The sequence below is a fragment of the Ranitomeya imitator genome, chromosome 1 (genome assembly GCF_032444005.1).
Source record: "Ranitomeya imitator isolate aRanImi1 chromosome 1, aRanImi1.pri, whole genome shotgun sequence".
NCBI classification, from domain to species: Eukaryota; Metazoa; Chordata; class Amphibia; order Anura; family Dendrobatidae; genus Ranitomeya; species Ranitomeya imitator.
In genome coordinates, this window is record NC_091282.1 from 531,421,774 (window position 1) to 532,324,273 (window position 902,500).

At 42.6% G+C, this 902,500-nt stretch overlaps 4 protein-coding genes across 7 annotated transcripts in view; 2 read left to right on the forward strand and 2 right to left on the reverse strand.

Moving 5' to 3' along the window:
* Positions 1-194,431, reverse strand: part of ZCCHC7 (zinc finger CCHC-type containing 7) — a 299,973-nt gene extending 105,542 nt beyond the window's left edge. The window contains exons 1-5 of the mRNA XM_069767439.1: positions 194,306-194,431; positions 192,012-192,685; positions 56,680-56,723; positions 42,733-42,858; positions 40,590-40,760 (exon numbers count right to left, since the gene is read on the reverse strand). Of these exons, the coding sequence (XP_069623540.1) occupies positions 40,590-40,760; positions 42,733-42,858; positions 56,680-56,723; positions 192,012-192,672 (1,002 nt within the window). The 5' untranslated portion in view covers positions 192,673-192,685; positions 194,306-194,431. The remainder of the gene's footprint in view (positions 1-40,589; positions 40,761-42,732; positions 42,859-56,679; positions 56,724-192,011; positions 192,686-194,305) is intronic.
* A 127,065-nt stretch (positions 194,432-321,496) lies between these two features.
* On the reverse strand, positions 321,497-324,367 carry LOC138677374 (uncharacterized). 2 transcript variants are annotated; one of them, XR_011320880.1, is made up of 5 exons: positions 324,222-324,367; positions 323,825-323,988; positions 322,911-323,280; positions 322,484-322,564; positions 321,497-322,159 (listed from the first exon to the last, which is right to left on the reverse strand). XR_011320880.1 is itself a non-coding variant. In XM_069767453.1 (3 exons), the coding sequence occupies exons 1-3, from the start codon at positions 323,505-323,507 to the stop codon at positions 322,151-322,153; spliced, it is 687 nt and encodes a 228-aa protein (XP_069623554.1). In that variant the 5' UTR covers positions 323,508-323,816; the 3' UTR covers positions 321,497-322,150. The 2 variants fall into 2 exon arrangements, 1 of the variants encoding a protein (XP_069623554.1); XM_069767453.1 differs by lacking the exons at positions 323,825-323,988; positions 324,222-324,367 and having other exon boundaries at positions 322,911-323,816.
* A 3,726-nt stretch (positions 324,368-328,093) lies between these two features.
* Positions 328,094-330,946, forward strand: LOC138677383 (uncharacterized). Of its 2 annotated transcripts, XR_011320883.1 has the most exons (5): positions 328,094-328,223; positions 328,457-328,620; positions 329,165-329,534; positions 329,881-329,961; positions 330,286-330,946. XR_011320883.1 is itself a non-coding variant. In XM_069767469.1 (3 exons), the coding sequence occupies exons 1-3, from the start codon at positions 328,938-328,940 to the stop codon at positions 330,292-330,294; spliced, it is 687 nt and encodes a 228-aa protein (XP_069623570.1). In that variant the 5' UTR covers positions 328,629-328,937; the 3' UTR covers positions 330,295-330,946. The 2 variants fall into 2 exon arrangements, 1 of the variants encoding a protein (XP_069623570.1); XM_069767469.1 differs by lacking the exons at positions 328,094-328,223; positions 328,457-328,620 and having other exon boundaries at positions 328,629-329,534.
* Positions 330,947-379,670: 48,724 nt separating this feature from the next.
* PAX5 (paired box 5) lies at positions 379,671-897,602 on the forward strand. Of its 2 annotated transcripts, XM_069767486.1 has the most exons (11): positions 379,671-380,214; positions 415,640-415,805; positions 447,565-447,762; positions 473,905-473,969; positions 483,673-483,801; positions 585,140-585,315; positions 632,965-633,075; positions 659,734-659,863; positions 802,494-802,595; positions 870,085-870,171; positions 896,699-897,602. In XM_069767486.1, the coding sequence occupies exons 1-11, from the start codon at positions 380,172-380,174 to the stop codon at positions 896,770-896,772; spliced, it is 1,281 nt and encodes a 426-aa protein (XP_069623587.1). In that variant the 5' UTR covers positions 379,671-380,171; the 3' UTR covers positions 896,773-897,602. The 2 variants fall into 2 exon arrangements, with proteins under 2 accessions (XP_069623587.1, XP_069623595.1); XM_069767494.1 differs by lacking the exon at positions 632,965-633,075 and having other exon boundaries at positions 380,151-380,214; positions 896,699-896,905.
* The last annotated feature ends 4,898 nt before the right edge of the window (positions 897,603-902,500 follow it).

Below are 902,500 nucleotides of genomic sequence, written 5' to 3' on the forward strand. Positions count from 1 at the left end.
AGTTCTCCCATCCCCTTTATTAATTTTGTTGCCCTCCTTTGTACTCTCTCTAGTTCCATTATATCCTTCCTGAGCACCGGTGCCCAAAACTGGACACAGTACTCCATGTGCGGTCTAACTAGGGATTTGTACAGAGGCAGTATAATGCTCTCATCATGTGTATCCAGACCTCTTTTAATGCACCCCATGATCCTGTTTGCCTTGGCAGCTGCTGCCTGGCACTCGCTGCTCCAGGTAAGTTTATCATTAACTAGGATACCCAAGTCCTTCTCCCTGTCAGATTTACCCAGTGGTTTCCCGTTCAGTGTGTAATGGTGATATTGATTCCCTCTTTCCATGTGTATAACCTTACATTTATCATTGTTAAACCTCATCTGCCACCTTTCAGTCCAAGTTTCCAACTTATCCAGATCCATCTGTAGCAGAATACTATCTTCTCTTGTATTAACTGCTTTACATAGTTTTGTATCATCTGCAAATATCGATATTTTACTGTGTAAACCTTCTACCAGATCATTAATGAATATGTTGAAGAGAACAGGTCCCAATACTGACCCCTGCGGTACCCCACTGGTCACAGCGACCCAGTTAGAGACTATACCATTTATAACCACCCTCTGCTTTCTATCACTAAGCCAGTTACTAACCCATTTACACAGTGGCGTAGGAAGGGGGGTGCGGGGGGGGCGGTCCGCCCCGGGCGGCACAATGCTGGGGGCGGCCGGCGCTGCAGAAGAAGATAAAAAAAAAAAAAAAAAAAAAAAGACGCCCCTTTAAATCTTCGGGCGGCGCCGTCCGCCGCCACGACCAGGGCCAGCTCCCCCCACCCCCGGGTCCCGCCCCCGCCCCCCGCTCTATACTCACCTCTCCTGGTTCCTGCGGCGCCGGCAGCTGCAGCCTCCTCTGACTCTGCGACGTCTCAGAGCAGAGGGCGCGATGACGTCACTACTGTGCACGCCGCTCTGCCTCTCTGTCCTGAGCGTCGCAGAGCCGGAGAGACGCTGACTGCACCGGACCTGCGCTGGGAACGGGAGAGGTGAGGATTTTACTTTTTTTTTTTTTTCTTTATTTCTGACTGTCTGGGGCTGGGGCAATGCTGGAGACCATGGGGCAGAATGCTGGACACACTGGGGCAATACAGGAGACCATGGGGCAGATTGCTGGACACACTGGGGCAATACTGGAGACCATGGGGCAGATTGCTGGACACACTGGGGCAATACAGGAGACCATGGGGCAGATTGCTGGACACACTGGGGCAATACAGGAGACTATGGGGCAGATTGCTGGACACACTGGGGCAATACAGGAGACCATGGGGCAGATTGCTGGACACACTGGGGCAATACAGGAGACCATGGGGCAGATTGCTGGACACACTGGGGCAATACTGGAGACCATGGGGCAGAATGCTGGACACACTGGGGCAATACTGGAGACCATGGGGCAGATTGCTGGACACACTGGGGCAATACAGGAGACTATGGGGCAGATTGCTGGACACACTGGGGCAATACTGGAGACCATGGGGCAGATTGCTGGACACACTGGGGCAATACAGGAGACTATGGGGCAGATTGCTGGACACACTGGGGCAATACTGGAGACCATGGGGCAGAATGCTGGACACACTGGGGCAATACTGGAGACCATGGGGCAGAATGCTGGACACACTGGGGCAATACTGGAGACCATGGGGCAGAATGCTGGACACACTGGGGCAATACTGGAGACCATGGGGCAGAATGCTGGACACACTGGGGCAATACTGGAGACCATGGGGCAGAATGCTGGACACACTGGGGCAATACTGGAGACCATGGGGCAGAATGCTGGACACACTGGGGCAGTACAGGAGACTATGGGGCAGAATGCTGGACACTCTGAATACTGGAGACCATGGGGCAGATCTCAGGACACATTGAGGCAATGCTGGAGACCCTGGGGCAGACTTCTGGACATACTGGGGCAATACTGGAGACCATGGGGCAGATTGCTGGACACACCGGGGCAATACTGGAGACCATGGGGCAGAATGCTGGACACACTGGGGCAATACAGGAGACCATGGGGCAGATTGCTGGACACACTGGGGCAATACTGGAGACCATGGGGCAGAATGCTGGACACACTGGGGCAGTACAGGAGACTATGGGGCAGAATGCTGGACACACTGGGTCAATACTGGAGACCCTGGGGCAGATTGCTGGACACACTGGGGCAATACTGGAGACCCTGGGGCAGATTTCTGGACACATTGAGGCAATGCTGGAGACCCTGGGGCAGACTTCTGGACACACTGGGGCAATGCTGGACACTGGGGCAGATTGCTGGACACACTGGGGGTAATATACTGGACACACTGGGGCAATGCTGGACACTGGGGGTAATATGCTGGACACACTGGGGCAGACTGCTGGACACACTGGGGAAAGGCTGGACACTGGGGCAGATTGCTGGACACACTGAGGGCAGATTGCTGGACACACTGGGGGTAATATGCTGGACATACTGGGGCAGATTGCTGGACACACTGGGGGTAATATGCTGGACACACTGGGGCAGATTGCTGGACAACATGGGGGTAATATGCTGGACACACTGGGGCAGATTGCTGGACAACATGGGGGTAATATGCTGGACACACTGGGGGCAGGACTTGAGGCATGGGCAGAATGTAGATACGGGGCATGATTGGAGACACGGGGCAGGATTGGATCATGGGGCAGGACGGATACGATGGAGGCTGGTGGGGCAGGATGGGGAGATCATATGGGGTAGAATGGATACTCATGAGGGCAGGATACGACAACATATGGCTGGAGCCAGGAATGAGATAAACGGGGCCAGGGTGGGGAATATTATTACCATAGGGGATAATTAAGGGATATTGTTACTGCAGTGATGTATTTATTTTATTTTTTGAGTATACTGTTTTAAATGGGGGGGCGGTCCTGTTACTGTGCAGAGTGACACTATATCACCTTTTTTTCTTCATGTGGTGTAATGTAGAAGTTGTGAAAAATTAAGTAATGTGTTCTGCAAGCGGAGCTCGAGATAACTGTGTTATTTCCTGCAGAAACGAGTCCTGGCTGGAAGGAATGATGGCGGTCTGTGCTGGATAAAAGATGAAGGACTTCACCTAGAGACGTCACTGGTGAGTCAGTGTTACCTATACACTGACACTATACACTGTATACTATATAGAGGTCCTGTGTATAATGTCACCAGTGATCTCTGTATTACCTCTACACAGACACTGCATACTAAGTACAGATCTCCTGTGAATACTGGCACTTATGGTGATAGTATTGTGGTTTTTTTTTTTATTACTGATCAGTATTGTAGTATTCAGTCACTATGTGGTGGTAATATGTGGTCTGGAAATGGTGCGGTGGTATTTGTCCCTTGTATGTAGTATTATTCGGTCACTATGTGGCCTGGTCATGGTGTGGTGGTATTAAGTCACAGGTGTGGCATGTGGGGGTGACACCATTAGGCCCAGTTTAAGTTCTACAAAACAGGAAAACCATTTTTGGTAACCTTTGTGTGTATTGAGCTGGAGGGAGGGTGGGGGGGGGGGCGCCAAACTCGGGAACAGCCCCGGGCGGCAAAAGCTCTAGCTACGCCTCTGCATTTACACACATTTTCCCCCAGACCAAGCATTCTCATTTTGTGTACCAACCTCTTGTGCGGCACGGTATCAAACGCTTTGGAAAAATCGAGATATACCACGTCCAATGACTCACCGTGGTCCAGTCTATAGCTTACCTCTTCATAAAAACTGATTAGATTGGTTTGACAGGAGCGATTTCTCATAAACCCATGCTGATATGGAGTTAAACAGTTATTCTCATTGAGATAATCCAGAATAACATCCCTCAGAAACCCTTCAAATATTTTACCAACAATAGAGGTTAGACTTACTGGCCTATAATTTCCAGGTTCACTTTTAGAGCCCTTTTTGAATATTGGCACCACATTTGCTATGCGCCAGTCCTGCGGAACAGACCCTGTCGCTATAGAGTCACTAAAAATAAGAAATAATGGTTTATCTATTACATTACTTAGTTCTCTTAGTACTCGTGGGTGTATGCCATCCGGACCCGGAGATTTATCTATTTTAATCTTATTTAGCCGGTTTCGCACCTCTTCTTGGGTTAGATTGGTGACCCTTAATATAGGGTTTTCATTGTTTCTTGGGATTTCACCTAGCATTTCATTTTCCACCGTGAATACCGTGGAGAAGAAGGTGTTTAATATGTTAGCTTTTTCCTCGTCATCTACAACCATTCTTTCCTCACTATTTTTTAAGGGGCCTACATTTTCAGTTTTTATTCTTTTACTATTGATATAGTTGAAGAACAGTTTGGGATTAGTTTTACTCTCCTTAGCAATGTGCTTCTCTGTTTCCTTTTTGGCAGCTTTAATTAGTTTTTTAGATAAAGTATTTTTCTCCCTATAGTTTTTTAGAGCTTCAATGGTGCCATCCTGCTTTAGTAGTGCAAATGCTTTCTTTTTACTGTTAATTGCCTGTCTTACTTCTTTGTTTAGCCACATTGGGTTTTTCCTATTTCTAGTCCTTTTATTCCCACAAGGTATAAACCGCTTACACTGCCTATTTAGGATGTTCTTAAACATTTCCCATTTATTATCTGTATTCTCATTTCTGAGGATATTGTCCCAGTCTACCAGATTAAGGGCATCTCTAAGCTGTTCAAACTTTGCCTTCCTAAAGTTCAATGTTTTTGTGACTCCCTGACAAGTCCCCCTAGTGAAAGACAGGTGAAACTGCACAATATTGTGGTCGCTATTTCCTAAATGCCCAACCACCTGCAGATTTGTTATTCTGTCAGGTCTATTAGATAGTATTAGGTCTAAAAGTGCTGCTCCTCTGGTTGGATTCTGCACCAATTGTGAAAGATCATTTTTCTTGGTTATTAGCAGAAACCTGTTGCCTTTATGGGTTTCACAGGTTTCTGTTTCCCAGTTAATATCCGGGTAGTTAAAGTCCCCCATAACCAGGACCTCATTATGGGTTGCAGCTTCATCTATCTGCTTTAGAAGTAGACTTTCCATGCTTTCTGTTATATTTGGGGGTTTGTAACAGACCCCAATGAGAATTTTGTTACCATTTTTCCCTCCATGAATTTCAACCCATATGGACTCGACATCCTCATTCCCTTCGCTAATATCCTCCCTTAAAGTGGACTTTAGACAAGACTTTACATAGAGACAAACCCCTCCTCCTCTCCGATTTTTACGATCCTTTCTAAACAGACTGTAACCCTGTAAGTTAACTGCCCAGTCATAGCTTTCATCTAACCATGTCTCGGTTATTCCCACTATGTCAAAGTTACCTGTAGATATTTCTGCTTCTAGTTCTTCCATCTTGTTTGTCAGGCTTCTGGCGTTTGCGAGCATGCAGTTTAGAGGATTTTGTTTTGTTCCAATCTCCTCACTGTGGATTGTTTTAGAAATGTTCTTACCTCCCTTCTGAGTATGTTTTCCTGGGTCGTCTTTGTTCGAGTCTACTGTTTTTCTTCCCGTCCCCTCTTCTTCTAGTTTAACGCCCTCCTGATGAGTGTAGCGAGTCTTCTGGCGAATGTGTGTTTCCCAGGTTTGTTGAGGTGTAGTCCGTCTCTGGCGAGGAGTCCATCATACCAGTAATTCACACCGTGGTCCAGGAATCCAAATCCTTGTTGTCTGCACCATCGTCTTAGCCAGTTGTTTGCATCAAGGATCCTGTTCCATCTCCTGGTGCCATGCCCGTCTACTGGAAGGATAGAAGAAAAAACTACCTGTGCATCCAGTTCCTTTACTTTCTTCCCCAACTCTTCAAAGTCCTTGCAGATTGTCGGTAGGTCCTTCCTTGCCGTGTCATTGGTGCCAACATGTATCAGAAGAAATGGGTGGACGTCCTTGGAGCTGAAGAGCTTTGGTATCCTATCGGTCACATCCTTGATCATCGCACCTGGAAGGCAGCATACTTCTCTTGCAGTTATGTCCGGTCTGCAGATGGCTGCTTCGGTGCCTCTCAGTAGTGAGTCTCCCACCACCACCACTCTTCGTTGCTTCTTGGCTGTACTTTTTGCTGTCACTTGTTGCTGTGTGCCCTTTTCTTTTTTGCTTGCTGGTATTGCTTCATTCTTAGGTGTGCCATCTTCATCCTCTACAAAGATTTGATATCGGTTCTTCAGTTGTGTGGTTGGTGATTTCTCCATGGTCTTCTTGCTTCTTTTGGTCACATGCTTCCACTCATCTGCTTTTGGAGGTTCTCTGACACTTTTTGCACCTTCTGTGACCAGTAGAGATGCTTCTGTTCTGTCTAGAAAGTCTTCATTCTCTTTGATGAGTTTCAAAGTTGCTATTCTTTCTTCCAGACCCCGCACCTTTTCTTCTAAAAGGGCCACTAGTCTACACTTCTGACAGGTGAAATTGGATTCTTCTTCTGGTCGATCTGTGAACATGTAGCACATGCTGCAGCTCACCATGTAGGTTGTCACATCTGCCATGTTGCTCCTAGATCCTGCTGACTTGCTGTGTGTTTTCCTTCTTGTGTAATCTACTCAGCCAAGCTCTCTTGCAATAATGTCCTACAGGCAAAAATTCGTTTGGTGATGCTTTCGAAGCAGCTGGTCCCGGCTGTACCCAACGATCTTCTAGCTTAGGGAGACTTCGCTTCTCCCAGAAGGCACCTGGAATATGCAAATTAGCCTCCTGAAGCTTGAATCCCTGGTTTGATTACGTTTCTGTTTCACACATTCGAGATTCAGTCAGTTATTCGGGAGTAAGGTTCATAAGATGTACGGTATTTGAGAGGCGTAAGATCCTTAACAAGATGGCACATCTAAGCTGTAGACTGCGCACCAGAAGCACGTTTTGGGTCACATATGCCACAAGTTGGTAGACCACAATACATTTTTTGCGAAGACCTGCCTTCTTTTTATTGGCGGGGCAAAAAGTTGAAAAATACTACATAGGACAAAATTTGAGACAGTTTACTGTCATAGAGGGACTGATCAATTCCTATATTAATCCATTGCGATAGTTTAGAAGGATACTGAAAAAGCCCAGCAGGAAAGCTGTGGTCAACTGGTCCTAGACTAAGAGATATATTATTGTATTCTATAGACCGGACCAGTTTTAGGTGGGCTCTGGCAACATAGTAGGGCTTCGATACTTGTCATTTTTAGAAAATTGTAATATTGCCATTTAGTGCCCAAATAATACTGCTAACACACATCAATATAATATCTCCAATAAGTATCCAAATAATGCTACAAAACAGTGCTCATACTCAACTGAAATATATATCCAACGTAATAATGCTATTAGGCCACGTGCACACGTTGTGGAAAGTCCTGCGTATTTTTCCGGACTGATTTTGGTAAATCTGCAGGTAAACCGCACTGTGGATTACCTGCGGAATTAGCGCTGATTTACCGCAGTTTTTTTTTGCGTTTTTTGTGCGGATTCCACCTGCGGTTTTACGCCTGCGGATTCCTATTATGGAGCAGGTGTAAACCGCTGCGGAATCAGCACAACGAATTGACATGCTGCGGAATAAACAACGCTACGTTTCCACATGTGCACTGCGGATTTTGTTTTCCATAGGTTTACATGGTACTGTAAACTCAGGGAAAACTGCTGCAAATCCGCAGGGCCAATCCACTGCGGATCTGCAGAAAAATCCGCAATGTGTGCACATACCCTTATACTGCCAAAAAACTACCTAGTAAACTACATAGTGGTCTACATCAGGGAAAAAGGTTTTTGTTAAGTCTAGGGTATTAAACCTCCACATGGTAAACTTTAAAGGAAATCTGTCTCCAAATTCCTGCTACCTAATCTGAGATTTGCATAATATGTAGGGGCAGAGACCCCATTTCCATTGCTGTGTCATCGTTATCAGCAGGAGATTATCAGTAGAGGATTAGTAACCCTGCTTCCATGTAGTCCAACCCCACCCCCCACCACTGATTGGCTGCTTTATGTGCACATTGTAGGTGGGAGGAAAGCTGCTAATCAGTGGTGTGGGTGGGGTCACACAGGCTCAGCATTCAGAGAACTGCTAGGTAGACCACAATACATTTTTTGCGAAGACCTGCCTTCTTTTTATTGGCGGGGCAAAAAGTTGAAAAATACTACATAGGACAAAATTTGAGACAGTTTACTGTCATAGAGGGACTGATCAATTCCTATATTAATCACCCCCACCACTGATTGGCTGCTTTATGTGCACATTGTAGGTGGGAAGAAATCTGCTAATCAGTGGTGTGGGTGGGGTCACAGAGGCTCAGCATTCAGAGAACTGCTAGATCTCTGCAGCAGAAAAACATTTCTAATTAAAACTGTAGCAACCAGCCCAGTAAGTGATACATTGTAGGAATCAGGGTTTCTGCACTTACATCATGTTGTTCTCTGATGGGGTAGCAAAAACCTGGTGACAGATTCCCTTTAAGACTGGGACCAGATGTAGTGGATTTGCAGTAGTATTCCACACTACAGGACAAGTATACCAAGATATTCGGTAGTAGACACGTATGTCTATGTAGACCAGCGGTCCCCAACTCCAGGCCTCGAGGGCCGCCAACAGTGCAGGTTTTTAGGATTTCCTTAGTATTGCACAGGGGTTGGAATCATCACCTGTGCAGATGATCACATTACCACCGATGCAATACTAAAGAAATCCTGCAATACTAAAGAAATCCTGAAAACCTGCACTGTTGGCGGCCCTCGAGGCCTGGATATGGGGACCCCTTATTTAGACATGCAGCTGCATATTTGTCAAGCAAGCCCAAAATACTCCACTAAGACACAAGCGTGCTCGCTCGTCATTAGTCACTATATCATGAAAACATGATCAATTACATTTTTTTTATTTGATTCTTCATATTTTCAGAACATTTGCTTGTTGCCCAGGTGCTATAGATTTAGTGTCTAATACAGGGCAAAGTCATATGCCTTATATCTAACAACTATATTATATCTTGTAGTGACAATTCTGTTCAGCAGCCAATAGAGAAACATAAAGCTGCGGCCCAGACCGTGATACTGTACTCTAGGCCTGTATATAACTGCTGAATGAGCTGCCTTCATTTACCATTTTCACAGGTTAGACTGAGCGGAATCGTGTCATTTCCACTTTAGCTATGGTTCGTTTTCGATTACTCACAGTGTTTCCGAATAACATGGTTGAAAAATTACAATTACGGACATGAAGTAACCTGGCAAGGTGCCATACTCTCAAAGGACCGCTGTATATGTGAATAAGAGAGGCAGAAAAGCAATGGATGCACAAAGACAAGCTGCAGTGGTCCCCAGCAGTCACTAAACATTGGACGTAGAGGCGGCCTAGCCACTGCCAGAGCTAATTACATCTGATAGCCTAACCTATGTGCACACGTCAGGATTTCTTGCAGAAATTTTCCTGACAAAAACCGGACATTTCTGCCAGAAATCCGCATGCAATTTTACCGGGTTTTTTGGTGCGTTTTTCCCAAATGCATAGAATTGCGGGGAAAACGCAGAAAATCCGCAAAAATAACGACATGCTCATTTTTTTTACCGCGATGCGTTTTTTTCGCGGAAAAAAATGCATCCATGTGCACAAAACATGCAGAATGCATTCTAAATGATAGAATGCATAATGTATGCGTTTTTAATGAGTTTGTATAGCGTTTTTAGCGCGAAAAAAACGCGAAAAAACCTGAACGTGTGCACATAGCCTGAGGGCAGCCCTAAAAATATCACATTCATGAGCTCTATTACTGAGAAATAATCAATATGCAAAGTCTTGGACAACTCCTTTAACCCCAGAACGACCTTAGGATTTTCTGTTTTTGTTTCTTTATTCCTCTTCTTCCCTGAGCCATAACTTTTTAATTTTTCCATCAATATGGCCATGTGAGGGGCTTGTTGTCCCTAAAAAAAATGTGAGCTCAGCACCATAGCCTGCATCAAACAGGGAGAAGTGACCTATGACGTATATTTAATTATTGCTAATAACCAAGAAAAATGATCTTTCACAATTGGTGCAGAATCCAACCAGAGGAGCAGCACTTTTAGACCTAATACTATCTAATAGACCTGACAGAATAACAAATCTGCAGGTGGTTGGGCATTTAGGAAATAGCGACCACAATATTGTGCAGTTTCACCTGTCTTTCACTAGGGGGACTTGTCAGGGAGTCACAAAAACACTGAACTTTAGGAAGGCAAAGTTTGACCAGCTTAGAGATGCCCTTAATCTGGTAGACTGGGACAATATCCTCAGAAATAAGAATACAGATAATAAATGGAAAATGTTTAAGAACATCCTAAATAGGCAGTGTAAGCGGTTTATACCTTGTGGGAATAAAAGGACTAGAAATAGGAAAAACCCAATGTGGCTAAACAAAGAAGTAAGACAGGCAATTAACAGTAAAAAGAAAGCATTTGCACTACTAAAGCAGGATGGCACCATTGAAGCTCTAAAAAACTATAGGGAGAAAAATACTTTATCTAAAAAACTAATTAAAGCTGCCAAAAAGGAAACAGAGAAGCACATTGCTAAGGAGAGTAAAACTAATCCCAAACTGTTCTTCAACTATATCAATAGTAAAAGAATAAAAACTGAAAATGTAGGCCCCTTAAAAAATAGTGAGGAAAGAATGGTTGTAGATGACGAGGAAAAAGCTAACATATTAACCCCTTAGTGACCGAGCCAAATTTTTGAAATCTGACCAGTGTCACTTTATGTGGTAATAACTCTGCAACGCTTCAACAAATCCCAGTGATTTTGAGACTGTTTTTTCGTGACACATTATACTTTATGATAATGGTAAATTTAGTTCAACATTTTTTGTGTTTATTTATAAAAAATATAAAAAATTTGAGAAAAATGTTAAAAAATTAGCAATTTTCTAAATTTGAATGATTATCTCTTTAATCCAGATAGTCATACAACAGCAAACCATTAATAAATAACATTTCCCTCATGTCGGCTTTACATCAGCATCATTTGTAAAATGTTATTTTATTTTGTTAGCATTTTAGGAGGTTTAAAAATGTAGCAGCAATTTTTCATTTTTTCAAAGAAATTTACCACATTTATTTTTTTAGGGACTTATCCATGTTTAAAGTGACTTTAGGGGTCCCATATATTGGGAAACCCCCAAACGTGATACCATTTTAAAAACAGCACCCCTAAACATATTGAAAACTGCTGTCAGGTAGTTTATTAACCCTTCAGGTGCTTTACAGGAATTAATGCAAAATGGCATGACAGAAATGAAAATGTGTATTTTTACCACCTTAATGTTGCTAACTTCTAAACAGATTACTACAGCCGGCAGACTCTAAGGCCGCTAATTGGTCATGAATTGCCATCGCAAACATCAGGACAACAAAATCATGATCTGAGGGCACCAATTGGGATAAAGAAGAAGCCCCCACACTCTGTTAACCATTTATAATGATGTAGTCACTATTGACAGCAGCATCTAAGGGGTTAAACAGATTTAGAAGGCGCAAATACTGATTGTGGCGGATGCAGCAGGTTGTCAGCTATAGTGTACAACCAACAGATGCTGGATTGTCATCTGTATGGGGAGGCTATTCTCTTATATCTCAGGTCAGTTAAAAGACGTATTGGTGGTCATTAAGGGGTTAAACACCTTCTTCTCCACGGTATTCACGGTGGAAAATGAAATGCTAGGTGAAATCCCAAGAAACAATGAAAACCCTATATTAAGGGTCACCAATCTAACCCAAGAAGAGGTGCGAAACCGGCTAAATAAGATTAAAATAGATAAATCTCCGGGTCCGGATGGCATACACCCACGAGTACTAAGAGAACTAAGTAATGTAATAGATAAACCATTATTTCTTATTTTTAGGGACTCTATAGCGACAGGGTCTGTTCCGCAGGATTGGCGCATAGCAAATGTGGTGCCAATATTCAAAAAGGGCTCTAAAAGTGAACCTGGAAATTATAGGCCAGTAAGTCTAACCTCTATTGTTGGTAAAATATTTGAAGGGTTTCTGAGGGATGTTATTCTGGATTATCTCAATGAGAATAACTGTTTAACTCCATATCAGCATGGGTTTATGAGAAATCGCTCCTGTCAAACCAATCTAATCAGTTTTTATGAAGAGGTAAGCTATAGGCTGGACCACGGTGAGTCATTAGACGTGGTATATCTCGATTTTTCCAAAGCGTTTGATACCGTGCCGCACAAGAGGTTGGTACACAAAATGAGAATGCTTGGTCTGGGGGAAATTGTGTGTAAATGGGTTAGTAACTGGCTTAGTGATAGAAAGCAGAGGGTGGTTATAAATGGTATAGTCTCTAACTGGGTCGCTGTGACCAGTGGGGTACCGCAGGGGTCAGTATTGGGACCTGTTCTCTTCAACATATTCATTAATGATCTGGTAGAAGGTTTACACAGTAAAATATCGATATTTGCAGATGATACAAAACTATGTAAAGCAGTTAATACAAGAGAAGATAGTATTCTGCTACAGATGGATCTGGATAAGTTGGAAACTTGGGCTGAAAGGTGGCAGATGAGGTTTAACAATGATAAATGTAAGGTTATACACATGGGAAGAAGGAATCAATGTCACCATTACACACTGAATGGGAAACCACTGGGTAAATCTGACAGGGAGAAGGACTTGGGGATCCTAGTTAATGATAAACTTACCTGGAGCAGCCAGTGCCAGGCAGCAGCTGCCAAGGCAAACAGGATCATGGGGTGCATTAAAAGAGGTCTGGATACACATGATGAGAGCATTATACTGCCTCTGTACAAATCCCTAGTTAGACCGCACATGGAGTACTGTGTCCAGTTTTGGGCACCGGTGCTCAGGAAGGATATAATGGAACTAGAGAGAGTACAAAGGAGGGCAACAAAATTAATAAAGGGGATGGGAGAACTACAATACCCAGATAGATTAGCGAAATTAGGATTATTTAGTCTAGAAAAAAGACGACTGAGGGGCGATCTAATAACCATGTATAAGTATATAAGGGGACAATACAAATATCTCGCTGAGGATCTGTTTATACCAAGGAAGGTGACGGGCACAAGGGGGCATTCTTTGCGTCTGGAGGAGAGAAGGTTTTTCCACCAACATAGAAGAGGATTCTTTACTGTTAGGGCAGTGAGAATCTGGAATTGCTTGCCTGAGGAGGTGGTGATGGCAAACTCAGTCGAGGGGTTCAAGAGAGGCCTGGATGTCTTCCTGGAGCAGAACAATATTGTATCATACACTTATTAGGTTCTGTAGAAGGACGTAGATCTGGGGATTTATTATGATGGAATATAGGTTGAACTGGATGGACAAATGTCTTTTTTCGGCCTTACTAACTATGTTACTATGTTACTATGTATTGCTCATGCATTTCCATATATTCCACTTGGTGGCATGTTCAAGTTAGGACCTTCATTGTCCTGCGTTTTGGGTACTCCTTTATGGTTTTAAATGCTTGTGTTATAATTCCAATAAAACAATTCTACATGGTCTCCTGGATGCTTTAAGCTGATCAGTCTGGGATTCTGTCGCTATTATATTAATACATATCTCAGACCTGAAAAAGTACTTTGTATTTACTTTGAAAATCCCCGTCAGAAAGGCTGTATGATTCTTTATGAACATTTAACTCTATCTCTGCTCCCCAAATTGGTGGCTCCTCAGGGTCCGTCCTGCTGCAGCTGACTTCTCACACTGTTCAGTGCACACTCCCGCTGGCTGTCTGGACTCGCGACCTGTTTCATTCTAATTTTATAGCTAATCACATAAAATGCTCATTTTAATATCAGGAATACAGCAATCCTGATGGGAATTTTCTAAGTAAATACACCGGCCTGTATAAATAATGTATACAGTTCGTATTGCGAAATCTGGTAATAGAGCCGCTTTAAAGCTGGGTTGAGAGAAGTGTACGAAAAATTGTCTTTTTATTCAGAAAAAAAATGGAAATCTTTCATATGCAGTGGCTTGAGAAAGTATAAATCCCCCTTGGCATTTTTCGTGTTTTGCTACCTCACAACCTCAAATTTCATATTTTGTATTATTTTAAAGGAGGGATTGCATCATCTCAAGTATAGAACATGATTACAATTCTGAACATTTGGTTTTCTTTTTATTTATTTTCATCTGGCCTTAGGGAGGTGGGCCGGTCCCTGCAGGAACTTAACCCTGCTGTGTCCTGCAGAGATCTGGCTCTTCAGCCTATTCCACACAAGCAGGTTCTATTTAAGCCAGCTCCTCAAACTATTCCTCACCCGCACGTTGGTTCCAGCCCTATTTGTACTGTGCTTGCTATCCTGTATTCAGATTCTCATTACTGACCCGGCTAGTTACCCATCCTGTCTGAACTCTCCAATCCTGATCCCAGCTATTCACTGAACCTGTGCTGCCTGACCAGACACGTTTGACCATGCTTTGTCTTTGCCCTACTATACCGTGCCTCTGATCTGTTGGTCTGCATGTAAAAATGTAAATATGAACTACCATAGGTCCACGTACTGTTTCACATTTGGACAACACATGTAAAAGACTGGGCAATCTAAAGTTTGGACATATCTATTCATATAGTGATTTACCTTCTTGTTATTGGAATGTGCACATTGTAGATTCAGACCGAAGGCAATAAAACCAATAGACACATTGAAACGGGGAGTAAAGAAACAGGTGTGAAAATCCAAAATGTCTGTTAAATGTTATATTCCTTAATTTTAGATTCCTTTTACCTTGATTACAGATTTACACACCCTTGACATTATCTCAAACAGCTTCATCAGGTACATCCGGAATGTTTTTCCAACAGTTCCAAGAGGTTCTGAGCTAATTTTTGCTGCTTTGCCTTCACTCTGTAATCCAACTCATCCCAAACAATTTCAATATAGTCGATGTCGGGTGATTGTGGACACAACACTCCATCCCCCCTTGGCCACATACCACTGTATGGCCTAGAAGTGCGTTTTGAGTAATTGTCCTGTTGCAACATTAATAATTGTACCACTAGGTGTAAACCAGATGGTATGGCATGTCTGTTTCACAATGCTGCAGTAGCCATGCAGAGCAAGTGCACCTTGTATTTGGAATAAATAACCAACAGTATCAACATCAAAGCACTGGCACCCGATTACTCCTCCCCTTCATGGATCATTAACCCCTCTGTGACCTTAGACGTACTATCCCGTCGAGGTGCCCTGGGCTTATCTGACCCTGGACGGGATAGTACGTCATAGCCGATCGGCCGCGCTCACGGGGGGAGCGCGGCCGATCGCGGCCGGGTGTCAGCTGCTTATCGCAGCTGACATCCGGCACTATGTGCCAGGAGTGGTCACGGACCGCCCCCGGCACATTAACCCCTGGCACACCGCGATCAAAGATGATCGCGATGTGCCGGCGGAGCAGGGAAGCACCGCGCAGGGAGGGGGCTCCCTGCGGGCTTCCCTGAGCCCCCCGCAGCAACGCGATGTGATCGCGTTGCTGCGAGGGTCTCCTCACCTCCCTCCCTGCTCGAGCCCCGGATCCAAGATGGCCGCGGATCCGGGTCCTGCAGGGAGGGAGGTGGCTTCACAGAGCCTGCTCAGAGCAGGCACTGTGAAGCAGCCTGCACTCCTATCAGATCAGTGATCTGACAGAGTGCTGTGCAAACTGTCAGATCACTGATCTGTGATGTCCCCCCCTGGGACAAAGTAAAAAAGTAAAAAAAAAATTTTCCAAATGTGTAAAAAAAATAAAAAAAAATATTCCAAAATAATGAAAAAAAAAAAAAATATTATTCCCATAAATACATTTCTTCATCTAAATTAAAAAAAAAAACCAATAAAAGTACACATATTTAGTATCGCCGCGTCCGTAACGGCCCGACCTATAAAACTGGCCCACTAGTTAACCCCTTCAGTAAACACCGTAAGAAAAAAAAAAAAAAAACGAGGCAAAAAACAACGCTTTATTATCATACCGCCGAACAAAAAGTGGAATAACACGCGATCAAAAGGACAGATATAAATAACCATGGTACCGCTGAAAGCGTCATATTGTCCCGCAAAAAAAGAGCCGCCATACAGCATCAGCAGCAAAAAAATAAAGTTATAGTCCTGAGAATAAAGCGATGCAAAAATAATTATTTTTTCTGTAAAATAGTTTTTATCGTATAAAAGCACCAAACCATAAAAAAAGATATAAATGAGGTATCGCTGTAATCATACTGACCCGAAGAATAAAACTGATTTATCAATTTTACCAAACGCGGAACGGTATAAACGCCTCCCCCAATAGAAATTCATGAATAGCTGGCTTTTGGTCATTCTTCCTCACAAAAATCGGAATAAAAAGCGATAAAAAAAGTCACGTGCCCAAAAATGTTTTCAATAAAAACGTCAACTCGTCCCGCAAAAAACAAGACCTCACATGACTCTGTGGACCAAAATATGGAAAAATTATAGCTCTCAAAATGTGGTATTGCAAAAAATATTTTTTGCAATAAAAAGGGTCTTTCAGTGTGTGACGGCTGCCAATCATAAAAATCCGCTAAAAAACTCGCTATAAAAGTAAATCAAACCCCCCTTCATCACCCCCTTAGTTAGGGAAAAATAAAAAAAAATGTATTTATTTCCATTTTCCCATTAGGGCTAGGGTTAGGGCTAGGGTTAGGGCTAGGGCTAGGGTTAGGGCTAGGGTTAGGGTTAGGGCTAGGGTTAGGGCTAGGGTTAGGGCTAGGGTTAGGGCTAGGGTTAGGGCTAGTGTTAGGGCTAGGGTTAGGGTTAGGGCTAGGGTTAGGGCTAGGATTAGGGTTAGGGTTAGGGTTGGGGCTACAGTTAGGGTTGGGGCTAAAGTTAGGGTTAGGGTTTAGATTACATTTACAGTTGGGAATAGGGTTGGGATTAGGGTTAGGGGTGTGTCAGGGTTAGAGGTGTGGTTAGGGTTACCGTTGGAATTAGGGTTAGGGGTGTGTTTAGATTAGGGTTTCAGTTATAATTGGGGGGTTTCCACTGTTTCGGCACATCAGGGGCTCTCCAAACACGACATGGCGTCCGATCTCAATTCCAGCCAATTCTGCGTTGAAAAAGTAAAACAGTGCTCCTTCCCTTCCGAGCTCTCCTGTGTGCCCAAACAGGGGTTTACCCCAACATATGGGGTATCAGCGTACTCAGGACAAATTGGACAAAAAATAATTTTTGTGGGAAAACAAAAAGATTTTTTATTTTCACGGCTCTGCGTTATAAACTGTAGTGAAACACTTGGGGGTTCAAAGTTCTCACAACACATCTAGATAAGTTCATTGAGGGGTCTAGTTTCCAATATGGGGTCACTTGTGGGGGGTTTCTACTGTTTAGGTACATTAGGGGCTCTGCAAACGCAATGTGACGCATGCAGACCAATCCATCTAAGTCTGCATTCCAAATGATGCTCCTTCCCTTCCGAGCCCTCCCATGCGCCCAAACGGTGGTTCCCCCCCACATATCGGGTATCAGCGTACTCAGGACAAATTGGACAACAACATTTAGGGTCCAATTTCTCCTGCTAACCTTGGAAAAATACAAAACTGGGGGCTAAAATATAATTTTTGTGGAAAAAAAAATATTTTTTATTTGCATGGCTCTGCGTTATAAACTGTAGTGAAATACTTGGGGGTTCAAAGCTCTCACAACACATCAAGATGAGTTCCTTAGGGGGTCTACTTTCCAAAATGGTGTCACTTGTGGGGGGTTTCTACTGTTTAGGTACATTAGGGGCTCTGCAAACGCAATGTGACGCCTGCAGACCATTCCATCTAAGTCTGCATTCCAAATGGCGCTCCTTCCCTTCCGAACCCTCCCATGCGCCCAAACGGTGGTTCCCCCCCACATATGGGGTATCAGCGTACTCAGGACAAATTGGACAACAACTTTTGTGGTCCAATTTCTCCTGTTACCCTAGGGAAAATACAAAACTGGGGGCTAAAAAATAATTTTTGTGGGAAAAAAATTTTGTTTTATTTTTATGGCTCTGCATTATAAACTTCTGTGAAGCCCTTGGTGGGTCAAAGTGCTCACCACACATCCAGATAAGTTCCTTAGGGGGTCTACTTTCCAAAATGGTGTCACTTGTGGGGGGTTTCAATGTTTAGGCACATCAGTGGCTCTCCAAACGCAACATGGCGTCCCATCTCAATTCCTGTCAATTTTGCATTGAAAAGTCAAACGGCGCTCCTTCCCTTCCGAGCTCTCCCATGCGCCCAAACAGTGGTTTACTGCCACATATGGGGTATCAGCGTACTCGGGACAAATTGGACAACAACTTTTGAGGTCCAATTTCTTCTCTTACCCTTGGAAAAATAAAAAATTGGGGGCAAAAATATAATTTTTGTGAAAAAATATGATTTTTTATTTTTACGGTTCTGCATTATAAACTTCTGTGAAGCACTTGGTGGGTCAAAGTGCTCACCACACCTCTAGATAAGTTCCTTAGGGGGTCTACTTTCCAAAATGGTGTCACTTGTGGGGGTTTTCAATGTTTAGGCACATCAGTGGCTCTCCAAACGCAACATGGCGTCCCATCTCAATTTCTGTCAATTTTGCATTGAAAAGTCAAACTGCGCTCCTTCCCTTCCGAGCTCTCCCATGCGCCCAAACAGTGGTTTACTGCCACATATGGGGTATCAGCGTACTCAGGACAAATTGGACAACAACTTTTGAGGTCCAATTTCTTCTCTTACCCTTGGAAAAATAAAAAATTGGGGGCAAAAATATAATTTTTGTGAAAAAATATGATTTTTTATTTTTACGGTTCTGCATTATAAACTTCTGTGAAGCACTTGGTGGGTCAAAGTGCTCACCACACATCCAGATAAGTTCCTTAGGGGGTCTACTTTCCAAAATGGTGTCACTTGTGGGGGGTTTCAATGTTTAGGCACATCAGTGGCTCTCCAAACGCAACATGGCGTCCCATCTCAATTCCTGTCAATTTTGCATTGAAAAGTCAAATAGCGCTCCTTCCCTTCCGAGCTCTCCCATGCGCCCAAACAGTGGTTTACTGCCACATATGGGGTATCAGCGTACTCAGGACAAATTTGACAACAACTTTTTGGGTCCAATTTCTCCTGTTACCCTTGGTAAAATAAAACAAATTGGAGCTGAAGTAAATTTTTTGTGTAAAAAAGTTAAATGTTCATTTTTATTTAAACATTCCAAAAATTCCTATTAAACACCTGAAGGGTTAATAAACTTCTTGAATGTGGTTTTGAGCACCTTGAGGGGTGCAGTTTTTAGAATGGTGTCACACTTGGGCATTTTCTATCATATAGACCCCTCAAAATGACTTCAAATGAGACGTGGTCCCTAAAAAAAAATGGTGTTGTAAAAATGAGAAATTGCTGGTCAACTTTTAACCCTTATAACTCCCTAACAAAAAAAAAAATTGGTTCCAAAATTATGCTGATGTAAAGGAGACATGTGGGAAATGTTACTTATTAAGTATTTTGTGTAACATATCTCTGTGATTTAATTGCATAAAAATTCAAAGTTTGAAAATTGCGAAATTTTCAAAATTTTCGCCAAATTTCCGTTTTTTTCACAAATAAACGCAGGTACTATCAAAGAAATTTTACCACTATCATGAAGTACAATATGTCACGAGAAAACAATGTCAGAATCACCAGGATCCGTTGAAGCGTTTCGGAGTTATAACCTCATAAAGGGACAGTGGTCAGAATTGTAAAAATTGGCCTGGTCATTAACGTGCAAACCACCCTTGGGGGTAAAGGGGTTAATGTTTTCAAAAGTTGAAACCATCCGCTCATCTCATCTTAATCTCAAAAAGACATGGCAGACGGTGCAAAAACTCTCTAATTGTCTCATTAGACAGTGCATATTTAAAATTATATAATGTTCATTCCTTGTGTTGCATTTCCAAGTAGGTCTCTTCCTTGTTTGCGGTCCTCTGTGGTACTTTGCATTAATTAGACCGTAAAGGCCTGCTTCTTGAAGACTCCTCCGGAAGTTCATGTTGAGATGTGTCTGCTACTTGACGTCTGTGCATCATTTATAAGGGATGTTAGCGTTACAACTAAGTTGCACTTTTTGAGGCTAGCAACTGTGATGAACGTATCCTCTGCAGCAGAGGTAATTTTTGATTGCTCTTTGCTGGAGCGGTCTTCATGTGAACCAGTTTCATCACAGTGGTAGATAGTTTCATGAGTGCACTTGAAAATACCTTCAAGGTTCTAGAAATTTTTGACATATACTGGCTGGCAAAATTTGTGGAATATGGCTCAGCCCTGTATGGAACTGTGTACCAACATTGCCTCTACAAAACACATATGATGGTCGTAAACACTTTCTGGAGGCTGTTGATTCCACAGATAGACTCTTGATGTGGCATACCTGTGAATTGGAAGCCATTCCAGGTGACTACCTGATGAAGCTGCTTGAGAAAATTCAAAGGGAGTATAAAATGGTAATCAGTAGAAACTTGCTGTAGTTTGTTTAACATTTCCTTGCTCCCTGTTTCCACATGTGTACCCTTATTGCTTTTGCTACGTTTAGTCTGAATTTACAATACGCGAAATTCCAATAAGAACAAGGAAAGCATTTGCATGAACAGGTGCGTCCAAACTGTACGTAAAATAAGCTCATCTGAACCTGAACTAAAGCCGATTTCTGAAGTCGCACCAAGAAAAAGCTTATTCCTACAATGAGTACAATTCTTCCAAAATATAATTTTTAAGTATTCAGTTAAATATCATTAATAAGAATTTTAATTTTCTCATAAAACTGCAATGTAAATGCACACAACTGTAGAAGCCACTAATTTCGATACATGATCATTTAGAATCATATCATTTGGATAACTATGGTCTGCTTTTGATGTGTGGTATTCCCTGTAAAATTGCCACTGGCTTACTTGAAAGTTCATAAAACACATTGAATTGTAATGGAATTACAGCTTTTATTGCCCTGAATTCTAGGAAAAACAGCACATCACAGTACCCTTACTCGGCCAAGACTAGATGTTCACATAGTAGGGATTCTGATATCACTCCCTACGTGCAAAACAAACAATGGTTAAACCAATTCATTTTTAGGTTATTACAGAACCTGAAGGCTATGTGCACACGTTGCGGATCGGTAGCTGCGGATTCGCAGCTCTTTTCCATGCGAAACCTATGGAAAACAAAATCCACAGTGCCCATGGTACGGAAAATACAGCGCGGAAACGCTGCGTTGTATTTTCCGCAGCATGTCAATTCTTTGTGCGGATTCCGCAGCATTTTACACCTGCTCTTCAATAGGAATCCACAGGTGTAAAACCGCAGGTGAAAACTGCACAAAAACCGCAGGAATTCCGTAGTAAATCTGCGGTAAATCCGCAGGTAAAACGCACTGCAGAAACTGTACGGAAAAATCCGCACATCAATCCGCAATGTGGGCACATAGCCAAATAAAAAGAGTTCTTGCAACAATACCTATTGAATTTGTCAATATTAAGTAACACACTCATTAAGCAAAGAAGCAGCATGTTCTCCTTAATTCATATCAACCATATGTACGTATGCATTCTGCAAGGAAGGTTAAGTCTCCTGTATATGTACATTTTTTGTCTGGAAGCTAACAAAATTAAAAAAAGAAAAAAAAAGTCATCCAAACATTTGAGTGATCTAAATGGTTTCATCACCATGCAAAATGGAATGCTTGTGTAGGTTTTTCATGCCATCCACTGAATGAAAAACAGTGGCACCAGCATGCATAGTCAAGACATACTAAATAAATATTTGAATAGCAATCCAGTAAAGTGTATGTGCAGATGTGTGTGTGTGTGTGTGTATACATATATATATATATATATATATACACACACAGAAACACACAGTATAAATTGTATTATATATATGCACACACACAAATTTACGTGCTTGTGTACTTTTATTTATAATATATATCTTTCTTATATCCATACACACATATATTTGCCTAGACATACATATATACACACATATATGTAAACACCTATAATACAAGCATGAATATATACACATACACTGTCTCTTGCTCTACATATAGCCGGTATCTGTTATGATAAAGGTATACCACTTGATGGCGAAGGAAACATTCCCTTGTGTTAATGAAAGGTCTCCAGACCTTGCCTTTTATTCTCGGGCCTTAGTAATGTTTGCATATATTACGTACATTTGGTACAATGAGCAAAGCTGAACCTTTGCAAGGAGGGAGGAATTACTTTAAGTGCTGAAATGTAATTTTTCTTTTACCTTCACCACCCACTGAAATGTTTTACTATCAAATCTCCTCATAAGACGCCAGATAAGGTGCTTGGGCATTCATAAAATAATCTCATAAAGGAAACTGCCACATCAGAAGAAATGAGGGTTTTTTCAAGCTTCATTTTGTGCGCCCATATTGAATTTTATCAGGTCCTAATTATTATTTTACAAGTCTAAAACAGCTTAGGGCATCTGTTGTTTAATTCCCACTTCCCCATTCTCCAATGTGAACATCAAAGAAAAGAAAACACTCAATCTGAAACAGCCCCCGACAGCAGCCCGAGACTCAAGTGCTCAATAGGCAAGGCCCTTGCCACCAGTTCTTGTATTTCCACAACAGTGAGCAAACACAAAAACACCACTAAGCGGCCTTGCCTCCTTTTCAGCTCCTCTTGGCCAGTTGTCTGCCTTGTACCAAAGAGAACTCTTGTACACAAACCTTCTGGGAACACAGCACTGGAGAAAGGATTAGCCGCACTAACATGCTAGTACGGTATTTGCAAAAAGTAAAGGGAGGGAAGAAAGAGTGAAGGGGAAAAAAAAATAAAATAAATAAATCTAGTACAGTATCCGATCTATGAATAACCAAAATGCATGAGCTGACAAGAGACTCGGAACAAGCCTGTGCGCTCCCTGGGAGAAAATGTTGCTGTGATGAGTGACAGGGCTTTCAGGAAATATGTTCACAATCACAGACAGGGAAGGCCATGACCTAGATCGTTTAAGAGCTTGTCTTGTCAAATTATCAAAAGCTCCTTCCTTTTCTGAATAAAAAGGGTGACATAAGTGAGTGTCAGGAAGCTGTGGGCTGACAAGCCAAGCATACAATAACAGGACGTCACATACTTGGCAAAACACCGCCACTGCTGGCGGCAAATCTTAATGAGAGCGCGGCTGGCCCAGGAGACTCGAGTCCCTGCTGGCACAGCAACTCATCTTGCAGAGAAAATCCTTCAGCTCCCAGTCAGTTATGCTCTGACACCATGCCTACAATTACTAAACACAACTTTTTAACACAATCCTCTGGTGCTTTGTCAAAGCTGCTTGCTGTTACTGCCTTGCCATTACAAGAGCCAGCTGGAAAACAAAGGCTTTATTAATATCTGCAATATTCAAATGCTCTGCCAGGGAAAGATGCAGAAATTAGCTGCTGGCATGCATATTCAAGATTCTATACAGAGGTCATAGGTCAAGAGGCAATATTGCCCAAATCCTCAGACTGTCTGGAGGTCTAAATATGGAGGAATTTTCTTTGAGAAAACGTCTTAAGAAAATGAAGACGAAGATGATAAAAAAAATCTTTGTGTAAAGAAAAATGATATTTTCTTCAGCAGTACTATAGCCACAATTTATCTTGCCTCCTTGATCAGATATGCTAGATTTTTTTTCTCAATATTATGTGCCTAATATAAACCTAATAAAACAGTTGTTTTTACAGCCAGGCGCATAATTACTGTATGTTTGGTCAGCCACTTAATTAATGAGCTATATCTAAATTGCCAAAAGTCAGTGACCCATTTAGAACTAAATGAAATGTAGGTGACAGATGAAAAATATTAACAGAGTGCTTCACAGGACCGAAGACTGAAGTCTAATGATACAGAAAAGTGGAAGCATACGATGCAATGTTTAGTGGCGGCACTCATCTATCAGACAAGTGCGCGCCTGATCAGGGGGATCGGTAGCCGTACTTACACACAGCTCATCTGACACTCACAAGATATGACTTACTCAGTATTAGGCCTGGCAGGTGCATTCATAATTGACAAACGAGTCAGGATTAATTATATTGGTATTGATTTCATTTCTGAACTTTTACACTGAAGCTTCCTTTTCCACCGAGAAATGTTATACTGCAAAGTCTTTCAGATCAATTCTACTTTGGCCATCTTTATTGCTACATGGCACAGAATTTTACCTAATGTTAATATTCATTTCCTTACTGCACATCTTTGCATGAATAGAACCTGGGCCAATGCAACTGTAGGGTTCTTAAAGGAAAACTAGTGAAAAAGAAGTCTTGCCTCTTCTACAAAGAAATGTAATTACGGTAGCTTGCTTTTGGGAATGGCTTGTGTAATAATAATTTTTATTTATATAGCGCCAACATATTCCGCAGCGCTTTACAAATTAAGCCCTCAATTTTACACAGTGGCAAGTTGTGGACTCTAAGAATATGACACATATTTCCATGGCAGCTAATGTGTCATTCTCCATATAAATGCAGTTACAAATGGTGCATAATGAGGCCAGCCATTAACACACACTCACACACTTCCTTATTATAACATTAGCTATTGAACCCGTTCTACGCCCGGGTGGCGAGCATTTATATTGGTATATGGTCTCCATCCTGGTATGTGCTGCTCCATCCTGTGTCCCCATCCTGTCATGTGCTGCTCCATCCTGCGCCCCCATTCTGTCATGTGCTGCTCCCGTCCTGCGCCCCCATTCTGACATGTGCTGCTCCCATCCTGCGCCTCCATTCTGTCATGTGCTGCTCCCATCCTGCGCCCCCATTCTGTCATGTGCTGCTGCCATCCTGCGCCCCCATTTTGACATGTGCTGCTCCATCCTGCGCCCCCATTCTGTCATGTGCTGCTCCCATCCTGCGCCCCCATTCTGTCATGTGCTGCTCCCATCCTGCGCCACCGTTCTGTCATGTTCTGCTCCCATCCTGCACCCCCATTCTGTCATGTGCTGCTTCCATCTTGCACCCCCGTTCTGTCATGTGCTGCTCCCATCCTGCGCCACCGTTCTTTAATTTGCTGCTCCCATCCATATGCCCCATACGCTGCTCCATAATATATGCCCTGTATCAGGTGGCGTAAGTAACAAATAGCTGTGGCATGAAGTGCCACAGCCTCATGCCACAGCAATTTGTTACTTATGCCACCTGATTCCTTTCCGCCGCCATTTTCTTCGTCCTCCTGCTGGCGGAATCGGCGCCTGCACAGTCCGCGCTTTCCGGCGCCATTTTCTTGAAGACACACTGCAGTGTGTCTTCAAGAAAATGGCGCCGGAAAGCGCGAACTGCGCAGGCGCCGATTCCGGCAGCAGGACCAAGAAAATGGCGGCGGAAAGGAATCAGGTGGCGTAAGTAACAAATTGCTGTGGCATGAAGTGCCACAGCTTCATGCCACAGCAATTTGTTACTTACGCCATTCCTTTCCGCCCATTTTCTTCGTCCTCCTGCTGCCGGAATCGGCGCCTGCGCAGTCCACACTTTCCGGCGCCATTTTCTTGAAGACACACCTGCAGTGTGTCTTCAAGAAAATGGCGCCGGAAAGCGCGGACTGCGCAGGCGCCGATCCCGGCAGCAGGAATCGGCGCCTGCGCAGTCTGCACTTTCCGGCGCCATTTTCTTGAAGACACACCTGCAGTGTGTCTTCAAGAAAATGGCGCTGGAAAGCGCGGACTGCGCAGGCGCCGATCCCGGCAGCAGGAATCGGTGCCTGCGCAGTCCGCGCTTTCCGGCCCCATTTTCTTGAAGACACACTGCAGTGCGCAGGCGCCGATTCCGGCAGCAGGACAAAGGAATCAGGCGGCGTAAGTAACAAATTGCTGTGGCATGAAGTGCCACAGCTTCATGCCACAGCAATTTGTTACTTACGCCATTCCTTTCCACCCATTTTCTTCGTCCTCCTGCTGCCGGAATCGGCGCCTGCGCAGTCCGCGCTTTCCGGCGCCATTTTCTTGAAGACACACCTGCAGTGTGTCTTCAAGAAAATGGCGCCGGAAAGCACGGACTGCGCAGGCGCCGATTCCTGTAGCAGGAGGACGAAGAAAATGGGCGGGGCGGAAAGGAATGGCGTAAGTAACAAATTGCTGTGGCATGAAGTGCCACAGCATAATCAGGGCACAAATATGTGCACGGTGTCCCCCTGCTCCCGGCAGTCTGCGCCTTCCGGCGCCATTTTTTTTCCTGACACTCTATAATGTATCGCTAGGAGCGCCGCACCTGCGCAGTCTATAAAGGCTTCGGACAGAGTGACGCTCCCAGCGTTATATTATAGATATAAGCTTCCCTGTTGTAGTTATCGCATAGGGCCATAAAAGTAACATGCATTAGCTGAACGGGTTGTCTTGAAGCTGCATGTACGAGAGGGCAAAGGGTCAATTTCATTTAGCCACCTTCCTGTATGTAGGTATGGTAAAATGAATAAAGAAATAGGAGGAATTTCTGGCAATCACTAGAACAGCGACCTGAGCCATTTACTCCTCACTGAACTGCAATAGATTGGAGATTGAATCAAGCATTTGCCCGGTCACAATGGTCAATGTCTACAGGGTTTATGGAAGCAGCTGACCATTAGACTCCACTTTCTAAGTCAGTCTATGGCATGGATACTGGATGAAGCGGCACTACCAGTAAGTGACCACTGCCCCATTCTAACGGCTTCATATGGCGGCTGTGCCGTTAAGATGAACAAGGGCTCAGGACCCCTGTTCCCAAGGAATGGTGAGAACACATCAACCTTGCATTATTCAACTATTCTGTAAATCCTCTTAAGTTAACAATATATAGGAAAAGGGTGAATATAGAGGTTTTATTGAACTAGATATAAAGTAGAATAAAAAACAAACTAAAACAAAGTGACCATGCACATTCCCATCCTCTCCATGCAAATACATTCGTCATCTGGCCAAGCCCTTGTGAATAAGAAGAGAGGAGTAAGCTGCTGCCTTGACATAAATATATCTGACCTGAAGATGATGGTACTGCATAAACTATACAGTACAGAGCAAAAGTTTGGACATACCTTCTCATTTAAAGATTTTTCTGCATTTTCATGACTATGAAAATTGTAAATTCATATTGAGGAAACAAACCTATGAATTAACACATGTTGAATTATATACTTAATAAAAAAAGTGTGGAACAACTGAAAATAAGTCTTATATTCTAGGTTCTTCAAAATAGCCACCTTTTGCACACTCTTGGCATTCTCTTGATGAGCTTCAAGAGGTAGTCACCGGAAATGGTCTTCAAACACTCTTGAAGGAGTTCCCAGAGATGCTTAGCACTTGTTGGCCCTTTTGCCTTCACTCTGCGATCCAGATCACCCCAAACCATCTCGATTGGGTTCAGGTCTGGTGACTGTGGAGGCCAGGTCATCTGGCGTAGCACCCCATTACTCTCCTTCTTGGTCAAATAGCCGTTACACAGCCTGGAGGTGTGTTTGGGGTCAATGTCCTGTTGAAAAATAAATGATGGTCCAACTAAACACAAACCGGATGGAATAGCATGCCGCTGCAAGATGCTGTGGTAGGCATGTTGGTTCTGTATGCCTTCAATTTTGAAAAAATCCCCAAGAGTGTCACCAGCAAAGCACCCCCACACCATCACACCTCCTCCTCCATGCTTCACGGTGGGAATCATGTATGTAGAGTCCATCCGTTCACCTTTTCTGCGTCGCACAAAGACACGGTGGTTGGAACCAAAGATCTCAAATTTGGACTCATCAGACCAAAGCACAGATTTCCACTGGTCTAATATCCATTCCTTGTGTTCTTTAGCCCAAACAAGTCTCTTCTGCTTGTTGCCTGTCCTTAGCAGTGGTTTCCTAGCAGCTATTTTACCATGAAGGCCTGCTGCACAAAGTCTCATCTTAAGGCTACGTTCACACTACGTTAGTGCAGTCCGTTCAAGATATCCGTTAAGCAGACTGCACTAACGCAAGTGCACAGCGCTGGCGCAGATGGAGCTTCTGCTAGTTCCATCTGCGCTAGCAGTGACGGACCCGGAAATGCTGCAGCCCGCGTCTCGGGTCCGTCACTCAAATGACGGCACATGTGTCGTGCGGGCGTGCGCTAGAGATGCGTCCGACATTGCAGTCTATGGCGGCGTTAACGAACTACGTTACACCGCGTTATGCCACGGTGTAACGTAGTCCGTTAAATGTAGAGCCATAGCGCAATGTGAACCAAGCCTTACAGTTGTTGTAGAGATGTGTCTGTTGCTAGAACTCTGTGTGGCATTGACCTGGTCTCTAATCTGAGCTGCTGTTAACCTGCGATTTCTGAGGCTGGTGACTCAGATAAACTAATCCTCAGAAGCAGAGGTGACTCTTGGTCTTCCTTTCCTGGGGCGATCCTCATGTGAGCCAGTTTCTTTGTAGGGCTTGATGGTTTTTGCAACTGCACTTGGGAACACTTTCAAAGTTTTCCCAATTTTTCGGACTGACTGACCTTCATTTCTTCATGGCCACTCGTTTTTTTTTTTACTTAGCTGCTTATTCAGTAGGACTATCAGCTGTGTATCCACCAGACTTCTGCACAACACAACTGATGGTCCACACCCCATTTATAAGGCAAGAAATCCCATTTATTAAACCTGACAGGGCACACCTGTGAAGTGAAAGCCATTTCCGGTGACTACTTCTTGAAGCTAGTCAAGAGAATGCCAAGAGTGTGCAAAGCAGTCATCAAAGCAAAAGGTGGCTGCTTTGAAGAACCTAGAATATAAGACATATTTTCAGTTGTTTCACACTTTTTTGTTAAGTATATAATTCCACAGGTGTTAATTCATAGTTTTGATGCCTTCAGTGTGAATTTACAATTTTCATAGTCATGAAAACACAGAAAAATCTTTAAATGAGAAGGTGTGTCCAAACTTTTGCTCTGTACTGTATAGTTTATGCAGTACCATCATCTTCAGGTTAGATATACTTATGTCAAGGCAGCAGCTTACTCCTCTCTTCTTATTCACAAGGGCTTGGCCAGATGACGCATGTATTTGCATCTAGTGTACACATCACCAATGTGTGTGTACATATACACATTTATTTTACTCATGTAGGGCAGGTGCAGAGAACAGTGTATTCTGTCATCTGAAAGAATGGGTCAAGTATGCAAATCAAACTTCGATCAGAGTGTGATCCAATTCTCTCGGATGAGGAGACGATGGAGAAAAAAATCTCCATCTATTCCATTCCATCAGCGGTCATCTGAGTGCAGACCGATGTTTTCCCCACACTCAAACTCTGGCATGCTGCATTTTTTCCCCGTACTGGCTTGATTCAAAGAAATTTGACATGTGCATAACCCCAGTGTCTAACATTGGTCTGAGTGCGACCCAGTGATTTGTTGGATCGCATTTGGACAAATATGGTTGTTTGCACGAGCCCTTTTATAGCAGCATTAACTCAACACCATTTTACAGACAACAGCAACGCTACCACCATTGGGCTGAACACGTCAACAACTTTCTAAGAAAATATATTTCTAACGGTCCTATTAACATGAAGTTCTCACAGATGTTGGTAACAACCCATCCAATGCACACAAGCAAGGAAATCAAACCATATATGTACATAAATTAAATTGTGTAATAATGAGAAATAACACTGGGAAAAAGTATTGAACACATGAAGAAAGAGGTGAAGAGCATCTCATGATGGGTAAAACTAGTGAGCTGTCTCAAGACCTTCACAAACTACGGTAATTATTGCAAAACATACTGATAGCATTAGCTACAGAAGAATTTCTAATCTACTGAAGGTCCCATTCAACACTGTTGGGGCTATAATCATGGCCAATTTCAGTTCTTGTTTTTTTCCCCTTCTACCAAGAGCCATAACTGTTTTATGTTTCTGTCCACATAGAAATATGATGGCTTGGTTTGTGAGATGAGTTGTAATTTTGAATGACACTATTCATTTTACCATATAGTGTACTGGAAAACAGGAAACAAAATTCCAAGAGTGGTGAAATTGCGAAAAAAAGAAAAACCGCCATTCTTTACATTGTTTCTTTAGGAATTATTTTTATAGTGACACACTGCGGTAAAAATTACCTGGCAATATAGTTCTCATCGGTACGATTTTTTTGTGTTTTTTCTTTTTTAATTACCATTGTAGTGGTGAAGAAAACCTCCAGAAGTTTGTAAAAAAAATAAATAAAAAAAATTGGGTTCTGTTGCCATTTTAGTTTGCGTTGAATTTATTAGTCCCCTTTAAAGGACTTGAACCTGTGCTCATCTGATCGCTTGTACTATACTGTACACAGCAATACCACAGTATTGCTGCATATAGCAAAAATCACTGTCTGCTTTGAAGCACGGCCACAGGCACAGTTTCATAGGAACCTTGTTATCATAGGCACGGAGGCCTTGAATAGACACCTGGCTATCATAGCAACCCATCAGCTCTGAACGGAGCTCCATAGACTGAATGTGCAATGTGGCGCGCGCCGCTGCGAGTATTCAGTGCTGTTCGTTTCCCATGAGGTGGACTACAAAAAAATGGCTGCCGGGGGCGGCACATGCGCAGATGGAGATCTTGGCACCAACATCTCAGGAGATGAGATCTCAGCGCTGGTTTTCAGCTGTTCCATATTCCTTCCAGTTTGGATGACAGATAGAACAGTGCTCTGTGTGAGATGTGTTTACAACCTAGCCCTACTTTACTATTCTCCAGAACTTTATCCCCGACCTGTCTGGCATGATCCTTTTGTTTTCATGATACCTTTGATCCCTAATGGACTTAACCCCATTCTGACATTAGACGTACTATCCCGTCGAGGTGGTATGGGCCCGTATGACTACCGATGGGATAGTACGTCTAAAGCGACCAGCGGCGTTTACGGGGGAGGGGGGGAGAGAGCGGCCGATCGCAGGGGGGAGAGAGCGGCCGATCGCAGCCGGGGGTCAGCTGACTATCGCAGCTGACATCCGGCACTATGTGCCAGGAGCGGTCACTGACCTCTCCTGGCACATTAACCCCCAGCACACTGCAATCAAAGATGATCACAGCATTCCGGCGGCATAGGGAAGCATCGCACAAGGAGAGGGCTCCCTGTGTGCATCCTTGAGACTGATCGCGTTGCTCCGAGGGTCTCCTACCTCCTCCTCCCTGCAGGCCCGGATCCAAAATGGCTGCAGGGGGCCTTCTGGGTCCTGCAGGGATGTGGCTTTCAAGCGCCTGCTCAGAGCAGGCACCCTGAAAACTCCCTGCAGTGCCTGTCAGATCGCTGATCTGACACAGTGCATTTCAAAGAGTCAGATCAGCGATCTGACACTATAGCAGGATGTCCCCCTGGGGCAATGTAAAACAGTTAGAAAAAATATATATTTACATGTGTAAAAAATAAAATAAAATTCCTAAATAAAGAAAAAAAAATAGTGTTCCAATAAATACATTTCTTTATCTAAATAAAAAAAAAAGTACACATATTTAGTATCGCCGTGTCCGTAACGACCCGACCTATAAAACTGTCCCACTAGTTAACCCCTTCAATGAACACCGTAAATAAAAAAAAAAAAACCTGAGGCAAAAAACGACGCTTTATCATACCGCCAAACAAAAAGTGGAATAACATGCGATCAAAAAGACAGATATAAATAACCATGGTACCGCTGAAAGCGTCATCTTGTCACGCAAAAAACGAGCAGCGACACAGCGTCATCAACGAAAAAATAAAAAAGTTATAGTCCTCAGAATAAAGGGATGCAAAAATAATTATTTTTTATATAAAATAGTTTTTACCATATAAAAGCGCCAAAACATAAAAAGAGATATAAATGAGGTATCGCTGTAATTGTTCTGACCCGAAGAATAAAACTGCTTTATCAATTTTATCAAACGTGGAATGATAGAAGCACCATCCCCAAAAGAAACACATCACATGAGGGGCTCTCCAAACGCGACATGGCATCCGATCTCAATTCCAGCCAATTCTGCGTTGAAAAAGTAAAACAGTGCTCCTTCCCTTCCAAGCTCTCCCGTGCGCCCAAACAGGGGTTTACCCCAACATATGGAGTATCAGCGTACTCAGGACAAATTGGACAACAACTTTTGGGGTCCAATTTCTCCTGTTACCCTTGGGAAAATATAAAACCAGGGGCTAAAAAATAATTTTTGTGGAAAAAAAAAGGATTTTTTATTTTCACAGCTCTGTGTTATAAACTGTAGTGAAACACTTGGGGGTTCAACGTTCTAACAACACATCTAGATAAGTTCCTTGGGGGGTCTAGTTTCCAATATGGGGTCACTTGGGGGTTTCTACTGTTTAGCTACATCAGGGGCTCTGCAAACGCAATGTGACGCCTGCAGACCATTCCATCTAAGTTTGCATTACAAACGGAGCTCCTTCCCTTCCAAGCTCTGTCATGCGCCCAAACAGTGGTTTACCCCTACATATGGGGTATCAGCACACTCAGGACAAATTGCACAACAACTTTTGGGGTCCAGTTTCTTCTGTTACCTTTGGGAAAATAAAAAATTGGGAGTGAAAAGATCATTTTTGTGAAAAAATATGATTTTTTTTATTTTTACGGCTCTACATTATAAACTTCTGTGAAGCACTTGGTGGGTAAAAGTGCTCACCACACATCTAGATAAGTTCCTTATGGGGTCTACTTTCCAAAATGGTGTCACTTCTGGGGGGTTTCAAAGTTTAGGCACATCAGCGGCTCGCCAAACGCGACATGGCGTCCCATCTAAATTCCAGTCAATTTTGCATTGAAAAGTCAAACCGCGCTCCTTCCCTTCCGAGCTCTGCCATGCGCCCAAACAGTAGTTTACCACCACATATGGGGTATCAGCGTACTCAGGAGACATTAGACCCCAAAAGTTGTTGTACAAGTAGTCCTGTTACCCTTGGTAAAGTAAAACAAATTGGAGCTGTGAAATTTTTTGTGAAAAACATCGCGTTGCTCCGGGGGTCTCAGGGAAGCACATAGGGAGCCCCCTCCCTGCGCGATGCTTCCCTATAATACCGGCATAGTGCCGGGGGTTAATGTGCCGGGGCCGGTCCGTGACCGCTCTTGGCACAAAGTGCTGGATGTCAGCTGCGATAGGCAGCTGACACCCGGACGCGCTCCCCCCGTGAGCGCGGCCGATCGCGCTGGATGTACTATTCCGTCCTTGGGAAGTAAGGCCCACCCCACATGGACGGAATAGTACGTCCAATGGCAGAAAGGGGTTAATGACAGGGCCAATTATTACAATTCTGACCACTGTCCCTTTATGAGGTTATAACTCTGGAACGCTTCAACGGATCCGGAAAATTCTGACAGTTTTCTCTTCACATATTGTACTTCATGATGGTGGTAAAATTTTGTTTATATTACGTTTAATTGTGAAAAAAATGGATTTAGTGAAAATTTTGCAATTCTCCAACTTTGAATTTTTATGCCCTCAAATCAGAGAGATATGTCACACAAAATAGTTAATAAGTAAGGTTTCCTACATATCTACTTTACATCAGCACAATTTTGGAAACAAAATTTTTTTTTGTTAGGGAGTCATAAGGGTTAAAATTTGACCAGCGATTTCTCACTTTTACAACACCATTTTTTTTTTCTAGGGACCACATCACATTTGATTCACTTTGAGGGGGTCTATATGATAGAAAATAGCAAAAAGTGACACCATTCTAAAAAATACACCCCTCAAGGTGCTCAAAACCACTTTTTAGAAGTATAGTAACCCTTCAGGTGCTTCACGGGAATTTTTGGAATGTTTAAAAAAAAAAATGAACATTTTACTTTTTCACAAAAAATGACTTCAGATCTAATTTGTTTTATTTTACCAAGGGTAACAAGAGAAATTGGACCCCAAAAGTTGTTGTGCAATTTGTCCGGAGTACGCCGATACCCCATATGTGGGGGTAAACCACTGTTTGGGCGCTTGGCAGAGCTCGGAAGAAAAGAAGCACAGTTTGACTTTTTCAACGCAGAATTGGCTGGAATTGAAATCAGACGCCATGTCACATTTGGAGAGGCCCTGATGTGCTTAAACAGTGGAAACCCCCCACAAGTGACCCATTTTTGTAAAGTAGACCACCTACGGGACTTATCTAGATGTGTGGTGTGCACTTTGAACCCCCAATTGTTTCACTAAAGTTTACAATGTAGAGCAGTGAAAATTAAAAAATAATTTTATTTCCACAAAAATGATCTTTTAGCGCCCAATTTTGCATTTTCCCAAGGGTATCTGGAGAAATTGGACTTGAAAAGTTGTGCAATTTGTCCTGAGTACGCCGATACCCCATATGTGGAGAAAACTACTGTTTGGGTGCATGGCAGAGCTCGGAAGGGAAGAAGTGGCGTTTTGGAGAGCCCCTGATGTACCTAAACAGTAGAAACCCCCCCCCCAAGTGACCTCATATTGGAAACTAGACCCCCCAAGGAACTTATCTAGATGTGTTGTGAGAACTTTGAAGGTCCAAGTGTTTCACTAAAGTTTATAACGCAGAGCCGTGAAAATAAAAAATCATTTATTTTTCCACAAAAAATGATTTTTAGCCCCAGTTTTGTATTTTCCCAAGGGGAGGTAAACCATTGTTTGGGTGCACAGCAGAGCTCGGAAGGGAAGGGGCACCGTTTTACTTTTTCAATGCAGAATTTGATGGAATTGAGATCGGACGTCATGTTGCGTTTGTATTGCCCCTGATGTGCCTAAACAGTGGAACCCCCAATTCTAACTCCAACCCTAACCCCAATGCAACCCTAACCCTAATCCAACCATAACCACACCCCTAACCCCAACACACCCCTAACCCTAATCCCAACCCTAACCACAACCCTAACCCGAACACACCCCTAACCCTAATCCTAACCTAACCAGTTGTCACGGATCCCTCTATGTGGTGTCACTAATTCGTCACGTACCCGCTCTCAGCATGTGACTTGGGGTTGTGCCTGCAAGGGTTAATCAATCTCCCCACTATCAGTCCAGCATTCAACCACTGTCCTATGCTGTAATGGGAGCATAAATCACACACCGACCCAGGCTACACACCCGCTCATACACGCTGCCACCACTCACCGAATCCACGGGCGAGAAGTCCCGGAAATAGTACTAATACTGTCTACCACTCATACGGATCATACAGTTTAAGGCTATGGATTCTTTTAGAACATTCAAGGTTCAACTTGTTAAAGTTTTATGCTTTAATACAAAAAGGTTCAGTGCATACAGTAAGAAAAAGGTATAAAAATATGATAATAAAAAGACATACAACTATGCAAAACAGTACAAAATAACAGGAGAAAAACTTACAGAAATAGCTAACTTGTGGTCTGCTTCTGCTCCCTGGGGGGGTGAATATGGAGTTGGTGGAACACATCAGCTTCCGCTGCCCTCACATGTGAACATGTAACCATAACCCTAACCACACCCCTAACCCTGGCACACCCTTAACCCAACCGTAAACGTAATCCAAACCCTAACTTTAGCCCCAACCCTGACTTTAGCCCCAACCCGAACCTAACGGGAAAATGGAAATAAATACATGTTTGCAATTTTATTATTTTTCCCTAAGTAAGGCGGTGATAAAGGGGGGTTTTATTTACTATTTATAGCGGGTTTTTATGTTTGGCAGCTGTCACACAATAAAAGACGCTTTTTATTTCAAAAAATATTTTTTGCATCACCAAATTTTGAGAGCTATAATTTTTCCATATTTGGCCCCACAGATGTTATGGACCTGGTGGTTAGGAGCACCCGGAACGACCTGATGGTTAAACTCACACAGGACAAGCTCTGGGAAGTGGGAGCTCTGCCGACCGCAACCCCTAATCCTATCACACAACTAGAAATAGCCGTGGAGCGTACCTAACACGACCTAGACGCCTCTTCACAGCCTAAGAGCTAACTAGCCCTAAAGATTGAAAATAAAGCCTACCTTGCCTCAGAGAAATTCCCCAAAGGAAAAGGCAGCCCCCCACATATATTGACTGTGAGTAAAGATGAAAGTCACAAACACAGAAATGAAACAGGTTTTAGCAAAGGGAGGCCCGACTTACTTAACAGACTGAGGATAGGAAAGGTATCTTTGCGGTCAGCACAAAACCCTACAAAAAAACCACGCAGAGTGTGTAAAAAGACCTCCGCACCGACTCACGGTGCGGAGGTGCCACTCTGCATCCCAGAGCTTCCAGCTAGCAAGACAAAATCATGATAGCCAGCTGGACAAGGAAACAATGAACAAATAAATAACTAGCAGGGACTTAGCTTCTGCTGGAGTAGACAGGTCACCAGAAAGATCCAAGAGCGAACTGAACCAGTACAAGAACATTGACAGCTGGCATGGAGTAACGATCTGAGTGGAGTTAAATAGAACAGCCAGCCAAAGAATAAACTATGTCACCTGTGGAAGGAACCTCAGAAGCAGCAGCTCCACTCACAGCCACCAGAGGGAGTCCATGGACAGAACACGCCGAAGTACCATTCATGACCACAGGAGGGAGTTCGATAACAGAATTCACAACACACAGAGTCATGTGAGATCTTGTTTTTGTGGACGAGTTGACGTTTTTATTGGTACCATTTTCAGGCACATGACATTTTTGATCGTTTTTTATTCCGATTTTTGTTAGGCAGAATGAACAAAAAACAGCTATTCATTAATTTCTTTTGGGGAGGGGCATTTATACCGTTCCGCGTTTGGTAAAATTGATAAAGCAGTTGTATTCTTCAGGTCAGAACAATTACAGTGATACCTCATTTATATCATTTTTAATGTTTTGGCGCTTTTATACAATAAAAACTATTTTACACAAAAAATAATTATTTTTGCATCGCTTTATTCTGAGGGGTATAATTTTTTTTATTTTTTCGCCGTTGACGCTGTATGGTGGCTCGTTTTTTGCGGGACAAGATGATGTTTTCAGCAGTACCATTTTTATTATATCCGTCTTTTTGATTGCGTGTTATTCCACTTTTTGTTCAGCGGTATGATGATAAAGCATTGTTTTTTTACTTTTTTTTTTTTTACTGTGTTCACTGAAGGTGTGGATGAAGGACCACCACATCAAATCCCTGTCATGGCCAGCCCAATCTCCAGACCTGAACTGAACCCCATCTGATCTGTGATCCGGCAGTGCCGTCGACCACAGTTTTGTGCACTTCTGAAAAGAAGGACACAGCTGAACAGCGGCCAGACAGAGGCCAAATTAAATCTCCTGTCTCATTATAGTGAAAGGATCCCTCGGGGGGGTTCATCTGAATCACGTTACTCAGAAATTTAGATGGAAACCTCAAAATAAGTGCTCAGCGTAGAGCGACGGATAAACATGATCCCAAACTTTATGTAAAATGGTCCCAATAACAGCTTCAACTCAATCCACAAAAAAGGCAAGTCCCCAACTCAGGTCTTTTATCTGTTAATGGAAATATAGGGGAGATGTGTACGCCCAAATAACATTCACTAAGGTTTTAGACCTTAATTAGCCTGTTAGGGTTAAAGCCTGTTCACTATCATCGATAGGAAAGGTCAGGTGATACAAATTTCCCAGATTTATAAAAAAAAAAACTGCCTCCCATAACCTTGTGCCAAAAAGAGAAGCATGGGTTCTTTTAAGCAGCTGCCTAGCACGCTGAAAATGAAAATGGTGGAAGCCCACAAAGCAAGCCAAGACTATAAGACTTGACTTGCCTATAAGGCAAATCGCTTTCAAGCTGCCCTTTCCAAAATGAAATGTAATAAAAAAAAAAAAAAAAAAATCAAGATTTAAGTGAGAGCTACTCATAGAATTGCTAGAGAGTCAAATCAGAACCCCGCTTGACTGCAAAAGACCTTCAGAAAGATTTAGTAGACTCTGGAGGTTAAAATGGAACTCTTTGTCCACAACAAAGGTATGTGTTGAGAAAAAAGGACACAGAATTTCAGGAAAAGAACATTTTGCCAACTATTAAGCATAGGGGTGCATCAATCATGCTTTGGGGTTGTGTTATAGCCAATCCCATGGGGAACATTTCATGAGTAGAGAGAAGAATGGAATAAATTTCAACAAATTATTGATGCAAGCATAACACCATCTGTAAATCAAAAAGCTGAGGTTGAAAAGAATCTGTGGCTAGACCTCAAAATAGGAGTGCATGCAAGACAACCCAGGAATCTCACAGAACTGGAAGAATTTTCCAACGGTGAATGGATGAAAATCCCTCAAACAAGAAATAAAAGACTCTTGGCAAGAAGGGGTGCTACTAGGTACTAACCAAGCAGGAAGCCCAAACTTTTGGCCGATTTTACTTTTTATGATATTTCAAATGTAAAAGTTTGGAGAAGAAAAATTTAAAAAAATGTATATTTATATATAAAAGTCAGAAGGACGGTAAAACCTAGGATTTACCGTTCAATCTGGACATTCACCGAGGCCGTCGGTAAAAGCTCAAAATGAAAAGTAAAATTGGACTTTTACCGGTGAAGTTTTGGTAAATGTTAACATTGCTCAACAGCGTTGGTAAAAGTGAGAAATATCTGGTGTGAAGATGGACTTTAACCAAGCGCTGTTGGTAAATGTGCACATTTACCACGGCTTCTTGGTAAATGTAGCTGAGAAGGATGTAATAAAAAGTGTAAGCCACCGCGGGCGAGGAAATGGAGGACACAGTGTTCAAAGTTTTTATAAATGTAATAAGAGTAAATGGGGAAAATATGGTAATAACAATGAACAAAATCTGCTAAGAATAAAAATATTTCTAACGATTAAGGCCTTCATCAGAGTCAGAAATTGCGTTTAGTTAACTTTTACCACCATCATCTGCTGGTCAGAGTCATAATTCTGTGACTCAAAGTTACTTTTACCAACACATGCTGGTAAATAAAGATTTACCAATTCGCCCAGGTAAAAGTCCAAAATCGTTCGTTTATATGGAATACATCTGACTTTTACCAATGCTGTTGAGAAATGTTAACATTTACCAAGACTTCACCAGTAAAAGTCCAATTTTACTTTTCATTTTGAGCTTTTACCGACGGCCTCGGTGAATGTCCAGATTGACCGGTAAGTCCTAGGTTTTACCGTCCTTCTGACTTTTACAGTGATATATATATATATATATATACACACACACACACATGTATGTAGCAGAGCCTATGTATATGTAGCAGAGCTAGGTATGTTTATGCATATGAAGTGGAGCTGGATGTGTGTATAAGTAGCAGAGCAGCGTGTGTGCGCAGCAGTGTTGTCTACATGTGAGCGGTGCTGGGAGCGTACATAATGTGTGTGCTGTAAAGTTATATTACGTATAATGCACAAGCTGCAGAGAAACAATAACAATAGATCCATTATCTCCCTACTTTATGAAAGTTAATCAAAATATTTTTGAATGACCCTTCCATTTTTTTTTTATTATTATTTTTAACTTTGCTAGGGAGCTTTCAACTACATGAAAATACGTTTTTCCTATTTTCTGCTCTCTAAACCTGAAAAGTGTCTTATAGTAAGGTGCATCCGACAGTCCGAATAACATTGATCCTGTTCCAATATCTATGTAGTAAGCTCGGTTCTCTTGCCGAATCTATGTGGTGAGCTCGGTTATACTCCAGTATGTCTGAAGTAATGTAGTAAGCTTGGTTCTTCTCCAATATCTATGTAGCAAGCCTGGTTCTGTCCCCCATGTACATGTAGCAAGGGTAGTTCTCTTCCCATACCTATGTTGTAAGATTTGTTCTGCTCCCATATCTTATGTATTAAGTTAGTTCTGTTCTTGTTTCTATGTAGTAAGTTTGGTTTTGTTCCTGTATGTATGTAACCTTCGTAGTGACCCTTGGCTCTTGTAGAAACCTTGGTTCTGCTCCCGTATCTATATAGCAAGCTTGTGATGAAGGAAAAAAAACACAGGTGTGTGGTAATATCTTAAAAAAAAAAAGTGTGACAACCTCAAGACGTGTTGAAAATAAAACTGCAATTAATGCAGTTCTGTCTATCCTGGATCCTTCATCAGTCCACGAGCAGAGCAGAAAAGTCCATATTATTTTCCTTTATCACTCCTATCTGGTCTTCTGATCTATAAATCTATTGCAGCTTATTATCGTTATACCTTGGAATTTTTGCGTATCCCACAATTGCATCAGGTTAGTGTATGTTTTTTAAACAAATTTTTTTTATATACCGCTGGTTTGCTCTCTAACTCCTGTAAACACTATGTTGTAAGCTTGGCTCTGCTCCCGTATCTACGTAGTAAGCTTGGATATGTTGCAAACAGCTCAATAATGTATTTAGTATTGCACAAGTGTGTGCAATCCCATAATGAAAACAACACCAACTATGATTATTTTTAATGGCCAGTTACCTCTGTTGCTTTATTGAAGCAACCAGAGATTAGGAGGTTAACGGCCACCACAACTTGTGGGCCAGTGTTTTATGATTGCACCCCAGGCTAAAACTTACCAGCCAGACCCTAGTATGGGGTATAATATTTTTATTAAGAAAAAAAAATCAGGTTTTGTGTCAGTCAAAATTGAAAATATTTTCTGACAGCGAAAGGTTTAATTTACTGAAGGAATTCTATTGTGCTTAGTAATACCCTAAAAATGAACATTGTGATAAACCAATTTAATAGGTAGAATATAAAATATAAACACTTACATCTGCATAATGGCCAATCATAGAACAGCGAAAACACTTTTTCTGCCAATGAGGTCGCTCACTACAGTCTTGGTAGATATGACCTGGCATAAAACAGTTTGAACAATACGGGTCTGGGCAATCATACTGCAAATGTCCTCGTCTTCCACAAAGGCAACACGCTGGCAATTTCTGGTAAAAAGAAAAAAGAAAATATATTATAATCATTACCAAGCACTATAATTGAAATATGCAATAACTAAAAAGTATAATGCTTTCCATAAAAAAAATAATGAAAACAGAAAAAAAAAAGTTTTTTCATTTGCTCACATAGCTAGATAAATGTGTGAAATTGGGCTACCCGACTTCTCATTTCAATAGTTAAAAGTGAAGTGTATATATTAAACAAATTTTGAACAAATAAATAGTAAAAGCGAATGCATGAAACTTTGTTAATATATTTTATCATAGATTTCAGATTTTTGTCTCCACTTATGAGCAACTTATTCCCTCCTGACTACAGAACTCATCATCTACTCTGAAAAACCAGCTGAACTCTGACTTCCTCAATGTGCAGGTAACACAGCCTATTATACGCTGTGGAAAGGGGGGAAGAAGAATGAGGAGCAGCATGAGCAAACAAGCAGTGCGAAACAGAAAGATTGTGCTGATGTCACAAATCATTATGGGATTCGTGGCAGCTCTGGGTCCGCTGGAATTTAAAAGTAGTTTGTTCCTTTGAGCCTTGCAAGAGTTAATGTCAGTCTCCTGTTGGCAGCTTCTTTTAGGCTGGTCAAATGTTGTTGGTTGGTAACCACTCCCAGATCCTTTTAGTCACAAGACCCATCAGATAATCGTCGGTTATTGTGTTTACTTCTATGCAGACCAGCTAGGTGTGTGGAGCTCTCCCTGTGGCTGTGGTATTGCCACTGTTGGGAGTCCTGTTTACCCGGAGCCGTTTACTCTCCCGCTTTGGTGCGTATTGTCAGTTTGTCTCTTTCCCTGTTGTTATATCACCTGCAGTGGCAAGGTTAGTATCCTTGCTGGCCAGTGCACTAGCCAGGGTTAGCTGAGATGACAGCCAAGGTCTAGGCACGTGACGGCAGCCGGGAAGGGGGGAGGAAAGGACACACATAGGGCGTTAGGGGGAGCTTAGGGACAGACACAGGATGGTGTCAAGAGTTGTCCCATCCCTCACCCGCTATCCTTAGGGCCTTCCTCTCCTCTCCCTTTATCCTCTCGTTATACCCATATGTTGTGCCGTCCACCGGACATGACAGTTGAGCTTTCCAACATGTCTTCTCTTGCCTGTTCTGTAATGTGCATGCATCAGGAAAGGCCAAAGAGAGCCAATGACTCAGAAGTAAAGCCGATGCATGCACACCACAGTACTATGCTCTGCCCTCTGCAGTGCAGAGTGAAGTACGCCTGCGCAGGAGGGTGATTGGGAGACACCGTATGGATAACTTAGAATGCGTCATCTACATGAAGTAGCGACGAGGAGACGATTGTGGTAAGTGAGGAAGAGCCGGATAAAGACCAGAGCCACCTGTGGGACCGGACTAACTTGGATATAATGAATTTTCTTTTTTTTTTTGTGCCATGCAGAGGGGATTGGGGACTTACATACAGCTTGTTAGAATGCTGTAAAAATGGTCTTAAAGGTGGTGGCCATACTTTATTTTGGGGAAACCTAGTGATGGGTTCCCTTTAAGCCAGCCCCCTTCTTTCTTTATACATCGGCTGTGATAGAGAATGGGGCTAATTTAATCAGCAAGCCATGAAGTTTGCAAACTAGTATAATGGAATTTAGAATAAACTGGGAAATAAGTTGCTTACCACGATCAGGAACAAATAAATCACCGTAAGTCATACAGAGGGAAAAAAAACAGTTGTTGAAAGCAAAGTTTTCCAATTTTGGAACGAGAAGATGTTGAACTGGTAAAACGTTTCCTGGAGCTCTAATAGTCTCGACTCAAAATTATCAATTAATAACTAATTGGCCATTTAATACAAAGTCAATACATCATAGTTTTGTCACATTTCTTGCAGCCATTATTTTGTTAACAATTACATGTGCAGGTTTATTGGGAGATGCCCACAGTCTAGTCATAATCAAACAAAACAACAGGATGATCTTGCAGACTACATCTAGTTAACTTACTTTAGGCTCGGGGCAACTTTTTGACAAATGACCACGCTTGTTACAGTTCCTGCATATAACATTCTTATCTTCCGGATAGTAGCGGAATTTGGAACGTCGTAGGCGAGTAGTGTTTGTGATCTGAGCCTTAAATTGGGAAAGAAGTGGAGGATTAATAACGTGATGGCTGATGATAGAGATAAACATTTTAAAATTAAATTTTACCCATTCCTTGCTTAGGGACTCTGCATATAATATGTTCCATCACTAATTACATGTTCATGTAAACTGCAACATTTAAACCAACACTGCCTGAAATGATTACGTTTTTTTTCTTTAGTGTGGATGTAAATATATGTGCAATTTAGGTTATAGAGGTAAGCATATTAGCATATAAATCATGTACCGTATTTTTCGGACTACAAGATGCACTTTTTCCCCCCAAAAAAAGGGGGGGAAATGGGGGGTGCGTCTAATAGTCGAAATGCAGGCTTACCGTGGGGGCAGAGGTGCGGTGGCAGAGGTGCGGTGGCAGAGGTGCGGCGGCAGAGGAGGCGCAGTAAGCTGGGTCCCTTTCTCCGGTGAGGTGATGCAGCAGCCCGGTAAGCAGGAGAGCCGGGTGAATCCTGTTAGCGGTGGTGGCGGCCATTTTCCTGAGGCCGCGCGTGCGCAGATGGAGCGCTCTGCTTCCCGGGGCTTCAGGAAAATAGCCGCCGCGATCTGCGCACGCGCGGCCTCCCGCGGCCATTTTCCTGAAGCCCCGGGAAGCAGAGCACTCCATCTGCGAATGCGCGGCCTCAGAAAAATGGCCGCCACCACCGCTAACAACAGGATTCACCCGGCTCTCCTGCTTACCGGGCTGCTGCATCACCTCACTGGAGAAAGGGACCCCGCTTACTGCGCCTCCTCTGCCGCTGCACCTCTGCCACCGCACCTCTTCTGCCACCGGAAGCCTGCATGGTAAGCCTGGGACCCCTCTCACGCCATACCTCTCACTGCACCTCCTGATCTCAGCACCTCCTGATCCCAGCACCTCCTGATCCCAGCACCTTCTCATCCCAGCACCTTCTCATCCCAGCACCTCCTGATCCCAGCACCTCCTGATCCCAGCACCTTCTCATCCCAGCACCTTCTCATCTCAGCACCTCCTGATCCCAGCACCTTCTCATCCCAGCACCTTCTGATCCCAGCACCTTCTGATCCCAGCACCTCCTGATCCCAGCACCTCCTGATCCCAGCACCTTCTCATCCCAGCACCTCCTGATCCCAGCACCTCCTCATCCCAGCACCTCCTCATCCCAGCATCACCCCACCTCTGCCGACACCTTGCCTCCTGTGACCCTGCTCTGCCACCACCAGCCCCAGGTAAGATACTGTAAATTCGGACAATAAGACGGACCCCCATCTTATAAAAAATCTTTTTTTCTGCAATTTTCACCCCAAATTTGGGGTGCGCCTTATGGTCCGGTGCGTCTTATAGTCCGAAAAATACGGTAATATACAACTTAATACAATATCATAGGGAAAAATAACTATAAATTAGTAATTTTAAATAAATGATCACATAACTATCATCTATTGACTTATATTTGACAGTATATTGGTGTTAGACAGGGTGGATAAAAATCAATGTTTTAAAAAAAAAAAAAAAAAAATCGGATTTTTTTTATTTAAATCGGATTTTTTTTAATTTAAATCGGATTTTTTTCAATAAACTGCTTTTTGAGGAAAATATTTTACCATCCAAAGGTTCTTCCATCATGAGATAAAGCTGAGTTGTTTAACTCAGTAGAATAAAGGCTGTATATGTGTAACATTCACAATGCCATGCTCTTCCAGAGGTTTCTGTAGGATTAGTGGGCAGTTTCTCTCCTATATTTTCACAGACGCTCGCTTTACTTACGCAGTTCTCAAAACTGAATTTGACTCCGCAGAGGTCCCAGCCTCTTCTTCACGGCAAAAATGTTACAACATGGACAGAGTTGAGAAAAAGACCTTAATCCTATTGTTCTACAAACCTATGAATACAGAATCAACCCCTTCAGTGCCAAGTCCAAGAAGTTAGACAATATGTTTCTGATTGTTTGGAGTGGAATAGATCCTCACAACACAAGAAGAATGTGAATCTAAGTGTGAGGAGGAGGAAAGGCAAGCAGACAAGAAAATGAAAGTGAAACTTTGAGCACAATACTGCAGCATAGCCACAGACAGACAAGTCTGGATCTGTTTGTGTGTACGATCTGAGGTTTATTACATTCTTTCCTTATAATGGCAGCAGGCCGTAAAAGAGACCCAGTTTGGGAATATTTTAATGAAGCTCCTTCACCTATCGGTAAGGCAGGCATGCGTGCAAAATGCAAACGATGCAACAAAGAGATGCAAGGCCTGGTGGCGCGAATGAGGCAACATCATGAGAAGTGCGGTGATGAAGATGACCAAAGAAACACTTCTGAACAGGCAGGATCTTCAGGTTGGTAAACATTTTTATTGAATCCTATTTCTAAAGACTGAACTGTCATGTGTGAGAAAAATTATATTTCTTATTATTACTGCATGTTACTGTCATTTGGTACAGTTATGAAGAAAAACAAATATTCCTTTTGGGGCAGGGGCAGTGATGTGTTGTGTACAATAAGCAGAAATTGTATAAACAATAAAATAACAGCATTGACTTTTTTTGTTTAGGGGAATTCATGGATTCTGGAAACTATCCACCTCCAAGATCACCATCATCCTGTTCTACAGTTTCAGAGTTATCCATCCAGGATAGTGCTTCATTAGCAGCAGTATCATCATCAGACACCCACAGCCACATATCACCATCACCCAAAAGGAAGAAAAAACCTTTACCTCCTGGAACCACCATAGATAGGTTTGTGATAAGAACTAGCAGATTAGAAAAAGAGTTGATTGATGAAAAAATTGCCCAGTTTATTTATGCAACGAACTCTTCTTTCCGTCTGACTGAGAACCCACATTTCATTAATATGGTTCAGTCACTGAGACCAGGATACAGTCCACCCAGCAGAGCTGATGTTGGAGGGTAAAATTGTTAACCTAAGTATTGATGGGTGGAGTAATGTCCACAATGATCCTATTGTATGTGCTTGTATAACAACAGAAGAAGGTAAAGTCTTCCTTGCACAAACAACTGATACGTCAGGAAATGCACACACAGCAGAATACTTACAAGAAGTGGCAGTAAAAGCTATAATGACATGTGAACTAAAATTCAAATGTCTAGTACGCAGTTTGGTCACTGACAATGCTGCAAACGTATCCAAGATGAGAAGAGATTTAGAAGAGCAGGGAGGGAATACAAAGCTGCTAATAACATATGGGACAAGCACTGACTCCAGCTCATTTTTTGGCAAATATTGTCAATATCCAATATCAGGGTCAAAACCTAAGTGCTGAGGAAGAGGAGTTGGCTATGACATGGGTATCCAGCAATCATCCATCTTTAATGCCAACTATAATAAACTTCAGAGCTAAGGGGGAACCATTCAAGAAATATATGTTTGCTGAAGATATTTTAAGGAAGGTCACACTAGTAAACTGGTGGAAGTCACTTAAGCGCTTGGATTTAGAGACTGTTCAAGTAATGATTTCACTTTTAACAGCAGTAGCTTCTTCTGCAGGCGTTGAAAGAATATTCTCTTCCTTTGGACTCATTCATTCTAAATTGAGAAATCGGTTGGGACCCAATAAAGCAGGAAAGCTTGTTTTTCCTTTCCAGATTATGAATAGGAACAAAGAAGAAGATGATGATGAAGATGACGACAAGTGAGCTACAGAGGACAGCAGGGACAGTAGTATTTAAGTTTTTCATGTGTCGGCTGGGCTGACAGTCTAAGTTTCTTATAATATATATATATATATATATATATTGTTTAGCCAAATTAAGGTACCGTCACACTAGACGATATCGCTAGCGATCCGTGACGTTGCAGCGTCCTCGCTAGCGATATCGTCCAGTGTGACAGGCAGCAGCGATCAGGCCCCTGCTGTGCTGTCGCTGGTCGGGGAAGAAAGTCCAGAACTTTATTTCGTCGCTGGACTCCCCGCAGACATCGCTGAATCGGCGTGTGTGACACCGATTCAGCGATGTCTTCACTGGTAACCAGGGTAAACATCGGGTAACTAAGCGCAGGGCCGCGCTTAGTAACCCGATGTTTACCCTGGTTACCATCCTAAAAGTAAAAAAAACAAACAGTACATACTTAGCTACAGCCGTCTGTCCTCCAGCGCTGTGCTCTGCACTCCTCCTGTACGGTCTGTGAGCGTCGGTCAGCCGGAAAGCAGAGCGGTGACGTCACCGCTCTGCTTTCCGGCCGCTGTGCTCACACAGACAGTACAGGAGGAGTGCAGAGCACAGCGCTGGAGGACAGACGGCGGTAGGTAAGTATGTAGTGTTTGTTTTTTTTTACTTTTAGGATGGTAACCAGGGTAAACATCGGGTTACTAAGCGCGGCCCTGTGCTTAGTTACCCGATGTTTACCCTGGTTACCGGCATCGTTGGTCGCTGGAGAGCAGTCTGTGTGACAGCTCTCCAGCGACCAAACAGCGATGCTGCAGCGATCCGGATCGTTGTCGGTATCGCTGCAGCGTCGCTAAGTGTGACGGTACCTTTAGTTAACAAACATGGATGTTTGTTTAAGCAAATAACTTATGCTGTAATGTTGTTATTGTTTCAGTTGAATAAATCTATTTAAATTGTTATTAAGGTCAGGATTATTTTTCTCCTTCCTAAGTACAACAGAACAGTGGTGTCCAAATATGAATGATTAACCCATTAAACTGGGGAGAAAAAAGTAATATAAAAAGTGATTCTAAAAATCTTCATCTACTTGCATGTTAAAGTAGCAAGAACTAGTTTAGGTAGAAACTTTGATTTAAATCACTGATTTAAATCAAGCCTTACTGACTAGTGATTTAAATCGTGATTTAAATCAGTTAGATTTAAATCAAATCCACCCTGGTGTTAGATCAAAGGAAATGTCACTTTCTCGTCACACACATTATAAGTGGGTACCAGACCATGCCTTCATCAGCTCTCTGACATGCAAGACCCCACTCTTTTCCCATCTGGGGGTCAGACCACTCCTGTGTCAGCTGTCCAATACATCTGACTGCACCATCCACAGCTGTGCAGTGTGCCAGAGGCCTATTTGAGAACAGTTATTAACCTCAGGCCTGAATGGGCCTTACAGGGGTTGTCCAGTATAGGGGTTCAAGTCTACAGTCACTCTATGTGACTGCAGACTTGTGAATTCTCACAGCTTGAACAACGTGTGCTGTCAGAATTCCCTGTTTCAGTGCTGAGAGCAGGCAGTTATGTGACTGCAAGTGCCGTACGTGTTTTGCATACTTCTGGTCACAATCTGACTAGAGGTGTCCGGTCTTGATCAATTCACTTATATTGAGTGTTATTGACAAGTGACCGTATGTATTCCTCCCCTTTCTTCACACAGGTATGCACTGAGTAACCCGATGTTTACCCTGGTTACCGTTGTAAATGTAAAAAAACAAACGCTACATACTTACATTCCCGGTGTCTGCAGGTCCCTCGCCTTCAGCTTCCAGCACTGACTGAGCACCGACCGTAAAGTACAGTGGTGACGTCACCGATGTGCTTTGCTTTACGGCTGGCCGGCGCTCACCAGTCAGTGCGGAAAGCTGAAGGCGAGGGACATGACCACACACCGGGAATGTAAGTATGTAGTGTTTGCTTTTTTACATTTACAACGGTAACCAGGGTAAACATCGGGTTACTAAGCGCGGCCCTGCGCTTAGTAACCCGATGTTTACCCTGGTTACCAGTGACGACATCGCTGAATCGGCGTCACACAAGCCGATTCAGCGATGTCAGCGGGAGATCCAGCAACAAAATAAAGTGCTGGACTTTCCCCAGCGACCAACGATCTCCCAGCAGGGGCCTGATCGTTGGTCGCTGTCACACATAACGATTTAGTTAACGATATCGTTGCTACGGCACAAAAAGCAACAATATCGTTAACGATATCGTTATGTGTGACGGTACCCTTAGTATAGAGATGTAATCAGGACTACATTTTTGATCATCTATCCACACCAGGATGTGTTGAGCAGCTGTCCCTAATTTATAACTAACCAGCTCACATAATACCGCTGTCCTCTTCCTGCACTGGGGGCCTATAAATTTAGATTCATTCTTAGGGGTGCACGCATGTGTGGGGTCGCTTGCATTCAGCAAAGCATCGCATTAGACAAGCATCAAGTTAAAGGGCAGTTATTCCATGGCAGTTAGTCAGGGCAGGAGTCAGGAAACCCACACTCCCTTCTATCCATGTGCTATATTCCTATCCTCCTATGTTCCCTTGCCATCCACAGTCACCGTCACCGTCCCATCCCCCTCCATCACGACTCATATACATCAGCTCCTCTCTCCTTCCCTCTCCCATGTACAGCTCCCATGCACTTCTCACCTTCCTGAAAAACCTCAGCCCATCTTGCCCAAACACACTGCCCAAAAAAACTTCTTACAATTCAAAAAACATCTTGCTTTTTATCTTCCTACTCCTACTGATTTCGGGAGACATCTCTCCCAACCCCGGTCCACCATCCCACAACCTCAATCGCTACCCTACCTCACATCAAAACCATTCTAACCTTATTAATATTACTTGCACTCCCTCATCTTCTTTTAAGTGTGCCCTTTGGAATCCACAATCTGTATGTAACAAGCTTCCCTTCCTGCAGAACTACTTTCTGAACAACTCTCTGAATTTGTTGGCTCTCACTCAAACCTGGATCCAGGACTCTGACACGGTCTCCCCTGCTGCCATTTCCCATGGTGGCTTACAATTCTCCTATTCTCTGAGACCCACAAACAGACCTGGTGGTGGAGTCAGCATACTCCTCTCCCCACAATGCACCTTCCAGTTCATCCCCCCAGCTCCATTACTCTCATTCCCTTCTTTTGAGGTCCACACCATCAGGCTCTTCCGTCCCCTCTCCCTCAGAGTAACGGTCATATACCGGCCCCCAGGCTCACCCACCCTCTTCCTGGACCATTTCTCTGCTTGGCTGCAGCACTTCATGTCCTCAGAACTCCCAACCCTTATCCTGATTTTAACATCCCCATAAACAGCCCCACTTCTACATCTGCATCCCAGCTTCTATCACTAACCACTTTGCTCGGCCTCTCACAGCTCTCAACCTATGATACAAACAAGGATGGTAACACCCTTGACCTGGTCTTCGTCTGGCTGTGTTCAATCTCCTACCTAAATAACTAACCGCTTTCCCTCTCTGACCACAACATTCTCTCCTTCACGCTCACAAATACTCGCCCACCTCAGCCCACTCCAACCTACCATTCAGTCAGAAATCTACAAGCCATTAACCTTCATACACTTTCAGACTCCCTACACTCATCACTATCCCCAATCTCCTCTTTTTCCTAACCTGATCTGGCGGTACATCACTACAATGACACTCTTAGAAGCACCCTGGACCAGTAGTTCCCCTCACCATCAGAACCTCCAAACACAGAGTAAAACAGCCCTGGCTCACATCGCAAACCCGATTTCTCCAGCGATGCTCTAGGAGAGCTGAACGCTTATGGAGGAAAACTCGCACACCAGAAGACTTCATACACTTCAAATTTATGTTAAAAACCTATAACTCTGCCCTTCACCTGGCCAAACAGACCTACTTCACCACCCTGATCTCCTCACTATCCAACAACCCCAAGAAACTTTTTGACACCTTTCACTCCCTCATCAGGCCAAAAGCACAAGTCCCTATCACAGACATTTGTGCTGATGACCTGGTCTCCCATTTTATAGAGAAAATAGACAATATCCGTCAGGAAATCCGCTCCCAATCACCAAGTTCAGTGACTCCCATCCCTCCCTGCATCTCCCCTGGCTCACTCTCCCCATTTGATCATCACAGAAGAAGTCTCCAGGCTCCTCTCTTCTTCTCGTCCGACTACATGCACTACCGACCCCATTCCCTCTCATCTCCTCCAGTCTCTCTCTCCAGTCATCACTACTCACCTAACTACAATCTTTAATCTCTCACTCTCCTCAGGTAATTTCCCATCCGCCTTCAAACACTATCATTACTCCGTTACTAAAGAAACTCTCCCTCGACCCATCCTGCACAAATAACTACAGACCGGTCTCCAACCTCCCCTTCATCTCTAAACTCTTGGAGTGCCATTCACTTCCTCCTAGACCCTTCACAGTCCGGCTTCCGCCCCCTACACTCGACAGAAACTGCACTCATCATAGTGACCAACGACCTTCTGACAGCAAAATGTAACGGTGACCACTCCCTGCTCATTCTTCTCGATCTATCTGTAGCTTTCAGCACTGTTGACCACCCTTTCCTACTCTCTAGGCTCCCGTCACTAGGCATTAAGGACACTGCTTTCTCCTGGTTCTCCTCCTATCTTTCTGACCGCTCCTTCAGTGTTCTGTTCTCTGGCTCCACTTCATCTTCTCTTCCACTCACTGTCGGGGTACCTCAGGGCTCAGCCCTTTTCTCACTATGGAAACAACAAAAACCCTCACTGTCGCCCTGATCCACTCCCGCCTGGACTACTGCAACGCTCTATTGACCTCCCCGTTACTCGACTTTCCCCTCTCCAGTCTAACCTTAATGCAGCAGCCAGGGTTGTCTATCTAGCTAATCATTACTCGGATGCGTCCACTCTTCGCCAGTCGTTACACTGGCTGCCCATTCATAATAGACTCCAATTCAAAGTACTTTTTCTCACCCACAAAGCTCTTCACAGCGCAGCACCCCCTTACATCTCCTCCCTCATTTCTGTCTATTGGCCTAACTCTGCAAATGACTTTCGACTAACCTCTGCACTAATCCGTACCGCCCACTCCAAGAGTTCTCCCGTACTGCGCCAATCCTCTGGAATGCTCTACCCAAAGATATTAGGACCATTCACAATTTGCATAGTTTTAGGCGCTCCCTCAAAACACATTTGTTCAGAGCAGCCTATCACGTTCCCTAATCAAAGTCATTTTATGTTTGTTTGTAGCCCATTCACTACTTCCATCTATCCTCCACCCCTTGAAGATGGCTGGGCCATCATCATTGTAAATATATCATTGTAAATACACATCTGTACTTTTGTATCTCCCCCACCTCATTGTAGATTGTAAGCTCTCACGAGCAGGGTCGTCTTATGTTGCTTTAATTATTGTATTGCTAATGTTGTTACTTATGACTGTTGTGTTTGAAACTGTTAAGCTGTAAAGCACTTCGGAATATGTTGGCGCTATATAAATAAAGATTTATATTATTATTAAATCATATACAGTACTTGCATCCATGCGCCTGCTTGCTCCCGACCCCGGAGATAACCCTTTCCCACCAATTTCCATTTTTGTGTTTTAGCTTTTTCCTCCTCTTCTTCCAAGAGCCAAACATTTTTTTAATTTTCTGTTCATAGATATATGAGGGCATGTTTATTGCTGGACGAGATTTACTTATTTATACATTATAAGAAAAAAGTGCAAGGCACAGGAAGATGAAGATAAAAGACAACATTTAATGAAAAAGTACAAGACACAAGATAATCAAAGCTGATGAGCATAAGGCCAGTTTCACACGTCAGTGGCTCCAGTACGTGAGGTGACAGTTTCCTCATGTACCGGAGACACTGACTCACTTAGACACATTGAAATCAATGTGTCTCTGCACATGTCAGCGTGTTTTCACGGACCGTGTGTCCGTGTAGAAAACACGGAGACATGTCAGTGTTCGTGGGAGCACACGGATTACACGGACCCATTAATTCAATGGGTCCGTGTAAAACACGTACCGCACATGGACGCTGTCCGTGTGCAGTCCGTGTACCGTGCAGGAGACAGCGCTACAGTAAGCGCTGTCCCCCCCACGTGGTGCTGAAGCCGCCATTCATATCTTCTCCGCAGCAGCGTTCGCTGGAGAGAAGATATGAAAAATCCTTTTTTTTTTGTTTTTTCGTGTTTAAAATAAAGATCCCTGTCCCCACCCCCCTCCCACCCTCTGTGCGCCCGCCCGCTGTTAATAAAATACTCACCCCTCTCCCTCGCAGCGTCCTGTCCTCGCAGCAGCTTCTCCTGTATGAGCGGTCACGTGGGGCCGCCGATTACAGTCATGAATATCCGGCTCCACCTCCCATAGGGGTGGAGCCGCATATTCATGACTGTAATGGTCGGCACCCACATGTGTATTTTTTATTTAATTATCTTTATTTTTAATAGAGGAAAGGGAGGTAAATTCAAAACTTTTGGGTTTTTTTTTTTCATATTTTTGTTAAATTCTACTATATTTATTAGCGTCTTTACTGGATGTGAACCTGCAATCATCTAATGGCTTGTACTACACACAGAAATACCACAGTATTGACACATATCGTAAAAATCATCACCTCCTTTGAAGCCCGGCCACAGGCTTGGCTTCAGGGGCAACTCCATCATGACAGGCAAGGAGTTCTTTAACTGACTTCCAGCTGTTATGGCAACCCATGATCGAATAACGGGGGTGCTAATAGGCACAAAGATTGATGTGTCCCCACTAGTGATGAGCGAGTGTACTCGTCGCTCGGGTGGTCTCCGAGTATTTGTGACTGCTCGGAGATTTAGTTTTCCTTGCCGCAGCTGCATGACTACATGTGGGGATTCCGTAGCAACCAGGCAACCCCCACATGTGCTCAGGCTGGCTAGTAGGTGTAAATCATGCAGCTGTGTCAACAAATACTAAATCTCTGAGCAGTTACAAATACTCGGGAGACCCCCCCGAGCAACGAGTATAGTCGCTCATTTAACAGTTTAACAGTTGTGCTTGGAGCTCCGTTCCACTTGCGGATATTACAGACAGGTCCTTGACTATGTGCCAAAGCCATTTTCTGCAGCGTATGGTATGGGCTCACCGCGTGAGCCATCTCCGTACACCTGCTACAGACTTGTGCTGTACATGTACGGTGGATTAGGGGTTAAAAAAGCAATCCAGTTTTTTTTTTTTTGCATGCATGTCATTTATTTAGACCGTCTTTTGATGGAAAACGCTCCAAATTAGGCACTGTCCAATCAAAAGACGGCAAACAACGCTTCAGGGAGAGAAAAAAAAAATCTCAAATACATGAAAAATTCTTCCAACCGATTCAAGAAACACTTCAAGAAATTAAAAACTTTACAAAGGAGAGTCTTTTGAAGTGATTTCCACATACCCTAACTGTGTGACAGAAGCCAAGCAGTAATCATCAGTATGTATGATATTAGCTTCCCAGTGGTACAGTCTCATGCAGTTTCATCATACAGGCATTTCTGGTGGCAGTGATTATTACTATATGCAGCAATACTAGCACAGGTCACTAGGACATCTTAGGTTCAAGTCCAAAGCGGGACTAATAAATACAGATTAAAAAAAAAGTTTTAAAAATATGAAAGAAAACAAAAAGTTCTAATCACCTCCTGCTCTAATAATAACAATAATAAATGCGCGTGCTATCGCCACATTCATTAAAATCTGATCTGTGAAAAGATAAAAATAATTAACATGTAAACACCTAAAAAAATGAAATGAAAAAAATGAAAAACAAAATTGTGGGTTTTTTTTGGTCACCACAATACCACAAGAAACGCTGCAAGCAGTGATAAAATATCATTATTATCAATAAATCAATATTATCAATAAAAACGGTCTTGCAAGGAAAAAAAAGCTCACTCACTGCTTTACTGACTGAAAAATGAAAACATTTATTTATTTTTTTTACAAATTTCTGATTTTTTTTTACCACTAAAATAATAATAATTTTTTTAAAAAATGGACACATTTGGTATTGCAGAGAGCGCACTGATGAGGAGAATCATACCGTCAAGGTCATTTTAACCATAAAATGTATACCATAAAAACAATTCTCAAAACACAATGTCAGAATTGCAAGGGGGGGGGGGGGTTCCCCAAAATCTCACCACATTTTTCGCAATCTCACCACAATTTTTCAAAAGTTCATCCGTCATTCAAAAGTACAAGCCGTCCCACAAAAAACAAGCCATTAGATGTCTATGTAGACAAAAATAAAGTTATGGCTCTTTGAAGAAGATAAGAAAAAAAAAATGAAAACGAAAAAACAGAAGTTGGCCATGTCAGGAAGAGGTTAAGAGCCTATTCTGGTGACTGTGATTATTACTACATGCAACAATATGGGCACAGGTGACTAGGCGATCTTAGGTTCAAGTCCCTAAGGGGACTAGAATACAGAAAAAAGAAAGAAAAAAAAAATATATATATATATACACACACACACACAAAAAGTTAAAATCCCCACCCTATTCTAAATTCTAATATTATCATTATTATTATTATTAATAATAATAATAAATATGCGCGCTATCATAAAAATCTGATTTGTAAAAATTGTTGAAAAGTTCGAGAAAACATCAAAATCATGACTGAAACTAGCATAGGATGCAATGCATTGGAAAACTTTGGGAAAAACTTTTTCTCAATATTTATAAAAAAAAATCTGGGCACCTTAGAATAAAACCCATACGCACTTGATAATGTGCATACATATTCATTATTAGTTTAGATAGAGATGCAATGGTACCCTGGAAACTAATGGTAAAATTGAAACTAATTTTCAGTACAAATTATCTTTTAAATCCTGGGGCATTTTGCGGTCTATATCTCTAACAGCATATTTTTATTCTATGGGTAATAATTATATTAATATAATTATATTTTAATTGTGTCTTTTGGGTATTCAGATGGATTGTTAAATAGATGATTCAAATGCATCTTAAATATAATGTACTGCTGTGGGCGGGAGAATTTATCATAATCGGAGCTGCACTTTTACGGTTGAAAAAAGTTGCTATATATGGCGCATTTCTGTTTTGCACAAACAATTGTTTTTTTTTTTTGGTTTTTTTTTTTAAAGGTGGGGTCAACCAAAGTCTGATGTATTTCTGTAAAGCCACATTCACACAATCAGAATTTGGTCAGTTTTTTACCTCAGCATCTGTAAGCCAAAACCAGGAGAGGAGCAATCAGAGGAAAAGTATAATAGAAACACGTCACCGCTTCTGCATTTATCACCCACTCATGGTTTTGGCTTACAAATACTGAGGTGAAATACTGACCAAATACTGAGGTAAAATACTGACCAAATACTGAGGTAAAATACTGACCAAATACTGAGGTAAAATACTGACCACATACTGAGGTAAAATACTGACCAAATACTGAGGTAAAAAACTGACCAAATACTGCAGGTGTGAACATGGCCTAACAATTGGAGTAAAATATAGCAACGTATGGAGACATGATGCTTTTTTTTTTTTTTATAAATTTGGTAGATCTTGCTCCAGTAGGCTTCTGTAGTAACGCCAATTTTCAAAATTGTTTTTGACTTTGCAATGATTTATGAATATCTGCAACACATAGGATGAAAAAGATATAGCTCAAGAAAGAAGACTGTTCACGTTCCAGGGCAAAAACCTTCTGCTTTTAGTATTTATTGTGATACTTTAGATTATTTTACACTAGTTTATATATTATAAAAGCTATAATGAAATTACTTTATTTGGTCAGCTGGAAATTTATAGCTAATTTAGCTGGTATCTTTATCTGTTTATTGAATGTGTGCGGTGACTGAAGCAAAGTTTCCATGCCAAAGCCAAATATGCACATCTGATTTTGGAAGTGCTTACCGCCAGGGGCATGTAGATGTTTTATTACATATTCTAAATATCCAATAAATTCACATGTAATAAATGGCGCAATAATAATAATAAAGCAATGAATGCAGCATGGCAAAGAAAACACTTTCCATGACAGAATTCAGTCTACATCGGTTGCCTTCTTATGATGAAGACTTGGATTTTATTTTCAACACAGAGGGTATGAGAAGAACTGTGCAATACTTACATTACTTTTTGCAGATTTTTACAACCTGAATTTTGTACTTACTTCTGAATCTCGCTCAATAATGGACCATCCCACTCCAGTGTCACCTGTAGGAAGCAGAGATAGATATAGTTTAGACAATCCCTGGTCTGCAACACCACAATATTATGGGTCAAATAAGGCTTCTAATTTACCATAAGCATTTCCTAATTGATGTACTCCAAATAGAAGTACTACTGGAGTGTTTAGATCACATAGTATTGCCCATGCGTGATCGATAGCTAAGCCACCCCTCCTCCAGGGCAATAACAGACTGGACAGGAATACTGAGAACTCCAAAACACGAATAAAGGGTTTTAAAAAATATATATTTACTTAAAATGCAGACTGATTAGCGAGAATTTATTACCAATTTTAGCACCGTTTTGTTCAAACATATAAAAAAAAGAAACTACAGCCCCCGCCACCTTTGCTGCCAGTAGCTAAGGTAGATGTCGTATAGGCCATGCAACAGAAACAGAAGGGGGTGAAATACTAAAAATGTTCTTTTGTGTCCTCTCCAGAAAACAGCAACAAGGGAAAAGATAGCAGTGAAAAATACAACGGTATGATTTCTAATGATTAACTTTCTTGGATACTTGTTAAAAAAAAAAAAACTCCAAAATTATGACTTCTTACAGATGGAAGAGTAAAGCGGCTTTTCAGTTATGCCCAGCTAGATGCCCCACGCTTGCCAAAAATCTGGTTTTCATGCTTGCATTATTATGCACCAGAGAGACATTCACAACACTGTGTAAATTGGGGGCAGTGACCTCTTGTAATCACTGCAGAAAAGTACATGGTAAAACAATGGGGAGCGACAAAGTTACACAGCTCAACTCCATTAAAACACCTTTGTTTCAAAACTGGACTGGAAGGTTTCCATGAAAAACCACGACAGGGATTGAGCGGGCACTGCAATAATCAATGTCAATAAAATCAATGGCCACACTGTCACATGGGACTCCCACATTTGTGCCCTTCCACAGATCCAGCTTTATGTCAGGATAGCCAAGCTACAGTGATAAAGTAGAAAAAAAAGTGTCTGCACTTCTGCCAACAAGTGATTTCCACTACAACAGCTTTATATGTGTACTATGCCCATACTGATCATTAGTGGGCTACTTACTTACTTACAACAGTGTGTGAGTGACACTTGCACTTTAAGTCGGACGAACAATTATTATGCTTCCCCCTTTTTCTTTAAATCCAGAAATCTGTTTTTCAACTGTTTTGTCTGTTCGCCGTTATATGAGTGAGGAGTGCGGGCGTATCTAATTTTAAGCCTTTCAGTAATGCTCTTTCATGAAATGCATAAAATGAGAAGCCATTGATAATGAGGCAGTTATTATGCGATTATGCTGGTTAGTAACTTCTGTTAATCAATGAGCTTTTATTCCATGCACATCTATTGAGAGCTAAAAGCACAGAAATGGATAATATATATATATATATATATATATATATATATATATATATATATATATATCTGTATACACACACACACACACACACACAAATATACCAGTTCTGTCCGTTACAAAAATGTGCACGTGTTACTAGAAGGCACTACATGAGACATTCTGTATATCTACACACCCATGAAGACTTCAAATTACTTGTTAGGGTAAGTTCACACAGGGCGTTTTTGCTGCTTTTTCTTCTGCAGCAAAACCTGATCTTCATGGAAGGAAAGAAGCTGCGTCAAAAACGCAGGTTTAGGTGTGTCTTTGGTGCTTTTTTTTTTCTCTTTGTCCATGCTAATGTCATTGAATTTTCAGCAGCATAAACGCAGCAAATAATGATACCTGCATTTTTGCTGCGTTTTTCAGCACCCACTCAAGTCAATGGGTGAAAAACTCTGAAAAAAACGCAGCAAAATTGCTGAAAGAATTGATATGCCCTATGTCCAAAAAAAGCAACAAAGCACAAAATACTGATCACACAAAAAACCAATGTGTGTTCATGAGATTTCTGAAATCTCATAGGCTTTGCTGATACTGTAAAAAGCAGCTGAAAGCTAGCATAAAAAAGGAGCAAAAACTGTGTGAACTTACCCTTACACTTATTGGCCATACTTTCCTGACCGACTAGGATATGAGAGTACAGAATTTACTCCAGGCTACGCATTTAACAAAATGATTAAAATTGGATTCAAACACTATGTCAAGAGTGAAACAAACTATTTAAGAGAGGAGTTAACACAATGCCATATTCAATAAGGTTCAGTCTATCAACAAGGAATCAAACACCGGGCCGTGATCGAGATGTCGATCCTAAAACCGATGAAACCATTTTACGACTACAATGCAGAGGTAAAGACCTGATGGTTATTCTAGATAAATTACAATAATTATAGGCCAGATGGAAAAACTAAATGTTGAATATTTAATACAGGAAATATACTATATTTAGAAAAGCAAATTCATATATATATATATATATATATATATATATATATATATATATATATACACACATATATATATACATATATGTTTGCGTGTGTGTGTATATATATATGTGTGTGTGTGTGTGTGCATGTGTACTTATATATGCAAGTACAATTATGGATGTGAACAGCATGTATGTATATATATGTGTATATATATATATATATATATATATATATTCATACACACACACAATCTATATTTATAGACAAATATATATGTATACGCACAAAGATCCCTCCTTGTGTAACAAATATATTTGGAATATTGCTCATCCGAGTAGATTACAATGGACTAATATGATATTGTACGATTAATACATACAATATGGCTTATAACTAAGCAAGCGTTCACTTAAGTGACATGGGTACCAAAGCTACTTCACAATGTTAACAAAAAACACAGCAGCACTTCAATAAATTGTGTGACTATAAGGTTTTGGTCTTGTGATATAGGAAGGTAGTTTTTCAAGGAAATTAATGTATCTGACAACTTACAGTAAATGTTATATAACTTTAAACTTTTATAAAACATGTCATAAAAATGTCATATCACTAACCCAAAAAAAAATAACTAAAAAAACATGAATAACTCAAACAAAAAAAAAAGTATACAAGTAAGTAGTACAAGTTTCCTAGACTATGGAAATATGACAAAATGTATGTATTTGTTTAGCAATCAATGCATGACATGGCATGCAGTGAATAGTCAATTGTTTTCAAAGGATTAATTTGCTTATGTTAATACTTTTGCATTATAGTCTATAGTTTTAATGTTTTCTAGTTACTTTTTTTTTTATTGAATTTATTGAGTTCTTGAGATTCAGAGAGCAAAGTGTACTTCTTTTCTTTGGCTTTTTTTTGTAGGTTACAATGACAGCGACCACAGGAAGAGTTAAACTCCTGGCATGCTTGGACTGCCACACAGTTGGGAGAGTTCTTTAAATAGGGTCTGTCACTCTTACAAGCCATCAATGGGATTTCCTCCACAAACTGCTGATTTGTTCAGGTACGGAACAGAGGAAATTTCAGTTAACCTTTGTTTCACCCGAGAGACAGAAAAGAGGGGAAAAAAGCCAGTCTGGAGAAAAACCTTATAGCAGGACTGGTAAAAGTGAGAAAAAGGTTAACTTGTAAAATAGACACCCTACAAAACCTACTGACAAAGACAGCATGAAAAATACTCATTGAGCAAATAATAAAGAATTACAAGAAACAACTTTTTGTATATTATTACAATTTATGTTATCTATGTTATCGACCACTAGAGATTTAAAGGTCAGTTTTAAAAAGGAACAGATAGATGTTACAAAGGGAAAAAAAATGTACAGTAGCTTATTATAACACAAATGATGGCTACTAAATAATAGGATATTATAAATATTAACCAATATAAGCCAATGAGGCACAATTGCGTTCTTTTCTATTATACCGTGCTCTGAATAAAAGCTTTTCACACTAGTAGTAAAAAAGTGCACACAATAAGTCATGATCAAATTTACCATGGTCGTGAAAAAAAAAAAAAAATTCTACTGCTAAAAGAAGAGCAGATTGCAAAACGGTCCGGAAACAAATTACATCTAATAAAAGAAATTTAATGGAATACATGAGCATTTACTTTCTAGAGAACCCAAAGGAAAGACATGCTTTAACTCAATGGCGCAGGCTAGTGATCACACGGTTCTGGTGATACTTGTCTGTTGCCCCTGGTAACCCTCATCAAGTGTAACGATGCTGGCCTACAATGGCCTTCGACTGGGAAACCATTCTCTGCCTTTCCATGAATGCTACTGGGCCATCTGTGTCGGCAAGCATAAAAGGCCAGTCTGCCTGTGGGCCCGTCAGTCTGAACACCACCCTTCTGACCCTGATTAAATACAACTTTCAGTCTCTTTTTGTCCTCCCCGTTGACTTCTCCTATTAAAGCAGAGCAGGAACAAAGAAAGCGGAAGAGTGGACTATCTGCCCCCAAGAAAGGTGATGTCTGATACCGCTCAACACAAGGATTAGCAAGGCAATACATAACAAAAGTTAGTTTGGGAGGGGGGAGGTGGGAATGAGAAAAAATGTTTCAGGCAGATCTTTAACTTGGTGGATACACAACTCATTAAATAGCCATACAATAGACAAGACTTAAAAGAAACAACAGGCATAAATAAATGATTTGCGGAAAAGACACTTCATCGCATCCTGACACAGGGCACTGGCACTGACAAAAGTGCAGAGTTTACAACATTGCAAGTCATCTCCACAAAGCGCTGGGATAGATAAAGTGAAATACTAGTAATACAAAGGACTCATGTATTTGTGGATCCCAACGTTGTCAGCTGTGTCTTCAGGGTAGACTTTAGAAAGTATATAAAGCATCCAATGTGAAATTCACAGAGGTGGAAACATTTCAGGGAGTAGATTGTATTGTACTTCAGGATCATTCACTTTCCCACATATGATACAATATATCTTACCTACCTTGAAACAGTAATGACTTTATGTAAAGGCTCATTCAGACGCCAGAAGTACAAGAAAATTGGTCCGAGTTTCATCAGGGTTTGATTAGTGTCAGTTTTCACAAGCAAATTTGGTCATTGTTTCATCAGTCTTTCTTAGATAAGTACATTAAAAAAAATTATAGTAGTTTCTAACATTGACACATCAATAACTCGGTAAAAAAATGGGACAACCAAATGCTATTGGATTTTTTTCAAGGACCCATAGACTTTTATTGGTGATATTGATCCAAAACTTCGATTAAAGGAATACAAATTTTGTACAGACCACTCAGTCAGCAAAAATACACGGACATGTGAACAGCCCCAATGACAAGAATAAGTACAAGTTCTATCCTTGAAAACCAGATATAAAACTTGTATGAGAAAAAACTTGTAAGAGAAAAACTGAATGAGACCTAAGAAAGTTCTGTGAGGTAACGCTTATATGAAAAAAGAAACATGTTAAAACGGCTATATTTAAGTTTTAACAATAGGCTGTGTGTTATAAAAGATATTTATACAGTAGTGTGTGAAACGAAGAATGCCTTCCAAAATAGAAGAGTTCGTCTTCATTCACACGTCCCTGATTTTTATCCGTTGTAAAAACACAGAACGATTTTCAGCAGTTCTTGGGCACTGTGTTTTCACTGATGAATAAAAAAAAAAAAGATAAAAACTACAAAGATTCTCCTATCCATTACAATGTAAATCCCGGACACCACACAGATGACATCCATGTGCTGTCAGTGATTTTCACGAACCTGACTTGAAAAGAGTCAGGTCTCAGTGTTATAATGGATACATGTTGAAAAGCACAAATGGAACGTGCAAGTGACAAATGGACGCTTGACTGAGGACTGAATAGTTTATTGGTATCAATTAACAAAATGTGAAGTGAATAAACAAAAGAGAAATCTAACGCTAAACAATATTTGGCATCAACGTCCTTTGCTTTCAAAACAGCATAATTTCTTCCAAGCACACGTACAGTTTTTGAATTAACTGAGAAGGGAGGTTGTTGTAAGCATTTTGTAGATCTAAACACAGATCGTTCTCGATGTAAGCTTGTGCAAATCTTTCTGTCTCAGACTCGATCTTCAGATCAGGGCACTGTGGGGAGATTACCATCGCTTTCAGGTCACCTTGCTCTTCTTTACACTAAAGTCAGTTCTTAATGACATTGGTTGTATGTTTGGGGTCATTGTCCTGTTGCAGAATAAATTTAGAACCAAACACACCCCTGATATTGTATGATGGCTAAGTATCTGCCTGTACTTCTCGGCTTTGAGGATACAGTTATCCTGACCAAATCCCCAACTACACTTACTGAAATGCAGCCCCAAACTTGCAAGGAACTTCCATCCATGCTTCACTGTGGCCTGCAAACACTTACTATTGTGCTCCTCAGCCCTCGGCACACTGCATTCTGTTTCATCCAAATATTTATCATTTTGACTAATCAGTCTAGAGCACCTGTGGCCATTTTTTAGCACCCCAGTTCTATGTTTTCATGTATGGCATAGTCACTTGGCCTTGTTTTCATGTTTAAAGTATGTTTTCTTTGGTAGCAATTTTTTGATGAAGACCATTTATCTCCAGACTTCTACGAACAATACATGGGTATAGCCGGGTTGCTACCATTTCCGAACCGGGTTTTCTTAGCTCACAACTCCAACTATGTTCCTCAACATTGCCCATTTCTTAGAGCTTCTTCAAAAGAGCTTGAAGAGCACAACTTTAAACCTCAGGTCGGCTTTTAAATCTTTTCCTGAGAAAGACCTCGCTGATGCAGTAAAGCCACAGTATTTTGCGTCTTGCCGCTTTGCTCAGTCTTGGTGTATGTTTAGTGACTGGAAACGGTCTTTCACAACCTCAATTTTGGAGCAGAGTTTGGTTGTCTCTCACCAAGTTTTAAGGTACTGTCACACTGAGCAACTTTTGAACGATAACGATAGCGATCCGTGACGTTGCAGCGTTCTGGATAGCGATCCCGTTGTGTTTGACAAGCAGCAGCTATCAGGATCCTGCTGTGACAATGCTGGTTGGAGCTAGAAGGCCAGAACTTTATTTTGTCGTCAGGTCACCCACTGTCATCTCTGGATCGGCGTGTGTGAAGCCGATCCAGCGATGAGTCCCTGGGTAAACATCGGGTTACTAAGCGCAAGGCCGCTGTGCTGTGCTTTACGGCCGGCGCTCACACAGTCAGTGCGGGAAGCTGACGGCGAGGGACGTGACACTCACCGGAATGTGAGTATGTACTGTTTGTTTTTTTTAGAACGGTAACCAGGGTATATATCGGGTTACTAAGCACGGCCCTGCGCTTAGTAACCCGATGTTTACCCTGGTTACCCGGGGACTTCGGCATCGTTGGTCGCTGGAGAGCTGTCTGTGTGACAGCTCCCCAGCGACCACACAAGGACTTTCCAACGATCACGGGCAGGTCATATCGCTGGTCGTGATCGTTGGAAAGTTGATCAGTGTGAAGGTACCTTTACACCTTATACACAGATGTTTCTCTTTCAGTCAATGACTGTTTCAACAAACGAGAATAATGACATTATCACCTTCTTAGCATATCTGGTTACTCATACACCAGACTATAATCCTACAAAATACTTGATTTTGTATAAGTATACCCACGAAAAATGTTGCCGTTCTGGAGGAAAAGGGTGGTCACACTAAATATTGCTTTGATTTACATTTTTCTTATGTTCATTCACTTTGCATTTCATTCATCGACAAAAACTATTAACACTTCTATTTCTAAAAGTATAAATACTTAATTTTCTGGAACAATTTCAAGAATGGCAACACTTTCAGCCACAAACGTCTTAAGGCCCCTTCACATTAAGCGACGCTGCAGCGATACCGACAACGATCCGGATCGCTGCAGCGTCGCTGTTTGGTCGCTGGAGAGCTGTCACACAGACCGCTCTCCAGCGATCAACTATGCCGGTAACAAGGGTAAACATCGGGTAACTAAGCGCAGGGCCGCGCTTAGTAACCCGATGTTTACCCTGGTTACCATGCTAAAAGTAAAAAAAACAAACACTACATATTTACCTACAGCCGTCTGTCCTCCAGCGCTGCGCTCTGCTTCTCTGCTCTCCTCCTGTACTGTCTGTGAGCCGGAAAGCAGAGCGGTGACGTCACCGCTCTGCTTTCCGGCTCACAGCCAGTACAGGAGGAGTGCAGAGCACAGCGCTGGAGGACAGACAGCGGTAGGTAAGTATCTAGTGTTTGTTTTTTTTAACTTTTGACATGGTAACCAGGGTAAACATCGGGTTACTAAGCGCGGCCCTGCGCTTAGTTACCCGATGTTTACCCTGGTTACCAGTGAAGACATCGCTGGATCGGTGTCACACACGCCGATCCAGCGATGTCTCCAGGGAGTCCAGCGACAAAATAAAGTTCTGGACTTTATTCAGCGACCAACGATCTCCCAGCAGGGGCCTGATCGTTGGTCGCTGTCACACATAACGATTTCATTAACGATATCGTTGCTACGTCACAAATAGCAACGATATCGTTAACAATATCGTTATGTGTGAAGGTACCTTTAGTCTCTTTTTGGTCGTTTCTGTTTAGTTCTCTCCCTCCTCAACTAAAATTGAAGCTAATGTCTTACAATTTTTACTCTGTAACCAATAAAATCATCATCAAAACAGGACATCTGTCAGAAAACTTTTAATTACAAAACTCCTTAACAAATTATTGTATAAAAAGATCACAATGTTACCACTTTAACCCTTCCCCGACATAGTCAACTTCCGTTATTCATTCCAATTCTTCCGAAAACCATAACTTTTTTACTTTTTAGTCCAGATAGACATGTGTAGGCATGTTATTTTTTTATATTTTTTAAATACACCACACCATTTATTTTACCTCTTAGTGCACTGGAAAATGGGTGAGAAAATGCATTAGGGGTGAAATTGCAAAAAAAGAAAAAAAAGAAACGCATTTCTGACATTGTTTATTGGGAATGTTGTTTACAGTGTACATTGTGCGGTAAAAATGACTTGGCAACATGATTCTCGAGGACAGGTCGATTACGTCAATACCAAACTTTTTCAGCAGGACAACATATTTATTGATACCATTTTGGGATGGATATGACAAATTGGTCTCTTCTTATAGAGAGGACCCAGAGTTCTGGTTCACAATCTCCATTCTAGTTTCTTTCACAAGTGCTCGGTGGGGTTGAGGTCAGGTTTTACTATATATAACAAACAGATAAAGTTGCACTCTGTAGTGCTACAGCATGTAAACATGAAATACATGAAACTTAAATTGCATTACTACTCTAGATAATAAGAAAAAATGGAAATGCTCTGCACGTAATTTGGCCAATTCATGCCTGCCCAGCAGCCAATGACAAGGCGATCTCCAGTTGCTGGGAATCTAATATGCATCCTCACATTTATGTGTAGGTTGGTCTCTGCTGCAATTAAACTTTCACATTTTGTACATGGTGAAGTTCAAAGCTTTAGCTGTTATGCTATTTTAGGCATTGTCCTTAGTCGTTATTATAACAATTTGAGAACATTTTTCTTGCCATTGACAATAGTGTCTACACTCAAGATGGCAATGTTTAACCCCTTACCGGCATCGGACGTACGATACCGTCCGATGCCGGCTCCCCTGCTTTGATGCAGGGCTCCGCGGTGAGCCCGCACCAAAGCCGGGACATGTCAGCTGTTTTGAACAGCTGACATGTGCCCGTAATAGGCGCGGGCAGAATCGCGATCTGCCCGCACCTATTAACTAGTTAAATGCCGCTGTCAAACGCAGACAGCGGCATTTAACTACCGCTTCCGGCCGGGCAGCCGGAAATGACGTCATTGCCGACCCCCGTCACATGATCGGGGGTCGGCGATGCTTGTATATTGTAACCATAGAGGTCCTTGAGACCTCTATGGTTACTGATTGCCCGTCGCTGTGAGCGCCACCCTGTGGACGGCGCTCACAGCACACGTGCAATTCTGCTACATAGCAGCGATCAGCAGATCGCTGCTATGTAGCAGAGCCGATCGGGTTGTGCCTGCTTCTAGCCTCTCATGGAGGCTATTGAAGCATGGCAAAAGTTAAAAAAAAAGTTTAAAAAAATGTGAAAAAAATAAAAAAAACATAAAAGTTTAAATCACCCCCCTTTCGCCCCAATCAAATAAATCAATAAAAAAAATATCAAATCTACGCATATTTGGTATCGCCGCGCTCAGAATCGCCCGATCTATCAAATAAAAAAAAGTATTAACCTGATCGCTAAACAGCGTAGCGGGAAAAAAACTCGAAACGCCAGAATTACGTTTTTTTTGTCGCCGCGACATTGCATTAAAATGCAATAACGGGCGATCAAAAGAACGTATCTGCACCGAAATGCTATCATTAAAAACGTCATCTCGGCACGCAAAAAATAAGCCCTCAACCGACCCCAGAGCACGAAAAATGGAGACGCTACGAGTATCGGAAAATGGCGCAATTTTTTTTTTTTTTTTAGCAAAGTTTGGAATTTTTTTTCACCACTTAGATAAAAAATAACTTAGTCATGTTTGGTGTCTATGAACTCGTACTGACCTGGAGAATCATAATGGCAGGTCAGTTTTAGCATTTAGTGAACCTAGCAAAAAAGCCAAACAAAAAACCAATGTGGGATTGCACTTTTTTTGCAATTTCACCGCACTTGGAATTTTTTTCCCGTTTTCTAGTACACGACATGCTAAAACCAATGATGTTGTTCAAAAGTACAACTCGTCCCGCAAAAAATAAGCCCTCACATGGCCAAATTGACGGAAAAATAAAAAAGTTATGGCTCTGGGAAGGAGGGGAGTGAAAAACGAACACGGAAAAATGAAAAATCCCCCGGTCATGAAGGGGTTAAAATTAAAATATATACAACTTACTCCTATACTGTCATGAAAGCTCCACCGATGTCTCATTAACGGTCGTGCTCAAATTCTGTTGACACACGACCAGTGATGAGTATCGGGACGGTCACACTTAGGGTACCGTCACACAGTGGCATTTTGATCGCTACAACGGCACAATCCGTGACGCTCCAGCATCGTAACAATATCGCTCCAGCGTTGTAGACTGCTGTCACACTTTGCAATGCACGACGCTGGAGCGATAATTTCATGACGTATGTGCGATGTAGAAGCCGTTGGTTACTATGCGCACATCGTATACAATATCGTGCACACCTTTGTTACACCATGCGATCATGCCGCCACAGCGGGACACTAGATGACGAAAGAAAGTTTCAAACGATCTGCTACGACGTACGATTCTCAGCAGAATCCCTGATCGCAGGAGCGTGTCAGACACAGCGAGATCGCTGGAATGTCACGGATATATCGCTGGAACGTCACAAATCGTGCCGTCGTAGCGATCAAAATGCCACTGTGTGACGGTACCCTTAGTGCAATAGCATAGCCAAAGAAATTCTCCATCTATCAATAACTTACACAAAATCCTCACCAATATCTACTTTGTTCTCTTTCTGTGTCACACAAACCAACCATAGATAAAGCGTTCTACTATTTTGAACTCAAGCCAGAAATGGAATTGCCTGCCGCTGGTATCAGCTCTGACAATGGGATATCGGTTGCGTTTTGATAATTACAGTTTATAAGAAAGTGGTGTATGTTTCAATTTTAAACACATGTAAAGATATAATTTTTCCATCTGGACAACCTTCTTTTCCCCAACGCAATGCTTATGTGGCAGAGACGCTCGATAGCCAGGTATTTCCATGCGCATTACAGGTAGCGTGCACCTATCCTTTCATTACAACATAACGCATGTACGAATTACTATAGTATAAAATAACTGATGTGCCACTCTCCTTACCTCTGGGTGACGAGGCGGTTCTATTGTCTTGCTATTGTTATGTCATGTTCCATGTCCACACTTATAAGTTACACTAGATGGTGGCCCGATTCTAACGCATCGGGTATTCTAGAATATGCATGTCCACGTAGTGTATTGCCTAGCCACGTAGTATGTTGCTCAGTCACGTAGTATATTGCCCAGTCACGTAGTATATTCCCAAGCCACGTAGTATATTGCCCAGCCACATAGTATATTGCCCAGCCACGTAGTATATTGCCCAGCCACGTAGTATATTGCCCAGCCACGTAGTATATTGCCCAGCCACGTAGTATATTGCCCAGTCACGTAGTATATTCCCAAGCCACGTAGTATATTGCCCAGCCACATAGTATATTGCCCAGCCACGTAGTATATTGCCCAGCCACGTAGTATATTGCCCAGCCACGTAGTATATTGCAGTCACGTGGTATATTGCACAGTCACGTAGTATATTGCACAGTCACGTAGTATATTGCACAGCCACGTAGTACATTGCCCAGCCACGTAGTATATTGCCCAGCCACGTAGTATATTGCACAGCCACGTAGTATATTGCAGTCATGTAGTATATTGCACAGCCACATAGTATATTGTCCAGCCACATAGTATATTGCACAGCTACGTAGCATATTGCCCAGTCACGTAGTATATGTAGTATATTGCCCAGTCACGTAGTATATGTAGTATATTGCCCAGTCACGTAGTATATTGCCCAGTCACGTAGTATATTGCCCAGTCACGTAGTATATTGCCCAGTCACGTAGCATATTGCCCAGCCACGTAGCATATTGCCCAGCCACGTAGCATATTGCCCAGCCACGTAGCATATTGCCCAGCCACGTAGCATATTGCCCAGCCACGTAGCATATTGCCCAGCCACGTAGCATATTGCCCAGCCAGGTAGCATATTGCCCAGCCACGTAGCATATTGCCCAGCCACGTAGCATATTGCCCAGCCACGTAGCATATTGCCCAGCCACGTAGCATATTGCCCAGCCACGAAGCATATTGCCCAGCCACGTAGCATATTGCCCAGCCACGTAGCATATTGCCCAGCCACGTAGCATATTGCCCAGCCACGTAGCATATTGCCCAGCCACGTAGCATATTGCCCAGCCACGTAGTATACTGCCCAGCCACGTAGTATATTGCCCAGCCACGTAGTATATTGCCCAGCCACATAGTATATTTCACAGCGACGGAGTATACAGCACAGAGCCACGTAGTACACAGACTTAAAATAAAAAATAAGCATATACTCACCCTTGAAAGCTCGTTGAAGTCCTGGCCCTGTGTGCGGTGCACGCGGCAGCTTCCGGTCCCAGGGTTGGTATGGGCGCAGGACCTGTGATGATGTCACGGTCACATGACCGTGACGTCATGGCAGGTCCTTATCGCATACCATCCTTGCCACCGGAACCCGCTGCTTGCTTGGAGCGGTCACCGGAGCGTTGCGAGGAGCGGGAAAGGTGGCAGAAGGTGAGCATAAAAATAATTTTAAAAATTAAAAAATCATTATAACATTAGATCTTTTGACTATTGATGCTGCATACGCATCATCAATAGTAAAAAGTTGGTCACACAGGGTTCATAGCTGCGTTAATGGAGTGCGTTACACCGCTGTCCATTAACGCTGGCATTAACCCTGTGTGAGGGCTGACTGGAGGGGAGTATGGAGCGGGTACTGACTGCGGGGAGGAAGGAGCGGCCATTTTTCCGCCGACTGTGCCGGTAGCTGATTGGTCGTGGCTGTTTTGCCGCGACCAATCAGCGACTTGGATTTCCATGACAGACAGAGGCCGCGACCAATGAATATCTGTGACAGACAGATAGACAGATGGAAGTGACCCTTAGACAATTATATAGTAGATTTTACAATAAATAATACAGACCTGTATATGAGCTCTGCATACATATTTCAAGGGCACGTGCCAGTTTTTATTTGAGTAACAGTAACCAGTATAAAGCTTCAGTTATTGTAATTTCACTACTGGTGGACATTACCAAGTAAAAGGAAGGATGCAAAACCGGTAATCTGGGGAACAATGGGGCGGTAATTCCATTGTATGTGGCCCCTAGATATTCTTGTTACCCCCATATTTAAGAATTCTCTCTGTTCACTGCCCCAGGCAGAGATGTGTATTAAATGGAATCTGCCAGTAGGATTAAATCTTCCAAACAGTTTACTTGGCATTGCAGGTCATAGGAAGCTGAATACAATATATCTTGGATCTGATGTATTATTCCAGAAAAATCCATGTTTTTCTTATATGAAAATGAGCTGGTAAGATCTATGGGCTGGACACAGCTCTGCATGAGAATCTGCTTCCAGTTTATTTTAAATGAAATGTGGAGTTACCAGTGTGAGACATGTAATGACTGATATTTTGCTCTAACAAAATGTGTGAATCACATTCCAGAACGCGCACACACACAAATATATATATGTGTGTGTGTGTGTGTGTGTGTGTGTGTGTGTGTGTGTGTGTATATATATATATATATATATATATATATATATATATAAATATATTTGTGTGTGTGTGTTCTGGAATGTGATTCAGCACAAACATGCTCCCTCTCTCTCCTTCCTCCCCTCTTCATACACTGTGAAGAAGTATGATGTGAAGAATTTAGTGAGCTGTGCCCGGTTGGGACAAGCCTTGACATTGAAAGTTTAGAGTAAAGCTTTTTATCAACACATTTTACAAACTTTATACTTATCATCTGTCCTATTGATTTATGCAAAGATTGTTTATTTCTATCCCAAATTATACAGTGCACGATTCCCTATCCTTGCAAGAATTACAATATACCTTATTTTATTTACAGGACAAAATTATTTTGAGAGCGAATTTACATAATTACAAAGTGTCTAAGAAGCATCCTATGAAGTCCTCTGTATTTGAGCATTTCACAGTGACTCAAGATAATAAACATTTTGTGTGTCAGTGTATAAGTGACCCAGATGAAAACAAATGTTGGATTGCCAAAATCAGTGCATACTCAGGCAGTGGTAAAAATGCTCCTTCAAGAGCTTCCAATCTAAAAAGACATTTACAACGCTGCCACCCAGAACTTTACAAAGATGTGACTGAAAAAGATCACAGAAGCACCAAGAAACCAGAGACCAGCAATTCCCGCCAGGCAAAGGAGGAGGAAAGAGCGTCTCACACGTCAGTTACAAAATATTTTGAAAGTGATAAAATTACTGTAACAATGACAGCAGATGTGTTTAAAAGACAGCTTATCGAGCTTATTGTGAAGGACTGTGCACCATTATTATTATTTGCACGACCAGCTTTTACAGCTCTTAATGGAAAAATGGCTCGCAAACTTGGTGTTTCTCTGGAAAGAGAAAGTATTAGAAAATTAGTGACTGAAGAAGCCCTTAACCAAAAGGAATATCTTAAAAAGACTCTCAAGAGACGCTTTGTATTTCATAAAATGGATACCTGCACATGTCACAGAGTGAACTATATTTTACCATCAACGTTCGATATGTTTGTGACAACAAAAAAATTGTTACCAAGACACTGACAGTAAAAGATTCTAAAGCTCATCACAACAGCCAGTTTCTCCAGACCTTAGTGGAAAAAGTTCTTTACAATTAGATGATCTTGTTGAAGCTGCTTCACACCTCTTTCCTGCTCATCACATGCGCTGTGTTGTGCACACGCTGCAGCTGGCACTAAAAGATAGTCTGCAAGAGCGACATGCTGGAACTCTGATTAGCAAAGTGAGGAAATGGTCTATTGCTGCCAGAACCCCTAAAATTGATTCCATCTTGAAAAGACATGCTGGAAAAGGGGCAATTATGGATCAAGCCACTCGGTGGGGCAGTACCTATTTAATGATTGAGCGATTGCTTGAGCTGAAACCCTTCCTTGTAGATATGGCCAACCCTCAGGTAACACTACATGAAGGTCAATAGACGCAGGTAGCTGAATTGAAGGAATTGCTTCATCACCCATTTACAGTGACTAAAAAGTTTCAAGCCGAGGATTTAACTCCTGGCATTTTTATAAAGGAGTGGAAGAACTTGTTGTTTTGCCTGTCCCAAAGAGGAGGTTTAATAGCAGATGGCATTACTGCTTCAATGAAATGGAAAGAGACACTGCTATTAGAAAATAAAATTCTTCTGGCAGCTGTTTATGTGGTCCCGAGTCATTGTATATTGCTAGATGATCAACAGCTTACTAAAGGAAAAGAAGCTTTGATTGAGGTAGCAGTTAGGATGAGTGGGCTACAGGATGGCAAAGAGCAAGAGGACGCGGGTCCTGCCAGTGGTGCTGCTGCCGTTCCTCCATCCTCATGAGATGAGGAGTTTCATTTCGACAAGTATTTGGACGACATGGAGCAGGCAAAGCGTTGCTGCAGGGAAAAAGATTTCACTCCCATAGAAAACAGATTGACCATATTTCAGCAAAATTTTTCACTTGCTCTCAAAGAAGTAGAAGAGTTCAATCGTTCATCAAGACTGTGCATGAGGCAATTCCTTTATACCCTGAAATTGTTAGAGATGTTGCCCATGTGGTTACTGCTTTGCCACCAACCCAATTTAGTATAGAGAGGTTGTTCTCTAGCCTTAAAATAATTAGGACAGATTTGAGGTCATCTATAAAGGAGGATCTGATGGAGGCGATCCTATTTCTCAGAACAAATTCATAAACTGCAAAAATGCTATTCAGTACGTTTTTGTTGAAAACAGTTTTTTCCCCACTTACTGCATAGTGTGTACATTGTAAATATTCAAATCTTTTTGTTCTAAAGTTGTATTCCAATAAATATATTTTATGTTCTATCTAATAGGCTTGATTATTGTATCATAATAAAGCTTAAAAGCCTGACGTTACCATTTTACTACAGTAAATTTATCACAAACTTAAACATGAGCCATGTATGAGGGAGTCGGTGCCATGGGAATTGAGGAGTCTAAGGTTTGGCTTGCCGACTCCCCAGCCCTGCTGCAAACAGCACTATATGTATGGCGGCACGATCGCGCAGCCTCAAGTTGGGCCCTGCAGCGATAGCGGCATTTATCCCCTCTTATGCCTTTGTCAGCATTGATAGCGACATAGAGGAGCATTGCGCAGGGAATGGGTTCCTTGCCTGCTTCCATCAGGACAATGTCATGGAGACTCCCAGACGCAAGATGGCTTTGCAGTGCAAGCAGAGAGCAGGACCTGAGACGCCTCATTCCCTGCCTACTAGAAGCTGCTCCGATGCTCTGCAGTTCAGAAGCATTGCAGAGTATCAGATCAGCGATTTGTCACTATACAATGATGTCCCAGGATGGGACATTGTAAAAAAAGTATATAAAATAAAAATTTAAAAAGAGTAAAAATATTTTTTTTTAAATCCCCAAGAACAAAAAGAAAAATATTTTTCCAATACATTTATGTAAATAAAAAAACAAACAATAAAAGTACACATATTTGGTATCGCCACGTCCATAACAACCAGCTCTATAAAACTATCCCACTAGTCCACCCCTTCAGTGAACATCGTAAAAAAAGAGGCAAAAAAACAATGCTTTATCATCATACCGCTGACCAAAAAGTGCGATAAAGACGAATGTAAATAAAAATGGCACAGCTGAAAAAGTCATCTTGTCCCACAAAAACAAGCATCATACAGCTCCATCAACAGAAAAATAAAAAAGTTATAGCTCTCAGAATAAAGCGATGAAAAAATAATTATTTTTTCTATAAAATAATTTCTATTGTGTAAAAGTGACAAAACATTTTAAAATTTTTTTATTAACCTAGGTTATCACTGTAATCGTACTGTCCCAAAGAATAAAGCTGCCTTACCAATTTTACCACACGCGACACGGTATAAAATATAAACCCCAAAAAGCTATTCCATAAAATCGGAATAGAAAGCGATCAAAATATGTCATGTGCCCTAAAATGCTGCCAATAAAAACGTCAGTCCGTCGCGCAACAAAACAAGCCATAACATGACTGTCAAACAAAATATGGAAAAATTATAGCTCAAAATACGGTGATGCAAAAACTAGTTTTCGCAATAAGCGTCTTTTAGTGTGTGACAGCTGCCAAACATAAAAACCTCATATATATCTGGTATTGCTGTAACGGCACCGACCCGAAGAATAAAGTTGCCATATATAACGCATGAGGAACGGCGTAAAAAAAAATAAAACCAATTCTTCACCTACTGTTCATTTTTTCTTTCTGATTACAAAAGATCGCAGTAAGGCTCGGCACACATTTATCATGCTCTCTGCACTGAGCACTGATACCGGGGTTTCCGTATACATCTCTGAAATACGTGATAGACAGAACCCTTAGTGCAAGATTCCCGATAATGAGGCAGATGGAGGCAGTGTGGATGCCATAGGACCTGTGATCCGGCAGTGTCCGTCTTTTTAGGATTGCATAAAAGTGCATCGGCCACAGTTTTGGGCACTTCTGAAAAGGACACCGCTGAACAGAGGCCAGATGGAGTTCAGAGTAACTCTGCTGCCTCACTTTAGTGAATGGATCAATCAGAGGATTCATCTGTCACATCACTAGGAGGTTTAGCTGGAAACACCGATGTAAGTGCTCAGCGTAGAGCGCCTGATAAATGTGATCATAAATATTATGTAAAATGTTCCCAATAAAAGCTTCAACTCAATCCACACAAAAAAACAAAGTCCCCACTGAGGTCTGTCATCTGTTAACGGAAATATAGGAGGCTTCCACGTTACTGGTAGCACAAATGGCTACTCACCCCCAAAAGAAATTCAGCAAATTCTCCGCTCTCAAATCCAAATGCCCCCTCCATCCCTTCTGAGGCTCAGTGTGCCTAAACCTCATTTAGCGCCTGCATGTTTTGCATTTCTGTAGTGATGAGAGGGTGCATGTCTCCAGAAGCATGAGCTGGGCATAATGTACTGGTGACTGCAACGTACTGGTCACTACAACGTATTGGTAACTCCAGCATAATGGTCACTATAAGGGCAGTTTGCAACTTTCACTCAGCAACATCCACTTCTGCTTGCTTCTGGAAACACCCATGGAGTCAAAATCGACACCACATTTTGGAATTTATTTACAAATGTGGGCATATGGGCCCCTAAAAGTCACTTCAAATGCGAGGTGGTCCCTAAAAAAAATAGTTTTGCAAACTTTGTTGTAAAAATGAGAAATCGCTGGTCAACTTATAACATCCTAATAAAAAAATTATGTTTCAAAAATTTTGCTAATGCAAAGTAGACCTGTGAGAAATGTTATTTATTAACTTTTTTGTGCGATGGGACTCTCTGATTTAAGGGCATAAAAATTAAAAGTTTGAAAATTGTGACACTTTCTCAGAATTTCCTTTTTTTTCACAAATAAAAGCAAGTCATATCAAGAAATTTTAACACTATCACGAAGCACAATATGTCACGAGGAAATCTCAGAATTAGTGGGATCCATTGAAGAGTTCCAGAGTTATGACCGTATAAAATTTTTAAAATTGGCATGGTCATGAAGGTTAAAACAGGCTTTGGGGTGAAGTGGTTAAAATTTGACACTTTTTTGTATTTATTTATTTATAGCTTGATACCTAGGTGATCGCCCATGCTGCAGTCAGTGGTGGCCAAATATGCATGGTGTTTGCAAGCACTGCACTGAAACTGGCCAGGACGCTTATCCTAGCTCTTAATCCTGACTAGGTACAGTGCTACTGCGCTTCCGATGCTGAAGAGGGAAAGGTGCGTGAAATAATAGGATTGGAAGCAGACAGTTCAGTGCGACTAAGCTACCATTTTGAATTGACAAGCAGCAGGGTGGATTTGATTTAAATCTAACTGATTTAAATCACTAGTCAGTAAGGCTTGATTTAAATCAGTGATTTAAATCAAGGTTTCTACCTAACTGAATTTGACTCCGCAGAGGTCCCAGCCTCTTCTTCACGGCAAAAATGTTACAACATGGACAGAGTTGAGAAAAAGACCTTAATCCTATTGTTCTACAAACCTATGAATACAGAATCAACCCCTTCAGTGCCAAGTCCAAGAAGTTAGACAATATGTTTCTGATTGTTTGGAGTGGAATAGATCTGCACAACACAAGAAGAATGTGAATCTAAGTGTGAGGAGGAGGAAGGGCAAGCAGACAAGAAAATGAAAGTGAAACTTTGAGCACAATACTGAAGCATAGCCACAGACAGACAAGTCTGGATCTGTTTGTGTGTACGATCTGAGGTTTATTACATTCTTTCCTTATAATGGCAGCAGGCCATAAAAGAGACCCAGTTTGGGAATATTTTAATGAAGCTCCTTCGCCTATCGGTAAGGCAGGCATGCGTGCAAAATGCAAACGATGCAACAAAGAGATGCAAGGCCTGGTGGCGCGAATGAGGCAACATCATGAGAAGTGCGGTGATGAAGACTGGGTCTCTTTTACGGCCTGCTGCCATTATAAGAAAAGAATGTAATAAACCTCAGATCGTACACACAAACAGATCCAGACTTGTCTGTCTGTGGCTATGCTTCAGTATTGTGCTCAAAGTTTCACTTTCATTTTCTTGTCTGCTTGCCCTTCCTCCTCCTCACACTTAGATTCACATTCTTCTTGTGTTGTGCAGATCTATTCCACTCCAAACAATCAGAAACATATTGTCTAACTTCTTGGACTTGGCACTGAAGGGGTTGATTCTGTATTCATAGGTTTGTAGAACAATAGGATTAAGGTCTTTTTCTCAACTCTGTTCATGTTGTAACATTTTTGCCGTGAAGAAGAGGCTGGGACCTCTGCGGAGTCAAATTCAGTTTTGAGAACTGCGTAAGTAAAGCGAGCGTCTGTGATAATATAGGAGAGAAACTGCCCACTAATCCTACAGAAACCTCTGGAAGAGCATGGCATTGTGAATGTTACACATATACAGCCTTTATTCTACTGAGTTAAACAACTCAGCTTTATCATGATGGAAGAACCTTTGGATGGTAAAATATTTTCCTCAAAAAGCAGTTTATTGAAAAAAATCCGATTTAAATAAAAAAAAATCCGATTTTTTTTTTTTTATTTTTTAAAAAAAAAAACATTGATTTTTATCCACCCTGACAAGCAGTAAGGAGCACCCACCACCCCTGTAATCAAGAAGTCTTCTAACTGGGTCGAGGTGTGATCCTGAAAAGAGACCATTAGGTGTCATTCGAGATTTTCAATTATCTACTTTGGTCCCCAAGAAAATTAACTGCTATTATCCATTCATTTGAGTAAAAAAAAAAAAAAAAAACATTATAAGGACACAAGTGGTGTAGGCACTAAAAAAATCCTTTTTCCCATGTCATACAATCCCATTAAGGTTGAATGTGTCCCATTGCTTATGGGCCTTTTACGTGCCAACAATTTAATATATTATTTGCATTTCTCCCACTAAAGTACTAATAAACATCACAGCGCCAAAATGCAAAATTACACATCGAAGAGAGAATTAACTTCTGTATATATTGGTATTTTCAATAGTTTAAATGTGCAGAAGTTAAAAAAAATAGGCAAGAAAGTTGTAAGAAAAGCAAAATGCCAATGTCAGTTTTCATGCCTGACTCAGCAGAAGATGATGCTTTGCTCAGAATGGCAAAAGTTAAATTTACATAACTCATACTGAGTGCTAAAATGTTTTAATATCAGAGGAGACATCGCTCTCAATTCTTTCGAGGACAATAATTGCTTTGTAAGCAGTATCTGCAAAGCTTTGTATAGATGTGTTTTGGAAATTTTTGGAACGTAGAGAATTTGAAGGGCAGCACATCTTTCCTGATATAGAATCAAGTAAAATGAACACCCTTTAAAACCCCCAAACAAAGCAGAGTTTCAATTAAAGGGAATCAGTCGCCACCTGGACTTCTTTTTTTTATCTATTACTATGGGCATACAGATAATTGAATGGCTAAACCAATCTTACCTGTATGGCTAATAGCTGTGGTGTAGACATTGAGAAGGCGCAGAAGATCAATTCAGACACTGCCCATACAACGGCAGACAGTGCTCGCGTAAACTCGCGCGATCGCACAGTGCATGTGCGGGAATACAGCGCCGACCAGGTCAGTATGACTCTGATGGGAGGGGGGTGATTGTATAATGAATAGAGGAAGCAGTGATTTCTTACAGGAGCCGCACACCCCATAGCCTGGAAGAAATCATTAACATAAAAGATTATAAATCAATTTCTCAATGTCTACACCACAGCTATGAGGCATACAGGTAAGACCCGTTTAACCACTCTATTACCTGTATGCCCATAGTAATAGATAAAAATCATCCAGAGGGTGACAGATTCCCTTTAATGAGATGCTATATGCTGTGCTGACCCCTGTTTAGTTAGAAAGAAAACCATTAGGCAGATCATTAAAATAAAAACAAAGTATATACACTGAACAAAAAAAATAAAGGGAAATCCTAAACAAAATGTAACTTAAAATTCAATCACACTTCTTTTAAAGCAACACGTCCAGATATGAAACACCACCAAATGTGAATCAATTTCTCCTGCTGTTGTGCAAATGGAACAGACAACATGTAGAAATGATAGGCAATTAGGAACCACTCCTTTATAGGGGTTGTCTTAAGATGGTGACCACAGAGCATTTCTCTGTTGTCATCCTTTTTGGCTGTTTTGGTCGCCTTTGCATTTTAGCATTGCTCTCACCCCTAGAGCTACAGTAGCATGAGGCGGTATTTACAGTCCAACCCACAGAAGTTGCTCAGGTAGTGCAACTCATCCAGGATGGCACATCAATGCGAGCTGTGGCAAGAAAAGTCGCTGTGTGTCAGCACAGTGTCCAGAGTATAGAGCAGATACCAGGAAACAGGCAGTACACCAGGAGACGTGGAGGGGGCCATACGTGGACAACAACGCAGCAGCAGGACCGCTACCTCCTCCTTTGTGCAAGGAGGAAAAGAAGGAGCTGTGCCAGAGCCTTGCAAAATGACTTCCAACAGGCCACTAACATCTATGTGTCTGCTCAAAAGTGTCAGAAACAGATTTCATGAGGGTGCAAAAGGGCTCGACATCCACAAGTGGGTGTTGTAATTACAGCCCAATACCGTGCAGGGCAATTGGCATTTGCCTGAGAACACCAAGAATGGCAGATTTGACATTGGCACCCTGTGCTGTTCATGGTTAAAAGCAGAATCACGCTGAGCACATGTGATAGACGTGATGAAGTCTGGAGGCACCATGGAGAACATTCTGCTGCCTCCAACATCCTCCAGCATAACCAGCTTGGCAGCGGGTCAGTAATGGTGTGGGGAGGCATTTCTTGGATGGCCGCACAGCCCTACATGTGCTCGCCAGACATACCCTGACTGCCATTAAGTACCGGGATGAGATCTTCAGACCCATTGTGAGACCATATGCAGGTGCACTGGGTCCTGGGTTCCTTCTGATACATGACAATGCTAGCCCTCATGTGGCTGAAGTGTGTCAGCAGTTCCTGCATGATGAAGTCATTGACACTATCGACTGGCCTACCCATTCCTCAGACCTGAATCCAATCAAGCACATCTGGAACATCATGTCTTGTTCCGTCCACCAACACCACACCACAGACTATCCAGATGACTGATGCTTTAATCTAGGTCTGGGAGGTGATCCCTCAGAACATCAGGAGCACACCCAGGCATTGTTTTGGAGGTCAAACAGGCACATGGAGGACACACAGTACCGATTATCATTTCCTTGTCTTGAGGCATGTCCACTGAAGTTGGATCAGCCTGTAACTTCATTTTCCACTTTGATTTTGAGTATCCTTCCAAATCCATACCTCCATGGGATATTAATTTTGATTTACATTGATCATTATTGTTCTCAACGCATTCCACTATGTATTGAATAAAGATTTGTAACTGGAATATTTCATTCAGCGATATCTAGGATGTGGTATTTTAGTGTTCCCCTTTTGAGCAGTATGGTATATATAGAGAATAATAATCTGTGCAGCATTAACATTCTAGTTAGAAAAGTGTACAAGTACAGCCTGAAGGAAAATAGATTGCTTCAATGTGCACTGTATACATCATTGTCTCCCATAATACCGTGGCTCTGACTCTTCAAAGAAGGGACATGATTAAGGAGTTATATATTGTGCCAATTATGTATGCTAAATAAATGGAGTACACACAAGACTGGCTATGCACAGCCAAGGCCTGACTTGTCAATGACGTCTGCTGTCAAGGGAAAAAAGAATTGGGTTATTGAGGGAGCCACAGCATTACCAGACTTAAAGGAGTTGTCTTGTTTCAAATACTAGTTCATAGGCTTATAAAATTAACTGAGCTTTTAGGCTACGTTCCCACGATCAGGAATAGTAGTGCTTTGCAAGCTGCGTATTCTCACTGCTTCCAAAACGGTGCGTTCTAATTATTGCATTTGTTTGACAGTAAATGCAGATTTACCGCATGTAATGACATTCTATTGGTCAAATCTCCACGACAGAAATTGACGTGCTGTGGCTCGCAAACCTGTACTGCGGCTGTGTCAACGCAGTATTAATTAGAAGCACAGTGGGCATGGGATTTCTATAAATCCCATCCACTGTGCTTGTAAATTAGAATGCAGCATTTTGGATGCAATGCAAATGCGCTGTGTCCAAAACGCTGCTAAAGCACTGCGGAACATGTTGGCCCTATATTAAGAGAGTTTATTATTATCATTTATGATTAAGGGCACACTGTCTTACTCATTCCTTCCGAGGTTCAGCAGTGTCTCATTGCTGCCACTCTGGACTTTTTCCAATAAGCTGCAGCCCGAGACATCACAGCTGCTCCTTATTGTTGGGATCAGTGGCTCTGCCAATGTAGCCAGCAAATGCAGCTGAGACCAGTGAGATGCTGTAGCGCTGTCCACATGTCATCTCTGCCCATCAACAAAGACAGGAGCAGCAGCAGAGAGGCAACACTGGATCCAGGGGAGGGTAAAGTCACTATTACTTTAGCATACTGTTGGCCGAACAAAGGTTTAAGTTGTTCAAACTATCGGCAACTATCTCGGCCGACTCTCCCATATGCTCTCTCTGCCGATCACTCTTGTGTTCTCTATGAGAAAGATGCTTTTTAGTGAACAAAAGGACTGGCAACCTGAAATTAGACATGCATTGAACAATGCACTATCAACATGTTGTATGTACCCCAAGTTAGCATTAAAAAAAACAAGCCTACTCACTGCTCCATCCACGCAAAGAAAACTGTATGGGTCTCTGAAAATAGTGGCACAAACCAAATTTTTTTTTTTTAACTAAAAAAAATAAAATAACCTTCAATTTTTTTCACCACATAAATAAAAAAGAATCTTTTACACCACTTCATCCAACCTGGAATTTTATCCTCATTTGTCAGTACATTGTATGGTTAAAATGAAAGGTGTCGTTCCAAACTACCATTTATACTGCAAAAAAACAAGAACTTATACGACTGTCGACTAGGGTAAAGAAAAGTTATGGCTCTTGGAAGAAGGGTGAGAGAAAGATGCAAAAGGTTAATGTCAACTGAACCCACTGGTATCGCTAGGATGGGACGACCGTCTGAGGAGTATGGGGGCCTCCCAACCCTCCCCAGAGAGACGATGCAGAGATAGAGAAAAAAACAGTCAACGCCAAATCGTTGTTTTCAGGACAGATAAGCTGTTGCCTGTGATGTCTTGGGCGGCTTTTTCAGGACATCTTGGTCGTTCATGTGGATGGGGAAGTTGGGAGAGATGGCTGGTTTTCCTCTCATGTATAGCTCAGCGTAGAAGTTAGTTACTGTCCTTCATGTAGTCGTTAGAGCTTGCACAAGGTAAAGAGCAGTGAGGATCACGTACACAGGAGAAGGCTAAAGGAAAGCTTAGTTCTTTTGTTCAATTCTAATTATGACTTTGGCTGACAGTCAAACTCATCAGTATGCTGAATCTCCACATGTCTTCAGATGAATATGGTAAGAACTGGACAGATAAAATTAATGGCCTTTTTTTACGAGTTATTTTATTTGAATGCAAGGCTGCAGGAAGACTTGATTGTTTCCTTTGTGTTTATATATGTATGAATTACATATATTGTCCATTTAATGGTAAATAGCACAGAGGCTAGCCAAGAATTCCTTACAAATTCTATGTAGTGTCAGGATTTTGGGAGACATTTGGAGGATACTTTTGTGTATATTTGTGAATATCATAGGATTTCCACATGATCGTTTCAACATTTTGTCATAGCATGAATTGTGTTGGCCTTCCATAGGTAACAGGTAAACCTGCCTAGTTACTTAGTCACGATTCACTTCTAAGCAGTAAAGATTCTCAATAATTCAATCCACGGATATTTTGAAGATGTTAAAAAAAATTACATCTTATAATGCCGATATTTGCAGAAAATTAGGGCCTGAAATACTAGAGTAAGTCATGAAGATCTCTGAAGAGAAATACAGTGTGCACCACATTCTCTATATTCACCGACTCCCATTGCCATGTTTATTGTGCTCAAGAAATAATCAGCCAGCAAAAAATAGCTGAAAAGGGCATATTTTACAGAAACAAAAAAAAAAAAAATTGAAGTATAGTGTTTTGTATGACAATATAACATGTGACTGGTATTGTAATGCTGACAAATAATTAAACAAGTGGGCTTATGAGATACAACCCAACTCAGAATGCAAGCGCCGTAGCGTTCTGCTGATTGGCACTGTTATCGCGTCCAAGACACCTGAGAAAACAGCTGATTTTTGCCAAGAGTAGCAAAGGCACAACAGGCGTTTCCTCTGTGACATCCACGGTAAGTCCTCATTCACATATTCGGATTTAAAACTTAAATGTGAAAAAATGGTACTGGTGTCATCAGCTCGTCAACGATGTATGGTCAGTGTGTCTGTTTTTACCAACCATGTGCTTGACGTTTTTCAAGGACCACCAGAATTTTACTGTCACTTTTCATCTGTGATATTGGGAAGAAAAAAATGGACATCTCAAAGTTTTGCATGGACATGTGGTCCATGAAAAAAATTCAGACATGTTAATAGCACTGTAGATTATAATGGGTATGTGTTCTACCCATAAAAAAGACATATAGAAGAAGTAAGTGCAACACGAACATCTTAACAAGGTCTAAGAGAAATGTGGTAATACACGGTAGGCAATCAGTTTGTTCATGTAATACAAATATAGCAGGAGACCACCAGAACAGGACAGGAGAAACGTTCAAAGAGCTTTTTTCATTCTGGCTCATAGAGGAGACATCTTTAGGTACAAGCTATGAGTGAGAGTTGTCTACACTTAATGATGGGTATAGTAATTCTACAAGATAAGTTAAACTAGTGTAATAATGTCCCCAAACTGTATTATTTACAGTCTGCTTTGTTTTCCTCATATGAATGACTGAAGAGCCATAGCATTACATATAATTAGGAAAGGCAGCATTCGATAGTCTAAAGAGCCATTTCTGAAGAGCTGACACAATGCCCATTTTAGTCAAGTCAATAGAAAACAAACCTATATAATGCGGACCCATTTGTATTGTTTAGTTCTAATTGAATGGTTTCTGTTTTACGACTCCGCTTGAAACATGGCATGCTTATTTGTTTCTTTGAAGGTGTCAGATTTTCTTAGAATACTAATTAATGTTCTAACTCCCTCCCTTTTTTTCTTGGTACTCTCTCTTGTTGCCAAAACAGTCTTCAATTTGTTCATTCTGGTGAAGGAAGAACAAAGGTCATGAAGGTCGACAAGGTATATGAACAAACCAGCAGACACATTGAAGGCTGAGGAAGTCACGGCACAAGGAGAGCCTGCCTTCAATAAAAGCATAAATGTGGTCGACAATTACCCATAAATTTGGAAAACCAATTACTATTAATAGTAGAAAACAAAATTAATTTGACAAACATTTGATACAACAACGAGTAGGGAAAACCCGCGCACACAAAAACCGATCACACGTACAACAAAAGTCACGTGAAACATTACATTAAAAAAAATAAAACACACACACAACATATGCAAATGTGGAAGCCAAACAGATAAAAAAAGCTGGTATATGGTTTTGTGCAGATTGATATTCAAATCATATTGTGAAAATAAAAGATAATGGAGTCAATATTTTAACATGTAAATTGAAATGTGCAAAAAGTGGTGGGGACTGCTTTAATTTACTGCCTCAGTGTGTTTAAAATGTCTAAGGATCAACGAGCAGGAAAACTGTTCCAGGGTGTTGCTTGACTTGGCCAGTTTTCTAAGTGTGACAAGTAAGGGTCACATGCCCCCATATGACCGCTTGCTTAAAATGACTCATGCCAACAACTTCCAAGAAGTCTGCAAAAAAAAGTGCTGATAAATATTTCACTTCATTTCCGACTCGTTTAATCAGCCTTTATTGTATGCGTCTTCACCCAGTGTTCTTCGCTTTTCTTGTATGCATATTTGGTGCGTCTGTACAACCTTATTTGCACTCATGCATTTTTTTTCAACACTAATGTCAAAATATTTTGTTATATATTATTACACATTTTTTCCAATGTTTGTCATATAGAGCTGACACAATTTAGTTGATGGTTAGGTACCCCGCTATTGTAAAACTTGGCTCTAAAATTTACAGGAATGAACCACAGCAGGCTGTACTCAAACAATTTTAATAACCTATTAAATTGCAACTTCTGATTCATTTTATAACTGCGCTCCTTCGGGAGCCATTCTATCAAGATAAAGACAGATTTTTTTTTTTTTATACTTTAAAGAGATAAATAGCATCATTAATCTGCAACATTTCTTTTCTATTATCTCAGAAAATGAGGAATTATTTTATTTCGATCTTCAGGTAATTAGCCTCCGCTTGCCAGGCAGAAAATGTCTGTGTTGTAAAAATTAAATATGTGTCATTAAGTGGAATTTACCATAATGTCATTTATCTTCATATAGTTCATCAGTGACTGCAATGGGCCTGGGGATGCATCAGCTTTAGCAAAGGAAGCATTAAAACAAATTGAAAAACAGAATAATCCCAGACACACTTCAACACAGGCACGGCCATTTGGGTAATTAAATAGTGGTATTTAAAGTTTTAATTTAGATTCCCCCTCAGTTCATCAGCAGGCAAATGAGGTGCTCATATTCATAAATGTTTGTGGAAAAAGGTCTTATTTCCTACACATAATTAATCCACTTTTTGTACGAGTTGTCTACCAGTATTCCAATTTGTCTATGTGTGCACATAGTCTATTTCCGAAATACATTTACACTATTATACAATTATAGTAGCAAAAACATCATTTTAATTAATATTGCCACATTCCATATTTTCCCAGGAAATTAGATAAATGTAAGCAATATGTTCTATACAATTTATGCTGCCACAATGCTGCAGAGAGAGAACATAAATGTAATGAATTTTAACAGCCACAAAAAAAGATAAAAAGTCTTTGGGAAATATCGTGTCCAGCATTACTTTTATAATGATAATTGTAAGCATTTTAGAATATAGTTTTCATTAAAAAAAAAAAAAGTAAATAAAACTGTTGGCAGGTCATCCATCCTGTTTTTTGCTCATACAAAAGAAAAAATATAACCTACAATAATGGTTACAAATACTCGAAAAAGACAGTAACCCATAACATGCATGTCATTTTTTAAGCAAAACTGATTTTAGCCACTCAGGAAAAAAAATGAAACAAGGATTTTTCCACTAAGTTTGTCACTGCTTATAATATTCTACAACATACTACTTATAATTTATAAAGCACTAACATATTTCCACACAACTTCCCAATTTACACTGCATTCTATGTAGCCTCGTATTGTACATTTATACCAATGCATTACTGTTTATCTAGCGACAATTATGTAAAACAGTAAAAGATTGTCAGGTGAGAAAAATTTCTGCAAAGTAGGAATACATTAAAAATAGAAGTGAGGCCGCTTTCAGACATTGCTTAAATACTGTTTTCTTTTTTTACCGTTGCTCTTTATCCGCATATTTTCTACAGGTGTCCACACCATGATATGAGTTTTTGGTGCAGATTTGAAGCAGCACTTTTTTTTTTTTTTATTTAGTTGGACTTTTTTAAGGACAGAAAATCTTTGATTTTGCACTTAAAAATGCAACAAAATAGGATTTTCTTTTTAGGCTTCTTATAGAAGTCTATTGAGAAAATACCCAACAAAAAGTGTTCTCTTCTTCAACAGCATCTTTAGACAGTGGGCTTGAGTATTCATGAAATCACAATGACTTTGCTTGAACATTTAGGCACTTTATGTTACGTGGGAACATAATAATATAAATAATAATCTTTATTTATATAGCGCCAACATATTCCGCAGCGCTTTACAGTTTAACAGTTTCAAACACAAAAGTCATAAGTAACAACGTTAACAATACAGTGGGGCAAAAAAGTATTTAGTCAGTCAGCAATAGTGCAAGTTCCACCACTTAAAAAGATGAGAGGCGTCTGTAATTTACATCATAGGTAGACCTCAACTATGGGAGACAAACTGAGAAAAAAAAATCCAGAAAATCACATTGTCTGTTTTTTTAACATTTTATTTGCATATTATGGTGGAAAATAAGTATTTGGTCAGAAACAAAATTTCATCTCAATACTTTGTAATATATCCTTTGTTGGCAATGACAGAGGTCAAACGTTTTCTGTAAGTCTTCACAAGGTTGCCACACACTGTTGTTTGTATGTTGGCCCATTCCTCCATGCAGATCTCCTCTAGAGCAGTGATGTTTTTGGCTTTTCGCTTGGCAACACGGACTTTCAACTCCCTCCAAAGGTTTTCTATAGGGTTGAGATCTGGAGACTGGCTAGGCCACTCCAGGACCTTGAAATGCTTCTTACGAAGCCACTCCTTCGTTGCCCTGGCGGTGTGCTTTGGATCATTGTCATGTTGAAAGACCCAGCCACGTTTCATCTTCAATGCCCTTGCTGATGGAAGGAGGTTTGCACTCAAAATCTCACGATACATGGCCCCATTCATTCTTTCATGTACCCAGATCAGTCGTCCTGGCACCTTTGCAGAGAAACAGCCCCAAAGCATGATGTTTCCACCACCATGCTTTACAGTAGGTATGGTGTTTGATGGATGCAACTCAGTATTCTTTTTCCTCCAAACACGACAAGTTGTGTTTCTACCAAACAGTTCCAGTTTGGTTTCATCAGACCATAGGACATTCTCCCAAAACTCCTCTGGATCATCCAAATGCTCTCTAGCAAACTTCAGACTGGCCCGGACATGTACTGGCTTAAGCAGTGGGACAAGTCTGGCACTGCAGGATCTGAGTCCATGGTGGCATAGTGTGTTACTTATGGTAGGCCTTGTTACATTGGTCCCAGCTCTCTGCAGTTCATTCACTAGGTCCCCCCGCGTGGTTCTGGGATTTTTGCTCACCGTTCTTGTGATCATTCTGACCCCACGGGGTGGGATTTTGCGTGGAGCCCCAGATCGAGGGAGATTATCAGTGGTCTTGTATGTCTTCCATTTTCTAATTATTGCTCCCACTGTTGATTTCTTCACTCCAAGCTGGTTGGCTATTGCAGATTCAGTCTTCCCAGCCTGGTGCAGGGCTACAATTTTGTTTCTGGTGTCCTTTGACAGCTCTTTGGTCTTCCCCATAGTGGAGTTTGGAGTCAGACTGTTTGAGGGTGTGCATAGGTGTCTTTTTATACTGATAACAAGTTTAAACAGGTGCCATTACTACAGGTAATGAGTGGAGGAAAGAGGAGACTCTTAAAGAAGAAGTTACAGGTCTGTGAGAGCCAGAAATCTTGATTGTTTGTTTCTGACCAAATACTTATTTTCCACCATAATATGCAAATAAATTGTTAAAAAAAACAGACAATGTGATTTTCTGGATTTTTTTTCTCAGTTTGTCTCCCATAGTTGAGGTCTACCTATGATGTAAATTACAGACGCCTCTCATCTTTTTAAGTGGTGGAACTTGCACTATTGCTGACTGACTAAATACTTTTTTGCCCCACTGTACAATAATTAAAGCAAAATAAGACGACCCTGCTCGTGAGAGCTTACAATCTACAATGAGGTGGGGGAGATGCAAAGTACAGGTGTGTATTTACAATGATGTATTTACAATCATGGTCCAGCCATCTTCAGGGGGTGGGGAATAGATGGGGATAGTGAATGGGCTACACACACACAAACATAACATAACTTTGATTAGTGAACGTGATAGGCCGCTCTGAACAAATGTGTTTTGAGCGAGCGCCTAAAACTATGCAAATTCTCAATGGTCCTAATATCTTGGGGTAGAGCATTCCAGAGGATTGGCGCAGCACAGGAGAAGTCTTGGAGTCGGGAGTGGGAGGTACGGATTAGTGCAGAGGTTAATCGAAAGACATTTGCAGAGCGCAGTGGTCTGTTAGGCTGATAGACAGAAATGAGGGAGGAGATGTAAGGGGTGCCGCACTGTGGAGAGCTTTGTGGGTGAGAACAAGTACTTTGAATTGTATCCTGTAATGAATGGGTAGCCAGTGTAACGACTGGCGAAGAGCGGACGCGTCCGAGTAACGATTAGCCAGATGGACGACCCTGGCTGCTGCATTAAGGATGGACTGGAGAGGGGAAAGTCGAGTGAGGGGGAGGCCAATTAATAGAGCGTTACAGTAGTCCAGGCGGGAGTGGATCAGGGCGACAGTGAGGGTTTTAGCTGTCTCCATGGTGAGAAAAGGGCGGATTCTGGAGATGTTCTTTAGGTGTAGGCGGCACGAGCGGGCAAGAGATTGTATATGGGAGGTGAAGGAGAGATCGGAGTCAAACATAACACCCAGACAGCGCGCCTGCTGCCGGGGTGTTATTATGGTGCCACCCACGGAGAGGGAAATGTCAGATTTAGGGAGGTTAGTAGATGGTGGGAGCAGAAGAAGTTTAGTTTTGGAGAGGTTGAGTTTCAGATAGAGAGCGGACATGATGTTGGAGACTGCGGACAGACAGTCAGTGGCGTTCTGTAGTACAGCGGGGGTAAGGTCAGGGGATGACGTATATAGTTGTGTGTCGTCGGCATAAAGATGGTACTGAAAGCCAAATCTGCTGATTGTCTGTCCAATTGGGGCCGTGTAGAGAGAGAACAGAAGGGGGCCAAGGACTGAGCCCTGAGGTACCCCAACAGTGAGAGGAAGCGGAGATGAAGTGGAGCCAGACAACAGAACACTGAAGGAACATGGCCTAAATAGTTTGGTATTGTCAATTAAAAATGCAAAATTAATTATCAAAAATAGAAGTGAAATCAGTATTTGGTGTGACCAAACTTCCTTCAAGACATCATCAATTCTACTAGGTACAAATGCAGGTATTTTGTAGAATTATAGCCAGATATACGAGTAACTAATTATACCAATGACCATTTTCATGTCTAGGTTGAAACAGTTTAACTGAAACAGAAACAGCCACATAAAAGGCTTACAACTGGTGAGAAACAGTCACTCTGCTACAAAGCTGAGGTTGAAGAGCATGAACAGGACACATCTTGAAACCCTAGTCTGTCTTGAAATCCTTGCCTGGAAGAGAACTTTCTGATGCACTTTAAATGCCTTGTGTGTTGATGCTGTCGCTATTCACCGAATACCATCAATGACGGGAGAAAAAAAAATTGATTTCTCTCTATATGATGCAGCTCATCAGAGAACAGAGGAAAGCCCACCCGGTACCTCCTGATCTGTCCTCTGTCTCTCCATTTAATCTTCCTAGAAAAAATAATGGGGGCATATGAGCAAGCGCTGCCAGCCGAGATCTGCCGGCCAGTACCAGACAACAATAGGGAATTTATGCTATTGGTTCCTTTTTATCAAATCCCCCTTTGTTGGATAAAAATGATAAAAATAAAAAGAAATTGTAATTTTTTTCCTTTCTTTTCAGTTAGGGTTGGGGTTGTGTTATGGTTAGAGTTGAGGTTACGGTTGTGTTGGGGTTAGAATTAGGGGTCTTCAAAAGTAAAAAAAATTATTACGATATGACGTCTAGTGTTGAGCACAAGTACTCGCTACTCGAGTTTGCATCAGGTGCTCGGGTATGCACGGAGTATCGCTGGTCCCCTTTTTTGGGGCAGGGACTCGGAACATGTCACTCGAGCGCCCATGATACTTGGTGATGTATACTGGAGTAGTGAGTACTTGCGTTTAACACTAATGACAACATATTCAAAATGACAGCCTAATGTTATCTAATTCTGTGTCGTACCTGTGGGTTCAAAATGCTCACTATACCCCTGGAGAAAAACCTTGAGGGGTGTGGTTTTCAAAATGGGGTCACTTGGGGGGAGTTTCCACTGTTTAGGCACATCAGAGCTCTCATCCGCTCTTGATTCCAGCCAATTTTAAGTTCAAAAAGTGAAATGTCACTCCTTCCATTCGGAGATCTGCTGTGAACACAAACAGTGGATTTCCCCCACATATGTGGTAATGACATACTCAGGAAAAATTGCAGAACTAATTTTGTGGTCCATTTTATCTGGTTACCCTTGTGAAAATAAAAAAAGTTTGGTTCTAAAGTATATTTTTTATTAAAAAAGTTAAATCATTTTTTTCTTTGAATGTACTTCAGTTCTTGTGAAGCAACAGAAGGGTTAATAAACTTCTTGAATGTGGTTTTCAATATCTTGAGGGGTGCAGTTTTTAGAATGGTGTCACTTGAGTATTTTCGGTCATATAGACCACACAAAGTCACTTCAAATGTGATGCGGTCCTTAACCCCTCTGTGACCTTGGACGTACTATCCCGTCGAGGTGCCCTGGGCCTATCTGACCCTTGACGGGATAGTACGTCCTGCCCTTTAATGCGATACCGCGACTTAAGTCGCGGTGATCGCATTAAAATTCCGACGCCATCTCACCTGGGGGGAGATGGCCTCGGCATCCAGGGCATTGTCGCCGCCCACCCGCCCTCTCGATCGCTGTGATTGGCTGTTCAATTCTGAACAGCCAATCACAGCCATTCTCATTGTTTCAGCCAATCGGAGCGGCTGGAACAATGAGGTCACAGGCTAGGATCGAGTACCGATGTACTCGATCCTAGGTCCGGTGCCTGGCAACGCCAGGCACTGGCAAGAACACCCCGGATTGGCGCGATCGCATCGATCGCGCCAATCGCAGGGCACCGCGCGGTATTACCGCGCTGTGCCCTGCCGGAACCTGCGTGGATCGGTGCTCTAATAGCACCGATCCTAGGATAGGACACAGTGCAGGCCCAGCAGGGCCTGCAGGAGCCGATTGGCGCGATCGATGTCATCGTCGATCGCGCCAATCACAGGGCGCAGCGGCGATCACGCTGTGACCGCTCTGTGCCCTGCAGGCGACCTGGCTGTGACCTGCCTAGGATGGCGCGAACAGATCCGATCCTAGGCAGGTCACAGCCAGGTCACCAGGAAAGCTCTGATTGGTGGGATCGATGTTATGGTCGATCCCACCAATGACAGGTCACAGCAGCAGCATGACCGCTCTGTGACCTGTCTGTGTCACCTGCCTGACCTGTGTATGACCGCTCTGCAGGGTCCTCATTCTAGCTGAGGATTCCTACAGAGCGGTCATACTGCTGGATCTCCCTGCTGGGTTTTGTGCCTGGATCTCCCTGCCGTGCTGGGTATTGTGGTGCCACAGGAGCCTGTAGCACCACAATCCCTGCTAAAGAAAGAAGACAACTAAACGTAAGTTTTATCCCTGATCCCTGCCCAATCCCCGTTCATCCACCCCAATCCCCGTTCATCCACCCCAATCCCCGTTCATCCACCCCAATCCCCCCTTCCCCCTCTTTTTACCCCCTCCACCCCCATTTGTGCCGCCTCCGTGCGCACATTTAGTAGCCGCCGAGCGTTGATTGGTGACGCAGTTCACCGATCGACGCTCGCGCTCGCTTTTTTTCCCTCGCCCCCGTTGCGCCAACTCCGTACACACATTCCGCAGCCGCCAAAGTTTGATAAGTGACGCAGTTCACTTATCAGAGTTTGTGCCTGCCGTTTTCCTTTTTTTTTTTTTCACCCCCCTTTTGCGCCACCTGACTACAACCGTACGTTTTGATCACTGATCCCTGCCCAATCCCCACTTCCACCCCCATCTCCCTTCCCCCTCTTTTTACCCCCCTTTGCACCTCCTTCCGTGCGCCCATTTAACAGCCGCCGAACGTTGATTGGTGACGCAGTTCACCGATCAACGCTCGCGCTCGCTTTTTTTCCCTCACCCCCGTTGCGCCAACTCCGTACACACATTCCGCAGCCGCCAAAGTTTGATAAGTGACGCAGTTCACTTATCAGAGTTTGTGCCTGCCGTTTTCCTTTTTTTTTTTTCACCCCCCTTTTGCGCCACCTGACTACAACCGTACGTTTTGATCACTGATCCCTGCCCAATCCCCACTTCCACCCCCATCTCCCTTCCCCCTCTTTTTACCCCCCTTTGCACCTCCTTCCATGCGCCCATTTAACAGCCGCCGAGCGTTGATTGGTGACGCAGTTCACCGATCAACTCTCGCGCTCGCTTTTTTCCCTTCAGCCTTTTTGCGCAACCTCCGTACACACATCCCGCAGCCGCCAAACTTTGATAAGTGACGCAGTTCTCTTATCAGAGTTTGTGCCTGCCTCTTTTTTTTTTTTTACAGGTTTTTCTTCTCCTTTTAGCATTTTCTTTTCAGATAAGTTTGCACAAATCACTATCCCCCCACACATACACATACAGTTATCAATAAAGTGCACCCAATCACCATATTCACACAAAAATGTCCCGCTCGTCCCAACAGCGCTATTCATTGGAGGAGGCATATGCTTTCCTTGCCTCCGACACTGATAGCGAGGGAGAGGATCCCACTTTTCTTCACTTTTCTGATTCTTCATCCTCTTCCTCCTCCTCTTCCTCCTCATCTTCCTCCTCGGGTCCTGCGGAACCACCACGCAGACGCCCCAGGACAGAAGATGAGGCAGCCCCCACCACTCCTGAACCAGCGCTCCCCACTGCGGAACCCACACGGACCTCGCCCCCCGAAAATTACGAGCCACTGATTCCTGATTATGTGGCAGAATCAGGAATCAAGTTTGACACCACGGGCCTCACAGAAACAGACTTTTTCAAAGTCTTTTTCTCTGAGGATTTTATTAACCTCATGGTGGAGCAAACTAATTTGTATGCTCGTCAATTTTTGGAGCAAAACCCCGGTACATCATTTTCCAACTGGTCTCCTGTAGACGCAGTTGAAATGATGCAGTTTTGGGGCCTGGTCCTCCACATGGGGATCGTGAAGAAGCCAGAAATGCGGCAATATTGGAGTGTAGATGTTTTATATAACACTCCAGTATTCCGAATGGCCATGGTTCGGAGACGTTTTGAGGCCATCCATAAATTCCTGCATTATTCCGATAATGCACAGTGTCCCGCACGAGATGACCCCAACTTTGACCGTCTGTTCAAAGTTCGGCCGGTCATCGAACACTTCAACAAAAAGTTTTCTGAAGTGTACGTGCCCAAAAGGGACATCTGCGTGGATGAGTCCTTGGTCCATTTTAAGGGGCGGCTTGGATTCCGTCAATACCTGCCCAACAAAAGGGCCAGGTACGGAATCAAACTCTACAAGCTGTGTGAGAGTGCCTCAGGGTACATCCACAGGTTTAGAGTGTATGAAGGGAAGGACAGCAGGATTGAACCCCCTGAGTGTCCTCCTGTCCTGGGAGTGAGTGGGAAGATCGTGTGGGATTTGGTGCACCCACTGCTGGATAAAGGTTATCACCTCTATACTGATAACTTTTATACCAGCATCCCACTCTACAAATCCCTCTCTGCGCGAGGTACCGCAGCCTGCGGTACTGTGCGCAAAAATCAGAGAGGCCTCCCAAAGACGCTACTTCGGCAGATGCTCAGAAAAGGTGAGAGCAAGGCCCAATGTAGCGACCACCTGCTGGTGGTCAAGTACAAGGACAAGAGGGATGTCCTTCTCTTGACCACCATACATGGTGATGGCAGAGCCCTCAGCACTGTACGGGGTACCTCTACACAGGTCTGCAAACCAGACTGTGTACTGGGCTACAACAAAAGCATGGGGGGGTTGATCTCTCTGATCAACTCCTCCAACCATACAGTGCTTTGAGAAAGGCCAAGGTGTGGTACAAAAAGTTGGCCGTCCACATCGTACAAATGGCAATGCTCAACGCTTTCCTGCTGTTACGATGTGCACGCCACACCGATACGTCGTACCTTCAGTTCCAGGCGGTAGTGGTTAAGGCCCTGATATTTGGTACTCCGGAAGGAGAGGGCCCCAGTACTTCCGGAACTGAAGGTGCTCGTATCGTACCAGGCCAGCATTTTCCAGGGGTGGTCCCGCCAACCGGCAGAAAAGGTAAGCCGCAAAAAAGGTGCCGAGTGTGTTACAAAAGGGGAATACGCAAGGACACCATTTATCAATGCGACACCTGCCCCGAAAAACCTGGCCTGTGTATGAAGGATTGCTTCAGATTGTACCACACCTCCATGCACTACTAATTTACTTTACAAGAAAGCGTACATTAGTTCCAAAAAGGGGGCACATCTAGATAAGTTCCTTGGGGGGGGGTCTAGGTTCCAAAATGATGTCACTTGTGGTTTTTTTTTACTGTTTAGGCACATCAGGGGCTCTGCAAACGGAACATGACGACCGCAGACAATTTCTGCATTCCAAAACGTCACAACTTCCCTTTCGAGCCCCAACGTGTGCCTAAACAGTTTTTTCCCACATATGGCGTACCAGCGTAATCAGGACAATTTGGACAACAACTTTTGATGTCCAATTTCTCCTGTTACCTTTGGGAAAATTAAAAATTGGGGACTAAAATATCATTTTTGTGGGAAAAAAATAGGATTTTTTATTTTCACGCCTGGGCATTATAAACTTTAGTGAAGCACGTGGGGGTTCAAATTTCTCACCAAACACCTAGATAAGTTCCTTAGGGGGTACAGTTTCCAAAATGGGGTCACTTGTGGGGGGTTTCTACTGTTTAGTCACATCAGGGGCTCTGCAAATGGAACATGATGCCAGCAGAACATTCCATCAAAGTCTGCATTCCAAAACGTCACTACTTCCCTTTCGAGCCCCAACGTGTGCCCAAACAGTAGTTCCTCCCCACATATGGGGTATCAGCGTACTCAGGACAAATTGGACAACAACTTTTGGGGTCCAATTTCTCCTGGTACCCTTGGGAAAATTAAAAATTGGGGACTAAAATATCATTTTTGTGGGAAAAAATAGGATTTTTTATTTTCACGCCTGGGCATTATAAACTTTAGTGAAGCACGTGGGGGTTCAAAATTCTCACCACACAACTAGATAAGTTCCTTAGGGGGTACAGTTTCCAAAATGGGGTCACTTGTCGGGGGTTTCTACTGTTTAGTCACATCAGGGGCTCTGCAAATGGAACATGATGCCAGCAGAACATTCCATCAAAGTCTGCATTCCAAAACGTCACTACTTCCCTTTCGAGCCCCAACGTGTGCCCAAACAGTAGTTCCTCCCCACATATGGGGTATCAGCGTACTCAGGACAAATTGGACAACAACTTTTGGGGTCCAATTTCTCCTGGTACCCTTGGGAAAATTAAAAATTGGGGACTAAAATATCATTTTTGTAGGAAAAAATAGGATTTTTTATTTTCACGCCTGGGCATTATATACTTTAGTGAAGCACGTGGGGGTTCAAAATTCTCACCACACAACTAGATAAGTTCCTTAGAGGGTCTAGTTTCCAAAATGGGGTCACTTGTGGGGGGTTTCCACTGTTTAGGCACATCATGGGCTCTCCAAACGCGACATGGCGTCCGATCTCAATTCCAGCCAAAGTTAGCTTGAAAAAGTCAAACGGCGCTCCTTTCCTTCTGAGCCCTGCCATGCGCCCAAACAGTGGTTCCCCCCAAATATGGGGTATCAGCGTACTCAGGACAAATTGGACAACAACTTTTGGGGCCCAATTTCTCCTTTTACCCTTGAGAAAATAAAAAATTGGGGACTAAACGATCATGTTTGTGGAAAAAATAGGAATTTTTTTTTTCACGCCCGTGCGTTATAAACTTTCGTGAAGCACTTGGGGGATAAAAGTGCTCATGACACATCTAGATAAGTTCCTTAGGGGGTCTAGTTTCCAAAATGGGGTCATTTGTGGGGGGTTTCCACTGTTTAGGCACATCAGGGGGTCGCCAAACGCGACATGGCGTCCGATCTCAATTCCAGCCAAATTTAGCTTGAAAAAGTCAAACGGCGCTCCTTTCCTTCTGAGCCCTGCCATGCGCCCAAAAAGTGGTTCCCCCTCACATGTGGGGTATCAGCGTACTCAGGATAAATTGGACAACAACTTTTGAGGTCCATTTTCTCTTTTTACCCTTGGGAAATTAAAAAGATTATTGCTGAAAGATCATTTTTGTGACTAAAAAGTAAAATGTTAATTTTTTCCTTCCATGTTGCTTCTGCTGCTGTGAATCACCTGAAGGGTTAATAAACTTCTTGAATGTGGTTTTGAGCACCTTGAGGGGTGCAGTTTTTAGAATGGTGTCGCTTTTGGGTATTTTCTGCCATATAGACCCTTCAAAATGACTTCAAATGTGAGGTGGTCCCTAAAAAAAATGGTTTTGTAAATTTGGTTGTAAAAATGAGAAATTGCTGGTCAAATTTTAACCCTTATAACTTCCTTGAAAAAAAAAAGTTTGTTTCAAAAATTGTGCTGATGTAAAGTAGACATGTGGGAAATGTTATTTATTAACTATATTGTGTCACATAACTCTCTGGTTTAACAGAATAAAAATTCAAAGTTGGAAAATTGTGAAATTTTCAAAATTTTCGCCAAATTTCCGTTTTTTTCACAAATAAACGCAAGTTATATCGAAGAAATTTTAGCACTATCATGAAGTACAATATGTTACAAGAAAACAATCTCAGAATCGCTAAGATCCGTTGAAGCGTTTCGGAGTTATAACCTCATAAAGGGACAGTGGTCAGAATTGTAAAAATTGGCCTGATCATTGACGTGCAAACCACCCTTGGGGGTAAAGGGGTTAAAAAACTGGTTTGGTAAATTTTGTTGGGGGGGGGGGGGGGGGGGGGGGGGAAATCGCTGGTCAACTTTTAACCCTTATAACTTCCTAACAAAAAAAATATAGGTTTCCGAAATTGTGCTGAAGTAAAGCAGACATGTGTGAAATGTTATTTATGAACTATTTTGTGTGACTTGACTCTCTAACTTAAGGGCACAAAAATTAAATATTTGAAAATTGCAACATTTCTAAAATGCTTGCCAAATTTCTTATTTTTTTTCATAAACACAAGTCATATTGAAGAAAATTCACCTTTATAATTAAGCACAATATATCACCAAAAAGCAATCTCAGAATCAGTGGAATCTGTTGAAGCGTTCCAGAGTTATTATCACAAAGTGACAGTGGTCAGAACTGCAAAATTGGCACACAGCATAGGTCATACATTAGATCGCTGGGGTTCCATGATATCTGCTTAGTACCAATAAACTGCAATTTGCACACAGTCACTGGTCAATCATTAGTGCGTAGTACAACAGTACTATCAGTATTTGGTCAGTCTTTCACATCAGTATTTGTAAGCCAAAACCAGGAGTGGGTCAAAAATACAGATTTGGTGACGTGTTTCTATTATAGCTTTCCCCTCTGATTGTTCCACTCCCAGTTTTGGCTTACAAATACTGATGTAAAATACTGACCAAATATTGCTAGTGTGACCGTAGCCGAAAACTCAGAAAAAAAAATGACCAAAAATCACCAGGAACTTTAAGTAATAAGGTGTATTCACTGACTAGCTTTGGTCTGCACTACTGCTCCAAAAGAGATACGCAAAATAAAAAGTACAGGAAGTAGGCACCCGTGACTGGATCAAAAGGGATAGTCTCTACAATTAGCACAGTAACAACTAAGTTTTGAAACACTAATAAACAACTTTGTAAATGTGAGAGTCTAATGTGAGTATATAATAAACAAATATAGTATTAGTAGAGTGGAAATAAAATAATGTCCTTTGTGTACTCAATCAATTTCTGTGAAATGTTCCTGTAAGCTTATAGACTTTAAGGAAGTGAAACTGGTGTATGGTCTGCAGTTATTATAGCCCCCTTACACACTGGGGCCACAAACTCTGAGGCTGTACAGATAAGGGCCTCTTTAAGGACATGTATTCTCATGAGGATCAGATACAGCTGCCATCTGTAGGTACAGTAGGCAGGCGTTAACAGCTGCATCTCTAACCACATGTCACAAACGTACCTTGTTTAACAGGTTGGTTTACCGAGACCCGTTGTAATGGTGTTGTACAGTTATACCTTCTTCTTAGTTATACCTTCTTCTTAACAGTTGCCATTTCAACTAGCATATAACACAAAGAACTGCCGAGTGATACCTGAGAAAAATCTGCTAATCACCAAAAAGGCAGCAATAGGTGAGCCCACCCTCCTTACGGGGGTCGTTGGGTCTAAAACGACAAGTTTGCAGAGTCAGCGCCAGGAACAGCAGTCACGTGAATGCAAGTTTGGCCAGAGTCTGACCAGACCGTTTCCAACACGATAAAAGCGCGAGGCTGGAAAAAAATCTAGTCGGATTCTTGCCAGGAGAATGCCCATTGCAAACCTGCAGTCACAAGACCGCTGTTCACAGCGCTGAGACCTGAGAGGGAATGCAGACATGAAAACCCCTTTAACAGACGGACTAAAAATGGATGTATAGTGGGCACTTATGGTGGAAATAGGACATTCCAGAATCACATGGCAATGCAGAATAAGTAGACCAGCAGACGTCAAAGCTTAGCACTTTTTACTTTTTTCATGGGCTGTTGAAGGGTTTTTCTTACAGATGCGCCAGCATCTCCACCCTGTGGTTTCCACAGCTAGCAGAAAGCTGCCATAATTTCTATTTCTGAAAAGGTCTCTTTACAATTGATTTTCCTAATGTGTCCAAATAAGGCTGTTGAACTTTGTATGAAAGGGGTGTAAATACAATGTATACATGTAAAAGTGGTTGCTCCCAGAAAAAATAATAATAGTAGATGCAAAACATAAAACACACACTACGGGCCCACTTACCGTAACTAAAGTGCTCACACCAGAATTCTGGAGTAAAACACCTTATTTTTGCACAACTTGAAGGAAGAGCAAAAATAGTGACATTTTGAGTTTACACACTAATCTTGGCCAGCTACACAAATATGGGCGTAGCATGAGAAGGTGGGACGTGGCTGTGCCCGCCCATCATTCATATACAGCTAGACCACTTTACTACAGAAATGTACTCTAGTCCCTGCCAAGTGTCACTTTATGAGGTAATAACTATGGAACACGTCAGCTTATCCCAGTGTTTCTAAGACTGTTTTTGTGACATGTTGTACTTCATGTTACTGGTAAATTTTGGTCAATATGATTTGTGTTTATGAAAATATTGAAAATGTTACAAAAAATTTGAAAATTTAGCAATTTTCAAACTTTTAATTCATATGCCCTTAAGCAGGGTACATCACACAAAATAGTTAATAAATAAGATTTACTACATAAGAAAATCAGAGAAGATAGGAGTATTATGGTTAAAAAATTATTATTTTATTAATAACAACATCCCATGTTAAAAATAAGTGCCGTTCAAGTCTATGCCGTTCAAGTCTATGGGGATCCATCAAAAATAGACATAAAATGTAAGACATTGATTTTCCATCCGTTTTTAAAATGATCCACTACAAAGTGTCTATGAAGAAAATAAAGCGTTCAGACAGTTTACCTCCTTTTGGTTTTCAAAAACAGACGAGAAGAAAATGGACGTAAAACAGATTAAAAATGGAGGCTAAAGGGATAACACAAGGGAAAAATAAGGTCAGGGAATTGAGGATAAGGAAATTGCAATTCAATTGCCTGATCCTTTTGTTCTATGGGCAGGTAAAGTGCTCCAAGAGGATTCTGGTAACGGCTTACTCCACTCTTCTCATTTAGAACATAGGAATGCCAAGCATTGCTGTATACAGTGGGGATTCAGGGGAACTGTTGCTCATGTTGCTGACAGTCATCTAATGTGTATGGTCAGGTTTAGTCACAGATCAGAAAATGGATCAGTAAATTCACTGTCAGTTTCCAGTTGCTTTCTAAAAACAGGCATGTTAATTAGGGTTGAGCGACTTTTACTTTTTTAGGGTCGAGTCAGGTTTCGCGAAACCCGACTATCTCTAAAGTCGAGTCGAGTGAAATCGGCCGATTATGGCGTAAAGTCGGGGATCGACCGAAACATGAAACCCAATGCAAAGTCAATGGTTTTTTTTCTCTCTCTCTCTCCCCTCCGTCCTTGAACAGAAAAGCTGGTGTTACACATTTCAAATTGCTACAGCGCACAAGCGACAAGATGACGATAGGTGTCCACGCCCCTAAGACCTATGTCATCACTCTGCCCACGCTCCTTTATTGGCTGAAAAAATGGCGCCAAGCGTGTCATACGAAACGCGACTTTGGCGCGAAAGTCGCGTACCGCATGGCCGACCCCACACAGGGATCGGGTCGGGTTTCATGAAACCCAACTTTGCCAAAAGTCGGCGACTTTTGAAAATGAACGATCCGTTTTGCTCAACCCTAATGTTAATGAAAAAGCTAAATTATTTATACAACTACCCACTTTGTGTAGAAAGAGTATATGTTTTACAAAGTGCTGTATAAACTAAGCACATAGCCCTAAAGGAGATTTAATTAATCATGCATATTGGGCTACTCGATGCACCCTTATCTTGGCCAGAACTCCATGCACTGCTGTGCTCACTGGTTTTACGCAGTTTCACCTCCCTCACTGATGATTGACATTGCTGGCTTGCTAGAGCTTTCTCTGTACACAATGCTCCAAGCAAGCCAGTACTGTCAATCATCAGTGAGGGAGGCAACATGCAAAATCGGTGAGCGGACCACACCAAATAAGCCCCGCGCACTTTTCATTAATCTGCAGTTTCTGCAGAATGGGAGTAAGCGATTAAATCACTGAGGCTGCAATCTTTATAGCGGCTATATCCCCTATAAGACTGTGTGCTTAGCTTATACTGTCAGTTTGGGCTGGTACACGCTCTTTAAATTTAAAAAATGGATCTAGCAAGCAGGTTTGTTTTAAGGAGTCAGGCTACATGCCCACGTTGCAGAATGTTAGCAGAATTTTCCTGATCAAAACCGAACTCCTATAGCAGGAAATCCGGTCGCTTTTTTTTTCTAGTGCGTCCCAATACAATTATATAGTGGCAAAATCGCGAGAAAATTCCACAAAACTAACCCCTTTCTGACATCAGACGTACTATCCCGTCGAGGTGGGGTGGGCCCCTATGACCACCGACGGGATAGTACGTCATACGCGATCGGCCGCGCTCACGAGGGGAGCGCGGCTGAGTGTCAGCTGCCTATCGCAGCTGACATCCGGCACTATGTGCCAGGAGCGGTCACGGACCGCTCTCGACACATTAACCCCCGGCACACCGCGATCAAACATGATCGCGATGTGCCGGTGGTACAGGGAAGCATCGCGCAGGGAGGGGGCCTCCCTGAGCCCCCCGCAGCAACGCGATGTGATCGCGTTGCTGCGAGGGTCTCCGTACCTCCCTCCCTGCTCCAGGCCCGGATACAAGATGGCCACGGCATCCGGGTCCTGCAGGGAGGGAGGTGGCTTCACAGAGCCTGCTTAGAGCAGGCACTGTGAAGCCTGCAGTGCTCTCAGGCAGACCGGTAATCTGACAGAGTGCTGTGCAAACTGTCAGATCATCGATCTGTGATGTCCCCCCATGGGACAAAGTAAAAAAAAATTTTTACAAATGTGTAAAAAAAAAAATAAAAAAAATATTCCTAAATAATGAAAAAAAATATATATTATTCCCATAAATACATTTCTTTATCTAAATAAAAAAAAAAAACACAAGTACACATATTTAGTATCGCCGCATCCGTAACGGCCCGACCTATAAAACTGGCCCACTAGTTAACCCCTTCAGTAAACACCGTAAGAAAAAAAAAAAACCGAGGCAAAAAACAACGCTTTATTATCATACCGTCGAACAAAAAGTGGAATAACTCGCGATCAAAAAGACAGATATAAATAATCATGGTACCGCTGAAAACGTCATCTTGTCCCGCAAAAAACGAGCCGCCATACAGCATCATCAGCAAAAAAATAAAAAAGTTATAGTCCTGAGAATAAAGCGATGCAAAAATAATTATTTTTTCTATAAAATAGTTTTTAACGTATAAAAGCGCCAAAACATAAAAAAATTATATAAATGAGGTGTCGCTGTAATCGTACTGACCCGAAGAATAAGACTGCTTTATCAATTTTACCAAACGCGGAACAGTATAAACGCCTCCCCCAAAAGAAATTCATGAATAGCTTGTTTTTGGTCATTCTGCCTCACAAAAATCGGAATAAAAAGCGATCAAAAAATGTCACGTGCCCGAAAAGGTTACAAATAAAAACGTCAACTCGTCCCGCAAAAATCAAGACCTCACATGACTGTGGACCAAAATGTGGAAAAATTATAGCTCTCAAAATGTGGTAACGCAAAAAATATTTTTTACAATAAAAAGCGTCTTTCAGTGTGTGACGGCTGCCAATCATAAAAATCAAACCCCCCTTCATCACCCCCTTAGGGAAAAATTAAAAAATGTATTTATTTCCATTTTCCCATTAGGGCTAGGGTTAGGGCTAGGGTTAGGGTTAAGGCTTGCGTTAGTGCTAGGGTTAGGGCTAGGGTTAGGGTTGGGGCTAAAGTTAGGGTTAGGGTTAGGGTTGGGGCTAAAGTTACGGTTAGGGTTTAGATTACATTTACAGTTGGGAATAGGGTTGGGATTAGGGTTAGGGGTGTGGTTAGGGTTACTGTTGGGATTAGGGTTAGGGGTGTGTTTGGATTAGGGTTTCAGTTATAATTGGGGGGTTTCCACTGTTTAGGCACATCAGGGGCTTTCCAAATGCGACATGGCGTCCGATCTCAATTCCAGCCAATTCTGCGTTGAAAAAGTAAAACAGTGCTCCTTCCCTTCCGAGCTCTCCCGTGCGCCCAAACAGGGGTTTACCCCAACATATGCAGTATCAGCGTACTCAGGACAAATAGGACAACAACTTTTGGGGTCAAATTTCTCCTCTCACCCCCGGGAAAATACAAAACTGGGGGCTAAAAAATAATTCTTTTTTTTTTGGGGGGGGGGGGGGGGGGGAGTTTTTTTATTTTTTATTTTCACGGCTCTGCGTTACAAACTGTAGTGAAACACTTGGGGGTTCAAAGCTCTAACAACACATCTTGATAAGTTCCTTAGGGGGTCTACTTTCCAAAATGGTGTCACTTGTGGGGGGTTTCTACTGTTTAGGTACATTAGGGGCTCTGCAAACGCAATGTGACACCTGCAGACCATTCCATCTAAGTCTGCATTCCAAATGGCGCTCCTTCCCTTCCGAGCCCTCCCATGCGCCCAAACAGTGGTTCCCCCCACATATGGTGTATCATCGCACTCAGGACAAATTGGGCAACAAATTTTGGGGTCCAATTTCTCCTGTTACCCTTGGGAAAATGCAAAACTGGGGGCTAAAAAAATAATTTTTGTGGGAAAAATTTTTATTTTTATTCTAACGGCTCTGCATTATAAACTTCTGTGAAGCCCTTGATGAGTCAAAGCGCTCAAAACACATCTAGATAAGTTCCTTAGGGGGTCTACTTTCCAAAATGGTGTCACTTGTGGGGGGTTTCAATGTTTAGGCACATCAGTGGCTCTCCAAACGCAACATGGCGTCCCATCTCAATTCCTGTCAATTTTGCATTGAAAAGTCAAACGGCGCTCCTTCCCTTCCGAGCTCTCCCATGCGCCCAAACAGTGGTTTACCCCCACATATGGGGTATCAGCGTACTCAGAACAAATTGTACAACAACTTTTGGGGTCCAATTTCTCCTGTTACCCTTGGTAAAAAAAAACAAATTGGAGCTGAAGTAAATTTTTTGTGAAAAAAAGTTAAATGTTCATTTTTATTTAAACATTCCAAAAATTCCTGTAAAGCACCAGAAGGGTTAATAAACTTCTTGAATATTGTTTTGAGCACCTTGAGGGGTGCAGTTATTAGAATGGTGTCACACTTTGGTATTTTCTATCATATAGACCCCTCAAAATGACTTCAAATGAGATGTGGTCCCTAAAAAAAAAAAATGGTGTTGTAAAAACGAGAAATTGCTGGTCAACTTTTAACCCTTATAACTCCCTAACAAAAAAAAATTTTGGTTCCAAAATTGTGCTGATGTAAAGTAGACATGTGGGAAATGTTACTTATTAAGTATTTTGTGTGACATATCTCTGTGATTTAATTGCATAAAAATTCAAAGTTGGAAAATTGCGAAATTTTCATAATTTTCGCCAAATTTCAATTTTTTTCACAAATAACGCAGGTACTATCAAAGAATTTTACCACTAACATGAAGTACAATATGTCACAAGAAAACAAAGTCAGAATCACTGGGATCCGTTGAAGCGTTCCAGAGTTATAACCTCATAAAGGGACAGTGGTCAGAATTGTAAAAACTGGCCCGGTCATTAACGTGCAAACCACCCTTGGGGGTAAAGGGGTTAATGAACATGCTGCGTTTTTATCCACAATGCTTTTTTGCGGGAAAAAACACAGCATGGGCACAGCAATGCGGAATTCCATTAAAAATAATGGGATGGGTTTTGTAAGAGTTTTCACAGCGGAAAAAATGCAACCCGTGCACATAGCCTTAAGTGTGTAAATACTGCAACCACAGAAGTTACCACTTTAAGTTTTGTGTTAAATTGTTATGATGTCTTGATCTGTTTAGTGTAAAATGTAAAAACTGTTATAATTTATGGAGAACAGTAAACAACAATTTTTTTAAAGTAACCTGTCCTGATTTCTATGCCGTGTGAACTACAGACTTGATGACACTAACGAGCTCCCAGCTTACAAAAAGCTATGTTATGTTATACTATGAAATAATGTACAGGTGATCCAGGTTATTGTAGAGCAAGGGCATTCAGCAGTAATATATAAAGCTGACAGCATAAAACAGGCTCAGTGCCATTAAAAAGCAGCGCTGAGGAATAAGGATATAGCGCCCCCCAGCGTTGGAAAATCCCCAGGGTTTCAGCAACTGGGACAGTTTATCCGATCCCCTGTCACATGATCACCATTATTCACCGAATATTGGCAATCACAAAAAAAACACAGATTTAAAATCAATTTCTCTCTTCTCTGATATGATCTAGCATATCAGAGGAGAGCGAATTGGGGTCCCCTTGCCCCCCCCGGTACCTACGACATCCCTGGGCCCTCCTGATCTGTCCCCTGGCCCTCCACGTCATCTTGCTGGAAAAAATGGCAGGAACATGTTCAATGCAGCCGCCGAGATCTGCCGGCCTGTACCTGGCAACAATAGGGTATACCTTCCTATTAATGTATAGACTCGAGTATAAGCCGAGATTTTCAACCCATTTTATTTAGGCTGAAAGTGCCCCTCTCGGCTTATACGCGAGTCATTGTCACTGGGGAATCGACGGAGGAGGGGGGGAGCAGCGGCTGTGACATACTCACCTGCTCCTGGTGAGTTCCCTGCATCTCCGGGGCACTGACAGCCTCTTCCAGCGTTGAGTGGTCACATGGTACCACTCATTACAGTAATGAATATGGACCCGACTCCACTCCCATAGGGGTGGAGCCGCATATTTATTACTGTAAAGAGCGGTAACGGTGACCGCTCAACGCTAGAAGAAGCTGTCAGCGCCCGGAGACCGGAGATGCAGGGACCGCGCCAGGAGCAGGTGAGAATAATGGCGAGGGGGAGCACTGCGCGATATTCACCTCTCCTGGTTCCGGCACAGCTCTGGTTCTGGCACAGCTCTGTCTTCCGCATCCTCTGCAGTGACGCTCAGGTCAGAGCGCGCGATGACATGGTTAATCCGCGCCCTCTGCCTGAACATTAGTGCAGAGGATGCGGAAGACACAGCGGCGCCGGAACGAGGACCGGTGAGTATTGCAAGTGCCGGGGGCCTGAGCGACGAGAGGTGAGTATGTGATTTTTTTTTTTTTTTTTTTTTTTTATCGTAGCAACAGCATATTGGGCAAATATCTCTATGGAGCATCTTATGGGGCCATATTCAACATTTGTACAGCACTATATGGGGCAAATATCTTTATGGAGCATCTTATGGGGCCATATTCAACATTTTTGCAGCATAATATTGGGCAAATGTCTGTATGGAGCATCTTATGGGGCCCTTATTAACCTTCATGCAGTCCTGTTTGGGGCAAATGTGTCTATTGAGCATCTTATGGGGCCATTATTAACCTTTGTGCAGCATTAAATGGGGCATATTTTAATATGGAGAATCTTATGGGGCCATTAAGAACTGTATGGAGCATTACATGGGGCTCCTTATTCAATATGGATATTCAAAAACCCTTAACCTACTGATATCTCAATTAATTTTACTTTTATTGGTATCTATATTTATTTTTGAAATTTACCAGTAGCTGCTGCATTTTCCACCCTAGGCTTATACTCGAGTCATTACGTTTTCCCATTTTTTTGTGGCAAAATTAGGGGAACTCGGCTTATACTCGAGTATAAATGGTAGTTCCTTTTGATCACTGTGATAGACCCTATCACAGTGAACACAGTAACAAAATAAATCAAATCTTCTTTTGTCACCCACGTTAGTTAGAAAAACAATTATAAAATGAAAACATTTACATTTTTTCTATTCTTTACTGTTAAAGTTGGAGTTAGAATTGGGGATTTGAAAAAAAAATATGACGACATGACGGCTATTTTTGAGCACAAGTGCTCGCTTCTCGAGTTTTCATCGGGTTAGGGTATACACTGCGTATCGAACATCCCTACATTTTTTTGGGTTGTCACGAAAAATGTTGGGCAGGGATTAGAGCATAGTAGCAAACACTTGCACTCAACACTAATGACAACACATTCAATGTGACGCCTAATGTTATCAAATTCTGATCAAATATAGTTAGTTTCTTTTCCTCGGTGGCGCCAACCTCGTTTACAAAGTATGCAAATCTAATATAATAATAATCTTTATTTATATAGCGCCAACATATTCCGCAGCGCTTTACAGCTTAATAGTTTCAAACACAACAGTCATAAGTAACAATGTTAACAATACACTAATTAAACCAAAATAAGATGACCCTGCTCGTGAGAGCTTACAATCTACAATGAGGAGGGGGAGATACAAAGTACAGGTGTGTATTTACAAAGATGTATTTACAATTATGGTCTAGCCATCTTCAGGGGTTGGGGGATAGATGTGGATAGTGAATGGGCTACACACAAACATAAAATGACTTTGATTAGGGAACGTGATAGGCCGCTCTGAACAAATGTGTTTTGAGCGAGCGCCTAAAACTATGCAAATTCTCAATGGTCCTAATATCTTGGGGTAGAGCATTCCAGAGGATTGGCGCAGCACGGGAGAAGTCTTGGAGTCGGGAGTGGGAGGTACGGATTAGTGCAGAGGTTAGTCGAAAGTGAGTTGCAGAGCGCAGAGGTCGGTTAGGCCAATAGACAGAAATGAGGGAGGAGATGTAAGGGGGTGCATCTAACATAGTAACATAGTAACATAGTTAGTAAGGCCGAAAAAAGACATTTGTCCATCCAGTTCAGCCTATATTCCATCATAATAAATCCCCAGATCTACGTCCTTCTACAGAACCTAATTGTATGATACAATATTGTTCTGCTCCAGGAAGACATCCAGGCCTCTCTTGAACCCCTCGACTGAGTTCGCCATCACCACCTCCTCAGGCAAGCAATTCCAGATTCTCACTGCCCTAACAGTAAAGAATCCTCTTCTATGTTGGTGGAAAAACCTTCTCTCCTCCAGACGCAAAGAATGCCCCCTTGTGCCCGTCACCTTCCTTGGTATAAACAGATCCTCAGCGAGATATTTGTATTGTCCCCTTATATACTTATACATGGTTATTAGATCGCCCCTCAGTCGTCTTTTTTCTAGACTAAATAATCCTAATTTCGCTAATCTATCTGGGTATTGTAGTTCTCCCATCCCCTTTATTAATTTTGTTGCCCTCCTTTGTACTCTCTCTAGTTCCATTATATCCTTCCTGAGCACCGGTGCCCAAAACTGGACACAGTACTCCATGTGCGGTCTAACTAGGGATTTGTACAGAGGCAGTATAATGCTCTCATCATGTGTATCCAGACCTCTTTTAATGCACCCCATGATCCTGTTTGCCTTGGCAGCTGCTGCCTGGCACTGGCTGCTCCAGGTAAGTTTATCATTAACTAGGATCCCCAAGTCCTTCTCCCTGTCAGATTTACACAGTGGTTTCCCATTCAGTGTGTAATGGTGACATTGATTCCTTCTTCCCATGTGTATAACCTTACATTTATCATTGTTAAACCTCATCTGCCACCTTTCAGCCCAAGTTTCCAACTTATCCAGATCCATCTGTAGCAGAATACTATCTTCTCTTGTATTAACTGCTTTACATAGTTTTGTATCATCTGCAAATATCGATATTTTACTGTGTAAACCTTCTACCAGATCATTAATGAATATGTTGAAGAGAACAGGTCCCAATACTGACCCCTGCGGTACCCCACTGGTCACAGCGACCCAGTTAGAGACTATACCATTTATAACCACCCTCTGCTTTCTATCACTAAGCCAGTTACTAACCCATTTACACACATTTTCCCCCAGACCAAGCATTCTCATTTTGTGTACCAACCTCTTGTGCGGCACGGTATCAAACGCTTTGGAAAAATCGAGATATACCACGTCCAATGACTCACCGTGGTCCAGCCTATAGCTTACCTCTTCATAAAAACTGATTAGATTGGTTTGACAGGAGCGATTTCTCATAAACCCATGCTGATATGGAGTTAAACAGTTATTCTCATTGAGATAATCCAGAATCTAGACCTTTACTTCCAGTGGTTATCAAATTCTGTGTCAAACAAGTTTGTTCAAAATGCTCACAATACACCTAGATAAAATCCTTGAGGAGTGTGGTTTCCAAAATAGGGTCACTTGTGGGGGGTTTCTGCTGGATTTCCACTGTTTAGGCACATGAGGAACTCTCCAAAGGCGACATCGCATCCACTCTCGATTACAGCCAATTTTGCATTCAAAAACTCAATCAGCGCTCTTCCGAGCCCTGCCGTGCGCAAAGTGGATTACCCACACATATGGGTACCAGCGTATTAGGAAAAATTGCACAACAAATTCTGTGCTCCAATTTCTTCTGTTACCCTTGCCCCTTGTGAAAATAAAGTTTGAGCCTAAATAAAAAATTTTGTGAAAAAGTTAAATGCTCATTTTTCCCTTTCATATTGCTTTAGTTCTTGTGAAGCAACTGAAGGGTTAATAAACTTATTGTGGTTTTGAGCACCTTAAGGCTGTGTGCACACGTTCAGGATTTTTTGCATTTTTTCACTATAAAAATGTAATAAAACCACGAAAAAACGCATACATTAAGCATCCAATTATTAGAATGCAATCCGCAATTTTTGTGCACATGTTGCGTTTTTTTTCCGCGGCGAAATCGCATTCCGGAAAAAAACGCAGCATGTTCATTCTTTGTGCAGAATTGCGGAGATTCCGCACACATAGGAATGCATTGATCCACTTACTTTCCGCATGTGGCTATGCCCACCATGCGGGAAGTAAGTGGATCATGTGCGGTTGGTACCCGGGGTGGAGGAGAGGAGGCTCTTTTTCAGGCCCTGGGAACCATATAATTGTTAAAAAAAACCTGTCGTGACATCTGAGGTCATTGCCGCAATGCATTATTGGGACTGGAGCATCGCAAGGAGCGGGAAGACTGCCGGGGACGCCGGAATGTGAGAATATCATGATTTTTTTTTTTTTCATTATTTTTAACGTTTTAGCTTTTTACTATTGATAATGCATAGGCAGCATCAATAGTAAAAAGTTGGTCACACTTGTCAAACACTATATTTGACAAGTGTGACCAACCTGCAAACAGTTTTCCAAGCGATAGTACAGATCGCTTGGAAAACGCTAGTATTTTGCAAGCTAATTACACTTGGAAAACGCTAGTGTTTAGCGGGAATACGCATGCCAATTCCGCATGCGAGACACCTGCGGCAGGAGTTGCGGCATTGCCACGGAAATTTCCGCGGCAATTCTGCAACGTGCACACTTAGCCTTAAGGGGTGCAGATTTTATACTGGTTTCACTTTTTGTGTACTTTCTGTCATATAGATCCCTCAAAATCACTTCAAATGTGATGTGGTGCCTACAAAAAATGGTTTTGTACATTTTTGGAAAAAAAAGAAATCCCTGGTCAACTTTAACCCTTTTAACTTCCTAACAAAAAAAAAATTATGTTTCCAAAATTGTGCTCATGTAAAGTAGATATGCTGGAAATGTTATTTATCAACCATCCTGTGTGACATAATTCTTTGATTTAACCCCTTTCCGACATCGGGCGTGATAATTAGATGTCGGACACCCTCCCTTTGATGTGGGGAGCTGAGCCCATATCTTTTCCAGCATGTCAGCTGTTTTGAACAGCTGACATGTGCCGCTAACAGCCGCAGGAGGAATAACGATCCACCCGTGGCTGTTAACCTGCTAAATGCCGCAGTCACACTGACAGAGGCATTTAACACGCGCTTCCGGCAAGCGTGCAGGAAGTCTCCAGCAGACCTCTATGGTTGTCACTGCCAGATTGGTATGAATGCCACCTGGTAGTCGATGCTTATAGCAATTCAGCAATTCTGCTACATACAGGCAGCAATCTGATCATCGCCTGTATGTAGCAGAGGAAATTAGGTTATGGCAGCTTCAAGTCTCCCATGGAGACTATTTTAGCATGCCAAAAGTAAAAAAAAAAAAAAAAAAATTATATATATATATATATATATATATATATATATATATATATATATATATATATATATATATATATATATATATATATATATATACATATATATACACAGTGGGGCAAAAAAGTATTTAGTCAGTCAGCAATAGTGCAAGTTCCACCACTTAAAAAGATGAGAGGCGTCTGTAATTTACATCATAGGTAGACCTCAACTATGGGAGACAAACTGAGAAAAAAAAATCCAGAAAATCACATTGTCTGTTTTTTTATCATTTTATTTGCATATTATGGTGGAAAATAAGTATTTGGTCAGAAACAAAATTTCATCTCAATACTTTGTAATATATCCTTTGTGGGCAATGACAGAGGTCAAACGTTTTCTGTAAGTCTTCACAAGGTTGCCACACACTGTTGTTGGTATGTTGGCCCATTCCTCCATGCAGATCTCCTCTAGAGCAGTGATGTTTTTGGCTTTTCGCTTGGCAACACGGACTTTTAACTCCCTCCAAAGGTTTTCTATAGGGTTGAGATCTGGAGACTGGCTAGGCCACTCCAGGACCTTGAAATGCTTCTTACGAAGCCACTCCTTCGTTGCCCTGGCGGTGTGCTTTGGATCATTGTCATGTTGAAAGACCCAGCCACGTTTCATCTTCAATGCCCTTGCTGATGGAAGGAGGTTTGCACTCAAAATCTCACGATACATGGCCCCATTCATTCTTTCATATACCCGGATCAGTCGTCCTGGCCCCTTTGCAGAGAAACAGCCCCAAAGCATGATGTTTCCACCACCATGCTTTACAGTAGGTATGGTGTTTGATGGATGCAACTCAGTATTCTTTTTCCTCCAAACACGACAAGTTGTGTTTCTACCAAACAGTTCCAGTTTGGTTTCATCAGACCATAGGACATTCTCCCAAAACTCCTCTGGATCATCCAAATGCTCTCTAGCAAACTTCAGACGGGCCCGGACATGTACTGGCTTAAGCAGTGGGACACGTCTGGCACTGCAGGATCTGAGTCCATGGTGGCGTAGTGTGTTACTTATGGTAGGCCTTGTTACATTGGTCCCAGCTCTCTGCAGTTCATTCACTAGGTCCCACCGCGTGGTTCTGGGATTTTTGCTCACCGTTCTTGTGATCATTCTGACCCCACGGGGTGGGATTTTGCATGGAGCCCCAGATCGAGGGAGATTATCAGTGGTCTTGTATGTCTTCCATTTTCTAATTATTGCTCCCACTGTTGATTTCTTCACTCCAAGCTGGTTGGCTATTGCAAATTCAGTCTTCCCAGCCTGGTGCAGGGCTACAATTTTGTTTCTGGTGTCCTTTGACAGCTCTTTGGTCTTCACCATAGTGGAGTTTGGAGTCAGACTGTTTGAGGGTGTGCACAGGTGTCTTTTTATACTGATAACAAGTTTAAACAGGTGCCATTACTACAGGTAATGAGTGGAGGAAAGAGGAGACCCTTAAAGAAGAAGTTACAGGTCTGTGAGAGCCAGAAATCTTGATTGTTTGTTTCTGACCAAATACTTATTTTCCACCATAATATGCAAATAAAATGTTAAAAAAACAGACAATGTGATTTTCTGGATTTTTTTTTCTCAGTTTGTCTCCCATAGTTGAGGTCTACCTATGATGTAAATTACAGACGCCTCTCATCTTTTTAAGTGGTGGAACTTGCACTATTGCTGACTGACTAAATACTTTTTTGCCCCACTGTATATATATATATATATATATATATATATATATATATATATATATATATATATATGTTTTAAAAATATTAAAAAAGTAAAAAAAATATAAAAGTTCAAATCCCAACCCTTTTGCCCCATTCAAAGGGCAGCACGGTGGCGCAGTGGTTAGCACAGCACCCTTGCTGGAGTCCTGGGTTCAAACCCCACCAAGGACAACATCTGCAAAGAGTTTGTATGTTCTCTCCGTGTTTGCGTGGGTTTCCTCCGGGTTCTCCGGTTTCCTCCCACATACCAAAGACATACTGATAGGGAATTTAGATTGTGAGCCCCAACGGGGACAGCGATGATAATGTGTGCAACCTGTAAAGCGCTGCAGAATATGTTAGCGCTATATAAAAATAAAGATTATTATTATTATAGCCTGGAAGAGGTCATTCATATAAAGTGATAAAAGGTGATTTCTCCACAACACATCTGATATGAGACATACAGATAGGACTTTTTTCAGTATTTTATAGAACGTATGTCCATATTATTAGTTTAGATAGGTCAAATGTGGTGATAGATTACCAAAGACATACTGCTAAGGAATTTAGACTGTGAGCTACATCGGGGACAGCGATGATAATGTGTGTAAAGCGCTGCGGAATATGTTAGCGCTATATAAAAATAAAATTTATTATTATTATTATTCAAAATAACTAAAATAGAAAAATCAAACATACCAAATATGTGTATCACCGAGTTCAGAATCGCTCGATCCATCAATAAAAAAAAAAAATAATTAATTCGATTGCTAAAAGGCGTAACGATTAAAAAAAAAAAACGCCAGAATTACAGTTTTTTGGTCACCGCAACATTACATTACAATGCAATAATGAGAGATCAAAATATTGTATCAGCACAAAAATGGTATATTTAAAAAAAGTCAGCTCGGCACGCCCTCACCCATTCCGAGATCAAAAATGGAGATTCTATGGGTATCGGAAAATGGCGCAATTTTTCTTAAACTTTGAAATTATTTTTTTCACTGTCTACATAAAAAAATAACCTAGACATGTATGGAGTCTATGAACTCGTAATGACCTGGTGAATCATAAGGGCAGGACAATTTTAGCATGTAGTTAACATAGTAAAAAAACAAAACAAAAAATCAATTGTGGAATTGCACTTTTTTTTGCAATTTTACAGCATTTGGAATTTTTTTCCTGTGTTCCAGTACACGATATGTTGAACCAATGATGTCGTTCAAAATTACAACTCATCCCGTAAAAAGCAAGCCCTCACATGGCCATATTGACTGAAAAATAAAAAAAGGTTATGGCTCTGAGAAGATGGGCAGCAAAAAATGAAAACGCAAAAACGAAAATACCTTCGGTCATGGAGGGATTAAAGTCACAAAATTCAAAGTTTGAAAGTTGCAAATTTTTCAACATTTTTGCCAAATTTCCATTTTGTTTTTTTTTCTATAAACGCAAGTCATATCGAATAAATGTTACCACTATCATCAAGTACATCATGTCACGAAAAAACAATCTCAGAAGCAATGGGAGCCATTGAAGCAAATTGGGTTGGTCACTAAGGCGTTAATGAAGACAAGGTAAAGGTACCATCACACTAAGCGACGCTGCAGCGATACCGACAACGATGTCGATCGCTGCAGCGTCGCTATTTGGTCGCTGGAGAGCTGTCACACAGTAACCCGATGTTTACCCTGGTTACCAGCGTAAACGTTAAAAAAACACACACTACTTACTTACCTTCAGCTGTCTGTCCTCCGGCGCTCTGCTTTCCTCTGCACTGTCAGCGCCGGTCAGCCGGAAAGCAGAGCGGTGACGTCACCGCTGTGCTTTCCGGCTGGCTGGCGCTGACACAGGATGCAGGAGGAGTGCAGAGAAGCAGAGCGCCGGGGACAGACAGCTGAAGGTAAGTATGTAGTGTTTGTTTTTTTAACGTTTACGCTGGTAACCAGGGTAAACATTGGGTTGCTAAGCGCGGCCCTGCGCTTAGTAACCCGATGTTTACCCTGGTTACCAGTGAAGACATCGCTGGATCGGTGTCACACACGCCAATCCAGCGATGTCAGCGGGAAGTCCAGCGACGAAATAAAGTTCTGGACTTTCCTCAGCGACCAACGATCTCCCAGCAGGGGCCTGATCGTTGGTCGCTGTCACACATAACGATTTCCTTAACGATATCGTTGCTACGTCACAAAAAGCAACGATATCGTTATGTGTGACGGTACCTTAACTAGTATCAAACTGATCAAATTAATATTTGGCCATAAAGGGAACCTGTCCTAAGAGTCATGCTGCCTGAATCACCAAACGGCTATGTTTTACTCAAACTGAGCAGTGGTTTAGAGAGCAGCCCCCCACCATCACCAACTTGTCAATCAAACTGCATTAAGGCTACGTTCAGATTAGCGTTTCCCGACGCTGCGTCGGGAAACGCAGCGGCGACGCACGCGTCCTGCGCCCCTATGTTTAACATAGGGGACGCATGCGTTTTTCTTGTTGCGTTTTCCGACACGTGCGTCGTTTTTGACGCTAGCGTCGGACGCAAGAAAATGCAACAAGTTGCATTTTTCTTGCGTTCAATTTTCGTCAAAAAACGACGCACGCGTCGCAAAATGCATTTTTTGCGTTTGCACGCGTTTTTTCGTGCGTCGTGTCGCCGACGCAGCGGCGCGCAACGCTAATCTGAACGTAGCCTAAGAAACAATTTCAGATTTTTCTCATTATCTTCAAACCATGTTTTCAGAAATGCTGCAACTTTTCAGAATAAAACATATTTTGTTTTAAGAAGGGATTCCTGTTCCTGTTTGGTGCAGTCAGCTTTACATATTAGCTGTAACCCTTATAGCAGTTTACTAGTCACAGATCACCAGTGCATTGTTTCAGAGTAGAACATGGCTTCATGAAAGGTGGGTGCCTGTTCCTTGCTCATGTTTGCTCGTACCATAAATCTTTTGACAGTCTACAATAATTTTGAAGCTAGTCTATCTTCTCTAAATTATAACAGATTTTACTCTTGAAAGATAAAGCCATCACAAAGGTAAAAAAAAATACAAGCAGTAACTTCATTGGTCGCAGTATTTACACCTAAAACAAATCTGCTTGCAAGATCAATTAGTATTATTATTATTTTATTTTTTTTTAAGTGAGTCCCGTCAACCCAAACTGACAGCATTAAACTAAGCACATCGCCTTGTTGGGGATGTAGCAGAAAAAGAAAACTCAAGATAAAAATACTAAAATTTAGAAGTATCAATATGTCAATATATGAGCACAACAGGTGCGTAAAACACAGGTGAGTAGACTTAAGAGATGCAAATACCTTCAAAACTCCAGCTGCGTTTCTGTGTACACTACCACATTCTTCCTTCACTTAATCCAGTCTCAGCTGATACCCAATTAAAAGGGCATTGTGCATCTAATTAGCAGAGTATTGTACATCACTGGCACGCACAACAGAATTTAAGAGTGACTGAGCATGAGGAACATGGACTGAGGACTCAAATCCCATTTTGGCGGTTCGCAATCATGAGTTCAATACTCTGTTAATTGGGTGAACCATGACCTTCTAATTGGGTCTCAGCAGAGACACAGAGGCAAGGGGGGAGGAAATGCAGGGATTTAGGTGAGGAGGCTAAAACAAAGAGCTGCAAGAGAACTAGTTGGAGCTAACTAGATCCCAGTCTGAGGCACTCTTTACATGTCCAAGCAGCGCTTACGTTATTTAACCCCGCGATACCAGAAATGTGAAATAACAGGCATATTTAAGTCACACAAAACCCAAGTTCAGTTGATGTGTAGAAAAACATGAAATATCCACAAATAACATTGACCATTTACACAAAACCTTTCTATAGTTTTGTAATAAGTGTGTCTTCAATATAGACAAGCATTGCACATTCTAAAACTGATGCAATTAGTATACAAGGTCCATCACCCGGAAAATTATTTTTTTAGTCTTGGTTTCATAACCATAAGCAGCCATCACTTTAACATTATTTTGACAAAACCATCTTTATTTATTGCAACCTCCATGAAACTTTGAGAAAAAAAAGTGCATTAGATCAGAGAAATATAGATTACAATAAATTTGTTTAATTGACTGTAATATTAAAAAAACAAATATGATGAAATGGATTGATGTGGATCACAAAATAGTCATCTTGTTTGCAGGCAAGTCCAGTTGAAATTAGCAGGATCTGTTAATGGATCAACTGCTATAACTTGGCTACATCAGAAAAATCGGAACTTTTTGCATCTGAAGAAATTCTCTGTATTTCCCTTACATTTTCGACCGCTCCCATGGACAAATGAAAAAGTTGTGTTGAGTTCTGGCATACTTGGCTCTCATCCTGCCCAGACCTTTAATATTCTTCAACTTTAACGCACAAGTGAGCAAGAGAATTTAAAAATCTGCAGGTATATTATCTGTGAGCCTTTAACTTACTTCTACTATATTACAAAATTACTTTGGACATATTCTGCTAGCTTAAATTTATGGATGATTAAAGTCACGGTCTTAATATATCAAACTCCGATTCCTTGTAGGGCTTATTTTTCATTTTATCTTTTTCATCAAATTAACTTCAACCACAGCTCAACATCTAATAATCCTTTAATATAATGTACGAAATTTTGGAAAACCCATCAAAATTACATATATCCAAGGGCTTAGAATAACAATGTCACACACGAATGATTACAGTTACCATTCGTGATTTTGGGTACGAATCTACAGTTCCCATAATTGTTGATTGATTATAAAACAAAGAAATATATAAGACATATCATTTAGAATTGGTTGTTAGCAAATCGAAAAAACATTATGTGCCTTAAAAACTGGTGGCTATCGTTACTGTTAAGAAAACTAAAAAAAACATCAAAAACTTAAAGTCAAAAATAGTTTGATGCACATAAGACAAATACACAAAAATTTTCATTCTATAAAGTTAAATATTTGTAGGATATCTACGTGGCAAGATGATAAAGGTTCACATATAACCAGTTCTATTAATTTCTAACTTCAAATACTAAAAAAAATAATAATTATTGAAAATAAGCACTTCGAATACTGATGGACAAAAAGGGTTTAAGCAATTAATGACTTAAACATAAAATACCATTTAAGTCTGCTTGTGAGGAAGATAAAGGAGATTTCTGACCTCAATGTACTATATTAAATACGGATTATTTTGTGGTTTTCTCCTCTAAATTTTAGTGAGTTTGGAATCTTTTGTACACCTCTTTTATACGCAACAGACACTGATTTTAAAGAAGCTGCTCTGAATATGTCTTGTGTGAATCGGGTCTAGATAAATGACATTGACCTAACGATTGCGGAGACCGGTCTGTATGAAAACCCAAATGTGTGCTTGTATATTTAGGGTTTTAAGACCACGGCCACAGGGAATGCAGTAGCTACAAGTTACACAGCAGCTCAGCTGCAAATGGGAAAGTTAAACAGGACTCCCCATGACTAAATGGATTTAGCTTTCAGACGGACTCAATTACATCCATCCCTTTTGCCTCTTTTGAAAGGTTAAATAAGCATCCAAATCTCATTTTGGGCAAACACACTCTTAATCGAGGTATAATCCTTAGGGCAGAAGTTTACTTTCTTGCATAATCTTCAATTTAAGATATAATGCACGGCAAGAAACAGGAAAATTATGTTTTAAAAAAGGCTATCATGGTGACAAGTATTGTTCCAGTGGGGCAGCTCAAGTTGCCAGTTTTATAAGTAGATGTCTTTCTCTTTAAAAATCGCATTGACTTCCTTGGAACTGCAGCTTGAAGAGGAACAAAAATACAATTTTTTTTAATTTCTTTTCATGAGTTGATGCTGCATACAGTGGGGGAAATAAGTATTTGATCCCATGCTGATTTTGTAAGTTTGCCCACTGGCAAAGACATGAACAGTCTATAATTTTAAGATAGGTTAATTGTAACTTTGAGAGATAGAATATTAAAAATACAATCCAGTAAATCACATTGTATATCTTTATATAAATTTATTTGCATTGTGCAGTGAGAAATAAGCATTTGATCTCCTACCAACCATTAAGAGTTCTGGGTTCTACAGACCAGTTAGACGCTCCTAATCAACTCGTTACCTGCATTAAAGATAGCCGTTTTACATAGTCACCTTTATAAAAGACTCCTGTGCACAGACTCAATTAATCAGTCAGACTCTAACCTCTACAACGTGGGCAAGACCAAAGAGCTTTATAAGGATGTCAAGGACAAGATCATAGACCTGCATCAAGCTGGAATGGGCTAGAAAGCCATAAGTAAGACGCTGGGTGAGAAGGAGACAACTGTTGGTGCAATAGTGAGAAAATGGAAGAAATACAAAATGACTGTCAATGGAGATGGATCTGCGGCACCATGCAAAATCTCACCTCATGGGCTATCCTTGATCATGAGGAAGGTGAGAGATCAGCCTAAAACTACATGGGGGAACTTGTTAATGTTGTCAAGGCAGCTGGGACCACAGTCACCAAGAAAACCATTGGTAATACATTGCACCATAAAGGTTTAAAATCCTGCAATGCCCGCAAGGTCCCCCTGCTCAAGAAGGCACATGTGCAGGCTCATCTGAAGTTTGCCATTGAACACCTGGATGATTCTGTGAGTGATTGGGAGAAGGCGTAGTGGTCAGATGAGACAAAAATTGAGGTCTTTGGCATTAACTCAACTCGCCGTGTTTGGAGGAAGAGAAATGCTGCCTATGACCCAAAGAACACTGTCCCACTGTCAAGCATGGAGGTGGAATCAATTTGTTTTGGGGGTGCTTCTCTGCTAAGGGCACAGGACTACTTCACCACATCAATGGGAGAACTGATGGAGCCATGTACCGTAAAAAACTGAGTGACAACCTCCTTCCCTCCGCCAGGACATTAAAAATGGGTCGTGGCTGGGTCTTCCAGCAAGACAATGACCCGAAACACACAGCCAAGGCAACAAAGGAGTGGTTAAAACAAAGCACATTAAGGTCATGGAGTGGCCTAGCCAGTCTCCAGACCTGAATCCCATAGAAAACTTATGGTGGGAGCTGAAGCTCTGAGTTGCCAAGCAACAGCCTCAAAATCTGAATGATTTAGAGATGATCTGCAAAAAGTGGACCAAAATTCCTCCTGACATGTGCGCAAACCGCATCATCAACTACAAGAAATGTCTGACTGCTGTGCTTACCAGCAAGGGTTTTGCCACCAAGTATTAAGTTTTGTTTGCCAGAGGGATCAGATACTTATTCCTCACTGCAAAATGCAAATAAATTTATATAATGTAATTTTCTGGATTTTATTTTTGATATTCTCTCTCTCAATGTTCCATCTCTTATGAAGTGTGTTCGGACAGAGGGTGTACTTTCTATCCAGCTTCCAAAACCTTTTTTATGTTGTAGAATTGTTTTTGATTAAATCTAAAAACTTTTCTATTAGTTCAGATAAAACCTGCAGGAAACAGAAGAAAGTCAGCATTTAGATAACACAGGGGAACAATTTGAAAAAAAAAATTCTGCTGAGTTAGGTTTTTGAGCTGATTTATACTAAAATTGGCATGCTGATTCCAAAAATGTAGTCAGTTTTTTTCTAGCACGTCAAGTTTTTCCTCCACAACTTACCTGCCAGAGAAGCACAATTGCACTGATATCTGTAATAAGACTTGTTATCTGATTACAATTCGACTCATATAGAGCTACGTGGCAACTTGTAAGAGTAGTCACAACTTTGTCATGCCTATTTCTTATATATTTCATTTTTTGTTCATATTTGTACTATTTAAAAAAACCAAAACACTTTTTAGGTACAGTAGTTTACATAGATTTGAGAAGACAAAAATCCTATAGTTAAAAAACTTGACATGATAGAGAAAAACTGAGATCATTTCTGGATTCAGCATCCAAAAATTAATTAAGAACAGTTGTCTGATCTAACTCTTAAAAAATTGTGTTCCCCAGTGTAATATAATGAACACATTTAACCTTCGTCAGGCTGACTAGGTACAATTGTAACTATTCCGTTTTTAAATTGCAATACCTTTTTTTCGAAAAGCCGTAGAGGGCTGAAATTTCGTGACATCTCTGCAGTTTTGGTCCAGAATATATTGGCCAAATATCACAGTGGAGGTATATATGAAGGTACAATTGTAACTCTGCAGCCTGTTAACGTTGTAAAATTATGCAGCCTGACGAAGGTTAAAAGTGTTGTGTTTTTTTCAAGGGCTTATACAAGTCACATGAATCAATCCCAAACATGTATATAATATTCTTTGTGATACGATAGTTACATAATATTGTTAACTAAAGCACCCTATGTTATTTTTATGCACTATTGCCATTTATTTACTGCAAGCTATTTGCTCATTTTGGTTTTAACTTCAGTTTTCTCTGTTTAGTGGCCAGTGTGAACATGCGCCTACTAGAGTTGAGCGACCTTGACCTTTTTAGAGTCGAGCCGGGTTTCGCGAAACCCGACTATCTCAAAAGTCGGGTCGAGTGAAATCGGCCGATTATGACGTAAAGTCGGGATCGACCGAAACACGAAACCCAATGCAAGTCAATGGGGCAGCATAGTCGGCAGTGAGTGGGGGCCAGGAAAACACCTAGAGTGCCCATTTTAATGTCAAAACCATCCATTCTTCTTAATGAAGCTTGTCAAGCGTAATTTACCTTATAACAATTGGAAGGCATTTGAAATTGGGGGTCATTTGGCTAAAGTTGTGGTGGGTAGGGCTGGTTCAAGTAATTAGTGGGCCCAGGAAATCTGGACCACGTCACGGCAGTGGAGCAGGGAGAGGTAAGTATTTCAACTTTGCAAGTGCTGTGAACCTGAGCAAGCAGGGGGGGCCCACTCGTTGGCATTGGCACTGGCACAGGGCCCCTCAAAGTACAGCGGTGTGTTTGCACGGCGGGGGCGCCTCCCACCGGCAGCAACACTTTTGCGTACCATGAGAGGCCCTGTGCCAGTGACGTCGCCAACTAGTATTCCTCCCCCCACCTGATGAAGGAACCTGCACTTTCATCTGCACCTTCCTGTTTGTCCCCGTGTAAGGTGGTATGGTATGCGGGAAGGGGGACCTGACTTTCAGCAGGGTCACAATCTTGCAGTGTAGCGTGCACGGGAAATGTTGCGTTATGGGTCAATACCAGCAGACTCATCTATCACTGGCTGGGCAATGGGCAGGATGAGGAGGAAACACAGATATAGGCCCAAAGAATAAAGTGGGCTAAATGCAGTTCAAAATTGGTAACACAGGACTAATCAGGGGGCATTGCAGTGGAGGACAACTGGAATGAGAGGCTGACACAGAGAGTAGGCCCAAATCAGTAAGTAGTCGAAATGCAGTTCAAAATTGGCAACAGTAGTAAACAGGCGGCACAGCTTTGTTCAGTGGAGGAGAACAGCAAGGAGTGGCAAGACACCGATAGTAGGCCCCAACCCAACTAGTAGGCCAAATGCAGTCTAACATTAACAACTACTTAACGAGCGCCTGAAAACGGAATTTCAGGACAGGAAACCAGGAGAACAGCAAGGAGCGGCAGACACCGATAGTAGGCCCCAAACCAACTAGTACGCCAAATGCAGTTGTTCCGTTTAACCACAATTTAATGAGAGCCTGAAGATAGAAGTTCAGGAAAGGCAACCTGGAGAACACCTTGGAGTGGAACACACCATCTCTCTACACCCCATACCCAATTTGTAGGTCTAATGCAGCGTAGTTTCCAACAACTACTAAACGAGAGCATGATGATCGAAGCATTGGCGAGGAAACCTGGGGAACACCTTGGAGTGGAACACACCATCTCTCTACACCCCATATCCAATTTGTAGGCCTAATGCAGCGTAGTTTCCAACAACTACTAAACGAGAGCATGATGATCGAAGCATTGGCGAGGAAACCTGGGGAACACCTTGGAGTGGAACACACCATCTCTCTACAGTGGAAAACACCATCTCTCTACACCCCATACCCAATTTGTAGGCCTAATGCAGCGTAGTTTCCAACAACTACTAAACGAGAGCCGGAAGATCGAAGCAATGGAGAGGAAACCTGGGGAACACCTTGGAGTGTAACACACCATCTCTCTACACCCCATACCCAATTTGTAGGCCTAATGCAGCGTAGTTTCCAACAACTACTAAACGAGAGCCGGAAGATCGAAGCAATGGAGAGGAAACCTGGGGAACACCTTGGAGTGTAACACACCATCTCTCTACACCCCATACCCAATTTGTAGGCCTAATGCAGCGTAGTTTCCAACAACTACTAAACGAGAGCATGAAGATCGAAGCAATGGAGAGGAAACCTGGGGAACACCTTGGAGTGGAACACACCATCTCTCTACACCCCATACCCAATTTGTAGGCCTAATGCAGCGTAGTTTCCAACAACTACTAAACGAGAGCATGATGATCGAAGCATTGGCGAGGAAACCTGGGGAACACCTTGGAGTGTAACACACCATCTCTCTACACCCCATACCCAATTTGTAGGCCTAATGCAGCGTAGTTTCCAACAACTACTAAACAAGAGCCGGAAGATCGAAGCAATGGAGAGGAAACCTGGGGAACACCTTGGAGTGGAACACACCATCTCTCTACACCCCATACCCAATTTGTAGGCCTAATGCAGCGTAGTTTCCAACAACTACTAAACGAGAGCATGATGATCGAAGCATTGGCGAGGAAACCTGGGGAACACCTTGGAGTGGAACACACCATCTCTCTACAGTGGAACACACCATCTCTCTACACCCCATACCCAATTTGTAGGCCTAATGCAGCGTAGTTTCCAACAACTACTAAACGAGAGCCGGAAGATCGAAGCTCAGGAAAGGCAACCTGGGGAACAAACCCTCTCTCTACACCACGGAAGGGCTGATTCTTAGGAAGGAAGGCTGTCGGAAAGAAGCAGGGCGCGTCCGAGGGTGATTATATTCTTATTAGGTATATACTCACCCTCGGACGCGCCCTGCTTCTTTATTTGTAATGAATGTTTATTTGCAATGTGGTTTTGACTTACTCTATTTTTTTGGTAAATAATGATTTTATTATTTTCATTGTTTTGCATCTTCTTGGCAATAATATAAAGAAGACGCGACAGGACAACACTCGGTGGATGCCATATCTGTGTTTAAAATTGAAAAAACCTTTCAGTTAACTACTTGCAGGAGAAAGTTATTGTAGCTGGTGGCCATTTTTAGTACTGTACCAGATTTTTGTTGTATGTGTTTGTTTTTAATGTTAAAATGTCTGCATTTGATATCTCTCCAGTATTTTCTTTTTTATAAGCAAAATACTTATTTTTATATTTTCTGATGTTGGTTCCAGGGGTACACTGGCAGCAGTGGTGTGGTCAGTGGAGGCCTAGTGGAAGGAGTGACCGCAGACAGGCATCGAAGGCCTAAAATAATAACACATGGCTGTAGGCAATTTTAAATTGGTTCCAGGGGTACACGGGCAGCAGTGGTGTGGTCAGTAGAGGCCTAGTGGAAGGAGTGACCGCAGACAGGCATCGAAGGCCTAAAATAATAACACATGGCTGTAGGCAATTTTAAATTGGTTCCAGGGGTACACGGGCAGCAGTGGTGTGGTCAGTGGAGGCCTAGTGGAAGGAGTGACCGCAGACAGGCATCGAAGGCCTAAAATAATAACACATGGCTGTAGGCAATTTTAAATTGGTTCCAGGGGTACACGGGCAGCAGTGGTGTGGTCAGTGGAGGCCTAGTGGAAGGAGTGACCGCAGACAGGCATCGAAGGCCTAAAATAATAACACATGGCTGTAGGCAATTTTAAATTGGTTACAGGGGTACACGGGCAGCAGTGGTGTGGTCAGTGGAGGCCTAGTGGAAGGAGTGACCACAGACAGGCATCGAAGGCCTAACATAACAAAAATGTCAATACAATGGTATTGTCAGTGGCAGGCATTGAAGGATGTCAGCGCATAGACTAAACATTGGTGGAGCTGTGAGATAATTTTGCAAGTGGTAGAGCACTGTTTGAGCTGGGGTGGGGGGAAACTGTCTTGTGGCCGGCGGTACAGGCCCAGGGCCCCTCATATTACAACGGTGTGTCTGACGTTGGGTGCGCACCACCACCGCCAGAGACACTTTATTGTACTAGGAGGGACCCAGTGGCAGTGCCGTCGACCAAAAGCGGGCTCACCCACCTCTTCAGACAAACTGCACTCTCACGGGTGCTGTCGCCAAGTGTCGATACCACGGCCCCGTGTGGGGAGTTTGGCCATTTAGTGAGGTGTAAACATGTCGTATGCTGGACAATCAGGTGCAGAAAATTACGAGATTGGAAAAGGCATTCAGAATAGTCCACAGGCAAGACCTTTTCATAGGAAAGCTAGGTGTCAGCCGGGCAAGGTGGGGCAAAAGATTTCGAAATCCAGTTGTGGTTCATTTTAATGAACGTTAGATCATCTACATTTTGGGTAGCCAGACGAGTCCTTTTTTCTGTTAGTATTGAACCTGCAGCACTGAATACTCTTTCTGATAGGACACTAGCTGCCGGGCAAGCAAGCTCCTGCAATGCATATTCTGCCAATTCTGGCCAGGTGTCTAATTTTGATGCCCAGTAATCAAATGGGAATGACGGTTGAGGGAGAACATCGATAAGGGATGAAAAATAGTTTGTAACCATACTGGACAAATGTCTCCTGTCACTTTGAATTGATGCTGCAGTACCTGTCCTGTCTGCGGTCATAGCAAAATCACTCCACAACCTGGTCAGAAAACCCCTCTGGCCAACGCCACTTCTGATTTCTGCCCCTCTAACTCCTCTGGTCTGCTGGCCCCTGCAGCTCGTGTGAGAACGATCATGGGCGCTGTGTGCAGGGAATGCCAGAAGCAAACGGTCAACAAGAGTTGATTGTTTGGTTGCTAATATTAGTTCCAAGTTCTCATGTGGCATTATATTTTGCAATTTGCCTTTATAGCGAGGATCAAGGAGGCAGGCCAACCAGTAATCGTCATCATTCATCATTTTAGTTATGCGTGTGTCCCTTTTGAGGATACGTAAGGCATAATCCGCCATGTGGGCCAAAGTTCCAGTTCTCAAATCTGCGGTTGTGCTTGGTTGAGGGGCAGTTTCAGGCAAATCCACGTCACTTGTGTCCCTCAAAAAACCAGAACCCGGCCTTGCCGCGCCACCAATTTCCAGTGGCCCCGGAAAAGCTTCCTCATTAAAAATATAATCATCCCCATCATCCTCCTCCTCCTCTTCGCCCGCTACCTCGTCCTGTACACTGCCCTGGCCAGACAATGGCTGACTGTCATCAAGGCTTTCCTCTTCCTCAGCTGCAGACGCCTGATCCTTTATGTGCGTCAAACTTTGCATCAGCAGACGCATTAGGGGGATGCTCATGCTTATTATGGCGTTGTCTGCACTAACCAGCCGTGTGCATTCCTCAAAACACTGAAGGACTTGACACATGTCTTGAATCTTCGACCACTGCACACCTGACAACTCCATGTCTGCCATCCTACTGCCTGCCCGTGTATGTGTATCCTCCCACAAAAACATAACAGCCCGCCTCTGTTCACACAGTCTCTGAAGCATGTGCAGTGTTGAGTTCCACCTTGTTGCAACGTCTATGATTAGGCGATGCTGGGGAAGGTTCTAAGAACGCTGATAGGTCTGCATACGGCTGGAGTGTACGGGCGAACGGCGGATATGTGAGCAAAGTCCACGCACTTTGAGGAGCAGGTCGGATAACCCCGGATAACTTTTCAGGAAGCACTGCACCACCAGGTTTAAGGTGTGAGCCAGGCAAGGAATGTGTTTCAGTTGGGAAAGGGAGATGGCAGCCATGAAATTCCTTCCGTTATCACTCACTACCTTGCCTGCCTCAAGATCTACAGTGCCCAGCCACGACTGCGTTTCTTTCTGCAAGAACTCGGACAGAACTTCCGCGGTGTGTCTGTTGTCGCCCAAACACTTCATAGCCAATACAGCCTGCTGACGTTTGCCAGTAGCTGCCCCATAATGGGAGACCTGGTGTGCAACAGTGGCAGCTGCGGATGGAGTGGTTGTGCGACTGCGGTCTGTGGACGAGCTCTCGCTTCTGCAGGAGGACGAAGAGGAGGAGGAGGGGGTGCGAACGGCTACAGCCAATTGTTTCCTAGACCGTGGGCTAGGCAGAACGGTCCCAAACTTGCTGTCCCCTGTGGACCCTGCATCCACCACATTTACCCAGTGTGCCGTGATGGACACGTAACGTCCCTGGCCATGCCTACTGGTCCATGCATCTGTTGTCAGGTGCACCTTTGTGCTCACAGATTGCCTGAGTGCATGGACGAGGCGCTCTTTAACATGCTGGTGGAGGGCTGGGATGGCTTTTCTGGAAAAAAAAGTGTCGACTGGGTAGCTCGTAGCGTGGTACAGCGTAGTCCATCAGGGCTTTGAAAGCTTCGCTTTCAACTAACCGGTAGGGCATCATCTCTAACGAGATTAGTCTAGCTATGTGTGCGTTCAAACCCTGTGTACGCGGATGCGAGGCTAAGTACTTCCTTTTTCTAACCATAGTCTCATGTAGGGTGAGCTGGACTGGAGAGCTGGAGATCGTGGAACTAGCGGGGGTGCCGGTGGACATGGCAGACTGAGAGACGGTGGGAGATGGTATTGTTGCCACCGGTGCCCTAGATGCAGTGTTTCCTACTACGAAACTGGTGATTCCCTGACCCTGACTGCTTTGGCCTGGCAAAGAAACCTGCACAGATACTGCAGGTGGTGCGGAAAATGGTGGCCCTACACTGCCGGAAGGGATGTTGCGTTGCTGACTAGCTTCATTGGCCGAGGGTGCTACAACCTTAAGGGACGTTTGGTAGTTAGTCCAGGCTTGCAAATGCATGGTGGTTAAATGTCTATGCATGCAACTTGTATTGAGACTTTTCAGATTCTGTCCTCTGCTTAAGGTAGTTGAACATTTTTGACAGATGACTTTGCGCTGATCAATTGGATGTTGTTTAAAAAAATGCCAGACTGCACTCTTTCTAGCATCGGATACCTTTTCAGGCATTGCAGACTGAGCTTTAACCGGATGGCCACGCTGTCCTCCAACAGGTTTTGGCTTTGCCACGCGTTTTGGGCAAGATACGGGCCCGGCAGATGGAACCTGTTGCGATGTTGATGCCTGCTGCGGCCCCTCCTCCTCCGCTTCAGAACTGCTGCCGCCTGCACCCTGTTCCCCCAATGGCTGCCAATCGGGGTCAAGAACTGGGTCATCTATTACCTCTTCTTGTAGCTCGTGTGCAACTTCGTCTGTGTCACCGTGTCGGTCGGTGGTATAGCGTTCGTGATGGGGCAACATAGTCTCATCAGGGTCTGATTCTTGATCAGCACCCTGCGAGGGCAATGTTGTGGTCTTAGTCAAAGGACCAGCATAGTAGTCTGGCTGTGGCTGTGCATCAGTGCACTCCATGTCAGATTCAACTTGTAATGGGCATGGACTGTTAACTGCTTCACTTTCTAAGCCAGGGACGGTATGTGTAAAGAGCTCCATGGAGTAACCCGTTGTGTCGCCTGCTGCATTCTTCTCTGTTGTTGTTTTTGCTGAAGAGGACAAGGAAGCGACTTGTCCCTGACCGTGAACATCCACTAACGACGCGCTGCTTTGACATTTACCAGTTTCACGAGAGGATGCAAAAGAGCTAGAGGCTGAGTCAGCAAGATAAGCCAAAACTTGCTCTTGCTGCTCCGGCTTTAAAAGCGGTTTTCCTACTCCCAGAAAAGGGAGCGTTCGAGGCCTTGTGTAGCCAGACGACGAACCTGGCTCCACAGCTCCAGACTTAGGTGCAATATTTTTTTTCCCACGACCAGCTGATGCTCCACCACTACCACTACCCTCATTACCAGCTGACAATGAACGCCCCCGGCCACGACCTCTTCCACCATACTTCCTCATTGTTTTAAAAACGTAAACAAACTAACGATATTTGTTGCTGTCACACAAATTACACGGTGAGCTATAACTTCAGTATGATTTAGCTACCCCTTTACAGGTGAGTGAGACCACAACGAAAATCAGGCACAATGTTACACACTCTGTTGTTGGTGGCAACAAATGAGAGAGATGCCACACACGCAGGACTGTCACTGAAGCACAAATGTAAATATTAATCTCCCACTGATTTGATTTTTTTTTTTTTTAAGGGAGACTTTAGGGAAAAAAAATAATAGAATAAAATGATTTTTTCAGGAAGAATTTAGAAACCAAAGAAAATAAAATGATTTTTTCAGGGAGAATTTAGAAAACAAATAAAACAAAAAAAGGCTTTCTATGGCCCACTGAGTGAGAGATGACGCACACAGGAGTCAGGAGTGGCACACAAGCCCAGAGGCCAATATTTATCTCCCACTTTTTTTTTTTTGTTCCAGGGAAAATTTATAAACCCAATAAAAAAATAAATAGGCTTTCTATGGCCCACTATCTGAGAGAGAGAGATGGCACGCTTAGGACTGGCACACAAGCCCAAAGGCCAATATTAATCTCCCACTGATTGATTTATTGATTTTTTCAGGTAGAATTTAGAACCCAAATAAAGCAAAAAAAAAAAAAAAGGGCTTTCTATGGCCCACTGAGTGAGTGATGATGCACACAGGAGTCAGGAGTGGCACACAAGCCCTGAGGCCAATATTTTTCTCCCACTGATTGATGTAGTGATTTTTTCAGGTAGATTTTAGAACCAAAATCAAGTGTGACGCCCAGGAGACCGGGATACCCAGCACCGGACCAATGGAGTCTGTCTCTTGAGGGGGATGTCACGGGTGGCTTGACCCGGTGCTGTGGCCTCAGGCAATGCACAGTGTAAGGGGTATCATGAGGGGACAGGCACTTACTTGATCAGCAGCAGATTCTCCCAGCGGTGACGATCCCGATCCTGGATAGATGGCTATTGTCCAAATGAAAGACTGAGGCACTGAAACGTTTAACCAGTTTACTTTAACATAAAAGGATTTACAACCAGTCCTGTCACCGGAGTCTGTATGGGAACTCTGAGTTACTTTGACCCTGCCGGGGTCTTCGCCTCTTATTGTGCGCAATTTCTGTGTGGCCCTGCTGCTGTATGTGAACTGGCTGCCGGCCCAATCTGTCCCCTCCGGGTCCTGGTTCGACGGGCAACCCGAGTCCTTTTATCGGCTTACCCCCTCCGGGAGTACCGCTGAACTCTGTGTCTGTTGCTGCGTCCGGCCCTAGTGAAGCTGATATCACCTCACGTTTTTCCGGTTGCTGTATTATATATAATGAATACAGCCACGGATCCGGTATCCGTCTTTGCGCCTGTTCTGGGTAGTGATTAATGCTACCCGGTTCTCACAATGTCCTTTTTCTCTATCCCTCTTCTCCTCAGGCCGGTGATTTAGGCCTGGTAACAGTCACAGGGCTGTTAGAGATTCAACTGTATGACCTCTCACTTTCAGCTCCTTGGCCCAACTGCCATTTCTTCTCTCAGACCAGAATGGATCAAGGGGAGTCTCTGGAGCTCCCCCTTCTGGCCGGAGGTGGTAGTGCAGTCTTGCTATTTTAGTATTTGTACTTACTGTCAGTAACTATTTTTGTGGCAAATACCCCTAGGGGTGCCACACAAGCAAAAAAAATAAATAGGCTTTCTATGGCCCACTGAGTGAGTGATGATGCACACAGGAGTCAAGAGTGGCACACAAGCCCTGAGGCCAATATTTTTCTCCCACTGATTGATGTAGTGATTTTTTCAGGTAGATTTTAGAACCCAAATCAAGCAAAAAAAATAAATAGGCTTTCTATGGCCCACTGAGTGAGAGATGACACAGACAGGGATGGCACTCTAGCAGAAATGTCAATCTTAATCTCCCACAAAAAAAAAAAAAAAAAAAACAGGGAGTGTCCTTCAATTACTATCTCCCTGCAGTAATCTCAGCCAGGTATGGCAGGCAGCAATAAGGAGTGGACTGATGCACAAATTAAATAAAAAGTGTGTACAAACCAAAAAGATAGCTGTGCAGAAAGGAAGGAACAAGAGGATTTGTGCTTTGAAAAAAGCAGTTGGTTTGCACAGCGGCGTACACACAGCAATGCAGCTATCAGGGAGCCTTCTAGGGCAGCCCAATGAGCTACAGCGCTGAGGGGAAAAAAAAAAAATGTAGCTTCCACTGTCCCTGCACACCGAAGGTGGTGTTGGGCAGTGGAAATCGCTACAGCACAAGCATTTTGGTGGTTAATGGACCCTGCCTAACGCTATCCCTGCTTCTGACGAAGCGGCAGCAACCTCTCCCTAAGCTCAGATCAGCAGCAGTAACATGGCGGTCGGCGAGAACTCCCCTTTATAGCCCCTGTGACACCGCAGACAGCAAGCCAATCACTGCAATGCCCTTCTCTAAGATGGTGGGGACCAGGACCTATGTCATCACGCTGCCCACACTCTGCGTTTACCTTCATTGGCTGAGAAATGGCGCTTTTCGCGTCATTGAAACGCGACTTTGGCGCGAAAGTCGCGTACCGCATGGCCGACCCCGCACAGGGGTCGGATCGGGTTTCATGAAACCCGACTTTGCCAAAAGTCGGCGACTTTTGAAAATGAACGACCCGTTTCGCTCAACCCTAGCGCCTACACGTTGCATGCATGCCATCTCATATTCCAGTCTCTTTAATCTTTATTTTTATATAGCGCTAACATATTCCGCAGCGCTTTACAGTTTCCCTGTACAGAACAGGAGAAATTAAATTTGTCTTCTTGCAAACACTTTCTGTTTCTCTGAGCTCTGCTGTATAGCACAATATTACAAGCCTGTCTGCCTGTGAGATGGAAGCTGAGAGGATCCTGCAGATATGTCAGGTATAATCACACACAGCTCTGCAGTGAGATCAGGAGAGCGGCCATTACATATCACACTGGTAATTCTCCCTCCATGTCCAGGCTGCATCGTCCCCATAGCCTGGAAGAGGTCATTCATATAAAGTGATAAAAGATGATTTCTCAACAACAAGGCATCTGATATAAGGCACACAGGTAGGACTTTTTTTCAGCATTCTATAACCTGTAAGCCCATATGAATAGTTTTATAGGTAAATGTGGTGACATTCCCTTTAACCAGAAATGCTGTTTGCCACATTTTAGAAGAAGCCTTGAGACCTAAAGCATAAGCAAGTGCAGCTTTGAGGAAAAATATATTTGAAAAATATAAAACACACTATACAAAAGTATACCGACCGAGTATATGTCAAAAGCCCTTAGGAATCTACACGGGAACATGCCCAAGTAGTTATCAGCTTGTTAGTTTAAAAACAACCCATGACAATATGCCACATTAGGGTATAAAGTGGGGCAACAGTGTCTCTCACCGTGTTGAGCCATCCCTGATACATTTTTGTCACACTATCCTCTTCAGCTTTCAATTCATTAAGAAATTGCGATGACAATAGCTTTAAAAGAGAACCCGTCATCAGGAAAATTGCTGTTAACCTACAGATATGGTGTTAGTCTGCAGGTTAACAGTGTTATGATGCTGGCCGGCGCCTGCACGTAGCTCAATGAAGTGGGGAGAAAATGATCTTTATTCTCCCAGCCAGCATTTGGTATTCAGTCATGGAGGCGGCCGTAACCACCTCTGGGCCCTGGCCGACACTCACTCTGCATTGAGGCCTTCTGACAGACATGGCCGGGGGTGCGGTTATAGAGGTCACTCTGTATAGTCAAAGCGTGACAACCAGCGCCGTCTCCATGACTGAACACAGAGTCGAGTCTTTGCAGCTACAAGACTTGCAGCTGTTAGACAGCCTGCATACATGTGGGGACTGCCTGTTTCTTAAGGAACCCCCACATGTGTTGAAGTTGTCTAACAGCCACAAACCATATAGCCGCAGGTACTCGAACATAATATACGAGCACTCCCAGATGCTTAGATAACACCCCAGCATGCCTGGATAAGACGTTGTCTGAGCACATTGGCTCATCACTAGTGTAACTTCACTTCGTTATGAGATATACAGCTACAGTGCACTATTTTAATTTGACAAGAACATATTTTTAAAAAGTGGTTCTTTTCTTATGTTGGGGACAATGGACTTTTTTTTATGAAGTCATGGTTAGTTAAATATACTGGTCAGAAACATGTACATTAAAACCTCTCCAAAGGTCACATTCTTATCTAGACCAGATTGTGTGCGCTGGAATTTTCAGCTCCTCCATACATCCTGCCTTTGCAGTTGAGAAGGCCACCATCCTAAAAGGCAGAATTTTAAGGCAAATTTGTATAGTTTCACTGTTTAATAAATTACAATGTAAGCATTAGCAAAAAATAATACCACAAGGCAAACCGTACAGATAGAGAAATGTTTTGGCTATTTCCTTTTTTTATTTGGATTTTCTTAAGTACACATGGCCTAAAACATGGTATAGGAGATTCAGAAGTTTAGTTGTCCAAATTCACTAGACATCCCTTTTGAAAGGTTGGCGCACGTTATTTCCTCTGCTGTAACTCTATTAAATGCTCAAACCCAAAGCAAACAGCACTCCCTGCCAGCTGCTCGGGATATGTTCAGATCCTAGAGATTAACCTGTTTAATTCTCTAAACCCTAATACATGTAATCTTCAAATTATATTCACATGGATAAGAAAAACATCAGTATAATGAACTTAACATTTTCATAATACTCAGCACATCAAATCCAAAAAGCTGGTGTCCTCACTTGAAAAGTTTATGAAAACCAATTTCTTGGTGGTAATCCTTTTGGACTGCTAGTACTGCTACAGGGAATTTTGATGTGCAAACTGTAATTGAAATTGTTAAATATTCACCTTGTCAGCCAATCAAAAGTAGATTAACGGGTTGGTATATGAAGACCTTTGACTAAAATGCACAAAGAAGCTAGATTACTGTAAAATTGCATTAGCCAGATACTTCATACCGTTATGTCCTTATACAAGAGTCATTAAAAGGCGACATAAATCAGACATACCCACTCAGGCAGGGTTGCGTGACCTTTCTTCTGCCAGGGGCCGTTTGGACATTTATAGCATCCTTCAGGGGGCCATACAAAATAACCAACTTGAAAATTACCCTACGACATTTGTTCAAACATTGCATCAACGCACCCCTAATGCGATGGCTGAAACTGCTTCTCTTTGGTGTGACTGTTTGTAGGCGGTGTGACGTTGCTACTTGTAATTGCTTTTCCAGATTTTCATCGTTCTGGAGCGCAGGAGACTGTTTCCGATGATAAGTTTTGTAAAGAACTTGCAGCAGTAAGACATGCCAAGCAGTTGTATATTACACTGCAGGTCTCCTCAGAGGGAAATTCATCACTGCTCACGTTACATTTATAGAACTCTAGCAGTGGGAGATCTGCAGTATACATCACATAGGAGACACAGAGACTGCTGTATATAAATCAAACAGGAGACACTGAGGTTGCAGTATATGAATCACAGTAGACATGTGGCTGCGGTACATACATCTCAGAAAACGCTGGGACTGCGGTAGACATCACAGGAGGGGCTGCCGTTGCTGTCTTCTACAGCAGATCAGAAGCACTTTGCATGCTAACTCTGGCCATGAAGTACACCCTGACGCTAGCACTGGCCAGCACAAGGATGTAAACGTTCATTGCACACATCGCATCGGAGTTTGAGTAAGAAGAGATTAAAGAGCCGGCCCCTGTGAAAAAGCAGCTGTCAATCCGAGCACTGCTGTACCCAGAAATCTTCCGGGACCCGTCCGGAAAAAAGGTCATCTTGAGGTATCCCAACCCCGCACTAAGAGTTTCTGGGACATATGTAGGAGGTAAAATGCACAAGAAATAAATCAAAGATGATCCAAAACCACTTCAAAACAATCATAACGATTTGGCACATCTGAAAAAACTGGAATGGCCAGATAACTATACATTTAGTAAGAGAATCAAGCAAATCACACAACAGCCTCTACTCACGAAAAGAGTACTACAAAAATATTTGTTGCTTGGCCCACAATTTAATGTCTATGGTGGAAGTACAACAGTTGTAACGGGGCAAATTGCTATGCCTGATAATGTAGTCCTGCAAAGAAGCTCTGCCAAAGATGTGTGGCAGCAGATTAACTTCCCTTCCCTGTCCCTTGATTTGTGCATATTCATATTGGAAGTCAGGGGATACAGCAATCAGCCAAATGAGCAACCTTACATGAATGGTCAGTATTCAGAGGGGAAAATGACACAAGATCTAAAAGCATTTTTAAAAGCTCAAAAACTGGATTTTTTTTTCAATGGTCAATTTAAACGTTTTCTTTACCTAGTCTCCTAGCAAGTCTTGCAGACCAAACCTTAAGCCGATCTCCCACCAAGGATGGATAACTTCTCTACCTGACAAAGAAAATACAGTCCACGATACATCTCCAGAACCACTGATCTAAGGTGTTCGTTGTTATTGACTCTGCTTGGCTGATCTTCGGAGGCTGATCTTCGGAGAGTCAGGGCAAGTGCTGTATGGGTTCAAAGAAAATGTATGACTCCTTACAAACCTCTATAAATGTCGGCAAAGATAGCTGAGAAAAGGCAATCACAATCAAAGAGGCTCAGCTTAAGCGACCAGGGTCTCAACAGTCAAACCTCCTTTGATCAAAACATCTGAAGTCAGAACTTCAACAAAAAGTAAACAAAGGAAATCTGTTAGCAGGATCAACCCTTCTAAGCCATCTATATGTGCATACAGGTCACAGAATGCTGAATAATACCTTGATATCTGCAATCTGATGTCCAGAGAAATCAATGTTTATCTTGATGTTAGATCTCTGGGCTAGATATAGACCTCCCTTAGAATATGCCTCTAAAGATTTTTTTTTTAATGAAGGAGGGTATTACCAGTGAGAAACATGTAATGATGGAAAGTCTGCCCTCATGATCTAAATATTTTACACTAGTAACACACCCTTTGTTTAAATAAATTCTGGAGGCAGATGCTCAGGGAGATCTATGTCCAGCCTATAGCTCTTAACGGCTCATTTGCATGTTAAGAAAACTGTGGATTTCTCGGAAACCATTAATCGGAGAACAGATATCAAGGTGTCATTTTATTCATCTTTCTATGATCTGCATGCCCAAATAGGTGACTTAGGAAGGTTGATCCTATGGACAGATTGCCTTTAAAAAAAGAGCACGATCTTCTAGACGAAAAATTATATGTGGGTCCACTTTGCAATGACCAACATCACACTGGTAACTCTGGGCAGTTATAAATTACCGTAATTGCTATAGTAAATGCAAAGTATTCATTTGTATTGTTAAAGAAGGGTAACTGAAATCTACATTTATATGTAACCTCTAAGAATTAGCTGTCATGTGTACATGACAAATAATACGACTTCTTGATATTTTATGACTTACTAGTAGAATACCTGCAGCTTTTTTCCTGGAAAATATGTTTAATTGTTGGTTATGGTAGCTAAAGTAAAATTTTCAGTGTCACCCTGAAATTGACATTTTCAGAGTGCTACAGTAATTTTTTTTTCCATTTTAAATAAGTATTATTTTGGCATTTTACTAATTTGTCGTAACATTGTTGTTGTCTAGTTGCCCATAGCAATCAATCAATCAGAGCTCGGCATTCACTTTACCTTAGCAGCATCAGTGATGAAAGCTCCCTGTATAGTAAGCAATAATGACAATCCTATGAGGCATTTTTCGCCTGACCAACATTGCTGCTCAGTAATGTTCGTCAGTGTGCATATGGTGCACCCATCTGAGTGTTTGCATGTGTGTGTGTGGTCTTTGCATGTGTGCGCGTGTGTGTGTGGTGTTTTGTGGCATTTATGTGGTGTTGTGCTTGTGGGTTGGTGTATGTGTGCTGTCTGTGTGATGTTTGTATGGGGTTTGTGAAATATTTGTGTGTGGTGGTGCAGCCCCTTTAGCAGCGACTCTTTGCCGCCGTCGCTATATTCCGTCCCTGTCAGTCACAACTGTTGTCTTCCCCTCAGCACTTACTTTCACCTTCACATTTCTCCATTATATGTATAGGCCCTAACTTTGGGGGCCCCAATCTCATGACAGGGGGACGCTAGCAAGATGTAATGTGCGCAGTATTCTGCTCCTGTGGGTGGAGAGGGGACATGCCAAATTTCACCCAAATCGGGTGACAACTGTGGATTTGTATAGAGCAGGCTACTACAGATTTTGAGTTTTATATATAACTAGCTGTACTACTTGGCTCCACCCGGGTTAATAACTGCTGTTAGCAAAATAGAATGTGTTAACAAAAATGTATTCTGCACACAAAAACCACTAAACAAATAGATAGAAATGTAATTATTAAAAGGCAAAAACTAAGCTAATATAAGCATTTCACAACATATATTTCAACACCAGAAATATTCCACACAGATTTAACTAAATTGGCCAAGTAATGTGAAGTAATCTTCTACTACTTATTCGAGAGCCTTTTGATAAACGACATTCTTAGTTTTTCCTTCAGGCGCAAAGACGAACAGATTTTTGGCTGTTCCAACTCCTGAACAGGCCACAAAGTTGACCACGAGAAAAGCATGGAGATTGTAAATCGATTTCAACTACTTTCAAGGACTGTCCCTGAGCCTTGTTGATGGACATAGCAAATGCCAGATGAACAGGAAACTGGAGGCGTTTAAAATCAAAAGGCAGAAAGTTCATTGGCTCTTGAGGAAGCAGTTCTTGTTCTCTTGTCTGGAAGTCTCGCTTCCCTCTCCTCAAAGTTCATTGGCCCTTGAGGAAGCAGCTCTTGTTCTCTTGTCTGCAAGCCTCGCCTCCCTCTGCTCAGAAAAATCAATGGCTCTTGAGGAAGCAGCTGCTGTTCTCATGCATGTCAGCCTTGTTTCTCGGTCTTCACATTTTTCATTGGCCTGTTAATGCAGCTTTTCTTTTCGCATCAGCTGACATTCGTGCCATGGAATTCCTTTTCTTATGAGGCATTATTGTGATAAAAATAGTCTGTAACTGGCAGTTTCTATATCCTCTCACATAGAGGTAATGTGACTATCAGCCTTACCACCAACACACCCCAACTGACAAGCTATTACCTCACACAAGCTTTGTTATTCTGAGAATGTCCTTTGTTGCTTCTATTAACCAATCAGAGCTCAGATTAATTAACTGTAGCAAAATAGAAGCTGAGCTGTGATTGGTTGCTATTGGCAGCCTGATAAATCCCCAGCCAACAGGAAGCCTTCCCCCCGGCAGTAAATATTAGCTCACACATACACATAATAAACAGGTTATGTGACTGACAGCTGCCATATTTCCTATATGGTACATTTGTTGCTCTTGTAGTTTGTCTGCTTATTAAATCAGATTTTTATTTTTGAAGGATAATACCGGACTTGTGCGTGTTTTAGGGCGAGTTTCATGTGTCAAGTTGTGTGTGTTGAGTTGCGTGTGGCGACATGCATGTTGTGACTTTTGCGAGATGAGTTTTGTGTCGCAACAGGCGTGTAGCAACTTTTTGTGTGTCGAGTTGCATGTGACAGGTTAGTGTAGCAAGTTGTGTGCAGCAAGTTTTGTGTGAGGCAACTTTTGCATGTGTTGCAACTTTTATGAATGTGGCAATTTTTCCGCTTGTGCAAGTTTTGCGTGTGGCGAGTTTTCCATGAGGTGAGCTTTGCGTCTGGCGAGTTTTATGTGTGGTGTGTTTTGAGTATGTGCAAGTTTTGTGTGAGGCAACTTTTGCATGTGTTGCAACTTTTGTGCATGTGGCAAGTTTTCTATGAGGTGAGTTTTGCACGTGTGGCGAGTTTTTCGTGAACCTAGTTTTGCATGTGGCGAGTTTTGCATGTGGCAAATTTTGCGCGTGGCGAGTTTTGAGCGGTGACTTTTGTGTTTCGACTTTTATGTGGCGAGGTTGGTATATGTGTGGTAAAATGTGTGCTGAAGGTGGTATATGTATTCAAGCACGTGGTAGTGTGTGGCGCATTTTGTGTGTGTGTTTATATCCCCGTGTGTGGTGAGTATCCCATGTCGGGGCCCCACCTTAGCAACTGTATGGTATATACTCTTTGGTACCATCGCTCTCATTCTTTAAGTTCCCCTTGTTCACATCTGGCAGCTGTTAATTTGCCTCCAACACTTTTCCTATCACTTTTTCCCCATTACGTAGATAGGGGCAAAATTGTTTGGTGAATTGGAAAGCGCGGGGTTAAAATTTCGCCTCACAACATAGCCTATGAGGCTCTCGGGGTCCAGACATGTGACTGTGCAAAATGTTGTGGCTGTAGCTGTGACGGTGCAGATGCCAATCCCGGACATACACACATACACATTCAGCTTTATATATTAGACTAAATAACCTGCATTTTCACCAGTTGTCCCCTCTGCAGGCTCTCCATCTTAATTTACTATTGACTGGACAGGGTTTGACTAGACCAGACTGTGGTCTCTTCCATACACAGCAAAGCACACACAGATATTCCTATTCTATACTCATTAGTTAGAGCACAGACAGAAGCAGTAACAGCACACAGTATATTATTTAGCAGTACGAATCAGTGTGGATTTGAATCCAGCACCAACGTGAGGAAAGAGACTTACACATACACCCCCCCTCCTTTATAAAGTATAATAGGAAGTGTAACCTCAAACCTCACTGTGCTGGACATCTGTCTTGTCTTGAACAGGATGGAGTTGAGCTGAGTTTTTTTTTTGAGTGGATAGTATGATCAGGAGGAGGGGGGGATGGCTCATAAGTGGAGAAAAAAAAATTGATGATCAGATACAGTTCTGTGCAAATAATAACAGTCCAACATCACTAATGTGTTTAATTACCATTTTCGGCATCAAAAATCATACATGGGAAAAAATTAATGACTAGGTGTAGGCGAGTAATGGCCAACCAACAGAATCAAGAGCCAGGACACACTGCTAATTTGGCATTATTGACTCATTTAATGAAAAGGGGGGTGTTCTAATTAACCCCTTCCCGACCCATGACGCCACGTAGGCGTCATGAAAGTCGGTGCCAATCCGACCCATGACGCCTATGTGGCGTCATGGAAAGATCGCGTCCCTGCAGGCCAGGTGAAAGGGTTAACTCCAGGGACAGGGGGAGTGGTCGTTTAGCCCAGGGGGGGTGGCTTCACCCCCTCGTGGCTACGATCGCTCTGATTGGCTGTTGAAAGTGAAACTGCCAATCAGAGCGATTTGTAATATTTCACCCATTATAACGGGTGAAATATTACAATCCAGCCATGGCCGATGCTGCAATATCATCGGCCATGGCTGGAAATACTAGTGTGCCCCCACCCCACCGATCGCCCCCCCAGCCCCCCGATCTGGCCGGTACACTGCTCCGGCTCCCCTCCATCCAGTGCTCCGCTCCCCCCATGCTCCAATCACCCCCCGTGCTCCAATCACCCCCCCTGCACTCCGATCCACCCCCCGTGCTCCGTTCCACCCCCCGTGCTCCGTTCCAGCCCCTCCGTGCTCCGATTCCCCCCCCCCCCCCGTGGTTCCCCCCACCCCATCATACTTACCGATCCTGCCGGGGTCCCGTCCGTCTTCTCCTTGGGCGCCGCCATCTTCCAAAATGGCGGGCGCACGCGCAGTACGCCCGCCGAATCTGCCGGCCGGCAGATTCGTACCAAAGTGCATTTTGATCACTGAGATAGATTATATCTCAGTGATCAAAATAAAAAAAATAATAAATGCCCCCCCCCCCTTTGTCACCCCCATAGGTAGGGACAATAAAAAAAATAAAGAAATTTTTTTTTCCACTAATGTTAGAATAGGGTTAGGGTTAGGGGTAGGGTTAGGTGTAGGGTTAGGGTTAGGGGTAGGGTTAGGGGTAGGGTTAGGGGTAGGGTTAGGGGTAGGGTTAGGGCTAGGGTTAGGGCTAGGGTTAGGGCTAGGGTTAGGGCTTCGGTATGTGCACACGTATTCTGGTCCTCTGCGGATTTTTCCGCTGCGGATTTGATAAATCCGCAGTGCTAAACCGCTGCGGATTTATGGCGGATTTACCGCGTTTTTTCTGCACATTTCACTGCGGTTTTACAATTGCGATTTTCTATTGGAGCAGTTGTAAAACCGCTGCGGAATCCGCACAAAGAAGTGACATGCTGCGGAATGTAAACCGCTGCGTTTCCGTGCAGTTTTTCCGCAGCATGTGTGCAGCGATTTTTGTTTCCCGTAGGTTTACATTGAACTGTAAGCTCATGGGAAACTGCTGCTTTTCCGCAGCATGTGCACATACCTTTAGAATTAGGCCGTGTGCACACGGTGCGGATTTGGCTGCGGATTGGCCGCTGCGGATTCGCAGCAGTGTTCCATCAGGTGTACAGTACCATGTAAACATATGAAAAACCAAATCCGCTGTGCCCATGGTGCGGAAAATACCGCGTGGAAACGCTGTGTTGTATTTTCCGCAGCATGTCAATTCTTTGTGCGGATTCCGCAGCGTTTTACACCTGTTCCTCAATAGTAATCCGCTGGTGAAATCCGCACAAAAAACACTGGAAATCTGCGGAAAATCCGCAGGTAAAACGCAGTGCCTTTTACCCGCGGATTTTTCAAAAATGGTGCGGAAATATCTCACGAATCCGCAACGTGGGCACATAGCCTTAGGGTTAGGGTTGGAATTAGGGTTGTGATTAGGGTTATGGCTACAGTTGGGATTAGGGTTAGGGGTGTGGGGGGGTTAGTGTTGGAGGTAGAATTGAGGGGTTACCACTGTATAGGCTGTTATGGCTGGCAATCAGGCAACACAGCGTGCAGTAATCAGCGCACATACAGAGATCTGGCAATAACCAAAAACAATAGGACGAGCTCTGAGACGTGGAATCTCTGTAGACTGCAGTACCTGATCTATCCTCACACAACTGTAAGCAGCAGTGGATTGCGCCTATCAACTACCTATGCAACTCGGCACTGCCTGAGGAGCTGACTAGCCTGAAGATAGAAATACAAGCCTGACTTACCTCAGAGAAATACCCCAAAGGAATAGGCAGCCCCCCACATATAATGACTGTTAGCAAGATGAAAAGACAAACTTAGGAATGAAATAGATTCAGCAAAGTGAGGCCCGATATTCTAGACAGAGCGAGGATAGCAAAGAGAACTATGCAGTCTACAAAAAACCCTAAAACGAAAACCACGCAAAGGGGCAAAAAGACCCACCGTGCCGAACTAACAGCACGGCGGTGCACCCCTTTGCTTCTCAGAGCTTCCAGCAAAAGTTAATAGCAAGCTGGACAGAAAAAACAGAAAACAAACTAGAAGCACTTATCTAGCAGAGCAGCAGGCCCAAGGAAAGATGCAGTAGCTCAGATCCAACACTGGAACATTGACAAGGAGCAAGGAAGACAGACTCAGGTGGAGCTAAATAGCCAGGCAGCCAACGAGCTCACCAAAACACCTGAGGGAGGAAGCCCAGAGACTGCAATACCACTTGTGACCACAGAAGTGAACTCAGCCACAGAATTCACAACAGTACCCCCCCCTTGAGGAGGGGTCACCGAACCCTCACCAGAACCCCCAGGCCGACCAGGATGAGCCACATGAAAGGCACGAACAAGATCTGGGGCATGGACATCAGAGGCAAAAACCCAGGAATTATCTTCCTGAGCATAACCCTTCCATTTGACCAGATACTGGAGTTTCCGTCTAGAGACACGAGAATCCAAAATCTTCTCCACAATATACTCCAATTCCCCCTCCACCAAAACAGGGGCAGGAGGCTCCACAGATGGAACCATAGGTGCCACGTATCTCCTCAACAACGACCTATGGAATACATTATGTATGGAAAAGGAGTCTGGGAGGGTCAGACGAAAAGACACCGGATTGAGAATCTCAGAAATCCTATACGGACCAATAAAACGAGGTTTAAATTTAGGAGAGGAAACCTTCATAGGTATATGACGAGAAGATAACCAAACCAGATCCCCAACACGAAGTCGGGGTCCCACACGGCGTCTGCGATTAGCGAAAAGCTGAGCCTTCTCCTGGGACAAGGTCAAATTGTCCACTACCTGAGTCCAGATCTGCTGCAACCTGTCCACCACATAATCCACACCAGGACAGTCCGAAGACTCAACCTGTCCTGAAGAGAAACGAGGATGGAACCCAGAATTGCAGAAAAATGGAGAGACCAAGGTAGCCGAGCTGGCCCGATTATTAAGGGCGAACTCAGCCAACGGCAAAAATGACACCCAATCATCCTGGTCAGCGGAAACAAAACATCTCAGATATGTTTCCAAGGTCTGATTGGTTCGTTCGGTCTGGCCATTAGTCTGAGGATGGAAGGCCGAGGAAAAAGATAGGTCAATGCCCATCCTACCACAAAAGGCTCGCCAGAACCTCGAGACAAACTGGGAACCTCTGTCAGAAACAATATTCTCAGGAATGCCATGTAAACGAACCACATGCTGGAAGAACAAAGGCACCAAATCAGAGGAGGAAGGCAATTTAACCAAGGGCACCAGATGGACCATTTTAGAAAAGCGATCACAGACCACCCAAATGACCGACATTTTTTGAGAAACGGGAAGGTCAGAAATGAAATCCATCGAAATATGTGTCCAAGGCCTCTTCGGGACCGGCAAGGGCAAAAGCAACCCACTGGCACGTGAACAGCAGGGCTTAGCCCTAGCACAAATTCCACAGGACTGCACAAAAGCACGCACATCCCGTGACAGAGATGGCCACCAGAAGGATCTAGCAACCAACTCCCTGGTACCAAAGATTCCTGGATGACCGGCCAGCACCGAACAATGAAGTTCAGAGATAACTTTACTAGTCCACCTATCAGGGACGAACAGTTTCTCGGCCGGACAACGATCAGGTTTATTAGCCTGAAATTTCTGCAACACTCTCCGCAAATCAGGGGAGATGGCAGACACAATGACTCCTTCTTTGAGGATACTCGCCGGCTCAGATAACCCCGGAGAGTCGGGCACAAAACTCCTAGACAGAGCATCCGCCTTCACATTTTTAGAGCCCGGAAGGTATGAAATCACAAAATCAAAACGAGCAAAAAATAACGACCAACGGGCCTGTCTAGGATTCAAGCGCTTGGCAGACTCAAGATAAGTAAGGTTCTTATGATCAGTCAAAACCACCACGCGATGCTTAGCACCCTCAAGCCAATGACGCCACTCCTCGAATGCCCACTTCATGGCCAGCAACTCTCGGTTGCCCACATCATAATTACGCTCAGCAGCAGAAAATTTCCTGGAAAAGAAAGCACATGGTTTGAACACTGAGCAACCAGAACCTCTCTGTGACAAAACCGCCCCTGCACCAATCTCAGAAGCATCAACCTCGACCTGGAACGGAAGAGAAACATCAGGTTGACACAACACAGGGGCACAGCAAAAACGACGCTTCAACTCCTGAAAAGCTTCCACGGCAGCAGAAGACCAATTAACCAAATCAGCACCCTTCTTGGTCCAATCGGTCAATGGTCTGGCAATGCTAGAAAAATTACAGATGAAGCGACGATAAAAATTAGCAAAGCCCAGGAATTTCTGCAGACTTTTTAGAGATGTCGGCTGAGTCCAATCCTGGATGGCCTGAACCTTAACCGGATCCATCTCGATAGTAGAAGGGGAAAAGATGAACCCCAAAAATGAAACTTTCTGCACACCGAAGAGACACTTTGATCCCTTCACGAACAAGGAATTAGCACGCAGTACCTGGAAAACCATTCTGACTTGCTTCACATGAGACTCCCAATCATCTGAGAAGATCAAAATGTCATCCAAGTAAACAATCAAGAATTTATCCAGATACTCACGGAAAATGTCATGCATAAAAGACTGAAAAACAGATGGAGCATTGGCAAGTCCGAACGGCATCACCAGATACTCAAAATGACCCTCGGGCGTATTAAATGCCGTTTTCCATTCATCTCCCTGCCTGATTCTCACCAGATTATACGCACCACGAAGATCAATCTTAGTAAACCAACTAGCCCCCTTAATCCGAGCAAACAAGTCAGAAATCAATGGCAAGGGATACTGAAACTTAACAGTGATCTTATTAAGAAGGCGGTACTCAATACACGGTCTTAGCGAACCATCCTTCTTGGCTACAAAAAAGAACCCTGCTCCCAATGGTGACGACGATGGGCGAATATGTCCCTTCTCCAGGGACTCCTTCACATAACTGCGCATAGCGGTGTGTTCAGGTACGGACAAATTAAATAAACGACCCTTAGGGAATTTACTACCAGGAATCAAATCGATAGCACAATCACAATTCCTATGCGGAGGTAGGGCATCAGACTTGGACTCTTCAAATACATCCTGAAAGTCCGACAAGAACTCTGGGATGTCAGAAGGAATGGATGACGAAATAGACAAAAATGGAACATCACCATGTACTCCCTGACAACCCCAGCTGGTTACCGACATAGAGTTCCAATCCAATACTGGATTATGGGTTTGTAGCCATGGCAACCCCAACACGACCACATCATGCAAATTATGCAGTACCAAAAAGCGAATAACTTCCTGATGTGCAGGAGCCATGCACATGGTCAGCTGGGCCCAGTACTGAGGCTTATTCTTGGCCAAAGGTGTAGCATCAATTCCTCTCAACGGAATAGGACACCGCAAAGGCTCCAAGAAAAATCCACAACGTTTAGCATAATCCAAATCCATCAGATTCAGGGCAGCGCCTGAATCCACAAACGCCATGACAGAATATGATGACAAAGAGCACATTAAGGTAATGGACAAAAGGAATTTGGACTGTACAGTACCAATAACGGCAGAGCTATCGAACCGCCTAGTGCGTTTAGGACAATTAGAAATAGCATGAGTAGAATCACCACAATAGAAACACAGTCTGTTCAGACGTCTGTGTTCGTGCCGTTCTACTTTAGTCATAGTCCTGTCGCACTGCATAGGCTCAGGCTTACTCTCAGACAATACCGCCAGATGGTGCACAGATTTACGCTCGCGCAAGCGACGACCGATCTGAATGGCCAAGGACATAGACTCATTCAAACCAGCAGGCATAGGAAATCCCACCATTACATCCTTAAGAGCTTCAGAGAGACCCTTTCTGAACAAAGCCGCTAGTGCAGATTCATTCCACAGAGTGAGTACTGACAATTTCCTAAATTTCTGACAATATACTTCTACATCATCCTGACCCTGGCATAAAGCCAGCAGATTTTTCTCAGCTTGATCCACTGAATTAGGCTCATCGTAAAGCAATCCCAGCGCCTGGAAAAATGCATCAACATTACTCAATGCAGAATCTCCTGGTGCAAGAGAAAACGCCCAGTCCTGTGGGTCGCCGCGCAAAAAAGAAATAATAATCAAAACCTGTTGAATAGGATTACCAGAAGAATGAGGTTTCAAGGCCAAAAATAGCTTACAATTATTTCTGAAGCTCAGGAACTTAGTTCTGTCACCAAAAAACAAATCAGGAATCGGAATTCTTGGTTCTAGCATCGATTTCTGATCAATAGTATCTTGAATCTTTTGTACATTTACAACGAGATTATCCATTGAGGAGCACAGAGCCTGAATATCCATGTCCACAGCTGTGTCCTGAAGCACTCTAATGTCTAGGGGAAAAAAAAGACTGAAGACAGAGCTAAGAAAAAAAAATGATGTCAGGATTTCTTTTTTCCCTCTATTGGAAATCATTGATGGGCTCCTTGTACTGTTATGGCTGGCAATCAGGCAACACAGCGTGCAGTAATCAGCGCACATACAGAGATCTGGCAATAACCAAAAACAATAGGACGAGCTCTGAGACGTGGAATCTCTGTAGACTGCAGTACCTGATCTATCCTCACACAACTGTAAGCAGCAGTGGATTGCGCCTATCAACTACCTATGCAACTCGGCACTGCCTGAGGAGCTGACTAGCCTGAAGATAGAAATACAAGCCTGACTTACCTCAGAGAAATACCCCAAAGGAATAGGCAGCCCCCCACATATAATGCCTGTTAGCAAGATGAAAAGACAAACGTAGGAATGAAATAGATTCAGCAAAGTGAGGCCCGATATTCTAGACAGAGCGAGGATAGCAAAGAGAACTATGCAGTCTACAAAAAACCCTAAAACGAAAACCACGCAAAGGGGCAAAAAGACCCACCGTGCCGAACTAACAGCACGGCGGTGCACCCCTTTGCTTCTCAGAGCTTCCAGCAAAAGTTAATAGCAAGCTGGACAGAAAAAACAGAAAACAAACTAGAAGCACTTATCTAGCAGAGCAGCAGGCCCAAGGAAAGATGCAGTAGCTCAGATCCAACACTGGAACATTGACAAGGAGCAAGGAAGACAGACTCAGGTGGAGCTAAATAGCCAGGCAGCCAACGAGCTCACCAAAACACCTGAGGGAGGAAGCCCAGAGACTGCAATACCACTTGTGACCACAGAAGTGAACTCAGCCACAGAATTCACAACAATAGGCACATCAGGGGTCTCCAAACGCAACATGGCGCCACCATTGATTCCAGCCAATCTCGTATTCAAAAAGTCAAATGGTGCTCCCTCACTTCCGAGCCCTGACGTGTGCCCAAACAGTGGTTTACCCCCACATATGGGGTACCAGCATACTCAGGAGAAACTGTGCAACAATTACTGGGGTCCAATTTCTCCTGTTACCCTTGTGAATCTAAAAAAATGCTTGCTAAAACAAAATTTTTGAGGAAAGAAAAATGATTTTTTATTTTCACGGCTCTGCGTTGTAAACGTATGTGAAGCACTTGGGGGTTCAAAGTGCTCACCACATATCTAGATAAGTTCCTTGGGGGGTCTAGTTTCTAAAATGGGGTCACTTGTGGGGGGTTTCTACTGTTTAGGCACACCAGGGGCTCTGCAAACGCAATGTGACGCCCGCAGACCATTCCATCAAAGTCTGCATTTCAAAAGTCACTACTTCCCTTCTGAGCCCCGACGTGTGCCCAAACAGTGGTTTACCCCCACACATGGGGTATCAGCGTACTCAGGAGAAACTGGACAACAAATATTGGGGTCAAATTTCTCCTGTAACCCTTGGGAAAATAAAAAATTCTGGGCTAAATAATTATTTTTGAGGAAAGAAAACGTATTTATTATTTTCACGGCTCTGCATTATAAACTTCTATGAAGCACTTGGGGGTTCAAAGTGCTCACCACACATCTAGATAAGTTCCTTTCGGGGTCTAGTTTCCAAAATGGGGTCACTTGTGGGGGGTTTCTACTGTTTAGGCACATCAGGGGCTCTGCAAACGCAACGTGACGCCCGCAGAGCATTCCATCAAAGTCTGCATTTCAAAACGTCACTACTTCAATTCCGAGCCCCGGCATGTGCCCAAACAGTAGTTTACTCCCACATATGGGGTATCACCGTACTCAGGAGAAACTGGACAACAAATATTGGGGTCAAATTTCTCCTGTTACCCTTGGGAAAATAAAAAATTGCAGGCTAAAAGATAATTTTTGAGAAAATTTTTTTTTTTTTATTTTCATGGCTCTGCGTTATAAACTTCTGTGAAGCACTTGGGGGTTCAAAGTCCTCACCACACATCTAGATTAGTTCCTTTGGGGGTCTAGTTTCCAAAATGGGGTCATTTCTGGGGGATCTCCAATGTTTAGGCACACAGGGGCTCTCCAAACGTGACATGGTGTCCGCTAATGATTGGAGCTAATTTTCCATTTAAAAAGCCAAATGGCGTGCCATCCCTTCCGAGCCCTGCCGTGCGCCCAAACAGTGGTTTACCCCCACATATGGGGTATCAGCCTACTCAGGACAAACTGGACAACAATATTTGGGGTCCAATTTCTCCTATTATCCTTGGCAAAATAGGAAATTCCAGGCTAAAAAATCATTTTTGAGAAAAGAAAAATTATTTTTTATTTTCATGGCTCTGCATTATAAACTTCTGTGAAGCACCTGGGGGTTTAAAGTGCTCAATATGCATTTAGATAAGTTCCTTGGGGGGTCTAGTTTCCAAAATGGGGTCACTTGTGGGGGAGCTCCAATGTTTAGGCACACAGGGGCTCTCCAAACGCGACATGGTGTCCGCTAACAATTGGACCTAATTTTCCATTCAAAAAGTCAAATGGCGCGCCTTCCCTTCCGAGCCCTGCCGAGTGCCCAAACAGTGGTTTACCCCCACATATGAGGTATCGGCGTACTCGGGAGAAATTGCCCAACAAATTTTATGATCCATTTTATCCTACTGCCCATGTGAAAATGAAAAAATTGAGGCGAAAAGAATTTTTTTGTGAAAAAAAGTACTTTTTCATTTTTACGGATCAATTTGTGAAGCACCTGGGGGTTCAAACTGCTCACTATGCATCTAGATAAGTTCCTTGGGGCGTCTTGTTTCCAAAATGGGGTCACTTGTGAGGGAGCTCCAATTTTTAGGCACACGGGGGCTCTCCAAACGTGACATGGTGTCCGCTAAAGAGTGGAGCCAATTTTTGATTCAAAAAGTCAAATGGCGCTCCATCCCTTCCAAGCCCTGCCGTGTGCCCAAACAGTTTTTTACCCCCACATATGAGGTATCAGCGTACTCAGGACAAATTGGAGAACAACTTTCGTGGTTCAGTTTCTCCTTTTACCATTGGGAAAAGAAAAAAATTGTTGCTAAAAGATAATTTTTGTGACTAAAAAGTTAAATGTTCATTTTTTCCTTCCATGTTGCTTCTGCTGCTGTGAAGCACCTGAAGGGTTAATAAACTTCTTGAATGTGGTTTTGAGTACCTTGAGGGGTGCAGTTTTTAGAATGGTGTCACTTTTGGGTATTTTCAGCCATATAGACCCCTCAAACTGACTTCAAATGTGAGGTGGTCCCTAAAAAAAATGGTTTTATAAATTTCGTTGTAAAAATGAGACATCGCTGGTCAAATTTTAACCCTTATAACTTCCTAACAAAAAAAAAATTTTGTTTCCAAAATTGTGCTGATGTAAAGTAAACATGTGGGAAATGTTATTTATTAACTATTTTGTGTCACATATCTCTCTGGTTTAACAGAATAAAAATTCAAAATGTGAAAATTGCGAAACTTTCAAAATTTTCGCCAAATTTCCGTTTTTATCACAAATAAAGGCATAATTTATTGACCTAAATTTACCACTAACATGAAGCCCAATATGTCACGAAAAAATCTCAGAACCGCTAGGATCCATTGAAGCGTTCCTGAGTTATTACCTCATAAAGGGACACTGGTCAGAATTGCAAAAAACAGCAAGGTCTTTAAGGTCAAAATAGGCTGGGTCATGAAGGGGTTAATAGCAGTGCGTAGTTCAATTAGTGAGGTCATTCATTCTGTGAAGAAACAGGTGTCAATTATGGCTCTTATTTAAAGAAGGAGCCACGCAAATGTTGTACCTGCTGGTTTTAACCCTTGCTCGGTGAGTGAAATTGGTCGTTCCAGACATTGTATTAACGGAAGAAGACCTTTGAGCAAAAAATTGACAGGAAAACAAATTAAAAAAAAAATTGCAGAAAATAATTGGCTGCTCAGCTAAAAAGATTTCTAATGGTTTAACCCCTTAATGACAGCCAATACGCCTTTTAACTGACCTGAGATATGAGAATAGCCTCCCCATACAGGTGACAATCCAGCAGCTGTCGGCTGTACACTATAGCTGACAACTTGCTGTATCAGCCACGATCAGTGTTTGCACCGTCCAAATCTGTTTAGCCCCTTAGATGCTGATGTCAATAGTGACTACATCATTATAAATGGTTAACAGAGTGTGGGGGCTTCCTCTTTATCCCAATTGATGCCCTCCGATCATGATTGTGTGGTCCTGATGTTTGCTATGGCAATTCACGACCAAATAGAGGCCTTAAGGTACCTTCACACATAACGATATCGTTAAGGATATCGTTGCAACGTCACGCTTTTTATGACGTAGCAACGATCCCGCTAACGATCTTATTATGTGTGACAGCGACCAACGATCAGGCCCCTGCTGGGATATCGTTGGTCGTTGGGGAATGATCAGGACCTTTTTTTGGTCGCTGATCACCTGCTGTCATCTCTGGATCGGTGTGTGTGACGCCGATCCAGCGATGTGTTCACTTGTAACCAGGGTAAATATCGGGTTACTAAGCGCAGGGCCGCGCTTAGTAACCCGATATTTACCCTGGTTACCATTGTAAAAGTTAAAAAAGAAAACAGTACATACTCACATTCTGATGTCTGTCACGTCCCCCGGCGTCCACAGGGTTAAAACTGCTTTCGGCAGTTTTTAACCCTGTGGACGCCGGTGGGGGACGTGACAGACATCAGAATGTGAGTATGTAGTGTTTTTTTTTTTAACTTTTACAATGGTAACCAGGGTAAATATCGGGTTACTAAGAGCGGCCCTGCACTTAGTAACCCGATGTTTACCCTGGTTACCAGGGTGCTGCAGGGGGACTTCGGCATCGTTGAAGACAGTTTCAACGATGCCGAAGTCGTTCCCCTGATCGTTGGTCGCTGGAGAGAGCTGTCTGTGTGACAGCTCCCCAGCGACCACACAACGACTTACCAACGATCACAGCAAGGTCTTATCGCTGGTCGTGATCGTTGGTAAGTCGTTTAATGTGACTAAAGCTTAACCATCAGATCATATTGGTTAGATAGTCTGGTTAAACAACTCCTAAAGTTAACTGAAAGAAGTGACCCCCTTCAGATAAACAATGAACAGCTCCTGGGGTGGGGGATTTATTTTACCACAATTGCCCTAAAATGATCAATGCAAACCAGCCAATTATGATAGCAGGTAATCACTGGTGGACCTAGCGGTGGTACCTCCCATCAGCTAAAAGGCACATTAAACTTGGGCCAAATAAAGGCCAATAGACTCTAATTAAGATCATCCATTCCTAATCAGCAGCCCATATAAACATGCCAGTGAACAACCAATGAATGATAAAAAAAAAAAAAAAAAATGCTTATTCGCTGACTTCCAGGATAGTCCATGAAGGCACATAGATCATTGTTCTCAGTAGTACATCTCCACAGGGAAGAGCATCAGGGCCATTACCAAAGGGAGATAGTTTCTGTTTTATTCAGATGTTTAGAAAATATACAGCCTGTATACTTCTGAAGCGGAAAGCTACAAGGTAACCATCCTAGGTAATGGTAGACTTGCAAAAGACAATATGACCTAAGTGTCAATTTTACATGTTCAGACCTTAAACTGCATGTATAAAAATCTGGCTAAAAGTGAGTTTGAGCTATGTTCATATCACAAAGAAAACATTGATTAATTGTGGATCTTGAAACAATCAAAATTGGAGGTGTCTCTGCCAGAGTGCAGTTATTAATCATACTTATTCCATACATTTATGTAACAGTGTATTTAGATGAGCCAATCACGGCCCATAAACAAACAGTGATAAACTATATATAAGATGATCTGTGCTGGTTTAATGACCTCTTTACACAGGCAGAACGATTGCCTATAATATGACGGTTCTGTCCCCATGTAGCATCACGCTATTGGCAGCACATCCGCTATTTACACGGGGTGATGTGCTGCTAATTACAGTAATTCTACTGCTGGAATAAACAATCCAATCATCCCACGAACGAGCATTTTGATAGTTTGATGGGCGGTCGTAGGTATGTTGACATGGGCCCAATCATCCCACGAACGAGCATTTTGATAGTTTGATGGGCGGTCGTAGGTATGTTGACATGGGCCAGACTTTAGGTTGCAAGAAGTGCATGTCAACTGTAACATAAATCTCTGGTAAAGGTGGGGATAACTAATCATGTCAGAAAGTAAAGATGGTAGTCAAGAGACATGCCCAACGTGTTTTCTATGTTTTATTGCTCTAGAAGCTGGGAAGATACGTTGTTAAGCTCTTATAGACCACATGCTACGTTACTGCATGGAAACAAACTGAGGGCACTACTAAGATGTGTATATATATAGCTGGAGAAAAGAAAGAAGAAGTGAGTAGAAGGCAAGGATCACCATTAATAAACAAAAATAATTTTTATATATTAATGGTGATCCTGGCCTTCTACACACTTCTTTTTTTCTTCTCTCCACGCTACGTTACTGTGAGGGCACAGAGATGGGTTGTCGAAAACAGTCATTGTGCACAAAGGTCTTTTACATGTAAGATACAATGGAAAACAGCAAGTGACAAAGAAAATTTCTCTGGCATGCAAATCAGTTCTATTTCCAGCCGCTGTTTCCCTATAGCAGACACAGCTGTAGCCACCCAATTGTAATACCCTAGGTGGTTATTATATTAGAAGGCAAAGCAGACTAATGCTTTACGTTGGCCGGCTGCTCCAGGAATTAAGGAATTGTATTCAAATGGCTCCTACACTAGTAACAAAATGAGAAGCTAGCTTAATTCTACTCCAAAGGCTGCCTAATGTACATTTGTCATTGGTAATCGCCTGGTCCTTTGTACTGAATGGAAAAAGCGCCACAAGAGCAATTGTTCCGCACATGATATCTCAGTACACACAGCGATGCCGCTGCCCGGCCATTTACCCTGGCTGACGTATTTAGCTGTGTGATTTTCTTTTAAACGGACTTACCAATTTAAACAGCTTACATGCCCTTAAGACAGAAAAGCAGAGAAAAATCACAAAAGCTACACCTGAGGGCAAGATTGGGATTTCTGTTCCCTTTTAAGGTGATTAAGGATAAATTAAATATAAAATTCAGCATATTGCCTTATGAAAGAAAAATAAGTCTTTTTTCCTCATATATGGATGAAGAATTGAAGCACTGGTTAAAAGACATGAATGCAGAAACTGCCAAGGCTGATGATAAACGCTCTGTATAAGAAGTCTTACAGCAATAAGTGTCGTTTTCATCATAATAGCAGAACTTGTAGGAAGCGCCAATAATGGCCGTCTAAAGCAAGACTTCACAGCATTTGTTAGGGGTCGGCTTTCCATTACCAATGATTGTTATCAATCGGATCGTCTGCATTATCTGGAAGTCTATACCACTTACTGCCTGCTGTGGCCATGATCTGTCTGGAAGTTATTCAAAAATATAGATAAAGTATTCATTTCACAACGATCAGTTGCTGGTAATAAACCATCTTTAGGTCACTAAACACATTAGAGAAGTGTCGTCCAGACCTACTTAAGACAGTCGATTCGCCTTTCAGAAATTATGTCAAAAGGTTAAAAAAAGCTGAGCACATTTAATTTCAACTATTTATCCTTTCTTTTGTTTTCTAAGAGATACACTAACCCCAAAGCTTTCAGGCTGAGGCTTAAGGTACCTTCACACATAACGATTTCGTTAACGATATCGTTGCAACGTCACGCTTTTTGTGACGTAGCAACGATCCCGCTAACGATCTCGTTATGTGTGACAGCGACCAACGATCAGGCCCCTGCTGGGAGTTCGTTGGTCGCTGGGGAATGATCAGGACCTTTTATTGGTCACCCGCTGTCATCGCTGGATCGGCGTGTGTGACGCCGATCCAGCGATGTGTTCACTTGTAACCAGGGTAAATATCGCAGGGCCGCGGCGGGGGACGTGACAGACATTGGAATGTGAGTATGTAGTGTTTTTTTTTTTTTTTTACTTTTACAATGGTAACCAGGATAATTATCGGGTTACTAAGCGCGGCCCTGCACTTAGTAACCCGATGTTTACCCTGGTTACCCGGGGACTTCGGCATCGTTGAAGACAGTTTCAACGATGCTGAAGTCGTTCCCCTGATCGTTGGTCGCTGGAGAGAGCTGTCTGTGTGACAGCTCTCCAGCGAACACACAACGACTTACCAACGATCACGGCCAGGTCGTATCGCTGGTCGTGATCGTTGGTAAGTCGTTTAGTGTAACGGTACCTTTAGGATCCCCATACACATTAGACTTAATTTGTCCAGTCAAGCCAGATGACAGTGACGTCTATGGGGGCTTCCTGACTCTTCATACAACAGATGACCTTGAGGAGAGAAGGATCTTATCTGTCACGTTCATTTTCTTTTACCTGGAGATAAGCCACTGCCAAAAGGAGCCTGGCAGCAGCCCTTTTACAGAAAACACGGGAAGGCTTCATGTATGGAGGTGTTCGGAAAGAAAACTGTTGAGCAAAAGACACTTTAGACAATAGGTATCTAATGTGTATGAGGGCCTTACTTTTGTCATAGTAAAGTTAAACCAACCAACAATGTTGAGATCGGCTGATTTTCTGGTGTGTATGGAGGTCACCTGCTTCATTATGTAGAATGGAGAGGTGAATGAAAAGAAGGACAGGACATGTTGGATTTTAACATGCTAGACTCTTTGTTTCTCCAGGATATGTCTCACTCCTCTCTCCCCAGTGAAATAAACATACTGAGTACGCATGTTTAGAAAAGATTTGGCAGAAATAACTTTTACCCACACAAGCAATGCTTATAGCCTCATTTATGGTCTTATTTTTGAGGCTGACTACTAAGATATACCGTAATAGTGTTTACACAACAGTAGGTCTTTTTCACAGTAATTAGGAAAAAAAAGGTGTTGTCCAGGAATTAAATGCACACTGTGTAGTAGCAGTTCCCTGCTGCTACAGCTCAGGTCACAGTTACTTCAATGGGAGCCAAGCTGCAGTACCCGAGATCTGTTACTGAACAGTGTAAAGAGCTGTGGTGTTCTGGCTCCATACATTGTGTACATCTGGGCAATGCAGGACCCAGTAACAGCCGATTGTTGGGAGGTGCCTGGTGTTGGACCCCCACTGATCCGATACTGATGACCTATCTTATGAATGGACTCCTAACTTATTGGCAGTGAGCATTTCTTTACTTTTGTTAAAAATTAACCATGACAAATGTGCCAATTGATCTTATTAATTTAATGGAGTACAAATAACTCAAAAGTGGATCAGTCATCATCAGCTCCACCAACACTTTCATCATGGGGAATTCCAACTTCTTGAAGTTTGCAAACTATCCTCCAATTTCAGCCTTAGGAGGGCTAGTGAATACATTGCAGATTTGGCGCGTTTTTGCCATGCCAATTTATTAGCAAAACCTGAACCAATTCTAATGTCAGCCAAGTGAATGAGAAACCATGCACACGATGAGTATTTTGGACTTATAGATTTGGTACAGAAAACAATCTGCAGCATGTCCGTTCTCTGTGCGTTTTTCACTGCTGACCTCACTTAAAAATCAGTCAAAAAATACAGGGCACAGTTTTTCCTTGCCAAGAGATGCAGAAATGGCGCAAAAATTTCAGCATCCATTTACTCAACTTGTGCACACAGCTTTAGGGTATGTGCACATGTTCCAGATTTTCCGCGCTTTTTCGACAGTTTTCCGCGGCAAAAATGCTTTAAAAAAAGGCATACATTAAGCATCCCATCATTTTTAATGCATTCCGCAATTTTTGTGCACATGTTGCGTTTTTTCCGTGATAAAAAACGCATCGTGGAAGAATACGCAGCATGTTCATTAATTTTGCGGATTTTTTGCGTTTTTCCCGCTATTTATTGCATTTTGAAGCTCCGGAAAAAAACGTGAAAAATCGGCACCAAAAAACTCACATAAACCCGCTAAAAAAAAAACAAGAGAAAAATGCATGCAGATTTCCTGCGGAAAAAGTCTCCTTTTGTTCAGGAGATTTCTGCATAAAATCTTGACGTGTGCACATACCCTTAAAGAAATGAGTGAGATTTGATAGTCTTCCTGAAGTTGGGTGGTGGCCAACTAAGGACAGCAAGCCATAGCCTGTCACTGAAGAGCCTACAAAGAGATGGTACAACGTTTCTTGCAGCTTTGTACTTCTTTTAACAAATGACTCCTGCTGCCTGCAAAGCTAATTGTGATATTCTGATTATACTAGGAAACTGCGTATGGGGGGGGGAAAAAAAAAAAAAAAAAAAAAAAATCACATAGAAGTATTTCTAAGAATAATAAAACCATCGCCTGGAATGACGTGGCTCTAAAAAGTGAAAGTTTATAGTAACGTTGACCAATCTTATAATTTAGATATCTTTTTTCAGCAGTGCATTTTTCAGATTGTATAATCATGTTTTGCACATACGCCTCTCAAATGCTCCACTGATGCTCTGAATAAATGTTGTCATAAGTTTTGCATGGAAGGATATCCATTAAGAGGCAACAGCATTATCTTTGCCATGTAACCAATTACAATAATTATGCGACTGAACCATCAGCTATCTGCAGTATTCACTGTCTCCAAGAAATTAAAGGGGAGTTAGAATCAGAAAATGACCTATTGTTTCAAGAATAACAGATGTTTTAATTTTTATTTCATAATTATTGTACGCATGAAAATAAGAAACTTTGTAATATATCTTCATAAGAGAAATCCGCTTCTTCTACCTCCTGGACTGATCTTTCATTCTCAAAATTCTGAATTCCCCGGTAAAATCTGTATTCAATGAATAAAGATTTTCCCACTACTGAGATAGGAGGTGACAGTTACTACTGGAAAGATCTATGTAAAGAGGAGAAGGGAGAAGGAAAGAGCAGCTAGAGACCGAGATCTTTCTACCTCCTGTCATCTACATAGAATCTTACCAGTAGCAGCCGCCATCGCTTATCTCAGTAATGGGGAAAATCTGTCTACACCGAATACACACTTTATCTGAGTTGTGATTTTTGAGAATGAAAAAGAAACCAGTAGTGATTTAGGTGTGAAAGTATATTGTTTTTTTTCCCATTTTCAGACCAACATGGGTTTATTAGCAAAATAAAAAGCCCATTAAAAAAGGGCATTTTCCAAGTTGATTGAAAAAAAAAAAATGAGCTACACATCATACGCGTTGTATTCCTGAGATGTCAACATTAACATCTATGCACTATAAAGGCAATAAATCACACTTTTAATTTAAGGGTGAGCATTCAAAACTACAAAGCTCTAAATAGTAGCAAGTTGGAGTGAGAACCTGAATCCAGGGCCTTGGCCAATATGACTGTTCTCCTTGGGAACCATCTTGGTGCCTAATGTAAAAGGTCAGGGATGGGCTTTGGCAGAGACAGGTTTTCAGGACAAACTGTAGCAGTCACCCCATTTAGCTGTCAGTCAGCTGTCATCAAGGCCACAGATACAATGTATTATTCATCTATAACTCATGGGTGAGTTCAATTTGCCTCATTTCAATTTCAAACACAAGAATAGAGTTTCTGTAGCGCTTTGCTTTATTAAATCCAAGTATTCATTCTAAATCCAGGAATTTCTTATTTTATTACTTCCTGAAATTTGTAGCTATGGCATTGTCCTAAGGTGTCGATGACAAGAGATAGAAACAGACTGCTAATGTCCACATTTAATTTTACTTCTCTATATACATAAATCTTCCTAAAGGTGAACGGAAAAAAAAGCGGAGTTATAAACAAAATTTGGGTCTTTGTTGTTCATTAAAAAAGAGGAAACTCTTTTATACACGACATCCACAATACCGCGGGCACATTTGTGATTTCTTTTTTTTTTTTCAGCTTGACAAAAAAGCCACCCAACCAACATATACAATAACCACAAGCGTTCAATGCTGGATCTTCTAATGGCTATGTTACACATCCACAGCCATGATGAGCAACAAAGAACCTGTGGGAGCTTAGATGCCTAGCTGATAAATCAGATAAACGTATGTACGGTATGTTAAGTAACAAAAGATTAAATCTCAACCCTGTTTGTATAAAAGTGCAAAATGAACTTTATCACAATAAATCAGGGCAAGAAAATAATTTAAAATTATACAAGCAAATTGCATCACACATATATTGAAAATTACACACTGTTTAAGGCCAGAGAATAACAATGCAACCATGGTGCGACCACACAGGCATAAAATAGTTAGAACAGACACCAATAACCTCTAATGACTTAAGAACCCTACTAAATGCTCTGAACTTAGACATATGGGAATTAAGAGAAGCCACACAGGATATACTGATAAATGTGAACTCAGATCTATGTAGGATTTTATATATATATATATATATATATATATGTATATATATATATATATATATATATATATATATATATATATATATATATATATATACACACACACACACAGTGGGGCAAAAAAGTATTTAGTCAGTCAGCAATAGTGCAAGTTCCACCACTTAAAAAGATGAGAGGCGTCTGTAATTTACATCATAGGTAGACCTCAACTATGGGAGACAAACTGAGAAAAAAAAATCCAGAAAATCACATTGTCTGTTTTTTTAACATTTTATTTGCATATTATGGTGGAAAATAAGTATTTGGTCAGAAACAAAATTTCATCTCAATACTTTGTAATATATCCTTTGTTGGCAATGACAGAGGTCAAACGTTTTCTGTAAGTCTTCACAAGGTTGCCACACACTGTTGTTGGTATGTTGGCCCATTCCTCCATGCAGATCTCCTCTAGAGCAGTGATGTTTTTGGCTTTTCGCTTGGCAACACGGACTTTCAACTCCCTCCAAAGGTTTTCTATAGGGTTGAGATCTGGAGACTGGCTAGGCCACTCCAGGACCTTGAAATGCTTCTTACGAAGCCACTCCTTCGTTGCCCTGGCGGTGTGCTTTGGATCCTTGTCATGTTGAAAGACCCAGCCACGTTTCATCTTCAATGCCCTTGCTGATGGAAGGAGGTTTGCACTCAAAATCTCACGATACATGGCCCCATTCTTTCATGTACCCGGATCAGTCGTCCTGGCCCCTTTGCAGAGAAACAGCCCCAAAGCATGATGTTTCCACCACCATGCTTTACAGTAGGTATGGTGTTTGATGGATGCAACTCAGTATTCTTTTTCCTCCAAACACGACAAGTTGTGTTTCTACCAAACAGTTCCAGTTTGGTTTCATCAGACCATAGGACATTCTCCCAAAACTCCTCTGGATCAGCCAAATGCTCTCTAGCAAACTTCAGACGGGCCCGGACATGTACTGGCTTAAGCAGTGGGACACGTCTGGCACTGCACGATCTGAGTCCATGGTGGCATAGTGTGTTACTTATGGTAGGCCTTGTTACATTGGTCCCAGCTCTCTGCAGTTCATTCACTAGGTCCCCCCGCGTGGTTCTGGGATTTTTGCTCACCGTTCTTGTGATCATTCTGACCCCACGGGGTGGGATTTTGCGTGGAGCCCCAGATCGAGGGAGATTATCAGTGGTCTTGTATGTCTTCCATTTTCTAATTATTGCTCCCACTGTTGATTTCTTCACTCCAAGCTGGTTGGCTATTGCAGATTCAGTCTTCCCAGCCTGGTGCAGGGCTACAATTTTGTTTCTGGTGTCCTTTGACAGCTCTTTGGTCTTCACCATAGTGGAGTTTGGAGTCAGACTGTTTGAGGGTGTGCACAGGTGTCTTTTTATACTGATAACAAGTTTAAACAGGTGACATTACTACAGGTAATGAGTGGAGGAAAGAGGAGACTCTTAAAGAAGAAGTTACAGGTCTGTGAGAGCCAGAAATCTTGATTGTTTGTTTCTGACCAAATACTTATTTTCCACCATAATATGCAAATAAATTGTTAAAAAACAGACAATGTGATTTTCTGGATTTTTTTTTTCGCAGTTTGTCTCCCATAGTTGAGGTCTACCTATGATGTAAATTACAGACGCCTCTCATCTTTTTAAGTGGTGGAACTTGCACTATTGCTGACTGACTAAATACTTTTTTGCCCCACTGTATATACATATATACATATATATATATATATATATATATATATATATATATATATATATATATATATATATATATATATATATCCAGAAAAAAAGAGAAGAAAGCAGATGAACTCACCAGATGCAGTTACAAAGCGTCCTTTATTTCAGTGCCAGCCGGCACATAATTCACGGCACGGGGGAGAGGGAAGTGGACAGGGAGAGTGCGACAGGTAAGATGACGGCCGTTTCGCGCTGCCTGAGAGCGCTTCTACGGGTCCATCCATTTTCTCTATATTTTAGAGCTGTGCCGCTCTCTCTTTCTCTTTTTGGTCGTTATATATATATATATATATATATATATATATATATATATATATATATATATATATATACATACACATACATATATATATATATATATATATATATATATATATATATATATATACTAGCTATTGAACCCGTTCTACGCCCGGGTGGCGAGCATTTATATTGGTATATGGTCTCCATCCTGGTATGTGCTGCTCCATCCTGCGCCCCCATCCTGTCATGTGCTGCTCCCATCCTGCGCCCCCGTTCTGTCATGTGCTGCTCCCATCCTGCGCCCCCGTTCTGTCATGTGCTGCTCCCATCCTGCGCCTCCATTCTGTCATTTGCTGCTCCCATCCTGTCATTTGCTGCTCCCATCCTGCGCCCGTTCTGTCATTTGCTGCTGCCATCCTGCGCCCGTTCTGTCATGTGCTGCGGCCATCCTGCGCCCGTTCTGTCATGTGCTGCTGCCATCCTGCGCCCGTTCTGTCATGTGCTGCTCCCATCCTGCGCCACCATTGTATTATATGCCCCCCGCTCCAGTGTGTATGCCCCCGAATGCTGCTGCCATAAAAAAAAAAAAAAATACCATACTCACCTATCGTCCGGCTCCACTGCAGGTATGTCTTCAAGAAAATGGCGCCGGAAAGCGCGGACTGCGCAGGCGCCGATTCCGGCAGCAGGAATCGGCGCCTGCGCAGTCCGCGCCCTCCGGAGCCGGGAGCAGAGGAGCCGGGAGACGGAGCCGCAAGCAGCGCTGGAACCGGGAAAGGTGAGTATACTTACCCTCCCTCCTGGTGGTCCCTGACTCTCCGTTGGAGATCGCGGTATGCGTTCAGTGCTTACGCATACCGCGATCTCCCGGGAGCGTCGCTCTGTGAGGCCCAGACTGCGCCGGCGCTTGCGCAGTCTATAGAGGCTTCGGACAGAGTGACGCTCCCAGCGTTATATTATAGATATATACACATATACACATACACACACACCATGTGGATCAACCAAAATTCCATGTCTCATCAACAACAGAGACACAGCACTGTATATCCAAAAGAGGCTATTTGTATAAAAGTCAGTCAGTGCTGACATGAAAACAATTCAAAACCTCTTACCCATGTCTTAGATATCTAAGGTGCCTGTGCGTCGCTCCGAGGCCCCGACGCACGTTTCGCTATCGCTTCCTCGGGGGAGGGGGGGGCGGGTTGTAGGGTTTTCTTTATTCATCATCATTATTGTATGGAGAGTTTCAAGTATGTTACTCTTATTCTATTCTGGATCTTGCTATGTTTTCACATGCACAACCGTGTAAAAATGTTTGATTAAAATATTAAAGGTTTCTTCCACCTCTGAATTTTTTACAACAACCATGAAATAGTGTGAAAATAAAAAAATAAAAATAAAAAAATTAAAAAATTATGCCCGATGCTCTTTAACCCCTTTACCCCTAAGGGTGGTTTGCACGTTATGGACCGGGCCAATTTTTACAATTCTGACCACTGTCCCTTTATGAGGTTATAACTCTGGAACGCGTCAACGGATCCCGGTGATTCTGACATTGTTTTCTCGTGACATATTGTACTTCATGATAGTGGTAACATTTCTTTGATATTACCTGCGTTTATTTGTGAAAAAAACGGAAATATGGCGAAAATTTTGAAAACTTTTGCAATTTTCCAACTTTGAATTTTTATGCAATTAAATCACAGAGATATGTCACACAAAATACTTAATAAGTAACATTTCCCACATGTCTACTTTACATCAGCACAATTTTGGAACCAAAATTTTTTTTTTGTTAGGGAGTTAAGGGTTAAAAGTTGACCAGCAATTTCTCATTTTTACAACACCATTTTATTTTAGGGACCACATCTCATTTGAAATCATTTTGAGGGGTCTATATGATAGAAAATACCCAAGTGTGACACCATTCTAAAAACTGCACCCCTCAAGGTTCTCAAAACCACATTCAAGAAGTTTATTAACCCTTCAGGTGTTTCATAGGAATTTTTGGAATGTTTAAATAAAAATTAACATTTAACTTTTTTTTTCACAAAAAATTTACTTCAGCTCCAATTTGTTTTATTTTACCAAGGGTTACAGGAGAAAATGGACCCCAAACCTTGTTGTACAATTTGTCCTGAGTACGCCGATACCCCATAAGTGGAGGTAAACCACTGTTTGGGCGCATGACAGAGCTTGGAAGCGAAGGAGCACCATTTGACTTTTCAATGCAAAATTGACTGGAATTGAGATGGGACGCCATGTTGCGTTTGGAGAGCCACTGATGTGCCTAAACATTGAAACCCCCCACAAGTGACACCATTTTGGAAAGTAGACCCCCTAAGGAACTTATCTAGAGGTGTGGTGAGCACTTTGACCCACCAAGTGCTTTACAGAAGTTTATAATGCAGAACCGTAAAAATAAAAAATCATTTTTTTTTTTCACGAAAATTATCTTTTCGCCCCCAATTTTTTTATTTTCCCACTGGTAAGAGAAGAAATTGGAACCAAAAAGTTGTTGTACAATTTGTCCTGAGTACGCTGATACCCCATATGTGGGGGTAAACTACTGTTTGGGCGCATGGGAGAGCTCGGAAGGGAAGGAGCACTGTTTTACTTTTTCAACGCAGAATTGGCTGGAATTGAGATCGGACGCCATGTCGCGTTTGGAGAGCCCCTGATGTGTCTAAACAGTGGAAACCCCCCAATTATAAATGAAACCCTAATCCAAACACACCCCTAACCCTAATCCCAACCGCAAATGTAATCCAAACCCTAACCCTAACTATAGCCTTAACCCTAGCCCTAACCCTAATGGGAAAATGGAAATAAATAAATTTTTTTAATTTTTTTATTTTTCCCTAACTAAGGGGGTGATGAAGGGGGATTTGATTTACTTTTATAGCGGGTTTTTTAGCGGATTTTTATGATTGGCAGCCGTCACACACTGAAAGACGCTTTTTATTGCAAAAAAATATTTTTTGCGTTACCACATTTTGAGAGCTATAATTTTTCCATATTTTGGTCCACAGAGTCATGTGAGGTCTTGTTTTTTGCGGGACGAGTTGACGTTTTTATTGGCAACATTTTCGGGCACGTGACATTTTTTGAACGCTTTTTATTCAGATTTTTGTGAGGCAGAATTACCAAAAACCAGCTATTCATGAATTTCTTTTGGGGGAGGCGTTTATACCGTTCCGCGTTTGGTAAAATTGATAAAGCAGTTTTATTCTTCGGGTCAGTACGATTACAGCGACACCTCATTTATATCATTTTTTTTATGTTTTGGCACTTTTATATGATAAAAACTATTTTATAGAAAAAAATAATTATTTTTGCATCGCTTTATTCTCAGGACTATAACTTTTTTATTTTTTTGCTGATGTTGCTGTATGGCGGCTCGTTTTTTGCGGGACAAAATGACGCTTTCAGCGGTACCATGGTTATTTATATCCGTCTTTTTGATCGCGTGTTATTCCACTTTTTGTTCGGCGGTATGATAATAAAGCGTTGTTTTTTGCCTCGTTTTTTTTTTTTTCTTACGGCGTTTACTGAAGGGGTTAACTAGTGGGACAGTTTTATAGGTCGGGTCGTTACGGACGCGGCGATACTAAATATGTGTACTTTTATTGTTTGTTTTTTTATTTAAAGAAATGTATTTATGGAAATAATATATATTTTTTTTTCATTATTTAGGATTTTTTTTTATTTTTTTATTTTTTTTACACACTTGTAAAAAAAATGTTTTAACTTTTTTACTTTGTCCCAGGGGGGGACAATACAGATCGGTGATCTGACAGTTTGCACAGCACTCTGTCAGATCACCGATCTGTCAAAGAGCGCTGCAGCGTTACCAAGTGCCTGCTCTGAGCAGGCACTTGGTAAGGCACCTCCCTCCCTGCAGGACCCGGATCCGCGGCCATCTTGGATTCGGGACTTGCTGCAGGGAGGAAGGTAGGAGACCCTCGCAGCAACGCGATCACATCGCGTTGCTGCGGGGGTCTCAGGGAAGCCCGCAGGGAGCCCCCTCCCTGCGCGATGCTTCCCTGCACCGCCGGCACATCGCGATCATGTTTGATCGCGGTGTGCCGGGGGTTAATGTGCCGGGGGCTGTCCGTGACCGCTCCTGGCACATAGTGCCGGATGTCAGCTGCGATAAGCAGCTGACAGCCGGCCGCGATCGGCCGCGCTCCCCCCGTGAGCGTGGCCGATCGCCTATGACGTACTATTCCGTCCTTGGGAAGTAGGGCCCACCCCACATGGATGGAATAGTACGTCTAATGGCAGAAAGGGGTTAAACCACCTTGGTACATCATGTTTTAGTTGGCCAACTATGACGGCTGCAGTCAGTCACTGGTCATAGAATGTCATCTTAGTCAGCATTGTGACCGGTAAGGAAATATCTGGAGCGGAGGAAAGACCAGAGCAACATTATAAAAGGGGCAATTAACAAATATGTTTTCTTTTTCTTTCATTTATATTTAAAACATTAGAATTTAGTCAATACTTCAATAACCCCTTAACGCACATATCTGCTGTGTGACAGGAAGAAAAAAAAAAAAAAAAAATCAAGAAAACCACATTTTAAGAATTTATAGCTTGCGCCTTCCCCTTATGTGGTCAATCTATAACTTGACTGGCCCAAATAAGCAGGTTGCCATTATCAGGAACATAGATTTAGTGACTACAAAAAAATCCCCTCTAAAATCTACAGTAAATTGATTGATTACTATTCCCCTACCTCTCCAAGTCTCAAAACTTTCAAAAGCTTGTGCCCCATATACAACAGAAAACAAGTATTCCATTGCTGGGCCACAGCATCCAGGGTAACATAGTAACATAGTAACATAGTTAGTAAGGCCGAAAAAAGACATTTGTCCATCCAGTTCAGCCTATATTCCATCATAATAAATACCCAGATCTACGTCCTTCTACAGAACCTAATAATTGTATGATACAATATTGTTCTGCTCCAGGAAGACATCCAGGCCTCTCTTGAACCCCTCGACTGAGTTCGCCATCACCACCTCCTCAGGCAAGCAATTCCAGATTCTCACTGCCCTAACAGTAAAGAATCCTCTTCTATGTTGGTGGAAAAACCTTCTCTCCTCCAGACGCAAAGAATGCCCCCTTGTGCCCGTCACCTTCCTTGGTACAAACAGATCCTCAGCGAGATATTTGTATTGTCCCCTTATATACTTATACATGGTTATTAGATCGCCCCTCAGTCGTCTTTTTTCTAGACTAAATAATCCTAATTTCGCTAATCTATCTGGGTATTGTAGTTCTCCCATCCCCTTTATTAATTTTGTTGCCCTCCTTTGTACTCTCTCTAGTTCCATTATATCCTTCCTGAGCACCGGTGCCCAAAACTGGACACAGTACTCCATGTGCGGTCTAACTAGGGATTTGTACAGAGGCAGTATAATGCTCTCATCATGTGTATCCAGACCTCTTTTAATGCACCCCATGATCCTGTTTGCCTTGGCAGCTGCTGCCTGGCACTGGCTGCTCCAGGTAAGTTTATCATTAACTAGGATCCCCAAGTCCTTCTCCCTGTCAGATTTACCCAGTGGTTTCCCGTTCAGTGTGTAATGGTGATATTGATTCCCTCTTCCCATGTGTATAACCTTACATTTATCATTGTTAAACCTCATCTGCCACCTTTCAGCCCAAGTTTCCAACTTATCCAGATCCATCTGTAGCAGAATACTATCTTCTCTTGTATTAACTGCTTTACATAGTTTTGTATCATCTGCAAATATCGATATTTTACTGTGTAAACCTTCTACCAGATCATTAATGAATATGTTGAAGAGAACAGGTCCCAATACTGACCCCTGCGGTACCCCACTGGTCACAGCGACCCAGTTAGAGACTATACCATTTATAACCACCCTCTGCTTTCTATCACTAAGCCAGTTACTAACCCATTTACACACATTTTCCCCCAGACCAAGCATTCTCATTTTGTGTACCAACCTCTTGTGCGGCACGGTATCAAACGCTTTGGAAAAATCGAGATATACCACGTCCAATGACTCACCGTGGTCCAGTCTATAGCTTACCTCTTCATAAAAACTGATTAGATTGGTTTGACAGGAGCGATTTCTCATAAACCCATGCTGATATGGAGTTAAACAGTTATTCTCATTGAGATAATCCAGAATAACATCCCTCAGAAACCCTTCAAATATTTTACCAACAATAGAGGTTAGACTTACTGGCCTATAATTTCCAGGTTCACTTTTAGAGCCCTTTTTGAATATTGGCACCACATTTGCTATGCGCCAGTCCTGCGGAACAGACCCTGTCGCTATAGAGTCACTAAAAATAAGAAATAATGGTTTATCTATTACATTACTTAGTTCTCTTAGTACTCGTGGGTGTATGCCATCCGGACCCGGAGATTTATCTATTTTAATCTTATTTAGCCGGTTTCGCACCTCTTCTTGGGTTAGATTGGTGACCCTTAATATAGGGTTTTCATTGTTTCTTGGGATTTCACCTAGCATTTCATTTTCCACCGTGAATACCGTGGAGAAGAAGGTGTTTAATATGTTAGCTTTTTCCTCGTCATCTACAACCATTCTTTCCTCACTATTTTTTAAGGGGCCTACATTTTCAGTTTTTATTCTTTTACTATTGATATAGTTGAAGAACAGTTTGGGATTAGTTTTACTCTCCTTAGCAATGTGCTTCTCTGTTTCCTTTTTGGCAGCTTTAATTAGTTTTTTAGATAAAGTATTTTTCTCCCTATAGTTTTTTAGAGCTTCAATGGTGCCATCCTGCTTTAGTAGTGCAAATGCTTTCTTTTTACTGTTAATTGCCTGTCTTACTTCTTTGTTTAGCCACATTGGGTTTTTCCTATTTCTAGTCCTTTTATTCCCACAAGGTATAAACCGCTTACACTGCCTATTTAGGATGTTCTTAAACATTTCCCATTTATTATCTGTATTCTCATTTCTGAGGATATTGTCCCAGTCTACCAGATTAAGGGCATCTCTAAGCTGTTCAAACTTTGCCTTCCTAAAGTTCAATGTTTTTGTGACTCCCTGACAAGTCCCCCTAGTGAAAGACAGGTGAAACTGCACAATATTGTGGTCGCTATTTCCTAAATGCCCAACCACCTGCAGATTTGTTATTCTGTCAGGTCTATTAGATAGTATTAGGTCTAAAAGTGCTGCTCCTCTGGTTGGATTCTGCACCAATTGTGAAAGATAATTTTTCTTGGTTATTAGCAGAAACCTGTTGCCTTTATGGGTTTCACAGGGTATCCTAACGATGTTCCAGCTGAAGCCTATGAAGGCAGTGTCTGAGCAGAAGACTTCCTTCTATGTCTTGACATGACATAGAAGACAAGATTTCTTGAAAGAACAAGCTCTAGAGATCCATGGGTAAAAATGTATGAATAAACTGACAACTGGGTGGTATCATTGGCAAAGAAGTGTGTACTTATCAGTGACATAACTCGCACTGATTGGACAGTGTCAGATTATAACACCCCAAAATGGCATCACCCAGGTGACAATTTATTGATACATGAAGAATTAACAGTGGAGTGGCACATTTGGTTGTCAGCTCACCACTCTGACAGAACTCCTCCTGTACTCAGAGGGTACAACTATTAAGCCTTGTTCCGACACAGCGTATATGTGGGGTTCTCTCTGCCGGTGTCAGCACCAAATCTATACAAGAACATTATCTGGTTATTGGGTTATTGCAGCTTTTTTTCCTGTGTTCAGCAGATTTGATGCAGTGTTTTTTATAGTACAAAAAAACACTAATTCTACACTAAAAAGCGCAGCTGCAATGTCACATGAATTTTTTTTCAGGCTGCCCATAGAAACTTATAAAGCAAAAACGCATTAAAAATGCGATTTAACAGCATCTGTATTTGCACAGTGGGCAAAAGTTTTTATAAAATCACATTTTCTTTGCCTGGAAAGATAAGTGTAACAGATTTTCTGAGCCCCAAAAAATGTAGTGGAAAAAGCACAGCATTTATGCTGTGTGAACACTGCCTTAAATTTGACCTAGCACAGCAGTCCTTAGTCATGGTATGCAAGACTAAATCTGCATTTACACTGACCGATAATCCGTCAAATTCTAATAGTAACGATCCATCGTGTGAATGGGCTAAGTGATTGAATGTGCTGTCCAAAAACGGCCAGCCATTCTGCATAAAATTGTTTGGATCAAAAATTATTTTGCTTATTTGCTTTCTTAAACTGCGTAATGCAAATCGAGATTGTTTCACTCGATCAACAATTTGGCCAACAAACTGGAGCGGTGGAAATTCAAGTTCTAAATATGATTGATCATGTTCCATGGAAACTGATGACAGAGCATTTAATGTTAATTATCCAGAGGGAAATTCAGGAGACACAGAGACATAGGCTATTATCCTTATGGTGACTTTTGAATTCACATGTTTCTCTTTGGTTGGTCAAGAAGTACAGACTATCGTTTATGGGAGCCTTTAACTTTGACTTTTGATTTGATGTTTGTTTTAACTTATTGTCTGCTATCTTTGCAAGGCAGGGATACAGGGTCATTGAACAATTTGCTAAATATGTTGATTGACTATTGTTTGGGTGCTGTGGCTTTTTTACCTGCAAAACAGAGGTCAAACTATGCAGATTGATTAAATACTAAAACACTGAAAGTTAATCTCATCACACCTTCCTCTTGACCTTTGGACAATGTCTTGAAAGACAACAGTTGCGAACTACATAAGGGGGATATGTCTCTGTAACAGGAGAGACTTGACAGAACAACAGCCAGGAAACCATGACTCCATAAAGGAACACTTTGTGTGCTCACCTGATGATTTGATGGGATACCATTTTGAGGTACCCACGATGCTTTGATCACTACTTATTGCATTTTTTTCTGGAACTGCGGAAACCAATAACCTGCAATTCTGGCTTTCGATTTTTTTCTCTTTACAGTATTTACAGATTGGATTAATTACCTTTATAGATTTTTTTTATTTCTTTATTAAATGGGGAAAAAGGGTGATTCGATTTTGTATGCATTTGTTTTAACAACTTTTTGTTAGTCCCCTTAGGGGACTTGAACTTGAAATCATCTCCATCTCATCATTTCTAATATATACTGCAACACTTTACTATTGCTGTTGTGATAGATTACCTCTGGGAACAGCCGAGTGAGCCAGACACAGGAACGCTGCTAAGGTTATTTGTCTGCTGGTTTATTAAACACGGTGTAAACCAATGCAGGATTTAACAAAATAAACATGGCCTTTCAGGCATAATGGCAAAAAAAACCCTCATCCACTCAGGATCCAGTAACCTTCATTTCCCACTGGAGCTACCGACTAGAGACTTCCCTCTCCAAACACACAGCATAGAAAAAAAACACAGTAGCTGGACATCAACCGCACCCTTGGGAGGAGATATGGTGAGTGGCTGTCCCACCCATCTTACAGCCACTCACAAAAATCCAAACCCTTGCTGGCCAATTAACCCTTCTCAGCACATAAGATGCTGGAGAGAAACTTCTGGGTCTCACATCACGGAAGATCGCAACCTTGGTGACACATATGTCCCCTGACATATAGCGCCAGCGACCCGATCAGGGTGGATAAAAATCAATGTTTAAAAAAAAAAAAAAAAAAAAAAATCTGATTTTTTTTATTTAAATCGGATTATTTTCAATAAACTGCTTTTTGAGGAAAATATTTTACCATCCAAAGGTTCTTCCATCATGAGATAAAGCCGAGTTGTTTAACTCAGTAGAATAAAGGCTGTATATGTGTAACATTCACAATGCCATGCTCTTCCAGAGGTTTCTGTAGGATTAGTGGGCAGTTTCTCTCCTATATTATCACAGACGCTCGCTTTACTTACGCAGTTCTCAAAACTGAATTTGACTCCGCAGAGGTCCCAGCCTCTTCTTCACGGCAAAAATGTTACAACATGGACAGAGTTGAGAAAAAGACCTTAATCCTATTGTTCTACAAACCTATGAATACAGAATCAACCCCTTCAGTGCCAAGTCCAAGAAGTTAGACAATATGTTTCTGATTGTTTGGAGTGGAATAGATCTGCACAACACAAGAAGAATGTGAATCTAAGTGTGAGGAGGAGGAAGGGCAAGCAGACAAGAACATGAAAGTGAAACTTTGAGCACAATACTGCAGCATAGCCACAGACAGACAAGTCTGGATCTGTTTGTGTGTACGATCTGAGGTTTATTACATTCTTTCCTTATAATGGCAGCAGGCCGTAAAAGAGACCCAGTTTGGGAATATTTTAATGAAGCTCCTTCGCCTATCGGTAAGGCAGGCATGCGTGCAAAATGCAAACGATGCAACAAAGAGATGCAAGGCCCGGTGGCGCGAATGAGGCAACATCATGAGAAGTGCGATGATGAAGATGACCAAAGAAACACTTCTGAACAGGCAGGATCTTCAGGTTGGTAAACATTTTTATTGAATCCTATTTCTAAAGACTGAACTGTCATGTGTGAGAAAAATTATATTTCTTATTATTACTGCATGTTACTGTCATTTGGTACAGTTATGAAGAAAAACAAATATTCCTTTTGGGGCAGGGGCAGTGATGTGTTGTGTACAATAAGCAGAAATTGTATAAACAATAAAATAACAGCATTGACTTTTTTGTTTAGGGGAATTCATGGATTCTGGAAACTATCCACCTCCAAGATCACCATCATCCTGTTCTACAGTTTCAGAGTTATCCATCCAGGATAGTGCTTCATTAGCAGCAGCATCATCATCAGACACCCACAGCCACATATCACCATCACCCAAAAGGAAGAAAAAACCTTTACCACCTGGAACCACCATAGATAGGATTGTGATAAGAACTAGCAGATTAGAAAAAGAGTTGATTGATGAAAAAATTGCCCAGTTTATTTATGCAACGAACTCTTCTTTCCGTCTGACTGAGAACCCACATTTCATTAATATGGTTCAGTCACTGAGACCAGGATACAGTCCACCCAGCAGAGCTGATGTTGCAGGGAAACTGCTGGATCAAGTGTATGACAGAGAAATGGAGCAATGTGCAACAGCTCTGGAGGGTAAAATTGTTAACCTAAGTATTGATGGGTGGAGTAATATCCACAATGATCCTATTGTATGTGCTTGTATAACAACAGAAGAAGGTAAAGTCTTCCTTGCACAAACAACTGATACGTCAGGAAATGCACACACAGCAGAATACTTACAAGAAGTGGCAGTAAAAGCTATAACGACATGTGAACAAAAATTCAAATGTCTAGTACGCAGTTTGGTCACTGACAATGCTGCAAACGTATCCAAGATGAGAAGAGATTTAGAAGAGCAGGGAGGGAATACAAAGCTGCTAATAACATATGGTTGTAGTGCTCATTTGCTGCACCTCTTAGCCAAAGACTTAAGTGTTCCAGAAATAAAGGCTCATGTTGTTGAAATTGCTAAATACTTCCGTAATAATCATTTTGCTGCAGCAGCTCTGAAAAGGATGGGTGGAACCAAGCTAACGCTCCCACAAGATGTTAGATGGAACTCTGTGGTGGACTGTTTTGAGCAGTATATCAAAAACTGGCCTATTCTGATGACACTTTGTGAAGAAAATCGAGATAAAATAGATGGCACTGTCACGGCCAAAATCCTCAACATTGGGCTTAAGAGAAATGTTGAACATATGCTGAGCTTCCTGAAACCCATCTCTCAAGCTTTAAACAAAATACAGAAAAATAGCTGTTTTATTGCGGATGCTGTTGAAATTTGGAAGGAACTGAGTGAACACTTAAAAACAGAACTACACATAGACACAATTAAATTACAAGCAGTAAACAAACGAATGGGACAAGCACTGACTCCAGCTCATTTTTTGGCAAATATTGTCAATATCCAATATCAGGGTCAAAACCTAAAGGTACCGTCACACTAGACGATATCGCTAGCGATCCGTGACGTTGCAGCGTCCTCGCTAGCGATATCGTCCAGTGTGACAGGCAGCAGCGATCAGGCCCCTGCTGTGCTGTCGCTGGTCGGGGAAGAAAGTCCAGAACTTTATTTGGTCGCTGGACTCCCCGTAGACATCGCTGAATCGGCATGTGTGACACCGATTCAGCGATGTCTTCGCTGGTAACCAGGGTAAGCATCGGGTAACTAAGCGCAGGGCCGCGCTTAGTAACCTGATATTTACCCTGGTTACCATCGTTAAAGTAAAAAAAACAACCGCTACATACTTACCTACCGCTGTCTGTCCCCGGCGCTCTGCTTCTCTGGTCTGGCTGTGAGCACATCGGCCGGAAAGCAGAGCGGTGACGTCACCGCTCTGCTTTCCGGCTGCCCGGCGATCACAGCCAGACCAGAGAAGCAGAGCGCCGAGGACAGACAGCGGTAGGTAAGTATGTAGCGTTTGTTTTTTTACTTTTTAGGATGGTAACCAGGGTAAACATCGGGTTACTAAGCGCCGGCCCTGCGCTTAGTTACCCGATGTTTATCCTGGTTACCGGGGACCTCGGGATCGTTGGTCGCTGGAGAGCTGTCTGTGTGACAGCTCTCCAGCGACCAAACAGCGACGCTGCAGCGATCCGGATCGTTGTCGGTATCGCTGCAGCGTCGCTTAGTGTGACGGTACCTTAAGTGCTGAGGAAGAGGAGTTAGCTATGACATGGGTATCCAGCAATCATCCATCTTTAATGCCAACTATAATAAACTTCAGAGCTAAGGGGGAACCATTCAAGAAATATATGTTTACTGAAGATATTTTAAGGAAGGTCACACCAGTAAACTGGTGGAAGTCACTTAAGCGCTTGGATTTAGAGACTGTTCAAGTAATGATTTCACTTTTAACAACAGTAGCTTCTTCTTGAAAGAATATTCTCTTCCTTTGGACTCACTCATTCTAAATTGAGAAATCGGTTGGGACCCAATAAAGCAGGAAAGCTTGTTTTTCTTTTCCAGATTATGAATAGGAACAAAGAAGAAGATGATGATAAAGATAACGACAAGTGAGCTACAGAGGACAGCAGGGACAGTAGTATTTAAGTTTTTCATGTGTCGGCTGGGCTGACAGTCTAAGTTTCTTAAAATATATATATTTTTTGTTTAGCCAAATTAGTTAAACATGGATGTTTGTTTAAGCAAATAACTTATGCTGTAATGTTGTTATTGTTTCAGTTGAATAAATATATTTAAATTGTTATTAAGGTCAGGATTATTTTTCTCCTTCCTAAGTACAACAGAACAGTGGTGTCCAAATATGAATGACTAACCTATTAAACTGGGGAAAAAAAGTAATATAAAAAGTGATTCTAAAAATCTTCATCTACTTGCATGTTAAAGTAGCAAGAACTAGTTTAGGTAGAAACTTTGATTTAAATCACTGATTTAAATCAAGCCTTACTGACTAGTGATTTAAATCGTGATTTAAATCAGTTAGATTTAAATCAAATCCACCCCGGACCCGATCACACTGTATATTGTAAAAATCATTGTCTACTCTGATGCCCAGCCAGATCTATACAGGATGCCTTGATTGTCAGTTAACCCCTGTGTTCCCAGGTTTGGCAAATCCACTTTAAAGCCCTGTACTCAATAGCGAGTTTTCTGGTTTCCAGTGTCGGAATGTGACCAGTGCTGTGTATAAAGAGAGCTGGCTCACTTTTAATTTTTATAGCTGTCAGTCCGTTTATGCATGGGAGAAGGGGGCTGGCTTAACTTCTGAAATGAGCAGTTAGCCAGCTTCCTTCATACAAAGAATTGATAGGGTGCTAAGGCAAAAAAATGCACTCATTTGTTGAGCACATGAAAGGAAATGAGGCTGCTGAGCAGAGGAACCTATAGACAAGAGCACTTGGCATAATTAGTAAATTATACAGCTTACTTTTTTTAAGCACACTATGTGCATAGACATTTTAACTAAATACCCCTTTTGATTTATTTCAATTCTTTGGTTTTCCTGAGGACTATACATACATGAGGTGTTCATGCATTTTCAGTATCTAAACTAATTTTTTTAGGTTGACTTCAGGATACTTAAAGTAACAAAAGCATGGAGTTACACATGATGCCAGTCAAAATAAATGTCCACATTTGCTTAAATAAGCCTTAAGGATGAATTTTATTTCTTTCCACTGACGGAAATGTTCCTCTAAGCTATTTAATTCAGTGTGGAAGAAGAAAAACCCTTTCCAAGCATAAGCCATTTTAAGAACCTCCTTTGTATCAAACACTGATTGACATACTGAATACATCAAGCTTGATAGTCTGTGTTATCAAGGGAAAGAACAGGTTTAACAACGTTATCCCTGGTGCAAAGGCGGAATTACAATTTAAATGAAATTTCTAATTTATTGCTACCCAGACAGTTTATGTGAGCATCACCAAAAGGGTTAAACGCAAACTGAAAAAAATGACAAAACAGCGGCATTTAGTAACACTTATATTAATAATCTACGTCTCTTCTGGCACATCGCCCCAGTGCCAATTTCCCTAATGAATTCTAGGTTGAGCGAATGTGACGACATTTGCACAGTAATTCCCGATGAGAAAGACCATGCCCTAAGATATAACTTTGATCTGAAATAAAAAAAATACAGCTTTAAAAGTTTTAAAAGTCAAAGAGGCAAAGGTAAAGCTACTTTAGCCACCCACAGAATGCACTAATTATTCCAGCCTTTACAGGGGTTATCCCACTTATGCTTTAGCCTGCCAATTTTACGGTAATTCTTACTGGCTGCAAAACATGGCACACTAAAGATCCATTCACATGGACTGACCGATAAGATACAAACACTGATCAGTAATCTTTTACCAATCGGCGATCGTTGTAATGCCTGTTTACAACGGCAGACCAAAGTAAATGATGCCACTGAGTGATCTATACTAGATTGCCCAGTGCACATAGGCTACCAAGCTTCTCCTCAGCAGTGCGAGTCCTGTTTACACAGGTTGATGCACCCCAAGAAAGATGATCAGTTGCGCTGTGCAAAAGATCATTTCACCCAATGAAAGAGCGTTTTGTTAATTCATCGGGCAATTGTCATTCTGTTTACACTGCATTGTGAAATGAAGGTCAACAATGCAATAATCTCGAGGTGTAAATTCAGATTTAGGTTTAGAGCAGTTTTCTACTGTTTTCTACAAATTCCCCTTTGCCATGATAAAAATAAAATCAACAGATAAAACCCCCTGCCCGGGTCAAGTGTTGTGTCTTCACTGCTGTTCCAGTGATTATGTACAGGCTGCAGCGGTGATGTTGACAGTGCTGCAGCCAATCACTAAGCTCAGTGGTACTTGCTGCCTACATCAGCAATGCTACTGAGCAAAGGGATTGGCTGCAGCGCTGAAACGTGAGGTCCCCACTGCATCCTGTATAGAATTACTGTAGCAGAGGCGGAGACACAGCACTGGACGAGGACGGGAAGATGAAAGGGGAAAGCCCCAGTAATTGGCCTTGGGCTTCTTCATATACAAGAGGTCGCACACTGCAGTGGGGTCAGTGGAGCACATCAACAGATTTCACTTTACTCCCACTTGTGGAAATTCATTAATATACCGTATATACTCGAGTATAAGCCGAGATTTTCAGCCCAAATTTTAGGGCTGAAAGTGCCCCCCTCGGCTTATACTCGAGTCACGGTAGCGGTGGGGTCGGCGGGTGAGGGCGCTGGGGTATACTTACCTAGTCCCAGCGATCCTCGCGCTGTCCCTGCCGTCCCACGGGCTTCGGCGCTGCAGCTTCTTCCTCTCTTCAGCGGTCACGTGGGACCGCTCATTACAGAAATGAATAAGCGGCTCCACCTCCCATAGGGGCGGAGCCGCTTATTCATTTCTCTAATCAGCGGTGCCGGTGACCGCTGATAGAGAAAGAAGCTGCAGCGCCGAAGACAGGAGGGGACAGCGCGAGGATCGCCAGGACTAGGTGAGTATGTTATATTCACCTGTCCTTGTTCCAGCCGCCGGGCGTCGCTCCATCTTCCCGGCCGGCGCCTCCATCTTCCCGGCGTCTGCGCTCTGACTGATCAGGCAGAGGGCGCGATGACGCATATAGTGTGCGCGGCGCCCTCTGCCTGATCAGTCAGAGCAGAGACGCCGGGAAGATGGAGGCGCCGGGACCGGACGCTGGGAGCTGCAATCAAGGGAGGTGAGTATGTGTTTTTTTTTTTTTTTATTGCAGCAGTAGCAGCGGCAGCACAGATTAATGTGGAGCATCTATGGGGCACAGTGAACGGTGCAGAGCACCGTATAAGGCACAGCTAGGGGGCACAATGAACGGTGCAGAGCACCGTATAAGGCACAGCTAGGGGGCACAATGAACGGTGCAGAGCACCGTATAAGGCACAGCTAGGGGGCACAATGAACGGTGCAGAGCACCGTATAAGGCACAGCTATGGGGCACAATGAACGGTGCAGAGCACCGTATAAGGCACAGCTAGGGGGCACAGTGAACGGTGCAGAGCACCGTATAAGGCACAGCTAGGGGGCACAATGAACGGTGCAGAGCACCGTATATGGCACAGCTAGGGGGCACAGTGAACGGTGCAGAGCACCGTATAAGGCACAGCTAGGGGGCACAATGAACGGTGCAGAGCACCGTATAAGGCACAGCTAGGGGGCACAATGAACGGTGCAGAGCACCGTATAAGGCACAGCTAGGGGGCACAGTGAACGGTGCAGAGCACCGTATAAGGCACAGCTAGGGGGCACAATGAACGGTGCAGAGCACCGTATAAGGCACAGCTAGGGGGCACAATGAACGGTGCAGAGCACCGTATAAGGCACAGCTAGGGGGCACAGTGAACGGTGCAGAGCACCGTATAAGGCACAGCTAGGGGGCACAATGAACGGTGCAGAGCACCGTATAAGGCACAGCTAGGGGGCACAATGAACGGTGCAGAGCACCGTATAAGGCACAGCTAGGGGGCACAGTGAACGGTGCAGAGCACCGTATATGGCACAGCAATGGGGCACAATGAACGGTGCAGAGCACCGTATATGGCACAGCTATGGGGCACAGTGAACGGTGCAGAGCACTGTATATGGCACAGCTAGGGGGCACAGTGAACGGTGCAGAGCACTGTATATGGCACAGCTAGGGGGCACAGTGAACGGTGCAGGGCACCGTATATGGCACATCTGTGGGGCACAATGAACGGTGCAGAGCATCGTATATGGCACAGCTATGGGGCACAGTGAACGGTGCAGAGCACTGTATATGGCACAGCTATGGGGCACAGTGAACGGTGCAGAGCACTGTATATGGCACAGCTAGGGGGCACAGTGAACGGTGCAGAGCACTATATGGGGCACAGCTATGGGGAAATATGAATGGTGTAGAGCACTATATGGCACAGCTATGGGGAAATAATGATCTATTTTTATTTTTGAAATTCACCGGTAGTTGCTGCATTTCCACCCTAGGCTTATACTCGAGTCAATAAGTTTTCCCAGTTTTTTGTGGCAAAATTAGGGGGGTCGGCTTATACTCTGGTCGGCTTATACTCGAGTATATACGGTATGCCAGAAAAGGTTTATTGACAGGGTGATTCAAGTTTAGCAAACAAGCAAAAATAAGAGCAGTGCGGAGCACCAAACAATTCATGTACTTAAGAGTTTTAGTACACGTGCTAAGGGTATGTGCACGTGTATGATGTTTTTTTTTTTTTTTTGTGTGGGTCAGCTAAGAAGCAATCCTGAAAAATCACTAAAGAATAGTGATGAGCGAGTGTACTCGTTGCTCGCGTTTTCCAGAGCACACTCGGGTGGTCTACGAGTATTTGTAACTGCTCGGAGATTTCGCTTTTGTTGACGCAGTTGCATGATTTACGACTGCTAGCCAGCCTGAGTACATGTGGGGGTGGCCTGCTTGCTAGGGAATCCCCACATGTAATCAAGCTGTCTAGTAGTTGTAAATCATTCAGCTGAGGCGATGAAAACTAAATCTCCGAGCAGTCACAAATACTCAGAGACCACCCGAGCGTGCTCTGGAAAACTCGCTCATCACTACTAAAGAAACCATCAAGAGAATGGACATATGCATACATATTTTCAATCTTTCTGAGATTCCTTTAACTGCTTCAGCCTCGCAAAGTGGTTAAAAGAAGTGACCTGACCAATGTTCTGGTAGATTTCACTTGGTATTTATAGGTACAAAAAGAGAAAAAAAATAAAACAAAAAATCGTCAGAAAACACAGAAAAAGAGAAGCTTCAAGAAAAACATCGTTGGCCAGTTTTCTTGAACATTCTTCAGCCTGAAAAACTCAACTGGTATGTCCACATCTAAGGCCACATTCACATGTTCCTTTTTTATCCTGCGGGTTCTCCCGAAGCGGATTTGATAAATCTGCAGGGCAAACCCGCTGCGGTTATCCCTGCAGATTTATCGCGGTTTGTCCTGCGGGTTCCGCTGCGGGATTTTACTCCTACTATTGATGCTGCATATGCAGCAATATGCAGCATCAATAGTAATGTTAAAAATAATAAAATCATGATGATATACTCACCCTCTGACGTCCCGATCTCCTCGGCGCTGCAGGCGGCGGTCTGGTTCCAAAGATGCTGTGCGACCAGGACCTTCGGTGACGTCACGGTCATGTGACCGCGACGTCACCGAAGGTCCTGGTCGCATAGCAAACCTGAGACCGGACGGCCGCGTGCAGCGCTGAGACTTCAGAGGTGAGTATAACATTATTTTTTATTTTAATTCTTTTTTTTTTTAACACAAATATGGTTCCAGGGGCCTGGAGGAGAGTCTCTTCTCCTCCACCCCGGGTATAACCCGCACATTATCCGCATTACTTCCCGCATGGTGGGCACAGCCCCATGCGGGAAGTAAGCGGATCAATGCATGTCTATGGGTGCAGAATCGCTGCGATTCTGCACAAAGAAGTGACATGGTCCTTTTTTTCCGCAGCAATTCAGCGCGTTTTTTTTTCGGGTTTTTCCGCATCATGTGCACTGCGGTTTTTGTTTTCCATAGGGTAACATTGTACTGTACCCTGCATGGAAAACAGCTGCGGACCCGCAGCGGCAAAATCGCCGCCGTTCCGCAGTAAAAACCGCATAGTGTGAACATGGCCTAAGGCTATATTCCCACGATGAGTATTTGATGTTGGAGAATTTCTGCACCTATTAGGAAAATTAGGCCACTTGCTGTTTGTTCATTCCATTTTTCTGGGCGCATTTTTACATGCGTTATTTTTTATCAGATCATTTAATATTATGAACAATGAAAATCGCCATCATTTTGTACATTTTTCACAAACAGTTGTACAGTACATAAAGTAGACAAACACCCAACTATGTGAAAACTTTTTCACATGAATACAGTTCTCAACAAGTATGGTATTTGGCTGTGGCAAAGCCTTATTGATACAGCCATGTTGGATTATATGCAACCTTAGGGTGTTTCCACATTGATTGCAAATTTTGGGGGAAAATCTGCACAGAAAACTCAACGTACCCGCAAGACAAATTAACATATTGCGGAAGGGAAACATCCACCACAGGTCAGTTTATGTTGAGTAAAAAAGAAGTACAGTGGGCATGAGATTTCTATAAATCTCATCTACTTTGTTGGAAATGCCAGTGAAAATACGCAGCATCGAATACTCACCAAAAACTCATGGTGAGAACACGGCTTAAAGATGTGCACGTACCCTAAAAATAAGACCTAAAAAATTAACCAGGTTGGAGAGAAATTCAGGAGAAAAATTAGACACTGCTCAGAAGCAGCAAAACTTCAGCTCATTTTAAGAATATCCTTCTAGAACAAGACAATCGTGTGGCTTATTCATTAAGGTGCTGCACCCACTACCGAATTCATTTGCGTAAGACCAATGCAACATGTTAACTCACAAAACAACAACAAATATGCTGTTTGGGGAAATTAATGATTGGGTTTTCCAAATGTTCCCACAGCTGGAGACTCACCAGAGAGGATCTGTAATATACAGGAATAAAGGCACTATAATAGGGACTTATAAGAGGGGAGGTTCTTCAGTGAGGTGGAAAAAATGGTTAGAAGTAGAAACCAATTCACATGAGTGTACAAGATACAATTAAGTACCATGAGGCATTCTGGGGTTTTCTTTTTCAGACTTGTGGATCTGGTACAAAGGGTGTCCAATTTTCGGCTAAAACGTTTCGCCCAATATGGTTGGTTTCTAATATTGTTTTATCGGCATTATTAGAAATTTACAGTTTAGGGCACCATCAAAATATACAAACCTGATACATAATCTGGATTATGGAAGTGAGAGATGGGCATGTTAAAATGCCCTCCCCCCTCAATAAGGGGTAATGCGTGCCAAAGGGGTCTACATTGCAGTGGGCTATTATAATATACACCGATGTCTTGCACAGAAGTGACCATATTACAGCAGATGTGCAAAGCCTCCAGAATAAGGCACAACAGGGACTATACTCACATAACAGGCAATATATTAAGGAACACCATCATGTAAAAGGAACTCTTAAATAATGTATAAATATATATAGAAAGATATTCATCTAAAACTACAGTCATTAACATTGTATGAAAGTAAGGACTTATCACTTGATACATAGTAGCCCCTGAAATGGTGAACTGACAGGCATGAAAAGAAGGATGGCATCCCAAACGGGCATAGTTCAGCCATTTATATGTGAAATATCTAGTGAGAAGACATTATAATAAACGATGCACATTACCGGATATTAGGATAGTAAACAAAGCCCCATTAAGGCCATATTATTGCAGCATTTTCCAGCGCATGGCCTGGATGGCAGCTCACCCAAGTAACAGTACACAGACAAATATTGCTTTATAATAGCGGAAATCATCTTATGCTGTGCAGACAGATTTATTAAAGTATGATTTCCAGCAGTTCAAAGGGTACTTTCAAGATGATTAATTTGGCTAGACATTCATTATTCATCGCTATACCCAGCTTAATAGAAATTGAACCAGCAGTGAATTTTATGGATACCAATGGAAGCTCTCCAAATAGAACTGCTTTGCTGGGAGTTTCTATTAACCTAGAATTGCTTTTAACCCTTAAACTTTGAAATCAGTTAGACGCCATGTCTATATTTCCATCACCTTCACATCAATCATCAGATGCAGCAAGCTGGAAAAAGGCATCACACAGGTTATGAAAGCACAAGTATTCTACGAGGCGTGGGTGCAGGAAAATATATATTTATATATCCAGATATAAAAAAAAAAAAAAATACAACACACCCATTATCCTCCAACCACATAAATTAAAAGCCTGACCGCTTTCTACAAAGATCAAACCTTACTAGATCTAAAAGAAAGGTGGGCACTCGGACTGAAGGTGGGGCTGCGAACATTCATGTATGTAGCCATGTAGTTGTATGGATTATTTGTATTTACTGACCTACTTGTCACACAATGACAGTTTATGCCAAAAATCGGGGAGCCCATGATATCTGGACTTCAGCTTACCTTCACGGCAGGGATGTCTAGAATGAGGACCATTTGGGCAGGCTAAAACTAACTTACAACATTAGTAGTTCTTGGTCACTGCACTCAAAGCCAAGTGCGTGTCTGGTTGTCTCAGGGGGTGGATTAGAATTAGTGCTCCCAGTCGTAACCAGGATTTCAACTAAAGACTAAAAGAAAAGGAACAAAAAAGACATCTGCTAATCACAGCATTTGTGTTACGTGGAGTTAAATGGAATCTCTGGGGTGGGTGAGGGACCAAAATTGTCCTTACATGCTGCAGCTTTAGCTTCTGGATGTATTACACATGTGATATGTGCGATAATGTGGCCGAAAAATGTAACTGAATATTCTAAGGACTTAGAAGCAATTTGGTTATACATAAGGTGGATTTCTATTATTTTTATGTTCACATCAGTCTGGAAAATGCTCCCGTTGTAAACAAACATCCACTTTTACTTCCCAACTCAAGCCCCTGGTACCCGCAATATGCCATGATTGAAGGACGACCCATGGAGAGTAGTGATGAGCGAACGTGCTGGGATAAGGTGTTATCTGGGCATGCTCGGGTGCTAACCAAGTGTCTTCGGTTTGCTCGAAAAATACATTAGAGTTACCGCAGCTGCATGTCTCCCGGCTGTTCGACAGACGCAGCACATACAGGGATAGCCTAACAAACAGATAATCCCTGCAAGTGTTGCAGCTGTTAAACAGCCGGGAGACATGCAGCCACGGGGACTCGAACATATGTTTCGAGCACGCTGAAGTCACTCGGTTAGCAACCGAGCATGCTCAGATAACACCTTATCCCAGTACGTTGACATCACTAATGGAGACAACACCACTGGCTATTTTAGATGCACTATAAAATAAAGTAGCATATTACTGACCAAAAGCATTATCAAGAAAACAGTCGTTTATAGGGTACCAGATAAACAGAAGGTATATTTAAGCATCAGTTTCACCACTCTAACGGGCAGTCGAAGAGGCCAAAGAGCATTACACGTGTCTACGGTATTGGTCATTTAGTTCAGAGGATGCTCTCGGGGTGGGCACAGTGATTGCCGGACCAAGGTGAAGAAGAATTCTTAGGAATCTTTTAGCCTTGAACGATGCAAAGTTCACCTGCACTTCAGTTCAAATTCAGAGTTCATAAGAAACTTCTAAACCTGGTTCACATCCATAGTGTCAGCATTAAAGGGCTTTTATATTGGGAATCTTAAAGGACATTACCACTGCTAGATAACTATGTAGTGAACGTTTTTAATTAATAAATGTTATCTTGCATCTGCTTAATGAGGAAAACGCTTATTCATTCGGTGAAATTATCTTTTTCGCAGCACAAAAATTCATCATTTCTAAGCAGTGCATTGTTGTCCTGTGCAAATAGGACTTGTGCTGCCGAGAAACATAGCAACCTATACACACTGAGCGATCTAATATAGCTCACTCAGTTGTCCATCGTTAGCTTTGGTCTGCCTGTGTAAACAACCGCTGATCGGTAGAAATTTACCAACTGGCAGTCATATTGTGCCGCCAATTTAGAATACGTCTTTTTATAAAATTTGCTGAGCGGCTCAAAAAGAAAAACAAACAAAAAAAACACTTCAGATTCATTTCTATGTTCATATGTTCAGACTATAGAAAGTCTTATAAATGCTTCAGGTTTGGAAATAGCCTGGGTGGAGAAATTAAAGTGGATGATTCTTCTTTGAAGTGGATCTTGATGGAAAATGCTCCAAACTAGACTGCAAAAAGCATTTATGGAAAAAAAATCTACTAAAACATTTGAAACACTCTTTAAACCACTGCAGGAAAAGCTTTAGAAAATGCAAAACACCTCCAAAAGCTCCCCAGAGAAGGAAAGTATTCCCAAAATAGGTTCCACTAGAAAACGCGTAGTTTTGACCCCGCAAAAAAAAAACTCAAGTGTGAACGTGCCCTTACATCTATAGTTAACTGAGTAGCTAACATAAGCGAAAAGTAATCAGTCAGAGGAAATGTCCTGAAAGCTGACGAGTTACACAATTTACTCATTAATATTTAACCCAGATTCCACTGAAGAATACTGAAGCTGACACAAAGAGCTTACGGAAACAACGTTCAAAAGCTGGGAAAGTGCAGAAATCACTGTACTGTAAGAGCAAGACAAAACATTAGGACGATGGATTATCTTATGAAACATAAAACTAAGTACTGGTAATTCCATCACCACACAAGTAAAATCTCCCTCAGGGTCCTGAACACTGACCAATAGTTACAGTGGTCCTATACATCTTATGAATACATATAAACTAGATTCCTATTGAGAAGCATTTTCCAAGAATATAAATAACAGAAGTGTTTGTAGCCAGGGACATGTGTAGATCTAAGTACAATTGTATCCCCAATTTATGCTACATGTATAACAATACAAGCTGACATTACATGCAAATGTTTTCCCCAAGAAACCAGCTCTTCCAATAGTGACCACAGCCATTCAGGGGGCTTCTGCTGCTGTGCCCTTTATGGTTGGTCTTCAGAAGACCATTGCCTTAGGCCGGCGTCACACTACCGTGTTTTACGGACGTAAGAGAGGTGCTGAAAATACGGATTGCATACGGTACAAAGCTTCTCTATGCCCCAACTCCTATCTGCCGTATTTTACTGATCTGTATTGTACGGTCTTCTACGGCCGTAGAAAATCGCAGCATGCTGCATTTGTCACCGTATTGCGCAAAAAATACGCCAATGAAAGTCTATGGGGGCCAGAAAAATACGGATTACACGCGGACCAGCAGTGTGACTTGCGAGAAATAGGCAGCGGTGTTAGAGAGAAAAGCCGGCAATTCAGTGCCATGTACAGTAAAATCACACTGACAGCTTACAATTGAATAGGTAGAATAACTGTGTACACACACATAGAATATATATATATATATATATATATATATATATATATATATGTGTACACATATATATATTGAGACACATATGTGTATATATATTAATATTTAATACAGCGCTAGATAGCAAAAGCCGGCAATTGAATTACAAGCTATCTCCTTCCTAAACCCGACATGATATGAGACATGGTTTACATACAGTAAACCATCTCATATCCCCATTTTTTTTGCATATTCCACACTACTAATGTTAGTAGTGTGTATGTGCAAAATCTGGGCGCTGTTAAATTAAAGGGTTAAATGGCAGAAAAAATTGGCGTGGGCTCCCGCGCAATTTTCTCCGCCAGAGTAGTAAAGCCAGTGACTGAGGGCAGATATTAATAGCCTAGAGAGGGTCCATGATTATTGGCCCCCCCGCTGGCTAAAAACATCTGCCCCCAGCCACCCCAGAAAAGGCGCATATGGAAGATGCGCCTATTCTGGCACTTGGCCACTCTCTTCCCATTCCCGTGTAGTGGTGGGATATGGGGTAATGAAGGGTTAATGTCACCTTGCTATTGTAAGGTGACATTAAGCCAGATTAATAATGGAGAGGCGTCAATTCTGACACCTATCCATTATTAATCCAATTGTATGAAAGGGTAAAAAAAAAAAAACACATTATTAAAAAGTATTTTAATGAAACAAACACACAGGTTGTTTTAATATTTTATTGCTCTCTCAATCCACCTAAAGACCCTCGCTCTGTAACAAATTAAAAATAATAAACAAACAATATACATACCTTCCGTTGATCTGTAACGTCCCACGATGTAAATCCATCTGAAGGGGTTAAAATATTTTACAGGCAGGAGCTCTGCTATAATGCAGCTGTGCTCGTGCCTGTAAAACCCCGGGGAATGAAGGTAATGTAGGTCAATGACCTATAGTTACCTTCAGTCCCGGTGATGCGTGGGAACTTTCCTGGAAAGCTCCCAGGCTCGAGTTCATATGAGGACATCCAGCAGAGGGCGCATCACCGCGACTGAAGGTAACTACAGGTCATTGACCAACATTTCCTTCATTCCCCGGGGTTTTACAGGCACGAGCACAGCTGCATTATAGTAGAGCTCCTGCCTATAAAATATTTTAACCCCTGGCAGATGTTTTTAGCCGGGGGGGGGGGGGCAATAACCATGGTCCCTCTCCAGGCTATTAATATCTGCCCTCAGTCACTGGCTTTACTACTCTGGCGGAGAAAATTGCACGGGAGCCCACGCCAATTTTTTCTGCCATTTAACCCTTTAATTTAATAGCTAGAACGGCCAAATTTTGCACATACACACTACTATGATTAGTAGTGTGGAGTATGCAAAAAAAGGGGGATATGACATGGTTTACTGTATGTAAACCATGTCTCATATTATGTCGGGTTTAGGAAGAAGATAGCAAAGCCGGCAATAGAATTACCGGCTTTAAAGCTATCTTGCGCTGGATGAAATATTAATATATAGATAGATAGATAGATAGATAGATAGATAGATAGATAGATAGATAGATAGATAGATAGAGAGAATATATGATGCTACGATTTTTTGAGAACATGGATCCATTGTATGTCGGTTTTGCAAGCCTGCGAGAAAACTCGCAGTACGGATGCCATACGGATTACATACAGAGGATGCCATGCGCAAAATACGCTGACACACCCTGCCTACGGAGGAGATACGGACCACTATCTTGGGGACTTTTCTGCGTATTACGGCCGTAAATTACGGACCGTATTTTTATACGCTGAGTGTGACGCCGGCCTAAGTATGATTTTAACCCCTTCACCACGAAGCCTGTTTTCACCTTCCTGACCAGGCCATTTTTTTCAATTCTATTAGAAAGGTGAACGCGTGCACAGCCTGATAGTGAGGTGCCTGGGTAGATTCCAATATCATAAATTGTAGTAAAAAAACCCAGCACTCTAACTTAGCTTTTAGTCGGTGGTTTAATTGTGTCGCATGGACTTACGGTGGAGGCCGCGTCCCTTCAGACCACACACACAGGCTCCAGATTCTCCTTAAGGGCACCTTCCGGATACTTATACAAGCCCTGAGACACTGTCAGTGTCCACCATCCCCCATGAATCTACTGAGATCTCACAATCCTGGGGTCTGCCTGGTGTCAACCATATCTTATTACTGTGACTGAGGAAGGTCCGAATATTAGGACCGAAACGTTTCTGTTGTTTAACGTGGATACAATTAAACCACCGACTAAAAGCTAAGTTAGAGTGCTGGGTTTTTTTACTACAATTTTTTTCAATTCTGACCACTGTCACTTTATGAGGTCATAACTCTAAAACACTTCAATGGATCCTGGTGATTTTGAGAATGTTTTCTCGTGACATATTGTACTTTATGATAGTGGTAAAAATTCTTCAATTTGACTTGTGTTTATTTGTTAAAAAAATGGAAATTTGGCGAAAATTTTGCAATTTTTAAACTTTTAGTCCTTATGCCCTTAAATTAGAGAGTCATATCACACAAAATAGTTAATAAACAACATTACCCACATGTCTGCTTTACATTAGCACAATTTTGGAAACATACATTTTTTGTTAGGAAGTTATAAGGGTTAAAAATTGACCAGCGATTTCTCATTTTTACAACAAAATTTCCAAAACCATTTATTTTTAGAGACCACCTCACCCTTGAAGTGACTTTGAGGGGTCTATATGACAGAAAATGCCCAAAAGTGACACCATTCTAAAAACTGCACCCCTCAAGGTGCTCAAAACCACATTCAAAAAGTTTATTAAACCTTCAGGTGCTTCACAGGAATTTTTGGAATGTTTAAAAAAAAAATGAACATTTAACTATTTTTCACAAAATTTTTACTTCAGATACAATTTGTTTTATTTTACCAAGGGTAACAAGAGAAATTGGACCACAAAATTTGTTGTACAATTTGTCCTGAGTACGCTGATACCCCATATGTGAGGGTAAACCACTGTTTGGGTGCACCGCAGAGCTCGGAAGGGAAGGAGCACCATTTGACTTTTCAATGCAAAATTTGCTGGAATTGAGATCGGACACCATGTTGCGTTTGCAGAGCCCCTGATGTGCCTAAACAGTGGAAACCCCCCACAAGTGACACCATTTGGAAATTAGACCCCTAAGGAACTTATCTAGATGTGTGGTGAGCACTTTTAACCCCCAATTGTTTCACTAAAGTTTACAATGTAGAGCTGTGAAAATTAAAAAATCATTTTTTCTTTCTACAAAATAATCTTTTAGCCCGCAATATTTTTTTCCCAAGGGAAAGTTGTTGTCCAATTTCTCCTGAGTACGCTGATACCCCATATGTGGGGGGGGGGGGAACCACTGTTTGGGCGCATGGCAGAGCTCGGAAGGGAAGGAGCGCCGTTTGGAATGCAGACTTAGATGGATTGGTCTGCAGGCATCACGTTGCATTTGCAGAGCCCCTAATGTACCTAAACAGTAGAAACCCCCCACAAGTGACCCCATATTGGAAACTAGACACCCCCCCCAAGGAACTTATCTAGATGTGTGGTGAGAACTTTGAACACCCCAAGTGTTTCGCTAAAGTTTACAACGCAGAGCCGTGAAAATAAAAAATATATATTTTTCCATGAAAATGATATTTTAGCCCCCAAATTTTTATTTTCCCAAGGGTAACAGGACAAATTGGACCCCAGAACTTGTTGTCCAATTTCTCCTGAGTACGCTGATACCCCATATGTGGGGGGGGGGGGGGGAACCACTGTTTGGGCACACGGGAGAGCTCAGAAGGGAAGGAGCTCCGTTTTAAGTTTTCAACGCAGAATTGGCTGGAATTGAGATCGGACGCCATGTCGCTCTTGGAGAGCCCCTGATGTGCCTAAACAGTGGAAACCCCCCAATTCTAACTGAAACCCTAACCACACCCCTAACCTTAATCCCAATCGTAAATGTAATCAAAACTCTAACTTTAGCCCCAACCCTAACCCTAACCCCAACCCTAGCTCTAACCCTAACGGGAAAATGGAAATAAAAACATTTTTTAAAATGTTATTATTTTTCCCTAACTAAGGGGGTGATGAAGGGGGGTTTGATTTACTTTTATAGCTTTTTTGGCGGATTTTTATGATTGGCAGCCGTCACACACTAAAAGATGCTTTTTATTGCAAAAAATTGTTTTTGCATCACCACATTTTGAGAGCTATAATTTATCCATTTTCGGGCACATGACATTTTTGATCGCTTTTTATTCCGATTTTTGGGAGGCAGAATGAACAAAAATCAGCAATTACTGAATTTCTTTTAGGGGAGGCGTTTATACCGTTCCACGTGTGGTAAAATTGCTAAAGCAGTTTTATTCTTCGGGTCAGTACGATTACAGCGATACCTCATTTATATCATTTTTTTTATGTTTTGGCGCTTTTACACAATAAAAACTATTTTACATAAAAAATTATTGTTTTTGCATCGCTTTATTCTGAGAGCTATAACTTTTTCATTTTTCTGCTGATGATGATGTATGGCGGCTTTTTTTTTTTTTTGTGGGACAAGATGGCGTTTTCAGCGGTACCATGTTTATTTATATCCGTCTTTTTGATCGTGTGTTATTCCACTTTTTGTTCGCCGGTATGATAATAAAGCATTGTTTTTTGCTTCGTTTTTTATTTATTTTTTTTGCGGTGTTCACTGAAGGGGTTAACTAGTGGGATAGTTATATAGCGGTCGTTACGGACACGGCGATACCAAATGTGTACTTTTATTGTTTTTTTTTTTTATTTACATAAATAAATGGATTTATTGGGAAATTTTTTTTTTTTTTTTTGTGACTAACATTGTCCCAGGGTGGGACATCACTATATTAGATCAGATCGCTGATCTGACACTGTGCATAACACTGTCAGATCAGCGATCTGACAGGCAGTGAAGGAGGCTTTCCGGCGCCTGCTCTGAGCAGGCGCCAGTTAGCCACCTCACTTCATGACCCGGAAGGAGTCCCGCGGCCATCTTGGATCCGGGGACTCCTTCCGGAACACCGGAACAACGCGATCACATCACTATTACTGACAGCGGCATCAGAGGGGTTAAATGCCCACGATCGGCGCTGGCGCCGATCGTGGGCATTGCTGCAGGGTGTCAGCTGTCATATACAGCTGACACCCGCACGCGATCACCGCGGTGCTCACTGTGAGGCCGCGCGATCAAGCTGCCATACTAGTACTGCGGTTTGCGGGAACTCAGTTCCCGCAGAGCAGTACTAGTACGGCGCATGTCAGGAAGGGGTTAATCAGTATAATGGTACCGACCTGACACTGTGTGTAGTTTACTTAGCAAAACCCTGATGACAGGTTCACTTTAACTTTAGGCTTTTTAGAGATCATTTCATCATCAACTAACTTTCCTGTTCACAATAACAGTAATTTTAAACAGGGGTGCCCGAACTTTTACATTTAACTGTATATAGTAAATTGAATGGTGTCATTCAAAACTACAACAGAAAAATAAAAATCAAAACAAAGTTTCAGAAAGCATAGAAAAATAATATTGGCTAGAGACATACCTGTACTTGTCTCTCCATTAATACACAGAAATATATTTTTAACGTGGATAAATCATATATCACCTAAAGATGGATATTCATCTTTAGGTGATCGTTTTTCTATAATTAACTCAAAACTGTAAATAAAGATTAAACAACAACCACAAGACGGGTTTCATCAGCCAAGGTATCATATTAATCAGTATAACGGCACCGACCTGACACTGTACGTTATTGTGCACAATCCTGCTGACAGGTTCCCTTTAAAATTCCTAAACAGGCACCACAAAGTGTGCAGAAATTCATGGTTGTGACTTATAATAAAGTCAATAAGCTCAACATGGGCAGTAATAATCCCTGGAAAAATAATCCCTACAATCAAATTTATTTGTAGGCCTATCCCAACCCACAGACTGAAAAATTCATCACATTTAGCTCTGGGGATTTGCATCAGCTCTGGAAATTATGTCTGCTCTGTCCAGTCAGCTATAACGTGTGATTGGCTGCAGCAGTCATGGGACTAGAAAAAAAACATGTTAGAGAAACATGTGGTATGCCATTCTTGTCACATGACTTGTGCATGGGGCAGGCATTACTTGCAGAGCCAGGTGCAGATATTCAGAGAGGCCTGCACTGGATAGTAAGTGTCTCTAGTTATTATTTTAACCACTTCCATGGCTTACATTTCTTCCTAATATCAGTCACCCCTAGCTCACAGATGTTGGACTAGATAGAAGTGAAACCAAGGAAAGCCACCTTCTCATTAAGGATGTTCATACATAAAAGATCATTTAGAATAGACTACATATTAGAAATATGGTCAGGGATCAGAATGATTTTCTATGAAAACAGTAGCCACCGCACATATCAGTTCCTATATGCTCCTACGATAGTTGATTAAATAGTGGAATAGAACCATTTAATCATTAGCGGCTGAAATAAATCTAAACATCAAATATATGTCTTACAACAGAAATTTTAGCAATATGGACAAATTATAAAAATTTTAAAGGGGTATTCATATAAACATGTAATATAGCTGAAAGGCAAAGTCCTACCTCAAGAGCTTTACAATTCAAGAGCATAGGTAGCATAGGTAACCCATGCCTCCTGAATTAGACTTTTAACCCCCCCCCAAAAGACATACAACTTTCTCCATTGCTCCCATAAACTACATTTGAGACAAATCCTCCTTAGTACTGGTGACCCTACTTTGTTCACTCCCCCCCCCCCCAACATGTGGTGGAGCTCAGAAAATATATAGCCATGAATATGAAATGGATATTGCATATATTTCTTATGATTAAATAAGCCCTCTATTTTCAGGTAATATTAACAATGATTTCTATGTTTATAAACAGAAATCTGAGACATTCGAAAAAGTTTACAAACCTTCATCGGGCGCATATCTTTGGCCTTTAATGTTCAGTTGAATGCTAGCGTCTCCCTCCTCTCTGGCTCTTCCCAACAACATCCAATTCTCCACATCACTGAGGTCACTATCAGATGATAGAACCACATATTCTTTGACATCCTCAACTTCCTCCTCTGAACTTCCTCTTATCACAAAAACTTCCTGGACAAGTCCATCTTTGTAACTCTTGCCAGAGCTTGGAGACTTTGCCCCTGGAGCTTTAGACAGCTTTTTCCCCTTAAGTGGGGCCTTAGGAGTCAATTGACTCTTTGGTTGCTTTGCTGCTGACAATAGTTTACCCTTAGCCTTGGAACTATATATACAGTCCTCTTCCAAACTCTCTGAGAGGATGAGAACTGCAGAAGAGTCGGAAGCCCTTACATCATCACTGTCAGAGATTACAATCACAGCTTTCTTTTCATGGGCGCTGATCTTCAAGCTGGTCACCTTCTCTGGGACATCGTCCTCCTTTCTCTGATCATCTAGTTCATCAATGTTGTCCTCATTAAGATTTTGGGAATAGTGCACCTGGCTATAAAGGTAAGCTTCTACCTCGCTGTCAATACTCTCATCACTGGAAGACTCTTCACGGTACAGTTCGTCTTCAAAAGCAGCCAGGTCATCCTCATCATTAAACATGGTGTAGCAGGTGCTGTAGATGGGTCAAAAACACAAGAGTAAGCCAAACAATAGACATTATTGGTCTATGAAGCAACTGTCCAGGTACACTCTTCCATTCACACTGCTAAGTCTGAGAATGGCCCGTAGATCTTAACAGCTCATTTACACCTTAAGAAAAATAAGCATTACTCTGGATTAAAACATCAGCTTGCAGTTATCAAGGTATCATATTATTCTGCTTCCTATGACCTACATGCCCATATAGACGGCTTAGGAGGAGTGATCCTTCAGAGAGATGCCCTTTGACCCCTTTCTGCCATTGGACGGAATAGTACGTCTGATGGCAGAACCCTTGCTTTGCGGTGAGCCCGCATCAAAGCCGGGACATATCAACTGTTTTGAACAGCTGACATGTGCCCGCAATAGGTGCGGGCGGAATCACGATCCGCCCGCGCCTATTAACTAGTTAAATGCCGCTGTCAAACTGACAGCTGCATTTAACAAGCGCTTCCGGCCAGAAATGCGCACATCGGTGACCCCGTCACATGATCGGACCTCTATGGTTGTTGATGCCAGATTGCTATGAGCGTCACCCAGAGATCGGCACTCACAGCAATGCTGTAATTCTACTACATAGAGGTGATCTGAGCATCGACTCTAAGTAGCACAGCCAATCAAGTTGTGGCAGCTTCTAGCCTCCCATAGAGGTTATTGAAGCATGCCAAAAGTAAAAAAAAATTTTTTTTTTTTAAATATGAAAAAAATAAAAAAGATATTAAAGTTTAAATCACCCCCCTTTCGCCCCATTCAAAATAAAACAACAAAAAAAAAATCAAACATACACATATTTGGTATCGCCGCGTTCAGAATCGCCCGATCAATAAAAAAAAAAAAAAAGATTAGCTTGATTGCTAAACGGTGTAGCGAGAAAAGTCAAACTGCCAGTATTACTTTTTTTGGTCGACGCGACATTGCATTAAAATGCAATAACGGGCGATCAAAAGAACGTTTCTGCACCAAAATGCTATCATTAAAAACGCCAGCTCAGCACGCAAAAAAAAAGCCCTCACCCGACCCCAGATCACGAAAAATGGAGATGTTAATGCACAATTTTGTTTTTAGCAAAGTTTGGAATTTTTTTTCACTACTTAGTGCACTTGGACTCCGGATGCACTTTGTTACATAAACAACCAAACCGTTAATTCCTCGCCTTCCCTGGATGCAGTGCGGAGTCTCCACCATTGCTCCCAGCTTCTGTGATTGTCTGCAGCGCTGGCTGACGTCACATTGGTCGTGCTGCTGCCAATCTGTAATCTGGGTGGCGAGTTTCGTCTAATTGGTTGTGGCTCCATTGAGCTGTGTCAGTGCTGCAATGTCACTGGACCTGGGACAGTGAGTACTGCCCGCTTTCTAAAATGAACAGCGACAGGGGAACAGGGGCTTTCTGATAAAATGAGGGATAAATAACACAATGTGTGACACGACAGTATAAGATGCCGATACACCAGTACATGCAAGAGCACAGTGACCACACAGAAAGCAGCCAGCACTGCTTGCAATAAGGCCAGAGCAGCTCCACCACGGATAACACAAGACATGGCTGTCCACACTGCGCCCCCTCTGCTCTATCCTTATACCCCACAGTTCTTACCTGCCAGCTGATAGCCTGAGCCCTGCTGCACGTGTGGGCTGGTGACGTCACTAACAGGAAGTTACAAGGAGAAACAAAATACATCCTGATGCACGTGGGAACCGGTGTTACAGTCAGAAGGGTCCCCTAGAAACAACGCGCATGTCCTCTAGTTCCGGAGATGCGCACCAAAGGCTTCTTGCACTGTGAGGGCGGTCACGTGACCGTGCATACACGTCTGTGGTGAGAGTAAGGGACCGGATGCAGGCTGCACAGGCAGAATGAGGAGCATGGGGCGTGCAGCCTCTGTGCTTGGGAGACTGGTGCTGCTAGAACAGTCTGTGGTGAGGTGTGAGATGCTGGTTCTGTGGTGGGCGAGGGTCTGTGGAAGGCTGAGGGATATATTATATGTGCATGTGGGGATGCTGCATGGTATACTGTGCTGTGCAAAAGTTTTAGGCAGATTATTATTATTATTATTATTTATTTATACAGATGTGCGCACATTCTGCAAAGTAAGAATGGAAATGGGGTTGTTTGCTACTCTGATAACGGTTCTCAATGACTGTGTCCCCCTTATAAAATACTATCACTATACTCCCCTCCGGTGCCCACTACAGCGGGGTCAGCTCTGGCTATACAGGGGATCATGTGATGTTGAAACGGCACGTGCTTGCTGCGGCCAATCAGTGCTGGCGTCACTGTCCCCTTCCGACAAATCAGACATCCGGAGGAAATAAGAGGGGAGCCGCACTTCTGATTTCCTCCTTATGTCAGTTATGGTCGGAGGTGATCAGCAGGGATCTCGTGACTTAGCAATGCCAAAAGCGGAGGCGACTATAGATTTATTATTTTATTTGGCGGAAAGATATGGACTGAGAGGGGTGGTCCCGAGTAGTTCACCCCATCAAAGAGAACCTGTCACCCCCAAAATTGCAGATGAGCTAAGCCCACCTGCATCAGGGGCTTATCTACAGCATTCATGCTCCGGCGCAGACGTACTTTGCCCAAGTACTGCAGTGCGCAGGCGCCGGGAAAGGTCAGAGAGGCCTGCAGCCTGCGCGCTGCAGTACTTTGCTCTGCCCTCAACAGGGCAGACAAAGTACGCCGGAGCCGCAGTGTGAAGACAAGAAGAGGACGTCTTTGTAAGAAGATGGGAGGCCCCGGACCGGACTGCGACGCCCATCGGATCAGACCGCCCCTGATTGAGTATAATATAACCTCTTTTTCTCATCTTTCAGAATGCTGTAGATCAGGGGTGTCAAACTGCATTCCTCGAGGGCTGCAAACAGGTCGTGTTTTCAGGATTTCCTTGTACTGCACAGGTGATAATTTAATCACCAACTCATTATTTGTGTAGGTGATTAACCCCTTTCTGCCATTAGACGTACTATTCCGTCCATGTGGGGTGGGCTTTACTTCCCAAGGACGGAATAGTACGTCATAGGCGATCGGCCGCGCTCACGGGGGGAGCTGACATCGCAGCTGACATCCGGCACTATGTGCCAGGAGCGGTCACGGACAGCCCCCGGCACATTAACCCCCGGCACACCGCGATCAAACATGATCACGATGTGCCGGCGGTGCAGGGAAGCATCGCGCAGGGAGGGGGCTCCCTGCGTGCTTCCCTGAGACCCCCGCAGCAATGCGATGTGATCGCGTCGCTCCGGGGGTCTCCTACCTTCCTCCCTGCAGCAAATCCCGGATCCAAGATGGCTGCGGATCCGGGTCCTGCAGGGAGGGAGGTGGCTTACCAAGTGCCTGCTCAGAGCAGGCACTGTGAAGGCTGCAGCGCTGCATATCAGATCAGTGATCTGTCAGAGTGCTGTGCAAACTGGCAGATCACCGATCTGTATTGTCCCCCCCTGGGACAAAGTAAAAAAAAAATTTTACAAGTGTGTAAAAAAAAAAAAAAATTATTATTCCCATAAATACATTTCTTTATCTAAATAAAAAAAAAAACAATAAAAGTGCACATATTTAGTATCGCCGCGTCCGTAACGACCCGACCTATAAAACTGGCCCACTAGTTAACCCCTTCAGTAAACACCGTAAGAAAAAAAAAAAAGAGGCAAAAAACAACGCTTTATTATCATACCGCCGAACAAAAAGTGGAATGACACGCGATCAAAAAGACAGATATAAATAACCATGGTACCGCTGAAAGCGTCATCTTGTCCCGCAAAAAACGAGCCGCCATACAGCAACATCAGCAAAAAAATAAAAAGGTTATAGTCCTCAGAATAAAGCGATGCCAAAATAATTATTTTTTATATAAAATAGTTTTTATCGTATAAAAGCGCCAAAACATAAAAAAAAATGATATAAATGAGGTGTCGCTGTAATCGTACTGACCCGAAGAATAAAACTGCTTCATCAATTTTTCCAAACGCGGAACGGTATAAGCGCCTCCCCCAAAAGAAATTCATGAATAGCTGGTTTTTGCTAATTCTGCCTCACAAAAATCGAAATAAAAAGCGATCAAAATATGTCACGTGCCCGAAAGTGTTACCAATAAAAACGTCAACTCGTCCCGCAAAAAACAAGACCTCACATGACTCTGTGGACTCAAATATGGAAAAATTATAGCTCTCAAAATGTAACGCAAAAAATATTTTTTGCAATAAAAAGCGTCTTTCAGTGAGTGACGGCTGCCAATCATAAAAATCCGCTAAAAAACCCGCTATAAAAGTAAATCAAACCCCCCTTCATCACCCCCTTAGTTAGGGAAAAATAAAAAAAATTTAAAAAATGTATTTATTTCCATTTTCCCGTTAGGGCTAGGGTTAGGGCTTGGGCTAGGGTTATGGTTAGGGTTAGCGCTAGGGTTATGGTTAGGGCTAGGGTTAGGGCTAGGGTTAAGGCTACAGTTAGGGTTAAGGCTACAGTTAGGGTTGGGGCTAAAGTTAGGGTTAGGGTTTGGATTACATTTGCGGTTGGGAATAGGGTTGGGATTAGGGTTAGGGGTGTGTCTGGGTTAGAGGTGTGGTTAGGGTTACCGTTGGAATTAGGGTTAGGGGTGTGTTTGGATTAGGGTTTCAGTTATAATTGGGGGGTTTCCACTGTTTAGACACATCAGGGGCTCTCCAAACGCGACATGGCGTCCGATCTCAATTCCAGCCAATTCTGCGTTGAAAAAGTAAAACAGTGCTCCTTCCCTTCCGAGCTCTCCCGTGTGCCCAAACAGGAGTTTACCCCAACATATGGGGTATCAGCGTACTCAGGACAAATTGGACAACAACTTTTGGGGTCCAATTTCTCTTGTTACCCTTGGGAAAATACAAAACTGGGGGCTAAAAAATAAGTTTTGTGGGAAAAAAAGATTTTTTAATTTTCACGGCTCTGCGTTATAAACTGTAGTGAAACACTTGGGGGCTCAAAGTTCTCACAACACATCTAGATAAGTTCGTGGGGGGGTCTAGTTTCCAATATGGGGTCACTTGTGGGGGGTTTGTACTGTTTAGGTACATTAGGGGCTCTGCAAACGCAATGTGACGCCTGCAGACCATTCCATCTAAGTCTGCATTCCAAATGGCGCTCCTTCCCTTCCGAGCCCTCCCATGCGCCCAAACGGTGGTTCCCCCCCACATATGGGGCATCAGCGCACTCAGGACAAATTGGACTACAAATTTTGGGGTCCAATTTCTCCTGTTACCCTCGGGAAAATACAAAACTGGGGGCTAAAAAAATATTTGTGGGAAAAAAAATTTGTTTTATTTTTACGGCTCTGCATTATAAACTTCTGTGAAGCTCTTGGTGGGTCAAAGTGCTCACCACACATCCAGATAAGTTCCTTAGGGGGTCTACTTTCCAAAATGGTGTCACTTGTGGGGGGATTCAATATTTAGGCACATCAGTGGCTCTCCAAACGCAACATGGGTCTCATCTCAATTCCTGTGAATTTTGCATTGAAAAGTCAAACGGCGCTCCTTCCCTTCCGAGCTCTCCCATGCGCCCAAACAGTGGTTTACCCCCACATATGGGGTATCAGCGTACTCAGGACAAATTGTACAACAACTTTTTGGTTCCAATTTCTTCTCTTACCATTGGGAAAATAAAAAATGGGGGGCGAAAAGATCATTTTTTTTTCATCAAAAAATCGGCGTACTCAGGACAAATTGTACAACAAGGTTTGGGGTGCATTTTCTCCTGTAACTCTTGGCAAAATAAAACAAATTGGAGCTGAAGTAAATTTTTTGTGAAAAAAAGTTAAATGTTAATTTTTATTTAAACATTCCAAAAATTCCTGTGAAACACCTGAAGGGTTAATAAACTTCTTGAATGTGGTTTTGAGAACCTTGAGGGGTGCAGCTTTTAGAATGGTGTCACACTTGGGTATTTTCTATCATATAGACCCCTCAAAATGACTTCAAATGAGATGTGGTCCCTAAAATAAAATGGTGTTGTAAAAATGAGAAATTGCTGGTCAACTTTTAACCCTTATAACTCCCTAACAAAAAAAAATTTTGGTTCCAAAATTGTGCTGATGTAAAGTAGACATGTGGGAAATGTTACTTATTAAGTATTTTGTCTGACATATCTCTGTGATTTAATTGCATAAAAATTCAAAGTTGTAAAATTGCGAAATTTTCAAAATTTTCGCCATGTTTCCGTCTTTTTCACAAATAAACACAGGTAATATCAAAGAAATGTTACCACTATCATGAAGTACAATATGTCACGAGAAAACAGTGTCAGAATCACCGGGATCCGTTGAAGCGTTCCAGAGTTATAACCTCATAAAGGGACAGTGGTCAGAATTGTAAAAATTGGCCCGGTAATTAACGTGCAAACCACCCTTGGGGGTAAAGGGGTTAAATTATCACCTGTGCAGTACAAGGAAATCCTGAAAACATGACCTGTTTGCAGCCCTCGAGGAATGCAGTTTGACACCCCTGCTGTAGATAAGCCCCTGATGCTGATGGCCTTAGCTCACCTTCGATTTTAGGGGTGACAGATTCCCTTTAAGGTTATGTGCGCACGTTGCGGATTTGCTGTTGTAAAACTCTGTGTGGATTCTTCCTCTCTACACAGAAAACGCAGTTGAAAATCCGTGCAGATTTTCACGCGATTTTCTCTGTGGGTTTGCAAGCTAAATAAAGATATATTATTTAACAACAACAAAAAAAGAATTGTGATGTAATTTCCTTGTCCAACCTCTTCTTCTTTTACATACTCCATTGAATACCATAATATCACATACCATGTTCAAATATGTGTACATGTGAGCAGGTTGCGGGATGCAGTAGCGGACCGGAGGCAGAGCAAGGGTTAAAGTTAACTCTACTATAACGGGTATACTCCTAGCAGGGCGAGGGAAGAGTAGAGGCAGGTGATATTAGCACAATAGGTGTGCTGGGGGAGGTAATGAAGGCAAAAGGTATAGCAAATGTTCATGAAGAGTAAACTTATCAGTCCGATGGCTTCCTGCGTGCAGAGTCTTTTATGTTCACGGTGGTGCTGGGACGGTCAGCACGTGGTGAGTCCAGTGTAGACATGCAGGCAGAGCTGTGGAGTCGGTAAGCCACAGTTGTGACTCCGACTCCTGGATTTTATTAGGTTCTGACTCCGGCTCTGACTCCAACTCCTTCATAAATGGCCAATTCGTAACAATAAATTTACTGTTGTCAAATATTAATATCGTGCTTATTCAGTTTCTCACCATCTTCTAAGTAATCAGACCACTTAGAGCAAAAACTATATTTATTAGAATATAGCAAATAACTTTTATAAACTTTTCTAAACTCTTGTAAGTAAATATGCAATAAACACTGTTATGCAGTTAATAAGAAGAAATCTATAAATTTGTCCTCAAAAAGTATTGCCTCTGTCAGATCCTCCTTCATGGATGCCCTCAAATCTGATCTAATTATTTTGAGAGCAGAGAACAACCTCTCTACACTAACTTGGGTGGGTGGCAAAGCAGTAAGGCTGGTTTCACACTTGCGTTTTAAAACGCAGCATTTTAAACGCAAACGCATTTGGTGCAAAAACGCGTTTAAATGCAGCGGTTTTTAGGCGCATGCGTTTTTGCATTTTGACGCGTTTAAACAAGTTTTTTTCTTTTCTGCGTTTGCGTTTTTGAAACGCATGATAAGTGTGTGACAGCTGCCAATCATCAAAATCAACTAGAAAACCCACTGTAAACATAAATACCTAGGGTTAGGGTTAGGATTCCTAGTAACCCTAGGGATCCTAACACAAACCCTAACCCTAGGGATCCTAACCCTAACACAAACCCTAACCCTAGGGATCCTAACCCTAACACAAACCCTAACACAAACTGTAACCCTAAAACACAAACTCTAACCCAAACTATAAAACAAACTCTAACACAAACCCTAACCCAAACTCTAACCCTAACCCTAGGGATCCTAACACAAACCCTAACCCTAGGGATCCTAACACAATCCCTAACCATAGAGATCTTAACCCTAGCACAAACCCTAACCCTAAGGATCCTAACCCTAACACAAACGCTAACCCTAAAACACACACCCTAAAACACACACCCTAAAACACACACCCTAAAACACAAACCCTAGGGATCCTAACCCTAACACAAACCGTAACCCTAAGGGATCCTAACCCTAACACAAACCGTAACCCTAAGGGATCCTAACCCTAGGGTTAGGGTTAGGATCCCTAGGGTTAGGGTTTGGGCTAGGGTTAGGGTTTGTGTTATAGTTTGGGTTAGAGTTTGTGTTTTAGAGTTTGTGTTAGGGTTTGTGTTTTAGGGTTAGAGTTTGGGTTAGAGTTTTATGGTTAGGGTTGGGGGTGGCTTATAAGTGTGTATTCTTGTGTTTTTCTATAAAAACGCATGTGCTTAAAAACGCATGCGTTTACATAAACATCAATACGTTTTTTTGCTGCGAAAAACGCATGCGTTTTTTCGCGGCAAAAAAAACGCCACTACAATTACTACATGTTGCATTTCTGCAACAAAAGGCATGCAGATAAACGCATGCGTTGCAAAAATGCGTCAAAACACATGCAAAAAAACCGCATGCGTTTTTTATGTTAAGTATAGGAAAAAAAAACGCATGCATTTTTTTACCGCAAAAACGCAAATGTGAAACCAGCCTAACCACTCAGGCAACATCTCTGACAATGTCAGGATACAGAGGAATCGCTTGTTGCACTGTTATTTTTGATGAACGGTCAAATTTCTCAATTTCTTTTAGTGCACATGAAAAATTCCTGCTGAAATGTACTGGCTGTGTTCTTATCTGCTTATCACTGTTGTTCATAGTTTGATAGAACATATATATTTGAGTAACATTTATAAAATTCATATGAAAGTTCAATTATGAAATATTAATACTTTTTTTTTTATTTAAAGTCAGAGTCGGTACATTTCTACTGACTCCAACCAATACTAACTCCTACTTCACGACTCCGACTCCACAGCCCTGCCTGCAGGCATTGATGATTCGGTTCCTGGCGGTGACGTCTTGCACGGGGTCCTGGGTCACAGACAGGAGAGCAGTCTCCCACACTGTAGAGGCATGGCAAAGCTCAACAGAAGTATGCCGGTGAATAAGGCTTGTTTCACATTTGAGGTAGTGTCCGCAGCGTTTTGGATGCATACATCTGCATGCGACTTGATTTCCTATCTTTTACATTGTAGACGCAGGTGCATGCGTATTTTTGCGGTGTGCGGCTGGGCGCGGCTAACGCACCATGTTAGAATTTTTGTGGCGGCAAATTTCCGCCACCATACGCCTTTGGACGCTTGCGGAAGGAGTGCGTCAAACGCATTACAGCCTATGGGAACGCATGCGTACGCAAGGGCTTGCGTTTGCGTACGCATGCGTTTTTATGAGTAAACATATCTAGTAGTGATGAGCGAATATACTCATTACTCTAAATTTCCCGAGCACGCACGGGTGTCCTCCGAGTATTTTTTAGTGCTCGGAGATTTAGTTTTTCTTGCCGCAGCTGAATGATTTACATCTGTTAGACAGCATAAGTACATGTGGGGGTTGCCTTGTTGCCCTGCCTAAAGTGCATAGTTTAACAATTGTTTTTTCCCTATTCACAGTGAACAAAGTCAAAACCCGTTGGCGTTCGATGAAGGATCGCATCAACAAGGACCAAGTTCGCAGCGGTGCTGCAGCAAGGATAGGGAAATACAAGTACCACCTGCTGCTGGCTTTCCTGAGGCCTGTCCTTGCTCAGAGAATGTAAGTATTTTTATGTTGTATTCCATTGTGTTGTATTCCCTGTTCTGAATTTTTCCAATTCACAGGAGTTGGAGCTTTTACAATTGTTATTTTTTGGGGAGAAATGTTTTACTTTTCTTTTCACAGATCCTGGAGTAGCACCCTCAAACCTGGATCATCCTCTGGATTAGGTTAGGGATGAGGTGGGACAGGAGCCGGTCAAGCGTGGAAGTGGTGAGATGTGATCTTGACAGGAGGGTGGAGAGCTGATCTTCTGTCATGGTGGAGAAGCTGGTTTTGGAGGAACAGGGTTGAGCAGCTAAGGGGGGCATTGGAGGCTGCGGGCCAAAGCTTTCTCTGATCGCATCAAAATTCTGTTTAAAGAAAGAGGCAAAGTCTTCAGCAGAAATGAGAGGAGAGGGAGGAGGCGCAGGGGGATGGAGTAGAGAATTGAAAGTGTTGAAAAGCTGTTTAAAGTTGTGAGACAGGGAGGATATGAGAGATGAGAAGTAGGTTTGTTTTGCCTCAGTGAGTGTGGACTTGAAGCTGGCAAGGGACTGCTTGTATGCAATGAAGTGGTCGGCAGAGCAGGATCGCTTCCATCTCCGCTCAGCGACCCTGGAAGCCCGTCTCAGTTCTTTGGTGAGGCTCGTCAGCCAGGGCTGCCTGGTGATTGTACGAGTTTTGCTATGCATGAGGGGGCGGCTGAATCGAGTGCTGCTGTTATTGTGGTGTTATAAAAAGTGGCAGCAGCATCTGTGTCATGAAGGGAAGCTATGTCTGTAAGAGGGAGAAGGAACTCAGAGAGAGATTGTAAATTGAGGTGTTTGAGATCCAGCTTGGTAAACCAACTTGCCCCCACCAGTTGGTTTAAGAGGTCAGGGATGAGTGGTAGAGGGTACTTCATACAAAGACAAAGATTTTTAAGTGGGCACCATCAAATAATATTCTACTAAATATCGTGGGTTCACTACCAAGCATGTAATACGTATACTGTAAATTTGGAAGAGAAAGCACATGCACAAAAAAGGTTGGAACTCCACAAAAATTTCAGCAAAAGTACAAAAGTTTATTTCCACACAGAGATACTACACACAATTAAAAACATCTAAAAAACTACTCCAAAGAGTAGATAACTCCAATATTCCATAATAAGGTATTTCATTCAAAATGTACCTAAGCACATAAATGTTGCCTGACTCAAAACATTTACTTGCACCAAATTCAATTAAATAACACAAAATATGGCAATCCTGCCAACAGATAGTATATTAGGAATGCACACAGTACATTGATAATAGTCAGCCTAGTGTTTGGCCTGAAGAGATGCCCATACCAAAAACAGTGGCGTTGCAGATCACTGATACCTGTGTGTGGGTGTAATTTGCAAATCAAGACAGGCAAAAGCTGAATACTTCACCCTAACCGGTCCACTAAAGTCGCCCCCTGGTCCCTAAGGCTATATTCACACTTTGCGGATTTTGCTGCGGATCCGCAGCGGATTTGACCGCTGCGGATCCGCAGCAGTTTCCCATGAGTTTACATTTCAATGTAAACCTATGGGAAACAAAAAACGCTGTGCACATGCTGCAGAAAAATCCGCGCGGAAACGCTGCGGATTACATTCCGCAGCATGTCACTTCTTTTCTGCGGATTTTCAGCTGCTCCAATAGAAAACTGCAGTTGAAAATCCGCAGAAGAAAACGCAGTAAAAACCGCGATAAATCCGCAGTAAAAACCGCGATGGGTTTTCACTGCGGATTTTGCAATTCCGCTGCGGAAAAATCCGCAGTGGAATCTGCAAAGTGTGCACATAGCCTTAAGCAGCGGTGCAGCCAGGATGTGGAGGAGTAAGGAACCCACGCGTTCCGACACACACGGTGTCTTTCTCAAGGTCACCTTGAGTATTCAGCTTTTGCCTGTCTTTTGATTTGCAAATTACACCCACACACAGGTATCAGTGATCTGCAACGCCACTGTTTTTGGTATGGGCATCTCTTCAGGCCAAACACTAGGCTGACTATTATCAATGTACTGTGTGCATTCCTAATATACTATCTGTTGGCAGGATTGCCATATTTTATGAGATTGTCACACTATCTGTGCTCCATTACCTATAGGCGGTTGTTTACATGTATGCATGGTGTATTCCACTTATAAACAAAATATCGCTACCCCAAGGGTTCAATTTATTGGAATTTTCCTTGTATAATGATATATGCAGCATTTGTGTTATTTAATTGAATTTGGTGGAAGTAAATGTTTTGAGTCAGCAACATTTATGTGCTTAGGTACATTTTGAATGAAATACCTTATTATGGAATATTGGAGTTATCTACTCTTTGGAGTAGTTTTTTTTAGATGTTTTTAATTGTGTGTAGTATCTCTGTGTGGAAATAAACTTTTGTACTTTTGCTGAAATTTTTGTGGAGTTCCAACCTTTTTTGTGCATGTGCTTTCTCTTCCAAATTTATGGTAGAGGGTACTGATTACGTAAGGTTATACACTTGAGCTCATGATAATCAATACACAGTCTCAAATCACCTATCTTTTTGAGCACAAAAAAGAGCCATGTGCTAACTAGGGATTTAGAAGGGCGGATAAACTCAATTTTTAAATTTTCCCAAATATATTCCCTCATGGCTTGCCTCTTGAGTTCTGACAGGTTAAAAATTCTGCTCTTAGGCAACTTTGCCCCTTCAATGAGCTGGATGGAACTGTCATATGTTCTATGTGGAGGTAATTTCTGGGAAGCCTCTTTGAAGAACACCTGTGGGAACTCTGCCATATACCACGGAACCTGTGAGGTGGAACCGATTACGGTATCTTAGGAGGCCTGATATAACAAAGGTATTGGTAGTTTGAGGACCACTCAAAAATCCCCCTCCCCCTCAGTCAATAATACAGTTATGGGTGCGGACAAAGGGAGACCTAACACCACAGCGGTAGGAAGAATCTGTAAAATAAAAAAGCATGCCTCTTCCTTGTGCAACCTGTGGAGGTAGACACTGGTTTTGTGGTGCGATACTCAATACTCTGGACTAGGATTGAATTATCAAGAAAAGATAATCTTATAATCTTATAGATACATGAAAGGAGATAAGAGGAACCTCCAACTCCACGGCAGCATTCAAAAAACTTATTTTAACCCCGCAATCGACAAAAGCATAATCCTCCACATTCTGTTAGACGTGTCAACAATAGGTAAAAGTATTTTTTTTTTTACTATGGATACCTAAGCACCTACCTGTGGATCCCCGAACCCAACTAGGAGTGGTCACTTCCTTCTGGCTCCAGATGTGGACACTCATGAACCAGGTGGCACGAGGAACCACATAGAAGACACTGTAGCTGATGTCATCTTTGCTGCCTTAACTCCCAAGAGGTACCAACTCCGCCAAGCTAAATTGGTTCTCCCTAAGCGTCAAGACTCTTGCAGGAAATTGATGAACTCTGCCGGAGAGACAATTTCTCCCAACATCTCTCCCATCTTCTCTTATCAAGTCGCACTGCAAATGTCATGGCGGCTTCTGAAGACCAGGACAGAGAGTGGTGCCCTAGCATATCTTTAATATGGCTGTTAAGTCCAGACAGAAGGTTCTACGAAGAGCGGCATCTTTCTACCCTGTCTCTAGGGCCCACCAACAACACTGGGAGCAGTAATCCTCCGCAGTAAGGTCCCGCAGTGAGTTTGGATTCAGCTCAGTCCACGCTGTCCGGTCAGGGGTGGATTAAGGGTGGCCAGGGCCCTGGGCTGTTCAGACACTGTGGGCCCCCCGGTCATGTGACGGGGTCATCATATACCTGAACCAGATTATTCCAGAAAAAGAGTTGCTGTGTGAAACTATAACCTTTCAAACATCCATTGATTTAGTCAATTTACCCTTAAGTTACGAAGAAAAAAAAACAAACAAAAAAAACAAAACACAATATTATCACCATAAGTGCCAGTATTCACAGGACTGTTATGATAAGGTAATTCAGTACCACAATGGACATAGAGGTCAGAGCACATACAGTGACCTGACAATAACCCAAAAACATAGAACGAGCTCTGAGACGTGGGAACTCTGCTGACCGCAATCCCTAATCCTCTACAACCACACTAGAGGCAGCTGTGGATTGCGCCTAACGCTCCCTATGCAACTCGGCACAGCCTGAGAAACTAGCTAGCCTGAAGATAGAAAATAAGCCTACCTTGCCTCGGAGAAATACCCCAAAGGAAAAGGCAGCCCCCACATATAATGACTGTGAGTTAAGATGAAAAGACAAACGTAGAGATGAAATAGATTTAGCAAAGTGAGGCCCGACTTTCTGAACAGAGCGAGGATAGGAAAGGTAACTTTGCGGTCAACACAAAACCCTACAAAAACCACGCAAAGGGGGCAAAAAGACCCTCCGTACCAAACTAACGGCACGGAGGTACACCCTCTGCGTCCCAGAGCTACCAGCAAGCAGGAAAAAACAAATAGACAAGCTGGACAGAAAAAAACAGCAAACAAAATAGCAAAGCGGAACTTAGCTATGCAGAGCAGCAGGCCACAGGAACGATCCAGGAGGAAACAGGTCCAATACTAGAACATTGACTGGAGGCCAGGATCAAAGCACTAGGTGGAGTTAAATAGAGCAGCACCTAACGACTTCACCACGTCCCCTGCAGACTGTGAGCCCTCGCGGGCAGGGTCCTCCCTCCTTATGTACTCGTGTGCCTTGTTATCTGCTCATGTTTAATGTATTTGTCTATATTTGCCCCGTATTCACATGTAAAGCGCCATGGAATAAATGGCGCTATAAAAATGTATAATAATAATAATAATCACCTGAGGAAGGAAACTCAGAAGCCGCAGTACCACTTTCCTCCACCGACGGAAGCTCACAGAGAGAATCAGCCAAAGTACCACTTGTGACGAAAGGAGGGAGCTCTGCCACAGAATTCACAACACAGGACATCTGTACTTAGTATGCAGTGTCTGTGTAGATGTAATACAGTGATCACCGGTGACATTGTACACAGGACCTCTGTATATAGTATACAGTGTATAGTGTCTGTATGAGTAACAGTGACGTCTCTAGGTGAAGTCCTTCATCTTTCATCCAGCACAGACCGCCATCACTTCATCCAGCCAGGACTTGTCTCTGTAGGAAATAACACAGTTATCTCGAGCTCCGCTTGCACAACACATTACTTAATTTTTCCCAACTTCTACATTACACCACATGAAGAAAAAGAGGCAACATAGTGTCACTCTACACAGTAAATGGACCGCCCTCCCATTTAAAACAGTATCCTCAAAAAATGAAATAAGTACATCACTGCAATAATATCCCTTAATTAGCCCCAATAATATCCCTTAATTAGTGTGTCCAGCATCTCTGCCCCCAATGTCCAGCATCTCTGCCCCCAGTGTCCAAAATCTCTGCCCCCAGTGTCCAGCATCTCTGCCCCCAGTGTCCAGCATCTCTGCCCCCAGTGTGTCCAGCATCTCTGCCCCCAGTGTGTCCAGCATCTCTGCCCCCAGTGTTTCCAGCATCTCTGCCCCCAGTGTGTCCAGCATCTCTGCCCCCAGTGTGTCCAGCATTCTGCCCCCAGTGTGTCCAGCATCTCTGCCCCCAGTGTGTCCAGCAATCTACCCCAGTGTGTCCAGCATATTGCCCCCAGTGTGTCCAGCATATTGCCCCCAGTGTGTCCAGAATTCTGCCCCCAGTGTCCAGTATTCTGCCCCCAGTGTGTCCAGCATCTCTTCCCCGAGTGTGTCCAGCAATCTGCCCCAGTGTCTCCAGCATATTGCCCCCAGTGTGTCCAGCATCTCTGCCCCCAGTGTGTCCAGCATCTCTGCCCCCAGTGTGTCCAGCATCTCTGCCCCCAGTGTGTCCAGCAATCTACCCCAGTGTCTCCAGCATATTGCCCCCAGTGTGTCCAGCATATTGCCCCCAGTGTGTCCAGAATTCTGCCCCCAGTGTGTCCAGAATTCTGCCCCCAGTGTGTCCAGAATTCTGCCCCCAGTGTGTCCAGTATTCTGCCCCCAGTGTGTCCAGCATCTCTTCCCCGAGTGTGTCCAGCAATCTGCCCCAGTGTCTCCAGCATATTGCCCCCAGTGTATCCAGCATCCTGGCCCAAGTGTGTCCAGCATATTGCACCCAGTGTGTCCTGCAATCTGCCCCAGTGTGTCCAGCATATTGCCCCCAGTGTGTCCAGCATATTGCCCCCAGTGTGTCCAGCATATTGCCCCCAGTGTGTCCAGCAATCCGCCCCAGTGTGTCCAGCATATTGCCCCCAGTGTGTCCAGCATATTGCCCCCAGTGTGTCCAGCATATTGCCCCCAGTGTGTCCAGCATCCTGCCCCCAGTGTCTCCAGAATATCGCCCCCAGTGTGTCCAGCATATTGCCTCCAGTGTGTCCAGCATAATGCCCCCAGTGTGTCCAGCATCTCTGCCCCCAGTGTCCAGCATACTGGCCCTGGCCACCTGGATTGCCGCCCGTTCGCAATAAAAAAAAAAAAAAAAAGAGTTCTCCTCACCTGTCCTTCGGCGAAGCTATCTCCTCGCAGCTGAAGCGCACACTTGCCGGCGACTGACAATGACATCAGATGCCGGACACATGCGCGCTGCAGCTTATGTCAGCTGCCAGCCTCCGATTGGCTGGCGGCTGATAACTATTGATGTGCGGGCTATCAATAGCATTTAACTGCCGCAGCGCCGGTAGGGGCCTGGTGAGCAGATGAGATGGCGCCCGATGCGGGCCCCCTCTGCCCACTGGGCCCATACTTTGCCAGTCAGGGCAGTATTGCCCTGATAGCGGCAGGCAATCTGAGCGGTAGCCCAGGGCCCCCCACACCACTGGGCCCTGGGCTACTGCCCAGATTGACTCTATTATAATCCGCCCCTGTGTCCGGTTCATCATAAATCTGCCCCGTAGCTTTAAAAAATTTGCCCAGCGATGAGAGCATGCGTGAACCTGAGTAATGAAAATGCCCAGGACTGGGGATCCCCTCTAAGGAGGAAAATAACAAGACCAACCCAAGTACCTTTGTTCCCAGAAGAAACAGGGCAAAGTTTGAAGTATAATTTGCACCCTCTTTGAAATTATGAAATTGCTTCCGATCTCTCCCCCAAAAAATCAGGAATGGGCACTTTAGGTTCCATGGGAAAGACCCCTGCTGCAGGACTGGGGTTAGAACTTGCATGGGAACCTCCTGAACCAGGATCTGGCTGTGCTGGTTCATGGTGCCCGCCCAATCATGGAACATTCCCAAAAGACTCAACATCTGGTCCGTAAGCTGGTTTACTGGATCCATATATATTTTTACATTTTTTTAGTATATGGCTGTTAATTCTGTTATGCGCAACTGCAGAGAGACCCAGCAAGACTAGCACCAAACTAGCAAAGCCGCAGCCACAGATGCACTTGGCACAAGCTACCCCAGCTAAGTGAGCCTTACTCTTCACCAAGCTCCCAGTAAATTGGGAGGGAGACTTTAGCAGAGCTCTTCCCAGGCCCGCTATCACCAGGCAGCTGGCGTCTGGTGATGCGTCCGGAGCCTAGTCGAGAACAGATAGATACCGCTGTGAGAAACCCTGGGAGTATAATACAAAGAGAAAGGGAACCAAACCCTAAAGCCAACCCTGAGAGAGAGCAACCAATACTGCAACACCAGTCACCACCACAAAACATAGATACTGCAATAAACAGTAAAGACCTGAGCTGGAAACAGGGTTAAATAGCCCACCTGATGCTGAAGTAAATGATCAGGTGTTGAATACCTCCCAATCATCCCCAGACAACCACTCACTGCTAACTTGCACAGCAGAATGGACACAATCTCATCTAGTGTCATAGGAAGTCTCCAATCAAACATTGTAATATTGTCTGCATATATATGCACATAGAGCCCAATAGGTAGATATGGTAGCAACTCTGTGGATTATGATTAGAATAGAATATTTTTTCAGATATTCTTTATTATCCACTGCTTTTTACCTATCATCTAGTGCTACCAGCCGCTTAATTTCTGGGTTAGCTGTCACTGTTCTGTCCTCATCCTTACCTTTGCCCATCATCTATGTATTTTAATTGTTTGTGTTTTTTTCAATAAAATTTCTGGTTTTTACTTGTATTATTGACTCAGTGTTCTCCTTCTAATCACAATTCCACTGCACAGCAGCGTCCTGCTTTGCCTGGCAATCGGGGAACACACCGTCCCATGTTCCTCGGCAATGAAATCCATGGGAGATATGGCATCCCATGTCCCCACACATCCTACTACTCCAGAACGCAACTCTCCATAAGATTGGGACATTTTCCCTGAGCTTGTGGTTAGGGATGAGCAAGTAGTAAAATATTTGGACTCGCTATACTCATAACGAATAGGTCCTAATACTCAGGTATTCGTAACGAGTAGCGAGTCCAATGCAAGTCAATGGGTGCGATAAAAAAAACCATTTTTACGCAGCAGTGTCCTTTGAAAAGCTGGCAATTCATATGCGGCTACAGTAAAATCACACTGACAGGTTGGAATAGAACAGATAGAATACATATATACACATAGACTAGGTGTATGTGTATATATATATATATATGTCAGTGACACACACACACACACACACACACACACATATATATATATATATATATATATATATATATATATATATATATATCTTTATATTGCATAGAGATATAGAGAGAAGATTAGCAGGTAATTCATTTGTCGGCTTCTGTAAAATCAATGCGGGAGCCGACAGGATAGGAGACATGGTTTACATACAGTAAATCCATGTAGAATAGTTTGATATATACATGTGTGTGACCAATACAATTAGTATAGTGTGTGCAAATTATGGGACTTGAATGTATTTAATAAAAGAATCTTTTCGGGGAAAAAAATGGCATGGGCTCCCGCGCAATTTTCTGCGCCAGAGAGTAAAAGCCAGTGACTGGGGGCCGATGTTCATAGCTTAGGAATGGGTTAATACCCATGGATCTTCCAAGGCTATGGATTAAGCGTGGAACTAAACGCCGGACAGGTATATTGTTGTTTTCATTGTTTTATTTTTTACAGGAGATCGAGAGCATCGCATGGATTAGGAGAACAATTAAGATGGCAAACTGTGTTTATCGTTTTATTTTATTAACCCCTTTACCCCCAAGGGTGGTTTGCACGTCAATGACCAGGCCAATTTTTACAATTCTGACCACTGTCCCTTTATGAGGTTATAACTCTGGAACGCTTCAACGGATCCTGGTGATTCTGACATTGTTTTCTCGTGACATATTGTACTTCATGATAGTGGTAAAATTTCTTTGATAGTACCTGCGTTTATTTGTGAAAAAAACGGAAATTTGGCGAAAATTTTGAAAATTTCGCAATTTTCAAACTTTGAATTTTTATGCAATGAAATCACAGAGATATGTCACACAAAATACTTAATAAGTAACATTTCCCACATGTCTCCTTTACATCAGCATAATTTTGGAACCAAATTTTTTTTTTGTTAGGGAGTTATAAGGGTTAAAAGTTGACCAGCAATTTCTCATTTTTACAACACCATTTTTTTTTTAGGGACCACATCTCATTTGAAGTCATTTTGAGGGGTCTATATGATAGAAAATACCCAAGTGTGACACCATTCTAAAAACTGCACCCCTCAAGGTGCTCAAAACCACATTCAAGAAGTTTATTAACCCTTCAGGTGTTTAATAGGAATTTTTGGAATGTTTAAATAAAAATGAACATTTAACTTTTTTACACAAAAAATTTACTTCAGCTCCAATTTGTTTTATTTTACCAAGGGTAACAGGAGAAAATGGACCCCAAAAGTTGTTGTCCAATTTGTCCTGAGTACGCTGACACCCCATATGTGGCAGTAAACCACTGTTTGGGCGCATGGGAGAGCTCGGAAGGGAAGGAGCGCCGTTTGACTTTTCAATGCAAAATTGACAGAAATTGAGATGGGACGCCATGTTGCGTTTGGAGAGCCACTGATGTGCCTAAACATTGAAACCCCCCACAAGTGACACCATTTTGGAAAGTAGACCCCCTAAGGAACTTATCTAGAGGAGTGGTGAGCACTTTGACCCACCAAGTGCTTCACAGAAGTTTATAATGCAGAACCGTAAAAATAAAAAATCATATTTTTTCACAATAATTATATTTTTGCCCCCAATTTTTTATTTTTCCAAGGGTAAAAGAAGAAATTGGACCCCAAAAGTTGTTGTCCAATTTGTCCTGAGTATGCTGATACCCCATATGTGTCAGTAAACCACTGTTTGGGTGCATGGGAGAGCTCGGAAGGGAAGGAGCGCCGTTTGACTTTTCAATGCAAAATTGACAGGAATTGAGATGGGACGCCATTTTGCGTTTGGAGAGCCACTGATGTGCCTAAACATTGAAACACCCCACAAGTGACACCATTTTGGAAAGTAGACCCCCTAAGGAACTCATCTTGATGTGTTGTGAGAGCTTTGAACCCCCAAGGGCTTCACAGAAGTTTATAATGCAGAGCCATAAAAATAAAACAAAATTTTTTTCCCACAAAAATTATTTTTTAGCCCCCAGTTTTGTATTTTCCCAAGGGTAACAGGAGAAATTGGACCCCAAAAGTTATTGTCCAATTTGTCCTGAGTACGCTGATACCCCATATGTGGGGGGGGAACCACCGTTTGGGCGCATGGGAGGGCTCGGAAGGGAAGGAGCGCCATTTGGAATGCAGACTTAGATGGAATGGTCTGCAGGCGTCACATTGCGTTTGCAGAGCCCCTAATGTACCTAAACAGTAGAAACCCCCCACAAGTGACACCATTTTGGAAAGTAGACCCCCTAAGGAACTCATCTTGATGTGTTGTGAGAGCTTTGAACCCCCAAGTATTTCACTACAGTTTATAATGCAGAGCCGTGCAAATAAAACAAATTTTTTTTCCACAAAAATTATATTTTAGCCCCCAGTTTTGTATTTTCCCAAGGGTAACAGGAGAAATTGGACCCCAAAAGTTGTTGTCCTATTTGTCCTGAGTACGCTGATACCCCATATGTTGGGGTAAACCCCTGTTTGGGCACACGGGAGAGCTCGGAAGGGAAGGAGCACTGTTTTACTTTTTCAACGCAGAATTGGCTGGAATTGAGATCGGACGCCATGTCGTGTTTGGAGAGCCCCTGATGTGCCTAAACAGTGGAAACCCCCCAATTATAACTGAAACCCTAATCCAAACACACCCCTAACCCTAATTCCAACGGTAACCCTAACCACACCTCTAACCCTGACACACCTCTAACCCTAATCCCAACCCTATTCCCAACTGTAAATGTAATCTAAACCCTAACCCAAACTTTAGCCCCAACCCTAACTGTAGCCCCAGCCCTAACCCTAGCCCTAACCCTAGCCCTAACTCTAGCCCTAACCCTAGCCCTAATCCTAACCCTAGCCCTAATGGGAAAATGGAAATAAATACATTTTTTTTTATTTTTCCCTAACTAAGGGGGTGATGAAGGGGGGTTTGATTTACTTTTATAGCGGGTTTTTTAGCGGATTTTTATGATTGGCAGCCGTCACACATTGAAAGACGCTTTTTATTGCAAAAAATATTTTTTGCAATACCACATTTTGAGAGCTATAATTTTTCCATATTTTGGTCCACAGAGTCATGTGAGGTCTTGTTTTTTGCGGGACGAGTTGACGTTTTTATTGGTAACATTTTCGGGCACGTGACATTTTTTGATCGCTTTTTATTCCGATTTTTGTGAGGAAGAATGACCAAAAACCAGCTATTCATGAATTTCTATTGGGGGAGGCGTTTATACCGTTCCGCGTTTGGTAAAATTGATAAAGCAGTTTTATTCTTCGGGTCAGTACGATTACAGCGATACCTCATTTATATCATTTTTTTATGTTTTGGCGCTTTTATACGATAAAAACTATTTTACAGAAAAAATAATTATTTTGGCATCGCTTTATTCTCAGGACTATAACTTTTTTATTTTTTTGCTGATGAAGCTGTATGGCGGCTCGTTTTTTGCGGGACAAGATGACGTTTTCATCGGTACCATGGTTATTTATATCTGTCTTTTTGATCGCGTGTTATTCCACTTTTTGTTCGGCGGTATGATAATAAAGCGTTGTTTTTTTGCCTCGTTTTTTTTTTTTTTTTTTTCTTACGGTGTTTACTGAAGGGGTTAACTAGTGGGCCAGTTTTATAGGTCGGGTCGTTACGGACGCGGCGATACTAAATATGTGTACTTTTATTGTTTTGTTTTTTTATTATTTAGATGAAGAAATGTATTTATGGGAATAATATTTTTTTTTTTTTTCATTATATTGGAATATTTTTTTTTATTTTTTTTTACAGATTTGGAAAATTTTTTTTAACTTTTTTATTTTGTCCCGGGGGGGGGGACATCACAGATCAGTGATCTGACAGTTTGCACAGCACTCTGTCAGATCACTGATCTGACATGCAGCGCTGCAGCCTTCACAGTGCCTGCTCTGAGCAGGCTTTGTGAAGCCACCTCCCTCCCTGCAGGACCCGGATCCGCGGCCATCTTGGATCCGGGGCTGGAGGAAGCAGGGAGGGAGGTGAGACCCTCGCAGCAACGCGATCACATCGCGTTGCTGCGGGGGGCTCAGGGAAGCCCGCAGGGTGCCCCATCCCTGCGCGGTGCTTCCATGCACCGCCGGCACATCGCGATCATGTTTGATCGCGGTGTGCCAGGGGTTAATGTGCCGGGGGCGGTCCGTGACCGCTCCTGGCACATAGTGCCAGATGTCAGCTGCGATAAGCAGCTGACACCCAGCCGCGATCGGCGGCGCTCCCCCCGCGATCGGCGGCGCTCCCCCCGTGAGCGCCGCCGATCGCGCTGGACGGTTTTTTTTTTTTCCCTTTGATATATTTTTTTTTTTTTTCTCTCTCTTTCTTGCATCAATGTTAACAAGGCTGTATCAATCAGTGGGTGTTTTCCTGAACTTGGTCCACACCCCAAATCAAGTTTCTGAGACTGGGATAAAAGGTGTGATACTATATATAAGTGTAATTGAATTTTATACTAGTAGGATTTGTACTGTGTTTTTATGATACCTGAAGAAGGATATAAACTGTATCCGAAACGCGTTGTATCTCTTCTATTTTAAGTTATGAAATAAAAAAATATGAAATATCATCTTTGAATGTGAGTCCTGGGAAGCGCTGCCATTCATGGGCTGGATGTGCTTTTCTCAGAAAACAAATCAGGAATAGGAATTCTTGGTTCTAACATAGAATTCTGAGCCACAAAGTCTTGAATATTTTGTACTCTTGCAGTGAGAAGATCCACACATGAAGACAGACCTTTAATGTCCATCACCACACCTGTGTCCTGAACCACCCAAATGTCTAGGGGAAAGAAAAGGCAAAACACAGTGCAAAGAGAAAAAAATGGTCTCAGAACTTCTTTTTTCCCTCTATTGAGAAGCATAGTACTTTGGGCCTCCAGTACTGTTATGAATAGGTAATTCAGAACCACAATGGACCTTGAAGTTCAGAGCACACAAGTGACCTGACAAAATCCACAAAACATAGGACGAGCTCTGAGACATGGAAACTCTGCTGACCGCAATCCCTAAACCTATCAAACCACACTAGAGGTAGCCGTGGATTGCGCTTAATACTCCCTATGCAACTCGGCACAGCCTGAGAAACTAGCTAGTCCTGAAGATAGAAAAATAAGCCTACCTTGCCTCAGAGAAATTCCCCAAAGGAAAAGGCAGCCCCCCACATATAATGACTGTGAGTTAAGATGAAAATACAAACACAGAGATGAAATAGATTTAGCAAAGTGAGGCCCGACTTACTGAATAGACCGAGGATAGGAAAGATAGCTTTGCGGTCAACACAAAAACCTACAAACAACCACGCAGAGGGGCAAAAAGACCCTCCGCACCGACTAACGGTACGGAGGTGCTCCCTCTGCGTCTCAGAGCTTCCAGCAAGCAAGCAGAACCAAAAAAGCAAGCTGGACAGAAAATATAGCAACAAAAGGACACAAGCAGAACTTAGCTTATGCTGAGCAGACAGGCCACAGGAACGATCCAGGAGGAAGCAAGACCAATACTAGAACATTGACTGGAGGCCAGGATCAAAGCACTAGGTGGAGTTAAATAGAGCAGCACCTAACGACTTAACCTCATCACCTGAGGAAGGAAACTCAGAAGCCGCAGTACCACTCGTGACCACAGGAGGGAGCTTGATCACAGAATTCACAACATATATCTAGCTATACTGTGGTAAGAGCAATACCATGTTATAGAATATTATAAGGGTACGTCGTTATTTTCTGATCAGTGAGGATAAGACTGCTGAGATTTCTACTGATCCTTCAAATGTAATGATGATCCCAAAGGTCAAATTTCATCAATCCTAATGCTATAAAATATCCTAGCAGTGTACCATAATAGTATATGATGTGAATACCCCTTGATCCTTAAAATTGTGCTTGTTTGGCTACTAGTTCTCCCTGTCTTTTTGTCAATCTGTTCTAAAAATGAGGACATTGGGATACCAATCCAGTATTTGAAAGAAAATTAAAACCTTGTGTAGGTAGGCACACACGGGTCAAAATTGTTGGTACCCCTCGTTTAATGACAGAAAAACCCACAATGGTCACAGAAATAACTTGAATCTGACAAAAGTAATAATACAAAAAAAATATATGAAAATGATCAAATGAAAGTCAGACATTGCTTTTCAACCATGCTTCCACAGAATTTAAAAATCAATAAATCTCATGAAATAGGCCTGGACAGAAATGAAGGTACTCTTAACTTAATATTTTGTTGCACAACCTTTTGAGGCAATCACTGCAATCAAACGATTCCTGTAACTGTCAAGGAGACTTCTGCACCTCTCGACAGGTAGTGTGGCCCACTCAAGAGCAAACTGTCCAGTTGTCTCGTGTTTGAAGGTTGCCTTTTCCAGGCGGCATGTTTCAGCTCTTTCCAAAGATGATCAATAGGATTTAGGTCAGGTCTCATAGAAGGCCACTTCAGAATAGTCCATTGTTTTCCTCTTAGCCATTCTTGTTTTTTTTTAGCTGTGTGTTTTGGGTCGTTATCCTGTTGCAAGACCCATGACCTGCGACTGAGACCAAGCTTTCTAACACTGGGCAGCACATTTCTCTCTAGAATCCCTTGATAGTCTTGATATTTCATTGTACCCTGCACAGATTCTAGACTACCTGTGCCAGATGCAGCAAAGCAGCCCCAGAACATAACAGAGCCTCCTCCTTGTTTCACAGTAGGGACAGAGTTCTTTTCTTGATATGCTTAATTTTTCCGTCTGTGAATATAGAGCTGATGTGCCTTGCCAAAAAGTTCAATTTTTGTCTCATCTGCCAATAGGACATTCTCCCAGAAGCTTTGCGGCTTGTCAACATGTAGTTTGGAAAATTCCAGTCTGACTTTTGTATGATTTTTTTTCAACAATGGTGTCCTCCTTGGTCGTCTCCATGAAGCCCACAATGGCTCATACAACGATGGATGGTGCGATCTGACACTGATTAAACAGAGTTCACCTTTAAAGGGACACTGTCACCTGAATTTGGAGGGAACAATCTTCAGCCATGGAGGCGGGGTTTTTGATCCACCCTTTCCTTACCCGCTGGCTGCATGCTGGCTGCAATATTGGATTGAACTTCATTCTCTGTCCTCCGTAGTACACGCCTGCACAAGGCAATCTTGTCTTGTGCAGGCGTGTACTACGGAGGACAGAGAATGAACTTCAATCCAATATTGCAGCCAGCATGCAGCCAGCGGGTAAGGAAAGGGTGAATCAAAAACCCCGCCTCCATGGCTGAAGATTGTTCCCTCCAAATTCAGGTGACAGTCTCCCTTTAATCTGTTTAGAAGTTTTTCTGGGCTCTTTTTTGTTACCATTCGTACTATCCTTCTCTTTGATTTGTCATTCATTTTCCTCCTGTGGCCACATCCAGGGAAGTTGCCTACAGTCCCATGGATCTTAAATTTTTGAATAATATGTTCAACTGTAGTCACAGGAACATCAAGCTGCTTGGAGATGGTCTTATAACTTTTACCTTTAACATGTTTGTCTATAATTTTCTTTCTAATCTCCTGAGATTTCCTTCACTTCCTCTGGTCCATGTTGAGTGTGATACACACCATGTCACCAAACAGCACAGTGTGTATCTGTAGCTCTATATACAGGCCCACTCACTGATTCCAAGATTGTAGACACCTGTGATGCTAGTTAGTGGACACACCTTGATTTAACATGTCCTTTTGTCACATTATGTTCAGGGGTACCATCATTTCTGTCCAGGCTTATTTCATGAGTTTTATTTTATTTTAAATTCTGTGGAAGCATGGTTGAAAAACAACGTCTGACTTTCAATTGTTCATTTTCATAGATTTTTTTAATTTATTATTACTTTTGTAAGATTCAAGTTATTTCTGTGATCATTGTGGATTTTTCTGTCATTAAATGAGGGGTACCAACAGTACGTGTATATAACAGAGTTTTATTAGCCTCAAAGTTAAAGTGGAAACATACATAACTTTTTATGGTGGCACTGTTTTAGATTTCTCAACCCTTTCTAGAGAAGATTGGGAAATAAAACAGCATTTTCATTTTTTCCTTCAGTTTATTGTGTGGTAAGCTACTGGCTGGTAAATAAATGATTATACAAAATAACTATAGTTTATTTTTATAGCTTGGCAGTTTTATACAATAAAATAATGTTTTAGAAAAAAAAGTCATTCTTAGGTAACTGTATCCTAGAGTCATAATATTTTTCTTTTTTCTACAATACAACCATTTAGGGCATGAGCCATCATTTGCATTTGTTTAAGTCACTTTTCTTTTTTAACTTATGGTTTTTACAGATGTTTTTTGCACCAAATTCATGAAAATGATCGGCATCATTCATTAATTTTGTTCAAAGCCTAAAATTGTCTTGCTTTCTGTCTGTTTTTGTAACTTATTTACAGGAAAAGTTACACATTTTGCAAACTAACTGGAGTACGGACTGATTCCAAAAGGGGAACAGAGTTGCACCAATATGTGCCATTTTTAACCAAGCCGCATTCCATGATTTATCTAAAATATGTGGAAAAGCCACAATGATGTAGAAATCAGAGTACTAACCAAACGACAAAACAACTTGAAAATGATACTTGACACAAATCAAAAAGTCACTAATCGAGAGGCATTACCATAAAAAAAACTGGTGGAAATTCAATGATGACTAGGGCTAGCAATTCTATAATTATTTTTTTTTAACTCCTAAAGATAACAAGTTAAATTAATTCTATGGTTTGTGTAAGATAGCCATCGGAAGCATCTTTGATGGGTGATATGTATCACTGAGGATAGTAACTTCGTTGACGTAAGCCCAGGAAGCAGGTTTCAGGACCGCGTTTTACAAGCATTCAAAAGAGATTGGTGGGAATGATTGCTCACGTATCCCCATCCCGTTTGGTAGCTAAAATGGAGACCAAGTGTCTCAGTGTCTGGGTCTGGAGATGTGTGGATCTCCTGTGTGTTTGTCTGTGCTAACTCCTATCCTGAGCGGGCAAACCCGCAATATTGTATGGACTTTTTACTTTGTGTTTTCATAGTGTGCTGGAAAAGGATGCTTTTTTTGTTTGTTTTCCTGAGCGATATATGTAGTTCTAATAAACCTGCCTGGACATTTTATCGAAACGGCTTCCTGTGCTTACGTCAACCGCAGCTGAGTGAGTACAAACCTCTACAGTTGTTACAAGTACATTGGTACCAAATATACAGTTAGGGCCAGAAATATTTGGACAGTGACACAAGTTTTGTTATTTTAGCTGTTTACAAAAACATGTTCAGAAATACAATTATATATAAAATATGGGCTGAAAGTGCACACTCCCAGCTGCAATATGATAGTTTCCACATCCAAATCGGAGAAATGGTTTAGGAATCATAGCTCTGTAATGCATAGCGTCCTCTTTTTCAAGGGACCAAAAGTAATTGGACAATGGACTCTAAGGGCTGCAATTAACTCTGAAGGTGTCTCCCTCGTTAACCTGTAATCAATGAAGTAGTTAAAAGGTCAGTGGTGGATTCCAGGTGTGTGGTTTTGCATTTGGAAGCTGTTGCTGTGAGCAGACAACATGCGGTCAAAGGAACTCTCAATTGAGGTGAAGCAGAACATCCTGAGGCTGAAAAAAAAGAAAAAATCCATCAGAGAGATAGCAGACATGCTTGGAGTAGCAAAATCAACAGTTGGGTACATTCTGAGAAAAAAGGAATTGACTGGTGAGCTTGGGAACTCAAAAAGGCCTGGGTGTCCACGGATGACAACAGTGGTGGATGATCGCCGCATACTTAATTTGGTGAAGAAGAACCCGTTCACAACATCAACTGAAGTCCAGAACACTCTCAGTGAAGTAGGTGTATCTGTCTCTAAGTCAACAGTAAAGAGAAGACTCCATGACAGTAAATACAAAGGGTTCACATCTAGATGCAAACCATTCATCAATACCAAAAATAGACAGGCCAGAGTTAAATTTGCAGAAAAACACCTCAAGAAGCCAGCTCAGTTCTGGAAAAGTATTCTATGGACAGATGAGACAAAGATCAACCTGTACCAGAATGATGGGAAGAAAAAAGTTTGGAGAAGAAAGGGAACGGCACATGATCCAAGGCACACCACATCTTCTGTAAAACATGGTGGAGGCAACGTGATGGCATGGGCATGCATGGCTTTCAATGGCACTGGGTCACTTGTGTTTATTCATGACATAAGAGCAGACAAGAGTAGCCGGATGAATTCTGAAGTGTACCGGGATATACTTTCAGCCCAGATTCAGCCAAATGCTGCAAAGTTGATTGGACGGCGCTTCATAGTACAGATGGACAATGACCCCAAGCATACAGCCAAAGCTACCCAGGAGTTCATGAGTGCCAAAAAGTGGAACATTCTGCAATGGCCAAGTCAATCTCCAGATATAAACCCAATTGAGCATGCATTTCACTTGCTCAAATCCAGACTTAAGACGGAAAGACCCACAAACAAGCAAGACCTGAAGGCTGCGGCTGTAAAGGCCTGGCAAAGCATTAAGATGGAGGAAACCCAGCGTTTGGTGATGTCCATGGGTTCCAGGCTTAAGGCAGTGATTGCCTCCAAAGGATTTGCAACAAAATATTGAAAATAAAAATATTTTGTTTGGGTTATGTTTATTTGTCCAATTACTTTTGACCTCCTAAAATGTGGAGTGTTTGTAAAGAAATGTGTACAATTCCTACATTTTCTATCAGATATTTTTGTTCAACCCTTCAAATTAAACGTTACAATCTGCACTTGAATTCTGTTGTAGAGGTTTCATTTCAAATCCAATGTGGTGGCATGCAGAGCCCAAATCGCGAAAATTGTGTCACTGTCCAAATATTTCTGGCCCTAACTGTAAATATATATATTTTTTTTTTTTTTTTTTTACGGTGAGCTATTACAAATAAATGTTTTGCTGAGGGGTGACTTTTTTTATTCTTTTTGAAGTTTATCATACTGATTAAACCATGATTTTTAAATGCTTATGGAAGGTCAAAAGGCCTTTGTTAGTTCCATGATTGTGACAGTAAAAAAACCAGTAATCACACCAAAGGGCTGATACACTGACAAAGGGAGCAATGTCTGTCAAACATCTTGGATGCTGCAATCTATACACACTGTGGCATTTAAAGGGTGGAAGGTTATTCGCCGAAACGCGCGTCGGGGAGGACGGGACTGCTGTGCATGGGTACTGTGACTCACCACTGCGGTATGTATTGAATGTCTGACACACGTCTATAGGGTCACAGGCATTGCGGAGAGATGTTTCTCTATGTTTCATAGAAATTGATATCATATATGGACCATTTACCTTTATGGTCCATAAAAGAAATTAGTGCACTTTAGTCCGGTCCCTTTATGAGAGATGTGTGCGGGCTTGTGTAGGGGATTTGTTTGCCTGCCATGCTGTATACCTGTGTTTTATTACATAATAAAGTTTTTTCATATTTGCATTAATTGGACGTCTTTGACTGCGTTTTTGGTGCTCCTTTGTTTGATATATGTATATTCAGTTGTCCATTTATGGTCTGGGTCTGCCTTGGTTAGTATGGCAGATATAATTAATGAATAATATGATAATCAAGACGGACCATGTATTCTACTGAATTGAATCTATACACACTGTGGCATTTAAAGGGTGGAATGAACAGTGACAAACTGTTTGTCTCTGATCATTGTCTAACGTTGCTAGCAACATCATTTGGACTGTGCAGCATTTCAGAAGTCCCCTTAACAGTTGCCATAAATCATACAAGGGTTGTTAAGGGGCTAATGCTTTACATAGCTTAATGTACTTGTTAATGTACATGTTTAATGTACTTGTCTATATTTGCCCCGTATTCACATGTAAAGCGCCATGGAATAAATGGCACTATAAAAATGTATAATAATAATAATAACATAGCTTTGTTTTTTTATTTGGTGCATTTTTTAGCATTTTGGGGGGCTCAGTGCTTTTTCAACATTTGTGTCGCTTTTATAACTCCACTAGACAATAAAGAAACAGTGTTTTTTTCAAGAAACCGTGCCAAAACGTTAAAAAAAAAATATGTCCATGCTTTTTTTCAGCCTGCCCACTAATTTCTATTATAAAGTATAAATCGTCTACAAAGCAGAAAATATCTAAAGAATGTTCAAGTAACTTCTTTTAAGTGCTTGGCATCTTTGGAAACCTGAATCATTGAAAACATATTTAAAAGACTGAACATACAGTGGGGCAAAAAAGTATTTAGTCAGTCAGCAATAGTGCAAGTTCCACCACTTAAAAAGATGAGAGGCGTCTGTAATTTACATCATAGGTAGACCTCAACTATGGGAGACAAACTGAGAAAAAAAATCCAGAAAATCACATTGTCTGTTTTTTTAACATTTTATTTGCATATTATGGTGGAAAATAAGTATTTGGTCAGAAACAAAATTTCATCTCAATACTTTGTAATATATCCTTTGTTGGCAATGACAGAGGTCAAACGTTTTCTGTAAGTCTTCACAAGGTTGCCACACACTGTTGTTGGTATGTTGGCCCATTCCTCCATGCAGATCTCCTCTAGAGCAGTGATGTTTTTGGCTTTTCGCTTGGCAACACGGACTTTCAACTCCCTCCAAAGGTTTTCTTTAGGGTTGAGATCTGGAGACTGGCTAGGCCACTCCAGGACCTTGAAATGCTTCTTACGAAGCCACTCCTTCGTTGCCCTGGCTGTGTGCTTTGGATCATTGTCATGTTGAAAGACCCAGCCACGTTTCATCTTCAATGCCCTTGCTGATGGAAGGAGGTTTGCACTCAAAATCTCACGATACATGGCCCCATTCATTCTTTCATGTACCCGGATCAGTCGTCCTGTCCCTTTGCAGAGAAACAGCCCCAAAGCATGATGTTTCCACCACCATTCTTTACAGTAGGTATGGTGTTTGATGGATGCAACTCAGTATTCTTTTTCCTCCAAACACGACAAGTTGTGTTTCTACCAAACAGTTCCAGTTTGGTTTCATCAGACCATAGGACATTCTCCCAAAACTCCTCTGGATCATCCAAATGCTCTCTAGCAAACTTCAGACGGGCCCGGACATGTACTGGCTTAAGCAGTGGGACACGTCTGGCACTGCAGGACCTGAGTCCATGGTGGCATAGTGTGTTACTTATGGTAGGCCTTGTTACATTGGTCCCAGCTCTCTGCAGTTCATTCACTAGGTCCCCCCGCGTGGTTCTGGGATTTTTGCTCACCGTTCTTGTGATCATTCTGACCCCACGGGGTGGGATTTTGCGTGGAGCCCCAGATCGAGGGAGATTATCAGTGGTCTTGTATGTCTTCCATTTTCTAATTATTGCTCCCACTGTTGATTTCTTCACTCCAAGCTGGTTGGCTATTTCAGATTCAGTCTTCCCAGCCTGGTGCAGGGCTACAATTTTGTTTCTGGTGTCCTTTGACAGCTCTTTGGTCTTCATCATAGTGGAGTTTGGAGTCAGACTGTTTGAGGGTGTGCACAGGTGTCTTTTTATACTGATAACAAGTTTAAACAGGTGCCATTACTACAGGTAATGAGTGGAGGAAAGAGGAGACTCTTAAAGAAGTTACAGGTCTGTGAGAGCCAGAAATCTTGATTGTTTGTTTCTGACCAAATACTTATTTTCCACCATAATATGCAAATAAAATGTTAAAAAAACAGACAATGTGATTTTCTGGATTTTTTTTTCTCAGTTTGTCTCCCATAGTTGAGGTCTACCTATGATGTAAATTACAGACGCCTCTCATCTTTTTAAGTGGTGGAACTTGCACTATTGCTGACTGACTAAATACTTTTTTGCCCCACTGTATAAGCAAGAATCTCTTTAGCATAGAAATGCAAATGTTCCTTCATTTGTGCTTTTAACTAGTGTTCTTTCAGGTGTTTTTTTTTTAGCAAAATCCATCTAAAAAGAAGTTGTGTGCACCTGCAGCGCCCCAGAGTCCTGGTTTGTTGCAGTAATGTTATTCTTCCACCAGGGGGAGTGATGTTACGTCTGAAGGCAATGAAGGAGATCTTCTGTCCAGGTATCACAGCCACACACACACTTCACACGCCAGTCCACCAGGGGGAGCTAAGGGTTCTATCTATTAGGCCACTCCTCACATTGGGGTAAAACTGGGGGGTTGGTGAGGAAGTTAGTCAGAATCAGGACGAGAAGTCTGAGGAGGGTTCCTGGCTGGGGACCAACGAGGAAAGGTCTCCCGGTCGAGCTGGCTAGAGTGATCTCTGGTCAGATCCAGACTGAAGTCTGAGGAGGAAGAAGGACACGGAGCTGCGCCTGCAACCCATGTGGCAGCATCCCAAGAAAGAACAAGAAAGGAATTGCGCTATAGTGAGTGAGTGAGAAAAGAAGTCATAGCAACAGGAGTGAAACATCAGTGGGAGACCAGCTAGAAGCAGGCTGCCTCCATCCTAAGCGCAGATCCGGTGGCCAGAATACAGAGGGAGTAAAGAGCTCTATGCCGTTACTTCAGAGACTGGCAGGGCAGTTAATTCCAAGTTGGCTGTCCGACCTTTATACCTAAGAAGACACAGTGGCAACTTGTGGGGGTTGGGGCGTCTCTAGGGTCCCTATAAACAAGCCTCAGGCCATCAGTCATACGGGTTTTATCCTACCCGTACCACCTGGGGGACAGAGAGGAGTAACAACAGTGAGGACCTTATGGTAGCTTATGCAAGTAACTACGTTACTGTGCGCTAGGGGAAGGCTATTGAATTCCTCCTGGTCAAGGGGACTCTGGATTTGCCTTCAGACCGGCCGGACTCTGCCTACCCTGTGGTCCCTACCCTGGACTGTGGATGCTGAAGCCGTCAGTAAAAGGTAAAGAGGCTGCACCTGTGTCCTCATTATTCACTGCGCCTTGCACCATCCACCACCTACACTCTGGGAAGCCCTGGGGACATACTTCACCTGTGGGAAGGTATACCATCTAGCTGTCATAACATCGCCCCAGCGGACCCCTAAGCAGCGTCGGTCACCCTGACCGAATATCACAGGTGGCGCACAAACATTATCCCTTTAAAGACCTTCCCCCCATTTCATTTACGGACCTCCCGAGGGCCACGGACCGGGTCAGCCGCCGTGACATCCCCATTGACTACAGAAGGGCCCGGTACCGAGTATCCCCTAGCCCTTGGGGGCGATTCACACTCATCATTAGTGCTCTAATCACTTCCTCCGTTCTACAGAAACTGAAGTTTATTGAAATATGCTAAATAGGATACTCGGTGCACCCTTGGTGTGGCCAAGAGCAAGACAGTATTGTCAATCTCAGTGAGGCTCCTGACCACGCTATGGGTGCTCATTGCACCGTAGTTAGTATCTTTGTTGAAACTTTAGGCATTTCTGAGGAATTGAGGCAGTGATTAGAACATTAAAAAGGGTGCCATTTCTATACATACTATATCCCAAGCAAGGCTATGTGCTTAGTTTATACTGTCAGCTTGAGCCTGGGACTCTAATAACAGCAAGAACAAAATGCATGTCATCACAATAATGCAAACTATGATGAAACACCATTGCATCACATTTTATGTCATTGGTGTATGCAGGATGCTGTTGGGATCTTGTACAGGATTTGGATCACATTTTTTGCAGCTCAGCTCTAATCCATTTGCATTGAAGCTAACCTGCATTATACAGGAACAGGCACTATATAAAATACATGCAGTCATGGCCGAAAGTGTTGGCACTCTTTACATTGTTCCAGAAAATGAAGTATTTCTCTCAGAAAATTATTGCAAATGCACATGTTTTGTTATACACGTTTATTTTCTTTGTGTATATTGGAACAACACAAAAAAAAACAGAGAAAGAAGGCAAATTGGACATAATTTGACAGAAAACCCTCAAAATATGCTCAAAAAAATCAGTGCTACCTCTCCAAAAATTTGTGTAAATGGCCGGTATAAGGGAGGATCCAGACATCTCTTATCGGCATGTCTCTTAATCCTGGCCTATGCCCGTTTCAAGGCAATTTTGGTCTCCTGCCAGACCCTGGAGAACTCCTCGGACAGAAGATCAGCCGCTGGCACACCCGAGACAGGAAGTACCGGTAGAGGCATACCAGGATGTTGCCCATAGATGATGAAGGGAGATTTGGAAGATGACTCGTTGATGTGATTATTGTACGCAAACTCAGCTCACGGAAGCAAATCAGACCAGTCATTTTGATGACCGTTGGAAAAATGACAGGGATAAGTCATCAGTATTTGGTTTGTGCGCTCTGCTTGTTCTTTGGTCTGAGGATAAGCTGTAGAGAAATCCAAGGTAACATTCATCAGTTTGCATAGAGCTCGCCAAAAAGAGAGGTGAACTGGACTCCTCTATCAGAGACTATGTGCAACGGAAAACTGTGAATTTGGAAGATATGAGCAATGAAGATTCTCGCCAATTCAGGAGCGGAAGGTAATCCTGGCAAAGGGACGAAATGAGCCATCTTGGAGAATCGATCCACGACTACAAAAAGGACCGTATGACCAGAAGACCGAGGAAGGTCAGTAATAAAATCCATAGCCATATGCTGCCAGGGAGTCGAAGGAACTGGAAGCGGAAGTAGGAGACTGGAGGGCAGATATCTGGGGATCTTGTTTCTTGCACAGGAAGGACATGAGGCGACAAAACTTCAAACATCCGGAAGAAGAGACTGCCACCAATACTGAACAAGTAGACCCAAAGAGAAAGTATTACTGCACAAAATTGCACACCATCAAATAAATACATACCAAATTGATAAACAAAGGCTGATTTTATTCACAGATCAAGACACACAACATAGATAATAAAAACATAATTAAAAACATGAAAACAACATCAAGAACACACAGGAAATACATATAATGACTCAGTATAATCCGCTAACCCAAAGACAAACCAATGGCTCATGGGGTGTTGCGCAAAAACAAAATACCAGAGGTACAGTGCAAGGATTAGCTCGTATGGCCGCTGCCACAGACCAGAGCGAGCAGGTAATAACAAGTGCACAAAAAACGTCCAAGGCAAAAAGCAGCAACCAGCCAAAAAGGGCATATACAGGGTAGCCTATACAAAATAGTATAACTGAGACACAACGTATAAACAGGAGAAACCTCCCATAGAATTACCACCTGGTGACGTGATGCCCCACGCGTATCGTCCGGCGGACCAGGCTTCGTCAGGGGATGCATGCTGGCCCGTGCACCAGCCTTAAATAGTACATGCTAGATAGCAAATAAGGTTCCGGTGTGTACAGGCAGGTACCGTGAAACCGAAAGTAGACGCTGACCGTAATTAGGTGCTGACACCTGAAGAGCCAGCGCAGACATGCGCAGAAGGACCGGGGGGCAGGAGACACCAACGGACCAAAGCCACAATAGGAGGTCCGTGGAGTCCTGACAGTCCAGCATGATCATGCGCAAAGAGGGAGAGCGGAGATAAACGCACTGTGCAGGCGCCGGTGGGGGCCAATGAAGGAACGCAGACATGCGCAGAAGGATAAGAGGACAGGAAACACAGACGGCCCAATACCTGAAGTAAAAGGTCCGTAGCGTCCTGATGGAACGGCGCGTACATGCGCAGAGAAGAAGAGCAAAAAACACACTGCGCAGGCGCCGGCGGGGGCCAATAATATCAGGACCAAGACGCATGCGCAGATAACGGTCCACTAAAGACCGAGACTATGAGCAACTACCAATCAGCAAAGTACAGTTAGATGTAAAACACAGCAAATAGGGAACGGCGTAAATACATCCAGGGGAAAACACAACTGTAAGTAGACCAAAGTCACCCACACACATAACACAGTCAAATAGGACCAAGCATCCCCCGGGGGCATACAAGCATGCACACAAACTAACAGCCTCACAAATCAAGATTGGATGGAAATATTGAGGCGATCCCCATAGTACCCAGATGAGACTTTATTTGGCAAGAATAATAATATAATATATAAACAAATAATATAGCAGATACAGAGTTCCACAGTCAATATGTAATACCAATACAAAAATATGCACGATCTATCCAACATGTTACATCCATATCATAAAAAGAATACATAGCAGGGGACCAATAAGGTCAAGTGTGCGCAGTGCTGAAAAACAGCACCCCCCATGAGCCAAAAATACATAGAAATATTATTATGCTTAACGCCTGAACCCCTAAATGGGAAAAGAGGCCCATTCTGGCCTCATATGCACAGTGCTGACTAGTAGCACCCCCATGAGCCAATGCCCATACTTTATCATGTTGAATTAGGCAGTAGTACCCCGTAAGACAGTATAACATAAATATACAAAGATACACTTTAATACAAAGGACAAATCTGGACCCAAAATGAGCCCAGAATAAACATGATAGAAGTTCAAATAGCGTCCATAGAAATAATTGGGCATGAGAAGCAGGTCCCGCTAAGGAACACATACTAGGGTCCACAGAGTCCATAGTCCTAGCAGGGAAACGAAGGTAAGTATGCCAAGTTTGTGGTAAGAGATAGAAAGAGGCAGCTTCCAAAATGGGCAAAGACCTCCACACCTAGGCCCGTCAGCAGTAGACCAACGCATGAGGGAATGTTCATCCAAGGAATCCCGTAAATAACAGCTCTTCGTTTAAACCTACGGGAGTAATTGAACCAAGATTAAAAATCCATCTCGCCTCCATACGCAGAAGTAGTTGTCCATATGCGCCACCCCTATTAGTTGTACGCACTCTATCTAGTCCAATAATTTTAGTGCCCAGAGTCCGGCCATCATGATCTGCCAAAAAATGAGATGCTACCGGGGTGAGCACTTTACCTTTCAAGGAGTCACTACGTGCCAGATTAATGGTAGAGAAGTGTTTTTGTATTCTACGCCGTAACTCCTGAGAGGTCTGGCCGACGTAGACCCTCTGGCAAGGGCAGATGAGGGCGTAAACAACAAAGGTCGTCTTGCAATTAATATAGGCACACAGCCTATGTCTGCTCTGATTGGTAGGGTTCACAAAATAACTTCTAGTGGGACACATATATGGACAAATGTTACAATTTCCACACGCAAATGACCCACGAAGATCAATGCCCCGATTAAGCCTAGTAGTTTGCCTTTTATAGTGACTGTTTGTCAGAAGATCTCTAAAGTTAGGGGCTCTTCTAGCTGCAAGTTGTGGTCGGTCACCCACTAGCCTTGAAGTAGACAAGTCAGTGGTAAGTATGCCCCAATGCCTCTGCAAAATAGTTCTGATCTGTGACCAATTATTATTATAACTGGTAACAAATCTGGGCTTACTATCCCGTACCTTGTTCTGAGGCACCAACAGCGACTCCTGAGTGTGCCCATTAGCCCGCTGAAAGGCTGCATAGATGCTTCTCCGTGGGTAGTGTCTTTGACGGAACCGATTAGTCAGGTTAAAGGGACTCTGTCACCTGAATTTGGCGGGACTGGTTTTGGGTCATATGGGCGGAGTTTTCGGGTGTTTGATTCACCCTTTCCTTACCTGCTGGCTGCAATATTGGATTGAAGTTCATTCTCTGTCCTCTGTAGTACACGCCTGCACAAGGCAAGATTGCTTTGCGCAGGCGTGTACTATGGAGGACAGAGAATGAACTTCAATCCAATATTGCAGCCAGCATGCAGCCAGCAGGTAAGGAAAGGGTGAATCAAACACCCGAAAACTCCGCCCATATGACCCAAAACCAGTCCCGCCAAATTCAGGTGACAGGTTCCCTTTAAGAGCTTCTTGGTGAAAGTCCTCATCCGAGGTGCAATTTCTCCGTGTTCTCAGGAACTGCCCAACAGGAACACCGTTCCTGGTGTGTGTAGGATGAAAGCTCCTATAGTCCAGAAGACTGTTGGTAGCAGTCGGTTTCCGAAATAGTTTGGTGAGAAGAGAGCCATCCCTGGCCATCACCTGCAGGTCCAGAAAAGTCACTACAGTAGAGGAGAAGGAATACGTCAGCATAATATTATGGAAATTCCTATTGAGAGAAGTAACAAAATTGTGACACTCATCAATGCTGCCCGTCCAAATGAAAAAAATATCGTCGATATATCGACTCCAATGGCAAACGTGCCGCTTAAACTCCTCCAGGGGGTACACCATGGTGGCCTCCCACCAACCCAAAAAGAGATTGGCGATGGCCGGGGCACAGCGCGCCCCCATGGCCACTCCTGAGACTTGAAGATAGTAAGACCTATCAAACAGGAAGAAATTGTGCCTCATGATGAACTCAAGCAAGTCAACTATTAGGGAATCGTGCATTCGATCCGAATGCCCCAACTGGTCAAGAAAGTACAAAGTGGCCGTAATTCCGTCGTCATGACTGATATTGGAATAGAGCGACTCAACGTCGCAAGTAACCAATAAAAAGTTTGAGGGTAAAGATACTTCCCGACAAATACGGATGAAGTGTGATGTGTCCAAGACAAAAGATGGTAAATTTCTGGTTAGGGGCTGCAAAAAATGGTCCACGTACATGCAAGCTTTTTCACAGAGACTTCCTATCCCAGCCACAATGGGGCGGCCAGGAGGTCTCTGTGAATCTTTGTGAATCTTGGGTAGCATGTAGAATGTTGCTGTAATAGGGACCTCTACCCACATAAACTCAAACTCGTGATGACTAATGAAGCCAAGATCCCTCGCCTTCTCCAAAAGCTGTCTAAACTTCCCTGCAAACACAGCCGTAGGGTCCGATGGCAACTTCCTGTAGAATCGACTATTACCAAGTTGTCGGTGTGCCTCTTCTAGATAAAGGGAGTGTGGCCAAAGGACCACATTACCCCCCTTATCAGCTTCTTTGATAAGAAAGTTAGTATTGGACCTAAGATCTCTAAGGGCCCGCCTCTCATCACCACTAAGGTTGCCTAGCAAAAATCTGCCAGGTCGTAGGGCTACAATATCCCGTTTGGCGAGCTCAAAAAACACTCGAATGGCAGGGACTAGAGAAAAAGGTGGAGCTACCTTGGATTTGTTTTTAAAAAGGCGAGAATCCTTACCATCATCAAGGCTATTTTCCTGCAAGAGTTGTAAAAGGTCACAAAAGACCTGTTGGTCCGTCTGTTCCAATCCCTCTGTCATGTGTGGTCTACTGTGTAACACCTGTAAAAGAAGACGTCTGCAAAATAAATACAGATCTTTTACCACCGTAAACTTATCCAACTCATGGACCGGGGAAAAAGTTAAGCCCCGTTGTAGCACAGATAGTTCACTAGGGGACAGAATATGGTCCGATAAATTAACTACCTGTAGCATATCGCAAGGTACCTGGGTGGGAGCAGCGGGAGAAATTAGGGATCCTGGAGTCATCATTTGCGTTGGGCCTTGTATGGCCTCTTGAACGTGGGCTGACAACCCCCGTACCTCGTGGTCCGTGGAGGCAGAAATACGGCGCCTCAGCCCCCTTCGAGTCCGGTGTCGGGATCGCTTTCTACTGAAGATAAAAAATCACTTTCCGACGTGCCAGTTGTCATAGTAGTCTGCTTGGAATCATTACTTTTTTGAGGTTGAAAGCCTTGCCTCCTGTTTCCCTGATGTTTCCATTTAAAGGCTTTTTTGGAGTCGAAGTCATTGCGATCCCTAAAGAATTTTGACTTCTTCTTAGACATCACCTCACGGTCATACTTGTCCAGACCCTCCTTAAGTTTGACCTTGAAGGGCTGCACTTGTTTGACATCATCAAAATTCGCCATCTTGGCTTCCAAGTCTTTAATACGGCCTTTAGTTTGGACCAGAAGTTCACGATCATGCTCCAAAAGCATATTCATAATGATACTGGAACATTTTAGAAGACCTTGTTCCCATATGTCACGAAACCCAGAGGAGGGTTCCCACGCCAGAAAAATAGACACTCTAAGACCACGAGGGGCAATCCCCAACTTGACATACTCCTCGAGACTGCGTATATTCCACCAGAGTCTGATCCCAGCCCGGTGTGCCCCCGTTAATTCCGAAGCAAGTTTATTAAAATCTGAATCTGGTGAACTCTGTTCCTCCGATGAAAAAACATTCATAGATTGAGCCCGCCATGCGGCTTCTCGAGCCTCCCAATCCATGGCCCACAGCACTGACTAACCACAACCGAAACCTAAAAAAAATATATATGGTAAGACACGTGCAATCAATATAGAGAAATGCACATAAAATACATAGTTATTTTCCAAATAGAATGCGTGCAAGCCCAAAGAGAAAAACCCACCATAAGGTGAGCATAGAGCATACAATGAAACAAAGCAAGTTTAGGGCGCACAGCTGTATAGAACAAGTAAAAAATCCTGAGGGTGCAAAAAAACAGTAATAAAAACTGAACAAGTAGACCCAAAGAGAAATTTATCTGGAATATTCGGCCGTCGTCGTCGCCATTGGGAGCAGGGTTCTTTTTTGTGGCCAAGAAGGATGGTTCGCTGAGACCTTGTATTGATTACCACCTTCTAAATAAAATCACGGTCAAATTTCAGTACCCCTTGCCGCTGCTATCTGATTTGTTTGCTCGGATTAAGGGGGCTAGTTGGTTCACCAAGATAGATCTTCGTGGTACATATAATCTTGTGCGTATTAAATGGGGCGATGAATGGAAAACTGCTTTTAATACGCCCGAGGGCCATTTTGAGTACCTAGTTATGCCATTCGGACTTGCCAATGCTCCATCAGTATTTCAGTCCTTTATGCATGACATCTTCCGAGAGTACCTGGATAAATTCCTGATTGTATACTTGGATGATATTTTGGTCTTCTCGGATGATTGGGAGTCTCATGTGAAGCAGGTCAGAATGGTGTTCCAGGTCCTGCGTGCTAATTCTTTGTTTGTGAAGGGATCAAAGTGTCTCTTTGGTGTTCAGAAGGTTTCATTTTTGGGGTTCATTTTTTCCCCTTCTACCATCGAGATGGACCCTGTTAAGGTCCAGGCCATTTATGATTGGACTCAGCCGACATCTCTGAAGAGTCTGCAAAAGTTCCTGGGCTTTGCTAATTTTTATTGTCGCTTCATCTGTAATTTTTCTAATATTGCTAAACCATTGACCGATTTGACCAAGAAGGGTGCTGATGTGGTCAATTGGTCTTCTGCTGCTGTGGAAGCTTTTCAAGAGTTAAAGCGTCGTTTTTCTTCTGCCCCTGTGTTGTGTCAACCAGATGTTTCGCTTCCGTTCCAGGTTGAGGTTGATGCTTCTGAAATTGGAGCGGGGGCTGTTTTGTCGCAAAGAGGTGCTGATTGCTCGGTGATGAAGCCATGCGCCTTCTTTTCCAGGAAGTTTTCGCCTGCTGAGCGAAATTATGATGTTGGCAATCGAGAGTTGCTGGCCATGAAGTGGGCATTCGAGGAGTGGCGTCATTGGCTTGAAGGAGCTAAGCATCGCGTGGTGGTCTTGACTGATCACAAGAACTTGACTCATCTCGAGTCTGCCAAACAGTTGAATCCTAGACAGGCTCGTTGGACGCTGTTTTTCTCCCGTTTTGACTTTGTGGTTTCGTACCTTCCGGGCTCTAAAAATGTGAAGGCGGATGCCCTGTCTAGGAGTTTTGTGCCCGACTCTCCGGGTTTGCCTGAGCCGGCGGGTATTCTCAAAGAGGGAGTAATAGTGTCTGCCATCTCCCCTGATTTGCGGCGGGTGCTGCAAAAATTTCAGGCTAATAAACCTGATCGTTGCCCAGCAGAGAAACTGTTTGTCCCTGATAGGTGGACGAATAAAGTTATCTCTGAGGTTCATTGTTCGGTGTTGGCTGGTCATCCTGGAATCTTTGGTACCAGAGATTTGGTGGCTAGATCCTTTTGGTGGCCGTCTCTGTCGCGGGATGTGCGTTCTTTTGTGCAGTCCTGTGGGATTTGTGCTCGGGCTAAGCCCTGCTGTTCTCGTGCCAGTGGGTTGCTTTTGCCCTTGCCGATCCCGAAGAGGCCTTGGACACATATCTCTATGGATTTTATTTCGGATCTCCCCATCTCTCAAAAAATGTCGGTCATTTGGGTAGTTTGTGATCGCATCTCTAAGATGATCCATTTGGTACCCTTGTCTAAATTACCTTCCTCCTCTGATTTGGTGCCATTGTTCTTCCAGCATGTGGTTCGTTTACATGGCATTCCAGAGAACATCGTTTCTGACAGAGGTTCCCAGTTTGTTTCGAGGTTTTGGCGAGCCTTTTGTGCTAGGATGGGCATTGATTTGTCTTTTTCCTCGGCTTTCCATCCTCAGACAAATGGCCAGACTGAACGAACCAATCAGACCTTGGAAACATATCTGAGATGTTTTGTTTCTGCTGATCAGGATGATTGGGTGTCCTTTTTGCCGTTGGCTGAGTTCGCTCTTAATACTCGGGCCAGCTCGGCTACCTTGGTTTCACCGTTTTTCTGCAACTCTGGGTTCCATCCTCGTTTCTCTTCAGGGCAGGTTGAGTCTTCGGACTGTCCTGGTGTGGATACTGTGGTGGACAGGTTGCAGCAGATTTGGACTCATGTAGTGGACAATTTGACCTTGTCCCAGGAGAAGGCTCAACGTTTCACTAATCGCAGACGCTGTGTGGGTCCCCGACTTCGTGTTGGGGATTTGGTTTGGTTGTCATCTCGTTATATTCCTATGAAGGTTTCCTCTCCTAAGTTTAAGCCTCATTTCATTGGCCCGTATAGGATTTCTGAGGTTCTTAATCCTGTGTCTTTTCGTTTGACCCTTCCAGATTCTTTTTCCATCCATAACGTATTCCATAGGTCATTGTTGCGGAGATACGTGGCGCCTGTGGTTCCATCTGTTGATCCTCCTACCCCGGTTTTGGTGGAGGGGGAGTTGGAGTATATAGTGGAGAAGATTTTGGATTCTCGTGTTTCGAGACGGAAACTCCAGTATCTGGTTAAGTGGAAGGGTTATGGTCAGCAAGATAATTCCTGGGTCTTTGCCTCTGATGTCCATGCTGCCGATCTTGTTCATGCCTTTCATATGGCTCATCCTGGTCGGCCTGGGGGCTCTGGTGAGGGTTCGGTGACCCCTCCTCAAGGGGGGGTACTGTTGTGAATTCTGTGATCAAGCTCCCTCCTGTGGTCACGAGGAGTTTCCTTCCTCAGGTGATGAGGTTAAGTCGTTAGGTGCTGCTCTATTTAACTCCACCTAGTGCTTTGATCCTGGCCTCCAGTCAATGTTCTAGTATTGGTCTTGCTTCCTCCTGGATCGTTCCTGTGGCCTGTCTGCTCAGCATAAGCTAAGTTCTGCTTGTGTCCTTTTGCTGCTCTATTTTCTGTCCAGCTTGTTTTTTTGGTTCTGCTTGCTTGCTGGAAGCTCTGAGACACAGAGGGAGCACCTCCGTACCGTTAGTCGGTGCGGAGGGTCTTTTTGCCCCTCTGCGTGGTTGTTTGTAGGTTTTTGTGTTGACCGCAAAGCTATCTTTCCTATCCTCGGTCTATTCAGTAAGTCGGGCCTCACTTTGCTAAATCTATTTCATCTCTGTGTTTGTATTTTCATCTTAACTCACAGTCATTATATGTGGCGGGCTGCCTTTTCCTTTGGGGAATTTCTCTGAGGCAAGGAAGGCCTATTTTTCTATCTTCAGGACTAGCTAGTTTCTCAGGCTGTGCCGAGTTGCATAGGGAGCGTTAGGCGCAATCCACGGCTACCTCTAGTGTGGTTTGATAGGTTTAGGGATTGCGGTCAGCAGAGTTTCCACGTCTCAGAGCTCGTCCTATGTTTTGTGGTTTTTGTCAGGTCACTTGTGTGCTCTGAACTTCAAGGTCCATTGTGGTTCTGAATTACCTATTCATAACAGATATATTAGAGAATTAACCTTTCATTGTACGAAGAATAACATTTATATGGTGAAAACAGAAAATCCCTTTTTCAGGAGATAAACATTAATTTTTGAGCAGTGTTTCGGGTTTGTTGGCTTATTTAGTTTTTCAAATAAAAAGTAAAAATGAATTAATCATTTCATGGGTGTGCCTGAAATTACAACTACAAACACTGCTCAAAAAAAATAAAGGGAACACTTAAACAACAGAATATAACTCCAAATAAATCAAACTTCTGTGAAATCAAACTGTCCACTTAGGAAGCAACACTGTTTGACCATTAATTTCACATGCTGTTGTGCAAATGGAATAGACAACAGATGGAAATTATTGGCAATTATCAAGACACACTCAATAAAGGATTGGTTCTGCAGGTGGGGACCACAGACCACATCTCAGTACCAATGTTTTCTGGTTGATGTTTTGGTCACTTTTGTGCTTTCACACTCGTGGTAGCATGAGACGGACTCTACAACCCATGCAAGTGGTTCAGGTACTGCAGCTCATCCAGGATGGCACATCAATGCGAGCTGTGGCAAGAAGGTTTGCTGTGTCTGTCAGCGTAGTGTCCAGAGGCTGGAGGCGCAGGCTGGAGGAGCTACCAGGAGACAGGCCAGTACACCAGGAGACCTGGAGGGGCCCGTAGGAGAGCAACAACCCATCAGCAGGACCACTACCTCAGCCTTTGTGCAAGGAAGAACAGGAGGAGCACTGCCAGAGCCCTGCAAAATGACTTCCAGCAGGCCACAAATGTGCATATGTCTGCACAAACTGTTAGAAACCAACTCCATGAGGATGGTCTGAGTGCCTGACGCCTACAGATGGGGTTGTGCTCACAGCCCAACACTGTACAGGACGCTTGGCATATGCCACAGAACATCAGTATTGGCAAATTTGCCACTGGCGCCCTGTGCTCTTCACAGATGAAAGCAGGTTCACACAGAGCACATGTGACAGATGTGACAGAGTCTGGAGATGCCGTGGAGAGTGATCTGCTGCCTGCAGCATCCTTCAGCATGATCGGTTTGGCAGTGGGTCAGTAATGGTGTGGGGTGGCATTTCTTTGCAGGGCCGCACAGCCCTCCATGTGCTCGCCAGAGGTAGCCTGACAGCTATCAGGTATCGGGATGAGATCCTGAGACCCCTTGTGAGACAATATGCTCGTGCGGTTGGCCCTTGGTTCCTCCTAATGCAAGACAATGCCAGACGTCATGTGGCTGGAGTGTGTCAGCAGTTCCTGCAAGATAAAGACATTGAAGCTATGGACTGACTCGCCCATTCCCCAGACCTGAATCCGATTGAACACATCTGGGACATCATGTCTCACACCATCCACCAACATCACATTGCACCACAGACTTTCCAGGAGTTGGCGGTGCTTTAGTCCAGGACTGGGACGAGATCCCTCAGGAGACCATCCACCGCCTCACCAGGAGCATGCCCAGGCTTTGTAGGGAGGTTATACAGGCACGTGAAGGCCACACACACTACTGAGCATCAATCATTTCCTTGTCTTGAGGCATTTCCACTGAAGTTGGATCAGCCTGTAACTTCATTTTCCACTTTGACTTTGAGAATCATTCCAACTCCAGATCTCCATGGGATATTAGTTGTGATTTATGTTGATCATTTTTAGGTTTTATTGTTCTCAACACATTCCACTATGTAATGAATAAATATTTACAATTGGAATATTTCATTCAGTGATATCTAGGATGTGGGATTTTAGTGTCCCCATTATTATTTTGAGAAGTGTATGCTGTGGTAACTTAAAGGAAACCTGTCACCATGAAAATATGGTTCAATCTGAAGGCATCTTGTGATAGAGCAGGAGAGCTGAGTAGATTGGTATATAGTTTAACAAGAAAGATTCAGTGTAACCTTCTGCTAATCATATAAACATCTGCTCATTCTGGGATTTTCAGTCCAGTGGGCGGTCCTATCAGTGACTGACAGCTACCTCTGCACACACATTTATACAAAGAAAGCTGTCAGTCACAGATAAGACCACCCACTGGACCAAAAATCTAAGAAAGAGCAGATGATTACATGAATAAAAACACAAGTTACTCTGAATCTTTTGTCATAAGACTGTATAACTATATACTCTGCTCCCTCTGCTCTATAACATGGTGCCTGCAGATTAGATTGCATTTTCTGGGTGACAGGTTCCCTTTAAGAAAAGTTACATCCTACATTTCCTATCTTCTGGGTAAGATGCTTGCCATAAAAACTTTCACATCAACAAAGTACATTAGGTTTTCTTACATGGCAAAATAGGTACATGACAGTAGAAAAGCACCACCAGGACCATCTGGTCACTGACTAAAAGTAAGCCAGTTTCCTCATCTATACAGTAAAACTAAAATATTGCATTCAGTGTGTCAGAATGCCCCAGGAATTCCTTCTCTCTCTTTAGGCTCATTCAGACAAGTTTTTCTCGAGTTCTGTGATTTTCATAGATAAAAGACATACCTTCAATAGCCTATGGGGCTGTTCATATGACTGTGTATTTTTGCAGTCCAAGTGGTCCACAGCAAAACTCGGAAACGTGTGAGTTTGACCCAAATCACGGATTGAACTCCCCAATACAAGTCTATAACTCCATGTAAAAATTAGATAGCATCTGGATGCCATTAGTGTGCCGTCCGCGTTTCATAAAAAGGTTGGAGAAATCTCTATCAGTTGGGTTTTTTTTTACGTATGAAAAAAATTGATGAAACTCCTTTGGTAAAATCACTGACCAAACACTGATGGAAACCAGACCCAAAACACTGATGAAAATTTGCCAGTTCTTGTGTATGATAAAAATCACTTTCATCTGAATGTCACAATAATATAGGTAAGTGCCACAAAATCATGTCGTTAAAATCAATCAAACAATGTCCTTAGTTAGTAAAATTCAGGTATACATTACATTGCAGCAATCTCTAGCAATATTTATCTATCACTGACTAGCAATGCATGCTATGATCAGAATTGGATGTGCAGAGACTGGATCTGTACATCTTATTCCTATCATATGAACATGTGACAGCTGCAGCTACCAGTTGCAGCGGACACATACCGCACCTGCCAAAGGCAAAAGCAATAAGTCCGGCAGAGGAAAAGTGCAGAATTTACACAGGAATGGCAGGGGTTCGGTAGGTAAGTAATTTTTTTTTTTTATTTAATGCTGGGTTGGGCAATAAAGATAATGGATAACTCCTGTAATATGTTTTTAGGTAGTGTTGGGAACTGTAACTCTTGTGTTGCTATTCCTATAAAGTAACTTTTTGGTGGATTGTTTGAAGAATTATGGAAAATATCTTCAGTGCACTCAGTTAAACATCTCTAGGTGCTCAGTATGTCTGCCTATTAGTTGATGAATGCAACAAGAAGGTGTTCGGCAGTTGACAGCTGATTACAGCGAGAGGCATTTGGAATGTGCTTGGAGTATAATGGAAAGACATTCTGAAGGTCAAAGTATCTTATTATTTCATTGTACAGAGTGCACCTTGCAAGACATAAAAGGACTTAATCTTTTCCTTTCTTCAATCCAGTAACAAAACCTATGTTCTAGCTTTCGTTTGACATTTTACTGATTTACGCCACATGAGTTCTGGAACAGCTACCAGTCCTGCTGTGAGTCATTCCCAAGACCTCCAGAAATTGAACTAAATTGTCCAATTAAATGTTCCACTCAATATGTTTTTAATACTTGCTCCTTCACGTAACACCCTATCCTACATTTCCTTCAGCATCTACTTAAGCTTTACCGTTAAATGTTGTTCACCTTTACTACTAAACTGAAATATTGATGATGGTTTAGGAATATACCTTTAAGTCATTAATGTACAGTTTATAATAAGAAAACCCTTTATATGTAATAATTTAAGCAAAATGTCATTAATAAGAACCATTTTGCAATGTAAGTATATAAATATCTTACTCTTTGAGTTTCATTTTATAGTAAAACTGACTTATTGTGTGTGTATACATATGTATATATATATACTTTAGTTTGTGTATATATAAATGTGTTGGTGTGTATGTATGTATATATATATACATGTACATAATGTTTGTGTGTGTGTGCATGTGTACATATATATGTATGTGTGCAGTATGTGTGGGGTGTGTGTGTGTATATATATATATATATACTGTCATGATCCGTTCCGGAGTTTAGTCTTGTCTGCTTTTTCTCTGGGTGGATCATGTCAAGGGTTAACTTTGCTCTGCCTCATTCTGGGCTCGGGTTTGTTATTTAGCTTCCAGGTATGCAGAGGGTGGTGTCAGCTATAGCTCTGTCTTTGGCATGTGAACCTGACTCTGGAAGCCCTTGATTTGTCCTACTGTGAACCCTGACTTGTCTTGTGTCTGTTATCTCCCCCTGCCTGCCCTTTCCCAGTGTCTTTTTGTTTGTCTGTATATCTGCTTGACTCCCTGGTTCTGATCTCTTGGCTTGGCTTTTTGACTCCGTTTCAGTTTGTCCCTATTGTACCGTATTTTGCCCGTCCTGATTTACTGATCCCTTGCTATGTCCTGACTATCCATTCTGTCTAAATCCTTTTTTACTGTTGTGCTCTGACTTGGTTTTCCTGACCTCGCTCTCGCCACTAGGTGGCGTCTGTTCAGTTGCTCTGTGTGTGCAGTTTGGCTTCCATACCAGGCTCCCCCTGGTGGAGGTTGCACTGTACTGCACTGCAGATGCATGACATATACTAGCTGAAGAGCCCGGCATTGGCCTGGCAGAGTAACTAACTGTGGTTAGTTATAACATACTAGATTGTGGCCCGATTCTAACGCATCGGGTATTCTAGAATATGCATGTCCCCGTAGTATATGATTCCAGAATTCGCGGCAGACTGTGCCCGTCGCTGATTGGTCGAGGCAACCTTTATGACATCATCATCGCCATGGCAACCATTATGACATCTACGTCGATACTGTGCCCGTTGCTGATTGGTCGAGGCCTGGCGGCCTCGATCAATCAGAGATGCGGGATTTCCAGGACAGACAGACAGACAGAAAGACAGACAGACGGAAAAACCCTTAGACAATCTATATATATAATTGTCTAAGGGTTTTTCCGTCTGTCTGTCTTTCTGTCTGTCTGTCCTGGAAATCCCGCATCTCTGATTGGTCGAGGCCGCCAGGCCTCGACCAATCAGCAACGGGCACAGTATCGACGTAGATGATGTAGATGTCATAATGGTTGCCATGGCGACGATGATGTCATAAAGGTTGCCTCGACCAATCAGCGACGGGCACAGTCTGCCGCGAATTCTGGAATCATATACTACGGGGACATGCATATTCTAGAATACCCGATGCGTTAGAATCGGGCCACAATCTAGTTATATATATAGATTATAATCCAACAATACAAGAAACGCAGATGCACTCACCAAGATGCAGTTTCAAGTGTCCTTCATTACAACACCAAACGGTACATACAGAGTGCCCATATACACATCATACACATTCTCCATCCCTTAGTCCTGTGCCCATATACCCATCATACACATCCTCCATTCCATAGTCCCATGCCCATATACCCATCCTCCATCCCATAGTCCCATGCCCATATACCCATCACACATCCTCTGTCTCATAGTTCCATGCCCATATACCCATCATGACATCATCTTCGCTATGGCAATCATTCTGACATCATCATCGCCATGGCAACTTATTATGACATCATTGTCACCATGGTGACCATTATGACATAACATACACCATTACAACCTATTATAACATCATCGTCACCATAGAAACCATTGTGACATCATCGTCGACATGGCAACCATTATTACATCACTGTTGATACACACACACATACATACACTCGCTTTTTATATATATATGCACACAGTGGGGGAAATGAGTATTTGACAACTGGCTGATTTTGTATGTTTGCCCACAGACAAAGACATGAACAGTCTATAATTTTAAGGGTAGGTTAATTTTAACATTGAGAGATAGAATAGCAAAACGAAAATCCAGAAAATCACAATGTGTAAATTATATCAATTTATTTGCATTTTGCTGTGAGAATTAAGTATTTGATCCCTCTGACAAACAAGACTTAATATTTGGGGGCAAAACCCTTGTTGGCAAGCACAGCAGTCAGATGTTTTTGATAGTTGATGATGAGGCTTGCGCACATGTAAAGAGGAATTTTGGTCCACTCCTCTTTGTAGATCATCTCTAAATCATTAAGATTTTGAGGCTGTTGCTTGGCAACTTGAAGCTGCAACTCCCTCCATAAGTTTTTTAGGGGATTACGGTCTGGAGACTGGCTAGGCCACTCCATGACCTTAATGTGCTTCTTTTTGAGCCACTTCTTTGTTGCCTTGGCTGTATGTTTTGGGTCATTGTCTTGCTGGAAGACTCAACCACGACCCATTTTTAATGTCCTGGCGGAGGGAAGGAGGTTGTCACTCAGGATTTTACGGTACATGACTCCATCCGTTCTCCCATTGATGCAGTGAAGTAGTCCTGTGCCCTTAGCAGAGAAACACTCCCAAAACATAATGTTTCCACCTTCATGCTTACATAGTAACATAGTAACATAGTTAGTAAGGCCGAAAAAAGACATTTGTCCATCCAGTTCAGCCTATATTCCATCATAATAAATCCCCAGATCTACGTGCTTCTACAGAACCTAATTGTATGATACAATATTGTTCTGCTCCAGGAAGACATCCAGGCCTCTCTTGAACCCCTCGACTGAGTTCGCCATCACCACCTCCTCAGGCAAGCAATTCCAGATTCTCACTGCCCTAACAGTAAAGAATCCTCTTCTATGTTGGTGGAAAAACCTTCTCTCCTCCAGACGCAAAGAATGCCCCCTTGTGCCCGTCACCTTCCTTGGTATAAACAGATCCTCAGCGAGATATTTGTATTGTCCCCTTATATACTTATACATGGTTATTAGATCGCCCCTCAGTCGTCTTTTTTCTAGACTAAATAATCCTAATTTCGCTAATCTATCTGGGTATTGTAGTTCTCCCATCCCCTTTATTAATTTTGTTGCCCTCCTTTGTACTCTCTCTAGTTCCATTATATCCTTCCTGAGCACCGGTGCCCAAAACTGGACACAGTACTCCATGTGCGGTCTAACTAGGGATTTGTACAGAGGCAGTATAATGCTCTCATCATGTGTATCTAGACCTCTTTTAATGCACCCCATGATCCTGTTTGCCTTGGCAGCTGCTGCCTGGCACTGGCTGCTCCAGGTAAGTTTATCATTAACTAGGATCCCCAAGTCCTTCTCCCTGTCAGCTTTACCCAGTGGTTTCCCATTCAGTGTGTAATGGTGACATTGATTCCTTCTTCCCATGTGTATAACCTTACATTTATCATTGTTAAACCTCATGCTTGATAGTGTGGACGGTGTTCTTTGGGTCATAGGCAGAATTTCTCTTCCTCTAAACATGGCGAGTTGAGTTAATGCCAAAGACCTTAATTTTTGTCTCATCACATCACCTTTTCCGAATCACTCACAGAATCATCCAGGTGTTCATTTGCAAACTTCAGTTGGGCCTGCACATGTGCCTTCTTGAGCAGGGGGACCTTGCGGGCATTGCAGGATTTTAAACCTTTACGGCGTAATGTGTTAGCAATGGTTTTCTTGGTGACTGTGGTCCCAGCTGCCTTGAGACCATTAACAAGTTCCCCCGTGTAGCTTTAGGCTGATCTCTCACCTTCCTCATTATCAAGGATACCCCACGAGGTGAGATTTTGCATGGTGCCCCAGATCCATGTCAATTGACAGTCATTTTGTATTTCTTTCATTTTCTGACTATTGCAACAACAGTTGTCTCCTTCTCACTCAGCGTCTTACTATGGTTTTGTAGCCCGTTCCAGCTTTGTGCAGGTTTATGATCTTATCCTCTTTGGTCTTGCCCATGTTGTAGAGGTTAGACTCTGACTGATTAATTGAGTCTGTGAACAGGAGTCTTTTATAAAGGTGACTATGTAAGACAGCTGTCTTTATTGCAGGTAACGAGTTGATTAGGAGCATCCAACTGGTCTGTAGGAGCCAGAACTCTTAATGGTTGGTGGGGGATCAAATACTTATTTATCACTGCACAATGCAAGTAAATTTATATAATTTATACAATGTGATTTTCTGGATTTTATTTTGATATTCTATCTCTCAATGTTAAAATTCACCTATCCTTAAAATTATAGACAGTTCCTTTCTTTGTCAGTGGGCAAACTTACAAAATCAGCAAGGGATCAAATAATTATTTACCCCACTTTATATATGTATATGTGATTTGTGTGTGTGTGTGTGTGTATGTATATATATATATATGTGTGTGGTGGGGTGTGTTTGTGTATATACAGTGGGGCAAAAAAGTATTTAGTCAGTCAGCAATAAGGCAAGTTCCACCACTTAAAAAGATGAGAGGCGTCTGTAATTTACATCATAGGTAGACCTCAACTATGGGAGACACACTGAAAAAAAAAAATCCAGAAAATCACATTGTCTGTTTTTTTAACATTTTATTTGCATATTATGGTGGAAAATAAGTATTTGGTCAGAAACAAACAATCAAGATTTCAGGCTCTCACAGACCTGTAACTTCTTCTTTAAGAGTCTCCTCTTTCCTCCACTCATTACCTGTAGTAATGGCACCTGTTTAAACTTGTTATCAGTATAAAAAGACACCTGTGCACACCCTCAAACAGTCTGACTCCAAACTCCATTATGGTGAAGACCAAAGAGCTGTCAAAGGACACCAGAAACAAAATTGTAGCCCTGCACCAGGCTGGGAAGACTGAATCTGCAATAGCCAACCAGCTTGGAGTGAAGAAATCAACAGTGGGAGCAATAATTAGAAAATGGAAGACATACAAGACCACTGATAATCTCCCTCGATCTGGGGCTCCATGCAAAATCCCACCCCGTGGGGTCAGAATGATCACAAGAACGGTGAGCAAAAATCCCAGAACCACGCGGGGGGACCTAGTAAATGAACTGCAGAGAGCTGGGACCAATGTAACAAGGCCTACCATAAGTAACACACTACGCCACCATGGACTCAGATCCTGCAGTGCCAGACGTGTCCCACTGCTTAAGCCAGTACATGTCCGGGCCCGTCTGAAGTTTGCTAGAGAGCATTTGGATGATCCAGAGGAGTTTTGAGAGAATGTCCTATGGTCTGATGAAACCAAACTGGAACTGTTTGGTAGAAACACAACTTGTCGTGTTTGGAGGAAAAAGAATACTGAGTTGCATCCATCAAACACCATACCTACTGTAAAGCATGGTGGTGGAAACATCATGCTTTGGGGCTGTTTCTCTGCAAAGGGGCCAGGACGACTGATCCGGGTACATGAAAGAATGAATGGGGCCATGTATCGTGAGATTTTGAGTGCAAACCTCCTTCCATCAGCAAGGGCATTGAAGATGAAACGTGGCTGGGTCTTTCAACATGACAATGATCCAAAGCACACCGCCAGGGCAACGAAGGAGTGGCTTCATAAGAAGCATTTCAAGCTCCTGGAGTGGCCTAGCCAGTCTCCAGATCTCAACCCTATAGAAAACCTTTGGAGGGAGTTGAAAGTCCGTGTTGCCAAGCGGAAAGCCTAAAACATCACTTCTCTAGAGGAGATCTGCATGGAGGAATGGGCCAACATACCAACAACAGTGTGTGGCAACCTTGTGAAGACTTACAGAAAACGTTTGACCTCTGTCATTGCCAACAAAGGATATATTACAAAGTATTGAGATGAAATTTTGTTTCTGACCAAATACTTATTTTCCACCATAATATGCAAATAAAATGTTAAAAAAACAGACAATGTGATTTTCTGGATTTTTTTTTCTCAGTTTGTCTCCCATAGTTGAGGTCTACCTATGATGTAAATTACAGACGCCTCTCATCTTTTTAAGTGGTGGAACTTGCACTATTGCTGACTGACTAAATACTTTTTTGCCCCACTGTATGTATATATATATGTGTGTATGTTTGCATGTATGTGTATTTGTAAGTCTTTTTACAGTAGGGGAATATAAGACATGGAATATCTTCTTTTCAAACCTAGTGACATAATAGTGATAAGATTTACAATAATAATGTTATTATTATTTTTAGTTATAATTATTACAAAACTTTATAACAATTCAATTGCTACTATTATTAGTGTATTATATATTTTTTAGATTTCATTTTACATTTCATTTATATATTTTGCATATTTCATATATCAGTCATAAACTGTATGGATTGTTCAAATATGTGAATTGACAAACTGTAAAATACGTGCTTTAGCCTTAGGGTATGTGCACACGATGCAGATTTAGTGCAGAACTGCAGCAGATTTTTCTGCAGCAGAAACGCTGCAGAACTGCACTGTGATCACAGTACAATGTAAATCAATGTGAAAAAAAAAAGCTGTGCACATGGTGCAGAAAAATCTGCGCAGAAACGCTGCAGATTTCAAAGAAGTGCATGTCACTTCTTTTGTGCAGTTCTGCAGCGTTTCTGCACCCCTCCATAATAGAAATCTGCAGGTGCGTTTTTGATGCGTTTTTGGTGCGTTTTTGATGCGTTTTTTATGCATTTTTTGTGCAGATTTGTGCTCAAAAAACGCATCAAAAACGCATAAAAAAACGCATAAAAAATGCATCAAAAACGCACCTGCAGATTCTGCCAGGAGATGCAGATTTAGTGCAGAACTGCAGCAGATTTTTCTGCACCAAATCTGCATCGTGTGCACACAGCCTTAACGTTCAGAAAATAATATTAATAATCAGAATAATTATTGTTATTTCCACAACATAATCAACAAGCACTATACAATATAATACCAAATAGGGATGAGTGTAAAAACACTAGCACGATTATTAGAGCAAAATATAACAGTACCAAGTTACAGTAGAAAAAAGCCCTGTTTGTATAAAAGTATAATGTGGTTACAATCTTTATTTTCTTTTTTAGCTTGCGCCTTAAATAAAATAATAAAGCTAAATCCAGTTACTAGTATGTCTCAGTTTTCTATACCCTAGCTGCAACATGGCGATCTCTAAAGAGGAGTTTTCCGGTATGTTAGTAGAACACCTTCTTGTGCCCCTGCTGCGCTCGCCATGCTGTTTCGTTATGCTTGGTTATATGTGTGCACACATGAGTGCATGCTTTATGCTCTGGTGTCCGTTAGTAATATTTCATTCTTCTATTTTATCAACTGATGGGAACCAGGTCAATCTAAGGCAGTGCACTTACATGGAAAGTTATTTTATGATAATTAGTATTTTAATCTGTCAATTGTTTCACCAGGTAGAATATTTTATAAAAAATACAAATAATAATAATGAAAAATCTATATATGGATTATTCAGACGTAAAGGAAAGTGTTGGGGCCACATTTTTGTTTTGTCTTAGTATGACCCCTGAAGATGTTACAATTACAGCTACTTTACATAACCTTGTGGAATCGCATCGTATCCGAATTCGGCTTATAGCATGCCCTGCTGCTTCTGCCTCTGCTGCTGCCGCTGTGATTTCCTGTTTGCTGGTGAAAGTGAACTCAAACACCTGTTGGGGGTCAGAAGAGAAACACAAACGGTCAAAAGATATTTTTACTACTTTAGAGTTAAAGATAACCAGGAACACCCACTGTCCACATTATGGATGGAAAGTTTGACAGATGTGTTCACAATAACAGCCTGTACTTATGTATTAAAAAAGGAAAACATCCTGCCCCGATATGGCAGCAAGAACACTTATTTGTACACCGGTGTCATCTAAATCTCCTTACTTCATACATTTCACAAGGCTTTTTACACATTATGTTTTCCAGTATCTAATTTATTACAATTTCCTAAAATGTTTAATGCTTAAAAAAATCTATATATAAATTGCATTTACTATTTAATATCAAATATAGATTTTATTTTTCTGTACTATAAAGCTTTTTACTATTTGCGTTGAAAATGTACGTTATTTCTTTTATCACGAGAATATTAGGATAAGTTTTAAAATGGAAAAATTTATTATAATACCACTTAAGCAAACAATCAAAAATACAGTACCAATATTATATACGGCATACAAAACAAAAACTTTGTTCTCTTTTTTTTGTCCTTTCTCATTATCAGGTCCTCTACCAGAGACCTGGGAGTTTGAGGGTTTTGTGTGTGTGTATATATATATATATATATATATATATATATATATATGTGTGTATATCTATCTCTCTCTCTATATATATATATAGTTAAAATATACATATATTAATACATAGCATTGTGAAGGTTAATCTGAATTTGCATTACTGCTATATAGTTAGGGGGACCTCATCAATGGGACCCTACTCGTCCAGTGCAATAGATATATAGCACTGGAATTGCAAAGCCTTTCAAATATATATTATGTGTTAATGTAAATGCGCAGACACAAAATAGGCCCATGTGTTACAATGTAAACAGCAGCAAGTTAGAAAATCAAATTCCTTAAAATGATTATCTGGTTTGGAAAAACATTTTCAAATATCTTCTTCAAATTCTGAAATAGTAAAAAAGTGTCCCCCTCCCCAGACCCTCATTTACAACTAATTGCTGGTTCTACTGGCTACAGTTAGGCTATGTGCACACGTTCAGGTTTTTTTGCATTTTTTTTCATGTTTTTTTCACGGTAAAAACACTATAAAAACTAATTGAAAACGCATACATTATGCATCCTACCATTTAGAATGCATTCTGCATGTTTTGTGCACATGATGCGTTTTTTTCCACGAAAAAAATGCATCGCGGTAAAAAAAAGCATCAAAACGCATCAAAAACGCATGAAAAAAACCGCGAAAAAAACGCATGCAGATTTCTGGCAGAAATGTCCAGTTTTTGTCGGGAAAATTTCTGCAAGAAATCCTGACGTGTGCACATATGCACATACCCTTACTAATGGGGTAGTCAACTAACTTTCTCAGAATTCCAAACAGCACATTTTCCTCTTGATGCACTCATTGCCCTACATTAATGCATAACTAGGTATCATTCCTATTCAGGAATCTGACTAAGCTGGTCCTGCAGCTTTAATACTGACCAACTAGTGGACAAACAGTTAAGGCTGAAAAAGAGTTTGACAAAGGAAAAAACCCATGGCCTTAAATATATTTGTAATTTTATCAATTTATGATTTGTAATAGTTTTACTGTCACTATTATTTAGGCAATAATAAACTATAGGCTATATTCTTTTTAATTAGAATTGAGTAATAGATTTTCCATCAAATTAATGTAGGAGCATTGATAATCAGGAATTACATTAATAATCTATGAAAGTTAATGTATATTCATGTATATTCAGACACTTGACTGTAAGATGCTATTAAGCCGTTAGGTGTGCAACGCGTTTTAGGTTTACATCGGAGTATGAGCCCTTTGGACACCACTGGGTATTGATTCCAGCATTCTAACACTTTTGGTCTTATTTTATTATTTACTGTGTAAGGATTTGGCGAGAAAACATACTTTTGTATCTCCTTAATGTTGCACTTGTATTTATACTTATTATTGGCTTGATACATTTTCTTAATACTGTATCACGATAGTTTCTCTCTTTTCGTAAATATACTATTCATTGTTCCTGGGTTCACACACTATATGCTTTTGTGTAATTGTAAATGTTTATGTTTTGATTTTTTTATTGAAATGTAATGTGACATGCTGAGATTCAATAAAAATGATGTTTCTTACTAATTTTGTGTATCATGCACATGGTAATTATAGGTTTGTTCCTTCGTTCATTTGTACGCTGAGATGCATTTTATGATATTGCTGCAGGTAATGATAATCTGCTTTTCTGCACTTATAAGAAGTTAAAGGTACTGCTCATCCATACCATACTCAAAACCCATATAATTGAGTTTCAATTATCCATTTTCTCAAGAGTTTGTGACTGGATGATTTCTGGATCTATGGGTTAAAAGGGACAATCCAAATATGTTACAGGCATCAGAACGCTTACAATTTTCTTTGTGAAAATGTTTAAACATTTTTAGTGGAAATGAAAATTTCCATTGATGGAAATATATTGGATTTTGAACAGTTTTCTGTTGTTTGTTAAAATAAGTAAATATAAGTAAAGATTTAGAAAAGACACCACACTCAAGTAATGATCTTAGGCCATATTCTTTCAAAGCATGACCATTTTGTCTATTCGTGTCAAACACTGGGAAATAATAAGCGTATGATCAGTCTACATGGACTTGGGTACAATATCTGGGCCAGTGCTCTCGTTGAATGCAGATCAATTGACTCCACCTTTTAGGAAACTTGTTATACATCTTTTAGTTTCTAACAATACTATTGTTTTTTTTTTAATCTTCTAAAGTACCCTCTTCACAAGAAATTATTGACAAACTGACTTTGCATAAATCCTATGAAGAAAAATTGGCGTTACTGAATGGCTGCTTTCCTTCCTTTTTGAAAAACTATTCTCGCTGGCTGGAAATATTTCCATGAGTTTACTTTTGCTATTTTATTTTATTCTATTTTTATTTTTATGCTTCATGAATGTTTCATGTCATTGCATTTATGTTAGCCTTGCTCTCTCTATGTCTTGTTTTGGTTGAAAATGTTAATAAAGTTGTTTGGAAAAACAGTATCTGGGCCAGTGGACAATGATGATATGCATTATATGACATATGGATGAGTTTTACCTGTCAACCTTTGCAAAATACGAAAAACCGGTTCATCTATATTTTTCTAGGTTTATTAAAAAAGTTAAATTGAAGCTGAACTTGAGAAAAATCATAACCACTACTTGAATTCGATCATTAAATGAAGGACAAGCCATGTTCAAATTCCAACTTCAAAGATAGTTTTACTAGTTGCCGTTTCTGTATCAAATTCATAGATCCTACTTTTCTTGATGTGTAGTATATACAGTTAGGGCCAGAAATATTTGGACAGTGACACAATTTTCGCGAGTTGGGCTCTGCATGCCACCACATTGGATTTGAAATGAAACCTCTACAACAGAATTCAAGTGCAGATTGTAACGTTTAATTTGAAGGGTTGAACAAAAATATCTGATAGAAAATGTAGGAATTGTACACATTTCTTTACAAACACTCCACATTTTAGGAGGTCAAAAGTAATTGGACAAATAAACATAACCCAAACAAAATATTTTTATTTTCAATATTTTGTTGCAAATCCTTTGCAGGCAATCACTGCCTTAAGTCTGGAACCCATGGTTCTTCTTCACCAAATTAAGTATGCGGCGATCATCCACCACTGTTGTCATCCGTGGACGCCCAGGCCTTTTTGAGTTCCCAAGCTCACCAGTCAATTCCTTTTTTCTCAGAATGTACCCAACTGTTGATTTTGCTACTCCAAGCATGTCTGCTATCTCTCTGATGGATTTTTTCTTTTTTTTCAGCCTCAGGATGTTCTGCTTCACCTCAATTGAGAGTTCCTTTGACCGCATGTTGTCTGCTCACAGCAACAGCTTCCAAATGCAAAACCACACACCTGGAATCCACCCCTGACCTTTTAACTACTTCATTGATTACAGGTTAACGAGGGAGACACCTTCAGAGTTAATTGCAGCCCTTAGAGTCCATTGTCCAATTACTTTTGGTCCCTTGAAAAAGAGGACGCTGTGCATTACAGAGCTATGATTCCTAAACCCTTTCTCCGATTTGGATGTGGAAACTATCATATTGCAGCTGGGAGTGTGCACTTTCAGCCCATATTATATATATATAATTGTATTTCTGAACATGTTTTTGTAAACAGCTAAAATAACAAAACTTGTGTCACTGTCCAAATATTTCTGGCCCTAACTGTATATATCATATAAAAATTCATTTAAATTGCCCACCAAAACAAACATACCTATTGGTTACATTCTTTATCCGACAAATTTTAGCCCCTAATTATAAGTAACATTGTTGTTATTATTCATCATATACATATAAAATAGGAATCTGTTATCAATCAAACACAGTTCTATTTTTATTTTTACTTAATTTTATGGTTTAATAGACGATGAAATGTGAGACGGAATAAGCAATATAATAAAGCTGTTTAGCCTCCTTTCCAAACCTAAGGGAAATGATTAAAAGTTAGGAAAATCTTTTGATCTGTGAAGTTTTGGAAAATCTATTCTTATCCTATTCACAGCAAGGGTTTGACTTGAAGGGTAGAAGATCAGGGTGTTAGATCACAGAGAACAAACGGTTTAACACTGACACTGTGACACAATGCAGAGGAAATCACAAAAAACAAATTTGTTATAGTAGGGGCATTTCTCAGCATTAAGTGGAATTAGTCAGGCGTATCCTAAAAAATTTAAGTGAAGTGTAGAAAATAGAAAGGACAAAGGTGCACAATGCATTTACATTTCTTTTAAAGAACAGTTTTGTTTACATCACTTTTTTGATATGGCAAAAAAAAATAAAAAATCACAAATACCCATATTTAATGTGAACATGCTACAGGTGGATGAAATAGTGTTAAAATATAAAGGAACAAAGAGGATTAGAATAATTGCATTTTATGCCTCAGGGAGTCGTGGTGGATTTTAGAAAATGAAGTTAATAGGCTCATTTTATGAAAAGAAATAGATTACATATAAAGAAAAAAAAAATCCAGACACCTCTATTTTTAGTTTTAAAATGTAATCAATTTATTTACTTATTTTACTGGTAAATGGAGAAAAAAAATTGCACAAGTGTCTATTTTTTACATAGTTACATAGGTTGAATTTTTGCACATTAGATTGTGACTTTCTAATATTTATATTGCACCATCATATTCAGCAAATCCATAGATCGATCGATCTATCATTAGATTATGACATTCCTATATTTATATTGCACCAACATATTCAGCAGATCTATCTATCTATCTATAGATCTATCTATCACACAAAAATGATAGGAGCATAAACATACACTGTTATTTTTGCATTTAATATTAATATAAAATGGACAATAACTGTTCTTGAAACCTTTGTTTTTATATGGGCTGTTCACCTCACTGGTCACACAAGAGCTCTTGCCTATTTCTGCATAAAAAAAGAATATTTTGCATGAGTGTACCAAATAACTGACTTCTTGTAGGGTTACCTATTGCTAATTTTGATACTATGCCCTTTTTGATTTATTGAAGTGGTAATCACTGGAGCATCCCAGTGTTTGTTTGTTTTTTCTGGAAAAAAAAAATAAGGTTATAGATTAAGAAAGTATTTTGATATCCAGTTCAGCTGTAACAGCAGATAGGAAACGTGGGTGGCTTAGCTGCCCTGTGGAACAAGTAAGATTTTAGACCAGCATGAATATTTTAAAATTAATCAGTTCTTCCTTGGAAACAGATTAAGCTGAACAAGCTTTCACAAGAATACAATTTTAAACTGGATATTTAATTTTTATTTTTGTTTTAAAAATACTTTTCTATAACAAGAAAACAGCAGAGTGTGTTGTACCTTAATATTTGCAGTCCTGCATCTTATTTCTCATTTATAAAAAGTTAAGAGGGATGTGTTTAAATAATAGATGAAATAAATATCACACATATTCTTATCAGAACACTTTCGATGCATGTAATTTTATTTTGAAATGAATTACAAATATTTTGTTTAAAAAAGGAAATAAATAAATCTCAAATAAGTACCGTATATACTTGAGTATAAACCGACCCGAGTATAAGCCGAGACCCCTAATTTTGCCACAAAAAAATGGGAAAACTTATTGACTCGGGTATAAGCCTAAGGTGGGAAATGCAGCAGCTACCGGTGAATTTCAAAAATAAATATAGATACTAATAAAAGTAAAATAAATTAAGACATTAGTAGGTTAAATGTTTTTGAAAATCCATATTGAATCAGGAGCCCCATATAATGCTCCATACAGTTCATGATGGGCCTCATAAGATGCTCCATACAAAATATGCCCCATATAATGCTCCATACAGTTCATGATGGGCCTCATAAGATGCTCCATACAAAATATGCCCCATATAATGCTCCATAAAGCTCATGATGGGCCCCATAAGATGCTCCATATTAAAATATGCCCCATATAATGCTGCATAAAAGGTTAATGATAGCCCCATCAGATGCTCCATAGAATAATATGCCTCATATGCTGCTCCATAAAGGTTGATCGCGCCATAAGATGCTCCATAGAATAATATGCCCCATATGCTGCTGCGATTAAAAAAAATAATGACATATTCACCTTCCGTCGCTGGGGGCCAGGTGCCGGTGTCACCGCTGGCTCAGGCCCCTGGCACTTGCGATATTCACCTGTCCCCGTTCCACCGCCGCTTGCTGCTGTGTCTTCTGGGTCTCTGCAGTGACTGTTCAGGCAGAGGATGTGCACTAACCAGTTCATCGTGCCTGAACGTCACAGCCAGAGGACACAAAAGACAGAACCCAGCGGTGGAACAGGGACAGGTGAATATCACATGGCTCACCCTCACCCGTCATACTCACCCAGTCCTGATGCCGTCTCTGCTTCTCAGATGGTCTCTGGTGCCTGCAACTCTTCCTGTGTTCCGTGGTCACATGGTACCGCTCATTAAAGTAATGAATATGCGCTCCACATCTATGGGAGTAGAGTCGCATCCATATTCATTACTTTAATGAGCGGTACCACGTAACTGCTGAACAGAAAGCGCTGCAGGTGCCAGAGACCATCTGAGAAGCAGGAAAATGCAGAGACCGCATCAGAACGGGTGGTTTAATGTGACAGCCGCCACTCCTGCCGCTCCCCCTCCCCCGCTGACCCCCTGGGATAATGACTCGAGTATAAGCCGAGAGGGGCACTTTCAGCCTAGAAAAAATAGACTGAAAATCTTGGCTTATACACGAGTATATACAACATTTGGTTTTCTTTACAATACAGCTCTGGTTCGGCAAATAAAATTAAAATCAGAGAAGGAAGTATTTTTGTTATTATATGTGACCAGCTAAATAAGCAAAAAACATATAGAATATTTCACGTTTTATACTGGAAAATAGAGTTTTCTGCAGCCTAATGTTTCGCACAGCTATCTAAGCTGTAACAAGATGAGTAGTCATTTATTTAATATTAGAGGTTGGGCAAGTGAATGGCAGTGCTATGAAACCATGGCTCCTAACCGTTTTCTTCTGAGGCTTTGCCAGATTGTCATCAGTCTTTGTATTGAACTCAATCTAATGAAAACGTACTGCTCTATTTATGTTTTTTGCTTTATGCTTCTTGAACATTATTTAACATTATACGTACAAAATGAGTCAATTACATTACTAAACTAGAGATAATTGCAATCAGAATAATCACTTATAATTAGTGTTGAGCATTCCGATACTGCAAATATCGGGTATCGGCCGATATTTGCTGTATCGGAATTCCGATACTGAGTTCCGATATTTTTGCGATATCGGAAATCGGAATCGGAAGTGTTCCCAGTCATCTTCAGCGTGTGCGGTGCGTATGGTTCCCAGGGTCTGAAGGAGAGGAAACTCTCCTTCAGGCCCTGGGATCCATATTCATGTAAAAAATAAAGAATAAAAATAAAAAATATGGATATACTCACCCCTCTCACGAACCCTGGCTCTCAGTGGTGCAACCGGCAGCCTCCGTTCCTAAGAATGCAGTGAGTGAAGGACCTTCAATGACGTCGCGGTCACGTGAGCGGTCAGGTGACCGGTCACCTGACCGCGACGTCATCGAAGGTCCTTCACTCACTGCATTCTTAGGAACGGAGGCAGACGCTTGCAGCGCTGAGAGCGAGGGTCCGCCAGGGGGGGGGGGGAAACCATATTTTTTATTTTTAATCTTTATTTTTTACATGAATATGGATCCCAGGGCCTGAAGGAGAGTTTCCTCTCCTTCAGACCCTGGGAACCATCCAGGATAGCTTCCGATACTTGTGTCCCATTGACTTGCATTGGTATCGGGTATAGGCGATATCCAATATTTTTTGGATATCGGCCGATCCCATCCGATACCGATACCTTTGAGTATCGGAAGGTATCGCTCAACACTACTTATAATCAATGTTATGTATACTGACTTCCTAGACGCACTTTATTATCTTTATATGTGGGGTCTTGAGCTCCATTGGGGTCATGTACTTTTTCCCCTACTTTGTGGGATCTTGCATACGATTGGCAGAGCTGGCACTCTGGTAATGCCTATGCAGACTTAAAAAAATTAACCATTTAGGTGCCAAGTATTTTTAATGCTAATATCTGTGCAATGGAGAGGCAAAATGAAAACAAAATAGATGTTATATTTTGCCCTGCAATGAGTATTACATCATGTGTCCAGTTCAACATGACAAATTTTGTGAAAGGTCCTCTTTAATGCAGTGCTTCTAAAACTGTGATATTGGCCTCACAAGTGAGGGTCCCCCTAGTTATTGGTAAGGTTATAATTGTTTGCTACTGGCATTACTGTGGTTGCCTGCATATAGTCAAGGTTTAATAATATTACTATTGCAGTACTTGTATTAAAACAACAGTTTTTTCAGGGCTCAATATTTTCTTTTCTGTACTAAAACCACTTCAACCTGCAAAAGTTTAGGATTAGAGGCATCTAGGCAGGGTTTAATGTTTGCAGTACTTGTGTACCGCTGCTGCTGCACAGTTAAAACAATAGTCCTTGTCAGGGCGAAATATGTATATAGTGGATGTGCTACTGAGACCCCTGAGACCTAGCTTCCTTTCCCTGGGGGGTGCAGGGGATCACTCTTAAAGCCAGAACAGTGGGAACAGGTGGTCGTTTGTATGGCAGCACCATAATGTCTTCCACACGTTCCAATCTCACTAGCCAAGAGTCTGGAACACATAATCCTAACCCTGACTCTCATTCCTCCCACCATGGTGAGTCCCAGGAGGCAAGTGATCCCACACTCAGACACATTTATGTTTCCATTTATTGATTCAGGCCTTCGCCGTGCACTTTTAAAGAGGGACATGAGGAGCTCATGTGTAGTAATGCCCAAATATTTGAGCTGCCGTGGTCAGAAGAAAACTATTGTGGGGAACAGCAATTAGTGTCTCAGGAAGTAGATGATGATGAGACACAGTTGCCAACAAGTGATGTTGTTAAGTCAATAAGTCAGGATGACCAGAGTGCCAAGGTGGAAGACGAGGTGGTGTACGATGAAGTCACTAACGCAACCTTGGAAGGTGCTATGCAGAGAAAGGCCAGCAGTGCAGAGGGGAAGGAATCCACAAAAGCACAACAGACAGAAAGAGGCAGTGGGGTTGTCAGGGGGAGGACAGGCAACATACAGGGTCAGACTGGCCCACAGGAGAATCCTCTAGTTCTCCGTCTGGCATACAGAGCCGGAAGCTGCCTAGCTGTGTCACTAATAGTGGCACACCATGCAGCCCCGCCTGGCACCAGCAGAGCAGCGGTGGAGCAGCGGGTGACAGGAGGCTGGAGCCAGCTGCTGCTGCTAAAGCCTGTGCTTGCTGCTGAAGAGAAATTAATATTCACTCCATTCCCCATCCATGGGTGTGGGGAGCAGTGAATATTCATTTCACTTTAATAGCGGGCAGTGTTAGCTGTAGCCGCCTGGCTTCCTGCATCAGCTGCCTGCTATCACGGCCGGCGTTATGGGCATACTAGGGCCCTTGCTCCCTGAGAGGCCCCCAGCCAGTGGTGTGCCGCTAATAGCGGCACACCATGTGGCCGCGGTGGGGCCCATGAGTCAGGGGAGCCTGCCTGGCACCAGCGCCGCATTCAACTGTATCAGCATCATAGATGCCCATACAGTTGAAAGCAAAAATGGAGGAGACGGCATCGGATGATGCTCCCTCCCCATCATTCCCCTCTGCCTCTGACACAGTAGGTGCGCAATGATGTCACTTCATCGCGTGCCATGCCGTGCACTGGGCAGACGGCAGTGCAGTTGCTGAGACTAGAGCAGAGCCCAGATCAGCAGGGGAGCACGGATGCATTATTATTATTGTTTTTTATGTATATTTCAGTAGAGTTGAGCGACTTTAACTTTTTTCGGATCGAGTCGGGTTTCGCGAAACCCGACTTTGTCAAAAGTCGGGTCGGGTGAAATCGGCCAATTATTGTGAAAAGTCGGGGGCCGACTGAAACACGAAACCCAATGCAAGTCAATGAGGAATCAAAGTTGGCAGTGAGTGGAGGACAGGAAAACACCTACAGTGCCCATTTTAATGCCAAAAACATCAATTCTTATTACTTAAACTTGTCAATCTTAATTTACTTTATAATAATAGTTAGGCATTGAAAACTGGGGGTCATTTGGCTAAAGTTGTGGGGGGTAGGGCTGGCTCAAGCTTTTCGTGGGCCCAGGAAACGCGGAATACGTCACGGCGGTGGAGCAGGGAGAGGTAAGTATTTCAACTTTGCAAGTGCTGTGATCCAGAGCAAGCAGGGGGGGCCCACTCATTGGCACTGGCACAGGGCCCCTCATAGTACGGCGGTGTGTCTGACGGCGGGTGGCGCCTCCCACTGGCAGAGACACTTTTGCGTACTATGAGGGGCCCTGTGCCAGTGATGTCGCCAACGAGTGTGCCCCCCACCTGATGAAGGAACCTGCACTTTCATCTGCACCTTCCTCTTTGCCCCCGTGTAAGGTGGTATAGTATGCGGGAAGGGGAACCTGACTTTCAGCAGGGTCAGATTCTGGCTGTGTAGAGTGCAAGGGGATTGTAGTGGTCTGGGTCAATGTATCAGCAGACTTATCTAGCAGTGGCTGGGCAATGGGCAGGATGAGGAGGAAACACAGATATAGGCCCAAATAATAAAATAGGCTAAATGCAGTTCAAAATTGGTAACAGGACTAAACGGCGGCATTGCTTTGTTAAGTGAAGGACAACTGTAATGAGTGGCAGACATACTTAGTAGGCCCAAATACTAAAGTAGGCTATATGCAGTTCAAAATTGGTAACAGGACTAAACGGGCGACATTGCTTTGTTCAGTGGAGGACAACTGTAATGAGTGGCAGACACAGTTAGTAGGCCCAAATACTAAAGTAGGCTAAATGCAGTTCAAAATTGGTAACAGGACTAAACGGGCAGCATTGCTTTGTTCAGTGGAGGACAACTGTAATGAGTGGCAGACACAGTTAATTAGGCCCAAATACTAAAGTAGACTAAATGCAGTTCAAAATTGGTAACAGGACTAAACGGGCGGCATTGCTTTGTTCAGTGGAGGACAACTGTAATGAGTGGCAGACACAGTTAGTAGGCCCAAATACTAAAGTAGGCTAAATGCAGATCAAAATTGGTAACAGGACTAAACGGGCGGCATTGCTTTGTTCAGTGGAGGACAACTGTAATGAGTGGCAGACACAGTTAGTAGGCCCAAATACTAAAGTAGGCTAAATGCAGTTCAAAATTGGTAACAGGACTAAGCGGGCGGCATTGCTTTGTTCAGTGGAGGACAACTGTAATGAGTGGCAGACACAGTTAGTAGGCCCAAATACTAAAGTAGGCTAAATGCAGTTCAAAATTTGTAACAGGACTAAACGGGCGGCATTGCTTTATTCAGTGGAGGACAACTATAATGAGTGGCAGACACAGTTAGTAGGCTGTTGTGAATTCAGCTTTTGGGCTCCCTCAGGTGGTTGTAGAGGGTAATGCAGTTGTGCCTGGACTGCAGGAGTGGACAGGTGTATCTACTAATTGCAAAACTGACTGGGGTATATAGCTTTGCAGGATCCTTTAGTCAGTGCCAGTTGTCCATTGTTCTGGAAGGATTCACTTCCCTGCTGATCTCTCCAGTTTGCTGTGCTTTTCTACAAAGATAAGTCCTGGCTTTGTTTTTGCTGTCCACCTGCAGTGGACCTTATAGTTCTGTGCTTTTTCATGTTTTTGTCTTGTCCAGCTTAGTCTGTGAAGGATTTTTTGCAGCCTAGCTATTTCTCTGGAGATGCAGATATACCCCCCATGTCTTTAGTCAGATGTGGTGATCCGTATTTTCTGCGGTGGATATTTTCTAGTGTTTTTATACTGACCGCATAGTACTCTGTTCTATTCTTTCTTTTTAGCTAGTATGGCCTCCTATGCTAAAATCTGATTTCATATCTGCGTATGTTATTTCCCTCTCCTCTCACAGTCAATATTTGTGGGGGGCTATCTATCCTTTGGGAATTTTCTCTGAGGCAAGATAGGTTTCCTGTTTCTGTCTTTAGGGGTAGTTAGATCTTAGGCTGTGCCGAGGGGTCTAGGGAGTGTTAGGTACCCCCCACGGCTACTTCTAGTTGCGCTGCTAGGTTCAGGGTTTGCGGTCAGTACAGGGACCACCTTCTCCAGAGTCCGTCTCATGCTGCTCCTAGGCCACCAGATCATAACAGTAGGCCCAAATACTAAAGTAGGCTAAATGCAGTTTAAAATTGGTAACAGGACTAAACAGGCCGCATTGCTTTGTTCAATGGAGGACAACTGTAATGAGTGGCAGACACAGTTAGTAGGCCCAAATAATAAAGTAGGCTAAATGCAGTTCAAAATTGGTAACAGGACTAAACAGGTGGCATAGCTAGGTACAGGGGTGGGCTCCGCTGCTGAGTAGCAGACAGTGATAGTAGGCGCAAAGTATTAACTGGTCTAAATGGAGGCCAGGGCCCCTGTATATTTTAACTATCATCTATCATTTCAACAAATTTGTATTGGCAGTGCCATTGAAGGATTTAACAGCACAGACTACACAGTGGTGGAGCAGGGAGAGGTAAGTATTGCAAGTGGTAGAGCACTGTTCGAGCTGGGGGGAACACTCTCTCGTGGGTACTGGCACAGGGCCCCTATTACGACGGTGTGTGTGACGTTGGTTGTGCACCACCACCGTCAGAGACACTTCATTGTACTATGAAGGACCCTGTGCCAGTGCCATCGCCCAAGAGTGGGCCCACCCACCTGTCCAGACAAACGGCACTCGCACGGGTGCTTGCGCCAGGTGGTGACCACGGCCCTGTGGAAGGAGTCAGCCCATTTAGGGAGGTATAAAATTGGCCTATGTTGGATATTCAGCAGCTGCAAATGGAGGAATTGGAGAAGTCAGTAAGAGGAGGCCAAAAGCAAGACATGTTTCCGGCATGCTACGTGTCAGCAGGGGAAGGTGGGGCAAAATAATTTTTAATTTTAATTTTTTCATTTTAATGAAGGTTAGATCATCGTGTCCTTTTTTCGGTCAGTATTGAGCCAGCAGCACTAAAGACTCTTTCTGATAGCACACTAGCAGCAGGGCAAGCGAGCTCCTGTAATGCATATTTTGCCAATTCTGGCCAGGTGTCTATTTTAGATGCCCAGTAATCAAAGGGGAATGACCTGTGAGGGAGAACATCGATAAGGGAGGAAAAGTAGTTCATAACCATACTGGACAAATGCTGTCTCCTGTCACTTTGAATCGATGCAGCAGTACCTGTCGTGTCAGCGGTCATTGCGAAATCACTCTACAAACTGGTCATAAAACCCCTCTGTCCAACGCCACTTCGGATCTGTGCACCTCTAACACCTCTGCCATGTTGCCCCCTATGGCTCATGTGAGAACCATCACCGCCGCTGTGTGCTGGGAATGCCTGAACCAAACGGTCTACAAGAGGTGCTTGTTTGGTAGCCAATATTTGCTCAAGGTTCTCATGTGGCATGATATTTTGTAATTTTCCTTTATATCCAGGAGGTAGGCCAACCAGTAATCGTCATCGGTCATCATTTTGATAATGCGGGGGTCCCTTTTTAGGATACGCAAGGCATACTCAGCCATGTGGGCCAAAGTTCCAGGTGTCAATTCACTGCTTGTGCTTGGTTGAGGAGCACTTTCTTGCAAATCAACATCACTTGTGTCCCGCAAAAACCCTGTACCTGACCTTGCAACACCACCAGTTTGTATTGCCCCCTGAGAAGCATCCTCCCATAAATATTCATCCCCATCATCCTCCTCCTCCTCTTCGTCCGCCACCTCATCCAGGAGAGTTCCCTGAGCAGACAATGGCTGACTGTCATCAAGGCTTCCCTCCTCCTCGGCTGCAGACACCAGCTCCTAAATGTGCGTCAAACTTTACATCAGCAGACGCATTAGTGGGATGCTCATGCTTATGATGGCGTCGTCTGCACTTACCAGCTGTAACAACTCTGCTGGCATCACGGCATGGCCTCGCATCTCTCACACTATCTTACCCACTGCTCCAGATCATGATGTGGTTTCTGTTTCATGCCAGCTCCATGTTCTGTGTCTCTGCTCTCTGCATGCTTCATGGCTGTGTGTATAGGGGGGCGGTGCCTGAACTCTCTGGTTCTTATAGGAATCAGATGCATCTGTCTAATCTGTTCCTGACCAATTACCAAGAGGCCTCCAGTATATAGTGCAACTCTACCCTGTGGACTGGGCCTGTGCAATGTGTTAGCTCAGTTTGTGTCTTGCTTTTGAGTTTGCCAGGCCTTACTCTGAGTTACTCCCTCTCTGGAGGCTTTTCTCTGTGCTATTGCCTTGATCTTGTTGTCCGCCCTCCAGGAGGCAGAATTTCCTGGTTCCTGTGTCTTTGTTCTTGTTTCTTGTCTTGTTCCTTTGCCTTGTCTGTACTTAGTCTTATTTCAGTCTCCTTGTCTGTGGTTTCCTTCCCTGCTGTGTCTTTCCTTGTGTTCTCAGTCTGCTTACACTCCGCACTGTTGCGGCTCTGCCTGCTCTGTACCTTTGTGGTTTTACCTCTGCTGCGCACTCCTGCGGTTCTGCTCAGTTCTACTCTGCTCCGCTCCCGTTGCTGCAGTAATCTCTTGCTGCAGCTCCTCTCCACATTCCTTGTGGCTCCGCTCTGCTTTGCTGCAGAAACCTCTCGCTGCAGCTCCTCTCGGTATTCCTTGCGGTTCTGCTCAGCTTAGCTTTTGTTGCTACACTATCTCTTGCTGCTCTACCATTCCTATCTGCAGCCTTGCGGTTTTCTTCCTGTGTGAACAGGTCCCAACCTGTTCCTTCATTCTCCTTTCCTTCTGGCTTGTTTCCGTTCCTACATCTCCTGTGTGAACAGGTCCCAACCTGTTCCTTCATACCTCATTCCTTTCTGCTTGTTTCCTTTTCTGCACCTCCTGTGTGAACAGGTCCCTACCTGTTCCTCCAAACTACATATCCGTACCTGCACCTCCAGTGTGAACAGGCCCCTACTTGTTCCTTCATATACCACATCAACCAGTCCTGTGTTTCTTGCCGTGCCTTCCAGTCCTGTGTTCCTGCCATCCTAGCCAGTCCTGTGTTTCCTGCCGTGTCTCTGCCAGCCCTGTGTTCTCTGCCGTGTCTCTGCCAGCCCTGTGTTCTCTGCCGTGTCTCTGCCAGCCCTGTGTTCTCTGCCGTGTCTCTGCCAGCCCTGTGCTCTCTGCCGTGTCTCTGCCAGCCCTGTGTTCTCTGCCGTGTCTCTGCCAGCCCTGTGTTCTCTGTCGTGTCTCTGCCAGCCCTGTGTTCTCTGCCGTGTCTCTGCCAGCCCTGTGTCTCAGCCATGCCAGCCTACTCGTCTGAGTTCCATCCGTGCTCTTCTGCCAGTCCTGCCTGAGGCCCGCACCAATCCTGGTGTTCATGTCTCCCAAGTGGGATCAGCAGCCACAGCCAGACACCACCCTGGATTAGCACCTGGCAGCTGCCTGCTGCACAAGCCTGACCTCACCATCAGAGGCTCCAGTGAAAACCCAGGCAGCTGTCATAGTCACGCCCCTTCCAGGGTAGTCTGGTTTGTGGCACAGTGGGGCCACAAACCCCCCGAGCTCACGCCCACCAGTCAGGGCGTGAGCGTGACACCAGCCGTGTGCATTCCTCAAAACACTGAAGGACTTGACAGAGGTCTTGTAGCTTTGACCACTAGCACACCAGACAACTCCATGTCTGCCATCCAAGTGCCTGGCCGTGTTTGTGTATCCTCCCACAAATTAATTACAGCACGCCTCTGTTCGCACAGCCTCTGAACCATGTGCAGTGTGGAGTTCCACCTTGTTGCAACGTCGATTATTAGGCGGTGCTGGGGAAGATTCAGCGATCGCTGATGGTTCAGCATACGGCTGGAGTGTACGGGCGACCGTCGGATGTGCGAGCAAAGTCTTCGCACCTTCAGGAGCAGGGCTGGTAACTCCGGATAATTTTTGAGAAAGCACTGCACCACCAGGTTCAAGGTGTGAGCCAGGCAGGTATGTGTTTAAGTTCTGAAAGGGCTATGGCAGCCATAAAATTCCTTCCGTTATCACTGACTACCTTGCCTGCCTCAAGATGTACACTGCCCAGCCATTACTGAGTTTGTTGCTGCAAGTACTTGGCCAGTACCTCCGCGGTGTGTCTGTTGTCGCCCAAACACTTCACTTGTAACAAAAGCCTGCTGACGCTTACCACTAGCTGTTCGATAATGGGACATCTCGTGTGCAACACTGGTAGCTGCGGATGGCGTGGTCGTGCGACTGCGCTCTGTGGACGTGCTTTCGCTTCTGGAGGAGGAGGGGTGGCAAATGCCTACAGCCAACTGTTTCCTATACCGTGGGCTAGGCAGAACTGTCCCACTATGACTGTCCCCTGTGGACCCTGCATCCACCACATTAACCGAGTGCGCCGTGATGGACACGTAACGTCCCTGGCCATGCCTACTGGTCCATGCATCTGTTGTGAGGTGCACCTTTCTACTGACTGATTGCCTCAGTGCATGGACAATGCGGTCTTTGACATGCTGGTGGAGGGCCGGGATGGCTTTTCTCGCAAAGAAGTGTCGACTGGGTAGGTCATAGCGTGGTACTGCGTAGGCCCTCAGGGCTTTGAAAGCTTCGCTTTCAACCAACCGGTAGGGCATCATCTCTAACGAGATTAGTCTAGCAATGTGGGCGTTCAAACCCTGTGTACGCGGATGAGAGGATGAGTACTTTCTTTTCCTAATGAGAGTCTCTTGTAGGCTGAGCTGGACTGGAGAGGTGCATATGGTGGAACTAGCGGTAGTGGTGGTGGCGGCCATGGTGGATTGAGAGAGGGTTGGTGATGGTATTCTTGATGTGCAGTGTTTTCTACCAATAACCTTGTGATTCTCTGACTGCTTTGGCCTTGCGACGATACCTCCACATTTGCAGCTGGTGGTGTCCTAACCGGTGGGCTTACAGTGAGGGAAGCAATGTAGCATTGCTGACTATCTTCATTCTGAGCAGGTGCACCAACGGTACGGGATGTTTGGTAGTTAGTCCAGGCTTGCAAGTGCATGCTGGTTAAATGTCTAAGCATGCACATTGTATTTAAATTTTGAAGATTCTTCCCTCTGCTAAAGGTCTTTGAGCATTTCTTACAGATAACTTTTGACTGATCATTCGGATCTTGGTTAAAAAATTGCCACACTACACTCTTCCTACTATGGAATACCTTTTCAGGCATTGCACGCTGTGCTACTTTCACCGGATGGCCACACTATCCTAAAACTGTTTTTGTTTTTGACAAACGTTTTTGGCCTGATACGGGCCTGCCAGATGACAGCTGTTGCGATGTAGATGGCTGCTGCGGATCATCCTCCTCCACTTCAGAGCTACTGGCAGCGGCACCCTCTTCCCCCAATGGCTGCCAATCTGGGTCAACAACTGGGTCATCTATCACCTCCTCTTCATTGTCATGTGCACCTTCCTCTGTGTCACCGTGTAAGGTGCTATAGCACTCGGGACAGGGCACCATAGTCTCATCAGGGTCTGATTCTGGCTCAGTACACTGCTAGGGCAATGTAGTGATCTGAGTCAATGGAACAGCATTATAATCTAGCTGTTGCTGTGCATCAGTGCACTCCATGTCCGATTCATCTTGTAATGGGCAGTTAACAATTTCCCGTTCTAAACCAGGCACGGTATGTGTAAAGAGCTCCATGGAGTAACCTGTAGTGTCGCCTGAAGCATCCTTCACTTTTGGTTTGGGTGAAGGACACAAGGAAACATCTTGTTCCTGACCGGGAGCATCCACTGACGACTCTCTGCTTTTATATTTGGAACTTTCTGAAGAGGAGGCGAAAGAGATAGAGGCTGAGTCAGCAATGAAAGCCAAGACTTTTTCCTGCTGCTCCGGCTTTAAAAGCCGTTTCCTACTCCCAGAAAAGGGAGCCTTCGAGGCCTTGTGTAGCCAGACGATGATGCTGGCTCAAAACGTCCAGCCTTAGGTGCTATTGTGCTTTTGCCACTACCACCAGATGCACCACCACCACCATCAGTACCAGCTGGCAATCACCGCCCACGGCCTCTTCCACAAGACTTCCTCATTTTTTGGAAAATCTGACCAAAATAACAACTGTTATATGGTACTGTAAAACAAGGTAGAATCTCCCTTTTTTTGGGGGAGACTGACCCAAAACTCAGGCCCAGTGTATAAAACAATGCAATCTAAGTGGCAGAAAGTGGCTGGCTGACATACACCAAACTAACAGGACTGCAGTAGATCCACTTTGTGAGAATTTGAATCTCCCTTTTTGGGGGGCAGACTGACCCAAAACTCAGGAACAGTGTAAAAAACAACGCAATCTAAGTGGCAGAAAGTGGCTGGCTGACATACACCAAACTAACAGGACTGCAGTTGATCCACTTTGTGAGAATTTGAATCTCCCTTTTTTTTGGGGAGATTGACCCAAAACTCAGGCCCAGTGTATATAACAACGCAATCTAAGTGGCAGAAAGTGGATGGCTGACATACGACAAACTAACAGGACTGCAGTAGATCCACTTTGTGAGAATTTTAATCTCCTTTTTTTGGGGGGAGACTGACCCAAAACTCAGGCCCAGTGTATATAACAACGCAATCTAAGTGGCAGAAAGTGGCTGGCTGACATACACCAAATTAACAGGACTGCAGTAGATCCACTTTGTGAGAATCTGAAACTCCCTTTTTGGGGGGGAGACTGACCCAAAACTCAGGCCCTGTGCATAAAATAACACAATCTAAGTGGCAGAAAGTGGCTGGCTGACATATACCAAACTAACAGGACTGCAGTAGATTCACTTTGTGAGAATTTGAATCTCCCTTTTTTGGGGGGAGACTGACCCAAAACTCAGGCCCTGTGCATAAAACAACACAATCTAAGTGGCAAAAAGTGGCTGGAAGATATATGAAAAAATACAAGGGCTGTAGTACAATTTCAATCTCCCTACAGTGATCTCAGGACAAGTATGGCAGCGATAAAAAGGACTGCTGCACACAAAAGTGTGGACAAATAAACAAGATAACTGTGCAGAAAGCAACAACAGGATTTTTGCTTTTAGAAAAAGCAGTTGGTTTGCACAGCGGCGTACAAACAGCAATGCAGCTATCAGGGAGCCTTATAAGGCAGCCTAATAAGCTACAGAGTTGATGCACAAAAATATAGCCTCCACTGTCTCTGCAAACAAATGGTGGGGTTGGACAGTGGAAATCACTACAGCACAAGCAGTTTCGGGGCTTAGGCTACTTTCACACTAGCGTTTTTCTGCAGACGTCAAAATGCGTCGTTTTGTGAAAAAAACACATCCTGCAAAATTTCCTGCAGGATGCGGTTTTTTCCCATAGACTTGTATTGGCGATGCATTGCGACGGATTGTATGACGGATGCATCGAAATATAGCGACACGTCGTCTGGAAAAAACGTTGACTGTAAAGTTTTTTGTCTCCGCCTAAAAAACGTTGACTGTAACGTTTTTTGTCTTCACCTAAAAACGTGTCGCGATGCATCCTGCGGCATGCGTCATTGGCTACAATGGAAGCCTATGGACGCAGGATCAGTCAAGACACGTCGTACGACGCAATGCAGCGCTGCAATACTTTTTTTACACTGAGCATGCTCAGATTCAGGATTTTGTAGCAAATTCACCAGACATCCCCAAATCTATATAAACCTGGCCTGGGCTTTCAACACCAAATGTGCCAGCAAGAAGCCTACATGCAAGAAGCCTGCCAGCAAGACTCCAGCCTGCCAGCAAGACTCCTGCCACACCCAGACTCCAGCCACCATAGAGCCAGTGTGAGTATTGCCATTTTTGTGTGCGTCTGTGTGCATGTGTCTGCATATCTGTGTGTGCGTGTGCATTTGTGTCTGTATGACGTACTGACTACAGCAAGAGCTAAAAACCTGAATATAGCCAGAAGCTTGTCATTGTCCTGCAACAGACAGTGTACTGCCAGAGTCCAGATCCACCCTGTGGCCTGCCACTGTGAAGACATCCAGCTCCAGCCGGAGGCCTGCCAGCATCCCAGACAGTGTTATTCGTGCCTTTTTTACTTGTGTATGTGTGCGTGTCTGTATGCGTCTTGTGTTTGGGTCCGGCTGTGTGCTTTTGTGCATCTGTGTGTGTTTGCATAAGCCTGTGTGCCTTTGTATGTATGTCTGCACCTGTGTTATGCCTGCACCTTATGCCTGCACCAATGTTATGCCTGTGCCTGTGTTATGCTTGTGTTATGCCTGCGCCAGTGTGCTTTTGTGCGTGTGCATGCACCTGTGTGCTTTCAGGCATGTATGTGTGCGTCTTGGTGATTGCATGTGCATGCGTCCATGCCTTTTGGTTAATTCCCTCTTTCTGATGTATTTACCAAGTATAGTGGTCTGTGCAGCATGTGGTTTCAATGTGTGAGCGTGTGTCTTGCGTGTGTGTTTTTTTCTCTTTAAAATTGTTGTTGTTGTAGTTTTTTTTACTGTTGAAACCATTCCCAGTTGATGTACTTGTATTTAAAATAAAGAGCATTTTAGCTCCTAATTGTGATGTTAAAAAAAAAAAAGAAAATAAAAAAGAAATTAATAGAATGTTTTAAAAAAAAATGTCCGTAGTATCATTTCAGAAAGGTAAATTTAAAACTGGTGTATGTACAAATGGCCACACATGCAATACAGAGTTGGTTGATGGTTTATTTTTTAATAAATGTAATTTTTTAAAGGATTTTTTATTGGGAAGGGGAGAATTTTTCAAGGGATATTTGAAAATCAAATATGTGGTAAATACCTTTTAACATGGTGGGTTGACCTTTCAATTTAATTTTTTTTTTGGGGGGGGGGGTGGGTGGAAATGGTTAGGTGCATCGGGTGTATTTGTTTTTTGGGTTTGGGTGTTGGCCTGCATGAACATTGCTCACATCATTTGAGCAGGGTGGTTATCGTTAACATTACCTAGTTCAGGTGCTGGGTCTAACTATAAATTCTTTATACCTACAGATCCACCAGGGACCAAAGCCATCCCACAGGGAACACCCAGACGTGCACACATCCAGAATTTTTCCTTAAGTAGGTTTTGAAGACCCTAAATCTGCCAATTCAATGTGTATAGCAGATTACAAGTGTCTTTTTACTTAAAGAGCCACCAGGGACCACAGCCACCTCTGCCATCCCACAGGGTCCACCCAGAACGTGCACACATCCGGAGTTTTTCCTTAAGTAGGTTTTGAAGACCCTAAATCTGCCAATTCAATGTGTATAGCAGATTACAAGTGTCTTTTTACTTAAAGAGCCACCAGGGACCACAGCCACAATGTCCTCTTCTGACAGCCCTCCTCCAGAGCAACAGCGTGTATCGGTAAGTTACCAAAAATTTTAAAATGGCTTTGTTTTTATACTTTACATTTTTGTTAATCACTACATGCATTAATTATGTTTAAACAGGAAGCTGAAGCAGACGAGGGTCTATCAGAAGGGGACGAGACGGGTGGAGAGATGCAAGTAGCGGAGGGACCGAGTGTAAGTTGTGGCAAAACAGTTGCTTCACACATCACAGTGCACCCAACACAAAACAGATCTTCATACATCACTGTACACATAAAACATGCCTACATTAAAGATAATTATTTTCCTTTTTTTTCAGTCTCCTGCTGCTGCACATTCTGAACAACGCCGTGAAGGTTCTCCCAGCCGCTCCCAGAGTCGGCGTAATCGCCGCCGCGGTCGGCCAGCAGTGAGTTGTAATTTTTTTTTCTTCTCTTGGTAGTTTTGTGTTTCATTGTACTAATTATAATTTTTTCTTTATTTTCACAGTCTTCACAGCGTGCTCCCGACACAGATGAGGATGAAGGTCTTGATGTGGACCGCCTCATTGAGGAGGTCCGCGAGCGGGAGCCGCTGTGGAACATGGCTGACCGCAGGCATGCTGATACCCATGTGACCCGTCGGCTCTGGGAGGAAGTGTGCCAAAATATGTTTCCGAGGTGGGGGGACCTTCATCCAAGGCAGCAGAGTAAAGAATGTAAGTATTCACTTTTCAGTGATGTTTTGAGCTGAATGTAATGTATTGTAAATAATAATTTTTTTTTTCATTCTTGTCTTCACAGGTGAAAGGGTTAGGAATCGGTGGCGGTCACTCAGAGATCGCTTCAAGAGGGAGTTTAACCTGGAGATGCAGGCCCCGAGTGGCTCAGCAGGACAGAAATGGACTCGGTATAAACACAGCCCTGCCCTGTCCTTCCTCAGGGAAACCATGCTGAGTCGAGTATAAGTATTCAACAGCCCATTAAATAACCATGTTGACCTGTCTAGCTTTGTTTGGTTTCAGTCAGGGCTTTTTCCTATCAATATATTAATTGTTTTTGTTTTTTCTTTCACAGCACCGTCTGCAGCCATCGGGCGCCTACATCTACCTCGGCGCCTTCTGGAGCAATCTCTCAGGAGTCCACCACAGAGGGCCACGTCGGTAGGCCCCACACCTCTGACCCCTTGTCTGACCCCTCTGTCCCATCCACTTCCGCCGCCCCAAGCACTGGAGCATTATTGCAGCCTTCCTCACATGAATCTGATGCTCAACAGTTAGCGTTCCCTTTACCCCACCCCTCTGATCCTGCAACCTATAGACCACCATTAGGTTCGTGGCGGCAGCGACAGAGGGGTCAGGAAAGGAGCTATGCTCCTGAGTTCTTACATCGGAATGCATCCTTCCAAAACTCTTTCAAAATTTTGGGAGAGCAAGTGACTACTGGGTTCAACATGATGCAGATACGCATGAGTGAACACAGTAGTCGCTTGGATAGGCTGCATTCAGATGTAAGTCAATCTCCAGGCAACCTTTTTTTTCAATCCATGCTCAGGAGCATGGAAAAGCTTTCTTTTGAGCAGCAGATGCGGGTAATGAATAGCTGCCATGATGCTCTACTTAAGGTCCTGTCAGAACCCCAAACTACCCCCACACCTCCCCACACAGCCACTACAACATTTCCACCCCAGGCCCCATTTCCACACCAGGCCCCATCCCAGGCCCCATTTCAACACCAGGCCCCATCTCAGGCCCCATTTCCACCCTAGTCCCCCCATTAACAAACCCAGTCCCAATACCCAAGCCAGTCCCAATACCCAAGCCAGTCCCAATTCCCAAGCCAGTCCCAATTCCCAACGCAGTCCCAATACCCAACCCAGTCCCAATTCCCATCCCGGCCCCCAAACCAAATGTCATCCCCACTGTTTTCTTCCTTGCCCAGCTTTCCTTCCCCATTAAGTATGCCACCTACCCCAACACCACCCCCCTCTGGTCAGTTTCATGCTTCCCCCCCCCCCTTCCACTGCACCCCAACCCAGTAGGCTTTCCCCACCTATCGACGTGGTCCAACCTTCCAGCCCCTCCGCTAGTATCTCCACCCCACACTTTGAAGACCTCTAATGTGTTATGTTTTGTACAAATGTAAATAATGTTTCTAAAAAGTTTAAAAAAAAGGTGTAAAGAAAGCTGATAATTTGAAATAAAAAAGTTTACTTTTCACAAAAAGGATAATAATGATTTGAAAAAAAAAAAAAGAGAATTTAAATAAAATTCATTTTGATTTAAACTCTACTCTTTGTGTCTGTGCCTTCATTTAGGAAAGCTGGTATGGTAACTAACAAAAGGTAAAAAAAAATTAAACACCACACGTTGAAAGGTATAACATATTGGGTTTATTACCAAGAAAACCACACTTTTGGAAACTGATTTTTTTTTGGAAACACAATTTGTACAGAAACATAAATCCATGAAATAAAGATGTCACACAATGGTGTCTTGCCATGGAACCTGGCCTACAGGTGACACAAAATACTCCGCAAAGTGGTCCCTCATTCTGGTAACAGAACCTGCGGAGCGAACAGAGCTGCTGCGGTAATCCCACAAGGTTGTCTCCGATTCTTCATCATCAACGGAAACAGGCTCCTTGGAAAGTACAAAGTTATGGAGCACCACACAGGCCTTGACAACCTCGTCTACTGTTTGGGTGTGCAGTCTTATGGCAGTTAGCAGAACTCGCCACTTTGCAGTTAATATTCCAAAAGCACACTCGTCTGGCTCGAGTAAGGCGGTAATTAAGTACCCTTTTTGCTCTCGTTAAGTCTCAGCTACCATATGGTTTAAGTAGGTGTGGCGATAACTGGAAAGCCTCATCACCAACACATAGGTATGGCATGGGTGGTCCAGTTGTTCCCGGGAGTGGTCTGGCTGGCGGAAAATCATATGTATCTCCATACAAGCAACGGCCCATCAGAGAGTTTTTGAATACTTGGGAGTCGTTGGACCGGCCATAGGCTCCTATGTCCACAGCCAGGAATCTGCAGTTGGCATCTGCTATAGCCATGAGTACTATGGAAAAGTACTTCTTATAGTTGCAGTACTCAGAGCCAGATCCTGCCGATTTAGCAATCTGGATGTGTTTCCCATCGGCACCAATGCAATTTGGGAAATGGCACAGTTTCTCAAACAGTTCTGCACTTGTCAGCCAGATGTCCATTGTTGGTTGGGGAATGTACTCCTGCTGCAATGTATCCCAGATAGCCCGACAGGTCTCTTTCACTATTCCGGAAATTGTAGAAATTCCAAGCCGGAACTGGTAATGGAGTGAAGTCAGGGATTCACCTGTAGCAAGGAAGCTGTGAAAAACAAATAAATATGTTAGAAAAAATTGCACAGACCAACAACATTTAATTTTTTTTTTTATGGTAAAGTCTCAATAAATGGCACTGTGGAAATTTTTGTTCTGACTGGACGCACAATAAAAACTGCATGGAACAGGTGTAAAACAGTGGAATGACCACAAACAATAAAAAAATTACATGCTGCAGAAAATGCAACACAATGTCTCAGCGCAGTATTTTCTGCAGCATGTTCACTGCTGATGTTGTTTTCTATAGGTTAAAACATGTTTACATGACATTAAATATGAGCAATGACATATAAAAGAGGCAGTGGAATGGCCACAAACAATAAAAAAAATTACATGCTGCTGAAAATGCAACACAATGTTTCAGCGCAGTATTTTCTGCAGCATGTTACATGACATTAAATATGAGCAATGACATAAAAAAAGAGGCTTACCGCAGTGTCACCATCAGACGCTCCGACGGTGTGATGGTAAGCCTCATCCGTGTGTCCAACTTGTTCCAGCAAATAATCAAAATGCTCCTGCCTCATCCGAACATAATTGAAAAATTTGTCTGAGTTCTGCCGCAACTCCAGGTAGAGAGTTGACTGGACGCCCCGGGTCATCCGCAGTTCATTTATAGGATGTATCCATAGTCGTCTCCGTCGACGTTGCTGCAGAAGAATCCTCCGTCTTGCTGCTTCCTCCTTCTCCCGCACTATAATATCCAGCCGATTTGTCTCAAAAATCACATCAGTTACCACACTCGCAATCCTCCCAAGTACTCCTTCCATCTCTGCCACTTTATCTAAACCCTTTCAAAGATGGGCTGTAAAAACAGTACATAGTTTTCCCTATTTTCCAGTAGCCAATCACATTTGGGAGACTCCCATGGTTTGCACGTTAAGGACCGGGCCAATTTTTACAATTCTGACCACTGTCCTTTTATGAGGTTATAACTCTGGAACGCTTCAACGGATCCCAGTGATTCTGACATTGTTTTCTCGTGACATATAGTACTTTATGATAGTGGTAAAATTTCTTTGATATTACCTGCCTTTATTTGTGAAAAAAACAGAAATTTGGCGAAAATTTAGAAAATTTTGCAATTTTCCAACTTTGAATTTTTATGCAATTAAATCACAGAGATATATCACACAAAATATTTAATAAGTAACATTTTCCACATGTCTACTTTACATCAGCACAATTTTGGAACCAAAATTTTTTTTTGTTAGGGAGTTATAAGGGTTAAAAGTTGACCAGCAATTTCTCATTTTTACAACCATTCTTTTTTAGGGACCACATCTCATTTGAAGTCATTTTGAGGGGTCTATATGATAGAAAATACCCAAGTGTGACACCATTCTAAAAACTGCAACCCTCAAGGTGCTCAAAACTATATTCAAGAAGTTTATTAACCCTTCTGGTGCTTCACAGGAATTTTTGGAATGTTTAAATAAAAATCAACATTTAACTTTTTTTCACAAAAAATTTATTTCAGCTCCAATTTGTTTTATTTTACCAAGGGTAACAGGAGAAAATGGACCCCAAACGTTGTTGTACAATTTGTCCTGAGTACACCGATACCCCATATGTGGGGGTAAACCACTGTTTGGGCGAATGGGAGAGCTCGGAAGGGAAGGAGCGCCGTTTGACTTTTCAATTTTTCAATGCAAAATTGACTGGAATTGAGATGGGACGCCATGTTGCGTTTAGAGAGCCACTGATGTGCCTAAACATTGAATCCCCCACAAGTGACACCATTTTGGAAAGTAGACCCCCTAAGGAACTTATCTAGAGGTGTGGTGAGCACTGTGACCCACCAAGTGCTTTACAGAAGTTTATAATGCAGAACCGTAAAAATAATCATATTTTTTCACAAAAATTATCTTTACGCCCCCAATGTTTTATTTTCCCAAGAGTAAGAGAAGAAATTGGACCCCAAAAGTTGTTGTACAATTTGTCCTGAGTACTCTGATACCCCATACGTCGGGGTAAACCACTGTTTGGGCGAATGGGAGAGCTCGGAAGGGAAGGAGCGCCGTTTGACTTTTCAATGCAAAATTGACAGGAATTGAGATGGGACGTCATGTTGCGTTTAGAGGGCCACTGATGTGCCTAAACATTGAAACCCCCCACAAGTGACACCATTTTGGAAAGTAGACCCCCTAAGGAACTTATCTAGATGTGTGGTGAGCGCTTTGACCCACCAAGGGCTTCACAGAAGTTTATAATGCAGAGCCGTAAAAATAAAACAACATTTTTTTCCCACATAAATTATTTTTTAGCCCCCAGTTTTGTATTTTCCCGAGGGTAACAGGAGAAATTGGACCACAAAAGTTGTGGTCCAATTTGTCCTGAGTGCGCTGATACCCCATATGTGGCGGGAACCACCATTTGGATGCATGGGAGGGCTCAGAAGGGAAGGAGCGCCATTTGGAATGCAGACTTAGATGGAATGGTCTGTAGGCATCACATTGCGTTTGCAGAGCCCCTAATGTACCTAAACAGTCGAAACCCCCCACAAGTGACACCATTTTGGAAATTAGACCCCCTAAGGAACTCATTTAGATGTGTTGTGAGAGCTTTGAACCCCCAAGTGTTTCACTACAGTTTATAACGCAGAGCCATGAATATAAAAAAAAAACTTTCCCCAAAAAAGTATTTTTTAGCCCCCAGTTTTGTATTTTCCTGAGGGTAAGAAGAGAAATTCGACCCCAAAAGTTGTTGTCCAATTTGTCCTGAGTACGCTGATACCCCATATGTGGGGGGGGGAACCACCGTTTGGACGTATGGGAGGGCTCAGAAGGGAAGGAGCACCATTTGGAATGCAGACTTAGATGGAATAGTCTGCAGGGGTCACATTGCGTTTGCAGGGCCCCTAATGTACCTAAACAGTAGAAACCCCCCACAAGTGACATCATATTGGAAACTAGACCCCCCAAGGAACTTATCTAGATGTGTTGTGAGAACTTTGAGCCCCCAAGTGTTTCGCTACAGTTTATAACGCAGAGCCGTAAAAATAAAAAATCCTTTTTTTTCCCACAAAAATTATTTTTTAGCCCCCAGTTTTGTATTTTCCCAAGGGTAACAGGAGAAATTGGACTCCAAAAGTTGTTGTCCTATTTGTCCTGAGTACGCTGATACCCCATATGTTGGGGTAAACCCCTGTTTGGGCACACGGGAGAGCTCGGAAGGGAAGGAGCACTGTTTTACTTTTTCAACGCAGAATTCGCTGGAATTGAGATCGGACGCCATGTCACGTTTGGAGAGCCTCTGATGTGCCTAAACAGTGGAAACCCCCCAAATTATAACTGAAACCCTAATCCAAACACACCCCTAACCCTAATCCCAACAGTAACCCTAACCACACCTCTAACCCTGACACACCCCTAACCCTAATCCCAACCCTATTCCCAACCGTAAATGTAATCTAAACCCTAACCGTAACTTTAGCCTCAACCCTAACCCTAACTTTAGCCCCAACCCTAACTGTAGCCTTAACCCTAGCCCCAACCCTAGTCCTAACCCTAGCCCTAACCCTAGCCCGAACCCTAACCCTAGCCCTAACCCTAACCCTAACCCTAGCCATAACCCTAGCCCTAACCCTAACCCTAGCCCTAACCCTAACCCTAGCCCTAACCCTAACCCTAGCCCTAACCCTAAACTTAACCCTAACCCTAGCTCTAACCCTAGCCCTAACCCTAGCCCTAACCCTAAACCTAATGGGAAAATGGAAATAAATACTTTTTTTAATTTTTCCCTAACTAAGGGGGTGATGAAGGGGGGTTTGATTTACTTTTATAGCGGGCTTTTTAGCGGATTTTTATGATTGGCAGCCGTCACACACTGAAAGACGCTTTTTATTGCAAAAAATATTTTTTGCATTACCACATTTTGAGAGCTATAATTTTTCCATATTTTGGTCCAAAGAGTCATGTGAGGTCTTGTTTCTTGCGGGACGAGTTGACGTTTTTATTGGTAACATTTTCAGGCACGTGACATTTTTTGATCGCTTTTTATTCCGATTTTTGTGAGGCAGAATGACCAAAAACCAGCTATTCATGAATTTCTTTTGTGGGAGGCGTTTATACCGTTCCGCGTTTGGTAAAATTAATAAAGCAGTTTTATTCTTCGGGTCAGTATGATTACAGCGATACTTCATTTATATCATTTTTTTATGTTTTGGCGCTTTTATACGATAAAAACTATTTTATAGAAAAAATAATTATTTTTGCATCGCTTTATTCTGAGGACTATAACTTTTTTATTTTTTTTGCTGCTGATGCTGTATAGTGGCTCGTTTTTTGCGGGACAAGATGACATTTTCAGCGGTACCATGGTTATTTATATTCGTCTTTTTGATCGCGTGTTATTCCACTTTTTGTTCGGCGGTATGATAATAAAGCGTTGTTTTTTGCCTCTTTTTTTTTTTTTTTCTTACGGTGTTCACTGAAGGGGTTAACTAGTGGGCCAGTTTTATAAGTCGGGTCGTTATGGATGCGGCGATACTAAATATGTGTACTTTTATTTTGTTTTTTAATTTAGATAAAGAAATGTATTTATGGGAATAATATATATATATTTTTTTCATTATTTAGGAATTTTTTTTTTTTTTTTTTTTTTTTTTTATACATTTGGAAGAGCAGGCACTTGGTAAGCCACCTCCCTCCCTGCAGGACCCGGATGCCGCGGCCATCTTGGATCCGGGCCTGGAGCCGGGAGGGAGGTAGGGAGACCCTCGCAGCAACGCGATCACATCTCGTTGCTGTGGGGGTCTCAGGGAAGCCCGCAGGGAGCCCCCTCCCTGCAGATGCTTCCCTATACCGCCGGCACATCGCGATCATGTTTGATCGCGGTGTGCCGGGGGTTAATGTGCCGGGGGCGGTCCGTGACCGCTCCTGGCACATAGTGTCGGATGACAGCTGCGATAGACAGCTGACACCCGGCCGCGATCGGCCGCGCTCCCCCCGTGAGCGCGGCCGATCGCGTATGACATACTATCCCATCAGTGGGCATACGGGCCCATCCCACCGCGACAGGATAGTACATCATATGTCAGAAAGGGGTTAAAAATGGATCCGTCATAAAAACGGATGCAACGGATGGTAAAAACGGATGCAACGGATGCAACGCGTACAGTATTTCAACGGAACCGTTTAGCGGATTTGCGACGGATCCATTGAAATGCTGTATGCGTTGCATCAGTTTTTCACTATTTTTGACGCATCCATTTTTTCCACAAAACGACGCATTTGATGTCTGCAGAAAAAAGCTAGTGTGAAAAGTAGCCTGAATGTTCCCTCCCTAACTATATCCCTTCTTCTGAGGCAGCTGCGGCAACCTGTCCCTATGCTACGATTGGCAGAAGTAAGATGGCGATCGGCGTGCACGCCCCTTTATAGCCCCTGTGATGCCGCAGAAAGCAAACCAATCACTGTCATGCCCTTCTCTAAGATGGTGGGGACTGAGACCTATGTCATCACGCTGCCCACACTCTGCGTCCTCCTTCATTGGCTGAAAAATGGCGCTGAAACGCAACTTTGGCGCGAAGATCGCCGATCTCATAGCCGATCCCACACTAGGATCGGGTCGGGTTTCATGAAACCTGACTTTGCCGAAAGTCGGCGATTTTTTAATTTGTCCGATCCGTTTCGCTCAACCCTACTTGACACTGATCTCTCCTTCAAACCGCATATCCAAGCCCTTTCCACTTCCTGCCGCCTTCAACTCAAAAATATTTCACGGATCCGCACATTCCTCAACCAAGAATCTGCAAAAACCCTAGTCCATGCCCCCATCATCTCCCGCCTCGACTACTGTAACCTCTTGCTCCGTGGCCTCCCCTCTAACACTTTCGCACCGCGCCAATCTATTCTAAACTCAGCTGCCCGACTAATCCACCTGTCCCCCCGCTATTCCCCGGCCTCTCCCCTCTGTCAATCCCTTCACTGGCTCCCCATTACCCAGACACTCCAGTACAAAAGCCTAACCATGACATACAAAGCAATCCACAACCTGTCTCCTCCATACATCTGCGACCTCGTCTCCCGGTACTTTCCTGCACGCAACCTCCGATCCTCACAAGATCTCCTTCTCTACTCCCCTCTTATCTCCTCTTCCCACAATCGCATACAAGATTTCACTTGCGCATCACCCCTGCTGCACGACCAGCTCTATCCTCACCTACTGTATCCTTACCCATCCCTTGTAGATTGTGAGCCCTCGTGGGCAGGGTCCGCTCTCCTCCTTTACCAATTGTAACTTGTATTGTTCAAGATTATTGTACCTGTTTTTATTATGTATACCCCTCCACACATGTAAAGCGCCATGGAATAAATGGCGCTACAATAATAAATAATAATATGTATATATATATATATTTTGTGACGTAGCGATCACCAGCGGGTTGGGGTACACTCCCTTGGCAGCGATGTTTCAACACACGACCACAGTTCCTTCATTAAAACAAGTCCATCTCTGGTTTATTATATAATCATAAACCACTATGTCCATACCTGAACATTACAGTACTGACAGGCAGTCCGTTTTATTTGCGGTTATGTTCATACCTGACGCCTATCAGGTCACAATTCAATACAAACAAAAAATAACCCTTAAAAAATAACCTTTATTAATGAATATTAAAAGCATATCAAAAAAACAAAAAATTCTTTTCTATGTATATAAAAGAAGTAGAGGGTCTGATCCTAGTACTGTCAGTAACGTCACAACGCAAAAAAGATGATAATGGCTAATTAAAAAACAAAACAAAAACCTGACAGTACTAGGATCAGACCCTCTACTCCTTTTATATACAGTACATAGAAAATATTTTTTTATTTTTTTCTTATATACTTTTAATATTCATTAATAAAGGTTATTTTTATGGGTTCTCTTTTGTTTCTATGGTTTTTTGCTTGATAAAGACCCCGTGAGATCAAATTTGCTTTTCAGGTCACAATTCCCCAGGCTCTGCGTTACCTGCTTAAGCAATAATCATGTTTGCTAGCCTGGATTCCTATAGGTCCTGTCATCAGTTCAGATGCTCCGTGCTCCCTGGACTCTCAGGAGCTCCAGCCAGTCCCAGTCTCACACATGGCCATTCCCTTATGTGGCGCAACCAGGAAACATATAGGACCTTCCTGATGTCACAGAAGCACACCCCCTGGGAGGTATGTGATTTACCAATCACCATTCGTCACTTTCTGGTTAACCCTTAAATCCAGCCCTTTACTAAAATACAGGTTTGTGGGACTACAAAACCAAGCGACCTTCCTGGATTCAGATCGCAACAGACCTCTGTCTGTGCGATACAAACCTGTCTCTGAGCATACCACTAGTTGGTACATCACATACCTTCCCCCTCTGTTCAAACCAGTGAGGATGAACACATGACTACAGTCCAGGGACGTGAGAAAAGACATCCCTGTCATCTCGAGCTACCAGTCGAGGGGACCTTCTCCATCCACTATAAGCATTGGCTCCTGGATCCTGATCCCTCAATGTCACCTGTTCCTTTAGAGCAGATGTCCCCAACTCCAGTCCTCAAGGCCCACCAACATGTCATGTTTTCAGGATTTCCTTAGTCTTGCCCAGGTAATAATTGCATCACCTGTGCAATGCAAAGGAAATCCTGAAAACATGACCTGTTGGTGGGCCTTGAGGACTGGAGTTGGGGACCTCTGCTTTAGAGAACTACCATCTGTCATTGTCATCAACTTCCTTTCTGTGGCACCAGATTGGGTCATCCCCCAATCCTGACTTGGTTAGACCTCCCCTGCTCCTGGCAGTCAACACAGCAGTGTGGTTCACCTCCTTCAGGATTTATGGTCAGGACTGACTCGGTATCGTTACACACACTATTAGGACTAGATATCTTGTCTAGGACCCTCAGCATTGGTTTAACAACGGATTCACTAGCATTCAACCTAGTATGCTCCCTAACCTCAGGACATCTCTGGAAAGCTCTCAGATGGCATTTTCGTCCATCACTTAGAGACCCGTTGCACCATCCATCTCTAGCTTCTGCTGTGGCCCATCTATTACTGGGAGGACCTCCACGTTGTTGGGTACCATGCTTTATAGATGGCTTCCATCTTGGGAAGTGACCCAGTCTCTTGATCCTCGCTCCTTCCCACCTTAACCATTGTACTTCTTTGAGGTGAGCCACCCTATACGTGAGGAGAATTTGCATATTGCCCAGACTTTCCGCCGTCCCTACCATGAGGAACGGAAACATACCCACTTCCCTGGGTATCTGACCTTCTTTATTATTGGGAATTCTCACTCATGTCACTCCGGACTTATCTACCATCTCCTGCATTAGTTGCCCGTTTGTCCTTATGACTTCTCTCAGCAGAGTACTAGGCACCTGGACAACATCTTCCAATAGATTCTGAGCTCTCCTCATAAGCTGCAGCTGCCTAGTGGCTTCTGCATTCTTCCACCGGATCAACCGCTTCATGTGCACACACCTCAAGTGCATGTGTCTCAGGATAGCCACTCGATCCACCATGACTTCAGATGTGGACAGAACCACCAGCTGTTTAGCTTCTGGGGACCGGTACACCCTACAGGCTTCCTCAGCCTTCTTAAAGTCATCATGCACTGACTCTCTAGCACAATCTTCTCTAAGGTCTTCCAGGACCTCTACAAGGCTCCCTCCGGATTTTCACCTCTTCGAGTCACTTGGCCAGAACAAACACCTACTGCTCCATTTTCTTCAGGGCTGCCATATTGATCACCTGGCTTTCTGCCAGGCGGCCTTTGAGCTCGGGCACTCAATCGTCCCTCAGCAGCCTGTCTCCAAAGCTTCTCTTGCTTCAAATGGGCGTGTATAGTCTCCTTGAGCCTCCTTAGCTCGCTTCTTCCATCCTCTGAACTCGGTGAGCTTCCATCACTTGAGGAGGTATCTGCTTCAGGCCCAACTCCTTTGGTGGCTTCCTTCACTTCAGCACCTTTGGTCTTCACCTGGATTTCAGCAATGGCAGCTTCAGGCTTCTCATGGGTCTCAGCTGTGACACATTCAGCCCTCTCTTGGGTCTCTGTAGTGTCACCTTCAAAGGTTTTTCCTCCCTCTAACTCTTCACTCTCAGGGTCTTTGGAGTCTTCAATTTTCTCCACTTCTTCACCCATGGCACTATCAACTATTTGCTCATCCTCAACAAGAGTCAGTTGGATTTGTGGCCCTTGCTCCTTCAGCAATGGGAGGATTTGCAGTCCTTGTTGGGCCATTCCTTACTGTACTACCATTGTTTTGTAGAGTCACCATCAACCCTGGAGTCTGTGTCACACCCCACAGTATGGTGAACCCTTCGGTTGCTCTCTATCTGGATGTCAGCTCACCTACTTTTAGCTTCCCCATCAATCCCAGTCATACCATGGTACACTACAGGTGACATCAGGTCAGTACATTTGGGGAGACACATACCTTCCTCTGGTCACCCCTCCATCTGAAACGTCAATGTTGGGAGGTGTAAATGGTGTAATTTACCCAACCCCATCAGCAAAGAACCCTTCATCCTCCTGCTGTAGAGGAGCTCACTTCTCTCACAAATCTGGGAACAGCCTAGAATCCCAGCCTACCATCACCGGATAGGATAAGTTTGGGACTACCACGACATCATGGCTGGCAATGACATTGGCCACCTCGAGGATCACCCTGGACACCAGATAGTCTTTAGTGTCCCCTTGGATGCAGGTGACTCCGATATTCCTTTTGGGTGTCTCAAATAACTTGGGCACAACCTTCACTAGGGTCACCGAGCTCCCCGAATCAACCCGTCCAACCATGCCCTCTGCATCCTTCTGTAGGGCACAGTCACGTAGCCCCGTGCTGGGTGGCCAGTTCATATGGCAGACTGGGCACATATATTACACTTGTTCCAGGCAACAGTCCACCTGCACCACAGGTTTTACTTTGGGATGATCTGCCCCCTTTTGGGCACTTACCCCTAGTGATGAGAGAACATGCCGGCCACTGCTTGTTACTCGCCCGAGTATAACGGTACTCGGTGTACTCGGCGAGCACCAAGCACTTTCAGGATTATTCGGCGGGAGCTCGGGTCCTGCAATTTTGGCACTCTTTAGAGCACCAATGAACATGCAGGGATTGTCTGCCATGCACTGTAATGCCGCAGCAATCTTTGTTGTGGTATTACAGTAAATGGCTGGCCCCACAGCGTCATCAGGTCTATAAGAGACCGGAGGTCGCCCTGCTCGGTGCATTCAGCTCCGGACTCAGCTAGTGTAGAGAGAGCTGCTGCTAAGATAGGGTCAGCTTTGTTCTTTTACTTTTAGGGCTAATTAGGAGGTATATTGATTGTAGTGCTAGGTAGGCAGGGAAGTCTATGTGCGCATATCCACATCAGTGCAAGGCATGCAGGCACTGTATGTGAGTACGTAGATCTCACTGCATACATCAAAAGGGCCCATTACTCTATGCTGCTGCCTATGTTATATATACCGAGCTGCAGGTATCTGTGGCTACGATTAATTTTTTTTAGCACTTGAAAACTGCTAATTTTATTACAAAGCAATCCCTTTTTTTCTCTACATTTATTTGCTTGGTCACACTGCAGATTACAGCCAGGTCTTGTTAATACAACAGCGTGAAAATCTAGCAATTTAAAATGGCTTTTTTTGTCCCAGGCATCAGATGTGAGGGTGCAGAAAATTCTGGCCTTTTTCTTGGTACCATAGTATTTTTTTGAGTGCCTTACAACATTTTTGGACACCATTTTGCTGACCAAAAAATCTTTATCTGGCCAAAAAATATTTAGCTACAGTTCTTATTAGGGTTGAGCGAAACGGATCGGTCATTTTCATAAGTCGCCGACTTTTGGCAAAGTCGGGTTTCATGAAACCTGACCCGATCCCTGTGTGGGGTCGGCCACGCGGTCGGTGACCTTCGCGCCAAAGTCGCGTTTCGATGATGCGTTCAGCACCATTTCTAAGCCAATGAAGGTGGACGCAGAGTGTGGGCAGCGTGATGACATAGTTCCTGGTCCCCACCATCTTAGAGAAGGGCATGGCAGTGATTGGCTTGATTTCTGCAGCGTCACAGGGGCTATAAAGGGGCGTTCCCGCCGACCGCCATCTTACTGCTGCTGATCTGAGCATAGGGAGAGGTTGCTGCTGCTTTGTCAGAAGCAGGGATAGCGTTAGGCAGGGTACATTAACCCCCAAACCGCTTGTGCTGTAGCGATTTCCACTGTCCAACACCACCTTTTGTTTGCAGGGACAGTGGAGGCTACATTTTTTTTTCCTCAGCGCTGTAGCTCATTGGGCTGCCCTAGAAGGCTCCCTGATAGCTGCATTGCTGTTTGTACACCGCTGTGCAAACCAAATGCTTTTTTCAAAGCACAAATCCTGTTGCTCCTTCCTTTCTGCACAACTATCTTGTTTGTTTGTCCACACTTTTGACTTTTTTGTGCAGCAGACCACTCCTTTTTTATGCTGCCTGTCATACTTTGCTGAGATTACTGCAGGGAGATAGTAATTGTAGTACAGTCCCTTTTTTTTTTTCGTTATATCTCTTCAAGCCACTTTCTGCCACAGAAAATATACTCTAATACAGTGGCCCAGATTTATTCACTAGTCTCCCTGAAGGAAAAAAAAAAGGGTGCAGATTAACATTGGCAAATCTGTATCACTGGCAGTCCTGTGTGTGGCATCTGTGTCTCATTTTCTGGCACAGAAAACATACAGTCTAACAGTAGGCCTGATTTCTTGCCAATTCTCCCATAAATAAAAAAAATAGTGGGAGATTAAGATTGGCAATTCTGTCTCAGTGCCAGTGCTGTGTGTGGCATCTGTCTCTCATTTTGTGCCACAGATAACCTAGTGTGTAATGCTGGGCCAGATTTTTTGACAATTCTCCCATGAAAAAAAAATAGTGGGAGATTAAGATTGGCATTTCTGCCTCAGTGCCAGTCCTGTGTGTGCCATCTGTCTCTCATTTTGTGCCACATAAAACCTAGTGTGTAACACTGGGCCAGATTTTTTGACAATTCTCCCAGGAAAAAAAAGTGGGAGATTAAGATTGGCAATTCTGCCTCAGTGCCAGTCCTGTGTGTGGCATCTGTCTCTCATTTTGTGCCACAGAAAACCTAGTGTGTAACACTGGGCCTGATTTCTTGACAATTCTCCCACAATAAAGTAAAACAAGTGGGAGATTAAGATTGGCATTTCTGCCTCAGTGCCAGTCCTGTGTGTGGCATCTGTCTCTCATTTTGTGCCACAGAAAACCTAGTGTGTAACACTGGGCCTGATTTCTTGACAATTCTCCCACAATAAAGTAAAACAAGTGGGAGGTTAAGATTTGCATTTCTGCCTCAGTGCCAGTCCTGTGTGTGGCATCTGTCTCTCATTTTGTGCCACAAAAAACCTAGTGTGTAACACTGGGCCAGATTTTTTGACAATTCTCTCAGAACAAAAAATAGTGGGAGATTAAGATTGGCATTTCTGCCTCAGTGCCAGTCCTGTGTGTGGCATCTGTCTCTCATTTTGCCACAGAAAACATAGTGTGTAACACTGGGCCAGATTTTTTGACAATTCTCCCCCCCCCCAAAAAAAAATAGTGGAAGATTAAGATTGGCATTTCTGCCTCAGTGCCAGTCCTGTGTGTGCCATCTGTCTCTCATTTTGTGCCACATAAAACCTAGTGTGTAACACTGGGCCAGATTTTTTGACAATTCTCCCAGGAAAAAAAATAGTGGGAGATTAAGATTGGCAATTTTGCCTCAGTGCCAGTCCTGTGTGTGGCATCTGTCTCTCATTTTGTGCCATAGAAAACCTAGTGTGTAACACTGGGCCTGATTTCTTGACAATTCTCCCCCCCCCCAAAAAAAAATAGTGGAAGATTAAGATTGGCATTTCTGCCTCAGTGCCAGTCCTGTGTGTGTCATCTGTCTCTCATTTGTGCCACATAAAACCTAGTGTGTAACACTGCGCCAGATTTTTTGACAATTCTCCCATGAAAAAAAATAGTGGGAGATTAAGATTGGCATTTCTGCCTCAGTGCCAGTCCTGTGTGTGCCATCTGTCTCTCATTTTGTGCCACATAAAACCTAGTGTGTAACACTGGGCCAGATTTTTTGACAATTCTCCCAGGAAAAAAAAGTGGGAGATTAAGATTGGCAATTCTGCCTCAGTGCCAGTCCTGTGTGTGGCATCTGTCTCTCATTTTGTGCCACAGAAAACCTAGTGTGTAACACTGGGCCTGATTTCTTGACAATTCTCCCACAATAAAGTAAAACAAGTGGGAGATTAAGATTGGCATTTCTGCCTCAGTGCCAGTCCTGTGTGTGGCATCTGTCTCTCATTTTGTGCCACAGAAAACCTAGTGTGTAACACTGGGCCTGATTTCTTGACAATTCTCCCACAATAAAGTAAAACAAGTGGGAGGTTAAGATTGGCATTTCTGCCTCAGTGCCAGTCCTGTGTGTGGCATCTGTCTCTCATTTTGTGCCACAGAAAACCTAGTGTGTAACACTGGGCCAGATTTTTTGACAATTCTCTCAGAACAAAAAATAGTGGGAGATTAAGATTGGCATTTCTGCCTCAGTGCCAGTCCTGTGTGTGGCATCTGTCTCTCATTTTGCCACAGAAAACATAGTGTGTAACACTGGGCCAGATTTTTTGACAATTCTCCCCCCCCCAAAAAAAAATAGTGGAAGATTAAGATTGGCATTTCTGCCTCAGTGCCAGTCCTGTGTGTGCCATCTGTCTCTCATTTTGTGCCACATAAAACCTAGTGTGTAACACTAGGCCAGATTTTTTGACAATTCTCCCAGGAAAAAAAATTGTGGGAGATTAAGATTGGCAATTTTGCCTCAGTGCCAGTCCTGTGTGTGGCATCTGTCTCTCATTTTGTGCCATAGAAAACCTAGTGTGTAACACTGGGCCTGATTTCTTGACAATTCTCCCACAATAAAGTAAAACAAGTGGAAGATTAAGATTGGCATTTCTGCCTCAGTGCCAGTCCTGTGTGTGTCATCTGTCTCTCATTTTGTGCCACATAAAACCTAGTGTGTAACACTGCGCCAGATTTTTTGACAATTCTCCCAGGAAAAAAAAATAGTGGGAGATTAAGATTGGCAATTCTGCCTCAGTGCCAGTCAAGTGTGGCATCTGTCTCTCATTTTGTGCCACAGAAAACCTAGTGTGTAACACTGGGCCTGATTTCTTGACAATTCTCCCACAATAAAGTAAACAAGTGGGGGATTAAGATTGGCATTTCTGCCTCAGTGCCAGTCCTGTGTGTGGCATCTCTCTCATTTTGTGCCACAGAAAACATAGTGTGTAACACTGGGCCAGATTTTTTTGACAATTCTCCCACAATAAAGTAAAACAAGTGGGAGATTAAGATTGGCATTTCTGCCTCTGTGCCAGTCCTGTGTGTGGCATCTGTCTCTCATTTTGTGCCACAGAAAACCTAGTGTGTAACACTGGGCCTGATTTCTTGACATTTCTCCCACAATAAAGTAAAACAAGTGGGAGATTAAGATTGGCATTTCTGCCTCTGTGCCAGTCCTGTGTGTGGCATCTGTCTCTCATTTTGTGCCACAGAAAACCTAGTGTGTAACACTGGGCCAGATTTTTTGCCAATTCTCCCAGAAAAAAAAAATAGTGGGAGATTAAGATTGGCATTTCTGCCTCAGTGCCAGTCCTGTGTGTGGCATCTGTCTCTCATTTTGTGCCACAGAAAACCTAGTGTGTAACACTGGGCCTGATTTCTTGACAATTCTCCCACAATAAAGTAAAACAAGTGGGAGATTAAGATTGGCATTTCTGCCTCTGTGCCAGTCCTGTGTGTGGCATCTGTCTCTCATTTTGTGCCACAGAAAACCTAATGTGTAACACTGGGCCTGATTTCTTGACAATTCTCCCAGGAAAAAAAAAACTAGTGGGAGATTAAGATTGGCAATTCTGTCTCAGTGCCAGTCCTGTGTGTGGCATCTGTCTCTCATTTTGTGCCACAGAAAACCTAGTGTGTAACACTGGGCCAGATTTTTTGACAATTCCTCCAGGAAAAAAAAAATAGTGGGAGACTAAGATTGGCATTTCTGCCTCAGTGCCTGTCCTGTCTGTGGCATCTGTCTTTCATTTTATGCCACAGAACATATACTTTATAAGAGTGGGCAACATTTCTTCAATATTCTCCCTGAAAAAAAAAGGGGGAGATTTTTATTGGTAGTGTGTGCATCTGCGTCAGTCCTGTTAGTGGCATATCTGTCTGCCACTGAAGCTGTGTACTGTTATACATTGGGCCTCATTTTCCCTGCAGTCTCACCCACCTGTAAATGGATATATAAATCCAACAGAAGTTTGAGTTCACCTTGTAACTGGTTTTACAGTAACAAACACCGTTAGTTTGATTATGTTTTTCAAACAATGAGGAAATCTGGTGGAAGAGGTCGTGGCCGTGGGCGGTCATTGCTAGCTGGTAATGATGGTAGTGGTGGTGGAGCATCAGGTGGTCATGGGAAAAGCAATATAGCACCTAAGTCTCGAGTTGTTGAGCCAGCTTCGTTGTCTGGCTACACAAGGCCTCGAACGCTCCCTTTTCTGGGAGTAGGAAAACCGCTTTTAAAGCCGGAGCAGCAAGAACAAGTTTTGGCTTTCCTTGCTGACTCTGCCTCTAGCTCTTTCGCCTCCTCTTCTGAAACTGCTAAATGTAAAAGCAGCACATCGTTAGTGGATGTTCAAGGTCAGGGACAAGTCACTTCCTTGTCTTCTTCACCAAGAACAACAGAGAAGGATGCGTCAGGCGACACAACGGGTTACTCCTTGGAGCTCTTTACACATACCGTTCCTGGGTTAGAAAGTGAAATAGTTAACAGGCCATGCCCATTACAAGTTGAATCGGACATGGAGTGCACAGATGCACAGCCACAGCCAGATTACTATGCTGTTCCTTTGACTCAGACAAGAACATTGACCTCGCAGTGTACTGATCCAGAATCTGACCCTGATGAGACTATGGAGCCTCGTCACGAACGCTATACCATCGGCTTACATGGTGACACAGACAAAGTTGCACACGAGATAGAAGAGGAGGTCATAGATGACCCAGTTGTTGACCCCGATTGGCAGCAATTGGGGGAACAGGGTGCAGGTGGCAGTAGCTCTGAAGCGGAGGAGGAGGAGCCACAGCAGGCATCAACATCGCAACAGGTTCCATCTGCCAGGCCCGTATCTGGCCAAAAACGCGTGGCAAAACCAAACCAGTTGTAGGACAGCGTGGCCATTCGGTTATAGAAGCTCAGTCTGCAATGCCTGAAAAGGTATCCGTTAGTAGAAAGAGTGCAGTCTGGCATTTTTTTAAACAACATCCAAATGATCAGCGCAAAGTCATCTGTCAAAAATGTTCAACTACCTTAAGCAGAGGTCAGAATCTTAAAAGTCTAAATACAAGTTGCATGCGTAGACATTTAACCACCATGCATTTGCAAGCCTGGACTAACTACCAAATGTCACTTAAGGTTGTAGCACCCTCGGCCAATGAAGCTAGTCAGCAATGCTACATCCCTTCCCTCACTGTAAGCCCACGATTTCCCGCACCAGCTGCAGTAAGTGTGCAGGTTTCGTCGCCAGGCCAAAGCAGTCAGGGAATCACCAGGTTCGTGGTAGGAAACACTGCATGTAGGGCACCAGCAAGAATACCATCTCCAACCCTCTCTCAGTCTGCCATGTCCACCGGCACCCCTGCTAGTTCCACGATCTGCAGCTCTCCAGTCCAGCTCACCCTACCTGAGACTCTCATTAGGAAAAGGAAGTACTCATCCTCGCATCCGAGTACACAGGGTTTGAACGCCCACATTGCTAGACTAATCTCGTTAGAGATGATGCCCTACCGGTTAGTTGAAAGCGAAGCTTTCAAAGCCCTGATGGACTACACTGTACCACACTACGAGCTACCCAGTCGACACTTCTTTTCGAGAAAAGCCATCCCAGCCCTCCACCAGCATGTAAAACACCGCATCGTCCATGCACTCAGGCAATCTGTGAGTACAAAGGTGCACCTGACAACAGATGCATGGACCAGTAGGCATGGCCAGGGACATTACGTGTCCATCACGGCACACTGGGTTAATGTGGTGGATGCAGGGTCCACAGGGGACAGCAATATTGGGACAGTTCTGCCTAGCCCACGGTCTATGTAACAGTTGGCTGTAGGCGTTGGCCCCCCCTCCTATTCCTCCTCATCCTCCTGCAGAAGCGAGAACTCGTCCACAGACCGCAGTCGCACGAGCACTCTATCCGCAGCTGCCACTGTTGCACACAAGGTGTCCCATTATGGGACAGCTAGTGGCAAGCGTCAGCAGGCTGTATTGGCAATGAAGTGTTTGGGCGATAACAGACACACCGCGGAAGTTCTGTCCGAGTTCTTGCAGCAAGAAACTCAGTCATGGCTAGGCACTGTACATCTTGAGGCAGGCAAGGTAGTGAGTGATAACGGAAGGAATTTTATCGCTGCCATAGCCCTTTCACAACTGAAACACATTCCTTGCCTGGCTCACACCTTAAACCTGGTGGTGCAGTGCTTCCTGAAAAGTTATCCGGGGTTACCCGACCTGCTCCTCAAAGTGCGCAGACTTTGCTCGCATACCCGCCGTTCGCCCGTGCACTCCAGCCATGTGCAGAACCATCAGCGGTCTTTGAACCTTCCACAGCATCGCCTAATCATCGACGTTGCAACAAGGTGGAACTCCACACTGCACATGCTTCAGAGACTGTGCGAACAAAGGCGTGCTGTTATGTATTTGTGGGAGGATACACCTACACGGGCAGGCAGTTGGATGGCAGACATGGAGTTGTCAGGTGTGCAGTGGTCGAAGGTACAAGACCTGTGTCAAGTCCTTCAGTGTTTTGAGGAATGCACATGGCTGGTTAGTGCAGACAACGCCATAATAAGCATGAGCATCCCCCTAATGCGTCTGCTGATGCAAAGTTTGACGCACATAAAGGAGCAGGCGTCTGCAGCCGAGGAAGAGGGAAGCCTTGATGACAGTCAGCCATTGTCTGGTCAGGGCAGTCTACAGGACGAGGTAGCGGGCGAAGAGGAGGAGGACGAGGAGGATGATGGGGATGAGTATTTTTTGAATGAGGAAGCTTCTCCGGGGCCAATAGAAACTGGTGGCGTTGCAAGGCCGGGTTCAGGCTTTTTGAGGGAGACAAGTGACGTAGATTTGCCAGAAACTGCCCCTCAACCCAGCACAAGCGCAGATTTGACAACTGGAACTTTGGCCCACATGGCGGATTATGCCTTACGTATCCTCCAAAGGGACCCACGCATTATTAAAATGATGACCGATGACGATTACTGGTTGGCCTGCCTCCTTGATCCTCGCTATAAAGGCAAATTGCAAAATATCATGCCACATGAGAACCTCGAACAAATATTAGCAACCAAACAAGCAACTCTTGTAGACCGTTTAATTCAGGCATTCCCAGCACACAGCGCCGGTGATGGTTCTCACATGAGCTGCAGGGGGCAACAGGGCAGAGGTGTTAGAGGTGCACAAATCAGAAGTGGCGTTAGACAGAGGGGTTTTCTGACCAGGTTGTGGAGTGATTTCGCAATGACCGCAGACAGGATAGGTACTGCAGCATCAATTCAAAGTGACAGGAGACAACATTTGTCCAGTATGGTTACTAACTATTTTTCATCCCTTATCGATGTTCTCCCACAACCGTCATTCCCATTTGATTACTGGGCATCCAAAATAGACACCTGGCCTGAATTGGAAGAATATGCATTGCAGGAGCTTGCTTGCCCAGCAGCTAGTATGCTATCAGAAAGAGTATTCAGTGCTGATGGTTCAATATTGACCGAAAAAAGGACTCGTCTGGCTACCCAAAATGTTGATGATCTAACCTTCATTAAAATGAATCACTCATGGATTTCAAATTATTTTGCCCCACCTTTCCCGGCTGACACCTAGCTTTCCTATAAAAAGGTCTTGCTTGTGGACTGCTCTGACTGAGTTTTCCAATCTCGTAAATTGCAGCAGCTGTTTGTCCAGCATACGACATGTTTACACCTCCCTAAATGGGCTAACTCCCCCCACGGGGCCGTGGTCTCGCCACTTGGCGCAAGAACCCGTGAGAGTGCCGTTTGTCTGAAGAGGTGGGTGTGCCCGCTTTTGGTCGACGGCACTGCCACTGGGTCCCTCATAGTACAATAAAGTGTCTCTGGCGGTGGTGGGGCGCACCCAACGTCAGACACACCATTGTAACATGAGGGGCCCCGGGCCTGTACCGTCGGCCACAAGAGAGTTTCCCCCCCAGCTCAAACAGTGCTCTACCACTTGCAAAATTATCTCTCACAGCTCCACCAATGTTTAGTCTATGCGCTGACATCCTTCAATGCCTGGCACTGACAATACCAATTTGTTGACATGTATGATGCTAGTTAAAATAGTCAGGGTTAGTGTCCTATATTGACACCAGTAAATACTTAGCGCCAAATTACTATGTCTGAAACTCAGCAGAGGAGCCCACCCCTGTACCTAAGTATGCCACCCTTTTTTTTTGTTTTGTTGTTTTGCGAGACATTAACATCTATTTCTTTTTTGGGAGTACTAACTGTGTCAGACACTCCTTCCAATCGTCCTCCGCTGACCACACCAATGCTGCCTGTGTACCCCTTCCACATAATCAAAGCTGCTTTGAGCCTATTTTTTTTAATTTTAGGCCTACTAAGTCTGTCTGCGGTCCCTCCTTCAAATTGTCCTCCGCTGACCACACCAATGCTGCCTGTGTACCCCTGCAAGATAATTCAAACTGCTTTGAGCCTATTTTTTTAAATTTTAGGCCTACTAAGTCTGTCTGCGGTCCCTCCTTCCAATTGTCCTCCGCTGAGCACACCAATGCCGACCGTGTACCCATGTAACCTTTTTTCAACCTGCAGTGAGCCAACTTTGTGGTGTAAGGCCTACTAGCAGTGTCTGTCTGCGCCACTTAATACAGCTGTCCTCCTCTAAAAAAAACAACAAAAAAACACAATTGTCTGGTTTTCAGCCTGTCGGAATTATAAAACTGCATTGGGGCCACAAGTTTCATTGTGGTCTACAAACTGAGTCTTCCGCCCCAAGGTGTTCTCTATGTTACATAGTTACATAGTTACATACATAGTCACATAGTTATTAAGGTTGAAGGAAGACTATAAGTCCATCTAGTTCAACCCATAGCCTAACCCAACATGCCCTAACATGTTGATCCAGAGGAAGGCAAAAAAAAACCATGTGGCAAGAGTAAGCTCCACATTGGGGAAAAAAATTCCTTCCCGACTCCACATACGGCAATCAGACTAGTTCCCTGGATCAACGCCCTATCAAGGAATCTAGTGTATATACCCTGTAACATTATACTTTTCCAGAAAGGTATCCAGTCCCCTCTTAAATTTAAGTAATTAATCACTCATTACAACATCATATGGCAGAGAGTTCCATAGTCTCACTGCTCTTACAGTAAAGAATCCACGTCTGTTATTATGCCTAAACCTTTTTTTCTCCAAACGCAGAGGATGCCCCCTTGTCCCGGTTTCTGGTCTATGATTAAAAGATCATCAGAAAGGTCTTTGTACTGTCCCCTCATATATTTATACATTAACATAAGATCACCCCTTAGTCTTCGTTTTTCCAAACTAAATATCCCCAAGTGTAATAACCTATCTTGGTATTGCAGACCCCCCCAGTCCTCTAATAACCTTGGTCGCTCTTCTCTGCACCCGCTCCAGTTCAGCTATGTATTTCTTATACACCGGAGACCAGAACTGTGCACAGTATTCTAAGTGTGGTCGAACTAGTGACTTGTATAGAGGTAAAATTATGTTCTCCTCATGAGCATCTATGCCTCTTTTAATGCATCCCATTATTTTATTTGCCTTTGTAGCAGCTGCCTGACACTTGCCACTGAATATGAGTTTGTCATCAACCCATACACCCAGGTCTTTTTCATTGACGGTTTTGCCCAGAGTTTTAGAATTAAGCACATAATTATACATCTTATTTCTTCTACCCAAGTGCATGGCCTTACATTTATCCCCATTAAAGTTAATTTGCCATTTATCAGCCCAAGCTTCTAGTTTACATAAATCATCCTGTAATATATAATTGTCCTCCTCTGTATTGATTACCCTGCAGAGTTTAGTGTCATCTGCAAATATTGAAATTCTACTCTGAATGCCCCCTACAAGGTCATTAATAAATGTGTTAAAAAGAAGAGGGCCCAATACTGACCCCTGTGGTACCCCACTGCTAAACGCTACCCAGTCCGAGTGTGCTCCATTATTAAACACCCTTTGTTTCCTATCCCTAAGCCAGCTCTCAACCCACTTGCACATATTTTCCCCTATCTCCATTATTTTCATTTTATGTATCAACCTTTTGTGTGGCACCGTATCAAAAGCTTTTGAAAAGTCCATATACACTACATCCACTGGGTTCCCTTGGTCCAGTCCGGAACCCATGTTGCCTCTCCCTCGCTTCTATCTTGAAGCTCTTGTTAAGTAGTTGTTGAAACAACACTGCATTAGGCCTACAAGTTGAGTCTGGGTTATAGACAGGGTGCCTGCCGCTCCAAGGTGTTCTCCTGGTTGCCTCTCCCTAGCTTCTATCTTGAAGCTCTTGTTAAGTAGTTGTTGAAACAACACTGCATTTGGCCTACAAGTTGGGTCTGGGTTGTAGAGACGGTGTCTGCCGCTCCAAGGTGTTCTCCAGGTTGACTCTCGATAGCTTCTATCTTGTAGCTCTTGTTAAGTAGGTGTTGAAACAACACTGCATTTGGCCTACAAGTTGGGTCTGGGTTGTAGAGACGGTGTCTGCCGCTCCAAGGTGTTCTCCAGGTTGACTCTCTATAGCTTCTATCTTGTAGCTCTTGTTAAGAAGGTGTTAAAACAATACTGCATTTGGCCCACAAGTTGGGTCTGGGTTCTAGAGACGGTGACTCCCGCTCCAAGGTGTTCTCCAGGTACCCTCTCCCTGGCTTCTATCTTGAAGCTCTTGTTAAGTAGTTGTTGTAACAACACTGCATTAGGCCCACAAGTTGGGTCTGGGTTGTAGAGACGGTGTCTCCCGCTCCAAGGTGTTCTCCAGGTTGCCACATAATCGAAGCTGCATAGAGCCTATTTTGTTATTTTAGGCCTACTAAGCCTTTCTGCGGTCCCTCCTTCCAATTGTCCTCCACTGAGCACACCAATGCAGACCGTGTACCCATGTAACCTTTTTTAAACCTGCGTCAAGCCAACTTTGTGGTGTAAGGCCTACTAGCAGTGTCTGGCTGCGCCACTCAATACAGCTGTCCTCTTTAAAAAAATGACCTGCAATTATCAGGTTATTCAGCATATCGGAATTTTAAAACTGCAGTGGGGCTACTAGTTTGGTTGGGGCCTACTAACAGTGTCTGCCGCTCCAAGGTGTTCTTCTGGTTGCCTTTCCTGAGCTTCTATCTTCAGGCTCTTGTTAAATAGTTGTTAAATGGAACAACTGCATTTGGCCTACTAGTTGGGTTGGGGCCTACTAACGGTGTCTGCCACTCCTTGCTGTTCTCCTGGTTTCCTGTCCTGTACTTCCATTTTCAGGCTCTCGTTAAGTAGTTGTTAATATTACACTGCATTTGGCCTACTAGTTGGGTTGGGACCTACTAACGGTGTCTGCCGCTCCTTGCTGTTCTCCTGGTTTCTTGTCCTGAACTTCCTTTTTCAGGCTCTCGTTAAGTAGTTGTTAATATTACACTGCATTTGGCCTATTAGTGTGGTTGAGCCTACTAACTGTGTATTCCGCTCCGTGCTGTTCTCCTGGTTTCCTGTCCTGAACTTCCATTTTCAGGCTCTCGTTAAGTAGTTGTTAATGTTACACTGCATTTGGCGTACTAGTTGGGTTGGGGCCTACTAACGGTGTCTGCCACTCCTTGCTGTTCTCCTGGTTTCCTGTCCTGAACTTCCATTTTCAGGCTCTCGTTAAGTAGTTGTTAATGTTACACTGCATTTGGCCTACTAGTTGGGTTGGGGCCTACTAACGGTGTCTGCCGCTCCTTGCTGTTCTCCTCCACTGAACAAAGCTGTGCCGCCTGTTTATTACTGTTGCCAATTTTGAACTGCATTTAGACTACTTACTGATTTGGGCCTACTCTCTGTGTCAGCCTGTCATTACAGTTGTCCTCCACTGAACAAAGCAATGCCACCTGGTTAGTCCTGTTACCAATTTTGAAATGCATTTAGCCCACTTTATTATTTGGGCCTAGATCTGTGTTTCCTCCTCATCCTGCCCATTGCCCAGCCAGTGCTAGATGACACTGCTGGTACATTGACCCAGACCGCTACATTCCCCTTGCACGCTACACAGCCAGATTCTGACCCTGCTGAAAATGAGGTTCCCCTTCCCGCATGCTATACCACCTTACATGGGGACAAATAGGAAGGTGCAGATGAAAGTGCAGGTTCCTTCATCAGGTGGGGGGGGCCCACTCGTTCGCATTGCCACTGGCACAGGGCCCCTCATAGTACCCAAAAGTGTCGCTGCCGGTGGGAGGCGCCCCCGCCGTGCAAACACACCGCCGTACTTTGAGGGGCCCCGTGCCAGTGGCAATGCGAACGAGTGTGCCCCCCCATGCTTGCTCTGGATCACAGCACTTGCAAAGTTGAAATACTTACCTCTCCCTGCTCCACTGCCGTGACGTGGTCCACGTTTCCTGGGCCCACTAAATACTTGACCCAGCCATACCCCCACAAATTTTGCTAAATTACCCCCGATGTCCAATGCCTAACCATTATTATAAGGTAAATTAAGATTGACAAGCTTCAGTACCAAGAATGGATGTTTTGGCCATTAAAATGGGCACTGTAGGTGTTTTCTTGGCCTCCACTCACTGCCGAATATGCTTCCCCATTGACTTGCATTGGGTTTCGTGTTTCAGTCGATCCCCGACTTTTTGCGATAATCGGCCGATTTCACTCGACTCGACTTTTGAGATAGTCGGGTTTCGCGAAACCCGACTCGACCCTAAAAAACTAAAAGTCTCTCAACCCTAGTTCTTATATTTAGTCTAACCAAAAATCATCAAGCAAAAAGTAAACTTGTAGCCGAGAGTAGATCGGTAACACTCCCCCCAATAATACTGTCCAGATATACGGGACCAGCAGGAAAACTCCAAGATACATATAGGACAAGAGAACGGAGTAAGAACATCCCACAAATCATAATGTTTAAAAGCAATATATATTTTATTATGACCAATAATATCAAATTCAGTAGTAAGATACTATCATAGTACGTACAAAAAAGAGATGTGGAGGAAACATGTAGGTATGCTGGATAGTGCAGGAGAAACAAATTACATCCCGGGCAACGTACATGGGAAATGATAATACTAATCACCTAAGAGGAAAAATTCCTGGTCCAAATAGGACCCATAAGAAGCCAAGGTGCAAAAGTGCGATCCCCTAAAGTTAATACCGATCACATAGTAAAGTCCCAGTGCTTACCCATGTGTAAACTGATGATTCTCCCAGCTCCACCAGCAGCCCCCTGATGCACGTTTTGCGGTCAGCTTTCTCAAAAGGGGTTAATTATTGGCCGATCTCACATGTTTAAATAGTGCACATACCGGAAGTATAGCTGATTCATTGGCGCACGTGCCCCTGAGACCAGGCTCCGACTCCCCCCTCGGCCGTCATAGCCACGCTCGCATGGGGCGGAAATCCATGACGTCATGTGACATGCGTATGCAGATGTTAATGATAACCACCGGGGAGCCGGAGACCTCATAGATCCAAGGCATGCGTGCGCGCAATCAGCGGCCATTTTACTGGAGACCATGAAAGCTGCCATTATGCCAAAGATAGAAACTACTAAGGTTAACAGACTATCCCCGCAGGACTATGTGGACACGTGAATGAGTAATACCAGTGAAATATGACACAATATATAAAAGAAATTATACAAATAAGATACCTGAATGAAAAATACTAATTTAGTATACAATACACTAGATTCGAAAGTACACATAGTACCAACACTAAAGTGCATTAGTGCATAATATAATACAGAGATCATAAAGTGCATAGATTAATATACGATCATAATACATAAGAAATACACAAGTAAAGTGAATACAAATATCCTAAAAGAGGGGGGAAGCTGGCATTATATATTCAAAAAGTCTCTTTCATCTATAGACACCACTGGGTACACAGACATGGAATGAAGCAGCCAAGATGTTTCACAAAAAGCAAAGCCCAGCAGTGCAGCCACACAACACTGTGATTACTAAAAGAAAGAGAAACAAACAATAATTAAAAACAGTAAATAATCAAAAATGGAGGAGACGCACTCAAAAGGGAGAGAATAGAGACCGAAGCCAAAATACTAATTAGTAAAACGAACAGTTGTTACTTATGTAAATACACCTGTCCACATGTAAATACATCACATCATAGTGGACGAAGAGGTGGTGGAAGAAGGCACATATAATCTCAAAGCCACCTAATACATATAAACAAAAATATATATCATAAGAAGGGAACAAAGCTTACTTTTTCGTTTAATCCCTTGGGGGCTACAGTGTCAAGGGTCACGATCCACCTGCACTCACATTGCGCTAGTACTTGGTTTAGATTGCCACCCCTGATGCCCCCATGGATTTTATCAATCCCCTTCACCTTCAGGCCACTGGGATCAGATCCGTGATACAACCAGAAATGTCTCGGCAGGGTTTTTAACATAGACTCATCGGGTGCCTCCCTTGCGGCAATGATGTTTCGTACGTATTCACGTGTCCTCACTTTTAATTCCCTGGAAGTCAGACCAATATAAATAAGAAAGCAGGGGCAAGTGGCATAATATACCACATGTGTCGTATTACATGAGATATATTCTTGAATTTTGAACTCCCTGCTCCCATCGCATGACTTAAAGGTCTCACAACTTAAGATATTTGGACACGCAACACACGAGCCGCAAGGGAGGCAGCCGAGTTTAGGACCAGCTCTAGTAAGGAAGGTTTTTTGTGATTTAGCCACATAGTGGCTCTTCACGAAACTATCTCTAAGATTTTTTCCCCTACGTTGGATCATACGTGGAAAAGACGACAGGTGGGTTGCCAAAACACTATCCGTCCGTAAGACCGACCAATATTTGGTCAGAATCTCACGGATCTGATCCCACCGACAATTAGAGGTAGAAATAAACCTAACCTCAGAATCTCTTATCCGATTTGTCTTCCGAGATTGTGTCAATAGGTCCTCTCTCTGAGTATATCTAGCCCGTCTATAGCCTGCCCTAATGCACCGGTGACTGTACCCCCTGGCCTTAAACCAGTGAGGGTCACGGACTGCAACTCAAAGCGGGCCTCAGTGTAGCAGACACGGCTATTCCTCAAAAATTGGCCAACTGGGATGGCCTTAATCACAGAGTAGTTGTGTGCCGAGGAGGTATGAAGTAAGGAGTTGACCGATGTTTCCTTACGGTAGAGGTCCGTCTCAATCAATCCATCCTCAGCAACACAAAGAGTGATATCAAGGAAATTAATTTTTGTCTTGTCCCAAAGATATGTGAATTTCAAATTAAAAGAATTACTGTTTAAGTCCTGCATGAGTTTTGATAGGCTGGTCTCGTCACTGCTCCAAATCATTAGAACATCATCGATTTAATGAAACCAGCCCACCACTTGGTCCGCGGCAAAAAAATATTTAGCTACAGTTCTTATATTTATCAGTGTTTTGTACGCCACACTCATTGTATATTATTGTGCTAAATATTTTACAATTTTAGTACTCCAACATTTTTTTTAGTGTCATAGCCTACTTATTGTAAATGACGAAAGCTAGCACTCGACAGTAGTGAGTCACGGTGCTAGTGAACGGATCATAAAAGTCCCATAAACCATAGAATGAAGAAATCACTGCACTCGTATGTTGAAGTTGCTTGAACAAGTGTAAAGTTTTATTCACAAGTGAAAGTTCATGTTGAAGCGATAGGCAAAATAACGTTTCGGCCAACTCGTGGCCTTGTTCACAATATCGCTGCGGTTAAACAAAAAAAGAGAAGCAAAAATCAGACAATATACAAATATACATATGTACAAATAACAAGAGTATATACACATTTGGGCGAATGCATGTCAATGGAGTTATGTTGAAGAGGTCCGATCAAAAAGATAAAAACATAGACTGAATAACACCAATAAAGCAAGAGGAGGGTAACTAAACCCTGTGGTCCCAATGAGGCGTATTGGGCAGAGGTAAAAACAAGTAAGGCAGGTAGGGCGAAGGTAGAAAACAAAACATAGTATGCCGACGGATAAGAACAATGAACATACCCAGAGAATATACTTGTGAATTGTTTAGAGTACTGGATGGCTAGGATACTTTTGGTGGGGGACCCAGTCAGGTACCTGCAAGGAACAATATAATGTAAGGTACGACCAAAGGCTGTATAGGGGCAGTATGGTCACAGAGTACCTCCGCCCTACCTGCCTTACTTGTTTTTACCTCTGCCCAATATGCCTCATTGGGACCAATGATTCCATTTATCGATTTGTGCCTCTCTCCCGGTCCACTTGAAGCGAGGCAAAATGACATTTCATGTAGCAATGCACAAATATTTGAGCAGCCATGGTCATACAAAGATGATGGTGTTAACGTGTCACAAGAGGTGGACGATGATCAGACACAATTGCCAGAAACTCAGGAGAAGGACAAAGGTGTGGAAGTGGAAGAAGAGAAGAAGAGGTGGTGAATGATATAGTAACTGACCCAGCCTGGCAGGAGGACATGCAGAGCAAGGACAGCAGAACACAGGGGGATGAAGGTGTAGCACCCCAACAGGCAGGAAGACACAGTGTGGTGTCTGCAGACAGAAGGCGGGCAACCGTTCCACGCAACAGCAACATGACGGAAGTTGCCAGTTCAACTGTAAGGTCTTCCCTAGTCTGGTTGTTTTTTAAAGACTTTGCCGATAACCGCAAATGCCATGCCCGCATCAGCAGGGGTAGTAAAACTACCAGCCTGACCACCACCAGCATAATCAGGCACATGGCAGCAAAGCACCCGACTTTGTGGGCCGAACCCCAGGCACCAGGAACAGTGTCTGCTGGTAACACCACTCCTTCTTCCACTGTTGTGCGTGAAAGCCAATTCCCTGTCCACGGTGCATGTGAAGATTAGGGTTGAGCGAAATGGGTCGAAATTGTTCAAAAGTCGCCGACTTTTGGCAAGGTCGGGTTTCATGAAACCCGACCCGACCCCAGTGGGGGGTCGGCCATGAAGTCGGCGATCTTTTGAATCTGGAATCGGAATTCCGATCCCGATTCCCGATATGTTTAAGATATCGGGAATTGGTATCGGAATTCAGATTAAAGTGTAAAATATAGAATTAAAATAAAAAATATTGCAATACTTACCCTCTGACGCGCCCTGGTACTAACCGGCAGCCTTCCTCCTTCGAATCCGCGCTTCTAGGACCTTGCCGTGACGTCGCGGTGACGTCGCGGCTTGTGATTGGCCGCGCGGCCGCCCATGTGACCGCTCGCGTGGCCAATCACAAGCCGCGACGTCACCCGCGACGTCACCGAAGGTCCTGGAAGGGCTGATTCTTAGGAAGGAAGGCTGTCGGAAGGAAGCAGGGCGCTTCCGAGGGTGAGTATATACCTAATAGGAATATACTCACCCTCAGAAGCGCCCTGCTTCCTTCCGACAGCCTTCCTTCCTAAGAATCAGCCCTTCCAGGACCTTCGGTGACGTCGCGGGTGACGTCGCGGCTTGTGATTGGCCGCGCGAGCGGTCACATGGGCGGCCGCGTGGCCAATCACAAGCCGCTACGTCACCCGCGACGTCACCGAAGGTCCTGGAAGGCTGATTCTAAGGAAGGAAGGTTCCCGGTTAGTACCAGGGCGCGTCAGAGGGTAAGTATAAGGATATTTTTTATTTTAATTCTATATTTTACACTTAAATATGGATCCCAGGGCCTGAAGGAGAGTTTCCGCTCCTTCAGACCCTGGGAACCATGGAAACCCAATGTACTGCATTGGCTTTCGAGTTTCGGCCGACCCCGACCCCGACTTTTTTATAGGATCGGCCGATTTCACTCGACCCGACTTTTCCAAAAGTCGGGTTTCGTGAAACCCGACCCGATCCTATAAAAGTGAAGGTCGCTCAACCCTAGTGAAGATGCCTCCGGCCCTGCACCTGCCGTAACCCAGACTCAACTAGCACCATCATTGAGCATGTCCTTGTCCCAGCGCAGCCTTCAGTTGTCCATACCACAGTCATTGAAACGCAAGCGGAAGTAAGCCTCCAATGCCCCACAGACCACAGTACTAAATTCACAAATTTCTCGTCTGCTTGCACTTGAAATGTTGCCTTTTAGGCTTGTGGAGACAGAAGCTTTCTGCAATCTGATGGCAGTGGCCGTCCCAAAGTATTTGGTTCCCAGCCACTACTATTTCTCCAGGAATTACACAAGCTCGTGTACCACAACATTAGCCATGCCCTCAACAATGCTGTTACTGGGAAAATCCACCTAACCACGGACACATGCATGGGTGGACATACAGCTGTTTCAACCGCTGCGGCTGCAACTGGACCCGGAGGCTCCGGGTGAGCCCCTGCAGGGCAGCTAATAATGTGGGCAATCTGGACAGTTTATCCAGCCACAAAGCTCCGGGGGGCCCCTGGCCAGATTGCCCTCGTGTGTGGCGGGCAGGGAGCAATCCCTGCAAGAGAGAATGGCAGTGGAGCGGAGCTGCAGGGAATGGATCCATCCTGCTTCCTGCCTGCGCTTCCTGTCTCACATAGCAGCTGAATTACATCATCATTCAGTGCCGCAGCTGTGCGAGACATGAAGCTGCCAGCAATGGTGCAGCTTCAGGATACCGTGCACAGAGGTGAGGTGTGTGCGTGTATATGCAGAGAGGTGAATGGTGCTGTGTGTGTGCAGAGAAGTGAATGGTGCTGTGTGTGTATATGCAGAGAGGTGAATGGTGCTGTGTGTGTGTGTGCATGCAGAGAGGTGAATGGTGCTGTGTGTGTGTTTGTGAAGAGAGTTGAATGGTGCTGTGTGTGTGTTTGTGAAGAGAGGTGAATGGTGCTGTGTGTGTGTATGCAGAGAGGTGAATGGTGCTGTGTGTGTCTGTGTGTGTGTAGGTGGAGGAGAGGGCAATGATGGGGCTGATGGGGCACAATGCAATGATTGGGTTGATGGAGAGGGCAATGATGGGGTGATGGGGCAGAAGGCAATGACTGGGTTGACAGAGAGGGCAATGATCCGGGTGATGGGGCACAATGCAATGATTGGGTTGATGGAGAGGGCAATGATGGGGTGATGGGGCAGAAGGCAATGACTGGGTTGACAGAGCGGGCAATGATCTGGGTGATGGGGCAGAAGGCAATGATTGGGTTGACAGGGCAATGATGAGGGTGATGGGGCAAAAGGCAATGATTGGGATGACGGAGAGGGCAATGATAGGGGTGGTGGGGGAGAAAGCAATGATGGGGTGGTGGAAAGGGCAATAATGGGGGTGGTGAGGGAGGAGGAAATGATGGAGGTGGTGAATGGACATTAATGGGGGTGGTGGAGAGGAGGAAATGATGGAGGCGGTGTAATGGGCAATGATGGGGGTGGTGGGGAAAAGACAATGATGGTGGTGGTGGACAGGGCAATGATGGGGATGGTGGGGGAGGAGGAAATGATGATGGTCGTGGAATGGATAATAGATTGTAAGCTCTCACAAGCAGGGTCATATTATTTTGCTTTAATTATTGCATTGTTAACATTGTTACTTATGACTTTTATGTTTGAAATTGTTAAACTGTAAAGCACTGCGGAATATTATGGCACTACATAAATAAAGATTATTATTATTGTTATTATGATGGGGAGAAGACAATGATGATGGCAGTGGAAAGGACAATGATGGGGTGGTGGGGAGGAGGCAATAGTGGAGGTGTTGGAATGGGTAAAGATGGGGGTGGTGGGGAGGAGGAAATGATGGAGGTCGTGGAATGGGTAATGATGGGGGTGTTGGGGGAGAAGACAATGATGATGGCGGTGGAAAGGACAATGATGTGGGTGGTGGGGGAGGAGGAAATGATGGAGGTGGTGGAAGGGGTAATGATGGGGTGGTGGGGGAGAAGGCAATGATGATGGCAGTGGAAAGGACAATGATGAGGGTGGTGGGGAGGAGGCAATGATGGAGGTGGTGGAATGGGCAATAATGGGGTAGTGGGGAGAAACCAATGACGGAGGTGGTGAAGAGGGCAATCATGGGGGTGGGGGAGAGGGCAATAATGGGATGTGGGGGAGGGGGGCAATGAGAGATGTGAGGGATTGGGATGGGAGGAAAGGGGATTTATAATGGATTTAGGAACAGGGGGAGATGGAGGAAGACGTTATAAATGATTATTATGTCTAACACAGTCCCTTAGTATAAAGTGTACTCACTTATTATGTATCGCACAGTCCCTACAGTCCCTTAATATATTGTGTACTTACGTATAGCACAGTCCCTTAGTGTACAGTGTACTTACTTATTATGTATAACATCATCCTTAGTTACATAGTTTCCTCTTTTGTTATGTATAACACTGTCCCTTATTGCGCAAGATCCTCTCTAGTTATATATGATGCCCTCCCTTATTATATAGCTTCCTCTGCTGTTTTGTACAGTGCTGTCTCTTATATAGTGTATTCTTGATATTTTTGTTATTCATAACACCCTCTTTTATTAGATATAAGATGACTAATGATGGAGAAGCTGGTGACCAGACTACCAGTCCACCAGCTCCTCTTTTTGAAAAGAAGCTTTCCCATGCTCCATCAGTCATCATTGCACTATACAGCTAACAAGGCAGGATGGTATGTAATAAAAAACAGGACTCTATAAAATCCAATATGTAAGGGGTGGTACTGTACATGGCAAGAGAGGGCACTGTATAATAAGGGATGGCAATATACATAATAAAGAAGACTATGTAATATATATGTATGTGTGTGTGGCTATATATATATATATATATATATATACATATGTATGTAGCTTTGCCACCTTAAATGGAGGGGGCCAAGACACATTTGATGCACAGGGGCCCCAAGCTGTCTGTGTTCGCCCCTGGACATATGGACAAGTGCTTGTGGGCAGGGATGGTACATCTCGCTGACGGCGCACTGGGTTAACATAGTGTTAGTCGGGGCCCAGTTGGACCTTGGGATGGTGCACATCCTCCCAACCCCGAGGATTGCGGGCCCTACGTCAATCTGGGTTGCCCCCAATCTACAGCTCCTACACCTCCTCTTCAGCCTCCATCTCCGAAAGTAGCACATCAGTCACAAGCTGGAAGCACTGCAGCACTGCCTCAGCCAAGCGCCAAGAGGCTTTGCTGAAGCTAATCTGCTTAGGTGGCAAACTGCACAATGCTGAAGAGTTGTGGACAGCTCTGAAAGAGCAGCCAGATTTGTAGCTGAGACTGCTGAACCTACAGCCAGGCATGGTCATGTGTGACAATGGCTGGAACCTGGTGGTGGCTTTGAGGCGAGGCGAGCTCACACATGTGCATTGCCTAGCCCATGTGCTTAACCTTGTTGTTCAGCATTTTCTCCAAACCTATCCGGCGCTGCCGGATCTGCTCATGAAAGTATGCCGACTGTGTGCCCATTGTAGAAAGTCAGCTATTGCTTCAGCCGTCCTTGCCATACTTCAGCAGCGTTTGCAGCTTCCGGCTCACTGACTGGTGTGTGATGTCCCCATGTGTGATGTCCCCACACGTTGGAATTCTAAACTGCATATGTTGGCAAGGATTTGTGAGCAGAAGAGGGCAGTTGTTGACCACCAGCATCAACAAGGCCGTTGTTATTCAGTTCAGACTCCACACGTAAGACCTCAGGAGTGGACATGGATGTCAGACATCTGTACCATCCTGCAAAACTTTGAGGAGCCTACCAAGATGGTGTGCGGGAATGACGCCATAATTAGTATCACCATCCCCCTTCTCTGCATTCTGAAAAGCTCTCTGCTCACAATGAAAGAGGATGCATTGCAGGTGGAGCACAAGGACATGGAGCAAGGAACCATGCAGGGTGATTACACACAGCCCAGCCTCATGTCATCCCAATGTGGATTGATTAACAATGAGGAAGAAGAGGAGGAAGAAGTACTGGAGCTACTTTCATGCGGTATAGACGGTACTACAAGGACAACTGTCATACCGTCTGTCCCATGTGGATGGCCTGAGGACAGGGAGGAGGAGGACACTTTGGTCACTCGTCCAGTTGAGGACACGGATGGCTTTCCTGTTAGCAGTCTGGCATGCATGGCTGACTTTATGTTGCACTGTCTTTCCCGTGACACTCATATTGTAAAAATTTTGGGTGACAGTCATTACTGGGTAGTGACACTTTTAGATCCACGTTACAAGGAGAACTTTCAATCTCTTGTTCCAAATGCAGATAGGTGTACTAAAATGGTGCAGTACCAGAGGGCCATTGTTGCGGAATTATTAAAAAAATTCTGATCTGCAAACGCTGGAGGCAAACGTCACAGTGTGTTGGACAACCAAGGAGTACAGGCGAGAGAGACACAACTTCAATCTGGCAGGGCAACACTGGCAAAGTTCTGGGACAGTTTTCTCAGACCCTCCCATCGCCATAGTCCAGAGGCGCAGGGTAATGTCACAAGGAATGGAATGTTTGGGAGGATGGTGAGGTAGTACCTTGCTGACCGTACCAACATCCTCCGTGATTCCTCTGTGCCTTTTAACTATTGGGTATCCAAGCTGGAGATGTGGCATGAACTGGTTCTCTACGCTTTGGAGGTCCTGGCCTGCCCTGCCACTAACGTTTTGTCAGAGTGGGTATTTAATGCCGCTGGTGGAATTATAACAGATAAGCCCATTCACCTGTCAAACGAAAATGCAGGCAGGCTGACTCTCATAAAAATGAAGAAGGGATGGATTGTGCAAGACTTCTCTACATCACCAAATGACAGTGAAACACAACCTCCAATACAGTGTCTTGTTGGGAGGTGTATTCCCATGCACCTCTTCACACCCACACATGGGTATACGCTTACTGATTTTGGCTATTTCGTGTCCTCCTCCTCCTTCTCCTCATCCTCCTCATCCACCACCACTAGAAAGCCAGGGTGCACGTGTTTTGTGATGCTACAGCCAGTCAATTTTTTATCGAGGGTGTCTATGAGGCCCGTAAATTTTTTTTAAAAAATGTACCCCCATGGGGAAGTGCACTTAATGTATGGGCATTACAAGTATAGGAGACACGCTCCTTTAACCCCTTCCCGACCTTTGACGCATACGTTGCGTCATGAAAGTCGGTGCCATTCCGACCCATGACGCAGCGTATGCGTCATGGCGGAATCGCGCTCCTGCAGGCCAGGTGAAAGGGTTAACTGTAATTTCACCCAGCGTGCAGGGACAGGAGGAGTTGTACTTTAGCCCAGGGGGGGTGGCTTCTTTCCATCTTCCAAAATGGCGGGCGCATGCGCAGTGCACCCGCCGAATCTGCCGGCCGGCAGATTCGTTCCAGAGTGAATTTTGATCACTGTGATAAAACCTCACAGTGATCAAAATAAAAAAAAAAAACAGTAAATGACCCCCCGCCCTTTGTCACCCCCATAGGTAGGGACAATAATAAAACAAAGAATTTTTTTTTTCCCCCCACTAAGGTTAGACTTAGAACTAGGGTTAGGGGTAGGGGTAGGGTTAGGGGTAGGGTTAGGGTTAGGGGTAGGGTTAGGGGTAGGGTTAGGGGTAGGGGTAGGGGTAGGGGTAGGGTTAGGAATGTGCACACGTATTCTGGTCCTCTGCGGATTTTTCCGCAGCGGATTTCATAAATCCGCAGTGCTAAACCGCTGTGGATTTATCGTGGATTTACCGCGGTTTTTCTGCGCATTTCACTGCGGTTTTACAACTGCGATTTTCTATTGGAGCAGATGTAAAACCGCTGCGGAATCCGCAGAAAGAAGTGACATGCTGCGGAATGTAAACCCCTGCGTTTACGTGCAGTTTTTCCGCAGCATGTGCACAGCGATTTTTGTTTCCCATAGGTTTACATTGAACTGTAAACTCATGGGAAACTGCTGCGGATCCGCAGCGTTTTCCGCAGCGTGTGCACATACCTTTAGAATTAGGCTATGTGCACACCGTGCGGATTGGCCGCTGCGGATCCGCAGCAGAGTTCCATCAGGTTTACAGTACCATGTAAACATATGGAAAACCAAATCCGCTGTGCCCATGGTGCGGAAAATACCGCGCGGAAACGCTGCGTTGTATTTTCCGAAGCATGTCAATTCTTTGTGCGGATTCCGCAGCGTTTTACACCTGTTCCTCAATAGGAATCCGCAGGTGAAATCCGCACAAAAAACACTGGCAATCCGTGGTAAATCTGCAGGTAAAACGCAGTGCCTTTTACCCGCGGATTTTTCAAAAATGGTGCTGAAAAATCTCACACGAATCCGCAACGTGGGCACATAGCCTTAGGATTGGAATTAGGGTTGTGGTTAGGGTTAGGGGTGTGTTGGGGTTAGGGTTGTGGTTAGGGGTGTGTTGGGGTTAGGGTTGTGATTAGGGTTACGGCTACAGTTGGGATAAGGGTTAGGGGTGTGTTGGGGTTAGGGTTGTGGTTAGGGTTAGGGGTGTGTTGGGGTTAGGGTTGTGGTTAGGGGTGTGTTGCGGTTAGGGTTGTGATTAGGGTTACGGCTACAGTTGGGATTAGAGTTAGGGGTGAGTTGAGGTTAGTGCTGGAGTTAGAATTGAGGGGTTTCCACTGTTTAGGCACATCAGGGGGTCTCCAAACGCAACATGGCGCCACCATTGATTCCAGCCAATCTTGTATTCAAAAAGTCAAATGGTGCTCCCTCACTTCCGAGCCCCGACGTGTGCCCAAACAGTGGTTTACCCCCACATATGGGGTACCAGCATACTCAGGACAAACTGCGCAACAATTACTGGGGTCCAATTTCTCCTGTTACCCTTGAGAAAATAAAAAATTGCTTGCTAAAACATCATTTTTGAGGAAAGAAAAATGATTTTTTATTTTCACGGCTCTGCGTTGTAAACGTCTGTGAAGCATTTGGGGGTTCAAAGTGCTCACCACATATCTAGATAAGTTCCTTGGGGGGTCTAGTTTACAAAATGGGGTCACTTGTGGGGGGTTTCTACTGTTTAGGCACACCAGGGGCTCTGCAAACGCAACGTGACGCCGCAGGCCATTCCATCAAAGTCTGCATTTCAAAAGTCACTACTTCCCTTCTGAGCCCCAACGTGTGCCCAAACAGTGGTTTACCTCCACACATCGGGTATCAGCGTACTCAGGAGAAACTGGACAACAACTTTTGGGGTCCAATTTCTCCTGTAACCCTTGGGAAAATAAAAAATTCTGGGCTAAAAAATTATTTTTGAGGAAAGAAAACGTATTTATTATTTTCACTGCTCTGCGTTATAAACTTCTGTGAAGCACTTGGGGGTTGAAAGTGCTCACCTCACATCTAGATAAGTTCCTTTCGGGGTCTAGTTTCCAAAATAGGGTCACTTGTGGGGGGTTTCTACTGTTTAGCCACATCAGGGGCTCTGCAAACGCAACGTGACGCCCGTAGAGCATTCCATCAAAGTCTGCATTTCAAAACGTCACTACTTCATTTCCGAGCCACGGCATGTGCCCAAACAGTAGTTTACCCCCACATTTGGGGTATCACCGTACTCAGGAGAAACTGGACAACAAATATTGGGGTCAAATTTCTCCTGTTACCCTTGGGAAAATTTAAAAATTCTGGGCTAACAAATTATTTTTGAGGAAAGAAAACTTATTTATTATTTTCACTGCTCTGTGTTATAAACTTCTGTGAAGCACTTGGGGGTTCAAAGTGCTCACCTCACATCTAGATAAGTTCCTTTCGGGGTCTAGTTTCCAAAATGGGGTCACTTGTGGGGGGTTTCTACTGTTCAGCCACATCAGGGGCTCTGCAAACGCAACGTGACACCCGCAGAGCATTCCATCAAAGTCTGCATTTCAAAACGTCACTACTTCACTTCCGAGCCCCAGCATGTGCCCAAACAGTGGTTTACCCCCACATATGGGGTATCAGCATACTCAGGAGAAACTGGACAACAACTTTTGGGGTCAAATTTCTCCTATTACCCTTGGGAAAATAAAAAATTGCGGGCTAAAAAATCATTTTTGAGAAAAGAAATTTTTATTTTTATTTTCATGGCTCTGCGTTATAAACTTCTGTGAAGCACTTGAGGGTTCAAAGTGCTCACCATATGTCTAGATTAGTTCCTTTGGGGGTCTAGTTTCCAAAATGGGGTCATTTGTGGGCGATCTCCAATGTTTAGGCACACAGGGGCTCTCCAAACGCGACATGGTGTCGGCTAATGATTGTAACTAATTTTCCATTTAAAAAGCCAAATGGCGTGCCTTCCTTTCTGAGCCCTGCCGTGCGCCCAAACAGTGGTTTACCCCCACATATGGGGTATCTGCGTACTCAGAACAAACTGGACAACAAAATTTGTGGTCCAATTTCTCCTATTACCGTTGGCAAAATAGGAAATTCCAGGCTAAAAAATCATTTTTGAGGAAAGAAAAATTATTTTTTATTTTCATGGCTCTGTGTTATAAACTTCTGTGAAGCACCTGGGGGTTTAAAGTGCTCAGTATGTATCGAGATAAGTTCCTTGGGGGGTCTAGTTTCCAAAATCGGGTCACTTGTGGGGGAGCTCCAATGCATAGGCACACAGGGGCTCTCCAAATGCGACATGGTGTCCGCTAACAATTGGAGCCAATTTTCCATTCAAAAAGTCAAAAGGTGCGCCTTCCCTTCCGAGCCCTGCCGTGTGCCCAAACAGTGGTTTACCCCCACATATGAGGTATCGGCGTACTCGGGAGAAATTGCCCAACAAATTTTAGGATCTATTTAATCCTATTACCCATGTGAAAATGAAAAAATTGAGGCGAAAAGAAATTCTTTGTGAAAAAAAAGTACTTTTTCATTTTTACGGATCAATATGTGAAGCACCTGAGGGTTTAAAGTGCTCACTAGGCATCTAGATAAGTTCCTTGGGGGGTCCAGTTTCCAAAATGGGGTCACTTGTGGGGGAGCTCCAATGTTTAGGCACACAGGGTCTCTCCAAACGCGACATGGTGTCCGCTAACAATGTAAATAATTTTTCATTCAAAAAGTCAAATGGCGCTCCTTCCCTCCCGAGCCTTACCATGTGCCCAAACAGTGGTTTACCCCCACATATGGGGTATCAGCATACTCAGGAGAAACTGGACAACAACTTTTGGGGTCAAATTTCTCCTGTTACCCTTGGGAAAATAAAAAATTGCGGGCTAAAAAATCATTTTTGAGAAAAGAAATTTTTATTTTTATTTTCATGGCTCTGCGTTATAAACTTCTGTGAAGCACTTGAGGGTTCAAAGTGCTCACCACATGTCTAGATTAGTTCCTTTGGGGGTCTAGTTTCCAAAATGGGGTCATTTGTGGGGGATCTCCAATGTTTAGGCACACAGGGGCTCTCCAAACGCGACATGGTGTCGGCTAATGATTGGAACTAATTTTCCATTTAAAAAGCCAAATGGCGTGCCTTCCCTTCTGAGCCCTGCCGTGCGCCCAAACAGTGGTTTACCCCCACATATGGGGTATCTGCGTACTCAGAACAAACTGGACAACAAAATTTCTGGTCCAATTTCTCCTATTACCGTTGGCAAAATAGGAAATTCCAGGCTAAAAAATCATTTTTGAGGAAAGAAAAATTATTTTTTATTTTCATGGCTCTGTGTTATAAACTTCTGTGAAGCACCTGGGGGTTTAAAGTGCTCAGTATGTATCTAGATAAGTTCCTTGGGGAGTCTAGTTTCCAAAATCAGGTCACTTGTGGGGGAGCTCCAATGCATAGGCACACAGGGGCTCTCCAAATGCGACATGGTGTCCGCTAACAATTGGAGCTAATTTTCCATTCAAAAAGTCAAAAGGTGCGCCTTCCCTTCCGAGCCCTGCCGTGTGCCCAAACAGTGGTTTACCCCCACATATGAGGTATCGGCATACTCGGGAGAAATTGCCCAACAAATTTTAGAATCTATTTAATCCTATTACCCATGTGAAAATGAAAAAATTGAGGCGAAAAGAATTTTTTTGTGAAAAAAAGTACTTTTTCATTTTTACGGATCAATTTGTGAAGCACCTGAGGGTTTAAAGTGCTCACTAGGCATCTAGATAAGTTCCTTGGGGGGTCCAGTTTCCAAAATGGGGTCACTTGTGGGGGAGCTCCAATGTTTAGGCACACAGGGTCTCTCCAAACGCGATATGGTGTCCGCTAACGATGTAGATAATTTTTCATTCAAAAAAGTCAAATGGCGCTCCTTCCCTCCCGAGCCTTACCATGTGCCCAAACAGTGGTTTACCCCCACATATGGGGTATCAGCATACTCAGGAGAAACTGGACAACAACTTTTGGGGTCAAATTTCTCCTGTTACCCTTGGGAAAATAAAAAATTGCGGGCTAAAAAATCATTTTTGAGAAACGAAATTTTTATTTTTATTTTCATGGCTCTGCGTTATAAACTTTTGTGAAGCACTTGAGGGTTCAAAGTGCTCACCACATGTCTAGATTAGTTCCTTTGGGGGTCTAGTTTCCAAAATGGGGTCATTTGTGGGGGATCTCCAATGTTTAGGCACACAGGGGCTCTCCAAACGTGACATGGTGTCGGCTAATGATTGGAACTAATTTTCCATTTAAAAAGCCAAATGGCGTGCCTTCCCTTCTGAGCCCTGCCGTGCGCCCAAACAGTGGTTTACCCCCACATATGGGGTATCTGCGTACTCATAACAAACTGGACAACAAAATTTGTGGTCCAATTTCTCCTATTACCGTTGGCAAAATAGGAAATTCCAGGCTAAAAATCATTTTTGAGGAAAGAAAAATTATTTTTTATTTTCATGGCTCTGTGTTATAAACTTCTGTGAAGCACCTGGGGGTTTAAAGTGCTCAGTATGTATCTAGATAAGTTCCTTGGGGGGTCTAGTTTCCAAAATGGGGTCACTTGTGGGGGAGCTCCAATGCATAGGCACACAGGGGCTCTCCAAATGCGACATGGTGTCCGCTAACAATTGGAGCTAATTTTCCATTCAAAAAGTCAAAAGGTGCGCCTTCCCTTCCGAGCCCTGCCGTGTGCCCAAACAGTGGTTTACCCCCACATATGAGGTATCGGCGTACTCGGGAGAAATTGCCCAACAAATTTTAGGATCTATTTAATCCTATTACCCATGTGAAAATGAAAAAATTGAGGCGAAAAGAAATTTTTTGTGAAAAAAAGTACTTTTTCATTTTTACGGATCAATTTGTGAAGCACCTGAGGGTTTAAAGTGCTCACTAGGCATCTAGATAAGTTCCTTGGAGGGACCAGTTTCCAAAATGGGGTCACTTGTGGGGGAGCTCCAATGTTTAGGCACACAGGGTCTCTCCAAACGCGACATGGTGTCCGCTAACGATGTAGATAATTTTTCATTCAAAAAAGTCAAATGGCGCTCCTTCCCTCCCGAGCCTTACCATGTGCCCAAACAGTGGTTTACCCCCACATGTGAGGTATTGGTGTACTCAGGAGAAATTGCCCAACAAATTTTAGATCCATTTTATCCTGTTGCCCATGTGAAAATGAAAAAATTGAGGCTAAAAGAATTTTTTTGTGAAAAAAAAGTACTTTTTCATTTTTACGGATCAATTTTTGAAGCACCTGGGGGTTCAAAGTGCTCACTATGCATCTAGATAAGTTCCTTGGGGCGTCTAGTTTCCAAAATGGGGTCACTTGTGGGGGAGCTCCAATTTTTAGGCACACGGGGGCTCTCCAAATGTGACATGTTGTCAGCTAAAGAGTGCAGCCAATTTTTCATTCAAAAAGTCAAATGGCGCTCCTTCCCTTCCAAGCCCTGCTGTGCGCCCAAACAGTGGTTTACCCCCACATATGAGGTATCAGCGTACTCAGGACAAATTGGACAACAACTTTCGTGGTTCAGTTTCTCCTTTTACCATTGGGAAAATAAAAAAATTGTTGCTGAAAGATCATTTTTGTGACTAAAAAGTTAAATGTTCATTTTTTCCTTCCATGTTGCTTCTGCTGCTGTGAAGCACCTGAAGGGTTAATAAACTTCTGGAATGTGGTTTTGTGCACCTTGAGGGGTGCAGTTTTTAGAATGGTGTCACTTTTGGGTATTTTCAGCCATATAGACCCCTCAAACTGACTTCAAATGTGAGGTGGTCCCTAAAAAAAATGGTTTTGTAAATTTCGTTGTAAAAATGAGAAATCGCTGGTCAAATTTTAACCCTTATAACTTTTTAGCAAAAAAAAATGTTGTTTCCAAAATTGTGCTGATGTGAAGTAGACGTGTGGGAAATGTTATTTATTAACTATTTTGCGTCACATAACTCTCTGGTTTAACAGAATGTTTTCGGCAAATTTCCGTTTTTATCACAAATAAACACAGAATTTATTGACCTAAATTTACCACTAACATGAAGCCCAATATGTCACGAGAAAACAGTCTCAGAATCGCTAGGATCCGTTGAAGCGTTCCCGAGTTATTACCTCATAAAGGGACACTGGTCAGAATTGCAAAAAATGGCAAGGTCTTTAAGGTCAAAATAGGCTGGGTCATGAAGGGGTTAAATTGGGAAAACATTCATAGGAGGACATCCTCCATGTTTCTTCAGACACCACCACTTGAACACGAGGGTGAACATATTCCGTGATGCAACAGTCACTCTAATTTTTGGCAAGGGTGTTTCTGATGCCCATAAATAATTTTTTTTTAATGTAGACCCCCCCAGGGGGAAACATTTGTCAGCCCTTACACTTACTGTATGGGCATTACAGGTATAGGAGACCCACTCCTTTAAATTGGGAAAACATTCATAGGAGGACATCCTCCACATCTCTTCAGACACCACCACTAGAACGTATTCCATGATAAAACAGTCACTCTAATTTTTGGCAAGGGTGTTTAGGATGCCCGTAAATAATTTTTTAAAAAGTAGACCCCCAGTGGGAAATGTTTGTCAGTAGGGTTGAGCGAAACGGATCGGACAAATTCAAAAGTCGCCGACTTTCAGCAAAGTCGGGTTTCGTGAAACCCGACCCGATCCTAGTGTGGGATCAGCTATGAGGTCGGCGATCTTCGCGCCAAAGTCACGTTTCGTATGATGCTTTCAGCGCCATTTCTCATCCAATGAAGGAGGACGCAGAGTGTGGGCAGCGTGATGACATGGGTCTCGGTCCCCACCATCTTAGAGAAGGGCATTACAGTGATTGGCTTGCTTTCTGCAGCAGCACAGGGGCTATAAAGGGGCGTGCACGCCGACCGCCATCTTACTTCTGCCGATCTTAGCATAGGGAGAGGTTGCTGCAGCTTCATCAGAAGAAGGGATATAGTTAGGGAGGGAAGATTAACCCCGAAACTGCTTGTGCTGTAGCGATTTCCACTGTCCAACACCACCTTTTCTTTGCAGGGACAGTGGAGTTTATTTTTTTGTGCATCAGCTCTGTAGCTTATTAGGCTGCCCTTTAAGGCTTCCTGATAGCTGCATTGCTGTTTGTACGCCGCTGTGCAAACCAACTGCTTTTTTAAAAGTAAAAATCCTGTTGCTCCTTTCTGTACAGTTCTCTTGTTTCTTTGTCCACACTTTTGTGGATCTACGTCACAGTTCTGTTAGTTTGTCGTACATCTTCCAGCCACGTTCTGCCACTTACATTGTGTAGTGTAATACACTGGGCCTGAGTTTTGTAGCAGTCTCCCCCAAATAAAAGGGAGACTTAAATTGGCACTAAGTGGATCTACTTCAGTTGTGTTAGTTTGTCGTACATCTTCCAGCCATGTTCTGCCACTTACATTGTGTAGTGTAATACACTGGGCCTGAGTTTTGTTGCAGTCTCCCCCAAATAAAAGGGAGATTTAAATTGGCACTAAGTGGATCTACGTCACAGTTCTGTTAGTTTGTCGTACATCTTCCAGCCACGTTCTGCCACTTACATTGTGTAGTGTAATACACTGGGCCTGAGTTTTGTTGCAGTCTCCCCCAAATAAAAGGGAGATTTAAATTGGCACTAAGTGGATCTACGTCACAGTTTTGTTAGTTTGCCGTACATCTTCCAGCCACGTTCTGCCACTTACATTGTGTAGTGTAATACACTGGGCCTGAGTTTTGTTGCAGTCTCCCCCAAATTAAAGGGAGATTTAAATTGGCACTAAGTGGATCTACGTCACAGTTCTGTTAGTTTTTCGTACATCTTCCAGCCACGTTCTGCCACTTACATTGTGTAGTGTAATACACTGGGCCTGAGTTTTGTTGCAGTCTCCCCCCCAAGAAAGGGAGATTTAAATTGGCACTAAGTGGATCTACGTCACAGTTCTGTTAGTTTGTCGTACATCTTCCAGCCACGTTCTGCCACTTACATTGTGTAGTGTAATACACTACGCCTGAGTTTTGTTGCAGTCTCCCCCCCAAAAAAGGGAGATTTAAATTGGCACTAAGTGGATCTACGTCACAGTTCTGATAGTATGTCGTACATCTTCCAGCCACGTTCTGCCACTTACATTGTGTAGTGTAATACACTGGGCCTGAGTTTTGTAGCAGTCTCCCCCAAATAAAAGGGAGAAATAAACTCGCACTAAGTGGATCTACGTCAGTTGTGTTAGTTTGTCGTACATCTTCCAGCCACGTTCTGCCACTTACATTGTGTAGTGTAATACACTGGGCCTGAGTTTTGTTGCAGTCTCCCCCCCAAGAAAGGGAGATTTAAATTGGCACTAAGTGGATCTACGTCACAGTTCTGTTAGTTTGTCGTACATCTTCCAGCCACGTTCTGCCACTTACATTGTGTAGTGTAATACACTACGCCTGAGTTTTGTTGCAGTCTCCCCCCCAAAAAAGGGAGATTTAAATTGGCACTAAGTGGATCTACGTCACAGTTCTGATAGTATGTCGTACATCTTCCAGCCACGTTCTGCCACTTACATTGTGTAGTGTAATACACTGGGCCTGAGTTTTGTAGCAGACTCCCCCAAATAAAAGGGAGATATAAACTGGCACTAAGTGGATCTACGTCACAGTTCTGTTAGTTTGTCGTACATCTTCCAGCCACGTTCTGCCACTTACATTGTGTAATGTAATACACTGGGCCTGAGTTTTGTAGCAGTCTCCCCCAAATAAAAGGGAGATTTAAATTGGCACTAAGTGGATCTACGTCAGTTGTGTTAGTTTGTCGTACATCTTCCAGCCACGTTCTGCCACTTACATTGTGTAGTGTAATACACTATGCCTGAGTTTTGTTGCAGTCTCCCCCCCCCCAAAAAAAAAAGGGAGATTTAAATTCTCCACAAGTTTATATACACCTTCTACCTTGTTTCACAGTACCATGTAACAGTTGTTATTTTGGTTAGATTTTTCCAAAAATGAGGAAGTCTGGTGGAAGAGACCGTGGGTGAGCGTTGCCAGCTGGTACTGATGGTGGTGTTGGTGGTGGTGGAGCATCTGGTGGTAGTGGGAAAAGCAAAATAGCACCAAAGGCTCGAGGTGTTGAGCCAGCATCATCGTCTGGCTACACAAGGCCTCGAAGGCTCCCTTATCTGGGAGTAGGAAAACAGGTTTTAAAGCCGGAGCAGCAGGAAAACGTTTTGGCTTTCCTTGCTGACTCAGCCTCTAGCTCTTTCGCCTCCTCTTCAGAAGGTTCGAAATCTAAAAGCAGCGAGTCATCAGTGGATGCTCCTGCTCAGGAACAAGTTGCTTCCTTGTATGCTTCACCCAAACCAAAAGTGAAGGATTCGGCAGGCGAAACTACAGTTTACTCCATGGAGCTCTTTACACATACTGTGCCTGCGTTAGAGAGAGAAATTGTTAAAAGCCCATTACAAGATGAATCGGACATGGAGTGCACAGATGCACAGCCACAGCTAGATTATTATGCTGTTCCATTGACTCAGATCACTACATTGCCCTCGCAGTGTGCTGAGCCAGAATCTGACCTGATGAGACTATGGTGCCCCGTCACGAACGCTATAGCACCTTACACGGTGACACAGAGGAAGGTGCACATGAAATTGAAGAGTAGGCGATAGATGACCCAGTTGTTGACCTAGATTGGCAGCCATTGGGGGAAGAGGGTGCCGCTGCCAGTAGCTCAGAAGCGGAGGAGGATGATCCGCAGCAGCCATCTACATCGCAACAGCTTTTATCTGGCAGGCCCGTATCTGGCCAAAAATGTTTGTCAAATCCAAAAACAGTTTTAGGACACTGGCCATCCGGTGAAAGTAGCACAGCGTGCAATGCCTGAAAATGTAATCCATAGTAGGAAGAGTGCAGTGTGGGCATTTTTTAACCAAGATCCGAATGATCAGTGCAAAGTTATCTGTAAGAAGTGCTCAAAGACCTTTAGCAGAGGGAAGAATCTCCCAAATTTAATACACTGTGCACGCGTAGACATTTAACCAGCATGTACTTGCAAGCCTGGACTAGCTACCAAACGTCCAGTACCGTTGTTGCACCTGCTCAGAATGAAGGTAGTCAGCAATGCTACATTGCTTCCCTCACAGGAAGCCCACCGGTTAGGACACCACCAGCAACAAATGTGGAGGTATAGTCGCAAGGCCAAAGCAGTCAGGGAATCACAAGGTTCTTGGTAGGAAACACTGTAGGTAGGCCAACATCAAGAATACCATCACCAACCCTCTCTCAATCTGCCATGTCCACCACCACCCCCACTAGATCCACCATATGCAGCTCTCCAGTCCAGCTCACCCTACAAGAGACTCTCGTTAGGAAAAGAAAGTACTCATCCTGTCATCCATGTACACAGGGTTTGAACACCCACATTGCTAGACTAATCTCGTTAGAGATGATGCCCTACCGATTGGTTGAAAGCGAAGCTTTCAAAGCCCTTATGGCCTACGCAGTACCATGCTATGACCTACCCAGTCGACACTTCTTTGCGAGAGAAGCCATCCCAGCCCTCCACCAGCCTGTCAAAGACCGCATTGTCCATGCACTGAGGCAATCAGTCAGTACAAAGGTGCACCTCACAACAGATGCATGGACCAGTAGGCATGGCCAGGGACATTATGTGTCCATCACGGCACACTGGGTTAATGTGGTGGATGCAGGGTCCACAGGGGACAGCCATAGTGGGACAGTTCTGCCTAGCCCATGGTCTAGGAAAAAGTTGGCTGTAGGCGTTCGCCACCCCTCCTCCTCCTCCAGACGTGAAAGCTCGTCCACAGAGTGCAGTCACACGACCACTCCATCCGCAGCTGCCAGTGTTGCACACGAGGTGTCCCGTTATGGAACAGCTAGTGGTAAGCGTCAGCAGGCTGTGCTACAAATGAAGTGTTTGGGCGACAACAGACACACCGCGGAAGTACTGGCCGAGTACTTGCAGCAAGAAACTCAGTCATGGCTGGGCAGTGTACATCTTGAGGCAGGCAAGGTAGTCAGTGATAACGGAAGGAATTTTATGGCTGCCATAGCCCTTTCAGAACTGAAACACATTCCTTTCCTGGCTCACACCTTGAACCTGGTGGTGCAGTGCTTCCTGAAAAATTATCCGGAGTTACCAGCCCTGCTCCTGAAGGTGCGAAGACGCAAAAGTGTCTCTGGCAGTGGGAGGCGCCACCCACCGTCAAACACACCGCTGTACTATGAGGGACCCTGTGCCAGTCCCAACTACTGGGCCCCCCCTGCTTGCTCAGGATCGCAGCACTTGCAAAGTTGAAATACTTACCTCCTCTGCTCCTCCGCTGTGACGTATTCCACGTTTCCTGGGCCCACGAAAATCTTGAGCCAGCCCTACCCCCCCCCCGACAACTTTAGCCAGATGAGCCCCTATTTTCAATGCCTAAGAGTAAAGATAGAAAGGGGCGCACCAATATATAATGTCACAGTCACCATCAAGGGGTGCAATACTTAGTCTATAAATAGAACAGGACAAACGAAAAGAGAAAGGGTAGACTAAAAATAGTATGCACAACCCAAAATATAGAGACAATCGGTAGTACTATAAAGCAAAACACCTTTATTAAACACCTCAAAAAACATGTTAAAAACATTTAAAAACAAATGTACAAATCCCTATACCCATCATATCCCATAATAAACGACAATCCCATAATACAATAGGAAAACAGTAATATCCTACCCTAGATGCACCTAGTCACATATGCTCTCCTGCAAAAATGTGCCTATACAGGCCGCAAAGGACTCGACCACAATATGTCAGTATCCACTGCTAATAACCAAAAAATGAAACATCCATGCAATACATGGTCCTGAGATTGGAATGTGATAGCATGCTATATAACAGCTGTGGATACAACCTGTCCTGCGTCAATTCTGGTATATGGAGATGCAGCAATGTCAAAGGGCACAGAGCACCACAAGGGTTAAATCCACATAGAGCCAGGGAACATAACAGCCCCAAAATGGCCCTGAGGTAGGAGAAGGATAAGGTGGGAGCGCACCCCACGCGTATCGCTGCCTCCGCAGCTTCGTCAGGGGAAGTGAAACTAAAGGTGCAACAGTGTGTGCTTAAATAATAAATCCAATAAGGTAAATTGCATACCGGTGTGGGAGAGAGAGAGAGAGGTAAAAGCCGGAAGACGCCGGCGACGCCATGACGACAGGAACACAATCATAATGAACGGCAATCCTAGAGCGTCCAAAAGGTCACATGCGCACGCGCAAACCGCGGTATTCCATAGGACCACGTTGCGCACGCGCCGTGCCAGCCGGCTAGATGGACACGTCATAGGACACAGGGCAAAGAGAAATGGAATAAAGCCCGAGGACCGGACTAAGCTAGCGAGGCCGGCTAGATGGACACATCATGGGACACAGAGCAGAGGGGGTGGGATAAGGACCAAAAAAGCCAGAGAGGGGGGAAGGGAGGGGAAAAAAAAAAAAAAAAAAAAAAAAACAGGTAAAAAGAGGGCAGAGTGTGCATGTTGCAGCAAGACACAGAGGCACAAGATATCCACCCACAGAATGCCGGGAGATATCACAATCATAGACATATACTAGTGATTAAAGGCAAAACCGCCAAAGGACACAAAAAAAAAAAGACAGGGCATATAAAGCCACCCAGAAAACCTGAAAGGGAGAAAGGAATATTATTATTGTTGGCAAGTGCACAGGTATAAGTGCACGTAAACACCTATACAGCAACCATATACAGTATATAACAATATCAGGCAAAAAACACACACATATATAAATATAAACAGACTGATGTCCCTTGAGTCCGTAAGTATATGTACGAGTATTCTCTCAATGCCGCTATGTAGACGTTTCCGGTCCCCAGCTTATAGTCCCATAGTCGATGAGGCCGACACCATCCAGATCTATACGAGAGAAAGCACTCTTCATCACAAGCCCCTTCCGACTTGCCAATCTCAAATGCGCATCCGAGCCCATGGTCCATAATAGGAGTTTGCCATAAAATCCGCATTGTAGCTGTGAGAGCAAAATCTCTTCTGCATAAGATGTCCTTCCATTTGCCATAATGGCATGCCGCACATCCACCCTCCAGGGTCCACTTCATTATCTAATGTGTCAAAGACCTCTGCATCCATGTTGGTCCCCACAGTAAGCTTGTAATATCCATATCCCAATTTCCAGGGATGATCATCACCCTTTTGGGTGCGTCCTCAGCCTTCCTGAATGGAGACAAATGCAAAATTAGATATGGGCACCAAATCTGAAGGGAACCAAATCAGACGTCCCAGAAACTAAAAATACCCCAATGAATCTACGCGCCAACTATCCTAGGAACCCCGTGAAGAGCAATTCCTCATTTAGGCCCATGGGTGCGACCGCCTGAAGATCGAAAATCCACCTGGACTCAGCACGCAAGAGATAGTTAGATATATTGCCACCCCTTTCGCCACAGGAAACCCTCTGTAACCCCACAACTTGCAAATCAATGGGCGAACCCCTATGTTTCAGCAAGAAATGCGCCGCCACAGGAGTCAAGATTTTACCTTTGCCTTGGTCCGTAGCCGCCAGGCGTATGGTTGATACGTGTTTTTGAAACCTCTTACGTAGTTCTTGGGATGTTTGCCCTACATAGATCATATTACAAGGGCAAATTAGCACATAAATAACATTTCTGCTCCTGCAGTTGATGTAAGCCTTTAACGCATGTCTGCTGGAGTTCGTGGGGTGTGTAAATATGTCCCGGGTGGGCGTCATAAAGGGGCAGACATTACATTCCCCACAGGGGAATGATCCCTTGAGGACAATACCCCTATTAAGTTTGACCGTGGGCCTAGAAAAATGGCTCCTGGTCAACAACTGCCTCAGATTCGGGGCTCTTCTAGATGTCAATAACGGCCTATTGCTGATGACTTGTGTGGTTTGCATATCTGTTTGCAAGATCGGCCAATGTCTAGTGAGGATGTGTCTTACCTGCCCCCAGCTGTCATTATAGTCCGTGATGAACCTCGTCTGCGATTCTCGGGAACGACCCACAGGAATCAAAAGTGAGGCCTGATCATGTTGTCTTGCTCGCTGGAAAGCCGTGGCAACCACTCGTTTGGGATAACTCCTCTGTCTGAAGCGGTCCGTCAGATCCCGAGCTTGCATCAGAAAGTCTTGATCCCGAGTGCAATTACGTCTAATGCGTAAAAATTGTCCCGTCGGGACGCCCACCTTCGTGTGCCAAGGGTGAAAACTGTTGAACTCCAAAAGAGCGTTAGTAGCAGTGGGCTTCCGGAAAAGGTCCGTGACCAGCTTGTTCCCTTGTACGAAAATTCTCAGATCCAGAAAGCTAGTCGAACTGTTGGAAATAGAGTGGGTTAAAAAGATATTATGGGGGTTGGAATTGAGGCTGTGGATGAAATCAGTACAACCCTCCCTGCTGCCCGACCAAATAAAGAATAAGTCATCGATATAGCGATGCCAATTCCGGACATGATGTTGATATGCCAGGGATGGGTACACAAACACCTCCTCCCACCAACCTAAGAAGATGTTTGCGTAGGTTGGTGCACATTTCGCCCCCATTGCCACTCCAGCTGTCTGTAAATAAAATGTTCTGTCAAACAAAAAATAGTTGTGATGAAGAACAAATTTCAGCAGATCCAACAGAAAAGAATCATGCCCCCGATCTGAGTGTGACAGTTTGTCTAGGCAAAAAGTAACCGCATGCAGGCCATCACTATGCTTGATGTTGGAGTACAAAGACTCCACATCACAAGTTACCAGGTAGAATTCTCCCGGCAGTTCTATCCGTCCACAGACCTCAATAAAATGGGCAGAATCCCTTATAAAGGAGGGCAAGGCCGTGACTATTGGCTGGAAGAAGAAGTCCAAATACTCACTTGCCCGCTCGCAGATACTCCCAATGCTAGAAACAATCGGCCTTCCTGGTGGTTTCTTCTCGTCTTTATGTATCTTCGGCAACATATAAAATGTTGCCGTGACCGGATGTTCCACCCATAAATATTTTTTCTCTTGGGGCGAGATAATGCCGAAACTTAGCGTCCTGCAGAGTAAAGAGTCAAATTTAGACGCAAACACTGCCGTGGGATCTGAAGGTAATTTTTGATAGCATCTGGGGTTAGTGAGCTGTCTATTGGCCTCCTCTAAATATGCTTCAATTGACCACAGCACCACATTGCCCCCCTTATCCGCCTCTTTAATCACAAATTCCTTGTTGCTTTGTAAGTCCCGCAAGGCCCGTTTTTCGGCAAGATTAAGGTTAGAGGATCTACCCACCTGTGTTGGCATTGCCAGAATGTCTCGTTTCACCAGCTCAAAGAATATCTTGATTGCGGGTACCAAGGAAAAGGAAGGCGTTTTAAGGGATCTATTTCTGCCAGGGAACTTTCTTCTGGTACACCCTGATTCATTCTCCTCCAGTAGGGCTAGTAGATCTTGAAAGGCTTGGCGCTCATCCTCAGGTATTGATTGTAGAATATCCGGTTTTTTGTAGATAACCTGAAATGTTAGGTTCCTACAAAACAAATAGAGGTCCTTAACTAAAGTAAATTTGTCGGCCGTATGTGTGGGAGCAAAAGTTAAACCCCTCTTCAGGACGGCAAGTTCCACCGCAGTAAGTTCATATTTAGAAAGATTTATTACCTGGAGGGTGGATGTAGAGGCTCCAGAGGTCTGTTCCGTATCAGGGGGGGAGGAGGCTTGATTTATTTCCGTCTGGTTGAGTATTTGTGGGGGTAAGTCGGATTGTGGTCCCTGTGGCGCGTTATGCGTTTTCTTGTTCCCCCTCCGTCTCCTCCCACGCCTGGTCCGTGGTCTACCTCGCTTCCGGTGGAAGATAAAAAATCATCACTAGAGCTTTCTTCACCACGAGGTAGAGAGGTAGATATTGTAGTTGCTGTCACGGAACCATGGCCATAGGTTCTAGTACGGCGTGGGTTACCCCTGTGCGTCCATCTATACACTGCATTTTGCTCAAAATCAGTCCTGTCCCTAAGAAGTTTTTTACGCTTCCTGCTCGTCACCTCTACCTCATATTTGTCCAAGGTCTCTTTAAGTGTGGTCTTGAAGGTATGCACCTGTGTCCCTTCAAATGTGTTCAATTTGGTTTCCAATTCTTTAATGGAGGTCTTGGTCGCCGTGAACAGGTCTCTGTCATGCTCCAATAATAGGTTGATAAGTATATTTGAACAGCGTGTAAGACCCTGTTCCCAAATCTGTTTAAATGATCCTGAGGGTTCCCAAGCTGGAAATATGGAGACCCTCAAACCACGAGGTATCAAACCTAATTTCAAATACTCTTCTAGACTCCTCATGTTCCACCAGAGTCTAATCCCTGTCTTATGTGCCCTCATCAATTCTGAGCACACATTGGAAAAACCTGATTCTGACTCAACAGCAACCGATCCAGAAAGATCAAACACATTGGATGGTTTGGCTAGCCAGGCCGCCTCCCTAGCCTCCCAGTCCATCACCCTAAACCCGAGTATGCAAAAACCAATATAAAAAAAAAAAAAAAAAAAAAATTATATATATAATAATAATATACAAAATTACGCAACAATATGCGTGTGCTGCTCCCAAAGAACACCCCGGGACACGGGGCAACAACTAGCACAAGAGTAAAGATAGAAAGGGGCGCACCAATATATAATGTCACAGTCACCATCAAGGGGTGCAATACTTAGTCTATAAATAGAACAGGACAAACGAAAAGAGAAAGGGTAGACTAAAAATAGTATGCACAACCCAAAATATAGAGACAATCGGTAGTACTATAAAGCAAAACACCTTTATTAAACACCTCAAAAAACATGTTAAAAACATTTAAAAACAAATGTACAAATCCCTATACCCATCATATCCCATAATAAATGACAATCCCATAATACAATAGGAAAACAGTAATATCCTACCCTAGATGCACCTAGTCACATATGCTCTCCTGCAAAAATGTGCCTATACAGGCCGCAAAGGACTCGACCACAATATGTCAGTATCCACTGCTAATAACCAAAAAATGAAACATCCATGCAATACATGGTCCTGAGATTGGAATGTGATAGCATGCTATATAACAGCTGTGGATACAACCTGTCCTGCGTCAATTCTGGTATATGGAGATGCAGCAATGTCAAAGGGCACAGAGCACCACAAGGGTTAAATCCACATAGAGCCAGGGAACATAACAGCCCCAAAATGGCCCTGAGGTAGGAGAAGGATAAGGTGGGAGCGCACCCCACGCGTATCGCTGCCTCCGCAGCTTCGTCAGGGGAAGTGAAACTAAAGGTGCAACAGTGTGTGCTTAAATAATAAATCCAATAAGGTAAATTGCATACCGGTGTGGGAGAGAGAGAGAGAGGTAAAAGCCGGAAGACGCCGGCGACGCCATGACGACAGGAACACAATCATAATGAACGGCAATCCTAGAGCGTCCAAAAGGTCACATGCGCACGCGCAAACCGCGGTATTCCATAGGACCACGTTGCGCACGCGCCGTGCCAGCCGGCTAGATGGACACGTCATAGGACACAGGGCAAAGAGAAATGGAATAAAGCCCGAGGACCGGACTAAGCTAGCGAGGCCGGCTAGATGGACACATCATGGGACACAGAGCAGAGGGGGTGGGATAAGGACCAAAAAAGCCAGAGAGGGGGGAAGGGAGGGGAAAAAAAAAAAAAAAAAAAAAAAAAACAGGTAAAAAGAGGGCAGAGTGTGCATGTTGCAGCAAGACACAGAGGCACAAGATATCCACCCACAGAATGCCGGGAGATATCACAATCATAGACATATACTAGTGATTAAAGGCAAAACCGCCAAAGGACACAAAAAAAAAAAGACAGGGCATATAAAGCCACCCAGAAAACCTGAAAGGGAGAAAGGAATATTATTATTGTTGGCAAGTGCACAGGTATAAGTGCACGTAAACACCTATACAGCAACCATATACAGTATATAACAATATCAGGCAAAAAACACACACATATATAAATATAAACAGACTGATGTCCCTTGAGTCCGTAAGTATATGTACGAGTATTCTCTCAATGCCGCTATGTAGACGTTTCCGGTCCCCAGCTTATAGTCCCATAGTCGATGAGGCCGACACCATCCAGATCTATACGAGAGAAAGCACTCTTCATCACAAGCCCCTTCCGACTTGCCAATCTCAAATGCGCATCCGAGCCCATGGTCCATAATAGGAGTTTGCCATAAAATCCGCATTGTAGCTGTGAGAGCAAAATCTCTTCTGCATAAGATGTCCTTCCATTTGCCATAATGGCATGCCGCACATCCACCCTCCAGGGTTGGGGCTTGGGAACCCTCAGGATCATTTAAACAGATTTGGGAACAGGGTCTTACACGCTGTTCAAATATACTTATCAACCTATTATTGGAGCATGACAGAGACCTGTTCACGGCGACCAAGACCTCCATTAAAGAATTGGAAACCAAATTGAACACATTTGAAGGGACACAGGTGCATACCTTCAAGACCACACTTAAAGAGACCTTGGACAAATATGAGGTAGAGGTGACGAGCAGGAAGCGTAAAAAACTTCTTAGGGACAGGACTGATTTTGAGCAAAATGCAGTGTATAGATGGACGCACAGGGGTAACCCACGCCGTACTAGAACCTATGGCCATGGTTCCGTGACAGCAACTACAATATCTACCTCTCTACCTCGTGGTGAAGAAAGCTCTAGTGATGATTTTTTATCTTCCACCGGAAGCGAGGTAGACCACGGACCAGGCGTGGGAGGAGACGGAGGGGGAACAAGAAAACGCATAACGCGCCACAGGGACCACAATCCGACTTACCCCCACAAATACTCAACCAGACGGAAATAAATCAAGCCTCCTCCCCCCCTGATACGGAACAGACCTCTGGAGCCTCTACATCCACCCTCCAGGTAATAAATCTTTCTAAATATGAACTTACTGCGGTGGAACTTGCCGTCCTGAAGAGGGGTTTAACTTTTGCTCCCACACATACGGCCGACAAATTTACTTTAGTTAAGGACCTCTATTTGTTTTGTAGGAACCTAACATTTCAGGTTATCTACAAAAAACCGGATATTCTACAATCAATACCTGAGGATGAGCGCCAAGCCTTTCAAGATCTACTAGCCCTACTGGAGGAGAATGAATCAGGGTGTACCAGAAGAAAGTTCCCTGGCAGAAATAGATCCCTTAAAACGCCTTCCTTTTCCTTGGTACCCGCAATCAAGATATTCTTTGAGCTGGTGAAACGAGACATTCTGGCAATGCCAACACAGGTGGGTAGATCCTCTAACCTTAATCTTGCCGAAAAACGGGCCTTGCGGGACTTACAAAGCAACAAGGAATTTGTGATTAAAGAGGCGGATAAGGGGGGCAATGTGGTGCTGTGGTCAATTGAAGCATATTTAGAGGAGGCCAATAGACAGCTCACTAACCCCAGATGCTATCAAAAATTACCTTCAGATCCCACGGCAGTGTTTGCGTCTAAATTTGACTCTTTACTCTGCAGGACGCTAAGTTTCGGCATTATCTCGCCCCAAGAGAAAAAATATTTATGGGTGGAACATCCGGTCACGGCAACATTTTATATGTTGCCGAAGATACATAAAGACGAGAAGAAACCACCAGGAAGGCCGATTGTTTCTAGCATTGGGAGTATCTGCGAGCGGGCAAGTGAGTATTTGGACTTCTTCTTCCAGCCAATAGTCACGGCCTTGCCCTCCTTTATAAGGGATTCTGCCCATTTTATTGAGGTCTGTGGACGGATAGAACTGCCGGGAGAATTCTACCTGGTAACTTGTGATGTGGAGTCTTTGTACTCCAACATCAAGCATAGTGATGGCCTGCATGCGGTTACTTTTTGCCTAGACAAACTGTCACACTCAGATCGGGGGCATGATTCTTTTCTGTTGGATCTGCTGAAATTTGTTCTTCATCACAACTATTTTTTGTTTGACAGAACATTTTATTTACAGACAGCTGGAGTGGCAATGGGGGCGAAATGTGCACCAACCTACGCAAACATCTTCTTAGGTTGGTGGGAGGAGGTGTTTGTGTACCCATCCCTGGCATATCAACATCATGTCCGGAATTGGCATCGCTATATCGATGACTTATTCTTTATTTGGTCGGGCAGCAGGGAGGGTTGTACTGATTTCATCCACAGCCTCAATTCCAACCCCCATAATATCTTTTTAACCCACTCTATTTCCAACAGTTCGACTAGCTTTCTGGATCTGAGAATTTTCGTACAAGGGAACAAGCTGGTCACGGACCTTTTCCGGAAGCCCACTGCTACTAACGCTCTTTTGGAGTTCAACAGTTTTCACCCTTGGCACACGAAGGTGGGCGTCCCGACGGGACAATTTTTACGCATTAGACGTAATTGCACTCGGGATCAAGACTTTCTGATGCAAGCTCGGGATCTGACGGACCGCTTCAGACAGAGGAGTTATCCCAAACGAGTGGTTGCCACGGCTTTCCAGCGAGCAAGACAACATGATCAGGCCTCACTTTTGATTCCTGTGGGTCGTTCCCGAGAATCGCAGACGAGGTTCATCACGGACTATAATGACAGCTGGGGGCAGGTAAGACACATCCTCACTAGACATTGGCCGATCTTGCAAACAGATATGCAAACCACACAAGTCATCAGCAATAGGCCGTTATTGACATCTAGAAGAGCCCCGAATCTGAGGCAGTTGTTGACCAGGAGCCATTTTTCTAGGCCCACGGTCAAACTTAATAGGGGTATTGTCCTCAAGGGATCATTCCCCTGTGGGGAATGTAATGTCTGCCCCTTTATGACGCCCACCCGGGACATATTTACACACCCCACGAACTCCAGCAGACATGCGTTAAAGGCTTACATCAACTGCAGGAGCAGAAATGTTATTTATGTGCTAATTTGCCCTTGTAATATGATCTATGTAGGGCAAACATCCCAAGAACTACGTAAGAGGTTTCAAAAACACGTATCAACCATACGCCTGGCGGCTACGGACCAAGGCAAAGGTAAAATCTTGACTCCTGTGGCGGCGCATTTCTTGCTGAAACATAGGGGTTCGCCCATTGATTTGCAAGTTGTGGGGTTACAGAGGGTTTCCTGTGGCGAAAGGGGTGGCAATATATCTAACTATCTCTTGCGTGCTGAGTCCAGGTGGATTTTCGATCTTCAGGCGGTCGCACCCATGGGCCTAAATGAGGAATTGCTCTTCACGGGGTTCCTAGGATAGTTGGCGCGTAGATTCATTGGGGTATTTTTAGTTTCTGGGACGTCTGATTTGGTTCCCTTCAGATTTGGTGCCCATATCTAATTTTGCATTTGTCTCCATTCAGGAAGGCTGAGGACGCACCCAAAAGGGTGATGATCATCCCTGGAAATTGGGATATGGATATTACAAGCTTACTGTGGGGACCAACATGGATGCAGAGGTCTTTGACACATTAGATAATGAAGTGGACCCTGGAGGGTGGATGTGCGGCATGCCATTATGGCAAATGGAAGGACATCTTATGCAGAAGAGATTTTGCTCTCACAGCTACAATGCGGATTTTATGGCAAACTCCTATTATGGACCATGGGCTCGGATGCGCATTTGAGATTGGCAAGTCGGAAGGGGCTTGTGATGAAGAGTGCTTTCTCTCGTATAGATCTGGATGGTGTCGGCCTCATCGACTATGGGACTATAAGCTGGGGACCGGAAACGTCTACATAGCGGCATTGAGAGAATACTCGTACATATACTTACGGACTCAAGGGACATCAGTCTGTTTATATTTATATATGTGTGTGTTTTTTGCCTGATATTGTTATATACTGTATATGGTTGCTGTATAGGTGTTTACGTGCACTTATACCTGTGCACTTGCCAACAATAATAATATTCCTTTCTCCCTTTCAGGTTTTCTGGGTGGCTTTATATGCCCTGTCTTTTTTTTTTGTGTCCTTTGGCGGTTTTGCCTTTAATCACTAGTATATGTCTATGATTGTGATATCTCCCGGCATTCTGTGGGTGGATATCTTGTGCCTCTGTGTCTTGCTGCAACATGCACACTCTGCCCTCTTTTTACCTGTTTTTTTTTTTTTTTTTTTTTTTCCCCTCCCTTCCCCCCTCTCTGGCTTTTTTGGTCCTTATCCCACCCCCTCTGCTCTGTGTCCCATGATGTGTCCATCTAGCCGGCCTCGCTAGCTTAGTCCGGTCCTCGGGCTTTATTCCATTTCTCTTTGCCCTGTGTCCTATGACGTGTCCATCTAGCCGGCTGGCACGGCGCGTGCGCAACGTGGTCCTATGGAATACCGCGGTTTGCGCGTGCGCATGTGACCTTTTGGACGCTCTAGGATTGCCGTTCATTATGATTGTGTTCCTGTCGTCATGGCGTCGCCGGCGTCTTCCGGCTTTTACCTCTCTCTCTCTCTCCCACACCGGTATGCAATTTACCTTATTGGATTTATTATTTAAGCACACACTGTTGCACCTTTAGTTTCACTTCCCCTGACGAAGCTGCGGAGGCAGCGATACGCGTGGGGTGCGCTCCCACCTTATCCTTCTCCTACCTCAGGGCCATTTTGGGGCTGTTATGTTCCCTGGCTCTATGTGGATTTAACCCTTGTGGTGCTCTGTGCCCTTTGACATTGCTGCATCTCCATATACCAGAATTGACGCAGGACAGGTTGTATCCACAGCTGTTATATAGCATGCTATCACATTCCAATCTCAGGACCATGTATTGCATGGATGTTTCATTTTTTGGTTATTAGCAGTGGATACTGACATATTGTGGTCGAGTCCTTTGCGGCCTGTATAGGCACATTTTTGCAGGAGAGCATATGTGACTAGGTGCATCTAGGGTAGGATATTACTGTTTTCCTATTGTATTATGGGATTGTCATTTATTATGGGATATGATGGGTATAGGGATTTGTACATTTGTTTTTAAATGTTTTTAACATGTTTTTTGAGGTGTTTAATAAAGGTGTTTTGCTTTATAGTACTACCGATTGTCTCTATATTTTGGGTTGTGCATACTATTTTTAGTCTACCCTTTCTCTTTTCGTTTGTCCTATTTTCAATGCCTAACTATTATTATAAAGTAAATTAAGATTGACAAGCTTAAGAAATATGAATTGATGTTTTTGGCATTAAAATGGGCACTGTAGGTGTTCTCCTTTCCTCCACTCACTGCCAACTTTGATTCCCCATTGACTTGCATTGGGTTTCGTGTTTCGGCCGACCCCCGACTTTTCGCAATAATCGACCGATTTCACCCGACCCGACTTTTGAGAAAGTTGGGTTTCGCGAAACCCGACTCGATCCCAAAAAAGTAAAAGTCGCTCAACTCTATTTGTCAGCCCTTACACTTAGTGTATGGGCATTACAAGTATAGGAGACCCGCTACTTTCAATTGGGAAAACATTCATAGGAGGACATCCTCCATGTCTCTTCAGACACCACCACTAGAACACGAGGTTGAACATATTCCGTGATGCAACAGTCACTCTAATTTTTGGCAAGGGTGTTTCTGATGCCCGTAGATAATTATTTTTTTTAAATAGTAGACCCCCAGGAGGAAATGTTTGTCAGCCCTTACAGTTACTTTGCAGGGACACTCTCGAGGAGTCCTATCACTCCCGGATCTGTGGGCATCCGCAGGAGTCCCAAAAAGGGGCGGCATCCCAAAAGGGGGTAGCTGCCCAAAAGGGGGCTGAGTCCCAAAAGGGGTGGTATCCCAAAAGAGGATGTTGCTTAAAAGGGAGCGGTGTCCCAAAAGGGGGCGGTATACTAAAAGGAGGTAGTTACCAAAAAGGGCTGATTCCCAAAAGGGGCGGTATAAAAAAAGGGGGGAATCCCAAAAGGGAGTGGTATCCCAAAAGGGGCGGTTGCCTGAAAGGGGGTGAAGTCCCCAAAGTGGGTAGGTAGTGATGAGCGAGCACTAAAATGCTTGGGTGCTCATTGCTCGGGTTGAACTATTTGTGTTAGAATCTGTTTAGTTTGTTACTATCCGCCATTTTCTTTTGGAGTTCTGGCTGCTAGTCTTTTTCCTCCGGTGCTGGGTTTGTCTTTGGTTAGTGTGGAAGAACGGAGTCCGTGGGTGCTTTCGTCTGCTGGCCTGGCTGTCTTTAGCAAGACTGCATGGACCAGGGCTCATACCACTGAACGCCCACTCTTTCTCCCGGTGGGCAATACACTACACAGACAACACAGGGTTAAGGTAAAACAGTGCGGCAGTACTTTATTGAACCAAAACACACAATAGCAAACAGAACAATCTCAGCAATTACCCCAACATAGTGCACATGACAGGGTCTTACTCTTCCGTTGTCTCGCCGGGATAATGGTAGATGTTATATCAGAGCTCTCAGGGTCGCTATTCCACCTGTGATATACACACGGAGAAGAGATATCGACAAGCGTAGGAAGATGACAGAACAGTCCATAGAGTTCGTACAAGGTCAAAAGCCAGTTGACATGATATCAGAGCTCCCAGGGTCGCTATTCCACCTGTGATACACACACAGAGGAGAGGTAACGACAAGCGTAGGGAGATGACCAAGAACTGTCCATAGAGTCCATACAAGGTCCAAAGCCAGTTGACACAAGAGTCACCACCTGGCTTATCTGACCATCTCCATGGAACAAGGCGACCAGTGGGTCCCAAACCTGGCTTTCTCCAAACATATCCATGGTTCAGAGATGGTCACTGGATCAGATCTGTGTCCTTCCAACCGGAGCCGAAAACCCCTAGGTTGTTTCCTATAGAATCATGTGAATGTGTATTTATATATTATTATTATTATTATTTATTATAGCGACACTTATTCCATGGCGCTGCATATATATATTTTAATAGGATGTACATTGTGTCTTAACAAGTGTGTGTGTATAGATAGATAGATAGATAGATAGATAGATAGATAGATAGATAGATATATGGGGATATATATTACTACGATATACATAGTGTCTTCCCGAGTGTGTATATATATATATATATATATATATTAATAAGATATACATAGCGTCTTCACAAGTATACATATAAATGTATCAATAGGATATATATTGTGTCTTCACAAGTGTGTATATAAATATATTAATAGGATATGCATAGTTTCTTCACAAGTTTGTATGTGTGTATATATATATATATATATATATATATATATATATATATATATATATATATATATATGGAAACAGGAACACATGGGCTACTTGCACAGTGAACAAGTCTGTATGATCATGTTCACACACCACCAAGAAACCTGAAGACACAAAAGAGAATAGTAAAACCAAAAACACTCAGTTTGAAAAAATGTTGCAGTAATCCGCAAGTGCTAGTAAAAGATGTAAAAAACAGGGTATTTGGTTGATACGTTTTTTGCAAAAAATGTATACTAAGCTGCTCTACCAATCTTCACGGTATACCCTTATCAGAGCAGTCCATAGAGCACTCCTCTTGGGCTATCTGCACAAAAGCTGTTCTACCCTGTATGCACACATGGATTTTTCCTCTCTGAACCCTGTTCACACAGGTTATATACAGATGATCAGGTTTTTAAATACATCAGATAGGGATTGCATACATTAGTTAGGACTGCTCTGATAAGGGTATACCGTGAAGATTGGTAGAGCAGCTTAGTATACATTTTTTGCAAAAAACGTATCAACCAAATACCCTGTTTTTTACATCTTTTACTAGCACTTGCGGATTACTGCAACATTTTTTCAAACTGAGTGTTTTTGGTTTTACTATTCTCTTTTGTGTCTTCATATATAGATAGATAGATAGATAGATAGATATATATATAGATATGAAAAAACATGGTTGTAAAACACCAAAGGTATATATATATATATATATATATATATATATATATATAATTGAACATGTGATTATGTGTAGCTGTATACATACATTATTTATACATTATTTTTCCATTTAACATAAAATACATTGCAAATGTAGTCTAAATATGTAGTAAAGATCTTGAGTGCAGTTATAGCTAGCCTGCACTTGTCATTCGAAGACCACTCAAATATTAATATAATAATAATAACCAGAAGGACTAAAACAAATATGAAAAGCTAAAAAATCTAAGCTCCCAATAGGGCAGAAGTGAGTGAGAAGCAGGAAGCCTGTGCTGGTGTGGGTAGCAGCAGGGCACATGCCAGTTTCAGGGGTTTGGTTGCATGTGGGGACATCTTGTGATGTGTTCTAGAACAGGACATGATCTCACATGGGGAGAAAAGCCCTTTAGTTCCTTAATCATTTCATGGTTCCTTCGGAGGTTTTTTTTCTCCCTCTCCCAAAACGTTTAGTCTCAGCTCAGTGATCCACTGTAAAGAGCACGACAGGGAGCGGAAGGCTTGAATTATCCCAGGCTGCCAGGAGCCCCAGGCCACAACTACAACAAAAACTACCAACTTTTTTCCCCCTCTCTCCTCATCAACAAGTCGTGGAGCATCAGAATGGAGCTAGACAAGAACTACCTGGCTCCTAGGACTGCCAGGGCAGGTACATGCACCCAGCACATGCCACACATCACCTGGTGCAGTCAGCACAGCCAGCAGCTGCCTAGCAATGTGGGAACTGGATGCGTGTGTGTGTGTGTGTGTGTGTGTGTGTGTGTGTGTGTGTGTGTGTGTGTGTGTATATATGTACAGAAATGCACACACATCTGGCTAGTAATGTGGGAGCTGATTGCCTTTTCAGTATATATATAATGTATATGTATGTGCGTGAGTGTGTATGTATATATATATATTTGTGTATACATACTTTTATATATTAGTACATATATGTACACTCACACTTCAGGTTGTATCGATGCTGCTATTATAGCAGGTACATATAAAATACATTAATTTGATAAAGTGAAACCTTACAGATTCAATTATTCCTGCTGCGATCTAATTATTAATACCAGGATAAGGAGCACGTGCAGATTTCCACAGATTAAGTTAATATAATTTTCCTTTGGTAATCTGTAGTCATTTTTATGGGACTATTTTGTTGTTTCGATATAGATGCGATGTGAGAATGGAGTCATCTGGCTTTATAGCGACTAGAAATATGTATAAATGAGCTATCTCCCTAATAAGCGTGTGCACGTAGTAGTGTCAGGCTGCGACCACACCGGAGGAGCAGAGCCGCGGCCCCGGGGGCCAGGTCGGTGCACGCCGCACGGATGATGCAGTGTGTGGGGCATGGCACCGGCGGGCACTGCAGTCACTGCTGGCTCATCAATGTCTCACTTTATTAGGCTAATCGTGTGAATAATCGTTTAATCGATAAACAATTTCATACATGTACAAGGTGAAGGCTTAAATACAAGCCAGGGAAAGTGGCCCCACAAGATTAACACAATGAGATCTGATCTTTCCTCTCTGGACTTCTATTGATTAGTTGGAGACTAGGCTGATGGGAGGCCATTACTGAGGGTGATGCTATTGATTGCCAGGGATAATGAGGCTGCACACCTGCAGGAAACATACCTGGTAATTTGTCTTGGTTGGGGGGAAGGGTGGTATACACGGGCTCATAGGACACTTGTTTCTCCTTACACATTAAAGGAGTAAACACAGGATTGATAGATAGATAGATAGATAGATAGATAATAGATAGATAGATAGGAATAAATGAACAAATATAAATATATATGCATGTACATAGTGTATGTATATATATTACATATACATTATATACATTATGTGTGTGTATATATATTACATGCGTGTATAGTATATGTGTATTATATGTATATTGTATATTATGTGTATGTTATATATATATATATATATATATATATCATATCACCTTTAGTTGCATTGATATGTTGCCATTTTTTATCAGGGTCTCTACGCACCATGTAACTCATTATGCGGGTCACTGCCATTGTGTCCGTATTGATTCTCTCTCCTTCCCATACACCTTTCTATCCTTTTATCTTGCTTTAATATGTACACCTGTTTTACAGTTATCATAATAGGCAGCTTTATACAGTAAAGCACATAACAATATATCTTTATGAACCTTCACATTTGTTCTCATACCTACTTAATGACATCTGTTATATACAGTATCTATCTATCTATCTATCTATCTATCTATCTATCTATCTATCTATCTATCTATCTATCTTTCCACAGCTTATTATTTCCTTTGCATACATCTGATGCTCCCCGGTGAAATCATTTTCAAGACAGACAGACACAGAGCAGCAGCATTAATATTATACCCAGCAGGTGGTCTATTAATTTCTCTAGTCTAGCCAATTGCAGCAAAGGATCTATAAATCGCATTACCCTCTCAAAAATGGCATTATTATTGTTGTTTGTTACACTCATTTTTTCATAATTGTTATCATTAACCTTCATGGGTTTGTTCCAGTGAACCATAAGATTTGTAGTCTAATTTATCACAAATATTTACTGACTCCGTAATATTCAAATATATTGTAATAAATTCTAAATACGCATAAATGTAATATTTATTACACTTTTTATTTTTTACACATCATACATACATATATTTATTTCCATACTGTGTAGTTTTTATACATATATTTATTTACAGAATTTGCATTATATATATATATATATATATATATATATATATATATAATACTAGGCACACTGACTTTTTGCTAGTGCTGCTTCTATTTTTTCTTTATATATACATATATATCTGTATATAAAATTCGCATGCATTATTGTTTTAGAACCTTTATGCATACACATATTTATTTACACATTTTTTACATGTTATACATAATTTATTTGCAGACTTTTTATTATTTCATGTGTGGGTTTTAGCATCATATATGAAATTTATCAAAGAAAATGAAAAATATTAATAACATAATGAGGGAGCAAAGCATTACTTCAGGAGTGTCCCTGTATGCAGGGTTCGCCCACCGCTCACCACACTTGGTATTATCGCAGTCAGGCATTACCCCTGTTCCAGCAGGTCGCAGTGAGCGGGGAAGGAGCGGTGTCCTGGCAGTAAGCAGCACTGCCCCTGTCCCATGGCATGTAGTGACAATATGGTGAGTGACAGGGCACAGAGAGTATAGAGAGCTGCTGGAGGAGGCGCTGTACCCCTCTGTGACCCGTGAAATAATCTATACAATTGTTTACTCTTCGCCCTGATCACACTGTCAAACACTCCATTGTACAACACACGTGGGATGCACACGTATCACTACACGGTGCCCTCTCCTCTGCAGAGTGCCACTCATCTGCCTCATCATATGCTGACAATCAGGGCTCGAGTGGCTCTACACATGCTGGAAGTATATACCCACCCTTCTCCATCCTCAGATATAGCTTACAATCAAAATACAATCACACTGGTCATTCCCATAGTAACAACCACAGACATTAGCATTGGCCAGAGAATCAATCTAGCACACTGGCACTGCTAAATTGACTCACACAGCTGTGTATAGACACATATATATATATATATATATATATATATATATATATATATATATATATATATATATATATATATATATATACAGTATATGTGCATGTGCTTTGGCAAAACTGCCAATAAAGTGTCTCAGAATTGAATTTGAATATATATATATATATATATATATACAGAGCATGTATCTATCTATCTAAAACATCTATCTATGTATCTATCTATATACCGATTAAATCAGCTGCTCACACTAAAAACTGACAGCAGCATTTGGTATAGTTATTGTCTATTTACATTGAATGTTGGTCTTTGTGCATCAACATCCTAACTGTATTGGGATATCCTAAGATATGAATTCCAGTATTGTGGAAAAGAAATAAAATACAATTCAGTTATGCTCCCTGTTAAAGTAACAGAGCTGTGAGTATATATATATATATATATATATATATATATATATATATATATTACCTGGGTATGTATTGTTTGACAGATATTGCATGCTTCAGTACAGAAAACACACCTGTGCCCACTGTGGGAGAACCCCCATGCAGACACAAGGATAATGCACAAACCCCACATGGATTGTGTCTTGGTTGCACTAGTAGGCTCTTGCTCTTAGCTTTTTCTAATGCTATGCTACAGAGCCACGTTTCTACATTTGTATTTAATAGCCGAGGTTTTCATCACTACTGTGCATTTATATAATATATTGCTTCCTATTGACAATACTAGGTCCATAGGAGCCAAGAAATGCTTTCTTTGTCTAAGTGAGTCAAGTGCTATAAGGATAATATAGTAACGTGTTCCTTCTGTGTTCACACATTATGCAGAAACCCAAGATGAAATTTCAGTTTTCAGACTCGCATAATTGGAAATCAATTAATTGTTTTTAGGTATGTGAGTGGTTGCTTTATAAGACTGGGTTCACGTATAGCAGATTTGTAGTGAAATATGTTGCTTTTAGTGCAGAATGGGAATATAATTTACAAACTCTGTTGCTGTTAATGGGACAATTTCAAAGAATTTCTGTGATAAATCTGTCAAGTGTAAACATAAATATCCTTATACAAAATTATTGTTTCTGGCAATTTACATTCACATCTGGAATCCCTAAAAGTCCAGTCACTTGTCCTATTCATGATATACAAATGAATGTCTGACATTTATGGCAATGGCCCTGCATTGCTGAAGGCTTGCCACTTTCCATAAAGCCACATCCCAGTTAGCAGATTAGATGTCTTTGGAAAGCAAACATTGGATATATTCAATTAATTCATTCTTTATAAATGACTAAAACTGGGATAAATGACCCCAGGTTTCCCATAGTAATTATTGTGACAAACTTTGGAGAATAGGAAATCTTTTCATTAGATAGTTCTTACACATTAAAATGTTTCCTCCTTCTAGATGATGTACTAGTAAAATGAAAATGAGCATTGGAGAGGGAACTCTTTATTATTATGAGCATCAGTACGATGCATGTGTGTGTGTGTGTGTGTGTGTGTGTGTGTGTGTGTGTATATATATATATATATATATATATATATATATATATATATATATACTAGATGGTGGCCCGATTCTAACGCATTGGGTATTCTAGAATATGCATGTCCACGTAGTATATTGCCCAGCGACGTAGTATATTGCCCAGTCACGTAGTATATTGCCCAGTCACGTAGTATATTGCCCAAAGACATTTATATTGCCCAGAGTCACGTAGTATATTGCCCAGTGACGTAGTATATTGCCCAGCCACGTAGTATATTGCCCAGTCACGTAGTATATTGCCCAGCGACATAGTATATTGCCCAGTCACGTAGTATATTGCCCAGAGACATAGTATATTGCCCAGTCACGTAGTATATTGCCCAGTGACGTAGTATATTGCCCAGCCACGTAGTATATTGCCCAGTCACGTAGTATATTGCCCAGCGACGTAGTATATTGCCCAGCAACGTAGTATATTGCCCAGCCACGTAGTATATTGGCCAGCCACGTAGTATATTGCCCAGCCACGTAGTATATTGCCCAGTCACGTAGTATGTTGCCCAATCACGTAGTATATTGCCCAGCCACATAGTATATTGCCCAGCAACGTAGTATATTGCCCAGCCACGTAGTATATTGGCCAGCCACGTAGTATATTGCCCAGCCACGTAGTATATTGCCCAGTCACGTAGTACATTGCCCAGTCACGTAGTATATTGCCCAGCGACGTAGTATATTGCCGAGCAACGTAGTATATTGCCCAGCCACGTAGTATATTGGCCAGCCACGTAGTATATTGCCCAGCCACGTAGTATATTGCCCAGTCACGTAGTATGTTGCCCAATCACGTAGTATATTGCCCAGCCACATAGTATATTGCCCAGCCACGTAGTATATTGCCCAGCCACATAGTATATTGCCCAGTCACGTAGTATGTTGCCCAATCACGTAGTATATTGCCCAGCCACGTAGTATATTGCCCAGTGATATAGTATATTGCCCAGTCACATAGTATATAGCAGAGCCACGTAGTATATTGCCCAGCCACGTAGTATATTGCCCAGCGATGGAGTATATTGTCCAGCCACATAGTATATTGCCCAGTCACGTAGTATATTGCCCAGTCACGTAGTATATTGTCCAGCCACATAGTATATTGCCCAGCCACGTAGTATATTGCCCAGCACAGAGCCACGTAGTATAGAGACTTAAAAAAAATAAACATATACTCACCTTCCGAAGGCCCATTGAAGTCTTGCTATACTTACCATCCGCTGCCATTCTCGCTCCTCGCCACGCTCCCGGGACCGCTCCATTGCAAGCGGCAGCTTCTGGTCCCAGGGCTGGTATGAGCAGGACCTATGATGACGTCGCGGTCACATGAGGTCCTTGTCGCACACCAGCCCTGGGACCAGAAGCTGCCGCTTGCAAAGGAGCGGTCCCAGGAGCTTGGCGAGGAGCGGGAAAGGCGGCGGAGGGTGAGTATTGCAGGTTTTTTGTTTTTTTCATTATTTTTAACATGACATATTTTTACTATTGATGCCGCATAGGCAGCATCAAAAGTAAATAGTTAGGGACACACAGGGTTAATAGCACCGGTAACGGAGTGCGTTACACAGCGGGCCGTTACCGCTGCCATTAACCCTGTGTTAGCGGTGAGTGGAGGGGATTACGGAGCGGGCACTGGGCAGTGAGTGCAGGGGAGTAGGGGAGGGACTATTCGGACTGTGCCCGTCGCTGATTGGTCGCGGCAGCCATGACAGGCAGCTGTCGAGACCAATCAGCAAATGAATAACCGTGACAGACAGACGGAAGTGACCCTTAGACAATTATATAGTAGATATATATATATAGTGGCATGTAAAAGTTTGGACACCCCTGGTGAAAATTATTGTTATTGTGAGCAGTTAAGCAAGTTGAAGATGACATAACCAAAACTCTAAAGTCTGCTAAATCTTTCTGAAAATCTTTTGCAGTCAAGCGGGGGCTCTGATTTGCCTCTCTAGCAATCCTATGAGCAGCTCTCACTGAAATTTTGCTTGGTCTTAAAGGGACTCTGTCAGCTGAATTTGGCGGGACCGGTTTTCAGTCATATGGGCAGAGTTTTCGGGCGTTTGATTCACCCTTTCCTTACCCGCTGGCTGCATGCTGGCCGCAATATTGGATTGAAGTTCATTCTATGGCCTCCATAGTACACGCCTGCGCAAGGCAAGATTGCCTTGCGCAGGTGTGTACTACGGAGGACAGAGAATAAACTTCAATACAATATTGCAGCCAGCATGCAGCCAGCGGGTAAGGAAAGGGTGAATCAAACACCCGAAAACTCCGCCCATATGACCGAAAACCGGTCCCGCCAAATTCAGCTGACAGGTTCCCTTTAAGGGGCTTATCTTAACTTCCATAGATTCTGTTGCCAACTTGAAAATGCTTTGCTATCTACTTATAGCCTTGTACTGCTTTGTGCGTCTCCACCATTTTCATTTTCAGAGTCTAGGTAGCTGCTTAGAAGAACCCATGGCTGTTGTTTTTGGCACCACGCTACAGAAGGCTGAGTTTTTATAAAGTTGGAGAATTTGCATCACCTGACCTTTCCTAGCAATGATAGTGAACAAACCATAATGCTAACAGGCTAATTAATGTCTGAAACCATGTTCAAAGTTATCTGAGCACACAAATCTCCAAGGGTGCCCAAACTTTTGGATCGACCCACTTTCCTTTTTGTAATTTTAAAAATCTAAAAATTATATATATATATATATATATATATATTTTTTTTTTTTTTTTTTTGCTTAAAATGCAAAGGAAATGTGTCATCTTTAACTTTAGGCCTTCTAGGGATCATTTCATCTTTAACTTGCTAAACTATTAACTTTTACATGCCTATAATATATATATATGCGTTTTTCGCGGAAAAAAACGCATCCATGTGCACAAAACATGCAGAATGCATTCTAATTGATAGAATGCATAATGTATGCGTTTTTAATGAGTTTTTATAGCGTTTTTAGTGCGCAAAAAACGTGAAAAAACCTGAACGTGTGCACATAGCCTTACAGATGAAATGTTTCCGTGTATCCAGCCTGTGAACTTTTGCCATATCAAGTATGAAAAAAGTGGATTAGTGGTTCATTCTTTAAGTAAGTTTTATTTCTTACTGATACAATATCAAAATAAAATTTCAAGTATGGTAATCCCAATTTGAACACAGTTCTTAAGCAGTTGTTGTATCAGGTTTATAGATTTATAGTTGTGGTGTTTAGCAGTCTTCAAGTTGGTTGGGGATTTGTAGTGTGGACAAGTTGAATTTTTGATAACAATAAAATATAGTTGTTCTTCAATACTAAAACACATTAATGTAGTAGATTAATTGTTGTAAGCCGTGATTAGTTTATGGTAGATATACCATTGTTTTGATTGAATTAGCATTTTGGGCATTGAACTGACTTGAGTTCAGCTATGTTAAGATGATATTAGTGATTGTACTGGCATTTAGTGATAGAGTGTTTATTTTAGCCAAGGTTTTCCTATCAACATACAGACTATAGCTTCAACAGATTTTTCTCTGTTCAGGTTTGTGATTTAACTTTACAAAACTAACTTCAAAGTAGTGGTGTCTGACATACGTTTCTACAGATCATTAAACTTGAAAACTCTAGGGTTATCGCCTTCAAGGGAGCTGTTATCAGGACATTCCTAGTAGACAAATCGGGTTTTGCTTCACAGCAGTTCACACCAGCAAGTGATTTTGGGTCTATAGTATATTCATTGTAGTGTAACAAGTAAGGAGTGCAACCATGGCGCCTGAAAAGCCATCCAAAGTTATTCAGGATCATTTGTAGATGGTTTTAGCAGTTTGGTGGTCAGAAAAGCCACGGGACACTTTAACGTAGAGTTCACTCTGTTCATCCTAAAATATAAATCAATTTAAAAAAATCTAGTTGTCAACTAAGTAAATCCACTGTTCCTTTCCCTTATCTTGTCATAGTAACAGATAATTTTAGAGGTAGCTTGGCCAGGTCCTTGGACTAATGGGCTGTTCCTAAGCCTGCCTGTGACATAAATGGAACAATATGGTCACTGGTGAGTTTCTTTCCCTGACTCACAAATCAGAGAAAAAAGTCACAGATGAGTTCTCAAATTTTTTTAATATAATCTTTAAGAAGAACCTTACAAACCGCACAATAAATCTTAGCTTCCTGGCCATTGAGCATGACTTGTGCGTATAGACTATCATTTAAATTGAATTCTGCAATTTAAAGATTTTTGGTTTAGGATAGGTTTCAGATTTTCTTTTCTTTTATATCTATATGTGCTGGGTTTGATTTTCTAAGGATGATGCCACATCTTGTTAATTTCTGAAGGTTAAATGCTATTTGAAGCTAAGCATAAAAACATGTACAAGAGCAGAGAACAATGATCTGAAGACAAGCCTGTGATATCACTAATGTCAGATCTCTATTACCTTCCATGTTTACAGCCTAGCTTAATTATATTTAAATATATCTCGGAAACATTTTAACTATATGATTACTCCTTCACCTAAGAGATGTACTGACCTTTTAGTTTATAGCCTCTAGTCTGCTCAACCATGAGAAAAACTCTACGTAAACTTTTTTTTCATGTTCCTATGCTTAGCACAAGATGAGAAAGGAGGGAGTTTGACGCTCTCAAGGAGATAATCCCTGTGTGATATACTGCCCCCCTCAGGTTTCCACAGAGTGCCCCTTTACCACATAAAATTGTATTCCTTTAAGGGCTTGATCAAATGAGTGTATAATATGGAATTGGGCTGTCCGAGTAACAATCAGACACACTGACCAATGTAATTTAAGAAGCCTGTTTAGAGGACGCCATGTACTAATCTCTTCCGAGTTTTGAATGAGACTCACCGGTTCAAGTCTATGGGTGTGCAAAAGAAAAACATTAGATTTCACAAAGAATTTGTGTGGCATCCAATTTTCACAGATATATTTACTTTATTAACCTTGGAATCAGTATTTGAACATGTACGTTTTTGAATGTAGATATATGAAAACAGATCGCACGCGGATTGACACATGGACATACAAATGGAAACACAGATGGCACATAGAGGGCAATATAAATGAAAATCAGATGAAAAACACCAGAGTTTTTTTGTATGAAATTCGAATGATTTTTCATACCCCGTCTGACCCTGGCCTTATAGTTAGGATCTCATTATGTCCAGAATTAGCCATGTTTCTCCCATGGCCAGGATTTTTAATATTTCCATTGTATTACTATGTCAGATTTAAAAAAGTATATCATTCAAGTATACCAACAGAGAAAAAAAGATAATTCTGTCATAAATATGGTGCTAAATTCAAAACCATGACACATGTATGAACGGATTAGGTTGCCTTCACATCTGTGTAGAAGGCTCAGTCAGGAGCCTCTATCATCTTTGAAGGGAATATGAGGTTTGTCGGGTACCACTGGTGCCTGTCATGTGATGGGTCAGGCATTGCTACACCAGAACAGACAACAAGAAATGACAGTGGACATGTCTTTTTACCAAGGTATCATATCCTTCCCAATCATCGCCCAGTGTAAATATGTTCAGAGAGCAATCAGCCATAATTCACTTGTCTATTGCTTATTGCTTCATTTTTTCTGAGTTCATCATGACGTGACAATCTATGCCAGGCTAGAAACCCTGTCATTGATCCATTTTCCTTTAAAAATACAACAAAAACAGGGTTACTTCCAACATTAGGACATGTTAATCCCACCAATGGTAGAAATTGGATAGCATTACAATTAATGGAAATCCTCACATTTTCAGTGGGACTTTCATTTGGTCCACAATCTTTATACATTTGTTTATTAGATTGCGTTATTTTTGCTAGCAATGTCTCAAAAGTGATATATCAGTATTAAAACATTTTCATCATTATGTGCAGCCATAACCCATTATACAGTATGCAAATCAAGGCATCGATGTCTACACACAGCAGATTTGGAGCAGAAATTTCTGTTACTGTTTCATGCATTTGATTGGGGTTAGCAAAAATCCATGCAAATACTGCAGATATGACCCCATTGAATTAAACTATTCAGTTGAAGAAAATTCTGCAATAAATCTAATTTCCTTATTGGATAGTAAATGACAATGTGCTATCCTACTGGAGAGCCAAGGGTGTTTTTCTGTAAGTAGAGTAGTTGAGTGAATCTTTAAAAATGTTTTTCTGCAAACTGCAAATCGTGCTGATTCATGGTGAATTTCATACCTGGTAAATCAATTCTACCATCTGTATAGATAAGTAAATGTTTAAAATGTATTTTCCTCTTATTTTGCTGTTATGTGTATTACATTGATTCACTGCAAATCTTAATCATGGTGAATTCTTTCTACTCTCTATATTGAAGGAATATTATCCTCATTGCAGGATTTATCATTACTCCATTGGCACTTGTGCCATCTATGAACCTTGTCTATGTATAATTGCCCAGTGCATGGCCTACTTGCTCCATGCACACAACCCTATTATTTGCATGAGGCCTATTACTGCCCATACACATGAGATTACAGTCAGTGGATCCAGATGATTTTGCCAGGATTCAATATCTAATGCCTCCTGGCTATCACCAGACATCTATGATTGAGCATCGACTTGTTGGTTTCAATCAATCCTGATTGTTTGTTCGGCTATGAAATAAGCTGCTGTCAGAAGTGTCCACCAACAGCTTGTTTTCCTATTCCCATTAAAATAAACATGCATGCCCTGCCAACTAAAGCGGCCCACACATCTTAGGCTACTTTCACATTAGCGTCGGTATGGGGCCGTCGCGCTGCCGACGCATACTGTGCAAGTACCGCACAATGGGGGCAGCGGATGCATTTTTCCAGCGCATCCGCTGCCCCATTGTGAGTTGCGGGGAGGTAGGGGCAGAGTTCCGGCCGCGCATGCACGGTCGGAAATGGTGGACACAACGCAGCAATAAACGTTACATGTAACGTTTTTTGCTGCCGACGGTCCGCCACAACAAGGCGAAACCGTCGCACGACGGTTGCGACGTGTGGCAAAGCGTCGCAATGCGTCGCTAATGTTAGTCAATGGAGAAAAAACGCATCCTGCAAGCAGTTTTGCAGGATGCGTTTTTTCTCCTAAATGACGCATTGCGACGTGCAGTGCACGACGCAAGTGTGAAAGTAGCCTTAGATAGCTGTTGACTTGATAGTCGACACACAATCGGCCAACTCCCCAACCTGTCCCGACTCTACCATAGAAATGAGTATTTATGTGTTCTCAATAGGGAAGGGTAGTAAGCAGCTGTCATACACTTCTGAAGGTGGCTTATCTCCTAGGACAGGGATGGGGAATCTTTTTTCTGATAAGGGCCATTTGGATATGTATACCATCCTTTGGGGGCTGTACAAAGTCCGCCAACAAGGTACAGCTTGACTCTGGCACTGGTTCCAGGACGCAATCTTTCATTTCATGCCCTTTAATGTTCAGTAGTGAACACTGCGTGTGTGTGCTAACAGAGCAAGAAGAAATTAATGCGCTTGTGGAAATCAAAATAGAGCTTCTTGCCAAGAATGCGGTCCCTGAGAATCTGCTTGAGGGCCGTAAATGGCCCTGGGGCCTGAAGTTCCCCACCCAGTCCTAGGAGAACAAGTTGATCTGGCATGACATTCACACTAACCAATCTTCTCCCTTGCAACTGTTAGAAGAGTCAGGGGGCCCCATACACATTAGAAGGTTGACCTTCTCACCAAAATTAGTGGGTTTGTCTAACTTAAAGTAAAGTGCATGTGGTTCTTAAAAAGAACTTGTCACCTGGTCAAAAATGTCCAGTATTTGCACTTATTTTATTTTCGCTACTTTAAAGTAAAGTAAGTTTTTTGTTTTTAGTTTCTTCAAATTAACCATACTGTCAAAGACATAGTGGCCTTTTTACGCTCTGCCAATTTTTATGTTTTCCAAAGGGGTGTTGGTCACATGGTGGCTATGCAGAGCAACCGAAAGACTTGCCTCCACAGATTCCTGTGAGCTTCATCATACAATTTTAAGCCCCATTTCAGAATTTGTTTTTTTAATTATTTCTTTTTGTTAGGTATCATGTGTGTAAGTGTCTTTAAGGCAGCAACATACTCACTGGTCTTCGTCATTTCTTGGTTTCAGCAGTGCTCCGGTGTGTTGCAGCACCACATGACCACATTTATGACCTGCCGAATCACACCTTGATTGCATTGTGGAGCGGAGGTCACTTTTGGATTTTTCTCAATGCAAGTCTAGGAGACTCAGAATGGGGCTAAAGAGCAAATAATCAACACTACACAAAGTGATCAGGCAGGTTTGAGATGTGGTCACTTGGCAGTGCAATGGATCAGAGTACTGTTGAAATCGAGAAATGATGGAGAACGGTGAGTACGTTACCTCCTTAGTGTCACGTGCCCACAAGATACCTAACAAAGGGAAAAATAAATGACTGTTGTGGTACTCTAAGTGTTTAATGTTTATTGGGAGGTTGGGAGAGATAGCTGTGTCCAAAATGTTTGAAAGAGCATCTTAATTTTTGATAATGTACTATCAATCCTTGTCCTAGTTAGGATTAATAATGTCATATAATTTAAAGACCATAACAACTTAGCAGTCTCCAGCTGTTCAATTCAATTCCTTTTAAATATAATAAATGTGTTAGTAAAGTATTTTAGAAACCTGTGTTGTAAGTAAATTATATTTACTGTATATATGAGTCCTTACTGTGATGCTTTTAAGGTAGAAAACAAAAAGTGGACCGCGGCAACGAACCCCCCACGGATGAGCTAACCAGATGGACCACCCCCTAAACAGGGAGAGTTAGGGGCAGGCCACGGAAGCTGGGGGACCAAGATGGAAAAAGGAAGGAACACTAGGCTGGAGCAGAACAATATTGTATCATACAATTATTAGGTTCTGTAGAAGGACGTAGATCTGGGTATTTATTTATTATGATGGAATATAGGCTGAACTGGATGGACAAATGTCTTTTTTCGGCCTTACTAACTATGTTACTATGTTACTAGGCTGACAAGAGCGACAGGGGCTAAGGACTGGCAAGGACCCAGTAGGAACACAGGAATGCTGGGACACAGAGACAGGCAGGAGTACCGCAGAGACACAGGAACTGATAAAACACCGCAGAGACACAGAGACTGGCAGGAACACCGCAGAGACACAGGGACTGGCAGGAACACCGCAGAGACATAGAAAGAAACCCAAAGTCAGAGAGCACAGGAATGCAGAGAGACCACGGGCAGCCAAGAGCACTTGAATGCACAAATGACCATCAGGCACAGGGGGTGAGGAAGAGGCTGGAATTTGTACCAGCGCTGCGCATTACCTCCGAGTGAGAGTCCTCCAGTATGATAGAGAGGACAGGGCAGGAAGTGCAGGAGAGAGGATAGAAGTGCCCGCGCGCAGAACTGAACCTGGCGTGTTCGCGCACCCGACGAGCAGCAGAGGCCGGGAGCGAGCGCCGGAGGAGAGACACTGCAGGAGAGGAGCCGCGCCGGGATGCTGAGGACACGTAAGTATGAGAGGGCGCGGTAAGCGGCAGCGGCATGACACTTACCACTGTGTGACAATTGTTAAAGTAAGGAATAAATAATATCACCAAACTGCAGTTTTAAGGAAACATAAACTTTATATAAGCTGCCAGTAAGGAAGGAGACGGCAGCACTCACCGATCTTCAGTGCAGGTAAAACTATTGCAGTAAAATCTTCACGGCTCAAACCTGTTGAAGCGCTTGAGCGGCGCAAAACGACTGTTGTTTGACCTGTACACTCTGCTGTATATGCTTCCCCGAGCCGTGAAGATTTTACTGCAATAAAGTTTTACCTGCACTGAAGATCGGTGAGTGCTGCCGTCTCCTTCCTTACTCGCAGCTGCATTGTGATGTTTTCTCGGTTCAGCACCCGAGATCTAGTGGCCGGCTCATGCTGACAGCCTGTGGGTTCATGAGTTCAGCGTCTTGGTGGTGCGATCAGCTGTTTCTTGATTAACTGACTTTATAAACTTTATATATATGCAGACAGGTAAACTTAAAGGGAACCTGTCACCCCCAAAATCGATGGTGAGGTAAGCTCACCGTCATCAGGGGCTTATCTACAGCATTCTGGAATGCTGTAGATAAGCCGCAGATGTAACCTGAAAGATGAGAAAAAGAGGTTAGATTATACTCACCCAGGGGCGGACCGGACCCGCTGCGGTTTGGTCTGATAGGCGTCGCGGTCCGGTCCGGGGCCTTTCATCTTCTTATGATGACGTAGTCATGGGTGTCTCAGGTCCGGAACAGCACCTCCCATCTTCATTCCATGACGTCCTCTTCTGGTCTTCACGCCGCTGAAAGGTCAGAGAGGCCCAGTACCTGCACACTGCAGTACTTTGCTCTGCCCTCAACAGGGCAGACAAAGTACGCCTGCGCCGGAGCCACGGCATGAAGACCAGAAGAAGACGAAATGGAATGAAGATAGGAGGGGACCTGAGACACCCATTTGACCAGACCGTAGCGGGACCGCCCCTGGGTGAGTATAATCTAACCTCTTTTTCTCCTCTTTCTGGTTACATTGGGGGCTTATCTACAGCATTACAGAATGCTGTAGATAAGCCCCTTATGACGGTGAGCATACCTCACCATCGATTTTGGGGGTGACAGGTTCCCTTTAAGGAAATAGAGTCATACATGTGATCCTACAGGATTACAACTGTATTATAACTATCTCTATGCCTGTTATGTTTGCTAATGACAGGTGTTATGAAGGCAATCCAGAAACACAGTGTGCTTAGCGATCAGAGCGCACACAGTGATCTGACAAATACCCAAAAATACAAGAACGAGCTCTGAGACGTGGAAACTCTGTAGACTGCACACCTGATCCTATCCTAAACACAACTAAAAGCGGCTGTGGATTGCGCCTAACAACTACCTAGGCAACTCGGCACAGCCTAAGAAACTAGCTAGCCTGAAGATAGAAAAATAGGCCTGACTTGCCCCAGAGAAATTCTCCAAAGGAAAAGGCAGCCCCCCACATATAATGACTGTGAGTAAGATGAAAAGACAAAACGTAGGGATGAAATAGATTCAGCAAAGTGGGGCCCGATATTCTAGGACAGAGCGAGGACAGTAAAGCGAACTTTGCAGTCTACAAAAAACCCTAAAGCAAAACCATGCAAAGGGGGCAAAAAAAACCCACCGTGCCGAACTAACGGCACGGCGGTACACCCTTTGCGTCTCAGAGCTTCCAGCAAAACAAAAGACAAGCTGGACAGAAAATAAGCAACAAAAAAGCAAAAGGCACTTAGCTATACAGAGCAGCAGGTCACAGGAACAATCAGGAGAAGCTCAGATCCAACACTGAAACATTGACAAGGAGCCAGGATAGCAGCATCAGGCGGAGTTAAGTAATGAAGCAGTTAACGAGCTCACCAGAACACCTGAGGGAGGAAGCTCAGAAGCTGCAGTACCACTTGTGACCACAGGAGTGAATTCAGCCACAGAATTCACAACAGTACCCCCCCCTTGAGGAGGGGTCACCGAACCCTCACCAGAGCCCCCAGGCCGACCAGGATGAGCCGCATGAAAGGCACGAACAAGATCGGAAGCATGAACATCAGAGGCAAAGACCCAGGAATTATTTTCCTGAGCATAACCCTTCCACTTAACCAGATACTGGAGTTTCCATCTTGAAACACGAGAATCCAAAATCTTCTCCACAATATACTCCAACTCCCCCTCCACCAAAACCGGGGCAGGAGGATCAACAGATGGAACCATAGGTGCCATGTATCTCTGCAACAATGACCTATGGAATACATTATGTATGGAAAAGGAGTCTGGGAGGGTCAAACGAAAAGACACAGGATTGAGAACCTCAGAAATCCTATACGGACCAATAAAACGAGGTTTAAATTTAGGAGAGGAAACCTTCATAGGAATATGACGAGAAGATAACCAAACCAGATCCCCAACACGAAGTCGGGGACCCACACGGCGTCTGCGATTAGCGAAAAGTTGAGCTTTCTCCTGGGACAAGATCAAATTGTCCACTACCTGAGTCCAGATTTGCTGCAACCTATCCACCACAGAATCCACACCAGGACAGTCCGAAGACTCAACCTGTCCTGAAGAGAAACGAGGATGGAACCCAGAATTGCAAAAAAATGGAGAAACCAAGGTAGCCGAGCTGGCCCGATTATTAAGGGCGAACTCAGCCAACGGCAAAAAGGACACCCAATCATCCTGGTCTGCAGAAACAAAACATCTCAGATATGTTTCCAAGGTCTGATTGGTTCGTTCGGTCTGGCCATTAGTCTGAGGATGGAAAGCCGAGGAAAAGGATAGGTCAATGCCCATCCTACCACAAAAGGCTCGCCAAAACCTTGAAACAAACTGGGAACCTCTGTCAGAAACAATATTCTCAGGAATGCCATGCAACCGAACCACATGCTGAAAGAACAAAGGTACCAAATCAGAGGAGGAAGGCAATTTAGCTAAGGGCACCAGATGGACCATTTTAGAAAAGCGATCACAGACCACCCAAATGACTGACATCTTTTGAGAAACGGGAAGGTCAGAAATGAAATCCATCGAAATATGTGTCCAAGGCCTCTTTGGGACCGGCAAGGGCAAAAGCAACCCACTGGCACGAGAACAGCAGGGCTTAGCCCTAGCACAAATCCCACAGGACTGCACAAAAGTACGTACATCCCGTGACAGAGATGGCCACCAGAAGGATCTAGCCACTAACTCTCTGGTACCAAAGATTCCAGGATGACCAGCCAACACCGAACAATGAAGTTCAGAGATAAGTTTATTAGTCCACCTATCAGGGACGAACAGTTTCTCTGCTGGACAACGATCAGGTTTATTCGCCTGAAATTTTTGCAGCACCCGCCGCAAATCAGGGGAGATGGCAGACACAATGACTCCTTCCTTGAGGATACCCGCTGGCTCAGATAAACCCGGAGAGTCGGGCACAAAACTCCTAGACAGAGCATCCGCCTTCATATTTTTAGAGCCCGGAAGGTACGAAATCACAAAGTCGAAGCGGGCAAAAAATAACGACCAACGGGCCTGTCTAGGATTCAAGCGCTTGGCAGACTCGAGATAAGTCAAGTTCTTATGATCAGTCAATACCACCACGCGATGCTTAGCTCCTTCAAGCCAATGACGCCACTCCTCGAATGCCCACTTCATGGCCAGCAACTCTCGATTGCCCACATCATAATTACGCTCAGCGGGCGAAAACTTCCTGGAAAAGAAAGCACATGGTTTCATCACTGAGCAATCAGAACCTCTCTGTGACAAAACCGCCCCTGCTCCAATCTCAGAAGCATCAACCTCGACCTGGAACGGAAGAGAAACATCTGGCTGACACAACACAGGGGCAGAACAAAAACGACGCTTCAACTCCTGAAAAGCTTCCACAGCAGCAGAAGACCAATTAACCAAATCAGCACCCTTCTTGGTCAAATCGGTCAATGGTTTGGCAATGCTAGAAAAATTACAGATGAAGCGACGATAAAAATTAGCAAAGCCCAGGAACTTTTGCAGACTTTTCAGAGATGTCGGCTGAATCCAATCCTGGATGGCTTGGACCTTAACTGGATCCATCTCGATAGTAGAAGGGGTAAAGATGAACCCTAAAAATGAAACTTTCTGCACACCGAAGAGACACTTTGATCCCTTCACAAACAAAGAGTTAGCACGCAGGACCTGAAAAACCATTCTGACCTGCTTCACATGAGACTCCCAATCATCTGAGAAGATCAAAATGTCATCCAAGTAAACAATCAGGAATTTATCCAGATACTCACGGAAGATGTCATGCATAAAAGACTGAAACACAGATGGAGCATTGGCAAGTCCGAACGGCATCACTAGATACTCAAAATGACCCTCGGGCGTATTGAATGCAGTTTTCCATTCATCTCCTTGCCTGATTCTCACCAGATTATACGCACCACGAAGATCTATCTTAGTGAACCAACTAGCCCCCTTAATCCGAGCAAACAAGTCAGATAACAATGGCAAGGGATATTGAAATTTAACAGTAATCTTATTAAGAAGGCGGTAATCAATACACGGTCTCAGCGAACCATCCTTCTTGGCTACAAAGAAGAACCCTGCTCCCAGTGGTGATGACGATGGGCGAATATGTCCCTTCTCCAGGGATTCCTTCACATAACTGCGCATAGCGGCGTGTTCGGGCACGGATAAATTAAATAATCGACCTTTAGGGAATTTACTACCAGGAATCAAATTGATAGCACAATCACAATCCCTATGCGGAGGTAGAGCATCGGACTTGGGCTCTTCAAATACATCCTGATAATCAGACAAGAACTCTGGGACCTCAGAAGGGGTGGATGACGAAATCGACAAAAATGGAACATCACCATGTACCCCCTGACAACCCCAGCTGGATACCGACATGGAATTCCAATCCAATACTGGATTATGGGTTTGTAGCCATGGCAACCCCAACACGACCACATCATGCAGATTATGCAACACCAGAAAGCGAATAACTTCCTGATGTGCAGGAGCCATGCACATGGTCAGCTGGGCCCAGTATTGAGGTTTATTCTTGGCCAAAGGTGTAGCATCAATTCCTCTCAATGGAATAGGACACCGCAAAGGCTCCAAGAAAAACCCACAACGTTTAGCATAATCCAAATCCATCAGATTCAGGGCAGCGCCCGAATCCACAAACGCCATGACAGAAAACGACGACAAAGAGCATATCAAGGTAATGGACAGAAGGAATTTGGACTGTACAGTACCAATGACGGCAGACCTAGCGGACCGCTTAGTGCGCTTAGGACAATCAGAAATAGCATGAGTGGAATCACCACAGTAGAAACACAGACCATTCAGACGTCTGTATTCCTGCCGTTCAACTCTAGTCATAGTCCTATCGCACTGCATAGGCTCAGGTTTAACCTCAGGCAGTACCGCCAAATGGTGCACAGATTTACGCTCGCGCAAGCGTCGACCGATCTGAATGGCCAAAGACAAAGACTCATTCAAACAAGCAGGCATAGGAAATCCCACCATGACATCCTTAAGAGCCTCAGAGAGACCCTTTCTGAACAAAGCTGCCAGCGCAGATTCATTCCACTGAGTGAGTACTGACCATTTCCTAAATTTCTGACAATATACTTCTATATCATCCTGACCCTGGCACAAAGCCAGCAAATTTTTCTCAGCCTGATCCACTGAATTAGGCTCATCGTACAGCAATCCGAGCGCCAGGAAAAACGCATCGACACTACTCAATGCAGGGTCTCCTGGCGCAAGAGAAAATGCCCAGTCTTGAGGGTCGCCGCGCAAAAAAGAAATAATAATCAAAACCTGTTGAATAGGATTACCAGAAGAATGAGGTTTCAAGGCCAGAAATAGCTTACAATTATTTTTGAAACTTAGAAACTTAGTTCTATCTCCAAAAAACAAATCAGGAATAGGAATTCTTGGTTCTAACATAGATTTCTGATCAATAGTATCTTGAATTTTTTGTACATTTATAACGAGATTATCCATTGAAGAGCACAGACCCTGAATATCCATGTCCACACCTGTGTCCAGAATCACCCAAATGTCTAGGGGAAAAAAAAAAGTGAACACAGAGCAGAAAAAAAAAAAAAAATGATGTCAGAACTTTTTCTTTCCCTCTATTGAGAATCATTAGTTTGGCTCCTTGTACTGTTATGTTTGCTAATGACAGGTGTTATGAAGGCAATCCAGAAACACAGTGTGCTTAGCGATCAGAGCGCACACAGTGATCTGACAAATACCCAAAAATACAAGAACGAGCTCTGAGACGTGGAAACTCTGTAGACTGCACACCTGATCCTATCCTAAACACAACTAAAAGCGGCTGTGGATTGCGCCTAACAACTACCTAGGCAACTCGGCACAGCCTAAGAAACTAGCTAGCCTGAAGATAGAAAAATAGGCCTGACTTGCCCCAGAGAAATTCCCCAAAGGAAAAGGCAGCCCCCCACATATAATGACTGTGAGTAAGATGAAAAGACAAAACGTAAGGATGAAATAGATTCAGCAAAGTGGGGCCCGATATTCTAGGACAGAGCGAGGACAGTAAAGCGAACTTTGCAGTCTACAAAAAACCCTAAAGCAAAACCACGCAAAGGGGGCAAAAAAAACCCACCGTGCCGAACTAACGGCACGGCGGTACACCCTTTGCGTCTCAGAGCTTCCAGCAAAACAAAAGACAAGCTGGACAGAAAAAAAGCAACAAAAAAGCAAAAGGCACTTAGCTATACAGAGCAGCAGGTCACAGGAACAATCAGGAGAAGCTCAGATCCAACACTGAAACATTGACAAGGAGCCAGGATAGCAGCATCAGGCGGAGTTAAGTAATGAAGCAGTTAACGAGCTCACCAGAACACCTGAGGGAGGAAGCTCAGAAGCTGCAGTACCACTTGTGACCACAGGAGTGAATTCAGCCACAGAATTCACAACATATGCCTAATTAGTATAGAGCTTTAAATCTGATAAATAAGGATAATAATAATTACCTTATTATTGTGATAGGAAGAATCTCCAGACACATCTAAAATTATTATTTGTCATAACTAGATTTTAAAGAAAAAGGTTAAATTGTGAAGTGTTTATTTTGTTCTGTGCACATTAAAACATCAACAATGTGATGGTACTATACTGTAATTGACTGAGTTCCATACATTTTACGTTTTTCTGTGGTTAGTAAATATTTTAGCTGCAAATGGAAAAACACATTGTGAATGCTACCTGCACAATGCGCATTCACTTATCTACGGTAAATAAACACATTCTTGGGAACCTTATGCACAAATACTGTTGTAAACACAAAGAGTACTAGGACAGTGAAGGAAGCAATAAAATATATTCATGTTTTTGAATCATAACTGTAAGACCTTGAATATCACAGTTTTACCAAAATATGGGAATATTCACAAAAACCCATACTAGAGGATAAGGTACATTGCACTGAATTGTGTGATATAAATCTGGGGTGGGGAACCTTGTTTCTGCCAATGGCCATTTGGATATCAGTAGTATCACATCAGGACCTCACAAAATTATCAACTTGAAATTTATCCTGATTTATTTAATTAACTTACTCCTAATGTGATGGCTGGAACTGCTTCTCTTTGGTGACGCTGTGATGTTAGGTAGTATTTATGATGGTGCTACTCGCAACTGCTATTCCAGGTTCCTCGTAGCGATAAGTTTTGTAAGAACTCGCAGCAGTAAGTTGTACCAAACATAGATGTATATTACACTGCAGGTCTCCTCACAGCGTGAAATCCATCACTGCTCACGTTACATTTAGAGAACTCTAGCAGTGGGAGATTTGCAGTATACATCACATAGGAGACATTGAAACTGCTGTATGTATGACAAAGGGTACATTGAATCTAGACACCAAGACTGATGTATATATGCTTCTCACAAAATGAGAATATCATCAAAAAGTGAATTTATTTCAGTTCTTCAATACAAAAAGTGAAACTCATGTATTATATAGAGTCATTACAAACAGAGTGATCTATTTCAAGAGCTTATTTCTGTTAATGTTGATGATTATGGCTTATAGCCAGTGAAATCCCAAAAGTCATTATCTCAGAAAATTTGAATAATTAGCAAAAAACGCCTGCAAAGGCTTCCTAAGCGTTTAAAAAGGTCCCTTAGTCTGTTTCAGTAGGTTCCACAATCATGGGGAAGACTACTGACTTGACAGATGTGCAGAAGGCAGTCATTGACACACGCCACAAGGAGGGTAAGCTACAAAAGGTCATTACTAACAAAGCTGGTTGTTCACAGAGTGCTGTATCCAAGCATATTAATGGAAAGTTGAGCGGAAGGAAAAAGTGTGGTAGAAAAAGGTGCACAAGCAACCGGGATAACTGCAGCCTTGAAAGGACTGTTAAGAAAAGGTCATTCAAAAATTTGGGGGAGATTCACAAGGAGTGGACTGCTGTTGGAGTTATTGCTTCAAGAGCCACCACACACACACACACACACACACACACACACATACACACACACACGTACCCAGGACATGGGTTACAAGTTTTGCATTCCTTGTGTCAAGCCACTCATGTCCAAGGGGAAAAAGAACTGGATTGTTGCTCAGCAGTTCAAGGTGTTGTTTTCAGATGAAAGTAAATTTTGCATTGGTGCAGACATCAAGAAAAAAATCCACGATAAGAAAAAAATGGTAGACTGGAGTCCATACAATTTTTTCTTATCATATATCACATAGGAGACATAAAGACAGCTGTATATACATCATATAGGAGAAAACAAGACTACTGTATGTATATACATCATATAGGATACAATGAGGCTGTTGTGTATGTTGTTGTATCTATATATATAGATACAACAAGATTGTAGAATAGACACAAAAATTGCTGTATGTACATCACATAGGAGACACTAAGACTGCTGAATATACGTCACAAAGAAAACACTGAGACTCCTGTGTAAATACATCGCATATGAGACACTGGGTTTGCAGCATATACATCACATAGGAGATGCTGTGGCTGGAACATATACACAACATAGGAGACACTGGGACTGCAGCATATACATCACATAGAAGACACTGGGGCTGATGAATATGCATCACATAGGAGCCATAATGGCTGCATCATATACAGTATATCACATAGGAGACAATGGAGAGGTAGCATATATATCATATAGGAGACACTGGGGCAGACCATGCCAACTCCGCCCACAAAGTACATCATGGTGCTGTGTTGTGAATTCTGTGGCTGAATTCACTCCTGTGGTCACAAGTGGTACTGCAGCTTCTGAGCTTCCTCCCTCAGGTGTTCTGGTGAGCTCGTTGGCTGCTTTGTTATTTAACTCCGCCTGATTCTGTCTTCCTTGCTCCTTGTCAATGTTCCAGTGTTGGATCTGAGCTTCTGGATCTTTCCTGTGGCCTGCTGCTCTGCTTAGATAAGTGCTTCTTTGCTTTTGTTGCTACTTTTTCTGTCCAGCTTGTCTATTCGTTTTGCTGGAAGCTCTGAGACGCAAAGGGTGTACCGCCGTGCCGTTAGTTCGGCACGGTGGGTCTTTTTGCCCCCTTTGCGTGGTTTTTTGCTTTAGGGTTTTTTGTAGACTGCAAAGTTCTCTTTGCTATCCTCGCTCTATCTAGAATATCGGGCCTCACTTTGCTGAATCTATTTCATCCCTACGTTTGTCTTTTCATCTTGCTAACAGTCATTATATGTGGGGGGCTGCCTTTTCCTTTGGGGTATTTCTCTGAGGCAAGTCAGGCTTGTTTTTCTATCTTCAGGCTAGTCAGCTCCTCAGGCTGTGCCGAGTTGCATAGGTATTGTCAGGCGCAATCCACAGCTGCCTTTAGTTGTGTTTAGGATAGGTTCAGGTATTGCGGTCTACAGAGATTCCACGTCTCAGAGCTCGTTCTATTGTTTTTGGGTTATTGTCAGATCACTGTATGTGCTCTGATTGCTGGCACACTGTGTCACTGGATTGCCTACATAACAGTACAAGGAGCCAAACCTAATGATTCTCAATAGAGGGAAAAAAGAATTTCTGACATCATTTTTTTTTCTCAGCTCTGTGTTCAGTCTTTTTTTTCCCCTAGACATTTGGGTGTTTCAGGACACAGGTGTGGACATGGATATTCAGGGTCTGTGCTCTTCAATGGATAATCTCGTTACAAATGTACAAAGGATTCAAGATACTATTGATCAGAAATCTATGTTAGAACCAAGAATTCCTATTCCTGATTTGTTTTTTGGTGATAGAACTAAGTTTCTTAATTTCAAAAATAATTGTAAGCTATTTCTGGCCTTGAAACCTCATTCTTCTGGTAATCCTATTCAACAGGTTTTGATTATTATTTCTTTTTTGCGCGGTGACCCTCAGGACTGGGCATTTTCTCTTGCGCCAGGAGACCCTGCATTGAGTAATGTCAATGCGTTTTCCTGGCGCTCGGATTACTTTACGATGAGCCTAATTCAGTGGATCAGGCTGAGAAAAATTTGCTGGCTTTGTGCCAGGGTCAGGATGATATAGAAGTATATTGTCAGAAATTTAGGAAGTGGTCAGTACTCACTCTGTGGAATGAATCTGCGCTGGCAGCTTTGTTCAGAAAGGGTCTCTCTGAGGCTCTTAAGGATGTCATGGTGGGTTTTCCTATGCCTGCTGGTTTGAATGAGTCTATGTCTTTGGCCATTCAGATCGGTCGACGCTTTCGCGAGCGTAAATCTGTGCACCATTTGGCGGTATTGTCTAAGATTAAACCTGAGCCTATGCAGTGCGATAGGACTATGACCAGAGTTGAACGGCAAGAACACAGACGTCTGAATGGTCTGTGTTTCTACTGTGGTGATTCCACTCATGCTATTTCTGATTGTCCTAAGCGCACTAAGCGGTTCGATAGGTCTGCCGTCATTGGTACTGTACAATCCAAATTCCTTCTGTCCATTAGCTTGATATGCTCTTTGTCATCGTATTCTGTCATGGCGTTTGTGGATTCAGGCGCTGCCCTGAATCTGATGGATTTGGATTATGCTAAACGTTGTGGGTTTTTCTTGGAGCCTTTGCGGTGTCCTATTCCGTTGAGAGGAATTGATGCTACACCTTTGGCCAAGAATAAACCTCAGTACTGGACCCAGCTGACCATGTGCATGGCTCCTGCACATCAGGAAGTTATTCGCTTTCTGGTGCTACATAATCTGCATGATGTGGTCGTGTTGGGGTTGCCATGGCTGCAAACCCATAATCCAGTATTGGATTGGAACTCTATGTCGGTATCCAGCTGGGGTTGTCAGGGGGTACATGGTGATGTTCCATTTTTGTCTATTTCGTCATCCACTCCTTCTGAGGTCCCAGAGTTCTTGTCTGATTATCAGGATGTATTTGAAGAGCCCAAGTCCGATGCCCTACCTCCGCATAGGGATTGTGATTGTGCTATCAATTTGATTCCTGGTAGTAAATTCCCTAAAGGTCGATTATTTAATTTATCCGTGCCTGAACACGCCGCTATGCGCAGTTATGTGAAGGAATCCCTGGAGAAGGGACATATTCGCCCATCGTCATCACCACTGGGAGCAGGGTTCTTTTTTGTAGCCAAGAAGGATGGTTCGCTGAGACCGTGTATTGATTACCGCCTTCTTAATAAGATCACTGTTAAATTTCAGTGTCCCTTGCCATTGTTATCTGACTTGTTTGCTCGGATTAAGGGGGCTAGTTGGTTCACTAAGATAGATCTTCGTGGTGCGTATAATCTGGTGAGAATCAGGCAAGGAGATGAATGGAAAACTGCATTTAATACGCCCGAGGGTCATTTTGAGTATCTAGTGATGCCGTTCGGACTTGCCAATGCTCCATCTGTGTTTCAGTCTTTTATGCATGACATCTTCCGTGAGTATCTGGATAAATTCCTGATTGTTTACTTGGATGACATTTTGATCTTCTCAGATGATTGGGACTCTCATGTGAAGCAGGTCAGAATGGTTTTCCAGGTCCTGTGTGCTAATTCCTTGTTTGTGAAGGGATCAAAGTGTCTCTTCGGTGTGCAGAAAGTTTCATTTTTGGGGTTCATCTTTTCCCCTTCTACTATCGAGATGGATCCGGTTAAGGTCCAAGCCATCCAGGATTGGACTCAGCCGACATCTCTGAAAAGTCTGCAAAAATTCCTGGGCTTTGCTAATTTTTATCGTCGCTTCATCTGTAATTTTTCTAGCATTGCCAAACCATTGACCGATTTGACCAAGAAGGGTGCTGATTTGGTTAATTGGTCTTCTGCTGCTGTGAAAGCTTTTCAGGAGTTGAAGCATCGTTTGTTCTGCCCCTGTGTTGTGTCAACCAGATGTTTCTCTTTCGTTCCAGGTAGAGGTTGATGCTTCTGAGATTGGAGCAGGGGCGGTTTTGTCACAGAGAGGTTCTGGTTGCTCAGTGTTGAAACCATGTGCTTTCTTTTCCAGGAAGTTTTCGGCTGCTGAGCGTAATTATGATGTGGGCAACCGAGAGTTGCTGGCCATGAAGTGGGCATTCGAGGAATGGCGTCATTGGCTTGAAGGAGCTAAGCATCGCGTGGTGGTATTGACTGATCATAAGAACCTTACTTATCTCGAGTCTGCCAAGCGCTTGAATCCTAGACAGGCCCGTTGGTCGTTATTTTTTGCCCGCTTCGATTTTGTGATCTCGTACCTTCCGGGCTCAAAAAATGTGAAGGCGGATGCTCTGTCTAGGAGTTTTGTGCCCGACTCTCCGGGTTCATCTGAGCCGGCGAGTATCCTCAAGGAAGGAGTCATTGTGTCTGCCATCTCCCCTGATTTGCGGCGAGTGTTACAAAAATTTCAGGCGAATAAACCTGATCGTTGTCCGGCGGAGAAACTTTTCGTCCCTGATAGGTGGACTAGTAAAGTTATCTCTGAACTTCATTGTTCGGTGTTGGCTGATCATCCTGGAATCTTTGGTACCAGAGAGTTAGTGGCTAGATCCTTCTGGTGGCCATCTCTGTCACGGGATGTACGTACTTTTGTGCAGTCCTGTGGGATTTGTGCTAGGGCTAAGCCCTGCTGTTCACGTGCCAGTGGGTTGCTTTTGCCCTTGCCGGTCCCAAAGAGGCCTTGGACACATATTTCGATGGATTTCATTTCTGACCTTCCTGTTTCTCAAAAGATGTCAGTCATTTGGGTGGTCTGTGATCGCTTTTCTAAAATGGTCCATCTGGTGCCCTTGGTTAAATTGCCTTCCTCCTCTGATTTGGTGCCTTTGTTCTTCCAGCATGTGGTTCGTTTGCATGGCATTCCTGAGAATATTGTTTCTGACAGAGGTTCCCAGTTTGTTTCAAGGTTTTGGCGAGCCTTTTGTGGTAGGATGGGCATTGACCTATCTTTTTCCTCGGCTTTCCATCCTCAGACTAATGGCCAGACCGAACGAACCAATCAGACCTTGGAAACATATCTGAGATGTTTTGTTTCTGCAGACCAGGATGATTGGGTGTCCTTTTTGCCGTTGGCTGAGTTCGCCCTTAATAATCGGGCCAGCTCGGCTACCTTGGTCTCTGATTGCTGGCACACTGTGTCACTGGATTGCCTACATAACAGTGCTGGCACTGGCCAACATCAGCTAATCCTTCATTGCATGCACCGCAGCGTCCAGTAGGGAACGCTGCATGCTCCTGCTTGAAGTGTAAAGAGGAATTAAAGGGCTGACAACCCGAGCATTGCAGACAAGGACACTGGCCTGCGGGGCGTAGGTTTCTCACCACTGGTGTAAATGATAGTTACGGTGTAAACACACTTAAAGCAGTTGAAACACATAAATAATAAAAGTAATATTAATTAGGCAATATCAAACTGTATGAATGTACGTAGTCAATAGTCTGCTTTCATATCCAGTATTAGGCCATTTGTATACATCAGCTTAAAATGAAATTAGCTTGAATTCTTCATGGCTTTTGTGAAATGCATAATGTATTCAAATATAAGATTGGTCTAAATATTGCAAACTTTACATTGTTTAGGCACTCTAGGGATACAATAACAACATAACTTATTTTGGGATGCCCAACCCTTGTTTAGCCATATTTATATCTCTCCTGAATCCTCAATGTGCATGAATGCATGGCAAAGTCTTTAATGTGTTCTCTATGATGACTATGAGGAAAGTCTAGCCATGGATTATATCCAGGGATAACAAATGGATCAGTTGTTTATTTATTTTTTCCCCCAAACTTTATCTGTCTCAGGAGTGTCGAGATGGTCCCCTACACATTAAATGGTTGGTCAGACTGGCTGAAATTTAATATGTATGGTGGCCTTAATGAAGCGTGCTCATCAATATTTTTTTTTAATTAAATGTGTGCATATTGTGAGGCAATGACTGGTGTCACATACGAGGGTCGCCGTGTTTGTCCCCCCCCCAAGATGAGCACGGAAGCGTATTGAGGCGTAGCTGTGATTGCAATGAAGAATAAAAGTGAGTGTTGGTCTTGGCAAACCTATTTATCCAAAGCAGATTTAAGAAAACCTGGTCTGGGCTTTTATTTTTTAAATGGACTACAGCATGGTAGTGGGGCAGTCCATTTCCTCTCCGGCCAGGTTTTCTCATGTGGCCTATGGCCACAGGTTCTTTGTAAAGACCCCTGAACAGAGGGTTGGGTGTGTCAGTGTCAGTTTGGTTTGGCAAGTGTGCAGAGCCGAAATCTCACAGGAAAGCGGAGCTGAAAGGGCTGGCACCCACAGCGTGCATGGCAGTGCAGTCGCCCAAAGCAACCGGTCTCGGAGGTGGACTGATGTGTTTATCGGCTGCAATCTGGAGGATATATTCCCCGATTGCAATCCAGAGGATATCGTGTGCTGTTATTTTCTGTGAGTTGGACATTAAAACACGTTTTGCGTTGAACTTTGCTGGGTCACTGCTTCAGTGTGGACACCGCTGCACTACAATATATGCATGTAGTGTAGTATGAGTGTATTAATATGCTAACCTACCGCCACTCTCTCCGATGTCCATCGTCTATCTGCATAACGCGGTGTAACGCAGTCTGTTAATGCTGCTATTAACCCTATGTGATGAACTTTTTACTATTGATGCTGTCTATGCAGCATCAATAGTAAAAAGATATAATGTTAAAAATAATTAAAAAAAATAAAAAATCAAGATATTCACCTTCCGTCGCCTACGCAGCAGCTTTTCCTGCAGCTCGCGATGCTTCGGTCCCACCACTTCACTGATTGGTGGGCTGTGTTATATACTACGTGGGCTGTGCTATATACTATGTGGGCTGTGCTATATATTATGTGGGCTGTGTTATAAACTACGTGGGCTGTGTTATATACTATGTGGCTGTGCTATATGCTACGTGGGCTGTGTTATATACTACGTGGGCTGTGTTATACGCTACTTGGCTGTGCTATATACTACGTGGCTGTGCTATTTACTACGTGGGCTGTGCTATTTACTATGTGGGCTGTGCTATATACTATATGGCTGGGCAGTATACTACGTGGCTGTGTTATATACTACATGGCTCTGCTATATACTACGTGGGCTGTGTTATATACTATGTGGGCTGTGTTATACGCTACTTGGCTGTGCTATATTTCTCTGCTGTATCTGTGCATCATGAATCGTGGTATGTGTTAAAGAGGAGGGCCCACTGAGACTCTTTCGCCCGGGGCCCTCAAAAACCTGGAGCCAGCCCTGGCTTCACTGTGTTATATACTAGGTGGCTCTGCTATATACTACATGGGCTGTGTTATAAACTACATGGGCTGTGCTATATACTACGTGGGCTGTGTTATAAACTGCATGGGCTGTGTTATATACTACGTGGCTGTGCTATATGCTACGTGGACTATGTTATATACTACGTGGGCTGTGTTATACGCTACTTGGCTGTGCTATATACTACGGGGCTGTGCAATATACTAAGTGGCTGTGCTATTTACTACGTGGGCTGTGCTATATACTATGTGGCTGGACAATATACTACATGGCTGTGTTATATACTACGTGGCTCTGCTATATACTACATGGGCTGTGTTATAAACTATGTGGGCTGTGTTATATACTATGTGGCTGTGCTATATACTATGTGGGCTGTGTTATAAACTACGTGGGCTGTGTTATATAATACGTGGGCTGTGTTATATACTACGTGGGTGGTGCTATATACTATGTGGGCTGTGCTATATACTACATGGGCTGTGCTATATACTACATGGGCTGTATTATACACTACGTGGCTGTGCTATATGCTACGTGGGCTGTGTTATATACTACGTGGGCTGTGTTATACACTACGTGGGCTGTGCCTAATGCTACGTGGCTGTGCTATATACTACGTGGCTGTGCTATTTATTATGTGGGCTGAGCTATTTACTATGTGGGCTGTGCTATATACTATGTGGCTGGGCAATATACTATGTGGCTGTTTTATATACTACGTGGCTCTACTATATTCTACGTGGGCTGTGCTATATACTATGTGGGCTGTGTTATAAACTACGTGGGCAGTGTTATATACTACCTGGCTGTGCTATATGCTACGTGGACTGTGTTATTTGCTACTTGGCTGTGCTATATACTACGTGGCTGTGCTATTTACTACGTGGGCTGTGCTATTTACTACGTGGGCTGTGCTATTTACTACGTGGGCTGTGCTATATATTACGTGGGCTGTGTTATAAACTACGTGGGCTGTGTTATATACTATGTGGCTGTGCTATATGCTACGTGGGCTGTGTTATATACTACGTGGGCTGTGTTATACGCTACTTGGCTGTGCTATATACTACGTGGCTGTGCTATTTACTACGTGGGCTGTGCTATTTACTATGTGGGCTGTGCTATATACTATATGGCTGGGCAATATACTACGTGGCTGTGTTATATACTACATGGCTCTGCTATATACTACGTGGGCTGTGTTATATACTATGTGGGCTGTGTTATACGCTACTTGGCTGTGCTATATTTCTCTGCTGTATCAGCATCAATAGTAAAAAGATATAATGTTAAAAATAATTAAAAAAAATAAAAAATCAAGATATTCACCTTCTGTCGCCTCCGCAGCAGCTTTTCCTGCAGCTCGCGATGCTTCGGTCCCACCACTTCACTGATTGGTGGGCTGTGTTATATACGACATGGGCTGTGCTATATACTCTGTGGGCTGTGCTATATATTACGTGGGCTGTGTTATAAACTACGTGGGCTGTGTTATATACTATGTGGCTGTGCTATATGCTACGTGGGCTGTGTTATATACTACGTGGGCTGTGTTATACGCTACTTGGCTGTGCTATATACTACGTGGCTGTGCTATTTACTACGTGGGCTGTGCTATTTACTATGTGGGCTGTGCTATATACTATATGGCTGGGCAGTATACTACGTGGCTGTGTTATATACTACATGGCTCTGCTATATACTACTACTACTACTACTACTATATAATACTGAAAACTCATCTCTTCAGGAAAGCCTACAGCCTGCACTGACACCGCTGCTGCCTCATCACTATCGAAGCTACCGCCTCACCAACACCGGAGCTACCGCCTCACCAACACCGGAGCTACCGCCTCACCAACACCGGAGCTCCTGCAACCCTCAACCTACTGTCTCCTTCCCCATAATCCTGTAGAATGTAAGCCCGCAAGGGCAGGGTCCTCGCCCCTCTGTATCAGTCCGTCATTGTTAGTTTGTTTACTGTATGTGATATTTGTAACTTGTATGTAACCCCTTCTCATGTACAGCACCATGGAATCAATGGTGCTATATAAATAAATAATAATAATAATAATAATAATACTACGTGGGCTGTGTTATATACTATGTGGGCTGTGTTATACACTACTTGGCTGTGCTATATTTCTCTGCTGTATCTGTGCATCATGAATCGTGGTATGTGTTAAAGAGGAGGGCCCACTGAGACTCTTTCGCCCAGGGCCCTCAAAAACCTGGAGCCGGCCCTGGCTTCACTGATTGGTCACGCCCGGCCATGAACAATCAGCGACAGTCGCAGTCCGCCTGCAAACTGGCACCGAATTTGAACCACACTTTGCTAATTGGTTGTGGCCGGCCGGCCTGATTCCTGTGTAAATTGCATTCTTCTGAAAACTTCATAAATAAACTACATACATATTCTAGAATACCCGATGCGTTAGAATCAGGCCACCATCTAGTGAATAATAAAAAGAGCCGCAGCCAAATCCATGCTCCTGTGGGGTAATGACAACTGCATGTGGTGGTGGTGGGGAGCTCGGTGATAGGAGAGCGTGTGAGATGCATCTTGGGTGGCTTATGGACCCAAAGCTGCAGTACAAATAGAAAAGGCCTTCTATTACTGTAAGTCCTCATTCAGACATCTGTGAATCATGCATGTATTCGATTTCTGATTTTCACACATAGAGCACGTACCCATTAAGGTCTATGGTGCTTTTCACTTGCCTGTGCTTTTTTGTGGACTATGTGTCTGCAATACAATTACAGAGACCTGTCCATTTTTATCCAGATCTTTGATCAACTTTCCCACACAAGTCTATGGGTTTAAACAAAATCACGGACAGCACACTGGTGGTATCAGTGTATAACCCATAATAATAATAATAATCTTTATTTATATAGCGCTAACATATTCCGCAGCGCTTTACAGTTTAACAGTTTCAAACACAAAAGTCATAAGTAACAACGTTAACAATACAATAATTAAAGCGAAATAAGACGACCCTGCTCATGAGAGCTAACAATCTACAATGAGGTGGGGGAGATGCAAAGTACAGGTGTGTATTTACAATGATGTATTTACAATTATGGTCTAGCCATCTTCAGAGGGTGGGGGGTAGATGGGGATAGTGAATGGGCTACACACACACAAACATAAAATGACTTTGATTAGGGAACGTGATAGGCCGCTCTGAACAAATATGTTTTGAGCGAGCGCCTAAAACTATGTGCTGCCTTGATGGATAAGAGAAGCTCTACAATTGTTTTATTTATTTTATTCATATGTGAAAATCACTGATGAAATGCTGATGATAAAAAGTGTCACTGATAAAACTTAGATCATATTTTTGCACATGTATAAAGTGACACCTGAATGAGGCCTCTTGCTAACAGCAACCTCAGTTCACACTTCTAATATTTGGTCAATATTTTACCTCAGCATTTAGTCAGTTTTTACCTCAGTGTTTGGTTAGTATTATACCTCAGTATTTGGTCAGTATTATATCTCAGTATTTGGTCAATTTTTTACCTCAGTATTTGGTCAGTATTTTACCTCAGCATTTAGCCAGTATTTTACCTCAGTATTTGGACAGTATTTTACCTCAGTATTTGGTCAGTATTTTGTCAGTATTTTACCGCAGTATCTGTAAGCCAAAATCAGGAGTGGGTGATAAATGCAGAAGTGGTGACATGTTTCTATTAGACTTTTCCTCTGATTGTTCCTCTCCTGGTTACAAATACTGAGGTAAAATACTGAGCAAATATTGAATGTGTGAACAAACTGCTTTGCAAGTGTTTACTTAATTATTATAGTGTTTTATTATTATTTGCAATGCGTGGATATTCTAATATTATAGGTACACTAGATTATCAGCAAAGAATGCCGCAGTTATCAAGTTGGCAGCCTCTATATGTGTACACTTTAGGCCTCATTCACACATCGGTGAAAAAATGGTACTGGTGTCTTCCGTGTGTCCATTTCTACCATCGGTGTGTCATCATTATTTGACAGGTGTGTCCGTTTTTACCATCAATGTCTCAGGGTATGGTCCGTGTGTCCATTTTTACAATCAGGATTTGGTCCATGTGTCCGTTTTTACCATCAGTGTGTGGTCCATGCGTCCGTTTTTACCATCAGTGTGTCATCAGTGTACGGTCCTTGTGTACTTTTTTACCATCAGTGTGTCAATCGGGATGGTCCGTGTGTCCATTTTTACAATCGGTATGGTCTGTGTGTCCATTTTTACCATCAGTGTGTATGGTCCTTCTGTCCCTTTTTTTACCATCAGTGTGTGGTCCATGTGTCTGTTTTACCATCAGTGTACGGTCAGTGTGCCCGCTTTTACCATCAGTGTGTGATCCGTGTTTCTGTTTTTATCATCAGTGCACAGTCCGTGTGTCTGTTTTTACCATCAGTGTGTAGTCCCTGTGTCCGTTTTTACCATCAGTGTGTCATTAATGTACGGTCAGCGTGTCTGTTTTTACCATCAGTGTGTAGTTCGTGTGTATGTTTTTACCATCAGAGTGTCATCAGCGTATGGTCAGTATGTCCATTTTTACCATCAGTGTGTTATCGGTGTACGGTCAGTGTGTCCATTTTTATCATCAGTTTTATCATTGGATCCGATGCGAGATCATCGGATGCGATATGCTAATGACACTCGGCTCCTGCTCGCAGCAGAGCAGGAGCCGAGTGTCATGCGTCTGCTCCGATTCTCTCGCACAGGGAGGATCGGAGCACAGCTGCGGAGGAGGCGGAGAAATGAATTTCTCCATCTCCTCCATTGCTGGGGTCCACTTATAACGCACATCACTCGGATGATATCCGAGAGGTGTGCGCTGTCTCACTCGCACCCATAGGCTTATATGGGTGTGAGTGAGCCGAGAGTCGACAAAAAGTCGACTGCTTGGAGCTGCCCCATAGCTTAACATTGGTCCAAGTGCAATGCGATTTTTTATCGCATTGCACTCGGCCGTTTAAAACGCCAGTATGACGCCGGCCTTAGTGTGTGGTCCGTGAGTCCGTTTTTACCATCAGTGTCATCAGTGTGTGGTCTGTGTGAGTCCATTTTTACCATCAGTTTGTGGTCCGTGAGTCCATATTTACCATCAGTGTGTCATCAGTGTACAGTCAGTGTACCTGTTTTTACCATCAGTGTGTCATCAGTGTGTGGTCAGTGTACCCGTTTTTAGCATCAGGGTGTCAGCTGTGTTTTTCCACAGATGGATAATAAATGACAAAGCTTCTCCTATACTTTGCAATGTGAAATCTGTACAGCAGACATATTGTACACTGATGCAGTCCTTGTGATGTACGTGTTTTTCATGAACCCATAGACTTGTACTGGTGCTTATCATCTGTGATAGCGGAGGACAATGGACATGTCTCCTTGAGTTTTGCACAGACACATGGTCCATAAAAATACATGGACATGTGAATAGCAGCATAGATTCTAATGGATACATGTTCTGTCCATGAAAAAAGCAGATCCAACACGTACGTGCGGCACTGATGTCCGCATGAGGCCTTAGATACAGATTGGCCTAATTCCTGTCCAGCCAGCAATAATTCCTTCCCACTGCATGCGCTTATGGGGAAATTGTACTACAGGGTCAGTTTACGCTGAGTAAAAAAGCACAGTGGGCAGGAGCTTTCTATAACTCCCGTTCACTTTGCTGGAACTGTAGAGACGCAGAGAAACTACACAACATCAAAAACTCATGGTGGGAATGTAGCCCAAGGCTGTGTTTCCACAATGAGCATCTCGTGTTACAGGTTACTTGCATTTTTCCACTGCCCAAATATACACCGACACACCCAGCATTAGTGTCAGCACTTCCTTGGATGTTTCGTTGGACACTGAGCACCTGCTTTTTTCTGACAGTGTTGAGGCACATCATAGGTCACGCACCATTACTGTGAGAGAGCAGGAACAGATGACAAGATCCAGTTATCTCCTGCGTTGCGCTAGGCTCTTGTGCACACGTTGCGGATTACTCTGTGGATTTTTCCGAACTGATTTTGGTAAATCCGCAGGTAATCCGCACTGCGGATTTCCTGCGGAATTACCGAAGATTTTCCTTGACTTTTTTGCGGATTTTGTGCGGATTCCACCTGCGGTTTTACACCTGCGGATTCCTTTTATGGAGCAGGTGTAAACCGCTGCGGAATCCACACAAAGAATTGACATGCTGCAGAATAAACACTATGTTGCCGCATGTGCACTGCGGATTTTGTTTTCCATAGGTTTACATGGTACTGTAAACTCATGGAAAACAGCTGGGAATCTGCAGGGCCAATCCATTGCGGATCCGCAGAAAAATCCGCAACGTGTGCACATACCCTAAGGGATCTAGGCCTGAAGACAAAACCAGACTACATTTGCACATTTATACATTTGTTTCATTAGTTGGCACTACGGAAGGAAAGCGTGAGGGGCATAGATGTGTTGGATACTGTAGTGGGTGGGCACATAAAACCAAATGGGAGCTGTGAGGCGTGGGGACCGCACTGGCTGTGAAGCCAGCTCAATAAATCATGGGCAGCCAGTGTCGTCTTCTGCACCGGAAGATGCAGAATCTGGAAGTAACTGATTCAGACAGACTTGCTGCAGTAGATTTGAAGAACTCAGGGGGGGTTAAAAAATAGGAAAAAAAAGATATCTGGGAAATATGGGGGGTTAAAGAGAGTTTCCAGCAGACTGACACTAAATAAACTGCATATATTATTAAATGGGTTTTCTGTTTTCAAACTTTCTTCTGAGTGTAGGCTAGTGCTAGCTAAAAATAATAAAATCCGAGTTATTCACCCTGCCCAGGCCCCATGATGTCTTTCTGCTGCTGCTCTAGTCAGGCTGCAGTTGTGACGTCATGAATAGAGCACACGTCACCACTGCAGCCAATCACTGGGCTTGGCTGCTATGCTGATATAGAATACATAAGCTGCTGAGCCCAGTGTTTGGCTGCAGTGGTCAAGTGTGCAGTAGTCATGACATCAGCAACGACTGGGGCAGTAGGAAAGCATTGCTGGACCAGCGGAGGGTGAATAATGTGAGAAATTAGCATATTATCAGTCTGAACTCATAAATTGCTCATTTTAATATTAGAATTATACTGCCACCCTGACATGGCATTTTTGAGTAAGTACACCTGCCTCACCAGGTCTAAAGTAAATGAATACACATCTATTTACTAATATATACAATATTGTAAAATGTGGTAAAATATACACAATATAAGTAAGACATGTCCTTTTTAAAGTTTGAAAACCATATTGGAAAGCCCCTTAGAGATCAAAATTTTCAGGTAAGAATTGTCCATCACGTGTGACCCTTTACATCTGCCATTGTGAGGGCATGAACCGGCCCTACACCTGGAGGTGTCTAGACTCCCCCTTTTTGGCTGTCTGAAACCTTTAGTTATTGGCCTGCTTAAGGAAAGGCCATATTTACCAATAATGGTTAAAATTCCAGTTTACTGCAGAACATCATTAACCATTAAAAGCAATCCACCTTAATTCTGTTATGAATTTTACCATCCTGCGTTCTTATTTTGCAAAATGTTTCTGTTGGCAACAATGTGTTTTGTTGGGTCTTTTTTTTGTATCTTTGCATAAAAAATGTTGAAACATTCAAATGAATTACTGCTTGTTGGTAAACAAGACAAACAGAGATGGCTAAAGAACTGGTGCATTTCCCTAGGCTCTGATTAGTAATCTGTGCAGTGATTTGTAATCACTTCCTGTTATATTAACTCTAGTAGAGCGCAAGAAGGAGAACCAGAGGCTGCATGGAATTCTTTTATCTGGTGCCTTGCCTACCTTGACCTTCACATTACAGTTTGGTATGAACTCCCCCTAATGTCGGCTGTGGGAATTGCATGTCACAATGACTGCCTCTGTGACAAGACTTGTAGCCTTGGGGTCTAGAAGGCACATTGCAGCTGAAATTAAACCACATACCCCAAACACATTGGCAATAAGATCAGCAGTATCATCCATATTCTCTGCACTTTACCTACAGTATAGAATATATGAAAAACACAAGCATAGCAACAGACTAGAAAGGCCAGTGGCGATTTTTCTTCACTTCAGCCCCTTCATGTTGTCATGTTGGTGCATGTGTGTTTCTAAATATCCATCTTTATCTAGCAATCTATCTATCCATCCATCCATCTATCTATCCAATAAAGCTATATAACCAAAAAGTGGGATTAATTTAATTGAAAAGGGTAAAGATTTTGAAACACAGAATATTTATTATAATTTTGAAATATATTGTCAAGATATGTATATATACAGATATATATTAAATAAATAGGGTGTGTATATATATATATCTATATATATATATATATATCGCCCACATGGTAAAATATAAAATAAAAAAATAGTATGACTATTTTTATTATATTTATTTATTACATTTATCTTTCTATTACTGTTTCAATAAGAATATGTCAATTCATTGTCTTACAGAAGGCCTTTACAATACTACTGCCAAACGTACCTGTTTGCAGTTATAAAGCCAATCACTGATTAAAGTTGATACAGGAAAGATATATATCTTGGTACCGTGTTAGCCAGTAGATAGAAAAATATTTAGAATTGAGAGTCCTCAGTGGTTGATACCTTTTACCATTAAGTCTTTGCCTGATGAAGAGACCTGTGTAGTCTGGAAAGCTTGCAATTTGTTACCATCTTTTCAGTTAGCCATTAAAAGGTATCAACCACTGAGGACTCTCAATTATAAATGTTTAAAGTTGTGAATTTCTCATCTATTTGTCATCAGTCTTTTGATTTGAGAATATACATGTTTGAATAACTCATTAAGTGCTGGGATAATATTGAGAATGGACATTTCTAATACTGGATTCAGAATGTTCAGTATTTCTGAACGATTTCTGTCTCTATATTTAGAGTCTTTATTTGTCTAACTAATATAAAGTGATTTTGAGGCTATTATCTTGCAGAATCTGCTCTTACAGCTCATTATGTTGTGCATATAACCTACAATAACTGCTATCATAAAGGACATTACAACAAATATATGTATAAGCTATGGAATGGGAGAATAGCATACTGAACACATGTGCTGGCTGGCAGCTTTCCGGCTCATCCACTATTGGTCTAATAGAAGGATTTTGACGTAAAGCTTGTCACCAAAAATGAATCTTTAGTACTTTTATCCTGTTGGTTATACTATGAAACATTAAACTTTCCTATAAAGAATCAGCAACCAAAGGGTTTTATTAGTTGAAAGGCGGAGTTACCAAATAATAGTATGTTTATGGAGTGTATAGAGGTCATGCATAGAGGTTATGTGCAGAGCTGGTGGCAATGAAGCACAGTCCGAATCACCAGCTTTTGGCCTCAGTGTTAATCGCTGATGAAGTGCCCACGCTGTGCCACTCGTGGATCAATAGCGGCACAGGGGGAGAGGCGCAGCTCTCAGGGCATTATTATGGCAAGAGTCTAAGAGGAAGTGGAAGAACTCGTGTGTTCCCAGATGAGTCACTGGTGCCCCTGGGGTGATACAGGCAGCTCTGCTTCCTGCAAGGTGCACTGCTAAAAAAGGGGGTTCACACTGCTATATACTGTCCTGGGTGGAAACAGGAAACCAGGTGCAAATGCTAAAGTAGGGGGAAATATAGGTGCTTATATAGAGAAGAGGCGTTGTTTGTGTGGATGTATATATTTGTTACAATGTGCATATACAAATTATATATATATATATATAGTTATCTGTCTACCCAGATACCCAGATATATATAGGCACGCATAAATGCATATATTCACATATACATGTGGATGTTTGTGTGTCACAAATATATATATATATATATATATATATATATATATATATATAATTCACATATACATATGGAGGTTTGTGTGTCACAAATATATATATATATATATATACATATATATGTATATATATATATATCGAGTGATATAGGAATTATATATGCGTGTGTATATGTGTATATATATACTTTAAAATAAATAATAACAATACTTTTAAATAAATGTATGCATATATGTGCACGGCATAAGATAGGAATGATATGTATATGTGATGTGTAAATGTATGTATATATATATATATATATATATATATATATATATATATATATATATATATATAGATGTTCACAAATTACATATATAGATGTTCAGATATTCACATATGTAATTTTTATCTCATTCGATGCACAACCTCATGTACTCCGGAAATTCAGCAGAACTGCATCTGTATATGTGTCAGCGTATGCAATAAATAATCCTAACATAAAATATGATAGATAGATAGATAGATAGATAGATAGATAGATAGATAGATAGATAGATAGATAGATAGATGCGTTATTTTATTAGCAAGCTTATTGTTGCTGTCTGCTGGATTATTGCTCCATTGATATATTGTAATATGCGATCGATTTGTTATATATATATATATATATATATATATATATATATATATATATATATATATATATATATATATATATATGTAGTACGGTGATGGTGTCTGTATAGAATAGAAGGAGAGAAGCTCGGTCTGCCTGCTAATTGGCCCTGTGTAGAGATAATCATTTTCCTTTCTGATATTACTAATCCTGTGTTGTAAACTAACAGGCTCAATGATGGGCTTACATATATGTGTATACGTTTGGAGACTAGTCGGGAACCCTGGAATTCGTAGTAAACGCTTTCTATCAATTAATGATTATTAAAATGAGTTTTGGAGTATTTATGAGAAGGTTAGAGTGTGTGATATCTGCCTAGTTTTTGCTTGTTATTTTTCTTGTGTTCCTTAAAATAAAATAAAAGACAAAGCTTATATAATAATGTATTTAGAAAGGGTCAATATTTACGTTTTAAAATGGAAAACGCTGCAAATCAGATGATATATTTTCACTGCAACCACAATAATCCGATGTTATTCGCCCCCAAACAAATATTGTGAAAACGGAATAAATATTTCTGCAATTATATATATATATATATATATATATATATATATATATATATATATATAACAGACAAACAGAAAGAAATATATGTATTTGTGTATCTTATGTGTCTAGATGGATACATTTCTTTATACCTTTTTTATTTGTAGTTTAATATACTATCATGCACAGTATAGCTTACTGAATAGATTGCCCGTGTATACTGCACATATAAAATATCTGAATATTGTGCAATGTAGGGAACATCTGAATATTTAGGCATTGCTCTCACCGTGTGTGACGGATATAGCTCTAAAATCCACATAAAACTATTAGTGGCGGCTGTAAAGACAGCCCATGTGTATGTGATTCACTTATGTCTTGGCTGCGGACGATTTTCTAGTACTTGGTATCATGGGGATTTATTGTATAGTGAAGAAAAGGATAAAATGTATTGAAGTTTTGCACGCTTGGTTTGGGTCTGAGATTGCGAGGCACTTATTGGAAATTCACCATAGCAGCAGAGAACATTTGGGATTATGCAGTGTGGAGGGAACTACAGAGATTTCCTCCGGAGATGGGATGGTCTTTAGCCTAGTCTGCCTATCCTGGAGCATGCAATCTGGGATTAGATGTGTGTGCAAGTACCTGTGTATGTGTGTATACACAGTGCTATTAGTAGTCCAATATAATGCTGCAGCTTGTATGTGTCTAATAGGAACCATTATATATACCCACGCACTTGCACACATATATTATATGTATACACACATATACAAGAATACACACACATATATACATATACAACTATACACACAGATATCTATATATACAAGTATAAACACACATATATGTATATACAAGTATATATATACACACATACACACATATATAGACATATACAACTATACACACACCCATATATTCAGATACAAGTATACACAGACATATACAAGTATTTACACACACATATTTATATACACAAAAACAACTATACACATATATACATATACAATTATATATGCACACACACATATATATACATATACAACTATACACACATATATATATACATATACAAGTTTATACACACATAAATATATACAAGTATACACACATATGCAAATTTATACACACCAAATATACACATACAAGTATACACACACATATATACATATACAAGGTTATACACACATAAATATATACATATACAAGTATACACACACATATGTAAATTTATACACACACACACAAGTATACACACATACATACACACATATATAATACATTACAAGTATATACACACATCTATACATATACAAGTATACACACATGTAAATTTATACACACACACACAAGTATACACACATACATACACACATATATAATACATTACAAGTTATACACACATCTATACATATACAAGTATACACACACACATACATACACACAGATATATAATACATTACAAGTATATACACACATCTATACATATACAAGTATACACACACAAGTATACACACATACATACACACATATATAATACATTACAAGTATATACACACATCTATACATATACAAGTATACACACACAAGTATACACACATACATACACACATATATAATACATTACAAGTATATACACACATCTATACATATACAAGTATACACACACAAGTATACACACATACATACACACATATATAATACATTACAAGTATATACACACATCTATACATATACAAGTATACACACACATATGTAAATTTATACACACACACACAAGTATACACACATACATACACACATATATAATACATTACAAGTATATACACACATCTATACATATACAAGTATACAAACATATGTAAATTTATACACACACACACAAGTATACACACATACATACACACATATATAATACATTACAAGTTATACACACATCTATACATATACAAGTATACACACACACATACATACACACAGATATATAATACATTACAAGTATATACACACATCTATACATATACAAGTATACACACACAAGTATACACACATACATACACACATATATAATACATTACAAGTATATACACACATCTATACATATACAAGTATACACACACAAGTATACACACATACATACACACATATATAATACATTACAAGTATATACACACATCTATACATATACAAGTATACACACACATATGTAAATTTATACACACACACACAAGTATACACACATACATACACACATATATAATACATTACAAGTATATACACACATCTATACATATACAAGTATACACACACAAGTATACACACATACATACACACATATATAATACATTACAAGTATATACACACATCTATACATATACAAGTATACACACACAAGTATACACACATACATACACACATATATAATACATTACAAGTATATACACACATCTATACATATACAAGTATACACACACAAGTATACACACATACATACACACATATATAATACATTACAAGTATATACACACATCTATACATATACAAGTATACACACACATATGTAAATTTATACACACACACACAAGTATACACACATACATACACACATATATAATACATTACAAGTATATACACACATCTATACATATACAAGTATACAAACATATGTAAATTTATACACACACACACAAGTATACACACATACATACACACATATATAATACATTACAAGTTATACACACATCTATACATATACAAGTATACACACACACATACATACACACAGATATATAATACATTACAAGTATATACACACATCTATACATATACAAGTATACACACACAAGTATACACACATACATACACACATATATAATACATTACAAGTATATACACACATCTATACATATACAAGTATACACACACATATGTAAATTTATACACACACACACAAGTATACACACATACATACACACAGATATAATACATTACAAGTATACACACATATGTATAAATTTATACACACACACGCATATATAATACATTACAAGTATATACACACACTCATATATATACACACGCGTAGTTATAATATAAAGCTATGTATCAGTGCTGTATAATTTCCAAATAGCAGCACAGACAAGTAATGGATTCTGAGGCCAGTGTCCACACAGTGCCGGCACAGAGGTGCTGGTTAACCCCTGATTGGCAGCGGCAGGGTGAGATCACGTGGGCAGGTGTTAGCTGTGCTTTTGGCGGGAGATCCTCCCCGATCCCGTCCTCGCATGTCTCCCATCACTTCCCACATGGATCGGTCAGGGCTTGTGCTCTGCTACACTCACTTCTCCTCACTTCCAGTCGTTTGTCAATGAACGTGACGTCACGCAACGCTGCCCATTGGTTCTTCTTATTCGCACGCCGAGAGCCAATAGAAATTCATTAGCCTCACGCCCTCTGTAATTGTCCAATCGAAGGTAAGCGCCGCCCACATTTCGCTTTAGTGAATGACAGCTGTGGGGTGATTGACGTGGCTCCTCGCAGCAGGCCCCGCCCCCCGCCGGCTCAGCTTAGCCCCGAGCGCTGTCCACTTGAAACAGGTCCTGAAAGGCGCCGCACACAAGACAGTGCTGATCTGGAGGAGCAGCCGCCGCTACAGCAGAGAGACCACTGCCCGGCACATACCTCCACTGTCCTAGCCCAGCCTGGCCTCACCGGGACTTCTCACCAGCCAAAGTGACTGCCACAGTTGGGGGACCGATCAATGATCTACGAGCTGCTGGCCAGGAAACTTTTTCTTCGCTCTGGAAGCACCGGGCTCTTCCTGCGTGCCTGGGGCTGGAGGGATTCCCTGCATGTGATCTCTGGCAGCCTGCTATGAGAGCCGGGGAGGCGGCTGGCCAGTCACTGGATGGACAGGCATAGGCAGGCTTGTGTGCAGCGGATTGTACAGTGCGTGGGGTCGGAGCCATAGTCCGGAGACCCCCAGACCACACTGCAGACTACAGCCCATGTGGCCGAGCAGTCACTGAGCACCTGCCAGCCTGAGGGGCTCACTGCACCGGAGCCGAGCGTTAGGAAGGAGATCGCGTCCATGGAAATACACTGTAAGCACGACCCGTTCGCAGCAATGCATAGTAAGTAGGCTGCTCGATCACCGAGTGCCAGGCTCCGCACCGCCGCCCCCACAACTCACAGCTCCCACCTATCCTCAGCAGTGGGGACAGAACTGTATTTTATGGAACAAAAAAAATGTATTATTCAGGTATTATTATTATTTCTAATGTGATATGTGGTAGGAACCCATAACTATGAATGCAGTACCTTTGTACGGATGAGGTGTGGAAGTATTTGGGTAGGTACCACCTCTGCAAACAATGGCCGGTTTATAGTTCACTGCCCTTTAATTGTATCTAGCAGTTATTCTAGTTAGCTACATTAATATCTTCATCATCATGGAGCATAGGCACATTTATTCTGCATTTACAGTAATGCTGTCAATGACTTAACTGCTCGGGCACAGCGAATAAAGTGTTAAGCAAACATGTGCATTCTGTGTATATAGGGATGTAGCTATAGACCTGCTCACAAGTTGGTTTTTAATACGTCCGAAATAATATAAGCAGTACTGCAGCAGTGTTATATAGAAACGAAACCTCTTTTTTTCAACAGTTACTTTAAAATACTGCCTATGAAAATACGTCTATCCTTATATATATATATATATATACATATATATATATATACATATATATATATAGATATGTGTGTGTATTTATGTGTGTGTGTGTTTATGTGTGTGTATATATATATATATGTTTGTGTGTATATATGTGGGTGTGTATATATGTGTGTGTGTTTGCGTGTATATATATGTTTGTGTGTGTGTATATATATATATATATGTTTGTGTATGTATATATATATGTGTGTGTGTTTGTGTGTGTCTATATATATATATGTGTGTGTGTGTATGTGTGTGTGTGTGTGTGTGTATATATGTTTGTGTATGTATATATATATATGTGTGTGTGTGTATATATGTCTGTGTGTTTGTGTGAATATATATATCTATATATGTGTTTGTGTGTGGGTATATGTGTGTGTATATATAATATATATATATGAATATATAGACACACATGATATCTATCTATCTATCTATCTATCTATCTATCTATCTATCTATCTATCTCAGTTAGTGTGTCCCAATTGTTCCTTATAGTAATTCCTTTATCTAAATAATTTCCCCTTCCTGGTGTAATGCTCAGGTTAGGCATCCACTTAGACTATTATTCACTTTCTATTTAAATAGGGTAATGAGAAATCCCAGTAACATCTGAGCTGTGTGGTGCTGTGTTGGAGCAGAGGTGAGCCTCATCTTTGCTGGTGTCCCCAGTCTGCCCTGTCCCTGTGCCCGGCAGGAGTGTGCGGAGTGAGGCAGCCGGCAGAGTGAGGCAGCCGGCAGAGTGAGGCAGCCGGCAGAGTGAGGCAGCCGGCAGAGTGAGGCACGCTACACGTGTACAGACGCTTGTGTGCATGCTGTAGCCACAGGGAGCTGTGCTCGGTGTCCGTGGCCGGAATGCCAGACTAGAGTCACTCAGGCAGCACGGCCAGCTCATCCCTGCGCCTCCTATTTACATGCAAACATTGCTGATCCCTCTGCCTGGAGAGCACATCGCTACTTGTCCTTTCCTCTGGGCTGCTAAAAAATGAAAAATAAAAATACATAAAAAGACGAATTTCCACCTTAATTTTTAACAAAGCAGAAATGTATTGGAATAATTGTAGCAACCGATATTTCTATGTAAAACTAAATATCACCAGTCCTTGCTTGATAAAGTCCCACCTTTAACGTGAGGACAATATTATGGGCCAACTTCCACATTAAATAGTCAAAGCACATGGCTATAGTGTCATATTAGATTGTGCCTGTAGTGTAGGTTATTACTGGTTATGATGTAAGTGCAGCCTGCAGACTGAAGGAGATGGAGCTGATAGAACCAATGAGGCTGGACATATTCCCTGATACCCACCTAACAGCTGCATGGGGGCAAAGGCACAACCCCAGCCAACTGTGAATGTGGCCATCACTAGAGCTAGGCACTGGTATACATGTATACTGCAGGCATGGCGCACATAGTGCAGGGTTAGGAGTACCTATCCTTGTGTGAGGGGAGACCTGGGCTATGCTTTATTGGAAAGAGATACATCAACATTTACTGCCTCTTGCTCAGTGGCACATGAAGAGCCCCCTCCTTTGTAGTCATCTACTCCATACTGCACATTGCTAACTACCTACAGGGTTTCTATATTGCATAGACAGGCAGAGATTGCTGCACACTGGGTACTATTCATTGTGTATAGAATTCATGGAATTTTCTATCTAGTATCAAAGGATAAAAATGTTCTGCATTCTTCATAAAGGGATTCCATAGCCCCTTTATTATTTTATATTATATATACTTATATATCAAAAATATCATATAATATATATATATATATATATATACATATAAATATATATATATACACACATTTATATATATGTATATATATATACATACATACACACACACATATATATGTATGTATGTATTAGTAAATATTTTCTACTTATTGCTATTATTATTATTATTATTACTCCAGTACTAAGCATACTATAGTGTGAGCTTACTTTGGATTTATTTAATTAGGCTATTCTTCAATACCATACTTTGCTTATAAAAGTCAAATATATATATAATTAGTGCACAGAGAGCTGAAAAGACTCTAATGGAAGTTTGTGACTGGCTCAAACAAGTAAAAATGTTGTATATTATAATGTTTTTTATTTAGGGAAAAATGATGTAGTGCTGTAAGTTTAAGAAGACAATGATTTCTGCATTCTGCATGAAGAAGTGGCATTTTAATGCGGCTAACATTTCCCTGGCAGAGATTAAATCTGCACTGAGGACCAGGTCCTGCACAGTAAATGAATGATTTCAGTTTGTTGACCAGTGTACCTGTCCACTATATAAAGAAATCCCATATGATAGCATTTACCATGTGTACCATGCTACGTATTAACATCACATAATTACTTAATGTCTCCAGGCAGATTATTATTTTTTGGGAATCTTTAAAAAAAAACTAATGAACTACTGAATTCATTTTTAATAAGGCATGAATTAAATATCAAAACTGTTATGAAGTATGATAATTAGTACGACATCACTTGAGTTAGCTTTTTAAAATACACGTTTAATATATTTAGTTTTTATTTAAGCAAAGACAGTGTTTTGTGTTTCACAGTCAACAGATAAACCCCATATTAAATGATCCTCCTCCTTGAGGACGGAACCAATCACTGGCAGACAAAGGGTCTCACATTTGATTTGTGCCCTCTACTACAACCGGGCACATCCCAGCAGCTGTCACTGTTGTTTATACATTCGCTTTAGATTTCACTTCTAGTATATTAATCAAAATCTCTCTACTGTATCCAGCAGAGCAATTGCCACAGTGGAGGGCCTTCTCGTGGAAATATTGATTTTTACTTAATCACTTGATCACATAACCCCTTGCATCTTTATTATTTGTCAATTTCAGTCATACATTAAGACTTTGACTATTTAGATGATTTATTGTGCAGTCGAAAAGTGACGGTTGCTTAGGTTCCCTGTAGACTTCTGCTCAGATCCCAGCATAGGGTTAAAATCAGAAGCTAGAACGCAATAGTGCGAAATGACTTCTTTGATGAGAAAACTTACTATTCTGTTGGAAATGTATTACAATTTGAAATGTATGCCCTAAACACTGAATTAGCAAGTATTTAGAATTGCTACCTTCGAGATGAAGAAACAGACCTCATATTAATACATCATCACAACGAGTTAGATAATATATGCAGTTTATACTAGAAATAATATTAAATGAATTGTGATTTAAAAAAATACAACTACATTTCAAAGAAAGTCGCAAATGACTAAAATAGTAAAGAAGCAAACTGATTTTAGAATTGAATGAAATATATGGAACAGACAGAAAAATCCCTGTAACTTCATGGACAAGCTGTACTGCACTGGCCATACATACTGTACATTGGGCTGTAAATACTATACTAAAATAAATACTGTTATTTCAATAAATCATTGAATCCTATATAATAAAACCCACAGCATAGTCTTATTTTCACACAACAATGCACCCATTGGCTATTCTCTAGGGCAAGACATAGAGCAGGACAAAAAGGGAGCAGAAGCTAATGTCCTCAGCTTCTGATGGACCACCTGCACCAGAATGTGTCCTGGTCCCTCAGAAATAGATGACACATTTACCCCCATGATAAGGTTTTATTTTAAAGCTACACTAATTAAGGCAGAATGTCTAAGGCCATAGCTGGTCGTGGATGGTCTACCCCCCTCCTCCGTATTCCAGCCCTTGGCCTTGTCCTTATTTCAAAAACAGCTATTTAAATGGCCACTATGCTGATTGAGTTCCTGTTTAATAGAAACTCTCCATGGTTTTGCATAAAATACGCTTCAATATTGAATCAACTCTAAATGCTATTAATCACACTTGATTAGTTTGTTTTAATGTGATTCACTGTGCAACATAGGTGAACCTTACATGATTAACGGCTACAGATAATATCTTTCCCCAGCTGGGTCACTGTCTCGTACTATACAATCTGCTGTGTGGCTCAGTGTGCATGTCATGTTAACGGTACAGACCTGCTTTCCCAGGGCAGATCTTTTTAGGCTTAGCATGTATAGCTAAACTTATCTAGAAAATCTTATTTTATATCATTTTTTATATATTTTTTTTCTTTAAATCAGAAAGAGCTTGGACTCTAATTAGGCAAATGACTGAAAGTAAACAGCAGTAAATGCAGAATATTTCAAATTAAAACATTGTCCAACAGAATATAAGTATAGATATAATGTTAGGTAGAAATGGCCGAACTAACATTGAGTAATAAAAAGCAAAATTAATAATAGAAATAGGACGCTTGATAATTAGCATCTATTTATACAGTGCCAGCATCTTACTTGGCACTAAATAAAATAGGTGTGAGAACATCAAAATTCAAGAAAAAATAGTTCAAATATAAAGAATTGAAAATCATGGGGTCTCTCTCAAAGTATAGACCCCATAATCACTGCTCTGTTTGTATAATATACCAGTTCTATGCAGACAATAACATAAAAAAAAAGATAAGAGCCTTCATAAAATAATAAAGAAAAAATAGATGAAATTTAGTGTTTAGGTTTCTCTGATATTGTTAGTATATTAAGTATACCCCCCAAGCTGCTGAGCGAGTGCACTGCCATCAAGGCCAAATAGTTCAGAAGTTCGAAAATTGCCACAGTGCTGATATGGCCATATTTATATTTGCAATGGTTTGCAGTTTTTGTTACATACAGATAACCTTACTACACTAAATATTCTATTCAGGTTATTTTATGTTCTGAGGAAACTTCCTTTATGTTGAGTATTATTAGTAGTTAGTTATTTTATTTTCGAATAGTATTTAGAAGGCCATATCATCGGTGTCTTGGCATTTTTGCATATTGTTCATATCATTCCCTAAGCGTAGACTTGAAATAGCAACTCCAGGTGACAAAGTCATCCTTACCTATAACGTCTCCAAATGTAAAGAGCTAGCAATTTATAACGAATATATATATATATATGCTGTATATATTGTATATAATGGAGGCAGCAAGTGCTTCAGTAAAACTTAGAACAATATTTATTCCATGTCAAAGGTACGTGAAGCTTCAGCTCTATCACTTGAGAAAGGCTCAGTGTTAGAGCCGAAATATTGCTTACCTTAGCCATAGAGACCTGCTGGCTCCATTTTTACCACTTGTATTTTCGGATTTGATTACTACTGAATCTGAAAATCTTCACTCACATTGTTGGGTTGTTGCAGGTATGATGTCATGTTTGATGTATATATATATATATTTGATATATATTATATATATATATATATATATATATATATATATATATATATAGGCTCACACTTGGAGCCGAAATGTTGCTATAAGCCCTTATGGGCTATTAAATAATCTGTATAATTTTCTAAAGGGGAGGGCTGTCTTCATTTTTTTCCATTATATTGAGGATTGGTATATGCCTGGAAACCATGGCACCTGTGTACTATTTACTGCTTGCTAGTGCTGATATATATATGTATTTTATACACATATAAGCAAGTCTATCTATATACAATATATTTATATTTTCACATATGTTTTTATGCATAACATAGCAGAACAATTTTCACTCTTGGAAGTAACCTAGAATACAGCACTCTGATCATCCAAAAAGCGCAAAATGGAGGCAGCACTTAAAGAGTTCAGGTGAAGAAGTGTGGAGTTATATAGATCGATTTAGGTGCAGCAGTTCAAGGTTCCCAATTGAAGCCTTTTTTAAGCAACCTGCAAACTCTCAACTAAAGCTGAGATATTGTACCTAGACGAACGGCGAATAAAACTCCACATCACATTTTTTTTCACTTGGTCCTTGTGATTACTGCCTCCATCATGTATATTGACTATTATATATGGTCCGTGTGTGTTTTTTTTTTTAATTCTGTAGAAGTATGTTTGTCAAGTATAACAAGTATAACCCTGTTTCTACTGTATCCCAGGCCTGTTTGGCACTGAAAGGATTAAATTATGGTTTTCTAAGGTCCCCACCTAGTTGACACCAGTGTTTGAGAGGTAATGAAGCTAAGTAGAAATTAATGATGTAAGCTGAATTTAAAACACTATGAATAAAGACTTACAGCTCATTATTATTGACTTTTTAACAAAGGCTTGTGTCACTTGTATCCCAAACGACACTTCACTGTTGTATAATTGGTCATTTGTAAAGACTGCACAATGGGGGTAATTCATTAATTCTGATGGTAGTGATCATGGCACTTTCATAAGGACACCCACGTTACCATCCGAGAATTTAAGTACTCGGAGAAATACAACACTAGTTCAATAACTGTGGCCAATATTGTTTTTTGTTATCTTCTAGAAAGGCAATACAAGTAAACTCTGATACAGATTTAGCATTCTATGGCATATTTCAGATTACTGTGTATTTATTTGAATGAAAATGAGTTGCCATATATCTGCATAGAAACTTGCTACAAAACAGGAAATTATGAAGAAAAGAAACCCTGAGATTAAAGTTTGCTTCTTAAATTTGCAGAATATACTATGACGTCAGTGTAGGCCTCATCATCTTATACCATGACAGCCACTGTGTGTGCCCTTCAGGGGTGTGACTATTAGTGGGGCAGTAGTTGCACCCATGCAATGGGGCAATGGTGTCCTCTCTATTAGATAAGAGCATACCAGTATTATACATGCCATGTGATAGTTACAGTTTTATCAGTGGGCGGCCAGCATGTTCAAGTTTAAATTTTCTATTTCATGTGAAAATTTTCTAGATAGTAACACGGTTGATGTTCAGACCTAAATGTATGAAGGGGTCAATGTGGTCTCTTCATCTGCTGCAGAATAGGCCTCATTTATGAAAACTATGGAAAAGAAAAGAACTAGTTTCGTTGCCCATGACAACCCTTGAAAGCTAAGCTATGATCAATAGCAATGGGCAACAATGTCACTTTTCTGTTACGCGGTTTGAAAAGATTTGCTCAAATATATTTGCTGAACTCTAAAGAGTGAAACAAAGCAGAGCAATGCGTATGAAATATAGTTATCAATAGTTACCTTACAATATGGATGCTCATACGTTACATTAAGAAACATAATTACTAATATTTTACTTGCAGGTGAGAATTCCTAAACTAAGCACAATATTTGTCATGTGGTCTCACTAGAGCTCTATCCCGTGGGATTAAAATCTCCCTATTTCGAAAGTCTTACCTCTAGGTATAGAGCTAAGCAATCCACTTGCTTTCCCTGCTGCCTGCGCATAGTGTTGGCTCATTTTCATGGTCAGATGTTATGTAGTAGTGTATCTTTTATTTGGCATATGGGACATATTACTGCTTAGGCCATACTCAAAGTCATTTACCAGTCTCGCTTTTTGTTGTACTGCTGTGCATTGGCAGATGAATCATCCTATCACAATAACTATCAAATGTGCTTGATGGGGCCAGCTTGCCCGGGTTATAACTATATCTAATATGTTGTACCTTGAAGAGGTTGTCAGGTGAAAACAAGTTATATGATAACGTATTGATTGGTGGGACCAACTGCTGGGACCCGCACTGATCGACAGAGCAGGGAACTTTTATTCTGCATAAAGTGGAGCAGCATATTCGACTGTTACTCCATTCCCTACACTCAGCTTTTTCTGGCAGCCCCATGGACAATGAATGGAGCGCTAGTCGGACCTACCACTTTATTTTGTAATTGGGTTAAAAGTGCATTGATTTGCGATAAAAATTCTCCAGTCTGCCAATCGGTGCTGTTCCCAGCCTCTGGACCCCAACCGGAACACAATAGACTATACACAAAAGAAAAATAGGGCTCATGTTAATAAATGATTCAGACAAGTTATTTTGACATTGGCAAGTAGTCGGACAGAGATGTGGTTATCTAGGTTTGAGGATTGTTTTTGGTCTTGATTTTAACTTTGCTTCAAATGTGACATGAAAAAGTGAAACATCAGTTAATACATGTTTCTAGCTGCTGTATGCAAGCATATAGTGACTAGCCATAGTCCACCATTTACCCAGCAGATATATTAAAAATTATTTTTAATGGCTTTTTAGCACAAACACAGAATTTAAAAAAATCCTATTTACTACGTTTATACTAGAGTAGGTGCAAATGTATCCCCAGATCCCATGCCATTGGCTCCCACCTTTTGCTTGATGACATCTGCAGATCTTTTGATTAGCCGGCCTGATGAAACATTATAGGTGCAACACTCCACAATGATGACATCGCGATAGGTCACCTAATCAAATGAAGAGCCGCAGATGTCAGCAGGTAAGAAGTGGTACTCCTTCAATGTCGTGGCCGATGGAATGGGATGTGCGAATTGATTTGCACCAATTATGGTATACAACATTACATATGCACTTATGTTAATATAATATTTTAATACACTCCTCAACATTGAAACGGCAATATCAAGAAAGACATGCTAATAATAAGCAAATGATGAAAAAAATGGAAATAAAATTTTCAAACCATCTCGATTTATTCTGTGTCAGGTATAAGCACCACTTGCCGAAATGCACGCACTAAGACACCTTAATGAAGACAAGTCCATAGATGCTGCAGGCCACGGTAGCACGTTTAGATCATGAAAGCTCCTCATAGTAGGGCACTCTCGAGAAATGACCATACGAGCACCTCAACTGCCAAATCACTGTAATATCGAGCTGTTAGTGGTCATGGAATGAAGGCTAGTGGAATGCAATGACATTATACCATGCCATGCCATAAGCCAGGGAAAGGACCAGTTCGACATTCCCATGTGAAGTCCTCTTCATGGCATTGGCTGGAGTGGAGCAGTGGAGGCCTGAATGAAGAGCTTTTCTCTTCAGCGATGAGTGCTGCTTTTGGTTTTGATGCAATGATAGTTTGAGATTGGTTTAGAGACCATGAAGGAATGTTACATAGATCCTACTCTCTGGGTTATGGTGTGAGGTGGTATAAAACACAGTAGCTAGACCCTTCTAATCTTCATTTCAGGTACACTGACAGCTCAAGGATGCATTGATTTGGTCATGCTACTACCAATTGGCGGTACGACTGTTTCTCCGAAACGTCCCAGGATTATTTTTTCAGCCAGACAACATCAGGCTGCATGTTGCTCATCCTAACATGAGCAGCCTTTTTTGACCAAAAATAACCTGCAGTATCTCTGGATTTGTCTCCCATCAAGCAAAGCTGGGACATGATTGGTTGGCAATTAAACGGAGCTGCCAGCAGTGGATCTTGATGATTTGCATGCTGAAGTGCATTCAACGTGACAGAACAACCATTAATAACCTCACTGATAACATGCCAATAAGGATAAGTGTGTGGATTTCTGCACATGGGGCTCATACTGAGTACAGAATACATAGAGATGATTTGAAAGTTTTGTTTCCACTTTATAGAATTTACATCTTATTAACATGTCTATCCATCCTGTGATTCCCATAACTTCATAACTTTTTTCTTGGTGTTGCAAGTTCAATGTTGAGAAGTGTATGTAATATTACAATAACATTAATATAGTTTACAGAACGTAACAAATCTCTTGATACTGACATTTTTCTTGTAATATGTTATTTATATTGACTAGAGTCAAGCAATATGATTTGCAGGACTGTTGTCCAGTGGTAATTATTTCATGGTTGCTGGACCAAAGCACTGGAAGCTTCCTACTACCATCGGCATCTCCGGTGCCTCTTCTGATTAGTACGCCCATAGGGTGGCATGCGCGTGTCATGCCCAACATAATGACATTGCGGGGGCTACTAATTAGAAAAAAGCACAGGTGATGCCCCAGATAGTTTGAGGAACACAGTACATTGGCCCAGAGCCTATAAAGTACTGACACAAATTTTTCTCCCTTTTATTATTATTATTATTTATTATTATAGCGCCATTTATTCCATGGCCCTTTACATGTGAGGAGGGGTATACATAATAAAACAAGTACAATAATCTTGAACAATACAAGTCATAACTGGTACAGGAGGAGAGAGGACCCTGCCCGCGAGGGCTCACAATCTACAAGGGATGGGTGAGGATACAGTAGGTAGGGTAGAGCTGGCCGTGCAGCGGTTTGGTCGATCGGTGGTTACTGCAGGTTGTAGGCTTTTACATTTGATGTTGCTGGTAGATCAATAGAAATAACAATATGTTTATAAAGAGCCTTAGATTAACACTGAGAAATATGGCATGGTTACACCATATATATATACAGGATATATATATATATATATATATATATATATATATATATATATATATATATATATAGCTATATGTTTTCAATATGGTGGTTTACGTAAAGTTTGTGCACAAAATGCAGTATATAAATTAGCAATCAATAGCTCTATAAAGCAGGAGACCTGGTGTTTAGCATGTGAGAAGAAGGAGGTAATAATGAAAAGTTTTGACTCTCTTGTACAAGAAATGATGCCATGAATGACTGATTCTGAAAATGTTGTAATGCTTCAGCAAGGGTAAAACCTATTCAATTGAGTATTGACTGCAGAGAGTATGGCAGATTACTGCAGAAATGTCTGTGACTGAAAATCAGTTCCATACATCTGAAGAGAGATTGCTTCTACAGCATCCACATGGATTTTTACCCACCTCATTCAAATGTATGTGACATTTGCAGAAATGTCTGCTGCAATCTTGATGTATGTGAACATGCCCTTATAATGGTCTAACACATGCAGCCTCAGCTGACGCCTTGTACAGCGCCCCGGAGCTCACTCTCCTTTAGCTCAGAGCGTAGATTATATTCATTAATAGACTCAAGCTGAACAGAATATTTGGTCCCTCGGATATAACGGAGTGCTGCAGAACAAATACTTCTAGGTAAAAAAATATTAGATATCTGATAACCGTTACATAATTAAATAATACTTGTAGAGTTTGGATTTTTAGGTAAATGCTGGATACACACAATTTAGATTCCCATGGATCATGACAGCACTGGGAATAATAGACACATGTTTATATTCAATTGCATTTGGATATTTTGATTCCCAGAAATGGCTGGTGATGACTTTAATATTCGATACTCTCCTACAGAATCTGTGTTCGTGTATGCAATAAATCAATCATCTATATCTTCATAGGTAACTTCTCTCATTCAGAAACCCAAGCTGCAGTAAAAACTAGTTACTTCCTCCAATACTGATTTTACTATTAAATTATATTTCCCAGCATTTTTTTCAACTTGCTTTACAAATAAAGATTTGCAAGTTTTGTTGTTACATATGGAACATTAAATATTGGGGATGCTCACTCACTTGACAGATCTCTGACAAACATATACAGTATCAGATCACATACTAGGTCCAATGTGTCTATGCACAGTGAGAGTAATTGACTGGTATGGATATTATATGTGATGGAGAATGAGAACCTACTGGGAGCCTGAGCCAGCAGCCCCATTATAGCTAATAGGGCTGACAGTGGTAAGTCAGCTACTTCCGGATACTTCCTATCATCGGAGATAAAGTCCAGAGTTTATCATAGGAAGGCTATACAAAGTGACTTCACGTCAGGAACTGAGGAACACAGACATGTTTTCATGTTCAGCTGGATTTATGATTTTTTTAATTTAACAAGAGTTTTGAATCACTTTGTGAATAATTTAAATCTTTATTAAAATAAATTTATTACAATGAATTTATACAAACATCATACGGACACAAGCAGTGTTGGACTGGAGTGAAAAGGGCCCACCAGTAACATTGACTTTGAGGGGCCCACTTTTCACCTGCATGCAAATATTATACTACCTTCATTCACAAATTTACCTATATCTCTATATAATAATAAACTGGGTAGCGTGGTTAATAAATGACGAGATGCTGCTTTTTTCTGCACAGAGTGAATCAAGTGAATTATGCCAAGTACTGCCCATACAGTGGGGTTGGGGGCCCAGATCTGCACAGGGGCCCACTGGGGGATTACCCTGTTACCATGTGGGCCAGTCCAAGCCTGGACACAAGAATCAGAACACCTACACCTTGCACCTACAGGAGCTTTTGACATCACACCCTAAATCCATAGGCATTAATATGGAGATGGTTCCAACTTTGCAGCCACAGCAGCTTCCACTCCTCTACACTTTCTACACAATTTTGGAGTGCGCCTGTGGGAATTTTTGTCCATTCATTCAGGAGGTCAGATGCTGATGTTGACTTTGAATACTTGTGCCAACGCAGACACGTCTATCAGACTGCCATATAGAGAAGCATGATTTATCGCTCCATTTCCACTGCTCTAGAGTCCAGCAGTGGCGGCTTTACACCACTACATCAGATGCTTGGCATTGTATTTGGTCATGTAAGGTTTGCAGTCAGGGGCACATATCATGAAGCTCCCAGTGCACAGTTTTTGTGCTGATGTCACTGACAGAGGAGGTTTGGATTTCTGCAATTATTAAGTATGCAGATCGTTGACCACTTTTAAACATTTATAATTGTTTGTTTTCCTGTTTTCTGGAGTAATTTGCATTTTAGTAGCTTTAGCGTGTGTGCCTTATTTTCTAAGTTATGCTCCACTTTTTAACTTTTCTTTCTTTTTAAAGTTTTTTTTCCTTGTCAACTTTGCTAGTCCTGATGACTTAGAAAGAATCATGAAATGTGATTATTGCCAATTGAAACATTTTTTGGGTGTATCTAACTCCAGTCCAACCATGCTCTCCTTCCCGTAGTAAGGTTTCTGAAGGAGCTTCTAATTTGGTACATTTTTTTGACTTTTCAATGACTTTGTAACTTTTGGTGCTGGAACATTGAAAAAACGTTTGAGGACATAAATAAAGAGCCTTTTTGAGATTGTGCTGAAGTCATGAGCATCATGTGCCATTTTGAAGAATTTGGCACAAAACCATCAGCAAATACCACAAAGCAAAAAAATAAAAACAAAAGTAACTTCAATAAATCACAGATGGATAATAAGGCCCTATGTGCCTAAGCATTCGGTGACCCCGCTCTATAATTTTACATGGTCTGCCACTTCATGACTGAGTTTCTGTAGTTCCTAAATGCTTCCAGTTTTCAATAATACTCTTCACATTTGGTTGTAAAATGTTTAGAATGGAATAAATTTAATGAGCTGATTTCTTACAATCAAACAGGAACACGCTAAAATTCATTGAGATCCTTAAGAACATCTCATTGTTTCCTAAATATCCGTAGAGACGGAATGAAGAGCCTCAATTCAATAATTAAGGTTGAGGCTACTAGGATTGCCAACCATCCAGAAATTCCATGGCCCGTAAAAATAAGGCACTTTATTGTCTTGTACTTATACAGATTTTTACAGTGACTGCAGCTGATGTCTTCATATAGAATTTATGGGCTGTAGATGTGTATCACATATAATCATAATGATTTATTATGAAATTTTTAATTATGATTTTACAATGTGTCCATAAAAATAATTGATGTTCAAATAATTTTTAAAAGCTGCCCAGAAAAAAAAGAAAAAGTCAAGCTGGCAACTTTGGGGCCTATATTGCCACATGTGATGGAGGAGAGCAATTCTCAGAGAAGTCATGCAACAAAAATATCTGCGTAACACAAATTTTATAGCTGTGTTTTTACTGTAAAAAAGTTACAGATAAGTCGCAGTCAAATGTGACATCCATGGAAGTCTATGGCAATTGAGTCAAATGCAACTTTACAAGTATAGCTAAAAATGATTCTATTATTGTAAGAGGAGTTCAACCAAATATCCCAGATGTCAAAGAAGAGATTTCATTATCTATGATCTTTTTTGATATGCAGTTATCAGGATATATACATTAATGTGATGGAGAAAATATCAACTTCTTGTTACACAATTATCAATATTTTTCCATTTCTCATTAATTTACCAATGCTCTTGTTTTAGGTTTTGTGGTCCTTTATAACCTGTTATAGACTTGAATGGTGGTAACAATTATTATCCTAAGTGTATAAAGGCTACTTTTAGTCACCGCAGTTTATGTAAATTGAAGCTTGAAAGTGACAGCATTCCCAGGTGCAGAAACTTTATCCAGTGCAAATGCTCTTTTCATATCCAAAGAAACCTCTGCTACAACTTTTCTCTTGCATTGATTATATTTTAAATGAGCTGGCACTGAGTTTATATTTTGCTGTAGCTAGTTAATCCTACTAAATGCCAACCAAATCCAATTAAAGAGACATTAAATGTAAAATCAAATGAAAAAGAATGGAAATAAAAGTAAGACGGGAACGACTAGATCTCTTTATCTGTAGCTGGAACTACTTAATGAGGAATTAACTAAAAGGATTGAGAACTATCTATCTCATATGCATCATCTCTCATCTTTCATTAATCTAACACCAAAATCCATGTATATTGATAGTTTTAGCACCCACTTCTATACAAAAATAAATACTAATATTTTTTAAAAGAGTTGAATGAAATATGGTGCAATGTTTTTCTGTCTCCTCCAAATCATGATATATTCATGCAGAATATTCTTCTACTTTTGGACTATGCAGGTATTACGCATGGCTGTGCCTCAGTAAGTGTAAAGGCACGCACTGTTGATTTGATGTGAATTTCCCATGTGGATTTGCATGTGGAAAATCCACGGCATAATTATTATTATTATTTATATAGCACCATTGATTCCATAGTGCTGTACAAGAGATGGGGTTACATACCAAATAGAGATATCACTTGCAGTAAACAAACTAACAATGATAGACAGGTAGAAAGGCTGGCTTACATTCTACAGGATGATGGGGAAGGAGACAGTAGCTTGGGGGTTGCAGTAGCTCTGATGGTGTTGAGGTGGCAGCATGGTCATTGCAGGTTGTAAGCTTTCTTGAAGAAATGGATTTTCAGGTTTCGTCTGAAGGATCCGAATGTTGTGGATAATCGGACTTGTTGGGGCACAGAATTCCAGAGGATGGGGGATACTCAGGAGAAGTCTTGGGAGGCGATTGGGGGGAATAAATAAGTGTGGAGGAGAGAAGGAGGTCTTGGGAAGACCGGAGATTACGTGAGGGAAGATAACAGGAGATTAATTCAGAGATGTAGGGAGGAGAAAGGTTATGGATGGCTTAGTAAGTCAGTGTTAGTAACTTGAACTGAATATGCTAGGGAATTGAGAACCAATGGAGGGATTTGCATAGGGGGGAAAAGAAGGAGTAACAAGGAGAGAGATGAACAGATGGACTAGAAAGGTGCGAGAGTTCTAGCAGGTGGGCCACAGAAGAGGATGTTGCAGTAGTCGATGCGGAAGATGATAAGGGCATGCACAAGCTTTTTAGTAGAGTGAGGGTTGAAGAAAGGATGGATTTTGGCAATATTTTTGAGCAGTAGGCAACAGGAGGTGGCGAGAGCTTGGATGTGTGGTTTGAAGGACAGGGCAGAGTCAATGGTTACTCCAAGGCAGTGGATTTCTGGTACAGGGGAAAGTAATGTCATTTGTGATAGATAGATCAGGTAGCGATGATACGTGAGATGGAGGAAAGATAATGAGTTCAAATTTGTCTATATTGAGCTTGAGGAAGCACTAGGAGCATAAGGAGGATATGATAGACACTCTGGGATTCTGGACAGCAGAGAGTTGACATCTGGGCCAGAGAGGTAGATCTGAGTGTCATCAGCATACAGATGATGCTAGAAGCCATGGGACTTAATGAGTTGTCCCAGGCCATAGATGTAGAAGTGTTGTGGATCCTAGTCCCTTGAGGGACTCCAACAGAGAAAGGGCGAGATGAGGAGGTAGTGTGAGAGTGGGAGATGCTAAACGTGTGGTAGGAAAGGTATAAGATGCAGGATAGGACATGGTCTTTGATGGCAGAGGACAGGTCTAGAAGAAGGAGTGTAGAGAATTGTCTGTGGGGTTTGGCTGTAAGTAAGTCATTAGTAATTTTGGTCGGGGCAGTTTCATGGTGGGGATGAAAGCCAGATTGTAGGCTGTCGAAGAGCGAGTTAGATGAGAGGGAGGTGGGAAGAAAATTCAGAGTGACCATGCTGCTCAAAAATTTGGAAGCAAATGAGAGCAATGATATGGGGTGATAGCTGGACATAGCGGTTGGGCTGAGGGATATTTTTTTGAGGATAGGCGTTATTGTGGCATGATTGAAAACAGAAGTTAGTGATAAGTTGAAGAAATGGGTTAGGGATGGGATAAGTGTGGTGGTGAGGGTGGGGAGGATGTAGGATGTAGCCAAGTGCACAAGTGGTGAGGTGTGGTTTGGAGAGAAGACGAGTAAACTCAGAGAGATGTTGGAGAGGGAGGTTATAGGGTAAGGGCAACGATCTGCTATACAAAGGGGTTGTGGTGGTTGAACAATAAAGACTTGCCGTGTTTGGTTGATCTTATTTTTAAATATGCAGCAAAGTCCTCAACAAAGATTAGGGAGGTTGGCGGGGGCTGTAGTGAGCGGAGGATGGAGTTAAAAGGTTTTAATAACTGTTGGGGATTGTAAGATAAGGATGATATGAGGGTTGTGAAGTAGGCCTGTTTAGCAGAGATGAGGGCTGATTTGAATGCTAGTGTTGCTTGTTTGAATGCGGTGAAGTCGCCCTGATAATGTATTTTCTTCCAATGCGGCTCTGTAGCCCTGGACACTTGCCGAAGCTTTTTAGTGAGATTATTGTGCCAGGGTTGTCTATTAATTCATTTCACTTCCATGCGCGAGAGGGGCGACCATGTCAGTAGTTGATGCAAGAGTGGCGTTGATGAAAGCTGTGACACTGTCTGAGTCGTGGAGTGAAGATATGGATGCCTGTGGAAGAATAGAGTCAGAGAGTGTGTGAGTGTCTAGATGTGTGAGGTTTCTGTGGGGGTGTGCTAGTTTTTGGACATGGGTGACAGGGGAGAAGGAAAGGGATGAGAGCATGAGTAGATGGTAGTCAGATAGGGGGAGAGGGGAGGTTGTGAGGTTAGATAGGGAGCAGAGTCAGGTAAAGATAAGGTCTAATGTATGTCTGTCTGTATGGGTGACTGAGGAGGACCACTAAGTAAGTCCAAAAGATAAAGCATAATAAACTACCAGCTAAATTAATGAGATTTTGAAAATTTCATCTACATGTTGCATAACGTTTTCTCACATAAATTGACCTTCAGTGCAGACTTTACAATCAGTAGCTTGTCAATTCTTCGTCATTGCAGACTTCACCATTTTCAAATGTTTTGGGTAAAATTTACAAGAAAATCTACACCAAAAACCACATGTAACACATAGTTCACATCAAAATTCACATTAAATCAGCACTATTTGCATTTACCCTAAAAGTGATTGAGTTAATCTATTTTCTTTGCATGTAAATACTTTGTCAGTTACACTCTTGTCAAAGAAATATTAAAGATGATCTATCACAATGAACAGTTTAAACTTTGGGCGGCATTTTATAGCACAGAAGAAACACCAAAAAGATAGGCAAAGGTGTTACCTGTCTAGGCCTTGAATCAAATGCACTATCATGGTGCAGCGGGCCCAAGTAAAGATGGCAACTACACAGGTGCGATAATACCAATGAGACAGCCAGCCTACAATCAAGGATTGGCCGTTTGGAACACCAGTGCAAACAAATAATCTGCAGCAGTGTTCACAGAGAGAATGCAAAGCATCTGGATCATAGCCTATTAATAACGCCTTGTGGCGGGCTGTCCAGTGCTAACTGTAATGCATCCTGTGTGAAAGAGGACACAGTCTACAAAGCGAACTTGTCCCAACTGCACCCCGAAAAGTAAAATTGTAATTGTTGATAACTTTGTTACAAAGCATATTAGCCTACTATCAGTGGCACCATCAGGGTTTTTCGTCTGATACCCTGGAAATGGGATTAGGGCATACAGTTGTGTAGAAAAGTGTTTATCCCCCTTCCTGATTTCCTATTCTTTTGCCTGTTTGCCACATCTAATTATTTCAGATCACCAAACAAATTTAAACATTAGACAAAGATAACACAAGTAAACATAAAATGCAATTTTTAAATGAAGGTCTTTATTATTAAGGAAAAAAAATCCAAACTTACTGGGCGCTGTATGAAAAAGTGATTGGCCCTCCTCCCCCCTTAAAACATAAATGAACTGTGGTTTATCACATATTTGGGAAGCCGAGTTCAAATTCGAAAGCCACATGCAGGCCTGATTATTGCCACACCTGTTCTCAATCAAGAAATCACTTAAATAGGACCTGCCTGACAAACTGAAGTAGATCAAAAGAATCTCAAAAGCTAGATATCATGCCATAAATATATGCTAGCCACCTTAGGGAGAGACCTAAGTTGGGCTAAATGTAGCGGGACGAAAGAGACCGAAAAGCCCTCTACTTAAAGGAAATACATAGTGGATGCTTTCCTGAAACGGAAAGTACTTGCAAGCAGCATAATACAAAGAATAGCAGGTTTACCCAGAATCCTTTGCAGTAGGCGGAGCTATGCAAATCATCTCTTTCCACCCCTGTCTAATCCACAGCGCTTGGAACCGCCAAGCGTGCAATGCTGCGGATTAGTTTCTAAATTTACACAGCCAACCAAGGTGGCTAGCATATATGTATCGCTTGCTCACCGAGCCCCACTCCATACAGCCAACCAATTCCAGCCCTGTGCTGATGAGGGCCCAAAGCCCGAAACACGTGTCCACAGGTAGGAATTGGTTGGCTGTGTAAATTTAGAAACTAATCCGCAGCATTGCACGCTTGGCGGTTCCAAGCGCTGTGGATTAGACAGGGGTGGAAAGAGATGATTTGCATAGCTCCGCCTACTGCAAAGGATTCTGGGTAAACCTGCTATTCTTTGTATTATGCTGCTTGCAAGTACTTTCCGTTTCAGGAAAGCATCCACTATAGATATCATGCCGCGATCCAAAGAAATTCTGGAACAAATTAGAAACAAAGTAATTGAGATCTATCAGTCTGGAAAGGGTTATAAATCTATTTCTCAAGGTTTGGGACTCCAGTGAACCAGAGTGAGAGCCATTATCCGCAAATGGCAAAAACATGGAACAGTGGTGAACCTTCCCAGGAGTGGCCAGCCAAGCAAAATGACCCACGAGGGGCAACACGGTGGTGCAGAGGTTAGCACTGCAGCCTTGCAGCGCTGGGGTCCTGGGTTCTAATCCCACCCAGGACAACATCTGCAAAAGAGTTTGTATGTTCTCTCCGTGTTTGCGTGGGTTTCCTCCGGGCACTCCGGTTTCCTCCCACATTCCAAAGACATACTGATAGGGATTCTAGATTGTGAGCCCCATCGGGGACAGTGATGATAATGTGTGCAAAACTGTAAAGCGCTGCGGAATATGTTAGCGCTATATAAAAATAAAGATTATTATTATTATTGATGACTCGTCTAAAAGGTCACAAAAGACCCCACAACAACATCCAAAGAACTTCGGGTCTCAGTTGCCTCAGTTAAGGTCAGTATCCATGACTCCACATAAGAATGAGACTGGGAAAATTTGCCTGCATGGCAGAGTTCCAAGACAAAAACCACTGCTGAGCAATAAGGAGAAAAAGGCGGTTCATGCTCAGAAACCCTTCAATGAGGCTGAATTGCAACATTTCTGCAAAGATGAGTGGGCCAAAATTCCTCCATAGCGTTGTAAAACACTCATTGCCAGTTACTGCAAATGCTTGATTGCAGTTGTTGTTGCTAAGGGTTGCCCAACCAGTTATTAAGCTTAGGAGGCAATCACTTTTTCACACAGGGCCCTGTAGGTTTAGATTTCTTTTTCCCTTAATAATAAAGACCTTCAATTAAAAACTGCATTTTGTGTTTACTTGTATTATCTTTGTCTAATATTTATTTATTTTTTGGTAATCTGAAATATTTAAGTGTGATAAACATGCAAAAGAATAGGAAATCAGGAAGGGGGCAAACACTTTTTCACACAACTGTATGTGCTGATGGGCTAATAACAGTAATGATGCTGAAGGAGTCACTGTTTGCTCTAACGGACATAATGTTTGGCCTGTTTAAGGCAGGGTCCAAGATGTGGTCGACTGCATCTTGGACCCACCTTGAGTAAACTTATGAGGCTGAATATGATGTCTGATGCAGCACACAGTGACTTCATCTGTATGATTCGAGTCACTGGCCCCATCAGAACATACGCTCAAATTCTGTTTTTCAGGGCTTCAGACTTAAGTCTTGACAAAACTTTTTGCTCTGAGGCAGGCCAAGTGACAGACAAAATTATTATTTTTTGCTAATTTGCCCCAACCCTGGGAATTAATGGAGTGTATTGGCACTTCTACAATTTGGAAATTATATGTTGAAGAGACCAATACTTCTGGCTATGCAAAATTTGAGTATATTTTGTTTTCAGTCACTCCCTTATAGAACACCCTTAGGTGTCAATAAGATGTCTGTTTTTTTTTTTTTTAAATACAGATAAAACATTCCATTTTCATCAGTTTGATAACTGATTTTTAATAATTTCATTCATCGGTGTGGCATCCATTTTTTCTCTTATGCAAAAAAATAAAATAAATTCCAAGCTTCTACCAATTAACACGTCAAAGACAGGGCAATTTTTCATTTTTGATTTTACGTTTTTGCCTTTCCTTTTTCCAGGATCACTAACTTTTTATTCCATTGATATAGTCATATGACACCATATATTATACAAAATAATAAACTGAAAAACAGATAAATTCAAAGTGTGTTGAAATCGTGAACAAAATGCAATTCTGTCAGTTTTTTTTGGTGGTTTTGTTTTATGGTAAAAATGACCATCAGTATGATTTTCCTGGTCAGAGCAATTATAGCAGTATCAAATTTTCATTATTTTTTTGTTTTATTTACCTGATGAAAAATATAGTGAAGTTTTCAAGATCATTTTTGGTGTGACGGCTTGTTTTTAACTCGATGAGTTGAAATTTTAATTTATATAATTTTGGGGTACATAGAACATTTTGATAGCTTTTAAATTTATTTTTTAAGGAATTGTGGTGAAAAATCTAAATTCTGTAGATTTTTTTTATTTATGGCATTTATTTTACAGGTGAATTCAATTTATATTTTTATGAACTTACTTTTATGGTTGCAGTTATAGCAAATATGTTTTTTCTTTTCATTTTTTACATTTTTAATGGTGAAAAATGAGAGTGATTTCTATTTTTTATATTTTTTAAACTGTTTCACACTTTTTATTCCCATTAAGACTTGATCTTGAAATTGTCTAATTGCTTTTACTAGGTATTTCAACAACACAGTATTGCAGTACATTGCATAATTTGTGGCTCACTTTGAGCTTCACAGGAGTACCAAGATAGAAGGCATGGAAGCCTTCAGCAGACCCTCAGCTTCCATCGTGACCCATCAGGGCCAGTGGGAGCCAGTACTAGCACAGTCACTGTCAGAGACTGAAAGCAGCATCTAAATGGTTAACAGCGACGATCAGAACTCAGCTGTTAGAGACTGATGCTGGCTATGTAACAGAGCCTGCACATACAGTGTGAGGGGGAGCTCAGCTATTGAGCCTCCTACACACTTGTGGGTCACAGAACTAATATACAGGAAAGTAATTTTGCACTATGTGGTTAACCAGTAAAAGACAGCACTTGGATGTCACACAGATAACATCTGTGTGTTGCATTTTTCATGGACTCATTGATTTGAATAGGCAAGTTTGATCCGTGACTTGGATAAAAATGGGCACATCTCCCATATGTGAAAAACACATATAGAACAAACATATGAAAAGTGGACATCTGAATGAGGCCTTAAAGGGAACCTGTCACCCCCAAAATTGTAGATGAGCTAAGCCCACCGGCATCAGGGGCTTATCTAAAGCCCCCGATGTATCCTGAAAGATGAAAAGAGGTTAGATTATACTCACCTGGGGGGGCGGTCCGATCCAATGGGCGTCGCAGTCCAGTCCTGGGCCTCTCATCTTCATAGGATGTAGTCCTCTTCTTGTCTTCACGCTGCGGCTCTGGCATAGGCGTACTTTGTCTGCCCTGTTGAGGGCAGAGCAAAGTACTGCAGTGCGCAGGCACCGGGCCTCTCTGACCTTTCCCGGCGCCTGTGCACTGTAGTACTTTGCTCTGCCCTCAACAGGGCAGACAAAGTACGCCTGCGCCGAAGCGTGAATAAAAGAAGAGGACTAGACTCCTAGGCAACCAAACACCAGGGATTTCAATGAAAAAAGTGCAATGTTTACTGAAATTTTCCTTCAAAAAATGATCTAATATTCAATCTGACAGTCTCCCTTTAAAGGGAACCTGTCACCCCCAAAATCAAAGATGAGCTAAGCCCACCGGCAGCAGGGGCTTATCTATAGCATTCTGTTATGCTGTAGATAAGCCCCCGATGTATCCTGAAAGATGAGAAAAAGAGGTTAGATTATACTCACCTGGGGGGCGGTCCGATCCGATGGGCGTCACGGTCCGGGGACCTCCCTTCTTCATAGGATGATGTCCTCTTCTTGTATTCACGCTGCGGCTCTGGCGTACTTTTTCTGCCCTGTTGAGGCTTAGCTCATCTTTGATTTTGGGGGTGACAGGTTCCGTTTAAAGGGAGCCTGTCAGATTGAATATCAGATCATTTTTTGAAGGAAAGTTTCAGTAAAGGTTGCACTTTTTTCATTGAAATCTCAGGTGTTTGGTTGCATAGGAGTCTAGTAGGTGGTCATACTCAATGATTAACATTCTGCTCTGTAAGTCTGGGCACACAGAGATAGCCGTCAATCACTAGTGGCACCACCCACTGGACACATGCATACGAATACCAGGGATTACAATAGAATACAATATTCTGAATCTATTCCAACAAACCCATATATCATTGTGCTCGCTTCTCCTTCTCTATAGAATACTGTCCACAGATCGGACTGCATGTACAACGTGACAGGTTCCCTTTAAATTCAGCAGTGCAGTCTCACACATCATGTACACCCCTATGTAACAAAAATAACACCTTTGTTATTCATATCCAGCATAATTAATATATCTTATTTTTCCACAAATAGCAGCTTACGATGTTTGGTTGGTGAATTTTTTTTGCATTTTATATTAGAAGACATCTAGGGTAACCCTTCTTTTTGCATTAACTTTCTTTCCTGAGTATACATTGAGAGTACAAAGTGGACAAGGTATCACGCGGCTTTAGAGAAACTGTTTTACAGAGAATGTCACCCTAAGCGAGAAAAAGTATAATAGAAATATTTTAACTTTCCTCTTTTAGAGCAAATGTTCTAGAGCAGAGGTCCCCAACTCCAGTCCTCAAGGCCCACCAACAGGTCATGTTTTCAGGATGTCCTTAGTCTTGCCCAGGTAATAATTGCATCACCTGTGCAATGCAAAGGAAATCCTGAAAACATGACCTGTTGGTGGGCCTTGAGGACTGGAGTTGGGGACCTCTGTTCTAGAGCATCTGAACCAACGGAATTAGAACTATCAGGCATTGTTTTCATGACAAATGTTTGAGCATTATTTTTCTGTATACTACTTCTTGCTAATTGTCATAGTTTGTACAACATTATAGGTATGTACAGTATGTATAGTTCTGTAATCATTCTTCGTCTTGGTTAATAGATCCTGTAGAATGTTCACCTCCTCGAATAAATGTCTCTTGTAATTATTCATGCTTAAACAACTGACTTGAGAAATATTTGACCTTCCTGTCATGCACTTAACAAATGTCCACTGTTCCTTTTCCCTGTAAGTCCTCTATTACACCATTAATTGTAAGACTATTTATAAAAAAAATGCCTTCCTTTTTGTCGAAATGTTCTTCACTGGCTCTAATCTGTCTATCATGAAATATATGGCTTATCGCAATGTGCAGGACATCTGCTCATACATTTAGTCTATTGCTATTCCTGTATATATCCATATACTGTATATCCATGTCAGCTCTATATGTCCTAAATAAGAAAAACAGTTTAATGTTATATCATTCTACAAGTCATTTTTCTGTCCACATATAAAGATATATTTGAAAAATTATTGGGGATTTATTATGCCCAAATCAATGGAGCCTAAACAAATAATCAGCCTTTAATTTTCACCTGTTTGTTTAAATCTGTTTGTACAATTCCATTAAAATATGTGAGAGACTATAGATAAAAACAATAACATGACATGGTATTTAAAAATCAACATAAATTGCACAATTTGTTTAGACTATATCATTGTCCTAAGCCATTAAGGCCAAATTTAACTCAAATCATTGAAGATTTGTAACTTTCATGGTTTGGGAGTGCCAATTGCAGTAATTTCAAGCTCTACTGCATGATATGATTAACACCTTTAAAATATGAGGAATATATCTTTTAGTCACAAAATCACCCTAAGCTAGCAGGAATATTATAGCAATATTTTATTTTTTTAACCTCTTATGCCTGCTATTTTTAAGGGTTCATTCATTTTTTTATATGGCTACTTTTCACTTAAGGGATCTATGTAATAAAATAAGTTTATATATATATTTACAGTATATATATATATATATATATATATATATCTAATATATAAAGCTGAATGTGTGGGTGTATGTGTGTGTGTGTGTGTATGTATGTCCGGGATTGGCATCTGCACCGTCGCAGCTACAGCCACAAAATTTTGCAGTCACACATCTGGACCCCGAGAGCGTCATAGGCTATGTTGTGAGGCGAAATTTTAACCCCGCGCGTTCCAATTCACCAAACAATTTTGCCCCTATCTACATAATGGGGAAAAAAGTGAAAGGAAAAGTGTTGGAGGCGTTGCAGCTACAGCCACAAAATTTTGCACAGTCACACGTCTGGACCCTGAGAGCGTCATAGGCTATGTTGTGAGGTGAAATTTTAACCCCGTGCTCTCCAATTCACCAAACAATTTTGCCCCTATCTACATAATGGGAAAAAATGAAAGGAAAAGTGTAGGAGGCAAATTGACAGCTGCCAGATGTGAACAAGGGGGACTTAAAGAATGAGAGTGATGGCGCCAAAGAGTATATACCATACAGTTGCTAAGGTGAGGCCCCGACATGGGATACTCACCACACACGGCGATATGAACACACACACAAAATGTGCCACACACTACCACGTGCTTGAACACATACCACCCTCAGCACACATTTCACCACAAATACACCAACCTCGCCACATAAAAGTCAAAACACAAAAGTCGCCACTCAAAACTCGCTACGCACAGAAGTCGCCACATGCAAAAACTAGGCTCTTGCAAAACTCGCCACAAGTGCAAAACTCACCTCATGGAAAACTCGCCACATGCAAAACTTACACACGCGGAAAAATTGCCACATGCACAAAAGTTGCAACACATGCAAAAGTTGCCTCACACAAAACTTAACAATTAAAAACACACTAATGCACACAGGGTACAAATTAACCAATATATATATATATATATATCAATATCACTATATAAATTAATAAATAAAATACCCTAAGAACACCCAGTGTGCAAGTATTGTAGTGAAACACTACATACAATGAAGGGGAAATTTCAAGCACCCCGCATAGAAAAAAATCCCATAAAAACAATCAAAGCAAGGATATGGTCATAAAAAATTGCTTTATTAATTAAATAAAATTTAGACTATACCATACAATAGAGCAAAAAAAGTGCATATATATAAAAAATGTATATAACATTGTATATAAATATATATAAGTGCCTGTAGTTAACTGGTGTCCATTTATGTAAATCCTGTGTCCATCATGTCATACCATATGGCCCATAAAAACACACAAAAAGGGGGGATACAAATCGCAACTAATGAATACAAATGTGTCAAGTAAAAGCAGAAATCTGCAAGAGTGGGGGTGTAAACGTTACTCAATCTAAATGTGCAAATAGTGCATACATGTGAAACAACAGAACACCGCATTAGCGGCAACAAACAATATAGTGAATGAGCCAATAGGCAGTATAAGGGGACACTTACTAGTAATATGTAACTCCGATTCCAGGGACCACCAGTCACTATCCAGGGCACCCCGACGCGCGTTTCGGACGCACGATCCTTCGTCAGGACATCCCCTGACGAAGGATTGTGCGTCCGAAACGCACGTCGGGGTGCCCTGGATAGTGACTGGTGGTCCCTGGAATCGGAGTTACATATTACTAGTAAGTGTCCCCTTATACTGCCTATTGGCTCATTCACTATATTGTTTGTTGCCGCTAATGCGGTGTTCTGTTGCTTCACATGTATGCACTATTTGCACATTTAGATTGAGTAACGTTTACACCCCCACTCTTGCAGATTTCTGCTTTTACTTGACACATTTGTATTCATTAGTTGTGATTTGTATCCCCCCTTTTTGTGTGTTTTTATGGGCCATATGGTATGACATGATGGACACAGGATTTACATAAATGGACACCAGTTAACTACAGGCACTTATATATATTTATATACAATTTTATATACATTTTTTATATATATGCATTTTTTTTGCTCTATTGTATGGTATAGTCTAAATTTTATTTAATTAATAAAGCAATTTTTTATGACCATATCCTTGCTTTGATTGTTTTTATGGGATTTTTTTCTATGCGGGGTGCTTGAAAATTCCCCCTCACACAAAACTTGCACATACTCAAAAGGCACCACACATAAAACTCGCCACGCGCAAAACTCGCCATGCGCAAAACTTGCTGCACACAACTTGCTACACTAACCTGTCACATGCAACTCGACACACAAAAAGTTGCTACACGCATGTTGCCACACAAAACTCATCTCACAAAAGTTGCTACATGCATGTCGCCACATGCAACTCAACACACACAACTTGACAAACGAAACTCGCCTTAAAACACACACAAGTCTGGTATTATCCTTCAAAAATAAAAATCTGATTAATAAGCAGACAAACTACAACAAATGTACCATATGGGAAATACGGCAGCTGTCAGTCACATAACCTGTCTATTATGTGTATGTGTGAGCTAATATATACTGCCAGGGGGAGGGCTTCCTGTTGGCTGGGGATTTATCAGGCTGCCAATTTAGCTTACAAATTCTGAGGTAAAAATACTGAGCAAATAACGTGTGAACGAGGTCTAATACAGGAGGAGATGACACACAGGTATATACTATATACAGGGGAGATGACACACAGATATATACTATATACAGGAGAGATGACACACAGGTATATACTATATAGAGGAGGATATGACATACAGGTACATATATATACAGGAGGAGATGACATACAGGTATATACTATATACAGGAGGTGATGACACACAGGTATATACTATATACAGGAGCAGATGACCTACAGGTATATACTATATACAGGAGGAGATGACATACAGGTATATGCTATATATAGAAGATGACATGCAGGTATATACTATATACAGGAGGAGATGACACACAGATATATACTATATACAGGGGAGATGACACACAGGTATATACTATATACAGGAGGAGATGACATACAGGTATATACTATATATAGAAGGAGATGACATTCAGGTATATACTATATATAGGGGAGATGACACACAGCAGGTATATACTATATACAGGGGAGATGACATACAGGTATATACTATATACAGGAGATGACATACAGATGTATACTATATATAAGGGAGATGACAAACATGTATATACTGAGGTGATGAGGTGAAAATGAGAGGTGTGAGGTGAAAATGAAAAGGTGTAAGTGCAAAATGAGAGGAGTGAGGAAAAATAGTGGAGTGATCAGAAAATGACAGATGTGAGGTTGAAATGACAAGTGTTAGGGGGGAATGAGAGGAGTGAGGGAGAAAATGAGAGGTGTGAGGGAGAAAATGAGAGATGTGAGGGGGAATATGAAAGATGTGATTGGGAAAATGAGAGGCGTGATGGGAAAATAAGAGAAGTGAGGTGCTATAACTAACCACAAATATTTACTATGTCCAGGCAACACCGGGCTCTTCAGCTAGTATATATATATATATATATATACTAGATGGTGGCCCGATTCTAACGCATCGGGTATTCTAGAATATGCATGTCCTCGTAGTATATTGCCCAGCCATGTAGTATATTGCCCAGTCACGTAGTATATTGCCCAGCCACGTAGTATATTGCCCAGTCACGTAGCATATTGCCCAGCCACGTAGTATATTGCCCAGTTACGTAGTATATTGCCCGGCGACGTAGTATACAGCACAGAGCCACGTAGTATATTGCACAGCCCACGTAGTATATTGCCCAGTCACGTACTATATTGCCCAGCTACATAGTATATTGCCCAGTCACGTACTATATTGCCCAGCTGCGTAGTATATTGCCCAGTCACGTAGTATATTGCCCAGTCACGTAGTATATTGCCCAGCCACGTAGTATATTGCCCAGTGATGTAGTATACAGCACAGAGCATATTGCCCAGCCACGCAGTATATTGCCCAGTTACGTAGTATATTGCCCAGTTACGTAGTATATTGCCCAGTTACGTAGTATATTGCCCAGTTACATAGTATATTGCTCAGCGACGTAGTATACAGCACAGAGACACGTAGTATATTGCACAGCCCACATAGTATATTGCCAGTCACGTACTATATTGCCCAGCTACGTAGTATATTGCCCAGTCACCTAGTATATTGCCCTGTCACATAGTATATTGCCCAGTCCCGTAGTATATTGCCCAGTTACATAGTATATTGCCCAGTTACGTAGTATATTGCCCAGTGATGTAGTATACAGCACAGAGCCACGTAGTATATTGCACAGCGACGTAGTATACAGCACAGAGCCACGTAGTATACTGCACAGCGACGTAGTATATTGCCCAGCCACGTAGTATATTGCCCAGTCACGTAGTATATTGCCCAGCCACGTAGTATATTGCCCAGTCACGTAGTATACAGCACAGAGCATACTGCCCAGCCACGTAGTATATTGCCCAGTTACGTAGTAAATTGCCCAGCGACGTAGTATACAGCACAGAGCATATTGCCCAGCCACGTAGTATATTGCCCAGTTACGTAGTATATTGCCCAGTTGCGTAGTATATTGCCCAGTGACGTAGTATACAGCACAGAGCCACGTAGTATATTGCACAGCGACGTAGTATACAGCACAGAGCCACGTAGTATACTGCACAGCGACGTAGTATATTGCCCAGCCATGTAGTATATTGCCCAGTCACGTAGTATATTGCCCAGCCACGTAGTATATTGCCCAGTCACGTAGTATACAGCACAGAGCATACTGCCCAGCCACGTAGTATATTGCCCAGTTAAGTAGTAGATTGCCCAGTTACGTAGTATATTGCCCAGTGACGTAGCATACAGCACAGAGCATATTGCCCAGCCACATAGTATATTGCCCAGTTACGTAGTATATTGCCCAGTGATGTAGTATACAGCACAGAGCCACGTAGTATATTGCACAGCCCACGTAGTATATTGCCCAGTCACGTACTATATTGCCCAGCTACGTAGTATATTGCCCAGTCACGTACTATATTGCCCAGCTGCGTAGTATATTGCCCAGTCACATAGTATATTGCCCAGCAACGTAGTATATTGCCCAGTGACGTAGTATACAGCACAGAGCATATTGCCCAGCCACGTAGTATATTGCCCAGTTACGTAGTATATTGCCCAGTTTCATAGTAAATTGCTCAGCGATGTAGTATACAGCACAGAGCCACGTAGTATATTGCACAGCCCACGTAGTATATTGCCAGTCACGTACTATATTGCCCAGCTGCGTAGTATATTGCCCAGTCACCTAGTATATTGCCCAGTCACGTAGTATATTGCCCAGTCACGTAGTATATTGCCTAGTTACGTAGTATATTGCCCAGTTACGTAGTATGTTGCCCAGTGACGTAGTATACAGCACAGAGCCACGTAGTATATTGCACAGCGATGTAGTATACAGCACAGAGCCACGTAGTACACTGCACAGCGACGTAGTATATTGCCCAGCCACGTAGTATATTGCCCAACCACGTAGTATATTGCCCAGCCACATAGTATATTGCCCAGCCACATAGTATATTGCCCAGTCACGTAGTATATTGCCCAGTTACGTAGTATATTGCCCAGTTACGTAGTATATTGCCCAGTGACGTAGTATACAGCACAGAGCCACATAGTATATTGCACAGCGACGTAGTATACAGCACAGAGCCACGTAGTATACTGCACAGCGACGTAGTATATTGCCCAGCAACGTAGTATATTGCCCAACCACGTAGTATATTGCCCAGCCACGTAGTATATTGCCCAGCCACGTAGTATATTGCCCAGCCACATAGTATATTGCCCAGTTACGTAGTATATTGCCCAGTTACGTAGTATATTGCCCAGTGACGTAGTATACAGCACAGAGCCACGTAGTATATTGCACAGCGACGTAGTATGCAGCACAGAGCCACGTAGTATATTGCCAAGCTACGTAGTATATTGCCCAGCCACGTATGTCACAGGTTAAAAAATAAAAAATAAACATATACTCACCTTCCGCGTAGTCCCAGGGTGTGATGACGTCGCGGTCACATGACCATGACGTCATGGCAGGTCCTTCTCGCGTAGGCGCACAGGACCTGTGTTGACGTCGCGTTCACATGACCATGACGTTATGGAAGGTCCTTCTCGCGCAGGCGCGCAGGACCTGTGATGATGTCATGGTCACATGACCGTGACGTCATGGAAGGTCCTTGTCGCATACCATCCTTAGCACCGGAATGTCGCGAAGAGCGGGAAAGGCGCCGGAGGGTGAGTATATGATTTTTTATTTTTTTTATTATTTTTAACATTAGAACTTTTTACTATTGACGCTGCATAGGCAGCATCAATAGTAAAAACTTGGTCACACAGGGTTAATAGCGGCGGTAACGGAATGAGTTACCCGCGGTATAACGCGGTCCGTTACCGCTGGCATTAACCCTGTGTGAGCGGTGACTGTGGGGAGTATGGAGCGGGCACCTGACTGCAAGGGAGTAGGGAGGGACTAATCGGACTGTGGCCGTCACTGATTGGTCGCGGCAGCCATGACAGGCAGTTGTCGAGACCAATCAGCGACTTGGATTCCATGACAGACAGAGGCCGCGACCAATGAATATCTGTGACAGAAAGACAGACAGACAGACGGAAGTGACCCTTAGACAATTATATAGTAGATACTGTATATAAAAAAATGTATACAGGTCCTTCTCAAAAAATTAGCATATAGTGTTAAATTTCATTATTTACCATAATGTAATGATTACAATTAAACTTTCATATATTATAGATTCATTATCCACCAACTGAAATTTGTCAGGTCTTTTATTGTTTTAATACTGATGATTTTGGCATACAACTCCTGATAACCCAAAAAACCTGTCTCAATAAATTAGCATATTTCACCCATCCAATCAAATAAAAGTGTTTTTTAATAACAAACAAAAAAACCATCAAATAATAATGTTCAGTTATGCACTCAATACTTGGTCGGGAATCCTTTGGCAGAAATGACTGCTTCAATGCGGCGTGGCATGGAGGCAATCAGCCTGTGACACTGCTGAGATGTTATGGAGGCCCAGGATGCTTCAATAGCGGCCTTAAGCTCATCCAGAGTGTTGGGTCTTGCGTCTCTCAACTTTCTCTTCACAATATCCCACAGATTCTCTATGGGGTTCAGGTCAGGAGAGTTGGCAGGCCAATTGAGCACAGTAATACCATGGTCAGTAAACCATTTACCAGTGGTTTTGGCACTGTGAGCAGGTGCCAGGTCGTGCTGAAAAATGAAATCTTCATCTCCATAAAGCATTTCAGCCGATGGAAGCATGAAGTGCTCCAAAATCTCCTGATAGCTAGCTGCATTGACCCTGCCCTTGATGAAACACAGTGGACCAACACCAGCAGCTGACATGGCACCCCACACCATCACTGACTGTGGGTACTTGACACTGGACTTCAGGCATTTTGGCATTTCCTTCTCCCCAGTCTTCCTCCAGACTCTGGCACCTTGATTTCCGAATGACATGCAAAATTTGCTTTCATCAGAAAAAAGTACTTGGGACCACTTAGCAACAGTCCAGTGCTGCTTCTCTGTAGCCCAGGTCAGGCGCCTCTGCCGCTGTTTATGGTTCAAAAGTGGCTTTACCTGGGGAATGCAGCACCTGTAGCCCATTTCCTGCACACGCCTGTGCACGGTGGCTCTGGATGTTTCCACACCAGACTCAGTCCACTGCTTCCTCAGGTTCCCCAAGGTCTGGAATCGGTCCTTCTCCACAATCTTCCTCAGGGTCCGGTCTCCTCTTCTCATTGTACAGCGTTTTCTGCCACATTGTTTCCTTCCAACAGACTTACCATTGAGGTGCCTTGATACAGCACTCTGGGAACAGCCTATTTGTTGAGAAATTTCTTTCTGGGTCTTACCCTCTTGCTTGAGGGTGTCAATGATGGCCTTCTTGACATCTGTCAGGTCGCTAGTCTTACCCATGATGGGAGTTTTGAGTAATGAACCAGGCAGGGAGTTTATAAAAGCCTCAGGTATATTTTGCATGTGTTTAGAGTTAATTAGTTGATTCAGAAGATTAGGGTAATAGGTCGTTTAGAGAACCTTTTCTTGATATGCTAATTTTTTGAGACAGGTTTTTTGGGTTATCAGTTGTATGCCAAAATCATCAGTATTAAAACAATAAAAGACCTGACAAATTTCAGTTGGTGGATAATGAATCTATAATATATGAAAGTTTAATTGTAATCATTACATTATGGTAAATAATGAAATTTAACACTATATGCTAATTTTTTGAGAAGGACCTGTATATATTTTTAATAACTTTTCATATTTACATATCTGCTTTTGTTGGTAATACCTCTATCTAATACAATGGTTTGCTTTGATTTCTTATTATATTATTATTATTGTGAACCCTAATGAAGATGGTGATGATGTATGTGGAAATTAGTGGTGGCTATTAGAGATGACTGAACATCATCAGCTCGCTACTTATTCGGCAAGCTATAGCGCTTTCTGAAGAAGCTGCAGAGGAAACCCGGCAACCTGGAGCACTTCTGATAATCAGATTCCACAGCGGCATGTGTCGTGGCTCCGTGACAGTCATGGAGAGCCTGTGTGTTGTGACTGTAACAGAGCCAGATATCTGGGGTCCCTCTGCAGCTTCTTCGGTAAGCGCTATAACTTACTGAATCAAGAGGGAGAGGACAATATTCGCTCATGTCTAGTAGCTATATAAGCAAGTAAAAAAAAAGTATATATATATATCTACTATATAATTGTCTAAGGGTCACTTCTGTCTGTCTGTGTATATATATATATATATATACACATATATATATATATTAAATGAGAGGCTACGCGGCACACACCATATATACTGGGGCACAAATAAGAATCCACTCCGTAATTTATAGAAAAAAGAAGAATTTGGCACTCCAAAGATCAAATGCAAATAATTTATTATAAAGTGAGTCCATAATAGTGCAAAAACATATTGTAGTTTGATATTAATGTTTCGGCCATAATGTCCTTCCTTTGCATTTGATCTTTGGAGTGCCAAATTCTTGTATAGTAACATAGCGATTACAGCGTGTCTTGGGGACATTCACTTGGCAATAGGATAAACACACAAAGGCATGATTTTCTTACAAAAACAGTCTATTTGGTTTATTTACACACCAGCATAAACCGCAACCTCAGGAATTTGGTAGTATGCAACAGCTTGAACACTGTCCGTACACATTCGTCTCTTTATTGGAACCACAGTCCCTCACTGACCCCGGTCAGCATAACACAGATTACAGTCCGTTACCTGTTGGTGTCCATCACACAGGTTCCCGGATGCCTCCTATCCTCAGAGGTATCCCATAGAGTAAACACAGTCTGTCTTTCTTTGACCCCGGTCCGTATAACACGGATCACTGTCCGTTCCCTGTTGGTGTCGGCCACACAGGTTTCCTGATGCCTCTTATCCTAAGAGTTATCCCACAGACGTCTCTTACTGACCCTGGTCAGTATCAGTCACGGTTATCAGACCGTCCACTCCGGAGGTATCTCACAGGCCTCCTTGCTCTGACTCAGACTAGCCAGCACTCGCTCACATATGCCAAACACACCTCCATTACATAATTGTATCCACACCTAGGTACCTATGACATGGCTAGTCAGGTGATCGTGACATCACCGCAGGTCCTCAAACACACAATCACATACAGGCTTCATCTTGGGTATTCAGACACACCTCCTTGGGTGGGTATGCAAGTGACTGGACCCACCCATCTCTCCAAGTCACCTAGAAGCCTCCCAATGTATAGTTAAAACCCTCAGCAGTGGATCTGCTGAGCAAAACACGCCCTGACTTCCATTACAGGGCCACCCACCTCTGTGATACATACCGCCTATCAATCACATAACCAGCCACCATGCCACAATATACATACATATATATTATTAGATTTGTAATCTAATGTTACTATAAAATGTAATTATGAATTAATACGTACAAATAATATCTTGAACCTCCTTGGCCCTGAGCTGAATTTATAGCTCTATCTTCTATCTATAGTACTAGTGTCTTATATCTTGTAAAGAGGTCTTCATTTCTAAGAATGTATTCACATTTCCGTTTGGACATTCCCATTTGTCTGTCCTATCTTAAGAACAGACAAATGGAATTAATGTCCAAAAAGGATCCGTTCCATAACTAATGCAAATGTAAGTGTTAGTTTTTTTTTAGAACAAAAGAAAATGTTCTGCATGATGTATGCATATGTTTTTAACTCGGAGAGTGGAGGGAGAATCGAGATGCCTCCAAGTCCATAGCCATTTAAAGGCTGTGCCGAAATCTGTGCATTCCTTCACCATTATTTCTAATATGTGTCTGGCGGCCATTGCGATGCAAAACCGATATGACCCACAAACCTGTAAACTGTAGTAGTCTGCCTATTGGAAGAATAAAAAATGCAGCTGTTTACCGTTTTATTTTGCCCTCTATGTTTTGCAGGACACGGGGGAGTGAACCAGCTAGGAGGGGTATTTGTAAATGGCCGACCACTTCCTGATGTAGTTCGTCAAAGAATTGTGGAACTTGCCCATCAAGGTGTGCGGCCGTGTGACATCTCCAGGCAACTACGAGTCAGTCATGGATGTGTCAGCAAAATTCTCGGCAGGTAACAGCGTTTCTGATAAAAATTTATGAGCACTAAGGCAAATGTATGTGGACTTTATTATTACATCTCTGTAAGTTGGTGCTGTGCCGATAAACTCAGTCTCATTTGTTAAATATGTGTCTATATATTGAACCCCCCAAAAAACAATGTCTTATTCCAATGAGAAAATCTTATCTGCATAACAAAAAACATGTATTAGAATCACTAAGCTCCTCTTTTCATCTCTCATTCTTTAACCATGCATATGAGCTAGTGTGAGGAGCTGTGACTATCCGCATTAGTGTTGCACACTATTCTACATGCAGCTCCCAGTAATAGCGCATCATCTGCCTGTACACTCACGCTTGAAATAAATGCTGTGAGGGTTAATCCTCAAAGTTCTGTTGATCAACCAATATCCATTCAATGTTCAATGCTGTATAAACTTAAATTATCTCAAGTTACAGCACTGGCTATGCTATCCGCAGCCTGTGATGTCACAACTCGTGAGCGGCTGCTCAAACTTCACCTTGTCTGCATCCAGGCTACCTACCTGGGCTTTTCCGATGGAAGACCATAATAAAGGGTATTCCCACTGGAGGATTTTGCAGCATTGGCAATGGTAACTGGTCTACTTAGGTTCTTTTCTTCATTTTCTGCCCAAATTTAGACCCTTTTAGTCTTTGCTTCCCTCCAAACCCTGATATTCTAGATTGGCTTTAAACTGATATAAATAAGCAGCTTAGAAGAGCAAAACAAAATTGGTACAACGGAAAGTGGAATAGTTGTGCAATTAAATTGTTTATCTCATTTTTCAAAAATATTTTTTAAATAAAGAGAATTGTTTTACCTCTTTCTTTTATTCAGTTTCACAAAAAATTAAATATTAAAGATACTTAAATATACAAACTACAGCTTGTCCCACAAAAAATAAGCCCTCACACAACTCTATGTCTATGGAGACATAAAAAATTGTGGGTCTTGGATTATGATAAACTCCACAAAAATGATTAGTGTATAGATCTGAAGTATAACGTTAGCTAGTAAATTAAATTGAATAGTGTAAAAAAACAAACAAAAAAAGCCAGGATTGCTGTTTTTTTGTTCCTTCACAAAAAGTGTAATAAAAAGTGATGAGAGAGTCAAATATACCAGAAAATATTACCACTGTAAACTACATCAGAAGAAATGAACCCTCATGCACCTCAATTGGCGTAAAAATGTAAAACATATGGCTACCAAAATATGGTGAAACACAAACTAAAGTAATAAAACACCAATTTATATTTGGTATTGCCATGATCATAGAAATCCACAGAATACAGTTTACATTTTAATTTTGGAGCATTTGAAGAGTGTAAAACTACACTATCAAATAAACAGAATTGCTGTTTTTTTTCCTTTCCCTCCATAAGAAGTCAGGAAAAGTTAGGAAAAAAGTTATATGCATCCATAATGGTGAAAATGACAAATGCAAAAAACAAGCCCTCATACAGCTACATCAATGAAAAAAAATATATAGATCTTGGAATGGGACGATACATTTTTTATGTGCCCTAAAGACCCCAAATGGGTGCGTACTTAACTGTTAGAACCAAAAGAAAAATAGACCTCTAAGAATTAACGTTTATTGATATACAGTATATTTTATAAATCAATTTTTGCTTAAAAAAATAGTGCACTGTAAAAGTATACGGGTCAACAGAGAATACGTATAATAACCTATAATTATATTAGGCTATTATAATTATTCCCTGTTAGCCCATATACTTTTACAGTGCACCATTTTTGTAAGCAAAAATTGATTTTTAAAATATAAATCTGGAACGCCCGCCAGGGCAGCGGGGTACCGGGTCTGGTCTTAAAGGGGATGTCACGGTGGCTGCGACCTGGTCCATTTCCCTGGGCTCCCAATTAAAAAGGGAAAGGTCTTTTAACCCTGCTGCTCTGTTGGTCAAAAATGACCGACTTTGAACTTCAATATTCTTAAAAATATTCAAGATGCGGCTCTGAAACCCGTGGCCGACCGACCCATCCTCATTTAAGTCAATCAACCACAAGTTTCAGAACCGCATCTTGAACACCCCAAAAAATACCAAAGTTCAAAATAGGTCTCCCCAGACCGAACAGAACAGCAGGGTTAAGGGGTATTGTGAAAGTCTATTGTTTGTGACGTCACCTGTGGTTCTCGGTCAATAGGGACCAACGCTGCTTAAAGGGGTCCTCTGGGGTGATGTTGTTGCAGCAAGATGGTAACGCTTCTCAAAGGTGAAGCAGGGTCCCCAGGGCTCCCAAGGTGTGTGGCAAGGATGGTGTATGCCAACGAATAAGTGGAGGACAGAGTTGTAAAGTCTTTACCTGGTTTCCTGGTGGTAGTAGTCCACAGTCCAGGGTACCAGTTACAGGTGTCCTGTCGTCCGGCCGGCTCAGAGGCAATGGGAGAATCTCCTTCCCAGTTGAGGTACGGGAGCCTTTCCTACTTGCGCTGCTATGGGAGGTCCCTGCTGCCTGAAGCTTTCTACCAAGGTCCTCGTTCTTTCCCCCTGTTCTGGGACAGGTGCTTGCAGGATGGGCAGCTTGAGCCGTTTTACAGGGACTCTATCATGCCACAGGCTCTTCAGGTGCTGCTGCGTCTCAAGTGTGGTGTGGGCCAATTACATACAGTTCTTGGCCCTCCGGTTCTGCTCCGTGTCTTAGAGTTCCACAAAAGCCTCGGGCTCCTGGTACCTGGCTGCTGCGCTCTGGCTCTGAGGGTGCCCGATCACAGTTCCCCTCTGAGCCCTTTTTCTCTCCTTTACTCCTTCCCTCTGTAGCTCCACCACATCCAACCCTTTGGGTTCTTCACTCCTTCCAGAGGCTGCAGCTCCCTCATTGTTGCTCGGCCTCTCTGTCTGCTCTCAGTTCCAGACTTCCTTCTGCTTCAGTGTCTCTATCAGACTGTCCTAACTCCTCCTCCAGGTCAGGATACATATAGCTCAGGGAAGCTCCCCTGAATCCAGGTCCTGAGCTCCCTCTCCTGGCCTGGATTTGGAAGGTGTTGTGTGTGAGTGCCTTACCTGGTCAAGAGAATCCTCATTGCCTCCAAGTGTGATATCACCCTCCCCGAAAGGAAGACAACATCACTTCAACAACCGGTTACCTGGGGTGTTGCATATCAATAAAAGTTAATTCTTAGAGGTCTATTTTTCTTTTGGTTCTAAATCATAACATTGAGACCCTACTATTCCTTAACCCCTTCGCGACCTGTGACGCCACGTAGGCATCATGAAAGTCAGTGCCAATCCGAACTGTGATGCCTATGTGGCGTCATAGAGGGATCGCATCCCTGCAGATTGGGTGAAAGGGTTAACTTCAATTTCACCCGATCTGCAGGGACAGGGACAGGGGGAATGTTACTTCAGCCCAGGGGGGTGGCTTTGCCCCCACGTGGCTACAATCGCTCTGATTGGCTGTTGAAAGTGAAACAGCCAATCAGAGCAATTCGTAATATTTCACCTATGAAAAGTGGTGAAATATTACAATCCAGAAATGGCCGATGCTGCAATATCATCGGCCATTGCTGGAAACCCTGATCTGCCCCCCGCTACCGCCACCGATCTCCTCCCCAGACCTCCGTCCTGTCCCGTACTGTGCTCCGCTCCCCTCTGTCCTCCTGTCCGCTCCCCCATCCTCCTGTCCGCTCCCCCGTGCTCTGATCCACCCTCCATGCTCCGATCCCACCCCCTCATACTTACCGAGCCTCCCGGTGTCCGTCCGTCTTGTCCATGGGCGCCACAATCTTCCAAAATGGTGGGCGCATTCACAGTGCACCTGCCGAATCTGCAGGCTGGCAGATTCATTCCAGGTACATTTTGATCACTGTGATAAAACCTATCACAGTGATCAAAATAAAAAAAATAGTAACTGAACCCCCCTTTATCACCCCCATAGGTAGGGACAAAAATAAAATAAAGAAAGTATATTTACTTGTATTTTTCCACCAGGGTTAGGGTTAGGGCAAGGGTTAGGGTTAGGGCTAGAGCTAGGGTTAGGGTTAGAATTAGGGTTAGAACTAGGGTTAGGGTTAGAATTAGGCTATGTGCACACGGTGCGGATTTGGCTGCGTATCCGCAGTGGATTCGTAGCAGTTTTCCATCAGGTTTACAGTACCATGTAAACATATGGAAAACGAAATCCGCTGTGCTCACGGGGCAGAAAATACCACGCAGAAACGCTCCGTTGTATTTTCTGCAGCATGTCAATTCTTTGTGCAGGTTCCGCAGCATTTTATACCTGTTCCTCAATAGGAATCCGCATGTGAAATCCGCACAAAAAACGCTGGAAATCTGCGATAAATCAGCAGGAAAAACGCAGTGCCTTTTACCTGCAGATTTTTCTCACACGAATCCGCAACTTGGGCACATAGCCTTAGGGATAGGGTTGGAATCAGAGTTAGGGTTGGAATTAGGGCTAGGGTTGGAAATAAGGTTAAGATTAGGCTTGTGGTTAGGGTTAGGGGTGTGTTGGAGTTAGGGTTGTGGTTACGGTTGGGATTAGGGTTAGGGTTGGGATTAGAGTTAGGATTAGAGTTAGGGTTGGGATTAGGGTTAGGGGTGTGTTGTGGTTAGGGGTGTGTTTGGGTTAGTGTTATGATCAGGTAATTCAGTACCACAATGGACATAGAAGTCAGAGCACATTCAGTGACCTGACAATAACCCAAAAACATAGAACGAGCTCTGAGACGTGGAAACTCTGCTGACCGCAATCCCTAATCCTCTCCAACCACACTAGAGGCAGCTGTGGATTGCGCCTAACGCTCCCTATGCAACTCGGCACAGCCTGAGAAACTAGCTAGCCTGAAGATAGAAAATAAGCCTAACTTGCCTCAGAGAAATACCCCAAAGGAAAAGGCAGCCCCCACATATAATGACTGTGAGTTAAGATGAAAAGACAAACGTAGAGATGAAATAGATTTAGCAAAGTGAGGCCCGACTTTCTGAACAGAGCGAGGATAGGAAAGGTAACTTTGCGGTCAACACAAAACCCTACAAACAACCACGCAAAGGGGGCAAAAAGACCCTCCGTACCGACTAACGGCACGGAGGTACACCCTCTGCGTCCCAGAGCTACCAGCAAGCAAGAAAAACCAAATAAGCAAGCTGGACAGAAAAAAACAGCAAACAAAATAACAAAAGCAGAACTTAGCTATGCAGAGCAGCAGGCCACAGGAACGATCCAGGAGGAAACAAGTCCAATACTAGAACATTGACTGGAGGCCAGGATCAAAGCACTAGGTGGAGTTAAATAGAGCAGCACCTAACGACTTCACCACATCACCTGAGGAAGGAAACTCAGAAGCCGCAGTACCACTTTCCTCCACCAACGGAAGCTCATAGAGAGAATCAGCCGAAGTACCACTTGTGACCACAGGAGGGAGCTCTGCCACAGAATTCACAACAGTACCCCCCCCTTGAGGAGGGGTCACCGAACCCTCACCAGAGCCCCCAGGACGACCAGGATGAGCCATATGAAAGGCACGAACAAGATCGGGAGCATGGACATCAGAGGCAAAGACCCAGGAATTATCTTCCTGAGCATAACCCTTCCACTTAACCAGATACTGGAGTTTCCATCTTGAAACACGAGAATCCAAAATCTTCTCCACAATATACTCCAACTCCCCCTCCACCAAAACCGGGGCAGGAGGATCAACAGATGGAACCATAGGTGCCATGTATCTCTGCAACAATGACCTATGGAATACGTTATGGATGGAAAAAGAATCTGGAAGGGTCAAACGAAAAGACACAGGATTAAGAACCTCAGAAATCCTATACGGACCAATGAAACGAGGTTTGAACTTAGGAGAGGAAACCTTCATAGGAATATGACGAGAAGACAACCAAACCAAATCCCCAACACAAAGTCGGGGACCCACACAGCGTCTGCGATTAGCAAAACGTTGAGCCTTCTCCTGGGACAAGGTCAAATTGTCCACTACATGAGTCCAAATCTGCTGCAACCTGTCCACCACAGTATCCACACCAGGACAGTCCGAAGACTCAACCTGCCCTGAAGAGAAACGAGGATGGAACCCAGAGTTGCAGAAAAACGGCGAAACCAAGGTAGCCGAGCTGGTCCGATTATTAAGGGCAAACTCAGCCAAAGGCAAAAAGGACACCCAGTCATCCTGATCAGCAGAAACAAAGCATCTCAGATATGTTTCCAAGGTCTGATTGGTTCGTTCGGTCTGGCCATTAGTCTGAGGATGGAAAGCCGAGGAAAAAGACAAGTCAATGCCCATCCTTGCACAAAAGGCTCGCCAAAACCTCGAAACAAACTGGGAACCTCTGTCAGAAACGATATTCTCTGGAATGCCATGTAAACGAACCACATGCTGGAAGAACAATGGCACCAAATCAGAGGAGGAAGGTAATTTAGACAAGGGTACCAAATGGACCATCTTAGAGAAGCGATCACAAACTACCCAAATGACTGACATTTTTTGAGAGATGGGAAGATCTGAAATAAAATCCATAGAGATATGTGTCCAAGGCCTCTTCGGGACCGGCAAGGGCAAAAGCAACCCACTGGCACGAGAACAGCAGGGCTTAGCCCGAGCACAAATCCCACAGGACTGCACAAAAGAACGCACATCCCGCGACAGAGATGGCCACCAAAAGGATCTAGCCACCAACTCTCTGGTACCAAAGATTCCAGGATGACCAGCCAACACCGAACAATGAACCTCAGAGATAACTTTATTCGTCCACCTATCAGGGACAAACAGTTTCTCCGCTGGGCAACGATCAGGTTTATTAGCCTGAAATTTTTGCAGCACCCGCCGCAAATCAGGGGAGATGGCAGACACAATTACTCCCTCTTTGAGAATACCCGCCTGTTCAGACAAACCCGGAGAGTCGGGCACAAAACTCCTAGACAGAGCATCCGCCTTCACATTTTTAGAGCCCGGAAGGTACGAAATCACAAAGTCAAAACGGGCGAAAAACAGCGACCAACGAGCCTGTCTAGGATTCAACCGCTTGGCAGACTCGAGATAAGTCAAGTTCTTATGATCAGTCAAGACCACCACGCGATGCTTAGCTCCCTCAAGCCAATGACGCCACTCCTCGAATGCCCACTTCATGGCCAGCAACTCTCGATTCCCAACATCATAATTTCGCTCAGCAGGCAAAAACTTCCTGGAAAAGAAGGCGCATGGTTTCATCACCGAGCAATCAGAACTTCTCTGTGACAAAACATCCCCCGCTCCAATCTCAGAAGCATCAACCTCTACCTGGAACGGAAGTGAAACATCTGGTTGACACAACACAGGGGCAGAAGAAAAACGACGCTTCAACTCTTGAAAAGCTTCCACAGCAGCAGAAGACCAATTGACCACATCAGCACCCTTCTTGGTCAAATCGGTCAATGGTTTAGCAATACTAGAAAAATTGCAGATGAAGCGATGATAAAAATTAGCAAAGCCCAGGAACTTTTGCAGACTTTTCAGAGATGTCGGCTGAGTCCAATCATGGATGGCCTGGACCTTAACAGGGTCCATCTCGATAGTAGAAGGGGAAAAAATGAACCCCAAAAATGAAACCTTCTGAACACCAAAGAGACACTTTGATCCCTTCACAAACAAAGAATTAGCACGCAGGACCTGAAACACAGTTCTGACCTGCTTCACATGAGACTCCCAATCATCCGAGAAGACCAAAATATCATCCAAGTATACAATCAGGAATTTATCCAGGTACTCTCGGAAGATGTCATGCATAAAGGACTGAAACACTGATGGAGCATTGGCAAGTCCGAATGGCATTACTAGGTACTCAAAATGGCCCTCGGGCGTATTAAATGCAGTTTTCCATTCATCGCCTCGCTTAATACGCACAAGATTATATGCACCACGAAGATCTATCTTGGTGAACCAACTAGCCCCCTTAATCCGAGCAAACAAATCAGATAACAGCGGCAAGGGGTACTGAAATTTAACCGTGATCTTATTTAGAAGGCGGTAATCTATACAAGGTCTCAGCGAACCATCCTTCTTGGCCACAAAAAAGAACCCCGCTCCCAATGGCGACAATGACGGGCGAATATGCCCCTTCTCCAAGGACTCCTTCACGTAACTCCGCATAGCGGCGTGCTCAGGCACAGATAAATTAAACAGTCGACCTTTTGGGAATTTACTACCAGGAATCAAATCGATAGCACAATCACAATCCCTATGCGGAGGTAGGGTATCGGACTTGGGCTCATCAAATACATCCCGGTAATCAGACAAGAACTCTGGGACCTCAGAAGGGGTGGATGACGAAATAGACAGAAATGGGACATCACCATGTACCCCCTGACAACCCCAGCTGGACACAGACATGGATTTCTAATCTAATACTGGATTATGGACTTGTAGCCATGGCAACCACAACACGACCACATCATGCAGATTATGCAACACCAGAAAGCGAATAACCTCCTGATGTGCAGGAGCCATGCACATGGTCAGCTGGGTCCAATACTGAGGCTTATTCTTGGCCAAAGGCGTAGCATCAATTCCTCTCAATGGAATAGGACACTGCAAGGGCTCCAAGAAAAACCCACAACGCCTAGCATACTCCAAGTCCATCAAATTCAGGGCAGCGCCTGAATCCACAAATGCCATGACAGAATAAGATGACAAAGAGCAGATCAAGGTAACGGACAAAAGAAATTTTGACTGTACCATACCAATGGTGGCAGACCTAGCGAACCGCTTAGTGCGCTTAGGACAATCAGAGATAGCATGAGTGGAATCACCACAGTAGAAACACAGCCCATTCTGACGTCTGTGTTCTTGCCGTTCAACTCTGGTCAAAGTCCTATCGCACTGCATATGCTCAGATTTATGCTCAGATAATACCGCCAAATGGTGCACAGATTTACGCTCACGCAAGCGTCGACCGATCTGAATGGCCAAAGACATAGACTCATTCAGACCAGCAGGCATAGGAAATCCCACCATGACATCCTTAAAGGCTTCAGAGAGAACCTTTCTGAAGATAGCTGCGATCGCACCTTCATTCCACTGAGTGAGCACGGACCACTTTCAAAATTTCTGACAATATACCTCTATCTCATCCTGACCCTGACACAGAGTAAGTAAATTTTTCTCTGCCTGATCCACCGAATTAGGTTCATCGTACAGCAATCCGAGCGCCAGGAAAAACGCATCAATATTACTCAATGCAGGATCTCCTGGCGCAAGAGAAAATGCCCAGTCCTGAGGGTCGCCACGTAAAAAAGAAATAATGATCCTAACTTGTTGAACTGGGTCACCAGAGGAGCGAGGTTTCAAAGCCAGGAATAGTTTACAATTATTTTTGAAACTCAGAAATTTAGTTCTATCTCCAAAAAACAAATCAGGAATAGGAATTCTTGGTTCTAACATAGAATTCTGAACCACAAAGTCTTGAATATTTTGTACTCTTGCCGTGAGCTGATCCACACATGAAGACAGACCTTTAATGTCCATCGCTACACCTGTGTCCTGAACCACCCAAATGTCTAGGGAAAAAAAAAGGCAAAACACAGTGCAGAGAAAAAAAAATGGTCTCAGAACTTCTTTTTTCCCTCTATTGAGAATCATTAGTACTTTTGTCCTCCAGTACTGTTATGATCAGGTAATTCAGTACCACAATGGACATAGAAGTCAGAGCACATACAGTGACCTGACAATAACCCAAAAACATAGAACGAGCTCTGAGACGTGGAAACTCTGCTGACCGCAATCCCTAATCCTCTCCAACCACACTAGAGGCAGCTGTGGATTGCGCCTAACGCTCCCTATGCAACTCGGCACAGCCTGAGAAACTAGCTAGCCTGAAGATAGAAAATAAGCCTAACTTGCCTCAGAGAAATACCCCAAAGGAAAAGGCAGCCCCCACATATAATGACTGTGAGTTAAGATGAAAAGACAAACGTAGAGATGAAATAGATTTAGCAAAGTGAGGCCCGACTTTCTGAACAGAGCGAGGATAGGAAAGGTAACTTTGCGGTCAACACAAAACCCTACAAACAACCACGCAAAGGGGGCAAAAAGACCCTCCGTACCGACTAACGGCACGGAGGTACACCCTCTGCGTCCCAGAGCTACCAGCAAGCAAGAAAAACCAAATAAGCAAGCTGGACAGAAAAAAACAGCAAACAAAATAACAAAAGCAGAACTTAGCTATGCAGAGCAGCAGGCCACAGGAACGATCCAGGAGGAAACAAGTCCAATACTAGAACATTGACTGGAGGCCAGGATCAAAGCACTAGGTGGAGTTAAATAGAGCAGCACCTAACGACTTCACCACATCACCTGAGGAAGGAAACTCAGAAGCCGCAGTACCACTTTCCTCCACCAACGGAAGCTCATAGAGAGAATCAGCCGAAGTACCACTTGTGACCACAGGAGGGAGCTCTGCCACAGAATTCACAACAGGTTAGGTTTGTGATTAGGGTTATGGCTAGAGTTGGGATTAGGGTTAGGGGTGTGTTGGGGTTAGTGTTGGAGTTAGAATTGAGGGGTTTCCACTGTTTAGGCACATCAGGGGTCTCCAAATGCAACATGGCGCCACCATTGATTCCAGCCAATCTTGCGTTCAAAAAGTCAAATGGTGCTCCCTCCCTTCCGAGCCCCGACGTGCGCCCAAACAGTGGTTTACCCCTACATATGGGGTACCAGAATACTCAGGACAAACTGGGCATCAAGCATTGGGGTCCAATTTCTCCTGTTACCCTTGCAAAAATAAAAAATTGCTTGCTAAAACATAATTTTTGAGGAAATAAAAATGATTTTTTATTTTCACGGTTCTGCGTTATAAACTTCTGTGAAGCACTTGGGGGTTCAAAGTGCTCACCAAACATCTAGATAAGTTCCTTGGGGGTCTAGTTTCCAAAAAAGGGGTCACTTGTGGGAGGTTTTTACTGTTTAGGCACATCAGGAGCTCTAGAAATGCAATGTGACACCCGCAGACAATTCCATCAAAGTCTGCATTTCAAAACATCACTACTTCCCTTCCGATCCCCGACCTGTGCCCAAACAGTGGTTTAATCCCACATATGGGGTATCAGCGTACTCAGGACAAACTGGGCAACAAATATTGGGGTCCAATTTCTCCTGTTACCCTTGTGAAAATAAAAAATTGCTTGCTAAAACATAATTTTTGAGGAAAGAATTTTTTATTTTCTTTTCACGGCTCTGCGTTGTAAACTTCTGTGAAGCACTTGGGGGTTCAAAGTGCTCATCACATATCTAGATAAGTTTCTTGGGAAAAAAGAAATTTTTTGTGAAAAAAAAGTACTTTTTCATTTTTACGGATCAATTTGTGAAGCACCTGGGGGTTCAAAGTGCTCACTATGCATCTAGATAAGTTCCTTGGGGGGGTCTAGTTTCTAAAATGCGGTCACTTGTGGGGGATCTCCATTGTTTAGGCACACAGGGGCTCTCCAAACGCGACATGGTGTCCGCTAACGATTGGAGCTAATTTTTCATTCAAAAGCCAAATGGCGCTTCTTCCCTTCCGAGCCTTGCCGTGTGCACAAACAGTGGTTTGTGACCATATATGAGGTATCAGTGTACTCAGGAGAAATTGCTCAACACATTTTAGGATCCATTTTATCCTGTTGCCCATGTGAAAATGAAAAAATTGAGGCTAAAATAATTTTTTTGTGAAAAAAAAGTACTTTTTCATATTTAAGGATCAATTAGTGAAGCACCTGGGGTTCAAAGTGCTCACTATGCATCTAGCTAAGCTGCTAGGGGGGTCTAGTTTCCAAAATGGGGGGAGCTCCAATCTTTAGGCAAACAGGAGCTCTCCAAACATGACATGGTGTCCGCTAAAGATTGGAGTCAATTTTTCATTGAAAAAGTCAAATGGCGCTCCTTCTCTTCCGAGCCCTTTCGTGCGCCCAAACAGTAGTTCCCCCCACATATGGGGTATCGGCGTGCTCAGGATAAATTGTACAATAACTTTTAGGGTCCAGTTTCTCCTTTTACCCTTGGAAAATAACATAATTGTTGCTAAAAGATCATTTTTGTGACTAAAAAGTTAAATGTTCATTTTTTCCTTCCATGTTGCTTCTGCTGCTGTGAAGCACCTGAAGGGTTAATAAACTTCTTGAATGTGGTTTTGAGCACCTTGAGGGGTGCAGTTTTTAGAATTCTGTCACTTTTGGGTATTTTCAGCAATCTAGACCCCTCAAACTGACTTCAAATGTGAGGTGTTCCCTAAAAAAACGGTTTTGTAAATTTTGTTATAAAAATGAGAAATCACTGGTCAAATTTTAACCCTTATAACTTCCTAACAAAAAAAATGTTGTTTCCAAAATTGTAAAGTAGACATGTGGCAAATGTAATTTATTAACTATTTTGTGTCACATAACTCTCTCATTTCACAGAATAAAAATTAAAAATTTTAAAATTGCAAAATTTTCAAAATTTTAGCCAAATATCCATTTTTTTCACAAATAAACGCAAAAATTATCGACCTAAATTTACCACTAACATGAAACACAATAAGTCACGAAAAAACATTCTCTGAACTGCTAGGAGTCGTTGAAGCGTTCCCGAGTTATTACCTCATAAAGGGACAGTGGTCAGAATTGCAAAAAATGGCCTGGTCATTAAGGTCAAAATAGGCTGGGTCATGAAGGGGTTAAAGGTTCTGTTAAAGAGTTGGTCCAGCACCTATTATGTCCTTTCTAAATATCTATTTTTACTCCATTACGACTAATTAGTTTTATTACACAATACTTTACACTTCTTCCTATCTAGCTAATCCCTAAATGTGCTTTTTTTGCTGAAATTCCTGTGACTTTACGCTTGAGAGGAGTCTCAAACAGGACTTCACAGGAGGCTGGGCTGCACTCACTCCCCGCAGAGTCCATCGCTCACCCAGAAACAGTATGTCATCAGGGGGCAGTGCTGCCCCAGCCTCCTGTACTGTCCTGTTGGAAACTCCTCTCAAGTAAAATGTCTCAGGAATTGTTGTAAAAAAACACATTTAGGGATTAGCAGGATATGGAGAAATGTAGGGTATTGTGTAATAAAGCAAATTACAAAAGTAATAGATGTTTAGAAAGAACATTTTAGCTGTTGGAAGACTCCTTTAACCCCTTTCTGCCATCGGATAGCAGAACCTCGGCTTTATTTTGAACAGCTGACATGTGCCCGCGATAGGCGCGGGTAGAATCATGATCCGCTCGCGCCTATTAACTAGTTAAATGCTGCTATCAAGCTCTAACAGCGGCATTTAACAAGCGTTTCCGGCCATCCGTCCGGAAATGCGTGCATCGGTGACCCCGCCACATGATCGGGGGTCATCGGTGCGTCGGCATAACAACCAGAAGTCTCCTGGAGACCTCTATGGTTGTTGATGTCGGATTGCTATGAGTGCTACCCTGTGGTCGGCGCTCATAGCAATGCAGTAATTCTACTACATAGGGGCGATCTGAGCATCGCTTCTATGTAGCAGAGCTAATCGAGTTGTGGCAGCTTCCATGGAGGCTATTGAAGCATGCCACCCCCCCAAAAAAATGTAAAATATGAAAAAAAAAAAAAAAAAAAGGTTTAAATCACCCCCTTTCGCTCCATTCAAAATAAAACAATTATCAATAGATCTATCTGATCTATCAATGAAAAAAGATTAACGTAGCGAGAGAAGTCAAAACGCCAGAATTCCTTTTTTTGGTCGCCACGACAATGCATTAAAATGCAATAACGGGCGATCAAAAGAATGTATCTGCACCAAAATGATATCATTAAAAATGTCAGCTCGGCACGCAAAAAATAAGCCCGCTCTCAACTCCAGATGACGAAAAATGTACACTCTACGCGTAATGGAAAATTTCTCAATTTTCTTTTTTTAGCAAAGTTTGGCATTTTTTTTCACCACTTAGATAAAAAAGAACCTAGTCATGTTAGGTGTCTATGAACTCGTAATGACCTGGAGAATCATAAGGGCAGTTTTAGCATTTAGTGAACCTAGAAAATAATCCAAATAAAAAACCAGTGTGGGATTGCACTTTTTTTAAAAAATTTCACCGCACTTGGAATTTTTTCCCCATTTTCTAGTACACAACATGGTAAAACCAGTGGTGTCAATTAAAAGTAAAACTCGTCCTGCAAAAAATAAGCCCTCACATGGCCAAATTGACTCAATAATAAAAAAGTTATGACTCTGGGAAGGAGGGGAGCGAAAAACGAAAACACAAAACCGAAAAATGCTCCAGTCATTAAGTGGTTAAGGGGTTAATGTGGCTAGCAAAGTACATTATTATTACATTTCTAAAAAAAAAAAATCAATTAAAGAATATGTTCATAGGGAACATTTTGCTACAGAAATCATTGCAACTGAAAATAAATTCCATACATGAGCTTCTCTCTTGAGCTTGTCAATAGATTTTTTACAAACTTTATTCAGATGAATAGCCAAGTCATAGAAATTCTTGTCATGAAAAGCCGGTGACAGTTGTCAGAGAATAGCGTACATCAACCTTTCTGGTAATCCAAAATCTCTAGTTCATGGACATCTATAAAGTCCAGTTTATGCTAATGCTCTGGAGCTTTGACCATGGTGAAAAGTGTCTACACGGGCATTGCAGATCTGAAAGGGTTTGTGTGTGACATACACAAATAGAGCGTATTATCATTTTGTGGAAGGAAAGCAATAAAACCCTTTAAGGCTACAGGCAATATTTCTCTGCCCAAGTTCAGCATGATCAAAAAAAACTACAGGACAGTAATGGTTACATTTATTGGCATTCTGAATTTAAGCATGTTGATTTGTTTCATTTTAGCTGTCAACAATAAATTGGAATTTCATAGCTCATTATTTGGATAAATATTAATTACAGTGGAACCCTGTCTTAGTTTACCAAATAATATGGCACTGTAATCAGAGATGTCAGTAAAAAAATGAATGCAATTATAAAATGAATTGATTTCCTAATCAACATGCCACATTACAGCCTTATGTTTTGAATTCTTTAGAAAGTTCATATTTGGACTTTGTAAATTCAGATCTGTTCATTTGCATGTTTTAAACACATCCTTTAGGTATGTGCACACGTTGCGGATTCTCTGCGGATCCGTAGCGTTTTTTTGCAGTGCAGAAACGCTGCAGATCCGCAATTGATTTACAGTACAATGTAAATCAATGAGAAAAAAAAATGCTGTGCACACTATGCGGAAAATCCGCTGCGGAAACGCTGCGGTTTAAAAGAAGTAGCATGTCAATTCTTTTTTGTGAATCTGCAGCATTTTTGTACCCATTCCATTATAGAAAACCGCAGGCGTAAAAAACGCAGCAAATCTGCAAGAAAACCACAGCAAAAACGCACAAAAAACGCTGCGGAACTGCACAAAAAATGCAACAAATCCGCAGGTGCGTTTTCTGCCAGGAGAGGCAGAATCCGCACCAGATATTCCTAAGCCTAATCCGCAACGTGTGCACATAGCCTCAGTGATACAACTCTACCTCAAATAGCCAGTTTAGTGTTGTCCAAATAAGAAACCACTCGACCCCAAACCAAAATAAAGCCACAGCCTATTCACCCCATCACACTAGCTCACAGTGGTCAATCAAGCCAAAGGGAGAATGTTGAGGTTGAGCAGTCGGTCTCATGTTTATTTAATTATTTCCTAAAGAAGTGAATGATCGAATCTTCACAGGTTTTGTCTTCTGGTCTGATTAACTAATATCGTGTGTCTAGAAGCTGCTATGCCAGTTACATTGTTAGAGAACCCCAAAAAGGTTCATGTTATTGGGGAGTTTGATGCAATCTCTGCTGTAATTACCATTGATTGTCATAACTGTCTCAGCAAAGGGAAAATTTTGATGAGTCGTTAAAGGGAACCTGTCACCTGGCTTTGCCGATACGAGTTATGGACACCCCCTTTCAGGGCTTATATACAGCATTCTATCATGCTGTATATAAGCCCCCGATATCACCTGTGCCATAAGAAAAATAATTTTATTATATTCACCTGCAGCGCGGTCTGGTCCGATGGGTGTCACTCTTCTTGGTCTAGCACCAAGCTTCATGTGGGTGATGCATCCCTGCGTCATCCACACAGGTTCCCCTGCTTCACGCTCCTGCACAGGTGTACTTATCTGCGCTGTTGAGGGTAGAGCAAAGTACTGCAGTGCGCAGGCACCCGAAAAGGTCAGAGAGGCCCAGCGCCTGCGCACTGCAGTACTTTGCTCTACCCTCAACAGGGTTGCTAAGTACACCTGTGCAGGAGCGCGATGCTGAGGAAACTGTGTGGATGACACAGGAATGCATCATCCACACGAAGCAAGCAGGAGGATGGCATCACAAGAAGATGGGAGGTGCCGTATCAAGAAGAGCGACGTCCATCGGACCGGACCGCCCCTCAGGTGAGTATAATAAAAGGTCTTGTTCTTCTCTTACAAGATGGATCGAGGGCATATATACAACTTTATAGAATGTTGTATATCAGCCCTACAAGTGGGTGGCCGTAACTCGCATCGGCCAAACCAGGTGACAGGTTCACTGTAAGTAATTAGTTTTAAAAAATCTGGATGAGACTTTGCCTGTTTGTCACTTGTGTCACAAAAAAGATTATTTTTCTAATTCAGGTATATAATTGAGCCACTAATAATGATAATAATATACATATACACTACACACTGTATGTATACAGCACTGTACAAAAGTTTTAGGCAGGTAAGGAAAAAAGGCTGCAAAGTAAGGATACTTCCAAAAATGGAAGTGTTGATAGTTTGTTTTTATCAATTAACAAAATGCAAAGTGAGTGAACATAAAATAAATCTAAATCAAATTAATATTTGGTGCGGCCACTCTTTGTCTTTGAAACAGAATCAAAGCATCAATTCATCTAGGTACACTCGTACATAGTTTGTTGAAAGAACTAGGCAGGGAAGTTGTTCCAAACATGTTGGAGAAATAACCACAAATCTATTTGCATAAATCCTTCTGGCTTTTCATGTAGTTCCGCATAGACTTCATGATGTTGAGCCTAGAGCTATAAAAAATCTGTGGTTAGTTCTCCAAGATATTTAGAACAACATCATTGCTGAACTCATTGAAAATAGAGTTCGTTGCTGTTTTGAAGACAAAGGGTGGTCATACCAAATAATGATTTGACTTAGATTTGTATTTTATTCTCTCACTTTGAATTTTACTTGATAACAATAAACTATTAACCAGTTCACGTCATGGCCTTTTTTTGTTTTAGTTTTTTTCCTCCCCTTCTTTCAAGAGCCATAACTTTTTTATTTTTTTGGCAATATAGCCATATGAGGGCTTGTTTTCTGCAGGATGAGCTGTACTTTTGAAATACACCATTGATTTTGTCATTTAGTTTACGGAAAAACTGGATAAAAAAAATCCAAGAGCAATGAAATTGTAAAAAAAAGTGCAACTCCACAATTGTTTTATGTTTTTTATTCCCCATGTTTACTATATGGTAAAACTGAACTCTAAATAAGATTCCCCAGGTCAACATGAGTATGCAGATACCAAACACGCATAGTTTATTTTTTATTAAAGTGGTGAAAAAAAATTCCGAAATGTGTATGAAAAAGTTTTTGTTTTGGCACCATTTTTTGAGACCCGTATTGTTTTCATTTTCTGGATCATAACTGGGTCAGGTCTTATTTTTTGCACCCAGGGTGGACTTTTTTATTGATACCATTTTGGAGTAGATACAATGTTTTGATCATATTGCATTTTATTGCAATGTTGTGATGACCAAAAAAACTCTTTCCTATAAATGCCAACCAGGAATCAGCATTCACAGGCGTATTGTAATGGCAGGCACAGGTATCCATTGCAAACCTCTGGCTGTCATGGCAACCGATAGGCACCCCCTGATCTCGTGACAGGGGCACCGATGGGAGGTATTGATGCTGCGCTACTGGCCGGCACGTGTTATATCAGAGATTGACAGAGGGATATAACTAGTTAAAAGGCATGCGACAGCTAAATGAATGAGCTGTCATGTGTGGGGAAACATGTGGGTTCAATGCTGGAGCCCGCATCAAAGCTCTCACTTGCGTAAAACTTTTTCATACTAATGTTTATAATATACACTCATCAACAATGAAATTGCAACACCAAGAAGGAAAAGTCATAGAATTATGTAAATTATGGGATTGGATTGATAGCTATGTTGATGATATCTGAAAGATAAAAAACATAGAAACAGTATTCAAAATATCTTGATTTATTCAGTAGTAAATATGAGTGCCACGTACAGAAATACATGCTCTCAAATGCCTTGGCATGTATTTAATGAGGTTATTAATAGTTGTCTGATGAATGTTATGCCACACTAAATGTACTTGAGCACACAGATCATCAAAATCCACTACTGGCATCTTCCTTTTCCATTCCTTTACCATTGTCAACCATTGACATCACAGATGTACTTTATAGTAGACAAGTCTGAAGACGCTGCAGTTCATGGTAGCACATTTAAGCCAAGAAGTCTTGTCATAGTAGTATGAGCAACATGCAGCCTGGCATTCTTGTGTTAAAAACTGGTCCAGGAAAACTTAGGAAAAATGGTAATTTATCTGGTTCCACTATCAAATCATTGTATCGCCAAGTTGTTAGTATACTTGGAATAAAGGCTTGTGGCGTCTGGTTACCATCCATTATGCTATCTTACATCTTAATCACAGGACTTGTGTGATATTCACTCATGAAGGTCTCTTCATGGCTTTGCTCACATGATTTCTAGGCTATTTTCTGGCTATAATTGCATCCACAACAAAAACTGGACTCATCGCTGAAGAGGTTGTGCACTATGATAGCCTTTGTGAGTGGTGCGAGAGAGGTCAGTGGTAGGGTTGAGCGACCTTCACTTTTATAGGATCGGGTCGGGTTTCACGAAACCCGACTTTTGGAAAAGTCGGGTCGAGTGAAATCGGCCGATCCTATAAAAAAGTCGGGGTCGGGGTCGGCCGAAACTCGAAACCCAATGCAGTGCATTGGGTTTCCATAGTTCCCAGGGTCTGAAGGAGCGGAAACTCTCCTTCAGGCCCTGGGATCCATATTTAAGTGTAAAATATAGAATTAAAATAAAAAATATCCTTATACTTACCCTCTGACGCGCCCTGGTACTAACCGGGAACCTTCCTTCCTTAGAATCAGCCTTCCAGGACCTTCGGTGACGTCGCGGGTGACGTCGCGGCTTGTGATTGGCCGCGCGGCCGCCCATGTGACCGCTCGCGCGGCCAATCACAAGCCGCGACGTCACCCGCGACGTCACCGAAGGTCCTGGAAGGGCTGATTCTTAGGAAGGAAGGCTGTCGGAAGGAAGCAGGGCGCTTCCGAGGGTGAGTATATTCCTATTAGGTATATACTCACCCTCGGAAGCGCCCTGCTTCCTTCCGACAGCCTTCCTTCCTAAGAATCAGCCCTTCCAGGACCTTCGGTGACGTCGCGGCTTGTGATTGGCCGCGCGAGCGGTCACATGGGCGGCCGCGCGGCCAATCACAAGCCGCGACGTCACCGCGACGTCACGGCAAGGTCCTAGAAGCGCGGATTCGAAGGAGGAAGGCTGCCGGTTAGTACCAGGGCACGTCAGAGGGTAAGTATTGCAATATTTTTTATTTTAATTCTATATTTTACACTTTAATCTGAATTCCGATACCAATTCCCGATATCTTAAACATATCGGGAATCGGGATCGGAATTCCGATTCCAGATTCAAAAGATCGCCGACTTCATGGCCGACCCCCCACTGGGGTCGGGTCGGGTTTCATGAAACCCGACCTTGCCAAAAGTCGGCGACTTTTGAACAATTTCGACCCGTTTCGCTCAACCCTAGTCAGTGGATCACATGTAGCTGAATGTCTGGCCCATAGCCCAATATCACCCAAACACATTCTTATGGCTTGTGTAGACTCTAATTGATGTCTGAAGCGTGTTATAGGATGTCCAGTTTTACTTGCAGTTACAGAATGTATCGAACTTGGGATGAGTAGAATGGTCATTTCTCTAAATTGTTCCAGGAGCTGATTTTCAACATATTAAGTGCATTTCGTGTGGCAGAACAGTCCTCAGAAAATCATTAATAACCTCATTGATACCATGCGAAGGCTTGTAAATGTAGGTATTTCTGCATGTGGTTCTCATAATTAGGGATGTTTTGAAAATTTAGTTTCCATTTTTTTTAAATTTGCATATTATTAACATGTCTAGCCATTCTGTGATTTTCGTAATTGCACAACTTTTCCTTCTTGGTGTTGCAATTTCAATATCGTTGAGTGCATAATTATAATATGTATACTGGTATGTGTATATATAAAGCTGAATATTAGTTTGATAACTAGTAATGAAAATAGGATTTCAGCAAAGTAAAATTGCAATTTTGGGGGATGAATTAAATTATAAATTACTCTGTTTGAATCCTGACAATTACGGTGCTTTTATCTACTTGTGGACCACATAAGTCCCCAATGATTTCCTGCTATATTATTGGAATGATCAAGACCTGTTCAATTTTTTATAGTATGTACAGCGGCATGTAAAAGTTTGGGCACCCATGGTCAATATTACTGTTATTGTGAACAGTTAAGCATGTTGAAGATGAAATGATCTCTAAAAGGCCTCAAATTAAAGATGGCACATTTCCTTTATATTTTAGGCACCTTGCATGGTTAGTATATAGTAGCACCTTCTTTTGAAAGTATCACAGCTTTTCATAGCCAGCCGTGACTCTTTCAATTTTTGTTTGAGGGTCTTTCATCCATTTTTCCTTGGAGAATTTTTCCAGTTCTGTGAGTTTCTTTGGTTGTCTTGCATGCACTGTTATTTTGAGGTCTAGCCACAGATTTTCAAAGATAAAGACTGTGAGGGCCATTGTAAAAGCTTCAGCTTGCGCCTTTTGAGGTAGTGTGTTGTGAATTTTGATGTGATATTAGGATCATTATCCATTTGTAGACGCCATCCTCTTTTCAACTTCAGCTTTTTTACAGATGGTGTTAGGTTTGCATCAAGAATTTGTTGAAATTTCATTGAATCCATTCTTTGCTCTACCCATGATGTACAGTAACAAATTATATTGTGATACTGTGTGTTAAGGCTGGCGGAACCCACCAAATTATAAGAGAAATGGTATAGGTGCATTCGCAGCCCGGGGTCCACCATGCAGAGATGGAACCTGCTGCTGAGTAATGACGGACTATATGGCGGTACAATGTATATACCCACACGGGTTAACTTCACCCAGTGTGAAGGAAGCAAACCCTGTTGCGTCACAGGGCCGCGGTACCGCACCAAGAGTGCAAGCAAGGAGTCTCAGGACTCTATCCCAAGACACAGGAATAGAGTACGTTCAGACCACTTGCGCTTGACACCGCAACTGGGGTGTCAGCGTAACTGAAAATATAACGTAAATGCACAAGAGTGCGTGCTGTGCCACTCTGGTGGACGAAACTAACCACCCAGACTTGGGTAGGAAAGCGCTCTAATAGCACACGGCTCCACACTGGCGGTCACAGCAATTAGACTCTGTTTTGTGTGTTCAATGCTGATAGCTCAGCCGGGCGCTAGATAGCAGACATCCACCTTATGCGAGCAGTCATACACAAGGGAGGGGATGTTTAAAGAACGACTTGCACTCATCAACACGCACATTTTCAAATGTACCCTAGAGCATGGCCGAGCGGCCATGCAAACCTTTTATAGCGGAAGTGGTACAAGACCTTCCAGATGGACCAATAGGAGCCGCAACAGGACTTGAGCATGTGACCCCGAACCTCCAATGGGAGGTCATCCCATGGGCATGCTCAATATGGGAAAATCACGAATTAGTCCCAGAAAGACCTGCTCACTAGGGTTGAGCGAAACGGGTCGAAATTGTTCAAAAGTCGCCGACTTTTGGCAAGGTCGGGTTTCATGAAACCCGACCCGACCCCAGTGGGGGGTCGGCCATGAAGTCGGCGATCTTTTGAATCTGGAATCGGAATTCCGATCCCGATTCCCGATATGTTTAAGATATCGGGAATTGGTATCGGAATTCAGATTAAAGTGTAAAATATAGAATTAAAATAAAAAATATTGCAATACTTACCCTCTGACGCGCCCTGGTACTAACCGGCAGCCTTCCTCCTTCGAATCCGCGCTTCTAGGACCTTGCCGTGACGTCGCGGTGACGTCGCGGCTTGTGATTGGCCGCGCGGCCGCCCATGTGACCGCTCGCGCGGCCAATCACAAGCCGCGACGTCACCCGCGACGTCACCGATGGTCCTGGAAGGGCTGATTCTTAGGAAGGAAGGCTGTCGGAAGGAAGCAGGGCGCTTCCGAGGGTGAGTATATACCTAATAGGAATATACTCACCCTCGGACGCGCCCTGCTTCCTTCCGACAGCCTTCCTTCCTAAGAATCAGCCCTTCCAGGACCTTCGGTGACGTCGCGGGTGACGTCGCGGCTTGTGATTGGCCGCGCGAGCGGTCACATGGGCGGCCGCGCGGCCAATCACAAGCCGCGACGTCACCCGCGACGTCACCGAAGGTCCTGGAAGGCTGATTCTAAGGAAGGAAGGTTCCCGGTTAGTACCAGGGCGCGTCAGAGGGTAAGTATAAGGATATTTTTTATTTTAATTCTATATTTTACACTTAAATATGGATCCCAGGGCCTGAAGGAGAGTTTCCGCTCCTTCAGACCCTGGGAACCATGGAAACCCAATGCACTGCATTGGGTTTCGAGTTTCGGCCGACCCCGACCCCGACTTTTTTATAGGATCGGCCGATTTCACTCGACCCGACTTTTCCAAAAGTCGGGTTTCGTGAAACCCGACCCGATCCTATAAAAGTGAAGGTCGCTCAACCCTACTGCTCACTGCTGAACATTGCTGGCTACAAGGACAGAGCCTGGAAGGGCAGTAGTAACCAGTCATCCAGTATCAGCCTGAGCTAGACGCTCGGACCGACGTCTCTGCTGAGCAGACTCCACTGCAGCTGGAGAAGAATGGGAGACCACAGTGGAGATGGTTCGAGATTCCCCCTGTGCAGAGTTGGGAACTCGACACCTAACACCGTGTTAGCCAGAAAAATCGATGTAAATACTTTTCTGCCCAATGATGACAAAAGTATTCTCAGAGTAATACCTTTGGCTAACAAGAAAATAATGTTTGCAACCTTTCAGAGCATCGTGGCTCCTTCTTCAGGCAAGATTACAAGGACATTAATAAGAAAAAGGCACAACATTTAAATTATACTACAATAGGACATTTGTTCAAGAGGTGGGAGATGTGATGCGTCCTAAAGATAAACCAAGGAAATCAAATTAGGCATTTTGTTACAAATGGAGAGGTGGTGTGTTAGGTTCCCGCCGCTGCACAGGGAGAATCTCAAACCATGTCCACTGCGGTCTCCCATTCCCCTCCAGCCGCAGTGGAACCTGCTGAGCACAGACGTCGATCCCAGCATCTGGCTCAAGCTGATACAGTGCGCTTGGGTACTGCTACCTTTCCATTCTCTGCCTTTGTAGCCAACACTGTTCAGCAGCGAGCAGGCGTTTCAGTCCTGCTTATCCCACATTGAGCATGCCCACGGGATGACCTCCTATTGGAGGTTGGGGTCACATGCTCAGGTCCTTTTGCGGCTACTATTGGACCATCAGGAAGGTGTTGGAGCGCTACTGCTATAAGTGTAAACTTATTAACTTGTGTGTGTGGATGAATGCCTGTCGATGGATGAAAGCTCCGAATCATTCCCATCCCTAGTGTTGTTGCCTGTTCGCGAATGGCAGAGCTACCTAGTGCCCGACAGTGCTATCCTGCGCAATTGCACAATTTGCTGAATTCAGTTAGCAGCGACCGCCAGAGTGGCGCTGTGCGCAGATAGTGCACTTTCCTGGCCCTGTTTAGGGTGGTTAGTGGTGTCCGCCAGAGCGGCGCAGCACGCAATCCTGTGTGGTAAATATTCACTTTAGTTTCCCTGGCACTGCAGTAGCGGTGTCGAGCGCAAGAGATCTAGAGGGACTCTTACCCTGAGTCTTGGGGCAGAGTTCTGTGTCGCCTTGCTTGCGCTCTCTGTGCGGTATCGTGGCCCTGTGACGCAACAGGGTTCGCTTCCTTCATATCGGGTGAAGCTAACTCGTGTGTGTACTCACATTTTACCACCATATAGTCCGTCATTACCAAGCAGCAGGTGTCTTACCTGCACGGTGTACCCCTGACTGCGAAGGTACCTTATATCATCTCCAATTATTATTTGGTGCGTTCCGCCAATCGTAACATGATGGGAATGTTCTTAGTTTTCTGGAGTCCGTCTGGTGGAGGTGTGAATTGTATCCATGTAGTGACTCATAAATCCAGGTATTAAATTGAGTCCTAGTGTCTAAGATTTGAACATATTTATCAGTTTGAACCCCCCAATTTTTCTTTCTCTGTCATCCTTAAAATGACCTTTTAGTATTAAGACTTTTAAGTCTGTCATACAATGTCCAGTTCCAGAGAAATGTTTTCCCACAGGCGTGTGCATTTCATTCCTGATTCTGTGTCTGTGTAGGCTCATCCTTGTTTGTAGTTTTTGCATGGTTTCCCCAATATAGATACTTCCAGGACATCTTGTACATTGTATCATGTACACCACATTGGAGGATGTGCATGAAAAGAAACCCGTGACCTTATAGTCCTGATTTGTGTTTGGCACGCAGACAGTATTTGTTGGTAATATGTGGGTACAAGTTTTGAATTTTTTATTGTTACATGGGAATGTGCCCGTCACTGATGGTGATGAGAGGACACTTATGGAGAAGGAGATTCCTTAAGTTAGGGGCTGTTTGTAGGAGAGAAGTGGTAGTTCTGGGAATATGTCTTTCAATTTGTGGTCTCTATGGAATATGGGTTGGAGATCAGCACCAATTTTCCTTAGGATGCTCATTTGGGTGATTTATGTGACCACAAGAGGCACCCTGTTGTTGTCCTCTCTGTTTGTAATCCAGGAAGCTGCTTCTTGGGATCCTTGTAGCCCTGTGGATCTGCTCATCTATTACCAGTGGATGGTATCCTTGTGTAGGAATGTATTCCTCAGTCATTGCAGCTGTAGTTCCCTGTCTTTACTGTCTAAACAGATCCAAATATACCTCAGAGCTTGACTGTAGATGATGGATTTTTTTGTCTGTCTTGGATGAAAGCTGTTCCATCTAAGATAAGCTAGACGTCTGGTGGGTTTGTGGTAAATTGATGTTTGTATGGCATTGTCCTTGATGTATATGGTCATGTCCAGAAAATGTATTTAGGACTTTGAAAAGTTGAGGGTGAGCTTGATGGTTGGGTGGCACTTGTTGAGGTTATTGTGGAAGGTGAGCAGATCATCTTTTGAGCCTGTCCAGATTATTAGCAGATCATCAATGTAGCGGAAGTATGCAAGAGGTTTAATAGAGCAAGATGACAAAAACTCCTCTTTTAATTTCACCATAAATAGATTAGCATATTGTGGGGACATTTTGCTTCCCATGGTGCTGCCCATTCACTGTTGGTATAAATTGTTCCAAAAAGAAAAATAGTTGTGCTGGAGCACAAACCTGATAAATTGCAGTGTTGGTTCTGTAGCTAGATTGTTTTTTTTTTAAGGAAATATTTGCATGCTGCAATTCCATCCTCATGAGGAATGATGGAATAGAGAGACTCTACATCCATTGTGGCTAGTATCGTGTCCTCCGGAAGTGGGCCCAGCGCTGACAATTTGTAAAGAATATCCATAGTGTCCTGGATATAGCTGGGTGTGTGCCTCACCAAGGGTTTCAGAATGTTCTCTACCCAGCCTGAGATATTCTCAGTTAAAGTTCCAATACCAGAGATGATAGGCCTCCCAGGTATCACTCTGAGAATACTTTTGTCATCATTGGGCAGAAAAGTATTCACATCGATTGCTCTACCCATGAAATGTTTCTTGCACCATTGGCTGCAACACAACCCCAAAGCATGATTTATCCATCCCAATGCTTAATGGTTGTCGAGATGTTATTTTTTTGAAATTTTGTGCCTTTTTTTCTCCACATATACCTTTGATTATTGTGTCCAAAGAATTCTATTTTAAACTCATTGATCCACAGGACTTGTTTCCAAAATGCATCAGGCTTATTTAGATGTTCTTTTGCAAACTTCTGTTGCTGAATTTTATGGTGAGGATGCAGGAGAGGTTTTCTTTTGATGATTCTTCCATGGAGGCCATATTGTTGCATGTGTCTGAATCTTAGAACAATGAACTACAACTCCAGAATCTGCTAAATCTTTCTGAAGGTCTTTTGTAGTCAAGCAGGGGCTCTGATTTGCCTCTCTAGTGAGCCTACTAGCAGCTTTCACTGAAATTTTGCTTGATTTTCCAGACCTTATCTTGACCTCCACTGTTCCTGTTTACTGTCATTTCTTAATTACATTTTGAACTGAGGAAATGGCAACTTGAAAATGCTTTGCTATCTTCGTATCGCCTTCTCTTGCTTTGTGGGCTCTCCACCATTTTCATTTTCAGAGTGCTAGACCGCTGCTTAACAGAACCAATGGCTGCAGTTTTTGGCACAATGTTAAAGGATGTTGTTTTTTTTTTTAAGCTGAGAAATTTGCATCACCTGGCCTTTCCTAACGATGATAGAGAACAAACCATAACCTTAACCCCTTAATCCCATATGACGTACTATCCCGTCCAGGTGACCTGGGACTTAATTCCCAGTGACGGGATAGTACGTCATATGCGATCGGCCGCGCTCACGGGGGGAGCGCGGCCGATCGCGGCCGGGTGTCAGCTGACTATCGCAGCTGACATCCGGCACTATGTGCCAGGAGTGGTCACGGACCGCTCCCGGCACATTAACCCCCGGCACACCGCGATCAAACATGATCGCGATGTGCCGGCGGTACAGGGAAGCATCGCGCAGGGAGGGGGCTCCCTGCGTGCTTCCCTGAGACGATCGGTACACGGTGATGTACTCACCGTGTACCGAGCGTCTTCTCCCTGCAGTCCCTAGATCCAAAATGGCCGTGGGGCAGCATCCGGGTCCTGCAGGGAGTACTTCCGGGTCGCCTGCAGGTGCTGGTAAGCCTGCAGCGATGTCAGTGAGATCGCCGATCTTACAGAGTGCTGTGCAAACTGTAAGATCAGCGATCTGTGATGTCCCCCCCTGGGACAAAGTAAAAAAGTTAAAAAAAAAAATTCCACATGTGTAAAAAAAAATAAAAAAAAATAACTAAATAAAAAAATAAATAAATAAATATTATTCCCATAAATACATTTCTTTATCTAAAAAAAAAAAAACAATAAATGTACACATATTTAGTATCGCTGCGTCTGTAACGACCCGACCTATAAAACTGTCCCACTAGTTAACCCCTTCAGTGAACACCGTAAGAAAAAAAAAAAAACGAGCCAAAAAACAACGCTTTATTATCATACTGCCGAACAAAAAGTGGAATAACACGCGATCAAAAAGACGGATATAAATAACCATGATACCGCTGAAAACGTCATCTTGTCCCGCAAAAAACGAGCCACAACAAAGCATAATAAGCAAAAAAATAAAAAAGTTATAGTCCTGAGAATAAAGTGATGCTAAAATAATTATTTTTTCTATAAAATAGTTTTTATCGTATAAAAGCGCCAAAACATAAAAAAATGATATAAATGAGGTATCGCTGTAATCGTACTGGCCCGACGAATAAAACTGCTTCATCCACTTTACCAAACGCGGAACGGTATAAACGCTGTTATGGACCTGGTGGTTAGGAGCACTCGGAACGACCTGATGGTTAAACTCACACAGGACAAGCTCTGGGAAGTGGGAACTCTGCTAACCGCAACCCCTAATCCTATCACACAACTAGAAATAGCCGTGGAGCGTACCTAACACGGCCTAGACGCCTCTTCACAGCCTAAGAGCTAACTAGCCCTAAAGATAGATAATAAAGCCTACCTTGCCTCAGAGAAATTCCCCAAAGGAAAAGGCAGCCCCCACATATATTGACTGTGAGTTAAGATGAAAGTCACAAACACAGAAATGAAACAGGTTTCAGCAAAGGGAGGCCAGACTTACTAAACAGACTGAGGATAGGAAAGGTATCTTTGCGGTCAGCACAAAAACTACAAAAAGACCACGCAGAGTGTGCAAAAAGACCTCCTTACCGACTCACGGTGCGGAGGTGCCACTCTGCATCCCAGAGCTTCCAGCTAGCAAGGCAAAATCATTAAAGCAAGCTGGACAAGGAAACAATGAACAAATAAATAACTAGCAGGGACTTAGCTTCTGCTGGAGTAGACAGGTCACCAGAAAGATCCAAGAGCAACTGAACCAGTACAAGAACATTGACAGCTGGCATGGAGTAACAATCTGAGTGGAGTTAAGTAGAGCAGCCAGCCAAAGAATAAGCTACGTCACCTGTGGAAGGAACCTCAGAAGCAGCAGCTCCACTCACAGCCACCAGAGGGAGTCCATGTACAGAACTCGGCGAAGTACCATTTATGACCACAGGAGGGAGTTCGATCACAGAATTCACAACAAAACGCCTCCCCCAAAAGAAATTCATGAATAGCTGGTTTTTGGTCATTCTGCTTCACAAAAATGGGAATAAAAAGTGATCAATAACTGTCACGTGTCCAAAAATGTTACCAATAAAAACGTCAACTCGTCCCGCAAAAAACAAGACCTCACATGACTCTGTGGACCAAAATATGGAAAAATTATAGGTCTCAAAATGTGGAGACGCAAAAACTTTTTTGCTATAAAAAAAGCGTATTTTAGTGTGTGACGGCTGCCAATCATAAAAATCCGATATAAAAAAACGCTATAAAAGTAAATCAAACCCCCCTTCATCAACCCCTTAGTTAGGGAAAAATAATAAAATTAAAAAAATGTTTTTATTTCCATTTTCCCATCAGGGCTAGGGTTAGGGCTAGCGTTAGGGCTAGGGTTAGGGTTGGGGCTAGGGTTAGGGCTAGAGTTAGGGCTAGGGTTAGGGCTAGGGTTAGGGCTAGGGTTAGGGCTAGGGTTGGGGCTGGGGTTGGGGTTAGGGTTAGGGCTAGGGTTAGGGCTAGGGTTAGGGTTGGGGCTAGGGTTATGGTTGGGGTTAGGGTTGGAGCTAAAGTTAGGGTTAGGGTTGGGGCTAAAGTTAGGGTTAGGGTTGGGGCTAAAGTTAGGTTTAGGGTTGGGGCTAAAGTTAGGGTTAGGGTTTGGATTATATTTACGGTTGGGATTAGGGTTGGGATTAGAATTAGGGGTGTGTCAGGGTTAGGGGTGTGGTTAGGGTTACCGTTGGGATTAGGGTTAGGGGTGTGTTAGGGTTAGGGTTTCAGGTAGAATTGGGGAGTTTCCACTGTTCAGGCACATCAGGGGCTCTCCAAACGCGACATGGCGTCCGATCTCAATTCCAGCCAATTCTGCGTTGAAAAAGTAAAACAGTGCTCCTTCCCTTCCGAGCTCTCCGGTGCGCCCAAACAGGGGTTTACCCCAACATATGGGGTATCAGCGTAGTCAGGACAAATTGGACAACAACTTTTGGGGTCCAATTTATCCTGTTACCCTTGTGAAAATACATAACTGGGGGCTAAAAAATCATTTTTGTGAAAAAAAAAAGAATTTTTATTTTCACGGCTCTGCGTTATAAACTGTAGTGAAACACTTGGGGGCTCAAAGCTCTCAAAACACATCTAGATAAGTTCCTTAGCGGGTCTACTTTCCAAAATGGTGTCACTTTTGGGTGGTTTCAATGTTTAAGCACATCAGGGGCTCTCCAAACGCAACATGGCGTCCCATCTCAATTCCAGTCAATTTTGCATTGAAAAGTCAAATGGCGCTCCTTCCCTTCCGAGCTCTGCCATGCGCCCAAACAATGGTTTACACCCACATATGGGGTATCAGTGTACTCAGGACAAATTGCACAACAACTTTTGTGGTCTAATTTCTTCTCTTACCCTTGGGAAAATAAAAAATTGGGGGCAAAAAGATCATTTTTGTGAAAAAATATGATTTTTTATTTTTACGGCTCTGCATTATAAACTTCTATGAAGCACTTGGTGGGTCAAAGTGCTCACCACACATCTAGATAAGTTCCTTAAGGGGTCTACTTTCCAAAATGGTGTCACTTGTGGGGGGTTTCAATGTTTAGGCACATCAGGGGCTCTCCAAACACAACATGGCGTTCCATCTCAATTCCAGTCAATTTTGCATTGAAAAGTCAAATGGCACTCCTTCCCTTCCGAGCTCTGCCATGCGCCCAAACAATGGTTTACACCCATATATGGGGTATCAGCGTACTCAGGACAAATTGCACAACAACTTTTGTGGTCTAATTTCTTCTCTTACCCTTGGGAAAATAAAAAATTGGGGGCAAAAAGATCATTTTTGTGAAAAAATATGATTTTTTATTTTTACGGCTCTGCATTATAAACTTCTATGAAGGAACTTATCTAGATGTGTGGTGAGCACACATCTAGATAAGTTCCTTAAGGGGTCTACTTTCCAAAATGGTGTCACTTGTGGGGGGTTTCAATGTTTAGGCACATCAGGGGCTCTCCAAAGGCAACATGGCGTCCCATCTCAATTCCAGTCAATTTTGCATTGAAAAGTCAAATGGCGCTCCTTTCCTTCCGAGCTCTGCCATGCGCCCAAACAGTGGTTTATCCCCACATATAGGGTATCAACGTACTCAGGACAAATTGTACAACAACTTTTGGGGTCCATTTTCTCCTGTTACCCTTGGTAAAATAAAACAAATTGGAGCTGAAATAAATTTTGTGTGAAAAAATGTTAAATGTTCATTTTTATTTAAACATTCCAAAAATTCCTGTAAAACACCTGAAGGGTTAATAAACTTATTGAATGTGGTTTTGAGCACCTTGAGGGGTGCAGTTTTTAGAATAGTGTCACACTTGGGTATTTTCTATCATATATACCCCTCAAAATGACTTCAAATGAGATGTGGTCCCTAAAAAAAAATGGTGTTGCAAAAATGAGAAATTGCTGGTCAACTTTTAACCCTTATAACTCCCTAACAAAAAAAAGTTTTGGTTCCAAAATTGTGCTGATGTAAAGTAGACATGTGGGAAATGTTACCTATTAAGTATTTTGTATGACATATCTCTGTGATTTAAGGGTATAAAAATTCAAAGTTGGAAAATTGCAAAATTTTCAAAATTTTCGCCAAATTTCCATTTTTTCACAGATAAACGCAAGTTATATCGAATAAATTTTACCACTAACATGAAGTACAATACGACACGAGAAAACAATGTCAGAATCGCCAAGATCCGTTGAAGCGTTCCAGAGTTATAACCTCATAAAGGGACAGTGGTCAGAATTGTAAAAATTGGCCCGGTCATTAACATGCAAACCACCCTCAGGGCTTAAGGGGATAACAGGCTATGTAAGGACTGATGCTCAAACTTTTGCATCGACTCATTTCCCTTTTTGTAATTTTTGAAATGAAAAAAAAAAATACTATGTATATATATATTTTTTTTACTACAATACAAAGGAAACGCGTCCTCTTTAACTTTAGCCCTTTTAGAGATCATTTCATCTTCAACTTGCTTAACTGTTCACAATAACAGTAATTTTGACCAGGCCTGCCCAAACTTTTACATGCCACAGTAAATGTCTATGTGCCCCCTTCTGAAAAAGCTATTTCCTAAGAAATATAAAATGTGAGCTTTGAATTCAGTTGAAATTAATGTGTATTTATAGTACAGTATATATGACACTTTAAAATATTTTGTGTGCCCGATTCTTCCATTAAATAATTTCTAGTATAAAATCTAAACTATGTTTTTTTTTGCAGGTACTATGAAACTGGTAGTATTAAACCGGGAGTAATTGGAGGATCAAAACCAAAGGTTGCAACACCCAAAGTAGTAGACAAAATAGCAGAATACAAGAGGCAAAATCCCACTATGTTTGCATGGGAAATCAGGGACAGGTTATTAGCAGAGCGAGTATGTGACAATGACACAGTGCCCAGTGTCAGCTCCATAAATAGGTAACTATGCGGTCTCTTTTTTTTCTTGTTTCTGGTGTTTGTAATGCTTAAAAGACATACTGTGTGCAGTGACTATAATTGTATATGGACAGTCCTCAAACACTTACACTGAGTTCACAAGCAGTTGTGCTTAAAAGTTTGTTAACCCTTTAAAATTTCCAATATATCTACATAAAATTGACCTTTAAAGGAAGCCTGTCATGTAACAAAAAGCTGTTAATCTACAGGTTATTAACATTCTGAACCTTCCTGGTGTATTTAGGTTTTCTGGCAACCGAGGCAAGAATTCAAGTTGAGCATATATGCGATTTATACACTTAGTCACTTGTCGAGGAGCTGCTCACCCCATTTTTCTCAAGTGAAAATCTGAGAGAAGCAGGAAAAAAAGCTTGTTGTTACGTGACTGTCAGAATGAAAATCGCATATGAGTGAAGCGGCCATGTGATGACTGATGGAACCTGCAGAGCTGAATCCTGACAGTGAGGATTTTACACGCTATTAGGATTGGCTACAGGGCTCTTCATTTTATAGTTAAAGGGTGCGTTCAGGTTTGAGATCAAAGTATGCAGATATTCTATGTGACTGAAAGCTTCTGAATTCTCCCAATGCATGCACTGAACATTTTTTGGATTCTCCCTTGCCGGTGGCAAGAGTAGACAGTCATGTCAGCACAAGCATGTGACTTGTATACTTCTGACCAGATTCTGACTAGACTTGTCCTGCCTCCCTCAATTAATTTTCATTAAGTAAGGACACACATGTCTAGTCAGCACGTGACCGCATGTATGCAAATCGCCGGCAGGACAGAATTCTGATAGCGTGCAGTGCGCACTGTGAGTTTTCAGAAGTCTGCAGTCACAAAGAATGACTGCAGACTCAGCACAATTTTGGTCAACTCCTTTAATGCTCCTAACAAATAAAAATATGAGAATTAGTCAGTATCACAGAAAAAAACATTTACATCCAGGTATCTTATAGATGAATTTGTCTCTGGAGTCATTCTCTTTCTTTTCTTCTTCATCTTGTCCAGCTCTTCTCTGCAGACTTCCATCTTCCTCGGTCTGCTGCAGCACATCCCCACACAATGCCCTTAAAGATAGCAGTGTCATTATAATGCTCATGAATAAAAATATCTGCCCTAAGCTGAGCCCCTAAATAAATAATTTCCCCACACTATATTCACTGCACAAAATATGACCCCCACACATTGACACTCTTAGGGTACATGCCCTCCACACTGCCCCCTCCTTTCCAATCTGGGCCCTCTCTGCACACTGTCCTCTAACACTCTGTCCCCCCTATATTGCCCAGTCTCTATGCTCTGCCACTCCACTTCCTTGGCATACTGCCTCCTCCTGACTGTGACCTTACACTGTTCACCACACTACTCAGTCTCTATTCTGTGCCTACTCACACTTTCCTCCCCCCATACTGTCTCCTCACATTTCCCCTTCCCTCCCCATGTACGTCAACCCTACTAACCAAACTGTTTCCTCACATATTTATCCCCTTGCTCTCCATATTTCCTCTCCACACATCCTCCAACTCCCCATACTGTGTCTGCACACATCCCATCACCCTCGCCCCCATACTGTGTCCGCACACATTTTTCCCCTTGCTACTTATACTGTGTTCACACTCATCTCCCCACTCACCCCCACAGAATAAATCCACCCCTCCCCACAGAATTAATGCACCTGCCCCACCACAGAATAAATGCACCTTGCCCCAACACAGAATAAATGCTTCCTGCCCCACACACAGAATAAATGCACCCCACCCCACACAGAATAAATGCACCCCTCCACCCCACACAGAATAAATGCACCCTGTCCCACACACAAAATAAATGCAACCCGCCTCACATACAGAATAAATGCACCCTGCATCACACATTATAAATGCCCCATGCTCCACACACAGACTAAATACACCCCTCCCCACACACAGAATAAATGCACCCAGTCGCCACACAAAATAAATGTACCCCACCCCACACAGAATAACTGCACCCTGCCCACACAGAATAAATGCACCCCACATCACACACAGTATAAATGCACCATGCTCCACACACAGACGAAATACACCCCTCCCCACACACAGAATAAATGCACCAGCCCCACACACAGAATAAATGCACCCCGTCTCCACACAAAGTAAATGTACCCCGCCCCACACAGAATAAATGCACCCCGCCCCACATGCAAAATAAATGCACCCCACCCCCACACACAAAATAAATGTACCCCACCCCACACACAGAATAAATGCACCCCACCCCACACACAAAATAAATGCACCCCGCCCCACACACAGAATAAATGCACCTTGCACCCACACACTGAATATATCCCGCCGACACACATTGAATAAATTCCCCCACACACACTGAATAAATCCACACACACTAAAAGCCTCTGGCTTTCAGTCCTTTAGGTGTGCCAGCTCAGATTCAGTCACTGCTCAGGACATCGTGAGCCGTGGCTATAACTGTGCCAACAGCACTGACTGACTGAACTCATGCCAGCCCACCTCTATGACTAAAAGCTTGAGGCTGCTGGGAGGAATAAAGTTCATATCCTCCTGGCAGTGGGGCTCTCTGTGGGAGTACCAAGCAGGTTTAGAATGCTATTAACCTGCAGATTAACCCCATAACTGCAGGTTAATAGTGTTTTTTACTCTAGAAAAGATTTTCACACAACTTTTAAAGAAAAAAAAAGAAAACTAAATCAAATGAGTCTAATATAAAAATTGACTTTTTATTACATTTTTTAAATAGATTTAATCAATATTATCATTTCTAAAGTTTTTGGACTCCATTAATCCACAGTCAACATTGTGTACAATTGAAGGAAATTCAAGATCATTGTATACATGACAATTGAAGGAAATTCTAGATCCTTGTATACATGATCTTGAATTTCCTTCAATTGTATACAATGTTGACTGTGGATTAATGGAGTCCAAAAACTTTAGAAATGATAATATTGATTAAATCTATTTAAAAAATGTAATAAAAAGTCAATTTTTATTTTAGACTCATTTGATTTAGTTTTCTTTATTTACTTTAAAAGTAAAGTTGACAGGAGTGGTCAACCAACAAAGACCACTTCAAAAGCTGGGTGTACAACAATCCACAAGGTCACAAAGGAACCCATGGTAATCTAAGCAACTAAAGGCTTCTGTCCCATTCGCTAATGTTAATATTCATGAGTCCACCATCAGGAAAACAAGAAACAACAATATTATACATGACAGGATTGCAAGGGGTATGTGACTGCTCCCCATAAGGAACATTGCTGCCCATCTGCAGTTTGCTTAACCCTTTCACCCCCCAAGCCAGTTTTCACCTTCATGACCAGGCCAAATTTTACAATTCTGACCAGTGTCACTTTATGTAGTAGTAACTCTGGAACACTTCAATGGATCACAGTGATTCTGAAATGAATTTCTTCGTGAAAAATTATACTTCATGATAGTGGTAAAATTTGTATGATATGAATTCAAACCTTTAATTGTTATGCCCTTAAACTAGAGAGTTCCATCACGTCACACAAAATAGTTAATAAATAACATTTACAACATGTCTTCTTTACATCTGCATCATTTTTGAAATACATTTTTTTGTTAGGAAGTTACAAGGGTTAAATGTTGATTTTTTCCCAACAACCTTTACAAAACCATTGTTTTGGGGACAACATCACATTTGAAGTGACTTTGAGGTGGCTGCTGTCACACACTAAAAGATGCTTTTTTTGTTTTTGCAAAAACAAGTTTTTGCATTAGTATATTTTGAGAGCTATATTTTTTCCATATTTCTACTAAAAGAGTAATTTTAGGTCTTATTTTTTGCTTTGTTTGTTGACATTTTTATTGGTACCACTTTTGGGCACATGACATTTTTTGATTGCTTTCCATTCAAATTTTTGGGAGGCAAAATGAACAAAAAACAGCAGTTCAGGGAGTTTTTTTTATGCCATTCCGTGTGTGGTAAAATTGATAAGGCAGCTTTATGCTTTGGGTCATTGCGATTGCAGCGATACCATATTTATATCATTTTTGTTATGGTTTGACGTTTTTACACAATAAAAACGAATTTATAGAAAAAATAATTATTTTTTCAAGGTTGTATTCTGAGAGCTATAACTTTTTTATTTTTCCGCTGATGATGCTGTATGGCAGCTTGTTTTTGTGGGACAAAATGACATTTTCAGCTATACCATTTTTCTTTACATTCGCCTTTTTGATCGCAATTTATACCTTTTTTTGTTCAGCGGTATGATAAAAAAGCATAGTTTTTTGCCTTGTTTTTTTTTTTTTTTTTACGGTGTTCACTGAATGGACTTAACTTGTTTGACAGCTTTATAGGTTGGGTTGTTCTGGAAGCGGTGATACCAAATATGTATACATTTATTGCTTATTTTTTTCATAAAAATATTTATGGGTACAGTACACAGAGGGGAAAATAAGTATTTGATACAGTGCCGATTTTTTTCTCATCTACAAGGAATGGAGAGGTCTGTAATATTTATCGTAGGTACATTTCAACTATGAGGGACAGAATCCTTTAAAGAAATACAGAAAATCATATTCTATGATTTTTACATAATTAATATGCATTTTATTGCATGAAATAAGTATTTGATACAGTAGAAAAACAGAAGATAATATTTGCTACAGAAACCTTTGTTTGCAATTACAAAGGTCAGACATTTCCTGTAGTTCTTGACCCAGTATGCACACACTGCAGCAGGGATTTTGGCCCACTCCTCCATACAGATCTTCTCCAGATCTTTCACGTTTCAGGGCTGTCACTGGGCAACATTGAGTTACAGCTCCCATCAAAGATTTTCTATTGGGTCCAGGTCTGGAGTCTGGCTAGACCACTTACAGAGCACCTCCTTAGCTTTCCTGGCTGTGTGTTTTGTGTCATTGTCATGCTGGAAGACCAAGCCAAGACCCATATTCAATGCTCTTACTGAGGGAAGGAGTTTGTTGGCCAAAATCTCACGATACATGACCCCATAGAAAGAATGATGTTTCCTCCACCATGCATCACGGTTTGGATGGTGTTCTTGGGGTTGTACTCATCCTTCTTCTTCCTCCAAACACGGCAAGTGGAGTTGATACCAAAAGGTTCTATTTTGATCTCATCTGACCACATGACCTTTTCCCATGCTGTCTCTGGTTCATCCAGTTCATCATTGGCGAACTTCAAACAGGCCTAGCCATGTGGTGGCATGACCAGGGGGACCTTGCGTGCACAGCAGGATTTTAATCCATGACGTCGCAGGGTGTTACTAACGGCAGTGTTTGAGACTGTTGTTCCATCTCTCTTCATGTCAATGACCATGTACTCCTGTGTAGTTTTGGCCTGATTCTTGACCTTTCTCAGAAATCATCCTTACCCAACATGGCGAGATCTTACATGAAGCCCCAGACAGAGGACGATTGACAGTCAATTTGTGTTTCTTCCATTTCCTAACAGTTGTTGCCTTCTCACCAAGTTGCTTGCCTATTGTTCTTCAACCCATCCCAGTATTGTGCAGGTGTACAATTTTGTCCCTGGTGTCTTTAGACAGCTTTTTGGTCTTGGCCATGATGGAGATGTTGGACTGTGATTGATTGATTGAGTGTGTGGACAGGTGTCTTTGATACAGGTAACAAGTTCTAACGGGGGCAATTAATAAAGGTAACGACTGCAGAGAAGGAGGGCTTCTTAACCCCTTTCTGACCTCGGACGGGATAGTACGTCCGAGATCAGATCCCCCTCTTTGATGCAGGGCTCCGTTGGTGAGCCCGCATCAAAGCCGGGACATGTCAGCTGTTTTGAACAGCTGACATGTGCCCGCAATAGCGGCGGGTGAAATCGCGATTCACCCACCGCTATTAACTAGTTAAATGCCGCTGTCAAACGCTGACAGCGGCATTTAACCGGCGCTTCCAGCCAGGCGGCCGACCCCTGTCACATGATTGGGGGTCAGAGATGCTTCTGTATAGTAACCATAGAGGTCTTTGAGACCTCTATGGTTACTGATCCCGGCTAGCTGTGAGCTCATAGCACACCTGCATTTCTGCATTTCTGATCGCTGCTATGCAGCAGAGGCGATCGAGTTGTGCCAGCTTCTTGCCTCCTATGGAGGCTATTGAAGCATGGCAAAAGTAAAAAAAAAGTAAAAAACAATGTGAAAAAAATAAAAAAAATATAAAAGTTTAAATCACCCCCCTTTCGCCCCATTCAAAATAGATCAATAAAAAAAAAATCAAACCTTCTCAGAATCACCCGGTCTATCAATAAAAAAAAAGCATTAACCTGATCGCTAAACAGCGTAGAGAGAAAAAAATTCGAAACGCCAGAATTAGGTTTTTTTGGTCGCCGCGACATTGCAGTAAAATGCGATAACAGGCGATCAAAAGAACGTATCTGCACCAAAATGCTATCATTAAAAACGTCAGCTCGGCACGCAAAAAATAAGCCCTCAACCGACCCCAGATCATGAAAAATGGAGATGCTACGGGTATTGGAAAATGGCGCAATTTTTTTTTTAGCAAAGTTTGGAATTAGATAAAAATAACCTAGTCATGTTTGGTGTCTATGAACTCGTAATGACCTGGAGAATCATAATGGAAGGCCAGTTTTAGCATTTATTCAACCTTGCAAAAAAGCCAAACAAAAAACAAGTGTGGGATTGCACTTTTTTTGCAATTTCACCGCACTTGGAATTTTTTTCCCGTTTTCTAGTACACGACATGATAAAACCAATTATGTTGTTCAAAAGTACAACTCGTCCTGCAAAAAATAAGCCCTCACATGGCCATATTGATGGAAAAATAAAAAGTTATGGCTCTGGGAAGGAAGGGACCGAAAAACGAACACGGAAAAACGGAAAATCCCAAGGTCATGAAGGGGTTAAAGAAAAAGTAACATGTCTGTGAGAGCCAGAATTCTTGCTAGTTGGTAGGTGATCAAATACTTATTTCATGCAATAAAATGCAATTTAATTATTTAAAAATCATACAATGTGATTTTCTGGTTTTTATTTTTAGATTCTGTCACAGTTGATGTGTACCTACGATAAAAATTACAGACCTCTCCATTCTTTGTAGGTGGGAAAACTTGCAAAATCGGCAGTGTATCAAATACTTATTTTCCCCACTATATATGTACAACTTTGGGGGTAAATGTCAATGTTTTATCTAAAGGGTTCCCAGAAAAATCAATTTATCCCCTGTCTTATGGATAAGGGATAACTTGCTGATCGCTGAAGTTCAGCTATTGGGACTCCCAGCAATCTTGAGAACAAGCCTTTGAAACCCCAGAACAGGGCTCAGCAGCCATATCCTGAATGGAGTGAAGTTGTGCATGTACAGCCTCTGCTCCCTTCATTGTGTATGGGACTGCCAAACACAACAACACAACACTATTTCCATCAGTCCCACAGACAATGAATGGAGCAGAAGTCACTCATGTGCACTTCTGCTCCATTCAGGACAGTGCTGAGGAGCCCTGTTCTCAGAGCTCCAGAACCATATTCTTGGAATCAATAGACACCCAGTAGCAGGCCCGGTTCTCCGGTGGGCCCAGTCACTGACACCTGCTGGCATACTGGCCAGCAGCTGCCTAGGGCCCCCACTGCTCCAGGGGCCCCTTGCCAGTGGCTATAGGGCCCCTGAGTCAAAGGGGCCTGCCCTGTGCCAGTAGCAGCAGCTGGAGACAGGATCCTGTCCCCGCTGCTAAAGCCAAATGAATATTCACGCTTCCCCACGCCCCTATGGGCGTGGAAGAGGTGTGAATACCATTTCTCAAATAGCGGGTGGCATTAGCCGCAGGGTGAAACTAACACTGCCCGCATATAAAGCCGCACCACACACACACACACACACACACACACACTCAGGCCGGTTTCACACGTCAGTGGCTCCGGTACGTGAGGTGACAGTTTCCTCACGTAGACACATTGAAATCAATGTGTCTCTGCACATGTCAGCGTGTTTTCACGGACCGTGTGTCCATGTGCAAAACACGGAGACATGTCAGTGTTCGTGGGAGCGCATGGATTACATGGACCCATTAAAGTCAATGGGTCCGTGTAAAACATGTACCGCACACGGCCGCTGTCCCCCCCACGTGGTGCTGAAGCCGCCATTCATATCTTCTCTCCAGCAGCGTTCGCTGGAAAAAAGATATGAAAAATCCTTTTTTTTTTGTTTTTTTCGTGTTTTAAATAAAGATCCCTGTACCCACCCCCTCCCACCCCCTGTGCGCCCGCCCGCTGTTAATAAAATACTCACCCAGCTCCCTCGCAGTGTCCTCTCAGCGCCAGCTGCTCCTGTATGAGCAGTCACGTGGTGCCGTCCATTACAGTCATGAATATGCGGCTCAACCTCCTATAGGGGTGGAGCCGCATATTCATGACTGTAATGGGTGGCACCACGTGACTGCTCATACAGGAGAAGCTGCGGCGAGGACAGGACGCTGCGAGGGAGCCGGGTGAGTATTTTATTAACAGCGGGCGGGCGCACAGGGGGTGGGAGGGGGGTGGGGACAGGGATCTTTATTTAAAACACGAAAAACAAAAAAAAATTGATTTTTCATATCTTCTTTCCAGCGACCGCTGCTGGAGAGAAGATATGAATGGCGGCTTCAGCACCAGATGCAGGGGACAGCGCTTATCTCTAGCGCTGTCTCCTGCACGCTCCGTGTGGTACCCAGTTGGCACACGGGCGGCACACGTGTGCCGCACGTGTGCCACACGGATGGCCTACGTGAGCTCACGGACACACGGACACGGATAACTCCGGTACCGATTTTTTCGGTACCGGAATTATCTGGATGTGTGAGACTGGCCTCACAAAGTACCGCACACCCACACACACAGCACCGCACACATACACACGCAGGCACACAGACTCACAGAGCGCTCACCTCCCAGTGTCCTGCTTCCTGTCTGAGACAGCCCAGCTGGATAACGTCATCATTCAGCGTGCTGCTGTCTCAGTCAGAAAGCTTCCAGGAATCCAGTGAGGAAGAGACTGCTGGAATGAGCTGCTGCTGCGGGGAGGTGAGCTGTGCTGCGTGCCTGCGTGTGTGCCTGCCTGCCTGCCTGTGTGTGTGTGTGAGTGAGTGTGTGTGTGAGAGAGAGTGTGTGTGTGAGAGAGAGAGTGTGTGTGTGTGTGTGTGTGAGAGTGTGTGTGTGTGTGTGTGTGTGTGTGATGAGCTACGGTGAGCTGTGTGTGTGGTGAATTACAATGATATTGGTGGGTGAGACAATGATGGAGGTGATGGGCAATGATGGTGGTTGGGGGAGACAATGATGGAGGTGATGGGCAATGATGGTGGGGGGAATACAATGATGGAGGTGATGGGCAATGATGGAGGTGAGGGGATGCAATTATGGAAGTGATGGGCAGTGATGGTGGGGGAGACAATGATGGAGGTGATGGGCAATCATGGTGAGGGAGGGAATGAAGGAGGTGATGGTCAATGAGGGTGAGGGGAGGCAATGATGGAGGTGATGGGCAGTGATGGTGGGGGAGACAATGATGGAGGTGATGGGCAATCATGGTGAGGGAGGGAATGATGGAGGTGATGGGCAATGAGGGTGAGGGGAGGCGATGGAGGTGATAGGTAATGATGGTATGGGAGGCAATGATGGAGGTGATAGGCAATGATGGTGGGGAGGCAATGATGGAAGTGATGGGCAATGATGGTGGTGGGTGAGGCAATGATGGTGGTGATGGGCAATGGTGGTGGTGGGAGGCAATGATGGAGATGATGGGCAATGGTGGTGGTGGGAGGCAGTGATGGAGGTGATGAAATGGGCAATGATGGTCGTGGGGGGAGGCAATGATGGAGGTGATGGGTAAGGATGGTGGGGGAGGCAATGATGGTGGTGGGGGGAGGCAATGATGCAGGTGATGAAATGGACAATGATGGTGGGGAGGAGGCAATGATGCAGGTGGTGGAATGGGCAGTGATGGAGGTGGTGGGGGAGAATGATAGGGGTGGTGGGGGAGAAGGCAATGATGGAGGTGGTGATGAGGACAATGATGGGGGTGGAGAGGAGCTACATTATACTTTATGAGGGGGCTACATTATATTCTGTGGGGGGACTGCATTATTCTCAGGGGACTACATTATATTATGGGGGGCTACATCATACTATGTGAGTGGGCTACAGTATACTCTATGGGGGGGCTGCATTATATTCTGTGGTGGGGCTGCATTCTCTCAGTTGACTACATTATATTCTGTGGGGGCTGCATTATACTATATGAGGGGGCTGCATTATACCCTATGAGGGTGTTACATTATATTCTGTGGTGGGGACTGCGTTACACCTGAGGGGGTTGCATTATATTTTGTGGGGTGCTGCATTATATTCTATTAGAGGGTACTGGGTTATATTTTATGGGGGGGCTAAATTATATTCTGTGAGGGGGCTAAATTATATTCTGCGAGGGGGCTACCCCAACCCTTGCTACATAATTAAGACATGTACTACCTTATATTATACCCTGATATTAGCGCTTTTACCGCACAATTGGTGGTCTTGTATCTATTTCTATGTAGCTACATAGTGGGCCCCAAGAATGATTTTCTCTGGAGGGCCCAAGGTGCTCCAGTCCGATGCTGTCCAGTAGTTGGAAACCAAGCAATCAGTAATTGTTATCTATCCGATGGATAGGGGATAACTTGATTTTTATGAAAAAAACTTTAAATGTATGCCTTGTTGAATAAAGCATTATTGTAGTATGTTTTCAATAGAAATAATACAAAGCTGGATGCAGAATTAACAGTGAATACATCAGTGAGATCATTTTGACAGAGTTTAAAGCCTACCTCTCTTTCTCTGAGCATTCTTTAAGATGAAAGTCAGTGTCAGTGTTCTGTACTACAATTTACAGATAGCACGCTGACCAATATCAGCCACTGTGCTCATACATAATAATGATTTTCCATACAGACCATTCGGAAAGCAAAATGCTGCATGCATCATTTTTTTGCAGATACGACAGTACTTGTTTTAATTGTACTGAATAGCATAGCCACACAAATGCAATTGCCTAATTTAGGTTAAAAAAATAACAATTTACCTTGTAGGTCTCTTTACAATCTCATGCATTCCATTTAAATATTGCAGTACATAGCATTTAACACTAGAGGGAGATCTTACAGGGAATCCTTTGTTTTCATAACAAAAATAAATACAGAAATAACAAAACAATGGCTATATTTTAATATTTAACCTCACTACATTATTTAAATAGTTTGACTATAATTATAACCCTATAATTGTATATATATAATATATATTTACTGTATATATATGTATATATATATATATATATATATATATATATATATTAGCGATGAGCGAATATACTCGTTACTTGAGATTTCCCGAGCACGCTCGGGGGTCCTCCGAGGATTTTTTAGTGCTTGGAAATTTAGTTTTTATTGCTGCAGCTGAATGATTTATATCTGTTAGCCAGCTTAAATACATGTGGGGATTCCCTAGCAACCAGGCAACCCCCACATGTACTTATGCTGGCTAGCAGATGTAAATCATTCAGCTGCAGCAATAAAAACTAAATTTTCGAGCACTAAAAAATACTCGGGAAATCTCGAGTAACGAGTATATTCACTCATCACTAATATATACAGTGGGGCAAAAAAGTATTTAGTCAGTCAGCAATAGTGCAAGTTCCACCACTTAAAAAGATGAGAGGCGTCTGTAATTTACATCATAGGTAGACCTCAACTATGGGAGACAAACTGAGAAAAAAAAATCCAGAAAATCACATTGTGTGTTTTTTTAACATTTTATTTGCATATTATGGTGGAAAATAAGTATTTGGACAGAAACAAACAATCAAGATTTCTGGCTCTCACAGACCTGTAACTTCTTCTTTAAGAGTCTCCTCTTTCCTCCACTCATTATCTGTAGTAATGGCACCTGTTTAAACTTGTTATCAGTATAAAAAGACACCTGTGCACACCATCAAACAGTCTGGTCTTCACCATAGTGGAGTTTGGAGTCAAAGAGCTGTCAAAGGACACCAGAAACAAAATTGTAGCCCTGCACCAGGCTGGGAAGACTGAATCTGCAATAGCCAACCAGCTTGGAGTGAAGAAATCAACAGTGGGAGCAATAATTAGAAAATGGAAGACATACAAGACCACTGATAATCTCCCTCGATCTGGGGCTCCACGCAAAATCCCACCCCGTGGGGTCAGAATGATCACAAGAACGGTGAGCAAAAATCCCAGAACCACGCGGCGGGACCTAGTGAATGAACTGCAGAGAGCTGGGACCAATGTAACAAGGCCTACCATAAGTAACACACTACGCCACCATGGACTCAGATCCTGCAGTGCCAGACGTGTCCCACTGCTTAAGCCAGTACATGTCTAGGCCCGTCTGAAGTTTGCTAGAGAGCATTTGGATGATCCAGAGGAGTTTTGGGAGAATGTCCTATGGTGTGATGAAACCAAACTGGAACTGTTTGGTAGAAACACAACTTGTCGTGTTTGGAGGAAAAAGAATACTGAGTTGCATCCATCAAACACCATACCTACTGTAAAGCATGGTGGTGGAAACATCATGCTTTGGGGCTGTTTCTCTGCAAAGGGGCCAGGACGACTGATCCGGGTACATGAAAGAATGAATGGGGCCATGTATCGTGAGATTTTTAGTGCAAACCTCCTTCCATCAACAAGGGCATTGAAGATGAAACGTGGCTGGGTCTTTCAACATGACAATGATCCAAAGCACACCGCCAGGGCAACGAAGGAGTGGCTTCGTAAGAAGCATTTCAAGGTCCTGGAGTGGCCTAGCCAGTCTCCAGATCTCAACCCTATAGAAAACCTTTGGAGGGAGTTGAAAGTCCGTGTTGCCAAGCGAAAAGCCAAAAACATCACTGCTCTAGAGGAGATATGCATGGAGGAATGGGCCAACATACCAACAACAGTGTGTGGCAACCTTGTGAAGACTTACAGAAAACGTTTGACCTCTGTCATTGCCAACAAAGGATATATTACAAAGTATTGAGATGAAATTTTGTTTCTGACCAAATACTTATTTTCCACCATAATATGCAAATAAAATGATAAAAAAACAGACAATGTGATTTTCTGGATTTTTTTTTCTCAGTTTGTCTCCCATAGTTGAGGTCTACCTATGATGTAAATTACAGACGCCTCTCATCTTTTTAAGTGGTGGAACTTGCACTATTGCTGACTGACTAAATACTTTTTTGCCCCACTGTATATACATATATATATATGTATATATATATACTGTATATATAAAATCTGTATATTGCAAAACATTTAATATAAATGTTGCTTTTTAGGCCAAATTGATGCATAAAATCACTACCTCATCTACTCACCACTAGCTCTCAAAGTAATTTCCAAGCTGATTTTCATAGTTTCAGTACATAAAGAATTTACATACGCTGTTCATACAATGTCTTTGCAAAATTCTGCATGATTTTACACTAAATCATAAATGCTAAGTGGAAATAATTTCTGAATTGATTACAGAGCATGTGTAACCTGCTGATAGAGCTGCAGAAATGCACTGCACAATTCTTTAGATACACACCATACTAAACAAATGTCACTTTTTGGCAACATTTCTTACACTTAAAAGAAACCTGTTAAGCGATTCATGCTGCCCAAACCATCCTGATATTTTATTCTCTGGAGCATTTCAGAGAAAATATAGTTTGAAGATCCAGCTGGGAACCATAGTTCGTCTTCTCCCTCAGCCGGCTCTTCCCATCGCCTCTGCAGGTGACTGACAGTTCTCACCCAGTGTATACATGTGGTTTATTTCATAGTATAATCTATGTGTCTGCAATCAAGCAGCCAGGCTTCGATTCATGCTGCCCAAGGGTTGAGCAGCTTATATCGTCAGACAATTACCCTTAGGCCGGTTTCACACGTCAGTGGCTCCAGTAAGTGAGGTGACAGTTTCCTCACGTACCGGAGACACTGACTCACGTAGACACATTAAAATCAATGTGTCTCTGCACATGTCAGTGTGTTTTCACAGACCGTGTGTCTGTTTGGAAAACACAGAGACATGTCAGTGTTTGTGGGAGCGCACGGATCACACGGACCCATTAAAGTCAATGGGTCCGTGTAAAACACGTACCGCACACGGATGCTACTGTAAGCGCTATCCCCACCGCATGTGGTGCTGAAGCCGGTATTCATCCATTCTTCCCAGCAGCGTTCGCTGGAAAGAAGGAATGAATAATCTTTTTTTTAAATTTATTTTTGTTTTTAAAATAAAGTTGCCGGTAATCTGCCCCCTTCATTCCTTCTTTCCAGCAAACGCTGCTGGGCAGAAAGGGATGAATACCGGCTTCAGCACCGCACGTAGGGGACAGCGCTTAACTCTAGCACTGTCTCCTGCATGGTCCGTGTGGTCCTCAGTCGGCACACAGGCGGCACACGGCTGCCGCACGTGTGCCACACTGATGTTCAACGTAAGCACACGGACACGAATAATTCCGGTACCAATTTTTCTGGTACCGGAATTATCTGGACGTGTGAGACTGGCCTTAAGTGGTAAAGGTGGAGAATTGGGAAGAGCTTGGGAAATGAATGAAACTGAAATTTTCGGCACTATACATCCAGTTATCCGGTTTGTAAAGAAAAATCAGTGGACGACTTTTTAAATCTCAGACATGAATGGCGTCTCTGACCACGCCAATATCCAAGTCTAAGAAAATACGACCCCCAATTTATCACAGCAAATAATGCATAAATCTGTCATAAAACACTTTGAAATGTTAGATTTTGCATAACACCGAGTTGTGCAAAAATGTTGCGACTTTTCAAAGCATTTTACTACAAATTTAGCCAATTGCACCAAAGATAATTGAGTAAGATTTGTGGTATGCTACAGCTCATCATGGATTAGATGAGTGGGCCTAGCCATTACTGCTCTAGAAAATAGGTTAAAATGAAGATAGATAGTGCATAAAGTTAAACTCCAATTTATGTGTTAAGTATCTTCATTTTGACCTATTTGACCTAAGCAGTTATACAATTCTATTTTCATATATTTATGTTTGCATACTATAGCGTTAGAGTGCAACTTTATTTGATGGTTATATATGGAGATGGCTACTCTTAGATTGCACCTGTTCACACCTGATTTCTGTTTATAAATGACGGTCAGTCTTTGATAGTTAAAATTCTGAATAATAATAACAAATATTGGCTAACCATCTGAACAAGTGCATCACAAAAATGTTATTGTGAATATGCATGTGTTATGTGTGTGCTATTTCATATATGCTTGTGTGCATGTAATGTGTACTGTAATAGCATGAGCATATTTTACATGTCACATAGTTGCATAGGTTGAAAAAAGACCTAGATCCACCAAGTTCAATCTTTCTCCACCAATTGTACTGCATGGGGAGGATCCTTCACTGCAAGTTTCAGCTCATGATCTGCATCAAAGATAATTCCATTGTCACCTCTATATGTTGGCCTTTTCTCAAAACTGACATCTTATTATGTTAATATAATTATGGAAAACTGAAGTTCGAGAGCAATATGCAGAAGATATCCCATTTATAGAACCAATATACAGCACAGAAGACATCTCATTTATAGAACCAATATACAGTGCAGAAGATATCCCATTTATAGAGCCAATTTACATCACAGAAGATATCTCATTTATAGATCCAATATACAGCGTAGAAGATATCTCATTTATAGAGCCAATTTACATCACAGAAGATATCCCATTTATAGAGCTAATATACAGCGCAGAAGATATCCCATTTATAGAGCCAATTTACATCACAGAAGATATCCCATTTATAGAGCCAATATACAGCGTAGAAGATATCTCATGTATAGAGCCAATATACATCACAGAAGATATCCCATTTATAGAGCTAATATACAGCGCAGAAGATATCCCATTTATAGAGCTAATATACAGAGCAGAAGATATCCCATTTATAGAGCTAATATACAGAGCAGAAGATATCCCATTTATAGAGCCAATATACAGAGCAGAGGATATCCCATTAATAGAGCGAATACACAGCACAGAAAATGTCTCATTTATAGAGCCAATATACAGCGTAGAAGATATCCCATTTATAGAGCCAATTTACATCACAGAAGATATCCCATTTATAGACCTAATATACAGCGCAGAAGATATCCCATTTATATAGCCAATATACAGCGCAGAAGATATCCCATTTATAGAGCCAATATACAGAGCAGAGGATATCCCATTTATAGAGCGAATACACAGAGCAGAGGATATCCCATTTATAGAGCGAATACACGGCACAGAAGATATCTCATTTATAGAGCCAATATACAGCACAGAAGATATCCCATTTATAGAGCCAATATACAGAGCAGAGGATATCCCATTTATAGAGCGAATACACAGCACAGAAGATATTCCATTTATAGAGCCAATATACAGCGCAGAAGATATCCCATTTATAGAGCCAATATACAGAGCAGAGGATATCCCATTTATAGAGCCAATATACAGCGTAGAAGATATCTCATTTATAGAGCCAATATACAGCACAGAAGATATCCCATTTATAGAGCCAATATACAGCGCAGAAGATATCCCATTTATAGAGCCAATATACAGAGCAGAGGATATCCTATTTATAATGCGAATACACAGCACAGAAGATATCCCATTTATAGAGCCAATTTACATCACAGAAGATATCCCATTTATAGAGCCAATATACAGCGCAGAAGATATCCCATTTATAGAGCCAATTTACATCACAGAAGATATCCCATTTATAGAGCCAATATACAGCACAGAAGATATCCCATTTATAGAGCCAATATACAGCACAGAAGATATCCCATTTATAGAGCCAATATACAGCACAGAATATATCCCATTTATAGAGCCAATATACAGCGCAGAAGATATCCTATTTATAGAGCCAATATACAGCGCAGAAGATATCCCATTTATAGAGGCAATGTACAGAAGAGAAGATATCTCATTTATAGATCCAATATACAGTGCAGAATACATCCTATTTATAGAGCCAATATACAGAAGAGAAGATATCCCATTTATAGAGCCAATTTACAGAAGAGAAGATATCCCATTTATAGAGCTAATATACAGCGCAGAAGATATCCCATTTATAGAGCCAATATACAGCGCAGAAGATATCCCATTTATAGAGCCAATATACAGAGCAGAGGATATCCCATTAATAGAGCGAATACACAGCACAGAAGATGTCTCATTTATAGAGCCAATATACAGCGTAGAAGATATCCCTTTTATAGAGCCAATTTACATCACAGAAGGTATCCCATTTACAGAGCTAATATACAGCACAGAAGATATCCCATTTATAGAGCCAATATACAGCGCAGAAGAAATCCCATTTATAGAGCCAATATACAGAGCAGAGGATATCCTATTTATAAAGCGAATACACAGCACAGAAGATATCCCATTTATAGAGCCAATATACAGCGCAGAAGATATCCCATTTATAGAGCCAATATACAGAGCAGAGGATATCCTATTTATAAAGCGAATACACAGCACAGAAGATATCCCATTTTTAGAGCCAATTTACATCACAGAAGATATCCCATTTATAGAGCCAATATACAGCGCAGAAGATATCCCATTTATAGAGCCAATATACAGCACAGAAGATATCCCATTCATAGAGCCAATATACAGAGCAGAGGATATCCCATTAATAGAGCGAATACACAGCACAGAAGATGTCTCATTTATAGAGCCAATATACAGCACAGAAGATATCCCATTTATAGAGCCAATATACAGCGCAGAAGATATCCCATTTATAGAGCCAATATACAGCGCAGAAGATATCCCATTTATAGAGCCAATATACAGCGCAGAAGATATCCCATTTATAGAGCCAATATACAGCACAGAAGATATCCCATTTATACAGCCAATATACAGAGCAGAGGATATCCCATTAATAGAGCGAATACACAGCACAGAAGATGTCTCATTTATAGAGCCAATATACAGCACAGAAGATATCCCATTTATAGAGCCAATATACAGCGCAGAAGATATCCTATTTATAGAGCCAATATACAGCACAGAAGATATCCTATTTATAGAGGCAATATACAGTGCAGACGATATCTCATTGATAGAGGCAAACTGACATCTTATTATGTTAATATAATTATGGAAAACTGAAGTTCGAGAGCAATATACAGAAGACATCCCATTTATAGAGCCAATATACAGAAGAGAAGATATCTCATTTATAGATCCAATATACAGTGCAGAATATATCCTATTTATAGAGCCAATATACAGAAGAGAAGATATCCCATTTATAGAGCCAATTTACAGAAGAGAAGATATCCCATTTATAGAAACAATATACAGCGCAGAAGATATCCCATTTATAGAGCCAATATACAGCGCAGAAGATATCCCATTTATAGAGCCAATATACAGAGCAGAGGATATCCCATTAATAGAGCGAATACACAGCACAGAAGATATCTCATTTATAGAGCCAATATACAGCGTAGAAGATATCCCATTTATAGAGCTAATACACAGCGCAGAAGATATCCCATTTATAGAGCCAATTTACATCACAGAAGATATCCCATTTATAGAGCCAATATACAGCACAGAAGATATCCTATTTATAGAGCCAATATACATCACAGAAGATATCCCATTTATAGAGCCAATTTACATCACAGAAGATATCCCATTTATAGAGCCAATATACAGCACAGAAGATATCCCATTTACAGAGCCAATATACAGAGCAGAAGATATCCCATTTATAGAGCCAATATACAGAGCAGAAGATATCCTATTTACAGAGCCAATAAGCAGAGCAGAATATATCCCATTTATAGAGCCAATATACAGAGCAGAAGATATCCTATTTATAGAGCCAATATATTAAGCAGAATATATCCCATTTATAGAGCCAATATACAGAGCAGAGGATATCCCATTAATAGAGCGAATACACAGCACAGAAGATGTCTCATTTATAGAGCCAATATACAGCGTAGAAGATATCCCATTTATAGAGCCAATAAACAGCGCAGAAGATATCCCATTTATAGAGCGAATACACAGCACAGAAGATATCCCATTTATAGAGCCAATATACAGCGCAGAAGATATCCTATTTATAGAGCCAATATACAGCACAGAAGATATCCTATTTATAGAGGCAATATACAGGGCAGACGATATCTCATTGATAGAGGCAAACTGACATCTTATTATGTTAATATAATTATGGAAAACTGAAGTTCGAGAGCAATATACAGAAGACATCCCATTTATAGAGCCAATATACAGAAGAGAAGATATCTCATTTATAGATCCAATATACAGTGCAGAATATATCCTATTTATAGAGCCAATATACAGAAGAGAAGATATCCCATTTATAGAAACAACATACAGCGCAGAAGATATCCCATTTATAGAGCCAATATACAGCGCAGAAGATATCCCATTTATAGAGCCAATATACAGAGCAGAGGATATCCCATTAATAGAGCGAATACACAGCACAGAAGATATCTCATTTATAGAGCCAATATACAGCGTAGAAGATATCCCATTTATAGAGCTAATACACAGCGCAGAAGATATCCCATTTATAGAGCCAATTTACATCACAGAAGATATCCCATTTATAGAGCCAATTTACATCACAGAAGATATCCCATTTATAGAGCCAATTTACATCACAGAAGATATCCCATTTATAGAGCCAATATACAGCACAGAAGATATCCCATTTATAGAGCCAATTTACATCGCAGAAGATATCCCATTTATAGAGCCAATATACAGCACAGAAGATATCCCATTTATAGAGCCAATTTACATCACAGAAGATATCCCATTTATAGAGCCAATATACAGAGCAGAAGATATCCCATTTATAGAGCCAATATACAGAGCAGAGGATATCCCATTAATAGAGCGAATACACAGCACAGAAAATGTCTCATTTATAGAGCCAATATACAGCGTAGAAGATATCCCATTTATAGAGCCAATAAACAGCGCAGAAGATATCCCATTTATAGAGCGAATACACAGCACAGAAGATATCCCATTTATAGAGCCAATATACAGCGCAGAAGATATCCTATTTATAGAGCCAATATACAGCACAGAAGATATCCTATTTATAGAGGCAATATACATGGCAGACGATATCTCATTGATAGAGGCAAACTGACATCTTATTATGTTAATATAATTATGGAAAACTGAAGTTCGAGAGCAATATACAGAAGACATCCCATTTATAGAGCCAATATACAGAAGAGAAGATATCTCATTTATAGATCCAATATACAGTGCAGAATATATCCTATTTATAGAGCCAATATACAGAAGAGAAGATATCCCATTTATAGAGCCAATTTACAGAAGAGAAGATATCCCATTTATAGAAACAACATACAGCGCAGAAGATATCCCATTTATAGAGCCAATATACAGCGCAGAAGATATCCCATTTATAGAGCCAATATACAGAGCAGAGGATATCCCATTAATAGAGCGAATACACAGCACAGAAGATATCTCATTTATAGAGCCAATATACAGCGTAGAAGATATCCCATTTATAGAGCTAATACACAGCGCAGAAGATATCCCATTTATAGAGCCAATTTACATCACAGAAGATATCCCATTTATAGAGCCAATATACAGCGCAGAAGATATCCCATTTATAGAGCCAATATACAGCACAGAAGATATCCTATTTATAGAGCCAATATACATCACAGAAGATATCCCATTTATAGAGCCAATATACAGCACAGAAGATATCCCATTTATAGAGCCAATATACAGCACAGAAGATATCCCATTTATAGAGCCAATATACAGCACAGAAGATATCCCATTTATAGAGCCAATATACAGCACAGAAGATATCCCATTTACAGAGCCAATATACAGAGCAGAAGATATCCCATTTATAGAGCCAATATACAGAGCAGAAGATATCCTATTTACAGAGCCAATAAGCAGAGCAGAATATATCCAATTTATAGAGCCAATATACAGAGCAGAGGATATCCCATTAATAGAGCGAATACACAGCACAGAAGATATCTCATTTATAGAGCCAATATACAGCGTAGAAGATATCCCATTTATAGAGCCAATAAACAGCGCAGAAGATATCCCATTTATAGAGCCAATAAACAGCGCAGAAGATATCCCATTTATAGAGCGAATACACAGCGCAGAAGATATCCCATTTATAGAGCCAATTTAAATCACAGAAGATGTCTCATTTATAGAGCGAATATACAGAGCAGAAGATATCCCATTTATAGAGTCAATAGAAAGCACTGAAGATATCCCATTTATAGAGCCAATATACAGTGGAGAACGTAACTCAACTGTAAGAGCCTTTTAATCTAAAACGAATGGATATAAAATTATGTTTTTCTATTGTCCTAAGAAATAAAAACTTTCCTGCACATGTTGTCGTCTGAAGTCATTGCTCCCTGATTGCTCCTTGGCAGCAGCGCTAAACATTGTTTTGTCTATTACACATGCTCCAGTATTGGTCAGGATTACATGTTACTTTGATAGTTTATTAAGATATTTAAGAAGTTAAGATACTTTTTTAAATCTAATCTTACTGTTCTGCACTAATAACTGTTCAGCCATTTTCCAATATTCGATGCAGAATTTGATGAGTTAAAAAAATGCATATGCAATAAAGCATTTCCAAAAGAAATAGGTGGTGAACATCAATTTGCATATGATGTTTGTATCTTACTCGGCCAAGCAACCCAATTAGTTAGTGGAAATCATCAGTCTGCACTCCGATGACATCTGGGTGCAGTTCGATTTTCATACGCTGACAGAGTGGAGACAAAGGAGAATTTTTTCTCTCTAACTTCTCCTCATCTGAGATAACCAGATCACACCATGATCACACTATGATCAAATTCTGATCAGCGTGTGAATAGCGTAATCATCACAGTTCAATCGGATGAGATTACCTCGTGTAATCCTAGCCTAAGATAGCCATTATTTGCAGTGGGTACGGAAAGTATTCAGACCCCTTTAAATTTTTCACTCTTTGTTTCATTGCAGCCATTTGGTAAATTCAAAAAAGTTCATTTTTTTTCTCATTAATGTACATTCTGGGGGCAGCACGGTGGCGCAGTGGTTAGCACTGCAGCCTTGCAGCGCTGGGGTCCTGGGTTCTAATCCCACCCAGGACAACATCTGCAAAGGGTTTGTATGTTCTCTGTGTTTGCGTGGGTTTTTTCCGGGCACTCCGGTTTCCTCCCACATTCCAAAGACATATTGATAGGGATTCTAGATTGTGAGCCCCATCGGGGACAGTGATGATAATGTGTGCAAAACTGTAAAGCGCTGCGGAATATGTTAGCGCTATATAAAAAAATAAAGATTATTACTCTGCATCCATCTTGACTGAAAAAAACAGAAATGTAGAAATACTTCCAAATTTATTATAAAAGAAAAACTGAAATATCACATGGTCGTAAGTATTCAGACTAGTGATCAGCGAGTGTGCTTGTTACTCGAGATTTCCAAGCATACTCGGGTGTTCTCCAAGTATTTTGGGCATGCTCGGAGATTATGTTTGAGTCACCACAGCTGCATGATTTGCAGCTGTTAAACAGCCTGAATACATGTGGGGGTTCCCTGTTTGTTAGGGAATCCTGACATGTATTCAGGCTGTCTAGCAGCCTCAAAGCATGCAGCTGCATCGACTCAAACATAATCTCAGTGCAAGCCCCAAATACTCGAAGAACACCCAAGCATGTTAAGAAATCTCAAGTAACGAGTATACTCGCTCATCATTAATTCAGACCCATGGGTCAGTATTGAGTAGAAGCACCCTTTCGAGCTAGTACAGCCATGAGTCTTCTTGGGAATGGTGCAACAAGCTTTTCACACCTGGATTTGGGGATCCTCTGCCATTCTTCCTTGCAGATCCTCTGCAGTTCCATCAGGTTGGAAGGTGAACGTTGGTGGACAGCCATTTTCAGGTCTCTCCAGAGATGCTCAATTGGGTTTAGGTCAGGGCTCAGGCTGGGCCAGTCAATAATCATTACAGAGTTGTTCTGAAGCCACTCCTTTGTTAGGTTAGCTGTGTGCTTAGGGTCATTGTCTTGTTGAAAGGTAAACTTTTGGCCAAGTCTGAGGTCCAAAGCACTCTGGAAGAGGTTTTCATCCAGGATATCTCTGTACTTGGCTGCATTCATGTTTCCTTCAATTGCAACCAGTAGTTATGTCCCTGCAGCTGAAAAACACCCCCATAGCATGATGCTGCCACCACCATGTTTCACTGTTTGGATTGTATTGGGCAGGTGATGAGCAGTGCCTGGTTTTCTCCACACATACCTCTTAGAATTATCATCAAAAAGGTCTATCTTCGTCTCATCAAACCAGAGAATCTTATTTCTCATAGTCTGGGAGTCCTTCAAGTGTTTTTTAGCAAACTCTATGCGGGCTTTCATATGTCGTGCAATGAGGAGAGGCTTACGTTGGGCCACTCTGCCATAAATGCCCGACTGGTGGAGGGCTACACTGATAGTTGACTTTGCGGAACTTTCTCCCATCTCCCTACTGCATCTGTAGAGCTCAGCCACAGTGATCTTGGGGTTCTTCTTTACCTCTCTCACCAAGGCTCTTCTCCCATGATTGCTCAGTTTGGCAGGACGGCTAGGTCTAAAACGGCTTCTGGTGGTCCCAAACCTCTTCCATTTAAGGTATATGGAGGACACTGTGCTCATAGGAAACTTGGGTACTGCAGGAATTCTTTTGTAACCTTGGGCAGATCTGTGCCTTGCCTCATTTCTGTCTCTGAGCTCCTTGGCCAGTTCCTTTGACCTCATGATTCTCATTTGGTCTTACATGCACCGTGAACTATGAGGTCTTAGAACCATCTCAAAGAGGATCACAAGGAAATGGACAGCATGTGACTTAAATATGAGTGTCTGAGCAAAGGGTCTGAATACTTATGACCATATGATATTTCAGTTTTTGTTTTTTAATAAATTTGCTAAAATTTCTACATTTGTTTTTTTTCAGTCAAGATGGATGCAGAGTGTACATTAATGAGAAAAAATGAACTTTTTTGAATTTACCAAATGGCTGCAATGAAACAAAGAGTGAAAAATTTAAAAGGGTCTAACTACTTTCCGTACCCACTGTATATAATTTGTATGGTTTCCCCTATATCTGTGTTAGTTTGCTCCAGTCTCCTTCCATACAGTGGGGAAAAAATATTTAGTGAGCCACCAATTGTGCAAGTTCTCCCACTTAAAAAGATGAGAGAGGCCTGTAATTGACATCATAGGTAGACCACAACTATGAGAGTCAAAATGAGAAAACAAATATAGAAAATCACCTTGTCTGATTTGACAAGATTTATTTTGCAAATTATGGTGGAAATTAAGTATTTGGTCATTAACAAAAGTTCATCTCAATATTTTGTTATATGTCCTTTGTTGGCAATGACAGAGGTTAAATGTTTTCTGTAAGTCTTTACAAGTTTGGCACACGCTGTTGGTGGTATGTTGGCCCATTCCTCCATGCAGATCTCTTCTAGAGCAGTGATGTTTTGGGCCTGTCACTGGGCAACACGGACTTTCAACTCCCTCCAAAGGTTTTCTATGGGGTTGAGATCTGGAGACTTTCACATGCTTCTTCCGAAGCCACTCCTTCATTGCCCTGGTGGTGTACTTGGGATCATTATCATGCTGAAAGACCCATCCATGTTTCATCTTCAATGGCCTTGCTGATGGAAGGAGGTTTGCACTCAAAATCTCACGATACATGGCCCATTCATTCTTTCTTGTACACCGATCAGTCGTCGTTGTCCCTTTGCAGTGAAACAGCCCCAAAACATGATGTTGCCATCCCCATGCTTCACAGTAGGTATGGTGTTCTTTGGATGTAACTCAACATTCTGTCTCCTCCAAAGACAACGAGTTTTGTTTCTACCAAACAGATCTACTTTGGTTTCATCAGACCATATGACATTCTTTCAATACTATTCTTGATAATCCAAATGCTCTCTAGCAAACTTCAGACAGGCCCGGACATGTACTGGCTGAAGCAGGGGGACACGTCTGGCACTGTGGGATCTGACTCCCTGGCAGCTTAGTTTGTTACTGATGGTAGCCTTTGTTACAGTGGTCCGAGCTCTATGCAAGTCATTCACTAGGTCCCCCCATGTGGTTCTGGGATTTTTGCTCACTGTTCTTGTGATCATTTTGACCACACGGGGTGAAATCTTGCGTTGAGCCCCAGATCGAGGGAGATTATCAGTGGTCTTGTATGTCTTCCGTTTTTTTTATTATTGCTCCCACGGTTGATTTCATCACACCAAGCTGCTTGCCTGTTGCAAATTCAGTCTTTCCAGCCTGATGCAGGACTACATTTTTGTTTCTGGTGTTCTTTGAAAGCTCTTTGGTCTTCACCGTAGTGGAGTTTGAAGTGTGACTGTTTGATGTTGTGGACAGGTGTCTTTTATACTAATAACAACTTCAAACAGGTGCCATTATTACCGTTAATGAGTGGAGGACAGAGGAGCCTCTTAAAGAAGAAGTTACAGGTCTGTGAGAGCCAAAAATCTTGCATGTTTTTAGGTGACCAAATACTTATTTTCCACCATAATTTGCAAAATAAATCTTGCCAAATCAGATAAGGTAATTTTCTGGATTTGTTTTCTCATTTTGACTCTCATGGTTATGGTCTACCTATGATGTCACTTACAGGCCTTTCTCATCGTTTTACATCTTTTTAAGTGGGAGAACTTGCATAATTGGTGGCTGACTAAATACTTTCTTCCCCACTGTCTTTCCATCCATATCAACAGGGAAATTGGCCCTACAAAGTATACATGTCTGAGAAAGGGAATTAGATTATGAGCCACATTGTGGCTGATGTCACAGGTTTCAATCTCTGCACAGGGCTATTGTATATGTTTACACTATGCAGGTAACAAAGAAAATATTGTAAATATATCTTTGGTATTGTAGCAAAAGTTTAATTCATATCTTTCATCTGAATACAGGATCATCCGAACAAAAGTTCAGCAGCCCACAAACCAGCAAGTACCACCTTCAAACCACAGCATAGGTAAGGAACTATTAATAACACTATAAGGAGAAGATCTGTGAGAAAGTTTCATTATTGGCTTGGATAGATCATTTTACATAAAACACGGCTGCACACCCATTCTCCAGAAATCAAACTCCTTTGTCATCCTCCAGGGGCTGAACATGGTAAATTAATTTTATAAATACTGTTAAAGGGTTTTGTGTTTTACTGATTATTATGATAAATAGATTTTACCCTGGGACAGAAAATTGAAATCTACACCAAAAACGCTAACGGGGGACCATGGTATGTTGGGTAATTAAAGTAATAAATCAAAAAATAGATACTTATTCATAACATTTTATGCATCATTAGCCAGTAACTAGTTTAAATATGTTCCTCTCCCCTCTCCATCGTTTATTCATCTCGCTTCTTTATGTAGTTGCACTTTTAAGTAGAGAGGTGGGAAACGTTTTCTAATATTTTTAAAATGAAACTGTCATTAGCAGTGTTAGTGGGGAAATTTAATTGATGTGCTAACTTCAGGATGAACAATAATTAATACCCAACTGATCAACTGCCTTGTTAAAAGTGATCTGAAAACAATGCAACAAACATTACAACAGTAAATCTATACGCGGAATTGAAAGCTTCTTATGTAAATCTAAAAAATCCTGCTCATAGAGTAACTGTCATTTTAATTTAACCCCTTTCTGACCTCGGACAGGATAGTACATCAGAGGTCAGATCCCTTGCTTTGATGCATTCTTCGGCAGTGAGCCCGCATCAAAGCCGGGACATGTCAGCTGTTTTGAACAGCTGACATGTGCCCGCAATAGCGGCGGGTGAATCGCGATTTCACCCGCCGCTATTAACTAGTTAAATGCCGCTGTCAAACGCTGACAGTGGCATTTAACCGGCGCTTCCGGCCATCCGGACAGAAATAAGCGCATCGCTGACCCCGTCACATGATTGGGGGTCAGCGATGCATCAGAATGGTAACCATGGAGGTCCTTGAGACCTCTATGGTTACTGATCCCGGCCTGCTGTGAGCGCCACCCTGTGGTCGGCACTCATAGCACACCTGAAATTCAGCTACATAGCAGCGATCTGATGATTGCTGCTATGTAGCAGAGGCGATCGAGTTGTGCCAGCTTCTAGCCTCCCATGGAGGCTATTGAAGCATGGCAAAAGTAAAAAAAAAAAGTTAAAAAAATGTGAAAAAAATAAAAAAAATCTAAAAGTTTAAATCACCCCCCTTTCGCCCCATCCAAAATAAATCAATAAAAAAAATCAAACCTACACATATTTGGTATCGCCACATTCAGAATCGCCTGATCTATCAATAAAAAAAGGATTAACCTGATCGCTAAACGGCGTAGCGAGAAAAAATTTCAAAATGCCAGAATTACGTTTTTTTGGTCGCCACGACATTGCATTAAAATGCAATAACGGGTGATCAAAAGATTGTATCTGCACCAAAATTGTATCATTAAAAATGCCAGCTCGACACGCAAAAAATAAGCCCTCAACCAACGCCAGATCATGAAAAATGGAGACGCTACGGGTATCGGAAAATGGCACAATTTCTTTTCACCACTTAAATAAAAGAGAACCTAGACATGTTTGGTGTCTATGAACTCGTAATGACCCGGAGAATCATAATGGCAGGTCAGTTTTAGCATTTAGTGAAGCTAGCAAAAAAGCCAATCAAAAAACAAGTGTGGGATTGCACTTTTTTTGCAATTTAACTGCATTTGGAATTTTTTTCCCGTTTTCTAGTACATGACATGGTAAAACCAATGATGTCGTTCAAAAGTACAACTTGTTTAGCAAAAAATAAGCCCTCACATGGCCAAATTGATGGAAAAATAAAAAAGTTTATGGCTCTGGGAAGGAGGGGAGTGAAAAACACGGAAAATCCCAAGGTCATTAAGGGGTAAATAAATCAGTAGCAAACATGAAAATAAGCTTTTTTTTTTTAAATATATCTTATCAGACAAATCTGCTTCTTTCTCCTCTGAGGTTGTTTTTTAAGTCTGGGTTCAGAATTAAAATCTGTGCTCGGTGAAGATCACACTCGCATCAATGTTTTTCTATGAGGCCGTGCACATGTCCAATTTATTCCTCAAGTGATAGCAACTCATAGTGGAGAAGAAGTACATTACTGAGATAGGAAAGAGGAGCTATTGGCAGACAGAGACATCCTGCTGCAAGTTCTACCACAGAGCAGAATGAATGTGTCTGCCTCTAACTTCTCTCTCCCCTTCCTTAGAATCTTATGACCAACTGGTAATTTCAATCTTCATAGTGTGAAAATCTGAATACAGATTGTGCCGATTTTTAAACTAGTTTTGAGATTACAGTAGATAAGCAAGCAGATTTAGCTGATAAGACATATTACAAAGTTGCTACATTTCATATGGACTGTTGATTTCTGAAATAAAAATTAAAAATTGAGTTACTCTGTAACACTACTAACATTAGAATGACTAAGTGCATTAGAATATTTTCTCTGATAAAAAATATATAGCAATTGATATATTGTGGTACTGTGTTTGCTAGAAAAATCTATGTATATACCTAAACAAGAGATAGACTAAAAGTGTTCTAAGGGTGTTATGTTTACTGTTTAACCTGCATAATTATACAGTGGGTACTGAAAGTATTAAGATAGACCCCTTAAATTTTTCACTGTTTGTTTCAACGCACCCATTTGGTAAATTCAAAAAAGTTTTTTTTCCCTCATTAATGTACACTCTGCACCCCATTTTGACTTAAAAAAACAGAAATGGAGAAATTTTTGCAAATTTATTAAAAAAGAAAAACTGAAATATCACAAAAGGCTGCAATGAAACAAAGAGTGAAAAATTTAAAGGGATCTGAATACTTTCCGTACCCACTGATATGTAAGTTTTTTCGAGAAAAGAGACTCCTTCATCAGGCAGGTTTACAAATAAGTAAGACAAGAGCACAACTGATCTGTTTCAAAGGCTTGCAAGTATATTTTTTATGTTCTGCTAATAAAGACAAAAGATAAAAAAGCAAACAAAAAAGTTAACTCGTCCTTAAACTTGTTTTATTTTGTGAGCTAAAAACAGTCTGTGTCTCAGAAATCTAAATGACAGCCATATGAGTGAATGGCCATACACATGCTCATTAGAGTTCCATTCTTTTTTTGTTGGGGTGCTTTGTAAACATTACCTCTGAAATCCAGATATGCGACTTGGATGCTATATTCAGACATGTTTTAATGATTTGCCAGTAGATGAAAAAAACCAAATGATCAAAGTAGTAAGGTGGGAGCACATAGAATGCTCATACTGTAATTTTCTCTGTTAAAATTACAGTATGAGCAGTATGAGTGATAGCGACTCATACATGGAGAAGTGCACCCCCCAGCGATAGCGACTCATACAGGGAGATTAAATACACTCCCCCAGTGATAGCGAGTCAACTCATACAGGGAGAAGAAGTACACTCCCCCAGTGATAGCAAATTGACTCATATAAGGCTAGGTTCATATTGCGTTAGTGCAATCCGTTTAGCGCCTAGCGCTAGCAGATTGCGCTAACGCAATGTTGTTTTATGGGGTCGCGTTAAACGTCCCCGCTCTCGCAGATCTCTGATCTGCGAGAGCGGGGAACGGACCTCGGGCGCGCCACGGACGCTGCAAGCAGCGTCCGCGGCACGCCACAAAACACCGGCACATCGCTAGCGTGTGCCGAAAATGGCACGCGCTAGTGATGCGCGTCCCCATTGCTGTTAATGGGCGCGCTAACGGACGCATTGCACGGCGTTAATTTCGCCGTGCAATGCTGTCCGTTAGCGCGGTCACATTAACGTAATATGAACATAGCCTAAGGAGAAGAAGTACACTTCCCCAGTGATAGCGACTCATACAGGGAGAAGAAGTACACTCCCCCAGTGATAGCGACTCATACAGGGAGAAGTACACTCCCCCAGTGATAGCGATTAATACAGGGAGAAGTGCACCCCCCAGCGACAGCGACTCATACAGGGAGATGAAATACACTCCCCCAGTGATAGCGAGTCAACTCATACAGGGAGAAGAAGTACACTCCCCCAGTGATAGCAAATCGACTTATATAAGGAGAAGTACACTTCCCCAGTGATAGTGACTCATACAGGGAGAAGTACACTCCCCCAGTGATAGCGACTCATACAGGGAGAAGTACACTCCCCCAGTGATAGCGACTCATACAGGGAGAAGTACACTCCCCCAGTGATAGTGACTCGTACAAGGAGAAGAAGTACACACCCCCAGTGATAGCAACTCATACAAGGAGAAGAAGTACACACCCCCAGTGATGGCAAATCATACAAGGAGAAGAAGTACACTCTCCCAATGAGAGCGACTCATGCAGGGAGAAGAAGTACACTCCCCCAGTGGTAGCGATTCATACTGGGAGAAGAAGTACAGTGTGGGCCATTTATATGGATACACCTAAATAAAATGGGAATGGTTGGTGATATCAACTTCCCATTTGTGGCACATTGGTATATGGGAGGGGAAAAACTTTTCAAGATGGGTGGTGACCATGGTGGCCATTTTGGATCTAACTTTATTTTTTCCAATGGGAAGAGGGTCATGGGACACATCAGACTTATGGAGAATTACACAAGAAAAACAATGGTGTGCTTGGTTTTAACCCTGCTGTTGTCTTTGGTCAAAAACGACTTACCTTGAACTTCAATATTCTTTAAAATATTCAAGATGCGGCTCTGAAACCCGTGGCCGACCAACCCATCCTCATTTAAGTCAATCAACCACAAGTTTCAGAACCGTATCTTGAACACCCCAAAAAATACCAAAGTTCAAAATCGGTCTCCCCAGACCGAAGACAACAGCAGGGTTAAAGGAACTTTATTCCTTCATGAGTTATTTATAAGTTTATGACCACTTATAAAATGTGTTCAAAGTGCTGCCCAATGACTTGGATTGTCAATGCAACCCTCTTCTCCCACTCTGGACACACTGATAGCAACACTGCAGAAGAAATGCTAGCACAGACCAGAACTTATAGGGAAGCTACCCTGAAACGGGGTTTAGAGCTCCCCCTTCTGGTCTGGAGTCAGGAAAGGTGTTGTATGCCAGCGTACCTGCTAAGGGAATCCCTTCTTGCTTCCAGGCATGTCATCAACCCCTTTGAGGGAGGTAATGACACTGTGGCAACCGGACTCCTGGGGTGCCACATACAAGGAGAAGTACACTCCCCCAGCGATAGCGACTCATACAGGGAAAAGAAGTACACGCCCCTGATTATAACATCTCATACAGGGAGAAGAAGTACCCGTCCCATTGATAACAACTCATACAGAGAGAAGAAGTACACGTCCCCAGTGATAGCAAATCATACAGGATGAATAGGTATAGGCCGCAGTGATAGCAACTCACATAGGGAGAAGAAAAACTCGCCCCCGTGATGACAACTAATACAAGGTGAAGAAGTACACTCCCCCAGTGATAGTGACTCATACAGGGAGAAGAAGAACACTCCCAGAGTAATAGCAACTCATACAGGGAGAAGAAGTATATGCCCGTAGTGTAAATTATGTGATGGCATCCGCTTGGACTTAACTATAATTTACTCATTATGTGCCAAATACTTTGATTGCTAGTATCTCTGAAACACATAGGCAAAATAAAAGAAACAAAAAAAAATGTTTTATTCCGCTTTGTAGCCATTACATTGTGTGTCCAGTTTAACATGTAAATTTTGGTGAAAGGTCCTCTTTCAACATTGCAACATTACTTAATATATTAAGCAAAACCACTTTTCTCTAATAGCAAAAGACACCCATCCACACACTTCTGTTTCGGGCTTCTTGCCACTTTTTAACCCCTTCACCCCTGGAGCTTTTTCCGCTTTTTCATTTTTGTTTTTTGCTCCCCTCCTTCCCAGAGCCATAACTTTTTTGTTTTTCCGTCAATATGGCCATGTGAGGGCTTATTTTTTGCGGGATGAGATGTACTTTTGAAAGATACCATTGATTTTACCATGCCATGTAACAGAAAACGGGAAAAAAATTCCAAGTGTGATGAAATTGCAAAAAAAGTGCAATCTCACACTTGTTTTTTGTTTGGCTTTTTTGCTAGGTTCACTAAATGCTAAAACTGACCTGCCATTATGATTCTCCAGGTCATTACGAGTTCATAGACACCAAACATGTCTAGGTTATTTTTTATCTAAGTGGTGAAAAAAAATTCCAAATTTTGCTAAAAAAAAAAAAAAAAAATGCGCGATTTTCCGATACCCGTAGCGTCTCCAAATTTCGTGATCTGGGGTCAGGTGAGGGCTTATTTTTTGCGTGCCGAGCTGGCGTTTTTAATGATACCATTTTGGTGTAGATACGTTCTTTTGATCGCCCGTTATTGCATTTTAATGCAATGTCGCGGCGACCAAAAAAACGTTATTTTGGCGTTTTGATTATTTTTCTCGCTACGTCATTTATCGGTCAGGTTAATCCTTTGTTTTTATTGATAGATCGGGCGATTCTGAACGCGGCGATACCAAATATGTGTATGTTTGATTTTTTTTTAATTGTTTTATTTTGATTGGGGCGAAAGTGGGGTGATTTGAACTTTTATATATTTTTTATTTTTTTTATATTTTTAATCACTTTTTTTTTTAATTTTGGCATGCTTCAATAGCCTCCATAGGAGGCTAGAAGCATACATAACTCGATCGGCTCTGCTACATAGAGGTGAAGTACAGATCACCTCTATGTAGCAGAAATGCAGGGTTGCTTTGAACGCCGACCACAGGGTGGCGCTCAAAGCAATCGGCCATCAACAACCATAGAGGTCTCAAGGAGACCTCTGGTTGTTATGGCGATGCACTGCTGACCCCCGATCATGTGACGGGGGTCCGCAGTGTGAGCACCCCCGGCCGCGCGGCCGGGAGCGCTAGTTAAATGCCGCTGTCAGCGCTTGACGGCGGCATTTAACTAGTTAATGGGCGCGGGCGGATCGCGATTCCGCTCGCGCTCATTGCGCGCACATGTCAGCTGTACAAAACAGCTGACATGTCGCGGCTTTGAGGTGGGCTCATCGCCGGAGCCCACCTCAAAGCAGGGGATCTGCCAGCTGACGTACTATTCCGTCAGCTGGCAGAAGGGGGTTAAGCACAGTGCAGGGTGCTGAATGGCTAGGTGAAATCCCTTTGAAAGAGGTCTGGTGGAAAACTTCTTTCTGAGGCATCCAGTATCTTTTCCTTTTGAAGAAGTATCTGGTTCTGTTAATTATCCCTAGTCACGTTCCAAGGCTCACCAAAGGGTCAAACATTGATTTACAGAGTAGCTACCTGCAATAGGTGGCAGCAGGTATTCAGCCCTCTTCCTTCTGGAGGGGAGCTAACTTTACACCCTTTTCCTAGAGAGCATTGCTTGACCTATGAGTCTTTTGGTGCTAGCTGATGGTCTCCACAAGCAGAAACAGTATCTCCCCGTCCAACGTAAAGTACTTAAATTATGTCATGTATTCAGTAATTGTGAGATGTAGTTAAAGGCGGTTATTAATTTTCCACAAATGAATGGCCTTGGCTGCAGGTTATTATAAAGAAATAAATCACTCTGAACTAACCTTCCCCGATCCACTGGCAACGCTCCTGGTCCGGCATTGGGTGCGGCGCTGATGTAACGTCGACAGAGCAGCAACCAATCAATGAGTTCAGCAGCTTTGCCAATATAGACATTATGCCCCATCTAGAGCCACTGAGCGCACTGATTGGCTGCTGCACTGTTAATGGGACATCAGCTTCAGAGGCAATGACAAACATCGGGAGCATTGGAGGAGACTCACCGGTGGATCCAAGGATTTCTTTATAATAACCTGGAGCCGGGGACAATAATTTACTGAATGGGAAATATTCTTTTAAAAATGACTTAGGGAAAATAAACATGGTTGACTAGAGGAATGTCGGCACATTTGTAGCTACTGTTATGTTTATTATCACTGCTCATATTTTAGACATGAACAGCAGATATGAGACCCAGAGTTTACTGTATGAAGATGTGCACTGTGGTTATTGATATGTAAGCGGTTGCTTTAAACAAATCTGCTTTTAACAGTTTACCGAGGCAATAGAATAGCTGTAAGATTAGGCAGTTCCATCCAGATATTCTCTTTCCTTTACACCTCTTTATAGATGCAAATTGATGATCACACATCAGTACAATGCAGTCTTGTCTCCGTAATCCTTCTTAAAAGGGTTTCCCCAAAAGGATGGAGGATTTATACCTTCATCCTATTTAACATTCTGTGTTGTGCCAAAGACTTATTTGCTGCTCCCTTTGGAGACATACCAGGGTCAGCAATGAGGAGTTTTATACAAAAGGTTCACTGAAGCAATACTTTAGTTAGTTATCCCTCCAACTCAAAAGATCTGCACACAAGAAGAAAATAGCATTTGTTGCTACTTTTTAAATTCCACCTGCTAGCTTTCCATATAGTGTATACTGATTGAAGATCTCTGCCATTCCAGACACCAACCTGTAATATATCCATTTGTGGAGCCTTTCAGGCAGAGGCTGATTATGGCGTACTGAACTTTCTAGGTGAATGTTGTAAAATGATTTATTTACAGAATATATATCTTCTAATCTTGTACACCAGTCTCTAAAATAATGTGATAACAAACTGAATAATTTATAGTATAGTGATCCTCACTTATCAGAAAATGGATGGCATAAAGAAAGGAAATACTCTGAAGCGAGACCTGAGGACCTCTGTTTGTTCTTGTTCTGCTCCCAGCATCTCCATATAGAAAATAGCAGCGGTGGTTGCAACATATGACTGGTAAACTGAGATTTATATGAAAATCAATATTAAAGGGAAATCCTGCCATTTGTTAACTTTATCTGTATTTAGGGCCAAAAAAATAATCAAAGTTTCATCCAGAAGACCATTTACAGTTTCCCATGTTACAAAATTGCAATGTATCCGTAAGAATCGGATGCTATACTGATGGTCCATTTTGCATCTGATATGTTTTGTGCACCCATAGACATGAATGGGTGAGTCTCATCCAATTTTTAGAACAAACTACCATCATGTTGGTTTTTTTTTTTCACATGCTGAGTTGGTCGCTTAAAAAAAAATCACTCACCTGCATTGTCCCATTAAATATAATTGGTGCTGTCCATTTTTTTTTTTACCGTCAGAACTTGGACCGAACATACGGTTGTGTAAATGAGCCCTAAGAGACGTATGGAGCCTGTATTAGGTGTATAGTATTTTAAAAGGTACTTGTCTCTTTGGTAGACATTTGACCATTTGAAGAGAACATGTCAGGTTGGAAATGCTGGGCAATCTCTTCGCGTGATGTTATAGTGTAGGAGAATCTCAACCCAGATGTATAGTTTTGTGATGGGGGATTCAGTAAAACTCATTTTCTTCATTGGCATCCCTGCCCATTCATGGTTTAGCATGCCAGTGATCAGTCTTATTCAGTGATTGACTACATTCACTGTAGAAGTGTACAGAGATCACTGTTAATCACTGATTTGGACCACCTTCCTGATAGCAAAACCCAAAATAAGTAGGGAATACAATAAATAAAATGCAGATTATACTGAACTTTTCCCTCCCTAAAGCTAGATATGAATCTGTTCACCTTCTGCTTTATAAGGCCAATCAGACTGCATGGTCAAATATAACATACGAACCCTGCAAGGTGGTTAATTTTCCTTAAACTTACATATTTGGTGTTTCTTTCAGCTTCAACTGGTTCAGTGACTCAGGTCTCCTCTGTAAGCACAGACTCAGCAGGTTCTTCTTATTCGATCAGTGGAATTCTGGGAATTACATCATCCAATGCAGAAAGCAACAAACGCAAGAGAGATGAAGGTAATGACTACTATCTTTCCTTCTGCAGTTACTGAAAACTAATAATTCCTATGATATAAGCAGTAATCACCGTCATAGACATAACATAGTACACATTTATGGACTTCTTACCCATAATCCCTCTAAAGACCAGCATTCTTCCTTCCTGAAATGGCTGATAACAGGAAACAATAAACTTCACAAACTGTGAAGCCAAAGTATTTTAGTTTGTTTCTATTTCAGAACATTTTGGATGTCATACTTCTTTTCATTAAAGATTATAATCCCTTTAATCTTTGCTGGTTCCCTCCAAGATTTACCTTCTGGAGACTTATCTTACTTGTGAAGTCTTATAAGTAATGCATCCTGGGAAAAGTATGCAAATTATCTCTCCACCTAAAGGATTAAATCATTCTCTCTAGTGCCATCTGTAGGTGCCTATTTGTCACCTATTTGTAGGTTGTCTTGAGGGGCAATAATGAGACAGTTTTCCTCCTAGAGAATAGTTTACTTGACCTATTTGCTCTCATTTATTTTAGTTTTGTAAAGAGTTGATTGTGTAGTCAACTTCAATATCTATGTATGTTGGCGATTACATCACGTACAGTGCATCAATGGCTTTCATTAATCACAAATTTGTGAATGGTGGCTAAAAGGGGATTTTCAAATTAGTCAACAGTATGAGCCGATGGGACCTTCCCTGAACCAGAGAAAGGGCTGCTTTTGGTGCTTTCATCCTTAAAGATGAGTCACAGATACTGATGACTGAACTATAACTTCAGAACCAACGTATTCTTGGGCTGTGTGTTTTATGATATATCTAGTGACATAAAATAAAATGCTAATTTGGGAAACCCCATTTGAAAAGCATTTTTCATCAATAAAAAATGACCTATATGTCCCTGTATTAAGGCATATACGATGATAATCTGATTTATCTTTGCGTCCTCCACCAAAATCAGATATTAGGTTACAACATTTATCAGCCCTACGAGCTTAGCATGCATCTTCCTGGACTAAATAAATATCACATAAATCATTATAGTTTTCTTTTATTTAAAAGATACAGATATTAGGAAATCATGGTAGCATAATGGTTAGCATTATTTCCTAACAGCAATCCAGGGTTCAAATCTGACCAAAGACAACTTCTGAGTAGAGTGTGTATGAATTCCCTGCATTTCTATAGGCTCTCACCCAAGCATCAAAACCATACAGATAAGTTGATGGACTTCCTTTGAAACTGACGCTATTATGTGTGAGGCAGGACTTTGGATTGTGAGTCCAACTGGAGACATGGGTTTGACAATATGAGACTAGAGTTGCAGAAAATGTTGCAGCTATATAAATCCTGCTTGCATAAAGTGAAAAACACTTGAAAAAGCTGACTGTGAAGTTGAAAGAAGACAGCAAGGAGATGTGACTTTATTTGAACATGAAGACCAAAGTCATGACTATCACCAATGAGGTAGTCCATATTAAATTAACCATGAAGAAGCAGACGTGGTCAACAACTTTGTTTTCTAAAGTCTCCCATTAATTAAATTGGTGGTACAACAGCAGAGATCAAGTGTTGAATAGTAGTGGGGCACACTTCCGTGGTGAACATGGAGCAAATATGGAAGTGCAAGGATGTCTCAATCACCATCAAACAAAAAATGATCACTACAATTGTCTTTCTAATTGCAACATATGGCTGTGAGATGTACAGGTGCTTCTCATAAAATTAGAACATCATCAAGTTAATTTATTTCAGTTCTTAAATACAAAAAGTGAATCTCATATATTATATAAAGTCATTACAAACAGAGTGGTCTATTTCAAGAGTTTATTTCTGTTAATGTTGACGATGATGAATGGCTGTAAGGCCAATGAAAACCCAAAAGTCATTATCTCAATAAATTAGAATACTTTATAACACCAGCTTGAAAAATGATTTTAAAATCTGAAATGTTGACCTACTGAAATGTAGACTCAGTGAATGCACTCAATACTTGGTCAGGGCACCTTTTGCATCAGTTACTGCATCAATGCTGCGAGGCATGGAGGCGATCAGCCTGTGGCACTGCTGAGGTGTTATGGAAGCCCAGGTTGCTTTGATAGCAGCCTTCAGCTCATCTGTATTTTTGGGTCTGGTGTCTCTCTTCTTCCTCTTGACAATACGTCAGGCGAATTTTCTGGCCAATCAAGCACAGTGGTACTGTTTTTTTTTAAACTAGGTATTAGTACTTTTGACAGTGTGGGGGATGCCAAGTCCTGCTGGACAATGAAATTTCAATCTCCAAAAAGCTTGTCGGCAGAGGGAAGCGTGAAGTGCTCTAAAATTTCCTGGTAGACAGCTGCGCTGATTTTGATCTTGATAAAACACAGTGGATCTACACCAGCAGATGACATGGCTCCCCAAACCATCACTGATTGTGGAAACTTCACACTAGACCTCATGCAGCTTGGATTGTGACCTCTCCACTCTTCCTCCAGACTCTGGGGCCTTGATTTCCAAATGAAATGCAAAATTTACTTTCCTTGTGGAATATGTCAATGACTGCCTTCTGGACATTTGTCAAGTCAGCAGTCTTCCCCATGATTGTGGAGCCTACTGATATGGAGTAAGGGACCTTTTTCAATGCTTAGGAAGCTTTTGCCGATGTTTTGATCACTGACTTTCTCTTAGAGAATATACGTGTGCTCAGCTAAATGAACAATTGTTCACAGTTATCGCCTCTATATTTTTAAAACCATAACTTTATTCAACATATAACAACATATAACAAAACCAAATACTACACAATATACAAATGACATCATACTTTAAAAGTGATGAAAACACCAAGGGGGTGCCTGTCCCTACACTCGCCTATATATACCTACCTACCAGCACCCTAATACATGCGCACTGGTGCCCCCGATCAACGACGGCTTTCCCTGTTCACCCTCTAGGGCCCTATGGTGGCAAGGAGTGTGACAGAGATTAAACAGGTAGGTGAGAAAGAGGAGAGATGTGTGTAAATTCCTTGGGTAGAAAATGTTTTTTTTGATAGCTAGTGTTGTAATTTCTTTATATCTTCATGGACCTAAGCACCTGTACTGATATGCTGTCCTATATAAAAATGCTTTATTGATATTTATTAATCCACCTTTGTGACAACTTAATAGAGCTAACTTCTAGTATCAGCACTCAACTATCTATTTAGGCTAACCAATTCTGGATGTTGTATTCCTGATATCACAGTAATATCTCTCGATGTTTATAGGGTCCCGCCGGGACCTATAAATTGGGGACACTAGTGAGAGAACAGGTTTATGGAAAAACCTAAATGACCACCAAGGAACCTCCTACAAACCCCAGGACTCTATATAGCATATAAATAATGCATTTACAGTGCGTGGAAAAATATACCTATGTGTCTCTCATGCTCTCTTAATAACTCAGGATATAGATTCCTTCCCAATCTGAGATAGATAATCACACAGCAGGGATTATCAATATACCATCATTCATAATTAGATGGAATTATACCACGAGACACTTTTATCATAACAGATCATGTCCAACAAGGGTTAATAAGCCAAAACCAAAACAAACCACAATAGAACACCACAATAAAACATAATCCATGCTAGGCCATATCAAAGTTCCCAGGCCATATACAACTCAGGCCATATCAAAGTTCCCAGGCCATATACAACTCAACGCGTTTCCCCTCTTCCGAGGTTCATCAGGAGAAAGATAGAACCCAGGAATACTTCACTCATATCCATCCAAACGAATAAATGATGAAGCGATAATGCCGAATGGCAGGGTCAGTCCCCTATCTTGGTATGATGTCCCGTTGGCCGAACAATTGACTGAAGCAGTGTTTGTCCAACATGGTATGTATGGCCAGCTTTAAACTGCAATATGAGGGTTGATGTAAAAGGGGTATTTAAGCTTGAAGCAGTTATCACATGTTCTGTGGATAAGTGATTACTGGTAGATCAGTGGGGGTCTACTTATTTATAGAACTGATTGAAACCAAACATTGAATAAGTGGCATATGTTTCAGGCTGGAAAGCCTCTTAAACAGAATACAAGGGGCTAGAGTTCCTTTTCTTTCATTGTCCTTTTTTGTTGTGGACTTTTCTTACATTAGTTTTGGTCAACCGCTCCTCTATGTGTCATGGTAAATGGAGCAAACTTATTTTCACAGAAGAAATGGGTATATGAAATGTGAGTCATGGGAATCAAAGAGTGCCTTACTTTAGGGACTAGTAATTTTGAGCGACATTTTACTGCTCATTGAATAAAGGTGAGAGAGAAATATAAAATGTATGTTCAGTTATTAAACAGAGCCGAGCAGTGCAGAAAATGATATTCAACTGTAATTGAATATTTTTATGCTCCTTGTAATTTTAAAGTAGATTGGAATTGCACTTTTATATGCCAAAAAGATCCAAAAAAAGTTTTAGTCCATTACCCTTACATCTCATTATCAGCTAGATAAGGGTTATTGGACAAGTAATGACCTGAGAGGGCTGTAAAGTTTAATAGTCCAGGTTGTTTTGTGTAAGTAAAGACTCCTTGAATGAGTGTCTTACTCAAAGAGAAGTTAAATTGTTTCTCTGTTCTAAACACAGATGTAAGAAAATCTTTAAATAAAAGCACTGAATGCATTAATTAGATAGAAAATCTATATGCTACTATTCAGAGTAACCAATGGCTTGATCTGCTAACACTGTTGTCTTGTCTACTAAAGTTTCCATGTAATTTTTTTCAAAGTTTTACATTTCAAAGCTGAGATTATACTAAAAACTATTAGGACATGCCACTTGTGGGGGAGGCGCTGGTCTCTGCTTTTCTTGCACCCTGGGATTTCTTCCTAGAATGTTCAACTGACAGTGCACTTTCTTACCTGCTCGTCACTTCTCATCACAGCCGACGAGCGAGTGCACTGTCAATGTGCATATTGCATAGGGCAAGAACCTACTGAGCACACCTTGGAACTGACAACCGACGCATGCTCAGTAGAGTAGGGACTAGTCCAGCCGCCCGTGATGACACTTTGTTCAAGGTGAGCGCAGCTCTGGTGGTTCTCAAATCAAAATAAGCGCCATCAAACAAGAGGAGGGTAAAAAATAATGAAGTAGTTAGATAGCACAGTGAGGGAAGTATAGGGAAATTTTAGTTAAGGTATTTTACAAAAGAGATTTGATTATGACATTAAATTGACAGATATTTAATATTAAAATAAATGTTTTCTTCGGACCCACCTTTTAAGAGTTTTTACTGGCTTTATGCAGATAAAGCTTTACTACTAGATCAGAGAAAAGTTTTTTATTATAGTCTTAGTGATTAAGCTCCTCATTATTTTCAAGATCAACAAAGATCAACAAAGCCATGAAAATTATGGAAGCAGACCTCGATGGACACTACTGAATATAATGGGGTCTGTCAGTTTTCTGTCATAGTCTATCCAAATGCTGTGCTTTTTGACACATACCATACATTTTGATCCCATGTTACGTAAAAAAATAAAAATGATTAATAAAAAGTGCTTATTCTCATTTTTATCAGTTGCTTTCAACTGGTATTTTTGGCTGAATCTGCGATGGCATTTCCAATGCAGATAGAAATATTGCCGTATTAATCTATACATAGTATTCAAATTATACAATGCTCCAGGAGTTAAACTGATACCTTGTTATACTGATACCTTGTTATGTAAGGTATTAACTGACGTAGTTTTCTATAAAGAGATCAACAGTTTGGACACAATTTCCAAATGTCAAAAACTTTTTTAAAAATGGAACTTTTATAAGGTTGGTAATATATACTGTGGAATATTGCCTTTAATATAGTTTTGGTTATATCTCTTGCCCAGCTCATAGCCATATAGCTCAGGCATCTGGAAAAATACACAGTACATTAATTTTTGGCATGATTAATAATTTAGGCTAAAGGTCCAATTTTTCACAAATCTAAAAATCGATATCTTATTATAAAGTAAGCATGGATCAGGCAGACATCAGGCATTTCTTCTTACTCCTATGCCCTCCACTTTCCACACTGGAGTAGAAGGGCTTATGAATTCCTCCCTGCAACTTGTATAGAGTTGATTTATTACCTTTTTGTTCCTCTAACTCCTGGCATTTTTTAAACAGATGTCACCAGCCCTTAACCCAGTGGGTTGCCTGCTTGGTAACAACAGGGGCAAATCAAATCAGACAATCATTATTGGTTTATAGGGTTCAGGGTGTCATTTTTTTCTCCTGTTATAATATGGACCCAGAGCAGATGTGACTTACTGGGAGATCAGCTGTTTTATTTTCTGAGAAAGGACATATAATGGAAGATTGACACAGGGGGCGGATGGAGTATGCACATTAAGGTTGTCTGAGAAAAAAAATGGAAATACTGTGCTTTTTTTTCCAAAACATCTAAAACTTATTATTACTATATATTATGAGTTTGATAAGACAATTTAGTGGGAAAAATCCGTAAATGCTAACATTTAGATTGTGAGCCCCATTGGGGACAGCAATGATAATGTGTGCAAACTGTAAAGCGCTGCGGAATATGATAGCGCTATATAAAAATAAAGATTATTATTAATATTGAATTGCTAGAAGAAGAGAAGGGAACCATCTTTGATATCCCATATGATTTAATCAATACTGTAACTATGCTTTGTGACTGCACCTTATCTGCACTGAAATGTACCTTCTATCTCATCAAAGGCTCAGGCTGCTGCTCTCTCCCCATCTCCCATGCTTTATACTGCCATTCCGCCATTTGCATGATTGCCAGGATCTAACCAATGGAACCCCCAGCATTTTGAGTCCAAGAGACCAGAGTTCCCTATTTGAATAGCACATGTGTATTAATATACTATTTAAATTCTATGGGACTGATGGAGAAAGTTGAGTAAAAAGCTCTACTATCATACTCCCATGCCAGTCCAATAGATAGTGAGTAGTGTACAGTAGCAGTCTGACCTCCATCAAACATACACTTTCCTCCAATCCTACGCATAGGTGATAGGTTCCAATCTTGGTACAAGATATACATTATTAAGGGCAGAAAAGAGACACTACATTGTAGTTTTTGTCAGATTCACATCTACAACCCTACTATTGTATTTTCCGGGGGTCTAGAGAAATTGAAAATTGAATAATCCACTGTAAATAATCATAGTTTTCTGTGGCATCATTAAGGGGTATTCCCATACATTTATGGCACATTCTCAGGATGTGCCATAAATGTATAGTAGATGGAGGTCTCACCAATGGGACCTTCATCAGTCTCAAGAACCCATGCTACTGTAAGTGGAGAGTGGCCAAAATTTACACTAGTTTGTATGGGAATTTTGACTACCTCTCCATTGATATCAGCTTGCAATATGACCCGTTCAACATTAATGTGGCTCCCATTGTTGTGATCCACATCTACCATACCTTTATGGCATATTCTGCGGATGCACCTTACAAGTACGGGATGGGAATAGGCTTTTAACCCAATGATGCACTATGTAAGGTCACTTTAATCATACCAACCATACTCACAAGTTTCCTAATGTTTTTGTTGCCAAATGTCTCCAAATGTGTCAACCAATGAAGTGATGACCACAGGAATCCACCTAAATGGTTAAAGGCAACCTGGTATCTGAATTATTCGGCCCAAATCATTAGCCAGATTAGTCGGGTCTTTGTCACCAGAAGCATATTTTTTCCAAATCATAGGACACCAGGGTGTTTCAGAGAAATATATACCTGGCTGCATTCCTGTGATTAGGGCAGCATGAATCAGATGACAGGTTCCCTTTAACCCCTTCCCGACCTGTAACGCCACATAGGCGTCATGAAAGTCGGTGCCAATCTGACCTGTGACGCCTTTGTGGCGTCATGGGGAGATCGCGTCCCTGCAGATTGGGTGAAAGGGTTAACTCCAATTTCACCCAATCTGCAGGGACAAGGAGAGTGGTACTTTAGCCCAGGGGGGGTGGCTTTGCCCCCACGTGGCTACGATCTCTGTTGAAAGTGCAACAGCCAATCAGAGCAATTTGTAATATTTCACCTATGAAATTTGGTGATATATTACAATCCAGCCATGGCCAATGCTGCAATATCATCGGCCATGGCTGCCGCCACTGTCAGTCTTTCCTCTCCTCTGTTTTGTGCTCCGCTGCCCTCTGCTGCTTTCCTCTCCCCTCCTCTCCGCTTCTGTGCCCCCCCCGCTGTCCGATCCCACCCCCTGTACCGCTGGAGTCCCAGAGACCCTCCCGATGTCCGTCCGGCATCTTGGATGGGCGCCGCCATCTTCCAAGCTTCCGGCTGGCAGATTCGTTTGATCACTGTAATATAACCTATCACACTGATCAAAATTAAAAAAATAGTAAATAAAGCCCCCCCCCCTTATCACCCCCATAGGTAGGGAAAATATTGAAATAAATAAAATATATTTATTTTTATTTTTCCACTAGGGTTAGGGTTAGAACTAGGGTTAGGGTTAGAACTAGGGTTAGGGCTAGGGCTAGGGTTAGGATTAGGGTTTGGGTTAGGGCTAGGGTTAGGGTTAGGGTTAGGGTTACGGCTAGGGTTGCAATTAGGGTTAGATTTAAGCTATGTGCACACGGTGCGGATTTGGCTGCAGATCCGCAGCGGATTGGCCGCTGCGGATTCGTGGCAGTTTTCAATCACGTTTACAGTACCATGTAAACCTATGGAAAACCAAATCCGCTGTGCCCATGGTGCAGAAAATACCGTGCGGAAACGCTGCGTGGTATTTTCCGCAACATGTCAATTCTTTGTGCGGATTCCGCAACGTTTTACACCTGTTCCTCAATAGGAATCCGCAGGTGAAATCCGCACAAAAAACACTGGAAATCCGCAGTAAATCTGCAAGTAAAACGCAGTGCGTTTTACCTGCGGATTTTTCAAAAACGGTGCGGAAAAATCCGCACACGAATCCGCAACGTGGGCACATAGCCTTAGGGTTAGGGCTGGAACTAGAGTTAGGGTTGGAATCAGGGTTAAGATTAGGGTTAGGGGTGTGTTGAGGTTAGGGTTAGGCTTGTGGTTAGGGTTGGGATTAGGGTTGGTTGTGTGTTGGGGTTAGGGTTGGGATTACGGTTAGGGTTGGGATTAGGGTTAGGGGTGTGTTGGGGTTAGGGTTGTGATTACGGTTATGGTTAGAGTTGGGATTAGTTAGGGGTGTTTTGGGCTTAGTGTTGGAGTTAGAATTGAGGGGTGTCCATTGTTTAGGCACATCAGGGGGTCTCCAATCACGACAGGGCGCCACCATTGATTCCAGCCAATCTTGCATTCAAAAAGTCAAATGGTGCTCCCTCCCTTCTGAGCCCCGACGTGTGCCCAAACAGTGGTTTACCCAAACATATGGGGCACAAGCGTACTCAGGAAATATTGTACAACAATTTTGGGGGTCTAATTTCTCCTGTTACCCTTGGAAAAATAAAAAAATGGAGGCTAAAAAATTATTTTTGTGGGGAAAAAAAAGATTTCTTATTTTCACGGCTCTGCGTTATAAAATTCTGCGAAGCACTTGGGGGTTCAAAGTGCTCACCACAAATCTAGATAAGTTCCTTGGGGGGTCTTGTTTCCAAAATGGGGTCACTTGTGGTGGGTTTCTACTGTTTAGGTACATCATGGGCTCTGCAAACGCAACGTGACGCCCACAGACCATTCCATCAAAGTCTGCATTTCAAAACGTCACTACTTCCTTTCCAAGCCCCGACGTGTGCCCAAGCAGTGGTTTACCCCCACATATTGGGCATCAGCGTACTCAGGACCAACTGGACAACAACTATTGGGGTTCAGTTTCTCGTGTTACCCTTGTGAAAATAAAAAATTGCGGGCTAAAATATAATTTTTGAGGAAAAAAAATGATTTTTTATTTTCATGGCTCTGCGTTATTCATGGCTCTGTGTTATAAACTTTTGTGAAGCACTTGGGAGTTCAAAGTGCTCACCACACATCTAGATAAGTTCCTTGGGGGCTCCAGTTTCCAAAATGGGGTCACTTGTGGGGGGTTTCTACAGTTTAGGCACATCAGGGGCTCTGCAAACATAACATGATGCCCACAGACCATTCCATCAAAGTCTGCATTCCAAAACATCACTACTTCCCTTCCGAGCTCTGCCATGCGCCCAAATAGTGGTTTACCCCCACATATGGGGTATGAGAGTACTCAGGACAAACTGGACAACAACTATTGGGGTCCAGCCAATCTTGCGCTCAAAAAGTCAAATGGTGCTCCCTCCCTTCCGAGCCCCGACGTGCGCCCAAACAGTAGTTTACCCCCACATATGGGGTACCAGCATACTCAGGACAAACTGGGCAACAAATATTGGGGTCCAATTTCTCCTGTTACCCTTGTGAAAATAAAAAATAGCGGGCTAAAAAAATGTTTTTTGAGGAAAAAAATGATTTTTTTATTTTCACGGCTCTGCGTTGTAAACTTTTGTGAAGCACTTGGGGGTTCAAAGTGCTCACCACACATCTAGATTAGTTCCTTGGGGGGTTTAGTTTCCAAAATGCAGTCACTTGTGGGGGGTTTCTACTGTTTAGGCACATCAGGGGCTCTGCAAACGTAACATGACATCCGCAGACCATTCAATCAAAGTCTGCATTTCAAAATGTCACTACTTCCCTTCTGAGCTCTGCCATGCACCCAAACAGTGGTTTACCCCCACATATGGGGTATCAGCATACTCAGGACAAACTGGACAACAACTTATGGGGTCCAATTTTTCCTGTTACCCTTGTAAAAATAAAAAAATTACAGGCTAAAAATAATTTTTGAGGAAAGAAAAATTATTTTTTATTTTCACGGCTCTGCATTATAAACTTCTGTGAAGCACTTGGGGGTTCAAAGTGCTCACCACACATCTAGGTAAGTTCCTTGGGGGCTCCAGTTTCCAAAATGGGGTCAATTGTGGGGGGTTTCTACTGTTTAGGCACATCAGGGGCTCTGCAAACATAACATGATGCCCACAGACCATTCCATCAAAGTCTGCATTCCAAAACTTCACTACTTCCCTTCCGAGCTCTGCCATGCGCCCAAATAGTGGTTTACCCCCACATATGGGGTATGAGAGTACTCAGGACAAACTGGACAACAACTTTTGGGGTCCAATTTCTCCTCTTACCCTTGTGAAAATAAAAAATTGTGGGCTAAAATATAATTTTTGAGGAAAGAAAAATGATTTTTTATTTTCATGGCTCTGCATTATAAACTTCTGTGAAGCACTTGGGGGTTCAAAGTGCTCATCACACATCTAGATGAGTTCCTTGGAGGGTCTAGTTTCCAAAATAGGGTCACTTGTGAGCTCCAATCTTTAGGCACACAGGGGCTCTCCAAACGCGTCAAGGTGTCCGCTAAAGATTGGAGCCAATTTTTCATTCAAAAAGTAAAATGGTGCTCCTTCCCTTCCGAGCCCTGTTGTGCGCCCAAACAGTGATTCCTCCCCATATATGGGGTGTCGGCGTACTCAGGACAAATTGTACAACATCTTTTGGGGTCCAGTTTATCCTTTTACCCTTGGGAAAATAAAAAAATTGTTGCTAAAAGTTCATTTTTGTGACTAAAAAGTTAAATGTTAATTTTTTCCTTCCATGTTGCTTCTGCTGCTGTGAAGCACCTGAAGGGTTAATAAACTTCTTGAATGTGGTTTTGAGCACCTTGAGGGGTGCAGTTTTTAGAATGGTGTCACTTTTGGGCATTTTCAGCCATATAGACCCCTCAAAGTGACTTCAAATGTGAGGTGGTCCCTAAAAAAATGGTTTTGTAAATTTTGTTGTAAAAATGAGAAATCGCTGGTCAAATTTTAAGGCTAGGTTCAGATTGCGTTAGGGCAATCCGTTTAGCGCTAAGTGCTAGCAGATTGCGCTAACGCAATGTCTTTTTCGGGGTCGCGTTTAACGTCCCCGCTCTCGCAGAGCGGGGAACGGACCTCGGGCGTGCCGCAGACGCTGCAAGCAGCGTCCGAGGCGCGTCACAAAACACCGGCACATCGCTAGCGCATGCCGAAAATGGCACGCGCTAGCGATGCGCAATCCCATTGCTGCCAATCGGTGTGCCAATGGACGCGTTGCACGGCGTTAATTTCGCCGTGCAACGCTGTTCGTTAGCGCGGTCCCATTAACGCAATGTGAACCTAGCCTAACCCTTATAAGGCTGGTTTCACATTTGTGTTTTTTGCCGCTACGTTTTAGCGCAAAAAACGCATGCATTTTTTTCCTATACTTAACATTAAAAACCCATGCGTTTTTTTGCATGCGTTTTGCCGCGTTTTGACGATGCATGCGTCGTTTCTATGCTTGTGTTTTGTTGCAGAAATGCAACATGTAGTAATTTCTAGAGGCTTTTTTTTGCGGCAAAAAAGCGCATGTGTTTTTTTGCAACAAAAAAACGTATTGCTATCTATGTAAACACATGCATTTTTAAGCACATGCATTTGCTTGCGTTTTTAAACGCATGCGTTTCAATAGCAAAAAACAAGAAAACACACTGATAAGCCACCCACCACCATAAAGGTGATAAAGGGATCCAAACCCTAACCCTAACCCTAGGGATCCTAACCTTAACCCTAACCCTAACCCTAGGGATCCTAACCCTAACCCTAGGGATCCTAACCCTAACTCTAGGGTTCCTAACACTAACCCTTACCCTAACCCTAACCCTAGGGATCCTAACCCTAACCCTAACCCTAGCTATTTCTGTTTATAGTGGGTTTTCTAGTTGATTTTGATGATTGGCAGCTGTCACACACTTCTCATCATGCGTTTCAAAAACGCAAACGCAGGAAAAAACGCATGTAAACGCACCAAAACGCCGCTTTTTTTGCCACATGCAAAAACGCATGCATCTAAAAAATGCAGCGTTTGCACACGTTTACATGTGTTTTTTTCACCACCTGCGTTTGCGTTTAAAACGCTGCGTTTTTAAACGCAAATGTGAAACTAGTCTAACTTCCTAGCAAAAAAAAATTTAGTTTCCAAAATTATGCTGATGTAAAGTAGACATGTGGGAAATGTTAATTAACTATTTTGTGTCACATAACTCTCTGGTTTTACAGAATAAAAATTCAAAATTGAAAATTGCTAAATTTTCCAAATTTTCGTCAAATTTCCGTTTTTTTCACAAATAAAAAATTATCGACCTAAATTTATCACTATCATGAAACTTAATATGTCACGAAAAAACAATCTCAGAATCGCTAGGATCCGTTGAAGCGTTCTTGAGTTATTACCTCATAAAAGGACACTGGTCAGAATTGCAAAAAAATAGCATTTAGGTCATTAAGGTCAAAATAGACCGGGTCATGAAGGGGTTAACCACAGGAACCCATGAAACTCCAAACCACATATTTAGTTGGAGAGAGTGCTTCCATTGCTTGACACTTTTTTGGAACTGAGTTTATCTAAAATTCTTTGTAGCACTACTCAAGTCAACACAAAGTTATTTATTTATAATGTCGCACTTTCCACTTCACCCCTCAGCTGAACATTTACACGTGAAGCAAAGTCTGAGAGTATGAAGAACATACACGTGTTTAATCCTTATGCACTGACGTTATATATTGCTTCTATTTAAAGATCCCTATTTCACAAAACATTTTTATTCTCCCCAATAAAATGTACATAATATTATATGTTGTTTTTGCTCTGACAAGATGGTCGTGAATGAAGACTTCCTCTGCAATGCTTTTAGAAAGGCTTATAATAAATAGCCTGTCACTGTGCTATAAATCAGAGCGCAATCCGCGTATGGCCTGTGTATGAAGGCTAATAAAATATTGACTGCAGATCTGAAGCCAGCATACTAACACAATTACTTAACACAATTTATCAATACAGTATCGAAATAAATAATCCCATTGGTTAACCAGAGTTATACAAATACCTGAGTACTTAATCTATTAATTTTACATTATGTACGCTATATAGTGGTGACATATTCTGTAGCACTGTACTCTGTTTTAAAGTGAAGTTTATTTTCTTTTTTTTAACCCCTTTCTGGCCTTAGATGTTGTTAGGACAGGCGGAACGCACCAAATAATAATATTATAGAATATGAGGTGCGTTCGCAGTCCGGGGTCCACGGTGCAGAGATGACACCTGCTGCTGAGTAATGGCGGATGGACGCTTGCTCACACGTGGGTTAGACCTCACCCAGTGTGAATAGAAGTGAACTCTGTTGCTTTACAGAGTCACCATAAATACGCTGCACCCTGTTAGCAGTCACAGAGTGCAGCTGAAAGACACTAGTGAGATCCCTATGAATCACCCTCACTAAACTGGTGATTGGACTCGCTCTAACCCTCGGTGGCTTTTGAGCCCGCGCCTCAGGATGCCCTGTGTCAGATACTGAGTCTAAGCGGGAGTTCCCACCCTACACTGAACGACTGTCAGGCAAGCGCACTGATTGAGCACTGTGCCATAAAAGCGGGCACTGCGATTAGACGCTGCAACGTGTGCTAAGTGTGCAGGTTGCACTTTCGGGCGCTAGGAAGCTTCCACCATTCGCGAGCAATCATCAACACAAGGAATGGGAATTACTAAGGAGCTTTCATCCATCGACATACATCCATCTACACAGATACATCATCAAGTTTATACTAACGAATGGTCGAGTGGCCTTTTATAGAAGTAGCGCTCCAGAACCTTCTAGATGGTCCAATAGGAGCCGCAACAGGACATGAGCATGTGACCCCCGACCTCTAATGGGAGGTCATCCCGTGGGCATTCTCAGTATGGGAAAAGCTGGACTTAGTCCCAGAAACGCCTGCTCGCTGCTGATCAGTGCTGGCTACAAAGACAGAGCCTGGAAAGGCAGAAGTAACCAAGCGCATAGTATCAGCTTGAGCCAGAAGCTGGGATCTACATCTCTGCTGAGCAGGTTCCACTGTGGCTGGAGGAGAATGGGAGACCGCAGTAGACATGGTTCGAGATTCCCCCTGTGCAGCGGTGGGAACACGACACCTAACAGATGTATCCATACATTCAGGTTGCCTAGTACTTACAAACCTTGCCCTTATAGATACGTCCAGGCAATTTTGCGTGCACAGATGCTGTGTGCGCGCGATCACTACCAGGTGTCAGTTGATTCTAATGGCTGACACGCAGCAACCAGGGCCAGGAGTGGTCTCGCACCACTCCTGGCACTTTAACCCCCTAAATGCTGCAATCGAACTTAATCGTGGCATTTTGGGAGCAGGCAAAGGGAAGAAAGTCCCTCTGACCTTGGACTGGAGACCCCGATTGTTGCCATGTTGACTGGGTATCATGACCAGATGTCATCATGATGACATCCGAGTCACCAGAGCTAGAAAAGGTGCTAGATTATGCTCAGAGCTTGATCAGCAACTTTGTATGTCAGTGCAACGCTGACAACTTGCATAGCATAGGGATGCTTCTGCATCCCCATGCTATACAAGCGATCAGCCTGCAAAAATGTAAGGTCTCATAGTAGATCAAAATCAAAAGTAAAAGAAAGTTAAGAAAAGTGAAAAAATAATTGTAAAACTAAAAGAAAAATAATAATAATAAATATATTGTACCCATAAATGAGTATTTAAATGAAAAAAACAATAAAAGTACATATATTTGGTGTCACCGGGGTCATGTCCGGAATGACCCGATCTATAAAACTGTCCCACTAGTTAACCCCTTTAGTGAACACCGTAAAAAAATAAAATAGAAAACAAAACAAGAAACAATGCTTTAACATCATACCGCCAAACATAAAGTGGAATAAAACGCGATCAAAAAGATGAATATAAATAAACATGATACCACTGAAAAAGTCATCTTGTCTTGCAAAAAATAAGCCACCATACAGCTCCATCAGCAGAAAAATAAAAAAGTTAGCTCTTAGGATAAAGCGATGCAAAAATAACTATTTTTTCTATAAAACAGTTTTTATTGTGCAAAAGCGCCAAAACCTAAAAAAAATATAAAAGAGGTATCACTGTAATTGCACTGACCCCGAGAATAAAACTGCCTTATCAATTTTGCCACAAACGGAACGACATTAAAAAAAAACCCCAAAACAATTCCTGAATTGCTGTTTTTCTTCATTCAGCCTCTCAAAAATCAGAATAGAAAGCGATCAAAAAAGTCATGTGCCTGAAGATGGTAGCAATAAAAATGAAAACTTGTCCCACAAAAAAAAAGCCCAAACATGACTCTGTCGGCCAAAATATGGAAAAATTCTAACTCTCAAAATATGGCGATGTAAAACTAGCGTATTTTAATGTGTGACAGCAGCCAAACATAAAAAACTATATAAAATCTGGTATCACTATAATCGCACCGAACCAAAAAATAAAAGTTGTCTAATCACTTATACCGATTGAGGAATGACGTAAAAAATAAATAAAACCAATTCACCTGCTGTTGATTTGTTCATTATGCCTCCCAAAGATCGCAGTAAGGCTCGGCTCACTTACACTGGCGTTTTCATGTAAATCTATGGGGGTTCCATGTAAATCTCTGAAATACATGATTCAGATGGAATCCTCTGGCAGAAGATTCCCTATAATGAACCAGATGGAGGCACTGTGGACACCATCTGGTCTATAATAGGGCGGTGTCCGTCTCTTTAGACATGCATAAAATTTCAGTCGGCCACAGTTTCTTGCACATTGAGGACGCCGTTGAATAGAGGCCAGACTGAGTCCAAAATAACTCTGCTGCCTCTTTATGGTGAATGGAAGCCCCCGGGAGTTTCATCTGAATCATGTCACTCAGAGATTTAGATGGAAACCCCAATGTAAGTGCTTAGCGTAGAGTGCCAGATAAATGTGATCCCAAACATTATGTAAAATATTCCTAACTAAATCTACAACTCAATCCACAAAAAATACAAGTTCCCACTCAATGTCTGTCATCTGTTAACGGAAATATAGGGGACTTCCATGTAACTGGTAGTACAAAGGCTCTAGAAACGAGAAATGGCTCCTTACCCTCCAAAAGACATTCAGCCAATTCTGCACTTCCAAAGGCATTGCCACCTCTCTTCTGAGCCCCAGTGTGTACCCACATGTTTGTCATTTCTGTAGCGATGAGAGCTCTCCTAATTTATGGGTTCGTGTCTCCAGAAGCATAAGCTGGGCATGCCGTACTGGTCACTACAGCAAACCAGTCACTACAATGGTAATTTGCAGTTTTCACTCAGAAACATCCACTGCTGTTTGTTTCTGGAAAACACACATTGAGTCAAAATCATCACAACACCTGTAGATAAATTCCCAAAGGGATATCATTTCCAAAATTGGGTTACTTGAGGGGGTATTCTGCTCTTCTTGCACTTATGGGCTTTGTTTATGGAGTTTGCTTTTTTAGGAAAATCTGCGCTCCAGGAGGCAAATAGCGCTCCGTCCCTCTCGAGTCTCTCCGTATGGCTAAGCAGTACTGTACAGCCACATATGGGGTATTGGCATGTTCAGTAGAAATTGTAGGACAAATTTTGGTACTATTCTTACCCACTTCTTGTATGAAAATGTAAATTCTGGGGCTATAACAACATTTTGTTGGTTAAAATGTTATTTTTTTTCTACACTGCACAATGTTATAAAAAGGTGTAGTTTGTAAAATGGTGTCACTTATGGGGAGTTCTGCTGTGCTGGCACCTCAAGGGCTCTCCCAGTGGGTCATTGCATCCACAAACCAATATGGCTTTTCTTCCCTTCTGAGCTTTGCACTGTGCCTCAAAAGTATTTCCCGATTACATGTAGGGTATTGATGCACGCAGGAAAAAATGGACCTCAGTTTGTTTTAAAAATCTCTCTTATTAGCCCTTAAAAAAATAAAAAACTGGGGGCTAAAACAACATTTTAGTGGTAAAAATGTAATTTATTCTTTCTTCACCTCTGAATGGTATAAAATTCACTTAGGCACATGTAATGTCAATATGATCACTAATGCCCTAGATTAATTAATTAGAGGGGTGTAGTTTGTAAAATGAGTTCACATATTCGGTGTTTCTGTTGTTCTGGCACCTCAGGGGCTCTGCCAATGTGACATGGCATCCTCAAACCATTCCACCAGAATCTGAACTCCAATATGGTGCTTCTCCCATTCTGAGCTTTTGGCCGGGATCACACATGCGAGAAACACGTCCGTGTCTCGCATGTGAAATCCAAGCTCTGGCGCCGACACTGTGGAGCGGAGCATGTGGCCGCATAGCAACACATGGAGCTGCACGCTCCGCTCTGGAGTGCCGGCGCCAGAGCTTGGATTTCACATGCGAGACACGGACGTGTTTCACGCATGTGTGATCCCGGCCTTTCACTGTGTCTCAAAAGTAGTATTCCTCTACATATGGATATCAGCATACTCCGGAGAATTTTCACAACAAATTGCACAGTGCAATTTCTCCTGTTACCCTTGTGAAAATAAAAAAAAATTGGGGCTAAAATAACAATTTTGTGGAGAAAATGTGATTTTTTTTATTTTCACGGCTCAAAGTTATACATTTCTGTGAAGTAAATAGAGGAACAGTATGCTCGCCACACATGTAAATACATTCCTTTAGGGGTCTAGTTTCCGAAATGGGGTCACTTGTTGGGGGTTTCCACTGTTTAGGAACATCAGGGGTTTTCCAAACGGGACATGACATCCGCTAATGTTCCAGCAAATTTTACATTTAAAAGTTAAATGACGGTCCTTCCTTTCCAAGCCCTGTCGTCCACCCAAAGTGAAGTTTTCTCCCACATATGGGGCATCAGCGTACTCACGAGAAGTTGCACAACAAATTGTATGGTGCAATTTCACCTGTTCGCCTTTGAAAATGCAAAATTTGGGGCTAAAGACATTTTTGTGAGGAAAATGTGATTTTTTTTATTTTCACGGCTCAACGTTATAAACTTCTGTGAAGCACCTGGGGGTTGAAAGTGCTCACCACACATCTAAATACACAAGTGGAATTATATACTTAACAAAAAAGTGTGAAACAATTGAAAATATGTCTTATATTCTATGTTCTTCAAAGTAGCCACCTTTTGCTTTGATGACTGCTTTGCACACTCTTGGCATTCTCTTGATGAGCTTCAAGAGGTAGTCACTGGGAATGGTCTTCCAACAATCTTGAAGGAGTTCCCAGAGATGCTTAGCACTTGTTGACCCTTTTGCCTTCACTCTGCGGTCCAGCTCACCCCAAACCATCTCAATTGGGTTCAGGTCTGGTGACTGTGGAGACCAGGTCATCTGTCGTAGCACCCCATCACTCTCCTTCTTGGTCAAATAGCCCTTACACAGCCTTAAAGCGTGTTTGGGGTCATTGTTCTGTTGAAAAATAAATGATGGTCCAACTAAACGCAAACCGGATGGAATAGCATGCCGCTGCAAGATGCTGTGGTAGCCATGCTGGTTCAGTATGCCTTCAATTTTGAATAAATCCCCAACAGTGTCACCAGCAAAGCACTCCCACACCATCACACCTCCTCCTCCATGCTTCACGGTGGGAACCAGGCATGTAGAGTCCATCCGTTCACCTTTTCTGCATCGCACAAAGACACGATGGTTGGAACCAAAGATCTCAAATTTGGACTCATCAGACCAAAGCACAGATTTCCACTGGTCTAATGTCCATTCCTTGTGTTCTTTAGCCCAAACAAGTCTCTACTGCTTGTTGCCTGTCCTTAGCAGTGGTTTTCCAGCAGCTATTTTACCATGAAGGCCTGCTGCACAAAGTCTCCTCTTAACAGTTGTTGTAGAGATGTGTCTGCTGCTAGAACTCTGCGTGGCACTGACCTGGTCTCTAATTTGAGCTGCTGTTAACCTGTGATTTCTGAGGCTGGTGACTCAGATAAACGTACCCTCAGAAGCAGAGGTGACTCTTGGTCTTCCTTTCCTGGGGCGGTCCCCATGTGGGCCAGTTTCTTTGTAGCGCTTGATGGTTTTTGCCAATGCATTTGGGGACACTTTCAAAGTTTTCCCAATTTTTCTGACTGACTGACTGACCCTCATTTCTTAAAATAATGATGGCCACTCGTTTTTCTTTACTTAGCTGCTTTTTTCTTGCTATAATACAAATTCTAACAGTGTATTCAGTAGGACTATCAGCTGTGTATCCACCAAACTTCTGCACAACACAACTGATGGTCCCAACCCCATTTATAAGGCAAGAAATCCCACTTATTAAACTTGACGGGCGCACACCTGTGAAGTGAAAACCATTTTTGGTGACTACCTCTTGAAGCTCATCAAGAGAATGCCAAGAGTGTGCAAAGCAGTCATCAAAGCAAAAGGTGGCTACTTTGAAGAACCTAAAATATAAGACATAATTTCAGTTGTTTCACACTTTTTTGTTAAGTATATGCCGTGTTTTTCGCTTTATAAGATGCACCTGATTATATTTGCACCCCCAAATTTGATGAAGAAAAAGAGAAAAAAATAACTTTTTATGTTAAATGGAGGTCTGTCTTATAATGCAAGTGTCCGTCTTACAAATCATATGTCCTGTTGTGAATTCTGTTGTCAAGCTCCCTCCTGTGGTCATGAATGGTACTTCGGCTGGTTCTGTCCATGGGCTTCCTCTGGTGGTTGTGAGTGGGGCTGCGGCTTCTGAGTTTCCTTCCACAGGTGACGAGGTTAATTCGTTAGCTGGCTGCTCTATTTTACTCCACTTAGATCATTGCTCCATGCCACCTGTCAATGTTCTAGTATTGGTCTAGTTCGCTCCTGGATCGTTCTGGTGACCTGTCTTCTCCAGCAGAAGCTAAGTTCCTGCTTGTTTTTCTCTTGTTTGCTATTTTTCTGTCCAGCTTGCTATTTTGATTTTTTGTCTTGCTTGCTGGAAGCTCTGGGATGCAGAGGGGCGCCTCCGCACCGTGAGTCGGTGCGGAGGGTCATTTTGCGCACTCTGCGTGGTTTTTTGTAGTTTTTGTGCTGACCGCAAAGTTACCTTTCCTATCCTCTGTCTGTTCAGTAAGTCGGGCCTCTCTTTGCTAAAATCTATTTCATCTCTGTGTTTCTGATTTTCATCTTACTCACAGTCATTATATGTGGGGGGCTACATTTTCCTTTGGGGAATTTCTCTGAGGCAAGGTAGGCTTATTTTTCTATCTTTAGGGCTAGCTAGTTCTTAGGCTGTGACGAGTTGCATAGGGAGCGTTAGGAGCAATCCACAGCTATTTCTAGTGTGTGTGATAGGATTAGGGATTGCGGTCAGTAGAGTTCCCACGTCCCAGAGCTTGTCCTGTATTATTGTAACTATCAGGTCTTTCCGTGTGCTCTTAACCACCAGGTCCATTATTGTCCTAACCACCAGGTCATAACAGTACAGGTGACCCAAAGTATTGATGCATCTCAATAGAGGGATAAGAGAAGTTCTGAGACCATTTTTTTTTCTTTGCAGTGTGTTTTGTCTCTCTTTTCCCCTTTACCTCTGGGTGGTTCAGGATACAGGTGTAGATATGGACATTCAAGGTCTGTCCTCTTGGATGGATAATCTCACTGCAAGGGTACAAAACATTCAAGATTTTGTGGTTCAGAATCCGATGTCAGAGCCTAGGATTCCTATTCCTGATTTGTTTTTTGGGGATAGATCTAAGTTTCTGAATTTCAAAAATAATTGTAAATTGTTTCTTGCTTTGAAACCTCGCTCCTGTTCAACAAGTGAAAATCATTATTTCTTTGTTACGTGGCGACCCTCAAGACTGGGCATTTTCCCTTGCGCCAGGAGATCCGGCATTGCGTGATGTTGATGTGTTTTTTCTGGCGCTTGGATTGCTTTATGATGAACCTAATTCAGTGGATCAGGCAGAGAAAATCTTGCTGGCTCTGTGTCAGGGTCAGGGTGAGGTAGAGATATATTGTCAGAAGTTTAGGAAGTGGTCTGTACTCACTCAGTGGAATGAATGTGCCCTGGCAGCAATTTTCAGAAAGGGTCTCTCTGAAGCCCTTAAGGATGTCATGGTTGGATTTCCCATGCCTGCTGGTCTGAATGAGTCTATGTCTTTGGCCATTCAGATCGATCGACGCTTGCGTGAGCGTAAAGCTGTGCACCATTTGGCGGTATTATCTGAGCATAGACCTGAGCCTATGCAATGTGATAAGACTTTGACCAGAGCTGAACGGCAAGAACACAGACGTCGGAATGGGCTGTGTTTTTACTGTGGTGATTCCACTCATGCTATCTCCGATTGTCCTAAGCGCACTAAGCGGTTCGCTAGGTCTGCCACCATTGGTACGGTACAGTCGAAATTTCTTTTGTCCGTTACTCTGATTTGCTCTTTGTCATCCTATTCTGTTATGGCATTTGTGGATTCAGGCGCTGCCCTGAATTTGATGGACTTGGAGTTTGCTAGGCGCTGTGGTTTTTTCTTGGAGCCCTTGCAGTATCCTATTCCATTGAGAGGAATTGATGCTACACCTTTGGCCAAGAATAAGCCTCAGTACTGGACCCAATTGACCATGTGCATGGCTCCTGCACATCAGGAGGATATTCGCTTTTTGGTGTTGCATAATCTGCATGATGTGGTCGTTTTGGGGTTGCCATGGCTACAGGTCCATAATCCAGTATTGGATTGGAAATCTATGTCTGTGTCCAGCTGGGGTTGTCAGGAGGTACATGGTGATGTTCCATTTTTTTCAATTTCGTCATCCACTCCTTCTGAAGTCCCGGAGTTTTTGTCGGATTACCGAGATGTATTTGATGAGCCCAAATCCAGTGCCCTACCTCTTCATAGGGATTGCGATTGTGCTATTAATTTGATTCCTGGTAGTAAGTTTCCTAAGGGCCGACTGTTCAATTTATCTGTGCCAGTACACGCCGCTATGCGGAGTTATATAAAGGAATCCTTGGAGAAAGGTCATATTCGCCCGTCGTCATCACCGTTAGGAGCAGGGTTCTTTTTTGTGGCCAAGAAGGATGGTTCTTTGAGACCTTGTATTGATGTATTGATTACCGCCTTCTTAATAAAATTACAGTCAGGTTTCAGTATCCTTTGCCGCTGCTGTCTGATTTGTTTGCTCGTATTAAAGGGGCTAGTTGGTTCACCAAGATAGATCTTCGAGGGGCGTATAATCTTGTGCGTATTAAACAGGGCGATGAATAGAAAACAGCATTTAATACGCCCGAGGGCCATTTTGAGTACCTGGTTATGCCATTCGGGCTTTCCAATGCTCCATCAGTATTTCAGTCCTTTATGCATGACATCGTCCGAGAGTACCTGGATAAATTCCTGATTGTATATTTGGATGATATTTTGGTCTTTTCGGATGATTGGGAGTCTCACGTGAAGCAGGTCAGAATGGTGTTCCAGGTCCTTCGTGCGAATTCTTTGTTTGTGAAGGGGTCAAAGTGTCTCTTTGGAGTTCAGAAGGTTTCATTTTCGGGTTTCATTTTTTCCCCTTCTACTATCGAGATGGACCCTTTTAAAGTCCAGGCCATTTATGATTGGACTCAGCCGACATCTGTGAAGAGCCTGCAAAAGTTCCTGGGCTTTGCTAATTTTTATCGTCGCTTCATCAGTAATTTTTCTAGTGTTGCTAAACCGTTGACTGATTTGACCAAGAAGGGTGCTGATGTGGTCAATTGGTCTTCTGCGGCTGTGGAAGCTTTTCAGGAGTTGAAGCGTCGTTTTTCTTCTGCCCCTGTGTTGTGCCAGCCAGATGTTTCGCTCCCGTTTCAGGTCGAGGTTGATGCTTCTGAGATTGGAGCAGGGGCTGTTTTGTCGCAAAGAAGTTCTGATGGCTCGGTGATGAAACCATGTGCCTTCTTGTCTAGAAAGTTTTCGCCTGCTGAGCGCAATTATGATGTTGGCAATCGAGAGTTGTTGGCCATGAAGTGGGCATTCGAGGAGTGGCGTCATTGGCTTGAAGGAGCCAAGCATCGCGTGGTGGTCTTGACGGATCACAAGAATTTGACTTATCTCGAGTCTGACAAACGGTTGAATCCTAGACAGGCTCGATGGTCGCTATTTTTCTCCTGTTTTGATTTTGTGGTTTCGTACCTTCCGGGCTCTAAGAATGTGAAGGCTGATGCCCTGTCAAGGAGTTTTGTGCCCGACTCTCCGGGTGTTCCTGACCTGGCGGGTATTCTCAAAGAGGGGGTAATTTTGTCTGGCATCTCCCCTGATTTGCGGCGGGTGCTGCAAAAATTTCAGGCTGATAGACCTGACCGTTGCCCAGCGGAGAAACTGTTTGTCCCTGATAAATGGACTAGTAGAGTTATCTCTGAGTTTCATTGTTCGGTGTTGGCTGGTCATCCTGGAATCTTTGGTACCAGAGATTTGGTGGCTAGATCCTTTTGGTGGCCGTCTTTGTCACGGGATGTGCGTTCTTTTGTGCAGTCCTGTGGGACTTGTGCTCGGGCTAAGCCCTGCTGTTCTCGTGCCAGTGGGTTGCTTTTGCCCTTGCCGGTCCCGAAGAGGCCCTGGATGCATATTTCTATGGATTTTATTTCGGATCTCCCTGTCTCTCAAAAGATGTCGGTCATTTGGGTGGTTTGTGATCGCTTCTCTCAGATGGTCCTCTTGGTACCCTTGTCTAAATTGCCTTCCTCCTCTGATTTGGTGCCATTGTTTTTCCAGCATGTGGTTCGTTTACATGGCATTCCGGAGAACATCATTTCGGACAGAGGTTCCCAGTTTGTTTCGAGGTTTTGGCGATCCTTTTGTGCTAGGATTGGCATTGATTTGTCTTTTTCCTCGGCTTTCCATCCTCAGACAAATGGCCAAACCGAACGAACTAATCAGACTTTGGAAACATATCTGAGATGCTTTGTTTCTGCTGATCAGGATGATTGGGTGTCCTTTTTGCCTTTGGCTGAGTTCGCCCTTAATAATCGGGCGAGCTCGGCTACTTTGGTTTTGCCGTTTTTCTGCAATTCTGGTTTCCATCCTTGTTTCTCTTCAGGGCAGGTTGAGTCTTCGGACTGTCCTGGTGTAGATACTGTGGTGGATAGGTTGCAGCAGATTTGGACTCATGTGGTGGACAATTTGACATTGTCCCAGGAGAAAGCTCAACGTTTCGCTAACCGCCGGCGCTGTGTGGGTCCCCGACTTCGTGTTGGGGATTTGGTTTGGTTGTCGTCTCGTTATGTTCCTATGAAGGTTTCCTCTCCTAAGTTTAAGCCTCGTTTCATTGGTCCGTATAAGATTTCTGAGGTTCTCAATCCTGTGTCATTTCGTTTGACCCTTCCAGCTTCTTTTGCCATCCATAATGTGTTCCATAGGTCATTGTTGCGGAGATACGTGGCGCCTGTGGTTCCATCCGTTGATCCTCCTGCCCCGGTGTTGGTTGAGGGGGAGTTGGAGTATGTGGTGGAGAAGATTTTGGATTCTCGTATTTCGAGACGGAAACTCCAGTACCTGGTCAAGTGGAAGGGTTATGGTCAGGAAGATAATTCCTGGGTCTTTGCCTCTGATGTTCATGCTGCTGATCTGGTTCGTGCCTTTCATTTGGCTCGTCCTGGTCGGCCTGGGGGCTCTGGTGAGGGTTCGGTGACCCCTCCTCAAGGGGGGGGTACTGTTGTGAATTCTGTTGTCAAGCTCCCTCCTGTGGTCATGAATGGTACTTCGGCTGGTTCTGTCCATGGGCTTCCTCTGGTGGTTGTGAGTGGGGCTGCGGCTTCTGAGTTTCCTTCCACAGGTGACGAGGTTAATTCGTTAGCTGGCTGCTCTATTTTACTCCACTTAGATCATTGCTCCATGCCACCTGTCAATGTTCTAGTATTGGTCTAGTTCGCTCCTGGATCGTTCTGGTGACCTGTCTTCTCCAGCAGAAGCTAAGTTCCTGCTTGTTTTTCTCTTGTTTGCTATTTTTCTGTCCAGCTTGCTATTTTGATTTTTTGTCTTGCTTGCTGGAAGCTCTGGGATGCAGAGGGGCGCCTCCGCACCGTGAGTCAGTGCGGAGGGTCTTTTTGCACACTCTGCGTGGTTTTTTGTAGTTTTTGTGCTGAGCGCAAAGTTACCTTTCCTATCCTCTGTCTGTTCAGTAAGTCGGGCCTCTCTTTGCTAAAATTTCATCTCTGTGTTTCTGATTTTCATCTTACTCACAGTCATTATATGTGGGGGGCTGCCTTTTCCTTTGGGGAATTTCTCTGAGGCAAGGTAGGCTTATTTTTCTATCTTTAGGGCTAGCTAGTTCTTAGGCTGTGACGAGTTGCATAGGGAGCGTTAGGAGCAATCCACGGCTATTTCTAGTGTGTGTGATAGGATTAGGGATTGCGGTCAGTAGAGTTCCCGCTTCCCAGAGCTTGTCCTGTATTATTGTAACTATCAGGTCTTTCCGTGTGCTCTTAACCACCAGGTCCATTATTGTCCTAACCACCAGGTCATAACAATGTCCCTCATCCTGGTATCTATATAACCTCCATCCTTGTGCTGGCACATGCCCCCCTGTGCTGCTGTCAGGCACATGCCCCCCTGGGTCAATATATGCCCCCTGTGCTGGCAGGCACATGCCCCCCCTGGGTCACTATATGCCCCCTGTGCTGCTGGCAGGCACATGTCCCCCTGGTCACAATATGTCCCCTTGTGCTACTGGCAGGGACATGCCCCCCTGTGCTGCCGGCAGGTACATGCCCCTCTGGGTCACTATATGCCCTCTTGTGCTGCTGGCAAGCACATGCCCCCTGGGTCACTATATGCCCCCCTGTGCTGGCAGGTATATGCCTCCCGGTCACAATATGCCCACCTGGGTCACTATATGCCCCCCATGCTGGCAGGCACATGCCCCCCAGTCACAATATGCCCCCCTGTGCTGGCAGGGACATGCCCCCCTGTACTGCTGGCAGACACATGCCCCCCGTGCTTCTGGCAGACACATGTACCCCTGTGCTGCTGGCAGACACATGCCCCCCGTGCTGCTGGCAGACACATGCCTCCCCCTGTGCAGCTGGCAGACTCATGCCCCCCTGTGCTGCTGACAGACACATGCCCCCCTGTGCTGCTGGCAGACACATGCCCCCCCCGTGCTGCTGGCAGACATGCCCCCTGTGCAGCTGGCAGGCACATGCCCCCCATGCAGCTGGCAGACACATGCCCTCCCCGTGCCACTGGCAGACACATACCCCCCTGTGCTGCTGGCAGACACATGCCCCCTGGGTCACTATATGCCCCCCTGTGCTGGCAGGCACATGCCCCCGGTCACAATATGCCCACCTGGGTCACTATATGCCCCCCTATGCTGGCAGGCACATGCCCGCCCTGTGCTGCTGGCAGACACATGCCCCCCCGTGCTGCTGGCAGACACATGCCCCCGTGCTTCTGGCAGACACATGCACCCCTGTGCTGCTGGCAGACACATGCCCCCCGTGCTGCTGGCAGACACATGCCCCCCTGTGCTGCTGGCAGACACATGCTTCCCCCTGTGCAGCTGACAGACACATGCCCCCTGTGCTGCTGGCAGACACATGCCCCCCTGTGCTGCTGACAGACACATGCCCACCGCCTGTGCTGCTGGCAGACACATGCCCCCCGTGCTGCTGGCAGACACATGCCCCCCTGTGCTGCTGGCAGACACATGCTTCCCCCTGTGCAGCTGACAGACACATGCCCCCTGTGCTGCTGGCAGACACATGCCCCCCTGTGCTGCTGACAGACACATGCCCACCCCCTGTGCTGCTGGCAGACACATGCCCCCCGTGCTGCTGGCAGACATGCCCCCCCGTGCAGCTGGCAGACACATGCCCCCCTGTGCTGCTGGCAGACACATGCCCACTTGTGCAGCTGGCAGGCACATGCCCCCCATGCAGCTGGCAGACACATGCACCCCTGTGCTACTGGCAGACACATGCCCCCCGTGCTGCTGGCAGACACATGCCCCCCTGTGCTGCTGGCAGACACATGCTTCCCCCTGTGCAGCTGACAGACACATGCCCCCTGTGCTGCTGGCAGACACATGCCCCCCTGTGCAGCTGACAGACACATGCCCCCTGTGCTGCTGGCAGACACATGCCCCCCTGTGCAGCTGACAGACACATGCCCCCCTGTGCTGCTGGCAGACACATGCTTCCCCCTGTGCAGCTGACAGACACATGCCCCCTGTGCTGCTGGCAGACACATGCCCCCCTGTTCTGCTGACAGACACATGCCCACCGCCTGTGCTGCTGGCAGACACATGCCCCCTGTGCTGCTGGCAGACATGCCTCCCCGTGCAGCTGGCAGACACATGCCCCCCTGTGCTGCTGGCGGACACATGCCCACTTGTGCAGCTGGCAGGCACATGCCCCCCATGCAGCTGGCAGACACATGCCCTCCCCGTGCAGCTGGCAGACACATGCCCCCCTGTGCTGCTGGCAGACACATGCCCCCCTGTGCTGCTGGCAGACACATGCCCCCCCATGCTGCTGGCAGTCACATGCCCCCCTGTGCAGCTGGCAGACACATGCCCCCCTGTGCAGCTGGCAGACACATGCCCCCCCGTGCTGCTGGCAGTCACATGCCCCCGGTCACAATATGCCCACCTGGGTCACTATATGCCCCCCTATGCTGGCAGGCACATGCCCGCCCTGTGCTGCTGGCAGACACATGCCCCCCCCCCCCCCCCCCGTGCTGCTGGCAGACACATGCCCCCGTGCTTCTGGCAGACACATGCACCCCTGTGCTGCTGGCAGACACATGCCCCCCGTGCTGCTGGCAGACACATGCCCCCCTGTGCTGCTGGCAGACACATGCTTCCCCCTGTGCAGCTGACAGACACATGCCCCCTGTGCTGCTGGCAGACACATGCCCCCCTGTGCTGCTGACAGACACATGCCCACCGCCTGTGCTGCTGGCAGACACATGCCCCCCGTGCTGCTGGCAGACACATGCCCCCCTGTGCTGCTGGCAGACACATGCTTCCCCCTGTGCAGCTGACAGACACATGCCCCCTGTGCTGCTGGCAGACACATGCCCCCCTGTGCTGCTGACAGACACATGCCCACCCCCTGTGCTGCTGGCAGACACATGCCCCCCGTGCTGCTGGCAGACATGCCCCCCCGTGCAGCTGGCAGACACATGCCCCCCTGTGCTGCTGGCAGACACATGCCCACTTGTGCAGCTGGCAGGCACATGCCCCCCATGCAGCTGGCAGACACATGCACCCCTGTGCTACTGGCAGACACATGCCCCCCGTGCTGCTGGCAGACACATGCCCCCCTGTGCTGCTGGCAGACACATGCTTCCCCCTGTGCAGCTGACAGACACATGCCCCCTGTGCTGCTGGCAGACACATGCCCCCTGTGCAGCTGACAGACACATGCCCCCTGTGCTGCTGGCAGACACATGCCCCCCTGTGCAGCTGACAGACACATGCCCCCCTGTGCTGCTGGCAGACACATGCTTCCCCCTGTGCAGCTGACAGACACATGCCCCCTGTGCTGCTGGCAGACACATGCCCCCCTGTTCTGCTGACAGACACATGCCCACCGCCTGTGCTGCTGGCAGACACATGCCCCCTGTGCTGCTGGCAGACATGCCTCCCCGTGCAGCTGGCAGACACATGCCCTCCCCGTGCAGCTGGCAGACACATGCCCCCCTGTGCTGCTGGCAGACACATGCCCCCCTGTGCTGCTGGCAGACACATGCCCCCCCATGCTGCTGGCAGTCACATGCCCCCCTGTGCAGCTGGCAGACACATGCCCCCCTGTGCAGCTGGCAGACACATGCCCCCCCGTGCTGCTGGCGGACACATGATAAAATAACAAACACTTCCGTGCTCACAGCTCCTTGGTTGTGCTTCCTGTTTCCATTCCCAGGCATCGGATCATGTGACCTGGGCACACAGTGATGTCATCACTGTGCTGTGCCCAAACTTTTGCTCTGTACTGTACATAGTTAAAGAGATAAAGGAGATACTACATTTTTGTAATTTACAGATTAGGTTTTGTTGCCTTCTGCTATTAAACCAGCAGAAATCTTTGTAATGTTTTGACATAATTTTATAGGTTATAAAACAAGAAGATATACATATACATATACATATACATATATATATAGAGTACAACAAAGGCGATAATTTTTTTTTCAGATAAAGTCTCTATATAAGCATCAGTAATTTTCATTTAAAAAGGACCTTTGCTCTTATTGTACAGTATTACTGCTGCTCTCCAAATTATTCTTTTTTTTGCTTTTTATTAAAAAAAAAATTTGCCATCCGATTCAAGAGATATGGGCCTTTTTATTTAATGCTAATTTTTATGGTCTGTACAAAAGGGTGTGTCTCACAGGGTAATTTTGCAGCGTCAAAAAATAAATATAAATTATAATATATATAAATATAAAAAATAAATATAAATAAATATGCAGCGTCAAAACCGCAGCAATTCCTGATCATGGGTACATACCCTGACATGTCTAACTTTTTCTACATAGTATGCATTTTCTGTATAGATAATTTGCATACATGATTAGTTTGAATGTTATCTATGTTGTAGCTAGTGCTGGTAGAGAAAAGTAATGGTTATCTGAACTGGTAATCTATATTTTATTTATTTTCATTGACTGATTTGCTCATAAAACATTCTAATGTGAGCCGTTTGCAGATAGCAGAAGGCAGCTTTGGGGAAATCAAAGTCCTTAAAAGGAACCAGTCACGTTGTGCATGCAGTCTAATCGATGAACAGCATTGTATAGGAAAGGAGAAGCTGAGCAGAATGATATAAGTCTGTTGGAAAAGATTCAGTATAACCTGTATTTTGTTCATTGAAATAAAAAGCAGGCACAGTCATACAGAAAAGACAGCCAGTTTCTAATTCGGACCACCTATTGGACTCATAAGAATACAAACTTCTGGGATTTCAATGAATAAAATGTAAGTTTTGCTGAACGTTTTCCCACAAAAAATGTATACCAATCTGATCAGCTCCTCCTGCTCTTCAACAACTTGCCTGAAGATCAGATACCATTTTCAACATGGCAGGTTCCCTTTAACTTATCAAGAAGCTTTAGACTACTGTTTCAAGGGTCTGTTTAATCACAGATCCCTGCAAAACATCATTTTTTCTGGTGGATGATGCATTTAAAGCAGTTGTCCACTACTTTTACATTGATGACCTATCCTCAGGATAGAAACATCAAAAGACTGACCGTCACGTCCTAAATAGTGATGAGCGAGTATACTCGTTGCTCGGGTGGTCTCCGAGTATTTGTAAGTGCTCAGAGATTTAGTTTTTGTTAACGTAGCTGCATGATTTACAGCTGATAGACAGCTTGAATACATGTGGGGATTCCCTAGCAACCAGGCAACCCCCACATGTGCTCAGGCTGGCTAGCAGCAGTAAATCATGCAGCTGCGTGAACAAAAACTAAATGTCCAAGCAGTTACATATACTCGGAGACCACCCGAGCAACAAGTATACTTGCTCATCACTAGTCCTAAACAGAAATCAGGTGTGTACAGGTGCTTACTAAGATTAGCGATCTCCATATATAGCCAACCAATAAAGTTGCACTCTGTATCGCTATGACATGCAAACATGAATATATCTAATTATAACCTTATTTGCCTCATTTTGGGTTCTGTTTGGCTATTTTAGTCTGCTGGGCCTGCAGACCAATGTCATTGATAGTTCATGCTCCCAGGCTAGAGCAGCTGACCCTTGATACCGTATTTTATCCTCTGCCCGTTTACTCTGTTCCTGTGACTTCCTTCCCTGTCACCCCGCTTGTATTAGTGTTCGCTCCCTGTGCTTGGACCCCTAGGTATGTGACCGTGCTCATCTGATGACCTGTTTGACTGTCTCTCATCTTGGTTTTCTCTGCTCCCGTCTGGCTCTGACTTCTGGCTTGTATTTGACCACATGTATTGCTGTGACCTTTGGCACTTCTGTTCCCGACTGTTTCTGACTCGGCCCGTCTGACTACTTTTTTGCCACTTGGTGGCGCCCTGTGCTGCTACCCAGAGGTGTTACTCTTTGTGTGCAACCTCTCTTCCCTCTTGCCCTTGGGAGGTCTGTTGTAAAAGGGAAAGGTCTTTAAAGGGGAAATGTTCATGATGCCACCTGTGGTATTCGGTCAGGGTTACCAACGCTGCTTTAAGGGGTCCGCTGGGGTGATGTTATGGCAGCTGGATGTATACCTTCCCACAGGTGAAGTATGTCCCCAGGGCTTCCCAGTATGTAGATGGTAGATGGTGAATGGTTTAAGGCGCAGTGAAGAACGAGGACACAAGATTGCAGTCTCTTTACCTTTACTGAAGGCTTCAGCATCCACAGTCCAGAGCACCAGATCACAGCGCAGGCAGAGTCCTGTCAGTCCGAAGGCAATTCCAGAGTCCCTTTACCCAGGTGGAAATCAGTAGCCTTCCTCTAGCGCCTGGGTGTTGTAGTGCCTTCCTGCTAAGCTTCTCAGTAAGGTCCTCACAACTGTTGTAGATGTTATGTTTCTCTCTGTCCCCCAGATGGATAGGAACAAACCCGTATGACTGGTGACCTGAGGCTTTTTACAGGGACTCTAGCACACCCCAGCCCCCACAAGTTGCCACCGTGCCTCCTGGCTATAGGTCGGGCAGGTAATATGGAATTAGCTGTCCTGCCGGTCTCTGGAGCAAGGCATGGAGACGATTTTTCCCTCGGTGTTCCAGCTACCGGATCCTGCACCTCAGAAGGAGGCAGCCTGTATAGGGCAGAACTCCTTCTCGTTTCCTCTCCTTTTGCTATGACTTTGGTTCTCACCCTCTATTATACAATACAATTCGCTGTTCTTGTCTCTTTCTTAGGATGCTGTCGCATCAGTAGGCAGTCGCGACTCCGTGGCCTTCTGTCTAGGCCTTTGATAGGATCCCACCCCTGTCAGGGACCAACTACCTGAGCGGAGCTCAGATAGCAGCTCACTGGGTGAAGCTCAGCCAGCTTCTCCTAACTTCCTATCCAGACCACCAGTTTTACCTAATTGTGAAGAGTGCCCTAATAAATAGGAGCAAAGCTCCCCCTGGTGGACTGGAGTGTGAAGTGTGTTTCATGGTTTGTGATAATTGGTAAAGAGATCTCCTTTATTGCCTTCAGACGTAACATCACTCCCCCCTAGAGGAGAATGATATTACTGCAACGACCAGGACCCTGGGGCGCTGCACTAACCACTGAGCCACCGTGCTGCCCCTAAAAAGACAATGTTACAGAATTGTGTTACGCAGATTCATATTTCTGCACCCATAGCCTGTTTGGGCCTAAACTGTTTTATTCATATACAAGCACAAAAAATGTGCTGTGTTTCGGTATGAGGGAATAAAAAACCTAGTTGTTCAGATGCCTTCACCACATCTTTTTTTTCTGTCTGTGAGATTTCCTTTATTGATTCCAGTATATAGTTATCAGTCTAATGCTCATTTAAGGCAAAGCTAATTAAGTGCTGTGGAAATAGAAGTAGGATAGAAAACTGTAATAGAGCTGATGTGAAGACAGGGAGGTAAAAGATAGATAGAAAACAAACAAAAGCCTCCTGATCTTTCTGGATGATTGCTAGGAGCTCTCCATTCACTCCATCCCCCGTTATCTTGACTTTATGAGAGTGCTAATGCGTACAATTGCCATACTGCCTTCTGTGGAATTGCCAAGAAAACTACCATTAAATGATAAAGTGATCATGAAAAAGGATCTGCTCTGGAAAGAATGATGTTTGTCAGTGGCAGATATGTGTTTTATTTACCCATTCTTCAATATTGGCTCCAACCAGGTGGTCAAGAGATGTTAGAATGTTTTCATTTTTTCTATTTTTGATATCGGCATGTCTTGATTGATTTTCTTATTGCATTTGTTAGAAAACTTTACACAGTTCCACATTGTAAAATTGTTGCAGAAAGAGATACATAGATGTGAAATCATCCAGACATATATTGAAGCTCTTTGTGGAGCTTTTTTTTTGTACTTAAATGCATGTATTTTGGGGTAAAAATGAGTTTTAATGAAAATACAGTACATTTAGGAAGATTTTGCTGATACTGAATATATACAGCACAGTGCATCTGCATACCAGGTACAGCATAATTAACATGATCATGCCTACCAGATGCTTTTTGTGTGTGAGCACCCGATATAGTTGAAGGTCCTGAAGAAATGCACGCCCTACAATTATCGCATCATTTTTACTTAAAACGAATACAGTGAAATGCCATTTTATTTTTTAAATCTCATGATGAGTTTTTAGTGTATCTTTATTGCACTCTGAGCTCTTTTTTTCACATACAGAACTCACAATTACCTGTATAAAAATGCAATTAAATGATACAATTCTGGCCACCTTCAAACACCACTGGGAGAGCTTACTGCATACTGTTTTAGCATCAAGTGCCATGTATGAACAAAGTGCAGTAAACTTTAAAACTCAGTATTTTGCTATTTAAAGAGAATCTTTCAATAGGATCAACCCTCCTAAGCCCTCTACATTGACATGTAGGTCTTAGGAAGCTGAATAAAATGATACATAGATATTTGGAATCTCATGTCTTATTCCAGAGTAATCCATATTTTTCTTATAAAGATCTATGGGCCGGACATAGATCTCACTGAGAATCTGCCTCCAGAGCTTGCTTTAAATTAAAGGGGCGTTACCAGTGTAAAACATGTAATGATTGACAGTCTGCTCCCTGGGTCTACAAAAGCTCTGCAGGCAGATTCTAAGTGATCTCTATATCCTGCCCAAAGATCTTAATAGCTCATTTACATATTAAGAAAAATGTGAACTTCTCTGGAATAATACATCGGATCCAGATACCAAGATATCATTTTATTCAGCTTCATATGACCTACATGACGTTATAGTCAGCTTAGGAGGGTTGATCCTTTTGACAGATTCACTTTAAATTTAAATGGTCACTTTTGAAAATTTGTGCATAAATCAATATTAGAAGCGAATATGAGAAACATTGTGATATAGCAAATTGGAAAAATATGCTTATGTTTCCACTGTTAAGTGACACTGAGTCACCCCCTTTCTGCCTCCTGCACTAATCACTTACTTTGGAAAACTGAAAAATCTCAGTTAAAACAAGTGAAGCTGTTTACATCTGCCTTTATCTATGGAGAGGAGAGGGGAAGGAGAAAGAAGGTGCAGAATGAGAGCGAGAGGCGCATTGAAACACACAGACCTTGCTTCACTTTTCTAGTAAGACCTTGTTTACATCAACCGGTCTTACAACTTTTTATTTTCAGCATGCTACGAAAACACTATAGACAAATTAATGTGGGAAGCAATCCTAAAGTTTTCAAAAGGTTCACTCCCAATCATTTAGTGCATCAATTGCTGAGTTTGAATCTTTAAAGAAAGGGCTCCAACATTTTTCTCTTCTTTCAATTCAGCACAGGAGTTTTGAAATACAAAATTCGCTGTAGAAAAAAAAAAGCTGGATGACAACAAAATGCCATTTTGCTATCAGTTATTAAGAAATGACATACAAGAGAACCGTTCCTTGTGTCACAAATACATGGAAATCCAGCCTTAGTGTTTGTTACACCAGAGCTGGTTTCACAGCTGCTTTGCTTAGTACTGCAAGAAGAGCATCATTCAAGTCGCTAATGCTTCTAAACACGCTTCTAAGAAAGCAGGAATGCCTCATGTAATGTGTATGGGTGACATCAAATGCAAATAGTTGTAGCTTACAGAGAACTGAAATTGGAGAAGAGACTGCAGAGATAACGTTTTGTTAAAGGTGGAGATTGCCTTTAAGTATAAGATTACACTTGTATTTGGATCACATTCATGAATATGGGACACATACTGATTCCAAAGTAAATGCTTGTGCAGTGCTTCAATGTTCAGTGTTTTTGTGCAATGTCATGACCAGGTGTCAAATAATAATGGTTAATAGGTGACAGATTTAAAAACTGGTAAAACTGATGTCAATTTGAAGTTATGTCTCAACATATATGTTCTTTACAAATGTGGGGTGAATGTCCAATCAAATTTAAGAGAATGCACCACCTTAAATAATTTTCTTTTCACTTTTATTTTTTTTGCCAAGTTTCTTTATTCTATTTCCTTTACATTTTTATTGGTACCTTTATCTTTGCATTAACAGCTGATATATACTTTATAGAAGCTACTTGGAAAAAAAAGTGTATAATAGACTAGAAATGCTCTTATAACATCTATGAGAGAGTTTTCTAGTGTCTGCCAATTATGAGGCTTAGTGGTCAGAATAAAAACTGCAAGAGTGTGGATTATAGTGAAATATAGATAATAATTAAATCACCAATAGTCAAAACAGTAAATGTGTTTAACTTAAAAACTTTGAAGGTTGTTCATTTTATAAATGGATGATCAAGGTCAGTGTAAGAGCTACTCTTTGTTAGTGGTTCTTTTGTTTTGCCTAATAGTGTGGGACCTGATTGAGGGTCTCCTCCTGAGGTCCATGTGCCTTAGAAGCAATCTGTCAGCTGGGTTTTTCTATCTCATCTGAGAGCAGTATAATGTAGGAAAAGAGACCCTGAATCCAAAAATATATATATTAGTTTACTGGTGCAGCAGTTGCGACAAAATCAGAGTTCTAAGATATAGGGTTAAGCAATGCTGAGAAAGCTAACCCCGCACACACCTGGCTCTCAATGTACATCCATTGACAGAGCTGCTTATCACAGAAGGGGCGGAGCTGGACTAGTGCCCATGTGCCAGCTAGTCACAGCAATGATAATATCCTAGTGATAAAGGCTTCATTGAAAGCAAAATGAAGCACACCGCTTGATAAATGACACATTGTTGAATTCTGTATTTTAACCCCTACCTCATACTGTCCTCAGATTACATAGCAAAAACCTTCAGTCAGATTCACTTTAATAGGAAAGAAGTTTTCTTTTTGATACATCTCTTTTGAGTTTCATGTATGTTTATTTGTAAACTATACATTAGCATTACTGTGTAAAATGTGACACTGCCAAAGTTCTTAATTTTTAAATGAATACAAAATTAGAAGTGGAATATAGATGGTGGGTGGGGAGGTTATCAGGTATAGAGTGGTTAAGCCTTATAAGAAGAATTCTTCTTTTAGTCAGTAACTGTGATACCTCTGACATTTCCAACTTCTGTATTAGTAATTGTCAGTCTACATCCTTGTTTCATCAAATACCCCATTACAATATACAATCAGTCACTCTGCAATACCTGATTGTTGGTACCTTCAGGATATCCTCTAGTGGTACTTTGTGTTAGCATGAACATGATGACTATGTGGGTAAAATCTGAATATAAAATACAATTTCCCTTCTAATATTAGGATCTTATTTACTCTAACCTCTATGTAAGATCAAACTGAAAAGATATGTAGTTTGAGGGGAACAGGAGAATAATTTTTACATTGCATTCCAAGGAGGAGGATGTAATATTTGTCAGTTTTTGATCATTCTAGTTACATATAATATATTCGCCTCTGTGATAAGACCAATCTTTCATGAAACATAAATGCTCTCCACTTCAGATATGGTTGATAAGGGCTCTTCATCTTATGGATGGGCAGTATACTTTATCTAATGAGATAAAGCAATACAAATATGTCTGACAATGGTATAATGCAATGCGTTTGTGGGAGCATTACTTACACATATTGATGAATAAATGAATGTCAGAAAGATAGTAAGACTGGTGCTAAAACTAATTTTCGTGTCAATATTAATCTCCAATCTAGATTACTGAGATTAAGCTCCATTCAAAGCCTAATGCAACCCATATATCCATAGACTTGTTCTTGGAAGGACAGAATCTTAAGATATGGCACATTATATTTCGATTCAGATTTATTGAAATTTAACATGCTGAAAATGAATATATAGATTCAGAGATGTAACCAGGGTTTCAGCTCATGGGGCAAAACAACGGAGTGGGTCCCTAACCGGTAACCTTGATTACAACTAAGGTGGCACACTGATATTACCGCCATATGGTAACATGTAGTGGCAGATACCGATCCTGCAGAACCGGAGTATTCGGCTCCCTGGAAGTTTTCAACCTTTTCCCACATATCATGGTTCAAACATAAAGATACCAAATGTAAATTTTTGGTGAAGAATCAACAACAAGTGGAACACAATTGTGAAGTTGAACGAAATTTATTGGTTAATAAAATTTTTTTGTGGAAATTTCATAAACTGAAAAGTGGGGCGTGCAATTACACATCTGCTCATGGAAAGCTAATTTAAATCCACGGCCCCCCGAAAAAGGGGGAACCACACCACTGTATGTACAAAGTACAAAAAATTAACGCAAAATCAAAGAAGTGGGCTGGAACAAATGTTGGTAAAAATGCAGTGTGTAGGTGCACATTTCACACTGGCCATTAACAAACATAATCTAGGATAAAAACAAAATTCTCCATCAATTGAGGCCTCCTGGCAAGTAAAGCAGTTTATGTCTTTGGAGTGTGGCAGGAAATCCACGCCAAAATGGGAACCACATAAAGAACTTCTTGCTGATGTTGTTTTAGTAGGAATTGAACTGAGGACCTCAGTGCTGCAAGGCTACGATACTAACCACTGAGCCACACTGTTGACCTTTGCAGTATTAATCGTGGATAGCACAGGGACTGCACACTAATGCCATCCTTGAGCTGGCCGTGATTTTCATGGAAACAAACACTTGTATGGGTAATTTCCATCCATGACTCCTCAAAAATTCACATGTATCCGAGATTTTCTTTTCAGACACATGGCTCGTAAAAAAAATATATGAATAGCATCATGTGGGTATGTGTTCTATTTGATAAAAACATGTCACACTTCGAGAAGAGGTTAACATACTGTATAGAATAGCAGCAAGTTCCCCATTTAGGGCACAGACAGACGGACGTACTTCTAGTGCTAGGATCGCATTGCAGTGCATGGACTGGCTTGATACCTCTGTCACAATCAGGTCAGTCCGAGGATTGCAATCTGATCCTCGCATGAGGAATACGTTCATCTGTCTGCCCCCTAAGTCAGAGAAATCATACTTCCTGTAGTGTTTTCGTTTGCTTTTTGTAATGACATTTTTTTAAATCAGATTTATCAAAATTACTTAACACTAAACTTGTCTTTATTGCCCAAAGCAACCAATCACAGTACAGCTTTTCATATTTCTACAGTAGCCTAAAAAAGTTAAATTACTATGCCATTGGTTCTGAGCAATTAAGATAGTTTACTGTTAAATAATGTTGCTAAATTAACATCAGTTATCAATATTTTATGGAAGTAGTATTTTCAAATGCAGCGTGCTTTTGTGTTTTTCCAATATGACTTTCTTTGGGTGCACACCAAGGTCCCAATAGGAAATCTCATCAGATTTTCTGCATTGTAACTAGCTGGGGAAAGTGTAATAATAATAATAATAATAATTTTTATTTATATAGCGCCAACATATTCCGCAGCACTTTACAATTAAGCGGGGACATTAAGACAATTTAAACAGTGACATTAGGGGTGAGGTCCCTGCTCGCAAGCTTACAATCTACATGTATGATACAATGTTTGGGTTTGGGTAGGGTTTGCTGAAAACAATGCACTATGACTTTTCTATGAATGATTGAGATGATTTACTGCACAAAAAAGATTATCCCAAAAACATTTTGTTTTTCATCTTTACCAACACACAACAGGCTCCCTCTCCAACCCTCTCCAGGCTATTAATATCTGCCCTCAGTCACTGGCTTTACTACTCTGGCGGAGAAAATTGCGCGGGAGCCCACGCCAATTTTTTCCGCCATTTACAGTGGGGCAAAAAAGTATTTAGTCAGTCAGCAATAGTGCAAGTTCCACCACTTAAAAAGATGAGAGGCGTCTGTAATTTACATCATAGGTAGACCTTAACTATGGGAGACAAACTGAGAAATAAAAATCCAGAAAATCACATTGTCTGTTTTTTTAACATTTTATTTGCATATTATGGTGGAAAATAAGTATTTGGTCAGAAACAAAATTTAAACTCAATACTTTGTAATATATCCTTTGTTGGCAATGACAGAGGTCAAACGTTTTCTGTAAGTCTTCACAAGGTTGCCACACACTGTTGTTGGTATGTTAGCCCATTCCTCCATGCATATCTCTTCTAGAGCACTGATGTTTTTGGCTTTTCGCTTGGCAACACGGACTTTCAACTCCCTCCAAAGGTTTTCTATAGGGTTGAGATCTGGAGACTGGCTAGGCCACTCCAGGACCTTGAAATGCTTCTTACGAAGCCACTCCTTTGTTGCCCTGGCGGTGTGCTTTGGATCATTGTCATGTTGAAAGACCCAGCCACGTTTCATCTTCAATGCCCTTGCTGATGGAAGGAGGTTTGCACTCAAAATCTCACGATACATGGCCCCATTCATTCTTTCATGTACCCGGATCAGTCATCCTGGCCCCTTTGCAGAGAAACAGCCCCAAAGCATGATGTTTCCACCACCATGCTTTACAGTAGGTATGGTGTTTGATGGATGCAACTCAGTATTCTTTTTCCTCCAAACACGACAAGTTGTGTTTCTACCAAACAGTTCCAGTTTGGTTTCATCAGACCATAGGACATTCTCCCAAAACTCCTCTGGATCATCCAAATGCTCTCTAGCAAACTTCAGACGGGCCCGGACATGTACTGGCTTAAGCAGTGGGACACGTCTGACACGGCAGGATCTGAGTCCATGGTGGCGTAGTGTGTTACTTATGGTAGGCCTTGTTACATTGGTCCCAGCTCTCTGCAGTTCATTCACTAGGTCCCCCCGCGTGGTTCTGGGATTTTTGCTCACCGTTCTTGTGATCATTCTGACCCCACGGGGTGGGATTTTGCGTGGAGCCCCAGATCGAGGGAGATTATCAGTGGTCTTGTATGTCTTCCATTTTCTAATTATTGCTCCCACTGTTGATTTCTTCACTCCAAGCTGGTTGGCTATTGCAGATTCAGTCTTCCCAGCCTGGTGCAGGGCTACAATTTTGTTTCTGGTGTCCTTTGACAGCTCTTTGGTCTTCACCATTGTGGAGTTTGGAGTCAGACTGTTTGAGGGTGTGCACAGGTGTCTTTTTATACTGATAACAAGTTTAAACAGGTGCCATTACTACAGGTAATGAGTGGAGGAAAGAGGAGACTCTTAAAGAAGAAGTTACAGGTCTGTGAGAGCCAGAAATCTTGATTGTTTGTTTCTGACCAAATACTTATTTTCCACCATAATATGCAAATAAATTGTTAAAAAAACAGACAATGTGATTTTCTGGATTTTTTTTTCTCAGTTTGTCTCCCATAGTTGAGGTCTACCTATGATGTAAATTACAGACGCCTCTCATCTTTTTAAGTGGTGGAACTTGCACTATTGCTGACTGACTAAATACTTTTTTGCCCCACTGTAACCCTTTATTTTAAGAGCTAGAACGGCCAAATTTTGCAGATACACACTACTGACATTAGTAGTGTGGAATCTGCAAAAAAAAGGGAGAGAAGACATGGTTTACTGTATGTAAACCATGTCTCAAATCATGTCGGGTTTTAGGAAGGAGAAAGAAAAAGCCGGTAATTGAATTACCGGCTTTCAAGCTGTATAGCGCTGGAAAAAATATTAATATATATACATATATGTGTCTACTGACATATATATATACAGTATATATATATATTTTTTTCTTTTTGGGACACATGGATCACTTCTATAGCGGTATGTTGGTTTTGCAAGCCTGCGAGAAAACCACGCAGTACGGATGCCATACGGATTACATACGGAGGATGCCATGCGCAAAAAATGCTGACACACCCTGCCTACGGAGGAGCTACGGACCACTATTTTCGGGACTTTTCAGCGTATTACGGCCGTAATATACGGGCCGTATTGTTTTACGCTGTGTGTGACGCCGGCCTAATACAAAAAATAAAGGCAAGAGGTAACGCAGAGAAAATAACAGAACATAATGCACAACCATGTATATATGCAAAAATTGCACTGCTGAGTAGCATTTATGAAAACAATGCACAGGAAAAAAGTTGTTATATACAAGTGTCCATTATAATGATCTGTGGTAAACGAAGTGTTAACACCACGGAAACAATAATATTGTTTATTGATCCATGAGAGGAATAATAAGGAGCTTAGTGCAAACGACAAATAATAGAACCAAAAATTCCAAATGGGATGAAATTGTGAAAAAAAATTTTTTACATGTGTTTTGGGACTTTGTTCATATGGCATTTAATTTGTGGTAAAAAATAACTCTGAAAAATATTTTCAAGGTCACAATGAGTACAGCAATACGTTCAAACTTTCATACACTTTACTGAAATGGTAAAAAAAATCACAAGTTTGTAGAAAAAAATTAAATAAAAAAACAAGAAACACTCCCTACTCCTGCAGCTATGATGTGACCATTAGCGCTTTACAGTTTAACAGTTTCAAACGCAAGTCATAAGTAACAACGTTAGCAATACAATAATTAAAGGGACACTGTCACCTGAATTTGGAGGGAACAATCTTCAGCCATGGAGGCGGGGTTTTGGGGTTTTTGATTCACCCTTTCCTTACCCGCTGGCTGCATGCTGGCTGCAATATTGGATTGAAGTTCATTCTCTGTCCTCCATAGTACACGCCTGTGCAAGGCAAGTATGTTTTGAGGGCGCGCCAAAACTATGCAAATTGTGGATGGTCCTAATTTCTTGGGGTAGTTCCCACGCTGGGGGTTCCCACGCTGTCCAGCGATTCTATATAGCAACCTATGGAGCGTCGTTCTGGTCATGTCTCGCAAGCAATGATGTCGGTAACTCAGTAATGTCATTGCTCGTGAGACATGACTTTTTTGGGTGCATTTGTGCTGTGTAGATGCACTTTACAATGCATGTCCTTTTCTTAACTCCGGATTTACTGCATCTAATGCAAGTCTATGGGGAAAGTCCTCATACGCTACTTCAAAACACTTCTATTCTTGATCGTGACAACGTATCCTAAGGGTGTAAAAAGCCCTATGCAATAATTATTGGGCAATGTCCAGTTGTGGCCAAAAGTATTGACACCCCTGGAATTCTGTCAGATAATACTCAGTTTCTTCCTGAAAATGATTGCAATCACAAATTCTTAGGTATTATTATCTTCATTTAATTTGTCTTAAATGAAAAAACACAAAAGAGAATGAAGCAAAAAGCAAAACATTGATCATTTCACACAAAACTCCAAAAATGGGCCAGACAAAAGTATTGGCATCCTCAGCCTAAGACTTGGTTGCACAACCTTTAGCCAAAATAACTGCGACTAACCACTTCCGGTAACCATCAATGAGTTTCTTACAATGCTCTGCTGGAATTTTAGACCATTCTTCTTTGGCAAACTGCTCCAGGTCCCTGATATTTGAAGGGTGCCTTCTCCAAACTGCCATTTTTAGATCTCTCCACAGATTTTCTATGGGATTCAGGTCTGGACTCATTGCTGGCCACCTTATAAGTCTCCAGTGCTTTCTCTCAAACCATTTTCTAGTGCTTTCTGAAGTGTGTTTTGGGTCATTGTCCTGCTGGAAGACCCATGACCTCTGAGGGAGACCCAGCTTTCTCACACTGGACCCTACATTGTGCTGCAAAATTTGTTGGTAGTCTTCAGACTTCATAAAGCCATGCACACGGTCAAGCAGTCCAGTGCCAGAGGCAGCAAAGCAACTCCAAAAATTCAGGGAACCTCTGCCATGTTTGACTGTAGGGACCGTGTTCTTTTCTTTGAATGCCTCTTTTTTTCTCCTGTAAACTCTATGTTGATGCCTTTGCCCAAAAAGCTCTACTTTTGTCTCATCTGCCCAGAGAACATTCTTCCAAAATGTTTTAGGCTTTTTCAGGTAAGTTTTGGCAAACTCCGGCCTGGCTTTTTTATGTCTCGGGGTAATAAGTGGGGTCTTCCTGGGTCTCCTACCATACAGTCCCTTTTCATTCAGACGCGGACGGATAGTACGGGTTGACACTGTTGTACCCTCGAACTGCAGGGCAGCTTGAACTTGTTTGGATGTTAGTCGAGGTTCTTTATCCAACATCCGCACAATCTTGCGGTGAAATTTCTTGTCAATTTTTCTTTTCCGTCCACATCTAGGGAGGTTAGCCACAGTGCCATGGGCTTTAAACTTCTTGATGACACTGCGCACGGTAGACACAGGAACATTCAGGTCTTTGGAGATGGACTTGTAGCCTTGAGAATGCTCATGCTTCCTCACAATTTGGTTTCTCAAGTCCTCAGACAGTTCTTTGGTCTTCTTTCTTTTCTCCATGCTCAATGTGGTACCCAGAAGGACACAGGACAGAGGTTGAGTCAACTTTAATCCATGTCAACTGGCTGCAAGTGTGATTTAGTTATTGCCAACACCTGTTAGGTGCCACAGGTAAGTTACAGGTGCTGTTAATTACACAAATTAGAGACGCATCACATGATTTTTTTTAACAGTGCCAATACTTTTGTCCACCCCCTTTTTTATGTTTGGTGTGGAATTATATCCAATTTGGTTTTAGGACAATTCTTTTTATGTTTTTTCATTTAAGACAAATTAAATGAAGATAATAATAACAAAGAATTTGTGTTTCCAATCATTTTCAGGAAGAAACTGAATATTATCTGACAGAATTGCAGGGGTGTCAATACTTTTGGCCACAACTGTATAGTCAGCTTTTTGAAGAATCTTGCAGTGGAAGGCTTGCACCTGTGCTGTGCTGTTGATGCCACCTTCATTGTGGGGATTGGGAAAGTCACATATCTTAGAGTTCATAAATGTCTATATGGATTCTCATAGCTCTGACCAGTTGAATTTCACCCTGTCTGGAGAAGTGGCAATGGATGTTGATGCCAATTATAGAAGTAAAGTCAAGTCAGATAAAGTGTCGATTACTGTAGTTAAAGCTGTGCACTTCTAGGTCATGTTGTCCTTAAATTGACAATTTTCGTTTAAGGATATTACAAATGAACCCTAATCTTAGCTCTCACTGATGAATCAATATGTTGCATTGCCTACGATCTGTGTCCTTTTTGTACTATAATTAATTTCTTTTGTATTTTATTGCTGACCTGAGCGTCAAAGTCAGCGCTGAGAATGAATGTATGTCCTGCCCATAATTAAGAAACATTGCTTTGATTGCCTCCCTCACTAAAACATATACATGAATCAGTTTTACATTACTTACAACTACTCACATCATTTAGAACACATTACATTGTGCACTGATGATCAATTTAACTAGGAAAAAAAAATAGGAAAAAATTAGAAGTCATTCTCTGGGGATGCCGTAAGTGTAGCTGGTTAATAAACTAATCCTTCGCGAATGAAGTATAAGAAGAGGGAGGGAACATTAACGGCATAGTGAGTTAATGAGCTAAAGATGAATGCACGACAATATGGGATGTTATTTAAACACCAAATTTCAAATGTCACCGACTCCTTCTCCAAGCTCAGCAATGATGGTGCAGTCACGGCTAGCCTGAGCACAGGGCAAATGGCCTTTCATAAGATTTCCTGTTCAGATACAGAAGAAGATATAAATTAAATTATGTTAGAACACAGCATGGAAAAAAAGGGTTGCAGAAACGAAAGACAGAGAGAAAATAAGGTTCCTCAGGCATTTGCAATTTAATTGATATTTGGCCGCAGGAAGCCAATCAGTATAAGTAAATTGACGTTATAAGATAAAAATAATCGCTTAATGGGATACCCTCCCCCATGGCTGATGCAGCCCAAATAAATGTAGCCACACACGCAGAAGCAGCATGATGGCTGTTACTAGGTACAGCTTACTGCTGCCTTACTGGCAGGGTTCTTGTTGGGCTGCCTCTAGTTTTTTATGGCATCTGTCTCCACTCCCTGAGAGAAGGCAATGAGCGGCTTCGCATTGATTGCCATTTCAGCCAACGGTGGGCTGGAGAGAGAGCGAGACCGTAATTAATGACTCTATTTGCTGGAGCACTGCTGAGAACAATTGTGTTTGTTATGGTTACAACGGATGCCAGCTTTTCTCAGCAACACCGGGGAGGTGTTCAGCGTAGAGCCCAGCAGTCGAAAACTGGGCAAAGGACCAGAGGATCCATGTGAAAAAAAATTATATCAACAACAACCATGGAGAAATATGATTAAAAAAGTATATTTAACCCTGTGTGGGTACTTAGCATGTTGTAAACATTATGCAAGATTTACATCCATTTGCAACATATTATAGTTAAAGGGACTCATTGCCTAAATTGACCTTCCTCTCCATCTCATACCTTGAGACATGTCTGTTCTTGATCCAAGTCATGGATCAAACATTGCATATTCAAATCTATGGGTCTGTGAAAACCTTAATTCATGGCATCCTACTGCTATTCATTTTTCACTGTTTGCCAAGAGAAGCTTGAGATTTTTTTACACAGGAGAGAATGCTAAGTCTGGCACACTGACCAAACACTGATGAAAATCTGATCCAGCACACTAATGATAATTTATCCACTTTTTTCACGCACAAGAAAAATATGGACAAATGCATGAGGTTAAATACTACGGAAAGATCATTATATTTAGTGATTTAGAAAAAAACACTTGATAATAACGTTAAGGACGATAATGTTTCTTACTTAAATTAATGTATTTCGGGCATAAATAATATTTACATTTGGATTTCATTAAAAAAAAATTTGCATAGCTTTCTTTTACAGAGTTTGTTTCTCTGCACATCCAACTGTGATTTGGTCTGTCTCCATAAGTCAGCTGAGAGTATCTCAGAAAAAGATACAGTGGCATGTAAGAGTTTGGGCACCCCAGGTCAAAATTACTGTTATTGTGAACAGTTAAGAAAGTTGAACATGAAATGATTTCTAAAATGGCTAAAGTTAAAGATGACACATTTACTTTGCATTTAGGCAAAAAAAGAAAAATATATTGTCATTTTTTTCCACTTTAAAAATTACAAAAAGGAAAACGGGTCAATGCAAAAGTTTGAGCACGTTGCATGGTTAGTACAAAGTAACATCCCCTTTTGCAAATATTACAGCTTGTAAATGCGTTTTGTAGCCAGTCAAGAGTCTTTCAATTCTTGTTTGAGGGATTTTCATCCAATTTTCCTTGGAAAATTCTTCCAGTTCTGTGAGATTCCTGGGTTGTCTTGCATGCAGTGCTATTTTGGGGTCTAGTCTCAGATTTTCAATGATGTTCAGATCAGGGGACTGTGAGAGCCATTGTAAAATCATTAGCATGCATCTTTTGAGGTATTCTGCTGTGGATTTTGACGTGTGTTTAGGATTATTATCCATTTGTAGAAGCCATCCTCTTTTCAACATCAGCTGTGTTACAGATGGTGTTATGTTTATGTCAAGAATTTATTGAAATTTCATTGAATTGATTCTTCCCTTTTCCCATGAAATGTTCCCCGTGCATTGGCTGCAACACAACCCCAAAGCAACATTGATCCATTCCCATGCTTAATGGTTGGCGAGATGTTCTTTTCCTGAAATTCTGTGCCCTTTTTTCTTCACACATACCTTTGATCATTGTGGCCAAAGAGTTCTATTTTAGCATCATCAGTCCACAGGACTTGTTTCCAAAATGCACCAGGCTTGTTAAGATGTTGTTTTGCATACTTCTGACTCTAAATTTTATGGTGAGGATGCAGGAAAGGTTTTTTTTCTGATGAGTCTTTTGAAATCTTTCTGAAGGTCTTTTGAAGTCAAGTGGAGGTTTTGATTTGCCTCTCTAGCAATTCTACAAGTAGCTCTAATTGGAATTTTTCTTGGTCTTCCAAACCTTATCTTGACCTCCACTGTTCCTTTTAACTGCCATTGAACTGAGGAAAGGGAAACTTGAGTATGCTTTGCTATCTTATAGCATTGTCTTGCTTTGTGGGCCTCCACCATTTTCATTTTCAGAATGCTAGGCAGCTGCTTAGGCAAACCCAAGGCTGAGTTTTCATAAATCGCTTCACATGGCCTCTCCTAATAATGATAGTGAACAAACCATAACCATAACAGGCTAATAGAGATATGAGACCTTGGTCAAAGTTATCTGAGCACACAAACCTCCAAGGGTGCCAAAGCTTTGTCTTCAGCCCATTTTCCTTTTTGTAATATTTTAAAATGTAAAAAACAACAATATATATATATATATATATATATATATATATATATATATATATATATATATATATATATATAGCCTAAAATACAAAGGCAATTTGTCATCTTTACCTTTAGGCTTTTTGGAGATCATTTCATGTTCAACTTACTTAACTGTTCACAATAACAGTAATTTTGACTAGGGCTGCCCAAACTTTTATGTGCCACTGTAAGTTACAAATTCCCCAATAGACTGCCAGAATGAGCTCACTGCTGGATTTAACTCATTTAGCAGCCAGTAATAGATAGTACAGCATAGCAGCTATAGAAGGCAAATGGTGCAAAATTTTTCATGACTCCAATTTGCAAAAATTATGATAATAATAATAATCTTTATCTATATAGCGCCAACATATTCCACAGTGCTTTACAATTCAACAGTTCATATACAACAGTCATAAGTAATAACGTTAAAGATAATACACTAATTAAAGCAAAGATAATGATGACCCTGCTATTCAGAGCTTACTATTTACAATGAAGTGGGAGGGACACAAAGTACAGGGGCGTATGTTATGATCCGGTGACCTTGGAGCCGCATGAAACTTTCTCTGGAGTAGGTGGAAACTGTACTGACCGCAAATCCTGAACTGACACCGCAAGTAGAAGTAGCCGTGGGGTGTGCCTAACAAACCCTAGACACCTCGACACAGCCGGAGGACTAAATACCCTTATAGATGGAAATAGGAATTCTACCTTGCCTCAGAGCAGAACCCCAAAGTATAGGCAGCCCCCCACAAATATTGACTGTGAGTAGGAGAGGAAAGACACACGCAGGCAGAAAACAGGATTTAGCAAAAGAGGCCACTCTAGCTAAAAAGGAAAGGATAGGACAGAATACTAAGCGGTCAATATTAAAACCCTTCCAAAAATATCCACAGCAGATAATACAAAAAATTCCACCATCTAACTAAAGACGTGGAACGTATATCTGCAACTCCTGAGAATCCAACAAGACTGAGAAAATACTGACACAATCTAAGCTGGACAAGAAAAAAACAAATGAATAGCACTGAATTATCAAGCACACAGCCTGTGTGCCACAGAAACAAAACCAGACACTTATCTTTGCTGATTTGGCAGCAAGGCAGGAGGAACCAGACAGGTCTAAAACCTCCCAACAACCATGGACAACTGGCAAGGACTAATGAATCCTGCAAACCTAAATACCCCAGTCAGAACTGCAATTAGCAGATACACCTGACCAGGACTGCAATCCAGGGACAACTGCATTACCACCTACAACCACCGGAAGGAGCCCAAAAGCAGAATTCACAACAGGCTTAGTTACAATGATGGTCCAGCCATCCTGAGGAAATGGGGATAAAGGCTGCATGAGGTTGTCACCAGCTAGTATGTGTGGTGCTTTTGGGTGCAGTTGAGTTCGATGGAGAGTTATGTTCAGAGAAAGTGAATTGGCTATATATATATATATATATATATATATATATATATATATATATATATATATATATATGGACTTTGATTAGGAAACGTGATGGCTGCTCTAAACAGATGTGTTTTTAGGGAGTGACTAAAACTGTATAAGTTGTGGTTAGTCCTGATTTCTTGGAGTAGAGAATTCCAGAGGATTGGTGCAACTTGTGAGAAGTCTTGGAGTCAGTAGTGGGAGGTATGGATTAGTGTGGATGTTAGTCAAAAGCCGCTTGCTGATCGTAACAAGCGGTTAGGTCGATAAACAGAAATGAGAGAGGAAATATATGGGGTGCTGCATTGTGGAGAGCTTTGTCAGTGAGAACAAGCAGTTTAAATTGGATACTGTAATGTATGGGCAGCCAGTGCAATGACTGGCACAGAGTGGACACATCTGAGCACCGGTTGGCCAGATAGGGAACCCTGGCTGCTGCATTAAGGATGGACTGGAGAGGGGAAAGTTGAGTGATTGGGAGGCCAATTAATAGAGCATTACAGTAGGCAAGGCAGGAGTGGATCAGGGCAACAGTGAGGTTTTTTTTGTTTACATGGTGAGAAAGGGGTGGATTCTAGAGATGTTCTTTAGGTGTAAGTGGAAAGAGCGGGCAAGAGCCCCAAATATATTAATTGACATAAACATTATTGTTTCAATCAAAGTTTGGCATCCCTATTAAGTTATGCTACAGTATTGTAGAGATTCATAGCCTAAGAGTGATGTGCATAAAAACCTAGAGTATACGTAGTGTCAGATTGAAGTACATTGGACACACCAGAGAAAATCATTTTTTGGTTCCACCATGCAGGGATCTAGGAAAAAAATCTGCAACAGAAACAAGGAGACAGCGACAAGTACGTTAGAGCAAAGCATGTGAAAGGAAATATAAGAGATTCCTTTTATTTTTGTTACTGTCATGTTTTCTGTGATGTTTCTGTTTTTTGTGGGTTTCCCTATTTGTATTACATTATATTTGATGGGAAAAATTGAGAGGATAGCGGCACACCACTGATGAAAAAGTGAACAAAACTTTATTCAGGAATAGCAAGCCATATTAACCCCTTTACCCCCAAGGGTGGTTTGCACGTTATTGACCGGGCCAATTTTTACAATTCTGACCACTATCCCTTTATAAGGTTATAACTCTGGAATGCTTCAACGGATCCTGGTGATTCTGACACTGTTTTCTCATGACATATTGTACTTCACGACAGTGGTAAAATTTATTTCATATTACCTGCGTTTATTTGTGAAAAAAACGGAAATTTGGCGAAAATTTGGAAAATTTCACAATTTTCCAAATTTGAATTTTTATGCAATTAAATCACAGAGATATGTCACACAAAATACTTAAAAAGTAACATTTTCCACATGTCTACTTTACATCAGCACAATTTTGGAACCAATTTTTTTTTTGTTAGGGAGTTATAAGGGTTAAAAGTTGACCAGCAATTTCTCATTTTTCCAACACCATTGTATTTTAGGGACCACATCTCATTTGAAGTCATTTTGAGGGGTCTATATGATAGAAAATACCCAAGTGTGACACCATTCTAAAAACTGCACCCCTCAAGGTGCTCAAAACCACATTCAAGAAGTTTATTGACCCTTCAGGTGTTTCACAGGAATTTTTGGAATGTTTAAATAAAAATTAACATTTAACTTTTTTTCACAAAAAATTTATTCAGCTCCAATTTGTTTTATTTACCAAGGGTAACAGGAGAAATTGGACCCCAACGTTGTTGTACAATTTGTCCTGAGTACGCTGATACCCCATATGTGGGGGTAAACCACTGTTTGGGCGCATGACAGAGCTCGGAAGTGAAGGAGCGCCATTTGACTTTTCAATGCAAAATTGACTGGAATTGAGATGGGATGCCATGTTGCGTTTGGAGAGCCACTGATGTGCCTAAACATTGAAACCCCCCACAAGTGACACTATCTTGGAAAGTAGACCCCCTAAGGAACTTATCTAGAGGTGTGGTGAGCACTTTGATCCACCAAGGGCTTCACAGAAGTTTATAATGCAGAACTGTAAAAATAAAAAATCTTTTTTTTTCACAAAAATTATCTTTTCGCCCCCAATTTTTTATTTTCCCAATGGTAAGAGAAGAAATTGGACCCCAAAAGTTGTTGTACAATTTGTCCTGAGTACGCTGATACCCCATATGTGGGGGTAAACCACTGTTTGGGCGCATGACAGAGCTCGGAAGGGAAGGAGCGCCGTTTGACTTTTCAATGCAAAATTGACAGGAATTGAGATGGGACGTCATGTTGCGCTTGGAGAGCCACTGATGTGCCTAAACATTGAAACCCCCCACAAGTGACACCATTTTGGAAAGTAGACCCCCTAAGGAACTTATCTAGAGGTGTGGTGAGCACTTTGACCCACTAAGTGCTTTACAGAAGTTTATAATGCCGCACCGTAAAAATAAAAAATCATTTTTTTTCACAAAAATTATCTTTTCGCCAACAATTTTTTATTTTCCCAAGGGTAAGAGAAGAAATTGGACCCCAAAAGTTGTTGTACAATTTGTCCTGAGTTTGCTGATACCCCATATGTGGGGGTAAACCACTGTTTGGGTGCATGGGAGAGCTCGGAAGGGAAGGAGCGCTGTTTGACTTTTCAAAGCAAAATTGACAGGAATTGAGATTGGACGCCATGTTGCGTTTGGAGAGCCACTGATGTGCCTAAACATTGAAACCCCCCACAGGTGACACCATTTTGGAAAGTAGACCCCCTAAGGAACTTATCTAGATGTGTGCTGAGCACTTTGACCCCCCAAGGGCTTCACAGAAGTTTATAATGCAGAGCCGTAAAAATAAAACAAAAATATTTTCCCACAAAAATTATTTTTAGCCCCCAGTTTTGTATTTTTCCAAGGGTAACAGGAGAAATTGGACCCCAAAAGTTGTTGTCCAATTTGTCCTGAGTGCGCTGATACCCCATATGTGGGGGGGAACCACCGTTTGGGCGCATGGGAGGGCTCGGAAGGGAAGGAGCGCCATTTGGAATGCAGACTTAGATGGAATGGTCTGCAGGCGTGACATTGCGTTTGCAGAGCCCCTAATGTACCTAAACAGTAGAAACCCCCCACAAGTGACCCCATATTGGAAACTAGACCCCCCAAGGAACTTATCTAGATGTGTTGTGAGAACTTTGAGCCCCCAAGTGTTTCACTACAGTTTATAACGCAGAGCCGTGAAAATGAAAAAATCCTTTTTTTCCCACAAAAATTATTTTTTAGCCCCCAGTTTCGTATTTTCCCAAGGGTAACAGGAGAAATTGGACCCCAAAAGTTGTTGTCCAATTTGTCCTGAGTACGCTGATACCCCATATGTTGGGGTAAACTCCTGTTTGGGCACACGGGAGAGCTCGGAAGGGAAGGAGCACTGTTTTACTTTTTCAACGCAGAATTGGCTGGAATTGAAATCGGACGCCATGTCGCGTTTGGAGAGCCCCTGATGTGCCTAAACAGTGGAAACCCCCCAATTATAACTGAAACCCTAATCCAAACACACCCCTAACCCTAATCCCAATGGTAACCCTAACCACACCTCTAACCCAGACACACCCCTAACCCTAATCCCAACCCTATTCCCAACCGTAAATGTAATCCAAACCCTAACTTTAGCCCCAACCCTAACTGTAGCCTTAACCCTAGCCCCAACCCTAACCCTAACCCTAGCCCTAACCCTAGCCCTAACCCTAGCCCCAACCCTAACGCTAGCCCTAACCCTAGCCCTAACCCTAACCCTAACCCTAACCCTAGCCCTAACCCTAGCCCTAACCCTAGCCCTAACCCTAACCCTAGCCCTAACCCTAACCCTAGCCCTAACTCTAACCCTAGCCCTAATGGGAAAATGGAAATAACTACATTTTTTAATTTTTTTTATTTTTCCCTAACTAAGGGGGTGATGAAGGGGGGTTTGATTTACTTTTATAGCGAGTTTTTTAGCGGATTTTTATGATTGGCAGCCGTCACACACTGAAAGACGCTTTTTATTGCAAAAATTATTTTTTGCGTTACCACATTTTGAGAGCTATAATTTTTCCATATTTGAGTCCACAAAGTCATGTGAGGTCTTGTTTTTGAGTTGACATTTTTATTGGTAACATTTTCGGGCACGTGACATTTTTTGATCGCTTTTTATTCCGATTTTCGTGAGGCAGAATGACCAAAAACCAGCTATTCATTAATTTCTTTTGGGGGAGGCGTTTATACCGTTCCGCGTTTGGTAAAATTGATAAAGCACTTTTATTCTTCGGGTCAGTACTATTACAGCGATACCTAATTTATATAATTTTTTTATGTTTTGGCGCTTTTATACGATAAAAACTATTTTATAAAAAAAATTATTATTTTTGCATCGCTTTACAAGATGACGTTTTCAGCAGTACCATGGTTATTTATATGTGTCGTTTTGATCGCGTGTTATTCCACTTTTTGTTCGGCGGTATGATAATAAAGCGTTGTTTTTTGCCTCTGTTTTTTTTTTTTTCCTTACGGTGTTTACTGAAGGGGTTAACTAGTGGGACAGTTTTATAGGTTGGGTTGTTACGGACACGGCGATACTAAATATGTGTACTTTTATTGTTTTTTTTATTATTATTTAGATAAATAAATGTATTTATGGGAATAATATTTTTGTTTTTTCCTTTATTTAGGAATTATTATTTTTTATTTTTTTTTAACACATGTGGGAATTTTTATTTTTACTTTTTTACTTTGTCCCAGGGGGGACATCACAGATCACTGATCTGACAGTTTGCACAGCACTCTGTCAGATCAGTGATCTGACTTACAGTGCTGCAGGCTTACCAAGCGCCTGCTCTGAGCAGGCACTTGGTAAGCCACCTCCCTCCCTGCAGGACCCGGATGCCGCGGCCATCTTGGATCCGGGCCTGGAGCAGGGAGGGAGGTAAGGAGACCCTTGCAGCAACGCGATCACATCGCGTTGCTGCAGGGGTCTCAGGGAAGCCCGCAGGCCTGCGATAGGCAGCTGACACCCGGCCGCGATCGGCCGCGCTCCCCCCGTGAGCGTGGCCGATCACACTGGACGTATTATTCCGTCCTTGGGAATTAGGGCTCACCCCACATGGACGGAATAGTACATCCGATGGCAGAAAGGGGTTAAGAAAATGAAAAGCCTTTCCTGTTTCAGGTGCAGGCAGCACCCTTAGTCATAGGATATGCAATTAAAGCCACAGCCGGAATAAATCAATGAACAACCAATCACAGATGACAAATAATTAATTACATATGCAAACACAGCAGCAAGAAAAAAAAATACATATCAGTAAACAAAAAATGTATCATTTTTTGAGTTCATGCCCTTCGGATATCTAGTTTCCAGCTTTAGAATCCAGAATGCCTCCCTTGAAGTCGATAGTTTCTGTTTGTTTCCACCCCGAATAGGCTTAAAAATCTTTTCAAATGCATAAAAAGCAAAATGTGTGACGTCTCCTTGGTGAATATTCACAAAGTGCTTTGAGGCACTGGAGTAAGCCGCATTTTTGTTTCGGATGCTGGCTGGATGTTCAGCTATGCATTTCTTAATTTTTAGTGTAGTGCAGCCAAGATATTGCATTTTGCACGACAAACAACAGATGCAATAAATTGCATGTTGTGTATCATAATTCATGAAAGATGTAATCTTCTGTGAAAAACCTGGAAAAGAACTAATAGATTTAGTTTTATCATGTGCCTAAATGCACACATTGCAGCAATTACCAGCACATTTGTAAAAACCAATAGTGGGCAACCAGGATTTAGGAGTAGAATGTTGCTTGAGAACACTAGGAGAAAGCGCATTGCCTAAACTGAAACCTTTTCTTGCTACATATCTGCAGCCACTCCTGGTAATTTGACGTAATTTGTAAATATGTTTTCACCATATTTTTTATTAAGTAAAATTGTGGACCATAGGGAGTAGAAAATGTAACAATGGAATCTGAATCAGTAGGAGGAAGGGCTCTAGCGGATGAAAGGGATCTTGGTTGTCTGCAAACCTTGTTGAAAGCTTCTCTGACATCATGACGATTATAACCTCTATCTCTCAAACGTTTAGTAACAACATGACTTTCCTGTAAAAAAAATATCCTGATTAGAGCATAAAAGTTTGATTCCGTTAAACTCACTATAAGGGATCGCTTTAATAGTATGTTTCGAATGAGAGGAGGAAGAAAGAAGATTTTTTTTTAGAAAAATAGCTCTTAAGCAGGTGAACACAGAAAAAGCACGTACATCACAGTTCCTGTTTCCTCAGGGCCTTATACAGTCAGGGCTGAAATAGTTTATCTGGTTTCAGGTATGATTTTTATATTGCCCACACCTGTTACTTGCCACAGGTGAGTTTGAATGAGGCTGCTGTCACACTAGCAGTATTTGGTCAGTATTTTACATCAGTATTTGTAAGCCAAAACCAGGAGTGGGTGATAAATGCAGAAGTGGTGACGTGTTTCTATTATACTTTTCCTCTATTTGTTCCACTCCTGGTTTTGGCTTACAAATACTGATGTAAAATACTGACCAAATACTGCTTGTGTGACGGCAGCCTGAGCATTACATGCTTGAATTAAAGGTGTTTACCCACAACTTTGATAAGGTGCCAGCAATTTTGTCCAGCCCGTTTTTGGTGTTTTGTGTGAAATTATGTCCAATTTGCCTTTTTTTCCTCTGGTTTTTTTTGTGTTGTTTTAATACACACAAAGGAAAGAAAAACAAAACATCTGTAATTGTAATAATTTTATGAGAAAAATACTTCATTTTCTGGAACAACTTAAAGAGTGCCAACACTTTCATCCATGACTGTAATAATGGGAATTCTATAGAGTTGGTGCAAAATGATTTACATTACCAGGTCCACCCACCATCTCAGTAATCTGCGACCACTAGACAGGAGCACTGAGATCCACCTGTTACTTGACTGTAGCTCTTCTTTTAATTAGTTGACCTGGCATGAGGTCACATGATGTCTCATCAGGCTGGCAATCAAAAGAGCAGCGGATGCCAGCAGGAAGGAGGCAGAATCCTGTCCAGCGGCCACAGATCACTGATTGGCTGATGGACTGGGTTCTGTGAATCGATTTACACCAACTGTAGTACAAATATGATAATAATTTACACCATATTTAAGTCAGGTAATGATGAGTAAATAATAACCTCCTGTTTTTCTCACCCAGTATAGGTTTTTGTCATGGAAAACTGCACATGGGATCTGTGTCTGCAAGTAGTTTCAGTGCTAGCTCTAAATATCTTTCATATGAGGTGTTTCAAATAATTAAAAGTCCAATGTGGAAATTGATCTACACCAATTATTTGTAAATCATCAATATGTCAATTCTTTGTGCGGATATTCATTGTGGATTTAACCCTTTCAATTAATGAGGTAACGTTCACAACAAAATGTGCACTGATTTTGAACATCACGTATGCACATACATTTTGCATTGTATAGGGTGAAATCCTCAGCAAAATCCACATGTAACAAATTTGAACTGTAACTTACTGGTACTGATTTGCTATGGAAAAAGCACAGAAATTCTTTTTTGTATGCATTTACCCATGAAGTATATTCATGCATTGAGTATTTTCTGCAAATTTGGGGTAAAATCAACACCATAATACGGTACCAGCTAGAAGTGACTTGAACAGATCTCATCTACACATTCTGATGGTTGCTCACATGTATCATTCATATAGAAAAGGAGTCCCAGTGTTGGCACCTTTAGGGTTGTTGTTGGATGTAAGACACTGTTATAGGGGAACTCTGTGGTTGTGGACATTCTATTTTGACTCCATAATGACCACCAATACGACTTAAAACTGACCGGTGATAAAAGAGACTAGCATTCTCTGATGGCTGACAATCCAGCAGCTACCAGCTGACAAGTTGCTGCATCAGCCACGGTCAGTAATGGCGCCTGCTCCTGGCACGGGAGAATCCTCACAGTGTGCACAGTGCATGCGATGGGAGGATTCACAAGTTTGCAGTTACATGGGGTGACTGAAGACTTGTAGTCTAAGGACAGACAACCCCTTTAAGACTGGACTGAAAAGACTATTTAAGTGGGCACCATCATACACAATCTATAGGTACTTGTCTGGGATCACTACCATGCATGTATAAATTTACTACTGGAACCATTAAAGAGACAGGTACATGCATATAGTTGTAGGATCACCACAGGACAAAGAAGTAATTATCAAAAAGAATTTAAATTTTATTAGACACACCACGAAAAAAACAGACAATACACACTATTAAAAACACTTAAAATTTGTTCCACATAGAACAAAGAATAGATCCAAATCAATTACATATAATATAAATCAAATAACAAATAGCAACAACACCACTGCCCGGCTATATAATATTGTAAATGCAAGGAAACACACACTCGTATTTCCTATTAATTCAAATGCACACAATTATAGACATAAATCAATCAATTGTAGTGGACCAGAGTGGTTTATGGGGTATGCAGGGAGACAACATCTCAGATAACAATCTACTCCGTTATGGACTATCACAGTGCTAAAACCAGGTGTCCTGATGTATATATTACACCCTGATGTTCAAGGCAATACTTTTTGATATGGAACAGATCATAGGGCACAGGCTTGCGCACAAATGCTTCCCCTTGTCCTATATATCACAGATTGATAGTGCATAGCCTAACTTATGAGTAGTAGTACTTCACCCTATCCCGTCTCAGAGTCCACTACCGTCCATACAGTCCTAGGTGCAATGCTATAGTCCGGGCTGGATTACTGGACCCCTTTAAGACTGGAGCTACACAGGGGTGGCAACCTGCGACCTGCTTTGATTGTTGCAAATAATCCAAGATTGTTGGATTTTTCATCACGTTTTATATGATGTTGACATTATTGGCTTCATAGACGACAGCACGTGGAAGACAAATTGTGCAAATATTTTTAGTCAAGAGATTTGTCGGAAAATTTCTGTTTTATACTGGACATCTGTGCAAGCAACATAGTAAGCAAAAATGGAAAGTTATTTTAAAGTAGGAACCAAGATAACCCTGATTATAATAATGAAATGCTCTCATAGTTATATGTATAGGAAAGTGATTCAATAACTACAGTGGATTACTTAAAACATTATATAGACTGTCACAAGTATCACTGCATATTAAAATAGCCCAAAATTAAGATCAAAAGAGAGCACAAAATGTCATATAATTAGTTTAATTTTTCAATTTCTCTGCTTAACATAAGGGTTCAGGCATGCATGGGTAGGCAACCACTCCTGACACAGAGACAGTGATCTGTGTACATTTTTTAGGTGTGGAGCTGGTCCTCATATATATAACAGGTCAAGCCAAGAAAAGAAGAAGCAATAAAGCAGTGAAATGGTACTATCACCAAAACATGATTGATCAATTGAATTCTATCAGAGACACTGGGCAGTGAGATTAACTCAGGCCTGATAGGTTCAATGAGTTAAAGCAAGGTGTTCATTTCAGCTTCATTTCACCAGCCTTTGCTTGTGAAATTGGTCAATCAATAGAGGTTGAAGATCATATATATATATCGTTGACCATCTTATGGAGAATACAATCTAGTACAGTCTGCTGCTGGCTCCGGCTGCTTTCAATGGATAATAGAGAATGAACTGAAACTCTATCATTGGCTTTGAAATGCTGCGATATCACTTCAAAATGAAAAGTATTTTTGGATCTTTGATGGCATATCTTGTATTTTTTTCTCTTCCCTCGGTTCTCCTTTCTTTGATCTGCAACAAATCGCACTGATCTCAGAGAAACAAAGTAATTTATTTTGAAAATATTTTTGCAATTGCAACAAACATATTAGTTTTATATTGGAATTTGAAGGGTTTTAACTGTTTCCCTGGACTGTTGGTTTACTGCTAAGACTAAATCTATAGTCTTGGTGTTATAAAATTTTTAGACGGAATCTTAAAAACATTTATATGAAGATTTTAGCCAAAATTTTAAAGCACTTAGGAATGCATTAGTATAAATATTTAGAATTTTCTTTCACAGCAATTTCAGCAATTAGTTTTTGTTTATTTCTACGTAATTTACACAAACGTTTTTATATTTAATTTGTCAATAACTAAAAGTGAATGAGAATTGCTATTATTTAATCTATCTATCTATCTATCTATCTATCTATCTATCTATCTATCTATGTATCACAAACAGATTGAAAAGTATAGTACAGAAAAATCATCACTAAATGTATGTTCTTTTCAGGCAAAGTTCGATGTTCTTAACCCCTTAGCGACCGCCGATACGCCTTTTAACGGCGGCCGCTAAGGGTACTTAAACCAAAAAAAGTCCATAGCGCCCCCCAGAGGCCGATTTTCTCCGGGGTCTCGGCTGCCGAGGGTAGCCGAGACCCCAGAGAACATGATTCGGGGGGGTTTTAACCCACCCCGCATTTGCGATCGCCGGTAATTAACCGTTTACCGGCGATCGCAAAAAAAAAAAAAAAAAAGCGATCTCTTTTTAATTTCTCTGTCCTCCGATGTGATCGCACATCGGAGGACAGAGAAAAGGGGTCCCAGGTGGCCCCCCAATACTCACCTAGCTCCCCCGATGCTCCTCGTGTCTCCCGGTGGGCGCCGCCATCTTCAAAATGGCGGGCGCATGCGCAGTGCGCCCGCCGGCCGGCACCGGGAGAATCTTTGGGGTCTCGGCTGCCGGGGGTAGCCGAGACCCCAAAGAGCACGATCGGGGTCGGTATTACCGACCCCTGTTTTGCGATCGCCGGTAATTAACTGTTTACCGGCGACCGCAAAAAAAAAAAAAAAAAAAAAAGTAAAGTGTAATTCTCTGTCCTCTGATGTGATCGCACATCAGAGGACAGAGAAATAGGGGGATTCGGGGACCCTAGCATACTCACCTAGGTCCCTGGATCCTCTTGCTGCTCCTCCTGGCCGCCGGCAGCAGAACATGGCGGACGCATGCCCAGTGCGCCCGCCATCTGTCTCCATCTGCCGGCCGGCAGGAGAACAGCAGTTGGGGCTAAAATTAGGGGTAGGGTTAGGGGTAGGGTTAGGGGTAGGGTTAGGGTTAGGGTTAGGGGTAGGGTTAGGGTTAGGGGTAGGGTTAGGGGTAGGGTTAGGGGTAGGGTTAGGGGTAGGGTTAGGTTAGGGTTAGGGGTAGGGTTAGGTTAGGGTTAGGGGTAGGGTTAGGGGTAGGGTTAGGGGTAGGGTTAGGTTAGGGGTAGGGTTAGGGGTAGGGTTAGGGGTAGGGTTAGGGGTAGGGTTAGGTTAGGGGTAGGGTTAGGGGTAGGGTTAGGGGTAGGGTTAGGGTTAGGTTAGGGGTAGGGTTAGGGGTAGGGTTAGGTTAGGGGTAGGGTTAGGTTAGGGGTAGGGTTAGGGGTAGGGTTAGGTTAGGGGTAGGGTTAGGGGTAGGGTTAGGTTAGGGGTAGGGTTAGGGGTAGGGTTAGGTTAGGGGTAGGGTTAGGTTAGGGGTAGGGCTAGGGTTGGGGCTAAATTTAGGGTTAGGGTTGGGGCTAAATTTAGGGTTAGGGTTGGGGCTAAACTTAGGGTTAGGCTTCTTTCACACTTACGTCGGTACGGGGCCGTCGCAATGCGTCGGCCCGACATACCGACGCACGTTGTGAAAATTGTGCACAACGTGGGCAGCAGCTGTAGTTTTTCAACACATCCGCTGCCCAATCTATGTCCTGGGGAGGAGGGGGCGGAGTTACGGCCACGCATGCGCGGTCAGAAATGGCGGATGCGACGTACAAAAAAACGTTTCATTGAACGTTTTTTGTGCCGACGCTCCGCCAAAACACAACTGATCCAGTGCACGACGGACGCGACGTGTGGCCATCCGTCACGATCCGTCGGCAATACAAGTCTATGGGCAAAAAACGCATCCTGCGGGCACATTTGCAGGATCCGTTTCTTGTCCAAAACGACGGATTGCGACGGAATGCCAAACGACGCAAGTGTGAAAGTAGCCCTAGGGCTAGGGTTAGGGTTGGGGCTAAAGTTAGGGCTAGGGTTGGGGCTAAAGTTAGGGTTAGAGCTGGGATTAGGGTTAGGGTTTGGATTAGGGTTCGTATTAGGGTTAGGGTTGGCATTAGGGTTACGCTTGGGATTAGGGTTAGGTTTGGGATTAGGGTTAAGGTTAGGGTTGTGATTAGGGGTGTATTGGGATTAGGGTTAGGTTTGAGGTTAGGGTTGAGATTAGGATTAGGGGTGTGTTGGATTTAGGGTTTTGATTAGGGTTATGGTTAGGGTTGACTTGGGGTAAGGGTTGTGATTATGGTTAGGGTTAGTGATTAGGATTATGGATGAGGTTGGGATTAGGGTTAGGGGTGTGTTGGGGTTAGGGTTGGAGCTAGAATTGGGGGGTTTCCACTGTTTAGGTACATCAGGGGGTCTCCAAACACGACAGCCAATTTTGCGCTCAAAAAGTCAAATGGTGCTCCCTCCCTTCTGAGCTCTGCCGTGCACCCAAACAGTGGGTTACCCCCACATATGGGGCATCAGCGTACTCGGGATAAATTGGACAACAACTTCTGGGGTCCAATTTCTCTTGTTACCCTTGTGAAAATAAAAACTTGGGGGCTACAAAATCTTTTTTGTGAAAAAAAAATATTTTTTATTTTCACGACTCTGCATTCTAAACTTCTGTGAAGCACTTGGGCATTCAAAGTTCTCACCACACATCTAGATAAGTTCCTTGGGGGGTCTAGTTTCCAAAATGGGGTCACTTGTGGGGGGTTACTACAGTTTAGGTACATCAGGGGCTCTGCAATCGCAACATAATGCCCACAGACCATTCTATCAAAGTCTGCATTCCAAAAAGGCGCTCCTTCCCTTCCGAGCTCTGCCGTGCGCCCAAACAGTGGTTTACCGCCACATATGGCGCATCAGCGTACTCGGGATAAATTGGACAACAACTATTGCAGTCCAATTTCTCCTGTTACCCTTGTGAAAATAAAAACTTGGGGGCTACAATATCTTTTTTGTGGAAAAAAAAATATTTTTTATTTTCACGACTCTGCATTCTAAACTTCTGTGAAGCACTTGGGCATTCAAAGTTCTCACCACACATCTAGATAAGTTCCTTGGGGGGTCTAGTTTCCAAAATGGGGTCACTTTTGGAGGGTTTCTACTGGTTAGGTACATCAGGGGCTCTGCAAATGCAACATAATACCCGCAGACCATTCTATCAAAGTCTGCATTCCAAAACGGCGCTCCTTCCTTCCGAGCTCTGCCGTGCGCCCAAACAGTGGTTTACCCCCACATATGGGGTACCAGCATACTCAGGACAAATTGGACAACAACTTTTGGGGTCCAGTTTCTCTTGTTACCCTTGTGAAAATAAAAATTTGGTGGCTAAAAAATCTTTTTTGTGGAAAAAAAAAATATTTTTTATTTTCACGGCTCTGCATTATAAACTTCTGTGAAGCACTTGGGCATTCAAGGTTCTCACCACACATCTAGATAAGTTCCATGGGGGGTCTAGTTTCCAAAATGGGGTCACTTGTGGGGGATTTCTACTGTTTAGGCACATCAGGGGCTCTCCAAACGCGACATGGCGTCCGATCTCAATTCCAGCCAATTCTACATTGAAAAAGTAAAACGGCACTCTTTCTCTTCCAAGCTCTGCGGTGCGCCCAAACAGTGGTTTACCCCCACATATTGGGTATCGACGTACTCAGGAGAAATTGCACAACAACTTTTGTGGTCTAATTTCTCCTGTTACCCTTGTGAAAATAAAAATTTGTGGGCAAAAAGATCATTTTTGTAGAAAAAATGCAATTTTTTTTTTTCACGGCTCTACGTTATAAACTTCTGTGAAGCACATGGGGGTTCAAAGTGCTCGCCACACATCTAGATAAGTTCCTTAAGGGGTCTAGTTTCCAAAATGGTGTCACTTGTGGGGGGTTTCCACTGTTTAGGCACATCAGGGGCTCTCCAAACGCGACATGGCGTCCAATCTCAATTCCAGCCAATTCTACATTGAAAAAGTAAAACGGCACTCCTTCTCTTCCAAGCTCTGCGGTGCGCCCTAACAGTTGTTTACCCCCACATATTGGGTATCAGCGTACTCAGGAGAAATTGCACAACAACTTTTGTGGTCTAATTTCTCCTGTTACCCTTGTGAAAATAAGAATTTGTGGGCAAAAAGATCATTTTTGTGTAAACAAAAGCGATTTTTTATTTTCACGGCTCTACGTTATAAACTTCTGTGAAGCACTTGGGGGTTCAAAGTGCTCACCACACATCTAGATAAGTTCCTTAAGGGGTCTAGTTTCCAAAATGGTGTCACTTGTGGGGAGTTTCCACTGTTTAGGCACATCAGGGGCTCTCTAAACGTGACATGGCGTCCGATCTCAATTCCAGCCAATTCTGCATTGAAAAAGTCAAACGGCGCTCCTTCACTTCTAAGTTCTGCGGTGCGCCCTAACAGTGGTTTACCCCCACATATGGGGTATTGGCGTATTCAGGAGAAATTGCATAACAAAATTTATGGTTACATTTCTGTTTTTACACTTGTGAAAATAAAAAAAATGGTTCTGAATTAAGATGTTTGCAAAAAAAAGTTAAATGTTCATTTTTTCCTTCCACATTGTTTCAGTTCCTGTGAAGCACGTAAAGGGTTAATAAACTTCTTGAATGTGGTTTTGAGAACCTTGATGGGTGTAGTTTTTAGAATGGTGTCACACTTCATTATTTTCTATCATATAGACCCCTCAAAATGACTTCAAATGTGATGTGGTCCCTAAAAAAAATGGTGTTGTAAAAATGAGAAATTGCTGGTCAACTTTTAACCCTTATAACTCCCTAACAAAAAAAATTTTGTTTCCAAAATTGTGCTGATGTAAAGTAGACATGTGGGAAATGTTATTTATTAACTATTTTTTATGACATATCTCTCTGATTTAAGGGCATAAAAATACAAAGTTTGAAAACTGCAAAATTTTAAAAATTTTCGCCATATTTCCGTTTTTTTCATAAATAATCGCAAGTAATATCGAAGAAATGTTACCACTAACATGAAGTACAATATGTCACGAAAAAACAATCTCAGAATCAGCGGGATCCGTTGAAGCGTTCCAGAGTTATAACCTCATAAAGTGACAGTGGTCAGAATTGCAAAAATTGGCCTGGTCATTAAGTACCAAATTGGCTCTGTCACTAAGGGGTTAAATGATCATCAATTTAATTATTTTCAGAATATTTTTGCAAATCTTCAACTAAATGTGCCATACAGTTTGCATGTTAGCTGTGTATTATCTGTGCATACAACATGCAAAAGCTGTAGAAAAGCAACTACAGGAAGTAGAGGTGGACACTCGCTGCTTGCCGCCAAGTGCTTTGATTCTATACAGAAAAAACAAAAAAATAGACGTATTTAATATATATATATATATATATATATATATATATATGTATCTATATATATATATATATATATATATATATATATAGTACAGACCAAAAGTTTGGACACACCTTCTCATTTAAAGATTTTTCTGTATTTTCATGACTTTGAAAATTGTACATTCACACTGAAGGCATCAAAACTATGAATTAACACATGTGGAATTATATACTTAACAAAAAAGTGTGAAACAACTGAAATTATGTCTTATATTCTAGGTTCATCAAAGTAGCCACCTTTTGCTTTGATGACTGCTTTGCACACTCTTGGCATTCTCTTGATGAGCTTCAAGAGGTAGTCACCGGGAATGGTCTTCCAACAATCTTGAAGGAGTTCCTAGAGATGCTTAGCTCTTGTTGGCCCTTTTGCCTTCACTCTGCGGTCCAGCTCACCCCAAACCATCTCGATTGGGTTCAGGTCTGGTGACTGTGGAGGCCAGGTCATCTGGCATAGCACCCGATCACTCTCCTTCTTGGTCAAATAGCCCTTACACAGCCTGGAGGTGTGTTTGGGGTCATTGTCCTGTTGAAAAATAAATGATGGTCCAACTAAACGCAAACCGGATGGAATAGCATGCCGCTGCAAGATGCTGTGGTACCCCTGCTAGTTCAGTATGCCTTCAATTTTGGATAAATCCCCAACAGTGTCACCAGCAAAGCACCCTCACACCATCACACTTCCTCCTCCCTGTTTCACGGTGGGAACCAGGCATGTAGAGTCCATCTGTTCACCTTTTCTGCGTCGCACAAAGACAAAGTAGTTGGAACCAAATATCTTAAATTTGGACTCATAAGACCAAAGCACAGATTTCAGGTGGTTTCACACTTGCGTTTTTGTCTGCAGCGTTTTTTTCCCTATATTTAACATTGAAAACGCATGCGTTTTTTGGTGTACGCGTTTGCATGCGTTTTTGAACGCATGCGTTTTTTTACTGCATGCGTTCATTTTCAGAAATGCAACTTGTAGTATTTTTGAGAGGCGTTTTTTGGACCAAAAAAAACGCATGCGTTTTCATGCATTTTTTTGGGGTCAAAAAATACATTGGAGTCAATGGAAACGCATGCGGTTTTTTGTGCATGCGTTTTTTTGCGTTAAAAACACATGCGTTTTTCTATTAAAAAACCAGAAAACACACTGATATGCCACCCCCCAACATAAAGGTGATAAAGGGATCCTAACCCTAACCCTAACCCTACCCCTAACCCTAACCTTACCCCTAACCCTAAACCCTAAGGGATCCTAACCCTAACCCTACCCCTAACCCTACCCCTAACCCTAACCCTACCCCTAACCCTACCCCTAACCCTAACCCTACCCCTAATCCTACCCCTACCCCTAACCCTAATCCCTTCCCTTTAGGGTTAGGGTTAGGGGTAGGGTTAGGGGTAGGGTTAGGGTTAGGATCCCTTAGGGTTAGAGGTATGGTTAGGGGTAGGGTTAGGGTTAGCATCCCTTAGGGTTAGGGTTAGGGGTAGGGTTAGGGGTAGGGTTAGGGTTAGGATCCCTTAGGGTTAGAGGTAGGGTTAGGGGTAGGGTTAGGGTTAGGATCCCTTAGGTTTAGGGGTAGGGTTAGGGTTAGGGTTAGGATCCCTTAGGGTTAGAGGTAGGGTTAGGGTTAGGGGTAGGGTTAGGGTTAGGATCCCTTAGGGTTAGGGTTAGCGGTAGGGTTAGGGTTAGGATCCCTTTAGGGTTAGGGTTATGATCCCTACCCCTAACCCTACCCCTAACCCTACCCCTAACCCTACCCCTAACCCTAACCCTAACTATTTCTGTTTACAGTGGGTTTTTTACTTTATTTTGATGATTGGCAGCTGTCACACATTTCTCAGCATGCGTTTAAAAAACGCAAACGCATGAAAAAACGCATGTGAACGCGTCAAAACGCCGCGTTTTTTTCACCACATGCAAAAACGCATGCGTCAAAAAACGCAAATGTGAAACCAGCCTTCCACTGGTCTAATGTCCATTTCTTGTGTTCTTTAGCCCAAACAAGTCTCTTCTGCTTGTTGCCTGTCCTTAGCTAGCAGTGGTTTCCTAGCAGCTATTTTACCATGAAGGCCTGCTGCACAAAGTCTCCTCTTAACAGTTGTTGTAGAGATGTGTCTGCTGCTAGACCTCTGTGTGATATTGACCTGGTCTCTAATCTGAGCTTCTGTTAACCTACGATTTCTGAGGTTGGTGACTCGGATAAACTTATCCTCAGAAGCAGTGGTAACTCTTGGTCTTCCTTTCCTGGGGCGGTCCTCATGTGAGCCAGTTTCTTTGTAGCGCTTGATGGTTTTTGCCACTGCACTTGGGGACACTTTCAAAGTTTTCCCAATTTTTCGGACTGACTGACCTTCATTTCTTAAAGTAATGATGGCCACTCGTTTTTCTTTACTTAGCTGCTATTTTCTTGCCATAATACAAATTCTAACAGTCTATTTAGTAGGACTATCAGCTGTGTATCCACCAGACTTCTGCACAACACAACTGATGGTCCCAACCCCATTTATAAGGCAAGAAATCCCACTTATTAAACCTGACAGAGCACACCTGTGAAGTAAAAACTATTCCCGGTCACTACCTCTTGAAGCTCATCAAGTGAATGCCAAGAGTGTGCAAAGTAGTCATCAAAGCAAAAGGTGGCTACTTTGAAGAACCTAGAATATAAGACATACAGCGGGGCAAAATAGTATTTAGTCAGTCAGCAATAGTGCAAGTTCCACCACTTAAAAAGATGAGAGGCATCTGTAATTTACATCATAGGTAGACCTCAACTATGGGAGACAAACTGAGAAAAAAAAATCCAGAAAATCACATTGTCTGTTTTTTTTATCATTTTATTTGCATATTATGGTGGAAAATAAGTATTTGGTCAGAAACAAACAATCAAGATTTCTGGCTCTCACAGACCTGTAACTTCTTTCTCCTCTTTCCTCCACTCATTACCTGTAGTAATGGCACCTGTTTAAACTTGTTATCAGTATAAAAAGACACCTGTGCACACCCTCAAACAGTCTGACTCCAAACTCCACTATGGTGAAGACCAAAGAGCTGTCAAAGGACACCAGAAACAAAATTGTAGCCCTGCACCAGGCTGGGAAGACTGAATCTGCAATAGCCAACCAGCTTGGAGTGAAGAAATCAACAGTGGGAGCAATAATTAGAAAATGGAAGACATACAAGACCACTGATAATCTCCCTCGATCTGGGGCTCCACGCAAAATCCCACCCCGTGGGGTCAGAATGATCACAAGAACGGTGAGCAAAAATCCCAGAACCACGCGGGGGGACCTAGTGAATGAACTGCAGAGAGCTGGGACCAATGTAACAAGGCCTACCATAAGTAACACACTACGCCACCATGGACTCAGATCCTGCAGTGCCAGACGTGTCCCACTGCTTAAGCCAGTACATGTCCAGGCCCGTCTGAAGTTTGCTAGAGAGCATTTGGATGATCCAGAGGAGTTTTGGGAGAATGTCCTATGGTCTGATGAAACCAAACTGGAACTATTTGGTAGAAACACAACTTGTCGTGTTTGGAGGAAAAAGAATACTGAGTTGCATCCATCAAACACCATACCTACTGTAAAGCATGGTGGTGGAAACATCATGCTTTGGGGCTGTTTCTCTGCAAAGGGGCCAGGACGACTGATCCGGGTATATGAAAGAATGAATGGGGCCATGTATCGTGAGATTTTGAGTGCAAACCTCCTTCCATCAGCAAGGGCATTGAAGATGAAACGTGGCTGGGTCTTTCAACATGACAATGATCCAAAGCACACCGCCAGGGTAATGAAGGAGTGGCTTTGTAAGAAGCATTTCAAGGTTCTGGAGTGGCCTAGCCAGTCTCCAGATCTCAACCCTATAGAAAACCTTTGGAGGGAGTTGAAAGTCCGTGTTGCCAATCGAAAAGCCAAAAACATCACTGCTCTAGAGGAGATCTGCATGGAGGAATGGGCCAACATACCAAAAACAGTGTGTGGTAACCTTGTGAGGACTTACAGAAAACGTTTGACCTCTGTCATTGCCAACAAAGGATATATTACAAATTATTGAGATGAAATTTTGTTTCTGACCAAATACTTATTTTCAACCATAATATGCAAATAAAATGATAAAAAAACAGACAATGTGATTTTCTGGATTTTTTTTCTCAGTTTGTCTCCCATAGTTGAGGTCTACCTATGATGTAAATTACAGACGCCTCTCATCTTTTTAAGTGGTGGAACTTGCACTATTGCTGACTGACTAAATACTTTTTTGCCCCACTGTATTAGACATATGTTCAGTTGTTTCACACTTTTTTGTTAAGTATATAATTGCAGATGTGTTAATTCATAGTTTTGATGCCTTCAGTGTGAATGAACAATTTTCATAGTCATGAAAATACAGAAAAATCTTTAAATGAGAAGGTGTGTCCAAACTTTTAGTCTGTACTCTCTCTCTCTTTCTCTCTCTCTCTATATATATATTACTGTAAAAGTCAGAAGGATTGTAAAACCTAGAATTTACCGGTCAATCTGGACATTCACCGATGCCGTCGGTAAAAGCTCAAAATGAAAAGTAAAATTGGACTTTTACCGGTGAAGTCTTGGTAAATGTTAACATTTCTCAACAGCGTTGGTAAAAGTCAGATGTATTCCATATAAACGAACGATTATTTTTCCTAATATAGGAGGCTTAGCATAGACTTAATATAGGAGCTGAAGTTAGGGTGGGTGTACTTGTCAGATGAGCGTCCCTAAGTGTAGCAGGAAGGCTGCATATCTAACACGGTGTCCGCCACTGGTTAGATCATTAGGTGACAGTGACGTATTGTACTCCATACTATATCAAGCCTACGCTAAGCCTCCTATATTAGGAAATAGGATTGACATTGGTTTTCTCCTCATGACTAAACTGGAGCTTCACACCTTAGTGACACATTAGATATATTGCTATACCTGGGAGATCACTCTCTCATAAGATTCTTTTTGAGCGAGCCCCCTGATACTTTTTGGCCAATTTTGATGTACGACTACACCTACTAGGTACACCATAAGAGCAGTCGGTTTACTGAAGAAGGTCTAGTTTTGACCGAAACGTTTATTCTTGGACTGCAATAATAAATCTTTCTAAACCACAGACGCAAACAAGTTGAGTGCCAAATTATTATATTGTAGGTAGAAATAAAACATTTTGAAGTAATGGTGAAAACTGCACAATTTCCTAATTACAGTGGGGCAAAAAAGTATTTAGTCAGTCAGCAATAGTGCAAGTTCCACCACTTAAAAAGATGAGAGGCGTCTGTAATTTACATCATAGGCAGATCTCAACTATGGGAGACAAACTGAGAAAAAAAAATCCAGAAAATCACATTGTCTGTTTTATTAACATTTTATTTGCATATTATGGTGGAAAATAAGTATTTGGTCAGAAACAAAATTTCATCTCAATACTTTGTAATATATCCTTTGTTGGCAATGACAGAGGTCAAACGTTTTCTGTAAGTCTTCACAAGGTTGCCACACACTGTTGTTGGTATGTTGGCCCATTCCTCCATGCAGATCTCCTCTAGAGCAGTGATGTTTTTGGCTTTTCGCTTGGCAACACGGACTTTCAACTCCCTCCAAAGGTTTTCTATAGGGTTGAGATCTGGAGACTGGCTAGGCCACTCCAGGACCTTGAAATGCTTCTTACGAAGCCACTCCTTCGTTGCCCTGGCGGTGTGCTTTGGATCATTGTCATGTTGAAAGACCCAGCCACGTTTCATCTTCAATGCCCTTGCTGATGGAAGGAGGTTTGCACTCAAAATCTCACGATACATGGCCCCATTCATTCTTTCATGTACCCGGATCAGTCGTCCTGGCCCCTTTGCAGAGAAACAGCCCCAAAGCATGATGTTTCCACCACCATGCTTTACAGTAGGTATGGTGTTTGATGGATGCAACTCAGCATTCTTTTTCCTCCAAACACGACAAGTTGTGTTTCTACTAAACAGTTCCAGTTTGGTTTCATCAGATCATAGGACATTCTCCCAAAACTCCTCTGGATCATCCAAATGCTCTCTAGCAAACTTCAGACGGGCCCGGACATGTACTGGCTTAAGCAGTGGGACACGTCTGGCACTGCAGGATCTGAGTCCATGGTGGCGTAGTGTGTTACTTATGGTAGGCCTTGTTACATTGGTCCCAGCTCTCTGCAGTTCATTCACTAGGTCCCCCCGCGTGGTTCTGGGATTTTTGCTCACCGTTCTTGTGATCATTCTGACCCCACGGGGTGGGATTTTGCGTGGAGCCCCAGATCGAGGGAGATTATCAGTGGTCTTGTATGTCTTCCATTTTCTAATTATTGCTCCCACTGTTGATTTCTTCACTCCAAGCTGGTTGGCTATTGCAGATTCAGTCTTCCCAGCCTGGTGCAGGGCTACAATTTTGTTTCTGGTGTCCTTTGACAGCTCTTTGGTCTTCACCATAGTGGAGTTTGGAGTCAGACTGTTTGAGGGTGTGCACAGGTGTCTTTTTATACTGATAACAAGTTTAAACAGGTGCCATTACTACAGGTAATGAGTGGAGGAAAGAGGAGACTCTTAAAGAAGAAGTTACAGGTCTGTGAGAGCCAGAAATCTTGATTGTTTGTTTCTGACCAAATACTTATTTTCCACCATAATATGCAAATAAAATGTTAAAAAAACAGACAATGTGATTTTCTGGATTTTTTTTTCTCAGTTTGTCTCCCATAGTTGAGGTCTACCTGTGATGTAAATTACAGACGCCTCTCATCTTTTTAAGTGGTGGAACTTGCACTATTGCTGACTGACTAAATACTTTTTTGCCCCACTGTATGTGCATAGGGATAAATGGGGTATGCAAAATAATAAAGTAATACAAAAGCAGAGTAAGATTGCCTATACAACTATACATTTTCCAATAATAAGGGAGCTGTTGCTTTATTTTGTGTTTAATTCACGCTTAAAAGGACACTTTACATCTTTAAAAGAGTGAGATGCAATTGTGCAATACATGTTTACCAGTGGAAACAAGTCTCCCTTTGTGCCAGATGTCTTTTTGTTTGTAAGAAATCTTGAAAAATACACATTAACTGCTATGTAATTATTACTGTGATGGAACATGATCTTACAAGATCTCAGGACACAGTTAAAGCAAATTACTGCTATTAAATTGGACCTCATTCCAAAATACCCTTTTTGCTCTTCGCAATAATTCATTTCTTTTTTTTTTTTAAGGTTCTAAACGGCATAGGTAGCATCCATCTTAATTAGTCGGCGCATTCCTGTGAAGTAAAGCAATTATCTGAGGCTCAAAGTAATATAGTTGGAGACTATTGGTATTAGAGTCTTTCAACATGTGATGTGTCCTTAGGATGATTTAATGTTCATATGTATGTTGTAGTGAGTTAATAGTGTGTAAAATACTGATTTAAACCTAATAGTACAGAAAGTCATCTCTTGGAATAGTCACCAAAATACCTAGAAATAAAAAAAAGCAATAAAACCGACATCTATTGTTTTAATATTTGGAATTTAAATGCTTTTTCAATGTAACAATTTGCTTGCAGTCTTAGAAAACAATACATAGGAACAGAAACACTGTTCCTATTTATACATATGACTTTAGTTCCCATATAAACATTAGTGGAAATATCTGTAACTAGTGCACTGTAGGAACTAACTAGAAAAAAGACATTCTCTAAGTTAATGATTATCAAAATAGCATCTAACATAATATCTTTATATGGCACTTCAAAATACAATATATTAGCCTTTTTCAGGGTTGTAATTATTACAAAAAATCTAACAAATAGATCCACAATAAATATTATAGATTGCAATAATCTTTAAACCATACAAAAAAATAAAAAATAAAAAACAGAGATGCCTCTAAGGCAGAGGTCCCCAACTCCAGTCCTCAAGGCCCACCAACATGTCATGTTTTCAGGATTTCCTTAGTCTTGCCCAGGTAATAATTGCATCACCTGTGCAATGCAAAGGAAATCCTGAAAACATGACCTGTTGGTGGGCCTTGAGGACTGGAGTTGGGGACCTCTGCTCTAAGGGATATATAAAGCAACTGAATTAGTACCTAGTAATATTAAGACATACTGGACTCACAACTAAGATATCAATACATTAACATTTTTGTTGAAGCACAGTGGCTATAGTACAAAAACTACCTGTTGGTGTAGTAGCATTTTAGTTAAGAAATACCTTATATGACTATGCAAATTGGTTTTCTTTTATACAGATAAAATTTACTTACTAGCTGAAGAGCCCGGCGTTGCCTGGGCATAGTAAATATCTGTGGTTAGTTATAGCACGTCACGCCTCTCATTTTCCCAATCACATCTTTAATTTTCCCCCTCACATCTCTCGTTTTCTCCCTCACACCTCTCATTTTCTCCCTCACTCCTCTCATTCCCGCCTAACACTTGTCATTTCGACCTCACATCTGTCATTTTCCGATCACTACACTATTTTCCCTCACTCCTCTCATTTTGCACTCACACCTTTTCATTTTCACCTCACACCTCTCATTTTCACCTCAGTATATACATGTTTGTCATCTCCCTTATATATAGTATACAACTGTATGTCATCTCCTGTATATAGTATATAACTGTATGTCATCTCCCCTGTATATAGTACATACCTGCTGTGTGTCATCTCCCCTGTACATAGTATATACCTGTATGTCATCTCCTCCTATATATAGTATATACCTGTATGTCATCTCCTCCTATACATAGTATATACCTGTATGTCATCTCCTCCTATATATAGTATATACCTGTATGTCATCTCCTTCTATATATAGTATATACCTGTATGTCATCTCCTCCTGTATATAGTATATACCTGTGTGTCATCTCCCCTGTATATAGTATATATCTGTGTGTCATCTCCTCCTGTATATAGTATATACCTGTATGTCATCTTCTATATATAGCATATACCTGTATGTCATCTCCTCCTGTATATAGTATACTAGATTGTGGCCCGATTCTAACGCATCGGGTATTCTAGAATATGCATGTCCCTGTAGTATATGGACAATGATGATTCCAGAATTCGCGGCAGACTGTGTCCGTCGCTGATTGGTCGAGGCAACCTTTATGACATCATCGTCGCCATGGCAACCATTATGACATCTACGTCGATACTGTGCCCGTCGCTGAATCAGAAACATGAGATGTCTACGTCCTTTATGACATCATCGTCGCTGTGCCGTTGCTGATTGTGTCGAGGCCTGGCGGCCTCGACCAATCAGACGCGAGATTTCTACGTCCTTTATGACATCATCGTCGCTGTGCCCGTTGCTGATTGGTCGAGGCCTGGTGGCCTCGACCAATCAGAGATGCGGGATTTCTACGTCGATGCTGTGCCCGTCTCTGATTGGTCGAGGCCGCCAGGCCTCGACCAATCAGAGAGCCGGGATTTCCAGGACAGACAGAAAGACAGACAGACAGACAGAAAGACAGACAGATGGAAAAACCCTTAGACAATTATATATATACTAGATTGTGGCCCGATTCTAACGCATCGGGTATTCTAGAATATGCATGTCCCCGTAGTATATGGACAATGATGATTCCAGAATTCGCGGCAGACTGTGCCCGTCACTGATTGGTCGAGGCAACCTTTATGACATCATCGTCGCCATGGCAACCATTATGACATCTACGTCGATACTGTGCCCGTCGCAGAATCAGAAACGCGGGATTTCTACGTCCTTTATGACATCATTGTCGCTGTGCCCATTGCTGATTGGTCGAGGCCGCATCGGGTATTCTAGAATATGCATGTCCCCGTAGTATATGGACAATGCAACCTTTATGACATCGTCGCCATGGCCACCATTATGACATCTACGTCGATACTGTGCCCGTCGCTGAATCAGAAACGTGAGATGTCTACGTCCTTTATGACATCATCGTCGCTGTGCCCGTTGCTGATTGGTCGAGGCCTGGCGGCCTCGACCAATCAGACGCGGGATTTCTACGTCCTTTATGACATCATCGTCGCTGTGCCCGTTGCTGATTGGTCGAGGCTGTGTCAGGAGGACTGATCAATATAGAAGTGTCAGGAGGATTTATCAATATAGAAGTGTCAGGAGGACTGATCAATATAGAAGTGTCAGGAGGACTGATCAATATAGAAGTGTCAGGAGGACTGATCAATATAGAGGTATCAGGAGGACTGATCAATATAGAGGTATCAGGAGGACTGATCAATATAGAAGTGTCAGGAGGACTGATCAATATAGAAGTGTCAGGAGGACTGATCAATATAGAAGTGTCAGGAGGACTGATCAATATAGAGGTGTCAGGAGGACTGATCAATATAGAATGTCAGGAGGACTGATCAATATAGAGGTATCAGGGACTGATCAATATAGAAGTGTCAGGAGGACTGATCAATATAGAAGTGTCAGGAGGACTGATCAATATAGAGGTATCAGGAGGACTGATCAATATAGAAGTGTCAGGAGGACTGATCAATATAGAAGTGTCAGGAGGACTGATCAATATAGAAGTGTCAGGAGGACTGATAAATACAGAAGTGTCAGGAGGACTGATCAATACAGAAGTGTCAGGAGGACTGATCAATACAGAAGTGTCAGGAGGACTGATCAATATAGAAGTGTCAGGAGGACTGATCAATATAGAAGTGTCAGGAGGACTGATAAATACAGAAGTGTCAGGAGGACTGATCAATACAGAAGTGTCAGGAGGACTGATCAATATAGAAGTGTCAGGAGGACTGATCAATATAGAGGTATCAGGAGGACTGATCAATATAGAAGTGTCAGGAGGACTGATCAATATAGAAGTGTCAGGAGGACTGATCAATATAGAAGTGTCAGGAGGACTGATCAATATAGAAGTGTCAGGAGGACTAATCAATATAGAAGTGTCAGGAGGACTGATCAATATAGAAGTGTTAGGAGGACTGATCAATATAGAAGTGTCAGGAGGACTGATCAATATAGATGTGTCAGGAGGACTGATCAATATAGAAGAGTCAGGAGGACTGATCAATATAGAGGTATCAGGAGGACTGATCAATGTAGAGGTATCAGGAGGACTGATCAATATAGAAGTGTCAGGAGGACTGATCAATATAGAAGTGTCAGGAGGACTGATCAATATAGAAGTGTCAGGAGGACTGATCAATATAGAGGTGTCACGACGATGATGTCATAAAGGTTGCCTCGACCAATCAGCGACGGGCAGTGACGGGAAGTTTCAGGAGGACTGATCAATATAGAGGTATCAGGAGGACTGATCAATATAGAAGTGTCAGGAGGACTGATCAATATAGAAGTGTCAGGAGGACTGATCAATATAGAAGTGTCAGGAGGACTGATCAATACAGAAGTGTCAGGAGGACTGATCAATATAGAAGTGTCAGGAGGACTGATCAATATAGAAGTGTCAGGAGGACTGATCAATATAGAAGTGTCAGGAGGACTGATCAATATAGAAGTGTCAGGAGGACTGATCAATACAGAAGTGTCAGGAGGACTGATCAATATAGAAGAGTCAGGAGGACTGATCAATATAGAGGTATCAGGAGGACTGATGAATATAGAAGTGTCAGGAGGACTGATCAATATAGAAGTGTCAGGAGGACTGATCAATATAGAAGTGTCAGGAGGACTGATCAATATAGAGGTGTCAGGAGGACTGATCAATATAGAATGTCAGGAGGACTGATCAATATAGAGGTATCAGGAGGACTGATCAATATAGAAGTGTCAGGAGGACTGATCAATATAGAAGTGTCAGGAGGACTGATCAATATAGAAGTGTCAGGAGGACTGATCAATACAGAAGTGTCAGGAGGACTGATCAATATAGAAGTGTCAGGAGGACTGATCAATATAGAAGTGTCAGGAGGACTGATCAATATAGAAGTGTCAGGAGGACTGATCAATATAGAAGTGTCAGGAGGACTGATCAATACAGAAGTGTCAGGAGGACTGATCAATATAGAAGTGTCAGGAGGACTGATCAATATAGAAGTGTCAGGAGGACTGATCAATATAGAGGTGTCAGGAGGACTGATCAATATAGAATGTCAGGAGGACTGATCAATATAGAGGTATCAGGAGGACTGATCAACATAGAAGTGTCAGGAGGACTGATCAATATAGAAGTGTCAGGAGGACTGATCAATATAGAAGTGTCAGGAGGACTGATAAATACAGAAGTGTCAGGAGGACTGATCAATATAGAAGTGTCAGGAGGACTGATCAATACAGAAGTGTCAGGAGGACTCATCAATATAGAGGTGTCAGGAGGACTGATCAATACAGAAGTGTCAGGAGGACTGATCAATATAGAAGTGTCAGGAGGACTGATCAATATAGAGGTGTCAGGAGGACTGATCAACATAGAAGTGTCAGGAGGACTGATCAATATAGAAGTGTCAGGAGGACTGATCAATATAGAAGTGTCAGGAGGACTGATCAATATAGAGGTGTCAGGAGGTCTGATCAATACAGAAGTGTCAGGAGGACTGATCAATATAGAAATGTCAGGAGGACTGATCAATATAGAAGTGTCAGGAGGACTGATCAATATAGAGGTGTCAGGAGGTCTGATCAATATAGAAGTGTCAGGAGGACTGATCAATACAGAAGTGTCAGGAGGACTGATCAATACAGAAGTGTCAGGAGGACTGATCAATATAGAAGTGTCAGAAGGACTGATCAATATAGAAGTGTCAGGAGGACTGATCTATACAGAAGTGTCAGGAGGACTGATCAATATAGAGGTGTCAGGAGGACTGATCAATATAGAGGTATCAGGAGGACTGATCAATATAGAAGTGTCAGGAGGACTGATCAATATAGAAGTGTCAGGAGGACTGATAAATACAGAAGTGTCAGGAGGACTGATCAATACAGAAGTGTCAGGAGGACTGATCAATATAGAAGTGTCAGGAGGACTGATCAATATAGAGGTATCAGGAGGACTGATCAATATAGAAGTGTCAGGAGGACTGATCAATATAGAAGTGTCAGGAGGACTGATCAATATAGAAGTGTCAGGAGGACTGATCAATATAGAAGTGTCAGGAGGACTAATCAATATAGAAGTGTCAGGAGGACTGATCAATATAGAAGTGTTAGGAGGACTGATCAATATAGAAGTGTCAGGAGGACTGATCAATATAGATGTATCAGGAGGACTGATCAATATAGAAGAGTCAGGAGGACTGATCAATATAGAGGTATCAGGAGGACTGATCAATGTAGAGGTATCAGGAGGACTGATCAATATAGAAGTGTCAGGAGGACTGATCAATATAGAAGTGTCAGGAGGACTGATCAATATAGAAGTGTCAGGAGGACTGATCAATATAGAGGTGTCACGACGATGATGTCATAAAGGTTGCCTCGACCAATCAGCGACGGGCAGTGACGGGAAGTTTCAGGAGGACTGATCAATATAGAGGTATCAGGAGGACTGATCAATATAGAAGTGTCAGGAGGAATGATCAATATAGAAGTGTCAGGAGGACTGATCAATATAGAAGTGTCAGGAGGACTGATCAATACAGAAGTGTCAGGAGGACTGATCAATATAGAAGTGTCAGGAGGACTGATCAATATAGAAGTGTCAGGAGGACTGATCAATATAGAAGTGTCAGGAGGACTGATCAATATAGAAGTGTCAGGAGGACTGATCAATACAGAAGTGTCAGGAGGACTGATCAATATAGAAGAGTCAGGAGGACTGATCAATATAGAGGTATCAGGAGGACTGATGAATATAGAAGTGTCAGGAGGACTGATCAATATAGAAGTGTCAGGAGGACTGATCAATATAGAAGTGTCAGGAGGACTGATCAATATAGAGGTGTCAGGAGGACTGATCAATATAGAATGTCAGGAGGACTGATCAATATAGAGGTATCAGGAGGACTGATCAATATAGAAGTGTCAGGAGGACTGATCAATATAGAAGTGTCAGGAGGACTGATCAATATAGAAGTGTCAGGAGGACTGATCAATACAGAAGTGTCAGGAGGACTGATCAATATAGAAGTGTCAGGAGGACTGATCAATATAGAAGTGTCAGGAGGACTGATCAATATAGAAGTGTCAGGAGGACTGATCAATATAGAAGTGTCAGGAGGACTGATCAATACAGAAGTGTCAGGAGGACTGATCAATATAGAAGTGTCAGGAGGACTGATCAATATAGAAGTGTCAGGAGGACTGATCAATATAGAGGTGTCAGGAGGACTGATCAATATAGAATGTCAGGAGGACTGATCAATATAGAGGTATCAGGAGGACTGATCAATATAGAAGTGTCAGGAGGACTGATCAATATAGAAGTGTCAGGAGGACTGATCAATATAGAAGTGTCAGGAGGACTGATAAATACAGAAGTGTCAGGAGGACTGATCAATATAGAAGTGTCAGGAGGACTGATCAATACAGAAGTGTCAGGAGGACTCATCAATATAGAGGTGTCAGGAGGACTGATCAATACAGAAGTGTCAGGAGGACTGATCAATATAGAAGTGTCAGGAGGACTGATCAATATAGAGGTGTCAGGAGGACTGATCAACATAGAAGTGTCAGGAGGACTGATCAATATAGAAGTGTCAGGAGGACTGATCAATATAGAAGTGTCAGGAGGACTGATCAATACAGAAGTGTCAGGAGGACTGATCAATATAGAAGTGTCAGGAGGACTGATCAATATAGAAGTGTCAGGAGGACTGATCAATATAGAGGTGTCAGGAGGTCTGATCAATATAGAAGTGTCAGGAGGACTGATCAATACAGAAGTGTCAGGAGGACTGATCAATATAGAAATGTCAGGAGGACTGATCAATATAGAAGTGTCAGGAGGACTGATCAATATAGAGGTGTCAGGAGGACTGATCCATATAGAGGTGTCAGGAGGTCTGATCAATATAGAGGTGTCAGGAGGACTGATCAATACAGAAGTGTCAGGAGGACTGATCAATATAGAAATGTCAGGAGGACTGATCAATATAGAAGTGTCAGGAGGACTGATCAATATAGAGGTGTCAGGAGGTCTGATCAATACAGAAGTGTCAGGAGGACTGATCAATATAGAAATGTCAGGAGGACTGATCAATATAGAAGTGTCAGGAGGACTGATCAATATAGAGGTGTCAGGAGGTCTGATCAATATAGAAGTGTCAGGAGGACTGATCAATACAGAAGTGTCAGGAGGACTGATCAATACAGAAGTGTCAGGAGGACTGATCAATATAGAAGTGTCAGAAGGACTGATCAATATAGAAGTGTCAGGAGGACTGATCTATACAGAAGTGTCAGGAGGACTGATCAATATAGAGGTGTCAGGAGGACTGATCAATATAGAGGTATCAGGAGGACTGATCAATATAGAAGTGTCAGGAGGACTGATCAATATAGAAGTGTCAGGAGGCCTGATCAATATAGAAGTGTCAGGAGGACTGATCAATATAGAAGTGTCAGGAGGACTGATCAATATAGAGGTGTCAGGAGGTCTGATCAATATAGAAGTGTCAGGAGGACTGATCAATACAGAAGTGTCAGGAGGACTGATCAATACAGAAGTGTCAGGAGGACTGATCAATATAGAAGTGTCAGGAGGACTGATCAATATAGAGGTGTCAGGAGGACTGATCAATATAGAGGTGTCAGGAGGACTGATCAATATAGAAGTGTCAGGAGGACTGATAAATATAGAAGTGTCAGGAGGACTGATCAATATAGAAGTGTCAGGAGGTCTGATCAATATAGAAGTGTCAGGAGGACTGATCAATACAGAAGTGTCAGGAGGACTGATCAATATAGAGGCATCAGGAGGACTGATCAATATAGAAGTGTCAGGAGGACTGATCAATATAGAGGTATCAGGAGGACTGATCAACATAGAAGTGTCAGGAGGACTGATCAATACAGAAGTGTCAGGAGGACTGATCAATACAGAAGTGTCAGGAGGACTGATCAATACAGAAGTGTCAGGAGGACTAATCAATCCTCGACCAATCAGAGACGCGGGATTTCTACGTCGATGCTGTGCCGGTCTCTGATTGGTCGAGGCCTGGCGGCCTCGACCAATCAGAGAGCCGGGATTTCCAGGACAGACAGACAGACAGACAGACAGACAGAAAGACAGACAGACAGACGGAAAAACCCTTAGACAATTATATATATAGATACCTGTAGGTAATCTGCTCCTGTATATAGTATATACCTGTGTGTCATCTCCTCCTGTATATAGTATATACTTGTATGTCATCTCCTCCTGTATATAGTATGTACCTGTATGTCATCTCCTCCTTTATATAGTATATACCTGTGTGTCATCTCTCCTGTATATAGTACATATCTGTGTGTCATCTCCCCTGTATATAGTATATACCTGTGTGATCTCCTGTATTAGACCTCGTTAACACGTTATTTGCTCAGTATTTTTACCTCAGTATTTGTAAGATAAATTGGCAGCCTGATAAATCCCCAGGCAACAGGAAGCCCTCCCCCTGGCAGTATATATTAGCTCACACATACACATAATAGACAGGTTATGTGACTGACAGCTGCCGTATTTCCTATATGGTACATTTGTTGCTCTTGTAGTTTGTCTGCTTATTAATCAGAATTTTATTTTTGAAGGCTAATACCAGACTTGTGTGCATTTTAGGGCGAGTTTCGTTTGTCAAGTTGTGTGTGTTGAGTTGTGTGTGGCGACATGCATGTAGCGACTTTTGTGAGATGAGTTTTGTGTGGCAACATGCGTGTAGCAACTTTTTGTGTGTCGAGTTGCATATGACAGGTTAGTGTAGCAAGTTGTGTGCAGCAAGTTTTGCGCATGGCGAGTTTTGCGCGTGGTGAGTTTTATGTCTGGTGCCTTTTGAGTATGTGCAAGTTTTGTGTGAGGCAACTTTTGCATGTGTTGCAAATTTTGTGCATGTGGCAATTTTTCCGCATGTGCAAGTTTTGCGTGTGGCAAGTTTTCCATGAGGTGAGTTTTGCACTTGTGGCGAGTTTTGCGTGAGCCTATTTTTTGCATGTGGCGAGTTTTGCGCGTGGTGAGTTTTGAGCGGCGACTTTTGTGTTTCGACTTTTATGTGGCGAGGTTGGTGTATGTGTGGTGAAATGTGTGCTGAGGGTGGTATATGTGTTCAAGCACGTGGTAGTGTGTGGCGCATTTTGTGTGTGTGTTCATATTCCTGTGTGTGGTGAGTTTCCCATGTCGGGGTCCCACCTTAGCAACTGTACGGTATATACTCTTTGGCGCCATCGCTCTCACTCTTTAAGTCCCCCTTGTTCACATCTGGCAGCTGTCAATTTGCCTCCAACACTTTTCATTTCACTTTTTCCCCATTATGTAGATAGGGGCAAAATTGTTTGGTGAATTGGAAAGCGCGGGGTTAAAATTTCACCTCACAACATAGCCTATGACGCTCTCAGGGTCCAGATGTGTGACTGTGCAAAATTTTGTGGCTGTAGCTGCGACGCCTCCAACACTTTTCATTTCACTTTTTCCCCATTATGTAGATAGGGGCAAAATTGTTTGGTGAATTGGAAAGCGCGGGGTTAAAATTTCACCTCACAACATAGCCTATGACGCTCTCAGGGTCCAGACGTGTGACTGTGCAAAATTTTGTGGCTGTAGCTGCGACGGTGCAGATGCCAATCCCGGACATACACACATACACACATACACACACACACACACACACATTCAGCTTTATATAGTAGACTAGCGTCACTGTCCCAGTCTTCAGACAAATCAAACATCAAGAGGAAGTCAGAGAACAGCCACAGCCCTGGCTTCCTGTTTAAGAGGCGGAGAGAGTGAAGCTAACGCTGATTGGGCGCAGGGCTCATGTGACTTCACAACCTAATGTGAACCCCGGGAACGCGAGTGCTAACAACGGTGCCTCCATGAAAGGTGAATATAAGTGTATTTATTTTAACAGGGCCAAATATGAGGGATGAGAAGGGGTTGTCCAAGTAGTGGACAACCCCTTTAAACCAGTACTGTAAATCCTTCATTTTCAGGATCAGAAAGGGTATGATCCACACTGATTATAAAATTATGGCAACTTATCGATTGGGCATCATAAAATCCAACAAGTCAAGGTCCCTTTACATATTTTGGGTCAAAAGAAACTGGATTGATAGAGATTTCAGAAAAAAGCAATCTCACTTGTAAAGGGGAATTTCTTTAAAGCCCGTTAACCTGTAAACCACCTCATATATAATTTCATGAAAAGAGGTCTCTCGACCATTTCAAAGGTTGATATCTGCATTTTTCAGTTCTGAAGTAGAAGATGAATCCGTACAGGCCTGTGAGGCCCAGAATCCCAGCCGTGGCTCCAGAAAGGGCAGAAACCGAGTTTCTGCAATAGTCGAGGACGGCAGCATTCCCCCTCACTGCGGCTTCACTGATGAACTGCGAACCTTCTCTCTTCAGACCGACCGCAGCCATTGCTGCCACTGTATGAAGTCCAACTACAGCTCTGCGGAGGATGCCACACCGTCTGCCGAGCCCACAGCCTCCTGGTACCGACCGCTCTGGAGCTCTGAACTACATGAACATTTCTCTGAAACTAATTCTATTACAGAATCTACAGCACTTCTTTCTCCTCCTTATCAGACTAACATTTACCAGTTCTCCATCAATCCCTGGAATCATCATAGCTCACGTGAAATTCATTTTCATTCAATACTAGCTGAAGAGCCCGGCGTTGCCTGGGCATAGTAAATATCTGTGGTTAGTTATAGCACGTCACTTCTCTTATTTTCCCATCACGCCTCTCATTTTCCCAATCACATCTTTAATTTTCCCCCTCACATCTCTCATTTTCTCCCTCACACCTCTCATTTTCTCCCTCACTCCTCTCATTCCCGCCTAACACTTGTCATTTCGACCTGACAGCTGTCATTTTCCGATCACTACACTATTTTCCCTCACTCCTCTCATTTTGCACTCACACCTTTTCATTTTCACCTCACACCTCTCATTTTCACCTCAGTATATACATGTTTGTCATCTCCCTTATATATAGTATACACCTGTATGTCATCTCCTGTATATAGTATATACCTGTATGTCATCTCCCCTGTATATAGTATATACCTGTATGTCATCTCCTCCTATATATAGTATATACCTGTATGTCATCTCCTCCTATATATAGTATATACCTGTATGTCATCTCCTCCTATATATAGTATATACCTTTATGTCATCTCCTTCTATATATAGTATATACCTGTATGTCATCTCCTCCTGTATATAGTATATACCTGTGTCATCTCCCCTGTATATAGTATATATCTGTGTGTCATCTCCTCCTGTATAAAGTATATACCTGTATGTCATCTTCTATATATAGCATATACCAATATGTCATCTCCTCCTGTATATAGTATATACCTGTAGGTAATCTGCTCCTGTATATAGTATATACCTGTGTGTCATCTCCTCCTGTATTTAGTATATACCTGTATGTCATCTCCTCCTGTATATAGTATGTACCTGTATGTCATCTCCTCCTCTATATAGTATATACCTGTGTGTTATCTCTCCTGTATATAGTATATATCTGTTTGTCATCTCCCCTGTATATAGTATATACAGTGGGGCAAAAAAGTATTTAGTCAGTCAGCAATAGTGCAAGTTCCACCACTTAAAAAGATGAGAGGCGTCTGTAATTTACATCATAGGTAGACCTCAACTATGGGAGACAAACTGAGAAAAAAAAATCCAGAAAATCACATTGTCTGTTTTTTTAACAATTTATTTGCATATTATGGTGGAAAATAAGTATTTGGTCAGAAACAAAATTTCATCTCAGTACTTTGTAATATATCCTTTGTTGGCAATGACAGAGGTCAAACGTTTTCTGTAAGTCTTCACAAGGTTGCCACACACTGTTGTTGGTATGTTGGCCCATTCCTCCATGCAGATCTCCTCTAGAGCAGCGATGTTTTTGGCTTTACGCTTGGCAACACAGACTTTCAACTCCCTCCAAAGGTTTTCTATAGGGTTGAGATCTGGAGACTGGCTAGGCCACTCCAGGACCTTGAAATGCTTTTTACGAAGCCACTCCTTCGTTGCCCTGGCGGTGTGCTTTGGATCATTGTCATGTTGAAAGAACCAGCCACGTTTCATCTTCAATGCCCTTGCTGATGGAAGGAGGTTTGCACTCAAAATCTCACGATACATGGCCCCATTCATTCTTTCATGTACCCGGATCAGTCGTCCTGGCCCCTTTGCAGAGAAACAGCCCCAAAGCATGATGTTTCCACCACCATGCTTTACAGTAGGTATGGTGTTTGATGGATGCAACTCAGTATTCTTTTTCCTCCAAACACGACAAGTTGTGTTCCTACCAAACAGTTCCAGTTTGGTTTCATCAGACCATAGGACATTCTCCCAAAACTCCTCTGGATCATCCAAATGCTCTCTAGCAAACTTCAGACGGGCCTGGACATGTACTGGCTTAAGCAGTGGGACACATCTGGCACTGCAGGATCTGAGTCCATGGTGGCGTAGTGTGTTACTTATGGTAAGCCTTGTTACATTGGTCCCAGCTCTCTGCAGTTCATTCACTAGGTCCCCCCGCGTGGTTCTGGGATTTTTGCTCACCGTTCTTGTGATCATTCTGACCCCACGGGGTGGGATTTTGCATGGAGCCCCAGATCGAGGGAGATTATCAGTGGTCTTGTATGTCTTCCATTTTCTAATTATTGCTCCCACTGTTGATTTCTTCACTCCAAGCTGGTTGGCTTTTGCAGATTCAGTCTTCCCAGCCTGGTGCAGGGCTACAATTTTGTTTCTGGTGTCCTTTGACAGCTCTTTGGTCTTCACCATAGTGGAGTTTGGAGTCAGACTGTTTGAGGGTGTGCACAGGTGTCTTTTTATACTGATAACAAGTTTAAACAGGTGCCATTACTACAGGTAATGAGTGGAGGAAAGAGGAGACTCTTAAAGAAGAAGTTACAGGTCTGTGAGAGCCAGAAATCTTGATTGATTGTTTCTGACCAAATACTTATTTTCCACCATAATATGCAAATAAATTGTTAAAAAAACAGACAATGTGATTTTCTGGATTTTTTTTTCTCAGTTTGTCTCCCATAGTTGAGGTCTACCCATGATGTAAATTACAGACGCCTCTCATCTTTTAAAGTGGTGGAACTTGCACTATTGCTGACTGACTAAATACTTTTTTGCCCCACTGTACCTGTGTGATCTCCTGTATTAGACCTCTTTAACACGTTATTTGCTCAGTATTTTTACCTCAGTATTTGTAAGATAAATTGGCAGCTTGATAAATCCCCAGCCAACAGGAAGCCCTCCCCCTGGCAGTATATATTAGCTCACACATACACATAATAGAAAGGTCATGTGACTGACAGCTGCGGTATTTCCTATATGGTACATTTGTTGCTCTTGTAGTTTGTCTGCTTATTAATCAGATTTTTATTTTTGAAGGCTAATACCAGACTTGTGTGTGTTTTAGGGCGAGTTTCGTTTGTCAAGTTGTGTGTGTTGAGTTGTGTGTGGCGACATGCATTTAGCGACTTTTGTGAGATGAGTTTTGTGTGGCAACATGCGTGTAGCAACTTTTTGTGTGTCGAGTTGCATGTAACAGGTTACATAGTAACATAGTAACATAGTTAGTAAGGCCGAAAAAAGACATTTGTCCATCCAGTTCAGCCTATATTCCATCATAATAAATCCCCAGATCTACGTCCTTCTACAGAACCTAATTGTATGATACAATATTGTTCTGCTCCAGGAAGACATCCAGGCCTCTCTTGAACCCCTCGACTGAGTTCGCCATCACCACCTCCTCAGGCAAGCAATTCCAGATTCTCACTGCCCTAACAGTAAAGAATCCTCTTCTATGTTGGTGGAAAAACCTTCTCTCCTCCAGACGCAAAGAATGCCCCCTTGTGCCCGTCACCTTCCTTGGTATAAACAGATCCTCAGCGAGATATTTGTATTGTCCCCTTATATACTTATACATGGTTATTAGATCGCCCCTCAGTCGTCTTTTTTCTAGACTAAATAATCCTAATTTCGCTAATCTATCTGGGTATTGTAGTTCTCCCATCCCCTTTATTAATTTTGTTGCCCTCCTTTGTACTCTCTCTAGTTCCATTATATCCTTCCTGAGCACCGGTGACCAAAACTGGACACAGTACTCCATGTGCGGTCTAACTAGGGATTTGTACAGAGGCAGTATAATGCTCTCATCATGTGTATCCAGACCTCTTTTAATGCACCCCATGATCCTGTTTGCCTTGGCAGCTGCTGCCTGGCACTGGCTGCTCCAGATAAGTTTATCATTAACTAGGATCCCCAAGTCCTTCTCCCTGTCAGATTTACCCAGTGGTTTCCCATTCAGTGTGTAATGGTGATATTGATTCCTTCTTCCCATGTGTATAACCTTACATTTATCATTGTTAAACCTCATCTGCCACCTTTCAGCCCAAGTTTCCAACTTATCCAGATCCAGGTTAGTGTAGCAAGTTGTTTGCAGCAAGTTTTGCGCATGGCGAGTTTTGCGCGTGGTGAGTTTTATGTCTGGTGCCTTTTGAGTATGTGCAAGTTTTGTGTGAGGCAACTTTTGCATGTGTTGCAAATTTTGTGCATGTGGCAATTTTTCCGCGTGTGCAAGTTTTGCGTGTGGCGAGTTTTCCATGAGGTGAGTTTTGCACTTGTGGCGAGTTTTGCGTGAGCCTAGTTTTTGCATGTGGCGAGTTTTGCACGTGGCGAGTTTTGAGCGGCGACTTTTGTGTTTCGACTTTTATGTGGCGAGGTTGGTGTATGTGTGGTGAAATGTGTGCTGAGGGTGGTATATGTGTTCAAGCACGTGGTAGTGTGTGGCGCATTTTGTGTGTGTGTTCATATTCCCATGTGTGGTGAGTATCTCGTGTCGGGGCCCCACCTTAGCATCTGATCGGTATATACTATTTTGCGCCATCGCTCTCATTCTTTAAGTCCCCCTTGTTCACATCTGGCAGCTGTCAATTTGCCTCCAACACTTTTCCCTTCACTTTTCCCCATTATGTAGATAGGGGAAAAATTGTTTGGTGAATTGGAAAGCGCGGGGTTAAAATTTCACCTCACAACATAGCCTATGACGCTCTCGGGGTCCAGACGTGTGACTGTGCAAAATTTTGTGTCTGTAGCTGCGACGCCTCCAACACTTTTCCTTTCACTTTTTTCCCCATTATGTAGATAGGGGCAAAATTGTTTGGTGAATTGGAAAGCGCGGGGTTAAAATTTCACCTCACAACGTAGCCTATGACGCTCTCAGGGTCCAGACGTGTGACTGTGCAAAATTTTGTTTCTGTAGCTGCGACGCCTCCAACACTTTTCCTTTCACTTTTTTCCCCATTATGTAGATAGGGGCAAAATTGTTTGGTGTATTGGAACGCGCGGGGTTAAAATTTCGCCTCACAACATAGCCTATGACGCTCTCGGGGTCCAGACGTGTGAATGTGCAAAATTTTGTGGCTGTAGCTGCGACGGTGCAGATGCCAATCCCGGACATACATACATACACACACACATACACACATTCAGCTTTATATATTAGATATATAGAAGGATCAAGAAATCAGATGTGACTACGAAAATAATAATCCTTCTTATATATGTTTGGGAACAATAATGATAAAAAAGTACAATAAATATGCTGTTTGTAACCTGTGTTCACAATATATATGCTCAATACTTTAATTACATATGAATAAATATAAGTATACTGGTATTTACTGTATCTGGAGTGGAAAGCAAATATATTTTACACAGTTCCAACAAAACTAATTGTAATAGAGATTGGCTGTTGCTCTCATGTGTAGTTTATGGCACATTACCTCTGCAGCCAAGTAAGCATTGACCAATGGGGAGGACAGGAAATTTAGTCCCATAATTTAAGCTATTTTCTAATATACTTTCATTAAAAATTCTGTACCATTCCCTAACTATACTATTTAACTGGGGTCCTGGGTTTAAATCCCACCATCTGCAAGGAGTTTGTATGTTCTCCCTGTGTTTGTGTGGGTTTCCTCTGGGGTCTACGGTTTCCTCCCACACCTCAAAAACTTGTGAGCTCCACTGGGGACAGTGATGATAAAGTCTGTAAGCGCTATGGAATTAATGGTGCTATATAAGTGAATAAAATGAATAAATACTTTTGTATTTTGTTTTCTGCACTTTCGGTTCTGATGAAGATTTGTTTGAGCACCCCCAGTGCATGCCGGGATACTAGAACAAAGCATCATCAGAGCAGGAGGCAAAGGCTGCGGTCATTGTCACAGCCCTCTCTCTGATATGAAGAGTCATCAGTGGCACTCATTTCACGGGCTTTTCTGTCCCTGCGCTGTACTCGAGTGTCTCCTCCTTTATGTAATGTTTACCCTATTGCCCTGTGTGGTGAGCATGGCATCCAGTCTTCTGTCTGCTTAGCTGAATAGTAATAAATTGGCAGCAGAGTGGTGTCACTATACGCAGCATGCAGGAGGACTATCACCAAACAGGGTGCTGGAGGAAAGACTGTACAAAGAAGGAAACACTCGGGTACAGGGCAGGGACAGCAAAGCCCCTGAAATGAGCATCACTGATGATGCTTCATTTCAGGGAGGGGGCAGGGCTGTGACAATGACTGCAGCCTCTGCCCCCTGCTCTGATAATGCTATTTTTAAGTTTCCCAGCATGCACTGGGGATACTCAAATGAACCGTCATCAGACAGGAAGTAGAGAAAAAATACAAAAGTAGTTAGACAGTGTAGTTAGGGAACAGTAGGGAATTTTTATGCAAGTATATTAGAAAATAGCTTAGATTATGGGACTAAATAGATAGGGAAAAATGATTTTTCCTTCAGACCACCCCTTTAACAAATTAGGATCATGTTTTCTTTGGCAACATTAGTGAACTTAGCTGAACAGTACATGTACTTAATGTGGCAGCACTTGAACTATTTTGCAGTTTAACAAATTATTATATCAGTCTCATTTTTCATAACTATCCAAGGTTTCTTGTGACATGGAGAATAATGAAAGCTACCTGACTGAGATGTTACCATAGCTTTCGTATTACTACTTAGCAATAGACAAAATCTGTCCACATAAAAGTCAGGCAAAAATTAAATTCAGCATTTTTGTGCAAATTTTTTGACTTATTCTCTACATGCTCGGTATCAGACAGCAAAAGCAAATGCTGTGTTATTACAGTGATACCTCTATCAGTAGCTGTACAACTACTCACGCAATCCACAGAGGAAAGTACTAATTACAAAGGCAATTCCACTAATTACACATTATCAGTCGTGCTTTAGATGGTCTTATTGTATAGGCTCAATAACTCGAGTTTCACTAAGGTGTGGATAATTCCCGTTTGGCTCCTAATTATATTATACTAGATTGTGGCCCGATTCTAACGCATCGGGTATTCTAGAATATGCATGTCCCTGTAGTATATGGACAATGATGATTCCAGAATTCGCGGCAGACTGTGTCCGTCGCTGATTGGTCGAGGCAACCTTTATGACATCATCGTCGCCATGGCAACCATTATGACATCTACGTCGATACTGTGCCCGTCGCTGAATCAGAAACATGAGATGTCTACGTCCTTTATGACATCATCGTCGCTGTGCCGTTGCTGATTGTGTCGAGGCCTGGCGGCCTCGACCAATCAGACGCGAGATTTCTACGTCCTTTATGACATCATCGTCGCTGTGCCCGTTGCTGATTGGTCGAGGCCTGGTGGCCTCGACCAATCAGAGACGCGGGATTTCTACGTCGATGCTGTGCCCGTCTCTGATTGGTCGAGGCCGCCAGGCCTCGACCAATCAGAGAGCCGGGATTTCCAGGACAGACAGAAAGACAGACAGACAGACAGAAAGACAGACAGACAGACGGAAAAACCCTTAGACAATTATATATATACTAGATTGTGGCCCGATTCTAACGCATCGGGTACTCTAGAATATGCATGTCCCCGTAGTATATGGACAATGATGATTCCAGAATTCGCGGCAGACTGTGCCCGTCACTGATTGGTCGAGGCAACCTTTATGACATCATCGTCGCCATGGCAACCATTATGACATCTACGTCGATACTGTGCCCGTCGCAGAATCAGAAACGCGGGATTTCTACGTCCTTTATGACATCATTGTCGCTGTGCCCATTGCTGATTGGTCGAGGCCGCATCGGGTATTCTAGAATATGCATGTCCCCGTAGTATATGGACAATGCAACCTTTATGACATCGTCGCCATGGCCACCATTATGACATCTACGTCGATACTGTGCCCGTCGCTGAATCAGAAACGTGAGATGTCTACGTCCTTTATGACATCATCGTCGCTGTGCCCGTTGCTGATTGGTCGAGGCCTGGCGGCCTCGACCAATCAGACGCGGGATTTCTACGTCCTTTATGACATCATCGTCGCTGTGCCCGTTGCTGATTGGTCGAGGCTGTGTCAGGAGGACTGATCAATATAGAAGTGTCAGGAGGATTTATCAATATAGAAGTGTCAGGAGGACTGATCAATATAGAAGTGTCAGGAGGACTGATCAATATAGAAGTGTCAGGAGGACTGATCAATATAGAGGTATCAGGAGGACTGATCAATATAGAGGTATCAGGAGGACTGATCAATATAGAAGTGTCAGGAGGACTGATCAATATAGAAGTGTCAGGAGGACTGATCAATATAGAAGTGTCAGGAGGACTGATCAATATAGAAGTGTCAGGAGGACTGATCAATATAGAGGTGTCAGGAGGACTGATCAATATAGAATGTCAGGAGGACTGATCAATATAGAGGTATCAGGGACTGATCAATATAGAAGTGTCAGGAGGACTGATCAATATAGAAGTGTCAGGAGGACTGATCAATATAGAGGTATCAGGAGGACTGATCAATATAGAAGTGTCAGGAGGACTGATCAATATAGAAGTGTCAGGAGGACTGATCAATATAGAAGTGTCAGGAGGACTGATAAATACAGAAGTGTCAGGAGGACTGATCAATACAGAAGTGTCAGGAGGACTGATCAATACAGAAGTGTCAGGAGGACTGATCAATATAGAAGTGTCAGGAGGACTGATCAATATAGAAGTGTCAGGAGGACTGATAAATACAGAAGTGTCAGGAGGACTGATCAATACAGAAGTGTCAGGAGGACTGATCAATATAGAAGTGTCAGGAGGACTGATCAATATAGAGGTATCAGGAGGACTGATCAATATAGAAGTGTCAGGAGGACTGATCAATATAGAAGTGTCAGGAGGACTGATCAATATAGAAGTGTCAGGAGGACTGATCAATATAGAAGTGTCAGGAGGACTAATCAATATAGAAGTGTCAGGAGGACTGATCAATATAGAAGTGTCAGGAGGACTGATCAATATAGAAGTGTCAGGAGGACTGATCAATATAGATGTGTCAGGAGGACTGATCAATATAGAAGAGTCAGGAGGACTGATCAATATAGAGGTATCAGGAGGACTGATCAATGTAGAGGTATCAGGAGGACTGATCAATATAGAAGTGTCAGGAGGACTGATCAATATAGAAGTGTCAGGAGGACTGATCAATATAGAAGTGTCAGGAGGACTGATCAATATAGAGGTGTCACGACGATGATGTCATAAAGGTTGCCTCGACCAATCAGCGACGGGCAGTGACGGGAAGTTTCAGGAGGACTGATCAATATAGAGGTATCAGGAGGACTGATCAATATAGAAGTGTCAGGAGGACTGATCAATATAGAAGTGTCAGGAGGACTGATCAATATAGAAGTGTCAGGAGGACTGATCAATACAGAAGTGTCAGGAGGACTGATCAATATAGAAGTGTCAGGAGGACTGATCAATATAGAAGTGTCAGGAGGACTGATCAATATAGAAGTGTCAGGAGGACTGATCAATATAGAAGTGTCAGGAGGACTGATCAATACAGAAGTGTCAGGAGGACTGATCAATATAGAAGAGTCAGGAGGACTGATCAATATAGAGGTATCAGGAGGACTGATGAATATAGAAGTGTCAGGAGGACTGATCAATATAGAAGTGTCAGGAGGACTGATCAATATAGAAGTGTCAGGAGGACTGATCAATATAGAGGTGTCAGGAGGACTGATCAATATAGAATGTCAGGAGGACTGATCAATATAGAGGTATCAGGAGGACTGATCAATATAGAAGTGTCAGGAGGACTGATCAATATAGAAGTGTCAGGAGGACTGATCAATATAGAAGTGTCAGGAGGACTGATAAATACAGAAGTGTCAGGAGGACTGATCAATATAGAAGTGTCAGGAGGACTGATCAATACAGAAGTGTCAGGAGGACTCATCAATATAGAGGTGTCAGGAGGACTGATCAATACAGAAGTGTCAGGAGGACTGATCAATATAGAAGTGTCAGGAGGACTGATCAATATAGAGGTGTCAGGAGGACTGATCAACATAGAAGTGTCAGGAGGACTGATCAATATAGAAGTGTCAGGAGGACTGATCAATATAGAAGTGTCAGGAGGACTGATCAATACAGAAGTGTCAGGAGGACTGATCAATATAGAAGTGTCAGGAGGACTGATCAATATAGAAGTGTCAGGAGGACTGATCAATATAGAGGTGTCAGGAGGTCTGATCAATATAGAAGTGTCAGGAGGACTGATCAATACAGAAGTGTCAGGAGGACTGATCAATATAGAAATGTCAGGAGGACTGATCAATATAGAAGTGTCAGGAGGACTGATCAATATAGAGGTGTCAGGAGGACTGATCCATATAGAGGTGTCAGGAGGTCTGATCAATATAGAGGTGTCAGGAGGACTGATCAATACAGAAGTGTCAGGAGGACTGATCAATATAGAAATGTCAGGAGGACTGATCAATATAGAAGTGTCAGGAGGACTGATCAATATAGAGGTGTCAGGAGGTCTGATCAATACAGAAGTGTCAGGAGGACTGATCAATATAGAAATGTCAGGAGGACTGATCAATATAGAAGTGTCAGGAGGACTGGTCAATATAGAGGTGTCAGGAGGTCTGATCAATATAGAAGTGTCAGGAGGACTGATCAATACAGAAGTGTCAGGAGGACTGATCAATACAGAAGTGTCAGGAGGACTGATCAATATAGAAGTGTCAGAAGGACTGATCAATATAGAAGTGTCAGGAGGACTGATCTATACAGAAGTGTCAGGAGGACTGATCAATATAGAGGTGTCAGGAGGACTGATCAATATAGAGGTGTCAGGAGGACTGATCAATATAGAAGTGTCAGGAGGACTGATCAATATAGAAGTGTCAGGAGGACTGATCAATATAGAAGTGTCAGGAGGACTGATCAATATAGAAGTGTCAGGAGGACTGATCAATATAGAGGTGTCAGGAGGTCTGATCAATATAGAAGTGTCAGGAGGTCTGATCAATATAGAAGTGTCAGGAGGACTGATCAATACAGAAGTGTCAGGAGGACTGATCAATATAGAGGCATCAGGAGGACTGATCAATATAGAAGTGTCAGGAGGACTGATCAATATAGAGGTATCAGGAGGACTGATCAACATAGAAGTGTCAGGAGGACTGATCAATACAGAAGTGTCAGGAGGACTGATCAATACAGAAGTGTCAGGAGGACTGATCAATACAGAAGTGTCAGGAGGACTAATCAATCCTCGACCAATCAGAGACGCGGGATTTCTACGTCCTTTATGACATCATCGTCGCTGTGCCCGTTGCTGATTGGTCGAGGCCTGGCGGCCTCGACCAATCAGAGACGCGGGATTTCTACGTCGATGCTGTGCCGGTCTCTGATTGGTCGAGGCCTGGCGGCCTCGACCAATCAGAGAGCCGGGATTTCCAGGACAGACAGACAGACAGACAGACAGACAGACAGAAAGACAGACAGACAGACGGAAAAACCCTTAGACAATTATATATATAGACTAGATTGTGGCCCGATTCTAATGCATCGAGTATTCTAGAATATGCATGTCCCCGTAGTATATGGACAATGATGATTCCAGAATTCGCGGCAGACTGTGCCCGTCGCTGATTGGTCGAGGCAACCTTTATGACATCATCGTCGCCATGGCAACCATTATGACATCTATGTCGATACTGTGCCCGTTGCTGATTGGTCGAGGCGAATTCGCGGCAGACTGTGCCCGTCGCTGATTGGTCGAGGCAACCTTTATGACATCTTCGTCGCCATGGCAACCATTATGACATCTACGTCGATACTGTGCCCGTTGCTGATTGGTCGAGGACTGGCGGCCTCCACCAATCAGACGCAGGATGTCTACGTCCTTTATTACATCATCGTCGCTGTGCCCGTCGCTGATTGGTCGAGGCCTGGCGGCCTCGACCAATCAGAGACGCGGGATTTCAAGGACAGACAGACAGACAGACGGAAAAACCCTTAGACAATTATATATATAGATATAATGAACTGTTCTATATCCTTACAGCACATGTATAAATTGTGGATATTAGATCTGTTACCTAAAAACAGACCTACATTTAAAATGTGATACAGAGGCATGCATGATCACCAATTTGTAACCATGTTCAATTCTTGTTGGATGACCACCATACAGAAAATACCCTATAAGTCAGTCACAATATTGGAAAAAGCGTGAATATTTTCAACAACTAACAGATAAGGTATTAAGCACCTGTAGAGCCGTACTTGCTGTATTGTCTATCATGTTTGATTAATTTAATGCTATGTAATGTATTTTTGAGGTGTTCAATGTGTTTCGATGAATGCTACATCTCTATCGACAGCTGCATCTGAATACTTAAGGAGTATGCAAACCTTGAAAGAGGATATATCTTTTGCTCAAGTAAATGAGTTAAATAACTTGAAATAATCTTTTAGCCTCCTGGATTCTGCTATTCTTTTCCATTTTCCACTGTGTCGCTCTATTGCAGAGATATTCACAAATATTTCTTTTGAAGCACTGTGTGTGAAAACTATTCTGTGCAGTCCAACTAGGTATTTCCTCTGAATCTTCTCTGGGCATGTGCATATTCACTCCGTGCACCCAGATGCTGCCGATCACTGCTCAGGAGCTGATATAGCAGTTTAGGAATATCAGAGTTGTGACTGGCAGCATCTGGAAGGAAGGGGTGAAAACATACACCCCTAGAGAAAACAAGAAATGACCAATTGGTCTGATAAGCAGAGATTTCACATAATGGGCTCAAGAAAAACTAAAGTAAATATTTCTGCAAAGGAGAAACAATTGTGCATTTAATTAATACATTTTTGCTGAAGCAATTTCAATAGACATATCTACAGTAATTACCTGTTTATAGCTCTATAGTACATCATGTGTTATGTTCATTTGGGTTAGGTTCGTCTTACTAATGTGTTGTAGAAATTAAAATAAAAAATCTTAGCATAACATCCTCTGCACATATCCCAAGGAACGACATACAATTTTTTTTTGGCTTCTTAAAACCTGAAAACATCTGCATTTATGGTATGTTTGAAAAATGAAAATAATTACAGTGGCATGAACACCAAAGAAAGGCCCATCGGCTCAATTGTGTAAAATTGAAATTTGTATTTACATGTGGCATATTTTCTCTACACTGTACATTACTATTATTATTATTATTACACTGTACAATCATAAAATGGTACTGCCTGGATTTTTTCATCTTTGCATTTTAAAAGCCATAACTTTTTTATTTTTTTTCTATCAATGTAGTTCTTTGAGTGTTTTTTGGGATGAGTTGTATTCTTTAATAGGTTTCCTATAATGCGGTTCCTATAATGTATAATATCTGAAAGGTGACAGGAAAAAGTAAGAAAAGTTCAGCAATTCTGCCATTGTTTAAACTTTCTTTTTTACTGCATTTCTTATGCAGTGTAAATAATGTTAACTTTTTGTGCTGGTTAATGCAATTACACCAAAATAAATTTATATCTTTTTTTTTTTTTTGCTTTTCTAGTTTGCACTTGGGTCATATATAAATAGCAGAAGGTCTCTGGTCAGGGAAAAAACAAGGACACTGTTTTATAATATCTTATTATTGTTCTGTACAGTACAGACCAAAAGTTTGGACACACCTCATTTAAAGATTTTTCTGTATTTTCATGACTATGAAAATTGTACATTTACACTGAAGGCATCAAAACTATAAATTAACACATGTGGAATTATATACTTAACAAAAAAGTGTGAAACAACTGAAATTATGTCTTATATTCTAGGTTCTTCAAAGTAGCCACCTTTTGCTTTGATGACTGCTTTGCACACTCTTGGCATTCTCTTGATGAGCTTCAAGAGGTAGTCCCCGGGAATAGTTTTCACTTCACAGGTGTGCCCTGTCAGGTTTAATAAGTGGGATTTCTTGCCTTATAAATGGGGTTGGGACCATCAGTTGTGTTATGCAGAAGTCTGGTGGATACATACACAGCTGATAGTCCTACTGAATAGACTGTTAGAATTTGCATTATGGTAAGAAAAAAGCAGCTAAGTAAAAACGAGTGGCCATCATTACTTTAAGAAATGAAGGTCAGTCAGTCCGAAAAATTGGGAAAACTTTGAAAGTGTCCCCAAGTGCAGTGGCAAAAACCATCAAGCGCTACAAAGAAACTGGCTCACATGAGGACCGCCCCAGGAAAGGAAGACCAAGAGTCACCTCTGCTTCTGAGGATATGTTTATTCGAGTCACCAGCCTCAGAAATCTCAAGTTAACAGCAGTTCAGATTAGAGACCAGGTCAATGCCACACAGAGTTCTAGCAGCAGACACATCTCTACAACAACTGTTAAGAGGAGACTTTGTGCAGCAGGCCTTCAATAGCTGCTAGGAAACCACTGCTAAGGACAGGCAACAAGCAAAAGAGACTTGTTTGGGCTAAAGAACACAATGAATGGACATTAGACCAGTGGAAATCTGTGCTTTGGTCTGATGAGTCCAAATTTGAGATCTTTGGTTCCAACCACCGCGTCTTTGTGCGACACAGAAAAGGTGAACGGATGGACTCTACATGCCTGGTGTTGGGTGTCGGGTTCCCGCCTCTGCACAGGGGGAATCTCGAGCCATTTCTGCTGCGGTCTCCCATTCTTCTCCAGCCACAGTGGAGTCTGCTCAGCGGAGACGTCGGTCCCAGCGTCTGGCTCGGTCTCACTCTGTGCATAGGGTTACTGCTGCTTTTCCTGCTTCTGCCATTGAGGTCAGTCCTGGGCAGCGGCGAGCAGACGCTTTTGGGACTAAGTCCTGCTTTTCCCTTTCTGAGCATGCCCAGGGCAGGATCTACCTTTGGAGATCGAGGCTACTTTCACACTTGCGTCTCCTGACGGCCATCGCAATGCAAAGTTGCCCGCAGGATTCGTTTTTTTCTCCATAGACTTGCATTAGCGACGTATTGCGACGTATGGCCACAAGTCGCATCAGTCATGCGACGGATGCATCGTGTTTTGGCAGACCGTCGGCACAAAAAAGTTCCATGTAACTTGTTTTGTGCGTCACGTCTGCATGCGCAGCCAAAACTCTGCCCCCTCCTCCACGGACTTCTGAATGGGCAGCGAATGCATTGAAAAACTGCATCCGCTGCCCATGCCGTGCAGTATTTTCACAATGTCCGTCGGTACGTATGTCCGTCGGTACGTTGGTCCGACGCATTGCGACGGGCCCGTACTGATGGAAGTGTGAAAGTAGCCTCAGAAGTAAAGACTGCATCCGTCACTGGATTCCTGCGTTTCAGTGTGCACAGGATCCAGTGTTCATAGGCTCCCATTTTGTGGAACGACGTATGCTGCAGGAGGCGTCGGGGAACGTTTTTCCACTGCAGACAAAAAACGTTTCATGGAACGTTTTATGGAAAAGACGGGCCATCACATTCCGCAGGATCTAGTGCATGACGGACAAAACGTGTGGCCATCCGTCGCGATATGTCGCTAATACAAGTCTATGAGAAAATGCAGGATCCTGCAAATTTTTTTGCAGGATCCTGTTTTCTCAAAAAACGACGTATCTCGATGGGACTGTAAAGACAGAAGTGTGAAAGAGTCCTAACAGCTCACTGTCTGTACGACATCAGGTATAGAGATGTGCGAACACGAACAGTAAAGTTCGGAGTCCGTACCTAACACCTACTGTTTGGGCACGGAAACCAAACATGGACTTCACCAGGAAGTCCGTGCTACTGTTTGGGTTCGCCCTCCCGAACACCAGGTGTTTGTTGCGCTGTCATGTGCATCCCAGCACAAACACTGCTTTTGATGGGCGGTAAAATCGTCACTGCCGGTGAGACAGCTGCGGCTACCATGCTGTCAAATGACAGTGTGAGACCACAGCTGTGATTGAAGGCAAAAAGTTTACCTCATTGGTGTCGGCTGATGAGACTACTGCTACCGCTGTTCAAATTCACCGCAGTGAAATTCTCTCGGTGAACTGCGGTGAATTTGCCTCTGCACCGTGAGACATGGGATTCTTGGGGATCTCACCGAGGTCACCGCAGTTCAGCTCAGCTGGGAATGCAGCCTCAGTGACCAGCAGTAACCTTGATGACATCACCGCTAGTCAATGAGGCTGCACTCGCAGCAGCTAATTCATCAGTTATTCTCAGCCTGGACGGTTGCATCTTGGTACTGTCCAGGTTGAAAACTGTTTCTCCCCCAAACATGTTTTACAGTGTGTGACAGAACGACAGACAGGTGAGGGACATTGTTGTTTTGTATTTTTAATTTATTACAGGAGTCAAGGGCTTCGGTGGAATTAGGCGCTAGGTGAGTATAATTGTGTTTGTTATTTTTAAATTTAAAAAGGAAAAGTGTTTTGTTTTATTTCAAATAAAATATGTTATTCTAGCTGTGTCTATTTACCATACAACTATAGGCTTAGTAATGGATAGGTGTCTTATAAACGCCTCTCCATTAGTAATCCGTGGGCTTGATGTCACCTGACAATACAAAGGTGACATCAACCCCACAAATCTGAACCCCACTTGCCACCGCTACAGGGCAAGAGATAAGAGCCAGCCAAAGTGCCAGAATTGGTGCATCTAACAGATGTGTCTTTTCTGGGTAGCTGCGGGCTGCTATTTTTAGGCTGGGGGCAGTATCCATGGCCCCTTACCAGCCTGAGAATACTAACCATCAGCTGTCTGCTTTAGCTTAGCTGGTTGTCAAAAATGTGGAGGACATCATGCCATTTTTTTAAATGATTTATTTAAATAATTAAAAAATACGGTGTGGGGACTCCTCTATTCTTAATAACCTGCCTTGTTGAAGCTGACAGCTGAGGGTTGCAGCCCTCAGCTGTGAGTTTTGCCTGACTGGTTATCAAAAATATAGGTGAACCTACGCCTTTTTTATTTAATTATTTATTTACAGCACAGTTGCCAGCTGATGAATATTCCCATGAGCAGCTCCTGCTCTGACTGTTATTAGCGACAGCAGACTTTGGCTGATGGGAGCAGTAGTCTCATCAGCTGACACCAGTGACCGGAGGTAAACTTTACACCTCCGATCACAGCTGCACGCTCAAGCTGTCTTTTGATCTGAGCGGCAGTGATGATTTTAATGCCTATAAGAAGCTGTGTTTGCTGCGTTGTCATGTACATGACAGCGTGGCAAATACTGGATGCTCAGGCCCCCATTCAAGTAAATTGGGTCCGTGTACTGTTCTGGTACCTGAAACCAAACTTTTTACGACTGTTTGGCCGAGCACGCGCGACCCGAGCATCCAGGTGTCCACCCATCTCTAATCAGGTACCAGGCAAGGAAATTAGGTAGTGAGCTAACAATCAAACAAAAGAAGCTGATTTCTCAGGAATGCAGTAATGGGTAGAAAATCTAAATGAGTCAATGGATTTAAGCTTTTAAGGACCTCCATTCCCATATAGGCTTTTTTTGAGTGGGATGGAGGTGATAGAGTGGGGTTGTGGTGTTGATCTTACTGACAGATTCACATTAAGAACCTGACCAGGAATAAGTAATGGTCCAACTGCATTAAAGGAGCTCAGTTAAAATGTTGGTCTTTCCACAACTAGCAGCACTGTGAACAGTGATATACAGTAGCTCTGTAAAGCCGGGTTCACATTAGTGTTTGAGTCCGCAGCATGCTGCTGCAGACTTCTTTCCTTAGCTCCGCCTACTTCCGCGTGCGTCCTGTGTACCTATCTTTAACATTGGGTATGCAGGGACATGCGTTGTATGAGGATGCATCCTTGTGCATCGTTTTGACGTGCCCACCACAACACAACATGTTGCATTTTTTTGCAGGCGGCGGGTACGTGAAAAATGACGCATCCGCATACAACCCATGTACCTGCGTACCCAATGTTAAAGATAGATACGCAGGATGCATGTGGATGTAGGCAGAGCTTAAGGAAAGAAGTCCACAGCACCACGCTGCAGATTTAAACGCTAATGTGACCTTAGCTTAACTATTAAATTACAATAAAAAATACGGTAACTATAAAATAGTGAACATACAATTTACTGTAATGAATATTAACACGGAGACTTTACTACTAAGCAATATGTATATTACTTCTGAATTTTCATGGTATTCTTCTTGGCATTAAAAATCATCATTCTTTTTGTAGGAATTCAGGAATCTCCCATACCAAATGGTCATTCGCTTCCAGGAAGAGACTTTCTCCGAAAACAAATGCGAGGCGACCTCTTTACTCAACAACAGCTAGAAGTGTTGGATCGAGTATTTGAGAGGCAGCATTACACTGATATTTTTACAACTAGTGAACCCATTAAACCCGAACAGGTATTATATCAACTTTAACAATACTTCCTATATTCTTTTTGTTTTTTTTCATGAAGTGTGACTTTATGCTAAACCCTAAAAATAGAAAGTCGGAAAATAATATATTTATATATATTTATATTATTATGCATATATATGTTTTACTTTATTTTTGCATTTTTTCAGAATATGTAATTAACATATATAGAGGATTGGTAATGAATTATTGGCAAATGTATGTTGCCACAAATACACTACAAGAGACGAGTGCAAATGTAACAAATGTTCATCTTTGCATTTTCATTATTTCTTTCTCTTCTTCTAGGAGCCATAACTCTTTATTTTTTTATTTTTCTATTGTCAAAACCGTATGAGAGCCTGTTTTTTGTATGATGAGTTGTTGTTTTAAAGGGGACCTGTCACCAGTTTTGTGACATAGCACCTAAAAATATCAATTTATTCAGCGTCTGAGCTGCATTCTCTAAATCCTTATACAGTATAACCCCCTGATTTCCCTTGTATACTCCCGAAAACCATTTTTAATTTCTCCCGTGCTGTATGGTAATCTCAGTCCGGTCCGATGGGTGTAGTTTCGAGCCTCTGCATCCCTCCTCCTGGCTTCTGTTCGACGTCATCCTGACATGGATAGCAATGGTGATGGTGATAAAAATGTATTGGATGCCATTGTTTTTTGAGATCTCTTTTTATGGTGCTCACCGTACATAAAAAATGACCAGGGAACATGATTTTCCAGGTCAGTACAGTTATGGCTATACTAATCATGCATTTTTTTTATTTAAGTGGTATAAACATTATTGGACATTTGTAGAAAAAAAATCTGGTTAGTGTTGCCATTTTCTTACTTTCTTAAACATCAATGAACCTGTGTGAGGCTTTGTCTTTTGTATGGTGAGAGCATGTTTTTATTTTTATCACTTTGAGGTATCAATAAAAACTGCTTTTTACTGCATTCCAAAAAATGGTAAATCTGCAGATGTGGAAATTTAATTTATTTTTCCACTTAAAGGAGATTAACATTTGGTTAATATACTTTGTTTTAATAGATAGTAGTTTTGTGTTGCGGCAATGCCAAATGTGTTTCTTTTTATATGTTTATTTTTAAAGAGGGAAAAGGAGGTGATTGAACTTTTATCATTTTGTTCTATGCATTTTTTTATTTAATTTTTTATCCTGTTAGGGGACCCGAGCCTGCGATTGTTTGATCACTTGTTTCATACACTACAATACACAGTTTTGCAGTGCATGGAGAAAATGACATTCTCCTATAAAGCCCAGCATCAGACCACAGAAAAACCATGATGGCAGCCAAGAGGGCCGTCATCTGGCCCCAGCTTCCATGACATCTCATTGGTACCGCATGATCGCATTGCAGGAGCCATTGGGAGCCAGTGCAATCAGTCCATTCAAATGACGCTATCAGAAACGCTGCGTTTCCCAATGACTAACATTTTAGAAATGGTATTGACTTATAGAGGGTAAAGGTGCATGATGTAAGAAGAATGATTTCTCAAGTATTTTTGAGATGGCTACACATTTTGGTTTTGGTTTATTTTTTGAAATCTGGATCCTTAGCAACCTATTCATGCTTCATCCCTACTAAAGAATATGTCTACGTTTTATAGTTATACCATAGTAGTTTTTTCTCTACATTGTTCTGCTATCTAGTGCAGATTGTCTTCCTAGTTTTGCATTCATTATTTCTCTCCACAGAACAACCAGACACATCTGAATAATGTATTACAGCCATTCTATTTAACTGTTTCCCAAATCCACTGTTTTTGCAGTTCTCTGTTTAAGCAAAATGGAACAATTAATGGTTAAATGTTTTCCATTTATTGCAACATCAATATATCTTGTTAAGCGGAACCATGAGATTAGCAACTTGATTTGTTCCTAGGAGAGATCACCGACATGGATTAAATTGATAAATTTACAAGCGGGCTTGCATTTAAAACCCACTTGAAAATTATCAAGTGTTATTTTTGTTGAATGAGTGTTACATGGGAAAAAGTACTTAAAATGGATCTTTTGCTATGTAATTTAAATGAAGAGACAATTTTTACAATTAAGACTTGCTGGTCTAGAAAGCATTTTTTTTTATTTTAGAAATTATTTAAAACATTAAGAAGTAATTTTGGCTACAATTACTGTCCAATAGATCCAATCCACTATGTTGTATTACATGACCCTTTTAGCCTTCTAAAGCTATATTCACATTTGTGTCAGCCTTTTCTTCCCCAGATCCTACCAAATTGGCATAACATATATTAAAGGTCATAAAAAGACTTTAGTAGGGTATTATGCAATTCTAAAAATATGTACACTATGTCAGTTTTCAAATTAATATGAGGTTACAGCTTACCAAAATGGTTGATACCAAATATCAAACTATTGCAAGTAGTTTTTTCAAACAATCCCACTCCTAGAAACATTTTTAGGAAAATATCTGAGAGCTTTTACCATCTCAAAGCTTTCACAGTTATCTACAACAAAAATAAGGTGTCCTTACAAAGAAGTACATCTTTACAAAATCATCAAGATCAAGAATGGTCATTAATACATAATTAATTAGGTGCTTAAAGGCAACCTGTCAGCTGTTTTGGCCGATATAAGATGCGGCCATCACCTTTCAGGACTTGTCTACAGCATTCTATAATGCTGTAGATAAACCCCCAGTCTGACCTGAAAGATAAGAAAAATAAGTTTTATTATACTCACCCGGGCGGGCGGTCCTGTCCCATGGGTGTCGCAGGTCCTGGTCCGGGGCCTCCCATCTTCTAGTGATGCCACCTTCCTGTTGCTTCATCGCTTCCCGGCATGGTGCTCCTGCACAGGCATACTTATCTGACCTCTTGAGGGCAGACCAAACTACTGCAGTGCGCAGGTGCTGGGCCTCTCTGACCTTTCCCAGTGCCTGTGCACTGCAGTGCTTTGTTCTGCCCTCAACAGGGCTGATAAGTATGCCTGCACAGGAGCTCAGTGCTGGAGAGATGAAGCAACAGGAGGGTGGCATCACTAGAAGATGGGAGGCCCCGGACCTGGACCTGCGACACCCATCGGACAGGACCGTCCCCCGGGTGATTATGATAAAACTTATTTTTCTTATCTTTCAGGTTGGACAGGGGGCTTATCTACAGTATTATAGAATGCTGTATTTAAGCCCTGAAAGTCAGTGGCCATATTTTAGATCAGCCAAAACTGCTGACAGGTTCACTTTAAATAAATTAATTCACTGTCTAGTAAGTCTGCTTGTATAGATGATAGCTTTGTTCTAGATATGGGTGAGTTTCACTTATCCAATACTACATTCTTATCAGTTACATAAACAAGATATAGTTTTATTTTTCCTGAAAAAAGGAAATGCTTCAGTATGCTTGAATGTTCTTGAAGTGCTGCCTCAGTTTCCATATTTACTGTTGGAAGGAAAATTAGGATCAAGTCTTAAGGGGTACACCATATTCTGTAACACCATTAGTGCTGCTTTTCTCTTTTTAATTTCTTAACATAGTTATTTCAAAGCTGAACCCAACTCTTATCACCTTTGTCATATAAATGATATAATTAATATCTAATTTTTAGAGGCCCCACCCCTGAGATCCCTGCTGTTCACTAGAACAGGGTTCCTATGTCTTTTGTTCCTTCTTCCTGCATGGCCACTATGAGAAGAACAAAGCAGTGGTTGAGAATGTAGAGTGACTATCCTTTCATAGTCAATGGTAGAGGCACTGTGTGTATGTGAGAGGCAATTCATAGTCTTAATGAGAGACAGCCAACTGGTTGTTCCCATCAGCATCATAGACATTGAATGGAGACGCACTGCACATGCTCGGCTGTTGCTTCATCCAAACTCCTCCTCACTGCAAATTGTGCAGGGAGGAAGTATGGTGAATCAGGAACCTTGTTCTACAGATTGATGGATGTCCTATCAATCAGACATTTATCAATTATGTTAGGGCTAGCGGAACACACCGAGTAAATATAGATGTCTTTATTGTTATTGGTGCGTTTGCAGCCCGGGGTCCACCGTGCAGGAGAACCTGCTGCTAGCAAACGGCGGCACTATATGGCGGTATGGACTAAATCAGTTAATTCACAGAGTAGCCATGAAAGCAAAGCACTGTGCCCTGTTAGACTTCACAGAGGCACATTCTAACTGCCCAAACAGAGAGCAGTCAGTGGTCACGCATGCACACAAAACTCCTCACCGGAGGTGCCAGAATTCTAGAGGCTTATTTCAGCAAGGTCCCTGAATACATACAAACACAATCTCCTCGCTGGAGGTGCCAGCATTCTAGGGGCTTATTTCAGCCGGGTCCCTGAACACACTCTTACGTGACCACACTGGCGCAAAGCACATAACATAGAACAATACTAGCGCATGGCCGTGCAGCCATGCGAGCCTTAAATAGTTGCAGCACATACAGGACCTTCCTAGAAGAACCAATGAGAGGCTGCCACAGAGTGTGAGCACCTACAGGACCTTCCTGAAAGGACCAATGGCCTTAGGTGCAGAAACTGATCATGTGACCCTCGATCTCCACTGAGAGATCTTACTCTGGGCATGCTCAGAATGAGAAAAGCAGGACTTAGTCCCAGAAGCGTCTGCTCGCCACTGCCCAGCACTGACTCCAATGGCAGAAGCAGGAAAAGCAGCAGTAACTCTTTGTACAGAGTCAGACTGTGCGAGATGCTGGGACTGACGTCTCCGCTGAGCAGGCTCCACTGCGGCAGGAGAAGAATGGGAGACCGCAGCGGAGATGGCCCGAGATTCCCCCTGTGCAGAGGCAGGAACTCGACCCCTAACATTACCCCCCTCCTAGGGCCCCCCTTGTGCCTCGCTACGTTCGAAAGCAGCAATGAGCTGCAGAGCCCGAATGTGCTCAGCAGGCTCCCAGGACCTATCCTCAGGACTGTAACCCTTCCAGTCCACCAAATAAAATTTTTTGGCACGAACCACCTTGCACCCCAAAATAGCGTTCACCTCGTAATTGTCCATAGACGAACCCGATGTCCCGGCAGATGACTCAGAAAACCGGGACATGTATACGGGCTTAAGGAGGGACACATGAAAGGTGTCAGTGATACCTAGGCGTGGAGGAAGGGCTAGATGGTAGACCACAGGATTAACCTTTTTGAGGACCTTGAAGGGACCCAATTAGCAAGGAGCAAATTTAGTGGCCTCAACACGCAGCCTGATGTTACGTGCGGAGAGCCACACTAAGTCGCCAGGAGCAAAGGTCGGGGCAGGGCGCCGATGTGCATCGGCGGAGGACCTCATCCTCTCCTTGGAGGCACGGATGGCATCCTGAGTGCGGTCCCAAATGTCTTGTGCCTCCACTGCCCAGTCTGCCACCCTGGAGTCAGCAGAGGACACGGGCATAGGCACAGGAACCCGTGGATGCTGGCCATAATTAAGGAGGAAAAGAGTCTGACCGGTGGAGTCGGCTACAGTGTTGTTAAGGGCAAACTCTGCCCACGGTAACAAAGATGCCCAGTCATCCTGCCTGGCAGAAACAAAATGTCATAAATAAGTGACCAGAGTCTGATTGGCTCTCTCAACCAACCCCTTTGTCTCGGGATGATAAGCCGAGGAGAGATTTAACTCAATACTGAGTAGATGACAAAGCTCCCTCCAGAATCGGGACGCAAACTGGGGACCCTGGTCACTGACAATCTTGTCCGGCATACCATGTAAGCAAAAGATATGCTTGATGAACAAGGCTGCCAGAGCTCGTGCAGAAGGTAGCCGTGGAAGAGGCACCAAATGAAACATTTTGGAAAAATGGTCGGTGATCACCCAGATAATGGTGCAGCTACAAGACTTGGGTAAGCCCACCACAAAGTCCATCCCGACCATCTCCCAGGGCCTGTCCGCCACCGGCAGAGGGTAAAGGAACCCAGCCAGCCATTGCTGAGGGGACTTGTTCTTGGCGCAAGAGACACACGCCCGAACATAGTCTGAGACATCACAAGCCATATGCAGCCACCAGTATGTCCTCGCCAGTAACTCAGATGTCCTTTTGGAACCAAAATGTCCACCCACCCTGGACGAGTGTGCCCAAGAGAGAACCTCCGGTCACAAACTGGATGGTACAAAAGTCTTGCCCGGAGGCACAGACTCTAGCGAAACCGGGGCCACAGTTCTCAGGCTCTTGGTGGGGACAATAAGCCGAGGCTCCTCCTCCACAGATGGCACAACCGAGCGAGAGAGAGTGTTGGCACAAATGTTCTTCTCCCCAGAAAGAAAATGGGGGGTGAAATGAAACCGGGAGAAGAACAAGGACCATCTGGCCTGGCGAGAATTTAACCGCTGGGCTGTCTGCAGGTACACCAAATTTTTATGATCTGTGAAGACTTGGAAGGGAAAAGGAGCTCCCTCCAAGAGATGTCTCCACTCCGAGAAAGCCAACTTCATGGCTAGCAACTCCCTGTCCCCGATGGAATAATTCCTCCCTGCTGGTGAGAAGGTCTTAGAAAAGAAGAAGCAAGGATGCTTCCGACCTTGAGCATCCTTTTGAAAGAGGACTGCTCCAGCACCAACAGATGAGGCATCCACCTCCATGATAAATGGCTTGTCTACATCGGGGCGATGTAGGATGGGAGTGCTAGCGAAGTGTGACTTTATGGAGTTAAAGGCCTTGGAGACCTCCTCAGATCACAATTTGGGATTTGCCCCTTCTTGGTGAGGGCAACCAAGGGAGCTACCAAAGTTGAGAAATGCGGAATGAACTGGCGATAATAATTAATGAACCCTATAAAGCGCTGCACCGCTTTAAGAGAATGGGGTTCCTGCCAGTCCATCACAGCCTGTAGTTTGGCAGGATCCATAGCCAATCCCTGGGCGGAGATGATATAGCCTAGGAAAGGTAAAGACTCCTGCTCGAACATACATTTCTCCAACTTGGCATAGAGGGAGTTTGCCCGTAAGAGGTCGAAGACTTTGCAAACATCTCTCCGGTGGGAGTCAATATCTGGAGAGTAGATGAGAATATCATCCAGATAGACTACGACCGAGGTGGAGAGCATATCCTGGAAGATGTCGTTCACAAAGTCTTGGAAAACAGCTGGGGCATTACAGAGCCCGAAGGGCATCACCAGATATTCATAGTGCCCATCCCTGGTGTTAAAACCCGTCTTCCATTTGTCCCCCACACGTATGCGAATCAGGTTGTAAGCACCCCGCAGATCTAATTTAGTAAATACCCTAGCTTCCCGAAGCCTATCGAAGAGCTCAGATATTAAGGGCAAAGGATACTTATTCTTATCGGTGATGGCGTTAAGACCCCTGTAGTCTATGCATTGACGCAGTTCCCCATTCTTCTTCTGCACGAAGAAGAACCCAGCCCCAGTAGGTGACACTGACTTCCTGATGAACCCTCTTGCCAGATTCTCTTGAATGTACTGAGACATTGCCTCCGTCTCCGGGTGAGATAACGGATAGACTCGACCCCGGGGAGGCTCAGCACCAGGCAAGAGATCAATACGACAGTCATAGGGGCGATGGTGCGGAAGCGTCTCCGCCGCCTTTTTGGAGAACACGTCTGCATAAGACCAATATTGCTTGGGGAGAGAGGATAGATCTGCGGGTACCTCTGTAGTAGCAACCTGAACGCACTCCCTCTGACACCTACCCCCACAAGATTCACCCCATCCCAGAATTCTGCCTAAGGACCACTCGATATGAGGAGAGTGGTACCGCAGCCAAGGTATTCCCAACAGGAACTCATCAATTCCCTCAGGAATGACGAGTGGAGATATAATCTTCTGATAATAATAATAATAATAATCTTTATTTTTATATAGCGCTAACATATTCCGCAGCGCTTTACAATTTATACACATTATCATCGCTGTCCCTGTTGGGGCTCACAATCTAAATTCCCTATCAGTATGTCTTTGGAATGTGGGAGGAAACCGGAGTGCCTGGAGGAAACCCACGCAAACATGGAGAGAACATACAAACTCTTTGCAGATGTTGTCCTGAGTGGGATTAGAACCCAGGACTCCAGCGCTGCAAGGCTGCTGTGCTAACCACTGCGCCACCGTGCATGGGATGACGACATGGACAGAGTAAAAGGGATGGTCTGGTATGTTATCTGTGATGGCAGTGTCGACCTATTCACCACTCGTACCGTTACTGGTTGAGCTAGCATAACCAGGGGTATTGAGTGACGTTGGGCGAAGGCAGAAGACATAAAATTGTCCTCCGCCCCAGAATCCACGCAGAGCTCTACCGAGTGGGAGGATGAGCTTATAATAATTGTCCCCTTAAAGGACAATTTGGAGGCAAACGTCGCCATGTCTAGTGTACCTCCACCTACTACCACTAGACGCTGACGTTTCCTTGACCGCTGGGGACATCTGGTGGCAAGATGTCCTGACTGCTGGCAAACATGACAGACCTTGAATGCAAAAGCGGTCCACGACTTAGATCCCGCTCGTGACACTTCCATGGCCTCATGTGACTCAGGAATCAGGACCGGAGATTCCAGAGATTTGGTGAAGGTAGGAGCCAGCCGAAACCTCTGCCTACACTGGGCTCGCTCTAACCTCCGCTCGTTAAAACGGAGGTCAATATGAGTAGAGACAGTTATTAACTCCTCCAGTGTAGCAGGAATCTCCCTAGTGGCCAGAGCGTTCTTCACGTGATCAGCCAGCCCCCTCCAAAATATGGGGATAAGGGCTTTATCCGACCACTCCAGCTCAGAAGCTAAAGTGCGGAAGTGGATGGCAAAATGGCTGACCAAGGACTCACCCTAAGGTAATGCCAGCAGTTGGAGCGCCGTATCATGGGTGACTTGAGGTCCTAAAAAGACCTGTTTCAGAGTGCTCAGGAACAGCGGAGCCCTCTGCACCACATGATCGCCACACTCCCACAGCGGCGTAGCCAATTCCAACGACCTGTCCGATAAGAGAGACACAATAAATACCACCTTAGCCCGCTCTGTGGGAAAACGTGCAGCCAGGAGCTCGAGGTGAATAGAGCACTGACTTACGAATCCCCTACAAGATTTGCAATCTCCAGAAAATTTTTCTGGCAGCGGGAGGCGAGATAATGTTGGAACAGGGGTGGCAGTGGAAAAGGTTGCTGCAGCCACGCTAGCAGCCTGTATAGCAACTGCGGTAACCAGCCCACAGCTGAGGTTGAGGTCTCGAGAGCCGCCAACCTACCCTCCAGCTGCTGGATATACCGCAAGGATTGCTGAATGTCCGCCATTTACTAGCCAGACCCTGGCGCTAGTATTCTGTTAGGGCTAGCGGAACGCACCGAGTAAATATAGATGTTTTTATTGTTATTGGTGCGTTCGCAGCCTGGGGTCCACCATGCAGGAGAACCTGCTGCTAGCAAACTGTGGCACTATATGGCGGTATGGACTAACTCAGTTAATTCACCGAGTAGCCGTGAAAGCAAAGCACTGTGCCCTGTTAGACTTCACAGAGGCACAGGCTAACTGCCCAAACAGAGAGCAGTCAGTGGTCACGCATGCACACAAAACTCCTTGCCGGAGGTGCCAGCATTCTAGGGGATTATTTCACCCAGGTCCCAGAATACATACAAACACAATCTCCTCGCCGGAGGTGCCAGCATTCTAGGGGCTTATTTCAGCCGGGTCCCTGAACACACTCTTACGTGACCACACTGGCGCAAAGCACATAACATAGAACAATACTAGCGCATGGCCGTGCGGCCATGCGAGCCTTAAATAGTTGCAGCATGTACAGGACCTTCCTAGAAGGACCAATGAGAGGCTGCCACAGAGCGTGAGCACCTACAGGACCTTCCTGAAAGGACCAATGGCCTTAGGTGCAGAAACTGATCATGTGACCCTCGATCTCCACTGAGAGATCTTACTCTGGGCATGCTCAAAACGAGAAAAGCAGGACTTAGTCCCAGAAGCGTCTGCTCGCCGCTGCCCAGCACTGACTCCAATGGCAGAAGCAGGAAAAGCAGCAGTAACTCTTTGTACAGAATACATTTCAAAAACCTGACCGGCACATCCAAACATAGGCTAAGTGTGAACAGCTGTTGAACCTAGAGTCGCCAACTCTTATATAGTTAAGTAAATAAGGCAGCACACTGCAGCGCTAAAACATGTAAACTTGAAAACACGAAATTTGAACTGCATTACTGCACTAGAAATATGAAAAATGAGAGATTTTAGCGCATAAAAATGGCCAATTTTATGTGTACCTGGTAGCCCCTTTACGGCATCTCTATTATACCAGGTCCTAAAACTTGCCTTACCTCGCTGAGAATAAACGTCTCCATCTGAATGGGTACATGTGAAAACCTCTTCCTAGACTAAAATTCTCTCTCTCTGTGGAGGGGTATTGGACCTGCTGTAATTAAAACACCTGAAGCTAGGAGGCGGAGTGCACGATCAGAAGGCTAAAGAATACATTTCAAAAACCTGACCGGCACATCCAAACATAGACTAAGTGTGAACAGGTGCTGAACCTAGAGTCGCCAACTCGTATATAGTTAAGTATATAAGGCAGCACACTGCAGCGCTAAAACATGTAAACTTGAAAACACAAAATTTGAACTGCATTACTGCACTAGAAATATGAAAAATGAGAGCTTTTAGCGCATAAAAATGGCCAATTTTATGTGTTCCTGGTAGCCCCTTTACGGCATCTCTCTTATACCAGGTCCTAAAACTTGCCTTACCTCGCTGAGAATAAACGTCTCCATCTGAATGGGTACATGTGAAAACCTCTTCCTAGACTAAAATTCTCTCTCTCTGTGGAGGGGTATTGGACCTGCTGTAATTAAAACACCTGAAGCTAGGAGGCGGAGTGCACGATCAGAAGGCTAAAGAATACATAAAATTGGCCATTTTTATGCGCTAAAAGCTCTCATTTTTCATATTTCTAGTGCAGTAATGCAGTTCAAATTTCGTGTTTTCAAGTTTACATGTTTTAGCGCTGCAGTGTGCTGCCTTATTTACTTAACTCTTTGTACAGATTCAGATGGAGCGAGACGCTGGGACTGACGACTCCGCTGAGCAGGCTTCACTGCGGCAGGAGAAGAATGGGAGACCGCAGCGGAGATGGCTCGAGATTCCCCCTGTGCAGAGGCGGGAACTCGACCCCTAACAAACTATCCTGTGGAGTTAGACATCCTGTGCGGCACAAAATATTTAAGGGAATGTGCACACGTTGTGTTTTTACCCACGTGTTTTTGCCTTGAAAACACAACATTTTTTTATCCCAGGAAAATGAGTAAGGTTTCTGAAATTGCACGCAAAAGTTGCTTAAATTTACTTGCATATTTGAAGCAGTTTGCAATCTGTAGCATGTCAATTCTAATAATTGGGGAAAAAATGCATAAACAAATGCAACAAAAACACAAGTTTTTTTACGCGGCGTTTTTCCTGTCTGCACCAAATACTTAACATTTGCACATACGCTAAAGGCACTTAGAATGGGAAACCTGTAGTATTATCTCTCCATTTATCAAGTAGTAGCTGCTCATGGTGTTGATACTGAAGACTAAAATGACTTGAAAGTCCACCTGTTATATATCTTCATATGTGGACAGTTAGATTATTTCCGTTAACTTTTTCTTATTGGAAAAGGTATAATGTCATTCTTGATAAAAATGTATCAGCTGTAAAACGTTGCGTTCTGGTTACATCAAGAGAGCGTATTAATCACCCAATGTTCTTCTAGCTGTAGGTTAAGAACTTGTAGAAATGTAAATTTTCTTCTAGCTTCTGGCAGAATTGTACTGCTGTCAGGTTGCTGCTTTCAAACTGCATGAACCTGCCCTCGCTCGCCTCTGTCTGAATCTGTGTTTTCTTGAGATGGGAGTAGGAAGCAGGTCAGATTCTCCACTGATCTTGTCACTATAACTGTAACATTCACTAGTCTGTTTTCTCTATCTCTCTAACCATATGTCTTGTTAATGAAGTAGCAGTTGTGTTGGAAGAAAAGTATAACATAGTTTGCAGTAAGAAAATTTAAGAAGCGATATGTCAGCGCTCTATGCTAAGAATAATTTTACTACATTTTAACAATAATTGGAAGATATTGAGACAATATTGAACTGGGGAACCTTAGACCCATCAGAGGAAATGATTGTGAGGGGGACATCTTCCATCTATACAGAGCCGATGCATGTCCATTGTTTAATTCTAATCATTATTATTACTCTATATGCAGTACATATCATATTATCCCAAGTCCGCTTCATGCAGGGATGTCATCATATAGTCGTATATTGATGTTTCAGAGCTTAGATGCTTTTAGGGTGAGAATTAACAAAATAATGTTACGTCTGTCAGATTTGTATATTCACCATATACTATTCTGATGTGGCGTCCAAACTATCCTATCTATAAATTTATAGAGAAGTAAGAAGGAAATAACTGGTAGTAAGACCTACATGATATTGGATTTTACAAAAGAGTTGTTTTAGATGGGGAAAAGCTGTTGCACTTAAGCCTCATTGAACTGATTCTTCATGGTCTGAATCTTAGATAAAGATGGCAATTAGAATACATTCTTGGATCAGTGACCTATCATCAATAACTATTCCCACCTCTATCCGTAACCTAGCTTATTTTTAAAAGGTTACTGTGATCTTAACAATTTCAAAGAGAAAAAAAAAAAAAAAAAACTCCAAGTAAATGTGGCGCTAAGCACCTACGGATTTTTTAATTCATCCACTTCAAGTGAAAAATGTTAAAAAATTCATTTATTTTCTCAAAATAAAATATATTTGTAAATTTTTTAAAAAAAAGAACAAACAATACAATAAGCACTATAAAATGATTTTATAGTGCTTATTGTATTGTTTGTTCTTTTTGTTTTTTTACTACCTGATGAAGGCTGCACTGTAAAAATAGCAGCCGAAACGCGTTGTACTGTTTTTTAAAAAAATTTACAAATATATTTTATTTTGAGAAAATAAATGAATTTTTTAACATTTTTCACTTGAAGTGGATGAATTAAAAAATCCGTAGGTGCTTAGCGCCACATTTACTTGGAGTTTTTTTTTTTTTTTTTTTCTCTTTGAAATTGCCACCTATGTGGATCTGAAGCAGGATCAACACATAGTTCTCCAAAGTGAGCTGCACACCTTATTGGTTTATACAACATACGAAGAAGAGTTGCCTAAAGAATTGATTCCTTGAGAATCTCAACGTGCATTTCTTACCGATAGAAGGTGAGCATAACTACAAATAAAAGAAATGTTTTTAACTTGTTGGTAAAAACGTATTACGCTCAGAGGAAGCGCCGCACTTGTCTCTTTTTTTTTTTTTTTTTTTTTTTCCCTCTTTCCCTAAACCAGGGTATTTCTAAAGACTTGTGATCTTAACAAGTTATGCAGAGATGAATAGCACAAACGGATAAAAGTAATTTTGTATCATATGTTTTCAGAAAAATCCTTCTTTCTCCACTTATTAGCCACTTCTTTTCCTTTCCCATCCTCCTGAGCTCCTCATTCAGTCTGAAAGATAGCTAAAATCCATCTTGCTCAAGGCACGTAAAACTGCCACCTCTTTGAGGGATCAGATTCTAGCCGTCTATTGAAGTCTATAGACAGAGAAAGGAAAAGGAGTAATGTGGATCAAAGTGACACAGAGAGAGAGAGAGAGACATAGAGACCATGCTGATGCTATCTCACCCCAGTGCTGGATTCACATTTGCACTGCTCAATACTGTTGTATATTGTTAGATTATGAGCCCCATCGGGGACAGCGATGATAATGTGTGCAAACTGTAAAGCACTGCGGAATATGTTAGCGCTATATAAAAATGAAAATAAAGATTATTATTGTTCTCCATGCTGCTGTTTCTGATTATGCTACATAGAGACAGGGGAGCAGGAATCCTGCATGACTGTGTATATAGGAGACATCATAACAGATAGTCTCAACCAAAGAGAGTTCACTATTTAACAGAAAATTAGAAATGGAACATACAAACGGGAATACTAAATAAAATGCAGGATGCAAGTAATATTATTGTCAAAAGTAAGGTTATACTTCATGTACACATTCCACTTATTTTGAAAAGTTATCCTAAACGACATGTACATTTAAAGAGAAAGTATTTATGGCATTATTTATTAAGACTGGTGTTTTGCAAGCCTGTCTTAATGAACAGTAATGTTGGAGTAATGTGCATATGGTTGATTAAGAGGTACATGCCACTTACTGAATTAGGTGCATGTTACAACTGGTGTACGCCTCTGCCAGAAATATCAGAGACTGGAGTAACATTTCTGGAGTAAGCTACACCATAACTTTTGATCAATTAGACCAGATGGGCTTCCCACCACTGCTCCATTCACTCTGATGAGGATAGCTGATTTTATTGTAAAGACACCTCAAGTTGTCAAATTTTTTAGCAACTTCGAGTTTCGCCAAAAATTGGTGACATTTGAAGGTGTTTTCACCAGAATTCTTGCAGTAGTGAAAATGTAATAAAGTGTGATTAGTCAAATGTTAACAAAATTCAGACATTACGCAATATATTTATTAGATTATTTATATCACAAATAATGTGAATGCTGTGGATTGTAAGAGTCACTTTCCACATCTTCTCGTGTAAGATAGCTTTACACTGAACAATGTTGAAAGTCTGCAATTGCAAAATACTTGTAAACTATAGAAACTAAAAATGCACATTGACATATGCTCTATTAAAGTGGTTGCCTGGCCTTATGATATTGATGACTTATTTCTGGGGGGTGTCACGTATGGAACCTCCAGCAAACTTTCAATAGACTCAGTGATATGTAAAAAAAGAAAAAAAAACCTAAGCAATTTACCATGTCCAGTGCTTAGTCTCATCTGCTGCTCCACTCTCTGTCGATTGACTGCAGTGGTGACATTACGTTGACAAGACTGCAACCAATCATTGCCATCTACATCGGAAACATCACCAATGCAGCTGGGGCAGCAGCAGAGACACAGCAATGGACTTGTGGTAGAGTAAGTAAAGCATATTCCTCATTCAGATGTCTGTGATTTTTCTGGTTAGTAAAGACACAGACCATTGTTCATTAGTGGTTCTGACCCTATTTTCATCAGTGTTTGGTCAGTGTGTCAGTTTTTATCATCTGTTTTTCATTAGTGATTTTCTCTGAATAAATTATCGATATGTATTTGTATAATTTGTATAAATCACAAAGTTTATCCTATACATTACAATGTTGAGAATGCCATCCATGTGGTGTCTGTGATTTTCATCAGTGGCGAAGATCAAAAATGGACCTGTCTTTGTAATTTTTTTGTGGATAGATAATCCACGAGGACACACAATCCATTGGACAAACTATCCACAAAAAAATCACGGACATGTTCACATATCCGTATACTATAAAGAATGCATAAAAATCACTGATAGAACATGTATGTGATTCAAAGATGTCTGAAAGAGGCCTAAGTTTGATTTTTTACATTACTGTGCCTATGGGCAAAAGTTTATTGAAATGATCTAATGATTTATTTTAAGGAAGTACTCCCATCAAAGTTCTTATCCTCTTAATATATTGCAATCATCATACACTGTGTACTTACAATTGCTCAATTTGCCTTTCAACCCATTAATTCTTCTCTTTCCTCTGCTCTATGAAGAAACAGGAAGTCTCTTATCTCTGAATTTTCTGCACCCTTTTCAACTCTTGACCCAGCTGCTCCTCCCACCTGACAGGGAATTTTGCAGTGACTGATGAGTCCTACAGAGAAAATTGACCTCATGTTTCTATATAGAGCTTAGAAGGAATCAGTTACTCAGTTTTTAATCACGTGATGTCATAGACCTAATGAAAAGGAGAATAATTACAGTGGGGCAAAAAAGTATTTAGTCAGTCAGCAATTACTCCCTCTTTGAGGATACCCGCCGGCTCAGATACACCCGGAGAGTCGGGCACAAAACTCCTAGACAGAGCATCCACCTTCACATTTTTAGAGCCCGGAAGGTATGAAATCACAAAGTCTTGAATACTTTGTACTCTTGCCGTGAGCTGATCCACACATGAAGACAGACCTTTAATGTCCATTGCTACACCTGTGTCCTGAACCACCCAAATGTCTAGGGGAAAAAAAAGGCAAAACACAGTGCAGAGAAAAAAAAATGGTCTCAGAACTTCTTTTTTCCCTCTATTGAGAATCATTAGTACTTTGGGCCTCCAGTACTGTTATGAAAGGTAATTCAGTACCACAATGGACATAGAGGTCAGCGCACATACAGTGACCTGGCAATAACCCAAAAAACAAGAACGAGCTCTGAGACGTGGGAACTCTGTTGACCGCAATCCCTAATCCTCTCCAACACACACTAGAGGCAGCCGTGGATTGCGCCTAACGCTCCCTATGCAACTCGGCACGGCCTGAGAAACTAGCTAGCCTGAAGATAGAAAATAAGCCTACCTTGCCTCAGAGAAATACCCCAAAGGAAAAGGCAGCCCCCACATATAATGACTGTGAAATAAGATGAAAAGACAAACGTAGAGATGAAATAGATTTAGCAAAGTGAGGCCCAACTTTCTGAACAGAGCGAGGATAGGAAAGGTAACTTTGCGGTCAACACAAAACCCTACAAAAACCACGCAAAGGGGGCAAAAAGACCCTCCGTACCGAACTAACGGCACGGAGGTACACCCTCTGCGTCCCAGAGCTTCCAGCAAGCAGAAAAAAACAAATTGACAAGCTGGACAGAAAAAAACAGCAAACAAATAGCAAAGAGGAACTTAGCTATGCAGAGCAGCAGGCCACAGGAACGATCCAGGAGGAAACAGGTCCAATACTAGAACATTGACTGGAGGCCAGGATCAAAGCACTAGGTGGAGTTAAATAGAGCAGCACCTAACGACTTCACCACATCACCTAACGACTTCACCACATCACCTGAGGAAGGAAACTCAGAAGCCGCAGTACCACTTTCCTCCACCAACGGAAGCTCACAGAGAGAATCAGCCGAAGTACCACTTGTGACCACAGGAGGGAGCTCTGCCACAGAATTCACAACAGACAGCTCTTTGGTCTTCACCATAGTGGAGTTTGGAGTCAGACTGCTTGAGGGTGTGCACAGGTGTCTTTTTATACTGATAACAAGTTTAAACAGGTGCCATTACTACAGGTAATGAGTGGAGGAAAGAGGAGACTCTTAAAGAAGAAGTTACAGGTCTGTGAGAGCCAGAAATCTTGATTGTTTGTTTCTGACCAAATACTTATTTTCCACCATAATATGCAAATAAAATGTTAAAAAAACAGACATGATGTGATTTTCTGGATTTTTTTTCTCAGTTTGTCTCCCATAGTTGAGGTCTACCTATGATGTATATTACAGACGCCTCTCATCTTTTTAAGTGGTGGAACTTGCACTATTGCTGACTGACTAAATACTTTTTTGCCCCACTGTATCTGGGTGGAAAGGCAAGATGAGCAATTGTAAGTGCACAGTGTTATATAATATGAGGATTGCAATATGTTAAAAGGATAAAAACTTTGATGGGAGGAGTGCTTCTTTAACACCTTCCTGACCTGTGACGCCACGTAGGCGTCATGAAAGTCGGTGCCAATCCGACCTGTGACGCCTATGTGGCATCATGGAGGGATCGCGTCCCTGCAGATCGGGTGAAAGGGTTAACTCCAACTTCACCTTCACTTTCAACAGCCAATCAGAGCGATTTGTAATATTTCATCTATGAAAACTGGTGAAATATTACAATCCAGCCATGGCCGATGCTGCAATATCATCGGCCATGGCTGGAAACCCTGATCTGCCCCTCCACCACCGATCTCCTCCCCAGTCCTCCGTCCTGTGCTCCGCTCCCCTCCGTTTTCCTGTCCGCTCCCCATCCTCCTGTCCGCTCCCCCATGCTCCAATCCCACCCCCCTGTGCTCCGATCCCCCCCTGCTCCGATCTCCCCTGTTGTGAATTCTGTGGCAGAGCTCCCTCCTGTGGTCACAAGTGGTACTTCGGCTGATTCTGTCTATGAGCTTCCGTTGGTGGATGTGAGTGGTACTGCGGCTTCTGAGTTTCCTTCCTCAGGTGATGTGGTGAAGTCGTTAGGTGCTGCTCTATCTAACTCCACCTAGTGCTTTGCTCCTGGCCTCCAGTCAATGTTCTAGTATTGGTCTTGCTTCCTCCTGGATCGTTCCTGTGGCCTGTCTGCTCTGCATAAGCTAAGTTTTGCTTGTGTTATTTTTGTTTGCTATTTTTTCTGTCCAGCTTGCATTATTGGTTTTTCTTGCTTGCTGGAAGCTCTGGGACGCAGAGGGAGCACCTCCGTACCGTTAGTCGGTGCGGAGGGTCTTTTTGCCCCCTCTGCGTGGTTGTTTGTAGGGTTTTGTGTTGACCGCAAAGCAATCTATCCTATCCTCGGTCTGTTCAGTAAGTCGGGCCTCACTTTGCTAAATCTATTTCATCTCTGCGTTTGTATTTTCATCTCAACTCACAGTCATTATATGTGGGGGGCTGCCTTTTCCTTTGGGGTATCTCTCTGAGGCAAGATAGGCTTATTTTTCTATCTTCAGGGCTAGCTAGTTTCTCAGGCTGTGCTCGAGGCGCATAGGTCTGGTCAGGAGCGCTCCACGGCTACCTCTAGTGTGGTTGGATAGGATTAGGGATTGCGGTCAGCAGAGTTCCCACGTCTCAGAGCTCGTCCTATGTTTTTTGGTAATTGTCAGGTCACTTTGTGTGCTCTGAACTTCAATGTCCATTGTGGTTCTGAATTACCTGTTCATAACACTCCCCCCTCATACTTACCGAGCCTCCCGGTGTCCGTCCGTCTTCTCCATGGGCGCCGCCATCTTCCAAATTGTCGTCCGGCAGATTCATTCCAGGTACATTTTGATCACTGTGATAAAACCTATCACAGTGATCAAAATAAAAAAATAGTAAATGAACCCCCCCTTTATCACCCCCATAGGTAGGGACAATAATAAAACAAAGAAAATACATTTACTTTTATTTTTCCACTAGGGTTAGGGTTAGAACTAGGGTTAGGGTTAGAACTAGGGTTAGGGTTAGGGCTAGGGTTAGGGTTAGAATTAGGCTTAGAACTAGGGTTAGGGTTAGAATTAGGCTATGTGCACACGGTGCGGATTTGGCTGCGGATCCGCAGCGGATTGGCTGCTGCGGATTCGTAGCAGTGTTCCATCAGGTTTACAGTACCATGTAAACCTATGGAAAACCAAATCCGCTGTGCCCACGGTGCAGAAAATACAGCGCGGAAACGCTGAGTTGTATTTTCCGCAGCATGTCAATTCTTTGTGCGGATTCCGCAGCGTTTTACACCTGTTCCTCAATAGGAATCCGCAGGTGAAATCCGCACAAAAAAACACTGGAAATCCGCGGTAAATCCACTGGTAAAACGCAGTGCCTTTTACCGGCGGATTTTTCAAAATTGGTGCGGAAAAATATCTCACACGAATCCGCAACGTGGGCACATAGGGTTAGGGTTGGAATTAGAGTTAGGGTTGGAATTAGAGCTAGGGTTGGAATTAGGGTTAAGATTAGGCTTGTGGTTAGGGTTATGGTTAGGGTTAGGGGTGTGTTGGGGTTAAAGTTGTGGTTAGGGTTAAGGTTGGGATTAGGGTTAGGGGTGTGTTGGGGTTAGGGTTGTGGTAAGAGGTGTGTTGGGGTTAGGGTTGTGATTAGGGTTATGGCTAGAGTTGGGATTAGGGTTAGGGGCATATTGGGGTTAGTGTTGGAGTTAGAATTGAGGAGTTTCCACTGTTTAGCCACATCAGGGGCGCCACCAATGATTCCAGCCAATCTTGCGTTCAATAAGTCAAATGGTGCTCCCTCCCTTCCGAGCCCTGATGTGCGCCCAAACAGTGGTTTACCCCCACATATGGGGTACCAGCATACTCAGAACAAACTGGGCAACAACTATTGGGGTCCAATTTCTCCTCTTACCCTTGCGAAAATAAAAAATTGCTTGCTAAAACATAATTTTTGAGGAAAGAAAAATTATTTTTTATTTTCACGGCTCTGCGTTATAAACTTCTGTGAAGCGCTTGGGGGTTTAAAGTGCCCACGACACATCTAGATAAGTTCCTTGGGGGGGTCTAGTTTCCAAAATGGGGTCACTTGTGGGAGGTTTCTATTGTTTAGGCACATCAGGGGCTCTGCAAATGCAATGTGACGCCCACAGACCATTCCATCAAAGTCTGCATTTCAAAACGTCACTACTTCCCTTCCGAGCTTCGACGTGTGCCCAATCAGTGGTTTACCCCCACATATGGGGTATCAGCGTACTCAGGACAAACTGGGCAACAAATATTGGGGTCCAATTTCTCCTGTTACCTTTGTGAAAATAAAAAATTGCTTGCTAAAACATAATTTTTGAGGAAAGAAAAATGATTTTTTTATTTTCACGGCTCTGCGTTGTAAACTTCTGTGAAGCACTTGGGGGTTTAAAGTGCTCACCACATATCTAGATAAGTTCCTTGGGGGGTCTAGTTTCCAAAATGGGGTCACTTGTGGGGGGTTTCTACTGGTTAGGCACATCAGGGGCTTTGCAAATGCAACATGACGCCCACAGACCATTCCATCAAAGTCTGCATTTCAAAACGTCACTACTTCCCTTCTGAGCCCCGACATGTGCCCAAACAGTGGTTTACCCCCACATATGGGGTACCAGCATACTCAGGACAATCTGGGCAGCAACTATTTGCATCCAATTTCTTCTGTTACCCTTGTGAAAATAAAAAATTGCTTGCTAAAAAATAATTTTTGAGGAAAGAAAAATGATTTTTTATTTTCACGGCTCTGCGTTATAAACTTCTGTGAAGCTCTTGGGGGTTTAAAGTGGCCACCGCACATCTAGATTAGTTCCATGGGAGGTCTAGTTTCCAAAATGGGGTCACATGTTGGGGAGCTTTAATGTTTAGGCACAGGGGCTCTCCAAACGTGACATGTTATCCGCTAACGATTGGAGCTAATTTTTCATTCAAAAAGTCAAATGACGCTCCTTCCCTTCCGAGCCCTGCCGTGTGCCCAACAGTGGTTTACCCGAACATGTAAGGTACCAATGTACTCAGGAGAAATTGCCCAATAAATTTTAGGATCCATTTTATCCTGCTGCCCATGTGAAAATGAACAAATTGAGGCTAAAAGAAATTTTTTGTGAAAAAAAAAGTACTTTTTCATTTATACGGATCAATTTGTGAAGCACCTGGGGGTTCAAAGTGCTCACTATGCATCCAGATAAGTTCCTTGGGGGTCTAGTTTCTAAAATGGGGTTACTTGTGGGGGAGCTCCAATCTTTAGCTACACAGGAGCTCTTCAAACGCGACATGGTGTCCTCTAACGATTGGAGCTAATTTTTCATTCAAAAGTCAAATGGCGCTCCTTCCCTTATGAGCCTTGCCGTGTGCACAAAGAGTGGTTTGTGACCACATATGAGGTATCAGTGTACTCAGGAGAAATTGCCCAACAGATTTTAGGATCCACTTTATCCTGTTGCCCATGTGAAAATGGAAAAATTGAGGCTAAAAGAAATTTTTTGTGAAAAAAAGTACTTTTTCATTTTTACGGATCAATTTGTGAAGCACCTGGGGGTTCAAAGTGCTCACTATACATCTAGATAAGCTCCTTGGGGGGTCTAGTTTCCAAAATGAGGTCACTTGTGGGGGAGCTCCAATGTTTAGGCACACAGGGGCTCTCCAAATGCGACATGGTGTCCGCTAAAGATTGGAGCCAATTTTTCATTGAAAAAGTCAAATGGCGCTCTTTCCCTTCCAAGCCCTGTCGTGCGCCCAAACAGTGGTTTCCCCCCACATATGGGGTATCGGCTTACACAGAACAAATTGTACAATAACTTTGGGGGTCCAGTTTCTCTTTTTACCTTTGGGAAAATAAAAAAATTGTTGCTAAAAATCATTTTTGTGACTAAAAACTGACTAAAATGTTAATTTTTTCCTTCCATGTTGCTTCTGCTGCTGTGAAGCACCTGAAGGGTTAATAAACTTCTTTAATGTGGTTTTGAGTACCTTGAGGGGTGCAGTTTTTAGAATGGTGTCATTTTGGGGTATTTTCAGCCATATAGACCCCTCAAACTGACTTCAAATGTGAGGTGGTCCTTAAAAAAAATGGTTTTGTAAATTTCGTTGTAAAAATGAGACATCGCTGGTCAAATTTTAACCCTTATAACTTCCTAGCAAAAAAAAATTTGCTTCCAAAATTGTGCTGATGTAAAGTAGACATGTGGGTAATGTTATTTATTAACTATTTTGTGTCACATAACTCTCTGGTTTAACAGAATAAAAATTCAAGATTTGAAAATTGCAAAATTTTCAAAATTTTTGCCAAATTTCTATTTTTTTCACAAATAAACACAAAAAATATCGACCTAAATTTACCACTAACATGAAGCTGAATATGTCACAAGAAAACATTCTCAGAACCCCTAGTAACTGTTGAAGCGTTCCTGAGTTATTACCTCATACAGGGACACTGGTCAGAATTGCAAAAAACGGCCAGGTCATTAAGGTCAAAATAGGCTGGGTCATGAAGGGGTTAAGGATAGGTCACTAATATCATAAGGATGGACTCATTTAATGTGCTTTTATTATATATAATGTATGTTGTGTGAAGACATAGCAAACCCAGACAATTCAGATGGTGCTTTAGTAGTTTACTATTTACCAAGACCTCATGATGTTAGATTTTACATAATAATGAGTTGGTTATATCAGCTTTAAAAATTCATACATAAATATAATCATAAAAATATGGTATTTTCTCCATTTTATTATTAGTAATACCTAAAAACATATTGGCAATTGTTGATACACCTCTACTGCATAGTAGTAAATGTATTTTGAGTACATTGATATAAGCAACAAATGGCTTAAACCTAAAGGCTTGCAGTCTTGTCCCTTAATCCAGCTTGGCCTAATAGAGACTCACAAATTTATCCGTTGGCTTACTTTAAACCAAGCAATTTTAGATGACAGTTTAAAGATTACACATCCTTCCAATACATGTGTAAGATTTCTTTTTATTGATTTTTATGTGTGAGATATGGTACAAACGTTATAGCGCACCTCTAATGGACTGTGGATAAGATTTCATTCTGTTGTAGCGAAAACATGGTGTTTTAGTTTTCATGTGAAAAAAATCTACATGCATAACCTAGATAATTATGTTCTTTATATACAATTATCTATCATGCATTTCTACAGACAACACTGAACTCGCAATAATTAGCTGCTGAAAAGTTTAGTGCATATAGAGAAAGTGTTTATGAAATGGAGCATAACCATATATCCCATGCCAAAATTAGATATAATTAGTCTACCATTTACTATTGATAGAAAAAAAAAAAATAAAAGACAAAAAGCAGGAAGAAAAAATTAAGAATCTAAAATAAATATACATGGTGTATTTAAACATGTTCTGTAAAGAATTCTTGGATATGTTTCTTGACTGGCCCAACTTTTTTTTGTTAAAAATTGGTTGTACCCAAAGCTATGTTTATAAGCTATGTATAAGCCGAGTACATTCATAAGGTATATTCTTCAAAGTATCTAAAAAAGAACTCTTTTGACATATGCCTTGCTAGTGTATATTTTTATATATTATTTTTTAGGATAATGTAAAATTTAATTAACTTCACACGGGATTCAGACTAATTGTATACAGTGCAGGCCAAAAGTTTGGACAGACCTTCTCATTTAAAGATATTTCTGTATTTTCATGACTATGAAAATTGTACATTCACACAGAAGGCATCAAAACTATGAATTAACACATGTGGAATTATATACTTAAAGGGAACCTGTCACCCCGTAAATCGCGGGTGAGGTAAGCCCACCGGCATCAGGGGCTTATCTACAGCATTCTGTAATGCTGTAGATAAGCCCCCGATGTTACCTGAAAGAGGAGAAAAAGACGTTATATTATATTCACCCAGGGGCGGTCCCGCTGCTGGTCAGGTCGGATGGGCGTCTCTGGTCCGCTGCGGCGCCTCCCATCTTCATTACAAAACGTCCGCTTCTGATCTTCGGCCACGGCTCCGGCACAGGCGTACTTTGCTCTGCCCTGTTGAGGGCAGAGGATAGTACTGCAGTGCGCAGGCGCCGGAAAGGTCAGAGGCCTGGCGCCTGCGCACTGCAGTACTTTGTCTGCCCTCAACAGGGCAGAGCAAAGTACGCCTGCGCTGGAGCCGTGGCTGAAGATCAGAAGAGGACGTCTTGTAATGAAGATGGGAGGCGCCGCAGCGGACCGGAGACGCCCGTTTGACCTGACCAGCTGCGGGGCCGCCCCTGGGTGAGTATAATATAACATCTTTTTCTCCTCTTTCAGGTAACATTGGGGGCTTATCTACAGCATTACAGAATGCTGTAGATAAGCCCCTGATGCCGGTGGGCTTACCTCACCCGCGAATTTCAGGGTGACAGGTTCCCTTTAACAAAAAAGTGTGAAACAATGGAAATTGTGTCTTACATTGTAGGTTCTTCAAAGTAGTCACCTTTTGCTTTGATGACTGCTTTGCACACTCTTGGCATTCTCTTGATGAGCTTCAAGAGGTAGTCTCCGTGAATGGTTTTCAATTCACAGGTATGCCCTGTCAGGTTTAATAAGTGGGATTTCTTGCCTTATAAATGGGGTTGGGACCATCAGTTGTGTTGTGCAGGAGTCTGGTGGATACACGCCTGATAGTCCTACTGAATAGACTGTTAGAATTTGTACTATGGCAAGAAAAAAGCAGCTAAGTAAAGAAAAACGAGTGGCCATCATTACTTTAAGGAATGAAGGTCAGTCAGTCTGAAAAATTGGGCAAATTTTGAAAGTGTCCCCAAGTGCAGTGGCAACAACCATCAAGTGCTACAAAGAAACTGGCTCACATGAGGACTGCCCCAGGAAAGGAAGACCAAGAGTCACCTCTGCTTCTGAGGATAAGTTTATCTGAGTCACCAGCCTCAGAAATTGCAGGTTAACAGCAGCTCAGATTAGAGACCAGGTCAATGCCACACAGAGTTCTAGCAGAGGACACATCTCTACAACAACTGTTAAGAGGAGACTTTGTGCAGCAGGCCTTCATGGTAAAATAGCTGCTAGGAAACCACTGCTAAGGACAGGCAACAAGCAGAAGAGACTTGTTTGGGCTAAAGAACACAAGGAATGGACATTAGACCAGTGGAAATCTGTGCTTTGGTCTGATGAGTCCAAATTTGAGATCTTTGGTTCCAACCACCGTCTTTGTGCGATGCAGAAAAGGTGAACGGATGGACTCTACATGCCTGGTTCCCCCCGTGAAGCATGGAGGAGGAGGTGTGATGGTGTGGGGGTGCTTTGCTGATGACACTGTTGGGGATTTATTCAAAATTGAAGGCATACTGAACCAGCATGGCTACCACAGCATCTTGCAGCGGCATGCTATTCCATCCGATTTGCATTTATTTGGACAATCATTTATTTTTCAACAGGACAATGACCCCAAACACACCTCCAGGCTGTGTAAGGGCTATTTGACCTAGAAGGAAAGTGATGGGGTGGTGTGCCAGATGACCTGGCCTCCACAGTCACCAGACCTGAACCCAATCGAGATGGTTTGGGTTGAGCTGGACCTCAGAGTGAAGGCAAAAGGGCCATCAAGTGCTAAGCATTTCTACGAACTCCTTCAAGATTGTTAGAAGACCATTCCCGGAGACTACGTCTTGATGCTCATCAAGAGAATGCCAAGAGACTTTGAAGAACCTACAATGTAAGACATAATTTCCATTGTTTCACACTTTTTTGTTAAGTATATAATTCCACATGTGTTAATTCATAGTTTTGGTGCCTTAAGTGTAAATGTACAATTTTCATAGTCATGAAAATACAGAAAAATCTTTAAATGAGAAGGTGTGTCCAAACTTTTTGTCTGTACTGTACATTAGAGCGTTGCGTTCAGTGCATAGGTGTAGAGGATTTCCCTGGTGCATATGCCAATCCTGTAAACACAATGGTCCAGATTCATCATTTGCATTAATTTAGTCACTTTCCTTTTTTGTCATGTGGCATTATTTGCCATTTTTCATACCAAATTAATCAAAATAGCACACGCGATTCATGAATTTGATGCCATGTCAAAAATGGTCTTTCTTGCCATCTTGAACTGTTTTTTTTTGGCGACTTTTGTCACCAAAAATTGCACCAGAGTTTTGGCATACTCAAAATACACCAGTTAGGGAGGCTGGAGTGAAGTTGTGCCAAATTTTGCAGCTTTTTGAAAAGTTGCAAATTGATGATTCAGGCTAAAACATGTGGAATTGCTAGAGTCAGCAGACAAAGCGGAAAAAAAAACATGTGAGCACATATAAACTAGACTTTAAAAAAGGTGCAAATAGAATACTTAATAGAGAGCAAACAATAAAAGGTGCAAAACATATAAAATTAGACAAAAAACAGGTGCAAAGGCAATGATGAATCAGGGGCAATGTGAACAGTGTCTAATGTTTTCCATCAAATATTAGAGTTGAGCTAATCTCTCAAAATTCAATTTGGTAATTTGGGCGAATTTTCCGGGAATTGGTGGAAAAATTATAAACCCTTAAGGTACCTTCACACATAACGATATCGTTAACGATATCGTTGTTTTTTGTGACGTAGCAACGATATCGTTAAGGAAATCGTTCTGTGTGACAGCGACCAACGATCAGGCCCCTGCTGGGAGATCGTTGGTCGCTGAGGAAAGTCCAGAACTTTATTTCGTCGTTGGACTCCCTGCAGACATCGCTGGATCGGCGTGTGTGACACTGATCCAGCGATGTCTTCACTGGTAACCAGGGTAAACATCGGGTTACTAAGCGCAGGGCCGCGCTTAGTAACCCGATGTTTACCCTGGTTACCAGCGTAAAAGTAAAAAAAAACAAACACTACATACTTACCTACCGCTGTCTGTCCCCGGCGCTCTGCTTCTCTGCACTCCTCCTGCACTGGCTGTGAGCGTCGGTCAGCCGGAAAGCAGAACGGTGACGTCAACGCTCTGCTTTCCGGCCGCTGTGCTCACAGCCAGTGCAGGAAAGCAGAGCGCCGAGGACAGACAGCTGAAGGTAAGTATGTAGTGTTTGTTTTTTTTACTTTTACGATGGTAACCAGGGTAAACATCGGGTTACTAAGCGCGGCCCTGTGCTTAGTAACCCGATGTTTACCCTGGTTACCGGCATCATTGGTCGCTGGAGAGCTGTCTGTGTGACAGCTCTCCAGCGACCAAACAGCGACGCTGCAGCGATTGACATCGTTGTCGGTATAGCTGCAGCGTCGCTGAGTGTGAAGGTACCTTAATACTCACTTCTTCTCAGCCCCCACTGTTGACGGGACACTCCACACTCCAATCTGGTCCTCCAGTCAAGTCTTCCTACTTCTTTTTGTCCCTCTGAGTCTTTCGAGAGCATCACCAATGCTGACTAGTTGCTTTGCTGACACATTGGACATGATGCATTTCCGACACTTTGCTTGATTTGCCAGCAAAGTACCACCAATTCTGATTCACTTGTATCCACAAATTCTGTGGAATTCTAAACATATTTAATTAGTTTAGGATGGATTCAATTGACTGTATTAAATGTTTTCCTGCATCAAATAATGTGTCCCCAAATTTCGATTACAAGTGTTTTCTGGGAAAAATGTTTCCCTCCCCCATTGAGTTTTGCTAGGTGAAAATAATAAACTAGATGATGTCACGACTACAGCAAACTTGTCAGCTGTAGCTGAAGATTATTAGCAGGAGATTATCATTGCCTGGACTACAACTCCCGTGAGCCCTGGTCCTACCATGCCCCCTCCTCTGATAAGCAGCTTACTGTCAATAGACAATGTACACAGAAAGCTGTGGTGTGGGCGGGGTAAGCTTTTTGAGCTCTGCGTCATGTTACATCTACAAACTCTGAGTGTGTCACATCTCCTGCACCCAATAAACGAAATGATACATCGTTGGAATCATGGTCTCTTTTCCTACATCATGATGCTCTCAGATGAGGTAGCAAAAACCTAGTGACAGATTCCTTTTAAGCAGCTCACCCAATAATTCATCAGTTAGTGTCTTTACTTTCTCGAGTCCATAGGTGTACTTTAGGAGTTGGTTTCTGAAAACGAAGTGTAGCTTTGCAAACTGTAGTTTCCCACATAGCATCTACAGTTGCAGGATTTCCCATATTGTTCCATGAAGAAAGCTGGAAGAACTGTTGTTCAGGGGGTGAGAAAACTGCTGAAAGGCTCATTAATAGTTTTTTTTTATTTTTAGCATGGGGAAGTGTGTCTACATTAGTCAAGAGGGCTGTGTGAATTTGGTCAAAAAGACTGATTGTGAGAGTTAACCCTTTGTGTGATGTCTTATTTTGTTGGTACTTTATGTTCTCCCTTCACTTTTGTACCATTTTGTACAATACCCCAGTTCTGGCATTATGTAAATAGGCATTCACAGAATAATTTGGACCATTATCGACCTTGGAATCATTTCATCCATTCCTACATACTTAGTGAGTAGATGATACATCATTACTAATGATTTAGTTTTCCACTTTCCTACATCTGGTTTATTAGCAATCTACGCTACATCTAAGGTAACATGAGTGTACTACTGGGCACCATCATGAGGCCCCGCCGTTACTGAACGGTGATGCTGTTTGGATTAATTAGAGCGGCTTCTGCAACTGACCACACAAATAAACTGTTTTGTTTGGCTGCTAATTTGTTGGATTTCTACAGCAAATTCTTTTATTCCCTGCAACAGTGAGAGGGAGAGAGAGCGCGAGCGAGACGGCTAGCTGAGAGGAATCCTTCCATATTTACTCTCAGTAGACTATTAAGCAACACAGGCTATTAATTTGCCTTTTGAGTCTTCACTAAAGCCCATAAAGGCGCACAGTTGTCAAATGGAGTTCATTTTAATTTCCTTTCAATCACAGTAAATTATTCAGGTGATAAATCAGCTGGGGCAGCTCCTGGCTGTAATAGAAACCCTAATTCCTGGCTAATTATCCAGCCCTTTGCTGCCAACAGATCAATACACTACAAAATAGAAAGGGCTGTAGGTCTGGAGCTGGATAGACAAAGAAAGAAAGACAGCTGGGAAAATTGTGTCATCAACCTGACCTTTCCTGAAGTTCAAAGGTCAACAGGGGTTAAACAGCACAGATTTTTTTAAGGAATGTGCCCACATTAAGATGCTGGCTGTTTCCGAATGATAGCAGAACAGTGTCATCCTCTACCAGCAATTGCATGGACTTGAAACGCGATGTCATTTGCTCATCATGCACGTGTCTAACTGGTTTGTCTGTTGGGATTAAGTAATTTTTTGTAACATAGATCAGAGTTGTTCATTCATCATGTCAGCTCTGCCCTTGACCTCAGCCCTTCAAGAGAGGGTCCAAGATTTTGCACCATGTGGCACCCGCTGCTTCTGTACTGACTTAAGAATTTCTATGCTAATTATTTTTAGTCCCTACATTGTATAAAATTATAATAAATGCCCAATAATTTATATTTTAATCTAAAGCTTCATGATGCTTCTGTTTATAAAAATATAGAATTGTCCTATATGCAAATAATATATATATATATATATATATATATATATATATATATATATATATATATATATATATATATATTCTGTATATATACAATCTCCAAATAATAAAATATGGGCAGTTTAGCAATATTTCCAAGGCTTTATTTAATTGTAATATTGTAACTAAACCTTCCCACTCTGTGTCTGTGTGTATATATTTATTAATATGTATACACTGCATACAAAAACATGTACATATACAGATGTGTTAGGGATAACCAAATTGATGTGATGCAAATCGTTACAAATGTAATTATATGAAACTCGCAGGTCTTGGTGAATCTGATGAATTTGCTAATCGATTTGGACAAATCACCCCCAAAAAGCTTGCCTCCTTTTTACTAGTTGCAGTAGATTGTATCAGTCACAGAAGGCTGACAGCCAGGTGTTATCACTTGGGTTTCCCTATAGTACCTTGCAGCTATCACATGGTATAGTACAGCCAATCATAATGGACTATCATAACCTGTATAAAAGCCTAGGCAGGAAATACAGCAGCTATTTTAGTGTGATTTTAGGATAGTGAGAGGGTGTCAGAGCAATACAGAAAAGAAGAGTAAACCATGGAATATTAGAAAAATACTACAGACAGTAATGTGTTGTATTACTACAGCACTTAAGAAGATGAGAGCAACAGTATGGGAATAATAAAATTGGTAGGGGGAGAATGAGATAGGAGTAGTGCTAGTAGCAGTGCCAAACTCTGTCTTGCCACATTTGAATTACAATTACACATTTCTTCATTCATAATGCAGTAGAAAGCACAAGCAAGACAGCACAAAAGTTTTTACAGAAAAAAAGTCTACGACCAGAGTCAGAAAGTGTGTACTGTACTGAGTATTTGCATTTGTTTATAATCATTTTTGCGAAGCGAGAAATAAATATTTTTCAAAAATACAAAATGAAATTCCCTAAAATCCAGACAATTAATTGCAACTGTGTGCCTCACACCTGTTTTACTAGTCAAATTTTACATGCCACACTAATACTGCATCCTGTTATCTGGCTTTTTTGGAGTTTATCTACCTAACATTTTTTATTTTGTAATTTTTGTCATTTTTAGAAAGGGTGTTAATGTTGTTGAAAAACAATATACCGTATATATTTTTTAAATATAGACATTTAACTGTGCAGCTCTATTTTTGCACACCTGTTATACTATTCAATTTGACAAATATAGATGCTGTGCACCCTGCTGCCTCACTTTGCTTTCTGTACATGTACATATCTATCTAGTATTTTTTTAATATAGCCTTTTTGCCAAGGGTTGAATATTTGTGGCAAAAACGATTGTTTAAAGATAATTATAGTGTTATAAAAATGAAAAAAGAAAGAAAAAGGGGCAATGGAAATGGATAAGAAAAAACAAAATGGAAGTCAGCTCACCTGGTCCGGTTTGTAGTACCTAGATAGGATTGCGCCTTGCGCGGATCCAGGCAGAGCAGTCATAAAAGTAACACAGGAAAAGGAAGTGTATTGATCCAGCGATGTAGGCTTTAGAGGAAAAGATAGCTTTTATTGAGCCAGGTACAGGTATAGGTATTTGGTCCACTAAATATGCTGTTAGAACATTGTCAGCAAAGGTACAGAGTTAATACCAATGCGTTTCAACCTGCGTCTTAATCATGGTCTGATTTTTTTGCTCTACTTTTCTTTGTGTTGTTCCAATAAATACAAAGGAAATGAACATATGTATAACAAAACATGTGTGATTACAATAATTTTCTGGGAGAAAAATTTTGCAACAATTTCAAGGGGGCCAACACTCGGCCATGACTGTATGTGTGTATGAGGAGTGCCTAAGCTTCTGTAGTACGGGGCACTGGAACATTCAGCGCTAACACACTGCCTCCTGCACCTTATGACTGTAAAATAAACAGTTTAAAAATGTAAAATAAACAGTGCCATAACAAATACAATGCTGATATATTAGATTATACTGGTTTGTATTTTGATTTTGCGATAGTAGATATATGAACAAATACAGATAATCTCTTGATCCTACTAGACCAGTATTTACATTTCTGCATAATGTGGAAACACACAAAATGTGCCGTGTAAAAGAAGACCCTTGCTTTGACTCTTCATTTGTAATCCAAGATCTCTCTCCATGTCATGAGATGCGCCGTTTCACCAGCTAATGTGCTGTAGACCCTTTAATGGCTTTCAAATGGTATTGACAGTAGGTCAAATGAATCGGTGCTGAATGTGACCTGCAAAGTAGTTCCAGGGCGCTGCCGTGATCTCGTCTTAAAGGACACACAACTAAAGTATGTCCAATAGAAATGCTAACACATTGCGGAAAGCTGATACTGCTGTATGCAAAGCGCTCCTCACACAGAAGCATTCCCCAGTAATGTATGGATATTGTTTAGCTGAAAGGATTATTTGATTTGTTAAGCTTTATTTAGAATCGCATCACATTTCAATAGATGAAATATTAATAGATTGTGGGTTAGGTCTTTTTCGTTTGCAATTCTATGCTTTATAAGGCAAATTAAAGGGCTGAGAAGCTGCTGTAAACAATTAGATATTTTGTATCTGAAATCACAGTAGTGAGGACATTGAGAATACTGGAGAAGGAATATTGACTTGCCTCCTGTCGCTTTTTTAGCTATGAAGAAAAGATGGATAGATAAATCTATAGCAAAACTAACAGGCCTGCTGACTTGCTTAACGAACTGCAAACTTAACGCCAGACCTGTTAATTTTTTGTGAAAGTCTGTGGTTCCCTATGTCGCTTGCATTATACATTTCAAGCGATAACTATTGATTTATAATTAGATTTTTTTTTTCTTTTTTGGAAGCATAACTAATTATTAAAGTACAATACTGTTATATGATCATCATATTCCACAGTATTTATGCATAGATTTAGAAATATTATTTTATCATCCATAAACATACAGGTAGAAATATGAAAAACTTTATACAAGGTTCTTTGTATGGTTTAATATGTGGATTGTAAATTTCCACGTTTATGCTTTGTTATAAAACTAGATTATTGAACATATGAAGAGCATTAATGGTATCTGGAAATGTTTTGCAGAATGATGCAATTTTGGGGTCAACAGTATCAACTGCTTAGGCACTGAAGACTATATAATAGAAATGTAGTATTATTCTGGATCGTGTGATAGCTCGGTCTATTCTTATTCTTGGTCCTCTTATACACACTACGGTCCTCAGACTCTTGCAATGTTTGCATCCAATATTGCCATGCTATTTTTCTTGGACATAACCAGTGGTTGTCCCATTAACCCCTTCCCGACCTTTGACGCATACGCTGCGTCATGAAAGTCGGTGCCATTCCGACCCATGACGCAGCATATGCGTCATGGAAAGATCGCGTCCCTGCAGATCGGGTGAAAGGGTTAACTCCCATTTCACCCGATCTGCAGGGACAGGGGGAGTGGTAGTTTAGTCCAGGGGGGGTGGCTTCACCCCCTCGTGGCTACGATCGCTCTGATTGGCTGTTGAAAGTGAAACTGCCAATCAGAGCGATTTGTAATATTTCACCTAAAAAAATGGTGAAATATTACAATCCAGCCATGGCCGATGCTGCAATATCATCGGCCATGGCTGGACACACTAATGTGCACCCACCCCACTCCTCCGATCGCCCCCCCAGCCCCCCGATCTGTGGTCCGCTCCCCTCGGTCCTGTGGTCCGCTCCCCCGTCCTCCTGTCCGCTCCCCCCGTGCTCCAATCACACCCCCCGCGCTCCAATCAAACCCCCCCCGAACTCCGATCCCCCCCCGCACAGCGATCCCCCCCCGCACAGCGATTTCCCCCCCCCGTGCTCCGATCCACCCGCCCGCACAGCGATCCACCCGCCCGCACAGCGATCCCCCACTCCGTGCTCCAATCCACCCCCCGCGTGTTCCGATCCACCCCCCCGTGCTCCGACGCCCCCCCCCCCCCGTGCCCTGATCTCCCCCCCTTATACTTAACTGGCCTCCCGGGGACCGTCCGTCTTCTTTCCTGGGCGCCGCCATCTTCCAAAATGGCGGGCGCATGTGCAGTGCGCCCGCCGAATCTGCCGGCCGGCAGATTCGTTCCAGAGTGAATTTTGATCACTGAGATATAACCTATCTCAGTGATCAAAATAAAAAAAAAAAGTAAATGACCCTTTGTCACCCCCATAGGTAGGGACAATAAAAAAAATAATTTTTTTTTTCCCACTAAGGTTGGGGTAAGAACTAGGGTTAGGGGTAGGGGTAGGGTTAGGGTTAGGGGTAGGGTTAGGGGTAGGGTTAGGGGTAGGGTTAGGGGTAGGGTTAGGGGTAGGGTTTCGGTATGTGCACACGTATTCTGGTCCTCTGCGGATTTTTCCGCAGAGGATTTGATAAATCCGCAGTGCTAAACCGCTGCGGATTTATGGCGGATTTACCATGTTTTTTCTGCGCATTTCAATGCGGTTTTACAACAGCGATTTTCTATTTGAGCAGTTGGAAAACCGCTGCGGAATCCGCAGAAAGAAGTGACATGCTGCAGAATGTAAACCGCTGCGTTTCCGTGCAGTTTTTCCGCAGCATGTGTACAGCGATTTTTGTTTTCCATAGGTTTGCATTGAACTGTAAACTCATGGGAAACTGCTGCGGATCCGCAGCGTTTTCCGCAGCGTGTGCACATACCTTTAGAATTAGGCTATGTGCACACGGTGCGGATTGGCCGCTGCGGATCCGCAGCAGAGTTCCATCAGGTTTACAGTACCATGTAAACATATGAAAAACCAAATCCGCTGTGCCCATGGTGCGGAAAATACCACGCGGGAACGCTGCGTTGTATTTTCCGCAGCATGTCAATTCTTTGTGCGGATTCCGCAGCGTTTTACACCTGTTCCTCAATAGGAATCCCAGGTGAAATCCGGACAAAAAACACTGGAAATCCGCGGTAAATCCGCAGGTAAAACGCAGTGCCTTTTACCCGCGGATTTTTCAAAAATGGTGCTGAAAAATCTCATACAAATCCGCAACGTTGGCACATAGCCTTAGGGCTAGGGTTGGGTTGGAATTAGGGTTGTGGTTAGGGTTAGGGGTGTGTTGGGGTTACAGGTGTGTTGGGGTTAGGGTTGTGATTAGGGTTACGGCTACAGTTGGGATAAGGGTTAGGGGTGTGTTGGGGTTAGTGTTGGAGGTAGAATTGAGGGGTTTCCACTGTTTAGGCACATCAGGGGGTCTCCAAACGCAACATGGCGCCACCATTGATTCCAGCCAATCTTGTATTCAAAAAGTCAAATGGTGCTCCCTCAATTCCGAGCCCCGACGTGTACCCAAACAGTGGTTTACCCCCACATATGGGGTACCAGCATACTCAGGACAAACTGCGCAACAATTACTGGGGTCCAATTTCTCCTGTTACCCTTGTGAAAATAAAGAAATGCTTGCTAAAACATCATTTTTGAGGAAAGAAAAATGATTTTTTATTTTCACGGCTCTGCGTTGTAAACGTCTGTGAAGCACTTGGGGGTTCAAAGTGCTCACCACATATCTAGATAAGTTCCTTGGGGGTCTAGTTTCTAAAATGGGGTCACTTGTGGGGGGTTTCTACTGTTTAGCCACATCAGGGGCTCTGCAAACGCAACGTGATGCCCGCAGAGCATTCCATCAAAGTCTGCATTTCAAAACGTCACTACTTCAATTCCGAGCCCCGGCATGTGCCCAAACAGTAGTTTACCCCCATATATGGGGTATCACCGTACTCAGGAGAAACTGGACAACAAATATTGGGGTCAAATTTCTCCTGTTACCCTTGGGAAAATTAAAAAATTCTGGGCTAAATAATTATTTTTGAGGAAAGAAAACGTATTTATTATTTTCACGGCTCTGCATTATAAACTTCTGTGAAGCACTTGGGGGTTCAAAGTGCTCACCACACATCTAGATAAGTTCCTTTTGGGGTCTAGTTTCCAAAATGGGGTCACTTGTGGGGGGTTTCTACTGTTAAGCCACATCAGGGGCTCTGCAAACGCAACGTGACGCCCACAGAGCATTCCATCAAAGTCTGCATTTCAAAACGTCACTACTTCACTTCCGAGCCTCGGCATGTGCCCAAACAGTGGTTTACCCCCACATATGGGGTATCAGCGTACTCAGGAGAAACTGGACAACAACTTTTGGGATCCAATTTCTCCTGTTACCCTTGGGAAAATAAAAAATTCTGGGCTAAATAATTATTTTTGAGGAAAGAAAACGTATTTATTATTTTCACGGCTCTGCATTATAAACTTCTATGAAGCACTTGGGGGTTCAAAGTGCTCACCACACATCTAGATAAGTTCCTTTCGGGGTCTAGTTTCCAAAATGGGGTCACTTGTGGGGGGTTTCTACTATTAAGCCACATCAGGGGCTCTGCAAACGCAACGTGACACCCACAGAGCATTCCATCAAAGTCTGCATTTCAAAATGTCACTACTTCACTTCCGAGCCCCGGCATGTGCCCAAACAGTGGTTTACCCCCACATATGGGGTATCATCGTACTCAGGAGAAACTGGACAACAACTTTTGGGGTCAAATTTCTCCTGTTACCCTTTGTAAAATAAAAAATTGCAGGCTAAAAGATCATTTTTGAGAAAATAATTTTTTTATTTTCATGGCTCTGCGTTATAAACTTCTGTGAAGCACTTGGGGGTTCAAAGTCCTCACCACACATCTAGATTAGTTCCTTTGGGGGTCTAGTTTCCAAAATGGGGTCATTTCTGGGGGATCTCCAATGTTTAGGCACACAGGGGCTCTCCAAACGTGACATGGTGTCCGCTAAAGAGTGGAGCCAATTTTTGATTCAAAAAGTCAAATGGCGCTCCTTCCCTTCCAAGCCCTGCCGTGCGCCCAAACAGTGGTTTACCCCCACATATGAGGTATCAGCGTACTCAGGACAAATTGGACAACAATATTTGGGGTCCAATTTCTCCTATTATCCTTGGCAAAATAGGAAATTCCAGGCTAAAAAATCATTTTTGAGGAAAGAAAAATTATTTTCATGGCTCTGCGTTATAAACTTCTGTGAAGCACCTGGGGGTTTAAAGTGCTCAATATGCATCTAGATAAGTTCCTCGGGGGGTCTAGTTTCCAAAATGGGGTCACTTGTGGGGGAGTGCCAATGTTTAGGCACACAGGAGCTCTCCAAACGCGACATGATGTCCGCTAACGATGGAAATAATTTTTCATTCAAAAAGTCAAATGGCGCTCCTTCCCTTCTGAGCCTTACCATGTGCCCAAACAGTGGTTTACCCCCACATATGAGGTATCGGCGTACTCGGGAGAAATTGCCCAACAAATTTTATGATCCATTTTATCCTACTGCCCATGTGAAAATGAAAAAATTGAGGCAAAAAGAATTTTTTTGTGAAAAAAAAGTACTTTTTCATTTTTACAGATCAATTTGTGAAGCACCTGAGGGTTTAAAGTGCTCACTAGGCATCTAAATAAGTTCCTTGGGGGGTCTAGTTTCCAAAATGGGGTCACTTGTGGGGGAGTGCCAATGTTTAGGCACACAGGAGCTCTCCAAACGCGACATGGTGTCCGCTAACGATGGAAATAATTTTTCATTCAAAAAGTCAAATGGCGCTCCTTCCCTTCCGAGCCTTACCATGTGCCCAAACAGTGGTTTACCCCCACATATGAGGTATCGGCGTACTCAGGAGAAATTGCCCAACACATTTTAGGATCCATTTTATCCTGTTGCCCATGTGAAAATGAAAAAATTGAGGCTAAAAGAATTTTTTTGTGAAAAAAAAAGTACTTTTTCATTTTTACGGATCAATTTGTGAAGCACCTGGGGGTTCAAAGTGCTCACTATGCATCTAGGTAAGTTCCTTGGGGCGTCTAGTTTCCAAAATGGGGTCACTTGTGGGGGAGCTCCAATTTTTAGGCACACGGGGGCTCTCCAAACGTGACATGGTGTCCGCTAAAGAGTGGAGCCAATTTTTGATTCAAAAAGTCAAATGGCGCTCCTTCCCTTTCAAGCCCTGCCGTGCGCCCAAACAGTGGTTTACCCCCACATATGAGGTATCAGCGTACTCAGGACAAATTGGACAACAACTTTCATGGTTCAGTTTCTCCTTTTACCATTGGGAAAATAAAAAAATTGTTGCTAAAAGATAATTTTTGTGACTAAAAAGTTAAATGTTCATTTTTTCCTTCCATGTTGCTTCTGCTGCTGTGAAGCATCTGAAGGGTTAATAAACTTCTTGAATGTGGTTTTGAGTACCTTGAGGGGTGCAGTTTTTAGAATGGTGTCACTTTTGGGTATTTTCAGCCATATAGACCCCTCAAACTGACTTCAAATGTGAGGTGGTCCCTAAAAAAAATGGTTTTGTAAATTTCGTTGTAAAAATGAGAAATCGCTGGTCAAATTTTAACCCTTATAACTTCCTAACAAAAAAAAATTTTGTTTCCAAAATTGTGCTGATGTAAAGTAAACATGTGGGAAATGTTATTTATTAACTATTTTGTGTCACATATCTCTCTGGTTTAACAGAATAAAAATTCAAATTGTGAAAATTGCGAAATTTTCAAAATTTTCGCCAAATTTCCATTTTTATCACAAATAAACGCAGAATTTATTGACCTAAATTTACCACTAACATGAAGCCCAATATGTCACGAAAAAACAATCTCAGAACCGCTAGGATCCGTTGAAGCGTTCCTGAGTTATTACCTCATAAAGGGACACTGGTCAGAATTGCAAAAAACGGCAAGGTCTTTAAGGTCAAAATAGGTTGGGTCATGAAGGGGTTAAAGTGAATTTGTCAGTTTTTCTGACGTCTGTTTTACCTAATAAATATATTCCACATAAAATAGCAATTCTCAAACAACTTTCTTTCAGACTCAATGTTGAGTCATTCCTTTGCTTGCTAGAAATGTATGAAGAAATTGACATTTGGAATAGATGTGTCCCATGCACCACCCTGTTGGCCGTGCACTACTCCACTTGTCCAGGCACACTTGGTGCAACCCTCCACAAGGTTGTAACAATACAGAGAAATCCAGGAACCAGGGCACCAGAAGTTCTCCTTTATTAGTACAGAAAATTCACAACATTTCGATCAGGCAGGGCCTTTATCAAGCCATAAAACAATGCATAACTCTCTTTTTTATGGCTTGATAAAGGCTCTGCGTGACCCAAATATTGTGATTTTTGCTGTTGTAATAAAGTTACTACAAGGAGGACGGCGGGTGTCCTGATTCCTGGATTTCTCTGACATTTGGCTTACTAGTTGGAGGTGTGATCCAGCCTTTGCTGCCAATGCCAGACTGTGTAAGGACACACCCTTTTGATAGGGGGAATGGTAACACCCAGTTGTCAATTTATTCATAATTTTCCCAAAAGAACAATAGAAGAATGCAGACTAAGAAAGAAGTGCTCCAGAAACTTTTTTTTTTTATTGGGAATGCAAGTACTTACTAACACAGACATGACAGTAGGGCTTAATGCATGCTAGTTGCCCTTTTTCCTATCAAGCAATACAATATACATTTCAATTACATCATCCTGGTTTCAAGAACTGCAGCAATTATATGCAGATATACTATTATTATTTATAGATATATTATTTATTTACTCCGAGCTCTCATTTATATTAAATAGTTCGGAATCCTTACCCTTCCATCCCTCTTTCATGGTAGAGTCATACCATATTTGTTTGAATGTATGTTAGCAGATTAACAGATACCACTGGAAATCTGTGATCAAATATTTATATGCCTATCCAGTATTGCATTAACACTAGATTAATGTTAAAGGATCACAAGAAACCCCCCCCAAAACAAATAGAAACCTAGGATAAGCATTATTAATGATTACAGATGATTGTAATGACTTACATAGTTAGATAGTTAAATAGTTACATAGTTGAGAAAAGACACACTTCCATCTAGGTCAATGGGAAAAGATAAAGAGAATGGGATTTAGATACATGAACAATGCATGATCCATTCTGCCCTAAAAAGCAAGATTTTCCCTCATGATCCCAAGCGTCAATCAATTGCATCAATATTCGGAACAAGAATTTTAGACAATTACATAAATATTTATGTTATTTTTCTTCTTCTAAAAACAGCATCTAAGACTTTCTTGAAACCATTGATAGACCAACCACACCCCCTCCTGTGATAAGCAGCTCACTGTCAATAGACAATGCACATAAAAAGCTGTGGAGTGTACAACACTGTAATACAAGGATAAGGATTGTAGAAGCGTGACGGCGGTGGGGGTGGTTTTCTTGTTATGGGAGGGGGAAGGGATGTGTTTGGTGTATATACATTTATTAAAAAATGGGGAAAGTATTATCATTTGTACTCTAATGCAAGTTATGTATGTAATGTTATCCTTTCTGCTTTCTTCAATAAAAAGTATTTGATTTAAGAAAAAAAAAGTCTGTGTCACAACTGCTGGTAGTATTACCATTATATCCTATTAAACTTAAGCTCCTGAGACATTTCGGAGATGATCTATTATCTCCGGGAAAAGTTGTATCTAGTCTTTGATTTTCATCTGCAGTGGCTGTATATGGATTATATAAGTATTACATACCGGTACTGAGTCCCTCACAGGGGAAGTTGATCCTTACGAGCTACACTGTCTTGCTTACAGAAGAAGGCTACTTAACTGGGGTCTTCACTCTAAAAAAAAAGTCATATAACATAATAGGACATTTACTAAAAATCCAAGGCACTGGGTATCTTTCTTTCACAAAAATTATTTTTATTGACCCCAGTGTACACACTTGAAAAAATAGCAATATTTCAGCCTTGCAAAAAAGTGTCTTGGCTTGACATAGGCCCTGAATGGCTGAAACATTGCTATTTTTTCTTGTGTGTACACTGGTGTCAATAAAAATAATTTCTGTGGAAGGAAGATACTTGGATTTTTGGAGTACGTGCAATTTTTACAACCCATTGGTTGCAAGTCTGCATAGGACACAGAGTGTTGCATGGGATATACCTTACATCAATAATAGGACAGAAAGACAAGGATAGGCACCTTTAAATGCTTTTTGACAAGCAACTGCTTTGGAATAGAGGGGTTCGGCTGTTAGCATTTTACTTGACTACTAAAGTGTATTTTGCCAACTTGAAAGTTATGCTTTAGGTTAGGGAATGTTAGGGGTCGAGTTCCCGCTTCTGCACAGGGGGAATCTCGAGCCGCCTCCGCTGCGGTCTCCCATTCTTGTCCAGCCGCAGTGGAGTCTGCTCAGCAAAGACGTCGGTCCCAGCGTCTTGCTCATCCTCACTCTGTTCTGAGAGTTACTGCTGCTTCTCCAGTCTCTGCCATTAAAGTCAATGCTGGTCAGCAGCGAGCGGACTTCCCTGGGACTAAGTCCTTGTCTGCACGTACTGAGCATGCCCAGCATAAGGTCTCCCGTTGGAGATCGAGGGTCATGTGCTCAGGCTCTGCAGCACATTCCATTGGTCCTCTTTGCAGGCCCTGGAAGGGCAAAGGTGCTGTGGCCTCTTCCTGTGCTGCTGCTATATAAACTGCGCATGACCGCACGGCCATGCGCTAGTATTATCTGACAATTGCTTATGTGTGTATGTTGTGAGTGCAAGTCGTCCTTGGAAACCCCTACCCTATTGAATGTCTGTTCGCGGAAGGTGTATGGCTGCTATCTAGCGCCCGACTTAGCCTACAGCACTAAACACACATCTCAGCGTCCTGTAGCTGTGCCTGCCAGTACGGCGCCGTGCGCCTGCCTTGCGCTTTCCATACCCGAGTCTGGGTGGTTAGTGGCGTCCGTTAGTGCGGCATCGCTTGCACTCTTGTGCACTTATATTTCTTAAGGTTCTCTACACACCCAGTTGCGGTGTTACGCCAGCAAGGGTCTAATCGGGCTTCAATCCCTTCTGGGGTTAAGTCCGCTGACCACTTGCTCGCGCACTAGTGCGGTACTGCGGTCCTGTGAATTAACAGGATCGCTTTCTTCACGCTGGGTGAGGTTTAACCCACGCGTGTATACTTTAGTGTACCGCCATATTGTCTGCAAATTGCTAGCAGCAGGTTCTCACTTGCACCGTGGACCCCGGACTACGAACGCACCTTTATCATCTGTCTAGGTGCATTCCGCCAGTCCTAACAGAATACTAGCGCCAGGGTCTGGCTAGTAAAAATGGCGGACGACCAGCGTTTACAGCGGTACATCCAGCAGCTGGAGGGAAGGTTGGCGGCTCTTGAGCGTACAACCTCAGCTGTGGATGTCACTGCTGTAGCTGTGCAGGCTGCAAGTGTAGCCGCCGCCAGTTTGTCCACTGCCACCCCTGCTCCGACTTTATCCCGTCTCCCACTACCTGACAAGTTTGCTGGCGACAGCAAACATTGTCGTGGATTCGTGAGTCAGTGCTCTATACATCTTGAGCTCCTGGCGTCACGTTTTCCTACGGAGCGGGCGAGAGTGGGATTTATCCTATCTCTCTTGTCGGGCAGGGCGTTGGAGTGGGCAACGCCACTCTGGGAGCGAGATGATCGTGTGGTACAGAGTGCTCCTCTCTTCTTGGACACTCTGAAGCAGGTCTTTTTAGGGCCTCGGGTTACCCACGACACCGCACTCCAATTGTTGTCCATTACACAGGGTACCTCCGTGGTCAGCCAGTTTGCCATTCAGTTCCGGACTCTAGCTTCAGAGTTAGAGTGGCCAGACAAAGTTCTTATTCCGGTGTTCTGGAGGGGACTGGCAGACCACGTGAAAGACGCCTTGGCCACTAGGGAGATACCGGCCACACTGGAGGAACTTATTTCCGTGTCTACCCGCATCGACCTCCGTTTTCACGAGCGGAGGTTGGAGCGGACCCAGTGTAGGCAGAGGTTTCGGCTGGCTCCAACTTTCGCCAGACCTCTGGAATCTCCTGTCTTGGCGTCAGATTCTCATGAGGCCATGGAGGTTTCTCGAGCGGGACCTAAATCTCTAGCCGCTCGAGTACCCGTAGTTTGTAATAACTGTCGACAACATGGACATTACGCCAATAAATGTCCGCGGCGGTCGGGAAACGATCGCGTCTAGTGGCCATTGGGGGAGGTTCACTAGACACAGCAGCATTCTCCTCCAAACTGTCCTTTAAAGGGACAATCCTGTTAGGCTCCTCCACTCTTACAGTCGACCTTTGTGTGGATTCAGGAGCAGAGGGAAGTTTCATGTCCTCTGCTTTTGCTACACGTCATGCTATACCACTGGTCATGCTCGCCAAACCAATAACGGTTAGAGTTGTGAATGGGGCAACACTCCCACTGCAAATCACGCACCAGACAGTCCCGTTATCGCTGTCCATGTCTCCTTCCCACCAGGAGATTATTTCCCTTCTTGTCCTTCCTGAGGGAATGGATGAGATTTTGCTGGGAATACCCTGGCTCCGTTTCCACTCGCCACATATTGAGTGGTCCTCAGGGAAAATATTGGGCTGGAGTAAGTCATGTTTGGGCAGATGTGTGAGTGAGTGTGTACAGGTCTCTACTACCCAGGTACCCGCAGATCTCTCGTCGCTTCCCAGGTATTATTGGTGTTATGCAGACGTGTTCTCTAAAAAGGCTGCTGAGACTCTACCGCCCCATCGCCCTTACGACTGTCCTATCGACCTCTTGCCGGGAACTGAACCTCCTAGGGGAAGGGTATATCCCCTCTCTCTCCCTGAGACGGAGGCTATGTCTCAATACATTCAGGAGAATTTAGCAAGAGGATTTATAAGGAAGTCAGTGTCTCCGGCAGGGGCGGGATTCTTCTTCGTGCAGAAGAAGAACGGAGAGTTACGTCCTTGCATCGATTACAGGGGTCTCAATGCTATCACCATTAAGAATAAATACCCGTTGCCCCTGATATCGGAGCTCTTTGACAGGTTAAGGGGAGCTAAAATATTCACCAAGTTAGATCTGCGGGGTGCCTACAATCTGATTCGTATCCGTGAGGGGGACGAGTGGAAGACGGCTTTCAATACCAGGGATGGACACTATGAGTACCTGGTGATGCCTTTCGGGCTCTGTAATGCCCCAGCCGTTTTTCAGGACTTCGTCAATGATATCTTCCGGGATATGCTTTCTACCTCGGTCGTAGTCTATCTGGATGATATTCTCATCTTTTCTCCAGATATTGACTCCCACCGGAGAGATGTTGGCAGAGTCTTCGAACTCTTACGGGCAAATTCCTTGTATGCAAAGTTGGAGAAGTGTGTGTTTGAACAGGAGTCCTTGCCTTTCCTGGGCTATATTGTCTCGGCCCAGGGATTGGCTATGGATCCTGCCAAACTACAAGCAGTGATGGACTGGCAGGAACCCCATTCTCTTAAAGCGGTGCAGCGCTTTATGGGGTTCATAAATTACTATCGCCAGTTCATTCCCCACTTTTCAACTTTGGTAGCTCCCTTGGTATCCCTCACCAAGAAGGGAGCGAATCCCAAATTGTGGTCCGAAGGGGTCTCCAAGGCCTTCTCTTCTATAAAGACCCATTTTGCCAGCGCTCCTATCTTACATCGTCCCGATGTGGGTAAGCCATTCCTTTTGGAAGTGGATGCCTCATCCGTTGGTGCTGGAGCAGTCCTCTATCAAAAGGATGCTCAGGGTCGGAAGCATCCATGCTTCTTTTTCTCTAAGACCTTCACACCAGCGGAGAGAAATTACTCCATCGGGGATAGAGAGTTGTTGGCAATGAAGTTGGCCTTTTCTGAGTGGAGACATCTCTTGGAGGGTGCCCGATTCCCATTCCAGGTTTTCACGGATCACAAGAATTTGGTCTATTTACAAACAGCCCAGCGGCTGAATTCTCGTCAGGCCAGATGGTCCTTGTTTTTCTCCCGGTTCCACTTTACCCTACATTATCTCGCCGGGGAGAAGAACATTCGTGCCGACGCTCTCTCTCGCTCCTTCGTGTCAGCTGAGGAGGAGGAGGACGAGCCTCGGCTCATTGTCCCTTCGGAGAGTCTGAGAACTGTAGCTCCGGTTTCGCTGGAGTCTGTGCCCCCGGGCAAGACTTTTGTTCCCATCAATTTGCGTCCGGAGGTTCTCTCTTGGGCTCATTCGTCCAGAGTGGGTGGACACTTTGGGGCTAAAAGGACCTCTGAGCTACTGGCGAGGACGTACTGGTGGCCACATATGGTTCGTGACGTCGGAGACTACGTTCGGGCATGTGTCTCTTGTGCCAAGAATAAGTCTTCCCGACAACGGCCAGCTGGTTTGTTATACCCTCTGCCGGTGGCAGACAGGCCCTGGGAAATGGTCGGGATGGATTTTGTTGTGGGTTTGCCCAAGTCTCGTGGCTGTACCATTATTTGGGTAATCACCGACCATTTTTCTAAAATGGTGCATTTGGTGCCACTTCCCCGGTTACCTTCTGCACGGGCCTTGGCAGCGTTGTTTGTCAAACACATCTTTCGTCTTCACGGTATGCCAGACAAAATTGTCAGTGACCGAGGTCCCCAGTTTGCGTCTCGGTTCTGGAGAGAGCTTTGTCGTCTTCTCAGTATCGAGTTGAATCTCTCTTCGGCTTATCATCCCGAGACGAATGGGTTGGTAGAGAGAGCCAACCAGACCTTGGTCACATATCTGCGACATTTTGTTTCTGCTAAGCAGGATGACTGGGCATCTTTGCTACCGTGGGCGGAGTTTGCTCTTAACAATGCTGTCGCTGATTCCACTGGACAGACTCCATTCCTCCTTAACTATGGTCAGCATCCGAGGGTACCTGTGCCCATGCCCATGTCTTCCGCCGATTCCAGGGTGGCAGACTGGGCTGTGGAGGCACGGGACATTTGGGATCGCACTCAGGATGCTATTCAGGCTTCCAAGGAGAGAATGAGGTCCTCCGCCGATGCACATCGGCGCCCCGCTCCAACCTTTGCTCCTGGCGACTTAGTGTGGCTCTCCGCCCGTAACATCAGGCTGCGAGTTGAGTCCACCAAGTTTGCACCTCGCTACTTAGGTCCTTTTAAGGTCCTCGAACAGGTTAATCCTGTGGTTTACCGTCTGGCCCTTCCTCCACGCCTGGGTATCACCGACACCTTTCACGTGTCCCTCCTTAAGCCCGTCTACATGTCCCGGTTTTCTGAGTCATCTACTGAGACGTCGGGTTCGTCTACGGACGATTACGAGGTGAACGCGATCTTGGGGTACAAGGTGGTTCGTGGCAAAAAATTTTATTTAGTGGACTGGAGGGGTTACGGCCCTGAGGATAGATCCTGGGAGCCTGCTGAGCACATTCGGGCTCCGCAGCTCATTGCTGCCTTCGAACGTAGCGAGGCCCAAGGAGGGGGGGGCCCTAGGAGGGGGGGTAATGTTAGGGGTCGAGTTCCCGCTTCTGCACAGGGGGAATCTCGAGCCGCCTCCGCTGCGGTCTCCCATTCTTGTCCAGCCGCAGTGGAGTCTGCTCAGCAAAGACGTCGGTCCCAGCGTCTTGCTCATCCTCACTCTGTTCTGAGAGTTACTGCTGCTTCTCCAGTCTCTGCCATTAAAGTCAATGCTGGTCAGCAGCGAGCGGACTTCCCTGGGACTAAGTCCTTGTCTGCACGTACTGAGCATGCCCAGCATAAGGTCTCCCGTTGGAGATCGAGGGTCATGTGCTCAGGCTCTGCAGCACATTCCATTGGTCCTCTTTGCAGGCCCTGGAAGGGCAAAGGTGCTGTGGCCTCTTCCTGTGCTGCTGCTATATAAACTGCGCATGACCGCACGGCCATGCGCTAGTATTATCTGACAATTGCTTATGTGTGTATGTTGTGAGTGCAAGTCGTCCTTGGAAACCCCTACCCTATTGAATGTCTGTTCGCGGAAGGTGTATGGCTGCTATCTAGCGCCCGACTTAGCCTACAGCACTAAACACACATCTCAGCGTCCTGTAGCTGTGCCTGCCAGTACGGCGCCGTGCGCCTGCCTTGCGCTTTCCATACCCGAGTCTGGGTGGTTAGTGGCGTCCGTTAGTGCGGCATCGCTTGCACTCTTGTGCACTTATATTTCTTAAGGTTCTCTACACACCCAGTTGCGGTGTTACGCCAGCAAGGGTCTAATCGGGCTTCAATCCCTTCTGGGGTTAAGTCCGCTGACCACTTGCTCGCGCACTAGTGCGGTACTGCGGTCCTGTGAATTAACAGGATCGCTTTCTTCACGCTGGGTGAGGTTTAACCCACGCGTGTATACTTTAGTGTACCGCCATATTGTCTGCAAATTGCTAGCAGCAGGTTCTCACCTGCACGGTGGACCCCGGACTACGAACGCACCTTTATCATCTGTCTAGGTGCATTCCGCCAGTCCTAACAGGGAATAACTTCCTGATTGTTAAGTGTCCAACTTCTGGTTCCTTCTTGTGATCCAGAGTATAGAGCACTGCAGAACCCTGTCTTAACGGACTAGAGGTTGGGCATACACACCTCTACTACATTCGTTGTCTGTGAGACTGTTGGAGTTAGCTAAGCACTTTACTCTAATTTCCCAGGCAGTCCCATAAAGAATAAATAGAGTGGAGGCATGCATGCTATACCTCCGCTGCATTCAGATGAGACTCTGCAGAGCCTTGTACTGATTATCGCATTGAGTATTAATGGTTGGATATCAAGTAATCAGTGAGTTTTAAATGTAAAAAATGAATAAAAAATGAAGCAAAGAAAAGGTATGTGATGCATGAATACATTATAAGCCGTGTTCCTACCTTTCATAAGATATGCCATGGAACAGGTCCATCAGCCCATTGGTCATCCATGGAAAAAAAACAAGTATTTAACAATTGCATTTTTATGGTTGTTTTTATTCCATTGTGTTGTTTTATTTCTTGCATATGTAATTTTGGAATCATTAGTTGGAAAAAGCATAGCATAGTCTTGGTGTCTATAAACTAATATTTTTGTACATGTCCCTGTGCACTTGATGTCTGCATAATATAATAATCATTTATTGCAAATAATATATGTAATCTTAATTTTATTTAAACTGTCAATCTTATACAAAATTATATGTAATCATTTAAATATTTGGGCATTGTTTAGCATTAAACTGCATGAATCAATGACGTTATTGGAAAATGTAAATGTTATCTTAAATGAAGAGACACCAACAGTTTCAGTGTAGAATTTCCAATAAGAAAATAAATAAGAACACGATCAGAACACGATCACAATGGGGTGATCTGGTTCTGAACATTACCTTATGGTTTCAGCAGGTCCGTTGGCTTCCACGTTTGGAACAGGTTGAGATTTCTGGCGGCTCGACAGCTCAGTGGCGTGATTTTCGACTTGCTCTTCATCATGAGCCCAACAGCCGAACCTCGGTAAGTCCACATGCTCTTAAAAGGGAGCTGGGAGGGGACTTGCAATAATTTATCCTTGCAATGGATTTTTATTGATAATTGTTTTTTTTAATTACATAAAAAAATGCCAATTTACCATTGTGACATGTATTGCTTTAAATTAGGATTATGAGCATTTAAAATTGCTATAATTTTTAAAAGTTATTAAAATTAAATGTATGCTAAATGTTTTTTTTAGTACACTACTTTGTAGCACTTTTCCCCACCAATGTGTGGACCTGCATTATTTATTATTATTATACATTTTTATAGCGCCATTTATTCCATGGCGCTTTACATGTGAATACGAGGCAAATATAGACAAATACATTAAACATGAGCAGATAACAGGCACACGGGTACATAAGGAGGGAGGACCCTGCCCGCGAGGGCTCACAGTCTGCAGGGGATGGGTGATGAAACACTAGGAGAGGGTAGGGCAGGTTGCGCGGCGGTTCAGTAACTTCAGGATCACTGCAGGCTGTAGGCTTGTCGGAAGAGGTGGGTCTTCAGGCTCTTTTTGAAGGTTTCTATGGTAGGCGAGAGTCTGATGTGTTGGGGTAGAGAGTTCCAGAGTATGGGGCAAGCACGGGAGAAGTCTTGGATGCGGTTGTGGGAAGAAGAGATGAGAGGGGAGTAGAGAAGGAGGTCTTGAGAGGATCGGAGGTTGCGTGTAGGTAGGTACCTTTATGTACCCTTTATGTGGATCTCTAGCTGTTACAAGCTACAGATACTATTATGCCTCATCACATTTCACTTAATTATTGGGTCAACACTAGTGTTGAGCGATACCATCCGATACTTGAAAGTATCGGTATCGGATAGTATCGGCCGATACCCGAAAAGTATCGGATATCGCCGATACCGATATCCGATACCAATACAAGTCAATGGGACACCAAGTATCGGAAGGTATCCTGATGGTTCCCAGGGTCTGAAGGAGAGGAAACTCTCCTTCAGGCCCTGGGATCCATATTAATGTGTAAAATAAAGAATTAAAATAAAAAATATTGATATATTCACCTCTCCGGCGGCCCCTGGACATCACCGCGGGTAACCGGCAGGCTTCTTTGTTTAAAATGAGCGCGTTTAGGACCTGAGAATGACGTCGCGGCTTCTGATTGGTCGCGTGCCGCTCATGTGACCGCCATGCGACCAATCAGAAGCCGCAACGTCATTCGCAGGTCCTAAATTCCTACAATGAGGAGTTTAGTGCCTAAGAATGACGTTGCGGCTTGTGATTGGTCGCGTGGCGGTCACATGAGCGGCACGCGACCAATCAGAAGCCGCGACATCATTCTCAGGTCCTAAACGCGCTCATTTTAAACAAAGAAGCCTGCCGGTTACCAGCGGTGATGTCCAGGGACCGCCGGAGAGGTGAATATATCAATATTTTTTATTTTAATTCTTTATTTTACACATCACTATGGATCCGACACCGATTCCCGATACCACAAAAGTATTGGAACTCGGTATCGGAATTCCGATACCGCAAGTATCGGCCGATACCCGATACTTGCGGTATCGGAATGCTCAACACTAGTCAACACCATAAAATAGTGAATTGTTAGTTATGCTTTATTTATTTTTATTATATACTGTAATGTGAAAAATTGTTTGCCCCTTCCGAATTTTCTATTATTTTTCATGTTTGTCACATTTACATATTTCAGATCATCAAACAAATGTTAATATTAGACAAAGATAACACAAGTAAACACAAAATGCAGTTTGTAAATTAAGTTCTTTATTATTAATGGAAAAAGAAATCCAAACCTACATGGCCTTGTGTGAAAAGTGTTTCCCCCTAAATGTAAGGTTGGGTCACCCTCAGCAGCAACAACTGCAATCAAGCATCTGCGATTGCTGGCAGTGAGTCTTTTACAACACTGGAGGAATTTTGGCCCACTCATCTTTGCAGAATTGTTGTAATTCAGCCACATTGGAGGATTTCCGAGCATGGACCACCTTTTTAAGGTCATGAGACAGCATCTCAATCAGATTAAGGAGGACATTGACTAGGCCACTCCAAAGTCTTAATTTTGTCTTTCTTAAGCCATTCAGAGGTGGACTTACTGGTGTGCATTGGATAATTGTCCCGCTGCATAACCCAAGTTCGCTTCAGCTTGAGGTAAGAACAGATGACCAGGCATTCTCCTTCAGGATTTTTTATGTAGACAGCAGATTTCATAGTTTCATTTACCACAGCAAGTCTGCCAGGTCCTGAAGCAGCAATATAGCCCCAGAACATCACACTGCCACCACCATAGTTTACTGTTGATATAATGCTTTTTTTCTGAAATGTTGTGTTACTTCTAGGCCAGATGTAATGGGACATACACCTTCCAAAAAGTTAAACTGTTGTCTCGTCAATCCACAGAGTATTCACTCTAAAGTCTTGGGAATCATCAAGATATTTTCTAGCAGAACTGAGATGAGCCTTTATATTCTTACTGCTCAGCAGAAATAAAGACCTCCATTTAAAAACTGCATTTTGGGCTTTCTTGTGTTATCTTTGTCCATTATTTAAATTTGTTTGGTGATCTGAAAAATTTAAGTGTGACAAACATGCAAAGGAATACGAAAACTATTTTTCACACAGCTGTCTATATATATATATATATGTATATATATATATATATATACATATATATATATATATATTAATCAGGTTGTATCAATTAATCAGAGATAGTTTTATCAGAGTAAAGTTTACATGAGTAGCCCACATTATTCTTTTATTGTGATGTAGTGTGATATATATTTTGTATATATATGTAAAATTATTGCAGTTATCATTTTTGTTGAAATTGTTACAGTTGTAATAGAAAGGTTGCAGTCCTTGGTGCTGACAATATCTCATATGATGGGTTTACCAATCAAATGGCAAAATCAGTGATAGGTGTTACTAATTTGTAGGTAAAAAATGCAATCTGCAACAAGTTTGCACGGAGTATATGATTGGAGGTTGCACAAAGAATATCTGAGATTTTACAATACAATTTATGGTTTAAACTATATCTCTTATCCATTTGAAGTTTTATACAATATATATTATACACTGAAAAAAAACGATTCCCTACACTACATCAGAATAAAATAGTAATTAGGGCCACTTGTATTAAATGAAATCTTGCCCAAATGATCTTAGATTAACTGCTACCATCTGATTCATAAGGATGTCAACGAATATGTAAAAAGTATTTTTAAAAAACAGCATACAGATAAAGTCTAGTGTGAGTGGAGCTGTACATGCATTTTTTCAATAGTCATCAAAATAAATGTAATCCAAGATCCACATTTTAATAACATATCTAGCTGCATACTAAATTTTAAATTTCAGAACTTAATTTTGTCACTGTATGGTATAAACTGCATGGATTAAAGCAGTGGTCCCCAACTCCAGGCCTCGAGGGCCACCAACAGTGCAGGTTTTCAGGATTTCCTTAGTATTGCACAGGGATTGGAATCATCACCTGTGCAGATGATCACATTACCACCGATGCAATACTAAAGAAATCCTGAAAACCTGCACTGTTGGCGGCCCTCGAGGCCTGGAGTTGGGGACCCCTGGATTAAAGCATACAGTACAGACCAAAGGTTTGGACACACCTTCTCATTATTTTCTGTGTTTTCATGACTATGAAAATTGTACATTCACACTGAAGGCATGAAAACTATGAATTAACACATGTGGAATTATATACTTATCAGAAAAGTTTGAAACAACTGAAATTCTGTCTTATATTCTAGGTTCTTCAAAGTAGCCACCTTTTGCTTTGATGACTGCTTTGCACATTCTTGGCATTCTTTTGATGAGCTTCAAGAGGTAGTCACCGGAAATGGTTTTCACTTCACAGGTGTGCCTTGTTAGGTTTAATAAGTGGGATTTCATGCCTTATAAATGGTGTTGGAACAATCAGTTGTGTTGTGCAGAAGTCTGGTGGATACACAGCTGATAGTCCTACTGAATAGACTGTTATAATTTGTATTATGGCAAGAAAAAAGCAGCTGAGTAGAAGAAAATGAGTGGCCATCATTACTTTAAGAAATGAAGGTCAGTCAGTCCGAAAAATTGGGGAAACTTTGAAAGTGTCCCCAAGTGCAGTGGCAAAAACCATCAAGTGCTACAAAGAAACGGGCTCACATGAGGTCCGCCCCAGGAAAGGAAGACCAAGAGTCACCTCTGCTTCTGAGGATAAGTTCATCCGAGTCACTAGTATCAGAAATTGCAGGTTAACAGCAGCTCAGATTAGAGACCAGGTCAATGCCACACAGAGTTCTAGCAGCAGACACATCTCTACAACAACTGCTAAGAGGAGACTTTGTGCAGCAGGCCTTCATGGTAAAATAGCTGACAGGAAACCACTGCTAAGGACAGGCAACAAGCAGAAGAGACTTGTTTGGGCTAAAGAACACAAGCAATAGACATTAGACCAGTGGAAATCTGTCCTTTGGGCTGATGAGTCCAAATTTGAGATCTTTGGTTCCTACCACCATGTCTTTGTGCAACACAGAAAAGGCCTGGTTCCCACCGTGAAGCATGGAGGAGGAGGTGTGATGGTGTGGGGGTGCTTTGATGGTGACACTGTTGGGGATTTATTCAAAATTGAAGGCATACTGAACTAGCATGGCTACCACAGCATCTTTCAGCGGTATGCTATTCCATCCGGTTTGCATTTAGTTGGACCATCATTTATTTTTCAACAGGACAATGACACCAAACACACCTTCAGGCTGTGTAAGGGCTATTTGTCCAAGAAGGAGAGTGATGGGGTGCTACGCCAGATGACTTGGCCTCCACAGTCACCAGACATGAACCCAATCGAGATGGTTTTTGGGTGAGCTGGACCGCAGAGTGAAGGCAAAAGGGCCAACAAGTGCTAAGTATCTCTGGGAACTCCTTCAAAATTGTTGGAAGACCATCTCTGGTGACTACCTCTTGAAGCTCATCAAGAGAATGCCAAGAGTGTGCAAAGCAGTCATCAAAGCAAAAGGTGGCTACTTTGAAGAACCTAGAATATAAGACATAACTTCAGTTGTTTCACACTTTTTTTGTTAAGTATATAATTCCACATGTGTTAATTCATAGTTTTGATGCCTTCAGTGTGAATGTACAATTTGCATAGTTATGAAAATACAGAAAAATCTTTAAATGAAAAGGTGTGTCCAAACTTTTGGTCTGTACTGTATATAAAATATAGAAAATATATACAGCACCTTTGAAAAGAATGTTAAGATCATTGCAATATTCATATACAGTGGGGAAAATAAGTATTTGATACACTGCCTAAGTTTACCCATCTACAAAAAATGGAGAGGTCTGTAATTTTTATCATAGGTACAATTCAACCAAACTTCAAATGGACTGGACATGTGCTGGCGTGAGCATTGGGACCTTGCGTGCCCTGCAGGATTTTAATTCATGACAGCATAGTGTGTTACTAGTGGTAATATTTGGGACTGTGGTCCCATCTCTCTTCAGATCATTGACTAGGTCCTCCTATGTAGTTCTGGGCTGATTCCTGACCTTCCTCAGAATCATCCTTACCCCACCAGGTGAGATCTTGCATGGAGTCCCAGATCGAGGAAGATTGATAATCATCTTCTCTTTCTTCCATTTCCTAATAATTTTTCCAACAGTTGTTGCCTTCTCACCAAGCTGCTTGCCTATTGTCCTGTAGTCCATCCCTGGATTGTGCAGGTCTACAATTTTGTCCCTGGTGTCCTTAGACAGCTCTTTGGTCTTGGCCATGGTGGAGAGGTTGGCGTGTGATTGATTGAGTGTGTGGACAGATGTCTTTTATACAGGTAACAAGTTCAAACAGGTGCAGTTAATACAGGTAATGAGTGCAGAGTAGGAGGGCTTCTTAAAGAAAACTAACAGGTCTGTGAGACAGAATTTTTGCTGGTTGGTAGGTGATCAAATACTTATTTCATGCAATATAATGCAATTTAATTATTTAAAAATTATATAATATGATTTTATGGCTTTTATTTTTTGATTCTGTCTTTCACAATTGAACAGCACCTACGATAAAAATTACAGACCTCTCCATTCTTTGTAGGTGGGAAAACTTGTAAATCAGTAGTGTATGAAATACTCATTTTACCCACTGTAGCTATATGATAACCATGGCCATGCTAACAGTTTTATCTCTCTGTGTGCACTGCATAATAGGAAATTAGAATTCCTAATTTTCTGCCAACAATATGTTTGTAGTTTGGCAAACTGTTCTCCCAAGACACCCAATACCTAAATATAGAATAACCATACTAAATTCCAAAATTAACTAAAAACTCCATGGGAGTTTTATCATGTCCATTTTCCTTTTCCAGCATTTCTGTGGGTTTTATACAAATAGCCGAAATTGTAGGGCATACTAATTGTTATAATGAAACACATTAGAAAAGGGATATCAGCTAAACTGGTCCATTTTGCGTTAAAAAAAAAAAAAAGATAAAATGTATTTCCTTTAATAGAAAAATGTCCAACTTGCCTGTTGGACTTGATTAGTTCACTTATTTGCAGGTCCTGTCATAGGGTTACTTGTAAATAAATCACTAATAGTGTCACATTTTGACAAAGTTGGCTTTTAGAGTGGTAGCTGTAAAAAAAATGAAGTTCAGCGGAGTGTAAAACAGTACTTAGGAAAAGGAACAGAATCTGAGACTCTTATGGTTTCCTTAAGAATGATCTTGTTACCAAAGCAGGTTCCTTTGGAAGACCTATAATAGAAGAACTAGACTGTTCAAACGACTCTAGATGCCCACTATTGGGTTAGGAGCAGTACACTTTGACCTCAGATGGCCTAAAAGAAGTATTAGAAAACTGAGCATTCAGGGCTGTGGGGAAATGTGTCACTCACACTTGTCCCCTCTCAGTTCTGACGAATGACTGACAAGACTCATGACAGGGATGAGGGCCACTATACATACTTACTAGGATGTGCCTCACACTTTTAGGAAATCCTTGGTTGTCTCAATAAACGGTGTGACTTTTAATTATATTGACATTGTAAAATTACATTTTTGCATTTAATGGTGTCCGCTAGAATAAACTAGAACAAGGTAAGGCAATGGGTTGATATGATCGAGATAGAAAATTCCTTCCTAAGCAGTATTTATAGCTTTTTGTATTTAATACTTAGTTTAGTAAGGATAATATTAAATATGGTTGTTTAATGTCATTAGGGACCTCATCATAAGGCCACGTGCACACATCATTATTTAGTCGGCATTTTACATCAGTATTTCTAAGCCAAAACCAGAAATATAGAACTTGTGACATGTTTCTATTATTTTCCACTGACTTGTTCCTCTCCTGGTTTTGGTTCACAAAAACTGACCTCAACTACTGTACTGACCACATACTGAACGTGTTAGCATGTCCTAAAATAGTTAAAATAACATTCTTTGTAAGGTTACCAAGTCAAATAGCAACTGTACTTGTTCGTACGTTTTGGTATGTTTCATTTTATACAGTGATTGTCACTATGTAATGCATCCTTTCACCAGCAGTGGCAGTGCAGTGTCCCTGGAAATTACACTTAGGGCCCAATCAGTAGGAAATCCCATAATCTGATTATTCTAACAATCAGTAATTTATGCACAATATTAGAAGTGAATCACTTTAATAATTTTTCTAAATACCCCAAAATGCTGATTGGGGCAAACAAAATAAAAAATCTTGAATAAAAAATAGAAAATCCATTTTATGGAAAATGCTAACATGACCCTTTTTTAATGTAATTGAAATGTGTTAGCCACAGGCCACTAAGGACTCCTAATCCTAAATTCTTTGAGAAACCATTTTTCCGGCTTTAATCCTTTCTAATATTAAGGTAGTGAAACGCTCCTCTGTGAATTTTTGCATGCAGAATTTTTTAGCTTGCTTATTGCATTGGTAAATTAAAAGACCTGCCGCTAATACTTTAGTTCAGCAAATGTCACATCCTAACACAGTGAAACGCACCCCATTTTCTTCCATTCTTCTCTTTCCATTCCCCTGCATCGCAGAAGCCAATTTAAACGGCAAATGCAAATATTTTCCATCTCTCATTCACGCCGCTTTGTGCTCACGGGGCAGTCTTTTCATTGTATATGTGTGTGCTTGCTAGAGATTTACTGCCTTGTGGCATGCCACATGTCTTAAAAATTACAGTGCCCATTTTCTAGTGAAATAATTTCGACGAAGAGTGGCTCCTATTACAGCCTGAGACGCAGGGACGTCATGATTTATTATTATTTATGGTCCCTGGGCCTTGTTTATGCACGACGGGTTAGGTGCGCGGGATAGCAATGCCATTATGCAAATGACATTGAATGTCCTTTCTGAGCCTAAATAATTTTTGTGTTGGACGATTAAACCTCATCTGTTATTGATATGGGCTGCAGTCGGGCTATTAAAGAGTCCCAACAGTACTTACTCCCAGTAATGGGAAAATTGAGAGGAAGAGTCTAAACAATTGCCTCTAGTGTGCTGTGATTGTCTGCTAGGAGTTGAACATAATAAACCCCCTGAATAGAAATTGTGTTTACTACTTAGGAATAAATAAAAGGGGAGAAAATGCAATAAATTACACTTTGTGATTTGAATAGGCACGCCAGAGCATTTGCGTTCTTTTCAATTTCTTTATATATTTTATTTATTTGCTTTTTTTTTTTTTTAAGGTAAATAACAAGTAGCAGGGAATCATTCCCATCCCGTTCGTAATGCATTAAACAAGCAAGGAAAAGGTGGGTGGGAGGGCTGCTGGTTAAGTAGAAAGGAGAACCAATATTGCCCGTGAGCGGGGGAGCGAGCACCACCACTTTCACTTCCCTCTCTCTCCCTTTTTTTTTTGACACAGCTGTGCAGTAACATTTTGATCAGTGTTGATAGCTTATGAATTCCAAAATTGACAAAATTTACAGAAAAATGAGGATAATCCATCTTCCTTAGCAGCCTGTCAGAAGCTGGCTATACTTCATAATCTTCAATTACAGATGCTATTTTCAGACATTTACATGCAGATATTAAACACAAATGAGAAACAAAAGGAGGCTATTTCTATGTATAATATTGCAGGAAGGAGAAATATAGCAGGTAAGGCACGCTGTGGATATTTCAAGGCAATTTCAATGGTTTTTACTATCCATTTCTCTTATACTGATGATGCCTGATTGGACTAGTTGGATTTTGATAGTAATCGGAGGTTACTTTCATTAGCACATGTGCAATGTAATATTCTATTATTATTATGGTGGCCAAGCTATGGAAAAAATAATCACGTATGTAGAGGAGAAATAATAACATTGGCAGCTTGTATTACTGTACACTGTTAGGGCTCATTCAAATGTCCGATTGTCTTGCATACGAGTAAATCAGAGCAATTATTCTGATCTGTGTTTGATCAGAGGGTGGAGCGAGTAACATACGATTTTCTTGTACGTGGAGAGATAAAAAATATAAAAGGCTCCACTTTCTCCATTCTGACAGTCCATGAAAAAATTGGACTGCACTTGGAGTGCAGTTGGAGTGTTTCACGGATCCATTGAAAATCATTACAGATGTTGATCTAACTCTCGGATGAAAATAGGACGTCTCCACAATTTTCAGTGGACCATAGATTATCACAGGTACGAGGGCTATCCTTGAAAATCACGGATAGCACTTATGTGCCAAAATCGGACTTTAGCATGAGCACTTAATCATATGAATCGATTATTTATGGACCAATATAGAGATCTTTCATAACTTCTCTAAGGTGTGATGATTTAGCAGAGAACACCAATGTATGAAGAGATGCTTAGAAAATCATGCAGTGAGTGCATTATATGCACATTAAGGAAAGACTACACAAATAACACATAAATGGGGCTACAGGGGTATCATTGTAAAGGTCAGTGGTTATTACTAAAGATGAGCGAGTATACTCGTTGTTCAGGTTTCCCCGAGCATGCTCAGGTGGTCTCTGAGTATTTTGGCGTGCTCGGAGATTTAGTTTTCGTTGCCTCAGCTGCATGATTTACGACTGCTAGACAGCCGGAATACGTGTGGGGTTGCCTGTTTGCTAGGGAATTCCAACATGTGTTCAGCCTGTCTAGCAGTAGAAAATCATGCAGCTGAGGTGACGAAAATTAAATCTCCGAGCATGCTCAAACATTCGGAGACCACCCAAGCGTGCTCGGGAAAAGCAGAGCAATGAGTATACTCGCACATCACTAGTTATTACCTGTTATTTAGAGATTTTTTCCCTTGAAAGTGTATCCCCATCTGAAACATGAAATGGCTAATACACAGAGCTCTTACTTTGGCTTCCTTATGTGTTGTGAGAACAGTCCCCTTGCTCCTCTAAGCCAACACAGAGCAGCCATCAGTGAGAGCTTGTTTCATCAGCATCAATGGAGAGATTGGGCACTTTCCATTCTATATACAGGTGCTTCTCACAAAATTAGAATATCAAAAAGTTAATTTATTTCAGTTCTTTAATACGAAAAGTGAAACTCATATATTATATAGAGTCAATACAAACAGAGTGATCTATTTCAAGTGTTTATTTCTGTTAATGTGGATGATTATGGCTTACAGCCAATGAAAACCCAAAAGTCATTATCTCAGTAAATTAGAATAATTAACAAAAAACACCTGCAAAGGCTTCCTAAGCGTTCAAAAAGGTTCCTTAGTGTGTTTCAGTAGGCTCCACAATCATGGGAAAGACTGCTGACTAGATAGATGTCCAGGAAGCAGTCATTGACACACTCCACAAGGAGGGTAAGCCACAAAAAGTCATTGCTAAAGAAGCTGGCTGTTCACAGAGTGCTGTAACCAAGCATATTAATGGAAAGTTGTGTGGAAGGAAAAAGTGCGGTAGAAAAAGGTGCACAAGCAACAGGGATAACCGTAGCCTTGAAAGGATTGTTAAGAAAAGGCCATTCAAAAATTTGGGGAGATTCACAAGGAGTGGACTGCTGCTGGAGTCATTGCTTCAGGAGCCACCACACACAGACATACCCAGGACATGGGCTACAGGTGTCACATTCCTTGTGTCAAGCCACTCATGACCAATAGACAATGCCAGAAGCGTCTTACCTGGGCCAAGGAGAAAAAGAACTGGACTGTTGCTCAGTGGTCCAAGGTGTTGTTTTCAGATGAAAGCAAATGTTGCATTTCATTTGGAAATCAAGGTCTTAGAGTCTGGAGGAAGAGTGGAGAGGCACACAATCCAAGCTACATGAGGTCTAGTGTGAAGTTTCTACAATCAGTGAAGGTTTTGGGAGCCATGTCATCTGCTGGTGTAGGTCCACTGTGTTTTATCAAGACTAAAGTCAGCGCAGCCATCTACCAGGAAATTTTAGAGCACTTCGTGCTTCCCTCTGCTGACAAACTTTTTGGAGATGGAAATTTCATTCTCCAGCAGGACGTGGCACCTGTCCACGCTGCCAAAAGTACCAATACTGTTTGATTGGCCAGCAAACTTGCCTGCCCTTAACCCCTCTGTGACCTTAGACGTACTATCCCGTCGAGGTGCCCTGGGCCTATCTGACCCTGGACAGGATAGTACGTCATAGCAATCGGCAGCGCTCACGGGGGGAGCGCCGCCGATCGCGGCCGGGTGTCAGCTGCTTATCGCAGCTGACATCCGGCACTATGTGCCAGGAGCGGTCACGGACCGCCCCCGGCACATTAACCCCCGGCACACCGCGATCAAAGATGATCGCGGTGTGCCGGCGGTACAGGGAAGCATCGCGCAGGGAGGGGGCTCCCTGCGGGCTTCCCTGAGCCCCCCGCAGCAACGCGATGTGATCGCGTTGCTGCGAGGGTCTTACCTCCCTCCCTGCTTGCTCCAGGCCCGGATCCAAGATGGCTGCGGATCCGGGTCCTGCAGGGAGGGAGGTGGCTTCACAGAGCCTGCTCAGAGCAGGCACTGTGAAGCCTGCAGCACTGTAAGTCAGATCAGTGATCTGACAGAGTGCTGTGCAAACTGTCAGATCACTGATCTGTGATGTCCCCCCCAGGACAAAGTAAAAAAGTAAAAAAAAAATTTCCAAATGTGTAAAAAAAAAAAAAAAAAATTCCTAAATAATGAAAAAAAAAAAAATTATTCCCATAAATACATTTCTTCATCTAAATAAAAAAAGAAAACCAATAAAAGTGCACATATTTATTATCGCCGCGTCCGTAACGACCCGACCTATAAAACTGGCCCACTAGTTAACCCCTTCAGTAAACACCGTAGGGAAAAAAAAAAAAAACGAGGCAAAAAACAACGCTTTGTTATCATACCGCCGAACAAAAAGTGGAATAACACGCGATCAGAAAGACAGATATAAATAACCATGGAACCGCTGAAAATGTCATCTTGTCCCGCAAAAAACGAACCACCATACAGCATCATCAGCAAAAAAATAAAAAAGTTATAGTCCTGAGAATAAAGCAATGCAAAAATAATTATTTTTTCTGTAAAATAGTTTTTATCGTATAAAAGCGCCAAAACATAAAAAAATGATATAAATGAGGTGTCGCTGTAATCGTACTGAACCGAAGAATAAAACTGCTTTATCAATTTTACCACACGTGGAACGGTATAAACGCCCCCCCTAAAAGAAATTCAGGAATTGCTGGTTTTTGTTCATTCCGCCTCCCAAAAATCGGAATAAAAAGCGATCAAAAAATGTCATCTGCCCGAAAATGTTACCAATAAAAACGTCAACTCGTCCCGCAAAAAACAAGACCTCACATGACTCTGTGGACCAAAATATGGAAAAATTATAGCTCTCAAAATGTGGTAACACAAAAAATATTTTTTGCAATAAAAAGCGTCTTTCAGTGTGTGACCGCTGCCAATCATAAAAACCCGCTAAAAAACTTGCTATAAAAGTAAATCAAACCCCCCTTCATCACCCCCCTAGTTAAGGAAAAATAAAAAAAATGTTTTTATTTCCATTTTCCCATTAGGGCTAGGGTTAGGGCTAGGGTTAGGGTTAGGGCTAGGGTTAGGGCTAGGGTTAGGATTAGGGCTAGGGTTAGGGCTAGGGTTAGGGTTAGGGCTAGGGTTAGGGCTGGGGTTAGGGCTAGGGTTAGGATTAGGGCTAGGGTTAGGGTTAGGGCTAGGGTTAGGATTAGGGCTAGGGTTAGGGCTAGGGTTAGGGTTAGGGCTAGGGTTAGGGCTAGGGTTAGGGTTAGGGCTAGGGTTGGGGCTACAGTTAGGGTTGGGGCTAAAGTTAGGGTTAGGGTTTAGATTACATTTACAGTTGGGAATAGGGTTGGGATTAGGGTTAGGGGTGTGTCAGGGTTAGAGGTGTGGTTAGGGTTACCGTTGGAATTAGGGTTAGGGGTGTGTTTGGATTAGGGTTTCAGTTATAATTGGGGGGTTTCCACTGTTTAGGCACATCAGGGGCTCTCCAAACACGACATGGCGTCCGATCTCAATTCCAGCCAATTCTGCGTTGAAAAAGTAAAACAGTGCTCCTTCCCTTCCGAGCTTTCCCATGCGCCCAAACAGGGGTTTACCCCAACATATGGGGTATCAGCGTACTCAGGACAAATAGGACAACAACTTTTGGGGTCCAATTTCTCCTGTTACCCTTGGGAAAATACAAAACTGGGGGCTAAAAAATAATTTTTGTGGGAAAACAAAAAGATTTTTTATTTTCACGGCTCTGCGTTATAAACTGTAGTGAAACACTTGGGGGTTCAAAGTTCTCACAACACATCTAGATAAGTTCATTGAGGGGTCTAGTTTCCAATATGGGGTCACTTGTGGGGGGTTTCTACTGTTTAGGTACATTAGGGGATCTGCAAACGCAATGTGACGCCTGCAGACCAATCCATCTAAGTCTGCATTCCAAATGATGCTCCTTCCCTTCCGAGCCCTCCCATGCGCCCAAACGGTGGTTCACCCCCACATATCAGGTATCAGCGTACTCAGGACAAATTGGACAACAACATTTAGGGTCCAATGTCTCCTGCTACCCTTGGAAAAATACCAAACTGGGGGCTAAAATATACTTTTGTGGAAAAAAAATATTTTTTATTTGCACGGCTCTGCGTTATAAACTGTAGTGAAATATTTGGGGGTTCAAAGCTCTCACAGCACATCTAGATGAGTTCTTTAGGGGGTCTACTTTCCAAAATGGTGTCACTTGTGGGGGGTTTCTACTGTTTAGGTACATTAGGGGCTCTGCAAACGCAATGTGACACCTGCAGACCATTCCATCTAAGTCTGCATTCCAAATGGCGCTCCTTCCCTTCCGAGCCCTCCCATGCGCCCAAACGGTGGTTCCCCCCACATTTGGGGTATCAGCATACTCAGGACAAATTGGACAACAACTTTTGGGGTCCAATTTCTCCTGTTACCTTAGGGAAAATACAAAACTGGGGGCTAAAAAATAATTTTTGTGGGAAAAAAATTTTGTTTTATTTTTATGGCTCTGCATTATAAACTTCTGTGAAGCCCTTGGTGGGTCAAAGTGCTCACCACACATCCAGATAAGTTCCTTAGGGGGTCTACTTTCCAAAATGGTGTCACTTGTGGGGGGTTTCAATGTTTAGGCACATCAGTGGCTCTCCAAATGCAACATGGCGTCCCATCTCATTTCCTGTCAATTTTGGCATGAAAAGTCAAACGGTGCTCCTTCCCTTCCGAGCTCTACCATGTGCCCAAACAGTGGTTTACCCCCACATATGGGGTATCAGCGTACTCAGGACAAATTGTACAACAAATTTGAGGTCCAATTTCTTCTCTTACCCTTGGAAAAATAAAAAATTGGGGGCAAAAATATAATTTTTGTGAAAAAATATGATTTTTAATTTTTACGGTTCTGCTTTATAAACTTCTGTGAAGCACTTGGTGGGTCAAAGTGCTCACCACACCTCTAGATAAGTTCCTTAGGGGGTCTACTTTCCAAAATGCTGTCACTAGTGGGGGGTTTCAATGTTTAGGCACATCAGGGGCTCTCCAAACGCAACATGGCGTCCCATCTCAATTCCTGTCAATTTTGGCATGAAAAGTCAAACGGCGCTCCTTCCCTTCCGAGCTCTCCCATGTGCCCAAACAGTGGTTTACCGCCACATATGGGGTATCAGCGTACTCAGGACAAATTGGTCAACAACTTATGGGGTCCAATTTCTTCTCTTACCCTTAGGAAAATAAAAAATTGGGGGTGAAAAGATAATTTTTGTGAAAAAATATGATTTTTTATTTTTACGGTTCTGCATTATAAACTTCTGTGAAGCACTTGGTGGGTCAAAGTGCTCACCACACCTCTAGATAAGTTCCTTATGGGGTCTACTTTCCAAAATGGTGTCACTTGTGGGGGGTTTAAATGTTTAGGCACATCAGTGGCTCTCCAAACGCAACATGGCGTCCCATCTCAATTCCTGTCAATTTTGCATTGAAAAGTCAAATTGCCCTCCTTGCTCTGTCATGCGCCCAAACAGTGATTTACCCCCACATATGGGGTATCGGCGTACTCAGGACAAATTGTACAACAAATTTTGCGGTCTATTTTCTCCTGTTACCCTTGGTAAAATAAAACAAATTGGAGCTGAATTAAATTTTTTGTGAAAAAAAGTTAAATGTTCATTTTTATTTAAACATTCAAAAAATTCCTATGAAACACCTGAAGGGTTAATACACTTCTTGAATGTGGTTTTCAGCACCTTGAGGGGTGCAGTTTTTAGAATGGTGTCACACTTGGGTATTTTCTATCATATAGACCCCTCAAAATGACTTCAAATGAGATGTGGTCCCTAAAAAAAAAATGGTGTTGTAAAAATGAGAAATTGCTGGTCAACTTTTAACCCTTATAACTCCCTAACAAAAAAAATTTTGGTTCCAAAATTATGCTGATGTAAAGTAGACATGTGGGATATGTTATTTATTAAGTATTTTGTGTGACATATCTCTGTGATTTAATTGCATAAAGATTCAAAGTTTGAAAATTGCGAAATTTTCAAAATTTTCGCCAAATTTCTGTTTTTTTCACAAATAAATGCAGGTACTATCAAAATTTTTTTACCACTATCATGAAGTACAATATGTCATGAGAAAACAGTGTCAGAATCACCAGGATCCGTTGAAGCGTTCCAGAGTTATAACCTCATAAAGGGACAGTGGTCAGAATTGTAAAAAGTGGCCCTGTTATTGACGTGCAAACCACCCTTGGGGGTAAAGGGGTTAACCCAATAGAGAATCTATGGGGTATTTTCAAGAGGAAGATGATACACCAGACCCAACACTGCAGACAAATTTAAGGCTGCTATCAAAGCAACCTGGGCTTCCATAACACCTCAGCACTGCCACAGGCTGATCGCCTCCGTGCCACACCGCATTGATGTAGTAATTGATGCAAAATGAGCACCAAGTTCATTTACTGAACATACATTTCTGCAGGACAACATTTCGGATTTTAAAATCATTTTTCAAGCTGGTGTCATAAAGTATTCTAATATACTAAGATAATAACTTTTGGGGTTTCATTGGCTGTAAACCATAATCATCAACATTAACAGAAATGAAGACATGAAATAGATCACTCTGTTTGTAATAAATTATGATAATATAGGAGTTTCATTTTTTGTATTGAAGAACTGAAATAAATTAACTTTTTGATGATATTCTAATTTTGTGAGAAGCACCTGTATATAGAATGGAAAGTGCCCAATCTCTATATAATATATGAGTTTCACTTTTTGTATTGAAGAACTGAAATAAATTACATTTTTGATTATATTCTAATTTTGTGAGAAGCACCTGTAATTTTTCAATATTGTAACATCTAAAGGCCCATTTAGATGAGCCAAAACTTGGCCTGTATAAACATGCTGGCGATTACCCGACGGAAGAGGAAAATGCTTAGAGGGAATTTGCAGTTTTTTTCTACTCCATCTGAGAACAGCATGATGTAGAGGCAGATAAATTGATTCCAGTAATGTATCACTTACTGGGCTGCTTGGTGCAGTTTTGATAAAGTCTGGTGCAGTTCTAGAAATTCTCTGAATGTTAAAGGGGTTTTCCCACCCAAAGTCAATTTTATAGTTAATTTTAGAATAATAATAACAACTTCCACAACTGGATGTGTTTAAATAAAATGTTTCTGTGCTGACATAATCTTATAAATGTGCCCCTGTTCAGAGGAGGAAGCAAAAGAGAGCATACAGACAGGACAGCTCAGGATCACAGCTGACTCTTTTGGTGTAAAGCATTTCACTACGTCTTTTTGTAAAAATGTTTTCTCTCAAATAAATAATTATATGTGATCCCCTGCTGTCCTGTCTGTATACTCTTTTGCTTCCTCCCCTTCCCAGGAGCTGTGGAATGACCAGACCATGTCCCTGCACGGTCAGACACAGACATTACACAGTACTCAGCAGGGGCACATTTATAAGATTATCTCAGCACAGGAAAATTTCTTTTAACACATCCACTTGTGGAAATTATTATTATTGCGAGATCTTTCGATTAAATGATTTTTGTCCGAAGCACAACTCCTTTAAGCGCTGTGTAACCCCGCACCCGCCATGATTATCAGTTTTTTGCTGACAATCAGTGGTGGGGGGTGGGGTTACACAGAGCTCATGAATAATCAGGACTACCTGGCAGCAGGTTTACTAGTTCTCTAGTGATAATCTCCTGATGATAAAATTGATTTATTTAAAACTGCAGCAAGAAAACCAGTAAGTGAAACATTGCTGGAATTGGGGTCTTTGTCTTTACATGATTCTGCTCTCAAATTAGTTGGCAACCTGTCACCTGGTGACAGATTCCATTTAATAGTCTGGGGATCATATTTCTTATGCTGGCATAAAATTCACCATTTTCAGCAACATGTCACTCCATGTACACAGAATGCCAGACAGGGACAGAAAGATCATATCAGTTTTCATCGACCAGTTAATGAGGACAAATTAACTTATGCTGACATTTAACAGACCTACAGTGCCTTGCGAAAGTATTCGGCTCCCTGGAACTTTTCAACCTTTTCCCACATATCATGCTTCAAACATAAAGACACCTAATGTACATTTTTAGTGAAGAATCAACAACAAGTGGAACACTATTGTAAAGTTGAACGAAATTTATTTGTTATTTTAAATTTTTGTGGAAATTCAAAAACTGAAAAGTGGGGCGTGCAATATTATTCGGCCCCTTTAACTTAATACTTTGTTGCACCACCTTTTGCTGCGATTACGGCTGCAAGTCACTTGTGGTATGTCTCTTATCAGTTTTATACATTGAGAGACTGAGTTTCTTGCCCATTCTTCCTTGGCAAACAGCTCGAACTCAGTGAGGTTTGATGGAGATCGTTTGTGAACAGCAGTTTTCAGCTCTTTCCACACATTCTCGATTGGATTGAGGTCTGGACTTTGATTTCGCCATTCTAACACCTGGATATGCTTATTTGTGAACCATTCCATTTAGATTTTGTTTTATGTTTGGGATCATTGTCTTGTTGGAAGACAAATCTCCGTCCCAGTCTCAGGTCTTTTGCAGACTCCAACAGGTTTTCTTCAAGAATGGTCCTGTATTTGGCTCCATCCATATTCCCATCAATTTTAACCATCTTCCCTGTCCCTGCTGAAGAAAAGCAGGCCCAAAAAATGATGCTGCCACCACCATGTTTGACAGTGGGGATGGTGTGTTCAGGGCGATGAGCTGTGTTGCCTTTACGCCAAACATATCGTTTGGCATTGTTGCCAAAATGTTCGATTTTGGTTTCATCTGACCAGAGCACCTTTTTCCACATGTTTGGTGTGTCTCCCAGGTGGCTTGTTGCAAACTTTAAACAACACTTTTTATAGATATCTTTGAGAAATGGCTTTCTTCTTGCCACTCTTCTATAAAGGCCAGATTTGTGTAGTGTGCAACTGATTGTTGTCCTATTGACAGACTGTCCCACCTCAGCTGTAGATCTCTGCAGCTCATCCAGAGTGATCATGGGCCTCTTGGCTGCATCTCTGATCAGTCTTCTCCTTGTTAGAGATGCAAGTTTAGAGGGACGGCTGGGTCTTGGTAGATTTGCAGTGGTATGATACTCCTTCCATTTCAATATGATCGCTTGCACAGTGATCCTTGGGATGTTTATAGTTTTGGAAATCATTTTGCATCCAAATCTGGCTTTAAACTTCTCCACAACAGTATAACGGACCTGCCTGTTGTGTTCCTTGGTCTGTACTCTCTGTGCTTCAAACAGAGCCCTGAGACTATCATTAGGCATTTAGGACAACATTGGATCATTCAGAGATCCACAATGAACTTCTGGAGTGAGTTTGCTGTACTGAAAGTAAAGGGGCCGAATAATATTGTACGCCCCAGTTTTCAGTTTTTGAATCTCCACAAAAATTTAAAATAATCAATAAATTTCGATCAACTTCACAATTGTGTTCCACTTGTTGTTGATTATTCACCAAAAATTTACATTTGGTATCTTTATGTTTGAAGAATATGTAGGAAAAGGTTGAAAAGTTCGAGGGAGCCGAATACTTTTGCAAGGCACTATTCTATGTCATGTAAAGTTCCAGTGAAATGTATAGTTAGTAAATAGGAGATTATACACATATACTTACAGAACAGGTTTAAGTACGGAATGCGAGTCCTGACCATTTGGTTTTTCATCGGCATATTACCACTTGCACCAGTGTGGTGTTTAATAGTAGAACTGGCTAGGGAAACCTGAGGCATAAGAAGGCACTCATGTGTATTAGATTCTTATATTATTAAAAATGTTTAATTGAATTAAATTAATTTGAGATTGGCAGTCAGTATTTTAGTTGCTGTACAGTTTGTTATACCTCCCTTTGGGGACTTTGATTTCTACTTTACTGTGCTAATTGGTAATTCACACCTTCCACACATACTCCATTCTTTAGCATTTGTATGCACGTGTGCCATGTGGCCCTTTTCTTTGAGTCCGCTATATAAATCTGCTTCCTTTTTCAGTGACAAAAATATATCTTTGTAATATGTTTATAATAGATTGTTAAAGAATATTATCCTTGCATATGCGATAATGTCACCCTTGCTTATGTTTGATACCATCATGATTTCCAGAGATATAGTAAGTGTAGATAGTTGAATACATATCATGATAGCCATTTGTTCTTTGGTTTATCATTTAACAGTTTACCTATGTGAATTAGGACTTCATCAACTTTCCATAATTTCCTGATAAAAAAATGGAGCACTAATGATCTACCTTGGATTAATGTACAGTGGTCATAAAAGTAGAGAAAGAGAACCAAATCCAAAAAATCTGTAAAAAATATTAGACTTAACTTTTTAAAATGAGGAAAATGATACATTATCACGTCTGTAGTAGCAAAAATATGTGAATCTTTGCTTCCAGTATGTGATCTGACCCCCTTGTGCAACAATAATTTTATGTAAACATTTCAGGTCCTGCACACCAGTTTGGAGGCATTTTAGCCGTTAAACCCTACAAAACAGTTCCCACGCAATTATGTTGATGTTTCTTTTCTTCCCATGAAGTGCTTGTTTCAAGTACATCCACAACAATTCTATGGGATTAAAGTCAATACTTAATGATTCCTAAATAATAAATAATAAACCTATACTGTAGTTGTCTCACTGAATGACCTACGTTCTCTTGAGATTCATCTCATGGACAAATGTCTTGACATTTTTCTTTAGCATTTATTGTTAAAATTCAGAATTCTTTGTTTCATCAATGATGGCAGCCGTTCTGGCCCAGATGCAGCAATACTGACCCAAACATGATATCACCACCACCGTGTTTCACAGATGGTGTGAGATTTTGGTCTATTTTGGTCTTATCCTTTGACAAAATATTCTTCAAATAGCCTTCTGGTTTGTCCAGGGGTCTTTTGCAGATGGGCAGCAGTTAGTTGATTAGAAGTTAACTTGTATTCCTTGTGACCTCATGGATTAATAAATGCATTGATTGTAGAGTTATCTTTGTTGGTTGACCACTCCTGAGCTTGCATTTTCTCCATTTGTGTGCAATCTGTCTGATTGTTGATAAATAAAATTCAATCTCTTTAGAGGTGGTTTTGTAACCTTTTCCAGCATGTTGAGCAACAAGTTTTCTTCTGAGGTCCTTATAAATATCTTTTGTTGAAGAAACAAAGGTTTTGCTTTGACTCCTGAGGAAGGAGTCAGTGGACTCTGAAATACGTCAACGATAAACCTACAATTTGATCTATTTATCTACTATAACTCGTGTCATAACTCCAGAGGACACAGAAACACTTCAATCCGGTTACTTTTGTTAAGCAATGACACATTTCCACAAATGTGTTGGAAAAGTAACACGTTGGTAGAAGTTTTAAAAAAAACAGGTCATCCACTCACACTAAATTGTCTTCCAATTGATTAAAATAAAAGCCTGTAATTTCACTTTCAAATTATCTGCAAATCCTAAAGGATCACCTACTTTTGTCTCTTACAGACATGTGATATTGGATCATTTTATACATTTCAAAAACTGATGAAGCCTAATATTTTGGACTCATTTGTTTAATTTGGTTCTCTTTATCTTTTAGGACTTGTGTGAAAATTTGATGTAGTTTTAGGTCAAATTTATTCTGAAATATGAAAATTTCAGTTAGGTTAACAAACTTAAGCACCATTGTACATGGAAAAATGCTTTCAAATACTCTTTGTCCTTCTTTTCAGGGAAGTTGTTAAACCAGGTTCACATATGTGTTACTTTATTATAGGAACATAACAACTAAAATTGTGGTTTTCTCCTGAACTTTTTTGAGGAAAATGAGTCAGACTGGTTGATAGTGGTGTGCTCCATAACCATGTTATTGAAAAGACTGTGGTTGTTTAGTGGTGTTTTCCTAGAAACCAGACAGACAAACATGTTAAGACAAGTTGGATTACCATTATGGGAGAGGAGTAAAAAGTAGTTTGATGAGAGTCAAGACAAACTAGGGAGAATTTATCATTTGGCTTTACCTGGTTTTTGGAGCATTTTGTGTAATTTTTTCATTATTAGACATATAAACATAAGTCATATGCCAGTTACCGTGTGCGCCTCCTTCCAAGTAATATATTAAGCCAGGTTCACATCTTCATTACTTCTGCTTTGGTGTCACTTTATAAGAACACAAAACAAAAGTAATTGCATTTTGAGATCTGTCACATTATGGATACCAAGAGTGCCCCAGAGTCCAAGGATTATAATGAATATGCGTATATACATTATAGAGTGAAATATAAACAGTCTCTAAAAATAAATATGTACAATACTTCAAATGTTTTAGGCATGGGTGGAAAAAAATGCTCCAAAGTAAGAATGCTTTCAAAAATAGAAGTGTTAATAGTTTTTTTTTTATCAATTAGAAAATGCAAAGTGAGTGAACAAAAGAGAAATCTAATTCAAATCAATATTTGATGTGACCACTGACCGCCATTTGCTTTCAAAATAATATTCAATTCGTGTAGGTACACTTACACTTTTTTTAAGGAATTCAGCAGGGAGATTATTCCAAATATTTTGGAGACTGAACCACAAATCTTTTGTGTATGTATGCTTACGCAAATACTTCCGTTTATTCATGTAATCCCAGAACGTCAATGATGTTGAGATCAAGACTTCAGTGGAGACAAAATCATCCTTTCCAGGACTTCTTGTTCTTTACATAGAAGATAGTTCTGACACCTCCTTGATGGTTTTGTATGATGGATAACTATTTGCCTGTGAGAAGACCATTAATCAAAATCAGATCCTCAAATCCATATGCTGAAAAGCAGCCCCTAACGTGCAAGGAATCTCCACCATACTTCACTGTTGCCTGCAGATTCTCATTATTGTATTGCTTTTCAGCCCTTCTGTTATCAAACTGCCTTCTGTCACTCCTGAACATTTCACATTTTGATTGATAAGCCAAAGGCACCCCTGGTCATTTTCCTGCACTTGACTTTAATTTCATGTAAAAAATTTGGCCTTTGTGGCTGAAACTCTTCCAATAAGATCACTTCTGGCCAGACTTCTTTTTTAGTGCTCGGAGATTTCGTTTTTCTTGCTGCAGCTGAATGTTTTACATCTGTTAGCCAGTATAAGTACATGTGTTGGTTGCCTGGTTGCTAGGGAATCCCCACATGTACTTATGCTGGCTAACAGATGTAAATCATTCAGCTGCGGCAAGAAAAACGAAATCTCCGAGCACTAAAAAATACTCGGAGAACCCCCGAGCATGCTCGAGAAAGCTCGAGTAACGAGTATATTCGCTCATCACTAGAAATAAGCACAGTGTGTCTTTCATCTGTTGCACTTGAATTTCTTGGCCAACTACTACATCTACTGCACTCAACAATGTTGATACTTCTTCAAAGGAAACAGCACATCTTTAAACCCCAGTCTGTTTTGAAAATCTTTGCTTGGGAAAGACCTTGCTGATGCAGTATAACCACCTTGTGTCTTGATGCTGTGCTCAGTCTTCCCATGCTGTATGACCTGTGACATGAAATTGTTTTCAACAACCTCACCTTTGTAGTCAAATTTGGCTGTTTCACATCTTGCTCTAAGCCTCTCACACAGCTGTTTCCACTCACATATGAAAATGATGATCATTGTCACGTGTATGGTATATTTTGTTATTTATATTGTACACATGACTAGAATCCTACAAAATTAATGATTTAATGATTTTTATTTTAAACAGGTGTACTTAAGAAAATTAATGCTGATAATTTGATTCAAATTTCTCTTTTATCAATTCACTTTGCATTTTGTAAATTTATAACACTTCTATATTTGAAAGCATTCTTACATTGCAACATTATTTCCATACCTGCCTATAACCATTAAAGTCACCTGTACTGTAAACTAAAGTGAATGGGGCCTCTCTGCATATACTGCTTAGGTCACCTATAATTGAATATGTCCTCTTAAGGTCGGGGTCACACTTGCGAGTGTGATGTGAGAAATTTGTGCGTGTCTCTTGCATCAATACCCGACACTGCCGTTGGCACTTAGAACCGGAGTGTGCAGCTTCATTTATTTCTATGCAGCTGAATGTTCAGGTCCCGAATGCCAGCAGCAGGTTATTGCAGCGAGAGACTCTCGCGAGTTTCTCGCATCACACTTGCCAGTGTGACCCCGACCTTAATCATCCAATTTTGCCATCAGAATGAATCTGTTTATTTTTTACAAAATTGTTTAGTTTGATACATTTGTATTACAAGTTCTACTTTTGACAGTAAAACACAGTGGGGCAGTTAGTTGTATCTAAATCAGATTATTGCAAAGTGCTTTACTGTACAATACCTAGAATTCAAAACGTCATTAAAAGCTCTGTGTGGGCATAAATCCAGCAGAAAAAGTTGAGATAGTTCATCTCCAAAGGAAGCAGAATTGTGAGTACAGCCTCTAACTATAATACAGGCTGTTGTCAGAGACAGTACAAGGGAGACATTTTCAAAGTTACATGACTATTATGCAGATAATATCGTAACCCCTTAGTGACTTTGCAATTTTCCATTTTTGTGTTTTTGTTTTTTTGCTCCTGTTCTTCCCAGAACTTTTTTATTTTTCTGTCAATATATCCGTAGGAGGGCTTGTTTTTGCGAGACATGTTGTACTTTTTAATGACACCTGGAAAACAGGAAAAAAAATGAAACGGTGGTGAAATTGCCAAAAAAGTGCATTTCCACAATTTTTTTTCATTATTTACCATGCTCACTAAATGCTAAAACTTAATTGGCAATATCATTCTTCAGGTCATTATGAGTATACAGATACAGAATATGTATAGGTTCTTTTGTTAGTTAAGTGGTGAAAAAAACGTGAAATTTGTAAGAAATTTTTTTTGTGTATGTCGCCATTTTTTGAGACCCATAGCGTCTCCAATTTTCATGATCTGGGGCTGGGTAAGGGCTTGTTTTTTGTGCCCTGGGATGCCGTTTTTATTGCTACTGTTTTGGGTTAGATACAATGTTTTCATTGCCTGTTATTGAATTTTATTGCAATGTTGAGGCGGCCAAAAAAGCAAAATTCTGGCATTTTGATTTTTTTCCTCATTGTGCCATTTACCAATTTGATTAATTTACTTTATATTTTGATTGGACATTTCCAAACGGAGCGATACCAAATGTGCATTTTTTTTAACTTGTTTTATTTTCAATGGGGCAAAAGGGGGGTGATTTGAACTTTTGTGTTTTTTATTTTTCTAATAAAACTTTTTTTTACTTATTATTGCTATGTATAGCAAAAATCACTATCTCTTATGAAATCCTGTGAATGGGCTGGCGTTCACAGGAGTATTGTAATGACAGGAACTGGGGTCTTCTGCAGACCCTTGGCTGTCATGACAACCCATCGGGGCCCTGAGATCACGTGACAGTGGCTCCGATGGGTGGGACTTGTGACGCTGGCTCATGTTATTTGCTGCTGTCAGTGATTGACAGTGGCATTTAAGATCCACAACTGTTGGAAGCACATGACAGCAGATCAGCTCAGCTGTCATGTGCGGGGAAAGATGTGGGTTCAGCATTGGAGCTCACATCAAAGGCAGGGACACGACCTTTGACATATCTATACTCTTGAAGCTCTGCCGAAGTTTTATGAGTAACATGAGACAGACTAAGTGATAGCGTTGTGCTCCCTGATCATTTTTCCTTCTTTAAACATAGTTATGACTTCTGATTTTTTCACCATGTTTTACAAAAGTCACAAACTCACTCCAGTAGAGGGACGTGGTGTAAAAAGTGGTGTAACAGTTCTAGACAAAGGTGTAATATGTTAAGAAGCACAAAATGTATCGAACAGTTTGCAGCAGTGCAAATAACGGCAACAGAGCCATAAGCAATACTGAGAACAAATATTCATCTCATGATAAATTCACATCACTGTGTTTTTCCAGTAATGAGCAATTTTCCATTTGAGTTGAATCATCTGTGTGACCATTTGCTATCAGTTGCTTACATGTATTGTGAGAGGAGCTTTTTAGCTAAGCTTTATTTCTAGCTACATTGTCATTTATTGGGCGAAATTTATCAGTGTTGCACAGATGTTCATAAATTTGCTCATCCTTATTTGTAAGGCTTTTGTTTTGAGTTCACTTTACACTTCTTACACCACCCCTCCCCACTGTAGTGAATTTGCCACATTTTGTGCAGCATTTTAAAACTTTGCATACCACATGCATGGATAAAACTGTGAAAATAACAGAGACTAGCTACTTTGGATGAGCTCAAAATAGTGCAAAATGCTTTATAAGAGATGCATGAATTTTATAAATGTATTTTAAAACTAAAATTAATAAAGAATGTACCAACATTCTGCCACTAAATGTAATGTAAATTCTTACTATTGAATTGAAATAGTGGAAACTCATCCAATAATCGGACACTGGTTGTGCACACAGGATTTCTCATATAAATTGGTCCATTGAATTGAATCGGTCAGTGTTAATCCAGAGAGCTGTCCGATCTACGCTCAGGCAGCATTTGCAGGTGAATATTGCACATGTGAAAATGCCTTTCGGTAAATATAATGGGTAAATATAATGGTTTAAAAGAATTAATTCTATAAATCCAATTTTATGCAAAAAAACATCTTTTCAATAGCAGACCTAATATATTTAGAAAATATTATACCTTTAAGGCATTTTTTTTAGTGTGTTTAGTATAAATTCAGTCATTCTTCTTTCTTCATGTTTTATAGACAACAGATTATTCTACCATGGCGTCTCTAACTGGTGGGTTGGATGAAATGAAATCCAGTCTAACAAGTCCATCTTCTGCGGATATAGGAGGAACTGTCCCTGGACCCCAATCATACCCTATTGTAACAGGTAATCCAAAAATCCAGGTTATTGAAATATATGGTACTTTAATTGACAAAACTGCTCCTGTACCAAATCATATGAAACACATTGCTGGAATATTCCTAGCAATTCGTATTGCCATAGTCTTTATGCATGCTAGTAAGCTTTTGTAAGCGTGGTTTCACATTATTCTTAAGAGACACAATTTTTTTCCAGGAACTTTTTTGTAGTGTGAAATACAAGACATGCTACAAACAATACTTTTTTTTAAATTTATTCTGCTTTTTTATGTCATATGACAAGAAACTTGTGTATTCTAAGTCTTGTGGGCAGAATACCATGCGCAAAATACACATATTTGGGACATACATTATAATTATACATGATAATAATATGCATATAACATAATATGCAATATAACAATATGCATGATAATTTCTAGCACAATATTTATTGTGATATATGAAAGATTTAAATAAATAATTCAAGTCGCAACTTATATGTGTTTAAAAATAGTGCCACCCCCCCCCCCCCCCCCTAAAACTCAATGTAGACCTCATATATCAGTTATGATTTACAGGGTTAAACCCATATGAAATTCAGGACCAACTTTTTTAGTTCTAAAAATGTTCTAAAAATGTTAGTGCCACCATGGTCCCTTTTGCCTTTTGTAAAGACTTTTGCCACTGCAGTGTTTTTCCTGGCACAATCACTTAATTTTGCAGGAAAGAGATGTTTCCCCTACAAAACCATGCAACCATTTTGATTGGTTGTGATGTCTTGCATGTCAAACAGTTTTTCCCCTGTACAATTAAGCAATTGTGCAGGGAAGCAGTGAAAAGCCCTCGGTGGCACAGATCTTTTGCAATATATTGCCGCAGCATGACCGCTACATAAAAACCTAGCCCAAGTGAAAACATCTGATCTCTTTGTTTATATAAATGAGATGACTGTGAGCAAAGTATATACTTGTGATACATAATTCTTTGGCCATATTTATAATTTACAGATTAAGACCACTTTTAAATGGTAGTATTTTGATTAGTATTTTGCATCAATATTTTGAAGCTAAAATTTGAAGCTGGTGCAAAGTAGAAAATAGGCATCCATATTGTCATGATCCAGGCCGGGGTTTGTTTCTTGCTATTCTCTCCTCGGTCTAGTCATGTGGGGGTTAACCTTCTTTGCCTCAGTTTGGGACCTGTTTTGCTATTTCAGTTCATGGCTGCCTGCAGGCAGCATCACCTATAGTTCTTGCCCCCGGCTTGAGCGACTGACCCGTTACACCCTGATTTGTCCTCTGCCCATTTACTCAGTTCCCCTGCCATCCCATTCCTGCTCCAATCTCGTCTTGCTTTGTGCTCCCCATGCTGTGACCTTGGTATCTGACCCAGCTTGGCCACTGACCTGTATTTCTGTCTTACATCTCTGGCATCTCTGCTCCCAACTGGCTCCGACTTCTTTGGCTTGTATCTGTCCATGGGTTTTGCTGTTTCCCCTGGTACTGCGTTTCCTGTCCGATCCTGACCTAGCTTGTCTGACCACTCTCTCGCCATGTAGTGGAGCCTGTACTGCGGCATGGTAGTGTTATGCCACTAGTGCAACCTATCTTCCCTCTCCAGCACCTCCTGGTATTGGAAGAACAATACTGCGCTGCGGCAGCATTACACATATGCAATAAAAAGCATTCAACAAGGTAAATAGTTAAACGCAACTAATGTAACAAATAGTTTCTCCAAATTCACCATAAAATGCCACTTTTAAGCACTACTGCTGACTTCGAGCGAGTATAAAAGACCAACAGAAAGATTTGGGGGCAGAGGGCGGTGTGGTTTCAATCCACCAGTAAGGCACATACTTAATGTTGAAAGGCTCAATGACCGAACTTAAAGACATAAACCTCTACTTACACAAAGCACAAGAAAAGTTGACTGTTATATGCTCAAAACCATTTAAATTAGCCACAAAAGTTTTAGTATTCTGTTATGTGGGCTAATAAAACATAGCAGAAAACGGAAAAGGATACTGTCAGCTCACATTGAAGTTTATAGAAGTCCAGCGTGAACAAAATCATGAGCCGACCACTCATGTGTAGCAATTGCAAAAAAGGAAAAAATATTCCAGGTCAAATTTTCAGTGTAATCTTTATTCTATCAAAAAACATTTAAAAAAATATGGTGGATAGGAACAGGAGCAAGCGATGCATTTCAAACATGGCTTTTCTTTATCAAGCTTTTGTGAGGAGGGTAAGGTGAATTCAAGTGTTTGGAGGGCAAGATGAATGAAGTATCAGAAATTCCTAGAAGAAAACCTCATGCCTTCTGTAAGGAAGCTGAAGCTTAGGCATCATTGGAATTTCCAACAGTTTTTTACATTTCCCTTTTCTTTAGAATCCAGTCTTAGTTTTTGCTTACAAACACTGACCAAATGAGTAAGGTGCATTGAGGCTTTTTGTTACTACTCTTCCAAATACATGTAACTAACACATACTTGGAGAGGTGTTAAAATATGTAAATATTGATGAGCGAATGTGCTGGGATAAGGTGTTTTCCCAACATGCTCAGGTGCTAACCGAGTGTCTTCGGCATGCTCAAAAAATATGTTCGAGTCCCCGTGGCAGCAGCATGTCTTGGGGCTGTTAAACAGCCGCAACACATACAGGGATTGTCTAACAAGCAGGCAATCCTGTATGTATTGCACTCTTGAACAGCTCCGAGACATGCAGCTGCGGAGACTCGAACATATTCGAGAATTCTGAAGTCACTTGGATAGCACCTGAGCATACTGGGATAATACCTTATCCCAGCACGTCCACTCATTACGACATGTAAACTCTAATACTCTGCATCATATATTAGCATGCTTTGATTCATCAGTCCATGAAATAGTATCTGTTCTAGCTTTGGAAATGAAAAGGCATTTTGGTTTATTTAGGTAGGAGACAGCAGTAGCAATTTTCCGAGCTTAGTAATGCTGACATGATAGTCCACAGTAATTAAACATAGTTGGCTTTAATTAATGGATAATTCTTTTAGTTGCATGGATAATGCACTGACTTGTTTTATAATGTGGCACAGAGGGAGAAAAAGTATTTACCCAAAGAAACCAATTAAATAATAACTGTCATTTTACTAGCACAATTTAGACATTGAACTGACAGTCAGAACTACTTCAGTATATACCCACATATACTTCTGTCCTAGCAGAGGCTTCCAGAGATTTGTTTATAAGATCAGACTATGATACTGTACTATGGGAAATTAATGCAATGCAAATATGACATAATTCACACACAAAATCACCAAAGCATTTCAGTTTTTACTGAAAACGTCTCACTACTTGAGGTATTTCCATGAAAAACATGAACTCTCTGACTGCCTGATTACTGAGAGTCCCAATACTAGAACCCTGACCGATAACTAGAAAGGGGGTCCTGATCGCCCTTTCTTCCACAATGTAATGGAACTGAATACAGCAGTAAGAGAATGGTGAAGTGTCCCTTTAAATAATTATTATGTAAAAGGCCAAGCAATTGGAAGAACTCCTCGTCTAAGGGGTCACAAAAGGAAACATACAAGATAGGTGGTAACTAAATGTTTTTTTTTTCATACTAACTGGGAGGTACAAGTTCCTGCATATTGCAAACACTGTGGTTAAAAGTTTTGTTATAGAGGCACAAGATTGGTGTAACAGTCTGACAGACAACATTTTTTTCTAAGACCACTTGATGACATGTTGCTATTATTATACTTTTCCTCTGACTGTTCCACTCTGGCTTTAGCTGAGGTAAAATACTGACCAAATCCTGAACGTGTGAACGTGGCCTAACATTACAGTACAGACAGCTTGCAAATTCTATTAAACGGACTAATTATGTGTTTGGTGTATATAAATTAATTTATTTACAGGATTAAGTCTTTATGCTCTTTTCCTAGTTGTTAAAAATATAATTTTTTTTAAACTTGCATTTTATTTGTCATTTTTTTTGTGACATTAAATATTAAGTTAAGAAAGGGAGAGTGAGAAATAAAAACCCTCACTGCCACGGTTCATAAACGCTCTCTCTATTTGCAAGGCAATGAATTAAGCCCACTTCATTACAGCTACAGTCAGCAGTTTTATAAGATGTTTGATTGTTATTAATTACCTGCAGATGCATTTCCAGCCCCAGCTTGCTGACTTCAGCTTGCCTCTCATCACATCGAGAGGACAGAGTTGGAAAGGAAGTGACACTATCTCAGGACTGCTGGATAAGAGATTGACAAACCTAAGTGCATTCTATATTCCCAGATCAGCAACAGAGAATGCTTGGGTCCTTCCAACCAACAATAATGTATAGAAGCAGTTCTGTGTGTTTTGTATTTTAAAGAGTAATTGCCGAGTTAGGTGCACCTGATTGTCCTCTGTTCCATTTATTGCTGATGGGACTGCCAGAAATAGCTGAGTTCTGTGCTTGGCATTCTCTGGCAGTACCATAGACAGTAAACGAAGTGAAGGTCGTCTCGAAAATACTCTCTGGATTGATGGGGGTCCCAGTGGTCATAGCTCTGGTGATTAGTACGTTATCCCTTATCAAGCCGATGAGAATAACTTACTGTACTATCTTACTAACCTCAGGTCCCAGATAAAAAAAGATTTTATGCATTGCTATGTTTCATGGTCTTTAGCATCTGGAGACCTCTATTGTTGTCACTGAGGGATTGCTATGAGTGCCGCCCGGTGGTCAGCGCTCATTGCAAGTTAAGAATTCTGCTACATACAGGCGATCTGATCATTGCCTGTATATAGCAGAGGCGATCGGGTTATGGCAGCTTCTAGTCTCCCATGGAGGCTATTGAAGCATGGCAAAAGTAAAAAAAATGTTTTTAAAGATATAAAAAAATAAAAAAATATATAAAAGTTAAAATCACCCCCCTTTTGCCCCATTCAAAATAAAACATTAAAAAAAATCAAACATACACATATTTGGTATCGCCGTGTTCAGAACCGCCCGATCTATCAATATAAAAAAAGCATTAACTCAATCACTAAACGGCGTAACGAGAAAAAAGTAAAAACCCCAGAATTACATTTTTTTGGTTCCCGCAACATTGCATTAAAATGTAATTACGGGTAATCAAAAGATTGTATCTGCACCTAAATAGTATCATTAAAAACATCAGCTAGACATGCAAAAAATAAGTCCTCACTGGGCCCCAGATCATAAATAATGGAGACACTACGGGTATCGGAACATGACGCAATTTTTTCTTTAACAAACTTTGGAGCTAGATAAAAAAGAACCTAGACATATTTGATGTCTATGAACTCATAATGACCTGGAGAATCATAATGGCAGGTCAGTTTTAGCATTTAGTGAACCTAGTAAAAAGCCAAACAAAAAGCCATTATGGAATTGTACTTTTTTTGGGAATTTCACCACACTTAGAACTTTTTCCCATTTTCCAATACATGATATGCTAAATCCAATGATGTCATTCAAAAGTACAACTTGTCCTGCAAAAAACAAGCTCTCACATGGCCATATTGACCAAAAAGTAAAAAAGTTATGGCTCTGGGAAGAAGGGGAGCAAAAAATGAAAATGCAAAACCGAAAATACCTCCTGCCATGAAGGGGTTAAAGAGTAAAAAAGCCCCAATGGGCAGTGTGAAAATTGAAAGAGTTGTATTTTTATGTTTTTAATTAGTTTGTGATATGTTAAAAATTATGCCAACTAAAAAAAATAAATTGAATCCTGATTTAAACAATAGGTCAATTTCTGATGATAGATTTCCTTAAAGATAATATCCTTAAAGGAACCTTAAATGGACTTTAAAAAACACACCAGAAATTATGAAACTGTGTAATGCCAAGTGTAGGACCTTAGGTGGCGGGCATGACATAAGCATTCAAAGAACACAAGAGATAATTCCTGTGTCGTGCCCCACTCATTCAAGCACTACATTAAGCATTGCATTTTTCGATGTTTTTCTAATTATATAATATTGCATATTTCTTTCATGAAGTACGGCACAATTTGCTTTGTTGTGATGGTGTAGAAAACATATAATTACACAACAGACCTCCAGCAATTACACCATATTAAAGGAAGCCGATGTGAAGGTTCCATGTGTGAAATAAAAAATGGCTTGATCAAATGACCTCTAGCATAACCTACAATCACTTTCCTGCCACAATGTGACAGTAGTGGTCCAATGAAGACATGCATATGTTAATTAAGATAAAGTCGCACTGTAATCATATGCATGCACAAAACATGCTAGAATAATTATGGAAATTGCACTGCAATTATGCTAATGAGATATACCACTGAGGTGTTATCGTGCTGCACCTAAACAAGACTACATTTTCTGCTTATGTCTAAAGGCTCCAAAGCACCTTTAAACCTTTACACATCTGTAATGTATGACTAGATGCAAATAAGGTGACTGGAAAGTCCATAACACAAATTCCGTGTCAATTTTAAAATTTCCGTTGAAACAAAATAATGTATCTAGAAAATATTGCATTCAATGGATTCAAGATAATATATCTTAGGTTATATGAGAGGTATGGAAGTGCACCAACAACAAAATATACTGTACGATTATAGCAAAAGAAAGGGTTCTGTCTAGATTTTGTACATTTTCGGTAGACATGAGCAGATCACTTCGCGCAACCCTGGTCCACGGTCCAGGTCAGTGTTCTCTGGTTGTGGACAGCATCTATGTGCATTTTCTTACTCTCTGGGGTCCCAGGCTCGGCTTATGATCAGCAGGGTGGGTGAGTTGTCACCGCACAGTTGAGATCACACTGGGCTAGGAATCCAGAAGCTCGGGAAATTCGTGCATCTCTTGTACATGGCCAAAGAGCACTGAACTGGACTGTGGACAGAGGTTTTGTGAAGCAATCCACTCTTCTCTGATTTAAATTAAAAATCGGATCTGTAAACAGATTTTGCCAAAAAAACTGCATACATTACTAAATATATATCTTAGAACTGATAAGGATACTGTATTTACTTTGAAACTCCACATCAGAACTCTATCTCCACTCACCTAGCCTGATTGACAGCTCCACAGTACCCCTTCTCCTAGCTGCTGCTAAAATCTCTGCTCAGTGCAAACTGCAGCTGTCAGTCAACCTAGGTAGCACACACGATATAAATTTCGTCATATATCTACATTAGTGTTTCAGGTCATCATCCACAAGACAGGGGGGAGATGGGATGAGTTTAACTCTCATTGTTTGAGTATTTAACCAATCGGCACAGTTCGTCCTTCACTGGTTTACAGGTAAACAAACTAGCTGTCCTGGTAATATATGTAATCAACATATTAACAAACATATTGTTAGGGTTGGCAGATTGCACTAAATAAAATATAAATTAAAGTGCAATTGCAACCCGGGGTCCACTGTGCAGACATGTATAACTGCTGCTAGTGTGAGCAATGATGGAACCAAAACAGTGAGCGTTACCTAGAACACACTGAATTAATGCCACTCAGTGTGAATGGAACGCTGAATACCAAGCTCAGTTACTTTACCGAGAGGTATGGCACAAATATGCAAAGTGCTATACCCTGTTAACGTCACAGAGGTATTAGGACGTGGCTTGGACAAGCTCTGTAACTAAACAGTGCTAACCGCACACAGGGCTGCCACTAGAAATTTCGGGGCCCCATACTGGCAAAATTTTCGGGGCCCCCTTGAAACTCCGCCCAGGCTCCACCCCAGCCCCGCCTCCATGCTCCACCCCTCGAACTGTCCACAGTCCCACCGCTCTCTCTTGGAAAATCTCCACTTCTCACCTATCACACATTGACAGTTCCCATCACCAGATCACACATATAGCCGGCAGCTTTTGTTTTGGCCAAAAGATTTTTTAAGCCGCCACCATAACACGGTAGACACTTTTGGCCGGGCCCTACTCTACTGTAACCTACTAAATATTTGTTAAAATATGCAATACAATTTAGGTATATTTTTATTTATTTTTCAATTTTTAAAATGACCTATAATACTACATACAAGGAACAAATACCACCGCACTATGACCAGATGACATATTACCACCACAGTGATCGAATAATATAAAATACAAGGAACAAATACCGCTACACCATGACCAGACCGCATATAACCACAAATGACTGAATACTACAATACTGATCAGTAATTAAAAAAAAACCACAATACTATCACCAGCAGTGCCATTATACACAGGAGATCTGTAATTAGTATGCAGTGTCTGTGTACAGGTAATACAGTGATCACCGGTGACATTATACACAGGAGCTCTGTATATAATGTATAGGTAATACAGTGATCACTGGTGACATTGTACACAGGACCTCTGTATATAGTATACAGTGTATAGTGTCAGTGTATAGGTAACACTGACTCACCAGTGACGTCTCTAGGTGAAGTCCTTCATCTTTCATCCAGCACAGACTGCCATCACTTCATCCAGCCAGGACTCGTCTCTGCAGGAAATAAAACAGTTATCTTGAGTTCCGCTTGTAGAACACATTACTTAATTTTCCCAACTTCTACATTACACCACATGAAGAAGGCAACATAGTATCACTCTACACAGTAACAGGACCTCCCCCCCATTTAAAACAGTATACTCAAAAAATAAAATAAATACATCACTGCAATAATAATATCCCTTAATTAGCCCCTATGGTAATATTCGCCATCCTAGCCCCCGTGTGTCTCATTCCAGGCTCCAGCCATATGTTCTCCCATCCTGCCCTCATGGGTATCCATTCTGCCCCATATGATCTCCCCATCCTGCCCCATCTGTCTCCATCGTATCCATCCTGCCCCATCTGTCTCCATTCTGCCCCATCTGTTTCCAATCCTGCCCCATCTGTTTCCAATCCTGCCCCATCTGTGTCCAATCCTGCCCCATCTGTGTCCAATCCTGCCCCATCTGTGTCCAGCACTCTGCCCAGTCTGTGTGCAATCCTGCCCCATCTGTGTCCAGCACTATGCCCCATCTGTTTCCAATCCTGCCTCATCTCTGTCCAGCACTCTGCCCCATCTCTGTCCAGCACTCTGCCCCATCTCTGTCCAGCACTCTGCCCCATCTCTGTCCTGCACTCTGCCCCATCTCTGTCCAGCACTCTGCCCCATCTCTGTCCAGCACTCTGCCCCATCTCTGTCCAGCACTCTGCCTCATCTCTGTCCAGCACTCTGCCCCATCTCTGTCCAGCACTCTGCCCCATCTCTGTCCAGCACTCTGCCCCATCTCTGTCCAGCACTCTGCCCCATCTCTGTCCAGCACTCTGCCCCATCTCTGTCCAGCACTCTGCCCCATCTCTGTCCAGCACTCTGCCCCATCTCTGTCCAGCACTCTGCCCCATCTCTGTCCAGCACTCTGCTCCATCTTTGTCCAGCACTCTGCCCCATCTCTGTCCAGCACTCTGCCCCATCTCTGTCCAGCACTCTGCCCCATCTCTGTCCAGCACTCTGCCCCATCTCTGTCCAGCACTCTGCCCCATCTCTGTCCAGCACTCTGCCCCATCTCTGTCCAGCACTCTGCCCCATCTCTGTCCAGCACTCTGCGCAGCACTCTGCCCCATCTCTGCCCAGCACTCTGCCCCATCTCTGCCCCATCTCTGCCCAGCACTCTGCCCCATCTCTGCCCAGCACTCTGCCCCATCTCTGCCCAGCACTCTGCCCCATCTCTGCCCAGCACTCTGCCCCATCTCTGCCCAGCACTCTGCTCCATCTCTGCCCAGCACTCTGCCCCATCTCTGCCCAGCACTCTGCCCCATCTCTGTCCAGCACTCTGCCCCATCTCTGTCCAGCACTCTGCCCCATCTCTGTCCAGCACTCTGCCCCATCTCTGTCCAGCACTCTGCCCCATCTCTGTCCAGCACTCTGCCCCATCTCTGTCCAGCACTCTGCCCCATCTCTGTCCAGCACTCTGCCCCATCTCTGTCCAGCACTCTGCCCCATCTCTGTCCAGCACTCTGCCCCATCTCTGCCCAGCACTCTGCCCCATCTCTGCCCAGCACTCTGCCCCATCTCTGCCCCATCTCTGCCCAGCACTCTGCCCCATCTCTGTCCAGCACTCTGCCCCATCTCTGTCCAGCACTCTGCCCCATCTCTGTCCAGCACTCTGCCCCATCTCTGTCCAGCACTCTGCCCCATCTCTGTCCAGCACTCTGCCCCATCTCTGTCCAGCACTCTGCCCCATCTCTGTCCAGCACTCTGCCCAGCACTCTGCCCCCCGTGCCCAGCTTTACTGCCCCCCGGCCCCCACCCTGTGTCCAGCTTTACTGCCCCCCGGCCCCCACCCTGTGTCCAGCTTTACTGCCCCCCGGCCCCCACCCTGTGTCCAGCTTTACTGCCCCCCGGCCCCCACCCTGTGTCCAGCTTTACTGCCCCCGGGCCCCCACCCTGTGTCCAGCTTTACTGCCCCCCGGCCCCCACCCTGTGTCCAGCTTTACTGCCCCCCGGCCCCCACCCTGTATCCAGCTTTACTGCCCTGGGCCCCCACCCTGTGTCCAGCTTTACTGCCCCCTGGCCCCCACCCTGTGTCCAGCTTTACTGCCCCCCGACCCCTACCCTGTGTCCAGCTTTACTGCCCCCCGGCCCCCACCCTGTGTCCAGCTTTACTGCCCCCGGGCCCCCACCCTGTGTCCAGCTTTACTGCCCCCCGGCCCCCACCCTGTGTCCAGCTTTACTGCCCCCCGGCCCCCACCCTGTATCCAGCTTTACTGCCCTGGGCCCCCACCCTGTGTCCAGCTTTACTGCCCCCTGGCCCCCACCCTGTGTCCAGCTTTACTGCCCCCCGGCCCCCACCCTGTGTCCAGCTTTACTGCCCTGGGCCCCCACCCTGTGTCCAGCTTTACTGCCCCCCGGCCCCCACCCTGTGTCCAGCTTTACTGCCCCCACCCTGTGTCCAGCTTTACTGCCCCCGGGCCCCCACCCTGTGTCCAGCTTTACTGCCCCCGGCCCCCACCCTGTGTCCAGCTTTACTGCCCCCCGGCCCCCACCCTGTGTCCAGCTTTACTGCCCCCCGACCCCCACCCTGTGTCCAGCTTTACTGCCCCCCGGCCCCCACCCTGTATCCAGCCTTACTGCCCCCCGGCCCCCACCCTGTGTCCAGCTTTACTGCCCCCCGGCCCCCACCCTGTGTCCAGCTTTACTGCCCCCGGGCCCCCACCCTGTGTCCAGCTTTACTGCCCTGGCCCCCCCCCCCCCCCGCATCGCAGCTCTCAAAAAAACAAAAAAGTTCTACTTACCTGCCGCGCTCCTCTCTCCACGCAGCTGCACCGTGCACTCGCCGGCGACTGACGTCAGACGCCGGTGACCTGCACGCTGCGGCTGTTAACTATTGACGTGCGGGAGAAGTATAGCATAAGGGTTGAGCTTGCTCTGTAGCTGAACTGTGCCAATCGCGCACAGATGTAAAGCCAATGGCTAGTTACCCCAGTCCTGATACTACTTAACTTGTGCCTGACCAGCACCCAAAGCATGTAGCAGACTTAAGAACTCAGGCGTTGAGCTAAGTGAATGAAACTGCATAAGTGTGCAACCAGCCAATGTGTACATAATCTGAGCGAAGACACTGACACACACGTGCAGACAGAGTGGTAGAGTATCTACCCACACACACCAAACATAAATGACACTAACGTGCCCATGTGTGCTGCTGAGAGCTTTTTACACGCTAGGCTCCACCTCAAACACTCACACCCAGTCGGCCGAGAAATCATCTGCGGGCCAATCCACAGCTGCCACATTATCAGAGCAGCTAACGTCCGACCACCAATGAGAAGCCGCTACCTCACGGACATGCTCAGTAAGGTGATCTCTGGACCTAGATTGCAGAGCGCAAGGCTGCACCTGCATGTCATTGGTTACCATAGGCTTGACTGTAGAGTCAGCAGTAACAAAATGTATAGAAACGAGCCTGAGCAAGATACTCTTACTGATGTTTGTGCTGAGCAGCAATTGCAGTGGCTAGACCTAAATGGGAGACCACAGAAGGAGATAATGCTTGGTATCTATCCAGTGCAGCGAGAGAATCCCAATGCCTAACACATATAGCTCTGACAAAAGTTAAGCGACCACTGCAAAATGTTCTGTTTGTCTGATTTTTCTCTTTATAGTTATATTTTTGAGTAAAATGTAAATTGTTCTTTTATTCTGTAAATTTCTGACAACATGTCTCTGAATTTCCAAGCAATAAACTTTGTATTTTTTTTTTACAAAGAAAAATGGTAAAACCCCCCCAGTGCTTTTCAGACCTCAAATAATGCAAAGAAAACAAGTTCATAATCATTTACAAACAACAATACTAATGTTTTAACTCAGGAAGAGTTCAGAAACTAATAGTTTGTGGAATAACCATGATTTTTAATCACAGCTTTCATGCAACCTGGAATGCTTTCCACCAGTCTTTCACACTGCTTCTGGCGCAAAAATGTAAGCATTTCTTCTTTGTTTGATGTCTTGTGACTATCCATCATCCTCTTGATTACATTCCAGAGGTTTTCAATGGGCTCCAGGTCTGGAGATTAGGTTGCCCATGACGGGGTTTTGATGTGGTGGTCTCTTAATTTTTGCCAGAGCTGTATATTGCTCAATTACCCTGCATCCCTGTCATTCAAGATAACAGACAATAAGTTACCGTATATACTCGAGTATAAGCCGACCAGAGTATAAGCCGACCCCCCTAATTTTGCCACAAAAAACTGGGAAAACTTATTGACTCGAGTATAAGCCTAAGGTAGGAAATGCAGAGGCTACCGGTGAATTTCAAAAATGAAAATATATGCTCCATACCGTTCATTATTGCCCCATAAGATGCTCCATATAAAGCTGTGCCACATATAATGCTCCATATTGTTCATTATTGCCCCATAGATGCTCCATATAAAGCTGTGCCATATATAATGCTCCATACTGTTCATTATTGCCCCATAGATGCTCCATATAAAGCTGTGACACATATAATGCTCCATATTGTTCATTATTGCCCCATAGATGCTCCATATAAAGCTGTGCCATATATAATGCTTCATACTGTTCATTATTGCCCCATAGATGTGCCATAGAAAGCTGTGCCATATAGTGCTTTGCACCGTTCATTATTGCCCCATAGATGTGCCATATAAAACTGTGCCATATATTGCTATGCACCGTTCATTATTGCCCCATAGATGTGCCATAGAAAGCTATGCCATATAGTGCTCTGCATCGTTCATTATTGCCCCATAGATGTGCCATAGAAAGCTCTGCCATATAGTGCTCTGCACCGTTCATTATTGCCCCATAGGTGTGCCATAGAAAGCTCTGCCATATAGTGCTCTGCACCATTCATTATTGCCCCATAGATGTGCCATAGAAAGCTCTACCATATAGTGCTCTGCACTGTTCATTATTGCCCCATAGAAAGCTGTGCCATATAAAACTGTGCCATATGGTGCTCTTCACCGTTCATTATTGCCCCATAGATGTGCAATAGAAAGCTGTGCTACCGGTATATATAATGCTGCGGCTGCTGCAATAAAAAAAAAATGCCATACTCACCTCTCTTGCTTGCAGCTCCTCAGCGTCCCGTCCCAGCGTCTCTCCGCACTGACTGTTCAGGCAGAGGGCGGCACGCACACTATATGCGTCATCGCGCTCTCTGACCTGCACAGTCAGAGCCAGAGGACGGGAAGATGGAGCGGCGCCCGGCGTGTGGAACACGGACAGGTGAATATGTAATACTTACCTGCTCCCGGCGTCCCGCTCCTTCTTCGGGTGCCGCAGCTTCTTCCTCTATCAGCGGTCACCGTTACCGCTCATTGGAGAAATGAATATGCGGCTCCACCCCTATGGGAGTGGAGTCCATATTAATTTCTCTAATGAGCGGTCCCACGTGACCGCTGAACAGGGGAAGAGCTGCGGCACCCGGAGACCGCGGGACTGCAGGGACAGCGCCAGGAGCCCCGGAAGCAGGTAAGTATGCCTCAGCCCTCTCTCCCCCTCACCCGCCGACCCCACCGCCGACCGTGACTCGAGTATAAGCCGAGAGGGGCACTTTCAGCCCAAAAATTTGGGCTAAAAATCTCAGCTTATACTCGAGTATATACGGTACAACAAACATCAACTCAAAAGTCGACATCCAGGCTCGTACGAACAATAGTCTGTGTTTTTTGACCAACTAAAGAGAAACACATAAATTCAAAATTCAACATAAAGTTAAAATGTCTATACCTCTGGGCCTCCTGAATTTACGTCTGGATAATTTAATGCTGTGTAGTCACATTTGTTATTTCATGATCGGACATGCTGCATGTGCAGCCAGTTCAGCTGCACATAATGGAGAGGCTCCCACCTGGTGCAAGTTGGGGAGAGACTGCTGTGCCCATATACTGTTAAAGGTCTGTGATAGTTGGGGACCTTGTTGGAGATTTTGCAATGGGGCCCACAAGCTTCAAGTTATACCACTGGATGAGCAAATGTGCCTGTGCATACAATAAGGCAGGATACTTCACAGGTTGAAGTCTACCGAGGGCGTGAAAAAAATGTAACATACAGTAAAATACATCTTTTTATACTGCCTTTGTGAGTTCCCATTTAAATCTGGGCAACTAATCCTATGCTTGTGACTATACTTGTTCACATTCATATGAAAAATGGTGGTGGCATTATATAAAGTTAAGAGATAAAAGTGATAAAAGGTGTGAAGAATGATCTGCATGGATATTCAATTAAGGAATTTAATGAAGAAAATTACTGCTCTCCTATGGGACATCAGAATTTGATCCAACATTTTGAAAGTAAGATACTCTAAGGAAATTTCAAGAAAACCCTATATGGGAAGACGCCTTTAGACTGGGAATTATTAACAATTTCCATAATCTTTTTGCTTTTCTCTCCGGCTATTTCTCCTCAATGTCTCAGCTACCCAACTATATCATTTTGAGTATTTTATACTTTTTTTTATTCTTTGTGATCTATAGCACTACCAATCCTAGCAATTGTACGTCTTTCTTGATCAGTTGTCCTTTTTTAGAATTCTATACCACTTTCAATATTTTTCTAGGTCCTGTATGTATATGCATACAAGAAAATAAAGCATAAATTATTAATACATATATTAAAGCAAGGAAACAAATTAAATGATGGAGTCAATTACAGTCGCAAGTGAAAACACAGGCGCACAGGCAGCAATACATCTAAAATAACCAAATATACAGCATGCTTACTCTTTTACTCACCTCCATTCCACTTCAATGCCTCAGATGATACCATTGTGCCTTCCGTGTTCCATGGCGGCAGATGTCATGTTTTGAGTTGTATACAGCTGTGGCCGGTGATTGGCTGCTTCAGTCACGTTTGTTATTAAGGACATCACTGCAGCAGCTAAGGTAAACACAACACCAATGGCCATCATTAGGGACATGCATGGTGCTCAAATATATCAGCCAACCCAATTAATTTGACACCCTTTTAAGCCCCCTAAAAAGTTACAGCGGGGCAAAAAAGTATTTAGTCAGTCAGCAATAGTGCAAGTTCCACCACTTAAAAAGATGAGAGGCGTCTGTAATTTACATCATAGGTAGACCTCAACTATGGGAGACAAACTGAGAAAAAAAAATCCAGAAAATCACATTGTCTGTTTTTTTATCATTTTTTTTGCATATTATGGTGGAAAATAAGTATTTGGTCAGAAACAAACAATCAAGATTTCTGGCTCTCACAGACCTGTAACTAGAGTTGAGCGACCTTGACCTTTTTAGAGTCGAGCCGGGTTTCGCGAAACCCGACTATCTCAAAAGTCGGGTCGAGTGAAATCGGCCGATTATGACGTAAAGTCGGGATCGACCGAAACACGAAACCCAATGCAAGTCAATGGGGCAGCATAGTCGGCAGTGAGTGGGGGCCAGGAAAACACCTAGAGTGCCCATTTTAATGTCAAAACCATCCATTCTTCTTAATGAAGCTTGTCAAGCGTAATTTACCTTATAATAATTGGAAGGCATTTGAAATTGGGGGTCATTTGGCTAAAGTTGTGGTGGGTAGGGCTGGTTCAAGTAATTAGTGGGCCCAGGAAATCTGGACCACGTCACGGCAGTGGAGCAGGGAGAGGTAAGTATTTCAACTTTGCAAGTGCTGTGAACCTGAGCAAGCAGGGGGGGGCCCACTCGTTGGCATTGGCACTGGCACAGGGCCCCTCAAAGTACAGCGGTGTATTTGCACGGCGGGGGCGCCTCCCACCGGCAGCAACACTTTTGCGTACCATGAGAGGCCCTGTGCCAGTGACGTCACCAACTAGTATTCCTCCCCCCACCTGATGAAGGAACCTGCACTTTCATCTGCACCTTCCTGTTTGTCCCCGTGTAAGGTGGTATGGTATGCGGGAAGGGGGACCTGACTTTCAGCAGGGTCACAATCTTGCAGTGTAGCGTGCACGGGAAATGTTGCGTTATGGGTCAATGTACCAGCAGACTCATCTATCACTGGCTGGGCAATGGGCAGGATGAGGAGGAAACACAGATATAGGCCCAAAGAATAAAGTGGGCTAAATACAGTTCAAAATTGGTAACACAGGACTAATCAGGGGGCATTGCAGTGGAGGACAACTGGAATGAGAGGCTGACACAGAGAGTAGGCCCAAATCAGTAAGTAGTCGAAATGCAGTTCAAAATTGGCAACAGTAGTAAACAGGCGGCACAGCTTTGTTCAGTGGAGGAGAACAGCAAGGAGTGGCAGACACCGATAGTAGGCCCCAACCCAACTAGTAGGCCAAATGCAGTCTAACATTAACAACTACTTAACGAGCGCCTGAAAACGGAATTTCAGGACAGGAAACCAGGAGAACAGCAAGGAGCGGCAGACACCGATAGTAGGCCCCAAACCAACTAGTACGCCAAATGCAGTTGTTCCGTTTAACCACAATTTAATGAGAGCCTGAAGATAGAAGTTCAGGAAAGGCAACCTGGAGAACACCTTGGAGTGGAACACACCATCTCTCTACACCCCATACCCAATTTGTAGGTCTAATGCAGCGTAGTTTCCAACAACTACTAAACGAGAGCATGATGATCGAAGCATTGGCGAGGAAACCTGGGGAACACCTTGGAGTGGAACACACCATCTCTCTACACCCCATACCCAATTTGTAGGCCTAATGCAGCGTAGTTTCCAACAACTACTAAACGAGAGCATGATGATCGAAGCATTGGCGAGGAAACCTGGGGAACACCTTGGAGTGTAACACACCATCTCTCTACACCCCATACCCAATTTGTAGGCCTAATGCAGCGTAGTTTCCAACAACTACTAAACGAGAGCCGGAAGATCGAAGCAATGGAGAGGAAACCTGGGGAACACCTTGGAGTGTAACACACCATCTCTCTACACCCCATAACCAATTTGTAGGCCTAATGCAGCGTAGTTTCCAAAAACTACTAAAGGGGAGCCGGAAGATCGAAGCAATGGAGAGGAAACCTGGGGAACACCTTGAAGTGTAACACACCATCTCTCTACACCCCATACCCAATTTGTAGGCCTAATGCAGCGTAGTTTCCAACAACTACTAAACGAGAGCCGGAAGATCGAAGCAATGGAGAGGAAACCTGGGGAACACCTTGGAGTGTAACACACCATCTCTCTACACCCCATACCCAATTTGTAGGCCTAATGCAGCGTAGTTTCCAACAACTACTAAACGAGAGCCGGAAGATTGAAGCAATGGAGAGGAAACCTGGGGAACACCTTGGAGTGTAACACACCATCTCTCTACACCCCATACCCAATTTGTAGGCCTAATGCAGCGTAGTTTCCAACAACTACTAAAGGGGAGCCGGAAGATCGAAGCAATGGAGAGGAAACCTGGGGAACACCTTGGAGTGTAACACACCATCTCTCTACACCCCATACCCAATTTGTAGGCCTAATGCAGTGTAGTTTCCAACAACTACTAAACGAGAGCCGGAAGATCGAAGCAATGGAGAGGAAACCTGGGGAACACCTTGGAGTGTAACACACCATCTCTCTACACCCCATACCCAATTTGTAGGCCTAATGCAGCGTAGTTTCCAACAACTACTAAACGAGAGCATGAAGATCGAAGCAATGGAGAGGAAACCTGGGGAACACCTTGGAGTGGAACACACCATCTCTCTACACCCCATACCCAATTTGTAGGCCTAATGCAGCGTAGTTTCCAACAACTACTAAACAAGAGCATGATGATCGAAGCATTGGCGAGGAAACCTGGGGAACACCTTGGAGTGGAACACACCATCTCTCTACAGTGGAACACACCATCTCTCTACACCCCATACCCAATTTGTAGGCCTAATGCAGCGTAGTTTCCAACAACTACTAAACGAGAGCCAGAAGATCGAAGCTCAGGAAAGGCAACCTGGGGAACACCTTGGAGTGGAACACACCATCTCTCTGCACCCCATACCCAATTTGTAGGCCCAATGCAGCGTAGTTTCCAACAACTACTAAACGAGAGCCGGAAGATCGAAGCTCAGGAAAGGCAACCTGGGGAACACCTTGGAGTGTAACAAACCTTCTCTCTACACCACGGAAGGGCTGATTCTTAGGAAGGAAGGCTGTCGGAAAGAAGCAGGGCGCGTCCGAGGGTGATTATATTCTTATTAGGTATATACTCACCCTCGGACGCGCCCTGCTTCTTTATTTGTAATGAATGTTTATTTGCAATGTGGTTTTGACTTACTCTATTTTTTTGGTAAATAATGATTTTATTATTTTCATTGTTTTGCATCTTCTTGGCAATAATATAAAGAAGACGCGACAGGACAACACTCGGTGGATGCCATATCTGTGTTTAAAATTGAAAAAACCTTTCAGTTAACTACTTGCAGGAGAAAGTTATTGTAGCTGGTGGCCATTTTTAGTACTGTACCAGATTTTTGTTGTATGTGTTTGTTTTTAATGTTAATATGTCTGCATTTGATATCTCTCCAGTATTTTCTTTTTTATAAGCAAAATACTTATTTTTATATTTTCTGATGTTGGTTCCAGGGGTACACGGGCAGCAGTGGTGTGGTCAGTGGAGGCCTAGTGGAAGGAGTGACCGCAGACAGGCATCGAAGGCCTAAAATAATAACACATGGCTGTAGGCAATTTTAAATTGGTTCCAGGGGTACACGGGCAGCAGTGGTGTGGTCAGTGGAGGCCTAGTGGAAGGAGTGACCGCAGACAGGCATCGAAGGCCTAAAATAATAACACATGGCTGTAGGCAATTTTAAATTGGTTCCAGGGGTACACGGGCAGCAGTGGTGTGGTCAGTGGAGGCCTAGTGGAAGGAGTGACCGCAGACAGGCATCGAAGGCCTAAAATAATAACACATGGCTGTAGGCAATTTTAAATTGGTTCCAGGGGTACACGGGCAGCAGTGGTGTGGTCAGTGGAGGCCTAGTGGAAGGAGTGACCGCAGACAGGCATCGAAGGCCTAAAATAATAACACATGGCTGTAGGCAATTTTAAATTGGTTCCAGGGGTACACGGGCAGCAGTGGTGTGGTCAGTGGAGGCCTAGTGGAAGGAGTGACCGCAGACAGGCATCGAAGGCCTAAAATAATAACACATGGCTGTAGGCAATTTTAAATTGGTTCCAGGGGTACACGGGCAGCAGTGGTGTGGTCAGTGGAGGCCTAGTGGAAGGAGTCACTGCAGACAGGCATCGAAGGCCTAAAATAATAACACATGGCTGTAGGCAATTTTAAATTGGTTACAGGGGTACACGGGCAGCAGTGGTGTGGTCAGTGGAGGCCTAGTGGAAGGAGTGACCGCAGACAGGCATTGAAGGCCTAAAATAATAACACATGGCTGTAGGCAATTTTAAATTGGTTCCAGGGGTACACGGGCAGCAGTGGTGTGGTCAGTGGAGGCCTAGTGGAAGGAGTGACCGCAGACAGGCATCGAAGGCCTAAAATAATAACACATGGCTGTAGGCAATTTTAAATTGGTTACAGGGGTACACGGGCAGCAGTGGTGTGGTCAGTAGAGGCCTAGTGGAAGGAGTGACCACAGACAGGCATCGAAGGCCTAACATAACAAAAATGTCAATACAATGGTATTGTCAGTGGCAGGCATTGAAGGATGTCAGCGCATAGACTAAACATTGGTGGAGCTGTGAGATAATTTTGCAAGTGGTAGAGCACTGTTTGAGCTGGGGTGGGGGGAAACTGTCTTGTGGCCGGCGGTACAGGCCCAGGGCCCCTCATATTACAACGGTGTGTCTGACGTTGGGTGCGCACCACCACCGCCAGAGACACTTTATTGTACTAGGAGGGACCCAGTGGCAGTGCCGTCGACCAAAAGCGGGCTCACCCACCTCTTCAGACAAACTGCACTCTCACGGGTGCTGTCGCCAAGTGTCGATACCACGGCCCCGTGTGGGGAGTTTGGCCATTTAGTGAGGTGTAAACATGTCGTATGCTGGACAATCAGGTGCAGAAAATTACGAGATTGGAAAAGGCATTCAGAATAGTCCACAGGCAAGACCTTTTCATAGGAAAGCTAGGTGTCAGCCGGGCAAGGTGGGGCAAAAGATTTCGAAATCCAGTTGTGGTTCATTTTAATGAAGGTTAGATCATCTACATTTTGGGTAGCCAGACGAGTCCTTTTTTCTGTTAGTATTGAACCTGCAGCACTGAATACTCTTTCTGATAGGACACTAGCTGCCGGGCAAGCAAGCTCCTGCAATGCATATTCTGCCAATTCTGGCCAGGTGTCTAATTTTGATGCCCAGTAATCAAATGGGAATGACGGTTGAGGGAGAACATCGATAAGGGATGAAAAATAGTTTGTAACCATACTGGACAAATGTTGTCTCCTGTCACTTTGAATTGATGCTGCAGTACCTGTCCTGTCTGCGGTCATAGCAAAATCACTCCACAACCTGGTCAGAAAACCCCTCTGGCCAACGCCACTTCTGATTTCTGCCCCTCTAACTCCTCTGGTCTGCTGGCCCCTGCAGCTCGTGTGAGAACGATCACGGGCGCTGTGTGCAGGGAATGCCAGAAGCAAACGGTCAACAAGAGTTGATTGTTTGGTTGCTAATATTATTTCCAAGTTCTCATGTGGCATTATATTTTGCAATTTGCCTTTATAGCGAGGATCAAGGAGGCAGGCCAACCAGTAATCGTCATCATTCATCATTTTAGTTATGCGTGTGTCCCTTTTGAGGATACGTAAGGCATAATCCGCCATGTGGGCCAAAGTTCCAGTTCTCAAATCTGCGGTTGTGCTTGGTTGAGGGGCAGTTTCAGGCAAATCCACGTCACTTGTGTCCCTCAAAAAACCAGAACCCGGCCTTGCCGCGCCACCAATTTCCAGTGGCCCCGGAAAAGCTTCCTCATTAAAAATATAATCATCCCCATCATCCTCCTCGTCCTCCTCCTCCTCTTCGCCCGCTACCTCGTCCTGTACACTGCCCTGGCCAGACAATGGCTGACTGTCATCAAGGCTTTCCTCTTCCTCAGCTGCAGACGCCTGATCCTTTATGTGCGTCAAACTTTGCATCAGCAGACGCATTAGGGGGATGCTCATGCTTATTATGGCGTTGTCTGCACTAACCAGCCGTGTGCATTCCTCAAAACACTGAAGGACTTGACACATGTCTTGAATCTTCGACCACTGCACACCTGACTACTCCATGTCTGCCATCCTACTGCCTGCGCGTGTATGTGTATCCTCCCACAAAAACATAACAGCCCGCCTCTGTTCACACAGTCTCTGAAGCATGTGCAGTGTTGAGTTCCACCTTGTTGCAACGTCTATGATTAGGCGATGCTGGGGAAGGTTCAAAGAACGCTGATAGGTCTGCATACGGCTGGAGTGTACGGGCGAACGGCGGATATGTGAGCAAAGTCCACGCACTTTGAGGAGCAGGTCGGATAACCCCGGATAACTTTTCAGGAAGCACTGCACCACCAGGTTTAAGGTGTGAGCCAGGCAAGGAATGTGTTTCAGTTCGGAAAGGGAGATGGCAGCCATGAAATTCCTTCCGTTATCACTCACTACCTTGCCTGCCTCAAGATCTACAGTGCCCAGCCACGACTGCGTTTCTTTCTGCAAGAACTCGGACAGAACTTCCGCGGTGTGTCTGTTGTCGCCCAAACACTTCATAGCCAATACAGCCTGCTGACGTTTGCCAGTAGCTGCCCCATAATGGGAGACCTGGTGTGCAACAGTGGCAGCTGCGGATGGAGTGGTTGTGCGACTGCGGTCTGTGGACGAGCTCTCGCTTTTGCAGGAGGACGAAGAGGAGGAGGAGGGGGTGCGAACGGCTACAGCCAATTGTTTCCTAGACCGTGGGCTAGGCAGAACTGTCCCAAACTTGCTGTCCCCTGTGGACCCTGCATCCACCACATTTACCCAGTGTGCCGTGATGGACATGTAACGTCCCTGGCCATGCCTACTGGTCCATGCATCTGTTGTCAGGTGCACCTTTGTGCTCACAGATTGCCTGAGTGCATGGACGATGCGCTCTTTAACATGCTGGTGGAGGGCTGGGATGGCTTTTCTGGAAAAAAAGTGTCGACTGGATAGCTCGTAGCGTGGTACAGCGTAGTCCATCAGGGCTTTGAAAGCTTCGCTTTCAACTAACCGGTAGGGCATCATCTCTAACGAGATTAGTCTAGCTATGTGTGCGTTCAAACCCTGTGTACGCGGATGCGAGGCTAAGTACTTCCTTTTTCTAACCATAGTCTCATGTAGGGTGAGCTGGACTGGAGAGCTGGAGATCGTGGAACTAGCGGGGGTGCCGGTGGACATGGCAGACTGAGAGACGGTGGGAGATGGTATTGTTGCCACCGGTGCCCTAGATGCAGTGTTTCCTACTACGAAACTGGTGATTCCCTGACCCTGACTGCTTTGGCCTGGCAAAGAAACCTGCACAGATACTGCAGGTGGTGCGGAAAATGGTGGCCCTACACTGCCGGAAGGGATGTTGCGTTGCTGACTAGCTTCATTGGCCGAGGGTGCTACAACCTTAAGGGACGTTTGGTAGTTAGTCCAGGCTTGCAAATGCATGGTGGTTAAATGTCTATGCATGCAACTTGTATTGAGACTTTTCAGATTCTGTCCTCTGCTTAAGGTAGTTGAACATTTTTGACAGATGACTTTGCGCTGATCAATTGGATGTTGTTTAAAAAAATGCCAGACTGCACTCTTTCTAGCATCGGATACCTTTTCAGGCATTGCAGACTGAGCTTTAACCGGATGGCCACGCTGTCCTCCAACAGGTTTTGGCTTTGCCACGCGTTTTGGGCAAGATACGGGCCCGGCAGATGGAACCTGTTGCGATGTTGATGCCTGCTGCGGCCCCTCCTCCTCCGCTTCAGAACTGCTGCCGCCTGCACCCTGTTCCCCCAATGGCTGCCAATCGGGGTCAAGAACTGGGTCATCTATTACCTCTTCTTGTAGCTCGTGTGCAACTTCGTCTGTGTCACCGTGTCGGTCGGTGGTATAGCGTTCGTGATGGGGCAACATAGTCTCATCAGGGTCTGAATCTGATCAGCACCCTGCGAGGGCAATGTTGTGGTCTGAGTCAAAGGACCAGCATAGTAGTCTGGCTGTGGCTGTGCATCAGTGCACTCCATGTCAGATTCAACTTGTAATGGGCATGGACTGTTAACTGCTTCACTTTCTAAGCCAGGGACGGTATGTGTAAAGAGCTCCATGGAGTAACCCGTTGTGTCGCCTGCTGCATTCTTCTCTGTTGTTGTTTTTGCTGAAGAGGACAAGGAAGCGACTTGTCCCTGACCGTGAACATCCACTAACGACGCGCTGCTTTGACATTTACCAGTTTCACGAGAGGAGGCAAAAGAGCTAGAGGCTGAGTCAGCAAGATAAGCCAAAACTTGCTCTTGCTGCTCCGGCTTTAAAAGCGGTTTTCCTACTCCCAGAAAAGGGAGCGTTCGAGGCCTTGTGTAGCCAGACGACGAACCTAGCTCCACAGCTCCAGACTTAGGTGCAATATTTTTTTTCCCACGACCAGCTGATGCTCCACCACTACCACTACCCTCATTACCAGCTGACAATGAACGCCCCCGGCCACGACCTCTTCCACCATACTTCCTCATTGTTTTAAAAACGTAAACAAACTAACGGTATTTGTTGCTGTCACACAAATTACACGGTGAGCTATAACTTCAGTATGATTTAGCTACCCCTTTACAGGTGAGTGAGACCACAACGAAAATCAGGCACAATGTTACACACTCTGTTGTTGGTGGCAACAAATGAGAGAGATGCCACACGCAGGACTGTCACTGAAGCACAAATGTAAATATTAATCTCCCACTGATTTGATTTTTTTTTTTTTAAGGGAGACTTTAGGAAAAAAAAATAATAGAATAAAATGATTTTTTCAGGAAGAATTTAGAAACCAAATAAAATAAAATGATTTTTTCAGGGAGAATTTAGAAAACAAATAAAACAAAAAAAGGCTTTCTATGGCCCACTGAGTGAGAGATGACGCACACAGGAGTCAGGAGTGGCACACAAGCCCAGAGGCCAATATTTATCTCCCACTGATTGATGTAGTGATTTTTTCAGGTAGATTTTGGAACCCAAATCAAGCTAAAAAAAATAATAGGCTTTCTATGGCCCACAATTGGAGAGAGAGAGAGAGAGATGGCACACCCAGGAGTCAAGACTGGCACACAAGCAGAAAGGGCAATATTAATCTCCCACTGATTTGTTTTTTTTGTTTTTTTTTTCAGGGAGACTTTAGGAAAAAAAAAATAGAATAAAAAGATTTTTTCAGGAAGAATTTAGAAACCAAATAAAATAAAATGATTTTTTCAGGGAGAATTTAGAAAACAAATAAAACAAAAAAAGGCTTTCTATGGCCCACTGAGTGAGAGATGACGCACACAGGAGTCAGGAGTGGCACACAAGCCCAGAGGCCAATATTTATCTCCCACTTTTTTTTTTTTTGTTCCAGGGAAAATTTATAAACCCAATAAAAAAAATAATAAATAGGCTTTCTATGGCCCACTATCTGAGAGACAGAGAGAGATGGCACGCTTAGGACTGGCACACAAGCCCAAAGGCCAATATTAATCTCCCTTTTTTTTTTAAGGGAGAATTTATAAAACCAAAAAAAAATAAATAAATAGGCTTTCTATGGCCCACTATTTGTGAGAGAGATGGCACGCTCAGGACTGGCACACAAGCCCAGAGGCCAATATTAATCTCCCACTTTTTTTTTTTTTTCCAGGGAAAATTTATAAACCCAATAAAAAAATAAAATAAATAGGCTTTCTATGGCCCACTATCTGAGAGAGAGAGATGGCACGCTTAGGACTGGCACACAAGCCCAAAGGCCAATATTAATCTCCCACTGATTGATTTATTGATTTTTTCAGGTAGAATTTAGAACCCAAATAATGCAAAAAAAAAAAAAAAAGGGCTTTCTATGGCCCACTGAGTGAGTGATGATGCACACAGGAGTCAGGAGTGGCACACAAGCCCTGAGGCCAATATTTTTCTCCCACTGATTGATGTAGTGATTTTTTCAGGTAGATTTTAGAACCAAAATCAAGCAAAAAAATAAATAGGCTTTCTATGGCCCACTGAGTGAGTGATGATGCACACAGGAGTCAAGAGTGGCACACAAGCCCTGAGGCCAATATTTTTCTCCCACTGATTGATGTAGTGATTTTTTCAGGTAGATTTTATAACCCAAATCAAGCTAAAAAATAAATAGGCTTTCTATGGCCCACTGAGTGAGAGATGACACAGACAGGGATGGCACTCTAGCAGAAATGTCAATCTTAATCTCCCACAAAAAAAAAAAAAAACAGGGAGTGTCCTTCAATTACTATCTCCCCGCAGTAATCTCAGCCAGGTATGGCAGGCAGCAATAAGGAGTGGACTGATGCACAAATTAAATAAAAAGTGTGTACAAATCAAAAAGATAGCTGTGCAGAAAGGAAGGAACAAGAGGATTTGTGCTTTGAAAAAAGCAGTTGGTTTGCACAGCGGCGTACACACAGCAATGCAGCTATCAGGGAGCCTTCTAGGGCAGCCCAATGAGCTACAGCGCTGAGGGGGAAAAAAAAAATGTAGCTTCCACTGTCCCTGCACACCGAAGGTGGTGTTGGGCAGTGGAAATCGCTACAGCACAAGCGGTTTGGTGGTTAATGGACCCTGCCTAACGCTATCCCTGCTTCTGACGAAGCGGCAGCAACCTCTCCCTAAGCTCAGATCAGCAGCAGTAACATGGCGGTCGGCGGGAACGCCCCTTTATAGCCCCTGTGACGCCGCAGACAGCAAGCCAATCACTGCAATGCCCTTCTCTAAGATGGTGGGGACCAGGACCTATGTCATCACGCTGCTCACACTCTGCGTTTACCTTCATTGGCTGAGAAATGGCGCTTTTCGCGTCATTGAAACGCGACTTTGGCGCGAAAGTCGCGTACCGCATGGCCGACCCCGCACAGGGGTCGGATCGGGTTTCATGAAACCCGACTTTGCCAAAAGTCGGCGACTTTTGAAAATGAACGACCCGTTTCGCTCAACCCTACCTGTAACTTCTTCTTTAAGAGTCTCCTCTTTCCTCCACTCAATACCTGTAGTAATGGCACCTGTTTAAACTTGTTATCAGTATAAAAAGACACCTGTGCACACCCTCAAACAGTCTGACTCCAAACTCCACTATGGTGAAGACCAAAGAGCTGTCAAAGGACACCAGAAACAAAATTGTAGTCCTGCACCAGGCTGGGAAGACTGAATCTGCAATAGCCAACCAGCTTGGAGTGAAGAAATCCACAGTGGGAGCAATAATTAGAAAATGGAAAACATACAAGACCACTGATAATCTCCCTAGATCTGGGGCTCCACGCAAAATCCCACCCCGTGGGGTCAGAATGATCACAAGAACGGTGAGCAAAAATCGCAGAACCACACGGGGGGACCTAGTGAATGAACTGCAGAGAACTGGGACCAATGTAACAAGGCCTACCATAAGTAACACACTACGCCACCATGGACTCAGATCCTGCAGTGCCAGACGTGTCTCACTGCTTAAGCCAGTATATGTCCAGGCCCGTCTGAAGTTTGCTAGAGAGCATTTGGATGATCCAGAGGAGTTTTGGGAGAATGTCCTATGGTCTGATGAAACCAAACTGGAACTGTTTGGTAGAAACACAACTTGTCTTGTTTGGAGGAAAAAGAATACTGAGTTGCATCCATCAAACACCATACCTACTGTAAAGCATGGTGGTGGAAACATCATGCTTTGGGGCTGTTTCTCTGCAAAGGGGCCAGGACGACTGATCCGGGTACATGAAAGAATGAATGGGGCCATGTATCGTGAGATTTTGAGTGCAAACCTCCTTCCATCAGCAAGGGCATTGAAGATGAAACGTGGCTGGGTCTTTCAACATGACAATGATCCAAAGCACACCGCCAGGGCAACGAAGGAGTGGCTTCGTAAGAATCATTTCAAGGTTCTGGAGTGGCCTAGCCAGTCTCCAGATCTCAACCCTATAGAAAACCTTTGGAGGGAGTTGAAAGTCCGTGTTGCCAAGCGAAAAACAAAAAACATCACTGCTCTAGAGGAGATCTGCATGGAGGAATGGGCCAACATACCAACAACAGTGTGTGGCAACCTTGTGAAGACTTACAGAAAACGTTTGACCTCTGTCATTGCCAACAAAGGATATATTACAAAGTATTGAGATGAAATTTTGTTTCTGACCAAATACTTATTTTCCACCATAATATGCAAATAAAATGTTAAAAAAACAGACAATGTGATTTTCTGGATTTTTTTTTCTCAGTTTGTCTCCCATAGTTGAGGTCTACCTATGATGTAAATTACAGACGCCTCTCATCTTTTTAAGTGGTGGAACTTGCACTATTGCTGACTGACTAAATACTTTTTTGCCCCACTGTATTTGCTGTGTGGGGGCTAAAAAGTCTTTAAAACATATAAAAAATGTGGTTTAAGGCAAGTAAGCAAGTACCGTACTTATTGTTGGAGCATTTTATCCCATAATGGTGGCACACATAGTTTAATAAAAAACAGCTGTAATATTTACTTTTGGATTTTGGAATACTCAAATGTTTTCCCACAATATACTGTCTTCAAATAGCACAGCATATTCCGGTGACAGATTCCAGATAAGACTTAGAAATTATAAATACATTTTCTACTGTACATGGTTTTGGTTGACAAGCTTCAAAAAGCAAGAAAGGATACAGTTTACAAATGTAAGAGTAAGATCTCTGTAAAATTCAATTCACGTAGATGGAAGAAAAAAGTTTAACATACTAGATAATGATCTGTTCTCTTTAACCCTGATATACCCTCTGGGAAAGAGCCAAGGTACTGCAGTTCTGTAATGACCATTTATTTTAGAACAGTGGCCTCTCATTTGACCTGTGGCTTTTATGACCCATATTTGATGATCATTACACACAGCTAAATACTGTACCTTTCACTTTTATAATACCACAGAGGTGATTGTTCTTTATGAGGTAATATCTGTATTGGCTAAATAAACATTTCAAACGAACTGCTCAGAAGCTATCATCTATGTTCTCAGTGAAAAGCGAAATATGATACCTGTATGTATCAATCCATTCATTCATGTTTTTCTTTAATCTATCTATCTATCTATCTATCTATCTATCTATCTATCTATCTATCATTTTTTTATCTAGTGTGCAAAAACAGTAAATAGTACTTTATTCTACTATATGATACATTTTCACTGGGTTATTGGAGTGATGACATTCTTTGCCTACTATTGAGGACTTGGCCAAAGGTTCTGGGATCTGCACCCATCTTTGAATATTTGAATATTTCTGTGCTGCTTCTGCTGTTTTACAATTATCTTTTCAAATTATCTCTCTATCTTTCTACACTATACGGACAAAAAAGTTTGGACAGCTCCACATTAGTCCTACAGTTGATTTAGGATATTTTATTATAAATCCAGAGACATTTGTATGGATTTGGTACTTCCCTTTGAACCTTAAAAACTTCCACTCTTCTGGGAAGACTTCCTCCAAATACTTTGGAGAGTGTCTGTGAGAATTTTTGCCCATTCATCCAGAAGAGCATTTGTCAGGTCCGAAATGAGCGAGCTTGGCTTCCATTAAAGTTGACCAAAGGTTCTGGGATCTTCACTCATCTTTGACTGTTATGGTGCGGTGCCTGCTTTTTTAGAATTATCTTTTAGAATTATATTTCTATCTATTTATCCATCTACATTATATGGACAAAAGTGTTTGGACACCTCCATGTTACACCTACAGGCGATTTAGGATATCCCATTATAAATCCAGAGACATTTATATTTATTTAGTACTTCCATTTGAATCTTAAAAACTTCTTCTTTTCTAGGAAGGTCTTCATACAAAGACTTTGGAGAGTGTCTGTGGGAATTTTTACCCATTCATCCAGAAGAGCATTTGTAAAGTCAGACATGAGAGAGCTTGAATTCCAACTCCCATTATAGTTGATCCCAAATGTGTTCAATAGGGTTTTAAGTCAGGGCTCTGTGCAGCAAATCAAGTTCTTCTCCTTTAAACTCATACAAGCATGACTATGGAAACAGATGCTTACAATTTGCACTGGGACACAGTCAGGCTGAAACAGAAAAGTTCCTCCCTCAAACTGTTCTTATAAAGCTGGTTGCATACTACTGTTCAGTTATCCAAAACATCTTGGTATGTTGAAGCATTAAGTTGAAGTATTACGATTTCCCTTTACAGGAACTAAAGGTCCTAAGCCAATCCCTGGAAATTAATGACAAAGTATTATCCCTCTCCACCTAACTTTATAGTCAGACAGGAAATATATACATATGGAGTACTGAGCAAAAGTTTTATAGCTGTAGTATTTTGCAAAAATTTTAAGCATATTAAGTCATGCATATACTGTATTTATAACATATCCACAGGAAAGGCAATAAAGGTTTAACATATATGGATGCCATCTGTGATACAGGCACTTATCTCTAAAATGAGCATTCCCATCCTCTGTCTTGTTGCTGCTTTGCCACCCCTCTTTACATCTGTCTAAAACTGGGGCTACACAGGAACTTTGGCAACAACACCTGTCGCATTGCCAAAGTTTGCTGAGTGCCGCTGCTACACTGCAGCGCAGTAAAAGTGAATTGTGTCAAACTGCAACTCAAAGGTACTGTGACTGTGACAAACATGTCACAAAAAACCAGCATGGTAACACCATGCACCTTTATTGCTCTGCAAAGCAGCAGCAACGCCTAGCCAACTTTGATCACGGGACAGATGTTGCTGCCATAATTGCCGGGTAGCCCCAGCCTAAGGAGATTTTTCTACAACTGTATACAGTCTAGACAATACTTTTTGAGCTAAACTACACTTTGTAGTAAACACAGGGATTCTGTGCGGTAAAACGTTTCCCTGCATGTTTAAAAATACAGTGGGGAAAAAAAGTATTTATTCAGCCACCAATTGTGCAAGTTCTCCCACTTAAAAAGATGAAAGAGGCCTGTAATTGACATCATAGGTAGACCACAACTATGGGAGTCAAAATGAGAAAACAAATCAAGAAAATCACCTTGTCTGATTTGGCAAGATTTATTTTGCAAATTACGGTGGAAAATAAGTATTTAGTCATTAACAAAAGTTCATCTCAATATTTTGTTGGCAATGACGACAGAGGTCACATGTTTTCTGTAAGTCTTCACAAGGTTGACACACATTGTTGGTGGTATGTTAGCCCATTACTCCATGCAGATCTCCTCTAGAGCAGTGATGTTTTGGGTCTGTCGCTGGGCAGCACGGACTTTCAACTCCCTCCAAAGGTTTTCTATGGGTTTGAAATCTGGAGACCACTCCAGGACCTTCATAAGCTTCTTACGAAGCCACTAGGGTTGAGCGACTTTCGTTTTTATAGGATCGGGTCGGATTTCACGAAACCCGACTTTTTCAAAAGTCGGGTCGAGTGAAATCGGCCGATCCTATAGAAAAGTCGGGGTCGGGGTCAGCCGAAACACGAAACCCAATGCAGTGCATTGGGTTTCTAATGGTTCCCAGGGTCTGAAGGAGAGGAAATTCTCCTTCAGGCCCTGTGATCCATATTAATGTGTAAAATTAAGAATAAAAATAAAAAATATTGCTGTACTCACCCTCGGATGCGCCCTGGTTGTAACCGGGAGCCTTCCTTCCTAAGAATCAGCGCTTGTAGGACCTTTCGTTGACGTCACGGCTTGTGATTGGTCGCGTGAGCGGTCACATGGGCGTCACGCGACCAATCAGAAGCCGTGACGTCATCGAAAGGTCCTTCAAGCGCTGATTCTTAGGAAGGAAGGCTGCGGGTTACAACCAGGGCGCGTCCGAGGGTGAGTATATACCTATTAGGAATATACTCACCCTCGGACGCTCCCTGGTTGTAACCCGCAGCCTTCCTTCCTAAGAATCAGCGCTTGAAGGACCTTTCGATGACATCATGGCTTCTGATTGTTCGCGTGAGCGGTCACATGGGCGTCACCTTCCTGGTGTACCAACAGGAGCTGCAACAGGGCCTGAGCGTGTGACCCCCGACCTCCAATGAGAGGTCCTCCCGTGGGCATGCTAAGTGCATGAAAAGCAGGACTTAGTCCCAGAAAAGCCTGCTCGCCGCTGACCAGTGCTGGCTACAAAGGGCAGAGCCTGGAAAGGCAACAGTAACCATTCACACAGTATCAGACTGAGCCAGATACTGGGACCACTGTGGCTGGAGGAGAATGGGAGACCACAGCAGACATGGTTTGAGATTCCCCCTGTGCAGCAGTGGGAACTCGACATGTAACATTACCCCCCTCCTAGGGCCCCCTTCTCCTTGAGCCTCGCTACACTCAAAGGCTGCAATCAGCAGCGGAGCCCAAATGTGCTAAACAGGTTCCCAGGGTCTGTCCTCAGGGCCGTGACCCTTCCAGTCCACCAGATAGTACTTCTTGCCAAGTACTACCTTGCAACCCAAGATAGAGTTCACCTCATACTCATCCGTGGATGAACGCAATGTCCCAGCAGATGACTCGGAAAAGCTGGACATATAGACGGGCTTTAAGAGGGAAACATGAAAGGTGTCGGTGATAGCAAGGCACGGAGGAATAGCCAAACGGTAGACCACAGGGTTAACCTGTTCCAGAACCTTGAAATGACCAATGTAGCGAGGCGCAAACTTAGTGGACTCAACTCGCAGCCTGATGTTATGGGCGGAGAGCCACACTAAGTCGCCAGGAGCGAAGATCGGAGCGGGGCTACAGTGTGCATCAGCAGAAACCCTCATTCTCTCCTTGGAGGCCCGAATGGCATCCTGTGTGCGGTCCCAAATGTCACGTGCCTCCACTGCCCAGTCTGCCACCCTGGAATCAGTGGATGACACGGGCATGGGCACAGGGACATGCGGATGCTGGCCGTAATTAAGGAGAAATGGAGTCTGCCCAGTGGAGTTGACTACAGCGTTGTTCAAAGCAAATTCCGCCCAAGGTAGCAAAGATGCCCAGTCATCCTGCCTAGCAGAGACAAAATGTCGCAGGTATGTCACCAGAGTCTGGTTGGCCCTCTCTACCAACCCATTCGTCTTGGGATGGTATGCACAAGAGAGATTCAGCTCAATGCTGAGTAAACAACAGAGCTCTCTCCAAAACTGAGATGCAAACTGGGGACCCCGGTCACTGACAATTTTGTCAGGCATGCCATGTAGCTGGAAAATATGTTTAATGAGCAACACCGCCAAGGCCCGTGCAGAAGGTAACCGTGGAAGCGGCACCAAGTGCACCATTTTAGAAAAATGATTGGTGACTAATAAGATAATGGTGCAGCTATGAGACTTAGGTGAGCCCACCACGAAGTCCATCCTGACCATCTCCCAGGGCCTGTCTGCCACCATCAGGGGTAAAGTAGCCCAGCAGGCCGTTGCCGAGGAGACTGATTCTTCGCGCAGGAGACACACACCCGAATATAATCCCTGACATCAAGAGCCATATGCGGCCAATAGTATGTCCTCGCCAGAAGCTCAAATGTCCTCTTGCTGCCAAAATGTCCACCCACCCTGAACGAATGAGCCCAAGAGAGAACCTCCGGTTGCAAATTTGATGGTACAAAAGACTTGCCCGGGGGCACAGACTCTAGCGAAACCAGAGCTACAGTTCTCAGGCTCTCAGAAGGGACAATAAGCCGAGGCTCCTCCTCCTCCTCTGATGACACTACGGAATGGGAGAGAGCATCAGCACAAATGTTCTTCTCTGCGGAAAGAAAATGGAGGGTGAAATGGAACCCGGAGAAGAACAGGGACCATCTGGCCTGGTGAGAATTTAGCCGCTGGTCTGTCTGTAAGTACACCAAATTTTTGTGGTCTGTAAAAACCTGGAAGGGAAAGTGAGCAAGCCAACTTCATAGCTAACAACTCCCTGTCCCCAATGGAATAATTCCTCTCCGCTGGTGAAAAGGTCTTGGAAAAGAAGAAGGAAGGATGCTTCCGACCTTGAGCATACTTTTGGAAGAGGCATGCTCCAGCACCAACGGATGAGGCATCCACCGCCATTATAAACGGCTTATCTACATCGGGGCGATGTAGGATGGGAATGCTAGTGAAGTGTGACTTAATAGCGAGAAAGGTCTTGGAGATCTCCTCCGACCACAGTTTGGGATTTGCTCCCTTCTTGGTGAGGGCAACCAAGGGAAATACCAAAGTTGAGAAGTGGGGAATGAACTGGCGATAGTAATTAATGAACCCCATAAAGCGCTGCACTGCTTTAAGAGAATGGGGTTCCTGCCAGTCCATCATTGCCTGTAGCTTGGCAGGATCCATAGCCAATTCCTGAGCAGAGATGATATAGCCAAGGAAAGGCAAGGACTCCTGCTCAAACACACACTTCTCCAACTTGACACAGAGGGAGTTTGCCCGTAAGAGGTCAAGGACTTTGCAAACATCTCTCCGGGGGAGTCAATATCTGGAGAGTAGATGAGAATAACCTCCAGATAGACTACGACCGAGGTGGTGAGCATATCCCGGAAGATGTCGTTCACAAAGTGTTGGAAAATGGCTGGGGCATTACAGAACCCGAAGGGCATCACCAGATATTCATAGTGCCCATCCCTGGTGTTAAAAGCTGTTTTCCATTCGTCCCCCTCACGGATGCGAATCAGGTTGTAGGCACCCCGCAGATCTAATTTAGTAAACACCCTTTCCCCCCGTAGCCTATCAAATTGCTCAGATATCAGGGGTAGTGGGTACTTTTTCTTAACGGTGATGGCTTTAATACCTCTGTAGTCTATGCATGTACATAGTTCTCCACTCTTCTTCTGCACGAAGAAGAACCCAGCTCCTGCAGGTGACACTGACTTCCTAGAGAATCCTCTTGCCAGATTCTCTCGGATGTACTCGGACATTACCTCCATCTCCAGAAGAGATAACAGATAGACTCGACCCCGGCGAGGCTCTGCACCAGGCAAGAGGTCAATAGGACAGTCACACGGGCAGTGAGGCGGAAGGGTCTCGGCAGCCCTTTTGGAGAACACATCCGCATAGTGCCAGTAGTGTTTGGGGAGAGAGGAAAGATCTGCTAGTACCTCAGTTTTAGCAACCTGAATGCACTTCCTCTGACATCTACCCTCACAAGATTTACTCCATCCCAGAATTCTCCGTGAGGACCATTCTATATGAGGAGATTGGTAGCGTAGCTATGGTATCCCCAACAAGACCTCATCAATTCCCTTGGGAATGACAAGTAGGGAAATAATCTCCTGATGAGATGGAGACATGGAAAGAGTGAATGGAATGGTTTGGTGTGTAATCTGTGAGGGTAGTGTCGACCCATTTACCACTCACCGGGGGTATTGCGTGTCGTTGGGCGAAAGCAGATGACATAAAATTGCCCTCTGCCCCGGAGTCCACGCATAGCTCTACCATAAGAGTGGATGGCCTATGGTAATTGTCCCCTTGAAGGACAATTTAGAGGAAAACGTGTTTAGTGTACCTCCTCCGACTACCGCTAGACGCTGACGTTTTCCCGACCGCTGAGAACACCTGAAGGCAAGGTATCCTGACTGCTGGCAAACATGACAGACCTTAAGCGCATGGACGGTCCGAGACTTAGATCCCGCTTGTGACACAGACACCAGGACTGAGGATTCCAGAGGTTTGGCGAAGGTGGGAGCTAGCCGAAACCTCTGCCTACATTGGGCTTGCTCCAACCTTCACTCGTTAAATCGCAGGTCGATGCGAGTTGATACTGCTATGAGCTCCTCCAGTGTGGCGGGAATCTTCCTAGTGGCTAAATCGTCCTTGACATGGTCAGCCAGCCCCCTCCAAAATACCGGGATGAGGTCTTTATCCAGCCACTCCAGCTCGGATGCTAAAGTTCGAAAGTGGACAGCAAAATGGCTGACCATGGACGAACCCTGAGTCAAAGCCAGCAGTGGGAGCGCCGTATCATGGGTGACTCAAGGTCCTAAAAAGACCTGTTTCAGAGTGCTCAAAAACCGAGGAGCACTCTGCCCCACATGATCGTCGCATGATACTAGCGCATGGCCGCACCTTTTATAGTTGCAGCTCTACAGGACCTTCCTGGTGGACCAATAGGAGCTGCAACAGGGCCTGAGCATTTGACCCCCGACCTCCAATGAGAGGTCTTCCTGTGGGCATGCTCAGTGCGTGAAAAGCAGGACTTAGTCCCAGAAAAGCCTGCTCGCTGCTGACCAGTGCTGGCTACAAAGGGCAGAGCCTGGAAAGGCAACAGTAACCATTTGCACAGTATCAGGGGCTGAGCCAGATGCTGGGACCAATGTCTCCGCTGAGCAGGTTCCACTGCGGCTGGAGGAGAATAGGAATCCACAGCAGACATGGTTCAAGATTCCCCCTGTGCAGCGGCAGGAACACGGATCAGTCGTCGTGGTCCCTTTGCAGAAAAACAGCCCCAAAGCATGATGTTGCCACCCCCATGCTTCACAGTAGATATGGTGCTCTTTGGATGCAACTCAGCATTCTGTCTCCTCCAAACACAGCAAGTTTTGTTTCTACCAAACAGTTCTACGTTGGTTTCATCAGGCCATATGATATTCTCCCAATACTCTTTTGTATAGTCCAAATGCTCTCTAGCAGACGGGCCCGGACATGTACTAGCTGAAGCAGGGGGACATGTCTTGCATTGCAGGATCTGAGTCCCTGGTGGTGTAGTGTGTTACTGATGGTAGCCGTTAATAGGGTGGTCCCAGCTCTATGAAGGTCATTCACTAGGTCCCCAGTGTGGTTCTGGGATTTTTGCTCACCATTCTGGTGATCATTTTGACCCCATGGGGTGAGATCTTGCATGAAGCCACAGATCGAGGGAGATTATCAGTGGTCTTATATGTCTTCCATTTTCTTATTATTTCTCCATTTGTATCTTTGCAGATTCAGTCTTCCCAGCCTGGTGCAGGGCTACAATTTTGCTTCTGGTGTCCTTCAACAGCTTTTTGGTCTTCACCATAGTGGAGTTTGGAGTGTGACTGAGGTTGTGGACAGGTGTCTTTTTTACTGATAACAAGTTCAAACAGGTGTCATTACTACAGGTAATGAGTGGAGGACAGAGGAGTCTCTTAACCCCTTCACGACATGCGCCATACTAGTACGGTGCATGTCGTGTCTCCCCCTTTTATGTGGGCTCCGACGCTGAGAGTACATCAACACCGGGACATGTCAGCTGTTTTGAACAGCTGATATGTGCCTGCAATAGCGGTGGGTGGAATTGCGATTCACCCACTGCTATTAACTAGTTAAATGCCGCTGTCAAACTCTCACAGCGGTATTTAACAGGTGCTTCCAGCCATCGGGCCGGAAGTGCGCGCACCGCTGACCCCGTCACGTGATCGGGGGTCATTGGTGCATTGCCATAACAACCAGAGGTCTCCTGAAGACTTCTATGGTTGTTGATGCAGATTGCTGTGAGCGCCACCCTGTGGTCGGCGCTCATAGCAAAGCAGCTATTCTACTACATAGGAGCGATCTGAGCTGGCAGGTCAGTTTTAGCATTTAGTAAACCCAGCAAAAAGCCAAACAATAAACAAGTGAGGGATTGCACTTTTTTGCAATTTAACCACATTTGGAATTTTTCTAATTTTCTAGTACATGACATGGTAAAACCAATGGACCTGACACTCAAGATGGAGCAACACCACATTATGGGTGTCAGGATTGAGCATTCCTACATGAACAGTTTCCTGGAAAGTGGATTGGTCATCGTAGGCCAGTTGAATGGCCACCAATGTCTCCCGATCTGACCCCTTGGACTTTTATCTTTGGGGTCATCTAAAGGCAATTGTCTATGCTGTGAAGATACAAGATGTGCAGCATCTGAAACAACGAGTACTGGAAGCCTGTGCTAGCATTTCTTCTGCGGTGTTGCTATCAGTGTGTCAAGAGTGGGAGAAAAAGGCTGCTTTGACAATCCAACACAATGGGCAGCACTTTGAATACATTTTATAAGTGGTCATAAACTTGTAAATAACTTATGAAAGCATAAAGTTACGTTAAAACCAAGCACATCATTGTTTTTCTTGTGAAATTCTCAATAAGTTTGATGTGTCATATGGCCCTCTTCCCATTGAAAAAAATAAAATTGGATCTAAAATGGCCAACTTCAAAATGACCACCATGGTCTCCACCCATCTTGAAAAGTTTTCCCCCTCACATATACTAATGTGCCACAAACAGAAAGTTGATATCACCAACCATTCCAATTTTACTTAGGTGTATCCATATAAATGGCTCACCCTGTATATAGATGAGATGTCTAGCTCAAAAAGGGGAAGCCACGCCCATACTTGAGCAAAAAAAATTACAACAAAACCAAAGAAATTAGCTTAAGCATAAGTTGGCATAAGTGCAGTGTGTAGGACCACGTTCACACTGTTGCCATTTGACAGAAAAAACTACGATAAAAACAAAATGAGCAAATACCCTACAATAAGTAAATAAGTAAATAGTAATAATACATGTTAATAACAACTTAGGAAACACTATTTGATCAAAAAAGCATAAAAGCCATCCCACTGCGTCAAGGTATACCAAGTTGGGATGTTCCTATCTCTAGTATTAAAACCTGACTTTGTGTCAGGCCCAACTACAGCAGTAACATAAGGCAAAGTAAGGTATGTAGGATATGACCACTGCAGTTAAAGGATTGTCCCACAAATAATTTACTTTTTAATCAACAGATCTTTGAATAATCAGAAGTTCCATAACTGGAAATGTTAAAAAATTGTTCCTGAGCTGAGATAATCTTATAAGGGTATGTGCACACGTTTCTGATTTGGCAGCGGATCCGCAGCGGATTTGGCACTGCGGATCCGCAGCAGTTTTCAATGCGGTGTACAGTACCATGTAAACCTATGGAAAACCAAATCTGCAGTGCACAATTCTTTGTGTGGATTCCACAGCGTTTAACACCTATTCCTTTATAGGAATCCGAACAAAATCCACAGAATACCCGCAGGGAATCCGCAGGTAAAACGCAGGTCATTTTACCTGCGGATTCTGCAGAAAAATCCGTAATGGAATCCGCAACGTGTGCAACATACCCTAAATGTGCCCCTGCTGTGTAATGTGTATGACCATGCAGGAACATGGTCTTATAATACCACAGCTTCTGGCCAAGTGAGGAGACCAAAGAGTATAGAGACATCAAAGCATGGGATCAGAACACTTGTTTCTGTGAGGTAAAACATTTCCCTGCCTGGTTAGAAATATATTTTATCTCACAAAAGCAATCAGCTATGACTCCATGCTGTAATGTCTGTATACTATTTTGCGTCCTCCCTTGTCCAGGAGCTGTGGTATGATCAGACCATGTTCCTGTACTGTCAGATACGGCCATTACACAGTACACAGAAGGGGCACATTTATAAGATTATCTCAGCACAGGAACATTTTTTCAAACACATCCAATTGTTATCTTATTTTTATTCCAAAATCTGTTATTAAAATGTACTTAGTTTGTGGGACAACTTCTTTAAACAGAAGACCCGTGTGGTTGATAAGAGAAGCAGCACTGGCATTGCCGGCCAGTATATTCTATTTACTTAGTTTAGCAATGTTACTGGCTGTGTGTAGCTTTTTAATTTCCTTCCTCTTTACTTTCCTTTTCCAAACCTATGTTATTTCTGGTTACTTTTGTCTGGCCTGCCGTTTTTACCCTTGATTATTTTACTTGTCTTTTATTGTCTGAAAAACTAATCACCCGGAGCTTTAATTATTTTAATTGAAATTTTCTTTTGATGCCTTGTCCTTCATTTGTTTAGAAATTATATAAATTACAATTAAATTGCACAATTTAAGCTAAATAAGACATTTTAATAGGCCACATATGGTAGAATTTGGAAAATGTTGATACAGTACATCTGATTGGAAATGATTTGGAATACTTTACTTTTCCCCTTGTAGATATAAGTCACATCCTTTTTCCTTCACAATAATTCCTAATGCTGATTTTTACTGATATCTATTCTATTTTGCTTTCAAACATATTCACCCTCCTTGGATTTGTACTTATTTTGTTACATTACAACTGATGTTTAAATATTTTTGTAATCCGATTTGTGTGCGATGCATGAGCAATAAATGGTCTAAGTTGATGAAGTGAAGTGAGAAAAATATAAGAAATAATTAAATTTATGGGATCAAATAACTAACACTTTTTTATAAAAGGCCACAAAGGCTGCAAAACCATTAAGCATGAGGCACCACTAACAAAACAACACAATGAAGACCAAGGAGATCTCCAAACAAGTCAGGGACAAAGTTGTCAAGAAGTACAAGTCAGGGTTGATTTTTAAAGAAAAAGAAATATCCCAATCTCTGCTGATCCCCCGAGGCTCCATAAAATCCATTATCATAAAATGGAAAGAACATGGTACCACAAATTCTGCCAACAGAGGGCAGCCACCTAAATTCTCAGCCCAGGCAAGGAAGACATTCATTAGAGAGTCAGCACAGAGACCAAAGGTAACCCTGATGGAGCTGCAGTGTTCCCAAACAGACTAGAGTATTTGTCCATACAAACACAATAAGCCGTGCCATCCATAGAGATGGCCTATATGGAATAGTGAGCAGAAGAAAAGCTTTTACTAACACACAAAAATTGTAAGGCTCGTTTTTAGTTTGCTAAAAGACATATGGGAGACTCCCCAAATGTATGGAGGAAGGTTCTGTGGTCAGGCGACACCAACAGTCATCTTTTTGGCCACCAAAGTAAATGCTATGTCTTGGGCCAAACCAACATAACTCATCACCCCAAGAACACCATCCCCACAGTGAAACATGGTGGTGGCAGCATCATGCTGTGGGGATGTTTTCAGCAGCAAGGACAGCGAAAATGGTCCAAGTCAAGGTGAAGATGGATGGTGCGAAATACTGGGATATTCTTGAGTAAGACCTGTTTCGGTTTGTCAATGATTTGAGACTGGGATGGTGGTTCGCCATCCAACAATGTAATGACCTAAAGCATACTGCTAAAGCAACACTTGAGTTGTTTAAGGGGAAACTAAATTAATGGACCTTAATTGAATTGAGATTCTGTGATCAGACTTAAAAATTGCTGTTAACAAGAGGAAACCATCTAACTTGATGGATCTGGAGCATTTTTGCCGTAAGGAATGGGCAAAAATCCCAGTGGCAAGATGTAAAAAGCTTAAAGACACTTATCCAAAGCAACTTTCAGCTATAATTGCTGCAAAAGGCAGCTTTATAAAGTACTGACTTTAGGGGGTGAATAGTTATACACACTGAAGTTATTTTACATGAAGTGATGTAAACCATAGTAACATAGCAACATAGTTTTAAGGATGAAGAAAGACTTTAAGTCCATCTAGTTCAACCCATATCATAACCAAACATGCCCTAACATGTTGAACCAGAGGAAGGCAAAAAAAACCCATGTGGCAAACAGTAAGCTTCACATTGGTGAAAAAAATTCCTTCCCGACTCCACATACGGCAATCAGAGTAGTTTCCTAGATCAACTCCCTATCAAGGAAACAAGTGTATATAACCTGTAACATTATACTTTTCAAGAAAGGCATCCAGTCCCCTCTTAAATATTAGTAATGAATCACTCATTGCAACATCATACGGCAGAGAGTCCCATAGTCTCACTGCTTTTACAGTAAAGAACCCGCGTCTGTTATTATGCTTAAACGTTCTTTCCTCCAGACGTAGAGGATGCCCCCTTGTCCCCGTCTCAGGTCTACGAGTAAAAAGTATATCAGAAAGGTCTTTGTACTGTCCCCTCATGTATTTATACATTGTAATAAGATCACCCGTTAGCCTTTGTTTTTCCAAACTAAATAACCCCAAATGTTATAAAAACATCCTAAAAAAACACATTGAAATTCCAGGTTGTGAGGTAGCAAAACACGCAAAATGCCAAAGAGGTTGAATACTTTCGCAAGACACTGTACACGTGTCAAAGCTGTGACATACCAAATGTTCCATACTTAGAACTATGCTGTAATCACATATCAAACTTGATGTCCCTTGATGGAAAACCACAAAATATTATATAAATGTGTCCCTTTCTTAATTTCCTCTAATACCCTTTCCTCACTATTCAATTCTCAATTGTGTTATCCTTCTCAAGGATGAATCATTGCAGCAATTAACCCCAAGTTCCAAACCTATTTTAATGTATTGATTTCCTCTCCACATATGATCATGTTAGCCTAATTTGTAACCTTTCCTATATTTGGGTCATCATTTTTTCAATTTCTTAGAAAAATCCTTAACCCCTTCACCCCGAGAAATTTTCTGTTTTTCGTTTTCATTTTATTCCTCTTCTTCTAAGATAATTTCTTAGAATGTCTTCATTTGTCAGGATCTGGGGCTGATGGCTTTTTTTTTGACTGCTTGATCCCAAGTTTTTATTGATACTATTTTGGGGTAGATATAATGTTTTGCATTTTATTGCAATGTTATGGCAAGGGGAAAAAATCATAATTTTGGCATTTTGATTTTTTTTTGTTATGCCGTATATCAGTCACATTAATTTACTTTATATTTTAATAGATCAGACATTTCTGAACACAACGTAAATATACGAAATTTGAGTAGCCTCTCCTCACTTCATGGCTGCTTGGGGGGTAGGCACTCCTTGTGTGACATTTTTGGTCAGAAGCTCTATATTGCTACAAAACATTAACAGTCCTAAAAGTTTTACTCCATTGATAATATCAATATTGGCATTATTTACCTGCTCCCTCTTCAACACTGTTTCTCTGCCCTAGCTGTTTGTTGACATGAATGTAGAAGTGAATTAACGACTGCAGACCTTGACTGCTACAGCCAATCACTAGGTTTGCAGGCATGCTAACTGAGATGACACAAGAATGCTGAACCCTGTGATTGGCTGCAGCAGTCATGTGCTGTAGTAGTGATGTTACTGCTGCAGCCATGTCAACATAAACTGGAAACTGAAGAACAAATCCATAAGATCCCATGATCTCCTTAAAAACGCAATACAGCACTTCTGAATGTAAAATCTTATGTATTCAAAAAATAATGTAAAACAATATCCAGAATGGACAGACTACTGTTGCATGGGGCAGTACCATGAAACCTATGCATTTTGAACAGTCTTGTTCTTAATCAGAACAGACCGTGCCGTTATTATTAGGCTTCACTCTACACTACCGAGCAACTGTAGTATGTTCATCATGGATATGTTTTTTGTATTTATTTTTTGAATAAAGATCATTTTACATTAAGATGTGCTGGATTACACATGCTGGTGTTTAATGATATCATTGGATAATTGGATTTTACGGATTTGTTCTTACGTTCCCTGATGGGTTCCTTGTACCTCATGGGACAGGCACATGCATACGATATGGAATGGTGAGATGCATATTCCTCTTTCTCTGTCTGGGAACTGGTTGGGAGAGGTGGCATTGGATCGAAAAGGGGTAAGTAATTATGATTTTGTTAGTTTCAGTGCTGTCAAACCTGTGGGGTGTTACATTTTGAAAATGCAAAACTCTGTTAAAGTTTTCTCTTATGTGTCACTTTGAAAAATTCTGTTCACTTATTCCTTAGTTGCATTTGTGTTTTTAGAAAACTTTTACTGTAGATATCTAACGTGCCTATGAAATTCATTCTTTTGCCACATTTATTTCAAAACTCTTTCCTTTTAGCATGGGCTTGTCTTTTTGGGTGGCAAAGGCCCACCATCAACAGTGACTCTGGGGGCCCACTGTCCAGCTATATTCAAATATTATATTGGAAGTTGAATAAGAAATACAGCACTCACCATTTTGCATTGATTTCATAATTTTTATGACACCATTAAAGGTTTAAATGAATTCAGTCCATGGGAGCGGCAGGTATTCCAAGGGTTGTTGGGAGAGGAAAGTGGACGATGGCCGTTTCGCGCACTCTGCGCTTCAACGGGTCCTGGCCTCTGTAACTAACCTGTGGCACCTAACAGGTGTTGTCAATAACTAAATCACACTTGCAGCCAGTTGACATGGATTAAAGCTGACTCAACCGCTGTTCTGTGTCCTTGTGTGCACCACATTGAGCATGGAGAAAAGAAAGAAGACCAAAAAACTGTCTGAGGACTTGAGAAACCAAATTGTGAGGAAGCATGAGCAATCTCAAGGCTACATGTCCATCTCCAAAGACCTGAATGTTCCTGTGTCTACTGTGCGCAGTGTCAGCAAGAAGTTTAAAGCCCATGACACTGTGGCTAACCTCCCTAGATGTGGACGGAAAAGAAAAATTGACAAGAGATTTCAACGCAAGATTGTGCGGATGTTGGATAAAGAACCTCGACTAACATCCAAACAAGTTCAAGCTGCCCTGCAGTCCGAGGGTACAACAGTGTCAACCTGTACTATCCGTCGGCGTCTGAATGAAAAGGGACTGTATGGTAGGAGACCCAGGAAGACCCAACTTCTTACCCCGAGACATAAAAAAGCCAGGCTGGAGTTTGCCAAAACTTACCTGAAAAAGCCTAAAATGGTTTGGAAGAATGTTCTCTGGTTAGATGTGACAAAAGTAGAGCTTTTTGGGCCAAGGCATCAACAGAGTTTACAAGAGAAAAAAAAGAGGCATTCAAAGAAAAGAACACGGTCCCTACAGTCAAACATGGCGGAAGTTCCCTGATGTTTTGGGGTTGCTTTGCTGCCTCTGGCACTGGACTGCTTGACCGTGTGCATGGCATTATGAAGTCTGAAGGCTACCAACAAATTTTGCAGCATAATGTAGGGCCCAGTGTGAGAAAGCTGGGTCTCCCTCAGAGGTCATGGGTAGTGTTGAGCGATACCGTCCGATACTTGAAAGTATCGGTATCGGATAGTATCGGCCGATACCCGAAAAGTATCAGATATCGCCGATACCGATATCCGATACCAATACAAGTCAATGGGACACCAAGTATCGGAAGGTATTCTGATGGTTCCCAGGGTCTGAATGAGAGGAAACTCTCCTTCAGGCCCTGGGATCCATATTAATGTGTAAAATAAAGAATTAAAATAAAAAATATTGATATATTCACCTCTCCGGCGGCCCCTGGACATCACCGCGGGTAACCGGCAGGCTTCTTTGTTTAAAATTAGCGCGTTTAGGACCTGAGGAATGACATTGTGGCTTCTGATTGGTCGCGTGCCGCCCATGTGACCGCGACGCGACCAATCAGAAGCCGCGACGTCATTCCTCAGGTCCTAAATTCCTAGAATGAGGAGTTTAGTGCCTGAGAATGACGTCGCGGCTTCTGATTGGTCATGTCACGGTCACATGGGCGGCACGCGACCAATCAGAAGCCGCGACGTCATTCCTCATTCCTAAACGCGCTCATTCTAGGAATTTAGGACCTGAGGAATGACGTTGCGGCTTCTGATTGGTCGCGTCGCGGTCACATGGGCGGCACACGACCAATTAGAAGCCGCGACGTCATTCCTCAGGTCCTAAACACGCTCATTTTAAACAAAGAAGCCTGCCGGTTACCCGCGGTGATGTCCAGGGGCCGCCGGAGAGGTGAATATATCAATATTTTTTATTTTCATCCTTTATTTTACACCTTACTTTGGATCCGATACCGATACCCGATACCACAAAAGTATCGGATCTCGGTATCGGAATTCCGATACCGCAAGTATCGACCGATACCCGATACTTGCGGTATCGGAATGCTCAACACTAGTCATGGGTCTTCCAGCAGGACAATGACCCAAAACACACTTCAAAAAGCACTAGAAAATGGTTTGAGAGAAAGCACTGGAGACTTCTAAGGTGGCCAGACCTGAATCCCATAGAACACCTGTGGAGAGATCTAAAAATTGCAGTTTGGAGAAGGCACCCTTCAAATATCAGGGACCTGGAGCAGTTTGCCAAAGAAGAATGGTCTAAAATTCCAGCAGAGCATTGTAAGAAACTCATTGATGGTTACCGGAAGTGGTTGGTCGCAGTTATTTTGGCTAAAGGTTGTGCAACCAAGTATTAGGCTGAGGGTGCCAATACTTTTGTCTGGCCCATTTTTGGAGTTTTGTGTGAAATGATCAATGTTTTGCTTTTTGCTTCATTCTCTTTTGTGTTTTTTCATTTAAGACAAATTAAATGAAGATAATAATACCAAATAATTTGTGTTTGCTATGATTTTCAGGAAGAAAATGAGTATTATTTGACAGAATTGCAGGGGTGTCAATACTTTTGGCCATGACTGTACTACCAGACATTTTGCAAATACTGCACGCTGGTCTAACTTACGGATCCAGCATAAAAAATAGTGTATATGACCCTGGTGCCATTCTTTCATTTCTCTATGTTGGATATCAAATATTATATTACCCTTAGGGTACCGTCACACAGTGGCATTTTGATCGCTACAACGGCACGATTCGTGACGTTCGAGCGATATATCCGTGACGTTCCAGCGATCTCGCTGTGTCTGACACGCTTCTGCGATCAGGGACCCCGCTGAGAATCGTACGTCGTAGCAGATCGTTTGAAACTTTCTTTCGTCATCTAGTGTCCCGCTGTGGCGGCATGATCGCATGGTGTTCAAAGGTGTGCACGATATTGTATACAATGTGCGCATAGTAACCAACGGCTACTACATCGCACATACGTCATGAAATTATCGCTCCAGCGTCGTACATTGCAAAGTGTGACAGCAGTCTACGACGCTGGAGCGATATTGTTACGATGCTGGAGCGTCACGAATCGTGCCGTCGTAGCGATCAAAATGCCACTGTGTGACGGTACCCTTAGTCACCTATTTGCCTATGCTGCTCTATAAACTAGGTAGTTCGTTGAATGAATGATAAGATGTTATCTTTGTACTTAGTGAATCTAGTGTATTGTGCCAATTGCTGCCCATTCACATGCTCCCCTATGGGCCAGTCCAAGCCTAAGATAGATGGGATAAGGCAATTATATTGGAAAACATAGCATATGCATATTAAGTTCTATGCAACAAAACCCAAACTATTTTTAACTTGGGAATGCTTGCAATAATTGTCATTCTGCAATTTTTTTGGATTCTGTAATGAAAACTGTCTTAGTTCTGGAACAAGACAGTCACCATTCAACTGCTTGGGAAGGTGGCTTTCCCAACATTATCAGTTGTTTGCTGAATTTACCAGGAGACAAAACTAAAGAAATTAGTTTAAAGGTTATATTTAAAAAAAAAGTGCAGAATTTCCCTTATTAATAGTTCGAATCCATTCATCATAGGTGGTTTTAAACTTTTATTTTATAAAAATGTTTTGATTTTTTTTACATTATCTTTACAGAGAACAAAGGTAAAAGCAGTAAACTCTATTGTCATAAAATATAAATTTCAATTTCCAATGTTCTAGAACTTGGATTATGAAGCAAAGTTTGAGCGTTCCAGTCAACAGCCAAATCTATTGATGTTGCCTTAATTGGTTTTACTGGAGCGACTGACAATTTTAATTGCTTGTTTTCTGTCTGTTCGATAAAAGCCACGTCACTAACTACCTTATACTGTCACACCTCACTTATTTCATGAACATCGCTAAGTAATTTATAGGTAGCTGTTGATTCTTATACCCTACTGGCCAAATGTCTCGCTTTACGACCTATTAAAATTTCAGGCACACGCTTCATTTATTCTTTAAACTTATTATAGAGGTCTTTAGTACTGTGTGTAATATGTGGGACTATTGTGTGATATAATCAGGACTAATAGATGCCATGTAGATATTATATATAGTATATACCTTTGTAATTATAAATATGAGCTGGACATTTATTTGCAATGCAGTTAAGGTCACAAGTACATTTTGTGGATAAAGCTATTTTTCACAGTCATATTAGGTTTGTGATGGGTGTTTTTGTACCACAAGGTAAAACTTGCTTCCTAAAGGATTTCTTTGTTTGACCTTTGTAATTATTCCTGTTCAATCTTCCTTCGTGGTTGCTTTTTTTCCCTTTTGCTAAAACTCTAACACTCTCTCCAGTGTATTAAGCATGTGAGTGAAATTGATGACTACAAAGTCTGTGGTCTTTATTATGATGAATGGCTTTCACTGCTAAACCTTTTATTGTCTGTGATTTGAGAAGAAGGGGAAACTGATTTATCATGGCTGACTGTCATACAGTTTAATACAGATATAAATCCTGACGTCACTGACTGGTGACCAAAATTGAGAAAGCACACCTGGCCACTTGCCCTTCAACCTGTGTTTGTATCATTTTCATAGATTGAAGTATCACTTTTGCAATTAGTGTGGTATACCACATATTTTAAAGACATACTTAAAGAGTTTATCCCTTTTAGGAATTCTTGCGCACTGGGCATAGTTTGATAAAAAAAAACCTAATTGTGCTCTACTGTCCATCCCTGAGTCTACATGTGATTCTCCTTTGCTGCAGTTCGGTATAAAAAAAACAAACCTTGCTATATTTGCTGTCCCTGGGTCCATCTGACAGTATCTGTCATTGACTGTGGCTCTGATATCATGTTAACAGTGTGGCAGCCTATCAGTGAGTCCGGGAAAGAGAAAAGAAGTATGCAAATGCTATGGCATCACCATATAAACGGAATTTATTTTTGTTGCAAGTAACATGAAACAAATAACACAAGAAACAAAAAGTTAAAACATCAAAAAGCCAATCAGCCGTGCACATAGACAGAGGGGAAAGACTATAATAAGGTTAAGACCAGAGTCACAGTACCATAGAATACAGCTGAGTGCTATGCGAGAAAACATGGCATAGTACTCGCAGCTCACATCAGCTTTTTTTTTATCAACCGTATTCGACATGCATGTAAAATTGCAGCACGCTGCAATTGGCACCAAGACTCACCAATGTCTATGAGTGCGAGAAAAAAAAATTCACAGAGCACTTTGACCATTTGAGTGCTGTCCAATTTTTACTTACTGATGTCCTCTGATCTCCACCGATCTCCTCTCCGCTCACGTTGACGACAGATAGGTGAAGTGAGTTATTTGGCTATGAACTCCCAGGACCTTTCTGATGGTGCCGCGAGTATGAGAACTTTCCCATGCTTGCAGTGTCGTCAGACAGGTTATCAGAGTTCACCGCGAGTCACTGGGCAGCGTTGGAAAACTCTGCTCAGTGTCTCTGCTGGATGGCAGGCTGTATGGTTGCATCATGCAACCATGCTGCCTGACATATAGACGTAGCAGAGCTAGACCCATCATGGGACAAACGGATTAATATCTTCTCAGCAAAAAGGTTAGGAATATTGTTGTATGCTATTTTAATTCTCTTGCAGGAGACAATGGCATCTATGGAATGGGCAATGCAGTAAGTATGGTTTAATTAAGATTTACTAAAGGAGTCTGTGCCATTCTTTCAATTAAAGGACTTTTTCTGTGTGTGTGTTTTTATACAATATGAGTATGGGGTTAGTAATGAAGGCATCTTATAGACACCTCTCCATTACTAACCTTGGGGCTTGATATCACCTGACAATACAAAGGTGACATCAACCCCCCAGTTATCACCCCACTTGCCACTGCTACAGGGCAAGTGGGAAGAGCGAGGCTAAGTGCCAGAATTGGCACATCTTAGGGATGTGCCTTTTTTGAGACAGCAGGGGGCTGATGTTTTTAGTGTGGGGGGCAGTATCCATGGCTCCATCCTAGGTTATTAATATCAGCCTGCAGCTGTCTGCATAGCCTTTGCTGGTTATCAATTATAGGGGGACCCTTTGTCATTTTTTGGGGGGTCCCCCTTTTTAATAGCCAGTAATGGCTAAATATACAGCTGTGAGCTGATATCAATAGCCTCGGAAGCTCCATGGGTATTACCCCCAGCCATTTGCTTTCCTTCTGCTGGTTAAGAAAATTATGCCGGAGCCCATGTCATTTTTTTCTTCAGAAAAATAATCTTTTAATAATTAAATACATGTACAGTAAGCTGCACACACACTGTACTAATTGTATATGTCATTGATATCTAAATATCTATCAATTCTATGTGCATATACTGTATGTAATCCATCTATTCTATCCTGTCGGGTCCCGATGTGATGTAACTATATGTAGCTACTGGAATGCCAGCTTTTCTTCTTCTATCTATCTATTTATCTATCTATCTATCTATCTACTTATCTTTTACCTAGATAGATAGATAGATTATTATTATTTATTTATATAGCACCATTGATTCCATGGTGCTGTACATGAGAAGGGGTTACATACAAATTACAGATATCACTTACAGTAAGCAAACTAACAATTACAGACTGATATAGAGGGGCGAGGACCCTGCCCTTGGGGGCTTACATTCAACAAGATGGTGGGGAAGGAGACAGTAGGTTGAGGGTTGCAGGAGCTCCGGTGTTGGTGAGGCGGTAGCTTTGGTAGTGGTGAGGAGGCAGCGGGGTCAGTGCAGGCTGTAGGCTTTCCTGAAGAGGTGGGTTTTCAGGTTCCATCTGAAGGATCCGAATGTGGTTGATAGTCGGACGTGTTGGGGCAAAGAATTCCAGAAGATGGGGGATATTCAGGAGAAGTCTTGGAGGTGGTTGGGTGAGGAGCGAATAAGTGTGGAGGAGAGAAGGAGATCTTAGGAGGACCGGAGATTACATGAGGGAAGATATCGGAAGATTAGTTCAGAGATATATGGAGGAGACAGATTATGGATGGCTTTGTAGGTTAGTATAAGAAATTTGAACTGTATACGCTGAGGGAATAGGAGCCAGTGAAGAGATTTGCAGAGGGGGGAAGTGGAGGAGTAGCGAGGAGAGAGATTAATTAGTCAGGCAGCAGAGTTAAGGATGGACTGGAGAGGTGCAAGGGTGTTAGCAGGGAGGCCACAGAATAGGATGTTGCAGTAGTCAAGGAGGGAGACGATGAGGGCATGCACAAGCATTTTAGTAGATTGAGGATCTACTACTGGCCGCACCTTCTACTGCATGAGCGGTCACGTGGGGCCGCTCATTTACAGTGATGAATATGTGGCTCCACCCCTATGGGAGGTGGAGCCACATATTCATGACTGTAATTGGCGGCCCCACGTGACCGCTCATACAGTAGAAGGTGCGGCCAGGACAGGAAGCAGCGACAGCCAGCGAGGGAGCCGGGTGAGTATTTTAAGAACAGCGGGCGGGCGCACACACAGGGGGTGGGAGGGGGGTGGGGACATGGACCTTTATTTTAAACACGAGAAACAAAAAAAAGGATTTATCATATCTTCTTTACAGCAAACGCTGCTGAAGAGAAGATATGAATCGCGGCTTCAGCACCAGATGCAGGGGACAGCGCTAAACTTTAGCACTGTCTCCTGCACTGTGCGTGTGGTACCCAGTGGGCACATGGGCGGCACACGTCTGCCGCACGTGTGCCACACTGATGTGCCACAGAAACGCACGGGCACATGGACACGGATAATTCCGGTACCGATTTTTCCGGTACCGGAATTATCTGGACGTGTGGGACTGCCCTAAAGTAAATGTTGCAGGATGATAAGCAGCAGATGACAGCAAGCAGAGTTTGTACCATTAAAGTAAATGTTGCAGGATGATAAGCAGCAGATGACAGCAAGCAGAGATTGTGCCATTAAAGTAAAGGTACCGTCACATTAAGCGATGCTGCAGCGATATAGACAACGATGCCGATCGCTGCAGCATCGCTGTTTAGTCGTTGTGTGGTCGCTGGAGAGCTGTCACACAGACAGCTCTCCAGCGACCAACGATGCCAAAGTCCCCGGGCAACCAGGGTAAAAATCGGGTTACTAAGCGCAGGGCCACGCTTAGTAACCCGATATTTACCCTGGTTACCATTGTAAATGTAAAAAAAAAAAAAAAAAGTACATACTTACATTTCGGTGTCTGTCGCGTCAGCTTCCCTGCACTGTGTAAGCGCCGGCCGTAAAGCAGAGCGGTGACATCACCACTGTGCTCTGCTTCACGGCCGGCCGGCGCTGACACAGTGCAGGGAAGCTGAAGGCAGGGGACGCGACAGACTCCGGAATGTAAGTATGTAGTGTATTTTTTTTTTTTACATTTACAATGGTAACCAGGGTAAATATCGGGTTACTAAGCGCGGCCCTACGCTTAGTAACCCGATGTTTACCCTGGTTACAAGTGAAGACATCGCTGGATCGGCGTCACACACGCCGATTCAGCGATGTCAGCGGGTGATCCAGCAATGAAATAAAGTTCTGGCCTTCTAGCTCCGACCAGCGATGTCACAGCAGGATCCTGATCACTGCTACGTGTCAAACACAACGATATCGCTATCCAGGACGCTGCAACGTCACGGATCGCTATCGTTATCATTCTAAAGTTGCTCAGTGTGAAGGTACCTTAAATGTTGCAGGATGATAAGCAGCAGATGACAGCAAGCAGAGATTGTACCATTAAAGTAAATGTTGCAGCATGATAAGCAGCAAATGACAGCAAGCAGAGATCGTTCCCTTAAAGTAAGGGTATGTGCACATGTCAGGATTTCTTGCAGAAATTTCCTGAAGAAAACTGGATATTTTCTGCAAGAAATCCGCATTTTTTTTTTTTGCATTTTTTTCCCGTTTTTTTGCATTTTTTTTTAGCATTTTGCAAGCGAAATTAGCTTGCAGAATGCTAAAGTTTTCCAAGCGATCTGTAAGATCGCTTGGAAAACTGACTGACAGGTTGGTCACACTTGTCAAACATAGTGTTTGACAAGTGTGACCAACTTTTTACTATAGATGCTGCCTATGCAGCATCAATAGTAAAAGATAGAATGTTTAAAAATAATAATAAAAAAAAAAAAAAAGGTTATACTTACCTGCAGACAGCCGATCTCCTCAGCGGCGTCCGTTCCTATAGATGGTGTGTGTGTGCAGGACCTTCGATGACGTCATGGTCACGTGAGCGGTCACGCGACCAATCACAAGACGGCAACATCATCGCAGGTCCTTCACACAGACCATCTACAGGAACGGAAGCGGCAGCGTGCACCGATGAGAGGCGGGAACACTCCGGGGCCATCAGAGGGTGAGTATATCACTATTTTTAATTTTAATTCTTTTTTTTTAACAATTATATGGTGCCCAGTCCGTGGAGGAGAGTCTCCTCTCCTCCACCCTGGGTACCAGCCGCACATAATCTGCTTAGTTCCCGCATGGTGTGCACAGCCCCATGCGGAAAGTAAGCAGATCAATGCATTCCTAGGTGTGCGGAATCCACGCAATTCCGCAAATTTAATGAACATGTTGCTTTTTTTTCCGCAATGCGATTTTTTCGCTGAAAAAAACCAACATTTGCACAAGAAATGCGGAATACACTTTAAATAATAGGAGGCATATGTAAGCGTTTTTTTCGTGCTTTTATCATGTTTTTATAGCGAAAAAACGCGAAAAAAATGCAAAAAATACTGAACGTGTGCACATGGCCTAAATGTTGCAGAATGATAAGCAGCAGATGACACCAAGCAGAGATTGTACCATTAAAGTAAATGTTGCAGGATGATTAGCAACAGATGACAGCAAGCAGAGATTGTACCATTAAAGTAAATGTTGCAGGATGATAAGCAGCAGATGACAGCAAGCAGAGATTGTACCATTAAAGTAAATGTTATAGTCCAAAAAATGAAGGCGGCAATCCAATAGATAAAAAGAAAGTGAATTATTGGCCCATGTGCGATGTTTCAGTCCAGGATGTGGACCTTTCTCAAGCACATCCTAGACTGAAACGTCGCACATGGGCCAATAAATCACTTTCATTTTTTCTATTGGAGTGCTGCCTTCATATTTTGGACTATAGTATGAGGTTTGGTATATACCTGGAAGGATTTTTTGCACCCTTTGTTTTCTTTTGGTGCTGCTTTTTGTTTTCTTTTTCTAAAGTAAATGTTAGATAGATATCAATATATATACACTGGGTACAGAAAATATTCAGACCCCTTTAAATTTTTCACTCTTTGTTTCATTGCAGCAATTTGGTAAATTCAAAAAAGTTTACTTTTTTCTCATTAATGCACACTCTGCATCCCATCTTGACTGAAAAAAAAACAGAAATGTAGAAATTTTTGCAAATTTATTAAATAATAAAAACTGAAATATCACATGATCATAAGTATTCAGACCCATTGCTCAGACACTCATATTTAAGTCACATGCTGTCCATTTCCTTGTGATCCTCTTTGAGATGGTTCTGCTCCTTCATTGGAGTCCAGATGTGTTTAATTAAACTGATAGGACTTGATTTGGAAATGCACACACCTGTCTATATAAGACCTCACAGCTCACAGTGCATGTCAGACCAAATGATAATCATGAGGTCAAAGGAACTGGCCAAGGAACTCAGAGACAGAATTGTGGCAAGGCACAGATCTGGCCAAGGTTACAAAAGAATTTCTGCAGTACTCAAGGTTCCTAAGAGCACAGAGGCCTCCATAATCCTTAAATGGAAGATGTTTGGGACCACCAGAAGTCTTCCTAGACCTGACCGTCCAAGATCACTGTGGCTGAGTTCCAGAGATGCAGTAGGGAGATGGGAGAAAGTTCCACAAAGTCAACTATCGCTACAGCCCTCCACTAGTTAGGCCTTTATGGCAGAGTGGCCCGATGGAAGCCTCTCCTCAGTGCAAGACATATGAAAGCCTGCATAGAGTTTGCTAAAAGCACATAGAGGACTCCCAGACTTTGAGAAATAAGATTCTCTGGTCTGATGAGATGTAGATAGACCTTTTTAGTGATAATTCTAAGTGGTATGTGTGGAGAAAACCAGGAACTGCTCATCACCTGCCCAATACTATCCAAACAGTGAAACACGGTGGTGGCAGCATCATGCCATGGGAGTGTTTTTCAGCTGCTGGGACAGGATGACTGGTTGACATTTGAAGGAAACATTAATGCGGCTAAGTACAGAGATATCCTGGATGCTCTGGACCTCAGACTGGGCCAAAAGTTCACCTTCCAACAAGACAATAACCCTAAGTACACAGCTAAAATAACAAAGGAGTGGCTTCAGAACAGCTTTGTGACCATTTTTGACTGGCCCAGCCAGAGCCCTGACCTAAACCCCTAAACCAATTGAGCATCTCTGGAGAGACCTGAAAATGGCTGTCCACTAACGTTCACCATCCAACCTGATGAAACTAGAGAGGATCTGCTAGGAATGGCAGAGGATCCCCAAATCCAGGTGTGAAAAACTTGTTGCATCATTCCCAAGAAGACTCATGGCTGTACTAGCTCAAAAGGGTGCTTCTACTTAATACTGAGCAAAGGGTCTGAATACTTATGACCATGTGATATTTCAGTTTTTATTTTTTAATAAATTTGCAAAAATTTCTACATTTCAGTTTTTTTTCAGTTAAGATCAGGTGCAGAGTGTACATTAACCCATTTCTGGCATTGGATGTACTTTTCTCTCCATGGACCTGGGACTTAATCCCCATAGACGGAATAGTGCGTCCAATGCGATCAGCCACGCTCCCGAGCGTGGCTGATTGCGGCTGGGTGTCAGCTGATGCTCACAGCTGACACTCGGCCCTAAGTGCCAGGAGTTGTTACAGACCGCTCCCAGAACTTTAACTCCCAGAACACTGCGATCAAATATGATCACAGCATTCTGGAGCCGGCTGAGGGGCTGATAGCCCCTCTGCCTTTGGATCGGAGACCCCACGCGGGGTATGACGCGAGGTCCTGATCACTCCCATGGTAACCCAATGTCATCATGTCAGGAAGTCTCTGAGGTCAGTGTGCACAGAGTGCAGCGCTGACAGCTTATATGGAATGCAGATCTGCATGCCATATAAGCGATCAGCCTACACAAAATGAGTGTCCCATAGTGGGACGCAGTGTAGAAATTAGAATGAATTGAAAAAAAAAATGTTTTAATAATTGTAAAAATATTTTTTTAAATAATAAAAATAATAATAAAGTCAATATTTATTCTATCAATAAATATTTGAATTAAAAAAAATCTAAACAATAAAAGTACACATACTTAGTGTCGCTGTGTCTGTAATGACCCGACCTATAAAATTGTCTCACTAGTTAACCCCTTTAGTGAACACCATTAAAAAAAAACAAGGCAAAAGAACAATGCTTTATCATCATACCGCCGAACAAAAAGTGGAATAACCCGCAATCAAAAAGATGGATATAAATAAAAGGGGTACCGCTGAAAATGTTATCTTGTCCTGCAAAAAACAAGCTGCCATATAGCTCCATCACTGGAAATATAAAAAGTTATGCAAAAGCGATGCAAAAATAATTAGTTTTTAGATAAAATAGTTTTTATTGTATAAAAGCGCCAAAACATAAAAAAAGATATAAATTAGGTATCACTGTCATTGTACAGACCCAAACAATAAAACTGCTTTATTAATTTTACCACACGCGGAACGGTATAAACGGTATTAATGAATTGCTGGTTTTTGGTCATTCTGCCTCCCAAAAATTGGAATAAAAAGCTATCAAAAAATGTCATGTGCCCGAAAATGGTACCAATAAAAACATCAACTCATCCCGCAAAAAATAAGACGTCACATGACTCTTAGGACCAAAATATGGAAAAATTATTGCTCTGAAAATGTGGTGGTGCAAAAACTATTTTTTGCAATAAAAAGCGTCTTTTGGCGTGTGACAGCTGCCAAACATAAAAACCCGCTATAAAAACCCACTATAAATAGTAAATCAAACCCTCCTTCATCACCCCCTTAGTTAGGGAAAAATAGCAAAAGAAAAAAATGTATTTATTTCCATTTTACCATTAGGGTTAGGGTTGGGGCTAAAGTTAGGGTTAGGGTTGGGGCTAGAGTTGGGGTTAGGGTTTGGATTACATTTACGGTTGGGGTTAGAGTTGTGATTACGGTTAGCGGTGTGTCAGGGTTAAGGGTGTGGTTAGGGTTATGGTTAGGGTTGGGGTTAAGCTTAGGCGTGTATTTGGGTTATGGGTGTGTTGGGTTTAGGGGTGTGGTTAGGGTTGGGATTAGGGTTAGGGGTGTGTTTGGGTTAGGGGTGTGGTTATGGTTAGGGTTGGGATTAGGGTTAGGGGTGTGTTGGGGTTAGGGCGGGAGTTAGAATTGGTGGTTTCAACTGTTCAGAGACTCTCCAAATGTGACATGGTGTCCGATCTCAATTCCAGCCAATTCTGCTTTGAAAAAGTAAAACGGTGCTCCTTCCCTTCCGAGCTCTGAAGTGCGCCCAAACAGTGGTTTAGCCCCACATATGGGGTATCAGCATATTCAGGACAAATTGGACAACAACTTTTGGGGTTCAATTTCTTCTGTTACCCTTGGGAAAATACAAAACTGGGTGCTAAAAAATCATTTTTGTGGAAAACAAATTATTTTTTATTTTCATGGATCTGCGTTATAGACTTTAGTGAAACAATTGGGGGTTCAAAGATCTCACAACACATCTAGATAAGTGCTTTCTGGAGTCTAGTTTTCAAAATGGTGTCATTTGTGGGGGTTTTCTACTGTTTAAGCACATCAGTGGCTCTGCAAACGTAACATGACGCCCGCAGACAATTCCATCAAAGTCTGCATTCCAAAACACCACTACTTCCCTTCCGAGCTCTGACATGTGCCCAAACAATAGTTTTATCCCACATATGGGGTATTAGCTTGCTCAGGACAAATTGGACAATGACTTTTGGGGTCCATTTTCTCCTGTTACCCTTGGGAAAATACAAAACTGGGGGCTAAAAAATGATTTTTGTGGAAAAAAAAGATTTTTTATTTTCATGGCTCTGCATTATAAACTTTAGTGAAACAATTGGGGGTTCAAAGTTCTCACAGCACATCTAGATAGGTTCCTTTGTGGGTCTAGTTTCCGATATGGGGTCAATTGTTGGGGTTTCTACTGTTTAGGTACATCAGGGGCTCTGCAAACGCAACGTGACACCCGCAGACTATTCTATCAAAGTCTGCATTCCAAAACGGTGCTCCTTCCCATCCAAACTCTGCCATGCGCCCAATCGGTGGTTCCCCCCACATATGGGGTATCAGCGTACTCAGGACAAATTGCACAACAACATTTGTGGTCCAATTTCTCCAATTACCCTTGGGAAAATAAAAAATTGTGGGCTAAAAATAATTTTTGTGGAAAAAAATGATTTTTTAATTTTCATTGCTCTGCGTTATAAACTTTAGTGAAGCAATTAGGGGATCAAAGTGCTCACCACACATATAAATAAGTTCCTTAAGGGGTCTACTTTCCAAAATGGTGTCACTTGTAGGGGTTTCCACTGTTTAGGCACATCAGTGCCTCTCCAAACGCGATATGGCATCTGATCTCAATTCCAGCCAATTCTGCGTTGAAAAAGTCAAACGGTGCTCCTTCCCTTCTGAGCTCTGCCATGCGCCCAAACAGTGGTTTACCCCCATATATGGGATATCAGCATAGCCAGCACTAATTGCACAACAACTTTTGCTGTCAAATTTCTCCTGTTACCTTTGGGAAAATAAATATTGGGGGCGAAAAGTTCATTTTTGAGAAAAAAATATGATTTTTAATTTTTACGGCTTTACATTATAAACTTCTGTGAAGCACTTGGAGTCCAAAGTGCTCAACACACATCTAGATAAGTTTCTTAAGGGGTCTACTTTCCAAAATGGTGTCACTTGTGGGGGGTTTACACTGTTTAGGCACATCAGGGGCTCTCCAAACTCGACATGGTGTCCTGTCTCAATTCCAGCCAATTTTGCCTTGAAAAGCCAAACGGCGCTCCTTCCCTTCTGAGCTCTGCCATGCACCCGAACAGTGGTTTTCCCCCACATATGGGGTATCGGCGTACTCAGGACAAATTGTACAGCAGCTTTCGGGGTCCAATTTCTCCTGTTACCCTTGGTAAAATTAATCAAATTGGATCTGAGCTCAATTTTAGTGAAAAAAAGTTAAAAGTTCGTTTTTTTAAACATTCCAAAAATTCCTGTGAAGCACCTGAAGGGTTAATAAACTTCTTAAATGTGATTTTTAGCACCTTGAGGGGTGCAGTTTTTAGAATGCTGTCACTTTTGTGTATTTTCTATCATATAGACCCCTCAAAGTAACTTCAAATGTGATGTGGTCACTAAAAAAATGGTGTTGCAAAAATGAGAAATCGCTGGTCAATTTTTAACCCTTATAACTTCCTAACAAAAAAAACCTTTGGTTCCAAAATTGTGCTGATGTAAAGTAGACATGTGGGAAATGTTACTTATTAAGTATTTTGTGTGACATATCTCTGTGATTTGGAAAATTGCAAAATTTTCGCCAAATTTCAGTTTTTTCCACAAATAAACGCAAGTAATATCAAAGAAATTTTAACACTATCATGAAGTACAATATGTCATGAGAAAACACTGTCAGAATCACCAGCATCCATTGAAGCGTTCCAGAGTTATAACCTCATAAAGAGACAGTGGTCAGAATTGTAAAAATTGGCCTAGGCATTAACATACAAACTACCCTTGGGTGTAAAGGAGTTAATGAGAAAAAAAATAATTTTTTTGAATTTACCAAATGGTTGCAATGAAACAAAGAGTGAAAATTTTAAAGGAGTCTGAATATTTTCTATACCCACTGTGTATATAAGTGTGTTTAGAAGAATATTTCCTTTGAAAATGATGTGTAAATGACATACAGAAATGCTCTATGTACATTAAATGCTCATGTTGCAGTAAATTCGCATTGTAATTGGATAGCAATCGCACTACTTTCAGATGTAAATCGGATGCTAGATGTGAAAAATCGTATTGTACTTACATGACACTTGCATTACATTGCATATGTCTCTCAGCAGTGAGAATCAGACCGATTTTTTCATACGTTTAGTGTGACTCTAGCCTAACACCTCTCATCTGCCAAATAAATGAAAATAACAACCAAGGTATCCAAGAAATAATAATTAATATTAAACATTAAATGTAAAAACTCATGATGAAGAATGTATATTTGTATCAATTCAGAAAAAATTATATAAAAAAGAAAAATGTCCAATGTTGAACTATATAGGAAGAACACTATTGTCTCGTCTCATAGGACACGATATGGCAGTGACCACTAGGTGGCACAGCGGTGCCTGACAGAAGACTCTATGGAGCGAGGACCTGGCAGGAAGCAGGGTCAATGCTGCAGGCGTGCAGCGTGACCCAGCCGGTGAGGAGAGTGCCGATGTAATGTCCGAGGCGTGAACCCAGGAGGTGAGGAGAGCGCCGATGCATGGGATCTGAACCGGGGAATGAGAGCGTGCTCAACCAGAACCAAACAGCCTGAGACCTGCGAAGGTGGGCAATCGCAGAGAGGAAGAGACCGAAGAGAGGTGTGTAACTAGCCAGGGGACGGGAACTGGCCGGGAGCAGAGATACAAGAGAATGAGGTGGAAAGCAACGTCGGGAACGAGCAGAGGGCCAGAAGCCAGAGAAGACAGGGAGGTACAAAATCAGAAGACAAGAAGACAAGTCAATATACCGAGCCAGGTCATGCATGTGGAAGCCAAATATAAACAAAGAAGTAGTACAGGGTCACAGGGAAAGTGGGGCAGACAGAAAACAGGGAATGGAGGGGACAGCAGAATCACACAGATAAACCTAGGTCAGCTGCTCAAGCCCTAGGGACTGGAACTATAAGCGACACCGGACCCAGGCAGAAACAGCACTAAATAGCCGCCCCAAAATCAAAGAGAGATGGATAAAATTAACCCAGACCTGACCAGGACGGGAAGGAAGCAAACCCCATCCTGGATCATGACAGTACCCCTTTCTCAACGGGGGCCACTGGACCCCTAGGCTTCCCAGAATGTCTGAAATGAAAAGCCTGGACCAACCGATCTGCATGAACCGATCAGGCCAGAACCCAAGACCGGTTCTCCGGGCCATAATCCTTCCAATGCATAAGATACTGAAGTGCTTGACGGACCATCCGGGAGTCCAAGATACGTTTCACCTCGTACTCAGTTTAGCCATCCACCGTGAGCAGTGGTGGGGCAGACAACAAGCCTTCCTCCACAGACCCCAATGGTTTCAAAATGGCCTTGTGGAAAACATTGGGAGCCCAAAAAGACAGCGGGAGATGTAAACGAAACGCCACAGGGTTCACCATTTCTGTGATCTCAAAGAGACAAATAAACCTAGGCCCAAGTTTGGCCGAAGGAACTCTGAGTTTAATGTTCCTAGTGGACAATTATCCCCAGCCTGAAACGCAGGCCCCACAACCTGTCTTTTATGCAAAAAACTTATATTTCCTCTGAGCAACCCCAAAATTCCTCCTGCCACAAATCCCCTAAGAGCTGGACTGCCCCATCTGCAACAGGACACCCAGAGTCCAACCAGTGGATGGAACCTGTAATTGCAGAAGAAGGGGGAAATGCCCGTGGATTGATTAATGCAGTTGTTAAATGCAAACTCAGCCAAAGGCAAGGCAGCACACCAATCATCCTGTCTAGTGGTGGACAGGCACCTTAATATTTGCTCCATGGACTGGTTTATCCTTTCAGTCTGACCATTGGTCTTTGGATGATAAGTGGACGAAAAGGACAGAGTAACACCAAACCTTCTACAAAATGCCCTCCAAAATCTAGGTATGAACTGTACCCCCCTATCAGACACCATATTCAAGGTAACCCCATGCAATCGCACCACATGTTCCACAAACAATCTGGAAAATGTTTCTGCAGAGGGCAAGGCCATCAAAGGTACAAAATGTGCCTGTTTACTAAACCTGTCCACTACCACCCAAATGACATTATTACCCTTAGAAGGAGTAAGGTTGGCGATAAAGTCCATAGACAAATGAGTCTATGGTCTTTCAGGAATTGGCAGACGCACCAATTCCCCAGCCGGCCAGCCATGAGAACATTTAGCAAGGGCATAAACTTCATAGGCAGACACAAACCTCCCCACATCTGAGGAAAGCGAAGACCACCAGAATACCCTGGAGACAGCCCTACGGGTAGCCGAAATCCCAGGATACCCACTAACGGCAGAGTCGTGGAATTCCCAGAGGACTCTGAGGTGCAACTGAATGGTACAAACAACTTATCCACAGGTTTGGACAGGGGAGCCTGGGACTGAGCTATCTGAATCTCCCACTCCAAACCAGACAAAATGTCAGCCACCACTACTCCCGGTTGAAGAATGGAGGAAGGAAGTTCGGGGAAGGACTCTGTATCCAGACTACGGGACAAGGCATCAGATTTAACATTTTTGGAACTTAGACAAAAATTGAAACCGAGAAAAGAAATGTGACCACCTAGCCTGTCTAGGTATCAATCTCTTGGCAGACTCGATGTAAGCCTGGTTTTTGTGGTCAGTAACCACATTAATGAGATGAACGGCCCCCTCCTCAAACGCCAGTTTAACAGCCAGAAGTTCACGATTACCAACATTATAGTTTCGTTCTGCAGAGAAAAATATCCTAGAGAAAAAGGCACAGGGTCTCAAGTTGGTCAAAGTGGTGGGCCCCTGGGATAACACTGTCCCCACCTCCACCTCCGATGCAACCACCTCGACGATAAAAGGTTTGGACGGATCCGGCTGAATCAGAACCGGAGCGGGCATGAAAGATTTCTTTATTGACAAAAACGCCCCTACAGCTGAGCCTGACCAATTCTTGATATCAGCCTCTTTTTGAGTCAGATCGGTGAGAGGTTTAAACACCTGCGAGAATCCCTTAATAAACTTACGATAATAATTGGTAAACCCCAAGAAGCGTTGGAGACCTTTCAAATCTCGGGGCTGCACCCAATCAAGAATAACTTGGACCTTCTTAGGATCCATATGAAACCCATCACCAGATACAATAAACCCCAGAAAAGGCAATTCATGCGTGAAAAATGAACATTTCTCTAACTTAGTAAAAAGCAAATTCTCCCAGAGTTTCTGGAGAACAGTACGGAGATGAGTAATATGAGTCTGTTTATCAGCCGAGTAGATGAGTATGTCGTCTAAGTACACAACCAAAAAATGCCCAATGAAGTCAGAGAAAACATTGATGAAATTCTGAAACAATGCTGGAGCATTAGTTAACCCCAAGTGCATGACCAGGTTTTCAAACAACCCCTCAGAAGTGAGAAACGCAGTTTTCCATTCATCCCCCTCCCGCACCCGAATGAGATTGTATGCTCCCCTTAAATCCAGCTTAGAAAAATATTTGGCCCCAGATAACTGGTTAAATAAATTGGGATTGAGTGGGAGAGGGTATGTGTTTCTCACAGTAATCTTATTGAGTTCATAAAAATCGAGGCACGGAAGAAAGGCCGCTGTCTTTTTAACAGCAAAAAAAAAAACTTGCTGTAACGGGAGAAACAGAGGGGTGAATATGCCCCTTGTGGAGACTCTCGGCAATATACTCTTTCATGGCGGCCTGCTCAAGACCAGAAAGATTAAACAGGTGGGCTTTGGGCAATTTGATGTCTGGCATCAGGTCAATAGCACAATCAAATGGGCGGAGCGGTGGTAAGACCTCGGCCTCAATTTTGAAGAACATGAAAGTGAACATTTCTTCACACAATTAGGGCCTCATTTACCAATCTCCCGGGTTTCCCAGTCAATAACCGGATTATGCATGTAGAAAAGTCACGGAGACACCATCACGTGTTTCTCAATGCAAGCAATAAATAGCCAGGTCTTTCACCGGGAAGGAACAACCACGGGAAGGGCAGCATCCAAAAAGGAAAACCACCTATGCCAAAACATGGTATCCATCCACAGACAGCTGTTTTGGGGTATTTGCCCCTCATCAGTGTGGAGTAGGAAACTGGCTATTAGGAGCAGTGCCTGGTAAAAGGACTATAAACATAAGGATGAATGACCTCGGGGAGATCAAAACATCCAACACCGCGGAAACACCATCACGTGTTTCTCAATGCAGTGATCCAGAACACTGCCCCCATCCCTTATGAGAAATATGCAAATGCATGTAGAAAAGCTGCGGAGACACCATCACGTGTTTCTCAATGCAAACAATAAATAGCCAGGTCTTTCAAAGGGAAGGAACAACCACGGGAAGGGCAGCATCCAAAAAGGAAAACCACCTATGCCAAAACATGGTATCCATCCACAGACAGCTGTTTCGGGGTATTTGCCCCTCATCAGTGTGGAGTAGGAAACTGGCTATTAGGAGCAGTGCCTGGTAAAAGGAATGGAGGAAAAATGTACCTGGGGGTCTGGGTAACTTCCTCGATAGTTACCGAGACCTAGTCGTTTCCCGACACCTTGGAAACAGATAGACAGGAGGGACAGTCCTTCTTCCAATAACCCGGGGCACCACAGTAAAAACAGAGCCAATTCTCCCTTCGGTGTCTCCTCTCTTTCCTTAATGGAGGTGGCCCCCACTTCCATGGGCTCGACGGGTGGTAAAGATTCATGTTTAGCCGGAAACAAGGGAACTTGCTCTTGTACCATTCCTCTTTCCCGCATTCGATGATCCATGCGGACTGCATTTGTCATCGCCTCTTCTAGAGAATCGGTTGGTGGGTGCAAGGCCAGAGCATCCTTTAAATGCTCAGATAATCCCTTTCAGAAAATACACCTGACTGTGGAGTCATTCCAAGACACCTCCGGGGACCATCGCCTAAACTTGGAACAGTACCACTCGGCTGAGAGCTTCCCCTGAGAAAGACTCATAATCGTATCCTCTGCCAATGCCATATAATCAGGTTCCTCATAAATGAGCCCCAGAGCTTCAAAGAACAGATCAACAGACATTCTCTAAGGGGCGGTGGGGGTAGTGAGAAAGCCCAAGACTGCGGACCCTCCCGAAGCAAAGACATGACTATCCCCATCCTTTGACTCTCATCACTCTCATCCCCAGAAAAGGTGTCACGGAGTTTAAAAGTGGGATCATGGGAGGGTAAAGAAATCACCAACATTTTTACTGCCCGCCGACGGAGGCGCAGTCCTAATAGATTTGACTCTTTCTGCCAAATCTCTTTGGACCTGCTAGTGGGAATCTGCCAAAGCTCTCTGATCCACAGACGAATTTTGCATCATCTGGGTCAGATTGTTTATCTGATCGGACAAAGCGTGGAGTGAATCCATTACTGCAGTTGTGGGTAGATTTCCCGAAATAAATTTTAGGGTCGGTTATAATGTCGCGTCTCACAGGACGCGATATGGCAGTGATCACTAGGTGGCGCAGTGGTGCCTGACAAAAGAGTCTACGGAGGGAGGGCCTGGTAGGGAGCAGGGTCAATGCTGCAGGGGTACAGCGCGAACCAGCCGGTGAAGAGAGCGCCAATGCCCGGGATCTGAACTTGGGAACAAGAACGCGCTCAACCAGAACCAAGCCGCCTGAGACCTGCAAAGGTGGACGATCGCTGAGAGGAAGAGACGAAAGAGAGATATGTAACTAGCCAGGGTTTTGGAACCAGCCAGGAGCAGAGATACAAGACGATAAGGTGGAAAGCAACGTCAGGAACGAGCAGAGAGTCAGAAGCCAGAGAAGATAGGGAGGTATAAAATCAGAAGACGAGAAGACAAGTTAATATACCAATCCGGGTCATGTATGTGGAAGCCAAATATAAACAAAGATGTAGTAATAATAATAATAATAATAATTTTATTTATATAGCGCCAACATATTCCGCAGCGCTTTACAAATTATAGAGGGGACTTGTACAGACAATAGACATTACAGCATAACAGAAATACAGTTCAAAACAGATACCAGGAGGAGTGAGGGCCCTGCTCGCAAGCTTACAAACTATGGGGAAAAGGGGAGACACGAGAGGTGGATGGTAACAATTGCTTTAGTTATTCGGACCAGCTATAGTGTAAGGCTCAGGTGTTCATGTAAAGCTGCATGAACCAGTTAACTGCCTAAGTATGTAGCAGTACAGACACAGAGGGCTAATACTGCATAAAGTGTATGAGAACATGATGCGAGGAACCTTTTTTTTTTTTTTTTTTTTTTTATTATAAATAGGCCACACAGGGATCGTTAGGTTAATGCACCGGGTCACAGGGAAAGCGGGGCAGAAAGCAAACAGGGAACAGAGGGGACAGGACAATCACACGGATAAACCTAGGTCAGCTGCTCAAGCTGAGGAACCGGAACTGTAACCGACACTGGACCCATGCAGAAACAGCACTGAATAGCCGCCCCAGAATCAAAGAGAGGTGGATAAAATTAACCCAGACCTGACTAGGACGGGAAGGAAGCAAACCCCATCCTGGATCATGACAGTACCCCTTTCTCAACGGGGGCCACTGGACCCCTGAGCTTCCCAGAATCTCTGACATTAAAAGCCCGGACCAACCGATCTGCGTGAACCGATCAGGCCAGAACCCATGACCGGTTTTCAAATTTGACCAAGATCTGACTAATATTTTGTTCCCACAAAAAGCAGCAGACTTATTTGGTGAGAAATATTTAACCTAAAGTATAAGGAAAGGATGTTATTGGTCATTGAAAGGAGCCATATTCTTACCCCTGGGGAAGCCACAACTGGTCTCTGGTGTGCATTACATTTCATGCCTCATTCAAGGTTTTTTCTTCTTTCCTTCTTTTTTACGATGAAAATTTCTCACCCAAAATAGTCTTCTGCTTTTTGTGGGAACAAAATATTAGTCAGATTTGTTCTGCTTTGATATTGATTATTTTTCCCTTTTGCATCATTTTTTCTGAATTGATACAAATATACATTCTTCATCATGAATGATGTTTGTATTTAATGTTTAATATTAATTCTTATTTCTTGGATACATTGGTTGTTATTATCATTAATTTATTATCATTAATTTTGCAGCTAAAGATAGGTGTTAGCCATATTACATTCTTTCCCCTTTGTCTATATGCAGGGCCTATTAGCTTTTTCATATTTTTAACTTTTTGTGTCTTGTGTCACTTGTTTCATGTTACTTGTAATAAGAATTAATTCTGTTTATATAGTGATCCCATAGTATTTGCATTCTTCATTTCTCTCTCTTGTTAAAATTGTTTTTTAAATAGGTGTTAGGCAGATCCCAATGAATTGACTTTGCCCTCAAAATTCCCTCCTCTTTTCTATTAGTGAGTTCAGTAGCTCTGACTGTTAAGGCAGAATGCCCCACCTAAAGTCTTTGAGCTCACTGATTGGCTGCAGTAAGGGGGACATGACGTCAGCACCAGAACCAATGCCGGATGCTGGGAGCAGTAGTGGATAGTCACATAACCTGTGGATGAAGACTAAAGCACTGAGCTTATTCTTCATACCAAACTATACCTGGGAGCAAGATTTCCTGGAAAGGGACAACCCCATGATGACTATAAGTAGCACATATACTTCTATTGTTACCATTAGGGTTGAGCGAAACGGGTCGAACATTTTCAAAAGTCGCCGACTTTTGGCAAGTCGAGTTTCAATGAAACCCGATCCGACCCCTGTGCGTTGTCGGCCATGAGGTACGCGACTTTCGCGCCAAAGTCGCGTTTCAATGACGCGAAAAGCGCCATTTCTCAGCCAATGAAGGTGAACGCAGAGTGTGGGCAGCGTGATGACATAGGTCCTGGTCCCCACCATCTTAGAGAAGGGCATTGCAGTGATTGGCTTGCTGTCTGCGGCGTCACAGGGGCTATAAAGAGGCGTTCCCGCCGACCGCCATCTTACTACTGCTGATCTGAGCTTAGGGAGAGGTTGCTGCCGCTTCGTCAGAAGCAGGGATAGCGTTAGGCAGGGTCCATTAACCACCAAACCGCTTGTGCTGTAGCGATTTCCACTGTCCAACACCACCTTCGGTGTGCAGGGACAGTGGAAGCTACATTTTTTTTTTCTCAGCGCTGTAGCTCATTGGGCTGCCCTAGAAGGCTCCCTTTTATTTAATTTGTGCATCAGTCCACTCCTTATTGCTGCCTGCCATACCTGGCTGAGATTACTGCAGGGAGATAGTAATTGCAGGACAGTCACTGTTTTTTTTTTTTTGTGGGAGATTAAGATTGGCATTTCTGCTAGAGTGCCATCCCTGTGTGTGCCATCTCTCAGTCAGTGGGCCATAGAAAGCCTATTTATTTTTTTGCTTGATTTGGGTTCTAAAATCTACCTGAAAAAATCACTACATAAATCAGTGGGAGAAAAATATTGGCCTCAGGGCTTGTGTGCCACTCCTGACTCCTGTGTGTGCCATCTCTCAGTCAGTGGGCCATAGAAAGCCTATTTATTTTTTTGCTTGATTTGGGTTCTAAAATCTACCTGAAAAAATCACTACATAAATCAGTGGGAGAAAAATATTGGCCTCAGGGCTTGTGTGCCACTCCTCACTCCTGTGTGTGCCATCTCTCAGTCAGTGGGCCATAGAAAGCCTATTTATTTTTTTGCTTGATTTGGGTTCTAAAATCTACCTGAAAAAATCACTACATCAATCAGTGGGAGAAAAATATTGACCTCAGGGCTTGTGTGCCACTCCTGACTCCTGTGTGTGCCATCTCTCAGTCAGTGGGCCATAGAAAGCCTATTTATTTTTTTGCTTGATTTGGGTTCTAAAATCTACCTGAAAAAATCACTACATCAATCAGTGGGAGAAAAATATTGGCCTCAGGCCTTGTGTGCCACTCCTGACTCCTGTGTGTGCCATCTCTCAGTCAGTGGGCCATAGAAAGCCTATTTATTTTTTTGCTTGATTTGGGTTCTAAAATCTACCTGAAAAAATCACTACATCAATCAGTGGGAGAAAAATTTTGGCCTCAGGGCTTGTGTGCAACTCCTGACTCCTGTGTGTGCCATCTCTCAGTCAGTGGGCCATAGAAAGCCTATTTATTTTTTTGCTTGATTTGGGTTCTAAAATCTACCTGAAAAAATCACTACATCAATCAGTGGGAGAAAAATATTGGCCTCAGGGCTTGTGTGCCACTCCTGATTCCTGTGTGTGCCATCTCTCAGTCAGTGGGCCATAGAAAGCCTATTTATTTTTTTGCTTGATTTGGGTTCTAAAATCTACCTGAAAAAATCACTACATCAATCAGTGGGAGAAAAATATTGGCCTCAGGGCTTGTGTGCCACTCCTGACTCCTGTGTGTGCCATCTCTCAGTCAGTGGGCCATAGAAAGCCTATTTATTTTTTTGCTTGATTTGGGTTCTAAAATCTACCTGAAAAAATCACTACATCAATCAGTGGGAGAAAAATATTGGCCTCAGGGCTTGTGTGCCACTCCTGACTCCTGTGTGTGCCATCTCTCAGTCAGTGGGCCATAGAAAGCCTATTTATTTTTTTGTGTGATTTGGGTTCTAAAATCTACCTGAAAAAATCCCTACATCAATCAGTGGGAGAAAAATATTGGCCTCAGGGCTTGTGTGCCACTCCTGACTCCTGTGTGTGCCATCTCTCAGTCAGTGGGCCATAGAAAGCCTATTTATTTTTTTGCTTGATTTGGGTTCTAAAATCTACCTGAAAAAATCACTACATCAATCAGTGGGAGAAAAATATTGGCCTCAGGGCTTGTGTGCCACTCCTGACTCCTGTGTGTGCCATCTCTCAGTCAGTGGGCCATAGAAAGCCTATTTATTTTTTTGCTTGATTTGGGTTCTAAAATCTACCTGTAAAAATCACTACATCAATCAGTGGGAGAAAAATATTGGCCTCAGGGCTTGTGTGCCACTCCTGACTCCTGTGTGTGCCATCTCTCACTCAGTGGGGCATAGAAAGCCTTTTTTTATTTTTTTTTATTTGGTTTCTAAATTGTCATTGAAAAAATCATTTTATTTTATTTGGTTTCTAATTATTCCTGAAAAAATCATTTTATTTTATTTTGTTTATAAAGTCTCCCTGAAAAAAAAAAAAAATAGGTGGGAGATTAATATTGCCCTTTCTGCTTGTGTGCCAGTCTTGACTCCTGGGTGTACCATCTCTCTCTCTCTCTCTCAAATTGTGGGCCATAGAAAGCCTATTAATTTTTTGGCTTGATTTGGGTTCCAAAATTTACCTGAAAAAATCACAACATCAATCAGTGGGAGGAAAATATTGGCCTCTGGGCTTGTGGGCCACTCCTGACTCCTGTGTGTGCCATCTCTCACTCAGTGGGGCATAGAAAGCCTTTTTTTTTTTTTTTATTTGGTTTCTAAATTGTCATTGAAAAAATCATTTTATTTTATTTGGTTTCTAAATTATTCCTGAAAAAAATCATTTTATTTTATTTTGCTTACAAAGTCTCCCTGAAAAAAAAAAAAAAATAGGTGAGAGATTAATATTGCCCTTTCTGCTTGTGTGCCAGTCTTTACTCCTGGGTGTGCCATCTCTCTCTCTCTCTCTCAAATTGTGGGCCATAGAAAGCCTATTAATTTTTTGGCTTGATTTGGGTTCTAAAATCTACCTGTAAAAATCACTACATCAATCAGTGGGAGAAAAATATTGGCCCCAGGGCTTGTGTGCCACTCCTGACTCCTGTGTGTGCCATCTCTCAGTCAGTGGGCCATAGAAAGCCTATTTATTTTTCTGCTTGATTTAGGTTCTAAAATCTACCTGAAAAAATCACTACATCAATCAGTGGGAGAAAAATATTGGCCCCAGGGCTTGTGTGCCACTCCTGACTCCTGTGTGTGCCATCTCTCAGTCAGTAGGCCATAGAAAGCCTATTTATTTTTTTGCTTGATTTGGGTTCTAAAATCTACCTGAAAAAATCCCTACATCAATCAGTGGGAGAAAAATATTGGCCTCAGGGCTTGTGTGCCACTCCTGACTCCTGTGTGTGCCATCTCTCAGTCAGTGGGCCATAGAAAGCCTATTTATTTTTTTGCTTGATTTGGGTTCTAAAATCTACCTGAAAAAATCACTACATCAATCAGTGGGAGAAAAATTTTGGCCTCAGGGCTTGTGTGCCACTCCTGACTCCTGTGTGTGCCATCTCTCAGTCAGTGGGCCATAGAAAGCCTATTTATTTTTTTGCTTGATTTGGGTTCTAAAATCTACCTGAAAAAATCACTACATCAATCAGTGGGAGAAAAATATTGGCCTCAGGGCTTGTGTGCCACTCCTGACTCCTGTGTGTGCCATCTCTCACTCAGTGGGGCATAGAAAGCCTTTTTTTTTTTTTATTTGGTTTCTAAATTGTCATTGAAAAAATCATTTTATTTTATTTGGTTTCTAAATTATTCCTGAAAAAATCATTTTATTTTATTTTGCTTATAAAGTCTCCTTGAAAAAAAAAAAATAGGTGGGAGATTAATATTGCCCTTTCTGCTTGTGTGCCAGTCTTGACTCCTGGGTGTGCCATCTCTCAGTCAGTGGGCCATAGAAAGCCTATTTATTTTTTTGCTTGATTTGGGTTCTAAAATCTACCTGAAAAAATCACTACATCAATCAGTGGGAGAAAAATATTGGCCTCAGGGCTTGTGTGCCACTCCTTACTCCTGTGTGTGCCATCTCTCAGTCAGTGGGCCATAGAAAGCCTATTTATTTTTTTGCTTGATTTGGGTTCTAAAATCTACCTGAAAAAATCACTACATCAATCAGTGGGAGAAAAATATTGGCCTCAGGGCTTGTGTGCCACTCCTGACTCCTGTGTGTGCCATCTCTCAGTCAGTGGGCCATAGAAAGCCTATTTATTTTTTTGCTTGATTTGGGTTCTAAAATCTACCTGAAAAAATCACTACATCAATCAGTGGGAGAAAAATATTGGCCTCAGGGCTTGTGTGCCACTCCTGACTCCTGTGTGTGCCATCTCTCAGTCAGTGGGCCATAGAAAGCCTATTTATTTTTTTTGCTTGATTTGGGTTCTAAAATCTACCTGCAAAAATCACTACATCAATCAGTGGGAGAAATATATTGGCCTCAGGGCTTGTGTGCCACTCCTGACTCCTGTGTGTGCCATCTCTCAGTCAGTGGGCCATAGAAAGCCTATTTATTTTTTTGCTTGATTTGGGTTCTAAAATCTACCTGAAAAAATCACTACATCAATCGGTGGGAGAAAAATTTTGGCCTCAGGGCTTGTGTGCCACTCCTGACTCCTGTGTGTGCCATCTCTCAGTCAGTGGGCCATAGAAAGCCTATTTATTTTTTTGCTTGATTTGGGTTCTAAAATCTACCTGAAAAAATCACTACATCAATCAGTGGTAGAAAAATATTGGCCTCAGGGCTTGTGTGCCACTCCTGACTCCTGTGTGTGCCATCTCTCAGTCAGTGGGCCATAGAAAGCCTATTTATTTTTTTGCTTGATTTGGGTTCTAAAATCTACCTGAAAAAATCACTACATCAATCAGTGGGAGAAAAATATTGGCCTCAGGGCTTGTGTGCCACTCCTGACTCCTGTGTGTGCCATCTCTCAGTCAGTGGGCCATAGAAAGCCTATTTATTTTTTTGCATGATTTGGGTTCTAAAATCTACCTGAAAAAATCCCTACATCAATCAGTGGGAGAAAAATATTGGCCTCAGGGCTTGTGTGCCACTCCTGACTCCTGTGTGTGCCATCTCTCAGTCAGTGGGCCATAGAAAGCCTATTTATTTTTTTGCTTGATTTGGGTTCTAAAATCTACCTGAAAAAATCACTACATCAATCAGTGGGAGAAAAATTTTGGCCTCAGGGCTTGTGTGCCACTCCTGACTCCTGTGTGTGCCATCTCTCAGTCAGTGGGCCATAGAAAGCCTATTTATTTTTTTGCTTGATTTGGGTTCTAAAATCTACCTGAAAAAATCACTACATCAATCAGTGGGAGAAAAATATTGGCCTCAGGGCTTGTGTGCCACTCCTGACTCCTGTGTGTGCCATCTCTCACTCAGTGGGGCATAGAAAGCCTTTTTTTTTTTTTATTTGGTTTCTAAATTGTCATTGAAAAAATCATTTTATTTTATTTGGTTTCTAAATTATTCCTGAAAAAATCATTTTATTTTATTTTGCTTATAAAGTCTCCTTGAAAAAAAAAAAATAGGTGGGAGATTAATATTGCCCTTTCTGCTTGTGTGCCAGTCTTGACTCCTGGGTGTGCCATCTCTCAGTCAGTGGGCCATAGAAAGCCTATTTATTTTTTTGCTTGATTTGGGTTCTAAAATCTACCTGAAAAAATCACTACATCAATCAGTGGGAGAAAAATATTGGCCTCAGGGCTTGTGTGCCACTCCTTACTCCTGTGTGTGCCATCTCTCAGTCAGTGGGCCATAGAAAGCCTATTTATTTTTTTGCTTGATTTGGGTTCTAAAATCTACCTGAAAAAATCACTACATCAATCAGTGGGAGAAAAATATTGGCCTCAGGGCTTGTGTGCCACTCCTGACTCCTGTGTGTGCCATCTCTCAGTCAGTGGGCCATAGAAAGCCTATTTATTTTTTTGCTTGATTTGGGTTCTAAAATCTACCTGAAAAAATCACTACATCAATCAGTGGGAGAAAAATATTGGCCTCAGGGCTTGTGTGCCACTCCTGACTCCTGTGTGTGCCATCTCTCAGTCAGTGGGCCATAGAAAGCCTATTTATTTTTTTGCATGATTTGGGTTCTAAAATCTACCTGATAAAATCCCTACATCAATCAGTGGGAGAAAAATATTGGCCTCAGGGCTTGTGTGCCACTCCTGACTCCTGTGTGTGCCATCTCTCAGTCAGTGGGCCATAGAAAGCCTATTTATTTTTTTGCTTGATTTGGGTTCTAAAATCTACCTGAAAAATCACTACATCAATCAGTGGGAGAAAAATTTTGGCCTCAGGGCTTGTGTGCCACTCCTGACTCCTGTGTGTGCCATCTCTCAGTCAGTGGGCCATAGAAAGCCTATTTATTTTTTTGCTTGATTTGGGTTCTAAAATCTACCTGAAAAAATCACTACATCAATCAGTGAGAGAAAAATATTGGCCTCAGGGCTTGTGTGCCACTCCTGACTCCTGTGTGTGCCATCTCTCAGTCAGTGGGCCATAGAAAGCCTATTTATTTTTTTGCTTGATTTGGGTTCTAAAATCTACCTGTAAAAATCACTACATCAATCAGTGGGAGAAAAATATTGGCCTCAGGGCTTGTGTGCCACTCCTGACTCCTGTGTGTGCCATCTCTCAGTCAGTGGGCCATAGAAAGCCTATTTATTTTTTTGCTTGATTTGGGTTCTAAAATCTACCTGTAAAAATCACTACATCAATCAGTGGGAGAAAAATATTGGCCTCAGGGCTTGTGTGCCACTCCTGACTCCTGTGTGTGCCATCTCTCACTCAGTGGGGCATAGAAAGCCTTTTTTTATTTTTTTTTATTTGGTTTCTAAATTGTCATTGAAAAAATCATTTTATTTTATTTGGTTTCTAAATTATTCCTGAAAAAATCATTTTATTTTATTTTGTTTATAAAGTCTCCCTGAAAAAAAAAAAATAGGTGGGAGATTAATATTGCCCTTTCTGCTTGTGTGCCAGTCTTGACTCCTGGGTGTGCCATCTCTCTCTCTCTCTCTCTCAAATTGTGGGCCATAGAAAGCCTATTAATTTTTTGGCTTGATTTGGGTTCCAAAATCTACCTGAAAAAATCACAACATCAATCAGTGGGAGAAAAATATTGGCCTCTGGGCTTGTGGGCCACTCCTGACTCCTGTGTGTGCCATCTCTCACTCAGTGGGGCATAGAAAGCCTTTTTTTTTTTATTTGGTTTCTAAATTTTCATTGAAAAAAATCATTTTATTTTATTTGGTTTCTAAATTATTCCTGAAAAAATCATTTTATTTTATTTTGTTTATAAAGTCTCCCTGAAAAAAAAAAAAAAAATAGGTCGGAGATTAATATTGCCCTTTCTGCTTGTGTGCCAGTCTTGACTCCTGGGTGTGCCATCTCTCTCTCTCTCTCAAATTGTGGGCCATAGAAAGCCTATTAATTTTTGGCTTGATTTGGGTTCTAAAATCTACCTGTAAAAATCACTACATCAATCAGTGGGAGAAAAATATTGGCCTCAGGGCTTGTGTGCCACTCCTGACTCCTGTGTGTGCCATCTCTCAGTCAGTGGGCCATAGAAAGCCTATTTATTTTTTTGCTTGATTTGGGTTCTAAAATCTACCTGAAAAAATCACTACATCAATCAGTGGGAGAAAAATATTGGCCTCAGGGCTTGTGTGCCACTCCTGACTCCTGTGTGTGCCATCTCTCAGTCAGTGGGCCATAGAAAGCCTGTTCATTTTTTTGCTTGATTTGGGTTCAAAAATCTACCTGAAAAAATCACTACATCAATCAGTGGGAGAAAAATATTGGCCTCAGGGCTTGTGTGCCACTCCTGACTCCTGTGTGTGCCATCTCTCAGTCAGTGGGCCATAGAAAGCCTATTTATTTTTTTGCTTGATTTGGGTTCTAAAATCTACCTGAAAAAATCACTACATCAATCAGTGGGAGAAAAATATTGGCCTCAGGGCTTATGTGCCACTCCTGACTCCTGTGTGTGCCATCTCTCAGTCAGTGGGCCATAGATAGCCTATTTATTTTTTTGCTTGATTTGGGTTCTAAAATCTACCAGAAAAAATCACTACATCAATCAGTGGGAGAAAAATATTGGCCTCAGGGCTTGTGTGCCACTCCTGACTCCTGTGTGTGCCATCTCTCATTCAGTGGGCCATAGAAAGCCTATTTATTTTTTTGCTTGATTTGGGTTCTAAAATCTACCTGAAAAAATCACTACATCAATCAGTGGGAGAAAAATATTGGCCTCAGGGCTTGTGTGCCACTGCTGACTCCTGTGTGTGCCATCTCTCAGTCAGTGGGCCATAGAAAGCCTATTTATTTTTTTGCTTGATTTGGGTTCTAAAATCTACCTGAAAAAATCACTACATCAATCAGTGGGAGAAAAATATTGGCCTCAGGGCTTGTGTGCCACTCCTGACTCCTGTGTGTGCCATCTCTCAGTCAGTGGGCCATAGAAAGCCTTTTTATTTTTTTGCTTGATTTGGGTTCCAAAATCTACCTGAAAAAATCACAACATCAATCAGTGGGAGAAAAATATTGGCCTCTGGGCTTGTGGGCCACTCCTGACTCCTGTGTGTGCCATCTCTCAGTCAGTGGGCCATAGAAAGCCTATTTATTTTTTTGCTTGATTTGGGTTCTAAAATCTACCTGTAAAAATCACTACATCAATCAGTGGGAGAAAAATATTGGCCTCAGGGCTTGTGTGCCACTCCTGACTCCTGTGTGTGCCATCTCTCAGTCAGTGGGCCATAGAAAGCCTATTTATTTTTTTGCTTGATTTGGGTTCTAAAATCTACCTGAAAAAATCATTTCATTTTATTTTGCTTATAAAGTCTCCCTGAAAAAAAAAAATAGGTGGGAGATTAATATTGCCCTTTCTGCTTGTGTGCCAGTCTTGACTCCTGGGTGTGCCATCTCTCTCTCTCTCTCTCAAATTGTGGGCCATAGAAAGCCTATTAATTTTTTGGCTTGATTTGGGTTCCAAAATCTACCTGAAAAAATCACAACATCAATCAGTGGGAGAAAAATATTGGCCTCTGGGCTTGTGGGCCACTCCTGACTCCTGTGTGTGCCATCTCTCACTCAGTGGGGCATAGAAAGCCTTTTTTTTTTTTTTTTTAATTTGGTTTCTAAATTGTCATTGAAAAAATCATTTTATTTTATTTGGTTTCTAAATTATTCCTGAAAAAATCATTTTATTTTATTTTGTTTATAAAGTCTCCCTGAAAAAAAAAATAGGTGGGAGATTAATATTGCCCTTTCTGCTTGTGTGCCAGTCTTGACTCCTGGGTGTGCCATCTCTCTCTCTCTCTCTCTCTCTCTCTCAAATTGTGGGCCATAGAAAGCCTATTAATTTTTTGGCTTGATTTGGGTTCTAAAATCTACCTGTAAAAATCACTACATCAATCAGTGGGAGAAAAATATTGGCCTCAGGGCTTGTGTGCCACTCCTTACTCCTGTGTGTGCCATCTCTCAGTCAGTGGGCCATAGAAAGCCTATTTATTTTTTTGCTTGATTTGGGTTCTAAAATCTACCTGAAAAAATCACTACATGAATCAGTGGGAGAAAAATATTGGCCTCAGGGCTTGTGTGCCACTCCTGACTCCTGTGTGTGCCATCTCTCAGTCAGTGGGCCATAGAAAGCCTATTTATTTTTTTGCTTGATTTGCGTTCTAAAATCTACCTGAAAAAATCACTACATCAATCAGTGGGAGAAAAATATTGGCCTCAGGGCTTGTGTGCCACTTCTGTCTCCTGTGTGTGCCATCTCTCACTCAGTGGGGCATAGAAAGCCTTTTTTTATTTTTATTTTTTTGGTTTCTAAATTGTCATTGAAAAAATCATTTTATTTTATTTGGTTTCTAAATTATTCCTGAAAAAATAATTTTATTTTATTTTGTTTATAAAATCTCCCTGAAAAAAAAAAAAAATAGGTGGCAGATTACTATTGCCCTTTCTGCTTGTGTGCCAGTCTTGACTCCTGGGTTTGACATCTCTCCCTCTCTCTCTCTCAAATTGTGGGCCATAGAAAGCCTATTAATTTTTTGGCTTGATTTGGGTTCCAAAATCTACCTGAAAAAATCACAACATCAATCAGTGGGAGAAAAATATTGGCCTCTGGGCTTGTGGGCCACTCCTGACTCCTGTGTGTGCCATCTCTCACTCAGTGGGGCATAGAAAGCCTTTTTTTTTTTTTTTTTTTTTGGTTTCTAAATTGTCATTGAAAAAATCATTTTATTTTATTTGGTTTCTAAATTATTCCTGAAAAAATCATTTTATTTTATTTTGTTTATAAAGTCTCCCTGAAAAAAAAAAATAGGTGGGAGATTAATATTGCCCTTTCTGCTTGTGTGCCAGTCTTGACTCCTGGGTGTGCCATCTCTCTCTCTCTCTCTCTCTCTCTCAAATTGTGGGCCATAGAAAGCCTATTAATTTTTTGGCTTGATTTGGGTTCCAAAATCTACCTGAAAAAATCACTACATCAATCAGTGGGAGAAAAATATTGGCCTCAGGGCTTGTGTGCCACTCCTGACTCCTGTGTGTGCCATCTCTCAGTCAGTGGGCCATAGAAAGCCTATTAATTTTTTTGCTTGATTAGGGTTCTAAAATCTACCTGAAAAAATCACTACATCAATCAGTGGGAGAAAAATATTGGCCTCAGGGCTTGTGTGCCACTCCTGACTCCTGTGTGTGCCATCTCTCAGTCAGTGGGCCATAGAAAGCCTATTTTTTTTTTTGCTTGATTTGGGTTCTAAAATCTACCTGAAAAAATCACTACATCAATCAGTGGGAGAAAAATATTGGCCTCAGGGCTTGTGTGCCACTTCTGACTCCTGTGTGTGCCATCTCTCACTCAGTGGGGCATAGAAAGCCTTTTTTTTTATTTTTTTTTATTTGGTTTCTAAATTGTCATTGAAAAAATCATTTTATTTTATTTGGTTTCTAAATTATTCCTGAAAATATCATTTTATTTTATTTTGTTTATAAAGTCTCCCTGAAAAAAAAAAAATAGGTGGGAGATTAATATTGCCCTTTCTGCTTGTGTGCCAGTCTTGACTCCTGGGTGTGCCATCTCTCAGTCAGTGGGCCATAGAAAGCCTATTTATTTTTTTGCTTGATTTGGGTTCTAAAATCTACCTGAAAAAATCACTACATCAATCAGTGGGAGAAAAATATTGGCCTCAGGGCTTGTGTGCCACTCCTTACTCCTGTGTGTGCCATCTCTCAGTCAGTGGGCCATAGAAAGCCTATTTATTTTTTTGCTTGATTTGGGTTCTAAAATCTACCTGAAAAAATCACTACATCAATCACTGGGAGAAAAATATTGGCCTCAGGGCTTGTGTGCCACTCCTGACTCCTGTGTGTGCCATCTCTCAGTCAGTGGGCCATAGAAAGCCTATTTATTTTTTTGCTTGATTTGGGTTCTAAAATCTACCTGAAAAAATCACTACATCAATCAGTGGGAGAAAAATATTGGCCTCAGGGCTTGTGTGCCACTCCTGACTCCTGTGTGTGCCATCTCTCAGTCAGTGGGCCATAGAAAGCCTATTTATTTTTTTGCATGATTTTGGTTCTAAAATCTACCTGATAAAATCCCTACATCAATCAGTGGGAGAAAAATATTGGCCTCAGGGCTTGTGTGCCACTCCTGACTCCTGTGTGTGCCATCTCTCAGTCAGTGGGCCATAGAAAGCCTATTTATTTTTTTGCTTGATTTGCGTTCTAAAATCTACCTGAAAAAATCACTACATCAATCAGTGGGAGAAAAATATTGGCCTCAGGGCTTGTGTGCCACTTCTGTCTCCTGTGTGTGCCATCTCTCACTCAGTGGGGCATAGAAAGCCTTTTTTTATTTTTATTTTTTTGGTTTCTAAATTGTCATTGAAAAAATCATTTTATTTTATTTGGTTTCTAAATTATTCCTGAAAAAATAATTTTATTTTATTTTGTTTATAAAATCTCCCTGAAAAAAAAAAAAAATAGGTGGCAGATTACTATTGCCCTTTCTGCTTGTGTGCCAGTCTTGACTCCTGGGTTTGACATCTCTCCCTCTCTCTCTCTCAAATTGTGGGCCATAGAAAGCCTATTAATTTTTTGGCTTGATTTGGGTTCCAAAATCTACCTGAAAAAATCACAACATCAATCAGTGGGAGAAAAATATTGGCCTCTGGGCTTGTGGGCCACTCCTGACTCCTGTGTGTGCCATCTCTCACTCAGTGGGGCATAGAAAGCCTTTTTTTTTTTTTTTTTTTTTGGTTTCTAAATTGTCATTGAAAAAATCATTTTATTTTATTTGGTTTCTAAATTATTCCTGAAAAAATCATTTTATTTTATTTTGTTTATAAAGTCTCCCTGAAAAAAAAAAATAGGTGGGAGATTAATATTGCCCTTTCTGCTTGTGTGCCAGTCTTGACTCCTGGGTGTGCCATCTCTCTCTCTCTCTCTCTCAAATTGTGGGCCATAGAAAGCCTATTAATTTTTTGGCTTGATTTGGGTTCCAAAATCTACCTGAAAAAATCACTACATCAATCAGTGGGAGAAAAATATTGGCCTCAGGGCTTGTGTGCCACTCCTGACTCCTGTGTGTGCCATCTCTCAGTCAGTGGGCCATAGAAAGCCTATTAATTTTTTTGCTTGATTAGGGTTCTAAAATCTACCTGAAAAAATCACTACATCAATCAGTGGGAGAAAAATATTGGCCTCAGGGCTTGTGTGCCACTCCTGACTCCTGTGTGTGCCATCTCTCAGTCAGTGGGCCATAGAAAGCCTATTTTTTTTTTTGCTTGATTTGGGTTCTAAAATCTACCTGAAAAAATCACTACATCAATCAGTGGGAGAAAAATATTGGCCTCAGGGCTTGTGTGCCACTTCTGACTCCTGTGTGTGCCATCTCTCACTCAGTGGGGCATAGAAAGCCTTTTTTTTTATTTTTTTTTATTTGGTTTCTAAATTGTCATTGAAAAAATCATTTTATTTTATTTGGTTTCTAAATTATTCCTGAAAATATCATTTTATTTTATTTTGTTTATAAAGTCTCCCTGAAAAAAAAAAAATAGGTGGGAGATTAATATTGCCCTTTCTGCTTGTGTGCCAGTCTTGACTCCTGGGTGTGCCATCTCTCAGTCAGTGGGCCATAGAAAGCCTATTTATTTTTTTGCTTGATTTGGGTTCTAAAATCTACCTGAAAAAATCACTACATCAATCAGTGGGAGAAAAATATTGGCCTCAGGGCTTGTGTGCCACTCCTTACTCCTGTGTGTGCCATCTCTCAGTCAGTGGGCCATAGAAAGCCTATTTATTTTTTTGCTTGATTTGGGTTCTAAAATCTACCTGAAAAAATCACTACATCAATCACTGGGAGAAAAATATTGGCCTCAGGGCTTGTGTGCCACTCCTGACTCCTGTGTGTGCCATCTCTCAGTCAGTGGGCCATAGAAAGCCTATTTATTTTTTTGCTTGATTTGGGTTCTAAAATCTACCTGAAAAAATCACTACATCAATCAGTGGGAGAAAAATATTGGCCTCAGGGCTTGTGTGCCACTCCTGACTCCTGTGTGTGCCATCTCTCAGTCAGTGGGCCATAGAAAGCCTATTTATTTTTTTGCATGATTTTGGTTCTAAAATCTACCTGATAAAATCCCTACATCAATCAGTGGGAGAAAAATATTGGCCTCAGGGCTTGTGTGCCACTCCTGACTCCTGTGTGTGCCATCTCTCAGTCAGTGGGCCATAGAAAGCCTATTTATTTTTTTTGCTTGATTTGGGTTCTAAAATCTACCTGAAAAATCACTACATCAATCAGTGGGAGAAAAATATTGGCCTCAGGGCTTGTGTGCCACTCCTGACTCCTGTGTGTGCCATCTCTCACTCAGTGGGGCATAGAAAGCCTTTTTTTATTTTTTTTATTTGGTTTCTAAATTGTCATTGAAAAAATCATTTTATTTTATTTGGTTTCTAAATTATTCCTGAAAAAATCATTTCATTTTATTTTGTTTATAAAGTCTCCCTGAAAAAAAAAATAGGTGGGAGATTAATATTGCCCTTTCTGCTTGTGTGCCAGTCTTGACTCCTGGGTGCACCATCTCTCTCTCTCTCTCTCAAATTGTGGGCCATAGAAAGCCTATTAATTTTTTGGCTTGATTTGGGTTCCAAAATCTACCTGAAAAAATCACAACATCAATCAGTGGGAGGAAAATATTGGCTTCTGGGCTTGTGGGCCTCTCCTGACTCCTGTGTGTGCCATCTCTCACTCAGTGGGGCATAGAAAGCCTTTTTTTTTTTTTATTTGGTTTCTAAATTGTCATTGAAAAAATCATTTTATTTTATTTGGTTTCTAAATTATTCCTGAAAAAATCATTTTATTTTATTTTGCTTATAAAGTCTCCCTGAAAAAAAAAAAAAATAGGTGGGAGATTAATATTGCCCTTTCTGCTTGTGTGCCAGTCTTGACTCCTGGGTGTGCCATCTCTCTCTATCTCTCTCAAATTGTGGGCCATAGAAAGCCTATTAATTTTTTGGCTTGATTTGGGTTCTAAAATCTACCTGTAAAAATCACTACATCAATCAGTGGGAGAAAAATATTGGCCTCAGGGCTTGTGTGCCACTCCTGACTCCTGTGTGTGCCATCTCTCAGTCAGTGGGCCATAGAAAGCCTATTTATTTTTTTGCTTGATTTGGGTTCTAAAATCTACCTGAAAAAATCACTACATCAATCAGTGGGAGAAAAATATTGGCCTCAGGGCTTGTGTGCCACTCCTGACTCCTGTGTGTGCCATCTCTCAGTCAGTGGGCCATAGAAAGCCTATTTATTTTTTTTGCTTGATTTGGGTTCTAAAATCTACCTGAAAAATCACTACATCAATCAGTGGGAGAAAAATATTGGCCTCAGGGCTTGTGTGCCACTCCTGACTCCTGTGTGTGCCATCTCTCACTCAGTGGGGCATAGAAAGCCTTTTTTTATTTTTTTTATTTGGTTTCTAAATTGTCATTGAAAAAATCATTTTATTTTATTTGGTTTCTAAATTATTCCTGAAAAAATCATTTCATTTTATTTTGTTTATAAAGTCTCCCTGAAAAAAAAAATAGGTGGGAGATTAATATTGCCCTTTCTGCTTGTGTGCCAGTCTTGACTCCTGGGTGCACCATCTCTCTCTCTCTCTCTCAAATTGTGGGCCATAGAAAGCCTATTAATTTTTTGGCTTGATTTGGGTTCCAAAATCTACCTGAAAAAATCACAACATCAATCAGTGGGAGGAAAATATTGGCCTCTGGGCTTGTGGGCCTCTCCTGACTCCTGTGTGTGCCATCTCTCACTCAGTGGGGCATAGAAAGCCTTTTTTTTTTTTTATTTGGTTTCTAAATTGTCATTGAAAAAATCATTTTATTTTATTTGGTTTCTAAATTATTCCTGAAAAAATCATTTTATTTTATTTTGCTTATAAAGTCTCCCTGAAAAAAAAAAAAAATAGGTGGGAGATTAATATTGCCCTTTCTGCTTGTGTGCCAGTCTTGACTCCTGGGTGTGCCATCTCTCTCTATCTCTCTCAAATTGTGGGCCATAGAAAGCCTATTAATTTTTTGGCTTGATTTGGGTTCTAAAATCTACCTGTAAAAATCACTACATCAATCAGTGGGAGAAAAATATTGGCCTCAGGGCTTGTGTGCCACTCCTGACTCCTGTGTGTGCCATCTCTCAGTCATTGGGCCATAGAAAGCCTATTTATTTTTTTGCTTGATTTGGGTTCTAAAATCTACCTGAAAAAATCACTACATCAATCAGTGGGAGAAAAATATTGGCCTCAGGGCTTGTGTGCCACTCCTGACTCCTGTGTGTGCCATCTCTCAGTCAGTGGGCCATAGAAAGCCTATTTTTTTTTTTTGCTTGATTTGGGTTCTAAAATCTACCTGAAAGTATCACTACATCAATCAGTGGGAGAAAAATATTGGCCTCAGGGCTTGTGTGCCACTTCTGACTCCTGTGTGTGCCATCTCTCACTCAGTGGGGCATAGAAAGCCTTTTTTTATTTTTTTTTATTTGGTTTCTAAATTGTCATTGAAAAAATCATTTTATTTTATTTGGTTTCTAAATTATTCCTGAAAAAATCATTTTATTTTATTTTGTTTATAAAGTCTCCCTGAAAAAAAAAAAAATAGGTGGGAGATTAATATTGCACTTTCTGCTTGTGTGCCAGTCTTGACTCCTGGGTGTGCCATCTCTCTCTCTCTCTCTCTCTCAAATTGTGGGCCATAGAAAGCCTATTAATTTTTTGGCTTGATTTGGGTTCCAAAATCTACCTGAAAAAATCACAACATCAATCAGTGGGAGAAAAATATTGGCCTCTGGGCTTGTGGGCCACTCCTGACTCCTGTGTGTGCCATCTCTCACTCAGTGGGGCATAGAAAGCCTTTTTTTTTTTATTTGGTTTCTAAATTATTCCTGAAAAAATCATTTTATTTTATTTTGTTTATAAAGTCTCCCTGAAAAAAAAAAAAAAAATAGGTCGGAGATTAATATTGCCCTTTCTGCTTGTGTGCCAGTCTTGACTCCTGGGTGTGCCATCTCTCTCTCTCTCTCAAATTGTGGGCCATAGAAAGCCTATTAATTTTTTGGCTTGATTTGGGTTCTAAAATCTACCTGTAAAAATCACTACATCAATCAGTGGGAGAAAAATATTGGCCTCAGGGCTTGTGTGCCACTCCTGACTCCTGTGTGTGCCATCTCTCAGTCAGTGGGCCATAGAAAGCCTATTTATTTTTTTGCTTGATTTGGGTTCTAAAATCTACCTGAAAAAATCACTACATCAATCAGTGGGAGAAAAATATTGGCCTCAGGGCTTGTGTGCCACTCCTGACTCCTGTGTGTGCCATCTCTCATAGTTTAGAAGTATACCGCACTCACAAGTGGAATATCATGCAACAAATGAACAATTTATTGTGTACATACATCATATAGCATCACTGTACAGAAACAAACATAAAGCGTTATGATTGACGTTTCGGACCCCCGGGTCCTTAATCATATATTGCTGCGGAAATAAAAAGAAAAAGAAAACATGCCATATGTACAATCAAATTACAAATATTATATAACAACACCATATTTACAGTATTAGGTACACAATCGGTAGAGGAACCCTGAATAATCCCCCCCGAGGTCCAACACCTAAAGTAGAGAAGTGATACCAATATAGAGCCATGTCTGAATAGATCACCTAAAAAACCACACATGTGTGAGGAGAGAGTATTGTAGGATTTTACCTTGGTAAAGTGATGTAAGGAATATAAGTACACCCAAAAGGGGCAAAGATCAACGTATTCAATCCGTTTGCTGTGGGGAATAGTACAGGGGTTAGAGAGGGCTTGGTATATAGATAAAAACCAGATGGAATAGTATGTTACCTAGGTAAGTGGTTGGCAGCGTTAATGTGGGTAATATGTCACATAGGATGCACCTATAAAATTGTGAGATAAAAGATGTTAGAATGGCTCTAGGGGTAGAGTGCCCTAATGTATGTATAATCCAGGGTATTTACCTTAAGTATCTGCAAGGAAAAGCAGCGCTCCCGCGCCCTGCTGTAGCTGTGCATGTCCCCGTGAATGTGCATCCCTTAAATACCATAAAGAACCACCGCCGCTGCCAGGAAGGTAACGCCCCCGGAAGTGACGTATCCTCGCCCATAACACACAGCGCTAAAGCGTCCTGGTAACTACGGACGCTCGCGCTGTGTATTGCCGGCCGGTGCGCAAGCGCAGTAAGCCCCGGAGATGTGGCTGCTGTGCAGGAGGCGCTGTGATATCTGGTACAGGTCCTGACTAGTGTTGAGCATTCCGATACCGCAAGTATCGGGTATCGGCCGATACTTGCGGTATCGGAATTCCGATACCGAGATCCGATATTTTTGTGATATCGGGTATCGGTATCGGAAGTGTAAAATAAAGAATTAAAATAAAAAATATTGTTATATTCACCTCTCCGGCGGCCCCTGGACATCAGCGGGAGGATCCGGCGTCCGGCACGGCTTCTTTCTTCAAAATGCGCGCCTTCAGGACCTGTGGAATGACGTCCCGGCTTCTGATTGGTCGCGTGCCGCCCATGTGACCGCCACGCGACCAATCAGAAGCCGCGACGTCATTCCTCAGCTAAAGTCCTAGAATGAGCGCCTTCTAGGACCTGAGGAATGACGTCGCGGCTTCTGATTGGTCGCGTGGCGGTCACATGGGCGACACGCGACCAATCAGAAGCCGGGACGTCATTCCACAGGTCCTGAAGGCGCGCATTTTGAAGAAAGAAGCCGTGCCGGACGCCGGATCCTCCCGCTGATGTCCAGGGGCCGCCGGAGAGGTGAATATAACAATATTTTTTATTTTAATTCTTTATTTTACACTTTAATATGGATCCCAGGGCCTGAAGGAGAGTTTCCTCTCCTTCAGACCCTGGGATCCATGAGGATACATTCCGATACTTGATGTCCCATTGACTTGTATTGGTATCGGATATCGGTATCGGCGATATCCGATATTTTTCGGGTATCGGCCGATACTATCCGATACCGATACTTTCAAGTATCGGACGGTATCGCTCAACACTAGTCCTGACGCAAGAGCGCATGCGTGTGGGTGCCCGGCGAAATAACTACCTAGGAACCACATATACATGGCTAGAGAATATATGTTGCAGCCCCTCTGTATAGTATGATTGCGATATAAAGGAAGACTGGTCAGTGTAAATGTATCAGACATGGCTCTATATTGGTATCACTTCTCTACTTTAGGTGTTGGACCTCGGGGGGGATTATTCTGGGTTCCTCTACCGATTGTGTACCTAATACTGTAAATATGGTGTTGTTATATAATATTTGTCAGGGCTTGTGTGCCACTCCTGACTCTTGTGTGTGCCATCTCTCAGTCAGTGGGCCATAGAAAGCCTATTTATTTTTTTGCTTGATTTGGGTTCTAAAATCTACCTGAAAAAATCACTACATCAATCAGTGGGAGAAAAATATTGGCCTCAGGGCTTGTGTGCCACTCCTGACTCCTTTGTGTGCCATCTCTCAGTCAGTGGGCCATAGAAAGCCTTTTTATTTTTTTGCTTGATTTGGGTTCTAAAATCTACCTGTAAAAATCACTACATCAATCAGTGGGAGAAAAATATTGGCCTCAGGGCTTGTGTGCCACTCCTGACTCCTGTGTGTGCCATCTCTCAGTCAGTGGGCCATAGAAAGCCTATTTATTTTTTTGCTTGATTTGGGTTCTAAAATCTACCTGAAAAAATCATTTCATTTTATTTTGCTTATAAAGTCTCCCTGAAAAAAAAAATAGGTGGGAGATTAATATTGCCCTTTCTGCTTGTGTGCCAGTCTTGACTCCTGGGTGTGCCATCTCTCTCTCTCTCTCTCTCAAATTGTGGGCCATAGAAAGCCTATTAATTTTTTGGCTTGATTTGGGTTCTAAAATCTACCTGTAAAAATCACTACATCAATCAGTGGGAGAAAAATATTGGCCTCAGGGCTTGTGTGCCACTCCTTACTCCTGTGTGTGCCATCTCTCAGTCAGTGGGCCATAGAAAGCCTATTTATTTTTTTGCTTGATTTGGGTTCTAAAATCTACCTGAAAAAATCACTACATGAATCAGTGGGAGAAAAATATTGGCCTCAGGGCTTGTGTGCCACTCCTGACTCCTGTGTGTGCCATCTCTCAGTCAGTGGGCCATAGAAAGCCTATTTATTTTTTTGCTTGATTTGCGTTCTAAAATCTACCTGAAAAAATCACTACATCAATCAGTGGGAGAAAAATATTGGCCTCAGGGCTTGTGTGCCACTTCTGACTCCTGTGTGTGCCATCTCTCACTCAGTGGGGCATAGAAAGCCTTTTTTTATTTTTTTTTATTTGGTTTCTAAATTGTCATTGAAAAAATCATTTTATTTTATTTGGTTTCTAAATTATTCCTGAAAAAATAATTTTATTTTATTTTGTTTATAAAGTCTCCCTGAAAAAAAAAAATAGGTGGGAGATTAATATTGCCCTTTCTGCTTGTGTGCCAGTCTTGACTCCTGGGTGTGCCAACTCTCTCTCTCTCTCAAATTGTGGGCCATAGAAAGCCTATTAATTTTTTGGCTTGATTTGGGTTCTAAAATCTACCTGTAAAAATCACTACATCAATCAGTGGGAGAAAAATATTGGCCTCAGGGCTTGTGTGCCACTCCTGACTCCTGTGTGTGCCATCTCTCAGTCAGTGGGCCATAGAAAGCCTATTTATTTTTTTGCTTGATTTGGGTTCTAAAATCTACCTGAAAAAATCACTACATCAATCAGTGGGAGAAAAATATTGGCCTCAGGGCTTGTGTGCCACTCCTGACTCCTGTGTGTGCCATCTCTCACTCAGTGGGGCATAGAAAGCCTTTTTTTATTTTTTTTAATTTGGTTTCTAAATTGTCATTGAAAAAATCATTTTATTTTATTTGGTTTCTAAATTATTCCTGAAAAAATCATTTTATTTTATTTTGTTTATAAAGTCTCCCTGAAAAAAAAAAAATAGGTGGGAGATTAATATTGCCCTTTCTGCTTGTGTGCCAGTCTTGACTCCTGGGTGTGCCATCTCTCTCTCTCTCTCTCTCTCTCTCTCAAATTGTGGGCCATAGAAAGCCTATTAATTTTTTGGCTTGATTTGGGTTCCAAAATCTACCTGAAAAAAATCACTACATCAATCAGTGGGAGAAAAATATTGGCCTCAGGGCTTGTGTGCCACTCCTGACTCCTGTGTGTGCCATCTCTCAGTCAGTGGGCCATAGAAAGCCTATTAATTTTTTTGCTTGATTAGGGTTCTAAAATCTACCTGAAAAAATCACTACATCAATCAGTGGGAGAAAAATATTGGCCTCTGGGCTTGTGTGCCACTCCTGACTCCTGTGTGTGCCATCTCTCACTCAGTGGGCCATAGAAAGCCTATTTTTTTTTTATTTGGTTTCTAAATTGTCCCTGAAAAATCATTTTATTTTATTTGGTTTCTAAATTATTCCTGAAAAAATTATTTTATTTTGTTTATAAAGTCTCCCTGAAAAAAAAAAAAAAAATAGGTGGGAGATTAATATTGCCCTTTCTGCTTGTGTGCCAGTCTTGACTCCTGGGTTTGCCATCTCTCCCTCTCTCTCTCTCAAATTGTGGGCCATAGAAAGCCTATTAATTTTTTGGCTTGATTTGGGTTCCAAAATCTACCTGAAAAAATCACAACATCAATCAGTGGGAGAAAAATATTGGCCTCTGGGCTTGTGGGCCACTCCTGACTCCTGTGTGTGCCATCTCTCACTCAGTGGGGCACAGGAAGCCTTTTTTTTTTTTGGTTTCTAAATTGGCATTGAAAAAATCATTTTATTTTATTTGGTTTCTAAATTATTCCTGAAAAAATCATTTTATTTTATTTTGTTTATAAAGTCTCCCTGAAAAAAAAAAAAAATAGGTGGGAGATTAATATTGCCCTTTCTGCTTGTGTGCCAGTCTTGACTCCTGGGTGTGCCATCTCTCTCTCTCTCTCTCTCAAATTGTGGGCCATAGAAAGCCTATTAATTTTTTGGCTTGATTTGGGTTCTAAAATCTACCTGTAAAAATTACTACATCAATCAGTGGGAGAAAAATATTGGCCTCAGGGCTTGTGTGCCACTCCTGACTCCTGTGTGTGCCATCTCTCAGTCAGTGGGCCATAGAAAGCCTATTTATTTTTTTGCTTGATTTGGGTTCTAAAATCTACCTGAAAAAATCACTACATGAATCAGTGGGAGAAAAATATTGGCCTCAGGGCTTGTGTGCCACTCCTGACTCCTGTGTGTGCCATCTCTCAGTCAGTGGGCCATAGAAAGCCTATTTATTTTTTTGCTTGATTTGCGTTCTAAAATCTACCTGAAAAAATCACTACATCAATCAGTGGGAGAAAAATATTGGCCTCAGGGCTTGTGTGCCACTCCTGACTCCTGTGTGTGCCATCTCTCACTCAGTGGGGCATAGAAAGCCTTTTTTTATTTTTTTTAATTTGGTTTCTAAATTGTCATTGAAAAAATCATTTTATTTTATTTGGTTTCTAAATTATTCCTGAAAAAATCATTTTATTTTATTTTGTTTATAAAGTCTCCCTGAAAAAAAAAAAATAGGTGGGAGATTACTATTGCCCTTTCTGCTTGTGTGCCAGTCTTGACTCCTGGGTGTGCCATCTCTCTCTCTCTCTCTCTCTCTCTCTCTCTGTTAGGACTGGCGGAACGCACCAAGACAGGTGACAAAGATGCGTTCGCAGTCCGGGGTCCACCGTGCAGGTGAGAACCTGCTGCTAGCAATTTGCAGACTATATAGCGGTACACTAAAGTAAACACGCGTGGGTTAAACCTCACCCAGCGTGAGGAAGGCGATCCTGTTAATTCACAGGACCGCAATACCGCACTAGAGTGCGAGCAAGTGGCCAGCGGACTTAACCCCAGAAGGGATTGAAGCCCGATTAGGCCCTTGCTGGCACAACACCGCAACTGGGTGTGTAGAGAACCTTCAGAAATATAAGCGCACAAGTGCGCGAGCGATGCCGCACTAACGGACGCCACTAACCACCCAGACTTGGGTATGGAAAGCGCAAGGCAGGCGCACGGCGCCGTACTGGCAGGCACAGCTACAGGACGCTGTGATGTGTGTTTAGTGTAGTAGGCCAAGTCGGGCGCTAGATAGCAGCCGTACACCTTCCGCGAACAGACATTCAATAGGGAAGGGGTAACCAAGAACGACTTGCACTCACACATACACACATATCAATTGTAAGACAATACTAGCGCATGGCCGTGCGGTCATGCGCAGTTTATATAGCTGCAGCACAGGAAATGGCTATAGAACTTTTGCCCTTCTAGGACCTGCCAAGAGGACCAATGGACTGTGCCGCAGAGCCTGAGCACATGACCCTCGATCTCCAACGGGAGATCTTGCCCTGGGCATGCTCAGTGTGTGCAGATAAGGACTTAGTCCCAGAGAAGTCCGCTCGCTGCTGACCAGAATAGGCTTCAAAGGCAGAAGCTGGAGAAGCAGCAATAACTCTTCTCACAGAGTCAGACTGAGCGAGACGCTGGGATCGACGTCCCTGCTGAGCAGACTCCACTGCGGCTGGAGGGGAATGGGAGACCGCAGCGGAGACGGATCGAGATTCCCCCTGTGCAGCAGAGGAAACTCGACTCCTAACATTACCCCCCCTCCTAGGGCCCCCCCCTCCTTGGGCCTCGCTACGCTCGAAGGCAGCAATGAGCTGTGGGGCCCGAATGTTTTCAGCAGGCTCCCAAGACCTGTCCTCTGGACCATAACCCTTCCAATCCACCAAATAAAACTTTTTGCCGCGTACCACCTTGCACCCCAAAATAGCGTTCACCTCGTAATCGTCCGTAGACGAACCCGATGTCCCGGCAGATGACTCGGAAAACCGGGACATGTATACGGGTTTCAAGAGGGACACATGAAAGGTGTCGGTGATACCCAAGCGTGGAGGAAGAGCCAGGCGGTAGACCACGGGATTAACCTGCTCGAGGACCTTGAATGGGCCCAAGTAGCGAGGAGCAAACTTAGTGGACTCAACTCGCAGCCTGATGTTACGGGCGGAGAGCCACACCAAGTCGCCAGGAGCAAAGGCCGGGGCAGGGCGCCGATGTGCATCGGCGGAGGACCTCATTCTCTCCTTCGAGGCCCGAATGGCATCCTGAGTGCGGTCCCAAATGTCCCGTGCCTCCACTGCCCAGTCTGCCACCCTGGAGTCAGCAGAGGACACGGGCATAGGCACAGGAACCCGCGGATGCTGGCCGTAATTAAGGAGGAAAGGAGTCTGACCGGTGGAATCGGCTACAGCGTTATTAAGGGCGAACTCTGCCCATGGTAATAAAGATGCCCAATCATCCTGCCTGGCAGAAACAAAATGTCGCAGATATGTGACCAGAGTCTGATTGGCCCTCTCTACCAACCCATTCGTCTCGGGATGATATGCGGAAGAGAGATTTAACTCAATGCTGAGAAGACGACAAAGCTCTCTCCAGAACCGAGACGCAAACTGGGGACCCCGGTCACTGACAATTTTGTCTGGCATGCCGTGTAGGCGGAAGATGTGTCTTATGAACAACGCTGCCAAGGCCCGTGCAGAAGGTAACCGTGGGAGCGGCACCAAGTGCACCATCTTCGAGAAATGATCGGTAATTACCCAAATGACGGTACAGCCGCGAGACTTGGGCAAACCCACTACAAAGTCCATCCCGACCATCTCCCAGGGCCTGTCTGCCACCGGCAAGGGATAGAGTAACCCAGACGGCCGTTGTCGAGGAGACTTATTTTTGGCGCATGAGACACACGCCAGAACGTAATCCCTGACATCTCGCAGCATATGCGGCCACCAGTACGTCCTCGCCAGCAGCTCAGATGTCCTTTTAGTCCCAAAGTGTCCACCCACCCTGGAGGAATGAGCCCAAGAGAGAACCTCCGGTCGCAAATTTATGGGCACAAAAGTCTTGCCCGGAGGCACAGACTCAAGCGACACCGGAGCCACGGTTCTCAAGCTCTCAGAAGGAACAATAAGCCGAGGCTCTCCTTCCTCCTCCTCAGATGACACAACAGAGCGAGAAAGAGCATCAGCTCGAATGTTCTTCTCCCCAGCGACATAATGGAGGGTGAAGTGGAATCGGGAGAAGAATAAGGACCATCTGGCCTGGCGAGAATTTAGCCTCTGGGCTGTTTGCAAATATAGCAAATTTTTATGGTCTGTAAATACTTGAAAGGGAAAACGAGCCCCCTCCAAGAGATGTCTCCACTCAGAGAAAGCCAATTTCATCGCTAGCAACTCCCTGTCCCCGATGGAATAATTCCTCTCCGCTGGTGTGAAGGTCTTGGAGAAGAAAAAGCACGGATGCTTCCGACCTTGAGCATCCTTCTGGAAGAGGACTGCTCCAGCACCAACGGAAGAGGCATCCACCTCCATTATAAACGGCTTATCGACATCGGGACGATGTAGGATGGGAGCGCTAGCAAAATGAGACTTAGTAGAAGAAAAGGCCCTGGAGACCTCTTCAGACCACACTTTGGGATTTGCTCCCTTCTTGGTGAGGGCTACCAAGGGAGCTACCAAAGTTGAGAAATGGGGGATGAACTGGCGGTAATAATTAATGAACCCCATAAAGCGCTGCACCGCTTTAAGTGAATGGGGTTCTTGCCAGTCCATCACAGCCTGTAGTTTGGCAGGATCCATAGCCAATCCTTGGGCAGAGATGATATAGCCCAGGAAAGGTAAAGACTCCTGCTCAAACACACACTTCTCCAACTTTGCGTAAAGAGAGTTTGCCCGTAAGAGGTCGAAGACTCTGCCAACATCTCTCCGGTGGGAGTCAATATCTGGAGAGAAGATGAGAATATCATCCAGATAGACTACGACCGAGGTGGAAAGCATATCCCGGAAGATGTCGTTGACAAAGTCTTGGAAAACGGCTGGGGCATTACAGAGCCCGAAGGGCATCACCAGATACTCATAATGCCCATCTCTGGTGTTAAACGCCGTCTTCCATTCGTCCCCCTCACGAATGCGAATCAGGTTATAAGCTCCCCGCAGGTCTAATTTGGTAAATACCTTAGCTCCCCGTAGCCTATCAAAAAGCTCAGAAATCAGGGGCAGCGGGTACTTATTTTTAACGGTGATGGCGTTAAGACCCCTGTAGTCTATGCAAGGACGCAACTCTCCATTCTTCTTCTGTACGAAGAAGAACCCTGCCCCAGCTGGTGACACTGACTTCCTAATAAATCCTCTTGCCAAATTCTCCTGGATGTATTGGGACATAGCCTCCGTTTCCGGGAGAGAGAGGGGATAGACACGTCCCCGAGGAGGTTCTGCTCCAGGCAAGAGATCTATAGGACAGTCATAGGGACGGTGAGGCGGAAGGGTCTCCGCGGCTTTTTTGGAAAAGACGTCTGCATAAGACCAATAGTGTTTGGGGAGAGTAGAGAGATCTGCGGGTATCTCACTGGTGGAAACCTGAACGCACTCTTTCACACATCTGCCCTTGCAGGATTCACTCCAACCCAATATCCTCCCAGAGGTCCACTCAATATGTGGGGAGTGGAAACGAAGCCAGGGCATTCCCAGCAGAATCTCATCCATTCCCTCGGGAAGGACAAGAAGGGAAATAGTCTCCTGGTGGGATGGGGACATGGCTAACGTGAAAGGGACAGTCTGATGTGTGATCTGTAATGGAAGTGTCGACCCATTTACCACTCTCACGGTTACTGGTTTGGCTAGCATAGCCAGAGGTATTGCGTGGCGCTGAGCAAAAGCAGAAGACATAAAATTTCCCTCTGCTCCTGAATCCACACAAAGCTCTACTGTAAGAGTGGATGTGCCTAACAGGATTGTCCCTTTAAAGGACAATTTTGAGGAAAATGCCGCGGTGTCCAGTGAACCTCCTCCAATGGACACTAGACGCGATCGTTTTCCCGACCGCCGTGGACATTTATTAGCGAAATGTCCCGGTTGCTGGCAATTTTTACATAACACAGGTACTCGAGCGGTCTGAGACCTAGATCCCGCTCGAGAAACCTCCATGGCCTCATGGGAGTCGGACGCCATAACAGGAGATTCTAGAGGTTTGGCAAAGATGGGAGCCAGCCGAAACCTCTGCCTACACTGGGTCCGCTCCAACCTCCGCTCGTTAAAACGGAGATCGATGCGGGTAGCTATAGTAATAAGCTCCTCCAGTGTGGCGGGAATCTCCCTGGTGGCCAAGGCGTCCTTCACATGATCTGCCAGTCCTCTCCAGAACACCGGAATAAGGACTTTATCCGGCCATTCCAGCTCAGAAGCTAGAGTCCGGAATAGGATGGCAAACTGGCTGACCATGGACGAAGCCTGAGTAATTGCCAACAATTGGAGCGCGGTATCGTGGGTGACACGAGGTCCCAGAAAGACCTGCCTCAGAGCGTCCAGGAAGATAGGAGCACTCTGCACCACACGATCACCACGTTCCCAAAGCGGCGTTGCCCACTCCAACGCCCTGCCCGACAAGAGAGATATAATGAATCCCACTTTCGCCCGTTCCGTAGGAAAACGTGCAGCCAGCAGCTCGAGATGTATGGAGCACTGGCTCACGAATCCCCGACATGGCTTACTGTCACCAGCAAACTTGTCTGGAAGCGGGAGACGGGATAAGGTCGGAGCAGGGGTAGCAGCGGACAAACTGGCTGCAGCTGCACTTGCAGCCTGAACAGCGACAGCAGTAACGTCCACAGCTGAGGTTGTGCGCTCGAGAGCCGCCAACCTACCCTCCAGCTGCTGGATGTACTGCTGTAGACGCTGACCGTCTGCCATTTACTAGCCAGACCCTGGCGCTAGTATTATGTTAGGACTGGCGGAACGCACCAAGACAGGTGACAAAGATGCGTTCGCAGTCCGGGGTCCACCGTGCAGGTGAGAACCTGCTGCTAGCAATTTGCAGACTATATAGCGGTACACTAAAGTAAACACGCGTGGGTTAAACCTCACCCAGCGTGAGGAAGGCGATCCTGTTAATTCACAGGACCGCAATACCGCACTAGAGTGCGAGCAAGTGGCCAGCGGACTTAACCCCAGAAGGGATTGAAGCCCGATTAGGCCCTTGCTGGCACAACACCGCAACTGGGTGTGTAGAGAACCTTCAGAAATATAAGCGCACAAGTGCGCGAGCGATGCCGCACTAACGGACGCCACTAACCACCCAGACTTGGGTATGGAAAGCGCAAGGCAGGCGCACGGCGCCGTACTGGCAGGCACAGCTACAGGACGCTGTGATGTGTGTTTAGTGTAGTAGGCCAAGTCGGGCGCTAGATAGCAGCCGTACACCTTCCGCGAACAGACATTCAATAGGGAAGGGGTAACCAAGAACGACTTGCACTCACACATACACACATATCAATTGTAAGACAATACTAGCGCATGGCCGTGCGGTCATGCGCAGTTTATATAGCTGCAGCACAGGAAATGGCTATAGAACTTTTGCCCTTCTAGGACCTGCCAAGAGGACCAATGGACTGTGCCGCAGAGCCTGAGCACATGACCCTCGATCTCCAACGGGAGATCTTGCCCTGGGCATGCTCAGTGTGTGCAGATAAGGACTTAGTCCCAGAGAAGTCCGCTCGCTGCTGACCAGAATAGGCTTCAAAGGCAGAAGCTGGAGAAGCAGCAATAACTCTTCTCACAGAGTCAGACTGAGCGAGACGCTGGGATCGACGTCCCTGCTGAGCAGACTCCACTGCGGCTGGAGGGGAATGGGAGACCGCAGCGGAGACGGATCGAGATTCCCCCTGTGCAGCAGAGGAAACTCGACTCCTAACACTCTCTCTCTCAAATTGTGGGCCATAGAAAGCCTATTAATTTTTTGGCTTGATTTGGGTTCCAAAATCTACCTGAAAAAAATCACTACATCAATCAGTGGGAGAAAAATATTGGCCTCAGGGCTTGTGTGCCACTCCTGACTCCTGTGTGTGCCATCTCTCAGTCAGTGGGCCATAGAAAGCCTATTAATTTTTTTGCTTGATTAGGGTTCTAAAATCTACCTGAAAAAATCACTACATCAATCAGTGGGAGAAAAATATTGGCCTCTGGGCTTGTGTGCCACTCCTGACTCCTGTGTGTGCCATCTCTCACTCAGTGGGCCATAGAAAGCCTATTTTTTTTTTATTTGGTTTCTAAATTGTCCCTGAAAAATCATTTTATTTTATTTGGTTTCTAAATTATTCCTGAAAAAATTATTTTATTTTGTTTATAAAGTCTCCCTGAAAAAAAAAAAAAAAATAGGTGGGAGATTAATATTGCCCTTTCTGCTTGTGTGCCAGTCTTGACTCCTGGGTTTGCCATCTCTCCCTCTCTCTCTCTCAAATTGTGGGCCATAGAAAGCCTATTAATTTTTTGGCTTGATTTGGGTTCCAAAATCTACCTGAAAAAATCACAACATCAATCAGTGGGAGAAAAATATTGGCCTCTGGGCTTGTGGGCCACTCCTGACTCCTGTGTGTGCCATCTCTCACTCAGTGGGGCACAGGAAGCCTTTTTTTTTTTGGTTTCTAAATTGGCATTGAAAAAATCATTTTATTTTATTTGGTTTCTAAATTATTCCTGAAAAAATCATTTTATTTTATTTTGTTTATAAAGTCTCCCTGAAAAAAAAAAAAATAGGTGGGAGATTAATATTGCCCTTTCTGCTTGTGTGCCAGTCTTGACTCCTGGGTGTGCCATCTCTCTCTCTCTCTCTCTCTCTCAAATTGTGGGCCATAGAAAGCCTATTAATTTTTTGGCTTGATTTGGGTTCTAAAATCTACCTGTAAAAATCACTACATCAATCAGTGGGAGAAAAATATTGGCCTCAGGGCTTGTGTGCCACTCCTGACTCCTGTGTGTGCCATCTCTCAGTCAGTGGGCCATAGAAAGCCTATTTATTTTTTTGCTTGATTTGGGTTCTAAAATCTACCTGAAAAAATCACTACATCAATCAGTGGGAGAAAAATATTGGCCTCAGGGCTTGTGTGCCACTCCTGACTCCTGTGTGTGCCATCTCTCAGTCAGTGGGCCATAGAAAGCCTATTTATTTTTTTGCTTGATTTGCGTTCTAAAATCTACCTGAAAAAATCACTACATCAATCAGTGGGAGAAAAATATTGGCCTCAGGGCTTGTGTGCCACTTCTGACTCCTGTGTGTGCCATCTCTCACTCAGTGGGGCATAGAAAGCCTTTTTTTATTTTTTTTTATTTGGTTTCTAAATTGTCATTGAAAAAATCATTTTATTTTATTTGGTTTCTAAATTATTCCTGAAAAAATAATTTTATTTTATTTTGTTTATAAAGTCTCCCTGAAAAAAAAAAAAAAATAGGTGGCAGATTAATATTGCCCTTTCTGCTTGTGTGCCAGTCTTGACTCCTGGGTTTGCCATCTCTCCCTCTCTCTCTCTCAAATTGTGGGCCATAGAAAGCCTATTAATTTTTTGGCTTGATTTGGGTTCCAAAATCTACCTGAAAAAATCACAACATCAATCAGTGGGAGAAAAATATTGGCCTCTGGGCTTGTGGGCCACTCCTGACTCCTGTGTGCGCCATCTCTCACTCAGTGGGGCATAGAAAGCCTTTTTTTTTTTTTTTTATTTGGTTTCTAAATTGTCATTGAAAAAATCATTTTATTTTATTTGGTTTCTAAATTATTCCTGAAAAAATCATTTTATTTTATTTTGTTTATAAAGTCTCCCTGAAAAAAAAAATAGGTGGGAGATTATTATTGCCCTTTCTGCTTGTGTGCCAGTCTTGACTCCTGGGTTTGCCATATCTCCCTCTCTCTCTCTCAAATTGTGGGCCATAGAAAGCCTATTAATTTTTTGGCTTGATTTGGGTTCTAAAATCTACCTGTAAAAATCACTACATCAATCAGTGGGAGAAAAATATTGGCCTCAGGGCTTGTGTGCCACTCTTGACTCCTGTGTGTGCCATCTCTCAGTCAGTGGGCCATAGAAAGCCTATTTATTTTTTTGCTTGATTTGGGTTCTAAAATCTACCTGTAAAAATCACTACATCAGTCAGTGGGAGAAAAATATTGGCTTCAGGGCTTGTGTGCCACTCCTGACTCCTGTGTGTGCCATCTCTCAGTCAGTGGGCCATAGAAAGCCTATTTATTTTTTTGCTTGATTTGGGTTCTAAAATCTACCTGAAAAAATCACTACATCAATCAGTGGGAGAAAAATATTGGCCTCAGGGCTTGTGTGCCACTCCTGACTCCTGTGTGTGCCATCTCTCACTCAGTGGGGCATAGAAAGCCTTTTTTTATTTTTTTTTATTTGGTTTCTAAATTGTCATTGAAAAAATCATTTCATTTTATTTGGTTTCTAAATTATTCCTGAAAAAATCATTTTATTTTATTTTGTTTATAAAGTCTCCCTGAAAAAAAAAAAATAGGTGGGAGATTAATATTGCCCTTTCTGCTTGTGTGCCAGTCTTGACTCCTGGGTGTGCCATCTCTCTCTCTCTCTCTCTCTCTCTCTCTCTCAAATTGTGGGCCATAGAAAGCCTATTAATTTTTTGGCTTGATTTGGGTTCCAAAATCTACCTGAAAAAATCACTACATCAATCAGTGGGAGAAAAATATTGGCCTCAGGGCTTGTGTGCCACTCCTGACTCCTGTGTGTGCCATCTCTCAGTCAGTGGGCCATAGAAAGCCTATTAATTTTTTTGCTTGATTAGGGTTCTAAAATCTACCTGAAAAAATCACTACATCAATCAGTGGGAGAAAAATATTGGCCTCTGGGCTTGTGTGCCACTCCTGACTCCTGTGTGTGCCATCTCTCACTCAGTGGGCCATAGAAAGCCTATTTTTTTTTTATTTGGTTTCTAAATTGTCCCTGAAAAATCATTTTATTTTATTTGGTTTCTAAATTATTCCTGAAAAAATCATTTTATTTTATTTTGTTTATAAAGTCTCCCTAAAAAAAAAAAAAATAGGTGGGAGATTAATATTGCCCTTTCTGCTTGTGTGCCAGTCTTGACTCCTGGGTTTGCCATCTCTCCCTCTCTCTCTCTCAAATTGTGGGCCATAGAAAGCCTATTAATTGTTTGGCTTGATTTGGGTTCCAAAATCTACCTGAAAAAATCACAACATCAATCAGTGGGAGAAAAATATTGGCCTCTGGGCTTGTGGGCCACTCCTGACTCCTGTGTGTGCCATCTCTCACTCAGTGGGGCATAGGAAGCCTTTTTTTTTTTGGTTTCTAAATTGTCATTGAAAAAATCATTTTATTTTATTTGGTTTCTAAATTATTCCTGAAAAAATCATTTTATTTTATTTTGTTTATAAAGTCTCACTGAAAAAAAAAAATAGGTGGGAGATTAATATTGCCCTTTCTGCTTGTGTGCCAGTCTTGACTCCTGGGTGTGCCAACTCTCTCTCTCTCTCAAATTGTGGGCCATAGAAAGCCTATTAATTGTTTGGCTTGATTTGGGTTCCAAAATCTACCTGAAAAAATCACTACATCAATCAGTGGGAGAAAAATATTGGCCTCAGGGCTTGTGTGCCACTCTTGACTCCTGTGTGTGCCATCTCTCACTCAGTGGGCCATAGAAAGCCTATTAATTTTTTTGCTTGATTAGGGTTCTAAAATCTACCTGAAAAAATCACTACATCAATCAGTGGGAGAAAAATATTGGCCTCTGGGCTTGTGTGCCACTCCTGACTCCTGTGTGTGCCATCTCTCACTCAGTGGGCCATAGAAAGCCTATTTTTTTTTTTATTTGGTTTCTAAATTGTCCCTGAAAAATCATTTTATTTTATTTGGTTTCTAAATTCTTCCTGAAAAAAATCATTTTATTTTATTTTGTTTATAAAGTCTCCCTGAAAAAATAAAAACAAAAAAAAAAACAGTGGGAGATTTATATTGACATTTGTGCTTGAGTGACAGTCCTGCGTGTGTGGCATCTCTGTGATTTGGTGCCACAGAAAACAGAGTGTGTAACATTGTGCCTGATTTTCCTTGTGGTCTCACCAACCTGTAAAGGGATATTGAAATCAAACTGAAGTTATAGCTCACCGTGTAAGTTGTTTGACAGCAACAAATAAAGTTACTTTGGTTAAGTTTTTAAAACAATGAGGAAGTCTGGTGCAAGAGGTCGTGGCCGTGGGCGTTCATTGTCAGCTGGTAATGATGGTAGTGGTAGTGGAGCATCAGGTGGTCGTGGGAAAAAAAATATTCCACCTAAGTCTGGAGCTGTGGAGCCAGGTTCGTCGTCTGGCTACACAAGGCCTCGAACTCTCTCTTTTCTGGGAGTAGGAAAACCGCTTTTAAAGCCGGAGCAGCAACAGCAAGTTTTGGCTTACCTTGCAGACTCAGCCTCTAGCTCTTTTGCTTCCTCTTCTGAAACTGGTAAATGTAAAAGCAGCGCGTCGTTTGTGGATGTTCACGGTCAGGGACAAGTCGCTTCCTTGTCCTCTTCAGCAAAAACAACAACAAGAGAGAAGGATGCAGCAGGCGACACAACGGGTTACTCCATGGAGCTCTTTACACATACCGTCCCTGGCTTAGAAAGTGAAACAGTTAACAGGCCATGCCCATTACAAGTAGATTCTGACATGGAGTGCACTGATGCACAGCCACAGCCAGACTACTATGCTGGTCCTTTGACTCAGACCACAACATTGCCCTCTCAGGGTACTGATCCACAATCAGACCCTGATGAGACTATGTTGCCCCATCACGAACGCTATACCACCGACCGACATGGTGACACAGACAAAGTTGCACACGAGGTAGAAGAGGAGGTAATAGATGACCCTGTTGTTGACCCAGATTGGCAGCCATTGGGGGAACAGGGTGCAGGCGGCAGTAGTTCTGAAGCGGAGGAGGAGGGGCCGCAGCAGGCATCAACATCGCAACAGGTTCCATCTGCCGGGCCCGTATCTGGCCCAAAACACGTGGCAAAGCAAAAAACTGTTGGAGGACAGCGTGTCCATCCGGTTAAAGCTCAGTCTGCAATTCCTGAAAAGGGATCCGATGCTAGGAAGAGTGCAGTCTGGCATTTTTTTTAAACAACATCCAATTGATCAGCGCAAAGTCATCTGTCAAAAATGTTCAACTAGCTTAAGCAGAGGTCAGAATCTGAAAAGTCTCAATACAAGTTGCATGCATAGACATTTAACCACCATGCATTTGCAAGCCTGGACTAACTACCAAACATCCCTTAAGGTTGTAGCACCCTCGGCCAATGAAGCTAGTCAGCAACGCAACATCCCTTCCGTCACTGTAAGGCCACCATTTTCCGCACCACCACCTGCAGTATCTGTGCAGGTTTCTTTGCCAGCCCAAAGCAGTCAGGGTCAGGGAATCACCAGTTTTGTAGGAGGAAATACTGCATCTAGGGCACCGGCGGAAACAATACCGTCTCCAACAGTCTCTCAGTCTGCCATGGCCACCGGCACACCCGCTAGTTCCACGATCTCCAGCTCTCCAGTCCAGCTCACCCTACATGAGACTCTGGTTAGAAAAAGGAAGTACTTATCCTCGCATCCGCGTACACAGGGTTTGAACGCCCACATAACTAGACTAATCTCGTTAGAGATGATGCCCTACCGGTTAGTTGAAAGCGAAGCTTTCAAAGCCCTGATGGAGTACGCTGAACCACGCTACGAGCTACCCAGTCGACACTTTTTTTTCGAGAAAAGCCATCCCAGCCCTGCACCAGCATGTTAAACAGCGCATCGTCCATGCACTCAGGCAATCTGTGAGTACAAAGGTGCACCTGACTACAGATGCATGGACCAGTAGGCATGGCCAGGGACGTTACGTGTCCATCACGGCACACTGGGTGAATGTGGTGGATGCAGGGTCCACAGGGGACATCAATTTCGGGATAGTTGTGCCTAGCCCACGGTCTAGGAAACAATTGGCTGTAGCCGTTCGCACCCCCTCCTCCTCCTCCTCGTCCTCCTGCAGAAGCGAGAGCTCTTCCACAGACCGCAGTCGCCAAACCACTACATCGTCAGCTGTCACTGTTGCACACCAGTTGTCCCATTATGGGGCAGCTACTGGCAAGCGTCAGCAGGCTGTATTGGCTATGAAGTGTTTGGGCGACAACAGACACACCGCGGAAGTTCTGTCCGAGTTCTTGCAGGAACAAACGCAGTCGTGGCTGGGCACAGTAGATCTTGAGGCAGGCAAGGTAGTGAGTGATAATGGAAGGAATTTCATGGCTGCCATCTCCCTTTCCCAACTGAAACACATTCCTTGCCTGGCTCACACCTTAAACCTGGTGGTGCAGTGCTTATTGAAAACTTATCCTGGTTTCTCCGACCTGCTCCTCAAAGTGCGTGGACTTTGCTCACATATCCGCCGTTCGCCTGTACACTCCAGCCGTATGCAGACCTATCAGCGGTCTTTGAACCTTCCCCAGCATCGCCTAATCATAGACGTTGCAACAAGGTGGAACTCAACACTGCACATGCTTCAGAGACTGTGCGAACAGAGGCGGGCTGTTATGTTTTTGTGGGAGGATACACATACACGGGCAGGCAGTAGGATGGCAGACATGGAGTTGTCGGGTGTGCAGTGGTCGAAGATACAAGACATGTGTCAAGTCCTTCAGTGTTTTGAGGAATGCACACGGCTGGTTAGTGCAGACAACACCATAATAAGCATGAGCATCCCCCTAATGCGTCTGCTGATGCAAAGTTTGACGCACATAAAGGATCAGGCGTCTGCACCAGAGGAAGAGGAAAGCCTTGATGACAGTCAGCCATTGTCTGGTCAGGGCAGTGTACAGGACGAGGTAGCGGGCGAAGAGGAGGTGGAGGACGAGGAGGATGATGAGGATGAGTATATTTTTAATGATGAAGCTTTCCCGGGGGCACTGGAAATTGGTGGCGTGGCAAGGCCGGGTTCTGGTTTTTTGAGGGACACGAGTGACGTAGATTTGCCTGCAACTGCACCTCAACCAAGCACAACCGCAGATTTGACAACTGGAACTTTGGCCCACATGGCGGATTATGCCTTGCGTATCCTCAAAAGGGACACACGCATTACTAAAATGATGAACGATGACGATTACTGGTTGGCCTGCCTCCTTGATCCTTGCTATAAAGGCAAATTGCAAAATATTATGCCACATGAGAACTTGGAACTAATATTAGCAACAAAACAATCAACTCTTGTTGACCGTTTGCTTCAGGCATTCCCAGCACACAGCGCCCGTGATCGTTCTCACACGAGCTCCAGGGGGCAGCAGACCAGGAGTGTTAGGGGTGCACACATCAGAAGTGGCGTTGGACAGAGGGGTTTTCTGACCAGGTTGTGGAGTGATTTTGCTATGACCGCAGACAGGACAGGTACTGCTGCATCAATTGAAAGTGACAGGAGACAACATTTGTCCAGTATGGTTACAAACTATTTTTCATCCCTTATCGATGTTCTCCCTCAATCGTCATTCCCATTTGATTACTGGGCATCACAATTAGACACCTGGCCAGAATTGGCTGAATATGCATTGCAGGAGCTTGCTTGCCCGGCAGCTAGTGTCCTATCAGAAAGAGTATTCAGTGCTGCAGGTTCAATATTAACCGAAAAAAGGACTCGTCTGGCTACACAAAATGTTGATGATCTAACATTCATTAAAATGAACCACAACTGGATTTCGAATTCTTTTGCCCCACCTTGCCCGGGCGACACCTAGCTTTCCTATGAAAAGCTCTTGCCTGTGGACTACTGTGAATGACTTTTCAAATGTCTTAATTTGCAGCAGCTGATTGTCCAGCATACGACATGTTTACACCTCCCTAAATGGCCAAACTCCCCACACGGGGCCGTGGTATCGCGACTTGGCGCAAGCACCCGTGAGAGTGCTGTTTGTCTGAAGAGGTGGGTGTGCCTGCTTTTAGTCGACAGCACTGCCACTGGGTCCCTCATAGTACAATAAACTGTCTCTGGCGGTGGTGGTGCGCACCCAACGTCAGACACACTGTTGTAACATGAGGGGCCCTGGGCCTGTACCGCCGTCCACAAGAGAGTTCACCCACCCCCAGGTCAAACATTGCTCTGCCACTTCCACAATTATCTCTCACACTTCCACCAATGTTTAGACTATGCGCTGACATCCTTCCATTCCTGCCACTGACAATACCATTGTGTTGACATGTATAATGGTACTTAACATAGTCAGGGGCAGTGTCCTCTATTTACCAAAGTAAAAACTTTGCGCCAAATTAGTAGGTCAGAAACAACGCAGAGGATCCCACCCCTGTACCTAAAGATTGCACCCTTTAGTGTTTTTGCTGGATTTTAATGTGAGACATTCACATTTATGTATTGTTTTGGACTACTAACTGGCAGACACTCATTACAATCATCCTCCGCTGACCAGGCCACTGCTGGCCGTGTTCACCTGGAACCAATTTAAAATTGCCTACAGCCATATGTTATTATGTTAGGCCTTTGATGCCTGTCTGCGGTCACTCCTTCCACTAGGCCTCCACTGACCACACAACTGCTGCCCGTGTACACCTGGAACCAATTTAAAATTGCCTACAGCCAGCCCAATTTTTTTATGTTAGGCCTTTGAAGCCTGTCTGCGGTCCATTCTTTCTACTACTACTACACTGACCAGGCCACTGCTGCCCGTGTTCCCCTGGAACCAATTTAAAATTGCCTACAGCCATCTGTTATTATGTTAGGCCTTCGATGCCTGTCTGCGGTCACTCTTTCCACTAGGCCTCCACTGACCAGACCACTGCTGCCCGTGTTCCACTGGAACCAATTTAAAATTGCCTACAGCCAGCCCAATTTTTTTATGTTAGGCCTTCGAAGCCTGTCTGCGGTCCGTTCTTTCTACTACTACTACACTGACCAGGCCACTGCTGCCCGTGTTCCCCTGGAACCAATTTAAAATTGCCTACAGCCATCTGTTATTATGTTAGGCCTTCGATGCCTATCTGCGGTCACTCCTTCCACTAGGCCTCCACTGACCAGACCACTGCTGCCCGTGTTCCCCTGGAACCAATTTAAAATTGCCTACAGCCAGCCCAATTTTTTTATGTTAGGCCTTCGAAGCCTGTCTGCGGTCCGTTCTTTCTACTACTACTACACTGACCAGGCCACTGCTGCCCGTGTTCCCCTGGAACCAATTTAAAATTGCCTACAGCCATCTGTTATTAGGTTAGGCCTTCGATGCCTGTCTGCGGTCACTCCTTCCACTAGGCCTCCACTGACCACACCACTGCTGCCCATGTACCCCTGGAACAAATTTAAAATTGCCTACAGCCAACCCAATTTTTTTATGTTAGGCCTTCGAAGCCTGTCTGCGGTCCGTTCTTTCTACTACTACTACACTGACCAGGCCACTGCTGCCCGTGTTCCCCTGGAACCAATTTAAAATTGCCTACAGCCATCTGTTATTATGCTAGGCCTTCGATGCCTGTCTGCGGTCACTCCTTCCACTAGGCCTCCACTGACCAGACCACTGCTGCCCGTGTTCCCCTGGAACCAATTTAAAATTGCCTACAGCCATCTGTTATTATGTTAGGCCTTCGATGCCTGTCTGCGGTCACTCCTTCCACTAGGCCTCCACTGACCAGACCACTGCTGCCCGTGTACCCCTGGAACCAATTTAAAATTGCCTACAGCCAGCCCAATTTTTTTATGTTAGGCCTTCGAAGCCTGTCTGCGGTCCGTTCTTTCTACTACTACTACACTGACCAGGCCACTGCTGCCCGTGTTCCCCTGGAACCAATTTAAAATTGCCTACAGCCATCTGTTATTATGTTAGGCCTTCGATGCCTATCTGCGGTCACTCCTTCCACTAGGCCTCCACTGACCAGACCACTGCTGCCCGTGTTCCCCTGGAACCAATTTAAAATTGCCTACAGCCAGCCCAATTTTTTTATGTTAGGCCTTCGAAGCCTGTCTGCGGTCCGTTCTTTCTACTACTACTACACTGACCAGGCCACTGCTGTCCGTGTTCCCCTGGAACCAATTTAAAATTGCCTACAGCCATCTGTTATTATGTTAGGCCTTCGATGCCTGTCTGCGGTCACTCCTTCCACTAGGCCTCCACTGACCACACCACTGCTGCCCATGTACCCCTGGAACCAATTTAAAATTGCCTACAGCCAACCCAATTTTTTTATGTTAGGCCTTCGAAGCCTGTCTGCGGTCCGTTCTTTCTACTACTACTACACTGACCAGGCCACTGCTGCCCGTGTTCCCCTGGAACCAATTTAAAATTGCCTACAGCCATCTGTTATTATGCTAGGCCTTCGATGCCTGTCTGCGGTCACTCCTTCCACTAGGCCTCCACTGACCAGACCACTGCTGCCCGTGTTCCCCTGGAACCAATTTAAAATTGCCTACAGCCATCTGTTATTATGTTAGGCCTTCGATGCCTGTCTGCGGTCACTCCTTCCACTAGGCCTCCACTGACCAGACCACTGCTGCCCGTGTACCCCTGGAACCAATTTAAAATTGCCTACAGCCAGCCCAATTTTTTTATGTTAGGCCTTCGAAGCCTGTCTGCGGTCCGTTCTTTCTAGTACTGCTACACTGACCAGGCCACTGCTGCCCGTGTTCCCCTGGAACCAATTATAAAGTGCCTACAGCCCAATTTTTTTATGTTAGGCCTTCGAAGCCTGTCTGCGGTCCTTCCTTCCAATAGTTCTCCACTGACCAGACCAATGCTGGCCGTGTACCCCTGGAACCCAGCTGAAAGTGCATGGAGCCTCCTTTTTTTCTTTGTTTTATATTTAGAAAGCCCAGATGAACTACTCTGTACCACGGTTCAAGCTACCCAGTCGACATTTCTTTTGCGAGAAAAGCCATCCCAGCCCTCCAGCGGCATGAAAAAGTCTGCATTGTCATAGCACTCAGGCAATCAAACAGTAGAAAGGTGCACCTGACAAGAGACGCATGGACCAGTAGGCATGTCCACAAAAAGTTACGTGTCCATTACGGCGCACTGGGTTAATGTGTTGGATGCATGGTCCACAGGGGACAGCCTACAAAGTTTGTCTGCAGTCCCTAATTCAAATTTTCCTCCGCTGACCACACCACTGCTGCCCGTGTACCCCTGGAACCAATTTTAAAGTGTCTACAGCCTAATTTTGTTATGTTAGGCCTACTACGCCTGTCTGCGGTCCCTCCTTCCAATACTCGTCCACTGACCAGACCACTGCTGCCCGTGGACCCCTGGAACCTATTTTTAATTGCATAGAGCATCCTTATTTTAATAGTAGGCGTACAAAGTCTGTCTGCGGTCCACTATTGAAATTGTCCTCCACTGCCTAGAGCAATGCTGCCTGTGTACCCCTGTAACTTTTTTAAGCTGCAGTGAGCCACATTTTTGGTTTAAGGCCTACTACCTGTGTCTGTCTGCGCCACTCAATTCAGCTGTGTTCCTTTGAAAAAAGCTGAGCGTCAATAGTCTTGTTTTCAGCCTCAAGGAATTTTAAAACTGCATTGGGGGTACAACTTTGGTAGCGCCTACTAACGGTGTCTGCCGCCCCAAGGTGTGCCCCAGGTTTCGTCCACATTGCTTCGGTCTTCCGACTCTTGTTTAGTAGTTGTAGAAAACTACACTGCATTAGGCCTACAAATTGGGTATGGGGTGTAGAGAGATGGTGTGTTCCACTCCAAGGTGTTCCCCAGGTTTCCTCTCCATTGCTTCGATCTTCATGCTCTCGTTTAGTAGTTGTTGGAAACTACGCTGCATTAGGCCTACGAATTGGGTATGGGGTGTAGAGAGATGGTGTGTTGCACTCCAAGGTGTTCCCCAGGTTTCCTCTCCATTGCTTCGATCTTCATGCTCTCGTTTAGTAGTTGTTGGAAACTACGCTGCATTAGGCCTACAAATTGGGTATGGGGTGTAGAGAGATGGTGTGTTACACTCCAAGGTGTTCCCCAGGTTTCGTCCACATTGCTTCGGTCTTCCGACTCTCGTTTAGTAGTTGTAGAAAACTACACTGCATTAGGCCTACAAATTGGGTATGGGGTGTAGAGAGATGGTGTGTTACACTCCAAGGTGTTCTCCAGGTTGCCTTTCCTGAGCTTCTATTTTCAGGCTCTCGTTTAGTAGTTGTTGGGAACTACACTGCATTAGGCCTACAAAATGGGTATGGGGTGTAGAGAGATGGTGTGTTGCACTCCAAGGTGTTCCCCAGGTTTCCTCTCCATTGCTTCGATCTTCATGCTCTCGTTTAGTAGTTGTTGGAAACTACGCTGCATTAGGCCTACAAATTGGGTATGGGGTGTAGAGAGATGATGTGTTCCACTCCAAGGTGTTCCCCAGGTTTCCTCTCCATTGCTTCGATCTTCATGCTCTCGTTTAGTAGTTGTTGGAAACTACGCTGCATTAGGCCTACAAATTGGGTATGGGGTGTAGAGAGATGGTGTATTGCACTCCAAGGTGTTCCCCAGGTTTCCTCTCCATTGCTTCGATCTTCATGCTCTCGTTTAGTAGTTGTTGGAAACTACACTGCATTAGGCCTACAAAATGGGTATGGGGTGTAGAGAGATGGTTTGTTGCACTCCAAGGTGTTCCCCAGGTTTCCTCGCCATTGCTTCGATCTTAATGCTGTCGTTTAGTAGTTGTTGGAAACTACACTGCATTAGTCCTACAAATTGGGTATGGGGTGTAGAGACGGTGTGTTCCACTCCAAGGTGTTCTCCAGGTTGCCTTTCCTGAGCTTCTATCTTCAGGCTCTTGTTAAATAGTGGTTAAATGGAACAACGGCATTTGGCGTACTAGTTGGTTTGGGGCCTACTAACAGTGTCTGCTGCTCCTTGCTGTTCTCCTGGTTTCCTGTCCTGAAATTCCATTTTCAGGCTCTCGTTAAGTAGTTGTTAATGTTAGACTGCATTTGGCCTACTAGTTGGGTTGGGGCCTACTATCGGTGTCTGCCACTCCTTGCTGTTCTCCTCCACTGAACAAAGCTGTGCCGCCTGTTTACTAAGGTTGCCAATTTTGAACTGCATTTCGACTACTTACTGATTTGGGCCTACTCTCTGTGTCAGCCTCTCATTCCAGTTGTCCTCCACTGCAATGCCCCCTGGTTAGTCCTGTGTTACCAATTTTGAACTGCATTTAGCCCACTTTATTCTTTGGGCCTATATCTGTGTTTCCTCCTCATCCTGCCCATTGCCCAGCCAGTGATAGATGAGTCTGCTGGTACATTGACCCATAACGCAACATTCCCTGTGCACGCTACACAGCAAGATTGTGACCCTGCTGAAAGTCAGGTTCCTCTTCCCGCATACCATACCACCTTACACGGGGACAAAGAGGAAGGTGCAGATGAAAGTGCAGGTTCCTTCATCAGGTGGGGGGAGGAATACTAGTTGGCAACGTCACTGGCACAGGGCCTCTCATAGTACGCAAAAGTGTTGCTGCCAGTGGGAGGCTCCCCCGCCGTGCAAACACACCGCTGTACTTTGAGGGGCCCTGTGCCAGTGCCAATGCCAACTAGTGGGCCCCCCCTGCTTGCTCAGGATCACAGCACTTGCAAAGTTTAAATACTTACCTCTCCCTGCTCCACTGCCGTGACGTGTTCCAGATTTCCTGGGCCCACTAATTACTTGAACCAGCCCTACCCCCCACAACTTTAGCCAAATGACCCCCAATTTCAAATGCCTTCCAATTTTTATAAGGTAAATTACGATTGACAAGCTTCAGTAACAAGAATGGATGTTTTTGCCATTAAAATGGGCAGTGTTGATGTTTTCCTGGCCTCCACTCACTGCCGACTATGCTCCCCCATTGACTTGCATTGGGTTTCGTGTTTCGGGCGATACCCGACTTTTCCCGATAATCGGCCGATTCCACTCGACTCGACTTCTAAGATAGTCGGGTTTCGCGAAACACGGCTCGACTCCAAAAAGGTCAAGGTCGCTCAAACCTAGTTACCATCATTTTGTTTATTAAATAAAACAGTTTTCATTCGCTTAGTACTTTACATTAACATAACACGTCAATTGCCTACTACATGGCTATGCTTCTCGTAATCAGAGTTCAGCTTTCATTTTTTAAACTGAGAGGATGGTAGCTATAGTGTGATTTCTCCTTAAAGGGAAACTGACCACTCCCAAAGGCCCCCCTCCAAACTGCCATCATGTGCTTATTGCTATTTTTATACTCATTTTTAAAAGCTCTCATATAGACTTATTGATTACTGCATGTGGCAAAACCAATTATATAACTGTGGTGTCAATGGGCAGTGGTAACAGAGGAAACAGCCGGCCGCAAGACTTGCAGGGCTGATGGTAGTGGCTGAATAAGTCCTGCCTCACTGCTGCCTCCTTGCGCATGCGCAGTGCACTAATGAACCTGGGGGGCGTACACCCAGTTTACTGCGGATTGTCAGGAAGACAAAAAACTGACAGTGACTTTGCTCCTGCTAATCAAGTTATTCATGCCTATAGGGGCATGATAACATAATTAGTGCGATGACTAGTCTGGGGAAAACTATGCCTCCATGACTAGCCATACACTAATTAGGGTAGGGTCTGCAGCTCTGAACAGTCACAGCTATCATCAGAGTCTTCTCTGGAATCAGGCCCATTCCTAATTAAGATCCTGCTCACACTGTGCTTGTATTGGAGTATTGAACATTTTTCCTCTCCTTCTTCCATGTGCCATATCTCTTTTTATTTTTCCATAGACATTGCGTACAATAAACTTGTATAGTTGCGTCACCATTTTCTGAGACCAGTTAATTAATTTTTTTATTGATGGAGCTGATTGATGGCACATTTTCTCCATAGCAAGCTGACATCTGCCATAACCCACACATCATCATATAACCCGATCCTGCTTAATACAGATATCCTTGAAAAAGGCTAGTGTACTGGTCAAAAATACGGAATACATCTGTTTTCACTAATGCTTGATCCTCATAAATATGCTTACTCATGAGCATCAAGCCTTCATTTTTTTTCTGTGCTGAGGATACCCCTTGTTATGAGGAACACAATCTTTTCCTACCAAGCTTAAAACCTTTACTCCAGTATTGCTAATCCCTTTACCATTTGTGAAATTGTGAATCATGGCAACCTAGCCTATATTTATGAGGTTAACATAGCTTCAAATTCACTGATGCTACAAAGAGGGGCCAGCTGTGTAACACAGTTGTCCTCTGCCAGGTATAGTGAGGGCTTAACTCCTGAGCCCACAGCATTCACCCGCATCTGGCATGTGACATACATATACGTCACTAGTCGGGAAGGGGATAATGTTATGGCTGATCTAATTCAAGAAAACTCTTAAAAATAAAGAAATGTCACAAGGTTGACATATTTTTACATAAATTCAATTGTAGACTTTCATTTTCTTTATATTATGACATGATAACAATTCTATATAATTAGAGCAGTTCAATGTAATTCAAGGTGCATGAGTTAATCTGAACTACATTAAGCAAGCAATGCTCTGATATGCGTGGTTCGGCATCATCACATGCCTGTATAACTGAAGCCATTTTAATGCACTGAACCATACAATCCCAATCTTAACCAAACAATTATGCAAAAAGGGATAATTAAAGCTATAAATGGCATTCATGCTGTAAGTTTGCCCGTTATAAATCTCTGTTTTATGTGCATTTTATAAATGTTTTATAGTGATACTTTACTAGTCTGGCAATAGTTTGGATGAAATGGTATGAAGATGCCTTCACTAAATCTTTGCCCAATGGTTTCTACCATGGAAGGCAGCAGCTATAGACATGTTAAAGATATTTTCCATTCTTATTTAAAACTTAATATTGAAAATCCATGCTTATAAAAAGGAAAGAAGCCATGCTTGCCTCTGAAATCCATCCTCTGCTATATCATTGGCTCTCTGATGGTCTGTGATGGACCAGAAAAGATGATGCTGAAATTGCTAGTGACCTGATCATATACAGTGGGGCAAAAAAGTATTTAGTCAGTCAGCAATAGTGCAAGTTCCACCACTTAAAAAGATGAGAGGCGTCTGTAATTTACATCATAGGTAGACCTCAACTATGGGAGACAAACTGAGAAAAAAAAATCCAGAAAATCACATTGTCTGTTTTTTTAACATTTTATTTGCATATTATGGTGGAAAATAAGTATTTGGTCAGAAACAAACAATCAAGATTTCTGGCTCTCACAGACCTGTAACTTCTTCTTTAACCCCTTTCTGACATCGGACGTACTATCCCGTCCATGTGGGGTGGGCCCCTATGACCATGGACAGGATAGTATGTCCAGCGCGATCGGCGGCGCTCACGGGGGGAGCGCCGCCGATCGCGGCCGGGTGTCAGCTGCCTATCGCAGCTGACATCCGGCACTATGTGCCAGGAGCGGTCACGGACCGCCCCCGGCACATTAACCCCTGGCACACCGCGATCAAAGATGATCGCGATGTGCCGGCGGTGCAGGGAAGCACCGCGCAGGGAGGGGGCTCCCTGCGGGCTTCCCTGAGCCTCCCTGCTCGAGCCCCGGATCCAAGATGGCCGCGGATCCGGGTCCTGCAGGGAGGGAGGTGGCTTCACAGAGCCTGCTCAGGGCAGGCACTGTGAAGGCTGCAGCGCTGCATGTCAGATCAGTGATCTGACAGAGTGCTGTGCACACTGTCAGATCACTGATCTGTGATGTCCCCCCCTGGGACAAAGTAAAAAAGTAAAAAAAAAAATTTTCAAATGTGTAAAAAAAATAAAAAAAATATTCCAAAATAATGAAAAAAAAAAATATTATTCCCATAAATACATTTCTTTATCTAAATAAAAAAAACAAAACAATAAAAGTACACATATTTAGTATCGCCGCGTCCGTAACGGCCCGACCTATAAAACTGGCCCACTAGTTAACCCCTTCAGTAAACACCGTAAGAAAAAAAAAAAAAAACGAGGCAAAAAACAACGCTTTATTATCATACCGCTGAACAAAAAGTGGAATAACACGCGATCAAAAAGACAGATATAAATAACCATGGTACCGCTGAAAACGTCATCTTGTCCCGCAAAAAACGAGCCACCATACAGCATCATCAGCAAAAAAATAAAAAAGTTATAGTCCTGAGAATAATGCGATGCCAAAATAATTATTTTTTCTATAAAATAGTTTTTATCGTATAAAAGCGCCAAAACATAAAAAAATGATATAAATGAGGTGTCGCTGTAATCGTACTGACCCGAAGAATAAAACTGCTTTATCAATTTTACCAAACGCGGAACGGTATAAACGCCTCCCCCAAAAGAAATTCATGAATAGCTGGTTTTTGGTCATTCTGCCTCACAAAAATCGGAATAAAAAGCGATCAAAAAATGTAACGTGCCCGAAAATGTTACCAATAAAAACGTCAACTCGTCCCGCACGAGACTCTGTGGACCAAAATATAGAAAAATTATAGCTCTCAAAATGTGGTAACACAAAAAATATTTTTTGCAATAAAAAGCGTCTTTCAGTGTGTGACGGCTGCCAATCATAAAAATCCGCTAAAAAACCCGCTATAAAAGTAAATCAAACCCCCCTTCATCACCCCCTTAGGGGAAAAAATGTATTTATTTCCATTTTCCCATTAGGGCTAGGGTTAGAGTTAGGGCTAGGGTTAGGGATAGGGTTAGGGCTAGGGTTAGGGCTAGGGTTAGGGTTAGGGTTAGGGCTAGGGTTAGGGCTAGGGTTAGGGTTAGGGCTAGGGTTAGGGCTAGGGTTAGGGTTAGGGCTAGGGTTAGGGCTAGGGTTAGGGCTAGGGTTAGGGCTAGGGTTAGGGCTAGGGCTAGGGTTAGGGCTAGGGTTAGGGTTAGGGCTAGGGTTAGGGCTAGGGCTAGGGTTAGGGCTAGGGTTAGGGCTAGGGTTAGGGCTAGGGCTACAGTTTGGGTTGGGGCTAAAGTTACAGTTAGGGTTTAGATTACATTTACGGTTGGGAATAGGGTTGGGATTAGGGTTAGGGGTGTGTCTGGGTTAGAGGTGTGGTTAGGGTTACTGTTGGGATTAGGGTTAGGGATGTGTTTGGATTAGGGTTTCAGTTATAATTGTGGGGTTTCCACTGTTTAGGCACATCAGGGGCTCTCCAAACGCGACATGGCGTCCGATCTCAATTCCAGCCAATTCTGCGTTGAAAAAGTAAAACAGTGCTTCTTCCCTTCCGAGCTCTCCCGTGTGCCCAAACAGGGGTTTACCCCAACATATGGGGTATCAGCGTACTCAGGACAAATAGGACAACAACTTTTGGGGTCCAATTTCTCCTGTTACCCTTGGGAAAATACAAAACTCGGGGCTAAAACATATTTTTTGTGGGAAAAAAAAAGATTTTTTATTTTCACGGCTCTGCGTTATAAACTGTAGTGAAACACTTGGGGGTTCAAAGTTCTCACAACACATCTAGATTAGTTCCCAGGGGGGTCTAGTTTCCAATATGGGGTCACTTGTGGGGGGTTTCTACTGTTTAGGTACATTAGGGGTTCTGCAAACGCAATGTGACGTCTGCAGACCATTCCATCTAAGTCTGCATTCCAAATGGCGCTCCTTCCCTTCCGAGCTCTGCCATGCGCTCAAACGGTGGTTTCCCCCAACATACGGGGTATCAGCGCACTCAGGACAAATTGGACAACAACTTTTGGGGTCGAATTTCTCCTCTTACCCTCGGAAAAATACAAAACTGGGGGCTAAAAAATAATTTTGGGGGGAAAGATTTTTTTTTTTATTTTCACGGCTCTGCGTTACAAACTGTAGTGAAACACTTGGGGGTTCAAAGCTATCACAACACATCTAGATGAGTTCCTTAGGGGGTCTAGTTTCCAAAATGGTGTCACTTGTGGGAGGTTTCTACTGTTTAGGTACATTAGGGGCTCTGCAAATGCAATGTGACACCTGCAGACCATTCCATCTATGTCCTCATTCCAAATGGAGCTCCTTCCCTTCCGAGCCCTCCCATACGCCCAAACAGTGGTTCCCCCCCACATATGGGGTATCAGCGCACTCAGGACAAATTGGACAACAAATTGTGGGGTCGAATTTCTCCTGTTACCCTCGGGAAAATACAAAACTGGGGGCTAAAAAATAATTTTTGTGGGAAAAAATTTTTGTTTTATTTTTACGGCTCTCCATTATAAACTTCTGTGAAGCCCTTGGTGGGTCAAAGCGCTCAGCACACATCTAGATAAGTTCCTAAGGGGGTCTACTTTCCAAAATGGTGTCACTTGTGGGGGGTTTCTACTGTTTAGGTACATTAGGGGCTCTGCAAACACAATGTGACACCTGCAGACCATTCCATCTAAGTCTGCATTCAAATGGCACTCCTTCCCTTCTGAGCCCTCCCATGTGCCCAAACAGTGGTTCCCCCCACATATGGTGTATCATCGCACTCAGGACAAATTGGGCAACAAATTTTGGGGTCCAATTTCTCCTGTTACCCTCAGGAAAATACAAAACTGGGGGCTAAAAAAATAATTTTTGTGGGAAAAAAATTTTGTTTTATTTTTACGGCTCTGCATTATAAACTTCTGTGAAGCACTTGGTGGGTCAAAGTGCTCACCACACCTCTAGATAAGTTCCTTAGGGGGTCTACTTTCCAAAATGGTGTCATTTGTGGGGGGTTTCAATGTTTAGGCACATCAGTGGCTCTTCAAACGCAACATGGCGTTCTATCTCAATTCCTGTCAATTTTGCTTTGAAAAGTCAAACGGCGCTCCTTCCCTTCCGAGCTCTCCCATCCGCCCAAACAGTGGTTTACCCCCACATATGGGGTATCAGCGTACTCAGGACAAATTGTACAACAACTTTTGGGGTCCAATTTCTTCTCTTACCCTTGGGAAAATAAAAAATTGGGGGCGAAAAGATAATTTTTGTGAAAAAATATGATTTTTTATTTTTACGGTTCTACATTATAAACTTCTGTGAAGCACTTGGTGGGTCAAAGTGCTCACCACACCTCTAGATAAGTTCCTTAGGGGGTCTACTTTCCAAAATGGTGTCACTTGTGGGGGGTTTCAATGTTTAGGCACATCAGTGGCTCTTAAAACGCAACATGGCGTCCCATCTCAATTCCTGTCAATTTTGCATTGAAAAGTCAAACGGCGCTCCTTCCCTTCCGAGCTCTCCCATCCGCCCAAACAGTGGTTTACCCCCACATATGGGCTATCAGCGTACTCAGGACAAATTGTAAAACATCTTTTGGGGTCTAATTTCTTCTCTTACCCTTGGGAAAATAAAAAATTGGGGGCGAAAAGATAATTTTTGTGAAAAAATATGATTTTTTATTTTTACGGTTCTACATTATAAACTTCTGTGAAGCACTTGGTGGGTCAAAGTGCTCACCACACCTCTAGATAAGTTCCTTAGGGGGTCTACTTTCCAAAATGGTGTCACTTGTGGGGGGTTTCAATGTTTAGCCACATCAGGGGCTCTCCAAACGAAACATGGCATCCCATCTCAATTCCAGTCAATTTTGCATTGAAAAGTCAAATGGCACTCCTTCGCTTCCAAGCTCTGCCATGCGCCCAAACAGTGGTTTACCCCCACATGTGGGGTATTGGCATACTCAGGAGAAATTGTACAACAATGTTTGGGGTCCATTTTCTCCTGTTACCCTTGGTAAAATAAAACAAATTGGAGCTGAATTAAATTTTTTGTGAAAAAAAGTTAAATGTTCATTTTTATTTAAACATTCAAAAAATTCCTGTGAAGCACCAGAAGGGTTAATAAACTTCTTGAATATGGTTTTGAGCACCTTGAGGGGTGTAGTTTTTAGAATGTTGTCACACTTGGGTATTTTCTATCATATAGACCCCTCAAAATGACTTCAAATGAGATGTGGTCCCTAAAATAAAATGGTGTTGTAGAAATGAGAAATTGCTGGTCAACTTTAAACCCTTATAACTCCCTAACAAAAAAAAATTTTTGTTCCAAAATTGTGCTGATGTAAAGTAGACATGTGGGAAATGTTACTTATTAAGTATTTTGTAATACATATCTCTGTGATTTAATTGCATAAAAATTCAAAGTTGGAAAATTGCGAAATTTTCATAATTTTCGCCAAATTTCCGTTTTTTTCACAAATAAACGCAGGTACTATCAAAGAATTTTTACCATTGTCATGAAGTACAATATGTCACGAGAAAACAATGTCAGATTCACCAGGATCCATTGAAGCGTTCCAGAGTTATAACCTCATAAAGGGACAGTGGTCAGAATTGTAAAAATTGGCCCGGTCATTAACGTGCAAACCACCCGGGGGGGTAAAGGGGTTAAGAGTCTCCTCTTTCCTCCACTCATTACCTGTAGTAATGGCACCTGTTTAAACTTGTTATCAGTATAAAAAGACACCTGTGCACACCCTCAAACAGTCTGACTCCAAACTCCACTATGGTGAAGACCAAAGAGCTGTCAAAGGACACCAGAAACAAAATTGTAGCCCTGCACCAGGCTGGGAAGACTGAATCTGCAATAGCCAACCAGCTTGGAGTGAAGAAATCAACAGTGGGAGCAATAATTAGAAAATGGAAGACATACAAGACCACTGATAATCTCCCTCGATCTGGGGCTCCACGCAAAATCCCACCCCGTGGGGTCAGAATGATCACAAGAACGGTGAGCAAAAATCCCAGAACCACGCGGGGGGACCTAGTGAATGAACTGCAGAGAGCTGGGACCAATGTAACAAGGCCTACCATAAGTAACACACTACGCCACCATGGACTCAGATCCTGCAGTGCCAGACGTGTCCCACTGCTTAAGCCAGTACATGTCCAGGCCCATCTGAAGTTTGCTAGAGAGCATTTGGATGATCCAGAGGAGTTTTGGGAGAATGTCCTATGGTCTGATGAAACCAAACTGGAACTGTTTGGTAGAAACACAACTTGTCGTGTTTGGAGGAAAAAGAATACTGAGTTGCATCCATCAAACACCATACCTACTGTAAAGCATGGTGGTGGAAACATCATGCTTTGGGGCTGTTTCTCTGCAAAGGGGCCAGGACGACTGATCCGGGTACATGAAAGAATGAATGGGGCTATGTATCGTGAGATTTTTAGTGCAAACCTCCTTCCATCAGCAAGGGCATTGAAGATGAAACGTGGCTGGGTCTTTCAACATGACAATGATCCAAAGCACACCGCCAGGGCAACGAAGGAGTGGCTTCGTAAGAAGCATTTCAAGGTCCTGGAGTGGCCTAGCCAGTCTCCAGATCTCAACCCTATAGACAACCTTCGGAGGGAGTTGAAAGTCCGTGTTGCCAAGCGAAAAGCCAAAAACATCACTGCTCTAGAGGAGATCTGCATGGAGGAATGGGCCAACATACCAACAACAGTGTGTGGCAACCTTGTGAAGACTTACAGAAAACGTTTGACCTCTGTCATTGCCAACAAAGGATATATTACAAAGTATTGAGATGAAATTTTGTTTCTGACCAAATACTTATTTTCCACCATAATATGCAAATAAAATGTTAAAAAAACAGACAATGTGATTTTCTGGATTTTTTTTTCTCAGTTTGTCTCCCATAGTTGAGGTCTACCTATGATGTAAATTACAGACGCCTCTCATCTTTTTAAGTGGTGGAACTTGCACTATTGCTGACTGACTAAATACTTTTTTGCCCCACTGTAGACATTCAGTGGTCCCAGTATTCAGATCACTGGTGGTTGTGACACACTCTCTTCTGGCTACTGTTGTGACTGTCATTGCAGGGGAGCAGATTCTGAAGGTATGTCTTCTTTTATCCTTTTATAATCATGGCTTCCCAAACCTATAATTTGCTAAAATAAACTAGCTTGTAAAAGCTCCCTGATTCTACTGTATGTTTTCATTTCCACCGAGCCACTTCATTGCAGATATATTCACATTTGTTTCTTTTGGAGCTCAGTATATGAAGTCTTAGCTTGTTGTGTAACTGGGCGTTCTTCAAATTTTTCTTTTCCTCTGGGGGCACGCGCTATCACTCCTCCATCCAGATGCTGCCAATCACTGTGCAGCAGATGATCTAGGAGACTCAGTCTTCTTGACTATCATATGCTTTCACTGCTCTCTCACAGATGCTGCCAATACAGTTTTGCAGTTTCTGATACTGCTAGACTACTAATTCAGCTAGGAAGAAGAGGATAAGCTCTCAGAGAAGATTGAGACTCCTAGATAGCTGCCAAGCTATGATTGGCAGCACTTGGGATAGAGGAGAGAAAGTGCACTTCCCCATATTAGAAGACTGAAGAAATGCCCAGTTGCACTAAAATCAGAAATTTCACATACTGTGCTCCAAAAGCAACAAATAAGAATATTTCTGCAGTGGAGCAACTCAGTGCAAAAATGAAAAAAGTGGCAGAATCAGAGAAACTCAGGGATTTTTTCAAAGTATTTAACTTAATTTTTTGGTGCAAGTGACAGGTCCTGCTTATCACCCTAAAACTGTGTAACTTCCGGAAAGTGGAACCTTGCGCATCATTTTACTTTAGGCTCCCAAATCTGTGCTCATCTTATTTTATAGTATATCTTCATTTACAAATCTCCAAATCATGTTTTCCTTCACAACTACAGATATAAATGATAACATTTTGACAACTTGCAGCCACTAGGGGGAGCTCTCTGGACATGGACATTTACATCACCCATTGAATTATCACTAGTACATAGTGAACCCAAACAGTAAAGTTTGGGGTCCGTACTGAAAACCTAGTGTCCGTGCATGGACCTTGAACACAGACTTCTCCAGGAACTCCATGTTACTTTTTGGGTTTGGCAACCCGGACAGGTGTTTCCCATGCTGTCATCTGTCTGACAGCATGAGAAACACTGACAGCTCTGATCGGCGGTAAGTTAGTTACTACTGGTTAGAGTGCTGCGGTTCCCATGCTGTCAGATGACATGTGAGCCAGCAGCTGTAACCAGTGTTAAAAAGTTACCGCTGGTGTTATGACCTGGTGGTCAGGACAATAATGGACCTGGTGGATAAGAGCACACGGAATGACCTGATAGTTACAGATAATATAGGACGAGCTCTGGGACGTGGGAACTCTGCTGACCGCAATCACTAATCCTATCACACACACTAGAAATAGCCGTGGATTGCTCCTAACGCTCCCTATGCAACTCGGCACAGCCTAAGGAACTAGCTAGCCCTGAAGATAGAAAAATAAAGCCTACCTTGCCTCAGAGAAATTCCCCAAAGGAAAAGGCAGCCCCCCACATATAATGACTGTGAGTAAAGAAGAAAATACAAACACAGAGATGAAATAGATTTAGCAAAGTGAGGCCCGACTTACTGAACAGACCGAGGATAGGAAAGGTAGCTTTGCGGTCAGCACAAAAAACCTACAAAAGACCACGCAGAGGGCGCAAAAAGACCCTCCGCACCGACTCACGGTGCGGAGGCGCTCCCTCTGCGTCCCAGAGCTTCCAGCAAGCAAGACAACAAACAAAATAGCAAGCTGGACAGAAAAATAGCAAACCAGAGAAAAACAAGCAGGCAACTTAGCTTCTGCTGGGAAGACAGGTCACAAGAACGATCCAGGAGTGAACAAGACCAATACTGGAACATTGACAGGTGGCGTGGAGCAAAGATCTAAGTAGAGTTAAATAGAGCAGCCAGCTAACGAATTAACCTTGTCACCTGTGGAAGGAAACTCAGAAACACCCACAGCCACCAGAGGAATTCCATGGACAGAACCAGCCGAAGTACCATTCATGACCACAGGAGGGAGCCCGACAACAGAACTCACAACACGCTGGTCACAGGCGTCAGATGATGAGAATATTTCTCTCATCATCCTACTCCTGCTCTCACTGTTAGCTGTTAGCAGAGAGCAGGTGATGCTGATGAGAGTATTCATCAGCCGGCGCCTGTGCAATAAATCAAAGAAAAATGACATGGTTTCCCATCTATTTTTGAGAACCAACACAGGTTAAGCTGACAGCTGTGGGCTGAAACCCCAGTGACCATTGGTAACATCTTTACCACCGGTCACAGCTGCTGGCTCACATCCTGTTATCTGACAGCGTGGGAAATGCAGCGCTCTGACCAGCTGAAGTAATCTTTCTGCCAATCAGAGCCCATGTTTCACATGATTTCACACAGATGACAGAATGGGAAACAGTGGATGTTCGGGCCCCCCATTCATCTGAACCGTTCTGGTACCCGAATTGAACTTTTAAAAAATGTTTGGCCAAACCTGCCAGACACAAACATCCAGAGGTTTGCCCATCACTACTAGCAAGTACCGTGAATGCTGTTTAATGAAGCAATCAGGCAGAATTTCAATAAAAAGTGCAATAAATGAGTGAAACTGAAACAGGATACTTGGCCCTCTCTACAAAACAGGAGCACTGACCTTAAAAAGATATATAATTTATGATTTAATAAGCACATCATTTTGATTTATAGTATAGTATAGAAATAACTATATAAGTTAGAATAATGGGCATTAACTAATCATGTCTATTTGATATACTGTAGAATATATTCTTTAATACTTTGATAATTTACTCAATGTGATTCGTCATCTTTCATGACCTTGCTTCTAACCGTGTATCTCAGCTTAATCTAAAAGTATATATGGAATTTATCAAATACAATCGTCTCCAAATAGTGTACATCATTAAATTATATATGATGTTTATTTTTTAGTTTGCCTGACTTAGCTGTTAAAAATAATCTTCTAGTAGGGCACAAAGTACCTGACAAACAGGGAAACTAAGGTGTTCTTTAGTCCTCAATCTTTTTACTTATGCTTCCACAGGCTCGGACTGGTCCACTGGGAAACAGGTAAATTTATAGGTGGGCCCCTGTGCAGGAATAAGCCACTTATACACTTCAACATGAGCAGAAGTTGGTCCAATACATTTAATTCATCGTGTACTAAGAGAAGCACCTTCAAATCATTCATTCATTGAACAAACTACCTAGCTTATTATTATACAGAAGCATAGGCAAACTTGTGAAAAAGGTAATGAAATATTGGCAAGCAGCTGAACAGTGGGCAGACAGTCAGTGTTACTAGTGGGCCCTTGTCACGCCAGTCCGACACCTGTGGTTGAGTTTTATGACTTTTATTTTGTAAACTGACCGTGAATTTGTTTTTTGACATTCGTAATATACTCTAGTAAAGTTGTGATATTCATTGTGCCACCTAGGCAAAATGGTATTTAGAGCTCCTACCGGGAACAAAACCAAATGCAAATGGCATCAATTCCACAACTGGCTCACAAACTATTGGTTGAGTGAGTTTTCTAAGGTTTAATAAAAAGCTTATAATAGAATATCAAAGTACTATCTTGAATTTGCTTTCGTCTTGTAGCTTTTTCACAAAAAAAAACACTTTAGTTTTCCAAGAGTATATAATCAAATGTATTTAGTAGATTTTGGAAGGTTTTTCCCCTTTTAGATTACAATTTCTGGATGAATGGTTTACAAATGTTGTTCAACATGTGAAACAAGCAGACATCGAATGTGTTCACTGCAATTCTATTTTGTCACCTGCACGAGTTTTAGTTGCAGATTTCAACAAGACTTGTCAGCACTTACAGAAAATGGACCAATAAACCCCTGTGTAATTCCATTATATGGTAGATTAGTTCAGAAAAAAGGAACAAAGTGAATTTTTTCCTTCAGTTTTGCCCCACCAACTTTGTATGCTCTATAGATTTTTTGCAAGAAGGCAATTCTTATTCATTATTAGCTTTCAGGCCAAGATATTTTTTTAAAGAACGTATCATTTGCACATTAATGCCTCCTGGATTAGGAAATAAATTATAGCTGCAATCGACCTAGGCTTTGAATTTAAATGGCCCAAGATAATGCAGCACTTTCGCTAAAGTATTTTATGTTTATGTAAAAAGTATGAAGGCATGGATTTTACAGCAGCATAGTTCAATGTCTGCAATCAAGCCAGATGGAGGTTAATAAGAATATTATCTAACTGCTGTATTTTTGTTAATTTGATTCAGCAGTGAAAAGAATATCCTGAAGTCAATGCAGCAAAATTAGTTAAGCAACATAAACTGCTTCTTTTCTCTTATACAGTTATTCCTACCTCCAAGATCCTATCCCAGTATGTATCATGTGTAATAATAATAATAATATGATTAGCAATTACCGCCATTTAGTTAAGACTTAAACAAATATTCCTATCCAACTGTGACCCCAAAAGTTCAGATTAAGAGTCCATAGATTCTGGATTTGGGCAATTTATTCTACCACCTCAAAGTAAAAAAATTCCATGAAAAATAGTTGTTATGAGTGTTTGTCATCACAATCATGTCTTTTAAAGTACCTTTTAAATAAGTTTTCCAGTTTGAGAAAACCCCTCTATGCGGCAACAGCTTGTTTTAAAAAGCTGAACATACTGTGTGTTACTGAGTCCAGTGCTGAGTCTCTGCCTCTGACTCTGTCTCTGTTATTGCCTGCCGCACTCTTCAAGTATAGGTTGCAAGGTGATAGTTTATTCAGTGATGTACATACGTAGATGTAAATCAAAAAGTATAAATCCAATAAAGGAAAAAACGTCTTAGGTATGACTTAGGTAGACGTTTTGACCCAACCTGGGTCTTCGAGAAGAGTCGCTGAGACTAAAATATATGAAACAATATTATAACATCAGTAGAATAATAATAGAAACAAACCGAATACAAGAGTCTTTGATAAATATAAAGTGAAATTTTATTAGTTGCATAAAAATTAAAATTTAGATAGGGGTGGGAAAAATAACCAGAAAGAAGTGGACGTGGAATCCAGGAACAGTTATATATACACTAGATGGTGGCCAATTCTAACGCATTGGGTATTCTAGAATATGTATATAGTTTATTTATGAAGATTTAAGAATAATGCAATGAATACACAGGATTTTCTGGGTAAAATATATACATTATGAGTGAAGCAGTATTTAAATCCGGTGCCAATATCGCTGATTGATCGCGTCTGGCCGGGCGCGACCAATCAGCGCAGCTGGGTTTAAATCCTGAGCCAATATCGCTGATTGGTCACGGCCAGCCGGGCGCGACCAATCAGCAAAGCGTGGTTCAAATTCTGTGCCAATTCGCAGCCGGACTGCGCCAATATCGCTGATTGGTCGCGGGCAGCTGGCGAGACCAATCAGCGACGCGGGATTTCCGTTACAAACAGACAGAATTAGACGATTATATAGTAGATACCCGATGCGTTAGAATCGGGCCACCATCTAGTGTTCATATAAACATTGTGTTAGGGCTAGCAGATCGCACCAAATAATTATAAGGATGGTATAAGGTGCGTTCGCAGCCCGGGGTCCACGTGCAGAGATGGAACCTGCTGCTGAGTAATGACGGACAATATGGCAGTATTGGATATACATACGGGTTAGCTTCACCCGGTAGGAAGGAAGCAAACCCTTTTGCGTCAAAGGGCCGCGGTAACGCACAAAGAGCGCAAGCAAAGAGTCACAGAACTCTGTCCCAAGACTCAGGGAAAGAGTTCCTCTAGACCCCTAGCGCTCGACACTGCTACTGAGGTGTCAGAGATTAACAGAACTAATAATTTTCTGCACAAGAGTGCGTGCAGCGCTGCCCTGCAGACGCCACTAACCACCAAGACTTGGGTCAGGAAAGCGCTCTATTAGCGCACGGCGCCGCGCTGGCGGTCACTGCTATCAGACGCTGTATCATGTGCTAGCTGTGCGGGATAGCACTGTCAGGCGCTAGGTAGCTTCCTCCATTTGCGAACAGTCAACAACACTAGGAATGGGAATGATTCCGAGCTTTCATCCATTGACAGGCATACATCAACTCACACACAATAATTGGTTTATACTAGCGCATGGCTGTGCGGCCATGCGAACCTTTTATAGCGGAAGCTCTCCAGGACATTCCTAGTGGTCCAATAGGAGCTGTTACAGGACCTGAGCATGTGACCCCCATCCTCCAATGACAGGTAGTCCCTTGGGCATGCTCAGAAGAGGAGAAGCAGGACTTAGTCCCAGGGACGCCTGCTCACCACTGATCAGTACTGGTTACAATGGCTGAGCCTGGAAAGACAGCAGTAACCAGCCACACAGTATCAGCTTGAGCCAGATGCTGGGACCGACGTCTCAGCTGAGCAGGCTCCACTGCGGCTGGAGGAGAATGGGAGACTGCAGCGGAGATGGTTCGAGATTCCCCATGTGCTGCGGTAGGAACTCGACACCTAACATTGCCCCCCTCCTTGGACCTCGCTATGCTCAAAGGCAGCAATGAGCTGTGGAGCCCGAATGTGCTCAAAAGGCTCCCAGGACCTGTCCTCTGGGCCTTGACTTTTTCAATCCACCCAATAGAATTTTTTGCCACGTACCACCTTATGCCCTATGATGGCATTCACCTCGTATTCGTCCGTGGACGAGCCCGATGTCCCGGCAGATGACTCGGAAAACCGGGACAAGTGGACGGGCTTTAGGAGGGACACATGAAAGGTGTCGGCGATGCCTGGGCATGGAGAAAGAGCCAGACGGTAGACCACAGGATTAACCTGATCCAGGACCTTGAAGGGACCTAGGTAGCGAGGCACAAACTTAGTGGACTCAACTCGCAGCCTGATGTTACGGGCGGAGACACTAAATCTCCAGGAGCAAAGGTCAGAGCGGGGCACCGATGTGCATCGGTGGGGACCCTCATTCTCTCCTTGGAGGGCCGGATAGCATCCTGTGTGTGGTCCCAAATGTCACGTGCCTCCACAGCCCAGTCTGCCACCTTGGAGTTGGCAGAAGACAAGGGCATGGTTACAGGAACCCATGGATACTGGCCATAATTAAGGAGGAATAGGGTCTGCCCAGTGGAGTCAGCTATGGCGTTGTTCAGCGCAAACTCCGCCCATGGTAGCAAGGATGCCCAGTCATCCTGCCAAGCTGAGACAAAATGTTGCAGGTATGTGACCAGGGTCTGGTTGGCCCTCTCTACAACCCATTCATCTCGGGATGGTATGCTGAAGAGAGATTCAGCTCGATGACGACAAAGCTCTCTCCAGAACCGAGACGCAAACTGGGGACCCCGGTCACTGACAATTTTGTCTGGCATAATGTGTAGGCGGAAAACGTGCTTAATAAAAAATGCCGCCAAGGCCCGTGCAGAAGGTAGTCGTGGAAGAGGCACCAAGTGCACCATTTTGGAAAAATGGTCGATGACTACCCAAATAATAGTGCAGTTACGGGACTTGGGTAAGCCTACCACAAAATCCATCCCGACCATTTCCCAGGGCCTGTCCGCCACCGGCAGGAGGTAAAGTAGCCCAGCAGGCCGTTGTCGAGGAGACTTATTCTTGGCGCAGGAGAAACACGCCCGAATATAGTCGGGCAGAGACTCTAGTGAAACCGGGGCCACGGTCTTCTGGCTCTCCGAAGGGACAATTAACCGAGGCTCCTCCTCCTCCTCTACTGATGACACTATGGAGCGGGAGAGAGCTTCAGCATGGATGTTCTTCTCCCCGGAAAGATAATGGAGGGTGAAGTGGAAACGGGAGAAGAACAAGGACTATCTAGCCTGGCGAGAGTTTAGCCGCTGGGCAGTCTGTAAATAAAGCAAATTTTTGTGGTCAGTATACACTTGTGTACTTGGAAGGGAAAATCAGCCCCCTCTAGGAGGTGTCTCCACACCGAGAAGGCCAACTTTATAGCTAGCAACTCCCTGTCCCCGATGGAATAATTCTTCTCTGCTGGTGTGAAGGTCTTGGAGAAAAAGAAGCAAGGATGCTTCCGACCTTGAGCATCCTTTTGGAAGAGGACTGCTCCAGCACTGATGGATGAGGCATCCACCTCCATCATAAATGGTTTATCTACATCAGGGCGATGTAGGATGGGAGCGCTAGCAAAATTGAGACTAAATAGAGAGGAAGGCCTTGGAGACCTCCTCCAACCACAATTTGGGATTTGCTCCCTTCTTGGTGAGGGCTACCAAGGGAGCTACCAAAGTTGAGAAGTGGGGAATGAACTGGCGATAATAGTTAACCCCTTCCCGACCTGTGACACCATGTAGGCATCATGAAAGTCGGTGCCAATCCGACCTGTGACGCCTATGTGGTGTCATGTCAGGATCGCGTTCCTGCAGATCGGGTGAAAGGGTTAATTGTAATTTCACCTGATCTGCAGGGACAGGGGGAGTGGTAATTGAGCCCAGCAGGGGTGGCTTTGCCCCCCATGGCTACGATTGCTCTCATTGGCTGTTGAAAGTGACGGTTCACTTTCACTTTCAATCAGAGCAATCGTAATATTTCACAAATGAAAATTGGTGAAATATTACAATCCAGCCATGGCCGATGCTGCAATATCATCGGCCATGGCTGAAAACCCTGATCTGCCCCTGCCCCAGCCACTGATCCACCGCCCCATCCTCTGTCCTGTCCTCTTCTCCCCTCTGTCCTCCTGTCTGCTACCCCATGCTCCGATCCCACCCCCCATACTTACCAACCTCCGGTTTCCCTTCTGGAGTCCGTCCGTCCTTTCCATAGGTGCTGCCATCTTCCAAAATGGCGGGCGGATGCGCAGTGCGCCCGCCCAATCTGCCGGCCGGCAGATTCATTCATTTTGATCACTGTGATAGTTCATATCACAGTGATCAAAATAAAAAAAATAGCAAATAACTCCCCCCCCCTTTATCACCCCCATAGGTAGGGAACATAATAAAATAAAGAAAATACATTTATTTTTCCACTAGGGTTAGGGTTTGAACTAGGGTTAGGGTTAGAACTAGGGTTAGGGTTAGAACTAAGGTTAGGGTTAGGGTTAGAACTAGGGTTAGGGTTGCAATTAGGGTTGCAATTAGGGTTAGGGTTACGGTTAGAATTAGGGTTAGAATTAGGCTATGTGCGCATGGTGCAGATTTGGCTGTGGATTCGTAGCAGTTTTCCATCACGTTTACAGTACCATGTAAACCTATGGAAAATCAAATCCGCTGTGCCCATGGTGCGGAAAATATCGCGCGGAAAGGCTGCGTTGTATTTTCTGCAGCATGTCAATTCTTTGTGCGGATTCCACAGCATTTTACACCTGTTCCTGTATAGGAATCCACTAGTGAAACCCTCTCCAAAAACACTGGAAATCCGCAGTAAATCTGCAGGTAAAACACAGTGCATTTTACCTGCGAATTTTTAAAAAACGGTGCGGAAAAATCCGCACACAAAACCGCATCGTGGGCACATAGCCTTAGGGTTGGAATTAGAGTTAAGGTTGGAATTAGGGTTAGGGTTGGAATTAGGGTTAAGATTAGGGTTAGGGGTGTGTTGGGGTTAGGGTTAGGCTTGTGGTTAGGGTTATGGCTGGGATTAGGGTTAGGGGTGTGTTGGGGTTAGGGTTGTGGTTAGGGTTGTGATTAGGGGTGTGTTGGGGTTAGGGTTGTGATTAGGGTCATGGTCAGAGTTGGGATCAGGGCTAGGGATGTGTTGGGGTTAGTGTTGGAGATAGAATTGAGGGGTTTCCACTGTTTTGGCACATCAGGGGGTCAACATGGCGCCACTATTGATTCCATCCAATCTTGCGTTCAAAAAGACAACTGGTGCTCCCTCCCAAACCCCGACGTGTGCCAAAACAGTGGTTTACCCCCACATATAGGGTACCAGCATACTCAGGACAAACTGGACAACAACTTTTGGGGTCCAATTTCTCCTGTCACCCTTGTGAAAATAAAAAATTGGAGGCTAAAAAATCATTTTTGAGGAAAGAAAAAATCTTTTTATTTATTTTCACGGCTCTGCGTTAGAAACGTCTGTGAAGCACTTGGGGGTTGAAAGTGTTCACCACACATCTAGATAAGTTCCTTGGGCGGTCTAGTTTCCAAAATGGGGTCACTTGTGGGGGTTTCTACTGTTTATGCACATCAGGGGCTCTGCAAACGCAACATGACGCCCGCAGACCATTCCATCAAAGTCTGCATTTCAAAACGTCACTACTTCCCTTCCGAGCCCCGACGTGTGCCCAAATAGTGGTTTACCCCACATATGTGGGGTATCAGAGTATTCAGAAAAAACTGGAAAACAACTTTTGGGGTCCAATTTCTCTTGTTACCCTTGTGAAAATAAAAAAATTGCGGCTAAAAAAATAATTTTTGAGGAAAGAAAAATGATTTTTTATTTTCATGGCTCTGCGTTATAAACTTCTGTGAAGCACTTGGGGGTTCAAAGTGCTCACCACACATCTAGATAAGTTCCTTGGGGGCTCTTGTTTCCAAAATGGGGTCACCTGTGGGGGAGCTCTAATGTTTAGTCACACACGGGCTCTCCAAACACGACATGGTGTCCGCTAACGATTGGAGCTGATTTTCCATTCAAAAAGTCAAATGCGCTCCTTCCCTTCCGAGTCCTGCCATGGGCCCAAACAGTGGTTTACCCCCACATATGAGGTATTGGTGTACTCAGGAGAAATTGCCCAACAAATTTTAGGATCCATTTTATCCTGATGTCCATGCAAAAATAAAAAAATTGAGGCTAAAAAACTTTTTTGTGAAAAAAAGTACTTTTTCATTTTACGGATCAATTTGTGAGGCACCTGGGGGTTTAAAGTGCTCACTAAGCATCTAGATAAGTTCCTTCGGGAGGACTAGTTTCCAAAATGGGGTCACTTGTGGGGGAGCTCCAATCTTTAGGCACACAGGGATTCTCCAAACTCGACATAGTGTCTGCTAAAAATTGAAGCCAACTTTTCATTCAAAGAGTAAAATGGCATTCCTTCTCTTCTGAGCCCTGTCGTGCACCCAAACAGTGGTTCCCCCCCACATATGGGGTATCGGCGTACTCAGGACAAATTGGACCACAGCTTTTGGGGTCCAGTTTCTCCTTTTACCCTTGGTAAAATAAAAAAATTGTTGCTAAAAGACCATTTTTGTGACTAAAAAGTTAAATGTTCATTTTTTCTTACCATTTTGCTTCCGCTGCTGTGAAACACCTGAAGGGTTAATAAACTTCTTGAATGTAGTTTTGGGAACCTTGAGGGGTGCAGTTTTTAGAATGGTGTCACTTTTGGGTATTTTCAGCCATATAGACCCCTCAAACTCACTTCAAATGTGAGGTGTTCCTTAAAAAAAATGGTTTTGTAAATTTTGCTGTAAGAATGAGAAATTGCTAGGCAAATTTTAACCCTTATAACTTCCTAGTAAAAAAAATGTTGTTTCCAAAATTGTGCTGATGTAAAGTAGACATGTGGATAATGTTATTTATTAACTATTTTGTGTCACATAACTCTCTGGTTTAACAGAATAAAAATTAAAAATTTGAAAATTGTGATATTTTCAAAATTTTTGCAAAATTTTTGTTTTTTCACAAATAAATGCAAAAATTATCGACCTAAATTTACCCCTAACTTGAAGCCCAATATGTCACGAAACAAAAATCTCAGAATCCCTGCGATCCGTTGAAGCGTTCCTGAATTATTACCTCATAAAGGGACACTGGTCAGAATTGCAAAAAATGGCCAGGTCATTAAGGTCAATATAGGCTGGGTCATGAAGAGGGTTAATGAATCCCATAAAGCGCTGCACCGCTTTGAGAGAATGGGGTTCCTGCCAGTCCATCTCAGCCTGTAGCTTGGCAGGATCCATAGCCAGTCCCTGGGCGGAGATGATATAGCCAAGGAAAGGCAAGGACTCCTGCTCAAACACACACTTCTCCTACTTGGCATAGAGGGAGTTTGCCCGTAGGTGGTCGAAGACTTTGCAAACATCTCTCTGGTGGGAGTCTATATCTGGAAAGTAGATGAGAATATCATCCAGATAGACTACAACCGAGGTGGTGAGCATATCCCGGAAGATATCATTCACAAAGTCTTGGAAAACAGCAGGAGCATTACAGAGCCCGTAGGGGATCACCAGGTATTCATAGTGCCCGTCTCTGGTGTTAAATGCCGTCTTCCATTCGTCCCCATCACGCATCTGAATCAGGTTGTAAGCACCCCGCAGATCAAGCTTAGTAAATACCCTCACTCCCCGCAACCTATCGAATAGCTCAGATATCAGATGCAGGGGGTATTTGTTCTTAACGGTGATTGCGTTAAGACCCCTGTAATCTATGCATGGATGTAGTTCTTCATTCTTCTTCTGCATGAAGAAGAACTCTGCCCCTGCAGGTGACACTGACTTCCTAATGAATCCTCTTGCCAGATTCTCCTGAATGTATTGGGTCATCGCCTCTGTCTCCGGGAGAGATAGGGGATAGACTCGACCCCGGGGAGGCTTGGCACCAGGCAAGAGGTCAATAGGACAGTCATAGGGGCGGTGGGGTGGAAGGGTCTCTGCAGCCCTCTTGGAGAACACGTCTGCATAGGGCCAATAGTGCTTGGGGAGAGAAGAAAGATCTGTGGGTACATCAGTAGTAGCAACCTGAACACACTCCCTCAGACATCTACCCTCACAAGATTCACTCCATCCCAGAATTCTCCCAGAGGACCACTCTATATGAGGAGAGTGGTAGCGTAGCCATGGTATCCCTAACAGAACTTCATCAATTCCCTCAAGAATGACAAGAAAAAATGACTAGCATAAAATAAATGGGATGGTCTGGTGTGTTATTTGTGAGGGCAGAGTCGACCCATTCACCACTCGTACAGTCACCGGCTTGGCGAGCTTCACCAGGGGTATTGCGTGGCTTGGGCGAAGGCAGAGGACATAAAATTCCCCTCCGCCCCGGAATCCACACACAGCTCGACTGTAAGAGTGGATGGGCCAAAGGTGATTGTCCCTTTGAAGGACAGTTTGGAGGAAAACGTTGCCGTGTCTAGTGTACCTCCTCCTACATCCACTAGACGCTGACGTTTTTCCGACTGCTGGGAACATCTGGAGGCAAGATGTCCTGACCGCCGGAAGACATGATAGACCTTGAGTGCACTAGCGATCCGAGGCATAGATCCCGCTCGTGACACCTCCATGGCCTCATGTGGATCGGACGCTTGGACCGGAGATTCCAGAGGTATGGCGAAGGTGGGAGCCAGCCGAAAGCTCTGCCTACACTGGGCTCGCTCCAACCTTCGCTCGTTAAAACGAAGGTCGATGCAAGTTGATACAGGCCTATTAACTCCTCCATTGTGGCGAGAATCTCCCTAGTGGCCAAAGCAACCTTCACATGGTCAGCCAGCCCCCTCCAAAATACAGGAATGAGGGCTTTATCCGACCACTCCAGCTCGGATGCTAAAGTCCGGAAGTGGATGTAAAAATGACTGAACAAGGATGAGCCCTGTGTCAGTGCCAGCAGTTGGAGCGCTGTTTCATGGGTGACTTGAGGTTCCAAAAAGACCTGTTTCAGAGTACTCAGGAACCGCAGAGCACTCTGCACCACATGATCGTCATGCTCCCACAGCAGTGTAGCCAAGTCCAACGCCCTGTCCGACAAGAGAGATATTATGAATCCCACTTTAGCCCGCTCTGAGGGGAAACATGCAGCCAGAAGCTCAAGATGTATAGCACACTGGCTCACGAATCCCCTGCATGACTTGCTATCGTCAGAGTACTTATCTGGCAGCGGGAGGCAGGATAAGGTCGGAACAGGGGTGGCAGTGGAAAAACTAGCTGCAGCCACGCTAGCAGCCTGAACAGCTGCTGTGGCAACATCCACAGCAAAGGTTGTGCGCTCAAGAGCCGCCAACCTGCCCTCCAGCTGCTGGATGTACCTCTGCAGTCGCTGTTTGTCCGCCATTACTAGCCAGACCCCTGTGCTAGTATAATGTTAAGGTTAGCGGAATGCACCAAATAATTATAAGGATGGTATAAGGTGCGTTCGAATCCCGGGGTCCACCGTGCCGAGATGGAACCTGCTACTGAGTAATGATGGACTATATGGCGGTTTAATGTGGATAAACACACAGGTTAGCTTCACCCGGTATGAAGGAAGTGAACCCTGTTGCGTCACAGGACTGCGGTACCGCACAAAGAGCACAAGCAAAGAGTCACAGAACTCTGTCCCAAGACTCAGGGAAAGAGTTCCTCTAGACCTCTTGCGCTCGACACTGCTACTGAGGTGTCAGAGATTAACAGAACTAATAATTTTCTGCACAAGAGTGCGTACAGCGCCACCCTGGCGGATGCCACTAACCACCCAGACTTGAGTCAGGAAAGCGCTCTATTAGCGCATGGCGCCGCACTGGCAGTCACTGCTATCATTTCAAAAACATTTCAAAAACCTGACCTGCACATCCAAACATAGACTGAGTGTGAACAGGTGCTGAACCCAGAGTCGCCAACTCGTATATAGTTAAGTAAAAAGGGCAGCACACTGCAGCGCCAAAACATGCAAACTTGAAAACACGAAATTTGAACTGCATTACTGCACTAGAAATATGAAAAATGAGAGCTTTTAGCGCATAAAAATGGCCATATTTATGTGTACCTCGTAGCCACTTTACGGCATCTCTCTTATACGAGGTCCTACGCTTGACCTACCTCACCGAGAATAAACGTCTCCATCTGAATGGGTACATGTGAAACCTCTTCTTGGACTCAAATTCTCTCTTTCTGTGGAGGGGTATTGGACCTACTATAATTAAAACACCTGTGGCTAGGAGGCGGGGAGTGCACGATCAGAAGGCTAAAGGATACATTTCAAAAACCTGACCTGCACATCCAAACATAGACTGAGTGTGAACAGGTGCTGAACCCAGAGTCGCCAACTCGTATATAGTTAAGTAAAAAGGGCAGCACACTGCAGCGCCAAAACATGCAAACTTGAAAACACGAAATTTGAACTGCATTACTGCACTAGAAATATGAAAAATGAGAGCTTTTAGCGCATAAAAATGGCCATATTTATGTGTACCTCGTAGCCACTTTACGGCATCTCTCTTATACGAGGTCCTACGCTTGACCTACCTCACCGAGAATAAACGTCTCCATCTGAATGGGTACATGTGAAACCTCTTCTTGGACTCAAATTCTCTCTTTCTGTGGAGGGGTATTGGACCTACTATAATTAAAACACCTGTGGCTAGGAGGCGGGGAGTGCACGATCAGAAGGCTAAAGAATAAAGAATACATTTCAAAAACCTGACCTGCACATCCAAACATAGACTGAGTGTGAACAGGTAGCTACAAATATCCTCATAATATTGCTAAGATCCCTCCATTAATATATAATGGGCATAAATAGAGAAAAAATGAAGAGACTGGATCATAAGTAAGTTAAACTATAAAAACCATCTATTTATTAGTTACAAAAATATAAAAACAACATGACATAACACATACAATAATAAAGTGAGTAAAGGTCACACGAACGGAGTCGTCACAGAGCCAGAGGCTGGCATACCCTCCCTCCAATAGAATGACTACAGATCAAGGTTTAACTAATCCAGCTGCACACACATAGCATTCTATCATAGCAAGTCACTGGTGCAATGGTGCAGCTTAGTATATACACCACATGTAAAGCCTAAACCTAATCTAAATATAATAGCTCATACTAGTTGATCAGGTGCTAAATACGTGGCAAAGGCTGCACATATGATGAAGTAATTGCGGTGATAATAATACCTGTAGTCATGTTGGTCAGACACAGAAGAGGGGGGACACACAGCCTGGAGCGCACCTCGACGCGCGTTTCGCCGGGCTACCGGCTTCGTCAGTGTGAACAGGTGCTGAACCCAGAGTCGCCAACTCGTATATAGTTAAGTAAAAAGGGCAGCACACTGCAGCGCCAAAACATGCAAACTTGAAAACACGAAATTTGAACTGCATTACTGCACTAGAAATATGAAAAATGAGAGCTTTTAGCGCATAAAAATCCTACGCTTGACCTATTTCTAGTGCAGTAATGCAGTTCAAATTTCGTGTTTTCAAGTTTGCATGTTTTGGCGCTGCAGTGTGCTGCCCTTTTTACTTAACTATATACGAGTTGGCGACTCTGGGTTCAGCACCTGTTCACACTCAGTCTATGTTTGGATGTGCAGGTCAGGTTTTTGAAATGTATTCTTTAGCCTTCTGATCGTGCACTCCCCGCCTCCTAGCCACAGGTGTTTTAATTATAGTAGGTCCAATACCCCTCCACAGAAAGAGAGAATTTGAGTCCAAGAAGAGGTTTCACATGTACCCATTCAGATGGAGACGTTTATTCTCGGTGAGGTAGGTCAAGCGTAGGACCTCGTATAAGAGAGATGCCGTAAAGTGGCTACGAGGTACACATAAATATGGCCATTTTTATGCGCTAAAAGCTCTCATTTTTCATATTTCTAGTACAGTAATGCAGTTCAAATTTCGTGTTTTCAAGTTTGCATGTTTTGGCGCTGCAGTGTGCTGCCCTTTTTACTTAATTAGTCACTGCTATCAGACGCTGTATTGTGTGCTAGCTGTGCGGGATAGCACTGTTAGGATAGCACTGTTAGGCACTAGGTAGCTTCCACCATTCGCGAACAGTGAACAACACTAAGAATGGGAATGATTCCGAGCTTTCATCCATCGACAGGCATACATCCACACACACAATAATAGGTTTATACTAGCTCATGGCCGTGTGGCCATGCGAACCTTTTATAGCAGAAGCTCTCCAGGACATTCCTAGTGGTCCAATAGGAGCTGCTACAGGACCTGAGCATGTGACCCCCGACCTCCAATGAGAGGTAGTCCCTTGGGCATGCTCAGAAGAGGAAAAGCAGGACTTAGTCCCAGGGACACCTGCTCGCCACTGATCAGTACTGGTTACAATGGCTGAGCCTGGAAGGACAGCAGTAACTAGCCGCACAGTATCAGCTTGAGCCAGATGCTGGGACCGACGTCTCTGCTGAGCAGGCTCCACTGCAGCTGGAGGAGAATGGGAGACTGCAGCGGAGATGGTTCGAGATTCCACCTGTGCAGCGGCGGGAACTTAACATCTAACACATTGTTGCTTACATTTATGTTTCAACCAATTGGACACACTGCCATTGTTTTTCTCCTGTCTTTATTGTAAGAGTCAAAACTTTATTAGTCATCTATCGCTGTATGACAGCTTGTTTTCTACAGGATGACTTATAGTTTTCAAAGACACCATTTATTTTATCATATGATAAACTTAAAAAAAGGGAAAAAAATTATTCTCTCCCTTACACACTGTCTTCCATGTTATTCTCTCCATCACACACTGTCCTCCATGTTATTCTCTCCCTCACACACTGTCCTCCATGTTATTCTCTCCCTCACAGACTGTCCTCCATGTTGTTCTCTCCCTCACAGACTGTCCTCCATGTTATTCTCTCCCTCACAGACTGTCCTTCATGTTATTCTCGCCCTCACAGACTGTCCTCCATGTTATTCTCTCCCTCACACACTGTCCTCCATATTATTCTCTCCCTCACAGACTGTCCTTCATGTTATTCTCTCCCTCACAGACTGTTCTTCATGTTATTCTCTCCCTCACAGACTGTCGTCCATGTTATTCTCGCCCTCACAGACTGACCTCCATGTTACTCTCGTTCTAGTATATGTATGTAGTTCATTTATGAATGCTGATTGGTCGATGCCGGCCGGGCGCGACCCATCAGCGATGCGGGAATTTGGTTACAGACAGACACTTAGACAATTATATATAGAGATTTTAAATCACAAAGCACAATACCTGTGTTTATATTCCATAAAAAGTACAAAAGTGCGTAAGCATAAAATAGCTTGGGTGCCTGGATAGAAAATTTCTAGATAAGATGTGACAAATTACATATATTATAGTTCTGGTCATGAAAAAATGAATGTCCTAAATAAAGTGCCTTGTGCACAAGGAAAGTACCCTATGTAAAATGTATGTGCATATGCATATATATCTCTATAGGCCATTTAATACAAAAGATAACCAAGTGGTATGCATGAGCCCCATACAAATAAGTATCCTATGTAAAATGCATGAGCATATACATGATATCTATGTGCCAATTAATGATAACCAAGTGGTATGCATGAGCCTCATATATGATTGCCAACAAAGCAAGGATAGAAGTAAATAAACTGCAATTACCTGCGAGATGAGGGATGTGGAACTGTTCCTGGATGCGTCCACCCCAATGTGCGTTTCGGCATCTGCCTTCATCAGGCAGACGCTTGTATTCGGTTTGTTTCTTCTTCTTATACTTATAATTTCACCGATGGGTCTCCACTTATCCTATGTACACATGCGGTAGTGATTTTGATTCCTCTTCACCTTTAGATATCCTCTTGTTTGTTACTTGTATATTACCTCATGCGTTTCTACTCTTTGAGATTTTTAATTTAACATCGATAGTGTATAATATATACAACTCTGGCAAAATTAAGAGACCACCACATCAAAACCCTGTCATGGCCAGCCCAATCTCCAGACCTGAACCCCATTGAAAACCTCTGGAATGTAATCAAGAAGATGATGGATAGTCACAAGCCATCAAACAAAGAAGAACTGCTTAAATTTTTGCGCCAGGAGCAGCGTAAAAGACTGGTGGAAAGCATGCCAAGATGCATGAAAGCTGTGATTAATAATCATGGTTATTCCACAAAATATTGATTTCTGAACTCTTCCTGAGTTAAAATATTAGTATGGTTGTTTCTAAGTGATTATGAACTTATTTTCTTTGTGTTATTTAAGGTCTGAAAGCACTGGCTATTGTTTAAATTTTGACCATTTCTCCTTTTCAGAAAAAAATACAAAATTTATTGCTTGGAGATTCGGAGACATGTTGTCAGAAGTATATATATATATATATATATATATATATATATATACATATATATATATATATATATATATATATTATTTTCCTCCACAGACTTTAGCAGATTACTGTAGTTCTAAGCTGTTGGGCATCCTGAAATATTTTTTATGATTGGTACTTTTTTTTAAGTGACCGGTTAACTAGATAAGCCCCTTTAAAAAGAATCTCAAGAATTACTTAGCTAGGACAACTTTTCTTTGAATATGTATGGCATTTACTGGAGATTTTTCTCTTTATTAACTTTAGTTCCTTGTTGTCCAAAGTCACCATGGGATTACCTATTGGACTTCTAAAACTCACTGACTTGGTGGAGCTGTGGACCAAAGAGAACTGCAACATAAAGTATAGAGATTTTGGTAAAGGAGAGGAAGGGGGCAATTTTGCCTTTGCTTTTTCTGAAGCACTGAAATAATTGTTATTATATTTTATTTGTTTTACTCCTAATGATAATGATGATGATGGGATAATAATATTGCACCAATAAATTACCATAACCCCAATTCATCAAAGTGTCTTTATCAGATTTCTGGAGTAAAACACTTTCAAAATTGCCAGTTGGGCAAAATAGTAGTGACTTTTGGTGTTTTCACGCAAGCTACGACCAGATGATCCACAGTTGGTGAGCATGGGTGCGCAAGGCATGGTGAAGTCTGCCTGACATATTCTTCAAAAGTTATGGCATACTTTTTTCCAGAAATGTACTAATACATCTGGCAAGGTGTACACTAAGGATAAGATGCACCTAATTCATAAAGCAGCGGGCACCTATTAATGAATTAGGCACATTCTTTTCCTGCATACCCATAATTAAGAATGGCATATGAAATGTCAGACTTAATTACTCAGGCCCTGTGTCATACTAGAAGGTCTATGGGCGAAGAATTGGTTCTCCTTGACAATAATAATAAATAATCTTTATTTTTATATAGCGCTAACATATTCCGCAGCGCTTTACAGTTAGCACACATTATCATCACTGTCCCCGATTGGGCTCACAATCTAGAAAAAACAGTTAACTATGGAGCCTTATGGACAATGCGCCATGGGAGGGAACTAATTTGTACACTAGAAGAGGGTGACAAGTCACAACATTTTCCTGTCTGTATAGGTCATAGAGGTAGTAAGGTAACCCAATAAATGATATACATAGATAAAATATAGTCAGTTTTACTTCTGTTCTTGTAAAACTAACATCTATCTGGATAATTGCAAGAGTGAGTTTAGTCTAGGTCCTGCTGTGTTTCTATTATAAAAGTATTGCTTTCCTTTGGAACGACAACAACAGTAGAGGTGAGTGCTTTGCCTCTGCCTGTGCAGGAGCACTGATCAAGCCGCATGAGATCTCATTTCAGGCATAATGTGCATCGGAGGACAAAATTAGATTGAGAAGTAAATGGAGCCTAAAATCTCCAAAGCTTTATCCATCAAGAAATAGCCGCCCTGCAAAGTTTAAATTTCACTTCCCCTTGTCACAGAACTGTACCCTGGATGCTGTCATTTTAAGAACTGATCAAACAATTTCTTTAAGACCAAATTCCATGGGAGATAATTCAATCTAACGTGAACTCTAATAAAATGTAATTTTTCTGTTTAACGCTTGTATATATTCTTTTGTATTTCTGAAAAAGTTGTGCCATGAATCTATTACTGTTTTACACTCCCACTTCCATCTTGAATATCAGATTTAAATGTTTTAAACATGTAATCAGGTAAATTTTAGCTTTTCTTTAAAGGACATAGAGATATTTAGGGACTATTTTTATTTTTAATATATGTATTTTGAGATACAAAACTCATTTGTGTTTCAAAAATGTTGCTCCGTTTCCAAGCTATAGCCTCTGAGTTGCACTGTCTATTGATGGCTGCATGATGAATCTTTTTCTGAGCTCCTCTCAGCTGAATTTTGTGATCACACGTCAGCTGAGAGGAGCACAGAAAAAGATGTAAGGGTTACATATGCCCCATCAGAACAAGCAGATTATTCTCTCTGTCTTTCGGATTCTCCTCCCCTGTTACTTCATCTTTTCAGCCCATCAGCCCCTTGGCTTCCAATAGGACCTCATGGGCAGGCAGCATTTCTACGTCTATTGAGACCTGTGTCCTATCCTCATGCTGTAGGTATAGCAGTCCACACCACTTCTAAACAAGACGCTGCCCATTACTGGCAAAAGTGAGTTCTTCTCCTGCTTATCTCTACAAGCTGGGAAGACATGGATCATTGCATAGCCTGCTTACCAGCCATGTTCCCTCCACCAAGGATGCAATGAAGTGGGGTGTGAACTGTCCAAAAATAAAAAAACACAAAGTTGCTGGGATAGGAGGATGGACAATATAACAATGCAATAAGTTTCTATCTCAGCACAGAAAGATTTTTGTAATTAATAACATTAATAACATATACATATATTTGTGTGTTCAAACATCCTAATCAGACTGATGGGTGCCATCATTATTGCATTGGTGGGGGTCCCAACTCTCGGCACCCCCACTGATCAGCTGTTTCAATGTCTTGTGGCACTAATGCAATCTTTTCATCGTTTACATTTCATTATCTACATGTACACCTTTGATAGTCTATCATTAAGATCCCCCCAAAATCCTCTCTTTAACTGCCCTATCCAACATTGCTCATCAAGAGAATGCCAAGAGTGTGCAAAGCAGTCATCAAAGCAAAAGGTGGCTACTTTGAAGAACCTACAATATAAGACATAATTTCAGTGTTTTCACACTTTTTTGTTAAGTATATAATTCCACATGTGTTAATTCATAGTTTTGATGCCTTCAGTGTGAATGTACAATTTTCATACATATACAGAAAAATCTTTAAATGAGAAGCTGTGTCCAAACTTTTGGTCTGTGCTGTATAATGAAAAGACATTTGTACTGAAACTTTCTCTTGGTTTAATCTCTGTTTTAGATAAAAAAAATAAATTCATACATTTATATCAAAATTTAGAATGTTTACCTGCCCTAATCTGCTTTTAGAGACTGCTCCTCCGTCAACTCAATAAGAACTATCTTGCTACAATATTATTAGACAAGACATATTGCTCCAAAATATTGAAAGCTATCACATGTATGCAATGTACAGTATATGCTGTGTGAAGATAGTGTGCTTGTTTGGCATGGAAGCAAATTTGATGATAATAATAATTTTTTATTTATATAGCGCCAACATATTCCACAGCACTTTACAATTAAGCGGGGACATGTACAAACAATAAATTTGGTTCGAGTTAAGACAATTTAAACAGTGACATTAGGGGTGAGGTCCCTGCTCGCAAGCTTACAATCTACAAGGAAATGGGGGGACACAATAGGTGAAAAGTGCTTGTTATTTCAGGTCTGGCAATTATAATAAATAGGGATTTTCATATGAAGCTGCATGATCCGGTCATCAGCCCGTGTGTTTAAGTGCAATAGTCAAGTATCAAGTGCAGTTATCATGTGCATGGAGGGTGTGGAGACAGATGAATAGTAGGGTGCAGATTCAGAATAATATTTGGAAGGAGGGAACAGGGCAAAGTTAGTTTACTGAGTAGTTGATGTGGTAGGCTTGTTTGAAGAGATGGGTTTTCAATGATACAATGATACATTAGTATAAAATTGTAGCCGTTTAAATGTAACACTATTTATTAGCCATCACCCTGAATCGTTATGTTTGAGAAAGTTCTTGAGTTTTCCTAAAGTAAATGGTATCATCTCTAACAAGGAACAGAAGACTAAGATCTACTTACAGGTTCATTGTCATAAAAAGAAAAGGTAGCTATTGTCTCGTCATGTGCGCCCCGCAGATGTTATTCACTGCACACTCGCTGATTGTAATCTAACAACACAGGCATTTCAATTTTATATGACGTGCTTGGCTTATTTTACTGCATATTGGAAAGAAAAAGGTTCAGGAATAAGAAATGAAGCGAATGAAAACACCTTCCATTGTGTTTCAACTTCCCTATACATGATTAGTACATTGTTTTTTTGTTTTTTACAAAGCAAAGCAACAGAGAAAAAAAATCTGCCATAGTTGAGAGCAACACCTGGGGAGAGAATATTATTGTGGTTCTCCTAATCTGAATTTTATGGCTTGTATAACAGATTAAGGCACTTGCGGCTTTTTAAGCAAGAGTCACAGTGGACATCCTGAGTCTCACAATTTTTACTGCAAATTCTCTCCTCTGGTTGACACATTCTCCTGGCTGCTAATTTCATGCAGTCACTTAAACATGATGGATAATTGTGTTCTGCTTATCAATGTTTAATTTAAGGCCTGTTCTGCCTGACCCATATGCCCTCTGTGAATGCCATGCCTCATTATTAATTTCATGCCCACACCTGTGGCATTACCTAGCTCATGGAACGGGCATGATAGCCCTCCAATTTAACGTGGTAGAGACTAATTAAGATAACAAAATTGATACAAATGGGCTTTGTACCATCTATGCCATGCATTAAAATAATTGGGAGAATAGTAGGATCTCTTTGAATAAGCTGTATTAATTTCCTTTCTTATACATTTACAGAGTATAGCTGGAAACCCAGCAGTATGTACATCTCAGGCTGCCAAGAATCATTTGTAAAACTGTTCATGGGTATTCGCTGCCACGGCAATTATAGTCAGGGCACACAAACATCATTTTTGGCAATGTAGGACTTCTTCAGAGAAAACAAATATCTACCACCCAACTTATTATGATAGAAAAGGACTATTTTTTGTCATATTTTTTGAAGAAAGTCTCCAACATTAGATCGAAAGTGGAGAGCTTACAAAAATAAAACTGATAAAATATTTTCAATTATCTGGCCAATTTTTGGATATACTGTATAATATTTGCAATGTTCTACAATTTTTTTTCTTTAAAAATTACAATATTTTAAAGCACTGATTATAGTTTTCTGAAATGAAAAACACTCAAAGTAAAACTGTAAACTGAATTTTTACTTTTGTGAAATATTTTTATAGATTTTAATGCAAAAGTATTTGAAATACAAATAATGGGCTTCACATTGATAGAAAAACTGTATTTTTTGTCCCCAACAACCAATTTAAACTCAGCTTTCATTTCCTAAACAGCTCTGATAAAACATAACCAGCCAAACTGTTTTGTTAAGTCTGGCCCAACATGTTTTTTCTACTTTGCATTATCCCATTTTGTTAGAAGGGTCTACCAATACTAAAATGATCACAGAATGTCCAAACGCTAAGATTCCCAGCAACCAGCTGTAGGGAAACGCAGCAGAAAGTGTTCAATTTCCCTGCAGCACCTCCACAGGAGAAATGAAGCATTACAATGTGACAATTATAGTCTGTTGTTTGCATCTATCTTCCAGAGCAATTGCCTATCTCTTAATTAAGAATTTTCTAACAGGGTCTTTCAAAATACATTTTTCAAAATCAGTCACTTCCTTGAAATAAAAGGTACAAATTGTATGAAAATACAGCTAGTAACACAAATGACTGTTTCCTTGAAACATAATGCAGTAAAAATACTCAAGGAAATGGCTTATTTCAAATAATAAGTAAGAAAACCTTATGGTTGTCTTTCCTTTGCTTGTCTCATGCTTGTCTTTGGCCTTGTAGAAAATAATAAACAGATTAGTTACCGTATATATATTTTTTAACTTCCACCATACTGTATTTTCTATTTCCAATGGCATCATAAAAAAATGGAAGCCTCTTTGTCAGTAAGTTGCATACTATGTTTCCAAGTATCGTTTTTTGAAATATGCTATGTTGTACAAATATTGTAGACACAAAGAAAGTAATGTGTTTTCCTACCAAAAATATCAAGAGATCTTGATATTCACACTGTGCGCTGATGACAAATGTATTGGCAGGGCTCACAGCTCTGAGGGAGATCTAAAAGCATGCCTGGCATTTGTGAGATTTCACATTGTGATTTGTTGTGCTTGATTCTCTAGGTCGTGATTTGGCGAGCACAACCCTCCCTGGGTATCCTCCGCACGTCCCCCCTGCCGGACAGGGCAGCTACTCTGCTCCAACGCTGACAGGAATGGTGCCTGGTGAGTTTGCAATAACAAATGTAGCAAAATGTGTCGTATTGAGAAGTCTGATTCTGAATAAAGCAAAAACAAATTAAATGCATACGGTTCATTTGTTATTACTCAAAATGCTGCTGCATGTCAACATTTATTTGTGTCCTTCAATTATATCCATGCTGCGGGACTGAAAGTGATCGTTATACGAAGAACCAGGTGTTTTTGACTAGGTATATAGTGGCAAGAAAATGCGCTACTAAACATGAACTCTACCTGGCTGAGATCATACTGCCAGTATCTGATACATGCTGCCTGTGCCACCAGTTTATAAATATTAAGTGAGACTCCAGGAGCTTCAACTAATGGCTTTGTCTGTGGATTTTACAGGTGAAGTTAAAGGGGACAGGGGTTATCATGGCATATGTGTTTGATGACCTATCTACAAGCTTAATTCAAAGTTTAATGGCCGCTGCCAATCATTTTGGACTACTGCAGCACAGTTCCTGCTCTTTTTAATGGAAGCTGGAAATGCAGTAGCCACATTGGCCTCTACACTTTGCATGGAGATTCTCACAGCAGTTCAGTTCAAACTGTGTACAGCTGACTTGCGCTAAAAAAAACAGCTAATCAGTAGGGGCACTGGGTATTGAACCCCACTTATCTGCTACTGGAAACCTATTCTATCGATAGGTAATCAAATATCTATACCCAGGCAACCCCTATAATAACATTGATTATGCTAAGACAGTAATACCTGGCAAAGAAAGGGATATTTTATGCAGCAAGTAGGGTTGAGCGAAACGGGTCGTTCATTTTCAAAAGTCGCCGACTTTTGGCAAAGTCGGGTTTCATGAAACCCGATCCGACCCCTGTGCGGGGTCGGCCATGCGGTACGCGACTTTCGCGCCAAAGTCGCGTTTCAATGACGCGAAAAGCGCCATTTCTCAGCCAATGAAGGTAAACGCAGAGTGTGGGCAGCGTGATGACATAGGTCCTGGTCCCCACCATCTTAGAGAAGGGCATTGCAGTGATTGGCTTGCTGTCTGCGGCGTCACAGGGGCTATAAAGGGGAGTTCCCGCCGACCGCCATGTTACTGCTGCTGATCTGAGCTTAGGGAGAGGTTGCTGCCGCTTCGTCAGAAGCAGGGATAGCGTTAGGCAGGGTCCATTAACCACCAAACCGCTTGTGCTGTAGCGATTTCCACTGCCCAACACCACCTTCGGTGTGCAGGGACAGTGGAAGCTACATTTTTTTTTTTTCCCCCTCAGCGCTGTAGCTCATTGGGCTGCCCTAGAAGGCTCCCTGATAGCTGCATTGCTGTGTGTACGCCGCTGTGCAAACCAACTTCTTTTTTCAAAGCACAAATCCTCTTGTTCCTTCCTTTCTGCACAGCTATCTTTTTGGTTTGTCCACACTTTTTATTTAATTTGTGCATCAGTCCACTCCTTATTGCTGCCTGCCATACCTGGCTGAGATTACTGCAGGGAGATAGTAATTGAAGGACACTCCCTGTTTTTTTTTTTTTTTTTGTGGGAGATTAAGATTGACATTTCTGCTAGAGTGCCATCCCTGTCTGTGTCATCTCTCACTCAGTGGGCCATAGAAAGCCTATTTATTTTTTTGCTTGATTTGGGTTATAAAATCTACCTGAAAAAATCACTACATCAATCAGTGGGAGAAAAATATTGGCCTCAGGGCTTGTGTGCCACTCTTGACTCCTGTGTGCATCATCACTCACTCAGTGGGCCATAGAAAGCCTATTTATTTTTTTGCTTGATTTTGGTTCTAAAATCTACCTGAAAAAATCACTACATCAATCAGTGGGAGAAAAATATTGGCCTCAGGGCTTGTGTGCCACTCCTGACTCCTGTGTGCATCATCACTCACTCAGTGGGCCATAGAAAGTCCATTTTTTTTTTTTTTTGCTTTATTTGGGTTCTAAATTCTACCTGAAAAAATCAATAAATCAATCAGTGGGAGATTAATATTGGCCTTTGGGCTTGTGTGCCAGTCCTAAGCGTGCCATCTCTTTCTCTCAGATAGTGGGCCATAGAAAGCCTATTTATTTATTTTTTTTTTATTGGGTTTATAAATTTTCCCTGGAAAAAAAAAAAAAGTGGGAGATTAATATTGGCCTCTGGGCTTGTGTGCCAGTCCTGAGCGTGCCATCTCTCTCACAAATAGTGGGCCATAGAAAGCCTATTTATTTATTTTTTTTTGGTTTTATAAATTCTCCCTTAAAAAAAAAAGGGAGATTAATATTGGCCTTTGGGCTTGTGTGCCAGTCCTAAGCGTGCCATCTCTCTCTGTCTCTCAGATAGTGGGCCATAGAAAGCCTATTTATTATTTTTTTTATTGGGTTTATAAATTTTCCCTGGAACAAAAAAAAAAAAGTGGGAGATAAATATTGGCCTCTGGGCTTGTGTGCCACTCCTGACTCCTGTGTGCGTCATCTCTCACTCAGTGGGCCATAGAAAGCCTTTTTTTGTTTTATTTGTTTTCTAAATTCTCCCTGAAAAAATCATTTTATTTTATTTGGTTTCTAAATTCTTCCTGAAAAAATCATTTTATTCTATTTTTTTTTTCCTAAAGTCTCCCTGAAAAAAAAAAAAAAAAAACAAATCAGTGGGAGATTAATATTGCCCTTTCTGCTTGTGTGCCAGTCTTGACTCCTGGGTGTGCCATCTCTCTCTCTCTCTCCAATTGTGGGCCATAGAAAGCCTATTATTTTTTTTAGCTTGATTTGGGTTCCAAAATCTACCTGAAAAAATCACTACATCAATCAGTGGGAGATAAATATTGGCCTCTGGGCTTGTGTGCCACTCCTGACTCCTGTGTGCGTCATCTCTCACTCAGTGGGCCATAGAAAGCCTTTTTTTGTTTTATTTGTTTTCTAAATTCTCCCTGAAAAAATCATTTTATTTTATTTGGTTTCTAAATTCTTCCTGAAAAAATCATTTTATTCTATTTTTTTTTTCCTAAAGTCTCCCTGAAAAAAACAAACAAAAACAAATCAGTGGGAGATTAATATTGCCCTTTCTGCTTGTGTGCCAGTCTTGACTCCTGGGTGTGCCATCTCTCTCTCTCTCTCCAATTGTGGGCCATAGAAAGCCTATTATTTTTTTAGCTTGATTTGGGTTCCAAAATCTACCTGAAAAAATCACTACATCAATCAGTGGGAGATAAATATTGGCCTCTGGGCTTGTGTGCCACTCCTGACTCCTGTGTGCGTCATCTCTCACTCAGTGGGCCATAGAAAGCCTTTTTTTGTTTTATTTGTTTTCTAAATTCTCCCTGAAAAAATCATTTTATTTTATTTGGTTTCTAAATTCTTCCTGAAAAAATCATTTTATTCTATTTTTTTTTTCCTAAAGTCTCCCTGAAAAAAAAAAAAAAAAACAAATCAGTGGGAGATTAATATTGCCCTTTCTGCTTGTGTGCCAGTCTTGACTCCTGGGTGTGCCATCTCTCTCTCTCTCTCCAATTGTGGGCCATAGAAAGCCTATTATTTTTTTTAGCTTGATTTGGGTTCCAAAATCTACCTGAAAAAATCACTACATCAATCAGTGGGAGATAAATATTGGCCTCTGGGCTTGTGTGCCACTCCTGACTCCTGTGTGCGTCATCTCTCACTCAGTGGGCCATAGAAAGCCTTTTTTTGTTTTATTTGTTTTCTAAATTCTCCCTGAAAAAATCATTTTATTTTATTTGGTTTCTAAATTCTTCCTGAAAAAATCATTTTATTCTATTTTTTTTTTCCTAAAGTCTCCCTGAAAAAAACAAAAAAAAACAAATCAGTGGGAGATTAATATTGCCCTTTCTGCTTGTGTGCCAGTCTTGACTCCTGGGTGTGCCATCTCTCTCTCTCTCTCCAATTGTGGGCCATAGAAAGCCTATTATTTTTTTAGCTTGATTTGGGTTCCAAAATCTACCTGAAAAAATCACTACATCAATCAGTGGGAGATAAATATTGGCCTCTGGGCTTGTGTGCCACTCCTGACTCCTGTGTGCGTCATCTCTCACTCAGTGGGCCATAGAAAGCCTTTTTTTGTTTTATTTGTTTTCTAAATTCTCCCTGAAAAAATCATTTTATTTTATTTGGTTTCTAAATTCTTCCTGAAAAAATCATTTTATTCTATTTTTTTTTCCTAAAGTCTCCCTGAAAAAAAAAAAAAAAAAAAAATAAGTGGGAGATTAATATTGCCCTTTCTGCTTGTGTGCCAGTCTTGGCTCCTGGGTGTGCCATCTCTCTCTCTCTCTCTCTCCAATTGTGGGCCATAGAAAGCCTATTATTTTTTTTAGCTTGATTTGGGTTCCAAAATGTACCTGAAAAAATCACTACATCAATCAGTGGGAGATAAATATTGGCATCTGGGCTTGTGTGCCACTCCTGACTCCTGTGTGCGTCATCTCTCACTCAGTGGGCCATAGAAAGCCTTTTTTTGTTTTATTTGTTTTCTAAATTCTCCCTGAAAAAATCATTTTATTTTATTTGGTTTCTAAATTCTTCCTGAAAAAATCATTTTATTCTATTTTTTTTTTCCTAAAGTCTCCCTGAAAAAACAAAAAAAAAACAAATCAGTGGGAGATTAATATTGCCCTTTCTGCTTGTGTGCCAGTCTTGACTCCTGGGTGTGCCATCTCTCTCTCTCTCTCCAATTATGGGCCATAGAAAGCCTATTATTTTTTTAGCTTGATTTGGGTTCCAAAATCTACCTGAAAAAATCACTACATTAATCAGTGGGAGATAAATATTGGCCTCTGGGCTTGTGTGCCACTCCTGACTCCTGTGTGCGTCATCTCTCACTCAGTGGGCCATAGAAAGCCTTTTTTTGTTTTATTTGTTTTCTAAATTCTCCCTGAAAAAATCATTTTATTTTATTTGGTTTCTAAATTCTTCCTGAAAAAAACATTTTATTCTTTTTTTTTTTCCTAAAGTCTCCCTGAAAAAAAACAAAAAAAAAACAAATCAGTGGGAGATTAATATTGCCCTTTCTGCTTGTGTGCCAGTCTTGACTCCTGGGTGTGCCATCTCTCTCTCTCTCTCCAATTGTGGGCCATAGAAAGCCTATTATTTTTTTTAGCTTGATTTGGGTTCCAAAATCTACCTGAAAAAATCACTACATCAATCAGTGGGAGATAAATATTGGCCTCTTGGCTTGTGTGCCACTCCTGACTCCTGTGTGCGTCATCTCTCACTCAGTGGGCCATAGAAAGCCTTTTTTTGTTTTATTTGTTTTCTAAATTCTCCCTGAAAAAATCATTTTATTTTCTTTGGTTTCTAAATTCTTCCTGAAAAAAATCATTTTATTCTATTTTTTTTTTTTCCTAAAGTCTCCCTGAAAAAAAAAAAAAAAATCAAATCAGTGGGAGATTAATATTTACATTTGTGCTTCAGTGACAGTCCTGCATGTGTGGGGCATCTCTCTCATTTGTTGCCACCAACAACAGAGTGTGTAACATTGTGCCTGATTTTCGTTGTGGTCTCACTCACCTGTAAAGGGGTAGCTAAATCATACTGAAGTTATAGCTCACCGTGTAATTTGTGTGACAGCAACAAATACCGTTAGTTTGTTTACGTTTTTAAAACAATGAGGAAGTATGGTGGAAGAGGTCGTGGCCGGGGGCGTTCATTGTCAGCTGGTAATGAGGGTAGTGGTAGTGGTGGAGCATCAGCTGGTCGTGGGAAAAAAAATATTGCACCTAAGTCTGGAGCTGTGGAGCCAGGTTCGTCGTCTGGCTACACAAGGCCTCGAACGCTCCCTTTTCTGGGAGTAGGAAAACCGCTTTTAAAGCCGGAGCAGCAAGAGCAAGTTTTGGCTTATCTTGCTGACTCAGCCTCTAGCTCTTTTGCCTCCTCTCGTGAAACTGGTAAATGTCAAAGCAGCGCGTCGTTAGTGGATGTTCACGGTCAGGGACAAGTCGCTTCCTTGTCCTCTTCAGCAAAAACAACAACAAGAGAGAAGAATGCAGCAGGCGACACAACGGGTTACTCCATGGAGCTCTTTACACATACCGTCCCTGGCTTAGAAAGTGAAGCAGTTAACAGTCCATGCCCATTACAAGTTGAATCTGACATGGAGTGCACTGATGCACAGCCACAGCCAGACTACTATGCTGGTCCTTTGACTCAGACCACAACATTGCCCTCGCAGGGTGCTGATCAAGAATCAGACCCTGATGAGACTATGTTGCCCCATCACGAACGCTATACCACCGACCGACACGGTGACACAGACGAAGTTGCACACGAGCTACAAGAAGAGGTAATAGATGACCCAGTTCTTGACCCCGATTGGCAGCCATTGGGGGAACAGGGTGCAGGCGGCAGCAGTTCTGAAGCGGAGGAGGAGGGGCCGCAGCAGGCATCAACATCGCAACAGGTTCCATCTGCCGGGCCCGTATCTTGCCCAAAACGCGTGGCAAAGCTAAAACCTGTTGGAGGACAGCGTGGCCATCCGGTTAAAGCTCAGTCTGCAATGCCTGAAAAGGTATCCGATGCTAGAAAGAGTGCAGTCTGGCATTTTTTTAAACAACATCCAATTGATCAGCGCAAAGTCATCTGTCAAAAATGTTCAACTACCTTAAGCAGAGGACAGAATCTGAAAAGTCTCAATACAAGTTGCATGCATAGACATTTAACCACCATGCATTTGCAAGCCTGGACTAACTACCAAACGTCCCTTAAGGTTGTAGCACCCTCGGCCAATGAAGCTAGTCAGCAACGCAACATCCCTTCCGGCAGTGTAGGGCCACCATTTTCCGCACCACCTGCAGTATCTGTGCAGGTTTCTTTGCCAGGCCAAAGCCGTCAGGGTCAGGGAATCACCAGTTTCGTAGTAGGAAACACTGCATCTAGGGCACCGGTGGCAACAATACCATCTCCCACCGTCTCTCAGTCTGCCATGTCCACCGGCACCCCCGCTAGTTCCACGATCTCCAGCTCTCCAGTCCAGCTCACCCTACATGAGACTATGGTTAGAAAAAGAAAGTACTTAGCCTCGCATCCGCGTACACAGGGTTTGAACGCACACATAGCTAGACTAATCTCGTTAGAGATGATGCCCTACCGGTTAGTTGAAAGCAAAGCTCTCAAAGCCCTGATGGACTACGCTGTACCACGCTACGAGCTACCCAGTCGACACTTTTTTTCCAGAAAAGCCATCCCAGCCCTCCACCAGCATGTTAAAGAGCGCATCGTCCATGCACTCAGGCAATCTGTGAGCACAAAGGTGCACCTGACAACAGATGCATGGACCAGTAGGCATGGCCAGGGACGTTACGTGTCCATCACGGCACACTGGGTAAATGTGGTGGATGCAGGGTCCACAGGGGACAGCAAGTTTGGGACAGTTCTGCCTAGCCCACGGTCTAGGAAACAATTGTCTGTAGCCGTTCGCACCCCCTCCTCCTCCTCTTCGTCCTCCTGCAGAAGCGAGAGCTCGTCCACAGACCGCAGTCGCACAACCACTCCATCCGCAGCTGCCACTGTTGCACACCAGGTCTCCCATTATGGGGCAGCTACTGGCAAACGTCAGCAGGCTGTATTGGCTATGAAGTGTTTGGGCGACAACAGACACACCGCGGAAGTTCTGTCCGAGTTCTTGCAGAAAGAAACGCAGTCGTGGCTGGGCACTGTAGATATTGAGGCAGGCAAGGTAGTGAGTGATAACGGAAGGAATTTCATGGCTGCCATCTCCCTTTCCCAACTGAAACACATTCCTTGCCTGGCTCACACCTTAAACCTGGTGGTGCAGTGCTTCCTGAAAAGTTATCCGGGGTTATCCGACCTGCTCCTCAAAGTGCGTGGACTTTGCTCACATATCCGCCGTTCGCCCGTACACTCCAGCCGTATGCAGACCTATCAGCGTTCTTTGAACCTTCCCCAGCATCGCCTAATCATAGACGTTGCAACAAGGTGGAACTCAACACTGCACATGCTTCAGAGACTGTGTGAACAGAGGCGGGCTGTTATGTTTTTGTGGGAGGATACACATACACGGGCAGGCAGTAGGATGGCAGACATGGAGTTGTCAGGTGTGCAGTGGTCGAAGATTCAAGACATGTGTCAAGTCCTTCAGTGTTTTGAGGAATGCACACGGCTGGTTAGTGCAGACAACGCCATAATAAGCATGAGCATCCCCCTAATGCGTCTGCTGATGCAAAGTTTGACGCACATAAAGGATCAGGCGTCTGCAGCTGAGGAAGAGGAAAGCCTTGATGACAGTCAGCCATTGTCTGGCCAGGGCAGTGTACAGGACGAGGTAGCGGGCGAAGAGGAGGAGGAGGACGAGGAGGATGATGGGGATGATTATATTTTTAATGAGGAAGCTTTTCCGGGGCCACAGGAAATTGGTGGCGCGGCAAGGCCGGGTTCTGGTTTTTTGAGGGACACAAGTGACGTGGATTTGCCTGAAACTGCCCCTCAACCAAGCACAACCGCAGATTTGAGAACTGGAACTTTGGCCTACATGGCGGATTATGCCTTACGTATCCTCAAAAGGGACAAACGCATAACTAAAATGATGAATGATGACGATTACTGGTTGGCCTGCCTCCTTGATCCTCGCTATAAAGGCAAATTGCAAAATATAATGCCACATGAGAACTTGGAACTAATATTAGCAACCAAACAATCAACTCTTGTTGACCGTTTGCTTCTGGCATTCCCTGCACACAGCGCCCGTGATCGTTCTCACACGAGCTGCAGGGGCCAGCAGACCAGAGGAGTTAGAGGGGCAGAAATCAGAAGTTGGCCAGAGGGGTTTTCTGACCAGGTTGTGGAGTGATTTTGCTATGACCGCAGACAGGACAGGTACTGCAGCATCAATTCAAAGTGACAGGAGACAACATTTGTCCAGTATGGTTACAAACTATTTTTCATCCCTTATCGATGTTCTCCCTCAACCGTCATTCCCATTTGATTACTGGGCATCAAAATTAGACACCTGGTCAGAATTGGCAGAATATGCATTGCAGGAGCTTGCTTGCCCGGCAGCTAGTGTCCTATCAGAAAGAGTATTCAGTGCTGCAGGTTCAATACTAACAGAAAAAAGGACTCGTCTGGCTACCCAAAATGTAGATGATCTAACCTTCATTAAAATGAACCACAACTGGATTTCGAAATCTTTTGCCCCACCTTGCCCGGCTGACACCTAGCTTTCCTATGAAAAGGTCTTGCCTGTGGACTATTCTGAATGCCTTTTCCAATCTCGTAATTTTCTGCACCTGATTGTCCAGCATACGACATGTTTACACCTCACTAAATGGCCAAACTCCCCACACGGGGCCGTGGTATCGACACTTGGCGACAGCACCCGTGAGAGTGCAGTTTGTCTGAAGAGGTGGGTGAGCCCGCTTTTGGTCGACGGCACTGCCACTGGGTCCCTCCTAGTACAATAAAGTGTCTCTGGCGGTGGTGGTGCGCACCCAACGTCAGACACACCGTTGTAATATGAGGGGCCCTGGGCCTGTACCGCCGGCCACAAGACAGTTTCCCCCCACCCCAGCTCAAACAGTGCTCTACCACTTGCAAAATTATCTCACAGCTCCACCAATGTTTAGTCTATGCGCTGACATCCTTCAATGCCTGCCACTGACAATACCATTGTATTGACATTTTTGTTATGTTAGGCCTTCGATGCCTGTCTGTGGTCACTCCTTCCACTAGGCCTCCACTGACCACACCACTGCTGCCCGTGTACCCCTGTAACCAATTTAAAATTGCCTACAGCCATGTGTTATTATTTTAGGCCTTCGATGCCTGTCTGCGGTGACTCCTTCCACTAGGCCTCCACTGACCACACCACTGCTGCCCGTGTACCCCTGGAACCAATTTAAAATTGCCTACAGCCATGTGTTATTATTTTAGGCCTTCGATGCCTGTCTGCGGTCACTCCTTCCACTAGGCCTCCACTGACCACACCACTGCTGCCCGTGTACCCCTGGAACCAATTTAAAATTGCCTACAGCCATGTGTTATTATTTTAGGCCTTCGATGCCTGTCTGCGGTCACTCCTTCCACTAGGCATCCACTGACCACACCACTGCTGCCCGTGTACCCCTGTAACCAATTTAAAATTGCCTACAGCCATGTGTTATTATTTTAGGCCTTCGATGCCTGTCTGTGGTCACTCCTTCCACTAGGCCTCCACTGACCACACCACTGCTGCCCGTGTACCCCTGGAACCAATTTAAAATTGCCTACAGCCATGTGTTATTATTTTAGGCCTTCGATGCCTGTCTGCGGTCACTCCTTCCACTAGGCCTCCACTGACCACACCACTGCTGCCCGTGTACCCCTGGAACCAATTTAAAATTGCCTACAGCCATGTGTTATTATTTTAGGCCTTCGATGCCTGTCTGCGGTCACTCCTTCCACTAGGCCTCCACTGACCACACCACTGCTGCCCGTGTACCCCTGTAACCAATTTAAAATTGCCTACAGCCATGTGTTATTATTTTAGGCCTTCGATGTCTGTCTGTGGTCACTCCTTCCACTAGGCCTCCACTGACCACACCACTGCTGCCCGTGTACCCCTGGAACCAATTTAAAATTGCCTACAGCCATGTGTTATTATTTTAGGCCTTCGATGCCTGTCTGCGGTCACTCCTTCCACTAGGCCTCCACTGACCACACCACTGCTGCCCGTGTACCCCTGTAACCAATTTAAAATTGCCTACAGCCATGTGTTATTATTTTAGGCCTTCGATGCCTGTCTGCGGTCACTCCTTCCACTAGGCCTCCACTGACCACACCACTGCTGCCCGTGTACCCCTGGAACCAACATCAGAAAATATAAAAATAAGTATTTTGCTTATAAAAAAGAAAATACTGGAGAGATATCAAATGCAGACATTTTAACATTAAAAACAAACACACACAACAAAAATCTGGTACAGTACTAAAAATGGCCACCAGCTACAATAACTTTCTCCTGCAAGTAGTTAACTGAAAGGTTTTTTCAATTTTAAACACAGATATGGCATCCACCGAGTGTTGTCCTGTCGCGTCTTCTTTATATTATTGCCAAGAAGATGCAAAACAATGAAAATAATAAAATCATTATTTACCAAAAAAATAGAGTAAGTCAAAACCACATTGCAAATAAACATTCATTACAAATAAAGAAGCAGGGCGCGTCCGAGGGTGAGTATATACCTAATAAGAATATAATCACCCTCGGACGCGCCCTGCTTCTTTCCGACAGCCTTCCTTCCTAAGAATCAGCCCTTCCGTGGTGTAGAGAGAGGGTTTGTTACACTCCAAGGTGTTCCCCAGGTTGCCTTTCCTGAGCTTCGATCTTCCGGCTCTCGTTTAGTAGTTGTTGGAAACTACGCTGCATTGGGCCTACAAATTGGGTATGGGGTGTAGAGAGATGGTGTGTTCCACTCCAAGGTGTTCCCCAGGTTGCCTTTCCTGAGCTTCGATCTTCCGGCTCTCGTTTAGTAGTTGTTGGAAACTACGCTGCATTAGGCCTACAAATTGGGTATGGGGTGTAGAGAGATGGTGTGTTACACTCCAAGGTGTTCCCCAGGTTTCCTCTCCATTGCTTCGATCTTCCGGCTCTCGTTTAGTAGTTGTTGGAAACTACGCTGCATTAGGCCTACAAATTGGGTATGGGGTGTAGAGAGATGGTGTGTTCCACTGTAGAGAGATGGTGTGTTCCACTCCAAGGTGTTCCCCAGGTTTCCTCTCCATTGCTTCGATCTTCCGGCTCTCGTTTAGTAGTTGTTGGAAACTACGCTGCATTAGGCCTACAAATTGGGTATGGGGTGTAGAGAGATGGTGTGTTACACTCCAAGGTGTTCCCCAGGTTTCCTCTCCATTGATTCGATCTTCCGGCTCTCGTTTAGTAGTTGTTGGAAACTACGCTGCATTAGGCCTACAAATTGGGTATGGGGTGTAGAGAGATGGTGTGTTACACTCCAAGGTGTTCCCCAGGTTTCCTCTCCATTGCTTCGATCTTCCGGCTCTCGTTTAGTAGTTGTTGGAAACTACGCTGCATTAGGCCTACAAATTGGGTATGGGGTGTAGAGAGATGGTGTGTTCCACTGTAGAGAGATGGTGTGTTCCACTCCAAGGTGTTCCCCAGGTTTCCTCGCCAATGCTTCGATCATCATGCTCTCGTTTAGTAGTTGTTGGAAACTACGCTGCATTAGGCCTACAAATTGGGTATGGGGTGTAGAGAGATGGTGTGTTCCACTCCAAGGTGTTCTCCAGGTTGCCTTTCCTGAACTTCTATCTTCAGGCTCTCATTAAATTGTGGTTAAACGGAACAACTGCATTTGGCGTACTAGTTGGTTTGGGGCCTACTATCGGTGTCTGCCGCTCCTTGCTGTTCTCCTGGTTTCCTGTCCTGAAATTCCGTTTTCAGGCGCTAGTTAAGTAGTTGTTAATGTTTGACTGCATTTGGCCTACTAGTTGGGTTGGGGCCTACTATCGGTGTCTGCCACTCCTTGCTGTTCTCCTCCACTGAACAAAGCTGTGCCGCCTGTTTACTACTGTTGCCAATTTTGAACTGCATTTCGACTACTTACTGATTTGGGCCTACTCTCTGTGTCAGCCTCTCATTCCAGTTGTCCTCCACTGCAATGCCCCCTGATTAGTCCTGTGTTACCAATTTTGAACTGCATTTAGCCCACTTTATTCTTTGGGCCTATATCTGTGTTTCCTCCTCATCCTGCCCATTGCCCAGCCAGTGATAGATGAGTCTGCTGGTACATTGACCCATAACGCAACATTTCCCGTGCACGCTACACTGCAAGATTGTGACCCTGCTGAAAGTCAGGTCCCCCTTCCCGCATACCATACCACCTTACACGGGGACAAACAGGAAGGTGCAGATGAAAGTGCAGGTTCCTTCATCAGGTGGGGGGAGGAATACTAGTTGGCGACGTCACTGGCACAGGGCCTCTCATGGTACGCAAAAGTGTTGCTGCCGGTGGGAGGCGCCCCTGCCGTGCAAACACACCGCTGTACTTTGAGGGGCCCTGTGCCAGTGCCAATGCCAACGAGTGGGCCCCCCCTGCTTGCTCAGGTTCACAGCACTTGCAAAGTTGAAATACTTACCTCTCCCTGCTCCACTGCCGTGACGTGGTCCAGATTTCCTGGGCCCACTAATTACTTGAACCAGCCCTACCCACCACAACTTTAGCCAAATGACCCCCAATTTCAAATGCCTTCCAATTATTATAAGGTAAATTACGCTTGACAAGCTTCATTAAGAAGAATGGATGGTTTTGACATTAAAATGGGCACTCTAGGTGTTTTCCTGGCCCCCACTCACTGCCGACTATGCTGCCCCATTGACTTGCATTGGGTTTCGTGTTTCGGTCGATCCCGACTTTACGTCATAATCGGCCGATTTCACTCGACCCGACTTTTGAGATAGTCGGGTTTCGCGAATCCCGGCTCGACTCTAAAAAGGTCAAGGTCGCTCAACTCTAGCAGCAAGTAAACAATCAGTTTTTAAATTTGGTGTTGGAAGAAAAAATGGGCACGCATAAGGAGCACATTGATTTTGACAATGGTCCAATTGAGAGTGGCTAGATTACTTGTTCAGGACATCTTATAAAGTGCAGTTCACGTGCACTATTACTGGTGTACAATGCTTAGTACTAATCAAAAGGAAAGGAGTAATAGCTGGAAAGTCAGTGACAGGGTGTTGAGTTTCTAAAGCTAATTGTTGTGCACACAAAGCGAAAGCTAGTCCATCTTGCCCCATCCCATAGAAGAGCACACATTGCTGAGTAAAGTAAATGTTGAATACATTAGAAAGTTGCCAGTGCATCCAGTTTGCTGGGTATGGGGCTGCATATCCTCATAATGTTCATGCTGACCCTGTCTACTTCCAAACCCACCTAAAATGGCCAATGGCAGCATTAGTACTGAAAAACAGGTCAATGTAAGAAGGTGGGCTTGTGTGATTCAAGCTTTGTTTCATATCATGTGGATGGTTTGATGTATACTGTATGTGTTACTTATAGAAATGGCACCCTTAAGAAAAATGCAATATAGTGAAACCAATGTGATGCTCTATGCAATGTTCTTTTGGGAGATTTTGGCATTTATGTCAATGAAATTTTGATATGTACCACCTTCCTAAATATTATCATAGACCATGTGTAATGCAGGTATCTGGATGCAGCGCACAGAGGCACGAGGGGGAAACAGTCAGGGATGATAATAGTTCTATTTACATACAGTAATTTAACACTAGAAGTCCCAGAGACGGGTCATTTGACATTTCTACCTTTGAAACCCAGAGAAGGGTCAAATGACCTAAAGGATTTTATCTATAGCTTATCTTATATCTATTCACTGTCTTTTGTTCTGTAATTAAGGCCATTACTGTTGCACCACAGGAGGTTGTTTGCTGTTTTCCATCCAGTTTACCCATGTAGTTTCAAGTTTCAAGTTAGTTCTGTTCAGTTTATTGTATTTGATAATATAAAGACTATACATATTGTATTTAGTTTAGTATTATTTGTGCAAAAAAGCGCTGAAACAATGAATCATTTTATATATATTTTAAATAGAGAATTAGAAATTTTAGAGCAAGGTACAGCTGTGAGTAATGACTAGTGTTGAGCATTCCGATACCACAAGTATCGGGTATCGGCCGATACTTGCGGTATCGGAATTCCGATACCGAGATCCGATACTTTTGTGGTATCGGGTATCGGTATCGGTTCCATAGGGATGTGTAAAATAAAGAATTAAAATAAAAAATATTGATATTCACCTCTCCGGCGGCCCCTGGACATCACGCTGGTAACCGGCAGGCTTCTTTGTTTAAAATGAGCGCCTTTAGGACCTGCGAATGACGTCGCGGCTTCTGATTGGTCTCGTGCCGCTCATGTGACCGCCACGCGACCAATCAGAAGCCGCGACGTCATTCTCATTCACTAAACTCCTAATTCTAGGAATTAAGGACCTGCGAATGACGTCGCGGCTTCTGATTGGTCGCGTGGCGGTCACAGGAGCGGCACGCGACCAATCAGAAGCCGCGACGTCATTCGCAGGTCCTAAAGGCGCTCATTTTAAACAAAGAAGCCTGCCGGTTACCAGCGTGATGTCCAGGGGCCGCCGGAGAGGTGAATATATCAATATTTTTTATTTTAATTCTTTATTTTACACATCCCTATGGATCCCAGGGCCTGAAGGAGAGTTTGCTCTCCTTCAGACTCTAAGAACCATCAGAATACCTTCCGATACTTGGTGGCCCATTGACTTGTATTGGTATCGGATATCGGTATCGGCGATATCCGATACTTTTTGGGTATCGGCCGATACTATCCGATACCGATACTTTCAAGTATCGGACGGTATCGCTCAACACTAGTAATGACCAGAAGCATTTGTGTCTAAGGCTATGTGCACACTTTGCGGATTCCACTGCGGATTTTTCCGCAGCGGAATTCCAAAATCCGCAGCGAAAACCCGTTGCGGTTTTTACTGCGGATTTATCGCGTTTTTTACTGCGGTTTCTTCTGCGGATTTTCATCTGCAGTTTCCTATTGGAGCAGGTGAAAATCCGCAGAAAAGAAGTGACATGCTGTGGAATGTAATCCGCAACATTTCCGCGCGGATTTTTCCGCAGCATGTGCACAGCGTTTTTTGTTTCCCATAAGTTTACATTGTACTGTAAACTCATCGGAAACTGCTGCGGATCCGCAGCGGTCAAAGGTACCGTTACATGTTACGATCTCGTCGACGATATAGTTAGAAATGTCACGTGATCACATCGTTCGTGCAATCAGTTTCACATCGTCCAAGAGGCGTCACATGCAACTATCTTGTTAACAATGTAAATTTTGGCTCCGCGTTAGCCTCATTGCAAACGTTTGCAGAACGATTTTTCACAATGGCAGGAATAGGAGAATTTAGACCAAAATCGTTCATCTCAGCGTTACACTGAACGATGCTGCACATCTTCTGACACATAATTGGACGAGGATCGTCAGATTTGAGATCCTGACCTCAAATATGCGATCAGCGATCCAACGATGTGTTCGTCCGATATCTTCACGTTACATGCAACAATGTGAAAACGACATTGCATGAACGACGTGATCATGTGACGTTTTCAAACGATATCATCAACGAGATCGTAACGTGTAACTGTACCTTTAGGCCTCAATCACACTAGCGAAAAAAAATCGCAGCATGTTCATTCTTGTGCAAATTTGGAGCGAAAAAAATTTGCACAAGAGGACTGAAATTTTAGTGTGAAAAATATACAAAAGAACAACTGTTATTTGTTTTGATTAGTGTTGAGCGATACCGTCCGATATTTGAAAGTATCGGTATCGGATGGTATCGGCCGATATCCAAAAAATATCGGATATCGCCGATACCGATATCCGATACCAATACAAGTCAATGGGACACAAATATCGGAAGGTATCCTGTAATGGATCCCAGGGTCTGAAGGAGAGGGAACTCTCCTTCAGGCCCTGGGATCCATATTCATGTGTAAAATAAAGAATAATAATAAAAAATATTGATATACTTACCCTTTGATGCGCCATGTGACCGCTCACGTGACCAATCACAAGCCGCGACGACATCGAAGGCCCTTTACGCGCTCATTCTTCGGAACGAAAGCAAGGCGGTTGCAGCGGTGACGACCAGGGCGCGTCAGAGGGTAAGTATATCAATATTTTTTATTTTTATTCTTTATTTTACACATTAATCTTAATCCCGATACCGATTCCCGATATCACAAAAATATCGGAACTCTGTATCGGAATTCCGATACCGCAAATATCGGCCGATACCCGATACTTGCGGTATCGGAATGCTCAACACTAGTTTTGATGCTTTTTATTTTTTTTTAAGAACCAATAAGATTTTTTTTCACTAAAGGGTTATTTCACACCAACATCAAACAAATAGTCACATTTTCAAGATGAGCAGTGTATAAGCAGCATGGCCAAACAAATGTCATCAAACTGTGAACAAGAAAACAATATAATCAAATTATACAACAGGGAGGGATGTTGGTGGAGGAGTGGGAAGAGGGGAGGGGGGAAAGGGTAAAGACAAATACATGGGGGTAGGGGAGTAAAGGAGCACGCTTCAAAGGATGCTTTTTATTTTTGTTATAAAAATGTTAAAAAAATACAAGGAATAAAACAATTCCACACATATTTTCCATAGGCTGCAGTGAGGGGCTGTGTGTGTGAGTGGCATGTCCTTGTGTGACTAGCATTTCAGCACTCACTCAGCAGTCTGTCTGAACATGTCGGAACATACCTGGCACTGCCTGGGTATGTCCCTGGTACATTTACCACACGTGTATTTGTAGCAGTCAACACATCTCTCAGTTGCCCAATTGTTCGTGCATCGATGGTTGACCTGACACTTCGCCCTTTTGCCAGGGCTGGGTGTGGAAGGAAGTTGCCAAAGGAGCTTCTCCTTGCGTGCCTTCTTTTCAGTCACATGATGGCCACCTAACTCTTTTGCAAGCTCAACCAGGAAGTCCACATGTCTCTCCTGCACCCCAGTGCATGCCTGATAAAGAACATGAGCATTGAGTGCTGCCATGTCAATCATGTTGTAGAACACGGCGACTGGCCATCTCCATGTTCCTGCACGCACACTGTACTCCCGCACCATTTGGTCCATTACATCCACACCGCACTTTGTGTGGTTATATTGTGTGACTGTGTTTGGCTTCCTTTTGTTGGTATCCTCAGTCTCAACCACGCTGTGCATGCTGCTGAGAATCTAGACGGCCTTCTTTCGTTTGGGTGCATACACTGTCAGTGTGGCACCAGTGGTTGAAAACACCTGAGTGGTGAATTCAGTGCAGTCCATCTGTCTAGTGGATTGAGGAATTTCCCGGTGACTCTTGTTGACTGTGCCGAGGATAGTGGTTTCCCGGCTAAGCAGTCGTTGTGCAATTGACAATGATGTAAAGAAATTGTCCGTGGTTACAGTTCTGCGGTTTCGGGTCATAGTGGCAATGATCCTTGGGTTTCCCATGTTTGCTGACCAGCTGTCACGTAGTGATGGAACCTTGGTCACCCCCCGCAAGATAATGACTGAAATAAATGCAATTAGTTCCGGGAGACCCATGAACCAATCCACCTGCTCCGTGTGACGTGCATGTTGAGTAGTCCATTCTTCAATGCTACGAAGCATGTCAAGACTCTGGAAGGAAGGTGACGGGCACAAGGGGGCATTCTTTACGTCTGGAGGAGAGAAGGTTTTTCCACCAACATAGAAGAGGATTCTTTACTGTTAGAGCAGTGAGAATCTGGAATTGCTTGGCTGAGGAGGTGGTGATGGCGAACTCAATCGAGGGGTTCAAGAGAGGCCTGGATGTCTTCCTGGAGCAGAACAATATTGTATCATACAATTATTAGGTTCTGTAGAAGGACGTAGATCTGGAGATTTATTATGATGGAATATAGGCTGAACTGGATGGACAAATGTCTTTTTTCGGCCTTACTAACTATGTTACTATGTTACTAAGACTGATAAAACAGAGGAAGCTCTGAAGGCGACTCTGAACACTTCGTCTGGCCTTAGCACTTGGCTCTCCATCTGTAGGGTACGGTTCTATTGGGGTCAAATGGAGATGTTTCCCCACTTGTACTTCATGCCACACTGTGCCATCTTTTGCGGTCTCTGTCGGCTCACTCGCCAACCGAGCTCTCTTTTTTGGTAGAGGCGGAGTCTCTTCATCTGCAAGATAAATAATTTCAAATAAGCATTTTGTTTTGGTTCAAAATAAAAAAGATAGTCAGGACATAAAATAGGTAACTCACACTGCCTTTTTTGGCATCCTGTTCTGTCCGTTTTTGAAACAAGCAGAACAGGATCCCTTTTGGCCCCCATGCACCGTGGGTGATGTCCGTGTGCTATCCGTGAATCCACAGATAGCGCTGTCTGCTGTCACCACATACTCACCTCCCTCCAGCTCCTCTTCTCCTCTCACTTCCGGTTCACTCTTGGGCTCAGTGAAGTGAATATTCATAGCCTAATGAGCGGCACCGGAAGTGAGAGGAACTGTCGGCGCTGGACTGAGGTGAATATGAAATTCGTTATTTTTAGGCTTTTCACTTTCCTCCGTGGTCCGTGCACACGGAAGTCACACGGATGACATCTGTGTGCATGGACGTTTTCAGCAAAAAGCGGTCCGTGCTTACGCAAAACAACGGACATGTCTCTGTGTGGAGCAGACGGACACGCATGTGCTCCACACAGAGACACAGTTCGTGCGGAATGGGGCCATAGGGGAACATGTGTCCCGTATGTCCGTGCCTACGGCATGTGTCAGCACAGACCCCACATGTGCCGGTTGAAGGACTATGTCTTCTCCATCTGAGTCTGAAGGGTTTGTGTTGCTCAGAATCAGTTCCAATGTCTCTTCAATGGTGTACCTTCTCTCCATTTTCTTTCCTGTGAACAAAATAGGTTTCTCCCCCACACTCAGGGAGAAACCAAAATAGGTTTTTCTTGTGAGCAGCAACCCCCACACTCAGGAATAGCTTGCATTATTCTGTTTACACACTCTTATCTTAGATAATCCCCCCTGCAGATTCCTCAGGCAAGAGCACATTTACAAATGAAAGGATGCTAATTAAGGTGTCACTATGGACTGAGGGTCATTTGACCCTCTCTCAGGACTTCAGGGGGGATCTTGAAATTCCCGGGACTTCTAGTGTTAAAGGGAATCTGTCATCCCCTGGGACCTATATGACCTATTAATATGGAAATACAGGTAATAGAAATGTTAAGCTAGTCCTACCTGTATGCCTCATTTTAATGGACTTGTTGCTGAGAACTGTTATATTTTTTCTTTATGATTTCTTCCAGGCTCCATGGCTTGCGAGGCCTGGGAGAAAACCCTGCCTCCTGTCTTCATTGTAATGCTACCCCCCTCCCATCAGCTTCAGTTATGGCCCCGGATTATTGCGCCTTCATTCCCTCAGAAAGATATACCTCATCCTCCCTTCTGTGGAGACTGCACTCAGGGATGTTCTGCGCAGGTGCCGGCGAGTCACTGTGACCTCCAGTGTGCACCCCAATAATGTGCTCTAACCACTTCCTCCCTGCACAGTCATCACTAGGAACCATGTGTACATGGCGACGACTATGCAGAAAGGAAGTGGGGAGAGCATCTTATCGGCACGCACATGGAGGTCACTGGAGCGGAAGTCACCAGCGCATGCATAGAAGATCCATGAATGCAGTGCCCACAGAAAGGAGGATGAGGTATGTATTTCTGAGGGAGTTCAGGTTGCAGGCGGAGGATTCCAGGGCTGTAACTGATGGAAGGAAGGAAGTATTACAATGAAGACAGGAGGTAGGGATTTCTTCCAGGCACCGCAAGCCCCAGAGCCTGGAAGAAATCATTAGCACAAAGACAGAATAAAACATTTCTCAGCATCAAGACCATTAATGTGGACTAGTAGGTAGAACTAGTGTAACATTTCTATTACCTGTATGTCCATATTAATAGGTCATATACGCCCTGGGGTGTGATAAATTCCCTTTAAAGTAACTCTAAACAATTAGTGTTAGTAACTAGGCAGGTTAACACTCAAAGAAAGATAATAATATTAACCTTGGAAAAGCAAAGAAAATCTTCCTTTATCTAACGTCAATATTCTGTTCACCCAGTAAGTTCTTTCTCTGCAAATCTTACCCTAGCGGGTATCACAGGGTACTCCCGCTAGGTCACAAGTCTCTCTTGATGTAGTCTATCGATACCCGTTGAGTCTCACGTAATAACAGCCCCCTCCCAACCTGAGATCCTAATCCCAGCCGACCCCGGTACCATAAAGGATTATTGGAAGTGAAGGCCCTGCTCACATGCACTGTCCATCCGCAGTCACAGGCACATCCAACCTGTTGCAGTTTCCTCACGGATCGTATCGGCTTGACCATTGACGGTAGTCTTGTAGGATTGAAACAGAGAGGACTAGGCCTTGGCTCTTGACAATTGATGTCTGGTCTCTTGAACTTTACTGGCGTGGGGTATGAATCCTTGTCCCGACTAGAGCAGTCGGAACATGGAGTCCTCCTGTGCAGGCCTTGTCAGGTGATGGCCGACGCCTTAATGTCACAGACTTCCCTGGACTCGTCTGCTGCACTCTCTTCTCTCGCTCAAAATCTGCCTGTGGTTTGGCACGCAGAGCTTTGATAGCAAGGAAGTCCTTCCTATGGGTCACCTGATCAGGTCCAGCACATGAAGTGGCTCCCCTTGCATATCTTCCAGCACAATTTGGCTCTGCTCCATGTTCCCTGGGCAGCAGATGGTAGTCTCTCCTCATTAATGGCACATCCTGCATTGGCTCTTCAGGGATTTCACTGCTTCTTATTACACATGTAAACCATTTCATGGTGACACTATTGCCTAAACGCAATGGCTTCTTTGAGCAGAATACTACTTCTTGACATATTGCAAAAACGTTTCGGGAATGATTTGATGAATATGACTAGAAGTTTAAAGTCTTTAATTCTAAATTGATCTCCAAATTCCCAGATCTCATGGAGGAACTACCACACTACAAGACTTGAAGAGATTACCACAGACATTGAATGTAGGGGAGAAACACATGCTTTATTCAAATATTCAAATACCTATCACTGCAGTTGTGAAGTGAGAAGGACCAGGTAGTTCTGATCATTATTCCAATAGTTACCGGTAGTTGGAATCCCACTGTGCCTCGCGTATGACTTTTTCTGTAGATAGGTGATGAATGTCTATTGTGAAACAATCCCACAAAAGGATTTGTAGCTAATGTCTTGATGTTATATTCTTTATAGACACTTTTAAAGAGAGTTTGGAGTCCATGACTACCCCCCATGATAATATAATAAGTATATTGACTATTGTCTAATACAAATGATAGACATCATAAATAAAAGTACACATGAAATTGTGCAACTTTGTAATATATCTTATCAGAGAAATCTGCTTGTTTCTCTGCCAAAAATTGATCAGTCATTATCAAAATTCTCAAATCTGAGATAAAATCTGTATTCAATGAAGACCGACTCTCCCATTGCTGAGGTAAGAGATTGCAGCTGTTACTGATAAGATTCTATGTAGATGGGACAAGGAGGAAAAGGAGGAGGAGGAGGGAAGAGCTCTTCCTCTTGCTCCTCCTAGCTATCTATAATATAACGTTGGGAGCGTCACTTTGTCCGAAGCCTTTATAGACTGCGCCGGCGCAAGCGCCGGCGCAGTCTGGGCCTCACAGAGTGACGCTCCCAGGAGATCGCGGTGTGCGTTCACACTGAACGCACACCGCGATCTCCAACAGAGAAGCAGGGACCGCCAGGAGGGTGAGTATCGGCCATATTCACCTGTCCTCCGTTCCACCGCTGAGCGCCGCCATCTTCCCGGTCTTCGGTCTGTGACCTTCAGTTCAGAGGGCGCGGTGACGCGCTTAATGCGCGCCGGCGCCGCCCTCTGACTGAACAGTCACAGCCAGGAGACCGGGAAGATGGCGGCACACAGCGCTGGAACGGGACAGACAGGTGAGTATAGGAAGTGCTGGGGGGCCTGAGCTGACGGCGATACCGGCACCTGACCCCCACAGCGCGCCGGTGTCCCCGCCTGCTCAGGCCCCCGGATCGTTGCAGCACATACCAGGATGGGGACGCAGGATGGGGACGCAGCACATACCAGGATGGGGACGCAGGATGGGGACGCAGCACATACCAGGATGGGGACGCAGGATGGTTACAGCACATACCAGGATGGGGACGCAGGATGATTGCAGCACATACCAGGATGGGGACGCAGGATGATTGCAGCACATACCAGGATGGGGACGCAGGATGATTGCAGCACATACCAGGATGGGGACGCAGGATGATTGCAGCACATACCAGGATGGGGATGCAGGATGATTGCAGCACATACCAGGATGGGGACGCAGGATGATTGCAGCACATACCAGGATGGGGGACGCAGGATGGGGACGCAGGATGGTTACAGCACATACCAGGATGGGGACGCAGGATGATTGCAGCACATACCAGGATGGGGACGCAGGATGATTGCAGCACATACCAGGATGGGGACGCAGGATGATTGCAGCACATACCAGGATGGGGACGCAGGATGATTGCAGCACATACCAGGATGGGGATGCAGGATGATTGCAGCACATACCAGGATGGGGACGCAGGATGATTGCAGCACATACCAGGATGGGGGACGCAGGATGGGGACGCAGGATGGTTACAGCACATACCAGGATGGGGACGCAGGATGATTGCAGCACATAACAGGATGGGGACGCAGGATGATTGCAGCACATACCGGGATGGGGGACGCAGGATGGGGACGCAGGATGATTGCAGCACATACCAGGATGGGGACGCAGGATGATTGCAGCACATACCAGGATGGGGACGCAGGATGATTGCAGCACATACCAGGATGGGGACGCAGGATGATTGCAGCACATACCAGGATGGGGGACGCAGGATGATTGCAGCACATACCAGGATGGGGGACGCAGGATGGGGACGCAGGATGATTGCAGCACATACCAGGATGGGGACGCAGGATGATTGCAGCACAAACCAGGATGGGGGCGCAGGATGATTGCAGCACATACCAGGATGGGGACGCAGGATGATTGCAGCACATACCAGGATGGGGGACGCAGGATGGGGACGCAGGATGATTGCAGCACATACCAGGATGGGGACGCAGGATGGGTGCAGCACATACCAGGATGGGGACGCAGGATGGGTGCAGCACATACCAGGATGGGGACGCAGGATGGTTGCAGCACATATCTGGATGGGGACGCAGGATGGTTGCAGCACATACCAGGATGGGGACGCAGGATGGGTGCAGCACATACCAGGATGGGGACGCAGGATGGTTGCAGCACATACCAGGATGGGGACGGAGGATGGGTGCAGCACATACCAGGATGGGGACGCAGGATGGGTGCAGCACATGACAGGATGGGGACGCAGGATGGTTGCAGAACATACCAGGATGGGGACGCAGGATGGTTGCAGCACATACCAGGATGGGGACGCAGGATGATTGCAGCACATACCAGGATGGGGACGCAGGATGGGTGCAGCACATACCAGGATGGGGACGCAGGATGGGTGCAGCACATGACAGGATGGGGACGCAGGATGGGTGCAGCACATACCAGGATCGGGACGCAGGATGGGTGCAGCACATACCAGGATGGGGATGCAGGATGGGTGCAGCACATGACAGGATGGGGACGCAGGATGGGTGCAGCACATGACAGGATGGGGGCGCAGGATGGGTGCAGCACATGACAGGATGGGGACGCAGGATGGGTGCAGCACATGACAGGATGGGGACGCAGGATGGAGCAGCACATACCAGGATGGAGACCATATACCAATATAAATGCTCACCACCCGGGCGTAGAACGGGTTCAATAGCTAGTATAGAATATTATCAGTAGCAGCTGCCATCTCCTATCTCAATAATGTAAAAATCTGTCTTCACTGAACACAGATTTTACCCATGAATTGAGAATTTTGATAATGACTGATCAATTCAGGCAAAAAAAGAAGCAGATTTCTCTGATAAGATATATTACAAAGTTGTTAATTTTCATGTGGACTATTATAATAATACTTTTTATTTCTGCAGTGCCAGCATATTCTGCAGCATTTTACATTTTAGGGGGGCTTGGACAGACAATAAAGACATTACAGAATAACACATAAATCACCAGATACCAAGAGGAGTGAGGGTCCTGCTCACAGCTTACAGTTTATGAGGAAATAGGGGAGACGCAAAAGGTAAATGGTAAAAAGTACTTGTATTGTACTGTCCGGCCATCAATACACTAAATAAGGTGTTCACATAACGCTGCATTAAACAGTCACCAGGCAGTGTCTGTACAAGTAGATACAGAGGCTTATTAAGTGCATGGAGGATATGTGAACAGATGATACGAGGGTCCTGATTTTGGAGAACATTTTGTATGGGCAAAACAGTGATAGATAAGTGAGATGAGGCAATAGGCCAGGCTAAACAAGTGCCTTTTTAGGGTACGCTTAAAACTGGGTATTGGGAATTAACCATATTGTTCTTGGTAGTGAATTCCAAAGAATTGACAAAGTACGTAAGAAGTCTTAGAGACGGGAATGGGACTATTGGATTATTGAGGATGTTAGCCTTAAGTCATTAGCAGAACAGAGGTCACGGGTAGGGTGGTGGACTGTGATGAATGGGAAATGTATGGTGGTGCAGAACTGTGGAGAACTTTGTTGGTGAGAGTGATGCAGTTATATTGAATCCTGTATCAGATGGGTAACCAGTACAATCACTGGCACAGGGTAGAAGCAACGGTGTAGCAGTTGGAAAGGAATATGAATGATCCTTACTGCTGCATTCAGGATGAATTGGAGAGGGAAGAGTTTATTAATCGGGAGACTAGTTAGTAGAGAGTTGCAGTACATCAGTCAAGAATGAATAAGGGCTACAGTAAGGCTAAGTGCACATGTTGCAGAATTGCCGCTGAAATTTCCGCGGCAACTCTGCGCCTCCTGCCGCGGGTATATCGCATGTGGAATTGGCATGCATATTCCCGCAGAAAACTAGCGTTTTGCAAGCATAATTAGCTTCTGTAGCTTGGAAAACTGATTGACAGGTTGGTCACACTTGTCAAATATAGTGTTTGACAAGTGTGACCAACTTTTTACTATTGATGCAGCCTATGCTGCATCAATAGTAAAAGATAGAATGTTAAAAATAATAAAATAATAAAAAATGGTTATACTCACCTACCGCAAACAGCCGATCTCCTCAGCGGCTTCCGTTCCTATAGATGGTGTGTGTGCAGGACCTTCGATAACGTCGCGGTCATGTGATCGCGACGTCATCGAAGGTCCTTCACACACCATCTACAGGAACAGAAGTGGCCGCGTGCAGCGCTGAGGAACAGGAAGACTCCGGGGCCATCAGAGGGTGAGTATATCACAATTATTTTTTTGTAATTCTTTTTTTTAACAATTACATGGTGCCCAGTCTATGGAGGAGAGTCTCCTCTCCTCCACCCTGGGTACCAACCGCACATGATCTGCTTACTTCCCGGATGGTGGGCATAGCCCCATGTGGGAAGTAAGCAGATCAATGCATTCCTAGGTGTGCGGAATTCCCGCGATTCAGCAAATTTAATGAACATGCTGCATTTTTTTCTGGAATGTGAATCCGCTTAGGAAAAAAATGCAGCATGTGCACAAAAAATGCGGATTGCATTCTATTAAATAGGATGCTTAATGTGAGCGTTTTTTTTGCAGTTTTATAGCGTTTTTATAGCGAAAAACCACAAAAAACGCGAAAAATCTGCTATGTGTGCACACAGCCTAAAAGTTTTTGCAGAGTCAAAGGTAATAAAAGGTTGAATTCTACTATTCTAAGGTTCAAAAATACTATTGAATTTACTGAAAAATAAATTAAAACCACAGTTATGTTTTAAAGGAGATTGCTACCTTTCAGCTTTAAAACTCTGATTTGGGTAGCTTCTAGCATTTTCCAAGCCCTTCTAGTAAACCCCTTTCTGACATAAGACGTACTATCCCGTCGAGGTGGTATTGGCCCGTATGACCACCGATGGGATAGTACGTCTAACGCGGTCTGCCACGCTCACGGGGAGCGCAGCCGATCATGGCTGGGTGTCAGCTGACTATTGCAGCTGACATCCGGCACTATGTGCCAGGAGCAGTCACGGACCGCTCCTGGCACATTAACCCCCACAACACTGTGCTCAAAGATGAACGCAGCGTTCCGGTGGCATAGGGAAGCATCGCGCAGGGAGAGGGCACCGTGCGTGCTTCCCTGAGACCCTCGGAGCAACAAAAATCAGAATAAAAAGCGATCAAAAATGTCACATGTCCGAAAATGTACCAAAAAAAACCTGTCAACTCGTCCCGCAAAAAACAAGACCTCACATGACTCTGTGGACCAAAATATGGAAAAATTATAGCTCTCAAAATGTGGAGATGCAAAAACTATTTTTTGCAATAAAAAGCATTTTTTAGTGTGTGACGGCTGCCATTCATAAAAATCCGCTAAAAAACCCGCTATAAAAGTAAATCAAACCCCCATTCATCACCCCCTTAGATAGGGAAAAATAATAAAATAAAAAAAAATGCATTTATTTCCATTTTCCCATTAGGGGTAGGGTTAGGGTTGGGGCTAAATTTAGGGTTAGGGTTAGGGTTGGGGCTAAAGTTAGGGTTAGGGTTGGGGCTAAAGTTATGGTTGGGGCTAAAGTTAGGGTTAGGGTTGGGGCTAAAGTTAGAGTTTGGATTACATTTACGGTTGGGATTAGGGTTGGGATTAGGGTTAGGGGTGTGGTTAGTGTTAGGGTTGGGATTAGGGTTAGGGGTGTGTTTGGGTTAGGGTTTCAGTTAGAATTGGGGGGTTTCCACTGTTTAGGCACATCAGGGGCTCTCCAAACGCGACAAGGAGTCCGATCTCAATTCCAGCCAATTCTGCGTTGAAAAAGTAAAACAGTGCTCCTTCCCTTCCGAGCTCTGCCATGCGCCCAAACGGTGGTTCCCCCCCCACATATGGGGTATCAGCGTACTCAGAACAAATTGGACAACAACGTTTGGGGTCCAATTTCTACTGTTACCCTTGGGAAAATACAAAACTGGGGGCTAAAATATAATTTGTGTGGAAAAAAAAAGATTTTTCATTTTCACGGCTCTGCATTACAAACTGTAGTGAAACACTTGGGGGTGCAAAGTTCTCACAACACATCTACATAAGTTCCTTGGTGGGTCTAGTTTCTAATATGGGGTCACTTGTGGGGGGTTTCTACTGTTTAGGTACATCAGGGGCTCTGCAAATGCAATGTGAAGCCTGCAGACCAATCCATCTAAGTCTGCATTCAAAACAGCGCTCCTTCCCTTCCGAGCTCTGCCATGCGCCCAAACGGTGGTTCCCCGCCACATATGGGGTATCAGCGTACTCAGGACGAATTGGACAACAAAGTTTGGGGTCCAATTTCTCCTTCTACCCCTGGTAAAATACAATAATGGGGGCTAAAAAATATTTTTTGTGGAAACAAAAAGAATTTTTATTTTCATGGCTCTGCGTTATAAACTGTAGTGAAACACTTGGGGGTTCAAAGTTCTCACAACACATCTAGATAAGTTCCTTGGGGGTATAGTTTCCAATATGGGGTCACTTGTGGGGGGTTCTACTGTTTAGGAACATCAGGGGCTCTGCAAATGCAACGTGATGCCTGCAGACCATTCCATCTAAGTCTGCATTCCAAACGGCGCTTCTTCCCTTCCGAGCTCTGCCATGTGCCCAAACGGTGGTCCCCCCACATATGGGGTATCAGCGTACTCAGATCTAATTAGACAACAACATTTGGGGTCCAATTTCTACTCTTACCCTTGGCAAAATACAAAACTGGGGGCTAAAAAATAATTTGTGTGGAAAAAAAAAGATTTTTTATTTTCACGGCTCTGCGTTATAAACTGTAGTGAAACACTTGGGGGTGCAAAGTTCTCACAACACATCTACATAAGTTCCTTGGTGGGTCTAGTTTCCAATATGTGGTCACTTGTGGGGGGTTTCTACTGTTTAGGTCCATCAGGGGCTCTGCAAATGCAATGTGACGCCTGCAGACCAATCCACTAAGTCTGCATTCAAAACGGTGCTCCTTCCCTTCCGAGCTCTGCCATGCGCCCAAACGGTGGTTCCCCCCCATATATAGGGTATCAGCGTACTCAGGACGAATTGGACAACAACGTTTGGGGTCCAATTTCTCCTTTTACCCTTGGGAAAATACAATACTAGTGGCTAAAAAATAATTTTTGTGGAAACAAAAATAATTTTTATTTTCGCGGCTCTGCGTTATAAACTGTAGTGAAACACTTTGAGGTTGAAAGTTCTCACAACACATCTAGATAAATTCCTTAGGGGGGTCTACTTTCGAAAATGTTGTCACTTGTGGGCAGTTTCATTGTTTAGGCACATCAGGGGCTCTTCAAACGCTACATGGCATCCTTTCTCAATTCCAGTCAATTTTGCATTGAAAAGTCAAACTGCGCTCCTTCCCTTCCGAGCTCTGCCATGCGCCCAAACAGTGGTTTACCCCCACATATAGAGTATCAGCGTACTCAGAACAAGTTTCACAACAACTTATAGGGTCCAATTTCTCCTGTTACCCTTGGTAAAAAAAAAATTGGAACTGAAGTTAATTTTTGTGAAAAAAAGTTAAATGTTCATTTTTTTAAAACATTCCAAAACTTCCTGTGAAACACCTGAAGGGTTAATAAACTTTTGAAATGTGGTTTTGAGCACCTTGAGATGTGCAGTTTTTAGAATGGTGTCAAACTTGGGTATTTTCTATCATATAGACCCCTCAAAGTGACTTCAAATGTGATGTGGTCCCTAAAAAAAATGGTGTTGTAAAAATGAGAAATTGCTGGCCAACTTTTAAGCCTTATAACTCCCTAACAAAAGAAAATTTTGGTTCTAAAATTGTGCTCATGTGAAGTAGACATGTGGGAAATGTTACTTATTAAGTATTTTTTGTGACATATCTCTGAGATTTAAGGGCATAAAAATTGAAATTTGGAAAATTGCAAACTTTGCAAAATTTTTGCCAAATTTCTGTTTTTTTCGCAAATAAACGCAGGTAATATCAAAGAAATGTTACCACTATCATGAAGTACAATATGTCATGAGAAAACATTGTCAGAATCATCAGGATCCGTTAAATAGTTCCAGAGTTATAACCTCATAAAGGGACAGTGGTCAGAATTGTAAAAATTGGCCCGGTCATTAACGTGCAAACCACCCTTGGGGGTAAAGCGGTTAAAGAGACACGTCTCTACAGGCTTTTCTTAGTCCTCACATGTAGAAAAGCCGCGGAGAAACCTTCACGTGTTTCTCAATGCAAGCAACAAATAGCCAGGTCTTTCACCGGGAAGGAACAACCACGGGAAGGGCAGCATCCAAAAAGGAAAACCACCTATGCCAAAACATGGTATCCATCCACAGACAGCTGTTTCGGGGTATTTGCCCCTCATCAGTGTGGAGTAGGAAACTGGCTATTAGGAGCAGTGCCTAGTAAAAGGTCTATAAACATAAGGATGAATGACCTCGGGGAGATCAAAACATCCAACACCGCGGAGACACCATCATGTGTTTCTCAACGCAGTGATCTAGAACACTGCCCCCATCCCTTTGCATTTGCTTTTTTCCCATAAGGGGTGGGGGCAGTGTTCTCTATCACTGCATTGAGAAACATGTGATGGTGTCTCTGCGGTGTCGGATGTTTTGATCTCCCCGAGGTCATTCATCCTTATGTTTATAGTCCTTTTACTAGGCACTGCTCCTAATAGCCAGTTTCCTACTCCACACTGATGAGGGGCAAATACCCCGAAACAGCTGTTTGTGGATGGATACCATGTTTTGGCATAGGTGGTTTTCCTTTTTGAATGCTGCCCTTCCTGTGGTTGTTCCTTCCCGGTGAAAGACCTGGCTATTTATTGCTTGTGTTGAGAAACACGTGATGGTGTCTCCGCAGTTTTTCTACATGCATTTGCATATTTCCCATAAGGGATAGGGGCAGTGTTCTGGATCACTGTGTTGAGAAACACGTGATGGTGTCTCTGCGGTGTTGGATGTTTTGATCTCCCCGAGGTCATTCATCCTTATGTTTATATTTCTTAGTCCTTAACTGGCTTCAGATGGCTGTTAGAAGACCACCTTTTATGATCCATATTGTTTCAGTTCTACTCAGTCAAATTTAGATTACGGTACCATAGAATCCTATCTCAAGTAAATGTTTCAGTAAAACTGTGTAGAGTTCAAGCTTTGCTACTGTAGTGATGTAAGGATGTTGGGTCTGACATCCTAAAGTGGGACATCACAGTAGAATAACATTTTACTGTAGTATATTCTTAGGGAATGAGTCCTGGCAAAGGTTCAGAAGATATACCAGCTAACACTTCTCTCATGTTGACAGCCAAGAGAAGACTGAATCTAATCTGGTCATTGAAAGATTGACAACTCAGTTGATGGCAGCTGTCCAATAAGCTGTAATGACAACCTTTCAATGAGGTAACTTTCAAGTCACTTTTGGCTGTCAGACTGTGAATATATTTGTTGCTGTCTTAGCAGGTGTAATATTTTACAAGGTGTGAAGATTTTGTGGATAGTTATACTCTATAGAAAACAGTCTTGGGTGGAGGTTTGCTTTTTCATATGACCTAAAACAGACAAACACTTCACTTATAGTAATACAGATTATCACATATAATAACAATTGTTTGCCTTACATAATTACATCACACCAAAAAGCCCTCTATTCTCTCCAGCATGTAAAATTATAATAATGGTGTGGATAAGGAAAACAAGAAATTTTACTCATTACAAGGTCTCATGTGTATAAACCTATCTACCTTGTACAGAACTCTAATGCAAACCTCATACACTTTAATGGGGTCTTAATAAACCTCCATATGCTGCCTTTTTACAGAGCTGCTCTCTATACCTCTAGTTGAGAATATCCCATTAATACATCACCATAGAATGTTGCCTACTGCTCTGTAGTATGAAGCTGCGGGAATGCAGAGTGCTTCCACACTGCCTTTCATCAGATTTCTCCGCTGTGTGCATGAAGCCTTGAAGAGGTATTCCATCTTCAAGAACCTATTCCAATATGTAGTAGGGGTAATAACAATAATATTATCAAATACCTCAAATTAGAAATGTAGTATAGTTCTCCTAATTAGCTATGTAGCTTACTCCATGTGCAGAGCATTGCATTAGCTTAGGTATCCTTCCACTATATTCTGTCCAGCTTTAAGTCTAATTTTCTATTATTTTCTTCTGATTTACACCCAGTGGAAATAGAATATGGCAGAATGAGATACGTGTATATATTGCAATGTTCACCTTCAAACTGTGCTAGATATTTTGTTATGAGGAAGGCACTTTACCAGGAAAATAGCACTTCATTCAAAATATAAATTAAACAAATGTAATGCATGTATAGCTTTAGAAAAAACATTTAAAATATAAACATTCTTTGCATGAATTAATGAAGCAGATGCATATATACGTGGCACTGGACAGGAAGGAGGGCGATGCAGCTGCAACTTTTACTTACTATTTCATTGAAGCATCTTGAGTGTTCAGAGGGAAGTGTACATGTAGACATGTGATGTCTCAAAGAACACAGAACAGGGCTTTCCTGCAGATGCACTCCTCCTGTACAAAGATGGTGGCAGTCAGTGATTAATTTGGCTGATCGCAGCTGCGGCGTGTTCGCGACGAGGTTCCGCTGGTGGTACCACGCAACAGGCTGCGTAAGTGTGAGTATGTGTGAGTGTGCGAGTGTGAGTGTGTGTGAGTGTAGGTGTGTGAGAGTGAGATAGTGTGTGGGTGTGTGTGGTGCGTACAGTGTATAGTGTGTGAGTGTGAGTGTTAGTGTGGGTGTGTGTGTGCGAGTGTGAGTGTGTGTGAGTTAGTGTGTGAGAGTGTGATAGTGTGTGAGTGTGTGAGTGTCTGTGTTGCATACCGTGTATAGTGTGTGTGTGAGTGTGTGTGTGAGTGTGTGAGTATGAGTGTGAGTGTGTGTGTGAGTGTGAGTGTATGAGTGTGGTAGTGTGTGTGTGTGGTGCGTACGGTGTATAGTGTGTGTGTGAGTGTGTGAGAGTATATGAGAGAGTGTGAGTGCATGTGTGTGAGCGTGAGTGTTGCATACGGCGTATACAGTGTGTGTGTGATGCGATGGTGTTCCGCTGGTGCTACCGTGCAATAGGTTGGTACCAGCAGCAGTTTCCATATTGAGACACCCATCACTTGGATGTACCAATATGGCGGTCGGTCAACTTCCTCCGCTTGGAATTCTGGGATATGGTGACATCTGGATAGAACAGGAAATGAAAAAAAATGGATAATGTAGGTTTGTGTGTTTTGTCTGTACCAGATTTTGTTTATGTGCCAACTCTTATATGGTTTCCCTAATACTGACTACATTTGCCATGATGCCATTTCTTTTGAAGGGGGGAAGATGAAAGAATATAATTGATCTTCTCCTATCGAATGAGAGACACCAGTCGATCAGTGATGGAGACCTGCTGTTGCATACAACAGTGTTTCATTGTATCTTATGTAATTAAGCTTCAGTGCTCCACTCTGCCTCCTGCTTGTAATAGGTTTCTTGTGGTCAGATGTTAGCAAAGAGAACTGGTAACTCAGAGATACACTGGAGATTTGGCACATAGGACTCGCAGATATAGACAAGCAGTATGAAATTCACTGGAAGTTTCAAACTGTGTTAAAACTGCAAATGTAATGAAATAGAGATCATATGACAGTTACCTCTAATGAAAGGATTCAAATGTACATGTAGAAATGAGCTGGAAAAATTACACAACTAGAATATTGTTGGCCATTTGTGCAGAAAAAAAATAGCTGGAGTGCTACTTTACATTTTTGGCCTACCTTGTTTTTGTGGAATTCAAGTTGCCAGAGATCACCCAGAGATGTGAATTTTGTAGTACCAATTAATGTTTGTAATACCGTAATTCTTACTAGTGGAACCAATGGCTTGTTATCTGCCATCTCATAGAAACCTCTTTACCTTTTTTATTACTATATCAGATTGAGCTGAAAACCTCAAACATATTTTCTATTGCTGTTCCATAAAGGGCAAAATAAAGTAATGGCATTGGAATTGTGAGGTTTTTTTTTATACTTACCGAATGTTCATCTGAAGTGAAAACAAAATGAAAAAAATCTTTGCAAAGTAAAGCATAATGGCAATCAAAACATACGATAAGTAAGCAAAGCAAAGTGTGTATAAACAAAAGGCTTAGTGTTTAGAAGAGAGAAGAAGGAAGAATAGAAAAACAGTGCATTTCTCTACTCTTTGGAAATCGCTATGCATTTGTAATAACAAAATTACCATAATTTGCTCGTTAACGCAGCTAGATCAGTCAAGCATTGTTCTAAACATGCAGAGGCTGTTCCTTGCTCCAGATCTGCCAGAGAGCTAAGCATGGTGAAAATTAGCATGCAAATGGTCCTAATTCAGCAGCCGAGCTGTCAGACCCACACTCTCTGCCATGTTTTCTTTGAGATTCTGACAGAAGTGGCCCAGAAAACCCACCCTTCAGGATTCTCATAGAAAGAAGCCGCAGGGGACACTTTATGAGTGACAGCTCAGCTTGTATCAGTCAACTATACGAGAGCATTGTTATCTCTACAAGGGGTTATCGTGCACAGTTAAATAAATGGATCCACTAGTTTTGCAGCGCTGTCCCCAAGGGACTGGCAGGTTTTAGTTATTGTGCTTACAGTACCATTGTCTGCAGCTGATGAGATAAATTAATTATGTTGCATATATCTATATCTATATATATCTATATATATCTATATATATCTATATCTATATATATATATATATATATATATATATAGATATAGATATATATAGATATATCTATATCTATATATATATATATATATAGAGATATATATATTAAAAAACAGCAGATATATTTCTTTCATGTAATCATTTTTAATTTTTGAATAGGAGAATAATTAGCAAATTGCATTTTATGACCATTACTATGCCTCTCCCCAGCTGTACCAGTCTGGCACTGCTGATTCATTGTAATGTATATATGTGTGTGATGTGTATGCAGTGTCTGACTGGATTGGCAAAGGCCCACCAATAACATTGATTCTTGGGGCCCACTGTTCAGCTACGTGCAGAAATGACCTAACCCTAGTACAAAAATGTACTTTTGCTTTTATGCAATATTAGTTTTTCAGCAAATGCAAGTGCAATCTCAGTGCTTATCAGCACTACTTCACAGGGGCCTACCGGAGGATTGTCCTGTTCCCCTGTGGGCCAGTCCGAGCCTGTATGTATGTAACCCCTTTTCACATGTACAGCACCCTGGAATTAATGGTGCTTTAAAAATAAGTAATAATACTACTATTAATAATGATAATAATGTATTGCTGTGTTTATTTTGTTTTGCCTAATTGCTCTATATGAGACTAGTTGTTAAAGACAGCTTCTGTCATATGTGTTTTAGCACTCATCTCATGTTACTGTGAGAAGGCAGAGTCAATCTATATGATCTCTTACTGTCCTGTTGTTTTGAGTCAAAACCATTTCTCAATTAAACCAGGATTATTCCTATTTTATGTTACTTCTCTATATTAGTGATGAAACTTCTTACAACATGGTGTCCAGTTTTATTGTTTGCACTCATACTGTACCACATATAAACTTTATTATTTTTTTATCTGATACTTTGCATTGTACTTGGCGATATAAGTTTTGTATGTGGCTGCTCAGCCACGGATTGGAAATGGAAATCATGAAGACCCCTGCATACAGATTCTTTACTGATGATAATGCCAGTGGAGGTTTGGAATTTGCAGTTTCTGAGTCAGCAGAGCGTTGGTGACTTTTATACACTACTAGATGGTGGCCCGATTCTAACGCATCAGGTATTCTAGAATATGTATGTAGTTTATATAAGAAGTAAACGTGAGTGAACTATGTGGCACTGTGACTGACAGAACTTGATCAGTAAATGTGAGTGAACTATGTGGCACTGTGACTGACAGAACTTGATCAGTAAATGTGAGTGAACTATGTGGCACTGTGACTGACAGAACTTGATCAGTAAATGTGAGTGAACTATGTGGCACTGTGACTGACAGAACTTGATCAGTAAATGTGACTGAACTACGTGGCACTGTGACTGACAGAACTTGTTCAGTAAACGTGACTGAACTACGTGGCACTGTGACTGACAGAACTTGTTCACTAAACGTGACTGAACTACGTGGCACTGTGACTGACAAAACTTATTCAGTAAACGTGGCTGAACTACATGGCACTGTGACTGACAGAACTTATTCAGTGAACGTGACTGAACTACATCACACTGTGACTGACAGAACTTGTTCAGTAAACGTGAGTGAACTATGTCGCACTGTTAGTGGGGGTTAAATTCTGCGCCAATATCGCTGATAAGTCACGGCCAGCTGGCGCGACCAATCAGCGACACGGGATTTCCATTACAGACAAACAGACGGAATTAGACGATTATATAGTAGATACATCCCAGCACTTAGCGACCGCTTTGTAACTTTACGTGGTCTGCCACTTTACGTCTGTATTACTGTGGTTCCAAAATGTTTCCATTTTTCAATAATAGTCACTCAGCGTTGATCGTGGAATATTTAGAAAGAAAGAAATTTCACAAATTGTGTTGTTACACTGGTGGTTTCCTATTACAGCACCACGCCTGAATTCGTGGAGGTCTTTAAAACGACCCAATCTTAAGGTTCCTTCGGACATGCGATTTTTCCACGTACAAGAAAAATGAACGGATTATTCTGATCAGAGTATGATTAGAGTTTGATCAGTATATGGTCCAAGTGTCATCCGATTTTCTCATACTTGGGTAAATAATAAAAAAAAAATCTCCATTCTGACAGCCCTTGAAAATCTATTTTTTTCATGGACTCATTGACTTGCATGGCCAACTCAGATCAAAATTGGCCATGTCTCAACAATTTTCCGTGGAAAAATTACAGACATGTCAATGGTCCCCACATTTACGAATTTTATCTGTTAAAATCACGGAAAGCAGTCATATGCAAAAATTGGATGTCTGAATGAGTCCTATATATAAATGGCAATAGGACTAAATGAAAAATCTCAACTTAGTGATTAAGATGTATGTTCCAATACTTTTCTCCATGTGGTGCCCATCACAAGCTTGGTATAAATGACCATTCTTTATTACAAGTCACGCATGACTATCCCATGCCTTTGTTATAAAATTTAAATGGGTTGTCCAGCCAAAAAAAATGAAAACAGGACAGTTTAGTTAAAAAAAATATAATAAGTCAAACTTATTTTCTAACGTAATGATGACATCTCACCTGGATATGTGACCGCTGCTGCTAGGAAGGTAAAAATGTCCAACTGCTTTAAACTTTAAAACTCATGCATGCTTTGGATATGCCAAATCATGACATATAATTTACAATCTTGTGTTCTTTGGATCCATGAATTAATACCCCCCCTTCAGGTTTTGTACTAGGCATAACACAGCTTTATCATTTTTGCTCAGAGCATTTCTTGAAGTGTATTTTGGAGCTATGAGTAAAGCCTACACTAGGTGGCGGCATGCATGGGATGCAATGTCATCACAGCAAACCACATTCATTTCTAATTGTTTCCTATTCACCTGTAAACAGGTGAAATGCAATGTGGAAGCAAAACAAGAATATGCTTTAGTATTTGTTCAATGACCTATGGAATCCTAGGTGAGTCAAGGGAAAATAAAAGGAGGTTACTCCACTACTCTTGTACCCATCCAATCCATTCATGCTCTCTATGCTTGTTGGTATAACTTAAAGAAACAGATCTTCCCATGTATCCTTATTCCTAGCCAATATGTTACTAAAGGTACCGTCACATTTAGCGACGCTGCAGCGATATAGACAACGATGCAGATCGCTGCAGCGTCGCTGTTTAGGTCGTTGTGTGGTCGCTAGAGAGCTGTCACACAGACAGCTCTCCAGCAACCAACGATGCCGAAGTCCCCGGGTAACCAGGGTAAACATCGGGTTACTAAGCGCAGGGCCGCGCTTAGTAACCCGATGTTTACCCTGGTTACCATTGTAAAAGTTATAAAAACCAAACAGTACATACTTACATTCCGGTGTCTGTCCACCGGCGTCAGCTTCCCTGCACTGTGTCAGCGCCGGCCGGCCGTAAAGCAGAGCACAGCGGTGCTTTAATGGATGGAGGTCAGTCACAGTATGAGAGGTATATTAACGTAAGGCACATCTTGGCCTGGTATAGAACATATTGGTGCAAATCAATTGTTAATGGCTGAACTCCCGGTGAACATCAGTCCTTCTTAGGCTACTTTCACACTAGCGTTTTTTTCAATACGTCGCAATGCGTCGTTTAGGGGAAAAAACGCATCCTGCAAAGTTGTCTGCAGCATGCGTTTTTGCCCCATAGACTAACATTAGCGACGCATTGCAATGCATTGACACACATTGCAACCGTTGTACGACGGTTGCGCCGTGTTGTGGCGGACCGCCGGGATCAAAAAACGTTACATGTAACGTTTTTTGCTTCCGACTGTCCGCCATTTCCGACCGTGCATGCGCGGCCGGAACTCCTCCCCCACCTCCACGCACCTCACAATGAGGCAGCAGATGCGCTGGAAAAATGCATCCGCTGCCCCAGTTGTGCAGCGCATTCACTGCTAGCGTCAGTAACCTCGGCCCGACGCACTGCGACGGGCCAAGCCCGACACTAGTGTGAAAGTAGCCTTACTGGGAAAAAACTTAATAATTCCAAAAAGACCTCCAGGGTGGGGCGTAGTAACTGAACTGCTCTCTGACCCCCACCCATTAACCCTGCTGTTCTGTTCGGTCTGGGGAGACCTATTTTGAACTTTGGTATTTTTTGGGGTGTTCAAGATGAGGTTCTGAAACTTGTGGTTGATTGACTTAAATGAGGATGGGTCGGTCGGCCACGGGTTTCAGAGCCGCATCTTGAATATTTTAAAGAATATTGAAGTTCAAAGTCGGTCATTTTTGACCAACAGAACAGCAGGGTTAATAATAAAGCCTGCTCAATACCATCCTGGAGGCTGGACAAGAAAATGTCCAAGCTGATGTCAGAGAGGTGTAAGCCGCTGGGAAGCATGAGCCAGAAATTATCCCCTTCAATCAGACGATATCAAAAGACAATGTCACCCTTGAAATATATGAATCTAGACATCCGAGCATTGAGAGTCTATCGAAAACACTCAACTGCCACCACCTCCCTGGCACCCTGCCAAGCAACCTGAGGAATGACCTCCGACCAAACCAGAACTAGCTCAAAGAAGAAACTGTGGAACTTGTCTTGTCGGACAATGAAAGGAGCAGAGGTAATTCCCGCATGCATGGATGATCAGAATGACAGATGATGAGGTGACCTGTGCGATCCTAACAACCTTAAGGTTTAACTTGGTCTCAAGTCTTACCCGAACACCCTCCCAAAACACCTCTACACCCCGAAAACCGAGTTCTTTTCCTCCTGGAGAATTCTCCTCCCTTTGGGCCATGCAAAAAATGTAAGAGTAACCGAGTATCCACACTGTAGGTCTGGAACCACCTCAGAAGGAAACAATACTACTAAAGCAATAAATCTGGTCTGATATATTTAGCAAAGCAAGCAGAGCGCCATCTGCCAATTCGTTGAATTGCAGAATTGGACAAAGCCACACGTGCAGCTTCTGTCGCTGTCCCAATTCTAAAGAATGAGTAGCAATTTTTTTTTTTTTTTTGGGGGGGAGGGGGGTAGCCCTAGGAACAACGGAGCTTTATGAAGAAGAGAATTAAATTGGGGGAGCACAGTGTCAATGAAGCTGGCCGGATCCATCATTTCTGTCAGCTTCAGAGATTTGCTCATACGTTCTATTGGAAAGAAAATAAAGTGAACCTGTCACGTGAACAAAATGCTAATAACCTACAGATATGGGGTCAATCTGCAAATTAATAGCCTTTTACACCTGTCCAGATATCCGCTACTGGGAGGAAATGAAATATTTTCCTCATGTTAGCATTCAGGTTTCAGCCACATGGGCGGAGCTGGCTTGGGTTCAGTCACCGCTCTGCGTGTAGAGCATGGCAGCTGTATCTGCACCCCCAACACTGAGTGACAGCAGCTCAGCATTAGGGCCTGCTATCAGTCAGTGCAGTGGGTGCGGTTACAGCTGCCGCTTTTTATACTCAGAGAGGTGACTGAACCAAAGCCAGCTCCGCCCTTGTGGCTAAAACCTGAATGCCACCACGAGGAATAGGGTTTATTTTTTCTCAGTAGCTGGGGTCTAAGTTATGTCGCTGAGAGGGTTCAATATATCTTGTCAGATTTCGCTTACAAAATATATTACGTTTCTTATGTCTCATGTGAATTATTGATTTATGAACTAATAATTCAAATGATGGTTACCACTTAATTAAAGGAGAGAAAAAGGGACACGACAAATAATTTTTTTAAACTATTAACGATTTACATAAGGTTCAGGAAATAAAATAAATTCAAGAACAAGGAGGCACAATATGAAAATGGGGGAAGATTAGAAGACGTGGCAGAAATGACTATTTTGAGGTTAAAATATTTTTTGATTAGAAAATGGCGGACCTGATTTTGAGAGTAGTTGTGCAAAGTTTATTAGGGCACAAATGTTAATAAACCTTTCTTAAAGTTAACAGTCAGACCTTATTAAATTCTACACACTTCCAGCACATTCATAGGTTTTTGGATGGCTGTGAATTTCTTTTCTATACAATATCATAGTCCCTGATCCACTTATTCTTTATGTGAATACAATGTTTTTTGAACAAGTTGTGATTATTAGTAATACATGATAGCTTTCTATGCAAATTGTTGCTGTATTTATGTGCAATACTTGAATTTTTTTCTTTCTATATATATTTTACATTGCAATGACCACAAAATATGTTGAAGGTAACATTAAATTTTAATATAAGGCAACACAGGTCAAGACTAGCCTAGCAAAATCACAGCAAGGTATATCCTCGATAACTTCCATCCTATTAGTCATAAGTGGCATTTTGTGCATTAATGGCAACCAAACAATGAAGCAGCATTAAAACTTTTACAATTATATTGCTAGAAATATACTCATTATATTCCACTACTTATAACTTTAAAAAATGACATTGTCAGCACCGAAAACAAGGCAATCCATAATATTACACACATGAAAAATCTTGATGTCTATATTTGTTATAATTAGTATAAATTCTAAAATCAACATATTTCATAAAAAAAAAATTTCTACAGTGTGTAGCCATATAGTTAGCTAAAATGTATGAACGTGTGAAAGGAAAGCTGATATTTTACATTTAAGGGTTGTTCTAATAGCCTTTCTTCAGGAGTCCTGCCCTGCGTACCAACTACCTGCTTACCAGGGGGCAGTGCTACTAAAAAATGGCAGTTGTGTCCAATGTTGTGGATATGACACTGGCCTTTAAGACGTTGTCCACATACCTCGTATGGTGTCACATTGGGATTTTTTCATATATGCATATATTAAGCTGAATGCTATGGCAGTACCATGGCAATGCAGCTGAGAGGATTCCTCCTTCCCAGCTATCTAGAATTGTATGACTTGATTGTAATGTGAGAAGGATTGTTAGCTGTCAGAGGGGGAAGGAGACAAATTTTATCCTGAAACTGCCTCCCAGTAGCACAGATTAGCAGACACATGAAAGCCAAAGATGATGAAAAGGTATTTTTATATACTCGAAAAACTGTATATAATCTAATAGATATCAGATAGCCTTTCAGGACTCCTCGGTAAGAACCATATTAAGAGATGAAGCAATTATACCATTTGAAAATGGTGGCTTCCTATAATATAATGTTCTCCGCCAGCAGCTCTCAGTATTCACATCAATAACAAGCAGTGGCTGTGGAGACATGGCGTTGTACTGGCTTACTGGGATATCATAGCATCACTGAAAAGTGGCACCAGGTCAAAACCATATCGCTGGCAGTTGACAGCAAGCTAAAAACAGATCACTATGCCTGGACCCCTCGGTCAGGATTATGTGACAGGCACATGTCATTATAGAAGGCGAGTAGAATATGACTGACTCTTGTTATCTTTGGTTTTAAATAGTTAATATTTTCTGTGCGTTTTAGTATACATCTTATATTAGTATCATAAAGCACATCTGGCTATATTATCATGCTTGAACTAAGCAGGTTGAGATCACCTGTAGACCAATAGTTTCTTTAATGAAAAAGTATGGAGAAATGCAGGGGATATAGTGACGTTTGTGCAGTTTAGGATTTCTACAGTTTGTATTTTGGATCTTAAGGTACCGTCACACTTAGCGACGCTGCAGCGATACCGACAACGATCCGGATCGCTGCAGCGTCGCTGTTTGGTCGCTGGAGAGCTGTCACACAGACCGCTCTCCAGCGACCAACGATCCCGAGGTCCCCAGTAACCAGGGTAAACATCGGGTAACTAAGCGCAGGGCCGCGCTTAGTAACCCGATGTTTACCCTGGTTACCAGCGTAAAAAAACAAACAGTACATACTTACATTCAGCTGTCTGTCCCCTGCCGTCTGGTCCCTGCACTGACTGCTGGCCGCAAAGTGAAAGTGAAAGCACAGCACAGCGGTGAGTCACACAGTGGTGACTCACTGCTGTGGCTGTGCTCTGCTTTCACTACGGCCAGCAGTCAAGGCAGGAACCAGACAGCAAGGGACAGACAGCTGAATGTAAGTATGTACTGTTTGTTTTTTTACGCTGGAAACCAGGGTAAACAGCGGGTTACTAAGCGCGGCCCTGCGCTTAGTTACCCGATGTTTACCCTGGTTACCAGTGAAGACATCGCTGAATCGGTGTCACACACGCCGATTCAGCGATGTCTACGGGGAGTCCAGCGACGAAATAAAGTTCTGGACTTTCTTCCCCGACCAGCGATCTCCCAGCAGGGGCCTGATCGCTGCTGCCTGTCACACTGGACGATATCGCTAGCGAGGACGCTGCAACGTCACGGATCGCTAGCGATATCGTCTAGTGTGACAGTACCTTTAGCTTGACTTTAACAATTGTGGCCAGGTTTAGTAACAGGCACAGATTTGATAAGAAACTTGGTAATGTTTATAAAGGTATGTAATTCAGATACACAGAGGTTTTTCCTTCCTGATTTGTGGGCAAAAATGCTCAGTAATGCAAAGCATTTCTCATCCACACGTTGAGGGAAAAAACCTGCAGCAAAAATTGACCTGTGGTCGTATAGTTCATTTACTCTCTATCCTTAAGAATTTAGAGTGTCCTAGATGATAGCTCTTTTTTTTCTGATGTATATTAATAGGGCAGAAGGGAACAATGAGTACAGATATTTTACATATAATTATCAATATGACATACATTTTATATACTTCTATGTCCATGTCTAGTAGGTATTCTATGCATATTACAAGGTCAGAATCAGGCTTTGGGACAGTTGTGAGATGGCACAATAACTCAGACATGACTTGGTCCTGTTTGCATGCAAACTTAACCCCTTTACAACCTTGGATGTATAGGCACATCCATGGTAGTCTCCCTCCCCTTGATGTAGGCTCCAGTTCTGAACCCGCATCATTCCCAGCACAGGACAGCGGATTTGATCAGCTGTAGTGATTAGCGAATATACTCGTTACTCGAGATTTCTCGAGCATGCTCAGGGGACCTCCGAGTATTTTTTAGTGCTCGGAGATTTAGTTTTTCTTGCCGCAGCTCAATGATTTACATCTCTTAGCCAGCTTGATTACATGTGGGGATTCCCTAGCAACCAGGCAACCCCCACATGTACTTATGCTGGCTAACAGATGTAAATCATTCAGCTGCGGCAAGAAAAACTAAATCTCCGAGCACTAAAAAATACTCGGAGGGCCCCCGAGCATGCTCGAGAAATCTTGAGTAATGAGTATATTCTCTCATCACTAATCCACTGTCATGTGCCTCTAACAGCCACGGGTGGAATTGAGATCCACCTGCTGCTGTTGACGTGTTAAATGATCCCTGACACCAACATCTAACATGTGTGCTCCAAAAGCGCAACACAAACCCTGACCATTGGCCCCCGTCACATGATCATGTGGTGCCGATGGGTCAGCCTGATAGCCAGTGGTCTGTAGAAGACCCCAGTGCTTGTCATTGTACATCTCTTATGAATGCTGGGGCTCATAGGAGATGTTGATTTTTGCTACACCTAGCAGCGTTGAAGCCCTGCTGTATTTAGCACAAGTGATTGCAAGATCTCAGCTTCAAGTCTACTAAAGGGACTATTGAAGCAAGTAAATAGTAAAAAAAGTTTTAAAATATATATAGAAATTAAATAAATAAATACAAGTTTAAATCACCCCCTTTTGCCGTATTCAAAATAAAGCCATAAAAAAAGAAAAATACACATATTTGTTATCGCTACGTTCAGTGTGCGGTCTATCAAAATATAAAGTAAATTAATCAGATCAGTAAACAGAGTAATGAGAAATAAAATCAAAATGCTAGAATTATGGTTTTTTGGTTGCCACAATATAGCAATACAATATACTAACAGGAGATTAACCCCTTAGTGACAGAGCCAATTTGGTACTAAATGACCAGGCCAATTTTTGCAATTCTGACCACTGTCACTTTACGAGGTTATAACTCTGGAACGCTTCAACGGATCCCGCTGATTCTGAGATTGTTTTTTCATGACATATTGTACTTCATGTTAGTGGTAATATTTCTTCGATATTACTTGCAATTGTTTATGAAAAAAACGGAAATATGGCGAAAATTTTTAAAATTTTGCAATTTTCAAACTTTGTATTTTTATGCTCTTAAATCAGAGAGATATGTCATGAAAAATAGTTAATAAATAACATTTCCACATGTCTACTTTACATCAGCACAATTTTGGAAACAAAATTTTTTTTTTGTTAGGGAGTTATAAGGGTTAAAAGTTGACCAGCAATTTCTCATTTTTACAACACCATTTTTTTTTAGGGACCACATCACATTTGAAGTCATTTTGAGGGGTCTATATGATAGAAAATAATGAAGTGTGACACCATTCTAAAAACTACACCCCTCAAGGTTCTCAAAACCACATTCAAGAAGTTTATTAACCCTTTACGTGCTTCACAGGAACTGAAAAAATGTGGAAGGAAAAAATGAACATTTAACTTTTTTTTGCAAACATCTTAATTCAGAACCATTTTTTTTATTTTCACAAGTGTAAAAACAGAAATGTAACCATAAATTTGGTTATGCAATTTCTCCTGAATATGCCAATACCCCATATGTGGGGGTAAACCACTTTTTGGGCGCACCGCAGAACTTAGAAGTGAAGGAGCGCCATTTGACTTTTTCAATGCAGAATTGGCTGGAATTGAGATTGGACGCCATGTCACGTTTAGAGAGCCCCTGATGTGCCTAAACAGTGGAAACTCCCCACAAGTGACACCATTTTGGAAAATAGACCCCTTAAGGAACTTATCTAGATGTGTGGTGAGCACTTTGAACCCCCAAGTGCTTCATAGAAGTTTATAACGTAGAGCCGTGAAAATAAAAAAATCGCTTTTGTTTACACAAAAATGATCTTTTCGCCCACAAATTCTTATTTTCACAAGGGTAACAGGAGAAATTAGACCACAAAAGTTGTTGTGCGATTTCTCCTGAATACGTCGATACCCAATATGTGGGGGTAAACCACTGTTAGGGCGCACCGCAGAGCTTGGAAGTGAAGGAGCGCCGTTTTACTTTTTCAATGTAGAATTGGCTGGAATTGAGATTGGACGCCATGTCGCGTTTGGAGAGCCCCTGATGTGCCTAATCAGTAGAAACCCCCCACAAGTGACCCCATTTTGGAAACTAGACCCCTTAAGGAACTTATCTAGATGTGTGGTGAGCACTTTGAACCCCCATGTGCTTCACAGAAGTTTATAATGTAGAGCCGTGAAAAAAAAATCGCATTTTTTCTACAAAAATGATCTTTTTGCCCACAAATTTTTATTTTCACAAGGGTAACAGGAGAAATTAGACCACAAAAGTTGTTGTGCAATTTCTCCTGAGTACGTCGATACCCAATATGTGGGGGTAAACCACTGTTAGGGCGCACCGCAGAGCTTGGAAGTGAAGGAGCGCCGTTTTACTTTTTCAATGTAGAATTGGCTGGAATTGAGATTGGACGCCATGTCGCGTTTGGAGAGCCCCTGATGTGCCTAATCAGTAGAAACCCCCCACAAGTGACACCATTTTGGAAACTAGACCCCTTAAGGAACTTATCTAGATGTGTGGTGAGCACTTTGAACCCCCATGTGCTTCACAGAAGTTTATAACGTAGAGCCGTGAAAAAAAAAAATCGCATTTTTTCTACAAAAATGATCTTTTTGCCCACAAATTTTTATTTTCACAAGGGTAACAGGAGAAATTAGACCACGAAAGTTGTTGTGCAATTTCTCCTGAGTACGTTGATACCCAATATGTGGAAGTAAACCACTGTTTGGGCGCACCGCAGAGCTTGGAAGAGAAAGAGTGCCGTTTTACTTTTTCAATGTAGAATTGGCTGGAATTGAGATCGGACGCCATGTCGCGTTTGGAGAGCCCCTGATGTGCCTAAACAGTAGAAATCCCCCACAAGTGACCCCATTTTGGAAACTAGACCCCCCATGGAACTTATCTAGATGTGTGGTGAGAACTTTGAATGCCCAAGTGCTTCACAGAAGTTTAGAATGCAGAGTCGTGAAAATAAAAAATATTTTTTTCTTTCACAAAAAAGATTTTTTAGCCCCCAAGTTTTTATTTTCACAAGGGTAACAAGAGAAATTGGACCCCAAAAGTTGTTGTCCAATTTATCCCGAGTACGCTGATGTGCCATATGTGGGGGTAAACCACTGTTTGGGCACACGGCAGAGCTCGGAAGTGAAGGAGCGCCTTTTTGGAATGCAGACTTTGATAGAATGGTCTGTGGGCATTATGTTGCGATTGCAGAGCCCCTGATGTACCTAAACTTTAGTAACCCCCCACAAGTGACCCCATTTTGGAAACTAGACCCCCCAAGGAACTTATCTAGATGTGTGGTGAGAACTTTGAATGCCGAAGTGCTTCACAGAAGTTTAGAATGCAGAGTCGTGAAAATAAAAAATATTTTTTTTTTCACAAAAAAGATATTGTAGCCCCCAAGTTTTTATTTTCACAAGGGTAACAGGAGAAATTGGACCACTAAAGTTGTTGTCCAATTTATCCTGAGTATGCTGATGCCCCATATGTGGGGGTAAACCACTGTTTGGGCGCACGGCAGAGCTCGGAAGGGAAGGAGCGCCGTTTTGGAATGCAGACTTAGATAGAATGGTCTGTGGGCGTTGTGTTGCGTTTGCAGAGCCCCTGATGTACCTAAACAGTCGTAACCCCCCACAAGTGACCCCGTTTTGGAAACTAGACCCCCCAAGGAACTTATATAGATGTGTGGTGAGAACTTTGAGTGCCCAAGTGCTTCACAGAAGTTTATAATGCAGAGTCATAAAAAAATATATATATATATTTTTCCACAAAAAGGATTTTGTAGCCCCCAAGTTTTTATTTTCACAAGGGTAACAAGAGAAATTGGACCCCAGAAGTTGTTGTCCAATTTATCCCGAGTATGCTGATGCCCCATATGTGGGGGTAACCCACTGTTTGGGCGCACGGCAGAGCTCAGAAGGGAGGGAGCACCATTTAATTTTTTGAGCGCAAAATTGGCTATCGTGTTTGGAGACCCCCTGATGTACCTAAACAGTGGAAACCCCCAAATTCTAGCTCCAACCCTAACCCCAACACACCCCTAACCCTAATCCCAACCTGATCCATAATCCTAATCACTAACCCTAACCATAATCACAACCCTTACCCCAAAACAACCCTAATGTCAACCCTAACCATAACCCTAATCAAAACCCTAAATCCAACACACCCCTAATCCTAATCTCAACCCTAACCTCAAACCTAACCCTAATCCCAATACACCCCTAATCACAACCCTAACCTTAACCCTAATCCCAAACCTAACCCTAATCCCAAGCGTAACCCTAATGCCAACCCTAACCCTAATGCCAACCCTAATCCAAACCCTAACCCTAATCCCAACTCTAACCCTAACTTTAGCCCCAACCCTAGCCCTAACTTTAGCCCCAACCCTAACCCTAGCCCTAAGGCTACTTTCACACTTGTGTTGTTTGGCATCCGTCGCAATCCGTCGTTTTGGACAAGAAACGGATCCTGCAAATGTGCCCGCAGGATGCGTTTTTTGCCCATAGACTTGTATTGCCGACGGATCGTGACGGATGGCCACACGTCGCGTCCGTCGTGCACTGGATCAGTGTTTTGGCGGACCGTCAGCACAAAAAAATGTTCAATGTAACGTTTTTTTGCACGTCGCATCCGCCATTTCTGACCGCGCATGCGTGGCCGTAACTCCGCCCCCTCCTCCCTAGGACATAGATTGGGCAGCGGATGCGTTGAAAAACTTCATCCGCTGCCCACGTTGTGCACAATTTTCACAACGTGCGTCGGTATGTCGGGCCGATGCATTGCGACGGCCCCGTACCGACGTAAGTGTGAAAGAAGCCTAACCCTAAATTTAGCGCCAACCCTAACTCTAAATTTAGCCCCAACCCTAACCCTAAATTTAGCCCCAACCCTAAATTTAGCCCTAACCCTAACCCTAATCCTAGCCCTAACCCTACCCCTAACCCTACCCCTAGCCCTAACCCTACCCCTAACCCTACCCCTAACCCTACCCCTAGCCCTAACCCTAACCCTATCCCTAACCCTACCTCTAACCCTACCCCTAACCCCAACCCTACCCCTTGCCCTAACCCTACCCCTAACCCTAGCCCTAACCCTACCCCTAACCCTACCCCTAACCCACCCCTAACCCTAGCCCTAGCCCTAACCCTAACCCTAATTTTAGCCCCAACTGCTCTTCGCCTGCCGGCCGGCAGAAGGAAACAGGTGGCGGGCGCACTGCGCATGCGACCGCCATTTTCTTTTGCCGGCGGCCAGGAGGAGCAGCAGGAGGACCCAGGGACACAGGTGAGTATGGCAGGGTCCCCGAATCCCCCTATTTCTCTGTCCTCTGATGTGCGATCACATCAGAGGACAGAGAATTACACTTTGACTTTTTTTTTTTTTTTTTTGCGGTCGCCGGTAAACAGTTAATTACCGGCAATCGCAAAACAGGGATCGCTAAAACCGACCCCGATTATGCTCTTTGGGGTCTCGGCTACCCCCGGCAGCCGAGACCCCAAAGATTCTCGCGGGGCCGGCCGGCGGGCGCACTGCGCATGCGCCCGCCATATTGAAGATGGCGGCGCCCACGGGGAGACACGAGGAGCATCGGGGGAGATAGGTGAGTATTGGGGGGCTACCTGGGACCCCTTTTCTCTGTCCTCCGATCACATCGGAGGACAGAGAAATTAAAAAGAGATCGCGTTTTTTTTTTTTGCGATCGCCGGTAAACGGTTAATTACCGGTGATCGCAAATGCGGGGTGGGTTAAAAAACCCCCGAATCATGTTCTCTGGGGTCTCGGCTACCCTCGGCAGCCGAGACCCCGGAGAAAATCTGACTCTGGGGGGCGCTATTTACTTTTTCCACAGCGCCGTTAATTAACGGCGCTGTGGTTTAAGTACCCTTAGCGGCCGCCGTTAAAAGGCGTATCGGCGGTCGCTAAGGGGTTAAAGCATCATATCTACACCAAAATGGTATCACTAAAAGCATCAGCTCAACACACAAAATATAAGCCCTCACTCAGTTCCAGATCGAGAAAAATTAAGACACTAGGTGTCTCAGAAAATGGAGCCATTTTTTTCAATATTTAAATAAGAAAAAAAGCAAAAAAATGTTTGGTATATACAAACTTGGAATGACCGGGAGAATCAGAATTGCAAGTCAGTTTTAGCATTTAGTAAATATGGTAAATTCAATTAAAAAAAAAAACAATTGTAAAATTGCACTTTTTTTGCAATTTCACCACATATGGACTTTTGCTTCCCATTTTACAGTACACTATATGGTAGAGTCAATGATGTTATTCAAAAGTACAACTCGTCCCGCAAAAAGCAAGCCCTCATATGGGTATGTTGATGAAAAAATAAAAAAGTTATAGCTCTGAGAAGAAAGGGAGCAAAAAAACAAAAGCAAAAAATCGCAAGGTGGTGAAGGTGTTAAAGGGGTATTCCCACCTCCCAATTCATATCCCGATATGTAGTAGGTTTAATAATAATAATAGCGAATTCCTTCAATTAGAAATGTAGTATAGTTATATCGCTTACTCCATTTACAGGGCATTGCAGTAGCTCAGATATCCATGGTTAACTAACTGTTACTATGTGAATAGCTGTAACCATGGATATCTACACAATTGTAATGCCCTTCACATGGGGTAAGCAACATAGTTAATCAGAAGAACCATATTACATTTCCAATTGAGGGTATTTGCTAATATTAATATTACACCTACTTCATATTAGGATAGGATCATGGATATAGGAATACCTCTTTAACTTTCCTCCCCAAGGGGCATAAACTTTTGCAGCTACAGCAATAGTATACAAGTTTGGCTGTTACGGTAAGATCAATTGTACACAAGCATGGCGACTACAGTAGATAGTGTACAAAATAAATTCACAGCAACATACTGTTAGGGTTGGCGGAATGCACCGAATATACAGTTAGGGCCAGAAATATTTGGACAGTGACACAATTTTCGCGAGTTGGGCTCTGCATGCCACCACATTGGATTTGAAATGAAACCTCTACAACAGAATTCAAGTGCAGATTGTAACGTTTAATTTGAAGGGTTGAACAAAAATATCTGATAGAAAATGTAGGAATTGTACACATTTCTTTACAAACACTCCACATTTTAGGAGGTCAAAAGTAATTGGACAAATAAACCTAACCCAAACAAAATATTTTTATTTTCAATATTTTGTTGCAAATCCTTTGGAGGCAATCACTGCCTTAAAGGGAACCTGTCACCCTGTTTTTTGAGATTGAGCTATAAATACTGTTAAATAGGGCCTGCGCTGTGTGTTACTATAGTGTATGTAGTGTACCCTGATTCCCCATGTATGCTGAGAAATACATTACCAAAGTCGCCGTTTTCGCCTGTCAATCAGGCTGGTCTGGTCAGGTGGGCGTGTTCACAACGCTCTTTTCTTCCCCAGCTTTCCGTTGGTGGCGTAGTGGTGTGCGCATGTCCAGAGTTCCGACTTCCCTGCGCCCACGTGAAGACACAGCGCGCGATCTGCGCTGTAATCCCTTGCATCGGTGGGGGCGGCCATCTTCCTGGGGCCGCGCGTGCGCAGATGGAGTGCTCTGCTGCACGGGGCTTCAGGAAAATGGCCGCGGGCAGCCGCGCGTGCGCATTAGAGATCGCGGCGGCCATTTTCCCAAAGCCGAGTTTGCATCTCGGCTTTGGGAAAATGGCCGCCGCGATCTCTAATGCGCACGCGCGGCTGCCCGCGGCCATTTTCCTGAAGCCCCGTGCAGCAGAGCACTCCATCTGCGCACGCGCGGCCCCAGGAAGATGGCCGCCCCCACCGATGCAAGGGATTACAGCGCAGATCGCGCGCTGTGTCTTCACGTGGGCGCAGGGAAGTCGGAACTCTGGACATGCGCACACCACTACGCCACCAACGGAAAGCTGGGGAAGAAAAGAGTGCTGTGAACACGCCCACCTGACCAGACCAGCCTGATTGACAGGCGAAAACGGCGACTTTGGTAATGTATTTCTCAGCATACATGGGGAATCGGGGTACACTACATACACTATAGTAACGCACAGCGCAGGCCCTATTTAACAGTATTTATAGCTCAATCTCAAAAAACGGGGTGACAGGTTCCCTTTAAGTCTGGAACCCATGGACATCACCAAACGCTGGGTTTCCTCCTTCTTAATGCTTTGCCAGGCCTTTACAACCACAGCCTTCAGGTCTTGCTTGTTTGTGGGTCTTTCCGTCTTAAGTCTGGATTTGAGCAAGTGAAATGCATGCTCAATTGGGTTTAGATCTGAAGATTGACTTAGCCATTGCAGAATGTTCCACTTTTTGGCACTCATGAACTCCTGGGTAGCTTTGGCTGTATGCTTGGGGTCATTGTCCATCTGTACTATGAAGCGCCGTCCAATCAACTTTGCAGCATTTGGCTGAATCTGGGCTGAAAGTATATCCCGGTACACTTCAGAATTCATCTGGCTACTCTTGTCTGCTCTTATGTCATCAATAAACACAAGTGACCCAGTGCCATTGAAAGCCATCCATGCCCATGCCATCACGTTGCCTCCACCATGTTTTACAGAGGATGTGGTGTGCCTTGGATCATGTGCCGTTCCCTTTCTTCTCCAAACTTTTTTCTTCCCATCATTCTGGTACAGGTTGATCTTTGTCTCATCTGTCCATAGAATACTTTTCCAGAACTGAGCTGGCTTCTTGAGGTGTTTTTCTGCAAATTTAACTCTGGCCTGTCTATTTTTGGTATTGATGAATGGTTTGCATCTAGATGTGAACCCTTTGTATTTACTGTCATGGAGTTTTCTCTTTACTTTTGACTTAGAGACAGATACACCTACTTCACTGAGAGTGTTCTGGACTTCAGTTGATGTTGTGAACGGGTTCTTCTTCACCAAATTAAGTATGCGGCGATCATCCACCACTGTTGTCATCCGTGGACGCCCAGGCCTTTTTGAGTTCCCAAGCTCACCAGTCAATTCCTTTTTTCTCAGAATGTACCCAACTGTTGATTTTGCTACTCCAAGCATGTCTGCTATCTCTCTGATGGATTTTTTCTTTTTTTTCAGCCTCAGGATGTTCTGCTTCACCTCAATTGAGAGTTCCTTTGACCGCATGTTGTCTGCTCACAGCAACAGCTTCCAAATGCAAAGCCACACACCTGGAATCCACCCCTGACCTTTTAACTACTTCATTGATTACAGGTTAACGAGGGAGACGCCTTCAGAGTTAATTGCAGCCCTTAGAGTCCATTGTCCAATTACTTTTGGTCCCTTGAAAAAGAGGACGCTATGCATTACAGAGCTATGATTCCTAAACCCTTTCTCCGATTTGGATGTGGAAACTATCATATTGCAGCTGGGAGTGTGCACTTTCAGCCCATATTACATATATAATTTTATTTCTGAACATGTTTTTGTAAACAGCTAAAATAACAAAACTTGTGTCACTGTCCAAATATTTCTGGCCCTAACTGTATTTATTAAGTAAGATTGGTGTGTTCGCCACCCGGGATCCACCGTGCAGGAAAGAACCTGCTGCTAAGTAAATGGTGGCACTATATGGCGGTTCAATGTGAATACACACACGGGTTAACTTCACCCTGTGTGAAGAAAGCAAACCCTGTTGCGTCACAGGGCTGCAGTACCGCACCAAGAGCGCAAGCAAGGAGTCTCAGAACTCAATCCCAAGACACAGGATTTGAGTTCATATAGACCTCATGCGCTCGACACCGCAACTGGGGTGTCAGAGTGACAGAAATAATAATAAAGATGCACGAGAGTGCGTGCGGTGCTGCACTGGCGGATGCCGCTAACCACCCAGGCTTGGGTTAGGAAAGCGCTGTGAAAGCGCACAGCGCCGCACTGGCGGACACAGCAACTAGACGCTGTATTACTGTGTAACGTGCTGTTGGATAAGTCGGGCTCTAGATAGCAATCCTCCACCTTCCGCGATCAGTCATACAATAGGGAGGGAATTTTAAAGAATGACTTTTACTCATAACACACACACGTTTACAAATGTATACTAGCGCATGGCCGTGCGGTCATGCGAAGCTTATATAGCTGCAGCACGTTCAAAACCTTTCAAAGAAGGACCAATGGAGCTGCAGCAGTACCTGAGCATGTGACCCTAGATCTCCACTGAGAGATCTTGCCCTGGGCATGCTCAGAGTGCAAAGCAGGACTTAGTCCTAGCACCTACAAGACCTTCCAAGAAGGACCAATGGAAGTTGCTGCAGTACCTGAGCATGTGACCCTAGATCTCCACTGAGAGATCTTGCCCTGGGCATGCTCAGTGTGTGCAAAGCAGGACTTAGTCCCAGAAAAGCCTGCTTGCTGCAGATCAGTGCAGGGTACAATAGCAGAGCTTGGAGAGGCAGTAGTAACCCTTTGCATAGTATCAGTCTCAGCGAGACGCTGGGAGCGACGTCTCCGCTGAGCAGGCTGCACTGCGGCCGATGCAGAATGGGAGACCACAGCAGACATGGATCGAGATTCCCCCTGTGCAGCAAAGGAAACTCGACTCCTAACACATACAGGTGCTTTTCACAAAATTAGAATAACATCAAAAAGTTAATTTATTTCAATACGAAAAGCGAAACTCATATATTATATAGAGTTATTACAAACAAAGTGATCTATTTCAAGTGTTTATTTCTGTTAATGTTGATGATTATGGCTTGCAGCCAATAAAAACTGAAAAGTCATTATCTCAGTAAATTAAAATAATTAACAAAAAGCACCTGCAAGACTTCCTAAGCATTGAAAAGGTCCCTTAGTCTTTTTCAGTAGGCTCCACAATCCTGGGGAAGACTAGTGACTTGACAGATGTCCAGAAGGCAGTCATTGACACACTCCACAATTAGGGTAAGTCAGAAAAGGTCATTGCTAAAGAAGCTGGCTGTTCACAGAGCGCTGTATTCAAGTATATTAATGGAAAGTTGAATGGAAGGTAAAATTGTGGTAGAAAAAGGTGCACAAGCTAACCACAGCCTTGAACAGATTGTTAAGTAAAAGCCATTCAAAAATTTGGTGGAGATTCACAAGGAGTGGACTGCTGCTGGAATCATTGCTTCAAGAACCACCACACAGAGACATATTCAGGACATGGACTACAAGCATCGAATTCCTTGTGTCAAGCCACTCATGACCAATAGACAACGCCAGAAGTGTCTTACCTTGGCCAAGGAGAAAAAGAACTGGACTGTTGCTCAGTCGCCTAGGGTGTTGTTTTCAGAGGAAAAGGTACCTTCACACATAACGATATCGTTAACGATATCGTTGCTTTTGGTGACGTTGCAACGATATCGTTAAGGAAATCGCTATGTGTGACAGCGACCAACGATCAGGCCCCTGCTGTGCCATCGTTGGTCGCTGAACAAAGTCCAGAACTTTATTTCGTCGCTGGATCTCCCGTGGACATCGCTGGATCGGCGTGTGTGACACCGATCCAGCGATGTTTACCCTGGTTACCATCCTAAAAGTGAAAAAAACAAACAGTACATACTTACCTACCGCTGTCTGTCTCCGGCGCTGTGCTCTGCACTCCTCCTGTACTGGCTGTGAGCGTCGGTCAGCCGGAAAGCAGAGCGGTGACGTCACCACTCTGCTTTCCGGCCGCTGTGCTCACAGCCAGTACAGGAGGAGTGCAGAGAAGCAGAGCGCCGGGGACAGACAGCGTTAGGTAAGTATGTACTGTTTGTTTTTTTTTACTTTTAGGATGGTAACCAGGGTAAACATCGGGTTACTAAGCGCGGCCCTGCGCTTAGTTACCCGATGTTTACCCTGGTTACCGGCATCGTTGGTCGCTGGAGAGCGGTCTGTGTGACAGCTCTCCAGCGACCAAACAGCGACGCTGCAGCGATCCGGATCGTTGTCGGTATCGCTGCAGCGTCGCTTAATGTGAAGGGGCCTTAAGTAAATTTTGCATTTCATTTGGAAATCAAGGTCCCAGAGTCTGGAGGAAGAGGGGAGAGGCACACAATCCAAGCTGCTTGAGGTCTAGTGTGAAGTTTCCACCTTGGCACAGTTGTCACCTGTCCACACTGCCAATATTACAAATACCTGGTTCAAAAACAACAGCATCACTGTGTTTGCCAGCAAACTCACATGACCTTAACCCCATAGAGAATCTATGGGTTATTGTCAAGAGGAAGATGAGACACCAGACCTAACAATGCAGATGCGCTGAAGGCTGCTATCAAAGCAACCTAGACTTCTAGAACACTTCAGCAGTGCCACAGGTTGATCACCTCCATGCCACACAGCACCTCATGCACCTTGAATTGTCATAATCAAGGTGGGTGAGTAACTTCTTGGAAGGAAAGCATACAAGCATACATTGATGGTTAATGAACAGCCTGCTAACCAGCTGCACTGGTATTTGTAGGCTTTTTGACCAACTCATCCTCAAAGGACCCAGCTGACTTGATAGTATCCTTATCTCTGCAAATGGAATATTTACAGCAAATTTCTTGCTAACATCTGACAGAAGTCTGATTCCACACAATGCAAGTGAAACCATTGATAATGAACAGAGACATTATGTTGTCCTGAAGTCATAAAAGTTACAGGTGATTCGCACAAAATTAGAATATCATCAAAAAGTTAACTATTTCATTTCTTCAGTACAAAAAGTGAAACTCATATATTATGTAGAGTTATTACAAAGAGAGTGATCTATTTCAAGTGGTTATTTCTGTTAATGTTGATGATTATGGCTTACAGCCAATGAAATCCCAAAAGTAGTGTTGAGCGATACCTTCCGATATTCAGAAATATCGGTATCGGATTGGATCGGCCGATATCCAAAAAATATCGGATATCGCCGATACCAAGGCAAGTCTATGGGACACAAATATTGGAATTAAAATAAGCCCTTTCTGTCCTTGATATCCAGTTCTGGAGGAGGGAAGAGTGTGGGCGGTGCGTGGGTGGAGACTGAATGTCTGTGTGGGACCGTGGGGGGTCTGTGCGGGCCTGTCGGGGTCTGTACGGGCCTCTCGGGGGTCTGTGCGGGCTTCCAGGGGTCTGAGTGGCCTGCTGGGGGTCTGTGCGGGCCTCTCGGGGGTCTGTGCGGCCTGCCGGGGGTCTGTAAGTGCCTCTTGGGGGTCTGCACGGCCTGCTGTGGGTCTGTACGGGCCTCTCTGGGGTCTGTGCGGCCTGCCGGGGGTCTCTGCGGCCTGCCAGGGGTCTGTACGGGCCTCTCTGGGGTCTGTGCGGCCTGCCGGTGGTCTGTGCGGCCTGCCGGGGGTCTGTACGGGCCTCTCTAGGGTCTGTGTGGCCTGCCGGGCGTCTGTGCGGGTGTGCAGGCATTGTCTGATGGGACCAAAAGTCCCATCGGGCTATGCCTGCTACAATGGCAGTGATTGACACATTAGCCAATGGTTGGACAGTAGTAGTCCCATCATCCGGCTAATGTGTTGAATGTAAAAAAAAACCATACATACTACATACATACATACAACATAACATACTACATACATACTACATGCATGCATACAACATACATACAACATATTACATACATACTACATACCACATACATACAACATACATACAACATACATACATACAACATACATACAACATACTACATACATCCATACAACATACATGCATACATACATACTACATACATACTACATACATACTACATGCATACATATTACATACATACTACATACATACAACATACATACATATTACATACATACTACATACAAACAACATACATACTTCATACATACTACATACATACTACAACATACCACATGCATACATACATGCATACTACATACATACTACATACATACTACAAACATTAATAACGAGTGTCCAACGATGATCTCCCCCATAGAACAGTGACATCGGGTGATGTCACTGCTCTATAGGACCCTCAGTGACACACTGACAGGAGACAATGGCTTCTGCAGTGCATCACTGAAAGGTTACTAGAGTTCAAAGTCTCACTTTATGGTAATTGCTGCATGGGAACATTTCTCACACAGCAATGCCAAAAGTGAGACTTGGGACTATTTTTTTTTAACAGCGGCGGAGGAATACAGTGCGGAAGGATACCTTCCTCCTGTCATTTTATTCCTGGAGCCCTAGAGAGCGGTCGCATCAGCTGATGCTTCCGTTCTCCACGGGAGATCGTTGTGGGACACTCGTGGATTTCTGCGGATCAGTGAGTATATTGGTTGTTTGTTATTTTAATATTTTTTACAGATGACACTGCCTTCGGGGATCAAAATGACAAGTGATGGTGAGTATGTACTCTATGTTATATGTACTGTATGTCTGTATGTATGTATTGTATGAATATATTGTATGCAGTATGTATGTAGTATGTGTGTAGTATATATGTTGTATGTATGTAGTATGTATGCAATATGTATGTAGTATGTATGTATGTAGTATGTTGTATGTATGTAGTATGCATGTAGTATGTAAGTAGTATGTATGTAGTATGTATGTAGTTTGTAAGAAGTATGTAAGTATGTATGTATGTATGTAGTATGTATGTAGTACAGTATGTATGTAGTATGTATGTTGTATGTATGTTGTATGTATGTATGTAGTATGTATGTATGTTGTATGTATGTAGTATGTGTTAGGGTTGGCAAAATGCACCGAATATATATTTATTAGAAGAAGCTGGTGCGTTCGCAACCTGGGATCCACCGTGCAGGAAAGCACCTGCTAGATATGGCGGTACAATATAGCAGTATAAACAGACTCTGTTACTTCACAGAGTCTGTTAGCAAAGATAACGCTGTGCCCTGTTTGGCTCACAGAGGAACACAGCTACTTGGTAGAGCAGATGGTGGTCATGCAGTCAAATGCAAGCATGAAACTCCTCGCCGGAGGTGCCAGCATTCTAGGGGCTTATTTCAGCTGGGTCCCTGAATACACACACACGAAACTCCTCGCCGGAGGTGCTAGCATTCTAGGGGCTTATTTCAGCCGGGTCCCTGACTGCATACAAACATGACCACACTGGCGCTGAGCTCATACATAAATTGGTACTAGCGCATGGCCGTGCGGTCATGCGCACTTCTTATAGCTGCAGCAAGTACAGGACCTTCCTAGAAGGACCAATGAGAGGCTGCCACAGACGTTGAACACCTTCAGGACCTTCCTAGAGGACCAATAGGATTTGCTGCAGTACCTGAGCATGTGACCCTTGATCTCCAATGAGAGATCTTACCCTGGTCATGCTCAGAAGGGGAAAAGTAGGATTTAGTCCCAAAGACGTCTGCTCGCTGCTGACCAGTACTGGCTACAATGGCAGAAGCTGGAAGGACAGCAGTAACCCTTTGCACAGTGTCAGACTGAGCATGACGCTGGGACTGATGCCTACGCTGAGCAGGCTCCACTGCGGCAGGAGAAGAATGGGAGACCGCAGCGGAGATGGCTTCCCCCTGTGCAGAGGCAGGAACTCGACCCCTAACAGTATGTATGTATGTAGTATGTTGTATGTATGTAGTAATTTTTTTTTTTTTTACATTCAACACATTAGCCGGATGATGGGACTACTACTGTCCCATCATTGGCTAATGTGTCAATCACTGCCATAGTAGCAGGCATAGCCCGATGGGACTTGTAGTTCCATCAGACGATGCCTGCTCACCCTCACAGACCCCCGGCAGGCTGCACAGACCCCAGAGAGGCCCGTACAGACCCCCGGCAGGCCACCCAGGCCCCTCGCAGGCCGCACAGACACCTCGAGAGGCCCGTACAGACCCCCGGCAGGCCGCACAGACCCCCTGCAGGTCACACAGACCCCAGAGAGGCCCGTATAGACCCCCCGGCAGGCCGCACAGACCCCTGGCAGGCCGCCCAGACCCCCAGCAGGCCGCACAGACCCCCGGCAGGCCTGCACAGACCCCCCTTGGTCACGCACAGACCCCGCCCGCACACACAGATGTAGTCTCCGTCCACGCACCGCCCACACTCCATTATAGTGCATCATTGCACTATAGGAACTTCCGATTTCGGTATCTGATATCTTAAAAATATCGGAACTCAGTATCGGAAATACCCGATATTTACAGTATCGGAATGCTCAATACTACCCAAAAGTCATTATCTCAGTAAATTAGAACACTTTATAACACCAGCTTGAAAAATGATTGTAAAATCCGAAATGTTGGCCTGCTGAAATGTATGTTTGTTAAATGCACTGAATACTTGGTCGGGGCTCCTTTTGCATCAATTACTGCATCAATGCCGCGTGGCCTCGAGGCGATCAGCCTGAGGCACTGCTACCAGTTGGTCTCTACTCCTAGTGGGATCGCTATGAAGTTAATTTTGTAGCGCAGTAGTTTATCCTGTTCCTTTTATCTATTAGCACTGATGGGTCAGCACATAGAACCTGTCTTTCTACCAGTAAGTATCAGTTGGCCAGGAAGAGCACCAGTGTATTTTTACATATATTTACATTGTTAAGCATGTTTAAAATCAACAACCAATGAAGCTTTCCCCACAGACCAGCGAGCATATGTTACTTATTAATTTAGTCTCTACAAAGTCATTGTCTTTATAAAGTACACAGACAGATTCATAAGTAGCTTTCAGCTTGTCAGAATAGAATTATATTAATGATAATAATTGCATCTGTAAATCCCAGGGAGAATTGATACTATGTGTGAATTGGGTTTACATTATTTGTATAGTAACAAAGCAGGCTTAATTATATATCAGCCTTCATGTATCCTATCATTAAACATACTGTACTTAGAGTGCAATACTTAACAATCATTAAGCTACTTTTCAGAATGTTTTGGTTATCTTTCTTGATAACACATAAAACATACAATTATGCAGATACTCTTCTTTATAGACATATATAAATGTCACAACACTACTCATATTGCACAGTTGACCCCACATTTTCCATTTTACAGCTACAGTAGCTTGTGAAAGCATTCACCCCCTTTGGCTTTTTACCTATTTTGTTACATTACAACCTGTGTTTAAATATTTTTGTAACCTGATTTGTATGTGGTGCATCAGCGCTAAATAGTCTAAGTTAGTGAAGTGAGAAAAATATAGGCATATATTAAATTTATCGGATCAAATAAAAAAATGGCATGTGCATATGTATTCACCCCTTTTGCTATAAAGCCCTTAAACATTTCTGGTGCAAGCAATTATCTTCATAAGTCACATGCTAGTGAAAGGAAGTTCACCTGTGAGCAATCTAAGTGTCACATAGTTTATCAGTATATACACACCTTTTCTGAAAGGTTCAGAGGCTGCAACACCAATAAGCTAAAGGCACCACCAACCAAACACCATGAAGACCAAGGAGATCTCCAAACAAGTTAGGGACAAAGTTTTTGAGAAGTACAAGTCAGGGTTGGGTTATTAAAAATATTCCAATCTCTGATGATCCCCTGAGCACCATCAAATCCATTATCAACAAGTGGAAAGAACATGGTACAACAACAAACCTGCCAAGAGAGGGCTGCCCACCAAAACTCTCTGCCCGAGCAAAGAGGGCAATAATCAGAAAGGCAACACAGAGATCAAAGGTAACACTGAAGGAGCTGTAGAGTTCCCAAGTTGAGACTGAAATATCTGTATATACGACCACAATAAGCCAAACATTCCACAGAGGTGACCTTTATGGAAGAGTGGGCAGAAAAAAGCCTTTACTTACACACAAAATTTGTAAGACTTGTTTTGAGTTTGCCAAAAGTCATGTTGAAGATTCATTAAATGTATGGAGGAAGGTGCAGGGGTCTAATAAGACCAAAATTTAACTTTTTTGCAACCAAGGTAAATATTATATCTGGCATCAAGCCTGCACAGCTCATCACCAGAAGAACATCATCCCCCACATTGAAAACCATGGTGGTAGCAGCATCATACTGTGGGGATGTTTTTTGGCAGCTGTGACAGGAAAAAAGGTCCAATTCTAGGTGAAAATAGATGCGGCAAAATATTCTTGAACAAAACCTGTTTCAGTTTGTCAGTGAGTTGAGACTGGGACTGAGGATCACCTTCCAACAAAACAATGACCCAAAGAATAGTTCTAAAGCATTGCTCGAGTGGTTTAAGGGGAAATGTGTAAATATTTTGGAGTGGCCTAGTCAAAGCCCAGACCTTAATCCAAATGAGAATCTGTGGTCAGACTTGAAGTTTCTGTTCACCAGAGGAAATCATCTAACTTGAATGAGCTGGAGCAGTTTTGCCTTGAGGAATGTGCAAAAATCCCAGTGGCAAGTTGAGTAATGTAAAAAACACCAGGAAAAAAGGCAGAGACGCTTACCAGCCCAGGCCTCAAAACGAATGCACTAGTGCATTCGTTTTGAGGCCTGGGCAGGTAAGCGTCTCTGTCTTTTTTTCCTGGTGTTTTTTTTACAGATTTTTGGAGGATTCTCAAGTCCTCTTTTTATGGTTTCAAGTTGTGGAATGCACATAGAGATTTATCTAAAGTGACTTGCAGCTGTAATTGCCACCAAAGGAGGCTCTACAAAGTACTGACTTTAGAGGGGTGAATAGTTATCCACTCTGAAGTTTTCAGTATTTTTGTCCTATATGTGGTTTAGTTCACAAACAAAAGAAGACAAAATGTTCATAGTTGTAGGCATGTTATTTACATAAACTGATGTAAACCCTCAAAAAATGTAAAATTCCAGGTTGTGAGGTAGCACCAGCAATACACGAATAATATATTCTAAAGGGAGAGAATAATGTCCTTGTTATGGTTTAATAAGGCTAAGTTAATACCATCTTTGGTTATGTTTGATAAGGTCCTGCCAAAGATGGCCATGTTTATCTGACTATATGCCTTATACATCTTTTACTGACTGCCACTGAAAAATATATACAGCTAAACTCTTATTTGTACACAGCTGTTGATGGCAATTTTCATTTCAACTGGGGCTAGAGGATCCTGGACAAATTCATGCCAAATGTACCTTTTTATTGATGGCAGCTCGGTGATGGCTGATCTGGCACCCTTGTCGATCAGCTTTCAGTTACTGCTGGAGGACTGTAAATTTATAATTTTTATAGAGATCGCTGCTGGGTTCTGCAGATTCACCCTTTGTAGTACCCAGCCGCGACCGACCACGATAGTTTTGATGGAGCTGCTGTGTTTCTGCAGCATTTGAGAACATCCCCTGGCATCAGTAATAGCTAATTAGCCCACAGATTAAATATTGATGACCTATCCTGGGGATGGGTCATCAAGAAAAAAGTAGTAGCCAACCTCTTTAATTAGTTACTAGTGTGTGTGGTGTGTATACAGTACACATTTACATGTATCTTGTACTAAAAATGAATTAACATTCAAACTTAAAACAGTGCATTTACAGCTCATATATGGAATGCTTAAGACACTCTTACCTCAATTCAAGTCTCATTTACGTCTGTTTAGCATTCTCTGAACATTTATAGATTTCTGCAGGAAGCAATCAGAAAGAATGGGTGCTTAATAGTGATGAGAGAATGTGATGGGATAAATTGTTATCCGAGCATGCTCGGGTGCTAGCCGAGTGTCTTTGGTGTGCTCGAATAATATGTTCGAGACCCCACAGCTGCATGCATCACGGTGGTTAGACAGCTGCAAAACATGCATGAATTGCCTAACAAACAGGAAATCCCTGTATGTGTTACAGCTGTCTAACAGCCGCGAGACATGCAGCTGCGGGGTCTCGAACATATTATTCGAGCTTGCTGAAGACACTTGGTTAGCACCTCAGCAGGTTTGTTCTTCCCTAGTCCTTAACTCTTATTACCTTTTTGTGTATTAGCATCTATGAGGTAGATTATATATTAGTGATCCCTATGACTTACCAATGGTAGTACCTTTTTAAGCACGTTAAATCACGTGCAGCATTAAATTGTGTGATCACATGCTGTAAATAGTAATATTGACTATTTTTTATTATTGTTATTGGTAGTAGTAGTAGAATTAGTAACTGTAGATGTCCAATATTTTCAACGACCTTGTAAGTAAATGAAATTGTGATAGTTTACTTGACATTGCTGAAAATAATGTAAAGACCATGCTGATGTACTCTGCATAATGCTCCTGGGTGTTATCCTTTTAGAAGTGGGTTATCTTGACACATTTAATAGAGCTGAATGTAACGGCCCTATTTACACGTACAGTACAAACACTAATTAAGGGCATTTTAAAATGAATGACATTTCATAGAGTTGGTACAGTTGCCTTAGTAATAAGACTTGTGAGTGAGTGTTTAGTGGTAGCATGTGCTTTATTGAGAGAATAGATTTTGTCATCAAATGTTTTACTATAATTTATGTTACGCTTTGCAGCAAATAGCGCTTTTTATAGATGTAGATATTTGTGCATTAAATGGCTATTTCTTCATGCACTTTTAATGTAACACACAAGCTGCTTCTGTAAATTTAGTTGCTAAGTGCAGTGTTTAGCTTGATTCTCCATTCACTCAAGCATAACTTAACTCCCAAGATTATGATTGTTATTGGAAATTGCTGAACAAGTTTATAGTCCGTATGATTACCTTTACAAAGGAAAATGTTAGAAAGCAAAATACAAAGTCATCGAATGCTAAAAATTACAGAAATCTACTTTTAATTAAATATGTCTGAATAGTGCAAGTGATGCCAAGACTACCTAGACTTTTTCAAGACAGAATTGCATAACTATAAATTGCTAATGATCGCTATGTTCATTTTTGTGCATTTTAGGGTCTTTAAGGCACAGATTTACACACGTTTCTGCATAGTCTACTGCTTGTTGTGTAGAGTAAAGATAAGCCAATGCAAAGAGTGAACATTTCTAGCACTAAAATTCGAGGCGGAAACATTTTGTGGCACTTTGGGTTATCACCACATGTGTGCTGACAGCATTAAATTAAATATCAAGCTGTAGCACTTACCATGTGTTAAATGGTGATCAATATTGCAGAATGCTGTACAGGCAGAGACCATAGTGCCTGACCCATCACTGTGACTGCAAAGAACATGTATAAAGACATACAGTCCATATATTTCTTAGCACTCTATGTGCTACCATGCAATTTTTCCTCCATATAACATCGGAGGTTAAAAGATGCATAATGGGACAAAGGATGTTTATCTGTGCCAAATTATGAATTTGTGCAACACTGATCTGTAATGTAGCCTGTGCATGAGGCTAAATAGGGGCAAACCATGTGAAAATGAAGGCATTATCTGTATGCATGGCAGTTGTATATTGCTTTCTAAAGCTCAGGCTCCACAGCAAGGTATGACATGCAATGTGAAATTGCATTGCATAAAATTGTGATTTTAGATGTGATTTAACACTATGCTCCACATTTTTAATAAAGCTATTGTAAAATGCAGCCTTGCATTAAAAATGCCTGGGAACACTCAAAAACTGCCAGCTCTGGGATCGGCGGTGGTGTTGGGTGTCACAGTGATGGCCTATCCTAAAGGCTCTTGCAGAAACATCGGCTCGCACTCAGACCAATGTTATCGAATGGGGCCATGCACATGTCTGCTTTTTTTAATTGGACAGAGTCTGAAGAAAAAATTTGCAGCATGCCCGATTTGCATCCAATGTTCAGATCGCACTTGGCCACGCAAGCCAATGAGTCTATGCTAGGGCTAGCGGAACGCACCGAGTAAATAGAGATGTTTTTATTGATATTGGTGTGTTCGCAGCCCGGGGTCCACCGTGCAGGAGTACCTGCTGCTAGCAAACGGCGGCACTATATGGCCTCGCTGGAGGTGCCAGCATTCTAGGGGCTTATTTCAGCCAGGTCCCTGAACACACTCTCACGTGACCACACTGGCGCAAAGCACATAACAAAAGACAATACTAGCGCATGGCCGTGCGGCTATGCAAGCCTTAAATAGTTGCAGCATGTATAGGACCTTCCTAGAAGGACCAATGAGAGGCTGCCACAGAGCGTGAGCACCTACAGGGCCTTCCTGAAGGACCAATGGCCTTAGCTGCAGTATCTGATCATGTGACCCTCGATCTCCACTGAGAGATCTTACTCTGGGCATGCTCAGAACGTGAAAAGCAGGACTTAGTCCCAGAAGTGTCTGCTCGCTGCTGCCCAGCACTGACTTCAATGGCAGAAGCAGGAAATGCAGCAGTAACTCTTTGCACAGAGTCAGACTGAGCAAGATGCTGGGACCGACATCTCTGCTGAGCTGAGCTGAGCGGAGATGGCCCGAGATTCCCCCTGTGCAGAGGCAGGAACTCAACCCCTAACAGTCTATGGAAAAAATTGTACCGATTTCAACGGGTAGACACAGTGTAGACGGAGAAATTTATTTTTCATCTTTTCCTCATCCAAGAAAATCGCATCACACTTTGATCAAACTGTAATCAGAGTGTGATGAGCATTATCGGACCGATTTTATCAAATGAGAGAATATACACACAGATAAGATAAGCCATAAATGTTAACGTCCCAGATAACCTCCTTTAAATATCCACTAGAATAATAAAGACTTTTAGATTGAATACATTACTAGATTATTAATATGTTTGTCTTTGTGTCTTGAGGGTGATTTTATACTGAAGTCTGTGTAAAATGTATGCTGAGGTAGAAAGATAGCACGCTGGCCTCTTTACAATGAATACCATCATGCAATTTTTGTATTCCTAGATGGTATCTTGTTATTTTTGCCTATATGGTTGTGACAGATTGTTTATACTCTATTCTTCTGCTATACTTACACTACTGCTTAGATTCTTTACTATTAACCATTTAATCCCCATTGGTGACGCAAGTCGACTAGATACACTGAACAGTGAGTGCTTTGGAGGAAAGGGCTGGTATGTAGGCAGAAGAATTACTTAGTTGTTGGTGCTGAATACTCCTTAAGCTTTTGGCTAGCCCGCACTGCATAAGGCTGACAGTTGACTACTCAGGCATAAAAACTAGAGAATTGGAAGCCTCAGCTTGTCAGGCAATACAGTATCCCCAGAGACAGCTAGAAATGTGTGTTTGCAGAAGCAGTCAATGAGAAGAAATTTGGTACAGAAGTAAAAAGAAGATCGAACAGTGAAACACAAGCCTGTCTGGAATGATGTCCATGTGGAAGTGTTTAGAGTTGAAAAGGATAATTCCTTTACTCTGCTTTGTACCAAGATGAATCTTGTTATCAAAATGTAATCTTGTCATGTAATACTCAGAAGACGTCTACGTGCACCCATGCTAGCCTCTCATTCACAACACATGTATATGTGAGCGGATGTTTCCATTTATAAGCTTTTATCATAATCCAAAAATATACTAATAGGTTAATTGGCTTAGTTTGTATCCGTGACTGTGATGGGAAGGCAGATTACTCCCCTTTTTTCTCCATATTCAACCTCATCCTACAGAAAACATAACGATAGTATGAGAGAGTAAAGCTAACTGTACCTATACTCTATAGCCATAAGCACTAATTTCATTGCCTGGAGAGCAAAATTAGGTTCTACAAGAATTATTCACTACTAACTGAAAAAAAATCGATACAAACTTGACTTGAAACTGATTATACAAAGTACTAAGACTGACTTAAGACGAGTGTCCCTATAGCTTATGATGATCATTCACAGTATGGCCTGCATGGATATCCAATGAAAATTCTTACCACAGACAAACTTATGTTTTCTACCGATTGTATGTCAAACAATAGATGGAGGTTATTTAAAAAATACCTACTTTCCCCATCACTGCACTGACAGTTGTTTTATGCCATGTGCATGGAATATTTGTAAATTCACAGCAACCATCACTCATGTTTTCTCTGTTCTAATACTTCAAGGGTGGAAGACAAACTTTTTGAAGACTGCATGTTCATTAAAATCCGAACTAATAAAGCTGTACAACTTCATTGAGTCCCTATTCTAATTCTTTAGAAACGTATAGTTACTCAATAAAGCACTTTTTATTTTTTATTTTAACATTATATTTATTAAATACATGTTTGTCTTTCAGTTTCATTTATTTCCAATTCTATAACTGAAGAATATATGCAAAATAATGCACGAAAAAGCACAATATTGTCTTTTCTACTATATATATATATATATATATATATATATATATATACTGCATATTGTATATTTATTTAGTATAGACATACTAAATGTTAATGTCATTTGCATATTTTACTTTTTATATAATGTCTTTTTGATTGCATTGTAGGGAGTGATTTCTCTGGGAGTCCATACAGCCATCCACAATATTCGTCTTATAATGATTCATGGAGATTTCCTAATCCTGGCTTATTAGGTGGGTGTTAATTCTTTAGTTTTTTTTGTATAATTGTAATTTTTATTGATTTTTGTCATGTTTAACCATAACGAAGACCATATAGCTTGGAATAATAATGTCATTGATATTTAAATCTCTGCTAGTTGAGAAAGTATAGACTTTCCACTTGTGAAATAGCCAGACACACAGTACTGGATTTACATCTCAGAAACCTGTAGCCACAGACTGTCTTTCCCCGTTCAAAGAGGCCAGACCTATGGCTTTAATGTGTTTGTTTTCACTATGCTACTTATCATGTATGTAAATAGCACAATAAAGGGACCTAAAACATAACATTTAATATACTAGTTAAAAATTACATAACCCAGTACACACAGACAAACATGTATAATACCAACAGTTGGTCAAACAGTTATCCAAGGAAATCACAGAGAAACGGTACTTAAAGCAGAAAAATACTCAAATTTACAACTGCTTCTCCTGCTAGCATGTCCTTACCCAAAGCTCCAAAAAAACGGCTGAAGGAGGGTATATAATATTGCTGCTATTTGTACCTATGTGCTTTTGCTCAGAAATGTGACATCAAAACAGTATCATCAATTCTCACTGCATCTGCAAAAGTCACTAACACAAAAAATGCATGTATGGAACAATCTCACCCGTTCCTGAAGAAGCCATACAAAGGATGCACTCCACCACTCAGTCATTTAGGACATTCAGAAATTCGGTATAACACTCCATAGACCATTTCTTATTCAGGACCACCTCCCTACGTGTTACATTCCGGGAAAAGGAACTCATCAGGGGATATGAAGGTCAGGTAGCATTCTTGTATGATGGAATACCCAGCCATCAATACTTTCTATCCTGGGTGGAAACTATGCTACTTATCATACTACTGCTCCTGGTATACTTGTAAGCAGGATTAAATGGATGCAACAACACAGACAATGAGGAGACAGTGGTACGTCTGTCTGGTTATAGACTCCTACATAAGTAACAAACAGCCGCACTCAAGATTCAGTGCGCATCATCAATAGTAAAAAGTTGGTCACACAGGGTTAATAGCTGCATTAATGGAGTGCGTTACACCGCAGTCCATTAATGCTGCCATTAACCCTGTGTAAGGGGTGACTGCGGGGAGTAAGGAGCGGCCATTTTTTCCGCCGGACTGTGACGGTCGCTGATTGGTCATAGCTGTTTTGCCGTGACCAATCAGCGACTTGGATTTCCATGACAGACAGAGGCCACGACCAATGAATATCTGTGGCAGACAGACAGAAAGACAGACAGACAGACAGAAAGACGGAAGTGACCCTTAGACAATTATATAATATATATATATAGATATATATATATATATATACAAGTAAGCACTATATTGTGGGTAACAGTAACAGTGTTAATACAGTACATTATGACATAGCAATTTGACTTGTTTATCTAGCAGTTAAATGACTGTTAATGCCTTTATGTCTGAAATTCATGGGTGTCAATCTCAATACTAGGCCTGGCCCCTAGCAAGGGTCACCGTTTTATCCCACTAGGCCCCAAGACCTAGCTATATGAGACACTGGTCATCTACGTTCACTGAAGCACGGCCGCAGCCCACACCCTGTACCGTATGTCTGCGCTGGAAGTAATGGCCCACCCACAGGAATGGTCTTCTGCTACATATCACAGACTTCTACTGGCACAGATCATGGTCTTCTACTGGTGCTGGTTATGGACTTCTACTGGCGCTGGTTATGGACTTCTACTGGCGCTGGTTACAGACTTCTATTGGTGCTGGTCACAGACTTCTACTGGCACGGGGCAAAGATCTTCCTCAAATCTCAAGCCTCCTTCTCCTGCATCTGACCCCTCCCAGTCCTTTCTGTGGTGATGGTGGCTATACGCCCACCTAGCTGCCACACGGCATTGCCCTTGTTCTGCCGCCAACTGCCTCTTTTCGGCCTGGCCAGGCCTTTATCATTAGTAACTGTGACACAGGAATCACCTGACCTGATGTCATCTTTAAACTCTTCCTCGAGGAAAAAGAGCTTCCCATTATTAGATTCCTACTACTGTAATTCTTTTTCCTACTTTCACTTTCACTTTTTGACCAGCAGATGGCAGTGTTTGCTTGCAATTACACAGCTAGGCATCAACTAAAATTGTACTCTTCTCTCTTGTCCACTTCCTTACATACTGATGTACTGCTCATCTGGTTAGTCTTTATACATGACCTATAACATACAAGTGATACAGTGTGTATTCAAGCAGACAGATTTGATCCTATTAGTTTATCTATTGATGTAATGAGTTCAATGAGTCATGTATATGGATTTCATGACCACATGCACACTTGTTGAGCTGTAATCATCTTATCATGTATTGTCTAGTCCATCTCATAATGAAGCTCTTCATTAAAGCATTATTATTGTCCAAAGTTCTTTTTTGGAGTACTACATTCATCATTCTCTATTCACTCTTGCACATGAGTATTCAGCTAGGCAAAGCGTTCACATGTTTTCAGTGGGGAGAAGAGAGAAAACAACTGTGGTGGCTACTTATATCATGCAGAACAAAAGAGTCTGGTTATTAAATTGAAACTGCCTAACTATTAATTCCCCCACATCATCTCTCAGAAGAGAGTTGTTAGACTCCCAAAAATCCATTTGATCGATATTCCTGCTGGATTCAGTGGTTTCGGACAAACTTAATATAATATGTATGGAGACTTCTACTACCCGTGTAGCTCCTGTAGATGATATTCCATGTAGAGTTATCAGGACATTTGGATTTAATGTAATAAAAAGTTTGTAAAAAGGTTTTCAAGAAAGGCATCCAGGTCCTCCTTCAACTTGTTTAGTGAATTAACTATTACAACATGTTGTAGGCAAGAGTTCCATAATCTACCTGCTCGTGCAGTAAATCATTACCTATGATGATGAGTAAGTCTTTCCCTTTAGTCATCGTTGGATTATTAATTCTCTGTACTGTCCATTTATAATATTTGTATTATTTCTATTACATACATAGCTTTCCATTAGACATCTAAAATACAGTATTTTTCTTTACATAGTTCTTCTACTGCATATACAGTACAGACCAAAAGTTTGGACACACCTTCTCATTTAAAGATTTTTCTGTATTTTCATGACTATGAAAATTGTACATTCACACGGAAGACTATGAATTAACACATGTGAAATTATATACTTAGCAAAAAAGTGTGAAACAACTGAAATTATGTCTTATATTCTAGGTTCTTCAAAGTAGCCAACTTTTGCTTTGATGAATGCTTTGCACACTCTTGGCATTCTCTTGATGAGCTTCAAGAGGTAGTCAGCGGGAATAGTCTTTCAACAATCTTGAAGGAGTTTCCAGAGATGCTTAGCACTTGTTGGCCATTTTGCCTTCACTCTGCGGTCCAGCTCACCCCAAACCATCTCGATTGGGTTCAGGTCTGGTGACTGTCGAGGCCAGATCATCTGGCGTAGCACCCCATCACTCTCCTTCTTGGTCAAATAGCCCTTACACAGCCCGAAGATGTGTTTGGGGTCATTTGTCCTGTTGAAAAATAAATGATTGTCCAACTAAGGCTACGTTCACACTAGCGTTCGGCTAGTGTGCGTCGCGCTAGCATCGGGCGACGCAGCGGCGACGCACGCGTCATGCGCCCCTATGTTTAACATGGGGGACGCATGCGTTTTTGCTTGTTGCGTTTTCCGACACGTGCGTCTTTTTTGACGCTAGCGTCGGACCAAGAAAACGCAACAAGTTGCATTTTTCTTGCGTCCGATTTTCGTCAAAAAACGACGCACGCGTCGAAAAACGCAGCGTTTTTGCGTGCGTTTGCACGCGTTTTTCAGTGCGTTGTGCGTCGCGTCGCCGACGCAGCGGCGCACAACGCTAGTGTGAACGTAGCCTAAATGCAAACTGGATGGAATAGCATGCCGCTGCAAGATGCTGTGGTAGCCATGCTGGTTCAGTATGCCTTTAATTTTGAATAAATCCCCAACAGTGTCACCAGCAAAGCACCCCCACACCATCACACCTCCTCTGCCATGCTTCATGGTGGGAACCACGCATGTAGAGTCCATCCGTTCACCTTTTCTGCGTCACACAATGACATGGTGGTTGGACCCAAAGATCTCAAATTTGGACTCATCAGACCAAAGCACAGATTTCCAATCATCTAATGTCCATTCCTTGTGTTCTTTAGCCCAAACAAGTCTCTTCTGATTGTTGGCTGTCCTTAGCAGTGGTTTCCTAGCAGCTATTTTACCATGAAGGCCTGCTGCACAAAGTCTCCTCTTAACAGTTGTTGTAGAGATGTGTCTGCTGCTAGAACTCTGTGTGGCATTTACCTGGTCTCTAATCTGAGCTGCTGTTAACCTGAAATTTCTGAGGCTGGTGACTCGGATAAACTTATCCTCAGAAGCAGAGGTATCTCTTGGTCTTCCTTTCCTGGGACGGTCCTCATGTGAGCCAGTTTCTTTGTAGCGCTTGATGATTTTTGCCACTGCACTTGGGGACACTTTCAAAGTTTGCCCAATTTTTTGGACCGACTGACCTTCATTTCTTAAAGTAATGATGGCCACTCGTTTTTCTTTACTTAGCTGCTTTTTTCTTGCCATAATACAAATTCTAACAGTCTATTCAGTAGGACTATCAGCTGTGTATCCACCAGACTTCTGCACAACACAACTGATGTTCCCAACCCCATTTATAAGGCAAGAAATCCCACTTATTAAACCTGACATGGCACAACTGTGAAGTGAGAACCATTCCCGGTGACTACCTCTTGAAGCTCATCATGAGAATGCCAAGAGTGTGCAAAGCAGTCATCAAAGCAAAAGGTGGCTCCTTTGAAGAATCTAGAATATAAGACATAATTTCAGTTGTTTCACACTTTTTTGTTAAGTATATCATTCCACATGTGTTAATTCATAGTTTTCATGCCTTCAGTGTGAATGTACAATTTTCATAGTTATGAAAATACAGAAAAATCTTTAAAATCTTTAAATGAGAAAGTGTGTCCAAACTTTTGGTCTGTACTGTATATATATATATATATATATATATATATATATACCGTATATACTCGAGTATAAGCCGAGATTTTCAGCCCAAATTTTTGGGCTGAAAGTGCCCCTCTCAGCTTATACTCGAGTCACGGTCAGCGGCAGGGTCGGCGGGTGAGGGGGAGAGAGGTCTGTCGCATACTTACCTGCTTCCGGTGCTCCTGGCGCTGTCCCTGCCTGTCCCATGGTCTTCGGGTGCCGCCGCTCTTCCCCTGTTCAGCAGTCACGTTGTACCGCTCATTAAAGTTATGAATATGGACTCCACTCCCACAGGGGTGGAGCCGCATATTCATTCCTCTAATGAGCGGTAATGGTGACCGCTGACAGAGGAAGAGGCTGCAGTGCCCGGAGACCATCAGTCCGGGATAAGGAGCCAGGGACGCCGGGAGCAGGTAAGTATGTCATATTTACCTGTCCGCGTTCTACATGCCGGGCGCCGCTCAGTCTTCCTGTCCTCTTGCTCTGACTGTTCAGGTCAGAGGGCGCGATGACGTACTAGTGTGTGTGCCGCCCTCTGCCTGAACAGTCAGTACGGAGAGATGGGACGCTGAGGAGCTGCGGGCAGCAAGAGAGGTGAGTATGTCATTTTTTTTATTGCAGCAGCAGCATTATATATGGGGCACAGCTTTATATGGCACTTCTATGGAGCAATAATGAACGGTACAGAGCATTATATATGGGGCACAGCTTTATATGGAGCATCTTATGAGGTAATAATGAACGGTACAGAGCATTGTATATGGCACAGCTTTATATGGAGCATCTTATGGGGTAATAATGAATGGTACAGAGCATTATATGGGCCACAGCTTTATATGGAGCATCTTATGGGGTAATAATGAATGGTACAGAGCATTATATGGGCCACAGCTTTATATGGAGCATCTTATGGGGTAATAATGAATGGTACAGAGCATTATATGGGCCACAGCTTTATATGGAGCATCTTATGGGGCAATAATGAACAGTATGGAGCATTATAAGTGTCACAATTGATGTCTCAATTAATTTTATTTTTATTGGTATCTATTTTTATTTTTGAAATTCTGCTGCATTTCCACCCTAGGCTTATACTCGAGTCAATAAGTGGCAAAATTAGGGGGGTCGGCTTATACTCGGGTCGGCTTAGACTCGAGTATATACGGTATACAAGTATATATTTGTGTGTATATACAAAAATATATGTTTATATAAAAAAATGAAATCTATTAATTCAGCCAGCATGTATATTTTTCAAGCAAGCCATTTTATCAACCTTTGCTTTTTTCAGCATCAATCATTGATTCATAGGATGCATAATTTTGTACTTAATTGCATCTAGCTAGTTATTTTACATCTGAGTTGTCCAATAGGAACAAGGCTGGATCACATAAGCAGTACAATAACCCATGCATTCCATACAGAGCAGATGGCGAATATACAAATCTTTAATGCCACCTCGAAATCTGGGTGATTAATAAATACCCCCTGAGTTTAATTACCTAATTAAGTAGAAATTTAAATATATCTCAATGAATTCAAAGAGGTTTCCAGTTGACACATTTTTGATAAATCATATTTTCTCTATAATAGTATAATATTTCAAATTTTATTATATTTTATAACTTAACTTCATCCTACTTTTGTGTGAAAAACCTCTGTACATTACCAGCAATACAATGCCTATGGCAATATGTTCAGACAGATTCTTTGTTCAAGTAAAATGCATATGTTAGTAATGAAAGACTGAATTAGGAGAGTGAACCTTAACCTCTTCTCATAGTTATTGCCACACAAGCGTTTATTGTTGAGACATCTTCAACACTTATCAAAGGAAAATACGCTTAACACCTTTAACACGCCTGTCAAAAATTAGTCCACTTTGACTTTGCATAAAATAATTAGGATTTTTTTCTGCATAATTTGCACAAATGAGATAAGTAAAACTTCCAATTAATTGTCATCACTTGGCTACATTATTATCATTGCCTAAGAGGTTTCAAGATTTATTGGAAGGCAAAAACTATGGGATCTAATTTTGGGTACATTCAATTTATTTTTCATAAAAGAGATTACCAAGTATATTTTAAAATAATAATAATAATAATAATAATAAAAATCTTTAGCTTCAAAAGTCATCAGCGTTTATAACTTTCCTCTTGCAATTGAATTTCGGTTTACAATATGCCTGTACTACAATTCTAATATTATACTATGACTTGAACAATGTAAACATGTAAAATCAATCAATAGCAAAAAAAATAAATAATACAAACATATTTTCTCTGCAAGGGATATTACTGTTTTCGTTTCAAATCTAATTGGTTGCTAAGAAAATTACTAATTTTTCTTGTTCTGATCGACAGCCCTTTATTAAAATATAGGACATTTTAAATGCATTTTTGCAGAACTGCAGCTAGAACATGCTTCATCTATAAAATGTCCCTTTATATGAAATCCTTCAAGTGCTACTGATGTAACTAAGTTGCTGAAGTGTGGAAAAGCTTTGATTTAAGGTGATGTTGTTGCTGGAGGCCAATAGCCTCCATGTAAATTGGTAATGGTCTGGGAGGAAGCACAGTCTTTCTGCACGATATTTTTAAGGCTGGTTAACACACATGCTGAACCTCGATAATGGCAAGTGTTGGCTAATGAAGAAAAATGATTCAATTTCATGCTGGTTTGTTCTAAGAATCTCTCTACCATTCTCCTCATTACTTCCTAACTTGATGTTCAACATAGAAGATTTTATTTGATAAAATGTTGCTGTCCTTTGCAGTAAATGTAACTTGTGCAATTGAAATGTCACAGATCGACACATCTAAGATTTTCGTTGGACGATAACAAATATACAAAATAACTCATATATAGTCATCAATTACTGTAAATACAGTGGATACAATAAACCGGGGAGGATTTACACAATGCATTGGAGTGATCTAAATGTTACATTGCTTTACACGCATATAGATCATTTGGCATTTTATGTTGCATTTAGGTCATGCTTCATTCTAACATTCCGCACCCCTTATCATTGAGGGAACAGATTCTTGTTGAACAAGATATTGAAAGTGTCTAAAAAAATGCAAACATGGTGGAAGTCATGAAAGACAGATTTTTGGTCCATACCTGGATATAGCTACATACACCCTATAAACAGGCCTTAGGTGCCTTAAAATGGCTAAAATGATTAATAAACAGGCTGCTCTACCAAAAGGTATCTGTTGTTTTACATCCTTGTTAGTATTATAGAGTTTTGTCCTCACTCAGCTACGGTTGACATAGGCACAGGAAGCGGTTTCATTAAAATGTCCAGGCTGGTTTATTAGAACTGCATAAACTGCTCAGCATAGGCAAACAAAAAAAACAGCCTTCTATGACACAAAGTGAAAAAAAACAGAAAGTAAAAAGTCCATTTTGTAGTGCGGGTTCACCCGCTCAGGTCAGAGTCCTTACGCAAACACACTGGAGGCCTCCACACGTCCAGACACAGACACTGAATGAGACACTTGGTCTCCATTTTATCTGCCAAACCATGTCCCAAGGTGGGGATATAGGAGCAGTCATTCCCACCCATCTCTTTTGGCTGCTCATAAAACCCGGCCCTGTTACGCCCTATTAACTCTCTAAGTACTGTACGTCCTGGAGCATGCTTTCCCGTGCTTACATCACCAAAGCTACCAACCTTGATGATAAATATCTCCCCTCAAGGACCGGTCCATCGGCCATCTTACAGTATTTATAGCTAATATACCAGAAATTTAGAAATTTCAGAATATATACTAGGCCTAATTTTAGACACATGCTTCCTGTTCTACTCAGAAGACACTTTTTTTTTAGTAGTCTCCTTACCACAGGCAGAGTTACACCTCGTGCATTTGATAACATTCGATCCACCATTCACAATCGGTGATATAACAGCCCAACTAATTTCCCTCCTTTCACAGTTCTATGCAAATAGGAATAAATGCAAAGACATGAGCCAGAACATAAGTTGATATAACTGCAATGTTTATAAGCACATTCACACAGTGGCCATTTAACATACAAAAGCTAAGATAAAAACAAAATGAGCATATACCCTGTAGTAAGTATATAATTATAGTATATAGTGTAATAGTAATAGTGCATTTAAATAACATAGAGTACTTGGTTAACACTATTTTGATCAAAAGAAAGCATAAAAGCCATCCCACCACTTCAGGACAGTCCTGTCTCCAGTATTAAAACCTCACTTTGTCTCAGCTGACATCAATTTAGATGTGGGCAGAACGGGACACAGGCCCAACTGTTCAGACACCTGGCCAAGGGAAGTTATATAGATGGAATGCCTACCTCAAAAAAAGGGAGCCATGACCTGTTTGTACAAAGGATAAAAGGTGAGGTTTTAATACTAGAGATAGCACAGTACCGATTGGGCACAGCTTGTCGTAGGGGAATGGTTTTTACGCTTTTTTGATCGTGCTCTTTATATATGTGCTTCCATGCATATAGGGTCTGAAACTGTTTTTTTGCTTTCAATGTCCATTTGTGAACAGGAAATATGAGTCTGATATTATGCTTAGTGGCCAGTAAGAGAATTGCAAGATTTTTCTTTTTTTTATATACAGTTGATAGTAATATAATAAATAAAAACCTAATTTCAATAATGTTTTCTCTATAAGCTAATTGTATGGGATGTCATATATTTCTTAACTCAAAAAGATAGTTATATTGGATAAAAAAAAGTCTAAGAGGAGAATTCATCAAGATTGGTGTTTCATATTCCAGTCTTGATAAGCAGTCCGCTGAGGTATAATGTACCAAATTCGTTAGGAAGCACATGCCTTTTACCCACTTTCCAACATTAGGATGTGAATTAACATCCTCGGAAGCTGAGCCCCCTCCACACACATTAGATGCTGCTGGCTATATTACATAGTTAGCATCTGTCTGTTAACTGACAGCTGGATTTACACAGAACGTTCATTGGTGCTTGCGCACATCGGCTTTCATTGCCCCCATGACATGATTGCAGTGGACCTCTGGGTTACCATGGTAGATGGGGGCCTGCTGAAAGGCCCTGTTACTGCTTTCTTGCTATTCTCATGAAGTTCAGCTACAAACTGAAGCGGAGCTCGAAAGCTGTCCATTATTTTCAATACATATTGCAATACCATAATATTGCAGTATATATAATCACAGGTTCAAGTTCATTAAGTGGACTAAAAACAATAAAACATTTTTTTAACCACTTCCCGACCCATGACGCCACGTAGGCGTCATGAAAGTCGGTGCCATTCCGAAAGATCGCGTCCCTGCAGGCCGGGTGAAAGGGTTAACTCCCATTTCACCCGATCTGCAGGGACAGGGGGAGTGGTAGTTTAGCCCAGGGGGGGTGGCTTCACCCTCTTATGGCTACGATCGCTCTGATTGGCTGTTGAAAGTGAAACTGCCAATCAGAGCGATTTGTAATATTTCACCTATTATAACGGGTGAAATATTACAATCCAGCCATGGCCGATGCTGAAATATCATCGGCCATGGCTGGAAATACTAATGTGCCCCCACCCCACCCCACCGATCGCCCCCCCAGCCCCCCGATCTGGCCGGTACACTGCTCCGGCTCCCCTCCGTCCAGTGCTCCGCTCCCCCCGTGCTCTTGTCCGCTCCCCCCGTGCTCCAATCACCCCCCCGTGCTCCGATCACCCCCCTGCACTCCGATCCACCCCCCCGGTGCTCCGTTCCACCCCCCCGTGCTCCGTTCCAGCCCCCCGTGCTCCGTTCCACGCCCCCCGTTCTCCGTTCCACCCCTCCCGCGCTCCGATTCCCCCCCGTGCTCCGATCCCCCCCCCGTGGTCCCCCCCACCCCATCATACTTACCGATCCAGCCGGGGTCCCGTCCGTCTTCTCCCTGGGCGCCGCCATCTTCCAAAATGGCGGGCGCATACGCAGTGCGCCCGCCGAATCTGCCGGCCGGCAGATTCGTTCCAAAGTGCATTTTGATCACTGAGATAGATTATATCTCAGTGATCAAAATAAAAAAAATAATAAATGACCCCCCCCCCTTTGTCACCCCCATAGGTAGGGACAATAAAAAAATTAAGAAATTTTTTTTTTTCCACTAATGTTAGAATAGGGTTAGGGGTAGGGTTAGGGCTAGGGTTAGGGTTAGGGCTAGGGGTATGGTTAGGGGTAGGGTTAGGGCTAGGGTTAGGGTTAGGGGTAGGGTTAGGGGTAGGGTTAGGGGTAGGGTTAGGGCTAGGGTTAGGGTTTCGGTATGTGCACACGTATTCTGTTCCTCTGCGGATTTTTCCGCTGCGGATTTGATAAATTCGCAGTGCTAAACCGCTGCGGATTTATGGCGGATTTACCACGTTTTTTTCTGCGCATTTCACTGCGGTTTTACAACTGCGATTTTCTATTGGAGCAGTTGTAAAACCGCTGCGGAATCCGCACAAAGAAGTGACATGCTGCGGAATGTAAACCGCTGCGTTTCCGTGCAGTTTTTCCGCAGCATGTGTACAGCGATTTTTGTTTCCCGTAGGTTTACATTGAACTGTAAACTCATGGGAAACTGCTGCGGATCTGCAGCGTTTTCCGCAGCGTGTGCACATACCATTAGAATTAGGCTATGTGAACACTGTGCGGATTTGGCTGCGGATTGGCCGCTGCGGATTCGCAGCAGTGTTCCATCAGGTTTACAGTACCATGTAAATATATGAAAAACCAAATCCGCTGTGCCCATGGTGCGGAAAATACCGCGCGGAAACGCTGCGTTGTATTTTCCGCAGCATGTCAATTCTTTGTGCGGATTCCGCAGCGTTTTACACCTGTTCCTCAATAGGAATCCGCAGGTGAAATCCGCACAAAAAACACTGGAAATCCGCGGAAAATCCGCAGGTAAAACGCAGTGCCTTTTACCCGTGGATTTTTCAAAAATGGTGCGGAAATTTCTCACACGAATCCGCAACGTGGGCACATAGCCTTAGGGTTAGGGTTGGAATTAGGGTTGTGGTTAGGGTTAGGGGTGTGTTGGGGTTAGGGTTGTGGTTAGGGGTGTGTTGGGGTTAGGGTTGTGATTAGGGTTATGGCTACAGTTGGGATTAGGGTTAGGGGTGTGTTGGGGTTAGTGTTGGAGGTAGAATTGAGGGGTTACCACTGTTTAGGCACATCAGGGGTCTCCAAACGCAACATGGCGCCACCATTGATTCCAGCCAATCTCGTATTCAAAAAGTCAAATGGTGCTCCCTCACTTCCGAGCCCTGACGTGTGCCCAAACAGTGGTTTACCCCCACATATGGGGTACCAGCATACTCAGGACAAACTGCGCAACAATTACTGGGGTCCAATTTCTCCTGTTACCCTTGTGAATCTAAAAAAATGCTTGCTAAAACATAATTTTTGAGGAAAGAAAAATGATTTTTTATTTTCACGGCTCTGCGTTGTAAACGTCTGTGAAGCACTTGGGGGTTCAAAGTGCTCACCACCAAAATGGGGTCACTTGTGGGGGTTTCTACTGTACAGGCACACCAGGGGCTCTGCAAACGCAACGTGACACCCGCAGACCATTCCATCAAAGTCTGCATTTCAAAAGTCACTACTTCCCTTCTGAGCCCCGACGTGTGCCCAAACAGTGGTTTACCCCCACTCATGGGGTATCAGCGTACTCAGGAGAAACTGGACAACAACTTTTGGGGTCCAATTTCTCCTGTAATACTTAGGAAAATAAAAAATTCTGGGCTAAATAATTATTTTTGAGGAAAGAAAACGTATTTATTATTTTCACGGCTCTGCATTATAAACTTCTATGAAGCACTTGGGGGTTCAAAGTGCTCACCACACATCTAGATAAGTTCCTTTCGGGGTCTAGTTTCCAAAATGGGGTCACTTGTGGGGGGTTTCTACTGTTTAGGCACATCAGGGGCTCTGCAAACGCAACGTGACGCCCGCAGAGCATTCCATCAAAGTCTGCATTTCAAAACGTCACTACTTCAATTTCAAGCCCCGGCATGTGCCCAAACAGTAGTTTACCCCCACATATGGGGTATCACCGTACTCAGGAGAAACTGGACAACAAATATTGGGGTCAAATTTTTCCTGTTACCCTTGGGAAAATAAAAGATTCTGGGCTAAATAATTATTTTTGAGGAAAGAAAACGTATTTATTATTTTCACAGCTCTGCATTATAAACTTCTATGAAGCACTTGGGGGTTCAAAGTGCTCACCACACATCTAGATAAGTTCCTTTCGGGGTCTAGTTTCCAAAATGGGGTCACTTGTGGGGGGTTTCTACTGTTAAGCCACATCAGGGGCTCTGCAAACGCAACGTGACGCCCACAGAGCATTCCATCAAAGTCTGCATTTCAAAACATCACTACTTCACTTCCGAGCCTCGGCATGTGCCCAAACAGTGGTTTACCCCCACATATGGGGTATCAGCGTACTCAGGAGAAACTGGACAACAACTTTTGGGGTCCAATTTCTTCTGTAACCCTTGGGAAAATAAAAAATTCTGGGCTAAATAATTATTTTTGAAGAAAGAAAACGTATTTATTATTTTCACGGCTCTGCATTATAAACTTCTATGAAGCACTTGGGGGTTCAAAGTGCTCACCACACATCTAGATAAGTTCCTTTCGGGGTCTAGTTTCCAAAATGGGGTCACTTGTGGGGGGTTTCTACTGTTAAGCCACATCAGGGGCTTTGCAAACGCAACGTGACGCCCACAGAGCATTCCATCAAAGTCTGCATTTCAAAACGTCACTACTTCACTTCCGAGCCCCGGCATGTGCCCAAACAGTGATTTACCCCCACATATGGGGTATCAGCGTACTCAGGAGAAACTGGACAACAACTTTTGGGGTCAAATTTCTCCTGTAACCCTTGGGAAAATAAAAAATTGCAGGCTAAAAGATCAATTTTGAGAAAATAATTTTTTTTTTTTATTTTCATGGCTCTGCGTTATAAACTTCTGTGAAGCACTTGGGGGTTCAAAGTCCTCACCACACATCTAGATTAGTTCCTTTGGGGGTCTAGTTTCCAAAATGGTGTCATTTCTGGGGGATCTCCAATGTTTAAGCACACAGGGGTTCTCCAAACGTGACATGGTGTCCGCTAATGATTGGAGCTAATTTTCCATTTAAAAAGCCAAATGGCGTGCCATCCCTTCCGAGCCCTGCCGTGCGCCCAAACAGTGGTTTACCCCCACATATGGGGTATCAGCGTACTCAAGACAAACTGGACAACAATATTTGGGGTCCAATTTCTCCCATTATCCTTGGCAAAATAGGAAATTCCAGGCTAAAAAATCATTTTTGAGGAAAGAAAAATTATTTTTTATTTTCATGGCTCTGCGTTATAAACTTCTGTGAAGCACCTGGGGGTTTAAAGTGCTCAATATGCATCTAGGTAAGTTCCTTGGGGGGTCTAGTTTCCAAAATAGGGTCACTTGTGGGGGAGCTCCAATGTTTAGGCACACAGGGGCTCTCCAAACGCGACATGGTGTCCGCTAACAATTGGAGCTAATTTTCCATTCAAAAAGTCAAATGGCGCGCCTTCCCTTCCGAGCCCTGCCGTGTGCCCAAACAGTGGTTTACCCCCACTTGTGAGGTATTGGTGTACTCAGGAGAAATTGCCCAACACATTTTAGGATCCATTTTATCCTACTGCCCATGTGAAAATGAAAAAATTGAGGCGAAAAGAATTTTTTTGTGAAAAAAAAGTACTTTTTCATTTTTACAGATCAATTTGTGAAGCACCTGAGGGTTTAAAGTGCTCACTAGGCATCTAAATAAGTTCCTTGGGGGGTCTAGTTTCCAAAATGGGGTCACTTGTGGGGGAGCGCCAATGTTTAGGCACACAGGAGCTATCCAAACGCGACATGGTGTCCGCTAACGATGGAAATAATTTTTCATTCAAAAAGTCAAATGGCGCTCCTTCCCTTCCGAGCCTTACCATGTGCCCAACCAGTGGTTTACCCCCACTTGTGAGGTATTGGTGTACTCAGGAGAAATTGCCCAACACATTTTAGGATCCATTTTATCCTGTTGCCCATGTGAAAATGAAAAAATTGAGGCTAAAAGAATTTTTTTGTGAAAAAAAAGTACTTTTTCATTTTTACGGATCAATTTGTGAAGCACCTGGGGGTTCAAAGTGCTCACTATGCTCATCTAGATAAGTTCCTTGGGGCGTCTAGTTTCCAAAATGGGGTCACTTGTGGGGGAGCTCCAATTTTTAGGCACACGGGGGCTCTCCAAACGTGACATGGTGTCCGCTAAAGAGTGGAGCCAATTTTTGATTCAAAAAGTCAAATGGCGCTCCTTCCCTTCCAAGCCCTGCCGTGCGCCCAAACAGTGGTTTACCCCCACATATGAGGTATCAGCGTACTCAGGACAAATTGGACAACAACTTTCGTGGTTCAGTTTCTCCTTTTACCATTGGGAAAATAAAAAAATTGTTGCTAAAAGATAATTTTTGTGACTAAAAAGTTAAATGTTCATTTTTTCCTTCCATGTTGCTTCTGCTGCTGTGAAGCACCTGAAGGGTTAATAAACTTCTTGAATGTGGTTTTGAGTACTTTGAGGGGTGCAGTTTTTAGAATGGTGTCACTTTTGGGTATTTTCAGCCATATAGACCCCTCAAACTGACTTCAAATGTGAGGTGGTCCCTAAAAAAAATGGTTTTGTAAATTTCGTTGTAAAAATGACAAATCGCTGGTCAAATTTTAACCTCTATAACTTCCTAACAAAAAAAAATTTTGTTTCCAAAATTGTGCTGATGTAAAGTAAACATGTGGGAAATGTTATTTATTAACTATTTTGTGTCACATATCTCTCTGGTTTAACAGAATAAAAATTCAAAATGTGAAAATTGCGAAATTTTCAAAATTTTCGCCAAATTTCCGTTTTTATCACAAATAAACGCATAATTTATTGACCTAAATTTACCACTAACATGAAGCCCAATATGTCACGAAAAAACAATCTCAGAACCGCTAGGATCCGTTGAAGCGTTCCTGAGTTATTACCTCATAAAGGGACACTGGTCAGAATTGCAAAAAACGGCAAGGTCTTTAAGGTCAAAATAGGCTGGGTCATGAAGGGGTTAGATATGAAAATATTTAAAATCACCCAAATTTTCACTTGTTAAAAATAAATAAAAAATAAAAAATAAATAATAGTATTTGGTAGCACCATCTCTGAAAAAGTCCCAGCTACCAAAATATCTAATGAATTAACCTCTGTAATATTGACCGATTTTTTTAGCATTTTATCCCACTTCTTTCCCATTTTTCAGTACATTATATGACAAAATGAGTGATGCCATTCAAAAATATAGCTTGTCCTGTAAAAATAAAGCCATACATCTTTGTGAATGGAAAAATAAAAAAAAGTTATAGCTCTTGGAAGAAAGTTAGGATAATACGAATGCATAAAACTGAAAAATTCCCTGGTCCTTTAAGGGTTACTGAACTTAGTGAATCTGCCTAGCTGCTTGGGTGCCAGAGCCAGAAATGTTTGCATGTCATGAGCCAGAGTACATTTCTACTAGAATGTATGCCACTTTCTGGTGTATTTATAGTGAATCTATTAGGCTCCGCTACCTAGTCCTTCCCACTAACAATGCGTGACACAAAAAGTTACTAATTTCTAAGTGTCAAGTTTTGGCCCTAAAGTGATACAGTCCCCCCTATTTTTTTTCTAGGAACAGTTCTACCGTTGTCCATTGTTTGTTTTTAGCATTCAAGTGAATTGTGTTGAGTTTCAATGTTAGACTGCCGACACAAAAAAGTCTGCTGTGAAAAAAGACCCTTTTTTGATCTTCGATATCACTTTTAAAGGAAACCAATTATTTGCTAATGATCTAATATATAATTGCCTAGAATACTACTTCCTGCAATTTGTGCCAACTTCCGTGGCTTTGTCCGGAGCTAATGTCCGGAGCTAATGTCCGGAGCTAATGTCCGGAGCTAATTGTTGTGAATTCTGTGGCTGAGTTCACTTCTGTGGTCACAAGTGGTATTGCAGTCTCTGGGCTTCCTCCCTCAGGTGTTTTGGTGAGCTCGTTGGCTGCCTTGCTATTTAGCTCCACCTGAGTCTGTCTTCCTTGCTCCTTGTCAATGTTCCAGTGTTGGATCTGAGCTACTGCATCTTTCCTTGGGCCTGCTGCTCTGCTAGATAAGTGCTTCTAGTTTGTTTTCTGTTTTTTTCTGTCCAGCTTGCTATTGTCTTTTGCTGGAAGCTCTGAGAAGCAGAGGGGTGCACCGCCGTGCTGTTAGTTCGGCACGGTGGGTCTTTTTGCCCCTTTGCGTGGTTTTCGTTTTAGGGTTTTTTGTAGACTGCATAGTTCTCTTTGCTATCCTCGCTCTGTCTAGAATATCGGGCCTCACTTTGCTGAATCTATTTCATTCCTACGTTTGTCTTTTCATCTTGCTAACAGTCATTATATGTGGGGGGCTGCCTATTCCTTTGGGGTATTTCTCTGAGGTAAGTCAGGCTTGTATTTCTATCTTCAGGCTAGTCAGCTCCTCAGGCAGTGCCGAGTTGCATAGGTAGTTGTTAGGCGCAATCCACTGCTGCTTATAGTTGTGTGAGGATAGATTAGGTACTGCGGTCTACAGAGATTCCACGTCTCAGAGCTCGTCCTATTGTTTTTGGTTATTGCCAGATCTCTGTATGTGCGCTGATTACTGCACGCTGTGTTGTCTGATTGCCGGCCATAACAGTACAAGGAGCCCACCAATGATTCCCAATAGAGGGAAAAAAGAAATCCTGACAGCATTTTTTTTTCTTAGCTCTGTCTTCAGTCTTTTTTTTCCCCTAGACATTAGAGTGCTTCAGGACACAGCTGTGGACATGGATATTCAGGCTCTGTGCTCCTCAATGGATAATCTCGTTGTAAATGTACAAAAGATTCAAGATACTATTGATCAGAAATCGATGCTAGAACCAAGAATTCCGATTCCTGATTTGTTTTTTGGTGACAGAACTAAGTTCCTGAGCTTCAGAAATAATTGTAAGCTATTTTTGGCCTTGAAACCTCATTCTTCTGGTAATCCTATTCAACAGGTTTTGATTATTATTTCTTTTTTGCGCGGCGACCCACAGGACTGGGCGTTTTCTCTTGCACCAGGAGATTCTGCATTGAGTAATGTTGATGCATTTTTCCTGGCGCTCGGATTGCTTTACGATGAGCCTAATTCAGTGGATCAGGCTGAGAAAAATCTGCTGGCTTTATGCCAGGGTCAGGATGATGTAGAAGTATATTGTCAGAAATTTAGGAAATGGTCAGTACTCACTCTGTGGAATGAATCTGCACTAGCGGCTTTGTTCAGAAAGGGTCTCTCTGAAGCTCTTAAGGATGTAATGGTGGGATTTCCTATGCCTGCTGGTTTGAATGAGTCTATGTCCTTGGCCATTCAGATCGGTCGTCGCTTGCGCGAGCGTAAATCTGTGCACCATCTGGCGGTACTGCCTGAGAGTAAACCTGAGCCTATGCAGTGCGACAGGACTATGACTAAAGTAGAACGGCAAGAACACAGACGTCTGAACAGACTGTGTTTCTATTGTGGTGATTCTACTCATGCTATTTCTAATTGTCCTAAACGCACTAGGCGGTTCGATAGCTCTGCCGTTATTGGTACTGTACAGTCCAAATTCCTTTTGTCCATTACCTTAATGTGCTCTTTGTCATCGTATTCTGTCATGGCGTTTGTGGATTCAGGCGCTGCCCTGAATCTGATGGATTTGGATTATGCTAAACGTTGTGGATTTTTCTTGGAGCCTTTGCGGTGTCCTATTCCGTTGAGAGGAATTGATGCTACACCTTTGGCCAAGAATAAGCCTCAGTACTGGGCCCAGCTGACCATGTGCATGGCTCCTGCACATCAGGAAGTTATTCGCTTTCTGGTACTGCATAATTTGCATGATGTGGTCGTGTTGGGGTTGCCATGGCTACAAACCCATAATCCAGTATTGGATTGGAACTCTATGTCGGTAACCAGCTGGGGTTGTCAGGGAGTACATGGTGATGTTCCATTTTTGTCAATTTCGTCATCCATTCCTTCTGACATTCCAGAGTTCTTGTCGGACTTTCAGGATGTATTTGAAGAGTCCAAGTCTGATGCCCTACCTCCGCATAGGAATTGTGATTGTGCTATCGATTTGATTCCTGGTAGTAAATTCCCTAAGGGTCGTTTATTTAATTTGTCCGTACCTGAACACACCGCTATGCGCAGTTATGTGAAGGAGTCCCTGGAGAAGGGACATATTCGCCCATCGTCGTCACCATTGGGAGCAGGGTTCTTTTTTGTAGCCAAGAAGGATGGTTCGCTAAGACCGTGTATTGATTACCGCCTTCTTAATAAGATCACTGTTAAGTTTCAGTATCCCTTGCCATTGATTTCTGACTTGTTTGCTCGGATTAAGGGGGCTAGTTGGTTTACTAAGATTGATCTTCGTGGTGCGTATAATCTGGTGAGAATAAGGCAGGGAGATGAATGGAAAACGGCATTTAATACGCCCGAGGGTCATTTTGAGTATCTGGTGATGCCGTTCGGACTTGCCAATGCTCCATCTGTTTTTCAGTCTTTTATGCATGACATTTTCCGTGAGTATCTGGATAAATTCTTGATTGTTTACTTGGATGACATTTTGATCTTCTCAGATGATTGGGAGTCTCATGTGAAGCAAGTCAGAATGGTTTTCCAGGTACTGCGTGCTAATTCCTTGTTCGTGAAGGGATCAAAGTGTCTCTTCGGTGTGCAGAAAGTTTCATTTTTGGGGTTCATCTTTTCCCCTTCTACTATCGAGATGGATCCGGTTAAGGTTCAGGCCATCCAGGATTGGACTCAGCCGACATCTCTAAAAAGTCTGCAGAAATTCCTGGGCTTTGCTAATTTTTATCGTCGCTTCATCTGTAATTTTTCTAGCATTGCCAGACCATTGACCGATTTGACCAAGAAGGGTGCTGATTTGGTTAATTGGTCTTCTGCTGCCGTGGAAGCTTTTCAGGAGTTGAAGCGTCGTTTTTGCTGTGCCCCTGTGTTGTGTCAACCTGATGTTTCTCTTCCGTTCCAGGTCGAGGTTGATGCTTCTGAGATTGGTGCAGGGGCGGTTTTGTCACAGAGAGGTTCTGGTTGCTCAGTGTTCAAACCATGTGCTTTCTTTTCCAGGAAATTTTCTGCTGCTGAGCGTAATTATGATGTGGGCAACCGAGAGTTGCTGGCCATGAAGTGGGCATTCGAGGAGTGGCGTCATTGGCTTGAGGGTGCTAAGCATCGCGTGGTGGTATTGACTGATCATAAGAACTTGACTTATCTCGAGTCTGCCAAGCGCTTGAATCCTAGACAGGCCCGTTGGTCGTTATTTTTTGCTCGTTTTGATTTTGTGATTTCATACCTTCCGGGCTCTAAAAATGTGAAGGCGGATGCTCTGTCTAGGAGTTTTGTGCCCGACTCTCCGGGGTTATCTGAGCCGGCGAGTATCCTCAAGGAAGGAGTCATTGTGTCTGCCATCTCCCCTGATTTGCGGAGAGTGTTGCAGAAATTTCAGGCTAATAAACCTGATCGTTGTCCGGCCGAGAAACTGTTCGTCCCTGATAGGTGGACTAGTAAAGTTATCTCTGAACTTCATTGTTCGGTGCTGGCCGGTCATCCAGGAATCTTTGGTACCAGGGAGTTGGTTGCTAGATCCTTCTGGTGGCCATCTCTGTCACGGGATGTGCGTGCTTTTGTGCAGTCCTGTGGAATTTGTGCTAGGGCTAAGCCCTGCTGTTCACGTGCCAGTGGGTTGCTTTTGCCCTTGCCGGTCCCGAAGAGGCCTTGGACACATATTTCGATGGATTTCATTTCTGACCTTCCCGTTTCTCAAAAAATGTCGGTCATTTGGGTGGTCTGTGATCGCTTTTCTAAAATGGTCCATCTGGTGCCCTTGGTTAAATTGCCTTCCTCCTCTGATTTGGTGCCTTTGTTCTTCCAGCATGTGGTTCGTTTACATGGCATTCCTGAGAATATTGTTTCTGACAGAGGTTCCCAGTTTGTCTCGAGGTTCTGGCGAGCCTTTTGTGGTAGGATGGGCATTGACCTATCTTTCTCCTCGGCCTTCCATCCTCAGACTAATGGCCAGACCGAACGAACCAATCAGACCTTGGAAACATATCTGAGATGTTTTGTTTCCACTGACCAGGATGATTGGGTGTCATTTTTGCCGTTGGCTGAGTTCGCCCTTAATAATCGGGCCAGCTCGGCTACCTTGGTCTCTCCATTTTTCTGCAATTCTGGGTTCCATCCTCGTTTCTCTTCAGGACAGGTTGAGTCTTCGGACTGTCCTGGTGTGGATTCTGTGGTGGACAGGTTGCAGCAGATCTGGACTCAGGTAGTGGACAATTTGACCTTGTCCCAGGAGAAGGCTCAGCTTTTCGCTAATCGCAGACGCCGTGTGGGACCCCGACTTCGTGTTGGGGATTTGGTTTGGTTATCTTCTCGTCATATTCCTATGAAGGTTTCCTCTCCTAAATTTAAACCTCGTTTTATTGGTCCGTATAGGATTTCTGAGATTCTCAATCCGGTGTCTTTTCGTCTGACCCTCCCAGACTCCTTTTCCATACATAATGTATTCCATAGGTCGTTGTTGAGGAGATACGTGGCACCTATGGTTCCATCTGTGGAGCCTCCTGCCCCTGTTTTGGTGGAGGGGGAATTGGAGTATATTGTGGAGAAGATTTTGGATTCTCGTGTCTCTAGACGGAAACTCCAGTATCTGGTCAAATGGAAGGGTTATGCTCAGGAAGATAATTCCTGGGTTTTTGCCTCTGATGTCCATGCCCCAGATCTTGTTCGTGCCTTTCATGTGGCTCATCCTGGTCGGCCTGGGGGTTCTGGTGAGGGTTCGGTGACCCCTCCTCAAGGGGGGGGTACTGTTGTGAATTCTGTGGCTGAGTTCACTTCTGTGGTCACAAGTGGTATTGCAGTCTCTGGGCTTCCTCCCTCAGGTGTTTTGGTGAGCTTGTTGGCTGCCTTGCTATTTAGCTCCACCTGAGTCTGTCTTCCTTGCTCCTTGTCAATGTTCCAGTGTTGGATCTGAGCTACTGCATCTTTCCTTGGGCCTGCTGCTCTGCTAGATAAGTGCTTCTAGTTTGTTTTCTGTTTTTTTCTGTCCAGCTTGCTATTGTCTTTTGCTGGAAGCTCTGAGAAGCAGAGGGGTGCACCGCCGTGCTGTTAGTTCGGCACGGTGGGTCTTTTTGCCCCTTTGCGTGGTTTTCGTTTTAGGGTTTTTTGTAGACTGCATAGTTCTCTTTGCTATCCTCGCTCTGTCTAGAATATCGGGCCTCACTTTGCTGAATCTATTTCATTCCTACGTTTGTCTTTTCATCTTGCTAACAGTCATTATATGTGGGGGGCTGCCTATTCCTTTGGGGTATTTCTCTGAGGTAAGTCAGGCTTGTATTTCTATCTTCAGGCTAGTCAGCTCCTCAGGCAGTGCCGAGTTGCATAGGTAGTTGTTAGGCGCAATCCACTGCTGCTTATAGTTGTGTGAGGATAGATTAGGTACTGCGGTCTACAGAGATTCCACGTCTCAGAGCTCGTCCTATTGTTTTTGGTTATTGCCAGATCTCTGTATGTGCGCTGATTACTGCACGCTGTGTTGTCTGATTGCCGGCCATAACAGCTAATGTCCGGAGATTAATTGCCTAGAATACTACTTCCTGCAATTTGTGCCAACTTCCGTGGCTTTGTCCGGAGCTAATGTCCGGAGCTAATGTCCGGAGCTAATGTCCGGAGATAAGTGACGTCAACAGTGTCCAGTGTCTGATTGGTTGCCGCCTGCTGCAAGCGACCAATCAGAAACGTGCCGTACTGTGACACACTCCGCCCGCCATTTTGGTGTGATTTTTGAATTTTTACCTCACAGCAAGTTTCTACTGCGTGGAGGCGGGCCCAGTGACGTTGCTCTTCAAGCTCCTGCCGAATTTCAAGTATATATGGATTCTAGACTCCCGATTCTTTAGAATCGGGCTGCCATCTAGTAGTATAAATAAGAATATATTAAATATACTGTACCCTATACTCTGAAGATGTAATATTATCTGGTCCATGATAAAACAATTTCTGTAAATATTGCAACGTTATGATATTCTGCACTAGCGCAGACTTCTTACATTGACTTGTTAGTCTTCTTACCCGTTCACAGTCTAATTATTATATTTTCACTGAAAAGCCATTATATATCATCCTCTCTACATGGCAATAACCTATTTTCATGTTAGTCTTTTTGCTATGTAGATGATTTGCAGCAGAGAGTCAGTAAAGTTAATAGCAGAATGTTTAACCTTTATTCAATTTGACTTTTCTAATGGAATTTTGAAAAAAAGTATATGGCCTTGACCTTGACTTCCTCTTGCCCTGAATAACTCTATCGAAAATCAAATATGCATCAGTAGGTGTGATGCACTAATAAACTATACCAGATCATTTATTAATTAGTAATAATAGTGTTATAAATTAGGCTAATACAATTTATCAATCATATTCCTAATATTAACTAAGAAAATATTAAACTATTTACTGGAAACTGCTCATTTTTTTTACAAGAGTAGGGCTTTAATTCATCGTATTTTCCCGCATGTAGGTAATTCAAAGGTTACTTGTGTTTTTTATGTATGATAATGATTAACTTAAAGCATCAAATTCAAATCTGAAATTTTCAAAATATGTTCAAAATGGTATTCTTAATTTTTTTTGTATTATCATTTCAATTATTTTTGTCTTATATTTTATCATATGGGAGCTGTTTTTCCATCATATAGAACTCTAAATTTCTTGCATAGACATAAAGTTAAATTATACAATTTTAGCTACCTTCAACAATCAGTAGAGGGAGCTTTTTTGTATTCTTATTAAAGTCACCCATTCTCAGAAGAAAAGCCTACAATCACTATGTGTGACTGCAGACTGCCAAATCATGACAGTGTGTTTTGCACATACTGTCACAATTGCTCTGTAATCCAAATACAGATGGACATTATAATGACATAATGACTGTATGTACACGATTTGCATACTTGCGGTCATGTGTTGACTAGATTCCGTCGCTCTCAATTCTTGCATACATGTGGTCATGGGCTCGCCTACTCACACTGAGAATACAGGGGAATCGTTACAGTGTGCACATCGCACACTGTCACAATTTGGATGTCTGCAGTTACATAGAGTAACTACAGCCATTTTTTTCTGAGACTTTACAGCAACTTTAAGTACTTAATATTGAACCAGTATGGAGTCTGAATGCACCCAGAATTCCATCACCTAAAATGTAATTGCTCTTTCAGGTGACTCTTGAGAATAATCTGCCATATGTATATGAGGAATGACACTAATTTAGGACATTAAATTGCATTTTCAGCAGTTATTTCCTCTGCACTAGAAGCCTCTGCAGATTCTCCTTGTGGTTTTCTGCTTCTGTTTTTATCCTACTTTTCCCCAAACTCTTTCCATAAAGTTTTATAGGTCTGGTGTTATGTAATCCCGCTCTAAAGTCAGATCTTTAGACAGATTTGAGAATAATTGATCAATGCAGGAGAGAAGAAGGGTCTGATAAGTCCGTAAGGAAATGGGTATGTGGAGGGGGTGGTTTCTCTAATAAGATATATTACAAAGTTTATTATCTTCTCTTGTACTGCTGATTTAACTTTGTATCTCCTGGAGATTTTTAGCTCTGCGAATGAAAAAGTGACCTCTGACTTTTATAAAGATATATCAAAAAATTAATCAGTAGAGAGTTCTGAACATAAAATGAGATACAGCTAAAAGATGGAGAATATCTTTAAAATAACTCTGAAGTTCTAATAGATCGTATATTTTAAATTTGCACATTTTAAGCATTGCATAAAATGTATAAATGTGTATTCGCACTACTATGATAGTGTCAAACTACATGTTTGTTTCATTTTTTTTCAGGTATACAGTCCTATGCAAATGTTTTAGCCATTTGTGGAAAAAATGCAACAAATTGAGAATGCTTTGAAAAAATAGAAATACTAATAGCTTATTTTTATCAATTAACAAAATTCAAAGTGAGTGAGCAATAGAGAAATCTAAACCACTGCAATATTTGGTATGGCCACCCTTTATCTTCAAAACAGCATTAAAACATATTTTCTTCTTGCTACACTTGTACACAGTTTTTTGAAGGAACTCGACAGGGAGGGTGTATCAAACATCTTGGCAAACTAACCACAAATCTTCTGTGGATGTAGGCTCGTGCAAATCCTTCTTTTTCTTCATGTAATCTCACACAAACTCGATGATGTTGAGATCAGGGCCCTATTGGAGCCATATCATCACTTCCAGGACTCCTTGTTCTTTATTCTAAAGATGGTTTTGATAGATGCACTCTCATCAAAATGTATATCCTCTTGATGTATTGCAATAATAATATTATATTATTATATAGCACTGTGTATTTACTATTGTAAATTTTTCTACACAGGTAATTCTTTTATTTTTACTTAGCCGTATGACATCACGTGATTAAAAACTAACAAGATGAATCCTTCTAAGCTCTATGTAGAAGCAGGAGGTCAATTTTGCCTTGTTTGACTCATAAGTCACTACAGAAGTCAATGGCAGGGAGCATCTGGGTCAATAGTTGACGAGAGGAATGTTTTTTGCAGGGAAAAGAGACTTGTTGTTTCTACATAGTAGAGAAAAGAGAAGAATTAGCTAGTAGAAAGGCAAAATGAGCAATTGTAAGTACACAGTGCTATATAATATGATGATTGCAATACATTAAGAAGATGAAAACTTTGATGGGAATGATTCTTTAACAACACTGGCTGTAAGCTTGGAGTCATTGTCCTGCTGCAGAATAAATTTGGAGCCAGTCATAGACCTGCCTTATGGTACTGCATGATGTTTTATGTGCCTTTATTTCTCTGCATTGAGAATAACATTAATCCTACCCAAATCATCAACCCAATTTGCTGAAATGCAGCCCAAAACTTGCCAGGGCCCAGGAATCTTCTCCATTATTCATTGTTCTCCTTTCTTCTGCAACAAATTGCTTTCTGTTACAGCCAAATATTTCATATTTTGACCTATTAGTCCAGAGCACCTGCTGCCATTTTTCTGCACCCCCAATTCCTATGTTTCTGTGCATAGTTAAATCACTGGCGTTTGTTTCCATGTCAAAGACATGGTTTTTGGCAGGAAATCTTCTATGAAGACCAGTTCTGCCCCAGTCCTCCATGAAATCATGTATTAAAGAAATAAAAATGGAGAGCATATTTACTCAGGTAAAGGATATTCAATAAAACAATAGACTTTTAAATCTTGAAGTTTTGTATGGTACTTGTTCCTATTTCCACAGAAAAATATAAATACCACTATCTAGTGATGGGATATAATAATTAGGTAAATAGGTGGTGGTCATTGACGGATCAATAATCAATGCAAATATCTTTGGCATAAGAATGATCCAGAGCGTTTACTAACCCACTTTTTTTGTGTCTTCAGGTTCTCCATACTATTACAGTGCAGCAAGAGGAGCAGCGCCCCCTACTGCTGCCACTGCCTATGATCGTCACTGACAGAATGCAATGGGAACATAAGCACTTATAACACCATTTGTAGGAATTGTACCATATTAATTATATTACTATAAAATCTCAAGATCAAAAGACGGCGTTTACCAGGAAAGACATATCAGACAACCCAATAATTTATTTTCCATCCTTGTTTTCTTTTATAGGAATTGATTTTAAATTGTTTATATTGTTCTGTACATCACCGAGCTTGCTCAAATATGTAGCCTAATGAATATTGAAATGATACGCTGATTTGGCTACACTGGGACACAGGAAAACAATTAAAAAATTAACTTGCTCGTATTGTTCATTTCGACAGGACACACGTTGGCCTCGAGAGGTCTACTCACATATACAGCACCATTGTAAATACCATGCTCGTTTGTGTAATTTATGAGAGTGGCTTAGCATATACAGCAACATAATACATGTTTGTAACATAAACTGCTTGTTTTATGAAATGCTGCACTGATTCACAGAATTCAGTAAGCTTTAAGCCGACATTAAACCAGGTTACCATGCATTTTGGCTATATATGAGGCTGATATCCCAGTATATGTGAGAGATTAATTCTATGTGCTAAAAGTTGGAAGTATGGTACTCTGCACAATGCACCAAATTAAATGATTTATGTCATGGGGGAAGTGTTAATCTGTCATAATTTGCTTGACTACTAAAAACTGCTTGATCAGGAAATCTGGACACATTTATTACATCCAATTAATGTATTTGTTCAAAGATATTTTTTTGCAAAAGAAAGAGGATCTTTTGCTGGACTACTTTACGAAATGTTCATTTGCATTTATGAAACACAAATAAATTAATGTATAAAATGTTGCCCCTTTATGAAGCATATTCACTAATGGAAAACAAGTGTGGTCATACAAAATCATTCAGAAATGCATGCGTAACCCACTCCTGCTTCCTCTGCAGCATGATTATTGATGCTTTAGAGAAACATCTCCCTCCTGTGTTAATGCTGCTGGGTAAATATGTAACTATAGAGGGTGAATTTGCACCTGGATGGCTGAAGGGTGCACAAAAATATCTTTATTCCTAGAGAACAGTACTATAAATGATGCATGAAAGCCAAGAACTCTTCTGCAGATTTTTTTTGCAGGGCTCAGTTAAGTCACCCTTCTGCTGCGTGGTAGTCATACTTTGGAGGTGGGTAGAAAAACCTAATTTAAGAGAAAAATTGAACTTTAATGGCAGTTGCCATCACTTGAGCATTGTCAGTTCACAGTATATTAATTATATTTACCACAGTGACGACTAACATACATGACAGATGAATCAAGGGGAGCTCCTACAGTTTAAGAATTTCGAACATTAAAGAAAGAATTTGTCCGGTACTCACAGATGACAACCTATCATTAGGATCAACAGATATATCTTTCTAAAGATATATACAGGTGCTTCTCACAAAATTAGAATATCAATAAAAAGTTAATTTATTTCAGTTCTTCAATACAAAAAAGTGAAACTCATGTATTATATACAGTCGTTAAAAACAGAGTGATCAATTTCAAGTGTTTGTTTCAACCCCAAAAGTCATTATCTCAGTAAATTAGAATAATTAACAAAACACCTGCAAAGGCTTCCTAAGTGTTTAAAAAGGTCCCTTAGTCTGTTTTAGTAGGCTCCACAATCATGCTGACTTGACAGATGTCCAGAAGGCAGTCATTGACACACGCCACAAGGAGGGTAAGCCACAAAAGGTCATTGCTAAAGAAGCTGGCTGTTCACAGAGTGCTTTATCCAAGCATATTAATGGAAAGTTGAGTGGAAGGAAAAAGTTTGGTCGAAAAAGGTGCACAAGCAACCGGGATAACCGCAGCCTTTAAAGGATTATTAAGAAAACGCCATTCAAAATTTTGGGGAAGATTCACAAAGAGTGGACTGCTGCTGGAGTCATTGCTTCAAGAGTCACCACACACAGACATATTCAGGACATGGACTACAAGTGTCGCATTCCTTGTGTCAAGCCACTCATGACCAATAGACAATGCCAGAAGCGTCTTACCTGGGCCAAGGAGAAAAAGAACTGGACTGTTGCTCAGTGGTACAATGTGTTGTATTCAGATGAAATAAAATTTTGCATGTCATTTGGAAATCAAGGTCCCAGAGTCTGGAGGAAGAGTGGAGAGGCAAACAATCCAAGCTGCTTGAAGTCTAGTGTGAAGTTTCTTCAATCAGTGATGGTTTGGGGAGCCATGTCATCTGCTGGTGTAGGTCCACTGTGTTTTTTCAAGACCAAAGTCAGCGCAGCCATCTACCAGGAAATTTTAGAGAACTTCATGCTTGTCTCTGCCGACAAGCTTTTTGGAGATGTATATTTTATTCTCCGGCAGGACTTGGCACCTGTCCACACTGCCACACTGCCAAAAGTAACAGTACCAATGGTTTAAAAAGAACAGTATCACTGTGTTTGATTAGTCAGCAAACTCACCTGATCTTAACCCCATAGAAAATCTACGGGATATTGTCAAAAGGAAGATGAGAGACACCAGACCCAACAATGCAGATGAGCTGAAGGCTGCTATCAAAGTAACCTGGGCTTCCATAACACCTCGGCAGTGCCACAGGCTGATCTCCTACATACCACGCTGCATTGATGCAGTAATTGATCCCAAAAGAGCCCCAACCAAATATTGAGTGCATTTACTAAACATACATTTCAGTAGGCCAGCATTTCAGATTTTGAAATCATTTTTCATTCTGATGTTACAAAGTATTCTAATTTACTGAGATAATGACTTTTGGATTTTTATTGGTTGTAAGTAGTGTTGAGCGATACCGTCCGATACTTGAAAGTATCGGTATCGGATAGTATCGGCCGATACCCGAAAAATATCGGATTTCGCCGATACCGATATCCGATACCAATACAAGTCAATGGGACATCAAGTATCGGAAGGTATTCTCATGGTTCCCAGGGTCTGAAGGAGAGGAAACTCTCCTTCAGGCCCTGGGATCCATAGGGATGTGTAAAATAAAGAATTAAAATAAAAAATATTGATATGCTCACCTCTCCGGCGGCCCCTGGACTTCACACTGCTAACCGGGATGCTTCTTTGTTTAAAAAGCGCGCCTTTCGGACCTGTGAATGACGTCCCGGCTTCTGATTGGTCGCGTGCCGCCCATGTGACCGGCACGCGACCAATCAGAGGCCGCGACGTCATTCGCAGGTCCTCAATTCCTAGAATTAGCAGTTTTGTGAATGAGAATGACGTCGCGGCTTCTGATTGGCCGCGTGCCGGTCACATGGGCGGCACGCGGCCAATCAGAAGCCGCGACATCATTCTCATTCACAAAACTGCTAATTCTAGGAATTGAGGACCTGCGAATGACGTCGCGGCCTCTGATTGGTCGCGTGCCGGTCACATGGGCGGCACGCGACCAATCAGAAGCCGGGACGTCATTCACCGGTCTGAAAGGCGCGTTTCTTAAACAAAGAAGCCTCCCGGATAGCAGCGTGAAGTCCAGGGGCCGCCGGAGAGGTGAGCATATCAATATTTTTTATTTTAATTCTTTATTTTACACATCCCTATTGATTCGATACCGATACCCGATATCACAAAAATATCGGATCTCGGTATCGGAATTCCGATACCGCAAATATCGGCCGATACCCGATACTTGCGGTATCGGAATGCTCAACACTAGTTGTAAGCCATCGTCATCGATATTACCAGAAATAAATACTTGAAATAGATCACTCTGATTGTAATGATTCTATATAATATATAAGTTTCACTTTTTGTATTGAAGAACAGAAATAAATTAACTTTTTGATGATATTCTAATTTTGTGAGAAGCACCTGTATATGTGTGTGTATATATATATATATATATATATATATATATATACACACATATTTATATATATACACAGTACAATATATAAAAATGTAATGATCCAGAATCCAATTTTTAATATGAGTGTTTATATATACAGTATATATATATATATATATATATATATATATACAGTACAGACCAAAAGTTTGGACACACCTTCTCATTTAAAGATTTTTCTGTATTTTCATGGCTATGAAAATTGCATGTTCACACTGAGGGCATCAAAACTATGAATTAACGCATGTGGAATTATATACTTAACAAAAAAGTGTGAAACTACTATAATTTGGTCTTATATTCTAGGTTCTTCAAAGTAGCCACCTTTTGCTTTGATAACTGCTTTGCACACTCTTGGCATTCTCTTGATGAGCTTCAAGAGGTAGTCAGCGGGAATAGTCTTTCAACAATCTTGAAGGAGTTCCCAGAGATGTTTAGCACTTGTTGGCACTTTTTCCTTCACTCTGCGGTCCAGCTCACCCCAAACCATCTCGATTGGGTTCAGGTCTGGTGACTGTGGAGGCCAGGTCATCTGGCGTAGCACCCCATCACTCTCCTACTTGGTCAAATAGCCCTTACACAGCCTGGAGGTGTGTTTGGGGTCATTGTTCTGTTGAAAAATAAATGATGGTCTAACTAAACGCAAACTGGATGGAATAGCATGCCGCTGCAAGATGCTGTGGTAGCCATGCTGGTTCAGTATGCCTTCAATTTTGAATAAATCCCCAACAGTGTCACCAGCAAAGCACCCCCACACCATCAAACCTCCTCCTCCATGCTTCACGGTGGGAACCAGGCATGTAGAGTCCATCCGTTCACCTTTTCTGTGTCACACAAAGAGACGGTGGTTGGAACCAAATATCTCCAATTTGAACTCATCAGACCAAAGCACAGATTTCCACTGGTATAATGTTCATTCCTTGTGTTCTTTAGCCCAAACAAGTCTCTTCTGCTTGTTGCCTGTCCTTAGCAGTGGTTTCCTAGCAGCTATTTTACCATGAAGGCCTGCTGCACAAAGTCTCCTCTTAACAGTTGTTGTAGAGATGTGTCTGCTGCTAGAACTCTGTGTGGCATTGACCTGGTCTCTAATCTGAGCTGCTGTTAACCTGTGATTTTTGAGGTTGGTGTCTCGGATAAACTTATCCTCAGAAGCAGAGGTGACTCTTGGTCTTCCGTTCCTGGGGCGATACTCATGTGTGCCAGTTTCTTTGTAGCGCTTGATGGTTTTTGCCACTGCACTTGGGGATACTTTCAAAGTTTTCCCAATTTTTCGGACTGACTGACCTTCATTTCTTAAAGTAATGATGGCCACTCGTTTTTCTTTACTTAGCTGTTTTTTTCTTGCCATGATACACATTCTAACAGTCTATTCAGTAGGACTATCAGCTGTGTATCCACCAGACTTCTGCACTACACAACTGATGGTCCCAACCCCATTTATAAGGAAAGAAATCCCACTTATTAAACCTGACAGGGCACACCTGTGAAGACAAAACCATTCCCGGTGACTACCTCTTGAAGCTCATCAAGAGAATGCCAAGAGTGCAAAGCAGTCATCAAAGCAAAAGGTGGCTACTTTGAAGAACCTAGAATATAAGACATACTTTCAGTTTCAGGAAAGAAATATATCTTGGTACCGTGTTAGCCAGTAGATAGAAAAATATTTAGAATTGAGAGTCCTCAGTGGTTGATACCTTTTAATGGCTAACTGAAAAGATGGCAACAAATTGCAAGCTTTCGAGACTACATACATACTACATACAGACGTATGTAGTCTCGAAACCTTGCAATTTGTTACCATCTTTTCAGTTAGCCATTAAAAGGTATCAACCACTGAGGACTCTCAATTCTAAATATTTTTCATATTTTC

Coding starts and splice junctions, on each gene's coding strand:
- LOC138677374 (XM_069767453.1), bottom strand. CDS start 323,507: ATGGGGGCGAAATGTGCACCAACCTACGCAAACATCTTCTTAGGTTGG. Junction 322,565..322,910: donor ATAATGACAGCTGGGGGCAG/GTAAGACACATC, acceptor TGATCTATGTAG/GGCAAACATCCCAAGAACTA.
- LOC138677383 (XM_069767469.1), top strand. CDS start 328,938: ATGGGGGCGAAATGTGCACCAACCTACGCAAACATCTTCTTAGGTTGG. Junction 329,535..329,880: donor ATAATGACAGCTGGGGGCAG/GTAAGACACATC, acceptor TGATCTATGTAG/GGCAAACATCCCAAGAACTA.
- PAX5 (XM_069767486.1), top strand. CDS start 380,172: ATGGAAATACACTGTAAGCACGACCCGTTCGCAGCAATGCATA. Junction 585,316..632,964: donor AACCCATTAAACCCGAACAG/GTATTATATCAA, acceptor TTATGGTTTCAG/CAGGTCCGTTGGCTTCCACG. Junction 802,596..870,084: donor GCTGACAGGAATGGTGCCTG/GTGAGTTTGCAA, acceptor ATTGCATTGTAG/GGAGTGATTTCTCTGGGAGT.